The 852,423-nt window shown below is 42.5% G+C and overlaps 2 protein-coding genes and 1 long non-coding RNA gene across 11 annotated transcripts; 2 read left to right on the top strand and 1 right to left on the bottom strand.

Moving 5' to 3' along the window:
• Positions 1-41,858: 41,858 nt before the first annotated feature.
• PALLD (palladin, cytoskeletal associated protein) lies at positions 41,859-780,483 on the top strand. Of its 5 annotated transcripts, none has more exons than XM_030191567.1 (21): positions 41,859-42,827; positions 314,247-314,425; positions 331,769-331,835; positions 338,092-338,197; positions 351,102-351,179; positions 361,115-361,256; positions 371,210-371,233; positions 393,739-393,858; positions 401,943-402,249; positions 647,088-647,762; positions 676,405-676,540; positions 680,006-680,107; positions 690,614-690,664; positions 697,844-698,065; positions 705,309-705,458; positions 736,462-736,556; positions 752,342-752,474; positions 762,016-762,223; positions 764,351-764,516; positions 766,659-766,792; positions 778,363-780,483. In XM_030191567.1, exons 1-21 carry the CDS (start codon positions 41,893-41,895, stop codon positions 778,524-778,526), a joined length of 4,194 nt encoding a protein of 1,397 aa, XP_030047427.1. In that variant the 5' UTR covers positions 41,859-41,892; the 3' UTR covers positions 778,527-780,483. The 5 variants fall into 5 exon arrangements, with proteins under 5 accessions (XP_030047427.1, XP_030047428.1, XP_030047431.1 ...); XM_030191571.1 differs by lacking the exon at positions 41,859-42,827 and adding an exon at positions 229,802-229,890; XM_030191568.1 differs by lacking the exon at positions 690,614-690,664.
• Positions 463,826-481,164, top strand: LOC115461612. The gene is made up of 3 exons (XR_003940731.1): positions 463,826-463,904; positions 464,503-464,507; positions 481,152-481,164. It is a non-coding gene; the product is annotated as an uncharacterized LOC115461612 (long non-coding RNA).
• A 15,862-nt stretch (positions 780,484-796,345) lies between the features above and the next one.
• Positions 796,346-832,082, bottom strand: CBR4 (carbonyl reductase 4). Of its 5 annotated transcripts, none has more exons than XM_030192671.1 (7): positions 831,999-832,082; positions 822,322-822,371; positions 820,719-820,884; positions 818,443-818,563; positions 805,815-805,951; positions 801,188-801,322; positions 796,346-796,574 (listed from the first exon to the last, which is right to left on the bottom strand). In XM_030192671.1, the coding sequence occupies exons 3-7, from the start codon at positions 820,858-820,860 to the stop codon at positions 796,396-796,398; spliced, it is 714 nt and encodes a 237-aa protein (XP_030048531.1). In that variant the 5' UTR covers positions 820,861-820,884; positions 822,322-822,371; positions 831,999-832,082; the 3' UTR covers positions 796,346-796,395. The 5 variants fall into 5 exon arrangements, with proteins under 5 accessions (XP_030048531.1, XP_030048533.1, XP_030048534.1 ...); XM_030192673.1 differs by lacking the exon at positions 831,999-832,082 and adding an exon at positions 831,811-831,945; XM_030192674.1 differs by lacking the exon at positions 831,999-832,082 and adding an exon at positions 831,833-831,945.
• Positions 832,083-852,423: the final 20,341 nt, after the last annotated feature.

Genomic DNA, 852,423 nt, shown 5'->3' with positions numbered 1-852,423 from the left:
CACAAAACCATGAGTTCTGTAGTACAGGATAATATTATTTTTTATTATCTGATTCCTTATTGGTGGGTGTGCTGTCCAGAATGCACAGATCGTAGGTCCTAGAGCAGAGATAGCAGCCATGCCATTGTCCCAGACCACCACCACCTCTTGGTGTCATAATATTGATTTTACAAACTATGGGGTATGTTTACTAAGGTGTGTTATCATTTTTAATGCGCCTATAAATTTAAAGCACATTAAACGCTAAAGTGACTATACATTTCTATGGGCGCATTAGCATTTAATGTGCATAAACCATTTACGCGTGTTAAAAATGCTAACGTGTCCATAGTGCCGCTTAGTAAACATAGGAGTATGATTGGCTCATGTAGTAGATGGCTGTCTTTAATAGGTGCATCTGAAGTTGATTAAAGGACACTTAAGTTAGCATACATTAGATAACATGTATGACTTTAAGTCATTTTTAGTTTCCATTGGGGGGCACTAAAACTTTATGTAGTGGTGACTTATGCAGAGATAATTGTAGATTTTAGCAATGCATAATTTTATAGGACGGTGAGCTTTTGATGCTCATTCAATATTTGAGATACAGAAAGAATTCACTTTAAAAGAGCAGGTTCATATATTCCATCTATTATAACATACAGTTAGTATGATGTAGCTTGCTCATTGAATGCTGAGATATAGGAAGAACTCACCTTATAAAAGCAAGTTCGTATATTGTAGCCATTATAATATATAGATAGTGTAATAGTAAGAATGGTAAGATATTGGGCCGACTCTATCCCATTAAACCATGTTTGTCCGTAATTTTGTCCTTGATTATATTTTCTACAATTTTGCCCAGCATTGGTGTCAGGTGTACTGGTCTGTAGTTTCCCAGGTCACCCCTAGAATCCTTTTTTTTTTTTTAAATTGGCATTACTTTGGCCACCTTACAATTTTCAGGTATCAGGGGCAATTTTGATGCAGACTGCAATTTCATTTTTGAGCTCCTCCTCCACTCCTCCCCCCCATGATAACAACCACTCCCTCAACTGCATCCCTCTCAGTATGTAACGTCCTGATGGCTTCTCTCCCAATAATCTCCCAATTGTGGTCTGTCAAGGATTTGTCCCCCACCCAAATAAGTCTCCTGTAGCAATGCCCCCCTCCCCATATATGGGCAAGCATCCCTCTCTCATGGTGCAAATAACCTCATACAGTCCCTTTTTCATCCTGACAGCCCTCCTCACCCTTACTCCCTGTCTCAAACTACTGGGGCTCCATGGGGTCTAATGGAGTAGCAGCAATGTTCCGCATTCTCCAATTTGGAAACTTAATATGAATATACTTATGGATGAAACAATTCAAAATCGTATAACCAAATTTATAGAAGAATTTTTTCTCATTAATAATACTCCTGATTTGTCATCAATAACTATTTGGGAAGCTTTTAAAGTGACCTTGAGAGGTGAGCTTATTTCTATAGCATCACAAATGAATAAGGAGAAAAAGATACAGATGCAAAATCTTGAATATCAAATTAAAGAAACCGAACAACTACATTTAAACTCTCCTTATAATAATACAATAAAAATACTTTATATCAACTAAAGTTCTCTTTTAGCAAACTTGTTAGTGATTCTGCAAATGTGGAGCTTTTGGTCCATAAATCTAAATACTACCTAGAAAGTAATAAAAGTAGTAAAATGTTAGCTAATTATTAAAAAAAAATAATTAAAGTTCAAATTCCAGCTATTAAAGATGATAATCAAGAAATTAAGACATCTTATCAAGAGATCTCCAAAATTTTGCATAGTTTCTACACTAATTTATACAAAGCTGAATCTCAGAATAATATTTCAGATATAGATCATTTTCTTAATCTCGTACAAAGACCAACATAGTTCTTGATGCAGTTCTTTCTTCAGATGAAATCTTTCAAGCACTTAAACAATTATCTCCTAAAAAGTCTCCCGGTCCAGATGGTCTCCCTTCAGAGTTTTTCAAACTTTTTTAGAGTACGTTGTTACCTCACTTAACTGATTTATATAACTGTCTTCCTAATATTGATTTAAGTATTAATAATTTTACTGATGCTCTCATCACAGTTATACCAAAACCTCAAAAATGTCCCTTAGAGGTACATAATTATCGTCCAATTTCATTACTTAATACTGACTATAAATTATATGCAAAATTGTTAGCTTCTCATCTTAAAAGTGTTATTTCCAAAGTAATCTCCTCATCTCAAGTTGGTTTTATGCCTGGTAGGCTAACTGACAATTCACGTCTATTCTTTCATTTGTCTGATATAGCCAAAAAGTCCTCACTTCCTGTCATTGCATTATCTTTAGACGCAGAAAAGGCATTCGATAGAGTTGAGTGGCCATATCTTTTCCACGTCTTGAGTTGGTTTGGGGCTAATTCCACTTTTATAGACAAAATCAAAATCCTTTATAGCAATCCATGAGCACAAATTATTACTAATAACATTTTATCTAGTCCTATTTACTTAAACAGAGGAACTAGACAAGGTTGTCCTCTTTCTCCATATCATAAGTACATAAGAATTGCCATACTGGGAAAGACCAAAGGTCCATCGAGCCTAGCATCCTGTTTCCAACAGTGGCAAATCCAGGTCACAAATACCCGGCAAGATCCCATATCTGTGTAATATTGTTCTGGAACCATTATTATTAGCTATTAAGGAGCACCCAAATATTCTTGGTTTGACAGACAAATCAAGTTCTCCTAGTGTATCTCCTTTAATGTATAAGGTTTCTGCTAATGCCGATGATATATTATTATATATTTAAAACCCAACCTTATCTCTACCTCATTTGTTTGAGTTAATATCTACTTTCTCCACTTTTTCTGGCTATAAAATCAATCAGTCTAAGGCTGAAGTCTTGCCATTAAATGTTCATGCTCATTCTGACATGGTTAAACCTTTTGGACTCATTTGGTCTCCCACTAAATTAAAATATCTTGGTATATCTCTCTTTGCAACAGTGGAAGATACTATTCTCCATAATGGTAACCATATTATCCACTTTGTTGGTTCTTTATTATCTACCTGGCACCTGTTGCACTTATCCTGGTGGGGTAGATTGGAAACTATCAAAATGATGATTTCCAAAAATTAACTTTATACTCAGCATGATTCCAGTGTTATCTATCTAGAGAACATAAGCACAGAACTGTGGAACGCATTACCTAAAGCCTTGAAAACGACTTACGACAACCTCAACTTCAAGAAAACACTAAAAACTAACCTGTTTAAAAAAGGCATACCCTAACGATCCAACTTAAATGTCTGATCTCTGCAACACAGTAAAACTAAAGTACGTAATGGACATAACACAACTCTCCCGCTGTACGATTCCCTAATGTGGCTGTGCCACACGAACTTTACCTACCAAAACATCACTTTGTATTTGTTCACACCGGTGTCGGGAAACACCTCTCCAGTAATATGTAAGCCACATTAAGCCTGCAAATAGGTGGGAAAATGTGGGATACAAATAAATAAATATGGGAGGTTTTTTCCCTGATTTTTTTCTCTACCATAAATCTTTCGTACTTCAGCAGGGACTGAGATGGTTGAATCCAGATTTGCCTGGTTATACTCCCCAATGGTTCACTTTAGAAACCTCATTCTTTTATCCAATACCTCTTCCATTAATTATCACTACTAAATGGAGGGGCATTTTCGAACGGGGATGGCCATCTCTAAGGGCGCCCAACTCTAAGGACGGTGCCACGAAGGGACAGGGCAACGCGTATTATTGAAACAATATGGATAATACGGTCGGGGACGCCCAAATCTTGACATTTAGGTCAACCTTTCAGATGGTCGTCCTCGGTTTTCGGCAATAATGGAAACCAAAGATGTGTATCTCAAAAACGTCCAAATCCAAGCCCTTTGGTCATGGGAGAAACCAGCATTTGTAGTGCACTGGTCCCCCTCACATGCCAGGACACCAACCGGGCAACCTAAGGGGCACTGCAGTGGACTTCAGAAATTGCTCCCAGGTGCATAGCTCCCTTACCTTGGGTGCTGAGCCCCCCAACCCCCCCCCCCCCGGTCCGCCTGCCTGAAGTACACTGCACCCACTACAACTGCTCCAGGGACCTGTATACTGCTGCGATGGACCTGAGTATGGCATTTGAGGCTGGCATAGGGGCTGGCAGTATTTTTAAACTTGTCTTTTATGGTGGGAGGAGATTAGTGACTACTGGGGGAGTAAGGGGAGGTCATCCCCGATTTCCGCCGGTGGTCATCTGGTCAGTTGGGGCACCTTTTTGAGGCTTGGTTGTGAAAAAAATGGACCAAGTAAAGTCGGCCAAGCATGGGCATAGACTGGGGGGGGGGGGTGCGAGGGGGGGCAGTGCCCCCCCAAATGATGAGCGACTTACCCGACGTCGCTTCGGCGAACTGGCAGGCAGGGCACCACTGAGTAAAAGCAACAAGCAGGCACGCTCATCTCTGTCCGCTTCCCTGCCCTCTCAGCATCCCGCCCGAAAGGAAATGACCTCAGAGGAAGGCGGGACATAGACTCAGAGAGGGCAGAGAAGCGGACGGAGACGAGCGTGCCTGCTTGCTGCTTTTACAACCTCCGCTCGCTCGCCGACCCGCCTGTTCGCCGCTGGGAAATGCTGGCTCCTCGCTCCTGTCTAGTCCACTGGAAGGTGGGAAGCCATTTGGTAAATCTCTGCTTCCACTCCCCCGCGCAGCCGTCGCCGTTCACTCAAACCTGTGAGTTGCTGCATCCACGTGTTCTTTATGGAAGACAGATGCTGGGAAGGGGGGGAGACGCTGGATAGAATGGGGAAAGGGATGGATAGAAACATATTAGCATATTCATTTGCTCCACCCCATCCTTTGCCCCCCCCAAATGAAACAGTCAAACTACGTCCATGCGGCCAAGTGCTCATCAGGGATGCCCTTCTTTTTTCTATTATTGGCCGAGGACGACCATCTCCTAATCACACCCCAATCCCGCCTTCGTTACCCTGCTGACACACCCCCATGAACTTTGGTCATCCCCACAATGGAAAGCAGTCGAGGGTGTCCAAAAATCGGCTTTCGATTATGCCGATTTGGACGACCTTGCGAGAAGGACGCCCATCTCCCGATTTGTGTCAAAAGATGGGCATCCTTTCTCTTTCAAAAATAAGCGTGATGTTCACTCATAGATATATGTGACAAATCTTCTGTGAAGTTGTTATCCTTTGATAAATTACAATACTCTAAATCTTAACTGAGTTCTCTGATTTCAATTTGATTACAAATATTCATCTACTTATTGGAGTAATCACTGTTATCAATATATATAATATCAAACTTCTTTATTAGACATATACTTTAGAAAAATTAAGTTTTATACATCAGTAACATTTCTCTAAAACTCTCTGGTCCTAACCTCACCACGTTCATTCAATGTTCACACTCCTTCCTACCAGCTATGTTGTACACGATTGTCTCACTTAATGCTCTAACCTCAATAGCTCTTAAACTCCAATTACACCATCATCATCGATTTTCTGATACTATTTAAACATGTCAACTCAAAATGCACATCTTTACAATTTCGTTTTTCCCTTTAAGTGCACTAGTGTATTAGCCCTTGAATGACTTCAATGACAAAAATTCAATCACAAAGATTGTATAGTTCCATTTATCTATTTGTAATTGCCTATACACTGTCACTATATTTCCTCAATTCTCATTTGTTGAATTGAGCATTCACAGTGAGTTCCAACTTTTCCAACTTCATTTAAATTCCTGTTCCTTCAAAGTTCATTTGCTCTTATATCTTATCTGTTCTTCCATTTATCTTCCAGTTATACTTCTCGAGTCATCTCTCCTTCTTTCCTCCCACTTGAGGTATAAATCCGAACTCTTGCCACACCCTACACACTGTGTTTCACTGTAATGTGTCTTCAGGGGTAGTGACTTTAGCTTGCTTATTACTATATTCTAATTATACATGCTGACCGGCCCTGGAGGAACACTCGCTGGGACTGGGAGATATTTACTGTCCCTCCTGCATGTTACTATCAATGGCTTCAATTACACCACTGTTTTGTCTCTTACTAAGTTTCTCTCTCATATTACCAATACTTGTCCTTCTTTTCTAGAATTGGCATCTATGTTATATGATAAAGATCATGTGGCTTCCTCGATATATAAGATGCTTTTGAAACTTTTTCAACTAGTAAATAAATCTATTGTTCAATTTTGGGAATCTGAAACAGGATTTACAATAAATGATACTTCATGTTACTCATTTGCTCAAGCTGTTCTTAGACCTCTTTCTTCAGCTAGCTTACTACAATCAATGTTTTTCTTATATCACAAGTCTAATTGAACCCCAAGGAAACTCCATACTGCTGGACTATTGCCTTCTAATTTATGTTGGCATTGCACACTTCAACCTGGTACGTTACTTCATATGATTTATGAATGTACTTTGATACAACCATTTTGGCTATCTGTTTGGAACATCTTTTCAAAGGTATGATAGCAGACTACTTGCTGGTGATTTAGAAACACAACAGGACACGCTGTTTGTGCTGGTTTTTTTGCATTTCCTTTTTCCTTGTCCTGATATGCAATTTGCAATTGTTCTTATTCGTAGAGATACAGACTAGCCCCTGACGCAGCCCTTTTGTGGGCGAAACATGGCCTGTGCCGGGCAACTGTCTTAAATACGGTATCTTCAATAAAATATTTTGGATAATATACTGATCTGCTTGCTCATCTTCCCCCCAGGAATGTCTATGCGTTGATCATGCATTGTGGTACCTGTACACCTGCACAATTTTATTATAGCCTTTTTCCTGTGTGTAAAACACGCTTTACACGCTAAAAGATCATCCCGAACACACCTCAACCTCCACTTCCCCACTTGCAAGGGCCTGAAATACAAGACGCTACACGCGTCTACCTTTTCCCACACGAGCACGCAGTCTTGGAATACACTACCGCGCAACCTAAGAATGATTAACGAACAAGCTTCCTTCCGTAAACTACTGAAGACTCACCTGTTTGAACAAACTTACGGAAAGAGCCAAAACACATAGAGTCCATACTCACTGTTCACCAATGCAACATACATCCACTTCCGCTCCCTCATCCCGTAATCCAGTCAATCATACATTTATTCACGGAACTATGTACACCATATGTCTTTATGTCTAACACTGCCCTTCTAGCTTCCCATTGTCTCCTTCCAATGTTTCTATGTTGATGTCCCATTGTTATATTCCTAATGATATTCGAATGTCTCGCACAACTCTGTACAATGTAATCCATAACCAGTTGTAACAAATGTAACTCTATTATTCATATCTTATTGTAAGCCACACTGAGCCCACAAAAAGGTGGGAAAATGTGGGATACAAATGCAATAAATAAATAAATAAATTTAAAAAAATGGTTTATAAAACTACCTCCTTCCAGCCAAGTAGAAGAGGCTATGGGTCAACCAGAAGCTGAAGTCAAAGAAAGAACTGCCCGTCTCAGCACTGTGTGAGATCACAGGTCGGAGACATGGCCAGCACTACCATTGAATAGGGAAAAGATATAGTCCATGCTGAGTTCTGAGATCCTGTTGCAAAAGTTGCTTACAGCAGCAGCACAATGATCTTCAGCATCCTAAGTTCCTCTAGTTTTAGAGAAAAACTCTGCAATTGGCATCGCTGTCTTGAATGGACTTCCATACTTCCGTAAACTGTAAGACTTCCAACACAACTGCAGCAACCCTCAGGAAGAGAATTTTGTAAAGTACCATTTCTGTTAAAATCAGTGGATAATAGATGGCAGCAAAGAATTTTGGGGTTGTAGTTTGAGCATTAGTGTAAAAAGACCAACCATTGTTCAAGTGAAGTGAATACATGAATATTAATTTCCAGTGCAAATAACAGTGATATTAGCAGTTACTGTTAATTTCAGTGGAAGGGGATAAAAGTCTCCTACTGGGTATGTAGCCCAATTTTACAGATTTGAGGGGTAAGGGAAAGAGGTGGAGATTAGCACCAAAGATGATATTGAAATAGGAGAATGGGGAAAATCAACTCACCATGGATGCATCGTAATTTTGTCTCTTAAGTAGTGAAAGAAAGTCTACTGCAGTCACACTACAATATATTACCACCTTCTCCTCTGGTGTTTAATATATTTCGAACTCAAGTTTTTTTAGATATATCTAACAATTGTTCCAATTTTTAAGTATATTTTATGCCTAGTCAATAATTGTTTAATTAGGTTGTTTATATATATATATATATATATATATATATACATTATATGCATGTTCAACACTAGTTCCAATCAGGTTTTTGCCATACCTTTTAATATATTTCGTATTTGGTTTTATGTTTTAAATGTTAATTATCTAACTATGTACATCTTTTAGTATTCATATTGGCACATTATGATATTACAATTATTATTTTGTATGTTTGTCATTATGGTATCAAATTGTTTTCTTCCGAGCTATTTAACTATTAATATAAGTAATCTATAAGAGATGTTTTTATACATTGTAACCAGGTCCCCCTTCCCGGATGGGACCAAGGAAGTCCCTGCTTAGCTTCCTTCAACTCCCACAGACAAGTCAGCCAGTGATTTCTCTGTTCTTGCTCCATCTTACACTCTTTTCCCTGGGGTTTTCCTTCAAAACTTGGGCACACTTCACGTTCTTAAAACAATCCACAGTTTATTGTTTCAATCCTTTTAACATCAGTATATTATTGTTTAACCACCGCTCCAGATTATGCACAGTTCAATGGCTTAATAACAATCCTTTCTTTCTTCCAGGACCATCATTACATTTCTGCTTCGACACACTTTTCCCCTCAAACCTTCCACAGCACTATCCTTAATTAGAAGATAGTTTTACAGGCTTGAGGTCCTCACTTCCTTTTTCATTATACAGTTTGAATTTTCACAGGCATAGTTCTGCTGCATAACTTCACCCACCTCCTGACAACACTACTTTTTAAGAGTAAAAAGCTCAGCAGCCAGACGCTTCATCCAACCTCCTCTCCACTGCTTGACCCTTGCCTTCCCAAAGATGGGGCCACACAGAAGCTACCAGCCCTCTCACCTTATCTGCCCGAGATAAGGCCAAACCACCCACCTCCATCATCTCTTCCTCTCCCTCTCCTTCCTCTTTATTGCAATCCATTTCCACCTCCTCCCCTGACTCCACCAGCTGTTGCTCATTTCCAGGATCAGACATCATCTCCCAATCAATCATTCCCTCCTCCCCCTCCTGAGAATTCAGCTGACCCTGCACAGGCTTCTGGGGAGGGTAGTTTTTCTTATGAACCAAAACTTTTTCTGGCAGTTTGGTCACTAGAGGGCGCACCACTCGCTGAGCAGGACTAACTGATCGGGGTTGCTGATGTCTAAAGGAAACAGTATCCCTTTTCCCCCGCATCAGCACTTCAGAGTGCTCACAACATGTTGGTATACATGTTTTAATTTGATGTTATGGTGATTTGTCATTATAGAGCCCCTGACGCAGCCCTTGTGGACGAAACACAGTCTGTGTCGAGCGATCATTTTAGAATAAAGGTTTGAACTACACCATTGATTGATCTGCTCTGTTTCCACTTTGTCAAAAGCTTACTGAAAATCTAGATATACTACATTAACAGACTCAACTTTATCCACATGTTTATTCACCCCTTCAAAGAAATGAAGCAAATTTACCTGGGGATATGCTTTTAAAATAGAGTAAATATATGTATGCTTTTTTATATATGACAATGCAAACATCAAATAGTTTGAACTTTGTGTCTCATTCACTTTCTCTAAACAAATATTGTTTTAAATAACATTGACCTCAAATCTCGCGATAGGGAATAATGCACTAAGTATTACAAAAACCATTATCATACATGGGAGTAAGTTATTATCATAGGTCTATTTTAAAAGAAAGAAAGAGTTAAAAAGAATCAGCACCAAAAACTCCTCATCCATGGAGGAAATCTACTGATTCAAAAAAACCTCTTCTTTCGAATACATAGACCAAAGTAAATGAACACACAAAAAAATAGTAAATTGTTGGCAAATCCACAATTCAAAAATGAATCCTCATATTACTTTAAACTAGAACAAAACAAATAAGCTTACTGCATTCAGTGTCCATTACAAATAATCAGAAGAGCGTAACCAGCAAAAAATGTCATTAGGTTCACTTAGCTGGAACAACCATCCATAAGTCCATCGATGTAGCTCAAACCAAGCAGGGGCGTAGCCAGACAACAGATTTAGGGTGGGCCTAGGCAAAAATTGGGTGGGCACCAAGTGTTCTCCCCCCCCCCAAAAAAAAAAAATTATCTCAGCTGGTGGGAAAACGCTTCTTTCCACCTTGGCAGCAGGCATGCACTGAAAACTGAGTATGCGCAAGTGCTGGTGTTGTGGAGAGTAGCATTTTCGTTACCATCAGGGGGAAATCTTCAGCTGGCGGAGCCTGGGATTCCCACCAGTTACCACTAAACATGTGCTACTGTTGGGTGGGCCTGAGCCATAAATGGGTGGGCCCTGGCCCACCCAAGCCCACCTGTGGCTACGCCACTGAAACCAAGCCTCTCTATGCAACACTGAACTGTGCACTGCTAGTTCCACTTGATGTTTTTCTTCAACAAGAGCACTTGTTTCGCTTCTCACACAACCGAACTGGCTTAAAGATGGCGCCAGGAAATAGAATGATGCCAAGGATTTGAATGGCCAGTCCTTTTCAAATGGTCAATCCCGTTCATCGGACAAAACCATCTTACAGAACAGGGGACCTGTTATTAGTAAAAACACAGAACAGGTGTACATGTCAAACAATTAGAACTGCCAGGGAAAAAGTTAAAAATAAGCATTCCATTCCACATTCCTATTAAGTCCCTGCATTTCAATTGTGTTCAATTTGAATAGCCACTGTTGCTCCTTGCGCCACAAAACTTTTTTAACATCCCCCACCTCTCTTACCCAAACAAACTTTATTAATGATAATACATCTCATTTGGTCAAATTGATGTTTAAACTTCTGGCAATGTCTCACCATAGGAGCTTCAACTTTCTCATGAGTTACACTATGTTGATGTTCAATTACCCGTGTTTTAAATTTCCTTGTGGTATATCCTATACATAACAGTTCACAAGGACATTTGAATGCATACACTACATTTTCGAATCACAAGAAGTACTGTGTTTCAATTTAAACTCCTTGCTGTTCTGCCAAGTCAGGGTTGAACTCTCTATAGTCACTGAACAAACAGAGCAATGTCCAAATTTTTTATGTCCACCCCTTGCAAAGTGCTTTTCTGGCCACACATCTGAAAATCTCAATTTGTCCTGAATCCCTCCTTGTTACCGACAATAGCTCCAGAGCTCCATGTGGACAGTGTGGAGAGATGAAGCTGCCATTATCATTCTCTAGCCCCTCTGACACCCCGATGACATGTTCTTTCAATATTGAACAGTACACAAAGGATAAAGTTTTTTTTTTCCAAGAATCTGAGGTCACCAACTTCGATTTCACTACCTCTTAGTTTAGCACTTTACTTCTTTCCTCTTCCTCTCCTCAAGGAAAAGATCACTGTCAAGGTTTATCTGCTGTGAGTCACAAGAACATAATCCTTACAGTTAAACTAAAACAAACAAGTAAGACTGTATTATATATCCAGCAATGCCATGTCCAGCACTACCTCTCACTCAGTCACAGAACACTTGAGAGGGAGAAATAAAAGTACTAAAATTAGTTCCTGCCTTGCTGCCTAGCAAGAGCACTCAACTGATACTGCTTAGGGTTCATACTACCAAACCCGCTCTTTAGTTACAGACATTTTGACTAGCAGTTTCTGTTTAATTTGAGCAGTTGCTTTCTTCTTTTAGCTGCATCCTCAAACCTTCTTTTATTTATGTGCTACAAATAAGATCGTTTGGCTGAATAGCCTTTTCAAATGGGAAGGGAGGGGAGTCTTAGCTAGTACTTGTACTAACAGTAGAATATACTAACCATGATGTTCCCATGGCCATGAGCTAACATCCCTGAGACTGCCACCTCATTAATGGTATGCGGCACATAGATTTGAAGAGCAATCAAGGCCTGCTGCTGGGGGGGGGGGGGGGGAGGTGTGGTAGTCTGATTTTTCTTGCTGTCCTTCCTCAGCACCCACCCCTTCTTTTAAGGTCTTCCATGTTTTGACTGTGGTGGTATACAGCATTAACCTGCTGTTGGATGATGTTTTGCTAGGTATGCTGTTTGAGTATCTCCAGACCCAAAAAGAGTGGCATGGTACTTGAGGACCAGGCCAGTAATAATTTCAGTTTCATCACCTCCCACTTAGATTAATGCAACTTGCTCCTCAAAGTCTCCAACTAAACCATCTCTCTGCCCTTCAATCTGTTCAAAAATGTGCTGTGCAACTTATTTTCAGCTAGCGTCACTATACTTACATAACCCCTCTTCTCAAATTAATTCATTGGCTCCCTATCCATTTCTGTATACAGTACAAACTCCTCTTACTGACTTACAAGCACATTCATTCTGCAGATATCTCTCCTTTCATCTCTTCCTATGTCCCTCCCCAGGAACTCTATCAGGTAAGTTACCCTTGCCTGTCCCCTTCTTCCTCATCCCCAAATCCAAGCTCCTTTCCTTTTATCTTGCTGTTGTTGTACACCTGGAATAGATTTCCTGAGGGGCTGATGCAGCACACAAGTTCTACTATGAAATAAACATGAAAAAATTCTGCCGGCTTACAATATTACGATCTGTTCGAAAAGGCATACACTACTGATCCAACTTAAGTAACTGAACTCAGCAACACAACGAAGCCATAACCTGCAATGAACAATATAATCACTCTTCTTCTCTTGATTCTCTAATGTTCTGTAACAATATCACTCTGTATTTGTTTCATCACCGGAGGTGGCTAACACCTCACGGTACTATGTAAGCCACATTGAGCCTGCAAAGAGGTGGGAAAATGTGGGCTACAAATGCAACAAATAAATAAAATAAATACATAAATATTTATTTATTTACTGCCTTTTTGAAGGAATTCACTGAAGGCGATGTACAGCAAGAATAAGCCAAACATAAGCAACAGACAAATACAGCAGTAAAAATATTCAAATTACAATAAAAATTATGGCATAGTATGCTACATTACAATCCAGCTTATAATTGAAAGACAAAAACGCCTATATTGCGACCTAAATCGGGAGATAAGCGTTTATCTCCCAAAAACGAATAACGCGGTATAATCGAAAGCCGAACTTGGACGTTTTCAACTGCACTCCATCGCGGAAGCGTACAAAGTTGACGGGGGCGTGTTGGAGGTGTGGTGAAGGCGAGACAGGAGCGTGGTTATCACCCGAACAGAGATGGGCGCCTTTCGCCGATAATGGAAAAAAAGTATGCGTTTGTAGCTAGAATTTAGGGCACTTTTCCTGGACCCTGTTTTTTCACGAATAAGGCCCCAAAAAGTGCCCTGAATGACCAGATTACCCCCAGAGGGAATCGGGGATGACCTCCCCTGACTCCCCCAGTGGTCACTAACCCCCTCCCACCACAAAAAAAATGATGTTTCACAACTTTTTATTTTCACCCTCAAATGTCATACCGACCTCCCTGGCAGCAGTATGCAGGTCCCTGGAGCAGTTGTTAGGGGGTGCAGTGGACTTCAGGCAGGTGGACCCAGTCCCATCCCCCCCTACCTGTTACAGTTGTGCTGCTTAATGCTTAGTCGTCCAACCCCCCCAAACCCACTGTACCCACATGTAGGTGCCCCCCTTCACCCCTTAGGGCTATAGTAATGGTGTAGACTTGTGGGCAGTGGGTTTTGAGGGGGATTTGGGGGGCTCAACACACAAGGGAAGGGTGCTATGCACCTGGGAGCTCTTTTACCTTTTTTTTTGTTTTTGTAAAAGTGCCCCCTAGGGTGCCCGGTTGGTGTCCTGGCATGTGAGGGTGACCAGTGCACTACGACTCCTGGCCCCTCCCACGAACAAATGCCTTGGATTTATTCGTTTTTGAGCTGGGCGCTTTCATTTTCCATTATCACTGAAAAACAAAAACGCCCAGCTCACAAATTGTCGAATAAAACATGGACATCTATTTTTTTCGAAAATACGGTTTGGTCCGCCCCTTCACGGACCCGTTCTCGGAGATAAACACCCATGGAGATAGACGTTTTCGTTCAATTATGCCCCTCCACGTCAACACAATGCAAAATCAAACATTTTAATAGACAGCATAGAGTATAAGCAGAGATGGAACATATAGGACTCTTTTTACAAAGTCAAGCTAGTGATTCTGTTGGCAAATGTGATGAAGCCCATAGGAATTGAATGGGCTTCGTCTTATTTGCCACACCAGAATCACTAACACGGCTTTATAAAAGGAGCCCATACATAGATAAGATAGAGTAACCGGAGTAAGAAAATAAGGGGACTAATTTAAAGAAAGATGTACATGTGGTCAGAATGGTGCTTGAAAATGATCTTTGCTAGGATAGGAGTGGATAAACACGTCCTGCTATATGCTGTACAGCTGGTGTCACTCCTTGTGTGTGTGTGTGTGTGTGTGTGTGTGTGTGTGTGCGACTAGCAAGTCAGTTACTTCTTCTTTTAAAGGCCTAGTTGAAGAGTCAAGTTTTCACCTGCTTCCTGAAGTAGAGATAGTCTTATGTTGCTGTACCTCAGGGCTCTGTCTTGAGACCTCTTCTTTCTCCATCTATACTTCTTCCTTGGTGCTCTGATCTGCTTCCATGGTTTTCAGTATCACCGTTATGCTGATGACTCCCAAATCTACCTCGTCACACCAGAAATTTCAGCAGGAATCCAGGCCCAAGTCTCAGCCTGTCTGTCTGGCATTGCTGCCTGGATGTCTCACCACCATCTGAAACTAAACATGGACAAGACTTTCTTATCTTCCCCTAAACCCACCTCTCCTCTTCCACCATTCTCTTTCTCTGTGGATAACACACTCATCCTCCCTCTCTCATCAGCTCGTAACCTTGGGGTCATCTTTGACTCCTTTCTCTTTTTCTCTGCTCATATCTAACAGATTGCTAAAACCTGTCATTTCTTTCTCTATAATATAACAAAATTCACCCCTTCATTTCTGAGCACACTACCAAAACCTTGATCCACACTCTTATCACCTCATGCTTAGACTACAGCAACTTGCATTTCACAGGTCTCCCACTAAGCCTTCTCTCTCCCTTTCAATCTGTTCAAAATTCTGTTGCACAACTTATATTCCACCAGTGGCACTATGCTCATATTAGCCCGCTCCTCAAGTCACTTCATTGGCTCCCTATCCATTTCCTCATACAGTCCAAACTGTTCTTATTAATTTATATAAGTGCATTCACTCTGCAGATCCTTAGTACCTCTCCACTATCAGGGCCGGTGCTAGGGTTTCTGGCGCCCTCCTGCAGCCTATTAGTCAGTCTCCCTACCCATCCAGGGGTGGGATTACTATGGCTCCACCCTACAGTAGTCACACCCACAGTAGCCACACCCCTTTTACCAGCCATGGCATCATTGAAAATATTACACCAGTATAGAAAAAAATAACGTGTTTATTTTTTGTTTTCCTTATAAATAATTTCTGTAAGCTGTTACAGCTCCAGTATACCCAAAATGACACAAACCAAATTAGCATACAGACCAGGAATTAGGAGAACAGACAGTCTTGCCAACTCTGAAAAACAATATGTTATCAAAATCTCAGAACCTAACAAACAGATCCCTATTCAGACACTTTGCCTTGCAGTTACACATGCAGAACAGAGATAGTCCCTCTTCAAATTCTTCAAAAATTAACCTGAAATCCTAAGAAGTTAGACTCTGCATGCAGCACAATACCAGAAAAACAGAAAGAAACACATAGCTATACATTGCAAAGTAAGACAGCAGATGTAAATTCTCAAAGTGGACAAATTCCAAATACTATAATGAAAATAAAATGATTTTTTCTACCTTTGGTGACTTTGTTTTTCTGATCGTGCTGGCCAAGTATCTGATTCTACGCTCTCTATCTGTCCTCTTAACTCCGTTTCCAGGGCCTCCTTTCCATTTATTTCTTTACTTTCCTCCTTTCTTCTTCGTTTCTTGCCCTACATCTATAAGTAAAAGCTGGGTATACAGTGAATCCAGCTTATGCCTATTTTCTCCATCCATGTGCAGTTTTTCTCCTCTCTTCCTTTGCCCTCATTTCATCTCCTTCCTCTCTCTTCCCTCCCCTCCATCCATGTCCAGCATTTTTTCTCTCCCCTTCCCTCTCCTCTATCCATGTCCAACATTTTTCCTCTCCTCCTTCCATCCATGTCCAGCATTTATTCTCTCTCCCCTCCATTCATGTTCATCTCACTTCCTCTCTCTTCCCTCCCCTCCATCCATGTACAGCATTTCTTCTCTCTCCCTTCCCCTCCATCCATGTGCATCTCCTTCCTCTGTCTTCCCTCCCCTCCATCCATGTCCAGAATTTCTCCTGCCCTTCCCTCCATTCATGTCCTGAAACTCTCCTCTCTCCTCTGCCTTCCCCTCCATCCATCCATCCATCCATCCATGTCTAGCAACTCTACTCTCTCCCCTGCCCTCCCCTCCATCCACCCATGTCCAGCAACTGTCCTCTCCCCAGCAACCAGAACTGAATGCAATACTCAAGGTGAGGTTGCACCATGGAGCGATACAGAGGCATTATAGCATTCTTGGTCTTATTTAACATCCCTTTCCTAATAATTCTTAGCATTCTGTTTGCTTTTTTGGCTGCTGCCACTGCACACTGGGCAGAAGATTTTAGTGTATTGTTTGCAATGACACCTAGATCTTTTTCTTAGGTGCTGACCCTCAAGATGGACCCTAGCATCAGGTAACTATAATTCGGATTATTCTTCCCAATGTGCTCCACTTTGCATTTGTCTACATTAAATCTCATCTGCCATTTGGGTGCCCAGTCTTCCAACTTCCTAAGGTATTCCTGCAGTCTTCCTGATATTTTCACAGTCTGTATGTGTTTTAGCCACCTTGAATAGTTTTGTGTCATCTGCAAATTTAATCACCTTTGTCGAGTAATGTGAGATTTTATTGGTTGGGTCAAAGTAGCCAGTGGATTATTTATTGCATAGAAGGCCCTTTGGATTTTTTATCATAATATCTTTTAAAACCAATTTAAAGGTGGTGGGTGGACACAAAGGACTAGAGTCAGTAAATCAAATGATATCACCAACTATCGTCCTGTGGCATCCATCCCACTGACAACCAAAGTTTTTAATTTTCCCACCTTTTTGCAGGCTCAATGTGGCTTACATGGAGTATATCGACAAATTCTCAATACTTCATGAATCACAATCCTGAAGCTACAAACCTTCCTGTGTAGCTTCTGCCAGAGATTGTAAAATGGAAAGATGATGTTTAAATATGCCTTACAACAATGTTTAAGGTGCGAGGGCTGTAAACGTTGCTATTTGGTACATCCAAGTTTCTGAAATTACTGGCAGCTCTAAACATTTAGGGCTGTGAAACATCTACTGTATGCCTGCCATTTTTCAATGCTGGCTGCTTATTTGGCACAGTATCTGTCTCTACTGCTAGGGAGTCTAACTGTTGAAAAGTGAGCCAGTGTTGTTTATAGAAGATTTGGATGGTACAACATTCTGTTTATGCCAATTTTTTTTCTTTTGTGATTTGATGCCCTTCATATTGTATTTGCTAATGATGTATGTATCTTGTTCCGTTTCTGTGCAGTGCTCATTAAATAAAGGTAAAATGAAATAAAGCAGGCTACTAGTGATTTAGACTGCTCTGAAAAGAATTTGAACCATTCATCCCACATGTCAAGCCTGGTGCTTTAACTGCTAAGCTACTCCTCCTCTCCACACCTAGGTGCAAAAATGTTATTTTACTCTGAGGTGCTAAGTATTTTGCATCCTAAGGCAGTTCTACATATTTTGGGTTGCAAAATATTTGGCACTGTTCCATGATGCAAAATGTTTTGCACTTCAGAGCAATACTAAATGTTTTGCACCCACGGGCAGTACAACATGTTTTGTACCTCAAAGTAGAGCAGAGTGGCAGAGCATCTTAGTGGTTAAAGCACTGTGCTTGACATCTGTTCAAATCCCCCTCAGAGTAGTGCAAAAAAATGACAGCCTGCTGCTTATTTTATTTATTTATTTATTTTACCTTTATTTAACCATCACTGTACAGAAATGCAACAAGATACATACAGTCAAAACAGTGCAAAATGCTTTGCATCCCAGGGCAGTGCTAAACATTTTGCACCTCAGCATAGAGTGGAGGAGTAGTTTAGTGGTTAGAGCACCAAACTTGATATCCAGTAGGCCAATGCTCAGAACTTAACACTGGTGCTAGAGATGATTAGTGCTGGAATATCGCTGGCATTAAGGTGCACTGAATGTTCAGAGGGCCCTAATGCTGGGGACAACATGAGTGCCATGAGCAAGTTTTATTAAAATGTATTTGATCCTATGCAAACAAAGTCCTTAGCCATCCCTCCCAATGCTCAGAAATAGCGCACAAACCAAATACTGCCCTTACCACTGAACACCTAACACCAGCTCGGAGCTGGTGTTAGGGTGTCTGAAGAGAGATTTCTCATGCACCAACCTGTACGTGCTTCATGGGCAGCAGGGGAAGGGTGACAGTGATGCTGAAGTTTAAAAAGATGGTATAGGACAAGAGGAAAGTGACAGTGCATAAATTATTATTATTATTTTTTGTAATTCCCAGACAGGATGATTTTTTGCACCTGAAGTTAGCCCAAAAGCTCCATCCCTGTCAGCACCTCCAGCCTCTGGTTCTGAGTGAGCATGTCTACAGGAGCTGTACTTACCACACAGCTCTTGTGTGCATGCACCAGGCATGTTCCTCCCATTTAACTTCCCAGTGTTCAACGCTAACAGTGTGCATATAATTTGCATGCCAATAGTATTAAGCATTGGGAAGTTTTTTTTCTGCGCTCTCACTGTATTTTCCTACAGCACGAGAGTTCTGAGCATCAGCCTACAGGTCTGCCAGGTTTAAATCCCACTGCTGGTCTTTGTGACCTTGCCTCAGTTATAAAATTAGATTGTTAGCTGTCTAGAGATAGGGAAATAACTAGTGTACCTGAATTTATCTTATCTTGAGTTACTACTGAAAAAGGTGTGATCGAAATCCAAATAAATAAATAAATAAATAAATAAATATCTTGCACCCCAGAGCAGTGCTAAATGTTTTGCACACAATATAGGTTTCGTACCGCCACCACAGGTGGCACTAGACATTTTCCCCTGCAGGTACTGGACACCAGAGATGCCAGGACATCACAGATACTATAAACTTGTCCTATTGGACAAGACATGAATGTGCGAGCTCATATGGGTCATTTTCAGCTTCATGGGCATAATTGGGTACCCCTTTTTTCTGGATGTTTTACACTACCACCTTTTGAGACTGCCGTTGATGTGCTATATGTTTTTAAAGGTATTTAGGATGACTTGATCAGAGGGAAAATATAGGTCCATTGTACAATATGCTTCTACATTTAGTCCTGCTTTTAAAGATATATCACAGGTTCTAGATATTTTGCTTAAAACATGTATATGACAACATCCATGACTTTTCTAAAATGGCACTGCATATGTATAAATTTTCATGCTGTGAAACATACTGTAGGACATTTTGGTCCATCTATTCGTATTTGGATAAACAAGCTTCTACTCAGTGGCATCCTATATAATAAAACGCACCTCCAACGTTCTGAAGCCGAGAAAGTGAAGCCTTCAAGCCTTGAAGCATTTGTGCAACGTTCTAAAGCTGAGAAGCACTGACCAACCGCACAGCAGCACGAGGCCCTGCCCCAGTGAAGCCTTCAAGCCTTGAAGCATTCCTGCAACGTTATGAAGCAGAGAAGCACTGACCAACCGCACAGCAGCACGAGGCCCCGCCCTTGCCGCAACACCACGTTCCCCCCCAGGAGAACGTTGGAGGTGCGTTTTATTACTTTAGAAGCACTGGGTGGTTGGAGGGGGGCAGGGGAGAGAGGAGATTCGCTGGGTGGCTGGAAGGAGGACAAGGGAAAAAGGAGAATCGCTGCGTGGCTGGAGGGGGGGCAGGGGACACAGGAGAATCGCTGGGTGGCTGGAGGGGGGCAGGGGAGAGAGGAGACTCGGAGGGGGGCAAGGGAAAAGGTAGAATTGCTGGGTGGCTGGAGGGGGAGCAGGGGAGAGAGGAGAATCGCTAGGTGGCTGGAGGGGGGACAGAGGAGACACACTCGCACCCAGCAGTCTCACTCTCTCTCTGTCACACACACACACTCGCACATTCACTCTCTCTCACACACAGTCAATCTTACACATACTCTCTCAAACATACACATTCCGAGGAAAACCTTGGTAAAATAACAGCAGTGCTATTTTAGCAGAAGTCTCATTTTATGCAATAAGACTTAGGGCCTCTTTTTATGAAGCTTCGCTAGCGGTTCCCAAGTGGATGGGCTTTGTAGGGATTGCCGCACCGGGAACTGCTAACACAGCTTGATAAAAGAGACCCTTAGGGGTCCTTTTTCTAAGGTGACTGAAAAACGGTCTGCGGTAGTGTAGGTGCGGGTTTCGGGTGCGCACAGAATCATTTTTCAACGCACCTGTAATTTTGCCAAAAATGGATATGCGGCAAAATTAACATTTCTGCGCGTCCATTTTGGGTCTGAGACCTTACCACTAGCCATTGACTTAGTGATAAAGTCTCACACACCAGGTGGTAATGACCTACGCAGGTCAAATGCCACTTGGCGCGCATCTGATACACGCGTCTGAAAATAAAAAATATTTTTTGCTTATTGGCTGGGTGCAAAAAAATGAAATTACCACAAGAGCCATGCGGTAACTCCATTTTGGTGCGTGTTGGGCGAACGTAGACACTTATGCGGATTAGGAAAAGGGCCCCTTAGTTACTAATAACTGGGGTTAACAGTAGCCCAATATTGCATCAAGAATAGACAGAGCAGTTGGGTCTTTTCTGCCCTCATTTTCTATACTTTAGTTTCTAAGCAATAAAATCTCTGTTGAAGGGTAGGATGATACATACCTAAAAGGAACAAGGAGGAGAGACATCAGTGCAGTAAGGGCCTTGTTTACTAAGGTGCATTAGTGTTTTTAGTGCACCTACACTTAGCGCATGCGCAAACCACATAAGTGCCTATAGGGATGTTGTAGGCACATACATGGTTAACGCGTGTTAAAAACATTAATGCGCCTATGACACTGCTTAGTAAACAGGGCCCTATGTCTGATAATGTATTCCTCAAATAAGAGCAGGATCAGGGAAAACAGGGCATGCAAACTGAAGTTTAATTAAAATGCTATGACGGCCAATGCCTTATTTTTCAGCTCAGATGAGAATATTTATTATGCAGCCCCTCCTGCAAATAGGTTTCATTACACTTAATAGTGCATTAGCTTTTATACACTTTTGAATTTGGCAGTATTGAGCCCACTGCAATACATTCAAAATACATCCTTTCTATGCTGCCTTGAGTGTCTAAACACCAAATATCAATGTGCTATCGCTTCCAGGCCCAACAGTTCTTCTGCTGGTATTCCAGATAGTGCCATAGCAGCCTGTTGAAACATGAGTTCACTTACCAAAAATAGCTGAGTGGGCTAAGAATTCCGTTAGTCCTCAGGGAACAGATGCATCTCACAGGCCACAGTCACTCTGATGCTTATTGTGGACCAAGCAATGCCTAATGACATGCCCGACTTCTATCTTTAGTGTAAAAAGAAGAGAAACAGCTGTACCTGGACACAGTTCTGCTCTCGGACTCTTCAAACTGGCTGAAGACTTACAAGGTTTGTAATTTATTTTCCTGCTTCATTCATTATATTTACAGGTCATTGATTCAGAATCTTAAAACCTACAGAGAAAGAAATGTTTTATATTTAGCGTTGTTTTATCTTTTTGTACAGGCAGAGGGTACTTTCTCAAACATACAGTATTTTATGCTTGTGGGCCCCAAAAGATTGGATTTTTATGTTCCTTGAAAATCTGCAATTACCTGTTTTCCTAGTCTTGGTTTCTGGATTTTGATTGCTTGCCTTTTTTTTTTTTTTTTTTTAATAATGAAGGTTAAGAACCTCCATGATTATTTCCAGCATTCATATTTACTTTCTCATTCATTTCAGAGCTTAAGCGTCTTAAAATAATGGGTATGTCTATCTGGGTCAGTTTTATAATACATTTACACATATTCTGTGAATTGCTGTCCACATGTCTTTATGCTAAGCGACAATAATGTGAACACAGCACTGAATTAAACAAAACCAGGATTACCAACATGATTTTAAGTGCAGGTGTTAAACATAGACTCCATTTCTTCAAATAAAATATATTTCTGAAATATATTGCTTTTTACAAGATTTCAGAGGTGAAACACTGCGCTTGCAACATTCCATGGTATTAAAATGTGAAGAGAACTTGTAACACACACTGTTGTCTTTTAGACTTAACTTACACCAATTCACACTATAAATAGAGCCGAGACATTTGAGTGTACTGCATCAAAAGGCTGGTGTTTTATTTTAATCTGAACCTGTGATTAAACAAGCAGAGCAAATCTTTATTATACTGAAGTTAAATGAAAATTGTAAAATTCAGAGTTAGTTTTCAAAAAATAAATATCACTGAGTCTCATAGATGATTATCAAAAATACTTCACTTTGTACACTTCTATTTTATTTATTTAGAGGTCCTTTTACCAAGCTGCAGGAAAAAAGACCCAGCAGTAGCAATGGGGTCCATTTTTCCTGCAACCAAAGGCCCTTTTTACCACAGCGGGTAAAAAGACCTTAAAAAAATGGTCATCTGGTAAGATTACTCTTATCGTGAAGGCCGTGAGGGGGGAGCTCTTACTGCCACCCGTTGAGGTGGCGGTAAGGGCTCCCGTGGTAACCTGACAGTAACCAGGCAGCACGTGATGAAGCCCGATTACCACTGGGTTAGCGCCACGCTATAATATAAAAAAATATTTGCTGGCATGTCGGAAATGGCGCACATTCAAGGCAGAACTACTGCTGGCAGCTGCGTTGGGCCAGCGGTAGTTCCATGTTAGCCTGTGGTAGGCCTGCGTTGGGCTTACTGATGCTTTGTAAAAGGGCCCCTCAGTGGATGTATCATGTTGCTTTTCCAGTCAAAACAATGTGTAGATTTTATAGATGCAAAATTAAAACCTTTGCAGAATATCAAAATCACAGCCAATTCTTACTTAATTTAATCTGGAATTTATTTACAATCATTCTGATCCTTCAAAGGAAAAATATACTCTTAACAAAAGATAATACATAAATGATTTTAAAACCATAAATACACATTTTAAAACACAAAATAAATCTCAAACAGTCCTGGTCAGCATCCTGTGCCTCCTCCCTGACAGACTGAATAGTCAATACAGACAGTGGTATGCTGGAGCAGGCTCTCACAGGCTCGCAAGAGCCTGTTGTTAAGTTTTTAAGAATTTTGGGAGCCGGTTGTTAAAGTAGGGCCCTCCATGGCTACTTTAACAACTGGCTCCCAAAATGTGGGCTTGGGCCCCCTGATGAATTATCTTTTACTTTGCTGGTGGGGATGCTGAGCCCTACCAGCCAAGTAAATAGACTACTGCTGCTCCCCGCTCCTTGTTTCCAGCTCTGGGCAGCAGGCTGGGACTTCTCGAACATGTAAAAGAAGTTCCAGCATGCTGCTCAGAGCAAGACGTTGGGAGTGGTGGCAGTCCATTTATTGGCTGCCAGCAAAGGTATGCCTAGCGTGCCCGCACGAAGTGAGGGAGGAGAGAGAGGCAAGTGTTGCTCCGGCTATGTCCGGAGAAAGAGCCTGTTGTTAAAAATTTACCAGCACACCCCTGAATACAGATCATTTACATATGGCCTTCTGAGTAGCTGTTGCATCAGTATTGTGGGAATAAAACTGATGTTATCTTGTTTTGTTGCACATATGTTAAAAGAAAGCAACATGGCAAATGGTCTGCAAAATCCAATATAGTAGTCAACAAAAAGAACAAACCATGTAGAAGATGCAATTTTTATTCACTGCTTTAGCTCCCAGGTTTACAAACATGCCTGGCATGGCCTTGTTTTGCCAAAATGGCTGCCTCAGAGGCAAATGAACTGTGGATATAGTTCATTTGCCCCTGAAGCAGCCATTTTGGTAAGACATGGCCATGTTTTGTGTGTTTGTATAAACCTGGGAGCTACACGGTCTGCTTTTTTGTTGACTGTACATTTGTTAAACAAACTTTTATGCAGTTGTCTGTTACCTAAGATAAGTCAAAGACATCTCAATGTAAATTAAGGAAATAGGGGTCCTTTTACTAAAAGGTGTTAGAGTCTGGACTTAATGCATCGTAACTTGGAACTTTCCTGTGCACAAAGCCAGATTCAATGCAGCACTTTTAAAAATCATTGTTCATTTTTATTTTCTTGCAGGCCATGTGCTAATGTTGCCATTAGAGCTCAATGCATGTAAAACGTTAACACGGGAGCTCCCACATTAAGTCTGTTTTATCCAGTTAGCTTACACTAATCAGAACATGTTAGCTAAATAACAATCTATTCCCTGCCCAAGACTCACCTCCTCCAAAAAATATATATATAAAAAATTAATTTGCAGTTAGCACACAGAAAAGAAGAAATTACCTCAAAACTCTAACACATTTTGTGGTAAGCGTTTCCTTGTGCATGCGTTAGGGGTTAATGCCCTTTAGTAAAAGGGCCCCATAGTTTATAGTTCTGTTATGCATGACAATAAAATATTAGAGATTTTAAAAAGAAAGGAATTCTTAAGCTATTAACAGGGTATATTTCTGGTATTGTGATGTCCTACTGTGTTTACAATATCGGATTTTTTAAGAGTTATAAAGTGTTGTGGTTGCCATGTTAGCTTATTTAGATTGACAGAAATATAGGTACTGTTTAGAAATCTTTCAGAAAAAAAAGTCAAATACATGGTGTGTTGTAAAATGAGTGTCACAGTTTTTATACTTCAGAATGTAGACTGAGAGTACTATGTTAATCCACCAAAAATAGCTTTGCTAGATGTGAAGTCCAGGTGAGTAACCTGGTCCAGGGGTGGAAGATGATGGTTGGGAGAGAGCAACCTGTTGCAGTGATCATTTTGTGGCCAGACCTGCAAGGAGCTGGAGTGAGTGGGCATTGATGTTGCCCACTCACTCCCTGTACCACCAGGGACCTTCTAGGTAGGGCCAGGGGGTGGGCCTATGGGGGTTAGTGGTAGGGGGATTGGGCCCTGACTTGCATCACCTTTGGAGGAGGAGAGAGGGGGGGGGGGATCAGGATGGGGGGAACCAGATGGCCGGAAGCCACTACCTGGAAGTTAATCAGGAAACGGACAATATTCAGACCAGTAACTGGTAGCTTTGTGGCTAAAGTTAGGGCAGCTTTTTTTCTGACCTAAATTTAGCTATTCACTTAATTGGTTAGCAGTCTGAATATGGTTGCTAACAGGTTAAGTCCTGGCTACTCCTAGGCTCTACTCAAGCTCCACCCACAGATCAACCTGCCAGAGAGACCAGACAGTGCAAGGATGGTCTGTGATGATTTAACCAGGCAGGAGCCTCTCATGCCCATTTAACTGCTTTGAATATTAGGCAGAGAGTAAATAAAAGTATAGATTATGGATTTATAATCACTTATATACATAAAACTAACCTGTACAAGTGTTCCATAAGATATAAAGTATACAGTGATTCATGTGCAAGGAAGTATTATAAAAAATATTATAAATGCACACATATCAATTTAGTACCATAAACCTCTTGAATTAATCACAATTGAAGTAAAACCTTTTTCCCTGCTATTGCAAGTAAGGAGGCAAAAGGTGATTTGATGTTTTGCTATTTCTATTCAAGTGTTGGACAGCTGGTAATCACTTTTAAACTTGGCCCAGCCCTACAGGGCTTTGAGTTATTACTGCTCACTGCAGACATCAAAAGAGCTGAATAAACACACAAGCATAGCCAACAGTACATGTGTGCAGTCTGCAGGACTGTCAGGTGAATGCAAGATGGCGCTAAAGTTAGTCTGATCTGGCCTGGTAATTCAGTTCTCTTCCTAGCTTCTCAAGTTCTGGAGTGGTCTTGCAACCTCTCTGTTGCTACTTTTAAGTATTTCTGATATTTATCAATGCATTTTAGAATTTATATTTTATTAATTTTGTGCATTAGTCCCGTTGCTGCCACCAGAACTGCAGCCTGAAACAGCCCAGTTTATTGGTGCAAGGGAAAGGATAGCATTTGGAGATGGAGAGGAGGTTGTGGGGTGGGTGGAAGAGAAGAACAGGAAAAGAGCAAAGAAGAAAGGAGCACAAGATAGATAGGAACTGGAGTAGGGATAGGGTGGAGGAAGAAAGGGAACAGATCAGAAGATGGATGAAACCCAGGAGTGCAGTGGGAAGACAGGAGAAAGAGCAGAATGTAGATGGTACTCCAAGGTAGGGGGGGAGGAGAAGGGGAACAGAGCTGAAGATGGATGGGACTTAGGGGTAGAGGTGGGGTTAGGGATGGAGAAGAGAAGGGGAACAAGCAGAATTTGGATGGGATGGGAAGGGGTGGGGGAGAAGGAGACTGGGATTTTGTAATTAAGTGGAAGAGTGTTGGGGGTAGCAGAGCAGGGAAATATAAATGGGAGTGACTGAGTGGGAATTTCAAGGGCATAGTGAGAACCAGGCAATTGGTAGGTATTAATGAGAATGTATCGATGGATTGAGACTATGGGTGAGGCTGTGAAATGAGAGTAAGAGAAATGGTATGAAGTGTGGGGTGAGGGTGAGACATAGTACGAATGACCTGGAAGACTGGAGAATGGATTAGAAGCATTGAAAAGGGATGGGGCTATTGTGGAGGGATATGAGAAAAGAGGAGGATAGATTTCTGAGAAGGGTTGAGTGAGGGTGGAAATGACGTTAAAAAGATGGTGAGAGAGAGAGAGAGGAAATTGGGGGTTGGGATAAAAGGTAAGAGATAGAAGAATGGCCTAGAGACAAGGGAAGGAAGGAGACACAGGGATGGAGTTGGTGCTGCTATGGGGATGGGAGGCAATGGAGGGTAGATGAGGGCTGAGAGTGTGAGTATAGAGGATGGAAATGGGGGACTAAAGACTGGCTGAAAAATAAAGGGGAATAGAAGACTGGGGAAGGAGAGAGACAAAGGGGGTAATGGGAGTGCTAGAGAGAAGATGAGAAGGAGATGTGAAGATAATGAGAAGAAGGAAACTAAAAACTAGAGAGTGAGAGAAAGGGAAAATGAGGTGTAAAATCACATATGGGCGGATGCAGACATAGAGAAGAAAAAATGAAAACAGAAACATTAAAAAATCACTTCCATGAAAGATGGTATAACAAATACCAATATATATAAATATAAACAAGAGAAGAAGACAAGAAGAGAGAAAAGAAATGAAAGGTCAACCTGGAAAAGAATGTAGAAGACCGATACATGGAATGTGGAAAAGAGACTGGGACCAGCCCAATGAAGGGAAGGTCAGCTAAGGAAAATTTGCAATTGTTGTGCTATCTTATTCCTTTGGCGAGTGATGTTCCTCAGCCCTTAGTTGCTGTGTCTTTGGATGCAGAGAAAACATTTGATCGGGTGGACTGGAGTTACTTATTCAATGTTAAGAGAGTTCATACGCAGGATGGCCTGACAGAAACACAGTGGCAGGCATTTTGGCAGTATGGTGCACATTCTACTTCAGCATCACTTATGCAGTCACTTTTTTCCTTTATCACCGCCCTCTATGGACAGCACTTAAATAATAAAAAAAAGTAGAGATGATGCAAGTGATTCCTGCTGGTCTTGTAAAAGGTCAGTAGGGACTTTAATACTTATGGAGGGGCATTTTCAATGATATGTAAATCCGGATTTGGATGTTTGCGGAAAATGTACAAAAAGCCATAGCCATTTTTGAACCTGAAAAATGTCTCTCTTTTTTTTTTTTCAAAAATGGCTACTTGTAGTGCTTATCGCATCTATCCTTTTGGACCATTGAAAAAAAAAAAGTCCAAGTGATAATGCACAAAATCAAGCCATTGGGATGTAGGAGGAGTCACATAGACATCCCAGCAGAGCAGTGGGGCACCCTTGGGGGCACTGCAGTGGACTTCACATAAAAGGTCCCAGCTACATGTCTCACCATTACCCCCTTATATTGTATGGCAAGCTCTCCATAACCCACCAAAAACTTACTGGGGCCGATATTCAGACCACAGGAATTAGACCGGCTAACTCCCATGGTCAGCGTTGAACTTGGATATTCAATGCTGGGACGTTTCCGGTGACTGGCATTGAATATCTGGTTTATTTTTGGCCGGTTTCAAGATAACCGGCTAAGTCGATATTCAGACTTAGCCAGTTGACTTAAACCCGGCCAAAGATATTCTACGGTTTTATGCTGCCAAATATGGCCGCTAAACCAGCATTCATAATCGATAGCTGGTTATATCAGCCAATATAATCAGCTATCTACTCGCTGCTAACCAGAATATTCAGTGGGGAATAGCCAGTTAGCCCCATTGAATATTGGTGGATAGCTGGTTAAGCGATATTTAACTGGTATGCAGCCATTGTGGCCGGTTGCTGCATATCGGGCGGATTGTACCCAACTGTACACCGCTACAATAGCCCTTATTTCTCCAAGTGTAGATACAGTAGGTTTTGGATGGGTTCTGGAAGGATCACACTTTCCACCACAAGTGTAACAGTTAGAGTGGGTTATGGACCTGGTTCACCTTCTCTACAGTGCACTGCACCGATCACTAAGCTTCTCCAGGGACCAGCTTGCTGTTCTAATAGGACTGGCCATAGCATCTGATGCTGTCATTGAATCTGGTATGTACTGTTTCTTCTACATGTTTTAGGGGGGGTGGAAGGAGGTCAGTGACCACTGGATGAGTAAGGGGGGGGGGGGGGTCATGCCTTAATCCCTCCAGTGATTATTTGATGTACCATTCTGTGACTTAGGGTCCCGTTTACTAAGCCATGCTAGAGGCGTGTTAGTGCTTTTAGTGTGCGCTAACTGTGTAGGCACCCACAATATTCCTAAAATGCTAGCGCACCTTAGAAAACGGGGCCCTTAGTCATTATTAAAACAGACCTAGCCCAAAACGTCTAGGTTTTAGTCCTGGATGTTTCTGCATTGTTCTATTATGGCAGAAAACTGTCGTCCAAGTGTTAGGAAAGCCTAAATCCTGCCTCTGATATGCCCCCTTGTGATTTGGATGCACTTCAGATCAACTGCACAGAAAAATGTCTTAAAACAGGTTTCAAAAATAGCGATTTGGATATTTTTCTGTTTTGGAAATGAGTCCCATGGTGTATGAATGCCCTAATTTACAAGTTGTGGAGAATCACAGACATCTTGTAAGTTGTTCCATGCCTCTTAGGGCAGTTATTTGGAAGTCTGCAGGGCCGCCAAGAGACTGGGCTGGGCCCGGGGCAAGACCGCCCTCGGGGCCCCGCCTACACCGCTACCCCCAAGGTCGCCGCCGCCCCCCCCCCCCCCCCGAGGCTGCTGCAGTCGCCAGTCTCCACCCACCTGCCCCTGGCCCCGTCGACAACCCCTCTCCGTCCACCACCAGGCCCCCTGCATTCAAATCACAGCGCCTCACCTCCGTGTGAAAGCGCAGCAGCGGCAGATCGCCTCCCTTCGGGCCTTCCCTCCCTGTGTCCCGCCCTCGCGGAAACAGGAAGTTACATCAGAGGAGGGAGGGACACAGGGAAGGAAGGCCCGAAAGGAGGTGATCTGCCGCTGTTCTTTCACATGGAGGTGAGGCGCTGTGATTTGAATGCAGGGGGCCCGGCCCGGTGGCGGACGGAGGGGGGCTGTTGACGGAGCCGAGGGTGGGTGGGTGAGTCTGGGGACTGCAGCGCCAGACCCCCCTTGGAGGCCCGGGCCCAGGGAATTTTGTCCCCCCTGCCCCCCACTTCTTGGCGGCCCTGGAAGTCTGTGATTCTTCCTGCTGCTACTCCAAAAGCTACAAAATGTCTTTTTGATTATTTATTCTCAGTAGCTCTAAAGGTTATTGTAAATCACTGGAACAACAATGGTGATGTGCATGTCAGTTTGTAGTGGCAATGGGTCTGCCTACTTAGGAAGTATGAGAAAATACTTGAAGACGGGCCTTATGGTTTCTAAAGGGGGAAGCAAGTGGGAGTTACTGAATTGTTATGTGTTAAATGATTCTTGAGAGGATTTTTTGGAATTTTTTTTTTTGGTTTATTGTGTTTGGTTATCTTATTTGGTATGGTTTTATATTTACCTTTTGAAATTATAATAACATATTTTAAACATTAGAAAAATAAAATTCCTGGACAACAAAGGTACAAAACTTTTTAAGTTTTCAGTGTGTCTGCTTTGGGAAATGTATATCCTTTTTATTTTGCATTTCTGTTTCTCTGTTAACAGTATTACAGTAGAGAGTTTGGATTTCTTAGGGGGTCCTCCATTTCAGTTTTTTGTTTGTTTGTTTTTGTCTGCATGTTTTTTATGCTTACCTATTCTGTATCAGGTGAGAGTCTGTCCATGTTCTGCATGTGTGACAGAGGTGAAGGATTTTGCTAGCATGTAGTAAGGTAACATGCCTGCTTGTTCCAGTTTTCCAGCAGTAGGCATATCAGTGCTCTATGACCCTGTGTAATATTTATAGCACTGTCTTTTCATAGGTGGGTTATGGCTGGTATGGTGTGGTAAGTTTCCTATATAGGTTTTGAGTATCTTTATGCTAGATTTTTGTGTTATTTCACAAATGGGCAGATGATTGAAAGCCCAGGGCTGTTCCAAACAGGTCTGGGCTATCAAAAGTCCAGACCTGTCGAACACAGGGGTTGGAGGTCCATGGGACCACCAGACCCCAAACAGCATGGCTCTGGTGGCCTACTAACCCCACCCCGTACCAAGCGACATGGGGGCTGGATTTCTGGCGGACCTTCAGTCCCCCCGACCCCCCCTGACACAAGTTCAGGGGGGCTGGAGATCTGGTGGGTCTCTAGCCCCCTAAGCCCCCTAGCATCCCCTCAAATAGAGCCCTGCTGGCCCAGTGGGCTGCGAATCAACCCCCTCCAACCTGGTGGTCTAGCGGCCCTCTTCTCCACCCCACTACCTTTGTTGGACGAGGGAGGTGGCCTCCCTCCTCTTCCATTGGCGCCGCATCAAAAACGGTGTCACCCAGCCCTGCCCAGTGCATCCTGGGATGCACTGGATGGGGCTCACCATTCCTCCCCTATGGTCTACAGCTCTGAGCTGGTGTAGGGTTTGCCACGGACAGTGTGCCAATGTTTGGCGTGCTGCTTGCTGATCATTGGGGAGGAATACATTTATCATGCATTTTTGCATACTACTTGCGCTGAGCCCTGTTTTGCATGCATTTGCATGCTAGATGCGTTCAGAGCCTGCAAGTGCATTGTTTCACACACTCGGGGGCTCTGATCATGGGGCGGTAGCAAACTCAGGCGCTAACAGCCTCTAGCGCCTGTGTTTGCTTCTGATCATCAGCTCAAAAGTGTCTGGCCCTACTTGAAATCAAAATGCTCAGGAGTCACCATACAAACAAAAATCCATCTGCTGTAAACAAAGTGTCTGACAGTGGAAGTGTGTGCTTTTCCTGAGGAGATAATCACAATTTGAATATTTTTTGTATAAGTTATAAGTAGGATAGCTCCACTGTTGGGGAAATATGGAGTATCGGGGTTTATACTAAGATTCTAAGCATCCCGTAGAGAATCCAGACTCTACTCCCACTTAAAAGAATTTGTTAAATGATGCTATCAGTTATAATGGCAGTTTTATCAGGTAGCTAGCTGAAACTAGCTGGAAGGAGGAGGGGTTTTTATGTATAGAAGATTGTGGTGTTTTATATTCCTAATTTAAAAGTGGAGGGAAAGAGGGGTATGATGTGCAGAAATGTCACTTTAGCTTGCCTTCTGTGGTTCCCCCTCCCCCATTGACACCCCAAATATTTTTGTCTAGAGACACCATTGAATGTCTGGGTAGGAGCCAAATTTTCAAAATGATTAGGGGTGCTAAACTCAACACAAGTGATTTCTCCCTGATCAGAGTAATGGAGTTTGCTCAATATTAGGGGTGTTCAAGCATCCACAGCACCTACAGAGCTGGCACCTATAGGGTGAAGTGAAGAGTGATAATGGACAGTGATAGGGCTGAGAGAGGATGGGAGAAGACGACTAGGATGAGATTTACGGAGAAGGGAAGAGAGGACAGAAAAGACCGGGGAAAGCGGGTTGAGAGAATAAATGAGAGAAGGGAAAGAGGGAGAAAAGAAGTTAGCAAACTGGCAACAACCCTCTGTTTTCAAAAAGCACCGCCACAGCCCGCCCTCCAGATGGGAACAGCACAGCTAGAGCTGCTCAAGGTAGATTTGGCGTTTGTTAAATATTCCTGTCAGTTTATTATATTTGCTTCATTTTTTTTGAAGTTGTGAATAAATGTGTGAATGAAGGTGAGCCAGTTGATGTAATGTATCTAGATTTGCAGAAATTTCTTGACAAAGTCCTCTCATGAGAAACTCCCGCGAAAATTAAAAAGCTAAGGGATATGAGGCAATGTTCTGTTGAGGATTGGAAACAGGTTATAAAACAGAAAACAAAAATTTTTTAATTGATGTAAAATGGTGCAAATGCAAATAAAAAAAGACAGAAAACAGAGAGTAGGGTCAAATGGCCAATTCTCTAAAAGGACAAAGGTGAATAGTTGAGCACCTCAGGGATCTGTGCTTGGACCAGTGCTTTTTAACTTATTTATAAATCATCTGGAAATGGAAATACTAAGGGGCCCTTTTATGAAAGCACTGCAAACCTACCACAAGCTTGCCGTGCAGCAATTCCCTGTCCCCACTACACGCTATTTCTGGTGTGTCAAAAAATGTTTCTTCGAGCAGGGGGTGCACCCGGTGGTAATCAGACAGTGCTGTGCGCGAACCCGTAACAGAAGGTGGTAAGGGCTATCCCAGGAAATGACAGCACAACATGTGTTTAACTTACCGCACAGCCATTTCCTTCCTAAAATATAAAGCCTTTTACCGGCTGATAATTTTATTCAAATGGGGAACCCTTCCTTTTGTTTTTCTTTATTTTTTTAGTTCGAATTCCAGCTCATTTTCGAAAATCATCACCGGCCATCTTCCGACACAAATCGGGAGATGGCTGGCGATCTCCTGAACCCGGCCAAATTGGTATAATCGAAAGCTGATTTTGGCCGGGTTCAACTGCTTTCCGTTGCGGAGCCGGCGAAACATCAAGGGGGCGTGTCGGTAAAGTAGTGAAGGCAGGACGGGGGCGGAATGGGGGCGTGCTCATGAGATGGCTGGCTTCGCCCAATAATGAAAAAAAAAGCCAGGTTTATAGAGCATTTTGCCGGCTGTACTTGGTCCCTTTTTTTTCACGACCAAGCTTCAAAAAGGTGCCCCAACTCACCAAATGACCACCGGAGGGAATCGGGGATGACCTCCCCTTACTCCCCCATTGGTCACCAACCTCCTCCCACCCAAAACATTTTTGCCAGCCTCTATGCCAGCCTCAAATGTCATACCCAGCTCCCTGATAGCAGTATGCAAGTCCGTGGAGCAGTTTTTAGTGGGTGCAATGCACTTCAGACAGGTGGACGCCAGGCCCATCCCCCCTACCTGTTACACTTGTGATGGTAAATGGGAGCCCTCTAAACCCCCCCCAAAACCCACTGTACCCACATGTAGGTGCCCCCTTCACCCCTTGGGGCTATGGTAATGGTGTAGAGTTGTGGTGAGTGGGATTTGGGGGGCTCAGCACCCAAGGGAAGGGTGCTATGCAGCTGGGAGCTATTTTTTTTTTAATTTTTAGAAGTGCCCCCTAAGGTGCCCGGTTGGTGTCCTAGCTTGTGAGGGGGGGCCAGTGCACTACAAATGCTGACTCCTCCCACGACCAAATGCCTTGGATTTTGCTGGGCCGGCGCCATTTGATTATGCCCCTCATTGCTGTTTATTTCATTTAAATTATTGGTATGAAACAAAATATACAGAAGAAATTATATGTGCATACACCTACTATATATTTATCTTAGGAACAACGTTTAATGATCTGAGCAAGAAATAGCAGTACACAACAATGGAATTATACCAATCTTTTTGTTTTGTTTTTTTTGTTGGCATAATACTCCTTTCCTGGCTAGTGGGCTGGTTGGCTGTCCAAGGAACTTACAGCTGGGCAAGAAACAAAAGTGTTGGGATATGGGCCATGGGGAAAGAAGCAGTGGTATTGCTGGGTCAGCACAGAGCCTGGGTCCAGACCATAGTAATACTAGTAGCTCAACTCCGCAAGATCCCAGGATGGGAAGACTGAGGTGGAGCAGTGGGATGCTGCTGCTGCCACCATCATGAGTTGCAGGAACAGGCAACAGTGATGGGACTTGGCTGAGCTACAACTCAAGGAAGGATGATAGCACTTTCAGTATCAACTCTGCTCGACAGAACTATTGGGGGGGAGGGGGGAGGCTGTGACAGGGGTGCCACTGTGTATCAGGCAGAGGAAGTGTGAGACAGGCACTAGAAAATTACAACGAAGACAATGACAAACAGTATCTCCACCAGCACTCCACTCATACATTTAGTCCTCTTGCACATATTTGATCAGTTCTTGGAGGAGTGGAGGAATGGCCTAGTGGTTAGGGTGGTGGACTTTGGTTATGGGGAACTACGGAACTGAGTTCAATTCCCACTTCAGTCACAGGCAGCTCCTTGTGACTCTGGGCAAGTTACTTAACCCTCCATTACCCAATGTAAGCCACATTGAGCCTGCCATGAGTGGGAAAGCACAGGGTACAAATGTAACAAAAATAAAATTGCTGCTGGCCAGACAGGAGATGATGTTCAGTAGCTGCTGTCACAGAGCTACCACTTTTTTGATTGGTAGGATCTGCCCCTTTGCCATTTCTGAGACCCTAGCTATTTCTGCCTTGCTCTCTGTTTGAGAGAGTATCTGTCTGTATATATGGAAAAATGCATACAGATGGAAGGTCAGATAGATGGGAAAGGCCTCAGCAACCGTCACTCCCATTATATTGTAACCCGGGTCTCACCCGTGTGCTAGCTCCGGCCCCGGGTCACACAAAACAAACTTCAAGGTCTCCACTCACTCTCAGGCCACTCTTACAACACACCGCAATTCCAGTCCACTTACAGTCAAGCCAGGGTGGGTTAATGGTCCAGAATAGCGATCCTGGGGTTTGGGAGACACTTTACCAGTTCTGGGTTCCACTCAGCTGTTCAGTCCAAGAATCTCACAGCATTCCAAAAGGCTTACTAACAAACCCAACTTTTATTTTAACTTCCACAACAGGCACATGGTAACTTGATTAAATTTCACCACAGTCAATTGTATAACTCTCATCTAACTAAACCTCAATCTTCTGCCATTCCGGGGGGGGGGGGGGGGGGGGGGGGGGGAACACCTATACCACTTCCTTCATGGGCATATTTACAGGGAATTATTTAGTCAGGACTATTTACATATAGACAAGTGCTCCTGTCCATGCCTATCCTGTTAGCCAGATGTCACCTCAGGGGCTGTTCTCCTCCACTGTATCACTCTGCTTCCACCAGGCACAGACCCCTATGGCTGTCCTCCTTCCATGAATGTACCTCACAGTGCTACAACCCAGCCTTAAGCAGATTTCTTCCTGCCCTAATCCCTGTTTACGGGCTGGATTCCCCAATCTGGCCGAAGCTCTGACTCTTTCTCCAGTTATTGTGAATGAGGCAATAACTGCTGCTTAATTCCAACCCAGCTTAAAGTGTCATTTCAGGATCCCCCTTCTTCATCCAGGTCACTTGGCAGGGGCTTGCAGGCAAACCAAAGACCTTATGTCACCAAAAACACTAGGCAACTAAGGACACTTTCTTGCTCTAATTCTTCTCTTTTATCTCCTCCCAATTCCTCCCATAGCTGTCATTCACCCCCACATGGGCACTTTCTGGATTTTATTCCATACACACTCGTATGGACTGGGCTTCCTCCCACTCAGGGACCTTGCAGTCCCCCCCCCCCCCCCCCCCCCCCCTAGTGATTTTCTTCCAGGGCTTACTCTTTTCAGTAATCCCAACCTAACCAGGGATTACAATAGTAAAATGTACCAGTTGGGCAGGAAATAGCTCAATCTGGCAACACTGCCAAGAGATGCACAATTCAGAGAGTTCACACAAGCCACCAGTCAGTTTGATGATGTGCTGGTTAAACTCTAGTCAAGTAATTATATGTAATCAGAGCCCTTCTGCCCCCCCCCCCCCCAATCTTTCTCAATGATCCTCACTCTGTGCAATATATCTTTGAAGGTGAGGATCAGAATAAGTCTAAACCATTGACACTAAAAACGTTTGAGGTGATAGAAATAGTAATGACACAGTGGCCAAACTCTTCTTGGGCTTTCAAATATTTTACTGTTAATTTTTTCCTCACAATGTTGAGCTCCTATAAAACGTACCACATTGGCAGAAGGAGAAAACTGAGTTTTCTCCATTTTCCTGCAACAGCTGCTGATCTCTCAGTATCGCTGCAAATGCCAGACTGGATTGAATTTATCAGCAGCAGAGTGTTTTACACATACTTGAAATGGCAGCTCAGATTAGCTGCTGCTTGCATGCATGCTAAACAACCCCTGCCAGCTGAAATGTCTGTTTGGAGGGGAAATGTTCATTTAGAACATCAGTTTCCCTCTAGCCTATTGCCAGCAAGTCAGAAGAAAGATTTTCTGCAGCCAAATTCACTTTTGTGGGGTCAGATTATATTTACAGCTAGAACATCATTACTTCCTGTTGTCTTGCAAATAAGGTCTGTAGAAGTCTGAATAGCTATCTTAGGGCCTCTTTTATCAAGCCACACTAGTGGTCCCCAGTGCAGTAATGCCAACAAAGCCCATTCACCCGCGTTAAAATAAAATACAAAGCTACAAAAAAGCTCACCATTCAACCTCAAGCTCACCATTCAACCTCTCTATTGAGACCGCAAGGTTCTATAGTGTTCCATAAAGGAATCCTGTGCAGTAGGAATGGATCCTCAGAAGCTTAGCCAAAATTGGGTGGCGGAGCAGGTGGGGGAAGAGAGGTTGGTGGTTGGGAGGCTAGGATAGTGGAGGGCAGACTTATACGGTCTGTGCCAGAGCCAGTGATGGGAGGCGGGACAGGTGGTTGGGAGGCGGGAAATACTGCTGGGCAGACTTGTACGGTCTGTGCCCTGAAAAAGGCAGGTACAAATCAAGGTAAGGTATACACATATGAGTTTATCTTGTTGGGCAGACTGGATGGACCATGCAGGTCTTTTTCTGCCGTCATCTACTATGTTACTATGTTACTATATGTTATTGAAAAATCCAATATTGTTCCTGTTGCCACAGTTTTTTAATTATGTTGCCTCCCCACTTGCCGCCCACCGTTTCTAGTACTATGTATTTTAAATCATCAAGATCATCATTTGAAGGCTGCTAATGGAGCCCTAAAGGTGGAGGAGTAGACTGGTGGTTAATGCAGTGGACTTTGATCCTGGGGAACTGAGCTCAATTCCCACTGCAGCTCCCTGTGACCCTGGGCAAGTCACCTAACCCTCCATTGCCCCTGTTACAAAATAAGTACCTGAATATATTTAAACTGTTTTGAATGTTGTTGCAAAAACCTCAGAAAGGTGGTATATCAAGTCCCATTCCCCTTGTACATGACCATTTCTTATCTTGCTTAAATGCTCAGTTATTCTGTGTTTCACAGGATGTTTTGTATAACCTATATAATACAGTTTTGGACATGGATATAATATTGCATATACCACTTTCTCCATAGTGCAGTCCATAATGGACCGCAGAGTATATAGTTGAGGGCTCAGAGGATGTTTAAATTGAGATGGATGCACTGATGGTATATTTACCTACATTGCAATGTCCACAATTTGTATGATTCCTCACTGTCTCTATTGTTCTAGTGTTGAATTCAGCATATTGAGATTTAGTTAATTTTTGTGCAATATCTAAAGAAAGAAAATCAAGGACATTCTTTAAAAACTGTATGACTTTGCAGTATATGCCAATGTTTTAATATTGTGTTCTTGACTTGAAAAGCTCTGTCTGAATAAAGCAATATGCAAACCAGTCTAGATGATTGGTCTGTTGTTGATGGCTATATTATCAGTTCCCTTTTATTTATTTAGATTTTGCTTGCACCTTTTTCAGTAGTAGGTGAGTTACATTCAGGTACGCTAGATATTTCTCTGTTCCAGGAGACCTCACAATCTAAGTTTGTATCTGAGGCAATGGAGGGTTAAGTGGCTTGCTCAAGATCTCGAGGAGCAGCAGTGGGATTTGACCCAGCCACCTCTGGATTGCAAGATCAGTGCTGTAACCACTAGGCCACTCCTCCAAGTTCGCCACTGCCGCTCCCCCTCCGAGTTCATCTCCCCCCCCCGGAGCCGTCGCCACCCACCTTTCACCCGGTCGTACTGCTGAGCTGCCGTGGCCTTCCTTCTTCTCTGCCTATGTCCCACCCTCGTGTGACGTAACATCGTCGAGGGCGGGACACAGGCAGAGAAGAAGAAGGAAGGCTGACGGCAGCTCAGCAGAGCTGTGTGCTGCGTGCCCTCGCTGTTTCAATAGCGGAGCGAGGGCCCAACCGGGTGGAAGGTGGATGGCGGCGGCGACTCCGGGTGGGGGGAGCATTAGTGATGACGGTGTCCCTCGCAAATGCGCAGTAGAGACCCTCTCTGTTCCGCCCTCACGTATTGACGCGGGGGCAGGGCAGAGAGGGTCTCTTCTGCGCATTTGCGAGTGATTACGTCACTCGCCATTTATATATATTGATAGGGAAATCCCCAGTTTGTAAATCATCCCTCAGATGTCTTGGATGATGACTAGAATAGTGTAAAAGTGCATTTTTTTTGTTACATTTGTACCCCGTGCTTTCCCACTCATTTCAGTCTCAATGCAGCTTACATGGGGCAATGGAGGGTTAAGTGACTTGCTCAGAGTCACAAGGAGCTGCCTGTGCTGGGAATCAAACTCAGTTCCTCAGGACCAAAGTCCACCACCCTAACCACTAGGCCACTCCTGTATACAGTAGTATGAAACTTTCCATCTTGTGTAGTGATCAAAATGTCCAAAAATGGTAAAGAATTATCATGAACTGTGGCTGTAAATTGTAAATGAGGATTTAGACTGTTTAACTATTCTAAAAATGTCTGAAAACTATCCTTTGAAAGTTAATGAGCACATTGAACAATAATTCTATAAAGTTTGCAATTTAAGAAGATGTTTTTCTATTAGCATTTGAATAGATGGGATTTGTATATGGTACTCTATAACCCCAGCCAAGTTTAAATTTCTTTCCCCCCAATATTCAATCAGCGGTGGTGAGTGTTTTCTTAAACTAGCCTACTGTCTTTGGCTAGTTTAGCTCCCAATATTCAGTGCTGGGCCATGTCCGGGCACTGGCACTGAATATTGGGGGCTAAATGAGGGTGAGCTGGCTGACAGAACTTATGTGGACCCTGGCTGAATGTCGGGCCGGGACACACATAAAAAAGCATTTTCCCGTGTCCCTGCCCTCCAAATAGGAGGGGAAGATGGTGGGGGTTAAGGCAGTGATGACACCCCCTAACAACAGGCCCTCCACGCAGCAGTCCCCTCTCATCCTCACCCCACCTCCTGGTCAGGATAGGACCCCCCCCAGTGTCTACCTGACCACTCTAGTGATCCAGCGGAGGGTTGGGGCAGGAGCAAAACCTCTCGCTCCTGCCTCTAGTGACAGCTTCTTCAAAATGGCTTCTCCTGCCCCCGATGCCCTGCTGGACCAACAGGGAGGTCAGATAGACCCCGGGGGGGGGGGGGGGGGGGTTCCTATCCTGACTAAAAGGTGGAGTGGGGATGGGAGGGGGCTGCTACCCAAGGGGGGAGCTGTTGTTGTGGGGTGCCTCTGCCCCTCTAAGGGAGGGGGTGGGAAGGGGGAAAATACATTTTTTAATGAGCGTCCTGACCCAATAGTCACCTGGTGCCCTACATAAGGTAAGCTTTTGAACTATCCTAAATTCAACCACTTAACTTATGCATCCCTCGGCTGAATATTGCCAGCACCTGCATAAGCCCCGGTTGCTCCCCAGTGTTGCCCCCCTATGCCGACCCTGACCAGCCCAATTTGGGGGGGGGGGGGGGCTGGTCAGAGGCAATATTCAGTGGTGCTCTCCACTTAGTGCCGCTGAATATTGTCCATTGGATGTTGACGGGCCGTTTAAGCACTTAAATCACTTTGAATATTGGCCCCAAAGAGTTTTGATGTAAAATTTTATGGAGGAAATGCTTAGAATAATCTGCAGACAGAGGTAGTGACAACCAAAACCATGATGAATGTAAAAATGCTTGAACAAATACAGAGTATGATAACAAGCAATAAGAGAGGGATATACTTGAAGTAGTTGTGGAGGGTGGTGAGAGAAGGAAGGTTGTGAATATAGTTGTTAACATATGGAAGGGAAGACAGTGTTGGTTTGGATGATGGGAATTTCTGAGCTTATCTGTCCAATGCAGTGGTTCTCAACTAGTATGTCAGGACATACTGGTGTGTCCCCAAGAGGTGGGGCGTGTGTCACAAAACATTTGGTTTAGTCAGCAAACCTGTGTTTCCTTTACAACCATCAGTACCCACAAGCTGGGAAGACCAGTAATCTTGAGAGTCTTGAAATCCCCCTAACTGGTCCCTAGCTCTGCTAACCCACTACCCCCAATAATAATTGTCGCCTCTACGGCTTAGTAAACAAGGGGGATATAATTACTTCCATGTAACCTCTTTTTATATCTTTATCAAAAATTGTCATCATAATATCCACTGAATATAGCCTTTCTCACCTATAGTTTCTTGCTGCTAATTGAGTTTAAAAGCATAGAATCAAAATCTTAATCCGAAAGGCTAAAGCTAGCACAGACGCCATCTAAAATTAATGGTGATTCTATTCAAACAATATTTTAATCATCAAATCTAGACTTCATGTCAAACACTAAAATATAAAGGGACAGTCCCGAAGCTGTGATAGAGCACTAACCTGCATTTTTTGCACAGGAGTATCTTAAAAGGGCCAGGCAACATCACCTAGATGAACCCGCTGACCCTCCCTCTCCAAGCACAAACCCCATCCTGAGACCTCTGTGCTAATAGTAGCCCCCCCAATACAAATCCCCCAATCAGAAGCCTCCTTATTGATAATGGGCCTCCCAAGTCTGGTCCCCCCCCCCAAATTTTGATTCCTCCGTTTGCTAGCTCCCCCCCAACCCTCCTGAAGCCACCCTCCTCCTAGGCCTACCTTTCAAAATTCTTGGTCCCTAGTAGGGTGAACAAAAGCAATCCCCAGTTGACTTTGCCCTTGTCAGTGCTGGATTTAAAATAAGTTTGTCAACCCCTAGCAGTAGTCTCGCAGTACTGCCACTAGGGGTCTTCATTGTTGTTCTTTTCTTTGCTAAAATACATTAATTTGGTCCCATAAATTCCTGGGGACATTTTTGAACATGAGAGCCAAGGTTGCTGATCATAATTGATTATGACAGAAACTGGAAGACAATTGGAATGGATTTATAGAATGAACTTATAGAATGAGAGAGAAACTGATTAATATTTTGTCCATCTCACTGTATAATTTTACATCACTTATATGAAACTCGATTGCGATATTGAATTCACCATTGCTTTTCTATGGATTCTTTTTTGCAGCATACACGGAAGGAACTGTGAACAGTTTGTGTTACAATCTTTAATATTGAAGCAGGCTAGCTCTACAGAGAAAAAAATCCAAGGACAGCTTCCCTGGAAACATGTCTAAAGCCTCCTCCCATGAATCTTATTATGATTCTCTATCAGATCTGAAGGAAGGAGAAATGAATAGTGAGTTTACTCATGAGCTTTCTGCATTTCTCAGCCAAGATGAGATCAACAAAAGTCTTGACCTTGCCCGAGAAGCTTTTACCAGCCCCAAAATGGAGGAATTAAATACAAAACAGAAATCTGCTAATTTATCAAAACATTCTCCTGCAAATCCATCAGAGAATGATCCTTTCAAAGAAGCAAGAAGTCCTCTAAAGAATAACCAAAGGACAAAGGCAACTGACAGGTTTATTAGAAAACAACCTTCAGCTTCAAACTCAGAAACAATTCAAAGTTCTAAAGTTGCCAATGAAAGAAAAGCTACCATATCACCTCTTCTAATTGCAAGTCCCAGCTTAATTCGTAGTCTTCAGACTAAATCATCTTTCAAAAATGCAGGGAGGCAAAGCCCATTCTTAAAATCAAAACCATTGCATCACAGTGAGCCTACTCCGCAGAATGATCTGCGCAATAAAGCAGCTACTTTCATTGAAGAGCTTTCATCTATTTTTAGAGAATCAGCAAAATCAAGAAACAGGAGTCCAGATGGAGATTCATCTTCACCTGATAGTGGATATTTATCTCCCAAGAAAAAACAGACAGTCGTCAGTAATACTTCAGAGAGCGGTGCAAATGCACATAGTGATTCTACATCGGAGGCAAAGTTATCTACCATTAACCCTACAGAAGCCTCACCTGAAACAAAGAAATCTGTACATGTTGTTCAGCAACAAGAAAATGACCCTAGCCACCAAGTTGCCAATTTACCTGGTGGTCCACCCTCTGTTCCTCGGTTTACTCAAAAGCTTCGAAGTCAAGAAGTTGCTGAAGGAAACAGTGTTCAACTTGAATGTAGAGTCACTGGAAACCCAATGCCACAAGTTAGGTAAGTGCAAAAGTCTTTATGTGGCCATAAGTAATAGCTGCTATTTAATCTGTAATTCTTCATTTTATAATTTGTAATTGCAGCCACATTAAAGCTAGAATGTCCCACAACATTCCAGCAAGTTTCATTCATTCTAGCCCAGAGACCAAGAAGGTTTTATTTTTGGCCTGTGTCTCCCATTTCCAGAGTACAGTACAGTCTCGATTATCCGACCTAAATGGGACCAACCCATTGCTGGATAACTGAAAAGTTGGGTAATACAGAAAACACTGCTGAAACCCCTCAAACAATGCATAAACAAAGTCATAGGGTTTCTGATTTTCAAAAATTGTTCTAAAACAAAGATTTTTAATAGAAATAAATGCAATGATGTCATTGAGGGGGGGTGTCTGTCAGATATGCCAGATGGTCAGATTACTGAAGGTCAGATAATTGAGACTGTACTGTATCTAAGTTCTGTTTTAAGAGACTGCTTGGATTTAGCACCTGAAAGTTCGAAGTTATCTCTACAAAGGTTTGGTTTTGGGCAGAATAAGTGCAATCATGAAAATAAATCATGAAAAAGTATTTCAAACAAATTAAAGGATCTTCATTATGTTTTGGATTATCAGTTATATGAGTAGGCAACTCAAAATTGTTACAGTAGTGTTGCAAAAGAAACATTTTTTCACTGGAAAATTAGCTTGCATGCTAAGGGGTCTAGCTTCAGTCACAGCACTCACTGAAAGTATATTTCTTAATAGAATTCATGTTTGACAAGCCTTCCTCTTTTCCTCTTGCGGTTTATAAATAGATTCCAAGCATTCCTTCAAGTGTTTTTATTAGTCATGTATCAATGCTTGTTTAATCTCCGTAATACAATCATTTATTTATTTATTTGTTGCATTTGTACCCCACATTTTCCCACCTATTTGCAGGCTCAATGTGGCTTACATAGTACCGTGAGGTGTTAGCCACTTCCGATGATGAAACAAATACAGAGTGATGTTGTTACAGAACATTAGAGAATCAAGAGAAGAAGAGTGATATATTGTTCATTGCAGGTTATGGTTTCATTGTGTTGCTGAGTTCAGTTACCTAAGTTGGATCAGTAGGGTATGCCTTTTCGAACAGATCAGTCTTTAGTGATTTCCGGAAGTTGAGGTGATCCTGCATTGTCTTTACGGCTTTCGGTAATGCGTTCCATAGTTACGTGCTTATATAGGAGAAGCTGGATCCGTAAATTGACTTGTACTTGAGTCTCGTGCAGCTAGGGTAGTGAAGATTTAGGTATGTTCGTGATGTTCTAATTGTGTTTCTGGTTGGTAGGTCTTTGAGATCAGCCATATAAATCGGGCCATCGCCATAGATAATCTTGTGAACCAGGGTGTAGATTTTGAAAGTAATATGTTCTTTGATTGGGAGCCAATACAGTTTTTCTCGTAGGGGTTTGGCGCTGTCGAATCGAGATTTACCAAATATAAGCCTGGCTGCTGTGTTTTGAGCAGTCTGTAGTTTCTTTATGAGTAGTTCTTTACATCCTGCATACAGTCCATTGCAATAGTCAGCATGGCTTAATACCATTGATTGTATCAGGTTGCAGAAAGTTGCCCTCGGAAAGAATGGTTCCACGCGTTTAAGTTTCCACATTGAGTAGAACATTTTCTTGATTGTAGAGTTAACTCATGAGAGAAACCTGTGCTTTTCGCTTCCTGTGTAATATTTTATAAAAGTATTAATCCCCTGTTTACTAAGCCACCACTTGGTAATGCTGACATAGCCCATTCAAAATGAACGAGTTGTGTCGGCATTAGCACACAGCAGCCGCTAGCGAGGCTTACTAAACAGGGGGGGGGGGGGGGGTTATGTTTACTGTGTATCAGTGAAAACTTTCACTTTTAAGTCATTTGTATTAAAACCTTTTAAGCCTGTTACCTGAAATTCCCTGGAAGTAGACAAATAGAAATGTCCATACTTCACAGAGCGTGCAATGAGACACCTTTTGTGACATGATAGTCAACTTGAACCAATCAGATGCAACAAACAGGAGATAATTAGTGATTGCCTTGTATCTGTGCTTGGAATGAGAGGTTCAAGAGTTAAAAATATTGAGGTCAATATTCAAAAGCACTTATCCAGAAAACAGCATCTGCTCTCTGAAGAAGTGCTGCTGACTAGGATATTCAACACAATACAATTATGGCTTATAGGCCGCACATACCATAAATAGTATGTGGACATCTGAATATCCTTATAGACTGCCTTTTCGTTATGCGGATGGTGCTGGGGCAGGGCATGAGCAAAGCCAGGGCAATCCCTAAACTTATCCAGATAGTGGCAATTGTTATAACTGTGAATAACCTACCCAGATACCTTGAGACAGATAAAAAGCTGTCCTAACGTATCCGGTAAGGTATCTGAATAGCAGACTGAGGGGTGTGGTTGCTAATGTGGGCTACCATTAAGATGTGTTATTTTACGGTTAACCTCATGTTTTATTAGATCCATCATGTCTTATTAGATCCACCAGTACCATACCACCTTGATCTTTGTACTATCAGTCCATGTTTCATATTGTCACGAAAGTACATGAAGGACGTTATTAACTTTTTGCTTATAAATTAGCTGCAACCCTTCTAATATGGCTGCCTCATTTCCTTCTGATACAATATTATGTCTCTGATCACATGATTCTAAGAGCCAATAGGGGTGCAGAAAGGACAAAGATTTCAGATCTGCCAAGGCTTTTGAGTACAGTTAGAGATAGGGAGAAGAAATGAGGTACTAATACTGTCTATGATGCTGTTTAATTAGAGCTGCTGTCTCCTGCAGGGACCTCACAGTAAATATCCAAGCAAAACTGAGAATGGGGGGATATAAGCAGACAGCTCTAGACAAGACTAGCTGTAATTCACTAGGAGTTAAAGTGACGTGTGTCTTCTGGGCCCTTGCAATTCTGTTTGCACATCCAATTTGAGCATTGCGCAAGTTTCATTTTTGCCTATTGTATGGGTCAGAGCACGTTCTAGGGTATAGTGCACCTTGGCTGTATGTAATGGACTTTTGTGTAGGAACCTCCCAAAAATTACTACTGAAAAAATTAAAACAAACATTTTGTAAAGAAACATTTCAAGGAAAAAGAATGTGCTCATATTAAGGGGCCGTTTTACTAAATCACATTACAATTTGTAGTTACTGTGGCTTCATGCAAGATTTTACTGCACGGTACCTGTATCTTATAATGTGGCATCTGTTTGTGCTTTTCGTGCCGCACCTCCAGAGTCTTTAATCACGGTCAGCACTACTTACACAATACAATCCTCTCAACCGATATCTTAAGAGCTGGACAGCGGATAAAACTTATTTAGACTGAAACAAAGAAAAAAGGACCAGAGAAGCGCTTCTCGGTGTTAACACTAGTTTATTTAATTATCCAAAGATTAGGATAAAAAAATTAAGAAAAATAGTCATAGAAATAGTCTAGAATATGACAGAAATGAGAACATATATAGAAATGGAAATTACAATGGAAAGTGGAAGCAGGACATTCTTTCAAACTCCCTGGCTTGGGAGCCAAAAGAGATGTACACTGCCCACCCTCCTATCTGGCAGAGAACTATTATATAGGGTTTCTTTTCCCTTACAAGACAAAAAGGGAGCACAAGGGGGAGGGGTTGTCAACACCCCCTTAGTTAGCACCTTACAGTCAGTCAGGATCTCTAGTATCAATAAAATACACAGCATCTGTTTATATTTCCTTTTGAAGATGCATTTGGTCTGTTGTCCAAATGTTTTGGACCTCTTCTATTCATCTATACATACATTTCTCAAACCTTTAATTAGTATTTCCCCTATTCTAAAAGAGGAGACAAAAGTTAACTACTGCTTCCAGTTGCTATAGAGGTGTTAGGTTTCTCTTGTCAATAGAACTATTGCTATCAGGGATCAGGGAGATAGTGTTTGAATTGTTCTAGGCAGAGAAGGAAATAAGGTGTTACCTGGTTCATGGTTGTAAAAGGGTAATTCTCTCCTGGATAGTAGCCTTACTTCCAAGGGCATGGGAAAGAATTCTGTCTCCTGGCCATATTCAAAGGGAGAGATTCTCCCCCTTCTGCAATAATATTTTCTTATCCAGTCCTGACTACAGGATTTCTATCTCTCTCTCCTCTGTCAACCCTGCCCCCTACACCTGGAACTTCCTTTGATCTGCATCCTAAAAGTCTCTCAAAGGCTAATAAACACACTCATGTAAACAGCAAATGGACAACAAATGGCAGGAGCTCATTGTCTTTCACTTGCTTGGTCAGAGGAAGGTGGGGGAAAGAGGTGGGCGTACCTGGCCTGCTTAATATCATTGTAATTTACAGAAAAAAAGAGAAATTTCCACTTCTCATCATCTGTACATTAATTCTTAGATATTAGATACTTAGCAGCACTGAAACTGCTTGGTTCAGGCCTTCATAAGTACAAAGTACACCTCCACCAACACACCTATTGGACTTTTCCCACTATTGTCTCTTGCAAGTCGTGCATTAACATTTGGATTGGCAACTCCTATTTAGGACACAGTAAGTGGTCCCACGTTAACTCCATGTTACTTGATATGATGCCATTTCTGAAACAACAGGTTACAGCGTTTTACAATAAATAAAACATTATTTCCATATAAAAGAAAGAAAGGAATGCCAAATTCAATTGGACAGAGTTCAAACACACCAGAAAGATAGAGGCGTATTTTCAAAGAACTTAGACTTACAATGTTCTTTGAGCCTAACAATCATTCAAGCACTTAAAAAGCAATAACTCTAAAACAATATTTTTTGGAAATCCTTAAAATTCCTGAAGAGTCCTGTCCTCCATTATCAAGAGTTTACTATATTTTTCCTTTCATCTGGAAAGGAGGAGGTCAACAGGAGGGTCTGGGTTCTGAACTTTCTTCTGATTCTTTGAATGTTACACAGATATTGAAAAGTGGTGACGAATTGCTGTTCCAGCTACTTTGATAGCCCATTTCATTCTGGAACCAGACAGAGACTGGGTGCTAAAGCTGTTTTTCCATAGTAGAGGGACTTTATTTCTTATTTGCAAAGTGCAGGTTTTCCCTGTCTCACGTCCCATGCAAAAGAGGAGATGGAAATTCCTTCAATTGAGACCTAGAATGCTTCAGCTTAGGACATTATTTTGGATAAACTTTCCTTGTAAATGTGTTATTAAACATCAATCTGTGAGGTACATATTTTTTGAACCTCACCGATTGTGTAAATGGATGTGCGCAGATTTAGGCACTGAAATATCAACTAAGCGTATTCTATAATCGGCGCCTAAATCTAGGTGCCAATTATAGAATACACTTAGTCGGCACTGATTTCAGCACCAATTTTTTAGGCGCCATATTTATAGAATCTCCTACTTAATGTGGCTGTGCTGTAAAATGTGCATTAGGTGCTTGCTGCGGTTAGAAAAAGGGCCTTTTTGTTCAATATTACTGGACTAGACAGATTCTATTCTGATTCAAGGCCACTCCAGTCCTTTCAGAAGAAATATGAACCAACCTCAATGTGAACTACCGGTGATCATTTTCTACTTGTTTGGCTACCATACGCTCCTGTAGTAATTTTACTTAAACTGGTCTCTATTTACTCCATTCTTAACTGTTCCAAACAATATAAGATAAAGTGCTATGCTGACAGGAAGGAGCTAGCAGGAATAGTATTTTTGAAAAACAAAAATCCTATATTCGTCAATTTCAAGCAGCTGAACAAGAAAGAAGCTATCCCATTACACTGATAAGATTTCTATTGATAAAATATGTGGCAAGTCATGGGATTAAAATAACCTCACTCAGCAGCAAGCAATGTAGAGAATTTGATAATGCATTTAGTCACTGTTGGGAATTCACAGTCGTCCCTCCACAGAATAGTGGTTCAAGAAAAGTCCTAATAACCAGGTCATTATCAATGCATTTTTGTGCATACTCTAATGAAGTAAAATGAGCCAATGTGTGTTATCTGTTTCTGTGGAAAATTGTGGCTCACACTAATGCACATAGTAAAACAGAACTTAATTTTGTTTACCTTTTTCCCAAAAGCTGGAAAAGCATTATAATTCAGAATATCCCTACACACAGAATGATGCAATGAGCCTTCCTTTTACTGCTAGGAAGACTGTTATGGTTGGAAGAATCAGTGTTGGTCTGCCTTCAGTTCAGTGTGGTTAACGAAGCAATTTGGTCTCAGTATAGATTCACTGCTTGAATTAATATTTTGTACTGAAACCAGTTTGGAACTGGAATGAATTTGCTGGCAAAAATAAGCCTATCTTAGAGCTATTTGCAAAGCTAATCGATTGTAACAGTCTTTCTGGAAGATTCCGGCAGTTATGACAGATAAGAGCATCTATTGTTATCCACTTTGTAACTACTGCCAGATAGGCCCATTAAGTAAAATCCATTTATGGGATGTGACTGAACCCTCAGCAACTATTCTGCTTGCAAAAAGGGGGATAATCATCAAACTCTATGCAGTTGACCTATCTATGAACTGATAATATAGAGGCAGTGCTGTAGCGAGGGCTAACGGCACCCAGGGCGGGTCGCCGCTGCGCACCCCCCCCCCCGGGTGCAGCACGGCACGACCCCCCCCCCCCTTTGCGGCGCACCCCCCTGGACCGCATTGTTACCTGCGGGAGGGCCGATCCGCCCTGAGTGCACATCACTCGGAGCAGCGTCGGCCCCGCTGGTTCCCTGCTCTCTCTGCCCCGGAACAGGAAGTAACCTGTTCTGGGGCAGAGAGAGCAGGGAACCAGCGGGGCCGGCACCCCCTGAGCGCGTGCACCCGGGGCAGACCGCCCCTCCCGCCCCCCCTTCCTATGCCACTGTATAGAGGCTCATTTTCAAAACAAAAAAATATCCAAAAAGCTGTCATAGAGGCTGGTATGTACTCTTTCTTTCACATCTTTAACCCTATGCTGGATTTAATACATATTTCCTAAATAAAATGTATTTATATTGTAATGAAATTCCATAGGAGCCAGATGATCTAATTGTAGTTGAAATTCCTTTCCCCAACCTAGCTGCCTGAAAAGATAGCAAATATTCAAACAATTTTAACCTTTTTATACCTTTAGGAGAAGGTAAAGAGAAAAAAATGATCAGTCCCCTTCCTAATATCTCTATTGTTTAGGGCTAACTTAAAATGACCATGAAAATATAATGAGACCAAGCCATATAAGGGTTTGTAAAGAAAACATTACAGTTTAAACAAAACTCTAGTACCCATTGGTAACCAGTGCAACTTAATGTAATGTTGTGACAAACTATCAAATTTATTTAATGAAAGGATCAGGCGGAGTGCCGTATATTATACAGCTTGAAGCATCTTTAAAAGTTGTTTTGAACATCCCAAATGTATGATGTTACAGTAGTCCAATTGGTTCAAAATAATTGACTGCACCAATATTTTAAATTGATTTTCCTGAAAATATTTACATATTTGTCTTAATTTCCTAAAGAGCAAAAATGTTTTCCAAATTAAACAATTTATTTGTGTTGCTAATGTTAAAGTATTATCTAAATAAACATCCTAGAATTTTAATACATGTTGACAATTCATAATTATTATCATCTAAAGTTATTGTTGAAGGTATTACATTTGGTAAATTATAAATTTAGTTTTTTCTGAGTTCAATTTCAACCTATATTTTAACATCTATGCTTTTATCAAATTAAATCCTTTTTTGCACAATCAGCATTTTTGATTTGGTCCAACTACTAACAGGAATCAAAATTGAGATGTCATCTGCATAAATGTAAGATGTATACCCGTGCTTCTCAAACTCAAACCCCAAACACCTTGCTACTCAAACACCTGGATCAGATAGGAATAACTGGGACTGTGTTCAAATGGTTCAGCGAATTCCTTTCAAATCAAAGTTAATCTGTCAAGCAAAACAGCTAATTTTGTTTTTGTTACATTTGTACCCTGCCCTTTCCCACTCATGGCAGGCTCAATGTAACTTATATGGGGCAATGGAGGATTAAGTGACTTGCCCAGAGTCATAAGGAGCTGCCTGTGCCTGAAGTGGGAATTGAACTCAGTTCCTCAGGACCAAAGTCCACCACCCTAACCACTAGGCCACTCCTTCATTTGTCCCACAGGAATCTCCCCTCTCACCTTTCCTGTTCAATCTCTTTGTCATCCCTTTCCTCAATATACCTGAGATTTGAACTACTATTATCCTATGCAGATGACATCCTCCTTCTCTTACCGGTGACAGCATCAAACCTAGATCCAACTCAGTCTGAAGCGAATGGTATGACTGCTGTCAGCAACTGGACCCTCATCAGTAAACTGAAATTGAATACACAGAAAAAAAAAGGTCCTGTGGTTCTGAAATCAGGGAGTTGAGGTCCCATCATCAATATCTTTGACCAATGGTCAAATCTCTACAGTCAAATCTGAAACCAGAGTACTTGCTTGACTCTTCACTCACCTTCACTTCCCACATTAACCAGCTGTGGAAGAAAACACTAGTCAAAATGAGACAGTTACATCTAGTCAGATCATTCTTTGACCAAAAAGCCTTTGCACTACTAGCTTGAATGTTAGTCCTACCTCACTTGGATTACTGTAATATTCTATTCCTTGGTATTAAGTGTCAGTATCAGAAAAAAACAACTGCAAATCATACAGAATACAACTGCTAGACTAATATATAGATTGAATATATATATACTAGTGTTATAACTCAGTTCATCTAAACACACCACACTGGCTTCCCATAGCAGAAAGACTCTGCTTGTTTAGTTTTTATTTATTTATTTATAGCATTTATATCCTACAATTTCCCGGGCAGGCCCAATGTGGCTTACAACAGTCTATATAAACATACATCAAGTCAGCGAACAAACAATCAATGTCTTAGAAGTGTAAGAGAGAGAGGGTAAAAGCAAGGAAGGGAAAAAAAGAGAAAGAGTAGTGGTGATCAATATGACGCCATGACAGAGACAATTCAGAAGTTAGAGATGCTAGGCGGGTTTTGAGCGTAAGCTTTGCCAAATAAAAAGGTCTTGAGGTGCTTTTTGAAGGTAGGGTGATCAGGAGTAAGTTTCACCAATTTAGGTAGATCATTTCACAAATGAGCGCTAGTGTAGGAGAAAGTGGATGCGTAGGTGGTCTTGTGCTTGAGGCCACTATATACTGGGTAATGGAGATTTAGGTATGAACAAGCTGATCTGTGAGAGTTCCTAGGTGGCAAGTTGATTAGGGTGTCCATGTATGCTGGGGCTTCACCGAAGATGATTATATGCACCAGAGTGCAAATTTTTAAAGTGATTCGGTCCTTGACAGGAAGCCAGTGCAGTTTCTCACGCAGTGGTCTTGAACTTTCGAATCTTGGTGTACCATAAATTAGCCTGGCAGCTGTATTCTGAGCAGTTTGTAGTTTTTTTTTAGAAGCATATCCTTGCACCCTGAATATATTCCATTGCAGTAATCAAGGCGGCTAATGACCAGTGATTGAACTAAATTGCGAAAGACTTCTCTAGGAAAATAAGGTTTTATACGTTTTAGTTCCCAAAGAGTGAAGAACATGTGTCTGATAGTAGAATTCGTATGTTGCTCCAGTGTTAAGTTTCTATCGAAAATCACTCCTAGTATTTTCAGGGTCACAGAGATTGGAAGGGCAAGCTCAGGAGTGATTAATGTTTGGGGTGCGTATTTGTTATAGGGTGAGGAGAGTATGAGGCAATGAGTTTTCTCAGTATTGAGCTTGAACTGAAATGAGTTGGCCCAATCTAGCATGGTGTGTAATCCAAGTCTTATTTCATTGTTGATCTCGCTGAGGTCTGTTTTAAAAGGAATAGAGATTGTGATGTCATCAGCATAAAGTTAACTTTGAAAAATAACCAAGAAATGTGTAGAGTTAGTCCAATATAAAGACTAACCTGATATTTGTGTTTCTTTGTTCACATTTATTTCTGTGCAAACAAGAACTGCAAAGCAGAACAAGAAGTTCAATCTTAGCAATTTTGCATAGTCCAAGTACTGTGTCAATCACCTGTGGATGTTTTAAAACGAAATAATATTCCTTTAAAGAATGCTCAGATTTTGTGTCACTTTTCATATTATACTGAAGAGGTCACTCTCGCATAAGTCAAGTAAAGGCAGTGTGGCTATGTGCAATGTGTTCTTTTCATGGTGCCTTTCATTTCAGTGATGACAGACACCAGAGGGTAGTATTGGGCCCTGATGTTGCATATAGATGGCAAAGAAAAATGTTTCCCATTTTAATAAGTGGACCTTCTATCTCCTTTATATACAAGACAGATGAAGTTCTGATCTGTGCATCGGTGAACTATTGAAGACAGTTTCAACTGTTAGGGCCCTGTTTACAAAGGTGCGCTAGCATTTTTAGCGCACACTAATTGTGTAATATTCTTATGGGCATCTACATGGTTAGCACATACTAAAAACGCTAGCGCCTTTGTAAACAGGGCCCTAACAGTTGAAACCACTGTATCGGTTCATGGTGCGACCGCACCTAGAGTATTGTGTTCAATTCTGGTCGCCACACCTCAAAAAAGATATAGTGGAATTAGAAAAGGTGCAGAGAAGGGCGACAAAGATGATTAAGGGGATGGGACGACTTTCCTATGAGGAAAGGCTAAAGCGGCTGGGGCTCTTCATTTGGAGAAAAGGCAGCTGAGGGGTGATATGATAGAGGTCTATAAATAAATGAGTGGAGTGGAACAGATAGATGTGGAGCATCTGTTTACGCTTTCCAAAAATACTAGGACAAGGGAACATGCGATGAAGCTGGAGTGCAGTAAGTTTAAAACAAATAAGAGAAAATATTTCTTTACTCAGCATGTAATTCAACTCTGGAATTCGTTGCTGGAGAATGTGGTTAAGGCGGTTAGCTTAGCAGAGTTTAAGAAAGGTTTGGACGGCTTCCTGAAGGAAAAGGCCATAGAATGTTATTAAATGGACGTAGGGAAAAATCCACTATTCCTGGGATTCAGGAAAAGCAGTACAAAATGCTTTGCTCCGTGGATCTTGCCGGGTGATTGCAGTGGCGTTCCTAGGCTGCCTGACACCCGGAGCGGATCGCCGATGTGCCCCCCCCCCGGGTGCAGCGCAGCCCCCCCACCGGTGAAATTACACCCTCCCCCCGGGTGCATTTTTACCTGCTGGGGGGGGGTGCCACGCGCCTATTGGATGAGTCCGCTCGTTCCCTCCCTGCTGCTCCCGCTCTGCCCCGGAACAGGAAGTAACCTGTTCCGCGCAGAGGGAGCAGCAGGGAGGAAACGAGCGGACTCAGCCAATAGATGCGCGGCACCCCCCCAGCGGCGTGCACCCGGGGCGGACCGCCCCCACCGCCCCCCCCCCCTTAGTACGCCACTGGGTGATTGTAACCTGGATTGACCACTGTCAGAGACAGGGTGCTGGGCTAGACGGACCTTTGGTCTGTCCCAGTGTGGCGATGCTTATGTCTTATATCTTAATATCAAGTTGTACAGCATGAAATCTTTTGTCCTGTTATGCTGGTAGAGCTAGGAGATGTCCACTGCAGGAGACCCATGAAGCATGCTTTTGGTGTCCTGGTCCATACCTTCAGTTGGCCCTGCTCTCCCAGAATAATCTGGGTAACAAAGAGGGACATAATTGAATGTCACCGGTGAAATAGATCACCGGCGATCTATTTTGGTGGCGGCGCTACAGCTGGCCGGAACCGTATTATCGAAAAAGATGGCCGGCCATCTTTTTTTTTGATAATACGGTTTAGCCCGGCCAAATGCCAGAGCTCGCTGGGGTTGAGATGGCGGTTTTGTTTTTCAGCGATAATGGAAAAAAAAATGCTGGCGATCTGCAACCCGGCGACATCCAAGGCATTTGGTCGTGGGAGGAGCCAGCATTTGTAGTGCACTGGTCCCCCTCACATGCCAGGACACCAACTGGGCACCCTAGGGGTCAGTGCAGTGGATTTCAGAAAACGCTCCCACATGCATAGTTCCCGTACTTTGGATGCTGAGCCCCTCAACCCCCCCCCCAAAACCCACTACCCACAAATGCACAACACTACCGTAGCTCTTAGGGGTGAAGGGGGCAACTACATGTGGGTACAGTGGGTTTTGGAGGCCTCCCATTACCAGCACAAGTGTTACAGGTAGGGGGGATGGGCATTGGTGCACCTGCCTTAAGTGCACTGCGGTACCCACTAACAGTGCTCCAGGGACCTGCATACACGCAGGCCTCTAGGACTTGTTGCTGCTGTATAACCTTGGCACACCAGTTGACACCTGAAGACTAATCTCTTTGAACAAGTTCTTTATTTGATTAAGCACGTTTACTCACAATTAACTGCAGATCAGAGGTTGTGCCCCACTGGCAACGAGTCTCCCTGGTACTGAGATTAGCAGTAGGTCAGAGCTGGCAGAATGGTGTACAATGCCCTCTTTCAGCAACATTCAAGGTAAGAACTAAGTTCTCTAACGTGGGTAACACATGAAAGGGATCTAAAATTGGCTTACAAAAATGGCCACTACCTCATGGACTACCAGAAACAAAACAGGGCACACTCTGACCCAGTTAGCAGGGGGGAAAGCACCATGGGAGTAGAGCCCACTACCCTACACCCACCATAATGCATTGCTGATGTGACTCTGCAGTGCACCTAACATAAAAGGTGTCACACTCACCCGAGAGCCACATCATTACCAGGGAAAGGCTGTCAGAGGATAGAACACATTCTGCTGTCATGGAGGTGGGTACGGCATTTGAGGCTGGCATAGAGGCTGCCAAAATATGTTTATAATTGTGTTTTGTAGGGTGGAAGGGGGTTGGTGACCACTGGGGGAGTACGGGGAGGTCATCCACGATTCCTTCCGGTGGTCATCTGGTGAGTTGGGGCACCTTTTTGAGGCTTGGTCGTGAAAATAAAAGGACCAAGTAAACCCGGCGAAATACTGCTCAACGGCACTTTTTTTTTCCATTATCGGCAAAAGCTGGCCATCTGATAGCCACGCCCATGCCCGCCCATGTCCCACCTTCGCTAAGCCGCCGACACGCCCCCTTGAACTTTCGCCGGCGAAGCAACAGGAAAGCGACGATGCTGTCAAAAATGCCGCTTTCGATTATACCGATTTCGCTGCTTTTAAGAAATCACCGGCCATCTCCCGATTTATGTCAGGAAATGGCCGGCGATCACTTTAAAAAAAAAGCCTGAAAGTTATTTCCAACCCTCCCTACTGTTAAAAGTATCTCCTGGTGTTTCTTTAAGCATGTATAGTTGTAAGGACCTTTTACTTTGGCTGCTGTTGCTCTTTGGTGCCTCCCTACCCCCCCCCCCCCCCCCACCCCCCTAAGATGCTGCAGTCTTAAGCAACTATCAAGTCTTGCCTAATGGTTGGCTGGTGCTGATTTCTGTATCTATATCTATATATCTATATAGATATAGGTATTGATTGATATAGATATTAACTATCCAGCTTATTTTCGAAACAGAAAAACGCCTATACTGCGGCCCAAATCGGGAGATGGGCGTCTTTCTCCCGTGGGCGCCCAAATCGGTATAATCAAAAGCCGATTTTGGGCATTTCCAACTGCAATCCGTCGCGGAAACGGGTAAAGTTGACGGGGGCGTGTCGGAGGCATGGTGAAGGCGGAACTGGGGCGTGGTTATTGGCCAAGGAGAAATGGGCGTCTTTCGCTGATAATCGAAAAAAAGGCGTTTTTACCGCGATTTTGGGTCACTTTTTTTTTACCCTTTTTTTTCATGAACAGGTCCCAAAAAAGTGCCCCAACTGACCAGATGACCACTGGAGGGAATCGGGGATCACCTCTCTGGTCTCCCCCAGTGGTCACTAGCCCCCTCCCACCAAAAAAACCCCACTTTAAAAACTTTTTTTCCAGCCTCTATGCCAGCCTCAAATGCCGTACCCACCTCCATGACAGCAGAATGTGTTCGATCCTCTCACAGCCTTTCCCTGGGTCAGATGTGGCTCTCGGGTGCACTACAGTTTAACATCAGCATTGCATTGTGGTGGGTGTAGGGTATTGGGCTCCGTGATTTCATTAGCTTGTGTTACATTCTCACGATGTTGGTAGTTGGTAGGCTCTTCTCCCATGGTGCTTTTCCCCCTGCCTACTGGGTCAGAGTGTGCCCTGTTGTGTTTCCTGTTGTAGTCCATGCAGCAGTGGCCATTTTTGTAAGCCAGTTTTAGTTCCCTTTCCTGTGTTAGCCACGTTACAGAACTTAGTTCTTACCTTGAATGTGACTGAAAGAGGGCATTGTACAGCATTCTGCCAGCTCTGACCTACTGCTAATCTCAGTACCAGGGAGACTCGTTGCCAGTGGGGCACAACCTCTGATCTGCAGTTAACTGTGAGTAAAGGCGGTTATTCCAATAAAGGACGTTTTCGGAGAGATTAGTCTTCAGGTGTCAACTGGTGTGCCAATGTTATATAGTAGCAACAAGTCCTACAGGCCTGCGTGTGTGCAGGTCCCTGGAGCACTTTTAGTGGGTACCGCAGTGCACTTCAGCCAGGTGGACCCAGGCCCATCCCCCCTACCTATAACACTTGTGCTGGTAAATGGGAGGCCTCCAAAACCCACTGTACCCACATGTAGGTACCCCCTTCACCCCTAAGAGCTATGGTAGTGTTGTACATTTGTGGGTAGTGGGTTTTGGGGGAGGGGGAGGGGGGCTGGGGGCTCAGCACCCGTGGTAAGGGAGCTATGCATGTGGGAGCGTTGTCTGAAGTCCACCGCACTGACCTCTAGGGTGCCCAGTTGGTGTCCTGGCATGTCATGGGGGCGAGTGTACTGCGAATCGTGGCCCCTCCAACAACCAAATGGCTCGGATTTGGACGTTTTTGAGCTGGGCGTTCGTTTTTTTTAGCGATAATGGAAATTAAAAACGCCCAGCTCAAAAACGTCCATTTTTTCGAAAATACAGTTCCGCTCACCCCTTCACGGACCCGTTCTCGGAGATAAACGCCCATGGAGATAGGCGTTTCCGTTCGATTATGCCCCTCCACTATATTACCATGCTCTTTTCAATAAATTTTGTAGTTTGACCATCTAGACATAGAAAGTGACAGTTTATGAACCCTGCAAGGGTCTTTCAGCCTGCTCATTCGAGAGGCAATGCTGCAAAGCAGTGTTTTCACAAATTCCACATGGTGTCTTGCGGCATGCCATTGCCTCAGCAGTTTTGACCCAATCAACATTAACTCCATCAGTTGACTTCAGTGTAATCATTGTAGTTTGTTATGGAAAACCCCTAGAAGTTTTTGGAAGGACTATAGATTGACAGACCATGAACATGGCCGACACTGAACAAGTTTGGAAGTTCACTGGTTCACTTTAGTTCTGATATATTCAGCTCAGGATATTGACCACATACAGTTATCTGCAGAATTTTGGCAGATTTCCTATAGTATGCCAAAGACAAAAGGAAAACAGATGACTTTAGATCTCGTCTTAATATTTGACATGTTTGTGTGGCAACCTAGTTGAGATCTCTCAAGCTATAGTTGTATTTTTCTAGATAAAAAGCGATCTCTCTCTCTGTCTCTCTCTCTCTCTCTCTCTGAGGAGTGAGGTAACAGTTATTTCAAGGACACTATGAATGTGTACAATATAAACAGGATTGTTCATACGTAATACATTTTTTTAATGCTTTTTAATTTGAAAACAAAGTGCTGTTCCAAATCTTTACTAAATAGTTATCATTTAAATATGTTTGCTTGCTTGCCTTAAGGCAATATTTATTTATTTACTGCCTTTTTGAAATAATTCACTCAGAGGCCCTTTTCTAAGCTGCGGTAAAAAGTGGCCTACCGTAGTTTGGATGCGTGAAATTGGCACACACTGGGCCATTTTTTTACCATGGCTGTGAAAAAAAAGGCTTTTTTAATGGGGACAGTAAATGGCCGTGTGCTAAAATGAAAAGTAGTGTTGTGGTTATTTACTGCCTGAGCCCTCAACGCCACTCTTTGACCTAGCAGTAAAGGCTCACACAATCAGGGCTTTTTTTGTGGGGGTACTTGGGGGTACTGAGTACCAGCACCTTTTTCATTGTCTGCTAAAATTGACCCATGGACCCCAAGTTTTAATGAAAGAGCTCAGGCTCTACACACCAACTCTGCCTTGTTCTGTGACTGGTTGCAGGGGGTCTGGCTATTGTGGGGTGGGTCCCTCAGTGATCACCCCACCCTTGAAGGGTGGCCTTGCATTTGAGTACCGGCACCTTTTTTGCTAGAAAAGATGCACTGCACACAATACTTGTGTGGTAATCATGCAGCGCGTGCTAATGCGCTGCTGATTACCACTGGGAACACCAGTGAATTGATTTGCACTTTTCTGACTACTGACAGGCATGAGTCCCGCGGTAGAAATTAGAAAACTTTTTTCTACTGCGGGAAACAGCACATACCAAATTCAAAATTACCACCAGGTGCCTGTGCTACCTGGGCAGTAGTGTCGATTTGGAGCGTGGTACCCATGCGTTAGCCCTACCGCAGTTTAGTAAAAGGACCCCGCGAGGTGGTGTACAACAAGAGTAAGTCAAACATAAGTTGATTGATGGGTTGTTGATTCTAGTTGGGCACCATTAGAAGAATTTAATAACCCTATTTATGAAGAGTGCTTGTCTCAGAAGATTTATGTGTTGCTTCATAAACACATACTTTGCAAATTGTAATTTGTACTACATACAGATCTTATTGTGCCTATCATCATAACTGTCTGTAGACAGGTAGATTGCAAATTCATAACATTTGGTACCTTAAGTAAGCCTCACTGAGAGGAATGTAACATCCTCAATTTATTTATTTATTACATTTGTATCCTGCTTTAACCAAAGTGGGTTACCAAATTAACATACATAATAAAACCATAAAAACTTGCAACAGTCCAAATGATAGTGACTAACGCTTACCACCATCATTCTTAAAAATGGTTTCACAAAGTAGTGAGCCTTTAAGTACCTCTTAAACTGGGAAGTATTTGCATATAATCTCAGAGTACCTGGAAGTTGATTCCACAGCAAAGTTGATTCTACTGAAAAAGTGCGGGCACAAGTCCCTGCATAACAATACACTGTGGCAGATGGTACAACCCATTACTGCATCACTTCTGAGCACAATGGTTCATACACCACTAGAATGTCTTTTAAATATACAGAGCCCTCCAGATGTAAAATGCAAAAGACCAGACAGAGCAACTGAAAACAGATATGTTTATCAACTGACAATCAATGTACTTCAGCCAAAACCAGAGAAATGTGGTACTGTGACTTTATATTAAACAAACATTGAACCACCGTCCTTTTCACTAGCAGAAATCTTTTCAATTGATTTTTTGGGAGGTCACAATAGAGGGCATTACAATAATTGAATCTTGTAATAACAAAAGCGTGAAGAAAAACAGTTAAATCCCTGTAGTCAGATGTGGACATCTCTGATTTTTCTTCATGCCAAGATCTCTCACCAGGCGTTCTAAAAAAATTCATGCTTATGTTTTAGTTATAATGACCACAAAAGAGAATATTTCCAGATAGCTAATATTCTGGTACAAGGCCATTATTACTGTAACCACCCTGAGGTCTATAAAATAAAATACAACTTTCAAATTAATTAACAGCTTATATTGATCATAGTGAACTTTTCATTTGTTTAAAGATCTTTACTTTTGAGATAATGGATCTCTGAAGAATTAGAATAATGATGGTCTTTCAGTCAGGAATAAGAATACCCTGAAAATTACTCTAGATAAATCCCACAAACCTTACCTGATTTATGTTCTAGAACCAACTATAATGTATTAATTTAGAAAGCTGTTTTAGTAAGATAGTTCAAAATGTGTTGTTTTCAAGATTAGTACTTCACACCTTCAAGGGCATAGTCTAGAGTGGTCGTTCAGAATGCAGCAGCAGCAGGTTTGATCGTGGGAGTTCGGCTAGTACAACATCCTGCTTATAATTGAATGAGAAAAACGCCCAAGTTCCGACCTAAATCGGGAGATGGACGTTTATCTCACAAAACCGAATAAAGCGGTATAATCGAAAGCCGATTTTTGGACGTTTTCAACTGCAATCCGTCGCGAATGCGGACAAAGTTGATGGGGGCGTGTCAGAGGTGTGGCGAAGGCGGAACTGGGGCGTGGTTATCTGCCGAACAGAGATGGGCGCATTTCACCGATAATGGGAAAAAAGTATGCGTTTTTAGCTAGAATTTAGGACACTTTTCCTGGACCCTGTTTTTTCACGAATAAGGCCCCAAAAAGTGCCCTAAATGACCAGATGACCACTGGAGGGAATCGGGGATGACCTCCCCTGACTCCCCCAGTGGTCACTAACCCCCTCCCACCACAAAAAATGAAGTTTCTCAACTTTTTATTTTCACCCTCAAATGTCATACCCAGCTCCCTGGCAGCAGTATGCAGGTCACTGGAGGAGTTGTTAGGGGGTGCAGTGGACTTCAGGCAGGTGGACCCAGGCCCATCCCCCCTACCTGTTACAATTGTGCTGCTTAATGCTTATTAGTCGTCCAACCCCCCCAAACCCACTGTACCCACATGTAGGTGCCCCCCTTCACCCCTTAGGGCTATAGTAATGGTGTAGACTTGTGGGCAGTGGGTTTTGAGGGGGATTTGGGGGGCTCAACACCCAAGGGAAGGGTGCTATGCACCTGGGAGCTCTTTTACCTTTTTGTTTGGTTTTGTAAAAGTGCCCCCTAGGGTGCCCGGTTGATGTCCTGGCATGTGAGGGGGACCAGTGCACTACGAATCCTGGCCCTTCCCACGAACAAATGCCTTGGATTTATTCGTTTTTGAGCTGGGCGCTTTCATTTTCCATTATCGCTGAAAAACAAAAACGCCCAGCTCACACATTGTTGAATAAAACATGGGCGTCTATTTTTTCCCAAAATACGGTTCGGTCCGCCCCTTCACGGACCCGTTCTTGGAGATAAACGCCCATGGAGATAGGCGTTTTCGTTCAATTATGCCCCTCCATATCATTTTGCCAAAACATACGTGTTCTTTTGATTGCTGGACCTATTCCCCTGGATTCTATATAGTGCAACTTAAGCTGTATGCGCAAATCTGGTTGTATTCTGGAGATGGACATGGGGGAAACCACTGCTTGCCCTGGGATTGGTAGCATGGAATAGTGCTACTAATTGGGGTTATGCCAGGTACTTGTGACCTGGATTTGCCACTGCTGGAAGCAGGATACTGGGCTATACGGACCATTGGTCTGACCCAGTGTGGCTATTCTTATTAGTGTAACAAGCCAATCAGCACTGATAATTGCACTTAACAAGCAATTATTGACACTAATTGGTATTAATTAGAATTTATGTGCGTAACTGTCTTAGGAGCCCTTTTACTAAGGCGCTTAGGTTCCTACACACGTCTAACATGCGCCGATTTGGCACTACTGCCTGGCAACCAAATGCCCCGGACGATAATTCAATTTTTGGTGTGTGCCCAATCAGCAGTTGGCCCGGTTAGCGCGTGAGACCTTACCACTAAGTCAATGGGTGGTGTTAAGGTATCAGGCCAAAAATGGACGCGCTGGTTTTCATTTTGCTGCATGTTCATTTTCCGGCACAATAAAAAAATCCCTTTTTCCAAGCCCGCTCAGGAAATGGACCAGCAAGCGTCCAAAACATGCGCCTACACCAGGCGGGCCACTTTTGGGTACGCCTTAGTAAAAAGGCTCCTAAGTGTATTCTATAAAGTGATGTGCATAAATTCTAAGGTACGGATCTGAAAAGGGGCATGGTCATGGGAGGGGCATGGGTGGATCATGAGTGTTCCTTGAATTTACACACAGTGTTATAGAATATGCCCTTTCTGCACGTAATTAGGCGTTGGCATTTAGATCGGGTTTTCATTGGGGTAAATGGCCGTGACTAAATATAGTTGCAGAAAACAGGCACTATACCACCAATTCCGAGTAATACAAGGGTCTAAGCAGTGTACATTCTAAAAACAAAAATAACATAAAAGGAAAGGAATGCTAAATAGGATGAAAGACAATCAATCATTCAAAGCAACGTAAGTAAAACAAGAGTAGTCAAGGTGCACCACTTTATAGAATTTTCCTTAAAGTATCAGATATATCCATTGCTCCTATTTTCCTGCAGCACATCAAAGGTAGTTTCTGGAGTAAGAGTTAGAAAGCTCTATGGCAAAGCTTCAGAAATTCTGTGATAATAATGTGATAAGTTTATAAAATTAAAGGGGTCAATATTTAGCAGCACTTATCTGGGTAGGATCAGCTCTTACCTGAAAAAGTGCCACTTATCAGGGTCAGCCTTGTATTATCCACATACCCCCAGATCCTATATAGTGCAACTTGTGTTGCATGTGCAAATCCAGTTGTATTCTGGATTTTCACATGCAACTTAATTATTTAACAAGCCAATCACACCGATAATTGCCACTTAACAAGCAACTATTGATGCTAATTAGCATTAATTAGAATTTACGCACACAACTGTCTAAGCATATTCTGCAAATTAATATGCATAAATTCTAAGGCGCACAGTTGATAAAGGGGCATGGCCATGGGCGTGGAATGAGCGGGTTTCTAAAAACTATGTCCATTCTTATACAATACACTCGGTCCGTGCATAATTTAGGCATAGGCAGTTACACCAAGTTTTACTTGGCACAAATGCCCAGGACTAAATTTAGCCGCTCAGATGGGTGCTAGGCATATTCTGTAAACTGTGCCTAATTTTAGGCATAGTTTATAGAACACGCCTAGTCATATTTTTTTCGGTGCTGATTTTTATGGCGCCATATGTAGAATCTAACCCATAACGCTGCAAAAAATTGCCATTGACTGCCCTGGCACTATAGTGTCTGGGCATCATGGGAATGGAACTAATGTAGAGTCAGGAGTTATCCAGTTAGTAGTAATATTCAGTCTGCTAACCCCAGGTAACTATCCCATTAAAGCTAGGACAGCAAAAAAGGCTGAATATCCAGGCATAAATACCATGCAATAGCTGGAGATTTTTAAAAATAATGTGGACTGCCACAGGCTAAATATTAGGGGAGAGTTGCTTTATTAGTGCTGAGAAGGAAGGAGAGGGATAGAAAATCAGGGTAGAGGAGGGAATCTGGAGGATGGAAGAAGAAGGACAAGGGATCTCAGAGGGAGATGGAGAAGGAATATCAGAGGGCACAGGAGAGAGAAAAAGGATACAGGGCCTTGAAAATGGAGGACGGACAGGAGAAGAGGAATCATGGAGCACAAGGAAGGAACATCATGAGCAGAGGGAGGATAAACTTGGCTCTTTCACTAAGCTTTCTCTTCTCCATAGGTGATGTGGTCCTTTATAGATGGATTCCCATTTGTCATTCTTCTCCCTCTCACTCTATCTCCCCCTCTTTGGCTTTTTTTTCTTCACGTTACTACATCACTTCTCCCCAGCTCTCTACTTTATATCCCTACTCTAACCTTGCCTTTTATGAATGGAATTCTTACTTTCCTATTGAAAATTTGCAGTTCCTTTCCTTGAAATTGTCTTTATGTTTTTAAGTTGTACACCGCTTTGATCTGCTAGTTAGCAAAGGCGGTATAGCAAACTTCAATAAACTAAGCTAAACTAATGCTGCATGGTTCAATGTGTAACACTCTAGCCCCAGGCAGCAAAGAAGGAAGATATGGTCCAAGACTGCGATGCTGTCTTCCATCAGGAAAGGGGGGAATTGTAAAGCTGCCACCTTCACTATTGTTTCAACCCCACCTCCCTGGTTTCCTGTAATTGCATGAGGTATAGGTACTTTTGCAACACAGACAGGATTTGTTGCTTTTGCCATGGTTGTAGAATAGCAGAATATGAGGTGTCATGGACATAGTAATGTGTAACATAGTAGATGACGGCAGAGAAAGACCTGTACAGTCCATTCAGTCCGCCGAACATGATAAACTCATATATGCTACTTTATATGTATACCTGACCTTGATTTGTATCTGCCATTTTCAGGGCACAGACTGTAGAAATTTGCCCAGCACTAGCCCCACCTCCCAACCACCGGTGCTGCCACCCAATCTTTGCTAATCTTCTGAGAATCCATTCCTTCTGAACAGGATTCCTTTATGTTTATCCCATGGAGTTTTGAATTCTGTTGCCATTTTCATCTCCACCACCTTCCACGGGAGGGCATTCCAAGTATCCACCACTCTCTCTGTGAAAAAAGTGATGGTCTTTACACGGACCATCACTTTTATTATGAAAGATTCCGACAAAGCAGACTCACAGAAATAAAATAAGATCTCCAGACAATTAAATTAAATAGATCTGTTCAGCAGCAAGGTACACAAGAACCCTTAAAATTAATCTCAGAATCATAATTTTTTATAAATTACCTGTTGGTAGAACAGGTTTTTCAATGCCTATCCCCATTACTGAAGTCAGTCCATCATCATCATTATAATTATGTACAGCATACTCCCTCCATTAGTGAGGTCTATGCACTATTATTACTTGGTGCATACCCAGTTGCCCCCTCTCATCTTCTTAGAAAAAAATACGTCTGTACAATTTGTTCCCAAACCCAACCATTTTCTTTACATCTTTGACCTGCTTCTTTCAAAGCTGGAATGCATTCTTATTAAAAACAAACAGAATAAGAAAAAACAAAAAGGAAAGAGGAAAGAATGTGGTTGCTCCATGGTCTAAATAGTAAACTCTCGTCTAAACACAAAGAAAAAAAAACATCAGATTTTTGTCTCTTGTGTTCTAGTGCTTATTATCTGGCACAAGAAGTATGCAGTTGTAGTCATGATCCGCTGTGGTGAGATGAAACATTTCTTCTTTTGTTTTACAGAATCAAGTTATAGGCACACTAGTTTCATGACATCACTGTAAACAATTAGAGACTGAGAAGAGCGGAAAAAAAAAAGGAGTGGGGCAGGACCAATTCAATTTCAACACAGGGATAAACAAAAGAAATTTATTGTAATGTCCTTAAAGAATAGAAACTATATAAGGATAGACTTGACACAGATCTGCGTTCTGGAGTCAACAATTCTGTAGTGAAAACAATATGAAAGATGTAAACTGCAATGAATCATGAAAGATCCTTTGATCTTGAAAATTCTCTGAAACGCAGCTCACCTACAGCCCCTTCTTGTGCTGATGCTGGTGCTGAGTGCAGCTTCCAGACAAAGGATCATATTAGGGATTCCCTGAGAGAATGACAGCCATCTCCCTGGATAACAGCAGGAGAAACAAACTTATATGTTAAGAACATCACTACGTTTATTTTTCAAAGAACAAATAAGCAGTTAGTAGTTGGAGAATTTCCTGTTTGTGAGTTGTTATTAAAGAACCACAGAAGGAATATATCCTTGATTATGGCCTACCATAACGTTTAACCTGATAATAATACATATTTTGAAAATATCTGATTCTATCAAATGTATTCCAGGGCAGAAGCTTAAGGATATTAAGAATGCTTTGCTTCTTCATAAAAGGGAGATACATTTATTTGAATGCTGTGGAGTTGAATTTAAAAGTCAATATCTACCTGTCAGGAGGGTGGAACACAGCAGGGACAGGGCCGGTCTTAGGCAGAGGTGACCGAGGTGGCTGAATAGGGCCCCCGCACCTAAGGAAGCCCCGCGCGGCGTGCCTCGCCTCTGCCTCGCCGACCACGCTGGTCTGCCCTCCACCCATGTCCCGCGATGCGAGTCTCCTCGTTCCCCTGCTGCTCCCCCTCCCTCCAGCCACCTGAGACATCTCCCGTCTGACCCCCCCCTCCCCGACCCGCCAAACGACCCTCTTCTGTCGCCCGCACCTCACCTGACCCGACCCAGCATTTAAAAAGAACCTCCAAGCGGCGGTGTCGGTGCCTCGCATCTGAGGGAAGAAAACTCGCTTCGTCGTTGGCCGGCCTTCCCTCAAGTCCCGCCCTCTGATGTAACTTTCCGCAAGGGCGGGACTTGAGGGAAGGCCGGCCAACGACGAAGCGAGTTTTCTTCCCTCAGACGCGAGGCACTGGCACCGCCGCTTGGAGGTTCTTTTTAAATGCTGGGTCGGGTCAGGTGAGGTGCGGGCGACAGAAGAGGGTCGTTTGGCGGGTCGGGGAGGGGAGGGGGAGGGGGGTCAGACGGGAGATGTCTCAGGTGGCTGGAGGGAGGGGGAACAGCAGGGGAACGAGGAGACTCGCGTCGCGGGACATGGGTGGAGGGCAGGGGGGACGGGGGGGTTACTGGACATAGGTGGATGGCAGTTGGCAAGGGGGGCAGGAGGGTCGCTGGACATGGGGTGGATGGAGGGGAGGAGGGCTTCTGGACATAGGGGAGGGCAGGGGGCACAGGAGGGTCGCTGGACATGGGTGGATGGCAGGGGAGGGCATAGGGGACAGGGGGGGTTGCTGGACATGGATGGCAGGGGGGACAGGAGGGTCGCTGGACATGGGTGGATGGCAGGGGAGGGGGTTTCTGGACATAGGTGGAGGGCAGGGGGCACAGGAGGGTCGCTGGACATGGGTGGATGGAGGGGAGGGGGTCTCTGGACATAGGTGGATGGCAGGGGAGGACAGAGGGGACAGGGGGGGTTGCTGGACATAGATGGATGGCAGGGGGGACAGGAGGGTCGCTGGACATGGGTGGATGGAGGAGAGAGAAGAAATGCTGGACATGGATGGAGGCGAGGGAAGAGTGAGGAAGGAGATGAGGTGAGGGAAAAGGAAGAGAGGAGAAAAAGTGCACATGGATATAGAAAATAGGCAGAAGCTGGATCCACTGGACAGTCAAGTCTGCGGAGGACCCAGCTTTTACTTACGGATGTAGGGCAAGAAATGAAGAAGAAAGACGGAAAGTAAAGAAATAAATGGAAAGGAAGCCCTGGAAATGGAGTTAAGAGAACAGATAGCAGCACAATCGGATACTGAGCCAGAATGATCAGAAAAACAAAGTCACCAGACAACAAAGGTAGAAAAAACTATTTTATTCAGAATTTATTAATTGGAATATGTTAGTTTTTGGAAATGTGCATCTGTGATATTTTTCATGTAAGTTTTAATTTTTGTAGTATTGCTACATACTGAGTCTGACTTCTTGAGGTAACTTTCCAGTTCAGTATTTTGCCTTCATGTGTTTTTCAGGTGTGATCAAGGAAGGTGCAGTATTCTGCTAGCGTATAGTTTGCGCCCTTTTTGTTTGTTTTTTTTCACTAGGTTGTGCACTGGTGTTTTAGAGCCTGGTGTAATTACAGTTGCCTTTCCACGCCACGCATAAGGTTGTAGCTTGTCCTGTCCTTGGAATTAGTGCTGTTTATGGTTTGTTAAGGTTATGAGTGTGTTTTTGCACACGTTTGTGTATAGTGTTTTGCAGTGGAGAGATTGTGTGTTGGCCTTACTAAGGTGGCACCAAACATCGGAAAGGGTGTAGAGCCTAAATCATGACACACTATCTCTAAAAGGGTGTTTTGTGGCTCTACATGAGAATTGTGATATTATGATCCCTTGCTAGCTTCATATTGTTGATAATCTGCATTTTCCGTATGGCTGGTATATTGGTGTATAAGGTATTAATTGTGACTTTTTTTTTTTTACTTATTTTTTTCTGTGTGTTGTCAGACAATTATGGATGACAGAGTCGGAGTCTTCTTGAGTCAGAGAGTTGTAGTATATATTGTAAAACAATTTTAATACCTTGGTGGTCTACATGTTTTTATATTGTACATTATATTTTACATATCACTTAATTTTATTGTATATCTTTTCATTTCATTTTTATTTTATTGCATATATGGGTTACAGAGTAATAGGGGAATTTGAAAGTACTGAATCTTTTCTTAATATTTTTCCTTTATTCTCCTTTGTTATGAGAATTGGAACTACTAATTGTAGTGGACTTGAACTGAATAATTTCTGGGGAGGGAAGGTTTCATGATAGCATTGTGCTTATTATTTCAATCAGTTTTTTGTACAAGTTTAGCTTCATTTGTCTTTATTTGAAATTTCATAAATAAAAAAATGTTCTAAAAATGGAATAATTTTATCAATGGGGTGGAGCTATGGTGGGGGTGGGGCTAGGATGGGGCCCCACCAAATTGGTCTGCATAGGGCCCCGCACTTGCTAAGACCGGCCCTGGCCAGGGAAAGGGTAGGTCAGTGGCAGGGAAAGGGAAAAACAATTCCCTCTAAGCTGAGCAAGAATCCTCCATCTACAGTCCTGCCAGTGGGGGGTGCTATTTCACTATCACATTTTCAATAATGAGGGTCACACAGGCTCTGCAGCAGTTTTTTTAAATAAACAGGCTCATCGCCATATCTGAAAATCAAACCTGTATGGGTGACTCCTTTCCAAGTATGTTTTCAGGAGACCTGCAGATCTTTAGATATTAGTCTGAGATCTTTGTGGTTTTATGGATGATTTTCTGGTTTTCCTTTAAGGCAATGGTTCTCAACTCAACCCTCGGGACATACCTAGCCAGTCAGATTTTCAGGATATCCACAATGAATATGCTTAAGGTTAGACTGTGGACAGATGAAGTCTCAAATATGTAGAACTGGTCTTCTAATCCTGTTCAGGCAGAGCAGTATCAACTACTCTTCCGTAGGTCCTCTTAAATTATTTTTAACTGTGGGATGATGAGTTACCATTAACTTTTATGATGAAGACCAACTCAGAACTTTTTGGATGCCTACACTCAGTTTATGTAACCCTTTTCTCCAACAAATTTACTCCATCAACCCCACCAGTATGTGAAACCCAGGCCTCACACCCTGCTAGCTCGGCTCAGTTCCACATGACCTGGGCCCACAAGCTAATACTTCATCACAGTGTCACAGGGGACCACACACCCCACACGTAGGGTTACCATATGGCTCCAGAAAAAGGAGGACAGATTGAGCCAGTCTGGGTTTTACTTTCATTGCTTTCAATGGAAGCAAATCCCAGACTGGATCAATGTGTCCTCCTTTTTCTGGAGCCATATGGTAACCCTACCCGCACGTAACATAAGAGGCTACTTCAAAGAGGTTTTTTTTAAACTTCCTCCCTTCCTCTGATCAAAAAGCCTTCCTGAGGGTGAACAAAGGATCAAAGAGCCAAGAGACAGAAAGGTGGGAGAGGTGTGACCCTAGCTAGTAAAGACAAAAGGACTCAGAGGAAATCATAAACAAGAGGCCATCTGCTTGCTTTTGCTTCAATAGACCATTTGTCAGTAAAAGTCCAGACAGGAAGTCTTATGATGTCATAAAACATGAGACCAGGCACCATGATTCATTGCAACTACCCAGGGTGCAGTGCAAACAGGAAGCAAGTGCTGAGATTCATGTGATCATGTCTTCCTGCAACTTGCAATGTATAAAAGGCAGGAGCTGTTCCACACAGAGACAGATTCTTCTCTTCGGCTGCAGCCCAGATCCTTCTCCTCTGCTGAAGCCCTGCTACTGCTACAGACTCTCTCTCTCTCCTCTTATCTCGTGCTGCTCATCAATCAGCTGGACCACAGCATGCCTTGTAGCAGAAGGACTTGTAAGTTAACCTGATTTAAGACTACCTTGTTGTTTTAAAGCACAAATTCTCTGTTCCAAGATCCTTTTTAAAAGACTACCTCTTGCTGCAATTACTGAAAGCTGTATTGTAAATAAATCTTTCTAAAGCTAATTATATGGTCTTTCTTTTTATGTTCTGGTAGTATGGTCGCTTTTAAAAACTTAGTGCCATGCTTTGAGCACAAGTTCCTAAATCTTATGCAGTGCAGGTTAATGTAAACACAAAATATAATATTTAAGTCATTACACTTGTGAATCTTATTACCTTAATAGGTAATTGGTGGAGAATTAACCAAAATATATCTCAAAACTTATAAATATTAGCGAATGCTCTGAGCAATTTCCCCAAGTTAAATATTTCTTGTAACATCATGACAGTCCCAGTCACTCCACTCTGATATTTATAGATATTTACATCTTCACCTGTCCATATGCCTATCCTGTTGAGTCAAGAATAACCATAGCTCAGATATTCATCCAACTCTATCAGGCACAGAACCTCGTTGATGTCCTTCTTCCAGCGGTGCACCTCGCAGGGCTGCACCCCAGCCTTGAAGAGGCTTCTCCTGCTCTGGATCCTGTTTCCAGGCTGGATTCCCCTTAGCCACCTGAAGCTCTGCCGCCTTCTCAGTTGCCACTTATAGAGGCAGCAACTACTTCTTTGTTCCAGACCAAATTTATTCTGCACTCCAGGATCTCCCCAATACTGCTAAGGGTCCTGGCTGGGGTACATGCAACCACAGACCTCGTGTTCCCCACTATAATCTCTTTTATTATTTTCCAAACTCCACTCCTGCTGTCACTCACCACAGGGAACCACTTTATCTCAGCAACTTTTCTGCCAACCTGTCCCTTGGGCAGGCCTCCCACACTCTCTCCAGCCCACTGGCAGGGACCTCCCTCCCATCAGGGCTTCTGGAAAATTCTATCACTGCTGCTCTAGTCATACCCATAAACTGGAGTACTGCAATGAGTTACCATTAACATTTATGATGAAGATCAATTCAGATCTTTTTGGGTCTAGGACAGGATGACTACACTCAGTGGCAGACTGATTTACTTGTTGGCCAATTATTTGAGCACCTGATTTTAATTAGCCAATTATTTGTTCTAAAGAAGCTAAGGGGCTCACATACTATTTCACGCACTGATTCTGAATTAGTCTTCCTGTTCCTGCTTTGTACATAATTGTGTTTCAAAAAACATAAATTTATTTAATGTGTACCATTTGTTCCATAAGGAAAGACTGTTTTGAATTAAATAAGGATATCATGCAAAAAATTGCAATTCTCTTATTGGGGTTCAAACGTTTTCCCAGTACTGTATGAAGAATGTGTGCTGACCCTATCTTTACACACTGAAACATGGTGTCCTTTGGTGTGTCCAGTGGTATGAAGACCTTAATGGTGTGTCCAATGAACAGTTTCCTTCTTTTTCTGCAAAAAAGAATTTTATTTGGTAGCAAAATGATTGGAGCAGACTGCACTAACTGTACTGCCATTAATAATGAAGCAGATGTCTAACTATGAACCTTTCCATAAGAATAGCCACACTGGGTCCATCTAGCCTAGTATCCTGCTTCCAACAGTGACCAATCCAGGTCACAAGTACCTGGCAGCAACCCAATTAGTAGCAGTTTTCCATGCTACCAATCTCGGGGCAAGCAGTGGCTTTCTCCATGTCTTTTCAATAACAGACTATGGATTTTTCCTCCAGGAACATGTTCAACCCTTTTTTGAACCCAGATATGCTAACCGCTGTTACCACAACATCTGGCAATGAATTCCAGAAGTTAACCATTCTTTGTGTAACTCTGATCTCACCATACAGTTCGGGCCCCAGCATATCTAACACCGAATCTGTGTACAGTTAAATCCTATAACGGCCATTTTAAAGCATGCACACTTTACCTATATTGTGAAAAAAAATTCTGCAATAAAAGGTCAGCCCTTTTATAGGCTGCAAAGGAACATGAAAGGAAAACTCCACCAACTACCCTGATGCAAGATAATTGAAACATGATACATGTTTCATATCAGCAACTGGTTATCTAGTACAGGTACACAATCTCTTATCTGAAATTCTGAAAACTGAAAAACTCCAGTAACTGAAATTTGTTCGTACACCAAAGTTTACTTTTGATGTCAAATATTCCCCAGTGCAACACACGCTTAAACCAAAAGAGCTGCACATTCCCTTATGGATAACATTGAGAAGCAGAAAATGAACAATATTTTCCAATTAGTACTGATAAGTTGTGCAATACTTTCACCAAGAGATCCTTTTACTAAGGCGCGGCAAAAAGTGACCTTTGGTAGTGTGGGTACGTGTTTTTGGTTCATGCCGAGCCAGTTTTTACCGTGTCTGGGAAAACAGGCTTTTTTTCAATGGGCCGGGAAAAGGGCCTGTGGTAAAATTGAAACCAGCGTGCACCTATTAATGGCCTGAGCCCTTAATGCCACCCATTGATCTAGCGGTAAGGGCTCACATGCTACATGTGTGGTGATGGATCAGAGCACACCAACTGCCGATTAATACTGGAAACGCTGTGTGCGGTGGGAAATAAAAAAATAATTTGTCCCGGTGGTATGGGCACACACCAAATCTGAAATTACTGCCATGGTGGCATGCTAGCCTGGCGATGGTCTCATTTTGGTGTATGCTACACCCGTGTAGAGCCTACCGTGCCTTTGTAAAAGGACCCCTAAATTCCTAATCCCTAATCTTCCTATCATTATGAAATCCAAAATGTGTCTGGACCCAAGGATTTTGGATAAGAGATTATCATTTATTGAAAATATGGAGTAAATGACACTGAGATTATATTAAATAAACAGTATTTCAAATGATGAACATTGGACAAATGACAGATTTAGAGGCATCTTCACTGTTAGAAGTATTACAGTGAATTGACCACCTTCTGAAGGTCCATCTCACCAAGTAGTAAGATACTGAAATGGTACTTTTTTTTTGTTACATTTGTACCCCACACTTTCCCACTCATGGCAGGCTCAATGCAGCTTATATGGGGCAATGGAGGGTTAAGTGACTTGCCCAGAGTCACAAGGAGCTGCCTGTGCCTGAAGTGGGAATCAAACTCAGTTCCTCAGGACCAAAGTCTGCTACCCAAACCACTAGGCCACTCGTCCACTTTAGTGTTGAAACTCATTTTTACTTACTTTTATAATCAGTGGCACTCCAAATTTTCCTTTAACTTTAATTCTTTACCCTTATCCTCCTGTTTACTAATCCATGCTAGCAGCTGCCAAGTGCTAATGCCAACGTAGCCCACAAATCAGGCAGATGGCACTTCAGCACTCTCTTTCAATCCAGACCATACACAGTATATATTCACACGACCAGTTATCCGATAAGAGTGGAATTTATTGTGGCCGCAGCATTCTACAGTTTATATCTATGAGTTATTCACAATAGCAAGCGATTTCAAATCAGGTATACAATCAAACATATGACTCAATTTCTATATAGAGCATTTCAGGCAAGTGGCCTAGCCTTTTTGAGTCACACAGTTCTCTCTCTTTCTGCCATCATCACGCTGTAGCTTTTTGCTCCGCCTGGGGCATATACTGCCGACATGCCCAGGCGCTAACATCACAGTTTTGCTCAAGGGATTGCGGTAAAAGCATCTTCCCTCTCGTACTCGTTGACTCTCTTTCTTGAAGCCTTCAGCTTCCCCATGCTGTCCAAGTCTGAGGTAGGCACCGCTGATCATCTACTAATCTGGCACTGCCCCCCCCCCCCCCTCTGTACAAGAGGGGAACTGCCCTTGTTGTTAGACATCATCCATGCCACTACTAGCATGGGTCAACAACCACATGACCTTTGACCTTGTTTTGGTCTGAAACATAGTGCTGTGTACTCTTCCACTTGTGGAATGCTGCAACAAGACCCTACCTCCTTGATATGGGGTGGGTGGGGTGGGAGAGCTGTGGGAGCAGCAGACTAAAATGGTGAGTGCACCTTGCAGGTGCTGCCTTTCTTGTTCCCAGAGGCCACCTCTTTTCCCACCTCCCAGACTTCCTGACTTGTTACCTGCCTCCCTATAGGTCCTCTATTCTTTAGTGTCTCCCCCTTACTTATCCCTTTGCTGACTTGCCTGTGCTTGCAAGCTCTTCTATACTTCTCATCACCCTCCCCATCCCTCTCTCCCCCCCACCCCCTCTTCCTGCAGTACTAGGCCACCTCCCGTTTGTGCTCGTGACTGCCTGCTGGGTCACTGTCCTTTCACTTTGAATGAGCTGTGTCGGCATTGCCATGCAGCTTAGTAAACGGGGTGGGGGGGGGGGGGGGTGAGGTTAGAAACATACTGATAAATTAGCATTTGAATCTGCTTAATATTTTCATGAGAATTTGTTGTACTTCTCAGCTTCCTCATTTTATCTAGTTACAATAGGAATTTTACTGTTGGTGCAAAATGTTTTGCCTTGAATCTAATGGTAAAAGATTTTGTTGAAAGTTAAATAATGAAGAATCACTGTGCTCTCATAAAAGCAAAATTGTTGGCTGCCTTATGATAGGATCACGGCACAATGGTTCAATCACAGTGAGGGCTCTTGAAAAAGCCTGAGCGAAATGAGTCCGTCCGGACCTCACTGTTTCGGAGACTGATTGACCAGCAGAAACAGAGCAGTTCAGACAAGTTTTTTCATTTCACACATTAATCAGTCCAGAAAAGAGTGGATGATTTAACATTGTTGAGAGGTTTTTTGTTACCAATGATAAGCACATAAGTACATAAGTATTGCCATACTGGGAAAGACCAAAGGTCCATCGAGCCCAGCATCCTGTTTCCAACAGTGGCCAATCCAGGTCACAAATACCCAGCAAGATCCCAAAAATGTACAAAAATATTTTATACTGCTTATCCCAGAAATAGTGGATTTTCCCCAAGTCCATTTAATAACAGTCTATGGACTTTTCCTTTAGGAAGCTGTCCAAACCTTTTTAAACTTCGCTAAGCTAACCGCCTTTACCACATTCTCTGGCAAAGAATTCCAGAGTTTAATTACACGTTGAGTGAAGAAAAATTTTCTCCGATTCGTTTTAAATTTACTACATTGTAGCTTCATCGAATGCCCCCTAGTCCTAGTATTTTTGGAAAGCGTGAACAAACACTTCACATCTACCCATTCAACTCCACTCATTATTTTATAGACCTCTATTATATCTCCCCTCAGCCGCCTTTTCTCCAAGCTGAAGAGCCCTAGCCGCTTTAGCCTTTCCTCATAGGTAAATCATCCCATCCCCTTTATCATTTTCGTTTTTTTAACTGTGAGCTTCAAGTGATTTTCAGCTAAGTAGTGTTCCAGTTGAAAGAACTGTGTTGAGCCACAGGAGTATGAGGGCTTTCCTCTCACTTACATAGATTAAATGAGAACAATTTTGCTTTTAGGAGAGCACAGTGGTTCTTCAGTGTACATATACGATTAATAGTGGGTTTTGTTTCATAACAGATTTGAAGAGTGAATCAGGTCGATAGTAGTTTACACTTACGAAAGATAAATAATACCAAATTCTTTTAAAATTAGTCAGGAGGCAATAAATTAATTGACCTCTGAAAAATAACATAGGAAAAACTGATACAGAGCAGGGACATGCACATTCTATTTTAATCTTGCATAGTAAGCACCAGAGTAAGTCAATAAATTGATTTCCATGAAGCCTTTATACAAATGTAGGCAAAAATAATAATTAGTTCGATAATTACATGATGTGGCACAAAACTCCTATACCACACTGAAAACAAAAACATAGTACACCTTTTTTTTGTTTCATAAGTTTTATTGAAAAGTTTACATTTATAATGATACAACAGCTATAGTAACAATAAGCGTTAACAAAGAGCATCCAACACTTGTGTTAGAATAACTGGTGAGCTGAATACATAAAGGTATGAAATATACAGTGCCTGTTATAAGGGCGTTTAGCACTGAAAATCCTAGATATTAGTGTTACCCTGTTTCCCCGAAAATAAGACCTAGTAGAGGTTTTGCTGAATTGCTAAATATAAGGCCTCCTCCGAAAGTAAGATCTAGCAAAGTTTTTGTTTGGCCCCGATGGGTGCCCACTCTCTCCCACCAGAAGCTCACTATTTGGCAACTAGCCACCCAGCCCAGTTCCTATTAGTGTGGAGGTAGTGATGGCAATATGGTACTGTGTTGTGGTTTATTAGGGGAGGTTGTTTGTTTTTTTGTGTCCTTGTGAGAGCCGGACGTCTATAACACAAAGCAACGCATTCTTTTCCTCGTTCTTCCTCTATCAGGGGCCATCGTTGGGATTTTTTTTTTGTATGTGTAATCGTTTGGTCCTGTAGTGTGGTGCATTTGGGTATGGCTTGTACTGTGTTTCGCCGAAAATAAGACATCCCCTGAAAATAAGACCTAGTGCATCTTTGGGAGCAAAAATTAATATAAGACACTGTCTTATTTTCGGGGAAACACGGTACTACTAGTGGCACAATATGATTGTAATAGTGCCCAAGGGGTCCTTTGGCCTGCACTATTGTAGGCATGTGTATCAGGGGCGTAGCCAGACACCCAATTTTGGGTGGGCAGAAGAACCTCGCCCCGTCCCACAGGTGATTTGGAGGCATATTTTCAAAGCACTTAGCCTCCCAAAGTTCCATACGTTTCTATGGAACTTTGGGAGGCTAAGTGCTTTGAAAATAAGCCCCTTGGTCTCTCCTCTCGCCTGCATGCCATATGGTCTCTCAAACATCCCCCCTCTCCCGTATACCTTTTCAATAGCAGATTTTCACCAGCAGCGAGCAGCAACTAATACACACTTCTCATGTTGGCCCCACACCCTTCCCTCTGATGCAGCTTCCTGTTTCCGCCTAGGCAGAAATACATCAGAGGGAAGGCTGTGGGGCCGGTGCAAGCAGTATGTACGTCACAGCTCACTGCAGGCGAAGATCTGCTACTTACAAGGTATGCAGGAGGGACACTTGTTGGGAGTTTTCGGCTGGTGGGGCTTGGGGATCCCTGCCAGCCAAATCATAGGTGTGCTGCTACTGGGTGGGCCTGAACCCAATGTGGCCCACCCAAGCCTACCCTTGGCTATGCCACTGATGTGTATTGAGCATGCACAGGTCCATCTTTCAGCAAGCCTGCAAAGAAAGCCTTTTTTGTGGCCAAAAATGGACGTGCGGCAAAATAAAAATTGGCGTGCATCCATTTTGGGTCTGAGACCTTACTGCCACCCATTGACTTTGCAGTAAGGTCTCACACGTTAACTGGGCAGTAGTCATCAGCGGGTGTACACTGCTGATTACTGCCCGGTTAGCGTCATGCCATGCGTATTGGGCGCACATAAAAAAATGGAATTACCGCCCAGGGCACGTGGTAGCCGGGCGGTAGTTCCAAATTGATGCACATTGGATGTGCGTAGTTGCCTATATAAAAGGGTCCCCAAGGCTTTAAGGAGGACTGAAGTTTGTGCTATTTGAGAACCAGAGCAGCTTCATATTTTCTGATTACGCAAATGTGGCTCCAACATTCTGTAAAACTCAATTTTGAATTGCCCTTCCAATTACATATGAAAAGGTGCAGAGCAGTTGCAAGCATAATGTTGAACAGTTTCTGATGATCATTCTTTATGATAATGTCAGGATCAGATGAATGCAAGGTAAACCAAAAATTGTCACCATTCTTTTCCAAATGAGGTTCCAGTAAGCCTTAACATGAATATTCATTTATGTTTTACCCATCGAGGAAAAGGCTTACTCTGCTTTAAATGTCCCTACTGGGTAAAAAGTCTCACTCGGTGGAACTTAAGAGACAGAAAATATGGGTCTAATTTTTCACTAACCCACAATCATTTTCATTCCAGATTTACCAGTTAGTATTTTCCATTTACTACTATTTTTTCTTCTCCCTCTCTCTCCCTCTCTCTCTCTCTGGGATCTGTATATTGTTAGTGTTGGAAGATGAGAGTAGTCAGGACTGTTTTAACTACTTATAGGGCTAAAGGCATATGTTAGCGCATGAGCCCCCTTTTATTTCTTCCAGATTAAACTTTAGATTTACAAAATGTATTTTAAAAGCAATATTGTGCATGTTTGGGGGGCTCAGCACCCAAGGTAAGGGAGCTATGTACCTGGGAGCAATTTGTGAAGTCCACTGCAGTGCCCGGTTGGTGTCCTGGCATGTGAGGGGGACCAGTGCACTACGAATACTAGCTTCTCCCACGACCAAATAGCTTGGATTTGGTCATTTTTGAGATGGGCATCCTCGGTTTCCATTATCACCGAAAACCGGGGACAACCATCTCAAAAACGACCTAAGGACGACCATCTCTAAGGTCGACCTAAATTTCATGATTTGGGTGTCCCCGACCGTATTATCGAAACGAAAGATGGTCGCCCATCTTGTTTCAATAATACGGGTTGCCCCGCCCCTTTATGGGGCCATTCTGTGAGGACGCCCTCATGACAACTTTGGCCCCCCATTCGATTATGCCCCTCCACATCTCCCAGATTCTATATAGTGCGAGGCGAGGTTTATAGAATAGCGCAGTGTTTTTTTTCAGCACCAATTTGTTTATAGAATAGCGCAGTGTTTTTTTTCAGCACCAATTTTTTCGGCACCATTATTAGAATCCCCCCCCCCCCCACACCTCTCAGATGCAGGTACCTTCTCTTTCCCTAGTGGGCTCACAATCTAAGACATGAAGAACTGGTCTGTTACAGAGTGTGCAGGCTTTCACCTGCTTCCTGGATTTTAATGTTAGGTTTGTCTTAGGGTTCATGTCATAACGAGCAAGCTAATCCAGTTCTCATTTTAACCTGTTGCTTGTATGAACTTGTATGTCCTGCATGTAATTTCATGCATATAATTGGGTAAGTGTGCATTAGTGCAAAATGTGGTTTAGTAAAAGGGCCCCTTAGTTGCTAACTGATACATTACAACCCACTATTCCCCCACCCAAGTGCATCTCAATACACATTACTAACCATCTGCCAAATGTTCCAGCTGAATGCATTCCAAGACATTTACAAGGAAATCTCAGAGAAATATTGTATCTAGAGTTAAAACTTGAGATTTTAGCTGGAAGAAGCTCTTCCTTCAAAGCTGCACAGCCCTAGATAGATTGGGGAATAGATACATTTTCTGGCTGCACAAGTTCATGTCCTTCTTCCAAAAATAATATATTAACATCATTATATTATCTGACTCAGCTGTAAGGAGACTAAAAGAGTGACTTTAGTGAGAATATTGCCCATAGAAACCTCTACAAATGCAGATAAATCTGGACTAAATGTCAAAGTCACCAGATCCAACCCTTCTTCAACCTCGCTCCTCAGCAGAATATCGGAAGATACTTAAATTAATGTATCTTACTGAAATCAATCACTACAATATCACAGAAATTCAATACTCCACAAAAATATTTTTGAGCAGTTCCAAAGGAATGAAGTAGCCGAGTCTTTGTAAAATTCAAGAACCTGCCACTGACTCATTTTTATTGAAATCATCAAATAACGTTCAATAATATTGACTTTGATCACTACTTGTGTTTGATTTGCAATAGTAGCTTGGATGTAAAATGCTCTGAAACCCCATTCAGTTCATCGAGCCATTCATTTCACATCACTTTACCAAGTATTTTGGTTACATTATAATGGTTGTGAAATATATCCTTGCTAATATATGGAAAAGGATATGGTCTCCTGGTGTTTAACAAAGTCGTGTTTTTTGACTGCCATCCTGAGCAGGAAATTTTCCCTGGGAGAACTACAGTATAAATAATATGAAAAAGAAATGCATATTAATAGCAGAATTACCTGATCTTAATACAGGTGAAATACTTCCCTTTAGAATAAGAATTGTATAATAACATTTTTAAAAAGATAATAAAATAAAAACTTCTAACATAGTAGCATAGTAACATAGTAAATGACGGCAGAAAAAGACCTGCATGGTCCATCCAGTCTGCCCAACAAGACAAACTCATATGTGCTACTTTTTGTGTATACCCTACTTTGATTTGTACCTGTCCTCTTCAGGGCACAGACCGTATAAGTCTGTCCAGCACTATCCCCGCCTCCCAACCACCAGCCCCGCCTCCCACCACTGGCTCTGGCACAGACTGTATAAGTCTGCCCAGCACTATCCTCGCCTCCCACCACCGGCTGGCTCTGCCACCCAATCTCGGCTAAGCTCCTTAGGATCCATCCCTTCTGAATAGGATTCCTTTATGTTTATCCCACGCCATTTTTTAAATTGGTAAGCATACATATAAAAACATTGGACTTCTGACTCTAGAACAGTGGCGTTGCTAGGGGGGCTGGCACCCGGGGCGGATTGCCGATTCACCCCGCCCCCCAGGTGAAGCGCCCCCCCCCCCCCCCCCCCCGATGCAGCGCGGACCCCCCCAGCGAAAGGACACCCCTGTGAAGGACACCCCCCCCGCCGGGTGCATGCTGCCGGGGGGGGGGGGGTGCCACGCGCGCCTGTCCTCCGTTGTTCCATGCTACTTCTCTGCCCCGGAACAGGAAGTAACCTGTTCCGGGGCAGAGAAGAAGCATGGAACAACGGAGGGCAGGCGCGCACGGCACGCCCCCAGCGGCGTGCACCTGGGGCGGACCGCCCCCACTGCCCCCCCTAGGAACGCCACTGCTCTAGAACAGTCCACATAATGCACTTATGATGGAAAGGAAGCTCTAGAATAAGAGGTCAGGATACGAGACTCAAATGGGATAGACTTAAGAATACCAAAAGGAAATATTTCTTCACAGAAAAGATGGCAGATATATGGAATAATCTAGCCCCAAAATAGAAAGTAGTAGGGAAACACAAAGGACTCTTATTTGAGGGGATAAAGTATGATACTGGGTAACTCTGGGGTCCTTCTACTAAGGTACGCTGAAAAATGGGCTGCGCTAGTGTAGGCGCATGTTTTGGGCGCCCGCAGATCCATTTTTTCAGCGCACCTTCAAAAAAGGCCTTTTTACATTTTTTACCGAAAATGGATGTGTGGGAAAAATAAAAATTGGCGCGTGTCCATTTTGGGTCTGAGACCTTACCACCACCCATTGACTTAGTGATAAGGTCTCACACGGTAACCGTGTGGTAATCATCTATGCATGTAGAATGACGATTACCACATGATTTCCGCCACATGCCAGAAAATAAAAATTATATTCTGAAATGGGTAAAAAACAAAATTACCACCCTGGCCACGCGATAGCTGGGCGGTACCACCGAATTGACGCATGTTGGGTGCACATAAGTACCTTCGCAACTTAGTAAAAAGGCCCCTCTGTTATTGTCTCAGAACTAGGCAGAGTAGATGGACGTTGTAACCTTTTATTCCATCGTATTGTTACTTAAAGACACAGAGAGAGGAACTTTCAGGGCCAGCAGACAGCTCATTTATTAAAATTCTGGCCACCCCTGCTATCTGGAAACTGGCTATTGGTTGGTGGAAAATGCATATATTCAGTGCTGCTATCCAAATAAACTCTCTGGCTGATATTCAGCCAGCAGCAGTTAGCATTTTTTTAAACACTGACCATCGCTGGCTAAATTAGCTGCAGATATTCAGTGTCAGGCTATGTCCAGGTGCCAGCACTGAATATCTGTGGATAATTGAAAGGGCCCTGGCTGCCAGTGTGTATGTGGGTCCTGAGTATATTCAGCCAGGGCCCTCATAGGACAGTTATGCTGGTCCTGGCTGAATTTTGGCCAGGACCCATATAACTTTTTTGTTTGTTTTTTTAAGCCCCTCCTGCCCCCCATGCAGCCCCCTCTTTCCCTTGCTCCTCCCTCCAGCTCACGAGTCACAACCCCCACCTCCCCGGAACATCCTCCCCAACTCCCAACCTCCCAACCTCCCACCCGGGTCTACCTGATATCCCCGGTTGTCCAGTGGAGTCAATGAGGACAGGAGCGAAGCTCAGTTGCAGCAGTTTATGGTAAATGTGCCCAGTTTAGTGACGCTAAATATTGGCAGTTGCACGGCTTAAATTGCTTTCAATATCGAGTCCTATGTATTTACTTCAGGCCTGCTATTCATCAGGCCTCAAGGAAATTCATTAGGTTATCTGGACAGTGGTGTTCATACAAATCCTTACGGAAATTAACCAGTCTAATGTTAGGTCACACTTCTTTCTATTTGAATTGACAATAATGTAAGGGAATCATCTTTCAAGGTTAATTACCTAGAATGGTCACAATACATCTTCCCAATTCCAGGATAAATAGAATAGGATTTTTGGAATATTCTTTTGGTACAAGGGATTCTTCATTTTTTACCACTTTACAGGATCAAAATAGGAGTTTTGCATGTTCTAAAGATAGTGTGCTACGCAAACAGGACTGAACATGCACATTAAGATGGTCCCATATCACCTACACGTGTAAGCACTAAAATAAGTACTTGCCCATGTGCAAGTAGGGAAGCATGTTGAGCAAAAGAGGTTTTTTCAGGCCCAAAGGAAATAGTATGCTATGCAAACTCCTGCTACTGTTCATTGTACATAATGTAATGGCAAATATTTAACAGCTGTTTCAGACCAGGTGTTAAAATTTTACAAGGTTCATAAAGAATGGATTAATGAAATATAGTACAATATTATATGATGGCAAAATAAAGACCAGCAAGACTCTTCCAGTTTGTATAGCAGTGATTTTTCCACACATTTTTCCCTATGCTGGCCATGGCATCATGTGCAACTTTGGGTGTTCTTCAAAGGTGGCCTTTCTTTCTGGTTTTTCATATTATCTTATTTTCTTTTCTCTGTTTTATTTTATTCTATTTCTATTGACTGCTTTTAGAAGTGGACTAATACGGCTACCACACCTCTCTACTCATATTTGTTTATAAAGCTAAAAAAGGGTGATAGGAGATTAGAATACTTTATTTATTTATTTTATTTATAATAGTACTAGTAAAAGAGGCCCGTTTCGTAGAGGAATGAAACGGGTGCTAGCAAGGTTCCACGCCCTCCTCCCTACCTCCCTCTCTCCCTGTCTGTCATCCGAGTTCCATGGCCCCTCCCTCCCTCCCTCTCTGTTGTCCGAGTTCCAGCCTCCACTTCCCTCCCTCCACCTCCTCCAAGTTCCAGGCGCCCCTCCCCTTCGAGTTGCAGGACCCCTCTCCCCTGCCCTTCGAGTTCCACGGCCCCCTCCCCTCGAGTTGGAGGCCCCCTCCCCTTCCAGCTGCAAGACGCCCCCCTCCCCTTCAAGTTGCAGGACGTCCCCCTCCCCTTCAAGTTGCAGGATGGCCCCCCTCCCTCCCTCCACAGCCCCCCTTTCCTCTGAGTTCAACGCCCCCGTGCCTCCCTCCCTCGAAGTGCAAGCAGAACCTGTCCTCCGGCAGCCCCTCGCCTTCCTGCATGCTGGCTCTAATTTAAAAATTGTTACCTCGGGGTCCAGCGTTAGCATTGAAGGTGAGCATCACTACAGACTGCCTTCCCATCTGTCTGAGCTCTGCCTCTGGTCCCGCACTCATTTCCTGTTTCTTGAAAGGCGGGACCAGAGGCAGAGCTCAGACAGATGGGAAGGCAGTCTGTAGCGCCGCTCGCCTTCAATGCTAACGCCGGACCCCGAGGTAACAATTTTTAAATTAGAGCCGGCACGCAGGAAGGTGAGCGGCTGCTGGAGGACAGGTCCTGCTTGCACTTCAAGGGAGGGAGGCGGGGGGCGTTGAACTCGGAGGAGAGGGGGAACGCGGAACTCGGAGGGGAATGGAAAAAGGGAGGGAGGGAGGGAGGGGGTGTCCTGCAACTTGAAGGGGGGGGGCGTCCTGCAACTCGAAAGGGAGGATGGGGGGATGGAGGGGGTGATTGTTTACTCACCTTTGGTGCCTGCTACTGGGTTCCCTTCCCTCTCACCTCCCATTGGTCTACCCTGTGACGCCATCCCCAGGGCGGACCAATCGGAACTGTGTTACGAACCCAGGCAGCCAGACGGAAGTGCAGCGGTCCAAATTATTATATAGGATTTATATCCCACAATTTTCCAAACTGAATTAGTTCAATGTGGCTTACAAAGTTACAGTGGTAAATTTTTTATTATCAGAAGTGTTGTGTTAGGTAGGGTAGATGTACATCGATTGGATACTATGTTATATTTCATGTTTGGCTTAGGGTTTTTATGTTTTTTATTAGGGATTTGTGGGATGCATTTGGAGAAGGCAGATATCAGTGTTCATACAGAAAGAGGGTATTATGGGAGACTGCTTGGATGGAGTAGAAGTGATTTTCAGTATTGGCGGTGTAAACAGTGGAGAAGGCAATGGTCATGACCTGTCCCTATCTTATTACGGCCTAAGGCTACAAAGTTAGAATCAAGTCTATTATTGTGAGAATTACTTAATGTTCATTCAGTAATCTCAAAAACAATATTAGCAAGAGCCCCACTGTGATAGCCTTCGTCTCACTGAGACTTGGATGAGAGAGGGGGACCATCTATCCCTGACTCAGACTTTCCCTCAAGGTTTTTCTTTTCTCCAAGAAACATAGGTGAGTAAACATGGAGTAGAGGTAGGGATGTTCTATTGTTAGACATTATTGTACTCAATAGCCATTAGGGGTTGTGAGAGGTTAGTACTTCATTTGAAGTCTATAAGTAGGTCGGGTTTGGGTTTGATTTATAGCATGCCCGGTATGGAGGGGTGATAATTTGGATTTCTTAGGCTAGCCATTGTCAGAGTTACCTTTGCAGTTTGAGGGGATTTTTAATATCTATCCATGAGGACAAATTTATCTTATTTTGGCCAGCTTAGGCTTCCTTCATCTAGAAAATTCTGGATTTGGTACTGTGTTGGGGTTTTTGCAGTGACCTCATGAAAGAAGCGTGCTTTACCCCTTTATTATGGTCTGATCACTGTAAGAGTTATTATTGTTGGCCTATTGCCAGACTAATTTGGTATAGAGTAGTTGGCCACTATGGATTCAGAGGCCATTGCTGAGAGAGTGTTGGCTAGTAGACTAGATCTGACTTTTCTTTCACATGGTTACTAGGTTCTGAGTTAATTGAATGAAGTGCCTTTAGTGTTTGGTTTGACTCAAGGATCAATATTTTTGCCTTTATTATTTAGCATCTAATTGATCCCTTTCGTATCTCTTATTTTGACCTATGGAGGTTTTGTTTTGTCAAGTATATGTTTATGTTTATTTGAGTACTTTATATACCGCCACTTCTAGAAAAAGGTTACATCAGTTTACAAAAGTAAATAATATAAAAATACAAACTAGGAACAGAATGCCAAAGGGTAGACAAGACAGAAGCACACATGCAAGAGCATCCAAAGAGCAACAAATCAACAAACCACAGAGAGTCCAGGCACCTGCAGCTACTGAGCCTGTGGTGAAAAATCAAAAACAAGGGTAAAGTAGTGTAGGGAGTGTAGGGAATGACCAGTGAGGAAAGATAAAGTGGGGAGCCAGAGTGTAAGGTTTTGTGAACAATACATACAATTTTAAAAACATGAACGGAACTTGACAGGGAGCCAGTGAAGGGAGGCCAGAAGTGGGGGTGTGTGTCAATGGGCCAGAATCATATGAACTCTAATTAGCTGTCTTGAGGCTATTATGAGTTGGCTGAGCAGGAACAGGGTTTCCTGAAATTTGGGTAAAACTGAATTGTGCAGACACAAAAAAAAGAGAGAGAATTTTGTTTGCTCCCTCTAGGTAGATGCAGTTGTGATGTATCGTAAGAAGGTCTGTAGTTGAGGACTTCTCCTAGATGACAATTTGGCATTTGAAACTTAGATTTCTCATGTAATAAAAACCTCCTTTAACTCACATACAGGGCAATTCATAAATTGGTACCAAGATGTTCAACCCATAATGGGAATGCTTAGTGCCATTTCTATAATGGTTTCTGGGCACACCTTATCTATTATAGAATACTAGTGCATAACAACTGTGATGCACCAAAAGATTCACATGACAACTCATGTCATGTTGATGGCTGCTGTAAGTTGATGTATCTTTGTGTACCATGCAATGCTTACAACTGATTGTATTCTGTACATTGCATGCGTCGTTTGGTAACATGCCCACGCCACATGTATGCCCCCTGACAGTTGCACGTTCACCCCCTAATTCTATAAAAGTCATTAAAAATTGTGTGTGCAATTTAATTGTATAATGAGCTAATAAGCGTCAATAATTGGTTTATTAACAAGTAATTATTGGCACTATTTAGATTTAATTGGAATGCATATGCATAAATTTAGGTGTGGAATTTGCACCTAAATTTTACGCACAAGAAAAAAAAGGGGAAGTGGAAATAGGAGGGTCATAGGCAGAATGGGGGCATTCCTAGCATTTAAGCATGTTGTTATATATGTGCCCAATTTAGATGCATACATGTGCATCACATTTCAGTTGCATTTGCACCACATTTCAGTTGGTGCAAATGACTGCACCTAAAGTTAGGTGTGATTCCCAGGTGTAAGCACTATTCTATAATCTAACTTTAAGTATGGCATATAGAATAGCGCTTTTTTTTCTTCGCCATACATAGAATTTACCCATAAGGAGGAGATTCTAAATATGGTGCCTAAAAAATCAGCGCTGAAATCAGTGCCAACTAAGTGTATTCTATAATTGACACCTAGATTTAAGCGCCAATTATAGAATATGCTTAGTTGATATTTCAGTGCTGATATCTGCGCACATCCATTTACACAATGAAAAAATGGTGTAAATCTCAGCACATAGATTTAGGCGCACTGGGCCATATTTTATAACTCGATGTCTAAATTTTGGAACGCCCATGCAACACCCATTTCCCCGCCCATAACCATGCCTCTTTTTGCCTCCATGAGTTAGAAGTTCGGCGCACATCGTTACAGAATACGCTTAGTGAGTTGTGCGCCTAAATTCAATCAGTGCCAAGTAGCACTCATTATTGCTTGTTAAGTGCTGTTAGCGCTCATTAGCTTGTTAAGCCAATTAAATTATGTGCAGTGTTTTATAGAATCCGCGCCAATTTCGGCCCCTAAATCTAAGCGCACTATATAAAATCTGGGGGGTAAGCGACTTAAGTGCACCAGTTTCAGAATAGTGCCTAGCACTTAGGTGTGCAACTTTCAATTATTGGTGCCCAGATTTCTGTAACATATAGGAACTATTTGCACTTAACTTTAGGTGCCAGCTTATAGAATTGTCTTTCGTGACTTTTATGGTGACTGTGAGCTTTTATGCCAACTTCAGGTTTGTTTCCACATTACATTACATTACATTACACTATAACACTTACATACCGCTGGTCTCCCCAGTGGAACTCACTGTGGTTTAACAAATCAAGAGCTGGGCATTCCCAGGATACACTACATATTACATTCATTAATATATACTTCAAAATCTGGAAAAGAGATATTCTTCAAATAAAAAAGTTTTCGAGGATTTACGGAATGAACCATAATAAGCTTATTGGGTAATAAATTCCAGCATTTGGCTGCCTGATATTGAAATGATGAGGTAAGAACTGACTTATAAGTAACTTTTTTGGGACTAGCATATAGAGGTTCTAAATATCTTCTGGATGGTTTTAATCTATTGGAATCTGACAATAGTATCAAAGTATTCATATGATCTAGTACCTTACCATGAATGATAAGCCTGCTGAGATGACCAAAAGCCCACACCAGCAGCCAGTGTAATTTCACATACAACAGTGTTACTCTGTCATATTTAAATATAGAAAAAATTAACCCGGCTGCCATATTCTGCAGAATCTGTAATCTTTTCCGGATGTTGGCACGACATCCAGCATACAGTAAGTTACAATAGTCAATTTGTGAGAGAATTAAAGATTGTCTGAATTTATTTATTTATTTAAAACATGTATATTCCGCACTATTCACAGTTCTAGGCGAATTACAATTTTACATGCATAAAAAAATCATATTAAACTTGTCTTGTTCAAAGCAATACCTAACATGTTTCAATTTTTAAAATCAAAAACACTTTTTTAATAACAGCCTTAACTTGCAAGTCAAATTATAAAAACCTACTACAACCTCCAAAATTTTTAAATGTGATTCTAATTTAGGAGTTTTATCTTCTACTATTCAGTATAAATCTAAATTAATATTGTGTGGCATACCTAATAGTATCAAACAGTTAAAGACCAGATAATCACCAATCTGGAAGCTTCACCAAAAATATTCTGCCAAAAACTTAACAAAAAAATGTTGGGAAAGGAAACTTTATAGCATGAGGATGGTGTGGAGGAAAAGGTCTCATAAAACACCCAGTTAACTGTCCTTTAACTTAGTTTAAGGAACACTCTTTGCAACTTAAAGTGTTGGCTGTAATCACTGACCAAAAAACCTCCACCTTCCAAAACCAAATGCTGTGCACAATATGTGAAATTTAACAAATAAAGGACTATGCAAAATAACTGGCAGTATTTTGTAAAATAGGCAATGTGGTACTTATCTCCAGCTCCATCGTTCCCGACAGACATCCGTTTCACCGTCACTTTATCAAGGGAAGGAGCTCAACAATAGCCTCACATGCCTGCTGTTGACACCATAGTAGAAGTTTGTTTTTATCCTTATTTAGCTTTAAACGATAATCACACACCCATTTTCCTACTAGTTTGTGCCAGAGGGGTGGGGCTCAGACCAAGAGGATGTTAAAAGCCCTGAGGCCAGAACAGAAGGGGAGGCCTCGATACAGAGGCTCCAAGGAGAGACATCGAGCAGGAGACCCCGATATAGAGGCCCAGGGAAGAGGTTAAGGAGGAAAGAGTCCCTCAAGAAAGTCATAACGTGCCCGAAGTAGTGAGGGTTACATTTTGCAGTATTTACCTAACCTGTGCTTGCAGTATTTTGAGTCCGGTCCCCATGGAAGGTATACAGATTACATTGAAGTATTGACGTAAGTCGGCTAGGAGCAGTCACTATGAGTGCTAGTAAGTGCGAGTTGATGAAGCTGGGCTTCAGGATACCTAAGACAATGAAGTTTCCTTTTGTGTGAAATGAATGCCATCTGCATCTGTGACAGTAACAGACTTTTGGTACTTTTATTCACAATAAAGACTTTTCTTTTTGTTTTCCTTGTCTGCTGCCTGTGAAGGGTCCATGCCTGGCCGCTAGTCCACATTATCACAAGTTGTATACTAGAACATGCCAAATTATTAATTTGCTCCTGGCATTCAACAAATGGAATATAAATCATTATGTCATCAGCATATACAAAACAACAAATTTCATTTGCTGGTAGAATAAAGCCCAGAACGTTCAACAATATGGATGACCGTGGAGATCCCTGAAGGACACCACACCCTGTCCTCCATTCCTCCAAGAGAATATTGCTCATATTTACTCTATAAAATCTCAGTGAAAGAAAACCAGCAAAACAACTATTTACCCTATTTCCTGTTCCAAAACTGTGCAAGATTTCCATCAATATCCCATGGTCCACTAAATCAAAACATAGTAACATAGTAGATGATGGCAGAAAAAGACCTACACGGTCCATCCAGTCTGCCCAAGAAGATAAATTCATATGTGCTACTTTTTTATTTGTACTGTCCTCTTCAGGGCACAGACTGTATAAGTCTGGCCAGCCCTATCCACGCCTCCCAACTACTAGTCCCGCCTCCCACCACCAGCTCTGGCACAGACCGTATAAGTCTGCCCAGCACTATCCCCGCTGCCCAACCACCAGCCCCGGCACAGACCGTATAATTCTGCCCAGTACTAGTCCCGCCTCCCAACCACCAGCTCTGCCACCCATTCTAGGCTAAGCTCCTGAGGATCCCTTCCTTCTGCACAGGATTCCTTTATGTTTATCCCACGCATGTTTGAATTCCATTACCGTAGTACTTGAAAGATCAAATTGTAGCAACAAAATTTGTTTACTCTCACGTATGTGTTCTCATTTCAGAAATTAATGCTCCCAGTTCTGTTTCAGTATGAAACTTACTACAAAATCTATTGGTTCAGATATTTGTTACATTATGCATTGCTTATTGTGATGGCCTTTATAGGGGCCTTCCTAAAAGAGTGTTTTATGTTGGTTACAACAGATACAGAATAATGTAGCTCCTTACTTTACTATTAAAAAAAAAGGTTGGGATCATATGGCTCCATCATTGAAAGAGTTGTATTGGCATCCTGTAGCATTTTGAATTGAGTTTAAAATCTTATGCCTCATTCATCAGGCACTTTGGTAATTGCTCTGTTTATCTGAAACATCTTTTAACTTTCTATGTTCCTATGTGGGTTTTTGGTCATCTCAGCAGGATTATCTGGTTCTGCCTCTAAAGATGATGTTACAGTGTATTCAAGTAAAGGCATTTCTTTTTTTCAGGCCCTCACTTGTGGAATCAAGTTCCCATAGAACTTCAGAGAAAAGGGGGCTATTTGTGTTTTGGAAACAGTTAAAAAGCTTGGGGTTTCAGAAGAGCCAATGAGGAAGACAGATTGTGTTAGTCTATATGAATATTGGGAATGCCCAGTTAAGGAGCCTGCCTGGTGCGAAGGTGGCGGACCTCACGCGTCACCTAGATAGGATTTTATATAGTGCTGGGGAGGAGACGGCTGTCTTGGTACATGTGGGTACTAATGACATAGGAAAATGTGGGAGAGAGGTTCTGGAAGCAAAATTTAGGCTCTTAGGTAGAAAGCTGAAATCCAGATCCTCCAGGGTAGCATTTTCTGAAATGCTACCTGTGCCACGCGCAGGGCCCAAGAGACAGGCAGAGCTTCAGAGTCTCAATGCGTGGATGAGACGATGGTGCAGGGAGGAGGGCTTTAGATTTGTTAGGAACTGGGCAACATTCTGGGGAAGGGGGAGCCTATTCCGAAAGGATGGGCTCCATCTTAACCAGAGTGGGACCAGGCTGCTGGCATCGGCGTTTAAGAAGGAGATAGAGCAGCTTTTAAACTAGAAATGGGGGGAAGGCCGACAGTCGCTCAAAAGAGCATGGTTCGGGATAAGGTATCTTTCAAAGATATCACCATAACAGGGAAGATAGAGTATCCTGATAGTGAGGTTGCAAAAGAGATTGTAGTAGATCGGGTATCTTTAAATAACAATAAAAATCAGACAAAAGATTGCCAATTAATACTGTCAAGTACTAAGCATGATGTACTTAGGAACAACAAACATAGTTTGAAATGTCTATATGCGAATGCCAGGAGCCTAAGAAATAAGATGGGGGAGTTGGAATATATTGCACTAAATGAAAAATTAGATATAATAGGCATCTCTGAGACCTGGTGGAAGGAGGATAACCAGTGGGACACTGTCATACCGGGGTACAAATTATATCGTAGTGATAGGGTGAATCGGATTGGTGGAGGGGTAGCATTGTATATTAACGAGAGCCTTGAATCAAATAGATTGAAAATTCTGCAGGAAACAAAACACTCCTTGGAATCACTGTGGATTGAAATTCCATGTGCAAAGGGGAAAAGGATAGTGATAGGAGTGTACTACCGTCCGCCTGGCCAGGACGAACAGACGGATGCGGAAATGTTAAAGGAAATCAGGGACGCAAACAAACTGGGCAACACAATAATAATGGGGGATTTCAATTACCCGCATATAGACTGGGTTAATGTAACATCTGTACACGCAAGGGACATAAGATTTCTTGATGAAATCAAGGACAGCTTCATGGAACAGCTAGTTCAGGAGCCGACAAGAGAAGGAAAAATACTAGACTTAGTCTTTAGTGGTGCTCATGATCTAGTGCAGGGGGTAACGATACGAGGGCCGCTTGATAACAGTGATCATAATATGATCGGTTTTGATATTGGCATTGAAGGAAGTGAAACTAGGAAATCAAGTACGCTAGCGTTTAACTATAGAAAAGGTGATTACGACAAAATGAGAAAAATGGTGAAAAAAAGACTGAAAGGAGCAGCTCGCAGAGTAAAAAACTTGCATCAGGCATGGATGCTGTTTAAAAACACCATCCTGGAGGTTCAGGACAAATATATTCCACGTATTAGAAAAAAGGGAAAAAAGACTAAACGTCAGCCGGCGTGGCTAAACAGTAAGATAAAGGAAATCATTAGAGCCAAAAAACAATCCTTCAGAAAGTGGAGAAGAGAACCAACTGAAAGTAACAGGATAGATCATAAGGAATGCCAAGCCAAATGCAAAGCGGAGATAAGGAGGGCAAAAAAGGACTTTGAGAAGAAATTAGCGTTGGAAGCAAAAATACATAGTAAAAATTTTTTTAGATACATTAAAAGCAGGAAACCGGCCAAAGAGTCGGTTGGGCCGCTGGACGAAAATGGTGTTAAAGGGGCGATCAAGGAGGACAAAGCCGTAGCGGAGAAATTAAATGAATTCTTTGCTTCGGTCTTCACCGAGGAGGATTTGGGGGGGACACCGGTGCCGGAAAGAATATTTGAAGCGGGGGAGTCGGAGAAACTAAACAAATTCTCTGTAACCTTGGAGGATGTAATGGGTCAGTTCAGCAAGCTGAAGAGTAGTAAATCACCGGGACCTGATGGTATTCATCCCAGAGTATTAATAGAACTAAAAAATGAACTTGCGGAGCTACTGTTAGAAATATGCAATCTGTCCCTAAAATCGAGTGTAGTACCGGAAGACTGGAGGGTAGCCAATGTTACTCCGATTTTTAAGAAGGGTTCCAGAGGAGATCCGGGAAATTATAGACCGGTGAGTCTGACGTCGGTGCCGGGCAAGATGGTGGAGGCTATTATTAAGAATAAAATTGCAGAGCATATACAAAAACATGGACTGATGAGACAAAGTCAGCACGGATTTAGTGAAGGGAAGTCTTGCCTCACCAATCTAATGCATTTTTTTGAGGGGGTAAGCAAACATGTGGACAATGGGGAGCCGGTTGATATTGTATATCTGGATTTTCAGAAGGCGTTTGACAAAGTGCCGCACGAAAGACTCCTGAAGAAATTGCAGAGTCATGGAATTGGAGGTAGGGTATTATTATGGATTAAGAACTGGTTGAAAGATAGGAAGCAGAGAGTAGGATTGCGTGGCCAGTATTCTCAGTGGAGGAGGGTAGTTAGTGGGGTCCCGCAGGGGTCTGTGCTGGGTCCGTTGCTTTTTAATGTATTTATAAATGACCTAGAGATGGGAATAACTAGTGAGGTAATTAAATTCGCCGATGACACAAAATTATTCAGGGTCGTCAAGTCGCAGGAGGAATGTGAACGATTACAGGAGGACCTTGCGAGACTGGGAGAATGGGCGTGCAAGTGGCAGATGAAGTTCAATGTTGACAAGTGCAAAGTGATGCATGTGGGTAAGAGGAACCCGAATTATAGCTACGTCTTGCAAGGTTCCGCGTTAGGAGTTACGGATCAAGAAAGGGATCTGGGTGTCGTCGTCGATGATACGCTGAAACCTTCTGCTCAGTGTGCTGCTGCGGCTAGGAAAGCGAATAGAATGTTGGGTGTTATTAGGAAGGGTATGGAGTCCAGGTGTGCGGATGTTATAATGCCGTTGTATCGCTCCATGGTGCGACCGCACCTGGAGTATTGTGTTCAGTACTGGTCTCCGTATCTCAAAAAAGATATAGTAGAATTGGAAAAGGTACAGCGAAGGGCGACGAAAATGATAGTGGGGATGGGACGACTTTCCTATGAAGAGAGGCTGAGAAGGCTAGGGCTTTTCAGCTTGGAGAAGAGACGGCTGAGGGGAGATATGATAGAAGTGTATAAAATAATGAGTGGAATGGATCGGGTGGATGTGAAGCGACTGTTCACGCTATCCAAAAATACTAGGACTAGAGGGCATGAGTTGAAGCTACAGTGTGGTAAATTTAAAACGAATCGGAGAAAATTTTTCTTCACCCAACGTGTAATTAGACTCTGGAATTCGTTGCCGGAGAACGTGGTACGGGCGGTTAGCTTGACGGAGTTTAAAAAGGGGTTAGATAGATTCCTAAAGGACAAGTCCATAGACCGCTATTAAATGGACTTGGAAAAATTCCGCATTTTTAGGTATAACTTGTCTGGAATGTTTTACGTTTGGGGAGCGTGCCAGGTGCCCTTGACCTGGATTGGCCACTGTCGGTGACAGGATGCTGGGCTAGATGGACCTTTGGTCTTTCCCAGTATGGCACTACTTATGTACTTATGTACTTATATGGGATTTAAGTGAGAGATGCATTAGTTAAAGGGGGAATTGGGAGGATGTGCTGGGTGGGGCTTCCATACCATATAAGGGAGTTTCTCCCTTATATGTTAAGAAAGACCCATCCATCATATCCCAGGATGCACTGGGCAGAGTGCTCCCATTTTGGAGGCTGTGTTGGAAGGAGGAGGGAGTGCTACTCCTTCCTCTGTCATCCAAGGTACAGGGGGTTTTGGGGCCACTACACCACCAGGGGGTACTAGACCACTAGGTGGGGCCAGTCCTCTCTTATGTTGGGATGGAGATCAGGTCGGGGTTTGGGGGGGGGTGCTAGACCACAAGAGCCTCTGTCGGGGTGGTTGGGTTTTGGAGAGCTAGAGGTCCACTGGACCTCTAGCCCTCTCTTCTGTCAGGGGGTGGAAGGTCGGGTCTTCTGCAAGGGGGGTGGGAAGTCTTCCATTCAGAGGGGAGTGGGGTTAGTTGGGTATGTCGGGTCAGGGTTCAGGGGGGCCCTAGACCACCAGGGCTCTGCCAGGCACACATGTCCAGGCAAATCCTCCCACAGAAGAGCCCGATGATCAAAATGCATAAATTTGCACGCTATTAGTCTTGATCATTGGGGCGTTGTTTCCCTGCACTGTTCACTGTTCTAGCACTTTTACAGTGCTATTCTGAACAGCGCAGAGAAACTGATCATTGGGTCCTATGTGCTTATGGAAGCTGGGTAGCCACATCACCATCATCCCTAACAGCCATGAAACAGTCAGGTACTGACTCTACCGGTTCCCTTTCACCCCTGGAGAGTGCAAGTGAAAGTCTGACCCTCCCCCCCTCGAGCAAAGATCAAGGGCCTGTTAGCTAACATATCCCCTCCCCCTTTTCCACAGCTCAGCTGAAAGTCTGATGGTCTAATGGATTTTCCTGTCTTTCACTGGTCAATCTTAATGACACTCCTTGCGCTGGTGGCCATCAGAGCACCTTCCTTCATTTCTTGGCTGAGTTTCAATTAGGAAAGCTTCTTACTATGATGAATTCTAAAATCTACCATATGGGTCTAGATTTTATATATCACGCCTAAATATTTGGCACTGAAATGAAATTCACCTAAGTGCATTCTATAAAATATGGTTTAATTTTGACATACTTTATAGAATAAGCCTAAATTTCCACATGGTTTATAGAATCTGCCACGTGCCAGGCCATGTGACTAAAATTGGTCGTGGTCAGTTACGCCAAGTAAAACCTGGTGTAAATGCCGATGCCTAAATTAGGCACAGTTCAGGTGGATTCTATAACATGCATATATTTTTAAAACATCCACGACCCATCCATTCCATGCCCATGCCCATTCCCACTTCGACACAGAATATGCTTAGACAATTCTGTGTGTGTAAGTGTCAATAATTGTTAATTATCAATTATCAATGCTGATTGGCTTGTTAACCAATTAAATTATGCACATTGTTATGGATATGATTCGATTTCCATGTGGAAATCTCAGCGTAATATATAGACTCTGGGGGAAATCTCAGCGTAATATATAGACTCTGTTAAAGGACTGATGTTTCTCATTCTCTCAGGTCTTTCTAGACATGATCAACTTAAGTCTGATGGATCAGTGGAAACATTCAATGATTTGCCCATTACTGTAAAAAGAAAAAGTGGATAAACATGTTCCAGTAAATACTGCCCAATCTCTAACGTTCCTTTTATGGAAAAGCAAGTCATGAAATTTTGGGAGGCTAATGACTCTTTTCATCTATCACAATCTGGGTTTCCTAAGTGATATAGTACAAAAACGGTGTTATTAGCTTTGATAGATGACTACTACTACTATTTAGCATTTCTATAGCGCTGCAAGGCGTACGCAGCGCTGCACAAACATAGAAGAAAGACAGCCCCTGCTCAAAGAGCTTACAATCTAATAGACAAAAAAAAAATAAGCAAATCAAAACAATTAATGTGTACAGGAAGGAGGAGAGGAGGGTAGGTGGAGGCGAGTGGTTACGAGTCAAAAGCAATGTTAAATAGGTGGGCTTTCAGTCTAGATTTAAAGGTGGCCAAAGATGGGGCAAGACGTAGGGGCTCAGGAAGTTTATTCCAGGCGTAGGGTGCAGCGAGACAGAAGGCGCGAAGTTTGGAGTTGGCAGTAGTGGAGAAGGAAACAGATAAGAAGAATTTATCCATGGAGATGAGATTGTTTCCTATAAAGATGGCCTTAGAGATATCTTCATATTCCAACTGGATTTAAGTGCTGCTTTTGATGTGATTGATCATTTTTTTATTAATTGGAATAAACTGTTATTGTAGTATGGTTTCAGTCATACTTCTCTGGAAGGATATATTGTGTCCATAAATGGACTATTTTCTACCATTTAACTTTTGACAGGGATACATACTTGCACCAACCCTGTTCAATATTTTTATCGCTCCTCTGGCTACTTTAATTCAAGCTTTAGGACTCACTGTCTGTTTTATTCAGATTCTACTCCACTCAATATAAAGTCACCAACAGGGAAAGCTGAATAAACCCAAACTACAATGAGCACCCCTCACAAACATGAACACTGTACTAGTTCCTCACAAAAAATGTCTACAAAGGGGACCATCAGTAATACAGATTAATTGATAAAAATATTCTAATCTGTATCATGAAATAATGCCAGTGGTGATCTTTAACATTAATATAGTCACCCTATGGTGTTATTTCGTGACTGTGATTTTTACCAGTGGAGGAGTCCCAAGTTACTCTGTCTTTGCTTCTAGGTCCTATCTTGTGGGAGAAATGAGTTCGGACACCCATTAAGCCCTTGTCCTTGCACAGGGCATGACTGATGGGAGGTGGAAGGGTTCAGCATGATGGCTATCAGGCACTTCCTCTTTGCTTGGAAGTGGTGAGAATGAAAGGAAGTACTTTAAGCCACTGGATCTTGCTCTTTGTTTGGTTGGAGGAGTAGCCTAATGGTTATTGCAGTGGTCTGAGAACCAGGGGAACTGGGTTCAGTTCCCCCTGCAGTTTCTTGCAACTCTGGGCAGGTCACTTAACCCTCCATTTCCCCAGGTACAAAATAAGTATCTTATCTTGGGGGACTTATTACCCATCTAATCCCTAAATAAGGTTCAAAGCAGGATAGCAAAAGAAATTACTGGTACAATAGCCAGGAATTGTAATCTCATATATTCATCACTAAAACAAAGAGAAAAGCCTATTGCGCGCTCTAGAAATGTTAAGTAGTAGTAGTAGTATTGCAAAAAACGTTTGAAAATGAAAATATATAGAAAAGTGAATCTCATTAGGCAAGTCATTCCAAAGTTTTGTTGATAAATACATAAATGGATTTTCTACTAATGATTTATATTTAACATTTTAAAAGAGGGGAATCCCAAAAGCAGATAATTTACACTTACGACTTTCTATAAATAAACCCAACAAATTAATCAAAGGGACTAATTCATTGGGACAATGGCCATTAAGGTTTTGAAAATCAGACACATCACCTTAAAATATATTTGAGCCTGCACTGGGGAACCAGTGCAGATCTCAAAACAGTGGAGAGACGTGGTCAAATAGACTTACAATAGATCAATCTTGGTGCAAGTCCATACCAAAATGGTTTGGGGCTTCTGCCAAAAGACATAATAGAAGAGACTGGAAGACCTGAATATGTATACCCTAGAGGAGAGGAGGGACAGGGGAGATATGATACAGATATTTAAATACTTGAAAGCTGTTAATATAGAAACAAATATTTTCCAGAGAATGGAAAATGGTAAAACTAGAGGACATGAATTGAGGTTGTGGGGTAGTAGACTTAGGAGTAATGTCAGGAAATTCTTTTTCATGGAAAGGATGGTTGATGCCTGGAATGTCTTCCCGAGGGAGGTGGTGGAGTAAATAAATGGTAATGGAATTCAGTAAGGCATGGGATGAACATAGAAGATGGTTGCATTTGTGTTTGCATGTTGAGTGGTGGTTAGATGGTGACTGTGAAGAACTAAGGCCGGCGCTGGGCAAACTTGTATGGTCCGGGTCCCATATATGACAATCGGTTTAGGATGAGCTGAAGAGGGCTTCGACGGAAACTCTAGTAATTTGGAACATGAGAACAGTGCCAGGAAGACTTTTATGATCTGTGTCCCGCAAATAACAAGACAAATTTGGATAGACTGGAGTGGTCTTCAATGGCAATTTCAGTAGTTAGAACCTAAGGACAGGGCCAGGTGGACTTCTACGGTCTATATCCCAAAAATGCCAAAGAGAAATAATGCTGAAGTATTTTATATAACATTCATTGTTGGTTCAATCATAAGTACATAAGTACATAAGCATAAGTGTAAGCACCGCCATACTGGGAAAAGACCAAGGGTCCATCAAGCCCAGCATCCTGTGTCCGACAGCGGCCAATCCAGGCTTCAAGAACATGGCACCCCCCCAAAAAAATAAATAAATAAAAATTAATAATGTTCAATGGACTTTTCCCTCAGGAATCTGTCCAAACCCCCTTTAAATTCCATAAGTGTAACTGTTGGGCAGACTGAATGGACCGTTCAGGTCTTTATCTGCTGTCATTTACTATGTTACTATGCTGCCGTATTCAGAATAAGATAGATTCTATGTACTAATTTGGCATAAATACTTAACTAAAGAGAATTGTAAGTACCTGTATATAATATGTAAACTACTTTGATTCTAACCACAGAAAGGTGGTGTTGCGAATCCCTTCCCCGTTCCTTTCCTTTGTTTAGCTGGAGCAGCCAAGAGGGACTGTGGCCATGCATTTGAGAGCATGATTTACCATGATCTCAATGAAATCTTTTACCATAATATGCTGTGGTGACTTTCATAAAGTTACTTTCATGGGTATATGACCACATACACAAAGCAAATAGCCTCTTATAAAATATCAACTGAGATAAGATGTGTGCTTTCACGGTACTTTTCTAGTACGCATGTACAGGGCAGAGTTTGGGTGGAACAGGAGCATGTACTTTAAAATTATAGGCAAGTGTAGGTGTCCAAACCTACAATGTAGGCAGATATAAAAGTCTGTACCCGCAGTGTAAACAGATGTAGATGTCCATACCTGCAATAACAAAATATGAGCTCTTCCACTTACACTAGTATTTAACACCCTCACTTATCACCCCTACCACTGCAGTTTCCCCACCCCTAGCTGTCTGTTCATCTGTCCAATTTAGATTGTAAGCTCTGTTGAGCAGGGACTGTCTTTTCATGTTCATTTGTACAGCGCTGCGTAAGTCTAGTAGAGCTATAGAAATATTTAATAGTAGTAGTAGTAGTAGTATTTAATAAAGACAATGTGGCAGTGTGGGAAAGGGAAAGGGAAGTGGAAGGGGTAGAAGGTTCTGGACCTGGGATCAGGGGAAGGAATGAGAGAGAGAGAGGAATCTGTCTTGCCACAGTACTGTCCCCAAATGCTGCCACCTTAGGCAAATGTTTTTAAGTTCAAATCATCTTTATTGATTTTCATTACAAAAACTATTTAAAAAATGCAAATACGAAGAAAGACAAGGAGGAATACTTTAACACAGATATAGTCAAGTATAGACAATACTCAAAAATTGATACATCAAAGCAACTGATACTTTGGGTTCACTTGATGATACAGAAGATAAACAAAAGTGGGATACAAGTTTCCAAATTTTTACAAAAGTACCAAGCTGGTTAGTTTTCTCAGCTAATCTTGCTTCATATTTATAAACTAGGCAAACAGAGTTCCACCATAAGGTAAAAGATACCTTAGAGTTATCCTTAAATTCAGACATAAGCACCTACTTGTGTTTATAAAATGGACTTAAAATAAGTGCCTGAAAATTTGTTTACATTAGGCATTCCCTTATAAATTATTTATATCTTAGCTTACATTAGATCACATTTTCTAGCTCAGAATGGTTATCCAAAGCAGCTCACACAGGTTAAGAACAATCCATGAATACATTAAAATACAAGAAAATACAGTTATTGATAATATATTTTATTTTCCTAAGCAATAACATTAGGTTCTATCACTTAGCTAACCTCCCTCCCTTTGCTCACTAAACAATAACTACAAAAAGAAAAAAACGGAAACAAAAACAAACAAAAAAAAAACCAAAGCTGTAAACGCATGTAACATATCAGAGAGCAAAACCAAGATATTCCAGGATAAGTGGTCACCCTCATCCAAAGCTCATATTTCTTATCTATTTACTTTGTCATCTCTCTTCTCATCTTCTGAGACTGATGCCATTATCCTGTCAGGCTGCATATAAAATACACAAATAGCCAGAACCATGTGGATGATGCCAGTCAACTCATAGCTTGGAAACATATCCTGCAATATGAGCCATCATCTTCTCTAGCTTGCTCAAGAAACATGGCTTAGAGCCTGCTCCTCTGTCTTCTGCTTTTGTACTTGTACCAGGACCATCTTCAAAGCTTCTAGGCTCTCCGTATATGTGCCGCTGTTACCACATCCTCTTTGACGGAGGATATGGTAACAGCGGTTAGCATATCTGGGTTTAAAAAAAGGATTTGACAAGTTCTTGGAGGAAAAGTCCATAGTCTGCTATTGAGACAGACTTGGGGAAGCAACTGCTTGCCCTGGGATTTGTAGCATGGAATATTGCCACGATTTGGGTTTCTGCCAGATACTTGTGACCTGGCTTGGCCATTGTTGGAAACAAGATACTGGGCTAGATGGACCATTGGTCTGACCCAGTATGGCTATTCTTATGTAACTGACAGCCTCAGAGACTGCAGGCCTGGACTCATCATCACTGTGAGTAGAAACCAGGGCTATTGTTTCTAGCTTGTTCTGATAGTGCTCCCTGAAAGAATGCAGCACTATGCTGTGTCAAATGTTTGGGGTGAGGGATGGGGGACAGGATTTTGATTTCATAGACCTCATAATCTATGCAATCACATTTGGTTCATAGTGTACGAAAGTGTAATATCTTAAAGAACTCAACTGGCTTAATAGCAAAAAGTCAATATTTCCTTTGAGACTTAGAGCTTATATTAACTTGATCTTTTAAAATTAATATTACTATGATGACATTCGGTTACTGCAATATTATATGTAACATACTTCCCATAATTTATTTAAAAAATCCCTTGATTGCCATAGACATTAGTTATTTATTCTGTATCTATCCAGACTGAGTGAAAGAGTGATCAAGGTATTATATATGCAAGCAGGAATGGTAAAGGTCTCTGAAGGCCTGATCAGGGTCAGGCAAAGCTCACTGGGAAAGGCAAAGTTGAAGGAGGTGGCTGGATTTGCGGTAAGTTGTTCCCTTCCAACATGTTGTCTTAATTAAAGTAGAAAACAGATGGCGGCTGAAACAGTAAAATATACATATAAAAAAGAAAGAACTCATAGATCCATGTCTGGCCAACCTACATAAATAATGAAAAGAGATATCTTTTGAAATATAAGATTCTTGAGATTAGAAGGAATTCCCTCCAGAAATCTTTAGCGTATCTTGTGATGCTATGTTTTGTTACTGAAGTTTTACTAATAAAAGTTCCAATATTCTCAAGCAGTTTTTCTAAATAAATCTTATAAACCTATACAAATTTTCTATGTATGTTTCAGGTTGATTACTGTCAGATATTGAATACATGTGATAGATATTGTGTACGTTGTCAGATAGATGTTTAAGCCTGAGAGCTTGGCCTTGAAGGGCAAGTTTATCTTTGGGCTGGGAGTTGCCCCTGCAGCTATTAGGCTGGACCAGAAGCAGAGCTCAGGATTGGCATGAGCAAGAGGTGTTGATGGTGAGGAAGAGGGCAAAGATGTCAGGATAGTGAATGCTGGGGGGGGGGGGGGGGGGGGGGGCTCAGAGGGATTGGGTGGTTTTTATTTAAAAACAAATTTCCTGCCAAGGCCCATGTAGGGGATTGGAAGAGCGCCAAGGAAGGGGAGGGGAGGGAAGAGAGAGTCTATTTAAGGGATCCACCTCCGGGTTGCAGGGTCTTCTTTCTGCTCCTCAGAGGTGACTTACCTACCCACCCTCCCTGTTAGGTGTCAGCCAGTGAATGGCAGAGGGGGTGGGTGCTCTGTGAAGTTGGAAGTGGCTGGTGTGATGCAGTGGGTGGACACCTAAGCTACAGGCTCATTGAATGATAGGCAGGGATAAGGCTCAAGAGCTGGAGGGCAGTAAGGTTAATTTATGTATCATATTAATAATTTGCTATTGTTGCTTGGGTGAAGGTTTGGTTTAAGAATTGTTTACAGTTAATTGCTATCTTTCAATAAACAAAGCTGCGGCCTAATTTTACCGCCAATCATTTTTTGTGAAGGAGTTGAGTTATAAGGATGGACTAAGGGGGGGGGGGGGGGGGGGTGATGGGGCAGTGGGGTAAATAGTCCCAGCTCCAAATGTTAATATATTCTGCTCCAGTTTCATAATGTGTAATTCAGTGTCTCTAAGCCTGTTGAGTAGTTTTAATCTATCTTGTGACTGTATGAATTAACAAAACATGCAGCACTTAAAGACATTGTAAAAACCACAGACCATATGCTTTTAAAGTATTCAATATACTGGTTGGTTGTAAAATATTAAACTCTGTCAACAGCAGAGGTGTGGTCAGATTGCTCAATCTAATAATATATCAAAAAACATATCGCTGCTTTATGTAATTCTAACAACCCTTCACCACATGAGAGGAAACAAAGAGCAAATACAGCACTTCAGCATCTGTAATATTCAAAGGAAGTGCCTGTGTTTTTTTTTTACCTGCAATACAGAATATCTTATCAGCACACGTTCATCAAACAATAACTATATCCTTATCAACAAGAATCAGATTCATTCTTAATGAAATGAGCTGGCAGACTCCCCTATCCACATAGCAACAAGGCAAATATTGGCTCGTGTTTATTCAAGGACCAATAAGAATTTAGGTACTTTCAATTCGATGCTTTTCAGTGCAAGCAGTGTTCGTGTGAACAGCCCTTCACTCTCTACCCTACTTTCTCACTCTTTCGCTTTAGCTGTGTCAAGACTATGATCTCATTTATAGACTGTAAACACTTGAACTTGAGACTTTTAGCAAGGGAAAGTGCTACAAACTACTAGCACTGGCGTCAGGAAGAGTTTGGTAAGAAGAATTACTTTTTAGCAGCTTTTTAAATGTTTGCACCATGCTTGTAGTGTCAAAAGGAACGAGACAAAAATGTAAAAAAAAACCCCATTCATCATTAATATTTGCTCGGGCTCCATGAAAACCTTTTATGTCAGTTCCTGGATATGGAGAACTTCAGGGTTCATAGGTTTTCTAATTCATATAAAGGGTTCTGATTTCTGTTTGTGACTGTTTAAGGGTTTAGTTCAGAACAGATGATCCTCATAAGCAGGGGCGTATCTGAACTGCGGCGGTAGGGGGGGCCAGGGCCAGAGAGGGGGGGCACATTATAGCCCCCCCCCCGCCGCCATTGCCGATCCCCCTCCCCCCAGCCGCTGCCATTGCTAACCCTCCCCCTCCGTTGCTCGCCTACCTTCGCTGGCGGGGGACCCCAACCCCCGCCAGCCGAGGTCCGCGTCCTCCTGCCGCTGCCGGCTGCCTTTGGTCCTTTCATTTTTTCACTGAAGCTGGCGCCGACGAAAAAGTTTCTTTTGAATCTGACGTCGCTGCACGTTGCACGTTGTACGTGCAGGACGTCAGACTCAAAAGAAACTTTCGTCGGCGCCAGCTTCAATGGAAGAATTAAAGGACCAAAGGCAGCCGGCAGCGGCAGGAGGACGCGGACCTCGGCTGGCGGGGGTTGGGGTCCCCCGCCAGCGAAGGTAGGCGAGCAACGGAGGGGGAGGGTTGGCAGCGGTAGGGGGGTCCAGGGCGAAATCTGCGGGGGCCCAGGCCCCTGAGGCCCCACGCAGATACGCCCCTGCTCATAAGCACAGAACAAAAAGAAGAAAGGCTCATGGTGAATAGAAGTCTAAATAAGTACATTCAGATAGGCATGTACTGTAATTGCCTTTTGTAAATTTTCAACATAACTCTCATTATTTAAGCAATAATGAGTAATCTTGATTTACCAAAAAAAAAAGTTATCCATTCACAAGATATTCAGCAAAGCGTTGTCAGGAGGATAACATAACTAAAGGAATTTCCATTAATGCTACCACAAACATGTCCAAAAAGGCTAATCCCCAAATGCATTTACCTTTTTAATCACCTGTTACCTCTCGAATAAGAAGGAATGCTGCCTCCCCCATACCGCTCCCATTTCTTGCTAAACGAGCACTTTTGCTCGTTCGAAAATGTGCCTGCAGTTGTGAAAATATGTGATAACCACCTTCAGAAATTTATTTTTCTCTCAGAAAATTGCTCCAAAATGATGGTTGTCTTTTCCATGCAGTAAGTTGCTCTTAAAAGGGTAGTACCACTTTTAATAACCAAGGTTCATGAAACTTGCTTTAAAAAACACACTGGCATATTCAAATGTACTTATGTTTTTATTGCCAAATTTGATATACTGCCTAACAAAATTCCTCTCAGCTTTGTATAGAGATTCTAATATAAATTCTATAAAACAAGTTAAAATATGCAAAAATAAAATAAATAATAATAAAATAACCCTGGTACTTACCCTCTATAAAATCTGGTCTTCTGTAAATAAAATTAGATACCCATCTTAGAATTCAGAATGGATAAACTGGAAGATGGCAACTACAACCCTAAAAAGGGGCATAAAGGGGTGTAACCTTCATGGAGCAGTAGATAGAACCCTAAAGAAAAGCAGGTATAAGCTATGTGGAGAGGCAGGAACAACTCCAGCCATCTTATTGGGTAGACTGTTCTATGTTCATATTAAGATATATAATGCAACTCTTATTTTTAGTGTTCTTTTGGATGACAATCTTGACCAGCAGATTTTTTTGTGTTGTTAAATCCTGTTGTATTTTCCTTAGACATATTTGTACATTTTGGCTGTATCTATGCACTAAAGATTTTCAAGTGTTTGTTCATGCATTAGTAATTTCTAAATTAGATTACTAGAACTCACTTCTCAGTGGCATTAATCTTTTCTTGTTAAAATATCTACAAGAGCCATGTAGCTGCTGTATTACACACAAAAATATACATAAGAACATAAGAATAGCCATAGTACCCTGCTTCCAACAGTGGCCAATCCAGGTCACAAGTACCTGGCAGAAACCCAAATAGTAGCAACATTCCATAATACCAATCCCAGGACAAGCAGTGGCTTCCCCATGTCTGTCTCAATAGCAGTCTATAGACTTTTCCTCCAGGAACTTGTCCAAATATTTTTAAAACCCAGTTACACTAGCCGCTGTTACTACATCCTCCAGCAAAGAGTTCCAGAGCTTAACTATTCATTGAGTGGATAAATATTTCCTCATATTTGTTTTAAAAGTATTTCTTTGTAAGTTCATTGAGTGTTCCCTAGTTTTTGTACTTTTTGAAAGAGTAAAAAATCAATTCACTTTTACCAGTTCTACACAATTCAGAATTTTGTAGACCTCAATCATATCTCCCCTCAGCCATTTCTTTTTCAGTCTGAAGACTCCTAACCTCTTTAGCCTTTCTTGATATGAGAAGAATTCCATCCTGTTTATCATTTTTGGTCGCTTTTCTTTGAACCTTTTCCAATTCCGCTATATCTTTTGTGAGATACGGCGACCAGAATTGAATACAGTCCTCAAGGTGAGATTGCACCATGGAGCAATACAGAGGCATTATAGTATTCTTGGTCATGCAACACTTTTCTTAATAGATTAGTGTTGGTTGTCTGTCTCCTACAGAATTAAATTTAAAGGTTTCATTGTGGCCCAAAGAGCATATTATCAAGGTATTCTCTAGTACTAGCAAATTTGTTCATACTATACTCCTCTAGATATTTGCTTTGCTCTGAGATGGACAACTTATTAATCATTCCTTCCCTTTGGGCATGTTTGAGTCCAGGTGACATTTGGCCGCCTTTTTTGTTGTCTCTACCCTTGGATCAGTGTATCATACAACGTAAAAATCTGACTACATAAAGGTAAAGTCAGGTATAAAGACTTTTTTTTAATTGAGAAGGCTTATTATAATTCATGCACATACCTTATCATATCTGTGGGTTTAACAGTCCGTGTAGTATACGGGTAAAGGCTAAAGGAATGAGGTATTGGGCTTTTCCTGTTTTATCTGTTTGAACATCTTCTCTCTTTGTAACCCTGTATAATGTGATGAATAACCACCTTATAATCAAAAGAGAAAAACGCCCATATTCCGACCTAAATCGGGAGATGGACGTCTTTCTCTAGCGGGCGCCCAAATCGGTATAATCGAAAGCCGATTTTGGGCATCTTCAACTGCACTCCATCGTAGGAATGAATAAAGTTGATGGGGGGGTGTCGGAGGCGTGGCGAAGGCGGATCTGGGGCGTGGTTATAGGCCGAGGAGAGATGGGCGTCTTTAGCTGATAATCGAAAAAAGGTGTTTTTACCGCGATTTTGGGTCACTTTTTTTGGACCCTTTTTTTTCACGAACAAGTCCCAAAAAAGTGCCCCAACTGACCAGTTGACCACTGGAGGGAATCGGGGATCACCTGCCCTGACTCCCCCAGTGGTCACTAACCCCTCCCACCAAAAAAAACCCCACTTTAAAAACTCTTTTTGCCAGCCTGTATGCCAGCCTCAAAGTCCGTATCCACCTCCATGACAGCAGAATGTGTTCTATCCTCTGACAGCCTTTCCCTGGTTCTGATGTGCGTCTCGGGTGAGTGTGACACCTTTTCTGTTAAGGGCACTGCAGAGTCACAACAGCAATGCAATGTGGTGGGTGTAGGGTATTGGGCTCCGTGATTCCACTAGCTTGTGGCAAATGCTCACGATGTTGGTAGTTGGTAGGCTCTACTCCCATGGTGCTTTTCCCTCTGCTTATTGGGTCAGAATGTGCCCTGTTTTGTTTCTGGTAGTCCATGAGGTAGTGGCCATTTTTGTAAGCCAGTTTTAGATCCTGTTCATGTGTTAGCCACGTTATAGCACTTAGTTCTTACCTTGAATGTTGCTGAAAGAGGGCATTGTACACCATTCTGCCAGCTCGGATCTACTGTGAGACTCGTTCCCAGTGGGGCACAACCTCTGATCTGCAGTTAACTGTGAGTAAATGTGCTTATTCAAATAAAGGACTTTTCAGCGAGATCAGTCTTCAGGTGTCAACTGGTGTGCCAAGGTTATACAGCAGCAAAAAGCCCTGTCCCTGGAGCACTTTTAGTGGGTACTGCAGTGCACTTCAGGCAGGCAGACCCAGGCCGTTCCCCCCCCCCCCCCACCCCACCTGTAACACATGTGGTGGTAAATGGGAGGCCTCTGAAATCCACTGTACCCACATGTAGTTGCCCCCTTCACCCCTAAGAGCTATGGCAGTGTTGTACATTTGTCCCTCCCACGACCAAATGGCTTGGATTAGGACGTTTCTGAGCTGGACGTTTTTATTTTCCATTATCGCAAAAAAAAAAAAAAAAACGCCCAGCTCGGAAAGGACCAAACATTTGGTCCGTCCAAACCGTATTTTCGAAACAAAAGATGGACGCCCATTTTTTTCGAAAATACGGTCTGTCCCGCTTCTTCATGTACCCGTTTTCGGACATAGACGCCCATGGAGATGGATGTTCGCGTTCGATTATGCCCCTCCACATTTTCTATTCCTGTAAACTTATTATTGTAAACCACTCTGCTGGTCTTATTGAAAAGCAGTGTATAAAAGACTTTCGTAACCCCAGGTAGGGTATGAGCATCAGATGGGCTACAAAATATATCTATTTTAGTGGACTGGTTGGTCAAGGCCAAGACTAGCTAGACTACGAGGCCATCTAGCACTAAATCCACTCACAACACCTTCCTCTCTCAGTCAAAGAAACAGTGTAGAGTAGTACATTTGTTTCAAACCAAGTAATTTTCACCTCTGAGCTTAGCTCCAGAGTGAACTCCCTTTCCAGTATGGTTCCTTATATTTCAAAGTGTTAAGCTCACTGAGCCTCTACTCACAGAGATCTTTTTTGCAGGTTCCTTCTTTCCTAGAACACAGCTTCTGAATTCGCTGACAGGGCCGCCGAGAGGGGGGGGGGGCAGAAGGGGCAAAATCCCCCGGGCCTCCAAGGTGTGCCTGGCGCTGGGGTCTCTCTCTCTCTCTGTCTTGTTCCTGACAGAATCCAGGTGATCAAGTCCCGAAAGGAGCAGGAGAGAGAAAACGCTGGTGCCAGGCCCCCCTTGGAGGATGGGGAGATCCCAGAGGAGCAGACACTTCAGGTCTTCCTCCAGCGCTGCTCTTCACTCTGCCCATTGCTTGCTAAGCGGCTGCTTTTCCTCTCAGGCGAGCATGCTCGGTTTTGAAACAAAGCATGCCCTGATAGAAAAAGCAGCCACAGGGGAAGGCAATCGGCAGCGTGAAGAGCAGCGCTGGAGGAGGACCTCTTCTGCTGGTGGGGCCTCGGGATCCTCACCAGCCAAGGTATTTCAATTGCAGTTGCAGCAGCAGCGATCCTGGGGAGGGGTGGCAGTGATCCGGGGGGCAGCTGCAATGATTGTGGTGGGGGGGGGGGGGGCGGCAGTGGATGATAATTGTGGGGGAGGCGGCAGCAACAAAGATCATTGGGGGGGGGGGCAGAGGCCCTGCCCTGGGCCTGGTTCAGTCTTTCTGCGGCCCTGTCTGCTGAAAATTGCTAGTTAGATCGCTAAGGCTTGATCTTGAATTTTGTTCGTCCATTCTCTCTTTGTAAAACTTGGGAGTAGAAAGCTAGTTTCACGGTCCAAACTTACTCCTAGTGCATCAGATTTTGCAGGCTCTGGTGTTTTCCCCATGTTCCCTTCTCTAGGTATATTGCCCTGAGTGGCCAGGAACCCTCTCTGTCTCTCTTTGAAGTAGGTGGGCTTTGGTGAGGTATGAGTCAAGCCTTGTCCTGGAAGAGTGGCCAGGAACTGTAAGCCAAAGACAATGACCATCCCCCATGGCTGGATATTTATAGGAGCCTTGTTTTCCCTCAGTCAGGCAGAGAAGGTGAAGCCCCTGTTCTTGAAGGTGGTGGGGATAGTGAAAGATCAGAACTGTTTCTCTTTCTGGTACACTGCTGAAAGTTCTGGTACTGCTACACAGGCAGAATTTCAGCCAATTTCCATTAAACTTAAACTAGATGGACCATGCTAGTCTTTTTTCTGCTATCATTTACTATGGAAAAGCTTGCATATATACATTAGCTCATGTTTAATTTCCCAGTATTTTCTTAAATTCTTTTTGTCTGTCACATTCTCAGCCACACTTCATATACTTAGACCGCATGCTTTCTGCATTCATACCAACCCCTTTCCACATCTCTATACCTCTCATCTTCTCAAGTACACAGAACAAACCATGGGCTTATGAATTCTGAGTAATATACATTAGCTCATGTTTATTTAGTTTCCCAGCATTTTCTTTACTTCTTTTTGTCTGTCATATACTCAGCCACACTTCATATACTCTTACCATTTGCTTTCTCATTCGTGCCAACCCCTTTAACTCTCATCTACTCAAGCACACAGGACAATCCAGGGGATTATGAATTTTGAAATAAAAGACAAATGCAGTTCTAGTATTCTTTACTAATACGTGTAAAATAGATCTCATTCAGGTTAACTACCGACAGTGCAAACTACAATTACCTCATAGAGGGACCAATTCACTAACTCTAATTAAAATTACTGTGCACTAGGGATGTACCTTCTTTAATGCACATTTAGTTTGGTAGTGCACCTTAAATAATTTACCCACGATATTTAAGCACTGTGGTCAGTGCTGAAGTTAAAATCTGACCATAAAATCATCTACGGCGCTGCCCCGGGATACTTGACAGACCTCATAGACCTACCAACAAGAAACACAATCGGCTCAACACAGGCATACCTGAATCTCTACTACCCAAGCTGCAAAGGACTCAGGTACAAATCAACATATGCATCTGGCTTCTCCTACATAAGCACACAACTGTGGAATGCACTACCAAAAGCCGTGAAAACAATACACGGCCACCTAAACCTCCGGAAATCACTAAAAACCAACCTGTTCAAAAAGGCATACCCTATCGACCCAAATTAAGTGCCTAAACCTTGCAACACAACAAAACCAAAGCTTGTTACAAACTCTGCATCACCCTTCCTCTATATGATTCACCACTGTGTCTACAACACATGAACCTTATTCGACCACAACAACTCTTTGTATTTGTCTCTCTACCGGAGATGGCAAACGCCTCTACGGTACAATGTAAGCCACATTGAGCCTGCAAATTGGTACAAATGTAACAAATAAAAAAAAATCTATACCTAAGTGCTAGTTGATAAGCAGATGCTGGCACTGAATATCTAGGTATAGACATGCCATCAGATATTAGCCAGTACCACCAAAACTGAGGGTGGGTACCCAGATGATAGCAAAACAGGTGTCCTAAATTCCCTGGATGAGTGCTGAATTTCAGTGGTACCTGGATTATTTCCATCACTGCTTTAATTCTGCCTCTGGACTGCTATGACACTTCCTGGATAGTACTGAGGTGGCATGGAATAATTTTCTGTGGCACTATCCTGATAATACTACTGAAAATCATTGACTGACCCCATTGAATGCTAGTTATCTCTGTATTAATACCTGCTACCCAGATAACTAGTTTGAATATTGACCTTTTACTGTGCATTAACCTATGAAGTATTGCATATTAAGGGCTTCTTTTACTAAACTGCACTAATGGATTTAGCGTGTACTAATAATTAGCATGCGCTAAGTGCTGAGAAGCTCAAAGGAATAAAATGGGTTTCTTATCATTTTGCACGCACTAAATCTATTAGTGTACCTTAGTAAAAGGAGCTCTAAGTCAATAAGGGCCCGGTTTGCAAAGATACACTAGTGTTTTTAACATGTGCTAAAAATTAGCACACACTAACCGTGTAGATGGGCATTTACATGGTTAGCGTGTGCTAATTTTTAGCACATGACAAAAACACTAGTGTGCCTTTGTAAACAGGGCCCTTAGTGCACACATTAAACAATTGAACCTTGTAAGTAATAGCTTTCCAAATCTGTCCTGGTGACCTCACAATCAGTTGGGTCTTCAAGATATCCATGGTGAACATACATGTGCTATAGAGCATTGGAGACTCAACATCTACAAATTTTAATCAGGAATGTTCAATCTGGATATTCTAAACACTCAGTTGACTGTAGGCTTACCAGTACAGTTGTGGGAAGACTTGTAGTAAAAGGTTTTCTGAATGATTCAATTAAATGTACTTTTAGTTGGGGGGGGGGGGGGGGGACATGCCATTCTACTAGTAATCATTAGCAATGAAAAGTCTGAGGTATATATAAAACACACCAAATTAATTTTTTAATTTTTTTTCCAGACCTTAGTATGGGGATCAAGTGGCTAATAAACTTCAATGCTGTATTTGAGCACCCAGAATCATCATTGGTCCTTAAATATTAATTTTTAATAATTTCATACCATTGATCATAATGTTCTTATTTGGAAGAAACTTTCATCTAAAGTCTTTCAAATCTACTATATTTGAATAATAGCTGTTGCTTTTTATAATAGCTTTGTAATTAAGTCGGCTGTGGAGGCTTCTTCTATCCGACATGCAACATGTTTCGCTGACTAGTGGCTGTTTCAAGGACATACCCCCACAAGTTATCTGCCTGTCGTACATGCCAACAAGAATCTTCACTGTCATCAAGATGCCAGGCAGTTAACTTGGGGGAGGGGTTATGTCCTTGAAACAGCTGCAAGTTGGTGGACATGTTGGTTGGGGCTGAGGGTACCTCGGAGGTGGGTACCTAACCAATTTGTGGTCTGTGGCCAACCTTTCTCTTCTCCCCTCTCATGACACACTGATTGTAAAGAATTCCCCTTCAGTTAGCAAGCTTACTATAGTAAATAGCAAAAAGAGTTAGGCACAGTAAACTAACAACAGGCATGAAGAATCATTGGAGGCCATGCTGGCTTTCAGATAAAAAGTTCCTTTAATGGGCACTGCAGTATTTAACAATTATGCACACTAGAAGATTAATGCAAGTAAAAGGCAAACTGTTCATAGGATTAGGGTAAATTGGTTGCAGCAGTGAGTGTAAAGAAACATGGAAAGGTTTCCTTGGTATAACTTCACTCACTTCTACCTCCAGCATCTTTCATACATTTAGAAACATAAGAAATGATAAAATACCACTCCTTCCTCCTTATGATGGTTTACCAAAGTTTCTATTAGTTGTTCTGCATAGCTTTACTCTCTACTTGTATGAGTTGGTTACATTAGATGGATTATTGAGTCTCTAGTACAGTATTGTCCAAGTTCAGTCCATGAGGGCTGCAAACAAGCCAGATTTTCAGGATATCCTAAATGAATATGCCAGCCTCAGATGTCATTCTTAGGTCCATGACAGCGCATGCTGGTCCCTGGAGCAGTTTTAGTGGGTGCAGAACACTTCGGACAGGTGGACCCAGTCCCATACCCCCCTACCTGTTACATTTGTGAAGGAAACAGCAAGCCCTCCTAAACCCACCAGAAACCCTCTGTACTCACATGTGGGTGCCCCCCCTTCACCCATAAGGGCTATGGTAGTGGTGTACAGTTGGGGGTAGTGGGTTTTGGGGGGGGGGGGTTGGGGGGTTCAGCACACAAGGTAAGGGAGCTATGTACCTGGGAGCATTTTATGAATTCCACTGCAGTGCCCCCTAGGGTGCCCGATTGCTGTTTTGGCATGTCAGGGGGACCAGTGTACTGGAAATGCTGGCTCCTCCCATGTCCAAATGGCTTGCATTTGGACATTTTAGACTTGGACGTCTTTGGTTTCAAAAATCGCCGAAAATCAAAGATGTCCAAATCTAAGGATGTCCAAATCCAAGGACGTCCTTGGTATTTTCGAAACGAAAGATGGACGTCCATCTTTTTTCAAAAATGACCTTTTCTAAAAAAAAAAATGACTTTTTCACCGCCTCTGAATTTGGACATTTTACAAAGATGTCCAAATTTCAACTTAGACGTTTCTTTCAAAAATGCCTCTCTATAACTCCCAGTCTGCCAAGCACTACACCTGTCTGACAGGGATTACACACAAAATGCAAATTAACCTGATTTTTAGAATAACATCCATATAAATACGTATCCATTCGTATACTATTAATATCTTGAAAACTATAGTAGACCTACTTTCGGACCATATGGTCAAAAGTAGAGAAACACTATTCCAATCACAGTATAACAATTCTGTGAATATGTTATGCATATAAGTGAAAAAGAGAAATGTCCTTAATTTAGTAGCAGAGTTCCTTTGCCTTTCATGTGCAGATGAAAAATGAACTTGTAATTGTAAACTCTCTGAGGGAGAATTTGATGCTGAGCTGAAATGAGCATAAGTGCCTTACTGAAACATTCAGAAATAATATCACACAGGAACTGAAGCAGTCGTGAGAGACATTTATTTATAACTGCAGTTCAGAGAACATAGGAGTATTTTAGCAACGCTGAACAACTTTAATAAAGGTACAGAGCACTACAAAGTAATTATATATCAACCAAAGTGACTTTTGAAAATATTAGAACACCCTTTGAGTATTGCCCTTTGCAGTGGATTTCATGGTCCCTGGTTGCTTTATGACTAGTGCTGAATCCCATCAGTTGGCATCCCTCTGAATACAAGGGTGGCAATTCTATAATTTGTTAAACTAAAGTCAGTTTGTGAAATAAAGACAACACCCATTCAACAATTTTGTATAAAAAAAAATCTGTTTTACCAACTGAAACCTCAGATCTCCAAGTAGGGGAATTCACAAAGAATTTATATACTCTCTACTATCACAGGAATCAAATCATATTATCGGTTTCTATAATGAAATAAAAAAAAGAACCAATGAAAAAAACTCCCAAAAAGAGAAAAACGGTTGGTTCCAAAAATTCCTCCCAAACTGTCCTTAAACAACAATCAGGATATAGTGAATGAATGTGCTTTAATCAATGTAAAAAAATAGTTTAGATTACGTTCTTCATATAACAAATATTCCAATATTCCCCCCCCCTCCCAAATCCCAGCAGGCCTGCATAAAATACAAAATAGCGATATTGGAGTGTGATATTGGAGTTCCTAAGAACCGGTGTATTGTGGTTAACTGCCGCTTCGTATATAACCCGCTTCTTCACAATTTCGCCCTTCAGTGTGGTGCTCAATGCTATCACTCCCCTTCGCTTCTCACAGTGCACCGCTGTTCCGTATGAAATCTTCAACAAGAGCGCCTTGTTTCGCTGGGGCTTGTTGCATCAGGAAGATGCGTATCTCAAGAACTTCACCATCCTTCATTATGGAAACCAATGATAAGATTTGATTCCTGTGATAGTAGAGGGTATATAAATTCTTTGTGAATTCCACTACTTGGAGATCTGAAGTTTCAGTTGGTAATGTATGGATTTTTTTTTTTATACAGGAATGGTGAATGGGTGTTGTCTTTATTTCACAAACTGACTTTAGTTTAGCATAGTCTTATATTTCAGTTTGTTTTTCCCCAGTTATTAGTCTGATTCTATAATTTGTGCCATAAAGTAGATACCATAAAAAAGGCACACTTAGCACCGATTCTATTATGGCGTTTAGGCATGCCTTAAAAACAATACAGAATACAGGCGGAAAGGCAGATTGAGACACAAATTCTTGTATACCGCTAATATCCCCTTTCCAGAGTTCAGTGCGGTTTACATTCTAAATAAGACAAAAGCTGATAATGTTAGTGTGAGGTATGAGAACAATTAGAAACCATTGGTATAATGCATGAGACCAAAAACATTATGGATAATGGATGATACTAGGAGGCAGAAGTCAATAGATTTTTATGAAGCAGTCTTTGGGAAGAGAAAGGTTTTTTAGCTTCTTCCTGAAGCTAAGGTAGCTGTTTTCTGTTCTGATGTTAACAAAATGGCAGGTGTAAGTGAGCAGGCCTAAGTGTACCATGTCATGTGTGCAGCCTATATTATTCTACATTACATTACACTCTGTTCTTCTATTAAAACAGATCAAAAACAAGAAAAACTAGACAAAACACCTAGGAACATATCATGGGCGTAATTTGGGGGGCGAGGGGGGGCAGTGCCCCTCCCCAAACGACTTGCCACCTCCTGATCCGAGTGGTGCAGCATTTCCCTATCTCTTTCCACTCCTTCCCTGCAGGTTCTGGTATAGCAGTCCCTCTCCTGTCCTTATCTCCCCTACCCCTCCTCCAGTCTGCAGTCTTCAAGGTGTCCGGACCAGTTCAGGACCGCCGGCAGCGTTAGCAGTGTAAGTACGCTGCCTTCAGCCTGCCCCGGAAGCCATCTCTCTGCAGCATCCCACCTATGCGGGAACAGGAAGTTGCTACGGAGAGTGTGGGTTTTGTCAGCGCATGTCTCAGATAATCTTTGTGTACACCCACCTTTAAAATACATGATATGTAACATATGTATGTCTTTACAGAAAAAATATTTGGCTTGTACGCATATTATGTCCACACGTATTGTGACAAGGCAAGCCCCAGAGATTCCCCAGTGAAGCAGTTGAGCCCAGAACCTCTTGAAAGAATGATTGAGGAGAGTAGTCCTAAAACGATGGAATCGATTCCCAGTCCCAGCAGGGGGAGCAATGGCTCGAGGCAGGGTGAGCCTGTTACTCCCTTCCCCACTAGAGGGCGAGGGAAGGATGAAGCTCAGTTTCCCTGGCTTCACCATCAGTATATAATTCCCCCCAGCTGTGAGAAGGGGACAGCAGATTTCCTGGAGGCTCTCAGTCACCAGGAGGGAAGACGAATGGAGAGAGAGATTCCATGGAGTATGTTGAGGAGGGAAGGAGCCTGCCACTAGAGCTGCCCAAGGGAGAGGAGCCAGCTACCATAGAGTGGGAGAATTCAAAGGTTGCCCTGTCCAGCACCTGAAGGCAGTGGAGGAGGCCACACCGGGCGTGGTGCTGAGAGGTGGGAGAAACTGTCAACCCTGCTCCTTACAAGGTTCCCTCTGTGCTATGAAAAGGCAGTTGATTTGTGGTATTGGTTTGTTGTGCAAAGACTGTCCGTGAAGATTTGTTCTGAACTGTTGGCCTATATTGGAATTGTGCTGAACTCTTACTAAACCCTTCTGAAGGAGGGGGAAGGGAAAACTAAGGCCTAGTATAGGGCCTGAACTCGTGAGGAGCTGAACATTTGCTGAGGGATTTTGGGACCTGGACTGTACCTTTTTCTTTTGAAGATTATCTTATGAGGACTGTACCTTTTGTTTTGAGGAATATATGATGATTTTTGGTATGAAATTGCCTTGATAATAAAATACTTTGGCCCTGAGTCCCAGTATCAGCAGTATTCTGTCCTGGAACCCTGGGAGCCCTGCAGGTTTGCTGGCTCCCCCCCCCCCCCCCCTTTACAGTATGCAAATATAATATTAACAGCTTATGGAATGTGGGACTGGTAATATGCTATTATCTTTTAATTCTGATGGGTCACACTTGTTGCAATGATGACTTAAATACTGAAGGTTTGTAACTGCTTGATCATTTACTAAGGAGACTTATGTATGTTTAATTCTTTGCACTGATTTGATTTTTGGATGATGTATTTCAGTAATTTTATTTTAACGTTTTACTATTTGATTTTAATTTTGTATTATTTGATCTTTCCATTTTTGTATGTTTGTTCTTTATTATATTGTTTGAATTTTTGTACTCAACCTAGAACTAGAAAGAGAGCGGAAAATAACATGACTTCACCTTCCTATGTACATGGGTTTCTGGAGGCTACTATCTTAGATACATCATCAAAAAGGACTGTGGTTGGAGGGGGTCATGATGATGATGATGATGTCACTTCTTGAGATTTCATCAAAATATCCAGTAACATCCAAATGGGCGGGGTGTGAGTGGGGTATGGACAGGCAACAAGGAGTGTGGCTAAAGCAGGACCTGAATGCTGATTGGCTAAAAAGACTGGAAATGGGCATGAACGCCTGTCAAAAATTTGCAAATTAGGTTTAACAAAAGCTATGTAAACATAATACTTTCATGAATTTGGGTCCTACTCAAGGAACTGAGAATCATAGAGATATTGGTGCAAAATGTATGCTTTTCCAAGTAATGTAGTTATGTCTTTTAAATTTAAAATGTCTAAGTATTTGGTAGCCCAAAGGGTATTTATTATTATTATGACAATTCACAAATGTGTCACAGCCAAAATGTTCATACTAATTGAACGCACGTACTATTCTTCCTCTGAATGGATCTCGCATTCTATAGGTATTGTGTTTTTCTCTTTGATCCATTCTAGGGGGAGGGGGCAGTTTATATGATTGGGTAGATCTGGGGGGGGGGGGGTCAGGTGGGGTATGTAGATTTTGTGGACTCTTTTATAGAGTCCAAACCTCTCATGTTGGTTGAGGGTTATGTCCTTGGAGTAAGAGGTATTGCTGTTGTAATAACCCTGGGTCCTGGGTCCCGTGCTCCTCTAGACCCCTTGAACTACTACTTACCATTCCCAGCCTTGTAGTTCCCCACCAGTACAGGTCAAGGCCATAAAGTGATTCAGTCCGGGGTTTTTTTTTTTATTCCAGCCATCTAGTATTCCCAGCAAGTCCAGCAAACAAAAGAAACAAATCTACAGTTGAACAAACAGAATTCAATATCCAGAATCTTTGAACCTTGCACTGTTCTCCCAAGGGTTTAATTTAATTTGATGTTGGCATTTATAGTACACTTAACCTTTAAGTTCTAGCTGGAGGACAAATTCAGTTAGAAAAACATTTTACATTGAAACTCAAATAACCGGAAAACCGTTACATTAAAACAGAGGTAAATATTGTTACATAAAACAAAGGAGAAAATTGTTGCAATTAGAGGTAATAAGTAGAAATAAATCAAAACATTCATTCATTCATTCTTATAGCCCACAATTATCCAAAAACGGGTTTTGGTTCAATGTGGCTTACAATTTTCAGTTATTAGATGGTACATTCTTTTGTATTTATTTATTTATTTATTTATTTATTGCATTTGTATCCCACATTATCCCACCTCTTTGCAGGCTCAATGTGGCATACAATACATCATGGGTACTGGAAATAGGAGTGCATATACATTAGGTTTACAGAAGATTTGTGTTACATGGTGGTGAATTATATAATGGTGTTAAAGCAAAAGACATTATAAGACAGTGCTAGAAAGCAAAAGACATTATAAGACAGTGTTAGAAGTTCAGAAGATTATACATTTGCATGTTGATCTTTGTGATATATCTTGTCGAAGAGATAGGTTTTTAGAAATTGGTCAGTTCATAGATCGTTTTCAAGCTGTGTGGTAGCGCATTCCAGAGCTGCGTGCTTGTAAAGGAAAAGGTAGATGCATTCACAGGAAGAGGGAGGGGTAGAGGGAAGGGCCAGGGGGGTTCTATGGATGCAGAATATTTTGCATTACATTACAATCATTGTATTATATATTATAGGCATGACTGAGGCCTAAGGCAGAAATTTGGGAGGGGACTCGAAAGCTTACCAGGCTGCATCTTCTTCAGCTTCTGGAAGGCTTGGGGCTCTCTCTGCCCAGGGGGCCAAAGGCAGTTGCCCTAGTTTTACCCCCTAACACCATCCCTGACATGTGCTATCTTTGTATTTTGCACAGCGTAGGAAGAAATGCATCTCATTCTATTTCTGTAGTGTTGTCTTGCATGCAAGGTTTAGCTTCTTGGGGTTTCAATTTAATTTATGTTTATGGTCATTTATTCTGTATTTGGCATTTGTGTTCTGTGTGTGTGACTGAGGTGTTCTGTTAGCATGGATTTTTCTACATAGTATTCTGTAGTGATTTGGTTTGTTCAGGCTTCTTGATAGATATAGAGATATTTTAGGGCCCCGCTGTAATATTTAGGGCCCTAAAATATCATAGGTAGGATTCTTGTTTTGGATGTTAATGTTGGCATAGTAGATTTGCTCTAGGTTCTGAATGACTTTCTATTTGATAGATTTTTGTATTACTTTACAATATGCTTGTTATTGAGAACACTAGAAACAAACATTTTTGTATGGTGAGTTTTATGGGGAAATGTCCTAGCTCTGCTCTACATCCACTGTTGGGGGAAGGGCCAGGGGGTTCTATGGATGCAGAATATTTGGGGAAAACATATGTGTGTTGGGGGACCGTGGCTCAATGGGGGATGAAGAGTGCAGCCTCTTGAACTTCTCCTAACCCTCAACATGGCCTGCAGCCACCGAAGCCTGCACTGCTACCCTCATTGAAATTATTGGGAGTGGGGCTGGGACGGGGCATGGGTGCATCAGGTGGCACCCATGCCCTCCCAGCCAACCTGTGGGCCCACTCAAAAATTGCCTTCTGACTATGCCATTGCTAACCTACCCATCCCTCTTCCTGTGAGATTGTCATTGGAAAGCTTCTGTGCTTCACTTATATATTCTGATATTTGTCAACATTTGCTTATTTCCGACCTGAAGAAGGTTACCTTCAAAAGCTAATCAAAAGATGTATTAAGTTAGTCCTTTAAAAAAGGTATCATCTTATTTTCTTTTTTCTGTTTTGATTTATTTCTATTTATTACCTTTAAAAGTGGACTAACACAGCTACCACACCACTTTACAATTAGAGCAAAGTGTGTGCTTGTCAGAACATGGTAGCCAAAAAGTAAATGCAAGTTAATATGATAGCCGTGTCATTACTTAACCGTGTTTGTTTGGATCCTTCAATTGACTCCATTTTGGAGTCACTGAGTGCATGTCAGAAGTTCGTGTGGCTTCTATGTTGAGTTTGTTTGTGGCCTATAGTATTTGTAAAAAAAAAAGTTGTGACTATTAAAATTTTACGGAAGCTCACTGAGTCACTGATTGTGTGACAGAGGTTTGTGTGGCTTCTAGGTGGAGTTTGTTTGTGGTCCATAGAATTTGTAAAAAAGCCATGCTTTTAATTCAGAGTCTTTGAACCTTGCACTGTTCCCTCAAAGGTTGCCCAGTTCAACTTCTAAACCAACTTTTCTCAGCAGTCTGCCCCTGTCACTATTGAGGGGCTGGCAGCTCACCTCCCGCTTTACAGCTGTCTTTTCTCTGTGGCCTCCCACAGTTGCGGTTTCAGTAACCTGAACTGGATCACAGAGTATGGTCCGATTGTGGACATTTTAGGAAAAAGGTCCAAATATCCAGTAGCAAACATGGCCGTTTTCAAACCAGAAAAACATCCAACATTTTGTTTCTAAAATGTCCAAGGAAAAAACACACAAATACAAGGAATTGGGATGTATTGGGGGGGGGGGGGGGGGCAGCATTCTTAGTAGACTGGCCACACAGATATTCCAGCAGAGCAGTGAGGCACCCTAGGCGGCACTACAGTGGACTTCACATAAATGGTCCCAGGTACACATTTCACTCTTCCCCCTTACATTGTATGTGGAGCCCAGCAGAATCCACAAAAAACCTAGTTAAAGATCTCTATGTATACTTTGGAAGAAAGACGGATGTGGGGAGATATGATAGAGACATTTAAATACCTATGGGGCATAAATGCACAGGAGGTAAGTGTCTTTCAATTGACAGGACACTCTGGAATGAGGGAGTATAGGATGAAGGTGAAAGGGGTTAGACTCAGAAGTAACCTGAGGAAATACTTCTTCGCAGAAAGAGTGGTGAATTTCTGGAATGGCCTTCCAGTGGAGATGAAAACAGTATCTGAATTCAAGAGAGCTTGGGACATAGGATCTGTAAGGTAGTGATAAGGAGAGTAGATGGCATGAATCGGCAGACTGGGTAGACCATATGGTCTTTATTTGCCTACACTTTTCTATGTTTCTATGTTATTGCACCCAACTATACACCACTATAATAGCCCTTATGTCTGCAGGTGTCACCTGTATGTAGGTACAGTAAGTTTTTGGTGGGTTTTGGAGAGCTTACACATTCCACCACAAGTGTACCAGTTAGAATGGGATATGGGCCTAGGTCCCCTTCTCTACAGTGCACTGTACTGACCACTAGGCTACTCCAGGGACCTGCCTGCTGCTCTAGTTGGACTTTCCATAACATCTGAAGCTGACATAGAGCCTGGTATGTACTACATCTTTGGGATGGGGTGGGTGGGAGGGGGTCAGTGACCACTGGGTGATGGGGGGTCATGCCTTAATGCCTCCAGTGGTCATCTGGTCATTTAGGGCACCTTTTTGTGACTTTCAGGCTTATTTTCGAAAGAGAAGGGCGCCCATCTTCTGACACAAATCGGGAGATGGGCGCCCTTCTCTCAGGGTCGCCAAAATTGGCATAATCAAAAGCCAATTTTGGGCACCCTCAACTGATTTCCATCACTGGGACGACCAAAGTTCACAGGGGTGTGTCGGTAGCGAAGGCGGGACTGGGGCGTGCTTATGAGATGGACATCCTTGGCCGATTAATGGAAAAAAGAAGGGTGTCCCTGATGAGCACTTGGCTGACTTTACTTGGTCCATTTTTTCTTGCAACCAAGCCTCAAAATGGTGTCTGAACTGACCAGATGACCACTGGAGGGAATCGGGGATGACCTCCCCTTACTGCCCCAGTGGTCACCAACCCCTCCTACCCTAAAAAAAACTTAATTTTTTTTTTTTGCCAGCCTCTATGCCAGCCTCAAATGTCATACCCAGCTCCCTGACAGTAGTATGCAGGTCCCTGGAGCAGTTTTAGTGGGTACAGTGCACTTCAGGCAGGCGGACCCAGGCATATCCCCCCCCCCCCCCACCTGTTACACTTGTGGTGGTAAATGTGAGCCCTTCAAAACCCACCAGAAATCCACCCCTTCACCCCTTAGGGCTATGGTAGTCTTGTACAGTTGTGGGGAGTGAGTTTTTGGTTGGGTTTGGGCTCAGCACACAAGGTAAGGGAGCTAAGCACCTGGGAGCAATTTGTGAAGTCCACTGCAGTGCCCCCTAGGGAGCCCGGTTGGTGTCCTGGCATGTGAGAGGGACCAGTGCACTATGAATGCTGGCTCCTCCCATGACCAAATGGCTTGGATTTGGTCGTTTCTGAGATGGGCGTCCTCGGTTTCCATTATCGGCGAAAACCGGGGACGACCATCTCTAAGGACGACCATTTATTTATTTATTTATTACACTTGTATCCCGCACTTTCCCACTAAAAGCAGGCTCAATGTGGCTTACATAGTAATAGGGAACACAGAATTTTGTTATGTAAAGTAGGAAATTAAGTATAACATAATAGAAGGATGGATGGGTAGTAAATGGATGGGTAGGTAGGTAGGTAGAGACAGGTGATAGAGAGAGGAGGGTAAGGTGGGAGATAGATTCTGGGTCAATGTTGTTTTCTCTTCAGTATATGTAAGGTAGATGGGTTCATGAGATTAATCTGGGTCTTTTGGGTAGGCTTCTTTGAATAGATGGGTTTTTAGTGCTTTTCTGAATGGTAGGTGGTCATGGATTGCTCGGATAGGTCTAGGGAGAACGTTCCATAGACGGCTGCCCAGGAAGGAGAAATTGGATCCATAATAAGTTTTGTACTTGAGACTTTTACAGCTGGGGTAGTGCAGGTCAACCTAAATGTTGAGATTTGGGCGTCCTCGACCGTATTTTCGAAACAAAAGATGGACGCCCATCTTGTTTTGATAATACGGGTTTCCCCCACCCCTTCAAGGAGCCGTCCTGCGAGGATGGCCCCAGGAAAACATGGGGGCCCCATTCAATTATGCCCCTCTTAGTCATGATTGAAACAGATCTAGACCAGAATGTCTAACTTTTTGCCCTGGACATTTTTGCTTTGTTCTATTATGGCAGAAAAACAACCACATTTTGAGTATGCCAAAATCCTGCAGCAACATGCCCCCTTGTGATTTGCATGCACTGAAGAGAAAGCGTTTCAAATCTGAATTTTGAAAATCAAGATTTGGACATTTTTCAGACAAAAATATCCAAATGCCACTTTATACTGTTTTTGAGATGTTTTTCTTCCATCCGTAAATTCAGGCATTACTGGGGAATTTGGTTGAGACAGCCATGGCAAAGTGTGTCTCAGTAGGATAGCAGGAGATGAGTAGGTTAGAATGGATAGTGTGTATGGGTTTTAAATAGTGATTGATGGTATATGTGAGGTGAATGGTATCAGTGTTATGTTGAGCATATTCACCTACAAGGAGTGAGCTGAAGGTTTGTGAGTATGTGCATGTGTTCATGAGAGAGGATGGGTATGCTGGGAATACGAATATGTGCGTGATTGCATATGCATGTGTCTGCATGGGGGTGTTTGATTATGTGCAGGGAATGTTTGGAGTGAGAGTATGGGGGTGGGAAATGGGTATGTAGGATGTGCATAGACTTCTTCCTCCTGTCCCTCCCACTCCCACCTCTCAACCCTCTACCACTCTCCCTCCTGCCTCTTTTGCTTCCATCCATGCGTACTCTTCTCTCACTCCTCTACCACCTACCTTAGTATTCTCCACATCCCTTTCCTGTCACCTTCTCTTCTCTCCCTCTCTCTTATTTCTTGCATTCTCTCTTCTATCATGGGGGCACGTACATGTTGGCACTATGTGTGACTGTGGGCCTGTTTCTATCTCCTTTACATTTTCCCTGTCCCCCTGCCCTCACTCCTTGTCCCTTGGCCCTCTTGTAATATTATTTCTCCCTACCCTTTGACAATCCCCCTACTTCCCTGCCACTCACCAAGTCTCACAGCCCTCATTTACTCACCCTCCCTAAACCCATTCTAAATCTCTGCTTTTTCTTCCCTGGTATCTCTTTCTCCCACATCTTTATTTTCCCCTTTTACTCTCCTCCTTTTCTTTTTATTCTCTATGTTCTTGCTCTTCTTCTCAGTCTTGGGTTCCCTTTCTCCCATCACCAGACCTCATTCTCCCAGCAGTTCCCATCCTCTACTCCCTACCTAGTTCCATTTATTTTCTTTAGCCCTCCCCCTCAAAAAAATCACCTAGTCTCCATACTTCCCCTGCCTATGTTCTCCTCTGAATTACTGTTGTCTCCTCCTCAAGCATCCTTTTTCCCCCATCCCATTTTTTAGGCCTTATGAACTCCTCCCCCTCAATAAACACTCATGCCCTCAAATCTAGATCCCTTCTCGCTTCCTGCCGATTTTCTCCTTGACTCCCCACCCATTCCCCAAGTTCCTGCTTTTCTACTAAAATTCCCAGTCCCTGCAAAACCTCTTACAACATGTGCCTCCTACTTCTCCCTTTTAATTCATCCCCCCCCCAAAAAAAAAAAGTGTGCCTCCTGCATCTCCCGTAATTCTTTCCCCTCCACCAACATGTGCCTTCTGCCTCTTTCCCTGACCCAGCATAGGTTTAACTCTGTGTGGACATCTTACCTTTAAGGAACATCTGCAGCAGGTCTTGCTGCCGTTTATTTCACCTCTCTGCCTGCACCTGTGCATGCTGAAAATAGCACGGGTAGGCCCTGTCCTGACGTTGATCTCATGATGCATGCTTATGTGCAGGCAGAGAGGGAAATAAACTGCAATAAGACCTTCTGCTATAGATGTTCGTTAAAGGTAAGATGTCCATCCAGAGTTAAACCTATGCTGGGTCAGCAGACAGAGAGGGATAATGAACGGTGGCCACTGTGGAGCAATATTTCCTAGTTGTGCACAGTCTCAACACCAATAGAGGAAAACACGGCTGACCTGCAGGGCTGATGGGGAATCATAGAGGACACTTACATAGGCAACAGAGCCCCATTAGAAGTTGAAAGACTAATATTCCGCCAGTGTCGTTATGCTCATATTAGCCCTCTCCTCAAGTCACTTCACTTGCTTCCTATCCGTTTCCGCATACAGTTCAAACTCCTCTTATTGACTTATAAGTGCATTCACTCTGCAGCTCCTCAGTACCTGTCCACTCTCATCTCTCCCTACATTCCTCCCCGGGAACTCCGTTCATTGGGTTAATCTCTCTTATCTGCACCCTTCTCCTCCACCACTAACTCCAAACTCCGTTCCTTTTATCTTGCTGCACCTTATGCCTGGAATAGACTTCCTGAGCCAGTACATCAAGCTCCATCTCTGGCCGTCTTCAAATCTAAGCTAAAAGCCCACCTTTTTGATGCTGCTTTTAACTCCTAACTCTTATTCACTTGTTCAGAACCCTTATTTTATCATCCTCACTTTAATATTCCCTTATCTCTTGTTTGTCCTGTTTGTCTGTCCTAATTAGATTGTAAACTCTGTCGAGCAGGGACTGTCTCTTCATGTTCAAGTGTACAGCACTGCGTACGTCTAGTAGCGCTATAGAAATGATGATCAGTAGTAGTAGTAAGTATGGTAGGATGCTGAGTCCCACAAGACACTAGTGTGTCATGACTCACGACGCACAGGATGAGTATCGCTGTTCCAAACTAATGGATATACATTGTTGTTTTCTCCCTTGTTATCACTCATATACTAAAAGAAATCATTCAGGAATGTTCCATTCTTTCTAAACCCGGAAGAGGCACAGGTCTGCTTATCATTTATTTTGAGTGGTAGGCAAGGAGTCATGAGGGTACATGACAAAATACATGGGTAATAGCATTTATTTATAAGTAGTGCAGAGGAACCCAATACACTTTCAAAAATAGGAAGACAAGAATAGTGTCGACAGCCTGTCGCCTCTGCAAATTACAAAAGAGAGTTTTATTTGGGATTGAAAGTCTAGACCTGAAAGCTGGACATCTTGTAACAACATCTTGAATCTTTCCCTAGCACAGTGTTAATATGCTTCCTTGTAGATTTTAAAAAATATTGCTAACTACTACACAGTCTGAAAATTTCCTCACCAGATTGATTATAACATGAACCATTACATACGCTAAGGTGTGAAAGGTATACAATGTGGACTAGAATTTTATTGTGTATTTTTAAAATGGAAAATGTGTCTAGTTTACAGTGTCTTTTGGTACTTAATTTACTTTAAACCTATCAAAAATATGTCAAAAGCTAAAGTTTAAAGGACTGCTCCTTTATAATTAAAGCTGTAACTTTTCCACAGCCTTAGATTAATTTCCAAATTTATTTATTTTTATTTATTTGAAAAGTGCATACCCTATTTAATACTAAGAGGCCTACAATAAAAAGAACATTCATAAATGAAATCAGTTTGTGAATCATTTAGGGCCTCTTTTATCAAGCCATGCTTGCAGATCTCAAAGCGGTAATGCAGACAAAGCATATTGACTTTGAATGGGCTCCATCGGCATTGCTGTGCGGGAACCACTACCGCGGCTTGATAAAAGAAGCTCCTTAATTTAGAGCAATCCATCTCAAAATTTCCTAACGGTTATGTACACAGTTAGATTTCCAAATTATTTTTTGAGAGTTTGGTAATGTTTACTTTGAGGATTAATATGTAATGGTTCGACGTAAATCTGGTGTCATTGACAAAGATATTAAGGCCGATCTTTCCAAAGCTTGTCTATACGAGAAGAAAATTTGATTAAAATATGTTTCCTATTCTATAGTGGAGGCAAGGCCAGTTTTAGATATGCTGGGGCACAGGGCAGAAATTAAAGAGGGGGCCCTCATTCCCCTTTCCTCCCTGCTCCCTCCCTCAGTATCCCCACCCATCATTTCTACCACACATAAAACAACCTTAAATGACTTCTTCACACACAAAACACAGAGAGACTTTCACCAAATACAGAACAAGGGATCACAAATTTAGAAATATGAACACCAAAATGGAACTAGGAAATCCCAAGAAGTTAAACTCGGCAAATACTACAACACTGGAGAAATAAAAATAGAAATGAATTTAATTTTGTACTGAACATAATCAGTGGCATAACCACAAGGGGGGGGTACTTAGACCCCCCCCCAAATTGACATCTCCCTTGCTGTGGCTGGAGGGGCTCCCCAAGCCTCACCTCCTTCTTCTCCTCAGATCTAGTGACCAGAACTCTCCAAGCTCTGTAGCTAGCAGCAGTATTTCAGAGCTGCTGCTGCCCCCACCTCCCACACACAGCTGCTAGTCTTTCACACATTCATGAAATTTGAACATGTGTGGTGGTGGTGGTGGTGGTGGTGGTGGTGGGGCAGTGCAATTTGGAGATACTGCCACCAGCTGCAGAGCTTGGAAATTTCTTGCTGCCAGACTGGAAAAGGAGGTCTTCAGTTGGCAGGGCTTGGGGGACCCCCACCAGCTCAAGTATTTATATTTTGAATTTGGATGGCGAGAAAATTTGGTTGCCACCCATTTTGGGCTCAAGCCCCCTCCCTCTCCCAAATCAGTCATCTGGCTATGCCACAGAATACAATACAAAAAAACACCTGTGATGCAAGCTAACATATTCCAGTTAATAAATTCAAAATAAAACACTTTTTTTCTACCTTTCTTGTCTGGACATTTTATTTCTCCATCATCTTGGTCCCAGTTTCTTTTTCTGCTTTCTTGTCTGTCTTCTGCAAATTCTCTTTCCAGTGTCTGCTGTCCATTTTTATTTTCTTCTCTCTTGTTCCATTCCCTCATTACACCTGTCTCTAACATATTGATTTTTCCCTTTCAGCCACTTCCTCTCTTTTTTTTCCTCTGTCCACTTAAATTTCACTCTCTTAAACCCTTCTTCTTTTTAATTTTCAGCTACCTATCAATTTTCCATCTCCTCTCAGTCCCTAACTCTCCCATTTCCCATCTCACTTTTTTTCCCAGCCTTCTATTTCCATCTACTCCCCATTACTACATCTCTACCTCTGTACTCACTATTCACCTCTCACTCATCTTCTTGCCACCCCCCTTTCCATCTCTCCTCCCCTGTGTTTCCCCACCCCATGGTCCAACATTACTCCCTCTCTTTTCTGTTCTTCTTCTCTCCCCCTTGATGTAGCATCTCTTTTCTTCCTCCGTCCCATTGTTCAGCATGTATCCCTCCCTTCCACCCTCAGACTCAGCATTTATCCCTCTCTCTTCCCTCCCTACTATCCCCAGTTCCAGCTTCTTTCTCTTTCTTCCAGAATGCCCTCCCATCCAGCATCTATCTCCCCTTCCCCACTCTCTCTCTTTCCAACTTCTCTCCCTCCTTCCGCACCACCCTGCATCCACCATCTCTCCCTTTCTCTTCCCAACTGCCCTCCCATCTAGTAACTCTCTCTCCCTCCCTCTGCAACACCCCCAGGTCCACCATCTCTTCTTTTCTCTTCCCAACTGCCTCCCCATCCAGTATCTCTGTCCCCCTCCCTCCACACCCCACGGGGCAGTGGCGTCGCAAGGGCAGCTGACACCCGGGGTGGGTCGCCGCTGCGCACCCCCCCCCCCCGGGTGCAGCGCGGCGCACCCTCCCCCCTCCGGAGCGCAACCCCCCCCAAGAACATACCTGGAAGGCGGTGAGGGGCAGGCGGGAGAGCCAATCCGCCGAGTGCACGCCGCTGGGGGTGTCGGCGCCTCGCTGGTTCCCTGCTCTCTCTGCCCCGGAACAGGAAGTAACCTGTTCCAGGGCAGAGAGAGCAAGGAACCAGCAAGGCGCCGACACCCTCCAGCGGCGTGCACCCGGGGCGGACTGCCCCACCGCCCCCCCTTCCTACGCCACTGCCACGGGTCCAACTTCTCTCCCCTTCTCTTGCCTCCCTCCATCCTACTGTCAACCATCTCTCTCCCTCTCTTCTGTTTCCAAGCCCATTATTTCTTCCCCCCAGTTTAGTTCAAAAATAGCTGCTCCAGGGCAACTCTCTGGGCCAACATATCTTCAACTTCTCTCCACCCCTGTCTGGCGTCTCCCTCACCTTCCCGGTCCATCTAACTTTAAAATGTTATTTTTCTTCACAGAGGATTTCTGGCACGGGAGCAATTCAATCATGCTGTCTTCAGCCTCCTTGGCACACTCTCCCTCTGCCATGCCCAGGGGCAAAGCTAGGTGGGGCCATGGGAGCATGGGCTCCCACACATTTAGTCCGGGTCCCCTATACTAGTGGGGTTCTGCAGGGGTCTGTGCTGGGTCTGCTGCTTTTTAACATATTTATAAATGATCTAGATATGGAAATAACTAGTGAGGTAATTAAATTTGCTGACATCACAAAGTTACAAAGTTGTTTAATCGCAAGAGGATTGTGAAAAATTGCAAGAGGACCTTACGAGACTGAGAGACTGGACTTCCAAATGGCAGATGAATTTAATGTGAGCAAGTGCAAAGTGATGCATGTGGGAAAGAGGAACCCGAACTGTAGCTATGTGATGCAAGGTTCCACGTTAGAAGTCACTGACCAGGAAAAGGATCTAGGTGTTATAATTGATGATACATTGAAACCCTCTGCTCAGAGTGCAGCAGCGGCAAAGAAAGCAAATTGAATGTTAGGTATTATTAGGAAAAGTATGGAAAACAAAAATGAGGATGTTATAATGCCTTTGTATTGCTCCATGGTGTGATGCACCTTGATTACTGTGTGCGATTCTTGTCACTACATCTCAAAATAGATATAGTGGAATTAGATAAGGTACAGAGAAGGGTGACGAAAACGACAAACGGGATGGGATAATTTCTCTGTAATGAAAAGCTGAAGTGGTTTGGGCTCTTCTGCTTGGAAAAAAGATGGCTGAGGGGAGATATGATGCAGGTCTGTAAAATAATGAGTGGAGTGGAACGGGTAGACATGAATCACTTGTTACTTTTTCCAAAAATACTAGGACTAAGGAGCACACAATGAAGCTACAAAGTAGTAAATTTAAAACATCTGAGAAAATATTTCTTCACTCACTGTGTAATTAAACTCTGGAATTCATTGCCAGACAATGTAGTAAAAATAGTTAGCTTAGTGTTTTTTTTAAAAAAGGTTTAGATATCTTCCTAAAAGAAAAGCGCATAAGCCATTATTTTAAGATGGACTTCAGAAAATCTGTTGCTTATTTCTAGAATAAGCAACTTAATATGTATTATACTGTTATGGGACCTTGTCAGGTACTTGTAACCTGGATGGGCCACTGATGGAAACAGGATAGTGGGTTTGATGAACCTTTGGTTTGTCCCAGTATGGCAATGTTTATGTTCTTATGTTCTTTCATCTCCCCCCCCCCCCCCCCCCCACACACCCTTGATCCGCTCCTAACAGAAATAATGTAAAACCTAGGAGGTTTAATAAAACAATATAAACCTCACAAGTTTGCTATTGTTTTCATTAGCGATTGTTATTGTTTTGCTGTGACCAATATGGTGGCAAGCTCTGACCACTGCCTTCAGCCCTGATAATGGGCCAGATATCCTCTTGCTGTCTCTGTCATTAAACCTCCTTGGGTGTGTCCTCCTGTTTCTAGTCCAGTTTGTCTGTGTTTTGCTGATTGGCACTTTTTGGACCCAGCCCTGAAAGCAGGGTTTATATACCTGTTTATAAGTTGGACCAGCACTGGGTCATTAACTGTGATACTTGTGATGTCCATGGTTCCTTTGTTCCTTGGTTCTTGTCTCTCTCCTGAGTTTCCAGCTGGTTGTGATGCAGGGTTCCTGTGCCTGTGGTTATTCTCCCCTCTTCTGGATCTGTGTTACCATTCAGCCTGGGAAACCGCCAAAGTGGAGGACCATGATGCACTATGTACAGAAGTACACAGGAGAGGAGTAGTGTAACCAGCAAAGTCTTCTTTAAGAAAAACAGGAGAACGACTGATGGAAAATATAAAACTTTTATTCTTCAAAAGATCCAACACAGCACTGTGTTTCAGCAAAATGCCTGCCTCAGAGGTTTAAAAACAATGATAAACATGCAATAAAAATAAAAAGGACCTAACATGTACAATATGAAATAATGAATCAAATAAATAAGTAATTGAGTGAATAAATTATATGTTAACAAACTCCATATAAGAAAAAAACAGTAAAAAGGAATTAAAAGAACATACCTTGTTAATATCATGATTATGAATACTGAGTTGTAAATACTTAAAAGACTAGGAGGAAAGTACAAAGGATCATAAGAATATTTAAGATAAAACAAAAAAATCGAAAAAAAAAAAGAAGAAAGAAATGAAAGGGGAAAAAAGGAAAAAAAACGCACCTGTCTGAAAAAGTCACAACAGGATGTGGCCAATGGTGATCATTTGAATAGCAGTCTGTAAAAGGACATAAAGAACATGAGCACAGATGGCGATAATCAGTATCTATTTACCTGTTCATTTGTATGTGTTTGTCTGGCAGCGGTGGAGAAGAGTGACAAGAGTAAAAAAAAAAAAAATCACAAGATTTAAAAAACTATGGCAAAATAAAACCCACAACAGTGCACAGAAAAAGTATCTACAAACATCTATATAAAATGTAATGCAAATATATCTTATCTAATATTATGGAATAACAAAGGGTGAGGGTGAGAAACCCTAATGATGCCACTCATGAGAAAAATATGGTATGGAAATATCCAAAGAATACACATGCCCAAAGAAATTATGTCGGATGAAATAAAAAAGGTTGGCCAGCCATAGTTGCAGTGCAAAAAAAGAAAGAAATATCTATAGTACGAGTGTGACCGAAAGAAGTATAAAATGGGCCAAAAAGTGAAATAAAATGCTGGATAACCCATCAAAGCAAAGCCGAGAAGGTAGATGGATAGCCTTGAAGACATGATTCAGATAAGAGAGAAAGTCTACTCGAGCACAGCAAAACAAAATGTATCGGCCGAACCGATGAACTTGGTATTTGAAAAGAAAAAAAGGTGCCAAAGACAACAAGCATCACCTTAGGACGTAATGTGTTCATGCCTGGCCTGAGAGAAAACATGTGGATGAAGGAAACTGAAAAGGGAAAAGAGAGATCAGAGAAAATGTAGATGATGGAAATAGAAAACCATGCCTTGTATATCCTTGTTAGTGCTCCTGTCTATGGATTATGTTTCATATTCAATGCCTACTCATGGACTCTCACATAGGGGTTAGTGAGGGAACTTATACCACAGTTCTGTTCTTATTTAACCTGTGTAGTGTAAGATAAGGGAAGATTAAACTGTCTTTGGTCCTGTTGTGGTATGCACTGCTTATGTAAGCCCCCCTGTAGAGGTGCCTAGTCCAATGCCTAGACACAGCCCGGAAGGCGGCAGAAGAAGGGGCAGTGGAGGAGTGGCCTAGTGGTTAGGGTGGTGGACTCTGGTCCTAGGGAACTGAGGAACTGAGTTCAATTCCCACTTCAGGCACAGGCAGCTCCTTGTGACTCTGGGCAAGTCACTTAACCCTCCACTGCCCCAGGTACAAATAAGTGCCTGTATATAATATGTAAGCCGCATCGAGCCTGCCATGAGTGGGAAAGCGCGGGGTACAAATGTAACAAAAATAAAATAAGTTATTGATTTGGTGGGACCAGGGTTGGGGCCAACCTCAGGGCTGGAGGACTGAGTATACCAGGCATCAGACTATCCATGCACACAAGAATCCAGACTATACCATGAGGTAACTTAAAACTGGAACTTTACTATACTATCTACTATACTATCAGTTGATGAAGTACAGGAACAGTGAAACAACTTGCAGAATGCCAAGTTATATACATTTGGATATCCATACTTCTTAAACTCAAGGCTACACAAGGTAGAATGATGGTATTCAAAGAGATGGTGATTACAGTTCAGTGAGATGCTACACTTAGACAAGTTGATGGTTAACACAAATGTAATACCTTAGCTGCTGCAGCCTGATGCATTTAAAGATGCTTCTTCATTTAGTTATTCCCTACACTCTGCTATAGATGTAGTATCCTGTAGAAATGGTGTATGGGCTGCCTGGATGGTATGGCTAAGCGTCCTGACACTCCTCTTTGCTCCTTCACTTAAAAGACTAAATGGGGTGAGAAGAGTCCCCACACCTTCTCACTATAGCAAGGCAACAACCTCTTTAGATCTGTCACTTGCCCCAGTCTCTGAATCCTTGCTCCCTTGCAAGTGCCATGGGTGTCTCTCCGGTTGGGTAGAGATTGGCTGATTCATTTGCTCTCAGAATGCCAGCTGCAGGCATTGGCAGAAAAGGGACTCTCCCTTGATAGGTATGGTCAGTGGCGGGAGAGGTTTCAAAGGCAGAATTTGGGCGGCAAAGTCAAGAGTTCAAATTTTCTTTGGGTGAGTATAGCACTGCCAGTGCCACTAGCAACTCCCCTTCAGAAGGGCCAACTCTTCCCTGCTTCTAGGCTTCCTTCCAGAAACTACCAGAAAGTAATCTACTCATTCTGGCAGGATCTGGTGTCAGACGGTATGAGTACCTGGTGAACTAAAACAGGTGCAGGAAGAACTCAGGACAAACAGGAGGTCAAAAGTGCAACATAGAAACCCTAGGTCTGCATGTGGCTAACCCCCCCCCCCCCCCCCCCAATAAAGCCTCCACCAATTTATTGGCTGACAGGAAAAAAGGCTGCCAGCCACCAGCTGGACATAGGCACTAATGTACTATTAGGAACAGCAAGGGGAAACATTCATACATATGGTTTTCCCTTACACTTATAACTTGGGGACCAATCCCTTGTGGCTGCCAATGCCCCAACTGTTTCCCCTCACAATATATGAAAAAGTCTTATAAAATTATCCCCATCTGGCAAAGGAAAGCCAGGGACAGGCACAGAGGATCTTTTGTTGTTAAGAAGAAAGGGGGAAGCCAGAGATCAACCGGGGTCTGTGACACTGCCAAAAGAAGTACATTTTGCAGACTAGATGGGCCTTCTGGTTCGCATCTGCTGTCATCATATCCCATGTTTCTATTTACTCACACCAAGTAACCAATTTAGAATTGCATCTGCTATGCATAATGTCAGATTGCCTGTTGTGCTGCTTTTTGTTTTTCTTTTAACTGTGGATCCAGACTGATTCAAATAAAGTTATCCTTCCTTTTTCTCCCCAAAGTGCTGTAGCCTAACAATTTCCATAAAACTGGCTCCAGATATAGAGTATCCTAACTAGTGCTTTTATGTAAGATAAAATAAAAGAAATTTATTTCTGCAGTCAGGCACAAAAGGGTGAAAAATAGTTCTCATTACAATGTCTGTCCCTGGCAGTCAATAAACAGCATTTAGGGGGCACCTTAACATTTTTGCTGCATTTTCCCCCTTTTATTCTGTCTGTAAAGAAGAGGGTTAAAGGAGGTGTCCCTACATCCCACAGACTGGCAAGCCATACAGAATCTTGTACTATGAGGGCAGATTGGGCAGAAGTACTGGGTGATGTTCACTACAAGCTGCATTTTTTTTATTTACATGATAATGGGTGTTTTGCATGCATTTACTGCTTTTTATCTCATTATTCTGTATCCTGGGGCAAAGAACAAGCATTATGGCTGTAACGCACCTTAACCACTATCCCTCTTAGAATCATTGCACCACGTATACATTTGAGGCCACTATTTGCATGTGCAAGTGCAGTATAAATCTTCCAAAATGACCTCCATTGTCTGCTTTTATAAGAGACGTGGAGGGGCATTTTCGATATGACGTCTAAGTCCGACTTTGGACATTTTGCAAAAAATATCCAAAATCTGAATAGGAAAGAAGGTCATTTTCAAAAAAAGAAAAACTTTTTCTCCCACCCGAAAATACTGTTTTGAAAAAGGTTTTGTGATTTGAGCGTTTTGTTTTTTGGTCCATTTTCGAAAAAAAAAAAAATGTCCAAGTGCAAAATGCACAAAATCAAGCCACTGGGATATAGGAGAAGTCAGTATTTTTAGTGGACTGGCCACACAGACATCCCAGGACAGCAATGGGGCACCCTAGGGAGAACTGCAATGGACTTCATAAAATGCTCTCAGGTACACATCTCACCATTGCTCCCTTATCTTGTCTGTTGAGCCCCCAAAAACCCATCCAAAACTCACTACTCCCAACTGTACACCAATACCATAACCCTTATGGGTGAAGGGGGCACCTACTTGTGGGTACAGTAGGTTTCTGGTGAGTTTTGGAGGGCTCACAGTTTCCTCCACAAGTGTAACAGGTAAGGGGAGGTATGGACCTGGGTCCACCTGTCTGCAGTGCACTGAACCCACCACTAGACTACTCCAGGGACCTGCATGCTGTTCTAATGGACCTGAGTATAATATCTGAGGCTGGTAAGTAATGTTTTAAATCACATTTTGGGAGGCTTAGTGACCACTGAGGGGGAGTAAGGAGATGTCATCCCTCATTCCCTCCAGTGGTCATTTGGTCATTTAGGGAACCTTTTTTTTTTTTGCCTTATTTGTTATAAAAACAGGAGTAGCTCAAAATGTCTTAGTTTTAGTCCTGGACGGTTTTGTTTTGTTCCATTATGGATGAAAAACATCCAAGTGTTAGGAATGCCCAGATCCCGCCCTTAACATGCCCCTGACACGCCCCCTTCTGATTTCAAAGCACTTCTGACAGACTTTATAGAAAAACGTCTAAAAATTGGTTTTGAAAATACTTATTTTGACATTTTTGTGAGAAAAACGTCCAAATGCAAATTTATGCCACTTGTGGGATGTTTTTCTCTTTTGAAAATGAGCTCCATATTCATCTTTGTGCAGATGGTACATTGTAATGGACAGGACTAAAAGGGAATAATTGAAATAAATATCTGGTTGAATGATTGCTTGGTGGAAGTAACAACATGGCTGGAGGATCATATATTAAAACGGAGCATCTCCAAATCCAAAGACCTTTGGAATAGTCGAATAAATATAGCTTTTGTGCATTTGCTGAGGAACCCTGAAGAATATCCAGTGTCAAAGCTAGTGGTTTGTTACCATGCAATTTTTTATGATTCTCAGTCGAAGTTGGAAAACCAGGTGTCTGCAATGATGAGAGTTACTTTTGTGGGCCTACTTTTGTGGACCAGGCAGTTGAGATCTTGCATGTCATTTGAGATATTTACCATATAAATTGGTCATCGGTCACACTAACAATTATAATTCCATATATCAAGGATTACTACAGAAACCTGTTACAAAATTTAACTACAAAAATTTTAGTTAGAGCAAAAGCAACTAATCACATTTATACTGGCTGCCAATCTTCTGGCAAAATGGACTTTTGGTGTTCTCAATGGGTTGTACTTTTATACTTGTCTAATCATTCACTGAACTATGTTCTGATACTTCTGTTGTACTCTTTCCATCATGATTTATTGGTTACTTCAGCTATATTGATAGCCAGGCTCTCAGAAACTGTGTTTAATTGTTATGTACTTATATACTGTGGAACTTCTTAGTAGAGGTATGGAGGGAGATTGAATTTCTCCCATTGTGAGAAATTTAACAACTTGGCTTTTTCCCAAAACATTCTCTTCTTACATGAGAGTAATGAAGGATGATATATAGGACACTAATTAAATTCAGATGAAAGGTAGCATGGACAATGAATTGATGAAGAGGGTATCTGTGGGGTTATTTTCTTTTGGATAGGCTGTGTGATTTTTTTGCGTGTTTTATTGCTATTCATTTTATTAATTAATTAACCTATTTATGTATTAGGATTTACTTACCGCCTTTTTGAAGGAATTCACTCAAGGTGGTGTACAGCAAGAATAAGTCAGAGCATAGGCAATAGACAATTACAGCAGTAAAAATTTTCAGTCATACAAGATATGGCATAGTATTCTATATTACAATGTCAACACAATACACAATAAAACATTTTAATGAGAGTAGAGGATTCTCTGTTGGCCTGCAGGCAGGAGGAGACTAGGAGTGTCATTGTTTCTTCCCCCCCCCCCTTGAGGGTGTGTCAGCAGCTGCATCTGACATCATCATCAGGTGCCAATTCCCATCAGTGAGGTGCCCCTATAGAGAGGTAGAGGAGAGGCCTCACTGTGGGCTTGCTGGAAGGAGGAGACTAGGAATATCATCATTTCGACCCCCCCCCCCCCAGGGTGCATCTCAGCAGCCGCATCTGATGTCATCATCAGGCGCCAATTTCTATCTGTTAAAAGTGAGTTGCCACTGTGGAGAGATAGAAGAGGACTCACTGTGGGCTTGCTGGCAGGAGGAGACTAGGACTGCCATTGTTTCTATCCCCCCACCCCCCTGGAGGGTGCAATTCGGCAGCTGCATCTAGTGTCATCACTAAGCACCAATTTCCATCTGTTCAAATTGAGTCACCACTTTGGCACATGGCTGAAGGGGTGTGCCCAAAGGGACATGCCCTGCCCCTTCTAAGCCTTTGAGGAACCTCAATGAGGCTAAGACTGATTTCTGGGACCCTGGTGAATTATCCAGTTGAAGTCTGTGAAAATGGTGAGTCTGCATTTATGTTATGATGATGAAGGGGAGGAAAAAGAAGAATAAAACTGATGTAGTGGGTACCTTTACACCCAAAGTGACAGGCTCGATGGATAAACATTTAATATTGCCTGTTATAGCTGGAGATGCTTTTGTCTCTCCTCCTTCAGAGGGAGCATCTTTGAGCCCCTTAGAGAGAACTCCACAATCCCATCTGAACACGCTGATGTACCTTTCGTCTGACAAGGGGAACCTCAAATACAAGGTGTTTCCCCACAAGAACAAATGGATTTGATGCTTAAATAAGTTTTGTTTCCATCAGGGTTAGCTGATGTGACTTCTGTATTTAAATCTAAAATTACTCTTAAAGATATATGAGTGGTTGTGTTTCATATTTAGCCTTTATTGAAAGATGCAGTACCTCAGCTCTGCTCTTTCACCTCTGATGCAATTCTTAAGTAAGTTTAAAGATTTAGACACGAGTACTGTAGTTCAGCTTTTTCTTCAGTACAAAATATGTTGAAAATAAGATTCTGTCTATCCAGAATACTAGTACTTCTACTATAAAAGATAGCCTCTACTTGCATTGCAAATTGGAGGCTATGGAAAATTCTTTAAGGAGTAGGAATTTGAGATTCCTTAATTTTCCTATAGCACATTTTTTTTTTATCAGCAGAAATTCTAGTTAGAAAGTACTTTAAAGAAGTCCTTTGTGGTCTAACTCTGACCAGATTTCCTTGGTTAGATGTTGCTATATTTCTAATAATAAGATCAGGGAGAGTGAGCAACAGGATGAACTGCTAGCAGTGGGACCTTCTATGAGTGCCAATATAACGGCATTCTTGGACGATTCCACTGATATTATTCCTGCCAGGTCTACCTTGCTGGTTACCTTCCTGAATGAATCTGATAAATCAGTGATATTAAGATCTTATTTTAAGAAGTTTTTGTTGTTTTGTGGAAAGTTTGTACAGGTCTTTCTGGACGTGGCACGGAACATTCAAAGGAAAGCTTTTCTGGCTTTAAAAATTAGAGTACCGACTCCGGGAGCCACTTTTTTTGTGTGTCTGCTGTGAATGTTTGGTTACATTTGAGGAGAAACAATATATTTTCTTCGATTCTACACAGAAAGGTTTTTTGCAAGAATATGAGACTTGATTGTGATGGAGTAGTGAATTCTTATCTTTGGAGTTCATTTAAATATTGAGCCCGGAAGTTATCTTCTTTTTGTAAAATTTTCTTTGTTTTAGCATATTAATTAATTATCTCCTCTAGTGATGTGGGCTAATTGAGTTGGTATTATGTATGAAATAATATCTTTCTTTCTTCTTATTATCCTGTGGATAATGTTATTTACTTTTGCTCATATTCCCTTTGTTGTTCTTGGGAAACGTATCATTTCTAAAAGCAAATTACTAAAAAACATTTTAATAGACAGCATAGTGGAATATATAGATAAGACAGACTAGCAGGAGTTAGGAGGTCTTTTACTAAGCGTCAGTACCGATGAGCTACTGCAGCAGTTTGGTGGTAGTTCCCACCCCCAGGGCGCACCATTTCCGGTGTTTACCAGCGGTAATCGGGCAATGCCGCACATTGCCCGGTTACCACCAGGTTATCGCGGGAAACCTTACCGCCACCTCAATGGATGGCGGTAAGTGCTCCCCCCCCCACCCAAATGGAAGCACTTGCCGCACAGCCATTTTTTTTTTTTAAAAACCAGCCTTTTATCCACTGTGGTAAAAGGGGGCCTCGGTGCGCGTCAAAACATGTGCTGATGCCAGCGCAGGCCCCCTTTGACCGCAGCTTATTAAACGGACCCCTTTGTTGTGTATACCTTTCCGTTATGTTCTTTCTGTATTGACGCTGCAAAATGTAAAGAAAGAAAGGAGGAAGACTAATTTAAAGAAAGTTGCATGTGAGGTCAGAAAGGTGCTTAAATATTATTTTAGCTAGGGTAGGAGTGGATAAAATGCCCTGATATAGAGTGTGCCCCTGTTGCAAGTCATGCAGAACTATAGTATGCCAAAGCAAGCTTTACAAACCTGGGGCTTGGAAGACTACTTGACTGTAGTGATTTGAGCATCACTCTGACAAGGAAATATTTATCATCCCTGAGTCAAACAATGTCTTCTAAAGGAAGGTTCCTTAATCACTGGCTTTTTGGCCTGCAGGTTTACAAAATCCACCATATCTACAAGTAGCAGCATATAAACATATGAGTAGCAAAACCTCTACATCAGGGGCGTAGCCACAGGTGGGCCTGGATGGGCCCAGGCCCACCCACCTTCCCTCCAGGCCCACCCACCCCACATCTCTCGCATGTCGCTCGTGCCTTTTCTCCGGCCGCAACGAAAATTCTTGTCCTTCCCGCTGGCGCTGCCTCGGTCCCTGCATGCTACCCAGTACCTTCGGTCCCTGCATTCTTTTCTTCAATTGTCACTGGCAGCACTGCCATTCACACAGGCAGCTCCGCTCCCCTCTGCTGCGTCCATCCGGCCCTCTCTGATGCACTTCCTGTTACGTAGGGCCAGATGGACGCGGCAGAGGGCAGCAGAGCTGCCTGTGTGAATGGCAGCGCTGCCGGTGACGATCGAAGAAAAGAATGCGGAGACTGAAGGAGTACCCAGTAGGGTAGCATGCAGGGACAGAGGCAGTGCCGGCGGGGAAGACAAGAATTTCTGTTGCAGCTGCGGTGGGACGCAGGGTGGAGAGAGAGGCAGGGAAGGGCATGAACGCTTGCAGCGATTCCTCAAGGCTGCCACACTACAGCAGGGGCCACAAAGAAAAACTTGTGGTTGGGCATCAATGTCCTTGCCCTGGGCCTGCCCCGTGAGAGGGGGTGGGGTGGAGAGAGTGAGTGAGAGAGATGGGTAATGCTAAGTGGGGTGGAGAAATAATTGTTTGACAGGGGGGAGGGAGAGATGCAGGAGGAAAAGAGAGAGAGAATTGTTTGATATGGGTGTGGTGGGCAGAGGAAGGGAAAGGCTGCAGAGGAGTGGCAAAGGACGATAGAGGAAAAAAATGTTGGACATAACAGTGGAAGGAAAGGAGTGAGAGATGAGAGGGGGAAATATTGAACATGGCTGGAGGGGAGAGAAAAAGATGTTAGACCAGAGGCTCAAGGCAGGGAGAGAGAGAGAAAGAAAGAAAGAAAGAGATAGTGGACAATATGGGAGAGATGTTGGACATAGAGGTGGAGCAAAGGGAAGGAGAGATGCTGCACAAGAGAGGAGGAAGAGGGAGATATTGGATCCAGGGGCAGAAGGGAGATATGCTGGACAATGGGTAAGAGAGAGAAATGCAGGACAATGGAGGGAGGGGTAGGAGGGAGGGTTCAGGCATATGCTGGTGGGGGGGAGGGGGTAAAAGGGAGATGTCAGGCTATGAGAGTGAAGAGAGGATAAAGAGAGAGGGGAGATGGTAATGAAATGAATGAGAAGATAGTGATTACAGGTGGTAGAAATATGGTAATGGTGCGTAGATTAAAGATGGAAAGGAATGGAAGGCTGGGAAGGAGTGAGTTTGGATATGGGTGAGCTAGTGGGTGAAAGGAGATGGAAATTTGATAGATATCTGAAAAGTAAAAAGAAGGAAAAAGTTTAGAAAGAGGGTTAAATTTGAGTGGACAGAGGCAGAAAAGAACAAAAAACAGAAAGGAAAGAGCTAAAATGGAAAGATCAATATTTTAGAAGTAGTTGTAGTGAGGAAATGGAACGAGAGGAGAGAAAAGACAAATGGACAACAGTTGCTTGAAGAATTAGCAGAAAATGACGGGAAAGTGGGAAGGAGAAACTGAAACTAACATGATGGTGGCCAGAACTCCCTTCTGCTGAGCTTGGCAGATGGGGGCAGCATCCTTGAGCCACTGACAACTAAGCATGCACAAGGTGCCGCTATCGGTGGCTCAAGGAGTTGCTGCTTCCGACCAAGCTTGGTAAAAGTGAATTCTGGCCATCTTTGTGGAAGTTTTCAGGTGACAGAGCTTGGGGATCTTCATCAGCTAAAGTATTTATCTTTTGAGTTGGGAAATGCTGGGGGAGGGGGTTAGAGAGAAAATTTTGTGCCCACCCACTTTGGGTTCAGGCCCACCCAAAATTGGCTGTCTGGCTACGCCACTACACTACATGGTACTAAGTTAAACATTAAAAGAGAAAAAAATATTAGATTTAAGGAAGGAGAATCACTTCTAATTTACTGAAACCGTCCCCTAATTACTGGAAAACATTCAGAAATTTCTACCATGAGTAACTTTGGGGCCCTTTTATTAAGCTGAGATAAAAAGGGGCCTACGCTAGCGTCAGCATCAGTGTGCGTTTTTGACGCACGCTGAGGCCCCCTTTTACCACAGTGAGTAAAAGGCTGCCTTTTTTGGCAAAAAAGAAATGACTGTGTGGTAAGTGAACCACTTACCGCATGGCCATTTCAGGGGGAGCTCTTACCACCACTCATTGAGATGACAATAGGGGCTCCCACGCTAACCCGGTGGTAACCAGAAATGGTGCATTCTAGGGGTAGGAACTATCAGCAAGTTCCTGTGGCAGCCCGTTGGGCCCCTTTATGTGTAATGGAGATAAAGGATCTCATTCACTGACCCCCCTACTGATAAGGTTCAGATTAAAAACAAACCATCACAGGTCTTTAAAAAAAAACTCCATTCAAAAAAATAGAAAAAGGCCATTTTTACAGCTGTGGTAAAAATTACCTCAGTGCAAAGGAAAATCTTCCACAAGAGCATGTTAAGGCCACTTTTTACCGACGCTTAATAAAATGACCCCTTATTTATTTATTGTCAGTTTTATTAACTGCCCTTCCCCAAAGGGCTACAGAGCAGTGGGTTATGAGTTTGAGAGCAGTATAACAGAAGCAATGCACATAGACTAGGGTTGGTAGTAAACCTGTCAAAGCACCAGCCACTAGAATCATTCCCAGTCCTGCTGCAAACTATTCATGCAAGAAATAAATGCCATAACTTATGCAAATCATACAATTGCTGCCAAAGAAACTTTAAACCTCATATTTAAATTGTAAATCAAAATTTATGAGCTCCTTTTACAGGAGGTGATATTTCTACCTCAGGGAGCAAAACCTCTGCATAAAACATCTTGCAGCTTTGCATCAGAGCTGTTAGCACCGCTACCCGTTTTTTAGAAATGTTTTGCAATACACGGTAGTGCCTGTTGTCAATAGTTCATACATGTCTTCCTGTCTGTCAATAACTCTGCCCACTTATCTGTATGCATATGTTTGCATATGCACAAACATTTGTGAGGAGGGAAAGAGTAACGGGGAGGCTCACCACCTAAAGATGTGGAGGAGTAGCAGGATCAGTGGGATGATAGGAGGCCAGGCTGAGCCAAGTAAATAAATTTCAAAACAGCAGCAGTGTTAGCATTAAACTTTATTCCGGCTTGTAGGGACTTGACTATGTGCAACCACTGCCCAGAGTGGCCTTTGCAACTGCTTGAGAGCTCTGACTAGGTTGGACCACTCTATCTTGATGCCTGCACTGATGGCCCTGCTGAAAAAAAGTTGGAAGAATGAGTAAAAGGGAAAGAAGAGAAAAGGGAGAAGTGGGGGAAGAAAAGAAGGGGTGAGCATGGGGCACTCACAGAGTGCCCATACAAGATATATACTCCTTATTTACCAAATATACTTTCATATACCCCTTTACCTCTCACCCTCCCCAACACAATACTAACACAGATTCTTCTTCTCCTATTTGGAGTTGAAGGGTGGCCTAGTGATTAGTGCACCAGGCCGACAACCAAGGAAGCTAGATTCAAATCTCACTGTTGCTCCTTGTGATTATGGGTAAGTCACTAATCTCCATTGCATCAGATACAAAATTAGATTGTAAGTCCTCCGGGGATAGGGAAATACCTAGTGCACATGAATGTAACTCACTTTGAACCACTACTGAAAAGGTGCAAACTGAATCCAAAATAAACTAAGAACATAAGAATTGCCATACTACCTGAGACCAAAGGTCCATCAAGCCCAGTATCCTGTCTCCAACAGTGGCCAATCCAATTCATATCCTAAAAAGTTCATAGGTTCTATGCTACTTCTTCCCAGGAACAGACAGTGGCTTTCCCCAGCCCTGCAATAATAATGGTTTCACTATCTATGCATGGAGCAAAATAATATTTTCTCCTGTGTCTTTTAAGTGCACTATTTTGTAACTACCTCTAGTCATCATATTTTTTGAAAGAGTAAACAACCCATTTACCTTTACCCATTCCACTCCACTCAGGATTTTATAGACCTCTATCATATCTCCCCTTAGCTATATCTTCTCCAAGCTGAAGAGCCCTATTTTTTTTATCCAACATCTACGGTAATGAAGCTCTGGAACTGGTCAAAAGACTTACAAAAGATAAGTTTCAAAAAGGTTTGGAGAAGTTCCTAGAGGAAACAATTATAAAGGTAGACTTGGGGAAAGCCACTGCTTAATCCCTTGGGGGTACACAGGATAGAATCTTACTTCTGCCAGGTACTTGGCCACTGTTGGAAGCAGAATACAGGGTATGATGTTTAGCAAGATCAAGTATGGCAATTCTTATGTACTTACCAACTTTGCATAGTCATATACCATGCCAGTGCTTATTTCTAAATACAGTAGATTATTTTACATCATCATTTCCTTTTCCTTCACACAGACAGATGGGAGCCTGCTTTCCGTATTTTCTAATGTGTTGTAGGAGTAGGAGTTTACCTTTTTTCTTCAGTAAGGGGTCTCTTTACTAAGCTATGGTAAGAACTGGTCTTAGCAGGCCCTTACACATACTGCGGCCATTTTTACCATGGCGGGAAAAAAAGCCTTTTTTTCTATTAGCTTCATTTATGGCCATGCATTAATTACCATGGGAGCACTTAGGTGTCAGTAAGGGCTTCCTCGCTGACCACTTAGTGCAAAGTAAATGTAGATGCACTAACTGGTTAGCACAGGAATGCCCACTCTCTGCCCCTGACACATCCCCTCAAAACAATTATTAAAAAATAAATACTGTAGGCTTAGTGCAAGCACATGCGAAAACTAATGCAGAACACTTCAGCACATCCTGCATTAGGCTATTTTTGCCCTGTTATGAATTTATTTTATTATGCTTTTTAAAATTCCTGATAACTGCATCAGTCTCTAATGTTAATTTGCTGTAACTTGCCTTGAATCTTATCTTAAGAGAGCTGGCAAGAGCTATGTCCTCAACAATATAATATAACACCGCTAAGTAAAAAGATCCCTAAGAGAGGAGAGTTCAACTCTATATAACTTCATTTGTGATCAAGGAACTCTAGTGCTATACTCGAAAATCCATAGCTGGTAGCTGTATTCTATTCATGGAGAAGAAAATTTAATGAAGACTCTGTGGGTGCTTTAGAGGATGTCCTTCTCAAGAAGGGGAGAGTGGACTCATTGCCGAGGAATTGCAGCTGCCATAGATACAAGAGAGAATCTGTAAAAACAACAGCAGAGTTTAATTCTGGAAAGTTCTGAAGCAAGAGAGGACAAAAAGATGCATCTGGAATGAGCATTTTGATTTTGTATGGTGTATTTTCCTTGTCTGGACAATGGATTTTATAGTCTGAAATGAATTTATTTGTCTTATCACTATTCGACTATTTTTCAGTAAACTTTTGGTTTTGAAACAACTACTTGTGTGCAGATTTTTACTTGAGTGACGGTGAGCAATTACCTTGGGCCCTGCACTTTTTGCTGCCCTCCCCCAGTTGAAGAATCCTGAATCTGGAAGCTTATCCAGTTTTCCTGTATCCTGTGGCCATTTATGTTTTCTCTTGAAAAGGGCAGTTATAAAAGGCACTGTTTCAAATCACTGGAAAGATGAAGATAATCACTTGGATGTATGCAGTTGGTTATCAATTTAAAATGACTTGTCCTACTAAGCTGCATTAGGCGCTAAAACACACCTAGAGGCCCTTTTACAAAGCCTACCGCTCGTGTAGCACATGCCAAATTGACCCTACGGCCCGGTTAGTGCACCCACCTAGCTCTAATTTTGAAGTTGGCATGCACTGTTTCCCGCATTAAAAAATATTTTTTCTATTTTCTACCATGGGGAATAATCGGCAGCACGGCCACATTGGTGCACGCTGTATGAGTACCGCATCTGTAGCATGTGAGCCTGTACTGCTAGGTCTGTGGGTGGCAGTAAGGGGTAAGGCAGTAAATAGCCATGTGCTTCTTTTAATTCTAGTGCATGGCCATTTATAGCCCCCATTTTAAAAAAAAAACTTTTTGTGCCAAAAAAACACACTCCCATACTACCACAGGCCACTTTTTACCATAGCTTAGTAAAAGGACCCCCTAATGCTGCAAAAGATGGAGTACCCTCAAACAAAGAGCACAACTTCCTTACCCCTGGGGGCTGTGAACATAGAAACAGAGAAAAATGTAGGTAGATAAGAACCATATGGCCTATCCAGTCTGCCCATCCATAAGTACATAAGTATTGCCACACTGGGACAGACCAAAGGTCCATCAAGCCCAGCATCCTGTTTCCAACAGTGGCCATTCCAGGTCATAAATACCTGGCAAGATCCCAAAAAAGCTCAATACATTTTATGCTGCTTATTCCAGAAATAAGCAGTGAATTTTCCCCAAGTCCATTTTAATAACGGTCTATGAACTTTTCCTTTAGGAAGTCTCCAAACCTTTTTTAAACTCTGCTAAGCTAACTGCCTTTACCACATTCTCTGGCAAAGAATGTGCCAGAGCTTAATTACATGTTGAGTGAAGAAACATTTTCTCCAATTCGTTTTAAATTAACTACTTTGTAGCTTCATTGCATGCTCCCTAGTCCTAGTATTTTTGGAAAGAGTAAACAAATGATTCACGTCTACCCATTCCACTCTACTCATTATTTTATAAACCTCTATCATACAGTGGGGGAAATAAGTATTTGATCCCTTGCTGATTTTGTAAGTTTGCCCACTGACAAAGACATGAGCAGCCCATAATTGAAGGGTAGGTTATTGGTAACAGTGAGAGATAGCACATCACAAATTAAATCCGGAAAATCACATTGTGGAAAGTATATGAATTTATTTGCATTCTGCAGAGGGAAATAAGTATTTAATCCCTCTGGCAAACAAGACCTAATACTTGGTGGCAAAACCCTTGTTGGCAAGCACAGCGGTCAGATGTCTTCTGTAGTTGATGATGAGGTTTGCACACATGTCAGGAGGAATTTTGGTCCACTCCTCTTTGCAGATCATCTCTAAATCATTAAGAGTTCTGGGCTGTCGCTTGGCAACTCGCAGCTTCAGCTCCCTCCATAAGTTTTCAATGGGATTAAGGTCTGGTGACTGGCTAGGCCACTCCATGACCCTAATGTGCTTCTTCCTGAGCCACTCCTTTGTTGCCTTGGCTGTATGTTTTGGGTCATTGTCGTGCTGGAAGACCCAGCCACGACCCATTTTTAAGGCCCTGGCGGAGGGAAGGAGGTTGTCACTCAGAATTGTACGGTACATGGCCCCATCCATTCTCCCATTGATGCGGTGAAGTAGTCCTGTGCCCTTAGCAGAGAAACACCCCCAAAACATAACATTTCCACCTCCATGCTTGACAGTGGGGACGGTGTTCTTTGGGTCATAGGCAGCATTTCTCTTCCTCCAAACACGGCGAGTTGAGTTCATGCCAAAGAGCTCAATTTTTGTCTCATCTGACCACAGCACCTTCTCCCAATCACTCTCGGCATCATCCAGGTGTTCACTGGCAAACTTCAGACGGGCCGTCACATGTGCCTTCCGGAGCAGGGGGACCTTGCGGGCACTGCAGGATTGCAATCCGTTATGTCGTAATGTGTTACCAATGGTTTTCGTGGTGACAGTGGTCCCAGCTGCCTTGAGATCATTGACAAGTTCCCCCCTTGTAGTTGTAGGCTGATTTCTAACCTTCCTCATGATCAAGGATACCCCACGAGGTGAGATTTTGCGTGGAGCCCCAGATCTTTGTCGATTGACAGTCATTTTGTACTTCTTCCATTTTCTTACTATGGCACCAACAGTTGTCTCCTTCTCGCCCAGCGTCTTACTGATGGTTTTGTAGCCCATTCCAGCCTTGTGCAGGTGTATGATCTTGTCCCTGACATCCTTAGACAGCTCCTTGCTCTTGGCCATTTTGTAGAGGTTAGAGTCTGACTGATTCACTGAGTCTGTGGACAGGTGTCTTTCATACAGGTGACCATTGCTGACAGCTGTCTGTCATGCAGGTAACGAGTTGATTTGGAGCATCTACCTGGTCTGTAGGGGCCAGATCTCTTACTGGTTGGTGGGGGATCAAATACTTATTTCCCTCTGCAGAATGCAAATAAATTCATATACTTTCCACAATGTGCTTTTCCGGATTTAATTTGTGATGTGCTATCTCTCACTGTTACCAATAACCTACCCTTCAATTATGGGCTGCTCATGTCTTTGTCAGTGGGCAAACTTACAAAATCAGCAAGGGATCAAATACTTATTTCCCCCACTGTATCTCCCCTCAGCCGTCTTTTCTCTAAGATGAAGCACCCTAGCTGCTTCAGCCTTTCCTCATAGGGAAGTCGTCCCATCCCCTTTATCATTTTCATCGCCCTTCTCTGTACCTTTTCTAATTCCACTATACCTTTTTTGAGATATGGCGACCAGAATTGAACACAATATTCGAGGTGCGGTTGCACCATGGAGCGATACAAAAGAATTATAACGTCCTCATTTTTTGTTTCCATTCCTTTCCTAATAATACCTATTTGCTTTCTTAGCTGCCGCAGGACACTGAGCAGAGGGTTTCAAAGTATCATCAATGACGACACCTAGATCCCTTTTTTGGTCGGTGACTCCTAACGTGGAACCTTGCATGACGTAGCTATAATTCGGGTTCCTGTTTCCCACATCCATCACTTTGCACTTGCACACATTAAACATCATCTGCCATTTAGACGGCCAGTCTCCCAGTCTCGTAAGGTCCTCCTGTAATTTCTCACATCTACATGCCATCTACCCTCCCTATCACTTCCTTAGAGACCCTATGTACTTTTCTCAAGCTCTCTTGAATTCAGTTACTGTTTTCACCTCTACCACTTCCACCAAGAGGCAATTACATGAATTCACCAACCTTTCCATGAAGAAGTCCACTTCTGAATCTATCCCCTTTTGCCTTCATCCTGTGTCCCCCTCATTCCATGGCTTCCTTACAATTGAGAGACTCGCCTCCTGTGCATTTATGCTGTGTAGGTATTTAAATATCTCTATCATATCTCCCCTTTCCCACCTTTCTTCCAAAGTATACATTTTGAGATCTTTAAGTCTGTCCTAATACACTTTATGATGAAGACCACTGACCAGTGGCGTACCAAGGTGGGGGCGGTCCGCCCCGGGTGCACGTTGCTGGGGGGGTGCCGCGCGCCGGTCAGTGTCATTTTCTAGTAATCCCATTGGTGGTAAAAGTAGAATTAATTGGTAAAATATAGTAGTGATGCTATATGTGCAATTATGATGAATGGGTCTTCAACTGGATGTCCAACAATTCATGGTAATAATTCGTAAGCTGTAGATGGAAGTAAACTTGTCTGTTTCACCCTGTCTCCCAAGGCCATGAAGTCACTTTTGATACATTCAGAGGGGTACCTAGCAGTATTATTTGTGCTAACATGGATGAGCAGCATTGGATAATAGTTGTTAGGCTTGATGAGTCTCAGCAATCTCAATGTAACATCTTGAATTTTGGTACCTGTTAGATAGCACATCCCCTGGGACATCATGTCTCTGTACCCCTCAGAAGATAATCACTAACCACCACTACCTTTCACTACTAACCCAGCAACATTGGGGATTTCTAACTCTGATTCTTCCTTTTTTTTTTTTTAAGTATCTTTATTATGTCATTGATGTATTTACAGACCATAACAGGTTAACAATTTTACTGCCCCACACTGGTGTCCCACATACAGTCAGCAAGAATATCTACAATTACATCTACCTTCAATGGTCATTAACATATTTACAGCAAGGTACTCAAAACACCCATGACTTTTTTATAACAAAATTCGTGCTTCCCCCCTCCCCCCTGTCCACTTGTCAATAGTAATAAAATTCCGTCTCTGCTGGACTTCCATACAGAGGTCACCTCCGTCTCCTCCAGTACACTCACCAGGACAGGGAATACTGTTCTAGGGGAGTAAGGGAAACCAGAGGGGCCGGGAAGGTTGGTGTCTTCCTTTCTATGGGATGCTCTCACCTCCTCCACTTCACAGGCTGCCAATTGGTTCTTCAGTTCAAGGGCAGGTGAAGTCATAGTATTGATCCTGCAGGGTCTCATGATCTGAGTCCAGTTGTCCTCTTAAAGCACAGCTTCTTCTTCCCCATTGCTGGAAATATTTGATGCTTCATGAACGCTGCCTTCATATCATCCCTAGCCTCAGCTGGAAGACCAGACGTAGGATCAAACCAGAATGCTTCTACATGGCAATGTGTAGCATGTTACTAAGTCATTGGCAGGCTCATGTTGCTTCATGACCTGTAACTTTATTATTGTTTATTGATTCAGATTTATTACCTGCCTCTTTGTTATGGCACCCAAGATGAGGTACAACAAGATAAGTTTTTTATAGTCAAGGGAAAAGTGCTTTAAATGACCAAAACAAGCCAAAAAGAGTAGAATTACCAGTAAGGTTAAAGGGTAAAGTTCATGCCCAGTCAACTTCTCAGTGTATCATATAGCACACCAAAAGGGACTAAAAGGTTAAGAATCCAAATTTATGATTCTAAGACACAGCAAATGGAACCTTTATGGGACAATAATGAAATGAAATCCAGCATATTTTATTTGCTGTTCCTCAGAGATATATGAAACAAGTTTCACTTACAGAAATACTAAATATATTGACTAGTCATTTAATGACTTTAGCTAAGCAGATGTTAATGTTTAAATTCACCAGTGTGTAGCAAGAGCATGATATTAAAGATATGGTACAAGTTCAATGCACAGAGAACAGAGTAGACTAAAAATTTGTTCCCTGAAGGATTGATTCACCCATTTTGCTGCCAGAAAAGATCCTGAGGTGAATAGCCCACAAAGACAGAGAATTTACACAGAGCATGCAAAGTCCATGATGTCAACATAATCTAATAGCAGAAACTTCAAAAGCACCGTCCTGCACTTTAATCTCCACGCAGTCCTAGATGCTTACCTTCTAAAGCATGTATTTGCCTAGTGTGGAATACGTTAGCTTTCAAACTGCAAGGCGAACTGAATGGCTGGCTTTCAAGGCCACTATGTTTTTGTTAGAAAACAACTTTTTCTGTCTCTACAATATTTTATGTACATCATTCATACATATTCTCTTCATGAAGGAATAGTATTCATAGCACACAACTCATTTTCCATTACACAAAATATACAATTTTTAACCCATACTTTGCTACCATTGGTCTCCCGTAATAGATGTACTATATTTTATTTTTTTAAGTGTTTTATTTGGATAGAGATTGATCCTGAAGCTCTCATAGGTTCTTCCACATTTTTTTTATATTTTTATATGTAATCTTGCGGTCCCTGGTAGGAAAGGACTGGAGCTCCATATCCTTGACCCTTGGGCACTCACATGGGCAGAGTTTGAGCAGAGCATGGCACACAATTACATGCATAAATGATAGAATACTATGATTAGCGTACACTCTTTAAGAACATTTAAGGTCTATGGCTAGTGTAAGTGCTCATGGCTAAATATAAACATGTTCAAAGAAAATCCGCAATCAAGTGGAGAACTCGAACGCCCCATGGAAAGACACAGATATGGGTTTTGCGTTCTATGCCGCGCTCCTAGTGACCCGCTACGGACAAGCTTCATAACAAAAGGTCTTTCTCAAGACCACATTTGCCATACTGCCAATCACATCACATTTGGTCCGCCACACGGACCAATTGCGTTTCAGGCATATCAGATTTATATTCGCTACGTCATAGCGACTCCTGATGCAGGCCTGTTGGCTGAAACACAACAGTTGTGTCGAGTCTTTTCACCAATAAAGAAGTTTTTAAGATATTGTCTCCAGGATTGGTCCTTCCGTGGTCAAACATCCCACTTTTTACCCATATAAATATAAACATGCAAATTTATGTGTTGTGCTACTATTCTATAAAGAACTGAAAGCTCCCACTTTTCATTATAGAGTGAGCTCTAAATAGGCTCATTATTGGTACCTAAAAATAGGTGCCCTCTTATGAAATTACCATTTACATACATATAGATAGATATATACACTATAAAACTTATCTGGAGAAAAGTGAGCCCCCTAAACATTTTACAGTAACAACCTCAAACCTGCACTGAATTAATTAAAATTTTATGTGCACAACGTGACATCTATTTGCGTCATGACGCCAAATTGCATAGTAAATCCCTCGTCCCGTTTAAGAGATTTTTAATTTTTACAAACTAATGTCACAAATCTCAGTTTCTGACATGACATAATTACCTACTTACTTCGCAGATGTCATCTGTGATGTCATTGCACATTGACAAATAAATGAAGGGGTGAGCACGGAAGCCCTTAATGCCTTCTTAATGGGTTGTGATAAGGGATCCCCCAGGAAATGGCCATGCGGCAAGTGGTTCACTTACTGCAGGCCATTTCCCTTAAAAAAAAAGTCTTTAGCCTGCTGTGGTAAAAGGGGGCCTCGGCGAGCAGCGAATCCACGTGCCCACGGTACCGCAGGGCCCCTTGTACCACAGCTTGGTAAAAGGAGCCCTTAATGTTGCCAAAAGAAGATCAAGTTTTAATTAAAATACTGAGAGTTGAAAAAGGATACGGTGCTAAAAACATTCAGACAGTTCAGGTTGACATTAACTTTGTTGGAAACTAACTTTTGGGCAGTGTTATTTAAAATTTGACACCTCAGTAATATTAAGGTGGATTTCTACGAAACCAAACAATATTGTTTGAAATAGACGTCCCTTTGTGCACATAAAAGTTTTATTAATTTGGTGCAGGTTTGTGGTTGTTATTGCAAAATGTGTAGGGGGCCCTCGATTTACAGACACAGTGTAGGTATAATTTATTTATTTATGAATCATAATGATACATACAGAAAATTATTTCTCAGAGGTAAAGTCTTAATAATAATAATTAAATCTTGTACTTTAGCCCACATTATGGGAGAATCATATATAGATAATAAAACATTTGTTTTTCAGCCAGAATGCAGACATTATCCTCCGGATTCTATATGGTGTGTTGCCTTTTCTGAGCACATCACAGGGTTTAAAAAGAAGCAGGAAACAGATCAGAGAATACCTTTGTCCTAAATTTAACAAGATAAAATTAGATAGCTTATAGATAAAGTAACAACTTGGAAAAGAGTTTAGAAAACAGAGAAAAACAGTATCGAAAACAGTGTCATAACAGGACTGCAGTAAAATTAGCTAAAGCATAGCTAAGAGGAAGAGGAGGACATCAGACTCACAGAAACAGAATGAAGCCTTGCGCCGGAAGAAGAGGACCTCGGCTGGCGGAGGTTGGGGTCCCCCGCCAACAAAGGTAGGTGACGGCAGAGGCGGGGGAGAGTTGGTGGCGGGAGGGGGGTCGAGAGAGTCGTTGGCAGGGGGGTCAAAGTTGTTGGTGGGGGGTGGCAATGGCGGGGGGGGGGGGGGGTTGGCAGCACCGGGTGGGCTAAAATGTGCCCCTCACCTCGGGCTCTGGACCCCTCTCCCGCCGAAGTCTGGCTATGCCCCTGCTTTGAACCAGGGTGAATAAGTTCTGAGAGTAACAATAAGGTCTTATGGGTGCAGAATATGCATCACAAATTATAGGCATGATTTTAGAATCAAATCTTCTTGTGTACATGTGCTGTGAAACTTATGCACATAGTTTTAGTCACATAACCCCAGATTCTATATAGCGTGACTTAAGTTGCGAGCACAAATCCAGTCGTCTTCCCGATTTCTGCACACAACTTAGTTAACAAGCCAATCAGTTCTGACAATTACCATTTAATCAATTATTTATTTTATTTATAACACTAGTAAAAAAGGCCCGTTTCTGTTAGAAATGAAACGGGCGCTAGCAAGGTTTTCCTTGGAGTGTATGTTTCAGAAAGAGCGTGTGTGAGAGACAGAGAATGTGAGAGAGAGACAGAGTGTATGTGTTTGTGCGAGAGAGAGAGTGTGTGAGAAACAGTGTTTGTGTTTCTGTGTGACACTGTGTGAGAGAGAGGGACAAAGACAGTGAGTGTATGAGTGAGAGTGTATGTGGCAGACAGAGAATGAGTGACTGCGTGTGTGGTGTGAGGAACCCCCTCACCCCTCCCTCTCCCCTGCCCCCTTGCAGCCAGGCATGTGCAGCGACCCTCCTCTCCCCGTGTTCCCCCTGCAGCCACCCATGTCCAGCATCCCCCTGCAGCCACCCATGCCCATCAACCCTCCTCTCCCCCTGCTGCGTCCTTCCTGTCTCCCCTGCTCCCCCTGCAGCCACCCATGTGGTCTGAGCCCCCCCTCCCCAGCATCCCTCCTGTCCCCCTGCAGGCACGCATTTGCAGTGTCCCTCCTCTCTCCCCTGTCCCCCCTGCAGCCAGCCATGTCCAGTGACCCTTCTGTCCCCCTGCCCCCCTGCAGCTACCCATGTCCAGCGACCCTCCTCTCCTGTGCAGCCACCCATGTCTGAGGACACTCCTCTCCTTTTTCCCTGTTCCTCCCCTGTGGCCAGCCATGTCCATCGACCCACCTGTCCCCTCTGATGACCACCAACCCTTCTGTCCCCCCTGCCCGCCCTGCAGTGTCCATCCTGTATCCCCTGTCCCCCTTGCAGGCACCCATGTGGTGTGTGGAACCCCATCCCTATCTCCCTGTTCCCTGCCCCCCCTTCGCAGCCACCCATGTGCAGCGAACATCACCCGACCCCCCCCCACCGTGGCACATCACCAAGCCCCTCCCCCCATCAACCCCCACGCCACCCGCAACCGCTAATACAAACTGTGTCCGGCGGCTGCTGCTCCTGCTATTCAGCAGCAGCAGCCTGTACATAAAGAACCCCCCCCCCCAAAAAAAAATCCTCCTAAAACGCACCTCCGTTCAGAAGCATCTCACATTTGCTGAAGTCTCAGCATGCGCTCCTCCTCTCCCCTCTGACGTCTCGGCATTTCTCCAGGGTCTTCCGGCAGGGGCACTGACGTTGAGGGGAGAGGAGGAGCGGCTGCAGAGATGTCAGCCAATGTGAGATGGTTCTCCACGGAGGTGTGTTTTAGGAGGTTGTTTTTTTGTTTGTTTGTTTTCTTTATGTATGGGCTGCTGCTGCTGAATAGAAGCAGCAGCAGCCGCCGGACAGAGTTTGTATTAGCGGTCGCGGGTGGTGAGGCAGTCAATGTGGGGGGGGGGGCTTGGTGAAGCGGCGGGGGAGGGGTTGGGTGATGCGGCGAGGAGGGAAGGGGGTAGGGGCTTTCTGATGCCCTGTTGCACGGGTTGTTGTGGCGATGCGGCGGGGGGGCACTTAGAGGTGCACCGTCGAGGCTGTTTGTGTGTGTGTGTTTGTGTGTGTGTTTGTGTGTGTGTGTGTTTGTGTGTGTTTGTTTGTGTGTGTGTGTTTGTTTGTGTGTGTTTGTTTGTGTGTGTGTGTTTGTTTGTGTGTTTGTTTGTGTGTTTTTGTGTGAGTGTGTGTTTGTGTGTGTTTTTGTGTGAGTGTGTGTGTGTTTGTTTGTGTTTGTGTGGTTGTGTGTGTGCGTTTGTGTGTGTGCATTTGTGTGTGTTTGTGTGGTTGTGTGTGTGCGTTTGTGTGTGTGCATGTTTGTGCGTTTGTGTGTGTTTGTGTGTGTGCTTATGTGTGTGTGTATGTGTGCGTGTTTGTTTGTGTGTTTGCGTGTGTGTGTGTGTTTATGTGTGTGTGTGTGTGTTTGTGTGTGTGTTTGCGTTTGTTTGTGTGTGTGTGTGTGTTTGTGTGTGTGTTTGCGTTTGTTTGTGTGTGTGTGTTTCTGTGTTTGTGTGTGTGTTTGCGTTTGTGTGTGTGCGTGTTTCTGTGTGTCTGTTTCTGTGTTTCTGTGTGTTTGTGTGTGTTTATGTGTGTGTGTTTGCATTTGTGTGTGTGTGTGTGTGTGTTTGTGTGTAGGGGAGGGGGGTTGCGGGTGGCTTTTGTGGTCGTGTAGTTGGGGAGTTTGCCAGCAGTCTGTAGCGATTCCTAGGCAGGGGGAGGAGTACGGAAACACTTCCCCTGCCTGGGTCGTTGTTTGTTGGAGGGGGTTGCCAGTTGGTAGGGGTGCCTTTATGGATCCCTTTACTCTCTGTGTTCCGCCCTCGAGGGCGGGGCAGAGAGACATGGTGAGTTGGATGGCTTCACCACCATGAACTTACGAACTGTTTAGGGATTTTGCAGATGGCTTCAGCAGGTTGTCTTCAGAATGTTGAGGTAGCGTTTTATGTACAGATGGGGCGTGGCTGAGGGCGGGTCTATGAGTGAGGGTGACCTGTCCTAGCCTATGAAGACTACAAGATTTTTGTGCTTCTCTGCCTTGGAGTGAGCTTCAGAACGTTCAAGGTGGGATTTATTAATATAGATTTGTACCCCATATTAGCCCAAAAGTGACTCAGGTTCAATGTTGCTTACATAACAAACAATTAAATGAATGAGACATGTTAAAAATTACATAAACAGATTATAAAGTACAATAAATAATGCTATAACATCGGCTTTGTAAAACAAATATAACATATGTGGTGAATTAACCTCGATGCAACTGTTCTTAAGAGTAGATGGATAGAGAAGAAGATTAAATCATAATTAAGTTTATAAACAAAGAAGTGAAGATGAATAAATATGGGTACAATTAGGGCTAGATAGGATTACTGAGAGTAATTGGCATTAATTAGAATTTACATGCAGAACTGTCTAAGTGTATTGTATAATGTGAGGCAGAGTTGAAAAGAGGGTGTGGCCATGGGCATGGAATGGGAAGATTTTGGGCATTTCTAAAATCTGTGCATGGTTATAGCATATACCCGGTCTGTGCGTAATTTAGGTGTTGGCATTTAAACCAAGTTTTACTTGGTGTAACTGCCCACAGCTAAATTTAGTCACGAGGAGGGGCGCTCTGCATATTCTATAAACTGTGTGGAAATTTTGGCTTATTCTATAAAGTATGCCTAAAGTTAAGCGTACTTTATAGAATAAGCCTAGGCATATTTCATTTTGGTGCTGATTTTTTATATGTGATATCTAGAATCTAGTCCATAGGGGCAATCCTTTTTTTCACTGAGGCAATTACTTTGATAAGATCAATTTTTTTAATCAGGATGCATTTGCCCTTTTAGTGCAAATGTTAATTTGTCCCCATCTAGATTACTGTAATGTTCTTTATTTGGGTTTGCCTGTTAAATATTTAATGAAACTTCAACTTATTTATAAGAATTGTCATACAGGGACAAACCGAAGGTCCATCAAGCCCAGCATCCTGTTTCCAACAGTGACCAATCCAGGTCACAAGTACGTGGCAAGATCCCAAAAAAGTACAATACATTCTATGCTGCATATCCTAGAAATAAGCAATGGATTTTCCTGAAGTCCACTTTAATAATGGTCTATGGACTTTTCCTTTAGGAAGCATCTAAATCTTTTTTTAAACCTTGCTAAGCTAACTGTTTTTACTTTGCACTTGCTCACATTAAATATCATTTGCCATTTGGATACCCAGTCTCCCAGTCTCATAATGTCCTCTTGTAAGTTTTCACAGTCCTCTTGTGATTTAACAACTTTGAATAACATTGTGTCATCAGCCAATTTAATTACCTCACTAGTTATTCCCATCTCTAGATCATTTATAAATATGTTAAAAAGCAGCGGTCCCAGCACAGATCCCTGGGGAACCCCACTGTCTACCCTTCTCCATTGAGAATACTGACCATTTAAACCTACTCCCTGTTTTCTATCTTTTAACCAGTTTTTAATCCACAATAGTACACTACCTCCTATCCCATGACTCTCCAATTTCTTCTGAGGTACTTTGTCAAATGCCTTTTGAAAATCCAGATGCACAATATCGACCGGCTCACTTTTATCCACACGTTTGTTCAGCTCTTCGAAGAAATGTAATAGATTGGTGAGGCAAGATTTCCCTTCACTAAATCCATGTTGGCTTTGTCTCATTAATCCATGCTTTTGAATATGCTCTGTAATTTTGTTCTTTATAATAGTTTCTTCCATTTTGCCCGGCATCGACGTCAGACACACCGGTCTATAATTTTCCTGGATCACCTCTGGAACCTTTTATAAAAATAAGTGTTACATTAGACACCCTCCAATCTTCCATTACCATGCTTCATTTTATAGATAAATTACATATTATTAACAATAGTTTTGTTTTGTTCTGTACCATCCCAGTTCACAAGAAACTTATCCATGCTTCTTGAACCTCAGGCAGCTGGAACACTGCAGAGCTTCTGAGGAAACTTATCCATCCAGTGTTCTGTCAGAGATGTTGATACAAAGCCTAAAACGCAAAATAAACAACACCATGATAAAAAGCAGTACAAGGTGCAGCTGTTTATTCTTACACATGATAAATGAGAAGCGTTTGTGAAGCCAGTGATGGTTCATCGAGCTTGTGTGACTCTCAGCAACTGACACATTCAGTTTAAGTTTACGCATTGCACACATTTTTTCAGGTTAGTGATACATATGCACTACTTTGCATGAATTACCCTGTATGCCGACATAATTTGGTCCTTAAATTTCCTCTCATGGGGCTCATACTATAGACACCACACTGATTTGGGAGTAGTTCTCTGGATTTCATCTACTTTGATTTGTGGGATTTAGGGAGCTGGCTTACAGTTTGGCCTGAATGGCTGTGGTTATTCTGATAGCGTGAGAGGGTTTGCTATGAAGGGGAGAGATTTTTAATGTTGTCCAACCCCTTGCCCAGATCAGTCTTAGGCAGGACACTTGTATGAAATATATTCGTTTGTTGGTAGATCCAGGTTGAGTCCAGCAATCATTGAGAGGCTGTTGGCAACAACAATCCACAATCCCATACTCTACTGGCACACAATAACAGTCCTGGCCAGAACTGGGGTTCTGAACCAGAAGTATTTTACTTAGAATAGAATTTTTAAGCAAAAGAGACAAAAGCCACAATGATAGCTAAACTACAAACAGAGGCAGAAAGCAAGACTAGCATCAAACAAAGTCTGTTCTTTCAGTACTCTCCACTCTTTAAAGGCTCCTCTTTATTTCTTTTACTCCTAAACTCTTTCAGATGCAGGTCTATCCCAGATGGGAGCACCACTGTCATTTTCTTATTGCTTGTAGAGCCCAAGGACATCCACTGTATCCCCTCCTGGTTTTCAGGACCAGGATCCCCTGTTGCTTCTTCTGTTTCTTCAACTGCCTCCTCCTCAGAAGTGGCAGGGAGCTGATTTCTAGCTTCCATCTCTGAGCAAGTACAGAAGCCTCAGCAACCCTGTCAGTGCTCACCACTTCTTTTCTTCTTCTGGCACAATGGCTGGACTAGTCAAAGTCCTCGATCCTCTTCCTCTCCAGTAATTTGGTACAGTGGCTGGGGTATCAGAATATATGACCCTTCCCCTGATTGTGATATGATGGCTTGGGAAGCAGGAGCCAAAGACAAATACCAATCACCATTTCCCTCCAAAAGGAATGTTTATTTAAACACGCAGAAAATTAGTGCATGGCCATTAACTGGAAAATGCGGCCATTTTATAGACGCGCTAAAAGTGGACTCAGCGTGCGGTAAAGCCTCACACTACTGATGCCGCAGGCCACTTTTAATGCAGCTTAGTAAAAGGGCCCCATAATGTTTAATGTCTGTATAAGTTCATTTGACTATGGCTTTTCTTCTCTCGATCGATGCTGTTTTATTCATACACTGATGATACGCTCCTTCTAGTTCCCGTGAATGATAATTTAACTACCGCTCTCTCTAGAGTGTCTGATAGTATTTTGATGATTAAGAATTGAAGTAGGATTCATGGTTTTATACTTAACAAAAATAAGGCAAAAGTATTTTAGCTGAGTCATTCTGGCAGATATCTGTTCTAGAAAAACTTACACTATCAAATGGGTCATCTCTTAAGGTGGATTATATTTCAAAGGTTTTGGGTGTTCTCTTAGATATAACTTTATCATTTGAACAATGGGTTAATCATATTTAAAGCTATATCAACTTTACATGATTCGTTCTCTGTTTACAGAAGAACATTTTTCCACACTAGCCCAGGCATTATCTTGTCTCACCTGGACTATTGTAATAATTGTATTCAACTATTTCTGTTAAACTCTACTCCTCAAAATACCACAGCTAAATTCATTTTTCATTTGAAAAAATTTGTTAGAGCTACCCTTGCCTCGATTTACCTTTACAATCAAGGTAGTACACTCCTATCACTATCCTTTTTCCCTTTACACATGGAATTTTAATCCACAGGGATTCCAATATGTGTTTTATTTCCTGTAAAATTTTCAATCTATTTGATTCAGGGCCCTCCTTAACATACAATGCTACCCCTCCACCAATTCGATTCACCCTATCACTATGATATAATTTGTACCCCAGTATGACAGCGCCCCATTGGTTATCCTCCTTTCACCAGATCGCAGAGATTCCTATTATATTTAATTTTCATTTAGTGCAATATATTCTAACTCTCCCATTTTATTTCTTAGGCTTCTGGCATTTGCATATAGTCATTTCAAACTATGGTCTGTCCCAGTGTGGGAATACTTATGTACTTACGTACGAGTCAGTTGTAAGTTAGCATGTATTATTTACAAATTTTTTGAAGATCTAGTCTAAAATATCTAAATAATTTGTTTTCATTCCCTAACAAATTTAGATAATCTAGAACTGAGGATTCCCGCTTATTGTATTCTCCTTCAATGTTAGGAGTATGTTATAGAAAGGTTACAGAAAATTCTGGGCTTTGTTTACTAAGATGCGTTAGTGTTTTTAGCGCGCCTACACTTAGCACGAGTGCTAACCATGTAGGTTCCTATGGGGATATTGTAGGCACATACATGGTTAATGCGTTTACATGGTTAACACACGTTAAAATCGTTAATGTGCTTATAACGCTGCTTAGTAAACAAGGCCCTCTGTTTGTAATCCAGCTGTTCTAGTTTGGTACTTTTAACCAAAAGAATGGAAAACGTTGAACTTTTATTATTGTTTTTGAAAAGGTCTAAAGACACATTTGTTTAAGAAGAATTTGTTTTAATTTCTGCCTTGTTTTATGTTTGGTGAAATTATCATGTTCTAATGCGCTCTGAACCTGTTGGGGAGTTGGCGGAATATAAACAATACATTATGTTACATGATATCATTCCCTCTGCAAAAACTACAACTGTCAAAAGGAACACAGTGTACCCTATACAAGGGTCTGCAGAGTTGAACTGTTGTTTATTTCAGAAGGGGAGAAGTCTTGCTAAGTACGGACATGTGGTGACCTTGTTGCATGCCACCTATGCCAAATCTCTTCAGTGTGACCACTGCAATGAAAGTATGGTAGAAAAAAAGAAAATGAGCAAATTTCGCAGTGGCCACGTATTGCCAAGGATACAAAAGGTGCCCACTGTTAGCTTTAGCACTAGGGTAAAGATAACGTCTCTGGTGCAGCAGTTGTGAATCTGTTCATGGACCCACTGCAGCAAGAGACAAACCAGGGAAATTAATGAAAATGTAAGAGGATTAACTACATCCCTGAAGATGAAAAAGAAAATAGTGTACCATTACTTTTATGCCACAAGCCGTGAGACTGTTAATCAGTTTCCCATTTCCCAAAGCAGACAGTGAAGCTCAGTGCGGAGTCGGGTGCTGGGACAGTGTAGTAATGCTCTATCTCTGATTCACCAAGGTATAGTAGAGTCATAGAGATAAGTGGCAGTCTTTTTTTGAAGGTATATATTTTCAAGAACATTTGATCTGAGATTGCACTGTTTTTGTATGGACACTTTAACACTTTGAATAATAATAATAATTATTATTATTACATTTGTACCCCGCGCTTTCCCACTTAAAGCAGGTTCAATGCAGCTTACATAGTAATAGGGATTACAGGATTTTGATAAGAAAATAAAAGTTAAATATAACAGAATAACAATAGTGATAGGTAGGTAGAGAAGGACAGGGGCCCTTTTACTAATCTGCGGAAAAAAGCGGCCTGCGGTAGTTTGGACACATGAAATTGGCATACGCTGGGCCATTTTTTACCGAGGCTGGGAAAAAAAGGCTTTTAAAAAATTTGAACAGTAAATCGATGTGCACTAAAATGAAAAATAGGACATGGCTATTTACTGCCTGAGCCCTTATTGCCACCCATTGACCTAGCAGTAAGGGCTCACACGCTACTCGTGCAGTAATCATGTAGCACACGCTAATGTGGCCGCACTGCAGGAACGCCCCCCGTGGTAGAAATTAGAAAAATATTTTTTACTATGGGAAACAGCGCATGTCAACTTCAAAATTACCGCCAGGTGCCTGTGTTACCTGGGGGGTATTGTCAATTTGGAGCACCCTACCCACGTGTTAGCCCTACCGCAACTTAGTAAAAGGGTCCCTCAGTGACTATCCTGCTTATTTTCGAAGGAGAAGGCCATCCATCTTCCGACACAAATTGAGAGATGGCCGGCCATCTCCTAAACCTGGCGAAATCGGTATAATCGAAAGCCGATTTTGGCCAGCTTTAACTGCTTTCCATCGCAGGGCTGGCCAAAGTTCAAGAGGGCATGTCGGCAGGGTACCGAAGGCGGGACAGGGGCTTGGTTAAGAGATGGCCGGCTTTGGCCGATAGTGGAAAAAAGAAGGCCGGCTCTGACGAGCACTTGGCCGGCTTTACTTGGTCCATTTATTTTTAGGACCAAGCCTCAAAAAAGTGCACCAACTGACCAGATGACCACCGGAGGGAATCGGGGATCACCTCCCCTTACTTTCCCAGTGGTCACCAACCCCCTGTCACCCAAAAAAAATATATATAAACATTTTTGTGCCAGCCTCAAATGTCATACCCAGCTCCATCACAGCACTATGCAGGTCCCTGGAGCAGTTTTTAGTGGGTACTGCAGTGCACTTCAGGCAGGCGGACACAGGCCCAATCCCCCCCTACCTGTTACACTTGTGGTATAAAAGTCATTCTGCCCCCCCCCCCCCCCCGCAATAATAAAAACAAAAGTGCAGTTGAGGCCGGCCATCGAAAAAAGCCATCTGTTTTCTGGGAAAGCCTGGCGGTAAGGCCAATTTGCTGTGTGCTAATACCTCAGCAGTAACCCTACCACCGGTTGGTAAAAGGGCCCTTTAATGTTTAAACAATTGCAAAGTATTTTGAAACTATGCAAGAGGTTCCATTATTTCTGGACACCATGTATAACCATGAAAATGACTTAAGAACAATGGACAATGTTTCAGATAAAAACTGTTTATTAAAGATGGTGGAGACTCAACATAGCTGTGGCTTCACACTCGAAGCTCTTTTGATAGCAATAGCTTTTTTTGGCGCACCAGGCGCATCAATTTATTGAAATATACAGACGATGAAAAATGTCTTCAGTAGATGATCTTATTTGGTACAAGAGACTCCTGATGCAGGCCTAGTTGGCCGAGACACAGATGTGTCGAGTCTCCACCATCTTTAATAAACAGTTTTTATGTCCATTGTTCTTAAGTCATCTTCGCTGTTGTGCTTCATACTGTATACTTTTGTGGAGATTTGTTTCTTCTGTGTGTACACCACCATGTATAACCAACATAGACCTTCCTTGTAAGGTATATCTTTCCATATTTTCTATTATTTATGCCTGCTCTAAAGTCCATATTTTCTATTATTTATGCCTGCTCTAAAGACTTTGAGCTGATGTTAGTGGGCTGGAAGCAAGGGAATTACCCCAGACTCCTACACTAAAGAATGATCCCAAACCCGACAGATGTTGAAGGGGATATATTCTGATGATGGGTTTTGGGGGCCCCTATCACATTTCTGTTCTGGACCCCAACATATCTGACTCTGGTCCTGTTTAAAAAGAGATCATGCTTTCAGGTTCTCTGTAGGTTTTAGTCTCCATGAAGTTTGTTTGAGAATAAGAAAAAAGCAGTTTACATAAAAGGAAATAAATGTTCTGCTTACAATATTGCAAGAATATCAATCAAAGATCTGAAAAATTCTTAAGCCCAGCTAAAGCAAACTGTGATTATGACCTACAGATAGTCTTCTCCAATATGAGAACTACAAAGGAAAACACTGATGATATTTTCCAGGAGCAGCAGCTGAAGAATAGAAACAAAGATGTGCTTTAAAAAGAGGTGCAGCACTTTGGCCCCAGCAAATCATTAGGCTGTTAAAAAATAAAAATAAAAAAAATCACAAAAATGCATAGCACTGTTATGATGACATTAGGGGCCCTTTTACTAGGCCACATAAGCGCCTACGTGCGCCCAACATGTGCCAAATCCGAGTTACTGCCCGGCTACCGCATGGCCCTTACAGTAATTTCATTTTTGGCGCGCATCCAAAAAATATTTTTTATTTTCTGGCGCGCGTCAGCTACGCGTGTCAAGTGGCATTTGATGCGTGTAGGTCATTACTGCCTGGTTACTGCATGAGACTTTACTGCTAGGTTAATGGCTGATGGTAAAGTCTCAGACCCAAAATGGACACGTGGCAATTTTCATTTTGTCATGTGCTTATTTTTGGCAAAAATTAAAAAAGGCATTTTTTACAGGTGCACTAAAATATGATTCGGTGGGCGCCCAAAACACACGTCTACACTACTGCAGGCCATTTTTCAGCACACCTTAGTAAAAGGACCCCTCAGTTCCTTTGTTTTGCTGATAGCTTACATTAATTTTCTGCACATACTGTACATAATTTTTTAAATAACATCTAACGATACACATTTTGAGAAATCAGTAAAAACATGCCCTACTAAACAAGAGAAGTTTCAGTCTGAAGATGCAGACGCAGGTAAAGCCTTACCTTAGATATCTGAGATAACTGTATTTGATCCATATTACCAAGAGAAGTTCACACCAGAAGGGCAAGTGCAGGCAAGGAAAGGATGGATCATTAGCAATTTTCCTCTCCATGTTGCCCTAATGTAACAAGCTTTCCATCTGAAAGGTATAAGCAAAGTCAATGAGAAATGACACACGATAACAGATAAACTCTTAAATTGGATTATTGACTGCCTATTTACCTTTCAAAATGCAGGATATGAATATTTTTATTTGTCAGACACTACGAATAGCTTCTAGGAAATACATAGGACTTCTCAACAGCTTTTTAAAACACTGATAAATAAAAATACATACAACTTGACATTTTTCTAAGTTGTGGATGAGTATTATATTACACAAGATCATAAGATTACAAGAATTGCCATACTGAGTCAGACAAAAGGTACATCCAGCTCAGTATCCTGTTTTCATCAGTGGCTGATCCAGTTCACAAATACCTGGCAGGATCCCCAAAATAGCAAGATTCCATGTTACTTACCCCAGGGATATGCAGTGGCGTTTCCCAAGTCTACCTTGATAACAATTTATGGCCTTTTCTTCCAGGAATTTTCCAAACATTTTTAAACCCAGCTGCACTAACTGCTTGTACCACATCCTCCAGCAATGAGTCGCAGTGCTAACATATTTTTTTCTGGTTAATGTAAATGAACTACATAGCAACTGTAACCTCTTTAACCTTTCCACATATGAGAATCATTCCATCCCCTTAATCCCTTAATCATTGTGGTCATCCTTGTCTATATAATTTCTCTCTCTCTTTCTCTCTCTCTTTCTCTGCTATATGTTTTTTTAAATGTGGTGAACAGGATTGTAGACAATATTCAAAATGTGGTTGAATCATGGAACAATACAGTGACATTATGATATTCTTTGTTTTATTCTCTATTCCTTTCCTAGCAAGTCCTAACATTCTGTTTCTGGGATTTTTTTTCTTTTGTTTTGTTTTTTGTTTTTTTTCGGTGACTGCTGCACACTGAGTAGAAGATTTCAATTTATTGTCAACATTGACACCTAGGTCCTTTCCTGAGTCGTGACTCGTAATGTGGAACCTAGTATCATATAGCTATAATTTGGGCTTTTCTTTCCTATGTGCATCATTTGGATGCCCAGTTTTCCAGTCTCCCAAGATTCTCCTGAAATTTCTCACAGTCTGTATGGGGTCCTTTTACTAAAGGGTTGGCCTGTGGCAACCCGGAACTACCGGTGGCCCACCACGACCGCAGGCGATAATTCCACCCCCAGCATGTGGGATTTCTGGCGCTGCCGGAATTTTTCAAAAATTATGACCGCAGGGGGTTACCCAGCGGTAATCCGGCAGCATCACGCAATGCTGGATTACCGCTGGGTTAGCACTGGAGACATTACTGCCACATCAGTGGGTGGCAGTAAGTGCTCCCCCCGAAATGGCCGCTTGGCAACTGCAAACTTACCGCTTTGCCATTTCTTTTTTCCACCTTTTTACCTGCTGCAATAAAAGGCGACTCTGTGCGTGGCAAAAACTCGAGCTGCCGCTAGCGCAGGAACCCCTTTTACCGCGGCTTAGTAAAAGGGCCCCCTAGTGATTTAACAACTTTGAAAAACTTTGTGTCATCTGCAAATTTGCTAGTTGAAATGCACTGGTCCCAGTACAGATCCTTTTATCATTCTCCATTATTCAGTGTCCTCCATTGGGAGAATAGGCCATTTAACCCTGCTCTCAAACTGATATATTTTAAATAGTTTCCAGTCCACAACAGGACATTGTCCTATCCCATAGCTTTTTTTTTTTTTAGGAGCCTCTCATGAGGGACTTCTTTCATCGGGCTACTCTTTTTTTTCTTTTTTGTATGCGTGCTATTCATAGCATATAGTGATACAACTACAAAGTTTTAAATGGATTAAACTAGCCTAATCGATCAAACAATCATAAACATGAACTTATCTTTATCATTTTGTTGGCGTTCTCACTGAGTCCTAGCTTCGCTGACTCAAGGAACAGGAACAACTGTAAATCTCCAACTTCCTTCCCCTGAAAGCGCCCGACACCGCGGGTTTCAAATATCTTTCCTCAGGGACTTGGGTTAAAGCCGTCTTCTCTTAATGGAACAAGCTGTAAGACAAAAAATTCCTTTCAAAAAAACTTTATTAAAAAAGAAAGAAAAGTAGAAGTAAACACATTGGTGTATGTTTTAGTGGGTGCTAGCTATTTTGTCTAGGTAGTGGCAGTCTTGGTTCTAGAGAAGCATATTCGATTTTTTACCAAAGACGGGGGGGATTTTTTCTTGTGTATTTCAAAAAAAAAATGTAGCAGACTGACACTGTCCCATTAAACCAAGGCTACCCATGTGCTCTGTAATGTTTTTCTTTATAATAGTTTCTACCATTTTGCCCAGCACTGATGTCAGGCTCACCAGACTATAGTTTCCTGGGTCATCACTGAACTCTTTAAAAATTGGCATTACATTCACCACTCTCCAATCTTCAGGTACTGCAGATGATTTTAATAATAGGTTACACATTACTAATATTAGATCTGCAATTTCATTTTTGATATTTAGTGGTAGTACCTGGTTAAATGCCGCTGAGCGTGATTTAGGAGGACAGGAGAGTCTCCTGCCCACTTAAATCATTGTGAATATTGATCCCATTGTGAATATCCTGAAAATCTGACTGGCTGAGTGTGCCCCGAAGGACTGGGTTGGGAACCTACAGTACAATCATTTAGATATCTAGGAAGTATTATTGACTCTTCCCTATCCTTTAGTGAGCAAATATCTGATGTGACAAAGAAATCCTTTTATCAATTGCGCAAGCTACGCTCGATTAGAAATTCCTTAGATAAATCTTCTTTGTGTACACTAACTCATGCTTATATTATATCACGTTTAGATTATTGTAATATAGTGTATGCAGGTCTCTCAAAACTTAACTTAAAACGATTACAGATGATTCAAAATACAGCAGCTCACGTTATTTGTAGAGCTTCAAAATATGACAGGATCACTCCATTGTTATACCAACTGCACCGGCTTCCAATAGAAGCAAGGATAAAATTTAAAGTTCTGATACTAACACATAAAGCTCATATCTGTCTAATCTTACTATTCCTTATACACCAACTCAGACACTTCGGTCATTGACAGACAATAGATTGGTAATTCCACCTCCATCTAAAGCTAGGTGGGAATCAACGCGAACATCTGCATTCTTTTTCCTTGCCCCTACATTTTGGAATTGTCTTCCTAAAGAACTTAGGCTTGAAGATTCTTATACTCATTTTCGTAAAATTTTTAAAACATATTTTTTTTGAGAGTCATTTGAAAATAATGTTTAAAATAAAAACAGAGGAGAAAAGAAGGAAATAGGAGAGAGAAAGAATGGAGAAAACATAAAATAGAAAAAAGAAAAAAAATTTTTTTTTTGTTTTTATTACATGTTTTTATGACTGTAGCCTGAGAAATTTGTAAGAATGTTATTAATAGAATGTCTTTTGCTGGGCTTTCCTATCATAAATGGATTTCAGAGTATGTTTATCCACCGTGAGAACAGAACCCAATTCCTCTGGATCTCAGGCTGTTGCACTAACCATTAGGCTACTCCACTGAAAGGGTGGTGGATACATGGAATGCCCTTCTGGTAGAGGTAGTTGGGACAAAATCAGTGAAAGTATCAAAAATGGCATGAGATAAATATAGACTCTGAATCTTATCTAGCAAATGAATGTTATCAAAGGAAAACAAATGAAAGAGAATGGTGTAATGTGCATGGAGCAGCAGGTACAATCCTAAACAAAGGCTCAGAAGAGGTAACCTGCATGTTCTGCACAGAGCAGCAGGTATGACTCTAGATGCCTTGCTGGGCAGACTGGATGAGGGATTATTCAATGTCTGTTACAATGGCACTCATTTTCAAAATAGAAAAGCGGCACAAAGCGGCAGATGGACTATCATTCCTTCTATCTGTCATATCCTCAATCTTTTACTTCCTAACTACTTTACTTGTAACTATTCCTGATGTCTTCAAATATGACTCCTCAAAAAAATCTTCACTGGACCCTAACTGCCCATCAACTATCATCCCTTCTTCTTCCTCCTTTTCATATCCAAGCTACTAGAACTTGCTGCTCTTCACTGCTATCTTGACTATTTGATATCAAGCTATTCTTGATCCAGTGTAATTTGTCCTTCTCCCTCTATGTTCTAAAGAAATAGCCCTTGCCAAACTCTCCAGTGATAAGTTCCTGGTCAGATTCAATGGTCTTTACTCAATTCTAATCCTTCTTGACCTATCTGCTGCTTTCAACAGTAGTGATCACCACTTACTCTTTGATATGCTGTCTTCATTTGGATTTTAGGGCTCTGTTATATCTTGTTTTTTTTTCTTTTTCCCATTATATTTTAGTGTATGTTCTAATGGATCCTTTTCTACTGGTATCTACTATTAATTGATGTACCTCAGGGATTATATCTTGGGACCTGTTCTCTATACTTGTTTCCCTGGTGCTCTGATCTCCTCTCATAGTTTTCAGTACCATATTTATGAGGATAAGTCTTATATCTACCTTTCTACACCAGAAATTTCACCAGGAATTCTGACTCAAATCTCAACCTACTTGTTTGACATAGCAGTTGGGCATCCAGACAGCAATCTGAAACTGAACATGGCCAAAACCTGAGTTCCTTATCTTTCCCTTAAACTCAACTCTCCTCTTCCCCATTCTAAATTTCTGTGGGTAATACTATCGTCTTTCCTGTCTCCTCGGCCTATAACCTTGCGGTCATCTTTGACCTCTTTCTCTGCACTATCCAACAAACTGCTAAATCCTTCCATTTCTTTCTCTATAACATCAGCAAAATTAATCCCTTCCTTTCTGAACACACTACCAAAATCCTTGCCTACATTCTCTTCACTTTCAACTTAGATTAGTTCAACTTGTTCCTCATAGTTCTCCCCACGAACCATCTCCCAAGTTGGATTCAGTAATGATCTGAAGAAATCTTTTCTTTAAGTGTGCTATATCAAATCTTTAAGTGTGCTATATCAAGTCTTTTTTGGATGCCCTCTCTCTTCCCTTCTGTTGGTGCGCTTTTAGGATGTCAATAATTATGCAGCTTAAGGTTATGTCAGCCATCAGGACCCTTTGCTTAGCTACAATATCCTGGAGCCTCCATGAGTCACTTCTTCTCAGAATCTCCTCATTTGTAATATGGCATGACAAGTGACACTATTGGGCTCATTTTCGAAAGAGAAGGACGCCCATCTTTTGACACAAATCGGAAGATGGGTGTCCGTCTCACAAGGTCGTCCAAATTGGTATAATCGAAAGCCAATTTTGGACGTCACCCAGCTGCTTTCCGTCGCAGGGACGGCTAAAGTTCAAGGGGGTGTATCGGAGGCGTAATGAAGGCGGGACTTGGGCATGCCTAACACATGGACGTCCTCGACCCATAATGGAAAAAAGGGCGTCCCTGACGAACACTTGGACAACTTTATCTGGTCGTGTTTTTCTTATGACCAAGGCACAAAAAGGTGGCCGAAATGATCAGATGACTACCGGAGAGAATCAGGGATCACCTCCCCTTACACCCCCAGTGGTCACTAACCCCCTCCCACCCTCAAAAAACATCTTTAAAAATATGTTGTGCCAGCCTCAGATGTCATACTCAGGTCCATCACAGCAGTATGCAGGTACCTGGAGCAGTTTTAGTGGGTGCAGTGCACTTCAGGCACGCGGACCCAGGCCCATCCCCCTCCCTACCTATTACATTTGTGGAGGAAACAGCAAGCCTTCCAAAACCCACCAGAAACCCACTGTACCCATATCTAGGTGCCTCCTTCACCCGTAAGGGCTATGGTAGTGGTGTACAGTTGTGGGTAGTGGGTTTTAGGGGGGTTTGGGGGGGCTCAGCACACAAGGTAAGGGAGCTATGTTCTTGGGAGCATTTTATGAAGTCCACTGCAGTGCCCCCTAGAGTGCCCGGTTGGTGTCCTGGCATGTCAGGGGGACCAGTGCACTAGAAATGCTGGCTCCTACAATGACCAAAGGGCTTGCATTTGTTCATTTCTGAGATAGGCGTCCTTGGTTTCTATTATCGCCGAAAATCAGAAACGACCAAGTCTAGGGACGACCATCTCTAAGGACAACCAAAATTTCAAGATTTGGGCGTCCCTGACCGTATTTCTTGCAGGCACCGCTAATGGTATACATTCAGTTTTTGTGCTATTTTTGTAATAATTTTCCATAGATCACTGCCATAAATCACAGCTGGCAAGACAACAGTTTTATAGTTTTTAATTTTCCTCAAAGTGTTGATTGGTACCAACTGGGAAGAGATAGAAACTTGCAGCCGATTGAACACACTGGAGAACACTCGCTATCCAATGTGCCCAGGCAGACATAAGAGTAAGTAAGTATGTCTGCAGGAATCAAAGTTAAGGATGAGAAACCCTGAAATGGTTTGCCAGTGGATGTGGTAGAAGTTATCACTTTTGACAGATTTTGGACAAGCTTGTGACATGTACAGTGGTAGGTAAAGAGTAGAGAGATCAGGTAAAAGTCAAGATGGACAGAGTGGGGAGTCGATATTAGGTTATATATATGGGAACCTTTATACTTATCTCCTCAAAGATTCTTAAATGGCAGACTGGACGTTACCATGGTTTCATAACTGGGCACAGTCTGGCTCTCTAAGAAACCGGGAGACAGAATTTGTGCCAAGGACTACCAATGTTTAAGAAGCGGTAAGTGGTCTACACCCATCCTCTGGTTATTTGCTTTGTATGTCTTTCACTTCCTTGAGTGGCAGACTGTGTGTGTGGCTGCAAGTTTGCTTTCTGTCTGCCATATTACTGTAGCAGGTGCTGTCTGCATGCAACAGTTTCACCTCCTATAATGTATATGCATTCTTTCTCCTCTTTTCTTATGCTCATTGTTCTTCTAATATGTCCTTTTTGGGTATGGTTTGTTGTGGCATTCTCCCAGTAAAGGAAATACAAGTGCTGACTGTGTGCGGAGTGAATGTGATTTGTAAAATCATTACAACCTGTGTTTTGTCATATTTTCTCTCTCTTCCCTTCTGTGAATTTTAACTTTGCTGTTTCAGTTAGGACCTGATTTACTAAGGGGTGTTTTTCTTCCCCTTTCTATGTTTATAGGAAAAAAGCTTAGTAAATCACATCCATATGGTTTATGTGATACTGTTTCCAACTAATGTCTGGGCATTTTTCTTTTCCCTTGTTGTATAACGTCTTTTGTTCAGCATTCAGACAGATCATGCAGCTCACTCTCTAAAGAGCCAGACTCCTCCAGGCTGTGTTTTACATTGATTCATGTTTGACCACTCTAAATATCTCCTAAATATTCTTTTTTATTACAGTTGCTATTTGGCCAAACCCAATATAGGGAGACATTCATTTTCTGGAATCCAAAACTCCAAGGGGTAAATCAAACTTCAGCTGAATGGCAACAAATGTCAGGTCTGATTCAAAGGCAACTGCTGGTTTTTAACATGTGTTTATGCCTTTCAGATTCATCCCGAGAAACCCCTATGGTATAAACTTGTTTTTGTTTCCTTTTGTGCTTCAGCTCAGTAGAAACAGGGCTGGGATTTGGTGCCATAAGCCTTCATTTGCAAGTACTCAGGGATCCCCCACACCAATTTATATCACCCCCCTCCCCAACATACCTAGGTTAGTGATTGCAGTCATGAAGCTTGGTACAGACCATGCACCAGGGTTCCTACAAGATCTTTAGCCACCAGGTGTCACTCATGAGCAATGACATGACCTCTTCCTTCTCTCTCTCTCCCTCTCTCTCTCCCCCACCCCCTCCCCTTCCCCCAGTGACTATAAACACTGCTCCTGCATATCCTTGGCCAAACTGGAAGACCTGACGGGGAATGAACCAAAATCTAAATTGTAAGCCACTTTGAACCGAAAGGCACGTCCCTTTATTTGTAGTTCATTCTACTGACAGCACTTTTGATGCAATGAACCTACAGCCTTTAGGAAATATATATTTCCCAAAGGTTGTATGTTGATAGGATCAAGAAATATCGGGTAACGAAATGCTGGATGTGAACTAAAAGGGTAATTTTACAATAGGGAGCCTAGGGTGAAAAGGAAACTAGGTGCCCATGTTGCACCTTAGACAATATATGTGCCTTTGTGCCTTTACAAAATCATCCCGTGGAAAGTGTGTGTACATATGCTATACCTGCTCTGAGGGGCCCTTTTACTATGCTGCGGTAGGGCTAACGTGTGTGTAGCATGTGTCAAATCAACCCTACCGCAGGAGCAGCATGGGTGCCCTGCGAAAATTTCAAAGTTGGTGTGCGCTGTTTCCCGTGGTAGAAAATCATTTTCTACTGTTGGGAGGTGTTCCCAGCAGTAATCGGCAGTGTGGCCACATTTCTGTGGGCTGCCTGATTACCGCAGGAGTAGCATGTGAGCCCTTACTGCCAAGTAAATAGGTGGCATTAAAGGCTCAGACAGTAAATAGCCACACGCTATTTTTCATTTTAACGCACAGCCATTTACTGGTCCACTAAGAAAAGGCCTTTTTCTTAGCCACAGTAAAAAATGGCCCTTCACACTCCAATTTCATATGCTCCCAATCACTCCCCCCAGTGACTTACTCTGCTAGTAATCGTAGACTAACATGGCATTACACTCGTTTGTCTATGTCTTCCTTAATTTTATTCTTTATAATAATTTCCACTATTTTGCCCAGCACTGAAGTCAGGCTTACCGGTCTGTAATTTCCTGGATCACCCCTGGAAGATGCAATAAATAGAGCACACACTATATCAAAAATACTATGTGCTAACTGTATATTTCCCTTTAACATCTTCATCCCTCAGATACTGTAATCATCTCTGTCCATGCTATTTAGGGAGAAGATAATGAGTGTGTACTATGCCATCTGAGAACTGTACAGGTTCCAATGGTGCCTGGAAACCCAAATCACAAGGATAAGTGCAGTGTGGGATTCTAAGGTTACGTGCTGGCACATGAATGCCAAAAAAATTACTGCATAAGATTTGCCCTTCTGCAGATCTGCTTTTTTTCTTCTCACAAGGATGAATGCAGTATGGGATTCTAAGGTTAAGTGCTGCTGGCACATGAATCCCAAAAATATACTGCATAAGATTTTTTTCACAAGTTGAACAATTACCCAAATCTCTTTTCATGGTCACCCTCTATAATTAACAATGATTAATAGCAAATTTTTGACTTTTCTTGTACAGTCTTTATTTTTAATTTCAGGAGTGGAGGAGTGGCCTAATGGTTAGTGCAGTGGGCTTTGATCCTGGCAACCTGGGTTCAATTCCCACTGCAGCTCTTTGTGACCTTGGGCAAGTCACTATGGGGGTCTTTTACTAAAACTTAGCTTGAGTTATCAGCAGCAGGGTCCATTTTATTCCTATGGGCCCTCCATTTAGTAAATGACCCCCTTAATCCTCCATTGCCCCAGGTACAGAACTTACATTGTGAGCCCTCTAGGGACACAGAAAGTACCTGCATATAATATGTACAGCACTACGTACGTCTGGTAGCGCTATAGAAATGATTAGTAGTAGTAGTATGAACGTATCTGGGAAAAGAAACCTACAGCTATGTGGATGTCTAAATAGGAATGGAAGGAATGATCTCATAAGAATGGGAGGGACTTGTAACAGGAGTAATCCAGTAGAGAAAAGGTAAGGGAGCAATTTTAAAACTGGCCACCACAAGTTAGGCACCTATTGTAGATCCAGCATGCCAAGCGCAAATTTTATAATTGCATCTGGACACCAAAGATTCCGTTATAGAAAACTACCATTAATTGACATCTATGCACCTACATTTAGGTATTCCCATTTTTACCATGTCAATAGGAGGTGTAAACAGGCACGCCTAAATGTGACAATTTAGCATATAACGTATAGTATTCTGTAAGGTATATGGGTAAATATTTGTACCATCATGCTCCTCCCTTTGAATGCCTCCTTGCATTTGTGCACTAAGGGGCCCTTTTACTAAAGGACTGGTGTGCGACAATCCAGACTTACAGCCAGGCTACCACAGGAGCCGGTGGTAGTTCCCACCCCCAGCACGTACCACATCCAGCACTACAAAAGTATTCTCTATTTTTGTAGCGCTGGTGCTTACCCGGTGGCAATCGGGCAGCGCCGTATGCTGCTCGGTTACTGCTGGGTTAGCGTGGGAGCTTTTACCGCCACCTCAATGGGTGGCAGTAAGTGTCCCCCCCCCCCCCCTGAAATGGCTGTGCGATAAGTGGTTCACTTACTGCATGGCCATTTCTTTTTTTTAAAAAGAGACAGCCTTTTACCCACTGTGGTAAAAGGGGGCCTCAGCGCGCATCAAAAACATGCGTTGATGCAGGCCCCCTTTTACTGCGGCTTACTAAAGGACCCCTAAGCAAACTACACACGTCATTTAAAGCATAGCACAGAGCATGACAGTGTACACTTACCCACGCAAGTGCTAGTATTCTATAATTTAAGTGCAGAAATAGCGCTTCAATTTAGGCGTCTAGTTACAGAAGGATGGGGTAAATGTGTTGCTGCTGCAGAATTCATGCCAATGCCTTTGCCTTCACTAGTCTGAAAAGCTTTGTCCGGTGCCCACAGGGACCAGATTCTGAGGAGATATCATTGCATTGCCCTTGTGACAGTGCCTAAATTCTGGGACATTCTAATGCTCAAAGAGGAGCTAATGTGCCTCCTACATGTGCCTTTAGGAGGCAATTCTATAACTGGGCACCTCCATTTAAGTGCCCCAAGGCTATATGGTGACAGCTTATTTTATAACGGAACCTAGGTGCCTAGGCTCCATTATAGAATACTGGCATAACTCGACATGTGCACTTAATATTTAGGCGCCCGCAGTTATACCAGCCATAGAGGTGATGTACGTGCTGGCACCTAAATATGGCAGAGATGTATGTAACTTATTCTGTAAGTTACCTGCATAAGTTGTAGCCCTGCCTGTCTCCTGCCTATGCTCTGCAAATACGCACTTAGGTGCTCTACACATACACAGATATGCATTCACATATGTGCCTAGTATTCTAAACATTTAAACATGCAATGCGTGTATAAATGCGGGTGCCTTAATTATAGAATTGCCCTTTCAGATGGTACCCAGTGAAGAAGACAAGGCTGTGTGGAAAAGCCACAACTTAATTCTATTCTTGGTATTTATATCCCGCTTGTCAACAAGGAATCCAAGCAGGTTACAATAAGATATGAAATACAAAGATCATTTGGAAAACTATCAGATCATATATTAAAATGCATATCAAAAAACACATAAGAGGGACAAATGTCCAGTAGACATGATTTATGTGACAATTTTTTCAATAATAAAAATACCGTTTTCTCACCAATGCAAAGGAAGACCAAATCTGATCAACTGGTAAACCATTAAATTTTCACATCTTCATAAATCAATTGCATCTGGAAAGTGATTGTCTAATAAGACTGGCCTTTTTAATAAAATATCTCACCAAGTTAGCTACTGACAGTCACATTGTCTCAGAAAGAGCTACGACTGTTGACACTTGTGTGATTATTAAAAATATTAAAAAGTATGCATTTTAAAATTTCTGATACAGCATCTTTATAAGTTTTAAGTTTGTTCCTCCAACATAATTTAGCATTAGTTTCTTTTGTTTTTATCCAGGTCCTTTCAAACAGGTGACATTGTCTTTGAATCGATTGAAGCTCTTTCAAAAACCATGGAGCAGAGGTTTCTTTTATACGTTTCTTAGGTTTTTCAGATAGATGAATTGTCAGGCAGACGTTGGGTTAGTCGATTGTCATAGGATGAGGGTATCTAGCAGGAATTCTCTATCTAGACAGAGCTAAGGATTATAAACTGAAATCAGATTATTGCAAGAACTCTAGTTTGGATAGTAAAATAACATAGTAGATGACGGTAGATAAAGACATTTACGGTCCATCCAGTCTGCCCAACAAGATAAAACTCATTGCATAAGGTATGATGTGATACTTCATATGTATACCTGATCTTGCTTTGTCCTTGCCATTTCCAGGACATTAGTCTGCCTGGCACTGTCCTTGTTCTAAAACTTCTGAAGTTGTCATCGAAGCCCCTGAAAAGCTCCACTCCAGCCCATCCAAATCTATTCAGTCATAATCAGGGCACAGACCGTAGAGGTCTGTCCAGTACTGGCCTTGTTCTCCAATTTCTGAAGCTGAATCTGTCCAGTCATGATCAGGGCACAGACCATAGAAGTCTGCCCAGCAGTAACTTTGCTTTCCAATTACTGGTGTTGCCACTTAATCTCTGTTAAGCTTCTTTGGATGGATTCCTTCTAAACAGGATTCCTTTGTATTTATTCCATGCATTTTTGAATTCCATTACTGTTTTCATCTCCACCACCTCCTGCGGAAGGGCATTCTACCCTCTCTGTGAAAAAATGCTTCCTGGCATTATTCCTGACTCAGCCCCCTTTCAACCTCAATTCATGTCCTCTGGTTCTACCACCTTCCCGTTTCTGAAAAAGGTTTGTTTGTGGATTAACACCTTTCAAATATTTGAACATCTGTTTCATATCAACCATGTTTCTCCTTTCCTCAGAGTATACCTGTTCAGGTCATGAAGTCTTTCATCCCCATACCATTTCTGTTGATTTCTTTGAACCGCTTCAAGTCTTTTTACATCCTTAGCAAGATACAGCCTCCAAAACTGAGCACAGTACTCCAAGTGGGGGCCTCACCAATGACTTGTACAGGGGCATCAACACCTCCTTTCTTCTACTGGTTATACCCCTCTCTATGCAGCCTAGCATCCTTCTGGTCATGGCCACTGCCTTGTCACATAGTTTCCTCATCTTGATATCCTCAGACACCATCACCCAGGGTCCTTCTCCTGAGCTGAGTTTACCAATCTCTCCCCTCCTATCTGGTATATCTGTATTGGATTTCTGCACCCCAAGTGCATCACTTTGCACTTTTTTGCATTAATTTTTAACTTCCAGACCCTTGACCATTTTCCCACTTTTGTATTCCCTCCCGGGTATCCACTCTGTTAGCTTTGTGTCATCTACAAAAAGACAAACGTTTCCCTCTAATCCTTCAGCAATGTCTTTCACAAATATATAAAACAGAATCAGCCCCAGCACCGAACTCTGAGGCACTCCATTGCTCACCTTTCTTTCCTCCGAGTGGATTCCATTCACCACCACCCTTTGTTGCCTGTCGATCAACCAGTTTCCAATCGAGTTGACCACTTTGGGTCCTAAGTTCAGCTCTCTCAGCTTATTCATGAGTCATTTGTGAGGGACCGTATCCATAAAATGTTAGGGATCCTTTTCGGGCGCATGTAAAATATGAAATTACCACATGGGCCACGTGGTAGTCGGGTGGTAACTCCAAATTGGTGCGTGTTGGATGCACGTAGGTGCCTATGGACCTTAGTAAAAGGACCCCTTAGAGACTCTTAAAAACTGTACCCAGAGTGAGTGCACTACTCGCTATGGCAAAATCTCTTTTTAGTGAAATTCTTTAAAGATGAACTGAAGCTTTGGTTGGTTTTGCTGCTAATATCAAGCTGCCTAACTTAACCCCATAAAACCTGCTTTTTGACCCATTCATTCTGTTATCCTGCTCCTACAAGGCTCAAAGACACACAATATGGCCTCAGTTTCATAACATCTTTAAGCTTTGCCAGTGACTAAATATGTGGGTTTTTTGCATTTTTGTTATTGCTTCAAAAATGATATGTGGGTGTGTTTGGGGAAAATATCTAGTTCTGTCATGTACATTTACTTGTGGCTGTGATATTTTCGCACGCTTCCAAATTTTACAGATGATGCGCCAAAGGGAGACTCATAAATGATGTGAGGAAAATATTATTTTACAAATATAATACATGCTGTACTGTAAATAAATGGTAAAGCTCTTATAATCCTGCAGCAATTCATCCTACTTTGCCATAAAACAAGTGGGGCACCTACGTACTGACTCACTGCTGTGAGAAAAACAAAGAATTTTAGTTTACTGGTTTAATAAGAAGCCGTATTAAATACACTGTTTATAGCGTCTCTTGTACTTTCAACATGCAATGGCAAATACCTTTCACACATAATAGGAATGAAAACATATGGTTAGAGTTTTAAAACCCACCAAGACATTAACTGGTATAATGCTCTAGATAACTGTGAAGCATGATAGCACCTGCCTGTCTTTTATGACTTGCAGTCCCAGTAATACGTCTTCAAGCATTCTAATTGCAGGGTAGATTTACTGTACTCAAAGAAGCTGAGAATGCAATTTTCTTTATGGATACCATTTCAGAAGATTTTTTTTTGTTACATTTGTACCCCGCGCTTTCCCACTCATGGCAGGCTCAATGCGGCAGACAATAGAGGGGTAAGTGACTTGCCCAGAGTCACAAGGAGCTGCCTGTGCCGGGAATCGAACTCAATTCCTCAGTTCCCCAGAACCAAAGTCCACCACCCTAACCACTAGGCCACTGATGTTTAATTTATATGCAGCTTCTTCATATGTATGTAATGCTTTTACCCTACCTTCAGCCCATGGGAAAGGTAGATTTTGTCTTAAATACATGTGAAACATTAGGGATGTGCACGATGAAACACATTTTGGCTTGTTTTCAGTCTGTTTGGTCTTTTTTCCCCGATTTTGAATTTTGTTTTGGTTCCTTTCACATTTGTTTTAATAAAAAATTTTAAACACACATTAAAACTTGTTAATACATGCTAATTAACTTAAGGTATGTGTGAACTCCTAGCTTAGAGGGTCCTTTTACTAAGCTGTGGGAAAAAGGGCCCTGTGGTAACGGCGAAGGCCATTTTTCCTGCGAGCCAGGGCCCTTTTTTCCACAGCCGGTAAAAGCCTCCTCCGCCCCCAAAACAAATAATGACCACAAGGTGAGAGAACTCTTACCTCATGGCCATGTGGTGGGGAGCCCTTACCATCACCCATTGAGGTGGCGATAAGGGCTCCCATGTTAACCCAGCGGTAACTGGGCAGCGCACAGTGATGCCCGATTACCGCCAGGTTATCGCCACACAAGTCATTTCCAGGGGTTTTCTTTTTCCCCCATTTTAAGTAGAGGAGTGTGGTAGCCATGTTAGTCCACTCTTAAGGTTATCAATAGAAATCAAACAAAATAAAACATGGAAAAGAAAATAAGATGATACCTTTTTTATTGGACATAACTTAGTGGAGGAGTGGCCTAGTGGTTAGGGTGGTGGACTTTGGTCCTGAGGAACTGAGTTCGATTCCCACTTCAGGCACAGGCAGCTCCTTGTGACTCTGGGCAAGTCACTTAACCCTCCATTGCCCCATGTAAGCCGCATTGAGCCTGCCATGAGTGGGAAAGCGCGGGGTACAAATGTAACAAAAAAAAAAATACATTTCTTGATTAGCTTTAGAAAGGTTGCCCTTCTTCGTCAGATCGGAAATAAGCAAATGTGCTAGCTGACAGTGTATATAAGTGAAAACATTCAAGCATTACTATGACAGGGTGGGAGGATGGGGGTGGGTAGGAGGTATGCATGGGGACATCAAAGCATATCATTGATATTCTAACAGGATAGGTGTGGATAGGTGAGGGGAGGGTGATCAACAGACCAATACAGCTTTATGGTTTATAATGGGCTAGGAACCCCAGATCCTTGTTAAGTCCTTTCTGTTGGGTGTTAAAATATTCAATCATTCTGACTTCAAAGGTCTTACGTTCTTGTATGGTTTTAAAGTTACCTTTCAGGATTCTCACTGTGAAGTCACTGGTACAGTGTCCTGGTCCTGTAAAATGCTGACCAACAGGGGTGGGAGCCCTACTGGCACCAGTATTGTTCATGTGATGTCTATGTAAATTGAATCTTGTCTTAAGCATCTGGCCTGTTTCTCCAATATAGCATCCTTCATTACATTTTTTACACTGAATGATATATACCACATTGGAAGATGAGCATGTGAAAGATCCCTTTATGTTGAATATCTTTCCTTTGTGGATGACTGTGGGGTCCTGTGAAATGTTTTGGCATAGTTTGCAACTGGATAAATTACAGGGAAGTGTGCCCTTCTGTTCCTCTTCAGTCTGTGATGGAAGTTTACTTCTGATTAGCTTGTGTTTTAAGTTGGGTGGCTGTCAGAAGGCCAGTACTGGTGGGGATGGGAATATCTCTTTCAGTAATTCATCCTCCTGGAGTATAGGTTGTAGATCTCTTATGATTTTCCTCAGTTTTTCCAGCTCTGGATTGTATGTCACTACAAGGGGGATTCTGTCTGTGGCTTTTTTCTCCTTGTACTGTAGCAGATTCTCTCTGGGTGTTTTGAGGGAGGAGGCAATATTCTTGGAGATTATTTTGGGGTTGTAGCCTTTCTGTTTGAAGGATGCAGTCAGGCTTTTAAGGTGTCTGCTCTGTCCCCTGGGTCAGAGCAGATACGGTGGTATCTTGTGGCTTGGCTGTAAATGATGGATACCTCCTACCCACCCCCATCCTCCCACCCTGTCAGACTGTCATAGTAATGCTTGAATATTTTCACTTATATACACTGTCAGCTAGCACATTTGCTTATTTCCGATCTGACGAAGAAGGGCAACCTTCGAAAGCTAATCAAGAAATGTATTAGGTTATGTCCAATAAAAAAGGTATCGTCTTATTTTCTTTTCCATGTTTTATTTTGTTTGATTTCTATTGATAACCTTTTTCCCCCAGAAATGGCGCGCTCTTGGGGTGGGAGTACTGCCGGTGGCCATGTTGTGCCAATGGTAGTGCTGGAAGAGTGAGCAGTAAGCCCACGTTGGGATTACTTCCACTCTGTAAAAGGGCCCCTTAGTGAGTATTGATTTAGCATGCAGGCATAGTAATGAATTGAATGAGCACTAACAAAATCCCCACAAAACATTAACCTCTGAATTCTGTAAAGCACAACTTAAGTTGCGTGTGCATATCCAGTCATATTCTGGACTTGTGCATGCAACTTAATTAATTAACAAGCTAATCAACAGTAAAAAAAATTGCCACTTAACAAGCAATTATTGACATTAATTGCCATTAATTACAATTTATATGTAGAACTATCTAAGCATATTCTATAATGTGATGTGCATGAATTCTAAGTCACATCGTTGAAAAGGGGTGTGTGGCCATGGGTGTGGAATGGGCGGGTCTTGGGCATTTCTAGAATCTATGCGCATGGCTATAGAATACACCTAGTCCACACCTAATTTAGGTTTCGGCATTTACACCAAGTTTTATTTGGTGTAATAATCCGAGACTAAATGTAATTGCGTGGATGTGTGCTCGTTGTATTCTATAAACCGTGTGGATCATCCTTTAATCAACTGAGTGTCACGTGGATCTTGAATTCACGTGCAAATTCTGTCACACAACTTTGGGTGACCTATATAGAATCTGAGGGTAAATGCATGTTTACATTGCTATTCCTTGTGGGTCCAGGAAACATATGCAATGTTACATACATACAACCTTTTTGGAGAGAATATCTCTTTTTAAATTTGATCTCTTTCTCTCTCTCTCAAGAGACTGCCTCCATAGCTGCCTTGATCCACCTTTGGGATACGCATCACTTGGTTGGGCATGACTATATTTCATTTAGAGAAAATTATTGGACTAGCTGCATAAAAATATCGCTTAGTTGAACCCTTTGTCATCTTACATGTAGTAGAAGAGTGAGCATAAACTAATCTGCTCTTCAATTTCATCAATACATTTCTTCACAATGCATTTCATAAAAGAAAACATGTGTATGTCTACAACTTGGCGTTCATAATTGCAGTGTTGAGCATTCTTTCTGTGATGTGTAATTTTGAATTAAGAAACCTTCAATTGTCGTAAGCGAACAAAAGATTTGGGGGTACTACTACTACTACTACTAATAATCATTTCTATAGCACTACTAGATGTATGCATTATAACAGGTACTTTCTGTGTCCCTAGAGGCTCACAATCTAAGTTTTTGTACCTGGGGCAATAGAGGGTTAAATGATTTGCCCAAAGTCACAAAGAGTTGCATTGGGAATTGAACCTAGGTTGCTAGGATGAAAGCCTGCTGCACTATCCATTAGGCCACTCCTTCCTCCCCTAGGTGTGCCTACTGCTAATCAATTAGCATAGCTTCATCACCATGTGCTAACCATTAGCGCATGGTTAGCGTTTGAGCCTAGTAACTGGTGGCAGTAAGGGCTCACGCACTAATGGCCACACGCTGATTAAGAAATTAGCATGTGGCCATTAATGGAGGAAATAGAAAATGTGACCATTTTACTGCCATGCTAAAAGTGGCCTCAGCATGCTGGAAACCCATGCGCTAGTCGTACTTCATGCTACTTTTTAGTGCAGCTTAGTAAAAGGACTCCTGAGTTTCATATGACAATTGTGTAACAAAAGGATTCCACTAAAGTTCTATGAAATTTATTTGGGACTAATTTAAAGCAACATAGCCCTAACAAACTTGCATTTTACGTTATGCAATGCTTGGGGAGTGGTATGTTAAAGCGCTCATTTTCAAAAAAGAAAAATGTCTCAAAAGCAGCACAAAGCAGTAGATGGATGTTTTCCACAGGTAAACATCCAAGTGATGATTTTCTAAACTCAGATTTGAGATGATTTTCTCTGCTGTTCATCTTAATTGCAAAGGGCCATGTTTTGGGTGGGATTTGGGCGGGCCCAGAATTTGGACGTTTTTCAGGGATAATGGAGCAAGGTAAAAATGTCTACTGCAAAAATTGGGATGTTTTTATCTGGGCCTGTTTCAATCATGACTAAACTCACAAAAGGTGCCCTAACTGACAGCTGACCAGTGGATGGATTAAGGCATGATACCCCAGTGGTCACTGCAGGGGCGTAGCCAGATGGTCAATTTTGGGTGGGCCTGTGCCCAAGGTGGGTGGGCATGGAATTTGGCCCTCCTCTGGTTTGCTCCTCTCTCCATCCCTCCCTGCCCACAAACCCAAAATATTAAATGTTTGAGCTGCTGGGAAAGCTGAAGATTTCCTCCTCCTCCTCGAGCAGCTGGCAGCACTTGCCTCAAACTGATGCTGTTGCCGGCAGGCCATGCATGCTGAGTGCTTTTGCATATGCAAAAACTGAGCATGTGTAGAAGGGCTCGTCTCAGCGTCAGCTCAAGACAAGAGCTGCTGGCTGACATTTGGAAGAGCTCTGGCTGCCCAAGTAAAGAAAATCTTCAGCTGGCAAGATTTGGAGATCCCCACCACTCACAGCAAGAGTGTCACAATTTTTGGTGGGCCTGAGTCCAAAGTGGGTGGGCCCTGGCCCACCCAGGCCCACCTGTGGCTACGCCACTGGGTCACTGACCCCATTCCACCCCCCAAAGATGTGACAGTGACAATCCAGCTTATAATCGAACGAGAATAACGCCCAAGTTCCGACCTAAATCGGGAGATGGGCGTTCTTCTCACAAAAACAAATAAAGCGGTATAATCGAAAGCCGAACTTTGGACGCTTTCAACTGCACTCAGTCGCGGATGCGGACAAAGTGGACGGGGGCGTATCGAAGGCGTGTCGAAGGCGGAACTGGGGCGTGGTTATCGGGCGAACAGAGATGGGCGCCCTTCGCCGATACTGGAACAGTTTTGAGCTAGAATTTAGGACACTTTTCCTGGACCCTGTTTTTTGACGAATAAGGCCCCCAAAAGTGCCCTAAATGACCAGATGACCCCCAGAGGGAGTCGGGGATGACCTCCCCTGACTCCCCCAGTGGTCACTAACCCCCTCCCACCACAACAAATGATGTTTCACAACTTTTTACTTTCACCCTCAAATGTCATACCCTCCTCCCAAGCAGCAGTATGCAGGTCCCTGGAGCAGTTGTTAGGGGGTGCAGTGGACGTCAGGCAGGTGGACCCAGGCCCATCCCCCCCCCCTACCTGTTACAATTGTGCTGCTTAATGCTACTAGTCGTCCAACCCCCCCAAACCCACTGTACCCACATGTAGGTGTCCCCCTTCACCCCTTAGGGCTATAGTAATGGTGTAGACTTGTGGGCAGTGGGTTTTGAGGGGGATTTGGGGGGCTCAACACCCAAGGGAAGGGTGCTATGCACCTGGGAGCTCTTTTACCTTTTTTTTTTTTAATTTTTTTATTTATAAATTTTTAAATTACATTCATGTGATAACATAAACATAAAGGAATTCAGAAAAGTCATTAATACTTAACATAGAAGAAATTTTGTTATTATTTGTCCACAAATGGATCCAAGCGCTAAGAAAATTAAATTCAAATATATTCGAAAGGAACAAAATAGAAATACAAGAAACGGAAGGGTTTCCTCAAAAGATGCAGCCGATACATAGTACATCAATACAAAGATTATTATTCTACTCCTTAGACAGAATAAATTCTAATAGCTTGCTAGGTTCAAAAAACATATAATTGGAGGAATTTAAAGAAATGATACATCTACAAGGATACATGAGAAGAAAGGTTCCACCTATATTTAAAAGTCTTAATTTCAATTGTAAAAATTCCTTCCTTCTCTTTTGTGTATCCTTAGAGAGATCGGGGAACATTTGAATTCTTGCTCCTAGGAAACTGTCCTTAATATGGCTGAAAAACAGTTTAAGTATATTATTTCGGTCCAGTTCAAGTGCAAACGTCACTATCATAGTGGTCCTTTCTGTAATAGTTTCCAATGATGTCTCAAGGAATTCAGTTAAATTTAAGTTTGATAGTGGTAAATTTCCGTCATTTCTTGTACCCGATATATATTGAATCCTAGTAATAGGCGGAATATTCTCCGAAGGAATATGCAACACATCTTTAAGGTATCTTTTGAACATTTCTAACGCGGGTATCAATGGTGATTTGGGGAAATTCAAAAGTCTTAAATTATTTCTCCTTATCTGGTTCTCAAGGTATTCAATCTTACGAATTTGAATCTTATTATCTTTAGAGACAGAGGAAGAGAAGTTTCTAAAAGTTTGCATTTCATTCTCAAGTACCTCTATTTTAGTTGTGTGAGTCTCGAGCTGGGTGGAAAAAGAATCCTGGGTCTGCTTGATTTCAGCCATTTCTCCACGAGTGGTATTCGATATCTGCTGAAGAGTAGCGTTCAAACCTTGTATCGCATCCCATAAAACATCAAGGGTAATAACAGCTGGTCTTTGTCCTCCGAGTACTCCAGAGAGGTTTCCCTGTATTTGAGAGGAAAGGGAATATTCATCCTGTCCTCGCGTTGTTACCATAGGTGAAGAAGTCGCTACGGGGCCTCCTCGTGCAACAACAGGTAAATCCCCACTCTCGGGTGTACCGAAATGTTGCTCCACCGAAGCAAACTCCTCTCTGGGTCGCGGGGGGGCTGTAATCGAGGGCGGACTCAAAGAGATACCCTCGGTACTATGTTCCCGTTGTTCTTCCTGGTTTACCGTGGCAGGATTTGAGGCCCCCGGCGTTCGAGTCACCATCTCATCTAGGGTTGCCTGTCGCATGGTAGAGGACACAGAACGGCTCGTGGAGGTAAGCACGTTGATTTTAGCTTTCCTCTTCCCCATTGCCGACACAAAGGGCTCGTAGGGGAGACTCCACAATCCAGGAAATCCGCTAGTGTTCAGGAGACAATGAACGCACGTCCGTTTCAAAACGCCATCTTGGATCCCCGCATCTCCTCTTTTACCTTTTATTTGGTTTTTGTAAAAGTGCCCCCTAGGGTGCCCGGTTGGTGTCCTGGCATGTGAGGGGGACCAGTGCACTATGAATCCTGGCCCCTCCCACGAACAAATGCCTTGGATTTATTCGTTTTTGAGCTGGGCGATTTCATATTCCATTATCGCTGAAAAGCAAAAACGCCCAGCTCACACCTTGACGAATAAAACATGGGCGTCTTTTTCTTTTAAAAAATACGATCCGCCCCGCCCCTTCACGGACCCGTTCTCGGAGATAAACGCCCATGGAGATAGGCGTTTCCGTTCGATTATGCCCCTCCACGCATACCAGGTTCTGTGACAGCTTCAGATATTATGGCCATTCCTATTAGAGCAGCAAGTTTGGCCCAGGAGTAGGCTACTGGTCAGTGCAGTGGGCTATACAGAAAGGGGCCCAGGTCTAAATACCACTCAAACTAGTACACTTATGGTGGAAATTGTAAGCCCTTTCAGAACCCACAAAATACCAACTGTACCTATAGATAGGAGACACCTGCAGACCCGAGGAATTTTGTAATGGTGTACATTTAGGTACGGTAGGTTTTTAGATATTCCTGGAGGGCTCACAATACAAAATGAGAATGCTAAAGTGGAATTTGTACCTGGGTCACTTTATGTGAAGTCCACTGCACTGATTACTAGGCTGCCCCTTTGCTCTGCTGGGATGTCTGTGTGGCCAGTTCACCTAGAATGGTGCCACATGGCTATCCCCATGGCTTGTTTTTGTGTATTTTTCTCTAGACCTTTTTTTTAATGGTACCTAAAGAAATACATACTGAGCACAAAAATGACTGGGCAATAGAGATTTGAACAAAAAAATAGAAATTTTTCCACTTTGAAAATTGCTATGTTCAGGGTGAGAATTTAAGGTGTTTTCAGCAAAATGTCTACAATTCGACTTGGATGTCGTATTGAAAATGCCCCTCTAAGCTGCCACCCTAGAGAACTGAACTGTGGCATCTGTGGGAATCTGTACAATATCAATAAAATTGGCATTTCTATAGCACCTTTCCTTTAAATGGAATCCCAATCCTATATAATAATTCTCACCTCCAACGTTCTGATTTGCCTGGAACCGTGGCTCATTCCGAGTTGGTCTGCTAGGCTCCGTAGATCAGGCTGACATCACCATAGCCATTATGATGTCAACTTCAGAACCCGGGGGGGGGGGGGGGGACATGCCTCACAGCTGAACCATGTCCAGAGGAGGGTCGCTGGACATGGGTGACTGGAGGGGGGGGGCAGGGGAGAGAGGAGGGTCGCTGGACATGGGTGGCTGCAGGGGGGGCAGGGGAGAGAGGAGGGTCGCTGGACATGGGTGGCTGCAGGGGGGGCAGAGGGTTGCTGGACATGGGTGGCTGGAGGGGCAGGGGAGAGAGGAGGGTCGCTGGACATGGGTGGCAGGAGGGGGGCAGGGGAGAGAGGAGGTTCGCTGGACATGGGTGGCTGCAGGGGAGCCGAAGAAAACCTTGCTAGCGCCCGTTTCAATTGTGTCAGAAACGGGCCTTTTTTACTAGTATTCTATATAATATACTCTTTTTGAAACATATTCATTCACCTCTAGCATGGTCGTCATGTGCCAGAGATACATAAAAACTTTCCAAAGGATAAAGGCAGGTGAAACAATGGGTTTGATTCATTCACTAGGATTGTGGTCTCTGGAGGATGAGTATCATGATATAACTCAAATGGCACACTTGACAGATATTTGGCAAGTGCAGAGAGAGATTCTTCAGGGCAAGAAATACAGGTATTGGGGGCCGGCAAGAGGCAGAGCCATGGATTCTGCATTTTTTTACCTTCCCCTCATCTATGGGTAAGAAGAGACTAGTGTTCTTCAACAAATCTCTTGCCGTCCAAGCAGCCAGACTCTGGAAAGACATTGCCGGAATGATCTCTCCATCAAAATCATACCTCATATTTTGAATAAAAGATTGAAACTTTCTTATTTAGGAAACATATATTATAATTAGAATCCTACTTACCCCCAAAGCAATCCATTGTAATTCTCTGAGGAATGTTCTGATTTCTACAACTTTTTAAGATGTTTGTAAACCACATAGAACTGAATAGATGCTAGCAGGATATAAGCCCAAATGTAAAGTAAATGTATCATCTTTTGCTCCTCCAATAAACCTGCTCACAAATTATTGTTCCCTAGATATAGGTGACTTTAATTCATGCAGACTTTTGCAAGTTCAAAAGTTCCCTGACTTCAGACATAGTTCCCATTAAAAAAAGAGCTATTTTAAAATTGCATTTGCCTTTTTATGAGAAAAATGGTAATCTTACTTACAACAACCTATGTTGTGTTCTGAGACATAGCCATGGATGAGCCTAAATGAGCTGTAGTCTTTCTACTTTGGAGTTAGGCTCACATAATCAAAGATAGCAGAACAAGCAAAGAGAAGAGAACTGGAGGTGATGTCAACATGCGAACTGCCTAGTGTGTGCCCTTGTTAACTTCAGCCTCCATTTAAGTGCCCCAAGGGGTGGGCTGTAGGAGATTATCCTGTAAGAGAACTGTAGGAAGTTGCTGACCACCTTGTCCAGGAAAATTGTTTTCACCTCACCTGTTCAGGTTCCCACCATTGGCTGGCAATAAGAAGGCTAAGCAGAAATATCTAGTTATAAAATGTTATTGATTTATTGAAGCATGGCAAAGGCACTGAATAAAGCATAACTAGCAACATTTTCTTAGCAGTAGATTTGTTACAAACTTTACCTTGTAGTAACTAATAAATCTTCCTTTTTAATAATAAAACCAAAGTATTAGTCAGTCTGACTTGCTTCTGGCACCAACGAAAATTTCTCTATCTATCCCTGACCTCTATAAGAATAATTTAAACAGCCATAGAACCATCTTGTGGCAAGCAAAAAGCAGCTTCTCAGTGATGAGGCACGGAGGGCAGACAAGGAATGCAGTGGTATCAAGGCTGGCTGAAGATGATGACAACATTTTTACATCTTCAAAGTCTTCATAGCTATATTTGATGCTGAGAAAGTCCCTGACACCACATTCATAGCACATACATAGTAGGAAACAAAATACAATATATATGTTTGTTCACAGTCTGGCAACCTGGCTTTGGCTGAAGTCGTAAGTCCAGAGTGCTTTGTAGCAGAATCTATGATAGTTTAGTCCTGACCTCATATTTACACAAAAATGATTTGTCAGGCTGTGGCCCTATAGAACCTAGGTGCCTAGATTCCAATATGGAATGAAGCATAACCCAGTACTGGCATGCCTAACATTTAGGCACTTGCAGTTATACCAACCCTAGAGGTGGCATTAGTGCAGATGTCTAAATGTGGCAGGAGAGACTCGTATAACTGAGTTCTGTAATTTACCTGTGTAAGTGGGAGCACCACCTATACCCCACCCATGTTTCACCCCTGTGTATGTCCCTTTGCAAATATGTGCTATGTAAATCAAGCAGGTAGCCTAGGTGCCCGCTAGCATTTACATGAATGTATGCATAGAAATATGTGTAAGTGCTAGTATTCTAAACATTTACATGCATGACATGCTTGTAAATGTGGGTGCATAGTTTATAGAATTGCCCTTCAGACTCATAAATTAGGCTTATAAATCTAATGAATGACATGTGGCTGAAAATCAGGCACAAATTTAGGAGCCTAACTTAGGAGCATAAAATTAGATGCTCAGCTTTTTTTGAATATTGGGTCCAATGTAATCCTGGGTTTCAAATCATAAAAGAGAGAAAAAATGTACAAAGAAAATAATCTTTGCCTCATCTATTGACCAGATTATCCAACATATTATTTAATGATATATTTTGGAGATATTTGATAGAAGCATTTAAGTTTCTCAAGGAGCCTATTCCACCAACACCTAACATTTATTGGTTGGTGGACATTTTTCTTGCATAAACATCTAAGTTGTGATTTTCAAAACTTAGAATTGGTACATTTAACTCCACAGTTCATTTAAATCACATGGAGGTGTGTTGGAGGCATGTTTTGGACGGGACACCATGCGATTTGGGTGGGATACCAGTGCCAGAAATGGTATTCGAAGCTGACGAGTTGGAGAAACTTAACAAATTCTCTGTAAAGCTGGAGGATGTAATGGGGCAGTTCTACAAACTGAAGAGTAGCAAATCTCATGGACCGGATGGTATTCATCCCAGAGTACTAATAGAACTGAAAAATGAGCTTGCGAAGCTATTGTTAGTAATATGTAATTTATCTTTAAAATCTAGCATGGTACTGGAAGATTGGAGGGTGGCCAATGTAACACCAATTTTTAAAAAAGGTTCCAGAGGAGATCCAGGAAATTATAGACTGGTGAGTCTGACGTCGGTGCCGGGCAAAATGATAGAGACTATTATTAAGAACAAAATTACAGAGCATATTCAAAAGCATGGATTAATGAGACAAAGTCAACATGGGTTTAGTGAAGGGAAACCTTGCCTCACCAATCTACTACATTTCTTTAAAGGGGTGAAGAAACATGTGGATAAAGGTGAGCCGGTTGATATTGTGTATCTGGATTTTCAGAAGGCGTTCGACAAAGTACCTCATGAAAGACTCCAGAGGAAATTGGAGAGTCATGGGATAGGAGGTAGTGTTCTATTGTGGATTAAAAACTGGTTAAAAGATAGAAAACAGAGAGTAGGGTTCAATGGTCAATATTCTCAATGGAGAAGGGTAGTTAGTGGGGTTCCCCAGGGATCTGAGCTGGGGCCACTGCTTTTTAACATATTTATAAATGACCTAGAGATGGGAGTAACAGTGAGGTAATTAAATTTACTGACGACACAAAGTTATTCAAAGTCGTTAAATCGAGGGAGGATTGTGAAAAATTAGAAGAGGACCTTACGAGACTGGGAGACTGGGCATCTAAATGGCAGATGACGTTTAATGTGAGCAAGTGCAAAGTGATGCATGTGGGAAAGAGGAACCTGAATTATAGCTACGTCATGCAAGGTTCCACGTTAGGAGTCACAGACCAAGAAAGGGATCTAGGTGTCGTCATTGATACGTTGAAACTTTCTGCTCAGTGTGCTGCTGTGGCTAAGAAAGCAAATAGAATGTTAGGTATTATTAGGAAAGGAATGGAAAACAAAAATGAGGATGTTATAATGCCTTTGTATCGCTCCATGGTGTGACCGCACCTCGAATATTGTGTTCAATTCTGGTCGCGCATCTCAAAAAGGAAATAGTGGAATTAGAAAAGGTGCAGAGAAGGGCGACGAAAATGATAAAGAGGATGGGACAACTTCCCTATGAGGAAAGGCTAAAGCAGCTAGGGCTCTTCAGCTTGGAGAGAAGGCAGCTGAGGGGAGATATGATAGAGGTCTATAAAATAATGAGTGGAGTTGAATGGGTAGATGTGAAGCGTCTGTTTACATTTTCCAAAAATACTAGGACTAGGGGGATGCGACAAAGCTACAATGTAGTAAATTTAAAACGAATCGGAGAAAAACTTTCTTCACTCAATGTGTAATTAAACTCTGGAATTCATTGCCAGAGAACGTGGTACAGGCGGTTAGCTTAGCAGAGTTTAAAATGGACAGCTTCCTAAAGGAAAAGTCCATAGACCATTATTAAATGGACTTGGGGAAAATCTACTATTTCTGAGATAAGCAGTATAAAATGTTTTGTACTTTTGGGGGGATCTTGCCAGGTATTTGTGTCCTGGATTGGCCACTGTTGGAAACAGGATGATGGGCTTGATGGACCTTTGGTCTTTCCCAGTATGGCAATACTTATGTACTTATGACATGGGAGGGTTTGAAATCTGAATGTTTTTCAGTGATGATGGAACAGAAAAAAAAGGTCCAGGACAAACTAGAAATATGTTTTTATCTAGACCTCTTTCAGTCATGACTAAGTCAGAAAAAGGTGCCCTAACTGACCAGTAACAACAAGTGGATGGAGTAACCTAGTGGTCAGTGCAGTGGACAGTGAACAACAGGACCCAGGTTCAATTCCCAGATGTTTTGGAATGATCTGAAGGGAAGATGAAAAAATGGGTTATGGCATGATAGTTTTCTAACAGATATTCTTTGTACATTCATTATCATATGCACATCTTTTCTGATATCAATAAAGCAACTCGGGAAAGTTTAAGACATTTCTGGAGATACATGAAAGAAGTTACTACTATTGGATGTTTACAATACAAAATACACGTGTTAATGTATGACTTTATATTAAGGGGTGAAGTATATTTTCTTATATCCCCAACAATTAGAATCTTTTGTGAACATTTGCCAGCTAGTAAACACATGAATACCTATTTGGCTCTCCATTCTTCCTCAGGGGCCCTTTTACTAAGGTTCGCTTAAAAATGGCCTCTGGTAGTGTAGACACATGTTTTGGACGTGCGCAGAATCATTTTTCAGCTCACCTATAAAAAATGCCTTTTTTTAAAACTTTTTGCCGAAAATGGCAGTGTGGCAAAATGAAAATTGCCATGCGTCCATTTTGGGTCTGAGACCTTACCACCAGCCATTGATCTAGCGGTAAGGTCTCACAAGGTAACTGGGCGGTAATAGTCTATATGCATAAAATGCCAATTACCATCCAATTACTGGCCATGTGCCAGAAAATAAGAATATTTTCCAGCGCGCGTAGAGGACATGCGTCAAAACTGAAATTGCCACAAGGGCCACACAGTAGCCGGGCAGTAACTCAAAATTGATGTGCCTTGGGCGTGCGTAGGCACCTATCGTAGCTTAGTAAAAGGGCACCTCAGTTAATTAGGAAGAATTGCTCACATTAGTATTATTTGTTTAGTTTTTACATGGATCTCATGACTGTGTTCATTTTTCTTGAGATTAATTAATTGTATGAGGGATATATGATTTTCTATTAAGATATTACATACTATTATCTATAAATGTAAAATAAAAAAGGCCTCCAAATCCTAAGTGCTAAATCACATTAACTACCCTAAGATATATAGTTATGCATTTGATATACCATCTTTCTCTGGTACAACCAAAACAATTTATATATTATATACAGCTTTGTATAGAGTACTACAATTACCACAGTTAAGCATCACATCTACTATTTATAAGTGGGCTACACATGTAAAGAAAACATATTTTGGTTTACTGTTCAATAACCAAGCTTTCTACTTCGAATCTCCCATATGTGCTCAAATCCTGGTTCAAAGGCAATAACTTACACATATGGAACTTTATTTTCAAAGCAACTTCTCCTATTCCATGTCTGCAATAAAGGTCTTTTGAAAATTAGTCCCCTCATCTGCATCATTTCATTCTCTTCTTTCAACAAATAAAGGATGAAATGAAAGCCTTTTGTCAGTTATGTGATCCTAATAAACATTTTCCTGTAGATAATGGGCAAGTAAAAAGCTCTCAATTCTTTGTATGAAATCGACCATCTCAGCAATCAAAAACATCTGACCGACATCATCAGACAAAGAGAAGACAGTCTGAACTTGAATAGAACCCCAAAGAACTTTTTAGAGGGGGGGGGGGGGATTGAATTCAAAGATGAAACCAGGATGCAAATCTCTTTGAAGGAAAAATAAACATGTCAAGTAATAAAAAAACCTCTAAACATTAGTGCCAGTACGAACAGAAATAGAGTGGTCTAGAATTGGACCTGATTAGATAATATTGCTTATTTTATGTAATGCTGTATATTCTTTGTAATTTGAGAAATTCTTGAGTAAATGATGTATTGTTGAGGGAAAGCTGTAAGAATGTGATCAATGTTCAAAAATGAGTAATGTATATTTATTTAGCCCAGCAATCATTTGTATATGTACTGTTACATATGCAGATGATTTAATTACTGTACCTAAATATTTATTTCTGGAAGTGAAAACTTTCTAAAGGGTAGCAATATTTTAAAGTTAGCTTTTGAATGTTGTAGTATTGTGACCTAGTTGTCACTAAGAGGAATAAAATGGGCCCTGCTCGAACTAAGCTTTAGTGAAAGACCCCATAACTGCCTTAGCAATAAGAGATCATTACTGGGCTGACCATTTGGGGTAATCCATGCCCTGGCAGCCGCACAAATGTATATGCCCCCATGAATTTTCTAGATTGATTTCCTCAAAGAAAGAAACCAGAAGAAGAGCTGGGGATTCCCAAAGGTTATATAAAATAAAGTTTGGGAGTGAAAAGGGTTTTTTTTTTGGCCTCTTATGCCAGCAGATAGCAGTAGGCTAAAGTCTCATACAGGTAAGGGGCGGGTCTGCAGTACTCAACCTGTCTCAGGGCAAAGGGAAAAAAAGGTACACCAAATTGGAGAAGGGATGTTACCTCAGAAGCATAGCCAGCTTGAGGGCACCTTGAGTATTGCATTCAGTTCTAGTTGCCGTATCTCAAAAAAGATATAGCGGAATTATTAAAGGTTCAAAGAAGAGCGACCAAAATGATAAAAGGGATGGAACTCCTCTCATATGAGGAAAGGCTAAAGAAGTTAGGGCTCTTCAGCTTGGAAAAGAGACAGATAAGAGGAGATACGATTGAGGTCTACCGTCTACAAAATCCTGAGTGGTGTAGAATGAGTACAAGTAAATTGATATTTTACTCATTCCAAAAGTACAAAGACTATGGGGACACTTGAGGAAGTTACATGGAAATACGTTTAAAACAAATTGGAGGAAATATTTTTTCACTCAACAAATAGTTAAGCTCTGGAACTGTTTGCCAGAGGATGTGGTAACAGCGTTTAGAGTATCTGGGTTTTAAAAAGTTTGGAGAAAAAGTCCATAGTCTGCTATTGAGACAGACATGGGAAGCAACTGCTTGCCCTGGGATTTGTAGTATGGATTGTTGTCACATTTCTGCCAGGTACTTGTGACCTGGCTTGGCCACTGTTTGGAAAACAGGATACTCAGCTAGATGGACCACTGGTCTGACCCAGTATGGCTACTCTTATGTTCTTATGGGGAGCGGAGAATGGACTGCCGATAGCATGAATTTTAAGCGTAACAGATCGCATGAAAAATAGATGCTGGTGCTGTTGAAAGTCCATTTGGGGGAAGCAGTTGCTCCCCTGGTGACACACATAGCTACGCCACTAGGTTACCTAGAGGAAAAATACTAGAGGGAGAAATTTGGGGTTTTTTTGCTGACAGCTGAGAGAGGAGTTCCAGTGTCAAGGGGGTGGGGTGTTGAACAAAACTAGGAGTGGCCTAGTGGTTAGGGTGGTGGACTTTGGTCCTGAGGAACTGGGTTTGATTCCTGGCACAGGCAGCTCCTTGTGACTCTGGGCAAGTCACTTAACCCTCCATAGCCTGCCATGAGTGGGAACACCTGGGGTACAAATGTAACAAAAATAAATATTAGAGGGAGAAATCAAGTTTTTAGTATTATTTTATCAAATTACCCTCTTATTGTGTACAATGCAGTTTCATCAGGGTAAGGAGTAGAGGAGTAGCTGAGTGGTTAGAGCCCTGGGCTGACAACCAGGGAAGCCTGATTCAAATTCCACAGCTGCTCCTTGTGATCTTGGGCAAGTCACTTAACCTTCCATTGCCTCAAGTACAAACTTAGGGCCCTTTTACTAAGCTGCACTAAAAGGGTCCATGTGCTATGATTGGTGCGTGGGTTTCCACGCACACTGTAAAATGGCCGCATTTCAATTTTCCATATTAATGGCCAAATGCTAATTTCATAATTAGCACGTGGCCACTAGTTTGTGAGCCCTTACCGACACCTATTTAGTAGGCAAAAGGGCTCATTTGCTAACTATACGGTAATCGGTTAGCATGCGGCAATGTAGCTGGCACTAATTGATTAGTGCTAGGCATGCCTATTCTGTGCCCCCAAACACCCCCCCCCAGCTTTCGCAGATGCTTGAACTACTGAAGAAAGCCTAAGCACACCCTGCTTTCAGATGAAAAGGTACATTTCTTTTATAAAGAGTTTTTAAGTTTAAAGCTGCAAGTCAGGTTTCTCCAAGCTATTGGGACATCTGCCATAAAAGACAGTCTCAATATTCATTATAAGTTAGAGACCAGGAAAATGTGCAGAGAGTTAAGACCTTATGGTTTTTAAATTTCCTTCAAACCAATTTGCTGTCAGCAGAAATATTGCCTAGGAAGTTTATTCCTGAGCCGCATGTTCCTGACTCTGACACAATTGTATTTAACATATGTTGCTATATTCCTATAGTGTCACATGTGGAGGACCAGGCTGAGGGTGGCCTAGATTGTTTGGAGCCTTCAGGAGACACTGATTTGACAGGGTTTCTGGAGGTCTCTCAGGATGAAATCAGTACTAGGCCACAGCCTCCTTCTCCACAGAGTGACAAGCTACTGATTCTTAAAGCTTAGTTCAAGTTTTAAAATGTGGGGGTTTTGTTGTTGTTCAGAGAGTGTTGTTATTCCCAGATGTTGTGCAAGTTCCCCTGCAAGTATATTCTTCACTTTCTGGCTCACGATGTACACGTGTATGGACTCTACTCATTTCTTTCGAACAAGTTTCAGACTTAAATGATTGATGGAGGAAAACAGCTGTTTATTGAGATACATATGAATACTGACAACTTAGTTTTCCTTTGGTTGCGTGTCGGAAGCATAGCAAAGGCGGGACTGGGGCGTGCTTAACAAATGGGCGTCCTCGGCCGATAATGGAAAAAAGAAGGGCGTCCCTGATGAGCACTTGGCCGACTTTACTCGGTCCATTTTTTCTGGCGACCAAGCCTCAAAAAGATGCCTGAACTGACCAGATGACCACCTCTGTGTAGCCTATATTTCATATATGAGATGTAATATTACTAATATTATATTAGTAACTTAATAAATTTTAAAAAGGGGTCACAGACACAAATGATGAAGTAGAGTTATTTAGTTAAAAGAAAGAGGCAGTATTTAATTAATACTGTGTAACAATGGAAAGAATACTTCAAAGCAGTTATCTGTTTCTGCACAGGGTAAACTTCATATGAAAAAATGCCCAGAAATGTATTTGTTTTCTAAAGTAAAGCATTTTTATAAAGCTATTTTCTCACAGGCACACAAAGGGTTAGATTTACTCTGCATTAATTTGCATTTACTCTGCATTAATTTGCATTAAATATATATTAATGCAATTAAAAGTTATTAATCATTGAAATTCTTTGAAGCTACTGTGGATTAGAAATATCAAATTTTATTGACTATGCTGTGAACATAGTCAATAAAATTTGTTTTCATTAACGTATGTTTAATTGAATTAGTGAACATTATTGTTCAGTGTAGCATGCTAATATGCTAATGCACATTCATAAACCTAGCCCAAATAATATTTTTGGCTTATAAAAAGACTAGCAGGCTTATTTTCAAAAGAGAAGGGTGCCCATCTTTTGACACAAATCGGGAGATGGGCGTCCTTCTCCCAGGGTCACCCAAATCAGCATAATCGAAAGCCGATTTTAGGCATCCTCAACTGCTTTCCGTCGCAGGGACAACCAAAGTTCACGGGGGCGTGTCGGAAGCATAGTGAAGGCAGGACTGGGGCGTGCCTAACACATGGGCATCCTCGGCCGATAATGGGGAAAAAAAAGAAGGACATCCCTGACGAACACTTGTACAACTTGGTCCTTTTTTTTTTTACAACTAAGCCACAAAAATGTGCCCTAAATGAACAGATGACCACCGGAGGGAATCGGGAATGACCTCCCCTTACTCCCCCAGTGGTCACTAATCCCCTCCCACCCTAAAAAAAATGTTTTTAAATATTTTTCCAGCCTCTATGCCAGCCTCAAATATCATACCCAACTCCATGACAGCAGTATGCAGGTCCCAAGAGCAGTTTTAGTGGGTGCTGCAGTGTACTTCAGGCAGGTGGACCCAAGCCTATGCCCCCCTACCTGTTACATTTGTGGTGGTAAATGTGAGCCCTCCAAAACCCACCAGAAACCCACTGTACCCACATCTAGGTGCCCCCTCCTTCATCCCTAAGGGCTATGGTAGTGGTGTACAGTTGTGGGGAGTGGGTTTTGGGGGGCTTAGCACACAAGGTAAGGGAGCTATGCACCTGGGAGCTTTTTCTGACATCAACTGCAGTGCCCCCTAGGGTGCCCGGTTGGTGTCCTGGCATGTGAGGGGGACCAGTGCACTACAAATGCTGGCTCCTCCCACGACCAAATGGCTTGGTCGTTTCTGAGATGGGCGTTCTCAGTTTCCATTATCGCCAAAAATTGGGGACGACCATCTCTAAGGACGACCATCTCTAAGGATGACCTAAATGTTGAGATTTGGGCATCCCCAACCATATTATTGAAATGAAAGATGGACGCCAATCTTGTTTCGATAATACAGGTTTCCGCACTCCTTCGCCGGGATGTCCTGCGAGGACGTCCTTAGGAAAACTTGGGCGTTCGATTATGTCCCTCCACGTAAACAAGAAATTTATCTACTTTCCGTGACACACAAATAACTGTATATTTACAGACAGATATCATGTGTGATTACTAAAAATACATTACTTATCCACAAGTTAGGAAATATAATACTGATGCTTGAATTGGAAAAGGGAAGCAGTCATAAGTAAGTTATGAAAGGTCATCAGAAAAGAGTGAAATTAAATAACATTTATTTATTTACTATCATGACCACTTAAGACCCTAGAGCAGCTTACAAAATAAAGCATAATAAAACCAAATATATAAAGGTAATATATAATATACCCTAATGTTACAAAAACAGCTTTCAGTATCCCACCTCCACCTTCACAAGACAACACTCTCCCCATTCGTCCCATACCTCGTCCAACATGTAATCCTCCAAAAAATCAGGTTTGCAACAGATATCATACTTCTCCAAACACTTGCACATATATGCAGACTTTCACTAGTTTCCTAAATCTCAAATACTTACATAAGTACATAAGTATTGCCATACTGGGACAGACCAAAGGTCCATCAAGCCAAGCATCCTGTTTCCAACAGTGGCCAATCCAGGTCACAAATACCTGGCAAGATCCCCCCAAAAAGTACAAAACATTTTATGCTGCTTATCTCAGGAATATTTTCCCCAAGTCCAATTTAATAATGGTCTATGGACTTTTCCTTTAGGAAGCTGTCCAAACCTGTTTTAAACTCTGCTAAGCTAATTGCCTTTACCACATTTTCTGGCAACGAATTCCAGAGTTCAATTACACGTTGAGTGAAGAAAAATTTTCTCAGATTCATTTTGAATTTACTACTTTGTAGCTTCATTGCATGCCCCCTAGTCCTAGTATTTTTGGAAAGCGTAAACAGACGCTTCACGTCTACCCATTCCACTCCACTCATTATTTTATAGACTTCTAGCCCCTTTATCATTTTCATTGCCCTTCTCTGCACCTTTTCTAATTCCACTATACCTTTTTTGAGATGCCGCAACCAGAACTGAACACAATATTCGAGGTGCGGTCGCACCATGGAGCGATACAAAGGCTCTCCTCTCTAACCTCTTGATACTAAGGTAACTCCAACTCCTCCTTCTGAGAGGTTTGTAAAGGGCAGTTGTGGATCCACTAATAGTTCAAACTAGTCTGATATACTGGTTCACCAATAAACAAACACCGATGAACCAAGGACAGTACTTTAAATTAAACCCTTTGTACAACTGGCAACCAATGCAATTTAAATCAGAAGATGTTATGTGATTATACTTCCTTTTGCCAAACACCACCTTGTATGCTGTGGTAAATGTAATTCGCTCAGAGGAAAGGAAGGTGAGCAGTAGAGTGCTTTGGGGGTCGGTGATGGGGCCGATTCTGTTTAATTTATTTGTGAGAGACTTTGCTGAAGGATTAAAAGGAAACGTTTGCCTTTTTGCAGATGACACGAAGATAGCCAATAGAGTAGGTAACCCTGATGGAGTAGAAACCATGAAAATAGATCTCCAAACATTAGAAGGATGATCAAAGGTCTGGCAGTTAAAATTTAATGCAAAGAAGTGCAAATGATGCTCTTGGGGTGCAGAAATCCAAAGGAGATGTTCCAGATAGGAGGAGAGCAATTGATAAGCTCAGCTCAGGAGAGGGACCTTGGGGTGATGGTGTCTGACGATCTCAAGATGATGAAACAATTCAACAAGCGGGGACCACAGCCAGAAGGATGCTAGGCTGCATAGAGAGGTGTATAACCAGCAGAAGATAGGAGGTGTTGATGCCATGTGCAAGTCATTGGTAAGGCCCCACTTGGAGTATTGTATTCAGTTTTGGAGGCTGTATCTTGCTAAGGATGTAAAAAGACTTGAAACGGTTCATAGAAAAGCAACGAAAATGGTATGGGGTTTGCATAGCAAGACGTATGAGGAGAGACAATGACCTGAACATGTATACCCTGGAGGAAAGGAGAAACAGGGGTGATATGATACAGAAGTTCAAATATTTGAAAGGAATTAATCTATAAATAAACCTTTTCCAGAGGTGGGAAGGTTGTAGAGCTAGAGGACATGAATTGAGGTTACAGAGGGCCAGCTCAGTAATAAAGTCAGGAAGTACTTTTTCACGGAGATGGTAGATACCTGGAATGTCCTCTTGGTATCATTGAAGATCCACTCCAACCCACCCAAATCTGTCCAACCATGATCATGGCACAGACCATAGAAGTCTGCCCAGTGGCGTACCAAGGGGGGGGGGAGCGGTGTGGGCGGTCCGCCCTGGGTGCACGCTGCAGGGGGGTGCCGTACGTGCCTGTCTTTCGTTCATGTCCATGCTCCCTCTGCCCCAGAACAGTTACTTCTTGTTCTGGGGCAGAGGGAGCATGGAACGAACGAAGGACAGGCGCACGCAGCACCCCCACAGCGGTGTGCACCTGGGGGGGTTCTTTCTTGGGGGGGGGTGTCCTTTCACCGGGGGGGCACGCTGCATCCGGGGGGGGGCGCTGCACCCGGGGGCGGGGCGCATCGGCGACTCGCCCCGGGTGTCAGCCCCCCTAGGAACGCCACTGAGTCTGCCCAGTTCTGGCTTTGCTCTCCAACTTCTGAAGCTAAATCTGTCCAGCCACAATCAGGGCCCAGACCATAGAAGTCTGTCTAGTACTGGCTTTGCTTCCCAATTACTGGTGTTGCTATCTAATCACAAGTAAGCTTCTTTAGATCCATTCCTTCTAAACAGGTTTCCTTTATGTTTATTCCACGCATTTTTGAATTCCTTTACAGTTTTCATCTCTACCACCAAGAGGTGTCTAGCCTCACTGATCAGAAATATAAGACAAGTTTCAAGACTATGGTTTCCCCAAAAGCCAGACTAGTATGGATGTAAAGCATTAATTGTAGAAATGAATGATCTCAATTGAAACAGCACAACTTTTCCAAAATTTGTAAATAGGCTGGAAAAACAATCTCTCAGTAAGTCTAGCAATAGTGAAACAAAGAATGGAGGGGATAAGACCAAGATCTTCAATTTTTTTTTATCAGATAAAAGGGAAAAGGATCTAGGATTGAGGTAGAAACTCTCATTGTGGCCATAGTCCTAGGAGAAAATGGAGAGAGATTTCATTAAAAACAGTCCAGCAGTTTGGAACAGAAGGAAAAAAGAAATTGGGTAGAGGAAGAGGAGACAAGACTTTGAACTTGTCTACAAAAAATGTGCAAGAGTATTAGAGACGAAACAAATTGGAAAACCAGGAGTATCCAAAGCATTTTAGTTTCTTTGAAGGATTGCCACATGAATTAATGAGTTTGGAGTAACAATTCTGTTCAGTCTGCCTATTGCTAGTAGAGCAACTTAGCTTATGTTCCTTGCATAGAACTCTATCCTGAAAATCCCTCATTCTGCATCAAATCCACTCATCTCTGTGGAGTTGCTTCTTCAAGTGCTGGAAGCTCTGATGGTACCAAGGATGCGGGTGTTTTCCAAAATGAAAACCTTTTCTAAGAGGATCCACTAAATTATTGGCCAAAATAAGTGCCTGTTGTCAATATAAACCCTTGTCTTCAGGATAAAAGGGTAAAGTGGAACTTGAGGAAGTATGAAAGGGCAAAGCAAGATGACCTAAATTAAGGGGGCAAATCTATAATGTGGTGCCTGGAGGTAGGTGCCACCTACATGCATCAACGGCACTATCAAATTGTCAGGCACCTATTGTCATGGCTACATGCCTGGCTGAAGAGGGCAGTCTGTTTACTCAGGTTGTAGTTTATTCAGATCCTTCCATGCCAAGTTCTAGGTAGGGTCTTTCTTTAGTTAGCTGGCAGTCTGCCCCATTACTCTTCCTCTGTCACCTACATGTAAGTGATTTGTTCAACAATCAATCCAGGTCTCCTCCCATGTTATAATGCCTTTGTATCGCTCCATGGTGTGACCGCACCTCGAATATTGTGTTCAATTCTGGTCACTGAATCTCAAAAAGGAAATAGTGGAATTAGAAAAGGTGTAGAGAAGGGCAAAAAAATAATAAAGGGGATGGGACGACTTCCCTATGAGGAAAAGCTCAAGTGGCTAGGGCACTTCAGCTTAGAGAAGAGACAGTTGAGGGGAGATATGATAGAGGTCTATAAAATACTGAGTGGAGAGGAATGGGTAGAGGTAAATCATTTGTTTACTCTTTCCAAAAATACTAGGACTAGGGCACACACAAACCAGAGAAAATATTTTTTCACTCAACATGTAATTAAATTCTGGGATTCATTGGCAGAGAATGTGAAAAAAGCAGTTAGCTTAACAGGGTTTATAAATATTTGGCTAATTTTCTAAGAGAAAAGTTCGTAAGCCATTTTTTAAGATAGACTTGGGAAAATCCACTGCTTACTTCTGTTGGAAACAGGGTACTGGGCTTGATGGACCTTTGGTCTGTCCCAGTATGGCAATGCTAATGTTCTTATGTTCACTGTACAGTGCAAGAAAGATCAGAGGTGCAACCTGGACTGATCCTGAAAATAGTAACAAATGTGTTTATATTTGAAAAGGATTTTCCCTTTTTGTCTTGATGAATGACTAGTTGGCTTTACAGTAGCTCTGCATTAAAGGAAGAATGTTTTGTTATAGGTTCGAACAAATTCAGACACTTGTTAATGTTAGACACTGTGATTGCAGAGATGTATAAACAATTGTGTTGAGTTCTTCATTCTTCACATACTTAAGACATCGAAAGGGGGATATGAACAGTCATTGTGCATCTAAACTATTACTGCAGTATTCATAATGTATGAAAAGTACTACTTAAGATTTAAAAAACCGTTTTATTTATGCACATACAGCCTTTTCATGCCTTAATAACATTTCAATTCAAATGAATGCAGAATAAAACCAAATGTGTGCTTGAATTTTGTGATTCCTTGTGTCTGAGTAAGATAGAAAGTGTTTGGATTGTATAATAATGACATTGATGTGGAGGAAGCTGAAGAACAATTAGTAATGACAGTGTTACATCATTGTAGCTAAGTTTAATTGTAAAAGAATTAAACAGTAAGGGCCGGATCCAGCAAATGGCTCCCAAATTTGGGACGCCGGAAAGATCTGCACTAGACTTGTATCCTATAAAGGATGCTCCGAGCCAAGCAACCTTTAGAGAATAGTTCTTAGTGCCAATTCCCATGTGCAACTTTGGTTGCAAGGACCTACGCCTGTTGAAAACTGGTGTAAATCCTGTTGGGCATGCAACCCAGGAATTCTATGATACTGCGCCTAAATATTGATATAACCCTGACCTGCCTATACCCCTCCCATGGCTACACTCCCTTTTGGATTGCATGCGAGACATTTGGGTGCACATCATTATAGACTAGTGTGTACGCAAGTGTAGACAAATTAGTGCCAGTTAATGCCAATAATTGATTGCTAATGGCTTAACTAATTAATATGCTTGCGCATCTGCCCTGCGCACTCTTCATAGAATTCAAGGGTTAAACTTCAAAAGTAAGCATACATGGTATTGGTTATCAGGTTCATGCTCTGGTACAATAAACCTGTGTAAGACAGCTGTTGATTGTCTACCATACCTACATTTGTTGCACCTACTCGGTAGGTATTAAAACCAATATTACAGCTGCTTACCTCCGTGGGCTGAATTGGGCTCTTATGTTGTTCGATTGATATTATTGTTGTAACATCATGCCTGGGAAAGAATCTATAGGACGCTACCATTCCCCCTTAATGGCATTCCCTTACAGGAGAAGCACTACTTTAAAATTTATAGTAGCGCCCAGTGGAGAAGTGACACTGGAGGGGCGGAGCCAGGAGAGAGTGGTCCAGGAAGTATAAAAGCTCAGGGCAAACCTAGATTAAGCAGTCCCAGAGGGAACAAAGCCCAACTGCATATGTGTCCACCATGTGTGTGTGTAGTGCAACCATGATAGGTAGGCCAAGTTCAACTTAGGATCTTAGAGAACTGCATCTTTATAAAATACTGTATGTGAGGAACCTTCAGAAAAAAACTTGTGCACCCTTCATACAACCAAAAATGTAAGTTGTTCATTGGGAAAGCTAGATTTCAGTCACTGGTACCCTCTCAAAACACTAAGGGAGCAATTCTCTACAGGTCTTCTTCATTTAGGTGTTGGGATGTAGCATGGTAAGTGCAAATTTTATGTCGAGAATTACATGTATAATTGCCATTATAGAATGCTAGCATCTATTGGTATTTACAAGCCAATAATTAAGTAGGGCCGCTTAAACCTTGTCAAATGACTGATATAAATGTCTGCGCCTAAATGTTACAGTCTTGCACATAACTGTCAGTATCCTATAGCCTTTGCGCATGAGTGCTAGGTACACCCCTGACCCACCCATGCTCCTCCTACACTCACATCCCTTTGCAGTTGCATGCTAAACTGTTTGAACACTAAGGGACAGATTCTATATATATATGGCACCTAAAAAATCTGCACTGTAAAGATTTCTGCCTAAGTATATTCTAAATTTAGGCACAGTATATAGAATACGCTTAGGCAGAAATCCTAGCACCTAAAATGCACATCCATTTAGGCCAACGGAAATGTGGCCTAAATCCCTGTGCATAGATTTAAGCACACTGGGCCATATTCTATAACTGCACGTGTAAATTTTGGAATGTCCATAAAACATCAATTTCCCCGCCCATAACCCCACCCCCTTTTGAACTGTACACATTAAAATTTAGGTTCAGTTCACTACAGAATACACTTAGGGAGTTGGGCCTGTAAATTCTAAGTAGTGCCAATTAGTGCTTTTAAGTGCTGTTCTCAATGCTGATTAGCTTGTTAAGCCAATTACATTACGCACATTGTCAAAGAATACGCCTAGATTTCGGCACAGATCTCTAGATGCGCTATATAGAATCCGTGGGTAAGGTTATAGAATACCAACTAAGTGCGTCCATTTTGGGTCTGAGACCTTACCGCAAGCCATTGAGCTAGCGGTAAGACTCATGCGGTAACTGGGCGGTAATGACCTACACGTGCCAAATACCACTTGGCGCGCGTCCATTACATGCACCTGAAAATAAAAAATATTTTTCAGACGCGCATATCAAACGTGTGCCAAAAATGAAATTACCGCAAGAGCCACACGGTAGTCGGGTGGTAACACCATTTTGGTGCGTGTTGGGCGCATGTAGACGCTTAAACGGCTTAGTAAAAGCGCCCCTTAGAATTTAGGCACACCACGTTACAGAATATGCTTAGCGAGTTGTGCATGTAAATCTTAATTAATGCCAATTAGTGCTGATAATTGCTTGTTAACATCCAATTAACAACACTTAGTTAACCAATTAAGCAGTACATAATTTGCTATAGAATACACTTCAATTTTCACGCAGAAATTAAGGCACCATATTTAGAATCTTGGGCATTAGAATAACCTCTGATGGTTCTGAGGATCCCAGAATTAGTTGTTTAATATCATCACCCAAAACCTCTCCAGGACAGGCATAAATATATATGTGTGCTCATTAGATAGATAGATAGATAGATAGATAGATAGATAGATAGATAGATAGATAGATAGATAGATAGATAGATAGATAGATAGATAGATAGATAGATAGATAGATAGATAGATAGATAGATAGATATAAGCAGTGGTTTTATAAGGGAAAATATGCATTTTCTTTCCAATTCTAAAATTGTTGCTTTGTAAACATACTGGCCACATTGCATTCAGGCAGCTGGTTCTAAAATCTTCTTCATAATTAGGCAATGAGAAGGAACTAAAATGGATTCAAAGATTCAATAATTAGGTAGGGCCGCTTAAACCATGTCAGGGGATGGGATGGCTTCCCTATCAGGATAGGCTGAAGAGGCTAGGGCTCTTCAGCTTGGAGAAAAGGCGGCTGAGGGGCGATATGATAGAGGTCTATAAGATAATGAGTGGAATGGAACGGGTCAATGTGGAGCGTCTGTTTACACTTTCCAAAAATACTAGGACAAGGGGGCATGCGATGAAGCTGTAGTGTGGTAAATTTAAAACGAATCAAAGGAAAGTTTTCTTCACTCAACGCGTAGTTAAACTCTGGAATTCGTTGCTGGAAAAGGTGGTTAAGGCGGTTAACTTAGCGGACTTCAAAAAAGGGTTGGATGGCTTCCTGGAGGATAAAGCCATAGAATGTTATTGAATGGACGAGGGAATATAGTATTTCTAGGATGGGCGGGACAAATTGCTAGTTCTTTTGGCTGCTGTCGGTGACAGGGTGCTGGGCTCGATGGACCCTTGGTGTGTCCTAGCATGGCGATGCTTATGTACTTATGCACTAAAGAGATTTTCTACTGAAAAATATTAGTTACAGTATGCAGTGATGGCTTCAGCTTGACACAGAACAAAGGAGCTGCATTGTTAAAAGAGTCATGTAGTGAGCAAGTCTATACACTTTATTGTCTGATCTGTTGTGCAGCAGTTGTTGTTGATAATGCATTAAATTCTATGACATTACTAATTATTTCCAGACATTCCTGTCAACATTGGTAAGAGTATAAATAATCAAAGCCAGCAGAGGTTGCTACAGTGCCTGAAACTCAGCTCTCTAAGATCATTGCTATCTTTAGCATACAGTTGATCTCAAGCAGTTTTAAATTTGGCCAGGTTGTCTGTACACTTTCTTGACTTAGTGGTGCTTTGAAAAATATGACATATTCCGAAAATGAGGAATGCAATTTGACCTACATTATTACTCTTACTGCAAAGACAGGACATTAATATCATTGCTGTCTTTTCAACAATGAAACAAACCATTTCTATTCTTAAAACTTTGAGGAATAAAAATGGAAAGTCTTTCAAAAGAAGCATTACACCATATAGAGGTAGTCGACTAAGAGTCAAAAATCACAGAACATGAGAATAGCCATACTGGGTCAGACCAATGGTCCATCTAGCCCAGTATCCTGCCTCCAGTGGGGGCCGATTCAGATTACAAGTAGTTGGCAGAATCCCAATAGTAGCAAGATTCATGCTACTGATCCCATGGACAAGCAATGGCTTTCCCCATGTCTATCTGAATAGCAGACTATGGACTTTTCTTCCAGGAACTTGTCCAAACCTTTTTAAAACCCAGATACACTAACCGCTGATACCACATCCTCTGGCAATGAGTGCTAGAGCTTAACTATTCGTTCAGCGAAAAAATTATTTCCCTTTGTTTGTTTGAAAAATAGTACCATGTAACTTCCTTGACTGTTCCCTAGTCGTTGTACATTTTTGAAAGAGTGAAAAATCGATTTATGTTTAGCTGTTCTATGTCACTAAGTTATAGGGGGGTGACAGTACTATAATTTATGTATGTTAATGCTATTATTATTTGTTTGGATTTTGCTCACACCTTTTTCAGTAGTAGCTTAAGGTGGGCTCACAACTAAGGGGTCCTTTTACTAAGGTGTGCTTAAAAATGGCCTGCGCTAGTGTAGATACGTGTTTCATATGCACGCAGATCCATTTTTCAGCGTGCCTTTAAGAAAAGGCCTCTTTTAGGGGGGCCGAAAATGGACATGAAGCAAAATGAAAATTGGTGTGCGTCCATTTTGGTCCTGAGACCTTACCACCACCCATTCACTTAGTGCTAAGGTCTCCCGCGTTAACTGGGTGGTAATTGCCAGCACACATATAATCCCAATTACTGCCCAGTTAGTGCTGCGCAGCAGAAAATAAAATATATTTTCCAATGAGCATAGTGGACGTGCATAAAAATGAAATTACTGCCCGGGCCACATGGTAGCCAGGTGGTAGCCTACGCGGCTTAGTAAAAGGACCCCTAAGTTTGTACCTGAGGCAATAGAGACTTAAGTGACTTGCCCAAGATCACAAGGAGCAGCAGTGAGATTTAAACTGGGCACCTCTGGTTGTCAAGACCAGTGGTCTAACCACTAGTCCATTCTTCCACTAGCTGCTTGTACTTAAATGTACATATGTTTTTTGCCATGTACATATGTTTTCTGCCACTTGCGCTAGTATTCTGTAGGTGCTACTTTTCTTTATAGAATAGGATTAAAATAGGTACAAAGGGTCAGATTCTGTAAATAGCATTCAAAATTAGGCGACAGGAAAAATACCTGCCAAGTGCTATTCTATAAAGCGCACTCCAGGCTAAGCGTCTTTTATAGAATAGCACTTAGAGCAGTTTCCTAAGCTCAACTTTCAATATGAGGACTTACACCTGCTGAAACCTGGTGTAAATCCTGGCACATAAGTTGGGTAGAACAGAGTAGACCAGAAGGAAACAATAACAATGAGCAGGGATTGTCCTTCTATGTTAAATTGTACAGCGCTGCGTAACCCTAGTAGCGCTTTAGAAATGTTAAGTAGTAGTAGTAGTAGATGGAACAGTGCAGTGGGCCACAGATGGATCAACAAGACGGAGCCAAGGATCGGAGGAATCAAATTTTATTGGACCTCACACGGCCCATGTTTCAGAAAATGTCAGTGATAATGGAAACCGAGGATGCCCATCTCAGAAACGACCAAATCCAAGCCATTTGGTCGTGGGAGGAGCCAGCATTCCTAGTGCACTGGTCCCCCTAACAGGCCAGGACAACAACAGGGCACCCTAGGGGGCACAACAGTGGACTTCACAAATTGCTCCCAGGTGCATAGCTGTACAACAACTGTACAACTGTACAACACTACCATAGCCCTAAGGGGTGAAGGGGGGCACCTACATATGGGTACAATGGGTTTCTGGTGGGTTTTGAAGGGCTCACATTTACCACCACAAGTGTAACAAGTAGGGGGGGGGATGGGCCTGGCTCCACCTGCCTGAAGTGCACTGCACCCACTAAAGCTGCTCCAGGGACCTGCATACTGCTGTGATGGAGCTGAGTATGACATTTGAGGCTGGCATAGAGGCTGGCAGCCATTATCCAGATAAATGGCTTTGAATATTGTGCCCATAGATCCTGGGTGTGTCTTATGAGGACCAGTTAGATGGTGGGTTAATATTTGCAGGATTGAGACTTATGACTCTCATCGAAGACCCTTCTCTCCCCTTCTTTTCATATAATTTCAGCATGTTTCATTGAGGCTTCCTCTCTAGGCCTGAGTTATGTTATGGCCCTAAAAGCAAGTTTTTAAATGCAAACAACTTGTGCTTTGCTTTGTTCTATTTAACATAAATTTTTAAGCAGCACTGACGTATTTATTCTCAGTTTTTACCCATTCAGTATGCAGGCCAGGAAACTTTCTTGAGACTCCATTGCTGATTGTGTCTCGTAACTGGCATGGCTAATTGAACATTTGAAAGAAAGGGAAAGAGGAAGGAGTCTGACAAGCCGACTTTCTGTGGTACAATCAAAGCGATTACATATGATTATATACAGATATTTTTTTCTGTCCTTAGTAGGCTCACAGTCTTTTTTTTGTACCACTTGTTGAAGAGTGAGGCATTTGTAATGAATCTGCTTCAGTAGAAGAGGCTTGAAAAACGGGGTAATGACACGAAAACACTTGCAGCTAATGGAGATTCTCCCTTAGTTCAAGTAGCATAATTGCTTCATTCATTTAAAGGCAAAATAATACAGGGATTGATTTTTAAAGTGAGTTGTGTGTTTACTGGCAAACACATAACTCACTGTGAATTGTCAGTGCTTAAATGCATAAAATTGGAGCATTTAACTCGCTATTGGAGGAAGTTATGAATGTGAGGTACTGTTAAAATGAGTTAAACCAGGTTATTAATAACTAGGTCTCATTGCATAAAATGAAACCTGTTCTGAAATTCAAACAAAAAAAAAACAAAACAAGCAATCCCATGCAACAAAAGCAGCCCACAAAAAAGGGATGGGGATGAGCAAAGCAGTAGACCAGGATTAAAAAGTCTTTTATTCAACATAACCATCCTAGAAGCCCATGCCAAATATATCCCGCGTATTAAAAAAGGAAAATGGAAGACCAAACGACAGCTGGCATGGTTAAAAAGTGAGGTGAAGGAAGCTATTAGAGCTAAAAAAAAATCCTTCAAAAAATGGAAGAAGGAACCAACTGAAAATAATAAGAAACAGCATAAGGAATGTCAAGTCAAATGCAAAGCGCTGATAAGGAAGGCAAAGAGGGACTTCGAAAAAAAGATTGCGTTGGAGGCAAAAATACATTGAAATTTTTTTTAGGTATATTAAAAGCAGGAAGCCTGCAAAAGAATCGGTTGAACCGCTAGATGACTGAGGGGTAAAAGGGCCAATCAGGGAAGGCAAAGCCATAGCGGTATCTCTCCCAAATCTTCACTGAGGAAGATTTGGGAGAGATACCAATGCCAGAAATAGTATTCAAAGCTGACGAGTTGGAGAAACTGAATGAAATCTTTATAGACCTAGAGGATGTAATGGGGCAATTTCACAAATTTAAGAGTAGCAAATCTCCTGGACCAGATGGTATTCATCCCAGAGTACTGATAGAACTGAAAAATGAACTTGCAGAACTATTGCGGAACTATTGTTAGTAATGTGTAATTTATCCTTAAAATTGAGCGAGGTACCGGAAGATTGGAGGGTGGCCAATGTATCGCCAATTTTTTAAAAGGTTCCAGGGGAGATCCGGGAAATTGTAGACCGGCGAGTCTTACGTCGCTGCCAGGCAAAATGGTAGAGACTATTATAAAGAACAAAATTACAGAACATATTCAAAAGCATGGATTAATGAGACAAAGCCAACATGGATTTAGTGAAGGGAAATCTTGCCTCACTAATCTATTACATTTCTTTGAAGGAGTGAACAAACATGTTGATAAAGGTGAGCCAGTTGATATTGTGTATCTCGAATTTCAGAAAGCGTTTGACAAAGTACCTCATGAAAGACTCCAGAGGAAATTGGAGAGTCATGGGATAGGAGGTAGTGTCCTATGGTGGTTTAAAAACTGGTTAAAAGATAGAAAACAGAGAGTAGGGTTAAATGGTCAGTATTCTCAAAGGAGAAGGGAAGTTAGTGGGGTTCCCCAGGGGTCTGTGCTTTTTAACATATTTATAAATGACCTAGAGATGGGGGTAACTTTGTATCTCTCCATGGTGCGACCGCATCTTGAATATTGTGTTCAGTTCTGGTCGCCGCATCTCAAAGAAGATATAGAGGGGCATTTTCGAACGGGGACGACCATCTCTAAGGCACCCCAACTCTAAATGTGCCGTGAAGTGGTGGGGCAACGTGTATTATCGAAACAAGATGGACATCCATCTTTCGTTTCGATAATATGGTCGGGGATGCCCAAATCTTGACATTTAGGTCGAACTTAGAGATGGTCGTCCTCGGTTTTCGGCAATAATGGAAACCAAAGACGTCTATCTCAAAAACGTCCAAATCCAAGCCCTTTGGTCGTGGGAGAAGCCAGCATTTGTAGTGCACTGGTTCCCCCTTACATGCCAGGACACCAACCGGGCACCCTAGGGGGCACTGCAGTGGACTTCAGAAATTGCTCCCAGGTGCATAGCTCCCTTACCTTGGGTGCTGAGCCCCCCCAAACCCACCACCCCCCAGGTCCGTCTGCCTGAAGTACACTGCACCCACTACAACTGCTCCAGCGACCTGTATACTGCTGCAATGGACCTGAGTATGGCATTTGAGGCTGGCATAGAGGCTGACAAAAAAGTATTTTTAAACTTGTTTTTTATGGTGGGAGGGGGTTAATGACCACTGGGGGAATAAGGGGAGGTCATCCCCGATTCCATCCAGTGGTAATCTGGTCAGTAGGGGCATCTTTTTGAGGCTTGGTCGTGAAAGAAAATGGACCAAGTAAAGTTGGCCAAGTGCTCGTCCAGGACGTCCTTCTTTTTCTATTATCGGCCTAGGATGACCATCTCCTAATCACGCCCCCATCCCGCCTTCACTAGCCTGCCGACACACCCCCATGAATTTTGGTCATCCCTGCGACTTAAAGCAGTCGAGGGTGTCAAAAAATCGGCTTTCGATTATGCCGATTTGGACGACCTTGCGAGAAGGACGCCTATCTCCAGATTTGTGTCGAAAGATGGGCGTCCTTCTCTTTCGAAAATAAGCGTGATAGCGGAATTAGAAAAGGTGCAGAGAAGGGTGATGAAAATGATAAAGGGGATGGGATGACTTCCCTATGAGGAAAGGCTAAAGTGGCTGGGGCTCTTCAGCTTGGAGAAAAGACAGCTGAGGGGAGATATGATAGAGGTCTATAAAATAATGAGTGGAGTGGAATGGGTAGACATGAAGCGTCTATTTATGCTTTCCAAAAATACTAGGACTAGGGGGCATGCGATGAAGCTACAAAGTAGTAAATTTAAAACAAAACGGAGAAAATATTTCTTCACTCAACGTGTAATGTGTGTGCACGTACAAGTGCAAATGCCAAAAATCCACTTAAGCACTATCCTGTAAATATATGCACATCTTATATAGCACATATTTTAGAGGTAGACAAACACATGGGTGGAGTCTGAAAGAAGCATGGCCTGGACTTGCACATTCATGTACAATTTATAGAATACTGTAAGTTACATGAGTATCTCTGGCATAGACACAAGACCTCACATCAACTCTATGGTTAGCATAAGTTCTCACAACTAACTGCATACGTATGTATGTACTTAGTTAAGGGGTCCTTTTACTAAGCTGCGGTAAAAAGGGCCCTGCACTAGTGGCAGGAGCCATTTTTGCCGTGTCCTGAAGCCCTTTCTCCACAGCAGGTAAAAAGGCTGAAAAAAGAAATCATGCGGTAAGATTTCACTTACCGTGTGGCCATGTGTGGGGGAGCACTTACCGCCACCTCAAGGCTCCTGTGCTAACCCGCTGATAACCAGGTAGCATGTGGCGCTGCCTGATTACCGCTGGGTTAGCACTTGTGGAAATATTTTCTGAATAGTTCCGCTTGTGTCAGAAATGCTATGTGCTAGGAGTGGAACTACCACCAGCGCCCGCGTTATGCCAGCAGTAGCTCCAGATTGGCTTGTGGTTAAGCCTGCGTTGGGCTTACCGCCGCTTAGTATAAGCACCCCTAAGCTAGTATTCTATAAAGGAAAGTAGGTGACGCAGAGGCACCCTCCAGGAGCCTAAATATAGGCACAATGATACACAATTACCCCCTAGCCAGATAGGGACATGGTAGTCAGTGCTATTTTTCAGCTGCTCTCGCCAGTTAAGAGCTACTGAGTATTAGTGTTTGGGCCAGACAGTGCAATTTTACTGGGCAGAAGCACAAGTTTAACACCACCAGTAGGGTTCCATTAGGATAGAGTAACTTGTAGGCAGCAGTTATAATTGTACTCTAACACTAATGGACTTGTTAAGCATAATAGAGGACAGTGGTAGGAACAGGGAAGCTAGGTCAGATAAAAGATGTTTTTTTTTGGGGTGGGGGGGGGGGGGGGCTGGTTTTGATTTATTTATGTGCCTATCTACCCAAGTGTTAGAAAACCAGAATCTGGTACAGGCTGGTCGGGTCAATTGGTGTTGATTTGCTGTCATTTATTATGCTACTCTATATTTTACTAAAATTCATGTCTGCCATGCCAGTTGATTTATATTGAAAGCCAAGATAAGCAAAAAGGAAATGCTGAACTGAGACAGTAGTCATACTTGATTAGAGCCCTTGTCTCTGATGCTGAGTCTTCAATTGCAGCCTGAGCAGCACTCTGCATGACATTTGAAATATTTGGCTATTCATTTATGTAGATTACTGGCTGCTGTAGAATCAGCAAAAGTTTAACCATGAAAGAAAAATGATATGTTCTCGGCAGGGCTGAAAAGGAACATTTGTTTCATTTCCTTCAAACTTAAGTGCAGTTGCTAATATCACAAGCTGAGCTGCTAAAAGAAGTAGCTACCATGCTGATATTTTTCCTACATGACACCAACTCAGATGTTGGAAAGAGGGAGACCTAAGGCGTATTAAGGATGCGTGTATTTTGTGTGGCATGGTTAAGATACTTTTAAATGCTGGAACATATACATAAATGTTTTATTTACCTCTCAGATGGAGAACCCAACATTTTCACCTGTGTTCTATGTGATGAAATGTAAATTAAAGGTTGATGCCATATTTTTAGCTTTACCTTTTGCTGTAGAATTGAGTAAGATCATGGTTGACCCACACTCAGAACAGTAACAAGCCCCCGATATTCAAAGTGATTTAAATCACCTGTTGTTGCCCAACCCCCGATATTCAGTGGCACGAAACCGAACAGTGCTGCTGGATATCGCCTCTCACCAACCCCAGAAAAGTGGGTGTTAATAATCAATTGTTAACGCTAATTGGCATTAATTTAAATTTACATGTACATCTTTAGTCACTGGGATCCACACGTAAATTTTATGTGTGGATCAGAAAAGAAGGTGAAGCCATGGGTGGGGGCGTGGCATGGGCAGGTCAGGGGCATTTCTGGAATTTGCACACAGTGTTACAAAATAAGGGAGATCTGCACCTAATTTAGGTATGAGAATTTACACCAGGTATCAGTTGGTGCAAATCCTTATGCCCAAAACTGGGTGTAGATCCTGGTGCCCGACTCTGAGTACCATTTATAGAATAGCGCTTAGCGCTAATTTTTATCAGTGCCCAAATTTGGGCACCATTTATAGAACACAGTCCATACTGCCTATGCAGATGACATTCAGATTTTTGACTACACATAATCCTGAAAATCTTTCTGAAATTACTTCCCTTAATTCCAAGCTTGCTCAAATTGCTGACTGGCTTGTAGCTCATAAACTTAGGATAAACTCTGAAAAAAAAAACAAGGGTATGATATTAATTAGGAAAGGTTTATGGGCTCTGATCGCTCTCATAATTCTCCTTGGTTCATCTGTCATCCTGGTTTCTTCAATGAAGATTTTAGGAGCTATCAATAACACATTTCTTATATATCAAAAACTTTTTAAGAACATAAGAACACAAGAATAGCCATACTGGGTCAGACCAATGGTTCATCTAGTCCAATATCCTGCTTCCAACAGTGGCCAATCCAGGTCACAAGTACCTGGCAGAAACCCAAATAGTAGCAACATTCCATGGTACCAATCCCAGGGCAAGCAGTGGCTTTCCCCATGTCTATCTCATTAACAGACTATGGACTTGTCCTCCAGGAATTCATCCAAACCTTTTTTAAACCCAGATATGCTAACCACTGTTACCACATCCTCTGGCAATGAGTTCCAGAGCTTAACTATTCTTTGAGTGAAGAAATATTTCCTCCTGTTTGTTTTAAAAGTATTTCCATGTAATTTCATTGAGTGTCCCCTGGTCTTTGTACTTTTTGAAAGAGTGAAAAATTGATTCACTTCTACCCATTCTACACTACTCAGAATTTTATAGACCTCATTCATATCCCCCCTCAGCTGTCTCTTTTCCAAGCTGAAGAGCCCTAGTAGCACTATAGAAATGATGTAATAGTAGTTTTTATCATTTTAGTCACCCTTCTTTGAACCTTTTCTAATTCTGCTATATCTTTTTTGAGATACGGTGACCAGAATTGAACACAATACTCAAGGTGGGGTTGCACCACAAAACAATACTGAGGCATTATAATATCTTGGTCTTATTTACCATCTCTTTCCTAATAATCCCTACCATCCTGTTTGTTTGTTTTTTGGCCACCGCCGCACACCGATTTTGATTCACTAGACAAAAAGCTTATTTTCTGAGATGGCTTTCCAAACTCCAAGACTTTCTCTAGTCATAAGCAACATCAATTACTGTAATTCTACATCTAACTGATATTCAATATCTTCAAAATACAGCAGTGAGTCTCTTTAAAGGAACAAGAAAATGTGACCATCCATCACTCACCATTCATAAAGAAGGAACACTGGCTCCCAGTTTCTCACAGAATTGCCTTTGAAACCTTAACAGTTGCTTTTAGAATCTATCACTCAGAACTGCCACTTTTGTGGCCCACTTATTAATACCATACACCTCTTCTGGATCACTGAGATCTTCCCAGCAGAATCTTCTTGTGATACCATCTTTTCAACATATTCATCTCAGCACTATTCATCGCTCTATTTTAATGTGGTAGGCCCTTCCTTAAGGATCAACTTACCCACCTCTCATGGGGGCCCTTTTACAAAGAAGCAGTAAGCCTGGCACGGACTTACCGCTTGTTAAAAGAGAAGTACCACCGGGCTACCACTGCAGCCCGGCGGTTGTTCCCAACCCCAGTGCACGCCATTTCTGGCGGTAATCAGGCAGTGCCACTCGTTACCCGGTTACTGCCGGGATAGAACGGGAGCCCTTACCGCCACCTCAATGTGCAAAATCGCCAGGTAGTAATGATAAAATGTCAGTAACATCAATATAGCTTCAGATAATTGAATATTCTTTAACAGTAATATGCAAGTATGATGACTAAATACACATATAAAATTTCTCATTTTTTTGTTACCCCGCGCTTTCCCACTCATGGCAGGCTCAATGCGGCTTACAGGGGGCAACGGAGGGTTAAGTGACTTGCCCAGAGTCACAAGAAGCTGCCTGTGCCTGTAGTGGGAATCGAACTCAGTTCCTCAGGACCAAAGTCCACCACCCTAACCACTTGAATTTCAAAGCGGTTGCTGAGAAAAGTTCAATAAACTCTAGAGGGTTACTTCATTTTTTTTGCCTCACCCAGAATACCTGTGAAAAAAAGATCTTGCTTAAACTAAGTTGTTGAAAAAGAACCTCTGAAGTGAACCTAGCAGGGGCGTATCTGGACTCTGGCGGTAGGGAGGGCCAGAGCCAGAGGGCCATTTTAGCCCCCCCCCCCCCCGGTGCCACCGATCCCCCCCCCCCGCCATTTCCAGACCCCCCCCGCCACTGCCATTCCCCCCCTCGCCACCAATGACACTCTCCACCCCCTCCCGCCGCCGCCAACCCTCCCCCGCTGCTGTCACTTACCTTTGCTGGCGGGGGACCCCAACCCCCCGCCAGCTGAGGTCCTCTCTTCCATGCAGGCTGCAAGTTGCAATGCTTCCTGTTCTTCTGAGACTGACGTCCTGCACGTACAACGCGCAGGACGTCAGACTGAGTTCCAAATTTTGAGTCTGACGTCCTGCACGTTGTATGTGCAGGACGTCAGACTCAGAAGAACAGGAAGTGTTGCAACTTGCATCCTGCACGGAAGAGAGGACTTTGGCTGGCGGGGGCTTGGGGTCCCCCGCCAGCAAAGATCGGCGACGGGTTGGTGGCGGACGTGCGGGAGGGAGGGGGAGGTGGAGAGGGTCGATGATAGGGGGGTCCAGGGCGAAATCTGCGGGGGCCCAGGCCCCTGTGGCCCCACGCAGATATGCCCCTGGAACCTAGGGCATCTGTTTTGTTGCAAAAGAAGTGTCTTCTGGAGTAGAAACCAAATTATGGCACTGGCAACAAATGGTCAGCTATTGAAACACCCAAGCTGGTGCACACAGTTTGCTAATGCTGAGACATGATAAGGGACTCCAAGTTCAGAAGTTAACAAGCCATCGGAAAATTCTTTCACCTAAAACCTTATGCCATGAAGCTAATGCTATGTGGGATGCATTTCCTTTCCATTTTTTATTTCTGTATGGCAATGGCTTTAAGCTACATGGTAAGGATACATTTCAGGATGTGGTTACCGATGTACTGAAATTATTTAAAACTGCTGACACGGATTACCACGGTACTCCTGACACCAATAACTCCCTTGTATGGAATAAATGAGGCAAGAATGAAAACCAACAAAACTTTTCCCTGGACTTCCTATAATCTAGGTTTCAGTTTTAAGTAATATCATTAAAGTGCCAAGCTTATTCTCAGGGAATTTAGCCACATTCATTTGTTTAAAATTTTGTGCTGCCAGCAAATAGGATACAGTAATAAACCAAAAAAACAAAACAAAAAGGACTGAAAACTGTTTCACTCTGTACCAAGCTGTCAAAAACCTTTTTTAAAAAAAGAATCATGCCATTAGAAAAATACATTTTTGTGTAGCTGGGGATTAGGGGGAATTCTATAAATGGTGGTCAACATTTGTAGATGGAAAAAGTTGGCGCTAAGAACCACTGTATTAACAGGGTGCGCCCTTTATAGCATAGCGCTTAGAGTAGATTCTTGTGCCCAACTTTGGGAGCCAGACTTACACCAGCTGAAATCTGGTATAAATCCTGGTGCAAGATAGGTGCTGATCCCCCAAATCTCTAACATGGCACCCACCCACCCATGCCCCTCCTATGGCCACCCCCATTTTGTTTTGTGCGCTAAGGAATTTGGGTGCATAAAATCGCGTGTAGCCAGATGTATGCACAGATCCTAATGGGTGCCAATTAACATCAATAATTGGTCGTTAACATCCAATTAATGCTCATTAATGGCTCATTATTTAATTAATTTGCACACACACATCTGGATTGGTGCCCAAATTTGGGTACCATATATAGAATCCTGGGGGTTGTGTCTTCAAAGACAGGGCATATTCAACACCTGGGGACAATACCCAAGCAAGAGGCCTTTCTTATGGTCCAATAACTCTTTTTATTTCTAAAGCTGGCAATAAAATACTTACCTCAGCCCAGTGTTATATTCTGGAGAGTCTATGGCTGGTGGAACTGCAGACATGTAAATGTAAGACAAGCCGATGCTGCAGTCACTGTGAATGCTCAAAGGTGTCCACCCCCAGCTTTAATATAAGCCTTCAGTTGCTTTGGGAAGTTCTTAAACCTTGTTGGTCGGTCCCTGTGGCAGTCTGTCCCAGATCATCTTCAGCACTTCCTTGTGTTCGGCGATTGTTTGCGGCTTTGGGTGGAACTTGTGATAGGCCTCCAACACGGCTCCCCAGATATGGTAGTTTAAGGGGTTTAGGTCTGGCAAATTTGTATACAGATGTCTAGGTCACTGTGGTGCTCATTTTCAAAGCACTTAGGGGTCCGTTTACAAAGGCGCAATAGTGTTTTTAGCATGTGCTAAAAATAAGAATGCACTAAATGTTAGAGACGCCCATAGATTTATATGAGTGTCTCTAGCATTTAGTGTGCACTAAAAATACTAGCGCATCTTTGGGTAAATCTCTCTTATCTGCACCCTTCTCCTCCACCGCTAACTCCAGACTCCGTTCCTTTTATCTTGCTGCACCATATGCCTGGAATAGACTTCCTGAGCCGGTACATCAAGCTCCATCTCTGTCCGTCTTCAAATCTAAGCTAAAAGCCCACCTTTTTGATGCTGCTTTTAACTCTTAACCCTTATTCACTTGTTCAGAACCCTTACTTTATCATCCTCACTTTAATATTCGCTTATCTCTTATTTGTCCTGTTTGTCTGTCCAAATTAGATTGTAAGCTCTGTCGAGCAGGGACTGTCTCTTCATGTTCAAGTGTACAGTGCTGCGTACGTCTAGTAGCGCTTTAGAAATGATAAGTAGTAGTAGTAGTCTTTGTAAAAGGACCCCTCAGACTTACAAAGTTCCACTGTAACTTGTGTAACGTTGTAAGTCTATGTACTTTGAAAATGAGCCTCTATGACATCATTAATAATAAGTTAGTAACCAGGTTTTTTTTTTTAATAATGGTAGTTTTACAGTGCAAACATTTTTCAATGTGTGAAAATTGCTGGGTGGTATTGCTAAAAATTCTGCAATTTTGCTGTGTTTAAAGATAATCTCATTCCACTTGGCACATAAACGTAGATAGTAAGAACAAATAAAGCTGTAAAATTTCACATTGAAATTCTAACCGGTTACTGACAAAACTGCAAAAAGCTCTAGGCCCTGTGTGGCTGGGGGGGGGGGAGGGGGGTGCCGCGAAAAGTTGCTCAGACACAATCCAGCTTATAATCGAAAGACAAAAATGCCTATATTGCGACCTAAATCGGGAGATAGGTGTTTATCTCCCAAAAACGAATAACGCGGTATAATCGAAAGCCGAACTTGGACGTTTTCAACTGCACTCCATCGCGGAAGCGTACAAAGTTGACGGGGGTGTGTCGGAGGCGTGGTGAAGGCGGGACTGGGGCGTGGTTATCACCCGAACAGAGATGGGCGCCTTTCGCCGATAATGGAAAAAAAGTATGCGTTTGTAGCTAGAATTTAGGGCACTTTTCCTGGACCCTGTTTTTTCACGAATAAGGCCCCAAAAAGTGCCCTAAATGACCAGAATACCACCAGAGGGAATCGGGGATGAACTCCCCTGACTCCCCCAGTGGTCACTAACCCCCTCCCACCACAAAAAATGATGTTTCACAACTTTTTATTTTCACCCTCAAATGTCATACCCACCTCCCTGGCAGCAGTATGCAGGCCCCTGGAGCAGTTGTTAGGGGGTGCAGTGGACTTCAGGCAGGTGGACCCAGGCCCATCCCCCCCTACCTGTTACAATTGTGCTGCTTAATGCTTAGTCGTCCAACCCCCCCAAACCCACTGTACCCACTTGTAGGTGCCCCCCCTTCACCCCTTAGGGCTATAGTAATGGTGTAGACTTGTGGGCAGTGGGTTTTGAGGGGGATTTGGGGGGCTCAACACACAAGGGAAGGGTGCTATGCACCTGGGAGCTCTTTTACCTTTTTTTTTGTTTTTGTAAAAGTGCCCCCTAGGGTGCCCGGTTGGTGTCCTGGCATGTGAGGGGGACCAGTGCACTATGACTCCTGGCCCCTCCCACGAACAAATGCCTTGCATTTATTCGTTTTTGAGCTGGGCGCTTTCATTTTCCATTATCACTGAAAAACAAAAACACCCAGCTCACAAATTGTCGAATAAAACATGGACGTCTATTTTTTTCGAAAATACGGTTCGGTCCGCCCCTTCACGGACCCGTTCTCGGAGATAAACGCCCATGGAGATAGATGTTTTCGTTCAATTATGCCCCTCTAAGGGTGCCATGAACCGAAAAATTTTGGGAACCACTGCTCTAGGGGGTAACTTTTTTTTTTTGCCTCCCCCTGTACTTCTGATTATAAATAAAGTTGATAAAAATGTTATTTCCCTCATTATTAGTATTATTTTGTGTACCAGCACACTAGATAGCAGTACTGTGTGCATAGCATGTCACTGTGCAACAAAACTGACATAGTCCATTCAAAGTGAATGGGCTGTGTCGGCATTACCCTGTGGCAGCTGCTAGCGCAGCCTTGTAGAAGGGGGGGGGGGGGTTAGTGAGCTGGATACAGATGATTCTTATGTCACCTACATCTCTATTCTGCAAAAATTGAAGATATGCAAACTTATTATGAATAGTAGTAGGTTTCTGTGGAAGACAGTCAAGAACCTTCTATCTTCTATGAACTAAGTTAAAAATATTTTAGGTAGAATGTTTCCTGCAATTTTATAGAAATGAGACCCAGCTATTTGTTTTGCTTATAAAACTAATAAAAATAAAGACCAGCAGGATGTCAGGGGCGTAGCCAGACAACAGATTTTGGGTGGGCCTAGGCAAGAAGTGGGTGGGCACCAAGTGTTCTCCCCCCACCCCCCCGCACCACCACCCAAAAAAAAAATCTCAGCTGGCTAGAAAATGATTCTTTCCACCTTGACAGTCTGCAGCAGGCATGCCCTGAAGACTGAGCATGCGCAGGTGACAGTATCAAGGAGAGTAGCGTTTTCATTACCATCAGGGGGAGGTCTTCAGCTGGTGGAGCTGGGGATCTCCACCAGCTACCACTAAACGTGTGCTACTGTTGGGTGGGCCTGAACCCTAAGTGGGTGGGCCCTGGCCCACCCAGGCCCACCTGTGGCTATGCCACTGGGATGTATCAAACATGAATAAGTAGTATGGAAACACTGAAGATGTCAGCAGACACATCAGTCTTCCCTTTGGTACCTTCTCATTGAACAGTCACACATCTTACTCAATCAGAGGTCTCTCTCCATCTGCCCCACCCCAACCCCGCCAATCTGTTCCATGCATGCCTGAATTCTGTCACTATTTTGGATCCTATCATCTCTACTGAAAGTCTGTTCCAAGTATCCACCACCATTTTAATAATTTTTTAACATTCTTTTTGAGTCTATGTTGAGCATGCTAGAATCCCTGCTCCCATAGATGTTGCCATGTTAAATGAAACCAGCTGTCCCACAAAAGAACAGAAGGACGAGGGATGTAATAAACAAAACCTTTATTCTCCAAGACCCGACACAGCACTGTGTTTCGGCACAAATCCTACATCAGGGGTCTGCTTATTTCTAGGATAAGCAGCATAAAATGTATTGTACTGTTTTGGTATCTTGTCAGGAACTTGTAACCTGAATTGGCCACTGTTGGAAACAAGATTCAGGGCTTGATGGACCATCTGTCTGTCCCAGTATGGCAACACTTATGTACTTAAGTACTTCTCTGGCCTTAGTGCATGGGAATGAAATGCATAAGCACGCACTAAGGCTACTCTTTATCACAGCATAGTAAAAGGGCCCCTTAGTAATTCAAGAGCCTAAAAAATGCCCACAGACAGAGATAAACGTTCTGTCCTATAACTAGGACACTGGCCTTAAACAGGTTCAAATCACATTTCAAAAAGCCACATACAGATTATCCTCTTTTCAGCCTTTAAACCACATTCCAGTTTGATTTATTTACTTTTTGATATTTATAGTACTTTTACTTCATTTTTTAATTTAGTGCCTGAGGTGTTTACAAAATAAACACAAAGAATACAGTACGTCAATCATTACATGGACCAAAGGAAAGGAAACCAAACATAAAAGTAAACACCAGGAAAGGCAAGCTAAAAATGTGCTTTTAGTTTTGACCTGAAAACATTGAGTGTTATTATTTCAAACAGGAGGCAATAGCTTAGGGGGTCTTTTACTAAAGCTTAGCTTGAGTTATCTGCAGCAGGGCCCATAAGAACAAAATGGGCCCTGCTGCAGATAACTCGAGCTAAGCATTAGTAAAAGACTCCCTAATTGTATTTGGTCAATTGTAGATGAAAAATTGCATGAAACAGAAATTGCCTGTACTATAAAGGGAATAATATAGAGACACAGTGTAACAATGGGCACAAGCAAGAGCATAATGATATACAAACCCATGAAGCTATTTAGGAATGAGTATCCAAAGCAAAAATTCTAACAGCAAGTCAATAATGGTAGTGTCGCAGAGATGTTTCTTGTACGTAACAGGGAAAATCTGCAGCAGAACTTCATCATAGCTGATGTAGGTTGGATGGAGAAGAAAATGAAGTAGACATACAACAGCCAAGTGTAGAAAGATGAGCACATAGAAGACGATAAGCATCAGTGTAAGCGAAATATGAAATCTGTATGTAAGGTAAAGTAAGAAAAGAACACACAGGATTGAAGAGAAAAAGATGGCTTTTGGGGGACATCAAACATTTTGACAAAACCAGGTATAGGAAGGGAAAAAAATCAACAAGGAAAACCGGAAGGAAGGCAAGGAATTTAAAAACAACAACAAATAAAAACATGTTTCCCCCCCCCCCCCCCCCCCCCCCCCACTTGCTCAATTGAGGTAAACCGAAAGTATTCAAACAATATAAAGTTCACCGCAAGACAGTACCTCTCCGCCTCTGGTACGGCTTCCATACTGCATAAAAGTGACCCATCCGATCATGCTTCAATGCCGTTAATTTGGACATCAGGTACAAATAGTCTAGTTTTTGCATCACTTGTTCCTTATTAGGAGGCTCTAGCTTTTGCCAGGCAGCTGCCACGCAAAGGCGAGCCGCTGACACCACCAGCATCAGCAGTTGTCCTGTAGTATCTTCCCAACGTGCTAGATAGTCATTAAGCAGGAAATTCAGAATACTTGGCACACAGTAGAGTCCTATCATCTCGTGAAACATCTCTGCAATCATCAGCCAATAGGGCTGAATTTTGGGACAGAGCCACCAGATGTGTTCAAAAGAAACTTGAACAGAGCAGCCTCTCCAACACTCTTTCTTCCCCGTGCCGAACACCTTATATAGTCTGGCTGGGGTATAGTACCACTGGAATAGCATTTTATATCCATGTTCAATATAGTTAGATGCAATGGTTACTCTCGTTAGGCACTTATAAATCCTATGCCACTGTGCAGTTGATAAAGGAACATTGAGCATTTTCTCTCACTTCTTCTCATATTGTTGGGATATAGGTTGACTAAATAACAATGCTTGATATAATCTAGAAATCAATCCTGTTCCATATGAAAATTTTTTAACAAACCTTGATCTCCCCGATCCCAATCAGGAAGTACGCTTCTCTTCATAAAGTCATATAACTGCCCATAGAAAAAACCATCACCCTCCTTTAATCTGTATCTTTCTTGTAGTACTGGAAAGGGGATCATTGTACCTCTAACCACTAAATGTCCTAACACCTTACAACCCTGTTTTGCTCATCTGTGAAAGGCTTTAGTATGGGCTGGTGCATCAAATCCAGGAGCATATATTAATGGTTTTGCTAAAAAATATTGTTGTTGACGGAAAAGCGCCATTTTAATAGAATACTATCGTATCTAAAGTGCATGAAGCTCCAAATGGTGCTCATGTCATCCAACTTCTCAAGTCTTGCAATGAGATCCATGGTACGTACTGCAATGGCATTTCCTGGAACAGGTCTTGCTCTAATTGAACCCAGCGTTTGTCCGGGAAGGCATACCACTCAAAAAGAGTGACAAGCTGGGACGCTCTATAGTAAGTCAAAAAATCCAAGACCCCCATCCCTCCCTCTTCTCTAGGTACATGCATACGTTGCCTACACACTCGAGGTGGCTTCTGTTGCCAAATATATTGAAACACTTTCCTCTGCAGTTTAATCAAATAAGCTTTAGGGATAGGTAAGGGGAGGCTGGAAAAATAATATAAAAATCTTGGGAGCACATTCATCTTCACCGCACTGATCCTGCCCACCCAAGACAGGCCTAATCCCTCCCAGCGGTCTAAATCTTCCATCACCTTATTTAACAATGGCGGGTAGTTCAAAGAAAAAATGTGATCCAAATCAGCTGGTATTAAAACTCCTAAGTATTTGATACTGCGGTGTGCCAATCTAAATGGAAATTGGAAGCTTAGGGCCTGAAGGGAATCTCCAGACATTGTAAGGTTCAAGATCTTGGACTTGGTGGTATTGACAGCAAATCCTGACACCCGACCATAATTATCAATGACTCCATAACTATAGGCAGAGATATGTGAGGGTCTGATAGTGTAAAAAGGATATCATCAGTGTACAATAATATCCTATGATCTTGCTCCCCTACCAGGATCCCTCATATCCTGAGATTGTCTCTAATCACTTGCGCCAAAGGTTCTATAGCCAACGCAAATATTAATGGGGACAGCAGGCAGCCTTGTCTCGTACCTCGAGAGATTTGAAAGAATTGTGTATAGGCCCCATTAACACGTAAACAAACTACTGTTTATGCTATCCATCGCATAAAATTCCCTGAGAAGCCAAACCACCGTAGGGTAGAAAACATGTATGACCAAGAAACCCGATCGAATGCTTTCTCAGCATCTATACTGAGGAGCACTGCCAGAGTCACCCTTTGCCATGCTGTCCATATCAAGTCTAACAACCACCGTATATTAAATTTAGGCTGCCGCCCTGCTATAAATCCAGATTGATCACCATGTACTAGCTCTGGCATTTAGCGTTGCAATCTCGCCACCAGTACCCAAGTCAGTATTTTATAATCCACCCCTAGTAGGGAGATGGGACTATAAGAACTACACTTGACCGGGTATTTCCCCAGTTTATGTATCAAGGCTACTCCTGCCTACCTAAACGAAAGTGGTAACTGGGACTCTGTCAGCAAAAAATTATAGCAATGAGTAAGGGGATCTACCAAAATGCGTGTGAATTTTTTATAAAAGAAGTTGGAAAAGCCATCTAATCCAGGGGCCTTATATGTCGGGAGGTGAGCTATCTCTTCTGCCACTACATCTAATGATATAGGAGCTGAGAACTGTAAGTCAGCAGTAGGGTAGATAGGGAATTCATTCTAGATAATCTTCTATCTCAGTATTTGTCACCCCTTGGTCTTCGGCATATAGTTTCTTGTACAAATGAACAAACTCCTGACCTATGGCATCCTCGCCCTGTACTACCTTCCCCTCTGGAGTCTTCACCTGTAAGATTGTGTTGTGAGCATTCTGTTTCTGAATTTTAGCCGCCAATAGTCGCCTCATCTTGCTGCCTCCTGCAAAATATTCTTGCCTCACCTGCTGAAGAGAGGTTGCTATATCCTCCAACTCCCGTTGCTCTCTCCGACATTGAATTAATTGTTGGCGAATTCTATCTTGTGATGGTTGAGCTCTATAAGCTCTTTCTAGCTCTCCTAGCCGCTGACTAAGCCTTAAACGATGTTGACATTTCAACTTAGTGCAGAAGGCCTGCTTTGATATGCAAAGACCATGTGCATTGTCCTTAAAACTCTCCCAAATATTTACAGGGCTCGCTGTACCTTCATTCCTCAAGAAAAAATCCCGAAACTCAGTGTCAAAAAATGCAGCAAGCTATGGATCCGTCATAAATTTGTCGTTGAGCTGCCAGAAATGCATGCCCTACTTCACTCTCGGTTGCTCGAACACCAGCAGAACTGGAGCATGATCTGACCACACCCGTTGCTCTATTGCCACGTTGGAAACCAGTGAGCAGTGATCCCGTTCCATTAGCCACATATCTATACGCGTATATGAATCATGCATTGCTGAGTAGAAGGAGTAATCCCACTCACTCAGGTGGAACAAACGCCAAACATCCTCCAGCCCCAACCACGCCATACAGCTTCGCAGCATAGTACGATCCCATTTTGCATATTGAATTTTACTAGAGGAGTTGTCCATTGAGGGATGGCAGGTCAAATTAAAATCCCCTCCCATTATCAAAATCCCTTCCTGAAATGCCATCAACCGGGGTAGCAAAGATTCAAAAAATTCTCCCTGCCCAGTATTGGGTGCATAGATATTTGCCAGAGTATAGAGCAGCCCATTTAATTCTGCCTTTACAAACAGGTAATGACCCTCTCAATCTCTCATCACATCCTGAAGTTTCATCTGAATTCTCTTATGTATTAAAATTCCCACTCCGTTAGTTTTTTTACATAGCTTATTTGGAGCCTGAAACACCTCAAGGAACCTGGGGTGCGAGAGCAATGCTGTTTTAGATAGCAAGAGACGTGTCTCTTGTACAAACCCCACATCCTCTTTATCATTTTGGTTGCTCTTCTTTGAACCTTTTCTAATTCCGCGATATCATTTTTGAGATACAGCGACCAGAACTGAACGCAATACTCAAGGTGCAGATGCACAATGGAGTGATACAAAGGCATTACAGTGTTTTCGGTCTTATTTACCATCCCTTTCCTAATAATTGCTAGCATCCTGTAAAAGTTAGGTCTTTCTTTTCTGCAGGAATGGCCATGCTGCATTGCCATTTTGGGGGGAGCCCTTACCGCCACCCATTGAGGTGGTGGTAAGGGCTCCCATGCTATCCCAGCAGTAACCAGGCAGCGTGGACAGCGCACAGCATTGCTCAATTACCTCCAAGTATACACTGGTGCTACAAAAATTAATATATTTTTGTAGTGCCAGATATGACGGCACACTGGTGATTGGAACTACTGTCGGGCTGCTGCGGTAGCATGGTGGTAGTTCCTTTTTAGCGACAAGTAAGCTTGCATGGGGCTTACTGCCGCTTTGTAAAAGGGACTCTAAAAGAGAGAAATTTTCTAAAGGTTAGACATCCTAGAACACCTATTGGGCTAGATTCTATATATCATGCCTAAAAATTGGTGCTGAAAAAAAATACGCCTGAGCGTACTTTATAGATTACACCTAAATTTAGGCACAGTTTATAGAATATGCCTAGCACCTGTCCACTTGACTAAATGCCGACACTTAAATTAGGAGCAAACCAGGTGTACTCAGTGGCGTTCCTAGGGGGGGCGGTGGGTGCGGTCCGCCCCAGGTGCACGCCGCTGGGGGGGGTGCCACGCGCCTGTCGGCACCGCTCGTTCCGTGCTCCCTCTGCCCGGAACAGGTTACTTCCTGTTCCAGGGCAGAGGGAGCATGGAACGAGCGAAGCAGACAGGCGCGTGGCACCCCCCCCCCCCAGCAGGTAAAAATGCACCGGGGGGAGGCGCTGCACCTGGGGGGGTGCATCGGCGATCCGCCCCGGGTGTCAGCCGCCCTAGGAACGCCACTGAGTGTACTCTCTAACAATGTACTTAGATTTTAGAAATGCTCATGATCCGCCCTTTCCACGCCCATGGCCATGCCCCTTTTTCACCTGAGAGCCTTAGAATTTATGTGTATCACTTTACAGAATACACTTAGACAGTTGTACTAATAAATTCTAATGCCAATTAGTGCCAATAATTGCTTGTTAATTGGCAATTATCGGCACTGATTGGCTTGTTAGCTAATTAAGTTGCACATGCAAATCCAGAATACGACTGGATTTGCACGCAGAACTTAAGTCGCACTGTATAGAATTCAGGAGCTTATGTATATGCTGCCAAAAGTATACAAAGCCCTCGGAAATCCACCAGTATGAAATCTCGTATTACATAGATTCAGCAATAGGGCGGGTGACTTTTGTACCAGCAAATGAACTATGTTAAAAGTTTTGTTTTTGTTTTTACCATGCTGCTTTGTTATCTTGATTTTTTTTCCCAGATCTATTTTCTGCCTGTAGATTATTTCATAATCTACACACACACACATGCTAACTCCACCTTCGTTCTGCCCAAAATTTACCCTGTGCATGCCAATCATCAAAGTAAATGCCATCATGTCATAGTGCATACTTTCTTGCCAGTTGGTACTTTCAGTTAAGCCCATATGTGATTACACAGACACAGGAATGACTGTAAAATTATCTCCTTGATGTCTAATAAATAGCCAATTGCTAATAAACTTCGAAGGTGTCTTTTGGCACACTTTGTTCTCTCGGAATACTTTTAAATGCCACAGACAAGGATACGGATTGCAGCGGAGAGGTTTAAGATCTTGTCAAAGGAATGTGCTTCTTACCTTGTCTGTGGGAGAGAAAATCCCCGGGCAATGATAAAACCGTAATATATGTGATAAGAAAAAGAATGAGGTAAGGAAGATTGATCACCCTGGTTATTTCCTTAGTGTTATTTTTGGACATTAGCATTCCTACCCCAACATCCACACCCTGCCTTACCAGCCCCCACCTCCCCCCCCCCCCCTCTCTCTCTCTCTCTCTCTCTCTCTCTCTCTCTCTCTCTGAAACCAAAGCAAAGGAACAGCTGGACTGCAGCCAAACAACTTCAACTCAGCCTCCTTCTTGCCAGGAGGCTTTGTTCTTTGCAGTCGGTCAGAACTTGGGAGAGCGTCTTCACTGCCGCGCAGAAGCGGGTGGAATTTTGGACGTCCAGCTGTCTGTTCATTTCCTCTGTTGACGTTCTTCTGCAAATCATGCCGATTTTACTTTAAGGAGCACATCTGAGGGCTGAGGAGAGTGAAGGGCTTTACCGTCTAGATGTACGCCTGTTCTTTTTGTGCTTGACATCTTTCCTTCACCGGTAAGTTATACGATTGAATTCCTAGACGGGCTGAAGAACTGCAGCTCCTCGGATAGTTTAGTGCAGCAGACCGGCGAAAAGTCTCATTCGTGCTGGTGATGCAGAGTGAGCAAGTGAGTGAAATAAGTGTGCGTTTCAAGAAATTTGACTTGCTGGTGGTAAAGTAGTGAAAACGGGGCATTGTTGCCTGTCAGCGTGCAGTGCATTTCTGAGCTTCAAGTGAGAACCTAATTGTTGCTAGAGTCAACTTTTTCTTAGGTATCTTTCTGTCCAGAAGGTGCCTTTTTTTTGTTTCTGCTAGGGACTGAGTCTTGTTGACGGAATTCATGCAGTGGGTATCGGTGCTTTCAGAGAGGAGCAACACATTCTGTAGATGTTTCTGTCTGTCAATCCCCCTAATATAGGGCATGAGTGTTTTTACACCTGTTGCCTCACTTACAAAACTGAAACCAGAAACCTGCGTGTTGTTCTGTAAGTTTTTGCTTCTGTTCAACTTGATGTATCGAACAGCAAACACGTCTTTTATTTACAATGTGAAAGTCTGGTGGAAGATGCATGGGCTAAGCGTTCAGCCAGCAAATACGGAACTTGATACTCACAGTGGAAAGGAATGCATTGCTGATGGCCATGGCTGCAATAGAAGATGACAGAAAAAAATGTGGAATTAGCATTTATTTATCCCCTTTAGTAAACCAGCACCACCAAGTATACAACATCTGTCAACATTCAAAAAAACATTTTGGTCTAAACTTTCAACCTCTTCTTTTTTTTCAGTCTCTTTTTTTTTTTTTCTTAATGTCTCAACTTTCATAGCTTCAGCTTGGTCACTGGTACAGCATAGGTTGAACAGTGTTTGCCAACCAGTGCGCCACGGCACAGTGGTGCATCTTGAGATCTGTTCAGGTGTGTCATGGAGAAAAAAAAAGTTACCACTGGCAGGTACTTAGGCCAGACCAGTACATGGGCTCTGCTCTCAGCACTTCACAGCACGAAGTCACTAGTCGTAGCTCTTAAATGTGCAGGAGCGTCTTCTGTAGTTACACATGCCTGTTTCCTTCCTAGATACACTAATGAGCCCCAGAATGTTGTAATTCACAGGCAGCATGGAGGGCGTGGATAGTAGAACCCTGCTTTGTACAGCACACATTAGAACTTTGGCGCCTAAGGGGTCCTTTTACTAAGGTGCGCTGAAAATGGCCTGCGGTAGTGTAGACGCATATTTTGGGTGCACGCAGAATTATTTTTTAGCTCACCTACAAAAAAATGCCTTTTTTTTTTCTTTTTTTCCTGAAAACGGACGTGCAGCAAAATGAAAATTGCCGTGCGTCCATTTTGGGTCTGAGACCTTACCGCAAGCCATTGACCTAGCGGTAAGGTCTCACACTGTAACCGGGCGGTAATGGTCTACGCTCATCAAATGCCACTTGATGTGCATAGGTGCCAGGCGCCAGAAAATAAAAAATATTTTTCAGGTGCGCGTAGCGGATACACGCCAAAATTGAAATTACCGCAAGGGCTACACGGTAACCGGGCGGTAACTCTAATTTGACGCATGTTGGGTGTGCGTAGGTGCCTACATGGCTTAGTAAAAAGGCCCCTAATTTTACAAACCGATTGCACATTTAAATTTATAGAATACTAGCACCATCTAAGCACTATCTGTATTTAATGTACACAGCTCACTTACTATGTGAATGCAAGAGGGTGTTCACAGGAGAGGGGTATGGGTGAGGCATAGGTGGGTCAAACCTCTCCACGTATATCCCGAAATTCTATAAGTCACAAAAAATTGTGCGTGCAAATTTGGGCATGCACCCAATTTACACATACAATTTGGGTGTGCACCCAATTTACATGTGCAATTTGGGCGTGCACCCAATTTACACATGCAATTTAATTGAATAGCAAGCCATTTAGTGCCAATAATTGAGATTTTAACAAGCAGCTATTGGTGCTAATTAGATTTAATTAAAAGTGATCCCTTGGATTCTATATATGGCACCTGAAAATCCACACACTGTATTCTATATCACTGTGCATAACTTAATTGGTTAACTAACTAATCAGCACTGTTAATTGGATGTTAACAAGCAATTATCAGCACTAATTGGAATTAATTACGATTGACATGCACAACTCACTAAGTATAATCTATAACGTGGTGCGCCTAAATTCTAAGTTGCATAGTTGAAAAGGGGATATGGCCATGGACAGGGCATGGGTGTTTTTAAAATCTATGTGCATTATTATAGAATACACCCAATCTGGAACTAATTTAGGTGTTGGGATTTACACCAAGTAAAATGTGGCCTAAATGGATGTGAATTTAGTCATGTGGTGAGCCGCTTGGCTTATTCTATATACCACATGGAAATTTAAGTCTATTCTATAAAATGTAGACGTACTTTAGAGAATGTGCCTAGGCGTAATTTTTTTCCTCATGGATTTTTCACGCACCATATACAGAATCTAGCCCTATGTGTGTAAATTTAGGCGCATGGTCCGCATGTAAATTTTACACATGGGTCCAAAAAGGGGGTGTGGCCATGGGAGGGTCATAGGCAGATCAGGTGTGTTCCTTGAATTTGTGTGCGTTGTTGTAAAATAAAGGGGACCCCGCGCATAATTTAGGCATGGGATTCGTACACCACGGTTTCAGTGGTGTAAATGGTCATGCCTAAATATAGTCGCGGTTCCCAGCACTGCTATTCTATAAACCACTACTAACTTTTTTTTTAGGCACCATTTATAGATTTTAGTCCATAACTTATAGAATACTGTAAGTTATGCATGTAAGTGCCACATTTCGGTGTGCCCATGCACACCTGCTATTGACATGGCATAAGTGGGCATGCTAAATGTAGGCATGTAGATGCCCGCATGCTAGGCGTCTCACTTGTGACACCCAGTTATAGAAATGCCCCATTGCACACAGCATCATCTTCTCTTCCTCCTCCTCAGCTTCCTGCTTTGAGTTCTTCCTGCCTCCAGAAAGTCTTTCAGCACTTCCCTAGTATTTCTTAAGGCCATATTCATTGTCTCCCATATCTACACTACCTGGTCTACAGAGGTTGGTGTGTGCTGCACCAAAGGGTTCGAAAATGTAGGTGTGCCTTGGATATAAAAAGGTCATGAAACAGTGAAACAGAATATTTGCATTTAATTGCACTCTGGTCAGCCAAAATATAGCTTTGACTTCTGAAATATCAGCTGATGAATCCAGTTTAGAAGCCAATTTCTTTTCAACCATTAGTAGTTTAGAAAGTTTTCCCTGAAGCTAGATTAGGCAAGTGACTATCCCAAGTAATTTGCTCAGTGTCTTGCTTACATATGTTCTAATTCATAAGGGAAATAGATTACACAGTAATGTCTCCAGTTTAATTGAGATATATGATCTGTGTGGAACTGCTAAATCACTAATCATTGCACTGAGATAAGCAGTGGACATTCTGTGCATCAGTCTGCATTACTGCTCTGTTCTGATTCTATTTGGACTGCCACATCTATGACACACTCTTGTTGCATTTGTTTATAGGGTCATAGGTCAGAATTTCATGCTGAAGCCAGTACAGCTTCTTTTTCAGAATGTTCTGGAAACCGGTCCATTATCTTATCAGATGACGTGTGTGAACAATTTTAGACAGACATCCACTAGGGGTGAACAGGGATAAAAAAAATCATTGTGTTTAGTTTTACATGTTGTTTCTTGGGTTTTTTTTAAATTCTTTTTTAAATTTTGGGCAATGTTTGCAATAGTGCACAGACTCGCAATAGTGAGCACTGTTTGGTAATAGTGATAGTGCACCCTGTATCAAAATAGTACACACTATTGCAACACTACCCAAGCAGCAAAGGACTCAAATACAAATCCACTTATGCATCCAGCTTTTCCTATTTAAGTGCACAACTATGGAACGCACTGGCAAAAGTAGTAAAAACTACGCTCGACCACCTAAATTTCCGAAAACCACTAAAAACAGACCTGTTCGGAAAAGCATACCCCACCGACCCAACATAAAAAACCTGGATACCTGCGACATAACGTAACCACAGACCGTAATGGACATATCCTAACTCTTCCTCTCCATCTCTAAGTCCCCCCAATGTATCTACCATACATGAACCTCATTCTACTACAATATCACCTTGTATTTGTTCTTACCTTGTATTTGCTCATACCGGAAACGGCTAACACCGTTTTCGGTACTATGTAAGCCGCATTGAGCCTGCAAAAACGTGGGAAAATGGAATACAAATGTAACAAATAAATAAATATAAATAAATAAATGTCATTTTAAATGAATGTATGTCTCAACTTTCGACATGTAAAACACAGTTTTACAGGTAGAATGTATGAAAATTTGCTACCAGATACAAATCTTTAAAAGTATAGGTAAGCAATAAGCAGTGATCCTATGTCTCCTTTTACAGATAGATAAAGTATGTGCTCCTGGAGGTGGAGTTAGAAGAAGTCTGAGATTTACATCTATAATGTATTAAATACAAAGGATACATGTTTAATCCAGCAGCCGTATATAAATTTATTTACACCTGCTCAGGTTATCTCAGTGGTTCCTAAACCTGGTCCTGGAGGCACCCCAGCCACTAAGATTTTCAGGATACCCACAATGAATATTCATGAGATAGATTTGAATGCAGTGGAGGCAGTTAATTCAAATCTATCTCATGAATTGTCATTATGGGTATCCTGAAAAACTGACTGGCTGGGGTACCTCCAGGACCAGGTTTGGGAACCACTGGGTTAACTGAAGCAGAAATTGGTTTATGAGTCAGGCTGAGCTCTTAGTCTAGTTAGAGTGCTTAGCTCTTCCTTCTATGTAGGCGGCGTGAGTATACTAGGTTATACTAGGTATAGATTAAGAATGCTTTCAGTGGTAGCACCTGTGCTATGGAATAAACTCCCGGCAGTGATTCGAGTGGAAGAAAATTATCTGAGCTTTTAGAAAAAAATTAAGGCCTGGTTATTTCCATAATACCTTTAGCGACGGCCCTTAACGTGTAGGCAAGTAGTGATTGAGTTTCATGGGTTGGTGAGGTTGATTTAGTGGGCTGATTGTTTTATTAGTGTTTGTTTAGCCATGTTGTATTGTGATTGATTGTTCACCACTTTGCACTTTCTTTCGGCATGAGAAGGCAGTATACAACACTTTTTAAAATAAATTTGTTTTGGTCATGTATTTCATATACTGCCTTTGTGTAGTACAATCAAAGCAGCTCACATATATATGGATACTTTGTCCCTGGTGGGCTCACAGGGGTCCTTTTACTAAGGTGTGCTGAAAAATGGCCTGCACTAGTGTAAGCGCGTGTTTTGGAATGTGCCCAGATCCATTTTTCAGAGCACCTGTAAAAATGCCTTTTTAAAATGAACGTGCGGCAAAATGAAAATTGGTGTGCGTCCATTTTGGGTCTGAGACCTTACCGCCACCCATAGTCTATGTGTGTCAAATGCCTTTTACCGCCTGATGGCGCCACGTGCCAGAAAATAACAAAGATTTTCTGGCGCATGTTGTGGACGCGCATAAAAAATGAAATTACCACCCAGGCCGCATGGTAGCCGGGTGGTAACTCAGAACTGGCATGCATTGTGCGCGTGTAGGCGCTTACGCGGCTTAGTAAAAAGGCCCCTTAATCTAATTTTTTTTGTACCAGGGACAACGTAGTGTTAAGTGACTTGCCCAGAGTCACAAGGAGCCACAGTGAGAATCAAAGCTGGTTCCCTTGGGTCTCAGCCCACTGTTCTAACCATTAGTCTACTTCTATGCATCTATGCCTACCCAAGTGATTGCTGATTGCATACCCAATTGATGATTTAAGAAGGGAACGTATGCACGTAGTCTGCCAATATTCAGCTGGAGGCAGTCAATATTTCTTTAAATGCTGGTTATCACTAGCTGAATTAGGCCATGATATTCAGTTCTGGCACCTATTCAAGTACTTTCACTGGCCGCATACCCCCAGATTCTATACAGTGCACTTAGATTTAGGCGCCAAAATCGTCATGAATTTTATAACACCGCATGTAACTTAATTGGCTTAACAAGCTAATGAGTGCTGATATTAGGACTTAACAAGCAATAATGAGCACTAATTGGCACTGATTAGAATTTAGGCACACAACTCACTAAGCGTATTCTGTAATGTGCGCCGAACTTCTAATGTGCGCTGGCAAAAAAGGGCATGGTTATAGGAGGGGAAATAAGCATTTTGTGGGCGTTCTGAAATTTAGGTGCCTAGTTATAGAATATAGTCAAGTGTGCCTAAATCTACACACTGAGATTTATTCTTTGTTTTATTTGGTGTAAATGGATGCGCACAGATTTAGGCACTGAAATATGAACTCAAGGGCCCTTTTACTAAGCTGCATAAGCATCTATGCACACCCAATGTGCACCAAAATGGAGTTACCGTGTGGCTCTAACGGTAATTTCATTTTTGGCGCGCATCTGATACATGCATCTGAAAAATAATTTTATTTTCAGACGCGTGTATTGGGTGTGTGCCAAGTGGCATTTGACGAGCGTAGGTCATTACTGCCCAGTTACCGCGTGAGACTTTACTTTACCACTAGGCCAACGACTGGCGGTAAGGTCTCAGACCCAAAATGGATGCACGGCAATTTTCATTTTGCCACACGTCCATTTTCGGCAAAAATTGTAAAAAAAAGGCATTTTTTTACAGATGTGCTGAAAAATGATTCTGCTTGCACCCAAAACGTGTGTCTACACTATCGCAGGCCATTTTTCAGTGTGCCTTTGTAAAAGGGCTGTTAAGTGTATTCTATAATTGGCGACTAAATTTAGACGTCATATATAGAATCTCCTCCATGGCAGCTGATAGGAGTTATTTGGATACCAACAATATACAACAGCAGCTCCCAGTTAGCACAGCACAGCCTTTTTACTACTACTATTAATCATTTCTATAGCGCTGCTATACATACGCAGTGCTGTACACATTATGGGCTAGATTTTATTTTAAACACTTTGGGTTATCACTGACAAGATCTTGATCCTCATATATTTATTTTTAATATTGTATTTTATATCTTATTATTTTTATGTTTTTGCATTTTAATTGTTTATTACTTTATCATATGGATGTTAATTTTTGTGAAATGTGTATTTATAATTATCTTTCTGTTTTTATGTTAGACCCCTGAGGCAGATGCTTGTGCGCCGAAACACTGCCCGGGTCGGGTCTTTTTCACAATAAAGGACTGCCATTGTCTCTTTCTTGAAGGCCCAGTGTTGCTTTTTCTTGTCTAGATTCTATATATGGCACCTGAAAAATTGGCGCCGCTAAATTCTCCACTTATATGTACTCCATATATAGTGCCTAACTTTAGGCGCAATGTATAGAATACGCCTAGAGCCCTTACGAGTGCCTAAACCTGGTCACAGGAATATATGCTAAGTTAGGCATAGTGCAGGAGTATTCTATAACCATGCACACAATTGTTTGTAACACCCACGATTTGCCCATTCCATGCCCCCTTTTTGGCTGTGCATGTTAAAATTTACACTCACCGCTTTATAGAATACACCTAGCAAGATGTGCATGGAAATTTTAATTAAAACCAATTAGTGGCAAAAAAATGTCTGTTAAGTGGCAATTATTGGTGCTAATTGGCCTGTTTACTAATTAAATTGCACAGACAAATACAGAATATGCTGGTGTTTGTGGGGACAATTTCAGTCACGCTATATAGAATCCAGGGGTATATGCAAGTACTTTCTCTGTTCCTAGTAATCTCAAAGTTTAAGTTTTTGTACCCGGGGCAATAGAGGCATGCTGAAAAATGGCCTGCGCTAGTGTTGGCGTGTGTTTTGGGTACGTGCAGATCCATTTTTCAGCACGCCTGTAAAAAAGGCCTTTTTTAAAATGTTTGCCGAAAATGGATGTGCAGCAAAATAAAAATTGGCGTGCGTCCATTTTGGCTCTGAGATCTTACCGCCAGGCATTGACTTAGCGGTAAGGTCTCATGCGGTAACCGGACGGTAATGGTCTACATCCATAGAATGCTGATTACCGCCCAGTTTTGCCGCACGTCTGAAAATAAAAATTATTTTCGGACGCACATAAAAAATGAAATTACTGCCCGGGCCACATGGTAGCCAGGCGGTAACTCTAAATTGGCGCACGTTGGGCACGTGTAGTAAAAGGGCCCCTAAGTGATTTGCCCACAGTCACAAGGAGTAGCAGTGGGAGGCAAACCGAGACCATGAAAGATCAAAGCCTGCTGCTCTAACCATTAGGCTACTCCTCCACTGCTGTCCTATTTAACTGGACAATTATCCTGGTACTTCTACTGAATATCGGTGGTGCACAGGTAACTCCCAGCTCATCCTGACTGTGCCTTGGCACTATCCGGACAGTGCTGTGGCAGTCTGCTATGTGGATATGTGCTGCTGAATATCCAGGTTTAGCCCAGTCAATGGGAGATAACCGGATTGGAGCCTCTTCTACCTAGTTATGGAGGGAAGTTATCAACATGGGCTACAGTTAAGACAGATTATTTTACCACTAACTTTATTTAATTAATTATTTAATTTAGCACATATCTTCATTTTATGCAATGAGACCTAGGGGTCCTTTTACTAAGGTGTGCTGAAAAATGGCCTGAGCTAGTGTAAGCACGTGTTTTGGACACGCGCAGATCCATTTTTCAGCGCACCTGTAAAAATGCCTTTATAGAAAAAAAAAAAGACCAAAAACGGACGAGTGGGAAAATGAAAATTGGCGCACATCCATTTTGGGTCTGAGACCTTACCGCCACCCATTGACTTAGCGGTAAGGTCTCACGTGTTAACTGGGTGGTAATGGGCTACACGCGTAGAATGCCTTTTACCGCTCGGTAGCGCCGCATGCCAGAAAATAAAAATTATTTTCTGGCTCGCGTAGTGGATGTACATTAAAAAATGAAATTACCACCTGGGCCATGCGGTAGCTGGGCAGTAATTCCAAATTGGCGCATGTTGGGCTCTCGTAGGCGCCTACGCGACTTAGTAAAATGTTAACAGTAAATTAACCCATCTTACTGGTAGCCCATGTTGATACCTTCCCCATTCTGTCCCTTTGGCCCCACTGCTTTGTAGCTGTATTCCAGCTGTATCCACTTACACTGCCAGTTCCTAAATTGCTCCTATGTCAGTTTCACTGTCACCATGATTCTACTGCCAACTGGAAGCTTTAGCAAGACAACTACTGAATAAACATAAACATAGTGGGCTTTCAGCAAAACAGTATATATATGGGTGTACATGTATGTATGCATATATATATATATATATAGAGAGAGAGAGAGAGAGAGAGAGAGAGAGAGAGAGAGAGAGAGAGAGAGAGAGAGAGAGAGAGAGGCCTTTTTTTGAGGGGGTACTGAGTACCGGCACCTTTTCCATTGTCTGCTAAAATTGACCCATGGACCCCAAGTTTTAATGGAAGAGCTCAAGCTCTACACACCAATTCTGCCTTGTCATAGATTCTGTGACTGGTTGCAGGGGGCCTGGCTGTTGTGGGGTGGGTCTGTCAGTGATCACCCTACCCCTGTAGGGTGGCCTAGCATTTGAGTACCGATAGAGTGTGTGTGTGTCTGTTGGGGGGGATGTCTATATGTTCTGTATACACATATGTGCACTGTTTTAGTGGTTTTTATACTGTTTTACTTTGGCCTTAGTCTTTATTATGGAAATGTCTGTTGAATTTTCAGCTCTTAGACTGTAACAGTGCTATCAGAAACCACTATGCTTAGAACACATCCTTCACCAGAGCTTGGAATGCCATTGTGGAAAGATTAAAACTAAGCCCGCGTTAGTCATTCCAAGTTTTGGGTTCTGTGAGCTGGCTCCTAGACCGATGCACATGGTTCTGTGGGCTGACACAATAGGTTTTCTGTGAAGGCAATTAACAGCGAGGCTGTCAGCTGCTTCTGGTGTTTGTGGATGGTTCAATAATGAAAGCTGCTTCTTGGCTGCCTCTTAAGCAAGTGTGGTTTGTGGCACATTGCTTTGATTTATTCTGCAGCAGTCGCACTTTTTTCCTTGGAATGGCCAAGCTGTGATGTCATTTGCTATCTTTTGCTAGTTAACCTTTGGAGGGTTTTGCTGCAGGCAGTGTCCTTAGAATAGTCCCAACGTCTACTTCAGTGCCCCTGTCTGAGTGAAGGCATTCTGTAGTTCAAAGACTGCAGTCACTGAATGATTGTTGGTCCGAGTTATTCAGGTCTGGTCAAATATGATTTAATGGAAAGGTTATGGGCGCATTGCAGTAGAGGTTTAAGCAAATATAATTTACTGCTTTAGAGAGACCACATGACTCCAGCTGGCTTTCTTTTTTCTACAGGGAAATTGGTGACCGGAGTAACTGGAATGGTTTTCCTTTTCTTTTTTTTTTATATTGCTTAGACTAGAGGTTATGAATTGCAATTAGAACATGAGGTAGTCAGGGCTTACTTAAAACAAACAGAAAGTTTCCATGACCCTTGATGGAACCAGGGAATTGATCACACATCCCCAAAGGAAGAGTGGTGCTGCATTAAAGTAAACCCACCCAGGTCAGTATGTCACATGACCCAGAACAGACCACCTTCAGAGAATTCACAGCTGAAAAAGGAAAGCTCCCCATTAAGCAGCTTCCATGACAGCCCATTAATTCCCACATCAGCAATACTGGGTTTAACAATTGAGATCATAGGTAAACATCTTTAATGGTAAAAAAAAAAATTTTTTTAAACAAAAAACAGAAAATAATATGCAAGGAAACAACAATTTTTATATCTAGTTTACATGGATTTCACGGGGGACTGTGTGTGCCTAATCATAGCTTTTACATCTCAGCTCGTAAGAGAGGAATGAGATTGATGGAGTAAGAGAGAATTTCACAACTGGAAAAATAGTTGGCTGGGAGGTTTTTTTTTTAGCATACGTTCAAAGGCTGAAAGCAGACTTGTGCTCAACTATTTTCTGATTGCCTTTAACAGTTTAACTGATTCGTTCATAGTAAGTGGAAAAGCTGAGCCCCCAACAGTTACCTGAAACCCTTTGTACTTACTGTGCATTAATTTTTACTGTTGAAGTACAGTAAAAGCAAACTTACTACACTTAAGTAAAAGGGTTCCTAAGTATCACAGCTGTATAATTCCTTAAAGTATACTGCCTGAATAACTTTGCTGAATGCCACAAGTATTAAGACACCTGCCCCTCCCCCACCCTCACTATTTAAGTTTGTGCCTGTATGCAGTGCATGAGTGTTTAGTTTAGTTTAGTTTATTAATGTGCTGCTTTTCAAACATCAAAGCGGTTTACAAATAAAAGCTATTAGTACAAAGAGGCATGAAAGGAACTCCAACTTATAAATAAAAGAGAAAAACAGTAAAGATCTGCGGATAACAACAGAATAGAGTATTTATTTATTTGTTAAATTTGTATCCCACATTTTCCCACCTGTTTACAGGCTCAATGTGGCTTACATTGTACAGTAGAGGCGATGGCCAATACCGGTATGAGCAAATACAAAGTTAGGTTAAAGGCAGAGTACTGATCAAGTATGATAGGCACATAGGGGGTTGTAAGGAAGAAGGGTTAGGTTATGTCCAGTACAAGCTTATATCTTGTTGTGTTGCGGGGTTAAGGTTGGATCGTTAGGGTATGCCTTTTCGAATAGGTTAGTCTTTAGGAGTTTCTGGAAGTTTAGGTGGTCGTATGTTGATTTCACGGCGATTGGTAGAGCATTCCATAGTTGGGTGCTTATGTAAGAGAAGCTGGATGCATAGGTTGATTTGTATTTGAGTCCTTTGCAGCTTGGATGGTGGAGATTTAGGTATGTTCGTGTTGATCTTGTTGTGTTTCTGTTTGGTAGGTCTATGAGGTCTGTCATGTATCCCGGGACATTGCCGTAAATGATTTTGTGAACCAGGGTATAGATTTTGAACATGATGCGTTCTTTGATTGGGAGCCAGTGTAGTTTTTCTCGTAGAGGTTTGGTGCTTTCAAATCTTGTTTTTCTGAATATAAGCCTGGCTGCTGTGTTTTGAGCAGTTTGGAGTTTTTTAATGATTTGTTCTTTGCATCCCGCATATATTCCATTACAGTAGTCTAGATGGCTTAGTACCATGGATTGCACCAGGTTGCGAAATATTTCCCTCAGGAAAAAAGGTTTCACTCGTTTGAGCTTCCACATTGAATGAAACATTTTCTTTGTTGTAGCTTTCACTTGGCTCTCTAGTGTGAGATTTCGGTCGATTGTAACTCCGAGAATTTTCAGGTTGTCTGAAATAGGGAGGGTGTAGTCTGGGGTAGTTATGTTGGTGGGTTTGGCTGTGTTATATTGGGATGAGAGGATAAGACAGTGTGTTTTTTCTGTGTTAAGTTTTAGTTAAAATGCATTCGCCCATGAGTTCATGATGTTTAAGCTGAGTTTGATTTCTTTGGTGATTTCTGTTAGATCATTTTTGTAAGGGATGTACAATGTGATGTCATCAGCGTATATGAAAGGGTTAAGGCCTTGATTGGATAGAGACTTGGCTAGTGGGGTCATCATTAGGTTGAAGAGGAGCGGTGATAGTGGTGATTCTTGTGGTACTCCGCAGTCTGCTATCCATGGTGTTGATATGGTCGGTTTCGATTTCACTTGCTATGTTCTGGTTGTTAGGAAGCCCTTGATCCAGTTGAGTACACTTTCACCAATCCCGAAGTATTCTAGGATGTTTAATAGTATGTTGTGGTTCACCATGTTGAATTGTAGGAGAAGTATGCTTTTGCCTGTTGCAATTTCTTGTTTGAATTTGGCTGGTAGGGTGATTAGTACTGTTTCGGTGCTGTGGTTGAAGCGGAACCCTGATTGTGATTCATAGAGATATAAGGGAGCCCAATGTTGACAACCACCCAGGCCAGACCACCAACCCAGAACCGAAGAAAAGGCTTTAGCCCAGTACTCATTCTCCCAAATTAGGTACACTGAAACATTTCTATTAAAAATATATTCTTAGAGGTTGGAACCTATGTTGAGTCTTATGATATCTCAATAAAATCGAATAAGCAATCTTCATGTAATATATTGCCATGTGAAGTCCAAATTTTTCATACATCATTGAAATGGAAATTAAAACGTCCAGCTTAAGATGTTCACAATTTCCCTGATATTTTACAAAAGGTTCTGCCAAATACAGAGCTTTTTGTAAAATACCATAATGACATGCAGGAGTGCACATGTATCTGACAGCACATCCAGCAGGAGCAACAATTTTAAAAAGAAGAACATCCGAGAAAATGTCCTATGTCCCTGAATTTCCACATATGCAGTCTTTTTAAATTGATACGCCCTACAGGATTGAGCCTCCCTGTCCACTGAACACCCTCAATATCATCAGGAACATTTCCACCTCCCCCCACAAACCACCTGATACCATCAGAAACATCTCCTCTTCCCCTGAAACCAAACAACAGCACCCCTGACAAAAGTATAGTAACATCCCCTAAACCTCCCCACACCCTTCTGACAAAGGAAATTCCCGTAATGACAACCCTCAGGGGCTCTGGGAATCTCTTTGGTATCTAGTGAGAGGCAGGAGCGCTCTTATTTGGCAGCTTGACCCCCTAGTGGTAGTACCATGAGATTACCACTAGGGGTCAACCTGTGCCATTTTAAATCTGTTGCTGGGAAGGGTGTTGTTGCTACCCTGTACTAGACACCAGAGAGACCCCTGAGAAGACCTGGGAAAGAGTGGAGGAGTGGGGTCATCATCGGGGAGGCTTCCTTTGTTAGGAAGTACAGAGGGTTCAGGGGATGTTAATATACCTTTGTCAGTGGGCGCTGGGGATTTACAGGGTTGTTACTGCACCTTGTTGAGAGGTGCAGAGTCAGGGAGATGTTACTATTCCTTTTTCAGGGTGTAAGAGGGTGTGGGAAGAGTGTTTCTGAGGACATCAGACTGAGGAGGTTCATTGAGGTGTGGGGGGGGGGGGGGGTGTTCCATCCACCTGTGTACATGGGGGATAAATGTGCAGTAGTTCAGTCTGCTCAATGTACAAATGCCCCTGTCTAAATTTACTTATGGAATACCCTTGTTCTATAATTGCATGTGTAACTTGAATCCACACCCACGCTCCGCCCTGAAACACCCATGACCCTTCTATTTCCATGCCCCATTTTCCAGGACACATGTAAAATTTAGGTGCAGATCACATACCTAAATTTAGGCACATACATATTAATTGATTTCAATTAGCGACAATAATTGCTCTTTAAAAAAAACATTTTTGGCACCAATTGACTCATTCAGTTAAATTGCATGTGCAAATTTGGCACATGCCCAAATTTACGTGCGTAATTTTTAGCCACTTTTATAGAATTAGGGGGAATATGTGTGTTTCAGTCACTCATTTACAGATCTTAAATAAATACGCCCCTAAGTTCCATATTTTCCAGAGGTTATACTTTTCTCAGTGCTCTTTTCTAATTCACTTTGTGTTTTACATGGGTAGGTCAAATTTGTAATTGCAATCACTTTTTCATGTTTACCCTCCCATTATGGGCCTCCTGCCCGTTCATCTTTCAATGGAAAGCCTTTGTACGTGATTGCCATTATTTACCTAGATTTTTTTTTCCTGAAGCTCTCTCCCCCATGTACCGAAGGCAATACTACCTTCTTTGTCAGTAGAGAACAGAATGCAGTTCCCTACAGATTGTTTTATTCATCGCTGATTGTAAGCCAGGCAGCGTGGGTCATTATAAGAGTAATAATTATCCAGGGGTTTTCACTGTGCTTCCATATTGTTAATTTGGAGAGGACATTATAGAAATGTCATTACTTGAATTTATGGAGTGCTGTAGAATGAGCCCCATCAACCACGGTGTAATGCATCATCTTACCACTACGAAATGGCACCAAGCCATCAGCCACAAATAGCACCGCCAGTCAGCCCAGCACATTATTAATAGCATTGGACTGTACAACTGCACAAACAGAATGTACTCCAGCTCTGACTCTATTTTCAAAAATGAGCAAAGGAAATGTGTGAGCACTTGGCACTTGTCCTGTTTTCCTCTTATTTTGCATGCGCTTTGTTTTTCATTTAAACAAGGCACAGTAATGACGTTTAAACAGGAGTGGAAGAGTGGTTAGTGCAGCGGGATGAGAACCAGAAAAGCTAAGGATCATGTTGTTCTTCCACTGCTGAACCACAGAAAGGAGTGGTTCCCTACGAAACGGAACCGAGAGGCCGAGGTAGTAGGGAAGGGGCGAAGGCCAACCAATGAGACAGACATTCAGAGGCTGATTACAACAGGTTTATTCAATAAATATCAAAATACATGGAGTCTTCACTGTGGCAGGGACTTCACTCATGCACCTGAATTGAAACTGGATACAAACTGGTAGTGCACAACTCAGTAAGCCATATAAACATGTATGTGTGTGTGGGGGGGGGGGGGGTGTCTTTTTTTGCTTTGCAAACACATTTTAGTTTAGTTTTATTTAATATGATCATTTGTAACCAATGTGTTTCTTCTAGCAAAAAAGGTGCCGGTACTCAAATGTCAGACCACCCTTCAGGGATGAGGTGATCACTGAGGGACTCACCTCACAATAGCCAGGACCCCTGCAACCAGTCACAGAATCTATGACAAGGCAGAATTGGTGTGTAGAGCCTGAGCTCTTTCATTAAAACTTGGGGACCATGGGCCGATTTCAGCACACAATGGAAAAGGTGCCGGTACTCAGTACCCCCCAAGTACCCCCTCAAAAAAAGCCCTGTTTGTAACACTCCCCTTCAACCAAAGATGTACACGGTGAAATACAAAAATGTATCCCATCTACAATCAAGACAGAAATAATACAATCTAAAACTATGTACAACTATATGCAATAATATTAATGCGTAAGAACCACCTTTAAACAATGTTGACTAGGATACCACCCATGGAGCACAAAACAGTAGGGATGTGCATTCACGTGAAATGACATAAGAAATGTAGGGGTCCTTTTACTAAGGTTCGCTGAAAAATGGCCTACGGTAGTGTAGACGCATGTTTTGGGCGCGTGCAGAATTATTTTTTTAGCGCACCTACACAAAATGCCTTTTTTTTTGCTGAAATGCACATGCAGCAAAATGAAAATTGCCAAGCATCCATTTTGGGTCTGAGACCTTATTGCAAGCCATTGACCTAGCAGTAAGGTCTCACACGGTAACCAGACGGTAATGGTCTAGCGTCAAATGCCATTTGATGCGCGTGGCTGCCGCGTGCCAGAAAATAAAAAATATTTTTCAGATGCACATAACGGAAGTGCGCCAAAATTGAAATTACCACAAGGGCCATACAGTAACTGGGTGGTAACTCCACAGGCCCCCTTTTGCTGCAGCTTGCTAAAAGGGGCCCTAGTTGCGAATTCACACGTAGCCAATAGGAGTTAATTGTCCAATTGATTCTAATTTGCAGTTACACACATAACTGCACACTAGAATGTTAGCACCTAAATTCATAAGTACATAAGTATTGCCATACTGGGAAAGACCAAAGGTCCATCGAGCCCAGCATCCTGTTTCCAACAGTGACCAATCCAGGTCACAAATACCTGGCAAGATCCCCAAAACGTACAAAACATTTTATACTGCTAATCCCAGAAATAGTGGATTTTCTCCAAGTCCATTTAATAATGGTCTATGGATTTTTCCCTTTAGGAAGCTGTCCAAACCTTTTTTAAACTCCGCTAAGCTAACTGCCTCTTTCAAAAGAGTGAGCACCAATCAGGAAGAGTGTAAGCTCCTTCCTAATATTGCAAACTAGTGCACATATGCACACTAGCTGCCAGATTCTATATAGCTCGCCCAGCATTTCGTGCTGAAATCTAAGCATATTCCATAACAACGCTTGTAACTTAATTGGCTTAACAAGCCAATCAGTGTTTTTAACAGCACTTATATAGCAATAATGAGCACTAATTGGCAATAATTAGAATTTACATGCATAACTCGCTAAGCATATTCTGTAATAATCTATGCCTAAAATTCTAAAGTGCACAGTTCAAGAGGGGCGTGACTATGGGAAGGGAAATGGGTGTTTCATGGACGTTCCCAAATGTACACGCATTGCTATAGAATATAGCCCAGTCCGCATAAATCTACACACAGGGATTTATGCCACGTTTTCGCTGGTGTAAATGGAGGTGCGTAGTTTTAGGCACTGGGATATCAACTAAGCGTATTCTATGTACTGCACCTAAATCTTATAGAATATGCCTAGGCGGAAATGTTTTCCTTGCGGACTTTTTAAGCGCCATATATAGAATCTGGCCCTATTTGGATAGACTGTAGAAAGCACACTTTTCTAGAGTATATGTTTTTTCGGAAAGAGCCCACAATCTTAACGACATTGATCCTGTGACAACTGAATGAAAAAAAAAACAGCATGTAAAGCAAACATTCCCAGAAACAATAAAGGAAATGACATGGAATCAAAGTCATACACCTATAATTCTATAATTCTAAGCAGAGAGGAACAACTCCAAGGGAAGAATCACACCAAAGGACAACAAGAAGTGGCTTCAGGAATCAACAGATTAACCACAGGATTCAGTGATTTTTCGAAGCTGATTGACATGGAGGGTGTTTTGACTGGGGTCTTAATAAAATGATACCAAAAGGTCAATGAAAAAACTTCATTAAAGTGAAGCACAACATTCATGGTACACTGTTGCTGGCACTGGCTACAAGGATACTGAATCCTGTGGTTGATCTGTTGATGCCCGTGGCCACTCCTTGTGCTTTGATCTACACACCACTACGAAACAGTCAAATAAAACATTAACATCAATTACATGACCTCATTCTAAAACCAAGCCTGTAAACTCCTTAATTCGTTCTCAACACAATAGCCATCGTCACACTTCAACCTCTTCATACATCAATCTAGCATAATCTATTTTATGAGTAGTATACTATGCCATACTTTGTATTGTTATTTGAATATTTTTACTGCTTTCTATTGCTCATGTTTGATTTATTCTTACTGTGCACTGCCTTGAGTGAATTCCTTCAAAAAGGCGGTAAATAAACCCTAATAAATAAACCAAGCTTAGGGGGTCTTTTACTAAAGCTTAGCTTGAGTTATCCTCAGCAGGGCCCATAGGAATAAAATGGGCCTTACTGCAGATAACTCGAGCTGAGCATTAGTAAAAGACCCCCCTTAATTTGCAATGAAATAAGAGTCAGATCTGGGACAATTTTAATCTGACCTGGAAATTTGTTTCATGGTTCTGGAACTGCTCCAGGTTTTCAACCCAACAAAATGTGTTAACTTGTGGCATTTCAAAGTTAAGACTGTGATTTCACAGTAAGAATCCTGAAAGGTAACTTTAAAACAATACAGGAACGTAAGACCTTTGAAGTCAGAATGATTGAATATTTTGACACCCAACAGACAGGCCTTAACAAGGATCTGGGTTTTCTAGTCCATTATAAACCATAAAGTTGTATTTCTCTGTTTATCACTCTCCTCTCAACTACCCACACCCATCCTATTACACTATCAATGAAATGAAATGCTTTGATGTACCCATGCATACGTCCTACCCACCCCCACCTTGCTAGACTGTCATTGAAATGCTTTGAAGCTTCACTTATATATACTTTGAACTAACACATTTGCTTATTTCCGATCTGGCGAAGAAGGGCAACCTTCGAAAGCTAATCAAGAAATGTATTAAGTTATGTCCAATAAAAAAGGTATCATCTTATTTTCTTTTCCATGTTTTATTTTGTTTGATTTCTATTGATAACCTAAAAGTTAAGACTCTAATTCAAATGTGAAGCTCAGGACTGCCTATACTTCTTCAACTTATCCATAAGTTAAATCTAATCAGAATCATAAAAAGCCCCAAAGACAAAACACAGGGTCTTGAAGATTTCCTGCTGCTCAATTAGTCAACAGCATAGCACCACAAATAAAGGACAGCATTCTGTCACCCAGCTCTAGGCATAATTCTCTGTGCTACTGCCTTTTGGACTAACTGGAATTTGTTCAATGCTTCCTTTGCTAATGCTTGATAAAGAATAGTCCTGAGTGCAGAAAGATCACTTCCTGAGCAACCGAACAAATTTCTGTGGAGTGGATCTAACAAAAAAGATGAATCTACCTTACCAATTGTGAGCAACACAGAGCTCTTTTGCCACTGCTAAAACTTCAGGACCATAGAAAATGCTGAGTCAAGGATCACACCCCCCCCCCCCCATACTTAATGTCAGACTTAATCGCAGGACGAGATGCATTTTAAAAAATGTTTAAATCATCTTTATTAGAAAAAGGCAAAAAGTATAAAAGCAATATAAGACTGCAAAACACAACACATACAAAATACAATTCTCTTAACCAAAGTGGCAGTCTAACAAACCCAACCCTTCCTTCCCACACCAATTCTAGACACAACAGTGGGCGTGGCGCTGGTGGTCCAGTAGATCAGTAGGTCAAACTGCATTTTCTAAAATTTCTCACAGTCGAATATTCTTTCAGCTACAGCGTTGTTAACTTAGAGCTTCTTTTATCGAGCCAAGCTAGCAGTTCCCAGTGCAGTAATGCTGACAAAACCCCTTCACTTACTAAGGTGCGCTGAAAAATGGTCTGCAGTTGTGTAGGCGTGGACTTTGGGCACACGCAGAATCATTTGCAATGCACCTGCAAAAAAAGCCTTTTTAAAATTTTTGCCGAAAATGGATGTGCGTCAAAATGAAAATTGCCGTGCATCCATTTTGGGTCTGAGACCTTACCGCCAGCCATTGACCTAGTGGTAAAGTTTCACACGGTAACCAGACGGTAATGACCTATACGCGCCAAATGCCACTTGGCTCACGTCTGATACGCACGGCAGAAAATAAAAAATTATTTTTTGGCCACGCATATCAGATGCGCGCCAAAAATGAAATTGCCACAAAAGCCATGCGGTAGCCATGAGGTAACTCACGTTGGGCACGCTTAGACTCTTATGCGGCTTAGTAAAAGGGCCCCTAAGTTCTTGATATTCAGACTGTAGCATCATCAATACAAAAAATACATTATTTGCCTCGAGTAAGTAATACTGCTGGGGACCAATAACCGCTGAATGTATCTGAAATTTTGGGATCTTCCATGGAAGATATTAAATCCAGAGCCACTTTGCTTGTTTTTCTTTCATCAAGACAAGGATGCTATTTTGAAGCTGTATTTTAGGGCTGCTGACACTAACTTTTATGGAGGAAAAATTCAGGTTTTTCCTGATGTATCTAAAGTGACACAGCTTAGGAGGAAACAATTTTTGGATCTGCGCCAACATTAGAGGCCACGTTTCAATTAAGATTCCCTTGAAAACATTACATTTCCTTTCAAAACCATAAATATCTTTTTTTTACAATGTATGTCAATCAAGATTTTTCCTAGAAGGGAGTGGTGTTTCCATTTGATTTATTGAATCTTTTAGCTGGACATATTTGTGTTAGTTCTTTGAGGTCACAATATAAAGTTACAAGAATGGTTCTGTTTCTTATATTTTTTTGACAAATGCCAGCTTCTTATGGCTTTTTTGATTCTTGCCTCCCTCCACCGTAGCGGACTATAATCCTATAATTTTTTGATTCATAATATTTGTATTGGATAAATTCATGTTAACTATTTGTTTCCCATTCAAAGAATGTTATCTTTGATGTATGATCGTAAAATTAATTTAAAAACAAAATACACTGGACAAACACCCTCCACCCTCAGAGCCAGGAACTGTGGGAGAAAAATACCATCCCACAGATTTTATGAATATTTTCATCAAATGATACAAAGAACTTCATTTTAAGTAATCAAAACCACATTATGAAAACATCCTACTAATGTCTTTTGTGACATTAATTCACCTCTATGTCACTGTAGCTGTGGAGAACTAAAATCAATGTCAGTATGTTTGTTTTCAAGTATACACAAGAAAAGAGAGTACAAAGTGCCACTAAAATCCACCTATGATTTAGTATAATAAAATAATTGAAAATAAATGGTGGAAATTAGGGTATAAATCACAGCAGTGATAGAATTATCCCCTGGGTTCTATATATGGCACTGAAAATCTGAGCGGAAACTGAAGCGTATTCCATAACAATGCACATAACTTAATTGTTTAGCTAATCAGCACTGTTAATTGAATGTTAACAAGCAATTATCAGCACTATTTGGCATTAATTGAGATTTACGCGCACAGCTAGCTAAGGGCCTCTTTTACAAAGCCGCGCTAGCGATTCTTGGTGCTGCAAATGAGAGGAAGCCCATTCAATTCCTGTAGGCTTCCTCTCATTTGCCACATGGGAATCGCTAGCGCGGCTTTGTAAAAGAAGTCCTAAGTGTATTCTATAATACTAGTAAAAAAGGCCCATTTCTGACACAAATGAAACGGGCGCTAGCAAGGTTTTCCTAGGAGTGTTTATGTTTGAGAGAGTGTGTGTGAGAGTGACTGTGTGAGAGAAAGTGAATGTGCGAGTGTGTGAGTGTGACAGAGAGAGAGTGAGACTGGGTGCGAGTGTGTGTGTGAGAATGAGAGTGTGTGGCTGTGTTTGTTTTTTAGTTGTTGTTTTTTTTTATTTTGCCTTTCTTGAGCCGGAGAAAGATGTTGTGCACACTCTAACTTTTGCTTCTCCTCTCAACAATGAGCCTGTCTCTCTCCACCCATCTCCCTAAAGTTCACAATCCAAACTTGGGTTATCTATTATAATAATTTGCTCTTGCAACATTTCAATGTGGGAGAGTGACATCAGCTGGTGGTTACGAACGCAGCCAGAGACATTGGAACGTTGCAAGAGCAAATTATTATAATAGATGGTGCACCTAAATTCTAAGGGCCCTGTTTACTAAGGTGTGCTAACGTGTTAGTGTGCGCTAAAATTAGTACACGCTAGATGCTAGAGACACCCAACCCTTCCTTCCCACACCAATTGTAGACACAACAGTGGGTATGACGCTGGGGATCCAGTAGATCAGTAGGTCAAACTGCATCTTTTAAAATTTCTCACTGCAGCCCCTTGTGACTCTGGGCAAGTCACTCAGGGGCCTTTTACAAAGACGCGCCATAAAGGTGGCCTGCGCTGCGTGTTTTGGACGCACGCTGATCCATTTCCTGAGCGCTCCTGGAAAAAAGGGGATTTTTTTAATGGATATGTGGCAAAATGAAAACCAGTGCGTATCCATTTTTGGCCTGAGATCTTAATGCCACCCATTGACTTAGCGGTAAGGTCTCACGTGCTAACTGGGGGTAAGCGTGCAGCATGTGCCAACTGCCGATTACCGCCAGGTAAGGGCCCCGTGGTAGAAAATAGAAAATATTTTCTACTGCGTGTTTTGAGCGTACCCCAAAATCAAATTACCACGCAATAGCCGGGCGGTAGTGCCAATTTGATGCGCGTTGGGCGCGCATAGGTACCTCCGTGCCTTTGTAAAAGGGTCCCTTAATCCTCCATTAAGTCACAAGGAGCTGCAGTAGGAATAACAATAATGTACTGTTAATTGTGCAATTAATCATGTGATTCCTGTACAAATTTTAATCAAAATGCATCCCTAAAACAATTAAAGATTCAAAGGTAGTGAAAAGATAAGCAAGATATAAACTGAAAAATTACAAACTAAAAAAATCTAAAACAGCTTTCACAATAGCTATAAACAGCCTTACAGTTTTCACAGCCTACTTCAGAAATGCAGCCCTAATTTTTAGAAGTGTGATTTATTTTGATGTGCTCTTTTTAAATTGTAACCAAATTGACCTGTTTGGTATTGAATGCATATAAATATGCATTATTATTATTATTCTACTTTAACCTCTTGAAGAGGGAGCTGAAGCCTCTGTGGGCCTTAGAGTGGGGTAACTCAGCTGCTGTAACTCTATATGTTCCTTTCTGGACCACCTCCAGAGAGGAAGAGATTCCTCCTAGAACTCAGCATACTATACTCCCCTTTCAGTTGTCTTTTGTAGGGCAGGGCTTTAGGAGCTGCAATAGGGCCTTTGCCCTGCCCCTTTTCTTCTCTCTCTCTCTTTAGTTTTGTTAATCAATTTTCTTTTCTACAACTGTTCCAAAGCTTTCTTTCTAAGCTTGTCCCCAAAGCTTTGCCCTACAAAGGACTAATCAAAGAGGAGATTCCCCTCATTTGTCCCCAGGGCTTAGGGGTTTGACATGAGGAACTAAAAGACAAAGAAACAGACTGTATTGGGTGGAGTATGGAAGCTCCTTGCAGGAGTACTGCAGAGCTAATCTGGCTACATAAGCCAAAGCTGTGTTTTGCTGTGTGAAACCATAATAAAGAACTGTGCTGCTTGAAAAAGGAAATTATTCTTCAGAATGGCTCTTTAATAGAATGTGGATATTGGGGGGGGGGGGGGGGGGAATGGAATAAGCAGAGCTAACCCATGCCAGAGATGCCTTGCCTGTGACAATTGTAAATCAGGAACTGTAAAGAATAGCAGGATTAAGTAAATAGACTCTACTTAAATGGATAGTGTTGTTGAATATAAGCATTAAGTTGAGCACTGGGACTGGAGCTTAACTTTAAACAGTGACTGCCTGGGGTGAAAATCAGCCCCCCTGTATTTATCTTACAGCTGAAGGCTACATTAGGAAACTGATTTCACCATATGCGTACAAAGAAAAAGCCATAAATTCTCTATTTATTTCTCATTCTGTCTTTGTGTACTCTTTGGAAAAACACAAAATACAGCCCCTGGCGAATATGAATGTTTCATGCACCATTCCAGTCTTAATCCTCTTGCCTGAACTATAGGTCTCTTAGGAGAAAACTGACACTTTTACCAGTATTCACCAGGGTGTACAGTATGATTCTTAGGTTAATGGTGAAAGGTCTAAAACAGGAAGTACAATCTAAATTAAATTTTCAGACTTAGTGTATAAATAAGTTATCACACTACTTCTGACTGACAAATTATAGCATAGAGAGCTGTAAATCACTTAAAAGAAGCAAAATAAGGTGTTGGCAGAAAAGAAGACTGCTTAGTGTCATTACCTAGCTGCAATTAGGCAATAGGCAGGCTTTAGACTGTGGGGTACACACCTTCTATTTTAAACTTCCCTAGCAATAAATCAAATACCCAGGCAAGTGAGATTTCCCATACTCCTTCTTACCGAGTCAGTATTTAACTCATTGAATGACAAACACACATGGCAAGAAATGGATCTAAAATAACTTTGACCAAACTTAAGACCACCAGAGTACATCAGTTTCTGAGAATAGCATTGCAACTTTTTCTTTTTTAATTGTTTTATTAGTCATTTTTAATTTCATTTCCATATATATACATAAGTACATAAGTGTTGCCATACTGAGACAGACCAAAGGTCTATGAAGCCCAGCATCCTGTTTCCAACAGTGACCAATCCAGGTCACAAGCAACAGTGGCGTAGCCACAAGTGGGCCTGGGTGGGCCGGGGCCCACCCACTTAGGGTTCAGGCCCACCCAACAGTAGCACCTGTTTCGTGGCAGCTGGTAGGGATCCTAAGTTTTGTCAGCTGAAGATTTCCCCCTGATGCTAATGCAAATGCTACTCTTCATGATACCAGCACCTGCACATGCTCAGTTTTCAGCCCATGCCTGCTGCAGACTACCAAGGTGGAGAGAAGCATTTTCCCACCAGCTGAGATATTTTTTTTTTTTGTGGGGGGGGGGGGGGGGGGGGAGAACATTTGGTGTCCACCCACTTCTTGCCTAGGCCCACCCAAAATCTGCTGTCTGGCTAAGCAGTGGATTTTCCCCAAATCCATCTTAATAATGGCTTATAGACTTTTCTTTTAGGAAGCTATCCAAACCTTTTTTAAACCCTGCTAAGCTAACTGCTTTTACCACATTATCTGACAACAAATTCCAGAGTTTAATTACACATTGAGTGAAGAAATAGTTTCTCTGATTTGTTTTAAATTTACTACTTTGTAACTTCATTGTGTGCCCCCTAGTCCTAGTATTTTTGGAAAGAGTAAAAAGTGATTCACGTCTACACATTTCCCTCCACTCATTATTTTATAGACCTCTATCATATCTCCCCTCAGCTGTCTTTTCTCCAAGCTGAAGAGCCCTAGCCACTTTAGTCGTTCCTTATAGGGAATTCGTCCCATCCCCTTTATCATTTTTGTCACCCTTCTTTGTACCTTTTCTAATTCCACTATTTCTTTTTTGAGATGCGGTGACCAGAATCGTACACAGTATTCGAGGTGCAGTTGCACCATGGAGCAATGCAAAGCCATTAGAACGTCCTCATTTTTGTTTTCCATTCCTTTCCTAATAATACCTAATATTCTATTTGCTTTCTTAGACGCCACTGCATACTGAGCAGAGGGTTTCAACTTATCATCAATGATGACACCTAGATCCCTTTCCTGGTCAGTGACTCCTAATGTGGAACCTTGCATCACATAACTATAGTTTGGGTTCCTCTTTCCCACATGCATCAATTTGCACTTAAATGTTATCTGCCATTTGAATGCCCAGTCTCCCAGTCTCATAAGGTCCGCTTGTAATTTTTCACAATCCTCTTGCAATTTAACAACTTTGAATAACTTTGTGTTGTCAGCAAATTTAATTATCTCACTAGTTACTCCCATCTCTAGATCATTTATAAATATGTTAAAAAGCAGTGGTCCCAGTACAGACCCCTGGGGAACCCCACTAACTACCCTTCTCCATCAAGAATAATGATCATTTAACCCTACTCTGTTTTCTATCTTTTAACCAGTTTTTAATCCACAATAGAGCACTACCTCCTATCCCATAACTCTCCAATTTCACATGAATGCAACCTTTTTTTGACTCTTTATTTACTTTGGTCTTATTTATAGGTCTTCTTTCTTTTCTTTTCTTTTCTTTTTTAAGCCTTAACACATTTTTCTCTTCATGGGACAATTTACTACCCATGTGCAAAGGATGAGGACTGTTTTTTTTCTGTGCATGGGCCTTTTAGTGACTTTTCACAGAGAAACTACCTGGGTAGTATGTGTGTGCAAAAGTGCCCGTAACTGTGGATGTGACTAATCAAGAGGAACTTTCTAAAACATGTATTTCATGTAGAACCGAAACACTTGTTTGTCCTAACTGCCGTCTTGCTCTTTTTGTAAGTCAAATTAAAATAGAAAGTTATAACTATTGTCCCAATTCATTAAGAGGCTGACAATTGTTAAACAGATATCTTACCCGTATATGCAGATTTTTAGTATCGTTATCTATCTTCAATGGTGAGGCTGAAAACCTATTAAATGTTTTACGTGTTATTCATGAAGTGACACTTAAATGGATAAGTTGTCTGTTTAGCCACTGAATATAACCATTTAGAAGGATAATTTTTGACCAGCCCATGATCACTCCTAGCCATCCTCCTTTTTAAAATAAATAACTGGGGTGGGGGGGGGGGGGAGGAATCAAGTTGACGATAGGAGCAGACACTGTGAAATGAACTCTGCTGGTTTGGGCTGTTAGTCTGTGGAGCCAGACCCAATGAGGAAGCGGAAAGGCAAGGCACATACCTTTCCCGCTGAGGATGGTGCTGGTGCCCCTCCTGGACAACTGACCCTAGACCAATATGTGGTTCCCGCATGAAAGGGTCATCTCGGGTTTCATACACTGTTCAGAAGAACAAGTGCAAACTGAAGGAAGTGATAATTCCTTCAGCCCCGAGGTACGCAGTACTCCCCCGATGCCTGGAAGTGAAGCTACCGATGAGGTTGTATGGAAGAGCACCTTCTGTTGGGAACTTTCAAGAAAGATAATCAGTTCTAAACTGTTCTCGGAAGCATCTGCCTGCTGATTCCCAGATGTTATATAGTAAATCCTTGAGATAGGAGGCGTAGAGGGCATTTCGATATGACGTCTAAGTCCAACTTTGGACGTTTTGAAAAAAAGTCCAAAATCCAAATAGAAAAGAAGGTCATTTTCAAAAAAGAAAAACATATATCTTTTGTTTTCAAAAATACTGTTTTTAACAAGGTTTTGTGGTTTGGACATTTTGTTTTTTGATCTATTTAAAAAAAAGTTCAAGTGAAAAACGTAGAAATTCAAGCTATTGGGATGTAGGAGGAGCCAGCATTTTTAGTAGACTGGTCCCCCAGACACCCCAGGAGATAAATGGCTGGGAAGTCATATTTTATTCACATTTTTGGGGGTTTGGAGGGGGTCAGTGACCACTGGGGGGATATTTGGGTCACCCTTGATTCCCTCCAGTGGTCTTGTGGTCATTTAGGACACCTTTTGGCACCTTATTGGTTATAAAAACAGGTCTAGCTCAAAACATTTAGTTTAGTCCTGGATGGTTTTGTTCTGTTCCATTATGGCTGTAAAATGTCCAAGTCTTAGGAATGCCCAAATCCTGCCTTTAACACCCCCCCCCCCCCCCCCCGACACGTCCTCATGTGCTTTGAATGCACTTCTGACAGACTTCATAGAAAATCGTCTACAAATTGCTTTTGAAAATATTAATTTGGTCGGCTTTGTGAGACTTTTTAGACGTTTTTTTGCCACTTTTTAGACATGAGACTTTTTAGACATTTTTTTGCCAGTTTTTAGGCGTTTTTCTCTTTCGAAAATGAGCGCCATAGTGTCTGATGTAAATTGCAACACTTCTCTCAGATACTTTTTATCCATCTCTAACGGTGACAATAGAGAAGATTTGGGGAAAGTCCACAAATCTGAACCTCAACTGATTCTCAATTGACTCCAGTTTACCATGAATCAGAAATGTATCCTTAACAAGTGCTCTTTGAACCAGTGGCGTTCCTAGGGGGAGGCGGTAGGTGCGGTCCGCCCCGGGTGAACGCCGCTGGGGGGGGGGGGTGCTGCGCACACCTGTCCTCCGTTGTTCCATGCTTCTTCTCTGCCCCGGAACAGGTTACTTCCTGTTCTGGTGCAGAGAAGAAACATGGAACAACAGAGGACAGGCGCGCAAGGCACCACCCCAGCGGCGTGCACCCAGGGGGGGGATCCTTCGCGGGGGGTCCTTTCGCCGGGGGGGGGGTCCGCGCTGCATCCGGGGGGGGGGCGCTGCACCCGGGGGGGCGGGGCGCATCGGCTATCCGCCCCAGGTGTCAGCCCTCCTAGGAACGCCACTGCTTTGAACAGACTGCAACTCTCCAACCTGCCTTTCCAAGTTCCCCAAGATAACAGCACAGAGACTCAAACCCTCCTTGGCCTGACTGTAACTGGGTTTTGAGACTTTATTTCCGTCACAAGGATGATTTGTTTCTGGGTCATAGAATTTTGGTGTTTCCTGATTTCCTCCTGATCTATGCAGGTGAGACATAACGCCTTTTTGGCCTTGAGATCATAGATATTTTTTTCCTACAATTTCCCTGTAAAAGTTATATTAAATTTGAGGGTAATAATTTTGTCTTCTTTGACCCTCAACAATTGAAAAGTTTTGTTGATGGCAAGAATCCTCTATCTGACATAGTGGTCGCTATTACTCTTTCTTCACAAAGTACTGCTAATGGATGTTCCACCTCCTGGATTATGCTATACTCCTGTTTAACAAGTTACCTTATTTAGGGGATCTTTTACAAAGGCACGCTAGCGTTTGTACCACACACTAATCCTTAGCGCACGCTAAATGCTAGAGAAGCCCAGAGGAATATATAGGCATCACTACCATTTAGCACCCATTTATTTTTAGAGAGCACTAAAAATGCCAGTGCGCCTTAGTAAAAGGGACCCTTAATTTTTCTGTATTCATTTTAGGGCTCTCTTGTGCTCTCTGACAAGGGGCTCGTTTTCTTCTCCTCCCCCTCATAGGGGTGTTTTTACCAAGCTGCTGGAAAAAGGGCCTTGCGGTAGCCACAGGGGCTGTTTTTTCTCGTGTGCCAGGACCCTTTTTACTGCAGCAGGTAAAAAGCCCCAAAAACAAAATGGCCGTGCAGTAAGAAAACTCTTACCAGGTGGTCATGCAGTAGGGAACCCTTCCCGCCACCCATTGAGGTGGCAGTAAGGGCTCCCACAGAACCCAGCGATAACCGAGCAGTGCACGGCGATGCCCGATTTCCGCCAGGTTACCACCGCACTAACCGTTTCCAGGGTTTTCCCCTCAAAAATGGCGTGCACTCGACCCAGAACTACCACCAGCGGCCGCATTGGGCCGGCAGTAGTCCTGGAATAGCGAGCTTACCGACTCTCTAAAAAGGGGCCTCTTATTTCCTTTATATTGTAATATTGTATCAGTTTTTCTGTATATTTACTTCTTGAGATTTGATTATGTTTTGCAATATTATTTTCAATTTCAAGTTCATCTTGTAATTTTGTAATTACAATTATAAATAAATAATTTATAAAAATAAAAAACTAAAATAAATAACTGATCGTTTAGCAATTGAGATGGCTAAAGTTGTCTGTACAAGTAGGGCATGATTGAAAGCTAAATAGCATTAGTAGTACTGTTAGAAGAATTGAGTGTCACGATTTAGTATTTCATACATATTTTCATTATATACAAGTGGAGTTTTTGGAGACCAGTGATAAAAACGGAGTCCAAGGAATGCTGGCGTTTGAGCGCATTGAGCACAGTATCGTCATGCAGTGACTGCTGAGGTCTATTTTTCTCCACTTTAAATTGAAAAAAGAATTGATACCACACTCTATATTTATATTTTTATAAATATTGAGTTAGTATGTTGAAGTCAGCTCATTATTAACGTCTGTACAAGTAGCCCACATTTTTGTAAAAATCACAAAACACTTCATCACAGCTGCTGACCACATAAATGCTTTTAAATATAGCTGTCACAGTATGGTCCCTGTAGACACAAACCCTCTCTTTCTATGACTTTGGTGTTTAAATGTAAATGCCATCTGTGCACAAAAATTATAGAAATACTAGCACTTACATGTGAGACTTAGAGGCCCTTTTACCAAGCTGCGCTAAAAGATGGTCTGCTGTATTACTAGCGTATGGGTTTCCCACGTGCTGAGGCCACCTTTTAACATAAGGCATAAATGGACGATTCGTGTATATCAGCAATAATGGCCAATGCGCTGTGCATGAGCCCTTAATTACACCTATTTTCTAGGCCGTAAGGGCTCATGCGCTAATCAGGGGTGTAGCCAGATGGCCAATTGTGGGTGGGCCTGAGCCTAAGGTGGGTGGGCATGGAATTCATCCCCCCCCCCCCATTTGCTCCTCTCTCCACCCCTCCCTGCCCACAAACCCCAAATATTAAATACTTGAGCTGGCGGGGATTCCCAAACCCTGCCAACTGAAGACTTCCTCCTCCTCCTCCTCCTCAAGCAGCCAGCACTCTTCCAAATGGCAGCCAGCAGCACTTGCTTCAAATTGAGGCTGCTGCCGGCAGGCCATGCATGCTGTGCATGCTCAGTGCTTTTGCTTGTGCGAAAACTGAGCATGTGCAGAAGGGCCAGTCTCAGCCTCAGTTCAAGGCAAGTGCTGCTGGCCAACATTTGGAAGAGTGGAGACTGCCCAAGGACAGAAAATCTTCAGCTGGCAAGGTTTGGGGATCCCCACCAGCCACAGCAAGAGTGTCACAATTTTGGGTGGGCCTGAGTCCAAAATGGCCCACCTGTGGCTACGTCACTGGTGCTAATCACACGCTAATGGATTAGCGTGCAGTAATGCCCACCTGCTAACCCATAGCACTAAACACGCCCACACTCTGCTCACAATCACACCCCCCAGTACTAAAATATAAAAATGATTATTTAGCATACATGGCAAAAATACCACGGGATGCCTCAGCATGCCCCACAGTCAGCATTTCTAACTTGTGGTAAGAACGTGTTAGTGCTTACCGCAGCTTTGTAAAATGGCCCCTTAGTTATGTATATAAGTGTTAGTTGGGTGCCGAGTGCTATTCAAGAACTCATTTACAGTCCCTTTTACTAAGCTGTGTTAGGCATTAATCCTGGATTATATATATTGGGTGAATATAGAATGGTGCCAAAAGAAGCTCCATTCTATAAACTGCACAAAGTTAGGTGCAGTTTATAGAACAGAGCTTATGCACAGGAATCACGCCTAACTTTAGGCATGGCCACTTGCATCAACTGAAACGTGATGCCAATGTACGCCCCTAAATTAGTAATGTATCCCTCCTTATTCTATAACAGCGTGCATAAATGCTAGGAACCATCCCATTTCCACGCCCCCCCTCTTTTTTTACTTACGTGTAAAATCTAGACACGGATCCCCCAGCTAAATTTATATGCGTACATTCTAATTAAATCTAATTAGTCTAATAATTGCTTGTTGAAAAGCCAATTGTTGGTGCTAATTAGCTCGTTATTTAATTAAATTATACACATAAATCGGAGGCACGTCAAAATTGGTGCGTCCAATTTTTGGTGACTTTTATGGAATTAGGAGAATGGCGCCCAAAGTTGCATGCCCAACGTTGGGCATTCTTCCGAGATGTGCATTCAAATAAATAGGACAATGAGCTCTGTAACATCAGACATTGGATGCCAACAACCAATTATTTATTTATTTTATTTATTTGTTACATTTGTATCCCACATTTTCCCACCTATTTGCAGGCTCAATGTGGCCTACAATTTTCCGTCATGACTTATGTCATTTCAGAATACATATACAATTGGTAATTTATATAGAACATGAATGCTAAATGAACAGTCTGGCAAAAAAAGGAAAAAATATACAAATGGTTTTACATATTGAACATGGATTGCATATTAAAATTAAACAATACGGTATAGGGAGAGAGTAATCCTATTGTTAAGTAAATGATGGTGAATTACAGTTCCAATTAGAAGTCTTTATGGTATGTCGTATTAAAGAGATGTGTCTTCAGTGCCTTACGGAAGTTAATTAGGTTGTGAATTATTTTCAGGTCCAATGGTAGAGCATTCCACATTTGTGAACTCAAGTATGAAAAGCTTGATGTTAATTGGCACTCATTTAAATTTGCGCATACATCTGAATGCTCACCATTCTATATTCTATAATTTCAGCAATGCAACTCATTTAGGGGCCCTTTTACTAAGGTGTGGTAGTGTAGACGCATGTTTTTGGAGCATGCAGAATCATTATTACAGCGCACCTGTAAGAAATGCCTTGTTTTATTTTTGCTGAAAATGGACGTGCGGCAAAATGAAAATTGCTGCACGTCCATTTTGGGCCTGAGACCTTACTGCCAACCAGTGACCTAGCAGTAAGGTCTCACGCGGTAACCGGGCGGTAATGGTCTACACGCGTAAAATGCCACTTACCGCCTGATTACTGCCCACGCGCCACAAAATAAAAATATTTTCCGGCACGCATATCGGATGCGCGACAAAAATGAAATTACTGCAAGGGTCACATGGTAGCTGAGCCGTAACTCAAAACTGATGCATGCCTACGCGCGCCCAACACACACCAAATTGGACTTACTGCCCAGTTATCACGTGGCCCTTGCTGTAATTTCAATTTTGGTGCGCATCTGAAAAATATTGTTTATTTTCTGGCGCACAGTTTTGCCACTGTGTGCACTGTGGGGTCCTTGTACTAAAGGGTTGCAGCGTGGCAACGGGCTTGCTGTGCAGCAACCTGGAACTGCCGCCTACCCAATGCAGCTGCTGTCGGTAGTTCTACCTCGAGCGTGCGCCATTTCCAGCGCTGCAGAAAATAATTCAATTTTTTCTAGTATGGTGCTAACCCAGCATTAATCCTGCCCAGTTACTGCTTGGCTACCGCGGGAGCCCTTACCGCCACCTCAATGGGTGAGAGTAAGTGCCCCCCCCCCCCCCCACAGCATGGGCACACGGTAAGAATAATCTTACCATATAGCCATGTCATTTTTAGAGGCTTTTTACCCACTGCAGAAAAATGTGCCCTGGCATGTGGCAAAAATGACTCCTGCTGTCACGGTATATGATCCCTTGTGCTGCTCCGGAATCAGTGAACCCCGAGACTAGAGCCAAGTTCTATTCCAGGACCAGCAGTCAAAACAGCCAGTGCTTCACCTGTGGTGACTACCGTTCCCCAGCAGTTGAGCCTATGTGTTCGAGTGGACGATGGGACTTAGAGAATTAGGGCCAGAGGAGAAACAACAGGAAAGAGAAAAGGGGTAAGCTGAGAAAGCAGAGATCCAAATCAGGTTCTGGATAGGGTTCACAGGCTGACGACAAACAGAAAATGATACCAGGTTCAGGCTCAAGTTCACAGGCAGGCAGCAAGCAGAAGACAATACCAGGTTCAGGCTCAAGTTCAAAGGCAGGCAGCAAGCAGAAAACAATACCAGGTTTAGACTCAGGTTCACAGGCAGGCGGCAAGCAGAAGACAATAGAAAAGGCTCCAGGAATCTCCAACCAAAGTTGTAGCTGAGGTCCTGAGAAGTGGGCCGACCCTTCCTAAAAAGTAAGGGCGTCTGATGTCAATGAAGGAGCCGCCCCAATGAGCCGTGCGTGTGCCCTCTAGAGAAGAGGGCAGGGACTCAGGCAAGACAGAGGCATTCCCTGAGTACACGCGCTGGTGCACTATGACCTCCATGCTCAGGAGCGCTGGTCGCAGCGTGTCCACTGTGCTGTCTCGCGCCTCACCGCGTTTCCCCAAGGCCATGGACTTAGCTAGGTGCCCCATGTCCCTCCTGACACCATGGGTGGCGTGACGTCCTTCCGAACCCACAGCAGCACGGCATCCTCATTGTGATACCATTTGTTTCCGCAGGGCCGTTTTTACGCAGCTTGGTAAAAGGACCCCTCAGTGGAATAATTTTTTTTTAAAAACATTTTGGGAGAGGGTGTGTTAGGGACAGAGAATGGGCATGAAGGCTGCGAGGGTACTTGTAGGTACTTCAAAGTGAGATCATGTGACTCCCACTTTGAAGCAGCTACACGGGTTACCTGTGTGTTTTAGGATACAGTATTACGTTGGCTTTATCAGACTGTCTATAGGAATGTTCCATGGTATTTATGTTCTGTGATAAAAATTGTTTGTATCCACTAGGGGTTTAAGATCTGATTCAGTGAAGAAGTTAGCAACTGATTTGTTAGTGACTACACATTATGCTCTTACGAAGGCTGCAGCCTTTTCAGATGCAGGTCCGATTTTATAGAATTCTTTGCCTGGCTATTTGCACCTTTGTACAAATACAGGATAATTTAAGAAGCTTTCGAAAACCTATTATTTTGTTCAAGCTTTTTCCATGTGATGCGTTGGGGACTAGCAGCTGTTAGTTGTTATTTTTAGGGGAGGGGGGTTATGTAGATTATGTTGTATTTGTGGTGCATGTGTTTTGATTTTATTGCTATGTATGTTATGCTGTCAACCGCTTAGGTTTAAGCGGGGTATAAGTTTTATAAATACATAAATAATCAGCAAGTGCTGACATCACAGCAATGCTAACTGGTTAGTGCGTCCACAATACAGAAGCCCTTAACACCTCCTAATGAAGAGGTATTATTAAAGAAATGAAGAAGTATTGTTAAAGAAATGTATAGGAGACTTGTACTCATTTGAATTAGTTAAAATTGACAAGAAAAAAAAAAGAAAAGGTTTATTCAGGTGATGAGGTTGGAAGAGGTTTGTTGCCAATGATTGAATTAGTCACTATGATTATTGCTCTGACCCCTTATGGTTTGAGTGGGCTGAGTTATTTGGTGACGTCTGAGGCTTTTTCCTCCTCCTACCACTAAAGATATCTGTCCACTTCAAGTTGAACATTAGTGCATGGTATTATATTCATGAAAAGGAAATAAATCCTTTTGACGGCCATGCTAAAAATGGGCTTAGCACATGGGGAAAGTCCTGTGTAAGGATGCGCTAAATCCATTTCTTAGCTCAGCTTAGTAAAAGAGCCTCTTAGTGCATAAATGCAAGAGAGGATACACAGGGGGAAGCACAGGGGATGGGTGGGTCCAACATTTACATGCATAGCTTATAGAACACTGTAAGTTACAAGCTAAGGTACCACATTTAGGCGTGCCTATTTACGCCTGCTATTGACATGGCTAAGCGGACGCGTCTAAGTGGTGGTGCATAATTTCTGACATATTAATATACTATAAAATGATCCTCCATGATAGGGTGGAAGGTGTAACATTATCTGAGCAGACATGAGCCAACTGAGGGCCCTTTTACCAAGCTGTGGCAAAAGTGGGCCGCTGCTGGCATCAGCGCATGTTTTACACGCACATCGAGACCCCCTTTTACCACCGCTGGTAAAAGAGAAGTCTCACTTTTCTACAGGAAATGGCCAGGTGGCAAGTAATGCACTTGCCACACAGCCATTTTGGGGGGAGCCCTACCCACCACCCATTGAGGTGGTAAGGGCTCTCGCGTTAACCTGGTGGTAACCGGGCACCACGCAGCACTGCCCGATTAGCACCGGGTACACTCTGGCACTACAGAAATAAATGGATGTAGCACCAGAAATGATGGCACACTAGGGGTGCAAAGTACCACCGGGCTGTTGTGGTAGCCTGGCGGTACTTCCTGTATAGTGAGCGGTAAGCCTGCGTTGAGCTTATCGCTGCTTAGTGAAAGGAGCCCTGAATTAGGAAATAACTGTAGGGGGTGGAGGGAATGGTAATGTGAGAAGATTGAGCCTTTAGATATAATTCTGAAGCAGTAGTAGATATAAAAATTAATATATAAATAAAATAAAAGGGGTGATAATGGTGAAGAAGGAAGGTAGAAAAACAAGAAGGAAAAAAAAAACTCCAGGAATGGAGCAAACCAAAGATCAAATGGAAGAAGTGGATTAAGTCAATAAAAATGGGAACCAGATAATTCTTTATTATAGTCAGTGACTGAAAACAAGGAAAAACCCAACACAGCTATGTTTCGGCACAACATGTGCCTACTTAAGGGGTAAATACTTCTTGTTTAAAAATAACAGATGTGATGAACGAGAATCAAATACTGGTTCTGTATTCAATAGTTGCTTGTCAACAGCTTAATCCATGCTCAACGAATACAATTTATTTATTTATTTTATTGCATTGCATTTGTATCCCACATTCCCCCACCTATTTGCAGGCTCAATGTGGCTTACATAGATTTGGTAACATAGTCATAACTGGATATCTGATACAGTTAGTAGTGTGTAGCGATTAAGGAAAGGAAGAGGCACTGTGTGGCACATAGCGTCTCACGGAGAACAAACCCAGCGTGATTGCCGGGTATTAAGTATGTTGTTTGTAAATTTGGACAGAATATCAAGCATAGGGCAAAGTGAGGCCTAAGAATTTTGGTCTCATGTGCATCACCACCATGAGATGAGGGTATGACCTTTGGTACCATGTGTCATGGGGTGGGTAAAGGGAAGTTAATGGCAAAAAGGATTTATATGATGGGACTAGTATGTTACCGTCTGGCTTTATTGGGTGGGGAAGTTTTCATGATAATTTAAAGTTGATGTTAAATAAAAACTGCGACCAATGTCTTGCCAACGTAAGTAAATTTGCCTCATATGAATTTTGGGATTGGGTGTTTTAATTGAGGTGGCGAATGAGACTTGCAAATGCCAGTGTTACAGAATCTGGACATCCAGATGCCATTCCAGAAATAGCACTCAGCAAGCTGCATCTTAACACCTAACTTTTGGCACCCATTATAAAATCACCCCCATTATAGAATTGGTTCTACCCCTCCTTAGTTTTTTGAGTGTTTAGTTAAGGAGCAAATAACCTGAGACAGAATAGTATTCTGTTTTCTGAAAGAGCAGTTGTAAATGAAGAGGAAAATTAAAACTTTATTTTCATGAATCAGTTATTCCTTTCATGCAGCAGGTCAGCATAGCTGCCAGTGTTCTGGGCTATGTCACACTTTCCTGATTCATGAGTAATGCACCACCATGAAGAAACCTCTCCCAGCTGCCCACTGGCTCTCTGACAAGGCAGGGAATCCCATCAGCTCTCAAGCAGTGCCAGTCTGAAGCTTCTAGACTTCTGATCAGAGATTCCCTAGCTCCTTTACAACCCTCAAAAGAATGATTCAGTTATGCTGTATGTGTCTGCTAGTTGCCTGCCCATAGTTTCAAATCTGGCAAAGATGACTCAGAGCATTGCATAATTGGTGACTTAAGCTTCCGAAACAGTGAGGGCTGGTTCTCCTGGAGTCTCGGAGACATTTTTATAAACTCACATTTTAGAATATTAAAATCCATATTTCCTTCTACTCTAACTTTTTTGTGTATGTATTTATTGGGAATTATTAACTGCATTTATGAAGAGATTCACCAAGGTGATGTATAATAGGGATAATTTAACGTTAGTTCTGGGGAGAACCATGAGGTGACTGTGTGCATACAGCATAGGACTTCTTTTTGTGTGGCCATTTTTTGTAAGGCCATCGTTAACAGTGCATTCAACATGTCAATCTGTTCTGACACTGTAGTCATCTTTTCAACCACATAGGGGTAGGGCAAGGCCTTTAAGAAATTCTCAGAAGTTATATATCTCATGTTTTGAATTTCTTTACAAACTCTAGTTGGGCCCTTCTGTCTTAGGTTGTCATTTATAGAAAGGTTTGTTTATTTATTTATTTATTGCATTTGTATCCCACATTTTCTCACACATTTGCAGGCTCAATGTGGCTTACATTGTTCCATCGTGGGGTCACCACGACAGAATGGCATATACAGTTATAATTTCATAAGAATATGGGAAGCATAGTATATAAAAGCATCATGTATAAAGATATCAATACCGGAACAACAGGTAAACACGGCAATGTACTAATGTTCAAATGATGGATCGTTATGGTATATTCTATTAAAGAGGTGGGTCTACCAAAAGTTGAATTGGTCATGCATTTTTTTCAAAGCAGTTGGTAGTGCATTCCATAGCTGCGTACCTATGTAGGAGAAGCTGGAATCATGTGTGTTTATATTTTAGAAAATGATCTGTCCATGATAGGGGTGTTATCTTGATGTGACTCGTGTCTTGAATTTCTTTACAAACTCTGGTTGGGCCCTTCTGTCTTAGGTTGTCATTTATTGAGAAGTTTGTAAGAAAATGAACTGTCCATGATAGGATTATTATTGAGTTGCCACCAGTCTTGTGTACAAAGATGTTGATCCCTTTGCAGAGCATCAAGTCAAACATGTTACCCTTTTCATGGGTTGGAGATTTGATCACCTGTGTGAATTGCAGAGCTGCCATTGTGGTGGTGGTAGTGTCTGGAGTTTAATTTAATTTAATCGGGCATTTATAATCCAATTTATCCCACAAATTTCAGAAAAAATAACAAATAATAGTCCTACATAATAAAAAGCAGAGCAAAATCAATATGAAACATGTCAGTACAAAGTACATCAAGATCATCAAAATATCCAGTTTCAATATATAGGTTAAAGTCTCCCATGATCATTAACCTAGGGTAGCTCAGGGCTACCTCTGTCACCAGATCCAGCAGTTCTTGCACAGATGACGTGTTCTTGTGAGGTGTTCAGTAGACCACATTTAGCCAAACTGGTTCCTTACCTTCAAGCTGCATTGAGTCTTTCTGACTCAAACAGAATGACAGGGAATTACAGCAATCCTGTTTTGAATGGTGCTTCCCTTTAAATTCTTTGAAATACATGCATTCCAAGATGTTGACACTACAGGCGTTCACAAATGAGATGAGTTGGATATTCACCTGTCCCAAAACATTATTGCTGATATTCATTAACTTTCCCCTTTCCTACTTGTCTCCTTCCTTATCCCTGTTTTCTCTGGACTATTATGATGTATTTGATGACTGTGGGAATAATTGTCTACTCTTTCTTATCCCAACTATAGTTCTTTTCCATATTTTGTTATTATTACTTGTTAGAATTGCTCACCGTCTTGGTCTGCCTGTTCGGTAAGGCAGTATAGAAAGCTTGCATAAATAAAGACAATAAATTATAAAACTCCTTCATACTAGCTTAAGTACATCTCTATACCAGAATAGAAAAGGCTGGATAATAAATTCTGGAGGTCACTTTAGAAGTTTTGCACAGCAATTCCGCGTGGACATAGAGACATTTACACGTGTAGATTGCATAAATGTTGATTTTAGAATGCAGCTATTTGCACATAAAATTGTCACCAGACTTACAGATTCAATGGCGGCATGTTCTGAGTAGTCTTTCACAATGGGAAAACACATTGTCGTTGTTTTATTTATTTTATTTATTTCCTTGTTAGTATTTACTCTGCTCCAAGGCAGATAGATATGTGTCAGGTACCTGCTCATTTAGATCTGGGGTTTCTATCAGTAACTGAAGGGCAATTGTGATTACCTCAATGGTATCTGACACCAGCTCAAACATTTTTAAGAAGGACTTAATTCACTTGAAGTTCGCTGAAAAATGGCCTGCGGTAATGTAGGTACGTGTTTTGGGCACGCGGAAATTTTTTTTTAGCACACCTTCAAAAAATGCCTTTTTTTATTTTTTGCACAAAATGGACGTACGGAAAAATGAAAATTACTGCACGTCCATTTTGGGTATGAGACCTTACCGCAAGCCATTGACCTAGCGGTACTTAAGGTCTCACGCGGTAACCGGGTGGTAATGGTCTACACGCATCAAATGCCACTTGACATGCATAGCTGCCGTGTGCCAGAAAATAAAAAATAGTTTTCAGACGCACGTAGCAGACGCGCGACAAAATTGAAATTACCACAAGGGCCACGTGGTAACCAGGCAGTAACTCCAATTTGGCGCACATTGGGCATGCATAGGCGCTTAGTAAAAGGGCCCCATGGCTCCTTAATTGGTTCCTTTTCTACATGTAGTTATGTGAAGTCCAGCACTTACACGTGCTGGACTTACATGTGGAGGAGTGGCCTAGTGGTTAGGGTGGTGGACTTTGGTCCTGGGGAACTGAGGAACTGAGTTCAATTCCCACTTCAGGCACAGGCAGCTCCTTGTGACTCTGGGCAAGTCACAACCCTCCATTGCCCCATGTAAGCCGCATTGAGCCTGCCATGAGTGGGAAAGCGTGGGGTACAAATGTAACAAAAAAATTTTCTGTATATATTGCTTACAGATGTCAAGGGCAATTTAATAACTGGGTTCTTGCTGTTATAGGAAAGATGAGAACGATTTCATAACCAGACCGCTGCAATATAGATATAGAATAGCACATAGTGCAATTATGCTTGATGTGCCAATTTTCTAAGCAAGGCATGGGTGATTGCTGAGAAAATTGGCACAAGTAAACTTGTACTATGTGCTATTCTATAAGGTCCATGGAAAGAAGACCAACTCTTCCACAAGGCAAACCAGACAAGCAAAGGAAGGTGGAAAATCCATAAACAACCAAGTCACAAGATGACCAAGAGAGTGTAAAGGTTTATTCTCCAATGATAAAAACAGGATGCATTGGTACAAAAGACCCAACATGGGCCATGTTTCAGCTGTGGAGCCTTCCTCAGGGGTCCTACAAACAACGCAGTGAGCGCTTGAAGGAGAATCTTACCTGAAATCAAGCAGAATGCATTTTAACAAAGTCACAAGGAGGGTCGCATCCTAGTCCTGCTTGCTAAGCTGAGTGGGAATCCTCCACCTACAGTCCTGCCTGTGTGTGTGTTGAGGGGGGGGGGGTGCTGTTTCACTATCACATTTTCAATGGTGAGGGACAAGCAAATTCTCCAGGGAACCTGCCTGTCCCTAGTGATTGAAAACACAATGATGTAGCACCACCCCCTACTGGCAGCAATGTAGTTGGAGGACTCCCGCTCAGCTTGAGGGAGCAGTGATCCTGACCTGGATGGTCCAATTGCTATCTAGGTGTCCTGTGCAAAATGTGGCTTTATAAATTCCAGATATCCCATACATGGGTTTCAATATGCCTTAAAAGTTTTATTGCTTTAGCTCATATTGAGGAAGACAGTTGATTAATGTTCACTATTTTCTCTTACATTTCCATTGGGCCACCAGTCTCAGAGGCTAATGTAGCAAGCCAAGCTTCAGCACACAATTTCATTATGCATTCACTGAATAAAAGTTTTGTTTCTGATGCAATGGGCTAATGGCATGCAAAGTATTCTGGCACTATAAAACGTATGCCAACAGAAAAGTCAGCATATATCACCAGTGTAATTTGCCACAGTTTTCTGCATCAGATGAAGTCTTTTCCTTTCTACTTTCCTATCTATGCATGACCCAACCCTATTCAATATGCAGTAAAAAAAAATATTTCTATCCCCCTCCCCCTTTTAGGGAGGCTATGAGGTGGTCCAGGGAACCCCTGGCCCAGGCACCTTACACAAATAGGCCCTCACCCAAAGAGCTCACAAAGCTACAACCCCCCCCCCCCCCCACCCACACACACACACACACGGTCCTTGGAGAAGCATCCAGCAAGGCCCTCTTCTTCTGCTGCAGAATCAGACCACTAGTGAAACATTGAGTTGGTATGAGAGAAATAAAACTGTTGTTTCATCCAGAACTACCAAGGGACATATGCTTCACCATATGGCTCCACAATCACCACCATTCTCCTGCCTTTCTTCCCAGAACATAGGCACTGAATAGAGAGGAGGAGGAGACTTAGAGGGAGATTTTTGATATGACAACTAAATCCAACTTTGGACGTTTTGCTATAAACATCCAAAAATCAAGTAGTGAAAATGACCATTTTCAAACCAGAAAAAACATCTATCTTTTTTCTTTGAAAATGACCATTTCCTAGATGATGCTGTGCTCAGTACGTCTATCTTTTTGGACCATTAATAAAAGTCCAAGTGAAAAATGCACAAAATCAAGCCATTGGGACATAGGAGGAGCCTGCTTTCCTAGTAGACTGGCCACACAGGCATCCCAGCAGAGCACTGGGGCACCCTAAGGGGAACTGCAGTAGACCGCATAAAACATCCTAGGTATTCATCTCACCATTACCCCCTTATATTGTATGCCAGCCCTTCAAAACCCATGAAAAACGCACTGTACCCAACTATACACCACTACATATGCTTATGGCTGCAGATGTCACCTGTATGTGGGTACAGTAGGTTTGTGTTTTTTGGGGGGAGGTGACACTTTACACCACAAGTGTAATAGTTAGAGTAGATTATGGGTCTGGGTTACCTTCTCTACAGTGCACTGCACCGACCACTAGGTTATTCCAGGAACCTGCTTGCTGCTCCAGTAGGACTGGCCATAACATCTGAAGCTGTCATAGAGGCTGGTATATATTGTTTCATTTATATCTTTGCAGGGTGGGAAGGGGGTCAGTGACCACTGAAGGAGTAAGGAAGTGTCATTCCTTTTATTCCTGCAGTGGTCATCTGGTCATTTACGCACTTTTTTGTGGCTTATTCGTTGATAAAACAGGTCTAGACCAAAATATCCAACTTATAGCCCTGGATATTTTTGTTTTGTTCCATTATGGCAGAAAAATGTCCAAGTTTTAGGAACACCCAGATCCTGCCCTCAACACACCCCTGGCATGCCCCCTTATGATTTAAATGCACTTCTGACAGACATCATAGAAAAATGTCTAAAAATTGGTTTTGAAAATACCAATTTGGATGTTTTTGTGAAAAAGAATCTGACTGCAGATTTATGCCACTTTTTGGACATTTTTCTCCCCTTAGGGTAGAAGACTTAAAACAAGAACTGGGTAAAAGTGAAGAACAAAGAGCAATTTAAAGAGAAATGCTGAATATTAAACATTGAGGGAAAAAAAGCTAGTAAATCTGAAAGTAAGATATTTCTTCTTTGGGAAAAATGTAGAGAAGAATTTGTTTCAATTGTATGCCAAGAACACAGAGCATATTGGGGCCCTTTTACTAAGCCGCATAAGCATCTACGCGCACCCAACATGTGCCAAAATTGAGTTACCACACAGCTACCGCATGGCCCTTTGCTTTAATTTCATTTTTTGTGCACATCCACTAAGCGCGCCCGAAAAATAATTTTAATTTTCTCATGGGCCTCAGCTACGCGCACCAAGTGGCATTTGGCACACATAGGTCATTACTGCCCGGTTACCGCATGAGAATTTACCGCTAGGTCAATGGCTAGTAGTAAGCTCTGAAGCCCAAAATGGACACGCAACAATGTTCATTTTGCCACATGTCCATTTTCGGCAAAACATTTTAAAAAGACCTTTTTTACAGGCATGCTGAAAAATGGATTGACACGCGCCCAAAACCCGCATCTACACTACCGCAAGCCATTTTTCAGCGGACCTTAGTAAAAGGACCCCATTGTTAGCTAGCTCAAATATTTAAAGCTATAAACTCGGTAGAAATACTGAATGTCAGTTGCTACTTGCTGGTCCTCTGGAGTTCAGTAATACAGAGGCTACAGCAGAGAGCTGCAATAATCATTATGGTAGAGCAAAAAGTTCTGGAAACCCGAGAGAGCAAGAATAATAACCAGTATTGTTTCTCTCTTGTACACAATCCAGGTTCAAAGAAAGTAATGTTAAGTACAATTGCAATAACATCTCAAAAAGCTGAGTACGCAACTTTGGCTGTTTTATGGCCACTGATTTTATTCCAAGTCCGTAAAATATTTATACACTGCACTTCCACAGCCTGGTTCTAGACAGCAGAACTAATAATGTTATAGGTAGCTCTGAAGTGTGACTTGTCAGTTCATGCAGTAATAAAACAGGAAATCAGTTCTGCAGCACAGTTAATTGTTCTTCCAAGGGAAATGTTGTGTGAATGTCAGCACTCCTTTGCTGAGTGCTTTCTTCAGTCATGATGAATCATAGGGTGTCTGCAGACAGCCCAGACAGTCACCAAGGCCAAATGGATCTCATCAGCTTTCTGCATTCATCTCTAAGGTTTGAACGGCAAATGATATGGTTTCTAGTCATTACATTTCCCTAGGTCTGAGCAAGTGAAGATATACTGCTTGGTAGGATCAAATGACATAGGATAGATTATAGTGGAGACAAGAATCAACAGGGACTTCCCAGCTGTTCCTCCTCCTGCATTTTAAAATCAATGATGAGGCTGATTTATACTGATATAAAGCTATTTTATTTTAACAAGAAATCTTATGCAGCACATCTACCCCCTCATTTAATAACAGGTTGGCTTAAGTTAGGCACCAATTTGTACAAGTAAGGTACAGAACGCTAGCAAATACGGTATTGCAAGACAGATATGGTTACGTAAGTAGTATACAGACAAAAAAAGCAACACTGGGCCTTCAAGAAAGAGATAACAGCCGTCCTTTATGGTGAAAAAGACCCGACACGGGCCGTGTTTCGGCGCACAAGCGCCTGCCTCAGGGGTCAGAGTACGTCTTCTCAATATATGAGCAGACGTTTTCAGACAATCTAAATGAATTGCCAGCAATCACTGGGCGTTCATTCAATCAAGCCAGACGCTGTCTTGTTTTGGCGGTTTTCAAAACAAGACAGCGTCTGGCTTGATTGAATGAACGCCCAGTGATTGCTGGCAATTCATTTAGATTGTCTGAAAACGTCTGCTCATATATTGTGAAGACGTACTCTGACCCCTGAGGCAGGCGCTTGTGCGCCGAAACAAGGCCCGTGTCGGGTCTTTTTCACCATAAAGGACGGCTGTTATCTCTTTCTTGAAGGCCCAGTGTTGCTTTTTTTGTCTGTGTTGTATTCTTTTTTTTGTCTGTGTTGTATGCTTGTATGCTGTAATACCCTCTCTTTTGTGACTATGTAAGTAGTATACCATGCCATACTCTGTATTGTTTTTGAATATTTTTACTGCTCTTTGCCTATTGCTCATGTTTGATCTATTCTTACTGTACACCGCCTTGAGTGAATTCCTTCAAAAAGGTGGTAAATAAATCCTAATAAATAAATAAATGTACATAAGTGCTACTTGAGCACTATCCAGGATTCTAGAACTTTAGAATGTAAATGCAAGGGGGCATTCACAGGGAGAGGTGCATAGGTGGGACCAAACATTACAGACGTTCATAAGAATATCCACACTGGGTCAGACCAATGGTCCATCTAGCTCGGTATCCTGCTTCCAACAGTGGCTAATCCAGGTCACAAGTACCTGACAGAAATCCAAATGTTAGCAACATTGTAGAATAATGTAAGTTGCGTGCTGAAGTGTCGCATTTGGATGCATGCATTTCCACCTGCTATTGACATAGTGGGTGTGCCTAAATATTGGCGTGTAGATGCCGACTTACACTAGTATTCTATAACAGAATTTGGGTGCCCCAGGTGCCGTTATAGAATTTGCGCTCAGTGTGCTGCATCTTGGCACCTATGTTTTGTCGCCCTTTGTAGAATTGCCCATGCTACAGGGTAATTCTCTAACCATGTACCTATACTTAGGTGCCTACTTTTTGTTATAGAATACTAGCATAACCAGGTGTATACACACATATGTGGTTAGGTCATACAAGTATTAAGCCAGTCATAGATGAGAGGGCAATTCTATATAGTGATGCCTAGAGGTAGAAGCCACTTACATGTGTCAAAAGCACCATCAGATTGGCATTTAGGCACCTTACATGTACTAAAGGGGAAATTCTATATATGGCACCTTAAAAATCGATGCCGTAAAACCATGCAGTTAGCATGATTCTATAAACTACGTGTAATTTATGGAATATGCTCAAGTGCCGTTCTTGCGCCTAAAATTTACGCCATCTAAAACTAGGCCTAAATACCTGCGCCTAAGTTAAGCACAGATCGGGTGTATTCCATAATAGTGCGCATAGTTTCTTCAAATGCCCACAACCCGTCAGTTCCACTCCCAAGGCCATGCCCCCTTTTCAGCTGTATTCATTAGAATTTACTCACACCATGTTATAGAATATGCCTAGAAAGTTGTGTGTGTAAATTCTAATCAAAGCCAATTAGTGCCACTAATTGGTTAAGTACCAATTATCAGTGCTGATTGGCTTGTTAATCAATTAAGTTGTGCACATAATTTGGCCATTCAGAGAAATTATCACGCACAACTTAAGTCACCATTTATAGAATTTGGGGGTAACTGGACATTTTCAGCTGCACTAAACTAGTTAAGTGCAACTGAAAATGACCGGTTAACCCAGAACAAGCGATTTAAATGGCCAGGTGCCGATTCTGGTTGGTTAAATGCTTTGAATATCGACTCGTATGTCTTATCTTAGATGAGTATCTGGATGCTTATGTTGATAGTGGTGGTCAAATGATGTTAGTTATGCTAGATATTTTGGCTGCATTTGACCTGGTCAATCATGCATCCTTAGAATGTACTCTCTGAGTATTAGCGTTCTGCTTGGCTAATGGCTTCCATCTTTTTTGACAAACTAACAACATGAAGTGAATTTTATTTTTATTCTGAGTGAGATCAGAAGCTCTTAGCCTCTTTTCTGTCTCTAGCAGCATTTTTGCAGTCAAAGAACGTATTTTTCAGAATCTATGCTGATAACAATCAGTTAATGTTGCCAGTCATTAGAAATGAACCTTCTGCTGTTTTTCATGCAGCTTTGAATGAAGTTAGTGGATGTCTGATAACTGAATGATTCTAAATATGAAAAAAAGACAGAACTTGTAGGGATGTGGAGACCATTATTTCCTAGGAGTAGCCTAGTGGTTAGTGCAGTGGACTTTGATCCTCGGGAACTGAGTTCAATTCCCACTGCAGCTCCTTGTGACTCTGGGCAAGTCACTTAACCCTCCATTGCCCCTGGTACAAAATAAGTACCTGAATATATGTAAACCGCTTTGAATGTAGTTGCAAAAAATCTCAGAAAGGCTGTATATCAAGTCCCATTTCCCCTTCCCTATTTGAGATTCTATATAGAATGTTGCTACTATTTGAGATTCTACATGGAATGTTTCTATTCCATGTAGAAGCCTGCCCCTGCAGATCAGCAACACGGCTGTGCAGGCTTCTGTTTCTGTGAGTCTGACGTCCTACATGTATGTGCAGGACGTCAGACTCACAGAAACAGAAGCCTGCGCAGCCGTGTTGCTGATCTGCAAGGGCAGGCTTCTATATGGCATGTTGCTAGTAGAGGAGTAGCCTAGTGGTTAGTGCAATGGACTTTGATCCTGGGGAGCTGAGTTCAATTCCCACTGCAGCTCCTTGTGACTCTGGTCAAGTCACTTAACTCTCCATTGCCCCTGGTACAAAATAAGTACCTGAATATATGTAAACTGCTTTGAATGTAGTTGCAAAAACCTCAGAAAGGTGGTATATCAAGTCCCATTTCCCTTTCCCTACGCATATGATGATATTTAATTTGAATAACATATCTTTGACTGCTGTTTCTGCAGTACAGAATTTGGGTATTCTTGTGAATGGACATTTGTCTTTTAGACTTCAAATTCAGAATGTGATTAAGACGACATTTTACAAGGGGTGCTTATTGTGACTTTTACCTAACTTACTGTAATGTTCCCTGGGAAATTTTTGTTCTGTTCTTCAGGCATTGGTGCTTAGTAATCTAGACTGTTGCAATGCTCTCTACCTAGGGCTTCCTGCAAAATCATTGTAAGCACTGCAACTCATTCAAATGTTGTTGCTTGTTTATTGGCTTATATTGTCCGTGGGATCATATTCTCCCAAATTCTATAAATGGTGCTTTAAATTGTGTGTGAAAATTTGAGTTCATGTCCAATTTGCACATGAAATTTAATTGATTAAACAGTCAATTAACACTGATAATTGGGCTCTAACAATTAATTGCACAAACTTATACACCTGGATCCATGCGTATAACATACGTGCAGCTCAAAAAAGGGGGCACAGCCATTGGAGGTTCATGGGCATATCTGGGGCGTTCCCGTAATTTATGCACGTTGTTATAGACAAGTAATCATGGATCCCGATGCTAAGCTCTATTCTATAAATGGCATCTAACTATGAGCGCTGTTTATAGAATAGCACTAAGCACTATTTTTATTGGCGCCAATCTTTCATCTCCATTTATTCAATTTAGTCCATCTTGAAGTCTTTTCATTGGTTGCCAAATTGTTACAGCATATTAAATTTAAGGTTTTCTTGTTTTTAAAGCTTTATGCCATAGTTCTCCTCTTTATTTGAGGAATTTGTTGAAACCTTGTTCTTCTGAATGTGATTTATGTTTTGTAGCGAGATTTTGCACATTCCATCTCTTCAAGATGGCAGCCTCTCCGTTACTAGGAATTCTGCTTATTCTATAGCTGCACCGTGTTTCTGGAATTGGTTACCTGAATACTTATGTATGAAGGTTGAATCATTGTGTTGTAGGAAATTATTAAAAGCTTATCTGTTTGTTAAGGCTTTCAACTGAATTATTTTGAATGTTTTTCCTTTTTCTTGGTGTGCTTGTGTGAAGTTTTCAAAGTTTTCCTATTGTATTTGTTGGTTTGTTTTATCTAAGGTTTTACTGTTTATGTTTTGTTGTTATCTTATGAATGTTTGGTTGTTAGCTGCATTGGATGGTAGTTACCAGTTTTGCAGGATATATGTGGAGTAAATAAACTATGCTTTTGTTTTCTGGGATACCCAATTTAGTCCTCTGTCTCCCTTATAACTTTAGCTCAATTTTTATTTATTGCATTTGTATCCCAAATTACCCCACCTATTTGCAGGCTCAATATGGCTTACAGAGTTTTGTTATGACAATCAGATCAACAGCTAAGATCTGAGAGAATAAGCCTTCATTTGTAACCACCTGGAGGTTTTATCCCTCTTTTTTTATTTAAGCCAGGCGTCATAGCAACAATCCTCGGCGAGGAGTCATGCATAAAATCGTGGTCCATTTATTTATTTATTCATTTCTATTCTGCCTTTATCAAAGGCGGATTACAAAGAATCAAAACATTCATAATAAGACAAGTAATATACAACAAAATACAAATAAATACAATCCCATACATAGAATCCTTACTTCCCAAACCATCAAAGCAAACTGTCATTAGCTGTCTCATCACATACCAAATGTGATCCCAGAAAAATGCCCTTTCAGTAGTTTCTTCAGTTTCTTTGCCTCCACCATGAGTGTCATTATTTTGTGTCACTGTTAAGCGATAGCCAAGTCATGCCTCCTCCTGGGATCTGTGATTGCTGACTGCTGCATATTCAGTCCCACTATGCCCTGGAAGCGCATTCTGGATGACAGCACAAAGAACCAGCACTGAGCAACTGGGACAGTTCCAAAAATATGTTTTGATCCATGCATGATTTGGCACTGTGCTCTGTATGAATCAAATCCATTTCTAATAGGAAAAGTGCCTCCCCTCCAATTTATGAAAAACAGAGCAGTATGCCGGTTTAATGTCTTTCATATGGAAAACAGCCACTCTGCTTTATCAGCAGGGCATATTAAATCTGTAATTCTAACCAAAGAAACAAATGAATAGTTGATCCCTACCCTGCAAGAAAAAAGTCATAATCATTTCAGCGCTACTGTATGGATTACTATCAAAAGGTAGCAGTTTAAGTATGCTTTCCTCTACTGCTATTTTTTTTGTTACATTTGTACCCTGTGCTTTCCCACCCATGGCAGGCTCAATGTGGCTTACATATTGTATACAGGTGCTTATTTGTACCTGGGGTAATGGAGGGTTAAGTGACTTGCCCAGAGTCACAAGAAGCTGCCTGTGCCTGAAGTAGGAATCGAACTCAGTTTCTCAGGACCAAAGTCCACCACTCTAACCACTAGGCCACTCCTCCACTCATATAAGTTCAGCTGGCCAATATTCAACCTGAGACCCACATAAGGGATGCAGGTCAGTGCCATTTGCTCCTCCAATTCCTCCTCCCTCCCCCACAATCCTGATTCTCCTCTCTCCCACCGTCTGTGCAAAAAGGCTGACCCCCCCCCACCCCTCCCATCCCCATAGGCTTCCCCACCCCAGGCCTACTTCATAGCTGTATTCTGGTCCAATAGGGTGGAGAATTCAAAAATGTGTGGGCTAAACCAGTGACATTCCTATGTCGGCTGCCACCCAGGGCAGATTGCCGCTGCGCACACCCCAGCGCATCACCCTTGGCGCATTACCCCCCCCCCCCAACCCACCCCACCAGCACATTACCTCATGGGGGTGCATGGAGCAGTTGCGTGGCTGTCGGCTCCGCCGGCTCCCTGCCCAGGAACAGGAAGTTACCACCCCCACTGCCCCGCCCTTGGTATGCCACTGGGATAAATACAAAAGAATCTTATATGGAAATTGAATGGAATCAAAACAAACTTAGTGGTGCTTAGATAGGAACTCTGGTAATTGGGAAATAAGCTCAGTGTCAGGCATATTTTTACAGTCTGTTCCCCGATCATGGCTAGACAGATCTGGATGGGCTGGAGTAAGACTTCAAAGGCGACTCCTGTAGTTAAAGAATAAGACCAGTGCTGGGCAGACTTCTATGGTCTGTGCCCTGAAAATGGCAAGGACAGATCATGTCAAGTATGTATATGTAATATTGCATCATACAATATGCTATGAGTTTATCTTGTTGGGTAGACTGGATGTAAGATCTTTAACTGACATCATCTAATATGTTACTATCTAGATTATTTTCGAAAGGGAAGGACGCCCATCTTCCGACACAAATCGGGAGATGGGCATCCTTCTCCAAAGGTCGCACAAATCGGCATAATGGAAAGCCGATTTTTTTGCTTCCTCAACTGCTTTCCGTTGCGGGGATGACCAAAGTTCAAGGGGGCGTTTCGGCACCTTACCAAAGGTGGGACGGGGGTGTGGTTAAGAGATGGGCGTCCTTGACCTATAATGGAAAAAAGAAGGGCGTCCCTCACGAGCATTTGGTCAACTTTACTTGGTCCCTTTTTTTTCACAACCAAGCCTTGAAAAGGTGCCCAAACTGACCAGATGACCACCGGAGGGAATCGGGGATGACCTCCCCTTACTCCCCCAGTGGTCACCAACCCCCTCCCACCCTAAAAGGAAAATTAAAAAACATTTTTTCCAGCCTCTATGCCAGTCTCAAATGTCATACCCAGCTCCATGACAGCAGTATGGAGGTCCCTGGAGCAGTTTTTAGTGGGTGCAGTACACTTCAGGCAGGCGGGCCCAGGCCCATCCCCCCTCCCACCTGTTACACTTGATAAATGTGAGCCCTCCAAAACCCACCCAAAACCCACTGTACCCACATGTAGGTGCCCCCCTTCATCCCTAAAGGCTATGGTAGTGGTGTACAGTTGTGGGGAGTGGGTTTTAGGGGGGTTTGGAGGGCTCAGCATCCAAGGTAAGGGAGCTATGCACCTGGGAGCAATTTGTGAAGTCCACTGCAGTGCCCTCTAGGGTGCCCGGTTGGTGTCCTGGCATGTGAGGAGGACCAGTGCACTATGAATGGCTCCTCCCGTGACCAAATGCCATGGATTTGGTCGTTTTTGAGATGGGCGTCCTCGGTTTCCATTATGGCTGAAAACCAGGGATGACCATCTCAATATTAAGGTCAGCCATCTGTAAGGTCGACCTAAATGTTGAGATTTGGGAGTCCCTGACCGTATTATCGAAACGAAAGATGTACGTCCATCTTGTTTCAATAATATGGGTTTCCCCGCCCTTTCGCTGGAACGATGCCCTTAGAGATGGTCGTCCCCGTTCGATTATGCCCCTCTATGAAATATCCAGTTAAATCAGCCACTCAAAATTTATGCAATTTAAGGCAGCCATTTATGCAGCCTCATTCATGCAAACAAATCTAGCTGGTTCACACTGAATACCATGCTAACTGGTTAAATCTGAAAATCCCATCCCTTTGCACATTTCAACCTCGCCCTTTTTTGCCTGGTTAATTCAAAGTGAGTAACGTTTTTTGCCAGAAGGTGTACCAATGTATTTGAATTCTACTGATAATGTAATTTGCTAAATGGTCTGATATTAAGGGCTAAATTCTATATTTGGCACCGAAAAAATCAGCACACATAGAAAACATGACTACATGTATTCTATAAACCACGCCTAAAATTAGACAGTTTATAGAACACGCATAGTGCCGTCCATACAACTGAAATTTAGGCACAGCTATTTGCACCAATGAAAAGCTGGTGTAAATGTCCACACCAAACTTTAGGCCAGTGGCAAAGCCAGTATGAGGCCACGGGGGCCTGGGCCCCCAAAGATTTGCCCCTGGACCCCCCTGCCGACGACCCTCTTGACCCCCCCTCCCTTGCAAGGCTTCGTTCTGTTTCTGTGAGTCTGATGTCCTGCACATCAGACTAGAATGAAGCCTTGCACGGGATTGGGAAGAAGAGGACCTCAGCTTGGCTGGCGGGGGTTGGGGTCCCCCGTCAGCAAAGGTAGGCGACGGTGGGTTGGCGGCGGGAGGGGGGTCGAGAGGATTGTCGGCAGGGGGAGGTCAAAGTTGGTGGCAGGGGGGTCAGCAATGGCGGGGGGGTCGGCGGCGCTGGGGGGGGGGCTAAAATGTGCCCCCTCACCTCGGGCTCTGGACCCACTGAAGTCTGGCTATGTCCCTGCTTTAGGCACAGAGGGCCTGATTCTATATATGGCATTAGGCAATCACATCTAAGTGTATTTGAAATACCGTGTGGAAATCTACACACGGTATTTTGAATACTCTTAGGCATAGTTTGTGCGACTAAATCTACATGCATCCATTTATGCCAAAGAAAAGCTGGCATAAATACGCACGCAAATTCTAATTTTTGCCAATTAGTGTTTGTTATTGTTTGTTAAGAGCTGTTAACAGCACTTAACAGCTTTTTAAAACAATTAATCTACACGTGTAGTTATAGAATACACCTAGGTTTACACACAGAACTGCATGTAACTTTAGGCGCACTATATAGAATCCGGGGGAGAATGTGTTATTCAATAACACCGCGTAAATTTTAGGAACGCCCATTCTCCTTCCATGGCCATGCCTCCTTTTGAGATCTGTGCGGTAGAATTTATGCAGGCTATTTGTTTACTAAGCCGCACTAGCAGCTGCTGTGAGCTAATGCCGACACTTTGAATGGGCTGTGTCGACATTGCTGAGCATAAACAGGGGGGGTTAGCAAGTAGTAGTGTGTGTACCTTTTAATTAGTGCCAATTAGTGTGGATAATTGGTTGTTAACATTCAATTATCAGCGCTAATTGGCTTCTTAACCAATTAAGTTGTGCGCACAAATCAGAATACGCCCTGATTTGTGCATACAACTTAAGTCGCACTATATAGAATTTGGGGGTAATTGTATAATAATGGGTCAGCTTAGAGGAGGAGCAAAGGCAGAGCTTGCACTTATCCATATGTATATATTCAGTGGCACAACTTAAGTTTAACGTTTTATGTTGACTAGCTAGGCTGAACATCAGGCCTTAAAGGTCATAATTCACTGCCCATAAAGACACTACAGATTATTTCTCATGTCCGCATTTTCAGAACACACACACACAGAATATCTGGTATATAGTTCATTTCTTCCCTAGTTTCTTCTCTATAGCATTATTCATCTTGTACTTTTCTTCTTGGTCAGTTAGTCGCTGCCATGAGGGATAAAATTACTTAAATTATACCTTAGCTCTTCCTGTTTGTAGCAATTAGACAAATCTGGTTTCACATCTTGAGTCATTAGTAAAATGTTCAGTGCCTGCTGCTGGTACATATTAGTGTTTAATGTAAGAGTGGAAATTTTGATCCCTCGGTGGCTATCAGTTAATAAGAGGTTTCGGAAGAGTTAAACACTAGGGAGCACTTTTAACTCTCTTCTTCAGTATTCCAATTTTCAGCAATGTTTTCATTTCCATCTCACTTTTTTTCAAGTGGGATATCATCCTTTTGCACATTTTTATTTCATTTTTCTCCTCCTTTTGAGAAATTCATTCTTTTGTGAAGCCCAGGGCATATAAAATGATCAGATACAAAGATTTGCAAAGGGAAAGCAAAGAAAGGAGCAATATCAAGTAAAAGTTCAAACACAATCATGTGTGCATCTGTGTGGTATTCGGCTCTGCAACTTGGAGAAAAGATGACTATGGGGAGGTATGATAGGGGTCTATAAAATAATGAGTGGAGTGGAACGGGTAGACATGAATCGTTTGTTTACTCTTTCCAAAAATACTAGGACTAGGGGGCATACGATGAAGCTACAAAGTAGTACATTTAATACAAATCAGAGAAACATTTTCTTCACTGAATGTGTAATTCAACTCTGGAATTCATTGCCAGAGAATGTGGTAAAGGCGGTTAGCCTAGCGGGTTTAAGAAAGGTCTGGACAGCTTCCTAAAGGAAAAGTCCATAGACCATTATTACATTGTCTTGGGGAAAATCTACTGCTTATTTCTAGGATAAGCAGCATAAAATGTATTGAACTTTTTCGGGATCTTGCCAGGTATTTGTGACCTGGATTGGTCACTGTTGGAAACAGGATGCTGCGCTTGATGGACATTTGGTCTGTCCCAGTGTGTCAATACTTATGTACTTATGGTGTGCATGTTGGCATTATCGGGGTGGCATTTGGGTAGAGCTGGGGCACAACTGTGATGAACATGTATACACACCTAGATTACATGCACATATCTCATTTGGAATATTTTAGATGGCAGGATTTTTTTTATTGGAGGAACACCACAAAAGTGGAAGACTGTGTACCACTACATCAAAGAAGGCTAAAGTAAGGATTAGTGTGATCAGTAGAGCTCTTCCATAAAAAGACAGCAGGATGCGGGATATAATTGAAAAAAATAATCTTTATTCTTCAGGGCCCGACACAGCACTGTGTTTCGGCAGAAAGCCTACGTCAGGGGTCTATAAACAATAGACATACATTAACAGAGTACAAGTGTATATGTTTTTGTAAAATAAATACATAAAATAAGTAAAATATTCTTTTAAAAGGACAAACAAATTTATAAAATAAACCAAAAGTAAGAAAATAATTCAAAAAAGAGTTAAGAGAATATATAAAGATTATTTTTCCATTATATCCCTCGTCCTGCTGTCTTTTTGTGGAAGAGCTCTGCTGATCACACTACTCTTTACTTTAGGATTTTTTTTATTTCAACAACCCTGCTGTGGAATTGCCTGCCTTTTGATTCTGGCTTCTTAGAAAACTTAAACTATAGCAGAATTCAGTGCTTTTAAAATGTTACAGGCCAGGCACCGGAATATTTGATTCATTCTGCTGCTACTCTGGTAGCTCATAGAACATCTTAATTAAACGCTCTTTTTCACATAGTTTTTCTTTAGTAAGAGGTGCCCATTTTTAACGGGTTTTAGTCAGTTCATTTTGCGAGCAGGCTATGAAACTTTGGAATGATTTACCATTAAATGGTTGATTGCAATCTTTTTATTTTTCTTTTTATAAACAGTTAAAGGCTTTCTTATTTCATAAATTATTAGTGTGAAAATAGGGAGCACTATGTTTGCAAATTATATTGGTGATTTTTAGAATTTTTAATGATTGTGCTTATTACTTACCAATGAATTCTCTGTTGAAATCCACTTTGGATTGGCTCAGAAAGAAGGCAGATTATAAATACATGACTCATCTTTTGAGTTATAAAAAAAAAGCCCCAATATTCAGCCAACAGCACTGAGCATTTTCCTACCCACCACTGATATTATTCCCAGATATTGAATGTTGGGCCCTATCTGGGCTTTGGCATTGAATATCCATTTTGTTTTGTTTTGTTTTTTGAGCTGGCTAACATATAGCCAGCTAAGTCAATAAGAACATAAGAATAGCCATATTGGCTCAAACCTATGTCCATGTCAATAACAGACTATGGACTTTTCCTCCAGGAACTTTTCTAATCTTTTTAAAACCCAGATATGCTAACTGCTGTTACCACATCCCCTGATCTTTGCACTTTTTGAAAGAGTAAAAAATCGATTCACTTTTACCCATACTACACCATTTGGGATTTTATAGACCTCAATCATATCCCCTTTCACGGTCTCTTTTCCAAGCTAAGAGCCTTAACCTCTTTAGTCTTTCCTCATATGGGAGGAGTTCAATCCCATTTATTATTTTGGTTGCTCTTCTTTGAACCTTTTCTAATTCCGCTATATTTTTTTCTGAGATACAGCGACCAGAATTGAATGCAATACTCAAGATGAGGTCGTACCATGGAGTGAGACAGAGGCATTATAATATTCTTCGTCTTATTTTGCATCCCTTTCCTAATAATTCCTAGAATTCAGTTTGCTTATATTGGCCACCACCAACAGAAACTGGGCAGAAGATTGCCTGGCCTTTGTGTGTCATCATTCTCTATATCTGTTGAAATATGGATGCCTTAGTTGTTGCATTCATCACTCTCCTAAGAAAGGATCAATGTTTATGTAACAAGTAACAAGCTACATAAACATTGGAACTAGCTTTTCCTAATGATCCATTTAACTTTGTTTCTGTATATGTGTACATACTTGTTTTGTGGGACTGAGAATGTCATTTTCATTTTTTAAGTGCAGTGTTCTGAAGCTTGGCTATTTTTGGATTCTTTGTTTTGTACTTTTGAAAAACGATTGTATTTTCAACTAAGCCACCAAAATTAGTGTGCATTCCTTCTACGAAAGAACAAACAGAAGGGCAGACGATGGTGCACATGACTTAACTCATGGATCAGCACTTGATATTTGCCAGCTGACATCTCCAAATTTGTTTGTCACACTGCCATATCCCAATAAAATGAGCATGCTATGGAGCTCATTTTCAAAAGAGAGAAACGTCTAAAAAAAATGGCATTGAGTGCCATTTGGACGTTTTTCTTCACAAAATGTCCAAATCACTATTTTTGAACCCCATTTTTAGATGTATTTCTATGCATTGCATTGCATTGTGTCCAAATCACAAGAGGGTGTGTTGGGGGCGTGTTTAGGGTGGGATGTAGATGTTACACTTGAACGCCTCTGGAGGAAATCTCGCACCCATTCAGATTTCCTTCACTACAAATTCATGCTATCCTCCTTCCAGTCCTCACTATTCCTTGCCAAACAGGACTATTACACCCAATTGACTAATTCTCTCAGCTCTAACCCTTGTCGTCTCTTCGCCACCCTTAACTCCCTCCTCAAAGTGCCCTCCGATTCCCCCCCCCCCCCCCCACTCTCTCCTCAGTCACTGGCTGACTACTTCCGCGACAAGGTGCAAAAGATCAACCTTGAGTTCACTACCAAGCCACCTCCTCCTCTTCACCCATCAACCCTCTCCCTCAACCAACCAACCCAGACCTCCTTCTCCTCCTTTCCTGATATCTCCGAGGAGGAAACCGCCTGCCTTCTTTCCCCCTCAAAATGCACTACTTGTTCCTCTGATCGCTTCCCCACCAACTTACTTAACACCATCTCTCCTACTATCACCCCCTCCATCTGTCATTACCTCAACCTCTCTCTCTCCACTGCAACTGTCCCCGACACCTTCAAGCATGCCGTAGTCACGCCACTCCTCAAAAAACCATCACTAGACCCTACCTGTCCCTCCAACTACCACCCCATCTCCCTCCTACCCTTCCTCTCTAAGATACTTGAGCGCGCAGTCCACAGCTGCTGCCTTGATTTTCTCTCCTCGCATGCCATCCTCGATCCGCTTCAATCCGGTTTTCGCCCTCTTCACTCGACAGAAACAGCACTCTCTAAAGTCTGTAATGACCTGTTCCTTGCCAAATCCAGAGGCCACTACTCCATCCTCATCCTCCTCGATCTATCCGCCGCTTTTGACACTGTCAATCATGACTTATTTCTTGCCACACTGTCCTCATTTGGGTTCCAGGGCTCTGTCCTCTCCTGGTTCTCCTCCTATCTCTCCCACCGCACCTTCAAAGTTCACTCTCATGGATCTTCCTCCACCCCCATCCCCTTATCTGTTGGTGTTCCCCAGGGATCTGTCCTTGGACCCCTTCTCTTCTCAATCTACACCTCTTCCCTGGGCTCCCTGATCTCATCTCATGGTTTCCAGTATCATCTCTATACTGATGACACCTAACTGTATCTCTCCACACCAGACCCAGGCAAAGGTATTGGCCTGCTTATCCGACATTGCTGCCTGGATGTCCAACCGCCACCTGAAACTGAACATGTCCAAGACCAAGCTTATCGTCTTTCCACCAAAACCCACTTCTCCTCTTCCTCCACTTTCTATCTCAGTTGATAACACCCTCATCCTCCCCGTCTCATCTGCCCGCAACCTCGGAGTCATCTTTGACTCCTCTCTCTCCTTCTCTGCGCATATCCAGCAGATAGCCAAGACCTGTTGCTTCTTCCTCTTTAACATCAGCAACATTCGCCCTTTCCTCTCTGAACACACCACCCAAACTCTCGTCCACGCTCTCATTACCTCTCGCCTGGACTACTGCAACTTACTTCTCACCGGCCTCCCACTTAGCCATCTATCCCCCCTTCAATCTGTTCAGAACTCTGCTGCACGTCTCATATTCCGCCAGAACCGATATACTCATATCACCCCTCTCCTCAAGTCACTTCACTGGCTTCCGATCAGATACCGCATACAATTCAAGCTTCTCCTTCTTACCTACAAATGCACTCAGTCTGCTGCCCCTCACTATCTTTCTGCCCTCATCTCCCCTTACGTTCCCGCCCATAACCTCCGTTCACAGGATAAATCCCTCCTCTCAGTACCCTTCTCCACCACCGCCAACTCCAGGCTCCGCTCATTCTGCCTCGCCTCACCCTATGCTTGGAACAACCTTCCTGAGCCCTTACGCCAAGCCCCCTCCCTGCCCGTCTTCAAGTCTTTGCTTAAAGCCCACCTCTTCAATGCTGCGTTCAGCACCTAACCCTTACCGTTCAGTGAATCCAGACTGCCCCAATTTGACTGCCCCTATTGGACCGACCGTTCACTTGTCTATTAGATTGTAAGCTCTTTGAGCAGAAACTGTCTCTCTTTGTTAAATTGTACAGCGCTGCGTAACCCTAGTAGTGCTCTAGAAATGTTAAATAGTAGTAGTATTTTTCTGCCATAATAGAACAAAACAAAAATGTTCAGGGCTAAAAGTTGGACATTTTGATCTAGAACTGTTTTAATAATGACAACGCCCAAAAAAGTGTTCTAAATGACCAAATGACCACTGGAGGAATAAAGGAGTGACCCTCCCTTACTCCCCCAGTGGTCACTGACCCTCCACCATCCAAAGATGTGAATAAAACAGTATATACCAGCCTCTATGAAAGCTGCAGATTTTTGCATTATACAGTGGTGTTAAGTTTTGTTAGCACGTTTCCTCCATCTTTTGTCTCTCTTACAAACCTCCTTGACAATCCAAAGATATTAGAGTAATAGAGTATTTTTCCATTAATCAGTATTCTATAAGAGGCCATCCAAGCATATAAATGACTAGCATACCACCATCTATACATGCTCCTGCTGCCAAAACTCGGTGGCACCTTATAGAATTACCCCCTATAGTCTGGACCAGTGGTTCCCAAACCTGATCTTGGAGGCACCCCAGCCAGTCAGGTTTTCAGGATACCTACAATGAATATTCATGAGAGAGATTTACATGCACTACTTCCACTGAATGCAAATCTCTCTCGTGAATATTCATTTTTGGGCATCCTGAAAACCTGACTGGCTAGGGTGCCTCCAGGACCAGGTTTGGGAACCACTGGTCTTGACAGTTTTATAAAAGGTTATTTATGCATATTACTACTATAAAAAACTACTATAACTCATCATAGTGGAGGAGTGGCCTAGTGGTTAGGGTGGTGGACTTTGATCCTGAGGAACTGAGTTCGATTCCCAGCACAGGCAGCTCCTTGTGACTCTGGGCAAGTCGCTTAACCCTCCATTGCCTGCCGCATTGAGCCTGCCATGAGTGGGAAAGCGCAGGGTACAATGTAACAAAAAATAAATAAATAAATTTCTATAGCGCTACCAGTCGTACGCAGCGCTTCACAATTTAACATGAAGAAAAGACAGTCCCTATTCAAAAGAGCTTACAATCTAAATCAAGACAGACAGACAGGACAAATAATGGAAAAGGGTAAGACAGACAGATAGGACATGTGGGGAAAGGGACTATTGAAGAGAGGAAGACAAGATAAAAGTTACGAGCAGGTGACAAGTTAGGAATTAAAAGCAGCATCAAACAGGTAGGCCTTTAGCCCGGATTTGAAATCCTGTTTTATCCCACAGAAATACCTTTTAAAATTTGCACTTTGAGCCTAGTTAAGGGCCCTAAGGTGCGTTAGTGTTTTTAGTACGCCTACACTTAGCACGCACATTAAATGTACAGTCGTCTGTAGGGATATCGTAGGCACATACATGGTTAACGTGCACTAAAAACAATAACGCACCTATAATGCTGCTTAGTAAACAGGGCCCTAAATGAGGAAGTGTAGCAATTTAACTACAAGCAAGAAGTTAAGCTTTAAAAGCATGTAAGTAACCTTTTAAAAAGATTTTATCTTCCCTTTGAATTGGTTTATGAGCATTGGTAAACAGATTAATACATTTTTTTTACACTTTTTAGTAAGGAAATCAGTTTGTTTTATTGTTTAGTTTACGAGCTGACATAGCTGGCATGTGAAAAAAATACAGAGCTAGAAAAGTAAATATAAAAACAAATTGATTAGTCAGTAAGGCTTTTGAGCCACAGAGTTAACTTTCACCCTTCCTAGAGGAATTTCAGCTAAATAGTCTTGAATCATCAATCAGAGGACAGGCAGAAACATGGCAGGACAGACACTTAAATTGCCAATACCAAAGACAGATTACACATAACACTGATAACTGCTCTTACAAATTGACCCCAAAATGGGAGTGCTCTTGATATACTGATGTATAATTACAGGCTTTCTTTCTTCCTATTGCTCCCGGAAACGAAGGCATAATGATTCTTAAATTTATTTTATGCTTCAACATGAGAATCAGAGAAATAGGCTAATTATATTCAACCTCTCATAAATATTTCATCAGTTCCCAAATTGAAAATGAGTAACGTGCAAAACTATGGAACCTGAAATGCTCAAAAAAATACAGGGAGCAAAAACTTCTTGACCCATAATCATGTGTGCTTAATAACTCTGGTAAAACCCATCACCTAGAGTTTATAACACAACTTATGTCTAAAATAGGGGTTGATTTCCCTGGATTGGCAGAATATAAATCATTACAAATAAACAAATACCCCCAGATTCTATGAATGGCATGCAAATTTCTGTGTGCAAAATTGCACGCTGTCCTAAGGTGTGCATGCAACTAGATTGGCTAACGAGCCAATCAGTGCCAATAATTGGGTCTAAAAATCAATTTGTGTTAATTACCAACAATTTGGATTTATGTGCATCTTGCTAAGCACTATTCTATAAAGATCCATGTGCAAATCTTATAGCGTTCGACTCAGAAGGGGGCACGGCCGTGGGAGGGGCATGTGTGAGTCAGGGGTGCTCAATAAAGATATGCACAGTATTACCAAAGTTTGGTATGGAAAGTGGCTCTAAGTACTATTCTATAAACGGTGCCCAACACAGAGTGGACTTTTTTGGTGCCGTTTTTTGAGCACCATTTACTGAACCTAGTCCATAATGACTAAGAAATTATGATGTCTGTATATTAATAGGCTACAAATAGGTACAACCTGTTGTAAAATTACTCTCCAACTCCTGGATTCTATATATGGTGCCGAAAGATCAGCATCATTATCCTGTTAGTGCCAAGGCAGTCCAGGGTGGATTTGGGGTGATTTGGGGCAGTCAGTAACATAGTAAGTGATGGCAGATAAAGACCTGCACAGTCCATCTGGTCTTCCCAAGAAGGTGGCCAAAGCCATGCTCACCACTCTTTGTGGACCCCAGTTACCCATGCTTAAATGCTGGTTGTCACATCTCCACCATGCGAACCATATAGGCAACCAAACATGATGGAGATTATATTGATTGATTGATTGATTTTTTTTTTTATCACATTTATACCCCCACTTTATCCCAAACATGTTTGAGTTTAATGTGGCTTACAATAAACAGTATAGGATACATAACAAAGAATAATGCATATAAGAAAGTTGTAAGAATCCTATTGCCCTCCTCCCTGAGCTGCATAGCACCTTCACTCGTAGTATGTGATCTACAACACTGGAGTTGCCAAAGCTTCACCTGTCTTGCCATTTGCGGGTCACAGACCACAGACGTCTGTCCGGCATTGGCCTCAGTTCCCCCAAAGCTGGAGTTGTTGAATCTTCTTTCAGTCTTTTGCCATTTGCAAGACACAGACTGTAGAAATCTGTCCAGCACTGGCCTCAGTTCTCAGTACTCTTGCCCAAGATACTTCCTCAACAGCCATGTTGCATTTCCATCCTTTTTCTATTTAGGCATCCTTGTGTCTATCCCATGCATTTTTGAATTTGCTAACCATTTTTGACTCTACCACCTCTCCTGTAAGGGTGTTCCAGGTCTTTACTACCCTCTCTGTGAAAAAGCATTTCCTGATGTTACTCCTAAGTCTACTTCCCTGCAACCTCCATTCATGTCTTCTAGTTCTATGGCCCTTATGTCTCTGGAAGAGGTCTGTTTGAATATTAATACCTTTGAAGTACTTAAATCTCTGTATCATATCATCTCTCTCTCTTTCCTTTTCTATAGCGAATGTATATTCAAGACTTCCAGTCTCTTCTCATATGTCTTATGGCACAAACCCTGTACCATCTTTGTCATTTTCCTCTGAATTGCATCAAATCTTTTTATGTCCTCCAAAACTGGACACAATACTCCAAGTGGGGCTTCACCAATGACTTGAACAGGGGCATCAATACCTCCTTTCTTCTCCTGGTTCTGCTCCTCTCTTCAGGCAACAGCCACTACCTTGTCACATTGTTTCGTGACCTTGAGATCCTCAGATACTATCACCCCAAACTCTCTCTCCTGATCTGTGCATGTCAATCTCTCACCCCCTGTTGTGGTGGAAATTTTCAGTGCATTAACCAGGTTTAGTTAAAGTGTCGGTTGGCACCCATATAGCATCCACTGTCTACCTATGACCCAGATATTCATTGCCAGTGTCTAAATTAGACCCAGCATTGAATATTTGAATATTCAGGTCAGATTTAGCCCACACTGGTGGTCAGTGCCTTTAGATTTGCGACTACCAAGGTCTGAATGTCGATCAGTATCATTTTTTAAAGTTAATTTAATCATGTTTTCATACTCTATATAATACAGAAGCATCACTTTCCACTTCAGTATATGATAAGGAAGGACAGGTAGTTATGGTGGAGCTAGACTTGTCCACTGCTTTCATTCTGATCAATCAGATTTTTCTTTAATAATGATTAAATAGCTTAGTATTAAAGTGCTTCACTGACCGGTCAATATAACACTGACTGTCATTGGTCAGTGTAGACCTAGATAGTCAACGCTGGGTCTATCCAATCATCTATCTTGACTAGAAGATATGCGGGTGCGAATGCTATACCTGGATAGCTAAATAGGATTATCCTTCAAAGGACTGCCAGAACCTCTCTGAGGTCCCTCAGTATCTTGGGATACATCTCATCCAGCCCCATGACTTTGTCTAATTTCAGTTTTCCAAGTTGTTCATAAGTGCTTTCTAACATGGAAGGTGTCTTATCCATTCCATTCCCCTATGTGGTTTTATCATTAATCAGTGGTTCTTCTCCAGGATTCTTTTACATAAATTCTGAACAAAGGTATTTTGTTTAACATTTCCACTTCATCTTCATTGCTTTCCAAACAGCTGTCCACAGCATCTTTGAGTCTTATGAGTTAACCTCTAGTCTCCCTCCCTCTCCCTGATATAACGTGAAAAAGTCTTGTCACTGCTCTTTACATCTTTAGCCATCTGCTTTCACAATCCTGATTTCTTTCTTTCTCCTTCAATTTCATATACCATTCTTTTCTGTGTTCCTCATCTTATGATGTTCTGTGTTTTGTAAACAATGCCTTTTTTGCCTTTGTATTTGCAGCCATTTCCTTTGATAACCATATTAGTTTCCATTTCCTTTTGCTTTTAATGTAGCCTATCAGTTTACCCACTGTCTTTCCACTTTATTTATCTCTTCCCAACCTGCCAGCTACTCCTTCAGTTACTTCCCCATTTTACTAAAGACAGCATGTTTGAAATCCAGGCAGGGGCGCAGCCAGAAGCCTATTTTTAGAGGAAGGGGCGGTGATGGATGTAGGGGCCGCATATTTCCTTTCAACTCTCCCCCTCCCCAATATTTAAATCATATTTTTGCTGGTGGGTTACCAAGCCCCGCCAGCCGAAAAGGTATGCTGCCTGAGCACCCTCCTGTGCTCCCTGAGCAGCGAGGAAGTTGGTGGCATGCTTGAGCCACCAATGCTGTCACTTTCCTGCAAGCTCAGTTCAGTCGCAAGGGCTCAGGCAGTGGAACTCTTTAGTTGGTGAGGCTTGGGCATCCTCGCCAACCATTAAATTGGTGCTGCAATTTTGGATGGAGCTTGAGCCCAAAGTGGGAGAGAGATCTAGGTCCCCAAGGTCCCACTGTGACTATGCCTTTGAATCCAGGACTTTGAGTTTGATGTATCTGGACTCCGCTTTAGATTTTATATTAAACCTTATCATGTGATAATCAGTGCACCCACCCAGACAAAGAGTAGACACCCTTTCCCATTTGTGAATACACTAAACCTAGCATTGCCCCTTCCTTAGTGGGTTCTGATACCAGTTGTCTGAGCATCCACGATCTTTCCACTCCTTTCCACTATTGCAGATGGGATATTACAATCCACAACTGGTAGATTTGTCTCTCAGTATCATCACTTCTCCCTTCATTCCCATCACTGCTACCTACAGCTAACCTATTGCTGTCCACTCTCTCTCTCTCTCTCTCTCTCTCTCTCTCTGGTTGGTCTTTCTGTTCCTTTAGAATTGCTAGAATCTTGGTTGTGAATGTTATGTTCTTTCCTATCGACATATTGTAGTTCTTTTCCTACCATTGGGGCCCTTTTACTAAGCCGCATAAGTGTCTATGAGCGCCCAACGTGCACCAGCATGGAGTTACTGCCCAGCTACTGTGTGGTTCTTGAGGTAATTTCAATTTTGGCGTTCATCCAATACGTGCGCCAAGTGGCATTTGATGCATGTAGATCATTACTGCACTTTCTGCTAGGTCAATGGCTGGTGGTAAGGTCTCAGACCCAAAATGGATGCGCACCAATTTTTATTTTGCTTCATGTTAATTTTCGGCAAAAAGTTTTAAAAGGCCTTTTTTTACAGGCACGCTGAAAAATGGACCTGAGTGCCCCCAAAACCCGCGCCTACACTACCGCAGGCTGTTTTTCAGCACACCTTAGTAAAAGGACCCCTTTGTTTTTAATCTTAGAGTTGTAAATTGCCTAGATCTGCCAGTTAGCCAAAGGAGGTATAGCAAATTTTAATATACATAAGTACATAAGCACCGCCTTACCGGGAAAAGACCAAGGGTCCATCAAGCCCAGCATCCTGTCTCCGACAGTGGCCAATCCAGGCTTCAAGAATGCTGAGGGCAGCCTGCTGGAGCGCTTTGGGGTGGATGGAGACCCTGGGACACTCCCTGGGCTAGAGCTTTCACTCAGCTCCGACGTGAGAGCTCCTCCCCCACAACCATAAGGCAGTAACTCCCCGTTATCGGCGTCTCCGATGACTTTATTTCCTTTATCTATATCTAAACCTACTGAAGTCACCCTTGATAGTCTATGGAGTTTAATTGTGGACTTGGGTAAAGCATTGTGCCCTCAAGTTCAAAAACTGACACAGGATCTGACTAATTTGGAAAGGAAATTTAAAGAAACTGACTCTGGATTAGAAACTTTAACTCAACAAAATAAGATAGAAGAAAAAGAATTGCAGCATATATAAACTCTTCAAAGTACTATTGTTAAAGATTTGACATATTTGAGGAGAAAGACTGAATCTCTTGAGAATTTTTCTAGGAGTAATAATCTACGATTCCTTAATTTTCCTAAGTAATTTGCAGTCTCCCCGAGATACGTTGAAAATGTATATTAAAGAAATATTAGGAGTGACTGAAGAAAGTATCCTGCCTTTCTCACAAGTACAGTGGTGGAAATAAGTATTTGATCCCTTGCTGATTTTGTAAGTTTGCCCACTGACAAAGACATGAGCAGCCCATAATTGAAGGGTAGGTTATTGGTAACAGTGAGAGATAGCACATCACAAATTAAATCCGGAAAATCACATTGTGGAAAGTATATGAATTTATTTGCATTCTGCAGAGGGAAATAAGTATTTAATCCCTCTGGCAAACAAGACCTAATACTTGGTGGCAAAACCCTTGTTGGCAAGCACAGCGGTCAGACGTCTTCTGTAGTTGATGATGAGGTTTGCACACATGTCAGGAGGAATTTTGGTCCACTCCTCTTTGCAGATCATCTCTAAATCATTAAGAGTTCTGGGCTGTCGCTTGGCAACTCGCAGCTTCAGCTCCCTCCATAAGTTTTCAATGGGATTAAGGTCTGGTGACTGGCTAGGCCACTCCATGACCCTAATGTGCTTCTTCCTGAGCCACTCCTTTGTTGCCTTGGCTGTATGTTTTGGGTCATTGTCGTGCTGGAAGACCCAGCCACGACCCATTTTTAAGGCCCTGGCGGAGGGAAGGAGGTTGTCACTCAGAATTGTACGGTACATGGCCCCATCCATTCTCCCATTGATGCGGTGAAGTAGTCCTGTGCCCTTAGCAGAGAAACACCCCCAAAACATAACATTTCCACCTCCATGCTTGACAGTGGGGACGGTGTTCTTTGGGTCATAGGCAGCATTTCTCTTCCTCCAAACACGGCGAGTTGAGTTCATGCCAAAGAGCTCAATTTTTGTCTCATCTGACCACAGCACCTTCTCCCAATCACTCTCGGCATCATCCAGGTGTTCACTGGCAAACTTCAGACGGGCCGTCACATGTGCCTTCCGGAGCAGGGGGACCTTGCGGGCACTGCAGGATTGCAATCCGTTATGTCGTAATGTGTTACCAATGGTTTTTGTGGTGACAGTGGTCCCAGCTGCCTTGAGATCATTGACAAGTTCCCCCCTTGTAGTTGTAGGCTGATTTCTAACCTTCCTCATGATCAAGGATACCCCACGAGGTGAGATTTTGCGTGGAGCCCCAGATCTTTGTCGATTGACAGTCATTTTGTACTTCTTCCATTTTCTTACTATGGCACCAACAGTTGTCACCTTCTCGCCCAGCGTCTTACTGATGGTTTTGTAGCCCATTCCAGCCTTGTGCAGGTGTATGATCTTGTCCCTGACATCCTTAGACAGCTCCTTGCTCTTGGCCATTTTGTAGAGGTTAGAGTCTGACTGATTCACTGAGTCTGTGGACAGGTGTCTTTCATACAGGTGACCATTGCCGACAGCTGTCTGTCATGCAGGTAACGAGTTGATTTGGAGCATCTACCTGGTCTGTAGGGGCCAGATCTCTTACTGGTTGGTGGGGGATCAAATACTTATTTCCCTCTGCAGAATGCAAATAAATTCATATACTTTCCACAATGTGATTTTCCGGATTTAATTTGTGATGTGCTATCTCTCACTGTTACCAATAACCTACCCTTCAATTATGGGCTGCTCATGTCTTTGTCAGTGGGCAAACTTACAAAATCAGCAAGGGATCAAATACTTATTTCCACCACTGTATATTACAGTGCAATCTGCTTAAGTGCAAAGGTCTGGGACCAAAGAAATACATGCAGTTAACCAGAGCGTGCACTTAACCTTTGTGACCCAAAGAATTTTGACATCTGATAAACATATGTACAGTACTGATTATTATATGTACAGTATACAGTCTCCATTAACTGACGTTAGACTTACTTGAAGTAATCAATCATAGTCCTCTGTACTCTCTTGTGTCTGTGAGTTCCATAGACTACGCTGCCAAACGGTAAAAACTGTCATAGCACTGACATCCAGTGGCCTCCAGATAGGCCTGCACTGTGTTGAGACTCTCCAGCGCTCTTGCAAAAGTGACAGAGGTTGTTGAATTTCATCAGCATGTGCCTCGCTGCTCATTTCATCATCTGTTTCATCATCAGCTGTTGCCTGCATGTAGGCGCATATCTCGACATCAGTGCTGTCATCAGCTGTTTGTAGATCGTAATCAACAGCTACGTAGTGATGAAACTCCTCTTCAGTAACACCGGCTGGGATGTCAATAGCCTGTTCATCTGACGCGTTTGCAACAGCTGCATCTGTTTCGTCCCTCTCCACATCCCTAACAAAGCTTGCCCGCTTGTAGCAGTTCACAATGGTTGCCTGTGTAACATGATTCCAGGCTTCTTTCTGCATATGTAGGGAATCCAACAGTGATAGATTACGAGCCAGTTCAACAGCACTTATCCTTGCCAGTCTGGTCATCCATAACGCTCATCAGATGACGTAGCACAAGAGCCCGATAATGTTGTTTGAAATTGGCTATTATGCCCTGATCCATAGGTTGGATCAGAGAGGTAGTGTTTGGTGGCAGGACGATCACCTTGACGTTAGACAGCCTGACATCATCACTGTGTGCAGCACAATTATCACAAAGCAACAAAATCTGATGCTTTTGTGCATGCATTCTAGTGTCTAACTTCTTTAGCCACTGCTTCCAAATTTCCCCAGTCATCCATGAACTTGCGTTAGCCTCATATGACACAGGAAGTCGCTTAACATTCTTGAAGCAACGGGGCTGTTTGCTCTTTCCAATGACGAGTGGTTCCAACTTCTCACTCTCATCCATATTGCAGCAAAGGAGGATTGTCAGTCGGTGCTTCGACATTTTACTTCCTGTAGTTTCGGCTTGTTTGAATGCAAGTGTTTCATCAGGAATCGCTCGCCAGTAGAGACCATTTTCGCCAGCATTGAAAATGTCACAAGGTGCAAACTCGTTCAAGATGGTAGGAAGAACTGAAACAACCCAATTTTTAGCACCAGTCATCAGCATCTTGTTTTTCACCATGCTGTTTCTTGAATTTTATGTTGTTCCTCTCCTTCCATTTTTCCAACCATCCAACAGTGGCTTTGAATTCAGTTAATCCAAGACTTTCAGCTAGCTGATTAGCTTTCTCCATAAGCAATGGACCACTGACAGGAAACTGTCTGCTCCTGACTTGAGAAAACCACCAAAGAAGAGCATCTTCTACCTCCTCAGTTTTTCCCGCCCGTTTTCGTTTCCGGTGTAGATTTGCATTGTTTTGCCAGTCTTCCAGAAACAGGTCTATCTGCTTCAAGATACATGAAATTTGACTGGGATTGACACCATATTGTTTAGCAATAGATGCTTGACTTTCTTTGTTTTCTAATTTTTTAAGAACTTCTATTCGTTCAGCCAGTGTTAAAGTCTTACAGTTGTGCGATGACGATGACTCCAGTGTACACTCTAACAACATTCTTTCGCTTCTTCTGCCTGTGGCAGTTAACCAACGAGATTTCAAATTTACCGCCCCTTTGTCACGTGCCAATCGGCTTCCTTATTCCGTGCATGTGCTTATGCGGAGTCTTTCCTGCAGAGGAGCGATCTTAAACCAGGCATATAAGCAAATCCTGCACTTATCAGTGGTGCCCTAAACCGAAGTTTGTCCCCATAGAAATTGATGGCGCCAAAAGCGGGACCGAAGTACGGCATGCAGTTAAACAGAGCATGCGCTTATCCAACATGCACTTAAATGGAGTGCACTGTATAAACATGTGAAAAAGGAGACTGTGCTAGTGGGGTACAAAAAATGTTTTTTGTGTGTTTATAAATATTGTAATGATTTAATTATTCTAGAACTTCTAATGTGATGTTATACCAAACAAGCCATGCTAAAGGAACCTTTCTATTTTGGTTAGTATTCTGAATTAATAAGATGTTTGAAATCCAGACAGATAATTTTGGTGTCTATCTTCCTAATGCCACTAAGAATAAAGAAAAGTGAAAGAAAAATCAACTCACTCGTCTCTCAAAGATAGAACTTGTAGTTGTGCTGCAGTGTCTCTTTGAGCAACTTCTTGGAATTCTAAGCAGAGAAATGTATATAGAAATTTATATATTGTTTGAATGTAGATTTGATGGATTAAAAATGTCTGCATAGAATGGCTATCATGCTTATTTTCGAAAGTGATCGCCGGCCATCTTCCGACACAAATCGGGAGATGGGTGCCCTTCTCCTAAGCCAGGCCAAATCGGTATAATCAAAAGCCGAATTTGGCTGGATTCAACTGCTTTCCGTCGCGGAGCCGGCAAAACATCAAGGGGGTGTGTCGGTAGGGTAGTAAAGGCGGGATGGGGGCGTGCTCATGAGATGGCCAGCTTCGCCTGATAATGGAAAAAATAAAGCCAGGCTTGACAAGCATTTCGCCGGCTTTACTTGGTCCCTTTTTTTCACAACCAAGCTTCAAAAAGGGGCCCCAACTGACCAAATGACCACCGGAGGGAATCGGGGATGACCTCCCCTTACTCCCCCAGTGGTCACCAACCCCCTCCCACCCAAAAACAAAAAAATTTTTTTTTGCCAGCCTCTATGCCAGCCTCAAATGTCATACCCAGCTCCCTGACAGCAGTATGCAAGTCCCTGGAGCAGTTTTTAGTGGGTGCAGTGCACTTCAGACAGGTGGACCCAGGCCCATCCCCCCTACTTGTTCCACTTGTGGTGGTAATTGGGAGCCCTCCAAAACCCACCCAAAACCCACTGTACACACTTGTAGGTGCCCCCCTTCACCCCGTAGGGCTATGGTAATGGTGTAGAGTTGTGGGGAGTGGGTTTGGGGGGCTAAACAACCAAGGGAAGGGAGCTATGCACCTGGGAGCTATTTTTTTTTTTTTTTTTAATTTTGTTAGTGCCCAATTACTGGTTATCTTCTGCAAAGTTCTGATTTCAGTCAGGGCTTGAAACAAGTGATTGACTGGACAATTGTGCTTAGCACCTCTCCCCTCTCCCCCAGTTCTTTGAGGCAGTTGATATTAAAAGTGATTTAACTGGCCAGAAATGTCTCCTGCCCATCAATTCTTCTGCTGTCCATGCTGGCAAATATACATGTATTTGCTGATTTATTTAGGTTCTTTTCATTGTGCTTGCTGGCAAATGCACACGTATACCATTCATTAGAATGAATGGTATAAAAAACAAAACTTAAAGGGTTGCATATGTGTTTGTATGTCAAGTGGTGCTTAGATGGCAACTCTGGCTGCATCAGCTAAGGCCGGTGCTGGGCTGGGTTGTACGGTCTGAGTCCCGCATATGGTGATCTGGTTAGGGTGGGCTGGAGAGAGCTTCGACGGACACTCCAGTGTTTGGAACGTGAAGACAGTGCCAGGTAGACTTTTACGGTCTTTGTCCCACAAATGACAAGACAGATTCAGATAGGCTGGAGTGGGCTTTGACGGCAACTCCAGTAGCTTAGGACAGAGCGGGGCAAACATCTATGGTCTATGTCCCAGAAACACCAAAGTAAATAGTATCATGTTCATTGTTGATTTAATCTTGAATTGATAATGAATATGATTGTTTCTGCCATCACTTACTATGTTATTATGTACACGTCATCCTATGTATTTTATACAAGGCTCCACATTCAACAGAGTGCTTAGTAAAATACTAGGGAAATTGTGAATATCCTGTATTGACCATCCCAACCATCTGCTCAAAAGGACTTGACTTTAGCTGAGATTTTAAATCAGCTTCTTCAGATGACTGTGTAACTAGAACCTCTCTTCTCTCAGGACAAGCCAGCAGGGTGAGAGTCTGAGCAACTTGTGATGTCATGCGATATCATGCACTGCAGTAAACCTGTCTAGAAAGTTTAGTAATATGATTTATGATTGCTTAAGATAGGGTTATTTTAAAGTACAAGAAATCGATGCTTTTCAAAGACATTTCTTTCAACACATCTTGAAGTTGTCTTTGTTTGAAAGGGATTTATGAGTCAAAAGATCTTTTCTATTAAGGCTTTTAGGACCTTTTTGCTGCAGGTTTTGTAAAGAAGGTGTATGCTTTTAATTGTCAGAACATTTTACCTGATCATTGTCTCATTTTGAAATGCATGTGAAACACATAAGGCCCCATTTTGCATAGGATGTCCAAATCTGAAATGGGATCTTCAAGCCAGGAGTTTCAAAAATCCTTGGCAATTTTTCAAAAGATTTGCTGAACATGCATTGTTTTGTAAAATACTTATCGGCCTGCCAGAAACACATGTGTTTTTCCCTAAAGTGCAGCTGGAGCAAGCACTTTTGTTTTTCAAAAATGCATGTTCAAAAAGGAGTGGCATCACTCAACAACTTGTATATGCAATCATCAGTGCTTGCTCATGTAAGTGCTGACTTTTTGGAATCTATGGGAGTATTTTATAATAGGTCACCTCGGATGGGAGGGCAAAAGTTTACCCTATTCCTTTCCTAAAAATGTATAACCACCTATCAGGCTTATTTTCGAAAGAGAAGGGCGCCCATCTTTTGTCACAAATCGAGAGGTGAGCGTCCTTCTCCCAGGGTTGCCCAAATCAGCATAATTGAAAGCCGATTTTGGGCATCCTCAACTGCTTTCCGTCGCGGGGACGACCAAAGTTCATGGGGGCGTGTCGGAAGCATAGCGAAGGCGGGACTGGGGAGTGCCTAACACATGGGTGTCCTCAAGCAATAATGGAAAAAAAGAAGGGCGTCCCTGACAAGCACATGGGCAACTTTACTTGGTCCATTTTTTCTTACAACCAAGCCTCAAAAAAGTGCCTGCACTGACCAGATGATCACCAGAGGGAATCAGGGATGACCTCCCCTTACTCCCCCAATGGTCAGTAACCCCCTCCTACCCTAAAAAAAAAATTTTAATATTTTTTTCCAGCCTCTATGCCAGCCTCAAATATCATACCCAGCTCCATGACAGCAGTATGCAGGTCCCTGGAGCAGTTTTAGTGCGTACTGCAGTGCACTTCAGGCAGGCGGACCCAGGCCCATTTTCCCTTACCTGTTATACTTGTGGTGGTAAATGTGAGCCCTCCAAAACCCACCACAAACCCACTGTACCCACATCTAGGTGCCCCCCTTCATCCCTAAGGGCTATGGTAGTGGTTGTGGGGAGTGGGTTTGGGGGGGGGGTTGGGGGTTCAGCACACAAGGTAAGGGAGCTATGCAGTGCCCCCTAGGGTGCCCGGTTGGTATCCTGGCATGTGAGGGGGACCACTGCACTATGAATGCTGGCTCCTCCCACAACCAAATGGCTTGGATTTGGTCGTTTCTGAGATGGGCGTCCTCGGTTTCCGTTATCGCCAAAAATCGGGTTGACCTAAATGTTGAGATTTGGGCGTCCCTGACCGTATTATCAAAACGAAAGATGGACGCTCATCTTGTTTCGATAATATGGGTTTCCCCGACCCTTCGCAGGGACATCCTGTGAGGACGTCCTCAGGAAAACTTGGGCACCCCGTTCGATTATGCCCCTCCACGTGTTTTTATAGCATACTAGAGATAGACTGGCCAAAAGTGAGCCTAGATTGAAGCTGTGAAAATGAACCCCCAGATTTTATAGATGCATGCAAATTTATGTTCGAAATATTGCATGGTATTCTGAGATGCATGCACACCTAAATTGGCCAACGAGCCAATTAACGCCAGTAATTGGGCACTAACAAAATTATTGGCATTAATTGGCAACTATTTGGATTTGCGCACGCATCATGATAAACACTATCCTACAAAGGTCCATGTGCAAATGTTATAGGGCCCTATATTCAGCGCTATTTAACCAGCCAGGAACGTCTCCTGGCCGGTTAATTAGCTCTTAGCTGGCTATGTCCGAATATTCAGTGCTAAACCGGTTAAGTTGAGTGGTTAAGATAGGCTGCTTAAATAGCAGGTCTATCTTTAACCGCTATTAACTTAATCAACTAGCACTGAATATTCGCATAGTCAGATAAGTTGTCGCTGCCAAAACTGAAACCAGATATTCAATGCTAGTCGTGGATACAGCCTGGCATTGAATATCCAGGGTCAGCACCAGCAATGGCAGCAAACCGCACTGCCTGCTGCCAGCTGAATATCGGGGGGCAATAGTGTGCAACTCAAAACAGAGGCATAGCCAGCCATTTTGTTTGGGGGGGGGGGGCTGAGCCCAAAGTGGGGGAGCACATTTTGCCCCACCTTCCTGTCACTCTCAACTTCCGCCACAACCTCACATACCTGGGATGGTGGGGGTTCCCAAGCCCAGCCAGCAAAATCCTTCCTGCAGCGATATTCAATGCCGTGCTGACTTCCCTGCTTTCCTGCCCTGACACGTATGCTTGGTTTTAGTGAAATTGAGCATGCACAAAGTTTGCACATGCTCAGTTTCACTAAAACTGAGCATGCATGCAGTGGTGTACCTAGCTTGTTTGCCACCCAGGGTGGGTTGCCGCTGCACCCCCCAGCATGCCACACCCCACCCCAAAGTGCATCACCCCACCACCTTTCCACCTAGCAATGGGATGTGTGCAGAAGCGTATCCAGACTGAGGATGCAGGGGAGAGGAGAGCGGACTGCCAATGGCGCCGATGCATATTTTAAATGCGACAGATCACTTGAAAAATAGGTGCTATTTGGGGGATTGGCTGCTCCCTGGAGACCCACCTAACTACGCCTCAGGGTGGTGGTGGTACACCCAGGTGCAGGCAGCAAGAGGGTGCATGGAGCAGGTACGTGGCTGTCAGCTCTGCCGGTCCTCTGCCCTGGAACAGGAAGTAATGTCAGAAGGGGAAGGGGACCAACAGAGCCGACAGCCACATACCTGCTCTATGCATCCCCTTGCTGCCTGCAACTGGGGCAGACTGCCCCACTGCCCTACCCATGGCACGCTACTGCATGTGCATGGGGGAGGGGAAAAGCAGAACAATCACCTCGGTGCCAAATATTGCCTCAGGAAAGTTTCTGCTGGCTGGGATTGGGGACCCCCGACTGCCAAACCAGCATATCTAGGGGGCCTGAACCCAAAATTAGGGAGACCCAGGCTCCCAAGGCTCCCCACAGCTATGCCACTGACTCAAAAGGGGGCGTATCTATGGGAGGGGCATGAGCGGGGCAGGGGCATTCATTAAAGATGCACGCAGTATTACTGAATATCGGGGATCCATGCCTAACTTACATGCCAGGAGTTACACCAGGTTTCAGTTGGTGTAAATCCTTGCACCCAAAGTTTGATGCACAAATTTGTGCTAAGTGCTGTTCTTTAAACGATGTGCAATTCAGAGAACTGTTTATAGAATAGTTCTCCATGCGGATATTTTTTGGCACCCAAATCTGGGTGTCATTTACTGAATCTAGTCCTAAATATTAGTACATAAACTATGCCTTTATTTTACTAACTACACTTGTAAATCATGACTTCACCTACACTCTACCAAAGGACACACCTACATGACTGTTATACACATAACCCATGGGTTAATTTTATAACAACTCTTTTACATGCACCAAACAGGGGTTTATGCATGAAAAAAAAATTATAACGTTACTCCTACATGTGTAAGGACTGACACTTACATAAGCACCATATTTTGGAAAACTACACATACAACAGTAGCCGATTAAGGAACTAAACTCCTGAAGTCACATTTTTACATTTTTAAGATCAAGTAAAGTACCAGAGGGTTGGGGACAATTGCCCCCTCAGTCACTCTTCAAAAGCCCTGTTGGATTTGATTGATTTGCAAGACTGTGACTGTTGTTTACAGTGCTACAGTGTTATTGTGGTTTCAACCATATCTTACTGATAGGGAGCAATGAGTGGAGCCCCATTTTCCATAGAACATGGAGACCGGTATTGAGACATCTAGGTCAGGACCTGCTCAGTTCCAGTGGCAGTGGTGTATTTATTCAAGGAGCATGTGTTGTGTATGTACCCCCTGTCAGGCTCCCCCCCCCCCCCCCCCCGGTCATGCTTAAAATAATCTTTGCTCTAGACTTCGCCCGGGCAGTGGCAGTGGCACTCGTAGGCTGCCTGCAGCATGCACCGGGACTTTCTCTCTGAACCATCCCACCCCTTCTGATGCAACTTCCTGTTTTGTGGCAGGCGGGACAGTTCAGAAAAAAAGTCCCAGTGTAGGTCACAGACAGCTTATGAGTGCCGCTGCCACTGCCCGGGTAAAGACTGAAGCAAAGGTGATTTTAAGGTACTGGATGGGGGGCACAGGAGACGAGGGCACAGGAGATGCACCCCCTTGTTACAAATTTCTGGCTACATCACTGTCCCAGCCAGTTGACTCATGCTGATTATTGGGCCCTTATGACTCTTAATTTAAAGAAAACAGAGGCCATGGTAGTCTATCATGAAGTATGTGCCGCCTACTACAATCCAGCTCACCAAGGCTATAGTGCCTATGAGATCAGAAGTGATCTAAATTGTTTCCAAAGCAACCCAAAAACGGCGTAAAGAATGTCTTAAATTACGCCCAAAGATACAACATTTGGGTGCTCTTTTCTGGTTAAATTTCCCATGCAAATGTGTAGTTAAATTAAATTCTGTAAAGTATGTTTTTTTTGATCCTATACAATTTAATTCTTCTTTGGATTATAAAATTGCCCTGTTATTCTCTGCTCAATCAAGACGAACTATTACATCTACTTCGTGAAATAGAAAAGATTCCTGGTGCATCCCCCCAATCCCGAATTCTTTTGTAGGAAAAAATTGTATTCTTCAAATATTGAGTGATGCCTCTTAAGTTGTGGACTATAGAAGTATAATATAATGGACATTTGTTAAACTTTCATTCTATAATGTATTAGTTCTCTTCTCTTTTTTATTTTCCTTGGGTTTTTTTTTCCTTATTAATATAAGATGCAATGTAAGTGTAGAATTTCTTTTTGTTTATCATCTTTTCTATATCAAGATTTATTCTTGAAATTAATGTAATATGATAAAAAAAATAAAAAAATAAAAAGAAGTGATCTAAATTGGGGTAGTTTTACACAATCAGTTGAGTTCCCAAATTAGGAAGGTAGCTAAAGTAGCATTTTATAAGATAAATATTTTCCCCAGTTGCATCTCTAGTTAGATAAAGTTGATTTTAGGATTATATTTCACTGCTATCATTACTGTAGCAAGATTTATGCTAGATTGCCAAAATATATATTGACAGTGCTGTGAGCAATTCAGAATGTGGCAATTCACATTTTGTTGAATAAATCAAGGATCATCATGTTATTTCTGGACTGAGGGAAATATGTTGGCTCCCTATTGAGTTTCACATTTGTTGTAAGGTTTTATTGATGGTTTTTAAAATTAGGCATGACTTTTTTTTCAGGTGGTATGACCTCTTTGGTTCAGTTATGTAAGTCTGAGCAGCCGACTAGGCAGTACTGTATTTACAACTCTTACAATGCGATTAGTAGAAGGGGAGTCAAGACAAAGTGCTGAGTAGGCCTTGCTTGTGGTACTCTCTCCCTGATGAGATCAGGATGATTGATGACATATCAGAATTTTGAAGGAATTCAAACTCTTATTTTTTTTATTTTTGCTTGAGCTTGTAATTTGCAATTTCTAATATATGTTTTGTTGATTTAGGGGTCCTTTTACTAAGCCACGATAAAAAGTGCTCTGCACTACTTTTAGCATGAGGGTTTCCCACTAACTGAGGCCATTTTTAGGGCGGCGGTAAAATGCAGATTTTCTATATTTTCCATTAATGGCCACGCACTAATTTCCCAGTCAGAACAGGGTCATTTCCAGGAGCCCTTACTGCCATATATTTAGTAGGTGGTAACAGTGGCATAGCTAGGTGGTGCCTCGGCGGCCTGGGCCCACCCAAATTTGCTCTGGGCCCCTGGTTGGCTGGCGGGGGTCCCAAACCACCGCCAGCTGAAGACTTTGTCCAGTGCTGGTCTGTGGTGCCACCGCTGAATTGCCTGCCCTGCTCTCTCTTCCGCTCACGTCAGGCACGCTCTTTTTAGTGAAATTGAGCATTTTCAACTTATTTTTTATTTGTTACATTTGTACCCCGCGCTTTCCCACTCATGGCAGGCTCTATGTGGCTTGCACACAAAATTTATGCGCAGATCTCCCGCCTAAATTTATGTGCATAAATTCCAATTAAATCTAACTAGTGGCAATAATTGGTTCTTAATAAACCAATTATCAGTGCTAATTAGCTTGTTATTCAATTAAATTGTGCACACAAATTGGGCACGTCCAAATTTGCACACATAATTTTTAGTAATTTTCATAGAATTAGGAGGATGGTGCCTAGATGTGGACTCTGAAATTTGGTTGCGCTGCTGAGACGCTTGCACATCTTAATTGGCTAACAAGTCATTAATGAGTAATAATTGTACACTAATAACCATTTACTGATGTTAAGAATATAACAACATAAGCATTGCCATACTGGGACAGACCAAAGGTCCATCAAGCCTAGTATCCTGTTTCCAACAGTGGCCAATCCATGTCACAAGCATCTGCTAAGATCCCAGAACAGCAAAACAGATTTTATGCAGAACATGCAGTGGATTTTTCCAAGTCCATCTTAATAATGGCTTATGGACTTTTCTTTTAGGAAATTATCCAAACCTTTTTTAAACTCTGCTAAGATAACTGCCTTTACCACATTCTCTGGCAAGAATTCTAGAGTTTAATTACACATTGAGTGAAGAAATATTTTCTCTGATTTGTTTTAAATTTACTTCTTTTAGCTTCATTGCATGCCCCCTAGTCCTAGTATTTTTGGAAAGAGTAAACAAACGATTCATGTCTACCCGTTCCACTCCACTCATTATTTTATAGATCTCTATCATATCTCCCCTCAGCTGTTTTTTCGCCAAGCTGAAGAGCCCTAGCTGCTTCAGCCTTTCCTGATAGGGAAGTCGTCCCATCCCCTTTATCATTTTCATCACCCTTCTCTGTACCTTTTCTTTTTCCAATTGGCGTCAATTGGGATTTGCACGTTCATCTAGCTATGCCCTATTCTTTAATGCAAGGCACCCAAATCCCATAGTGTAGAGCTCAAAAAGGGGCATGGCCATGGGAGGGATCCAAGCATGTCAGGGGCATTGTGAAATGTTGTGCACATCAGCACACCTAACTTGGGCACCAGCATTTACACCAGGTTTCAGCAGGCATAAGTCTGAGAATCGGCGCTATGCACTATTCTATAAATGGTGCACACCCTTTATAGAATAGCGCTTACTACCTATCTTTTTCATTGCCCATATTAGAGCACCATTTATAGAATCAGGCCCTATGTGTGCCCCATTGTGGTGCCTACATCGTGACGCCATGTTAAAGAATTGCCCCCATGGCGTGGGGTACCTCTTAGGTAGAGTGAAAATGATCTCTGGAGTTTTCAAATTAACAGTGATATTCATTCCACTTTCTGATTAACTATCCAGAACACATCCTTCCCACCTCAGACAGCCTAAAAATACTCAGCATCATAATCGACCGCAACCTTACCCTTGAGACCCAAGTAAACTCCGTAATAAAGAAAATGTACTACTCAATGTGGAAACTTAAATGAATGAAACCTTTCTTCCCAAGGGAAACTTTCCGAAACCTAATACAATCAATGGTCCTAAGCCACGCAGACTACTGTAACAGAATCTATGTGGGATGTAAAGAACAACTCGCAAAAAAACTCCAGACTGCCCAAAACATAGCTGCTAGGCTGATATTTGGCAAAACACGCTTCGAAAGTGCCAAACCCCTCCGTGAAAAGGTACACTGGCTCCCAATCAAAGAACGGATCATCTTCAAAATCTACACATTGGTCCACAAAATCATCTTCCGCCAGGGTCGTTTTACTCATACTACCCCTCTCCTCAAGACCCTTCACTGGCTCCCTATCCGTTTTCACATCCTGTTCAAACTTCTTCTACTAACCTATAAATGTACTCACTCTGCTGCTCCCCAGTATCCTATCCTGACCTGAGGAAGGGGGTTTTGTTCTCCGAAAGTTAGTCAAAATGTATTAAAATTAGTTCAATAAAAAGATTACCTTGTTTACATGTTCTATTATAAACATTTATTAACACAGCTACAATACTACTTTATCCTAAAGCAAAAAACAAAAATATATATTTTATTTACAGTTTGTCGTCCTTCCCTACACCCCTTCCCGTGCACTCCGCTCCATGGATAAATCCTTCTTATCTGTTCCCTTCTCCACTACTGCCAACTCCAGACTTCGCGCCTTCTGTCTCGCTGCACCCTACGCCTGGAATAAACTTCCTGAGCCCCTATGTCTTGCCCCATCCTTGGCCACCTTTAAATCTAGACTGAAAGCCCACTTATTTAACATTGCTTTTGACTCGTAACCACTCGCCTCCACCTACCCTCCTCTCCTCCTTCCTGTACACATTAATTGATTTGATTTGCTTTTTTTTTTTTGTCTATTAGATTGTAAGCTCTTTGAGCAGAGACTGTCTTTCTTCTATGTTTGTGCAGCGCTGCGTACGCCTTGCAGCGCTATAGAAATGCTAAATAGTAGTAGTAGTAGTAGTCCCAGAATACATGACAGACCTCATAGATCTACCAACCAGGAACAGAATCAGATCATCACGATCTTACCTAAACCTACATTACCCAAACTGCAAAGGACTCAAATACAAAACAACCCATGCATCCAACTTCTCCTACATAAGCGCACAACTATGGAATGGACTCCCAAAAGCCGTGAAAACAATCCATGACCATCTAAACTTCAGGAAATCACTAAAAACTACCCTCTTCAAAAAGGCTTACCCCATCGATCCAACGTAAATCCCTACACCCAGCAACACAACATATCCAATGATCGTACTGGACAATACCCTTCAACCCACATGATGCCTGATACACAATTACCTCATTCAACCACAATTTAACCTTGTTATTTGTTATCAACCAACTGGCGAACGCCTTTATGGTACTATGTAAGCCACATTGAGCCTGCAAATAGGTGGGAAAATGTGGACTACAAATGTAACACATAAATAAAAAATAAAGTTAGGACAACAGATAGACTATCGGAACTTTATCTGGTTAGGTATCTGAATTGCAGGCTGAATATTGCCGCTATTCAGATTGTACCGGCAATCACTGCCAAATCCAGATATTCAGTGCCAGCCACTATCTGGATACTGTGGCCAAAAATCCCAACTTATTTCTGGGAGCATGAATACAAGAGTACGCATGCATGTCAGAGTGAGTGTATTGCTTCCATAGGCCTAACAAAGAGGCTGTAAACTTGTGGTAATGTCTGTCAAAAGCTTTTAAAAAGACAAATGCCTTGATCTGCTACTGGGAAAAGGGTTATTATGTCTTGACATAAGAAAGAACATTCAATGGTTTTTTGCGAATAAGATTTTATTACATTTTCCTTTCATGGCATGTGATAGAATATCATGGTTTGTTTAAGCAAGGTTTGCTGATTTTATCATGAAAGGAAAAGAAAATAAACGTGACTAAACTGTTTCTATAGACTATAATGAGAGCTACATGTCTGTGGCAAGGAATTTCCCAGAAATATTCCAGTTCTAAACAGTAACAAACATATTCTGTTTTTTGTGAACACTGAGGATAATTTTATAAACCTTTGTTAAAATGTATTTAGAGGAGTCTTTATTGACAAGTATGCTTAAATGAATACAATAATAAGTAGCGTACCAACAACAACAAATCAGCATTAAGCATAAATGAAATGTACAAATGAATACAAGCTTTGAATACCCCTGGCAGAAATAGAAAGGGAAGAGGGATGGGACTTGATATACAGCCTTTCTGTGGTTACAATCAAAGCGGTTTACATTTATATACAGGTACTTATTTTGTACCTGGGGCAATGGAGGGTTAAGTGACTTGTCCAGAGCTGCAGTGGGAATTGAACCCTGAAGCATATCTGGACTTCAGCGGGAGGGGGAGCCAGAGCCAAAGTGAGGGGGCACATTTTAGCCCCCCCCCCCCGGTGCTGCCGACCCCCGCCCCGCCATTGCCGGACCCCCCCCCCCCCCCCCCGCCACCAACTTTGACACCCTCCCCGACGACGACCCTCTCCACCCCTTCTCCCGCCGCCAACCCTTCCCACCGCCGTCGCCTACCATTGCTGGCAACGGTGGGTTGGCGGCGGTAGGGGGGGTGGAGAGGGTCGTCGGCAGGGGGGTCCAGGGCCAAATCTACGGGGGCCCAGGCCCCCGTGGCCCCACGCAGATACGCCCCCAATTAAACCAGCTCACCAGGATCAAAGCCTGCTGCACTAACCACTAAGTAGCAGAAGCTGGTCAATATTCAAACTGATTTAACCAGCCAGAAATGCATGCCGGCCAGTTAAATCACTTGGTCGGGGCTATTCACTATTTATCAGCAGCATTTAACTAGTTAGTGCCACTAAAAATGACCGGTTAGCAGTAGCCTACTGGTTAGTGCAGTAGTGGACTTTGATCCTGGGGAACTGGGTTCAATTCCCACTTAACCCTCCAATGCCCCAGGTACAAATAAGTACCTGTATATACTATGTAAACCGCTTTGAATGTAGTTGCAAAAACCACAGAAAGGCAGTATATCAAGTCCCATTCCTTTTCCCCCTAACACAAAACTGAGGGTCAGATTCAGCCAGTTAGGTGCCAATATTCAGCACTTAAACGGCCAAGGTAACTGCATAAATGAGCCTCTAGTAAAGTATGGCCTATCTTTATGGGATAACCCAGTGCCAGTTAAGTGCTGAACATCGACTTAACCGGCTATGCATTAGCTGGCTCCAAAAACCTTGAAATTCAATGCCAAAGCCCGGATATGGTCCAGCATTGAATATCTGGGAATAACATTGGTGACAGTCAGCAAAACGCTCACTGCCACTGGCTGAATGTTAACTCTGACATGAATTGCTCAGATACTAGACACCGGGAAGCTATATTACCCTCTAGAGCAGTGTTTCCCATGTCCAGTCCTGGAGTACCCTTGCCAGTTAGGTTTTCAGGATATCCACATTGAATATGCATGAAAGACATTTGCACATAATGGAGGTAGGGTATGCAAATAAAATTATGCATATTCATTGTGGACATCCTGAAAACCTGATTGGCAAGGACTGGACTTGGGAAATACTGCTGAAGGCACACCAGCCAGTTAGGTTTGCAGGATGCCCACAATGACTATTCATGAAAGAGATTTGCATGTGCTGCCTTCATTGCATGTAAATCTATCTCATGAATATTCATTGTGGATATGCTGAAAACCTGACTGGCTGGGGTGCCTCCAGGATCAGGTTTGGGAACCACTGTTCTAGAGTAAATAGTCTTATAAAATTAGGTCACATCTAAAGGGAAATGGGACTTGATATACCACCTTTCTGAGGTTTTTGCAACTACATTCAAAGTGGTTTACATATATTCAGGTACTTATTTTGTACCAGGGGCAATGGAGGGTTAAGTGGCTTGCCCAGAGTCACAAGGAGCTGCAGTGGAAACTGAACTCAGTTCCCCAGGATCAAAGTCCACTGCACTAACCACTAGGCTACTCCTCCAAGCATGCATGGTACAATTTGGTGAGTACTGGTACAGGAGGGCGTCGTGCTCAAGTGCAGAGTTTGGGTGGAGCATGAGCAGACTCGCAATTTACCACATGCTTTATAAATTCCATGTGATCGCATGAATTTTACATGTGATAACATGTTTACAGCTTCTCTTGAGCAGACGTATTTATTTTATTTATCTATTTATTTATTGGGATTTATTTACCGCCTTTTTGAAGGAATTCACTCAAGGCGGTGTACAGTAAGAATAAATCAAACATGAGCAATAGGCAATAACAGCAGTAAAAATATTCAAATAACACAAAGTATGGCATGATATACTACTTATAATGTCAACACAATACGTAAATTATAATTGATAGTGAAGGGTAAAGCAAAGAAGTAACATATAAGTAGGTAAGAAAGTAGGAAGAGTTAGAAAGTAAGTTGATTGATTTAAAGAAAGTTGCACATGAGGTTAGAGAGATGGTTAAATATTATCTCAACTAGGGTAGGAGTGGATAAATGTGGTGTCTGTTCCTTCAATCTGCAGGATTTGTGCTAGTACCTCATAGAGAAACGTGTAGGCACCTATGTGTCTTTATAATGACAAGCCAGATATATTCATAAATACATTTTGATTCTAGACAGTGACAGGAGCCAAAACTATACGAGTTACTGAATGAGAGTGGCGCCCATGAAACAAACTTTGGGTTTCTATTTTTGGATCAAACAAAATGAAAATAATGTTTATTTCTCCAGTTATTGTCAAAGTATAATGGGCATAACGATGTTGAAGATGAAAGAATAGATTAACCGTTGTATATAGCTATGCTACTACGTGGAATATCTAGAAATTATCACCACTGGCACATAAGTTGATTATACTGCTTTTTGCATGCTAACATTCAGCACAAAGGATGTTGTCAGTTCTATACAATTTTCATAAGGTATGCTCTTGCCCCAGGTAATTAGAACATCTGTTTTCACTTAGTGTTCATGATCTGCATTTTAGTAACCATCAGACAAGCATGACTCATTGCTTCTGGGCTATTCAGTCCAGTTTTTGCTTACACGCTATTGTCTCTGTCTCTCTCTCTCTCTCTCTCTCTCTCTCTCTCTCTCTCTCTCTTTTTCTTTAGCATCTCTTGTTCCTTCCCTTCCAGTTCTCATTTCCATGCTTATATGTGATCTGTTGGATTATAGGTGGTTTTGTGAAGGGAAGGAGCTGAAGAATTCGCCTGACGTTCAGATCAGTTGTGAGCGTGGGAATCTCCATTCTCTGGTCATCACAGAAGCCTTTGAGGACGACACAGGACGCTACACCTGTACAGCCTCAAATTCCCTGGGAGTGGACACCACATCTGCAGAAGTGTTTGTTGAAGGTAAAAGCAAAGCAAAATAAAACAAAAAAAGAAAGAAAAAAGAAAACCAAAACTTATTTGCAAAGTCAAAAATAACTCTATGATGTTGTGGATATACCAGTCAACAAGGCATTAGGATCCAGATCATTAGCCAATGATTTAAAATTAACTAAGATTTCATATTATTATTTATTATTATTATTTATTGCATTTGTATCCCACATTATCAGTACATAACTGAGGATATGAGCTACATTTTCTTTATCCTTGATAATTTATCAGTCCTTTTACTAAGGTGCACTGACGGATTTAGCACGCGTTAAGTGCCATCAGCCCATAGGTATATAACGGGCTACACGGCATTTAGCAATCATTAGCACACGCTAAATACATTAGTGCACCTTGAATACTGTGTGTAATTCTGGTTGCCACGTCTCAAAAAAGATTTAGCAGAATTAGAAAATGTACAGAGAAGGGAATGGGATGACTTCTCTATGAGGAAAGGCTAAAGAGGCTAGGGCTCTTCAGCTTGGAGAAGAGAAGCCTGGGGGAAGATATAATAGAGGTCTGGAAAATACTGAGTGGAGTGGAACAGTAGAGGTAAATCGCTTGTTTACTCTTTCCAAAAATTTTAGGACTAGGGGTCATGCAATGAAGCTACTAAGTAGGGGGGATCACATGATGCCACATAGCTGAGTGGATGTCCATCAGCCTCGCTGCCCTCCTAACACACCAAAAAACTTGTACAAACTTGTTTGTCTTATCCCAGGGTGCTCTGGAACACTTTCACGGGCTCTGTGAGCGATCTGAGGGTCTTGTTGGTGGTAGATTCTGCCTTATTTGAGCAGGCATCGCATGGTATGCCGACAAAGGATTCTCGGGCAGGGAAGAAATGCATACTGCATATGAGCCACAAGATGGCGATGGGCCAAATACCGGCAGTTCTGATTGTAAACCTGCAGGAGGAGGTGATCTCGGAACTAACGAAACAGCTCAAAGCAGACTTGGATGATCAGCTCTCTAAGCGTCAGACATCAGTGGATGAAATTAAAGAGAATTCGGAAAGGTAGGGATCGTGGCTGCATCATGCCGAAGAGTGCATGGAAGCAGTGCATGGAAGAGAGCCCGCATGGAAGCAGTGAAGGCCCGTCATGGTGAGACGAAGTCTCATTGCAAAATACTGCTACAGCGGGTTAAGGACTAGGAGAACCGGGGGTGCTGGAATGACATCCAAATAATAGGCCTCCCTGAAACAGTCAAGGACAGAGAGCTGTGGGACTTTATTGAAAGCTGGCTTCTGACCAAGCTGGGCCTCCTACTCCAGGATTCTCATTTGAAAGTAGAGCGCATACATTGGATGAGGGCACTCAGGGAGGGGGACCAATGGCCCAGACCCATGACGGCTCGAATATTGAATTATATATTGAATTATATCCTGCCAAGGCACGTGTGATCCATGACAACGTGTGATCCATGACAATAAAACTCTGTTCTTCTCTGATCCCACGGATCTGAAGTCATTCATAGAGAGACTGCCCTGATTTGGTCTTGCTCTGCATTCCTGCATTACCACTGACATTGCCTTTGGCATCTGTGGCTAGTGGTCACTCCTTGTGGGTTCCTTTCACTGCATGCTGGCAGCTGAGAGCTCAGGCAGGTGGCCTTTTCCTGGGTTTCCTGTGGGTTCAGCTTGCCTTAGCAGCCGTGCTGGGACTGGCGGGGCTGTGCTGCAGGATGCCATTCAGACTGGGGCCTTGTATGCGGCCCGCTCCATAGCGGTCCTTGCTTTTGCCAGTTAGCCCGTCAGCATGATGCTGTGAAACACCAAACATGCCAATAGCACTACACTTCTGTGGACCCTTTGCTGCAATCCCTTGGTGACCCAAGACTTGCTCTGCTGCCACTCTGTTTCTGTTTTGGTTTGTACTCATGATTGTTCTGCCTTTTTTTCTCTATATTGTTCCATTTAGCTTGGGGAGTTACCTGCACTGATTTTGTAAGGAGGCGTGGGATGGGGGAAGGGTTAGTGGTTGATGTGATATGTTGGTTGCAAGTTTGGATTGTATGGTATATCTGGTGTGAGTGGGGGTTTTCCTGATTGCAGGTAAAGGGATAAAGGGAGGGTTGCAGAGGGTGGGACAATGGGATTTTCAGTTCTTGCAGGATGATTGTGTTGGGGATGGTCTGCTGGAGGTGAGTTTCTCTTATGAGTTCTGTCTCCCTCTTTGTCGCCTAGATGAGAGGCGTTTGACTCTCATTGCATCTCTATCTCAGATCGGGTCTGTATGCGAGCTGGGATCCCTGGGATGCTCGACCAAAATCAGTCTTGACTTTTCTCGCACCTTCTTTCTACTGCCGGGTAATGGCTACTTGAAGATGGTATCTGTCAATATAGATGGGTTGCACTCACCAGTCAAAAAGGACTAGGATTCTCCAGGCTTTAAAACGCAAACATACTGACATAGCTTTGCTTCAGGAGACCCACCTGAACAGATTAGAACATTTGGAATTAAAAAAGGATTGGGTAGGTGAGCTCTTCTTTTCAGCCTTTAATGGCCATCAAAGGGGGGGGGGGGGGTGCCATTTTGATTAGGAAGACCCTAGCATTCACATTCCATCAGTTGTTTCAGGACCCAGAAGGCTGGTTTGTAATATGGCATCCTGCATGGAGTTAGGGTGGCCCTTTGAAGTCTGTATGCCCCTAACATATGCTCACATAAGTTCTTTTCACTCTTAATTGCACGCCTAGCCACCTTTGGTGACACTATTGATAATTGGTGGGGTCTTTAATATCACCTGTGATCTGTTAATAGACTGCAAATCCCCCAGGAAGTCCATTAAGGACCATGACAGCAAGGGGGTGAATCTGTTCATTGGGGACCTAGATGTAATTGATGTTTGGAGATTGTTCCATGCAGACGAATGAGACTATACTTTTCTCTCTCAACCACATAGGATTCATGCACACTTGGACTACATTTTAGTGTCAAAGGGGTTGATCCAACAGGTGGTGGCCTCAACCACAGAGGTGGATGTCCTTTCGAATCATGCCCCAGTTGCAGTTTCCATGCAGTGGGGGGAGTCCCCATGTTTGTCATGGTGGCACATGAATCCTGCGCTCTACCAAGATAGAGTTTTTGTGTGTATCTTCAGCAGGCTTGGTTAGATTATGTGCGTGATATACGGTAGACGATGTGGGGCTCCGGGTCTACTGGGAAGCAGCTAAGGCAGTTGTTTGGAGTAAAATCATTTCCTATACTGCTAACCTTCATAAGAAACAGGAGCTCCACGGACCAGAAGCAAACAGAGTTCTTAGCCATTAAAAAACAAATGTAGATTCTTCTGGATCAGAGGACATTGTATAACATTAAAATGTACAAATACAAGCTCGATCATTGGGGCAATAAGTTGGGAAACCTCTTGTCTTCTCTGGTGCGGCAATGCACCTCCAAGACATATTAGTAAGATCAGAGCTGCAGTTCATACTAAGGCAACCAAATACAATGTGACTTTGTTCAGTTCTATGAATCGCTTTATGATGCTGGGACATTTTCAGCCGGGGTATGCTCGGAGTTCTTTGATTCCTTAAATATTCCCTTTCTTACTCAGGAGCAGGTAGATTTTCTTAGCGCCCCATTAAGTGGACTTGAGGTCCAGAAAGTCACCAAGAAACTGAAGCTGGCTAAGGTGTCTGGACCTGATGGACTCAGACCCAAATTTTGTACAGTTCTCCAGGATGTCTTAGTGGCCCTTGCATTCAGATGTATAATTCAGTTTGGGATACCCAAGTCACGGGTCCATTTCTAAATTATGTTTACATCATTGTTCTGCCAAATCTGGGGAAAGACACAGAACTAGTGGGTTCATATAGGCCCATATCCCTGCTAAATCAGGACCTCAAGATCATGGCGATGGTCTTGGTGGCCAGGCTGGACCTTTTTCTTCGCCAACTCATCCGTCAGGACCGGGTGGGATTGGTGCCTGGTCAATTTGTTTTTTACCAACATATTTAAAGTTAGTTGGATTTTACAAGATGGTAGGGTGGCCCCTGGGGATGTGATTCTGGCCAGCCTGGGCGCCAAGAAAGCATTCGATAAGGTGGTTTGGGATGATCTTTTTTGGAAATTGCAGCACTTTGGATTATGGGGGGTGTTTTTGGACTGGATAATGGTATTATACAGTAACCTGACTGCACATATTCTCATCAGTGATACCTGCACAGATAGTCTGCACTTAGGCAGAGGGACACGGCAAGGATGCCTCCTCTCTCCACTTCTCTTTGTCTTGACTCTTGAGCCCTTGGCTGCAAAAATACACAAAGATAGTGTTAGGCCATAAAGAATACTGTATCAGTCTCCTTGTGGACAATATGCTGCTGCTTATCAATAGGGCTTCTGTCACACTTCCTTTTGTCATTAATATTATTTAGGACTTTGGTTCTTTTGCAGGGTTACAAATTAACTTTGGAAAGTTTGAGGCTCTGCCTATCTCTCAACCCTTGTGCGTTCCTGAGTCTTAATAACTTCCCTCTGTCATGGGCGATGACCAGGATTAAGTATCTAGGAGTGTTCTTGAGTGCGGACTATGACTGGGTATACCGAAAAAACATTATAGAAAAGTTAGAAAATGTGTGGCAACTCTGTGCTCAATGGGCAGATCTGTTGGTTAACTTCTTAGGAAGGATTGCCCTAAACAAGATGATCATTTTACCAAAACTAATATACCCGTTCCGAATGTTGCCCATGTGGGTACAATGGAAAGAAGAAAGGTTGTATCGCAGCATCATTAGCTCCTTCATTTGGCATTCCAAGAGACCTAGGATCACTTTTTCTAAACTTACTTCTGGTAGAGCACAGGGGAGCGTGCAGTTGTTGGACTTACGATTGTACAATGTGGCAGTGATGTTATGGTGGATTCACGAGTTGCACTCTCAGATTAGTACATTTGTCCCCTTTGGTTTATGACACAGTTGGTGTGCACCGTATGAAATCTTTTCAATTCTGGAGACTGAGTCCCGCAGACAGATGAGAGATAAAGGCAAAACAAAGCACGTACCATTGGTGATGCACCATTGGGGCTGTGAAAGGGGCAAACCCATTCTTGTCGATGGTGGTTAATTCAAATTGTTCCAGCAGAGATGTGCACCAGTGTTTTTAAATGGTGAATGAGTGAGGGTTGTCGTTATTTGGGTCATTTGAGAATCTTGGGAGGGGACATCTTTCCTTCTTTTGATCAGGTCAAGCATGCATGGAATCTCCCAAACAATCATCTGTTTTCTTTTGTCCAGGTCCGGGATTATTTTCCCTGGAGTGGCGGATGTCCTCCAAAATTGGCTTCACTTCATTAGGTCAGATCTTTTTGGCCATCCTGCTCACCCTGAATAGGTTATCCCAGTGGTATCCGTTAGCATAAGATTATAGAAAGGCTGGCTATTTAAAATCCTTAGCTCATATCTGGGTAGCGGATGTAGCTGAGGAAGTTTCCCCATACACAATTACAAGGGGTCTTTGAGGAGTTGTCCACAGTCAACATTAATGCTGCCCAGCAGGATACTACAGTATAAAATCTTACATAGAGTTTACATTACAAGACAGAGAGGTAAAAGATTGTGATTATGGGAGGATGACCTATGTATCAAGTGTAAGGCCTCAACAGGTTCTTATTTGCACTCATTCTTGGAATGTTCACCATTGACTACTTTGTGGTCTCAGGCCCTCCGGATTATTGAGAACACTCTGCAAAGCTCTTTTGATTGCCATGCTTGGTGCTATTAATGAGTAGTGAGGATCCATTACATAAGGCGGGTTTCAACGATGCTCAATGTAGATTTATAGAATATGCTTAATAAGTTGTGTGCATAAATTCTAATTAATGCCAATTAATGCTTGTTAAGTGGCAATTATCAACACTGATTGACTTGTTATGTAATTAAACTGTGCTCTATATAGAATCCGAAGGAATACCACTAAAACTCCATGGATGGCCCCAGTCAGTGACATTTATCCAGGAAACCCATATATCATATTGTTAAAGTGTTATAGCTGCCACGCTGCTGAAGATTGACCCTTTTATTTCTGTTACAGTCTTATGTCTCAAGAAACACATATTGGTTTAATTTATACCCTTTTCATTGCAAAGAAAAAACCAGTTTCCATTACATAATTGCATCGTAGTAAAACCTGTAATTGTCATTATTGTACTTGGTGTTCACTGCTTGTACATGACATAGAGAAGAAAGAGAGGAAGTTGGAGACTGAGGTTAGTAAGCCTTGGGGAGGAGAGTAGAGGTGGTAGATATTGATGTTAGTACTGGGAGCAATTGTTTTTTTAAAGGGTGAGAGGTGCAATCTACTGTGTAGAAAACAGGACTGTCAATTTTAAAGCTGCTTTGACCTTAGGTATTGGTTGCAAATTATTTGTAAAAAGTGGGGTATGCTCAGAAAAATAAAATAAAAAAAACACAAGGGCTCAATATTCAGCTGGAGGTGATAAGCATTTTTTAGCAAGCAGCGGTGTTATGCTTGGATATTCAATATCGGGTCATGTCTGAGCACTGGCACTGAATATCTGGGTTTATGTGTCTGGAGCTGGGACCCTTTCTACCAGGCTTGCACCCTCCCCCCCCCCCCCCCCCCCCCCCCAAGTTCCTTTTGCAGTCTCTCCATACCTCATCAGTCTATAACTCATGTGCACACAATTATGGGATAACCATAGGCCGCAGCTTGATTTATTAACAACTTTCAAACTTTCAATTAACATCAGTAAACGATTAACCTCCCCCCGGAGCTCCAGTTGTCAAAAGGCATCAACAGCTCCCCCCACCGCTGCTCGCCATGACAGCAAAGCAGCAACTTCCTCTTTTTTTTCCCAGCTCCGCCCTAACAGCAAGAGCCCTGGCTTGTGTGGACCTCCACACATTTATTCCGGGTCACCCAACCTGTCTTTAATGACCTGACTCATCGCCCATGAGCCATTGCTCCTGTAGCTCATTTTTTTTTGCCGCTGCAACAACCCAAACGCAGTCCACCTAAAAACTACAACACAAAAGTCAAGCCTCACCCCTCCAAATCAAATGTGTGGGTGGGAAAAGCTGCCTCGGAGGATCAGGAAACGTCCTGAGCCTTGGATGATGTGCCTGCTATATTCTCTCCCAACACCCCGCCCCCAGCAACCTCCCCTCCAGTCACATCTCTGAAATGGGTTCATTGACAGGCCGGCTTCTTTTAAGCCAACCAATAGTCTCTGCCCCTGAGCCTGCCGGATGTGAGCACTGCCACCCCCCTTACTTCCTCCCGCCCCGAGCCTTCCCAAACGGGCCCAGCCCATGTTTAACTGGCCCTGTCGAGACAGGCTCTCGGGCCTTTTCTTTCTTATGTAGTTAACTGCAATATTCAGCCCACAAAATAGTTTGCTTTAAGTTTAGCAGTCTGTGGTGATATTCAGTGGCACTAACTGTTTAATTGCCACTGACTGTCAGCAGGTAGCCCTGAACCAGTGGTGTATTTAGCTTAGTTGCCGCCTAGGGCAGAGCATCCCCTCCTCCAGGCATGTCACCCACCGCCCTCCAAGCAGTAAAGGGGTGCACTGAGCAGTCGCGTGTCTGTCAGCTCTGCCGGTCTCCTGCCCCTTCTGATGTTAGCTTCCTATTCCGGAGCAGGGGACCGGCAGAGCCGACAGACACGCGACTGCTCAGTACACCCCTTTACCACCTGCATCCAGGGCATACTGTACCCATCATCCCACCCTTGGTACTCCACCGCCCTGAACAAGCAATTTAATCAGCCAGGAGTAATTTCTGACTGGTTAAATTGCTTTGACTATGCACCCCCCCCCAAAAAAAATATAAAGAGATGCGTGTGAATTGGACTCCGGGTGGTATGTGATAGAGCGAAACTGCAAGGCTCATGTTGGATAGGTTGGAGAAAAAAATGAAAGTGTGAATATTTTTCCTCTAATAAGAGAGATTCATCTTCAGGAGCCAAGAAAAGAGTCAGGAGTGATTCAAATCTCAGTTCTGCAAAATGTACTGAGCTGAGTGAATAGCCCGTACTGGAGTTAGCTCTCATTTTTTCTTATGCTTTCATAAAGACAGTCTGTGCTGCTCAGGAGACCTTCCGTCCTAGGGAGATTTACAGCTGTGCATCAGTTGTGTTCTTTGCCAGCGCATTCCCTGTGAGAGAGGCTGCTGTGAGCACCTGCAAGAGGGCTGCAGGAGCTTTATTGGCAGAGTGAGTATTCACAGACCTGCTCTGGAAGTGCAGGGCGGAGGCAGATTTGTCTGCATCTCCTCAAGAATTGCTAGTTTAAAGATTAACTGAAAGCTCGCAGGGAATCCTGGCTGTTCATTTCCAAAGCAGAAAGGAAACAGAAAGAAAAAATGCTGCTGGAAAGAAACGTGTGGTGAGAAATCAGAGGCCTCTACAATCAAAATATCATGCCTGAAAAATAGGTCAAGCTTACAGCTTGTAGGTAAAGCTTTATTTAAATAAACTCAGGTTAACTTAAGGCTTTCGAGGGTTGATGAATGTAACTTATTATTTGCTAAATTTTCTATCTTGTGTTCTGATTAGCATACCTATCTATGCATTCAGTTTTGATATTATATACCTAGAGTAGATATTGACTTGAGGAAAAGAAAAAGGGAAACCAGGAGTGTATTATGCTTCTGTTATTTTGGTTATATTTTTTTGTTTATGTCTTCCTAGTTCTCTCTTTTTTTTTTTTTTTAACTCACTGTGATTTCCTTTTCTTGTGAGCTGGTCTCAGATTTCACGTAGCAAGAACGCTAAATAAAACAGTGTTCTGTAATATGCTGGGTCCACCTGTGATCCATGCCTCACTTTTGACAGCAAAATGTAAACAGACAGGCTGGGAGGAGGCAGATGCATCTCAGCAAGTTAGTCAAAACTCAAACATGTGGGCGAACTCTGGTTTCTCTGTGGGCAGGTCAGCGATCTCCTGGGCACTTGTTTGTCTTACTTTTAGGTTCTCGAGGAAACAGCTAAGTTAGTGGGAAAGACAGTAACTCTCAGTTTAAATGTATTTATTTATTTGTATCCCACATTTTCCCACCTATTTGTAGGCTCAATGTGGCTTACATGGTTATAGAAAGATGATTAAGAACTGCGGTGTTAACAATTACAAGATGATAGTATGATTAAATTGGGACTATTGTGGTTCGCCCACACTGGGGGAATGAGCAACTGAAGATCTGCGTTACATCCACGCTGTGTTTTAGTGATGTGTTTCAGTGGCTGGGCATTTTTATTGGTTCTGTTGGGTAAGCCTTTCTAAAAAGATGGGTTTTTAAGCAGTGGCGTAGCTAAGGGTGGGCCTGGATGGGCACAGGTCCACCCATTGTTGCCCCAGGCCCACCCAATCAGCAGCCCTTGAGGCTCCAAAACTCTTCAGTGGCTGTGCCTCACTACTCTCCCTCTTCTCCACTCGTTGCCTATTATCTGCCCATCTCTCTCTGGAATCCCCCCTCCCGGTCTACCTCAGAGCTACTGCCGGCGGCAATTCCTATAGGCATCCTGCGCCTGCCCTGCAGGATGCTCTCTATCATGTCCTGCCCTCAATGATGTCACTTCTTGCTTTTTTGGCAGGAATGTAGTAGAGAGAAGCCTGCAGGGCCAGCGCAGGTTGCTTACAGGAATTGCGACAGGCAACAGCTCTGAGGTAGGACCAGGGGAGAAGGTGCAGAGAAAAACAGGCAGATGTTGGGCCATTAAAAAAAACACTATATTGTATGTATGTACAGGGGTTGGGGTGGGAAGGGCCCACCCAGGTTAACTCTGGGCCCATCCAAAATGGCAGGTCTGCCTACGCCCCTGTTTTTAAGTTTTTTTGGAAGGTTAGGTGGTTGTTTGTGATAAATGATATTGCATAGTAAATCAAGCTCACACTACTTCTCTGGGAAGTTACCTTTTGATTATTGGTAAACTACCAAAGACTAGGATGTGAGGTATACTTCCTGCTGGCCACTAACATTATTAATTGAAGCAGTGTTCAACATTCAAGCCTAATTAATACATTGTATAGTCAATTTTTAAAGGTATTTACCCAAAATGCACTTAGGCCTCAATGCTCAAAACTCCGGTGCTAAAGTCAACAACATCCATCCCATAGTGCCAGAACATCTTACCACAACATCAACCCTGTATTTGTTCACACCGGAGCCTGCAAAGGCCTCTCTGGTACTATGTAAGCCACATTGAGCCTACAAATAGGTGGGGAAAATGTGGGATACAAATGTAACAAATAAATAAATAAACAGAAAAGTAGACCTCCAATGCTCAAACAAAATTGTATTTAAATTATGCGCTTGCGCACAGAAGTTTTGTGGTAAGCACAGCTTACCCAGAAGTGCACGCACACATTGGCACCATTCTCCTGCACCTTTAAATATAAGCTTTATTTTTTTTCACTTGAAAGGGATGTCCAAGTTTTGATGAGGACGTCCTTGCAAAACGTCCCGATGCAGGGGCAGGGAAACCCGTATTATCAAAACAAGATGGACGTCCATCTTTTGTTTCGATAATTCGATCGGGGACGTCCAAATCTTGAAATTTTGGTCGTCCTTAGAGATGGTCATCCCTAGACTTGGTCGTTTCTGATTTTCGGCGCTAATGGAAACCAAGGACATCCATCTCAGAAACGACCAAATGCAAGCCATTTGGTCGTGGGAGGAGCCAGCATTTGTAGTGCACTGGTCTCCCTGACATGCCAGGACACCAACCGGGCACCCTAGGGGGCACTGCAGTGGACTTCAGAAATTGCTCCTAGGAACATAGCTCCCTTACCTTGTGTGCTTAGCCCACCAACCCCCCCCCCCCCCCAAAAAAAAAACCCCACTACCCACAACTGTACACCACTACCATAGCCCTTACGGGTGAAAGGGGGCACCTAGATGTGAGTACAGTGGATTTGTGGTGGGTTTTTGAGGGCTTGCTGTTTCCTAACACAAACATACCAGGTAGGGAGGGGGATGGGCCTGGGTCCTCCTGCCTGAAGTGCACTGTACCCACTAAAACTGCTCCAGGGACCTGCATACTGCTGTCATGGACCTGAGTATGAAATCTGAGGCTGGCAAAAAATATTTTGAAAGACATTTTTTGAGGGTGGGAGGGGGTTAGTGACCACTGGGGGAGTAACGGGAGGTCATCCCCGATTCCCTACGGTGGTCATCTGGTCATTTTGGGCACCTTTTTGTGCCTTGGTCGTGAGAAAAACAAGACCAGGTAAAGTCGTCCAAGTGCTCGTCAGGGACATCCTTTTTTTTTCCATTATGGGTCGAGGACGTCCTAGTGTTAGACAAGTTCAAGTCCCGCCTTCGCTATGCCTCCAATATGCCCCCTTAAACTTTGGCCATCCCTGCGATGGAAAGTAGTTGGGGATGTCCAAAATCAGCTTTCAATTATACCAATTTGGATGACCCTGTGAGAAGGACGTCCATCTTCCGTCGAAAGATGGGCGTCCTTCTCTTTCGAAAATGAGCCCGAATGTGTCCTTTCACTTTCGGGTTTGCTCAAACTCACGCACATGTTTGTAGATTAAACGACAGTTTAAAGTGTACAGTTCTGAAGAAATCCTCTCTTCAAAACCTTCAGTGCCTCACCCAAGCTGGCAGTAGGTTTCCATCATTAAGGGTAGCAGTTGTTTCTGCTCTGTTCTCTGAGCATTGGGAGGGAATACCATATGACCTCATTACCATGCATTTGACTCCATTTGAATATGATTTGTGGCCATCTTTGGTGTGCACGTTGTTTCTCCTGCTAGTGCCCGCTGAATATCCTACAAACATTAATGCTCGCACTAGTCCAGTGCTAATTGCTTCTACCACCAGCGTTAGGTTTTGAGCAACCGCAGTGGTGTGCTGGAGCAGGCTCTCACAGGCTCGCAAGAGCCGGTTGTTAAGTTTTTAAGAATTTTGGGAGCCGGTTGTTAAAGTAGGGCCCTCCATGGCTACTTTAACATCTGGCATCCAAAATGTGGGCTTGGGCCCCCTGCTGAATTCTCTTTTACTTTGCTGGTGGGGATGCTGAGCCCTGCCAGCCAAGTAAATAGACTGCTGCTGCTCCCAGATCCTTGTTTCCAGCTCTGAGCAGCAGGCTAGGACTTCTCCAGCATGTGTGAGAAGTTTCAGCATGCTGCTCAGAGCAAGACTTTGGGAGTGGTGGCAGTCCATTTATTGGTTGCCAGCAAAGGTATGCCTAGTGTGCCCGCATGAAGGGAGGGAGGAGAGAGAGGCAAGTGTTGCAACCCCCCCCCCCCCCCCCCGGCCACCCCTGGCCCTTCCAACTGCAGAGCTGGCTACGTCCAGAGAAAGAGCCTGTTGTTAAAAATTTACCAGCACACCCCTGGAGCATCGGGTCCTTAGATATATTTGGAGCTTCCAAGGGGCACATATATTTAGCCATGAGATTAAAATAACATAAAATGCGTACACTTGATTTCTGAAAGTACACATGCTAATTTACAGCCTCCTCTTCCCTCTCACCCCCCCCCCTCCACCTGCACCAATAGCAGGTGCAAAGTACACAGACACTTTTAAAAGTACAGACTTTGTACTTACAGATTTTCAAAGAGAAACATTGGCTATTTTTGCTTTGGAAATGTATATAAAGTATGCATAATACAACTATCTATATAGTTTGCAGCTCTGACCCCTATTTACTAAAACCTAGGGGCTCTTTCATAAGGAAGTTAATGCACAGCAAGTGCAAAACTAATGTGGCACCCAGTGAGGGGTGTGCCTAGAATGTAACCAGCAGTTGCCACTTTAAAATACACATTAGTGTACAGTACCAGTGGCATAGCCACAGGTGGGCCCGGATGGGCTCAGGCCCACACCCATGATGTGGCTGGCAGGGATCCCCAAGCCCCGTCAGCTGAAAACTCCCAACACCTCTCCCTCCCTTTAAAGAGCAGATCTTTGCCAGTAGTGAGCATGACTGATACATGCTGCTTGTGCCAGCCCCACAGCTTTCCTTCTGATGCAACTTCCTGTTTCCACATAGGTGGAGTACATCAGAAGGAAAGCTGTGGGGCTGGCACAAGCAGCATGTATCAGTCATGCTCACTACTGGCAAAGATCTGCTCTTTAAAGGGAGGGAGAGGTGTTGGGAGTTTTCAGCTGACGGGGCTTGGGGATCCCTGCCAGCCACATCATGGGTGTGGGCCTGAGCCCATCCGGGCCCACCTGTGGCTATGCCACTGGTACTGTACACTAATGTGTATTTTAAAGTGGCAACTGCTGGTTACATTCTAGGCACACCCCTCACTGGGTGCCACATTAGTTTTGCACTTGCTGTGCATTAACTTCCTTATGAAAGAGCCCCTAGGTTTTAGTAAATAGGGGTCAGAGCTGCAAACTATATAGATAGTTGTATTATGCATACTTTATATACATTTCCAAAGCAAAAATAGCCAATGTTTCTCTTTGAAAATCTGTAAGTACAAAGTCTGTACTTTTAAAAGTGTCTGTGTACTTTGCACCTGCTATTGGTGCAGGTGGAGGGGGGGGGGGGTGAGAGGGAAGAGGAGGCTGTAAATTAGCATGTGTACTTTCAGAAATCAAGTGTACGCCAGCCCCACAGCTTTCCTTCTGATGTACTCCACCTATGTGGAAACAGGAAGTTGCATCAGAAGGAAGGCTGTGGGGCTGGCACAAGCAGTGTGTATCAGTTACATTGCTTGCTGCAGGCGAAGATCCTCTCTTTAAAGGATACACTGGTGGAGGTGGGGGGAGGTTGAGAGATCAGGTTGCCTGCAGGCGGGAGAGAGAAAGACCGGATCACCTGTTGGGCAAGATTCTTCTGCGCACCCAGGCACACCTAAAACTGAGTACACAGGTTGAAGTTAGCATGGAGGCGTTTAGCCTGCACAGTACACAGGTTGAAGTTAGTATAGAGGCATTTACCTTGTGCTTTACACAGGTTGAAGTTAGCACGGAAATCAAAGCGTATTCTATAACAATGTATGTAACTTAAATGGTTAACTAGCTAATCAGTGCTGTCAATTGGATGTTAGCAAGCAATTATCAGCACTAATTGACATTAATTAAGATTTATGTGCACAACTTGCTAACTGTATTCTGTAACGTGGTGCGCTTAAATTCTAAATCGCAAAGTTTAAAAGGGTTCATGGCCATGGGCGGGGCTTCAGGGTGTCTAAAATCTATTTGTGTTGTTATAGCATTCAACCGCTCTGCACCTAATTTAGGCATCAAGATTTATACCAAGTAAAACGTGGCGTAAATGGCCAAGACTACATTTGGTCACATGGAGAGGCGCTTGGTGTTATTCTATATACCGCAGAGATATTTAAGCCTATTCTATAAAATATAGGTGGACTTTAGAGAACATGCCTATGTGTATCGTTTTTCCATGTGGACTTCTAGAATCTAGCCCTTAGTGCCTCCTGTTTAGTAGGAGGTAAGTGGTCCCATACTAACACCTGTTAGTCAGTTAGCTTGTGCTAAGTTCAACTTATTTAGATTTTGCTCACACCTTTTTCAGTAGTAGCTAAAGGTGATATTTCTGTGTCCCAGGAGGGCTCACAATCTAAGTTTGTACTTGAGTCAATGGAGGGTTAAGTGACTTACTACTACTATTTAGTATTTCTATAGCACTACAAGATCACAAGGAGCAGCAGTGGGATTTGAACTGGCCACCTCTGGATTGTAAGACCAGTGCTCTAACCACTAGGCCACTCCTCCACTCCATAGTAATTGCAAAAAGCCTTCCACACCCATTCTCTGCCCATGGCAGAAAAAAAGCACTTAGGACTAGATTCAGTAAATGGCCCTGAAAAGTCAGTGCTGAAAAAATCTGCATAGAGTACTATTCTATACATTGCGGTCCGAGTTACATTCTGTGTATAGAATAGCTGCGAGACCCAATTTCCACACCAAACTTTGGATGCAAGGATTTACAGCAATTGAACCTGGTGTAAATCCTGGCACATCCATTAGGGATGGATCCCCACAATTCTGCAACACTGAATGCCCCTGACCTGCCCTTGCCCCTCCCCTGGCCACATCCTTTAGCAACTACACGCACAAATAAGAAATGTTGCCAATTGACACCAATAATTGATTGTTAGCACCCCATTATTATTGCTGATTGGTTCATTAGCCAATTTAGTTGTGTGTATATCTCAGGTTAGCATGTGGTTTTGCACGTGGAAATTTGTATGCCATTTATAGAATTTGGGGTTAATCTGCAGTTTAATATGCTGTAACTGCATCAATATCACAGAGCCCCTTAATGCAATTGTGCACTAGCAGTTAATGTATGTTGTGCTTAACACACTTTAGCAAAAGGGCTCCTTAGTGTGCAATAACAACCTTATTGTGTGTTATTTTTGTATTCATTAATGAACTGCCGAAATCAGTTATCCCAATAAGGGGGAAATTATATATATGGTGCCTTAAAAATCTGCACTGTAAAACAACACTCTTAGCTTGATTCTTTAAACTACACCCATCTCTTTAACAAGGCATACCACAAAGATCAACAAATGTAATTGTACACATCTCCTCCTACTCATACTCAGAATTGTTTTCATAATATCTGCTTGTTTTAAACTTCTACTATGATACTCAAGGTCTCTATGTAACACCAAGTGTCTATTTTCTAATCTATATACCAGCAAGAACGATACATTATAAGCCACATTGAGGCTGCAAAAGGGTGGGAAAATGTGGGATACAAATGCAATAAATAAATAAATAAATACACCTAAAGTTAGGCATAGTTTATAGAATATGCTCACACACTGTTTTTGTGACTAAAATTTAGGCACACCCCATTTAGGCCACCTACAACCAGGCCTAGATACCTGCGCATTGGGTGTATTCTATAATAGTGCTCATAGTTTTTGGAACACTAACAGCCTGCCCTTTCCACGCCCATGGCCACACCCCCCTTTTCAACTGTCTGCATTAGAATTTACACTCACCGTGTTATAGACTATGCCTAGAAAGTTGGGTATGTAAATTTTAATTAAAGCCAATTAGTGCTGCTAATTGGTTAAGTATCAATTATCAGCGCTAATTGGCATGCTAATCAATTAAGTTGTACGGGCAATTTGGCTGTGTGGCCAAATTAGGATGCACAAATTAAGGCACTATATACAGAATTTGGGGATATGTGCATTTTCAACCAGCTCACATGGGCCCTTATTTACTAACACAAAGTGCACGGTAACATTCTTGAAGGACTAGATTCCTTATAGGACGTTGAGAAATTTGCACCCCAAAATTTAAGCACTGAGCCCTATTCTATAAAACATCCACACCCTTTATAGAATAGTGGCTAAGCACATAAACAGTTCCTAACTTAAGGCACCGGCAATTATGCCTGCTGAAAGCAGGTGTAAATTTCGGTGCATAAGTTAGGCGCCCATTGGCTCTATTCTATAACAATGTGTGTAAATTCTGAGAACACCCTCTGGAATGCCTCTGGCCATGCCCCCTTTAATTTATGCCATATAGGATTTCCGCTCGCATCGTTACAGAATATGATGCACACATAAATCCCAATTAAGGCCAATTAATGCCAATAGTTGGTTGTTAGCAGCCAATTATTGTCACTGATTAGCTCATTGCGTGCTGATGTGTATGTGAAAATTTAGGTGCCACCCTCCAGATTCTATAATGGCACCTCAATTTCCGTGCAGAATTCGAAGCATATTCTGTAACAATGCACATAACTTAATTGGTTAATTAGCTAATCTGCATTGCTAATTGAATGTTAGCTAGCGATTATTAGCACTAATTGACATTAATTGACATTTATGCACGCAGCTCGCTATGTGTATTCTATAATGTGGGCACCTAAATTCTAAGTTGCATAGTTGAAAAGGGGGTGTGGCCATGGGCTGGGCATGGGCATATCTAACATCTATACATATTATTATAGAATACACCCATTCTTCGCCTAAATTAGGCATCACGATTTACACCAAGTAAAATGTGGTATACATGGACATGACCAAATTTAGACATGTGGAGAGCCACTCGGCATATTCTATACACCACGTGGAATTTAAGCCCCTTCTATAAAAGTATAGGAGTACTTTGCAGAATACACTTAGGTGTAATTTTTTTCCACATAGAATTTTCAGGCACCATATATAGAATCCAGGGAATAATGTATTATCTGCCATAAAACCCATTTTATGCAATAAGCTTTGTGGGAAAGAAATGCCGTTTTTATTCATTAAGTGCCAGTCAATGTGAGCTATTTATGAAAAAGCCAACAGTTTGAGTTTTACCTTTTGTTTTATTTTTATTAAAAAAATAAAACCATCATAATAATTCAGGCATAATTTTGCTTGCACTTTTTTTCTTTTTTTCAGGTGCCAGTTCAACAGATTCTGAGAGTGAAGGTTCACTCTTTAAAACAAACCAGGGAGCTATGCCACAGTAAGTTAGTTCATCTCTTACCCTACTAATCAATAGAAAAATCTGAATTGTCGTATCAGTTGCCTGAATTGGTTTTATTAGTGGCCCTGAGATACAGTTGATATAGGACCACTTACAATATTTTTTTAGGTATATGAACATTAAAAAAATGAAATCCTGTTCCACGATGGATGTTCAGAGGAAACATTCCAACTCATGCTGATCAAAGAATTGCTTTATTTTCAGATAATGATCGGTTATCGGATTTCAGCTTTCAGATCTCTATTACAGTGTAAATACATCCATATCATATTAACAATGCTATTTCAGCCAGCAGAACTGTTTGCTTGCTCAGCACATCAACTTGTCTATTTCGTGCTATTTTCTCTTTGGATCTTATTTCCAGATCTCCTATCCTTTTGTCCTGCTATATGTTATTTTATTTCGTCTTGACACTTTTATGGCAACACTCCCTTGTTTCTGAATGTCTCATTTCTGAGAGCAAATGTTAGTTGTTCATATTAGCTTCAGACTTTACACATGCTAGTGTGATGCCTGGATGGCTCTTCACAAGGATGAGAACTACACTTTTCCTTCTGTATGCACAGAAATAAAGGTTAATACATAAAATAACTCCCCACCCCCAACCTAAAAAAAAAGTAAAAAGCAATACTGTGTAGTTCTCTGTTTTGGTGAATCAGTAGTTTTCATCCTTCTTGAGGAATTAAAAAAATATTTTTCTTCTTATTTCTTTGTCCCTTTTCCTCCAGTCCAAACTTACACTCCTGTTTACTAAGCCGCGCTCGCGGCTGTCTCGGAGCTCTGCCAGCATTAGCGCCGGGACAGCCGCTAGCGCAGCTTAGTAAACAGACCCCTTAAAGGCTTACATTTTTTATTTAATTTAACATTTATATTCTACTTTTACCGAACATTTGGGTTCAAGGCAAGTAAGAACAAATCAAAACTAAAAAATCTAATAATATTGCAATCATCAGGTCACAAACGGCAACAAAACTGACAGCTAACAAACAACTGTATGTTAACATTTGTTTACTTATGCTATTTATTTTTTACAGCAATGAAAATAATTCAGATAACAGCACATGGTATGGCATTATATGCTATTTAAATTGTCCAACACAATACATAATAAAACATCTTAGTAGACAGCCTAGGGTATAAGCAAAGGTGAACACATAGATAAGATAGAGTAATGGACTAATCAAAGCTCCAATGAATAAATGTCCCTAACAAATCTGTCCTAGGGCCAGCTGAACCATTAGACAACTAGGTTGTTGCCTAGTTTGGCAGCTTCTGGGGAATAGCAAAAAGCTGCTGCAGTCAAGGAATTACCAAAGTACCTGACAGCCACACAAACCCAGAGAACCAGTAGTGTACCAAGGGCGGGGCAGTGGTGGCGGTCCACCCCGGGTGCACGCTGCAGAGGGGTGCAGGGAGCAGCCACGCAGCTGTTGGCTCTGTTGGTTCCCTGCTCCCTCTGATGTTACTTCCTGTTCTGGGGCAGGGAACCAGTGGAGCTGACAGCCGCACAGCTGCTACCAGCACCCCAGGTGATGCACCGGAGGGGGGGGGAGGTGATGCGCCGGGGAGGGGGGAGAGGTGATGTGCTGGGGGGGGGGCGTAACTACGATCCGCCCCGGGTGGCAGCCGACCAAGGAACACCACTGCAGAGAACTATCAGCAATTCTACCTGCAGGAAGGGTAAACAGTTTTCAAATAGTCCACTTACCCAATGCCTGAAATTTAATTGTTGGGAAATACTGTAGTTATGCCAAGGGTGCTAATACCATTGCATCAGCCCTGATTAGTCCCCCAGACAAGTCCTGAAACCCAAAGTATAAATTAGAAAACTGCCATATCGTCAAAGACTTACAGAAGCTTAAATAATCACGTTCCAGCTTTAGAAACAGAGGAACCTCATTCCAGTGTAAGGTAGCTTTTCCAGTTAGATTTCGTTATCGTTGTAAAATAAATTTCAGATCCTGCACAGAAGGTTATTTAAAGTGGCAATTATCCTTTGAGCATAGATCATGTGATGTAATATATTGTGCAGCTCTGTTACTCAGATGTGAAGGAGCCATATTATCCAAAAATGATAAACATAATTATAAGAATTTCTCAAAATTACCCTCAACATAATAAGCAAGTAATGAAAAGAAATGAAACATAGAGTAGCCCATTTGCAGCGTTTATTCAGGTTACTAATTTGGCCACAGTATTCTGGCTTCACTTTTGTCTGTAGAGGGATTTTTTTCATAAACCTATATACAAACTGTTGCAGTAACCCAAAATTGGCATCACTCAAGCAGCTCACTAGTTTCCCAGGCCCACTTGACTATAACCGTTGGAACCAAATTGTGTTCTACAGGATACTTTTAAGCCTTTAGAAAATTCAGGGTCTGTTTACCTCATCCCAGGAACCTTTACAAGTGAGGGTGTTTTGAGAACCAACACTCCGAAGGCATTTATTTCATGAACCATGTTAAACTTTTCCAAGTAGCTACTCTTTCTGTCTAAAAGTTTGCTATGGTTTCACAAATACAAAACAAACTAGGGGGTCCTTATACTAAGGTGTGCCAAAAAATGACCTGTGCTGGTGTACATATGTATTGGACACGCACAGGTCCATTTTTCAGCGCAAATGCAAAAAAGGCCTTTTTGGCCAAAAATGGACGTGCGGCCAATTGAAAGTTGGGGCGCGTCCATTTTGGGCCTCAGACCTTATCGCCACCCATTGACTTAGCGATAAGGTCTCACTCATTAATTGTGCGGTAATCATCAGCGTGCAAACAATTCTGATTACCGTCCGGTTAGCGTCACACGCCGGAAGGTTTATGGCTCACGTAGCAGGTGCACGTAAAAAATGAAATTACTACCCGGGCCAAAAATTGATGTGCGTAGGACGTACATATTCGCCTATGCAACTTAGTAAAAGGGCCCCTAGATTCAATGGGGTAGATTTTCAAAGGGACTTAAGCGGACAAGAGAAGCTCCTACCCACTTGCACCCCGATCAGCAGGCTGGAAGGGAATAATCAGTACCGCTTAACCAGGAAGGGCCGCTGAATACCCCCTTTTTTCTGGTACTGTCTTGTTAGTACTGTAGCACTCCGGGGAAGGAGTTGAGGAGGAGCCAGCAGTTATGGAGGCAATAGCCATATTCAATGCCGATGCCTGCATAGCTGAGGGGCCCTTTTACTAAGCCGCATTAAGTGTCTACGCGTGCCCAATACATGCCAAAATGGAGTTACCGCCCGGCTACCACATGGCTCTTGTGGTAATTTCATTTTTGGCACGCGTCCGATACGCACATCCAAGAAATAATTGTTATTTTCAGACGCACGTATTGGACACATGCCAAGTGGCATTTGACGCATGTAGGCCATTACCGCCCGGTTACCATGTGAGACTTTACTGCTAGGTTAATGGCTGGTGGTAAGGTCTCAGACCCAAAATGGAAGCACAGCAATTTTCATTTTGCCACACGTCCATTTTCGGCAAAAATAAAAAAAGCATTTTTTACAGGTGCACTGAAAAATTATTCTGCGCGCGACCAAAACACATGTCTACAGTACTGCATGCCATTTTTCAGCGCGTCTTTATAAAAAGGCCCCTAAGTGTACAAACAGAACTGCCTTTTGAGTTGTCCTGTCTTTGCCTGCTCAGTTATGCCGATGCTGGCACTGAATATCGGTCAGCACTCACAGAACTTCTGAGTCCATGGCTGACTTGGATATTCAATATCGGTGCCCGGACATAGCCTGGCATTGAATATACAGCTCTACTTCACCTCTCAGCAGTCAGTGGCTTGAAAACTGTTGACCGCTATGGGCTGAATATTGGGGTGGAGAGGGCATTTCCAAAATCAATTTACATCATAAACTTTCTCAACTTTGTATTATATTTGTCCCACCCTCTTTGTTGATTCTAGATGTTTCCATTTCATTCCATTCTCTCATCACCTCCCGCCTAGACTTCTGCAACCTGCTCCTAACAGGTCTCCCAGTCAACCATCTCACTCCTCTTCAATCTGTTCAAAATCCAGTTGCACAGTTTATCTTCTGCAGTATCACTACATTCACATAGCCCCTATTCTCAAGTCACTTCATCAGTTTCCTATCCATTTCTGCGTACACTTCAAACATGTTTTGTTAATCTACAAACATGCTAATTCTGCACTTCTCATCACGTCTTTCTTACTTCTCCATATACCCCTCCTTGTGAACTACACTTAGGGGCCCTTTTACTAAACGGCATTAAGCCCAACGCAGACTTACCGCTCACCATTCCGGAACTACTGCCGCCCAACACGGGTGCCGGTGGTAGTTTCACCCCCAGCACACAGCATTTCTGACATTAGTGGAAATATTTGAAAAATATTTCCGCAGGGGGTTACTCAGTGGTAATCAGGCAGCACCGCATAGGCGCCCGGTATAAGAGGTTTGGAGAGGCTAAGCCTCCCCTGCTGTGCTCTGAGGGGTTTAAATTGTTGATTTACCTCCATCCTCACAGCAGGAGCTGCAGTGAAAGCCCTGTAGCCTTGTGTAACCAGTTGTAGAAATTGGTTTATGGTTTGTTTACCTTACTGCTGGGAGAGAAAGGGGGGTTGGCTGGAGGTGTCCTGGGTTGCCAGGGAGATATTTAACGAGGATGACTTCCTGACCTGCACTGAGGACAGATAGCAGCAGAATGGATACTGGGCCAGCATGATCAGAAAAAGTCACCAGACAACAAAGGTAGAAAAGATCATTTTATTTTCATTATTGTGTTTGGAATATGTCCACTTTGAGAATCAGGTGCTCAACATTAAGTTTATATTTATTTACTTATTTATGGCATTTTATCCCACATTAAACATGAATTAGGGTGTTTTGTGGCTCTACATGAGAATTGTGATGATATGATCCCTTGTTTCATATTGTTGACGGTCTGCATTTTCCGTATGGGTGGTATATGGATGTATTAGGTTCTGCCCAGTGTAATATTTATGGTACAGTAAGGTTCTGAGCGTGTTTTTGCACAAAGTTGTGCATAGTGTTTTGCAGTTGAGCGATTGTGCTTAGAATATGCTTTGAGCAACCACTTTATTCTTTGACATATGATACATATCTAATATCTAAATTTAATAAAAGGTATTAATTGTGACTTTTATTTTTATTCATTTATTTTTTCTGTGTGTTATCAGACAATTATGGATTTAAGCTCCACCCCTGGTCCCACCCCTAACCCCCCCCCCCCCCCCCCTTAGCCTCCCTAAACAGTTGGGCCACCGACCGCCTATGCAGCACCGCATGCTGCCTGGTTACTGCCAGGTTAACGTGGGAGCCCTCACCGCCACTTCAATGGGTGGTGGTAACAGTTCCCCTCCCCCCACATGGCCATTTTGTTTTTTGGCCTTTTTTACCTGCTGCAGTAAAAAAGGCCTCAGCGCGCAGCAAAAACACCTCCCGACACTAGTGTAAGGCCCTTTTTACCACAGCTTAGTTAAAAGGCCCTTTACTGAGCAAATCACTCATATTTATGCCCTTCTCCCTCTGCTGCCAACTTCTGACTTTGCACTTCTACTCTTTGCTTGGAGTGCACTTCCTGTGGCTGCATTTAAATCTTAATCCACGCTTCTCCTGATCATAGATTAGTTAGTTGAAACCATTTTCTTCTCAATGTCTATTTTATCCTGTATTGTTAACTAGATTGTAAGGCCTACAACGAAGAGACTGCCTCATGAATATAGTTGAACAGCATGGTGTATGTTGAGGCGTGCTATCTAAATAATAAGTAATTGCATTAGTAATCATGTTACTATCCAAGTTACTTCTACATTCTCTCTGATCTCATAGTTCTCTTCATACTTTTTTCTGTTAGAAAAGTATTACTTTCTACAGTCCCATGATATCTGATTTACTAGCCCTCTTTATGTAACAGAAGTTGAAAAGCAAATATTTTTCTAGATATTCACTACTTGGAGTTCATTTCTTGGCATCAGGAGTTTGTGGAGAGAGGAACAGCTGTTTATTCATTCACTTACCTTTCTTCCCTTGTTGTTTGAGACTGTGTCTTAAGTTATTGCATATCCTGGCTATATTTATGGTAGAGCTGAGTGTTTTAATACACGAATATGTAATCTGGAACCACTGTTAGTCAGCAGTGAGGTTATTAAGACTGCTAAACTATGTAAAAGAGATGGATAATTGATTTATGTGATCCCTATTGGATATGCACTGGGAATCTCGTTAAAATGTTTCTTCTCTTCTTTCCAGGGCTCAGAAGAAAACAACCTCAGTGTCCTTGACAATAGGATGTTCTTCTCCAAAGGCAGGAGTGACCACTACTGTAATTCAGCCACTCTCAGTTCCCATTCAACAGGTAATCTGACTGCAGCATTCTGTCTAGAATGAACAGGAATCAGGCCCAGATGCACAAAACTTACCTAGCCAGCAACGTGCTGGTTCTAGCTGGTTTTGTGAGCACGGAGTTCAGCAAGACATGCACATTCTGCAGGCTCTTTTCCTGGCACAGTAGCAGCCAACAAGAACAGCCATTTTCCGAGCAATGCACAGAAAGGACCACTTACCTTTAGAACAAAATTTTACAGGCGTTCCGGAGCTCTCATTGTATGATGGCTGCTTCTTGGTGGTGCAGTCAACAGGAGGATCTGAGAATGAGTGTAGCACTACCGCAGTTCAGAGGCCGCTGCTCACATGTGGAAGGAGCCTGTGTACAACATACTAAGCTCCGGGTGGTAGCAGGTCAGGTTTTTCCAGGCAGTGGAGTGCTGCAGGAATCTGTATTGGGACCGGTGCTATTTAACATATTTATAAATGATATGGAAATCATAATGATGAGTTAGGTGATTAAATTTGTAGATGATACAAACCATTCAAGGTTGTTAAAACACGAGCGGACTGTGAAATATTGCAGGAAGACCTTAAGAAATTGGAAGACTGGGCATCCAAATGGCAGGTGAAATTTAATGTGGACAAATGCAAGGTGATGCATATTGGAAAGAATAATCCAAATCTGATGCTAGGGTCCACATGGGGGATCAGCACTCAAGAAAAAGATCTAGGTATTGTTGTAGATAATACGCTGAAATCTTCTGCTCAGTGTGCGGCAGCGGCCAAAAAAGCAAACAGGATGCTAGGAATTATTAGGAAAGGGATGGAGAATAAGACCGAAAACACTATAATGCCTTTGTATCGCTCCATGGTGCATCTGCACCTTGAGTATTGCATTCAGTTTTGGTCGCTGTATCTCAAAAAAGATATAGCGGAATTAGGAAAGGTTCAAAGAAGAGCGACCAAAATGATAAAGGGGATGGAACTCCTCTCGTATGAGGAAAGGCTAAAGAGGTTAGGGCTCTTCAGCTTGGAAAAGAGATGGATAAGGGGAGATATGATTGAGGTCTACAAGATCCTGAGTGGTATAAAACAAGTAGAAGTAAATTGTTTTTTTTATTCATTGCAAAAGTACAAAGACTAGGGGACACTTGAGGAAGTTACATGGAAATACTTTTAAAACAAACAGGAGGAAACATTTTTTCACTCAATGAATAGTTAAGCTCTGTAACTCTTTGCTAGAGGATGTGGTAACAGCAGTTAGGATATCTAGATTTTTAAAAGGTTTGGACAAATTCCCGAAGGAAAAGTCCATAGTCTGCTATTGAGGCAGACATGGGAAGCAACTGCTTGCCCTGGGATTTGTAGTATGGAGTGTTACCACGATTTGGGTTTCTGCCAGGTACTTGTGACCTGGCTTGGCCACTGTTTGGAAAAGAGGATACTAGGCTAGATGGACCATTGGTTTGACCCAGTATGGCTACTCTTATGTTCTTATGTTCTATGAGCTGGCACTGGCTCCATTTTCTCAGCTGCTGCAGCCTCACCTCCCTGCCACCAGGCTGAAGAGCACCGTAGGACGGATCAACAGCACCTGCTCGGGCTCCTCGGTGCAGATCTGTGACATGAAAAGCGCTTGTGCCGCTGATAAGTATGAAAAAAAAAGCTACACACGGCTTTCATACACGCAGTTTGTATGTGTGTATATGAAAGCCGTAGCACAAGCGCTGCTCTGAACACGCGCAGAGCAGCCATGCTTAGTGATTGGCTGTTCTGTGCATGCTCAGCTGACCGACTGGCTTCTCTCCCACCGAACTGCTCGCTGTTTTTGCTAGCAGCTCATTTGCATGCAATTTCCTTTGTGAATTGCTTGGTATTTCCAAATTGGTAATTGTTACCGAGGTGGAAATACTGGGTGGTTCTTTCCAGGGAGCCTTTGTACATCTCCCTCTAGGTGTATGGGCCCCTTCCACACTTTCCCATAGGAAAATTAACCAATAGACTGATATGGAAGACAAAGAATGCAGTTCATGGCATGTGATAAGAATCTTTCGGAATAATATTCAGCACACAGCAGGCAGCACTATTGAAAGCGTTGACAGCTCAGGAAGATTAAAGGCTGGATATTTCGTGCCTGACCTAATCCAGGCACCAGCACCGAATCTCAAGGTTTCTGGTGGCACTTAGATGTGATGCAGGTCCAGCTGATATTCAGTGTTGTACCTGTGTAGCTAACCAGACATATTTTTAAAGCTGCCTTTTGTGTTTCACACCATTTCCGGTTAGCTATTTGGGTATCGGCACTAAATATTTTTGGTGCACACACTCAGACTGTTCTGGAACATACTGGAGAGAGCTGTGGTCGTCAGAGCATGTATACAGTGCACTGTCCGGTTACGTGCCACTGTAGCTGCTCCTGAGCCAGCTGCCATGATTTAACCAAACAGGAGCCTGTTCTGCCTGGTTAAATTGCTTTGATTAGTGACCCTTTTATTTTTAGTAGCTACTTAATGTTAACAAGGTGGTAGGGCAGTTGCAGGGCCTAGTATTTGGGGGGGGGGCATTTTGCAGGGTAGTGGAGTATGAGGGTATAATTTGGAGGTAGGGACAGTTTGTGTGTGTGGGGGGGTGCAGTTGCAGAGGGTAGTTTTTGGGGTGGGGCAATTTCTGAGGGGTAGTGTTTTGGGGTGGGAGTTTTTTCTGGACTGGTGAAGCAGTTGCAGGGAGCAGTTTTAAAGGGGTAGTTGCTGTTGTGGCAGTGTGAGGGGTGGTGGGACAGTTGCAGGGGTGGGTCAAGTAGCAGAGTGAATGGGAAGTTGCAAGGGGCAGTTTGGGGGAGTAAGATAGTTTGTGAGGAGGAGAAGAGGATAGTTGTAAGGCTTTGGATATAGGACTGTGGTTGGGACAGTTTGGGAGATGGCAGGTCAGTTGCAGGTAAGGTGGTTTTGAGGGTGTGGCAGTTTGAGCTGTGGTGGAATTGTTGTGGGAGGATTGTTTTTTGGAGATGGGCAGCAAGCCAGTTGAGTGTATGGCAGTTTGCAGGGTAATTTTAGAAGACGGGCTAGTTTGGGGATGTTTTGGAAGTTGCATGGGTTTTTTGTGGGTGTGATGGCAATATATAGGGTGCGGTGGTAGTAGCAGAAGGTAATTTTAAAGAATGAGACAGTTTTCTGGGTGGTGGCACAGTTGAAGAGGGTAGTTTTTGGCTTGTGGGGATAGTTTGGGGCTGGCGAGGCAGTTGCATGTGGGTAGTTTTGGGCTAAGGGGGAAGTTTGAAGGGGGTTTGTTAGTTGTGGAGGTTTAGCTTTTGGAACTGAAGATTGGAAGGTGTAATGCCACTCTTTTTAAAAAGGGTTCCAGGGATGATCCAGGAAACTACAGACTGTAAGTCTGAGGTCAGTACTGGGCAAAATGGTAGAAACTATTATAAAGAACAAAATTGCTGAAAAGATAGGTAAACATGGTTTAATGGGATCAGATCAACATGGATTCAGTCAAGTCTTGTCTCACCAGTTTGCTACAGTTTTTGAAGGTCTGAATAAATATGTGGATAAAGGTTAGCCAGTTGATATGGCGCATCTAGATTTTTAGAAAGCTTTTTGACAAAGCCCCTCATAAGAGATTCCTAAGAAAATTAAAAAGCATGGGATAGGAGGCAATGATCTGGTATAGATTGGGAACTGGTTAATAGAAAACAGAGGATAGGGTTAAATGGCCATTTCTCCCAATAGAGGAAGAGGAATAGTGGAGTGCTATTTAACATAAATATAAGTGATGTGGAAATGAGAATGACAAGTGAGGTGATCAAGTTTGCAGATGACTGGATGGACCGTACAGGTCTTTATCTGTTGTCATTTACTATGTTACTATCCTGCTTATTTTTGAATGAGAAGGCCAGCCATCTTCCGACACAAATCGGGAGATGGCCCGCCTTCTCCTAATGCCGGCCAAATCGGTATAATTGAAAGCCGATTTTGATTGGCTTCAACTGCTTTCCGTCGCAGGGCCGGCCAAAGTTCAAGGGGGCGTGTTGGCAGGGTAGCGAAGGCAGGAACTGGGCATGGTTAAGAGATGGCCGGCTTCGGCTGATAATGGAAAAAAAGAAGACCGGCCCTGACGAACATTTGGCCGACTTTATTTGGTCCCTTTTTGTTCATACCCAAGCCTTAAAGAGGTGCCCCATCTGACCAGATGACCACCGGAGGGAATGAGGGATGACCTCCTCTTACTCCCTCAGTGGTCACCAAGCCCCTCCCATCCAAAAAAAAAATATAAAAAACATTTTTTTTGCCAGCCTCTATGCCAGCCTCAAATGTCATATCCAGCTCCATGACAGCAGTATGCAGGTCCCTGGAGCACTTTAAGTGGGTGCAGTGCACGTCAGGCAAGCAGACCCAGGCAAACCCCCCCCCCCCCCCCCTGTTACACTTGTGGTGGTAAATGGGAGCCCTCCAAACCCCCCCCCCCAAAACCCACTGTACCCACATGTAGGTGCCCGCCTTCATCCCTAAGGGCTATGGTAGTGGTGTACAGTTGTGGGTAGTGGGTTTTGGGGGGGATTTGGGGGGGATTTGGGGGGCTCAGCACCCAAGGTAAGGGAGCTATGTACCTGGGATCATTTTGTGATGTCCACTGCAGTGCCCCCTAGGGTGCCCGGTTGGTGTCCTGGCATGTGAGGGGGACCAGTGCACTACAAATGCTGGCTCCTCCCACGACCAAATGGCTTGGATTTGGCCGGGTTTGAGATGGCCACCATTAGTTTCCATTATTGGCGAAAACCAATGGCAGCCATCTCTAACGCCGGTGATCTCTAAGAGATTTGGCCGGCCCTGACCGTATTATCGAAACAAAAGATGGCCGGCCATCTTGTTTCGATAATACAGTCGGGTACGCCGCTTGATGGGGCCGGCATTAGAGATAGCTGCCCTTATAGATGGCCGGCCCCGTTCAATTATGGCCCTGCATGTTACATGAAACTATTCAAGGTTGTTAAATCACATGCAGACTGTGTGAAATTGCAGGAGGACCTTAGAAGGTTGGAAGATTGAGCATACAAATGGCAGATAAAATTTAATGTACACTAATGCAAAGTGATACACATTGGGAAAAATAACCTAAATTATAGATACATGATGCTATGTTCCACATTAGAGAAGAAAATACTAAGCAAAGGAGGTCAGGTTGCATTTTTACAATTTGACTATCAGCTACATTCGATATAGTCGACCATGAATTACTTCTGTATAGATTGTATGTGGCATTAGAGGTACAGTGTTCGAATGGTTTAACAAATTTTTGATTAATCGCTCTTACACTGTGAAAAATATGGAAATATTTCCGGATGTTGGTGCTTGCCATGTGGAGCTCCTCAGGGCTCCCCCTGTCACCTATTCTTTTTTATATTTGTATGTGTTCTTTGAGATCTGTGAAATTGGATATGGCGAAGTACCTGTACTCCTACGCGGACAATATATTTTTAATACTTCCATTACCAGGAGATTCACTGTTGTGGCAATCTAAGATTGTGTATTGTATTGAAAAGATTGGGATCTGGGCCTGCTCTAATAAGTTAAAGCTAAGTGCAATTAAAACAAAAATTCTTTGAATGGAAAATAACCCCCTTATTCTCTCCTTTATTCTTTTGAACGGGAAAGATAATGTAGATATAGTTAATTCAGCAAAGGTCTTAGACTTTATAGTTGATTAATCTTTGTCCTGCAAAGCTCAAGTGGGGTGACGGAGTAGCCTTATGGTTAGTGCAATAGCTTGAGAACCAAGGGAACCGAATTCAATTCTCAGTGCGGCTCCTTGTGACTCTGGGCAAGTCTCACTTAACCCTCCATTGCCCCAGGTACAAAATAAGTACCTGTATATAATACGTAGACCACTTTGATTGTGACCACAGAAAGGCAGTATATCAAATCCCATCCCCTTTCAAGTAAATCATTTATATAAAAAGCGTTTTTCCAAGTTGAAACAATTGAAGACTATCCACCTTATTTTCGAAAGAGAAAGATGCCCATATTTCGACCCAAATCGGGAGATGGGCGTCTTTCTCTCGTGGGCGGCCAAATCGGTATAATCGAAAGCCGATTTTGGGCGTCTTCAACTGCAATCTGTCACGGAAATGGCCAAAGTAGACGGGGGCATGTCGGAGGTGTGATGAAGGCGAGACTGGGGCGTGTTTATCTGTCGAGGAGAGATGGGCGTCCTTGGTCGATAATCGAAAAAAGAAAGGCGTTTTTAGCGCAAATTTGGGTCACTTGTTTTGGACCCGTTTTTTTCACGAACAAGTCCCAAAAAAGTGCCCTAAATGACCAGATGACCACCGGAGGAAATCGGGGATGACCACTCCTGACTCCCCCAGTGGTCACTAACCCCCTCCCACCAAAAAAAAAACAACTTTAACAACTTTTTTTGCCAGCCTGTATGCCAGCCTCAAATGCCATCACAGCAGCATGCAGGTCCCTGGAGCAGTTGTTAGTGGGTGCAGTGGACTTCAGCCAGGTGGACCCAGGCTCATCCCCCACTACCTGTTACACTTGTGGTGGTAAATGGGAGCCCTCCAAACCGCCCCCAAAACCCACTGTACCCACATCTAGGTGCCCCCCTTCAGCCATAAGTGCTATGGTAATGGTGTAGAGTTGTGGGGAGTGGGTTTTGGGGGGGATTTGAGGGGCTCAGCACCCAAGGGAAGGGAGCTATGGACTTCAGAGATATTTTACTTTTTTATAATTGTTACAAGTGCCCCCTAGGGTGCCTGGTTGGTGTCCTGGCAAGTGAGGGGGACCAGTGCACTACGAATCCTGCCCCTCCCATGACCCAATGCCTTGGATTTGTTCGTTTCCAAGCTGGGTGCCCTCGGCTTCCATTATAGCTGAAAAACGATACTGCCCAGCTCAAATCCGCACAAATCCAATGCATTTGCCCGGCACAAACCGTATTATCGGAAAAAACATGGACGCCCATTTTTTTTTTCGAAAATATGGTTTGTCCCGCCCCTTCATGTACCCGTTCTCGGAGATAGACGCCCATGGAGATGGGCGTTCACGTTCAATTATACCCCTCCATACGTCCTTATTTTTATGATTCCCAATTTACAGTATTAGTTCAAGCTATGGTTCTTTCTCAACTAAACTATGCTAATTCTCTTTATTCTGGAGTTTCAATATAGTGGCTGGAAAAATTGCAACTTCTGCAAAATATGGCAATAAGGTTCATTTTTAGGAGATCACAATTTGAACATGTGACTTTGCTGTTAGCACCAGTACGACTCCCTGTAAATGCTCATATAATGTATAAGCTAGCATGCCTGACTTTTAAGATATTGCACAGTCTCACACCAGAAGGTGTGACAGAATTAATTCAGATTCTGTTTGGAAGAACACCTAGTTACAGTCTGCTTTGACACTGATGTTTCCCTCTTTTAAGGGAATAAAATATAAAGGATTACATGACTCTGAATTACCTATAAAGCAGTAGAAGTGTGGACTAGTCTCCTTTTTTCATTTAGACTACAATCATATTATGAGATATTTCAAAAGATTCTCAAATTATTTCAGGAATTTTTAAATTGAATTTTAATGGCTCTTTAGTCCTAGATTGTCATTTTGAAGGGGGCAACTGTTGTAATTTATTTATTTAATTTGGATTTTGCCTACACCTTTTTTCAGTAGTATCTCAAGGTGAGTTAACATTCAGGTACAGTGGGTATTTCCCTGTCCCTGGAGGGCTCACAATCTAATTTTGTACCTGAGGTACGTGAGGGTTAAGTGACTTGCCCGAGATCACAAGGAGCAGCAGTGGGATTCAAACTGGGCACCTCTGGATGTCAAGACTGGTGCTCTAACCACTAGGCTTCTCCCCCACTCTGAATTGTTTTTCTTTGTTAACCATTCTGGACCCTATTTGGGGGATAATACAGTATATAAAATTTAGATTAGATTAGGCTTTATGGCTATCTAGGGAAAAAAAGGGATTTAAGGTTTCTTAGTAAGATTGCTAACGAGCTAGAGGAAGTGAAGTCATTTTCTCCATAGTTTGGGAGTTATTTTAGAGTCAGACTTATGTCTTTTATACCTCAGATATCAGCTACTGTAAGGTCAGCTGTTTATGGTCTGCATCAGCTTTGCCAATTATGCTCCTTCCTGTCAGACCAAGATTTGCATGTGCTTGCTCATTCACTTGTTATCTCACAGCTGGATTATTGTATCTCTTTACATGCAGGTCTGCCGGTAAGTTTGGTGTATTGTCAGCAGCCGATCCAAATACAGCTGCACAGACATTGGCAAGGGCTTGCAATGTTTACCCATCTAAGATTTAAAGTGTATTTTGGCTTATTTTTTAAAAGCTTAAGACAGAAAATGTCCTCCTTTTTGTTTGACCTTTTGTCTGAGCATGTCCCACTTTGATCATTGTAACAGTCTCCTCCATTTAGTGCCTCTTTCTGTGTTTAAACTGGAGGGATACTAGCAGATGGCTTTCTCATATATGGGTCCCAGAATTTGGAATAAAGGCTCTAACATTTACATTGGAAATACATCTGTAAATAACTAGAATACTGGCGTAGGGAAGATCAGGGGTCATCCAGCATAAAAGGGGCACTGGCTTAGGATGGATACCCAAATTTATTTTAAGTTTGAATGCTTGGTTTATAAAAGCTTTTATGGGCTAAACTCTGAAACAGTGGGCCAACTTTTAATGTTTTCAAATAATAGATCTTATCAGAGAAGTTGGAAGAGGTTGTCATTAGATTTACCATCTATGAAGAATGTTAACTGTAAACTTATTAGGGAGTATTCTTTTGATTTTATCTGGGGTTTTTTGGAACTTGTAGCATTACTTGTTCTAAAGATTGTTAGTGTATAGGCTTTGTGATATGTATTGTAAACTCCTTCTAATGTGAAGCTTCTTAGTTGTAATTCACTTTGTAGTGTTGATTAAAAACGGAATAGAAATCTGTAAATACAATACAACACATTTCAATTAAAACACCCTACTCAAAAAGGGCAGCAGGATTTCTGAGCTGAGATGGAAGAGAGAAAGTCAGGTTCCTTAGGGGGAGAGGAAGCTAGAGAAGCTAGCACAAGAACCAGGACAGCTAGGTCTGTCTGGGAAGCCATTGTAATCATGGGAGGTGTAGTCTTTAATCTCAGCACCTAATGGAAGAGCAGGGGGAGGATACCTTACCCAGAAAGTGGACGGCTCAAGGTGGAGTCCTAGAAGCACATGAGGCGTGGTGGAAGCAGTGAATACTTTCTTTAGTAGAAAGGCAGAGATCGGCGTTTCCCTCAGGGAAAGAGAAGCACTTTCTAGCCCCAGAAGATATGGAAGTATTCTGAGAGGGTACTTCACAGGAAGAAATGGACAAAAATGCTCCAACAGAGGGGTGAGCTTGGACAGACTAGTTCTGCAGTTGTTTTATTTGTTTGGTGGCAAGTCATTTTATAGACTGAGAAGGCTGTTGGGAGGATCCACATCAGTCCTGTTTAGAAAGTGGTGTCCTTCCCAATCTGTTTTGCCTAAGCCTTGGGAAGGCAGCTGCTGCACCAATTTGTTCTAAGGTGCTTTCTATATTGATGACAAAAGTATTTGCAAGACTCAATTAGTCTGATTGGAGAAGCCAATGTAGTACTGGTAGAAATTTTGCAACTGTTTTTCTTCTCTTAGTGGAAGAGAAATTGTCCTAAATGTATTGTTGAGAAAACCTAGAGACAATGGGAGTAGCGAAAAAACTTTTTGTTTGAACTGGGACACTATTATAGCAGGATTTTAATACAAACTGAATTAAAGAAAAGAGTTTAAAGTACCCAGGGACTGTGTCAAATGGGCCAGAGATGGCAGTGGCCTTATTGTTTCAAACTCTACTAATTGAGTTTTCAAAGGAACTGTGTTTTTTGGGTGAATAGTTTGAACTGCTATCTATAAAAACTATTGCAGGAAACTGATCCTAAGAAGCTCTTTGGGATGTATAGGAATTGCTAGGACCAACAGGATGAACTGGTGCAATGAGTCCAGGATAAACAGATGACATAGGTACATAAGTATTGCCATACTGGGACAGACCAAAGGTCCATCAAACCCAGCATCCTGTTTCCAACAGTGGCCAATCCAGGTCACAAATACCTGGCAAGATCCCCAAAAAGTACAAAACATTTTATACTGCTTATACCAGAAATAGTGGATTTCCCCAAGTTCATTTAATAACGGTCTATGGACTTTTCCTTTAGGAAGCCATCCAAACCTTTTTTAAACTCTGCTAAGCTAACTGCCTTTACCACATTCTCTGGCAATGAATTCCAGAGTTTAATTACACGCTGAGTGAAGAAATATTTTCTCCGATTCATTTTAAATTTACTACTTTGTAGCTTCATCTCATGCCCCCTAGTCCTAGTATTTTTGGAAAGCGTAAACAGACGCTTCACGTCTACCCGTTCAACTCCACTCATTATTTTATAGACCTCTATCATATATCCCCTCAGCTGCCTTTTCTCCAAGTTGAAGAGCCCTAGCCGCTTTAGCCTTTCCTCATAGGAAAGTCATTCCGTCCCCTTTATCATTTTCATTGCCCTTCTCTGCACCTTTTCTAATTCCACTATATCTTTTTTGAGATGCGGCGACTGGAATTGAACACAATATTCGAGGTGCGGTTGCACCATGGAGCAATACAAAGGCATTATAGCATCCTCGTTTTTGTTTTCCATTCCTTTCCTAATAATACCTAACATTCTATTTGCTTTCTTAGCCACTGAACAGAAGGTTTCAACGTATCATCAACGACGACACCTAGATCCTTTTCTTGGTCTATGATTCCTAACGTGAAACCTTGCATGACGTAGCTATAATTTGGGTTCCTCTTTCCCACATGCATCACTTTGCACTTGTTCACATTAAACATCATCTGCCATTTAGACGCCCAGTCTCGTAAGGTCCTCTTGTAATTTTTCACAATCCTTCCGCGATTTAATGACTTTGAATAACTTTGTGTCATCAGCGAATTTAATTACTTCACTAGTTACTCCCATCTCTAGGTCATTTATAAATATGTTAAAAAGCAGCAGTCTCAGCACAGACCCCTAGGGAGCCCCACTAACTACCCTTCTCCATTGAGAATAATGACCATTTAACCCTACTCCCTGTTTTCTATCTTTTAACCAGTTTTTAATCCACAATAGAACACTACCACCTATCCCATGATTCTCCAATGTCCTCTGGAATCTTTCATGAGGTACTTTGTCATACGTCTTCTGAAAATCCAGATGCACAATATCAACCGGCTCACCTTTATCCACAAGTTTGTTCACCTCTTCAGAGAAATGTAATAGATTGGTGAGGCAAGATTTCTCTTCACTAAATACATGTTGACTTATGTCTCATTAATCCATGCTTTTGAATATGCTCTGTAATTTTGTTCTTTATAATAGTCTCTACAATTTTGCCTGGCACCGATGTCAGACTCACCGGTCTATAATATCCCGGATCTCCTCTGGAACCTTTTTTAAAAATTGGTGTTACATTGGCCACCCTCCAATCTTCCGGTACCACGCTCGATTTTAATGACGATGAGATAAGACAATAAACCACTAGCTATGAGAAGGATTTATTGGACAAACAGAAAACCCGACATGGCCACATTTCAGCAGGTGCCTGCATCAGGAGTATAATATCTAAAAATGAAATAAGATACATTTTGCCCGGCACCGACGTCAGACTCACTGGTCTATAATTTCCCGGATCGCCTCTGGAACCTTTTTTAAAAATCGGCGTTACATTGGCCAACCTCCAATCTTCTGGTACCATGCTCGATTTTAATGACGATGAGATAAGACAATAAACCACTAGGCATGAGAAGGATTTATTGGACAAACAGAAAACCCGACATGGCCACATTTCAGCAGGTGCCTGCATCAGGAGTATAATATCTAAAAATGAAATAAGATAAATTTTGCCTGGCACCGACGTCAGACTCACTGGTCTATAATTTCCCGGATCGCCTCTGGAACCTTTTTTAAAAATCGGCATTACATTGGCCACCCTCCAATCTTCTGGTACCATGCTCGATTTTAATGACGATGACATAAGACAATTAACCACTATGCATAAGAAGGTTTTATTGCACAAACACAAAACCCGACATGGCCACATTTGAGCAAGTGCCTGCATCAGGGGTATAATATCTAAACATGAAATAAGATAAATTTGTTATAAATGTGATTCATGTTTTTTTTTGAACTTTTCAACTAGTATAGCTCTATTTTTAAGCTCATTAAGTAATAGATATGTAACAAATGTATTTTATTTCATTTTTAGATATTATGCCCCTGATTCAGGCACCTGCTACAATATGTCCACATCGGGTTTTGTATTTATCCAGTACAACCTTTTTTATGCTATACTAGTTTATTGTCTTCATCTCCTTGCACCAGGACATCCTTTTGAACTCTGCCCTTGTTTGGTCTCTATATTGGACTAAGAATTCTTCAGGGCATCTCTCTAGAAAGGTCCTTCCAGCTCTTTACATTAGACTGGACCCGCTTAGCTGGATCCCAAGGCTGTTGCACCCACAGGAGGTGACAGCACATACACCAGTTCCATATCTGTTACAAATGCTCCCACCTAAATATCGGTGCCAATTTATAGACTTAGGTAAGATGTGTTTTCTTTGTAGAACTGCTATGAAAATTTCTTTCCCTATGTAAGATGTAAAACTTAAGTATTACATATTTGAAAGTTCTTATTGCCTGTGCCCCTTTGTCTCTATCATGTGTCTCCTTCTCTATTATCCTCCATCTTTCTTCAACACTGCCACACCTTTTTCTTTTCTGGCATAAGAAAAGCATAATCCTTCACAACTACAAACATGATGAATGCTGTAGATATATAGGATATAAAGACTTTGATTAATTAAGTCTAACAGTCAGTTTGTTTTCCAGGTTCAAAGTCCTACTTCTTATCTATACAGACAAGAGGAATCCAGTAACACCATCTGTTGTCCACCTATTTTTACTAAGGTTTGATTTCTTTTTTTCTGTATTTCTCTGTTGTGTATTTATTTGAGAACTTAATTTTATATTGTAGAGATACAAACTGTAAAGACAGATGCAACTTGTATGCTTATTAATCTGTTAAGAAAGGAAAAGACGAAGGGGCCCTTTTACAAAGCAGCGGTAGGGCTACCACACATGTAGCGTGCACCAAATCGACTCTACCGCCCAGTTAGTGTGCTCACCTGGCAGTAATTTTGAAATTGGTGCGCGCTGTTTCTTCGCGGTAGAAAATATTTTTCTATTTTCTACCATGGGGCCATTTCCGGCTGTAATCGACAGTTCAGCCACATTGGCGCACGCTGCATGAGTACCACATGTATAGCGTGTGAACCCTTACCGCTAGGTCAATGGGTGGCGGTGAGGGCTGAGACAGTAAATAGCCGCGTGCTAATTTTGATTCTAGCGTACAGTCATTTACTGCCCCTATTAAAAAAGAAAAAAAAGCCTTTTGTTTCAGCCGTGGTAAAAAAATGACCCAGCGCACACCAAAAACTCGTGCCCACACTACCACAGGCCACTTTTTACTGTGGCTCAGTAAAAAGGACCCCAAACTTTCTAACATTTAATATTTCTTGATATGTTGAAAATATTGCTGAAAGACCTTTATGAAACACTTTTGGGACATCTGATTAGGTAACTTTAATAAAATCATATTCTTTGCACCTCAAATCTACCTTATACACATTTGTAGGAGTGCAGGGCACACCATAAATGAATAGAAAAACATGCATACAGAGCAGGTGAGCTCAGCCAAAACAAATAATGCCTAACTATTAAATATTAATTGCTACAGAAACATCGGCTGTACAAAGCTTTTATCCAAATTACATAAACATATCCTTCCCTACATCAGAAAACATCTAGAGAAACTAATAAATGTATATGGTATCAAAATGAAAATGAAAAAAAAAAAAAAAGATGAACCAGTGGGTTCAAATGGAGAGAAGAAACAGAGGAATTCTTTTTAAGGAGTGGGGAAGCAGCCTAATGCTTCGTGCAGCGGCCTGAGAACCAGGGAACTGAGTTCAGTTCCACTTGCTCCTTGTGACTCTGGGCAAGTCACTTAACCCTCCATTGCCACAGGTACAAAATAAGTACCTGTATATAAAATGTAAACCGCTTTGATTGTAAGCACAGAAAGGTGGTATATCAAATCCCTTACCTTTTCACTTTTAAAGATCCAAAGTGACGGGGATTTGCAAACAAACATTTCTTCTGTTATTTGCAGTCTCCCAACTTTGTAATATCCATACTCTCTGCTTTCTATTTTGAGCACATTACTCCTTATTAAGGATGTGCATTTGTTAGCGTGAATTTGGTCATCAAGGCACTCGAAAAAGTTCAGGGACCTTTTTACTAAATGCATTAAAGTGCTTTGCGGTATTTTCCCCTGTTTTTGCACCCTAATCCCCTGATTCTATATAGCGCGCCTAGAGATCGGCACTGAAATCCAAGCGTATTGTATATCAACGCAAGTAACTTAATTGGCTTAACAAACTAATTAGCACTGATAACAGCTCTTAAGCAATATTGAGCACTAATTGGCAATAATTAGAATTTACACATGCACAGATCGCTCAGCGCCTAACTTCTAATGTGCGCAAGTAAAAAGGGGTGTGATTATGGGCAGGGAAATGGGCATTTCATGAGCGTTCCGAAATTTACGTGTGTAGTTATAGGATATTTATTTATTTGTTACATTTGTATCCCACATTTCCCCACCTATGTGGAGGCTCAATGTGGTTTACATAGTTCCGGAGAGGCCTTTGCAGGCTCCGGTGTGAACAAATACAGGGTGATGTTGTGGTAAGATTAAATTCATGTGGCACAGCCACATTAGGGAATCGGAGAACGGAAGAGTTGTGTTATGTCCATTACGTGCTTTAGTTTGGTTGTGTTGCAGAGATTAGGCATTTAAGTTGGATCTGTGGGGTATGCCTTTTTAAACAGGTTATTTTTTAGTGATTTCTGGAATTTTAGGTGGTCGTACGTCGTTTTCAAGGCTTTCGGTAGTGTGTTCCACAGTTGTGTGCTTATGTAGGAAAAACTAGATGCGTAAGTTGCTTTTTATTTAAGTCCTTTGCAGCTTGGGTAGTACAGGTATAGGTAGGTTCGTGTTGATTTGGATGTATTTCTAATTGGTAAGTCGATCAAGTCTGTCATGTAACTTGGGGCTTCTCCGTAGATGATTTTGTGAACCAGGGTGCAGATTTTGAAGGCGATGCATTCTTTGATTGGGAGCCAATGTAGTTTTTCACGGAGGGGTTTTGCGCTTTCAAATCGCGTTTTACCAAATATAAGCCTAGCTGCCGTGTTTTGAGCGGTCTGAAGTTTCTTTAAGGTTTGTTCTTTACATCCTGCATTAATTCCATTGCAGTAATCTAAGTGGCTTAGTACCATTGATTGTATCAGGTTGCGAAATGTTTCCCTCAGGAAGAATTGCTTCACGCGTTTGAGTTTCCACATTGAGTGGAACATTTTCTTTGTTGTGGATGCCACTTGGCTCTCTAGTGTTAAGTTACGGTCCATTGTAACGCAGAGGATTTTCAAGCTGTCTGAGATAGGAAGGGTGTAATCTGGGGTGCTGATACTTGTGGGGATGTCCGCGCTGTGTTGGGATGAGAGGATGAGGCAATGATATGGCCTGGTGTGTGTAAATCAACGTGCCAGGATTTACGCCATGTTTTCATTGGTGTAAGTGGATGCGAATAGTTTTAGGTGCTAGGATATCAACTAAGCATATTCTATATATCACGCCTAAATCTTGGCACCGCGAATAGAATACGCTTAGTCAACACTGTTTTCCATGCAACTTTTTTTAGGCACCATATATAGAATCTTCCTCTAAATGCGAATTAGCTATTTTTAAAAAATATTTTTGAAGGGGTGTGTCATGGGCGGAGAGCAGACATTCCTGGATTATCTGGCTAGCATGGTATGATTAGTACACGCTAACTGGATAATACCATGTTAACGCAGGAGCATGTAGGACTAGATTCTATATATGGCACTGAAAACATAAGTGCTAAGTGCTTTTCTATAAACAGCACTCCGGGGTGCCATTTATAGAATAGTTCCTAGCACCAGGAGCAACACCTTATTTTAGGTACAAGGATTTACACCAGCTGAAACCAGGAGTAAACCTGGCGTGGGTCAGGCATATTCTGTAACAGTGTGCGCAAATTCTGGGAACACCCATGACCCGTGCATGGCCCTCCCCTGGCTACGCCCACTTTTCAGATCCACACACTAGAATTTGCACGAGAATCTTTATAGAATATGCCTAGCGAGACGCGTACGTAAATTCTAATTGTTGCCAAGTAGTGTTGGTAATTCATTATTAGTGCTATTGATTATTAGCCCAATTATTGGCGCCATTTGGTTTTGTCGATTAATTAACACCCAAATCTGTGCACCCATTGTAAAGTGCCATTTATAGAATCTGGGGGTTAGCGTGTAAGTATACCAGTGTTAAATATTTTGCAGTTAATTTGTTGCAAAAATTAGGTCAGATCCTGCAAAAAAAGAAAAGAAAAAGCCCTAAAAAGTGCTGCATTAAGAGGTTCTCGTACTAAACTGTGGTAAGCACTAACACCTGCTTACTGCAGGGTGTGCTGAGGCAACCCATAGCAATTTTTGAACGTGCGCACACAAACCGCGTACTAAACTATGTTTATAAATATTTTCATGGAGGGGCGTGTCTGGCGGGCAGAGAGTGGGCATATCTGTTCTAATCACTTAGCACAGCTACATCACCACGCAGTAAGGGGCCCTTTTTACTAAGCAGCGGTAAAAAGGGCCCTGCGCTAGCGGCAGGGGCCATTTTTGTCACATGCTGCATCCCTTTTTACCGCAACAGGTAAAAAGACTGAAAATAGACATAGCCAATGCGGTAATATTGCACTTGCTGCATGGCCATGTGAGGGGGAGCACTTACCACTACCAATTGAGCTTGGAACTCAAAGATGATCTGACACTGATTGATGAATCCCCTGCAGTCCTTGGGATTTCCATCATATCTCAGTGGGGCCACAAGACAAATGCCAAGCATTACGGAGGTGGCTGCCAGAGCTGGATCAGGGCCTGGATGAGCCAGAGCCTGTTGCCAATCCCTGATAGTCCATCTGGGCTGACAATTCCTAGACCGAACTAGTGAATTGCTGGACCTCAAGAGTCAGTTGTTGAAGCAACTGCAAGGTGAGCGGGGGCGAATCGTCAGAGTTCATGGCCTTCGCAATCTGTCACAACTCAGGGAAGATGAGCCCCTTTGGCCACAGCCAAGTTAGCACTACCCGGTCCACCAGGAGATTGGCAGCAAACAAGTCACCCAAACTAGGCAATGCAGGCTGAGATTAGAGACAGGCAAGCTGGGCTGGAGCCAAGGCAAGGTGGACTTTAGGAAAGACAGGCAAACTGGAAAACTGGACTGGAGGCAAGGTGAGGTGAGGCTGGATTGTAGGCAAGGCAGGCAAGCTGAACTGGAGGCAAGGAAAGGCTGGACTGGAGGCAAAGTGAGGCAGGGCTAGACTGGCGGCAAGGCAGGCAAGCTGAACTGGAGGCAGGGCTTGGACTGGAGTCAAGGCGATGCAGGCCTGGACTGGAGGCAGGCAAGGCTGGGCAAGCAGGAGTCAGGCAAGGCAAACTGGAGACTAGGCAAGGCACCTCAAAGAGACCTGTTGCAAAGACATCGATAGGGAGACACCCCAAATATGAAGTGATGTCTTCGGAAGGCATCCTGGGTTCCTCGATGCAGGCCCTTTAAAACTGGGCCCAACATGTGCTTGCATGCCAAAGTGTGCCCGAAGTAGGGGTTGATAGGAAGTGACCTGCCCGACCGGCAGTAACGCCCCAGTGCCCTGGGAGTCACAGCACGGGTAACCCGTCATCATAAGGAGCTGACCCAGAACCCCGAATAGGCCTGTGGAGGCCAACTCTGCTTTTTTTTTAAATCATGGAATGTCAACACCGTCACAAAGAAAAAGAATAATAACCTAATATATGTGATTCAATCCCCAAAATAAATTTTTAAAAATTGTTGCTTCAGAATATATCAATATGACATCTAGGACTAGATTCTATATATCATGGCTAAAAAATGGCGCTGAAATGAAATACGTGTAGGCATACTTTATAGAATAAGCCTAAATTTCTGCATGGCTTATTTATTTATTTATTGATTGATTGATTGATTGATTGATTGCATTTGTATCCCACATTCCCCCACCTATTTGCAGGCTCAATGTGGCTTACATAGATTTGTTGACATTGTCATATCAGGATATCAGATACAGTTAGTAGTGTGTAGCGATCAAGAAAGGGAAGAGGGAAGAAGGGAGAGAATGAATAGGATAGCTGTATAAGGTAAGCTTTCATAGTTGAGAGGGTTGGTGAGGTGAGTTAATGAGGTTGTGGGTGCTCATTGTAGGCCTTATTGAAGAGGAATGTTTTCAGCAATTTTCGAAAGATAGTTGTTTCGTTGATTGCTTTCAAGTCTGTGGGTAATGCATTCCATAACTGCGTGCTCATGTACGAGAAGGTAGTGGCATGCATCAGTTTGTACTTCAGTCCTTTGCAGCTGGGGTAGTGCAGGTTAAGAAATTTGCGAGATGATCTTGTGGCGTTTCTGGGCGGTAGGTCCACGAGGTTTAGCATGTAGATTGGGGCATCTGCATGCATGATTTTGTGTACAATTGTGCAGATCTTGAACGCAATGCGTTCCTTCAATGGAAGCCAGTGAAGTTTCTCTCTTAGTGGTTTTGCACTTTCATATTTAGTTTTTCCAAATATGAGTCTGGCGGCTGTATTCTGGGCAGTTTGGAGTTTTTTGATTGTCTGTTCTTTGCACCCGGCATACAGTGCATTGCAGTAGTCCAGATGACTTATTACCATTGACTGTACCAGGGTATGGAAGATGTATCTCAGGAAGAAAGGTTTTACTCTTTTAAGTTTCCACATGGTGAAGAACATCTTTTTGGTCATGTTTTTCACGTGGGTGTCGAGAGTGAGGTTTCGATTAATGGTGACTCCAAGAATTTTCAAGTTTTGAGAGACTGGAAGGGAACAGTATGGCGTGGTTATGGTGTTGAAGTTTTTTGTGTTATGTTGTGAGGTGAGTACAAGGCATTGTGTTTTTTTTGCATTAAGTTTTAGTTGGAATGCATCTGCCCAGGTGTGCATTATTTGGAGGCTTTGGTTGATCTCGTTGGTGATTTTCACTTAGATCATGTTTGAATGGAATGTAAATTGTGACGTCATCTGCATAAATGTAGGGGTTGAGGTTTTGATTGGCTAGTAGCTTGACTAGAGGTATCATCATTAGGTTGAATAATGTTAGTGAGAGAGGGGATCCCTGGGGGACTCCACACTCAGGTATCCATGGTAGTGATCCGTCCTCGTTCGTTGTTACTTGGTATGATCTTGTGGTTAGGAATCCTTTGAACCATTTGAGAACAGTGCCTCCTACTCCAAAGTATTCTAGTATTTGTATTAGTATATCATGGTTAACCATGTCAAAGGCACTGGACATGTCGACTTGCAGGAGGAGGATGTTGTTACCAGTCGCAGTTGCTTGTTTGAATGCGTTCATTGCGGACACTAGTACAGTTTCGGTGCTGTGATTGATCCAAAATCCTGATTGGGACTCGTGCAAAATTGAGTGTCTATGTAGGTATTCAGTCAATTGTTTCATCACTATGCCTTCCATGAGCTTGGTCATGAGTGGGATGGATGCTACTGGTCGATAGTTGGTTAGGTCCATTGTGTTTTTCTTAGCAACTTTTCGTAACGGAGTGAGTAGTATGTTTCCTTTGTCCGTGGGAAAGAGTCCGTTTTGGAGCCTGTAATTTATGTGGTTCGTGAGGTCTGTTTTGAATTGTTTGGGTGCGGATCTTATTAGACTGTTAGGGCAGATGTCTAATTTGCATTGCGATTTGGAGTATTTTCCTAACCAGTATGAGATTTCTTTTGGTGAGAGCGTGTCAAAGTCGGTCCATGGTTGATCTGCTGGGTATTCTCCGGGCTTTGGGTCTAGACATTCAAGGATATTTGTGTAGTCCGTTGTGTTAGTGGGTATCTTGAGTTGGAGTTTTGAGATTTTTTCCTTGAAGTAGTTTGCAAGGTCGGTTGCTGATGGGTATCTGCGTTGTTAGAGGTGACCTTGGTAGTATTTAGAAGATTGTTTACGAGTGTGAAGAGTTTGTGCATATCCTTATAGTTTGGGCCTATTTTGGTTTTGTAATAGGTCCTTTTAGTTTGTCTAATCGTGTATTTGTATTTTCTTTGTAGTTGTTTCCAGTCTTTGTGTGTGTTTTCAACTTTTTTCTTGCTCCATGCTCTTTCCAATCTTCTGACTTGTGTTTTTAGTTCTTTCAATTCTTCGTTAAACCATGGAATTGAGTTTTTTCTATGTGAGGTTCTGATTTGAAGTGGTGCTATATTGTCTGATGTTATTCTGCATCTGTTATCCCAATCTTGGAGAAATTGAGTCTGTAGGTATTGTCCATTCGTCAGTGTAGAATTGTTGACAGAATGTTAGTGGGTCTATTTTGCCTCTTATAGTATATGTGTGTTGTTTTTGTTTTTGTTGTGTCTTTTTTGTTCTCCAGTGGAGGGAGAGGTTTGCACTGTGGTGGTCGGACCATGGCCATTATAGAATACGCTGAGTGACTGTCCTCATGACTAAATTTAGGCACGGGCAGTTACGCCACGTAAAACTTGGCGTAAATGGTGACATCTAAATTATGTGGGGACCGGATGTATTCTATAGCACTGCGCATAGATTTTAAGAAACGTCCACAAGCTGCCCATTCCACACTCGTGGCCGTGCCCCCCCTTTTCAACTATGAGACTTAGAATTTACACACATCATCTATATAATAAAATCTCACCTCCAATTCTGAAGCTCGCTGCATGGTAGGGGGACAGTAGGGGAACGGGAGGCTGCACGGGGCAGGGGACACACAGATTAACCAGATTGCCTTCCTTGCTTGCAATGCACTACATTGCCTTACGTCCACTCCTGTCTACAAACACAGGGGAGGGAGGACCGCATGCAACTCGGAGGGTACACGGCGAGAGACTTGGGGAGAGGGGGAACCTTGCTAGCGCCCGTTTCATTTCATACCGAAACGGGCATTTTCCTCTAGTGTTATATAATATGCTTACAGTTCTGTGCATAAATTCTAATTAATGCCAACTAGTGGCATTAATTATCGGCACTGATTGGCTTGTTAAGTAATAAGTTGCTTGCACAAATTCAGAATACGACTGGATTTGTGTGTGCAACTCAAGTTGCGCTATATAGAATCTGGGGGCTAATGCATTTAGAAGCAAAGAGCAGAGATGACCCAATAAAGGTGTTGTACTAAGTGCAGTAATATATAACCACAGCTCTTTATTAAGTACAACAGTTCACATAAAGTCTAAAACCAGACTCGACACGGGCCATGTTTTGGCGCAACAGCGGGCATTAGGAGTCCACATCGATCTAGTATACATGTAATAAATACAGAGAGGTAATTTACATCTTTATATTGCAATATTGAGTTGTGAATCCAATAGTGTAAAGGAACCAGATGGTTGGTTGCGTTGTGGTGAAGGGATTTTCCTCCCCCCCCCCCTTTTTTTGTTAGTATCTAGCAATGATCCAAAGTGACAATCTAAGCAAAACAGCTAGATGCAAAATGATTGTTCCAATGATTCTTCAAAAAAGGAGCATAAACAAGGATTGGGATATGGCAATGCCATAACAGACCTCTGTAAGCCACATTGAGCCTGCAAATAGGTGGGAAAATGTGGGATACAAATGCAATAAATAATAATAAATAATAACTATAGATGTATAAAACTTTCATCTGCTGAAAATTCATTCCAAGGAACAGTAAGGCGAAATCACTTTCAGGAGATAGGAAAGCTGATAGTTCAAAATGTCCAATGTTTCGCTAAATCTGCAACAGGACAGTGCCTTCGTAAAGAGCAAAATAGCATGCAAACACTGTGTAGTGATAATAATATCCAGTCACTAAATTCCTTTATAGCAAGTGAAATGTTGGGTGGTAACATGATTAGGTTATATGATTTGGAGAAATGGTGGGGCCATGAATTTGAGGTGATAGGGAGAGGGACTAAGGGACATAGTTATCAATATGGACTACCCTTAAGATGTGTTATTTTACCACTAACTTTACTATTTTAGCACAGGTCCCATTTTAGTGGCACTGCCCGGTTAAGTGCCCTAAACCGGGCAGTTCTATTTACTAATACAGTAACTGGGTTTAACATAAAATAAATGCATCTTACCTGTAGCCCATATTGCTAACGCCCCTTCTAAATGACTACAGGAGATCAGGCAGCACAGGCATAAATGTTATCAAGTAAAGCACATGTGTTTTTTATAAAGAATATTCCCACTTTGCAACTGTGCCGGTGCTCTGCTCAAACACTGCCCTAGAATGCTCCTTCACATGCATTTCGTAAAAGTTCACACTGTTTTACATGTGTAACCCCTGAGGGAATTTTATAAAAGCCCTTTTATATGCATAAATCAGGGTTTCATTTATTGAAAAAAATTATAAAAGTACCTTCTTTGAGAACTTTGACATGCCAGATGGGGAAAGAGAGGTCTGGCAGGTTTTTTTTTTCTGGCTCTTTTCTTGTTTGTTTTCACTTTGTTCTTGTTAGTGATTTTCATTTTCTTTTTTTTTCTTTTCACTTTTTGTTCTAAGATTTTGTTTTGTCTTATGATTTTATTTTCTATTGTATTTTTATTCTAAACAACTTTGTTGAAAAATGCAGTCTAGCAAATGTGACACTAAACTAAAAATATCTACTAAGGCAATGAATGCAAACTTACCAAGCCACTTGTGATTGTTGATGTGAGGATTCTTTCCATTTAAATTCAGGAGCTTCAAAACACCACAGCATCAGAAGGACAGGTTGTGGTCCTAGAATGCAGAGTGAAAGGGTCGCCTCCTTTACAAGTCAAGTGGTTTCAACAGGGAACTGAAATTCATGACTCTCCAGACTTCAGAATTCTTCAGAAAAGTAAGGAAAAGACAAAGTTTTAGTTGTTAACATTTGAGCTGAAACCTCTAAGTTTGAGCAGAGCTGTATAGGTCATAATCACAATGCTAGAAACTCTTGGTCATTTTCAGGATGTTGCTATTATTGTCCTTATTTGCTGAGTCTGTATTATCAGAAGTCAGTTTCCGGATTATAAATTTATGGTCACAGAACAACAGCATTTTGCACAGGTTTCATTTATATATGGAGCTGAGGAGTAGACTAATGGTTAGAGCTTTGAGGTGGGAACCACAGGGCCCAGGTTCAAACCTGCAGCAGTTCCTTGTGGCCTTGGGCAAGTCACTATCCACCTTATAATCGAAAGAGAAAAACGCCTAGATTTCAACCCAAATCGGGAGATAGACGTTTATCTCACAAAAACGAATAAATCGGTATAATCGAAAGCCAATTTTGGACGTTTTCAACTGCACTCCGTCGCGGATGTGGACAAAGTTGATGTGGCGTGTCAGAGGTGTGGAGAAGGTGGAACTGGGGCGTGGTTATCGGCCGAGGAGAGATGTACGCGTTAGGGCGATAATCGAAAAAATAAAGGCGTTTTTAGCGAACATTTAGGCCACTTTTGTTGGACCCTTTTTTCACACGAACAGGTCCCAAAAAAGTGCTCTAAATGACCAGATGACGATCGGAGGGAATCGGGGATGACCTCCCCTGACTCCCCCAGTGGTCACTAACCCCCTCCCACCACAAAAAAATGATGTTTCACAACTTTTTATTTTCACCATCAAATGTCATACCCACCTCCCTGGCAGCAGTATGCAGGTCCCTGAAGCAGTTGTTAGGGGGTGCAGTGGACTTCAGACAGGTGGACCCAGGCCCATCCCCCCTACCTGTTACAATTGTGCTGCTTAATGCTTATTAGTCGTCCAACCCCCCCAAACCCACTGTACCCACATGTAGGTGCCCCCCTTCACCCCTTAGGGCTATAATAATGGTGTAGACTTGTGGGCAGTGGGTTTTGAGGGGGATTTGGGGGGCTCAACACACAAGGGAAGGGTGCTATGCACCTGGGAACTCTTTTACCTTTTTTTTTGTTATTGTAAAAGTGCCCCCTAGGGTGCCCGGTTGGTGTCCTGGCATGTGAGGGGGACCAGTGCACTATGAATCCTGGCCCCTCCCACGAACAAATGCCTTGGATTTATTCGTTTTTGAGCTGGGCGCTTTCATTTTCCATTATCGCTGAAAAACAAAAACGCCCAGCTCACAAATTGTCGAATAAAACATGGACATCTATTTTTTTGCGAAAATACGGTTCGGTCCGCCCCTTCACGGACCCGTTCTCGGAGATAAACGCCCATGGAGATAGACTTTTCGTTCAATTATGCCCCTCCACGCGGGCTTACTGCTTTCTCTTCCGGAACTACCACTGGCCCAATGTGGCCGCCGACGGTAGTCCCACCCCAAGTGCGCTCCATTTCCGGGGGAAAAAGAAAACCCCTGGAAATGGCTTGTGTGGCGGTAGTCGGGCATCACAGCACGCTGCCCGGTTACCAATGGGTTAGCGTGGGAGCTCTTATCTCCACCTTTGTGGGTGGGGTTAAGGACTCCCTGTCACATGGCCATGTGTACCTGGGGTCTCTTTACCTGTTGCGGTAAAAATGGACCCTAGTGCACGGGGAAAACGCTTGGTAAAAGGACCCCAATGAGAATACAGATGCTCAATATTTGTTCCAATTTTTTTCCTGTCACAGTTAGCTCCCATACACAAGTGAGGCACATCAAGCATTTATAGTTTGTGTGTATGCATGTGTGTATATAGCTCCAATAATTCAGATTCATGGTGTGACTGTAGAATACAGAACTCACCATACTTCAGAAGCTATGTTTTAAAACTTCCGTTTATTTTATTTAGTTCGTACATACAAAGCAGAACATCCCCTAAACAATAAGTCATAAAACACCCCATCCCACCAAAACCATGTCAATAAAAAGCCAAAAGCCTATTCCCATGACTTCCCAACCCTCCACCCCTCCCTTTATTGAACTTCTGAAAAAAGAAACTCCTTATTTGTTTATAAGATTGCCATTGGTTGCGACAGACGACTGTAAGTCTGTTTCATTCACATACATACTCTGTCTTGTCTTTCACCCTCCCAAAGCCTAGTGCCTCAGTGGTGTTCCAAGAAGAAGCCAGAATCATCCGTGCAGCTACAAAGATCAATAGCATTAGTCTGTCTTTAGGGCCCTCTATCCTCAGAACTTGTTTATGCAATAAAGCTATTTCCATATCAAAAGGTATTGATTACTGTAATATATTATGCACGTATGCAAAAACCCCTTGCCAGAATCCTCAGAAAATTGGTGCCTGACCACCAGGTAGGGAGAAATATATTCCGGTCTCCACACCCCCTTCAGCAATTAAATCCCCTTGATTTGTCCCCTTTAGAAAGTTTATCTGGAGTCAAGCACCATCCCAACAATATTTTCAATGCATTCTCTCTACGTTGCGGTGCATATGAAATTTTATGAGCCCACGGGCACCTGTCTTCTCAATCTGTATTATCCCATTCCACTTTAATGTCTTGCTCCCATGCTTGCATATAATTTGGCTTCCTCCCTCATCTTTCATTAAGAGTCTGGTAAATTATGCAGATAAGTTTCCTATGTCCCTCTTTATGCACCATTTTTTCAAATGCACTGTATTCTCTTTTCATTTGCCTAATAATATCCCCAGACAGTAGAAAATTCTTAACTTGCAAGTAGGGAAAAATATCTCCAGAACCTAGGGAAAACCTCTCTTGTATGTCTCCAAAGGACATAATCCTACTCTTCTGCACAATTTGTCCAAAATAACAAAGGCCCAATTCCTCCCTCCACTTGAATACTCCTCCATTCCTACCCAGCAGGAACCCTTTTGCATACCATATTAGAGACAAAGTAACATATTAGATGACGGCAGAAAAAGACCTGCACGGTCCATCCAGTCTGCCCAAGAAGATAAATTCATATGTGCTACTTTTTTATTTGTACTGTCCTCTTCAGGGCACAGACCGTATAAGTCTGGCCAGCCCTATCCCCGCCTCCCAACCACCAACCCTGCCTCCCACCACCAGCTCTGGCACAGACCGTATACGTCTGCCCAGCACTATCCCCGCTGCCCAACCACCAGCCCCAGCACAGACTGTATAAGTCTGCCCAGCACTATCCCCACCGCAAAACCACCAGCCCCGGCACAGACCGTATAAGTCTGCCCAGCACTAGTCCCGCCTCCCAACCACCAGCCCCAGCACAGACCGTATAAGTCTGCCCAGCACTAGCCCCGCCTCCCAACCACCAGCTCTGCCACCCATTCTAGGCTAAGCTCCTGAGGATCCCTTCCTTCTGCACAGGATTCCTTTATGTTTATCCCACGCATGTTTGAATTCCGTTACCGTTTTCATCCCACCACCTCCTGCGGGAGGGCATTCCAAGCATTCACCACCCTCTCTGTGAAAAAATACTTCCTGACATTCTTCTTGAGTCTGCCCCCCTTCAATCTCATTTCATGCCCTCTCGTTCTACCGCCTTCCCATCTCCGGAAAAGGTTTGTTTGTGGATTAATACCATTCAAATATTTGAACGACAAAGGTAAATATATTCTCCCCCCCCCCCCCCCCCAGCAATAACCAATGCATGTTGCCCCAAATTTGCATAATCGCTTTTTCAAATGGGTTTGAAATCTTGGACACCATCCTTATTGGATATACCCACCCACAACAGGACCTCCCTTACTCCCGGTACCCCCTGAATAAATTATGACTGTACCCACTGCTTTTCTCATTCCCTTTGTCAGTCAATTATTCCTTTAATCTGTGCTGCATAATAATATTTCTCCAAATTAGAGCCACCCATTCCTCCTTCCTTTTTAGAGAGAAACATCACTGATCCGGCTATCCGTGGCTTCCTTCCCCCCAGTCTAAACCTGAAGATTTTCCTGTGCCAAGTCTTAAATAGATTTGGTGAAATACTGATGGGTAATGCCTGAAATAAGGAATTTAAGTAAGATCATCATTTTGATAGTTTCTATACATCCCATCCACAATAGTAATTTGTCCCATTTTTCTAAATCCTGATTAAATTGGGCCACAAGGTTTGAAATTCCAGGTGTAGAGTTTCTTATTATCCTTCCCCAGAGTCATCTCCAAGTATTTTATCGATGCGGATACCCATCGAAAAGGGAACTGGTTCTTCAAGTTCTGTGCTTCCTCCTCAGGAGCTGAAATATTCAGGGTTTCTGTTTTAGTTAAATTTGTCTTAAAACCTGAGAATTGCACCATATTGAGCCAATAGATGTTGTATAGCTCCTAATGCCCTCCCGTACCTTTAGAAATCAGGGCTGGCTCAACTTACGGACCAGGTGAAACACTGGCTCAGGGCACTAGAAATAAAGGGCACCAAAATACCAGTTTGGTCTGCCTTCAACTCTTAGAGGCATACATGCTGCACTGGGATTTTGGGGCCCTTTATCACAAGTGCCTCACTAGCCCAGAAGGAGGAAGGGACTTGAGAGAGATGGGTAGATGCTGGATTATAGGCAGGGAGAGGGGGTGAGAGTGGAGGGAGAGAGACCAGATTGTAGGTGGGGGAGGGCACCAATGAAAAAGTTGGCTTACGTGTCACAGTTCCTTGAGCCAGCCCATTTAATAGTTAAAATATCGTCCACTAAACTCTCTATTTCAGGATGCACTCTAATTGGTAGGGGCTTAGCTGCTAAAGCAAATAAAAAGGGCAAGAGAGGACACCCCTGTCTAGTGCCTCTTCACAATTCAAACAACTGGGAATATCTTCTGTAAACATTAACACATGCTAATGGCTGATGGTACAACGTTTGGATCCACTGAGTAAAACGTCTGCCCACCACCACCTTTTCTAACATTTGAAACATAAATGGTCAGTTGACACAGTTGAAAGCCTTCTCCGCGTCCACTGCAACCAATATCACGGGTACTTAAGTGGCCTGTGCCCTCCACATCAGAGGTCTATCAGGACATGGCACAAATAGTGCAACGACTATATAATGAGATTATGGCAGAACCTGGAGCAGCGGATGAGAGGCTGAACAATAACTTGAAAATGGACAGGGCTCACAGGGCTTCAGGGCCGCAGCAGGGAAGACTTTCCCAGAGATATGGTGGTTTGTGTCCACATTTTTCAGGAAGTGATTTAGGACAACCACAAAGTAGAAATCTTTAATGATTTGTCCAATATCACTATGCAAAGACACAGGGATTTTAAAGGTGCCCTGGCAGTACTGCATAAGGAAAACATACAATATCAATGGTTGTTTCCTTTTGGATTGTTGATAACCATTGCAGGAATGCGTACGAAGATGGCGTCTTTTCAGGAGTTGTGGCAGCTCTTACAGAAAGAGGGCCTTGCCAAGTGTAGTTTGGAGAGCAGGCCACCCTCAGCCATGCAGAAATTGGCACAGTTCAAATTACAGAGTGCTAAGACACTACAGAAAGGACACCTGTGAGAGAAGGCCAAAACTTCTTTATCTACAATACTCCATCGTAAGGCCTTCAGCCAACCCATGGATGAGGGATGAAAGGACAACAGGCTTGTCTGAAAAAGTTCCTTAATTGGTGGGAAAAGTTATGTGTGTTGATACTGAGCCTAATAATGTTTATTGTAAGGAATTAGTTAGAAGTGCACTGTGGAAGAAGGGGAAAGTTGGGGGTATGGAAGGGAGTAGTTGCAGGAGAAGGGTAAGAATGGAGAGAAATATGGGGGTGTATAGGGGTGAAGGACTCAAACAGCTATAAGTAAGTAAGGCGAGGTCTGTTATGTCTGGCTGGAATCATGGGAAGTTTGGACGGAACAGGAGAGGATTGAAAAGGGGAGGGGGAGGTGAATTGGTGGAGTGGAGGATTAGTTAGGCATGGAATGCTTGAACTTTCGATGTTTTCTGATGAGACTGGGATGTGGGCCAACAGGCGTTATGCTTTTCAGCAACAGTTTGTATAGCAGGCAGAGATCTCAGGGGCAGGGGCATAGAGATGTAGGTATTTGAAAGACAGATGGGGTTAAAAGTGCTACAATTAATGTCAAAGGCTCAATTCCCCATGTAAAAGACAGCTACTATGGAAAGAGATATAATGGTTAAGAACTGAGATTACTTTTAGACAAGAAATTAATTTAGGATGCTCACATTTCCACCTGTTGAAACATAAAAGATTTCCAATGTTTATGTTAGCACCAAATATTGGGGTAGAGAAAAAAGGAGGAGTGGGAATTATAATGTCTGGAGACCTGAAAATAGAGTCTGGTAGAGATTATAGAGACCCAGGAGACCCAGGAGGTCAGTAGGTTATCTGGGTTGGGGTCATTAATGGGGTTAAGGTAACATTGGCAAACCTTTACACTCCTAACACAAATCAGGGGAAGTTTTTAACGGGACTTCTACCCAAAATTTTAGAGGTGAAGGAGGGGGCATTGTTTGGGGGGGGGGGGGAATTTCAATTTAACATTAGACCAAGGACTTGATAACACAGGGGGTGGTAATGGGACACTGAAGACCTTCCTGGACACATTAAACATTGTAGATAACTAGAGACACAAAAAACCAAATGAGAGGTGGTATACATTGTTTTCTGCTGTGCATCAGTCTTATTCTGAGAATTACCTTTTGTGTGGACAAGGAATGGAGGCAGGGAGGCAAAGTAGAGAAGGCCGAGATAGTGTCAATTACATGGTCTGATCATGGCCCAATGTGGGCAGAAATCTGGCTCGGAATGGAGAACTCAGACGTAAAATGCCTAGCCACTCGCCTGGGGTTATCCCACGACCACTTAGAGGGTCTATCCCCAGCACAGCTCAGGTCTGCCTGCACCTGCTGCTCGTGCTGTACACGACTGGATCATAACTGCCTCTGGGCGAGTCTCCCGCTCTCCAATTATCTCCAGTGATTTCTAGATTACTGGAGCTACACTCCTAGTGGTTCCACAGGTCCCAGAAAGCACTCATAGACCCAAAACACAAACCACCAGGATTCTTTATCAGTCCAGATAGGCAGAATGAACAAACAAATGTGTTTATTCTCAGAACCTGGAACAGTGGGCAAAAAAAAAAAAAGTGCAAATAGCAAACAATAACAGGTAACTGAAATATGGATCAATTATAACACTAACTAAACATTTGCTTACTTCCTAGAAAGTACCTGGGGAGATCAGGGCATACAACTGTTCACAGAGCTTTAGCAAAGAGATCTCTCCCTCGCTTCTCCCGGGCTGAAACTGAAGCAACAGCCAGCATCTGCTGGGTAATTTCAAACTCCAGGCCAATCAGAGTCCAGAACAGTCAAGTTTCAAATAAAATCTGGTTACATCACTACAGGCACTTCCTATTATCTGTGTGTCAACTAAAAGGAAGAGAAGTCGGTCCTCTTTAACAGCTTTAAGCATAAACCAGCACTATCTACTTGCCAAATAGGAGAAATACACTTCAGAACATAATCAGTGCAGGAAAATATCCAATACATTTTACAGGCTTAAAACACACTCTTCACAGGTGCAAACTCTGAACAGAATCCCAAATAGAAAAAATTAGCACAAAACCTTGCCAGATACCACAAAGGTTATGCCAGCACATGGGAAAGACATTCAAAATAAGAGGCTCACATCCATGTTTCTCTATGTAATCAATAGAAATAAAACAAAATAAAACATGAAAAAGAAAATAAGATGATACCTTTTTATTGGACATAACTTAATACATTTCTTGATTAGCTTTCGAAGGTTGCCCTTCTTCGTCAGATCTGAAATAAGCAAATGTTGGTAGATGACAGTATATATAAGTGAAATATCAAAGCATTTCAGTAACAGTCTAACAGGATGGGGGTGGATAGATGAGGGACAGGGAGATATGCATTGAGACAGGAGGGTGACAAAGCAGTACAATTTTATGGTTTACAATGGGGTAGAAAACCCAGATCTTTGTTAAGTCCTGTCTGGTGGGTGTCAAAATATTTAATCATTCTGACTTCAAAGGTCTTACGTTCCTGTATATGTTTCTCTATGAATGTAGTATATGTGATCCAGTGCAAAAAAATAAAAAATAAAGAGGGATGTTTCATCAGAGAAACAAGACATGTATCATTCTTCATAAGCATAAGCTATTACAGAAAAGAAAAAAACATTAGTGAACATTTCTTAAAAGAGGATCACTCGCTTAATGACCATACCAGAAATGTGCTTAAATGAAACTTCAGAAGCAGACAGGAATGGAAAACCTTAGAAATTAAGAATGATCAAACACCTAAAATTTAGGCACACACATTTAGGCCACCTAAAACCAAGCCTAAATACCTGTGCCTAAGTTAGGCTTAGATTGGGTGTATTCTATTATAGTGTGCATAGTTTTCTGAAATGCCCCCAACCCACTCATTCCATGCCCATATCCACGCCCCCTTTTTAGCAGTGTGCATTAGAATTTACACGCACCGTGTTATAGAATATGCCTATAAAGCTGTGTGTGTAAATTCTAATTAAAGCCAATTAGTTCTAATTGGTTAAGTACCAATTAGCACCGATTGGCTTGTTAATCAATTAAGTTGTGTGCACAATTTGGACATGCAGCCAAACTAGTGCACACAACTTAGGGCTCCATTATGGGAATGTCCCAAAATGATGCCTTAAGTTGTGTGCACTAATTTGGCCGCATGGCCAAATTGTGCGCACATCTTAATTGATTAACAAGTCAATCAGTGCCAATAATTGGTACTTAAACAATTAGGAGAACTAATTGTGTTTAATTATAATTTACATGTACAGTTTTCTAGGCATATTCTATAACACGGTGCGTATAAATTCTAATGTGCACAGCTAAAAAGGGGGCATGGATATGAACGTGAGCAGGTTGAGGACATTTCAGAAAACTATACGTGCGTAGTATTATAGAATACACCCGATCTAACCCTAAGCCTAACTTAGGCACAGTTATTTAGTCTTAGTTTTAGGTGGCCTAAATGTGTGCGCCTAAATTTTAGGTGCAAGAACGGCACATGCATATATTCTATAAACTATACCTAACTTTAGGCGTAGTTTATAAAATCACGCTATTCTTGTGATTTTTTTTGCCGCTGGCTTTTAAGGCACCATTTATAGAATTTACCCCATTGACTTTCTCATTATCTGATATAGGGCCCTTGAACTCTAAATTATTATTGTCTCATCACCTCTGTCTATCCCGCCACCCCTTTTCACTAAGAGGTACTAACATACACAGACAACCTAAAACCTAGGCGAGTTTAAACTGTGTAACTGCATTGGTTCCCCACTACCTTAAGAGAAAGGATAATTAGTTTATTAAGGTCTTGCTATACCGCCCTTCAATATATATCAGTGCAGTGTACAATGAAAAAAACAAATCACATGAAGACAGAAAGGAACATTAAAAAAGAAGGTCAGGGATAGCACAGAATAGAAAAAAATAACCCTCGAAAACTTGCCATAGATACAGTGATTTCATCCAATAAAAACCTACGACTTGGTTGTTGATCTTTATTTCCACATATCCAAGTGGACTAACAGGCAGTCATAATTTTTGTTCTTTTAATTTCTAAATTAAAAGTTTGACAAGATGTTTAAAATACTGATATCCAAAACCAAATAAAAAAACTGAAAATACCTTGACAGATAGGAAGAAATTAGAATAAATATGACTAATTTAGAATAAATTAGGAAATCTTTTGAAATTTACTTTCTGCTCTTTATCTTGTTCACAAGTGAATGTCATGTTTTAATGCTTGGTACTGCTGTAGGCATTGTTTTTTCCCTAAATATTGACCACCTTCTCTTTGGCTTTTCAGAGCCTATGATCAATTCTTATATACACATATTGCATGGTGTGTTTCATAAAGAGAGCTCAAATGTGATAATCGACATAATCTATTCCTAATGATAATTTTCTTTTGTGTTTTTTTTTGGTGTGATGAACAGAGCCCCGATCTGCAGCAGAACATGGTAAGACTTTTCAGATTTCTAGCTTATAGAAGAGAGCTTTTGTTATGTTTAGGCATTGTTTTAGATGAATAAGCATGGTTATTTTAAGCTCTGTAAAAACCTCTTTTTAAGACTTTTTATGGTTTGCTATTGAGTATTGTATTCCATATAATCTTCTAGTACAGCATTCTGATTGTAAGGATACTCTGTAGCCATGTGCATGTAGGAATTTACAGCTTGGCTTCATTTTATTTTATTTAAAAAGTTGTATAGACCACTCTATCTACTAATCTAGGTGGCTTACAATAAATATACATAATAATTCAACATATATCACATGATCATATCATAATCAAATACCAATAAACTAATAGAAAATAACTATTAGCTCCTTACACCCTACTCCCAACCAGGGGCGTAGCCAGACTTCGGTGGGAGGGGGGTCCAGAGCCGAGATGAGGGGGCACATTTTAACCCCCCTCCCGGTGCCGCCGCCCCCCCCCCCACCGCCATTGCTGACACCTCCCGCCACCGCCAGCACCACCACCACCAACTTTGACCCCTCCCCTGTCGACGACCTTCTCGACCCCCCCTCCCGCCCACCTTCGCCGTTGCCTACCTTTGCTGGTGGGGAACCCCAACCCCCGCCAGCCGAAGTCTTCTTCTTCCTTCGTTTTGTTTCTGAGTCTGACGTCTTGCACGTACAACGTGCAGGACATCAGACTCACAGAAACAGAACGAAGCCTTGCGATCTGCAGGGCTTCATTCTGTTTCTGTGAGTCTGACGTCCTGCACGTTGTACGTGCAAGACGTCAGACTCAGAAACAAAACGAAGGAAGAAGAAGACTTCGGCTGGCGGGGGTTGGGGTCCCCTGCCTGAAAAGGTAGCAGACGGCGACAGCGGGTTGGCGGCGGGAGGGTGGTTGAGAGGGTCGTCGGCAGGGAGGTCCAGGGCCAAGTCTACGGGGGCCCAGGCTGCCGTGGCCCCATAGTAGCTACGCCCCTGCTCCCACCATACTCCATCTAGGCCCTGGACCCATGATTCAAGGCACTGATAAGTTGATTTGTGGTATAGGCCATGTGTGTCATAGCTAATGACTCTCCTGACCGATTGAGATTAAATGGGGAAAGGTCAGTACTGGTGGATCTCAAGGGTCTGTATTAGGATCATAAATGATCTGGAGAAGAAACGAGTAGAATGATCAAACGCAAAGTCACAAAACTATTCAAAGGCATTATAACAGCATATAATTGTAAGGAATTATAGAAGGATCTTGTGAGATTAGTAGACTGGGCATCTAAATGATAAATGAAATTTAATATAGAGAAATGGAAAGTGAACATAGGGAAAAATAATCCCAACTACAGGTACTAAAAGAGTCACTAACCAAGTAAAAGATAATTTCAATGTATAGTGGGCAATACATTGAAATTATCATGTGACCACATTATATGCACTTCTGGTTGCCCCATGACAGAAAGGATTTAGTGGAGCCAGAAATAGTTCAAGGAACGGCATCAAAAGTGATAAAGGGAAAGAATACCTCCATTTGAAGAAATGTTAAACAGGTTAGAGCTCTTCAGTTTGAAGAAAAAAAACACTAGGAAGGAATATGATAAAAGTTAATAAACTAGTGTATAAGCTGTCGAAGAAATTATAATACGTAAAAATTTAATAAAATGCTCAGAAATAATCAGTGCCCCAAAGTAATTTTTAAATCATATCTACTACTACTACTACTATTAAACATTTCTATAGCGCTACTAGACTTACGCAGCGCTGTACAAATTAACATGAAAAGACAGTCCCTGCTCAACAGAGCTTACAATCTAAATTGGACAGACGAACAGACAGCTAGGGGTGTGGAAACTGCAGTGGTAGGGGTGATAAGTGAGGGTGTTGAGTAAGAGAGTCATGGTTAGGAGTCGAAAGCAGTAGCAAAGAGGTGGGCTTTAAGCCTAGACTTGAAGACAGCCAGAGACTGAGCCTGACGTACTGGCTCAGGGAGTCTATTCCAGGCATAGAGAGCAGCGAGATAGAAGGAACGGAGCCGGGAGTTAGCAGTGGGGGAGAAGGGGGACGACAGGAGACATTTACCCAGCGAACGGAGTTCACGGGGAGGAGTGTAGGGAGAGATGAGAGCGGAAAGGTACTGAGGAGCTGCGGAGTGGATGCACTTGTAGGTCAAAAGGAGAAGTTTGAACTGTATGCGGAAGTGGATAGGGAGCCAGTGAACGACTTGAGGAGAGGGCTAACGTGAGTATAGCGACTCTGGTGGAATATAAGACGCGCAGCAGAGTTTTGGACAGATTGAAGAGGAGATAGATGGCTGAGCGGGAGACCAGCGAGAAGCAAATTGCAGTAGTCTAGGCGAGAGGTGAAAAGGGTGTGGGTAAGGGTTTTGGTAGCGTCCTCGGAGAGGAAAAGGTGAATTTTGTTAATATTATAGAGAAAGAAACAACACATTTTGGCAATCTGCTGAATATGAGCAGAGAAGGAAAGAGCGGAGTCAAAGATGACTCCAAGGTTGCGCGCAGACGGGACAGGGAGGATGAGAGTGTTATCTACCGAAATAGAGAACGGGGGGAGAGGAGAGGCAGGTTTAGGGGGAAAGAGGAGAAGCTCAGTTTTGGTCATGTTTAGTTTCAGGTGGCGGCGAGACATCCAGGCAGCGATGTCAGACAGGCAGGCCGATACTTTGGTCTGGATTTCAGCTGAGATATCCGGTGCGGAGAGGTAGATCTGGGTATCATCAGCGTAAAGGTGGTATTGAAAGCCATGGGATGAGATCAGAGCACCAAGGGAAGAGGTATAGAAGGTATAGAGGGGCATAATTGAACGAAAACGCCTATCTCCATGGGCGTTTATCTCCGAGAACGGGTCCGTGAAGGGGTGGACCGAACCGTATTTTGGGAAAAAATAGACGCCCATGTTTTATTCAACAATGTGTGAGCTGGGCGTTTTTGTTTTTCAGCGATAATGGAAAATGAAAGCGCCCAGCTCAAAAACGAATAAATCCAAGACATTTATTCGTGGGAGGGGCCAGGATTCTTAGTGCACTGGTCCCCCTCACATGCCAGGACATCAACCGGGCACCCTAGGGGGCACTTTTACAAAACCAAAAAAACAGGTAAAAGAGCTCCCAGGTGCATAGCACCCTTCCCTTGTGTGTTGAGCCTCCCAAATCCCCCTCAAAACCCACTGCCCACAAGTCTACACCATTACTATAGCCCTAAGGGGTGAAGGGGGGCACCTACAAGTGGGTACAGTGGGTTTGAGGGGGGGGTTGGACGACTAATAAGCATTAAGCAGCACAATTGTAACAGGTAGGGGGGATGGGCCTGGGTCCACCTGCCTGAAGTCCACTGCACCCCCTAACAACTCCTCCAGTGAGCTGCATACTGCTGCCAGGGAGCTGGGTATGACATTTGAGGGTGAAAATAAAAAGTTGTGAAACATCATTTTTTTTGTGGTGGGAGGGGGTTAGTGACCACTGGGGGAGTCAGGGGAGGTCATCCCCGATTCCCTCCAGTGGTCATCTGGTCATTTAGGGCACTTTTTGGGGCCTTATTCGTGAAAAAACAGGGTCCAGGAAAAGTGTCCTAAATTCTAGCTAAAAACGCATACTTTTTTCCCATTATCGGTGAAATGCGCCCATCTTTGTTCGGCAGATAACCACGCCCCAGTTCCGCCTTCGCCACACCTCTGACACGCCCCCATCAACTTTGTCCGCATCCGCGACGGAGTGCAGTTGAAAACGTCCAAAAATCGGTTTTCGATTATACCGCTTTATTCGTTTTTGTGAGATAAACGTCCATCTCCCGATTTAGGTCGGAACTTGGGCGTTTTTCTCGTTCGATTATAAGCAGGATAGGCACCCTTATCGAAATCACTGCACATAGAATCATCTGTACTCAACCAAAAATAAATTAGATAAGGTACTTAGCTTGCAAAAGTTGTAACTGATACTGCATCATAGACAAGACGAGAGGGTGTCCATTAAGCAAAAAGCCCCAACAAGGATCTATGTTTCGCCATAAGAAACGGCTTTATCAGGGGGTATTAAATCAAAAATAGCCTAGATAACTCCACTGTACTCCATCTTGAAATAAAATTGTGAGTGGGGTGGAATGGTTAACTAGTGGATGATTGTTTCTGCTATTTGAAAAGTTAAACACTCTAAACAACTAGCAACCAGCAAATTGAAAATAATGTAAGAAGTATTTTTTGAGGCACCATGTAAGCTATGGAAACTATTGCCAGAGGACAAGGTCAAGGTGACTAACATGGTGGCTAAAAAGGTTTGAGCAAGTTGCTGGAGGAAAAGTCCATAAAGCACTATTAGTCAGTTAAGCTTGGAGATCCTTACTTATCCCTGGAAATGTGAACTAGAGCTACCTTTTGGGATCTGCCAGGTTCTTCTGACCAGACTGGCCACTGTCAGAGGCAGGATGAAGAGTTCTCTAGACCTTGGTCTGTCTTAGCATGGCTTAAGTTATGTTCTTGAGGATGCTGCAGGGACAACAAGAAGTTGTGGTCATCATTCAAGGGTGACACCTAACAGATGGATTTAGGGCCCATTATTGCAGGGATTGGAAAGGAGCACTTGTGCATTGCCCCAGCCTAATACAATCATTGCAATGAGCAGACTAGGTACATTGGGCAGGGGGAAGGAAGAAGTTATAAATTAGGGGGAAAACTTCAAGCATGAAGGGTCATGGTACCAGGATTCCAATCCTTGTTCCGGATGAGTTGCAAACCTAAAGAAATAATAGGAAACTATCAAGTGAAAAAACAAAGAAGAATGTGGCACATAACTGCATCCACTGCACCCAACTGCCCGTCATCTGGGTGCACATTTTTTGTTCAAGAGCTTATAGAATTAGGGGATAAGGGGGTAACTGTGAACTTATATCTTGGTGCATATTCTGTAAAAGAAATTAGGTACCTTGGGTGTGAGTGCTTATACCAACTGTACCACTGATGTAAAGGCTTGTGCCTAGTTTCAGAAGATATACACATAACTTATATTATCCTTTAATTTAAGTGTGTAAAAGTGCACCCCGCCCACACTCTGCCTATAGACACTGCCCATGAACACACTCATCTACAAACTACATGCTATCACACACACACACACATATATATATATATATATATATATATATATATATATATATATATATATATAGTTAAAGAATAGTGCTTAGGCAGCATATTGGCATATAGGCAATATGTGACGGGGTCTGCCTAATGGTTAGTGTGGTGGGTTGTGGACCTGGGAAACTGGGTTTGATTCCCGCTGCTACCTGATGGTCAGCAGTGGGTTGAGATCCTGGGGAACCAGGTTCAATTCCCTTTGCAGCTGTATGTGACTCTTGGCAAGTCACTTAGCCCTCCATTGCCCCAGGTACAATATATAGAACTTAGACTTTGAGCCCAGTGACAAAGCAAAGTACCTGTAATAGAAATTGTAAACCACATAGTTGCCTCAGGGATCAATTACGGTATGTCAAGTGCTATAAATAAATATCTGCACGCATACTATAGTTAACAAACAAAGGTAAATGAAAATAAGCATTATAACATAGATTGAGATTTCTGCAAAACCTTTGATGCTGTGCTGTATGCAAGGCTCATTAACAAACTGTACAGGCTGCAGGTGAGCCTACGGTAGAAATTCTTTGAGGGATTGACAAGAGATGGTAGTGGCAAATGGAATTCACTCTAAGGAAAGAAAGTAGACTAGTTATGTGCTCTAGGAGTCTGTTCTATGAGTGATGTTGCAGAGGGAAAGTTTTGCCCTTTGTCAGATAACATTAAAATCTGAAGTAGAGTGGAGACCTCTGAGGAGTAAACAAATGAGAAGCGATCTAAAAAAACTCAAGAGATGATTGAATCCTTGGCAGTTAGAATCAATGCAAAAAAATGCAGTCATGTAATTGGCATGAAGAAATCCAAAGGACCAGTGCTCAATAGTTGGGCAGATACTGATGTGCACTGAGCAGGAAAGACAGTTTGGAGTAATCACATCTGATGAATTATGATTGTGATGTATAACGTAATCTGGGTGCCCAGTTGGCATTATAGAATAAGTTCTAACCAAGCATCCTCAGGTTGCAGAAATGGAGGCACCCAGTTATAGAATGGTAGTCACAATGGCAATATTCAGCCACTATCTCTACAGCTGTGCAGTTGATTTTAGGCCTGCTGAAATACAGTTCTAAATTAAACCTCATAGTTATTCGAATAGCAGCCAAATATTGCCAATATCGCCCGAATTCTATATATACCCGGAATTCTATATGTCACGCTGAGATTTCCATGCGGAAATCAAAGCATATGCCATAACAATGCACATAAATTAAATAGTTAACAGTCTAATCAGCTCTGATAATTGGATGTTAAACAATTAATTTGAATTTACGCGCACTTTCTAAGTGTATTCTGTAATGATGCTCATAAATTCTAAGTCATAGTTGAAAAGTGAGCGTGGTTATAGGCATGGAATGGGTGGGTCATGGGCATTTCTAAAATCTGAGCGTGTTGTTATAGAACACAACAAATCTGTGCCTATTTAGGCATCAGGATTTATACCAGGTTTTAGTTGGCATAATTCACCGTTACTAAGTTTAGTCATGTGGACCAGCTTTCAGTGTATTCTATAAAATTAGGCATATTCTCTAAAGTATGCCTAAGGCGTGGAATTTTCAGGCATCATATATAAAATCTAGCCCATAGTGCACAAAATTGTGCGTGCACATTTGGGTGCAAGGCCAATCTTCACATACAATTTAATAAAGTAACCAACCAATTAGTGCTAATGGAGCACCAATAATTATTGGCGCTAATTAGCAATAATTAGAATTTATGTGCACATCTTGCTAGGTGCCAGTTTATAAAGATGCACGTGTAAATTCTTGTGCATGGATCTGAAATGGGGCATGGTCATAGGAGGGGCACGAGGAGATCATGGGTGTTCCAAGAATTTGCACACAGTGTTACAGAATATGGCGGATATGCCCCTAATCCGGGTACAAGGATTTACACCAGGTTTCAATGGGTATAAATCCTCTAGGTGTGAATCCTAGTAGTAGGCACTATTCTGTAAACAGCACCTAACTTGGAGCACTGTTTATAGAATACCACTTAGCTCTCATTTGTTTCTCTGCCATATAATGAATTTGGACCTATGTGTATCTGTCAATTATGACTGCATTCTACGTATGTCCAGCACCACTACCTATCTAGATAGCAGCACAGAATATATATAACTTTTTAAATGTTGTGGCCAGCATTTTTTAAAAATGCAGTCACCACCAGGTCTGAATATTGGCCTGACCGTATCAATCATCTCACCCTTTTTCAAATGCTTATTTTTCATGTAAGAGAAATTGAATAGATTAGAGAATTCTGAGGAATTATCTTTGCTGAAACCATGCTGGCTCTTCCCTGTTAAGCAGTCTCTGTCCATATTCCCCAATACTTCTGTTCTTAACTATCATTCTCCATTTACCAGGCCCTAACATCAGGCTTACTGGTCTATAACTTCCAGGAGCAGGTTCTCTGTAGATTTTCTTTCTTTCTTTCTTTCTTTTTTTAAGTTAATAATTTTTAAATAGAAAGCAAAAGCAAGACAAAATAAAAGCTACTGTGTAAAGACAAACATATATCACATACACTTGTTGTTAAAGTTGACCTCTTTCCACATATTACATCACTGGCTCTAAGTGAATCATACTGCCCTAAAGTGGCCCTCTCAAACTTACAATAAAGAGAAATCATATTCCACTACATAGTGCTCTGTGGATTCTCTAAGGGAGTCTTTTACTAAGCCGTGGTAGCGTTTTTAGCTCGCAGCAGAAATCAGTTGGCGGTAAATGCCGAGACGCCCCTTAGGAGTTTGATTGGCGTTTCGGCGTTTACCATCAGCTGATTTCTGCTGCGAGCTAAAAATGCTACTGCAGCTTAGTAAAAGACCTCCCTAAAATTGTTACTAACATGAAGGAATCAGGTCCCCTAGTTACAACTAACATACCTGTTTTCTGCTTCTGCGCCCAAATTAATTCAAGTTCAAGAAATCCAAGCTTATCATGCTGTGAACTATGGGCTCATTTTTGAAAGGGAAAAACGTCCAAAAAGTGACTTAAAGTACCATTTGGGCATTTCTTCTCAAAAATGTCCAAATTTGTATTTTCAAAACCTGTTTTGCAGACATTGTAAGCAGTATACTGTGCCATACTTTGTTATTTGAATATTTTTACTGCTGTAATTGTCTATTGCTCATGTTTGATTTGTTCTTACTGTACACCGCCTTGAGTGAATTCCTTCAAAAAAGCGGTAAATAAATCCTAATAAATAAAATAAAATAAATTTATGTATGCATCTCATTTGCTGTGCATCCACGTCACAAGCGGGAATGTCGGGGCATTACAAAAGCAGGGTTAGGGGCGGCTTAGGGCATGCCTAACACTTGGGACATTTTACAGCCATAATGGAACAAAATGAAAACTTCACATTTTGGTCTAGACCTGTTTTTATAACAAATAAGATACAAAAAGTTGCCCTAAATGACCTGTTGACCACTAGAGGGAATCAGGTATAACCCCATCCCCCCCCCCCAAAAAAAAATGTGAATAAAAATAGTACTTGCTAGCCTCTATGACAGCCTTAGATGTTATAGCCAGGTCCACTAGAGCAGCATGCACATCCCTGGAGTAGTGTAGGGGTGGGTACAGTGCACTGTAGACAGGTGGACCCAGGCCCATACCTTCCCCTACCTGTTGCACTTGTGATGGAAACTGTGAGCCCTGCAAAACTGACCAGAAACCCACTTTACCCACATATAGGTGCCCCCTTCACCCATAAGGTTAATTATAGTGATGTACAGTTGGGGGTAGTGGGTTGTGGAGGTCTCAGCAGACAAGATAAGGGCTCGACGGTGAGATGTGTACTTGGGAGCATTTATATGAAGTCCACAGTAGTGCCCCATTGCTCTCCTGGGATGTCTGGGGAGGGGCAGTCTGCTAAAAATGTTGGCTCCTCTTACATCCCAATGGCTTGATTTTCTTTGTTTTTCTCTTGTGCTTTTTTTATTTTCAAGAATGGCCTGAAAAAATAAATACACAGAGCACAAAACCTTGCTACAAATGACATTTTTGGAACAACAAAAAAAAAAGAACAGTTTTTGGTTTTGAAAATGGTCATGTTTTCTGTTCGGATTTGGGACGTTTAGCGCAAAACGCCCAAAGTCCGACTTAGACATCATATCAAAAATGCCCCTCTATGTAAACTAGTAAATAAACTTTCTCATCTATAAATGCCGCAGTCACAATTTCCATAGTATAGTAGTGGTTGTGTTATCTTTTGAGAAAGAAGCAGACTCGGTTTCAGAGCAAATAATTCCATAGACTGTCTGTCTTATCTCATGATAATATTAATGAACTGTGACCATGTTGGGAGTAGCTGGAGGGAAGCAAAATTATTGCCTCCCAACCACTGAGTTGCCTGTCATGGTGCTACATTTTCCTACTTCATACGGAGCAGCTTTGTGCCAAATGACATAAACACAGGATGGCCTCACATGCCCTGTGTATTCATACAACTGACCTGTGAAACAGAGTTTTCTTGTCACTGCTGTCCTCCTCCTGCCTAATGTGTTTCACATTCCTCTCTCAGTCTAGACAGAAATCACTCTACATCACAATCTCATCTGTTTATAAATTAATAATCAGTCTGAAATAAAGGCTGGCGTCGTACTTTGCCAAATTACCTATGCTATTCTCTCTCCTTTTTTTTTTTCTTTTCCTTTTTTGTTTTCCTTTGGACATTTTAGCTTTGCACTGATTGAACCCTTCAAAGAATTCTGGCTGAACAAAAAAGTGATTCATTGGTCAGCTGTTGATAGTTTGGCTATTACTCAGCTGTCTGGAAGTGGCCACATTGTATATTAAATGTCTTAAAATCTATTGTCTACTCAGTGACACGTAAGACAAAAAAAATATGCTTGCCATTTTGTTGGATAACAAGGGAAATGCTTTATGTGATACTGAACATTTATAGCAGAAAGCACTTTGCCCACATAACCAAAACTTGAAGAAACATTCCATGCTTACCTTGGAGCCTGCTTGTTAGGATTCATGTTCTGCTACTGTGAGTCAGATTGTGAACCGCAAAATAGCACTTCTGGCATGTAGAAGTATTTCCAAAGTAGGCTTAGGCTTTCTTTCTCTCTCTTATTTGCTGTGTCTGAATTTTTCTGTTGTTCATTACATCTCGCAAGAGAAAAGCCAAAGGAATTAACTTATGAGTACAAACTCTTACTGCACAAACAATAAACAAACTAACCACTGATCAATGTTCTGACAGTGTCAAAGAACTGACTGCTTTGCATTCACTCAGAACTATGTTGGAACTATTTCAGTCCTCAAGAACGGCAATTTTGGTCTACTTTCTGTGCCAGGGTTTTAGAAATTTATTGTTTTCCTCATGACAGGAGGAAAGAAAGTGACAGATTTTAATGCATGCTATAGTTAAAAGAGAAAATACATTTTTGATGAGCTGTCCTGAAAAACTACAGAATTTGAGTAAGCAGATGAGAGTGTAATGTTGTTTAATTCTGATTGATGAGATCCTCTCAGTTGTTATAATACTTTGTGCTGAGCCAGTTAGATTGAGGGGAAGATTCTTTGCCAATATTATTAGATTTGACTGCAGCATTTGATGCTGTGGACCATGATCATACAGGCAAGGGATTGAAATGATTTCTCTCTTTTCATATGATTGGCGCCAGAGTCTTTTCTGGAGGCGCCTTATCTGAACCCCTGAGGATAGTTTGTGGAGTGCCTTGAGGTCTAACCTCTCGTCAGCCCAGTTTATTTTATACATGAGACCATTGGGGATATTATTAGAGCTGAATGAGCCAAGTTTTAGATATAAGCAGATGATATTCAGCTGTATGTGCAGCTTAGTGTCCAGCAAGAGGGAGCCCTGCTGAATTTGCATGGTTGTCTGGAAACTCTTGGTCAGTGGATGAGTGCAAATAATTTAAATACCTCAAAGGCTCAGATTTTAAAGGTGAGGAAACCCATCTCTGAATTTATTAACGCAAAGTATTACTCTAAGGAATTTTGGAGTCTTAGGAGCAGGTAATGATCCTGGGAGTTACAGTGGATGCTGGCTTGTCTATAAACACTTATAAATAATCCTCAATAGCTCTCAAACATCTACTAATATGCCCAAATAGTGTATCAAAAAAAGTAGACTTCAATGTTCACTTCTAAGTATATTAGAGGATATTCAGGTAGGAGGAAAAGGTCTCATAAATCACAGGGATGTGTCACTGCATAGCGATTTCAGTATCGGCAAATCCCTCTTGTGATTGAAATAATCATAGACCTTAAAAAAAACTCCTTCCTCAATTTGTGCTACCATATGTGTAGAACTGCTGTATATGAAAAATGACAGTCTTGAAATCCAAATGACCAACACCTTAGGAAGAACAAATATCATTCCACTTATCTAAAAGCTCAGTCATTCCTGACAGGCATCACTGCCGCTTTTTCAAGGGACTTGATCTGGGGAATGTCTGTAAAAAATCATAATGAAAGTCATTCGGTGCAAACATTAGTGAACTTGAATAACTGAAAATATGTGGATCTTAGCTGAAACTTACTACAGGTCGTCTTACTGCTGACTTCTGTTGGCACTACTGAATAAACATTGCCGCAATGTCTTTTAAGCTATGCCCATGGAAATCGAGAGTGACAGATGTTGTATTACATGAAACAACTCCACTGCATGTTAGTAAGTATTGAAACCCAAGGGTTCTATAGAGTGTAAATGGTGAATCCAGAACAGCTCACGTTGTAGTAACCATCTGTCCATATCACGCCCCCCCCCCCCCCACCTGTGGAGAGGGGACAATATGTTCAATCATTAAGCACAATAGATCGTTGAAATTATGTGAACATGTTATGCAGTGCCTTACTTAATCCTTCTTATGGTATCAAGCATCTAATATCCCTTGATGAAGCCCCATTGTAAAACGGGTGCCGTAGGGATATGAAGAAGAAGAATTAAGATAAGTGTGTTGATTGATATATTTATCGAAGAGACTATTTGTATTTCAAATATTTAAGTTTCATAAAGTGGTGCACAGAAGATAATGGAGATTTTTCTGGCCAACGATTAGTCTGTCGTCTGAAGGGTGCTGTATATAAGTTGGACTACTTGTAGACTTCTGAGACCTTTTCCTCCATTTGTTCTAAATGTGGTCTTTACATACATTTTAGACGATTTGAACACTCGGGGATGTTTCACTAAAGATAAATGCATGCTTTCTGCAGTAGAGCCCATAGGAATAAAATGGGTCTTGTGGAAGGTAACTTGCACTAACTTTTAGTAAAAGACCCCCTCAGTCTTTCTTGATATTACACAAAGTTTGGTAATAGGTTTCACCTACTCAGTTTTTTGTAGCAAAACAAGTTTTTTGCATCAATGATAAAAAGCATGATTTTTTTCTTCTTTTTTTTGGTAGCATTTATAAATATTTTACAAGCACAAAACTCAAAAGAAAAGTACATCATGGAAATAATAAATATAAAGATGAATAATAAATCTAAAGAAGAATAACAACATTACATCATAATTAGTATGTGTTACGTGGAGGGGCATTTTTGATATGACGTTTAAGTCTGACTTTGGACGTTTTGCAAAAAACATCCAAAATCTGAATACGGAAGAAGGTCATTTTCAAAAAAGAAAAACATCTATCTTTTGTTTTCAAAAATACTGTTTTTGGTCCATTTTCAAACAAAAAAACATCCAAGTGCCAAACACACAAAATCAAGCCATTGGGATGTAGGAGGATCCAGCATTTTTAGTAGACTGCCCCCCCTAGGTATCCCAGGAAAGCAATAGGGCACCCTAGGGGACACTGCAGTGGACTTCATAAAATGCACCCAGGTATACATCTCACCATTGCTCACTTATCTTGTCTGCTGAGCCCCCCAAAACCCACTGCCCCAACTGGACACCACTAACATAGCCCTTATGAATGAAGGGGGCACCTATATGTGGGTACAGTGGGTTTCTGGTGAGTTTGGAGGACTCACAGCTTCTTTCACAAGTGTAACAGGTAAGTACAGGTATGGGGCTGGGTTCACCTGTCTGCAGTGCACTGCACCCACCAGTAGACTATTCCAGGAATCTGTATGCTGTTCTAATGAACCTGAGTATAACATCTGAGACTGGCAAGTAATGTTTTTAATCACATTTTGGGGGTGGGTGGGAGGGAGTTAGTGACCACTGGGGGATTAAGGGGAAGTCACCCCTGATTCCCTCCAGTGGTCATCTGGTCATTTAGGGCACTTTTTTGTGCCTTATTCGTTATAAAAACAGGTCTAGCTTAAAACGGCTTAGTGTTAGTGTTGGACAGTTTTGTTCTATTTCATTATGACTGAAAAACGTCTAAGTGTTAGGAACACCCAAATCCCACCCTTAACACGCCCCTGACACGCCCCCTTGTGACGAGTGCACTTCTGACGGACTTCATTGTAAAAAAGGCTAAAAACTGATTTTGAAAATACCAATTTGGACGTTTTTGTGAGAAAAACGTCTAAATGCAGATTTATGCCACTTTTGGATGTTTTTCTCTTTTGAAAATGAGCCCATTAGTCCACCAAGTTGGAGAGACCAAAAGAAATATCCCTTGGAGGATAAAGTCCAAAGAAAACATTTACTTATCACTCAGATGATCTGGATTGAAGAAAATATATTTGATGAAAGATATAACAATCACACATTTACAGAGGGTACCTAAGTTGAAAAGTGCCTCCTAAGGATTGGACCCATTGTCTATATGTCAAAAACTTCTCTCTTATGTTGATTTAGGAAAACCCAAATCTTGTGTCCCATATATTCCACATATTTATATTTAAAGAAAAGCCTTAGAACATGTTCACGATCTTGAGGAAATATAAATGTAACCGTAAGAGTGACTCGGCTGACTATTTCAGATTCAGACCCTTCCAAAATGATTCAAACTATCTTGAGTTAAATTATCTCCTGCCTTAGAAGCACCCCTTCTTTCTTGAGGTAATTATTTAAAGCAATAATCTTTAGCAAAAGGAGTCAAGAATTCTTTAGGAATGTGTAATATTTCTTCCATTTACTACTTTAGAATTTCTCCAGGTGACAAGATAGGGTGTTTTTCGAAAGTTTAAAAATTGCAAATTAAGATACTGCAAGAGTTTTCCAAGTTCCCAAGATGTCTAGCGTCAGTGTTTTATCTTTCACAATAATTGATTTTAACTCCCTGTAAGTCAGTCGCCTAACTTGTCCAGTCTAGCTTGTGCACTTTCAAATTTTCAGTTGTGATCTTGGTAATGTACTGATTTGCCAGAACCACTGCAGTTAAGATAGCAATAGAATTATGCATCATAATCATTGTGTCCCATAATGACCCAAGAGTAACAGTCCGTGATTTAACCAGTGGAAATATTACTACTAAAGATTCTGCCCTCACCCCAATACCTGGGCAGGTTGACATGGTCTTAGTGTAATTGCTGTCCCTGGTGTTTCCTCAGAAGCCTTCTCTCCAGCTCCAGCCTCTTTCAGGGGCCCTTTTACTAAGCCACGTAAGCATCTATGCACGCCCAACGCATGCCAGAATGGAGTTACCGCCCGGCTACCGCGTGGCTCTTGTGGTAATTTCATTTTTGGCGCGCATCTGATACGCACGTCCAAAAAAATAATTTTTATTTTCGGACACACACATCAGACAAGCGTGAAGTGGCATTTGACGTGCGTACGTTATTACCACCCGGTTACCGTGTGAGACTTTACCGCTAGGTCAATGGCTGGCGATAAGGTGTCAGACCAAAAATGGATGTGCACCAGTTTGCAGCACGTCCATTATTGACAAAAATTTTAAAATGGCCTTTTTTTAACAGGTGCACACACCCAAAACCCACCCAGTGCACCTTAGTAAAAGGACCCCTCAATGATGTACTTTCAGTTGGTAAGGGGTTCCCCCCTTGCAGTCGGCACATCATCCTGCAGCGCTCCCGGCTGACACTCCCAAAACAATGACACCATCACAAGTGGAGGGGGAGCAATCTGGACTCAAGGTAGTGTTGAGTATTCTTCAAGTGTTTCGGCAAAACTTGTCAACGGTAATCAGACTTAGAGGTAAGAAGCTTCAGTATAGTTGGTTGTCAGTAGGGAAAAGCTTGCTGGGCTTCAGAGGGGTAATTCCTAGTCTTCCCCTTACACATTTTCCCATTTCTGAGGAAAGCCTTGGAGAACTTCTTACCACATCGTCCCATCAAGACACCATCTTGGTTCTCTAAAACCATGTTTTTTTCAAATGTATCAGATAATTTATTTAATTTAAAAAGGCACTTATGCCTTCCTTCTATCCCCTAAGGCTTTGAGGTGATTTACAACAATTGAAATATAATACTATCAATTACATTATATAATATTAGCGTTCCATCTTACAAATACATACTGCACAAATTTAGATGGAAATTCTATAAGTGGGCATCAAAATTAGGCATAAGTACATAAATATTGCCATACTGGGACAGACCAAATGTCCATCAAGCCCAGCATCCTGTTTCCAACAGTGGCCAATCCAGGTCACAAACACCTGGCAAGATCCCAAAAAAGTACAAAACATTTTATACTGCTTATCCCAGAAATAGTGGATTTTCCCAAAGTCCAATTTAATAATGGCCTATGGATTTTTCCTTTAGGAACCCATTCAAACCTTTTTTAAACCCCACTAAGCTAACTGCTTTTACTACATTCTCTGGCAACGAATTCCAGAGTTTATTTACATATTGAGTGAAGAAATATTTTCTCTGATACATTTAAAATTTACTACTTTGTAGCAGTGGCGTACCAAGGGGGGGGGCGGTGGGGGCGGTCCGCCCCGGGTGCCAGTGGGTGGGGGGTGCTCCGCTCCCGCCGCCTCCCGTGGCCGTTCCCGCGGCGCCGCACATTAAAAAAACCGGCGAAGCAGCGTCGCAGGCAGCGCCCCTCGTGCCCTGCTTGTAAAAAAAAAAAATCAAATCTCCTTCCTTCTCCTCCTTGTCTTGACGTCTTGACGTCTTGACGTCGACTCGGGCCTTCGAAGGCCCGAGTCGACGTCAAGACGAGGAGAAGGAAGGAGATTTGATTTTTTTTTTTTTAAAGCAGGGCACGAGGCGCTGCCTGCGACGCTGCTTCGCAGGTTTTAACGGGACTGAGGTGGGGAAGGAGAGGGGCGAAAGGGACTCGGGTGGGGGTGTTCAGAGGGGAGAAGGGGACTGGGGTGGGGGTCTCAGACAGGGGAGGGGAGAAGGGGACTGGGGTGGGGATCTCAGAGGGGAGAAGGGAAGGGGAGGGGAGAAGGGGACTGGGGTGGGGGTGTTCAGAGGGGGAAAGGGGAAGGGAGAAGGGGACTGGGGTGGGGATCTCAGGCAGGGGAGGGGAGAAGGGGACTGGGGTGGGGGTGTTCAGAGGGGAGAAGGGGACTGGGGTGGGGATCTCAGACAGGGGAGAAGGGGACTGGGGTGGGGATCTCAGAGGGGAGAAGGGGACTGGGGTGGGGGTGTTCAGAGGGGAAAAGGAGAGGGGAGAAGGGGACTGGGGTGGGGATCTCAGACAGGGGAGGGGAGAAGGGGACTGGGGTGGGGGTGTTCAGAGGGGAAAAGGAGAGGGGAGAAGGGGACTGGGTTGGGGATCTCAGACAGGGGAGGGGAGAAGGGGACTGGGGTGGGGATCTCAGAGGGGAGAAGGGGACTGGGGTGGGGTGTTCAGAGGGGAGAAGGGGACTGGGGTGGGGATCTCAGAGGGGAGAAGGGGACTGGGGTGGGGGTGTTCAGAGGGGAAAAGGAGAGGGGAGAAGGGGACTGGGGTGGGGATCTCAGACAGGGGAGGGGAGAAGGGGACTGGGGTGGGGGTGTTCAGAGGAGAGAAGGGGACTGGGGTGGGGGTCTCAGACAGGGGAGGGGAGAAGGGGACTGTGGTGGGGGTCTCAGACAGGAGAAGGGGAGGGGAGAAGGGGACTGGGGTGGGGGTGTTCAGAGGGGAGAAGGGGGCTGGAACTGGGGGCTGAAAAAAGGGGCAGAGAGAGAGAGGGGACAGATCCTAGATGGAAGGGGGAGCGAGAGGGAGGGCAGACCCTGGATGGATGGGAGAGGGAGGGCAAATGGTGGATTGAAGGGGCAGAGAGAAAGGGCAGGCAGTGGATGGAAGGGACGGCAGAGAGGGCAGACACTGGATGGCAGAGAGAGAGAGTGAAGACAGATGCTGGATGGAAGGAAGACGGTGAAAAGAAGACGAGGAAAGCAGAAACCAGAGACAACAAACTGTAAATAAAATATATTTTTTTATTTTTTTTGCTTTAGGATAAAGTATTGTAGATGTGTTAAATGTTTATAATAGAACATGTAAATAAGGTAATCTTTTTATTGGACTAATTTTAATACATTTTGACTAACTTTCGGAGAACAAAACCCCCTTCCTCAGGTCAGGATAGGATACTGTAACAGCACTATACTGTACTGACCCGAGGACGGAGGTTTTGGCCTCTGAAAGCTAAATGTATTAGTCCAATAAAATGGTATTATTTTACTTTCTATATTTGTTTTATTTCTATTTGTTAATTTGTAAAGTGGTGATTGGTATTTGTTAGTTTTTTTCAAATTTACATCTGCTGTCTTTATATTTTGCACAGTACTAGGGGACAGTTTCTGTTTCTGTGGTGTTGCATTGTATGCAGAGTCTGGCATTGGGGGTTCAGTTTAATTTTTGTCTAAATAGAAAGTTTATGATTACTTATTCTATAGTGGATTACGGTGTATCTGTGTTTGTGAAAAAGACATGGCTTTCAGTTGGCATTGACTGTGCAGGATTTACGATCTGTACTATTCTGTCTGGTTTCATTTTACAATAGGTGAATTGATGTTCTAGTACTCACTGTAGTGTTTAAGATGCTTTCCTTTTCCTTTTGTGACTCGTAGAAATGACTGCTTATGGTATGGTAGAATTGCTCTATAGGTCCTGAGTGTTTTGTATTCTCGGCATGCCTAGTACTGGATTTGGGGGGGGGGGGGGGTGTTAAAAAATGACCGGCCCCGGGTGTCAACTACCCTAGGTACGCCACTGCTTTGTAGCTTCATTGCGTGCCCCTAGTCCTAGTATTTTTGTAAAGAGAAAACAAGCAATTCACGTCTACCCGTTCCACTCCACTCATCATTTTATAGCCTTCTATCATATCTCCCCTCAGCCATCTTTTCTCCAAGCTGAAGAGCCCTAGCCACTTTAGCCTTTCCTCATAGGGAAGTCATCCCATCCCCTTTACCATTTTTGTCACCCTTCTCTGCACCTTTTCTAATTCCACTATATCATATTTGAGATGCGGTGACCAGAACTGAACACAGTATTCGAGGTGTGGTCACATCATGGAGCGATACAAAGGCATTATAACGTCCTCATTTTTGTTTCCATTCCTTTCCTAATAATACTTATCATTCTGTTTGCATTCTTAGCCGCCGCCGCACACTGAGTAGAGGGTTTCAACGTATCATCAACAATGACACCTAGATCCCTTTCCTGGTTGGTGACTCCTAATGTGGATTCTTGCATTACATAATTCGGGTTCCTCTTTCCCACATGCATCACTTTGCACTTGTTCATATTAAACATCATCGGCCATTTAGATGCCCAGTCATAATCCTCTTGCGATTTAACATCTTTGAATAACTTTGTGTCGTGAGCAAATTTAATTTCTCGCTATTACTCCATCTCTAGATCATTTATAAATATGTTAAAAAGCAAATGGCGCCAATAATTGGGCTAATAATAATCAATAGCACTAATAATGAATTTCCAACACTACTTGGCAACAATTAGAATTTACATACGCGTCTCGCTAGGCATATTCTATAAAGATTCTTGTGCAAATTCTAGCGTGTGGATCTGGAAAGTGGGCGTGGCCAGGGGAGGGCCATGCACGGGTCATGGGTGTTCCCAGAATTTGCGCACACTGTTACAGAATATGCCTGACCCACGCCTAATGTAGGCACAAGGTTTACTCCTGGTTTCAGCTGGTGTAAATCCTTGTACCTAAAATAAGGTGTTGCTCCTGGTGCTAGGAACTATTCTATAAATGGCACCCCAGAGCGCTGTTTATAGAAAAGCACCTAGCACTTATGTTTTCAGTGCCATATATAGAATCTAGTCCTACATGCTCCTGCGTTAAAATGGTATTATCCAGTTAGCGTGTACTAATCATACCATGCTAGCCAGATAATCCAGGAATGTCTGCTCTCCGCCCATGACACACCCCTTCAAAAATATTTTTAAAAAATAGCTAATTCGCATTTAGAGGAAGATTCTATATATGGTGCCTAAAAAAAGTTGCATGGAAAACAGTGTTGACTAAGCGTATTCTATTCGCGGTGCCAAGATTTAGGCGTGATATATAGAATACGCTTAGTTGATATCCTAGCACCTAAAACTATTCGCATCCACTTACACCAATGAAAACATGGCGTAAATCCTGGCAATTTATGCGGTAAATTTATTGAAAGAAGTCATAAATTGCACTACTGGTCTGTTTAAGTTATGCCTTTCCCCAGATGGATACAGGAATCCCGTTGACGTCCCTCACCGAGGAGACGACTGCTAGCAAAGAAGAGCTACCCGATAATATATCTGATCTGAAGGCTATGTTGCGACAAAGAATCGCTAGATTAAATGGCAGATGCACAGACCCCAACATTACCCGGTGTGAGATACGAGACATTATGAGCGTGAGTTTCAACAGATGCATCAATTGGTCCATGAACAAAAGAGACAGGCTCTCCACTTACTGGAGTTGCAAGAAGCTTTGGCCTCTACCCTTCTTTCTGAATCATCTAGCTCGTAAGTCCTGCTGGCCTCCTGCAACTGAGGGCCCAACCCTTGGTGAATGGTAGTCATCGCAGGTGAAGATTTCATACCTACTGGCGATAGATTGCAATGCATTATCCGTGCCTTTTGCCTATTTTTGTTCACCATATTTTTGACCCTCCATACATCAATAACTCGAACAATCAATTTTTATTGTTAGTTTATTTGTACTCTTTTCTTTTGTTCCATAAACTTTACCATTGTTATTTGATCATCTCTTCGTAATGATTACTAATCTGTCTTGCACATTATGCAAGCCAGAAGTGGGGATATATTATGCAAATCCCAATTCTTAGTATTAAGAGGGTTGAAGTTGAAGCTCTGATCCCTACCAATCAGGAGATATAATTTCATATATACTATTGCTATTTATGTAAATTGGCTTTTCATTATTGAACCCTTATGGTTTCGCTTTTGCTTTTGCACTTAATTAGCACTGTTTTCTCCATGTTTACATTGTCTTTCATCTCTCTTGACATCTATATATTATTTGACTCTTGATGGACTAATAATGATGGTGCATGCCTAGAATAAAGACATGGAAAGATCCAAGTTTGTACACCACAAGTACGTCTTCAAGACTCTCCAATTTCCTCTGGAGTTTTTCATGAGGTAGTTTGTCAAACACCTTTTGAAAACCCAGGTACACAATATCGACCAGCTCATCTTTATCCACATGTTTGTTCACCCCTTCAAAGAAATGTGGTAGATTGGTGAGGCAAGATTTCCCTTCACTAAATCCATGTTGTCTTTTGGGCTCATTTTCGAAAGAGAAGGATGTCCATCTTTCGACATAAATCAGAAGATGGACATCCTCCCAGGGATGTCCAAATCAGTAACTGCACTCTGTCGCAAGGACAGCCAAAGTTCTAGGGGGCGTGTCAGAGACGTTGCCAAGGTGGGACTTAAGCGTGCCTAACACTTGGACGTCCTTGACCCATAATCGAAAAAAACAAGGACGTCCCTGACGAAAACTTGGGCATTTTCACCAGGACCTGTTTTTCTTACAACTAAGGCACAAAAAGATGCCTGAAATGACCAGATGACCACCAGAGGGAATCGGGGATGACCTCCCGTTACTCCTCCAGTGGTCACCAACCCTTCCTACTGTCAAAAAACATCTTTAAAAATATTTTGTGCTAGCCTCAGATGCCATATTCAGGTCCATGACAGCGCATGCAGGTTCCAGGAGCAGTTTTAGTGGGTACTGCAGTGCACTTCAGACAGGTGGACCTAGGCCCATACCCCCCCCCCCCCCCCCCCACACACACACACACACACACACAACAATAATAAAAATGGTAAAAAATATTTCCTAAATCACTTTGTACTTAACAATCAAAGTAATTACAGAATAAAAGATATATCCTAATCTTCAGCTTTCTAACACTATACTGAATTCAGTACACATTTCCTAAATAGAAATGTTTTAATATTATGTCTAAAATCTATGTAAGAGCCAGATAATCTGATTATATTTGAAATTTCTTTTCTGAACCTAACTGTTTGAAAAGATACCAAATATTCAAATATGTTCACCCTTTTTATACTTCTGGGAGAGGGGAAAGAAAAAAAGTTATCACACCCCTTCCTAGAGTCCCTAATATTTATTGCTAACTTAAAATGTCCATGAAAATAAGATGGGATCAGGCTATAATAAACTATTCTATAAAATTGTGCCTAACTTCTGGGAATACCCCTGACCAATACGGAGTCTGGGGGTTACTGCATTGGCCTTTGCTCATAGGCACAAACATTTCAAAATATTTGGGGTTGCCACACACAATACAAATGACCCATCCTTGGACACAATGAAGGAGTTTTCTCAATATTGGGGGTGCTCAGCACTACCTACTGAGGCATGGAATGCAGGCCTCAATGCAAAAACAAAACAAAAAACATTCCCCCCACAAATTCCTCCCAGTTAGTAGCGTCCCTGATCAAGACAACCTACAAGATAAGCCCCCCAACTTAAGTTCTCCCCCTCCCCATACACCATACCCGAACCTTTCCTCATGCCCCTTTCCCCCGACCACTGCTGAGCCTTACCCGGAGGGGGGAGGCTTCACTAATAGTGTAGTGAACCAGGGCGGCAGTGGTCTCACTCCTTCAGTCCCCCCTCTCAGAGCTGCTGAGGTTCAAAGTAGCAGCTATGAGTACTTGCAATACTACTACAACTAGGTATCAACCTGACATTTAAAAACATCATTCCTTTGCATATTTTCATTGGAATTGCTTCAGAGTTTATTTCCTGCAGCACAAAGATAAATAATTTTATGTCAAAAGGCAGTGTTAGTAATTGAAGGAGGTTTTTCTAGACCAGTGATAATAGCTTATGCCAAGAAACTGTTTCCTAGGTAATGTTCTGAATTCCTTTTCCTCCATTTATGGAATGGGCCCATTTGGAAGGTCACATGAATATCCAGAGTACTGTACATGCTTAATGAAAGTTCAGAAGCTGAGTACAAAGACGGCATAAATATTGTATGGGACTTGATAGCTAGAAACCTGGAAAACAAAGCTTACTTGATATAGAATTGCTGTTTTTCCTAACTTTGGTTTGTTTGTTTATTTGTAGAGGAGATTTGCACCCTAGTGATCGCAGAAGCATTTCCAGAAGATGCTGGAGCCTTCATATGCACTGCAGGAAATGAGTATGGATCAGTGACATGCAGCTGCCTACTGACCATCTGCTCAGGTACGCAATGACCAAAGGCAAACAGATGTGCCATTGGGATTAGATTGCTTGTTTAGCTGAAGGTCAATGACAAACATCTGATGAACGAGTTGATATACTATATCCCAGAGAATGGCTAAAGCAAGAAGGAATGGATGCTACTCCGCATGCCCTTGCTAAATAGCCCATTCTATCTACTTGAGTCCCAAAATGATGGATAATGTTCTATGTGAGGAGAACACAATTCACAATGTTTTCTTAGTGTATTATCCTCAGAAGACAGTAAAAAGTGAAGATGCCATATGGACCAACATAAATCTCCTAATGTCCAGATGCTAATGTAAGGCCAAAAATGTAAACCTCGCAACACATTTCTGGAGTTTGTTGCTGGCAGCTGTTGCTGAATCTGATCTGTCCTTCTATCAGTAGAAATGAACATCACTTTTTCATTGTTTTTTTTTCTTTAAAGCATCATTAAAGGAACAACACCCATAGAAACAAGCAAAAATAATTTGCTCAGTAGGTATGTGAATTTGAGTTCATTTGTAGCAGTGGTTCTCAATCCAGTCCTCAAGACACATACAGCCAGTCAGGTTTTCAGGATATCCACAACAAATATGCAAGAGATAGATTTTCAAGCAATGGAATCAGTGTATGCAAATCTGCCTCAGGTGTATTCATTCAGGATATCCTGTAAACTAGACTGAGTGGATATGTCCCAAGGTCTGCATTGAAAACACCTTATCTATAGTTATAGTGATTTTTATGCCGCAAAATTCCCAACTTTTGTAAGTCTGTTTCCCCTCTAGTGAGTTAATGTATATGTCACCACAGACATGGTATCATAGAAGAGGAGAGTAGTAGTTTTTCAGACACTGCCTATTTGAAAGGTGTCCGAGATACGATGGACTGAACATAGTGAAGGGTCCCAGACGCTTCTAGGACTATCTCCTCAGGAATGCTAGGACTAAAGATTGAAATCTCTGGATTTGGAGCACAAAGGAACAAGAAAGTTGAGGATCTCTGAGCAAGGCTGTGATGCAGATTCCTAGGGAAAGATTATTCTCCATTGTCCAGTTTCAGTGGAGGTTTCTTGCCTAATCTGTTGAGGAGAAATGGAATTTTGCTAAGGAGCAATCCAGGCACCAAGGAGTTGTTCTCTGAACTGGATAGAGATGACAGAGCTTTTGTCTGGCAATATGTGTCCTAGGGATTCTGGGGCCCTTTTACAAAGGCGCGCTGAAAAATGGCCTGTGGTAGTGTGGACGCGTGTTTTGGGCATGTGCACAGAATTATTTTTCAGCGCACCTGTAAAAAAATGCTGTTTTTAAAATTTTTGCCAAATATGGATGTGTGGCAAAATGAAAATTGCCGCGCACCATTTTAGGTCTGAGTCCTTACAGCCAGCCATTAACCTAGCAGTAAAGACTCATGTGGTAACCAAGTGGTAATGACCTATGCGCATCAAATGCCACTTGGCGTGCGCCCAATACGAGTATCAGAAAATAAAAATAATATTTCAGATGCGCGTATCGGACACACGTCAAAAATGAAATTACCGCAAGAGCCACGCGGTAGCCAGGCGGTAACTCCATTTTGGTGCATGTTGGGCACGTGTAGACGCTTATGCGGCTTAGTAAAAGAGCAACACAGCCTGGGAGATTTCCAGCTTCCTAGAAGTATCTTGAAAGGACTTTATTTATTTATTTGTTACATTTGTACCCCACATTTCCCACCTATTTGCAAGCTCAGTGTGGCTTACATAGTACCATAGAGGCTGTTGCCTATTCGGTTGATAACAGATACAAAGTTATATTGTGGTCACATGAGGTAGGTGTGGATCAGGCATCAAGGGGTCGAAGGAAGTGAAGATTTTAAATTGTCCAGTACGATCATTAGTTATGCTGTGTTTATAGAGGCAGAGGAAGCTTTCACCTGCATGTTCGGATTTGTGTTTTGGAAGTAACACACAAGACATAAGAAGCTGGTCTAAACTAAAAGGACAGCAGATGCAGAAGTGACCGTATTACACGTAATATTCAGTGTTGCTGACTATACAGAAAGCGGTGCTGAATATACACATTAACTTAAATATTGGCACTGGCATTTAAATGAAATTAGCTCAGTTACCACCAGCACTGAAAATCTTCCCCCCCTCCTCACCCCTGCTATTAAGCATTGTAGTTTAATTCACAAATTGTAGGTAGTATGCAAGTAAATTCAATTCGTGATACCAGCCTTCAATATTCTTAGATTACCAATTCCGAAATGCAACAAAAAGCACCAAGAGCCTTCAGAAATGGGACACAGTTCCTTTAATTGGCAAAATCAATATTCCAATATAGACCTGACACGGACCATGTTTAGGCGCACAGCACCTGCGTCAGGGGTCAATAGCGATCTATTAAAAAATGAATATTGTCACCAAGCTTCTTCTTTACAAGTTAAGAAGAATGCAATATGCTCAGTGAGAGTCAATCAGTGTAGTAGGAACAGAATGTCCCTTCATTCCTTAATCAAAAACTTTTGGTTTTACATGAATTATTATTTGTTGTTATTATTTGTTGCATTTGTATCCCACATTTTCCCACCTATATGCAGGCTATATGAATCTGTTCCGGAACCAGTTTTAGACTAAGGAGTGACAGAACTGTTGCTACTAAACCTCTGGCAAAAGATGATGCACCAAAACCCAAATAAGATTTATTTATTTATTTATTTATTTATTTATTACATTTGTATCCCACCTTTTCCCACTTTCAAAGTGGCTTACATAGTTCCGGAGAGGTGGTTACAGACTCCGGTGTGAACAAATACAGTATAGGGGTACTATTCCAGTGACAAATACAGTAAAGAAGTATCAGTAAATAGGTTGGGTGTGATCATGTGTCGGGGTTGAAAACTCCGTTTCCTGATTAAAATGCCATATTTCATTATTTGGTATTTATGTCAGATACTGTGGGGTATACCTTCTTGAACAGGTGAGTTTTTAGGGTTTTTTTTCGGAATTCTAGATGATTATTCGTAGATTTCAGGCATTTTGGTAGAGAATTCCAGAGCTGTGTGCATATGTAAGAGAAACTTGATGCGTATATTAATTTATACTTCAGGCTTTTACAACTTGGGAAGTGAAGAGTTAAGTATGTTCTGGCTGATTCAATTGTGTTTCTAATTGGTAAGTTGATTAGTTCAGACATATAGCTCAGAGCTAGACCATGTATTAGTCTGTGAACAAAGGTACAAATCTTGAAAGCAATACATTCCTTGATTGGTAGCCAGTGTAGTTTTTCCCGGAGGGGTTTTGCGCTTTCAAATTTAGATTTTCCATAGATAAGCCTGGTTGCCGTATTCTGAGCAGTCTATAGTTTCCTTAGGATTTGTTCCCTGCAACCCGCATATACTCCATTGCAATAATCAACGTGTGTTAATACTATTGTTTGAATCACGTTGCAAAAAGTTTCCCTCGGGAAGAACTGTTTTACCCGTTTGAGTTTCCACATTGTGTGGAACATTTTCTTTGTAATGGCGGTGGCTTGGTTCTTTAGTTTAGGTTGCTGTCAATAATAATGCCGAGGATATTCAGGTTATCTGAGATTGGAAGAGTGTGTTCCGGGGTATGTAAGATCTATAAAGACACAATTTCAGTACTTTTATAAGGTTGGATCCCATGTGTTTACACTATGATTACGCATTCATTAATGCACATTTGGTTCATTTGGACTCCTAAAACATTTTTGTATACATAAATTGATTGTACACTTGTGTATTTATGAATTAAAGACAAAGGGGCCCTTTTACAAAGGCATGCTGAAAAATGGCCTTCGGTAGTGTGGATTTGTGTTTTGGGCGCGTGCAGAATCATTTTTCAGCGCACCTGTAAAAAAATGCCTTTTTAAAATTTTTGCCAAAAATGAAAATTGCTGCGCGTCCATTTTGGGTCTGAGTCCTTACTGCCAGCCATTGACCTAGCGGTAAAGACTCAGCGGTAACCGGGCAGTAATGACCTATGTAAATACACGTGTCCGAAAATAAAATTTATTTTTTGGACACGCGCCAAAAGTGAAATAACCGCAAGAGCCACACGGTAACTCCATTTGGGAACATGTTGGGCGCACATAGACGTTTATGTGGCTTAGTGAAAGGGCCCCAAAGGGAATTAACAGCACTGTAATGCAGCATACACAAAATCACAGCTGGGACCAAGGAGCCTATAAAGCACATGAGTGGCACAAGTTGCAATCAAGGTTGGCGTTTTATTGTGAGAGACGACCCTCACCTGAAGAAAGAAGTGAAACCTGCAGTGTCAGGTATTCCAGAGCAGGGGAGTCTGACGTGGTCTCAGCCATGATTTTCTGTATGATGCGTCTCACAGCGTTATAATGCCCGTGGCATCTATTATTGATAACTAGTAAAAGAGGCCCGTTTCTGGACCAAATGAAACGGGCACTAGCAAGGTTTTCCTCCCCAACACCCCCCCTTCTCCCTCCCTCTCTACGTACCTACCGACCCCTTGGTCATTCAGACGCCATTGCTCCATGCACCGTACGCCATTGCTCCGCCCTCGACGTCATCACGTTTGATGCGAGGGCGGGGCCCAGCGACTTGGCGATTTCGGTGGCTTCACCACCACGAACCCTTCGAACCTGTGTTGAAGGAAGTGACGTCAGTGGCTTGGCTTCACTGACGTCAGTGTCTTCAGAACGTTGAGGGTGAGTTTTATTATATAGGATGATGCCACGGGCATTATAACGCTGTGAGACACATCATCTAATATTGATAATGATATGGACACCGGGCCAAGAAGATATGTACCATAGATATATTCTTTTGTTACTATTTGATAAGTTGCTGGTGGGATGCTTTACATTTGTATTTTACTTGCTGGCTTTTCAGATTTAATGTTTGAGTATGATGAATATGGAAAAGGAGGATTAGGAAAATAATTTTGCAAAACTTAAAAAAATCCTTTAAAAAATATTTGAGTGCACATTTTGGTTTTGTAGCACAGAATCGCACTGTTTGCTACTTGGAGTAAATTGCCGGATGAAAGAAGTGCAAAATTTCACCCTTTAGCTTTTATTTATGATGACTGCCACATGGGTGTTCAAAATATCTGAGGGTATTACTCCTTAAATTTAAACTTGTGCTTTCTCCTGGTTATGACTGTTGTTCATGTCATCTACGTACCAGTGAGTTATTGGGATTATTTGTATTATATGCATATTCAATTGTCAGTATCTTGAAAATCCAGCTGATTGGGGCCCCCAGGACAGATTTCAGAGCCACTGGTCTACTGTAGAGTTTGGCAGCCAAACTTTAATGCTATATATCAATGTATATTTGTGCTGCAAAAAAAACATAGGGACTGAAGTTTTTCGGTGCACAAAAGAAGAATAGGATCTGATGAACTTAAGGTGCAGGGCCGTCTCAACCTATGGATCAGGTGAGGTACTAGCCCAGTGCGCCAATGTTAAAGGGCGCCAAACTCCTGGTCTTGCATCTCTCCTTCCCTCTGTCCCTCTGCCTGCACTTTAGTATCCACAGGATAGGAGGGAATGAAGAGAGAAGGAGAGATGCCGAACTGGAATTTTGACACCGTTTATCATTGGGGGGATGGGTACTTGAGAAGAAGAGATAGTGGGTCATCATTGGGAGAAACAGAGTGGAAGGTGAGATAACAGATTGAGGGGGGAGGGGAGGAATGCTAAGTTGGCTCAGGGCACCACAGTCCCTTGAGCCTGTCCTGTTAAGGTGATGAAAGAAGTAGGTAGGTGACTGCAAAAGCCATAAAAATGCTTGGATGCATAGGAAGAGAAATGGCCAGCTGGGAAAAGGTGGTGATAGTGCCTCTGTAGAAGTCTCTGGTGAGAATTCATTTGTAGTACTATGAAAACTTTTGGAGACTACACAATATTCAATCTTCATTCCCTTTGACCTTCACGGTGCCTGACACACATCTACCTCATTCGACCCAAATACAACCTTGGATTTGTTATCAACCGACTGGCGAACACCTTTACGGTACTATGTAAGCCACATTGAGCCTGCAAATAGGTGGGGAAATGTGAGGTACAAATGTAACAAATAAATATAAATAAATAAATAAACTAGATGGTGTCAACCAGAGGGCAGCTATTAAAATGGCCTTTGTGCTTCATTACAAATCATATTTGGACAAACGTAAAGAACTTAAACATGCATACCTTGGAGGAAAGACAACATAAGGAGATATAATGGAAACATTTAAATACCTCCAATGCATAAATGTATAGGAGGCAGACTCTGGAACAAGGGATTATAGGATGAGGGTGAGAAGAGTAAGGAATAATGTAAGGAAATGTTTCTTTACAGCAGGGGGTTGGATTCATGGAACCAGTGCCGTAGCGAGGGCTAATGGCACCCGGGGCGGGTTGCCGCTGCACACCCCCCCCGGGTGCAGCACGGCGCGACCCCCCCCCCCCTCTGTGGCGCACCCCCCCCGGAGCGCAACCCCCCCCCCCCCAGACCGCATTCTTACCTGTGAGAGGGCCGATCTGCCCCGAGTGCACGTCACTCGGAGCTGCGTCAGCGCCGCTGGTTCCCTGCTCTCTCTGCCCCAGAACAGGAAGTAACCTGTTCCGGGGCAGAGAGAGCAGGGAACCAGCGGGGCCGGCACCCCCCACAGCGCTTGCACCCGGGGCAGACCGCCCCTCCCGACCCCCCCCCCCTTCCTACGCCACTGCATGGAACAGCCTCCCAGTGCTAGTGGTAATGGTGGAGACAAGGGCAGTATCTAACTTCAAATACAGAATGAGGGAGAGGAAGGGACTGTAGACTGCAGCAGTTAGTGTGAATGGGTGACTGGATGGATTTATGGTTTTCTGCTATCATGTTTTATGTTTCTATGTCTAGGTAGCAAGCCTCACACCCTGCCTTTAACTCCACATCCACCCAGTAATCTATCAAAGAAGGCCCACCCGTATGACTGGAACAACCCCTCTGGCCCCTTGGGCTCCACTCCTGTCTCCCATGACTTCTCCCCCTTAACATAAATCCTTCTCTGGTCCTTCCTGGATAGGAGTAATACCCAGTGCTTTTGTCTTCTTAGAGCTAAATTTAAAGTGACACCAGAATACCTGAAGCTCCCCTTTACCCCTCACAGAAGCAAAAGGGTTTCTTCAGGTGTGTTGGTGTCAGTTTTATTTCAGCATCAACAAGCCAGAAATTTTTCAGCATCCCTTCAATTTACGAGTGATCCATAAAAGACTATAGGGGAGGGAGAGTCCAGAAGAGAGAAGAAAGGCGGAAGAAACTGAAGGGAGGTTCCTGCAGAGTAGGAGGTCTTTTTTGCTGTTCGGGTGAAAGGGCATTGTTAAAAGGAGGAGTGTGTCTTGTTAACTAGGTAATGTTGAAACAATTGGGGAATCAAGGCTAGCTGCTCCAAATGATATCATGGGCCAGGTGGCTGCCAACATGCATTCTCAGAGCCAGAAATATATGGGAATTACTGCCGCTGGTAACACCCATATATTTACTGGTTATTGGAACAACCAGGAACAATACACTCTATAAACAAGAGTGGCAAATAGACACTGGTGGTCGAAATGATATCGTGGCTACTCAGTTATCTATGTTTGACAAGCTCTTTCCTTTTGCTGACGTAGTTACAAATATTCCTGCACAATCGTCTATTCACCACTCTTCTTTATAGAATATATTGCTGTGACCCCTGAGGCAGGTGATTTCCTCCGCCGAAACACAGCTATTGTCGGGTCCTCCTACTGGTGCTTTGAATAAAGCGTTTACAAGCAACATCTCTTGTGGTGGTTTGTCTACTTGTTCCTGGTTGTGCCTGCTTTCCTGTAGAGGTTTTTTCCTGTTCGCTGTACCTACCGGTTAAGGGAATGCAGGATTTACTAATCTGCTCTACTCCCCACAGTTTAGGGAATCCTGTGGGACCTAACTTGCATTAAAACAGTGCACTAACATGCTTCTTCAGCAAAGCTTAGTAGGCCCTGCCAAGCAACTTCTTTGTCAATGCACATGCTTATGTGTGAGGTCACATATGGAACAGTCTTGGTGAGTCTTGTTGAATAAATGTCGTATATATCTTTTTTAATTGTTAGCCAGCAGCGATGGCTGTAGAAATGACATGTCAGCAAAAGAAGAAAATAATGAGGATTTTGAACAGTTTCCACCTCCTCCACCAGTCACAGAGATTAGTTGTCTTGAGCTTCCTCCAAAGAAACCTCTTGAGAGCCTTCAGTTCAACAACACTGAGTTCAGACCAAACGCTGTGGAAAGAAACGCCAATGGTGTCCACCCCAGCTATGGAATAAATGGTGTGAGCGACAATAATACAGCTGCTCCAGCTCCACACGATCTGCTTTCACCTACCAAACAGCCGCCACCGATCTTGGCCAAACCTAAACTGTGAGTACTTCAGGGTTTTGTCTTCCTCTTCTTTCGCTGTTGAAAGCTGTGCTTCTGCTCTGGAATTGTTTTGTGAAAGATGTTGGGAGCTCTGAGTATTTCTTGGCCAGTTTTCACATTAGTTTGATTTTAGTCTTAAGGAATTGAATGGTGGGTATCAAAGTAGCTTGGCAGTGCTGTTCTTTGGTATGTAGGGTAAATTACTTAATTTTTTTAGTTGCACCTGAAAATAATGAATCTAAGAGAACTCTAAAATGAAACAAGGCAAGTAATGGTTTTAAAATGCATAAAGCATGTAAGATGCTGCAAAGAAGGATCGTCTGGTTTAATATTTAAACCACAAAAATTTTAAAACTGGAAAATAAGGGGTCATCTGTCATGGTTTCTGTATAAATTTAAGCGCTGGCTCTGTCACTATCTGTATAAGTTGCAGTGATGAACATATATGTATTAAGCAGTGAGTGCATGGCACGATCTAAATAATGACTGAATATTGTTGCTAAAAGGATCATTTCTAGTGCAGCCTCCTCCCCTTCTCTAACCTGGCCCTCACTATAGAAATATCGGGGCCCTTTTTACCAAGCCACAGTAAAAAGTGACCTTCGGTAGTGTAGGCACTTGGAATTGCCATGGGCCAGGCCACTTTTTATTGTGGTGTGAAAAAGGGAAAAAGGCTATTTTTAAAATGTAGGTTGTTAATGGCCATATGCTAATATAAAAATGAGCCAGTCAGTGCTGATAATTGTCAATTAACAAGCAATTATTAACACTAATTGCCAATAATTTACGTGCACAACTAAGAGTGTTCTATAACGTGATGTGCATAAATTCCAAGTTGCATAGTTGAAAAGGGAGCATGGCCATGGGTGTGGAATGGGCAGGTCATGGGCATTTCTAAAATCTATGCACGTTATAGAATACACCCAGTCCATGTTTAATTCAGGCATCAGCATTTACACCAAGTAAAGCATGGCATAAATGGCTGCAACTAAATGTACTCATGTTGATGGGCGCTCAGAGTATTCTATAAACTGTGCATAAATTTAGGCTTATTTTGTAAAGTATGCCTAAATTAAGGTATACTTTATAGAATATGCTTAAGCTTTTTTAATTTCAGCACCAATTTTTTATAGGCTTGATATATAGAATCTAGACCTAAAGCCGAGTCGAGTCTACTACTACTACTATTATTTAGCATTTCTATAGCGCTACAAGGCATACGCAGCGCTGCACAAACATAGAAGAAAGACAGTCCCTGCTCAAAGAGCTTACAATCTAATAGACAAAAAATAAATAAAGTAAGCAAATCAAATCAATTAATGTGGACGGGAAGGAAGAGAGGAGGGTAGGTGGAGGCGAGTGGTTACAAGTGGTTACGAGTCAAAAGCAATGTTAAAGAGGTGGGCTTTCAGTCTAGATTTAAAGGTGGCCAAGGATGGGGCAAGACGTAGGGGCTCAGGAAGTTTATTCCAGGCATAGGGTGCAGCGAGACAGAAGGCACGAAGTCTGGAGTTGGCAGTAGTGGAGAAGGGAACAGATAAGAAGGATTTATCCATGGAGCGGAGTGCACGGGAAGGGGTGTAGGGAAGGACGAGTGTGGAGAGATACTGGGGAGCAGCAGAGTGAATACATTTATAGGTTAGTAGAAGAAGTTTGAACAGGATGCAAAAACGGATAGGGAGCCAGTGAAGGGTCTTGAGGAGAGGGGTAGTATGAGTAAAGCGACCCTGGCGGAAGATGAGAGTCAAGTGAAGATTCACAAAAAAAGACTTTGTTGCCCTTTGTCATCTCCACTATCATTTTAGTATGCCTTGGCAGTTATCGTAGATAAGAAAACCCCCAAAATTGTCGGGCACTTTTGTACATTTTTGTGCAGTCTTGGTCCCTACTCAATTTTATAAGGGGGCACCTAGTTTAAAAGGGCATGTAAGCACCATTTTATTAAAAAACAAAACAAAACCATGAGCACCTAAGTGCCTTTATAACATTTACATAACATTTATAAATTAGCATAATTTATCATTTATGTGCAGACATGCAAATTCTGCCTGCGATCTGCCCAAACTCTGTCCCTGTCTACTGGCAAAGTGTGTAACATCATATTTTTACTCTGGTTGGGATTTTATAACAAGTCACATACATGTGAAAATGACTGTAAGATTATCCCAATGGATAGATAGATTGCTTGCCTTCCAGCATGAGCTAATTATTGATCAGTATTGGACTAGGATTAGTGTTTCTGTTAATTGACACGACTCAGAACAGTCCAAGGAAGCTGTGTTGTGAGGAGGACGACAACTGTTTCAGCTATCACTGACCTTCCCAGGTGTACCATCAGCAAATTGCAGGCGTGTGGTGATTTCTGAGCTCATTTGTGATTTTTAAGTTTTGTCAAATGTTTGTACTTCATAAATCTTTGAAGTCCTGATATCGAACTACAGTGTTTTCTTCTTTGGGATAATGATATTTACATAGGATAATGATTTGTAGTTTGGCATCAGATCAGCCCAGTATAAATCACTGGTAATGAGCAGCCACAGACACACTTGTCTTAACAGAGTTCAAAAAATCTTGCAGGTTTTTGTCTGGAGTTGGAACTGATAATGGGCCTTATTTTTTCATCTTCCTGACAGCATTACGCATCTTTGGAAAGTAGACAAAACAGTCTTGTGGTTAGGTATTCAGAGGATCATAAGTAGTTCAGATACAAGTTTTTGCAATGATATCATAACTTATTTCTAAGATAAACTGCTTAGGGTTTGCCTATACATTTTCAGGGCTTCCTGCTGTAGAGTTTCTAAACCAGAGCAGGGAACTGCAGGGAGGGTCATGCAAGGTAACAAGAGAAGTTAGCAGCATACACAGCTGATGAAATAGGAAAACCATATGGACAATCAGAAGCCAGGATACCACTGGGAGGAAATCAGTATCGCAGCTTTTTAGAGTAACCTTTTACAAATACAGTTCAAATGGCTCTCTTTTGAAATGTATAGGATGCAGATACAAGCTTTAGCAAAGTTAAGGCTTCTTAACAACTGTGTAAGCAATAATCTCCCCTGGGACAAATGTGGGCTAACCCAGATAAGGCATTAGGTATCTCCTGTGTCATTGCTAATAAGAATCTGTTTATTAGAATGGAGGGAGATTATTTTTTTTTCTATGATATGATGTATATTCACTATTGTCAAGTCAATAAAACAGGGGTTTGGGGGCATTTGCTATTATCTTAAATCAGAAATACGGTTTCTGTGGTTGGTTCTCAAAAGATTTGTCCAGATTATTTAGAGAAATCTTTGATTTTTACCTTCCCTCCCCATCCCCGGTTAGTGCCTAGTGTTTAAAGTTTGTTCAGTCAATTGCTAGACAGTCAAAATTTTGCCACAGGAAAAGAGGTGGCACTGGAGATGTTTTGAGGGCTAGTGTCTCCTTAACCAAGCAGTATTGATATCCAGTATAAGTACAATTGCAGCAGAGGGCTGTCTTTAAAGTTATCCAGAAAAACTTTGGATATATGCAGAGACACACTTATCTAAATAAATTACAGAATATGTAGTTAATTTATTCAGCAAATTCTATCCAAATAACATTACCGCTCAACATATTGCTAAATATTAGTCTTCGGTTTTCATTAATGAATTTTTTCCCTTATATTTTGTTCTCTGTCCTCGCCTAAGTGTGAGCTGAATGTACTTGAATAGCACTGAGAGAGAATTTTGGCATTTATGTACTTTGGGGAAGACTCCACAAGGGATACCAAAGGGTCCTTTTACTAAAAGGCAGTAGGGCTACCGCCAGGGTAGCACTCAGCGAATCGGCCCTACTGCTGGGCTTGCCCAGGAGCTCGGCGGTAGTTCGGGGTCTGCTGCCGCATGCCATTTCTGGTGCTAGAAAATACTTTTTATTTTCTAGTGCCGGTGGGCGGGGAGTAGGCGTGCCCGGCAGTAAGGACTCCGGCAAGAAATGGCTATGTGCCACTTTTCTAAGTAGCGCATGGCTATTTACTGCCTCTTGGGAAAAAAGAACCCTTTTACTTGCTGCGGTAAAATGTGACCTCGGCGCATGGCAATCCCACACGCTGATGCCACTGAGGGCCACCTTTTACCGCCACTTGGTACAAGAGTCCACAAATTCCATAACGGCAGTTACACACAAAATTGCCATTAAAGAATAGGACGTAAATTGGCATGTGTGTGCCTAACTTGTCAACTGGTATACATGCTGGCACCTAACGTTGGCAGTTGTGCACATAGGTAATAATATTCTGTATCTTACGTGCGCAATTGCAAGACATGCCCACTTTGTAGTTGCGCATTACAGCATTTAGGTACTATGGGCCCGATATTCAAGGCAATTTAAACGGCCAGGAGAGGCTCTTGACCATTTAAATCACTTATCTGGGATTAAGTATTCAGTGGCACTTAACTGGACAGTGCTGCTGAATATTACCTCTTAAAGACCAACCCTTAATCTTCAAGGTTAGGGGGTGGGCCGGGGGCAGAGTTTGGGTGGAGCAGCCACCTAACTAGTTTGTGGCAATTTTCAACCCTTTAACCGGTTAGGAACTTGCATAAATTTAAGACAGAAAAAAGGCTGTCTTGACTTTATGCCATGAAGGTAATCAGGCACCAGTCTGCATATCGGCCAGTGTCTGGTTACCTTCCAGGTAATGGCTCTGGTTACCTTCCGGGTAATGGCTTTGGCTGCCCCACCCCCCCTTCCTGATCCCCTCTCCCAACCCCAAAATGGAAACAAACCTGCTGCCAGCCTGATCCCCCCCCCCCCACTACCAAAGATACAAGTTAGGCTAGACCCCTACTCCTGCCAGCCCCCTCCTCCCCCGGCCTACACTGCAGAATCCCTGATGGTCCAGTGATGAATGGGCAGAAGTAATGCCCACTCGCTTCTGCACAGGTCCAAGGCCACTAGAAAATGGCTGCTGTGACCTCTTGCAGGAGCCTCATGCTACTTCAAGAACTGTGAGTACTTTAGGTACCTTGGTACTTGAAGTATCACGAGGCTACCGCTAAAGTTCACGGAAGCCATTTTCTAGCAACCTTGGATCTGGGCAGAAGTAAGTGGGCATCGCTTCTGCCCATTCACCACTGGACCACCAGGAATTCTGCAAGGTAACCCTGGGGAAGGAGGGGGCCCAGACCTACCTTGTATCGGGGGGGGGGGATATTTCCCGTCTAGGGGGTGAGAGGGGGATTTGGATGAGAGGAACTGAATCTGAGCATGAATGTCTCATGTGAGGTTCTGACACTGAATATCCAGGGCTAATTTAGCCAGCCACTGCCAGCGTTTAAAAAATGCTGACTGCCGCCAGCTGAATATTAGCAGTCATGTTTTACAGAATAGTACTTAACTGCAATTACGCACGTACATACAAATTAGTACCAATTAACACCACTTATGGGCTGTTATTGGTACTTAATGTCAATCTGCACCTAGTTTAACAATTAAGTTAGGTGTGCAACTGGCACTATTCTATAATGTGCAAGCCCAAATTTGTATGCTAGTCAGAAATTGGGGGCACCCAACTCTATAGATTGTAGGGGTTTGTGTGGACATGTGCAGATCCATGTGATTATTCTAATTATTTATGTGCATAACCAATGCATATATCAGTGGTTCCCAAACCTGGTCCGTGAGGCACCACAGTCAGTCAGGTTTTCAGGATATCCACAATGAATATTCATGAGAGAGATTTGCATGCACCATCTCCACTTCATGCAGATCTCTCGCATGAATATTTATTATGGATATCCTGAAACCCTGACTGGCTGGGGGGGGGGGGGGGGGGGTGCATCCAGGACCGGGTTTGGGAACCATTGGCATATATGTTATCACCTTGTTTATAAAATTACACCAAACTCTGTAAAAATGTACATATATTCATAAAGTAAATGATACAAAATTGAATGAAAAGAAAAAATGGACCAAAAAAGGAAAAACAAAACAAACAGAAGTGTTTTCACAGCACACTCCCTCAACTGAAAATGTAGCTGGCTTCTCCTGCCAGGCAACCCCTGATTAATGCCTCATCTATCTTTAATCAGACATTGCTAAGTCTTCCCCTTGAAGAGCATTACAAAATTTCTCCAAGCCCTCTGAGGACCAAATGGATAGAGCAAGGGACAGGTCTGGGGTGAGCCCAGGAAAGCAAGTACAATGATTTCATTTTCAAGTACCCACACCTGCTTTTCACACATTTAAACTGTATACTTTGCACCTGCAAAGCAGGGGCGTAGCTATATGGGGCCACGTGGGCATGGGCCGCCACAGATTACGCCCTGGCCCCCTCTACATTTGACCTCCCCCTGCCACCCGCCACCCACCCCGCCGCTGCATCAGGTACCTTGTTTGCTGGCGGGGATCCCCAAACCCCACCAGCCGAAGAGTTTTCTTCAGCGCCGGTCGACTCCGGCGCCTTCGTTGTGTGATCATCTGTTTCTGACGCCTTATGTCCTGCACCGTGCATGTAGCCCTGTGCAGGACGTAAGGCGTCAGAAACAGATGATCACACAACGAAGGCACCAGAGTCGGCCGGCGCTGAAGAAGACTCTTCGGCTGGTGGGGATTGGGGACCCCCGTCAGCAAACAAGGTACCTGATGCGGTGACAGGGGGGGGGTTGCGGTGGCGGTGGCGGGGGGGGTCCAAAATGGCGGGGGGGGGTCGGCTGCCAAACAGTCCCCCCCCCCCCACACCTCGGGCTCTGGCCCCCCTTCCTGCCGAGGTCTGGCTACGCCTCTGCTGCAAAGTATGGAACTTAAATACTCCAGGAGTCTGCCTTTGAAAACTAGATTGAAAGCTCATGTGGGCTGATGCTCAGAAATCCCACAGTGAAGCCAACAGGCAGAACCCATACAGCCGGAACAGCGCAGAAAACTGTATTAAATTTTAGTATATTATTGCAAACTGCTCTTATGGTTCAAATGGGCAGTATATCAAATCTGAATAAAATGTAAATATAAATAACTCCAGAACCTCAGAGGATGTTGGATAGCTCCAGTCATTTTACATCTGTATATTATATTTTACCATTCATTTTGCTCTCTATCTCTTTCATATCTCCTCCTTGTCACTAGCTTGACTGAGTCCTTTAAGCTGGCATTATATCATTGTCTCTCCAATGTCCACAATGTCAGCTGGTTCCAGTGCAATCTGGCAGGCAGCCCAACTTGCACGCACTTAACATGTTAACACCCTCATGTTCTGCCAGAACTTCCTGATGAGGGGCTGAGAGCTTCTGTTCTAAGTGTTAGTCCCTTCCTCCCCTGTTTATCTTGGAAGGCTGCTGATGCATGCTGTCATGTACAAATCACAGCTAGTCTACTTCTGCAAGTGATAGGAAGAAAATAATACATCACCCCCCCCCCCCCCCATGGTACGCTGGCTTTTGGCATACTCTTTTTTGTTGTTGTTTAAATAAGAATGTAGTCCTCATTTGACTTGCCCTTTAATAAATTTGGAATGCATATTATTTGCATTTCAAGTGCATTTGAGGGAATATATTTGAAACATGAATAGAGATCGACAACATCACCAGAGGGAAACACAGAGGGGGAAGAGAGCCTTGGACTAGCCGCTCTTTCTGCTTTCCAGGAGGGATGTGTGCTTATGGTTCGTGGCCTGCAAATTAGGGGAACTGGGTTCAACTCCCACTGTAGCTCCTTATAACTCTGGGCAAATCAGTTTCGGGCCCTTTTACTAAGCCGCAGCAAAAAGTGACCTGCGTAGTGCGAGCGCATCTTTTGGATGTGTGCTGGGCCAGTTTTTATAATTTCCTGGAAAAAGGGCTTTTTTTAAAGGGGCCGGAAAATGGACATGCAGCAAAATAAAAACCTGGATTTTGGGGCACGTGGTAGCCAGGCAGTAATGCCGATTTGGTTCGCACTGGATGCGCATAGGACCTTATGTGCCTTTGTAAAAGGCCCCAAAATCCTCCATTACTCCAGTTACAAAATAAGTGCCTGTATATCCTATATAATAATTCAAACCTCCAACGTTCTAATCTTGCTGCCTCAGACCGTGGCTCCTTTGGAGTTGGTCTGCTAGGCTCCGTAGATTGCTGATGTCACCGGAAAGGAGACACCAGATTGGCTCGACGATAAGGAGCAGGAGCATTGAAGTCTCACCCAGTCGGGGTTACGGCGTACGGTGGTAGCAGCATTGGTAAACGGCATACAGGCTCGGGTCATCTCTGTCTCTCAGCTCTGGTCCCGCCCTCATTTCCTGTTTCCACAAGGGTGGGACCAGAGCTGAGACACAGAGACGGCCCAAGCCTGTATGCCGTTTACCGATGCTGCTGATGCTGCCGCTGTACACCATAACCCCGACTGGGTAAATGAGACTTCAAGAATTTGTAAGGAGGGGGGGCTGGCAGTGGACGGGAGGGAGGAAGGGAGGCTACGATGATCCTGGAACTGTGAGTGAGGGGGGATCCTGGAACTGTGGGTGGGTGGGAGGGAGGGATGGAGGGAGGGAGGATCCTGGTAGTGGAAGGGTGACCCTTACACTCAGAGGGAGGGAGATACTGGGAGGGAGGGAGATACTGGGAAGGTGTGTGAAATATGCATGAGGCAGTTTGGGGGGGCTGTTGGATCACCTCGGGGGGTGGAGGGGGGAAGCGGTGATGACTTCACGGGGGGTGGAGGGGGAGCGGTGGCAACCTGGGGGAAAACCTTGCTAGCGCCCGTTTCATTGTGTTCAGATTTATGCGTGCTGATTTGTGTGTGCAGCTTTACTTGCCATATATAGAATCTAGGGAGTATGTGTCTATACTTGACACTTTATTTTGTTCTGCCCTTTAAACCTTACACTTTGCTTTTCAGTCTTCTAATGACTTCTAACATAGTAAGTGATGGTAGAGAAAGACCAGTAGCTGAAGTTCTCTATGCTTGGTTTATATCCTCTTGACTTTTAGGGATTCACCTAAATCTGTGAAAACCATTCATGATCATCTGAACTTCAGAAAATCTCTAAAGATCAGCTTATCTGGAAAGGCTTACCCTAATTGACCCGTCTTAAATCCATAATTCCTGGAACACAACTAATTTATTGACCTGATGGACTCTATTAACCTTCCCCTCTTTTCCCTCGTCCCTTGTAATTACTATCCTTCCTATTCCCCTTACTATAGTTCATTTGTTTGTTTACCGGATTGGCGATTGCCTGTACGGACCGATGTGATCCACATTGAGCCTGCCAACGGGTGGGAAAATATGGGGTATAAATGTTATAAATAAATTCACTGTGTGTATTTCACTCCTTTGTGAATTCCAGCATCATTTTTGCTTGCACCAACTCTTTATTTATTTATTTGTTTATTATGGGGCCCTTTTATGGCAGATACTGTGGGGTATGCCTTCTTGAACAGGTGAGTTTTTAGGGTTTTTCGGAATTATAGATGACTAGTAAAAAAGGCCCGTTTCTGGAACGAATGAAACGGGCGCTAGCAAGGTTTTCCTGGGAGTGTGTATGTTTGAGAGAGCCAGAGTGAATGTGCGAGTGTGTGACAGAGTGAGACTGCCTGTGTGACAGTGTGTGTGTGAGAATGAGAGTGTGTGACAGGGCCCCCTCCCCTGTTCTTAATGCCCCTCACCCCGTTCCTCCCTCCTTTTCCTCCTCCTTCCCACACTTTGGGTTCCTTAAGGCTTTCAAAAGTCTATGTACCCCCGTGGCCCTAATGCCCAGTATCCAGATACCCCACCGCTTTCCTCCTCACCCCTCCCCCAAGATGTAATACTTTCACGTCCTTCATTTTTTTAAAAAAGTGTCCTATCTACCCTGTGTACGAATGCCTGGCATTCAGATTGTGTTCCTCTGGTAAATTTTCATTTCTTTCATTCATTCAGAACTTGCCTCCCCCCCCCCCCCCCTGAACACTTTTGGTTCCTTCAGTCTTTTAAAACTCTCCTATGTACCCTGTGTGCTAATGGCCAGCATTGAGATTGTTTTCCTGTCCCAAATTTGCATGTCTGTCAGTCATTCACAACTCCCCCCCCCCCTTCTCCAGTTTAACACTTTCCTTTCCTTCAGTCTTTTAAAACTCCCCTATCTACCCTGTGTCCTAATGGCCAGCATTCAGATTGTTTTCCTTTCCCAAATGTTCATGTCTTTCAGTCGTTCAGAACTCCCCCCTCCCCCCATTTAACACTTTCGGTTCCTTCAGTCTTTTAAAACTCTCCTATCAACCCTGTGTCCTAATGGCCAGCACTCAGATTGTTTTGCTTTGCCAAATTGTCTGTCACTGATGTCGCTGAGGTCAGTGCGTGCCTGCCTAGCAGACCACTTCCGGCAGGCACGGTCCCAAGCACATCTTGTTGGAGGTGAGAATTATTATATAGGATTATTCATAGATTTCAGGCGTTTTGGTAGAGAATTCCAGAGCTATGTGCATATGTAAGAGAAACTTGGCTCGTATGTTGATTTATACTTCAGGCTTTTACAACTTGGGAAGTGAAGAGTTAAGATCTACAGCTTCTCTTTTGGTAAAGGCTTGCTGTTCTCTTGGTACATTGTTTCCCGGAAAGTTATTTGTGCCACTCGATAGCCTCATGGGATGTGAAGTTTCCATAATGTATTAATTTGTTACCAACCTATGAAACGTTTTGATTTATGCTGCTGTAATTTCTTTCTTGTTGCCGTACTCATTTAACTTTGCATTTATGAGGCATTTGAAGTCTCAAAATGCTTTCTCTTTCTATTTATGTGGTTCTTTTCCATAACTTTTTATGGTCTGTTGCTTTTTGAGTTGTGGGATGATGTATTTAAGGTCAGAGAGAGTACTTTCGGGGTGTGAGAGTCATCCATTTTCTTCGGGTTCTGATTGTGACACTCTCCATATGACAGGGACTTCAGTGCCTTGTGTCCTGGTGACAAGAAGAATCATCTTGGTTAAAAGAAAACATGAAATGTGCACTAATTTGTTCATTCAGTGGCTTCATTTCATGCACAGATGCAAAGCATATTCTAACCTCATCAGCAATATTTTGGGTTGTTTTTTTTTAGCACTGATGATTCATAGCTTCTGAGTTTTTGCTCTCTCATGACACGTGGCTTATGTGGTTTTCTAGCTGGATTCTTTTTGAGCTGTGCCATGTGTTATTTTACCCAGATGCACTTTGTTTTAGTCTTGTTTTGTTGCAATTGCAGTCCTTCTTTATCTGCCTCACAGTGAAAAGCTGAGGTATATAGAGACAGATACAGATCAGTTTTTTGGACATAACTGTCATAAGGGAATTCAAAAAGGTGTGGGATAAACACAGAGGATCTGTAACACAGCACAACAAAAAAAACATTTTTGTGTGCTACTAGGCAAAAACCATTTGTCCTATACTAAATTCAGTGTGCGTATTCCAAATCCAAACTCAGAATTGTTATGACACGTCAGGAAATTTTGTTATGCATAAGTTTGCCCAAATGAATTAAGCACTTGGAAAGCATTGAATAATTTTTTACAGAACGAGTTTTACTCCAACAATTACCTGATCTACATCAAAGTTTTCGTAGTAAACAGTATATGAAAATGGAATGGAATAACAAAATTTCAAAAAAGTCTCGTATTCCAATTTAAAAGTCTTACTTCAGCAAGGCCCAGTACTGTTAAAAGTGCTTCAGGCATCTGCTTTTGCGTTTGTGACTGGTCAAATTTTCCCATTGCAAAACCAGCAGTAGTCCCCCATCATGTTGGGATTCCAGCGGCCTTGATATCTGTTCTCCATTGTAGAAATGCCTTTATGGAACCTCTCTCCATTTTTCTAATATATAATGCATTAATATTATAAGTGAATAGGCTTTGCATGTATAACTTAAAATCTAGACGTGTCAGGCAAATTCGGAGTTCATATTTGGAATTAGCAGGTTCAATTTAGTATAAATCACATGTTTTTCTCTCAGTAGCAAAATCATTGTTGCATTGTGTAATTAGAAAACGAATGGTATAAAAAAACAAAACTTAAATGGTTGCATATGTGTTTGCATGTTGAGTGGTGCTTAGATGGTGACTCTGGCTGTGAAGAACTAAGGCTAGTGCTGGTCAAGCTTGTATGGTCTGGGTTCCGTATATGGCAGTCTGGTTTAAGATGGGCTGGAGAGGGCTACGACGGACACTCCAGTAATGTGGAATGTGAGGACAGTGCTGGGCAGACTTTTACAGTTTGGATTTCGATAGGCTGGAGTGGGCTTCGACCGCAACTTCAGTAGTTGGAACCTAAGGTCATGGCCGGGTGGACTTCTACGATCTATGTCCCAGAAATGCCAGAGAGAGACAATGATCAGGTATTTTATATCACATTCATTGTTACTGTGCAAGCATCATTGCGTTACAGTAGAGAAATGGTTAATCTTCAAAACTCTTACTCTTGCTTTCAAAACTTTCAGAATAGGTCTCCCTGCCTGCTTATCTGCTCTTACTATCCCTTATACCCCAACTAGACTTCATTGGTCCTTAAACGACCACCGCTTATGTCTTCCTAGTACTAGATTTGCTCAGATAGAATTTATTTATTTATTTATTGCATTTGTATCCCACATTTTCCCACCTATTTGCAGGCTCAATGTAGCTTACATAGTATTGTTAACATAATTATTCCAGTATATCAGGTACAGTTAGCATTATGTAGAGATTATTTAAGGGAAGAAAGAAGAAGGAAGGGATTTATTAGGGTATTTATAGAATTTATAGAATCTGCTAGGCATCATGCTTTTTTTTTTTACTGCTCCCTTCCTTTGGAGCTCCATGCCCCTACCACTCCACGCTGACCTATCTTAAGTCATCTAACATAGTAACACAGTAAATGACGACAGATAAAGACCTGTACGGTCCATCCAGTCTGCCCAACAAGATAAACTCATTTTACATGGTATGTGATACTTTATATGTATACCCGAGTTTGATTTGTCCTTACCTTTCTCAGGGCACAGACCGTAGAAGTCTGCCCAGCATTGTTCTTGTACTAAGTTCTGAAGCTAACGTCGAAGCCCCTTAAAAGTTACACTCCAGCCCATCCCTATCTGCCTTGAAAACATGGCTATTTCATTGAGCATTTGATTCCACCTAAGATGGTTAGCTGTCAATTATCATTTATTTATTTATTGCATTTGTATCCCACATTTTCCCACCTCTTTGCAGGCTCAATGTGGCTTACAATACAACATGAATGGTGGAAATAAGAAAAGAATAGACATGTGATATTATAGAAGGTTTTTGGGTTACATGATAATGTTAGAACATGATAGTGATATAACAAGAAAACATTATGAGACAATTCTGGGTACACTATCCCCTTCCCCCTTTTTTGTCCTTTCTCCCTACCTCAAGTTTTTCCTGCCCTTTCTCTTACCTCTCTTATAAATGAATCTTGGATGAATGTTCCTTTTTCCTGTCAATAAATTATAGTTCCTTTCCTTTCTCTTGTTATTTACCTCTTTCAGTAAGGTTGATGTAAACCACTATGATCTGTGAGTTAGTGAATGGCAGTAAAGCAAGTGTAAGTAAGTAAATAAACAACACCACCAAAGTAATCTACAAAGTGTCACAATATGAAACTCTGAAATACTTAAAATGAAAACAGGGAAGGAAAAGCCTCAAAGTACCTCAGTACTCAAGCAAAGATAATAGTAAGAAAATGGAGGAACATGGTGCAAAACCAGACATCTAAGATCATGAAATGAATGGCCACATTGAACGCAATGAGTAACTAAAGGGAGACCAGGCTTATTTGTATGAATTGAACTTTTGGTTACACAGTGATTGCTCCCGTAAGAACATAACTGTCGCCATACTGGCCAATCCAGGTCACAACTACCTGGCAAGATCCCAAAACAGAACAATACATTTTATGCAGCTTATCCTAGAAATAAGCAAAGGATTTCCCCATCTTAATAATGACTTATGGACTTTTCTTTTAGGAAGATATCCAAACCCTTTTTAAACCCCACTAAGTGACATGCTTTTACCACATTCTCTGGTGACAAATTACAGTGTTTAATTACACATTGAATGAAGAAATATTTTCTCTGATTTTGTTTTAAATTTACTACTTTGTAGCTTCATTGCGTTCCCCCAAGTCCTAGTATTTTTGGAAAGAGTAAACAAGCGATTCATATCTATCCGTTCCACTCCACTCATTATATTATATACCTCTATTATATCTCCCCTCAGCCATCTTTTCTCCAACCTGAAGATCCCTAGCTGTATTAGCCTTTCCTCATGGGAAGTTGTCCCACCCCCTTTATCATTTTTATTGCCTTCTCTGTACATTTTCCAATTCCACTGTATCGTTTTTGAAATGTGGTAGACCTGCTTCTTTAAACTAGATGAGTTTGGTAGGTGAACCAGGAAATGATATACTTTTTGTTTCCATGCTAGTAAAACAGCGTTATTTCATGTCCTTCTAGTACAGTCTGTCTCAAGCTCAACATATTTTGTTTATGTAATAATGAGTGAGAGAGACTTTCTTCTGGCCATCCTGTGACCTAGAGGATGAGCTGGGGTTGCATCTGGTCATTAACCTGTGAAGGCGTTAACATGCTGAACAGGAAATCTGTGACTCACCGGGTATTACTGCTGTTAGAAAGTGTCTGTGTTCAGAAAATGTACAGGTGTCCTAAAGCTTATGCCTCAAAAAGTGTTGCTGTCGTGGAGGCTCTTATTTCTTCAGACTAGTGCTCATTCCCTTGGTGTCAACACTTAGCCTACTGAGTGTGTCTTGGACTTCTGGCCTTAACCTCTTAAAAGAATTATTATAAGAAAGTATTATTATAACCTCCTTATCCAGGGAAGCTCAGCCCATCTGTGCTATCTGCTGCCGCGTGAAATTCTGCCGTTCAAAGATTAAAGCTGGATGCACTGAACCCCAGACAGAATGAACTCACAGTTGCACTGGCCTCAGTTCATCCCTACAGTTTTTGGATGCCAGAGGGCAAATATTTCAGGCTACTTGGGTCTGGTCAAATAGCAACTGTTTTTCAAGGGGATATTTGAGGAATTGTTTTAGTGTTAAAATAGATGCACATTGTAGTTCCCAGAAAGATATTTGAGGCATTGCAGAAGAAAGAGCAACCTTAGCTAATCCATTAACACCCTGTCCCCACATCCCAGCCCACAAAGGGATACTTACTTACTCTTAGGCCTTCAAACCCAAATATGTTTACACTTGCATTGGGCTCAAATATTTCTGGAAGATTCCTTGTTGCAGCTGCATAATCCTCATTCTAGTCTGAGAGAAACCATGTAATTTTGATGATCTTTTCCTCTTATGGCAAAAATAGGAAACCTAGCATAAACCATCTGGAAACTTAGCTTAAACCATTCTAGTCATTGTGAAACCCTATTTGCATAGGATGCTGAGTGTATTCTGAATCATAGTTACCTGTTGCTAGGGCCAACCTTGGGGGGTCAGCGCTCAAGAAAAAGATCTGGGTGTCATAGATAATACGCTGAAATCTTCTGCTCAGTGTGTGGCAGTGGCCAAAAAAGCAAATAGGATGCTAGGAATTATTAGGAAAGGGATGGTGAATAAAACCGAAAACACTATAATGTCTTTGTATCGCTCCATGGTGTGTCCGCACCTTAAGTATTACGTTTAGTTCTGGTCGCCGTATCTAAAAAAAGATATAGTGGATTTAGAAAGGGTTCAAAGAAGAGTGACCAAAATGATAAGGGGATGGAACTCCTCTTACAAGAAAAGTCTAGAGACGTTAGGGCTCTTCAGCTTGGAAAAGAGACGGATGAGCAAAGATATGATTGAGGTCTACAAAATCCTGAGTGGTGTAGAACGAGTAGAAGTAAATCAATTTTTTTACTCATTCCAAAAATACAAAGACTAGGGGACACTCAAGGAAGTTACATGGAAATACTGTTAAAACAAATAGGAGGAAATATTTTTTCATCAATGAATAGTTAAGCTCTGGAACTCATTGCCAGAGGATGTGGTAACAGCAGTTAGCATATCTGGGTTTAAAAAAGGTTTGGACAAATTCCTGGAGGAAAAGTCCATAGTCTTCTATTGAGGCAGACATGGGAAACAACTGCGAGCCCTGGGATTTTAGTATGGAGTGTTGCCACGATTTGGGTTTCTGCCAGGTACTTGTGACCTGGCTTAGCCACTGTTTGCAAAAGAGGATACTGGGCTAGATGGACCATTGGTCTGACCCAGTATGGCTACTCTTATGGGAGGAGCAGTTTTGCAAAAGTTTACATAATAAATAAGAGCAGCATCACTTGGCAGCCTCCACATATAAGTGCTGGCACTATTAGAAATGTACAGAGTAATTCTGTTTTTAGGTGCCAAGAAGTGACCTATTTGAAGCCTATTCTGTAAAGGAAAGTAGGCATTTACTTTTCTTTACAGAATACTAGCATAGCTAGGCAAATGCATGCATACTGTATATGTTTGAGGCAGTTCTAGATCAGTGATTCTCAACCCAACCCTCAGGCAGCAATAAAACACAGGAAATTAAGGGACCTTTTTACTAAAGCATGACAAGTTTGCTCCCACTGTACGCCATTTCCCGCGCTTCAAATAATATTAAAAACATTTTAACGCTAGGGTCGTACCTGGTGGAAACTGGTTAGCGCCGCATGTTGCCTGTTATTGGGTTAGTGCAGAACCCTTACCACCTCCTAAATAAGTAGCAGTAAGGGCTCCCCTGGGATATGGCTGTGCAGCATGTGTTAACTTCCCCCGTGGCCATTTCCTCTCTTTAAAAAAAAAAAAGGCCTTTTACCTGCTGCAGTAAAAGAGGGCATCAGCACACGGTAAATCTGTCTACCGACACCATCACAGGGATTCTTTTACTCCAGCTTGGTAAAAGGACCGCTAAGGAAATTAACTCCCTCAGTCCATCATACAAAACTAGTATTAACTTTGGAACAGGTGTAAAAGCTGAAGGGGAAATTATTTGGCATATATGTGTATTCTCTCTATATACCTCTTCAGTCTGCCCAAGCCATACCTACCCAAGTGAAAAAAGCACAGTGGGCCTCCAAGGATGGTTGGGTTGGTATCTAAAATTTATTAAAGGACCTGACGTGGGCTGTGTCTCGACAAACTGCCTGTGTCAGGGTCATCAATGTAAGTCCTTTGTTCCTTCAAAGATAGGTAAGTGTTACCAACACAATAATAGAATTGAAAAACAGCTTGAACTGCTGTTCCACCTTCTCCTCATACATCTCCATGAGGGCCGAGCCCCCTTTCATGAGAATGGAGATGTTTTTGGTCTCAGCTGTAAACAAATGTGTCTACCTTTGGAGGAAACTGCCAGTACATATCCACCGCCTCAGAAGGGAGAGAATACAGCCTGCACCTTGGACCCTGGCAGAACTCCATTCAGGGCCTCCCACTCTGCAAACATCATGCAGGAGAGAGTCTTGTGAAGGGAAAAGTTCTTGGGGGGGCCCCTGAGAGGCCCTTCAGAATGGGGGTCCCCCTCCATTGGTTCATCTGAGGACAGACTCAGGGCCTAAGACACTGAATCAATAAGGCCGGAAAGTTCCCAACAAAAGAATTGAATAATTGTGGAGTGCTCATTCTCCTCCTATGGGGGGGGGGGGGGGGGGGGAGATTCCACCTCTGAGTCAGAGAGTGGCTGAGACTCCAAGTGGTCCTCTGCCTAATCATTGCCACCCCCAGCGGCTGAAGAGCCTTCTGCTAGCATGTGATCACCTCTGCACCTTTTGGTCCAAGAAGTGGGCCTCTCATGTGGTCCCAGAGATGGCTCCCCAAGTAGCGAGGGACAAGCATCAACTGTTAGCACCTGCTTAACAAGCAGAGCCACTTGCTGCACCTGATCAGAGCTCAGGGCCCCATTGGGACCACCCCCACCCCGGGTTCAAGGCAGGTGAAGTGACATTGACTCCACCCCTTAAAACCCCAATCAGGGTTGAGACTGTTCCCACTGCAGAGAAACTGCTTATCACTAGAAACAGTTACAGATAACAAGGACTGAAATATCAAAGTAGGATGCACACAAGAGAAAGACTGGTGATGCAGCAAAACACGGTTTATATCACTTTTATAAATGACATTCACTCTGTGCATGCTCATACAGCACTTGTGTTCCTGTACATGCAGCATTCAATAGCAACCCACACCCAAAAAAAGAATCAAAGGAATGACAAAGTGCACACATATACACACAAGCACCAAGAACAGAGGAGGAGGGAGAATATGTGCGTGTGGTATATAAGGTTGAACAGTATTGCATAGACATAGAAACAGCAACACAGCAGCATGATAGAGACACGCAGCAGTCACAGCAAACTGACAGCCACAGACACGAGACAATGATAGGCATGAAAAGACAATCATGGAATTGGTAAAGGCCACCCACCACAGCTCACCTCCTGGTCCCTGGTATACCTTGGGGCTCCTCTCTAACCACTGAACACCCTGTAGTCTGTTAGCTCCCTCTTCTGGTGGCTGAGAGAGAACATATTCTACTGTGAGCCCATAATAGAAACTGATTTGTAGCAGTTCTGAGGTCAGTCTGAAAGAAACACACACACAGAGGTCAGTCTGAAAGAACCCCCTCCACACACACACACACACATCAAACAAAAGTAAAATTCACTTTTTACTGTCCATGTTCAATGTCTTAATGTGCGTCAAACACATTAACATGTGAGCCCCCCCCCCCCCCCCCCCCGGGAGATTCATTAGTATGAGATAAGGAGGGTCTCCACAATGGTATGCTGCTGAGGTCCCTGTAGAAGTCCTCAGGTAAGTCATGTAGTCATTTCTGTATCCCATGGTTCCTACATGTGTTACTGTATCCAGTATCCCTGTACGGAGCAGAAGAAACAGGAAATGATAAGAGGGGAAGCTATTATTGCTCATTTTCCCAATATAGGCGATAGAGGTGCTGATTTAGTTTAAAGAAGTGCCCTCTATATAAGTGTCTGTGGGGCCCTTTAACTAAGCCGCGTAGGTGCCTACACGCGCCCAATGCATGTCAATTAGGAGTTACCGGCCGGCTACCGTGAGGCCCGGGCGGTAATTTCACTTTTTTACGTACGGCCGCTATGCGCGCCGGAAAATTATTTTTATTTTCCTACGTGTGGCAATTGTCATTCTACGCGCGTAGATGATTACTGCATGGTTACTGTGTGAGCGCGTAGATGATTACTGCATGGTTACTGTGTGAGACCTTACCGCTAAGTCAATGGCTGGCGGTAAGGTCTCTGACCCAAAATGGATATGCGACAATTTTTATTTTGCCGCACATTCTTTTTTGGCAAAAATTTTAAAAAGGCCTTTTTACAGTCGCACTGAAAATGGATATGCACGCGCCCAAAACAGACATCTACACTAGTGCAGCCCATTTCTCGGTGCATCTTAGTGAAAGGACTGCTGTTTGCTGGAGATGCCCTGGATGAAACGCTGAGTTGAAATGACTGAGATTTATTTATTTATTTATTTATTTATTGCATTTGTATCCCACATTTTCCCACCTTTTTGCGGGTTCAGTGTGGCTTACAATATGAGTTAAATGTTGGAAATACAATTTGTTACAGATTGGTTATGGATTACATTGTGCAGAGTTATGCGAAACAATTGAGGTGTCGTTAAGGAATGTAACAATGGAACACAAACATTGAAACTTTGGAAGGAAACAATGGGAGCTTAGAGGGCGATAAAAGGGCATGAAGACATATGGTATATATCTTTCTGTGAGTAAAGGTATGAATTATGTGATAATACGGGAATGAGAGTTCAGAGGTGAATGTATGATGCATTAGTGAACAGTAAGTGTGGACTTTATGTGTTTTGGTTCTTTCCGTAAATGTTTTCGAAAAGATGAGTCTTCAATAATCTGCGGAAGGAAGCTTGCTCGTTGATTGTTCTTAAGTTGCGCGGCAGTGTATTCCAATACTGCGTGCTCATGTGAGAAAAGGTTGACGCGTGTAGCGCTTTGTATTTCATATTTCAAGCCCTTGCAATTGGGGAAGTGGAGGTTAAGGAAGGTTCGGGATGATCTTTTGGTGTTTCTGGGTGGTAAGTCTATTAACTCAGACATGTAGGCTGGGGCTTCGCCGTGAATGATTTTGTGGACTAATGTGCATACTTTAAAAGTGACGCGTTCCTTGAGTGGAAGCCAGTGCAGTTTCTCTCATAATGGTTTTGCACTTTCATATTTTGGCTTTCCAAAGATGAGTCTGGCTGCCGTATTCTGGGCTGTTTGAAGTTTCCTCAGTGTTTGTTCTTTGCAACCTGCGTATAGTGAGTTGCAGTAATCCAGATGGCTGAGCACGAGGGATTGCACTAGGCTGCGAAAGACGGATCTTGGGAAATATGGTCTTATCCTTTTCAGTTTCCACATGCTGTAAAACATCTTTTTAGTTGTGTTGTTAGCGTGAGTTTCGAGCGTTAGGTGGCGGTCGATAGTGATTCCAAGGATTTTTAGCGTTTCTGAGATTTGAAGGTTCAGGTTTGGTGTGTTTATAGCTGTGAATTCTTTTGTGTTGTATTGGGAGGTAAGTATCAGGCATTGAGTTTTTTCTGCATTTAATTTCAGATGAAATGCATCTGCCCATGTGTTCATGATGTGTAGACTTTGATTGATTTCGTTGAAGATTTCGTTAATGTCTTGTTTGAAGGGGATGTATATTGTCACATCATCAGCGTATATATATGGGTTGAGGTTATGGTTTGATAGGAGTTTTGCCAGAGGGATCATCATTAGGTTGAAAATGGTTGGTGAGAGAGGTGATCCTTCTGGTACTCCACATTAAAGGTGTCCATGCCTTAGACGTGGTCGAATTTGATGTGACTTGATACGAACGTTGGGTTAGGAACCCTTCGAACCAATTCAGGACATTTCCTCCAATGCCAAAGTATTCGAGTATGTGTAATAGGATTCCGTGGTCAACCATATCGAAGGCACTTGACATGTCAAATTGTAGGAGGAGTATATTGTTGCCAGTTGCAATTATTTGTTTAAATCTAGTCATAAGGGTGACTAATACTGTTTCTGTGCTATGATTCGACCGGAATCCTGATTGGGCGTCATGCAGTATTGAGTGTTTGTTTAGATAGTTTGTAAGTTGTTTGGTTACCATTCCTTCGGTTATTTTGGTTATTAGTGGTATGGATGCTACTGGCCTGTAGTTGGTTATTTCACTCGTGCTTTTCTTTGTATCTTTAGGAATTGGGGTGAGTAAGATTTTTCCTTTTTCTTTTGGGAAAAGTCTGTTTTGTAGCATGACGTTCACATGGCTCGTTAGGTCTATTATGAATTGTTGAGGAGCAGATTTCATGAGGTTATTTGGGCATGTATCTAGTTTGCAGTGGGATTTGGCATATCTTTTGAGAGTTTCAGAGATGAGGTCTTCTGATAGTATTTCGAATTCGGTCCATGTTCTGTCTGCAGGGTATGTTCCTTCTTCTGGGTCAAGACAATTTAAAAGTGTGGCGTACTCAATAGGGCTTGCAGGTATTTTGAGTCGTAGTTGTATAATTTTCTCCTTGAAGTATTTCGCAAGTTTTGTTCACAAGGTTGAAGAGTTTATGTGTGTCTTTGTAGTTTGGTCCTATTATTGTTTTGTAATGTAGTCTTTTGGTCTGTTTTATGGTGTATTTGTATTTTCTCCGAAGTAATTTCCATGCGTTTAGTGTTTGTTCGTCTTTCTTTTTGTTCCATTCTCGTTCTAGTTTCCTGACTTGTGTTTTAAGTTTTTTCAGCTCTTCGGTGAACCATGGATTTGTTTTTTTCCTGTGTGATGTTCTGGTTTGGATTGGAGCGATTTTGTCTAATGTTGTTGTACATAGATCGTCCCATTCTTGGAGGAATTGGATGGTGTCAGCGTTTGTTGGCCATTCGTTCTGGTAGATCTGTTGCCAGAATATTGTGGGGTCTATTTTTCCTCTCGTTGTGTATGTTGTTCGCTCCTGTTTATTGATTGTGTTTATGTGTGTTTTTCGCCAGCAGAGAGAGACATTTGCTTTATGGTGGTCTGACCATAATGTAGGTGTCCATCTTGTGTCAGTGATTGTGATAGTTGAATCCGGTTCAAATTTGTTTGTTATGATATCAAGTGTGTGTCCTTTTTTGTGTGTTGGTTGCTTGTTGGGTATTTGTAGGTCCCAGAGTTTTAGGAATTCTTTGCATTCTCGTGTGCTTGGTGAGGTGTCATCTTCTAGGTGTAGGTTGATGTCTCCTAGTATGAGGATGTTTGAGGCAGACACGCAGGAGTTCGAGATGAAATCCATGAGTTGTACTTGGGAGTCTTGCCATTTTCCTGGTGGCCTGTAGAATAGGATTGTGTTAAGGTGTCTTATTAGGTTTGGATGATTAATTCTTGTCGATGCAATTTCAAGTTGTGGCGAGGTAGATTCACCCGTGATTGTGATGGTGAATTCGGGTTTGTAGATAATAGCTATTCCGCCTCCTCTTTTTTTTCCATTTCTTGTCCAGTGGGTGATTTTGTATTCTGGTGGGCATGTTTCTAAGATGGCGGGGTCTGTAGGGCTATGGAACCAGGTTTCTGTGATGAATAGAAGGTCTAATTTATCTGTGGTAATCCAGTCTAGTATATCTCCTGAGTTGCTTACTGCTGATCTTGCATTGATGTATCCTAGTTGGATTGAGTGGTATGGTTCCGTGGGGGGGTTGCAGGGAAGTTGGTCCTTACTGTGCGGTGATTGTGTAAGAAAGTTGTGATATTTCAGGCCATCCCAATGTGGGTAGGTTGAAGCAGTCTCTATGTTAGCATCCGAGCACTCTGTGTTGAATCTTTTTATGAGTAGGGAAGACAGAACATACATGTTCAAAGGGTTATATCTGTTTTCATATGTGTTTTAATTGTATTTTGTATTTTATTGTAAAAGATTAGAAATCAGATATAAACAAATAAAATAACATACTGGTCAATACTGAAATTTGGCTGTCAGCATTTCTTTTAAACACCAGTCATAACATTTAATCATATAGCTGGATGTTCAATGCCACCTGTTATCCAGATATCAATGCATAATATCCAGGTGCTCTGGCGATTTCCAATCTTATCCAGATGATCTTATCCAGTGATAGTTAGTTCTAGTGTCCAGATAACTTAAGGAAGCTTTTTGTTAGCATTCCATGTACATGACTTGAACACTGAATTTTATTTTTTTAAATGGAAAGAATAGTAAAGGATAAGAAATTCCCACTTCAGGCACAGGCAGCTCCTTGTGACTCTGGGCAAGTCACTTAACCCTCCATTGTCCCATGTAAGCCGCATTGAGCCTGCCATGAGTGGGGAACGTGCGGGGTACAAATGTAACAAAAACAAAACAAATTGCTGTCACCAAAGTGGAGGAGTGGCCTAGTGGTTAGGGTGGTGGACTTTGGTCCTGAGGAACTGAGTTCAATTCCCACTTCAGGCACAGGCAGCTCCTTGTGACTCTGGACAAGTCACTTAACCCTCCATTGCCCCATGTAAGCCGCATTGAGCCTGCCATGAGTGGGAAAAACGTGGGGTACAAATGTAACAAAAAAAAAAAAGAGAAAGAAGATCAAGGAATCATTCTCTCTGACAACTTCAAGATAGCCAGTCAGTGTGACAAAACAACTGGAAAAAGCTAATAGTATTCTTGGGCAAATAAGGAGAGGTATCACCAGTAGAAAAAGGGGAGTAATAGTATATCTGAAATGGGGTTGGAGGAGGGATTAAGTATGCACAAGAATATACACTTTCCCTCTTCATTATTTACCAAGATCACTTATCAAAACATTGAAGACAACTGGGTACAACACTAACCCCAGTCACTCACACCCTTGATATGTTTACTCCATCACAGATAAGGGAAGCAACTGCTTGCCCTGGGATTTGTAGTATGGAATGTTTCCGCAATTTGGGTTTCTGCCAGGTACTTGTGACGTGGCTTGGCCACTGTTTGGAAAACAGGATACTGGCCTAGATGGACCATTGGTCTGACCCAGAATGACTACATTTGCAAACAAGTACACTTTCCCTTCTAGCCCTTTCAGAGTGTCACCCTACTGATCAACTTTTCTTCACCAGCATGGACTCCACTGACCACTACTGTTTGAATCCTGTTGCATAGCCAAATTCTCACCCTGCTTCTAGTTTTTTGTAATTCCCAGACTGGCTGGATTACTCAACATATCAAAAGATTGACTGAATCCAGATGTGCCACATCTGCTGCATTAAACTGATCTACTAGTTTGGTCGCTTTATCAAAGAATCCAATCAAGGTTGTGAGGATAGCTCTTCCTCTTGTGACATCATTTTGATCTTCAAATCACAGGAGCCAGCTCTTTGGGTGCTTGAGCACCCCAGTATTGAATAAACCCCTTCACTGCATCTAAAAATATATAATATGTGTTTTATTTAGTACCCTCAATCATTGTGGAGAGTTGACTCCTTTGTTGCAGACCAGAATGATAATGGTATCTGATATGCTAGACACCTTTGTTGCATTTAAATACTTGTCTTACCTTGCATTAAAGAATGGTTTTTTTCTTCATGATCATTAGTTTTACCACCCACTTAAAAGCCTTTCCTCTGGAAATATTCATGTTAACAAAAGCAGAGGCACCACATAACCTGCAATGGTTGAATGTGAATATAAAATCTCGTTGGCTTGCTAATTAGTAGAGATGTGTGAACTAGTTTAAATGCAACTCAAACCAGATAGATTTCAACCAGATTTTGGTTAGAAAAGAAAAACATGAGTGACCAGTTCAATCCCCTGATGGGGTGCTTGATCACTAGGTTGGCTGGGGTTAGGGAAGCTGTGAAGGCAGCAGTGACAGCCCATTGGGGGAGAGGAAATCATGGTCGTCGCTCAAGGGTGACACCTAGTGACTGGATTCAGGATTCTAGAAGGAACCCTGGTACATGCACATCCCACTTTCCCCAACCCAGGATTGTCGCAGCAGTGACTAGATTGGGTAGGTTGAGGGGGAAAAGTGGACAACTCTGTAGGTAGTTAAGACAAATGTTTCATACTGTCAGACCCCAGAGCTGGTTTTGTTTGAGTTGAAAGCACAAAAGGAGCAAGAGGAAACTGCTGGTTCTAACCAACCCCCTGTAAATTTCCAAAATTACTCCTGTGAAAAACATGTGGACCGTTTCATCATGAATCTTCCAAAAATCTGCAGGGAATCTACAGTCACCAATAGATTTCAAAATGAATCATTCAAAGCAAAATAGGCTTTTGTACTAATTCCATGAACTTGTAGACTTTTATGTGTTATCAGCAATTTGTACAGCTGTACCAATTGGCATACACCCCTTATGATTTACAAGTTATACTAATAGCATTGAGCTTACTGTTCTGCTAAGAAGGAAGAGATAGATTTACTTTGCTCCTGAGGTCATCTTAAAGTGTTTCTAGAAGTAAAGCTATATGTTTCAGTAAAAAAAAGGAATGTCAGAGAGTGTTACTGATTTACAGTATTCATGCAGGATCGGAGGATCGGAGTCACCCTACAGCAATATATCTTTCATCTTCCATGTAACGTTGGACATAAGATCCCAGCAAAGCTGTGATAACATGTCATTGCTGAAGAACTCATTCTTAAGGCAATGCACCATATTTTAATATATAATGGTACCTCCATATGTTCATGTGCTGAAAAATCAAAGTAGATCCTTGTGATTATCAAAGCATAAACTCTATCTCTACAAAGAAATATTTATTTTTATTGTATTTATTTAAAACATTTATAGCCCACAAATCTACTATGTTCCGAGTGAGTTAGAGCAGACATTAATAAGCAAAATAAATCAGAAACGAACAAAACGCACAAATAAAATAGAACCACAATACAAGTTATTAAATACAATCAAAAAGTAAAAATAAATAAAAACTTTAAGCTATTTTTAAAACATTATAACTGGAAAATTCCCAAAGCTCTGAAGGCAAGCTGTTCCATAATGTCAGTCCTATCACTGAAAAAGCCCGACCATGTGTTATGACTGCCTTAATAGATGCAACTACAAAGGTGTTACATAAAGAAGCACGAGATGGCCTAAGTCAAGAATGCTACCTCAACAGCAATGAAGCACTGAGGGCTGCCAGTCCTTTTAAAGATTTTGAAGGTTCATTAATGGAAGTTTCTAATAGCTCCTTTAAATAATAATAGTAACTTATAGGGGGTAATTCTGTAAAGTAGGTGATAGTGATTATGCACCAGTTTCCAATGTAAATGTTTAGAATACTAACATATATGTGTATATGTGAGCAGTTACACGTGCATATACCACCCAGGCTCTACTGGTGGCATTAAGTGCTTATGCCTAAGGGCATATGTGTGTCTATATGTGGTTATGCTAGTGTTCTTTAAGTGCCTACTTTTCCCCTATAGAAAATGCACCAACTAGGTGTCCTCTGGGTGACTAGATATAGGCATTCAGTTATTGAATTACACCCCTCCCCCCACACACACACACATGGAAAACACAATTTTGTACAAAATAAAACTACTACAAAATATAGGATCCAGAGTTCTCACAAACATATGAGCACAAGAAGGGTAGGTAGCAGGGCTATGGTGTTAGAGAGTGCTGGAAATAAGATAGAGCATCATATAGTTACTGCTTTCGCATCCCTCATGAACGGCTCACAGAGACAGGGTATTGAAAGTAAAGCTCATTTTTGTAAATTCTTATACTTATCAATTTTAATAAGTGGGCTAAAGTTCTGGATTAACCAGGCGCGTCTGAACGATGATGATAACAGTATCCCAGATTTCTTAAAAAGCACACCACATGTCACTGTTGACCTTAAATATATGGAACTCAAGATGTGCGGTTACCAAACTGTGTTGCAAACGTCCATCTCTATAGCTTGAACATATGTGTTCATAAACCATCCATCTGTTCTATATGCACCTCCACAGGATGTAGGTTTACTATCTACAAGGGATATTTTTCTTTTAGTAGCAGCTCAAGGCAAGTTACATCCAGGCACAGTAGACATGTCCAAGTCCCCAGCAAAGTCTGAAGAAAGATATTTAAAGTGAACGAGGAAGAGAAGCCAGCTTCTAAGCTGCATTGATGCTCACCACAACCTACATTGGATGCAAATAGATACCTGTTCCCTCAAACATATGCACATCCCTTTCTTGACTACAGCAGCCCTGAGATCTGAATACAGTGTTCAAGGACTTTGTGCTTTATCAGTGACTGCTAGTGTCACTGTGCATTGATTAAACTTGGATTGTGCTTGTATACAAATAGAAATAATGAACAAAGCTACATTTATTTATTTATTTATTTATTTATTATTGGGATTTTTTTACCGCCTTTTTTGAAGGAATTCACTCAAGGCGGTGTACAGCAAGAATAAGTCAAACATAAGCAATAGACAATTACAGCAGTAAAAATATTCAAACAACAATACAAAGTATGGCGTGGAGGGGCATAATCGAACGCGAACGCCCATCTCCATGGGCGTCTGTGTCCGAGAACGGGTACGTGAAGGGGTGGGACAGACCGTATTTTCGAAAAAATGGGCATCCATCTTCCGCTTCAAAAATACGGTTTGTACGGACCAAAACGCCATGGATTTAGTCGTTTCCGAGCTGGGCGTTTGTTTTTTTTTAGCGATAATGGAAACTAAAAACACCCAGCTCAAAAACGTCCCAATCCAAGCCATTTGGTCGTGGGAAGGGCCAGGATTCGTAGTACACTCGCCCCCCTGACATGCCAGGACACCAACTGGACACCCTAGAGGTCAGTGCGGTGGATTTCAGACAACGCTCCCACATGCATAGGTCCCTTACCATGGGTGCTGAGCCCCCAACCCCCCTCCCCCAATACCCACTACCCACAAATGTACAACACTACCATAGCTCTTAGGGGTGAAGGGGGCACCTTCATGTGGGTACAGTGGGTTTTGGAGGCCTCCCATTTACCAGCACAAGTGTTACAGGTAGGGGGGATGGGCCTGGGTCCGCCTGCCTGAAGTGCACTGCGGTACCCACTAAAAGTGCTCCAGGGACCTGCATACATGCAGGCCTCTAGGACTTGTTGCTGCTGTATAATCTTGGCATACCAGTTGACACCTGAAGACTAATGTCTCCGAAAACGTCCTTTATTGGAATAAGCACGTTTACTCACAGTTAACTGCAGATCAGAGGTTGTGCCCCACTGGCAACGAATCTCGCTGGTACCGAGATTAGCAGTAGGTCCGAGCTGGCAGAATGGTGTACAATGCCCTCTTTCAGCAACATTCAAGGTAAGAACTAAGTTCTGTAACGTGGCTAACACATGAAAGGGATCTAAAACTGTCTTACAAAAATGGCCACTACCTCATGGACTACCAGAAACAAAACAGGGCACACTCTGACCCAGTAAGCAGAGGGAAAAGCACCATGGGAGTAGAGCCTACCAACTACCAACATCGTGAGCATATAACACAAGCTAGTGGAATCATGGAGCCCAATACCCTACACCCTCCACAATGCATTGCTGATGTGACTCTGCAGTGCCTTTAACAGAAAAGGTGTCACACTCACCCGAGACCCGCATCAGAACCAGGGAAAGGCTGTCAGAGGATAGAACATATTCTGCTGTCATGGAGGTGGGTACAGCATTTGGGGCTGGCATACAGGCTGGGAAAACAAGTTTGTAAAGTGGGGGTTTTTTTGGTGGGAGGGGGTTAATGACCACTGGGGGAGTCAGGGGAGGTCATTCCCGATTCCCTCCGGTGGTCATCTGGTCAGTTGCGGCACTTTTTTGGGACTTGGACCTGAAAAAAAAGGGTCCAAATAAAGCGGATCAAATTCTCGTCAAAAATGCCCTTCTTATTTCGATTATCAGCTAAAGACACCCATCTCTCCTCGGCTGATAACCACGCCCCAGTCCCGCCTACGCCACGCCTCTGACACGCCCCCATCAACTTTGTTCGTTCCTGCGACAGAGTGCAGTTGAAGACAACCAAAATCGGCTTTCGATTATACCGATTTGTTTGCCCACGGGAGAAAGACGCCCATCTCCCGATTTGGGTTGAAATATGGGCATCTTTCTCTTTTGAAAATAAGCTGGATAGTATGCTACAATATAATGCCAATACAATACCCTATCAAAAATTTTTCTCAATGTAAGGAGTCAGGCAGCATAGTTGTCGCAAGTGATAGAAGCTGCTCTTGAAGGTTGCTTGGATTTGGGGGATCAGAGTAAGTGTTGAATCGAGCTATATTCCAAGGTTCCTGACTTATGATTTGAGAGGGAGTTCATATTTCCCGAAAGAGATTTTGATGTCAGGTATGTCCCCACTTTTGTTAGGGACCCATAGAAGCTTAGTTTTGCTTGGATTCAGGCAAAGTTTGTTGTTTTTAGCCCATTCTTGAATTGAAGTTAGACAGGTAGTCACTTTATTCAGGGCTGAAGGTAAGTCAGGTTCAATGGGTGTGAGTAGCTGCACGTTATCCACATAGATGCAGAACCAAGGGTCCATTGACCGAATTAGTTTAGCTAGTGGCTTGAGGTAGATATTGAACAGAATAGGTGACAATATCGATCCTTGTGGTACCCTACAGGATAGTGCCCATGCTTTCACATTATTATTCCCTCACACTCCTTCAGGCAGACCTCATACATTCATCAAACAAACACTCCATATACTTCCTGCATACATAAAACACTCTTACATATATACTCCTGTCATATACTCAGATACAGCCCACACCCATGGGAGCTCTGCTCCCCCACCCAGCCCCTGATCCAGCTCCAACCAACCCCCCCCCCCCCCCCCCCCCCTGCCAATGAAGCTCCACTAGAGATTGCAAGGCTATTCGCACAATACACTTGTTAAAGCAGAGATTTTAACTCAGTCTTCGGGGCACACCCAGACAGGTTGGGAATTTAGGATATCCTGAAAATCCCAACTGGCTGAGTGTGCCCCGAAGATTGGGCTGAAAACCTCTGTGCTAGAGTAACAGCTGACAGAGTGCCTACTAGGAAGTGTGTGACATAGACGAGTAAATAATGAGTGTGTTGATCTTGTTGTATTTCTGGTTGGTAGGTCTATGAGGTTTAACATGTATCCCGGGGCTTCGCCGTAGATGATTTTATGAACCAGAGTGCAGCTTTTGAATGCAATGCGTTCTTTGATTGGGAGCCAATGCAGTTTTTCTCTTAGGGGTTTGGCGCTTTCGAATCTTGTTTTGCCAAATATAAGCCTGGCTGTGGTGTTTTGAGCAGTTTGGAGTTTCTTTATGATTATTTCTTTGCATCCCGCATAGATTCCATTACAGTAGTCTAGGTGGCTCAGTACCATTGATTGTACCAAGTTGCAGAATATTCCCCTTGGCACTAAGTCTAGGGAAACAAACATGTCTAATAGGTAAGTCCTAGAATTCAGAATTATCTTTTTTTTTTTTTTTTTATGTTCCAACAATTCGTTTATTGATGACAGAACAATCATCTCCAACAAGTGCGATGTACATAGGTCAAACATCAAATTTTGTTCCCCCACAACAGAACATTAATATCAGTCAGCAAGCTTTGTCTGTTATCTCCCCCCCCCCTTAATATTCAACAAGTTAGTACTATAGCAGTGTTTTGTCCCCAGTGTCAACCGTTAACATTCCCCTCCCTGCCCTACCCATCCCCCAGTCCCCAGGGTAGATGTTTGCCCAGCCAATTATGAGATCGTTTTGCCCTAGTATATGTGTCGTTCCACTATGGGCAACTTTCAAGTGTGAACAACAGCAAATTCCAGACGAGGGGTCCTTTTTCCCTTAGTACCCCCCAATCCTCTATTCGGCCAACCGTCATGAAAATGCCATTGATTGATCACAAAGTGATCCCTAACGCGCCCCTCGATGAGCATATATCTCCCTGCAGTTAACTGGTATAATAGGATAAGGTCTCTCATCCCCCCAGAGCTCTGACCCCCCCCTCCCCCGCTGTCTCATTCACTCCACATTCATCCCAATACATTCATCACCTGGCTTCTGGATCTAGGTGCAATGATGTTTAAGTAAGCTCCCCATACTCTAATGAACAACTTCCTCCTGTTCCCAAAATGACGGGCCCCTTGTGCTTCCCATAGCATCAGTGCATGTAATTTATTCCTCCAATACCAATAGGATGGAGGGGTGCTTGAAATCCAATGGTTGAGTATACATTTTTTCCCCAGGATGCAGGACTTACTAAGGAACAATTTCTCCTCTCGACTCCCCATTGGCCACACTGCTCCCGAACTGAACAGTGCTTGATCAAATGAGATGGGTATTCGCCGCCCTAGAATCCCCGATAAAAATCGGGCAAGAGCTGCCCAGAACTTCCGAATGGCCCTACATTGCCACATCCCATGTGTTAACGATGGCGTGCTCGCCCCACATTTCCTGCATTTATCCGAGTCTTTAACCCCTGCTCGCCATGCCTGCTTGCCTGAAAAGTATGCCCTGTGCATTGATCTGAAATGGCATTCCTGCAACTCTGCACTGTGCACCACCTCCGGAATTCTTTTGAGTGCTGTTAAAACCTTCCCTTCTGTTATGTTCCCCCCTGCTTCCTTCCTCCAGCGATCGACCACTTCGCTAACATCCCTCTGAGGCTTAAATTCTCTCAGGACCTTATGGAACCATGATACTGACACCTGTCCCGCTGCATCTCCGGCTAGAAATTCCCTAACCTTCCCCCCAAATTCCGTCGACAGAGTGGACTGGGGCAGACCCCGGATATAATGTGCCAACTGCATATATGCCAGTTCTGTCATAGGCCCTCCCGCATATCTCCCAGAGAACTCCGTATATGGTATTACCTTCCCACCAGGTTGAACAAAGTGTTCCAGCAGGGACACATCCTTCCTCTCCAAGTCTCTAAAGACCCGACTATCTCTTCCTGCCGGGAAGTCTGCATTCCCCACAACTGACAGCAGCCCACTACTCTCCGGACTCTGTCCCCAATATCCTGATAAAATCCGCCAAGCATGTCGCATGGGCTTTAAAAGCACACTATCCCTAACCTGCTTTGGAAGTCCCTCACTTTTTGCATGCAGCAAATAACTCATAGACCAGGGCTTAAAGTAAGCTTTTTCCCATCCAAGATCTGTATAGGTGGACATTCCCAGGATCCAGTCCCTTAAGTGTCTCAACAGACAAGCCTGATTGTAATCGCTCATCTCGGGCATACCCATTCCCCCCCACCTCTGGGCTCCAAGTAAATGTTGCCATCGCATTTTTGGTTTTCTCCCCGCCCAGCAAAACCGCACCACGTGGCTTTGTAATCTCCTCAAGTCTTTCCTCAATAGTCTGAGCGGCAATGCTTGCAGCACATAGAGCCACTTCGGGAATATAACCATACGATATAAGTGTATTCTACCCATAAAGGACAGTGGTAGCGAAGCCCACGCAGATAGTTGTGTTTTGGTATCCCTAAGCAACTGGGGAATATTATAACTATACGGTTTCATCGGGTTAAGCGGCAGCTGCACCCCTAGGTATTTGAATGCTTCTGTCGCCTGCCGCAAGGGGACTTGATCCCAGACTGCTTGTTTCACCCCCTCACTAGCCAAAGCCTCCGACTTGGCCAAGTTGAGTTTGAGCCCTGAGAACTCTCCATATTCTCGTAGGCTTTCCATTAAGTAGCGCAGTGACGTTTGGGGTTCTGTGATCAACACCAGCAAATCATCTGCAAAGGCTGCTGCTTTGAATTCTCTACCCTGAATACTCACTCCTTTTATGTCCGCATTCCTCCTTAATTCCCTCAAAAGCGGGTCCAAGGTCAGTACAAATAACAGAGGTGATAAGGGACATCCCTGCCTAGTCCCCCGCCCAATAGAGAACCATTCTGAGCACATCCCATTGACACTGATTCGCGCCATAGGCCCGTTATAAAGTGTTGCCACTGCATCCGCAAAAAACCCCTCGATGCCATATGCCTGCAGTACCTCAAACAAGAACCCCCAGTCCACTCTATCGAAGGCCTTCTCTGCATCGAAACTAATTAACATAGCTTCTTGGCCCTCTTTTCTGACCCATTCCAGCGCCCCTAGGATCTTTCTCATGTTCTTTGCGATTTTCCTTTCTCGAACAAAACCTACCTGAGACTCCTCAATCAGGGCCGGTAGGAACCGGGACAACCTGTTGGCCAGAATCTTAGCCAATAACTTGGTCTCTGTGTTCAGTAGTGATATGGGTCTATAGGAGTCCGGGAGGTGTGCCGGTTTACCAGGCTTTAATAGTACTGTAATATGGGCCTGATTCAGATGTGTGGGCATCATTCCCTCCCGAGTTATTACATTAAAGATCTCTGATAGTACCTGGCCTATTTCTGATCTAAGCAGTTTATAGAATTCATTTCGGAGTCCATCAGGCCCAGGCGCCTTACCGAGTGGGCTCTGCTTTATCACCCAATCTACTTCGTCCTCCGTTATGGGAGCGTTTAGGATATGCAGCTCTTCTCTGTCCAAACGGGGTAGGTCTACACTGTCCAGGTAAGCTCTACTAGGTGTTACAATCTCCTCCTGTGGCTTATATAGTTCCTCATAAAATTTTTTGAATACCCCAGCTACATCTTTATCAGTGTGCACCCTAACCCCCTGAGTGTTTGTCATAGTGAGTACCTTTCGTGGGCCCTCCCTTCTATTTATGAGCCTCGCTAGAAATCGCCCTCCCTTATTGGCAAATCGATATAGCTGGTATTTATAATATACTGCTGTTTTCTGCGCATTGTGATGCAACAGCTCATTGAGCGCCTGCTGTGTCTCTAATAACTGTGACCTCAGCTCCTGCGAGTGAACCTTTCCATATTGCCTCCTTAATGCAGTCACCCTTTTCTCCAATCGCATCACCTCCTTCTGTCTCACCTTCTTCTTAAAGCTCACGTATGCTATGGTCTCTCCCCTGAGGACCGCCTTAGCTGTCTCCCAGAATAGTACTGGATCGTCCCTATGTCTCGCATTATCCCCTTGAAAGTTAGCCCAACATGTCTTCAGGTGCTGCATAAACTGACTATCTCTATAAAGATATGCGGGAAAACGCCATAGAAATTCTCCCCTCCCCTCCCTATCCAAATGTAATCCCATAGAGACCCATGCGTGGTCAGATATCGCTATGGGACCTATTGTAGCCGCCGTTACCTGAGTAAAGATATCCCTGCCTACTAGTATATAATCAATGCGGGAAAGCGTAGCGTGTGCACGTGAGAGATGCGTGAAGTCCTGCTCTAGCGGATGTAAAGTTCTCCAAACGTCCACCACGTCCAAGGCCTCCCCTAACATCCCAAGTCCTCGCAAAGTTCTAGACAGCTCCTGTGCTGTTGGGTGTGATCGGTCCATCTTGGGGTCCATAACCTCATTAAAGTCCCCTCCCATTACCACTGGCCCTTCACCCATGTCCCGCATCCTGCAGATAAGTTGCTTATAGAACTGCTTCTCAAATTTATTAGGTGCATAAATGTTGCATAACAGCAGAGGGTGTCTGTCCAATTCCACCGACACCAATACAAACCTTCCCCTTTTATCCCTAATTGTTTTTTTAATTTGCACTTGGATTCCCTTCCGGAACAAGATAATCACCCCCCCTTTCCCATCTACCGCTGGTGACTCCACAATTTCACCCACCCACCAGCGCTTCAATTTCTCATGTTCCGTTTTAGATAGGTGGGTCTCCTGAAGGAAGGCTACTGCTGTTTTCTGATCATTGAGTGCCTTTAAAATTTTATATCTCTTGATGGGGGAATGTATACCTCCTACATTCCATGTTACGATGTTTAACACTGGCATCCCCCCACCATATCCCACTCTCTGGTCCATTGTTTCTGCAACTCACTCCCCCAGAGGGCGTCCCAGCCTCCACCCCCCAGGTGTACTCCCCAACCTCGTTCTACAACTTTCCTATATTGGAAGCCAACTATTCCTTCTCTCCACATTCTCACATCTTGCATCCACATTCGTACCCCTGCCTCCCCCCTCCCCCCCTCCGTCTCCCTCCCCCTGCCCTCCCACCCCTCCCCCCACCCATCCATCCCCCCCAGACTTCCCTCACCCCTCCCCTTCCTCTCCCTCCCCTCATACATTACCCCTTCCATGCCAATTGGCATTCGAACTTCCCTCTCAGGGCTTGGGACTTCTCATAATGTCTGCGAGGGTATAACCCCTCTTCTTGTCCTGGTCACTTGACCTTGCTCTTTCATAAGCTCAACAATGTATATATTATATCCGCATGCCCAGTCTGCACCAACGGGTACAACATCCAAACGAAATCTCCACTCCGCCACCTCTCCTCCCGCCAACAAAGCTTCTTGTAGTGCGTCAATTCTGTAATTCCACCAGGCCTCAACCGTTGTTTTGCCCATGTATTCCAGTTGTGTCCATGGTCAGCTTATCCACGTGTTCCTTCGCCGCTCTAAAGGAGTCAAAGTACAGTACTTGCCCATTGCTGATCACCTTCAGCCGAGCCGGATATAATAAGCTGAACTTATATTTAAGCCCAAACAGTTTGGAGCAAAGAGGAGCAAACTCCTTTCTGGCTGCTGATACTTTTAGGGAATAATCCTGAAAGCACAGAATTTTCCTGCCTTGGTACTCCAGCTGCTTCCCGGTTCTCAGCTTCTGCAGGATTTCAACTTTATGGGAGTAGTTTAGGATCTTCAATATAGCCACCCTTGGTCTGTCTGCGGTATCTCTTCGTGGCCCTAACCTGTGAGCCCGTTCAATTTTCAGCCTGCCCTCCAGACCTGGTTCCTCCAGCGCTTCCGGCAGCCATCTTTCCAAAAAGGCGCCAAGGTTTTTTTCAGGCAGGGCTTCTGGCAGTCCTACCAGCCGCAGGTTATTCCTCCTAGAACGATTTTCTAGGTCCTCCAACCTCGATTCTAATTCCGATAACCGGGATTCATGCCTGGGTTGCACCTCCGTTAATTTCCGGATTTCATCTTCCGCTTGCCCCAAGCGCTGCTGTGCCTCGTGCATATCCGTTACCAATGCTGCATGCCGTTCTTCCATCCCGTCTAGTTTGTCTAGGATGAGCTGCAACTTGTGCCCCACCGTTTGCTCCACCGCCAGTTTTACTTCTTCGGTGATTTCAGCTGCCCACAGGGAGCTCGGCGACGGTGAGTCTGGCGCGCTTTTGTCCACCATCTTGGCGTCCACGGGCTTCGCTCTCTCTTTGGGTTCTTTCCTCCCTGATTTCGCCGCCATCCAGCGTCTTTCGCCGTTCCTTTGCGGGGCTTTTTGGGGGCGCTTCTCTCCTAGTGCCTTCCGTATATTTTTGCGGAGTTCGGACGCTGTTTGCGAGTGCAGTTTATTCAAAGTCCCGGAGCAATGCGATCTTCCGTCTCACCGCTTCATTCCCCAACCGGAAGTCCAGAATTATCTCTTATTATTCATGATAACCTGCATGGACCACACTGAGCAAATAGTAAAGGATTTATTTTGATATGTGATTTCTATGTAATGCTCCCTTATGAGTGCTCCTGGGTCTGGGGCCGACCTGGCTGGAGTCTCCCTTGAGCAGGCTCCATCGGACCCTGGAATGATTGACACCTGGTACCTCCACCTAGGTAAGAAAAGTGTTAGTGGATAGGATTTCCCTCCTTTCCCCCCAGGAAATTAAAAAAGACCGCTGTGAACAAGACTGGCTGAATTGTTAGTTTATTGAACTATTTACAATTTATACTATATGAAAGCAATGAAAGGCCCTTTTAGAGTGGAGGTAAGCCTAATGCAGGCTTACCGCTCACAGAGCTGCTCTGCCCCAAAACTTATCCCAAGGGCTGCTCTGCCACTGAGCCTCAGGCCTTGACTATACCCCATAACCAGCTTCATTTACCTTTACTTACCCCAACTTTATATATTAACTTTAATAGATAATCATCCCCAAAGTGTGTAAAGGTTGATCTTTTAGTGTTCCTTTTCTCCCAGTGAGCAGTTAGCTCTCCCTTTAGCTCAGTGATATAACAATTTTTAACTGGATGCATTCCTTTCCCTGGCTAATGCCAGGGCAAAGTATGTCAGTCAGAATGCGCTCTCTCTCTCTCTCTCTCTCTCTCTCTCTCTCTCTCTCTCTCTCTCTCTCTCTCTCTCTCTCTCAGACAATTCACCTCAGCTAGAGAGAATAAATTTGCTTTCAAAATTCCTTTTGACCAGAGATTTCTTTCTCTCCTTCTATGTCTCAACCTCCCCTTAAGGGGGGCTTCACTTGCTTAGGTTTTGATTATGGTTTTATCTTTATCTTTATATTGCATTTTATTTCATTTTGTTATTTTTTAAATGTTCTGATCCGCTCTGAACTGAAGCACTGGAATTCAATTAAATTAAAATTAAATTATTCACAAAGATACAGTGCAAAGTGTGACAGCAGAAAAGTTTAGGATAGGTTTAAAAGTCCCTGACACAAATATGTAGGATGTTAAAATGAACAGAAATCATATGGAACAACACATACCACCTATGGGCAAAAGCCACCTAAAGAGTCTAGAATGATCACAGATTTTAAAATGGAAGGTATACAGCCACAGTCTGTTGGTATTGGGTTGTCTCTTCACATAGGCAGCTAGCATGGAAAGCAGGTAGTGATAAATTTCCTTGTGGTTGTAAGACATAGAGTGCTGATATTCTTGGTGATATGGATGTGTGCTTTCCAAGGATATTGATCTTTTCGCCTTATGCAGATGCATCTTTATGCAAGTTCTTACCAGAAGTGGCCTTCAAATCATGATATCATCATGGCAGGTGATTGATTCATGCCCTATTGTTATATTAAATCACAATTATGTGTTTGACGTCAGATATTCACCCTCTCCCAAAATTCCACGCCTCCAAGCTGTCTAGGGCTGAAAAAACAATTGTCCTTGCCCAAGGTTACTCCGTTCCTCCAGATTGAGCCAGGGTCACAGCCAGAGTCTTTCTTAGATACAAAGCAAGCATTTCAGAACAGAGCACAGTACAGTGTAGATGTGTGCATGTGTGGCCAGAATCCTGGAGACAGAGCAAGAGACTTAGTCATTTTGTGTAATAAAATGAGCAAAGTATTCAATCAGAATTTCAAATTATGTGGTGTCCATCTTTGTGTGACAACTCCATTCCTAGACCCATCTGTCCACGAAGGATGCTCCAATGAAGCCCTTCAGTCCACCAGGGCAGTTATTTAGGGTGTCTTTGGAGGCAGAAAGGACTAAGGACTGATGATTGAAGAAAAGGAATAAGAAGGAATAAGGACCCGGGAGGGAAGAGCTGGAAAAAAAAACAAATGGAGGGGAGGGAGAATGACCAAGAACAAAATCCCTCTCCATAGACTTCAGTTTGTCTGGCTCTTACCATAGTGTCAAATACAAAACTTCATGAAGTGCAGAGAAATTGCAGGATATCCCAAAAACCAAAGGTCTCTCAAAAAATTGAAGTAATATATTTCAAAAGATCCATATCCTATATAATTAAAGGCTCCAACATTTATCATCCAATTAGCTGCCTTGTATTTCTCCCTGACTTTGACATAGAAACCAATTTCTGTACAGCCAATATTCAGTCAGCAGTGGTCGGACCATGGCTGCTAAATTAATCCCAAATATTCAATGCTAGGCCATGTGAGGGTGCCGACACTCAATATCCAGGCTTGTCTGGACTGATAGTGGCCACCAAAACTTATGCAAGTCCCAGCCGTTATTCAGCCAGGACCTGCATAAGCTATTTACAAGGGTCCTGACTGAATATTGGCCAGGACTGGCATAAGTTTTATTCACATATCCTAAAGCAGCTCTGTACCCCCCCACCCCACCCCACCCCACCCCCTGAAGCAGCTCTATATAGCTGTGTAAATACTCACACCTAAAAGAAAGAGATATGTATGTAACCAATAGAATTTTTCTCAGTTCTGAGGGAATAAGTCTTGAGTTCCTACCAAAGTAATAGTTCAAAGCATTTTTGGGTGTTCTGCTGAAAATCTGATGATGGTAGTGACTGAAAAGTGTTAATTCTGTTAGTCAGCCACCCAGTTGTTGTAGTACAAGATGCACATACTTTTGACCTTGGACACAAAACTATGCCTGTAGCTTTGGTTTTCCTCTTGTGGCTTTGAATGTTGCAATGTTCTGACCTTGGTTAGGTGGCCAGAACTAACTGTACATCCTGCTTACATCACAGCAGGAAAAATTAAACATCCAGTTCTGGTATCCCAACCAAGAAACCAGATGCATACATCCTGTCTGACACATACAGTGTATAGTTCCAAAACTGCAATCTACATGCAATGTCAAAATTTTCACAAATGACGCTAGATCATTGGTGTCTCTGGAGATCACAGCACAAAAATGATAATTTGGGATGGACAGTCAGGAAAGTAACAAAGGCAGATGTGAATACAACTCAGATTTATATTCCATCAGCACTCTTTCTGGGAAAGGGATTATAGAATTTTAGGGTACATAGAGAGAGATATAATCAAGAGAAGAAAGGAGATGGTGATGTGGAGGGGCATAATTGAATGGGGCACCCATGTTTTCCTGAGGGCATCCTCGCAGGACGTCCCGCGAAGGGGCGGGGAAACCAGTATTAGAGATGGTCATCCCTAGAGATGGCCATCCCCGATTTTCGGCGATAATGGAAACCGAGGACACCCATCTCAGAAACGTCCAAATGCAAGCCATTTGGTCATGGGAGGAGCCAGCATTCGTAGTGCACTGGTCCCCCTGACATGCCAGGACACCAACCAGGCACCCTAGGGGGCACTGCAGTAGAGTTCAGAAAAAGCTCCCAGGTGCATAGCTCCCTTACCTTGTGTGCTGAGCCCTCCACCCCCCCCCAAAACAAAAACCCACTCCCCACAACTGTACACCACTACCATAGCCCTTAGGGATGAAGAGGGGCACCTAGATGTGGGTACAGTGGGTTTGTGGTGGGTTTTGGAGGGCTCACATGTACCACCACAAGTTTAACAGGTAGGGGAGGATGGGCCTGGGTCTGCCTTCTTGAAGTGCACTGCAGTACCTACTAAAACTGCTCCAGGGACCTGCATACTGCTGTCATGGAGCTGGGTATGATATTTGAGGCTGGCATAGAGGCTGGAAAAAATATTATAAAATTTTATTTTTTTAGGGTGGGAGGGGGTTAGTGACCACTGGGGGAGTAGGAGGAAGTCATCCCCAATTACCTCCGGTGGTCATCTGGTCATTTAGGGCACATTTTTGTGGCTTGGTCATTAAAAAAAAGGACCAAGTAAAGTCGGCCAAGTGTTCGTCAGGGACACCCTTCTTTTTTCCATTATTGGTCAAGGACGCCCATATGTTAAGCACGCCCCAGTCCCGCCTTCGCTATGCTTCCGACATGCCCCCGTGAACTTTGGTCATCCCCGAGATGGAAAGCAATTGAAGATGCCCAAAATCAGCTTTTGATTATGACGATTTGGGCAACCCTGGGAGAAGGACGCCCATCTCCCGATTTGTGTCGAAAGATGGGCGCCCTTCTCTTTCGAAAATAAGCCTGATAGTGACACAAAGGGGGTAAGACAGCAACGTGGGCTACCATTATTTTACTGTTAACTCCAGTTAGTAATAAATAAGTCTCATTGCGTAAAATGGGACCTGTGATGAAATAGCACGAGTTAGTGGTAAAATAGCACATGTTGATAATTACACTCCAAAGTCATTGGTGAATCTTTAAGCACAATTTTAAATAGGTTATCCAAATAGAAAATGATATGTCCATGTCAACACATTAACAATTTGCTGTGTATTAAGAAAAGGCTCGCTGAACCCAGAGCTTTTTGTAAAATACCTATAAAACTAGGGGGAAAAGCACTTGTATTTGGTACCATGTACAGTGGGAACAGTGATTTTACAAAGGGGAGAGGGGGAAGCATCATTATTCAGGTGCCTGCATGTATAAATGTAAGTGTAAGTGGGGAACCTTAGAAAACTATACGTCCAAGTAAGGAGACAGATTGTGGGATTTTTAAGGTGGTTTTAAATGCCAGAGGAATAAGCACAATTGCCCCATTAATTAGTACTTCAAAGGACAAATAAGTAGCTGCATGCCTGGAAGCAGGTGTAAATGTTGGCAGAGAAATGTTTAGAGGCACATGTTTTCTCCATTGCAAAATAGAAAATAATGGGGTACTTTACAAGTCCACCCAAATCATGCCAAGAACACGCCCCCTTTAAAAGTATGCATGCTATAGGTATACCAGGTGTAAGTGGTGTCTTTTTTAGAACGTCCCATTGCCCCAGGTACAAAATAATATGTAAACCACTTTGACTGTAACTACAGATCAAATCCCATCCCCATTCTCTTAATGTATATAGGTATTTATATGTGTAAATCAGCTGCAAAATGCTAATTATCAAGCACTGTTCTAAATTCTTGAAGAGATACAGCAAAGGAGAGGTAATCCAGAAGACGGCTACTAAAATGGTACAGAAACTTCAAAATAAGCCCTATGCACTGGAATTTGAAGATCATCTGTACATCTAGATTTATATCTAAATATCTATATCTGTCAGGATATCCTGGGTACGCCTCGAGGATGGAATTTTATCTATATCTTTATCTATATATCTGTGGATGAACAAAGTGCATGCAAATCTATCTCATGCATATTCATTGTAGGTAATCTGAAAATCTGTTTGGCAGGATGTACCCTGTGGACTGGATTGAGAACCCAGAGAGAGAGAGAGTGAACATAAATCATGTAATAAATATTCAGATACTTCAACGGTGTAAATAATGCACAAAACCAAAGGACAGTAGACTTGAGAGTAATATAAATAAGTGGTAAATGCATGAAAGAAGCTCATAGTAGAAAGATTATGGTTTAAAAAAATATTGGAATTCAAGAAGCCTTGGAAAAAGCCTAGTGAATCCTTGGCAGTGGAATGTGTAGATAAAGCAGGAGATTAACTAGGCTCTGCAGAACTGGAATAGGTAGAGAACATGACTAACTAGCTGGACCTGCAAATCTTTATCTGCCCCGAGTTTCTCTATCCATCAGCATCCACTCAATTCTTTTTCCAAATCTACAAAATAGAAGCAATACAGGTCTGTTTGCAAAGGATTACGGCACACATGCTGTAGGTGAAATGTAATCATCTTAGAAATAAATGTAATTATTTTCCTAAATGTATATGTTTTGGTATATTATTGCTGTTCTGAAAGAAAGAAAGAAAGAAAGAAGGTACAGAAGAATCCCAAGTAATTTGATCACAAAATAATTGCATTACTAGTTAAACATCTATGCATTTTCTATGAAATGAAATGCATGCAGATTGTATGCATAGTATATTTTATTCCAGATATAATGAATGACTATTCTCACAATGAGTATAACTGAAAAGTTATTTGCTACTATTTTTAGGACATGAGGACTGGTACATCCCCTCATTCCCCAACAAAAGGGTTGTTTATCGCTAGGATGAACATTCATTATATCTGGAATAAAATATACTATGCAACAGTTGGCAGCAACTTCAGGACTCTGGTGTGTTATGTCGCACCTCGATTCTGTGAGAATGAGAGAGTGTTAACCTGTTTCAGTTGCTGATTTTATGGTTTTTAGTCCATTTTAGACAGACTGATTCTTTCAACCCTTGACGCAGGTATTTGACGCCAAAACACAGCCCGTGTCAGGTCCAGTAATGAGCTCTTAACTAACCCATGCTTGAATGGCCCTTGGTGCATCTTTTGTATCCCTCTCGCTGTATGTACTTTGACTCTCTCTTCTTCTGCTGCGCTGAACTCTAATATCTTCTCAGCATATTTTAAACTCTTTATTCTGTTGACTGAGCTTACCTGTCTTATACACTGGAGAAAGAGATTCACAATCCCATGTCTGGATTTCCCACTAAACTCAAAGGCGTGTCTCCTCAACTGTCTCCGGCACTTTTTCACAAGCACTGCTCTGTCTCAGTGACAGCACCCTATCTAACCCAGATCCTTAAAGGCACAAAGGCAATATTCAAAGCACTATAAACAAAAGTCACCTATAGCCCACTTTTGCACCTTTAAGGAGGCAAATTTGGTGTGGCACATGTTTGAAAGAAGTCAGTCCCCATCCTTCCAAGAGACCATTCTGTTTCCCCCAGTTCCACCTAGGGGTGCTTAGAAGGTAAATGAAGGATTATAAAATCATCCTTCTCCAGTTCAAGGTTAATTAGGAGGTACACTGGAATCCTACGCAAGGAGATGCGCAAAGTGAGGAGTAGGAAAGGTAGGCTCTTCCAAAACAACCGGAGGCGGCATATGTAGAAATTCAATCTTTATTCAATCGAAAACACTGTAACACACTCAATTCTAACTCGACACAGCTGTGTTTCGGCGAAAAAACACGCCTTCATCAGGAGTCTATAGAATGAGATATACAATTTAAAATAGGTATACAATTGTAAAAAATATAAATAAAACACTAGTGCAATAATATTACATATATATAAAAAAAGGAAACATATATAAAAAAAATGCATGTATAAAAAGGAAGATAACATGTGTAAATAACATTCAAAAAAATATATATCACGCATAATATATATATATATATATATATATATATGTGTGTGTGTGTGTGTGTGTGTGTGCGTCATGTAAATTTTTAACATACATATACATACACGCATAAGCATACATAAATATACTCTTACAAGCACACATGCATATCTAAAAAGTACAAGTATAAAAAGAGTATGCGTGCATACACATATACGTCTATTTACTAAATGATGTAGTTTACAATTAAAAACTAGACAATATAATTTATAAACTAATCTGGTCTATAGCAGAAAGCAAAAAACATGATTACTAGATGAGTGGACATATTATAAAGGAAAGAGTTAAAAATCAAATGTGCAATAAGAACAAAAGACCAAAAGCATGGTATCTTAATGGAATACATATAAAAAAAACCTACTAACCTTATGAGATACAGTGAATGGTGTATATTTGATCATCAATTCTATGATGGTAGTTGTATCAGATATGACTATCATCCTATTGATAATGGTAAAAAAGACTTGATCATATAACTTTCTAAACACCCAGCATTTATGAGTATAAAAATATATAGTATAGTAGATGACGGCAGAAAAAAGACCTGCACGGACTATCCAGTCTGCCCAACAAGACAACTCATGTGTGCTACTTTTTCTGTATACCCTACTTTGATTTCTACCTGTGCTCTTCAGGGCACTATCCCCGCCTCCCAACCACCAGCCCCCTCTCCCAACCACCGGCGCTGGCACAGACCGTATAAGTCTGCCCAGCACTATCCCCACCTCCCACCACCAGCTCTGGCACAGACCGTATAAGTCTGCCCAGCACTATCCCGGCCTCCCAACCACCAGCCCCGCCTCCCACCACCAGCTCTGGCACAGACCGTAGAAGTCTGCCCAGCACTATCCCTGCCTCCCAACCTCCCTTCCCGCCTCCCACCACCGGCTCTGGCACAGACCATATAACTCTGCCCAGCACTATCCCTGCCTCCCACCACCAGCTCTGGCACAGACCGTATAAGTCTGCCTAGCACTAGCCCCGCCTCCCAACCTCCAGCCCCGCCTCCCACTACCGGCTCTGCTATCCAATCTCGGTTAAGCTCCTGAGGATCCATTCCTTCTGAACAGGATTCCTTTATGTTTATCCCACGTATGTTTGAATTTCGTTACTGTTTTCATCTCCACCACCTCCCACGGGAGGGCATTCCAAGCATCCACCACCCTCTCCGTGAAGAAATACTTCCTGACATTTTTCTTGAGTCTGCCCCCCTTCAATCTCATGTCATGTCCTCTCATTCTATATAAGGATGTATATGAATAAAATGATGACATGATTAACGGATTATGCATGATATATATATATATATTTTTTTTAATGTTATTTACACGTTATCTTCCTTTTTATACATGCATTTTTTATATATGTTTCCTTTTTATATATATATATGTAATATTATTGTACTAGTGTTTTATTTATATTTTTTTACAATTGTATACCTATTTTAAATTGTACTGTATATCTCATTATATAGACTCCTGATGAAGGCGTGTTTTTTCGCTGAAACACAGCTGTGTCGAGTTAGAATTGAGTGTGTTACAATGCTTTCAATTGAATAAAGATTCAATTTCTACATACGCCGCCTCCGGTTGTTTTGGAAGAGCCTACCTTTCCTACTCCTCACTTTACCCAAGGGTATACACCAGTGGTTCCCAAACCTGGTCCTGGAGGCACCCCAGCCAGTCAGGTTTTCAGGATATCTGCAATGAATCTTCATGAGTGAGATTTGCATGCAGTGGAGGCAGTGCAGGCAAATTTCTCTCATTGTGGATATTCATTGTGGATATTCTGAAAACTTGACTGGCTGGGGTGCCTCCAGGACCAGGTTTGGGAACCACTGGTGTACAGTATGATCGGGGGTGATTTTCTGCCTGGTGGCCCACCTGAAACATTTTGTCACTAACTTGGAACCTTTATGATCTTGCTTCATTTTCCCCGTGGCAGCTGGAGTGGAAGCTGGAACCTTTTGCCGGCTCCAACCTGGCACCTTTTATTTTTGGAAAATTACCACTTTGCACACCACTAAAATGTAGTGCAGTAAATCTTTTGAAGGAGAACATGACTTAAAATTACAGAGGATGTGTAACTTATAATTTGTGACTTTCTTCCCAGTTTCCTATGGGAGACCTCTAACCTTATGCTCGGCTTATCAAAAAGCTGTTTCAATTCCCCAAACACCTCCACATGGATTAAAAGCCAAGCATTGCTAAGGAGGAAACAAACATTCTCTTGCTATATAGCAAACCTCAAACTACATTATATTTCTTTAATTTAAGAGCAATTTTCTCTTGCAGTGTTTATGTAGCACTATAATTGACACTGGTCATTCATGCAAAAACCTTAAAACAAAATCAACTTTTTCAGTTGGGTAGGTAAAAATGCCATAAAAGTTTGTTTTTTAAGTAGCTAAACATTTATTGAATGTGCATAAAATTAGAGAAATGCTTTTCTAAATAAATAATGCCCAATTTCACTGTTGCGATATCCTGGCTGAGAGTAATGCTTACACTTTTTGAAGTTTCTGTGCTCCAAGTTATTTTTGTGTCCATTGAGGTTAGCAAAAGAGCGATTATAGTTTAGGATCCTCTATTACAGATGGCTCAGTTCTTATTCTAAAACCAGTAAGTGAAAGGTTTGAGGATGTTGCTGGATCTTGCTTTGAATCCTGAAGAATATGGAGCCGATATTTAGACCACGGGAGTTGACCTGACTAACTGAATATTAGCGGATAGCTGGTTATATCACATGATATAACCAGTTATCAGCTAAGTGTTGACCGGGAATATTTAGTGACACATAACAGATTATCTCCTGTTGAATATTCACGGATATCCGTTCAAGTGCTATTTAACCGGTCAGGAGCCATTCCTGGTTGGTTAAATAGCACTGAATATTGGAGGAGGGGGAGGTATGTTTCTAAGAATGCATTGTATGTGTTCAGTAGCGTACCAAGGGGGGGGGCGGTCCGCCCCGGGTGCACGCCGCTGGAGGGGTGCCACGCGCCTGTCTGCTCCGCTCGTTCCGTGCTCCCTCTGCCCCGGAACAGGTTACTTCCTGTTCCGAGGCAGAGGGAGCATGGAACGAGCGAAGCAGACAGGCGCGCGGCACCCCCCCCCCCCCCCAGCAGGTAAAAATGCACCTGGGGGTGTCCTTTCGCCAGGGGGGAGGTGGCTTTTCGTTGGGGGTGGGGGGCACGTGCTGCACCCGGGGGGGGGGGGTACATTGGCGATCCACCCCGGGTGTCAGCCACCCTAGGAACGCCACAGTATGTGTTCCATATGTCACCATCTTTAGCCTTCCTTAACTAGTGTCTGATGTAGACTGGTTTTACAGCCTCTTCCACTCTAAGATGGGAAATTCTCTTTTGATAAGTCTTCAAGCAATATATGTTTACAGTAGGGATATACATGTCAAGGAGTGGAGGAGTAGCCTAATGGTTAGTGCAGTGGGCTTTGATCCTGGGGAACCAGGTTCAATTCCCTTTGCAGCTCCATGTGACCCTGGTCAAGTCACTTACAGTGGTGGAAATAAGTATTTGATCCCTTGCTGATTTTGTAAGTTTGCCCACTGACAAAGACATGAGCAGCCCATAATTGAAGGGTAAGTTATTGGTAACAGTGAGAGATAGCACATCACAAATTAAATCCGGAAAATCACATTGTGGAAAGTATATGAATTTATTTGCATTCTGCAGAGGGAAATAAGTATTTGATCCCCCACCAACCAGTAAGAGATCTGGCCCCTACAGACCAGGTAGATGCTCCAAATCAACTCGTTACCTGCATGACAGACAGCTGTCGGCAATGGTCACCTGTATGAAAGACACCTGTCCACAGACTCAGTGAATCAGTCAGACTCTAACCTCTACAAAATGGCCAAGAGCAAGGAGCTGTCTAAGGATGTCAGGGACAAGATCATACACCTGCACAAGGCTGGAATGGGCTACAAAACCATCAGTAAGACGCTGGGCGAGAAGGAGACAACTGTTGGTGCCATAGTAAGAAAATGGAAGAAGTACAAAATGACTGTCAATCGACAAAGATCTGGGGCTCCACGCAAAATCTCACCTCATGGGGTATCCTTGATCATGAGGAAGGTTAGAAATCAGCCTACAACTACAAGGGGGGAACTTGTCAATGATCTCAAGGCAGCTGGGACCACTGTCACCACGAAAACCATTGGTAACACATTACGACATAACGGATTGCAATCCTGCAGTGCCCGCAAGGTCCCCCTGCTCCGGAAGGCACATGTGACGGCCCGTCTGAAGTTTGCCAGTGAACACCTGGATGATGCCGAGAGTGATTGGGAGAAGGTGCTGTGGTCAGATGAGACAAAAATTGAGCTCTTTGGCATGAACTCAACTCGCCGTGTTTGGAGGAAGAGAAATGCTGCCTATGACCCAAAGAACACCGTCCCCACTGTCAAGCATGGAGGTGGAAATGTTATGTTTTGGGGGTGTTTCTCTGCTAAGGGCACAGGACTACTTCACCGCATCAATGGGAGAATGGATGGGGCCATGTACCGTACAATTCTGAGTGACAACCTCCTTCCCTCCGCCAGGGCCTTAAAAATGGGTCGTGGCTGGGTCTTCCAGCACGACAATGACCCAAAACATACAGCCAAGGCAACAAAGGAGTGGCTCAGGAAGAAGCACATTAGGGTCATGGAGTGGCCTAGCCAGTCACCAGACCTTAATCCCATTGAAAACTTATGGAGGGAGCTGAAGCTGCGAGTTGCCAAGCGACAGCCCAGAACTCTTAATGATTTAGAGATGATCTGCAAAGAGGAGTGGACCAAAATTCCTCCTGACATGTGTGCAAACCTCATCATCAACTACAGAAGACGTCTGACCGCTGTGCTTGCCAACAAGGGTTTTGCCACCAAGTATTAGGTCTTGTTTGCCAGAGGGATTAAATACTTATTTCCCTCTGCAGAATGCAAATAAATTCATATACTTTCCACAATGTGATTTTCCGGATTTAATTTGTGATGTGCTATCTCTCACTGTTACCAATAACCTACCCTTCAATTATGGGCTGCTCATGTCTTTGTCAGTGGGCAAACTTACAAAATCAGCAAGGGATCAAATACTTATTTCCACCACTGTAGCCCTCCATTGCCCCAGGTACAATATACTTAGATTGTGAGCCCATCAGGGACAGTGCAAGTACCTGTATAGTATATGTAAACCACCTCAATTCATGCCTTGATAGAAGCAGTATATCAAATTGATAGAAACATAAACATTTCAGTTCATTTTTGGAATGAATACCTCTAGATACTGGGAAAGCAGCAACAACATTGACAGGAACACCCCAAGGCAATGAAGCCAAAACTTTTGAGCATTGGTATTCAATAATATCCCCCCAAAATTTAGCCATTGGGGGTTCAGTAGACAGGTTAGCATTCTAAGTGGCATCCATACTCCAGGGTCTTTTGAGGTACTTGAGTACACCAAATTTGCTAGCCTATGAAATGTTATCCAGGAAGAAACTTCATAATTGGGGCTAAGAGACGCAACAATCATTACTTTTATCTACTATGGAGAGAAGAGCATGGTAAAGCAGCACGAGCAACATTGCAATAAAGACCCAAAACACTAAGAAAGACACAAAGCAGGCAGAAGAGGAAGACTGCATAAGTGAAGGAGTGGCCTAGTGGTTAGGGTGGTGGACTTTGGTCCTGAGGAACTGAGTTCAATTCCCAGCACAGGCAGCTCCTTGTGACTCTGGGCAAGTCACTTAACCCTCCATTGCCCATTCCATTGAGCCAAGTGTGGGGTACAAATGTAACAAAAATAAAATTATAGGTCTAAACTTTGTCAAAATTCCAGTGAATTAATGTTCATCAACTAATGGTTACTTGACTGCTAATTGGTAACGCAGTGGGTCTCCAGAAGAAGCTGGAAGCAAAATGGGACCACACTGTTACTCTTTTCTGCAAAAACTGTGTGACTCAACATTGGGATAACTACTTCTATCAAAAAAAGTGTCTTTTAATATTTTTTGCACAGCACTTTGTCTAATATCATGAAGATTGCTTTGCTTTATGACTTTATGATTTTTGATACTTTACATAGTATGGAGGTTTTTTGACCAATGATTACCGTTTTAGCTGTGTGTAAGGTTGTTTCTAGACTTTTGTGATTTAACAAGTCCTTTGTTTTTTGCCACAGTTTTATGAGGTCTTTTCCCTCCTTTACATAAATATATATAAGTAGTTGTTTAGAGGAATTGGAATTTTGAGGAAGTTTCACCTATTTTTTTTAAGTGAATTAGATCTGGGGTTTGGATATTACATTGTGTATTATATGTACAAAAACACTGATCACTAGGGATGGCAGCTGGATAATTGTCATTTCCAGGAATGTTCCTTTTATTCATTTTCATTTTCCTCTTATGTCATCTCAGGAGCAATGCCCTTGAGAGTGCATGGTCTTTTGCAAACAGTGCGCACTGTTTGCAAAGAGGAAACGATTTTGTCTTTTTAATATATATATATATATATATATATATATATATATATATATATATATATATATATATATATATATTTTATTTAGAGTTAAAAAGACCTAGAGGCTGGGCAGCAGCAACTGGAGTAGTACCTGGCAAAAAAAACACATGAGGGAACTGAGGACAAAGAGTGTAGCCAACTAGATATGCATTGCTTCATTGGAGTCAGATACTTTTTATAGACCTCAGGTTTCCAACCCAGATCTTGGGACATGCCCATTCAATTGGGTTTTCAGAATATCCAAAATGAATATGTATGAGACAGATTTGCATGCAGTACCTCCATTGTATGCAAATCTAATACTTATTCATTTTGGGTTGGTTTTCAGGAAGGCAGCAGCGTGGCTGGGTGTATGCAAAGGATAGGGTTGAGAACCACTGCTATAGACCGAATGAGCTAGAGAAATTTTTTTAATATATTTTTTTTCTGTCAGACAAATGCAGTGGTCCCCTTTTGGGGTTTCTTTTAGTTTCTGATGATGGAGTCAAGACGTATGCCTGAAAGACTTTAAAAAGCAACTGGAGTAGTACCTGGCAAAAAAACACATGAGGGAACTGAGGACAAAGAGTGTAGCCAACTAGATATGCATTGCTTCATTGGAGTCAGATACTTTTTATAGACCTCAGGTTTCCAACCCAGATCTTGGGACATGCCCATTCAATTGGGTTTTCAGAATATCCAAAATGAATATGTATGAGACAGATTTGCATGCAGTACCTCCATTGTATGCAAATCTAATACTTATTCATTTTGGGTTGGTTTTCAGGAAGGCAGCAGCGTGGCTGGGTGTATGCAAAGGATAGGGTTGAGAACCACTGCTATAGACCGAATGAGCTAGAGAAATTTTTTTAATATATTTTTTTTCTGTCAGACAAATGCAGTGGTCCCCTTTTGGGGTTTCTTTTAGTTTCTGATGATGGAGTCAAGACGTATGCCTGAAAGACTTTAAAAAGTGTTTGAGATTGCTTGACTGTCTTACCTGTCTGGGCTCTGTCTGTACTCTTGTGTAGTCTTTCTCTCTCTAGTTCTAATTTGTTTCCCTTTTTCACATTAGCAAATTAATTCATAAAATCCAGAAACATCCTAAATCACCCTTTTTCTCTGAAATCAACAATAAAAATGGTGTCAAACAGCTGGTACTTTCAGTTCATACTGACATCATTAGCCATGGGATTTGGAAGAAGTGGGGCTAGGACAAGCCTGCTTAGCTCAGTGTCAAAAAGTTTCAAGTCAAGTCTGGGCAGACTGGATGGACCATACAGGTCTACATTACCATGTAAGCCATTTCTGCCTCTTAATTGTATCTTTATAAAATAGCCTCAAAATTGGCACCTATTTGGCCTACCAAACTGCAGTAAAATGTGGCCTTTAGCATGTGCTTATGTGGCTCATTCCTGTGTACCGAAGCCATTTTTACTATATGGGTAAAATAGCTGCTTTTTCTAATTTTTGCATTAATGGCCATGCACAAATTTTCCCTTTAGCACATGAGCACATATCTATTTTGTGGGTGGTAAGGGCTGACACACTAACCACATGCTGATCGGTTAGCACCTGGCAATGTAGCTTTACTAACCAATTAGCACAGTACATGCCTACTCTCTGCCCCAACACTACAAAATTAATTTTATTTTTTTTAGCAGGTAGGAAGCATGCACAGATTCAAAAATTACCGTAGGATGCCTGAACGCGCCCCCGCAGTAAGCACACATTAGTGCTTACCGCAGAGTAGTAAAGGGCCCCTTAATTACCTTTTATAAAATTATCCTCCACATGTGCACTTAACAAATAGAGTTCTCTCTGGCAGGTACAAGGCTGAAAGTAGGGGGTGAGGGAGAGCTTCATTACCCTTTTGTGATAAAACTCTTAGAGGTCCTTTTACTAAGGTGCGCTGAAAAATGACCAGCGCTAGTGTAAGCGTGTGTTTTGGATGCGTGCAGATCCATTTTTCAGCACACCTGTAAAAAAAATGCTTTTTCTATTTATTTTGGCCGAAAATGGACGTACGGCAAAATGAAAATTGGTGCATGTCCATTTTGGGTCTGAGACCTTACCGCCACCCATTGACTTGGTGGTAATAATCTATGCATGTAGAATGCTTTTTACCGCCTGGTAGCGCCATGCAGCAGAAAATAAAAATTATTTTCTGGCGTGCATAGTGGATGCGCGTAAAAAATGAACCGGGCCACGTGGTAGCCAGGTGATAATTCCAAACTGACGCGCGTTGGGCACTCATAAGCACCCATGTGGCTTAGTAAAAGGGCCCCTTAGACTCTCCAACTGACAACTTCTCTGTTTCCTCTTTCCCTTCATCTGGGTTGGTTGGAAGGTCCACCCAACAGCACTCTAGGCTTCTGCTCTATAAGCCTCAGCCTGGTTCTTTGGAGTTAGGAACTCAAGTACTTGGAAAAAAAATCCCTTTTTCAGTTGTCTTCTCTTAGGCCTTAGTCAGCACCTTAACATGCCCTTTTCTCTTTTGCCCTGTCTTAAGTCTGTCTTAAGATGACCACCCTGACAAGAGAGGGCTTCATGCCTCTCAGGTTCAGCTTTGCAGAAGAAATGTTAGAGAGAGACTTTCCCATCCAAAACTTTCCCACTTATTTCTATGATATCACAAACTTCTCTTCTGGCTTTCCAGATTAGGAAGCCAGCTAGAGAATTCCTCAGTATTTATACACTTGTTAGGGGCTGGTGCAAGTAGTATCCCTGCCACAAATAAGTGATACATATATTCTATTCCAGACAGGAAAATTCACCAAACACTGCGTAACACTAGGACACCTTGGGATCACCTGATATCTCACCTTTCATCCAAACCAAAGTTTCAGCGTGCTTGTCTGACATTGCTGTCTGGATGTCTCAACGCCATCTGAAATTAAATATGACCAAAACCTTTCTGAGCACTCTACCAAAACCCTCATCCACACCCTTGTCACCTCTCGTTTGGACTACTGCAATCTGCTTCTTGCTGGCCTCCCACTTAGTCACTTCTCCCCTCTCTAGTCGGTTCAAAACTCTGCTGCCCGTCTCGTCTTCCGCCAGGGTCGCTTTACTCATACTACCCCTCTCCTCAAGTTGCTTCACTGGCTCCCTATCCATTTTCGCATCCTGTTCAAACTTCTTCTACTAACCTATAAATGTACTCACTCTGCTGCTCCCCAGTATCTCTCCACACTCGTCCTTCCCTACACCCCTTCCCATGCACTCCGTTCCCTGGATAAATCCTTCTTATCTGTTCCCTTCTCCGCTACTGCCAACTCCAGACTTCGCGCCTTCTGTCTTGCTACGCCCTACGCCTGGAATAGACTTCCTGAGCCCCTACATCTTGCCCCATCCTTGACCATCTTTAAATCTAGATTGAAAGCCCACCTCTTTAATATTGCTTTTGACTCGTAACCACTTGTATCCACTTGCCTCCACCTACCCTCCTCTCCTCTTTCCTCTACACATTAATTGATTTGTTTGCTTTATTTTTTGTCTACTAGACTGTAAACTCTTTGAGCAGGGACTGTCTTTCTTCTATGTTTGTGCAGCACTGCATACGCTTTGTAGCGCTATAGAAATGCTAAATAGTAGTAGTAGGAGTAGTAGAAGCAGGGGACCTGGACATAACCATTGATTAAGAGAGGCAAGTGAAAGTTCAAATGGTTTGGCCACTTTTATTTTATGTGTGTAACCCTAGGCACACCTCCGGCTCAGCTCCGCCCCGGGGTCTCACATTCCACCTGGGTCCAGGGTCACATAAAATGAATAATCAACTTTCTCTGCCACCCACTCACAGCTCTCCCTGGCAGATTCACACGAGCTGGGCTTGAGCCATGGCCAGTGTTTCTTCTAAGCTGAGCGTGTGAGTGATCGCTCATAGAAACTGGGAGCGTCGCTCACGCAACGTCAGTGTTCGCTCACTGTCTCCAGATTGGTGTTTGGCTGCCTTGCGTCATGCCGACTGTGACTTGTAGTCTTCCTGCTTCCGGCAGAGGAGATCATTGCAAGTGCTGCCTCGCTTTCCCTTTCTCCTTAGCTTGCTTTCCTCCCTCCTGCAGTAACCAGAAAATTGCAGCTGGTAGAGGAGAGCATCACAAGTGCTGAGCATGTATATGAACGGGCTTGCTCAGAGCTTGGATCAGGGTCCATCTACTAATGTAATGTGGGCCCAGTCAGAAGTCAAACACATCCGCGCCAACTTCTTCCTACTGGAGACTCTTTCCCTCAGGCTCTTCTAAGTCATTCCCTTGTTGGGAATTCCACAACATGTTCCTTCTGCTTTTCGCAGAAACTCCAACACCTCAGTGACAAATTTCCTTCTAATTTGTTATCCGGGCTTCCCCCCTCAGTGCTATAGGTCTAGGCGTGGGTGGGCTACCAAAGACCCAGAACCTTTCCCACTCATAGGCTGGCCCTCACAATGATTTGCTACAGGCTGTCAAATACAGCTCCCTACCCTTAGTGACTGCCCTGAAAATCTTAGGTATTTTCGGGGGCGGGGGGGGGGGGGTCACATGTGATAGAGGAATTTTAGATTCTTAATGCACAATTGTGGTTACATTTATATTTTAAAGTAAGAGTGAGCCATTAAAGTTTTTAGTTTCCAATAGGAGCACAAATTGGCCTGCATCAAATCCAGACTTCTTTCTTCCTCATCTACTTCCACATACTTTATTTGCATTGCACTCATCGCCCCATGCCTTATATTAGCTGTATGAAGTCAGCCACTGATCTGGATAACTCCAATGCAATGTGGGCTTCTGAAGATCAGTCTAGCCAAGTTTATGTCAATTGAGGTTCAGCTGTGATCACCATGTTTGGGCAAACTGAGTCATTGTCATGGGCTAGCAGTTTTCTTCAGCCAGTAGAAGGGCTTTCCAAGTTGTTCTCCCTGCTTTGGGGAGGATCCTGAGCAGTCTCCACGTCTTTCAACCACAGAAATGTATCTGTGTTGCACCTATAAAGCAGACAAGCACATTAAGCATGCATCACACATTCATTTATCTTTGGGATGCTGGGAGTGTCACTGGTGTCAGTCTGATTCACAGTCTCTTACATGCAGCAGCTTCTTCGGAAATCCAATTAACCATGGACCTTTTTATAAAAGATCAAAGGAGAAATATGAAATGAGCCAGCTGGAACCCTGTCATTTGTACTGGAATCCAAACTGGGACACAGTCAAGCAGGTGGTTAATCTGAGCTGCGTCACAGTTGATTCATTGTCCTGAACTTCTTTGGATTGTCCAAGTGAGCACTGAGTGAGATCTGCTTGGAGGTCTCAAAAGGTTGTTTTCACAACACTAGCTAAGAGATAAAACTATCTCACTGGGCAATTTTCCAACAATGTGCAGTTGATGTAAGTCAGCTGTCTAAGAACTTGTGAATTGAAATACGACGAAGGATGGCAGCAACCGAAAATGAGCTTACGAAAACAGGCTGAGTGCCACTAAAGTCTGTTTAACATTTTCAGCAACATATGTTTTCCATCTTGCCATAACATTTAATTAACATCAATCTTACAAAATTGCACAAATCGATTTGAAGACAATAATATGGAGGAAGTGGCCTTTTGAAAAAAAAAAAATCATAAAGAATGAGTGCAGCATGGCCTTGATTACGTTTATTCTCTGTTTGATTTGATGTCAGCTCAGTGTACTTTACTCCCATGGACAAATCTTTTTAACAAAGATAAATTAAGCTCCAGATGTTGGATTGTTCCAGTCCCGTTGTGGCTATTGATATGTTTCTTCAGGACCAAAAATGGAAGAAATCCCAACTTAACAATCTAGCAGAGTGACAATGCAAAAGAATACCCTTGTTTATTTTAGAGTGCGGAGAATAGTCTCTCTGGCCTGCAGTCAAGTCCTGATGGAGTACAATTATTCCACAGGATGCCTAAATCTGCTGAAATAAATTGCTTTCTTTCTGTCTGTATTAAGAATATACTATGAAGATCATTATGCTTCCCTGATGACATTTCAGGTTAATACGGTTTCACTCTTTGGGACATAGTATAGAAAGCTTAAGTAAATCTACAGTAATAAATATTGAGTTTGCTTTTGCACATTAGGAGGAGGTGATTCTATGAAGTGGGGACTAACATTTACATGCCAGTTACACACTACTGTGATCTCCAGTTTGCATGCCTACAATTGGGCATCTAATTGGTGCATAGCTTAGGTCAGGGTTGTCCAGCCTCGGTCCTTGAGGGCCACAATCCAGTCGAGTTTTCAGGATTTCCCCAATGAATATGCATGAGATCTGTTTGCATGCACTGCCTGCATTGTATGCAAATAGACCTCATGCATACTCATGCAAAAGCCACAGAATAGCGTACAAATAGGCATTAAGGTGAGCATGATATACAAGAAATATAAAGTTTAAGTTTGCATGAGTTAGAATAGGGGGCGTAATAGCTTCCGTGTCTTATTACTATGTTTAGAGTCGGAGCCCCTGAAGACGCCTTGTGCGAAACGTGTAGGGCCTTGACAGAACCATTGAGAGACCATAGCGGTAAAGGAAAGGGCTTGGATAGAGCTGTAGAAAGACAACAGCAGGAAAGAAAAGTTCCCAAGCAGCGTACGGAGAGATTATTTCGTTGGGATTTGATGCAATGAGGAGACAGAGCACCTAATGCACCAATAAATGAACTTATACGAGAATACCAACAGATAAGTGGTTTCTAATGAAGAGGAACACACAGTTGCAGTGTATATATACTGACACATTGGATTTCAGAATCAAGGACTAAAGCAGAGACTCACTTGTCTATAAGAATAACGTGTTAATATGTAACTTTGAAATGTCTAATGGTGTAAAGGGCGCAGTCAGGTTTGGACGAATGAATGTATGAATGAAACGGAGATTAGAGATTAACATAGAATGAGCTCTTTGAGCAGGGACTGTCTTTTTCATGTTTGGTGTACAGTGCTGCATATGCCTTGTAGCGCTATAGAAGTGATAAGTAGTAGTAGTAAGCAAGAAGCATTTGTTGTTGTATAAATTCATAATAAGGGAAAAAGAAAATTACAATAAAAACTGTTATTATTAAGTATTTTTTTGTTACATTTGTACCCCGCGCTTTCCCACTCATGGCAGGCTCAATGCGGCTTATATGGGGCAATGGAGGGTTAAGTGACTTGCCCAGAGTCACAAGGAGCTGCCTGTGCCTGAAGTGGGAATCAAACTCAGTTCCTCAGTTCCCCAGGACCAAAGTCCACCACCCTAACCACTAGGCCACTCCTCCACATTGAGAGAGGGAACTGTTACTAGAGGTAAGAGATGCATATTCATTGGGAAAATCCTGAAAACCCAACCTGGTGAGGGCTGAGGTTTGACACCCCTGGCTTAGGGCATCCTATATAGAATTAACCCCCCACTTATGATAGCATTCTATAAAGGAAAGAATATATACCTATCAGGCACTCTCTGGGCACCTATATATAGGCATATTGTTATAGAATTACCCTCCAGGAAGGTAATTTTAAGTAAAGTTGCCTATGTGCAAAGGGCAAGTTGGAGCCTATTTGTAAAGACACATAGAGGGGCATTTTTGATATGATGTCTAAGTCTGACTTTAGACGTTTTGCAAAAAAACATCCAGAATCTAAATAAGAAAGAAGGTCATTTTCAAAAAAAAGAAAAACATCTTTTTTTTTTCAAAAATATTGTTTAGAACGAGGGTTTGTGATTTGGACATTTTGTTTTTTTTGGTCCATTTTCGAAAAAAACGCACAAAATCAAGCCATTGGGATGTAGGAGGAACCAGCATTTTTAGTAAACTGGTCCCCCTGACATCCCAGGAAAGCAATAGGGCATCGTAGAGGGCACTGCAGAGGACTTCATAATATGCTGCCAGGTGCACATCTTACCATTGCTAAGCCCCCCCCCCCCAAGCCACCCAAAACCCACTACCCTTAACTGTACACCACTACCATAGCCCTTAAGGGTGAAGGGGGCACCTGCATATAGGTACAGTGGGTGTCTGGTGAGTTTTGCAGGGCTCACAGTTTCCTCCACAAGTGTAACAGGTAGGGGGAGGTATGGGCCTGGGTCCACCTGTCTGCAGTGCACTGCACCAACCTCTGCACTACTCCAGGGACCTGCATGCCACTATAATGGACCTGAGTAATACATCTGAGGCTGGCAAGTAATGTTTTAAATCACATTTTTGGGGGGTGGGAGGGGGTTAGTGACCACTGGGGGAGTAAGGAGAGGTCATCCCTGATTCACTCCAGGGGTCATTTGGTCATTCAGGGCACCTTGTTGTGCCTTACTCGTTATAAAAACAGATCTAGCTCAAAACATCTTAGTTTTACTGCTGGACGGCTTTGTTTTGTTCCATTGTGGCTGAAATCTGGGAATGCCCAGATCCCGCCCTTAACATGCCCCCGACACGCCCACTTGTGATTTGAACGCACTTCTGATGGACTTCATAGAAAAACGTCTAAAATTGGTTTTGAAAATACCAATTTGGACGTTTTGTGAGAAAAACGTTCAAATGCAGATTTATGCCAGTTTTTTGGAGGTTTTTCTCTTCTGAAAATGAGCTCCATAGGTGCCTACAATGTATAAAATATTCATGTAAAGGGGGGGGGGGTGAGATCCCAACTGCAGGATGGACCATAGACAGATTGACACCCCAGGGACCCTAGAAAACAATTTGCTCCCAGACCTCTCCCTTCTTTGCTCAGTGCACACACACTTCTCCAAGGGAGCAGGTCCTCTAAGGGAGGAAGGCATTTCCCATCAAGACCTTGGCGTAGAGGATCCCTTCAAACAATCACTCAGCAACAGATGCTCCAACTCACTTTACTGAAGACATGTTCAAACCAAACACTGCTTTGAGGTTCTTTCTTTCCTGTGGTTCTACAACATTAATTAAACACTGTAGTACTCCACACACTTCCTTTATCTGTGTCTTTGATCCCTTTCATTAAATACCACCTTTCAGGAGGTAAGAATTTCCTGGTTGCTGAGCAAAACTATTCCTTTCTGCATAAATATTAGTCTCTCTATTTTTCCTGGTTGCTGGATAAACCTTTTCTGTTCTGGACAAATACTTCAGTTTCTCTGTTTATGAATCCTCTTCCATGCAGACTTTTCCAAATAGGAAATATCTTGCACACAGTACCTCTTCCAGTAGTCCAGCTCCTAAGTGGGGCTTATCTCTTCTTGGCCCTTCAGATTTAAGTAAAGCTTCTGTCTTCACACTTGACACAAACTACAAAACTCAAGGCAGGTGTAAACCCTCTAGTGGTGGAGCAGGTAATTACAATAAGTAAAGAAATTAATATATAGGAATGTCGCGGTTTCAAATAGGGTTCCCAAATAAACTCCACGCGACCAAGGGATTTTACAAGAAAAATATTAAATATCTTATTAAATGGTAAAATAAATAGAAACACTTGGATATATATATATATATGGACCTTAATCATTTTCTTTTATATTTTATTGTCTTGTTATTTTAGACGATACGTTTACAATCACAATTTTTACTACAACATTGTTTACTATGACATTGTTTATTGATATTGTAGCTTACCCTTGTTAATGTGTAAGCCACATTGAGCCTGCAACTAGTGGGAAAATGGGGGTATAAATGTGTTAAATAAATAAATAAATATTCCTTAAAGTTGGTACCAACTGTTAAAGTTTGATAGTATTAAATAAAACTAGTGCAAGGTGTTAAATACTTTGCGATAAGTTACAAAGGCAATAAGATGTTCAAAACTACAATTACATTTTTTAAGACCCCAACCCCACTTCTGCAATAACACAGAACATCCCAAACATGTACACAACCCCAATTACTGTACTCAGATCCGAGATATATATATATATTAATTTGTGTGCACACAATAATGTTACCGGTGTATCAAATCTTCACTAGCATCGCAGCTCTCTTGTGTTGGGTACCTTGGTTGTCTCCACATCCACATTTCCTCGGTTGGCGAGGTGAGCTCACAAGCTCAAGAAGTCCAGGATACCTACTTCTCTGGCTCAAAAAAATGAAAATCCTGACTCCCTTTGCTCGGTAGGTGTGTGCCCTAACCTCAATCAGTATTTTCTTTGGCAAGGGACCTTGTGGGCTAACTAAATTCAAATAAAAAGATAAGCAAGGGAAATTCCTATCTAGCCCTCGCAAAACATGACCCCTTTTCTTTTATTTTGTTATACACCCTCTACTCAAACTGATGGGACTGCTAAACTAAACCTCCTAAAAGCAAGGCCCATAACTGCGGGCACTCACAGGGCTCGAGGCTTAGGCTGGGCAGCTCCTTCCCCAGGGTAGGCTCGCTTAGGTGCGGACACTCGAACCCGCAAGCTTCTGTGCTGGATCCTCCTGAGGCCAATACTCACACTGGCAGACACTCTAAAAACAGTTCCTTTGGAGTCTGGGCACTCAGTGCGTGTGGGTGTGTGGGTGTGTGTGTCTCTCTCTCTCTTTCTTCCTTGTAAGGCTTCTTCCCTTTCCGGATAGGCCTCTTCTTTACAGGATAGGCAGTCATACGGCCGGCTTTCTCCTCTCTGAACAGGCAAGCACACACACGGAGGGATGCGCTGGGTGGACTTCTCTGGGATTCAGGGTCCTTGCTACGCTGCTCTCTCTTCAGCTCTGTGTTGCTCCCAACATGTCCCAGCTCCCCAGTGCGGTCCCTCTTCCTGCTCTGCTTCTTTCTCTGCCTGAGGAATGGCCTCTGTGGCTACTGCTACAGCTCCTCTTCTTGGCCCCAGCTCGCCTGTTCCTGCAGCTCAGCTCCTCTTCTGCCCCTGGCTCACTGTAGACCCCCTTCTCCTCCTCTTGTTCCTGTCTGCTTTGGTACCCAGCCCCTTACAAGACTCACCAGTTCTCTCTTCACCTGGGGCTCGTCAGTGGGTCCTTCTCTTCCAGCCTGCAGCTCACTCCTGCTTGGGCTTGATCTTCTTCTCCTCCAGCCTGCAGCTCACCCTTGTTTGGGCTTGATCTTCTTCTCCTCCAGCCTGCAGCTCGATCTTCTTCTCCTCCAGCCTGCAGCTGCCTCTTGCTTGGGCTTGATATTCTTCTCCTCCAGCCTGCAGCTGCCTCTTCTTGCCTGAGCTTGCCCTTCTCTGCCCATGCTAGCAGCACACTCCTACCTGGACCTGATCTCTCTTCTTCTCTAAGAGCATGCTTGCAGCTTCCTCTCTTTGCCCAGGCTTGCCTTTCTCTTTCCCAGGTTGCCTCTGGGCTTGCTATTCTTTTTCCTGCTGTTCCACCCCTCCTGTCCCCTGGATTGACTTGAAATTTGCGCCAACCTATGGGTCACGCTGCCTTCTGTTACATCATTGGTTCAAATTCATACCCTTTACTAGATCCTGGCTCCTATTGGCAACCTTCCACACTGCCCCTCAGGCTTGCCTCACATGTCCCTCAAGCTCCCAGCTTTCCCTGGGGCCTCAGACAGCCAATCAGAAAACTTGTAACAGACCTCCTGCACATCCCCCCACAGTTACAAACTCATAACATTTAAATAGTAGAGCTCCTTTCCTTTGACTCTTAAACCTCTCACACCATCTTACTGCTTCAGAGTGTCTGTGAAAACTTGAACATTTAAAATCACTTTTAAACATTTTAACTAAAAGATGTCAGTGCCAGTCTCCATTTGGATCACTGTTTCTGGGCTGCCCTGAGCCCTTTGTACCTCCCTGTCCTCTGCAAGATGCCCCCTCTCTGGGAAAGGGGGGGCAATGTAAAGGCTTCTTTTTCTATATTTACAGCAGGCTTCACACTGGACATAGACTAAATAGGCCCAGTGCCTGAGACTTAAACAGAGACTGCTTCTGTCAGCAAATTCACAAATTCCATCCATGAAAATCCACATGCAATCCAGCAAGCAAATACTAGAAGTCTCTGGGTTATATAAAGCCAGGTAGAACCATTGCAGCCATTCTAGCAGGGAATGCTGTTTCAGAATTTATACACCTCCTCTGTACTAAGTTGGTATGGTCCTGAATGCAGAGGCATTTTAAGCATATACAGTAAATTGTCATATACGGGGAGGGAGATTGTGATTTGCTATACTCCCTTTCTGTGGTATAATCAAGGCAGTTTACATATGTAATCCACCCTGGCAGGCTTCTCCAGCTCAGCTCCTATCCCCAGGGAGTTACTTCTCCCTCACACACACCTCAGGGGCTGGGGGTTACAGAAACAGATTTCTTCTCCTCCTCGGCTCTGCCACATACTTACATCTCCTCTGGCAGACTCACACGAGCTGAGTGTGGGCCGGGACCGGATTTACTCCGGCATGCCAAAGGTACTCCTTCTCTGGGCTCACTCTCTCCAAGAATCAGTCAGCAGTCTCAGTTGCAAAAATCTTTGACTTGCTTTACTAACAAACTTAGAAAAACAGTTCATAAACATCAACTTGGTCTAAACATTACATGTTTAATGTTTAATTGGTACTTGATATACCGCCTTTTCTAAAGAGGTCAAAGCGGTTTACAAAAACGATAATAAAAAAAAGTATAGCAAAGAGAAGAACTCCAATTTAAGATAGGAAAGACACATTCAACAAGAGTTTCAATCATACAATGTAAATGCTACAGTTAAAATTTTAAGTAACAGGGCTGCACTTGTACTATATTACAGAGAAGACAAAGAAAGTGCTCAATCCAGAGGGCTATTAAAAGCCAACTGAAAGAAATAGATCTTCAATAGGGTTTTAAAATGTGATAGAGAGAGCTGAGATCTAAGTTCTGAGGACAGGTTATTCCACAGATGGTGCCAAAAAGTAAAAGACTGCTTTCCTAGTAGATTCATGACTTTCAACCCTAGGAGATGGTAGGGCCATCTGATTGTGGGCCCGAATTGGAGTGTAGCCAGGGGATGATAATAGAGGGTAAATAGAAAGGTTTACCTGTATGTAAAACTTTGTGAGTAAGGAGGAGAACCTTTGCATTTGATATTTTACCGGAAGCCAATAAAGTTGTTTGAAAAAGGGAGTAAAGTGGTCAAATTTTGTAGGTTTTGTAGTCAGTGTAATTGGAAATGAGGAAGTCTAACTTTGATATAACGTATGCGTGGACCAAAGTTTGAAGGGAAGTGGAGCCAATGTAATAGGAAATAGAATGGAGGCAATGTAACCAAAACAATCCTGTCCTTGTGACATGCGAAATCTGTTTGTCAAACGAAAGACTAGTGTCAATGATGATACCCAGGGTGGCTTTTCTCCTCCAGATGGTCAGCACAGCACAAAACATAATTAATGATATCAGGGCACTTAGGGTTCTCAGCTCAATTCTTATCTCCTCTATTTGCAAACCAAACCAGAAACAGTACTTGGTGATTTTCCTCTCTTGATTAAACTCAGTCCACATACATCTCCACATCCACAACTGTTAGTTATTCTAAATATTACTCAGTTCCTTTTTACACTCCTCTGATCATGACTTGGCGAGATGGGGTGGGGAAACTGTCCACGCTATGTCCCCTTTAGCTCTTGATCTGTCCCTTCTTCAAGTTCTCCAGGGCACTTTGCCATAAAAGAAAAGGCTGCTTTTATAAGCAGCAAGAATAACATGTGGGTGAGCCGCACTAGTCTCATTCAGTTTATAATCCACTTACATGATGCCCATTGTCCTCTGTCTCACCCTTTTAGCATGGGCATTTCCGGGGGGGGGGGGGGGGGGGGGGGGGGGGGGGGGGGGGGAGGGTCACAGATATTATATATACAGATCCTTTTTCTGTCCCTAGTGGGCTCACAATCTTAGGACTCTGTTTACCAAGCCGTGTTATAGGTATGTAAATGTTTTTAACATGCATTAACCATTTACATGCCTACAATATCCCTATAGGCACCTATACAGCATGTGCGCTAATTGTAGGCACGTTAAAAACGCTAACGCACCTTAGTAAACAGAGCCCTAATTTTTTTGTACCTGGAACAATGGAGGGTTATGTGACTTGCCCAGAGTCACGCGTGAATAACTTGCCCAGAGTCACGCGTGAATATGCATTTTTAAAATTATCCTCTACAAGGCTGATGTCCTAAAGTGAAATGTCACTTTCCAAAAGAAAGCTTTCAATGGCAAATAGCACAAACTCAACACAGCAGAAGTTTTCCATTTTTGCACTATTTCTGTAAGATTTGGCAAAATAGGGTAGCAAAAGCGGGTCTCACCATGTGTGGTCTGCTCCGTGTGAAAGTATAGTTAAATTCTTTATTATAAAATTATGCAAGGTAAGATTATTAGTGTGGAATTTTGTAAAACTGAGCAAATGGAAAAGGCTTTGTGGGCTTGTTTTCATGAAAAATATAACTACATTTCATGGAGAAGCTGTTATCTTTGGTGTGAGACCTATAGAGGAAGCGTATGAACAGTAGTGACCAGCTTTTAAAGCAGCCCTAGTGAGGATTTCATCATAGGTAAAAATGTTTCATCAAACCTCATCCTGGTATGGTTCCCTGCTCTCTTAAAGCTCCACCACCTTCCAAAAATAGGAGGAACAAAGACTGAGATGGGACCCCTTGCATAATCAAAGGCTAATCTATAACCTGAAAAATACAGTTGAGGCAGGAGCGAATGAGGATTGCTCCTCCTCCTGCTAATTGACCTTATGGGGTTAAGCCTGTGGTTGGAGGATCCTTGTGGTCACAGTTATTTTTTTAAGAAGAGGGCAGGGCTTCCACCAGGGGGTCCAGGCTTACCAGATGATCCAGACCAGCACAAGGGAGAGGGGGTATTAAGCAGGCCAGTAGTTCTGTAGGTATTTGAGACCCAGTGCCATTACCAAGGGCTATGTGAGTGGTGCAGCCACACAGAGTGCAAATATGGAAGGGCAAATTTCACCAAAAAGGGTTGCACAATGTTTCACAGTTCAGTCCTTTGTCATCTAGAATAAGGTGTTTTCTTTCTTCATCTGCTGTACAATTCAAGCTCTGTAGTCCTCACTTGCCTATGGACAATGTATGGATTCCCATGAAAACACTTTTTTTTAGTAGTTGATTTTAATTATAAAATATACCATGTGGAAACTATGTCCTCTGTTTAACAATATTCTATAGGAATTCCTTTTAACACATTCACATGTTCTCGTTCTGAATGGCAATTTGTAGCATCCTTCAATGACTGCACTTCCGCTGGCTGAAGAACCAGAGTTGCTCCATTGATCTGCTGGTTAAAACCCTCTGCTCAGTTTGCAGCAACGGCGAAGAAAGCACATAGAATGTTAGGAATTATTAGGAAAGGAATGGAGAACAAATCTGAGAATATTATAATGCTTTTGTGTCACTCCATGGTGCAACCGCACCTCATATATTGTGTGCAGTTTTGGTCACCGCATCTCAACAAAGATAAATCAGAACTAGAAAAGGTACAGAGAAGGGCAGCAAAAATGATAAAGGTGATGGGACGACTTCCCTATGAGGAAAGGTTAAAGAGGCTAGGGCTCTTCAGCATGGAAAAGAGATGGCTGAGGGAAGATATGATAAAAGTCTATAGAACATGGAGTGGAATGAAAATGATAGATGTGAATCACTTGTTTACTGTTCTCAAAAATACAAGGACTAAGGAGCATGATATGAAGCTACTACCGTGTTTCCCCGAAAATAAGACACTGTCTTATATTAATTTTTGCCCCCAAAAATGCGCTAGGTCTTATTTTCAGGGGCTGTCTTATTTTTCGGGGAAACATTGGGGTTGGATCGGGGTTGGCCCGCCGCCCTCCGTCGCTCCCGGAACTAACCTTAAACGCCTCCTTTCACCTTCGCAGCAAGCAGCAGCAGGGCAGGCCACTTCTTCCTTCCGTGTCCCGCCCTTGCCTGACGTAATGTCCGCGAGGGTGGGGCACGGAAGAAAGGAGAGGTCTGCCCTGCTGCTGCTTGCTGCAAAGGTGAAAGGAGGCGTTTAAGGTTAGTTCCGGGAGCGACGGAGGGTAGGTGGAGGGGGGGCCCGGCAACCTCGGGTGGGGGGCGGCCTGGGGGCAGCCTTGTCCGGCTCTCGGCGGCCCTGCTTTCAAACAAAAATTTGCTAGGTCTTACTTTCAGGGGAGGCCTTATATTTACCAATTTAGGAAAACCTCTACTAGGTCTTATTTTCGGAGGATGTCTTACTTTCGGGGAAACAGCGTAAGTAATTAATTTAGAATAAATCATGGAAAATATTTCTTCACTCAACGTGTAATTAAACTCTGAAATCCGTTGCCAGAAAATGTGGTAAAATCATTTAGCATAAAAAGGTTTAAAATATTTTGCATAGTTTCCGAAAAGAAAAGTCCATAATGCTATGCTGTCTATTAAAATGTTTTATTGCATATTGTGTTGACATTGTAATTTTTTATTGCTGTAATTGTCTGTTGCTTATGTTTGACTTATTCTTGCTGTACAGCATCTTGAGTGAACTCCTTCAAAAAGGCGGTAAATAAATCCTCATAAATAAATAAGTAAACAAGCCTATTAATAAGATGGGACTTGGGAAAATCCACTACTTTTTTTTTAGGATAAGCAGGATAAACTCTATTTTGGTATATTGCCAGGTAGTTGTGACCTGGATTGGCCACAGAACCTTTTATCTGTCCCAGTATGGCAAGGTTTTATGTTCTTATGGTCATAAACTATCTTGTTCATGAAAAAATGCCATTTCAGTATTTCCTTTTCTAAATAAATGGCATGTCATGTACATCTGAGGGAATCTGCAGTTATGCTTAGCTTGTGATTCTTCCTGTCTGCTTTGCACAGTCCTGAAATCTCGTCTTCCTGCCCACATCCCACAGAAAATGTGGTATGTGTACAGCTACTGCTCTTCAATTTAATTGCTTGAGTTTATTTAAGTTAATTTGATATGTCAGCAGAACGAGTCCATAGAGAAATCCGAATTCCTAATTACTGTAGAGCCAATATTTCAGCCCAACAGAATGTATGCAAAACCAATAATTCCTTTTTTTTTTTTTTAAATACTTTGACAAATCAGTTTTCAACAACAACAAAAAAAGCAGTATTCACAAGTAGCTGTTCCCTTGGTCTAAACTAAAGGCAACCCTTAACAAATAGAGAGGTCCTTTTACCAAGCTACGGGGAAAAAGGGCCCTGTGCTAGCGGTGGGAGACATCTTTCCCGCGTACCAGGGCCGTTTTTCTGTAGCCGGTAAAAGCTTCAAAAATAAAATGGCCACGCAGTGAGATAACTGTTACCATGTGGCCATGCGGCGGGAAGCCCTTACTGCCACCCATTGAGGTGACGATAAGGGCTCCCGCGCTAACTTGGCAGTAACCGTGATTCCCAATTACCGCTAGGTTATCGCGCAAGGCATTTCCGGGGGTTTTCTTTTTCCCCTGGAAATGGCACGTGCTCGGGGCAGGACTACTGCCGGTTTGGATAAGAAAAAGGTTTGGATAATTTCCTAAAAGAAAAGTCCATAAGCCAATCATTAAGATGGACTTGGGGAAAATAAGAAATAAGCAGAATAAAATCTGTTTTACTTTTTGGGATCTTGCCAGGTACCTGTGACCTGGGCTTGATGGACCTTCAATCTGTCCCAGTATGGCAACGCTTAGGTTCTTATGTAAGTCTCTTTTCCAGTAAATGGATGTACTGAGAAAAGTCCTAGGGTCCTGACAGGAGTGCATGAAGGCAGTGCCCCTGTATAAGCTCATGATTGCTGAGGATGCCATGAATAGATTCCTGCAGCGTGGGCCTTGCACAACAGAAACCTTCTGTAGAGCAGATAGTAACATACTAAGTGACAGCAAATAAACCTGAGTGGTCCATCCAGTCCACCCAACAGTCACATTCATTATCAATTCAAGATTAAATCGACAATGAATATGATATTATATACTTGATCATAGTCTTTCTTTGGTGTTTCTGGGACATAGATCGTAGAAGTTCACTTGGCTCTGTCCGTTTGTTCCAACTACTGGAATTGGCATCAAAGCCTATTCCAGCCTATCCGAATCCGTCTTGTCATTTGTGGGACACAGACTGTGAAAGTCTGCCTGGCACTGTCCTCACATTCAAAATTACTGGAGTTTGAAGCTAAACGGGATTGCTGTATGTGGCTTGGACCATACAAGCCAGCCCAGCACTGACCTTAGTTGATAAAGCCAGAGTTGCCATCTAAGCACCACTTGACATGCAAACACACATGCAGCCCTTTACATTTTGTTTTTCATACCATTCATTTTCTAATTAGAGATCCTCTGTGTTCATCCCATGCCTTTTTGAATTCTGCCACAGTTTTTTTTTTCTCCACCACCACCACCTCCCTCGGGAGGGCATTCCAGGCATCAACCACCCTCTCCGTGAAATAGAATTTTCTGACATTACTCCTAAGTCCACCACACCGTAACCTCAATTCGTGTCCTCTAGTTTTACCATTTTCCCTTTTCTGGAAAATATTTGTTTCTATATTTCCCATTACCCCTCTCCTTATGGTGCTATATTGTTGTGTGACTGTTGAATGGTCTTTTTGCCAACTATATTGGCAATCCTGTACTTTAGTGGACATGACTTTTCTCAATTGAGCACAAAATAAATGGATTGCAGAAACAGAAAAATATGTTTTCTTATTGTTTTACATTTGTTGACTTTACATGCCAGTGCTTTTTCATGCTCTTGTCCTGATGATTTATGTGGAGTTTATTTTTATTCTAACAAGGAATTTTCTTTGTCTTGCTGCAGAATGTTTTACGATTTTATCCTATGGAACCTGTGTTTCAGAGTATATATACCTGAGGCAGAATTATGTTGTGATATCAGCTTTTCTAGATTCACCTATCCACTTTTTCCTGTAAACAACACGACCACTGCCCCACTGCTAATACTGTACTTACCCTTTCTAACCATTGGCAATCCTTCTTCAAAGTGAATACTGAACAGGAGTATTTGTCTAGCATTTCTAGGGTTTTTTTTCTCATTGCCCTCCAACACATTTCTCCCTAGCTTCTCTTAATCTTACAATATTTACATTATATTATATTATATGAACTGTATTTATTAAATATATTTTTCCAACTGTTGTTGTAAGAGGCTTTGGGTGAGCCTTAGGGATTGACAAGCTATGATATAAATGTAGTAGAATGACAGTAGAACACAGAACATTGAAGTGTGCATAAGCGTTTTTTTAACTTTTTACCCATGCTTCATGCTGACAGCATTCCTTCAACATGATCCATTCTTTTCCTCTGCTCAATTTTCTGATCTCATCACAGCAACTTTGAATGTCCAAAAAGGAATAATAAATAATAAATCTCATGTGTATATAAATGAGGCAGATAATGCATCCCATATTGCAGAGAAGAGCTAGTCTTAAATCCCTGTTAATGTGCGTATTATTGGCCCATTTGCTGCTATTCAGGATCCCTCTGAACCACTTTTCAAACTCAGGAAGTGCATCAAATATTCCCCCCCCCCCACCCCACCCATCACACACACACACACACACACACACACACACACACACACACACACACAATAATTATTTCCTTCAACCTCTTTCTTTAAATGGCTGTCCCAACCCCAAAGTCTATAAGTGCATGAAGGGTACCTAGTCATTTCTGAGTCAACCTCCATCTACATGAGTATCCTTCGAAGGAACTTAGATACATTTTCTGCTATTTTTATTTGAAATGGGACGTTTTATGGGCGGGAGTTAATTGTTTACCTTGAGGTATATTTTCAAAACTCTTAGACTTATAAAGTTACATAGCAACCTATGGAACTTTGTAAGTCTAATTGCTTTGAAAATACACCTCACTTGTCACCCATTTTTCTTTTGTGCCTAGCTTTGTCAGTGACTAAGAACCAGAGGGTACTAGAATGGAAACAAAATATGGATGGAGGATTAACCCCACACTTTAAGAAACTTAAACAAAACCACAAAATAGTGCTCTTGTCACCAAATAGTGAAAAACCACGTATAAAAATTGAAAACAATTAAATAATGCAAAAGTTAATCATTTCCATCCATTGTTCCCACTCTTCCTCAATCATAAATATTTTCAAACAAGTAGACGACCTAAAAAAAGGTCTAATTCACTTATAGTATACAATGAGGCACTTATCGTATCAAGTCAAGTAGCTCCCCTCCAAAGTGTTCAATGGGTTGCTCTTGTGCTATCATTCATCTTGCTTTCCACAGAAATACCAAATCATATCGTTATCACTTTGTTCTCAGCTTTTCACGGTATATCCAAATCCTTGTGAGAGCTATCTAATGTCCCACTAAGGAATGCTTGTATTTCTCCATAAATCATAAAGGGATTGAATTTTGACTAGCTTTGTCAGTGGCCATGATCTCGATATGTCACTGTCACGAAACAACTAGCCACCCACCTGGGGTCACCCCACGGCCACTTAGAGGATCTGTCCCCAGCACAGCTCAGATCCGCCTGCACGTGCTGCTTATTCTCCACCTCACTGACTAGGTCACAACTGCCTTCTGATGCCCGAGTTAGAACAGTCTTGTTACTGTCCTTTTATCTGCTTACTTACCCGGTTAATGAACTGAATATCACTGTTAACTGGATAAATCCCAGCTCCACACCGACTCAGCTCCCGGACCACGCAGCACTGCCCAGACAGTACCACGGACAACAATCAGAGGAGATATTTAGCGATAAGCTGTGTCAAAGGTGTCAAGAGAAATGTGTTTTCAGAGATGTTCTTATTGCTGCCCTAACTTATTCCTCTTAAGTACCTGGTTAGTGGACTGAATAATGCTGTTAACTGGATAAATCCCAGCTCGGCTCCTGGACCACCCTGGCACTACTTAGATAGTATTTTTTTTGCGTGGATTGACTATTGTGGAGTTTTTTTGTGGTGAGATGATGGTGCACCGTGCCTACGCCTTATATTCGGATAAGTTCTGGCTGGCTGGGTGGCGATACTGAATCCTTTTTCTCCACTTATAAGAATAACAAGAAGAAAATGAGAAAATTTTAAAAAATAATAAAAAAAGAAAGTAGAAGAACAAGTGATACTGCTTAGTTATAGCGTGTCGTGTATCCATTGTAATATACAGCGTGTGTGAAGCTGTGTGTTTTGAGTTTCAGTTTGACTACCTAGATAGTGCCACAGACAACAGTCAGAGGAGATATTCAGCAGCATTGCCTGGGTAAGTGCTGCTGAATATGAAGAGATGAATTCCAAAGCCTCTTAAGTACTGCTTTCTAAAATTAGGGCTTTTTTGGAGGGGGTACTTGGGAGTACTGAGTTACCGGCACCTTTTTCATTGTCTGCTAAAATTGACCCATGGACTCCAAGTTTTAATGGAAGAGCTCAAGCTCTACACACCAATTCTGCCTTGTCATAGATTCTGTGACTGGTTGCAGGGGGCTTGGCTATTGTGGGGTGGGTCACTCAATGATCACCCCACCCCTGAAGGGTGGCCTGGCATTTGAGTACTGGCACCTTTTCGTTAGAAAAAATGAACTGTCTAAAATGAATTCATAGCGGAAACAGACTGCTTTTATAGCTAGCCATAGGATGTGTGAGAGTTCCACTAAAAGGCATTTTTTTTTAAAAACCCTGTGTTGGCTAGAATTCTTGAAAATACAAATTTGCATTTAATCTAGAGAGCAAGTTTCATACTGAACAAGTTTTATAACTCACCTCTTTATACCCCCTCTCAGCCCGCTCAGCATCATCACCTTCAAAATATGTACCCTAGTTCATAAAATCATTCACGGAGATGCCCCAGCCTACATGTCAGACCTGATAGACTTACCACCCAGGAATGCTAAAAAATCATCCCGCACATTCTTCAATCTTCACTTCCACAACTGCAAAGGTCTAAAATACAAACTAATGCATACGACAACCTTCTACTTGAGTACACAATTCTAGAAAGCACTGCCGCGCAACTTAAAAATGATTTATGAACTAACTTCCGCAGGCTACTGAAGACCTATCTCTTTTGCAAGGCATACCACAATGATCAACAAATGTGAACTCCTCCACATTTATCCAGAATTGTCTTATAATACTTGCTTGTTATACTAGTATCATGCTTTATCATTACCATGTACCCAAAATCCTTATGTTATACTAAATGTCTATTTTCTTATATATTTCCACTATCCATGATGTATTGTAAGCCACATTGAGCCTGCAAAGAGGTGGGAAAATGTGGGATACAAATGCAATAAATAAATGATACACCCTTGAGAATATTTGGCCCAATCTGATTTCTTATTCTGTGTTCAAAAAGTGGTAGATCATCAGGCAATTTAGATTAATCAATTGACTGGCATGGTACCAACCCCCCCACCTGTACTTCTAACTGAATGCCAGTGTATGTTGTGGCACGGCAATTGGACCATTCCCCTACATGCATCAGGGAAACCTTTTCCTTTGGCATTGTTCATAACAATGTTTAAAGAGCCAATATAAAGGACCTGGGAACTCAAGGCTTGGAACCACTTTATAATACATTAATTAGCATTGTTGTCAGTGGATTTTACTATTCTACTTATTGTCCTTATGCTGACACTTGCACTATGTGACTGCATTAGGCAGTAGAGAATACCAGCAACAAACCATATGCTTGCTCATATGGTGGTCAGCTCACAGACTCAGCCATGTTCAAATAAAAACTCATACCTGGCATGACCTAGGCAGAGAGCCCTCTGAAATGAGACATTTGCAACACAGTGTTAGCAGAGAGCTTCTATTAATCATCTTTGCAAATCACTAGGCTATAGCACACGACTGTAAAATTAGGACAAGCCACAACTTAGTGAGAGTGGGAAAGCTTAATACAGATGAGTAATTTAAATTTCAGATGCTGAAATACATAATGCATTGCCCTCAGGCTTTGTGTTATTGAAGATTAACTTCAGGCTTAACATTTGTCAGAAAAAATAATAAATGCTCTAACAGTGACATATACTATAGCACATGATCAACAGATGATTGGTGTCTATTGCAGGGCCACCGAAAGACAAAGTCAGGCCCAGGACGAATACCCCCTGGCCCCCCTCCATGCTTCCTCCCCCTCCCCCCCCCCCACACATACGCACACACACACACACACACTCCTGGTCTGCTTACTTGCTTTATACTTGTCTCCTACTCCTGTGTGCCAGGACCTCCTTAACTCTGCTCTGCCACGTACCCTCCCATGTTTGTGGAAACAGGAAGTACTTCACACAGGAGGTGGGACTAGGAAGGAAGAAGGAACTGTGGCTTGCAGAGCAGAGGTAACTCAACGTGATAACCTGGCACTGTGGCACACAGGAGCAGGAGACCAAGCAGCCATGCCAGCACCAGGCGCCCCTCCCCCCTTGGAGATTGGGCCCTGGGGAATCTTGCTCCCCCTGTCCCCTTCTCAGTGGCCCTGATATATTGATTCATCTATATGCTATAAACATGCACCCTTCTTTTGCTGTTTCTTTATTCTCACTTGGTTTTACTTATAATGCATTATGTCAAAATTAGACAAGAAACAGGAGAAGAAGAAAAATGTTCTACAGATATGCCAGGGGCATAATCATGTCACTGGAGCCAAAGTCAGGTTATTAATTTTAGTGTTGATCTGACATGCCTGTGTTTCGGCAATAGCCTGCACCAGGGGTCCTTCCATATCCAGCTCAGACATTTGTAGTCAACACAGCTGTTAAAATTACCTGTTCAGGGCTAACCGGGCATTTTCAGTGGTACTCAACCGTATAGCACCCAATTTGGGGGGGGGGGGCATTCCAGGGGCACAGTCCTGTCTTTATGTGGTTCTTCATAACCAGCTAGTGCCAAATATTGCACTTAACCGAGGCTGTGTTTTCACTGGCTCCATACCCCTGGAAATCCAGTGCTTGAAAGGATGGATAGAATGATCTTGGTTATTTTTATAGTTTCAGTCTATTGTGTTTAGGCCATGAGACTTGATTGACTGCAAAATGGTGAGGGAAATTGTGGTGTATGTCTAAAATATTTATTTCCCTAATGTGTATCATGGATTCATAATCCTCAACTATAAAATCGAAAACTATTAAAAGAAATCCCAAATCTGTAGTCTTCTAAGTTTCAAATTTCAATAGCTGGATATTCTTTTCTATATTTGACACAATTTACTTAAAAGTACATAAAGTTTATATTTTAAAACTTTTGATAATAAGCTTTTGTCGTCTTTGCTTTTGGTCGCAATATCATAAGTACCCAGATCCATCCATTTTGTGACTTTGGGAATCGAGGGGCCCTTTTAAAAAGACATGATAGGCTCTACACACATGCAGCATATGCCAAAATGAGACTACCGCCAGGCTAGCATGCCCCCTGGCGGTAATTTCGGATTTGGCACGTGTCCATACCACCGGGACAAATTAATTTTTGTTTCCTAACGTGTGTGGCATTTCTGGCATTAATCGGCAGTTGGTGCTCACCAGCCGGTCACTGCATGTAGCGTGTGAGCCCTTACTATTAGATCAATGGGTGGAATTAAGGGCTCAGGCCATAAATAGGCGTGCACTGGTTTCAGTTTTACCGCAGTCCCTTTTCCCAGCCCATTGAAAAAAAAAGCCCCTTTTCCTAGACGCAGTAAAAACTGGCCTGGAGCGCCAAAAACACACGCCCACACTACCACAGGCCACTTTTTGCCGTGGCTTAGTAAAATGACCCCTAGTTAATTCCTCCTGCATACTATATTTCTTCTTGGATGCCATATCCGAGTTCATACAGACTTTAACATCAGATAACTACAGTTTTGTAAATTCTGAGCTTTGAATTGGATACATATTCTTGTCCAGAATGCTTGTGAAAACTGGTACAAAGGCTTGTTTGTGTATAGGAGGCATTTGATTCCTTTAAATATCTGTGAAGCCCTGTGGAGTTTCTTTCCCTACGTTTATTACGGTTACTAAGATTTGATCAACTGTCCTTCATCACAGATCACAAAATGGTGTACAAACAAAATTTAAAATCAAGGATAAAATCAATTAAACAAAAGAAATTAATAATAAAATACAACAACAAATCAGACAAACAAAACACAAAAGGATAGCTAATACAATAAAATTGTTATATACAAATGAAACATAAGGTAAATACAAAAAGAATGAGCACTAAACCAGCAGGACACAGACAGTGGAAAAACCCACCTAAACAAAGAAGTTTTAAGAGCAACTTTAAATAATTGGACTCAGCTTTAATTGCCAGTGGAAGACTATTCCAAAGATGTGGAGCCAAATATGTAAATGACGAGTGATGTCATTGAAGGAAGGCAAAGACATTGATGCCCAGATCTAAGTTGACATATGGAGGACTCATTCAGTTCTCTGTACAGTGACATTACTTCAGCTATGTAACACATGGAAATCCTTGACCTGTATAGGAACACATATGAACATTCCTGGTTTCTAGCTGCATTTTCTGATATTGCACATGATTATGGCCTTATTCATTATGGGGCCCTTTTACTAAGCCACGGTAGGCTCTACACACGTGCAGCGTGTGCCCAAATGAGACTACTGCCAGGCCAGTGCACCATCTTGGTGGTAATTTCAGGTTTGGCACCCGCCTATAATGTGTTGATGAATTATTTATTTATTTTTCCCTACACATGCCGGTTCTGATGGTAATCGGCACTTGTCACACGCCAACCTGTCACCGCACATGTAGCGCGTGAGCCTTTACCACTAGATCAATGGGTGGCATTAAGGGCTCAGGCTGCTTTTGGGTACGCGCTGGTTTCATTTTTATTGCAGGCCCTTTTTCCATCCCATTAAAAAAAAACCTTTTTAGATGCGGTAAAAACTGGCCCGGCATGCGCCCAATACATGGACCTACGCTACTGCAGGCCACTTTTTACCATGCCTTAGTAAAAGGGCCCCATATGAATTTCAGTGTAGTAAGCATATTGTTAACAGTAAAGATGAATTTTCTTTGTATATGCTTTGTAAACTCATTATGCCACACCCTTTCCAGCTCTGTGTGTGTATGTGTGTGTGTGTTATAATTACCTGTACACTGGTGGAAAATGTGCATTTGGGGAAGCACACAGAAGAGCCTCTTTTTATTAGATCTTCTATAGTGGGAGTGACAAAATACGAGGTTCCAAAGATTTTAAGTGCCAACATTTCTAGCATGAAAAAGATGGAATGCTAATGGTTTTCTTTAATTGCCAAGTGTACTTATCGAAATATATTTGTGCTCCTATTGCTGCACAGAATATAAATAGGTACACACTAAAAATATTGAAAGCCCATGAATAAATATTTCTGAAACTTTTGAGTGGCAAGCTGTCAAACCGATGTGATGAAATATATGCAAAAAAAAGTGCATCAAAACATATTGTAACGCCCGTGCTTTACAATGACTCCAGCATGAAAGGATATATCTCTGCAACATCATGCCTGTATGCAGGATATAATGTTCTCCAGCTCCTCTTGTTTTCACATTACTTTGTTTCTTGAAGAAAAATCCCTAGACTGTCCAGAATCCTAACTGAATCCTGCCAGCTTTGTGAGCCTTTTGTTTTGCAATGACCCTACAAAACTTGACAAGATAAGGCAGGTTTCCTTAGTGACTCACAATACTGAAGTGAGAGCAGGAAATTTGAGCCTGGACCTCCCATGGTTCCAGCTGTCATGCACACACAAGCTGGGCCCTGGAAAACAACTACAAACTCTGAAGCTTCATCTGTGCTTTATAACTTTCTTCCAAAAAGCCAGAACTGTAAGACAGAGAAAATTTGAACAAGTGAAGGGTGATTTTTAGGAGGCTTTTCCATGGATAAGTGGGCATTTACTCACAGACACTCACCTTCTGAAAACTTGCCTCCTCCCAGTGCAGGAAGTAATGGTGCTGTGCTGCGCATAGTACGTGTACTTCTACCCACAGACAGAGGAGAGTGCCAGTGCTGAGCACCCTCAATAATTGAGCAAGGTCCTTTGTTGTGTCAAGAGAGGCATCATTTATATTATGTTTGGCACCTTCAGTCATTTTAAAATGTTGATGCCTATGGCCCATAGGGAAGAGGAGCTGGGCTGAGGTGGTGCCATGTTATCCCAGCAAAGTAGATGTATATACAGAAGAAGCAAATCCTCACAGAGTAGGAAATGTAGAGCACAACTGTGAAGATGACTCAGAAATGGCAGACGATGTTTCAGTTGGTCTAAATGTTTATCATGAAGCAAACAGACTCGACACAGCTGTGTTTTGGCCAACAGGGCCTACATCAGGAGTCTCTTAAATGGTATTGGAATGTCCACTTGGAATGATGTCTATAGTAAATATGAGATAAACGAGCAACACATGTGGAGGGGCTCAATCGAAAGTGGCGCCCAAGTTTTCCTGAGGACGTCCTCGCAGGACGTCCCGGCGAAGGGGCCCGTATTATTGAAACAAGATGGGCGGCCATCTTTCATTTCGATAATGCGGTCGGGGATGCCCAAATCATGAAATTTAGGTTGACCTTAGAGACGGTCGTCCTTAGAGATGGTCGTCCCCGATTTTTGGCCATAATGGAAACTGAGGACGACCGTCTCTAAGGTCAACCTAAATCCAAGCCATTTGGTCGTGAGCTGAGCCAGCATCGTAGTGCACTGGTCCCCCCTCACATGTCAGGACACCAATCGGGCACCCTAGGGGGCACTGCAGTGAACTTCACAAATTGCTCCCTTACCTTGGGTGCTGAACCCCCCAAATCCTCCCCAAAACCCACTCCCCACAACTGTAGACCACTACCATAGCCCTAAGGGGTGAAGGGGGGCACCTACATGTGGGTACAGTGGATTTCTCACATTTACCACCACAAGTGTAACAAGTGGGGGGGATGGGCCTGGGTCCACCTGACTGAAGTACACTTCACCCACTAAAACTGCTCCAGGGACCTGCATACTGCTGTCATGGAGCTGGGTATGACATTAGAGGCTGGCAAAAAATATTTAAAAAGTTTTTTTTAGGGTGGGAGGGGGTTGGTGACCACTAGGGGAGTAAATGTCCAAAGTCAGACTTAGATGCCATATTGAAAATGCCCCTCTATATGAATCATCTAACAACTGAGAAAATAGCAAAGGATTAACCTTGTCCCAAAATTCTTCTGGCTCCACTTTCCTATGTACTGTGCAATCTTGATTCTCAGAGAATGGCTTAGTTTTCTGTGATTCTTTCCAATTTATAGTAAAGTGCAGACCGTAGTGATCTGACCATATTATCGGTTCCCAATTACTGTCAGATATAGATATGAAATTATTATCAGGGAATCTATAAAAAAAAAGAGGTCCAAGTGATGGCCTTTAATATGAGATGACGTGAAAGGGGGGCCACTTAAAATTTAGAGATTGATGAGATTACAAGAAAAGCCTGACTTTTGGGTCTCCTTCATGTTCCAAATAGAGGTTTATGTCTCCTAATAGTAATACTTCTTCGTTTTCTAAAACTGAATTAGTGACAAAAACTAAAACATCAGTGGAAGCATTCTTCCATTGGCCCGGAGGGCAGTAAAATGGAATAATAGTTAGACTACAATGCAAAGAGGTATCCTGAACTGTGCATGCCATAATCTACAAAGAGGATGATTTAAAAGAAAAATGAAAATTAACATCGATAAAAGATTTATACAGCAGTGCTACCACTCGCTTTTTCCCCCCAGTAATATGACAAATTTCTATAAAGAGGGTCCCAGGAAACAACAAGGCAGATGATCCGCAAACTCCAAAATGGAAGACAAAAGAGCAGATCAGTGATGGATGTATACAAATTTTATTAGTCAATTTGCATATAAAATAATGCCCGACACAGGCCGTGTTTCGCCCAGCAGGGATGCGTCAGGGGCTACTCAGTGATCCTCTCTATAAAGCCTTTATAGAATCTGATCCTATGTGAATATTTGCGCACTTTTCTTAAAGAGCGAGCACATGCGTAATGGTTCATGCATGTGCACTAGTTTACAGAAATAGTACACCCTTTTTATTAAAAGTGCACACTATCCCTCTAATTCTAGAAAGTTGTGTGCCCAGATTTATGACTAGCATGCAAATGTGTGCATGCAACTTATAGTGTAAGGTCAGTTGCACATGTAAGTTAATTTAGGGGCCTTTTTACAAAGGTGCATTAAAAAATGGCCTGTGGTACTGTAGACGCATGTTTTGGGCACGTGCAGAATCATTTTTCAGCGCACCTGTAAAAAATGCCATTGACCTAGTGGTAACATTTCACGCAGTAACCGGACGATAATGACCTATGCACGTCAAATGCCACTTGGTGAGCGTCCAATATGCGCATCTGAAAATAAAAAAGATTTTTCGGACGCGCGCCAAAAATGAAATTATCGCAAGAGCCATGTAGTAGCTGGGCATGTTGGGCGCACGCATATGCTTACGCGGCTTAGTAAAAGGGCCCCGTAATAATGATCCACTAATTGGTGTTAACGAGCAATAATAGGCTACAATTGGCACCAATTAGCAGTTAGTATTCTGTATGTTGCACACTCAAATTCAAGGAACATGTGACCCTAGGAGGGGCATGGGCGGATTGGGGCATGTCAGGCAGTTATGCGTGCGGGCTATAAAACACTAGCATTTACACCCCCAGCTATCTACAATTAAGAGTGAGCATTTACACGTGCCATTGAACTAGCATAAATGCTCATGCTCCCCCCATTACCTCTCCACTCTCATCTCTCCTTACATTCCTCCCCGTGAACTCCGCTCACTGGAGAAATCTCTCTTGTCATCCCCCTTCTCCTCCACCACTAACTCCAGGCTTCGTTCCTTTTCCCTCGCGGCACCTTATGGCTGGAATAGACTTCCTGAACCTGTACGTCTAGCTCCATCTCTACCTGTTTTCAAATCTATGCTGAAAACCCACCTTTTCACTGCTGCTTTTAGCTCCTAGCCATTACTCAATTGCCCTCCCCTTGTCCCTTCCTTCCTTCTCACCCATTACTTTCCTCACCTGTAACTGTCTTGTCTGTCTGTTTTATTTAGATTGTAAGCTCTTTTGAGCAGGGACTGTCTCTCTTTGTATCAGGTGTTCAGCGCTACGTGCGTCTGGTAGCGCTATACAAATGCTAATAATAATAGTAATGCCTAAAGTTAAGTGCGTAAATGTGGAATTACGCTAGTATTCTAACCGCAGTTGTATGCCCAACTGCCATTATAGAATTCATGCTTAGCTCGCATCATCCTATCGCTTAATGTTGGGTAATCTATATAGTTACCACCTATATGTGCATAGTGTGAACTTTTAACTATGAATGATATTTATTTTAAACAACTGCCCATCTATGTAAATACTAGCCATTGAGCCCGTAAAAACGGGCTGGTATTGGAGTTTTCCTTCCCCCCCCCCCCCGCGATGTCGCCACCGCTCCCCCCTCGGAGTCGCCGCTGCCACCCCTCCACCCGACCCGGGCCCTCTCTTCACTTCTGAACTTACACATCCATTTGCCGAACACAGCAAGGCACATCAGCTGAGCTGCCGTGGGCCCTTCCTTCTCTGCCTGTGGCCCCGCCCTCCTGTGACGTAACGTCAGCAAGGGCGTGACACAGGCAGAGAAGGAAGGGGCAGCTCAGCTGATGTGCGTTGCTGCGTTCGGCGAATGGATGTGTAAGTTCAGAAGGGAAGAAAGGGCCCAGGCCGGGTGAAGGGGTGGCGGCGACTCCGAGTGGGGGGGAGGGGTAGCAACCTCGGCGGCGCAGTTTACCTCTCTGTCCCGCCCCTCCCGTCATCACGTATTGACGTGGGGGCGGGACAGACAGGGAAGTCTCTACTGCGCATTTGCGAGTGAGTACGGTCACTCGCCATTTATATGTTTGATAGGTCTGCATACATACATACAGAAAGTATCTGGAATATTCACATGAGCAGTGAGACGAGAATGAAACCTCTCTCTGAACCCAGAAAGCCAGAGCTCTCAAGAGGAAAATGAATTCAACTGTTCCCCTTGTAAATTAGAAAACTTGAGATTGTTATATAGAACGTAATGCAGCTAACTGCTAAACTGGAAACAATATGCATCAGAGACCCATATGGCTAGGAAAAACCAGGAATGCATCTGTCCGTAGGACCACGAAGGACTTTAAAATTCTTTGTAAATACACTGGGCTTCTGTTCTGTCAGGATATCTTAGCATTAATCTTTTTTATTGTTCTGTGTCATATTTAAGGCCACCATTTCTCTTGCATACCTGTCTACGTCAGCTCCCTTCTTCCCTTCTCTGATTTGTCCTTTGTATTAACAAGAAGTTTTCAGTCCTGGCAGTTTTTAGTCTGAACGTTACCCTCTCAAAATTAACATATATGCTACAAAATCCTGTCATTATCTATATTCCAATTCTGGATATTGATCATAAACCTTAATTTACATATGGCAATACGTCCATGGGATGGGCTTATATTTATCATCTTAAGTTAAATGCGGAAAAGACTAAGGTGATGTGGATGGGTACATTAACTCCACCACTTTAAAATAATGTCTTATCTTTGGAAAATATTGATTTGAAAAATGAGTCAGGGCTCAAAAGTGCTTGGGGTGTTACTTGACCCGCTATTATCATTTGAGACTTAGGTTAATTCTGTAACAAAAACAATTTTCTGGAAATTAAGACAATTGAGAAGAATATGAAAGTATTTTTCATTTGAATCGTTTAGGTCAATTGTTCAGTGTTTAGTAATAAGTCAACTTGAATATTATAACTTGCTTTATGTGGGTTGTTCTAAACTATTGTGTCGACATCTTCAGACGCGTCAAAATACATCAGCGAGGGTGATTTGTCAGGTTGCAAAATGAGAGCATGCAACTCCTTTGCTTAGGCAGTTACGTAGGCTCCCCATAGAGGCGAGAGCGTTGTTTAAGTTATGTGTGATGATATTTAATATTATTCATGGCTTAGTTCGTGCTCCATTTATTTTCCTTTTATCATTTCCTTCTTTAAGGAAAGGTCTTCGTGCTGAAAGTCAGTTAATGCTTAGTTTTCCTTCAGTATCTCAGGTGAAATATAAACAGGTACATAATTTAATACTCTCTCATATCAGTCAGCTAGAATATGGAATTCCTTGCCAAATGGGGTTAGATTAGAAATGAATTATCTGAGATTTAGGAAGTAGTTGAAAGCATTTTTATTTACCCACTATTGGAATAGCTAAACAACAAGTTAAACCTTTTTCTGTAATTTCCCAATTTAAATCAACTGGTTGTCTTTGATGTTATCCACAGTGAGCCTGATAGGTAATTGCAGAATATAAACTTAATGTAATGTAATAATGTTTGTGATTTTAGGTCCAGCAACATAACCATTGAATTCAGAATGACTATGGTGAACTCTGTATTGGGAAAAGCTTGATATAACATAGGACTTTGGAAATTGATCCCCAGTTTTAAAGCTTCATTTCACAATCTGGGAATGCAACCCAATAAGCCATGCTAATGGGAAAGTCCTAGTATATAGAGTATATAATAACAATGTTTTGACCCATCTTATGGGGCAAGCTTTTACTGCACTTTGATTTACCATGAGAGTGGCCAACCTGCAATATCTCAGTAACACAGGTTGCTGAGTCCCGTCGTATAAGAATAACGATGTTTGCAAGCTACCTCACCAATGGCGATACTATAGCACCTAGGAGCATCAGGCCTCCAAATCGTGGCCTGATGCTTCTGAGCCATAAATTAAAGGGGCCAGGACATGAAACCCTGAGTAGTGGACAGAGTTGCCCCCCCCCCCCCCACAGGGTGAAAACCCCTCTTTCCCAAATCCATAACCTCCTCCCATTGTGCCGCATCTCCCAGCCACCCCCTTAACCAGAATGGCCTCCCTAGTAGCCAAACCTGCTAATTACAAGTGTTCCCTTTCTACTACTACTACTACTTAACATTTCTAAAGCGCTACTAGGGTTATGCTGCGCTGTACAGTTTAACAAAGAAGGGCAGTCCCTGCTCAAAGGACTTACAATCTAATGGACAAAATGTGCAGACAATCAAATTGGGGTAGTCTAGATTTCCTGAATAGAGGTATAATGGTTAGGTGCCGAAGGCGACATTGAAGAGGTGGGCTTTGAGCAAGGATTTGAAGATGGGCAGGGAGGGGGCTTGGCCTATGGGCTCAGGAAGTTTATTCCAACACATCCCCCCTCAAGGTAGTAAATCCTCCCCTCGCGCCCCCTCCCCCCAGGCCTACATTAGATGAAATCCCTGGTGTCTAGTAGTGCAACAAGAGCAATCCCCAGTCACCCCTTCTTCCAGATTGGTTCCAATGAGCCCTAGCAGTGGTTTGACAATACCATCATTAAGGGTCATATTTCTGTATAAGTGCAGTGGAAGCCTTTATATGGAAATATAGTAGAACTGCGAGACTAAAAGCACAGCAAAACAGGAATGAAACCTCTACGGAAATACAAACCAAACTAGGAGAGAGTAGAGGTTGACCAAATGACAAGCCATCATGAAGATGTTGCTTGAAAATTCCTTTAATCAAAGCATCAGGAGGGTTTTGGTGGCAGGAGCCGCCTGCCTCAGGGGTCACAAATAATGTCCTTTATTAGCTAGAGCATCTAGTTATCTGACTAGAGCAATAATGCTAGTAGTATCAGCAGGCGTATATTGCCTATAAAATACAAGTACCAAAACATCCACCACATATTGGTAAACTACGAGACTACCATTAGGGGTCACCAGTGCCATTTTTGGAAGAAGGTGCCATCAAGGGCAGGGAAGCAACTGGGGATCATTCCTGCCCATACCACCACACACTAGGGCAGTGGTTCTCAAATTTTCTTAGGTCACAGCACCCCTAGGCTACATATTTCCTCGCAAGTCTTCCCCTCCCCCTCGTCACTGCCGCCATCAATGGCATTGAGTCCTACCTTCCATCCACCTTCTGCCCACCTTCTCTCCCTCCTCCATCCATCCCCCTTCCATCCAACTTCAGCTCCACCTTTTCTCCCTCCTCCATCCAGCTTCTGCCCACCTTCTCTCCCACTTCCATCCAGCTTCTGCCCAACTTCAGCCCTTTTCTCTCCCATCCACCCTAAATCCCCTGTTTTCCCCTGCAATCCAGCATATGTCTCCTCTATACCCCCCACTCCACACACACCTCTGCCGCTGCTACTTCTCTAGGCCAGCAGCAGCGGCAAAAGTGCCCCCCCCCCAACAGCTTAATAGGGAAATAACTTTTTTGTTACGGGTTGCAGGGTGGCTCCCAAATTGTGTGCTGCAGTTAGACTGCCACTGAGAGCTGGAGGCAGAGCATAACAAACCACCTTGCAACATTGAAGAAGAAGGTTAGGTAGGGGGTACTTTTAAGAGGAACACCACAAACAAGCTTGTTTTGCCACTGCTGCTGTTCATCTAAAGAAGCAGCAGCGGCGGCTTAGGTGGCATTAAGAGGGAGGTACAGAAAATATGCCGCGACACCCCTACGAGTTCGCTGCATCGCCCTGGGGTGCAGCAGAATATAGTTTGGGAACTGCTGCTCTAGGGAGTTTGTCTTAGTTAGACCCAGTGAGGACCTTCAGGAGAGGGAGGCCAGGAGATGCAGCACAACAAGGGGTTATGGATTTGGGGGGAGGAGAGAGCCGAAGAGGCTTTCAGCCTTGGGGGAAGCATTCTGCCCACCGCTTAGGATTTCATGTGCCAGCACCTTTAATATATGGCTTGAGAGTATTGAATCACATCTTGGTGGCCTGATGCTTCTATGCAGTAAAATAACACCAGCTTTTAGTTGCAGTTACTTTACTGGCTATATCTCAGCTTGTAATGTGCACCTTGTGCACACAGCAAGTCATGGTTTAGTATTTACATAGTAATGAGTTTCTTTACATGTTTACAATTTAAAAGAACAATTACAGTAAGAGCAAAATATTTATTTATGACGCTGCCGACTCCTCTTTGCAGAATTAAAGTCCCATTCATGATGGTTGATCAGATGTCACCACAATAGGGAAATGAATCTGACGTCCTGCCAGAAGAAAAGACCAGTCCCATACCATATGTGAAGGCTCTTATTCTCCTTTTTATTGCTCAATTATTTCTTACTAGGTCATGTTATGGAGCTTGTGGTTTTAGTACACTCCTTTTATACCAACCTAATTTTTCCAGCATATGTCTTCTGTGCACTTTGTGACCATGTTTGGGTAAATCATGTCTGGACCATGTCTGGAACTTTATTGATTTTCAGTCATTCTAGCTCATTTCATTATGTCGTCATTCAACATTCAAGTTATGCAGGATTTGGGCTGACTGCCAATGTTATACTATACTGGGCTAACGTCTTCCCTTTCAAATAGTTTAGAAACTGTTTAGCTATTTGACAATCCTATTTAATTTAATATTCAGTTTCACCCCGTAACATTTCAATTTCCTCTTTCATTTGTGATTTGGAATAGTGTTTCAAAGGAAGTATTTGGAAATATGCCTAGTATTGTAAGAATCATGTTTCCAGTTTACCCTTTCACATTTCAGTTACCCTGCTTTGTGTGTATTTGAGAACTAAACAAATTTGGGAGACTTCAGTAATTTTTTCTTGTGAAGGATATATATTATCAACCTAGGCTAAATTGTTTGCATATGGGAAATTACTTCATTCTTATTTGTCTTATTATTGTTTCTTTGGTACCCTATCTTTCATGTTTTTATCAAAGAACATCAGTATGCAATTATTCACACTGTTGTTGGTAGTGGTGTACTTAGCTTAGTTGCCACCCAGGGCGGAGTACCCCCACCGCCTCCCTCCCTCCCTCCCTCCCTCTAAGCAGTAAAGGGGGTGCAATGAGCAGTTGCATGGCTGTCGGCTCTGCTGGTCCCCTGCCCCGGATAGGAATGGATGTCAGAGGGAGCAAGAGACCAGCAGAGCCAACAGCCGCATGACTGTTCAGTGCACCCCTTTACTGCCTGCACCTGGGGTGAACCGTACCCATTGCCCCGCCTTTGGTACATCAATATTTGTTGATGAATATTAGTTTTCACAGTACATCATGGGGGTAGTTTCATAAGGATCCACCTTGTTTTAAGCAACAAGAACATGCGTAAATGGAAGTATTCTAGTCATGTACAAAATATTGACTATCAAAGTGCATCGAAGCAAACACCCACAGAAGGTGAACTCTCCACAGGAAAACCAATGAAAGGCAAAACACACAGTGGATCCAAAAAAGTCCTCTCACAATGAGTGTCTTCCTGAACAAGGTCTTTATTGACAGTAGCAGAAATGACCCGACACGTGACGTGTTTCGGCCGTGAGGCCTGCGTCAGGGGTCTATAAAATAATATAATATACAAAGACATGCATAAAAATACAATTATAATTAAAAACATGAATAAAAACTTGAACATCCATATACAATTTCTTGTACAAATTTAGACAAATAAAACATCAGAATGAAAGATGCAAAGTATATATAATAAAAAATATATGATAAAAATATAAGAGTATATGACTTTAAAAGAATAAAGAATATTGAATTATGTAAAGATATGAAATTATACCACATAGAGATAATGAGGACAAGGCATGGAATAAAATACACAACATAATAAAGTATAAATATAGAGGACATACCTAGTATTATCTGTAGAAAAAAGTACCTTGTAGATCAGATGAAAAAAAGCACTAAAGCTGCTAACAACGATATCTATAATAAATATGTAAACGAAGGCATAAATCACTACATACTCTCCATACATACATATACAACAAAATGAAATGATACTGAAAAAAGTGAAACATAGAATATATGGACAGGGATCCCAAAAAATTGTTTTGATGATGGAGAATAATGAAGAAGACCACATGGGTATGAAAATAAAAATAAAAAAATGAAAATGAAAACAAGGCACGGCTGCCAAATGAATCAGCAAATGTCAAAGGTGATGAACCATAAAATGATAAGGATGGGAGAAACAGAAAAAAGAATTGCCTGATATTACTGTGAAAAATAGCATATATTAAAAAAGAAGACCATAAACTACTAAGAAAAATGGACCATAACATAGGGGAACCACCTAACTGAAAAATAATATTACCTTTGCAAAAGTGCATAAAGAACCACATAACATGCTGGCAGAGTACACCTGAAGGCCATGTTTAGACGATACTGTCACCATGAAAAATATAAAATAAGAGTCAGCAAAAGTATATTGGCATGTAAAGATAAATAAAGCTGTGCCCACAGGGATGATGACATAAATATCCTCAGTGTAAATCAAAAAGGGGGCAAAATTACAAATAAAAGGTAAATGCCAATCGAAATGAGAAAAAATAAATAAGAAAAAATAATGGGTGTGGGGCATGCTATAAGTTATTACAGCAGCCAGCATAGCTATCAGCAATACAACGCGATCGAGCCATGAAAGCGCCAAAGTTAATACTGAGTACTGAAAAGTACGCTACTTTATGTAAGGCACCATGCTAAACTCAATAACTGCACTAAATCAGCACTAATTTAAGTGAAGACTTAATGAATGTTGGAAAGGCAGAGGAGAAATCGAAAAAAAATGCTTATCATACACAAGAACCCGTTAATACATATGAGAGCATATGAAGACAATATGAAACAATACTATCAACACGGAATATTGAAAAAAATGAGTCTAAAAATGTATATTAACATCTAAAAATATCTAAAACTGTGCCCAAGGGAATATTGACGTAGCTCCCCTAGGTGTAAATCAAAAAAGGGGGGATTATTGCAGATAAAATATATAACAATGAAAATGAATGGAATAGTCGGTGTGGGGCATGCTATAAACTACTAAAACAGACTACATAGCTATCGGCATTGCACAAGATCAGGCCATAAAAGCGCCTAAATGACTGCTGAGTACTGGGAAGCAAATTCGTTTGTGTGAGGCACAATGCAAACCGCTATAACTGCATTGAATTAGCACTGGTTAAATAAAAGCTAACAGGACTAAGGAAAAACCAATGAAAATGCTTACCGTACACAAGAAAACGCTGTGCTGCTTTGTGAAACGAAATGTATGGCAAAACATGAAACCACCTTCAAGGGAAGGATTTATACCGGAAGTAAAGATGACATCACTTCCCCTGTGATTGGAACGAACCATTACTAAGGAGATATAGCACATGCGAATGGTGGGGTCGATACTTAATGGTATGATCGATATAAGAGACTCCACTGCTAAAAAGGGGTTAGTGAAGACAATGGGGCGCACATAAAGCTATAGGTGGAATCTAACAACAATAAAACAAGAGATTGGACTATATAAACCATGTGATCCCATATGTAGTTCCAGCTAACTACAGAATACAAATGAAAAATAAAAGGTAAAAAATAAAAATAGCGATTCAATTGTTCGACATGGACAAATAATTTTGTAAAAAAAATTTTTTAAACATATATATAGGTCCTCGTATACAGTGTATATGCTATAAAAATAAAAATAAAAATGGTAATAATCCTGAATGATGGAACAAAATAATAATAATGGAAATGAAAAAAATGAATATGAAAAACCAAAAATGTGTAATAGAAAAAAGACAGGCGACTGGGAACACTGAACAAAAATAAAAATAAAAGCAAAAATGAAAATAACAAGGATGATCATAAAAAAGGACTGAAATCCATGTCCATATTGAGTCCATGCGGTGTGGCTGTACCTAATGTATATATAGTTCTCTGTTCTTCCCTTAGCAGTTTCTCATCCATATTACCACCTCTCCAGGACATAGATATTTTTTTGAATACAAAAAATTTTAAATGTTCAATTGTATGATTTTTTTCAACCCAATGAGTCACCAGGGGGGCGCTATGTATCTGCCTTGTGAGGCAACTCCTATGTTCTATAATTCTTGTTTTTATGGCTCTCTTAGTTTTTCCTACATAGAGTAAGTCACAAGGACATATTATGATGTAAATAACTCCAGTAGTATTACAATCTGAAAAATGTCTAAGAGTGTAGTTTTTGTTATTATGTTTACTGTGAAATGAAGTGATAGTAAGTGAGTGTTTGCACACTGAACATCTCCCACATGGTATATGGCCAAAGGAATCTCCTCTTGTGGAATGGGGCTCTGGAAGGGTAGAGGGAACCAAAAACTCTCTAATGTTGCGGTTGCGGGCGTGTGCAATGACTGGAACTTGATTTCTAAAGCAGGTATGTGTCTCCAAAATATGCCAATGCTTTTTAATGATGTTTCTAATGCCTCCTGATAAATGTGAATATTTTAATGTGCAAACCAAATCTGGGCTTAGTTTGTCTGGCTTGGCAATCAGGAGATCATTCCTGTTCTTATTAATGGCCCTCTTTAGACTATTATTAACACATGCACGGGGATATCCTCTGGAGCTGAACCTGTTGGACATATCAACAGATTTAGTTTGGAAATCGTCAAAATCTGTACAAAGCCTACGCAACCTCAAGAACTGTGAATAAGGTAAGTTTTCTTTTAATGATCTATTGTGAAAACTAGTGAAATGTAAATAGTTATTCTTATCTGTAGGTTTCCTATATATAGTAGTTTTGAACCCATATGTAGTTTTTTGTATCAAAATGTCCAAAAAAGGAATCTCACTATGGTGATGGTGCATCTGAAAACGTAGGTTGGGGTCCCTGGTGTTCAACCAAGACATGAACGAGGATAAACTATCTATGTTGCCTTTCCATAGCAGAAAGATATCATCTATATAGCGTTTGTACATTCTGATCTCTTTTTTATATGGGTGTATTCTGAGAAATCTCTCTTCAAACTGGGCAACATATAGATTAGCAATATCGGGGGCCATGGCTGACCCCATAGCTGTGCCTTTAATTTGTTGGAAAAAACTGCCATCAAAACCAAAATAGTTCTTAGTAAGGGCAATAGTAGCCAAGGCAAGAATGAAATGATTAGGAATACGTCGCTCATGGGTCCTTCTCTTAAGTGTATTCTCTATTACTATCAGGGCTTCCAACTGAGGAATATTGGTATAGAGAGCTTCTATGTCCAGGGTCACCATAGTAACATCTTCAAGATCTCCATCAAACATTTCTAAAATGTTGATCATATGGGATGAGTCTCTAACGTATGAGTCAATCTCTGGGACAAAGGGTCGTAAAAAATAGTCTACAAACTGAGAGAGAGGCTCTAAAACTGAACCGTTTCCTGAGATGATAGGACGACCAGGTGGGTTATCTAACCTTTTATGTATCTTAGGAAGAGTATATATGGTGGGGATAGAAGGACACTTAACTGTAAGGTAATTTTTTTCTTTAAGAGTGATATACCCAGCATCGAAAGCAAAAGACACTAATTCTAATATGTCTTTCTGAAGTTGGTCAGTAGGATCTTTTTCCAGTTGGATATAATATTCTAAATCAAAAATCTGTCGGTGTAATAGAGAATACACTTAAGAGAAGGACCCATGAGCGACGTATTCCTAATCATTTCATTCTTGCCTTGGCTACTATTGCCCTTACTAAGAACTATTTTGGTTTTGATGGCAGTTTTTTCCAACAAATTAAAGGCACAGCTATGGGGTCAGCCATGGCCCCCGATATTGCTAATCTATATGTTGCCCAGTTTGAAGAGAGATTTCTCAGAATACACCCATATAAAAAAGAGATCAGAATGTACAAACGCTATATAGATGATATCTTTCTGCTATGGAAAGGCAACATAGATAGTTTATCCTCGTTCATGTCTTGATTGAACACCAGGGACCCCAACCTACGTTTTCAGATGCACCATCACCATAGTGAGATTCCTTTTTTGGACATTTTGATACAAAAAACTACATATGGGTTCAAAACTACTATATATAGGAAACCTACAGATAAGAATAACTATTTACATTTCACTAGTTTTCACAATAGATCATTAAAAGAAAACTTACCTTATTCACAGTTCTTGAGGTTGCGTAGGCTTTGTACAGATTTTGACGATTTCCAAACTAAATCTGTTGATATGTCCAACAGGTTCAGCTCCAGAGGATATCCCCGTGCATGTGTTAATAATAGTCTAAAGAGGGCCATTAATAAGAACAGGAATGATCTCCTGATTGCCAAGCCAGACAAACTAAGCCCAGATTTGGTTTGCACATTAAAATATTCACATTTATCAGGAGGCATTAGAAACATCATTAAAAAGCATTGGCATATTTTGGAGACACATACCTGCTTTACAAATCAAGTTCCAGTCATTGCACACGCCCGCAACCGCAACATTAGAGAGTTTTTGGTTCCCTCTACCCTTCCAGAGCCCCATTCCACAAGAGGAGATTCCTTTGGCCATATACCATGTGGGAGATGTTCAGTGTGCAAACACTCACTTACTATCACTTCATTTCACAGTAAACATAATAACAAAAACTACACTCTTAGACATTTTTCAGATTGTAATACTACTGGAGTTATTTACATCATAATATGTCCTTGTGACTTACTCTATGTAGGAAAAACTAAGAGAGCCATAAAAACAAGAATTATAGAACATAGGAGTTGCCTCACAAGGCAGATACATAGCGCCCCCCTGGTGACTCATTGGGTTGAAAAAAATCATACAATTGAACATTTAAAATTTTTTGTATTCAAAAAAATATCTATGTCCTGGAGAGGTGGTAATATGGATGAGAAACTGCTAAGGGAAGAACAGAGAACTATATATACATTAGGTACAGCCACACCGCATGGACTCAATATGGACATGGATTTCAGTCCTTTTTTATGATCATCCTTGTTATTTTCATTTTTGCTTTTATTTTTATTTTTGTTCAGTGTTCCCAGTCGCCTGTCTTTTTTCTATTACACATTTTTTGGTTTTTCATATTCATTTTTTTCATTTCCATTATTATTATTTTGTTCCATCATTCAGGATTATTACCATTTTTATTTTTATTTTTATAGCATATACACTGTATACGAGGACCTATATATATGTTTAAAAAATTTTTTTACAAAATTATTTGTCCATGTCGAACAATTGAATCGCTATTTTTATTTTTTACCTTTTATTTTTCATTTGTATTCTGTAGTTAGCTGGAACTACATATGGGATCACATGGTTTATATAGTCCAATCTCTTGTTTTATTGTTGTTAGATTCCACCTATAGCTTTATGTGCGCCCCATTGTCTTCACTAACCCCTTTTTAGCAGTGGAGTCTCTTATATCGATCATACCATTAAGTATCGACCCCACCATTCGCATGTGCTATATCTCCTTAGTAATGGTTCGTTCCAATCACAGGGGAAGTGATGTCATCTTTACTTCCGGTATAAATCCTTCCCTTGAAGGTGGTTTCATGTTTTGCCATACATTTCGTTTCACAAAGCAGCACAGCGTTTTCTTGTGTACGGTAAGCATTTTCATTGGTTTTTCCTTAGTCCTGTTAGCTTTTATTTAACCAGTGCTAATTCAATGCAGTTATAGCGGTTTGCATTGTGCCTCACACAAACGAATTTGCTTCCCAGTACTCAGCAGTCATTTAGGCGCTTTTATGGCCTGATCTTGTGCAATGCCGATAGCTATGTAGTCTGTTTTAGTAGTTTATAGCATGCCCCACACCGACTATTCCATTCATTTTCATTGTTATATATTTTATCTGCAATAATCCCCCCTTTTTTGATTTACACCTAGGGGAGCTACGTCAATATTCCCTTGGGCACAGTTTTAGATATTTTTAGATGTTAATATACATTTTTAGACTCATTTTTTTCAATATTCCGTGTTGATAGTATTGTTTCATATTGTCTTCATATGCTCTCATATGTATTAACGGGTTCTTGTGTATGATAAGCATTTTTTTTCGATTTCTCCTCTGCCTTTCCAACATTCATTAAGTCTTCACTTAAATTAGTGCTGATTTAGTGCAGTTATTGAGTTTAGCATGGTGCCTTACATAAAGTAGCGTACTTTTCAGTACTCAGTATTAACTTTGGCGCTTTCATGGCTCGATCGCGTTGTATTGCTGATAGCTATGCTGGCTGCTGTAATAACTTATAGCATGCCCCACACCCATTATTTTTTCTTATTTATTTTTTCTCATTTCGATTGGCATTTACCTTTTATTTGTAATTTTGCCCCCTTTTTGATTTACACTGAGGATATTTATGTCATCATCCCTGTGGGCACAGCTTTATTTATCTTTACATGCCAATATACTTTTGCTGACTCTTATTTTATATTTTTCATGGTGACAGTATCGTCTAAACATGGCCTTCAGGTGTACTCTGCCAGCATGTTATGTGGTTCTTTATGCACTTTTGCAAAGGTAATATTATTTTTCAGTTAGGTGGTTCCCCTATGTTATGGTCCATTTTTCTTAGTAGTTTATGGTCTTCTTTTTTAATATATGCTATTTTTCACAGTAATATCAGGCAATTCTTTTTTCTGTTTCTCCCATCCTTATCATTTTATGGTTCATCACCTTTGACATTTGCTGATTCATTTGGCAGCCGTGCCTTGTTTTCATTTTCATTTTTTTATTTTTATTTTCATACCCATGTGGTCTTCTTCATTATTCTCCATCATCAAAACAATTTTTTGGGATCCCTGTCCATATATTCTATGTTTCACTTTTTTCAGTATCATTTCATTTTGTTGTATATGTATGTATGGAGAGTATGTAGTGATTTATGCCTTCGTTTACATATTTATTATAGATATCGTTGTTAGCAGCTTTAGTGCTTTTTTCATCTGATCTACAAGGTACTTTTTCTACAGATAATACTAGGTATGTCCTCTATATTTATACTTTATTATGTTGTGTATTTTATTCCATGCCTTGTCCTCATTATCTCTATGTGGTATAATTTCATATCTTTACATAATTCAATATTCTTTATTCTTTAAAGTCATATACTCTTATATTTTTATCATATATTTTTTATTATATATACTTTGCATCTTTCATTCTGATGTTTTATTTGTCTAAATTTGTACAAGAAATTGTATATGGATGTTCAAGTTTTTATTCATGTTTTTAATTATAATTGTATTTTTATGCATGTCTTTGTATATTATATTATTTTATAGACCCCTGACGCAGGCCTCACGGCCGAAACACGTCACGTGTCGGGTCATTTCTGCTACTGTCAATAAAGACCTTGTTCAGGAAGACACTCATTGTGAGAGGACTTTTTTGGATCCACTGTGTGTTTTGCCTATCAAAGTGCATGCCATGACACGTATTTTGCCACTGGGCATACGCATGAGTAGAGTTTAGGTGGAGTGTGCACGTACACCATAGATGATAGAATGCTATACTTTATGGGCCTAATTCAATAAAGGGCGCTAAAATTTAGGTACCAAAAATGTAGGTGTTAAGCACTAGATTCTGTATATCACGCCTAAACATTTGGCACCAAAATGAAAGTCATCTAAGCACATTCTATAAAGTATGCCTTAATTCAGCCTAAATTTCCACACTGTTTATAGAATATGTCGAGTGTCAGTTCATGTGACTAAATTTAGTCACGGGCAGTTATGCCAAGTAAAACCTGGTCTAAATGCTGAGGCCTAAATTAGGCACATACAGGATGTATTCTATAACAATGTGCATAGATTTTAGAAACCCCACAACCCACCCATTCCACGCTCCCTTTTCAACTGTACGACGTATAATTTACACGCACCATGTTACAGAATATACTTAGCACATAGTGCATGTTAAATTCTAATTAATGCCAATTAATGCTGATAATTGCTTGTTAACATCATATTTAACAGCAGATTAGCTTGTTAACCAATTAGGTTATGCACATTGTTATGCAATATGCTTTGATTTCTGCATGGAAATCTTGGCGTGATATTTACAATTTCATACAAAGTTGCCATTATAGAATATTAGCTAAGTCTACATTTTGGCGCTTAACTCTTGGTACGAACACTTGCGCCATGTGAAGGACAGTTGTAAATGTTTGCACTCAAATACTGGCAGTTATACATCTAACTGACAGTATTCTATAACTTAGTGCCTAATTGCTTGTCATACCCCTGACCCACTTATGCCACTCCCACTTCCATAACCCCTTGGATTTGCACACCATAGAAATTAAGCACAAAGTTTATAGAATAGGGGTGTAAGTCATTTATGTGCTTAACTAAAAAATTAGTTCTAATTACTACTACTACTACTACTTATCATTTCTATAGCACTACAAGGCATACGCAGCACTGTACATCATACACAAAAAAGACAGTCCCTGTTCAAAGAGCTTACAATCTATATAAGACAGGTAAACAAACAGAACAATTAAGGGTAAGGGAATAAAGAGGTGAGGATAAAAGGACAGGGCAAGTAAGTAGTGAATATTAAATTAAATAGGATTGTCAAATAGCTAAACAGTTTCTAAACTATTTGAAAGGGAAGACGTTAGCCCAGTATAGTATAACAAAAGCAGTGGTAAAAAGGTGGGCTTTAAGTTTGGACTTGAAAACGGCCAAAGACGGGGCTAGACGTACATACTCGGGAAGTCTGTTCCAGGTGTGAGGTGCAGCAAGATAAAAGGAACGAAGTCTGGAATTAGCAGTAGAGGAGAAGGGGACAGATAAGAGAGATTTATCTACAGAACGGAGTACTCGAGGGGGGGGGGGGCGTAGAGAGAGACAAGAGTGGAGAGGTACTGGGGAGCGGTAGAGTGAATGCACTTATTTGACACCAATTATTGGTACTTAATGCAAATATAGCACCAATTAGCTAATTTAGTTGAACATGTAAATGACCCCTGCATGCCTAATTGCATGCCCGATTATTAATGCCTTACATAGAGTTTGAGGATATGTGTGTTCATATTCTAGTATTCTAGAAATAGAAGTGCCTGCTTTTCTTTATTGAATAGGTGTTATGATTGGGGTCTGAACCCCTCTCAAACTTACCTCTTTCCTGGGGGTCAGCTTCTTAGCTGGCTTCTGTTTCTTTTCTCTGTTCTTTCTGAGCTGGCTCTGTCTCTCTGTGCTGGCAGCTTCCAGCAGCAGGGCTCTAATTGTTTCACTATACTGCACCTGTGTGGGTAGTCTGAGTTGTTCTAACTCTCTTTGGGTGTACTGGCTTCAAGTGTTTCACGGTTTTGCATTGGTGTAGGTTGGACCTCTCTGGGTCAGTGTGCTTTTGCCTAGGTCTAGGGAGTGTGACATCATCAGGGAGGGCCTTGATAAGGAAGTGGTGTTGTTTCCTTCAGGGCCTTTACAACCGTTGTGTTTGCTTTAGGTAGGGTGGTGCAGTGTGCACTTCTGACTTTGTGTCTAGTTTCCCTGCTTGCTTTTGCTAAGGTCCAGGTTAGTGTTAGTGCAGTGTGCACTGGTGTTTGTGTGTTTAGCTTTCCTGCTTTTCCCTCTTGGTTTTGGAAGCATTGCTGTGTGTAGGGCTTTGGAAGCTCTGTTGCTGATAGAAGTACTTCAGGGTTTGGTGTTGTTAGGAACACTGCAGAGTTTGCTGTTAGAAGTACTTCTGGTGTTTGTGCTATTGGGAGTATTGCAGTCTTTGCTGTTGGTGTTTGGTGATTTAGAATCACTTTTGGCTTATGTGTTAGCTTCCCTTCTTTTTCCTTGTGGCTCCCCTGTCTTCCCTTTTAGTGCTAGGAGCTCTTCTGGTTGCTTACCAGAGTAGTGCTTAGGAAGCACCTTGTTAGTTGTATCTAGCTTGCTAGAGCAGTGCTTAGGTAGCTTGGTAGTTTTGTGTTTAGCTTATTAGTGTAGAGCTCTGCTTGTAGCTTGGTGCTTAGTAGCACCTGTGTTAGCTTTGTGTTTAGTTCCCTGCTCTGTTAGTTTAGGGCTTAGGAAGTCCCTTTCTTGAGCAGGGCTTAGGAGCTCCTGTTTAGTATAGGGCTTAAGAAGTCCTTTTGTCAGTTTACTGTTAGGAACACTCCTGCTGGTTTAGGGCTTGGGAGCACGTAGAGCAGTTTAGGGTTAGGAGCACTTCTGTTTCCAGTCCTGGTCCCTATGTCATCCGGTATCCAGTAAGTCCTGTCGGCTACTCGAACCCAGGAGCTCAACTCCTGGGGGGCTTAGTAGCTAAGCGCAGGTGAAGCTGTGCGGACCAGTCCAGTGTGCTCCAGTCCAGTGTGTTCCGGTCCGGTGTGTGTTCCAGTCCTGTGTCCTCCAGTCCGGGGGATTCCAGTCCATGTGTTCCGGTTCGCTGGGCAGTGCCTGCAGTCCCTGCCGGTGTGCTTACCCAGTGTTGGTTGGTGGGTTTTGCCTGCTGCTGTCGCTCCTCGGCAGCAGCCCAAGGGCTCACGTTTGCTCCAGAGCCCGGCCCCACGGGCTCTGAACCTGAGAACCTGACAATAGGCTTAAAATTGGCACCATTACCAGTGTTTATAGTAGGTGCCCTGTTGTAGACTTATCCCCCATATGCATGGCAGTGGTTTGCTTATTTATTTCCAGTAGGATGTCCAACTCTGGTCCATGAGAGTGGTTTTCATGATATCCCTAAATGATTGGCTGCTTCTTTATACATATGGAGGTGTATTTTCAAAGCACTTAAAAAACTTACAAAGTTACGTGGAGGGGCATTTTTGATATGACGTCTAACTTCGATTTTGGACATTTTGCACAAATCATCCAAAATCCAAATAGGAAAGAAGGTCATTTTCAACAAAGAAAAACGTCTATTTTTTTTTTTTCAAAAATACTGTTTTGAACAAGGTTTTGTGATTTGGATGTTTTGTTTTTTGGTCCAATTTCAGAAAAAAAAAAATGAATAGGTGCAGAATGTAGAGATTCATGCCATTGGGATGTAGGAGGAGCCAGCATTTTTAGTACAATGGTCCCCCAGACATTCCAGAAGAGCAATGGGGAACCCTACAGGGCACTTATGGTGCACTTCAAAAAAAATGCTCCCAGGTACACATCTCACCTCTGCTCCCTTATCTTGTCCCCTGAGCCCTCCAAAATCCCTTCTGTACCCCACTACAATAGCCCTTATGGGTGAAGGGGGCACCTATATGAGGGTATAGTAGGGTTTTGGTGACCTTGGGAGGGGTCACAGTTTCCACCACATTTGTGACAGGTAGAGGGAGATAGGGACCTGGGTGCCCCCCCCCCCCCCCCCCCACTGTGTACTTCACCAACTACTACACTACTCCAGGGACCTGCATACTGCTCTAGTAGACTTGACTTTAACATCTGCAGCAGTCATAGAGACCGGTAAGTCATATTTCTATTCACTTTTGGAGGGTGGGAGGGGGTCACCCCTAATTGCCTCCAGTGGTCATCTGGTCATATAGGGCACCATTTTGTGCTTTATTCGTTCTGAAAACAGGTCTAGAACAAAACGTCCTGGTTTTCGTCCTGGACAGTTTTGTTTTGTTCCATTATGGCTGTAAAACATCCAAGTGTTAGGCATGTCCTAATCCCGCCTTTGAAACACCCTCGACATGCCCCCTTATGATTTGAATGCACTTCTAACGGATTTCATAGAAAAACGTCTAAAAATAGGTTTTCAAATTACTGAGTTCAACTTTTTTGTGAGAAAAATGTCCAAATGCTGCTTTATGCCACTTTAGTCATTTTTCTCTTTCGAAAATGAGCCCCATAGTAACCTGTAGAACTTTGTAAGTCTAAGTGCTTTGAAAACGAGCCCCAAAGTCATTCTTTTAAATCTGAATCAAGAATATTTCGAGGCACTCTAACCATGAGGGAAGTATGTTTGACCAGTACATGAGGATGAACTTTTTGTAGTGGAACCTCAATAGAGGAGCAGCCTTGTAGTTAAAGCCACAGGCTGAAAACCAGGGTATTTGGGATTCCAACCCCACGTCTTTCACTGATGCACCTTGGACAAGTCACTTGAATCTTCAGGTATAAATTTAGAGCTAGAGTTACTAATGTGTGCTATTACGTTAATGTATGTTATTAGTAACTAGGTCCTAAAATGTGACCTGTAGTAAACTAACATATGTTAGTAATTCCAGGTGTTAGCCCCTCATCTTCTGGTCTGTGTCATTTGTTTATTAAGGACTTTATACATTGCCTTTAACAGGCATCATAGTTGTCCATAGCACAGCTTATTGTACAGAAAGATAAAGAATTACAATATAAATTAGCAGGGCCACCGAGAGACTGAACCGGGGCAGGGCCGCTGCCCCCCCCCCCCCCCCCCCACGATCGTCACTGCTGCTGCCCACCCCCTGGATCGCTGCCACAATTTGCGCAATTCAAAATTTCAAATACCTTGGCTGTCGGGGATCCCAAGGCCGCGCCAACAGAAGACGTCTTTCTCCAGTGCTGACTTCACTCTGCCTATTGCCTGCCCCAGCGGCTGCTTATTCTCTCAGGGCATGCTCAGTTTCAAAACTAAGCATGAGTGCCCGAAAGGAAAAGCAGCCACTCAGCAGCCAATGGGCAGAAGAGCAGCGCTGGAGGAAGACCAGCAGTGTCTGCTCCTCCAGGTCCTCCCCAGCCTCCAAGGGGGGCCTGGCGCCGGAGTTTTCTCTCTCCTGCTCCTATCAGGACGCAATCACTTGGGTCCCGTCAGGAGCAGGAGAGAGAGAGAGGCCTGGGCCCGAGGAATTTTGCCCCCCCCCCTCCCCTCAGCGGCCCTGTAAATTAGTAAAAACAGAGGAAATACAGATCGGAACTGAGGTCAGACAAAAGAAAACTGCAGCCACCCCATCAGAGCTAGTATCAGCCCTAACACTAACCATTTATTTCCCAAATACCAGAGGGAAGAAGTATTTTTTTAACCCAACTTTGAACTTGTACAAGGAAGTCTCTGCTCTAAGGAATAGAGTAATTGCATTCCATAGCAGTGGAGCGAGGGAATAAAATGCCGACTCATAAATAGGTTCTAATCATATATGAGGTGGGAGAGGAGTATCTAGTAGATGGTCATTTGGGGGTCACAGTGCCCTGACAGGAGTACATAGGACCAATGCATCAAAAAAAAAAAAAAACAGAATGCAAAGCTTTGTGAGCCAAAGTAACTACCTTAAACTTAATTTGATAGCCAGTGGAGATCCTTAAAAGTGATGTGGTCATTGTTCTTGGCATGATAAAGACGGGCATTTTTGATATGACGTTTTGCTCAAAACATCCAGAATCTGAATAACAAATACAGCGATTTTTGATACAGCAAAATGTTTCTCTTTTTTTGAAAATGACCACTTGCTAGATGTTTTGAGCTCTGTGTGTCTATCTTTTTGGTAGTGGCGTTCCTAAGGGGGCTGACACCCGGTGCAGCGTGACCCCCCCCCCAGCAAAAGGACACCCCCCACCCCGTCTAAAGAACCCCCCCCTGGGTGCACGGCGCTGGGGGGATGCTGAGCGCCGGTCAGCTTCATTGATTTCCATGCTCCCTCTGCCCCCACCGCCCCCCCCCCCCCCCTTGGTACGCCACTGCTTTTTGGTCCATTAAAAAAAAAAAAAAAACCTGTCCAAGTGAAAAACACACAAAATTAAGTCATTGGGATGTAGTAGGAGCGGCATCCTTTTAAACTAGCCATACAAATATCCCAGCAGAGGAGTGGGGCACCCTAGGAGGCACTGCAGTGGACTTCACATCTCACTGTTGCTCCATTTTATTGTAGAGAGAACCTTATAAAATCCACCAAAAAACCTCCTGTAACCAACTATGCACCACTACAAGAACCCTTATGGCTGCAGTTGTCACCTATTTGTGGGTACAGAAGCGTTTTGGAGGGCTGACACTTCCTTATTTCATTCACGAGTTAGTCTCAGTACTGTGGTTTTTCACAGAAACCAGATTACTGTGGACGCAATGCATTGATTTTATTTCTGGTTTAACTTATAAGGTGCTAGAAAAGGGATATTTGAAACTGGTTAATAACATGATGTACAGGAAGGGTCCAGTTTTCCTTTATAACAATTAGTCTTAAATTGCTTCTTTTAAAGCTTATAGTATGACACGTGTTGATTACTGAACCTGGATATTAAGTCCAAGTTTCTCAACAAATTTTGAAATGAGGGCTCAAGCATTGAAGTAGCAAAGTTCAGGAGTATTGAAAATCTTATCTAAAGTGAATCCAGAGACCTTGTTGAAATAGCTCCATCTGTTCTATTTCTCTTAATCTATCCAGTAGTAGCTGATGGTCTGTTAAATCAAAGGCAGCTGAACGATCTTTATTACTTTATTCTTGTATTATTAATGTGTTTTGCTATGTTTTTATGCGTTATACATTTTATCACGTTTTATTGTATTGTACTTTTGCTGTTACTCACCTTGAGTTAACAGTGGAAAGACAGAAAAAGTCAATTTTTTGGACACCACAGTCTCAATCAGCGATGGATATATACAAACATCCATATACAAGAAACCCACAGACAAATGCAGCTACCTCCACAACTCCAGCTTCCACCCTTCACATACAAAAAGACCCATTATTTACAGCCAAGCCACAAGATACCACCATATCTGCTCTGTCCCAGGGGACAGAGATAGACACCTTGAAATCTTGACTGCATTCTTCAAATAGAAAGGCTACAACAACCCCAAAATAATCTCCAAGAATATTGCTTCCTCCCTTAAAACACCTAGGGAAAATCTGCTACAGTACAAAGAAAAAAAAACACAGACAGAATTCCCCCTTATAGTGACATACAACCCAGAGCTGGAAAATTTAAGAAAAATCATAAAAGATCTGCAGCCTCTACTCCAGGAGGATGAATTACTGAAAGAAATATTCCCATCCCCACCAGTGCTGGCCTTCTGACAGCCACCCAACTTAAAAAACAAGCTAATTAGAAGTAAGCTTCCAACACAGACTCAAAAAGAAAAGAATGGCTCACATCCTTGCAATATATCCAGCTGCAAACTATTCCAAAACATTTCACAGGACCCCACGGTCATTCACAAAGGAAAAATATTCAACATTAAGGAATTTTTCACGTGCTCATCTTCCAATGTGATATATATCATTCAGTGCAAAAAATGCAACGAAGGCTGCTACATTGGAGAAACCAGTCAGATGCTAAAGAAGAGATTTAATTTACATAGACACCATATGAAAAATGCCAGTACCAATAAAGATGTCACGCCTGTGGGGTAGCACTTTACAAAACCAGAACACTGTGCCAGTGACTTCATGGTAAGAATCTTAAAAGGGAACTTTAAAACAATACAGGAACGTAAGACCTTTGAAGTCAGAATGATTAAATATTTTGACACCCACCAGACAGGACTTAACAAAGATCTGGGTTTTCTAGCATATTATAAACCATAAAATTGTACTGCTTTGTCACCCTCCTCTCTCCATGCATATCTCCCTCTTCCTGTCTCTCACCTATCCACCCCCATCCTGTTAGACTGTCACTGGAATGCTTTGATGTTTCACTTATACAGTGGGGGAAATAAGTATTTGATCCCTTGCTGATTTTATAAGTTTGCCCACTGACAAAGACATGAGCAGCCCATAATTGAAGGGTAGGTTATTGGTAACAGTGAGAGATAGCACATCACAAATTAAATCCGGAAAATCACATTGTGGAAAGTATATGAATTTATTTGCATTCTGCAGAGGGAAATAAGTATTTGATCCCCCACCAATCAGTAAGAGATCTGGCCCCTACAGACCAGGTAGATGCTCCAAATCAACTCGTTACCTGCATGACAGACAGCTGTCGGCAATGGTCACCTGTATGAAAGACACCTGTCCACAGACTCAGTGAATCAGTCAGACTCTAACCTCTACAAAATGGCCAAGAGCAAGGAGCTGTCTAAGGATGTCAGGGACAAGATCATACACCTGCACAAGGCTGGAATGGGCTACAAAACCATCAGTAAGACGCTGGGCGAGAAGGAGACAACTGTTGGTGCCATAGTAAGAAAATGGAAGAAGTACAAAATGACTGTCAATCGACAAAGATCTGGGGCTCCACGCAAAATCTCACCTCGTGGGGTATCCTTGATCATGAGGAAGGTTAGAAATCAGCCTACAACTACAAGGGGGGAACTTGTCAATGATCTCAAGGCAGCTGGGACCACTGTCACCACGAAAACCATTGGTAACACATTACGACATAACGGATTGCAATCCTGCAGTGCCCGCAAGGTCCCCCTGCTCCGGAAGGCACATGTGACGGCCCGTCTGAAGTTTGCCAGTGAACACCTGGATGATGCCGAGAGTGATTGGGAGAAGGTGCTGTGGTCAGATGAGACAAAAATTGAGCTCTTTGGCATGAACTCAACTCGTTCTGTTTGGAGGAAGAGAAATGCTGCCTATGACCCAAAGAACACCGTCCCCACTGTCAAGCATGGAGGTGGAAATGTTATGTTTTGGGGGTGTTTCTCTGCTAAGGGCACAGGACTACTTCACCGCATCAATGGGAGAATGGATGGGGCCATGTACCGTACAATTCTGAGTGACAACCTCCTTCCTTCCGCCAGGGCCTTAAAATGGGTCGTGGCTGGGTCTTCCAGCACGACAATGACCCAAAACATACAGCCAAGGCAACAAAGGAGTGGCTCAGGAAGAAGCACATTAGGGTCATGGAGTGGCCTAGCCAGTCACCAGACCTTAATCCCATTGAAAACTTATGGAGGGAGCTGAAGATGCGAGTTGCCAAGCGACAGCCCAGAACTCTTAATGATTTAGAGATGATCTGCAAAGAGGAGTGGACCAAAATTCCTCCTGACATGTGTGCAAACCTCATCATCAACTACAGAAGAAGTCTGACCGCTGTGCTTGCCAACAAGGGTTTTGCCACCAAGTATTAGGTCTTGTTTGCCAGAGGGATTAAATACTTATTTCCCTCTGCAGAATGCAAATAAATTCATATACTTTCCACAATGTGATTTTCCGGATTTAATTTGTGATGTGCTATCTCTCACTGTTACCAATAACCTACCCTTCAATTATGGGCTGCTCATGTCTTTGTCAGTGGGCAAACTTACAAAATCAGCAAGGGATCAAATACTTATTTCCCCCACTGTATATACTGTCATCTACCAACATTTGCTTATTTCTGATCTGACAAAGAAGGGCAACCTTCGAAAGCTAATCTAGAAATGTATTAAGTTATGTCCATTAAAAAAGGTATCATCTTACTTTCTTTTCCATGTTTTATTTTGTTTTATTTCTATTGATTACCTCCAAAGGTTGGATCTTCCCACACAGTCAGGCAGGAGTAGGGAGGCACAGCCTCTGTTCTGGAAACTGTTGGGATTAGTGAAAGGAAAGAATTGTTTTTTTTCTTTCTGGTAGAGCACTGAAGGTTCTGGTACTGCTGCACAGGCAGAACCATAGCTGTCTGTACATGTACGTGACCTGTTAGAGACTGTTAAACTTTTTGTCCCAAAAAGTGAAAAGTGGAGGTTGGCTTATTTGTGAATTATTCAGAAAATTGAACTTGTAATGTTTTAAAGAAACAGGTAAACACTTTTAAATAGTTCACCTTTTTTCCTCTTCATAAAAGTTTGCTACAGATTTAAATGATTTTGCATGACTTTGCTGCTTTTAGAAACATTTGTTATTAAGAGTAGTAAATTTGAGCAAAACTATTGCAAGCAAGAGGCTCTCTGATCTTTTCTGATACTTTGTGGTCTCAGAACTTCCAAAGGGGAACAGACTAGGTTCTGATAGAGTACATCAGCCTCCAAGGATTTGGGGCCAGGCCACTGATCCTCAGGTGACTCAGGAGGATGTGACCTCACCTACTATTCTCTCATCAACCTTGACATTAAAAGTCTTCAAGGGGAAATTGAATAGGAAGATGTTTGCTCATTACTTTGTATGATGTGATGCTTTGACATCAATTCATAGGGTCATTCAGCTGATCCTGGAGGCAAAATGCTCTGCTTGGAGATATTTCATCAATGTGGGGCCTTGAAGGGTCTCAGAGCTGATGTCAGCTGCCTTGGTGTCCATTTTCAGTACATCAGGAGAGAATTTGCCAGAGACATCGTGAGTCATCAGTGCTTAGTCACCACAGTCAAGGTTTCCCTCAATGAGCAACAAAGAAAGGCAAACCTCAAAGAGCGAAATCCAAAACGAGAGCCTGAGGGCATAAAAGTGTTATGTGGACGGCAGAGTGTGAATTATATTGTATTAAACATATGTTTAATGTGGATGGACAGATCAAATAGGTCATATGAGAGTCAATACTCAAAGCTATTTAACCGACCAGAAATGGCTCCTGGCTCCTTACATAACTGGTTATTTTCAACAGCACTTAACCAATTAGTGCCACTGAAAATGACCAGTTAGCACTTAAAGCAAAACCAGCTATTTTGGGGGCATTGCAGAGGCGGAGTCAGCACTTGGCCACTTAAGTGCCAATATTCAGCACTTAATCGGCTAAGGTCACTGCATAAATAGGACCACATAGGACTGTGGTGCCCCACAGCCATTTAAGTACTGAAAATCTCACTTAACCGGCTATGGTGTAGCCGGCTCCGTAAACCTATAATTCAGTGACAGAGCCTGGACATGGCTCGGCATTGAATTTCAAGGCATAAAGCCAGCAGTGTTCAGCAAAACACTGAGTGTGCTGAATATCAACCCCATTATCTTTATTTGCTGTGATTTTTCTCAGTTTCTGTTTGGAGAGATTTTCAGTGCACCATCAGGGTAACTTTTTAAAGAAGGTATTTACATTTAAGTACCATTATGTTATATCTCTGGAACTTAGGTGAACACGTCAGCCCTATGGCTGACATAAGTGTTTATGTCTAAATTATATATGCGTATGTACCCTGTTACACTAGTATTGAGGGTATATTGATAAGGACACAGTCTTCCAATAGATTCATATTTTTATTATTATATTACCCAGTAATTACTATGGATTTGAGTTTATTTTACAGTCTAATTTATTATATCAAAATGGTATTGTTTTAGGTACCAATTTTAATATTCATTTTGAAAATTCTATTGATAATTACTACTACTACTACTACTACTATTTAGCATTTCTATAGCGCTACAAGGCATACGCAGCGCTGCACAAACATAGAAGAAAGACAGTCCTTGCTCAAAGAGCTTACAATCTAATAGACAAAAAATAAAGTAAGCAAATCAAATCAATTAATGTGTACAGGAAGGAGGAGAGGAGGGTAGGTGGAGGCGAGTGTTTACAAGTGGTTATGAGTCAAAAGCAGTGTTAAAGAGGTGGGCTTTCAGTCTAGATTTAAAGGTGGCCAAGGATGGGGCAAGACGTAGGGGCTCAGGAAGTTTATTCCAGGCGTAGGGTGTAGTGAGACAGAAAGCGCAAAGTCTGGAGTTGGCAGTAGTGGAGAAGGGAACAGATAAGAAGGATTTATCCATGGAGCGGAGTGCATGGGAAGGGGTGTAGGGAAGGACGAGTGTGGAGATAATGTGAGGTGGATATGGCAGTAGGAAATTTAAGACAACTGGTTATGGAGCAACATGTAGGGCAAGATACACATTTGATTTAATTTTTATTTCAAAGGATATTAGGAGAGTAGATGATTGCTCAGTATTTAAGATTAATCTTTAAGAACACAAGAACATACGAATAGTCATACTGGGTCTGACCAATGGTCTATCTAGCCCAATATCCTGCTTCCAACAGTGGCCAATCCAGGTCACAAGTACCTGACAGAATTCCAAAGAGCAGCAAGATCCCATGTTACCAGTCCCAGGATAAGCAGTCCTTATCCATGGACAGATCATTCTGGAGTGGATTTTCAGTTAAAGGGTGAATGCTTGAGGGGCAATAGAATAATGACGTGGTCTGGAAATTAAATGGGAAGACAAGGCACTATTGGATAGGGAAGAATGAAGTATGTCAGATCTGGGGATCAGAATAGAGACATGGCCAAACATTTAAAAGTTGTCTTGCATATAGTAGCACCAATATGGGAAATTAGATATAGTACAGAGTTGATTTACTCAGGAGTTGGGGAGGTTGAGGAGGGAGATTAGACATTTAGAGAACATTTGGAAATGGTCTGGTTCACTAGAGGACAAGAGAAAAGGCTAATCATTATAGATCAGAGTGGCAGAGAGCAAAGATACATGCATTCTCTCAGACAATAGCATGGGTAAAAAATAAACACAGCAAATTGTTTCAAATTATATAGCATCTGTTAAATACTGGTTCTTTCGGGAGTGTCTGTCAAGATGTACCTAATTCTGCAGAGCAGTAGGAATGTTACTTAGTGGAAAAAGTTTGGAAATTGAAGGCAGGCTTAGTGGAGGTGGAGGTAAGATGTGATGCAAAATTAGTAGAGGTTTTAAAGTTAAATTTAGAAAGAATGAGATGCTTATTACTGTTGTTAAATGTTAAGTATAACTCACTCGATGCAGCGCCCATGAGCTTATTCAGATTCGTTTCAGATAATAAGCTAGACTGGATGAGAGATACGGTGAATTTCCACCATGTTTCAAAGAGGCAATAGTGAAAAAAGAATCTTTTACTGGAGACCATTGTGAGCATTATAGACCTATATTGAATCTTCCTGTGTTAGCCAAGATGATGAAGAAGAAGAAGGTGGTAAATCAGCTAGCTAACTATTTAGAAGAAAATAACTGTCTGGATGTTGGGCCTAGCAGGGTTTGGAAAAGGGCATGTGCAGAGGCATTGTTGGTTACCGTGATGGATGAAGTATATTATTGGAATGATAAGAACTGGTATCTATTACTGGTGTCTATTGACTTGAGTGCCATGTTTGTCATGGGTGGAACCAGAGAGATTACTTGATAGATGTGTTAGTCTTGATGTTGGGGGTTGGTATTAAAATCCTTTCTGCTGGATAGAACCACTGGTGAGCACCGATGCTGGATATTCATAGGAACTGGTATCTGGATGCCAGCACTGAACATCTGGGGTTTTTTCAACTGCAGCAGCTGATGTTTTAAAAAAAATGCTGACTGTTGTGGGCTGAATATCAGGGAAGAAATTAAATATAGAAATATAATAATTACAAATAAATGTAGATCAACATGTTTATAATGACTGTAAATTCATTGTTCAATTAAGTTGTGTTAAGTGTATTGTTAGCTGTATTACGTGTTAAATCTCTGCCAGAAAGCTGTTAGCTCTTAGTGAACATGCTGGAACAGGCATATTATTAATCTCATTCTCTCATCCCTGCTCTCACCTTTTCTTTCAACTATATTTGAATTTCTCTGTCCCCATCATGCCTGCTCATAATGCCTTGCCCCACTCAGCAGCATCCCTCTCTCGCCCTACCCCGCCCATTCTCTGCCCAGTACCAATATCCAGTTTCCTCCTCCTCTCTCCTACCCAATATAATTTTCCTCTCCCTCCCTGTAGTACCCTCCTCCCTCACTTTCTCCCTATTCTCTAGCCAGCATTTCCTCTTTCTCTTTCCCACAGCATCCTCCGTTCTCTGTCCCTCTCACCTAACAGCATACCCTCTGTCTCTATCCATCCAGCAAAACCTTTTTCTGTCTCCATCTACCACTCTTTATCCAGCAGCAACATCTAACTCTTTCTTTCTCCCACCTGCCTAACCCCTGCCTGTCAGTATCGCTCTCTCTTGTACCCCTGATCCCCATCATCCTTTCTCTTTCTCTACCCCACCCAGCAGTATTCTACTGTCCTCCTCCTTTTTCCTCCTCCACTCGCCATGTTCCCAGTATCCTTCTGTCTATCTATCTATCTGTCTGTGTCTGTCTACACCCCCTGCCTAGAATCAGCATCCCCTTCCCTTTCTCCCCCTCCCAACATCTCCATCTTCTTTCCTCCACTGCCCAGCAATCTCCCCCACTCTATATTCACCCTTCAGCACCAGTAGTTAGTTCTCTCTCTTCCCTCCCCCAATCTAGCATTTTCACCCCTTTCCTCTCTCTCAGTACCTCCCACCCTTACCCAGTAGTCCTCCTAATCTTTACTTATCCAAAGCCTCCTCCATATTCCTATCTGCACAAATGTATGCTGGTGCTTTCATTTTCTTTGGACACACATACAGAGCTCTTACCTTCTGTTCTTTTCTTTAAAGTTGCAGGTATTTGCTATGGTTACAGGAAAAAAAAAAAAGATCGCTCTAGCAAATTCTAAAAACTGGCATTAAATCCTCTTAACTATCCCTGCTATGCGTCCTAGGACCAGGCAGTGAATTTCTTGCATTGTTCATATGTTAACCCCCCTGTTTACGTCTGTGCATTGCAGAAGAATACCTAATGGCCTCCTTACCATTCACTTTAATGTACTGCGTGCCCATGTGTACCACGCAAGTTAACTTAGTGCTGGGCAGACTTCTACTGTCTGTGCCCTGAGAATGGCAAGGACAAATCAAACTTGGGTATACATATAAAGTATTGTATACAGCTTCTGCATGGAACCCCTTGGGCATTGTCAGGCTTATTTTCGAAAAAGAAGGGCGCCCATCTTTCGACACAAATCGGGAGATGGCCGTCCTTCTCCCAGGGTCGCCCAAATCGGCATAATCGAAAGCCGATTTTGGGCGTCCTCAACTGCTTTCCGTCACGGGGACAACCAAAGTTCATGGGGGCGTGTCGGAAGTGTAGCGAAGGCAGGACTGGGACGTGCCTAACACATGGGTGTCCTCGACCAATAATGGAAAAAAGAAGGGCATCCCTGATGAGCACTTGGGCGACTTTACTTGGTCCATTTTTTGTTATGACCAAGCCTCATAAAAGTGCCCGAACTGACCAGATGACCACCAGAGGGAATCGGGGATGACCTCCCCGTACTCCCCCAGTGGTCACTAACCCCCTTCACCCTAAAAAACATTTTTTTTAATATTTTTTGCCAGCCTCAAATGTCAAACCCGGTCCCTGGAGCAGTTTTAGAGGGTGCAGTGCACTTCAAGCAGGCGGAGCCAGGCCCATCCCCCCCTACCTGTTACACTTGTGGTGGTAAATGTGAGCCCTTCAAAACCCACCAGAAACCCACTGTACCCACATGTAGGTGCCCCCCTTCACCCCTTAGGGCTATGGTAGTGGTGTACAATTGTGGGGAGTATGTTTTGTGTGGGGTTGGGGGACTCAGCACACAAGGTAAGGGAGCTATGCACCTGGGAGCAATTTGTGAAGTCCATTGCAGTGCTCCCTAGGGTGCCCGGTTGGTGTCTTGGCATGTCAGAGGGACCAGTGCACTATGAATACTGGCTCCTCCCACAATCAAATGGCTTGGATTTGGTCGTTTCTGAGATGGGCGTCCTCGGTTTCCATTATCGCTGAAAATCAGGGACGACCATCTCTAAGGGCGACCATCTCTAAGATCAACCTAAATTTCACGATTTGGGCATCCCCGACTGTATTATCGAAATGAAAGATGGCCGCCCATCTTGTTTTTCGATAATATGGGTTTCCCCGCCCCTTCACCGGGACATCCTGCGAGGACATCCTAAGGAAAACTTGGGTGCCCCTTTCAATTATGCCCCTCTCTGTGTCCAGTAACATATTCATACACATTTGTGCTTGTTTCTGCATCGGATCCCCAGTTATGAAATAAAGCAAGGTTCTATCTTCCTAGCAGAAATAATCTCAGAAAAAAAAGGACTCTTATCTACTCATTAGTGTTAATGATTGTCAAGATAAAGGCAGAATCTTGTGGCTGCAGAATGCAAGAAGGAGATATGTTTGTCTGCTTCCTGACCTAAGGACAAGTACTAACATCATCTTCCCCCTTTCCCTCTCTAACTTCCCCCCAACTGTACCTACCATATATGTACCGCATTCTACTATAATATCACTTTGTATTTATTCATACCATGTATTTGTTTAGACTGTAATCAGCTAACGCCGTTAACGGTTATATGTAAGCCACATTGAGCCTGCAAAAGGTGGGAAAATGTGGGATACAAATGTAACAAATAATTATAATAATAAGTGTCTGAGGAGAATTTGCCATCCCTTACCTACCGAATCACAGGTCAGATAACCACCAATGAGACATCACATTGTTTACCATTGAGGAAAAACTGCAGAAAACACCCATCAATAGCTAGCTATTATGCTTGGGCCAAAAAAAAGTTTTTATTTTTAACCAAATGGACTAAGCAGTAGCTCTAGAATGTTACATATAAATCAGACCATTTATCTGCAAACAGAATTAAAGTTTAGTACTTTAGAGACAATGCAACGAAGAGCTCCATGGCTCTATCACTAATAAGGACAATACAAAGCAGAGATAGCAAAAAATGGAGGCGTGACTACAAATTGAAATAGCAAGATCTTTATTAGCTGACCCGACATAGCCATGTTTCAGCACAGTGCCTGTGTCAGGGATCTTATAAAGTGATAAACATAATTCATAATCCAACATTCATCTGTATAGTTTTATAAATTTACATTTTTATTCATGCGTATGCTTTATGCAATACTCACGTCATATTGGATTATGAATTACTAGTAAAAAAGGCCCGTTTCTGACACAAATGAAACGGGCGCTAGCAAGGTTTTCCTTGGAGTGTGTATGTTTGGGAGAGTGTATGTGAGAGTGAGTGTTTGAGAGTCAGAGTGAAAGTGTGAGTATGTGAGAGAGAGAGTGAGTCTGGGTGTGAGTGTGTTTGTGAGAGAGTGTGTGTGAGAATGAGAGTGTGTGCAAGTGTGTATGTGAGACACAGTGTGAGAGAGAGTGTGTGTGTGTGTGGGCAAGAGACAGAGTGTGTGTGAGACACAGATTCTCTGTGAGAGTGAGTGTATGACACCAAGCGAGTGTGTGAGTGACTGTGTGGCACATAGAGAGTGAATGTGATACTGTGTGAGACAGAGTGTGTGAGAGTGAGAGTCAGAAAGACATTGTATATGAGAGAGACAGTGTGAGCCGTGCCCTCCCAATCCATGGCCATCTGTCCCCTGCCCCCTCCATTCATCCTTTTCCAGCAATTCCCCTCTGTCCCTGAGCCCTGCCCTCCCAATCCATGGCCATCCATGTTTGTCTGTCACCTGCCCCCTCCATTCATCCCTATCCAGCATTTCCCCCTCTCTGCCTGAGGCCTGCCCTGCAATCCATATCCATCCATGCCCATCTGTCCCCGCCATTCATCCCTATGCAGCAATTCCCCTCTCCCTGAGTCCTGCCCTTCCAATCCATGCCCATCCATGCTCCTCTGTCACCTGGCCCCTCCATTTTTCCCTATCCAGCATTTCCCCTCTCTGCCTGAGGCCTGCTCTGCAATCCATATCCATCCATGCCCATCTGTCCCCTCCATTCATCCCTATCCAGCAATTCCCCTCTCCCTGAGTCCTGCCCTTCCAATCCATGCCCATCCATGCTCCTCTGTCACCTGGCCCCTCCATTTTTCCCTATCCAGCATTTTCCCTCTCTGCCTGAGGCCTGCTCTGCAATCCATATCCATCCATGCCCATCTGTCCCCTCCATTCATCCCTATCCAGCAATTCCCCTCTCCCTGAGTCCTGCCCTTCCAATCCATGCCCATCCATGCTCCTCTGTCACCTGGCCCCTCCATTTTTCCCTATCCAGCATTTCCCCTCTCTGCCTGAGGCCTGCTCTGCAATCCATATCCATCCATGCCCATCTGTCCCCTCCATTCATCCCTATCCAGCAATTCCCCTCTCCCTGAGTCCTGCCCTTCCAATCCATGCCCATCCATGCTCATCTGTCACCTGGCCCCTCCATTTTTCCCTATCCAGCATTTCCCCTCTCTGCCTGAGGCCTGCTCTGCAATCCATATCCATCCATGCCCATCTGTCCCCTCCATTCATCCCTATACAGCAATTCCCCTCTCCCTGAGTCCTGCCCTTCCAATCCATGCCCATCCATGCTCCTCTGTCACCTGGCCCCTCCATTTTTCCCTATCCAGCATTTCCCCTCTCTGCCCGAGGCCTGCTCTGCAATCCATATCCATCCATGCCCATCTGTCCCTCCATTCACCCTATCCAGCAATTCCCCTCTCCCTGAGTCCTGCCCTTCCAATCCATGCCCATCCATGCTCATCTGTCACCTGGCCCCTCCATTTTTCCCTATCCAGCAATTTCCCTCTCTCCCTGAGTCCTGCCCTCCCAATCCATGTCCATCCATGCTCCTCTGTCCCCTGCCCCCTCCATTCATCCATTTCCAGTTATTCCCCTCTCTCCCTGTGCCCTGCCCTCCTAATCCATACCCATCCATGCTCCTCTGTCCCCTGCCGCCTCCATTCATCCTTTTCCAGCAAGTCCCCTCTCGCCCTTCCATGACCCCCCCCTCGCATCCATGCTACTCTCTCTCCCAGTGTCCCAGCCTGGCCCGCCCTCTTCTCCCCCCCCCCCTTCGCATCCATGCCCCCCCCTTCGCATCCATGCCCCCCCACCCCTTCGATCCATGCATCCCTTTTTTTTTTTTTTATTCTTTTTAACTTTACCTCCGTGGCGGTTCGTGCAGCGAAGCGTCAGGGAGGAGGCGGCGCTCCCGACGTCTAGCTTTCCCTTCGCTGTGTTCCGCCTTGTTTTGAAGGCGGAACACAGCGAAGGGAAGGCTAGACGTCGGGAGCGCCGCCTCCTTCCCTGACGCTTCGCTTCCGGATTTGTTTGTTTAGACGCGAGGGCGGGGCAGAGACGGCTGGATGGCTTCACACCACGAACACCACGAACGCCACGAACTCCACGAACTCCACGAACCCTAGGGAGTGACGTCAGATGGCTTCAGAACGTTGTCCTCATTAGAACGTTCACGGTGCGTTTTATTATATTAGATGTTTATTGGGCCTGATATTCAAACTGCGGGAGGGAGCCCTGCTAACTCCAGTGGTCAGTGGTCAGCCCAGATATTCAAAGCTGGGCCATTTCCGGTGATTGGCATTGAATATCCGGGTGTTTTTTGGTCGGTTTAAATTTAACTGGCCAAACCAATATTCAGCGCTGGCCTATTAAGTTTAAACTGGCCAAAGATGTTCCTGCTATTTTAGCCAACGTTGCGCCGAATATTAGCGAATAGCTGGTTATATCATGCGATATAACCAGTTGTCCGCTAAGTGCTAACCAGCAATACTCAGCGAGAGATAACTGTCGATCTCCCATTGAATATTGCCGGATTCCCGGTTAAGTGCCATTTAAGCGGCCAGCAGCCATTCCTGGCCTGTTAAATGGTTTTAAATATCGAGGGGATTATGTTTATCACTATAGGACCCCTGATGCAGGCATTGTGCCAAAATATGGCTGTGTCGGGTCAGCTAATAAAGATCCTTCTGTTTCGACCTGGTCATGCTTCTGTTCTTTGCAGTCTCCACTTTGAGTTGTCCTTGTAGATTTCTGAAGAGGTCTTTTCTTCTCTGATTTGCTTCTATCATTAATAAGGCAGTACTGATATCCTATCATCTCATTTACTAGTAGAAATTTAAAATGTTCTTTGAGTGCTTAACATTTAGTTTCTGTCATAGGGCAGTAACAAATACTAGAACCCTGATTCCATATGCTGGCAACTTATTAGTGAGGGAGTCCTTCATCTCTCCCCCCCCCCCCCCCCCCCCCCCCCAGCAATAGCAGAGAAAAATGCTCCCCCGCATTTGCCCCTTTCACTTAACCATTCCGAAAGAAATGTACTCATACTCTTTGAACCTTTCTCCCACCTGCCATGCACCAGATTGCAAAAGAAGAAAACTGGTTTTTGATTGGGATGGGTTGAAAAGAGGATGGGGGGGGGGTTCTTTACATTTGCGTTATTTACAACAGAAACCTTTGTACTAATACTAGTTCTATGCATTGTGCATATAAGCTACACTTGATATGCTTTTGAAATTTCACTCATCATAGTATATATTATTTTACCTTACTACATTTGCAGTGATTTCAGTTTGCCTTCTACAATTGTTTGCCTCCTCAAGGACAAGATAGGTGTATAAATGTCTTCCTGGCAAAAGTATAATACAGATGATTTAACCAACAGACTCCTACCAGGAAGTGTATCATGTTTTGACAAGTTTCCACCAATACATGTTATTATGAGTAATTATCTTGCCCTTTTCTTTACACACCTTGTTGTGTTTAGTGAAACTGTAGATCAGTCAGATCCACAAATGCACAATTTAATAGCTATCTCATGTAAAAGACCAAAAAGTTAGTCACAACGGAGATGATAAAGATAGAAATTCACATGTTATTTACCTTCTCACAGCAATACTTGGGGACGATATATGGTTATAACCAAGACTCCAAATCAAAAAATGGATCTTGAGAGGAAAAAATTCTACAGACAAAAATTCAATACATCCTCTTATTTATATGTTTTTTAAATTGTTATTTATGTTATTTATTCACTATTCTGTTGTAAGGATGTATTGGTTTTTTTTTTGTTGTTTATAACCAAGATTCCATCATGTTTGGCTTCCTATATGGTTGGCATGGTGGAGACTTGAAAACTGGTGTTTAAGCATGGGTGGCTGGTGCCGCATAATTTGGCGGGCACAGCTTAGGCCGCCTTGTTAGGCAAACTGGATGGACCGTGTGGGTCCTTATCTGTCGTCATTTACTGTGTTACTGTGTGTTACTGCATTACAGAGCAGGAAAGAGAGAACAAGTCTTTGACAGTAATTCTATAATTTGGTGCCAAATTTTAGGCACTACAAAGGCATGCTTAACATCAGTTCCATAACAGTTTAAAGGCATGTCTAAGCCAGTGGCGTAGCTATGTGTGGCCACGGGAGCCTGGACCACCGTAGATTTGGCCCTGGACCCCCCTGCCGACAACCCTCTCGACCCCCCCTCCTGCTACTGCTGTCGCCGTGGGCTACCTTTGCTGGTGGGGGGGCCCGAACCCCCGCCAGCCGAGGTCCTCTTCTTCTGACGCAAGGCTTCGTTCTGTTTCTGTGAGTCTGACGTCCTGCACAGAAACAGAATGAAGCCTTGCGCTGGAAGAACGAAGCTTTGCAGATCAGCCAGCGGCCACATTGCTAGCTGATCTACAAGAATTCGTTCTGTTTCTGTGAGTCTGACGTCCTGCAAATACAACATGCAGGACGTCAGACTCACAGAAACACAAAGAAGCCTTGCGGCGGAAGAAGAGGACCTCGGCTGGCGGGGATTGGGGTCCCCCACCAGCAAAGGTAGGCGGGGGAGGGTTGGCGGCGGGAGGGGGGGTCGAGAGGGTCGTTGGCAGGACGGGTCAAAGTTGGTGGTGGCGGCGGCGGGGGCGGTAATGGTGGGGGGGGGTTGGCAATGCTGGGGGGGGGCTAAAATGTGCCCCCCTCACCTTGGGTTCTGGAACCCCCTCCCGCCGAAGTCTGGCTACACCCCTGGTCTAAGCCATTATAGAACAGTAGCTCAAAGCCACTTTGGCAGGCCAAAGGTTAGGCACAGTCACTTTTGTCATCTCAATAACAGGCACAAGTGGGCCATGCAACACGTACAACTGATAGTTTCTATAAGTTGCACACATTACTAGGTGAAATGCCCTTCACATACAGGCTCCACTCAGAGTAATGCCCCCTTGCAGTTGCATGCTATGGGGTCCTTTTACTAAGGTGCACTGAAAAATGGCCTGCGCTAGTGTAGGTGCGTGTTTTGGATGCGCAAAGATCCAGTTTTCAGCGTAATTGTAAAAAAAAAAATGCCTTTTTAAAATTTTGGCCAAAAATGTACGTGCGGCAAAATGAAAATTGGCAGGCGTCTATTTTGGGTCTGAAACCTTACCGCCACCCATTGACTTAGTGGTAAGGCCTCATGTGTTAACTGGGTGGTAATGGTCTATGCACATACCATGCCTTTTACCACCTGGTTAGCGCTGCCTGCCGGAAAAGAAAAATTATTTTCCGGCGTGCATAGTAGATGCATGTAAAAAATTAAATTACTGCCCGGGCCACACGGTAGCTGGGCAGTAATTCCAAATTGACTCGCATTGGGTGCGCATAGGTGCCTACACGGCTTAGCAAAAGGGCCCTTATGTGATCTGGTGCTCTGTTTATATAATAGTGCCTAGCATTTATGTGTGTAACTGCTAATTATTAATGCCAATCACACACAAGCGCTAGTATTCTATATATTTATGTGCAATTTGGTGTCTAAAGTTAGGCTATTGTCCTTCATGCTTTCTCAAAGACACCAGACTGTACTTCTCTAGGTTTCGTCCTGCCTATGAATGGCTATATAAATATGATTTCTTCGCTTCATTTCTGTAGTACCTTTTGTGAGCCTCAGTAGATGTGGGGATATTAGTTTTGATTCTTTGACCTTGGTCCCATGTGTTCCACAGGGTGGGTTTAGTACCCCATTTTCCTACCACAGGCAAGCTACATTCGACTTTCAGTGTGACTGTAGAAAGCGTAAGAAATAACAATCCATGGACTTCTACCTCCTAGTAACATCCATTATCCTTTCCTGTAATGTTTCGGTCTCATGCATTACATCAGTGGTCTCTAATTGTTCTCATACCTCACACTAACATTATTTATTTATTGATTGCATTTGTACCCCACATTTTCCCACCTATTTGCAGGCTCAATATGGCTTACATAGTACCATCAAAGGCGTTTGCCCAGTCGGTTGATAACAAATACAAGGTTGTGTGGAGGGGCATAATTGAACGTGAATGCCTATCTCCATGGGCATCTATGTCCGAAAACGGGTACATGAACTACTACTACTACTAAACATTTATAAAGCGCTACCAGGGTTACGCAGCGCTGTACAATTTAACACAGAGGACAGTCCCTGCTTGAAGGAGCTTACAATCTAGCACCAGACTGTCAGAAATCCACTCCACACATTGATTTTTCTGTTTGAAGCAAACTTTACTCTCCTTCAAATTATTTTGGCGCAGTACACTTTATCTTCACTGACCGAGCAGTAACAGCAGTTCTTTCCTCCTCTCTCCAGATATAGATGAAAATACAATTAATGGTTATTTTAATTCCTTCTGAAGTTTAAACTTACTCACCAGCTTGGCGAGGGTCTTTCAAGTACACAGTTTAGATTATCTGCTATTCATACTAACAGATGTTAAAGATATAATCAGTGCTTATTATTCAGTTATAAGTTTCCCCGTGAAGAGGCGGGACAGACTGTATTTTAAAAAAAATGGACGTTTTTCAGCTGGGCGTTTGTTTTTTTTTAGCGATAATGGAAACTAAAAATGCCCAGCTCAAAACATCCTAATCCAAGCCATTTGGTCGTGGGAGGGGCCACGATTCGTAGTACACTCGCCCCCCTGACATGCCAGGACCCCAACTGGGCACCCTAGATGTCAGTGCGGTGGACTTCAGACAACGCTCACACATGCATAGCTCCCTTACCACGGGTGCTGAGCCCCCAACTCCCCTCCCCCAAAACCCACTACCCACAAATGTACAACACTACCATAGCATTGCTGATGTGACTCTGTAATGCCCTTAACAGAAAAGGTGTCACACTCACCCGAGAGCCACATCAGAACCAGGGAAAGGCTGTCACAGGATAGAACACATTCTGCTATCATGGAGGTGGGTACGGCATTTGAGGCTGCCATAGAGGCTGTAAAAAAAAGTTTGTAAAGTGGATTTTTTTTGTGGGAGGGGGTTAGTGACCACTGGGGGAGTCCGGGGAGGTCATCCCCGATTCCCTCCAGTGGTCATCTGGTCAGTTGGGGCACTTTTTTGGGACCTGTTCATGAAATAAAAAGGGTCCAAAAAAAGTGACCCAAAATCGCGGTAAAAATGCCTCTTTTTTTCTATTATCAGCTAAAGACGCCCATCTCTCCTTGGCCAATAACCACGCCCCAGTTCTGCCTTCACCACGCCTCCAACACGCCCCCATCAACTTTACACGTTTCCGCGATGGATTGCAGTTGGAAACGCCCAAAATCGGCTTTCGATTATACCGATCTGGGCGCCCACGGGAGAAAGACTCCCATCTCCCGATTTGGGTCACAATATAGGCGTTTTTCTCTTTCGATTATAAGCTGGATAGTGATCATATGAGGTATAAGTGGAGGGTCAGAAGGGATGAAGGTTGCGTGTTGTCCAGTACGATTATAGTCATGCTGTGTTGCTGGGTGAAGAGGTTTACATGGGGTCGTTGGGGTAGGCTGTTTTGAAGAGGTTGGTTTTTAGTGATTTCCTGAAGTTCAGGTGGTCGTGGATTTATTTCACAGCTTTTGGGAGGCCATTCCATAGTTTTGCGCTTATGTAGGAGAAGCCGAATGCGTAAGTTGTTTTGTATTTCAGTCCTTTGCAATTTGGGTAGCGTAGGTTTAGGTAGGATCTTGACAATCTGACTTTGTTTCTTATTGGCAGATCTATAAGATCTGTCATGTATCCTGGGACAATGCCGTATATGATTTTGTGGACTAAGGTGCAGATTTTGAAGGTGACTCGTTCTTTGAATGGGAGCCAATGCAACTTTATCGCTTGTCTCACCTAGAATGTAAACCGCACAACCCTGGAAAGAGAACATTAGCAATACACAAAAATTGAATTAATTTGATTTGATTGTTTCTTTCAAAGATACTGTAAATTGAAATCTGGGGGATTCAGTTACTGTAGAAAGATTTTGTGTGCTGGAGGAGGAAGAATCTTCAGCAAAAGTGCAACAAGAATAAATTGTGAACCCCTAGAAGGAGCACTGTAGTTTCTCCGTGGACTAAGCAGGCTTAACAGGGCAATTAAAAAAAACTCTGTAGTATAGCAATTTCATGCTAGAATACCTGTGGGGCTTGTTTGCTAAGACAGGGAAGAAGCTTTCTCTGGATTTGGCAAAGAAAACCGAGGCTGGAATGCTTAAAGCCAGGGCTACATTCCAACGCTAGACTATGTGTCTCACATATTTTCCAGTTAATGAATCTTTGTTTCATAGGTTTGAATAGGTTTGAATAGTTTACAACCAGGACATTCATGTACAGAGGATATTGCTGCATTTTTGCAGTATTGTAACACTTTTATGCTTGTTTAGCAATATAAATGGCTAGCAGTGTATTTAATAATACTTTACATGAAGCTTCACCAACTTTGAACCCTGCATTTAATATTATGAATGACATCTTGAGAGTTTCTTATATCTTTCTTGTTAATTACTTCAACCTAATAAATGGATGTTAGTAAGTACAATGGAAAAAATCTTAACAATCGTTTAAAGAGCAAGAACCTTTATAAGCTGAAAAAATAGCATCATCTGTTTATGTATCCAGAGTTTATCCATTAGAGAAATTATCAGTATTCCCCCTCAGCCCAATCCCTTTGAGAAAACAGTATTGCCCCCTCAGCCCGCATCCTAATACCTTGTGTGAAAAAATGCATGTGTCATCACCCCTTCTCCCAATAATTACCAGGTCATCTCTGGCGACAGAAGCAATCCTTGGTTGCTCCTTTCCCCGGTGGTTCAAGCCCCTAGCACATTCTGGTCATTTTCTGATGTGCGCACAAGAAGACGTGGAGGGGCATAATTGAACAAAAACGTCTATCTCCATGAGCGTTTATCTCCGAGAACGGGTCCGTGAAGGGGCGGACCGAACCGTATTTTCGAAAAAAATAGACATCCATGTTTTATTCGACAATTTGTGAGCTGGGCGTTTTTTTTTTCAGTGATAATAGAAAATGAAAGCGCCCAGCTCAAAAACGAATAAATCCAAGGCATTTGTTCGTGGGAGGGGCCAGGAGTCATAGTGCACTGGTCCCCCTCACATGCCAGGACACCAACCGGGCACCCTAGGGGGCACTTTTACAAAACCAAAAAAAAGGTAAAAGAGCTCCCAGGTGCATAGCACCCTTCCCTTGGGTGTTGAGCCCCCCCAAATCCCCCTCAAAACCCACCACCCACAAGTCTACACCATTACTATAGCCCTAAGGGGTGAAGGGGGGCACCTACATGTGGGTACAGTGGGTTTGGGGGGCGGTTTGGAGGGCTCCCATTTACCAGCACAAGTGTAACAGGTGGGGGGGATGGGCCTGGGTCCACCTGCCTGAAGTCCACTGCACCCCCTAATAACTGCTCCAGTGACCTGCATACTGCTGCCAGGGAGGTGGGTATGACATTTGAGGGTGAAAATAAAAAGTTGTGAAATGGCATATTTTGGGGTGGGAGGGGATTTGTGACCACTGGGGGAGTCAGGGGAGGTCATCCCCGATTCCCTCCAGTGGTCATCTGGTCATTTAGGGCACTTTTTGGGGCCTTATTCGTGGAAAAACAGGGTCCAGGAAAAGTGCCCTAAATTCTCGCTAAAAACGCATATTTTTCTTCCATTATCGGCGAAAGGCGCCCATCTCTGATCGCCCGATAACCACGTCCCAGTTCTGCCTTCACCACGCCTTCAACACGCCCCCATCAACTTTGTCCGCATCCGCGACGGAGTGCAGTTGAAAACGTCCAAATTCGGCTTTCGATTATACTGCTTTATTCGTTTTTGTGAGATAAACGTCTATCTCCCGATTTGGGTCGCAATATAGGCGTTTTTCTTTTTCAATTATAATCTGGATTGTAGTCTTATTCATTCATGGATATAATCTTCTAGACTCCTGTTGCAGGCCTTTCAGGCCACAACACAAGTCATGTCGAGTCTTGAAGAAGATGTGAATAAATATTTATTTGGGCATCTTTGTTGTGAGGTACTTTTTGGTCTTCTCCACTGTTGAGTGCTGTGAGTGGTTAGTCTAGGTCACACCTGATAGATCCCAAAAAGTAGATCCATTTCTTATTGATCATTTCTGGGATACTGGATGAATCTAACTGTGAAGGCTCTAGAAGGAAGTTATTTTAGATGGACCTTTTGAATTGGAGTTACCAATTTCTTCAGTAATATGTGGTAATTTTAAGCTGAGGGAAATGAGGAATTTAAGACCGATTTTAGAGCAAGAGAAGTTTATAGCAGACATGTAAGAATATGCTATTCCTTCTTTAGATTTCTGGGTAGGGTGCACATAAGCACCACCATACTGGGAAAAGACCAAGGGTCCATCAAGCCCAGCATCCTGTCACTGGCCAGAGTAGGGAGCAATACATTTTAAACTGGTGACACCTGTAATGGTGGTTGTAATGATATGGAAGCATTTATTTTCTTCTTGAATGGTTTTCTGCCATGAGCTTGCATTCATGTTTGCTAAGTGTATTTAACGATTTAAAACTGCATTGTGACATGCTTTACATTCTTTCCTCCATCTCCCTTGCCCATTTAGCCTAGGTTTTAAAAATGATTTGCAGTACACTCTGTTTGCATAAACTCATTTTGAACACAGCATTCATGATGCTGGATTCATTTGTATTACGATAACTTAACAGCACCAAGCAGCAGGATTCAGTGGGGAATAAAACAAATGAAAAGCAACTCCAGGCACCGAAGCTACTCCAAAGAAGAAGAAAAAAAAAACCGGTGTGAAATAGATACTGCATGCCAGTGTGAGTGAGCAAACTTTCCAAAGAACCAGAATCTCTCCCGGTGTGCCTGTGATTTCCAAAAGGAAAGATACTCCTTAAATGGGCATAATTAGAGTATGATTGGCTAAGAAAACACAAAAGGGGCTGAGTCAGGGCAGTCAGCTGAAGCCAGACATTGTGTGTGCCTGTGTGCTTTGTGCTTGTGAAGGGGGGAAGGGGGACACTGCCTGTTCACAAGAGGATGAGGGGAGGGACAATACAGCTTTCCCAGAACATTTCATCAAGAAAAAAAAACTGTTCCAGCAACCAAATAAGGAAGTGAAAGCAGGAGCTTTTTTCAGAATACAAATATTTTTGGGATTTCCAGAAAGCAGGAAACATTTTAGTGCTTGAGTGACAGAACATGCATTTTAACAAGGATAAGAAGTGGGGAAATGAAGCAATCCTTAATTCAATCTGAGTCTGCAACACAGGGCAGCCCATCTGTAGTTTGGGTTGTCATCCACTTTTTCCAACTATAGCTATACTTTTGTAATAAAATAACAGCAAAAGGAGAAACTAAACCCTGCAGACACAGCATACAGGAAAAGTGGGGACAACCAAGAAGATGGGTTTGTTGGTGCCACCAGATGGACACAAACTAGAGTATGATTGGCTATGAAAGCACAAAAGGGGCTGAGTTAGAGTTTTGTTCATGTTTGGTGGGGCCAGAAAACCCATGGCACCCAACATACTGAGCAGCTTTTTATTGGGGAGCCCTATTACTAAGCCGCGTAGGCGTCTATGCATGCCCAATGCACGTCAATTTGGAGTTACTGCCCGGCTACCACATGGCCCGTGAGGTATTTTAATTTTTGACGCATCACTGCTACGCGTGCCAGAAAATATATTTTTATTTTCTGGCGCACGGCGAAAATTGGATGGTAACTCCAACTTGATGCATGTAGGTGATTACCGCACGGTTAACGCAAGAGACCGTACCACGAAGTCGATGTCTGTCAGTAAGGTCTCAGACCCAAAATAGACGCGTAACAATTTTAATTTTGCCACACGTCCATTTTTGGCAAAAATAAATAAAAGGCCTTTTTTACAGGCACGCTGAAAAATGGATTTGTGAGCGCCCAAAACACGTGCCTACACTAGTGCAGCCCATTTTTCAGCACACCCTAGTAAAAGGACCCCTGAATGTTTTAGATTCAGTATTGCTGTTTATCTGTAGCCCCACAGAACCATTTGGACCATATAATGCTGAAACATGGCCATGTAGAGTCATTTGAAATTGCTATGTTTTGGATACTTCAATAAAGTTGTGGTGTTTTGGAACTCCAGTGTGCTCAGTCTCATCATCTTGGTCGTCCCTGCTTTTCCTGTGGGCTGATAAAATAAATCAGATAGATAGATGCAGAAATACTTGAGTTGTTCTTTGTTTTCTTTTTACTAATTAACCTAGCTTTCAGGCTGAGTAAAAAAGTACCAGAAGCAAAAAAAATATTATCTGCTCATCTATACTCAGGGCCAGCATTGGGGAGAGGGGGCAAACCGATCAGCTGCCCTGGACCCCACAGCTCCATGCCCCCCCCCCCCCATGCAGTACACCAGCTCTTCCCCCATTTGAGGTCTCCCTCCATTCCCCACACCTTCCCTGTCTTCCTAACATCACATTTTGTTGATGGGGGGAGGGGTCAGTAGCGCCACATAGATTGTTATACACTGCCTGCTTCTGTCCTGGTGCTGTTTCTCTGCCACATTCCTCCCCCTTCTGATGCAACTTCCTATGTTAGCCTGGGAAGAACTCATTCCTAGTTCAATTTTGGTGTTCATATTTCTGTTTCTAAATTCTTATTCCTTGTTCTGTATTTGGTAAAGGTGTGTCTGTGTTTGGTGTGTGAAGAAGTCATATAAAGTTGTTTTTTTATGTGTGGTAATAATGGTGGGTGGAGAGATTGAGGGTAGGGTCCCCTTCCTTAATTTCTGCCCTGGGTCCCAACATGTCTAAAACTGGCACTGGATTCACTTACTGCCTCCTAACTGCAATATCCAGTCCACAACCTATTTTCCATCCAATAACAAGGTACAGTATGCAGTTAGCTTGTGAATTAGCTCACCATAATTGTTGTGCTAGTTTGATAACGGGTACTATGTCCATGCACTGACAACTACTGTGCACTAATTCCTGCACTAGCTACTTAGTGTATCTGGGGCCTTCTAAAATTCCTTTTGGTGTCAATAATTATCAGCCTGTGGTCATAAGTTGCTGGTAAGCCACTTCCAGCTGCACACTGACCTAACCCCAAATATTCAATACAGGGTCATGCACAGTTCTAGACATTGAAAATCCAGGTATGACCGCCGAACCAGAAGTTAACCTGATATCAGCCAATATTCAGACTGGTGCCCAGTAAATTCACCACATAAAATTGACAGCTGTTTTGCTGTCCTAATTTTGGGCCCCTTTTTCCAAGCCGCGGTAAAAGGGGACCCTGCAGTAGTGTCAGCGTGTGGTTTTGCTATGCTCTGAGGCCCCTTTACCGCAGCAAGTAAAAGGCAAAAAAGGAAATGTCTGTGCTGTAAATATACATTTGCCGTGTAGCCATTTCCAGAGGGAGCCCCTACTGCCTCCTATTTAGGCAGCAATAAAGGGCTCCTGTGCTAACCCGGCGCTAAAACTAAAAATTATTTCCTGTCGCGCTGGAAATGGCGCAGGCTGAGGGCAGCACTACTACTGGCTCCTGCGGTAGGCTAGCAGTAGTTACGGATTGGTACGTGACAACGCCGCAATAGCTCTAACGCGGTGTTTTAAAAGGGCCCTTTTATGAGGTTACGTGGAGGGGCATAATTGAACTGGGTGACCATCTTTATGGCGAAGGGGCAGGGCATCCCGTATTATTGAAATAAGATGAGTGTCCATCTTTCGTTTACGATAATACGGTCGGGGCCGGCCAAATCTCAACATTTAGGTCGACCAAAATGTTGAGATCGCCGACCTTAGAGATGGCCGGCCTCGGTTTTCGCCTATAATAGAAACTGAAGACGGCCATCTTAAAAACGGCCAAATCCAAGCCCTTTGGTCGTGGGAAGAGCCAGCATTCGTAGTGCACTGGTTCCTCTCCCATGCCAGGACACCAACCAGGCACACTAGGGGGCACTGCAGTGAACTTCACAAATTGATCTCAGGTGCATAGCTCCCTTACCTTGGGTGCTGAGCCCCCCAAAACCCATTCCCCACAACTGTACAACACTACCATAGCCCTTGAAGGGTGAAGGGGGCACCTAGATGTGGGTACAATGGGTTTCTGGTGGGTTTTGGAGGGCTCCCATTTACCACCACAAGTGTAACAGGTAGGGGGGGATGGGCCTGGGTCCACCTGCCTGAAGTGCACTGCAGTACCCACTAAAAACTGCTCCAGGGACCGGCATACTGCTGTGATGGAGCTGGGTATGACATTTGAGGCTGGCATAGAGGCTGGAAAAAGTTTTTTAATTAGTTTATTTGGGTGGGAGGGGGTTGGTGACCACTGGGGGAGTACAGGGAGGTCATCCCCGATTCCCTCCGGTGGTCATCTGGGCAGTTCGGGCACATTTTCGAAGCTTGGTCGTGAACAAAAAGGGACCAAGTAAAGTCGTCCAAATGCTCGTCAGGGACGCCCTTCTTTTTTCCATTATCGGCCGAGGACGGCCATTTGTTAACCACGCCACCGCCCCGCATTCGGTACACTGCCAACACGTCCTCTTGAACTTTGGCCTCAACGGAAAGCAGTTGAGGCTGGCCAAAATCGGCTTTCGATTATGCCGATTTGGCCGACCCTGAGAGAAGGCCGCCCATCTCCCGATTTGTCTCGGAAGATGGGCGCCATTCTCTTTCAAAAATTAGCTGGTTAGTCAGCAGATTGCCGCTAACTGACTAACTGGCTAAGTTTCTGCACCACCCTAAATCTGTCCCCGGCTTACCCCTAACCTAGCCAGTTAGAGGACGATCAGTTAGCAGTAATATTCAGTTGCACTAACCAGTTAAGTGCTGATGAATATCAGGTGCCAGTTTGCTAGTGGGGCTTAGGCAGGAATCTCTCCTGCCCAATTAAACCCTTTTGAATGTCGCCTCAGGGATCACTTGCAGTATATCAAGTGCTGAAAATAAAATAAACCCCTTTTTTGGAAATGCTACTAAACACCTGCTTTTCCATTATCAAAAAGAAAGATTTTACATACCAGGCCAAAGAGAGGCGAGTGCAGATTAGGCCATTTGCTTCAGGTATTCTTCCACCAAGTTTAAAAGCAGATTAAGAACAATTAAGATTAATTCATTTGTTTGCAGTATTCTGGATGGGCTAGCTTAGCCCAGATGCTCTAAAATTAATGCTCACTTAATGTTTCAATGTTTAATGTTTTAGTACTTTATTTTAAATTTGTTTATTAAATTTATTTTACAAGTTAACATCCACTTGCAAAGGAAAAACAGATCCAACCATGCTAAAATTACATAGCAGTAGTATACATCACTATCCATTCAAAGAAACACTTTATATCTTCCTTAGACCTCAATTATGTAGTTAGAGGGGGGCGACAGGTATTTAAATGGAGAAATTAGCCTCAATATTTAAAATAAATCGGCTTAACCTGGAACCATAACTATTATTCTTTAGTTGGTAAAGTTGTTTCTATATTGCGTTTACTTAGGTTCTTCAAGTCCAAGAATGTCCATAGCTGTGATGGGTCATAAAACACATATTTAGTTCCTTGAAAATTGATCCTACACTTACATGGATATGCTAACATATATGTCGCCCCTAAGACTCTAGTCTCATTTCTTAAGTCCAAAAATTGTTTCCTCCTCTCTTGTGTTGCTTTCGCAACGTCAGGATAAACCCAAACTTTTTGTTCATGAAACAATTTTGATGAATTTTTAAAATAAAGCTTCAAAACCTGATTTAAATCTTGTTCAAAAACAAATTGAACAATTAAAGTACCACGATTAGTTATTTCAACTTCCGATTCTTCTAAGAATGCAGTTAAATTCTGAGGCTCCTGCTTTTCTCCTTGGATGTTTTAGTACTTTAATATATCCTGTTTTCCAACATGTGAATCATCAGAACGTAAGAGTAGCCATACTGGGTCAGACCAATGGTCCAAGTATCTTGTTTTCCAAACAGTGGCCAAGCCAGGTCACAAGTACCGGGCAGAACCCAAATTGTGGCAAAACTCTATACTACAAATCCCAGGGCAAGCAGTTGCTTCCCATGTTTGTCTCAATAGCAGACTATAGACTTTTCCTCCAGGAATTTGTCCAATCCTTTTGTAAACCCACTAACTGCTGTTACATCCTCCAGGCAAAGAGTTCCAGAGCTTAACTATTTGTTGAATGAAAAAATATTTCCATGTAACTTCCTCAAGTGTCCCCTAGTCTTTGTACTTTTTGGCATGAGTAAAAAAAAATCGATTTACTTTACTTGTTCTACACCACTCAGGATTTTGTAGACCTCAATCATATCTCCCCTCATCCGTCTCTTTTCCATGCGGTTTACAATAAAAGCATTTTTTATTACTACACAAGAATCTCTCCAATATAAAATGAAGGCAAAAAAATGTACTTCTTCAAAGGACTATAATTCTGTGGGGTGCATCAAACTCTAGGAAATGAATAAGGGAAAAAAGCCTATGAGTCTAGCCTAGCCTCCAACCCAACTAGTTAGTGTTAATAACAAAGGTTGAGAGAATTTACTGGGTATCTTCATCGGCATAAAAAATCCCCTTAAATTCCAAAATATAGAAGATGCTAAAACTCCACAGAATGACTGGGGATCCAAGAAAAAATGTGAAAGCTGTGTTTGAATGTCTTGGTTACTCACGCCTTGAGACAGTGACTTCTAGCAAAACTCTGGCCAAAGTTGGTGTGTTGGACCGTAGATTCACACGTTGATTTGTACCTGCACTTGAAAGTTAAGTTAATTGGTAATTGGCAGTGTAGGCATGCTGATTACCTCCTGATTAATGCGTGAGACTTTACCACTAAGTCAATGGGTGGCGGTAAGGTCTCAAACCCAAAATGAATGTGCACCAATTTTTATTTTGCCACACGTCCATTTTCGGCAAAAAAAAAGGCCTTTTTTACAGGCATGCTGAAAATGGATTTGCGTGTGTCCAATATATGCACCTACAATAGCGCAGGCCATTTTTCAGCGCACCTTAGTAAAAGGACCCCAAAATGTTTACAAGCAACATCTCCTGTGGTGGTTCGTCTTTTGATCAGCCTCTACTTGTTCCTGGTTAGTCTCTACTTGTTCCTGGTTAGATTAATTATACCATAATAATTTTCTAAGCCTTTTTTCACTCTTTTTGTATTTATTTCAGGGGTGTAGCCAGATGGCCAATTGTGGGTGGGCCTGAGCCTAAGGTGGGTGGGCATGGAATTCATCCCCTGCCCCCGTTTGCTCCTCTCTCCACCCCTCCCTGCCCACAAACCCCAAATATTAAATACTTGAGCTGGCAGGAATCCCCAAACCCTGCCAACTGAAGATTTCCTCCTCCTCCTCCTCAAGCAGCCAGCACTCTTCCAAATGGCAGCCAGCAGCACTTGCTTCAAATTGATGCTGCTGCCGGCAGGCCATGCATGCTGTGCATGCTCAGTGCTTTTGCTTGTGCGAAAACTGAGCATGTGCAGAAGGGCCAGTCTCCGCCTCAGTTCAAGGCAAGTGCTGCTGGCCAACATTTGGAAGAGTGGGGACTGCCCAAGGACAGAAAATCTTCAGCTGGCAAGGTTTGGGGATCCCCACCAGCCACAGCAAGAGTGTCACAATTTTGGGTGGGCCTGAGTCCAAAATGGGTGGTCCGGGCCCACCTGTGGCAACGCCACTCATTTATTTACTTTAGAAACTGAGAAAAATGAAGACAGAAAAAGACCATATGGCCTGTCCAGTCTGCCCATCCATACCGTGTACTATCCCTTCCTCTCCCTTAGAGATCCTATGGACTTGTCCCAAGCTTTCTTGAATTCACACACAGTCTTCACTTCCACCACCATTCCATGCATTCATCACCCTTTCCATAAAGAAGTGTTTCCTTAGGTTACTCTTGAGTCTGTACCTTTCCACATTCATCTTATTCCCCCTCATTCCAGAGCTTCCTTTCAATTGAAAGAGACATGCTTTGCTTTTCATTTCTCTTCTATAAGAGTTTTGGCTTGTTACCATTGGTGACAACATCCGGCTTGCTTTGTGTTTCTCTGTAGCTGGAGTTCCGTAGGTTGTCTACATTAATGTACTTGGACTTGTGAAAGCCAGCTCAGGCTCTGAATGTGAAGCAGATCAAATATGCTTAGCTCAGCCAATAGTCCGAAGGTTTCTTATGGTCTTGGCAGGACTCCCACCTCACTCACAGATTGTTGCAGCAACTGTACAAGTTACGCATGAAATATTTGCCTTATGAATCATTCCAGTCCAGATTTACAAACTTGGTCAACAATCAGAACGAAAGGCACGCTAAACAGCTCTCAAGATTTGGTGATGGAACTCAGACTTAGTCCCCAATGCTCAAAACTCCGTCGCTGTTCCAAATAGTGCCACAAAAATACTGCCGGAACAGTGCAGAAGAACAACGCTCTGATGCTCAATACTAATGAACTGCAAATATGGGCGCTCACGTAGCATTGAGCATTAGGGAGTTTGGCGGGAGGATTGCGCTTGGCACATGCACAGAAGAGTTCTACTAAACAGCATTACAATTAAAAACTAAATAGATATGAGGGAGAAAAAAAGTTAACAATCATAATAAAGGAATCAAACAGAAATGAAAGTGCTGGTCAATCAAAACTCATACTCATATATAACTGATACATCATTATTTAGAGGTATCCGTTATACATCTAAGTGCTTCCAATCCAGGAATGCTAACAGACAGCAGAACAGAGTGGCTATCTGTGTCGTGACCCAACCAACTTTGTGTCCAACTATGGAGTTTGGGGGCGAGGATGGAGATCGGTTTATTTGCCCCAACCCCAATCATAAAGGTGTTCTGCTATCCCTGGAAACATTTCAAATCCCACCCTTTTTTTAGACAGATAATTTTGGTCATATAGCAATTTGCACAACTAAAATTATCTGTTCAAGTGGCCCAGATTTTAATAAAAGGTACATATGCCACTGGCCCCACTGACAAACACATTCTTGCTTTTGAATATTGACCTCAAAATGAGTAAGGTATTTCTTTTCTTCTTTAATAAAATAATTTATATGTACATTTCCAGTAATCTCCCACCTTGATGCCATGTTGATCTGGTGATTTTTATCAGCTCCTTTATGCTTCCAGGGCAATCAGACCCAGAACTGGAATCTGGTGCCATGAGCCTTCAATCACAAGTAACTGGGAATTCCCCCATTTTTTTGTATCCTCTTCTGGCTTTCTTTAGCTGATTCTGCAGCTCTATGACTCCTTCTAGGACCCTGCAATCATAGGTCTAAATTTGATCAGTAATTGTCACCATTGCATGGTGACTATGATGACTCTTTCTCCCCCTCCTCCAGAGTTGTGAACTCTGCCTCCATCACACCTCTAACTCCCACTGATTCAGGAAGTGGAAGACTTGATCCAGGAACTAGACCAAGAACCCTCTGCATAGTAATGCATATCATTGCAACTGAGCCACCAGGCTGCCCCCAAGCAGCGCCAATCTTACTCGCAACATTTTGAGGTTAAATTTCAACTTTTAGTAAGCAGCTACACTATGTACAGTGACTGATAACTGAAATATTACTACTAATGGGTGGTATGATAACCAGCAGAAGTGTGGAAGGATTATTTTTTTGTTGTTCCTGTCACAGTGGTTTGGAGTTCTCGGTAGAGTACTTCAGAGGCCTTAGCAGAATAACACTGCTGAAGGTGTATATCCCGACTGTAGAATGAAACTCACTTTACCAAAAACCAGGTGAGAAGAGAAATTGAGGAACGTGGCCCAAGATGATAGGCATATCAAGACCACATTTGTTTGATTGCTTTATCCTCCCAATTCATTTCCAGTTTCTCAGAATACTGCCTAAGACTGGAAGAGTACAAGAGACGGCCCCATAAATTCCTACATTTGCATGACCTCAGCTTCAAGAGAATAATCCGTGTCATTCTATGATTCCAACCTTTTTCATCCAGTGAAGGTCATCTAACTTCAGTGAATCATACCTTACTGGAAAACCCTTGCAAAGTAGATGTGCTGCTTTTAAGATGATTTATAATGGGGAACAGATGTATATGTTTACAAAATTTCCACGTTGGCATCTGCACCCGCTCAGAGGTAGGCCTAAGCGTCTGCTTCCTGCCTATTTGGACCTGAGGTCTCCACCATTGATTCAAGGACTAACCCAACCTCAAAAATTATTTCCCTTGGATCCCTAATTGGCTCCTCTTGTAGGTGTGATTTTGTGAAATCCAGCAGTTATACGTCTATGCTTCAAGGTTGGCACTTCTATGTGTATTTGTTGGCATTTACACTGGTAAAATCCCATGCAAAACCTTTCCTTTTTTTTTCAGTGTGTTTCTTTCTGAAATGGCTGTTGCCGTTAGATGTGCCATCAAATATATCTAAACTTCCTGTTGTCCTTTTATGTATTTTTCAAAGGTTCTGTGTTCAGCAGAGTCTTTTGTAAAATATTCAGGGAATTGTGACCATCCAAACCCAGATCCCCAACTTCCTACCTAGACGTCTATGAAAAATTGAGTTTTTAATCTTATTTCTTGACCATAAAAAATGATTTTTCTTTTCTCTAACCCATGGAAAATCTTGTTAAACATGCAAAAGTGCAAGCAGGACAATTATATACTGAATACGAGATATACCTTATTCTTTAATTTGCAGGAGCAGACGGAGATTTCTTACAAATAATAGTGTACTATAGAGGATAGGCTTGCCAAAGTTTCCAATTGCAGCATTTAAATGCCTGGTAAAGAGCTGTGTTGTTATTTCAATACACTGAGTTTTGGAGTCTTCACAATACCTACCCAAACGTACTAAAATTGGACCAGAAATCAAATTTCCATCTAACCAGAATTCAAAGGCTTGTGGTGACAGCTAGTGTTTTAGTTGCAATTTGCTGTCAAGAAATTCCTAACTGTGGTTTTTATATTTCGTCTACATTTGCCATTTTTGTTACCTCTCTCCTGCAACAGATATTATCACTGATGGAAACACTGACTGGGTTTCTAGAAATATACATTTCATGATCCAAGTATTCATGAAACTTGGATCACATTCTTATGAAGAAGCCTCTGTTAATCAGACATTTTTGAAAAATATATTTATTGCTTTTGTCTTAAGAGGATCCAAACTCAATACCTGTTACCGTAAATTCTCTGCCAAGATACTAGTACCTCAAGGAAGTTTGTTCCAGTTCTGTCTTTTTTTTTTCAAATAACAAGTCTCTGTAGCCTTTTGAAATGTGATGTAGAACTAAAAGTAGTAATTGCCATCTCTAAAATTCTTTATTCTCCTCTCTGCTTTGCTTTCTGTCACTTTTCCTCCTCTCGCTGGTGGTATTTGCATCCTTGTTTTCTATCTGTACAATATCTTCCTCCGTCTGTTATCTGCTTGTATTTTACCCATTCACATCTTGCATCATTGCTGCCATCTTTATGTCCTTACATTCCTTTCTTCTATAAATACTTTCAGTGTCTTTCTAGTGTCTTTTTTTTTTTTTTTTTTGCTATTTTTGTTTTCCTTTCTCTGTTCTTTCAATCCCCTTTTCTTTTTCTCACAGTCTTGTCTGAGGGAACATATGTGATTGGTTTGCCTCTCATTTCAAAAGTAGCTACTTTTCCAGTAAGAATCCATGAAGGTATTCATTTCTGCGGATAGCTTGCATCATGTATTTTGTAACATGAACATTTTTGTTGGAACAGGGTTTTCTAAATGTTACACTAGCACTTATCACTTCCTCTAAGCTAAATTCCAGGAAAGAATACACCCGCTCACAAAGGGGTCCTTTTACTAAGGTGCGCAGAAACATGGCCTGCGCTGGTGTAGATGCGTGTATTGGACGCGTGCAGGTCCATTTTTCAGTGCACCTGCAAAAAAAGGCCTTTTTTTTAGTCAAAAATGGATGTACAGCAAAATAAAAATGTGCGCACGTCCATTTTGGGCCCGAGACCTTAATGCCACTCATTGACTAGTGATAAAGTCTCACGCGTTAACCAGGCGGTAATAGTCAGCATGCATACAATACTGATTACCGCCCAGTTAGTACCGCATGCCAGAACTTTTCCCGGGCGCGCGTAGAAAATGAAATTACTGCCCGGGCCACGCAGTAGCCGAGCGGTAGTTCAAAATTGGCAATCGTAGGACACGAGTACACACCTACACAGCTTAGTAAAAGGGCCCCTTATTCTCAGTTTGTATATGTATGTTAATCAGCAGCTTACTACAGTAACATTTGTTGAACTTTTAATTTATCCCCTGGTATCATTACATTTACTTTTAATTGACATCCAAATCGTTTCTCTATTTCCCAGACAAGTGACATACAGTTCCATATAGCTGGACAAATATGGCAGTGTATTATGGACCAGATATTTAACCACAGCAGCCTGCGGTTAAGTAAAACGCCTGCCACCATGGTTAAAATGAAACAGATATTCCTCGCTGATGCTGAACCCACGCTACCTGATTAGCACAGGCACGGCTACTCCCTACCCATGGGCACGCCTTCTGCACTGAAAAATAAAAAAATATATATTTTTCAGCATGGGATTAGTGCATGCTGAGTGGCACACTGCCGCAGTAGTGCTTTTCTAGCATGCGGAAGGTACGCTTTAGGCCAACTATGCCTTAGTAAAAGGACCCCGAAATGCGGTAATAGCACACATAGTTACAGAATTCTGGGAGAACTGCTCATGTTCCACCCATGCTTCACCCATGTTTATGCCCCCCCTGCAGTTGCGATCCATAGCAATTATACACACTGTTGTAGAATGGGGCTTAGGGCCACTGCAAGGGGGTGTGCACATGGACGGAGCATGGGTGGAGAGTGCATGGAACTCGGAAAGGCACGGGATGAGAGAGGGGGGGTGGTCCTGGAACTCCACCGGAAGGGGAGGGCCGGTCCTGGAACTGGATGGGGAGGGGCGGGTACTGGAATTCGAAGGGGAGGGAGGAGGAGGAGGGGGAGGGGCGGGTCCTGGAACTCGGAGGAGAGGGAGGGAGGCAAGTAGGGGGGGCATAGAACTCTGAGGGAGGGAGGGAGGGGGCCCTGGAACCTTGCTAGCGCCCGTTTCCTTTCTGTTGGAAACGGGCCTATTTTACTAGTATTCTATAATGGAATCTGGGTACACAGATGCCATTATAGAATAGGCATCTACCATGGGATTCTCTATATGCAGCCTGAAAATCCACGCAAAAATCAAAGCATATTCTATAACAATGCGCATTACTTAATTGGTTAACTAGCTAATCAGCGCTGTTAATTGGATGTTAACAAGCAATTAGCACTAATAGGCATTGAGATTTATGCGTAGAACTCGCTAAGTGTATTCTATAACGTGGTACGCCTAAATTCTAAACCGAATAGTTGAAAAGGAGGCTTAGCCATGGATGGGGTGTGGGTGTTTCTAAAATCTGTGCGCATTATTATAGAATACACGTGCTCTGCGCCTAATTTAGGCATTGGGATTTACACCAAGTAAAACATGGCCTAAATGGATGAGACCAAATTTGGTTGTGTGGTGAGCAACTTGGCGTATTCTATATATCTCGCAGAAATTTAGGCCTATTCTATAAAATTTAGGTGTACTTTAGGGAACACGCCTAGCCGTAATTTTTTTCCACACAGATTTTTCTGGCACCATCTATAGACTTCACCAGGGTACATAACAGGAGGCTCCTAGTTATAGAACTGCTTCCTTAGGAGGTAATTCTTTATAGATCATCTAAAGTTAGGCGACGGGATGATGTTCAGTAGTGCAAATTCTATAATGATAGTGGTGTACGCAACTGCTGTTATAGAATACTAGTATAAACCCAAATTTACACGCTTGACTTAAGGAAGGCGCAAGCACTTAGCTCAGTAGCTGGGGTAAATGCTAGCGCCTAACTGTAGGTGCATAACTGCTAATTAGCGCCAATTAAAGCCTATTATTGCTTATCACCAATTATTGGCCATTATTAAATTTATTGAAATTGCACACACAACTGAGTCAATTCTATAACTTGAATCAGGGGCAGACTGACAGTGGTCGGGGGCCCTCCGAGCAGTAAAGATCATTGGAGCCCCCCTCAGCCACTGCCCAATGCACCACCGCTGCACTGCCGCCCCACCACTGTACCGCCGCCTCCTCCCATATGCTACAGCCCCCCCTCACCGCCGCAATTGCTGCCACCCTCCCACACACTACAGACCCCTAAGCCAAAGTGGATCCTACCTTGCAGGGCCCTGGTGGTCTAGTGGCTTCTTTGGGGGCAGAAAAGAATCCAACTTTTTCCTGCCAGCTGTTGCTACTGTGCCCGGCGCTGCCATGTTTTCAAAATGGCTACCGAGACTTCCTACAGTAGTCTTGCGGGTCTCAGCAGCCATTTTTAAAACACAGCAGCACCAGGCAAAGTAGAGTAGCAGCATCGGGCAAGAAAGAGTGGGATTTTTTCCTGCCTCATAGAGGCTACTAGACCACCAGGGCTCTTCAAGGTAGGAGTGCCAGGGAGGGCTGTAGTGTGTGGCAGTGGCGGGCAACCGTGCAGAGCCTCTGGGCTCCCTAGAGCCTCTAGGCCCTCGGGCTGTGCCCAGTTGCCCGATTGGTCAGTCCGCCCCGACTTACATGCACAAATTTGCGCACTAGTCGCAAATTTGAGCTCACAACTTTTTAGCAGTAATATTTTCCTAACCAAATATCATAAAACACACAGTACTAGTATTTCAGTTTTGCTGTAAAGGCCATTCAACTGCAATCACCAGACATGTCACTTTTATTCTAGGTTCACATTTAAAAGATTACTCATACACCCATAGCCATTCCCTTAATGTGAAGAGACACCCAACAACGTCCAAAGGCATGGGTGTAGGTGTTAGACCTAACACGGGCACATCAAATATAGTTCTTGAAAGCAAGATTTCTAGGTGGGAACTGTAGAATGGCAGTTCATCCTGCATTTGCATACCTTTGGTCATGAGAATGTGCTATTACTTGCAGATCTAGGATGAGAGGACTTGGCTGAGATCAGAAACAAGTGTTACAAAGTTGATTGATAAATAGCTTTGTGAAAGCCCCATTGTTTTGTTTGGGACAGGAATTCCAGACAGAAAGAGCAAGACAAAAGTTCCTGAGATGACAAGTGGAACCTCTTAGCCAGTCTACTACTGAAATTTGCCCATCCACCATAGGGGAACATTTCCCCCTCCACAGCTACCTCCTGATACCTTGTGCCTCTTTTCTGCCCATTTCAGTATGAGATGAAACGGGCGCTAGCAAGGTTATCCCTCTCTCCCTCCCTCGCTCTCTCCCTCTGTCCCCTCCAAGTCCCACGGCCCCCTTTCTTCCCTTCTGATTTCCAGGCCCTCCCTCTCTCTCGCTCCCTCCCTCCCTCTCTCTCCTTCCCTCTGTCCCTCCCCCGAGTTCCAGTCCCCCCTCCTCTCTGTCTCACAGACACGTCCTTGCAATGCCTCCACCCGCGGCCCTCCCCTCCCCGACACTGGTCCCGCCCATCCCCCTACATGCACGTCGCCGCCCTCCAAAATCGCCAACCCCCCTCTGCTACCCTCCCCTCCCCCCTCTTACCGGGGTCCCGGCGGCAGCAGTGAAGAGCCTCGCGAGTCTGCTGCCTTCCCTTCTCTTCGCTCTCAGCTCTGAATCTGGTCCCGCCCTTGTGGAAACAGGAAATGAGGGCGGGACCAGAGTCAGAGCTGAGAGCGAAGGGAAGGCAGCAGACTCGCGAGGCTCTTCACTGCTGCCGCCAGGACCCCGGTAAGGGGGGGAGGGGAGGGTAGCAGAGGGGGGTTGGCGATTTTGGGGGGGGGGCGATGTGCACGTAGGGACGTCTCTGCCCGCTCTCGCTGTTCTTCAACGCACGTCTCTCACTGGGATCGTAACCCCCCCTGCTGACGTCAGGCAAGCAGGGTTCTACGTCAGCAGGCGGTTACGATCCCAGGTAGACACTTTCGAACGTTCACATAGCAAATTATTATATTAGATACCTATGCATCAGTGGTGTGTTTGTTCAAGGTACATGTGTTGTGTATGTACCCCCTATCAGACCTGGACCCCACGCTGCCCGTGACTTAAAATCATCTCTGCCCCAGTCTAGGCTGCCTATGGCCTGCATTGGGACTTTCTCTCTGAACCATTCCGCCCCTTCTGACACAGCTTCCTGTTTTGTGAAGGGCAGGATATTTCAGAGAGAAAGTCCCAGTGCAGGCCCCAGGCAGCCTATGAGTGCTGTTACCACTGCCCGGGTGAAGACAGTAGCGGAGGTGATTTTAAGGTATCGGTGGGGGGGGGGGGGGGGGGGCGGATGAAAGCACAGGAGACACACCCCATTAAAAATTATTCCTGGCTACTCCACTGCTATGCATAATTTTAGACAAACTGTTTTCAGCAGATAAGACTTTACATATGAAAAATGCTTTGTAACATTATATACTCCTATAGATTCTGCTTTTTTTCTGCATAGAAAGGTAGGAAATGGTACGTATATGCCAGATTAACTGGGGTAGGGAGGAAGACCATCCAGCCTGTGCAGCTATCCTGTCCACACTGCTAAGAATTCATCTCAACTTTCAGCCACTGATTGTGACCACTTACAAAATTTCTTCTTATCCAGAACAAGCTTTTTTGCAGTTCATTTTTACTCCACTATCTTGGGTTGGGCCTAGTGACACTGAATATCCTTAAAGACCACCTTGGAGCTATTCAGAGAGTTCCGTGGTAGGACGGTGGCAGAGTCATATTTAGTCCACTAACTCCGAATAGAGGTAGAAGAGCAAAAGGCTGTCCTAACTTTGTCCAGTTTCCTATCTGGATAGCGGTCTCATTACTGACACCATCTGAATAGTGGCGCTGAACATCCAGATTTAATTCAGCTACGGTGGCTGGTGTTTAAAACTATACTGAGCACCCTGGCTCACCCGTAAATAGTCAGCAATGCTAGTGTGGTCATTGCTCAAACATCTGACCTCCTAGGTCCTCTGTGTAGTGTGCCAGACAGATTCAGCTATACGAGACCCTGTTTCCAATAGAACTTCTAGGGGCCGATGCAGAGAGCTACCACAGGTCTAACTACACTGTTATCGAAGGTTGAACACGGGTTGTACATGCCAAGCATTGCAGACAGGGATTTAGCATGGGTGGTAATCCACGCAAAAGCATTACGCAGCAATGCAGATAAATGGGCTTTTGACCCGAGGTTACGGGGCTACATATAAGGTTTTGCAGAGAGGATTTCATGCCAGTTTTTGAGATGTAACTGCTGGTTTTGTCTCCTTTTGTAATCCGAAGGAAGCCCCCGCAAGTTTCAAAGGCAGACAGGAAGTTACAGACGTGTGCGTGTCTGAACAAAACTGAATGGGAAAGCACACGTCAGCGCCTGTTCTGCACTTAAATATAAGCCTCACAATTTTGCAAAGCTCATAAGAACCAGTGCCAGTTTGTGCTGGCATTACTGTTTTCTTTTGGACATGCACACAAACCTTTCATGCAGGCATCCAGCACACTCCCCTCTCCTACCCCCACCCCCACCCCCCATTAGCTGCAAGTTAAAATACTTTTAACTTTTTGCATGGCACAGTATTACGGTCGCAGTAGAAGCCAGGTGCTCAGACCTCTGTGTGCAGCTCTAGTGCAAGCTGTTCTGCATCAGCCCCCTAGTTAATTACAAAACTTGCAACATGCCAGACATACCCTGCTACCACTTTGGTTCTTTCATTCCAGTATGATCTAAATAGCCACCATCACTAGTGAGTCTCTCTGATCCCGTATGTAGTCTGCCAGACAGACCCAGCTAAGTGAGAGCTTGAATTTGCATTAGTACTTTTAATTGCAAATCTTGCTGCCATTCTGATCCTGGTATTGATAACAGAAAGACTAGTTGCAGGAGTGCAGGCAGACAGCAGTGGTTGGGGATTGTTGGGGGAAATGCTGGCCCTAGCTGCCATCCTCTGTTACCATCAGAAGTGCAATTGAATACGCTGAGCTTTTTTTCCTGCATCGGCAGTGGATTACAATTGTAGCAGAAGCCTTGCTTTCATTCTCTTTGAGCTTAATATTCGTATATTTATATATCACAAGACTCCTGAAGAAGGCGTCTGTAGCGCAGAAACACGGCTGTGTTGAGTCGAGTGTATATTTAAATAAAGAGATTGTTCCTAATCTACGTCGCCTACTAGTGTTGTTCAAGAGCCTACTCCTCCTACTCCCCCTTTCCTCAGACACCATCAGACAATGAACAGGAGCATCTGAAGAGCAATTCTATAACAGGGCACATATAATTAGACACCTAAAGAGTGCCCAAGGGAAGTTTATTCTGTAATGGAAAGTAGACGCCTACTTTATACTGTGCCCTGTGCTACCACTAAGTTAGAACATTACTGGCACTTAAAGGGGTCCTGGTCTGTTTGTGCTGCCATGACACAGTTGAGAGAGATCCTGTGCTCTTTGGTGATTCTACAGACTTTGAAGAAGAAGCAGGAAGACTGAGTAGCAACCATCTGTAGGCATGTCCATCTCCTTTGTACATGACATGAAATGGTATGCATCCTTGCCGAGATCAGTGTTAGCAGAGGGTGTGTGAGGTATTTAGTTTAGAACGCCCCATGCCAGTTAACATATATGACGGTTTTGTTGTAGAAGATGTCATGGCTCTTCCAGAACTGGACGTATATAGGCAGAACCCCCCTTTTTCTTCCTCTCCTACAACAGTTTGGCATGATAATTGTTGGAGAGTAGGTGGTGCAGGGACAGAGATCTGGTGTGTGACAGATGAGACTCCAGTGCAGGGCCGGTGCAAGGATATTGAACACCAATTAACTTTCAGGCCCTAATCTGCTGCCCCCCCCCCCCCCTAGACATCATGCTTATATATTGCATGCCCACAAATAATGAGGGCACTTTCTAAAAAGCATTACCTAGAAAATGGGTTAATTGAAAACTACCCAACTTTTCTGCAAGTAAAAGTATTCATTGATTGAGTTTGTATGGCTAACAGGATCTATTGTTTAGCTTTGCTTGCAGCTTCTCTTTGCTGTCTCCCAGAAGCTGCTGCCCTACGTAATCACTTAGTCTTACCTAAAGGTTGGGCAGGCCTTCTCCAGTGGCAGGTGCTTAAGCTTTGCTGACCTATGTGTAAGCAGGTTTTATAGTACATAAGTACATAAGCACCGCCATACTGGGAAAAGACCAAGGGTCCATCAAGCCCAGCATCCTGTCTCCGACAGCAGCCAATCAAGGCTTAAAGAACCCAACAACCCCCCCCCCCCCCACACACACACACACACAAAAAATGAATAATGTTCAATGGACTTTTCCCCCAGGAATCTGTCCAAACCCCTTTAAATTCCGTAAGGCCAGCTGCTGTCACTACATTCTCCGAGATTGTGAGTCTATAATAAAAAAGCAGGAATGGAGGGGGAATGATATCTCTTCATGGGGTGAAGAGCTGTTAGTAAAGAATGCAGAATAAAGATTGTTTTTGTTTCCTTTCTCCATTCATTGGTCTTGCATGCCGAAAGTTCCTTCTATCCTCTCTGGTTTTGGTCCAGAATTAGCCATTTTCTGTGAGAGAGAGTGCTGACGTCTTTACTCCTGGTTACTCTATGATCTTGACTGAAATTTTCAGAAAATATGTACATGAATTGAGGTGATGATTGAAGTGTGGGCAGAGGCATTTCCCCATCTTATCTTTAGATCCTGTTAAAATGTCATGCCCAGTGTGGTTCTCCTGCCTTTTTCAGTAGTACTAGACCAAGGTCTGCAGAACAGCCCTGTAAACCCAGCAAAAGATAATGAAGTTCATACACAGGACTTTGGCAGTCAATGCATTCCATGGGTCGGAGCAGAGTGGGCCTGAAATGCCTCATTACAAACCCATCTTTAGCCTATTCCCCTATTGTTTGGCCTCCTGAATGGCCTCTGCTCCGGCACTGAATAGCAAATATTTTTATTCATAAGCTTCCCTGAATAGTTATCCGCCTCTGGCAGTTTTCTAGCCACAAACTAGGTGGATCAGCCCCAAATTCTTTGTTATAATACACAAAACGCACTGTTTTCATAGTAAAATTTAAGAGTTAGCAGCCTTCCTAATCATCCAGGGCCAGTGTAAGCACTGAACTACTTAGAGCTTGATTCTTTAAGCTTTTCTCACCGTAGACACAGAATGGGAGAAAATCTTCAGAGAAGCAGGTAAAGACTTAAGGTTCAGTAAGTACAGTGCAGTCTTTAAGCCTGTGATTGTTCAAGACTTGCACAATTACATTGGAAGCAACAGGCTGAATGTCTGCCAAAAAAAATGCTGTTGACTTGAAAAAGCCTAGGAGAAATCTATGGGGCCAGTGAGTGAGAGCTGCCAGAAAATGTTGCCTGAGAGACCAGGAGGAAGAGCAGAGCAGTGTAGGGAGGAGGACAGAAAGGAATGCATACTCTAAGCCTGTAATATCCATCCCATGACATTCAAGCTTTGAAACTGGCAGCCTTACTGTACACACTTGCTTGTTTTCAGTTCCCACTTCTAATTCTAAATAAGAGAAATAGCATGCATGGTTCAAATGCAATATAGAGGTCAATTTTCAAACAGATTACAGATGGTCGGCGCTGTACCTGATGTCTAAACACTACTCAAGTTCAAGAGTAGTGACTTTAATTTGACTAATTTAAAAAAAAAAATAGCTGCTGATGAGTGGAGGAGGGGCCTAGTGGTTAGTGCACTGGTCTTGTCATCCAGAGGTGGCCAGTTCAAATCCCACTGCAGATTCTTGTGATCTTGGGAAGTCACTTAATACTCCATGGCCTCAGTTATAAGCTTAGATTGTGAGCCCTCCTGGGACAGGGAACTACCCCAGTGTACCTGAATGTAACTCACCTTGAGCTACTACTGAAAAAGGTGTGAGCAAAATCCAAATAAATGAATTACTACTTGAGCCACTCTCTTGATTACTTTTTTTTGTTCAGAAAAATAAGAATATGGTTTTGAAAACTTAATGTAAGAGAAAAGATATTGTTTTTTATGGTCAAAAGGTTTTAATGTTTCCTGATGTAGCTAAGTCCAAGCTCAGGAGAAAGGCTTTTCTTCAGTTGAAATCAAAAGTTACTCAAATGGGAGGGACCTTTTTTTTTCAATGTTCCCCTGTAAATATTTAACCTCCTGGCAAGGAAAACAATATATCTTTTTAGACCCTCACTAACTGGAACATTTTTGAGTGATAAAGTTCCCTTATAAGATTATTCCCTTGTGTACAGGAGAGTAGGATATGGGTCTGTTAAGTGAATAGGATTGCTAGTGTTAGATTTGAAGATAGAACAAATTTTCTCCTATAATGTTTTTCAGGTTTCCCCTTGATGTGGGAGCTATATGCACTAATTTAAAAGATTTTTTTTATTTCCTGATGTTAATTGCTTGATTTCCTTGTAGTGCAATTTTTCTTGGTGTATTCTTGATGTAATGCAATAAAATGAATACATAAATGCCTCTCGAGTTTCATTTTCAGAGGAACTGGAGATATAAAACTATGCATGCACTCCAGTAACTGCATATGGGGCAATTCCAGAAACTAGTGCCTGGAGGTACAGGACACTTATGTGCCTTTGGTTGACAGGCACCTATATGCACTAGGTACTATTCTATAAGGTAATGCCTAAATGCCATAGGGTCTAAATGTTAGGGGATACATGTGGGGGGAGAATGGACAGGCCATGAGCATGTCTCCCAGTTATGCATACATTTAGGTGTAAACACATAGGGGTCAATACCCAAAGCGATTTAACCTGCCAGAAACAACTCCTGGCCAGTTAAATCAGTTGTTCAGGGCTAACTACTAATTTTCAGTGGCTCTTAATCAGTTAGTGCCTCTGAAAACAACCAGTTAGCACTGAACTGAAAACCATCTATTTTGAGGGTGTTCCGGGGTGGAGTCAGAACTTGCTGGTTATGTACCGATATTCAGCACTTAACTGGCCAAGGTAACTGCATAACTAATACCGCATACAAGTCAATCCTATCTTTATGCGCTAACCCACAGCTGGTTAAGTGCCAAATATTGCACTCAACTGGCTATGCCAGTGGATCCCAAACCTGGTCCTGAAAGGCACCCCAGTCAGTCAGGTTTTCAGGATATCCACAATGAATATTCATGAGATCAGGGGTAGACTGAGGATGGTCTGGGCCTCCAGGCACTGAGGGTGATATGGGCCCCACCACCTGGCTGCTGCCTGAGACCCCCCTGCCGCCACAGCTGATGCCCTGCTGCCCCAGTCCTATCTGAGTGGTCCTGGTGGCCTCTGCGAAAGGGCATGTTCTTTCCTGCCTGCTGCGCTGCAGCTGTTCCCCTGCCTGCCGGCACTGCCGTGTTTTCAAAATGACAGCCGAGACTTCCCACGGTAATCTCATGAGACTTCCACAGGCAGTCTCAGCAGCCATTTTTAAAATACAGTGGTGGCAGACGGAGATGGAATAGTGGCAGCCCAGAGGGCCGGGCAGGAAATAACATGCCCCCCCACCCCACTGAGGCCACTAGATCACCAGTGGTGTGCCAGGCATCTGTGCAGAGCCTCTGGGCCCTCAGGCACATGGTCAGTCCGCCCCTGCATGAGATAGATTTGTATGCACTGCTTCTACTGCATGCAAGTCTCTCTCATGAATATTCATTGTGGATATCCTGAAAACCTGACTGGCTGGGGTGCCTCCAGGATCAAATTTGGGAACCACAGGGCTATGCATTAGCCAGCTACTACTACTACTACTACTACTGATAATTTTTATAGTGCTACTAGCTGTATGCAGCACTGTACACATTATATGCAGGTACTTTCTCTGTCCCTAGAGGGTTCACAATCTACGTTTTTGTACCTGGGGCAATGTAGTGTTAAGTGACTTGCCCAAGGTCACAAGGAGCTGTAATGGGAATTGAACCCAAGTCACCAGGATCAAAGTCCGCTGCACTAACCATCAGGCTACTCCTGCTCCACAGCTCTGGAAATTCAATACTGGTGCCCGGATGTGATCCGGCATTGAATTTCTGTAAATGTAAATTCAGTGCCGGGTCATTGAATTTCTGGGTTTAACACCAGCAGCGGTCAGCAAAACATTGATTGCCACCAGCTGAATATTGGGCTCATAAAAGTTATATGCAGAAGAGGAGGAGGAAGAGGGGCAAAAGCTATACACAGAACAGTAAAATCCAGCCCTACACCACTTAGCTTATATGTGTTGAGTGGTACTATATACAGTGGTGCCATTTAAGTTGCTGACGCCACTGATTATAAAGGGTTAATTCTCAAAAGATCACCTACAGTTAGGCACTAAAATGCTGGATGCTAAGCGTGAATTCTATATGGGAAATAATCCGCATTTTAGCACCTACGTTTAGCTACAAGTACTTACGCCATGTCAAAGGCTGGTTTAAATGCTCACACTCAACTGCTGTCAGTTACACGCATAGCACACAGTATTCTATAAGTGCTGGACATGCCCCTGACCCACCTATGCCCCTCCCATGCCCATCCCCCTCCATATCCACACGAGTGGCATAGCCATGGTTGGGCCTGGGTTAGGCACAGGCCCACCTATTTTGGACTCGGGCCCAACCAGGAGTGGCATAGCAGCGATGCAGTTGGCGGGGATCCCTAAGCCCCGCCAGCTGAAGACTCCCGGGGGGGGGGGCACTTAAGTCCACTACCCCACCCCAGGTACCTTTAAATCCTTTAGTTCTTTGCTAGCAGTGAGCAGCAACACATTCCCCAGCTCTTGCTGGCCTGAGCCTTCCCTCTGAAGCAACTTCCTGTTCACGGGACCAAGAAGTTGCATCAATCGAAGGCTCGGATCCAGTGCAAGCAAGGGGAATGATTTGCTCGCTGCCAGCAAAGACCTAAAGGATTTAAAGATACTGGGAGGGTTAGGAAGTGGAGCTAAGTAACCCCCTCTAATCGCCTGGGGGGGGGGAGGGAGAGATGCCAGGGGGAGGGGCAGAAGGGGGCAGGGTTGTCATGCCCACCCACTTTGGACTCAGGCCCACCCAAAATTGGGTATTTGGCTATGCGCCGGATCCACATCCCCTTGCAGTTGCTACTGTTATAGAATCCTGACTAAGGGCAGTTATGTAACTACAAATTAGTGCCAAATTTATTTATTTTATTTATTAGGATTTATTTACCGCCTTTTTGAAGGAATTCATTCAAGGTGGTGTACAGTAAGAATAAATCAAACATGAGCAATAGGCAATTACAGCAGTAAAAATATTCAAGTAACAATACAAAATATGGCATGGTATACTTCTTACAATGTCAACACAATACGTAATAGAACATTATAATTTGTAGTGAAGGGTAAGGCAAAGTTGTAACATATAGATGGGTAAGAAAGTAGGAAGAATTTGAAAGTAAGGTGACTGATTTGAAGAAAGTTGCACATGAGGTCAGAGAGATGGTTAAATATTATCTCAGTTAGGCTAGGAGTGGATAACATGTCCCGCTGCAGTATGTTGCCATATATTGCCAATATATTGTTTAACTTCAATTTGCACCTAATTTAAGAAGTTACGTACATAACCGACATTATTTTATAACCTGTATGTGCAATTTTGTGTGCTAAGCACAAAAACATGCACACAAGATTATAGAATTAGGCAGCCAAACTTAAGTGTCAGCACTGGCACATAGGTTATATGTGAAATGCGGCTGGCTCAAAATCAGCCCAATATTTTAAATCAACTTACAGCATAGCTGTATTTTATCAAGTACAGTGTTGTAAACCATAGAGTTCATCAGCATTTTATCATGAGCGAAGCAGACCCTGAGGTGACGTTTGATTAATGAACAGTTAAGAGAAGTGTAATTGCTTTTGAGTTAATGTTACATGATTGTAACAACATAGATATTTACTATTTATTTATTTATTTATTTATTATTATTATTAGGATTTATTTACCGCCTTTTTGAAGGAATTCATTCAAGGCGGTGTACAGTAAGAATAGATCAAACATGAGCAGTAGGCAATTAGAGCAGTAAAAATATTCGAACAATACAAAGTATGGCATGATATACTACTTGCAATGACAACACAATATGTACTAGAACATTAAAATTGGTAGTGAAGGGTAAGGCAAAGTTGTAACATATAGATGAGAAAGTAGGAAGAATTAGAAAGTTAGGTGATTGAGTTAACAGTAATTAAATGGAATTAACTGAATGTTAGAGGCAGATCAGTACCTTGGACCAAAGATCCTGCGATAGCCCCGCCTCCAATGTCTGTCAATACTTTAGTGTCAACAGTTCAGGAGCAGCACAGACCATACAGTGGAGATAATGGTGCTGAGCCAGGACCTACACTTCACCCAGCCCCATCCCATTGTTCAGTTTTTGTGGGGATCCAACACCTCCTTGGGTTGTCTTTGCTTAGGGCCCTTTTTACTAAGCGGCATAGGCGCATACGCACGCCCAACGCACACCAAAATGGATGTACCGCCTGACTACCGCATGGCTCTTGCAGTAATTTCATTTTTGGCGTGTGTCCAATACGCATGTCTGAAAAATATTTTTTTTATTTTCTGGAGTATGTAGCGGATGTGTGCCAAGTGGCATCTGACGCACGTAGGTCATTACCGCCCTAATTTTTTACCACTAGGTCTAAGGCTGGCGGTAAGGTCTGAAACCCAAAATGGATACACAGCAATTTTGATTTTGACGCACGTCCATTTTGGGGGGAAAAAAAGAGGCCTTTTTTACAGGTGCACAAAAAAATGATTCTGCGCGCACCGAAAACCCACGCCTACATTACCACAGGCCATTTTTCAGCACGCCTTTGTAAAAGGACCCCTTAAAGACTAACATTTAGCAGATTTTGTACATATGTATCCTTAAAGTGCATCCAGTGGCATAAGAAAAAATGGAGCATAGAAAATATTTGCATTAACTGTAAATATTAGGGCTGCATTTCAATTAAAATGTTTAATCGCGATTAAAGATAGGGGTATAGCCACCAGTCCATTAGGGGGGCACAGGGATGGACTGGGTGGGCACGCATTTCCTCTCCCTTCCCCCCTCCACCCCATATTAGATATCATATCTTTGCTGTGGGGATGCCTAAGCCCTGCCAGTCGAAGAAATCCACTGCCAAAGCGGCCCCCTTCTTCCTTGTGCTGCCTGAGTTTAAGGAAAGGATAATAGGCTTAAGGAAGCCAGTTTAAGGATAGGGAAGGAGAGGTAGGAAAGGTAGATGGGAGAGGGAAAGATATAGCTAGAGAAGAAGGACAGGAGGCGGAGAAAGGAAGTGGCCACTGGAAGCAATAAGGATGGCGATTGCAAAGGTACAATCAGCATTTTGCCAGAGTAACAGCTGATCAGCGGGGCCTACCTCAGACTTGAACGGAATGGGGAGGCTGAAGGCTTCAAGAAAGAGAGGCAATGGTTGAGAAGGGGGATGATGCTTGTATGGCAATCTCCTGATCAAAAGCTGTGATGTTGGCGCCTGGGCATGTCAGAGGTATATGCCCCAGGCGGACAAGAAAAATTATGCATCGTGACTAAAGCAGAAGTAGAGCAAGCTGTGTGACTCAAAAAGGCTAGGCCCTAAATGTTCTAAATAAGAATTTGACACATACAGGTAATTGCTTATTACTGTAAAATATATACTTGAATGAAATTGATCAATACTGTGAATGTTTTTACATTTATTAAGTTATAGAATGCTGCGGCCATAATAAATTACACTCTTTTTTTTTTTTTGGATAACTTGTCAAGTGTCGATATATGTCGTGTATGGTGTGGCCTGGAAGGAGAGTGCTTAGGTGCTGCCTGCCCAGTTTGTGTCATTTCAAACAAATGCACATCCCTAGTTCTTCCACATCATCTTCCTCTCTGAATAATTCTTGTTGATCTAATACCAGGTTTCAGCACATGCAAAGACTAGGGCTCTTCAGCTTGGAAAAGAGATGGATGAGGGGAGATATGATTGAGGTCTACAAATTTCTGAGTGGTGTAGAATGAGTAGAAGTAAATAGATGTTTTACTCGTTCCAAACTTTAAAAAGGCTAGGGGACACTCAAGGAAGTTACATGGAAATACTTTTAAAACAAATTGGAGGAAATATCTTGTCACTCAATGAATAGTTAAACTCTGGAACTCTTTGCTGGAGGACGTGGTAACAGTGGTTAGTGTATCTGGGTTTAAAAAAGGTTTGGACAAGTTCCTGGAGGAAAAGTCCATAGTCTGCTATTAAGACAGACATGGAAAAGCAACTGCTTGCCCTCGGATTTCTAGCATTGAATGTTGCCACGATTTGGGTTTCTGCCAGGTACTTGGCCACTGTTGGAAAAAGGATACTGGGCTAGATGGACCATTGGTCTGACCCAGTATGGCTACTCTTATGGCTACTCTTCTGACTGCAGCTGCTCTGTCTGAGCCTTGCAAAATAGAACCAGACCAATGTGGTCCACCTGATGGTACAGTCAATACGGGTTGGATGGAGTCTGTGGAAATAGTAGGAACTGTGACTATCTTGTTAGCCTGCCTTAAAGATTACAAAAGAAATGAAAGGGATCAGTATCATTCAGTTGAAACCTACTGTGCATTACTTAAAAGGTTCAGCAGTGACCAGGAGAACAAAATGTTTAGGGCTTTCTGGCCTTTCCAGGCACTGCTGAGTAGAGAGTTACACGGGGACAGAAATCCAACCCGTCCCCACCCGTCCCCGCTGGAATCTAACCCACCATCCCCATCTGTCCCCCATAGGAAATCTAACCCATCCTCGTCCATCCCCATGGGGAATTTAACCCATCCCCACCCATCCCCGCGGGTACATTAAAAAAAATTCCTGTCTGCTCACTGGGTTCAAGCCACAGCACTGCAGGCAAGGAAGGAACGGAAGTTGGAAACTGGAACATTCTGGTGCGCATAATGTAAGACTTCTCTGATTCACTGGCACTGTGTGCTAAGAGATCGCCAAATGCACACACCAGTAGGTCAGGTGACATCTGATGCTCATGCCTATGTCAGAGCTGAGGTCTGCGCATCAGCCCGGGAGCAGAGAGGATTAATAGTAACATAGTAAATGACAGCAGATAAAAACCGGAGCGGTCCATCCAATCTGCCCAATAGACATAATCATTATCAATTCATGATTACATCAACAATGAATGTGATATTATATACTTGATTACGGTCATTCTGTGTCGTTTCTGGGACATAGACCATAGAAGTCCGTCCGACCCTAACCTTATGTTCCAACTGCTGGAGTTGCCCTTGAAGCCCACTCCAGCCTATTTATCTTCTCATTTGCTGGACACAGACCGTAAAAGTCTGTCCAGCACTGTCCTCATGTTCCAGTCACTAAAGTTGCTGTCTAAGCCCTTTCCAGCCCATCTTAAACCAGATTGCCATATATGAGACACAGACCATACAGGTCTCCCGGTATCGGCCCTAGTTCATCACAGCCAGAGTCGCAATCTAAGTGTCACTAGACACATCCACACACATTCAGCCATTTAAGTTTAGTTTTTTTTATAACTTCCATTTTCTAATTAGAAGTCCTCTATGTTTATCCCATGCCTTTTTGAATTTCATCACCATTTGTATCTCTACCACCTCCTTAATGGAGACTTTCCGCATCTGTGCTGTTAAAGCAAGGAGGAGGAGACAGAACTCAAAGAACTTGGTACTCGGTAGGTGAGAGGCTGGCGCAAGTGCAGCATACACTTCCATGGGAACCCCGCAGGAACTGCTTCCGTCTCCTTGGGAACCCCACAGGAACTGCTTCCGTCCCCACGGGATCCCCGCAGAACTGCTTCCATCCCTGCGGGAATCCCGCGAACCCCATTCCCGTGCAAGTCTCTACTCCTGAGTTTAGTTTACTTTAGTTGGTGAAAGTATGGGTTTAGTGATTGAAGTAATGTATATTCTGGGGTGTAAGTGTATTTCTTGGTGATATTGTTTAAGTATGTGATAGGCCTTGGAAGGATGTTAGGGATGATTAGTAATTGTTTCTGTATCAATTTAGATATATTTTAATTATTGTTGTAAATCACATTTACAACATTTTTGATGACAAAAGTACTATAAAAATGAAATTACTTTTTTTTTTAACTTCTAGAAGCGATTCTCTAATTTCTTGCCTTCTGCATTTTTGTAACAATGGCTGGAGTATAGAGGGTGGGGAAACCAGGTTGAGGTTTTACTGTATATTTCTATCATCCTGCATTACATGCAGAATGATATGAACTTGTAGGTACAGGGATTTTGCGGGATATATGATTCTAATAGCATAACAGGCTGCGCCTAAAATGAAATGATGTGGCAGACAGAAATGTAAAAAGCTTTGCTGTGTGTGCACACAGAAACCCCAGCGTCTGTAGCAAAGTCCTTAATGCTGCAGTTTCGGAAAGACACTCGTTTACGTGCCAAACTGCATCCCTTCCTCCCAAATGCACTTTATGCCCCAATTAGGGATTTCTTTCCGCAGGGAAAAAAAAGAAAAAAAAAAAAAAGTCTGTACAGTAGTTTTTGTGAGACACGGCCGGGACTCTCATTGGCAAAATGATTTGCCCAACATCCAGTGGCGGAGATGAGAAGAAAGATTAAAACATTACCAGAAATAACCCTGAAAGAGAAGGAAACCAGATCAGTCGTCAGAGCTCCAGATCACCTCTTTTCCCTGAGCGCACTCCCGTTCCAAGAGGGGACTCTTATTTTGACGCAGCTGGCTAGCGAAGACTCTTCTGAAGAATCACAGTCATGAAGCTGGTGTTCCCCCTGCTTCCCTGCCTAGCAGGCTCTGTCTGCCACTGAGTTAGGTACCTGCGAGACTCTGCTTCAGTCCCACTGTCCTGCTGCTGCTGCTGCTGCTGCCTCCAGCTGTTTCTCTCTCCCTTTCTGAGGCAGGTTGACTCCAGGAGGGCTGCTGCTGCTGCTCAGCACAACAAGCAGCACTTGAAAAGGTAAGGGGAGAATATAAAAGAATATACATCCACATTGCCTTTTCCCTTTGCGAGGGTATCTGTGAAGCCAGAGGGCAGAAAGCAAAGTGCTGGGAAGCTACAGCTTGTCATTCAGTATACCAACTTGAGAATCTGGGTTGTGATTGAGTTTTCTTCCGTGCAGCAGTACCTGAGGAAGGAGCTCATTTTAAAAAGGTATTTGCGTATTGAATAGCCAGCCTTTTGTACATAGCAATATCATCTACTGTTCTCATACTGTCTTGGTCCCAGCTATTTTACGTTTATTACTAGAAAGTAACTCATCCGCTGTTTTTTCTGACTCTGAAGATAAATAGCTCTTCTTAACATGGGCTTATTAGGTATTAAAATAGTGGGGGAGGAGGAGATTTAGCTCCCCTCAAAGTGTTATGAACATGAACTTAAACATGTAGCTGGCAAGAATGAAAGGTAGCTGAGGTCTGTCAAACTCCCATACTGTGGGTATTTTTCTGTCCCTGGAGAGTTCCCTGTCTAAGGTAGTAACAGAGGTGATGGAGGGTTAGGTGATTTGAAGTGGGTTCTCCTGGTTCTCGGGCTGCTATGCTAACCACTGGGCTACTTCTCCTCCTCCAGACTTCAGGAAAGTGGAACACCTTTATAGTTGGGGAGCCAAACAAACCAACGTCCAGCTCTGCCCTCCCCCACCCCAGTTCCCTAATTGCTGATGAGTTGTGGGGGCAAAACGTTGGTCAAGCCATGAACATGGGGGTCCATCCTGTTCCAATGCCTAGGTTACCTTTTAAGGGACTGATTTTAGGGGGGTGCATGGCCATGGTGGGACCCCAGCATGCGAATGTGCATGGCTGTGTTCTAGACTGACTTCTATAGGATGGGAAAGGATTACTGTGGTCTGCATGGGTCCCCCCTGAAATGTGTGACCCAGGGCAGTCATCCCTCTTCAGCACCCCCTTCCAATGAGGGCTCTGGCGTTCAGTGCTGTAGTTGGCAACCTGTGACTCCTGTTGTGTTAGCAGGTTCTTTTCTTTTGTAAAGCTCTCAGAATTGGGTCAGACAGAGCATTGCTTAATGAGGTCTAATTACTTTGGAATCTACAGGGCTACAGGCTAGGGCAGCTCACATTTGTCTGAATTTTGGTACTAGAGACAAAAAAAATGCAGAGTTCCATGGCAGCAACAGTGCCAAGACCAGGGGGGGGGGGGAGGAGAGTTTGACATGCCTTCTAATGATGTGTTTACAGAAACTTGGAAAGCAGAGATAGGCAGTGGCCATTGAAAGGAAACCAGCATCTGCTCTGCTGGGAGAATATTAAGAAGGCAGAGGACTACTGAGCTCACATGCTAGGTTAAGGTTAGAAGTGTATATTTCTCCTACTGCTACTACTTATCATTTCTGTAGCACTACTAGATGAACACAGCACTATAGACAAACAGTTGAGAGTTCCTGCTCAACAGTTTACAATCTATTCAAGATATTCAAACAGGACACATAAGGGATTAGGGAGTTATTTATTTTGAGAATTATTAAGACAAACATTCAATTTTGGAGACAGATCCAACGGTTCCTGGTTCAGACAGTACGGACCCCGGTAGATGGGAAATGGGAGCACTACGTGCTGGACACAAAGTCAGCGTTTGCAACGCAGGCGAAAGGTCCTAGGCTTTGGTGCCGTAAAGTCTGTTTGATAGCCCGCAAGACCATATTGCAAAAATGGATATCCTCAGAGCCACCAGCATATTGGCATTGGAGAAACGAGATACATGAGGTGGCTAACTGGGAAGCTAGAGAGGCGTCAGGCCGCCCGAAAAAGAAACAGCAGTTCCTACAAATTTGGAGTCCCTACATAAAGGGGCTTAGCCCACGAGGACGCAGTTTACTGCTCAATATATTATAGTTTAATCCTGGTGTGACAACTGTTTAGCATGTTCTTTCCTTAATGGATGGAAGTAAGGGGGCAGAGAAGGATTCTAAGACCTCTAGAGATCAGGAGTAGTTGAGTAAGGACCCAGAAAGAGGAGGGGAGGGGGAAGGGAGTATGGGGGACTGGGGAGGAGGGCGGGTAGGGTTTAGAGAGAGGGAGGTTGGAAGAGGGGTTGGAATATAAGAATCTGGAAATATGTGTGGTGGGGCAGGGGGGGACTTATTATTGTGACTATCGGCTCATATGAGGAAGTACGTATATGTTCAGGGAGGGTTTGAATAGCTGGGAGGGGGCCACAAGAGTACAGGCCCCATCTTGGCACAGTGACCGATTGCTGAGTCTGTACAGTTGATACCTGGCAGTTGTCCAAAGCCACAAGGGACTGTGGACCAGTTCGATAGTCGGGAGAACCTTCTGAGCCCTGACCACGAAAGCGAACCTAATTCACATAATAAAACTGTAATACAATTGGGTTCAAGGATTAGGGTTGGAGGGGAGGGAGGGAGAAAAGGATACAAATATTGATGATGGAAGCTAATGTTGTACCTGTACGATTACATTGTGTTCTTCAAGTTGTTAAATATTCATAGTCACCGTTTTGTTTATAATGTTGAATCATCAATAAAAATTGTTGAAACATAAGACAAACATTCAGTTCAATTTAGGTCTTATATACCGCTAATATCCCCTATTTAGGGTTCAGTGTGGTTTACAACATTAGTAAAATGGTTTACAGCATTAGTAGAATAATAGTTACAGTTTTATCAGTAAGACATTCTTGTTGGATTGATATGATTTATAGAGTGTTACACAGTGTGATTATAGTCTGTGTTAGATTTGATATTACCAAAATCCATTCATGGATCGGGGTTTGGTGAGCATTAGTAGTCTTTGGGAAGAAGAAAGTTTTTTTAGCTTCTTTCGGAAGCTGAGGGAGTGTATTCCATAATGTGGTCCCTGCCATTGAGAAGAGTGAGTTAAAGATCTTCTGATATTGGATTTCCTTGTGAAACGGTGGGGCTAAAATCAGCGAAGGTGAGTCAAGGGAGTCCGCACTTCATCGCGTCCGCTCACGGGACTCGCCATGCACTTGACCCCGAGTCCCCTAACTACACCGCACCCCATCTTATATTATGACCGTCAGCCCCATGGTTAGTTTAAAGTTAATCCGCCTATGCTCCCTTTCGTTTCGTTTACTCACTGCGAGGAGGGCACCACCGCAGCGGGCGAGGAGAAAAGTGCGCCTCCGTACCTGGGACTCCACGTGGGCCGGCCGACAGCGTAGCGCGAGTCGTGCGCGTTCGCGATGCCGCTTAATCTGGCGGAGATAAACACCAGGAACCTCTGGAAGCCAGCAACAGCGTCGGGGAAAAGTTTTCACTTAACAAGAATCCATGCTTCATGTTGACCAGAGCTTTGGGCGGATGTTGTGGCGTCCGGGGCGGGCAAAATTACGGTCTCGAGCGGGGCTTTCTCACATGCTGATGCCCGGACACCAGAAGAGGACGTCCGGGCTCGGTCCAGGGGTTTTAAACCCCCCCCCCCCTTGCCCCATCTTTCCCAACGGGGTGCCTCTGAGGGGCGGGAACAAGCCCGCCTCACCCCATACCCGCTTGGGCTAGTGCGCATCCCCATCGGGGCACGGCGCCATGTTAATGGCGGCTCCATGCACCCGTTGGGGCACTGCGCCTTGCTTTTCTTTTAGCCTGCTGGATTGAACAACGTGAACAGATGAGATATTAATCAGGAGTGCAGCGGTAGGACCTTGAAGAATCTGAAAGACTAGGCAGGGAACCTTAAACTTGGTTCTTTCAGCTGTTGGTTGCCAGTGTAGTTTTGTAAGGTAAGGTGAAACCCTGGTGTATCTGTTGAGTTTGACGATTAGTTTTGCCGCTGTGTTCTGTATGATCTGTAGTTTATATATACGTGTGTATATATACACACACTTTTAATGTCAAGAAATAGGGCATTTCGGTAGTCCAGATGTGGTAGGATAAGCATTTGTACCAGTATTGCAAAGGCTTTTTGGTCAAAGAATGACCTGATTAGACAAAGTTGTCTCATTTTAAACATTGTTTTCTTCCAAAGTAGGTTGATATGGGATGCGAATGATAAGGAGGAGTCAAGGATGACTCCGAGCACTCTATCTTCTGATTCAACTGGGAAGGTGATATTGTTGGGTAGTGTTATTGAAGTTGGGACTTCAGGCCTTGATTCTGGAACCAGAGAATCTTAGTCTTTAGGGTGTTCAATTTCAGCTTGTAAGTTAGGGCCCAGGTCTGAATAGTGTTCATTCCAATTAATGCCAATTGGGTTGGATCTTGGTGTGAGTGTGTCAGAGCTAGAGGGAGCATGATGTCATCTGCGTATGATAGTAATAGTTCTCCTAATTAATTTATTTTATTTTTTGTTACATTTGTATCCCACGCTTTCGCACTCATGGCAGGCTCAATGCGGCTTACATGGGGCAATGGAGGGTTAAGTGACTTGCCCAGAGTCACAAGGAGCTGCCTGTGCCTGAAGTGGGAATCGAACTCAGTTCCTCAGTTCCCCAGGACCAAAGTCCACCACCTTAACCACTAGGCCATTCCTCCACTCTAAGCCTTGAAGAATAGAGTTGAAGGAAGACATGAAGAAGTTGAACAAGATGGGGGAGAGCGGGGACCCTTGGGGAACCCTTCGTTTCAGAATCCAGAATTTGGAAAGGTTTTTGTTTTGTTTCACCCTAGTAGCTTCAGTTTGAGATGAATTTGTTGAACCAATTGAGGACTGGTCCGGTAATTCCAATCTGACTTAGACGATCCAGTAGCATTACGTGGTCCACATGGGTACTGAGCAGATGGTGCCTCAAAAAGGTGGGCTTTTAGCCACTATTCCCTCTAAGCTGAGTGGGAGTCCTCCACCTACAGTCCTGCCAGTGAGGGTTGCTGTTTCACTATCACATTTTCAATGCTTGAAAACAAAAATTGAAACACCACCCCTCCCATTGGCAGCAGTGCAGATGGAGGACTTCCACTAGGCTTAGAGGGAACAGTTCTTGTAGCCTGGATTTGAACAGGGCCAGAGACAGATCATGAGGCATTGCCGCCGAGAGGGGGGGGGGGCAGGGGGGACAAAATTCCCCGGGCCTGGGCCTCCAAGGGGGGCCCGGCACCGCAGTCCCACCCGCCCCTCTGTTGTCGACCGTCTGCCACTGGGCCGGGCCCCCTGCATTGAAATCACAGTGCCTCTCACCTCCGTGTGAAAGCGCTACGGGCAGCAGGGCAGCAGATCACCTCCCTTCGGGCCTCCTTCCCTCCCTGTGTCCCGCCCTCGCCTGACGATTTCAATGCAGGGGGGCGGCGGAGGCGGGGCCCCAGGGGCGGCCTTCCCCCGGGCCCAGCCCAGTCTCTCGGCGGCCCTGTCATGAGGTAGTGACTCAGGAAGTCTATTCTAGGGCTACGGTGCAGCAAGATGGAAGGAACAGAGTCTGGAGTTGGAAGTGGAAGCGAAGGATACAGAAAAGAGTGTCTCAGACAACCACTTCTAGTAGACTGATACTGCATATTGAATGTAACATGGGATCAGACTATAATATGCTAATTGGGCCTTCTCTGGCTCCCTCTCCAGTACCACCGTGGCAGTTCCCATTTTCAGCAGTAAAATAAAGTCCTCAATTATCATGGCAAAAAGAAAAAAAAACTTGAAGTTTCATAGGACTCGTCAGGGAACAATGTGTTAACATAACTACATACACCCATGGCTCTTTATTAGAAGGATATTAGAGAGGGAAGTTTAAAAGACATGAAACATGGACTGACATAAACATGTATCCCCCTCCTTGAACAAGAATTGCTGATGAATCACACCTGATTTCACCAGACTGCAATGCAGTGGAAGCCAGATGAGGAGGTGGCCTATCACTCTAGTGACATTTACATTAGTGCTCGTCAGGAAGGTTATTAATAAAAGCACTTATCATTGCCATCACTTCCCCTATGTGTTTAACTGTTGATAGCATGAGCCGCAAAAAGGGGGTGATTCTAAAAGGAAGGACGGTGCCTTCTTTCCCTTATTGAATATTAGCATAACTGGGTATATTATGTATGTTTCTATTTTAGACACACACACTTATGTCAGCCCTAGTACTGGTGTAATTCCTCAAGGCTGACAACTAGGGGAGTCCAGTTGAAATCCTGCTACTGCTTCTTGTGATCTTGGGCAAGTTACTCAACCCTCCAGTGCCTCAGGTGCAAACTTAGACTGTGAGCCCGCCAGGAACAGGGAAGTACCTAGTGTACCTGAGTGTAACTCACCTTGAGCTACTACTGAAAAAAGGTGTGAGCAAAATCCAACTAACCAAATAATTTGCAGTATTCAGTAAATTAATCTTAAGTGTGAGTCCCGTCCACACACACTGTCCAAATTTTACCCGTTTGTACCCACCTGCAAACTATGTGGTACTGAAGATAGGTGCATAGTTACAGATTAACATGTAGCCCGCATATTGCCAAATAATGTTATATTATAATAGACTTATAACCCGCCAAATCCCTCAATTGAGGTTCTAAGCGGCTTACAAAAAGATAGAGAAGAATATTATCAAGAATTGCAAAACTATTCAAATTACTTCTTAAAGGAGTTAGAAAACAAGTAAGTCTTTACCATTTTATGAAAGGAAAAATAATTTCTTAAAGAACAAAGTTCCATAAATGCACAGTAAGATATATAAAAGAGTGAGAAGAAAGTGCGTTAACCCTCACAGTTCAAACAGAAGGAAAGGCCAGAAGCAAAGGATTGTAACTTCTAGTTAATGTAGTAGAACTTAGTAAATTAATCAACAAAAATAATCCTTCTGGGCAATAATCTTCTAAAATCTTAGAAACTAAACAAACCACTTTAAAATGAACCTGAGCCCATACTGGACACCAATGCAGATCCATCAACAATGGTGTAACTTGATCAACTCTTAAATCGATCTTACATAAGATACATAAGTATTGCCACACTGGGACAGACCAAAGCTCCATCAAGCCCAGTATCCTGTTTCCAACAGTGGCCAATCCAGGTCACAAATACCTGGCAAGGTCCCAGAAAAGCTCAATATATTTTATGATGCTTATCCCAGAAATAAGCAGTGGATTTTCCCAAGTCAATTTAATAATGGTCTATGGACTTTTCCTTTAGGAAGCCATCCAGACCCTTTTGCTGCTGAATGTTGTATTAACTGAATCTTACTCATCAATTTTGTAGCCATCCCCAAGTACAAGGAATTTCCATAATCCAAAAAGCAAAAAAAATAAGAATGCACACATACCCTGCATCTATGCCAGTCTTCTAATCATTTATTTATATATTTGGCGTTATATTTTGCCACCCTCTTAATAGAATTACCCCAAAGTGTTTGAAGAAGTTCTGTGCTTTTGTATGAATGGCACTGAAGGCAAGTTTAAGCCTTGCTGTCAAGAGTACTGGACAACGGGAGCTGCTCATTTCCCCTTATACCAGTGGTTCTCAAACGTTTTCAGTTCTCAGCGCCCTTAATTTCCATGCAATTTTTCAAGGCTCTCCCCCCGCTCTAGTGGTCTGAGTGGCAAAGGGCCCCCCCAGATCTCTTCAAACTTGTACATAGTATCACATTCCATTGCAGTCAGTCAACTTAAGAAACAAACATTTCACAACTTTTTATAAAGTTTAAGTTGGCCATTGTGGACTGAGTCTAACCAATCCCATAGCAAGCCCAGAATGATAGGCTACCCTCAGGGAGCTACCTGATGCCAGTAGCTTACAACCTCTGCTGTGCGCCCTTGGTCTGTCTCCTGCTCCTGTGTGCCAGGACCTGGGTTATCATGTGTTAAGGGGGCTTGGGACTTTCTGTGGGTTACAATCAAAGCAGTTTACATATTATATACAGTTATTTATTTTGTACCTGGGACAATGGAGAGTTAAGTGACTTGCCCAGGGTCACAAGGAGCTGTAGTGGGAATTGAACCAAGTTCCCTAGGATCTCAGGCACTAGGCTACTCCTCCACTCCACTCCTCCAACACGTTAGCTCTATCTACTCTGCCACTGGACACAAAAGGAGGCCCCTGCCCGTGGCCGGCGGTAGAGCACAGTTAACGAGCTAACACATGATAATCCGAGCCCCGGCACACAGGAGTGGGAGACCAGTCAGTGTGCGTTTATTTTGTCTCTCCCTCCTCAGCACTCCCTGTGAGTTTGCTGCATCACACAGTTTGGGAGATGCTGTTTTATACTGTGTAATTTTATACCGGGTTGTCTAGGTTGGGAGACACAGAAGTTCCTTTTCTAAAGTTATTTAATAGAATAGCCTCACAAAAGCAGCAAAATCGAAAGCTAAAATACAGCTGTGCAGATTGCCACCTGAAGTGTGTGCCTGTCATTCATGTCTTCGCACACGCTTCTGCCTAATCTATGCCCCTGGACATGTCCACATGCAGATTGCTTACAAGCACATGCTTTCTTGTCATCACACATAATTTCATGCACATAACTCTTGTATAACAGGGCTTATGCTTGAAAAGTCCTATATAAAATTAGCCCCATAAAAGGAAAGATGGAAACTTAAACCTAAGTCCAAATCCTGTAGCACTATTTTTTTATTTATTTTACATTTGTACCCTGTGCTTTCCCACTCATGGCAGGCTTAATGTGGCTTATATATTGTATACAGGTACTTATTTGTACCTGAGGCAATGGAGTGTTAAGTGACTTGCCCAGAGTCACAAGGAGCTGCCTGTGCCTGAAGTGGGAATTGAACTCAGTTCTTCAGTTCCCCAGGACCAAAGTCCACCACCCTAACTACTAGGCTACTCCTCCACTCCACTCCACTCCACACCTGATGTGACAATTTGAGTATTACTCTTAGGTCGGCTACACTGAAATGAAGCTTTAACCTCAGATATACTATGGATTGTAAACACTTGAAGGAAGAAATGAGCCACAAGTATGATTTCTGTTCTATAAGTATCTTCTTGTGGGCACAAGTTAGAGCATGAGTCAGTGGTTCCCATACCTGATCCTGGAGGCAAACCAGCCAGTCAGGTTTTTAGGGTATCCACAGTGAATATTCATGAGATAGATTTACATGCAGTGGAGACAGTGCGTGCAAATCTCTCTCATGAATATTCATTATGGATATCCTGAAAACCTGACTGGCTGGGTTTGCCTTCAGGATCAGGTTTGGGAACCACTGACATGTGTTGCCATACTGGGACAGATCGAAGGTCCATCGAGCCCAGTATCCATGGGCGAAGACTGGGGGGGGCGAGGGGGGGCAATGCCCCCCCAAACGCAGGGCCGGCACCAGGCAGCTCTTCCTTCACCCCGCCCTCTCCCCGTTCCTTCTCCTCCCTCCCTCCGGATCCGTCCCTCACCGACCTGATCTTCGAATCCTTTGTCTGCCCGGCACGCTAGCACTCTCTCCCCTGCTGGTTCGCGCTTTAAAAATGGCCGCCGAGACTTCCAGTGGCGGCCTCGCGAGACTTAGTCTCGGCGGCCATTTTAAAGCGCGAACCGGCAGGGGAGAGTCAGCGCTAGCGGGCAGGCGAAGAATTCGAAGATCAAGTTGGTGAGGGATGGATCCAGAGGGAGGGAGGAGAACTGGCTCGCTGCGGCGGGGGGGGGGGGGGGAGAAGGAACAGGGAGAGGGTGAGATGAAGAGAGGGCAGGGGAGAGGAGGGTCACTGCTGGACTGGGTGGATAGAGGGAAGGGGAAAGGAGGGCCACTGGGTATGGGGACAGGGGAGAGGAGGGTCACTGCTGGACTGAGTGGATGGAGGGAAGGGGAAAGGAGGGCCACTGGGTATGGGGACAGGGGAGAGGAGGGTCACTGCTGGACTGAGTGGATGGAGGGAAGGGGAAAGGAGGGCCACTGGGCATGGGGGCAGGGGAGAGGAGGGTCACTGCTGGACTGAGTGGATGGAGGGAAGGGGAAAGGAGGGCCACTGGGCATGGGGGCAGGGGAGAGGAGGGTCACTGCTGGACTGAGTGGATGGAGGGAAGGGGAAAGGAGGGGCATGGGGACAGGGGAGAGGAGGGTCACTGCTGGACTGGGTGGATGGAGGGCAGGGGAAAGGAGGGCCACTGGGCATGGGGGCAGGGGAGAGGAGGGTCACTGCTGGACTGAGTGGATGGAGGGCAGGGGAAAGGAGGGGCATGGGGACAGGGGAGAGGAGGGTCACTGCTGGACTGGGTGGATGGAGGGCAGGGGAAAGGAGGGCCACTGGGTATGGGGGCAGGGGAGAGGAGGGTCACTGCTGGACTGAGTGGATGGAGGGCAGGGGAAAGGAGGGCATGGGGACAGGGGAGAGGAGGGTCACTGCTGGACTGGGTGGATGGAGGGCAGGGGAAAGGAGGGCCACTGGGCATGGGGGCAGGGGAGAGGAGGGTCACTGCTGGACTGAGTGGATGGAGGGAAGGGGAAAGGAGGGCCACTGGGCATGGGGGCAGGGGAGAGGAGGGTCACTGCTGGACTGAGTGGATGGAGGGAAGGGGAAAGGAGGGCCACTGGGCATGGGGGCAGGGGAGAGGAGGGTCACTGCTGGACTGAGTGGATGGAGGGCAGGGGAAAGGAGGGGCATGGGGAGAGGAGGGTCACTGCTGGACTGGGTGGATGGAGGGCAGGGGAAAGGAGGGCCACTGGGCATGGGGGCAGGGGAGAGGAGGGTCACTGCTGGACTGAGTGGATGGAGGGCAGGGGAAAGGAGGGCCACTGGGCATGGGGGAAGGGGAAAGGAGGGTCGCTGGGTATGGGTGCTTGCAGGGCAAAGGGAGAGAAGGGTTGCTGGACATGGGTGGATGGAGGGCAGGGGAGAGAAAAGAAATGCTGGACATGGATGGAGGGGAGAAAAGAGTGAGGAAGGAGATGAGATGAGGGGAAAGGAAGAGAGGAGAAAAACTGCACATGGATGAAGAAAATAGGCAGAAGCTGAGGACCAGAAATGAAGAAGAAAGGAGGAAAGGAAAGAAATAAATGGAAAGGAAGCACTGGAAACTGAGTTAAGAGGACAGATAGCAGAATCAGATACTGGACCAGCATGATCAGAAAAACAGTCACCAGACAACAAAGGTAGAAAAAAATTATTTTATTTTCATTATAGTGTTTGGAATATGTTCACTTTGAGAATCAGGTGCTCAACATTAAAAGTTTATATTTACTTATTTATACCCCCCCCCCCCAGGCTCTCTCCCCGGCTAAAGCCAGCTCTGCAATTTGAGGGGGGGCGCAGAGGGGAACCGGGGGGGAGAGTCTGTTGTTAAACATTTACCAGCGCACCACTGCCTGCCGCCAAACCCGCTGCCTCTCCGATTCAGTGGCTATCAATCGTCAAACGAACACTGGTTATTCCCAAAAAAGCCAGCTCTTGCTCCTTCCTTCCTCCATATTAGCATAATTTGCATATACATATATGCAAATGAATATGCTAATGTGCCCCCGCCCCTTCCTTTGCCCCCCCAAATGAAACAGTCAAACTACGCCTATGCCAGTATCCTGTTTCCAACAGTGGCCAATCCAAGTCGCAAGTACCTGGCAGGATCCCAAAAGAGTAAAACAGGTTTTATGCTGCTTATCCTAGGAATAAACAGTGGATTTTCCCAAGTCCATTATAATAATGGATTATGGGTTTAATCACCAAAATGGTGACAGAACTCAAGCAAGTGTGAAACAGATACAACAAGCTTTGGTAATGGTTGAAAGGGAGATGACCAGAGACTGAGTAGGATCTGGAGTGACGTGGAGGAGCATAATCGAAAGGGGCGCCCAAGTTTTCCTGAGGACGTCCTCACAGGACGTCTCGGCGAAGGGGCGGGGAAAGCCGTATTATCAAAATAAGATGGGCGTCATCTTTCTTTTCGATAATACGGTCAGGGATGCCCAAATTGCGAAATTTAGGTCGACCTTAGAGATGGTCATCCTTAGAGATGGTCGCCCCCAGTTTTCGAATGACCAAATCCAAGCCATTTGGTCGTGGGAGGAGCCAGCATTCGTAGTGCACTGGTCCCCCTGACATGCCAGGACACCAACCAGGCACCCTAGAGGGCACTGCAGTGGACTTCAGAAATTGCTCCCAGGTGCATAGCTCCCTTACCTTGTGTGCTGAGCCCCCCAAAACGCACTCCCCACAACTGTGCACCACTACCGTAGCCCTAACGGGTGAAGGGGGGCACCTACATGTGGGTACAGTGGGTTTCTAGTGGGTTTTGAAGGGCTCACATTTACCACCACAAGTGTAACAGGTAGGGGAGGGATGGGCCTGGCTCCGCCTACTTGAAGTGCACTGCACCCACTAAAACTGCTCCAGAGACCTGCATACTGCTGTCATGGAACTGGGTATGACATTTGAGGCTGGCATAGAGGCTGGCAAAAAATATTTAAAAACTTTTTTTTAGAGTGGAGGGGGTTGGTGACCACTGGGGGAGTAAGGGGAGGTCATCTCCGATTCCCTCCGGTGGTCATCTGGTCAGGGCGGGCACCTTTTTGAGGCTTGGTCGTAACAAAAAATGGATCTATTAAAGTCACCCAAGTGCTCGTCAGGGGCGCCCTTCTTTTTTCCATTATCGGTCGAGGATGCCCATGTGTTAGGCATGCCCCAGTCCCGCCTTTGCTTTGCTTCCGACAAGCCCCCATGAACTTTGGTCATCCCCGCGACAGAAAGCAGTTGAGGACGCCCAAAATCAGCTTTTGATTATGCTGATTTGGGCGACCCTGGGAGAAGGACGCCCATCTCCCGATTTGTGTCGAAAGATGGGCGCCCTTCTCTTTCGAAAATAAGCCTGTTGGTCTCCCAGAAATCTTATGACCAGGTAGAATTGGGGGCTAATGTCATAAGAATTTTCAGCATTAGACTTGATATAAATTTTTTTAAAAAAACCTCCAAAATGTCAAAGCCACGGCAAGAGTTAAGGAACCACGGAAATGAGTCCTAGATGGCTGGAATAGCAAACCTAGATGAAAAGTGCAGGTCCGAGCATTCCAAAAATTGTAATCACAGATTGCAGGTACTCATTTTTGTATCAGAATTTTACAAACGTAGGGCTTGTATATTTTAGGACAGACCATATGGCTTGACAGACTGACCCTCTGCCTATCGGTACATTTTGGAATAGCTGCCTGAATCTTTACATGTGCACTTAGGAAAAGGGAGCCAGAATTCATCATTTTGAAGCCAGCCGGTCTATTTTAAAAAGTCTTGTTTCCTCACCCGGCTGATTCTCAAACTCCAGCATTCTAAGGCAGTAAAACAATAGGAAATGCCTTAATCTCAGGCTAAAAGCCGTCGCCAGAATTGAGAGACTGGCAATAGGAAATGAGAAGTTTTTGAATAAAAAGAAACTTCTCTCTTTAAAAATGTTTGCACGCTGCTTCTCAACCCTCTCCTGGAGGCATACCTAGGCAGTCAGATGTTCAGGGTTAGCACAATGAGTATGCCTGAGAGAGAGTTGCATACAGTTGGTCTCCAACATATCTCATACGTTTTCTCTATGGCAATCCTGTAGGCCAGCTGACTAGGTGCGTCTCCAGGAGAGGGTTGAGAAGGACTGCTCCATAGTCTTTGTCCAGAGTGGAAAAGCAGTCTAGTGGTTAGCAAGCTGAGAAACAGGGAGGCTACAGGGCTAGTCCAGTTTCTTCCACTGACATGACGCTTCTTGGGCAAGTGACCTCATTCCCTAGGGAGGCACCAGTTTACTAGTGCCATGCTTATCAAAATTTCCTGAGATATACCTAGCCTATCTGGTTTTCAGGATTATCTCAAGGAATATGCATTATTCATACAAGGGTTATAAGTGGCTATAATTAGTCATATCATATCATGAACATATTGAACCAACTAATTATATATACTTTAAACACATCACATATCTTCTTTTTTCTTCAGTATTTATTAAATATCATATCCTCATTCAAACCCATCAAATCTCACATGTCACTATGTTTGAATACTAAATCAAATATAATCTAAACTAAATTATATATGTCCCAGAATCTAATTAGTCCCAGATAGTCCACAATAAGTGTCATACCATAGGCAGTCCACTTAGTCCTTCTTGTTTATACCCCAGGTATATAATTCACTAATCAGTCAGTAGAAATTCAAACGATGAAAAATCAATGTTCAGAAATGACAAAGTCGTTATGTAACGAGCAATGAAGAAACAGATATTCCGCTGTAATTTAACACCATCAGACGTGAAATCTTCACAGCTCTCAGCTTGACATGGAGATCATTCGAGGTTTGAGTAGCTCCTTTCATCCATCATCATCCAATCATCAAACGGGTCTCAACACAGGCTGTGTTTCATATTTACTTCATCAGAAGACCTTACACAAATAATGTCAACAATTATTCACATTCTAGTACATTTACCACCCATTCCTTATTCAAAATAAAGTATTAAATAATATCTTTAACAGCCCCATTAGAGCGTCTGGTACACCAAGGACTACCTCTGTATCCGGTATAACCTACTCATGTGAATCAGATGATTTAACGCCTGACTCACTTCCTGTTTTATAGCACTATTAACAAAGGCCAATCCACTTCCTTATTCAGACCATGTGGTTCCACAGTCCCCCAATTATATATCATTCGTTGTTCTCTAAGGACTAATTCCCGCTCGGGATTACCCACTTCACCCTGTAATTGAAACAATACTACAAACTTCAAGTCAGTCACTGAATGATTTAAATGTAACCAATGACTAACAAGCGGGGTCCCAAGGAATATGCATGAGATAAATTTGCATACAGTAGATCTTCTGTATATGCAGATTTATCTCATGTATATTCATTGAGGTAATCCTGAAAATCTGACTGATTAGGTATGCCTCCAGGAGAAGATTGGGAAGTGCTGTGATAAGGTGCAGGAAAATATCTATGTTTTACTTTTGAAGAATTACCTGAGTATTGACGTTGACTAAATCCCAGCATAACAATATGAGGCCTTCTCTGACTACTAGTAATTCCCGGTGGGCTAGTGTGGAAGGAGCTGGTCCTTTTCTGGCTTCATCCTTCCCCTTCCCAGGTGGGTAAAAGTCCTGTGCAAACAGGGCTCCTTGTGGGACTTCTCTTCCTTCCCACAGTCTCGCCCACACTTACTTTCTAGTCCCCAGTGGTTTAGGCCACCTGACTGCTAGCAGTTTGTTGGTGGCTAAATAAAGGAATGTTATTTTATTTGGCAGCCTGACACATAGTGGTACATTCCTTTTTAACAGTAGGGGGTCAGGCAACACAATTTTGAAGAATGAAACTGCCCCCACCCTCACTCAGACCACTGGGGACTTGGAAGTAAATTTGGGCTGGGTTGGGAGAAGGGGAGGGTGCTCCACAGGGGGCGCCGTTTGTATAGAACATTTTCCCACTTTGGGGGGGGGGGGGCAGCAGCTAAGAAGAGGAGCAGCCCCTTTCAAATTAGCTCACCAGGGATTGCTAGTGCAGGGAACTTGTGCACTCTCACTGGGAACATCGGATTGAGAGTTATCTTGTAGCTCTACGTTATTTCATTTACATAATAACAAACTGCTTTATTTACTACTACTACTACTACTACTATTTAGCATTTCTATAGCGCTACAAGGCGTACGCAGCACTGCACAAACATAGAAGAAAGACAGTCCCTGCTCAAAGAGCTTACAATCTAATAGACAAAAAAAATAAATAAAGTAAGCAAATCAAATCAATTAATGTGAACAGGAAGGAAGAGAGGAGGGTAGGTGGAGGCGAGTGGTTACAAGTGGTTACGAGTCAAAAGCAATGTTAAAGAGGTGGACTTTCAGTCTAGATTTAAAGGTGGCCAAGGATGGGGCAAGACGTAGGGGCTCAGGAAGTTTATTCCAGGAGTAGGGTGCAGCGAGACAGAAGGCGCGAAGTCTGGAGTTGGCAGTAGTGGAGAAGGGAACAGATAACAAGGATTTATCCATGGAGCGGAGTGCATGGGAAGGGGTGTGGGGAAGGATGAGTGTGGAGAGATACTGGGGAGCAGCAGAATGAGTACATTTTCAAGCAGCTACTTTAATGTGTGTTGGGCCTGGTTTGTACTAATTTAATGTGTGTTGGGCCGTGTTTTGGAGGAAAAATAAACATACTTTGATTGCAATTAACATATATTATAGGCTTTTCACATGTATTAATGTATTTTGTTATGTGTTAATATTATAACACAGCTTAGTAAATGGGTCCATTAGATGGTATTCTCTCTTGGGCAGGGAGATACCTACTGTATCTGAAATATAACTCAGACTGGGTTTGGAGAGGTGAGTGGCCAAATCTGCAATGTTCATCTGTATTAGAGACTGAATCTTTAGTAAAGGACTTCCAGAGAAAGACTTTCATTTGCAGACATGGTATGTGAGCCAGCAGAAATGCTGTACAAAGGAAAGTTGTTTTTGGCAAACCTACTACAGTTTTATTCATAATAAAAGTGAAACAGAAAAATAGATTTGCACATTAATGAAAAATGCACATTGAAAGGGATTCTCAAAACTGTTTTGGATATTAAAATACATTTGCCATCTACAATGTACAAATCACATTAAGTATAGAATTTGTATTTGCTAATTATAACTTGTGTGCTGTGTTATCCAAGACCTTGATAGAGAGTTGAGAAATTATCCAACTATAGCCAGTAATCAGGGTATGTGCAGTATGGTATCTAATAAAACTGCACTAGGAACCTGTGAGGTAATTCATACATGATCCTTAGGTAGCCAAACTGGTTTGCCTGCGTATAAAAGAAAGCAAAGTTATCTCTAAGAAAGACTTCATTTTAGAAAGTCCCTTAAAATATAACCAGTTGAGATTAGATTGTCAAAATGTGTGTATTCCAGGAATCTCCAGGCTGTTGACCCTCCCTCCTTATCCTCTATGATCTCTGATCTCCTCCCTTCCATCATGTCCTCCGAGTCTGTCGACAAGGCTGTCTCCACTTACAATGCCACTCTCTCCTCTGCTCTCGATACCCTTGCACCGTCCATCTCCCGTCCCGCAAGGCGTACTAATCCCCAGCCCTGGCTGACCCCTTGCACCCGATACCTTCGCTCCTGTGCCCGATCGGCTGAATGCCTCTGGAGGAAATCTCGTACCCATACTGACTTCATTCATTACAAATTCATGCTATCCTCCTTCCAGTCCTCCCTATTCCTCGCAAAACAGGACTACTACACCCAATTGACTAATTCCCTCAGCTCTAACCCTCATCGTCTCTTCGCCACCCTCAACTCCCTCCTCAAAGTGCCCTCCGTTCCCACCCCCCCTCACTCTCTCCTCAATCACTGGCTGACTTCTTCCACGACAAGGTCCAGAAGATCAACCACGAATTCACCACCAAACCTTCTCCTCCTCTTCATCCTACAATCCATTCCCCCAAACAACCAACCCAGGCCTCCTTCTCCTCTTTTCCTGATATCACTGAAGAGGAAACCGCCCATCTTCTCTGCTCCTCAAAATGCACCACCTGTTCCTCAGACCCCATCCCCACCAACTTACTTAACACCATCTCTCCTACTGTCACTCCCCACATCTGTCATATCCTCAACCTCTCTCTCTCCACGGCAACTGTCCCTGACACCTTCAAGCATGCTGTAGTCACACCACTCCTCAAAAAACCATCACTTGACCCTACCTGTCCCTCCAACTACCACCCCATTTCCCTCCTACCCTTCCTCTCCAAGATACTTGAACCTGCCGTTCACAGCCGTTGCCTTGATTTTCTCTCCTCTCATGCCATCCTCGATCCGCTCCAATCGGCTTTCGCCCCCTACACTCGACAGAAACGGCACTATCTAAAGTCTGCAATGACCTGTTCCTTGCCAAATCCAAAGGTCACTACTCCATCCTCATCCTCCTCGACCTATCTGCCGCCTTTGACACTGTCAATCACAACCTACTTCTCACCACACTGTCCTCATTTGGGTTCCAGGGCTCTGTCCTCTCCTGGTTCTCCTCTTATCTCGCCCACCGTACCTTCAGAGTACATTCTCATGGTTCTTCCTCCACCCCCATCTCGCTCTCTGTCGGAGATCCTCAGGGATCTGTCCTTGGACCCCTTCTTTTTTCAATCTACACCTTTTCCCTGGCTCCCTAATCTCATCACATAGTTTCCAATATCATCTTTATGCTGATGACACCCAGCTTTATCTCTCCACACCAGACATCACTGCAAAAACCCAGACCAAGGTATCGGCCTGCTTATCCGACATTGCTACCTGGATGTCCAACCGCCACTTGAAACTGAACATGGCCAAGACCGAGCTTATTGTCTTCCCTCCCAAACCCACTTCTCCTCTCCCTCCACTCTTTATCTCAGTTGATAACACCCTCATCGTCCCTGTCTCATCTGCCCGCAACCTCGGAGTCATCTTCGACTCCTCCCTCCCCTTCTCTGCACATATCCAGCAGATAGCCAAGACCTGTCGCTTCTTCCTCTACAACATTAGCAAAATTCGCCCTTTCCTCTCTGAGTACACCACCCGAACTCTCATCCACTCTCTCATTACCTCTCGCCTTGACTACTGCAACCTGCTCCTCACCGGCCTCCCACTTTGCCATCTATCCCCCCCTTCAATCTGTTCAGAACGCTGCTGCACATCTTATCTTCCACCTGGACCGATATACTCATATCACCCCTCTCCTCAAGTCACTTCACTGGCTTCCGATCAGGTACCACATATAATTCAAGCTTCTCCTCTTAACCTACAAATGCACTCAATCCGCAGCCCCTCCTTACCTCTCTACCCTCATCTCCCCTTATGTTCCTACCCGTAACCTCTGCTCTCAAGACAAATCCCTCCTTGCAGTACCCTTCTCCACCACTGCCAACTCCAGGCTCCGCCCTTTCTGCCTCGCCTCACCCCATGCCTGGAATAAACTCCCTGAGCCTATACGCCAGGCCCCTCCCTGCCCATCTTCAAAGCCTTGCTCAAAGCCCACCTCATCAATGTCGCCTTCGGCACCTAACCACCTTACCTCTACTCATGATACCTAGACTGCCCCAACTTGACATTTTGACATTTTGCCCATTAGATTGTAAACTCCTTTGAGCAGGGACTGTCCTTTTTGCTAGACTGTACAGCGCTGTGTAACCCTAGTAGCACTCTAGAAATGTTAAGTAGTAGTAGTAGTATTCTTTGTCTTATTTATTTGCACACACTTTTTAGTTTCCACTCTGGGACAACCCTCCTCATGGAGGCATATAGTAAGAACATATATCATCAAAAGTTGATAAAAGTGCATAATGCATTTACAAAAACCACACCCCTATTCCCCATCCATGGAAAACCAACTCAAACATAAGACAGAGAGCCACACCATAACCAAAATCAAGTCTTTCCTGCAACAACTAAAAAGAGAAACGACTCCACAATTTCATAATCTACCATAAGCATAATCAAACTAAAACCTTGAAAGGGGGTGCACCTTCTTTTCCATCTGGATCACCCTTTAGGACTCACTGCTAAATAGGCCCTAGCATTTCTGACTAAGAAAGTTGCAAATGGATCAAAGTACTAAGGGCCCTGTTTACAAAGGCAGGCTAGCATTTTTAACTGTGTAGACGCCCATAGGAATATTATGAGCATCCACACGGTTAGTGCACGCTAAAAAGACTAGCACACCTTACCTTTACGTGCACCTTGTCCCCACTCAAATACCAAGTTCCCTGCTAGCAGGCTGGACCACCCTCATTCATGGATGCTGCCGCCAACTCACTGATTTTTAAAGCTGCAGAAATGCTAGTAAAAGGCTAATCTAAATAAAGCTTGTTTGAAATTGGACCAGCACACCCATAGAATGGCGTGCCATAAGCTAATCAACATGTGCATTACTGGGCACCTCCCATCCCTGTTGGAACCTTTGTCTCTTGTTCACCCTTTAAATAACTACTTGATAAAGAGACATTTGCAAGGGTCCCCCTACCCTCTCATACTTTCGCAAAAAAAGAAAAGTTCAAACCTATGTTATGCAATAAAACTGCCCTTTTGTTAGCCCCTTGCACCTTAATTGCTTGATTTAACCAACCAGTGCGTGATCCAGTGCAGGGAGGCATTCTCAAACCTCCCTTCCTTAAAAACTCATATACTGTATTTAATCTGCACTTATAAGGTCTCCATATCTCCAGGGACACCGATTCGTTCAGGAATTCCCATGTTGCACCTTTCCAAATCCCAAAGGTCCTCTGGCACTGAGTTTCCTCTTCTTCTGCCTGCAGGCCCAGTTCCCTGAAAAGATACCACTTGATGTGAAAAAGAGTCTTCAATTCAGTTACTATTTCCAGGGACATGACATGCCTGTACTGTCATGTTCCAAGTTAGACACTGTAACACAAATTCCTCGAGCAGCCTGGCTTCTAATCTGCATTATAGAGACTGCTTGTTGATCATCAAAGGATCTTTTAAGTAATCAGTGTTCTCAAATACTGGGGACCAGGATCCAATGATCGATATTGCTGGCTACCTTTTGCACCCTTGCCTCTTTTTCTCTACCCTATTTTCCCTTATGCTTATTCATGAAACCCTCAAGCTGTGAGAAAATATCAAATATATCTATGCTTCCAAATTTTATTTTTGACCTCAAATGGGTCATATTGCCACATTATGGACTGATCGAATAGTGATGCAGTACTGCTTCTTTCTCTTCTGCCTTCTGATTTCTCCAGCCACCTAATGTCACATTCATCCTCTTCTCTTTCTGCTGCAGTCACCACCGGGACACGTGTCTGCTAAAGAGAGTTTTAAATGCTGCAGTTCCCTGGAACTCCTCCAAGCACCGTTCTGTGTCTGTGGAAATATCCTGTTCACATGCCATACCCTGCCTTCTTTTCCTTGCCCTACTTAGACCAACCTGTGGGTATGAACTTCATCTTACTACATACCTTCATATGTAGACAAATATGTCCCTTAGCTCCACCTCCTAGGGCCATGGGGCTACCACACCTACATCCGTATGTCCCCCATTGCCCTGCTCCTCATTTGCTGGAGCTACCCATGCTGGTGTGCTCTGTGATTGACTCCCTGGCTTGCAATCCTCTCTGCCAGCGTAGGGCAAGTCCCATGCTGTTTGTATAGATAAATCTCCTTCTCACACCCCATCCCCATCCTGCAGATGCCTGAGGGGGAGCCTGTTTTGGTATCACAAGAGGAGATGACCCCTAACCTACTCGTGCAGGCTCTTGGGCCATTGAACACTATCCCTCCAGTTCTGTCCCCCACTGCAGGACCCAGAGGCACAACCCTAGATGAATAGGCTAGAGGACAAAACTCTCAGCTGCTGCAGACTTGTGGGTGCCCTATTCCGCTCTTGAGGCTGGCCAAGGGGTCACTAGGAACAGCACACTAGGGAAGCCAAAGCTGGTCCATCAGGGTTGATCTCACATTTAGTGTACCACCAGGCGCTGAGCAAATCTCACTAAGTGTGCAGGGAATCCACTTTCTCATGCATGCTGCACTTCATGAGGGACAGGAAGCCTCAGTGTCAGTGATGGTCCCAGTGCGATTAGAGTGAGCTATAACTGATTCCTATAAGGGTGGTTTTAGCATGATTTAGAAGAGTCAGAAGCAGTGGAGCACCCGGCACATGAGGAGCCTAAGGCTGAACGGTACTGAACTAGCAGTAGGAACTCCCAGTGTTCATTTCAGTTATCACAGTCTGCTGCACTAACCCATGAGACTGGCGCCCAGTGGTAGAAGGTGGGGCCTGTTGAAGGGAATACCACTGGCAGCATGAAAGACAGCAGCCAGCGAATCAAGGAATTCTTATAGGAGGGAGGGAGAGAACTCGGGGACAGTGGAGGCACTGATACGGCAGGCCTGTGAGGGGTATCAGGGAATAGATTTGGAGAACCAGGAAATGAACATCAAGGAGTATAGAGTCAGGGAGGAAACCATGTAGGACAAGCCCAGGTGCTCATAATCAAACTTACCGGGACCCATGGCAGTGGACAGCAGGGATGAGAAAAAGGACAAGCTATCTTCCTTGCCCCCTTTTAACCCTACCTGCTGGCCCACCTCTACTCTGTCCCTACCCTTGACCTTCTCCTTGTCCCAGGTGTTGCTCTCCATTAGTCCCTCATGTTGTTCTACTGAGGCATCTCAGCAAGGCTTAGTTGCATAATGTGTCCTTATTGATATGAAACACATTATTCTATGATGAGCTGATAAGACCATAATAATCATAAACTCTTCTATTTGTCCTTTTTAAACCCGTGGGAAATTGTACAGTTTCCAAAAATGAAACGCATGGGCAAGTGACTGTTGCATGAGGAGCTGATGGCCTCAAAAGTTGATGAGAGATATAGCTGAAAATCAAAGAGTAATTGCAATGCGTGCCTCAGACAAAGCTTTCTGTGCAATACCAGGATGGTAGGCAATCTGAATTTTAAGGGAAAATTGGAAGAGGAGAAAACTTGTCTGAAGAAAAACAAACAAACAAAAAAAATAATTAATAAAATAGAAGCTACAGAATTAGCCTTCTAAACCCACATGAGGTGCAAGCATCCACCATGCAAAGTTCTACGTGCAGTTATACAGATGTACAACCGACTCTATAGCTGCTGTTCATAACATGGCACATGGTCAGGTCTTGCCCTGTCTCACTACCACAGAATCAGGGATAGGAGTAGAATTTCCTTGCACCACAGACCTTCTTGAAAACCTAGTAGCAGATTACCGTCCACCATTTGGAGATTTGAGACTCGGGAAGGGAAATGGACACTCACAGGGAATAAAGGGAGGGAGGCAATTATCGAACCCTAAATATTAACTTTGAGACCGTGCCATTTCTAAATGCATACTGTGCATCAGTTTGAAATGCTATATTTTTTTTATACACTCATTTATTCATTGTACATTTGCTGAAGAGAAGCTTAAGCTTGGTAACTGTAAGTATTCAATTTATTTTGCATGCTCGAAAATGCCTTGGGCATTTTTTTTTTCACTCTCTCCATTTCTCACTGTTATTTACATACAAAACATTACACTGATTCCTTCTTTGGTGAAGACAGCAGAAAGTCACCAAGGCAACACAGAAATTTTAAACAAAGTGAAGGGAGCATTTCCTGAAAAAGAGAGAGAGCGAGAGCTAGCCAGCAGTGTTGTGTTGCTTCCAGCACAGTTCCCCAGACTCGTTTTGGCTCTGACTTGTAAACCTTTTTGTTTCAGGGCCTGAGAGCTGGATAAGGGTTCTCTAATTTATGACAGCAGAGCATACCTAAAAGAACTCTCCTGAACTTCCCAGTGCAAGCTAATAATGTTGAATGTTTAAGAATTCTTTTAGACCGCACATCATAAAATTCGGAGCAGTTTACAATAATACTTCAAAGCTTCTTCACAGTTCTATAACTTGGTGCTTCATTTCTCATGTCCCGATACTGTGCGCCGAGTGTCAATTCTATAACGGTATCTGGGTGCCAAGATGCCATTATAAAATACTCGATATTCAGGCAAATTTATAGTCTTCAAATACTGGATTCATATATCTATCCCAAAAAAGTTTTTATATATCCAGTCAAAAATTAGATAAAGACTTAATCACACTTTTTTGCAGAACAATCAGTATCATGTATTCAAAAGCTCTTATCTTCAAATCAGGTCTTATACCTTTCAGTTCATCTCATAAAGATTTCCCAAGAACCTCAGTGATGTGAATCGCTGCCAATTTTAGGCTAAAGCGATATATACCACATCAAATTCTTCACCGGTTCTTTTTTTATAGCATATCTATATATATAAAACTCACCCTCAACGTTCTATTGGCTTCTGACGTCACTGAAGCCAAGGTTCATATGTTCGAAGTTCTGAAGCCTCGAAAATCACAGTCTCTGGGCCCCGCCCTCGCGTCAAACGTTATGACGTTGAGGGCGGAGGTGGAGCAATTCACCGCCCTCGCGTCAAACGTTATGACGTTGAGGGCGGAGGCGGAGCAATTCACAAACATCGACGATGGGTGGGGGGGGGGGGGGGCCACAGGAAAGCCTTGCTAGCGCCCGTTTCATTGGCTCCAGAAACGGGCCTTTTTTTACTAGTAAATATATAACGCATCTTGAAATAGTTTACAAAAAAAGTTCGACTTAGCTTAATTTATCTTTTTACTTGTCGGACCCAGGGGATCATCTGCCCGACATGCACGTTTCGCCCAACATGGGCTGTCTCAAGGACATTCCCCCTGTATTCTCTCCAGCGTCAGCTCAGCAAAAGCATTTAATCAGCCATGTAATCTTGGTTGATTAAATGCTTTTGCTGAGCTGACGCTGGAGAGAATACGGGGTCCGACAAGTAAAAAGATAAATTAAGCTAAGTCGAACTTTTTTTGTAAACTATTTGAGGATGCGTTATATATTTATATGCTATAAAAAAAAGAACCAGTGAAGAATTTGATGTGGTATATATCGCTTTAGCCTAAAATTGGCAGCGATTATAAAATACTAGCATAAATTGACATTCTGTAAGCTTTACATGTAACCGGAAGACCCGCCCACATATACAGCCACCTCACATCTTTGGTTTATTGACGTTTGATACCATTCTCAAACATGTCAGAATTGTTTACAATCAATAAAAACATTTAAAAGAAAGAAAAAGCTCCTTTTTTCAGGTAAAAGACCTAATCATTCATACCATACACTAATGGACATTAGTGCACACTAAATGCTACATGTCCTATTTTACACCTATGGGCCATGTGGCAGTTAGCATACACTAATGTCTGTTAGCACACGCTAAAGCTTTAGTAAATGGGCCCCTAAGTGATTTAGGCGCATAAGTTGTAGAATCGTGTGCAAGTTCTCATTATACGTGCATAAGAGCTAGTATTCCATAATTTATGTGAGCAGTCGGCACCTAACTTTAGGCGCCGGGTTCTAGAATGAGGAGGAAAGCTTTTAAGAATAACATTTGATGTCTCAATAGCAATGCTAAATATTTATAGAAGGCCCGATAGTCAGACTGTGGGAGTTAGCCCGGGGGAACTCCGGCAGTCAGCGCCAAGCCTGGATATTCAATGCCAGGCTGTTTCCGATGACCAGCTTTGAATATCTGGTTTATTTTTGGCCGGTTCAAACTTAACCAGCCAAACCGATTTTCAGCACTGGCCGGTTAAATTTGAACCGGCCAAGGATAGGCCTGGTATTCATGTGGCCACATATGACCGCAAAACTTAGCCAGCGATGCGGTAAAAATTGGTGGATAGCCAGCTATATTGCGCGATATAACCGGCTATCCTTTTTTCAGTGGGTCATGGCTGGCTGTGTTCCACTGAAATTCACGGATAGTTGGTTTTGAGGCATTTAAGTGGCCAGCTTCTGATCCTGACCGGTTAAATGCTTTTGAATATCAGGGGAAGAGACTTTTTTATTTTATTTTATTTTATTTTAGACTACTTTTCCAAATGATGTTCAAAGGCAGCTGACAACATTTAGGTATAAGTCCCTTCTGCAAAGAGTTTACAAGCCAAGTGGGTATCTGAGTCCACTGGACAGGAAGTGACCTTTAGGGTCATAGTGTCTGTGTGGGACATGCAATTTGACCCCTAGTTTTCCTGATTCTCTTAGCCTGTAGTGTCAACCAGCAGGCTGCTTTTTGATGGCTTCACACGGGGGGGGGGGGGGGGGGGGGGGATATGTTTTCATTTCAAAACTAATGTGTTACCATTGCACTAGAAATTGTATGACCTGCCATATTCCTTTGATGAGGTTTATTTTGACAACCACAGTCTGCCTTTCTGTTAAACAAAGAGGTGATTGCTCCTTTCCTTGCATTCTTGGGCAACCGAAAACCAGATTGCATGTCTTCAAATACCATCACTGGCATGGTAACCAGCAAACCTGGAAACATTTCCAATCTCCTCACCCTGCAGTTGGCATAGATTAGCGGGGAGCTGCGCAAACCTCCGTGACTCCGATTGGCATTAATTAGCAGAGGGGCTGGGGATTATCCACACAAAGAGCCTGATGCTCAGAATAAGCTACTCATTTGATTTTAGGCACCTTATTTAGGAGCTTCTATTCAGTCAGTTTTAGGTGTCTAAAAATGAGGTGGTCGATATTCAGAAATATTTATCTGAGTAGCAGCACCTGCTGTCTGGATAACTGCTGCGGGCCAGGGGTATTGAGTAACCTTCAATGGCTGTATCCAGATAGTGCTGGGGCAAGCACGTGTATTCGTTGGAATTACCTGAATAGCGGCAATATTCGGCCCTCTGTCCAGATAACTTATCTGGATAATTTAGGGCAGCAAAAGACTGTCTTAAGGTATCCGGATAGCTGGCTGAATATCTGGATATTGTTTTAACCACCATGGCCGATGTTTATAAAAATGTTTTTAAAACCGCTGACCGTAGTAACTGAACATTGAACCTCAAGATTTTAAAATAATGTTTTTTTTTTAACTTTCAATTCATATACCCCCAGATTCTACATATGGTGCCCAAATTGCCCTCACATTTTAATCGAGTAATGAGACATTAGCAATAATTGGGTACTAACAACCAATTGTTGCAATTAATTGGCTCCAAATAGGATTTGCGCACACATCTTGCTAATTGTTTATCCTATAAAAATCCATGCGCAAATCATTTAGGGGTCATTTTACTAAAGCATGCTGAAAAATGGCCTGTGCTGGTGTAGGCACGTGTCTTGGATGTGCGCAGGTCCATTTTTCAGTGCGCCTGCAAAAAAAGACCTTTGAGGGGGGGGGGTCGAAAATGAACGTTTGGCAAAATAAAAAAATTGGCACGCATCCATTTTGGTCCTGAGATCTTAGCACCACCCATTGACTTGGTGGTAAGGTCTTGCACGTTAACTGGGTGGTAATCGTCAGCGCACATACACTGCCGAGTACCGCCTGGGCCTGGTCAGCACCATGCAGTCAAAAATAAAAAATATTTTTTAGTGCGCATATTGGACACGTGTAAAAAGTGGAACTACCGCCTGGGGCATGCAGTAGGCCGGGTGGCAGTTCCAAATTGACATGCGTTGGATGCGCATAGGTGCCTATGCGCCTTAGTAAAAGAGCCCCTTGGTGTGCAGGTTAAAATGGGTATGGCCATGGGAGGGGCATGGGCAGGTCAGGGGCATTCAGTAAAGATGCGTGCAGTATTAAAGAATTTGGGGGATCTGCACCTAACTTATGCACTAGGATTTACACTAGGTTTCGACTAGTGTAAATCCTCATGCCCAAAGTTTGGCACGGAAATCAGTTATTACTGCTGTCCTTTTTTTTTTTTTAATACGGTGCCCAAATTTGAGCACCATTCACTGAATCTATTCCATAGCTTCTGTGATAACAACAGATAGAATAATCACTTCTTTTTTATTTTTGTATTTATTTGTTACATTTGAACCCCACATTTTCCCACCTATTTGCAGGCTCAATGTGGCTTACATAATACCGTAAAGGCATTTGCCAGTCGGTTGATAACAAATACAAGGCTGTATTGTGGTCAGATGAGGTAGGTGTGTGTCAGGCGCCGTGAAGGTAGAAGGGAATGAGGATTGTATATTAGTCAGTACGATCATTGGTTGTGCTGTGTTGCTGGATGTGGGGATTTACGGTGGATCAGTGGGGTATGCCTTTTTGAAGAGGTTGGTTTTTAGTGATTTTCTGAAGTTTAGATGGTTATGGATTGCTCTTAAGGCTTTTGGGAGTCCATTCCATAGTTGTGCACTTACGTAGGAGAAGCTGGATGCGTAAGTTGTTTTGTATTTAAGTCCTTTGCAATTTGGGTAATGTAAGTTTAGGTATGATCGTGATGATCCAAGTCTGTTTCTGGTTGGTAGATCTGTGAGGTCTGTCATGTATCCTGGGACTACGCCGTAGATGATTTTGTGGACAAAGGTGCAGATTTTGAAGATGATCCGTTCTTTGATTGGGAGCCAGTGCAACTTTTCTCGGAGGGGTTTAGCACTATCGAAGCTTTGTTTGCTTAAGCCTGTTTTATCATCAGAATTTGAGGATGTTGTGAATATAACCATTTGAAATGTCACTTAGGGCTAGATTCTATATATGATACTTGAAAAATCGGGGCGGAATAAATTTCCATCCAAGTGTATTCTTTAAGCGCTTAGTTGATATCCCAGTGACTAGAACCACACACATCCATTTACACCAAGGGAAATGTGTCATAAATACCTGCGCGTAGATTTAGGCGCAGAGGGGCAAATTCTATAACAGTGTGCGTAAATTTTGGAATGCCCAGAAAAAGTCTATTTGCCTGTCCATAACCACACCCCTTTTTGGCTCCACACATTACAACTTAGGCACTATGCGTCACAGAATACACTTAGCGAGTTATGCACGTAAATTCTAATTATTGCCAATTACTGCTTATTAAGTGCTGTTAAAAACACTGATTGCCTTGTTAAGCCAAGTCGCATTGTTATAGAATACACCTGGATTTCAGCGACAAGCGCTAGACGCGATATATAGATACCCTGGGTTAGTGTCCACCAACCTTCAGTAGTTTCATGAAGATTAAGAATATATAGCTTGTTTAAACTTGATTTGAATTGTTTGATCAAATCGTATGAGAATACAAGTAGAGTACCTTTTATGTAGATTCGCATTATCAATATTCATAAAAGTCCAGCAGCCTATTTCTCCGTAGCTCAAAGTGCAACTTGATTGGATGATCTTCGGCTCTGATTTGCATATGAAGGAGCGGTATCGGTGGCCAAAGTTACAGAATTGCCTTGGTCTTTGGTTAAGTATAATTTTAAATACTGAATTAGGAAAAAAAACGTTGCTGAATAGGTTTGTACCAAAAAACATTATATACTAGTGCAGTTAATTGGCAAAATTCTTTTGCTTCATGTATGGTCCTCAAACTCGCTTGTCTCAAATTTCCCTTTCACCCCAAATTTCCTTTACGTCCAAGTGAACCCACGTTGCCTCTTCTCCAGGCCCTTATTTTTCCCAACAATTCCACCACCAAATTCCAGTGACCCTTCACAGCTAGTCCTCCCAATTATCACTACTGGCACTTGTGTGCTGCCCATTTATTTTTCGCTTTCTGTCCATTTCCATTGCCTTCGTCTCTCACTTATGTCCCTGCAGTCTTAGAAATATTTGCCCCCACACTACCATCCTATTCCCCATTTTCCTCTGCCCTTTCCAATCCAAATTTTCCCCTTCCAGTACTCTCGTCCACTAAGTTCATATACGCAAAACTCACACATATCATAACCATCTAATACATCTATTAGTATTCAAATCAAGAAACAGCATAACATGCTAATGTGCTTTGCATTTTGTATCTCTGTTGTGTTTTTGGTAGAAAGGACTTGCTGCGGCTCTTGTTTTCTTTCTAGATATCAGTAGAGGTAGACCACCCTCTGCGCTGTCTCAGCTGGGAAATGTGGCCCTTGAGTTTTCTCTAGAGCAAGAGCTCTCAGCCCAGTCCTTGAGACACACCTAGGCAGTCTGGTTTTCAGGATATCTACAATAAATATACATGAGATAGATTTGTATAGAATTAAGGTAATGCGTGCAAATTTCTCTCGTGCAAATTCATTATGGAAATTAGATTGTGAACCCTCCAGAAACAGGAAAATACCCAGTGTACCTGAATGTAACTCACCTTGAGCTACTACTGAAAAATAAAATAAATATCCTAAAAGCTTGACTGGGTAGGTGTGTCCCACCACTCTTGAATGAAAGTTCAATGGTCTAGTGTTCTGAGATAAGGATTTCTGTATTTGTGTGTGCCCAAGTCTACGCTTTATGAGCACTGGCATTGCTTCTGTAGTTCTCACCATTAAGAAGCATTAAATCATCTCCTGGACTAAGAGCCCTGTTAACTAAGGCGTGTTAGCGTTTTTAACGTGCCTACAATTAGCGCACATGCTAACCGTGTAGGCGCCTATAGGGATATTGTATGCGTGTACACAGTTAACCCTCGTACATGGTTAACGTGCATTAAAGACATAGTAACATAGTAACATAGTAGATGACGGCAGAAAAAGACCTGCACGGTCCATCTAGTCTGCCCACGATAAACTCATATGTGTATACCTTACCCTGATTTGTACCTGTCTTTTTCAGGGCACAGCCGTATAAATCTGTGCAGCAGTATTTCCCATCTCCCAACCACCATGCCTGTAATACGGTTTAGTAAACGGGGCCCTAAGACTGCTGTCTTCTGAGAACTGAAGCACAGCGCTTGTACACTTCTGAAGGAGAGTTCTCACTAGAGACCTGTATACGCACTTTCTTCTTTTGACTAGTGATACTTCTCATTATGCACCCAATGAACTTTCTGAGCTTCTTTGCCAAACTGGCCATTCTGCTAGAGCTGTTGACTCACGGGTCGTTTTCCTGTTTGGTGAGTGCTAATTCTTCAAATCCACAAAAGTTTTGCCCTTGTTTTTTTGCATCCTGAATTCATGATTTTGGAGTCAGTTTTCTGGCTCCTGGTCAGTTAAATCGCCTGTTCAGAACTAACTCCTCATTTTCAGCGGCACTTAACAAAATGAAAATGACTGGTTAACGCTTAAAGCAAAGCCTGCTCTTTTGTGGACTTCCGGAGGCAAAGTCAGCACTTGGCCGATTAAGGGGCCCTTTTACAAAGCGGCAGTAGGACTACCGCGCATGTAATGCATTCCAAATCGACACTGGTGCCTGGTTAGCGCACCCACTCAGCGGTAATTTCAAAGTTGGCGTGTGCTGTTTCCGCGGTTTTCTATCACGGGGGGCATTCCTGGCAGTAATCGGCAGCGCGGCAACATTGGCACATGCTGCATGAGTACTGTGAGTCCTTACCGCTAGGTCAATAGGTGGCGGTAAGGGCTCAGGCAGTAAATAGCCATGCGCTAATTTTAATTTTAATGGATGGCTATTTACTGCCCCCATTTAAAAAAAGCCTTTTTTCACAGTCATTAAAAATGGCCCAGCGTGTGCCAAAAACACACCTACAGTACCGCAGGCCACTTTTTACTGCGGCTTGGTAAAAGGATCCCCAAGTGCTGATATTCAACACTTAATTAACCAAGGTAACCATGTAAATAGGACCGCATAAAAGTCAGTCCTATCTTTATGCAGTGCCCCATAGCTGGTTAAATGCTGAACAGTGCACTTAACTGACTATGCTGTAGCTGGCTCTGGAAACCTGGAAATTCAGTGCTAAAGTCCGGACAAGGGCTGGCATTGACTCTCTGAACCACCAGCTGAATATCAACCTCTTTGTATTTTTTTAAATTAAAGAGTAGTTGCCATAACTGTGACCTTTCCATTGTTTACAGTCAGTTTTCATCTTATCTACACATTCTGGCCACAATTTCCATTCTAACTTGTTCCTGATGTCCCATTGACGTGGAATGGGTTGTTCATTAAGTTTTGTAGCACTCACTGGTCATTTTCACTTCAGCAGTGTCAACCAGTTTCCATCGCCCAGCCTGGATAGCTTGCTTACCAGTCTTCTGTGTGGAACGGTGTCCATTGTTTTACCTAAATTTACATAGCCCAAATCTACTGCCCCACCTGGGCAGGAGTGTCTCCTTATGAAACCATATTATCTTGATCCTGTAACCCTGTGGCTTCAAAGTGTTATGCTATTCTGTCTTTCAGCATTGCGTCAATTATCTTGCTCACCACTGATACTAAACTCCAACTTTCTAATTTTCCTGAAAAGACATAAAGAAATGGCCAGCCCGATGGCTCAGGCCACAGTTCCTTGCAGCATAAAATTGGGGTTTGATTCCCACATCCACTGTAACCAGTGGACGTGAGGCACTCAACCTGAGAGAAGTAAGATGGATACCAATCTTGCAGTCATCTCTTGTGGTGACCCCTCAGACAAGGTACTCTTCGAGCCCCTGAGCATGCCCGAGTCACCCATGCATGACATTTGGTGTGAGAGAGCAAAGGTATGAAAATATTTGTACAAGAAAAAAAATTATTAGTTAAAGAAATGCAACAATAAGCATGTTATAGGTGGTTTCAGAACCTGTCCATTTACTTCTTTGTTTCATGCTAGGGCAAAAAATTCACAGCACAGGGTGTGGTGGCCACTATAAATGTGACTCTTGTAGCATTCTGAAGAATGGGGCTTAGCTGATCTCATCCAGTCCCTCTGAGCTGTTGTTTCATGATAACCACACCCTGTGGATTTGCTTTGTTAATGTGTTGAGAAGCACATCTTTTTCTGATTAAATAGATGTATATTTCCCTGAAGAAGTTCTACTGGTTAACTATTGAAAACTATTTTAGCTCCTTTAACCCGCCAGACATTTATTCTGATCACTAGTTGCAGCCCTCTTTACATTAATTAAGATAGATTGTATTGAAGAGTAGTTAATTGTTAGGAGCATTTCACTTTGATGAACTTCTTTGAAAGTTTCCAACCGTCTTATAAAATACTAGTAAAAGAGGCCCGTTTCTGAGCAAATGAAACGGGCGCTAGCAAGGTTTTCGTCGGCAACACCCCCCCCCCCCCCCCCGCCAATCCCTTCGTTGTTGTGCCATTGCTCCTCCTTCAACGTCATGACGTTTGACGTGAGGGCGGGGCCCGTAGCGTTTCCCCCCCCCCCGCCTCCCTGCCTCCCTCCCTCCCTGCCAACCCCTTGGTTGTTCTGCCATTGCTCCGCCCTCAAGGGCGGGGCCTGTAGCGATTTCCCACCTCCCTGCCTCCCTCCCTGCCAACCCCTTCGTTGTTCTGCCATTGCTCCTCTCTCGAGGGCGGGGCCCGGAGCGATTTTGGTGCCTTCACCACTACGAACCTTCTAACCTTTTTGAAGGAAGTCAGGGCTTGGCTTCACTGACGTCACTGTCTTCAGAGCGTTGAGGGTGAGTTTTATATATATATAGATGTGCAGTTAAAAAAGAGTCAACTTGTAAGAATTCTCAGGTGTGCTAATATATGTGTGGAGCCTTGGGATTTATTTCCAGTTATCACTTGATGTAAAAATTGGGACAGCGAGAGTCTGCAGCAAGCAACATTGGATTTAGCACGTTGGCGTGCCATTTAAATAAAGTTGGATCTTGAAGACTCTTCAAGCAATAAAGTTTGGAATATTTGAGTAGTATAAGTGATAGGTGAGATTTGAATTCATCATGACTAGGAACCATTCTATATAGAGAATTCTTCAAGCAACGGATCATTTTGAAAAAAACGTTTTTGGCTGCAGCCTCTTGGTTTTTAACACTATGATTTTGAACACTTTTTTCTGTTACCCCACTGAGGATTCATTTATTATTTGAGCACACATTTGGTTTATGGTGGTCTCTTCAGTGATATCTATAAAGCAGCTGAAGTAACTAGGAGCTCTTTGCATATATAAGATAGATATGATTAATAGATGGTGCAGTGATTGAGTGAAGTGTTATCAGCTATTTAAGTTCTTTGAGCTGTTCCAGCTGAGACCACTATTGGAAACTGAGCACTGTATTTACTATCGCTTTTATATATTCGGAGGTTTAAATGTTATTTAGGTTTTATTTTATTTTTTGATTACATATGCACATAATCTCTTCATATGTTATAACCAGCATTGTTAACTAGAAGAGATAATAATATTAATATGCCTCATTTGACATAATAATTTGTAATCTAGAACAGACAGAAGCAAACTCTGAACCACCAGTTGAAACATGTTTTTATCTAACATATTATGAATTTCCTTAATTTTTTCATGAAAAGAAAAGATTTCTTAACAAGAGAGCTCACCTGAGATTCTAACGTAAAGGAGCCAGATATTGTAACACCTAAAATCTTAATAGTCACCGTCATCCTGTCCACAGACCCTCCAAGCGGAGTCTTTCCAGTTTGTTAACGCCACTAACCTTTCCCAGAGTCTCGCAGCAGGCACTGCCTCTGGGTGCCACCATTTTGAGACGCACCCTGTGGGAGGAGGGAATAGGTCTGTGTCCCTCTTCTCTTCCAGGTGCAAAGGGTTCAGGGGATCACTGCTAGGCCACCAAGAGATGCCTTGGGGGGGTCCTTGACAGGGTGCTACTTGACCACCAGGGTTTTTGTATTTGTGGGGGGTCCAGCCATCCACCAGACCTCCATGGCCTTACCCATTTGGGGGGGGTCTGGGGTCCACCGGATCACGAGGGCTGATAGTGACGGTCGGCGTCCTGGGCATGCGCTGAAAAGTTATGCTTAATGCACAAATTTTGAGTGCTTGTACCGGGGACCATCCTTTCTTTAACGCCAAATAAAATCCCTCATGCTCAACACTACAACTGCATTAAGCATGAGGGAGATGTTTTTTTTGTACTGCTCCAGCGGTAAAACTCCGGTGCTGTTTGGTACAGCGCTGGAGTTTTGAGCATCAAGGCATCAGTTCTATCTGTCCCATCCCAGAACAGACGTCATTCACATGAGCAATGAAAGTCCTACCAGAAATGAAGCACTCCCGCTGATGCTCCTCCTACCTGGGGTGTCTTTTGCCTAAGCACTCCTAATAATTGGCTTAGCAATAGCTTCCTAAAAGAAAAGTCCATAAGCCAATATTAAAATGGACTTGGGGAAAATCCATTGCTTATTTCTAGGATAAGCAGCTTAAAATGTATTGTACTGGTTTGGGATCTTGCCAGGTACTTGTAACCTGGATTGGCCACTGTTGGAAACAGGATGCTGGGCTTGATGGACCTTTGGTCTATCCCAGTATGGCAATCCTTATGTTCTATGTCAGGAATGCTCTGCAGGCATCCGTTGCTCTGTAGCAGGGGCTTCAATCACTACACACTGCAAACTCCACTTGCCTTGGTTCCCAGGACTTCCCCTTGAAGCTTAGGGTTTCAGCAGGGGTGGGCAACCAAAGACCAGAATTTTCTCCATGCAATGGCTTTTATTATTTCTTGACCCTGGTCCTTTCCATATCCACCCACCAGGCTGGCAGTGGCAGTTCCTGTTGTCTTATTGACCTCCCTGAAAATCCTCCCATCTTCTGCCTGCATCAGAGGTACTTTACAGGGGGGGTCACACATGCATTCATTGTTCTTTAGTGGTCAGGAGGAGTTGGGGGGCAGTGCTTCTTACCTGCTGCTCCTCTTTGGCTGTGAGAACCATGGCAGGGTCTAGGGTCTGATCACATGGGGCTTGAAGATTCTTTGTAGTAAGAAGGCAGAAGCTTTATTGTCAATCTATATGTATATTTGTATATGTTTGATTTTAAGTTATGCATGTTTGATGTTGTGATCCTCTTTGGTCAAAGCAGAATATAAATAAATCAAAATAAATTTCTTTATTTATGTATTTTATTTATTTGTTGCATTTGTATCCCACATTTTCCCACATATTTGTAGGCTCAATGTGGCTTGCATAGTCCCGGAAGGCGTTTGCCGGCTCCAGTGAGAACAAATACAAAGTGATATTGTAGCAGGATAAAGTTCATGTGGCAAATTGAACTAAAGATAAATTAACAGTACATCTGCGACAAGGCATTCAGCTGGGGTTTTTTTTTAAATAATTTGTTGTTTGTTTGCAATTAACAGTTATGAAGGAAGAGACAAGATACAGCTATAATTGGTTGCACAGCTCTTCCTGCTCTTCACACTCAAGAGAATGTTTTTAACAGTTGCTTCTTTACGTAAACTCTGTACGTGTTATTATTATGCTTCAAAGTCAGGGAACAGTGATGTTGGCAAAAGCTTGGTATAGTGTAGGCAGTCCCACTCCCCACCCCTACCCCGGTCCTGACACAGCAAAGTCCTCTCATTCTAGCTTTAGCTATGGCTGGATACACTCTTATCTTAAACAGAGTCTGCAAGTCATAATGAATTAATAGAAAATATATGAGATCACTAGGCTAACTTCTCATGTGACCTAAAATAGATTTAAATGCATGTTCAATTAACCCAATGAGCTACCTATTAATGGAAAGTTTTCTTGAGAGCAGTAACTTGATTCATGGAAAGTTGTGTGGCTTAACCAGATTGTGAGTGGTTTCTCAATTTGTAATGTACTATGGGGAGTCATTGTATAAGCAACTTGAGCATATAAGACAGCATTTTACACATTTAGGGCAATGCTACCAGTGAGGGGGGAGGGGTTTCAATATTGTGTTTTCAATCACTAGGGACAGGCAGGTTCCCTGGAATCCTGCAGAGCTTGCCTGTCCCTCACTATTGAAAATGTGATAGTGAAACAGCACCCCTCACTGGCAGGAGTGTAGGTGGAGGACTCCCACTCAGCTTAGAGGGAAGAGTGTTCAGTGTGCAGAAAGCAACCACGGGCTTAGCCACGAGGTTTTCAAAGGTAACACACCCAGTGATGTAGAGTGGAATTGTGTGTGGGTGTTAATTTATATGGGAAGACACAACATAGATTGTATTGAAATGTATGCTATCAAGCTAATGAACATGTATTGCTGAGAGTATGCTGCTCACCTTTGACGTGCGCACAACATGAGAATTATTTTCCCAGGTTCAGGGCTGTGTGGAAGGTTTTTAAGAGAGGATTTCTTGTCAGTCGTCACATTTAAGTGCTGGCTTTGTCTTCTTTTGCAAGCCGAAGGAAGCCCGTACAAATTTTAAATGTAAATGGTAAGTAACAAACGTGCATATGTCCGAACAAAACAAAGTGTCAGTATACATCAGCGCCTGTTCTTTTGCACTTAAATATGAGCCTTTCAAAAATTTCAAGTGTAAACAATTTTTGAGAGGCTCATATTTAGGCACAGATGTGTGCTGATATTTTCAGTTTGGTTCAGACGTGCACACAGAAGCTCCGCTTTCTGCAAAACCTTGTAACATAGTAACATAGTAAATGACGACAGATAAAGACCTGAATGGTTCATCCAGTGTGCCCAACAAGATAAACTCATTTGACATGGTATGTAATACTTTATACCCAAGTTTGATTTGTCCTTGCCTTTCTCAGGACACAGACCGTAAAAGTCTGCCCAGCACTGCTCCTGTACTAAAAGTTCTGAAGCTAACGTCGAAGCCCCTTAAAATTTACACTCCAGCCCATCCATATCTATTCATCATGATCAGAACACAGACTGTAGAAGTCTGCCCAGCACTATTTTTACTCTCCAATTACCAGCGTTGCCACCCAATCTCCACAAAGATTCTGTATATCCATTCCTTCTAAACAGGATTCCATTGTGTTTATCCCACGCATGTTTGAATTCCATTACCGTTTTGATCTCCACCACCTCCCATGGGAGAGCATTCCACGTATCTACCACCCTTTCCATGAAAAATACTTCATGACATTACTCCTAAGTCTTCCCCCCTTCAACCTCAATTCATGTCCTCTAGTTCTACCACCTTCCCGTCTCCGGAAAAGGTTTGTTTGCGGATTAATACCTTTCAAATATTTGAAAGTCTATATCATGTCACCCCTGTTTCTCCTTTCTTCCAAGGTATACATGTTCAGGTCGGCAAGTCTCTCCTTGTACAGTTTGCAACAAATCCCATACAATTTTTGTAGCTTTTCTTTGCACCGCTTCCAGTCTTTGTGAGCATGCATCCAGCATAATCTCCCTCCATTTGCTGCAGGATTTCTATGCATAAAAATTTGCCTATAATTAACTTACTGCATTCCTCAGTATTGGGCTCACGGTAGAAGCCGTGCACTCAAACATCTGTATGCAGCTCTACCATGAGCTTTTGTGCCTCAGCCTCTCAATGAGGCACTTATAAAATGGGATATAGAGACTGGATAGTGTAGAAGTTGACAATGATGGCGAGAGCATATGATCAACAGAGATGGTCAGTGTGGAGTGTTGGAGAAGGATGGACAAAAGGATTGAGAAAGATGGACAGTGTGATAGAATGGAAAAAGATGGCAAAAGCTGGACAGCATGATGGGATTGAGAGGGGTACACCGTGCAGAAATTGTAAGCTCCTTTGAGCAGGGACCGTCCTTCTTTGTTAATTTGTACAGCGCTGCGTAACCCTAGTGGCGCTCTAGAAATGTTAAGTAGTAGAATGGGGATGGATGGTGCTTCTGATTTGAGAGAGATTTATTTTTATTTATTTGTTACATTTGTACCCCACATTTTCTCACCCATTTGCAAGCTCAATGTGGCTTTCATATTCATAAGATAGACATCATGGTGGGATAGAGAGGGATTCACTATGCAGAAGTAAAGTGATGGATGGTGTTTAGGGTTGGAGAGAGACAACATGGTGGCATGAAGAGGGATACACTGTGCAGTAAGTATGATGATGGAAGGTTCTTATGGATTAAGAAAGTTGGACAGTGTGGTGGGATTGAAAGGGATTGACCATGCAGATGTTTGGTGATAGTGCTTAAGATTTGAGAGAAATGGGACAGCGTGGTGGAATGGAGAGTGATACACTTTAGAAATATGGAGATTGGTGGTGCTTATGGTTTGAGAGAGATGGACATTGTGGTGGGATGGAAAAGATAAACTGTAGAGAAATATGTGACAGATGGTGCTTACAGTTTGAGAGAGATGGATAATGTGGTGGAATGGTGAGTTTAGTCCCAAGAAATGGAATTGTGCTTCCACAAGGCCAGTATTACTTTAACAGGAAAACTTGAGGCATCTCCCACGTATTCCCAGCCACGGGTTTCCACAGTGGAAGTTCAAACAAGTGCATGAAGATAACATAACATAATCTTTAGCTCCAAGAATTCATTTTTGGTGGTCTAGTCCAGTTTATTCGCTTACTCAGCACAATTCTTCAGAGAAGTTCATCAAAAAGAATTTTAAAAAGATGGCCATAAGCCTTAAAATAGAATTCCACTTCCTCCACAGAGCATGTGCAGCCTCTGGGTCTTGCACCAGCATGCAGTAGCTAAAAGATAAGCAAAGCAACACCAAACTAAAACAAAACACTACGAGTCTCACCCTTTATATTCACTGGCTGTGACAGCCGGTAACATCAGCTCTTACAGGAGCAAGCCTCTTTACCACTCTGCTTCTTAAACAAACATAACATATTGGTCATAGAAGTTAAGGATACAGGTCACATCTGTATATGGATGGAAAACTTGTCCTCAGTGGAAACATATTTAAAGATATCCAAAACCTGAAAGCATAAGGAATTAAGAGCTAGATTGTACCACATTAGGGAGCAATAACATTCATTAATATGCATGATACGCTATGGATGTAGATACATTTGAAATGACACGTTTCTTTTTAACCTGAAATGTCAAGAAAAATCCCAAATTTCGAGGTCCTTTTACTAAGCGGTGGTAAGCACCTATGCGTTAAGGTTAAGCTACATGAAATTGATTTAGCATGTACTAAATTTATGTGTGCTAGTGAATCCAGATCCCTATCAGGGACCTTTTGCATGACTAGCTCTACCATTCTGCATTATTAAGCAGCCTACATAGTTTGGGTTTTGAAGACCTATTCTTGATTGAATTTTGGCATGAGAAAAAGTTCCAGAAACATAATATCTACAGATAGTCTCCCATGGATGCTGCCTAGGAATTTTTGTGCAAAACAAAGCTCTGTGTGAAAATGCCAGATGAAAAAAAAAAAACCGAGGTCCTTTCCATTTGCTAATTATAGATCACACACTTGCCTCACAGCACTTTTAAAATAGATGGCAGAAGAGTCCTACTATATATTTTTTTCCATTAAGGTTAATTTTAGCAGAACTGTTTTCTCAGTTTCCATATTGATGGTCTGTCATGGGATAATGATCACTCTTAACAATACAGCAATAGACACAGCAGAGTTATGTCATTCACTGATCCTTAGCCTTTGACTAAATTTTTATAGCTATTTATAATTGTTTTCCATAGAAATAAAACATGGAAAAGAAAATAAGATGATACCTTTTTTATTGGGCATAACTTAATACATTTCTTGATTAGCTTTCCTAGGTTGCCCTTCTTCGTCAGATCGGAAATAAGCAAATGTTGGTACACGACAGTATATATGAGCGAAACATCAAATCATTTCAGTGACAGTCTAACAGGATGGGGGTGGATAGGTGAGAGTCAGAGAGACAGGAGAGCAATACAATTTAGAAAGCAATACAATTTTATGCTTTGTAATGGGCTAGAAAACCCAGATCTTTGTTAAGTCCTGTCTAGTGGGTGTCAAAATATTTAATCATTTTGACTTTAAAGGTCTTACGTTCCTGTATTGTTTTAAAGTTCCTTTTCAGGATCCTTACCATGAATCACTGGTACAGTGTTCTGGTTTTGTAAAGTGCTGTCCCACAGACATGACATCTTTGTTTGTACTGGCATTTTTCATATGATGTCTATGTAGATTAAATCTCTTCTTTAACATCTGAGTTTTTTCTCCAATGTAGCAGCCTTCATCGCACTTTTTATACTGAATGATATATACCACATTGGAAGATGAGCATGTGAAAGATTCCTTAATGTTGAATATTTTTCCTTTGTGGGGTCCTGTGAGATATTTTGGCATAGTTTGCAGCTGGATATATTGCAGTCTGCTGCCCCTCACTACCTCTCTACCCTCATCTCCCCTTACGTTCCCGCCCGAAACCTCCGTTCACAGGACAAATCCCTCCTCTCATTACCCTTCTCCACCACCGCCAACTCCAGGCTCCGCTCGTTCTGCCTCGCCTCACCCTATGCTTGGAACAACCTTCCCGAGCCCTTACGCCAAGCTCCCTCCCTGCCCATCTTCAAGTCTTTGCTTAAAGCCCACCTCTTCAATGCTGCGTTCGGCACCTAACTCTTTCAGGAAATCCAGACTGCCCCAATTTGACTGCCCCTATCAGACTGACTTTAGATTGTAAGCTCTTTGAGCAGAGACTGTCCTTCTATGTTAAATTGTACAGCGCTGCATAACCCTAGTAGCGCTTTAGAAATGTTAAGTAGTAGTAGTAAGGATATGTGCCATTCTTTTCTTTTTGAGTCTGTTTTCGGAGCTTACTTCTAATTAGCTTGTTTTTTAAGTTGGGTGGCTGTCAGAAAGCCAGCACTGGTGGGATGGGAATATCTCTTTCAGTAATTCATCCTCCTGGAGTAGAGGCTGCAGATCTCTTATGATTTTTCTTAATTTTTCCAGCGCTGGGTTGTATGTCACTATAAGGGGGATTCTGTCTGTGGCTTTTTTTTCTTTGTACTGTAGCAGATTTTCCCTGGGTGTTTTGAGGGAGGAGGCAATATTCTTGGAGATTATTTTGGGGTTGTAGCCTTTCTGTTCAAAGGATGTAGTCAGGGTTTCGAGGTGTCAATCTCTGTCTGTAGATAATGGATCTTTTTGTATGTGAAGGGTGGAAGCTGGAGTTGTGGAGGTAGCTGCATTTGTCTGTGGTATATGGATGGTTGTATATAGCCATCGCTGATTGAGACTGTGGTGTCCATTGACTTTTTCTGGGTAGTAGTCAATTTTGAATCTGATTGTAGGATGGTATGTATTGAAGGAATAGTAAAATTGTTTCAGAGTTTCTCCCCCCCCCCCCCCCAGTCCAAATCATAAAAATGTCATCGATGTACTGGTAGTATTTTAGGGGTTTGGTCTGGTATGTATTCAGAAATGTCTCTTCCAGCTCAGCCATAAAGAAGTTGGCATATTGGGGTGCTATCCTGGTGCCCATCGCAGTGCTCATTATTTGTAGATAGATATCATTGTTAAAGCGGAAATAGCTGTGAGTTAAAATAAATTTGATTAGTTTTGTAATGGTTTCTGGTGAGTATTGATGGTCCAGTGTGGATGTTTTTAGGAATTTCTCACATGCAGCTATGCCATCTGCATGGGGAATGTTGCTGTATAGTGCTGTATAATTGTTTTCCAAATACAGTTGCTGTATTTGCATTCTTTTTCTATAGTTACTGTCTTTTCCAATAGATGTGCATATTAAATGGCCGTCTTTGAGCTAATAAATGCTGCAAATTTTCTTTTTTTATTATTTTATTGTTTGTGTTTTATCCCAAAAAGTTTTTATGTTGTTTTCACTGTTGTAGCATACCTTGGACACTATTCCCCTGATTCTGTAAAGTTCTCCAAAAATTGTGCATGCAAGTTTATGCGCATTCCTTATTTGCGCACGCAAATAACAAGGCAATTAGTGCCATTAATTGGCTTTCTAGCAAGCAATTCTTGACACTAATGAGATTTAATTGGGACCAACGAGCATAAAGTTAGGTGCAGGATCTGTGCATAAAATTTCCATGCATTCCAAAAAAGCGGTGTGTGGAAATGAGAGGGTCATGTGCGTTTTGGGGCAGAACAGGGATTTGGCTTTGAGATGCGTGCATAAAACTAGGCGTAGGCATTTGCGCCACATTTTGTTGGTGCAAATGACTGCGCCTAAATTTACATGCGACTTTACGCTTAAGCGTTATTCTGTATACCACTTAAGTGGGTTTTTTCAGCCCCAATTTTTTTAAGGTGCCATTTGTAAAATTTACCCCTATAGTAATATAGAGCCATGCTTACTATGAAGGGGGCAATTCTGTAAAGATCATCCAAATATGGGTGCCAAAATGCAGTGATCTTTGTATGATCTGCAAAAAGGCAAATTTTCCCTTTTAACCTTTCAGCAATATCACTCACAAAGATATTGGACAGAATTGGCCCCAGAGCTTAGCCCTAAGGCACTCCGATGTTCACCTTTCTTTTCTCCAAATGAACGCCATTTACCACCACCCCCTGTTTTCTGGCAGTCAATAAATTTTTATTTATTTATTTGTAGCATTTGTATCCCACATTTTCCCACCTATTTGCAGGCTCAATGTGGCTTACATTTGCCATAATGGCGGTTGCCATTTCCGGGTAGTAGAATTACAAATGGTATTGCATTAAGGTGCATACATACGTGGTAACATATATGGAACATAACATATATGATACAGGTCATGGTATATATATGTACCATGTGCATACATATTTGGTACAGAATTCAGTTGATAACTGTGAGACCTATCCTTAGGCCACCCAGTTTATTTATAAGGCTCATATGAGGAACTATATCAAAGGCTTTGCAGAATTCCAAGTACACCACATCTAGCCCTTTCTCTAGTCCTCTAGTTACCCAGTTGGATTGATTTGGCACTGTCTGCCTCTGGTAAAACCATGTTGCTTTAAATCTTGCTGCCCACTGAACTACAAATAACTCACTTTCCTTTTCTTCAGCAGTGTTTCCATTTCTTTTCCCACCATGGTCTTATTATATACTGTAAATGTAGAGTAAATATGATTTAATTTTTTATGTAGTTTTGCAGATCATTATCACCTTTGTTAGGAGTGTATGTGAATCACACTCCTTCCAGTGATATGTATTAAATTACATGTGGTCACCTGTTTATTATAGTCTTTTGATCACACTTATGCTTTCATACTGATTAAGCCACTCAGAATGCTTGTTCTAGTCTTATGCAGTATTAATCTAGATGTTTTTATTTATGCACTTTTATTATTTATTTATAATTTCACAACAGTTTTGTGTCGCAACTCCTTAGCATTTTAAGTTGTACTGCTTGACTGCACCAATTCAACTATGGAATGTATGGTATTATATGAATTTTTATGTTTATTGTTTGTGCACATAAGGTATTTATATGGTTCCTTTTTTATGATGTTTGTTATATTTTATCTGTATGTTTTATGTTGATTCCTAGTATATTAACCCTAATGCAGCCCATGTACAGGTGAAAAGTGACCCATATCAGGTAGTTCTAAGGACTTTGGATTTTTAATAAAGACTTGTATCTTGACCCTTATTTATTTTATTTATTTTTTTATTTTGCTGCATTTATATCCCACATTTTCCCACCTATTTGCAGGCTCAATGTGGCTTACAATATAATACAACTACAATCACATTGATGGAATAGAGAATCAGAGTATATATAACAGATAAGGTGCATAGGAATATTATGGCAATCATATTAACTGAGAAGAATTTCAGAATTATTGCTATTAAGGTTCATACGAAAATTATGTTGATTAAGAAGTGGGTAAGTGGATAACAACATAATATAATGATATCAGGACAAGATATAATTGTCAGTAATTAGGATAAATGGATAACAACATAACATAATGATATCAGGACAGGGTATGATTATTAGTAATTAGGGTGTAAATAAATTAGGCAAAATAAAAGAGTTCCAATTGTAAAGTGGATCCTTATTCTCTCAGCGGTTGCAGCTCTCCACAGCCTGAAGAACACCTTCCAGTACTGCTCCTTTTTCCCTCAGAACAAGGAAGCTTTTTATTGCCTAGGAGGGCCTTCCCTCCTTCCCTCAGTTGTGGCACCAAAACACAAAACAAAGCACAGTTATCATTCACCTTTCCCAATCCGGTTAGTTTCCCAGTCCAGGCTTCCACAGCTGCTTCCTCTCCCTCCCTCTTGGGGAAGAGTATCAGCAAATAATAAAAAAAAAGAAACAAATACCCTGTTCAGAGTAGCGGGGTTTTCCCAAAACACAGTTCACTTTTAGCCAAGCTTTACCCCACTGCTCAGTTTAGCCAGGCTTTCAAAACACAGTTCAGTTCTAGCCAAGCTTCAAAAACATAGCTCAGTCCAGCTAGGCTTTCCAAAACACAGCTCAATTTTGCCAGGCTTTCAAAAACACAGTTCAGTTCTAGCCAAGCTTTCCAAAACACCACTCAATTTAGCCAGGCTTTCAAAAACACAGTTCAGTTCTAGCCAAGCTTCAAAAACATAGCTCAGTCCAGCTAGGCTTTCAAAACACAGTTCAGTAATGGCTTTGCGCGGGCTCAAAGCCTAGGGTCCCACCCTCTTGGTCAGTCATACTCCTACCTGACCTCCTCCCGCCTGACCCGGCTTGGCCCCGCTACTTCCTTGGCTTTCGCTGAGCCAGAGCCGAAAAGTCCATCGGCTCTTCCAGGGTGTTCTCCGGTTCAGTCAACTCCATAGGGCAAGGTTCACTCTCTGCCTCTCTCTCCTCAGGAGCCCAATCCATATTCTCCTCGCCCCGCCCTTCTCCCAGCTGCTCCCCCTTTCTTTCATTAAAGCTCTTTGGTGGCTCTTCTTTCTCCACCCACCTGTTCCACCACCTCTTCCACCAAGTTGGAGAATCAGCCTTATTCCTTCCCCTGCGGCCCTCCTCTGGAGACTCCTGGGAATGCACATAGTTTCTCTTATCCCCGGTCTCCCTTGGGGCATGCTGGGAGTTGTAGTTCTTTATTTCTAGTTTTTTCCTGGGGAATGCCTGCCTATAACGGGGGTATTCTGGCCTATCCCAGGGTTCCTTTGGGGCCTGTCCCACATACTCTTTACATACCCCCCCCCTTAAATTTCCACCCCCGCATTCTTTTTCCTCCTCCTCCTCCACCCGGGACAGAGCATCAACATTTCCTAAACATCGCCCGGGACGATGCTCCACAGCATATTGGAAAGGCTGCAATGCTAAGTACCATCGCATTAGTCTCCCATTATTATTCTTCATTACATTCAACCATTTTAGGGGAGCATGGTCCGTCACCAACTTAAATTTTCTCCCTTCCAAATAGACACTACACTCCTGCACTGCCCATCGTATGGCTAAACACTCCTTTTCTATGGTGGAGTAATGTTCCTCATGAGGCAGGAGCTTGCGGCTTAAATAAAGCACCGGGTGTTCCTCCCCTTCATGCTCTTAGGACAGCACTGCACCTAACCCCCTCCCCGAAGCATCTGTTTGAAGGACAAAGGGCTTTTCAAAATCAACTGCTTTCAGCACAGGTTCCTGGCACAGGGCCCTCTGCATCTGTTCAAATGCCCTCAACTCCTCCCCTCCCCACCTCAAGTGGTCCGGATTCTTCCCTCTCAGCATGTCAGTCAAGGGAGTGGCCATTACGGAAAAATGAGGGATGAACCTGCGGTAATACCCTACCATCCCCAGGAATCTACGCAATTGTTTCTTGGTGTTTGGTCTGGGAAACTCTTGGATGCTTTTAACCTTATTCAATAAGGGCCGGACCTCTCCCCTTCCCACATTATACCCTAAATACTTCACCCTGTACTGCGCAAAATAACATTTTTTGGGGTTCAGGGTGAGACCTGCCTCCCTAAAAGCCTGCAGCACTGCCTCTACCTGGTTTAAATGGGTGTTCCAGTCTCCACTATGTATTACCACATCATCCATATATGCGGCGGCATAGGCCTGATGTGGTCGGAGAACCCTGTCCAGCAACCTCTGGCAACTTGCAGCAGCTGAATTAAGGCCAAAGGGCAATCTTTTGAACTGGTACAGGCCTATGGGCGTACTAAAGGCGGTCTTAGCTTGTGCCCCTGACGTAAGGGGAATCTGCCAGTACCCTTTTGTCAAGTCCAGGGTGGTGAGATATTGTGCAGATCCTAGCCTGTCCACCAGCTCCTGAATATAGGGCATAGGATATGCATCTGCTTGAGAAATATTATTAAGCTGGCGGAAATCTATGCAGAATCTCCACTCCCCTTCGGGTTTTGGTACTAACACCACTGGGCTTGACCAGGGACTATTTGACTCTTCGATCACCCCGAAGTCTAACATTTCCTGGACCTGTTTTATCACCTCCCTCCTTTTCATGGGGGACAGCCTATATGGCTTTTGCCGAACTACTTTACCCCTTTCTGTTATGATGTCATGCTCCACTAGGTGAGTATTTCCAGGGCAGGCCGTCAACACATCATCAAACCCTTTCAAGAGCCTTCCTATCTCTTTCTTTTGCACTTGTGTCAACCGGGGATTAACCCCTGGTTCACCGGGCTTGAAAATATCTCTTATTTGCGGTCCCAACTCCTCTCCCTCCTTTTCATCTCCCCGGGTCTGAAAGCCTACCCTTGCTACCCAGGGTTTCATCAGGTTAACGTGGAAGGTTTGGACCCGCCCCTTTTCGTTCGCCACCTCATATGTAAGAGGCCCAAGTCTCCTCCTCACCACCCAGGGACCCTTCCACCTAGAGGCAAACTTATGAGGATCCTCCGAGATTAGGATAAGGACCCTATCTCCTATTACAAACTCCCTCTCCCGAGTACCCTTATCATAATATTCCTTTTGCTGATTTTGGCTCCGTTCAAACCTTTCCTGGGAATATTCCTGTAACTTATCTAATCTGGTCCTCAGATCCTGTAGGTATTCGACCACTGACTGATCGGAGGTGTCCGGGGGTACCCAGTGCTCCTGCAATATATCTAAAATTCCCCTGGGCCTCCGGCCAAACATTAGTTCATAAGGCGAAACACCTAAGGAGTCTTGCACCTTCTCCCTGTAGGCATATAGCACGAAGGGCAACAGCTGGTCCCAACCTGTCCTATCCTCGCCTAACGCTTTCTTTAACATACCCTTTAAAGTTCTATTAAAACGTTCCACCATCCCATTAGTTTGAGGATAGTAGGCCGCTGTACGGATATGTTGTATCCCAAAAGCCTCCCACACTTGCCTTAAGGTACTTGACATAAAGTTGGACCCCCTGTCGGTCAAAACTTCTTGGGGGAATCCCACCTCACAAAAGATTTTTATCAGTTCCCTGGCAATGACCTTCGCTGATATGCTTCTCAAAGGAATGGCCCAGGGGTACCTAGTGGCCATATCCATAACCACTAAAACGTAGAGGAAGCCTCTCTGAGATTTTGTTACTGGGCCAATAATATCCATGGCTATTCTCCTCCCCGGTTGTTCCACTCTAGCAAGGGGTTTTAAAGGTGCCTTAGGCGGTAGCCGGTCTGTCACCTTCTGACAGTTGGGGCAGGACTTGCAATACCTCTCCACCTCCCCATAAACCCCTGGCCAATAAAACCGGCCCAATATCTGAGTCAGGGTAGCTTGGGAGCCCTTATGCCCCCCCAAAGGGTGATCATGCGCGAGCCTTACTACTAGGGGACGGAAAGCTTGGGGGACTACTAGCTGTCTCCCCGCTTCAGAGTTCTCCCAATTGGGTACCCTGCGATATAGAAGGTCCCCCTCTATCATGAACCCCGGGGCTTCCTGGCCCTCCCCCTGACGGGCCCGTTCCCAGGCATACTCTAAAGTAGGGTCCGTGGCCTGCTCCCTATGAAACTGGGGAAACTGCTCGCTCAATTCTTTCGGGGCCACTGGCAGATAACTTTCTTTTCTTGCCTGCTCCAAGGCCTCCTGTCTGCCCCTCTGCTCCTTTTTTTTCAAAGCTTTCCCCTTTCTCTCTTTTCCCGGCTCCCCTAAGACCTCCCCTTGAAAAGGAAAAATACCTCCTATTCCCTCTTCCTCAGTCTCAGGGTCTCGCCGAGCCTGAGAGCGGGTAGTGACCAACACTCTTTTTTCACTAATACACTCGGTAAAGGGGGGCCAGTCCCTTCCCAAAACCATCTCCTGTGGCAGTCTGGGCAGAACGGCAACGGCTATCTCTATCTCCCCTGTAGGCCCCTTCACGTGAACCCTATGGAGGGTATAACGAGTACTGGCCCCATGTATACATTGAATAGCCACTGCTCCCTCATAGGTATCCTTACCTCCTGTCCTCCTCTTTCTTATTTGTTCCCATAACCTCCTAGAGATCATGGACTGGTCTGCCCCGGAGTCTAACATGGCTACAATCAGTAAACCCTCAACCTCCACCTTAGCAGTATACCGAGGCCTAAACCCTTGGGCAACCTGCGAGGTCCATCCCTCTCGCCCTGGGCAATCCCTCCGGAAGTGCCCAGTCTTCCCACACTTATAACAGATTTTTCCTTCATACGAGGGGGCCTTTCTTTCTGGGCCTGAGGGCACTACGGGCTTTTTACCCCCCCAGCCGTAATCGGGTTTCCCCCCCTGGGGATCTAGCTTAAAGAAGGAACTTTTGGAACCCCAGCCTCCCACAGTTCGGGGCTTACCCCCCTCCAGGTCGGGTTCTCCCCAATGTTGGGCTTCCAAATAACACTCCAACCCGGCTGTCACGGCCTCCACCGTCTTACAGCCCCTTTGGACCAATCCCGCCCTAATCTCCCTGGGAAGGCCCTGCAGGAACTGCTCCACTACTAATTCTTGAAGAATCTCTCCCGTGGTGTGGCGATCCGGTTCCAACCATTTTTTTACCAAGTCCATTAGTCTAGTGGCCAGCGCTTTAGGGGTTTCCTCCTTTTCCCATTTAGTGGACCGAAACTTACGCCTATAAGCCTGGGTACTCAGTCCATACCGGTCTTTAATGGCCTCTCTCAACCTCCCATAGTTGGCAGCGTCCCCAGGAGCCAAGTCTCTAAAGGCTCCTAGAGCCTCCCCAGATAATGAAGGCACTAACCGCATGGCCCACTGCTCTTGTGGCCACCCTGCGGCCACTGCCACCCTCTCGAAGGCGGTCAGGAAATCATCCACATTATCCTGCTCAGACAACTTTCCCCAAGTAAGTGAGTTCAGGGATAAATGTCCTACCGCACCGCTTCCTCCTGGCCCCTGTCCGGTTGCTCCGACTCCACCGCCCCTGGGAGCCTCGATCCCTCGCTGAAAAAAGTCCTGGAGCATATTCAGCACCGGTTGTTGCTGCTCTCGTGCCGCCGTCAAGGAGTCTTCCACCATCTTCCCCGTCAGTTCTTGCTGTTTCTGGAACTGCATCGTCATCCAAGCGAAGATCTCCTTGGGGTCCATCTTTGCTCCGGAACAGCGACTCCTGGTGGGGAAAAAAACACAGAGGACACCTCCAAGTGCGGTTTCACTACTTATGTTTCCCCTTTTACTAGGATCCCTTTATTTCCCCCAATCTAGGCCCCGCTTACCGGAACCCCAGACGGGTCTGCGCCTTTCTCAGCGTTGGCCCCTCCGTCAGGCTTTTCTGTCCTGCTGGTCTTGGCCTCCTCGAGCGACAGGTCCGCGACGCGATCCCACTCCTGACACCAATTGTAAAATGGATCCTTATTCTCTCAGCGGTTGCAGCTCTCCACAGCCTGAAGAACACCTTCCAGTACTGCTCCTTTTTCCCTCAGAACAAGGAAGCTTTTTATTGCCTAGGAGGGCCTTCCCTCCTTCCCTCAGTTGTGGCACCAAAACACAAAACAAAGCACAGTTATCATTCACCTTTCCCAATCCGGTTAGTTTCCCAGTCCAGGCTTCCACAGCTGCTTCCTCTCCCTCCCTCTTGGGGAAGAGTATCAGCAAATAATAAAAAAAAAGAAACAAATACCCTGTTCAGAGTAGCGGGGTTTTCCCAAAACACAGTTCACTTTTAGCCAAGCTTTACCCCACTGCTCAGTTTAGCCAGGCTTTCAAAACACAGTTCAGTTCTAGTCAAGCTTCAAAAACATAGCTCAGTCCAGCTAGGCTTTCCAAAACACAGCTCAATTTTGCCAGGCTTTCAAAAACACAGTTCAGTTCTAGCCAAGCTTTCCAAAACACCACTCAATTTAGCCAGGCTTTCAAAAACACAGTTCAGTTCTAGCCAAGCTTCAAAAACATAGCTCAGTCCAGCTAGGCTTTCAAAACACAGTTCAGTAATGGCTTTGTGCGGGCTCAAAGCCTAGGGTCCCATCCTCTTGGTCAGTCATACTCCTACCTGACCTCCTCCCGCCTGACCCGGCTTGGCCCCGCTACTTCCTTGGCTTTCGCTGAGCCAGAGCCGAAAAGTCCATCGGCTCTTCCAGGGTGTTCTCCGGTTCAGTCAACTCCATAGGGCAAGGTTCACTCTCTGCCTCTCTCTCCTCAGGAGCCCAATCCATATTCTCCTCGCCCCGCCCTTCTCCCAGCTGCTCCCCCTTTCTTTCATTAAAGCTCTTTGGTGGCTCTTCTTTCTCCACCCACCTGTTCCACCACCTCTTCCACCAAGTTGGAGAATCAGCCTTATTCCTTCCCCTGCGGCCCTCCTCTGGAGACTCCTGGGAATGCACATAGTTTCTCTTATCCCCGGTCTCCCTTGGGGCATGCTGGGAGTTGTAGTTCTTTATTTCTAGTTTTTTCCTGGGGAATGCCTGCCTATAACGGGGGTATTCTGGCCTATCCCAGGGTTCCTTTGGGGCCTGTCCCACATACTCTTTACACAATATAAAATTGTGTCTGGTGTAGTTTAGGAATCAGATCGTTATGAGGGATCCATTTTGTACGTTTCCGGAAGGTCATCGAGTCGCGTGTTTTTCTTATAGTGGTTGGTAATTCATTCCATCGTTGTGTACAGATGTATGAAAAGCTAGATGTATGTATTGATTTGTATTTGGGATCTGCTCTTTGTTTCTACAAGTGTGGTGTTGCAAATCTTGGGGGCCTCTGTTTGGACTCTGAATAAATATAGTTCTTCAGTTTTCTAATTGCTTGTGGTCAGGCTCCAGTAGAATTCATAAGTACATAATAGTACATAAGTATTGCCATACTGGGAAAGACCAAAGGCCCATCAAGCCCAGCATCCTGTTTCCAACAGTGGCCAATCCAGATCACATATACCTGGCAAGATCCCAAAAAAGTACAAAACATTTTATACTGCTTATCCCAGAAATAGTGGATTTTCCCCAAGTCCATTTAATAACGGTCTATGGACTTTTCCTTTAGGAAGCCGTCCAAACCTTTTTTAAACTCCATTCAATTTGGTGTAATTTATCTGTTGGTACTTAGACAGTAATTGTACTATAACAGACATTGTAAAAGAAAGAGAATAGCCTGCAACACTGATATCCTTTTCAAACGCCTATATTTCGCAATATGGCCTCACATTGCATGTGTGGATTTCATGTTGCTTAGAAAAACATTAAAGTTCTCCTAGTTTCCAGCAGTTAAAAATAATAAAGTGTCACAAATAGACTGGGTCATGTGGTAAGATGAGAATGAAATAACTTTTGTGAGGATGGTTTTGTATCAGTTTCTTTGTGACATGCATAAATGAGATTAATGTAAATTGCCTCTTAAAATTTAAGAGGATAGTTCATGAATTCAGGTTGGAACACTGTAACAATTGTGCAGTTCCCATCTCTTCCTATTGAAGAAATTGTTGCATGTTTAAAATTTGATTAAGCTTATGCAGGAAATCTAGCATACAATCCTGTCACCCACAAAACCTAATTTTAAAGAGGAGTTAAAATGTCCCATGTAAAGGTTGTTTTAGAAAGGCAGTGTTGCTTTTCCAAAATGGGTATAATAACATTCACCATTTAACATGGGATGTGAGACCAGTCACCCTCCTTGCAAACCACAACAAGCAAGACAACAAGATAGTTAAAGATAACATTTATTGGAAATACTTGGTATAGCTTAGCCTGTTGTTGGAAACTTGTCTTACCCGAGCTATGAATAAGTACAACAAACATCAATGGACCTCCCGCCATGCCTAGCTAGGAAATCAATACAATAACCATACAAAATTATCCTTAACTCCACCATGCCAGCTGGAGTAAGGTACAGGCCTAGATCTCTAGGCCTGTAGAGCTAGCATAGACCTACTTTGAAGCTGCCATTAGCGAGGGTACCTCACCCCCCCCCCCCCCCCCCAAGCTGCGACAAACCCAACTTTGCTAAATGATGGGGAGGGCGGGAAGGTAAACAGGACACCTCCGAGGAGCAGGAAAAGCCCTGCTCCATGGAGGTCCCGCGTTAAAAAACCTAGGCTGCAGCTCCTCCCCGCCAAGGAACAAGAAGTCTGGTAGCGCTTTAGAAATGTTGAGTAGTAGTAGTATAGGCAGATCCTTCCTGTCACAGCTCCATTGCAAATCGCCAGCCAATCCTCATCAAGATTGTCTGCATGTGACCCCGCTGCCCAGCATTCCCATCACCTGTCCTGTGTGCCCTTTGACCCGGCCTGAGCGAGCTAAGCTTCAACCGAAGCCCGCCATCGCTGCCCAGGCCGGCATCGGGGTGAATCTCACACCCCATTATACTCAGGCTCTGGACAAGCCGGTCACCCTTTGTCTTTTAAAAATCGCTTGGTGGCCTAATTCAAGGCCCATTATTGCATAGATCCAGATGGAGCCTGGGGCATGGCCCCTGACCCATGGTCATTACAGCAATGACCCAATTAGTTACACTGGAGAATATAAAACAGAGGAAAAATTCCTGGGTATTTGCAAACAGAGACTCATGGAGCTGATTCCAAGCTCTGATTTCAATTGGTCTGAAGGTACAAGGAAGCAGAATGAAACTGCCAAGTCATTTTTGTTTTAATAGTGCATTTGGCTGGGTGCCATGTTTCATTAACGTACCAAAGATATGAATCTGCTTAATTTATTTGACTAGGTGACTAGAGTTTGGTTGAGAAAACACATTAGATATGGTATACATAGATTTCAATAAAATCTTTGACATGGTTCTGCATCGGTGACTTATAAATAAACTGAGCACCTTCGGTATAGACCCTAAAATGACTAACTGGGTTAGAAACTAGTTGAGTGGAAGGCAACAAGGAATAGAGGTAAATGGAGTTCACTCTGAGGAAAGGGCATGCTGCAGAGATTGGTCCTTGGGCTGCATCTTCTAAACATTTTTGTAAGTGATATTGCAGAATGGTTGCCTGGTAAGGTTTGCAGATGATACCAAAATCCCTGGATGGGATGGATAACATGAGGAAGAATCTAGCAAAGCTTAATGGTCTAGAATTTTTAATGTTAAAAAATGTAGAGTCATGCATTTGGCCTGCAAAACCCAAATGAAGTGGTACAGTATAGGGAGTGAAGTACTTCCATGCATGAAAGAAGAGTGAAACATGAGGGTTATCGTATCTAATTATCTTAAAAGTGGCCAAACGGGGTTATCTTATCTAATGATCTTAACAGTGAAACAGGTAGAAACAGCGATGGCAAAAGCCAGAAATATATTGGGTGCATCAGGAAAGGAATGGCCAGCAGGAAAAAGGTGGGGTTAGTGCCTCTGTTTAAGTCTTGATGAGACCCCATTTAGAGTACTGTGTACAATTCTGTAGACCGCACCTTCAAAGAAATATAAGCAGGATGAAGTTAGTCCAGAGGGCAGCTACTAAAACGGTCAGTGGTCTTTGTCATAAATCATATGGGTCGGACTTAAAAATCTCAATATGTATACTTTAGAAGAAAGGTGGGAGAGGGAAGATGTGATGGAGACATTTAAATACCCCTATGGTATAATGCATAGGAGGTGAGTCTCATTTAGTTGAGAAGAAACTCTGGAGTGAGTGGGCATGGGATGAAACTGAAAAGGGAAAGACTCAGGAGTAATGTAAAGAAATACTCTTTAATGGCCTCCCAGCTCTGGTGCTGGAGATGTGGACTGTATCTCAATTAACGAAAGCATGGAGCAAAGGATTTCTAAGGGAGAGAAGAGGACAGTAGAGACTAGTAATTGGTATGGAAGGGCACGCTGGATAAACCATATCGTCTTTATCTACCATCATTTTTTCTCTGTCTGTGTTTCTAAACATTATTTTGAGGCAAACTCAAAGAACTGTAGATTACATATTACCAAAAGTCCTGTATTTCTACACCAAATACCTACAACAAATGCCTCTTTGGAAACTCTTCAGAGTGTAAATAAGCATATGATACACCATCCATTTACCTCTCCGACTGCTTATTTAAACTTTTCAAAAAGCGTACAGTATTCAGATTTACCACTTCAGTGACAGGCAGCTCCTTTGTTGGAGAAGCCAGAGAAGTGCTTTGGTAAGTGCTGCATTTAGTCTGCAACTTTTTATTTGAAATTAAATCAAATACTTTTATGCACCCTATATAAACTTTAATACTACATCAAACCTAAGAACACTGTTATAACAAAAGTTATCAAAACCTTATTTGTAGTACTTTTCATAACATTATTTGTGTTTACTTTAGTTCACAGACTTGCTATACTGCCTTTTTTTTTCAACAACAAGGCAGTTTACAGTAAATAATGAATTGGGTTGAACATAATACATCGAAGGAGGAAGGTAGCTTGGGAAGGGGCTGCTACAATAGCTGGTGAAGTAATAGAGAAAGCACAAAAACATAAGCGTTGCCATACTGGGACAGACTAAAGGTCAAGCCCAGTATTCTGTTTCCAACAGCGGCCAATCCAAGTCACAAGTACCTGGCAATATCCCAAACCAGTACAATACATTTTATGCTGCTTATCCTAGAAATATTATTGACACTATAAAAGTGGCCTCACTCAGGTATAGACTTATATCACAAAAAAAGTGGCACTGAGTGTATAAAAATGAGTAACCTTACAATAAGAGCTGTTATAATAACTAGGTGGATTAGAGTCTCATACCTTGCACGTGATTATTCACATCTCACCCAATGGTGGATCGCTTTTACGTGCCAATTTACTAATCATTGACTCAACCTCCACTGCCCCATAGTTACCATTACATTCAGCCCCGTTAGTTCACGATTATTACGGCTGAATGATGTAAGAAACTTGTGACTTGAAAGCACTCAATGCAAAATATAACATATAATCAGCACTTAGCTTGTGCCAGCTGGCGAACTCTTACACCCCACACCCCGACAGGTCCCCGTTTCGTTAATCTTTTTCAAGGGGGAGTAAAGCCGCATCGAATTTCAGCATAACTTAGCTTAGCTGTGTGTGCTCAACCGCTTCTCACATAGCAGAGTTCGCCAGCCGGCACGAGCTAAGTGCTGATTATATGTTATATTTTGCATTGAGTGCTTTCAAGTCACAAGTTTCTTACATCATTCAGCCGTAATAATCGTGAACTAACGGGGCTGAATGTAATGGTAACTATGGGGCGGTGGAGGTTGAGTCAATGATTAGTAAATGGGCACGTAAAAGTGATCCACCATTGGGTGAGATGTGAATAATCACGTGCAAGGTATGAGACTCTAATCCACCTAGTTATTATAACAGCTCTTATTGTAAGGTTACTCATTTTTATACACTCAGTGCCACTTTTTGTGATATCCTAGAAATAAGCAGTGGATTTTCCCCAAGTCCATCTTAACAATGGCTTATGGACTTTTCTTTTAGGCAGACATAATTCTGATTCTGCATTGGTACAGATGGAGTTGAATTCTACTGACTTGAGACCTTTACAAATAGAATTCACTGTGTTGAACAGGATCATTTTTGTTCATGCTTTATTTGGAGATGTTATATGTGGTATACCCAAAAGAGTCAATAATACTGTTCTTAATAGCCTTCAATGCCTACATATATGTGTTGGTAGAGGTCATCCCATAGTACAGTGTAGGGTGTTGCATCTTTGCAGAAGACATCTAGCTGTTCATTAGCATGAATGATAACCAGGCTCCTTTTGTAGTTTGATTGAACTCCTGCCTTTAGCAACAGTCATTTGGCTCAGGTCTCATATTTTAAAATGTGGATGAGTAAGAACAAAAGACTGCTCAAACCCAAAAGAGTGATCGATAGTTTGGGAGTTTATCAGGATGTCAGACCACCATTGGAGCCTCAGTCTTCCTCTGTCAATGGATCCATATTTATGCACTAATGCCATATTAGGCAACTTCATATTTGTTGTAGAGGGATATGGTCACTGTTGTTCATGCCCTGGTCACATGCAGGATTGATTATTGCGGTTTGCTCTGTCAAAGACTTCCTGTTAATCTTTTACAATGTCATACCATTTTGAGGAAGAAAGTGAAGAACTGCATGACTTAGCAGGCTGACAACAAGGCCTAGGACATGTCTTTTCCTTGTTGCAATAGTCCAGAAACCATACCAGGAAGTCAATGTACTAAACTGTATTTGCATTTATAAACTTGATAACACCAAACCAACAAAAATATAACCCTACTATTACTGTGTTCAGAACTCAGACTTAAGATATCATAACCAATTTTCTGAATATCGAGAAGAAAAAAGCCTCAGATATATCACAGGTTTTTATCAATCATAGGCTCAAAAAAACCTTCTTTGTTATATCTCCAAGTGTCAAAAATTATAGCACATTTAAATTCCAACCGTGCTCAGAACTGATAGGCATCTTAGCATTTCGTGCATGACTTAGAGTTGAATTCTGAATATTTTTAAGTTGATATGCTAGTTTTGATATGATTTCAACTCTAAGTCATTCACGAAATACTAAGCTGCCTATTATATTCCTATGGGCATCTTATTTAGCAGGTGCTAATTGTTAGCGTATACTAATCTGTTAGAGCACCTTAGTAAAAGGACCCCTTAAACTTGCTCAGAAGACAGCAGACCAGGCCATACACAATGGCAAATAGTGCATGTAATTGTGATTACAAATGGAAATGCATATTATTTGTTTGTTTTACAGGCAGTATTTTGCATACAATGAATGCAAAACTTATGCAACGTCACTAATGAGTTGAATAATCATGAAAATCAACTCATTATTAGTTTTTGCATGGTTAATTTTCTGTCTTTAAGCATGCAAAAACACTTGTGTGCAAAACTCTGAAGTCCGTTTCATGCAGACTTAAATATAAGAAAAATAGTGCACAGCAATTTGAATATTTGAATGGGCCATTAAAAAGAGAAAATTAGCACTTGTTATGGGCCATTTATTTCCTAATTTTTTGTGATCTGGCCGGGCTGCCATGTTTAATTTTCAAGAAAAACTCAGGTTGACTCTAGCCTGGCAGAGTTCACAGAAAAAGTGACATAGAAAAAGTATTGCCTAGCTGTCATTGTTCTTTGCCTTTTCACCCCAGCACAGCATACTCTGTGAAACTGCAGCTGTACTTCACCCAATCAACATTGCTCATGCTATGATCATCCAGAGGGCTGAAACAGTAAGGGCCCTGTTTACTAAGCAGCGTTATAGGCGCGTTAACATTTTTAACGCGCGTTAACCATGTACGTGTGTTAACTATGTACGTGCCTACAATATTTCTATAGGCGCCTACATGGATAGCACACATGCTAAGTGTAGGAGTGCTAAAAACACTAATACACCTTAGTAAGCAGGGCCCTAAGTGAGGAACCAGGAGGTAACACAACTCCTTGTGTGTAAGTTTAGATTGGGGAAGACATCTGGTCAGTGTTAAAACAATGTGTAGCTTTTAACCTAAAGAACTCATAAAGAGGTCATTTTACTAAGGTGTGCTAATGGATTTAGTGTGTGCTAAATTATAAGAAGCCCATTATCCCCTGGTTTCTACATAGCGGGCCTAGCTTTCTGTGCCAAAATCCAAAGGTATTCTCTAATAATGTACACAACTTAGTTTGACTTAACAAGCCAATCAGTGTTGTTAACAGCACTTAAGGAATAATGGGCCTGTTTTACTATGGCACACTAGTGGAGGAGTGGCCTAGTGGTTAGGGTGGTGGACTTTGGTCCTGAGGAATTGAGTTCGGTTCCCGGCACAGGCAGCTCCTTGTGACTTTGGGCAAGTCACTTAACTCTCCATTGCCTGCCACATTGAGCCTGCCATTAGTGGGAAAGCGCGGGGTACAAATGTAACAAAAAAAAAACAAAAAAAAGGATCCCTTAGTGTGAACTAATTGTTAGTATACCATAGTAAAAGGACCCAAAATTATTTTAGTATCCATATTCAGCTGGCAGGATGACTGCATTAATTTCAGTCCTGGTGTTGGCTTTAAGTTAGCGATGCTAAATATACATACTGGGCTAGATTCTATGAATGGCGCCTAAACAATCGGTGCCAAATAACCTGCTTAAGGAAGGCTAACCCAAACGTTCAGCATGGTTTATAGAATGACGCCTTAGCGGAGAGATTGCATATAAATTTAGGCACCACCATTTGTATTAATGAAAATGTGGTGCAAATACCCATTCCTAAATGTACACGCAGGGCACCCATATTCTATAATTACACGTGTAACTCGAAACCACGCCCCAATATGCCCCAAAACAGTTATGCCCCTCCCATTTCTGCGCACACTTTTTTGGGCTGTGCATAAATTTATGTGCGTAAAAAATCCCAATTAAATCTAATTAGTGCCAATAATTGCTTCTTATAAAACCAATTATTGGCACTAATTGGCTCATTGTTGTATTAAATCGCATGTACAGATCAGGGGTGCACCTAAATGTACATGTGCAATTTTTTGCAACTTTTATAGAACCAAGAGGACTATGAGAGTAATTCTAATAAGTAGGTGCTAACATTTATGTGCTGGTTATAGGCATAAATTATTAAAATAAATAGCATATACGCTTGTATGTACACACAGGTAAATTCACTTAACGGAGCCACCATATTTTGTTGCGTCGATGTTTTGAGCTGAAGAAGAATGCCTCTATAATTCTAAATTATGACAGCCTGTCATTTCCCCGATGCTCTAATCCGTAAAAAGCTGGCCACATCGGAAAGGCTGTTTGTTGAAATAACGCAAAAAGGAAAAAAGAGAAACAAGAAACACAAAAAGTTGCATTTTTTGTGTCATTTAAGATAGTTATGAATTTTTGAAGAAATCAAATGTTTAAAGAGTGCACTTGACAGTTAATAGGGAAAAGAAGGGGAGGTTTTTGGAGACCATGATTGAATGATTGACAGCCTGAAAAAGAGTGTTTGGTTGTCTCTGTTCTAAAGCTTTTTCTACTCCCCCCCCCCCCCCCACCCCTCCAAAAAAGAAATCAATATAGCAGTCTTGAATAAATAGGTTATATAGGTTTTTTTGTGCAAATCATAGTGGTTACCCTTTTTTTTTAATGTTTGCTATGTTTAATCCCACTGCTCTCTTGACAGTTACATGTATGAACATTAGCACATGACCATTAATGAAAATAATAGAAAATTTGGGGGTTTAAGACCATAGTCAACAGAAAAGACCCACAGAAGAGCGCTTTAAGGCCTATTTATACAGCAGCTTAGTAAAAGGACTCTGTTTGTTTTCCCCTTCTTCCCTTTCTGGCTCTGTGGTGCTTGTTAGTCATCAAAAGTGATGCAGACTTTTCATCCAAAGATAACTAACATGTTTATAGAAAACTACAGATGTTCAAACTTAATTTAGTTGAGAGACTCTGCATGATAGATTAGTATCATTATTCATTATGGATCCCAACTGACTTCAGACTGACCAAAAAGACTGATTCAGTCCTGGTTTTGTCCTGTTGCTTGCATGGAGTATTAGTTTGGAATGTCCCATTGATTTCTGTTGTATAATCAAAGCTATAGCCCTATGCAAATAATAGGGAAAAATCTGGGTTGAGTTGATAATTGTGTTATATGTCCTGATACTTCACAATTACTATTACAACTTCTACTATACGGAGTTGCAGTTGTCTTAAAAAAAAAAGTAGACATCATTGAAACTCAAAAATATCTGAGGTTCAGCCATCATTAAGAGAGAGTTTTGAGTGTATTTGAAACCGGCTGTTTCTGAGGAGATTAGACTACTATGGATATATGGTGACTTCTTTGAATTAGATTGGTTTTAAAGGGTGCAGGGGGTTCACTACCAGCCATTTGTGCAAACTGTCATTGTGTATATGCCAACATTCAAAGATTATCAGATTTCAAAAAAGGAGTGAAATGTCTAGGGGCCCTGTTTACTAAGACAAGCTATCATTTTTAGCAGAATCCTAAAATTAGGCACATGCTAAACACTAGACATCCATATATTCCTATGGGTGTCTTTAGTGTTTAGCGTGTGCTAAAAAATGTAGCACGCCCTTAGCGCTGCTTAGTAATCAGGGCTCTAGGTTTTCTCTACAAATACAGTAGGGAGAGGGAGGGTTATAGCTTCCTTACCCATGTATTCTCAACCACTATACAGATACCCATCCCATTTACTAGAGGGAGGAGTGACTATCCGGATAGTGGTGATAGCTGTTCAATGGATGTTACACATTTAGGTGCCCTTTCACTAAGCAGCGGTAAGCACTAACACACGCTTACTGCAGCACAATAGGGCTCACCACGGGGGTGGGTCAGGTGGTGGAGAGCAGTGGCATAGCTATGTGGGAACAAACACCCACAGAAGGTGAGCTCTCCACAGGAAAACGAAAGACGAAACACACAGTGGATCCAAAAAAGTCCTCTCACAATGAGTGTCTTCCTGAACAAGGTCTTTATTAACAATAGCAGAATCGACCCGACACGTGACGTGTTTCGGCCGTGAGGCCTGCGTCAGGGGTCTAGTAATATCTGTAGAAAAAAGTACCTTGTGGATCAGATGAAAAAAATATATAGCACTAAAGCTGCTGACAACGATATCGTGCATAAGACAACGCTGTGCTGCTTTGTAATACGCGATGTATAGCTATGTGGGGACAGGGGTGGCCTGGGCCCCTTTAGATTTGGCCCTGGACCCCCCTGCCGATGACCCTCTCGACCCCCCCATCCTGCCACCAACCCTCCCCCGCCGTCGCCGTGGGCTACCTTTGCTGGCGGAGGACCCCAATCCCCACCATCCGAGGAGGTCCTCTTCTTCTTCCCGCGAAGGCTTCGTTCTGTTTCTGACATCCTGCACGTTGTACATGCAGGATGTCAGACTCACAGAAACAGAATGAAGCCTTGCAGATCAGCCAGCAACGCGGCCGCTGGCTGATCTGCAAGGCTTCGTTCTTCCGCCGCAAGGCTTCGTTCTGTTTCTGTGAGTCTGACGTCCTGCATGTTGTACGTGCAGGATGTCAGACTCACAGAAACAGAACGAAGCCTTTCAGATCAGCCAGGCTTCATTCTGTTTCTGTGAGTCTGACGTCCTGCATGTTGTACGTGCAATATGTCAGACTCACAGAAACAGAACGAAGCCTTGCAGATCAGCCAGGCTTCGTTCTGTTTCTGTGAGTCTGACGTCCTGCACATACAATGTGCAGGGTGTCAGAAACAGAACGAAACCTTCGCGGAAAGAAGAGGACCTCCTCAGCTGGTGGGGATTGGGTCCCCCGCCAGCAAAGATAGGCGACGGTGGGGGAGGGTTGGTGGCAGGAGGGGGGTCGAGAGGGTCGTTGGCAGGGGTCATCAAAGTTGACGGCGGTGGGGGGGTCGGCGGCGGTGGGGGGGGTCGATAATGGCTGGGGGGGTCAGTGGGGGGGGGGGCTAAAATGTGCCCCCTCACCTCAGGCTCTGGACCCCCCTTCCGCCGAAGTCTGGGTACGCCCCGGTGGAGAGTAGGTGTGGTCTGCACTAATCAGCACAGCTACATTGCCCTGCACTAACAAATTCATGTGTCGTTATCACATGATCTCATACCGCCTACAGAATAGGTGTTAGTAAGTGCTCACACGCTCCTGGGAAACTTAGGAGTCCTTTTACCATGCTGTAGTGGCCATTTTTGCCATACGCCATGGCCCTTTTTACCACAGCGGGTAAAATACCCAAAAAATCACATGGCCAAGCAGTAAGCTTGCACTTACCGTGTGGCCATGTGGAGGGGGGGAAGCACTTAGCGCCAGCCATTGAGGTGGCGGTAAGGGCACATGCGCTACCTCAGCATTATATATATATATAATCCAGCAGCACCAGAAATGGCGTGTGCTTGAGGTGGAACTACCGCTGGCAGCCACGTTGGGCTGGCGGAAGTTCCAGGTTTGCCGCGCGGCAGCCCTTTAGTAAAAGGGCCCCTTTGTGCGTGGCCATTAATGCTGGCAACATAAAAATCAGTCAATTTACCCATGCATAAAATGTCCTTATCGCTTGGGAATGACACACGTAAGCACATGCTAAGTCTACTTTTTACCGCAGCTTAGTAAAAAGTCCCTTTAGTTAAGGCCTGCAGAATAGTAGGACAAAAGTAAAGTAAACCATGGCAGATGTTTACATTAAAATGCTGACCACTGCTACAGAAGATGTAAATGACATATAAGGCATAGAAATGTAATATTTTATGCACAATCAGGTCTACTCTGCGCTAAAAGAGATTATTTTACTATTACATCCATTCAGGCACAAAATCTACTGATATGAAAGCAGCTTTATGTAATAACACATTTTTAAAAAAGAATATTTTTTGCCATTTTCAGTACCACATTCTGTCCTTAAATGTAGGCTGAGAAAGGGATAATCCAGACCAGCCTTATAGGCTGAGAACTGTCCTTGTTATTGACCTCTCAGTTCCCTGTAATTTTATTGTATAGTTATAATTTTCAAACCATAACCACTGAAGGGATAATTTTATATCTCTGCTTATAGCATGTTTTACATGTGTAAAATGGCTGTTTATAAAATTGCAGAATTGAATATGGACGTAGTAGGCAGGCACACCAAAAGATAGCACCTGCAGACTGGATGGACTGTTCAGGTCTTTATCTGCCATCATTTGCTATGTTATGTTACTTTTACATGTTCTGCACATAGGAGATCCCGGATGCGTTGCTAAGGAGGAGCACAAAAAGAATTGCAGTGTCTGCACATAGCAGATGTAAATAATGTTAAAGCATTTTTGAGGAATATTAAGGATGGTTTTGAGAGCCTATTTTATAGACACAAGTTTTTAAAATTGACATTGTTTGAATATTGTTTCCCCCACGTATTACTTTGACAACAAGGGGAAAATTATCATACCAATAAAATAATCTGAATCTACAGTGAAATGACAGGGTATTTAGAACCTGTAAGAAAATACAGCAAAAAAGACTACTCAAAAAGAAAAATGTCCAAAGTCTGACTTAGTTATTTTTATTTTTATTTTATTTTTGTTACATTTGTGCCCTGCGCTTTCCCACTCATGGCAGGCTCAATGTGGCGGGCAATGGAGGGTTAAGTGACTTGCCCAGAGTCACAAGGAGCTGCCTGTGCCGGGAATCGAACTCAGTTCCTCAGTTCCCCAGGACCAAAGTCTTATTTATATTATCTTTGTATATATTGAAAAAGCCCCTCTAAATGTATTATGCATCTGTTTATGATTAAATATTATTTACATTTTAGAGAAAATATTTTTAACAGCTGTATTTATTGAGAAGTCTGGCATTTATCTTATTTATATTATCTTTGTATATTTGCTTTTGTATTTTACTTAGTTACTTACTTTATTTATTTATTGCTTTTATATTGCTTTGTGGCCACTACTTTTATGTTATTTTTATATTGAGTATGGGGTTGCCATCCTTTTATGGAATAGCTTTCTATGTTCTTGCATTTTTTACCCTCAGTGAGCACTGCTTAGTGAGTCATGCATTCCAGCGGTATCTATGTACAGTGACATCATTTGTGTCATTGGAATGCAGAAGCAGTGGTGACCTGCATGGATTTTTTAGATATTTTTTTAGCATTTTCTGGACTTATCTCACAGCATTTTGAGATTCCAGTGCAATTTTTCAAGTGGAATGGATCCTCAGAAGCTTAGCCGAAATTGGGTGGCGGAGCAGGTGGGGGGAAGAGGGGTTGGTGGTTGGGAGGCGAGGATAGTGGAGGGCAGACTTATACGGTCTGTTGCAGAGCCGGTGATGGGAGGCGGGACTGGTGGTTGGGAGGCGGGAAGTACTGCTGGGCAGACTTGTACGGTCTGTGCCCTGAATAAGGCAGGTACAAATCAAGGTAAGGTATACACATATGTTTGTCTTGTTGGGCAGACTGGATGGACCGTGCAGGTATTTTTCTGCCGTCACCTACTATGTTACTATATATTGTAAGAACAGCGTTTTTAGCACTATAGATTTGAGTATTTGGCATTTTATGTATATTTTCTTGCATTTTTTAAAATAAGGTTAAGACATCTGCCCCTTTGAAATATATATAGTAGCTTTTGATATGTTTTTATCACTTTTTTGAAAAGAGATTTTATTTTTACTGTGGGCTACTGTGAACTTTGACCTAGATAGAGAGTAGTAAAGTGCTGCTGTTCTCACAATGGCAGATTACATGCTAAAGATGAGTTCTGCCTGCCGCTCTGAAGGAGTATACTTCTGCTGGAAGTACCCCAATTTTCTTTCTTTTCTGAAAGGTTTTCTTATTTGTTTCTTCCATATACCTTTTGAGATATTTTGGAGATTTTTTCAAGTTTTGTGTTTTGTTTGTTTTTTAGGATTTGAGCAAATACCATTGCTAATAGAGGAAATTCTTCTTCTTTTTTTTTTTTTATTAATCCATACTAGGTATATTTTTAGAGAGCTTTTATTTCATACTCCTTATTCCTATCTGCAACATACACTGTCTTTTTTTATTGTGTACTTAAGCACTAGCTGAGTGTTTTCCTGTTTGCAGAAATTAAACCGTTTATATTGTGATTATATATTGCTTACTATACACAGAGCACTAAGGGGTATGTTTACTAAGGTGCGTTAACGTTTTTAACGCACCTGTAAATTTAAGGCACATTAAACACTAACGCGCTTACAAACCTCTAGAGTGAGGCTATAGGTGGGAGAATCTGGCTGGAAGCAGTGGCGTGAGAGGAGGGCTTGTAGCACTACTATTGAGAAGCTGGAAACAATTGAAAATATAGGCAGCAGAATGGGATAGGCCATGGCCCTATCAATACCTGTCCAACACAGCATCAAAAACTAGAGGACTTGGGAAGTGGGGCCAGAGTTTTGTTTGTTTGGCCCCTCCAACCAAAAAGGTTATTTGCTGCCCCAGACAAGGATTCTAGGTTAAAGGCGGGGCCAGTGTTAAGGGAGTACAAACAGAGCAATTGCCCTGATCCTCCATGGTACAGGGGGCACCGAACCTTCTTGAGGCTGAAGAAGATATAGCTTGTTTGTAGGCTTTGGGGCTCACTTCCAAACTTCTGCCTTGTCTAGCACCTTCCTTGGTTAAAGAGTCCAGGGATGATGGGATGCAGCAGCAGCAGCATCATTATAACCCTCTGTTCAGCAAATGCCCAGATATCTGGACTCTCTATCAGGACTTCTCTAATAATCTAGGAAAGTTGCTCAAACTATACAAAGTACTACACCCTGCAAGTGAGGTCAGCAGTGTACTTTATTTTTATGGAATTCTCTATACAGTGAACTGTTAATAAAGCTTTTAAGCAGCACATACAAACCCAACACCGTCATTTTCTTTGGGGCCTGGTATGGCCCATCACACTTGTCATAAAACAAATATATCGCTCTACTCATTTGGATAAAACTAATCAATCACTAATGGACTTAATTAATGAAAGATATATAGTGTCCAGAAAGGAAAAGAAAGCTTTTGGGGATGAGAGGAGACCACAGTCAAGCCTCAAGAGAAAATGCATGTGCTATATGCTGTACAGTTTTAGAACAGCGTGAAGCGTTCTGAATATAAGAAATGGTGAATGCTTTTCTTCTAATCTTTCTCTACTCTGTCTTCTGATGCTTGGATATTGCCTGAATCATTTCTGCACTGTGCCTGTTTGCTTGACTTTGTGAAGAGAATTTCCAAACCAGCCAAAGGCAGATTATTCCAACATGTAGACTCCCCTTCTCTCTTTCAGAGTTCACAGCCCTCATGGATACCCTATATACAATCCATGGTAATTGAAATAAGTGTTTCTCTAGCTGGCTTGAAATCTCTACATAGGATTAACGGTGTCTTGATGTACTGATTCATTATTTTATCAGAGAACAGAATGTATTTTGTACGAATCAGACTATCAAGTGGCCACTTACACAGCCCTTTTCTTGCTGAAACAGTCCTCAACAGTGTGTTTCGGGTGAGCACTAAATGGACACCTTTGATTGTTTAAAGCAAGATGTCAAGCTTAAAAACTGTTATCCTAATATGGAAGAATGATGTAACGCCAATGGAACTCTCTCAGCGTCTCCCAACTCACATTATTTACATAAGCTGCATACCAGAGAAAATGCCCCACAGGACGTGAGCGCTGACTATCTTTAGCCAATCTAGCTTAGTGGAAACAGAAGGTTTCACTATATGCAGTGAAAGAGCCATGAATTTATATTTAGATTTTTGATTACCTATATCTTGAGTTTACATGATTGTTTTGGTGAAGTATTGTGACTGCTGTCTTCCTCTGATTAGCAAATGAAAACATTAGGTATGCTGTACTAGGTTACAGCAAAGATGCATCGAGGCCAGCATCTCCTCTCTGACACTGACTAAATCAGATTGCAGTTACCTAGCAGACTTCCAAAGAGCAGATCCAACACTTGTCATTCACATATAGAGATAAGTAGAGGCTTTGGCAAGTCTACTTAGCTAATAATGCTTATGGACTTTTCCTCTAGGAACTTGACTAAACCGTTTTTAAACCTAGGTCAGCTAACCGCCTTGACAAATTTCACAGCTTACACATGCATAGAGTAAAAATAAAAATAGTTTCTCAGATATGTTTTAAATGTTCTAGCACTTTTCTTTGCTTGAAGCACTGCGTAGAACTCACAGGGTAATCTTGAAGGGGTAGAGGGACCTCTGAGGGACCCACCTCCTGCAAGTGGCCACAGAGTTTATAAAAAGGTAGCACTGCAAATATTACACCTCATTTTAATACCCAACTGAAACTGTAAAGGAGTGTAGGAGTAGCCTAGTGGTTAGTGCAATGGCCTGAGAACCTGGGGAATTGGGTTCAATTCCCAGTTTAGCTCCTTGTGATTCTGGGCAAGTCACTTAACCCTCCCTTGCCCCTCCAGGTACAAAATAAGTACCTGTATATAATATGTAAACTGCTTTGATTGTAACCACAGAAAGGTGAATTGGCCACTGTTGGAAACAGGATGCTGGGCTCAATGGACCTTTGGTCTTTCCCAGTATGGCAATACTTATGTACTTATTCCTTATAACGCACTGCTTCTTGGGAAAAAAGAAACAAAACTGCTCCAAATCCTGCACAGAAACGTCATGCTCGCAAAATACTTTACCTTGGTCACATGTGCAAGATATGGATATAGGAGTAACAGCAAGCTTTGTAGTTACCATGGCTAAATGCAGGATTTTACCGCAGGGTAGTTGTAAATTAGCATGGCACCTACTGGGGGGCGTTCCCAGTATTTTTTTCTTGCAGGTAGTGCATCTACATTCAGTTTAACGCATAGTACTGCTCCCAATTAAAGCAGAAGGACTTAGCGCCTCCTGTTTAGGAGGTGCTAAGTGGTCTCATGTTAACTCTGCTTTAGGCAGTTACCATGTGGTAAGTGCAGCTCGTTAACTGCCATCTACTCTCTGCCCCTGCCACATCTCCTGGCACAAAAAATACTTAACACCCAGTTTACCACTCAATAGCTGTGAAAATACCGCAAAGTCCTTAATGCAGTTCTGTGCTACCAGTTAGTGAAGCGTAAACTGAGTGTTAAGGGGACAGTTTTATAAAGGGCACCAAGAATTAGGCACCCAAACCTCTGGACATTAAGGTCGTTTTCTACAAGGGCATCCAGATTCTGTTATAGAATAGAGTCTAATTTTGCATTTAGTCACCAGTACTTACACCATGTCAAAGGCAAGGTTAAAGGGTCATGGATTTGATATACTGCTTTTCTGTAGTATAGCCAAAGCAGTTTACATGTACTTTATAAAGGTACTTTTTTCTGTCCCTAGTGGGCTCACAATCTAAATTTGTATCTGGGGCAATGGAGGGTTAAGTGACTTGCCCAGGGTCACAAGGACTATAGTGAAATTGAACCCAGTTCCCCAGGATCTTAGCCCACTCCACTAACCACTAACCACTTCTCCATAGGCACGCAACTTATAATATTTCAATAGTGTAGCCATGGGGGGGGGGAGATCTTGCCCCTCACACTTTGAGATCAGCCCGCCCTAACAATTAGAATACCTGTTGAATGCTTGATGTGGATACCCAATCCTCACCAACCAATAAGATCAGCTGCCCTTACTGCCCCAGTGCTGCCTCAGCAGCCAAGAAGTCAATAGGCTGCTTTCCAGCCACCTATGCCGGCAATGCCCTTGGATCCACACACAAATTCTGTTGCCTAATGTGGTGATTATCATTGCTGCTATTTGGCAGGCCTAAACATGTAACTTATGGGTTGAGCGTCTGAATATCTCTGCTGTATGGATAACAGTAACCCTAGTAAATGACAGCAGATAAAGACTTGAATGGTCCATCCAGTGTTCCCAGCAGTCACAATCAATTCATGATTAAATCAACAATGAACGTGATATTGAGGCATATATTCAAAGCACTTAGACTTACAAAGTTCCATAGTAACCTATAGAACTTTGTAAGTCTAAGTGCTTTGAAAATGAGCCTCCTAGGTTATCAAGTTAATACATTTTGCCTTCTAATAAAGCCCTAAACTATACCGTTGCCTCGGGTTTTTGCAGGCCAAATACATAACCCTGCGTTTTTTAGCAGTAAATTTTAGCTGCCAAATTCCAGACCATTCCTCTAGCTTCACTAAGTCCTTCCTCATGTTATCTACACCATCAGGGGTGTCTACCCTATTGCAGATTTTGTTATCATCTGCAAAGAGGCAAACCATATCAGACAGCCCTTCAGCAATATCGCTTACAAAAATGTTGAAAAGACTGGCCCAATAACTGAACCTTGTGCTCACCACTGGTAACATCCTCTTCCTCAGAACGAGCTCTGTTTACCACTACCCTTTGTTGCCTTCCACTCAAGCAGTTCCTAACCCAGTCAGTCACTTTAAGGCCCATACCAAGGGCACACAGTTTATTTATTAGTCGTCTATGTGGAACCATGTCGAAGGCTTTGCTAAAATCTAGCTCTCTCCCTCGATCTCACCACATCTGGCTCTCTCCCTCGATCCTACTCGCTGGTCACCCAGTCAAATAAATTAATCTATCTCGCTGCACCCTACGCCTGGAATAAACTTCCTGAGCCCCTACGTCTTGCCCCATCCTTGGCCACCTTTAAATCTAGACTGAAAACCCACCTCTTTAACATTGCTTTTGACTCGTAACCACTTGTAACCACTCGCCTCCACCTACCCTCCTCTCTTCCTTCCCGTTCACATTAATTGATTTGATTTGCTTACTTTATTTATTTTTTGTCTATTAGATTGTAAGCTCTTTGAGCAGGGACTGTCTTTCTTCTATGTTTGTACAGCGCTGCGTATGCCTTGTAGCGCTATAAAAATGCTAAATAGTAGTAGTAGTAGTAGTAGTGTCTGGCAAGACCTGCCACAAGTGAAACTATGTTGCTGTGGGTCTTGTAGTTCATTGGGTATGGCAACATTTATGCTCTTATAATAACTAATGTATCAAGACATACACTATTTCATTAGGATTTATTTACTACCTTTTTAAAGGATTTCATTCAAGGCAGTGTACAGCAAGAATGTCAAACATAGGCAATAGACAAACAAAAAAAGCAACACTGGGCCTTCAAGATTGAGACAACAGGAGTCCTTTATTAACAAATGACCCGACATGGGCCATGTTTCGGCGTTAAACAATGCCTGCCTCAGGGGTAAAGGTTTTTGTTGTGAAGTATGCAAAATGTGTAAATCCAATGCTTTGAATACAAGTGGATCTTGTAAAAACGCTGAGTACGATCAATCAAAGCTGTGCAAGCATATTGCGTATCTCAAAAGCGAGCGTATCTATTTAAAAGAAAAATTGCTTGGTAACGATAAGGCTCCTGTGGTCACCTCTTCATTGGCATAACCAATATGTAGAAACAAATGGGGTTCGCAGTTTCCACAAAAATTCAACAGCAAAAGGAAGTGGAAAACACAACTTCAAGAGATCAATCCGAGACACCAGGGTGAGATGCTCCAGAAAAATCTTTATTAGGACCCTACACGGTCCGTGTTTCGGCTTTTAAAACTGAACATGTTGGTGCGAGGCAGTACACCTCGTTTTATTTAGAGACGACATTTCATGTGCTCCACTGTCAATCAGTACATACTTTGTGCACCCACTGATCGACCCCTGATGAAGGCTTTTTTAAAAGCCGAAACATGGACCGTGTAGGGTCCTAATAAAGGTTTTTCTGGAGCATCTCACCCTGGTGTCTCGTATTGATCTCTTGAAGTTGTGTTTTCCATAACCAATATGTAAACATAGGCAATAGACAATTACAGCTGTAAAAATATTCAAATAACAATACAAAGTATGGCATAGTATACTACTTACAGTGTCAACATAATACACAATAAAACATTTTAATAGGCAGCATAAGGTGTAAGCAAAGATGAAACATATGGATAGAGTAGCAGGATTTAGAAAATAAGGGGGGTAATTTAAAGAAATTAACACCTCATTCCAGATTTTTCTCAGTGTATGCATGAGGTTGTAGTTTTGATTACCTAAAAAGAAAATCAGTGAGACATTTGGACTAATACTCCATGCAAGCAACGGGATGAAACTAGGACTGGATCAGCCTCTTTGGCCCATATGGAGTCAGTTGGGATCCGTAATGAATAATAATCTGTCATGCAGAGCCTTTCAACTAAATTAATTTTCAACATCTTTTATAACTATAGTTGTGTATAAACATGTTAGTTATCTTTGGATGAAAAGTCTGCATCATTTTTGATGACTAACAAGCATCACAGTGCCAGAAGGAGAAGGAGAAAATAAACAATGTTATGATTATCCAATTAAATTTGGTGAAATGATTCACAGATATCTGAAAGTGGCCTTTTTAAAAATCACACACAGTTACTAGGGAGGCCAAGATCTGACCTCCTGAATCTGAGAGCCCTAATATTTCTCCTGTAACCCTTGGACATACCACATTTTCCCAGGCTCAGTTTTCTAAAAAAGAAGAATTGAAATTTGCCTGTAAAACCAAACGGGCTAATATTCAAAGCCAGAGAACGTATGGCCTATTCATATATTCATATATTTTAGAAAAATGATATGGCTAGTATTGGGAAAAATTTTGCATTCAGAGCTATTCTAGAAAGGGTGCTCCAGGCTGAATGCTGTTTATAGAATAGCACTTAGTGCAGATTCTGGCACCCAGTTTTGGGTGCGAGAACTTACACTAGCTGAAACCTGGTGTAAATCTTGGCTCCTAAATGTGGTGTGCAGCTCCCTGATTCTTTAACACTGTGCCTAATTCTTTGGAACGCCCCTGACCCACCTATTCCCCTCCCATAGTCATGCCCCCTTTTGGGTTATGCGTGAGAGAATTTAGGCATGGATCTGTATAGAATCGCATACAGACAGATCTGCTCGCAAATCCAAATTAGAGCCAATTATCTTCAATTATTGATTGTTAACGGCCAATTTATAGCATCCAGGGGATATGTCGTAGTGGCACAGTAATTGTAATGCACACCTACCTAGCTCCACTGATAAGTATAAAAGGGTCAAGGGTCATGGATTTGATATACCACCTTTCTGTGGGTACAACCAAAGTGGTTTGCGCATATTATGTGCAGATACATTTTCTGTCCCTAGTGGGCTCACACTCTTAAGTTTTGTAGCTGGGGCAATGGAGGGTTAAGTGACTTGCCCAGGCTCAAAAGGAACTGCAGTGGGAATTGAACCTAGTTCTAGACTGCCCCAACTTGACATTTCGTCCTTTAGATTGTAAGCTGCTTTGAGCAGGGACTGTCCTTCTCTGTTAAATTGTACAGCGCTGCGTAACCCTAGTAGCGCTCTAGAAATGTTAAGTAGTGGTAGTAGTAGTTCTCCAAGTTCTCAGCCCACTGCATTAACTATTAGTCAGCTCTCCTAATAGCTGTCAACTCCAAAAGGTTTTTTAGTTAATAGGCAGCGCACATTAGAATTTACGCGCACCACTTTACAGAATAAGCCTAGCAAGTTGTGTATATAAATTCGAATTAATGCCAATTAGTGTCAATTGATTAAGTGGCAATTATCAGCTTGTTAAGTAATTAAACTGTGTGCAAAAATCCAGACTATGACCAGATTCTTGCATGCAACTTCGGTCACGCTGTGTAGAATCTAGGGGATAATGATCCATTAGAATCCAGGGGATAATGATCCATTTGGGAATAGTTCATCAGTTCTAAATTTGAAAATTATTGCAAAAAAGTTTAAAACTTGTTTCATAAATGAAAGAAGTTCACTTTGGTGGCAACAGATTACAGAAATGTCCTACTTGGTCACAGCAGCTCTGAGTGATTTGTTAGGGAAGTTAATCACTGCACCATAATAACAAAAATATGAACTGTGGATCAACTATGGGTCAGGAACATTTCCTCTAATTATGAGGTTTGTTAATCAGTCCTTGTTTTCCTTTCTTGAGAGTTTCTGGAGTTCAAATGCAAAAAATATATATATTAAGTTCCCATGTTTCTCAGAAGATATTTGTGGTACAAGCTATCAGATAACTAAGGAGTCCTTTTACTAAGCTACATAAGGCATTAACTTAACATAGCAAAATATGAGGTACTGCAGGACACATTCTGGTATTGTATAATTATACTACAGCAAGAGGCCCTCACTGGATGCCCACCGGAAGGGTGGAAGGCCAGATTTTAGGACTCAGGCTGTAAAAATACCAGCTAGGTTTTAAAATCTATGACTGGCTGAGCAAGGACTTGCTTTTCCTGCAAGTTAATATGCGTTCTAGTTTAAGATCTATCCACTGTGGTGGGCCAAGCTACATAGCTTTGTACAGCTGAAAAGCACTGACTAGGCCTGATAACCTACTAATGGCCTTATAGATGAGTCTTAACAAAATCAGGTACAAATTGAATGTAGCACTTATTAAAATGGAGTTTGTCTTTCTATAAGATGAAACTGAGATCATAAGATGATAAAAAAAAGAGGAAGTGAAACTGATATGCTAAAAATAAGATGTTCTGGCAGAAGAGAAAAACATGTTGACAAAAGAGGAAATTGCGAAATAACTTGCAATAGCTAGAACGGAAGGAGTTGGGTACAGATAAACAGGTGGCCGGATACGAAAGTATGATCTCAGAAATTGAGAAATATTAGAAAAAAAATGTACCTCACAATAGACTTCTATGGGCATCTGTGGGTATAAAAGGGATAAGATTTTGATAGAGAATTGGAGTTCTCCCCAACGCTTGCTCAGACGGCAGGGCCCTGTGCGACTGAAACCAGAGTCTGTCTGTCTGTACTTAATTGAACAACTTGGTAAGATTAAAGTCTTCTTTCTGAAATTTATCTCTGTCTTTATTTCCAATAACTCTTTACCTGTCATTCTAACTTAAAACTAAGCCACATACAACTCACACACACTCTTTACACTAAGTTTCATAGACTTCTAATACTATATATATATGGGAACTTAAATGGACAAAGATCTACTTAGATCCTGATGGATAGAAGACTATGGTCATGGACAGTATCCTAAAATTATGCCTTCTGGTATCTATACAACAGAGATATCAGTGGGATGGAATATCACAAGGATTTAGGCAGGCAACCCAACACATAGCAGAATTCCTGGGGTGCAAAGAGGGCCCCTGGAATTTACAGTATCCTGCAGTAACCTTGAAATCTGTGCGCACTAACCATGCATTAAAAAAATTTTCTAATATTTTTTGAGGGGGTGTGTCGAGGCGGAGAATGAGTATTCCTGCACTAACCAGTTAGCACAGCTACATTACTTCAAGCTAACTGGTTAGCGCATTGATACCGCATGAGCCATTACTGCCTACAGAATGGGTGGTAGTAATTTGTATAAATGGCCATGCCAATGCAATATTAGCATATGCTCCCAAGAGGCGAAAAAGTCTACAAAAAAATACAGAAGTAAAGGTAGTAGGGGAGGACGAACAAAAAGGAAACCTTGGAGTCAAACAATGACACACAAAGTTTACTATAATAAAAAAAATAATTAAAAAAATAGGCCAACATAAAAAAAACATTCCCCCAAAATAGTGACTCAACAAGGTTCCGTGTTTCAGCACAGCTGCCTGCATCAGGATTCACAACAGTCTGAGGGGTCCTTGTACTAAGGTGCGCCGAAAAATGACCTGTGCTGGTGTAGACGCATCTATTGGACGCACACAGAGGTCCATTTTTCAGCTTGCCTGCAAAAAAGGCTTTTTTGGGGGGGAGGGGCGAAAATGGACATGCAGCAAAATGAGAATTGGTGTGCGTCCATTTTGGGCCTGAGATCTTACCGCCACCCATTGACTTAGCGGTAAGGTCTCATGTGTTAACCGGGCAGTAATTGTCATGCACACGTACAATGCTGATTACCACTTGGTTAGTGCCATGCACCGGAAAATAAAAAATATTTTCCAGCACATGTAGCAGACGCGCGTCAAAAATGAAATTGCTGCCTGGGCCACGCGGTAGTTCAAAATGGACGTGCATAGGACACACGTACGCGCCTATGTGGCTTAGTAAAAGGGCCCCTCAATGGTTCTAAACGTGGCAATTGTAGAGGGTTAAATAATCCTCGAAAGGAAATGATTGCTATAAGTGCTTTCCCTGCTAAACGCGATCTGCATGTGGGTATTCCTGGGGACATCGTTTGGACAGAACAGAGGCATAGCAGCAGTGCAAAAGGGTATTTTATAAACCTCACAGATGTAAATATGCTATTGGGGTTAATAGATCTGGAATCCTGTTTCATAACTGTACATAAGCACCAAATGTTAAGTAGTAGTAGTATAAAATAGAATTAAAATAAGAACCATTTTGGATTTCTCATATAAGTATTTTGTTATTATAACATATACTCAATATGGCTGAATTTATATTTCAGTATGATGTTTTCCACTTGTTAAAACCATAGAGGAGAGGTGAAATCAGTTTGAAAGGTGCCAGTTCTGGAGAATTGTGGTGCTTGAAGGAATCATTAGAAGCTGCAGAATGCTGACAATTGCTCTATAATCGGTCTGCCTTGCCGAAAGCAAAACTGAACCAGTATCCTCATTTACTCAATTAAGTATTGAAACAGAAAATGATGGCAGATGAGGACCATACAGCCTATCCAGTCTGCCCTTCCATACCATACCCTCTGTGCTTGTGCTAAGCTTTCTTGAATTCTGATATGGTCCTCATATCCACCACATTCGCTGGGAGACCAACCAGCTCATTTTCGAAAGTGATTGCCGGCCATAAATCGGGAGATAGCCAGCGATCTCGCAAAAGTGGCCAAATCAGTATAATCGAAAGCTGCAATTGAAACACCATCGCCGCTTTCCCGTTGCAGAGCCGGCAAAAGTTCAAGGGGGCGTGTTGGCAGCGAAGCGAAGGCGGGCATGGGCAGGGTTAAGAAATGGCCAGCTTTAGCCCATAATGGAAAAAAAAAAGCGGTGATGAAGAGCATTTCGCCGCTTTTACTTGATCCCTTTTTTTTCAGGTCCAAGCTTCAAAAAGGTGCCCCAACTGACCACATGACCACCGGAAGGAATCAGGGATGACCTCCCCAGTGGTCACCAACCCCCTCCCACTTAAAAAAATCAATTAGAAACATATTTTGCCAGTCTCTGTCACCAGCCTCAAATTCCGTACCCACCTCCATGACAGCAGAATGTGTTCTGTCCTCCGACAACCTTTGCCTGTTTGTGATGTGGCTCTGGGGTGAGTGTGGCACCTTTTCTGTTATTTGCACTTTAGAGTCACATCAGCAATGCATTGTGGTGGGTGTAAGTATTGGTAGTTGGTAGGCTCTACTCCCGTGGTGCATTTCCCCCCTGCTTACTGGGTCAGAGTGTACCCTGTTTTGTTTCCTGTTGTAGTCCATGCGGTAGTGGCCATTTTTGTAAGATAGTTTTAGATCCCTTTCCTGTGTTACCCAAGTAAGAGAACGTAGTTCTTACTTTGAATGGTGCTGAAAGAGGGCATTGTACACCATTGTGCCAGCTCTGACCTACTGCTAATCTTAGTACCAGGGGACTGTTTGCCAGTGGGGCACAACCTCTGATCTGCAGTTAACTGTGAGTAAACATGGTTATTTCAAGAAAGGACTTTTTCAGAGAGATTAGTCTTCAAGTGTGAACTGGTTTGCCAAAGTTATACAGCAGCAATAAGTCCTAGAGGCTGTATGCAGGTCCCTGGAGCAGTTTTAGTGGGTGCAGCACATTTGTGGGTAGTGGGTTTTGGTAGGGGGTTGTGGGGCTCAGCTCCCAAAGTAAGGGAACTATGCACGTGGGAGCTTTTCTGAAGTCCACCGCAGTGACCCCTAGGGTGGCCGGTTGGTGTCCTGGCATGTCAGGGGGGCCAGTGCACTAAAAATGCTGGCTCCTCCCACAGCCAAATGCCTTGAATTTGGCCGGGTTTGAGGTGGCCGACATAACTTTCCATTATCGCTAAAAAACAAAACCGGCCATCTCAAACCCCGGCCAAATCCAATGCATTTGGCTGGCCGGAACCGTATTATCGAAACAAAAGATGGCGGGCCATCTTTTTCGAAAATACGGTTCTGGCCAGCTCTTTGCGGCGCCGCCAAAATACATCGCCGGCCATGTATTTCGCCGGCGCTGTTCGATTATTCCCCTCCACGTGATGCATCTATACAGAAATATTTCCTTAGATAGAAACATAGAAAAACTATAGCAGATAAAGACCATATGGCCCATCAAGTATGCCCAGCCATACTATCTACTGTCCCTTTCTTTCCTATGCGCTTTGTCCCACGCTTTTTTGGATTCTGATACAGTCTTCATCTCCTCCACCAGGAGGCCGTTCCGTGCATTCACCACCCTTTCCATAAAGTATTTCCTTATATTACTCCTGAGTCTTTCTCACGTTCATCAGTTGAAAGAGACCCTCATCCTCTGCTTTTATGCCATGGAGGTATTTAAATGTCTTTATCATACTTCCCCTTTCTTGCCTTTCTTCTAAAGTTTACATATTGAGATCTTTGTCTTTCCCTATACACTTTATGATGAAGACCATTGACCATTTTTAGTAGCCACCCTCTGGACCCACTCCATCTTGTTTATATCTTTTTGAAAGTGTGGTCTCCAGAATTGTCCACAGTACTCTGCATGAGGTCTCAATCACCGTTTTTATGCTGGCCATTCCTCTTCCTATGCACCCAATCCTCTTTCTGGCTTTTGCCATCATCTTTTCTGTGTTTTGGGAGTTTGTGGGCAGGGTGAGGGAGTATTGGAGTGTGTAAGCATAAAAGAGGTATGGGTAGGTTGCGGTATGAGTGTTTACTGTGGTGAGCAGTGGTAGCCCTACCATTAGGCCAACTGAGGCTGGGGCCTCAGGCAGCACGCTCCAGGAATGGCAATCTTCCCTTCCCTCCTCAACCTTCTTCCCCATGTTTACCTTATTTTTTTCATTTCCAAAATGTGGCAGTGGCAGCGATTCCGATAGGCTGACCTGTTGCCAGGATTGGCCTCTTCTCCCTACTGCAGTCTGCCTCTTGACGTAACTTCCTGTTTCCTTAAAGGCGAGATACAGTAGAGCAAAGAGACCATTGCCAGTGGTGGCATGGCAGCCTATGGGAATCGCTGCCGCCTTTTGGAAAAGAAAAAAATAAGGTAAACCCAGGAAGAGGGTTGAGGAAGGAAGGGGGGAGATGCCAGACTGGGCAGGAGCAGCATCCCACCCTTGTCTCGGGTGGCAGATTGCCTTGGGCCACCCCTATTGGTGAGGTATGGGAAATGTGGCTCAGGTAATGGGGGGGGAGGTAGACTGAAAAGTGCCATTCTTCAACTGCTGCTTCAGGTAATGTTCTGCCACCTCTCTCTGCCACCCAAAGTAAAGCAATGGGGATTTTTGACAGGCTGTATTCACCAAAGATATTGATATTACTATTTTCTTCCAACAAGCCATATTTGTTGACTTTCTATCCTTTCTTTGGGGAGTTATTTTGACCCAAGACAGACAGAGACAGACATCGGCTCATTTTACTGAATTCTGTCCATCATTTTGGAAAACAACAAAATCTACCTGCATACCCCTGGGTTTAGAAGTGCAGTTAATGTCACCCATCTGTAGAAGTAATTGACATCGTAAAGGAAATTATGCGAAGATTCAAAAATTCATTGGGCTAGCAGTAATCCACGCTTTGTTTCAATTAAAACTATACTATTTGAGTTGCGGCCACAATAATTCTTTAAACTGGCTCTCCAAGGAAAGGAAATAGTAATAGGATGCAAAACTGCCAACGATCTTTTGTGCTACAGATCATCAGAAAAGAAAATAATATTGTCAAACGATATTGTTTTCTCTGAGTCTAAAACCCATCGTGAGGGCAATTCTATAAGCAAACTTTGAAATAAGTGTCCGGAGGATGCCTGATAGGAGCCTGTTCTATAACAAAACATAGGTGTCTACTTTTCTTTACAGAATACTAGTGCATGTGTATATGCTTAGGTATGATTATTTACATCAGCTATAGAGCTGGTACCTAACTGCCGGAGATACATTCATAGGGCCAGATTCTATATATGGCGCCTGAAAAATTTGCATGGTAAAGAAATGGCGTATTGTGTAAAGCACGCCTACATTTTATAGAATAGGCTTAAATTTCCATGTGGTATATAGAATATGCCGAGCGCCTCTCCACACAACTAAATTTGGTCGCGTCCATTTAGGCCATGTTTTACTTAGCGTAAATCCCGATGCCTAAATTAGATGCAAAGAGGGTGTATATTCTATAATAATGTGCATAAGCTTTAGAAACGCCCATGACCCACCCATTCCGTGCCTCTAACCACGCCCCCTTTTCAACAATGTGCCCTGAAATTTACCACACCATATTACAGAATACACTTAGCGAGTTGTGCTTGTAAATCTCATTTAGTGCAAATTAGTGCTGACAGTTGCTTGTTGACATCCAATTAACAGCGCTGATTAGCTTGTTAACTAATTAAGTTATGCACATTGTTATGGATACGTTTCAATTTCCACACAGAAATCTCGGCGTGATATATAGAATCCAGGGGGTAAATTATAGCATTCTTTAAGGTGGGTATGAAAGGTTTAATCCCGCCCATTCATATGCCCGTCTGTCAAATATGTATCATGCAAGAAACACATGCATTTACAGAATAAGCTGTAGGTGGAATACTAATAGATACACATGTATGTGCACATATACATGTATTCCAAACATTTACATGTGTAAACTGTATGTAAATGTTGGCAACTTTTATATAGAATTTCCCTCCCAGCTTTTTATAGTGTAGTAAGGGTACCTATCTTCAAAAGTATGTGTGTACTTCTTGATCTGCACAAACACAGTTGATTTTTAGACATAAGGTAGCCACGTGCATTGTCCTTGAAGAGTAGCTTGTTATGAGCCTAAAAATGCTCACCTGTATGTTAGTGGTACTGAACAATGATATAAAATGCTCATATTAGTGGCATATTTGCTATGCACGTACATCATTTTTTATTTAAAGTACAATTTTCAAAGGGATTTTGGAGGAGTGGCCTAGTGGTTAGGGTGGTGGACTTTGGTCCTGGGGAACTGAGGAACTGAGTTCGATTCCCGGCACAGGCAGCTCCTTGTGACTCTGGGCAAGTCACTTAACCCTCCATTGCCCGCCGCAGTGAGCCTGCCATGAGTGGGAAAGCGCAGGGTACAAATGTAACAAAAAAATGTTAAAAAATAAAAATTTATGTGAGTAATTAGGCAGTTAGGAAAATCCCGGGGGCTAAAAAGTGCCCATCCCACAGTAGCTAAATCTAGGCACTGAGGTTCACTAGGGGAGGGGTGGAGGGGGAATGGGACTTGATATACTGCCTTTCTGTGGTTACAATCAAAGTGGTTTACATATATACAGGTACTTATTTTGTACCTGGGGCAATGGAGGGTTAAGTGACTTGCCCAGAATCAAAAGGAGCTGCAATGGGAATTGAACCCAGTTCCCCAGGATCAAAGTCTACTGCACTAACCACTAGGCTACTCCTTCACTATGCATCTAGACAGCCAAAGGAAAAGAGGGTATTCCTAGCAGCAAGAAGGGAGGTCAGGGGAGTAAAACTGTGCCTGGGGATTTCAAGATGAAATTCCCCAGCACACCTTTTCACATGGTCCTTGGGCTCAGATAAAGTAGGTTCAAAGTCCACCACTACTTTTCTACCCTGCAGATGCATATCTTCAAAAGAGAACTAACCAAGGTAGTTTCCCTTTCAAAATGACCCACCCTGATGAGAATTGCCCTCTTGAAGGGCAATTCTTTAACAAGTTGCTTTAATTTTCTTGCCAAGTGTGCACCTAAATGTACAGAATACTGACCTTTTTCTCCTAAGCAAACACCCGCAAAAATGCCAGTAGGGCATCTAATTGGTATACTACAAATATGTACTCATATAGCATAGCACATATTTGTAAAGGGGGCATTCACATGGTTGGGCCAAAGGCAGGAGTGACACGTAGGTGAGCAACATACAAACTACTGTAAGTTGTTTACATGCCTTTTACTTTTAGGTGCCACCAATTATGGCAAATTTATGGCAGGTATAAACGAGAGCACCTAAATGTTATGCCAGTATTCTTTTAAAACACTTGGACACCAAGGAATGAATTCTATAAATCATGCCTAAAAAATCAGCACGGAAAAAACTACTTAAGCACTATTCTCTAAGCTGCATCTAATGTTCGGCATGGTTTGTAGAATAGCGCTTAAACGCAGGGGTCATGTGTACATTTAGGCGCATTCCTCTGGATTCTATATAGTGCGCTTAGATTTAGGCACTGAAATTGGCATGGATGCTATAACACCACACATAACTTAATTGGGTTAATGAGCTAATGAGAGCTGATAACAGCATTTAAGCAATAATGAGCACTATTTGGCACTGATTAGAATTTAGGCGCACAACTCGCTAAGCGTATTCTGTAACGATGTGTGCCGAACCTCTAATGGGTGGAGGCAAAAAGGGGTGTGGAAATGGGTACTTCGTGAGCGTTCCAAAATTTAGGCACCTAGTTATAGAATATGGCCCAGTATGCCTAAATCTACATGCTGACATTGACACCAGGTTTTCGTTGGCGTAAATGGATGCATGCAGATGTCGGCGCTGAAATATCAAATAAGCATATTCTATAATCGGCACCTAAATCTAGGTGCCGATTATAGAATATGCTTAGTCGGCATTGATTTCAGCACCGATTTCTTTGGTACCATATATAGAATCTCCTTCACTGGAGGGATGCAGATGCAAGTGTTAGGACCTCAGTGCGTTATATAGTGTGGGCTATCTGGCACTGCATGTAATGCAGTGCCTGTGCAGTAAATGCAGGGCAGATGGTAAGCATGCCCCCCCCCCTGCATTTACCGCAAGAATTTTGCTCTTACTGCTTAATAATTTATGCCCTTCTTAACCTGCGGCATTTGCAAAATCTTACTGCACTTTAGTAAAAGGACTCCTATATCTCAGAAATGAAGAAACTTATCTCATGATCTTATTGACTTAAAAGACATTAGCCCCCAGATTCTATATATAGCAACTAAAGTTACGCTCTCAATTTTGGCCATATAGCCAAATTGTGTGCGTGACTTAATGGATTAACAAGCCAGTTGGTGCTGATAATTGGCCACTAACAGGCAATTATCAGCATAATTTGAATGTATGTGTACAACTTGCTAAGCATGTTCTATAAAGTGATGCGTATAAATTCTACCACTCGTATCTCGAAAGGGGGCATGGCCATGGGAAGGGCACGGGCATTCCTAAAATTTACGTGCACTGTTAGAGAATATGCCCAATCCGCGCCTAAGTTAGGCGTTGGCATTTCCACCAGGTTTTAGTTGGTGTAAATGGCCATGACCCGGGGCGTAGCTACGTGGGACCACGAGGGCCTGGGCCCCCGTAGATTTGGCCCTGGACCCCCCGACGACGACCCCCTCGACCCCCCCTCCCGCCGTCAACCCGCCATCAACCCGCCGTTGCCTACCTTTGCTGGCGGGGGACCCCAACCCCCGCCAGCCGAGGTCCTCTTCTTCCGGCGCAAGGCTTCGTTCTGTTTCTGAGTCTGTACGTGCAGGATGTCAGACTCACAGAAACAGAAAGAAGCCCTGCAGATCACAAGGCTTCGTTCTGTTTCTGTGAGTCTGACGTCCTGCACGTACAATGTGCAGGATGTCAGACTCAGAAACAGAACGAAGGAAGAAGAGGACCTCGGCTGGCGGGGATTGGGGTCCTCCGCCAGCAAAGGTAGGCGACGATGACGGCGGGGGAGAGTTGGCAGCAGGAGGGGGGTCGAGAGGATCGGCGGCAGGGGGGGTCAAAGTTGGTGGTGGCGGCGGCGGGGGGGTCGGCAATGGCGGGGGGGTCGGCAGCACTGGGGGGGACTAAAGTGTGCCCCCTCATCTCGGGCTCTGGACCCCCCTCCTGCCGAAGTCTGGCTACACCCCTGGCCATGACAATATTTAGTTGTGGGAATGGGCACTATGCTTATTCTATAAACCACGCCAAACTTTAGGCGAGGTTTATAGAATAGCGCTAAGCCCATTGTTTTTCAGCTCCAATTTTTTAGGAGCCATTTATAAAATCTAATCCTAGATATATAATTAAATATAAAACCATATAGGCTGGGAATGATAACAAATGGTATAAATTCTGCTTGCACAACTTTTCCTTAGAGTTTTGCAGGTTTGATTATTTTTTTCCTAACTGCATGATTAGGTTGCCAAGAGTTGGATTTATTTTGTATGTAACCACACAGAATTCAGTTCACATCCCGCAGGTGAAAGGTCAGTCATTGTTGCATTGCATCATATGGTCTCTGAGGAATGTGTTTTTTTCCTACATCCAAAGGTCAGCCAGTCAAGCACTTAAAAAAGGTCAAATACATTAAAAAAAAACCTTTTTGCAAAGCTTCAGGCTGTGAATATCTCTACTACAAAAATATCAGTTTATAACTTGTACCGTGCTGTCTTTATGAGTTGAAGGGTCTTTCGTTCAATAAAACAACAATGAAAATTTGAAAGTAAACAGAAACATGATTTATTCACAGTCACTTAGCAGAAAAAGGTTTTAACTGCATTATGGTTGCCAAAGTAAATAACCTATGTATGGCAGATATCAAGGGGAAAATTAAATAATTGCAAATACTTAACTTCATGGGCAAGTTTCTTAGTGTATTTACCTTTGGTGATACCATATTGTAGAGGAAGTTAATGTTTTAGAGGCAAAACTTTGTGCCTAGAGGATATCAACACTTTATTAATGCCAAATTGCCATTTGAATTTGTATATTTTGTGATTCTGAAATTCTGAGGGGTATTTATGTACCCAACTGACCCCCCCTCCTCAGGTTCATTTCTCAACCGACTGAATTCCAGCTCCCTTCTGCCAGCACAGTAAGGGTTCTTCAATGTGGGGAATGCAGTCAGATATGTAATGTTAGCACAAAGATTCCATACAGGATTTTGGTGTTCCAAAATAAAATGTTTTCAGCCGAACCAGTCTGACACACTTTATAAACTCCTTGTTGCATCCAAATTGTACCATGATATAATAAAACAATAAAGAGTTTTCTGATCTTTCTCTACACACCGTCTTGGAGCCCTCTAGTCCCCTCGTGGAATTTAGGTTCCTATGGGACTGGGGTTGGCTTCCTAACTCCTCTAAGGCCCTCTTGTGCCTGTTCTCCAGTGCTACTTTAAAGGGACCTGTGTACCCATTTACTATGGTCTGTTGTCCTTCCAGTGGAGAACATACTGTCAGTGTAAGTGTAATACATAGACATTATCTTTCAATCTAGGTAGTATGCATGGTAGTATCTCATGCATATTCATCCCGGAAACCTGAAAATTAATCCATTTGAGGCCCCTGAGAATACCACTGGTGTGGTGAGTGTGTCATGGCACAGGTCTCAAGGAGTGGTCACAATGGCCAGGTTGTTGGTTAGAGAAGTTGGTAGAAGGGAGAGGCAACAGCACCCTGTCCTACTTCCCAGTTTCATCAGACTGAGACAGAAGTGGAATTGGAAAAGGTGCAGAGAAGGGCGACAAAGATGATACAGGGGATGGGACGACTTCCCTATCAGGATAGGCTGAAGAGGCTGGGGCTCTTGAGCTTGGAGAAAAGGCAGCTGAGGGGAGATATGATAGAGGTCTATAAGATAATGAGTGGAGCGTCTGTTTACGCTTTCCAAAAACAAGGGGGCATGCGATGAAGCTGCAGTGTGGTAAATTCAACGAATCGGAGGAATTTTTCCTCACTCAACGCGTAGTTAAACTCTGGAATTCGCTGCTGGAAAAGGTGGTTAAGGCAGTTAACTTAGCGGACTTCAAAAAAGGGTTGGACGGCTTCCTGGAGGAAAAGCCATAGAATGTTATTGAATGGACGAGGGAATAATACAGTATTTCTAGGATGGGCGGGACAAATTGCTTGTTCTTTTGGCCGCTGTCAGTGACAGGGTGCTGGGCATGATGGACCCTTGGTCTGTCCCAGCATGGCGATGCTTATGTACTTATGTAAATGTTAATTCCGTTTACTACTTATACCCTTCAGTGGGGGAAGCATAATCCATAGACCCCTTTATATTTATCACAAAAAATGGTGGTATGATATCAGTCGATTTAATTAAAACATGCATGAATGGCCCATGTTTTAACTTATGCCTGCATCAAGGGTACAGTTTATCTGTATGAAACACTGCTCAGATTCAAACTGTGTAAGTCCAGGATTTGACTCACAAAGTCTTGTGTTTAGGAGAGAATTTCAACACATATATGGAGGTTTTAATACAGGAAACTGTATGGGTTGATTCAAAGATCCTTAGATGCAAGATGTGCCCCTGATGCAGTGTAAGCTGATACAGGGCCGTATTTTAATAAAATTGGCTGATACCATACTGCTGTCTTTTATGTTGATTGTCCTACTGTTGTCACTGGTCTTTCTTCTGTCAGGCACCATCTCTGTCTTTATCTGACTCCCTTTACATTTATACCATAAATATGGCCATGAAAAAAAGTGATGCCTGATATTATTTCCCAAAATATACATTTTCTTTGGGGCTTGACATACATGACCCACAATTGCAATGAAAATAATAATTTAGTATAACCTATCTCCCCTGCTATTGGTTCTGGAGTATGGTCTGGTGCTGAGTACTCCAGGACCTATAATCAGGGTTGTGGAATTTGAGCCAGTTAAAGGGTGGATGACTTGTATTAAATGAGACAGTTGCTTCCTGAGCCCTGAAATAAGCCTCCTTTACACCAGAGAACAGACGGCATTTAACAACAATAAGCTGTACTGACATATACTTGGTATCTGTACTGTACAAGGTAGCATGTAATATTATTTAAAGAAAATAAATGATCAGACTAACCAGTAAGCATACATTAGCATAAAACATTCAAAGTAGTTGCAAATGCAAGGAAACCCTGGCCAGGAAGCTCTAGGATAAGACTGCAGTTGCATTGCCAGGCCAATTTACCCCAAAATAAAAAGAGCTGATAATTAAGGGGAGGAGCAAAGAGGACAAGAGATGCACACAGGAGTGGAAGAGCTGGGGAGGGGGACACGTATTGACTTTGTCCCTGTTTTCCAGTGCCTCTGGTCCCTGTAACTCCACCAAGAGTGCCTGTGGACACAGTATTCCCAAATCCATTCTGGAGCACTTCTCCCTTATGTTGCCTTGCTCTCCATTTGGAAGAATGCAGTGTGGTTTCAGTTTGAGCTTGTCTAACCACTGCTGTAGTGGACCACAGATGGTAATGATTCAAGTTCAATCATTCTTAAATATAATTACACTCATCTTTAGATAGCAATTCAACATAAATTCCCGTTCCAACCTGGCTAAATTTATTTATAATACTTCTTGACGTGGTCCCAAATGTGTACTGCAACACAGAAATACATTTCATCAACTAAATTTAATTTCCACAAAATAGGCTTAGAAGAATTTTTCTTCAGAAATGTCTTTGCTCCAAACTGAAGCCTAAGAGGTGCCTGACCACAAAAAAGATGGCATTTCTATGTCCTTAGTGCTTTTCGATCAAAAGGCAACATCAGAATGGTAATGACATCCTCCATCGTGGTATTGCTGAACGGCCCCAAAGACATTACTCATAGAGTAAAATCAATCCATTTCTCCCTTAGATATATCACTGCCCAAAACAGTTCACAGGTTAACATATCTCAAGTAATCTATAGCTTACCTGTTGGCTTACAGTTTCACCTAGGAGTTAATACATTAGAATAGTCATCTACTATCAGAATAAGATCTCCCATCTCTTTGAATCCCTCTCTTAGAGCTCTTAGAATCTTCTTAGGCTTACCAGTCATGGCTGGTGTAACACTGGATGCCTAAATGTTCAGGGCACTGATACCGAGTGACGCTAGTATTCTATGAATAGAATCTGGGTGATACCATTATTGAATACTACTACTACTACTACTACTTGACATTTCTAAAGCGCTACTAGGGTTACACAGCGCTGTACAATTTAACATAGAAGGACAGTCCCTGCTCAAAGGAGCTTACAATCTAAAGGACAAATGTACAGTCAGTCAAATAAGCTCTCACCGCTCGGCATTGGGGCATCTAAAAGGAGGCATCCAGTTAGAGACTCACTTCCTAGGCATGCAAGAGATGAAGAAGCCCTGTATTGTGTCTGAGAGTGGAGCTGAACCACATGTACTATCTCTCTGTACTTAAACCAGAATTATTATCTTCCCAATAAATGTTCTGACTGCTTTAAACTGGTGTGAGAAATGGTTCCTGTCTTTGAAACAAATACACTCAGACATCTTGAACGCCCAACAAGTACCAGACATCTCCGCCAGTTGTGACAGACTTCAGCTTGACATCCTTTGGATAAGGAAAAAAAAAAAGTTGAAAAATAAGCATCAATACAGTTGCCAATTCCTTCAGTTAATAAAACTGGAGGCAGCCAAATTTGGAGCTAGATTTCCAGTTAAACAAGGTCATCATTCAGCTAAAGTTATTTGTATCTTAGATGTTATTGATGACTCAAATCAGTCAAGGAAACAACTTTAGAGGCCCTTGTACTAAAATTATTAAAGGGCATTAAGCCCTAACGTGTGCTTAGCATGGGAAAAACAGGCTACCGCAAAATGTGCTAAAGCATTTTGCAACATTTTACGTGTTTGCACATAACTTACGCGTTGGCTATTTTTTCGACATATTTTTGGAGGGGGCATGCCATGGGTGGAGTATGATTATACTATTCATAAGCCCATTTTCTTAAATTTTTCCTATGAACAAATCATTAAGGGCCCTGTTGACTAAGCAGCGCTATAGGTACGTTAACGTTTATAACGCCCGTTAACCATGTACGTGCCTACAATATCCCTATAGGTGCCTACATAGTTAGCGCATGCACTAAGTGCAGGCATGCTAAAAACACTAACGCACCTTAGTAAACGGGGCCCTAAATGTATAAAAAAAACTTTTGTTGGATCAATCAAGTGTGCATGCTAACATCCATTAGGCTAATTAACTTGAGCCAAGCAGTGTATAGGACGAGCACGTAATCTTCACCAATCCATGATTTCCTCAGTTTTTAATTTCTTTACTCTCAATTTTTTCTTTTTTTAAGATAATTATTTATTCAGTATAATAAGTACTTAGCTCAATTTCTCCATCCAAGGCTGTATATAAAATCAATACAGGAGACATATCATCTAGTGCAGAAGCCCAGTCAACTCCTATAACCTCACAACATCCCTGCGCCTTGTGGTGCAATGGCTTAGCTAACCAAAGACCCAGATAACCATTGGTTATGGTGTTTTATACCAGTCCCAGTTTCCCTCTAGGAGAGGTCTCCTCCTATCATTAACCCACAGGTCAGAAGGGCCCTCCCTTGTTTTGGAAAATGCAAGGGTATAAACAGATCAAAATACAGTCTATTAGAAGAGCCTGTAGAGGTCTCTGCCAACTAAACAAGGCATAACCTTAGAGGTCGCTACAGGTTAAAAAAATAAAGGAGACAAAGACTTATTTAGATATGGTTATTAACAGGAGAAGTGCAAAAGTGGCATTGCAAGACTCAAAGGAGAAGGGGAGGAATATGTAGAAGCTGATGAGGAAAAAAGGCGAATTGCTTTGTTCACGTTCACTAAGGAAAGAACGGCAGTAGGCCCACAGAAAATCAAAACAAATGGGAATGCAAGTGAGGTAGGCCTCAAATGAATTTCAGAAGACTGTGTTTGTGACGAGCAATAAGATCAAATGGAATACATATCAGAGAAGTTCTGGTGGCTCCACAGTCTGATCTTTTTTTTTTTTTATGTTTCCTTGGAGTCTAGAAATTATTTTGGAAGACTCTAGACTAGCAGAAGTAGACTTAAGGAGGAGGCTGGGACTTACAGGCTGGTTGGTCTGACTTCTCTGATGAGTATATTAATGGAGTCATTGCTAAAACAGAGGACAGTGCAGTTCCTAGTATCCAGGACCGAAGAAAGTTTAAGGGCAAGTCTATAAATGGGTACCTGCATTTACATGGCCCTAGTACACACAAAGCACTTACACATATACATGTACACTTACCCGTGAAAATGTTAGCGGAATGCCTAAGCACAATTCTTTAAGGATGAATGTGACATAGCATGTCAATGCAAAGGGGTGTATTCATGAGTGAAACATAGGTGTGCAATGGGCGGGGCTGCCACTTATGCACATAACTTACAGAATACACATGTCCCTGCCGCATGTACACAACTGCCCTTACACCAGGTTTATTGGCTGGCGTAATTGCAGACATATGAATACCTAGTTCAACAGGTATTCCATGATAAAATTTGGGTGCGCACCACGCAGCATCCAAGCTCCTAAATGGAGATGTCCAGCTCTAAAATTGGTAGATTTTGACAGACAAGTCTGATGAATTTCTTTGCGTGGCTGACCCAAGAATTAGGTCAGGGGAGAGCACTAGAGTTGGTGTATTTGGATGTTTGCAATTCTTTTGACATGATTCCACATAGGCAACTGATATGGGCTGAAAAGTGGCTGACTAGATTAGAAACTGGTTAAATAGGAAGAGACAAAGGGTAGCGGTAAATGGTGTTCCCAGAGACTAAAGGGGCATTACCACTGGTGCGCTGCAAGGATCAGTCCTTGATCAGGCTCATTTCAACATTTTCTATTAGAACATTAGAACATTAACATTGCTTGAGATTGACAGAGAAAAAGATTAAGAAAATCAAAAAGTTTTTTGCACATTTTTGAATATAAAACAAAAAGAAGTGTTTGGGGGATTTTCTGATGTCTATGATTACTTTTTACGCTGTGAGCACTTGAAAAGTTATTGTGTTTTGCCACAGATGTATGAGACATTTTCCCCTCTTCGTTTGATACATTTAATTACACCACATTGGGACAGTTAACACAGGAATTAGCACATGCCGTTAATGCATGGCCATGCTAGCAGTTATCACAGCAACTTCACACTTAAAAGGGCAATTCTATAAGCTAGGCAAGTGGTTCCCAAACCTGATCCTGGAGGCAAATCAGCCAGTCAGGTTTTCAAGATATCCACAATGAATATTTATGAGAGAGACTTGCATACACTGCCTCCACTACGTGCAAATCTCTCTCATGAATATCCATTGTGGCTATTCTGAAAACCTGACTGGCTAGGGTTCTTCCGGGTTCAGGTTTGGGAACCACTGAGCTAGGCCCTCACGTTTACATGTGTTTTATGTGCATTTGGAGTACTAGCACTTTTGCGCATACCCTCACTGAGCAGCCTCGCCCTCCATCAGCAGCATCTCCTGCTGCCCTAGGGGGCGGTAGCGTGTTGGTGCTATGCCGAGGTCTGTCAACGGGTGGAGTGGGAGGGTGTGGGGATGTGACTAGGCAGAGTGGGGTGGAGGTAGGGTGTGGCTGGGCAAAGTTGGAGGCATGGCTTAAAGATGGGATCCTTCTGGCAACCTGTAATATGGTTGGATAAATATATGCCATAAAGCCTTCGGTCACTGAAACATTTGTTTAACTTCAAGATTTGATGCAGATGTATTCTGGGACACTAACAGCTTGCAGAGATAAGTTCCCTTCCTTCTGTTATTGAGCTACTGTCTGGTTCCAGTCTATCACTATTCATCTTCCTAGCACTAAATGAAACCCCTTGGAAGCCTCTGTTGTGTAAACACAAGATTAATTTACAGTTCACTTTTGTGCCTATCTTTCATGTGCCTGGAGTCCTGTGGTTTATTGCTTATCATTCTTTATTCATAACACGGTTATTTTAATTATTGTCACATCATGCTCATGAGGGTTTCAGTCAGGGGAGGGAGATGGGGCTTGATTATTTCTTGGAATGCTGCATACAGAGTTGTTAGCACTCTGCATGGAACAGTTTGATATTCCAGTAGGAAACTGTTTATATTGCTGAGGCCAGAAGGCTGTGTAAGCTTTTTTCAAAATGTGTTGTACCACATTACCATTATGAGTTCAAAATTTCCATTCCCTTTATCTTCCACTTTCAAGCAGTTGGTCTTTTTATGTATGCAGTGGAATGTTTTAGAAATGCAAAGGCATGTGCAGTATCCAATAAGCTCTTTTGGCAGATCTGATGCTCTCTCCCAGGTGGCTTTAAACCTAATTCTTTCAGCTATGGTTAGCCAATGTAGTTTAGTAAGATATGATGAAAAACTCGTTTATGTATTCATTTTGAAAATTAGTCTTGCAGCTGTGTTGTGCATGATCTGCAGTTGTTTCTGGTACTGTGTCTTAATACCAAGAAATAGGACATTACAGTAATCCAGATGCGATAGGATTAGCATTTGGACCAATAGCACAAAGGCTGCATGGTCAAAGAATGACCTGACTAAATGCAGTTGTTTCATTTTAAACATTGAGATCGTCCATTGTTGGTTGATATTGGATGAGAATGTTAGGAAGGACTCTAGGAAGACCCCCCAGCACCCTAGCTTCTGATTCGACTACGAAGGTTCTATCTTTGGATACTGTTATTGAAGTTGGGGCCTCAACTCCTTGATTCCGGAACCATAGAATCTTAGTCTTTTGTGCATTCAGTTTTAGTTTGTTTGCCGAAGCCCAGGTCTGAATAGCATTCATCCCAGTGAGAAGATGTCAGCAGTAGAAGGAGTATGATGCCATCTGCATATGACAACAGTAGCTCTCCTAATCCCAGGTGTATTGAGCTGAGGGAAGAAGGCAAAAACCACGTGCGGTGGAGGTGCGATAATTCCTACGGAAAATAGTCAGGTCAAGGAGAAGGGAGTAGGACAGATGGGCTCTATCCAAACACAAGGGAGACATATGAGTTTCCAAATCTTTATTGAGGAACAATTAAACGGCACAGCTGCCATGTCTTGGCGCAGATGCGCCTGTGTCAGGAGTCTTAATGAGATAACCTGGCATTTCCTTGTTACACGATATAATTACAAGGAGCAATGCATAGTTAAGAATCCCAAGGAATGGCGATAAGTGTGGAATCCAGCAAGGACTACTCTCTTCTCCTTGACTTAAGCTGAGGGAAGACATGAAAAAGTTAAACAAAATAGGAGAGATCAGGGATCCTTGGGGTACACCACATTTCAGGATCCAATATTTGGAGAGGTGTCTGTTTTGTTTTACAGAGTAGTTTCTGTTCGAAAGGAATTTGTTGAACCACTTGAAAACAGATCCTGTTATTCCTATCTGATTTAGTTGTTCAAATAGCATTACATGATCCACCGCATTGAACACCACCGAAATGTCGAACTGAAGTAGTAGGACCTGATTCCCCTTACATAGATATTGTTTAACTTATGTTGGTAGTACTAGGAGCAGGGTTTTGGTACTGTGTACAGATCTGAATATGAATTGGAATCAGTGGAGAGTGGAGAATTTGTCCAGATATATGGTAAATTGTTTGCTAACATAGGATTCCAGCATTTTCATAAAGAGAGGTATGCTAGCCACTGGGCGATAGTTTGCTGTTGAGGTTATGTCTAACCCTGAGCCTTTCAGTAGGGGTGTAAGATTCTAGTAGCTCATTAAGGCAGTCTGTTAGCCATTGAACAACCTCTTGGTGTGATGGCTTGGAACAGGAATTCTTGGCAATGATCCAGGAAGCAATTCCAAGTGTGAGCAGAACCTGCTCCTGAGTCGGAGACATGGCGGACGAAATGACCTCCAATAGAAGAGGTTCAGCATTGGTCCAGGCTCCTGGCGGACAGTATATGAGAAGTAGAGCAATCTGACCAGTTTCTTTGGAGTCATTGCAGAATTTGCACAGCATGTATTCCAATTCTGGGAAAACCCCTGAACTAACTGGGGATGCATGGAGGAAGCTTTTATAAATGAGAGCATGTCCGCCCCCTTTTTTACCTTGTCTTGGAGAATGTAGTATGTTGTATTCATAAGGGTATAAGTGGGGTGTTATTGGACTGTTAACTTCCGTAATCCATGTCTCAGATATAAACAGAAAACCAAGATTTGAAGATTCTAGAAACTCCCTTATTAATAAGGCCTTGTCCCCACAGATCTTGCATTGACATAAATTGCTGGTACAGGAGTTAAGTTGGTCATTTGTTTTAAGCAAGAGAATTGTTTGGTCAGGCTCAGAAGAGAGCGACTTTTAAGCCGCGGAGGGAGGGGGTATTCAGTGTGTCTTGCCCAGGGTTGAGCTTGGGAGGTCGCCTGTGGCCTGATGTTGTAGTTGTACTCTGCGAGTAGAGTAGGTGTTGGTGTAGTCTAGCAGGTGTCTGCCACTGAGTGTCGGCTGTTTACATGCTCTAGGTTTTCTACGGGTGTTGTGTAGGTGGGAATTTGACTAAAGCTGGGGTCTGGGCTATGAAGAGCATTATATGCCAACGCATGGTGATTTTTCCCTTTTCTTTTTTTTTCTTCTTCTTTCTCTTTCCCTCCTTTCTTTACCTTTCTATTCCTTTCCCATGCCCTTTTCTCCTTTACTCTTTTCCCCTCCTTCTTGCCCTATTTATTCTTTTCTTTTTTTCCCTTCCCCTTGAACTTTCCTTTAGGTGACTTGATGTAGAGAGTTTGTCTTCATGTTCATGTACTGGATCAAAAGTAACAAAAAAATAGATAAAAAAAAGACAAAAAACAGAACAAAAAGAAAAAACAAAGAAATTTGTAAAGGCCGTGCAAATCAACCCTGGTGGAATGGTGCCTTCAGTTCACTCGCTCACAGGGACCAGCGATTTGAGATAAAAGAAGTCAGATCACAGCTTTCCAGTGTTCACATTGACTCTAAAGTTTCTTGTACTAAAGAGCAGTAAAATGTTTGCATTTATGAAGCAGTAAGTGCCAAGCCTGTGCACAGAATGCTTCCATGCAGCAGTTATTGCACAGAAATGTACTTTACTTCCTGGTAAATGCAGTTGCAGATAGGAAGCAATAAGTGTGTTGAGGTCGAGGACAGCACGTTTTAAAGTAACATGCACTAACTGCAATGTGGAGCCCATACCTACTTCCTACCCCATAACAGAGTATGTATTAGTACCTAAATTAGTGCACTCTTGTCGTGCCAGCATCATAAGTGTGACGTCAGCAATGCATTAACAGTTACCGTGTGCTAATTCACATGCTATTTAGCACACTTTTGTAGAAGGGCAGCTTCAATCATAGTATTTTGCTACTAATGTCATAAAGCAATGGCATAATAAGTAATGAGTAACTGTAAATAAGATATTAGCAAGGTATCTAACAAATGGCATAGTTTTTGTATTAAGCTTTGATCTTTATAGTTGTTGACAGCGATTTGATCTGGTTCCTTTTCTTTTCCTTACCACCTCTTTCTCTGTTTTTCTGCCTTGTCTTGCAGGAACCCACTACAAATACAACAGCTGCAGAACCAGATTCGACAAGAGCAGGAAACTGATTGGTGGAACCTCCAGCAGCAAACAAGTCCCCAGCAGAACCCACCCTCTTCTCCATCTTTTCCTCCCCCGCCCTCCCTTCAGGAGCTTGAGTCTTTCCAGTTCCTTACGTCCCCTGTGCAAATGAATGCAGTCAGTTCCCATAATTCTCCAGGAATGCAGCCAGCAAGCTCCTTCAACTATGCCCGACCAAAACAGTTCATTGCAGCTCAGAGCGTGAGTCCAGCCTCTGGTTATGTGACTCCTTCTTCTGGGTCTTCTACTTCCAGTCTTCCGTCTCCGATGTCTCCACCCAGCACTCAGAAGCAGTTTGGTAGAATGCCAGTTCCCCCATTCTCCCAACCATTTGCACATGAAGGCGATCCTTTCTGGTCTCCATCCTCCCCTTCTCCCCCTCCTCCCCCTCCACCAGTCATTAGTCCGACTTCTAGTTATGGAATCTCTGATTCCTACTCACTGCCTCCTCCTCCCCCACCTCTTTCTGTTGCTTCTCCTTCCCCAACCAGTAGATTTTCTAATTCCAGCCAATCACCAGCAGCTTTCCTCAGCTCCATGTTACCATCCCAGCAATCTCCAGCCTCTCTCAATGCACTGGGACTTCCAAAAGGTGTTACACCTGTGTAAGTACACTTGGTTATTTTATATTACTTTGAGTTCCACCTCACTGACCACGTTATCTCCTCAATGGAAATGCTAATATATTGGGGAAGGGGGATCATAATGTTTCTTCCAGTCCATTCCTTTGATATATTCAGATTTGGATAAAAATAAAGTGCAAAGATGAAACAAGTTGGTTTGCTCACACAGCTTTGAAATACTAAGGGGCTCATTTTCAAAGCACTTAGACTTACAGAGTTGCATAGGTTACTTTGTAAATCTAAGTGCTTTGAAAATATGCCTCTAAGGCTCTTATTTTAGAAGCATCCCCACATGTAAATAGCAGGATTTAAATGTTGCAGTGTCCCAGGCATTTAAATGCCATGTCAAAAGAAGGACTATTCACACATGAGGATGCTTCCTACATTCAGGTGTCAAGGGGGTGTAGGTAGAGTGGAGATATGGAGTGTCCTGGGAGGACCTACAATACAGGCATGCATTCCTCATTTCACATAGGGAACCCACATCTGTATTGGAAAAGATAAATGTGATATTTACACCACCCAGGATACATCTAAGTGCATTTCTTTAGTTTGATTAGTGTGGGTATAAAATTTAGAAATATATAAAAAGCATATTTGAAAATGGAAAAGACCAATGACGATGATGGTGCTTAAATCTTGATGAGATTAGTTATACTCATTGAATATGGAGGTCTTGATAAGTTATTCTATGTTATATCTTGTAAATTCCAGCATTTCCATTTGAAGTGAACCATTAATAGGTGGCACCATTCAGTAGTAAACTTCATAATGGCAAGAAGGCTCTCACACCCCCTTGTGCAGGGGAAGATGGGGAGTCTCCAGAATTGTAAACACAGATTGCAAAGGAGTTGTGGGGAGGAATAGGATCCAAGAAAATATGATGGCCACTTTGGAGTTCAGGAGCTTGGTGGGGGGGGGGCAGAATAGGATATTGAGAGGGAAAATATCTCGAGCAAAATTGCCTTTGCTAGTTAATTGTTTGCATGGGGAAAAAGCATTTATTTTGTTTCATTTTTTTATTGTGCTTTTCAGTTTTTACACTTTATTTTTGGTGTTTGAGCTCATATACAAAAGAAGCCAATCAACGTTTTGTTGATTTTTGTGCCATTTTGAATAATGATTGATACAAATAAAAACAGCAAATATATTTATTTCCTGCTTCCTAGTCTTTGCAGGCTGGGTGGGCAAGTCGGACAATATGTTGAGACGTAGCTGTTTTTATAAATTGTACCTGCCCCCAATGATGCCTCCCCACCACCACCACCACCACCCCAATGCCCACCAAAACATACCTTTCTTCCTTTGCACCTAAGTTTGGACACCTGGGTTATCAAGTTAATACATTTTGCCTTCTAATAAAGCTCTGCCTCTGGGGCTATTCAGTGACTGTAGGTTGCTAAATTCAATTACGAAGGGCATGTTCTAGCATCCTAACTCCCAACGACAGGCAGCTAGACTAGGGTTGTCAGCAAGCTACAGATTTGCCAAACAGGGTTGATTCAATCCAAGGTTTATTCCATCGCATGCAGATACATGTAGTGTTGTTTTACATAGAGAATTCAACTGAGACATCCGAAGTACAAGTCTCAACTCGTAGTGGGATATACCCAGAATTAGATCATCCCTGTTGGACAAACCTGGAGGCAGATAGCAACCCTAGAGATCATTTGAGAACTGACCCCTATATGAAATTTTTCTTTCAGAAAGGCTTAAATATTAAGCCAAAATCCATAGCGCTTTATATACAAGTCTGCTGGCACAATTTTAATGTCATAACATGTCCTTTCCACAAGTTGCAGAAAATAAAAGTCTTATCGAAAAGTTGTGCTAGTGAACTTGCTGGGTTTTTTTGTAGCTTTTTTTTCTTTGTATTACATTTGTTCAGTCTACACTGTAAAATAGTTTTTAAAAAGTGCACCCCCATGGAATCTTTCCCTCAGTTTGCAGATATTCTTCATTTCTAGTTTATCTACTGACTTGCTGCTTCTCCGCTCTCTGGAAGATCAATGAAGTGAGGCCCAACCAGGGGTGAACCGACAGTGATCTGGGCACCCAGGCAATAAGGGTCATGGGCCCCTAACTATCTATCAAAAGTGATTTAAATTATATGGAAGCTAGGGGAGAGTGGGCCCTGGGTACTGCTCTATTGTTCCAATGATCAGTCTGCCCTTGTATACAACTGTGTGTGTAAAGGAAAGAAGATGGAGGGGAGTCAGTTGTAACAGGGGCGTAGCCAGACTTCGGCGGGAGGGGGGCCAGAGGCCGAGGTGAGGGGCCCATTTTAGCCCCCCTGGCGCCGCGGACCCCGCCGCCACATTTGACCCCCCCCCCTTCCCGCCACCGCCAACCCTCTCCTGAGTCTCCGGGCCGGCGTGTTGCTGCAGCTGATGTGGAAGCTTAGGATTCTGTTTCTTCTGTGTGAGTCGTCCTGATGTGCAGGACGTTAGGACGACTCAAACAGAAACAGAATCCTAAGCTTCCACATCAGCTGCAGCAATACGCCGGCCCGGAGACTGGCTGAAGAGGACTTCGGCTGGTGGGGGTTGGGGACCCCCGCCAGCACAGGTACCCGATGGCAGCAGCGGGAAAAGGGGGGTCGAAAGGGTCGGTGGGGGCTAGGGCCAAATCTGGGGGGGCCCAGGCCCCTGTGGCCCCACATAGCTATGCCCCTGAGTTGTAAGCAGGCATTTATGCCACAATGATTCTTTCTCCTTTCTCCCTCGACGCTGGTTGTTAGCTTTTTATCGCTCTTTTCTCATCCTTTCATAAGTAGCTGAAAACACACTTGTTTAGGTGTGCATGTGGTAACGTGAGCGAGGGCAGGTTGTGGTGCCAGGTAAGATGAACTACACCCACTGAGCAAATTACAGTGGAAACAATATTTATTAAAGGTGTCCTGTAAGGGCGCCTGTTCACTTCACAGGAAGAGAGGAAACAATGCTCAAAGCTAGTTCTGTAAACAACAGTGTCCTTGGGCGGTCTGCTCCTTCAGGGCCACAACATACATGATTGTCTCTCAGCTCAGCAGCAACTCTTACTGGTCTCTGGCCTGGTCCCTGGGTCCAGAGTTACCAGCACAGTCTCTAGCAGGTACATAAGGCTGGTCTGCAGCCAACCACTTCATACACAAACTGTTCAAGGTTCCAAGTTGATCTTAGCCTACCTGAACATAGTAATTGCAGTTTCTCAGCTTTGGGGTGGAGGCATCTGTAGTGGGTATTGCTGCTTCCCTATGGGCCTCCTTAACCTAGCTCTGACTTGGTCTTTTATAATTCCTGTACCATGCCTTCCTGGCTCCACCCCCCCTCCCCCATGTCATTTCCACCCTTGGGCAGGACTAGGGGTTTTTAAGATGGCCCTGACACTGTGAGGGAATATTCTTAAAAGGAAGTGGCAGCGTCCTATAGATTCCCTCTCAGTGTTCTTGGGTCATAGGGCAAGTGAAAGGATTATTAGTGGGGGTGTTTTGTTTTCTGTAATATATTATTGCAATGTTATTGTGAATGTTTAGGGTTACCGTTTTTGAGGAGATAAAAAAAGAGGATACAAAAAATAAAATGCTGCCCTGCCCCCGCCATGCTGTGCCACACAGTCACCTTGGCCTCCAAAGAAAGCCAGATTCTACAAGCAGTGAAAATACTGGTAAAAGTAACAGAAATGCATTTTCTTCCATACACTGCTAAATACAAAATTAGAAAAGATGTACATTTCCAAAAAAGTAAACATCCATGAGCAGCATGTCCGCTTTCCTTTCCCTCCCATCCATGAGCAGCCTATCCCCCTCTCCTCTCCTCTCCTCACCTCTCCTGTCCTTCCCCTTCTATCCATGTGCTGTATTTCCCTTTTTGCCCATCCCCTCCATGTATGCCTCCTTCACCAGTCTTTTTTTCCAGCCCCCCTCCTTCCGTACATCCACACTCCATCCACTTTTTATATAGCCCACCTCCCTCCACCCACCCATCCATCTACCCACATGTCTCCATCCATCTATTCATCCACCTCCCGTCCCCTCCCCTCCTCTTTCACCCTGTCAGGGTGCCCTCCTTAAACCTTCCTTAACGTGCCCTGGTGGTCAAGTGGCCTCTTCGGGGCAGGAAAGAACCCCATTCTTTCCTACCCACTGCTGCTGAACTGTTTGTTGCAGCAGCCACTTCAAACTGGCTGCCGAGACTTCAAGTGGTGGCTTCGCAAGACTTCTGTGGAAGTCTTGCGAAGCCACCACTTGACATCTTGGCAGCCATTTTGAAGCCACAGAAGTGGGCAGGAAAGAGTGGGGTTCTTTCCTGCCCCAAAGAGGCCACCACTAGACCACCAGGGTATGTTAAGTTACATTCGGGGAAGGCACCCTGAGACCCGCCTGCCCAGAAATCTGGACAAATGGGCAGGCAGGAAAACACCGCCCGGACCATGACAGTCCCCTGAAAAGAAGGACATGCCCAGGGAAATCCAGACATATGGTAACCCTATGAATGTTTATTTGGTTCACTGCAAAGATCAGTCCTTGCCAGATGTGCAGGTTATAAATCCAACTAAAATGAATCAATAAATAAACCTAGCTAGTAGGAGGAGAACTGTAGGCTTCCTAGATATTCAGTGGGTGCAAGGTCCACTTTTGTGTATCAGTCATTTTTCTGTCCTCAATGTATTTTTTTCCCTGGGTAGCTGTCCCTCTTGCCCACCTCTAGTTACAGTCTTGGGGGTGGGGGGGAGAGAATTAGAAGTATAATAAAGAAACAAATTAACCACATGAGTTTCAGGTATTTTCTCTCTTGTCTGAACACAGAATTGTCACTCCATGACATGCCAAAAGTCAAGCTTAGCATACTTTTTCTTTCCATTGGCACTAGATTCCCAGTCCACCTTTTTTGAAAACAGGGAACACATGCTAAAACAATGGAAATGGAAAATAGCCTAAATCCCCAACTAATATTTTAAAGCAATTATAGCATAATCATATACAGGATATGTAAGTCACAGAGACCGTTCTTTGTTTTGGTGGAGGGAGGGGGCTCTTTTTACTTCTAGCTCCAGCAGAGATGGTGCTGAGAGTTTGGCACTGTGAGCCATCGTTCACAAACACCGAGTTTTTTTCCTTACTTTAATAGACTCACTCTTCCACCATTCCTAGTCTGGACACTTCAGCAACTGACAAGTCTGGGAACCATACGCCTTGAACACTAAAGGGGCAATTCTTGAACTGGGTGCCCACCTTTACATGCTAATTGCATATGTAAATGTACAGTGTACCAGCACGTTCACAGGTAATTTTATACGTACACACCTAAGCAGCAGCCTTGTGACTGAGCACTGCTCTGTAGGGGCACGTGAAAGTGGCATAGTGCATAAATGCATGGAGGCTTTCACGTGGATGGAGTGTGGGAGGGGCATGAGCAGCTTATAGAAAGCAGTACGTTACAGGTTCACTAGGGATAAAATGATTAGGAACTCTTCTGTGGAATTCTTGCTGTCTCAAAGTATTCTCTATGAGAGTTAACGCTTCAATCTGAGGAATGTTGGTGTAAACAGATTCTCACCCCGATAGTCAGCTGGCAGCGGTCAGCATTTTTTTAATCACTGATTGTCACCGGCTAACTTATTCCCCGATATTTAGTGCCGGGCCATGGCCGGACACCGGCACTGAATATCGGGGATTTTTTTGGGTGGGCTGGGCGCCTGGCACATATGCAACCCGGCCAATATTCAGCCAAGGCCGCGTCAGCCAAGGCCACATAAAAGTTATGTGGTCTTGGCTAAATATCGGGCCAGCCGTCCCACTTAACTTTTTAATAAAATTTCTTTTTATTTCTTTTTTTTTACTAAATCCCCAAGCCTCCTCAAAACCGGCGCCTCAAGAGGCAGTAGTGAGGGGGCTGCGCTCCTGCCCCCAGTGACCCCACTGGACTACCAGGGATACAGGTAGGGCTGGAGGAAGGACCTGCCTGCATGGCTGGGGGTCTTATGTGGCTAGGAGTGGGGAGAGAAAGAAGAGAACATTGACGGGGGGGTTTAAGCGATCTCTGGGGCTTTAGTTAAAAATAAAAGAAATGAAAAAAAAGGTTTTTTTAAGTTACACTGGTGCCTGCCTGATATTCAGAGTCGCTCCATATTTCTGTTATTTCAAAGGCCTCATTCACTTTCTTGGGTTTTTTTCCACATTTGTTAGAGTTGTTTTTTAATTCCAATTTTGACACATAACCTACACATGCACAAACTAAGTAGTAAGAACCTAACAGCTTTATTGATATATGCCAACATGTATAGGTAAGTTTTATAATTTTTTTACATGAGGAAAAAGCCTTTTAGAAATTTGATGTATGGTATACATGCATCTTTATATGCACACCGTCCCCTTAATTCTATACAAGGTTGTCCAAATTTATCCATCAAAATTTGAGCACGATCCTGAGATGTGCAAGTCTATTAACGTCAATAACTGGGTGCTAGCAATCAATTATTGATGTTAATTGGCACCAATTAGGATTTTCACTCACATCTGGCTGCTCGCTATTCTATAAGGCAGTGCGCCTAACTCCCATAACGTGTATCTCAAAACAGGGTGTGACCATAAGAATAGCCATACCGGGTCAGAACAATGGTCCGTCTAGCCCAGTATCCTGTTTTCAACAGTGACCAATCCAAGTCATAAGTACTTGGCAGAAACCAAATAGTGACAATATTCCATGATACCAATCCTATGGCAAGCAGTGGCTTCCCCATGTCTATCTCAATAGCAGACTATTGACTTTCCTTCAGGAACTTGTCCGAAACTTTTTAAAATCCAGATATGTTAACCGCTGTTACTACATCTTCCGGCAGAGAGTTCCAGAGCTTAACTATTCATTGAGTGAAAAAATATTTCCTCCTACTTGTTTTAACTTCCTTGAGTGTCCCCTAGTCTTTGTACTGTTTGAAAGAGTAAAGAATCAATTCACTTCTACTCGTTCTACACCACTCAGCATTTTGTAGACCTCAATCATATCTCCCCTCAGCTGTCTCTTTTCCAAGCTGAAGAGCCGTAACCTCTTTACCCTTTCTTCATATGAGAGGAGTTCCTTCTCCTTTATCATTTTGTCCACTCTTCTTTGAACCTTTTCTTATTCTGCTATATCTTATTTGAGATACGGTGACCAGAACTGAACACAATACTCAACATAAGGTCTTACCATGGAGTGATACAGACTACAGAGGCATCATAATATTCTCGGTGTTATTTACCATCTCATTCCTAATAATTCCTAGCATCCTGTTTACTTTTTTTGACCGCCACCACACACTGGACACAAGATTTCAGTTCATTGTTTACAACACCTAGATCTTTTTCTTGTGTGCTGACTTTCATGGTGGACCCTAGCATCAGGTAGCTGTGATTCAGATTATTCTTCCCAATGTGCATCACTTTGTATTTGTCCACATTAAATTGCATCTGCCATTTGGATGCCCAGTCTTTCAATTTCCTAAGATCTTCCTTCAATTTTTCATAATCCGAATGTGTTTTAACAACCTTGAATAGTTTTGTGTCATCTGCAAACTTAATCATCTCACTTGTCGTTCCAGTTTCCAGATCATTTATAAATATGTTAAATAGTACTGGCCCAGTACAGATCCCTGCGGCACTCCACTATTCACCCTCCTTCATTGAGAAAAATGGCCATTTAACCCTACACTCTGCTTTCTATTCAATAACAATTCCTAATCCAAAACAGAACATTGCCTCCTATCCCATGACTCTTTAATTTTCTCAGGGGTCTCTCATAAGGAACTTCATCAAAAGCTTTCTGAAAATCTAGATATACTACATCAACTGGCTCACCTTTATTGACATGTGTATTTATTTATTTGTTACATTTGTATCCCACATTTCCCCACCTTTTTGCAGGCTCAATGTGGCTTACATAATACCATTAGGCGATCGCCAATTCTGGTATGAACAAAATACAGAGTGAAGTTGTAGTAGGGTAAAGTTCATGTGTGACAAAAACATTTGTGGATCGTAAAGAGGAGGAAGGCTTTAGTTATTTCCAGTAAGGTTTTGGTTTCGTTGTGTTGCAGGGTTCAGGCATTTAGGTTGGATCATAGGGTATGCCTTTATGAATAGGTTAGTTTTTAGTGCTTTCCGGAAGTTTAAATGGTCATAACTTGTTTTTATGGCGCTTGGTAATGCGTTCCATAGTTGCGTGCTTATATAGGAGAAGCTGGATGCATAGGTTGTTTTATATTTTAGGCCTTTGCAACTTGGGTAGTGGAGATTTAGGTTACAGGCACACTCATTCCCGCAAAATCAAACTCCACACACCTGAAAGTATACTGGGGCCTGCATCCTGAACAGCACAAGCAGCCACAGAGTACAACAAGGGGCTCCAAATCTACATAAGCTTCAGCAGCATGGTGCTGGCCAGTAGTTTATTTACACTGTAAAATGGGATTTTCCAAACTAAATTCTAATGAAATGAAACTTGGGGAAATGATAAAAAAAAAGGTTTTGATACTGATGGGAAGTTTGTTGCGATAAAAATTGGGAGTTACTCACTGAGTTTCAAATACCAGCAATGCTCATTATTCAGTACTTGAAAATTAGGCAACACTTGTAATATCATATCGATTCCAGATGGCCTTGCAAAATGTAACTGGCTCTATATCACTCCCATCTCTTGCATTGTACATAGGGTTTCTAGCTGTGAGTTATGGGGTTGAAATTCCTCCACCACCACCCCCCCCCCCCCCAAACACAGCGTACCCAGAGATGGAACAAAGTGTAAAATATTAGCCTAAGACTTCTCTGTATTCTGTCTGTGAAGAGACTGTGGGCTCTTCAAAGAAATGAAGCTAGTTAGTGAGGCAAGACTTCCCTTGGCTTAACTCATGCTGACTCTCTTCCATTAGATCATGTTTATCTATGTGTTCCTTAATTTTATTCTATATAATAGCTTCCACTATTTTACCTGGCACTGACGTAAGGCTTTCTGGTCTGTAATTTCCTGGATCACCTCTGGAACCCTTTTTAAAAAATCAGTGGTACATCGGCCACCCTTCAATCTTCAGGTACTACAGATGATTTTAAAGACAGATTACAGATCACTAACAACAGACCAGCAATTTCAGTTCTTTCAGTACTCTTGGAGTCATGCCAACCAAGGGCCATGGGAGGAGCATGGGTGTGTCAGGGTTGTTCTGAAAATTTGCACATGTATTTATAGAATACCGAGTCGGTGCGCCTAATATGAGCGCCAGCATCAGGTTTCAGCAGGCGTAAGTCTAGCATCCATAGTTAGGTGTGAGATCTGCACTTAAGCGCCAGTCTATTAAGAGCATATGTCCTGTACAGAATAGAATTTGGAGCCTCTTTTATAGAATCCTGCTCCCATGTACAGATGGGATTCCAGGTGGAGTAGTTTGGGTGGACAGAGTTGCGATGTAAGCCTTGTATTTTATAATATATGCAAGTACACATGTTGAGAACATGCACACATTTAAACCTGCTTAAAAGGTGACATTGTAGCTGGATATGGGCACTCATTTTGTAAAATCGCTCCAGAAATCCACTACTGAAAAATAACAAACGTGTAAGAAAAAAAGGAAGGAAAAAGCCTCAACGAGCTGAAGATCAAAACTGATTCACAGAGCTGTAAGGATCAAAACGATCTCATACTCATTCATCGTCAGCAAAAAAACTTCCAATTTTTATAATTATGTAATATTTCTCCACAAATTTCACAAAAGGATATGTTACTTCCATAGGAACATCAACAAAATCTTGTCATACAAAACCAAAAGCTCGAAGACACTTATCTTTTAAAGAGCTAGCTGGTATGCAGAACTGGAGCCCAACAGTCTCTTCACAGGCAGAATACAGAGAAGTCTTAGGCTAATATTTTACACTTTGTTCCATCTCTGGGTACGCTGTGTTTGGGGGTTGGGGGGTGAAGGAATTTCAACCCCATAACTCACAGCTAGAAACCCTATGTACAAAGCAAGAGATGGGAGTGATACAGAGCCTGCTACATTTTGCAAGGCCATCTGGAATCGATATGATATTACAAGTGTTGCCTAATTTTCAAGTACTGAGTAATGAACGTTGCTGGTATTTGAAACTCAGTGAGTAACTCCCAATGATTTTATATTTTTATCGCAACAAATTTCCCATCAGTATCAAAACCTTTTTTTTAACATTTCCCGAAGTTTCATTTCATTAGAATTTAGTTTGGAAAATCCCATTTTACAGTGTAAATAAACTACTGGCCAGCACCATGCTGCTGAAGCTTATGTAGCTTTGGGGCCCCTTGTTATACTCTGTGGCTGCGTGTGCTGTTCAGGATGCAGGCCCCAGTATACTTTCAGGTGCAAGGAGTTTGGTTTTCCGGGAATGAGTGTGCCTCTACCTGGCATCAGGGTTCTGGGACCTGTGGATGTCTGGCATCAAAAGAGACAGCAGCTTCTGAGCTCAGTGATTAACTCATTTGCACCCCCAGAATTTACCAGAGAAACAGACTGAATTCAACAACAGCTTTACTGGAATTTATTTAATAACTTAATTGTAAAAAAGTAGCTGTAAAAATATAAACAATCAAATAATTAAAGACATTAAAGTATTAAAATGATTGCAATACAGAGATATTCTAGCCTTTCACATAGTTTGGATGGGGCCCATTATAATATGGTGAAGACGTTCATTTTTTTCTAGGCAGTACCTTGAGAGCTGTAATAGTAATTAGTTCATTATTTGGATGAGAGCTTTTTAACCATGTAGTCACTGTGTAACATATTCTGAAAATGTTTGCAGAGCCCTTCCTTGGACAGTAAACCCATCTTGGCCTGAATAGCTCAAATTCAGTTGATTTCTTCTCCCAGTTCTGGGGAAAATTTACACCATTTTCTTTTTGTTACTGATGAGGAGTTCCTGCAGACGTTGCTTTGTGATTCCTCAGGCTGGAGGGAATGGGCTCAACTCTGGTTTCAGAGATGTCTTTTTGCTGCTACAGACAAATAACTTTTTCTTTGGTTGGAGCTCTGTGGTAGCTCAGCTTTGATTGCTGGAACCCCTGAGGTTCAGCGGCTAAGGGGGGAAGTCTATATGTAGCGCCATAAAACCATGCTGTTAGTGTGATTCTATAAACTAAGCCTAAAGTTAGGCGTAGTTTATAGACTATGCTCACGTGCGGTTCTTGCGACTAAAATGTAGGAGCACCCATTTAGGCCACCTAAAAGTAGGCATTAATACATGTGCCTAAGTTAGGTTCAGATCAGGTATATTGTATAATAGCACGCATAGTTTTTTTGAAACACCAACAACCCATCCATTCCGCATCCATGGCCACACCCCCTTTTCAACTGCACACCTTAGAATTTATGTGCACCGCGTTAATTGTGGCCAAATTAGCATGCACAAGTCAAAGCGCCATATGTAGAATTTGGGGGTAAGTGTCCTGTGAGTTTCTGCAACCCAGCTTCTTTTCAGTATCCTCCTTGGTTCCTAACTGAACTTTTCCCTGTCACATTAGAAATCCCCAGAATTCAAAAACAGCCAATGGAAGTGAACTCTGTTACTGCTGGGATGGAGGGGCTAAATTAGGCCTGCTGCTCCCTGTGTGTTTCACTGGCCTGATCCAAAGAAATCCATTCCAGAGTTTGTCCTTAGCAGCCCAGTGGCTGTACTTGAGTTCCCAGGCAAGCAGCACTGTCTCAATTCTGGGTTTCATTCCAACCAGAAAAGGAAAACTCCAAACATCCTGTAAGTTGTAAGTTTAAAACTCAGATTTTTGTAAGCTAGATGATACGGGAACCTCTTTTTAGTGAGGCCTTCCTCACACCTACAATATGACAAAGCAAATCCCCTGCATCAGAGCCATGATGAATATGCACTTGAGACATCTGGGGCTGAGGGAGCATATTATACAGCTACCGGCAATATTGTAGAAAGAGTAATGGCTCAGTGTCAACCTGAGGGCCTGAATCCGGCACCATCCATCATTAGATTAAGGAAGACACATGCACCAAGTTGGGAGGATTTGAAAACATCATAGAAGACAAGGTTACAATACTTAATGATTATAACACATGTTGAAGAATCAGAATAAAATGCCACAGGGAACAATGCAAGCAAGGTACCATGCTTAGGAAGGAAAACTCAGATGCAGTAATGTAAAATGGAGACTGACTGGACAGGCAGCAGAAATGTCAGGCATATAATAAACTAGAGAGGAGCTGATATTTAAAAGCATTCATGTTTAATAGAAGTTTGACCGCCTGAATTAGGATCAGATACAGGGAAATGAGTCTCCCAAAAACTCCAGGAAATTGGACAACCTGCTTTATGCACTTATCAGACCCAATAACCAGGTTACTGTTCATGTACTCTCTAATCAGTCTGTTTTTTAGGATATCTATAATGAATAAACTACACTGTTTCTATGCAAATTTATCTCATACAAATTCCTTTCAATAACCAAATATAGGTAACGCATTTCCATTTTAGTATCTTTTAACTAACTATAATATGAGAACCATATATACTATTGAAATACCATTTCTTTATTCGGTGTATGCTTTTGTAAACATTGAATAAAGAAATGGTATTTCAATAGTATATATATTCCTTATGGGTATCCTGAAAAACAGACTTACTAGAGTTACTACAGGAATAACTTCAGAAACACTTTACATCCATTTTTGTTCTGAACTTGTAGTCTGAGTCTATCCATTGAAATTAGTTCTGCAGGTCCCATAATGCACCAGGATGGAGCTGTCAGAGACCCAGGACCAACCTATAATTCCCTCCTGCAACTGGGTAACAGACATATCTGGATCATAGCCCAGTGGTTCCCAAACCTGTCCCAAGGGCTCTCCAGTCAGAGAGATTTGCATGCAATACCTCCATCCCATCCAAATCTCTTTCATGAATATTCATTGTGGATATCCTGAAAACCTGACTGACTGGGGAGCCCCCAGGACAGACTTGGGAACCACTGTTTTACCCAAATGAAGGAAAATGTATCTGCCACGTTTACCTTGCTCTTTTTCCATAAACACTTATGATTAAACCTGTACCTAACAGCCCTTCATTAAACTGAGGGAACCTAATTAGCAGCCTCTGATTAAAGTGGAGCTCTGGCGTCTGTAAGGACTTTGTTTAGGACAGGTTCAGAGCACAGGCATTTGTTCTCAATGAGTGGCTGGACTTCAAAGCTTGGAGGTACAGTGTTTGAAGGTACACAAAATTGACAGGAATTTCCAAATGAGCCTGATGGGTTGGTGCTGAGTGGAAACTGGTTTGTAAAGCTTGAATCACAAAAGGCAGCATCACATTAGCACTCAAGATTCCAGACCTGATTCTGATTTCAGTGATCCAGCCTAGAGTCTCAGATGCATTTGTTTGTGTAAAATGCAAGGCTGTCTGCTTTTAAAACTATATCCAGTCAAATGTGACCTTGCTGCACAAGGTATTTTGCTCCATTTGGGTCAGAATTTAAGCAATAAGATAGAGAGGTGTGGTAGCCGTGTTAGTCCACTCTTAAAGGTTATCAATAGAAATCAAACAAAAAAAATAAAAAAAATGTTTTATTTTGTTTGATTTCTATTGATAAGCAATAAGATAGAAATGACACAAAGGTATTTTTCCTGTTGGTGTTTTACTTTGCAGCTACAAAATAACTCCAATTCAATTTAGGGCTCTATTCACTGAAGCTATATGTAAAGATATATATATATATATATATATATATATATATATATATATATATATATATATACTTGTGCATTCACTTCTGCTACTACTTAATATTTCTGTAGCACTAATAGATGTTTGTAGTGCTGTGCAGATAAGATGAAGACAGTCCCTCCTTCCTAGAGCTTCTATAAGAACATAAGAATAGCCAAACTGGGTCAGACCAATGGTCCATCTAGCCCTGTTTTTTTTTCCCAGCAGTGGCCATTCCAGGTCACAAGTAAGTGGCAGAAACCCAAATAGTGGCAACATTCCATGCTACCAAACCCAGGGCAAGCATAAGTACATAAGTATATAAGTAATGCCACACTGGGAAAGAACAAGGGTCCATCAAGCCCAGCATCCTGTCCACAACAGCGGCCAATCCAGGCCAAGGGCACCTGGCAAGCTTCCCAAACGTACAGACATTCTATACACGTTATTCCTGGAATTGTGGATTTTTCCGAAGTCCATTTAGTAGTGGTTTATGGACTTGTCCTTTAGGAAACCGTCTAACCCCTTTTTAAACTCTGCTAAGCTAACCGCCTTCACCACGTTCTCCGGCAACAAATTCCAGAGCTTAATTTCTCCGATTTGTTTTAAATTTACTACACTGTAGTTTCATCGCATGTCCCCTAGTCCTAGTATTTTTGGAAAGCGTGAACAGACGCTTCACATACACCTATTCCATTCCACTCATTATTTTATATACCTCTATCAAGTCTCCCCTCAGACGTCTCTTCTCCAAGCTGAAAAGCCCTAGCCTCCTTAGTCTTTCTTCATAGGGAAGTCGTCCCATCCCCACTATCATTTTAGTCGGCCTTCGCAGCGGCTTCCCCATGTCTGTCTTAATAGCATATGGACTTTTCCTCCAGGAACTTGTCCAAACCCTTTTTAAACCCAGATACGCTAACCACTGTTACCATATCCTCCAGCAACGAGTCCCAGAGCTTAACTATTCGTTGAGTGAAAAAATATTATTTCCATGTAACTTCCTTGAGTGTCCCCTAATCATTGTACTTTTGGAACAAGTAAAAAATGGATTCACTTCTACACCAGTCAGGGTTTTGTAGATCTCAATCATGTCTCCCCTCATTCATCTCTTTTCCAAGCTGAAAAGACTCAACCTCCTTAGCCTTTCCTCATATCATCCCCTTTACCCAGAGAGACAGCCTATTGTTAAAACTTTCCCAGCATACCAGTCAATACAGCGACCAGGACTGAATGCAATGCTTAAGGTGAGGTCGTACCATGGAGGGATACAGAGGTATTACAATATTTTCGGTCTTATTTTGCATCCCTTTCCTAATAAGGCACATTGACAGGATATGGCACTATTTGTTAGATTTTAAAGCTAGTTGAAATCTGTGTTTACAGTATTTTTTATTTTTTGTTACATTTGTACCCCACGCTTTCCCACTCATGGCAGGTTCAATGTGGCTTACATGGGGCAATGGAGGGTTAAGTGACTTGCCCAGAGTCACAAGGAGCTACCTGTGCCTGAAGTGGGAATTGAACTCAGTTCCTCAGTTCCCCAGCACCAAAGTCCACCACCCTAACCACTAGGCCACTCCTCCACTCTGCTCTTTTCATTTCACTTCAGCTCTCTGATCTCCTACAATAGCAGATATAGGACCTTATTCAATAATGTTGCTACTATTTGGGTTTCTGCCAGGTACTTGTGACCTGGATTGGCCACTGTTGGAAGCAGGATACTGGGCCAGATGGACCATTGGTCTGACCCAGTATGGCTATTCCTATGTTCTTAAAGATTTTTTCCCCATAGGATCAAAATAGAAAAATGACCTATTTTTATGTAAGGACTAGAAGTTTATGCTCTGTTTTATTTATATAGGGCCCATAGAAGCCAGTCCTTGACTTTTGTGTATCTCATCTGTGTGTCTTCACTTGATTATAAGCTCATAGAGCAGAACCTGTCTCTGATGTGTGCCTGCACAGTGCTGTTTACATCTTACAGTCCTATGATATAGGGTTACCATATGGCTCCAGAAAAAGGAGGACACATTGATCCAGTCTGGGTTTTGCTTCCCTATGGAACTGATTTGGAAGAAGCCTCTCTTGCTGTGAGAGTTAGAAACCAGTGTCAAACCTCCCTTCAATGGTTTAAGATAATCAAATAGGGGGGAGATACCCCAATTACAGGATTTTCTGGAGGAGTCAAGTTGTCTCCTCTCAGTAGCATTCAGGCTTCAGTTCACATCCCTTTCACAGGAGGTACAGATATTATTGAATAAAGGTGTTTTAGTATTTCTGCTTTCATTGAACTTATCTTCAGTTTTGATTTAGTAGATTATTCTTTCATTCAGGAATCCCTAGGGATTAGGATAAATATTAAGAGATGGATATATTCATTCCTTGATAGTTTCAGGAAAAATTAGATGATAAATATCCCTTAACTAAATTTGAGCCTGGCTTTTGCTCTCAATTTATAGGTTGTATCTGTGATCAACTGTTTTTTTGTTTTCGTTTTGTCTTTTTGGATGATAGTGTTTGCTTTTACACTTTTATATTTTATTTCACTGCATCCCATTTGGTTTATTGCATTTTATTAGAATCTGTTGGGTATAGCCAGTGGCCTAAAAGGCAGAATATAAACTCCTATATTACATTTATTTTGTGTAGCAGCAGCCGTAGTAGTGAGCACTGTCCTCCTTTACTGCAGGGGTTAACTGCTCCTTACTGCTGGAGCAGATTTATCTTTACCAGAAACCTTTATAAGAGTAAATGTAGACTGCCTCTGCCCTTCCTGGTGTTTGTTAAATGATCTGTGCTGCAGTTTTTCCTCTTTAAGGACCCTAAATGTAACAGGATTTTTCATACCATCATTTTCTTCCTTTTTTGGGATAGCTGACATAAAATGTTGGCAGCGGCAATGTTTCAGGACAGCTAGTCCAAGTTTAGAGCATGCAGCCGTTTCTGAAACATCTGGGAGATGATATCTAGCCTCGTATTTTCTTCATGGGTCCCAGCAGACTCTATAGCTGTACTCGCACTTCTGCCGCTGTCTGTCCAGCAGAAGAGGACTGGAGCACACTGGGTTGTGAATCAAAGAAAGTAGAATGCAGAAAGCCTCCCCTGATCTTCACAGCTACCTGGGGTTATGTAAGATCAAATCATTACAGGCCATTTTTAAAAGCACTTTAGGAGTAGACTTTGCACTGAATTCCAAACCATATGTGAGCAATCTGTTTTTCAGGCCACTGTAGTGGCAATAATAGTGCTCTCTTGTATTTTTTATGATATCTGTGCAGCTTCTTTATCAACAAATGCAAAATTCCTATAATAATAAAATCAAATGGGAAGCATCCCCTGCAGAAATAGAAGTAACATAGTAGATGACGGCAGAAAAAGACTTGTATGGTCCATCCAGTGTATTGCATACTTTAAAAGCAAACAGTATGCATGTTGTACACATGAGATGGGCATGCCCCACATACATGGTGCCTAAGCATCCTTAAGAGGATGACTGCCTTGTTGGTCAGACTATATTTTATTATTACATTTGTACCCTGTGCTTTTCCACTCATAGCAGGTTCAATGTGGCTTACATATTATATACAGGTACTTATTTGTAAGTGGGGCAATGGAGGATTAAGTGACTTGCCCAGAGTCACAAGGAGCTGCCTGCGCTTGAAGTGGGAATTGAACCCAGTTCCCAAGTCCACCATGCTAACCACTAGGCCACTCCTCCACTCTGTATGGAGCATGCAGGTCATTTGCAATGTTACTATGCAAATCCATAGAAAAGCTGTTACTGGTTCTTGATCATTTGTTCACACCAGTGAGTAGTGCATGGTCTTTTTCTGATCTGTCAGTCACATTTACAGCATTAGTTATTCTGCAGGGCAAGGGTACAGTAGGCAAAGAAATTCCATTCACTAGACTCCAAGCTAAAGAACCCAAAGCCATATGGAAGAAGACAGGCCGCTATAGCCTGCTTCATCTCCAGTCTATTCAGCAAACATACCTTCCCACTTGCAATTAAATGCAGGGTCTCTGCCTTCTCATTTACTCTCCCCTGTTTAAAGTAGTTTGTCAGTGGGCCATCCATTTACCTAGCTTTCTATTTTGGAACATTCCACTGAAGAGTTTGCAAGCTAGCCCTATGTCTCCCTCTTTTGGCAAAGGTCAGGTATGTGATGTTTTTCACTCTGTATAGATTTTTTTTTCTCTCTCTATAGTGTTTAGTGTGCCAAGCCCAACATTATGTACTACCCACAAACTCATAAGAACATAAGCATTGCCATACTGGGGCAGACCAAAGGTCCATTGAGCCCAGTATCCTGTTTCCAACCATGGCCAATCCAGGTCACAAGTACCTGGCAAGATCCCAGAACAGCAAAACAGATTTTATGCTGCTTATCGTACAATATGCAGTGGAGTTTTCCAAGTCCATCTTAATAATGGCTTATGGACTTTACTTTTAGGAAATAAAACCTTTTTTAAACCCCCCACTAAGCTAACTGCTTTTACCACATTCTCTGGCAATGAATTCCAGAGTTTAATTACCCGTTGAGTGAAGAAATATTTTCTCTGATTCGTTTTAAATTTACTAGGTAGCAATTTCTTTGTGTGCCCCCTAGCCCTAGTATTTTTGGAAAGAGTAAACAAGCAATTTACTTCTACCTGTTCCACTCCACTCAGTTTTTTTATAGACCTCTTTCGTATCTCTCCTCAGCCATTTCTTCTTCAAGCTGAAGAGCCCTAGCCGCTTTAGCCTTTCCTCATAGGGAGGTCGTCCCACCCCCTTTATCATTTTCATCGCCCTTCTCTGTACTTTTTCTAATTCCATTATATCAGTTGATCTGCCCCCACCCCCAGTCTAATGTGGTGATTCGTTATGTTTACTAAATATTTTGCAACTTCATGATCCTTAATTTTAAGAAATTATTGGCTCTGTATAAGGGAATTCTTTTTGCATGTTTTGATTGTCCTGCACTCAGACATAATTTTCAGATATTAAGTATCAAAAAAGTAAAGAATAATCAAAAACAATTGCATATGGATGAAGTCCCTGGAAATAAACTTTTTTCAAAGGAGTGTAGGCACCTACCCATGAAGTTAGGCCCATGCTTTAAAATTTGCTGCCACTGAACCAGGAAATATACCTACCTAATTTTTCTACATGGGTATACTTAGCTATATAGCAAGAAAGCAGTGTACATGCATGTCTATTAAAGGTCCAAATATATGCATTAGGTTTTCTTCATTTAACCCAGAAAAAGCAAGAGCAAAGTGCATGGGAACTTGTATAACTGTATGGCAGTAGCAAAGTTTCAAAGAGAATTTACCTGGCTTGTTTCCCTTTTGAAAATTCACCTCAGCTAGGTGACAGAAGTCCAAACATAACTTCTCTCAAACTACAAACTTGTCTTCCAAATTAAAGACTAAACAAAACCAACTCTCGTCCACTGACTTTTATACAGCAATCAAACCACTGAGACTTTGAGAACTTTTAATCCTGAGGCCAGGCTTCTGCAGTGCCCTGATAACCAGAGGAACTAGGTTCAATTCGCACTGCAGCTACTTGTGACTCTATGCAAGTCACTTATAGCTCCACTGCGCCAGTTACAAAATAAGTACCTGTATATAATATGTAAATCACTTTGATTGAACTACAGAAAGGCGGTATATCAAATCCCATCCCCTTTCCCTTCCTCTTCCCCTTAATGATGCTGAGTGTAGCACACAAAAAGATTCAAAATCCCAGGTGATTCCTATCATGTTGATGGTTTTTCTTGAATGCTAACTCAGAATCCATAGAAATGCATCATTTTGGATGCAGGTTTGCTACTTTTCAGTAGGATTTTAAAGGAATTCAGATGAAGCGTGTGTTCTCCGATTTGTTTGGTAACTTGGTTTTCCTGGAGAAGTCTAGCTCATCTTTGGTACCTATCAGGAAAAATTTCTAGCTTTATAATCTCCAGTGTTGTTTGCTTACACAGTTGTGCATCTTTAAACCAAGTTTCAGTTTCCAGGATGAGCTAAAAATGTAAAAGCATGTGCAAGACATTAACTAAACACCGTGAAAGTTTTTAATTAACTCATTTAAGTGCAGCAATAGCTAGATGAGGTGGATGGTATTCCTAGCAACCCATATATTACTTTATCTACCCCTTATCATGGTCTTAATCTCATGTGGCAATCATTTTTTTCCAGGTGACCTTCTGTAGGTTGGAATAGGGCATAGCACAGTAAAGAAATATAGGTCTTTCAGCCATAGCTGGGATAAGGGCATTGTATCTGCTTGGACATAACATGCTATAGGAGGCAAATCCACGACAATTTGAACTAATGACAGCTTTGGGGCTCAGTTTGACAGCAGTATAAAAAGCTAACATTTGTACAAGCAGAATAGAGTAAAACTAGTAAAAAAGGCCCGTTTCTGGAGCAAATGAAATGGGCGCTAGCAAGGTTTTTCTCCCCAACCCCCCTCCCTCTATACCCCTTCGTCGTTGTGAAGCCACTGATGCCATTGCTCCGTACCTCGTCAACGCACCTTCATCACCTTCTTCGTTCTGAAGCCACTGACGCCATTGCTCCGCCCTCAATGTGTGACGCCATTGCTCCGCCCTCGATGTCATCACATTTGACGCGAGGGCGGGGCCCAGAGACTTGGTGATTTCGGTGGCTTCACCACCAAGAACCCTTCATGAAGGAAGTGACGTCAGTGGCTTGGCTTCAGTGACATCAGTGTCTTCAGAATGTTGAGGGTGAGTTTTATTATATAGATTGTAGGATTACCAGGAAGGAGGACATTCAAGGATTGGTGGGGGGGGGGTCAGTGAAAATTGTAGAATCTCAAGATGTGAGAAGGGAATTTGGAGGATCATATAGAGAAACTATAAATTGAAAGATTGTCCAGGCTAGGGGGCAAAGGGAATAAAAAAGTGGGAAACTATGGTGGAGGAGTAAAAATGAAGGATCACTGGGAGTGAGATTTGAGAATGCCCCTTCTTTTCCCACTGTTCACACCTGTTTGTCTTTTAGGCAATTCAGTTTAGCCACTCATCTGTTTATCCCAATTGACTCTATATTACCCATCTTGTCCCCCATCCTTATATCTGTACTTGGCTCCTTGACTACATAGTAAGCTGTATTGTAGATAAAGCATTAGCATCATATCTGTTATTTGTTCTAATGTGTGCTTATAAGGTATTTTATTGGTATTATGCTGACATTGTTTTATATCTGTTATTGAATATTCTTCCATGCTGTCTATTATGGTATTGTTTGCATTGTACTGACATTTATCATATTTATGTTATGATTGTTTTGCAGTGCTATTAAATGTATATATTTTTGATACTGTTTCATGTTATTCCTATTATTAGGTTTAAATTTGCTATTTTCAAGTTCACCTCATTTATTGTATTTATGTTTATAATTCATCATTTTACTATTGTTATGCTGTTAACAAAATTATACATTTTATGTTAAACTGTACCTGCTGTACACTCTTCATAAAGGCGGTTAATAAATCTACTCTTGGCGGAATTCTGCGCCCAAAAATTCAAACTTCTGCACACAAAACTTGCAAATTCTGCAAGGTTATTTGTTTTCATTTAAACAATATTTTTGCACCCACAGGCATCCACCTTTGTTCCCAGCCCCACTCCCTCCCTGCCTACATACACCAACACTTCATCCACCTTACAGCCCCCTCTCCCTGTACACAGATACCATTTACTTTTTCGAGCCCCCCCCCCCCCCCCCCCCACCACCACTCCATGTTTTTTTATTCCTTTGCTGTTTGGTGGTTGGGTATTTTGAATAAATGCAAGTGTGCCTTTTACATGTTTCTGAAGGCATTCCATAGCGCAGAGATTTCCAACCCAGTCCTCTGGGCACACCCAGCCAGTCATGGTTTTCAGGATATCCCCATAGAATTCAATGGGAATATCCTGAAAACCCCAACTGGCTAGGTGTGTCCCGAGGACTGGGTTGAAAACCTCTGCCATAGCGGGTTCAGAATATAAGCCACAAGAGAGTGCCAGACCTCAGCTACAGTATATATTTGCCTTCTCCAATGTAGTATAAAGTCAGCTCTGATCCGGTTGTGCTATTGCTTTGTATCCTGCTCTTTTTTTTGTACAGAATTTTGACCACTGTCTGATCATGGATTTTCTTTTCCCCCTTGTGACTGAAAGGCTTGTGCTGTCATGTGAAGTTAGTTTACTTTTTGAAAAATAAAATGAGGGTGTGAGCTCAACATAGTTCATCTTTGTCAGATTTGCAGAGGAAATTGATGTGAACACTGTATTTCCTGTTATCCATCGTTTTCCAGTCCCCCCATCCCCGCACTCACAGGTCCAGTGAGGGAAGAGCTGTAGAGGCACATATTGGGAGTATCTCTTGGGGAACAAAAGAACCCCACATCTCTTTCCTGTCTACTGCCACTGCTGTGGCCAGTGTCTGCTTCTTCAAAATGGCCACCGAGAGATTGCCGCTTAAAGTCTCAGTGGCCATTTTGAAAAAATGGCAGCACTGGCAAGAGCAGCGGCAATGGGCAGGAAAGAGTGGGGTTCTTTCCTGCCCCCCCTCCCCCCGAAGAGGCCACTAGACCACCAGGGTACGTTAAGGTAGGCTCGTGGAGGGCCTACTGGGATGGGGCAGGGGGTGTAGCTGGCCAGCCAAATTATCCCTATTACCGTGGGATAAATTGCATTCACCATTTCCACGGTACTACTGTGGGAGCATTTAAAAGAGTCCCATTATCGCTGCTGGTAGGGAGCAAATTCTGGGCAAAAATGGCAAATCCTGCACAGCTGAGAATTTCAGCACAAATTCTGTGCTGTGCAATCAAGCAGAATTCCAGTAGGAGTATTGGGATATTTATTGGGATGTATTACTCCTACTGGAATTCTACATGACCAACAATAAGGTAAAAGAAGGAGAATGAAGAAGTTGTATGAGGCTATGCAGGGAACACTAGAGAAAATTGCTTTTATAAAAGAAAGTAGGGTAAATAATAGGGATAAAAACCCACTCATTCCAAATGCTAATTTTTAAACAAAAACATCAGAGCTGCCAAGGGGTCCTGATTTTTGAGAGGGAGATGCTTAGTACTTTTACCTCACCCATTTCTATTCTTCTATCACCTTCTCCCACTACTCCAACCAGAGTTACACCTAATCACACTGACCACCCTTCAACATCTTCAGTCCTTCTGTGACTGTTCTCTTGTGCTTGACTGCTTAAATATTAAATGCTTTACTTTTTGTCTGTTTAGATTGTAAGCTCTTTGAGCAGGGACTGTCTTTCTTCTGTGTTTGTACAGCGCTGCGTACACTTTGTAGCGCTCTAGAAATGTTATATAGTAGTAGTAGTAGTAGTAGTAGTAGTAGTACACGTCCCATTCTTCCTTGGCTCCGCCCACTCTTCCTCATGGTTCCACCCCCTGGCACAGCTCAGTCCCACGGCCATTCCAGAAAATATTTTATTTATACCAGTGACAGCAGGAATGGGTAAGAGAGTTTCAGTCCACTCTATTACACCCTCTATCCAACATCTATTCCCCCCAAGGGACAAAACACAAGGGGGTCTTGGCCCCCTCACTTTGCGCTTTAAGCCCACTCCAAAATTGTGGCACTGGCTTATTATCAACCAGATAGAGATAAGAGTTTTCCGTTTTGGTATAGTATAAGCAGGGGTGTGCTGGTAAATTTTTAACAGTGGGCTCTCTCTCCGGGCATAGCCGGCCCTGAAATTTTTTTTTGGGGGGGGGGGGGAGGGAATACATGCCTCTCTCTCCTCTCCCTTGTGCAGGCACATTAGGCATACCTTTGCTGAGCCCCACCAGCCAATAAATGGACTGGCGCCATTCTCTGCTGCTTGTTTCTGGCTCTGAGCAGCATGATGGAACCTTCTTGCGCTTGCATGAAAAGTCCCAGCCTGATGCTCAGAGTCAGAAACAAGGAGCAGGGAGCAGCAGCAGTCTATTTACTTGGCTGGTGGGGCCAGCATTACTGCCAGCAAAGTAAAAGTGAATTCAGGAGGGGGCCCAGGCCCACATTTTGGGAGTCAGTTGTTAAAGTAGCCATGGGGAGGCCTACTTTAACAACCGGCTCCCAAAATTCTTGAAAACTTAACAAACGGCTCTCGCAAGCCCGTGAGAGCCCGCTCCAACACACCACTGAGTATAAGTCATCACAAAAACAAAATATAAGAAAACCAAAGAACTGCATTAGGGGCTTATAGCCCATTTAGTTATGTTTAAACTTAAGAGATCTGCATAAAACTAAATATTTATTTTGATTTTGATTTATAAAACCACTTGTCCTTGAAACATGTTCAAAACAGAATATTCAATTTGCGAATCTAAAATGTAAACTTCTACAAAACAGATGCAGATGTGATTCCATGTGCCCCAATGAAAGGAGTTTAATTTTACTTCCATTTAATTTCAGTATATTCCATCTTTATAACACCAGGCTTCCCAAGGCAGATTACAACAACATTTAAGATTAACCCATAAATAAACAGGATATCCTCATTGAAATTTGACAATCTGTATTGTATAGAACGGTATAGAAAATGAGCACAAAATATGGTTTATAACTGCTGTTTCTCTACCAGTTACAATAACTTTTTAAGCTGTTTTAGTGTTATTCAATTGTTATTTCTCCCCTCTTCTTTCATTAACCTTCTTCCCCCGAGGCGCTGCCCTGCAGCCGGCCGTCATCATCTCTCTCTGCTGAGCGGCCCGCCCCAGCGGAAACAGAAGTTACTTCAGAGGGCGGGTCACTGCAGTAAAGAGAGAATGTCGGGCTGGCGGCAGAGCAGTGCCTGTGAATCGCTGCCGCCGCCTAGCAAGTTTTGAAACAAATTAAAGGTAGCACTCAGGGAAAGAGGGTTGAGGGGAGGAAGAAGGAAAAGAGGAGATGCCGGTCTGGGGGGGGGGGGGGAGTTGCGGTGGCACCGGAAAGGGAGAGATGCCAGAGGACTGCGGCAGACTCAGTGCCTCACAGGACCGTCCCGATCAGCGGGAGAGGAGATGACCCCGAAAAGTTGGAGTCTCCTGCTCAATGCAGGACACTTGGCAGGTCTGAAACATTCTTAACAATCATAACATATCCTTTCTTTTTCTTACTTAAAGTGAAGTCATTTAGCACAGTTCTCTTTAAAAATTCCCGCCAGGTACCTGTTTCACCATCAGGCTTCTTCAGGGACATAGTGCTAAAACAACAAACAGAAAAACAATCCACTTCTCATATCCCCACAGCTACTCACAGAACATACCTTGAACAGAATTCAGTTACATTTTTTGTTGAGCACACCACACCAAACCAAAAAAAAAAAAGTCACAATATAAATGTTAACAACCAGCCAATCAACATTCAGTCTGAAGATAGCACCAATCAACATTCAATTGGAGCACAGCATCCATCCAATACCTGGCTAATAGCAATTGAATAGATCAAAGAAAAACCATTCATTCAACGGCAAAATTCAGACTGCCCAGTTCTAGAGATTTAAGTTCATGAATCCAATGTTGTTCCCTTTGCAAAAGCTTTCTGCGTCTGTCACCACCACGTTTATGGGGCTGAACTCGTTCAATTATGCAACACTTCAGTTGATCAAAAGGATGATCACAACGAATACAGTGTGCCACTAAAGGCACACTCATACGTTGATGCAAAATCAACTCACTTTTGAGAGTGCTCGGGGATAAACAGATAGGATACATGATGTATTGAGTGCCCAGTAGAAGAGGTTAAGATTGATTGTGGTATATTGGATGGAAAGTTATTGTCATTTGTGGAAATTTCTGAGATGGAAATATTGGCAATAATGAAGAAGGGGATCCAAACAATTTACTGACACTTGATTTTACACAACAACTGTGAATCGTCAAAAATGAATTTATGTTGTCTGTAATCTTTCTAACCAAGCTCAAAGAAAGGTTGAGTAAACCCAGGTTGAAAAAGTAGGATTGAATGTTTATGAACCAAGTGATTATACATCAGTTCCAGACGGCCCCTGTTTAAGGAAGCTCATTGAGAGTGTGGAGGTGAAACAGCTGTGTCAGTATGTGAAGAATGATAACTTTTTGGATAGTTTACAGTCAGTTTTTAGGATGAATTGCAGCAGCACAGAAACAATATTACTAACATTGCTGGATGATTTAATATGGTATTTGGAGGCTGGACAAGATGCTGTGGTTATTTCTTTAGATTTCATTTATATGTTTATATTAAAAATGTATTACTGCTCCACGTAACCTTTCCCTCAGCTGAGTACATAATATATCTACAATAACATAACAGTTAAAATGGCTGTATTTTATTCCGTGGACTATAGCTGTCTTTGGTCCCGGTTTAAAAGGATGTCAGACTTCAATCTTGGAGGACCTCACACAGTCAGGGTTTCAGGATATCCTAATAGATTTGCATGTGCTGTCTGCATTGCATGCAAAATATGTCTTGTGAGTATTTATTAGGCATATCCTGGAAACCGGACTGATTGATTTGTAGGTCTCCAAGATTGGCATGGAGCGGAGGAGTGGCCTAGTAGTTAGAGCACCGGGCTTGACATCCAGAAGAGGCTGTTTCAAATCCTAGTGCTGCTCCTTGTGATCTTGGGCAAGCCACTTAACCCTCCATTGCCTCAGGTACCAATTTAGATTGTGATCCCTCCAAGGACAGAGAAATATCCAGAGTACCTGAATGTAACTCACCGGTGTGAGTAAAATACAAAATAAATAAATAAATAAATTTGATGCCCCTGGTTTACTACTACTACTACTACTAATAGCATTTATATAGCGCTACCAGACGCACACAGAGCTGTACATTTGACATAGAGAGACAGTCCCTGCTCAAAGAGCTTACAATCTAGGTAACACAAACAGACAAGACATTACGGGCAAGGAAATTACAGGGTAAAGAGGAACAGGGGAGGAGGGCAAATGAGTAGCGGTTAGGAGCCAAAGGCAGTAGTGAAAAGGTGGTTTAGAGTCTTCTGGTGTGGGTGGGTTGGCTTTAGATCTTGTCTGCCACCATTATGTTCAATATTTACTTACACCTAGTAGGGGACATTTTCCAGAAGTAGTAGATGTGGTGCTCAGTGTTTAACAAACCTGTAGAAGGTAATTGTGAAGCGCTGCGTACGACTGGTAGCGCCATAGAAATGATTTATAGTAGTAGTACTTAGAAAACTATCTGGCATGATGCCAGTTCTGAAACTATAGGTATTTGTTCTACACATCATAGGATCAATGAAATCAACATTCAGCAACAGGACATCTAGGTAAAGGTAACCGAATGCATGAAGTCAGTGCTGTTGAATAGTGCAGGTTAAAGTTGCCAGAAAAGATATTGAGTTGACTTGGATCCGATTTTCATTCAACTTGAATTAGCCGTTTAAAGATCACTAGTACCAATGGGGTATATTCTATAAGCAGCACCTAAAAATCAGTGTAATTCTATAAAAAAGTGTATGTCATTTATAGAACCAAGCTTAGGCATAAGCTGTGCCTAACTGTAGGCACCTGCAATGAGCAGTCTTAACTGCTGGCGCCTATAGTTAGGTGTAGTTTGGCCATATTCTATATCAACACTTATAACGTTTGGAAACACCCCCAGAAACACCCCATCCACGCCTACAAATATGTACATGCATTAGGATTTGCACGCACCTTGTTATAGAATATGATGTGTGTAAATCCTAATTATTGCCAATTAGTGCTGGTAATTGGTTATCACCCAATTAGCGCTGATTGGCTCGTTACTTGTTATGTGCGCTAAATTTGGTATGCGTCCAATTTAATAATTAGGGCCAGATTCTATATATGACACTATTTGGTTAACTTTTATAACCAAGTCCCCAGCATACCTTTTGCTGTTCTCTGAGGGGCCCTTTTACTAAAGGGTTGGCGCATAGCAACCTGGAATTACTTCTGGCTCAACGCAGCCACCGGCGGTAGTTCTGCCTCAAGTGCACGCCATTTCTGGTGCTACAGAAAATAATTCTGTATTTTCTAGTGTGGTGCTAACCTGGCGGTAGCCCTTATCGCCACCACAATGGGTGACGGTAAATGTCCCCCCTCCCCCACAATGGCCCAATGGCAAGAATAATCTTACTGTATGGCCATGTCTAATTTAGGGGCTTTTTACTCACTGAGGTAAAAAGGGCCGTAGCACACGGCAAAGCGCCTGCCGCTACCGCAGGACCCTTTTTAGCGCAGCTTGGTAAAAGGACCCCTGAGATAACTGGTTAAATTTTAACCAAACAAGTTGTCCACATAAAATGTAATTAGTGGCTGGTGTGAAGAAATTCAGATTAAAAGATTTATTCAGTTTTTACTCCCAAAATAGAAACAGAAAAATGTAGACCAATAAAGACCAAAATTGCCTATCCAGTCTGCCCATCCATGCCATCTACTCTCCCTGTCACTCCCATAGAGATCCTATGGATTTGTCCGAAATTCTCTTGAATTCAGAGACTGTTTTTGTCTCCACCACTTCCACCAGGAGACTGTGCCACGAATTCACCACCCTTTCCATGAATAAGTATTTCCTCAGGTTGCTTCTGAGTCTATCCCCTTTCACCTTCTTTCTATGCCCCCTTGTTCCAGAGCTCCCTTTTAATTGAAAGATGCGCCTCCTCTGCATTTATGCCGCATAAGTATTTAAATGTCTCTATCATATCTCCCCTCTCCCTAAAATCGACATTCAGACATTCTGTAGTGCATGAAAGCACAAATTAGATATAATTGACCTCTGTTGACAGAATTTTTTTAATTTGTAAGACTTTGTAAAAGCCTATTTTGAATTCATAAAAGACAAATCATAAAAAAAAATTATTCAAAAAGACATTTATGTGTAAACAGTACATAAGCAGTTGAGGCTTTTTTATGGGACTAACTAAATGGGTTTCTTTTTTTTTTTTTTTTTTCGTTAGGGGATTTCCAAAGAAAACTAGTAGAACTGCTAGGATAGCATCAGATGAAGAAATTCAAGGAACAAAAGATGCTGTCATACAAGACTTGGAAAGAAAGCTTCGCTTCAAAGACGATCTTCTGAACAATGGGCAGCCGGTATGGAGCTTAAAACTACGTGATTTGTGTCTTGAGAACCATTTCCTTGGCCTTGTGGTACAACACATGTCCTCAGTTTAAAAGGAAAATGTTACCACACTGTCTGAAGAATTTTGACCTAGTTTCAGTCAGAGGCTTCCAGGCATTTCCTCTCCCCTCACTTGAAACCATAACTTCTTTTGTTCTCTGCTGCCCACAGCATATAAAGGAGGGTACCACAAAAATGTTGTGGTACTCTTCTACAACTGCTGCTGTGGATTGGATCCTGGGTTTACTTTACAGTAAAAGGTTGATGAAGGTTTCAGTTGCTTTAATGCTGGCATTTTCAGATTTGGTTTAATTGGTTGCTAGAGATAACAAAGGGGTCCTTTTACTAAGGTGCGCTGAAATGTGGCCTGCGGTAGTGTAGACGCCTGTTTTGGGCGCGCCCAGAATCACTTTTTAGCGCGCCTACAAAAAATGCCTTTTTAACATTTTTGCTGAAAATGGACGTGCGGCAAAATGAAAATTGCCGCGTGCCCATTTTGGGTCTGAGACCTTACCGCAAGCCATTGACCTAACGGTAAGGGCTCACACGGTAACCGGGCGGTAATGGTCTACGCGTGTAGCTGCTGGGCGTCAGAAAATCAAAAATATTTTTCAGATGTGCGTAGCGGACATGCGCCAAAATTGAAATTACCACAAGGTCCACGTGGAAACCAGGTGGTAACTCCAATTTGGTGCCTACGCAGCTTAGTAAAAGGGCCCCAAAGTGCCTCATAGAACAATGAGCAACAAAAAGTGTTCGTAGTGCTCAAAACTGACTGGGAGGAGCCCAGACCACCCTAAGCTGGGATGAAAATAAGAGAAGTCAGAATTCCCTTAAATTTCCAGGCATAAGTTAGTTGAATATCCATACTGTATAGAACAGCACATAGGGCCGATTCCCATGCATAACTGTAGTCATCAGACGTATACCTGCTGAAACCTGGTGTAAATGCTGTCGCCCAAGTTAGGCATTCTACGGTCTGTGCCCCAAAAATGTCACAGATAAATCAAGGTCAGGTATAAATATAACGTAGTGGAGGAGTGGCCTAGTGGTTAGGGTGGTGGACTTTGGTCCTGGGAAACTGAGGAACTGAGTTTGATTCCCACTTCAGGCCCAGGCAGCTCCTTGTGACTCTGGGCAAGTCACTTAACCCTACATTGCCCCATGTAAGCCGCATTGAGCCTGCCATGAGTGGGAAACTGCAAGGTACAAATGTAATAAAATAAAGTAGCACATATGAGTTTATCTTGTTGGGCAGACTGGATGGACCATACAGGTCTTTATCTGCCATCATCTACTATGTTACTATGCTGAGGTAGTATTCTGTTATTAGATGCATAACTTTTCGGAATGGCCATGATACGCCCATGGCCACACCCCCATAAGAACATAAGAATAGCCATACTGTGTCAGACCAATGGTCCATCTAGCCAAGTATCCTGCTTCCAACAGTGGTTAATCCAAGTCACAATTACCTGTCAGAAACCCAAGCTCTGACTTCCCCCATACCTGCCTCAATAGCAGACTATGAACTTTTCCTCCAGGAACTTGTCCAAACCTTTTTTGAACCCAGGTACGGTAACTGCTGTTACCACATTCTCCGGCAATGAGTTCCAGAGTTTTACTATTCATTGAGTGAGAAAATATTTCCTCCTATTTGTTTTAAAACTATTTCAGTGTAACTTCATTGAGTGTCCCCTAATCTTTGTATTTTTTGAAAGAGTAAAAAATCAATTCACTTCTACTCGTTCTACACCACTCAGGATTTTGTAGACCTCAATCGTATCTCCCCTCAGCCATCTCTTTTCAAAGATGATGAGCCCTAACATCTATAGTCCTTCCTCATATGAGAGGAGTTCCATCCCCTTTATCATTTTGGTCGCTGTTCTTTGAACCTTTTCTAATTCTGCTGTATTTCTTTTTGAGGTATAGTCAGAATTGAATGCAATACTCAAGGTGAGGTTGCTCCATTCAGTGATACAGAGTTATTATAGTATTCCTGGTCTTATTTTCCATCCTTTTCCTAATAATTCCTAGCATCCTGTTTGCATTTTTGGCCACTGACACACACTGGGCAGATTATTTCAGCATGTTGTCAACAGTGACTCCTGGATCTTTTTCTTGGGTGCCGGCTCTCAAGATAGACCCTAGCATTAGGTAACTATTATTCAGATTATTCTTCCCAATTTGCATCACTTTGTATTTGTCCACATAAAATTTCATCTGCCATTTGGATGCCCAGTCTTCCAATTTCCTAAAGTCTTCCTGCAATGTTTCACCGTCCACCTATGTTTTAACAACTGTGAATATTTTTATATCATCTGCAAATTTAATCACCTCACTTGTCGTTCCAATTTCCATGTCAATTATAAATATGTTAAATTGCACCGATCCTAGTACAGATCCCTGCAGCACTCCACTATTCACCCACCTCCATTGAGAGAAATGTCCATTTAACCCTACCCTCTGTTTTCTATCCAACAACCAGTTCCTAATCCACAGAAGAATATTGCCTCCTATCCCATGACTTTTTAATTTTCTCAGGAGTCTCTCTTGAGAAATTTGTCAAAAGCTTTCTGAAAATCCAGATACACTACATCAACTAACTCACTTTTATTCACATGTTTATTCACACCTTCAAATAAATAAAGCAGATTGGTGAAGCAAGACTTCCCTTGGCTGAATCCATTCTGAATCTGTTCCATTAAACCATGTTTATCTATGTGTTCAGTGATTTTATTCTTTATAATAGTTTCTACTGTTTTGCCCGGCACTGAAGTCAGGTTTACCAGTCTGTAGTTTCTCCAATCACTCCTGGAACCGAAAATCGGCATTACATTGGCCACCCTCCAATCTTGAGTTATGCACTAGTAGAGTTAGGCGCATGCATATCCTAAGTGGTGCCAATTAACCAGTAATTATTGGTTAGCAGTCAATTATTGGTAGTTAAGGGATTGTTACTCAGTTTGTATGTGCAAATCTGGGTGCTATATATAGAATCCTGGAGATAACGGCACTAAATACTATATATGTATTAATTTAAGTGCCAGTGTAGGCACTTATGTTTATGGAGTGAAATTTTGGGCTCACAGATGTTTACGTAGGTCATATCTAATTATGTCTGCAACAAGTTATTTCTTCCTCTTTAGGGTATTCACTTGCAACTCTTGTTTCCACATATGACTTTAGCTGACTGTTGCTGAAATCATGCTTTAATTTATGCTAAATGTAGCTCTGGTCAGTGGTCACAAGCATCTTTAAGTTATACCATATCTGCCTCTGAACCTTTGTGCGCTAGAAATGCTTAAGTTTTCAAGACTTGAAAACCAGGCTCAGATGGGCTTTACACATGTGTTTAGTGAACAAATCCAGTAAAATCTCCTCTTCTCTGTTTTTCTCTCCTTGAAACTCTACCTCCGTCCCCTCCACCGTTCCAGCGATTGACCTATGAGGAGAAAATGGCCCGTAGACTACTAGGAGCTGACAGTGCTGCAACCGTCTTTCAGCTTCAGGAGCCGGAAGAGGAGCCTTCCACACAGGTGCTTTGTTGTTTCTGATTTGCTTGATCTAAAATCAGGCTAGAATTGGCCCCTGCAGACAGGGTTCGGAGAATTCCACACCAATGGGGGTATGTAATTGCCAGGCAGAAAGATTTTGACCCAAGAAATCTTGTACACCGCCTTACGTGGATTCTTTCAAAAAGGCGGTAAATAAATCCTAAAATATAAATAAAAATAAAATAAAATCTTGGTTCATTCCTAAAAAGCAATCAAGTTTAGAATGCCTCCTTGTAGCGGGGATTTTCATGGCTGAACAGGAAGACAGCACTCCTGACAAGAAAGTTCAGTTTCAGATTACATGGTGCCATCTTTATCATAATATCAAGAACTTTCAGGGGTCGATATTCAAAGTGATTTAAGTGGCCAAAAATGACTGCTGACCAGTTAAATTGCTTGTTCAGAGCTATCTGCTAATTTTCACTAGTTAGTGCCGAACCCAAAACAAGCTAGTTTGGGGGCATTCCAGGGGCAGAGTCAACACTTGGTCGGTTAAGTGCTAATATTCAGAACTTAAATTGGCCAGGTTAACTGCATCAAAGTCAATCCTAAGTAACCCAACTTAACCAGCTATGTATTAGCGACTCTGAAAAAAAAATGATGCTTTGTGCCGAAGCCTGGACATGGCTTAGCATTGAATATCTGGGAATAACATTGGCAGCAGGCAGCAAAACACTAACCTCCGCCTGCTGAATATTTACCACTCAGTATCTCACCAAAATTATTCCTAGTATTTCCATTTCTTTCTCCAGACCATCGTTTGTGTAAATATATGTAATTTGCATTGTTCACATATCTGATGAGAGAGAGAGAAAGAGATTACTTCTTACCTAGTTCTTAATGGTCAGTACTGCAGTACATGTGTGAGAGTATATGTATATCTCAAACATTTCCTTCTCATTAATCCAAATGTTATTAATAAGCAGACAGCACCCTACAGTTTTTTTCTGATTTAATGAAAATGACTGAGCCCACTGGTAATACCTAAATCAAATTAGCAAAAAGCAACACAGAAATTTGCATATGTGTGTGTTAAATATATATATATATTCCTATATTCTTTGGTATTTATTTTATTTTTTTGTTATAAACAATGTATTATTTGAAGTATATTAAACTGTATTTATAAATACAAATATCACAACACATATGTTTATGTATGTGTATATATATGTGCTGTGATATTTGTATGTATAAATACAGTTTAATATACTTCAAATAATACATTGTTTATAACAAAAAAATAAAATAAATACCAAAGAATATAGGAAAAACTACCTACACTAACTCCATTGCCTTAGGTACAAACTTAGATTGTGAGCCCTCCTGGGACAGAGAAATATCCAGAGTACCTGAATGTAACTCACCTTGAGCTACTACTGAAAAAGATGTGAGCAAAATCTAAATAAATAAAAAAATACAAATAATTTGAGGGCAGGGGTGGACTAACCATTTGGGCAACAGGGCAGTGCCTGAGTGCCCAGAGGCTCTGCCCGGTTGCCCACCGCCTTCACATCACATTGCAGCCTTTCCCAGTCCTACCTTGAAGAGTCCACGGGGGCAGGAAAGAATCCCACTCTTTCCTGCCCACTGCAACTACTCTGCAAAACGATGAGCCAGTGCTGCTCTATTTTAAAAATGACAGCTCAGACTTCCTGCAGAAGCCTCCCAAGACTGCCGAGACCTGTGAGACTACAGCAGTAATTCTCGGCAGCCATTTTGAAAAACACTCACAGCCGCCGGGCACAGTGATAGTGAGCAGGAAAGAGTGGGGTTCTTTCCTGCCCCCAAAGAAACCACTAGTCCACCAGGCACTTCAAGGAAGGACCAGGAAGGGGGCGATGGTGCAGTGGTGAGGCAGTGGTGCAACAGTTGGGCGGCGGGCAGTGGCTGGGAGGCCCAATGACCATAACTGCCCGGGGGCCCTGACCGCTGTCAGTCCACCCCTGTTTGAGGGGTAAAATTTATTTCATTTAATTTGTTAACATTTCTATTCCTGCCCTTCCATTGTTCAGTGCATATTGAATCATTTCATTTAACACAGTATTTATAGTCTGCAGATTATAAAAGATAAAAATACAACCATCTAAAACAATTCTAAAACTAGGAAAGTAAAAATTATTCCTCCATGGCTTTACACTTCTGTACTGCTGGCTTATCAAAATGATTCTTATCTTCTCCAACCTAAATTAATCCCTCAAGTGTTTTGTAAATAGCTGTGACTTTAGTATTTTATAAAATTGCAGGGAGGACTCTTCCATCCAAGGTTGTGTTGGAAATAAGTTTCTCTGTCTAGGGGAACTATCTCAAAAAGCCCATTCACATGTACATAACAATCTGTAATCTAAAATAGCTGGAATGCTTAATATAAAAGACAGCTCTATGCAAATCCCTATTGGGGGTCTGCAACACTGCTTGGGATATTTAAAAATTCCAAGTCCATTCCATTTTAAATTCTGTTTCTAGCGGCTATTGGCAGCCGGTGCAATCTGATCAAATGAATGACCCTTTCAGATGCATGTCCAAGCAAAATTATCTTGGCCACTGTATTCTGCAAGTGAGATGATAACACCAAGTAAACAATTGGGACCCTATAGTCAAAGGATTTATGCTTCTAACTTTGGGCTTCTTTTATCAAGCTACGCTAGTGGCTCCCGGCACGCCCTTTTGGGAGTTACGTTCATAAATTGGCATCTTTGAAAATTTACTAGGGCTGAGTGCATAAAAGTGTGTGGCAACAGGACAGATTTAGGGTGGGGAAAAGAAATTAGGAGCCCAGCACTGATTTTCAGGACTAGGCTCATAAAATATCAGCAAATGAATGGCAGGCCTAAGTTTATATATCCACATCACATACAGGCACTGCTGTTTGTTATAATTCATAACAGTTCACAACAGAAGGTAACTTCGGACCATCAGAGGCAGCACTCCACATCCTATTCAGTGGAATTTGATGGTGATTGTTCGCCTATATCATCATCAGTCCAATTTTTCTTTAAACAGACTTTACATCCGAAACTTTATATATAGTGAATCTTTATAGCTTCTTAGAGTAAAAATATACTTATCTTGTTCAGATAACTATGATGGTTTCAGGTGACTTTAAACCCATACAACGTAGAGAAATCAGGGGACTATGAGCTGACACGTGTATTGCCTTATTGCTGTCTTAAGGCAAGCCCCTAAAACAAAAACATTTTAAATCAGTTTCTTAAACAGTCATAAATGTACCCTTCTCATAATGATCTCATACCTTTATGATTCTTCACGATTATTCATTTCTTCACCTCTTAAACCAACATGGCCGCGGCATCTAACTGTTCCTCTTAAAGGACCCCTGGTCATGTGGTATACATCGTTCAATAACAAACTCCAGTCAGACTAATGATAACCTCTCAATTTCCTTATTGAGACTGTTAAGTTTAATAGAGTCCAATTTAAAAATCCAGTTTTGTTCCGTATAGTTCAGAATTTGGGCATAACGTTCAGGCTCCTAAATTAAGATGAATTTTCAGCTGGAAACTTAGGGGATTTTTTACAAAGGCGCGCTAATCTGTAGCGTGTGCTAAATTCTAGTGGCACCCATACAAATATATGGTCGACTAATGTTTTGTATGTGCTTATTTTTAGTGCACACTAAAAAAGCTAGCGCCCTTTGTAAAAGGAACCCTTATGCTCCTAAATTTGGCTAAAAATATGGCACACATTTATGAGCCTAATTTAGGAGTATAAATTTTAGAACCAGCATATTCTAAATATTGGACCCAATGTTACTAAAATCCAGGTGGACCATTATTACTGCCTGGACAACTTAACAACGGTAACATATCGACAATAAATCCCAAATCTGCTCCTCCCATCTTAAATATGAGAGTGTGGCCTGTAAAACCTTGCACACCCATTTAAAACACATAAAACAAAATTTATAAATAACTTGCCATGAATGCTATTCTGATTTGTTTTATTATTAAATCTCCTCATACAAGCCCACCAATAACTATGTCTTTAGCTGCTTTTGGAACTCTTAACACCACAGTGGGGGACCTGCTATAGAACAGGCCCAATTATGTGGACACTCTGGCGAGCTACAATGATGACTCAAGAAATACGCCTTTATTTTTTTTATTTGTTGCATTTGTATCCCACATTTTCCCACCTATTTGCAGGCTCAATGTGGCTTACATGGTACCGTTGGGCGTTTGCCCAGTCGGTTGATAACAAATACAAGGTTGTATAGTGGTCGAATGAGGTATGTGTGGAGGGTCGGAAGGGGTGAAGGTTGTGCGTTGTCCAGTGCGCTCATTAGGCATGCTATGCTTTGGGTGAAGGGTTTACATAGGGTTGTTGGGGTAGGCCTTTATCTTGTGAGCATGCTTTAAACATATGTATGAGGGCAATTCTATAAAGGGTGAACAAATTTATCGAAAAGGCACGCTTATGTGCGTGAATGATATCACAAATGGGCATGTACGCATGTCTGTGCTAGGCACTAGTCACATGACACATAATGGCAAATGGAGTGTGCTAGACTTAGCATGGTAGTGTAATGGACATTCTGCCTAGCAATGTGCACGGCGTAGAGAATAGTATCAGATGCGTGCATTCCAAGTTGGACTTAGGCATGCCAAATTATACCTGCCCATTGACCTGGTGGAAGCTGTTGTGCCTAAGTTTTGGAACACCAAAGCAGCTTTTTGTTACTGTTCTATAATAGGTGAGGAGGGCTTTACAGTTAAGCGCCACTGTATAGAATTGCCCCCATACTTTTCTGCATGTAAACTTGGCTACATTTCAATGCCAAAATGCAAAAGAAAAGGGGGATTGACCAGACAGATGTTCCAGGAGCGATGTCATCAAATTCTATATTGATGGAATCTCAATACGTGTTGATGACCCTACACGGGCCATGTTTCAGCTAACAAGCCTTCATCAGCGGCCCTCACAGAATCAAAAAAGTAAAGCAAATATAAGTACAAAATAATTAGTAGGACATAAAGAAAAATTTCAAAAAATATATATATATATGCACATAAATATAAAGACTAGGAGACAGCTTGCAAATACACAAAAGCATCTTGAACAAATAGTGTAAAAAAGTGCATTAAAAATATGTGATGTGACATACTAAATCATATACAGTGATAAAGTGCATATACACTTTCGCTTTGAAAATAACCTTGAAGGAAACTATGCATCGATATCTGCACTTCCTTTTTAGCACATATAGACTTTCAAGGTTAAATTACACACGTACCCTTGGATTTTCAAAACTATTCACCTAATGCCAACCCCTCCCCAACCCTGTTCTTTGGAGCATCTCCATGTTCCCACAAACCATATCACATGTGAACCCCTATATCAGCCAGAAAGTTTCAGAAAACTCATTTTTACCTATGGAAATTCTTTTAAAAACTACCCTCCCTTGGGGTATTAAGAATGTGCATTCCAAACCAGAATCTGTTTTCTGCAACAGTGAAACTTCCAAAACTGAAATGTGTTAAAGTAATAAACCTGCAGAAATAATATATTTCTTTTCAAGAGGGTTATACGTTTGACATAGCTCTTCCACAGTGTAAAAATATTTGCAAATGTGATAAGCAGCTGCCACTGTTTTCATCATAAATGTCTAGATATATTTATAATACCCAGCTGAGAATTAAATCTTTTTTTTCTGGAAACAGTATCAAGAAAATATGTTCTTTACATATTTTTTTAAAAAATCTGTGCAAATATTTGATTAAATATATGCATAGAGCTGTAATATGAAGCAAAATGTTTTTTTATAATATTTATTTCCAGTTTCTATACCACACTATCCCTGGTGGTTTACAAATCAACATTCATAATAAATCAAGTACACAACCATGACATCAAACATTAAAACACCTTTATAAAATGATCAAAAAGGGACATAACAGCTGATGATGGATTTTCAGTACAGGAATAATAGTTATCTCTGATTCAACAGCATGAGACAAGAAAGCTGGAAAGTGATTGTTTTTGTGCTGTCAGATTCCTGCATTTCAGTGTTGGTGTTCAAATGCTGGATTTTGTAGTGAGTTCAGGATCTCTGTCTTTTATCCATCTCTTTCTCTCTGTAATCTACTCCAATGTTTTCCAACCCTTTCTGGAGGGACACCTAACTGCTCACCTCTTCAGAATATCTGCAATCAATAATTTGGAGAAAAATGTACATATACTGGATCTCCTTTGCATGCAAATCTCATACTTGTTTATTTATTTCATTCATAGTCCCACATTATCCCAAATAGATCAGGTTCAATGTGGTTAACAGATTATTATAATTAGCAGTACAAAAGAAAAGGATGTGGAAAAACTGTACTTTAAAGTTATGTTAACAAAGCAATTGAGCATTAAACATTACAGTTTATACTGCAGATAAGGTCTGTATGAGGACATTTATTATAGGTAGCCTGACAGCAGAACGAAGTTTTAATACACTTTACCCACATTAAATAGAGCATTGAAAATTCCCCTCCCCCTATACATATGGACCTTAAAGTACATGCACATATGTTCTGACAGGATGGGATAGGGCATATTATTGTGAAAACCCTGTGTATAGTTCAACTTCCAAATTTTGTACCTGCTTTAAAGGTATAATTTGACGCCTCATGTAGGCACTACAAAAGAATCACTTACCTCCGGATTCTATATAGCGTGCCTAGCATTCCGGGCTGAAATCCAAACATATTCTGTAACAATATGCATAACTTAATTGGCTTAACAAGCCAATCAGTGTTGTTAAAAGCACTTAACAAGCAATAATGAGCACTAATTGACAATAATTAGAATTTATGCACATACTTTGCTATACATATTCTGTAATGCTCTGTGCCTAAATTGTAATGTGTGCAGGCAAAAAGGGCTGTGGTTATGGGCGAGGAAATGGACATTTCATGGGCGTTCCAAAATTTATGCGCATAGTTATAGAATATGGCCCAGTGCACCTAAATCTATGCACCGGGATTTATGCCATATTTTCGTTGGTGTAAATGGAGGTGTGTAGTGTTAGGCGCTAGAATATCAATTAAGCATATTGTATATACCGTGCCTAAATATAGGCACCCTTTGCCGAATACACTTGGGTGGAAATGTTTTCCGAGCAGATTTTCTAAACGCCATATATATAGAATCTGGCCCTTAGTGCCAATTCTATAATGGCTTAAGGGTGCATGTAAGCTGATTTAGAATACTAGTACAAAGCCAGATCAGCATGCTAATTGGTAGGTGCACCCACTTATGGCAGGTTAATGGCTGGTGAAAGTGGGCAAGCCTAAGTGTACCATCCAACACGTGCCACAGTACTCTAGAACAGTGGCGTAGCTACGTGGGGCCACGGGGGCATGGGACCCCGTAGATTTGGCCCTGGCCCCCCCCCCCCCACCGCCAACCCCTTTGACGTCCCCCTCCCGCCGCCAACCCTCCCCCACAGTCACCAGGTACCTTTGCTGGCGGGGGTCCACAACTCCCGCCAGCCGAAGTCCTCTTCTCCGGTGCGGCCGCGTTGCTGATCTGCAAGGGCAGGCTTCTGTTTCTGTGAGTCTGACGTCCTGCATGTACACAACGTGCCTATCAGCAATGTGGCCGCATCGGAGAAGAGGACTTTGGTTGGCGGGGGTTGGGGACCCCCGCCAGCAAAGGTACCCAACAGCGGCGGCGGGGGTTTTTCAGGATATCCCTAATCAGTTGGACCCTCCCTCCCGCCGAAGTCTGGCTACGCCCCTGCTCTAGAAGTTACATACATCATTTTGTGACACGGCCATGCGCTATCCACAAATACCTCCTCCCCCCTCCCCACAGTTGCACTCTATGATGGGCTCCTTTTACAAACCAAGGCTAGCAATTGTGGCACGACATGGACTAGGAGATACTCAATGAAGATACATGGAAATACTTTTAAAACAAACAGGAGAAAATATTTTTTCAATCAGCAGATAGTTATGCTCTGGATCTCGTTGCTGGAGGATGTGGTAACAGCGGTTAGTGTCTGGATTTAAAAAAAGGTTTGGACAGTTCCTGGAGGAAAAGCCCATAGTTTGCTAGTCCATAGTGTGCTATTGAGTCAGACATGGGGGAACTACTTCTTGCCCCTGGGATTGGTAGGATGGAATGTTGCTACTATTTGGGTACTTGTGACCTAGATTGGCCACTGTTGGAAGCAGGATACTGGGATAGATGGACTACTGGTCTGACCCAGTGTGGCTATTCTTATGTTCTTATGTAAATACGATGAAGCCCATTTGGTTCTTATGGGCTTCATTGCATTTGCTGTGCCGGTATTGCTAGCACATTAGCAATTGCATTTGTAAAAGAAGCCCTATGTGATTTAGGTGGACTATTTATAGAATAGTACCTAGCACTTACATGAATAACTGCCAAATACCTGTGCAAATCACATGCATAACTGCTACTGTTCTATAAACTGAATGCGTTATTTGAGGGAAATTCTATAAATGGTGCTCAAAATTTGGCACTGGAAAAATCAGTGCTATCCCCCAGATTCTATATAGCATGCCTAGAGTTCCATGCCAAAATCCAAGTGTATTTTATAACAATGCATATAATTTAATTGGCTTAACAAGCTAATTAGCATTGATAACAGGTATTAACGAGCGCTAATTGTCAATAATTAGAATTTACATGCACAACTCGCTAAGCGTATTCTGTAACGCAGAGTGCCTAAATTCTAATGCGCACATCCAAAAAAGTGCATGGTTATGAGCGGAGAAATGGGCATTTCATAGGCATTGCAAAATTTACCTGCGCTATTATAGAGTATGGCCGTTGTGCTCCTAATTCTACACGCTGGCATTTATGCCACGTTTACCTTGGTATAAATGGATGTGCGTAGTTTTAATCTCTGTGATATTATCTAAGCGTATTCTATATAGGCGCTGCTTACAGAATATGCTTAGGTGGAAATTTACTCCACGTGGAGTTTTCAGGCACCATATATAGAATCTGGCTGTAAAGGGCGCACATCCCACACCCTCAACTTTTCGGAATGCCCCTGACCATTCCATCTTAAACTCTAGTACAGTTAGTGCCATAGCGCACAGCCAGATACGCTTGAAAATTTTATTGGGTTCCAGTTAATGTCATCAATTGGTTGTTTGTACACGATTAGTAACACTAATTGGCCAATTAATTTGCACGCATCTCGGGAGTGTGCCCAAATTTTGGTGTGCGAATCTAAATGCCATATATAGAATCTGCAGGTTTGCACCTGACTTTAGGCTCCAGCTTATAGAATTGCCTTTTATGTGTGTAAATAGGAAGTATAAAAGCATCCACCTACCCGCCAGCCATGGGCTTTCAGAGGAAATTTGCATCAGAAGATTGCCTTTCAAGACAAGCTTTCACACGCACTGAGCATTTTGTGTAAGCCGCTCAGGGACCTTGAGACTTGCTCCTCCTGTATTGAGAGAGAGATAGATGAGTTTACCTTTTTTTAAGTATAGGTTTAATTTAAACAGGCTTTTCCCCCTCCATTCTGTGCCTATGGAAAACAAACCTGTATTTAATGAGACCTATAATAGGGCACTCACATGTACATGCCACTTGGGCACGTACCTGTGAAAGTGACAGTATTCTGTACATTTAAGTATACACTTAGGCGCATCAGTGGTAGCAAAACACCTAAGCACTAGCCTGTAAGGACACAGTAAGTGGCATGGTGCCCCTATAGAGTACATTTTGACCAGAAACCCCAAAGTGTTAGATTTCTTCTCTCTGAGAAATGAGAAAAACAAAAATCCCACAAAAAAAGTAGAAAAAACAAAATGTGAATAACCAAAAAGAGAAGAACCCAAGGAAATTAAGGTAATTTATTAAAAGTACAGTGGAACGCCAATTATCCAGATGTCCAATTATCTGTATCGGTGCACAGCCCACCTAGCAGCAGTGCATCACCCCCTGTCTCTCTCTCTCCCCTGCCGCATCATTATCAGGGGCTAAATAAATCTTTTCCTTCTCCATCCCCCTCCCCAGCACTTGGCCTGGTAACCAACGCACCGCAGCCTACATGGCAGCCCGCCACAACAGGAAGCCAGAGGTGGGGAGAGAGCTGGGTTGAGTCTCCTGCAACGCTCCGGAGTTCACTTCCTTCGTTGCCAACAGTGACAGGGAGGGAATCTCTTCAACACCGTCCCCATCTCCCACAACTGCCCTTGTCCGTTGCTACTCACGCTTTCCCACCACTACTGCTGGTGGGCCCTGGAACACACAGGCAACGTAAAGGCACGTTCCCCAGGCGGTTGGAGAGAAATTCGAAAGGGATGAGTGGGGGAAGGTTTTCCAATCATCCAGATTTTCGATTATCCGAACTGCCCCCTGCCGAGGTTAATACAGATAATCGGCGTTCTTCTGTACTCAAAACAACTAACAATATCAGCAATAGTAAAGGGTTAATTCAGTATTTCTTCTGTCTGCCAGCTGCTTTTATCTGTTTTTCTGCTCTTACAGGAACTTGGTTCACTTGATGCTACTGTAGTGAGTCCGGTTGCCAGTCAAAAGGTTAATGTTTTCACCTTTCTTTCTCATCCTTTGTCTCTTAAGTTTTTGTTCTTTCCTGCTTGTTAACTTTTTCCCGTCACTTAACAGTAAGGCAGTTCACAACTCTTCTTGTAGCTAGGTGGTACTAAAAATAAGACATACTTCTCCTGTCTTTGTATCCTTACTCACAAGACCTTAATGTGACTCTTAGTAGGTAAAAGTATTCTGGGGTTATTTGCATTATACCATTATACTGTACTCATCTGTCTGTTTCTATAACCTTAAGATTTGTTGTGCCTAATTCATTAAACCTTTTTTTCTCAAGCTCGTGACAGAAAAACCTTAGTAAATCAGTCCTCTAGTACAGTGCCAGTTGGGTTTTCAGGATATCCCTAATCAGTATCCATGAGATTCATTTGCATTATATGCAAATCTCTGTCATGCATATTCATTAAACAGCATTCCTTAGCAACTATGACATAAACAAAATCTTTATTTCACGTTATAAATCTTCTAATATAATTCTCTAAAAACTTTATGCAACTATATTGGAATTGATGTACCCAGTTATTTAGATTGTGTTATTCGTATTCATTTGGGATATCTTGAAGTCCTGACTGGCCAATGGTCCCCCAGGGAGGACAATAGAGGAAACTGTAGTCTGCAGGCAGCACAAGACAATCCAAAGAAGCAGAATACACGTCTAGTGTTAAAGCGCTTTAATTCAACAGTAATATTCTTACACAAGCCCAACGTGAATCCCGTTTTGCCCTTTCAGTGGGCTGCATCAGGGGCAGAGTGATTGTGCCACTAACACGCCAAGGACTAGATTCTATATATAGCGCCTGCAAATTCTGCACAGAAAAAAAATATGCCTAGGCTTGTTCTCTAAAGGACACCTAAATTTTATAGAATAGGCTTAGATTTCCACGTGGTATATAGAATACGCCAAGCACCGGTCCACATGCCTAAATTTAGTCGCAGTCAGTTACACCAACTAAAAGCTGGTGTAAATCCTGATGTATAAATTAGATGTGGAGTGGGTGTATTCTGTAATATGCATTGATTTTAGAAGCGCTCAAAGACCCGCCCATTCCACGCCTATAATGATACCTGCTTTTCAACTATGCGACTTAGAATTTAGGTGCACCGCATTACAGAATACGCTCACAGTGGTGCGCGTAGATTCTAATTGATGCCAGTTAGTGCTGATTGTTCATTAACATCCAGTTATCAGCGCCGATTGGCTTGTTAACTAATTCAGTTATGCATATTGTTATGGAATACGCTTTGATTTCCGTGGCGATCTTGGCGCAATATATAGAATCCTGGGGGAAAGGTGTTTTTTTAACTCTACACTGGAGACAAGAGAGTTTCACCCCCAAAGTACTACCAAGAAAGGAAAAGGTGGTCTGTTCTCCCCCACCCACCTATCCTTCCAATCTAGAAAAGCCTGAGTGTGGAGCACTTCTGGTGCAGCTGGGGAGCAGGCTGAACATTTTGGAAAGGAGTGAAGGCTTTCTATGACAACTATACAGTCTAGTTGCATCCGACACAACGGAGGATGGAAGGATTTGTCCAAGGTCAGGGCTGATCTTAGGGCGAGGCGACCGCATAGGGCCTCGTGCTCAAGGGGGCCCCGTGTGGCATGCCTCAGCCCCGCCCTCGACTGCCCGAGTTCCAGTCCCCCTCCCTCTGAATTTTAAAAGTTACCTTGTTGGGTTACAGGCAGCGGCAGGAGTGAAAAGCATGCGAGCTGCTCGGCGCTTCAGGAGCCTTCCCTTCCCTCTCTCAGCTCTGGTCCCGCCCTCATGGAAACAGGAAATGAGGGCGGGACCAGAGCTGAGAGAGGGAAAGGAAGGCTCCTGAAGCGCCGAGCAGCTTGCATGCTTTTCACTCCTGCCGCTGCCTGTAACCCGACGAGGTAACTTTTAAAATTCAGAGGGAGGGGGACTGGAGCTCAGAGGGAGGCCTTGGAAGGAGGGGAGCCTTGGAGCTGGGAGGGGGGCCTTGGAGCTGGGAGGGAGGCCGGGGGGCCTTGGAGCTGAGAGGCAGGCCTTGGAGCTGGGAAGGAGGGAGGAGTCCTGGAGCTCGGAGGGGGGCCAGAGCCTGGAGCTCGGAGGGGATGGCCCGGGAGCTCGGAGGGAGGGGTGACCGGCCCTGGAGCTAGGGTGAGGGTGGAGCTAGGGCGGGGCTAGGGTGGGGCCCCATCAAATTGGTCTGCACAGGGCCCCACACTTGCTAAGACCGGCCCTGTCCAAGGTCATAAAGAGCATCATTGCAGTGACCCTGCTACACTTATATTTTGCTGTTCTATTTAGAACACATTTTGTGTGTTAGTGGCTCAATCACTCTGCCCCAGATGCAGCCTACTGATAGGATAAAACATGATTCACTTTGGGCTTGTGTAAGAATGTTATTGCTGAATTAAAGTGCTTTAACACCAGGTTTGTATTTTGCTTCTTTGGACTTTCTAATGGTCCTCCAGGACAGGATTGAGAATCACTGCTTTAGTGGATTTTTAACATGAGTTCACAGGGTCTTACTCTGTGCATGATTTCCTAATTTTTTTCAGTTTACCACTATTTTAGTGTTTGTTTTCACTTAAACTAAAGGAAACTATCTACATGGCCAATCTCGGGGGTACCATCACTTCAGGAAACGGAGGGTAGAAAATATGCCCATAATTTCACATTCAAATTGAGTGTATTAATAAAAGAAAAAGTGTTACTGCTGCCCCATGCCCCAATCATTGCATCCCTTATACTGCTCTCTTGCTTTATTCTACCACTAACTGATATCAAAACCTCTGCTACAATACAGCAGAAATTCACAACGATCATATACATGTTAGTTCCAAGCAAGAGGGAGAAGATTCTTAAATGACATGACATGCAGTCAGAGACTAAGAAAATGTGGCAGAAAGATAGACACAAATATTTTCCATTGTGTTGGGAGCCACAGGCTTGAATAACAAGAGTTTTCAAGCACACCTGAACAGATTGCCTATACATGTTACATCCTGTGAGCTCCAGATGGAGGCTGTCTGTGGCACAATGCAACTACTACGGTGAGAGTTAGCAATAAATCTGAGAGACTGAGATCGTACTCCACGTACCCTGATTTAGGAACAAGGTTTAGTACTGTCACAGTAAGCACAAAACTAACCTATCTGGCGACATTGCACCCAGAAATTCTTGTTGCACGGTGTGCTGGTTGTGCTCCTGAATAAGATTATGTGCACTTTGTGTTGCTATGTGTAATGAGAAAATTACTAAAGCAAAATGCATTCTCCTGTGTTTGTTAATAGTATTTCGAAATATTTTCCTAACCAATTAATAATTACTGTCCTTTTTCATTGTTGAAACGAATAGAAAAAGGGATTGAAAATTTGATGTAAAAGTATCCCCTGGGAGTGTTTATATCTGGTGCTGAATGGTACACAGTTATACTCATTCTAAAACATGGATAATGCACATTTACACACTCATTATCCCACGGGTTCCATATAGGGAGCAGCGAGTTACACGCATTAAGGGGCCCTTTTACTAAGCTGCATAGGTGCCTATGCGTGCCCAACGCATGCCAATTCGGAACTACAGCCCGGCTGCCGCCTGGCCTGGGCAGTAATTTCATTTTTTACGTGGCAGAAAGTATATTTTAGTTTCCGGCGCACAGTGCTAGCCTGGCAGTAATTGACATTGCACGCATGCAGACGATTACCACTCGGTTAGTGTGGGAGACCTTACGGCTAAATCCAATAGGTGGCGGTAAGGTCTCAGGCCCAAAATGCCACACGTCCTTTTTCGGACAAAAAATAAAGGCCTTTTTTGCAGGCATGCTGAAAAATGAACCTGCGTGCGTCCCATACACGCGTCTACAGCAGCACAGGCCATTTTTCAGAGCACCATAGTAAAAGGACTCCTAAATTAGGTGTGCACCCAATTTACACATGCAGCTTAATTGAGTAACGAGCCAGTCAGCACTGATAATTGGCTCAAAACTGCCAATTATCAACACTAATAGGTAATAATTGGAATTTACACACACATCTTTTTAGGCGCATTCTAAAAACAGACATGCGTAAATTATAGCACACATAGCTGAAGAGGAGGCGTGGCCATGGGAGTAGTGTGGGCATGGTGGGGGCTTTCTTAATTTACATGCATGGTTATAGAATTTGGGAGAATGGCACCTGTGGAGGAGTGGCCTAGTGGCTAGGGTGGTGGACTTTGGTCCTGAGGAACTGAGTTCAATTCCCACTTTAGGCACAGGCAGCTCCTTGTGACTCTGGGCAAGTCACTTAATTCTCCATTGCCCCATGTAAGCCACATTGAGCCTGCCATGAGTGGGAAAGCGTGGGGTACAAATGTAACAAAAATAAATAATTTAAGTGCAGGTATTTACACCAGGTTTTCAGCAACATAAATGGCTGCTTCTAAATGTAGGCATGTTCCCTGGCCCTATGCGCTATCCTGTAAACTGCGCCTAACTTTAGGCACGGTTTGTAGAATAGTGCTCAGCACTATTTTTGGATATGCCTATTTGTAGAAGCCATTTATAGAATCTGGCCCTTTTGTGGAGGAGTAGCCTAGTGGTTAGTACAGCGGACTTTGATCCTGGGGAACTGGGTTCAATTCCCACTGCAGCTCCTTGTGACTCTGGACAAGTCACTTAACCCTCCATTGTCCCAGGTACAAATAAGTACCTGTATATAATATGTAAACCGCTTTGAATGTAGTTGGAAAAAACACAGAAAAGCGGTATATTAAGTCCCCTTCCCTTTCCCTTTCCCCCTTTGTGCATAAATGTTTGGAATAATGGCATATATGCGGACACATAAGTGCATAAGTGCCAAATTTCCACCAAAGTACTATTCTGCAAGATCTGCTTAACATACATAGAGTGTATTTGGAAGGGGGAGTGTACCCATGGACGGGGCACCCACATTTAGGTGCATTTACACCACCTCTATGGCTGAGGTAAGTGACTGTGCCTAACTTTTTAGCTCCCGGTTAGGCTAGTATTCTATAAGAGAACATGAGTGCCTATGTTCCCATAGGGGCCCTTTCACTAAGCAGTGGGCTTACTGTCGGCCCAACGCAGTCACTGGCGGTAGTTCCAGCCCTTGCATGCACGATTTCCCACACTAGAGAAAATCAGCCAAATTTATTTACTTGGTCAATTTTTTTTCACGACCAAGTATCAAAAAGGTGCCCGAACTGACCAGATGACCACCGGAGGGAATCGGGGATCACCTCTCCTTACTCCCCCAGTGGTCACTAACCCCCTCCCACCCTCAAAAAAATCTTTAAAAATACTTTTTTGCCAGCCTCTATGTCAGCCTCAAATGCCATACTCAGGTCCATCGCAGCAGTATGCAGGTACCTGGAGCAGTTGTAGTGGGTGCAGTGTACTTCAGGCAGGCGGACCCAGGCCCATCCCACCTCTACCTGTTACACTTGTGGTGGTAAATGTGAGCCCTCCAAAACCCACTGTACCCACATCTGGGTGCCCCCCTTCATCCCTAAGGGCTATGTTAGTGGTGTACAGTTGTGGGTTTTGGGGGGTTCTGCATACAAGGTAAGGGAGCTATGTAGCTGGGAGCTTTTTCTGAAGTCCACTGCAGTGCCCCCTAGGGTGCCCGGTTGGTGTCCTGGCATATCAGGGGGACCAGTGCACTACGAATGCTGGATCCTCCCACTACCAAATGGCTTGGATTTGGTCGTTTTTGAGATGGGCGTCCTCGGTTTCCATTATCGCCGAAAAACGGGGACGACCATCTCAAAAACGACCTAAAGATGACCATCTCTAAGGTTGACATAAATTTCATGATTTGTGCGTCCCCGACTGTATTATCGAAACGAAAGATGGACGCCCATCTTGTTTTGATAATACGGGTTGCCCTGCCCCTTTACAGGGCCGTCCTGCGAGGACGCCCTCATGAAAACTTGGGCGCCCCGTTCGATTATGCCCCTCTGTGTGTAAAGCACCAAAACAATGACACCCAAAAAAATTAGTGCAAAGGGATCAATTCTATGCGGTGCAGAAAAAAAAGTGCTATTCTATAAGCCGCGCTTCAAGTTAGATGCAGTTTATAGAACAGCGCTAATGCCCGGGCATAGGCACGGATATGGGCACTAACTGAAACATGGTGTAAATCTTCGTGCTTAAATTAGGCGCATTTGCCCCTTAATTGTGCGCGTTAATTTCAGGAACACCCTTGTTCCACCTGTGACTCTCCCATTTGCACGCCCCTTTTTTTGAATTCTCGCGTAAAATTTAGGCATGGATCCTTCTCCTAAATTTACACACATATATTCCAATTAAATCTAATTAGTGCCAATAATTGCTTGTTCAGCAAATTATCGGCTCTAAATACCTTGCATAAAGTACCTAAGAACCCCTATATACTAAGCTGCATTCAGGTTACCACACACTGTTAAGCCACTGGGTTAATTCCCACATTAAGCACATAAAACACAAGGGGCAGGGGTAGGAATGGTACCTTACAGTTATTTGGGTGCCTTCCTCACGTTAAAATTTAGAGGGGTAGTTACTAATGGCATTAAAGGAATAACTGATATTCTTTTACAAAGAACTTAAATAAAATATTGAAACCATATGTTTGCACTTTGTGTACTTTTTTAGTGCAGTGCAACTTAAGTGATGAGATGCAATGCATGGAGTATGTAAAGTGAGTAATGCACCTTGTGTTTGACCTTGCAAGCTATTTTATTCGTGGAAAGATAATGGCAGCTTTTGGTATTATCTTTCCTTCTCAGTGCTGGGCTATAATGCACAGTCTGATGCTCCTAGAGAGCCTTTAAAAGGGCCAGTCTGGGACTCAAATAACTCCCACACCCCCAACATCCATACTCTCCCCCAGCAAGTACCAGGGATCTCTGTGGTGGCTATTGAAAGGTCAGGAGCTATCCTTGGTTACTCCTACCTTGTCAGTGCCTAGGTTCCAAATAGTACAAAGTAAATTTGACTTCAAGTTTAGGTCACTTTTATATTCATAAAATGAAAGTTAACAGCCTTTTCTAACTTTGAAATCCTTCCAGGAATGCAGGGAAATAGGAAACATTCAAAAGGCTTTATTGAAAAAAGGCCATTTGGCAGCTCTTAATTTTAAGTAGGATTGAAAGTTTGGTTTGAAAGCTTGCATACACTAACAGGAACCATCTTTTTTGACAGGAATACAAAGTCTCAAGCTTTGAGCAGAGGCTGATTAGTGAGATTGAGTACCGGCTGGAACGCTCCCCTGTGGAGGAGTCGGATGATGAGATACAACACGTGGATAAAGCAACTGACGGTAGTGTGGCTCCTCAGTTTGAGACGAAACTGAAACATTACAAAATATTTGAAGGGATGCCAATCACATTTACATGCAAAGTCACTGGAGACCCAAAGCCAAAGGTAATACAATTATAAACAAGAAGGGCAATATTCTGACACACAGAGAATACAGTAGATAGTACACATTATTCCAGGAAACCTGCAGAAGGCCAAAAGATTGAGTAATATCTTGAACACAACTTCCTTGTTACATATATCTGCCATTTAACCTTCTCGAGGTGGATATGAATATCCACTGTAGGGATGTCTTTATTTATTGGGGAGAGGGATGGGACATGGCAGAGCACACACACTCAGTGGCTCAATGGCACATGCTGCCTTATCTTTTATTGCTGCCACTATTTTAGGCTGGTAAGGTGCAGCAGCCAGGAGGAAGGGAGAGAAGGAAGTTTGAGGGGAAATGTTGGAAGGAAAGAAGAGAGAGGAAAAGATACTGAATCTCATTGGGGAGGGGGGAGGACGAGAGAAGGAAATGCTGGACCATGTGGAAGGGTGAGAGGAAAGAAAAAGGGGCGATAACTAGACACGGTAGTTGGGAATAGGGTGACAGAGGCTACCTGCTGGATGGTGGGAGAGATGAGAGATGCTGGACTGAAGGTATGAGAGAGAGAGACAAGATGGCTGGCACTGGCAGATGGTGGGGGCAGGGGTGTGGGAAGGGAGCATTACATTGGAAGGGTCTGATTCTGGGACTGGGAAAGAGGGCTGACACTAGCCAAGTGCAAGGGTTGGGAGTTGAGTTGGAAGAAGGCAGCTTATTTTGGAAGACAGGGCTGATGGAGGGAAAGACTGATAGGAAAAAGGTTGGATGATGGGCCTAGGGGCAGGAGTTGGGGCTGGCATAGGACTAGATGGGAGAAAACGGGTTGGAAAAGGTGGCAGGGAGCTGATAGAGGAGGGAGCTAACTTCTAGGTGTGGGGGATGGTGGCAGGAGAAGGTGCTGATACTGGGAGAGTGAGAAGGAAGAGGAAGACAGACTTTGTGGGGGGGAGGGCAAGGGTATAGCAGAGGAAAGTAGAGATGGAAGAGCAGAAGGATGGGTGATAGGGGTAAATAATGGACAAGGAAGTAGGCAATGGAGGCTGGAGAAGGAGAGAGGAGTTATGGGGAAGAGACATGGGAATGAATGCTGGGAAAAGGGGAGAAAGAGGCAGAGGGCTATGAGGACGGTGAGAAAAAAAAGGAAGGGTGCAGATCTCTGAAGGAGGTGAGAGAGGGTGGAAATGAAGGAAGGAAAAAGGGAATGTGGGAGCCTGTATAAGGGGATATGATATAAGAAAGGGACTGGAGGTGGAGAGGGGATGAGTAACAGGGAAAGTGCTGTTGGTGAGGAGGTTAGAGAGCTAGATGAGGCTGGGGGGAAGTTGAGTAGAGAAGATAGAAATAGGGGACTAGAAAATGATAAAAAATGAGGGAATGGGAGACTGACAAAGGAATGATAAACATGGATAGAAATAGGAGGAGTAGGGAGGTAAGATTATAAAGTGCAATGCTGGTAAATAGGCAAAAGATTTAAAGAGGAAGAATTGGGACTGGACAAGGGAGAAGGAATAATAAATTTACCTATAGGTAAATAAAAGGACAGATGAGGAAAATGGAGAGAAATAGATAAAGCAGAAGAGTTGACATCAGAAAGAATTGTAAGAAGGAAGGAAAGAAAAGGACAGAAGAAAACCAAGAGAGACTAGGACCAATTCAAATGGAAAAATAAAAGGATCAGACAACAAAAGTGTAAATAAATAAATAAAATAAACCACCTTATTGTCAGTTTTGAATGTATGTATTTCTGGTATTTTGTTCCGTACAGGAGGAAATGCATTTCTGCTTCTCCTTTATTAGTTTTCCATTGCTCATGGAGTCTGGTTTCTTGGATTTTCTGTTTCATTTTTTGTTTATAGCTTGTAATCTTGCTGTACACCACCTTGAGTGTATTCCTTCAAAAAGGCAGTAAATAAATCCTAATAAACAAATCTCTTTGGTCAATATTTGGCCAGCAACGGCCTCCTCCAGCTGAATTAGATCTGGATGTTCCATGCCTGCCCCTACCAGGTCTGGGGCAACCACGTTACTAGATACTGCCAGTATGTAGAGGCAATACCCAATTAACGTAGGACAACCTTTTTCTGTCCTAGGTTAATTGGGTGTCTATCCGAGTACTGCCATAGAATATCAGCGCCGCTCGGATAACTCTCGGCTCTGCCCCAACCCTACCCCCATCCCCAGACCATCCCTGCACCACCAGATAGTACCATGGCAGTCTGCCTAGATATTTAATAGACCTATCCGGGTAAGTGCAGCTGAAAATTGGGGTTGGACCAAATAAGTATGTGTTATCCTGTGTAGAAGCCAGTCCTACCTGGATAACTCCTTTCAAATTCGACTCCTCTTTTGTGCATTAGTAGGTGGTGGTCTGTGTTTTCCACGTGTAACCGAGGTGAGGAATTCTGTTGACATCTTTTCCATACATGTGAGACAACAGAATGCATTAGTGTCCCTTTGTTAATGAGAGGTAGGAAGCAGGTGACACATTCAAGGAATGCACTCCCCAACAGTCTGAGAGTATGGTCTGATTAGAGTGCATTTTGAAAGAAATTGAAAATTTGCCTATTGGATCTAGGAAATGTTTGTTGTTCTTCTTCGTTTGCTTACACTTAACCTGAAGAAGAAGGGTCTACCTTTGAATGCTTATCAAAAAATACCAGTTTATTGGACTATCAACGTATCACTTTCTTTTCTTGTGTTTTATTTCTGTTTATTAAAGACTGAATAAGTGGATGATGATATTTTGTTTGGATATTATATTTTTGTGATGTCTTTTAGAATTGAAATTGGTTGTATTAATGCTGTAATGTACCATTGTTAGTTCGGTGTTATAACACTAGAATATAAATTTGAAATTAAATTGGACCGGGAACCTTAAAAATGGTATCCTACAAGAATCAGCCTTCACTCCTTCACTTTTCAACCTTTTATACCTCTGATATTCCACAGACTTTAGACCTGAAACTTGCAAATGCCAGTACCATGGCTGTCCTTCCCAAGTCCTCTGAGAATTTGCAAGTCTTTAGAAAGAGAGAGTAATTCATCTATTTCCATCAGTGGTGGCTTTATTAACATTCAAAAGACCATCTGCTCAGTTTTTCCATTTGAACAACAGGAAAGAAAAGTACTTATCTTCAAACCTTATAGAATTTCCCTGCTGTTTTCCAGTACCCCAACAGATCTGGAGGCAAAATTAGACAGTACTCTATCTTGCATCATCACAAGTGGCTAAAAGAGCAACTCGGTAGCAACCTAGATAAACCAGCTATTACTGGGAAGTTAAATACAATGCAGTAAATGACAGCAGATAAAGACCCACATGGTCGATTCAGTCTGCTCTATGTAAATATACTACTTTACGTTACTCTGCCCTGAAACTTGGGTAGTATCCTGCAATGTACTGCAGGCTAGCTAGGGCAGGAGTGTGCTTACTTCAGACACAGATATATAGAGTAAATTTTGTCCTTCATGCAGTGAAGCAGCCACCTACATGCAATACCAGTTCACAAATTGAACATTTTGCCAGGTGTTCCACCTCATTATTTGAGAACCAGCTGCAATTAGAATGGCGGCATTTAAGATCTGATTATCCAGCCCAGCTCCTACATCATAACAGGGGCATAGCCTGCGGCCGTCCACTTGTGCCACAGGCCCACCCAGTAGCCAGACACACCAATCATATAGCTGGCAGGGATTCCCAACCCCTGCTAGCTGACCCCCAAGTCAGGTAAAAGTGCAGCAGTCAGTGGCAGCAGATTGAGCCACTGCTGCTGACACCCCAAATATGCTTGGTTCTTGCACATGCTCATTTCTGCTGGCGTGGTATGGATTCCTATTTCCTAACATATTTTTATTTTGTTGGAGGGGGAGGAGCAGGAGGGAAGAGGAAGGGGGAGAGAGAGGGGATATAGGGTGCCTATTGCCCACCTTTATCAACTATTGGCCCCCAAAGATTCGGTTCTGCCTCAGTAGTGCTATTAAATCATAAAAGCCTTCAGCCACTGCAGACGCTAACTCAGGCCCCCTTTCACTGCAGCTTAGTAAAAGGACCCCTGAAATGTGGACTTATGCATGTATTCTATACAGTCAACTACATGTTCAATTGCCTGTATAGAATTTGCGTGTAACTTACATCATCCCAGCATCTAATTTTAGGCAATCTATAGAGAATTATCCCCCTAGTGGGCACATTTTTGGAGCCAGTTCTATAAAAGAATACTAGCATAACTGAGTATATACAAGTGTACGTGTTGCAGCATGAGCACGAATGCCAGCTATCAAGCTGGTATAAATGCTTATGCCTAGATTTAGAAGATATCAAACTTTAAAGTCCAATGGTTTAAATGGTGGGTGTACAATAGATTACAGCTTCAAAACTTTAAACCCAACACATAATGCACAATTATCCTGTTATAGGTGAGGGTCCTGTAATGGTCCAGCAAACCTTGAAAGTTAAGCTAAGTTGCTTTATATTAATTTGGGAAATATTTTATGAAGACTTCTAAAAAAGAAGTTTAAAAATATTGTAAACTAAATAAAAATACATATTAAAAGGAGCGGACCAACGATGAGGCCAGTGAATCACCAGGCTGTGTCTTGGTGTGAAAAGAGTCACTGCTGAGGTCCGGTACTTTAGAGCACTGTAATAATGCATTAGGTGTTGGGTTCAAAGTTTGGAAGTAGATTTAGGACATATGCACATACCCCCTAATTCTAAAAAAGTCACCGAAAATTGTGAGCGCAAATTTGGGCCTGTGTGCAATTTAATTCAATTATGAGCTCATTAACACCATTAATTGGCTTTGTAACAAGCAATTATTGGCACTAATTAGATTTGATTGGGAGAGCTGTGTGTAAATTTAGGCACAGGATCCATACCTAAATTTTATGTTTAAAAAAAGGGGCGGACTTGGAAGGTCATGGGTGGAACGGAGGCATTCTTAGCATTTGCATGCATTGTTATAGAATAAGGGGGTGCATAAATTTGCACCACATTTCAGTTGGTGCAAACAGCTTCATGTAAAGTAAGGCATGTTTCCCGGGAGTAAGCACTGTTCTGTAAACCGTGCCTAACTTTAAGTATGGCTTATAGAATAGCGCTTTTTTTCAATGCTAATTTTTTCAGCACCATATATAGAATTCACCCCATAATTTATAGCATTCTAGAAGTTACACATGTAAGTTGGTGCCTTGCCCATGTGTAAAGTACATGCTATAAAGGATATTTGCATACTTATAAAATAGCACACAGCCAGATTACTATTATTATGCTGTACCTGCATATCTATTTACGCAGCTTCTTATAGAATTGCCTCCTATGTAAGGGGTGCTCAGTATCGATCCTCAAGGTCCACAAGCCTGTTGAGTTTTCATGATTTCCCCAATGAATATGCATGATAATCTATTTGCATACAGTGTAGGTAGTGCATGAAAACAGATCTCTTTCATGCTCATTGGGGAAATCCTGAAATCCTAACTGGGTTGAGGACTGACACTGAGCACCCCTTTCTTATGTGCTTAACTCAAATTTAACATCTTTTAATGTTCAGTAACTTGCATTAACACGTTAACACACATTAGTAAATACAGTCCCTAGTTTGTACCTGAGGCAGTGGAGGATTAAGTGACTTCCCAAGGTCACAAGGAGCTGCAGTAGAATTTAAATCCTGTCTTCCCTATTCGTATAAATGCTTTGGAAAAACCCTTTCATTCTGCCAGGAATTGGAAGCAGAAGAGGAAAACAAGGTTAATTGAAGTGAGTATCGGGGAAATGCCATAAAACTCAGGATTGTATGACACAGGATTTGTCAACAGAAATTCCTTTAGGTGTAATTATATTTGGATTGGATTGTTTGCCAAATCTGCCACTTCTATCACTTCTGGGAAATGTATTGGCATTTTTCCTTTGTAAATGTTTTATGTCCTTGCATGAAATTACTGCAAGTGGTACTCCTTCTGTTTGTTTTTCCAAGGCTCTATTTTTGACATGTAAATAGACATACTCATTCTTCTATTAACATACATAAGAACAAAAATGTTGCTGTACTGAGACAGATCGAAGGTCCATCAAGCCCAGTATCCTCTTTCCAACAGTGGCCAATCCAGGTAACAAGTACCAGCCAAGTAAAGCAGATTTTATGCTGCTTATCCTAGAAGTAAGCAGTGGATTTTCCCCAAGTCCATCTTAATAATGGCTTATGGACTTTTCTTTTAGGACATTATCCAAACCTTTTTAAAACCCTGCAAAACTAACTGCTTTTGCTACATTCTATGGCAATAAATAGCTTAATATAACTAAACTCAATTCTTTCTGTAAAAGAAGTGGCAAGATTTGTAAACCTCTTAAATGCAATGGAGTACAAAAAACTCATAGGGGACAAAGTCTCAGAACCCTTCCTCCACTTCTTATGTATAGAAGAACATATGGTAGGAATATCTCGGCTACATTGACCATCTCGCATCCATAATCAAACAAGAAATCTAGACATTTTTCCTGTTTGAGTCTCGCTGTGAGATGGACAGGTTTTTGGATGTTATGAACAGGACTTTTTTTTTTACAGACTTTTTTTTAATGCCTCTCTTAGGGTCCTGTTTAATAAGGTGCGCTATTGTTTTTAGTGCACGCTAAAAATTAGCGTGCACTATTAGAGACACCCATATATTCCTATGAGTGTCTCTTGCCTTAATGTACACTAATTTTTAGTGTGCGCTAAAAACATTAGCACACCTATAGCGCGGCTTAGTAAACAAGGCCCTTAATATGTTTGTTTGTCTTTCCAGTGTCAGCTCAAGCTGAGGTACAAGAAAAATACAAGACATAAGACTAACACATTTAAGAAAAATATAAAACAATGCAAATAAAAAAGTATAAATATAGAAAATATAAAACAATAAATTATCACAATGTACAGTAGAACATTCAACAGCAAATAGCCTGTAATTAACTTGACCTTGCCTATTGGAAGAACCAGGTCTCAAATGAATGTCATTTAAGGGTGCTAGTGCTTTTGAAAGGTCACAGTTTGTGGAAGGTAGGATTAGGAAGTCTTTGTTTTACAGAAATAGCTTATGATATCTAGGCCAGCATGCCATTATTTGTTTGGAATATTCTCTGTTGCTGTGGCTCTCATTTTCTCCACAACAGCTTTGAGCCCCAGCTGCTCCGTTATAAAAATGTCTGACTAAAGCATCTTATAGTCCTGCGATGGCGATGCTGATAAATCTCACCATCTCTCCTGACCCTCCTCTTTTCCACCACAGATCTATTGGTTCAAAGATGGGAAGCAGATCTCTGTAAGAAGTGATCACTATAAAATTCAGAGAGAAACTGACGGGACTTGTTCTCTCCACACCACAGCTGCAGCCCTAGATGATGATGGGAATTACACCATAATGGCTGCCAATCCACAGGTAAACCAAGGTGTGGCTCTGGGCTATGCATGCGCCTGGACGATATCCTTTGTTCTTTCATTACAGGATGAAGTCATCCTAAAATACCTCACAGATCTATTTTACAGACAAAATAGAAGTGCTTATTGTTTCACAGGGAGGAGCCAGCATGTTCCTTCAGAAGTACAGATGGCTTTTGTTAAAGATTATTTTAAAATGTTCATGTATCCTTGCAATTGTTGGCTTGTCACCTGTATTTTTTCACCTTCACACCATACTTACTCAAGGGTGTGTTCACTTAACCTTTTTTTTAAAGGTATTTTTAGAGTTCCAAAAATGTGCATAGCAGTTACTGATGCAAATAGCAAATAATTAAAAAAAATGTATTACACAAAGTAGGTCAGCAAAATATGAAGTATTTACAGGGGAGCACAAAAGTTGGAACATTGTTTCAAAAGGCTCAGGGAGTCAGCAATTACAAAAAGAGTGGAAAGCACATTCATAGTTCAGCACTTTAACTAGTCAGTATTGGGTTTTCTGTAGGGATGTGTGCAAGGGAAAAAATTTCAGCTCATTTTCAGTTGTTTTGCCTTTTTTTCCTAATTTGTGCATGGGTTTTTTTTTTTTTTTGCTTGTTTCATACATCCTTGAAAATATTCATCCATCGGCGGTCAGCATTATTTTAAACGCTGATTGTCACAAACTAAATTAGCTCTGGATATTGAATGTCAGTCATGTGTGGAAACCAGCATTGAATATCTGGACCTCACCAGACTGAAGCTAGCCACCAGAACTTATGCGAGTCCTAGCCGAAATTCAGGTGGGATCTGCATAAGTGTTTGTGGTCAGATTCCCCTGATTCTGCTTCCCTCCTGAAAAGCAAAGTGTCGTTTCCACACCCCCCCCCCCATCTCCCTCACTCCCTCCCCTAGGCCAAATGTCCACCTCCCAATCTGATCTCCTTGGGAGGAGGAAGGAGCAGAATATCAGGGGGGCATGTCTTGTGGGTGGAGATTCAGTTGTAGGGGGGGGGTCTTGAAGGTGGTTGGATCACATGGAGGGGGGCAGAAGGGAGGGGTGAACTTAGCACACCACTAGCCAAAAGCAGGTACTGGCCAATATTCTGCACCAGCACCCATATTTCTAAGTAACCAAAGTTAGGACAGCCTTTTATGCAGTCCTATTTGGCCACTTATCTGTCCAGGCACCGATGCTGAATATTGCCAGCACTTGCATAACTCTTTAGTTTTTCCCAGACTGTGCTTCTAGGACACCTCTCTTCTGCCCATTTTAAAAATGGGCATGGGGGTAAAGTGAATAGGTAGGTTTAAGAATTGTATATGTATTCAAATAAGTTATATGTAACTGGTCTTGGGGCAGGGGCGTAGCTAGACTTCGGTGGGGGGGGGGGACAGAGCCCGAAGTGCGGGGGCACATTTTAGCCCCCCTTCCCCCCGCCGCCGCCGCCAACCCTCCCCCGAGTCTTCCGCCGCTGCAGTCAGGTACCTGTGCTGGCGGGGGTCCCCAACCCCCGCCAGCCAAAGTCCTCTTCAGCCGGTCTCCGGGCCGGCGCGTTGCTGCAGCTGATGTGGAAGGCCAGGATTCTGTTTCTTCTGTGTGAGTCGTCCTGATGTCCTGCACGTTGAACGTGCAGGACATCAGGACGACTCACACAGAAGAAACAGAATCCTAGGCTTCCACATCAGACAACTCACACAGAAGAAAAAGAATCCTAGGTTTCCACATCAGCTGCAGCAACGCATCGGCCCGGAGACCGGCTGAAGAGGACTTCAGCTGGCGGGGGGTTGGGGACCCCCGCCAGCAGAGGTACCCGACGATGGGGGGCATGTGGCATGTGAGCCCTGATACAGTGCAAATGACTGGCTGATCAGTGGTCACAGCCATTAAAGGCTTGGGAGAAGAGCTAGGCTTTCACTTGCATCTTGAAGAGGAATATCTTGGTATCTATAGCATTTAGCGCGTGCTAGTTTTTAGCACGAGCTAAAAATGCTAGCGCATCTTAGTAAACAGGGCCCTGAGTGTGCCTAAGTGCTACCCATCATGCTCATGCACTGCCCTCATGTACATCCCCTTGCAGTTACATACTAATGTACTTAGCTGATGTTTTATAGAATACATGGATATGGCGCTTGCAACTAGATGCATAGAGTTATGGAATTTCCCTTCTAGGGTATATATTTGGCCTGGATGTATCAAACCAGTTGTAACCGGGACCCTCTGGGTCAAACATATTCTGTAGATCAGGCTTGTCACAGGTACTTTTCGAATAGCTGTACAGAGTATAGTTTGTCTAACTTTTGATTATTGTAATGACTTCTTGGTCGGTATTTCAAGGAATTTGATGAAAGCGCTTCAGGTGCCACTGCAAAAGTTATGGCAAGGTGCTCCCGTTTTTCTCACATTATACCTTTACTTAAAAAACAAAAACCCTTATGTTGGTTTCCAATTGAGCAATGAGTGTGCTGTAAGATCCTGCTACTAATTTTTTAAAGTATTAGCCAATTCTGTTTCAGTAATAGTTTCCTCGAATCTTAAGGTTTACCATCCTACCAGAGCATTAAGATCTGTGCATATTACTAGATGTTCCTTCTATTCACTCAGTCAGATAGGAAAATATAGATTTTTATTATTATTATTATTATTATTGCTGGACCCAGATTGTGGAATTCATTACCTCTCAAGATACGTGAGTTGCAAACATTAGGACAGCTCAAGAAAGAGCTTAAAACATTTCTTTCCAGCAGTGATGTGGAGCACATTGAGATTTGATGGAGAGATTGGCCTAGAAAAGAATGTTCGGGCTGAATAATCTTTGGTCAGTGCTGAAATTTGTTATGGTGTGTTTATTTTATGGTATGTTTGTTTCTCTGTTATCGTATGTTTGGTATTTTATGTCAAGCTCCTTTATATAATAGTGCATAGTACCAATTCCCATGACCAACTTTGGACACACAGACATGCCAAGTGAATCCCAGTGTAAATCCCGGCACACAAATTGAATCCCGGGGTTGTGCGCTCGATAACATCACAGTTAAATTACTGGAATGCACTTGGCCACACCCCTTTTGGGTTGCATGAGACATTGTCGACGTACAACTTTATAGAATAGCACACAGGCAGAAGTACATGCAAATCCAAATAATTGCCCATTAGCACCAATAATTGTCAGTTGGCTTGTTGAGTAATTAATTTCCATGCACATCTCTGGATTTCAACCAAAATTTGACACACAATTGTCGTTGACCTTTTAAAATCTAGGGATATATGTGCAGATCTGCTAAAAATGTACCTAATCTAGACGCATGCTCTGGGTGCCCAGTTGAATGTTGCTGGATGTTTCATTTGAAACTTGGCCTGTTAATAGGTGATCTTTGTGGTACCCTACAGGTCAGTGCCGTAAATGGGGATGATGTGTTACTGAATAGAATGGATTGTTGTCTGTCTAACAAGATCTAAACCATGCAAATACTGGTCCATTGATACTTGTTTCTGACAGCTGTGCCACAGTCTTAAAAGCTGCAGAAAAGCAAGCAACACCAGGATTAGGATGGACCTGTTGTCACAGTTTCTGTGGAGATTGTCTAGCAGAGAAATGAGAATTGTTTCTGTTCCATAACCAGGTCTAAATCCAGTTGATATGGATCCAGCTGGTTTCTTTCTTTTACCCATTCACTGAGTAGAAAGGGAAAGGGAAATGGGACTTGATACACCGCCTTTCTGAGGATTTTGCAACTACATTCAAAGTGGTTTACATATATTCAGGTCATATTTTGTACCAGGGGCAATGGAGGGTTAAGGGACTTGCCCAGAGTCACAAGGAGCTGTAGTGGGAATTGAACTCAGTTCCCCAGGATCAAAGTTCACTGCACTAACCACTAGGCTACTCCTCCACTCAGTCTGGGCTCCTTTTACTAAGCAGTGGTAACCCAATGCGGGCTTACTGCTCGCTATTTAGGAAGTACCACCGGCCTAACACAGCAGCCCAACAGTACTTCCCCCCTCCCCCCACTGCGCCATAATTTCCAGTGCTATGCAAATTTGTAGCCCTGGATACTACCCAGCGGTAATCGGGGTTACCACCGCATAACTGCGGGAGCCCTTACCGCCACCTCAATTGGTGGCAGTAAGGGCTCCCCCCCCCACCCCGAAATGGCCACGCAGCAAGTGCTTTCCTGAAGGAAAGCTAGACCAGCCCTTTTACCAGCTTGGTAAAAGGGTTCCTCGGCACTCATGTAAAACACGTGCTAACGCAGGCCCCCTCTTGCCGCAGCTTGGTAAAAGGGGGGCTTTGTTGTATGTGTTTTCCCAGAAAAGAGATGTTTGTTTTCTAGCTTGTCCTCTTGGTCAAAGGTTCTGTATGGATTGACCTGTTTTATGCTCTGCTGGATTGTTCTTATAATTGAGTTTAGGTGCCAGAGCCGGTGGTGGGAGGCGGGGCTGGTGGTTGGGAGGCGGAGATAGTGCTGGGCAGACTTATACGGTCTGGGCCAGAGCTGGTGGTGGGAAGCGGGGCTGGTGGTTGGGAGGCGGGGATAGTGCTGGCCAGACTTATACGGTCTGTGCCCTGAAGAGGACAGGTACAAATAAAAAGTAGCACATATGAATTTATCTTGTTAGGCAGACTGGATGGGCCGTGCAGGTCTTTTTCTACCATCATCTACTATGTTACTATGTTACTATAATGCTATAGACCTGGACTGATCTTATAATTTCATCATTGTCTTAACATATTTTTATAGCATTATAATGCTGTAGTTGAGATAATTGATAAGCAGTCTGTTCTCCTCTACCAAGCCTTTAATACATGCAGTGGCTGACTATCCACTCACTTCTCATGTGGACTAATTTGCTGCACACTCCGTAATGTAGACAGTTCCTTACATCTTATTCATTTATAAATAATTTGCCTTCAGTTTAGCCTCCCATCTTTCCCAATGACTCAGTACTATCCATCTTGTTCCCTCTGCTGCCTATTAAGATGTTTTATTGTATTGTACAAACAGCATTACCATGTTATTTGAAGGTTCTAATGCTTACCTTTTAAGATGTCTGCACAATACCAATGAAACAGCTTATCTTATCTGTTATATAATGTTCTTTCATCCTGTTTATTACGGTATCATTCACATTTCTGTTATGTGACTTTTGTTTGTTCTTTTTAGTGCTACTACATGTTTAGAGTTCTGAAAATGTATCATATTAGCGCTAGTACTAGGATTCAGTTTGCCATTTCTAAGTTTACCTTGTTTGATTATATTTATCCTTATATTTGGTCATTTTACTATTGTTATACTCAGTGTGTTTTTTCTTGCAAAAAAGGTGCCGGTACTCAAAATGCTAGGCCACCCTTCAAAGGTGGGGAGATCTGTGAGGGACCCACCCCACGATGGCCAGGCTTCCTGCAACCAGTCACAGAATCTATGACAAAGCAGAATTGGTGTGTAGAGCCTGACCGCTTTCATTAAAATTTGGGTTCCATAGGTCAATTTTAGGAGACAATGGAAAAGGTGCCGGTACTCAGTACCCCCTCAAAAAAGCCTTGGTTATACTGTTAACAAAATCATAAGTTTTATGTCAAGCTGTACTTGCTGTATACCACCTTGGGTGAATCTCTTCATAAACGGAGTTATTAGATCCTAATAAATAAATAAATATTTTTTCACCACATTCAGGGTGCATGAAGGTCAACATGCGTAAGGTTTCCTGAACTGGAGCCAGGTGTGTTTCAGTGTATCTCACGTCATATTCAACATAGCTCATCAAACTTCATGTTATCCCAGTTCATTGATTCCCATACAAATAAAAAAAAAAACATCCACAGGCACTCTGCACACAAAAAGCTTCCAAGTGAAAATATATTTTTGTTACATTTGTACCCTGCGCTTTTCCCACTCATGGCAGGCTCAATGTGGCTTACATGGGGCAATGGAGGGTTAAGTGACTTGCCCAGAGTCACAAGGAGTTGCCTGTGCTGGGAATCAAACTCAGTTCCTCAGGCCCAAAGTCCACCACCCTAACCACTAGGCCACTCCTCCACTGCATAGTTTCTTCTTGAAAAAAGGTATAAAATTCATAAGTAGAAAGAACCTGTAGCTTTTTTTTGCAATGCAGGCAGTTTGAGAAAAACAAAAAGAACCGTGACAAATTTCAGAAAGCCCAGTAACTTTTACCATTCAATGCAAATCGAGCTAGATCCAGAGTGGACAATTGAAAAATAAAATCCAATCGAGATCAACCAATTCAGAACCACCATCTAAGCAAGGTCATGTTCCATGTGGGATGCTTCCACTTTATAACTCTACAAATTAGGTGTACTGCATTTCAGTTCCATGCCTGTAATTGTGTAGCATCAAAATGCCTGGAAAAGAGAAATAGAACAAGGTGCTTATGATGTGTCACTGTGTTTAAATTTAGCAGCACGGTGCATCCGTGAAAAAAGCAAGTTGAAACTCGAAAGGCAACTGGACCATCTGCATAATTGGTGCATGGAATGACTGTAGATGAGATGATGGCAGAAGAGACGAGCTAGGCTAAAAATACAAATAGGATTATGTTCTAAAATAACAAAGTCTGTAATTAAGACTCAGTATAATCTAAACACGAGTGCTGTGTAATGTTATTCCCGTTGCTAAGTTTCTGTGCATGTCACTTCCTCTTTGAAACTGTCCTTTAGCTGTCAATCCTTGATCTTGTTTCTTGATGGCACAACTATGCTAAACCACATATTGAATTTATTAGACTGCAAAATATAAATGTTATTTCCACACTGTGTAAACAACACAGTCCCACCACAGGCTATTACATCATTTTGAGTTAGAAGTTTGATTACTGCAATAGAGAATGTGCATCTAAACCCCTGCAGGTTCAATAATGTTTTTGGCACTTGGAAAATCCAGTTGATACTTAATAATACCTTTGATTACAACTATAATCCTCTGCAGAACAACTGAGGAGGATTTTGGATATGACAGGCCACCTTATTAAGTTATGAATACTGGAGATCCAAGTGGCATTTGATGGCATGGTTTAATAATGTAAGCACACATGAAACATCACTGTTCTAGACATCAAAGGTTTACCTTCAAATAGGCATAATGTGAGATTTTAAAGGATAATTTCACCCCAGTTTATCAATTTAGTATGTTTCTCAGAATAGTCCCTTGTTCATCATCGTCACAGTGAACAGTAATCGAGGCCAAATGCACTGGGTTGCTTCTTTGTGGAGCATTATATGGGTGCAGTTAAATTATCTCAAAGCAAAAAGGAGGCTTTGGAAATAGAAAGGGAAATTAAGGGCCACACTTATCTGACTTACCGTGAACTGCTGTCCCTAGGGAGTGATGCAGTCCAGTGTACTTATGTGGACCAACAGAACATTCCCAGTCAGCAGAGGGTATGCCTGAACCCTGGAATAAGTCTTCAGCAGGGGTTCTCACTTCTCACCCAGTCCTTGGAACACATCCAGCTAGTCAAGTTTTCACACTCACAGTGAATATGCATGAAAGAGATTTGCATACAATAGAGGCTGTACATGCAAATTTATCTCATGCATATTTATTGTGGATATCTTGAAAACCAGACTGGTTTGTTGTGTCCCAAGACTGGGTTGCAAACCCCTGGTTTAAAGTGCTCTTGTCCAGGAGAGGAGGAGGAGAAGTGGACCCTCCTGAGTGGAAGTCTGCCCAAGAGAATGGGGGGCCATACAGAGAGTCACCTCTTCTATTTTAAGCAGGGTCCTTATCACCACTTGCCCCCCTTGGCATTGGGACTGCCATCTGGAGAAGCTGTAAGCAATCGTGGGGAACAAGCTCAACTGTCACTTGAATGACATATTCATGGGAACTGTGAATAGGTTCTATCTGGGAGCAGGTTTCCCCTGCTCAACTGATTGATATGGAGGAGAAAAATGAACACCAGATTTTAGGGTGGGGGTCTGGCAGTGGCTAGCTGCTAAATTTAACCGCTTGAGCTGGGCATCATTGGACTATACTATTTGCTAACTGGAAAGCCATCCATATGGTCTTGCGGCCAAATGTCCTAACCTCAAATTAAATTTATGGGAAGAGGCTTCCATTTTAGGGTGATTTTTTAATAATATATTTTCCAAGTGCAAGGTCTGTTTCACACTGCCTCCATTATAGGCAAATTGATCTCATGCACATATGTTGTGGACATCCTGAAAACCAGACCCACTGTGTGCTGAGGACTGGGTTGAACTCTTGGTCTATCCTGATTTTCATTAAAATCCAAATCTTCTGAACCAGGTTTGTGTTTGACTGCCAGATGGGGATGGGCAGGATAATTTTTCATGATCACAGCAAGCATTCCACCTGACTCGTAACTCTTGGGGCCACTTTTAAAGCAGCTGGATGCTAAGAGAGGATCTGGCTCAAAAGGCTTCCTTGCCAAGACTTGCAGATCAGGTCCAAAGTGAGACTAGAATTGTTGAAAGTAGCTCAAACCTTGAAATGTTGGACACACCAGCTCAAACTTTGAGTCTCCCAATAGACAGAGACCATTCATTGTGCCTTCATAGTAACATAATAGATGACGGTAGATAAAGACCATCCAGTCTGCCCCACAAGCTAAACTCATTGTATGTGATACGTTATATGTATACCTGTCCTTGGTTTGTCCTTGAGGAAAGCAACTGAAAAATGGCTCAGATCAAATCTGATGACACTCCAAGTTTCCATTCCTAATTTGGAGTGGAAAAGTCAGCATCATTTATATATTTTTCTTTCATTATATTTGCAGATGCTCATTGACTTTGGCATTCTGAAGAGTTTTCCTTTTATAATGTTCTGCTCAATGTTTTTGTGAGCAGTACAGAGAAGGGTTAAGAGTGATTGTCTTTTTTGTGGCCGACGCTAACATTTTCAATAGATGAGGTATGCCAGGAGTAGATGATATAAGAAGTGATCTCGTAAAACTCAGGGAGTATTCAATAGCTTCGTAAACTATGTTCCAACACTAAACTAATTCAGAATTGCGCCTTTGGTGCATTCATCCAAGGGAACAGTAACGTAGCATGAGGCAAAACTACTGATGGTGATAGAGCACTTTGGAATGATATATCCAGTGATTTCAAAGTAGTAAACCGGTGCAATGAGGCAGTGAGCACAGCAGGAGGGATCCTTGGATGCATAAGGAGAAGCATAACTAGTACAAAAAAAAAGAAATGACACTATTGTATGGATCACTGGTGAGACCACACTTGTACTGTGCCCATTTTTATGGGTCCTTCCTTCAGAAAGACATAGAAAAGAGGCAAGCCAGTTAGGACTTGGCAAAAATATGTGGTTTCAAAAGCTGTGTTAGGTGAAACTTAGCATCTAAAGCTCATTTACTAAGCTACATTAATATTTTGCTGCTGTTATGCATTAATAGTTAAAATTAATGTGTAATAACTGGAAAGCTGAGTTAATGGTTGGAGGAGCCTGTAATGTTTTCCCATACAGTTAACAGGCAGTGTACTTACTGCACTTTAATTTCATTTGAATATCAGACACTGCTGCTGACTCCCTGAATTAAGGTGGGTCCTGGCCAATATTCAGCTTCTCATAGTAACATAGTAAGTGATGGCAGGAAAAGACTGAAACGGTCCATCGTCTGCCCAACTGTCACACATATTATCAATTCATGATTAAATCAAAAACGAATATGATGTAAAATACTTGATCTTGGTCTTTCTTTCGCATTTCTGGAACATATACCATAGAAGTCCTCCCAGCTCTGTCCTTACGTTCCAACTATTGGAGTTGCTGTCAAAGCCCACTCCAGCCTGTCTTGTCATTTGCGGGACACAGACTGTAAAAGTCTGCCCAGCATGATCCCTTTCCAGCCCATCCTAAACCGGATTGCTATATACGGGACACAGACCGTACAAGTCTGCCCGGCACTGGCCCTAGTTCATCATAGCCGGAGTCACCATCTAACTTCAGTCAACACATTCACACACATGCAACCATTTAAGTTTTTAGAGATCCTCTGTGTTTATCCTATGCCAATTTGAATTCTGTCACCATTTTTGTCTCTACCACCTCCCTCGGGAGAGCATACCAGGCTTCGACCACACACTCTGTGAAAAAGAATTTCCTGACCTTATTCCTAAGGCTACTGCCCCACAACCTCAATTGATGTCTTCTAGTTTTACTGTTTTCCCTTCTCTAAAAAATATTTGTTTCTATATTAATACATTTCAAGTATTTAAACATCAGTAGCATATCTCACCTGTCCCTTCTTTCCTCTAGGGTATACATATTCAGGTCTTCCAGTCTCTTCTTATACGTCTTTTGGCAAAAATGCCATACCATTTTTGTTTCCTTCCTGTGGACCGCCCAAGGCACAGTCCTCCCACAGAAGTTGTTTGACAGATCTGGGCTATCATAAACCTAGACCTGTCAAACAGCAGAAGAGGTTTGACAGGTCCCGGATTTTCTCCCAGACCTGTCAAACCTAAGCCAGCTCCCCCCCCCCCCCCCCCCCCCGAACACAAGACCTGGAGGTCTGGTGGACTTCCAGGCCCATCCCACCAAAGCACAAAACCCTAGTGGTCAGGTGGAGCTGCTAGCTTCCCACTCCCCCCCCCCCCAAATCACAGAAAAATGCCCTGGTGGTCCAGTGTGACTGCTGTCTATCTGCCCCTCCACTCCTTGCGGCCTACCTCTCTATAGTAGTGGTAGTAGTTGAAGGAGGGAGGGACTAGCACTCTCTCCCTCCTCTTCGGGGGCCTTCCCAAAATGATGGCGTCCTGCCCTGCCCAGTGTATCCTGGGAAGCGCAGGGTAGGGCTTAACTTTCATATATGGGTTAAGCCCCTCCCGGTGCATCCCAGGATGCACCGGACTGGGCGGGATGCCACCATTTTGAGAAGGCACCCGAAGAGGAGGGAGGGAGTGCCAGTCCCTCCCTTCTCCAACTACCACCACCACTACAGACAGGTAGGCCGCCGGGGGTGGAGGGGGGCAGTTTGATAGCGGTCCCACTGGACCACCAGGGTTTTTGTGCTTTGGGGTGGGAGGCCTGGAGGTCCACCGGACCTCCAGGTCTTGTTTTTTGGTGGGGGGGGGGGGGGGCAGGCTTAGGTTTGACAGATCCGGGAGAAAATCCAGGACCCGTCAAATCTCTTTAGTGGGTCTCCCTCATTCCTCCCTCACTAGCATGCCAGCTCTGAGCTGGCATAAGGTTTGCAGCGGTAGCAGCACTCTTGTTTGGCGCCCTGCCCGCTGATCATGAGGGATGAATGCGGGAGACCCTTGTTTGTATGCATTTGCATGCAATTAGCATTCAGAGCCGGCAAGCACTTTATTACAAGGGCTCAATGGCTCTGATCATCGGACGGGAGCAAACACAGGTGTTAGGGCGCTAGTATGGCACTATTAGCCTTTAGCGCCTGTGTTTGCTTCTGATCATCGGCACATAAATCAATTCTTTGTTTGAACTGGCCAAAGCTAAAATTCATTAAGCTAGTTAGGACATAAACTAGTAGGTAGTAGATATTGGGGCCACAGGATACGATTGCAATTGCAAATTAACCGTTTGGAATTTTTGTTAATTGATTTTATTTACACCTTTAGTGGGTGGCCTTAATGAGGGCACTTTACAATGTTACACCACTTAACTCACTGTCAGCTTCACCATGAGGAAGAGTGTATGGCTTCAATTTTCCTTTCTCAAGGAAAGGAATAGTCGCACTATAGGTTGCTGTTCCAATATCCATTTTACTTAATGATCAAATTTTCCATCAGTCTCATTCAACATGATATAACTTTAATGATTGTTTATATAGAGGTGGTATTTTTTGTTGGATTTTTTTGTATATTTTACATTGTTTTAGTTTGTGTATTGTATATACTGATTATGTACAGTATATTGTAAACCATTTTGGATGATTTTCAGGAAGGCACTATATATGTATTTAAAAAAATAAATAACACCACAGCTGCTATACTTATAACCCAGGATTTGCATCTCTCCCATTCTCTGCAACAGCAAGCACTCGGCAAGTCCTTGGTTCTTTCACTGACTTGATTTACTCCAGACCCTTGTTGTCTCCCCGGGCAGTTTCCTGGTATGCCAAAGACATTTTGGCATCTATGCTTTCTGCTTCTTTATTTCACCAGCCAGCAACTGGTTTCATTTTTCTTTTCCATTCAGGATATACCTCTCTCCCTCTTTCTACATGAAGAGGGGGAATTTATTTCCTTTTAAAACATCAGCATAATACAGATTAAAACAAATCAAATTAAAACAGATCTTATTTACCGCCAAAGTACACTTCCAGGGTTCAGTGCGATTTACACCATGTATAATAAAACAACAAAATAAAACAGTTCATTAAACAATTAAAAACCATCACATATTTTCTGAAACAAAACAGTTTTTAACCTCTTTCTAAAGCTAAAAAAAATTATTGTCTAACATAATAGCAAGCGACAGAGAATGCCACAAAGAAACTCCTAAAACGGAAAATAAAAAATTAAGGAGGTCTTTTACTAAGCGGCGATAAGCCCAATGCGTGCACTATTTCCCCAGTGTGCACCATGTCTGGTCCTTCAAAAATATTTTTATTTTTGTAGCGCTGGTGTTTACCCGGTGGTAATCGATTACTTACAGGTTAGCGCAGAAGCCCTTACCGCCACCTCAGTGGGTGGCAGTAAGTGCTTCCCTCTGAAATGGCCATGTGGCAAGTGCTTCACTTGCCGCACAACCATTTCTTTAAAAAAAACAGCCTTTAACACACTGTGGTAAAAGAGGGCCTCAGCGCACGTCAAATACACACGCTGATGCCAGCACAGGCCCCTTTTTGCTGGAGCTTAGTAAAAGGACCCCTTAGGCCCCTTTTTACAAAGTTGTGCTAGCAGTTGGCAGTACAGTACAGTTGGCAATGCCACATGGCTTTGTGATCTGGGGATTAAGTATCTTTTGGAACCAAACTCTCTTATAAAAAGTTGGAGATAAAATCAGTTGTTCTCGCAGTCGAGCAGATCAACCCATACATAATGATACAATATTAACCCACAATTCATATGTAAAGCCATATAAACTTTGAAAAAACATACAAGCAGCTTTAAACTTTATTCTTTCAGCTATAGGAATCCAATGCAATTTGATGAGGTATGATGAAACACTGGTATAGCTGTTCAGTCTATAAATCAATCTCACTGCTGTGTTTTGTATTAACTGCAATTTCTTCTGGTATTTTTTCATGATACCAAAAAAATAATAATCTAACCCACAGTGCAAAAGCTTGCATTCACTCATATGTGAATGCAAGCTTACTATTAGATTGTAAGCTCTTTGAGCAGGGACTGTCTTTCTTCTATGTTTGTGCAGCGCTGCGTACGCCTTGTAGTGCTATAGAAATGCTAAATAGTAGTAATAGTAGTAGTAGTAATATGTCAATAAAACCGAATAATTATTCTTTCTTCCATAAAGTAACAGGGTACATCTTCACTGTTTTTCCCCTCTTGCATCACTCTCACTTTCTCTTTCCCCTTGGTATTTATTTCGCCTATCAGAGGAAAATTCTGAGGGTTATATAGAGGGGCAGACTAATGGTACATATTAATATAAAAAAACAAAGTAATAAACTAACCATAACAACCTTCAAAAACAATCTTTAACCTGGGTTTAAACAAAATATGGGGGAATCCTGGATGTCAGGAGGAAACTCATCCTGACGACATTGAAATTGCATTCCTGTTTCTGTGCTGATAGATCCTATGATAGCGCTGCCCTTATCCCCAATATCAAAAGGACATTCCTGTTTCTGTGTTGATAGACCCAATGGCAGCCCTGCCCTCATTTCCAACAACTCTGGAGGGTGGCCATGCTGGATGGGATAAATTTTGACTTTCCTGCAGCATACCTATCTGTAACTGCTCTTACTGTTTGCTTTTGTATAGCTTTAGTGCTTTTCTGTTTCTGTGCTGAAAGATCTGACAGTAGCCCCTCCCTCATCCCTAATGTCATTGGAAGGTGACCACACTAGATGGGATAAATTTTGACTTACCTGCGACCGTCATGCTCCTTTGCACGCTTCTTCTTGTGTCGCCTTCACATCTTCATTATCTCATACTTTTGATGGTTTATTTTTTTTTTTTTTGCTTTATACCTGTGCATTTTGGCTCCCACCCAGCTCCTGTGTCATGCAGTCATCCTTCAGTAAAGTGCCTGGTTTTACCCCCATAGACTTTGTCTTGTGCATCGGAAAATTTGGGAAGTTTATGCACTTTGTATGTTTGCTACATGAACATTCTTTGAAACCTAAAAGCTCTCTGATTTTTGACACTTATTGAACAAGTCCAACCTGCAGTAACGGCAGTGACAGAGACTTGGTTGCAGGAAAGGGGTCCTTTTCCATCTCTGAATACCTAATAGTTCAGTGGTATAAACCTTTTACTCGTACCAGTCTACTTATATATCTTGCCTTGCCTCTCTCTGTAGCTTCAGTTGATTATTTTAGTTCTCTAATTGCAGAGTCCACGCTTTGGTCAGGTCCACTCTTATTGATGGGGGATTTTAACATCCATCTTCCAACTTAGAATCCCATTTCATGCATTTGCTAAAGGAGACCTGTTTTATTTTACTTTTGACTTTACTGATACACACCGAGCAGGTCACTGCAATCAGGAATTTCCTGTTGCTGCTACTATTGATCTTTCTATACCAGTCTCTTGGTCCGAACATTTTTTGATTCAGTTCAGTTGCTGTAGGCTATATTATTCCCCTGGTTGTACTATCATACCACCTAAAAATAATCGGAATATTTTCAGTTCTTGATAAAAATACCTTCTTTCAACGTTGTAAGCAAGCTCGATATGAGTCAACCCGGAATTCTAGATTCTATTTTTTAGCACTGTCTCTATGGAATAATCTACCCTCCATCATTAGATCAGAATGTTCTCTTACAAAATTCAAAAAACAACTTAAAACTCACTTCTTTCACTTAACTTTTCCATTTAGCTCTTGTTAATCGTGCCCAGCCTATTTCTATCTGATTTGAACACACTGTATCTTGGGATATTTTTACTGCGTTTGAGTGATTGCTTGTGTCTGAGTGATTGTTTCCTTTCCTATTCCAACTGACATTTCTTTGCTTGTCCTGATTTTATGTTAATATTTTATATTGCTAACCGCTTTGGCCTATTGTTACGTAAAGACGGTATATCAAGTTTTAAATAAACATAAACATATTACAGCATTAGCAGATATTTCCCACTTGTCTGTGGAAGATAGTGTCTGTGCTGGTTCTGCATGTGTTTCTAGTTTTGGATAAATAGGCTCCATTGTTCGTCTCCTCCTGGACCTCATCATCAACACTACCCATGTTTCTGCCCTAAATTGAGAATTTGTAAATGGACTGTGCAGAGGGTAGAATGGGAGTGGAGGAAAACTAGATTATTCAGTGCCTTGAGGACGAGTGGGGCCTTCCAAAGTGAGCATAAAGCACAACTGACTGAAGCCAAACACTCATTTCTAAATGAGTTTCTGAAGCTGAAAGATACCCTAAACAACTTTTTTTCATGACTGAAGTTTTATGGTAGTCTAGGCTCCCTTCTGAACCTCAGTTTACTCTAGATTTCTTTGCTTAGTATAATGTGGACAATTTCCCAGTCCACCTCCCTCTTTTCAATTACAAATGACACAACACAAATGTCTGACATTGCTGCCAGGATGTCTCACTGCCATCTGAAAATAAACATGACCAAGACTGAGCTTCTTATCTTTCCCCCTAAACCAACCTCTTCTCTTCTCCCATTCTCTGTTTCTGTGGATAACACTCTCATTCTCCCTATCTCATCAGCTCGTAACCTTGGGTTCATCTTCGACTCCTCTCTTTCCTTCTCTGCACATATTCAGTAAATTGCTAAAACCTGTCATTTCTTTATAATATCACCAAAATTTGCTCTTTCCTTTCTTAGCACACTACTAGAAACCTTATCCACTCTGTTATCACCTCTCGCTTAGACTATTGCAACTTGCTTCTCACAGGTCTCCCACTTAGCCATCTCTCTCCATTCTGTTCAAAATTCTGCTGCACAACCAGTGTTGATATGCTCATATTAGTCCTCTCCTCAAGTCACTTCATTGGCTCCCTATCCATTTCTGCATACAGTTCAAACTCCTCTTATTGACTTACAAGTGCATTCACTCTGCAGCTCCTGAGTACCTCTCCACTCTTATCTCTGCCCACACTCCTCCCCGGGAACTCCATTCACTGGGTAAATCTCTCTTATCTGTACCCTTCTCCTCCACTGTTAACTCCAGACCATAGGCGTAGTTTGACTGTTTCATTTGGGGGGGCAAAGGATGGGGCGGGGCATATTAGCATATCATTTGCATATATACATATGCAAATGATATGCTAATATGGAGGAAGGAAGGAAGGGAAAAAGAGCTGGTTTTTTTTGGGAATAACCATAATGAATATGTATGAGATATCAAGCCAGCTCTTTCTCCTTTCCTTCCTTCTTTCCTCCTTACCCAGCACTCCCTCTTCCACTCCAGTAGTATTTCCCCACCCCCTTTCCCATACCATGCCAGTGTTGACCTTAGAAATGCATAAGCTCTATATGTAGATCCTTCAAGAGGTAGTGTGTCATGATTTAGGCTCTACACCCTTTCTGATGTTTTGGTGCCACCTCAGTAAAGCCAACACACAATCTCTCCACTGCAATACACTATACACAAACTTGTGCAAAAACACACTCATAACCTTACTAAACCATAACAGCACTAATTCCAAGGACAGGACAAGCTGCAACCTTATGCGTGAAAAGGCAGAACTGTAATTACACCAGGCTCTAAAACACCAATACACTACCTCGTGAAAAACACATATCACAAGGAACTAGAAAGCAAAAAATATGAAGGCAAAATACTGAACTGGAAAGTTAACTAAAGAAGTCAGACTCAGCATGCAGCAATACCAGAAAAATTGAAACTTACATGCAAAATTTCACAGATACACATTTCAAAAAGCTGACATATTCCAATGAATAAATTCTGAATAAAATACTTTTTTCTACCTTTGTTGTCTGATCATTTAGTTTTTCTATTCGCTTTGGTCCCAGTGTCTTCTGTTTTATGCAGTGTCTTCTTTCCATTTGATATTCCATTTAATAGATTCAAAATAAAATACTTTTTTGTACCTTTGTTGTCTGGACATTTTACTGTTCCATCATGCTGGTTCCAGTTTCCTCTTTTCCTGTCTTTCTGCTAATTCTCCTTCAACTGCTTGCTGTCCATTTGTATTTTCTCTTCTCTCCTGTCTTATTCCATTCCTTCACTACACCTACCTTTGACACATTATTTCTTTTTTAGCTGTTTCCTCTGTTTTTTTTTCTTTGCTGCCTCTCTGTTCACTTAAATTTCACCCTCGTCCTCATCCTTCTCCTTTTTAGTTTTCAGCTATCAAATTCCATTTCCTTCTCTCACCCACTAGCTGCCCCATTCCTCTTCTCAGTCCTTCCTCAAACCTTCCATTTCCTTTCATCTTTAATCAACTCTCCATTACCACATTTCTGCCCCCCCCCCCCCATCACTATCATCCTCTCATTTGTTTCCTTCCAACCTCCCCTTTGGCCTCTCCCAAATAGTTCCACCATTTGCAGCATCTTCCTCCCTCCAACCTTCTAGCCCAGCACGCCTGCTCCCTTTCTCCCCTTGTAGCCTAATATCTCCCTGTCCCTTCCACACACACATCCACACCCCAGTATCTTCCAGCCCCCCCCCCCTCCCTGTGGTCCAGCATTTCTTCCTCTCTCTCTCCCCTCCCTCCAATTGTCCAGCATTTCTCCCTCACTCCCTTCTGTCCCTGGATCCACAATCTCCCTCTTTTTCTCTTTCCCCTCTAATGTATATCTATCCCTCCCTCTCATCCATCCCCATGTACAACCTCTCTTCCCTCCTTCTTCTCTCCCACTGCCCACATCACTCTCAGTATCTCCCTTCCTTGCACCCTGGGCCCAACATCTATCTCTTTCGTTCTCTTCCTTCCCCTTTTAGCATCCCTCCCATCCCCATACAGCATCTCTCTCTGTCTCCCTCCCTCCCACTTCCATGTGCCAACATTTCCCCTTTTCTCTTGCTGTCCCTCCCTCCTCCTCCTCCACATCCAGCATTATTTCTCCCTCTCTCTCCCCCATGCATCTCCCCCCACCAACATTCCCCACCTCTCTCGCTCACCTCTACCTAGCATTACCCCATCACCCCAACAGTGCTCCTGTGACTGTCTCTCCCTGTCTCCCTGCCACCAGCCAGCATGCTGCCTCGGTCTTCCCCGCCGGTGCTGCCTCAGTCCCTGACTCCCTGCAGCATTTTTGTCTTCACCCGTCCTGTACCCGTCGCCGTCAGCACTGCCATTCATTCTCTCACAGGCAGCCTCGTTCCCGCTCCCCTTTGCCGCGTCCTCCGACTCTCTCTGATGCACTTCCTGTTAAACAGGAAGTGCATCAGAGAGAGCCGGAGGAGTGGACGCGGCAAAGGGGAGCGGGAACGAGGCTGCCTGTGAGAGAATGAATGGCAGCGCTGACGGCGACGGGTACAGGACGGGTGAAGACAAAAATGCTGCAGGGAGTCAGGGACCGAGGCAGCGCCAGCGGGGAAGACACAATTAAGCCCCGCCAGTTCGCCGGTGCGACTTGTTTGGGGGGGGCAATGCCCCCCCCCTTGCCCCCCCCCCAATCTACGCCCATGCTCCAGACTCTGTTCCATTTATCTTGCTGCACCATATGCCTAGAACAGACTTCCTGAGCTGGTACATCAAGCTCCATCTCTAGGCTAAAAGACCACCTTTTTGATGCTGCTTTTAACTCCTAACCCTTACTCACTTGTTTAATACCCATATTTTATCATTCCCACCTTAGTAATTCTCTTATCTCTTAATTGTCCTAATTAGATTGTAAGCTCTGTTGAGCAGGGACTGTCTCTTCATGTTCAAGTGTACAGTTCTGTGTACGTCTAGTAGCGCTATAGAAATGATAAGTAGTAGTAGTAGTAGTAGTAGTATGGGCAACAGAGCCACAGCTTTTACAATAAACATAAGAAATACATTTGTACTGCCTATCCACCCATACATAAAGATAATACCAAACTAGTTGGACTACTTGACTAGGCAGTAACTTCCTAGTCATACAGATATCCATCCATACATGATTGCTGGCCTTCCTAACCTCTTGTGGTGATGCAAAGGGCCATTTGTATAACAGGCCTCAATATACTTTCCCAGCATTCAAATCATTCTCAAGAAGTAATACAAGGGAAGATGAATATTAATGCTCAAATATAATAAATTATAATAATTTGTCTGGAATATACCAGGGTATATATAATAAATTATAATAATTTAGCTGGAATATACCAGGGCATACCTTCACCACTGCCAAGACTGAAGACAGCAAATTGCTCATCTTCAACTCCCCACTTTGTGTCCCTGATGTCCCTCCCTAAATTCTCCAACCTGCAAAACCGTCAAGAAAATATTCAAATCAGTCTCAGAGTGATGGACCCTATCAGACCGATAAAGTCCAGGGCAATCAGCAGTAATCAATTTGTGATGAATAATACTACCATTTAGCAACAATACAGAGTGGAGGAGCGGCCTGGTAGTTAGAGCACCAGTCTTACAATCCAGAGGTGGCCAGTTCAAATCCCACTGCTACTGCTTGTGATCTTGGGCAAGTCACTTAACCATCCATTGCCTCAGGTATAAACTTAGCTTGTAAGCCCTCCTGGGACAGAGAAATAGCCAGTATACCTGAATGTAACTCACCTTGAGCTACTACTGAAAAAGGTGTGAGCAAAATATAAATAAATATCAATTTGTTCATTTCAGAATTCACTCTTTTCCTTAAACGCTCAATAGTTTTGATAATAAGAGCACCATGCCAAACTCTTCTAGAAATAATGTTTAACCAAATCACACAGCTGTTTGAAAAAAAGGTCGTAAATTTCCCAAAATATCTTTCTTCATCTACCTAAAGAGGTCCATTCCTTTTAACAATATATAAATCATTGCCCCCAACATGCAACAAAATGATATGAGGCCCAGCCAACTGTTGGATTATTTGTAGTAAATAATTAGCAGATTTTAGTACACACAGCTTCAGCTTTAGAAATGTTAATTTCTTTCTTCATCTCTCTCTCATTCACCCCTGAATAATTCACTGCTGAGTCACTTTAAAGTTGAAGTAACAAAACATCTGTTTACTCACAGTTTGTAGTTAGATTATAATCAGACAGGCTTATATATACATATTACTATACATTTGTATTATCAGCTCCTTCCATGTGCTTAGATGGTAATGGATGCTCACACCACCATAGATCCTCTCAGGTTAGGAGAGATCATGAGCTCCATGTGCTCCATGTGCTGCATGTGCTGCATCTATCCCCCACAGGAAGTTGCATAGCTGTGTGACCTCTCTAAGTAATTTACATCAGAGGTCACAGAGCAATCACAGAGAAATAATAGGTGACAGTCAATGCATGTAAAATACAATTACATTCCAACAAACCCCTTCTCATGCATAACTGTCATGCAATTATTTATTCATACAAAGTCCAAGCTTTATACGCAGATTCACAAAACGTTCTCTGGGTAACGGTTTGGTCATGATGTCAGCTGTCATCTCACTGGTGTGACAATAGTGTAGACTGATGACCCCTTCTTTCGCCAACTCTCGCACGTTGTGGTATTTCGTTGCGATGTGCTTGGTGCGTGACTGAACCTTGTCATTCTGTGACAGTCGGATGCAGCTCTGATTATCTTCCATTATCTGGATTGGTCTCTGTTCAGCTATTCCGAAATCCAGCAAAAGTTTTTCAATCCACATCAGTTCTCTGCACGCTTCCGATACGGCCACGTATTCAGCTTCTGTAGAAGACAAACTCACAATACTTTGTTTATGACTGGCCCATGAAATTTGTACATTTCCATACATAAACACATATCCACTTGTGGATTTATAATCAGAATGATCCCCTGCCCAATCTGAATCACAGTAACATATTAGTTTTGGATTACTATTGGCTGAAACCTTTAATTTACAATCAATGGTACCCTTTAAATACCTTACCATCCTTTTAACTGCAGTCCAATCTGATTTGGTAGGTGAGCTGACCCTTCTGCTCAAAATTCCTACTGCATTTGCTATATCAGCCCTGTATGTGGTAGCTAGATATAAAAGCTTACCTATGGCTGATCTATATTGGATGTTATCTGGTAAAGGTTCTCTTACTGTTTCATCCTTCAGAAAATCAGTGATCATGGGAGTGCTTACAACTTGGGCATCTTGCATACCTAAACTTTCAATAAGCTCATTTATTTTCTGCTTCTGGCTTAGAAGATAAGAACCATCATTTTGTTTCTCAATTTCTATACCAAGATAGTATGACACATTTCCAAGTTCTTTTATCTCAACATTGAGGTTTAAACACTTTACAATGTCCTTGTACTCTTGCTCACTTTTGCTTGCAATGAGCAGATCATCAACAAAAGCTAAAATGTATGCATATTGTCCATTTCTGCACCTAGTGTACAAGCATTTATCTGCTTCACCTTGCTTAAATCCTAAATTTGTCAATATTTCATGCAATTTTTCATTCCAACATTTTGCACTTTGCTTTAATCCATAAAGACCTTTGTTTAATTTACACACTAGCTGTCTTTGTTTTGTATTTATGAAACCTGTTGGTTGTTCCATGTACAAGTCTTCAGTTATATCTCCATGAAGAAACGCTGTTTTCACATCAATGTGGTTGACTTGCATGCCTTTTGAGACTGCAATGCTCAGAAGTGTTCTTATTGTCGTGTGTTTCACTACAGGTGCAAACACTTCATCAAAATCTTCTCCATATTTTTGAAGATATCCCTTTGCGACTAATCTGGCTTTATACCTTTCCACTTTTCCTTGTGCATTCCTTTTTAACTTGAATACCCATTTGCATCCTATAGCTTTCTTGCCAGGAGATAATTTTGTAAGAATCCAAGTATTATTTTTATCCAATGCATCAATTTCTTCTTGTGCAGCTTTATGCCATTCAGCAGCTTCTTCTGCTGGCATTTTCTCAATCTCATCCCATGTTAAGGGCTCTTGAGCTTCTGCTGACTTTGTTAGGTAAGACAGTCTTGGGGGTGGAACACCTTTGTTTTCCCTGGATGAGCGTCTGACAACAGGTTGGTCTGACCTTTCCGCATCCTCTAAATCTGAGAGTTCTTCTCCAATTGATTCCCCTTCTCCAACTGTACTGTCTTCTTCAATGATCCTTTCTGTGTCTGCTTCCTCTGTCTGTTCCTCGTTAGATACAGATGAGTTGCTTTCAGACATCTGCCTTGGTATGGCATTTATATACACTGGCATGTCTATTATGGTTCTAGTTTCATATTCTGGATGATAAGGCTCATCTGGGATAATCCAGCCTTTATCAACCCTTTTGTTTTCATCAAAATATGTAACATGTCTTATGCCAACAATGCCAGTTTTCAGATTCAAAATTCTATATCCTTTGTGTCCTGGAGCATAGCCAACTAAAATGCCCCTTTCTGTTGTGGAATCCAGCTTATGCCTTCTTTGCTTTGGTACATGAGCATATGCTGTACTTCCAAATGTTCTTATGTGTGTCAGGTTTGGCTTCCTACCATGCCATGTCTCATGTGGTGTGCGCTCAGCGCCTTTAGTTGGCATTCTGTTTTGTAGGTACACTGCTGTGAGAATTGCTTCCCCCCATAGTCTTTTAGGGAGATTGCTATCTGACAGCATACATCTGGTCATTTCCACAAGTGACCTAAATTTTCTCTCTGCAACAGAATTTTGCTCTGGTGTGTAAGCTACTGTTGTGATATGCTGAATGCCTTCTTGTTCTAGAAATGTGCGCATGCTTTGTGAAGTGAACTCACCACCATTGTCGGTCTGAAGAACCTTTGGTTTTCTTTCAAATTTATTGCTCACCATGGCTACGTATTTCTTCAGCATGTCTGTGACTTGACTTTTTTCTTTCAGCAAATAGGCCACACAATATCTAGAGAAATCATCCAAGAATATTAGCACAAATCTGTTATTTCCCAATGATGGGATATTAAACGGTCCACATAAGTCACTGTGTATTAAGTCCAGCACTTTATTACTCCTATTTCCTGTGTATGCAGGAAATGAGGGTCTCACACCTTTTTGAGTAACACAGTCTATGCATTTCTCCATTTTACCAGCATCTGCACTTATCTGAATGCCGGTGGCTAGTTGCTTACTGTAAAGATCCTGGATCACCTTAGAATCACGATGTCCCAGGCGGCGGTGCCAGATTTCCAGACTACATTTACCATCATTCTTCCTTACTTGCGCCATATGTGAGGCTTCACCTGAAATGTTCAGTTTATAAACATCATTATGCATAAAAGCTTCAGCATACACTTCATCATTTTTAGAGATTGTGCACTTACTGTTTTCAAAATGAATCACAAATCCCTTCTTATCTAATGTAGATACACTAAGCATATTGCAAACTGCTTGGGGAATATACAAGACATCACTTACAGGAATTTCTTTAACTTCATTAGACACTTTGCATTTTAAGAATCCAATACCTTTTGCTTGGATCTTAGCAGTCCCTGCGTTTGCAGTTTTAAGAATACCTTCCTCTGGACACATTTCCTGAAAGAAATCCTTACAATTGGTTAAATGGCATGTACTCCCTGAATCCAAAATCCAAGTACTTTCATTTGAATTATTATTTACCATAGTCAAAGATTTTTCTGTCATTAGAAAGCCCTTGTGTTTATCTTTGTCCTTCATACATTTCCTGGTTTGAAAATTCTTTAGTTTCCATTGGCTTAGGTGAGCTAGAGGGAGTGTTTTGTGTTTCCTTACACCATTTAGATACATGTCCCTCCTTTCCACATGAGTAGCAAATCAGCTTGCCCTTGGGTGGAGTTTTCCCATAGCTCCGCCTTCCTCTGTTCTTTGCCAAGAAATTTGTTTCATTTCTCTCTGACTTGCTTTGAGAACACATCTCCTCAGAATCATTTATTATGCATTCCTGCCTTAGTTTTGATGTTGCCTGTTCAAAAGATTGCCCTTCAATGGCCTCATTTACAGACCTAAAAACATCAAACTTCTTTGATAGTGAGGTAAAAAGAAATGCTCTTTTCAATGCATCACACATGGGAATTCCAGAAAGTTCTAACTTTTGAAATGAAGACATAAGATACATAATGTGATCATTACATTTACTTTTATCCCTTAATTTGGTTTCATTCAACTCTGCTAAACAAATTGGTTGCTGCTTTGCATATGTAGTTGCATACATAGTTCTCAGTTTATATAAAATGTCCTTTGGTGTATCTTTTCCCTCCACTAATATGGCTTGTTTCTCTGAGAGAGCTTCCAAAAGCATGCACTTCACATAATAGTTTGCATTGTCCCATTCAGCCATATTTTCAGCTGTTCTGTCTTGGTCTAAGCATATATTTAATCCTTTTGCTCGAAGGAGACATATGAATCTTAGTTCCCACTGCCGATAATTAAACTCAGTTAATTTAGGCACCTTGAGAGAATAGAAAAATGGTGAATTTCTTCCCTCAGCCATTTTCTTAGCCTTCTGTCTGCTGTGTGGGGGGAGAGAGAGACAGACTGAATCTTTCCTTTAAAACTTAAGAGAAAAATGTGGCCTTTTTTTCTGCCTGGTAATATTTCTCTTCTTTTTCAATTCCTGGCCCTGGGCCCGTAACCCTTTTGTTGGATTATTTGTAGTAAATAATTAGCAGATTTTAGTACACACAGCTTCAGCTTTAGAAATGTTAATTTCTTTCTTCATCTCTCTCTCATTCACCCCTGAATAATTCACTGCTGAGTCACTTTAAAGTTGAAGTAACAAAACATCTGTTTACTCACAGTTTGTAGTTAGATTATAATCAGACAGGCTTATATATACATATTACTATACATTTGTATTATCAGCTCCTTCCATGTGCTTAGATGGTAATGGATGCTCACACCACCATAGATCCTCTCAGGTTAGGAGAGATCATGAGCTCCATGTGCTCCATGTGCTGCATGTGCTGCATCTATCCCCCACAGGAAGTTGCATAGCTGTGTGACCTCTCTAAGTAATTTACATCAGAGGTCACAGAGTAATCACAGAGAAATAATAGGTGACAGTCAATGCATGTAAAATACAATTACATTCCAACACCAACTACCGCTTTGCTTGCAATAAAGTAGGTAAACTGTTCCCAGTGCATTCCTCTAAGTCCCAACCAGTAAATCCCAAATCCTTGTACTGCCAGTCCCAAGTGCATTCCCACTCTCAATTTCACCACTTGCTTCTGGGCCCAAAATACCTAAGAATCACCACAAATCCAAACCCCAATCTCTTCATTTCTCCGAATCGAAGTTAAGACTATAAAGAAAAAATAAATAGGTTAATCACCTTACTAGTGCACATAAGATCTATAACTAGATGAACTCCATCTACTTGTGTTTTTAATCTCTTCTGCAGACATCCCTTGATCCACTCGCTGCAAATAATGCTGCCCTATGCCTGGAACAATCTTCCTTTACCCATACGCCATGCCCCCTCCCTACCCATCTTCAAATCTCTGCTTAAAACTCACCTCTTCTATGCTGCCTTCGGCGCCTAACCGCTCTAGATAGACAGAATGCCCCTATCTATCCACTCTATCAGATTAACTGTTCACTCGTCCTCTAGATTGTTCACTTGTCTTTAGATTGTTCTCTTGTCTTTTAGATTGTAAGCTCTTTGAGCAGGGACCGTCCTTCTATGTCTAAATTGTACAGCGCTGCGTAACCCTAGTAGCGCTTTAGAAATGCTAGTTAGTAGTAGTAGTAGTTCTAAAAGAGTGAGTACCAAATAACTTTGGATCAAAATTAGCCAACTTTAATGTTGACTGCAGCACTGAGGCAAACTGAAAACGCCCTATATCATTCCATGGCGGATTAGAGAATGGCCCAGAAATTCTACCTAATTTTATTCCTTTGCTCAGTTTTTAAACCACAGTCTCAGAATAAACAGAAACTGATGAAGCATTACGGAACTTATTGCTCAACAGGGTACCCTTAAAAGGAATCTTAAATCCTTCACTAAAACTCTCCCACATTAATTTAGCATCATCCTTCCTAGGATACTTCAATAACCATACCTGCAAAACAGAAACATTAATTGGCAATGGGCCATTGCAAAATATTTCGGTCCAGAAGCTTTGGCAATTGTGCTTGGTTTGACATTACATCTGAATGCTGGGTGACTTCCTTCACAAATTGAGCATTTGGGTCGAAACTTACAGAAATGACACAAACACTGTCCTGAGTTAAATTGAAAGCAAGCACTGCCTCCTCCAACCCCTCATTCTCCCATTATATACCCCGACCAACTGACACTCCCGGTAAATGTTCCTGACTAGAGAGATCCTCGCAATTTACAATGTTCTGCCTGACCATCTGACATTTCCCCAACCCCTACCAACACACTTGGCTGTCCATAACCTCAAAAGGACCAGTGCCTTACAAGAGTCATCTCTGTCAACCAAATATCAACAGGCTTCAATCCCCAGGTATCAGACCTATCTTGCACCAAGTGCCTCCTAAATTGACTGTCATAGTTTAACCATGACCAACCTCTTTATGTTCTGTAAGCACTCAAAATCATGTCAGAATGTTTAAAAAAAAAACAAGGATATAACTCCAGGTTAGCTTCTCCCAATATTGAAGCATAAATATTAAAAGCTAATAACCAATCATGAACAGACTTGAGCACCTTGACCTTTTTTTATTCTCTTCTTTACGATCATCATTCTTCTTTGTCTCATACTCTTGCTCCCTGATTAATAATGAAAACAATTTAACAAACTTTTTCTTTCTCAAAAATGTTTGTTTAACTTTTAATAGAACATGGATACCTAACGGGGCTATATCACAAAAGGAATGACCACTTTTATTAATTCCTTGATCTTTCTTGACCCCTTTAGACCCTTGAAAATCCTTTTTTTTTTTCCCTTTTCCTGCATCAAAAGACAATCTTCATCATAATCCTCCTAAGAGCTAGATGTAGAAGACAACTCTGATGAATCTACAGACTCGGATTATTCACAATCATCAATTGGATTTTTTCCAACCACCCTCCTCTTATGCTTCTTAATATCCAGACGCTTTACTACACGCCACAAATTTCTCATAAATTTTTTTATCCTTCAATCGCTTTCACAACTCCTTCTCATTCTTTTCCTTACATCCTTTCCCCACTCTTTTCAGTACACCCCTCACAAAATCAGCATCCTCACCATCAGCATCCCGTGACTCCAAATATTCTGCTTCCTAATCTGCATTGAAATATGTTCCCGATTCACATACAGCAGGTCCATTAACAGCCTTTCCTTTATTTACCTCTCACAGCCACAGCTTTAACATTCTTATCCACTTTCTTTCTAAGCTGATCTCTCTCTTTCTTTCTCTCTCACTTCCTTTCTGCCTTCTACTCATATCATGCTTATTCCTCTTTCTTTTATCTTGAGCTTGCTTAGCGGGTCCTGACTCTCTTAACTTCTTTTTCAGTGTCTCAGATTGACTTTCTCCATTTTCACACATACTCTTCTTTAGGAGCCATATTCTCACCTCGCTTTACTGCACCGTCCTTAAACAATGAACCACCCCACAACTACATAGAAGGCAATTTACTCACTCAACTCCATTCAGAGCCAAAATTCCAGTATACAGGAAAAAAGGAGGGGCAATTCTTCTTACTGAAACATTATAAACTTACAGCCAAAACTGTTATAAAAGACTTGAAGTTGCCTTTCTTGCTTTTCAGCTGCCGCAAAACTTCATTCAAAGCAAACCCTGCAAAAACCATGCACACCTCGCTACTCCACCACACACCAGCATTTCAACAGTTCAAAAAGCAGCCAGGCACATTAGTAAATGTCAATGCCAGCAACAAAAATGGCTACTGCCAAACACTGTGCCTTACTCACGTGCATTACTGTCACAAAAACAAGACCACCCTATTATGGAACAACAAGGTAAGCACACATTACCGCAAAACTATCACCTTAAAATTTAACATCCAGTTAATATCTATTTTAAATACATTTTCTGAGGAGAAAAGAAGAAAAACCTTCTGCCCCACTGCCGGGAAACTCCAAAGGAATACCACCCAAATCTTAGCCAGACTATTGTGTCCAAACACCACCAATCAAATCCCTCCTTACTTTGTCTATCCTTTCCTTTCCCTAACAATTGAAAAGTAGGGATTGGGAACACTCATGCCCATGTTACATCACCCCAGCTAAGGGCTCTATTAAAATCAAATAAATTGGTCAGTTTTCAAGATGATTTCCCCTGCACTCCTCCCCTCCCCTCCCCTCCCCTCCCCTCCCACTTCCACTCCCAATCCTCCTCTCAGTCTCACTTCCATAGCTCCTGGTTCAGGTAGTTGTAGTAGTTTCTCTGCTTTTATTCCATTGACTGTATTGGCTTTCAGAAACTTCTTGCTCCAGTTCAGCAATCAGGCTGTCATTACAATGGAGCACAGGCATGGTTGCTAAAAGTATTTTCTGCTATGCTTTCTCCCATATTCAGGGATTTAATCAATTCTAGTTTATCACAGGGAGTGGTTCCACAGCTGTGGAAAAACTCATTTAGCCCTATTTCAAAAACTTTATTTGGATCCGACGCTAATGCAAGTTTTCGGCATACCTCCAAGCTGCGATTTTTGTTGTTTGAAAAAGCAGTACTTTCGCAATTAGGTTTGGAAATTCAAACAATACCTTTCATCTTTATCAGTCTGTTTTCTTTGTGAGGGACATAGTACTGAAATTGCTTTGATTTCCATGATTAATGATATTCTTACCTATTCTAGACAATGGAAAAGAGGTGATGTTGATATAGTTCTGCTTTCAGCTTACTCAGTTATGATTTGCTATTGGCCCATTTGAGGGGCACAGGAATTAGGGGAAGGGTTGATATTAAATTGGTACTGTTCCTACTTTTCAAATTGCTCCTTTGAAGTAGTATTTAACTCTTCTTATTTTAAATTCTGCCACTTGTCTTGTGGGGTACCACGAGGGTCCATTTTGTCTCCTATTCTTTACTCTTTGCCGTCTTGCAACCTTTAGTCAAACATTAGGACTCCGTGGTTACTTTTAAGCTGATTGAGATACAGGTCTTGGTAGCTTCTGAGCATTGGTGTAGCAGTTTTCAAACAGAGCTTGAAAATAAAATTGCTAGTATTTCTGCTTGGTTACGTGATCATAAGCTTGTACTTAATATTAGAAAGACCAAAAAGGCCTCAGGTTTTCATATTCTCATTCATCCACTCTGCCGCATGTTTCAGTAAAACAATGTGGTGATTCCAATCAAGGATCAGCTGCTATCTTTAGGAATGCTGATAGTGAAGTGGTCATTTATGTCACCAAGGAAGATAAGGTATTTAAAACCATTCTCTTAGATCCTTTTGCATTAAACACCTTGATTCATGCTTTCATTTTCAAAATCTTTAGGCTATTGTAATGTGTTGCTAGTAGCTGTACTGCTTTGCTCTTTAAAGCATCTACAACTTATACAAAACCAGTGTTGTTAAGCTTGTTCATAATACGAAGAAATTCAATCATGTGTCACCTCATCCTTATAAACAAAATTAGTTATTGCTTCCAAGAATAGTGGAGGAGTGGCCTAGTGGTTAGGGTGGTGGACTTTGGTCCTCAGGAACTGAGTTCAATTCCCGGCACAGGCAGCTCCTTGTGACTCTGGGCAAGTCACTTAACTCTCCATTGCCTGCCACATTGAGCCTGCCATGAGTGGGAAAGCGCAGGGTACAAATGTAACAAAAAAAGAATCCACTTTAAGGTTCTGTTTATTACTCACAAGTTTTTCTATATTGGTGTTCCTCCCTGTCTTTCCTTTTTGCTGATCTCCATACCAACTGACTCGTTCATTGCATTCCATAACCTTGAATTATTTAGTTATTCCTTCCCTTCATAAACTGATACTTGCTTCTTCACTGGACTTAGCATATTATAGATGTGTTGCATCTCTTTTGTGGAACCAACTCCTACTCGATATGCAGAGTGAACTATCAACAAAGAAATTAAAGGTTATTCTTAATACCTGGCTATTTCATTACACCTTTTTGGATCTCATTCATTAGTTAGGTTGAATTTTAGCCTCTAAATTTGGGAAATTGAGACGTTTTTGACGGTTGACAGATTCCTCCCCTCTTGTGTCCTGCTGTAACTAATGTGTATTGGATTTTCTCTGTTGTGCTACTCCTTCACCCACCCGGCCATGTCCGGCACCCAGACTGCTTGTTGTCTGTCATGTGTTCTGACTATATTATAACTATTTATTCACTGCCATGATACACTCTTGAACAGTGGTACAACTATTTCATTCATAAGGAAAGAAAGAAAGAAGGCCTAAAACTAAGAAACCTGCTTGATGTGATGTATATGGAAAAGAATTCAATAATATAGATTCTGAGTGACATTTGTATTCTTTTACTTTAAAAGTGCCCAGTAGTGGATTTTGTGTTGATGTTTTTGTATTGGGGTTCTGTACTATCCTGCATTGACCCCAGCTTTCATTGGAGGTAATCCACCCTTCCTTGGGAAAGGTGTGGGGGGGGGGGGGGGAATGAGAGAGCGCTTGATACTAAAAGTGCCTAGGGGCAGTAAAAACTTAAAGTAGTAACAGAATGAGAAACCGTTAGATGAGATGGGATTACAAGGTGCAAGGGTTCAGATGGTGGCAAAGGTGATGTTTGTTTATCAAGGGATGGGTAGGGAGGAAAGAGAATTATTAATTTTGGTTCTTTATAGGGCACCAGTTAGCCAAAAGGCAGCCTTGATGACATAGTTCAGTCAGTAATTCAGCCAGTATAAGTGATTTTGAGGAGATAAGATTTTGCTTTTTAACATTCATGCTTGGTAAACTTTTTCTTTATTCAGTAAAATGACAGTTCTTTTCTTTTTTGTTTCATGAAAACAGGGCAGAGTAAGCTGTACAGGAAGGCTGATGGTCCAAGCTGTTAACCAAAGAGGGCGCAGCCCACGCACACCCCCAGGCCCAGCTCACATTAGAAGGTATGTTGTGTGGTTCTCTTGGACCATTTCATGCTACTTGCAGCTCACACCACAGAACTTAAATAACAAAGAGGTTGTGACAATTTTGGGACCATTGGGTCTCAAGCCAGCTCTCAGGGCACACCTGGCCAGTCTATTTTTCAGGATATGTATAAAGGATATTAGATTTGCATATTCATTATGTACATCCTGGAATCTATTCTAGAAGATTGGGTTTGGAACCATAGTTCTAGACAAACATTTGACAAAATTCCGGCATGCATTTTTGGACACCATATATAGAATCCAGGGTTCTGTGTAGCAAAATTCAAAAATGAAATACTACTTAATACTAAGATGCACACAGAAATCTGATTTAATATCTACAGTTCTATAGGAAGAAAAGCTGCGATGATATTGTAATATAGCAATGCAAACTTTGAAAGATGAGAGTGAATCTGTTTCCAACATGTTTCATTGTACATGAGTAACTAATAAAGATCTTTAAAAGTGTGAAAAGAAAAGGGAAATGCAGGTCAGCTCTGCAATTAACTGGCATTTCATAAACCAGTCTTAGAGCTGATGGCAAGATGAAACATTTTGGTGCTGGTGCCTGCTATTATTAGTGACATCATTCCGTGTGCCCAGAACAGATGCCAATCGGTGCAGGAGTGCTCATTAAACAATGCTTCCTCTGCATCATTTGAATGGTCAGGAGGAATATGTCAAGCTTCATCAAATGTGCCAGAATTCACCCCCCTGTGGGGCTGATTTACTAACCCTTTGTGAAATCCAGCCACTAGTGGGGTGGTTTTAACTAGGCTTGACAGCTGGCTGTAGATTCACCCAACAGGATTGGTTCAGTGCTAGACTGGTCCCACTGGATGCATGCATGAATTTATAGTCTTGATTTACTTATCCTGGGGAACTGAGTTCAATTCCCACTGCAGCTCCTTGTGACTCTGGGCAAGTCACTTAACCCTCCATTGCCCCTGGTACAAAATAAGTACCTGAATATATGTAAACCGCTTTAAATGTAGTTGCAAAAACTTCAGAAAGGCGGTATATCAAGTCCCATTTCCCTTTCCCTTATGGAATGGATTGGGAAATCAGAACTACATGTCGCTGCATGCACTGGAATAAACCCATGACTAGATCAACCCTGTCAGGCAAATCTGGAGCCGACTGGCAACCTGGATGTTCTTTATGGAACTCTCTGCCAGATGACTTCTGTAGCACCACTACATTATTGGATTTCATAAGGCCTTGAAGACATAACTCTTTGAAAGAAGCTTTGGCAGTATGGTTATTAAACTCTGCTGGCCTATTAATGGAGATGCATTCAGGATTAAATTGTTCTAGTCCATTAATGGAGATTTAGTTACATTTTTTACATATTATTTTTTTTATTAGAATTGTATATTATGTTTTATTGTAAGCCACTTTAAAACTTTATTGTATGAAGGGGTATATCAAGTAAATAACTCAAATCAAATCAACCCTAATAACAATGCAGCTAGAATTAATCCCAGTAGGGCCTATTTGCTCACTATGCACATCAGCATGCAACAATGCAATTAGTAAAATAGGACCCAAGGGCAAGAAAACGTTCAGAAGCCTACTAGTAATAGGACAGATAGCAAGACAGTGGAACAGGAACTCATACTTACCAGGTCAAATTATGTACACACTATGGATACCTGCACAGATCAGCTTACAGAAGTAGAGAAACATCAGAGCATACATGGGATCTCATACATGCATGTGCCCGACATCAGAGCCAACATTTAACAAATATAAACATCATCATAGACTCAAATAAATAATTCATGAAGCTTTTTCAATGCAAAGAAAACCCAAAAAGTAGAAAAAAAGAATGAAAACACTTGTTCATGAAATAATGTCCTAATGCTACTACATTTTGTCAACAGAGGGTAATTTTGTAAACTATTTTCACTCTTTTGCTTTGTCACTTTGCTCGTAAGCGTTTTTGTTGCTGTATTGTTGGAGGGTTTTACCTTTACGTTTGCATTTTATCATCTGTGGCTGAAATAATTTATTTGACTCCTGATGCAGGCACATGTGGTTCCGAAATGCAGGACTGTGTCGAGTTTCAAGTTTATTAGTGGTTTATACCCCGCCCATCAAATAATAATGTCTCAGGAGCTTATAAATGATATTAAAGGGGGAGGGGGTGCAGTAAAACCAGACCATGAGGGAAGAGGGAGGAACTACAACAATGAAAGGAAAGAAGGTGGGGAATGTACAAAAGGAGGAAAGTTGTGATTTGCAGGGTACAAGAAGTCTGCAGTGCACAGAAGATCCTAGTCTATTTTAATTGTAGACATCATGAAATAAGAAATTATTTAGGTCAGTTTTAAATTTAGATAAAGAAGTTGTGAGGCGTAGTTGAACTGGTAATCTATTCCAACGTTTGAGGCTTTGAACTGAGAACATTGTTTGACATGTAGTATCATAACGGATTTCTTTGAAAGACGAGACTACGAGCTGATGCTGTTGGGCTGATCAAAGAGCACAAGGGGGCCAGTATGGGGTAAAAAAACGAGATAGATAAACTGGTTCTCCTGAAGAATGGTTTTGTAGATGAGAAATAACAATTTATAGGTTTTGCAATGTGACACTGGAAGCCAGTGAGCAGCAACAGTCACACTCATTATCAAGTCATGATTAAACCAACAATGAATGTGATAGACCGTAGAAGTCCGCCTAGCCCTGTCCTTAGGGACCTAGGATCGTCACTGCAGCAGGGTGCCTCCGGCCACCGACGCTGGGACTACTTTCTCATGCTCTGTCCAAATGCCTTCCATACGAACGCCAACCTGCAAAGTACGCACCATCAAAGATTGGTCTGCACTTAATAGCACGCAGCCCGATTTATTGTTATTTTTCCACATAAATAACTAGAATGCTGGTATTTACACATGTACTTCCTACTCCTTATAAAACTGTATCTTCTTATTTGTATTTTTTTCTTGTTTTTTCTTGGCATGTTGTATTACTTTGCTGTACAAGTGTTATAATGCTTGGTTGTTAAATTAAAAAAATTTCATAAATAAAACAAACAACAGCATGTTGACTGTTCTTCCTACACCGAGTGTGAGAATGCTGCCAAAAGTTACAAAAAAAATCCTCTATGGTATGAAAAGTATTGGCTGAACTGAACTTTCTTGAAGCAGGGATAAGACCAAATGTCAAACAAACAGGACAAGTCTAAATGTCACAAGTAAACAAAGTGCTCTTTTAATCGCCTACACTCATACAAACAGAGAGAAACAGAAACAGACCCAGGATTTCATCTGTGTGGGAGGAAATTTATACTTTATCACTCCAGCCCAGTTTTTTCCATGCCTTCCTTAAGTGGATCTTGCTGGGTGGTTAGATCGCCATGACGACACTGTAATAAGCTATTTTGGGACCTCAAGCACACAGTGATTACATGAAAGAAACAGAATTGTTAATAAAGAGTATCTCAGGCTACAGACCATGAAGGCAGTATTCAAAAGATTTAGGCACTTCACCTAAGGAGTTCGGTACTTAGAAATTCCCAAATCTGCATATATTTGATCATCCAGATCCTCTGTCCCTCACTCTGCCTGTCTTTGCAGGTTGTGCTGGGGGCTTGCCAGCCCTAAGGCATCTTCCCTCCCTTCTATCATTTAAAAAGGATATGCCTGGAACAGTGCTTTTTTTGTAGGAGAAAAGGTATGGGTACTCATTATGGGTAGGGCCACCACCTATGGCTCTGCCCCTATGATAGACACACCCATGTTAGCCACACCCCTTATACCAACCATGGCACATATAAACAGGCATCATTGAAAATATTATACCAGTATAGGAGAAAAGAATAACTTGAATTTTTTCATTATAAATAATTTCTGTAAGATGTTACAGCTCCAGTATACCCAGTGCAAAATAAAATAGCAGATATAAATTCTCAAATTGGACATATTCCAAACACTAAAATGAAAATAAAATGATTTTTTTCTACCTTTGTTGTCTGGTGACTTTGTTTTTCTGATCATGTCGGTCCCAGTCTCTGATTCTGCTGCGTTCTATCTGTTCCCTTCTCCGTTTCCAGGGATAAGTACATAAGTACATAAGTAGTGCCATACTGGGAAAGACCAAAGGTCCATCTAGCCCAGCATCCTGTCACCGACAGTGGCCAATCCAGGTCAAGGGCACCTGGCACGCTCCCCAAACGTAAAAACATTCCAGACAAGTTGTACCTAAAAATGAGGAATTTTTCCAGTCCATTTAATAGCGGTCTATGGACTTGTCCTTTAGGAATCTATCTAACCCCTTTTTAAACTCCGTCAAGCTAACCGCCCGTACCACGTTCTCCGGCAATGAATTCCAGAGTCTAATTACACGTTGGGTGAAGAAAAATTTTCTCCGATTCGTTTTAAATTTACCACACTGTAGCTTCAACTCATGCCCTCTAGTCCTAGTATTTTTGGATAGCGTGAACAGTCGCTTCACATCCACCCGATCCATTCCACTCATTATTTTATACACTTCTATCATATCTCCCCTCAGCCGTCTCTTCTCCAAGCTGAAAAGCCCTAGCCTTCTCAGCCTCTCTTCATAGGAAAGTCGTCCCATCCCCACTATCATTTTCGTCGCCCTTCGCTGTACCTTTTCCAATTCTACTATATCTTTTTTGAGATACGGAGACCAGTACTGAACACAATACTCCAGGTGCGGTCGCACCATGGAGCGATACAACGGCATTATAACATCCGCACACCTGGACTCCATACCCTTCTTAATAACACCCAACATTCTATTCGCTTTCCTAGCCGCAGCAGCACACTGAGCAGAAGGTTTCAGCGTATCATCGACGACGACACCCAGATCCCTTTCTTGATCCGTAACTCCTAACGCGGAACCTTGCAAGACGTAGCTATAATTCGGGTTCCTCTTACCCACATGCATCACTTTGCACTTGTCAACATTGAACTTCATCTGCCACTTGCACGCCCATTCTCCCAGTCTCGCAAGGTCCTCCTGTAATCGTTCACATTCCTCCTGCGACTTGACGACCCTGAATAATTTTGTGTCATCGGCGAATTTAATTACCTCACTAGTTATTCCCATCTCTAGGTCATTTATAAATACATTAAAAAGCAACGGACCCAGCACAGACCCCTGCGGGACCCCACTAACTACCCTCCTCCACTGAGAATACTGGCCACGCAATCCTACTCTCTGCTTCCTATCTTTCAACCAGTTCTTAATCCATAATAATACCCTACCTCCGATTCCATGACTCTGCAATTTCTTCAGGAGTCTTTCGTGCGGCACTTTGTCAAACGCCTTCTGAAAATCCAGATATACAATATCAACCGGCTCCCCATTGTCCACATGTTTGCTTACCCCCTCAAAAAAATGCATTAGATTGGTGAGGCAAGACTTCCCTTCACTAAATCCGTGCTGACTTTGTCTCATCAGTCCATGTTTTTGTATATGCTCTGCAATTTTATTCTTAATAATAGCCTCCACCATCTTGCCCGGCACCGACGTCAGACTCACCGGTCTATAATTTCCCGGATCTCCTCTGGAACCCTTCTTAAAAATCGGAGTAACATTGGCTACCCTCCAGTCTTCCGGTATTACACTCGATTTTAGGGACAGATTGCATATTTCTAACAGTAGCTCCGCAAGTTCATTTTTTAGTTCTATTAATACTCTGGGATGAATACCATCAGGTCCCGGTGATTTACTACTCTTCAGCTTGCTGAACTGACCCATTACATCCTCCAAGGTTACAGAGAATTTGTTTAGTTTCTCCGATTCCCCCGCTTCAAATATTCTTTCCGGCACCGGTGTCCCCCCCAAATCCTCCTCGGTGAAGATCGAAGCAAAGAATTCGTTTAATTTCTCCGCTACGGCTTTGTCCTCCTTGATCGCCCCTTTAACACCATTTTCGTCCAGCGGCCCAACCGACTCTTTGGCCGGTTTCCTGCTTTTAATGTATCTAAAAAAGTTTTTTACTATGTATTTTTGCTTCCAACGCTAATTTCTTCTCAAAGTCCTTTTTTGCCCTCCTTATCTCCGCTTTGCATTTGGCTTGGCATTCCTTATGATCTATCCTGTTACTTTCAGTTGGTTCTCTTCTCCACTTTCTGAAGGATTGTTTTTTGGCTCTAATGATTTCCTTTATCTTACTGTTTAGCCACGCCGGCTGACGTTTAGTCTTTTTTCCCTTTTTTCTAATACGTGGAATATATTTGTCCTGAACCTCCAGGATGGCGTTTTTAAACAGCATCCACGCCTGATGCAAGTTTTTTACTCTGCGAGCTGCTCCTTTCAGTCTTTTTTTCACCATTTTTCTCATTTTGTCGTAATCACCTTTTCTATAGTTAAACGCTAGCGTACTTGATTTCCTAGTTTCACTTCCTTCAATGCCAATATCAAAACCGATCATATTATGATCACTGTTATCAAGCGGCCCTCGTATCGTTACCCCCTGCACTAGATCATGAGCACCACTAAGGACTAAGTCTAGTATTTTTCCTTCTCTTGTCGGCTCCTGAACTAGCTGTTCCATGAAGCTGTCCTTGATTTCATCAAGAAATCTTATGTCCCTTGCGTGTACAGATGTTACATTACCCCAGTCTATATGCGGGTAATTGAAATCCCCCATTATTATTGTGTTTCCATTTATTTCTTTACTTCCCTCCTTTCTTCTTCATTTCTTGCTCTACATCCATAGGTAAAAGCTGGGTCCTCCGCAGACTTGACTGGAGGAGGTATAGAGTGGATCCAGTTTTTGCCTATTTTCTCCATCCATGTGCAGTTTTCTCCTTTTTTCCCTTTCCCTCATCTCCGTCAGTATGCATCTCCTTCCTATTCTTCCGTCCCCTCCACCCATATGTATCTCCCGTCCTTCCTCTCATCCATATCCAGCATTTCTCCTCTCTCCTCCCCTCCATCCATGTTCATCTCACTTCCTCTCTTTCCCTCTCCTCCATCCATGTTCATCTCACTTCCTCTCTCTTCCCTCCCCTCCATCCATGTGCAGCATTTCAACTCTCCCCTCCATCCGTGTCCAGAATTTCTTGTCTCCCCTAAATCCATGTGCATCTTCTCCTCTGTCTTCCCTCCCCTCCATCCATGTACAGCATTTCTCCTCTCCCCCTCCCCTCCATCCATGTTCAAAGTGGACTTTGATCCTGGGGAACTGAGTTCAATTCCCACTGCCGCTCCTTGTGACTCTGGGCAAGTCACTTAACCCTCCATTGCCCCTGGTACAAAATAAGTACCTGAATATATGTAAACCGCTTTGAATGTAGTTGCAAAAACCTCAGAAAGGCGGTATATCAAGTCCCAATTCCCTTCCCCCCCCTCCCTCTCCATCCATGTCTAGCATTTCAACTCTTTCCCCTGTCCACCATCCATGTGCATCTCCTTCCTATGTCTTCCCTCTCCTCCATCCAAGTCCAGCATTTCTTCTCTCTCCCTTCCCCTCCATCTGTGTGCATCTCCTTCCTCTGTCGTTCCTTCCTTCCAACATTTCTCTTCTCTGCCCTCCACTCCATCCATGTCCAGCATTTCTCCTCTCTCCCCTCCCCTCCATCCATGTGCATCTTCTTCTTGTCTTCCCTCTCCTCCATCCATGTCCAGCATTTCTCCTGCCCTTCCTTCCATCCATCCATGTCCAGCAACTCTCCTCTCTTCCCTGCCCTCCCCTCCATCCATGTCCACCGATTCTCCTTTGCCCCTATTCTTTCCTCCCATCCATGTCCAGCGATTCTCCTCTCTCCCCTGCCCTCCCCTCCATGTCCAGCGATTCTCCTTTGCCCCATCCTTCCCTCCCATCCTTGTTCACTGATTCTCTGCCCTCCCCTCCATGCCCAGCGATTCTCCTTTGTCCCCTATCCTCCTCCCTTCCATGTCCAGTGATTTGCCCCAGCCTCCACCTACCCCCGAGATCATTCCAACCCCAGCCCCACCTGCCCGCCCTCAGCTCCCCGACTTTCCGTTCTGCCCCCTGCAAATCTTCTATTTACCCAAAGTCACAGCGCAAACCAGTGGCAGTGAAAACAGCAAGCAGGCAGGCTCGCCTCCTCATCACTTCCCTGCCCTCTCAGCGTCCCGCCCTTGTGGAAAGGAAATTACATCGGAGGAAGGTGGGACGCTGAGAGGGCAGGGAAGCAACAAGGAGGTGAGCCTGCCTGCTTGCTGTTTTCACTGCCGCCGGTTCGCGCTGCGACTTTGGGTCAATAGAAGATTTTCAGGGAGCAGAACGGAAAGTCGGGGAGCTGAGGGCTAGCAGGTGAGCCGGCCCTCAGAAAAAAGGTGCCGGTACGCCATACCGGCGTGTACCGGCACAAAAAAAAGCACTGGCTGGAAATGCTATCAGCCCAAGGCCTCCTCCCTCCCTGAAGGGTGAGATGGTTCCAAGAGAAAGCCCTGGTACAGACTGCAGACAGCCTATAAGTGCTGCTACGCCTGGTGCTGCCCAGGTGAAGACTGGAGATGATTTTAATGTATGGGGTGGGGGGGAGGGAAGGAGCAGGAGGCAATTGCCAGATCTTGGCTGGGAAGGGAAGGAAGAGATGCAGCAGGAAGGAAATGTAGACACATCCCTTGTCTAATTCCTGGCTACGCTACTTGTCTGTGAGTAGGGCTCACACACAGGTAACTTATACTCAGTTATGCCCATATCTCCCAGATCTAGGTCCCAGCATTTACACCAGCTCTATGGCTGACTTAAGTGCTTGCACCTAACTGTGCATGATCATACTGTATACCCAGTTATACTAGTAGTCCCCCAAGGTTCCCCTTTATCACCTTCATTGTTTGTCTTAATGCGGTCACTTAGGTTAATATTCAACCAAGCTAAAATGAAAAAATTTATATACGCTGATGATATTAATGTTTTACTCCCGGTGTCAAAAGATTGCTCAGAGAACCTAGTGGAGATACAAAATTACATTGTTAATTGAAGGATGGGTTACATTACATCATCTGAATAGGGAGAAAAAATTCCTGTGGTTAGCTTCAGCTAATGATCCTCGACATAACCAAACCTTTTCTATTGTAGCAATCAATTTTCGTTTGAGTAAGTCTCAAAGATTCTTGGAGTAGAGCTTAACAATCTACTTTCAGTGAAAGCCCATGTTCAGACAGTGGTGAAAAAAACAATTTTATTTACTTAAGAAACTAAGGGCAATTAGGATTTTTTTTTGACACATCAGTCTTTGAACTTATTGTGCAAATGATCTTGCCCAGACTAGATTATTGTAATTTGATCTTCTCTGGTTGTTCAATAATTTTGCTTAAACAATTACGAACTGTCTAAAATATAGCAGTTCGCTTGAACTTTGGCTTACATAAGAGCGATTCTATTAAAACCTCTTATTTGAAATTACACTGGCTTCCGTTGCAGGTTCAGGTGAAATTTAAGTTATGTCAGGTATGTTAGTGAAAGGAGGAAAACTAAAAATGAAATTGTAAGACTGAAAGATGCTGTAGACCGTTATGTGGAGAGCGATGCGGAAAAAGCAAATGTACTAAACAAATATTTCTGTTCTTTGTTCATGGAAGAAAATACTGGAGAAGGACCATGATTGACTGGTAATGGTATATATGAGAATGGAGTAGATATCACACCGTGCACAGAAGGACATGTTTATGAACAACTTGAAAAATTGAAGGTGAAGGTGGACAAAGCCATGGGACCAGATGGGATCCATCCCAGGATATTGAGGGAGCTTAGAGAGGTTCTGGTGGGTCCTCTTAATGATTAGTTTAATAAATCCTTGGAGATGGAAGAGGTTCTGCAAGCATTGGAGAAGATTGGATGTGGTCCCTCTTCACAAAAGTGGCGACAGAGAACAAGTGGTGGAAGCATTGCTGAAGGAAAGGATAGTGAATTTCCTGGAATCCAATGAGTTACAAGATCTGAGGCAACATGGTTTTAGCAAAGGTAAATCATGCCAAATGAATTTGATTGAATTCTTTGCCTGGGCAACCAGCGAATTGGATCGAGAATGTGCGTTAGATGTAATCTACTTGGATTTCAGCAAAGCATTTGACACGGTTCCTCATAGGAGACTTAAATAAACTTGAGATGCTGAAGTTAGGTCCCAAAGTGATGAACTGGAGTAGAAACTGGTTTGAAAGACAGATGCCAGAGGGTGGTAGTCAATGTAATTCACTCGGAGGAAGGAAAGGTAAGTAGCGGAGTGCCTCAAGGATTGGTGCTGGAACCGATTTTCTATTCGATATATTTGTGGACGACATTGCTGAAGGGTTAAAAGGTAAGGTTTGCCTTTTTGTGGATGATACCAAGATTTGTAATAGAGTGGACACCCCGGAGGGAATGGAAAACATGAAAAGGGATCTCCAAAAGTTAGAAGAATGGCCTAATGTTTGGCAATTAAAATGTAATGCAAAGAAGTGCAAAGTGATGCATTTGGGGAGGAGAAATCCAAGGGAGCCGTATGTCCTAGGAGGTGAGAGGCTGATATGCACAGACAAGGAGAGGGCCCTTGGGGTGATGGTGTCTGAGGATTTTAAAGCAACAAAACAGTGTAACAAGATATTGGTTGTAGCCAGAAGAATGCAAGGCTGCATCGAGGGAAGCATAGCCAGCAGAAGAAAGGAGATGTTGATGCACCTGTACAAGTCACAGGTGAGGCCCCACCTGGAGTATTGTGTTCGGTTTTGGAGGCCGTATCTTGCTAAGGATATAAAAAGACTAGAAGCAGTCCAAAGGAAGGCGACAAAAATGATAGGGGGCTTGTGCCATAAGACGTATAAGAAGAAACTGGAAGACCTGAATATGTATAGCCTAGTGAAAAGAAGAGGCAGGGGAGATACAATACAGTTGTTTAAATATTCGAAAGGTATTAATATAGAAACAAATCTTTTTCAGGGAAATGATAAAACTAGAGGACATGAGCTGAGGTTGCGGGGTGGTAGACTTAGGAGTGATATCAGGAAATTCTTTTTCATGGACATAGTGGTGGAGGCAAAAATGGTGACAGAATTCAAAAAGGTGTAGGATGAACACAGAGGATCTCTATTTATATAATGAATGGTATTGTTTTTAAATGGCTGCATGTGTGTGGAAGTGTGAGTGATGCTTGGATGGTGACTCCGGCTGTGAAGAACTAAGGCCGGTGCTGGGCAGACTTTGTAGGTCTGTGTTCTGTATATGGCAATCCAGTTTAGGATGGACTGGAAAGGGTTTCAATGGCAACTTTAATAGGAACCGGAGACAATGTTGGGCAGACTTTCATAGTCTGCATTGTGCAAATGACAAGACGGTTTTCGATAGGATGGCATGGACTAAGACTGCAACTCCATTAGTTGGAACATAAGGACAGAGCCAGGCAGACTTCTATGGTGTACATGCAAGAACCACCAAAGAAAGACCATAATCAAGTATATAATATCACGTTCAGTGTTGATTTAATCATGAATTGATAATGAGTGTGACTGTTGGGCAGATTGGGCAGGTCATTATCTGCCATCACTTACTATGGTTTTCAAGATTCTGTCAGGAGAGGCCCCTTTATATGTGACTGAATTGCTAATTGTAAAGCACTGCGTACGACTGGTAGCGCTATAGAAGTGATTTATAGTAGTAGTAGTATCTCTTCTACATTGAGTTAATGTTATATATAATACCATAACACTTTAATGTTAAGTTTCCCAGCCCCAAAGAAGAAATCTTTTATGAAACTATTTTCTTCTTCTTTTGCATATCAAGCTGTGGCTATATGGAACTCTCTACCATATTCAATAAGACCTTGTAGCTATTACCCAGTGTTTAGGAAAGGTTTAAAACATTCCTATTTAGAAAATATGATTGTGGTAAATTAGACTGAAAATTCCTTTGTGTGGAGCTGGAGGAGTAGCCTAGTGGTTAGTGCAGTGGACTTTGATCCTGGGGAACTGAGTTTGATTCCCACTGCAGCTCCTTGTGACTCTGGGCAAGTCACTTAACCCTCCATTGCCCCTGGTACAAAATAAGTACCTGAATATATGTAAACCGCTTTGAATGTAGTTGCAAAAACCTCAGAAAGGCAGTATATCAAGTCCCATTTCCCTTTCCCCTTTGTATGCTTATATCCTTGTTATAACTCCTGGATGGTATGGTCTGGTTTCTTGATTATATGATCCACCTAGAACTGTTGAGGTATTGGCAGAATGTAAGACCTAGGTAATGTATTCTTTAAAGGAAAGTAGGTGTCTATTTTCCTTAATAGAATAGACTCCAATAGGTGCCCCTTTATAAATTTGCCTTCTGTAAGTTTGACTCTCTTCAGAGTTCCTTTCCGTAAGAGGGAAACCAGTATTCCAGTGCCTTACAGGGAGCATAATTTTATAACAGGGCACCCTAGACATGGAATACATACAGGTATACAGATTGTAAATTTGTGTGTGCATATGGCAATAAGAATTTGTCCTTATGTGGTTAAAAGTCTCATTCATTACATGCTGCAAGGTTTGGGGCCATTAGATCTTTATCTCCTCGGGATCTCAACATTTTGTTACACTCCATAGTTATTTCAAAAATCAGTTATTTCAATACACTTTATACTGGGTTGCCGGTGCAAAATAAGTACCTGAATATATGTAAACCGCTTTGAATGTAGTTGCAAAAACCTCAGAAAGGCGGTTTATCAAGTCCCATTTCCCTTTCCCTAAACATAGTTACGTTACTTTCAAATCATTCAAAATACTGCTACTAAACTGATGTATGGGGCACACAAATGTGATCCTGCAACCCCACTGTAGATTTTGATTTGAACTAATTGCTCATATCTTCTCAGGTGAAATGTATGATTCTGGTTTTGATCCATCATTCACTCCATACAGCCCAACTATAACATCTTGCCACTCATCTAATTCCCTATCATCTCACTCGTGCAGTTACACCTTCGCTCTTTAATAGTTCCCTCTCTGGTTAATCTGCACTGAGAGGAGACCTTCTGCAATGCTTTTGCACATTTAGGGGAGATTCTATAAATGGCACCTAAAAAATCAGCACTGAAATCAGTTCCGACTAAGCTTATTCTACAATCGGCACCTAGATTTAGGCGCCAATTATAGAATAAGCTTAGTTGATATTTCAGCGCCTAAAACTATGCGCATCCATTTAAACCAACAAAAACATAGCATAAATCCCGAAGCGGAGATTTAAGCAGACAGGGCCATATTTTATAACTACGTCTTTAATTTTTGGAACACCCATGAAACACCCATTTCCCTGCCCCTTTTTGCCTGCGCACTTTGTTACAGAATACTCTTAGCGAGTTGTGCATGCAAATTCAAATCAGTACCAATTAGTGCTCATTATTTCTTGTGCTGTTATTAGCACTCAGCTTGTTAAGCTTGTTAAGTTACGCAAATTGTTATAGAATCTGCGGCAATTGCAGCGCACAGCGCTATATAGAATCTGGGTGGCCTGGTTTACAGTCCATTGCATTGACCAGTAGGCTGCCCGTTTGCTCTGCAAGGACATCTGTGTGACTATTTCTGTAAAAATACTGGCTGATAGACGTCCTTGGCCATGGATTTTTGGTATTCAGAATTTGGATGTTTCAGTATGTAAAATGGCTGTTCAGTTTGGACATTCTCATTTATTTTGAAACAAAATTGCAGCACATTTCTAGTTTGAAAATGGTTCTAAGATGGGGGGAGCCTTTTTTTAACGTTATAATCAGGATGTCTCGATTCTGACGTGGACGTCCTTTTGAAAATGGTCTTCCACATGTCTAGTTTTACGCACCTGTGTATTAGGGCTGTACCGAATCCTGACTAATGCATTTGGGGTACTAAGGATCCAAATATTCGGTACAGCCCTTATGTGTATGTCAGTGTAATTTTATGAATTAATCATCGATACTCAATAACGGGTCAATTGTTCGTCCATACAGAACTTATTTAATCATTGCACATTTAGGGCCCCTTTTACCAAGCTACGGCAAAAGGGAACCTGCGCTGCCATCGGCGTGTGTTTTTCACGTGTGCTGAGGCCCCCTTTTACCGCATCGGGTAAAAGGGAAGTCTTTATTTCCTGCAGGAAATGGCCATGCAGCAAGTAAAGCACTTGCTGTTGGCCATTTTAGGTGGGAGCCCTTAACGCCACCCATATTTTTGCAACGCCAGATATGATGGCACGCTAGGGGTGGGACATACTGCAGGGCTGCTGCCAGTGGCATAGCCAGTATGGCCTGGGCCCCCGTAGATTTGCCCCTGGACCCCCTGCCGACGACCCTCTCGACCCCCCCTCCCACCATCAACCCACCGTCACCTACCTTTGCTGGTGGGGGGCCCTAACCCCCGCCAGCCGAGGTCCTCTTCTGGCGCAAGGCTTCGCTCTGTTTCTGAGTCTGACGTCCTGCACGTACAGCTGCAAGAAGTCAAGCTTCTTTGGGTCACAACGGTTAAGTGCATGCTCCGGTTAACTGCATGTATTTCTTTGGTCCCAGACCCTTGCACTTAAGCGGATTGCACTGTATTTCATTTAAAAATCTAAGATTGATGTATAGATATGTTCTACTGTAGGATTATTGATTTTACATATTTTCCTTTGGCTTTGTACTGAGTTTGGTTCCTCTCCAGTGTAATTTTATGAGCACCCACTTGAGAGAGTGTTAGAAAATTACCCCCATAAAGCATAAATGTTAAATTGCCCACATTATTGCATAGTCTGCAGGGGCATTATTATTATTTTATTTTTATTCAATTGTATAATAGTGTACATTTCAGTGCACCACGTTTCCAGTAATTTTAACAATAAACATGCCCTCCCTTAACCACCCCTCTCCCTCCCTGCACCTCACAGTAATCAATGCTTGCTTGGACCCCTCTCCATATAATTTTCACAAAACATTATCCAGTTCTGGGAATGTGAGTACTTTATACCTCTGGATTTCACACCAATTTTCAGAGTAAAAGGACACACCTACTAATTGCCGCCAAAGGAAAAAATGCCCACTAGTGAGTGTGAAAGAGAAAGAGAGAGATCTTTTGTCTCTGTCTTCTCTTCCACTGGTTCTTTTTTTCCTGTCTCTTGTCTTCAGCCCAGTGGCGTACCAAGGGGGGGGGGGTGGGGATGGTCCGCCCCGGGTGCATGCCGCTGGGGGGGGTGCCGTGCGCCGGTCAGTGTCGTTCGTTTCCATGCTCCCTTTGCCCCGGAACAGATTACTTCCTCTTCCGGGGCAGAGGGAGCATGGAAACGAACGATGCTGACCGGCGCGCGGCACCCCTCCAGCGGCGTGCACCCGGGGGGGAGGGGGTTCTTTTGATGGGGTGGGGGGGTGTCCTTTCACCAGGGGGATCGCGCTGCATGGGGGGGATGCTGCACCCGGGGGCGGGGCGCATCGGCGATCCGCCCCGGGTGTCAGCGCCCCTAGGAACGCCACTGCTTCAGCCCCTCCCTGTGTGAAACCAGGGATGCAAAAGCTCAAGGCCTAAACAGAAGTGAGGAGGTGCTGCCATTTTATGCCTCTTGCCAGCAGGAAGGAGGATAGGAAGGAAGGAGGGAGGGGGAAGGATCTGTCATGAATGATCAATCTAGTCAATTGCAGGGCATGGAACTGCTGTACGAGTATGGCCCCTCCCCAAGCATGGGGTTCCTGAGCAATCACTCAGATTTTCCTCTACCTCTTCCTCTCTGAGGGAGAGTATCCTGTGCTGGCTGAGGAGTTGCACCAAATGATTGAACCAGAGAGGCTGCCAGTCACCCAACAAAATTAATGCCAAGAGTTGATAGGGAGGAATTGTGAGCAAATCTTAAATGTCACTTCTTTTTTTAGACCTCGATCTCGATCAAGAGACAGCGGAGATGAAAATGAACCAATCCAAGAGCGATTTTTCCGACCTCATTTCTTGCAGGCCCCTGGAGACTTGATTGTTCAGGAAGGGAAGCTCTGCAGAATGGACTGCAAGGTAAGAACACTGCAGGGCCAGATTGACCATATGAGTAACTGGGCAGTGCCCGAAGGACCAGAGGGTCTAGGAGGGCCTAGTGCCCCTCTTCCCCCCCCCCCCACACACACTATAGCCCCCTGAACCTACTTTGAAGGACCCTGTTCGTCTAGTTACCTTTTCCAAGGCAGGAACCCCCCCCCCCCCCCCCCCACACACACACACACTTTTTCCTGCCCGCTGCGCTGCTCTGTCCAGCACCGCCGCATCTTCAAAATGACTGCCTAGACTTCCTGTGGCAGTCTTGCGAGACTGATGCAGGAAGCGGCGGCGCTGGGTAGATCTGTGGTGGTGGGCAGAAAAGAGTGGAGCTCTTTCCTGCCCCCCAAAGAGGCCACTAGACCACCAGGGCCCTTCAAGGTAGGCTGGGGGGGGCTGTAGTGTGCAGGGAGGGTGCTGGAATCAGAGGTGGGGGCCTAATGACCCCTTTCTGCCTGGGGGCCCAGATCACTGTCAGTTCGCTCCTGGGGAACTGTTTCTTGAATAATGAGCTTGCAACTCACAAGCTATTGCTCAGAGTTGGATAACTAAAAGCAAGAAAGATAAAGATTATTTTGGTTACTAAACAGCCTAATTTTTTTTTCATGAGGATTGAAATTATCTAGAAAAATTTCTCAGCTGCAGTGGTTATATCCTTCTTCAAAACTATCTTTCCACAACTTTAAACTTTTATAGTAATTTTTGTGTCCCCTTCCCTTGCTGAGGATAACTGTTCTAGTCAAAAGGGGCCTCATGAAGGCTTAGGCACTACGGTTTTCAGTCTTGTGTCTCTCTATTTGTTACAAAGAAATACAGGGCTGGATTTCCAGCCAGTGCGGTCAGTGGATTAAGTTAAGCACTCACTGCTATCTGTATAGATAGTGGTGCTGAATATGCATGTAGTGTGGTAATGCCGCCAACACTAGCCAGTTAGTTTAGGCCTGCTAGTTAACACATGAAGGTGAATATTCATGAGAGAGAGATTTGCATGCACTGCCTACATTGCATTCATATTAATTGTGGATATCCTAAAAATCCAACATTTTGTGGGTCCTCCAAGACAGATTTGGAAAACGTTGCTGTAGGCCTTCTTGAATTCTGTTACTGTTCTGGCTTCCACCACCTGCAGCAAGAAGCTATTCCAATATCCACTACCCCAGGGGTGTCAAACTACAATCCTGAAAGGCTGCAAACCAGACCTGTTTTCAGATTAGCCCTAACGAATATTCATGAGAGAGATGCACATACACTATCTCTATTTTATACTAATATCGCATTGATATTCATTAGAATAATTTGGAAATTCAGAGTTTAATTTATTTATTTATTGGGGTTTATTAACCACCTTTCTGTGGAGATTCACCCAAGGTGGTACTTACAATTTTGTTAACAGCCTAACAATAGAAAGGTAACCAAGAATAAGCATAAATACAATAAGTGAGGTAAACCTGAAAACAGTAAATTTATTTTATTTATTAGGATTTATTTACCGCCTTTTTAAAGGAATTCACTCAAGGCGGTGTACAGCAAGAATAGATCAAACATGAGCAATAGTCAATCAATTACAGCAGTAAAAATATTGAAATAACAATACAAAGTATGGCATAGTATACTACTTACCTCTCTATTTTTCCTTTTATAAGGGTTCCCTGGTTCTTTATAATCTATTATGAGTTAAATCCAAGGATATTTCACATGAGCGTAACATTAAAGTATATACAGTTATTAACCAGACCTCAGTACTCCTGGTCTAACACCTCCTCAGGTGTAAAAGATAGCTGAAGTAATGTGTTTTCACAGGGTGTAGAAATTTAATTTGACCAACAGTGAAACATGAATGGTTTTTCTCAGTAGGAGTTTTTTTCATTGATGTTTACATTGGGGGCAGATAAAACAGGACCTATGATAAGACTGACTCCACACAGTTTCCTGGAATCCTTTTGAAAAAAAGGTTCTTTTACACCCGAGGAGGTGTTAGACCAGGAGTGGTAGTATTGAGGTCTGGTTAATAACTATATATACTTTAATGTTATGCTCATGTGAAAACAACATTCAAAGTATCCTTGGATTTAACTCATAATAGATTATAGTGTACTGCTTACAATGTCAACACAATACGTAATAGAGCATTTTAATTGATAGTGAAGGGTATAAGCAAAGATGGAACATACAGATAGGTAAGAGAGTAAGGGACATGGCCGTGGGAGGGGCATGGGCATGTCAGGGGCGGTAAAAAGTTATGTGCATAGTTATAGAATACTGCCTCAGTGTGCCTATCTTGGGCACCAGCATTTACACCAGGTTTGAGCAGGCACAAGTCTGGCGCCCAAAGATAGGCACGGGAATCAGCACACAGTTTTTATAGAATAGCACTTAGCCATGATTTTTTTTCAGTGCACATTTTTGAGCACCATTTATAGAAATTCCCTCCTTCGGGACTGATTCTATATATGGCGCCTAAAATTAACATGCAATAGGCAATTACGCCTAAGGGTATTCTAAATACTGTGCGTAAATCTACACGTGGTTTTTAGAATATGCTTAGGTGTAGTTTATGTGACTGAATCTATGTGCATCCGTTTATGCCAACGAAAAGCTAGTGTAAATCCCTGCTCGTAGATTTACTCGCACCAGTCCATATTTTATAACAATGCATGCAGATTTTGGAACGCCTACGAAATGCCCTTTTCCACACCCCTTTTTGCCTGTGCACGTTAGATTTTAGATGCCATTTACAGAATCTAGCCCTAAATGCTTGTGCTGTCAGGGGGTGTAGCATGGGCAGAGAGTGGGTATGGAATGTGTTTACTAGTTAACACACTGCACTTAACTCGAACTAACCCCCAGATTCTGTATAGCGCTCCTACAGATTGGCATCGAAATCCAAGGATTCTATAATAATGCGCATAACTTAATTGGCTTAACAAGCTAATCAGCGTTGATAACAGCTCTTAACGAGCAATAATGAGCACTAATTGGCAATAATTAGAATTTATGTGCACAACTCGCAAAACATATTCTGTAATGCAGTGCGCCTAAGTTTAACGCATGCGAGCATAAAAGGGCATGGTTATGGGCAGGAAAATGGGCATTTTGTGGGCATTTGGAAATTTACATGGGTATTTATAGAATATGGCCCAGTGCACCTAAATCTACGCGCTGGGATTTACTCCACATTTTCATTGGTGTAAATGGAGGCACGTAAGTTTAAGTGCTGATATATCAACTAAGCATAGTCTATATACCGAGCCTAAATCCAGGCACTGTTTACAGAATACGCTTGTAGGCATTGATTTCTGCGCCGATTTTTTAGGCACTATATGTAGGATCTTCCCCTAAATGCCTGACAAAGATTTAATGTGGAGCCACTTACCACCTCTTAAACAGGAGGCACTAAGGGCTAGATTCTACATATCACGCCTAAAAAACTGGCGCTGAAAAAAATACGCCTAGGTGTATTCTATAAACTACACTAGATTTAGGGGTACATTATAGAATACACCTAAATTTGGGCACAGTTTATAGAATACGCCAAGCAGCCATCCGTGTGCCTAAATTTAATTGAGGGAAGTTACACCAAGTAAAACTTTGGTGTAAATGCTGACACCTCAATTCTATAACACACATAGATTTTACAAACTCCCATTACCTGCCCATTCCATACAGATTTCACACACATGGCCACCCCCCTTTTCAGTTATGTGCATTAGAATTTATGAGCATCGCTTTAAAGAATACGTGTAAATTCTAAAAAAAAAAATGCCAATTAGTATGAATTGTTAATTGACAATTATTGACCCTAATTGGCTAGATAGCTAATTAAGTTGCACATGCAAATCCAGAATTTAACATGATTTGCGCACATAACCTAAGTTGCGTCATATAGAATCCGGCGGTAAGTGTTTCCATGTTAACCCGGAGCAGGTACCATGTGTTAACCTGAATGTTAACAAATGACCTGCAAGAAAAAATAGTGGGTACGCCCCCACTAGCTGCTGAGTTCAATTTGCAGCTACTGTGCAGTAAAATTCCACATTAAGCCATGGTAATTGCAAATGTTTTGTGGAAGGTTTGGTATGATACCCCTGTTTCAAAAGAATTTGTTGGTGAGAACGGTTTTAGCTGATTGTAACATGCTTTGAGAGGATTTTTTGTTTGTTTGTTTTGGTTTTTTTTTTTTGTTTGTTTTTTTGCAAACACCTAGTTTTTCTAATTTAGTGTAATTTTTATTGATTGCAGTTCTCACTTGTTCATACTCTAGCATAGGTATAGGCACTTCCAGGAATAAAGAAGGGCAGAGCAGGAACAGTAGCAGCATTTCAGCATGTGTCTTAGAAACTACATTGAGTGTCGATGCTTATTACCACATATGTGAATGTCTTGGAGTGACTTGACTGTATAGAACACTGCCTTGTTATACCCTCATAGTATCCTATAAGTTCCCCATTTTAAACAGAAAATCTATACAGACTGTTTGCATTCACTACCAGCCAGCACCAATACTGTTAACCATCAAACAACACTCAGATAAAATGAGCTTCCACTGGCCAAAACATTTTTCTTGTATTCCCTTCAATGGCTTGTTTGTGCGTTACTAGGGCACAGTTCAAGCCTTTCTGGATATTACAGAGCAAATTCCACTATAATTTAAAAATCCTGTCATAACATTCTGCTTTATGAGAACAAATTTTCCAAATCCCACTGAAAATGCTGTGTTGGAGCAAAGTCTGTTACAGAGAAATAGTACCCAAAGGAGTATTTACTGGTAGACCCGGCAGCAGTGTCCTGGCATTCAGTCATGGCATGGAGGCGATGTTTTTGGGTTTCAAGGAGGCTGGACAGGTGCACGTGATAAGGGCAAACCTTAGCAGAGAGGTCACTGACAGGTTTAACCTTGGAGTAAGAGTTTCCTGTCTGTCCTATCCATGAAATGATTTTTTGTTCCCTCAGCACATCTTTCAGGGGAGTTGGAGGAGGGGTCAAAATAAGGACTCCAGAGGTGTAAATGCTCCGGCAAAGAGTTCTAGGGAAAAAATGTTTTCTGCTTTCCTTTCTAGATGTGCTACCATGTAATTTCATGGAGTGTCAAAATGCATACGGATTCTAAAAAATTGCAGGAAACTCTTAGGAAACTGGAAGACTGGGCATCCAAATGGCAGATGAAATTTAATGTAAACAAATGCAAAGTGATGCACATTGGGAAGAATAATCCACTTTAGTAGTTATCACTCAAGAAAAAAAGACCTAGATGTCACTGTTGACAATATGCTGAAATCTTCTGCTTAGTGTGTGGCGGCGGCAGCCAAAAAAGCAGACAGGATGCTAGGAATTATTAGGAGAGGAATGCTAAATAAGACCAAAATATTATAATGCCTCTGTATTGCTTCATGGTGCAACCTCACCTTGAGTATTGTGTTCAGTTCCGGTCTCCATACCTCAAAAAAGATATAGCGGAATTAGAAAGGTTTAAAGAAGAGCAACCAAAATGATAAGAGGGGATGGAACTGCTCCCATATAAGAAAGGCTAAAGAGGTTAGGGTTCTTCAGCTTGGAAAAGAGACAGCTGAGGGGGAATATGATAGGTCTACAAAATCCTGAGTGGTGTGGAGCAGGTGGAGGTGAATCGATTTTTCAGTCATTCAAAAAGTACAAAGACCAAGGGACACTCAATGAAATTGCATGGAAATAGTTTTAAAACAAATAGAAGGAAATATTTTTTCACTCAAAGAATAGTTAAGCTCTGGAACGTATTGCCAGAGGATGTGGTAACGATGGTTAGCATATCTGGGTTTAAAAAAGGTTTGAACAAGTTCCTGGAGGAAAAGTCCATAGTCAAGTGGTTCCCAAACCTGGTCCTGGAAGCACCCCAGCCAGTCAGATTTTCAGGCTAGCCACAATGAATATTCATGAGAGAGATTTGCATACATTGCCTCCACTGCATGCAGATCTCTCTCATGAATATTCATTGTGGCTATCCTAAAAATCTGACTGGCTGGGGTGCCTCCAGGATCAGGTTTGGCAACCACTGCCATAGAATGTTATTGAGATGGATATGGGGTAAGCCACTGCTTGTCCTGGGATTGGTAGCCTGGAACTTTGCTACTAATTGGCTTTCTGCCAGGTACTTGTCACCTGGATTGGCCACTGGTGGAAATCGGATACTAGGCTAGATGGACCATTTGCCTAACCCATTATGGCTATTCTTACGTTATGTTCTATGTCCCCTAGTTTTTGTACTTTTTGAAAGAGTAAACAATTAATTCACATTTACCCGTTTCACTCCTTCAGGATTTTATAGACCTCTATCAAATCTCCTCTCAGCCATCTCTTCTCCAAGCTGAAGATCCCTAACTTCAGTGGCGTAGGAAGGGGGGGCGGTGGGCTGTCTGCTCCGGGTGCACGCGCTGGGGGGGGTGTCGGCTCGCTGGTTCCCTGCTCTTTCTGCCCCGGAACAGGTTACTTCCTGTGCCGGGGCAGAGAAAGCAGGGAAGCAGCAGAACCGACGCAGCTCCCAGTGACGTGCACTGGGGGCGGATCGGCCCTCCCGCCTCCCCCCCCCCCCCCCCCCCCCCCCCGCTGAAAGGTAGGGTGTGTTTCGGAGGGGGGGGCACCGTGCGCTGCACCCAGGGGGGGTACGCAGCTGCGACCCACCCGGGTGTCAGGCACCCTCGCTACGGCACTGCCTAACTTCATTAGCCTTTCCTCATATGACAGTCCTTCCATCCCCTTAATCATTTTGGTTGCCCTTCTCTGTACCTTTTCCAATTCCACTATATCCTTTTTTTTAGATGTGGCGAACAGAATTGCACATAATACTCAAGGTGTGGTCTCACCATGGGCAATATGAAGGCATTAGGATATTCTTTGATTTATTCTATATTCTTTTCCTAATAATTCCTATCACTCTGTTTGTTTTTTGGCCACCACCACACACTGAGCATCAGATTTTAACATATTGTCCATGATGACACCTAAATCCTTTTCCTCAGTGGTATCTCCTAACGTGGAACCTAGCATCATGTAGCTATAATTTGCTACCCCAATGTGCATTACTATGCACTTATCCACATTAAATTGTGTCTTCCATTTGGATGCCCATTTTTATATCCTCAGAAGACCCCCCTGCAATTTCTCACAATGCACATGTAATTTCACGTCATGTCATCTGCAAATTTGATCACCTTGCCTATTGTTCCCGTTTCCAGAGCATTTATAGATATGTTAAAAAGCACCAGTACAGATTCTTGCAGCACTCTACTATTCATCTTTCTTCATTGAGAGAATTGTCCATTTAACACTACTCTCCATTTTCTCAATCCACAACAGAACGTTACCTCCGTTCCCATGACTTTTTAATTTTCTCAGGCATGTCTTATGAGGAATTTTATCAAAAGCTTTCTGAAAATCTAGTTACACTAAGAGACATATATTCAAAACACATAGACTTAGAAAGTTTTATAGGTTACTATGAGGGGCATTTTCGATATGATGTCTAAATCTGATTTTGAATGTCCAAACTCTGAATAGGAAAGAAGGTCATTTTCTTCAAAAATACTGTCTCGAACAAGTTTTGTGCTTTGGACATTTTGGTTTTTGGTCCATTTCAAATAAGTGCAAAATGTAGAGATTCATGACATTAGGCCGTAGGAGGAGCCAACATTTTTAGTAGGCTGGCCCTCCAGACATCCCAGGAGAGCAATGGGACACCCTAGAGGGCACTTCTGTGCACTTCATAAAAATGCTCCCAGGTACATATCTCACGTTTGCTCCCTTATCTTATCCCCTGAGCCCTCTAAAATCCATCCAAACCCACTTACTCCCCCCCCCCCCCCCCCCCCACACACACACACACACACTGTACACCACTACAATAGCCTTTATGGGTGAAGGGGGCACCAATATGTGGATACAAGTAGGGTTTTGGTGAGTTTAGAAGTGGTCACAGTTTCCACCACAAGTGTGACAGGTAGTAGGAGATAGGGACATGAGTCCCTTGCTCTGTAGTGGGAAGTTGGGTTTGGTGGGGGGCGGGTCCCCCCTTCCCCCCTCCCCCCCCCTTTTTCCCCCCTTCCCCCCTCCCCCCCCTTTTTCCCCCCTACATATCCAGTCTTACAAGAGCCACACAGTCATCTCATTATAAGAGAGATTAATTTTACAAGTCTTACAGGACATCTTAAATTCCCACTCCCACTCAGGATGACACTTTTTTTTCTGAGTCACAATTAAGTGAAATTAGGTTCTAGTAGTCACACAAAGGTTCAAAGAAAGATATTAAAAAAAAAGTCAGGCAGCGGCACTTTCAAACCAAAAGAGGAACCACAGTTTTCTTTCCTAACTTAAACTTAAAACTCTGTTCCTCCCTCCCACTGTAGTAGAAAAATTAGCATGGCATATTTTAGCTGTTTCAGATGAGCACAAAGATACACTGTCTTGATGTGCCACTTATGCAACAGTTAATATCAATGCTGCTGCTTATGGACTGACTGAAAGTGTCATGGTGACAGACGGAAGTAGGGCTACTGCCTCTGCGCTCTCTCTCTCTCTCTCTCTCTCTCTCTCTCTCTCTCTCTCTCTATATATATATATATATATATATATATATATCCTTTGCTCTGGTTGGTCCTTCTAGTTCAGTATTGGACACTTGCTGTAGAAGAAGTCTCACTGAATATTGACTTCCATGAGAGAGGCTCCTAAAATGGTCCTTCTTAGTACCCTAAGTCCTATCACACTCAAGATTTCCCATCCTTATGTACATACAGTGGGCCCAGTTTAAAACCTACTCAGGCAGTGCAGGGAGAGGTCCAATAAGTTTTCCAGGTGCATCTGTCACTCCCTCCCCCTGCAGTGACTGGCACATCTTTCTCTCCCCCCTCCCCCACCGCTACCGGTAAGGAGAAACGTTGAAGTACCGTAACTGAAAGCTGGGCCAGTGAGGAGCCTTGAGCATCTGCACATACTCAAGACCTGTTCGATCCCACCAGGAGCCAGCAGGCCTTAAGCATGCGCAGATGCACAAGGCCCCGCACCAAGCCTAGTTAGCAGTTGCCATACTTTTGGTATCAGCAGTAGCATCAGAGGCGGTACAATAAGAAGAAATGCCGGTCACCACGGAGGGAGGGAGTGGCAGAGGCACCTAGAAATTGGACCTGTCCCAGCACTGCCTGAGTAGCGGTAAAAAGAAATGCCAGTCACGGTGGGGGGGGGGGGGGGGGGGGGAGGAGGAGGAAGAGAAAGACATGCTGGCCAGTGCAGGGGGGGGAGGGAGGAAGGAAGTGCAGGAATGTACGCTGACTCAACTATAAGCCGAGATCCCAATTTTTCAAATTTTTAGGCCCCCAAAACTCTGCTTATAGTTGAGTATATACAGTAACTATGCACTGAATTAAAAAAAACAAACATTTCCTATTTATTTTAAAAGTATTGCTATGCAATTTAATGGTATGTCCTCTAGTCTTTGTTTACTCTTTCAAAAATACAATCTGGTATCACTTTCTTTCCCTTTTTAAATTTTTTACACAAGGTCAGCGGACTACCAACTCCTGATTTGAGCTGGCAACTCAATGGCAGACCAGTTCGTCCGGATAGCTCTCACAAGATGCTGGTGCGTGAGAATGGTGTTCACTCTCTGATCATAGAACCAGTCACAGCCAGGGACGCAGGAATCTACTCCTGTGTTGCCACCAACCGTGCTGGTCAGAACTCCTTCAGCCTGGAGCTCATTGTTGCAGGTACATGTCTTGTGTGTCACAGCTCACTACTGTTTGGATTCTGTAATCACCATGTCGTATGTTTGCATTGAACAGTACAATAGTGCCAGCTTATAGCATGCAAAAATAATTAAAATTACCAGGTTCACGTAGTTGCTGTTGGGAAATAGGAGGAAGGGGAAAGAAGGGGAGAGGGGTGGAAGGAAAAGGTAAGAAACTTTATTTTTTTTGTCTATTAGATTGTAAGCTCTTTGAGCAGGGACTGTCTTTCTTCTATGTTTGTGCAGCGCTGCGTACTCCTTGTAGCGCTATAGAAATGCTAAATAGTAGTAGTAGTAGTAGTAAACTGCAGGGATAAAGAAGGGGAGGGGATAGAAGCTGGAGGAAATGATGAAGGCAGAAGGGAAGGGGGAATAGGAAGGAGACTGAGTCTGGAAAAATGAAAGGGGGGAGAGTAATAGTATTAAGAAAAGTGGCTAGAAAATAGATGAACAAATCAAGTTAAAAGTAAAACAGCAAAATAACCCCCCCCCCCCTCCCCCGTTTACTAAGCTGCGTGGCAATGCCGACACAGCCCATTCAAAATGAATGGGATGTGTTGGCACTAGCACACGGCAGCCACTAGCGCAGCTTAGTAAACAGGAGAGTTATTTTGCTGTTTTACTTTTAGCTTGATTTGTTCATCTATTTTTCTAGCCACTGCTGCTGCTTAGGATTAGGGGGGTTTGAATGGGGGAGGACCCCAAGAGGGGCTTTCTGCCTGGGCAGGTGACAGCCTGGAGGTATTAGGCCATGGCTTGGCAGCCCAAGACTCCTGGACAATAAAATAACCCCAGCTTGCCAGCCATACTGCAGTTTGCAGTGTTGTGGAATACCTTACCCCTCGCTTTACACCCTATTCCATCTCTTCTGACCTTTAAAAAGCAGTTAAAGGCTTATTTTTTCCAACAGATTTTCCCTTAGAAGGCAAATATTTAATTGATGGTTTTAGGTAAATGCAACAATAGTTTTGTTTGAGAATTTATTTTGTAAAGGCAGGTGTACATTTTTTTTATTGTTTTTATTGTTTGCATTTTGATTTTTATGTATTTGATTATGTATCTTTTTAATTGTAAGCTGCCTAGAATTGTAGATAGGTGGGATACAAGATTTTATTTATAAATAAATAAGTACTTCATAGTGTATGAAGGTTTGGATTAGGAATAAGGACTCCAGAATGTTCCTCTGATCACAGAGGACACATTATCGAATAATAGATGTGTAACAAGACCCCATAGCCATGTAACATACTAGCTCAAGTAACCACTTCATTGGTGGACGTTCCAAGTTTGAATTATATCTAAAACTAGGATAAAGGCCCGTTTCTGTAACCAATGAAACGGGCGCTAGGCAGGCAATCCCCCACCGTCCCTCGGTGTTCCACAGTGTGCTCTCCCTCCGTTTTCAAACTCCCCCGCCCCCGTGTTATGGCCCCTTGGACCCCCCTCTTCCTGCCGAAAACCGCCCCCACCGCCGTTGTCGACTACCTGTGCTGACGGAGGACCCAAACCCCCAACAGCCGAAGTCCTGTTCTGCCCTTCGCTGCGTTGGTTCCTCAATGATCTTCTCTTCAAGTTTCTGTGCGTGCGTCTGACGTTCTGTCGCATGCACAGAAACTTGAAGAGAAGATCATTGAGGAACCAAAGCGCGAAGGGCAGAACAGGACTTTGGCTGTCGGGGGTTTGGGTCCCCCATCAGCACAGGTAGTTGACAACGGCGGCGAGGGGGGGTCGACAGGGTCACGGAAGGGGGGTCCAGGGGGCCGTAACACGGGGGTGACAGCTAATTCTGAGGCAGGAGGAGGAGTAGGGAAACACGCTCCGCATGTTTCCCTACTCCTCAAGTTGCCTCGGAATCAGCTGTCATTGACGTCAGTGCCTGCCTGCCTAGCAGACCACCTCCGAGGGAGGCACGGTCCCAGGCACATTCGAACGTTGGAGGTGAGAATTATTATATAGGATGCCTTGTTTGATCACTGTCTGAAACCCCACATCAGCCATGTCAACATTTAAACAGAGAAAAGTTCTGATCAGCTGTATCTGCAACAGAATACATACAGACTATGTTATAAAAATAATTGAATCTATTCTATTTTTCCTGTTCGCGCAGCTAAAGATGCACACAAGCCCCCTGTGTTTGTAGAGAAGCTGCAAAACACAGGGGTGGCGGAAGGGTACCCTGTGAGATTGGAGTGCCGTGTCTCTGGGACCCCACCCCCTCAGATATTCTGGAAGAAAGAAAATGATTCAATCACTTACAGCACAGACAGAGTGAGGTAGGGTCTTAAATTATTATGACTAGCATATAACGTAGCTCGGGGGGGGGGGGGGGGGGGGGATTATATCCTCTGAACACCCCATGAAGAGCCTCCTCTACTAAAGTGTGTTAAGCGGTTAATAAAGGAATTAGCCCACACTAACAATTAATGCAGAGCTTTGACACTTTAGAACATGCTGATTCCTATGTAAACTACATAGCATGGAATGATGGATGGACTGCACCTTACAGTTAATATAGAGTAACTTACAGCATGTGGACTCTTAACCCTGAATTCTATATAGCATGCCTAGAGATCCGCGCCGAAATCCAAGCGTATTCTGTAACAGTGCAGATAATTGGCTTAACAAGCCAGTCGGCTTTGATAACAGCACTTAAGCAGTAATGAGCACTAATTGGCAATAATTAGAATTTACACACACAACTTACTAAGCGTATTCTGTAACACAGTGCGCCTAACTTGTAACGCGCGCGGCCAAAAAGGGACAGGGAAATGGGCATTTCATGGGCATTCTAAAATTTACTTGCATAGTTATAGAATATGGTCCAGTGCGCCTAAATCTACGCACCAAGATTTACGCCATGGTGTAAATGGATTCACATAGTTAGGCGCTGGGATATCAACTAAGTGTATTCTATATACCACGCCTAAATCTAGGTGCCGCTTAAATAACACAGAGCAGTTCACACCACCTCTAACAGATGGTGTTAAATGCATCCACATGATTTGCAATGCATTTTAATATGTTGTAAGCATATTGTCTTTGTATTAATGATATGGGGAGATGCTGTGTGTGCACCTAATGCAAAGTAACAGAAAACGTTTACTGCAGCATTGTAAAATGGGACTGACATTTCTGAAGCCATATAGCAAGAAGGCCTTGCTTTTCTCCTTTTCTGTGTCAGTGGGGAAAAAACTTGCACTGAATCAGGTCATTGGAGTACTATTTCCAAAGTCAGACACACAAGTAAATGGCGCTTTAGAGCTAGAAGGACCCTTTTACCAAGCTGCGGGGGGCCTGGCCCGGTGACGGACGGAGAGGGGCGGGTGGAGGGGGATCAGCGGCGACCTCGGTGAGGGGGGGCGGGGGCAGGGCCCCGGGGCGGCCTTGCCCCGGCCCAGCCCAGTCTCTCGCATGGCCATGCGACGGGGAGCCCTTACCGCCACCCATTGTGGTGGCAAAAAGGGCTCCCGCACTAATCCAGCGGTAACTGGGCAGCGTCTGGCGATGCCCGATTACTGCTGGGTTACCACGGTGCAAGCCATTTCCGAGGGTTTTCTTTTTTCCCCGGAAATAGCGCACGCTCGGGCCGGGACTACCACCGGCGGCCGCGTTAGGCTGGCAACAGTCCCGAAAGAGCGAGCAGTAAGCCCACATTGGGCTTACCGCCACTCTGTAAAAGGCCATCTTACTGCACCTTTGTGCTGTTAATGCACATTATTAGTAACTACGTTACATTGCATAAAATGGGACCTAAGTTAAAATAATGCGCATCAAGGGGTTAATTTTCTATAGCGTGCCTAAAGTTTGGCGCCAGGATATTGCGCACTGAGCAGGAATTCTATATTGGCAGTTGTCTGCACAATTGTCATTATAGAATACTAGCATAAGCCCGCAGTCACACGTTCAACTTTAGATGCAAGCGCTTAGGCTAGCTCAGTGGCTGGGATAAATGCTTGCACCTAATTGCAAGCATGTGCATGACACTCCCATGACCTGCTCATGCCTCTTCAGGTCCACACCCCACTTGCAGTTGCATGCTATAAAAATTATGATGCTATTAATAAAGCTGTGACAATGATTTGCCTCTCATTCAGATGTATGTAGTAAAGTATTTATTATTATAAAGTGATGCTGTTGTTGATTGCTTTGATTGGAATGTGTGAATGCCTAAGTTATAATTGCGCCATGTTATCTGCTGCATTAACTGTAAGGTTCAGTCCCTCACTATTCCCCACCCCATTCTGGCTTATCTGTTAATACGGAGAATACTGAGCACTAACTGCTAAGAAACCTCGTTAACGATTAATGCAGCACCCATGTTAACAGCTAATGTAGCTCAGTAAATGGGCACCTTTTGGGGCACAGTTTCTGTTTCATTATGATTTACATTCTGACTTTTATTTATTTTTCCTCAGCATGCACCAGGACAACTATGGCTATATTTGCATGCTGATACAAGGAACTACAAAAGAAGATGCTGGTTGGTACACTGTGTCTGCTAAGAATGAGGCTGGGATAGTCTCCTGCACTGCCAGGCTAGATGTTTATAGTAAGTTTCTGTTCTTACTCATTACATTTTTGTAAGACTTTTCCTATTTTGTTCCCAAATTGCCCGTTCCATCTCTTTTTTTTCCTATGTTACAACCATATTCTTGTTTTAGACAGATTCAATCCTGTCTTCATGACGCTTACATTGTTCCCTCGGTTTGTGCTGCCCATTTTGTGAAACACTTTTTCTTTGGCACTGCATTTGATACATGTAGGGACCTTAAGTCTCACCTTTTTAGACAGGCATTTGAGGATGTGCTTAGTGTATAATGAAAGTTTAATGTGTGCTGGGGTCTAAACTTATATTTTATTGTAATTGTGTTTGTTTATTATGTTTGTTTGTATGCCTTGTACTCTAAGTGATGGGGTGGGTATTAAGTACTTTAATAATTTAAATAAATAAATAAATCCACACACCCCCAACTGTATGTCCAGATGAATCAGATCAACCTAGAGAGCTGAGGGAGGCCCCCTCTGATATTTTTCAGGACCTACAGGATCCACCAAAGTAGCAATCGCCAACTTCCCTCTCTCCTTGGGCTGAGGGTAAATTTTCCGAGGCAGGTCTAGCTGCAGAGCTACAAGTACAATTTCAAGAATGCATAATGCCAATTCAGTGCCATACCAAGAGCTGTGCAGCAAAGACAGGAGTAGGATGATCTGGCCCTGTCAATAACCAAAGGAGACGTATTTTACAATAAAATGTCTTTATTAAAGAACATCAAGTGACTCGACACAGCAGCTGTGTTTCGGCGCCTATGCGCCTGCTTCAGGAGTCTAAAGAAATATACATACCATACCAAGAGCTGTGCCAGCAGTGCGGCCACATGGCACAAATATGAAGATGTGCAAAAATCACTCCCAGCCTACTATCTCCTTTCACTGGTAGTGGGGAAGCACTTGGAAGTGGTGGGACATCAGTAGGAAAGTCACACAGGATTCAACTATTATTATTACTATTTGTAGCATTTGTATCCCACATTTTCCCACCTATTTGCAGGCTCAATGTGGCTTACATTATGCCGTGATGGCGATCGCCATTTCTGGTTACAGAATTTCAAATGGTAATATATTTAGTTGTATACATACAGTGGGGGAAATAAGTATTTGATCCCTTGCTGATTTTGTAAGTTTGCCCACTGACAAAGACATGAGCAGCCCATAATTGAAGGGTAGGTTATTGGTAACAGTGAGAGATAGCACATCACAAATTAAATCCGGAAAATCACATTGTGGAAAGTATATGAATTTATTTGCATTCTGCTTAGGGAAATAAGTATTTGATCCCCCACCAACCAGTAAGAGATCTGGCCCCTACAGACCAGGTAGATGCTCCAAATCAACTCGTTACCTGCATGACAGACAGCTGTCGGCAATGGTCACCTGTATGAAAGACACCTGTCCACAGACTCAGTGAATCAGTCAGACTCTAACCTCTACAAAATGGCCAAGAGCAAGGAGCTGTCTAAGGATGTCAGGGACAAGATCATACACCTGCACAAGGCTGGAATGGGCTACAAAACCATCAGTAAGACGCTGGGCGAGAAGGAGACAACTGTTGGTGCCATAGTAAGAAAATGGAAGAAGTACAAAATGACTGTCAATCGACAAAGATCTGGGGCTCCACGCAAAATCTCACCTCGTGGGGTATCCTTGATCATGAGGAAGGTTAGAAATCAGCCTACAACTACAAGGGGGGAACTTGTCAATGATCTCAAGGCAGCTGGGACCACTGTCACCACGAAAACCATTGGTAACACATTACGACATAACGGATTGCAATCCTGCAGTGCCCGCAAGGTCCCCCTGCTCCGGAAGGCACATGTGACGGCCCGTCTGAAGTTTGCCAGTGAACACCTGGATGATGCCGAGAGTGATTGGGAGAAGGTGCTGTGGTCAGATGAGACAAAAATTGAGCTCTTTGGCATGAACTCAACTCGCCGTGTTTGGAGGAAGAGAAATGCTGCCTATGACCCAAAGAACACCGTCCCCACTGTCAAGCATGGAGGTGGAAATGTTATGTTTTGGGGGTGTTTCTCTGCTAAGGGCACAGGACTACTTCACCGCATCAATGGGAGAATGGATGGGGCCATGTACCGTACAATTCTGAGTGACAACCTCCTTCCCTCCGCCAGGGCCTTAAAAATGGGTCGTGGCTGGGTCTTCCAGCACGACAATGACCCAAAACATACAGCCAAGGCAACAAAGGAGTGGCTCAGGAAGAAGCACATTAGGGTCATGGAGTGGCCTAGCCAGTCACCAGACCTTAATCCCATTGAAAACTTATGGAGGGAGCTGAAGCTGCGAGTTGCCAAGCGACAGCCCAGAACTCTTAATGATTTAGAGATGATCTGCAAAGAGGAGTGGACCAAAATTCCTCCTGACATGTGTGCAAACCTCATCATCAACTACAGAAGACGTCTGACCGCTGTGCTTGCCAACAAGGGTTTTGCCACCAAGTATTAGGTCTTGTTTGCCAGAGGGATTAAATACTTATTTCCCTCTGCAGAATGCAAATAAATTCATATACTTTCCACAATGTGATTTTCCGGATTTAATTTGTGATGTGCTATCTCTCACTGTTACCAATAACCTACCCTTCAATTATGGGCTGCTCATGTCTTTGTCAGTGGGCAAACTTACAAAATCAGCAAGGGATCAAATACTTATTTCCCCCACTGTACATGGTAAAGAGGAATACATTGTGGTATTGCATACCAATGGTTTTGCATCAAGGTGCATACATACTTGGTACAGAGGATTGCATTATGGCATTGCATACAGGTTTCTAAGTGATAAAATGAGTTGTAGCATAAGTTAAACAGTCAAGTGACAAGAGTTCGGCCTTAGTGTGGTCCTGCACCATACTGATTTTCAAACATAAGATAGACACACAAGTTGATTTTGACGATCATTTTGCTACATATCTAATTTGTATAACTGTACTCTCCACAAAATAAGATGCTAAATTATATGGATCAATGATATGCCATTATATACATAAATAGGATTTGGAAGGGGGTACAGGTGTTGTTTTGGTGGGGTCATGGAGTCCCATTGTCTCTGCTGGGGGTGGGAACTGTTAGGGCCCCCAAGCCCCTCTTTTTGTTTTTTGTTGGAGTGGGAGGTGTTAGGTTGGGCTCACTAAGTCCCTCATTGTGTTCTTTGCTGGGGTGTTGAGGCTGCCAACTTACAGTGCTGGACCCCTAGATTTGCAAAGGGAAGTTCAGTAGGGCATTTCTCTTTGAAATCTCATTTGCAACCGCTCATACATGGTATGTTTAAATCTGATCCTGTAGTCAGGATCAGATTTAAACATAGACGATGTGGACCAGTGTTTCTCAAGCTGGTCCTGGAGAACTCCCTAGCCAGTCTGGTTTTCAGAACAACCACAATGAATATGTATGAGAGAGGCAATGCACATAGATCTCCATTGGATGCTAATCTATCTTATACATATTCATGTCATTATCATTAATCTGAAAACCAGCTTAGCCTGGGGGTACTCTGGGACCAGCTTCAGAAACACTGATGTAGATTGCTGCCTTTGGCATCAAAGTTTTGGTAGGCGCTGGAGTATTACTTCTGCCGCCGTATATCAATCTGGGCCTGGTACTGCAGTCGTATTAAGAGACCTATCCCCAAGCAGCAGCAGCAACACTGATAACAGAAATCAGCATGAGGCCTGCAGTGTCTTGCCCCTCCCTCCCTCCCAGGGTTGCCAGGTGGAAAATTTTTTTCCCACCCAAACCAGCCTAAATCCAGCCCAAAACCCGCCCAAACTCAAACTCCGCCCCTGACACCCCCACCCCCGCCGTCATCAACCCCGCCCCCGCCGTCATCAACCCTGCCTCCCCCTGTCATCGGCCCCGCCCAGAATGTCACTAACCCCGCCCAAAACGTCACTAACCCCGCCCCCCGCGGCCAAAAAAACCGCCTGAAAACCGCCCAAAAGAAAAAAAAAGAAGCCCAAAAAACCGCAACCCGCCGTGGGCAAAAATTTCCCGCGGCGGATCGCGGAAAACCGCCCAATTGGGCGGTAAAACCGCCCACCTGGCAACACTGCTCCCTCCCTGTGTAGAGTTTCCATGGTAACAAAAGCATGCCCCGGCCCAGACAAGATCTGCAGCTGAATGTTACAGCTAAACTGATCATTTTTAGGGCTGCCTCCACCCCACCCCTAACCCAGACCGGTAGTGCTTGGCCATTTATGGGCCCTTTTACTAAGCTGCGCTAAACAGTGGCCTGCATTATTACTAGTGCATGGGTTTCCCACGCACTGAGGCCACTGTTAACACAGCTGTAAAATGGCCACAGTTCCATTAACCTCATTAATGGTCATGTGCTAATTTTCCCATTAGCACGTGGCCATTAGTGTGTGAGCACTTAACTACACCTTTTTTCTAAGCAGTAAGGGCTCACACGCAGCAGTGCCCTGCACTAACCAATTAGCATAGCCACACCCTCTCTCTGCTCCCAGCACATGGGTATTGCACACATATGCAAAAACTACCTGAGCACTCCCTGTTTATAACCTGTGGTAAGCATGTATTAGTGCTTACTGCAGTTTAGTAACAGGGCCTCTTAGGGATTTAAACTGAATGATACTATCAGTATAATGTTTAACAATACCTCTCTAAGAGCCCCCAATGTGTATATCATACATAAACCTTACTCTACCATAATATCACCTTGTATTTATTCATACCAGAATCGGTAAAAGCCCAGATCTCAAACCCTAGTTTGTGTTTAGTGTAACTGGTTGCAGCTTCCTTGGAGCAGAGGGATGGGAGGGTTGGTCAGGGGATGGTTGTTTAATCTGTTGTTCTTTCAACTTCTGCGTACTGCATTTAGTTTCTGCTTAATTTTGGATATTAATAAAAAGATTCTTTAATAATAAAAAAGAAAGCAAGAAAGAAGAAAAGCAGCCGGCACAAACCTATTGAGCAGTCAAATTAATGAAATGAGACATTTCCAGGAAATTAAGGAGCCCATGGGTTCAGCCAATTTTAGCTTCTAATAGGGCCATTACTATCGAATTATGCCCTGTCTAAATTAAAGACCATGTCCAGTTATTCCTTTTATCTTCACCTGCTCCCAGAAGAGCATTAACTGCCTGTCAGAACCCTATCTAAGGAAGGTTATTACATAATCAAAAATTAATACAGCACTGACGAGAAAACACATCTTTCATTCTGCAGGTTTGTCACAAGAGGGCATTGTTGCATAAAGCAGATGAGCTTTGCTATTTATAGGGAAGGAAGAGTGAATGTGAGGAAAGTTGGTACATTCCCAGTTTATTGCACAGGGAGACCTTTCTGTATCTCCTCCACTTCTTGTCCTTCATGCTTCACATATATATCTGTTTACCATGACCCTCTTTGTATTTTTATTTAAAAACTTATAGACTGTCTGCCCAGCTCCCAAGAGTGATTGAATTCAATTTATGTACATAAAGGGATGATTATACGATTTGAATTTCCCATTCAAGAAATCTATAAATTGTAAATTTAGGTCTTTACTTTTTAGGTAATTAGGCATTCTTGGAAACTATGGAACATTAGTGTATTGGGGTTTTGGGGTTTCAAATATTGGAATCAATATTCAAAATAAGTTGAGCTCCTATATTTCTCTCCAAACAGCCAAACTTTTGAGCATAAGTTTTCAGCTGAAAATTCATCTTAATTTAGTAGCTTAAACATTTATGGATTAGATTCTATATATGATGCCTAAAAAAATCAGGGCTGAAACGAAATACCCTTGGTATATTCTATAAAGTATGTCTAAATTCCATTCCGGCATTTGTATCCAGCTTATATCCATAAGAATCAAAGCAGGTCACAGTACCGAAAGACAGTATTATAATGAGAGGAAAAAAACCCTATTTTCCTATACCATAGTATTTGTCAAATAGATAGGTCTTCAGTAATTTCCTAAATAACAAATAGATTCTTTTTGAATAGACAGAAGTAACGAGTTCCAAATCTAACTCGATTGATAACAAAACAAGTGCTCATGAAATCGTTTCAGTAAAACACCTTTAAATGTTAGGAAACCTAAACTTAAAATTGAATAAAAACATGAAGACAATCTAAATAAAGGAGTCAAATAGAGCTGAATTATAGAAAATGGACAAAGATCATATAAGACTTTAAAAACAAAACATGCCACTTTAAACTCAATTCTAGCACCAACTGGCAGCCAGTGCAATTCCTCAACAAAAATGTTGCAGTCAAATTTATGTACTTTATAGAATAAGCCTAAATTTCCACATGGTTTGTAGAATATGCCAAGTGCCCATCCACGAAATTAAATTTAGTCCCTGGCAGTTACGCCAAGTAAAACTTGATGTAAATGTTGATGCCTAAATTGTGCGCGGTCTGGGTGCATTCTATAACCACTTGCATAGATTTTAGAAATGCCCATGACCTGCCCATTCCACACCAATAGCCATGTCCCCTTTTCAACTATGTGACTTAGACTTTACGTGCATCACGTTAGAGAATACACGCACAGTTGTGTGCGTAAATTCTAATTAATGTCAATTAGTTTCAGTTGCTTGTTAATTGGAAATTATTGTCACTGATTGGCTTGTTAACTAATTAAGTTGCGCTGCCATTCATTTGCCTAGATTTATGAGCCTAATGCTGAAAATCAGTGCTAGGCTCCAAACTTTTTGTCCCACCTGAAATCTGCCCCTGCTACCACCTACTTTTTATGGGCCTAAATTTAGGAGTTCAGTGAAATATAGTAACATATTTATTTAAATTTTGCTCACACCTTTTTCAGTAGTAGCTCAAAGTGAGTTACATTCAGGTACACTGGATATTTCTCTGTCCCAGGAGGACTCACAATCTAAGTTTGTGTACCTGGTGCAATGGAGGGTTAAGTGACTTGCCCAAGATCACAAGGAGCAGCAGTGAGATTTGAACCGGCCACCCTCTGGATTGCAAGACAGGTGCTCTAACCACTAGGCCACTCCTCCTCTCCATAGTAAACAATGGCAGATAAAGACCTGAACGGTCCATCCAGTCTGCCCAACAAGATAAACTCATTTTACATGGTATGTAATACTTTATATGTATACCCGAGTTTGATTTGTCCCTGCCTTTCTCAGGGCACAGACCGTAAAATTCTGCCCAGCACTGTTCCTGTACTAAAACTTCTGAAGCTAACATCAAAGCCCCTTAAAATTTACACTCCAGCCCATCCATATCTATTCAGTCACGATCAGGGCACAGACCGTAGAAGTCCGCCCTGCACTGGTTTTACTCTCCAAATACCGGCGTCAATGTGGAGTATAAAGTTATGCACTCAACCCTAGTAAATTTTCAGAGGCCATTTAAGGAGGATAACTCCCGAAGTTAGGAGTGTAAATTAGGGATAGGCTGTCATCTGCCAGTAATAGTGCGCCTTCGTTACATATAAGTCTAGCTTCTATAAATGGAGCCTTTTAAAAAAAAATCAGCGCTGAAAAAAGCCTGCTTAACTGGCATTCTATAAGCCGTGCCTAAAGTTTTGCACAGTTTATAGAATAACATGTAAGTGGAGAGGTCATACGTAAATGTAGGCACTGCCATGTGCACCAGCGAAAACGTAGTGAAACTGCCCGCACTTAAATTTACATGCAGAGCACCCATATTCTATAATTACAAGTGTAACTCAAAGCCATGCCCCTGATCTGCCCCAAAGGAACCTCCCATTTCCACGCCCCCTTTTTAAGGCCACTAAGAAATGTTAAGTGCAGATCCCATGCCTAAATTTATGCAGATAAGTCTCAAATCTAATTAGTGCCAATAATTGGTTAAAAAGCCCATTATTACTACTACTACTTAACACTTCTATAGCACTACAAGGCATATGCAGCATTGTACACCATACATGTGAAAGACAGTCCCTGCTCAAAGAGCTCACAATCTAAATAAGACAGACAGACAGAACAATTAAGAGGTAAGGGGGATTAAAGAGGTGGGGATAACAGGTACAGGCAAGTGAGCAATGATTAAGGTTCAAAAGCAGCGTTAAAGAAGTGAGCTTTTAGCCTGGATTTGAAAATGGGCAAAGACGGGGGGCTAGACGTACATGTTCGGGAAGTCTATTCCAGGCGTGAGGTGCAGCGAGGTAAAAGGAACAGAGTCTGGAATTAGCAGTATTGGCACTAATTGGCTAATTTCATGTGCAAATCGGGGGCATGCTTATATATGCATGCACAATTTTTGACAACTTCTATACATTCAGGGAGATAGTGGGCACTTTTTTCCTCAGTAGGGTGCATGTGCTAACTATAATGTATGCACAAACCATTGCACATGTGCACACTCTCAGGAAAGAGTGTACACTATGAGGCTTATTTTCGAAAGAGAAAAACGCCCAAATTCCGACCTAAATCGGGAGATGGACATCTTTCTCTTGTGGGTGCCCAAATCGGTATAATCGAAAGCCGATTTTGGGCGTTTCAAAACTGCACTCCGTCGCGGGAACGCATAAAGTTGACGGGGGCGTGTCGGAGGCGTGGTGAAGGCGGGACTGAGGCGTGGTTATCGGCTGAGCAGAGATGTGCGTGCTCGGCCGATAATGGAAAAAAGAAAGGCGTTTTCAGAGAGAATTTAGGTCACTTTTGTTGGACCAGTTTTTTTCACGAACAGTCCCAAAAAAGTGCCTAAATGACCAGATGACCACCGGAGGGAACCGGGGATGACCTCCCCTGACTCCCCCAGTGGTCACTAACCCCCTCCCACAAAAAAAAACCGAATGTTAAACACTTTTTTCCCAACTTGTAAGCCAGCCTCAAATGTCATCCCCAGCTCCATGACAGCTTGCTTGTTTTTTTTTTCTTCCGATTTTTCCTCTCTGCATGGGTCCCGCGCAGCACCAACTAAAGTAAAATTGCTCTGGGGACCTGCATACTACTGTCATGGAGCTAGGTATGATATTTGAGGCTGGCATAGAGGCATCTCAGGGGGACCAGTGCACTACGAATGCTGGCCCCTCCCACGACCAAATGCCTTGGATTTGGTCGTTTTTGAGCTGGGACGCTTCGGTTTCGATTATCGCTAAAAAACAAAAACGCCCAGCTCAAAAAACGCCCTAATCCAATGTATTTTCGAAAAAAAAGATGGACGTCCATTTTTTTCGAAAATACAGTTCGGCCCGCCCCTTCACGGACCCGTTCTCGGAGATGGACGTTTTTACAAATGGGCGTTCGCGTTCGATTATGCCCCTCCATGTGCACTTCATACACACTCTTTAAGAAGAGGGTGCACTATTAATGACCTTCATTTTGAATTAAAAAAAAAATCCAAATGAAAACACCAACATTTTCTGGCTACCCATCCCTAACATTAATCCTTTGAACATCAGACCCAGTACTTCTATGCTCTTCTGAAAGATTTTTCAGTGGATACAATTTTGAACTGCTTATTTCCATTTTTAAAAACAGTATTTTAAATGCTTTATTTAAAACTGTTTTACAAAATTAGACATACACAGAATTCATTACAGAAAATACACGGAAGCCTAGTAAATTGTCAGTAAGTTGCCAAGTTATCTCTAGGACATCTGAGCAGGCTTAAGCAGTGCTGATTTTGTCCTGCTGGTTGCATGGAGCTGTTTTGATTGTTCCATTCATTTCCCTTAGATAATTAAAACTGGTGTGAATTGGCAACCCAAAAGGCTGCACTAATTAGAAAAAAGAAAAAAAAACAGAAACAGCCAAACACAAATGGAATTCATTAATAAAGCCTATCACTAACTTAAAAAAAAAAGACGACAACCTCGTACAGAATTCATTAAAAAAAGAAAAAAAAAGCTAGCTCTATCTATATAATATGTAGTATACGTATAAAGAATTCAACAAGTTATGCAGAAAGTTTAATCAGGAAAATACTGGCCCTGAAGTTGTGATCCCTGCTTCTGTAACTGTGAATCATATTTTCATTTTTTTTAATCAAAAAGAGACCAAGGGAGGCATATTTTCAAAGCACTTAGACTTACAAAATTACATAAAGGGGCATAATCGAACGGAAACGTCTATCTCCATGGGCGTTTATCTCCGAGAACGTGTCCGTGAAGGGGCGGACCGAACCGTAGTTTCGAAAAACATGGACGTTTATCTTTTTTTGAGCTGGGCATTTTTGTTTTTCAGCGATAATGGAAACCAAAAGCACCCAGCTCAAAAACGAATAACTCCAAGACATTTATTCGTGGGAGGGGCCAGGATTCGTAGTGCACTGGTCCCCCTCACATGCCAGGACACCAACCGAGCACCCTAGGGGGCACTTGTACAAAAAAAAAAAAAGGTAAAAGAGCTCCCAGGTGCATAGCACCCTTCCCTTGGGTGTTGAGCCCCCCAAATCCCCCTCAAAACCCACTGTCCACAAGTCTACACCATTACTATAGCCCTAAGGGGTGAAGGGGGGCACCTACATGTGGGTACAGTGGGTTTGGGGGGCGGTTTGGAGGGCTCCCATTTACCAGCACAAGTGTAACAGGTGGGGGGGATGGGCCTGGGTCCACCTGCCTGAAGTCCACTGCACCCCCTAATAACTGCTCCAGTGACCTGCATACTGCTGCCAGGGAGGTGGGTATGACATTTGAGGGTGAAAATAAAAAGTTGTGATTCGGCATATTTTGTGGTGGGAGGGGTTTGTGACCACTGGGGGAGTAAGGGGAGGTCATCCCCGATTCCCTCCAGTGGTCATCTGGTCATTTAGGGCACTTTTTGGGGCCTTATTCGTGGAAAAACAGGGTCCAGAAAAAGTGCCCTAAATTCTCGCTAAAAACGCATATTTTTTTTCCATTATCGGCGAAAGGCGCCCATCTCTGATTGCCCGATAACCACGCCCCAGTTCCGCCTTCACCACGCCTTCAACATGCCCCCATCAACTTTGTCCGCATCCGCGACGGAGTGCAGTTGAAAACGTCCAAATTCGGCTTTCTATTATACCGCTTTATTCGTTTTTGTGAGATAAACGTCTATCTCCCAGTTTGGGTCACAATATAGGCATTTTTCTATTTTGATTATAAGCAGGATAGTAACCTATGGAACTTTGTAAGTCTAAGTGCTTTGAAAATGAGCCCCTTTAAAGTCTCACAGGAAATCATGCCCGAATGGCAGACGTATGTAGCAGGCTGCCAAAATATTCTTTTGCACTTGCAGGAAGAACATTCTGAGTCCCCGCTGTAGAAAGGTACCAATCAAATCTGAATAGGAGGTGGTCTGTTTTTAGAAAATGGCCCAAAAAAGTTGAAGCTTAGTCTGTGGGAGGGAGGTATAAAACCAAGGAGGTTTGATGAACAGGAGATGGCAGGACTGTGCTTGGCTTATTATCTGGCCTGAAGCCAGTAGGCAGAGCTTGTCAACCTATCAATTACATTATTTAGGGTGTACCAAGATGGCGGCGGTTGCATTGGGGAGAATGAAAACTTCCTTGGGTGGACTGGCTTCAGCTTTGTGATATCACATCATCTCCTGTTTATCAAATCATCTGAGTTAAGGTCCCTTCCTCCATTTCCTGGCCCAGATTTGTGATTGGGAGAGCAAATCATTAACATTTTATTCTTTCTCAACAGCTCAGTGGCAGCAACAGCCACACATCAAGCCGAAAAAGGTACGGCCCTCTGCCAGTCGATATGCAGCACTTTCTGACCAAGGACTGGACATCAAAGCTGCATTTCAGTCTGAAGCCAACCCTGTCCACCTGCAGTCAGACTTAGTAGAAAGCGATGACCTGTAGATCCGCCGTAGCAGATTTATCCAAGAGGATTACACTGAAAGCCATCGCCTTAACCGACAATACTTCTACATCACTTTTCATGCAAAGGCAGACACTGTCAGCTACAAAAAATACAGAACACCTTAAGCATATAATATTATTTATGGCAAGTTACAAATATGAACAGTTGATGTGAAAGGCAATGTACACATTGCACAAAGTGTCACGTTCACCATCTAATTTCTTATACCTACACTGATGGAGCTGTTACAAATGCCTATTAATACATGCCAAAGTATTACTGAAACAGGCTTGCTCAGATTAAATGAAAGCTGTGTATCACCAGGTGCCTTTTAAAACCTACAGCGTATAATATAGTGAGATTTCTTGTGAGACAGCTTAATGAATGGACATTAAAGTTGCACTGGTTACTTCTCTCTTGATTTTGAGATAGTAGTGCATTCTGACAGCAGCAACGAACAGATGCAAAATGGAAGAATGAAAAAGAAAATTAAGCAAATGCCTTTTCTCGATAAATTTCTTTGCATTATGCAACAATAAAGGAATTAATTGCCTTAATACCTAAAGTATTGACCCTCAGGACGCTTTAGCTAGTAACCTTTTTTTTTTCCTGCCACCATAGGATGTTTTTCATTCTCATTTAAAAATGTATTTCAAGGCTAATTTAAAATAGAATTTTTAATATTTTCCAAAATAATGAAGAAAGAATAGAGTTGACCAGATGTTTAACATTCAGTTGATCTGTGCATCCGCATTAAAATAGAAGAAAAGCTAAACAAAGACACAGAGAAGATGTAACAAAGAGTAGGGGGGAAAGGCTGGACCTTCAATTACTTAGGGAGCAGAGTAAAAATTTCTAGTTACTGAACACTGCCATTCACAAGAGTGAAATTCCAAAGATAGATTGAGAAAGTCAGTAAGAAAAGAAGCCTGTGCTTTGAGATTACTTGGAGTCTGTTATAATTTTGTGTAGGATTGGAGGAAAGGGATGTAACGCAAGTTGAACTCTGACTGGGTATGAAAGATCTGTGGCACGTTTACTCTAGGGGGTACACTTTAGAAGATGTTTTGATGGGCGTAGAGATGAAAGGTAGACCAAACCTAATATGTCATAGAAATATATTTTTACAGGGGCACTTGTATGTGTGGTGTCTAGTAAGCTCGTGCTCTGTGTTCTCCCTACCTTCCCCTCCAATTTCCTCTCCAACTATAACCCTACCATGCCAAACCATACCACCTACAGTGAGTAAACAAAGACTGCTTTCAGAATGAAAGGGGAACGACAACCATGCCAGGAGGTTTGGACTCATTACCAACCAGTTTTCAGGAGTAAAATAAATTGGAATCACGAGGAGAAAGTACAAGGTTTTGATGGTACGACACGTACTTTGTTATGAAAGGAAAACACTGTATTCCTTATATGAAGCACATATATCTTCTTTATTTATAATAAAAGTGTTGAAATGTTTTAGCGCTACTCAGTTACATATCAAGTACTTCTGGTTTTCTATTTTGTTTTTGTAATTATATACTCCATCATATATATTGCATTACAGCTATGCATTAACTGCCTTATAGATCTTTGTACTTACACAAACTGGGTTTTTTTTTCAGGAATGTTTTTACTTTAGCACAGTAATAAAGCAGCTCTGTTTTCTATAGTTTGGTGCTGGTTTTGTTAACAGTTACAAGCGTAGCTTCCATGACTTCAGTATCCTCTACACAGTCTGTGTCATATAAGACTATTCTACCTGTAGTTTGAAGAAAAGTATGTCATATTTGCCAATTGTTTCTTGAATGTAATTTACTAAATTTCTGTTTGCTGAGCTTTCACTTGCATTCTATTGCCACCTCCTTATTTGTATTTATAAAAGTAAATCATACATATGGTCATATACTAGTTTGGTTTGTTGTGCTGACATGTGAGTTTAATATCAATAAATGTAAAACAAATGAACGGCTGGCATTTTCTAGAGAGAGAGGATTACTATTCATAAGCAAACTTTGAATCGTACACACATTTTTAAATCACAAAAGCATCTCGAAGTGCTCTAGAATTCAGAAACGGTGTTTGGATTTTTTAAATTCTTCCTTGTGTTATTTGTATTCTGAAAAACAATTGCTACATTTGTCAATGACCTATTTTGTAGAAAGTTTATTTCTGGTTAATAGTTGCATCTGGGTTTAATTAGACTTGAAACTGGAAAGAATTTATATTGGCGTGATCTACAGCTCTCCAGCACAAACACTGGAATTGGATTGGGAAATTGGACTAAGATAGGGGTTCTCAACCAAGTCCATGGGATGTGCCAAGCCAGTCAAGTTTTCAGGATACCCACAATGAATATGCATAAGTTAGATTTGCATACAGTGGAGGCCATGGATAGCTTGAAAACCAGACTGGCTTGATGTGTGCTGAGGACTGGGTTGAGAACCCCTGGTCTAAGACATCTACACGCCTGCAAAGAAAAGGGAGGTGCTGCAAAAATAGAGACATGAAGATCGAAGCCCCCTTCAAAAGGTACTTCTCAGGTGCCTAGTTTCACATTATAGGCAGTATTAGAGCTGGTACTTATAAATGAGGAAAACATTTCTAATGCAGGGATTCTCAACCCAGTCCTCGGAACACACCCAGCCAGTCGGGTTTTCAGGATATCCACCATGAATATGCATGAGATATACTTCCATTGTATGCAGATCTCTTATGCATTTTCATGGTGGATATCCTGAAAACCTGACTGGCTGGATGTGTCCAAAGGACTGGGTTGAGAGCCCCTGTTCTAATGTCGCAGTAAGTGATTATGTGTAAGGTTTAATATTCTATTCTATTTTTATAGTCTTCCATTCACAATCCAGAGTGCTCAAAACAGCTCACAGTAGATTGAATACATGGAAAGGCATTTTCAAAAGGACGTCCGAATCAGAATAGAGACATCCAACCAATGACATCCAAAATAGACCGTCCATTTCACATGTGTTTTCCAACAGGAAATACATCAGACTTTCCTGTTTGAAAAGATGTAAGATGGACATCCATGTGCTGAGGACATCCAGCATGAACAGCCATTTTACAAATGGGAGTGCCCAACATATGAAGGACAAGGACATCTGTCTGGCAGCAGTCTTAGAAGAAAAATGGCCATGCAAACTTTCCTGTGACAAGACTGAAAAATGTCTAACTTAGGACGACCTTCTTTTTAGGCATGGATGTTTCTTCCCATTCGATTTTGGACATCCTGATTTTGGGCCCTTCTTAGTCCCACCCACAACGTGCCCCCTTGCTATTTGGATGTCTCATTTCTGCCATTGCAGAATCAGGATTTGGATGTCTCAAGCACGTGGGCATTTTGAGATGTCCATATGCTTCGAAAATAAGCTCCATAGAAAACAGTCTGTACATAATTACACTATAAGTATAAATAAAAGAAAAAATATATACTCATCAAAATCATAAAGCCATATCACCACAAACACATAATCCATTAACAGTAAATTCTAAAATATCCCAGCACTATAGCCTGGATTCTACAGATGGCGTCAAAAATTGTGTGTTGATCTAAGATGTGTACCCAACTAAACTGGCCAATGAGCCAGTTAGTACCAATAATTGGGTGCTAATTGGCACTAATTTGAATTGTAATGCATGCATACCTTGGTGTGCACTAGTCTAACAATATGCGCCCAAATCCTACAGTGTGCAACCCAAAAAGGAGTGTGGCCACTTTCCAGGATCTAAGATGTGTACCCAACTAAACTGGCCAATGAGCCAGTTAGTACCAATAATTGGGTGCTAATTGGCACTAATTTGAATTGTAATGCATGCATACCTTGGTGTGCACTAGTCTAACAATATGCGCCCAAATCCTACAGTGTGCAACCCAAAAAGGAGTGTGGCCACTTTCCAGGAGGTGGGTCAGAGACATTCCTAAAATTTGTACACAGTTTTATAGAATACTGAGGATTTTTGGTAAGACACGATTCCAAAGTGCCACACCACTCCATGAACAATTGCACTGGCTTCCTATCAAAGAACGCATCTCTTTCAAAATCTGCACCTTAGTCCATAAGATTATCTATGGAATAGTCCCATGTGGGATACAAATGTAACAAATAATAATAATAATTACACCTGATTTTAGCAGGTGTAAATCCTGGTGTCAAAATCAGCACCCAATGTTATTCTGGATGCTCATCTTTGAGTGTCCATATAAAATATTATTGTGTGCTGATTTTTAGCACCATTTAATGAATCTAGTCCTGTATGTCTCAGTAATTACATCTAAACAAAACATATCACACCTACTACCTACAGACCCTGAAGAAAACCACAACACAATGTTTGAAAAGTCAGTTCCAAGACCTGGACAATTGCAACAATCGCATCTAACTTTACCAACTCTCACACCTCGAAACCTAACATGCCTTCAAGTGACATCATCCACAAAGGCATACCCAGAGTAGACTGGTTAACCATACTCATCTGCTTTTATTCCTCACTGCTTCTAAATGAGCCAGCCCATTTATTTGCTTCTTCAGTGGCATCCTACCTTTAATAGGGTGATGATGACAAGTATCAATGAAAACAATTTGATCCTGACCATGACCTGCTTATACTAAGATCACAGATCACAAAAAAGGATGGAATAAACGTTTGTGAATTTATGTGTGAAAGGAACAGGCATCAACTGTTTATTTATTTATTTATTTATTTATTTATTTATTTATTTATTTATTTATTTTTAATTGCATTTGCACCCCATATTAACCCACCTTTTTGCAGGCTCAATGTGGCTTATATATATATATATATTTACTTCAAACCTGTTCCTGCTCAAGGTGAATGTAGAGTAGGTATCTTCTACCCAAATTGCTAACAAACTTTGTACCACTCAACACGGATTGCACAAGATCAGAAGGGCATCAGTAGGATTTGAAACCTGGCTTCCCTGATTCTTACCCTGCTGCTCTAACCACCAAGCTACTCCTCTTATCCCATGGTTTATCACAAATACAATTTTTATACAGCACATCCATTATAGTAGAAGGAAATACTCCAAACACTGGTGCCTCTCATTATCTTTAGGACTCGTCAGAAAGTTGCTCATGCATCACAGGTGTCATAGATTGGGACAGTGATTGTTAGACATACCGCTGCTTTGTTAAATCAATTGTGAACTTTCAGATTGGTCCAAGGCTTGGAAGGCATGTGAAATCAATGTGAAACAGGATCAAGTTTTTTCAGGACAAGTGCATGTGCAAATGTATCTTTTAAGAAACTACACCAAATTGTTTTCACTAAGCATGGCTAATGCAGTTATCAATTCTACTTTGGCCCTCAAGAGCTGCAATGCAGTCAGGTTTTCAGGATTTCCCCAAGGAATATGCATAATGAAAAATATTATAGCAGGGCTTAAAAAAACTTAAACACACAATGCTGCTCCCTAAAATCGGGGCTAAACTCTGGTTGTTTATCATCAGCAGTTCTTCCTGGTTCCCTACATGCTCGGCGGTTGGTCTGAAGAATGGCCACATTTCCTACTCAGCCTACATGAAGTTCCCCTGATGACACAAAAGGGAAACATGCCGAGCATGTAGGGAACCAGGAAGAACTGATGATGATAAACAACCAGAGTTTAGCCCCGATGTTAGGGAGCTACATTGGACTGCAGTATTGATTTTAAATCACACCACGGAGGGGGATGTCAACGGGACAGTGATACATCTGAGCACAACTAACATCCCGGAGATAAGCTAAGTAGCTGTAGTTTGTTTACAATGATAACAGCTGTTGAATAACAAATCTATACCTGGTACAACGGAAAATAGGGTAGGGAGGTGGTGTGCAATGTTGTATGAAAGGGGTTATGCTAGCATGCATTGCGTATGAGTCCTGTGGACGAAACCCCAATCCACTGAGCACTATCTGCATATTTAAAATATAAAAAAGAGGTAGAGTTTATGAGTAGACTGCACAGTGCACAATTATAAGATTAGTAGGCTTCTTTATGTCCCTTCAGTAAGTGAACCAATAGAAACCGGAATTATATTTTTTGCCCTGGAAAAGTGTTATAAACTAAAATTTAATACCAAGAAATGCAAGGCCATGTACTTGGGTTACAAGAATCCAAGGGCATGGTACAATATCGGGGATGAAGTGCTTCTGTGTACGAAAGAAGAGCAAGACTTGGGGGTGATTGTGTCTTTTGACCTTAAGGTGGCCAAAAAGGTAGAAAAGGCAATGGTCAAAGCCAGAAGGATGCTTGGGTGCATAAGGAGAGGACTGACCAGCAGGAAAAAAGAGGCGATAGTGCCCTTGTATGTCTCTGGTGAGGCTCCATTCAGAGTACTGCATGCAATTCTGGAGACCACACCTCCGGAAAGATATAAACAGGATGGAGTCGGTCCAGAGGGTGGCTAAAAAATTACTACTTGGTCTCCATCATAAAACATATGGGGAAAGGCTTATAAACCTCAACATGTCCTGTTTCCCAGAAAATAAGACAGTGTCTTATATTAATTTTTGCTCCCAAAGATGCGCTAGGTCTTATTTTCAGGGGATGTCTTATTTTTTCATGAAGAAGAATTGCCGACACCCCCCCCCCCCCCGCCACCACTTTTGACAAACTCCCGCCCTCTCCACCCCGCGAACCCTCCTCCGCCGTCGCCTACCTTCGGTTTTGCTGGTGGGGGGACCCCAATCCCCGCCAGCCGACGTCCTCTTCATCCTGCAGTGAAAAAAGTCTTCGTTCTTCTGTTGCATGCTGACGTCCTGCACGTTGTACGTGCAACAGAAGAACAAAGACTTTTTTCACTGTCTGCAGGATGAAGAGGACGTCAGCTGGCGGGGATTGGGGTCCCCCGCCAGCAAAACTGAAGGTAGGCGACGGCGGGGGAGGGTTTGCGGAGGGAGAGGGTCATCGGGAGAGGGGTCCAGGAGGAAATCTACGGGGGCTGGAAGGTAATATGTCGGGGAGTTGAGGGCGGGCTCAGCCGGGGGGCGGGAGGCGGAAGATACAATTTGGAGCTAGGTCTTACTTTTGGGGGAGGCCTTATATTTAGCAATTCAGCAAAACCTCTACTAGGTCTTATTTTCAGGGGATGTCTTATTTTCGGGGAAACGGTATACGCTGGAAGAGAAGCGGGAGAGAAGGGAGATGATAGTTTAAATACCTCAGTGGTGTTAATGTACAAGAAGTGAGCCTTTTTCAAATGAAGGAAAACTCTGAAATGAGGGGGCGTAGGATGAGGTTAAGAGAAAATAGGCTTAGGAGGAATCTAAGAAAATACTATTTAATGGAAAGGGTGGTGGATGTGTGGAATGGCCTCCCGGTGGAGGTTGTTGAGAAGAGGACTGTGTCAGAATTTAAGGAAACATGGGATAAGCATGTGGGATCCCTTAGGAAAAGGAGGAGTTAGTGGTTACTGAAGAAGGGCAGACTGGATGGGTCATTGGCCTTTATCTGCCGTCATGTTTCTAAGTTTATATTGAGTTTGTGCAATGTAAATAGAATGTGGAATATTTGTAGCTTTAGAGTCGCTATATTTGTTCCCTTGATGTTCTGGTTTTATCCCATGATATTCAGTATTTTCCTAATGATGAAGATTCCCCTCTCTACACCTGAAATTTCACCAAGAATTCAGGCATATACCTCAACCTGTTGTCCGATTGCTGCCTGGATGTCCTACTTCCATTTGAAATTGAGCATGGCCAAGACTGCGCTTATCTTTCCCCATAAACCATCTCCTCTTCCTCTGTTTTCTATTTCTGTGGTAACACTGTCACCCTGTCTTATCTGCTCACAAACGTCATCTTTGACTCACTCTTGTCCCATTTTCTGCATATACACCAGAGTGCTAAAACTTGTCATTTCTTTTTTCTATAATATCACCAAACTTCAACCCTTATCCATAGGCTAATCACCTCCAGCCTAGACAACTGCAACCTGCTCCTCAGAGATCTTCCACTGAACCATCTCTCTCCCCTTCAATCTATTCAAAATTCTATTGCATAATTTATCTTCTGTCAATACTGCTATACTCATATAACCCCCCCCCCCCCTTTTCAAGTCTTCATTGGCTCCTTATCAATTTCCACACACAGTTTAAACTTCTTATTGACTTGCAAGTATATTTATTCTGCAGCTCCTTAGTATTTCTCCTTTCTTATCTCTCCCTACACCTTTCCCCAGGAACTCCATTCATCAGGTAAATCATTCTTACCTGTGCCCTTCTCCTCCACTGCCAGCTCCAGACTCTCTTCCTTCATTCTTGCTATGCCATAAGCCTGAAATAAAATTCCTTATGTCTGTATAACATGCTTCGTCTCCGGCCTTATTCAAATCCAAACTAAAAGCCCACTTTTGGAGGGCTACATTTTTGCCTGTTTAGAACAAATGTTTTAATCAGTCTCTTAATAAGTGAAACTTTCTAAAATCTTATTTGCCCAGTTTGTCTGTTTTGAATACATTGTAAGCTCTGTGAAGCAGGGATTGTCTCTGGTGTTTATGCACATCACTACATATATCTTGCAATGCTATAAAAATGATAAGTAGTAGAAGTATTGTAATTGTAGTAGTCCTACCTGCAAGGATAGGCTAAGGGGTATATTGGGCAGAAAAATACTAGAGTCACCAAGCAATAAATAATGAAGAGCATTGGATCCGAATATTCAAAATTAACTAGTACATATTTGTAGAAGATTAAGAGGTTTCCTTTGGAGATCTGCACACTAATAAAATGCCTAATTTATTTGACAATTTCAGGAACAGGCATTCTGCTCCTTCAGGCTGTGTAATCAACAACTCCCTCCTGGGGATCCATTCTTGAATTATAATTGCTTCAGGGTTTTGGCTGTTTCACTTCCCTTTTATCTTTGCCATCTTTCAAAGCAGAATATAAACTGGTATGTTAGCCAGAGGGGATTGAGGACTGTGTACTCCTGAGAAAAGGATAAGGAAAAGAAGCAGACCAGTCCCAAGGAAAGCAGATTAAATTAAATAATTGTACAGAGTGCCAGAGCAATAAAGGATTCCCACAGGGATCCCTGGCAAAGAGAAGGACTCTATGATCCAAATTCAGGTAGATGTAGATGTAATCGCAGACTTTACATCCGACCTCATCAAACAGCCACAGGTGGTTAGGAATGATATGCAGGAGCAAAAAGGGATAGAATTCGTTAAATCCAAACACAGAAAGAGGAAGACAGACAACATTACCAGGTGAAATAAAAGAAGGCAGAAAGGATAATTAGTCAGGAATAGGTTTCAAACAGATCACTATGGGCCCTTTTACAAAGGTGCGTTAGGCTCTATGTACTTGCAGCGCATGTCAAAATGAGACTACCACCAGGCTACCACGCACCCTGGCAGTAATTTCAGATTTGCTGCACGCTCATAATGCCTGATTAGTTCCTCCCATGCACACCCTTTCCGGTGGTAATCGGCAGTTGGCACACACTGACCGGTCATTAAACGTGTAGCGCATGAGCCCTTACTGCTAGATCAATGGGTGGTGTTAAAGGCTCAGGCCGGTTTTAGGCACAGACTGGTTTCTGTTTTACCGCATGCGCTTTTCCCGTCCCATTAAAAAAAAGCCCTTTTTGCAGATGCGGTAGAAACTGGCCTGGCACAAGTCCAAAACATGCACCTATACTGTCGCAGGTCACTTTTTTGCCGCAGCTTAGTAAAAGGGCCCTTATATTAAACAATCAGTAAAACATAAGAACATAAGAATTGCCATACTGGGAGGATCTGATGCAGAAGTGGTCTACATGCTCATTACTGGCTGCAGGAAGGGTCCAAGTGCTGAAGTTGATTTGTTTGGTAGAAATCAGCACACAGCATATTAAAGTGTATGGTATATAGACTTTATAGTAATCCACAGCAATGTAAAAATGTGTGCTGCTTTGAACTGCACCAGCATAACGTCAACAAAATACCACCAAGTCTGAAGCAGTATAGGGGACCCAGGACGGCCCAGCAGCTTTCTGCATCAGCATCTCCCCCCCCCCCCCCCCCCCCCCCCCACTGACTTCAGCTAACCCAATGTCCCCCCTGACAAGACACGACTCAAAGCCCACCCCCTGAACAGTAGCTGACCTCATTCCCCAACAATCCCTGGTATTCTTGTGGCCTCTGACACCCCTACCCCAGTATGTATATATATAGAAGCAGGGATTATATATATATATATATATATATATATATATATATATATATATATATATATATATATATATATATAATCCCTGGTAATCTAGTGTACCCCCTCCCCTCCTTCTTGAACCCCATGACCCACCCCATGCACCTCAAATCTAACCAGGTAGGAATGACACCCACTCCTTCTGGCTCCGCCATGATCCAAAATGGTGACACACTGCTATGGATCAGTCTACCAAATAATGCATGCAGTCAGTCCTGGATTTAGTCATGAGACAAGAATATCAAGCCGCGTTGAAAGGAAAAAGATCAAGTTATTTATTACATCGAAACATCATAACATAAGTCTTCCCATCCATATGCGAATGCATTTTGAGAGAGGGGAATCATTTGTTTGGAGTTGTTGCATCAACAAATCACTGTCGGGAAGAACAATGATAAAAACCAGTGATTGTGTTTTGTGAATTCTCACATAATAGTCACGCTTATGATCTGAGCACATCATGTTCACACAATATTTTTATTTCTATGTAGTTAGCTATTTATTTATATAGATGGCCCTGATTAAATTAGGGAAATTTATGCCCTATGCCATTTACATGTGCCCTTACAGAATAGTACTTACTGCCACTTATGTGCATAAAAATACATTTACCCACGAAACTGGTAGTATTCTTACATTTACAGGCACAAAGAGGCGCATAAATGCAGCTGCCAAAGTATAGAAATACCATTCACGAGGACAGGGGCTTCCTTTTACTTAAGGTACTTCTGTGTTTGATGATCTTTCAGGGCAAATGGGTTGCTTTTATTTTTTTTTAATTGTGATAATTAGAACAATGGTTGGTGGTACAGAAAAAAGGAGGGTTAATGAGATCATTCATATATATGTATTTGGTTCAGATATTTAGAGAATTATTTAGTTCCCTGTTTTTCTGATATGTATTTATCCCGTAATGTGGAGTTTTGACAATTTGGTTTATTATTTTCACTATTTACTTGTACTGCTTATTTCTTAACATGCTCTTTTCTAAATATTGTGTTGAGATGTAATTTGAAAAATGTCAACAACAACAACAAAAATCAGACAACTATTTTTTACTTTTAGATGGGAGTGATTTGCAGTGATACCCTACTTTGTTTCTAAATACTTCTACTAATTTGGATTTTGTACCATTTATATTACTCTAGTATTTGCATCTGACTTTATTCAGCTTCGATTCCTTAATATTCAACTCAAGAAAGTAGTACACAAACCACAGCAAATACCAATGGTGTAGCCACGAGTGGGTGGGGGGGGGCTTGGATTCAGGCCCCCCAAGGTCTGCTGGTTTGGCTGGTGGGGTGTCCCAAGCACAGCCAGCAGAAGTCTTCCTCCAGTGCTGTTTGCTTCCACGCTGCTTGCCCTGCTTCCCTCTCCTCCCCTTCTCCCCCCCCCCCCCCCCCCCCCCCCACGTGAATGCTTGGTTTTAGTGAAATTGAGCACGAGCAAGGCTTTGCACATGCTCAATTTCATTAAAACTAGCATGTGCACCACAGGGGGAAAGAGAGCAGGCAGTGTGTGACAGCAAACAGCATTGGAGGAAGGCTTCGACTGGCGGAGCTTGGGGACACCCCCGCCAGCCCATGTATGTGGAGTTGTGGTGGGGGGTGGGGAGGCAGGGCAGAATGTTCTCCCCTCAACTTTGGGCTCAGGCCCCCCCCCAAAATTGAGGTCTGGCTATGTGCCTGGCAAATATTGGGTTAGGAAAACAACTGGCACACTGTTTATGGCAAGACAATTTTGGATGGGCTGGTGATGGTTTTGACAGAAACTCCAATACAGGGGCGTAGTCAGACACCCAATTTCAGGTGGGCCTGGGGCCAAGATGGGTGGGCAGAAGAAATCTGCCTTCTTCCACAAGTGATTTGGTCTCTCCCTCTCTCACCTGCATGCCATATGGTCTCTCAAATATGCCCCCTCCCCCACATACCTTCTAAATAGCCTGATTTTCACCGGCAGCAAGCAGCAACTAATACACACTGCTCATGTTGGCCCCACAGCCTTCTGTCTGATGCAAATTCTTGTTTCTGTATAGGTGGGAATACATCAGGGGAAAGCTGTGGGGCCGGTGAAAGCAGTATCAGTCGCTGCTCACTGCAGGTGAAGATCTGCTATTTAAAAGATATGCAGGAGGGGGGACAGTTGTTGGGAGTTTTTGGCTTGTGGGGCTTGAGGATCCCTGTCAGCCACATCATAGGTGTGCTGCTACTGGGTGGACCTGAGCTCAAAGTGGATGAGCCTAGGCCCACTCTTGGCTACGCCACTGCTCCAATAGTTGGAACATGAGAACAGGGCTGGGCAGACTTCTACAGCTGTGTCCCATATATGATAAGGCAGATTTGGATAGGCTGGAATTGGCTTTGACGGCAACTCCAATAGTTGGGAATGTACGGACAGTGCTGGGCAGACTTCTGTGGTCTATGTCCCAGCAATGAACAAAGAAAGATCAGGCTCATGTATTTATACTAGATTCATTATTGGTTTAATCATGAATTAGTGTGACTGTTGAGCAGAGTGGATGAACCATTGAGGTCTTTATCTGCCGTCATCTACTATGTTGCTATGCAATCATGTTACATGGCAAAAGGAGCATTCTGACCACCTGGAGACAGAAACAAACTATGAGCTCATGAATTTCAGATTCTGCAGGCTGGCATACAAAGACTTAAGTTCTACTCCTGAACTTCAGGCTCACTAAAATGGCTATTTACATTACATCTTAGATTCAAAATGATTTCTCCCATGGTTTTGTCTGGCTTCAATTGGTGCAAAATACTGCCACAAAGATCACTACTAGCAGTAAGAAATGGGAAACGTTTTTTCCCTTCCTTCACTTTGGGCTGGTTATCCAGTCCAGCAAACTATTCTTTTAAAATGTATTATTTTTAAATCTTTAAGAGGCATAAACCTAAGCCTTCAGTTATCTTGCCTAATTTATTTTTTTTTAATGTATTATGACATGCAAGTTAAGATCCCAGCAAGATTTTCATCTAGCTATTCTAAACAGTTTAGGTATGTCTCTCCACAACAGCATCCATCCATGTATGGGCCCCATTGATTTGGAATCCCCTTCCTCCAGGCATCAAACTAGAAACAAATTATTTAACTAGCTTGCTGGCTAAGAGGACTATAAGTGCTTCTGTACCTCTGAGAAAGCTTGTATGAGGTTAAATATCATAGCATTACAGCATAATACATCGTAATACAGCAGATAGGCACAATAGTATACAGCTCATCGCACCTGCAACAAAGCGGTAAAATAATTGGCTGGCTCTAGAAAGCTATAAATAAAGGGCATGAAGTTTTGAAATGTACTACAAAAGACATGAATATTTTATTCTACGCGATGAATACAAACTAAACTAAAAGCAGATGACATTCAATTTTTAGTGGAGCTCAGCAGCTCTATTAATGATACTTTTAAGTTACTCTTTATTTGAATGTTAATCAGTTGTTGTGGGATAATCGTCTTCAACTGAATCTGGCAAAAACACAGATCTTAATTCTGTCTGGTTCTTTGTTCAATAGTTTTCCTCCTGACTTTGTCATGGTCAATGAGTCTATCCCAATTGTTAACTCTATTAGAAATCTAGGTGTCATCTTAGATTCAAAGCTAACACTGAAGATGCATGTTCAGAAAGAAAATTAAGTAAGTATTTTACAGACTAAGGTTGACTAGCGGGCTTATTTTCAAAAGAGAAGGGCACCCATCTTCCGACACAAATCGGGAGATGGGCGTCCTTCTCTCAGGGTTGCCCAAATCGGCATAATCGATTTTGGGCGCCCTCAACTGCTTCCCGTCGCAGGGATGACCAAAGTTCATGGGGCGTGTCGGCACCGTAGCAAAGGCAGGACTGGGGTGTGATTAAGAGATGGGCATCCTCGGCCGATAATGGAAAAAAGAAGGGCGTCCCTGATGAGAACTTGGCCGACTTTACTTGGTCCATTTTTTCTAGCGACAAAGCCGTGAAAAGGTGCCTGAACTGACCAGATGACCACCGGAGGGAATTGGGGATGACCTCCCCTTACTCCCCCAGTGGTCACCAACCCCTCCCACCCTCAAAAAAAAACTTATTTTTTTTTTTTTGCCAGCCTCAAATGTCATACCCAGCTCCATGACAGCAGTTTGCAGGTCCCTGGAGCAGTCTTAGTGGGTGCAGTGCACTTTAGCCAGGCGGACCCGGGCCCCTCCTCCCCCCCCCCACCTGATAAACTTGTGGTGGTAAATGTGAGCCCTCCAAAACCCACATGTAGGTGCCCCCCTTAGGGCTACGGTAGTGGTGTACAATTGTGGGGAGTGGGTTTTGGGGGGCTCAGCACCCAAGGTAAGGGAGCTATGCACCTGGGAGCAATTTGTGAAGTCCACTGCACTGCTCACTAGGGTGCCCAGTTGGTGTCCTGGCATGTCAGGGGGACCTGTGCACTACGAATTCTGGCTCCTCCCACGACCAAAGGGCTTGGATTTGGTCATTTTTGAGATGGGCGTCCTCGGTTTCCATTATGGCTGAAAACCAGGGACGACCATCTCAACATTTAGGTCGACCATCTCTAAAGTCGACCTAAATGTTGAGATTTGGGTGTCCCCGACTGTATTATCAAAATGAAAGATGGACGCCCATCTTGTTTCGATAATACGGGTTTCCCCACCCCTTCGCGGGGCCATCCTGCGAGGATGCCCTCATGAAAACTTGGGCGCCCCGTTCGATTATGCCCCTTCCACGCGTCTGCGGGATCTTTTTACCTTCTCGAACTTCCATTTAACAATTCAGAGTATTGTTATTCCATGCTTCAATTACTATAATGGTCTGCTGTTGGGCTTGTGTGGGAATATTTTAAAAGTTTTGCAGGCTGCTCAAAACGCTGCCGCCACAGTCCTTTATGACTATTCCTGGTATACACAACCACCAATTATTGCTGGACAGATGACTAAGCAGTTAACACAACAAAATAAAATCTGAGTTATTGCTGAAAGGAGGGGAGGAAAAGGTAGAAGAGAATAGAAAGGGCAGACAGAGACAAACGCCAAAGCCAAAGGTACAGAGAAGGGCGACAATAATGATAAAGGGGATGGGACAACTTCCCTGTGAAGAAAGGCTAAAGCGGCTAGGGCTCTTCAGCTTGGAGAACAGATGGCTAAGGGGAGATATGACAGAGGTATATAAAATTGAGTGGAGTGTGAATCACTTGTTTACTCTTTCCAATAATACTAGGACTAGGGGGCACACAAAGAAGCTACTAAGTAGTACATTTAAAATGAATCAGAGAAAAAAAATTATTCACTCAATGAGTAAATTAAACTCTGGAATTTGTTGCCAGAGAACGTAGTAAACGCAGTTAGCTTAACAGGGTTTAAAAAATGTTTGGAAAATTTCATAAACCAAACCTCCATAAGCCACTATTAAGATGAACTTGGGAAAATCCACTGCATAGTCTAGGATGAGCAGCATAATATCTGTTTTACTGCTCTGGGATCTTGCCAGGTACTTTGACCTGGATTGGCCACTGTTGGAAACAGGATACTAGGCTTAATGGACCTTCAGTCTGTTCCAGTATGGCAATGTTTATGTTCTTAAAGGAAGCAGAGAAAAGAAGAGCTTTCAGCTGTTCTTTGAAATACTGTAGAGACATTGCCAATCTGAGTGTACGGGGAAGGGAATTCCAAAGTTTGGGACCTAAATAACTAAAGGCAGTGCAAAGCTGAAGGTGACAGGACACAGAGAATGTTGGCAGTGGAGGAGAAAATGCTATGTGAGGGGTAATAAAGGGGAAGACCAGCATATAGAGAGTTGCAATAGTCAATATGTGAGATAACCATAGCCAGAATGAGAGATCGAATAGAAGAACGGCCACACAGAGCGGATTTGATGGAGAGCGAAAAAAGAGGAGCACATAACAGAATCTATTTGAGTTTTGAAGGTGAGCTTAGAATCAAAGATAACACCTAGAATTCTGACTCTTTGAAGGGTAGCTGTTGAGGGTCAAGAACAGGAGCAGGAGGAAACGTTGAATGAGGAGCGGAGAAAACAGTCACTTCATACTTTGTGTAGTTAAGAACAAGACCGTTATTCTTGAGCCATGAGTTTAGAGTGGTCAGATGATCAGAAATATGGAAGATAATCTGTATATGATCAGAGTAGCAAAAAGGCAGACAGCCTGTTCCTGTATGACAGCGAGAAGAGGTGCCAAGAAGATGTTGAACAAAGTTGGAGAGAGGGTGAACCCCTAACCAAACCAAGGCTGGACAGGAAAAGAGGAGGACAGACAAGAGTGATGAGTGAATTGGAAGGACTGACTGGAAAGATAGCTGGAAACCCACAAAAAAAAACTGAACCAGCAGTACCAATACAGCGAAGCCGATGCAACAAGAGCGAGTGGTCAACTAAGTCAAATGCTGAGGAAAGGTTAAGGGAAACAATGACTGAGAAACGATGATCCAGGGCAACACAGATGGTGTCATATAGGAACACGAGAAGGGTTTCTGTGCTATGATTAACACAGAAACCTGACTGAAAGGGATGGAGAACATTAGAATTTTCAAATAAAGGAGTCAAGCTGCTTAAAAACATTACACTGGTTCCCTATTAAAGATTGTTTTTAAAACTTTATTATTAGTTTTAAAAGTGCAAAATAATCTGGCTTCTCCTATCCTCTTCCTTACAAGCGTACCAACCTGCAAGAGCTCTGAGATCTTCTAACACTAACCTTTTGGAAGTGTCATCTTTTCAGGTTATCAACTAGATGATTATTGCAGGTCTTCTTTTAAAGTTGAGGGACCAAAATTGTGGAAAGAGTTGCCTTAGATCAATTTAGGAGACAGCTTAAAACATTGTTATTCTTAGAAGCATTTGGCGACCAGCAAGTCTCTGTTTAGATATGAGTCATCTCTGCTTTGGTAAACTAGTGAGTTAAAGTGGCATAGGTACGGGGGTGGTGGGGCACAAGGGCCTGCCCCCCCCCCCCCCCCAAAAAAAAAAAGATCCAGGGCACCTGGTTTGGCTGGTGGGGGTCCCCAACCCCCGCCAGCTGAAGCGCTTCTCCAGATCTGCTCCACATACATTGCCTGCCCTGCTTCCTTCTCGTTAGGTGCATGTTTAGTTTTAGTGAAACTGAGCATGTGTAACACTTCGCACAATTTAATTAAAATGCTTCAGCTGCCAGGGGTTGGGGATCCCCACCAGCCAAAGTATGTGGCGTAGTGACGGAGGGGGGGAGGGGGAGCGCCAGGGAGGCGGGACAAAATATGCCCCCTCACTTTGGGCTCTGGACCCCCTCCCCCCACTTTGAGGTCTGGCTATGCCCCTGGTAATGTGTAATTGATGTTAGTTTGCTCACTATGTGTGGCGTCCTTGATGTAGTATGTATGTGATGGTTATGACTGTTATGGTTTGTCATTTCATTACTATGAATTTACTTATTGTAAACTGTCAAGAGCTCTACGGATTGTGCGAGTTATAAGATGTTTTACATAAATAAGCCATTCACTTGGTATTCAGTGTTACTTATGACTGGGTTTGGTAATGCACTAACAGTTTTGTACTGTCTTCAGCAATCAGTTAATTGATTCGATGATCTAGGTGTACATGCTGGCAGCAAAGTTGTAAGAAACTACTTCTTCCAAAAATGTTTTACAGTGTTTAATTCTATTACTGTTTTCTAGTAAATATGACAATCAAATTAAAAGCTGTAATCCCCCATCCAGCACTAAAACATGACCAGTAATATAAGGTGACTCCAGGAGAAAAAGAACAGCATGTGCAACTTCAGAAGTCTCTCCAAATCGTCCTAGTGGAATCATTTTATTCAGCTTATCTTCTTTTAAACTTGATGTCATATCAGTATGAATAAAACCTAAAAAATATAAAACAAAAATATTAAAATTAAATGAGTGTGACACTGATGTTTAGCATATCCCACTTCTGTAAATGGATAGCTCCCTGCCCAGAAAATTCCCTTACTGAAGCAATTTAAATTTAATGCTACATTTTCATTTGTTTGTTTCACGGTTAACAGTTATAAAACAAATAGGGAAAGGAAATGGGACTTGACATACTGCTTTTCAGTGGGGGTTTCTTTTTTTGCAACTACATTAAGTGATTTACATAGTATATACAGGTACTTATTTGTACCTGGGGCAATGGAGTGTTAAGTGACTTACGCAGAGTCACAAGGAGCTGCAGTGGGAATCAAGCCCAGTTTCCCAGGATCAAAGTTCACTGCACTACCACTAAGCTACTCCTCCAAGGTAGATTCCTTCAACTATATTTATTAACAACAGTCATCTTGTGAGAGCCAATACCCTAACAAGACTAAAGGATTGTTTAAAAAAAATAAAAGCTTCTTTCTTTCTAATATTTTCATTTGAATAAAAAAGAAAAAAAAAAGAATAGTAGAATCCACTGTTATCAGAAACAGTGGTCAGCAAAGGAATGGGGAAAGCACGCAGAGCATAGCCTGCAGAATTCTTTTCAAACCCTCTGCATATAAATGCATGCATGTGTGTGTTGTGGGGAGGGTACCTGTCGTTTCTTTATCTACAATATTAGCAAAATTCGCCCCTTCCTTTCTGAATATGCTGCCAGAACCCTTATCCACAACCCTTGTCACCTCTCGCTTGGACTATTGCAATTTACTTCTCACTGGTCTTCCGCTCAGCCATCTCTCTCCTCTCCAATCTGTCCAAAATTCTGCGGCACGACTTATTTTCCGCCAGAATCGTTATACCCACACTAGCCCACTCCTCAAGTCACTTCACTGGCTCCCTGCCCAATTCCGCATTCTGTTTAAACTTCTCGTACTAACCTTTAAATGCATCCACTCTGCAGCCCCCCATTACCTCTCCATCTCATCTCTCCCTACATTCCTCCCCGTGAACTACTACTACTACTATTTAGCATTTCTAAAGCGCTACAAGGCATACGCAGCGCTGCACAAACATAGAAGAAAGACAGTCCCTGCTCAAAGAGCTTACAATCTAATAGACAAAAAATAAATAAAGTAGGCAAATCAAATCAATTAATGTGAACGGGAAGGAAGAGAGGAGGGTGGGTGGAGGCGAGTGGTTACAAGTGGTTACGAGTCAAAAGCAATGTTAAAGAGGTGGGCTTTCAGTCTAGATTTAAAGGTGGCCAAGGATGGGGCAAGACGTAGGGGCTCAGGAAGTTTATTCCAGGCATAGGGTGCAGCGAGACAGAAGGCGCGAAGTCTGGAGTTGGCAGTAGTGGAGAAGGGAACAGATAAGAAGGATTTATCCATGGAGCGGAGTGCACGGGAAGGGGTGTAGGGAAGGACGAGTGTGGAGAGATACTGGGGAGCAGCAGAGTGAATACATTTATAGGTTAGTAGAAGAAGTTTGAACAGGATGCGAAAACGGATAGGGAGCTCACTGGACAAATCTCTCTTGTCGTCGCCCTTCTCCTCCACTGCTAACTCCAGACTTCGTTCCTTTTCTCTCACGGCACCTTATGCCTGGAATAGACTTCCTGGACCTATATGTCTAGCTCCATCTCTACCTGTTTTCAAATCTATGCTGAAAACCCACCTTTTCACTGCTGCTTTTTAGCTCCCATTACTTCCCTCACCAGTAAATGTCTGTCTGTATTATTTAGATTGTAAGCTCTTTTGAGCAGGGACTGTCTCTTTGTATCAGGTGTTCAGCGCTGCATGCATCTGTAGCGCTATACAAATGCTAATAATAATAATAATGTGTGTTGGTATGTGTTTGTGATCAGGAGAGAAGATGAGAGGGGAAAGCAATTTGAAAGGTGCAATTCCTTAATCACTATAAGGGCAATTCTAAAAGTAGGTGTTCACAAGAAAGTAGTTCACATAATCCACAGCAAATGCTGGATTAGGAAAACCACCCCTTGAACATGTAAATGTACAGAATACTAATATTTACATATGTATGTGTACAGTTACCCTAAAAAGTGCCAGCAGGGCACTTAAGTGCTGTTCTGTAACAGCACGTTTAAGTGGCATGGAGCATAAATGCAAAGGGCACACGTACATGGGTGGAACATAGGCGTGACATCAACGGGGCTCCCACGTATGCATGTGACTTGCAGAATACTGTTACTCACATCCCTGCCACATTTATGTTTCCATAGTTATGCTAGGTATATAGAAAATATAACTGCGAATGTGTAAATTTTAGGCATGCCAATACCAGGTTATGCTAGTATTCTACAATGGAATATAACAGCATCTGGGCACCCATAGAATAGGCCACAGGTTTTCAACCCAGTCCTTGGTGCACACCCAGCCAGTCGGAGTTTTCAGCATAGAAAAAAGAAAGCCCAGTATCTATTGGAATCAAGATGAGATAGGGCTAGAGTGGTGGACAGTCAACCCGAGTCCAGCTAACGAGTGCAGAAAATGGGAAGAGGTATGAGGAATGGTATGGAAAGCTGATGGGCAACCTGTATAAATTTATGAATTCAGTGGGGATATCCTGAAAACCCGAACTGGATGGTTTTGGCCCAAGGACTGGGTTGAAAACCTCTAAACCTCTGAAATAAGCTCTCACTGCATGGCATCCTCTTATGGAATAGCTCCCTATGTTACAGTGAATCAGTCTATGTTGGATCCTGCAATTGAAGAAAAAGCACTTTGTTCACAATATCAGGAAGGAAAAGAAAAAAAATGTCACACCTCTGCATGCCCAGCATCATTGGTTACCTAGCAGATTTAGAATACAGTTCAAAATCCTAACTTTCACACATACGACACTTCATACAGGTTGCCCACCATACTTAGCTTTCCATACCATTCCTCACACCTCTTCCCATTTGCTGCACTTGTCAACCAGACTCAGGTTGACTGCCCACCCCTCTGGCCCTAACTCATCTTGATTCCACTAGATACTATGCTTTCTTTTTTCTAGCCCTGACACTCTGGAAACACACTTCCTTTGTCCTAACTTGACCATCCTACGTTAAATTTATCTACCTTTAAGATCCATCTTTTTACCTAGGCTTTTGGTGCTTCTTAGACTCTATGGATGCTCCAGTCTCTGATTTGTTTGCCTGCAGGTTATAGAATATTATCATTTATGCACCTAACTGCCTACAGTTAAGCGTGAGCATTTACACCAGCCATTGTGCTGTGTGATACCCCGGGTGAGGGTTATGAGGTGCATTTCCTTCCTTCTTCTTGAAGGGAGGGAGATAAGAAGTCCAAGCTATTGAAGGAAAAACTTGCTCAGGAGTTATCTACAAAATAAAATCCATTGCAGCAACAGTATCCAATGTTATGAAGCAATACATTATCTTTAACCACAGTCTGCATTGATTTCTAATTTCTTAAGTTCCAACCAGTTCTTCTACATGCTGCATCTGACCCTCTTACTTTGAGGCCTCCCCTTCAACCCTTTGAATCTAGAAAGGGAAACTGCTTGTTGAGTTCCAACAATTATTTCCAATGCCACAATTATCTGATGTCACCACAGATAGTTTCTTCAAAAGCTTTCATAAAAACACACTAATCTTCCCATTTGTTGATTCTGCGATGCCACATTTTACTGCTGCACAAACATCCCCTTGCCAGCCTGATTTCTGATCATCAGTACTGCCAATAAGCTGCCTGAATCTCCAGCACACAAAGATGTGGCACCACCCGGTCGGTACAGGAAGTAGTCAGGTTACTGTTCCCACGTCATCAGACGCTGACTCAATAAAGCACCCCTTTTCTCCACTGCCAGATCAGTGGGTGCTGTCAAAGTCCATAGAGCTGCCTGCACCAGATCCCACCCGAGTCTACCTTCAGTCATCTCTCAACACATACACTGATCCATAGCCCCAAATACCAGAGTCGCCAACACAAAAGGAAACACATGGGGCTTGCCTTTCCTCTTATGGAAGCAAACTCTCCGTGCTGAGAAACTGGGCAAAGAGCTGTCATATCGCTCATCCCCAAGACAATGGGTTCTTGAGAAAAGCAAATGATTCTCTGTCCCAGAATTAGTCAACTGAGATGGCACTGTACTGTAGACACTGGACATTTGGCACATCTTTGCAATACCTCTTATTAGCAAACTTATTCAGCATATTTTGCAGGAACAATTGTCAATGTTCCAGCAGGAGTAATGGAACCATCTTCCCTCCTTTTGTCTCTTATTTTTTGCTTGTATATTCACTTTGTAACCTAAGCCTCCAAAGTGTAGCTCTCTTGTTTGGTCTTGTCCCAAATTTAGGTTATTTTTATTTTATACACTGCTTAAATTTATTAAGATTTACGGTATATATTAAATGTGAAATCTGAGGGGAATTTTATAACAAGACAACATATATGCCTAAGTACCTAGAATGTGTGCAAATGCATACTTAAATTAGGCACTTGTTTCGAGGCAGATGTAAATCTGTGTTCAACTCCGCCCTAACGTTGCCGTTATCTTGCTTAACAAATCTCTGAAATAACAACATGTTATAACACAAATGTGCTCAGTATCTTTAGCAAGTACTGACCTGGAGCAACCACATTAATTCGTATTTTTTTTCGCCCCACTTCTTTAGCAAGAGAGCGTGAGAATCCAACTAGTCCTTCCTTGCTGGCACTGTATACACTCTGACCTGAATTACCTTTCTGTCCAACAACACTTCCTATAATAAAATCAAGAAAGGGAGGAAAGCCCAATTAGATTCCAGCACCTGAGAGACACAAAAATACATGGAACAATCATGCTCCTGATCATACAGTACCCTTCTAATAATAGCAAATTCACAGTGTTCAAGAATCTAGCATCAACGCTCAAACAGTATTTTTCCCATAGGAACTCAAAGGAGGCAATTTTCAAAGGAGGATTTTCACAGAGAAGTGGGTTAAGTGGGAGAACTGAAAATTGTCTCCTCAATGTAAAAATAATCCATTTCAAAATTCTCATGTTTGTAGATTGTATTCCTGGATTCATACTGCACAGTGTGCAGATGTTTCACTGAGCATTCAAGTTACCTGAGTAAGCACTTTAACTCTACAGGTAATAAAGGCAAGAATAAAACTGTGTGAATGCACCTGACCAGTCTAAATATTACTTTTTCACTATTTCTAGGCTATTGTTGTGAGTTCAGCAGGCATCTTACTAAAAGAAACCAAAGTCTCAAATTGTTAGTTTAATTGCTTCATAAAACAGGAACTGGACTTCTTTTCCTACCTCAAGAACTATGTTTTTCTCAGGAATTTTTTTACAGAACTCAGCAAAAAGTTGTAGTTATATCTTAAATATCAATGAAAAATACAGTCACAAAGCTGTAGATGCTAAAAATCATAGAAAATATTAATCAAGTTCTAGGCACATTACATACAGGAGGTCACTCCATCACAAGAAGACTTACGACCTGTTTATAAAAATGAATAGCTATACATTTTTATACATGATTCCTCTATTTAGAAACACAGAACATAATGGCAGTTAAGGACTGTAAAACCTAACCTAGTACGCTTCTTTTCCTGTCTAATATAATGCCATACCCTTTGAATCTCTGGCTTTCCTCCCCCCACCCCCAACACCAAAGATGTTCTGTGCTTCTTAAATGCTTTCTTGAAAACGGTTGCCATTTTTGCACCATTACCCCTATACAGAAGTTGTCTCATGCCATGCATCCATCTCTCCTTTTGTACTGAAAATACTTTTTGATACTTCTGAACTTGCATCTGGTAGCCTATTATGACTCCCTGGTTCTACAACACCTTTTCTAACAATATGTTTAACTATTTTTGAATAAATTTACCATATATACTCAACTATAAGTTGAGAAACTTTGACTAAAAGTCCCTTTACAAAAACAAGGTCGTTCTACCTCTGAAGCTGACAGAATTTAGCACCTCCCATTTCCCTTGGAAGCACAATCCTGGGCCAGCACCTCTTTCTCCCTTCCATCTCTGAGGTCCAAAATTGCTAACTGCCCCTCTCCTCTCTTCACTAACCCATGGGTTCAGCATGTCAATCCTCAACGACTTTGCTGTGTACGTTTAAAAGCAGCTTCTATAGAGCTGCAGCAGTGCAGCAATCCTCCTAGGCTGCTTGCGGCCTGCCTGGCGGATTCATCCCACCAAACAGGAAGTTAAGTCAGAGGAGGTGGGATGGATCAGAAAGAGTGCTCTGGGGCAGGCCGCATGCAGCCTATATTTTGGTACACAAGTCACTCTGACATTTTTTTTAGAAGGGTGCTATATCAAATATTTTAAACTATTGAACTATTAAAATTGAGTAGAATTAGAAACCGTTTAGACCCAATGGCTTATAGAATGGTTGGAGAAAATCAAAAAAATAAAAATCCAGAATAGTTGTGCAGAGTCTTATTCTTGGACAGCTGAATTATTGTAATAGTGTTATTTAGGATGTTCAAACGTTCTACTGATTAAAATTCAAAGTATCCAAAACACAGTGGCTCATTTAATTTTGAAGGCCCATAAGAATGAGAGAGTGATACCTATTCTAAGAATACTACACTGGCTTCCTATAAAAGATTGTATTCAATTTAAATTATATACCATGATTTTCAATATATTATATGGAAATGCTCCATCTAATATGTCAAGGTTAATCGGTTTTCCATCTTCAATTAAGTCAGTCATAGCTAGGAAGCCATTATTGTTTCAATTCTCAAGCCCAAAGGGTCTTTGTTCAAAGGTTGTTTTTCATCCAGTTTTGCTTGTCTGGTTGCACATGTATAGAATGCTCTTCCTATCCAAATCAAACACTTATAAGATATGATCTGTTTAGAAAGCTATTGAAGCTTTCTTTTTAAAGACATTCTTAAATATAGATTTAATTGGAATGCATTTTTTTTTTGTTTTCTTCGGTGATTGTCCAGATTTCTTACTATGTTATCCGCATAGAACTTAAATAACTTTGGAGAATATAAGAGAACATTGGTATTGTACACAGCGAGGGTAGTGGGGATTTACATGCTGAACCTCTAGGCTGATGGAGGGAGGGAGTAACTTTGAACCCCAGCTGTGGAAGAGAGGGGTAAGCGAGATGCTGACCCAGGTGAGGGCTGAAGGGAGCCTCAACTTATGCATGGGTTACAGAAATTTTAGGTCTAAAACTGCTCTCGACTTCTCCATGAGCTCAAATTGTAGATGAGTATATTTTTTAAATGGATGGATGAATGGTCCCTTTAGCTGTCTCCTCTCCTACAGTGTTTCATCTCATGAACATCATGGTTTAAAGTCCAAACCATATTTGTTTGTCCTTGCCTATATCTCTTAGGAAATTCTGCTCCCAAACTTGTCACAATACTGTGGATGAGGTCTCACCAATGATCTTGTTTTTTCTGCCAATTATACCTCCCCAGTGTACTCTAGAATTCCACTGGCTCTCCTCACTGCCTTGCACACTGTTTGGAAGCTCTAAAGCCATCAGATAAGATTACACCCAGATCTCTTATCCTTGCCTTCCTCTATCAAGCTCCACTGAGTTTGTGCCCCAAATGCATAATTAAGTTTTAGTAATAAATCTTGATCACTCATCAAGCTCTTCTCAATCCTTCTCCATTTTCTCCTCTCCCTCTACATCACTGCTTGTCAATCTTTTGTGGCCATGAGTTCATGATAACAGACAAATAAAATTGTGTGACTTCACCGGAGGTGCAGATTAATGAAGTACCTATGAAGAGCCCACCCAGGTTTTGACCCCCAAATTTGAGTATTGTGACCCCATTTATTGATGACAGAAATTGACAAACAAAAACTTTGTCCCAAAGGATAATACAACAGATTAAAGTATAGTACATTTCGTCATTAAATTGTAACAGTTTACCTCCCTCCTCCCAACCTTCCCCCCCATCCTATAGAATCATCCCCCCTATCCTACCTCCTACCCAACCACTCCCCCTTCCCTCCCTCCCCTCTATAAACCCCTCCTCTTCCTCCTTGCCCCCCTGGACTACCCCCCCCCCCCCCAGGAACCTACTAGTACTCGGGGAGAAAGCCAGGAGTTCCACCATAACCCCTGTTCTGGGGTTACAACCAGTTCAGAAGTAGATTACACTCGCAAGGGGTCAAGCTATGGACACACGGGTTCCAAATTTGCAAAAAATTATTTTTCCGTTTCGGGGATCCCTTCGCCTCTGTGGCTTCAAGTTCCCACACTGTTGAATATCTTTCACTTGCTCATCTTCCAATGTGGTATATATCATTCAGTGTAAAAAATGTAACGAAGGATGCTATATTGGAGAAACAGGCCAGATGCTTAAGACAAGATTCAATTTACATAGATATCACATGAACAATACTGGTGCCAGTAGGGCTCCCACCCCTGTTGGTCAGCATTTTACAGGACCAGGACACTGTACCAGTGACTTCACAGTGAGAATCCTGAAAGGTAACTTTAAAATCATACAAGAACGTAAGACCTTTGAAGTCAGAATGATTGAATATTTTAACACCCAACAGAAAGGACTTAACAAGGATCTGGGGATCCTAGCCCATTATAAACCATAAATCTGTATTTCTCTGTTGATCACCCCACCCCTCACCTATCCACACCTATCCTGTTAGAATATCAATGATATGCTTTGATGTCCCCATGCATACCTCCTACCCACCCCCATCCTCCCACCCTTTCAGACTGTCATAGTAATTCTTGAATGTTTTCACTTATATACACTGTCAGCTAGCACATTTGCTTATTTCCGATCTGACGAAGAAGGGCAACCTTCCAAAGCTAATCAAGAAATGTATTAAATTATGTCCAATAAAAAAGGTATCATCTTATTTTCTTTTCCATGTTTTATTTTGTTTGATTTCTATTGATAACCTTAAGAGTGGACTAACATGGCTACCACACTCCTCTACTTAAGACAAAAATCCAATGAGATCAATCCAGACATAAATCTTGAGATCCTAGAGCACTGTGCTATATAGACACAATGAAAACCAAAATCAAATCATTTGAATTAATCAGTTCAGCATCAGTGCATGTTTATTTCCTCACATAGGCTGAGATTTATCTGCATACGCTGGGCTACCAGTGAACACTTACAGCAATTCTGAAAACAGAGGGGAGGGGGGTTCACAACATGATCACTCCCTATTATAAATACAGTTCATTTATTTTAAATTGTGTTTACAGATAACCAGAAATCTTACCTATGTTAACAATAGCTCCTCCCTGGTGTTGCATCATACTCTTTACACCAGCTTTACATGTCAACATTGTCCCCAAGAGATTGGTGTGAAGTTGGGACACCATGTCCTCTGCTTTGCTTCGCAATAACAGTGCATCTCTACAAAAATAAGCCATATTTCTTAAGCTGGTTGTGATGTCTGACTATAATAAGCATCTACTACTACTACTACTTAACATTTCTAAAGCGCTACTAGGGTTACACAGCGCTGTACAGTTTAACAAAGAAGGACAGTCCCTGCTCAAAGGAGCTTACAATCTAAAGGACAGCATGTGCAGTCAGCTTACAATCTAATGGACAACACGTGCAGACAGTCAAATTGGGGCAGTCTAGATTTCCTGGATAGAGGTGAAATGGTTAGGTGCCGAAGGTGACATTGAAGAGATGGGCTTTGAGCAAGGATTTAAAGATGGGCAGGGAGGGGGCTTGGCGTATGGGCTCAGGAAGTTTGTTCCAAGCATAGGGAGAGGAAAGGCAGAAAGGGCGGAGCCTGGAGTTGGCGATGGTGAAGAAGGGAACAGAGAGGAGGGATTTGTCCTGTGACCGAAGATTTCGGGTAGGAGCGTACGGGGAGATAAGGGTAGAGAGGTAGTGAGGGGCTGCAATAATAAGCATCTAGTGGTTTCATAGAGATTTGTTTTGGATGTTTGTATCTCGTTCTATTCTTATCTTAATAAAACATTTATTTAAACACAAAATAAGTAAGCCATAGTACCAGAAATAAATGAGCCAGTATATATTTGCAGAATATCTGTATAGTTTTAGAGGTCTGCAAGATACAAACATTTTTCTCAGGTGCCATCAACCATTCTGAGGCCAGGACAAGGAACATAAAAACTCAGGAAGATCGACAAATAAAGTGAAGATGCTTACTTGAAACAGGTGTTCTTTCTCAACAGGGAATCACCATGAATATAAAATGGATGATAAAATCAATGCTCAACAATGATCTGATCCTGTCCTGAGCTTTCTAAGGAAGCATTTGAACATAACTGTACGTGTACTACATGCCCAAAGGTATCGCTCTCCCACATCCCTACAGCATGCCTTAGTTAAATCTGACACTGAGAAAGCTCAGCTCCAGGAGGGGAGGAGAGAGAGAGAGAGTCCATAATTGATGATTCTCCCGCCTTCAGGGAACAACCATTACAGATAAGGTTTCTCTGAAGACAAGCAAAATACCAGATGTGGGACTGACTCCCTAGCTAACAGCCATAAGTACATAAGTAATGCCACACTGGAAAAGACCAAGGGTTCATCGAGCCCATCATCCTGTCCACGACAGTGGCCAATCCAGGCCAAGGGCACCTGGTAAGCTTCCCAAACGTACAAACATTCTATACATGTTATTCCCGGAATTGTGAATTTTTCCCAAATCCATTTAGTAGCGGTTTATGGACTTGTCCTTTAGGAAACCGTCTAACCTCCCCCCCCCCCCCTTTTAAACTCTGCCAAGCTAACCGCCTTCACCACGTTCTCCGGCAACGAATTCCAGAGTTTAATTACGCGTTGGGTGAAGAAAGATTTTCTCCTATTTGTTTTCAGTTTACTACACTGTAGTTTCATCGCATGCCCCCTAGTCCTAGTATTTTTGGAAAGCGTGAACAGACGCTTCACATCCACCTGTTCCACTCCACTCATTATTTTATATACCTCTATCATGTCTCCCCTCAGCCGTCTCTTCTCCAAGCTGAAAAGCCCTAGCCTCCTTAGTCTTTCCTCATAGGGAAGTCGCCTCCTTAGTCTTTATTCATAGGGAAGTCGTCCCATCCCCGCTATCATTTTAGTCGCCCTTCGCTGCACCTTTTCCAATTCCACTATATCTTTCTTGAATGCGGCGAACTGAATTGAACACAATACTCAAGGTGCGGTCGCATTATAACATCCTCACACCTGTTTTCCATACCTTTCCTAATAATACATAACATTCTATTCGCTTTCCGAGCCGCAGCAGCACACTGAGCAGAAGGTTTCAGTGTATTATCGACGACGACACCCAGATCCCTTTCCTGGTCCGTAACTCCTAACGTGGAACCTTGCATGACATAGCCATAATTCGGGTTCTTTTTTCCCACATGCATCACCTTGCACTTGCTCACATTAAACGTCATCTGCCATTTAGCCGCCCAGTCTCCCATCTTCAAGAAATAGAGAGAGCAGAAACAAATAACTTCAGGGCATGATTTACATGGTCATTTTGTAAAAGAAGTGTTTTACATGGGAAAGTTGATAAATCTCAACGAATTCCTCCTCAAGACACTATCTAAAGTTATTCTTGATTACCAAGTACAGTCTATCCTCCATAACTTTAAAGTCCTTGGTGCTAGTTTCCAATTGTTTCTCAACCTTCTGTTCTGTTTTTTTTCAAACTTTATTTATACCAACAGCAAAAGGTCAAACAGTAGACAGAAAAAGTCAAAAGTAACAGGCACAAGCAAAACAATACTGCAGGGCACAACATGACCTAAAAAATAAACTCCCTCTCGACTGATTCTTATCTGAGAGAGTTCAGACCTAGGCCTCCTGCCATCCAATTTTACCTCTATTTGTAGTCCCAAGAAACCACATACCTCCACATGGTCAGGTGAGTGAAAACCAAAGGGCAGAAAAAATCCCCAAATACCTCAGGAATCAGTGTCAACAGGATCCCATACACTAGATGATGTAAGGGACAACAGTTTATTCCACAGCCAGTTCTTGGACGCCATTGATGGCCTACCTTGATGAGAAAGATACCAGAGTTCAAATTGGGCCACCTGATGTAGTTGATGTTGCCAATGTTCATAGGTTGGGGGCAATTCATCGGTCCAATGTTGCAAAATAAGTTAAAGCAATGTAAAAGTGGCACACAACAATACATTTTTTGATGGTGGGCACCTGAGAATGATCCTCCCAACTGCCCAGCATCAACAAATCATAGGTCCAGTCTATAAGGGTGCTCACCAATTGCCCCAAAAGAACAAAAACCTTCTGCCAAGGTATGGATCCAAGCTCCTTGCCCCACCTTACACCGCAGACAACGTTCATCTGTCCATAGTTGCAGCTGGCATCTAGTAATATAAACTCTATGAATAATCTTAAAGAGCGTATCTTGAAAGCAGGTATCGGTAAGCAGTTTAGAACCTGTCACCAACACTTTAACCAATTCAGTCCCTGTAATTTCCAAAGCCAAATCCTCAGACCACTCCCAAGTCACCCCATCCAGAAGAGTGTCTAGCTTATAAAATTAACCCTCCCCATACCACCTAGAAAGTGTGGTAAAATGCTGAGGCAAGGCCTGAAAGTCCTTGTCCTCTTCCACTACTCGGAGATCATCCACCTTTTCCTGTCTACCCCACGAGGTAGAAAAATAATGATGCGCCTGCAAATATAAGAAAAAATGTGTCTCAGAAAGATGCTATTTTTCACTAATTTGAGCAAAAGAGGGGAAAGTCTCCGAATCTAACTGGAGAAGGTCGCCTAGCCGAACACATCCGCGTGACTTCCAATTCTGAACCCTCCCCCCAGACCAGAGACCAGACTCAAAACTGGGGTTCCTAGTAAGGGTCAAAAAGAGGAACAATTTTGGGTTGACCGCCGCTGAAACGCCGCCACCAGTTCCACATCTTGCAAAGAGGGATGACAACAAAAGAAAGAAGCAAGACATTATTGGAGATTGCAAACAGGTAAACATAAAATCATCCATTAAAGAACAGAAGAAAAATATTTTTCTAAAAAGATAAAGAAATTATACATCCAAGGAATTCTAAGGGCCCTGTTTACTAAGGCACGCTAGCATTTTTAGCACACGATAAAAATTAGCACACACTAACAATAGAGACACCCATAAGATTATAAGGGTGTCTCAAACGCTAGTGCGGCTACAGCATGGCTCAGTAAACAGAGCCCTAAGGTAGGAGCCTCAGCACTCCCACTCCCCCCAAAACAAAATCAAGATATTAAACTTCAAGCAGCACCTTGTTACTTATTTCTTCCAAGTGACGACAATAAAGATCCAAGATACAGTAGTATAATAAAAGATAGGAATACTCTGAAAATTAACCCAATAGACAATAAAATGGGATATGAGATTGCAGAAATAAATGGTTGTCTAGCAGACAAGTTTTTAAATAAATAAATGTATTTACTTTAGAATCCAGTCAGTTAGGATGTCTTTTACTAAGATGCGATACCGTTTCTGGCTCGAGACAGAAATCAGCTGGCGGTAAACACCGAGACGCCCATTATATTCCTATGGGTGTCTTGGCGTACTGCCAGCTGATTTCTACCACGAGCTAAAAATGCTACCGCGGCTTAGTAAAAGACCCCCTTAGTAAAAAAGCTGGTTAAGAAATTTGCAAAAAGATCCTGCATTTTGGATCCCTGTTCAGCCACTCTTATGAGATGCCACGTTTTATACGAGTAAGAAATTGAGTGGCACAATCATTACAAAAGTGGTACAAAATGAGTAGAATCATTTTAACCCATTTATTAAAAGGGGCAGATATAGCACTGCAACTATATCATCTTAGCCAAAATTATATTTTAGACCCAGCACAATCTGTGTATCAAGCCATGTTTATAGACAGAATTTAGATCTTTTACAAACAAAGGTAAATCTAATTACTTTACAAATGCTAGTTTATCAGCAATCTTTCACTTAGTGGAACATAACACATTGTTATGTCAATTGAGGTAAAAATAGTTGGTCCAGAATTGAACTGGTTCTCTCAGGGTATGGTCCACGAAACAAGGCTCTCCACTGTAAACCACATTGAGCCTACAAATAGGTGGTAAAATGTGGAATACAAATGTAACAAATAAATAATAAATTAATTAATAAATTATCACTCATTCTATTCAATCTTTATTTGGGTTCAGTTTTGAGGTCTTTCCATATTTTGTATTAATCATATCCAGATGACATCTTGTTGATTTTTCCTGTATGTAAACCCCTCTCAGAAACTTATATGATAATGGAGACTGATAAGATACATGAATGGATGCAAGGTAATAATCTGAAAATAAATCCTACTAAAACTAACATTTACTGGTTAGGTGGATGAATGAACTCCTGTACTGAGTGGGATTGAAATACCATTGTGGACTGTGGTAAAAGTTTAGGAATCTTTTAATTCTAAGTTTACTATGGAAATGCATGATGGCACATTAATAAAGAGGATGTTTATTAATTTAAAAAATAATCTATGGTATTAGACCTTTCCTGGAGGCTCAACATTTGCAAAATGATTGATCAACTGTTCTCTCTCGTATGCATTAGTGTAATCTTATGTTGCTGAATCTCTTGGAAAGACAAATCTGTAGCAGCAGTTAGTACTAGTTGAGGAAAGCACAGAACATGCAACCCCCATACCTAGGAGACTTGCACACAAGCACTTCTTCCAAGGAGAGGGAGGCTCCTCCTGCTGCCAACGCTTCTCAGGTCACATTCACACCAGCAATGTGAATGGGAAAACAAAGTACTCCATACTGGTATGTTTCGGGGATCAGCGGCTAGCTATTCAGTGCGTATACAGTGGAGTTTCTGAATTTTCAAGTCTGCTGACTTTTACTTTGTTTTTTTTAGCCACAGAGCACAGTGAAGTCCTACATACCAGTTGGACTTTTACCTTCAGACTCCTGATGCAGGCCTCTTTAGGCCGAAACACGTTTCGAGTCGAGTTGCTTGAAGGACAAGAATAAAAGACTTTGTGGCACCTTGGTTGAGAAGGTAAAATTATGTATAATCATACCTGATAATTTTCTTTCCATTAATCATAGCTGATCAATCCATAGACTGGTGGGTTGTGTCCATCTACCAGCAGGTGGAGATAGAGAGCAAACTTTTGCCTCCCTATATGTGGTCATGTGCTGCCGGAAACTCCTCAGTATGTCGATATCAAAGCTCCATCCGCAGGACTCAGCACTTAGAGAATTACACCCACGAAGGGACACTCTGCCCAGCTCACCACCGCCGAAACGGGGGAGGGGAATTAACCCAGCTCATCCCCACACAAGTGGGGGAGGGGAATCCGTCCAGCTCATCCCCGCGGAGCGGGGGAGGGACACCACACCCGCCGATGCGGGGGGATCTGGCTTATCCTGCAACCGCAACCGCGGGAGGAGCTGACTGACCCTAACACCGCCGAAGCGGGAGGGGTACAAAGCTGCCCTACAGCCGCACGAAGCGGGAGGGAGTGCCGGCAGAATTTATGTCTCAATCCAGCCCCGTAAAACGGGGGGGAGAGGAATGCAGCAGCTCACTGTAACACAAACTCGTCTCAACTCTTGAAGAATCCAAGTGAAAAAACTTGAACACGAAGTCTTTCTGAAGTAACTGAAGACTAAACTTGAACCTGAAATGCAACCAGAATAAAAACAGTACAGATATCTGGGAGGGGCTATGGATTGATCAGCTATGATTAATGGAAAGAAAATTATCAGGTATGATTATACATAATTTTACCTTCCATATCATCAAGCTGATCAATCCATAGACTGGTGGGATGTACCGAAGCAGTACTCACCCAGGGCGGGACATTGAAATCCCTGACCTCAACACTGAAGCTCCAAACCGGGCCTCCGCCCGTGCAGCCACCGTCAAACGGTAATGCTTGGAGAATGTATGAGCCGAAGCCCAAGTTGCCGCCTTGCATATCTCTTCCAAGGAGACGGATCCGGCCTCTGCCATCGAGGCCGCCTGAGCTCTCGTGGAGTGAGCCTTCAGCTGGATAGGCGGCACCTTCCTTGCGGCCACATAAGCCGCTGCAATGGTTTCCTTGACCCATCTTGCCACTGTAGGCTTAGCAGCCTGCAGACCCCTACGAGGACCTGCAAACAGGACAAACAGATGATCCGATTTCCGGAAATCATTGGTCACTTCCAAGTATCTGATGATGACTCGCCTCACATCCAGATATTTAAGAGCAGAGTACTCCTCTGGGTAGTCCTCCCTACGAAAGGAAGGGAGACAGAGCTGCTGATTCACATGGAAGCGAGAAACAATCTTGGGCAGAAAGGAAGGCACTGTGCGAATAGTCACTCCTGCCTCAGTGAACTGCAGAAAAGGCTCTCGACAAGAGAGCGCCTGGAGCTCGGAAACTCTTCTGGCTGAAGGGATAGCCACCAAAAGACTGCTTTCCACGTCAGGTCTTTCAGAGATGCCCTTGACAAGGGTTCAAAAGGCGGCTTCTGCAATACTCTTAGCACCATGTTGATATTCCACGCAGGCACCACTGAGTGCAGAGGAGGGCGCAGGTGATTAACTCCCTGAGAAAGCGCACCACATCTGGCTGCGAAGCCAGGGAAGCACCCTTCAGGCGGCCCCTGAAGCAAGCCAGAGCCGCCACCTGGACTTTAAGGGAACTGAGCAACAGGCCTTTCTCCAGACCTTCTTGCAGGAACGCCAACACTGAAGAAATTGGAGCAGTGAAGGGAGAAAGTGAGCCTGCTTCACACCACGCTGCAAAGATACGCCAAACCCTGGCGTAAGCAGTAGAAGTAGAGCGCTTCCTCGCTCTTAGCATAGTGGCGATGACCTTGTCTGAGAAGCCCTTCTTCCTCAGACTCTGTCGCTCAATAGCCAGGCCTTAAGACCAAAGGGGGAGGGATCCTCCATCACCACGGGACCCTGATGTAACAGGCCCTGCTCCACTGACAGCCGCAGAGGATCGTCGACTGAGAGCCTGATCAAGTCCGCATACCAGGGACGTCTGGGCCAATCCGGACCCACCAGGATTACCCTGCCGGGATGCTTGCCACCCGGTCTAGCACCCTGCCCAACATGCCAGGGCGGGAACACATAGAGGAGCTCTTGTGTCGGCCACTGTTGGAGAAGAGCATCTACTCCCAGGGATCGAGGGTCCCGTCCTCTGCTGAAAAAGCGCGGCACTTGGTAACTGGCCGATGACGCCATCAGATCTAGACTCGGCTGGCCCCAGCGCTTCGTGATGTCCAAGAACGCCTGAGCAGATAGTTGCCACTCTCCGGGCTCCAAGGTATGGCGACTGAGAAAGACCGCCTTGACATTCGTGACCCCGGCAATGTGGGCCGCTGAAAGCTGCTCCAGGTTCGCTTCCGCCCACTGGCATAGATTCATGGCCTCCTTGGCTAGAGGGGCGCTCTTGGTACCTCCCTGGCGGTAGACATAGGCCACAGCCGTGGCATTGTCCGACAGGACCCGTACTGGCTTCAAGACCAGTACCGGGATGAACTCCAAAAGCGCCAACCGAATGGCTCTGAGTTCCAGGAGGCTGATAGACCACTTTGCCTCTGCAGGAGACCAGAGCCCCTGCGCTGTCCTTCCCAAACAGTGGGCTCCCCAGCCCGACAAAGAGGCGTCCGTCGTGACGACAATCCACTCTGGGGTCACCAGAGGCATTCCTGCAGACAACTTGACTGTCTGCAGCCACCAGCTCAGCGCCTTGCGCACTGCTGGGTCCAAGGGAAGGCGCACAGCATAATCCTCCGACAACGGAGTCCAGCGCTGCAGCAGAGAGAGTATAGTGGTCTCATATGAGCCCTGGCCCAGGGCACTACTTCCATCGTGGCCGGCATAGAGCCCAACAGCTGCACATAGTCCCAAGCCCGAAGAGGAGAGGCTACTAGGAACTAGTCCACCTGAGCCTGATTGTCTGGCAGGAACACTCTGCCCACTTGGGTGTCGAATCGAACTCCCAGATACTCCAGGGACTGAGTCGGGCGCAGCTGGCTCTTCTTCTTCCAGTTGATGATCCATCCCAGGGAGCTCAAAAGAGCAACTACCTGGTCCACAGCTTTGCCGCACTCTGCATAAGAGGGGCTCGGATCAACCAGTCGTCCAGATAAGGATGGACTTGTACTCCTGCCTTTCGCAGGAAGGCCGCTATGACCACCATTACTTTGGAAAAGGTCCGCGGAGCAGTAGCCAACCCAAAAGGGAGGGCTCTGAACTGGAAGTGTCGTCCCAGGACTGCAAAACGCAGGATGAGGCCAGATGGGAATATGCAGGTACGCTTCCTTGATGTCCAAGGAAGCCAAGAACTCTCCTGCCTTCACTGCCGCTATAACAGAGCGGAGAGTCTCCATGCAAAAGTGCCGCACTTTCAAGGCCCGATTGACCCCTTTGAGGTCGAGGAAAGGCCGGACAAAACCTCCTTTCTTTGGTACCACAAAGTAAATGGAGTAACGTCCCTTGCCAATCTGATTTTCTGGCACCAAAACGACCGCACCCCGGCGGATCAGGTTGTCCAAGGTCTGCTGCACTGCCACAGCTTTGACCGGAGACTTGCAGGGAGAGAGTACAAACCCGTCTCTTAAGGGTCGGCAGAACTCTAGCTTGTAGCCGTCTCTGATGACTTCCAGCACCCAAGCGTCTGAAGTTATTGTGGTCCACTCGCCCAGAAACGAGGCCAGCCGTCCTCCAATCTGCACTGGGGCGTGGACCAAGGCCCCGTCATTGGGTACGAGACCCTGGGGGAGGACCGGAGGGAGCACCTCCGGGACGGCGGTCTCTGCGAAAGGAATGCTGCTTGGGGGAGAAATTCCTCTTGAAGGAAGAGGGGACAGAGGAACCCGACTTGCCCGGGCGGTACCGACGGGCTTCCTGCAACCGTCCTCTGGAGGTACCGGGACGAGTACTAGCCCGAGCCCTGACCTCTGGTAATTTCTTGCCCTTAGACGTGCGGAGATCGGTCACGATTTTGTCCAGCTCGACCCCAAAGAGCAGCTTGCCTTTAAAAGGCAATCTAGCCAGGCGGGATTTAGAGGCGTGGTCAGCAGACCAATGTTTCAGCCAAAGCCACCGCCACGCAGAGACTGTCTGAGCCATGCCTTTAGCTGAGGCTCTCAAGACATCATACAGCAAATCTGCCAAATAGGCTAAGCCCGATTCCAGGGCCGGCCAATCAGCCCTCAAGGAAAGATCCGAGGGGGAAGCCCGCTGCACCATAGTCAGGCACGCCCTGGCCACATAGGAGCCGCAAACTGAGGCCTGCAAACTTAAAGCAGCTGCCTCAAAGGACGACCTTAAGGCCGCCTCCAATCTTCTGTCTTGGGCGTCCTTTAGGGCCGAGCCACCTTCCACCGGCAACGCCGTTTTCTTAGTCACCGCAGTGATTAAAGAATCCACGGTAGGCCACAGATAGGCCTCACGTTCACTCACAGCCAAAGGATAGAGGCGGGACATAGCCCTAGCCACTTTAAGGCTCGTTTCCGGGACATCCCATTGAGCCGAAATTAAGGTGTGCATGGCATCATGCACGTGGAAGGTTCTAGGCGGGCGCTTCGTCCCCAGCATAATGGCAGAGCCAACAGGGGCTGAGGGAGAGACGTCCTCCGGAGAGGAAACTTCAAAGTGTCCATGGCCTGTAACAACAGGTTGGGCAAATCCTCTGGGCTAAAAAGCCGCGCTGCAGAGGGGTCATCCGCTCCATCCGAGCGGGGATCCGTCTCCTCCAAGGAATCCGCAAAGGACCGTTGGGAGACCTCAGACACGCTGCCCTCATCTACATCGGAGGAGACAAGTCCTCCAAGGCCTAAAAATCAACCCGAGGGCGTTTACCTCTGGGAACCTCAACCTCTTTACCAGAAGAGGGAGCAGGGGCAGCGTTTTGCCTGAGGAAAGCCTGATGCAGCAGCAAAACAAACTCGGGGGAGAAACCCCCCAGACTGTGCACTTCCGCAGCCTGGGCAACAGCCCTAGACGCACTCTCAACCGGCGCTCGCAAGAGCGGGGGAGAGACATGCTGCGCATCCAAAATGGCGTCCGGCGCGACACTCCACGAAGGAGCCGCGCGGGAAGAACGGCGCTTAACTTTAGCCGCTTTTGTGCCGTCGCCCAAATTAAGGGCGTTCATGGCATTAATGTCTCCAACCTCAAGGGCGGCCCACGAAGAAGCCGTCCGAGCCGCGTGGCCGGCCAAGATGGCGGAGGCGAGGAGCGGGGGATGGGCGTTTATGGCGGGAAAAACCGCCGCGCCGGAGGAAGGACCGGGACATTCATCGGTCACGAAACTGTCACCCAACAAGGGCGAATCAGGCTTTAATACCCCCGCATCCCCTCTAGAAGCGCTCCAGCGATCCGGGGAGCGACCCTTTGCGCCCTCGCCCTCCGACGCCATATGCCACGAGGAGAAGAATCGGGGAACCCCCTGCCCGCTATAAAAAGGTAAAATTACCTGCTTGCCGCTCGGAGCTGTAACGAACTGGTGTCCCAGTGAGTAGCTGCAATGAACGTTTAAATAAACGTCGAAATAAACGCCTTTAAAGACGTTTAAAATTTTTTTTTTTTTTTTTAACGGAGCCAGCGGGAGGGGGGAGAAAAAGGAGGGACCTGGCACCACCAGGTTTGCACTTGCTCAAAAGAGCCCTCAACCCCAGGCCTCAACAAAACCTAAGGATTAGGCTTGGAGGCCTAGCCAGAGCTGCTGCTGTGTGTGACCACCACCTGCTGAGATAGAGAACATACTGAGGAGTTTCCGGCAGCACATGACCACATATAGGGAGGCAAAAGTTTGCTCTCTATCTCCACCTGCTGGTAGATGGACACAACCCACCAGTCTATGGATTGATCAGCTTGATGATATGGAATTTGCTTTTTTTAGTGGTTTCCTCCAGTGTTTGTTCTTCTGTAGACTTTAAAATTATCCATTTATCCTATTTTGCAATGGAAATACAGGTATACTTGAAATGTCCGTCAACATTTATACCTGCTCCAGGGCATGCATAACTGTCAGCTATCTGCTCATTTGGCCGTGTAGTTTGGATTGCTGATTTAAGGGGGGGAGGAGGCGGACAACTCAACCAATATTAGAATCACTTCACACAGCTAAGCTCCTTAACTGTCTCTACTTGATAGCTGTTTTCAAAATCCAGCACTTTCATATGCAAAGAGCAAAATCTGCCACTTATAAATGCTAGCACTTACACATGTAAAGCCCAGTGTGTGATTGTGCTCTTTTTGAAGATATATATATATATATATATATATATATATATATATATATATATATATATATATATAATGGCTGTCCCCACTGCAAATGCCACTAAATATATATATATATATTCCCCACTGTGCCGTAAGGATTTTACAAAAGACTCTGAGCAGCAAATGTCCCAAGTTGTTTGTCCCTTTTCATACCTCAACAACATTTTATTATTTGGATTTTGCTCACATTTTTTCAGTAGTAGCTCAAGGCAAGTTACACTCAGGTACAGTAGGTATATGGACCCGAGACTTGCCCAAGATCACAAGGAGCAGCAGTGGGATTTGAACCAGGCTTCCCTGGATGACAAGCCCAGTGCTCTAACCACTAGGCTACTTCTTCATATCTGTACTGAGACATATTTATTTTGCAAGTCCTATTTATGTACTTAATGTAACCATCCACACTGATAGGTGTTAAATGTTCCCTTGCATACAGTGTCAAATAACTGTCTTTCCACATTACACTCTAGGACACATTTCAGTTTATATTAAGAACATTTCTACAGGATCACGGCAGTAAATTCTGCTAAAGCAAGTCCTGTAGTGTAGGGAAGCCCATTTATAGCCACCCCTGTATCGTCTCCTGTTCTAAGGACCCTTCACTTCTGCCACGGTACCAGATAACGTATACAGTCCAACTAACCTGTTGATTCCAGCTGCATTTACCAGGTACTTAACATGACCTAAATTCTTCTCAATCTCTTGAAATGTATCTTGTACATTCTGTTCTTTAGCAACATCGCAGCTGAGGGCCAAATGGACTGCTGTAATAAAAAATATATATAAATGTTTGCAGCATTTAAAAGCAACCACAAACCTTTCCTCATCCTCCAAAACACAGGTGGGGACAGAGCTTAAGCTAGTATTTGCTCACAACCCACAATGGTTAATGAAATTATCCATTTACCCCAATTCAGGGTCGAATGCACAGAACTTTGGAGCTGTAAGGAACAGCGCCAGAGAAACACTAGCTCATTAGTAATGCTCAACACTAACAGCATGCAAAATAAATGCGCGGTGCTAATGTTGTGGGCAAACGCCAGGAACCCTTTACCAACCGATGAACAAGAGCTGTGTGGTGGACACTCTTGTGCCAGTACCAATTGGAGCCTCCGAACCCCCCCCCCCTTAAAACTTAAAAGCTTCACTTGGGGGTCCAATAAACCCCACAACCCCCTCCAAAACTACACTGGTGGTCCAGCAGGCCTACCAACCCCTCCCCCTTAATTTAACACTGGGCCCTGGTGATCTAGTGTAATCCCATCCCCCAACTCCCTCCTAATTTGTCAAGTGAGAGGCAGGTTTATCCCCTCCTGCTACCTGGCCCACCCACTGCAAAATAGTGGCACCCAACCCCTGCCTGGTGTAACCTGGGATGCCCTGAGAGGAGCCAAGTACCATATAAGGAATTTTTTTTTCTTATATGGTACTTAGCCCTTCCCAGTGCATTCCAGGATGTACCAGGCAGGAGCTGGGCGTCACCATTTTGCAGCAGGCAGACCCAGAGGCAGGAGGGAGTAGACCTCCCTCCTGCCTCTGACTACACAAGGTATGACGAGGGGGTTGGAGGGGGAAGGGGTGGGATTACACTAGACCACCCGGACCCAGTATTAAAATTAGGATGGGGGGGTCAGTGGGCTCACTGGACCCCCCTGAGAAGCTCAAGTTTGGGAAGGGGCAGATGGGGGTCCACTGGAGATTTTGTCAAATGTTGGGGAGGTAGAGGGGGCTGCAGCAGCAGATTTTCCTGTTAGTGCCTGAGCCAGAGCCAATCAGCACTCAGGCACTGATAGGAAAGTTAGCATGGGACCCCGACAGTTCCATAGCTGCTGTTAATTATTTACCTCTAGGGCAGGGGTTTCCTGTGCGCTGGTTTTCTGTGCATTAAATAGACTTGCTGATGATCTTGTTTATTTTTATTTAGAAAAAATAAATAAAAAAAATCTTATACCCTGCCTAAAAACTAAGAAGCTTACAAATTCTTTCCACATATATATTTCACGTTTTACATTTGATAAATCAGATATCAAACGAGTAACTAAGGGGCGTAGTTATCAATGTGGGGTAAGTTAAGATGTATTGTTATTTTACTACTAACATGCTATTTTAGCACAGGTTCCATGTTATAAAATAACAGTAAAATGCAAAGTTTATTAACTGCTTTACTCCAAAGAGGTCCAATGCCGTTTACAAAATGAAACCAACACAAAACTGGGAAGAAACAATAACACACAAAAAGAAATTTAAAAAAACAAACCAAAACCTATGAAATAAAAGTTCAGTTTTCCCAAAATTATAAATAATTTAGTTCAGCCCTAATACATATAGGTAAACTGTTCTAAAACAAAGTTACCTGAAAAACAAACAAAAACATGCACTTTAGTGCAAACCCTTAGCAGATCAATAATGCAATATTAATTGATACTGAAGACAAAGGGAACATCTAAGCTATATCTTCTTAATTAATAAGTTGATCACAAACACAAAGGTAAGACCGTAGAATGGTAGATAAGTCATACATAATGCCCTAAAAAAGATACAGGCTCAAATAGGAAGCCAATGTAATTTAACAAGAAACAGCGAAACTGCCAATTTTTTGATTCAAAAAATTAAGCACACAGAAGTGTTTTGAGTAAGTTGAAGTTTATACATCAGTTTAGATGACAAACCTAAAAAGAAGGAATTACAATAATACAAATGTGGTAAAAACCAACATTTGGACCAACAAAGCAAAGTGTCTCTCATAAAAAGAAGATCTAACTAAAAAATTATTCCAGGTTGTTAATAGAGGTTAACATTAAAATAACACATCTTAACCACGACCAAATCAATAACTCCCCCCCCCCCAGTGGCATACAAAACAACATTTACTTGCAAACATGATTAGTAATGCATCTCATGAATTCTCAGTGTACTCACTGCCTAGCTGACTTGCAGTAGCTTTCGCTGCATCCAAATTTCTAGCAATAATAGCCAGATGGAAACCTTTTTGTGCAAGTAACTGTGCAACAGCCTTCCCAATTCCTCTGGATCCTCCAAATATGGCACACACTTTATTCATCTTCCCAGAACAAATGGCATACTTCTTCAAATGAATAAATCAAAATATGAATCAAAAATGTGCTGATCCCAATTTTTGGCTGATAAATTCTTCTTCCACCTATTTAAACATAAGCACACACAAACAACTTAGGGGATCTTTTACAAAGCCATGATAATGTTTTTAGCTCGCGGTAAAAATCAGCAGGCGGAAAACGCAGACACGCCCCATTATATTTCTATGGGCATCTCAGCGTTTACTGCCAGCTGATTTTTACCGCAAGCTAAAAATGCTAGATTGGCTTTGTAAAAGGCCCCCTAAGAACACAGTAGAAACATTTAAACTGAAATTGTACCAATGCCTTCAGCTTTCTACAAAAACTAAAGGGTAGATCTTGCAGCAAAAACATGGATTTTATGGAATAAAGTTTTAGACCCTGCAGCTATTCTGTGACACAGATGCGTTGTTTCATAAGAAAGTGATATTTAGTGAAACTCTTTCAGAGATTACACATGTTCTTTTAACAACCAGAATGTTTCCAAACTTTACTATGTGTGCATGCCCCATAAATTACAGTCTATAGAGAAAGTCTATCCCCTCTTGAGCATTTTTCACATTTTGTTTAAATGCATGTAAGTCTGATGCATTGACACAATGGCACCCCTCCCCCTCAAAATGCAACAGTTGGGTAAATCTCCCTCCCCCTCTCAAGTCAATACTTTATAAGAGCACCTTTGGCAGCAATTACAACTGAGTCTGCTGGGACAGGTCTCCACCAACATTTTACATGTATATTTTTTAAAATTAGCTTATTCTCAAGTTCTGTCAAGCACCTTGCAGACCACCAATAGGCAGCACTGTTTAAGTCAGCCTCAGATTTTCAGTTGGATTGAGGTCAGGTTCTGACTGGACTCCTCAAGGATATTCATTTTTTTTTTCTACAGCCACTCTACTGTATTTTTCGCTATGTTTTGGAATATTATCAGTGCATTTTTTCTAGCAAAAAAGGTGCCGGTACTCAAATGCTAGGCCACCCTTCAGGGATGAGGTGATCACTGAGGGACCCACCCCATAATAGCCAAGGCAGAATTGGTGTGTAGAGCCTGAGCTCTTTCATTGAAATTTGGGGTCCATGGGTCAAAATTTTAGCAGACAATGGAAAAGGTGCCGGTACTCAGTACCCCCAAGTACCCCCTCAAAAAAAGCCCTGGATATTATCATGTGGAAGGTGAACTTCTATCCCAGTTTCAGCTTTCCTGCAGAGGGTAAGAAGTTTTCCTCAAAGCTTTTCTCTTTCTTAACTGTCTCTCAAACTCTCCAGTCTCTATCATCCCCCCCCCCCCCCCCTCCCCAACTCGGGCCTGATTTACTAAGATTTGTTTCCCCCATAAACACAGAACATCCCTCAGACTGTCCTCTAGATCTTAAGTTCTCTTCTCTCCAAGTTTTAGCTCTCCTTCCTGCCTCCTATTTTTCTCTTACCCTCCCTTATCACGTCCTTCTTTCCTCATCACCTTCAGTTTTCCTTCCACCTATAATTATAGAAGAAACAGAGCAATCAGTCAACTGTAACAGCAGCAGCAAAAGGGAAGCTTACCAGAAAATAAAAGGTCCTGACAAGAATATCAAGTATCCAACAAAATTATAGCCTCCACCGTATCACAATTATACCATGAACCTCAGCAGTGCTCCTTACTGGATTTTTAGCTTTTTGCCAGTAACACATACACACCCACCTCCTCATTGGTCATATGATGTGCGTTTTAATTTTTTTTTCACTAGCTTTCATCTTTTTTCTTTTAATTATCATCAAAATTTGAATGAAATTGTATCTTATTTTTAACCACTTAAATTTTAAAACATCTATAAATACTCATCTTAAAGATGTTGTTAATCTATCGGGGGTTAAAATCCAGAGTATTAGAGTTGTATCAAGGAACACCCCCTAAATGACAAAGGCATAGATTAATGTAAAAATCTACACTCTTATCATAAATCCTACAATTAGCTCTAGCTAATCTAAAAAGTAAAAATTATCTATTTCAAACAGCTCTGGCATTTCTCAGCCTGCGTACTCATATGGCTTCAAAATGACAGCAGTGTTCTACTACTAATCTTTATCTTCCTCAAAACTAATCACATCATGTAAATGACAAACCAATCACATAGCTCTTGGTCACAGTAACGTCATCCATTCTATTTCTAAAATCAATCCCATTGGAAATACTGTGTTTAATTTAAACGTCCAATTCTGCTCACGATAATTTAGTAACTTCTCAACATTTCCCTCCCTCCCACCCCAAATTTACCTGATCTATCTCTCACCATCTAAAGTCTTGTAAAGAGTGTAGTTTCTCTACCCAAAGTTGAACCAAAGGAGCATGAAAAGACTTCATATGAATAACCTGCTTATTTTCGAAGGAGAAGGGCGCCCATGTTTCGACACAAATCGGGAGATGGGCGAAAGCCGATTTTGGGGCGTCCTCAACTGCTTTCCGTTGCGGGGACGACCAAAGTTCAAGGGGGCATGTCAGCAGTGTACCAAAGGTGGGACGAGGGCGTGGTTAAAAGATGGGCGTCCTCGGCCGATAATGGAAAAAAGAAGGGCGTCCCTGACAAGCATTTGGCCGACTTTACTTGGTCCATTTTTTTTCACGACCAAGCATCAAAAAGGTGCCTGAACTGACCAGGTGACCACCGGAGGGAATCGGGGATGACCTCCCCTTACTTCCCCAGTGGTCACTAACCACCTCCCACCCTGAAAAAAACTTCAAAAACTTTTGTCTTTTTTTTTATAGAGTATGTCCTTCGCTATGGCTCCGTCCCTGCAATGGCAGTTGAGGACGTCCAAAATGTGAATGTTTCTGTGAGAAGGACATCCATGTCTTTGCTATGCCTCCCAACACCCTCTTTATTTATTTGGATTTTGGATCACAAGGAGTAGCAGTGGGATTTGAACTGGCCATTCTGGATTGCAAGACCAGTGCTCTAACCACTAGGCCACTCCTCCACTCTACTCCCTTGAAATTTGGCCATCCCTGTGGGGAGGCAGTATGCAGCGGGGGCATAACGAAGGCATGGATGTCCTCAACTGCCCCCCACAGGGATGGCCAAATTTCGAGGGAGTGGAGTAGAGTGGAGGAGTGGCAGTGGCCTAGTGGTTAGAGCACTGGTCTTGCAATCTAGAGGTGGCCGGTTCAAATCCCACTGCTGCTACTTGTGATCCAAAATCCAAATAAATAAGCAGGGTGTCAGAGGCATAGCAAGGGCATGGACATCCTTCTCACAGAAACATCCACATTTTGGACGTCCTCAACTGCTGTCGCTTCCCCTCCTTAGGAAGGAAATCGTGTGCAAATGAGCTAACAGCGAGCAGCTCGTTTGCATGCAATTTGCTTCATGCATGCCCATTCCTTTACGGATCTGTAAGGGAAGAGCTTTTTCCATTCAGTTAGTGGGACCAGTGCACTACGAATGCTGGCTCCTCCCATGACCAAATGGCTTGGATTTGGTCGTTTGAGATGGGCATCCTCGCTTTCCATTATCACCGAAAACCGGGGACGACCATCTCTAAGGTCGACCTAAATTTCATGATTTGGGCGTCCCCGACCGTATTATCGAAACAAAAGATGGACGTCTATCTTGTTTCGATAATACGGGTTGCCCCGCCCCTTTACAGGGCCGTCCTTAGAGATGGGCGCCCACGTTCGATTATCCCCCTCTTAATGACTTATGCTCAGTCAATCTAACCTTAATTGGGCGACTACTCCAGCCTACATACATTAAGGGCCCTGTTTACTAAGCAGTGTTATAGGCGCGTTAACATTTTTAATGCGCATTAACCATTTACACGACTACAATATCCCTATAGGGGTCTACATGGTTAGCACACGTGCTAAGTGTAGGCACGCTAAAAACACTAACACACCTTTGTAAACAGGGAACTAAATCACATGGGCAAGGAATGATGTAAACTACATTTTTACTATCACATGTGGTATGGTGTCTTCCTCTAAACTCATATGTTGAACCTGGGGGCTCCCAAATTGGCCCTGCTATAGTGTATAATGTGAAAGCCACCACTGGGAATTCTTAAAAAAAAAAAGCATATAATTGCATTATGTGCAAAAGAACTATTGTACAAATTGTTTAGAAAGATGGTAATAGGGCAGCACACAGAGGGGCATAATCGAAAGGGACGCCCAAGTCTTCCTGAGGACGTCCTCGCAAAACGTCCCATGGAGGGGCGGGGAAACCCATATTATCGAAACAAGGTGGACGTCCATCTTTCGTTTCGATAATACGGTAGGGGACGCCCAAATCTTGACATTTAGGTCGTCCTTAGACTTGGCCGTTTCTGATTTCCGGCGATAATGGAAACCAAGGACGCCCATCTCAAAAACGACCAAATGCAAGCCCTTTGGTCGTGGGAGGAGCCAGCATTCGTAGTGCACTGGTCCCCCTCACATGCCAGGACACCAACCGGGCACCCTAGGGGGCACTGCAGTGGACTTCATAAATTGCTCCCAGGTACATAGCGCCCTTACTTTGTGTGCTGAGCCCCCCAAAACCCACTCCCCACAACTGTACACCACTACCATAGCCCTAAGGGGTGAAGGGGGGCACCTACATGTGGGTACAGTGGGTTTCTGGTGGGTTTTGGAGGGCTCACATTTACCACCATAAGTGTAACAGGTAGGGGGAGGTGGGCCTGGGTCCACCTGCCTGAAGTGCACTGCACCCAGTAAAACTGCTCCAGGGACCTGCATACTGCTGTGATGGACCTGAGTATGACATTTGAGGATGGCACAAAATATTTTTGAAGATGTTTTTGAGGGTGGGAAGGGGTTAGTGACCACTGGGGGAGTAAGGGGAAGTAATCCCCGATTCTCTCCGGTGGTCATCTGGTCAGTTCGGGCACCTTTTTGTGGCTTTGTCGTAAGAAAAACAGGACCAGGTAAAGTCGTTCAAGTGCTTGTCAGGGACGCTCTTTTTTTTCCATTATGGGTCAAGGATGCTCATGTGTTTGGCACGCCCAAGTCCCGCCTTCGCTATGCCTCCGACACGCCCCCATGACATTTGGTCATCCCTGCAACAGAAAGCAGTTGGGGACGTCCAAAATTGGCTTTTGATTATGCCAATTTGGGCGACCCTGTGAGGACGCCCATCTTCCAATGTGTCAAAAGATGGTCATCCTTCTCTTTCAAAAATGAGCCTGAAAGTCTCCTCTCTGGTTCTACTAAGCACTCTCATAATAATTCACGTTGCACATACCGCACTCTCAGATAAGCCTTTCTTACTGCTGACTTAGGGTAACCCCTTTCCAAAAATCTGTTGCAGCTGTGTCGTATGTAATTTAAATTCAGTCAAAGTAGTGCAAATCCATCGTATTTGAAGAAATTGACTTATTGGTAAATTATACTTCAGGAGAAGGGATGACTTTAAAAATGTAATAGGGTATTTCTTGCTATCAATTTGCGGTATAAAGTGATAACCAATTTACCATTATCTTTAATAATCCACAGGTCCAAAAATTCTATTTTATTGACATCAAATGATATTTCAAATTGAATATTATAATCCAAACAATTCAATTTGGTAACAAATGTTCTTAACTGTTCCTCAGATGCTGTCCAAATAAAGAACACATAATCCAGAAATCCCTTCCATACCAAAACTGATTTAAACTCTTCCAACAAATAAATCTCCTGTGACTCCAACTTTTCCATATGGCCACTCCACTGATTTGTTGGTAAAATTTACCATTGTACCAAAAGTAATTTCGTTTAATTACAAATTCAGATAAAGTCATCAGAAATTCAGTAGAAATCCTGAGAGGTTATGCTCTCCTCTGTAAAGCTGTTGAAATAACCTCTAAAGCCCTATCTTGCAGGATGCACATACACAGGCTACATCCAAAGTTACTAAACCAGCTGTTTGAGCCGGGGTACACATTGTAGCGCTATACTTCATAATGCTGATACTTGAGAGGGAAGTTTGAAGGATGGGGGAAGAATTAGATGCTGAGCAGGAAAGGGGAAGAGTGTGGACAGAGAGAGGTGCAAGTGCTGAATTGAGTCAAGAACTGAGAGATGGAGATGGCTGGGTTGAAAGAGAGGAGCAGAGAGGTGGAGATGGCTGGGCTGAGAGGAGCAGAGAGGTGGAGATGGCAGGACTGGATGTGAGGAACAGGGAGAGAGAGGTGGAGACGGCTTACTGGAAGGGCAGAGGAGAGAGAGAGAGGTGGAGCTGGCTGGACTGGAAGGGTTGCAGAGATAGCGTGAGGGACAGAAGTAGTGATGGCTGGGTTTTTTCGGTGGATTCTCACCACAGCCTATAAAACCACGCTCCAGACAATGAAAAACTAGGCATGCTTGGAAAGAGAGTTTCAGATCCGTCCAATGGCCTATTTTTTCCCCGAAGAGGGTGCTCTCCGCCCTTCGTAGAAACTAATTCTCTATAGCTAAGAATCTTTCTTTCATTCTTTCTCTTCTTTCTCTCTGTTCTGTGACCTTTCTATGAGGAATAAACTTTCCTTCCTCCTTTTTCTCTTATTTAATTAGTCTGATTACTTATAATTACCAGAGGTACTAATGTTAGATTTTTAAAGTTTGTTACAATTTGCAACTGTCTGATGCTTTGCTGGTGGGCAATAAAAGACTTTTAATTCTCTAATTCCTGTCCAATTTTTCTGTAATATTTTGTAATATGTTTAGACAATAGCAAACAAATGTGCAGCCTAGTACAAACGTTTAGTCTAAGGGCAGAGGAGAGAGAATGGCTGTGTTTATTGGGAGGTGGGAGAGAGGTGAAGATTATAATTGTTATGGTGGAAATTTACCATGGAAAGGCCCCACCTTGTCCCACCCTATCCCTCCTGAAGTTGCCATGGTGCCCCAGGCTAGCAAGCCAAAAATCTGGTAACCTTATCCTTGTGGCAGTGTATCATTTTGGTGGGCAATGGCAGGGTTTCTTTGCTTAGTGCTTGGGCACCGGGTTTCCTTCACATTTGAAGTTATCAATAGAAATCAAACAAAATAAAACATGGAAAAGAAAATAAGATGATACCTTTTTTATTAGACATAACTTAATACATTATGTCTAATAAAAAAGGTATCATCTTATTTTCTTTTCCATGTTTTATTTTGTTTGATTTCTATTGATAACCTTTCAGAGTGGACTAACATGGCTACCATACCTCTCTACTTCACATTTGAAAAAGCTATTTTCTGCATTTTGGGCTGGTGGGGTCCTGGGAATCTGGGAGAAAAGTTGTTTCTAGGCAAGGCCTGTATTTTGAGAATGAAATGCATTCTCAATCAATGGATTCTGGATCATCCCCCCTCTATCTGGTACTGGATGAATAAGCTGCACCAACATATGATATGGGAATCACAGGGGGCCCACTTGTTGCTGAAGAGTGTGATGACACGGAGAGAGCGGTGGATACTTGGAATGCCCTCCCACGGGAGGTGGTGATGAAAACGGTAACGGAATTCAAACATGCGTGGGATAAACATAAAGGAATCCTGTTCAGAAGGAATGGATCCTCAGAAGCTCAGCGGAGATTGGGTGGCAGCACCGGTGGTTGGGAGGCAGGGCTATTACTGGGCAGACTTCTACGGTCTGTGCCCTTTAAATGGTAGATACAAATCAAGGTACAAACTAAAGTCCAAACAAAAAAAAACAGCACCACGGGCCTTTAAAAATGGAACACAGTTCTTTAATGAATGAGCCTTGACAAAAAGACCCGACACGGGCCGTGTTTCGGTGACTAGCACCTGCGTCAGGGGTCACAGTGATGACGTGGAAAACTTGGGGAATAACTCGAATATATTCCTCTACAATATATTATTCCTTACCCCACGTCCATTTTGATACAGAAAGTGAAAGTGCCTTGGTGCTTTGTAGCTTTTACTACATGAGACGTGGGGTAAGGAATAATATATTGTAGAGGAATATATTCGAGTTTGGTCCTGTACTATCAAATTTGACTTTATGTACCATTTCAAATCTTATCCGCTACAAGGCTGAAGAGCTGACTTTCCAATGATGTCGAAGCTTTAGAGTGTTCACGTTCCATGATGTGAACCGTACCTTAAATACTGTGTGCAATTCTGATCACTGCATCTCAAAAAAAGATATAATGGAATTAGAAAAGCTACAGAGAAGGAAAATGAAAATGATAAAGGGGATGGGATGACTTCCATATGAGGAAAGGCTAAAGCGGCTAGGGCTCTTCAGCTTAGGAAAGAGACAGCTAAGGGGAGATACGATAGAGGTATATAAAACAATGAGTGGAGTGGTACGAGTAAAAGCGAATCGCTTGTTTACTCTTTCCAAAAATACTAGGACTAGGGGTAATGCAATGAAATTACTAAGTAGTAAATTTAAAACAAAACAAAACAGAGAAAATATTTATTCACTCGATGTGTAACTAAACTCTGGAATTCATTGCCAGAGAATATGATAAAAGCAGTTAGCATAGCAGGGTTTTAAAAAAGGTTTGGATAATTTTCTGAAAGGTCCATAAGCCATTATATTAAGATGGACTTGGGAAAATCCACTGCTTATTTCTAGGATAAGCAGCATAAAATCTGTTTTACTGTTCTGGGATCTTGCCAGGTTATAGTACTTGTGACCTGGGTTGGCAACTGTTGGAAACAGGATACAAGGTTTGACAGACCTTCAGTCTGTCCCAATATGATGTTTATGTGCTTATGGCTCCAGCCAAATAAGGCTTAGCAATACTCAAAAAAATAAAGGAAACTAAGGGCCAAAAATCCCCAAAACAACCTAAAATAAATTAAAAGGAAATTGAAGAAAAAAGGTAGCACTCCTGTTCTTAAATTAACAGGTATGACTAAATTTCACCTTCCCATTGTGACTACTGGGATGTACCCAAGCAGAATTCACTGAGCCAAAGAAGACAAGGCCCCCTGAATGACCTGGTAAATGGGCTATTTCGCTATCTGAAAACTGCCAGGGCCAAATTTAAGATTTTGGCACCCATGTGCAAGACCAGACAGATCAGAGAATGTGGGACAAAAGGAATGTCAGAAATTTCAAAGACTGGAGAGCCAGAAAAAGAGCAGTGGAAAGCCATAGTGCCAGAGGCACCCCTTTGAAGCAGTACATGTAAATAGCTCTAAACCAGTGTTTCCCCAAGTCCGGTCGTGGAGTACCCCTTGCCAGTCACGTTTTCAGGACATCCACAATAAATATGCATAAAAGACTTGCATATAATGGAGGCAATGCATTTAAATCGAGTTCATACATATTCATTGTGGATATCCTGAAAACCTGACTGGCAAGGGGTACTGCAGGACTGGACTTCAGAAACACTGCTCTAAACCAGGGGTTCTCACCCCAGTCCTCGGGACACACCCAGCCATTCAAGTTTTCAGGATACCTACAATAAGTATACATCAGAGAAATAGACATTATGGCTGGGTGCATCCTGAGGGATGGGTTGAGAACCCCTGCTCTAAACTAAGAGCAGGCCCCCTTCAGCCTGTGTATTTGGCACTTTCAAAATCTGGCAGTGTATGCATAAATTCGGACCTAAAAACTGTACAGCTTCACAACAATATAGGTGTTGATGGCTCTTTCTGCTTATATGACTAGAAGGTTTTAGCATTTTGCTTTCACTGCTAGTGCTCTTTGCCACTTCCCGCCTGCCTGATAGCAAAATACCTGCCACTATGACAGTTCTTACTGATCAGCTAGAGTTTAGAGTAGAGATTTTATGTTGTGATCTAAGTGTTTTAATTATGGCTATAATAGTTTGTAAGGCACTTAGAATTTGAGACTGAGCCATATATCAAACTGTGAAATAAATAAAATACTAGTGGCTATTCTGAAATTAGTTGTAAAATACAGTATTTAAAATCACCAAAACTCTAATGACAGTCCATGTTTATTTCCCATGGTCTCAGGGGCCACATAAAATTCAATGACAGGCCAGAAGTTGTCCACCCCCAGTCTACAGGGTATCTCTTCTAAAGCTTGTATGAGGGTCATTTCTCAGGAAACACTGGGTAAGCTGTTATATTAACCTTGTGAAGAGTTACCTACTACTACTACTATAAATCATTTCTATAGCGCTACCAGTCATACGCAGCGCTTTACAATTGAACATGAAGAAAAGACAGTCCCTGCTCAAAAGAGCTTACAATCTAAATCAGGACAGACAGGACCGATAAGGGTAGGACAGAGAGAAGGACACATAGGGAAAGGGTCTATTGAAGAGAGGAAGACAAGATAAAGGTTACAAGCAAGTGACAAGTTAGGAGTCAAAAGCAGCATCAAACAGGTAGGCCTTTAGCCCAGATTTGAAGGCAGCCAGGGATGCAGGTCCTCAATTCCAGACTCCCACCCCATCCCTGATTCTCTCGTTTGGCAAACATCTGTCTCCGATCTTAGTAACTGGGACTAAGCTGCCATAGTTTAATTCTGCATTGGTCCCTCATGTGATCCAGCTCCCCCCTCTTGCTACCACTCATGCTGTTGACAGCCGCACCCCTCAAACCTCCCTTTGAACTCGTAACTCCTTCCCTCCAGTGTCAGCATTAAGTACAGCGCCACAATTCAAGGACTATTCTCAACCAACTGTGCAGTGTGCATCTCTACTTGTTCTCTCCCCCCCCCCAGGAAGTGTACATCAGAAGGGGCGGGAGAGGCAGAGATTTAAAGCGCGGCACTTCTTAATACTGTGCCTGAAAGAAGGCGCCAGTAGCTGCAAAAAGCTGTTCGAGAATGGAAAAGAACTAGACGCAAGGCTGGAAGGGGGAAAGACGCTGGACGGGTCCATAATGTGAACAAAAAAGGTGGAAATGGCTGGACTCGAAGAGAGAGAGACAGGGGAAAATACCTGGCCTGAAAGAGGGGGGAAAGGGGAAGAAGAGATATAGGCATTCGGCTGCTCACACTGCTCTTCAAATCCATTCACCAGTCCGACTCCCGTCCCACCTTGCCGGAAACAGGAAATTACATCAGAGGATAGTGGGAGAGGCCAGCAAAGGAAAGCTCAGCTGTGGTGACCTATCGCGATTCGCGGACGATCTCATAGACAAAGTAGAAAATACAGGACAACGCGGGAGTCCTGTGGTGTGCCCGTGGGTGGGTGTATACGTACGAGCCTCTCGATAACCACCTACCAATCCAGTGCTCTCCAAGACGTCCAAATACGGCTGCTGCCTCCGCCTTCCCTTATTCAGCGCAACCGCACTTGCTCTCTGCCCGAGCTGGTGCAGCAAGAGTCATGTTAAGAAAGTTAGATAAACTAGGAGAAGTGAAGTAAACAGTGAAACTAATTAGGTCAATCTCTGATTCCCCCCCCCCCCCCCCCCCCGCGCAGCCGTCATTGCCGTACACGCAAAACAAAGTAAGCAAACCTATGATCTACTTCATCCACGTTGTCGTTCTTTATTGTTGGTAGCATTTTTATTTAATCTCACTTTATATTTTCAAACATGCCTGCATTTGCATTATACGGCTTTACACAAAGGAAGTATAATGACAAAAAAAAACGTTTCATAGTTAGAGTAGTTATAAGTCGTAATCAGTGTGTCATTTAAAGGAGCTGGTTATACGGACACCCTAGCACTGCTATATTCGTGCAAATATTGTTTTTTTTTCCCTACAGCTAAAGGGACAATAAAAATGAGAATCGGGTGCTTAACATTCAGAGTTTCTATGTATTCTTTATGACATTTATATCACACATTAAACATGAATTAGGTAGAAACCTGGGAACATTTAATTTTTTTCCCCTTTGCCTAAAGATGGTAGGACAGGTAGGTGGGAACTTGCCCCTTCGGATTGCAGTGGTATATTATAAAAATGCAGTTCCTTATTTTTAATTACTACTATTTCACAAAGAGGTATTGAATGATGAGGGAAGGGCTTCCTTCATGCAGAAGTTCTGTCCAGCATCAGTCTAAATATGCCAACATTGGCCAGTTCTGCACACTACTAGCCTCCAACTTCATACAAATTAATTATGTTCAGTGGAAAATAAATCTTGGCTCAGGTTGCTTGCTATGTCGTGAATATTCCATCATTGTTTAATTATTAGTACTACATATTACATATTAAGGGCATTTGCTTTAAACATTGATTGTTTTAATTTGCTTATCCAGACCTTAGGTGCACATGTTTTTGCTTTTTAAACCCAAAGGTGAATCCTAAGGATGGTTGTACTATTAGGTATAAACTGTGTTGTTTCTGACTTTACTTGTTTTACAGTGCTTCCAGTACTGCTGATCTGTACATATGCAGTCTAGAATTTTGGAAGATGGAAATGAGAAAATAAAAATACAATTTTGGATATACTCTATAGAAAATGTTGTTTACTTTTGCACTGTGGTGGATGTCTGTACTGGTGTGTGTGTGCGCATGTTATAATCTTTGAATAACTGCCTATACTTAAAGCTATGATTTCTGAACATGCAGCATCATTAAAGGACAGATTTTTAAATGCCCCGTTGGGTATATATGCTAATTTCATCTTTGTTAAATGTTTCAGACATAATCCATCTACTTGCACCCATGAATAACTGAATTCTATTATTCTGTCTCACCTTATTTTCAAAGGTAAGCCACATTGAACACGAATGTGTTTGGGATAATGTGGGAATAAATAATTTTCTTTTTAAATTTTTTTTTCCTCCACCTTTTAAGACACTGCCTATCCAGCTGGATGGTGATGGCACAAGGAAGCAAGTTTGGTCCAGTGAAAACTAACTCAAAATAACCTAGTATTACCATATTGACAACTTATTTATTTATTTATTTATTTGCTGCATTTGTACCCCACATTTTCCCACCTATTTGCAGGCTCAATGTGGCTTACACTATGTTGCAAAAGGTATATTCATAAACAGAGTAAGAGGTATGGTCTAATTTAACATATTACTGTGTAAGAAATTAGGTAGGTCAGTAGAATTATTTACATAACACAAAATAAAACAAGTAAGATATAATGACCAATAGTGATAATGTGATTAACATAATCAAATTAGAAGGGATCAGTATTAGTTGGTTTAGATGTAGAATGGAATCAAGTCATTAAGGAAGATTTTTATTGTAAGTCTCTTCAAACAGGTGCGAACAATGCAACCATACCTTGCTTTTGGAGTTATGTTCCACTAATAAGTTAAACAATTAACTGGCTTTCTTGGAAGGGTTACATCAACTTTGGATGAATGACTAGGGACAAAAACATAAACAAGTATTCAATATCAATTCCTCATGTACAGCTAGGAAACAACCTTTTAGGGTGGATAGTGTTCATCATGAGTTCTTTCATTATCCACCAGAAAGAAGAGATGAGTTCAGTTTTGCACAGAATAAGTCATCACAAGAACAAAATATAAAAAAACCAACAGACTGCATTAAAGGCTTATAGCCCATTTAGTTATGTTTAAATAAAAGAGGTCTGCATGAAACAAAATATTTATTTTTATTAGTAATAGTAAATGACGGCAGATAAAGACCTGTACAGTCCATCCAGTCTGCCCATCAAGATAAACTCATTTTACAGGGTATGTGATACTTTATATGTATACCCAAGTTTGATTTGTCCTTGCCTTTCTCAGGGCACAGACCATAGAAGTCTGCCCAGTACTGTTCTTGTACTAAGTTCTAAAGCTAACATCGAAGCCCCTTAAAATTTACACTCCAGTCCATCCCTATCTATTCAGTCACGATCAGGGTGTAGACCGTAGAAGTCTGCCCAGCTCCATGGCTTCAGAAGGTAGATTACAACAACAATTAAGATGAACCCTTCAGGAAACAGGATATCCTCCCTGAAATTTGGCCACCTGTATTGTACAGAACAGAGTAGAAAAATGAGCACATTACACAGAGTTTATAACTGCTGTTTCTACCAGCTACAATAATTTTTGAAGCTGTTTTGGTGATATTTAGTTTTTATTTCATGATATTTCTATCTATATATGGGAAGCTTTCAAATAAACTAAAAAGCTGGCAAATAAAAGATAAAAGAAATTTTTTGTCCTCCACCTTTTAAGGCACTGCCTATCCAGCTGAAACAGCTTTAGACTTTTTACAGATACACCACGCATAGGTAGTACCTTATTTCTAATAGCATTTGCTATTGTTGGTGGTGTACTAAAACTGCAGCAAGCTCTGCCAACTGCTTGCAGGCTCCACCCACTGGCTTCAGTTCATATAATGGACTAGATAGACTCAAAACAGGAGATGGGATGATGTCAAAACATTGAAGCCAATTAGGTTAATCTGTGTTTCCTCTTCCCTGTGCAGCCATCATCTAGTACACTCAAAACAAAGCAAGCAAACCCATGAGCTGCTGCGTCCTCATCGTTCTTTTTTGTTGGTAACATTTCTATTTAATCTCACTAAATATTTTCAAACATGCTGGCTTGTGCAGCATATGGATGTACACAGAGGAAGTATTGGTTTCATCGGTCAGAGTACTAATTTGTTCTGTATTTTAAACCATTGTGTCATTTGGAGGGGCTGGCTAAAGGGACTACCTGTATTAGTGCAGAGATGTTTTCATCTAGTAAAAGGGCTACCAAAACAGACATGTTATGAAAATCAGGTACTTAACAATCAGACTTACTATTTGTAAGTACAATTTAAAATAACACATTAATTAGGTTAAAACTTGGAGCATTTAACAGCAAAGACAATCCCGATGCTTCCCCTGGAACGAAGAAGCGGCCCAGCGCCCCTACCATGGGCGAGACTGGCACTGCGGAGCTAGCACGTTGTCTGCCCCTCCTCTTAGGCATATGGAATAAGGAAAAAAGCGTTTTAATTCTCCAAAATGGCAGAGGTAAATTAGGAGTGACTTCTCTTCTCTCTTCAAGCCGCCATCTTGCCTCTCCTCTTGCTTTTCTTTTCTTTTTATTACTGCTATTTCACAGATACATATTCAATAATGAGGTAGGGGTTTCCTTCATGTAGAAGTTCTGTCCAGAGGCAGGCTAAATGGGACAACATTGTCCAGTTCAGCACACTATTAGCCACCAAGTTCATACAAAGTTAATTATGTTCAATGGAAAATAGATCTTTTGGCTCAGGCTGTTTGCTATGTGAATATTCCATCACTGTTTCATTATTGATACCAAGTATTACATATTAAGGGCATTTGCTGTAATTCGCTTATCTAGTCCTTACAGACAGTTTTGCTTTTTAAACCCAAAAATGAATCCTAAGGGTGGTTTAACAATTAGGTATAAACTGTGTTGGTGTTGTTTGTTTTTACTTGTTTTCGACTGCTTTGGGTCCTGCTGATCTGTACATCTGTTGTCTGGCATTTTGGAAGATAGAAATTAAAAAATAAAAAATAAATAAGCGCTTACTATTGTTTTTTTAGAGAAATATCTTGTTATCATAAGTAAAAATAAAGGCATATAGCGCAGCATTGAAAACCACAGTACAGCATTACAAATAACAAAGCAATCACTGACAAATTCATTTTGTACACACCCCCCTTCACAGACCCCTCAAAAACTCCCCAAACCCTCCCCCCAACTCCCCTTATATCCCACCCCCCTGATCCCCTCCTTACAGAGAGAATGCAAAACCTAGGACGTATAATAAAACAATATAAACCCCACAAGTTTGCTATTGTTTTGCTGTGACCAATATGGCAGCAAGCTCCACCCACTGCCTTCAGGCCAGATAATGGGCCAGATAGACTCATGCCTTCTCCTATCATTATACCTCCTTGGCTCACACTGATGCTTGCACAGGCCAGTAGCATCCGAGATCACCTGATGCATGTATGTGGTGACCTCCAAATGCAGCCATCGCTTCACCTGGAAGTTGCCACACCCACATGCCAGCATATTAGGTGATGACTTCTAATGTTGCTGGCCTGTGCATGTGTCAGTGAGAGCTTTGCTGCATCAGCCTGGGCAGAAAGCAAGTGTGGCTGTGCTGAATTAATGAAACGAGGATGCAGAGGGCATATTGCACAGTGCTAGTTAAGCGTGGTTTGCCACCAAAGCAGTAAGTGTTATATTGCACTGGAGGCTATAAGATCAGCAGCGATGCTGATTGCATAAGTTGTATTCTTTTTTTTTTTTTTTTTTCAAATAATTGGCACCAGTTCAACAAATAATTTTATGCATAAAACAGTAGGCATAGATTTGGAGGCGGAGTTGAGCAGACTGGGAGCGTGCATAGGTTATAGGTAGAGCATGAAATTAAGCTGCTCTGAATATAACTTAGGCCAACTAAATAAAAGGTCTACCTTATATGTATGAATGGTGAAAGTTACCATTTATAAGGATTAAGATAATTGCAATAAAAAAGTATCACTATTCTTTTTGTTTGTTTTTATTAATGTCTATTTCCATGCTTTAAAATAGACTATCATGCAATCACACCACTTTATCTATGTATACTGAGTGAAGCAATTTAAATGAATGGAACCACTGAATATGAACTTAAAGATAAGAGCTACTGGTACAGAAAGAAATAATCTATAAACTAATAACAAAACAATGAATTTATAAAAGCAAAGACAGTGCCAGGTTCTGTTGGTGGTAGTTACTGTTCGTGCACAGATTATAGTTCTGGCCTGATGGCAGAATCCAACATATTTTATTGCCATAGTTACTGTTTCTCCAGTTTCCTGTAGGATTAAGGATTTAGTTTTCCGATGGTTCATTGTGGTACAGATGTGTTCTTAAGCAGTTGTATTATGCAATTAATTTTTCTTCCACTTTTCTCTTTTGAATTTTCTTTCTTATTATATATGATCTGCCTTGTTTGCATGAAGATTTTTATATTTTGATATAGTGAAAAATGCAATTAGAGTGAACACAAATATGTGGTTCGAAGTAATGCAACATTATTCTTCAGGCAACATTATTCTTCAGGGAGAATTAAGAGTTAAGCCTTACATGTACAAAATACATTAGAGGCTCTGGCAGAGACCCATTTACAAAGTTCAACATGGTCTCAATTATCCAAACTTTACTAAACCGACCATTCAGTGTATCTGACAGACACCCTCCTCCAGTTATGTCATCGCGTTGCCATTAAAAAGTTCACTTGTTCTCTTCGTGTTTTCCAGCTTCACACTCTGCTGGTTAGTGTAAATAAAAGCAATACTGTATTTTAAATATATATACTCTATACCTGTTCTTTATGCATAAACTATGTTTTCTGTGCACTTTTGGTTTGCATATTATCTGACTTTTCACTTATCCAACAACGGCTCAATCCTGTTTATCTTGGATAATCGAGACTATTTTTTGTGTATTCTTCCCAATTAATATTTCCAAATTAATAATGTGTCTTTGTTTATTTGGAAATATTAATTGGGAAGAATACATACTTCGTAAACAAGTCTCTTCTAGAGCCTCTAATATTTTTCAGTTATATAATTAAGGGCCATGTTTACTAAGGCGTGCTAGCGTTTTTAGCACCTGCTAAATGCTTGAGATGCCCATAGGACTATATGGGTGTCTTTAGCTTTTAGTGCAAGCTAATTTTTAACATGTGCTAAAAACGCTAGCACGCCCGTAGCACAGCTTAGTAAACAGAGCCCTAAATGAAATAACTAGATGCCCAGAGAGATCCAAAATGGCATCTACCTATCAGATGCATTCAGCTGTGCTCTGGACCATTCTGTTGTGCTTTTTGCTTTTCTTCAAGTTTCTTCTCATAGTTTTTGGGCATGACTTTGAAGCGTAAAGGCAAGGTTAGAAGCTATCCCTCTGAGCCTTCTGCCTTGCCTGAAGTGAAACAGCAGCACCTGATAACATCTTTCATTGTTCCCAAAGCTGGAGAGCAAGCAGCGAATACTGAACTCAGGGCCCTGCCTAGGGTCTCTGGTGCCCCCCTGCAGACTATCGGTTGGCGCCCCCCCCCCCCCAGCAGAGCAGGAACAGAAGGGAGCAGGCAAGTAAGCCGGACCTCAGGAAAAAATAGCACTGTATTGTATATGTATCCCTCATTGATAAGTCTCTGACTCTAAAGTTTAGCAATTTCATTAAAGCAAAATGTATTTTCACATATCACATCCTATCCAAGGAGAATGTTTTATATATGTCACCCGTCTGTGGTAAAACTTCACACAGTATCAAAATACCTCTAATATGTAGTCGTGCCAGCCGAGGAAAGCTCACAAGAGACAGAGTGAACATAAAATAAAACTTCATCCTTAAAAGATAATATCGGATGAATGCATGAAGGTGAATATGAATTCCTGTGAATGGAATCAATTTGATTTACAATAAATCCAGATACTACTCCCTCATATATATAACAAAAAATTATTTAAGTGGAATGGAATTATTTGACTGTACTGGTAAACAGAAAGAAATACTCTATTGCATTCTAATCTCCTTTGCACCAAAGGATATAATTCAGATCAAACATTTATCTCTGATCAACTATCTCAGATCAAATATTTATTTCAGATCAAATATTAAGGTTTCCTTGCTTACAGTCACTTAAATCTACCTAGCCTTTATATAGCTTATAGGATTTAAACACTCTTAAACTGAAATTCACCCTTTTCTATTCTTCATAAACTTCAAGTAAACCTGAAATATTCAGATCCTTTTCTCACTAGAGAAACTTCAATCGCCACCAATCTCTTTTCACTTATATTATTTACCACAATCAGGCACTCTTTTATAACTTCAGTCAACAAACACAGGAAGTCACAGCTGGATGTCTCTCTTGGCAAAGGACAGCTCTCACTCTGTTCACTTCCCGGGCAGATTTCTTAACAGAAGCTGATCATCCAATCAGAGAGCTCTATTTGAATGCAGATTAAAATACAGACACTCATGGGAATGTTTAGTGAAAAACACCGGACTAATTTGCATATGATTTAAACAAATTTGAGCATATGACAATCAAGTACAGACTCCCAGCACCTGAATTCTGCAATTAGATTTAAGGCAAATACTTTTAAAACTTATTTTTAGCACTTTTAAAATTTCAGGTTCTCTTTAATTTGAATGCTGTTTCAAGCTCTGAAACTCACCCTGACTGAGGAGCTAGCCCCAAACTGAAGCATAAATAGCAATCTGGTTGTATTCTCACGTAACTTGAAGAGCGTGCCTGCCTCAATTAATACTGCTCCTTTGCATGAAAAGGGGAGGGCAGCGGAGATAGGAGAATCACAAGTTCAGGTGAAAGATTTTGCAAGTGAGCAGACGGATGGCAGGGCCGTGGCGCCCCTCAAAGGCAAGTGCCCCCCGCCGCGCTTACCTTGCTTACTGCATCAGCACGGCCCTGACTGAACTATTAAATGAGGAGTTTTTGGCTCAGATGCTGCTCTAGTCTTCTTTAAGCCCAATAGCTCAAAGCACTCCTTCCTCGCCAAAATCCAGGGTTGTATTGACATAGGGTGCACTGCTGAATGCCAATGAGCTACTCAGCATGCAGCTGCTCATAGTGGAAAGTGGGGAAGCGATAAGTTCTTCTGGTGGGCCATCAACTGCCTTAAAAATTCAACCAGGAATTGTTTGTGCCAACGGAGACTCTACAACTTGTCGCCCCAATGAATTCTAATGGTTGGTGCAGATACTGTTAGTAGGCAAGTTCCTACCCATGAGTCTGGGCCTACTGGGGTGGTTAAAGCTGTATAACCCCCAGTTGTGACTTTAGATTCTGTGTGATTGGCCTTGGTCAGTCTAGATTCTTCGGTTGCTAAATGCTCTAGAGAAATTGGGATTTTGTCTAGTAAATTGGATACTAATGTGAACCAGCAAGAACTAGCTTCTTTATCACAAAAAGAAGAAAGTATGGAATGACATTTAAATCAGCAATCTACTCTGACTGGTGTGATAGTACAAGATCAACTTGTTTTCTATCATCGGATGGAGACTATGTAAAATAAATTCAGATGATCTTTGAATTTAGGATTTGTGAATTTTCCGAAGATTCCTTCTGAACTACCAGGAGATACTTTGAAAAAAATATTTTGGGACTGTTTTGAGAATTCCTCAAGAAGCTATTCCGCAGTAAGTTAAATGCTACTTTTTGCCAGTTAGAACACAGCACGAAACGTAGCAATAACCAGTGGAGGGTCCAGGCAGTGGCACTGAGGCAGTCATGATTGTCAGCTTGAAGCTAACATTTGTCTCAAGAACCTGTGAATTTACCAGAAGGAGCTGATTTGCAGGTTGCCACCCCCTGCTGCAGCATGCATTTCGTATTTGTGTTTGCAGTCGGAGGTTTATGTTTATAGTGTGAATTGATTTCAGCTCACAAGTTCATGCCATTTTGATCAGGGGATATATCTGTAAATTTACTCGAAAGTGCTGGTTCACAAGCTGCTATCTTGGTCTCTGCACTATAGACCAAACCTTATAAGTTCCACATTTGGGTGCGTTTGCTGTCTGAGCCCCTTGCTGGTAGTGTGAATTGATTCCTCTCCTGCTCACTTGCCAATTCTTCAAATAAAAGCCAAAGCAGCAATCCTGACGCTGAACTTGAATAAAGACATGCAAAGGACACCGAATGTAACTATCAAATAGAGAAAACATCACAATTATCCCTGTGGTTGTTTATTGGAATTGTTTAAAGCTCAAACATATCCCCTCATTTCTGCACAGCAAAGCTCACTACGGACTTTGAGCCTATAATTCTACCTACACCACATTGAACAAAAGTATTAAAAACCTGAGTACTGTAACTAGGCAGAGCTGGCCCTTCCATTAATTGAATTAGGCGATCACCTAGAGTGCTGAATCTTTGTAGGTAGCCTGCAGTCCCTCCCCCCTCCCAGCCAGTGCAGTTGTGGCTCTTTCAGGCCCTCATGATCAAAAGCAAACTCCGGCGCTAGAGGCTGTTAACGCCATACTAGCACCGTTGCTTGCTGCCGACCCATGATCAGAGCCCTCGAGCGCCTGAAACAATGCACTCGAGGGCTCTTAGCGCAAGTAGCATGCAAATGCATGCTAAACAGGGCTTCTAGCACAATTAGCTTGCAAATGCATGCTAATCAGCGCTTAACGCATTCATCCCCAATGATCAGCGTCCAGCGCGCCAAAGATTGGGTCGCTGGCCGCGGCAAATTCAACGCCAGCTCCGAGCTGGCATTAGATTTTGCGGATCATTGGGGAGGAATGGTGAGCCCAGTCCAGCATGCAGTTGCATGCTGGCAGGCCCCCGTTCCCCCCCAAAGCAAACGCGATCAGGGGGCTGCAGGTCCGGTGGACCTCATGCCCCCCCCCGACGATCCCACCCCCTCCATGTTCAGGGAGGGCTGGAGATCTGGTGGGTCTCAAGTCCCCCCTAAACCCCCAGAAATCGAGAAGTGGCCGCCTCCAGCCAAAGGCTCTGCCACCCTCCCACCCAGCGACGGGGGGGCTGGAGGTTCAGTGGGTCTCCAGTCCCCCAAACCCCCAGAAATCACTGTGGCCGCATCCGGCCAAAGGCTATCACACACTGTTATCCATCGACGGGGGGAGGGGGGGCTGGAGGTCCACGGACCTCCAGCCCACCCCAACTCCTCCCCCCCAGCATTCTCCATTGAATCGCTGGTGGTCCGTGGTGACCCTCCCTCCCAGCCCCCCTACCTTTCGTTGTTGGAGGGACGCAGCCTGCCTGCCTCCCTCCTCTTCCTGTCGACGCCGCTGCAAATGGCAGCGCCCAGCCCCGCCCATTGCATCCTGGGATGCGCTAGGCGGGGGCTACAGACCATGTAAGGGAATCGCTCCCTTACATGGTCTGTAGCCCTGCCCAGCGCATCCCAGGATGCAATGGGCAGGGCAGGGCGGGGCACTGCCATTTTGCAGCGGCGTCGACAGGAAGAGGAGGGAGGCAGGCAGGCTGCATCCCTCCTCCAACGAAAGGTAGGAGGGCCTGCCGGGAGGTAGGGTCACCACAGACCACCAGGGATTCAATGGAGAATGCTGAGGGGGAGGAGTTGGGGTGGGGGCTGGAGGTCCACCAGCCCTCCCCCCCCCCCCCCGTCGATGGATAACAGTGTGTGATAGCCTTTGGCCGGAGGCGACCACAATGATTTCTGGGGGTTTGGGGGGCTGGAGACCCAACGAACCTCCAGCCCCCCCGTCGCTGGGTGGGAGGGTGGGAAAGCGTTTGGCCAGAGGCGGCCACCACGATTTCTGTTTCCCCACAAATGCTTACAAAAATGTTTGTTGACCTTACAATATCTTCTTTTAGTTTTGCCCACTGCTTTCCAACTTGATGGACCTTCGGTCTGTCCCAGTATGGCAGTACATATGTTCTTACGTAAATGCATGGATAAACACTAGAAAAACACAAGTGCCCCTAGGACTATCACATCCCTCTCCTAGTTTGTCTTGTATTCATCACTCAGTTTGTGCCTTTTCTGCACTGATGACTCTTAAGCAACACAAACATACATAGTTGATTCTGTTGGAAAAGGACCTGGGTATGTCACAAATGTGCGGAGGTGTGGCATGCTGTGACAGCTAGCCAGTAGCGTACCAAGGGGGGGGGGGCGGTGGGGGCAGTCCGCCCTGGGTGCACACCGCTGGGGGGGGGGGGGGTGCCGCGCGCCTGTTGGCTCCGAGTCTGCTCGTTCCCTCCCTGCTGTTCCCTCTGCGCGGATCAGGTTACTTCCTGTTCCAGGGCAGAGGGAGCAGCAGGGAGGGAATGAGCGGACTCAGAGCTAACAGGTGCGCGGCACCCCCCCAGCAGGTAAAAATGCACCCGGGGGGGGCGCATCGGCGATCCGCCCCACGTGTCAGCCAGGCTAGGAATGCCATTGCAGCTAGCACACAGTTCAGTACTATGTGCTAGCTTTTATGACTGCTAATAATGAAGCTGAAAGGAGGCATTAAGTGCAGCTGTTCTACTGGCAGCTGGCAGTTTAGCATGCTGTCATAGCACCCTTCCTCCTAATCAGATCCTCAGCCTCCAATGCACACAACCTGAACTCCCCCCTCCTGATGACAAAAACCATCCAAAAAACCTGACCCCTCCAAGAAGCCCCATTCCGAACAGAAAACCATGCCTCAGGAGCACTACCCAACTCCCCCCCCCCCCCCCCCCCCCCCCCCCCCCCCCAGGATTTACACAGGAGTCTGCCCTGGTGGGACAGTGGTCCCAGAAGGCAGCAATCCTCTTCTGTTGCTGCTGGGGTCAGAGTCTTAATCCAAAATGGTGCTGATGACCCCTATCAGCAGTACTACAAGACTACAGCTAGGGGTCATCAGTGCCATTTCAGATTAAGGTGCTGACCTGGGTGGCAGCAGAGGAGGATCATTACCCCCTGGGACCACTTCCCAACCAATATAGATCCCCAGGTAAGTTACAGGGGGCTCAAGGGGGATGGTTGTAGATTGGGGAGGTTAGAGTTTTTGGATCAAGGTTAGGGTTTTTATTGAAAGGTGTTTGGGAATCTGATTTTTTGGGGGGAGGGGGGTTGAGGTTCTTACAGAGGGGGGGGGCAGGAACAGGTAACCCTTATGTGTTAATTCACATCCACTGTGTTACATGCCGGACTGACAGCACGGAGGGCTCATGCTATTATCCTACGTATGCAATGGGGTGGTCATAGTTAACTGTGTGCCCTGTATACTAAATGCAGGACAGATGTAGGGCCTGCCTGCCTGCTCCCCCCCCCCCCCCCCCCCCCCTGTATTTACCACACAGGGTTTGCACTTACTGTCTGTTACTTTTTGGATTAAATGTGCATTTAGTGCAAAAATTACCATACTTTAGTAAAAAGGACCTATTGTCTTCCTAGTTTACATTTAGTTAAGGTATTTTGGTTTGTTCAGCAATCATTATTACAAGGTAGGTGAAAAGGGAACAGAAGGAAAACTATTTATCAAAGCCTAAGCCGTGGTTTAAAAACCCCATGGCCCTGTTACATGGATTACAAGAAACTGTAATTGGGCTCTTTCATGTATATTTTCCTGAAATGTGTCTTCATGGGTAACATTTCATATTGTAAATCACTCACAGTACAATCACTGTACCCCAAAACACATTTTATTTCTATTAATAAAATTATACAATATTTAACACCTACATTTTAATCCTGAACAAATTAACCACATGAAAGACATAATAAACTTAATTTTTTTGTATAAATGTACTTCTGTGTGACAAGCCATTGTTACAAAAAAATTTGATCTAGTATCTCAAAAAAAGATAGAAAAAAATCATACATTATATTTTGTAGCCTCTAGCAGAACTAGTAACAATTGAATATTTAACAGACTAACACCATTAGGCTACTGAAAGAGGTACTTTACTCACATAGTTTAATAGCTATAAAAAATGTGTTTTCTGATCTTGTGTAATCTTTAGTAGTCGTATACAAAATGCGCTACTTTTTCTCAAAATAAAAATACGGACACATTATCAATTGACACTAATGTTGAAAGCTGAAGCCAGCTTCTTTCTAACCAAGTTCATGTAACAAAACTTTCATATTTTGTATGAATTCAAGTACACAGTTTAAAAAAGATTAAAGACAAAGGAATTTAATAGCGTACAGTGTTTTATACAAATGTGTAATGCAAGTATGACTTTAACCTCAAATAATTCACTTTTTGCACGTTTGTTGATAGTACAAGAGATTATTTCATGTTTGCACTTACATTTAGATTTTTTTTTATAATACTTTGGATCAGAACTTAGATTTATTTTTCCATGCATGCTATTGGTTAAACCAGGAGTCCTGGAGGGCTGCAACTCAGTTGGATTTTCAGGATTTCCCCCCATGAATATGCATGGGATTTATTTGTATACACTGTCTCCACTGTATGCCAATAGATATCATGCATATTCATTGTGGAAAACCTGACTGGATTGCGACCCTTGAGGACCGAGGTGGCCCAACCCTAAGTTAAACAAATACAATGTGGTGTGTTACTGCATCTAGTGTCACAGTAAGATCATTCTAAATTCATTCAGATGGATCTCCTTACCTGCAGCCTAAAGAACACCTTGTAAGAAATGGGAGCACCAATACTTAGGGATTCTCTTACTAAAGTGCATTGAGCCATTATCGTATCCGTGCAAACTGTTTTCTCATGGCCATGGTAACAGTTACCATGGTGGCTTCACAAATAGGGCCAGATTCTGTAAATGGCTCCCACAGACATGAATTGAGGTTGTGGGGTGGTAGATTTAGGAGTAATGTCAGAAAATTCTTTTTCATGGAGAGGGAGGTCAACGCCTGGAATGCCCTCCCGAGAGAGGTGGTGGAGAAAAAAAAACTGTGGCAGAATTCAAAAAGGCATGGGATGAACACAGAGGATCTCTAAATTGAAAATGACTGGTATAAACCCCCCTCCCCCCCAAACTTTAAAGGGTTACATGTGTTTGCATGTCAAGTGGTGCTTAGATGGCAACTCAGCTGTGGAAACTTCAGTAATTTGGAATGTGAGGACAATGCCAGGCAGACTTTTACAGTCTGTTTCCCCGCAAATGACAAGATGGATTCGAATAGGCTGGAGTGGGCTTTGACGGCAACTCCAGTAACTGGAACATAAGGACAGAGCCAGGCGGACTTCTATGGTCTATGTACCAGAAAGACCAAAATCAAGTATATAATATCATGTCCATTATTGATTTAATTTTGAATGACTGTTGGGCAGACTGGATGAACCATTCAGGTCTTTATCTGCCATCACTTACTATCAGGCTTATTTTTGAAAGAAGACGCCCATCTTTCGACACAAATCGGGAGATGGGCGTCCTTCTCAGGGTCACCCAAATCGGCATAATCTAAAGTCGATTTTGGGCATCCTCAACTGCTTTCTATCGCGGGGATGACCAAAGTTCTCGGGGGCGTCAGAGGCGTAGCGAAGGCAGGACTGGGGCATGCTTAAGAGATGGGCGTCCTCGGCCGATAATGGAAAAAAGAAGGGCGTCCCTGACGAGCATTTGGTCGACTTTACTTGGTCCATTTTTTTTCACAACCAAGCCTCAAAAAGGTGCCCGAACTGACCAGATGACCACCGGAGGGAATCGGGGATGACCTCTCCTTACTCCCCCAGTGGTCACCAACCCCCTCCCACCCTAAAAAAAACCCTTTTAAATATTTTTTGCCAGCCTCCAATGTCATACCCAGCTCCATGACAGCAGTACGCAGGTCCCTGGAGCAGTTTTAGTGGGTGCAGTGCACTTCAGGCAAGCGGACCCAGGCCCATCCCCCCCTACCTGTTACACTTGTGCTGGTAAATGTGAGCCCTTCAAAACCCACCACAAACCCACTGTACCCACATGTAGGTGCCCTCTTCACCCCTTAGGGCTATGGTAGTGGTGTACAGTTGTGGGGAGTGGGTTTTTTTTTGGGGGGGGTTGGGGGGCTCAGCACCGAAGGTAAGGGAGCTATGCACCTGGGAACAATTTCTGAAGTCCACTGCAGTGTCCCCTAGGGTGCCCGGTTGGTGTCCTGGCATGTGAGGGGGACCAGTGCACTACGAATGCTGGCTCCTCCCATGACCAAATGCCTTGGATTTGGTTGTTTTTGAGATGGGCATCCTCGGTTTCCATTATCGCCGAAAACCGGGGACGACCATCTCTAAGGTCGACCATCTCAAAATTTAGGTCGACCATCTCTAAGGTCGACCTAAATGTTGAGATTTGGGCGTCCCCGACTGTATTATCGAAAAGAATGATGGACACCCATCTTGCTTCGATAATACGGGTTTCCCAGCCCCTTCGCCAGGGCACCCTTAGAGATGGTTGTCCCCGTTCGATTATGCCCCTCCATGTAACTATGGGGCTCATTTTCCAAGCATTTAGACTTACAAAGTTCCATAGATTACAATGGAACTTTGTAAGTGTAAGTGCTTTGAAAATACACCTCCATGTAAGTTAGCACTATTAGGATGCATGCTAAGATAGTATTCAGTAAAGGGTGCTCTGCACAGAGCACCCTTTACAGAATAGTAGCAAAGTATGCTTCCCGTGCCTAACTTTGGGTGCGAGCACTTACACTTGCCAAAAGCTGGTGTAAATTCTCATGTCAAAATGATGGCACTTGAACACACAAATCCAAGAATTTTCTAACATTGTTCCTAATTTCTGGGAATGCCCATGACTCGGCAATGCCCCTCCCACGGCCACACCCTTTTTGAGTAGCGTGCTATGAAATTTAGGCATGTATGTTATAGAATAGGGCTTATGACAGATGTGCATGTTAACTCCTAATTAGTACCAATTAATTCCAATTGATTATTAGCAACTAATTGACTAATTTACATGCACATCTGTGATCTGTGTCCAAATTTGGGGTGACCTATACAGAATCTGGGGGATAGAGTGTACTCATTCATATGAAGGGCAATTCTATGAGGTACACAAGTAGAATAATCACATATATATGCGTCCCTGCCGCCTTTAGGTGCCTTTCTGTATGTGAGCTCTGTGGCTGGCTCAAGTACAGGCACACCTAACATCTAGGCGCCAAAACGAATGAACATAGGCACCTAGCTTCGGTTATAGAATAGGCTCCTATCACATGGCCTTGGGGCACCCAGTTACAGAATTGCCCACTAAATGCACAGTATGGAAAGGGGCAGGGAATGGACCCTTTAATGTGGGTCAAGCGTTATGGCAGAAGATAACAAATCACTTCATGTCACTTCAACAGATGGCATTAAGTACATCCATGCTATCTGCCATGCTCTTAATACATGGTAAATATATTTTTCTCTGTGGTAACTGTATGGGAAAATGCTAGGTATGACCCCGTTACCACACATGCTTTGTAGTTGCTGTGTGGTAACTGCAAAATTTTAGTGCACTTTAGTAAAAGGATTCCATAGTCTCTTACAACTAAACTAAAATATCCTACAGTCTAAGTTCAAATATTGATTAAAAAATTAATGCTTTAACCAGATTTTTAAACATAGAGAAAAAGATATGCTCATAAAACTGCCATTTTTCACAACACTAGAGAGAACCTTCTCTGGGGCAGCTCTAAGAGAAGAGGAAGTCTCTCTGGGTACGTGAACATTACTTTGCTCTGAGATTTGGTGGTAGGTTTACTGATAAAAATCTGTTTCATAGTAACATAGTAGATGACGGCAGAAAAAGACCTGCACGGTCCATCCAGTCTGCCCAAGAAGATAAATTCATATGTGCTACTTTTTTATTTGTACTGTCCTCTTCAGTGCACAGACCGTATAAGTCTGGCCAGCCCTATCCCCGCCTCCCAACCACCAACCCCGGCACAGACCGTATAAGTCTGCCCAGCACTATCCCCGCCGCCCAACCACCAGCCCCGGCACAGACCGTATAAGTCTGCCCAGCACTAGTCCCGCCTCCCAACCACCAGCCCCAGCACAGACCGTATATGTCTGCCCAGCACTAGCCCCGCCTCCCAACCACCAGCTCTGCCACCCATTCTAGGCTAAGCTCCTGAGGATCCCTTCCTTTCAATTTCATAAAAAAAATCAAACATTATTAGATTCTTTACATAGTCTAAAATTCCTTTGCAATAGTTTAAAATTAACTGTTATAGCCTATATCATTAAAAGGTGGCTATAGATAGCATAACAGGGCTTAAGATCTTTTGCCATAGTTTTAAAACTGTTAACTGTTACAGCCCAGACCACTAAAACACAGGTATTAGGTAGCTTAACAGGACTTAGTTTAGGACCCAAGAGGCAGGCACAGCTCCAGAATTGCAATGAGTAGATGAGACTATTAGGAAGTGGGCAACATTCTGGGGAAGGGGCTCCACCTTCACTTGAGAAGAACCAAGCTGGTAGCGCTAATGTTTAAAAAGGTGGTAGAGTAGCTTTTAAACTATATCCTGGAGGAAAGCTGACACCAGGCTCAGGAGTGCAAGGTTTTAAATAAGGTACTCTCTGAACAATGAAGTTAGGGCATCACCATAAAGAGGTTACAACAAAGGCAAAAGTATGCCAGGTGCCTTTAAGGGCAGAGTAGAAAGGGACTAAAGATGGCAAATTATCCCTGTCAACTGCTAAGCACACTGTAGATAAAACAAAAAAACAAACAAACATACTTTTAAAAGGTTTGTATACAAACATTAAAAACCTACAAAATAAGATGAGATAGTTAATGTACATAGCACTAAATGAAGAGATAGATCTAACAGGCATCTCAGAGACCTGATGGAAGGAAGATAAGCAATAGGTCACTGATACTAGAGTACAAATTATGTTGCAATGATAGTGTGGATCAAATTGGATGGGATGGATGGTACTATGGGGGAAATTCTATAACAAGGCACTTCCATTCAGACACTCCTAGGGCTCACAGTCACCCATGCCAGAAACAGTGTTTAAAAGAGATGATGCAGAGAAACTGAAACAAATCTCGGTCAACCTAGAAGATGTAATAGGCCAAACTTAAAAGCTAAATAGTCACAAATATTTTGTATCAGATGATGTACACCCTAGATCAGAGAAATTGCAGATCTACTGTTAGTAATCTGTAACCTATCATTAAAGTCATCTGCGGTACCTTATGACTGGAAAATAACTAATGTAATGCCATTTTTTAAAAAGGGCTCCAAGGTGATCCTGAAAACTACAAACCATTAAACCTGATGTCAATGTTGGCAAAATAGTGCAGACTATTATAAAGGTTTAGCCGAGGAAAGTCCTGTTTTACCAATCTGCTACACTTTTGAAGGCATTAACATATGTGTGGAGAGAGGTGAGCTGGTTGTTATAGCATACCTAGATTTTCAGAAAGCTTTTGAAAAAGTCCCTCATGATAGACTTGCTGAGGAAATTAAGAAGCCATGGGATAGTAGGCAGTGTTGTTGACTGGAAACTGGTTAAAAGATCAAAAACAGAAAGTAAGATTATATGGCCAATGAAGGACGGTGAGTAGTGGAGTAACACAAGGATTTGAACAGGTGCTTTTCGACACATAACCATTACACCTCCATTGAGGAAATCTAGACTACCCCAACTTGACATTTCGTCCTTTAGATTGTAAGCTCCTTTGAGCAGGGACTGTCCTTTGTTAAACTGTACAGCGCTGCGTAACCCTAGTAGCGCTATAGAAATGTTAAGTAGTAGTAGTTCAACACATTTATAAATGATATGGAAATGGGAATGATGAGCAAATGATCAAATTTGCAGATGACATTCAAATTTGTTAAATCAACTATAGACTGTGAGAAATTACAGGAAGATCTTACGAGACTAGAAGAATGAGCATCCAAATGGCAGATGAAACAATATGGACAAGTTCAAAGTGATATGTATTGGGAAATAAAATCCAAAGTATAGATACACAATGCTGGGCTCCATATTAGGAGTCACCACAGAAGAAAAAGATTTAGGTGTCACTGTGGGGAAAGTCACTGCTTATTCCTGGGATTAATACGTATGGAATCTTGCTACTTTTTAGGATTCTGCCAGGTACTTGTGACCTGGATTAGCCATTCTTAGGATGCTGAACTAGATGGACTTTTGGTCTGATCCAGTTGGGCAACTCTTATGCTCTTAACCAAGGCGGAATATTGAAATGTTTAATCATTCATTCCAGATTTCACCAACTTTGTCTCTGGATTTTCAAAATGTGACCAATTCTTATTTTAACTGTGCAGACGCCCTTAAAACAATATATATGTTTAGATACATAAATCTTCATAAGACCAAAATGGCTACTTATTCAACAGACACGTATGTGTAGATGAAGATGATGGCCACTCATTCTGATACATGAACCCTTATTAAAATGGCATGCATGTATAGATACATATACCCTCATAAGTGAAAAATAGCTACGTAACCCAAAGGACACATGTGTATGTAGATGAAGAAGTTTGCCATCCATATGCCAAGATGTCATCCTAGAGCTCCAATCTGGATCAAATGGCATACTTGCCTTTGTCAGCCATGATATAAACCAAATGCTTTTGGTATGGAAATCAAAAGCAAGATGTTTATGAATGAAAAACTGATTACTATGTCTATTTTCCAAAAGCTCATCTCATTGATGGTTTCCAAATGCATTTTTAGTTGGCTTGCAAATAAAGCATGGGGGCAAACTTACAGTTAGGAGCACAGTTGGAGAACTTGATTTAAAGCTGAAATTCTCCCTTAGTAGCAAAAACCAAACTAATGTCAAAGGCTTGTTAGTTTGTTAGATGTAGCGCTACATTAACCTAACAGTCATCACTGGTGCCACTTCATTGCTGACATTTTTCAAATACAAATAAAACTTTCCCAAACTACTGAATGAATCAGATGAGAGTAATCAATCTTTGAATCCAGAATGATGAGAAGTTAGTCTCTCTCTAGATCTGTAAGCAGGAAAAACATTAATTTGCTTACTGTTGCTTTAAGAGTGATTGTTCAAACAACAGTTCATAAATGGACTTATTCATTAGGTTTTCAGTCTTTATTGACTGTACTGTGTTAAACGTCATTTACATTTTGTTTTTCGATTTCTGTACAGATATATTTTGGTTGACATTATGACTGTCTACTTCACTTAAACTCAGCAAACACAAGTGTCCTTCAGTTAAGTAGCCATTTTGTATGGAGCCTAAAATGAAAAGGATTTATTACAATGTATCTACAGATGCACCTTGTTAGAACAAGATTTACAGTATGAAGGTCCAGATATGAACAGCTTTTTGGTAAGTGGGATGATCAGAAACCTCAACAT

This window comes from Microcaecilia unicolor, chromosome 2 (genome assembly GCF_901765095.1).
Source record: "Microcaecilia unicolor chromosome 2, aMicUni1.1, whole genome shotgun sequence".
Taxonomy (NCBI): domain Eukaryota; kingdom Metazoa; phylum Chordata; class Amphibia; order Gymnophiona; family Siphonopidae; genus Microcaecilia; species Microcaecilia unicolor.
This window is presented reverse-complemented; position numbering and strand designations above follow the sequence as displayed.

Bases quoted from the DNA above. Each gene is read 5' to 3' on its own strand.
- PALLD (XM_030191567.1), top strand. From the start codon at position 41,893: ATGTCTAAAGCCTCCTCCCATGAATCTTATTATGATTCTCTATCAGAT. The intron at 680,108-690,613 runs GTGCTTTGTTGT...CTGCTCTTACAG, and splicing joins AAGAGGAGCCTTCCACACAG to GAACTTGGTTCACTTGATGC. The intron at 766,793-778,362 runs GTAAGTTTCTGT...CTTTCTCAACAG, and splicing joins TGCCAGGCTAGATGTTTATA to CTCAGTGGCAGCAACAGCCA.
- CBR4 (XM_030192671.1), bottom strand. From the start codon at position 820,860: ATGAATAAAGTGTGTGCCATATTTGGAGGATCCAGAGGAATTGGGAAG. The intron at 818,564-820,718 runs GTGAGTACACTG...TTTTTATTACAG, and splicing joins TACTGCAAGTCAGCTAGGCA to CAGTCCATTTGGCCCTCAGC. The intron at 796,575-801,187 runs GTCAGTACTTGC...TATATTTTTTAG, and splicing joins AATTAATGTGGTTGCTCCAG to GTTTTATTCATACTGATATG.